Genomic DNA, 1,102,452 nt, shown 5'->3' on the forward strand with positions numbered 1-1,102,452 from the left:
ATACAAACCTCACACCATATTGGATTCCAAAGACCACAGAACTGCCATGCCAGAACCAAAAAGATAAGGCAGCAACATATACAGGATAGAGCTTGAACTAGAAATCTGGGTTGTTGCCCGTGATCTGTCACCAACTACAACATTGGTGTAGCTCTGATCAAGGTACCTTCCATCTCTGAGTCTTAGTTTCCTGTTCTTTAAAGTCTGGTCTGAGCTTAAACTGGATTTTCTCCAAGGCCTCTTCCAGGTCTGATGTTACATGATCGGTCCCTGATATTATTCCATAAGGTAGTATTCCCTTCTAAAAACAGCAAAACACAAATTCCCCAAAGCCAAAGGCAACACCTTTGTTTCCTTTGCATGGCTGATTAAATTAATGCAAACCAAGCAGGCTTTCACCGGAGAGCCTGGGAAATTGCCGGATATTTGGGGAAGATTACTGAGGTTAGTGCACAGTTGTCTTTGGCTAGGATGTGCAGTCCTTCAGAGTTTTCCTGGAGTTTTGATTAAGCATAAAATAGAGAAGCTCAAGCTATGTAGACAACAGGCCTGAGTTTTTCTCTAACCAAAAATGCTTCTCAAGAAGGGCTCTTTTATCACTTGCTATAAGGGAGGTATATTTATTCTTTGAATCATTTTTTATATCTCCATTCCATTCTTTGTGGTTGCATAAAGCACACACATCTATTTACAGCCCTTCAAGGTAAGTACAATCATCCCCCTTTTATAGATGAGGAAAACAGGACTAACAGACATGAGTTAATTGGCCCAAACTAGAAAATCGAAATCCAGGTCTTACTGATTCAAAAGCCTGAGCTTTTCCATAAAATCAATGGTTCCCAAGTAATTTATTCTAAAACTAATGCTTGAGACACATATGAATTTGGAGGAACCTTAGGAATCCCTGTATTAGCCACACAAAAGAATAGCAGGGCTTCCTGGGCCCATGGAAGAAGGTGACAAAGAATAAAGGTGGAATATAATGTCCGTGCTACATCACATATGACATGCTCTGACTTAGGACGCTTAAAATTGGGAGCCTAATTTTTGGTCTTGCTTCTCTAGCCCATTATTTCTAAAAATAACACATTTTTACTTTTCTGTATTTCACAGGATATGGCAGAGTCTCCTTGAGAAAAACAAAGCAAAGATGCTTTGCAAGTAAATATATGCTGAATGAATGAATTACCACAAGTTATTCATTCTCTGTTCATTAATTAATGTTGCTTCATTCATCAGCTGCATTGTCCAATTTACTTTAGCAGACCGGCTGTCATCAACTCCAGAGAGCTTATGAAGGGTTGAGATAATTAGTCTCAATACCCTTAAGGAGAAGTGGAGGTACAGTCTTGCTCTCTTGAAGAATTGCACACTAAGAAACCACAAACCAGCATCTAAGTGAGTTATTGACTGAATATGAAATGATCAGATTGATGCATACTTAAATGTTGCAACTGCATAGATCTAGAAGAGAATGTGTTTTCCAAAGTAGATGGGATGTTCCTTTTGCCATGCTAAAGATGTAGGTCTAATCAGTCTTCTCTCTGAACTCTTAGCGAGATGGAAATTCTGCAGCAGGCTGCCTGCCGCCCGATGTGCCCAGCAGAGCCGGCTTAAAATACAGGAAACACCTGTGGTATATTCTAAGAGGGCCCCTTCCCCTTAAAATAATCTCTTCCCCATTAGCCTCTGGCAATACTTGGCGTGCTGCCATTCATTTCTTGTGCCGATAATTGTTTTTTTCCTGGAATAGGAGCAATTGACATGACAAGAACTGAGATGGGGCAGTTCTGATACAACTGACAACGAATTAGCAGTACAGAGCATGAGGCCCTGCATAAAGACAAATGTGAGTGAAGACACCCTGTCAGACAAGTGAAAGTTTGGCAGCCCATTGAGCCTGGTGTGCTATCAAGAAAAGAGTAAAGAATGGAGAATTACTTGTGTGCACACATGCATGTATGTGCACAGGGAAGGAGGCTATTTGAGAGAAGTTCCCCAGCCAGGCTGCCCAACAGAGCTTTAGGAGGGCCAGTCATTGTTACCATCTTCCCTGTGGTCTTCTCTACTTCTATATTTCCTCTTCCCCCAACCCTTTGTAGAATTTATTCAAAGCGTATTAAATAGATCTCGGAATCGCTGAGCATGCTAGCAAACCAGCCTCCCTAAGCAGGCAGCCTCAAATGATGGCTGGACTGCCGGTGCTTAAACAGAACTGAAGTCAAGGGGCCTTGATTCCATTCTGGCTCTGTCAGTAGTGGGGAATGGCCTTAATTCCTCTCCAGTTCTATCATTCAGTGTTTGACCTTCTAAGTTCCCTGGGGGCATCACAATTCACTGTTTTCCCCTGTGTCTTAAAGTTGCAGACTGAGCCAGGTTGGCAGGCTCTTCAGCCACAATCAACCAAGGATGTGTACAGAGAGCTAGTCAAGGTGTGTGTGTGTGTGTGTGTGTGTGTGTGTGTGTGTGTGTGTGCATGTATGAACAGGGTGGCGGTAGGGAAGAAAAGCTTAATGTCTGTCTTTCATTCATATAGTACACAAACATTTATAGAACCCTATTGGGCATCAGATACTAAGCTAGACAGTGATATCTTAAAACAAAAGCTCTGTGAATATATTTTTTAAATATCCAGGAGTATAAGTTAGAGGAGCCCACAAGATTATGCACGTGAAAATGGGATAAGGATGTAGGTGAAGGAACATTACAACAGGTAGTGTGAAACGGGAAAGTTAACCCCAGAAAACAATCTGAAAATGTTGTGGTTTGAGGAGAAAGAGAGGGAAAAGGTCACCCTGGGCATAATTTGGCTCCAAGATAAATTTTCCCTCTAGTAGAAGTTGGCTAAGAAGAAAGCAGCAGAGTCCTCACTCTTCCCCTAAAAATGGGCTGGGATCTTTACCCAAAGCACTATTATGCATTCGAACATTCTATTACTATATTTATATGGGAAAGAGAGAAAACAATTCACAGCCCCCACCCGCCCCCACCCCAGTTCTTTTTCTTGCTGCTCTCCATTTGTCTTTGTTGCTGGCATATTATTTCACTAGAGAAGAATGTCCTATTTTAAGGGATAGAAGATGGTATGTGGGGTGGAGGTTATACTAATAAATTTGACATGAAAAAAAGGAGGCCACCTCTAACTTCTTCATGATAAAGGAAAACCAAGCCCAAACTCCTGAAACTCACTGTCATGTCAACGTGATAGGGAGAACTTCAGGAGAGAAGGGAGCTCTTCAGAGGGTAGCTCAGCATATGCCAGGCTGGTGGGGATGCACAGCAATGCCTTGAACCCCCTAGGATTTTATTAGTGCCCTACACTCTCAGGAATTTCCTAGATCTCCTCTATGGCTAGATGCCTCCTTTTACTCAGAATGTGTTACCTACATCCAACTCCCCTTGGATAATGCCAGTCCCAGATACCCTGTGTCATTGAATACACACTTATTGATTATCTTCTGTTCCAAGAAACTCCAAGTGCTAAGAACTTAAAGATGAATAAAATTTTCCCTCTTGCTAGAGTATTCATTTGCTAGGACAGCCGTAACAACAAACTGTATACCGTGTGACTTAGACAATAGAAATTTATTTCTCACAATTCTGCAGGGGAGAAGCCGAAGCTCAAGGTGTCAGCAGGTTTCGTCTCTTCTGAGGCCTCTCTCCTTGGCTTGCAGACGGCCTCCTTCTCGCTGTGTCCTCACATGGCCTTTTTTCTCCATGTGCGTGCATCCGTCGTGTCTCTCTGTGAGTTCAAATTTCCTCTTCTTATAAGGACACTAATTAGACTGGATTAGGGACCATTCTAAGGGCTCATTTTAACTTAGTCACCTCTTTAAAGGCACTTTCTCCAAATGCAGTCACTTTCTGAACTACTATGGGTTAGGACTTCAACATATAAATTTGGGGGAGACACAGTTCAGCCCAGAACAGCAAGTCACCTCCCTTTACTGATGATAAAACAGGCATCTTAATCCAATTCACATGAAAAAAAGCCTCAATTTGTTTAAAGGTCCAACAAGCTGAATCACAGTTGAAGCACTTTTGGTCACACTAGGTACTTCCTACAAGTCTGATGACTTGACCTTCTCTCAGGTGTATGGGGAAACCTCTACAATTTCAGGTTCTGTAGAGGTTTAACATGCAAAGAGAATTCTAGGCAGAGGGAACAGATGAAGCAAAAGCACAGGCATGGGAAGATCCTAGTGAAAAAGTTGTGTGTGTAAGGTGTTGTCTTATGGGGGAGGGTTAGGAGAGGAGAGAAAAGGTGGGTTGGACCTGGAGACTAAAAGGCTGGACATATGTGCTAAGGATCTGGATTTCATCCTACAGGCCTCCAGTGGCAAGTAGTCCTTTTTAAAGGCATATGATTGTAGGTGGCTGTGTGAAGAATGGACCAGAGAAGGCAGAGACTCAGGGATTCCACTTACGAAATGACTGCAGAGGTTTGGGGCATTGTGGAACAGTGAGGAAGCCACAGGGTCGGGGGTAGAGGTTGCCCTCACCGCAAAGGCGTGGGGCATCCCAAAAAGACTTCCAATGCCCTTTTAATCTCTCGGAACAGATAAATGCCAGTCAAGTCAGACTCAAGGGAAGGTCATTGGCCAGACCCTTTTTGTGAATGCCAGCACAATGCCATTGGTTTCCCTTGTACTTGAACTGAAACCATACTGAGGGAAGAAAGGAATGACATCAGAAGCTCCCAGAAGATATGTGGGGAAACTTGGTGGCCATGTTAGCTGTTGGATAATTTAATTAATTCTTAGAAAAGTGAGCTATAGCTTCTCTTTCTCATTACAATATTCTTGGAAGAAAAACATGTGCCTTCTGCTAACTGTCTGGTGTGTCCAGTTCTGAATGTCAAGACCAAGTCCTGAAAATGGGTACTGGGGACTACTTAAGAGGTGAGTCAAGGTGGGTCTCACCCAGTGGATCAGAGGGGGCTTCTCCACCACTGGGAGCAAAAACCTGTCTTCTACAGATGGCAGAGCAGAGAATGTTCCCATTTCAAGAAGGCCCACTTAACTTGATTTTTTTTCTTAAAGGTTTTCATTCCCTCACTCAGCATTTGCCAAGCACCTTGTATGTGTCAAGCTGATGATAGGCATTGATGCTACACAGATGGTTATAACCTGGTCCAGCAAAATCTCTTGCTGTCTGGTAGGGACCAGGCAAATACAAATGGATGAGTTAAAGTACTGCATAATAGATACCTCATTGGAACTACGAACCAATGACTCCAGAGAAAGAGCCACACCTGACAGCCTGTCATCTTCTGACAGAGGATGTCATGTTGTATGTGGTGTGATCGTCTACCAAGATCCTAGGACCAATTATATGGCTCATTGACCTGCACGGGTACCTGGAACTTCAGCTCAAACATTTACGATAACCAAGCATCCAAAAGCTATGAAAACACAGAACTGGCAGCCAATCCACTAAATCACTCAAACATCTATTAACTAGCAATTGTATAAAATTTGCTGGATTTGAGCACTGTAAGGGTATAGAAGGGCAAATGAAGATCAATAACGGGAGAGGAAAGAGAAGAGTAAAACAGTTAGTATCTGTTGATGGCCAGGCATCGTGTTAAGTATTTCATATATATTATTTAATTCTGAAAGGATCTTTCTGTAAGTTAAGAAGCTGAGGTGACATGAGTTGCTCAAGTTCACACAGACAGCAAGGGGTGAGCCATTGCAATGCAAAGCCCATGTCCAATTCCTCACTCCTTGCTACTCTAGCAAGAGTTCTGGGGGTAAGTTTTGTAAGGAGAGAAAGAGAAGAGAGAAAATCCTTGACAGTAAGTGAAAAAAAGCCTGGATATCTGAATGGGAGGAGACACCGTTGCAGAGCCCATCCGTCCTGATTTTCCCAGAGGCACGGGAGCAGAGCACGTCCCCACTGCACCTAAGCACGCGGAAAGATGCCCACAGATTGCTGCATTTGTATTTTTACTGAGCCAGCATTGAGGAATTCCACAGACACATATGTTGTGTACATACATGGGCTATCACTTTTTAGGTGGATGTATGTGTTAGGATTATCGAAATAAGCATCCATTTAAAAGAATGATTTGAATTTGTACCTTTCTGTCATCATGAAAATTCTGTTAATGGATGTAATAAAGTCAGTCACTATTCTGTGTAAAGCATGATGACATTTTTGGATCTTGGCATCAAATCAGGAAACTCATTTTAGAATAGGATATATAGGCCAAAAGACTACAGAAATCTTATGGTTTCCTCTGGCTAATCTCTATCAAGTTCTTACAAAGTGCCAAGACACTATGGGAAGAACTTTGTACATGATTTTACTTCAGCTTCACAGCAAACTCTAAAAGTAGGTAACATGGATCATCCGATTTTACAGACGAGAAAATCAAAGATCGGAAAGATTAAGTGACTAGATCAAGGCCAGCTGTTTCTATGCACTTTAACGTATTAGCTCATTTAATACTCGTAACACCTCTATGAGGTAGGTACTATTATTGTAAGCATGCTCTGCATTTTACAGACAAGGAAACAGAAACACAGAGAAACCCAAGATCACCCAGCTGCTAAGGCCTTGAGCTGCTCTTTGTCCCTGTGCTGGATTTCACCCACAGAGCCCAGCTCTTAACTACCAGCCTCTCTCATCTCTTTGATAAGCCACAGTTCTCCCCTCCTTGATGCTACCTCAGAGAGAGATATGACTTCCCTGCAGAATCCAGCTTCATCCTGTGAGTGTAAAAAGACCCTTGAGCACGTCCCTTGGGTAATAAAGCAGCTAGCTTCCACAGCTTTTTTTCAGCTGCTGCTAAAATGCTTTTAAAGGAACTACTCAATAAATTGGGCTAATTTCAGTGGTGTTTATTTATCATTCTAATGGGGTGGTGCTCTGGGTATAATTATGTACAAGATAAACTGTCCAGTAGAGAGAAAAGGAAACTCCTGCACTCATAGCCAAGACAGGGAGATGAAACTCTGCCCCGAGACTCATGGGGACCCTTTCATTCATTGGTTGTGAGAGACTGCAGGCTTTAAGGACCTCTGCCAATTCCATCTCTCCCTACCTCCAACACATCTGACCAGTGCAGTTCCCCGGGATTCACTTTCTCCAAATGGAATCTAGATTTCTTCCAGTGCAGTCTCAGCTTGCATTTGCTTCTGCACAGAAGCCTCTCCGTCTTTGCCTCTGTCTGCATTCCACTGAACCTCTGCTCACTCCTGCAGAACTGCTCACTGTTAAGCCACATCGCTGCATCCTTAATCTGGCCACATGGTCTTTTGAATCTAAACACAAGACTTGAATTTTTGTCTTTTTCTTTCATTTTTAATTTGATATTGCTAACTTTTACCCAGCTTTACAAATCTCCAACTTCTGAATGTCATTTCTGTCATTTATTATATGAACAAATATTTCCAAGAATGGAGAAATCTACAAGTTTGGAAAGCATGAACTCTTGTCTTCTTCCAAGTCATTGATGAAAAGTGTGGAACGTGGATGCAGCTCTCTGTAAATTTCCCTTGTGACCTGACTACAGGTTGACTTCAACCTACTGAGACAGTCAAATTCCCTACTGGCCAGTCCAGCTTCTGTGACATGTTTTCAGTGAATGCTTCCTAGACCCTAGAGACCGTCACTTTCCAGTCTAAAAATTCAGAATCACCAATTCAATGATCTATTCTAAAATATAGACATAAATTAGTAGTGTTTGTAACTTTTTCTCATTATAAATGGCCTCAGCATATTTAAATATTTTATAGATACTAGATATTCTAATATTCAAATGTTTTATAGTCTAGAATATTAAATGATATTTAATATTGAATTCTAGAATATTCCATTTAATCTATAGTATACCAAAGTCATCTTTCTCTCCTGTTTTGGAAACTAAAACATTTGGCCATATCCAATATTTAATCCATTTTTCATGATGTTTCAAAGATTATAAACAATTATCTAAGATCATAAATGATAATTCACTTAGTGGTTTAGTAGAGCCAGGAGGTTTGAATTTAGAAAGTGCCTCATGTCCTCTTGACTCCGCCTATTCTCCCATGGAGGCCACAAGTAGAAAAATTTGGAATCTATTTATTGCACCATAGACACACCCGTGAAAACCCCCCTCACTATCTGTTTGTCAAGAGATCAGAAAGTTCTAGTTATTCACTCAAGATCACAGGACAAAGAACAGGAAAGATGTCTCCTGAGGTCAGCTGGCAATATCATGTAGTCACGGCATGTCTCCAACACATTCTTCATCTCAGAACCTGAAACCGACTGGCAAATTAAAAAGGACTGTAAGATTTTAGAACCTGAAGGAATTCAGAGATTATCTAGATAGCGCCCTCATCTTGCTGATAAAAAAATGAATCTCACACAAGGAAAGTGGCTTAATGAGTATTACATGTTGTATCCATGAAGGAGACAATTTTAAAACCTCTGTCTTCTGACCCTAGTCCCGGGCTCTTTCCATTTTACTGGATTACTTTTCTAAACCCTGAATGGCATATCAGATGAAACAGTTATCAATGGTGCAACGGATTTGGGCTAAACAATAACACAATTTTGAACAATTTTATTCAAGAGCACTATTTAAGTAAGGAACCAGAAATAGAAGAAAACACAATTCTCACAGATATTGCTTAGAACGGTCCCTATACCCTCCTCTCTGACATTCCCTTCACCCATCCTAGTTCTTCAACATAGTAATAACTGCAATTCACGAAGCACTCATTTTATGGCAGGTGCTGTTTCAAAGTACTTTAACATACTAATTCATTCATACTCACAAAACCTTATAAAACAGGTACTAGTATTATCATCATCATATTTATTTTATAGATGTGTAAACAGAGTCACAGAAGAGTTCAGTAATTCCTCTAAATTTGCATAGCTGCTAAAGTGATTTGAACCCAAAGTAGCACTCCAGAATTTGTGTTCTTCACTGTTAGGCAAAACTCTCTCTCCTGCTCACATATGGCTCTTGGGGGACATCATCCAGACAGGCATCTCTAATCAGGATAACCACCTCTTTTCAACAGCCTGTACCTTCCTTTCCCGCCCTAGTCAATATGATAAACTGATATGTGTTAATGAGCACAAATGAGCTACCCGTATGAGTTGATATCTTTTTATCAGGGGACTTCTGGAGACAATGCCTTTGCATGAACTTAATTCAACAAACATTTTTCAACTACAGGCTCCATAAAGGATATATTAAAGATGTTCTCAAGAAAGTCAACTTTGCCCTTCCCATCACATGATTATATCATCTGCCTGGTGTGTGGTGAATAATTAATTACACTGTGCCTGAGACACACAATATACCTTGAGATCACCTCTTCCCTCCTAATCCTTCAGCTGAAGCAATTAAATATTAAGACATTGCAGAGCTCATAGCTTTGTGGTGCCTACATTGCAGGCACACTACCAAGGGCCTCACAACTTTTATCCTATTTAATCATCACAGCAATTTATTTTACAGATGAGGAAACATCGGCTCAGAGAAGCAATTACATGCTATTAAAGATCTTGCCCAAGTTCTCCAGCTGGAAACTGGCTTGAAAATGTTAAGATTCAAAATAAGTTTGTTTGGTTCTATAGCCGTTGTTTTCCTTTTTTTTTCCTCTTTTTTTTTTTTAAATCATCCTATGTTCTCTCACATCTATTAGCCCATTTCAGGATAGAGGTCATCCAAGAGGGAGTGTGGGAGGTATTTTGTGGGAGCAGGATGGGGTTATACGCTAAAGTCACCAAGCTTTATTGGAAATCAACTGGAATGAAGGCTAGATTTAGAGATGGGAGACATGTAACATTATTTGAAACTTCTCCTGCTTGTGAAGTTAGAGGGTTTGGACAAGATGCTTTCTAAACTGTGATATGGCCCTAAGGGCAACATGTGAGGAGCAGGAGATAACTAGAGTCAGGACAGGCTCTCTTTGTCCCCAGCCTAACTGGACACCAAAAAGATGCAGAAAAAAACATGGGCTATGTAGAACATAAGTTGCTAGAAGGTCAATAGTTCCCAAATGTTTGATTTTTGCAAACCACATAGTGATTTTCCCAAATATGCATATCTCTGGGAAAATAGGCATCTTTCTGGGCTATGCAGAACATAACTTGCTAGAGGTCCGATATTTCCCAAACTTATGTCCTTTGCAAACCACATAGTGGTTTTCCCAGATATACATATCTCCCGTTTTACTTAATTAAAGGAACATTTTCTTTTATTAACAAATTATTGAAGTCTAATAGTCATGCAGAGAGGTACCCCAATCACAAATGTATTACTTGGTAAATCTTCAAAAAGTAAACATTCCTATGTAACTATCACCCAGATCAAGAAATGAATACCAGTACCCGAGAAGTCCTTATTCTACCTCCCTCTAAACACCTCTTTTCTCCTCTTCAAAGGTAATCACTGTCATAACTTCAAAAACCACAGACTAGTTTGGCTTCTTATAGAAATTTATTAAAAATGAAATTGTATATATGTATATCTTTGCATGCATATATATATATATACACACATACTTGTATGTATACATATTTCTGTTTTTAATATGTGTATATATGTATGTGTGTATATGTACATGTATATATGTGTGTTTGTATATACACACACATATATACACACACACATAGATATGTATTATATATAATATAGGGTCTCACTATGTGGTGCAGGCTGGAGTGCAGTGGCCACCGTAATCACAGTGCACTGTAGCCTCAAAGCCCTGGCCTCAAAGGATCGCCCTACCTCAGCTTCCTGAGTAGCTAGGACTACAGGCATGTGCCACCACACCTGGCTTTTTGAAGTTAGATATTATGTAATCTTTTGTGCCTGGCTTTTCTGTTTCAACATATTGGTAGTCGGATTTATCTAAGTTTGTTGCATGCAGCAGTAATTCATTAACTCATTTGCTGTAGAGTATTCCATTGTATGAATACACTGCAATGTATTCATTCATTCTACAGCTGAGAGCATTTAGATTGTTTCCAAAATATTGCGACTGCAAACATTTTTTGCATATTTTTTGTGTGGAAGTATAACATATTTCTGTTGAGTATATATTTTGGAAGGGATTGCTGTGTCAAAGATAAGTGTATGTTCAGCTTTAATAAATACTGATAAAATAGTTTCCTAAAATGCTGTGCCAATTTATATTCACACCAGTAGTGCATGACAGTTCCAGTTGCTCTATATCTTTATCAGCACTTGCTATTGTCAGTCTTTTTATTTTTAGCCATTCTGCTTTGGGTGCAAGAGTATTGCATTGTAGTTTTAATTTGCATTCCCATTTTGGCTATTGAGGTAGAGCAGCTTTATATTTAGATAATTCTATTTAGTGAAGTGCTGGTTCAAGTCTTTTGCCCACCCCCCTTTTTTTTGCTGGATCATCTTACTTTTTTCTGATTTATTTGTAGTAGGTATTTATATGCTCTGGACACAAGCCCTTAGTTTATAACATGTATTGCAAATAGCTTCTCTCACTTTGGGAATTACTCTTTCACTTTCTTAATGGTAGGTACCTTTATATAAACATTTTTAAGTTAATACAGTCCAGTTTGTCAATCTTTTTATGTTTAGTGCTTTCCTTTAATCTTAAGAAATATTCTCTTATCTCAGGGTCATAAGTAAATTTTCCCAATATGTTATATATGGTTTATTATTTTACCTCTTACATTTAGGTTTACCATTCACCTGTAGTTAGTTTCTGTATATAGGGTAAGGTAGGAGCAAGATTCATATTTTTTCACGTGGGATATATACTTTACTCAACTCAATTTAGTTTAAAAATGTATCCTTTCCCCTTTCTCTGCAGAGTCATAAGTGCCCACATACTATGTGTTTGCTCTGAATTCCTTACACTGGTCCATTAGTCTATTAGCCTATTCTTGTGCAAATGCCACAGTCTCAATCAATGTAGCTTCATATTGATTCAGAATATCGGTAGTGAAAGTCACGTAACTTTGCTATTTTACAAGATCGACTTGGCTTAACTTGGTGGTTTTCAGAATAAATTTAATAGTATAAATTTTAGATTCGGCTCATCAATTTCATACCTCAATGCACATACACATACAAAAACCTTCCTGTGATTTTTGTTTGGCATTGTAATGAATGCATAAATCAGTTTGGGAAGAACTGATGTATTTAAGATATTGAGTCTTCCAATTTATGAACATGTTGTATCTCTTATTTATCTTCTTTGATTTCTTTAAATAATACTTTGTACTCTTCCAGGTAGAGGTGCTGTACTTCCTTTATTAAAATTATTCTTAGATACAAATTGTTTTTATTCTGTTGAAATGGCATATTTTTAGATTTAATTTTCTAATCATTTGCTGCTAATAAATAAAGCTGATTTTTGTGTGATTACTTTGTATGCAGCGATCTTACTAAATTCACTCTCTAAATACATTATCAGGAGATTCTTTTGACAGCTTTATATCCATGAATAATGGCAAGATTATTTCTTCCTTTTCAACCAATTTATCATATAGGTTGGTGCAAAAGTAATTGCGGGTTTCGCCATTATTTTTAATTACTTTTGCACCAACTAATATTTCATTTATTTTGCCTTTTCATCCTGACTAGGATCTCTAGGTTAGCCGATGTCCTTTTCTTGTTACCGTTCTCAAGACAAAAGCTCCCAATACTTCATCTTTAAGTAAGATGTTTGCTGTAGGTTTGTAGGTGTTGTGTGGGAGGTGGTATGTATGTGTGTGTGTGTGTGTGTGTGTGTGTGTGTGTGTGTGAGTAGATACACTTTATCAGACTTGGGAGACTTTTTTCTGTTTTTAATTTGCTGAGTTTGCTAGTTTTATCATAAATGAGTGTTGAATTTCACCAAATAATTTTTCTGCATCTATTAAGATGATCATATGCTTGCTTTCTTTTGTGCTCTTCATGTGCTGAATTAAACTGATTTTTTCAATGTTCAATCAATCATGCATTTCTGGAATAAACACAAATTGAACATTATTTTATTCTTTCTTGTGTCTCGGATTTTGCCTACTAATAATGAAAAATTTTGCAACTACATTTATAAGAGAGACTGGTATGTAATTTTCTCTTCTTGTGTGTTTTACAGGTTTTAGCTTCATAAATAATTTGGAATGTATTCCCTCATTTTATTCCCTAATAGACTGTGTGTAAGGCTGATGTTATTTCTTCATTAAATACTTATAAGAATTCATTGGGGAAGTTATCTAGGCTAGGGAATTTATTTCAAGAGGATTTTAATTACAGACTCAATTTCCTTAAAAGTAATTTATGTCATTTTTAAGAATTAATGGTTGTTTTCTAGGAATTTGTACACTTTATACACATTTTTAAATATGATATAATTTTGTTCCCAGTATCCTTTTATATATCCTTATTTAAAGTCTTTAGGATCTGTGATTCCCCTTTTTTTATTCCTGATATTGTTAATTTGTGCCTTCTATATTTTTATTGATTAGCATTGCCAAGATCAATTATATTTAATATCAATTATATTAGTCATTTATAAAGACATCTGAAAAATGTTAAAATTTGTGAATTCCTCTATGCTGTTTGTTTTCTCTTTCATTAATTTCTGCTCTTCTGTGCAGTGTTTTCTTACTGTTGTTTTCTTTGCATTCAATAAGTTCTTTATTTGCTAAATTTTTTTGTGTGATGAGGACAGACTCTTGCTCTATTGCCCAGACTGGAATGCTGTGACATGATCATCACTCACTGCAGCGTTGAACTCCTGAGTCCAAGCAATCCTCCCACCTCAGCCTCCCAAAGTGCTAGGATTACACTGTGCCTGGCCAATGTGCTAACTTTTTGAGATGGTATTTAGTTAAATAATTTTTAGCTTTTATTTTTTTCTAATATATACATTCAAGGACACACCGTTTTCTTTAATCATGGTTTTAGTTGTATGTCACAAGTTTTTTTATATCATATTTCATTATCACCCAGTATGAAATGTTATTTACCTTGTAATTCTTTAACTTATGCATTATATAAAAATGTATTGCTTAATATCCAAACACTTAGGAATTTGATTGCTTAGTTTAACTCAACTGTAGTCAAATTAAATATTTTGTATGATTTTAAACTGTAGAAAAGTTTTGATGCTTGCTTTATGAACCAGTGTGCGGTCAGTTCTATTAATTGTCACTTGTGCACTTGAAAATGATTGTGAGGTTCTGTATTAGTCAGCTTGGGCTGCCGTAACAAAGTACCATAGACTGGGTGGCTTAAGAAACAGAAATTTATTTTCTCACAGTTCTGGAGACTCAAAGTCTCAGATCAGGGTGCCAGCACGGTCAGGTTTTGGGGAGAGTGTTCTTGTTTGCTCACATAGCTGAGAGAGAGAGCGAGAGTGAGACAGCAAGAGAGAGAGCGAGAATGAGAGAGCGAGCAAGAGAGAGAGAGAGGAGTGCAAGGTCTCTGTTGTCTCTTCTTACAAGGGCACTAATACCGTTTCAAGGGCCCCCCCTCATAAGGTCATCTAAACATAATGTCTCCATCAGTCCACTTTTTGCTGCTAGAACAAAATATCACAGACTTGGTAATTTATGTAGACAAGAAGTTAATTTGGTTTATGATTCTGGAAGCTTGGAAATCCAAGAGCAGGCACCAGTATCTGGTGAGGATCATTCCATGGCAGAAGAGCAACACCTAGCAGGCAAGCCTAAGTTATCTTTTCATCAGAAATCCACTCCTGTGATAACTATTTCGCTCCCAGGATAACAGCATTAATCCATCCCTGAGGGAGGAGCTCTCATGAGCTAATCACCTTTTAATGGATCCACCTCCCAATACTATTACAATGGCAATTAAATATCAACGTGAGTTTTGGTGGGAAAATTCAAACCATAGCCCCTAATTAACTCCCAAAGGCCTCATCTCCAAGTACCATCACATTGGGTGTTAGGAATTCAACATATGAATTTGAGGGCACCTTAGGTTAGTCCATAGAAGTTGCAGTATTTTAAATATTTGTCATCAATAAGTTCAACTTTATTTATCATATTGTATAAATATTTTATAATGTTATTAATTTTTTTCTACTTGATCTGTTAGTTACAGAGAAGTGTATATTAAAATCCCCCACTATCAATTGGGATTTTCCTATTCTTGAATGTGTGTCTATTATATCATATATGTAAAACATATGCATGTTACTAGGTAGATGCATATTTAGATTTTAAGTGTATTGAAACTTATTGTTATTAAATAGTCTTCATTTCTAGTAATGAGATTTGTCTTACTATTGATTTTACCTGTTATTATTATAGTTGTACCACCTTTTTAAATTTATGTTTTAATGGTATATGTTTTACAAACCTCTTGCCTTCAACCTTTCTTTATGTAATGACCATGTAGTGGTCTTTTTAAAAATTCAGTTTGTATGCTTTAATTGAGTTATTTAATTACTTTATTTCTTTATATTTATTCATTAATATATACATAACTAATATGTTTGGGTTTAATTCTCTACTACTTTATTATTGATTTTGTATGTGCTTCATCTGTACCATATTCAATTCTCACTCTTTTCTGGCCTTCTGTGGAATTAATTAATATTTTCTCATCTCCCACATTAGCAACTTAAATAAACATTATTTTACCATTTATTTTGTGGTTATCACAGAGACTACAACATGCTACCTTGAATTTTTTAAGTCTACTATATATTAGTATTTTTATTACTTCCCAAAGAATGAAAGGTCCTTAGACTCCTTTTCCTACTTACTAATTACTGCCTTTTGTGCTATTTCTGTCATTAATTAATTCTACAATATATTTTGTGATTTTGTAAAGTTAATATTCATGCATATTTGCCACATATTTAACCTTTCTGTTGCTTTATTACTTTATTTCTCATTTCCATACTTTTATATTAAATTATTTTTCTTATGCAGGAATAACTCTTTGTAATATTTCCTTTAGTGCACATCTTCCAATAAAAGTTACCTCAAATTTTAATGATCTGAAAATAACTTTATTTGAGATATTTTTGAAGAGCATTTTACTGGATAAAGAATTTGAAATTAACAGTTATTTTCTTTTGCACTCTCTTGTCTTTTGACTTCCACAATTTCTGTTAAAAAGTCATTAGTCTTGTTGCAATTGAAAGTAATGTGTTTTTTTCCCTCTGGTAATTTTTTTTTTTGGTTTTGTCTTTATTTTCAGCAGATTTATTGTGACTCATCAGATTTAGTGTGGTTTTCTATCTATTTATCCTGTTTCAGGCATGCTGAGCTTCTTGAAAATCTGGGTTAGTATCTTTCATCAATTTTCAAAAATTCTTCACATTATCTCTTCACCGATTGCTACTCATTATTCTCTCCCTTTTTTCCTGGAATGCTAATTATATATGTATTATAACTTTTTTATGTATCGTATGTCTCACATTCTTTTATGCATTTTCCATTATTTTTCACTCCACATTTCTGCCTAGATATTTTCTACTAATCTATCTTCCGGCCTACTAATCTCTTCAGTTGCATTTAACCTGAATTCTGAAGTTTGTTGTAGGTTTTTAGTTCTAACATTTACATTTGAGTCTTTTAAATATATTGTTAGTTTTTCATGAAATTATTCCTTTTGCTCTGTATATATTGAACATAGTAATTAGTTATTTAAAAGTCTGTGTCTAATAACTTCAATATATGGATATTCTTGGATTTTCTTTCTATTGTCTGATTTTTTTCATTTGTTTCTCAATCATTTGGACATATTTCCTCATAATTTATTATTGAACGATGGAGATCCTGTATGGAGCATTGTACAAATAACTTGAAGCATGGTATACTCTTTCTTCATCTTTCCTTTGCTTCTGTCAGTTAGGCTAAGAAAAAATCATCTTAAACCTATTGATTGAGTTGATTGAAAAACGTTTTTTTATTATTGCAAAAGTGATTCTGTTTTTGGTTCTCTCTTACTCCTAAGAAGTAGCCATTTGATTGTTTGCAGCCAAACAATCCAAATCGAAAGCCCTTCTCCCTCAGTGAATCTTGAGATCCAATTTTTGTCTCTGAAGCCTGGAAAGATTACTAAAAGTTCATCTCCATTTTTTATCCTCTCAGCTTCTACTTACAAATCAGCATATGCCTCAGTAGGAACATGGAGCTGAAGATCAGTCTCACTCCTCTGTACTTCCCCTTTTCTCTGGGATCTTATCCTCGCTTATTCATGCTGCTATGGATGAATTACTTCAAAAGTATGTTTTCCTTTTTACTCACCATTTTATTATGGGAACTTTCAGATATAAAAAATAGGTTAAAGTGTGTTACAGTGAACAGCCTTATACCCACAGATCAGATTCTATAATTTAAATTTCATCCTGATTGACTTATTATATGTCTCTCCCTCTATCTGTCCCTCTGTCCATCTGTCAATTAATCTTACTTTTTGATGAATTTCAAAATACATTAAGGACATGAGGACATTCCCTTTTAAATCTTTCAGCCTGCATTTCATTAACTAGTGTTTTACATTGTTTTACAAATATTTTTCATTAGACACAAAATTTAAATAAACAATTTGCATGAATCTTAAATGAACATAGACAGACAAGGGTATACGCTGTACAATCCAAGCCTCTATCATTCCAGGAAGTCCCCTAGTGCTTCTTTCCCATTATTCCTCACTCCTGCCCCATCCCCACAGAGGCAACTGTTATTATAATTTTTTGTACAATAGGTTAGTTTTGCCTGTTGTAAAACTTCATAAAATGGAATCACATAAAATGTATAATTTTTTGTAAGTCTTCTTTAACCCAACATAACATTTTTGAAGTTCATCCATAGTACTCTTTGTATCCATAGTTTATTCCTATTTCATTCTAAGGAATATTCTATTATACAAATACACGACAGCTTGTTTACTCATTCTCCTTTGAGGGATACCTGAGATATTTGTATCCTTTGCCCTGTTTCTGATCTTAGGGGCAATGAATTCAACATTTCACTAGTAAATATTATGTCAGTTTTATGGATGCTTTTTATCAGATTGCACCTTTTATCAGATTGTGGAAGTTCCCTTTGCATCCTGCTTTGCTGTGTGTGTGTGTGTGTGTGTGTGTGTTTATCATGAATAGGTACTGAATATTATCAAATGCTTTTCCTGAATCTATTGAAAAGATTTTTCACCCTTATCCTATCAATACGGTGAACTACATTGATTGATTTTCAATGTTAACTGACTGCGTTGCTGGGATAAACCCAACTTGGTCCATATATATATATATATATATGTATATATATATATATATATATATACTATTCATGATATTCATGAATATTTTGTGATACAGTTCAGTTGTGTCCCCTCCCAAATCTCATCTTGAATTGTAGCTTTCGTAATTCCTATATCTGGTGGGAGGGACCTAGCGGGAGGTAATTGAATCATGGAGGTGGGATTTTCTCATGCTGTTCCCATGATAGTGAATAAGTCTCACGAGATCTGATGGTTTTATAAATGGGAGTTCCCCCGCACATGCTCTCATGCCTGTTGCCATGTAAGACGTGACTATGCTCCTCATTCGACTTCCACCATGATTGTGAAGCCTCCCCAGCCATGTGGAACTGTGAGTCAATTAAACCCCTTTCCTTTATAAATTACCCAGTCGGTCTCAGGTATGTCTTTATTAGCATTGTGAGAACAGACAAATATAGAATTTCAGCATTTGTTTATAAAGATGTTGGTCTGCAACTTTATTTTTTACTTATTTTTCTTAAGGAGAGTAATGTCTTTGTCTCTTTGCCAGGTTTTGGTATTAGGATTATACTCGCCACATATAACAACATGGGAGTTGTTTCAAGACTGATGCTATTTCTTCCTTAAATTTTTGGCAGAATTCAACAGTGAAAACATCTTTTTCTACTGTTTAATTAATGGGAAAGTTTTTTATGATAAATTAATTGTTTCTAATAGATAAAGGCTATTCAGATTTTCTACTTGATCATGCATAAGTGTAAGTTGTATTTTTCAAATTATGCTTCCATTCCACCTAATTTGTCAAATTTATTGCCTGAAATTTTTCATGGAAGTCCCGTTTTCCTTTTAACCTCTGTAGGATCTGAGGTTTTAGATCTTTTATTGCTAAGTTTTTTCTCCTTCATATTTATAGACCAGTCTAGCTAGGAGACTATCAATTTTGTTGATCTATCTAAAGAACAAATTTTAGTTCCTATTTTCTATTTCATTAATTTCATATCTTTGTTATTTCTTTGCTCTACTTGATTTGGTTTGCTCTGTTCTTTTCTATTTATAAGCATTGAAAGCTAAAACTTTTCCTCTAAGCACTGCTTTAGCTGGATCACATAGATTTTTCTTTTCTTTTTTTGTGGAGACAGGGTCTCACTACATGGCCCAGGCTGGTCTTGAACTCTGACCTCAAGCAGTCATCCCACCTCGACCTCTCAAAGCTCTAGGATTACAGGCGTGAGCTACCATGCTTCACCTGAATCCCATAGATTTAGATATATTGTATTTTCATTATCATACAGGTCAGGATATTTTCTAATTTCCTATGTGAATTCTTCTTTCACCTATGTAATGCCTAAATGTGTTGTTTAATTTCCAATTACATTGGGATTTCTGGATCTCTTGTTCTCATTGATATGTAATTTAACTCCATTGTAGTCAGAGAATATACTCTGTGTGACTTCATTTTTTCAATGTACTGGGGCTTGTTTTGTGGCCCAGCATATGGTCTATCTTGGTAAATATATACCAGGGGTCCTTGATAATAAAGTGTATGCCACATTTAATTACTATTCTACAAATAGTGATTAAGTCAAGGTGGTCAATAGTGTTGTCTTTACCTTAACTGATATTTTGATTATTTTTTTCTACTAACTGCCTAAAGAGAGCTATTAAAATGTCAAGCTTTATTGTAAATTGTCTATTTCTCCTTCTATATCTGTAAGTTTTTGTTCTCTCATGTGGTACCAACTGTGGTCTGCCCTCAAGCTAAAAAATATTTTTAAAGCAATAAAATCATCTCTATACCCCTCCCTGTTTTGAAAAGCCAACTCCCCTCCAGAACCTGCCTGCATTTGTTCACTTTTGGGCCCCAGCATATAGTTTTTGTTTGAAAGAGAATTGGTCTAGAAGAGCTCACTCAGCTGTACTATAAGTGGAACCTTCGCATGGTTTTTAAAGATATTGTTTCCAGGCTGAGCATGATGACTCACACCTGTAATCCCAGCACTTTTGGAGGCTGAGGGGCATATTACTTGAGCTCAGGAGTTCAAGATCAGCCTGAAAAAACATGGAAATACAAAAAAATTAGCTGGATGTGGTGGCACACACCTGGGGTCCCAGCTACTCGGGAGGCTGAGGTGAGAGGATCACTTGAGCCCAGGAGGTTGAGGCTGCAGAGAGCCGTTTTTGCACCACTGCACTCCAGCCTCGGTGACACAGGGAGACCCTGTCTCAAAAAAATTTTTTTCCAGCTTTTTAAGGCGTTTCTGATGGAAGAATTGATATATTACTAATTGGCCTGTATAACCATAAGTAAGAATCCCCAATAAATGTATTTTAAAGGAATTTTTGTATCTCCATAAATAAATTTGATAAAGTAAAACAAATTAAATACAACTATTAAAATGTAAAATGTTTATCCATGTACCATCAAAAATAATTTTCCATGTCAGTGGCAAAAACATTATGCTTTGGGAAAGTACATGCTTGCTAAAGTGACCAGATCACTGATATGTGCAATCTCATGTTTGGAAGGAATCTTGACTACCACCTATCCAAATCTGAAACCCCTACACAACAATGTTTCAAAGTGGTCTCATACCTAAGCTCATCCAGTGACAGAGAGCAGCTCCTCAGCTGTGGAGGCAAAGGATTCTATTTTTGGAAATTCTGTATATCAGAACCATCAACTTTGTCTTGACTTGAAGTCTGCACCCCTGTAAATTCCACCCATCAATCCTAGCTTTACTTCTTGGAATCTTGCAGATTAGTCACACTTTCCATTTACTTCATGACCCTGTAGATACCAGGATCTTTTCTACTCCGATTTGTTGGATGTTCCTAGGCTCCTGGGATCCACAATGCTAATGCCAGATATTGGTGTCAGTTTGTTTATGAAAAAGTAATTAGCAGGTAGATACAAGAGTTAAGAATTTATCCCAGGACTTACTGATAGCTTTATCACAGGAAAAATAAAATTAAAAGTTCTAGGGGCCAGGCGCAGTGACTCACGCCTATAATCCCAGCACTTTGGGAGGCCAAGGTGGCCAGATCACTTGAGGCCAGGAGTTTGAGACTAGCCCGGCTAACGTGGCAAAACTTCATCTCTACAAAAAAAAAAAGAAAAAAAAATACAAAAAATTAGTCGGGCATGGTGGTGCACGCCTGTAATCCCAGCTACTCGGGAGACTAAGGCACGAGAATATCTTTAATCCAGGAGGTGGAGGGTGCAGTGAGCCAAGATCATGCCACTGCACTCCAATGTGGGCAACAGAGTGAGATGAACCCGTCTCAAAAAAAAAAAAAAAAGTTATATCAAAGAAACATTTCCTCAGCAAAATAGATCCTTTCATTATCTTTAATGAAAGATAATGAAGATAAAACAAAGAAGATAATAAGGAAAGCAAAGAAGATAAAAAAGCAAGAAAGATATGGAGAAAAAAGATTTCCTCAGTTGGGAACCTTAAAAGGTCATCTATAATAATATTATTGAAAAAGAGAAAGAGTTCATCTATTTAATCCCGTTTTTTAGAAAAGACCAACCTTACGTCATCAGAAATAAGAAAGTAGTAATTACACTTTTAAAGCTGTCTTTTAATCTCACCTGTGATTAAAATTCTTTTCTAGCTCCTACTAAAACCTTGCCTTCTTCATTTTAAGTTAATTTTCCCTTGTGTGACCAGTTGTTCACAACAGGAACAAAATAAAGGAAATATTAAAATACACTGAAATAAGAAAGAGAGGAAAGAAGAAATGGAAGGGAGGAATTGGAGGGAAATGAAACGCTTCCAGAAGGAAAGCAGATGTGCCTATTTCTTGGGGGCCGTATGAACACAGCAGACAAACAGCAGCATCCTGGGAATCAGGTGAGTTTGCTCCACACTCTCACTGATGAGTCTGATTGTCTGTGTGGTCTCTGGCAGGTGTGCTCATTTTCCTGGGTTACAATTACGTCCTCTGTAAAATGAGGGGATTGACTAGGGGAATCTGAGTTACCCCCCATTGAACGCATGTCATTCATTCATTGCGTCTACCTGGCAGCTAGTCTGTTTTCCAACTTGAGATATGGGGTGTGGACCAGAGTTCACACTGGGCATCTCCTACCAGTTGTGATTTCATTCTCAACTTAACCACAGACTCCTTGCTAACCATGGGCAAAATCATTGTTTTTAGTTCATTAATTTCTTATGTCTAGAAGGTTATCTGCAACTTTCTTGTGCACCTCTTTTATTTTCTTTATTTTTAAGGTATCCATACAGTCAGTTAGGAGAGATGAACATAGGTGGAAAGATAATAGTTGTCATCATTTGTAAAGTTATTCTCTCTACTCACTCCAATGGAACTAATTTCTAGCTTTTGGACTCATTGTTGAAAACTTCTGATGAAAATTATTTTATATAGTGAGAAAAGGACCAATGGAATTTTCTAATCTTTGTTTGGAGGCAGAGGCAGATATGCTGGAGTAGTAAAATGCAAATCCGGGCTGGGCGCAGTGGCTCCCGCCTGTAATCCCAGGACTTTGGGAGGCTGAGGCGGGTGGATCACGAAGTCAGGTGATCGAGACCATCCTGGCTAACACAGTGAAACCCCGTCTCTACTAAAAATACAAAAAATTAGCCAGGCCTGGTGGTGGGTGCCTGTAGTCCCAGCTACTGGGGAGGCTGAGGCAGGAGAATGGCGTGAACCCGGGAGGCGGAGCTTGCAGTGAGCAGAGATCGCGCCACTGCACTCCAGCTGGGGCGACAGAGCGAGACTCCGTCTCAAAAAAAAAAAAAAAAAAAAAGCAAATCCGATGCCCATAGATAGTATCCTGACAGCAGCTCCAGATTTTAAAACTCATTCAAAGGCAGGTTTTGAACGCTGGCTTGCCTTTGGAGTCTGAGGTCTAGATGACAGTTAAGTCTATGTCTGTGTTAAAGGAAGAGACATCTGCATGAGTAGACATTTGTGCCTGGATGGGATTCAAATGAAACATAGGTAACAGAACATCAATTGCCCATAATGTTCTAATCCAACATCCTGTAGTTTCTGAGCAGGCATTTACAGAGTTAATACTTACTAGAGATTCAAGGCTCAACTTTTTTCCTGTATATCTTGATATTGCAAACCCTGGTAGTTTTAATTAGCGGCCTTTTAATCTCTGGAGCAAAGCCAATGGCCTGTTCCCTTGGACAAATTTCTTAACAACCTGGCACTGAGTGGCTTTGTCTGCTTGTGGGAGCTCTCGTACCCAAGGCTGTCATAAAGAGTTACATAGGTTATGTCTGCATGAAGGAACCAGCTGAAGAGATGGGTGGGTGTTGAAATCAGTTCTTCTTCCATGTGCCAAGTGAGTGTCCTGGTGTGAGCTACATTCACCTAGAAAGGTGTGCACACCTAGCGCACACAAAGGCCTATGGTTTCACCTGATCCTATCCTGCTTTCAGTCTCCATTTCCTTCCTCGTTTCATGCCCTAGGACAACCTGGGGTCCAGAAGGGCTGGCTCTGTGGGTATTGCAACCTTCCTACTGCAGGTCTTGGCACTGGACTAAGGAGCAAGAGACCTGCCTCATGTCTGAGCTCCTCTGTGTAATCTTAGGCAAGTTGCTTATCTCCTCCTATGACTCAGTTTCTTCATATGTATAAAGAGAAAAATGTCACTCTATCAAGGTTAGATGGTGCAGAGGGACAGACAGCTGGGGTTCAAACCTCTGTTTGCCACCCATTCACTACCTATGTATCCTTGGCCAAGTTATATAAACTTTTTATACCTCAATTTTCTTAATCTGTAAAGTGGAGCTAATAGTAGCACCTACCCATATATTATGAGTCCTTACAAAAAAGCCTACAAAGTAGGTGCCATTATTATTTCTACTTGACATATTTAATAAATCGAAGCCTAGGAGAAGACACGTAACTTGCCTAAGATCACACAGAGGAACTCAGACATGAACCAGGTTTCTGTCTCTTACTCTAGTGCTAAAACCAGTGCATGTGTGCATGTGTGCATGCTTGTATAGCTACAGACATAGATATGTATGCTGGCATGGATAATACAGATATAGGTATAGATATAGATATCTATATGTACGTGTGTGTGTGCTGGTTTATGTATATATATGTATATGTATCTGTATGCACACACATATGTGTTTGCATGTGTGTGTATATATACCTTTATATATACATATACACACACATGCACATAGTGCTTAAAACAGTGCCTGGCCTATAATGCTAAGATTATTAAGTACCCAATGCTCAGTAAGTACTCAATAAATGTTACCTATTGCTATTATCTGTAGAGAAAGTTTCCATGTGCTAACGTTCCCTCCCTCCTGTGCTGGGAGTTTGTGGTTTGAACAGACGAGAGCCCAGCATGGGCACCCTTGGCTTTTTGAGCATTATTTGCATTCTGAACTGGGGCCTGACGACAGCCTGCTCTCAGGGTGGGGACAGGAGCAGAACTGTCAGCGAACTGACTGGTAAATATAGCAAATCATCCGATGGGTTGGCTGCATGGGGTGTGTCTGTCTGTATATGTTTGTGTGTGTTGGAGATAGTAGTGGTATGTAAGCTTATTTTAACTGGAACTCATATTTTCTAGCCCCTCCAAGAACTAATACCTCTTTTTAATGTTTCATGGGAACACTGGACAGAGGGTCTTTAAAGTAAAAACTCAGTGACTCATTCTCTTTCTTCAGTTTTTCTGAACTGCTGAGTAAAGAGAGGAATATTTTCAAGGAAACACGAGGAGATTAGGATGAAGCTTCTTTGCCCCGCACCCCACCTCACCTGCTTTGTACCTATCAGTGGAAGGTGAGGGCTGGTCTTGGGGGCAGGAAGATGGATGAAGTGACATTTGCAGGATCCCCTGGGGGCAGGTGTATAGGAGGTGAGTACTCGAGGGGCATTTCATCACACATTGCTCTTAGGCACGGCTAGCCTGGCTGGGTCTCAATTAGGAGTAAGGAGACCTAGGTTCCCATCCTGCTTGGTCTCAAATCCCTGCAAAGGCTGCACCTTGAGTTGCTAGGCATTTACTTCCCAGACATTCCCTGCCCCTTACTACCAGTAAAAGTGGTAAATGCAGGGTGTGGCCAGAATGCTTTTCTAATCCCTAGTGCCACTCCAAGTCCCCCTACAGAGTTAAAGCCTAAAATGACTTCAAACCCAATGGAAGACATTGTGTGATGGAAACAGTTCTAGTTTTCCAGTTGGCTTTCTAGCCATGAACTTGTGTCCTGTGTCCTTTCTCCAGCAGGTCAGGGAAAGTGCAAAAGGCAGGCTTTACTCTACATTGACTGCCCAGTGCTAATGGGTAGGAGCACATCAGCCATGGGACTCGCAGGGAAACTTGCCACACTTTGAATATAGGAGTCACCTGGCTGTGTCTTGTAACCAGTTGGAGACTTCACTCACAGATGTCGCTCTGGGGCTACTGAAAATAGAAGAAATCAGATAATACAAAATTTCTAACTGTATTCACATTAGTGTGTTCTTTGTTTTCTTATTTATATTCACAGTCATGAAGAAAATGAGGTTAAGTACCTTTACACATGGTAAAACCAAGAAACTGAAAAGTTTAGTTACTTCCCTGAGCTCACAAAACAGTGACAAGACTCTGGATCTCGTTTCCCTATCTCCCTGTCTCTAACCCAGGATAATTCTCTGGATTGCATTGCGTGTCAGAATTTCTCTGTTCTTACAGTGTAAATTTCAGCCTTAAGCTCCACCTACAACTTGCCATTTTCGTCCAAAGCATTCAAGATGTTCTTTTGCATCCAGACCCTCCTCCAAATGAAGAAAGCTGCAGCAAAAATGCCACTGAGTTGAGGGGTTGCAAACCAAACCTCAATTCCCATAATTCAATTCTCAGGCCCCAGCCTTCTGCTAAGGCTAACAGATCCACTCCAAAATTTTAAGAGCCCACGGTGATCAAAAGCATCTGTATATTCTGAAACATGCAAATCAACCCTGTTTTTCACATTCATCTCAACATTTGGTGGAGGGCACAAGAGTCAGCTGGCTGCTGAGTGGACGCAGCTTAGCAGATGAATGGAAGGGTCAAATCCCTCTCAAGATTTGTACAACTGGATCTGAAATATGAAATGCCAGCATATGTGATGAGAGGGATAGTCTATCGAGTATTTTATCATCCAAAGATGGAATAAATGGCTATCCCATATCTGTGTCAGACCCCGGTAATAAAACTTTATGGGTTCTTCCCCGTGAAATATTTTGTTTATGTCACGTGGGTCTCATCGGATGTTTTTTTCTCTTTTCTTCACTTCTCCTCCCCACCCTTTTCCCTGCCCTCTTTGTCTCCTGAGACCTATTCCCTTTGGAAATGCATTAGTTACCTAGGAAACCTTAATGTCATTTTTTTATGAGTGGAGTTTGGTGCAGCATAAAGTTAATTTATAGGGTGGTTAGGAATTCATGTCATGACTGGTGAAATAGGAGACTTTATTATGATTTCTACATCCACCTGTGTGGTAGGAATACATACCTTCCCTCTATCATTACGGGTAATTTCTTGAAACATAATTATGAATATGTATGCCATGTCACAGAATAAGTTGATTCACCGTTGTTCAATGCAATTCATTATATTGTTCAATGTAAGCCCTAGAACATAATTAGCAATAACAACAAACCAATAATATACCAGGCAATCTGTTAAGAGTTGAAGGATATGGTGGAATTTCCTTTTAAATGATGAGGTGGTTCTGGGTGAAAGGCAGAGACTGAATAAAATGAGATTTTGAAATCCTTCAATTCTGTCTTTCATGCACGTTGAGGTCCACATTGGGAAGCTATATAAATTCTAAATATGTCCACTACTTCATTCTGCTGATTTATTTCTGTATTTGTCCAAAGGGGAAAATATACATCCATAAAATTACATTGATGAAATGTGTAGTGGCATACAAATAATAATACACAGGCCATTCCAGAGCCAAGCTTCTTTCTAAAGATAGCTCATTCCCCCAGTGGTGTGACAGTGTTTCCTGTGTAAGGACTAGCAGATTGGGACTGGCATTCACATTGTGCCAGGCACTGTGTTGAATGGTTTAAATTAATTAGTTCCTTTGGTCCTCATATTGCTTCTGTGAGATTGGTGTTGTCTTCACCAATTCCAGATGGGTTCCAAGAAGTTAAGAAACCTGTACAAAAGCACATGGCTACTGAGTGGAGAAGGCAGAGGGGAACCTGCTTTTCTCAGGCACCAAAATCTACTCTGGCAGTAAATTCTAGGTCGTGGTCTGTTATTATGTTTTTGTTTTTGTTTTTTGTTATTCTGAGTTTCCTCAGTTATTAAACGTGGAGTGGGGGACATAGCGGCTGATAGAAGTTGATCTCTGATGTCTGTATTCTGTGTAGAGAGATCAATGCTAGTCCTTAGAGCAAAGCTGTGCTTTCCTAAAATGACAGAAATTTGGGGGAAGACCTGGGCTTGTTAAATAAACATAAACAAGCCACTCAGTTTCTGTGGACAACTGCATGCAAATTGAAAGAAAAGAATAATGTCTCACAGGTGACTCCAGGGCGTCTGAGAGGAATTGCTATATGGCTTGACAGCCTGTAGCTCTTGGTGAATAATGCTGTTGTCAGTATATAGTAACGGGTGGGCAGCCAGGAATCTTTCAAGTGCGGAGGCACAAAGGTAGCATGAAGCCGCCTTTCCTGACCCTTAAGCTCCCAGTCCCTGTGCAAACACCTTTTGCATTCACTTTAATTGTTTGAAAAACGAAGACTTCCACACTCCATCAGCTCTAGCAGCTGTCTGGGTGGATGGGGGTGGGGATGGAGGGGGTAGGGCAAGACCTCCCCACAGCGCCCTCCAGCAGCAGAAGATGCAACTTGCAAATACTTCAGGATCAGTGAGAAGTGTGGTGTTCGTTTTAGTAACCTCAAAAGAGAGAAAAAGAAAAGCAGTGGAAGAGGACAGACATTCAAGGCTAGCTACGTGATCATGGGGAAAAAAAACAAGCTTGTCTTTGACACGGAAAGGGTCCTTGGAGGCCATTCGGTCCACTTCTCTCATTTCCTGGGTCAACATGTCACAATGAATTAACCACATACTGCCACTGCACAAGACCCCCTCCCTCACCACACGCTGAGCCCCCACCACCAGCACTCAGTCCACTGAGCTCAAACATCGGGAGATAAGTGCTGTTTGCACAAGATAAAGGCAAAATTCAATCCCACGTTGCCGTTTTGTTTCTGTTCAGTGTTCCAACCACAGAGTGGTGCTATTGCAAAAGATAAGGGTAACCAGAAGGCACGCTCTGGAAATTTGCTTTAGGAGAGAGTTTTAAAGGGGGTTTTCAAAAACAAGATCTGATTCCTGCTCTCAGAAATCACTTCCAGGAGTCAGGGCCTTACTCTCAGATGCAGCAGGGAGAAGAAGAAAGTTCAGCAACCTAAAAATACAGTCGACAGATGGACAGCCAAAGTCATGGCCACGAAGTCAACTTGGAGAGGAGCACCTACCTAGTGAATCCTAAAAGATCTCATCCTGGATGCTTCCTTAACCAGGCCTGTGTACAGGGCACAAGCTCGCAGCCAGCTTACTTTCCAGTCCTGATCTTTGCTTTTGCTATCCATACCAATGGTATTTCTATAGAAAAGAAAAATGTCTATTTAGAAACACGGATTTACTTAGAAGTCGCAATATTCTAGTTTAAAAATGGCTCTACATAGTAGAGAATGATCTTTTTATTCTGTCTTCTTAAAAATACACCTTTCTAATTCTTTTTTTCTTCCCATCTTCTTCATTCAGCACCTTGCCACTCCCTTGGAAGCCACAACAGAGAGCTGGGGGGTCAGTCCCTAGTCTTAGAGGGAAGAAATCTTTAGGTCTGAAGTCTAAAGAAAAACAGTAAAGGAAAAGGCAGTTGGCGGTGCTCAAGGGAGATTGTCTGAAAGAGGTCTTCTACTCCGAAAAGGGCTAAGGCTCTCCCTTTGGGAAACCAATCCTTCTGAGAAAAAGTGCATCTTTCACCCTCTGCTCCTGTCTGGGTCTCTCCCTCTTCCTCCCTCCTTCCCTCAGTCCCTCCTCCCCTCTCTCCACAAAGACACAGCACATATTTGGCAAGATTAAGGTGTCACCTCTCATATTACAAGGCCTGTTGATTGCAAGCAAAGACAGACCCACCAGCTTAGGACAAAACCCCTTGGAGTTGGAAACAATACAAACTCTTTCTGGGATCCCCGAAAGTCCTGGCAAAATGACGCGGCCAGCCAGTGCAAGGCATCTGCAGAACAAATCCAAGTCCTAAACGCACTGCTTGCTGCCTTTTCTTCTCCTTCCTTTCTTCTGATTTTTCAAGTTTGTTTGCCCCCCTTCCCCTCCTCCCTCCAGACTGCCAGGGACCTGGGAGCTGCCTGCAGATCAGCCCGCACATGTATTTAACCCCTTCCCTGCTGCAGCAGGAGCCAACCACCTCTTTCCTTGCAATCTTCAGGTTCCCGGAGGACCTGGAGCTTGAGAAAAGGACTCTGCCAGTGGATCTGAAACTGGGGCCTGAATCCCTCCTTTGACCAGGGCGAGAAGCTGGAGGAGGGGGGCAAGTGCGGGAAGTGGGGGAGGGCAGGGAGGCGGGCCAGATGAGAGGGAGAAAAGCAGAACCCGACAGAGCACGCCCAATCCAAACCTTCATGGTGCTGTGTGGCGGGGTGGAGGGAACGACTCGGCAGCCTCTTCTGGCCCTGAGGAAGACATCGATATTTTGGCACGAGGGGAGCCACTGAAGGACGACCCTACCCTTGCGAGGGACCGCAGGAGGTGACGCCCCTGGGCCTCGGTGGGCACTTCTGGCGGTTTTCGATGTGGCAACCCCCATCAGCCAGGATAATGATGAGGCAGGTACAATCTATCTAGTACGCAGCCCCCAGACTCCCCCCTCCCCTCCCACCTCCCCATCCAACCCCCCAGCTACTCTCTGCGGCCGGTTGGTCCTGAACTGGTGGGTGCAGTTCCGATGTTTAACCAAATTCTCAAGCAATTTCAAGGTATTTGGATTTTTTGAACCTGGGCCCTAACCGAAACACGGAACGGCTTGCTTATTAGACATCTCGAACGACAGGGCAGGGAGGAAACGGGATACTCGCTGCCCTTCCCAGTCGCGCGTGAGTCAAAAGGTCCTGGCAGGAGATGATGTGAGGAGCGGCTGAAGTGGCAGGGAGGAAGGGATGAGGGGCTTGGAGCGGAGGTCCAGCACGCAAGGACTCGGGAAGGGGGCAAGAGGGCAAAACTCTGCTCCCGGGCTCTCGATTTCTCGTTGATCACTAAGTGGTATTTTTCCCCCCTTCTCTCGATGGCAAATGGGCGAAATCAAGATGACTTAACTTGGTAAATTTAGAGAGAACGGCTCGGAGCAAGTGAGGTCTAACGGGCAGCTAAAATTATCTCCAAATAAGAGATTTTGACCCCTCCCCCTATCCTCTCCTCGAATGAATCCACCGGTGGGGAAGTGAGCGTCATTACTTTCGGGGCGCCACGAAGAGGTTTGTTTGTTGCTCGCCTTTCCTGCTTCTCGCGCTGTCCCCGCGTGCAGACTGGTGGGTGCTGGGCGAGTGATTAGCTGCAGGGCCCCATCCTAGTTTGGAAGGAAGGGGTTTAGAAGTTGGAGGATGGGTGAAATGGGAGGCTGCGATCCATCTCCCTATCCCTTCCACACTCAAGCTCCCGCAAACACGCGCGCGCACACAGCCCCTCCCTAGTCCCTCGGACCACCCGCCCCCACGCCCCTCTACCTTGACCTCCCTTGACCGCCGACACAGCGTCCTGGGTGCGGGTCCCCGGGAGCGGCGAGTTCGCCGGGGAGCGATTGTCCTTGGGCGTGTTCGTGTTGTGGGGTGGGGGGAGGAGTGGCGGGTGGGCTTGGTAGGGGGTGGGGAGAGATCTGGAGCTGGAAGGGTCTAAGGTTTGGAGGAGGAGTTTACGCCTCAGACCTGATCTGCCTGAGGAAAAAGGCAGGAAAAGGCCCTAATGCCTTGTGAAGAAAATCTTGAAAGAAAAAAGATCAAAAAGAAAAATTTCAAGAAAAAGAACAACTAAGAAAGGCTGAAGACACTAACATGTAACCTGTTACGATACATTTAATGTTTCGTTTTTTTCCTGGATCTCTAAAAGGGAACTCAAGGGTGGGGGTTACTGAAGAATACTACAGATTTGGAAGTTTTTGTTGCTGTTGTTGTTTGGTTTGGTTTTGTTTTTCAAGAGGGGCCAGGAGAAATGACCCCTTCCCCGCCACGGGTCCCGAAGTGAGGTCGGAGGGGCTCTGGGGCGCGGGCGTGCGCGGCGCGGCGCGGGCCGGCGGGGGAGGGCGGCGCGGCGCGGAAGGGGTTAAGGCGCTGAGCGCGGAGCCATCTGGCCGGGTTGGCTGGTTATAACCGCGCAGATTATGTTCACGGGACTCAGAGTTGAAGCTCCTCTCCCTACCGAACAGCTCCGCGCACCGCCCCGCGACACAGCCCGGCGCAACTACTTTCTTCTCTCTCCTTTCTTTCTTTCTCTCCTTTTTCCCCTGCTGGGTAGTGGCTGCGGCGGGGTGGGGGAGACTTTGAATGACCGAGCTCGCGTCCACCTTTCTCTTCATGTCGACGTCCCTGGAAACGGCCACACGGATGCCATGGTTACTTTTGCCACGGTAAGGGGAGGCGGCGGGCACCTTGGGTGGGCAGGTTTGGGGATGGGGGTCCACGTGGGGAGGGATTTTCCAGTGGACTGGTGCGGGGGGCCCCAAATCCGCATCCCGCCCCACCCCCATCGCTCCGCGCTCACTCACTTTCCCGGGCTTGTGTCTTCCCCAAAGTTTGCGCTGGGATCTGCTCAGGCCGAAGCGCAACCGCAGCCACCCCCCTACACACACACACACACACACACACACACACACACACACACACACACACACACACACACAAACGGACACGGACACCCTTCTCCACCTCCTCCCCTCTTGTCCCTCGGCTGCCCAAGAAGCTTCCCTCAATCTGGGAAAGTGATCAGGTTTAAGGGACCTGGATTGGAAAGGGTGGGGGCAGGCGAGGGGAAATGGGGACGACGAAAGAGCAGGAAAGGGATTCAACAGAATCAACCACCCACCACCCCAACCGACCCGCCTGCTCCTCCGAGAAAGCTCCTAGCGCATCCTATAACAAAAGGGGGTGGCAGACAGAACTCCGGGCGGGGAGGTGCCGCCGCAGCTCCCCTGCACACGCCCTGCACTCTGCCGGCCGCTGAGCCTGATTCTCAGCTCGCCCCAGCACCACTCTGGTCCGACGTGGGCTGGGGGAGGGGACGCGCAGCTCAGGACCCGGAACCTCGCGTTCCAGTTTTGGGAGTTGGGACTCACTGCCGCGCGCCGCGTACCTGCGTTGGAGTTCCCCGAAAGGGTTTTTTCAGAAAAGACCTCGCGCCCCGGGCTCCTCTTGGCCAGCGCCCACCCGGTGGCCACCCCACCCTGGGCCTTTGCGCAGATGTTGGAGCTCCGTACGCAGCCCGCACATCTGGGACCCCTCCGGGGAGCGGCGGGCACCCGGGCCCGGCCATCCCCGGGGATCTCCTTGCGGTATCGTCCAGCCTGTTCTCGGACTTGAGCGGTGGCGTGGGAGGCCGGGAGACCTGGGCACCCGCGCAGCCAGTCAGGTCGGAGTTTAAAGGTCCCACGACGGACCGAACTGACCCATTGCCCCAGAGCTGTACTCAGTGGTGGATGCTCCTCATGAAATTTGGGACGCTTGGGAGTTGAAGGTTAGGGACAGGAGGGGCGAGGGGCGAGGGCCGAGGGCATGGGATGGGGGAGTAGGATTCTGCTTGTTGCTCTCCGCGGGAGTGGGTGCGCGTCCAGGAGGCGCTGCTTCTTTGCGGGAGTTTGGCTGCTGCGTTCATTCGTCGTCTGCGCTTCAGATGCACGGCACTGAGACCCCTGCGTCCGACGGTGTTGGGGCTGTGGACTAGAAAGGATCCCTTTTGCTGGAATCGAGGCTCGGGTGGGATTCCCGGTGGGGGAAACACCGAAAAGATCGTCTGGCCTCGGCCTCTGGCGGCGGGCGGCAGATTCTGAGTCCGAACGGAGGTTGCTCCCGGGAGCGCCGGGCTCAGAGCTAGAGAGCTCGGGAGACTGTGCGCCTGTGGACTTGTTTATGTGTGTGAAGAGGTGGGGGCGGGGGCCTGCTGAGAGGGGAGGGGAGCCTGGAAGGGGTGGGTGTTTCTCCTGGGGCCTGATGTTTGTAACTCAGCTATGGAGTGCACTGAGCGACCTGCTTTTTAAATAAAGAGGTGCCCGCTCCTACCCCGCAAAACAGCGAGCGAGGAGAACATGGAAGCGCTCTCTCCTAAACGTCAGGATGGGAGAAAGTTGTAACATAGAGGAGACTTTTCCAGCGGTCCTGTTTTCACAACACTCAGAAGTTCTCCAGCATACTCAGCCTGCCTCCCGCCTGCCCTCAATTCCTTTCTGACATGTCACACAAAGAAAGCTGAAAGGTAGAATGTGGAGGATAAACTCCAACCCCCTCTGCCTTGGGCGCAAACACACAGACTTAGGTATCGTGTTAGGAGGTAAGGGGGTTGGAAAATAATGCAGGCTCCGGTAGACAGTGTTGAAGGGAGATAGAAAGTCTGGGGTATTTCCCCTAGGGAGAGTGTGTGGGATTTTGTGTTGGTGAGGACTGGAGTGTAGCTGGACTTAGAGGGTTTGGTTGTGTGTGAATGGGGTATGCTTATCTATGGAGTGAGATTGTGACCATTGAGTGAGTGGTCAGGGAGGGATGGGGATGTTTTTCCAAAGTGTGTGTGTGTGTGTGTGTGTGTGAGTGTGTGTGTAGGGGAAGGTGGCAAAAGAGCTGGAGTCCTATCCCTCTTTGGTGCCTGGGAGGTGTGTGTTTCTGGGGAGTCTGTCGGATGGGCATCTGTGTGCTTAGCGGGAGACAAGAGCTTGCAGGAACATAGGTGTAGCTAATGCGAAATCTGTGCCTATGAAGGGTGTCAGAGCAGGAGGAGAGGTGCAGCCTGTTGAAGACAGATGGCTTGTGCATGCCTGCACAAACACATGGAGTGGGTGTGGTGTAGGAGGGCGGCTGTGTGTGTGAGGAAAAGGTGGATGCATGTGGAAGGTTGGGCGCCTGAGGATTACCAAAGGGATGTGTGTGGGGGGTGGGGAAAGATTATCTGAGGAGCACGGGGTTTGAACTTCATGAGGGTGCACTGGGAAATTTGGCTGGAATGGCACTGGGGCATGTAGGGGGTAGAAAAGTGTGAGCTCAGATCCTCTTTATGGAAAGACAAAGCATTTGCAGGGAAGGACACCGGGTTGGAGTTGGTGTTTGCCTCCCCCCTCCTTCCTCCCCAGAGAGAAGAGAATTGGAGGAGGCTTAGAATGAGGGATGTACATTTAAGGGGAAAAGTCCTTGTGCATTGGCACTGGGTGGGAACAGGAAAAGATGTGTTCATAAGACTGAAGTAAGTAGAGGAATGCACTATCCGTGCCTGGTGTCAGGGATGCATGTTGTATAATGTTTTGTAATGGGTTTCTTATGTAATAGGAGAATTCACTATCACCAGTTCATATTGATAATCAATTAAAGCTAATGGAGTGCCTACTGGATGCTCAGCCCACTGCTGGGTACTGGGGCATGGCACACTGCCCTGGAAAAATTCCTTCTCCAGGCTCAGTAAAACTGATGCAATTTTGCCAGAAATAGACAGTGCTCGACGCTTGTTGAGGTTTCTTCAAGGTCTATAATTCAGTTTCTAGAGATGTTTATGGATCTTGGGGGCCAAAGGGAAGCTGACTTGAAATATATCTCTGGTTTTGTAAAAAGTGGGGCATAAAGAGAGGGATGATGTAGACTTTTGTGTATTGGGAAGGGAGCTGGACGGTGTTGTTGTTCCTTGTGTGGGGTGTGGGCTGGGAATTGGAGGGTGCTGCACTTCAGGTCAGAATGCAGGTCCAGATCCCTTTGAGGACTGAGTTTCTAAGAGTACACAGAGCCTCCTTCATAGCTGGAATGACACTTGTTATGTGGAGCTGGAGAATGGTGAAGTCATGATCAGGGAAGAGATGGACTGGGAGCGTTTGTTCATCTTTGATGTTTTCTGGGCTACGAGTGTAAAGCTAACCTGAGTGTGTGTTGGGGGGGTGGGTGTGCGTGCAGGTGCGTGCACATGCACTTTGGCCTGGAGTAACGTAACTGGGAGAAAACTAGCGAGGTGGATAGGAGGGGTGGATATTCTGGCTCTTGTGAAGGGGGTGCCAGTATGTGGTTTTGCAGGAATTCTGTGTGTCTGGGGAAGGATAAAAATCGTCTTGGATACTCAGATGTGCATCTTTAGCGAAAAAAGGTGTACACAAAAGAAGGGCCGTAGACTTTGGGGAATGAGACAAAGGTGTAGTTGATCGGGTCCATACCCTGTGATGACTAGTGAGGCAACTGGATAGGAACAGAGTGAAGGCTGTGCTTTTGTGATGCACATATCTGCCTGTCTGGAGCAGACGATGGGGATCCCCATTTGATTAGGTTCTGACCACCGTTGGGCATATGTTTGGGAGGACTTTATTTGACTTATGACATTTTTGAATTCATGAAGTTACAGCTGTGCCATTTTAAGGGTCTACCTTATTTTTGAGGGGGAAACTCATCTGTGTAAGAGATAGTTTATATAGGGCTTGACTATTGGTCAGAAGATCCGGGGCAGATATTTCTGAGGGCAGGGTGGTGAAGTGCAAGACTGGATTGGGAATGTCTTAGTTCTAGTCCAGTTCTACCACTTGGGAAAAGTGTGACTTTGGGTACCTTTTTAATCTCTATAACTCTTCTGTTTCTCTTTTTGTAAAGGGGCAATATAATGACTCAAGGAGGAGGAAAGTTCACTCCTCTTTTCCCCCATCAAAACTTGGTGTGTTTAGTTGTATACAGCTATACAAAGATGAAATGTAATTAAATACAGGTGCTAGCACGTATGTAAGTCATGGTGAAAATAGGATCTGGACCCCTTTCTCTTTACAATGCAACTTAATCAGTAATCATGATGCCCACAGCATCTCTACTGCTCACTCATTGTGTAAATAAAACTTTTTATAACTGCCTCAGTTTACTCATCCAGAAGCTGGAGGCAGCCAAGCCTAGATTATAGATGATGGAAATCTTTAAGATCTTTGAGCTATTCAGAGGAAAGGTAGTCTAAGAATCAATGTTATTAACGATCAGAGACAGACATTTCTTTATTTTTTAACATCAGCTATGCAGACCACAGCACCAAAAGAAATGTGACTTGGAGAACAGCAAAAATAATAATTGCCCTTGACATAGGCACCATTTGAATAAAAGAAGAGCAAAGTCTAGCCTGCCTGGTAAGAGGAAAGCCTGGGCTTTGGGTCTTTGAAATTCTTTGTGCCCAGTGCAGCAAGTTGGGTACAGCCACTTTCCCCAGAGATGAAGATGGAGACACAGAGGGGCATGGAAACACACTGAAACCTCCGATTCCTCCCAGAAGTCAGTACATGCTGTCAACTCCTGGCTCAGAGTCAGGCTCCCATCCTTGAGTTCAGTGGCCATAAATAGTCAGGAGCTAAGCTATTTCCAAGAGGCACTAAACTAATTCTGTTGCTTTTCTTGGCGAGATTGGGCCAATTAAGTTGATTGGAAGAGGTCACTGCTGATGGGTCTCACATTCCCCAGGCGGGACAGGCCAGCAGAGTTTAATTACATAACATTTCCCATCTCTTCAGTTCCACTCCCAGATGTATCAGATGTTCAGGCCTCTCCTCTTTCCCTACATTCAGGATGCCTGACGGAGCAGGCGGCTTCTGCTACAAGCTTCTCCAGACCTTTTCCCGAGCAGTTACAGCACTCCCACCCCAACTGGAGGGAATGTAAGTCTGTGCGTTGCCTGGAAGTGAGAGAGGGGATGCAGGCTGACACAGAAGATCTTTAGAGCCCACCACCCTGCCTCAAGCCTCACCCGCTGCTGTTTTACTCTTTAACTAGGCAGGCAGTTTCTGGCGTTGGGGATGTTGAACTAATGACCGTTGCTAGGGTTTTAGATTTAGTTTTATTTAAAATTGAGTTTGTTGGAAAAGGACCAAATCTTCTACTGGAGACAAGCCTAAACCCCGTGTGGTGCTGCTGATAAGGTCTGTGGATGTACTTTGTGCGTGGTCAGGCGTGTGTGGAGTAAGAGGAGACCACAGGATGTGCATGTGTGCGTGCTGGGGGACACGTGAGCATAGGAGCTGCCCTGGGTAGACAGGGGGCATTTGTACAGCTTATGTTATGGGTGGCAGGTATCGGGATGCTTGGGTCAGATTGGATTGTCATTGGATTGCTTCTTACAGGTGGGCCAGCCTGAGAAAAAAGTTGGGGACACCTTCCTTCAGATCATTTTTATATGGGCATGTTGAACTTTGAAGTATGAGGCCAGTGTAGATATTACCTCATTCTTGCCTGGATGGATTTCTAACAAGATTGAGGCTGGACAAAAAATAAGTCTTTCAGAGGACTCATTTTAGAACCTGTGAGAACACATGTAGATGGCCCCAGAGTGTTAAAGTATTTTTTTTTGTTGTTAATAGTTTTCCATAACTCAGTCTTTTGTTTTACCTAAAAATACTGAGAGGCTAGAGGTTGCACACACCCCCACATGGTCAGAATGCATTTGCTCTTCATGTCCCCATCTGTGCCATGGTCCTTCTCAAATAGGATTAATTGGGAACTACGGAGAGCTTGCTGCAGCTTTGGTTGTCCTCACAGGACAAACCTATGACTGACCGTGATGTCATTGAAACAGAACAGATTTTGACATGAAATTTCGTGTGGTCTGTTGTGATTGCTCACTTTTTAGTAACATCTCCAGAGAAGACATTTTTTGAGCCCCATTTTTTTTGTGGGTTTGTTCAGTCAGAGATTTTTTGGAAGATTTAAGGTTCTGCAACATTCAAGGCCAGAGATTTTGGAGGAAACAGTAGCTAACAAGAGCCCAGGCCAGGGTGACCTTCAGTAGCCTGGGGCAGCAGGTAGCTGCCTGACTTAGAAGTGAAGGACCAGGTTCAGTGACTGGGCTCTGTCACTAATTAGCTGCTAGTGTGTGACCCTGGACATTCTCTCTAGGACATGACTTTGCCATCTGTAAATGAAGGGCTTGAATTAGAAGATCTCCCAGTCCCATTCCAGCCCTGCCACTGTAGGATTCCACAGTAGCCACATCCTCCTACCTAATCAGTGCTAATTACCTCACTTGGAGTGCACCCTGGCACGCCCTTAACGAGCTCCTGTTTTTCTCTTTGGGGAATGGCTGAGTCAAAGGCAGAAAGGCGTGCAAAAAATTTGCCAGAGTGTTTCCTTTTGGCCAAGAATGCTCTAAACATTGGCTTAGCCTACACAGGGTGTGCAGAGCTGAAAGGGGTGGGATTTGGCTTTCTGGTAGGTCTGATGCTAATCATTCAGCTTCCACGTGAATGTCTTTCAGTGGCAATGTCTCTGACTAAGGTAAGCATCCATCTTTAAGATGATGGATGATGATGATGATGATGACAGTTAATATTTGAGTACTTACTGGGTGCCAGGCATTTTTACAGCTATTACATGGCATTATCTCAGTACTCAAAATAATCTCACTTACAGATGGGGGTACTGAGGTTATGTGAGGTTAAGGGGTATGCTGATGTTCTTGGCTTTCCAGCCTGAAGTCTGTGGCATCCCAAGCCCATCACCTGCTAGTCAGATTCTGTTTTTTATGTTCTGTGATGTCATCCAGATGGGAGCTGGGTCCATCTTCTTCTGCAAAGTTGGTCACCCCATAGGGTAACCTGCTCCCCACCCCCGGAAGCCTCCTTGTCATGTGCAAGACAAATGTTTAGGTTTTCTAGCCACCTGCTGGCAAGCATGTGTCAGATCTGTCTCAGCTTCCATTGGCCCTCTCCCTTTACTTCTTGTTCTGTTGACAAGGGAATCTGCCCTTACAGAATACGGATATTGATTTAAGCCACAATTGCCTCCTTGTAAACTCTATAAAATTGGAGCTGGACATCTGGTTTTGATCCACACGCCCACGAGAGGTGGTAGGTCCCAGCATTCTTGAGTCCTGGAATTGCACAGAATCAAAGTGAAAAAGAATATGAATGGAGAGCATGAGGTATCTTTAGAATTTGGAAGATGGCTTTCTTTGATAGTCTAGGGAACTCACACCATTTAGACTGGGGCCAAAGTTAAGTTAGGTTTCTTGCTGGGAGGTTGGGGGGCAGGGGTCCCTGCTAAAGACTGAGGTCCCCAGGCTGTGTTTGATGCAGAGCAGAGCAGCTGTAGAGCCCTCCAGCTGAGGATTTGCCACTGCACACCATTCTCTGGGCAGTACCAGAAGTAGAGAAGCCAAACAGGTTCTTGGGGTGGATGTTGCCCTGTTTGAAGATTGTGACTAAAGGCTCATTCCTTCTTCCTCCACTGATTTCCCCACCATCACTACCACACATACATCATCAAGACAGTTAAGGACAGGTGACTTTGTTCTGTTGCTTAAAGATATTTGCATATACAAATAAATGTTGAACACTAACCTAATGCCTATTAGACCATAGGTACTCAAAAATTATGTATTTACTTTGCTTAAAATAACTTTTCATGTGTAGGGTGATAATTTTTTTCTTTATATGGAGTATATAGCCTTTTAAAAACTGATAGCCAGGTTCTTGCAATTTACTTCCCCCTTCCCTCTGTTTCTAGATCTAAGACCCCAGCATTTAAAAATATCCTTCTCTGGCTCTAAGTGATCCCTCAGGGAGTTTGTTTCAAGTTCTCAGTCTGAGATTAGTTTCATCCCACGTCTAGAGGACCTGCTTCTAATGGTTCATAAGGTACTTCCACTGGGTTCAAGAGGAAGACACAGCTCTAGAAATCACCTGCTTTCCCAACAGGTGTGTCCCATGGTGGGGAAGAAGCCCAGTCCTCCTAACACCCACCTGGCTACCTTAAATAGCTTGCCACAGTCTCCCTGCAGAGAGCCCAGACTAGCTGTGTGACTTTAAGCAAATCACTTTCCCTCCGTGGGCCTCTTTTCCTGGAAAAGGGAGGAGTTGGACTCACTAGAGGGTCACAAGGACCCTACCAGCGTGACAGATCACATCTTCCATGACTCCGCTGCTCCCTCAGCCCCACACTGTGGCCCATGCCTGGGATTTTCAGGTAACCCTGCTGGCCTAGAGGACTTACATAGAGTGATTTGGAGGGGGTGGAGGAGGAAATTAAGTTACGTGATGCCAGATAAGTCATTGAACATATGGATGAGTGCATGTTTATGAAGCACTGAAGAAACAAGCTTGCCAGATTCATGGCGGATCTTGGATTGGAAGTTGGGAGTATGCGAGAGGTTTATGCGGGATTAAGGTTGTCTGTGGGTAGCTGAATTCAATAAGCTAAATCAGAGAGATCCCAAACTGCAGAGAGATCAGGCCCCGCCTCTAACTCCAACAGAGGCTAACTACAATTTTGGGAAGTCCCCGAACCACACTAGGTCTCACTTCCTCATCTATTAAGAGCTACTGACTTTGATTATCTCTAAGGTCTTTCTTGACTTATCATTAATTAAATTGTGAGAATTGGGAGCTAGTAGAAAAATCTGGACAAATGCGTGGACGGAGAAGGGGATACCTCAAATGGCCTAAATATAGAGGGAAATGTTCTGTACAAGTGATACGTTTATTCTTGAATCGGAGATAGCATTGCAGGATATATTCTGTACAAATGTTGTGCTTAAATGCTTACCCCTCCATCATCATCAATGATATTAAAATCATCCTTCGCATATTTGCTTAACCTGGGAAGCCTCCCTGCATTTCCCCAGAGAGCCTGGGGCTCCCTTCCCAGCCTCCTGATGCCACTTAGCAGCTTGTGTTTAATTTGCATTCCTAGAATATGAGCTTCACAGAGAAAGGGATCTGTTGTTTTCATTTTTGTGTCCCCCACCTTGAATAGCCACAGCCACAGGAATGTGTTGAGTGAATGAATGCGTGACCGGTCATTGTGAGCTCAGAATGTGCAGTAGCGATTTGACAGTGCCAGAAACTTGGCTCAGAGAGGCAGTGCACCTTGCCAGGGCTTCGAAACAGTGTTACCTTTATCCCCCTTTTGGCCTGTCCCAAGGCTAAGGTCATGAATGCTCAGTGCTTGGTGGCCAGAAAAGGCTGTTCTTACTCCCTTTTAGAGACCTTTCTTCCCCACGTCTTAGCCTGCTTAGTTCTCCTGCAAATTGGGGCTCTTGGTCACAGGGAATTGGGTGTCATTGCATACGCATTAGGATAACTCCTCCTTAGACACTCAGAAAGCAACTCAAAACACACGTGTACAGATTATTCATTAATCATTCTGTTGGTGGTCGTCTGCTAAATGTTGGGGAAGATGCAGAGATGAATGTAGTGCTGCTGGCCTTGGGGTCTGGAAACTGGGGAAGGAGGCAGTCAGGTTACAATCATAGTGCTCCAGGGAGAACAAGGGAAGCAAGGAAGATGGAATACAGGGTTCCCACTTCAGGTGTTGTTTTTTAGTACAAACCATGATTGAGAATCCTCTTGGTTCAGGAGCAAGCTGGAGGGTCCAGGAATGGTCTCCACTTCCACATGACAGTGGTTTTCTTGTCCCTGAATTCCCAGGGCCGGGGTGATGGATGCTCAGAGACCATTGTGATGGGAGCCCTTGGTTCTTGTGGGGAGAGTCGGGGGAACACGCATGTTGTACGGGTGTTGGGGCTTGGGGAGGTGTAGGTGTGCATGCTCACCAGGGTACTTCTCAGAAGTATCCCTGCTCGTGGCATGGTGGGGGTGAGTCCACCTCAGGCCCCTAAGCTGTGCTTCTACTTCCTTTCTAATTATACAGCATGTATTGTCTCTGTGACCACTTCTGACACAGGAACAGACTGCCATCTACTGTCCACTTCTGTCCTGAGTCCCTCCTACTCAAGGAGGCATTTATTTTTTCTCATCCTGTTTTTAATAGATCCGGACACCAGGAGAAACAGACATGGAGTCCTATTTAGTAATTTTTTTAGAATTTAGAAGGGAGCCTTTAAAAAACATAGCACATCTGTCAGATGGTTTCCGTATCTGTTTACAAAGTATTATTGTAAGGGGCCACTCTGCTGCCACTGAGTCTTGCTAGCCGCTGTGCGAGGTGCCGTATGGGATACCAAGAGATACAAAGCAAGGCCTTACCTTCAACAGCCTTGCAGTCTACTTGGGAATACAGGGTAGATTTGCAGAGAAGCAGACTACAGGATGTGGCAGTAGATATTTGGTAAGAGGCATCTGGGTGGTAGGGACTACAGAGGTTTTGGGAGTTTGGAGGAAGGAGGAGCCCTTATAGGCTGGGGGATTTGGGAAAGACCAATATGGGTCTCCTTTTAGCAATCCCAGCGTTTAGGAAGAGGCTTCTAAGAGCTGCGCGATGTTGTGGGACAGGCTATGAACTGGAAACTCAGGAACCTGGAGGGCCTGAGGTCTAGTCCAGCTTCTGGCAGTCCTGCCCTGTGACCCAGGGCCTTGGGTTCCGCATCCTCAAAGCAAGGCTGTTGGTCTTCTTGTCATGTAAGGGCCCCCCCATCCCCGACCCTGCATCATGTACCACTCTTGGATGCAGTGGGAGGTGGTTTCCTGGTTTCCAGCTTGTCAAGAGCAATAGAGTCAATTGGATCCCATGCAGGAAGGATACCTGGATGCAGGGCCCTGTGCTGATGACCCCGCACGCAGCAGGAGAGAGAGAATTTCCCCAGGGGAGTTTTGGGTGCTGTTAAAATACAAAGGGGGGAAATGTTCCATGCAACCTCTGCATGCTACTCCTCTCCAGAGCTTTCCTGGACTTTCCTTCCAAAAATACATGTGCATGGTGCTTTGCGTCCAAGATAGCTACCCCAAAAGAAATTGTATTAGTATTCTAGCATTGTTCATAGCTCAAATCTAAGATTCCTTCACATTAGAATTCATTCCATGATTGTTTTTATGGAGGTTTTCTTTGAGTATTTGAGACTTTTGGTAGCTGTGGATTAAAATGAGGAAAAGATTGTTTTCTATAACTCTTTTACTCCTTGTCTCTTTTTCTCTGTCTTTCTTAGCATTTAAACTACCACCAAGGAAACCTCCAGTGTGTTTATTGCATATTCTTGCCTTTTGATGTGTGTGTGTGCATGAGAGAGAGAAAAAAAAAAAAAAGAAAGGGAGAGAGGAGAGGCGAGAGAGAGAGTACAAGAGAGAAAGATATTTTAGACTGTGGTCTATTAGCATGTCTAGGAAATCAAGTTGAATTTGGATTGGGTTACAGGTTGAGAGACCTCAGCTCGTCACTGTAATCCTCTGACATTTCCCTTTTACTTTTTGGCTCTTGTCTGAATCAAGAATACATCTTCCCATTCCCTCTTCCATGTTTACATCTTCTTTTGGGGCAGCTGTATAAAGTTACTGTCTGTCTACAGCAAGTCTCCTTAGTTCTTTTGGGGACTGCTCGACAGAGGCACAGTCAAGGATAGAGCCATTAGAGACGGTCAGCTTTTGGACAAAGACAAAAAAATATGTTGAGGAATAGGAGAAAGTTCCAATTGTCGATTATGTGTTTTCCTGTGGTATGCTGATGTCTGTGACTGTTGTCCACAGAAAGAGAGCGTGAGCAGGGGCTGGGACAGAGATAAAAGGGAGATTCTCCCCAAACCAACAAATGTGGAGAGAGAGCAGGAGTCCCCAGCAACAGATATGGAGCCAAACAACCCTGGGAAGTAACTAGGAAACTTCCTGGTGACCTGAGATGTGTTTTGTAATCACTGGTGAAAGTAGGAGGAGATGGGGTAGAGGAGAGTAACAGGTAGAGAAGTTCCATGGGAGGAGACCCCAAGGTGAGAGAAAGCAGGGACTTAAAGAACTGAAAGAAGCCCAGGGAGGGGATGAACAGAGAACATCCCACATATCCCATATCCAGTATGGTGGAGAGGTGGGCGGGAGCCAACTGGGAGCTTACTTTTTTTTTCCCAGGGGCATGGGAACTATGGAAAACTCTGAGGGCACAATTAAGCTTTTGTTTTTAGAAAGATCCCTCTGGCTGCAATGTGGCTCTGAATAAAGAGTTGTTCAATGAAGAAAGGAATGGCTGATGGTTGGATTGATGGAAGAATTAATGAATGAGCAAACGAATGAATGAGATGCAGAGGGAACGCAGCAAGCCTGATTTGATCTCTGGTTACTTTGACCAGTACTGGCTCCAGGGGCGATTATCTCAGCCTGGGAGGCCAGGGAGTAATGCATTGATTAGAATGTCTCTGGACACATGGATTAAAATATCTGATATTTTAGGGTGGTTGATAGTGGGGAGGACTTCTGAAACTTTTTCCCTCTTCTATGCATTTCCATCCTAATTTGATTTCATTCAGGAGCAAAAAAGAAGATGGCTTTTGAAATTACATCCCAGAAAATCTGAAACTGTGGCAATGACTTGCTCCAGAGAGGGCTGCTTGCATGGAAGACCTTTTCATAGGCTCATCGTGGAATAGGGACAGATGATAAAGTTTCTTGGGCATATGAAGGGGTCCCAGATTTCTGGACGTCAGATCCACCCATAGATGATTCCTGTGGATTAAATGATGTGTGTGTGTGTGTTTAAAGTTTTAAAGTCTCCTGAAAATTACCAAGTGCTACTGAACATTTTTTTTGTCAGTAGTGGATATCTGGATAATTTCTTTCAAGGCCACATTGCTTAGCATGTATAAGGAAAGTGTGTGCGGCAGAGACCCAGATGGACAGCCGGCATGCCATCCAGTTGCTTGGGGAGTGGGAATACTCCTTGGCAAAGCCAAAGGGAGCCAAAGAGGACCTCTAGTGTCTTTGCTCTCCCATGTCCTGACTATTCCAATCTCACTTTGCACTTTGAGATCTTTTAACTTTTGCTAACAGTGATTGCTCAGGATGTCATTCAGGCCAATTAAATTTGAATGTCTAGGGTTGGGACAGAAGCTTACGAGGTGAATGCAACGTGCAGCCATGTTGAGAACCACTAGCTGACACTGCTAATCTACTCTGCTCTCCTCCCTGCCTTTTGGCAGCCTTGCCATGATATGTGTCCCATCCTCACCTCAGTTTGCTGAGAACTCCTCACTTAGTTAAGGAAGTTCTTCTAAGGATGTTCAACTAATTTGGGCTAAGGCCTCCTATCCCCTAAAAATCCAGCATTTGCCTGAGAAATTGGAGGCTAGGAGGATAAGACAGGTTCTTAGTAGATTCTGAAACACTCACCATCTCTCATCTGCTGAAGGGTGTATTGAGGATGAATGATGGGGAACAGCAGGGAGAAAGACCAGCATCCATAGGGCAGTAACAAGGTGCAGACACCTATTTATATGTGTCATCGTAGTTCCCCTGACAGCTCCCAGAACCAGATATTATACCAGGCAGATATACCAGGCTTACAGGAACTTATTTATATGTGTCATCTCCTTAGTTCCCCCAACAACTCACAGAGGCAGATATTATACCAGGCTTGAGGGCACAACAACTCACAGAGGCAGATATTATACCAGACTTGAGGGCACAGTTTGCATAATGCATTCATAATGCAAAGTGGTTTGTGATCTTGAAATGATCAGACTTCCTACACTGGTTCTCTCCAGTAATTTGCATATCAGCCAGATACCCTCCTCTAGGGTTAGCTATGATCAGGGCTGCTGATTTCTGGCACTGATGGCTCAATGGGAAGGAAAGCGCCTATCCCCTCTGTTCTGTGGGATTCAGCAATCTTGGGCTGGTCCTTCCAGGAGGCCCAACCTGAGGACATGCTTTAACCAACAGGCCTTTATATTGAGAAAACAGTAGTTCTCTTCCTTGCCATTTCCCTGTTAGGAAGCCATGGCTTGCAGGACAGCCAGGGAGTAGAGGTTCAGAGAAGGAGGCTAAAAAAAACAAGACCTGAAAAATTAAGTTTCCAACCATATATTCCCAAATTGTAGAGTGGACCATATGGAATCATTGCAATCCCTGGGTTTCTCATTTACAACTTTTGCAAAAGATATTACTATGTATGCTGTCAGGCATGCTGGAGCCGGATGTCTAGCACCCATTGCTAAGTGCATGCTTCGGTAAGAGCTTTGGACTTGGGATTCTCCAGACTGCTGAGTGACCTACGTGTAGTTTAGCAACATAATGCTTGGAATGAGCCACGCCGACCTGATGCGAGAACCGGATGGTAGCCAGAGAGAGCAGGCCGGGTAGTGAGACAACCATGATCTGCAGAGGTGGGCAGCAGGGTGGAGACAGGCTTCTTCTGCACCAAGTACTGCTACCTGAACTGTGCATCACGGAGACAAGCCCTGCCGAGAGCAGTGGAAGCAGGAAAACACAGGCCTATCTCTGTGTCTATCATGTAAGTAAGTCTCTCTTGGCTATGTGTACCTGCCACCATCACCCCATCCCACCCCAAATATACAGCATCACCTTCAGCTGTAGCTTTTGGTTTTTGATTAAGGGACAGTAATATTTCCAGGAGGGAGAAGAGTGATGAACAGAAGCATTTATGTATGGACACTGGGCAATTTATTGTTTTTCAAAGTCTAATCTAGAACATGTTTGCAAGAGACCGTGAATTGAGTAAAAAGTTTACTATCGTATTAAGGACTGTTAGGTACAATGACTGAAGGAGGAGTTAAGAGTGATCCTTCAATAATTCCCCTATGGGATTATGCACATTTAAGGAAAAATGTTCTTCAGGCTATTTCTGCCTTAGAGCTAGGCATCATTACAGCGAAATAGAGAACTAACCTTTAAGCAGGAGGAACCAAGTTCTAGTTCTATTTCTGTCGATCACTGTACGCACAACCTCTCAAAGCCTTAGTTTCCTCTTTGCAAAGTGGGATAATAAACACTACCTACTTAACACAATGCGGGGTTTTGGGTGAGATGATGTGTAGGATCGTGCTTGGCAAGCTGTAAATCTGTAAATTACAAATACATATTATGGTTTCAACTGGTACATTCCTAAGTGAATAGCACATTGCTCTGTTGGGAAGACGGCTCTTCTCCAGGTCAGGCTGGGATAATGTTCCCTGACAAGACACTGCCATACCTAGGTGTTCCCCAAACATTGTCTCTGGGAACCTTGAGGAAGCACCATAAGACATGGGAAGAAATGTTACAGGCTGGCTTGAAAGAATAACAATGTATCAGTCTACTTATTTCTGATAATGTTATCTTGGGATAAGAGACTCAGGGTAGCTTAGTGAGGGACATGGGCATGCACTGCACAGTAAAAATGGTGTCCAGGAAACCTGGGTTTATTTCAGTATGGGTTGCCCACACTTCTGCCAACCCAGTCCCCTACTTCGTCCCCGGCTGCTCTTGATGAACTCTCTGCACACACTTGCACCTGTATCTGTGAAACAGAGCTCCTCCTCTTACATGAGAATCGATCTGGTTGCAAATCTAATAGATTCCCCTACCACAATGTCCCCTGCCTTTTTTGTTTACTTCATTTATGAAAATACCCATGAAACATCCATATTCCCATTTTGTAGATATGGTGCTTTATGTCTTTGAGATTATTAAATACTCACGCTCCTTTCTGATTGCTGTTTTCACCTCTTCTTTAGGCTTGGGCTTTTCTATTGGTGGAATTTGCTGTTCCTTTTCATGGTGCTGGCTTTCCTGAGTTGGGTGGTTGCTAATTCTTATTGCCAGTTTGTCTTCTGTGACAGATTCTCTGACATGCCTCGGATGTGGCTTCCGTGCTTGGCTTTAGCTTTTTATCTGGGCTCTCGTGTCCTGAATGTTTACCTTCTTTCAGGAATTTCTCACAGCTTCTAGCCAATGAAAGTCCCCCTTCTTATTGTCAAACCTAGACAGTTATAATTTTATTTTAAATGTACTTTTTGTTACATTGTTTTGGGAGTAGGGCTGGAAGGACTTGCTAATGGATGAGTGGTGGAAAGTGAGAGAAAGAAAGATATGATGGAAGAAGGAGCAATCAAGGCCCCAGAAGGAAGCTATCCCATTGTTCTTGGATTCCTAAGCCTGCCAGAAAGAGCTGACTTACTTTACAGTTTCTGAGAGAACTATGTGTGCTATTACTAGAAGCACAAGAGAAAGAAAAATAGAATGTTCAGCATGCTTCATTTATCTAATGTGAAAAATGAACTCTGCCCAGTGACTTAATGGGCATAAACTCTGTTTCTAAAAAAGCCACTCATTCGGCAACGCACTTCTGAGTTCTTGATATGGTAAGGTATTGTGTTCTGTGCTAGACAGGAATACAAAAATGCACGGTTCCTCACCTCCAAGAACTCATAGTACATGTAGGGAAATAAGACAACCCCTACTGAATAACACTCAAGATGGAAATGACTAGGGCCATGGAATGTAACACACAGAGGGTACCTGGAGTTCCTAAGACTTCTGATGGATGATTGAGGAGAGCCCTGGATCAGGTAAGCAATTTGAAGGGATAGGGATAGCACAGACAGCACAGGGGTGGAAACAAGTATGGAGTGTCCAGAGCTTGACCAGTACGCCTGAAAGGGAGGGAGTGTACACAGAGCATTAATAGGAGCTCTGTCTCGAGGCAGCTTCCCTCAGCCCCTCCCAGGACATCGAGGTTTTGGGAGAAAGAGTCTATTGCTCACTCTCATGGCTCTTCTTTTTCTCTGCTTTCAGTTTGTTCTTTGAACTTTTTGGAAACTTCCCCTGTTCTTTGTTTAACACTGTGCTTCATCTCTTGGGGTTCTACGTTTTGCAGGTTGTAGGGCTTGAGATCCAGCCTTCCCAAACGATTTCTCTGAATTTAGTATTTGGTATGGGTTTTGCTATTTTGCTGCCATCCCAGCCCTAGCAAAGAAACGACTTACCTGGAGTATGGACAGGGCTTCAGAGAAAACCCCTAACATTCCTGACTCCCGAGTTTACAGAGCTCTGCCAAACCTGGCCTTGCGGGAGTAAGAAAAGTGCTAACAAGCCATCCTCTTTGGTGTCAAGTGCAGACAAATCACTTAGCCCCTCTGAGGTCCTCCAACAGTGAGCTACTGGTTTGTGAAACCCCAGGATAATCCATCTGATTTCAGTCCTGCATTTAGTCACTTAGAACATTCTCGCACATGCATTTGCTGACTCATGTACATACAAATATACACATATCTCTCTTTGTGCCCTTTCTTAGCCTCTGATGATTTCTTCTCCTCCAGGAGGCAGGAATCCAAGGCTTATAAACCATGACTTCTGGGAAGTTTTTTCTTCTGCTTAACCAGGGTATCATTGTTTTTTCTGCCTTCCCCTGGAGAATCATTGGCCACTGGCCTAGTGGTTGGGGCAAGGATCAGAGGTAGCTTGCATTCTGGAGTTTGTCCCCAAAGCCTCGGTGGGACTCTGCATTGGAGTCTGTAGCCTGGCTCCACTCCAGTACCTTAACTAATCTCTTGACTCCCAGATGGTCCAAAATGTGTGGATTTAGAAGAGCAACAGACAGCTGTTCCTCTGGGCCTCTCCAAGAACACAGTTTGGTGTCTAGACCACCTTAGAGAAACATGGCAGAGGAAATCATGGTGGAGCAGCATGGAAACAGGTGAAACCCAGACTTAGTACCTTGTTAAATTCCATCCTGGAGTGGAGATACCAGAGGAGCAGATATTACCTTTATTAAGTGATAGAAATGTTTGGGGATTTCTCTGACTTCTTGTAGGGTTGGATAAATCCCAAAGTGAAGAGAATTTTGCTCCTTGTTTTAGCCATTAGGAAACTCAAGACCCTGCTACAGTGCTATTGGTTTAATTTTTCCCTATCACATTGCCTCTGCAACTTCTGAATGGTTGCAGCCATTTCTTAAAATTTCCCTGCATTGTCACTCAGACAACAAGAATAGATTTGGCCTTCTTCATCTCAAAATAATGGTCATGATTAATAGTTATTGGACTGGGAACGGTGCTCAGCCCTCTGTACGTGATCTCAGGAATCCTCACAGTACTCAATGAAATAGCAATTTTATTATCTCATTTTTGCAGACAAAGCAACTGAAACTTCCAAACATTTTCTACATTGCACCTAAGATCATCTGAGAAACTATGTTGTACTTATTTTTATAATGTATGATCTGATTTTTCTATTATAATGTAAATTCTATGAGGACAGGACTTTTTGTATCCTTGCTTCATTGCTGTATCTCCAGCACCTGGACTACTGCATGGCACCTGGTAGTTACTTAGTAAAGGTTTTGCAAATGACTGAGTAACTCATCCAAGGTTAAATGTCTAGGAAGTGGTGGCACAAAGCTTAGGACGACTCTTTTCTGATTCCAGAGTCCAGACAGCGCTAACCACTATCCCACACTACCTTCTTGTTTATTTTTAAGTCATTTTCCTTCTCTTCAATCCCTCTCCAGTGCCTTACACCTTCTTGCTGTAATTTTAAGCATGGCCGCAGTAAGCTACCTCAAGTTTCTCATCTGTAAAATGGGGATAATATGATGAACTACCTTATGGGATTGTACCCCTCTGCATGGTAGCCTCATCCTACTGTGCCTCCTAGCCACGGCCTTTAAATCAGCAGGTATAGTTAATATATTTCGTTCTTTTAATCTAATCTGAAACACAAAGCATTTGCTTCCTTAATTCAAGATTTTTGGCTTTGCCTAGACTAAGCTTAAAACCAAAGAAGTACTGCAGAACTGACTGAGGCTGCCAGAAGTACCACACTCTTGCACCCAGCCAGGGGGAAGTGGAAAGATAACAGCTAAGCCTTTGGGGGTCCTTCCAGAAGTAGTGATGACATACAGCATTCTTTCTGATTATGAAGTAAATATCTGTTCTAATGTATGTTCAACATAGAGAGTTAAGAAAATGGGGAAAGAATAAAGAGTAAAACAATGACCAGAAATACCATCAATACCCTTTGACATTCTTTCTCTGTGTATTTACAGAAGTAGATATCTGTTCTAATGTATGTTAAACATAGAGAGTTAAGAAAATGGGGAAAGAAAAGAGCAAAACAATGACCAGAAATACCATCAATACCCTTTGACATTCTTTCTCTGTGTGTGCGTGTGTTTGTGTGTCTTTGTTTCTGTGTCTGTATATGTGTATTTCCTTTATTTTTGTTTTTTTACTTTAATGTAATTTTTAGAGACAGGGTCTTACTTTGTCTTCTAGACTCGCGTGCGGTGGCGTGGCAATCATGGTTCACTGCAACCTCCAATTCCTGGGCTCAAGCAATCCTCTTACCTCAGCCTCCTGTGTAGTTAGGACTGCAGGCATGCATCACCATTCCTGGCTAATTTTTCAATTTTTGTGAAGACGGGCTCTCACTATGTTACTCAGGATGGTCTCAAACTCCTGGCCCGAAGCAATCCTATCACCTCAGCCTCCCAAAGTGCTGGGATTACAGGCGTGAGCGACCATGCCAAGCTCCCTTTTATAAATAAGGGGCTCACCATACAACATAAACAGTTTTTACCTGGCATTTTCCAGTCATTATTGCATTGTACGTATCTCCCCATGTCTTTTTTTTTCTTTTTTTTTTGACGGAGTCTCACTCTCTTGCCGGGCTGGAGTGCAGTGGCGCAATCTCAGCTCACTGCAACCTCCGCCTCCCGGGTTCAAGTGATTCTCCTGCCTCAGCCTCCCGAGTAGCTGGGACTACAGGTGCCCGCCACCACACCCAGCTAATTTTTGTATTTTTAGTAGAGACGGGGTTTCATCATGTCAGCCCAGGATGGTCTCAATCTCTTGACCTCGTGATCCACCCGCCTCGGCTTCCCAAAGTGCTGGAATGACAGGTGTGAGCCACCGCGCCCGGCCCTCTCCATGTCTTTAATTATTCTTGCATAAGATGACTTTTCACTGCATAATATTCCATCACGTACCACTCTTTAACCATTTTGCTTCTGTGGCACATTTTCATTTTGGTCACACTTTTTATACTACAGTTGCCATCCTTTTACATACATTTGAATACACATATCTGGGTATTCTCTCAGAATAGATTTCCAGACGTTACCTTTCCAAGCTTGAAGATGTTAACATTTTAAAGAAAGATGGTTATTCTTGAAAGCCCTGACAGCTCTGAGTGGGGAGCCGGGGCTGATGGTTACCACAGGATAGCGGAAAGGCACACTGGCTGGCCTGTGTGTACTCATGCATCCCCCCACCTAGGGCAGCCTTGGGAAGAGCACTCAGGATTATGAGAAAGACTGTCGCCTCCCCTTTGCTTCATTAGCTGATCCTCTAAGCATATGTGCTTTCTTGGCCTAATTTTCGGATTGGTCTTCTCCTATTTTCTCTTCCTACTCCCCACCCTGACCTTACAGCTAAGTGCACATCTCATGTAGTGCAGTGGGAAAGAACCGTAAGGCAGAAGCCGGGCTGACCTGGCTGTGAATCCCAGCTCCATCACCTGCTGGCCAGGTGACTGAGTAAGATCCTTTACACATCCATCATCCTCAAGTTTCTCATCTGTAAAATGGGGATAATAATGTAACTGCCTTACGGTATTATATAAGGATTGTATGACCGAACACATGTGGAATGCTTAGAACAATGCCTGGCATATATGAAGCATTTAATACATGGTGTATTAAATTAATTTTGAAAAGAATAAATTAATAACAATGATGAACATTTTTGATACCTATTTTCCTATTGTTTTGACTCTCTAAGCCAGTTGCAAGCATATTTAGCACTGTGATGTATGTGTGACTTACTGCAAAGTCTTTTTTCTGGTCCCTGATACCAGCTCTCTCTTCACCTTCAGTGTTTCCTACCCTCCTGCCTCCCCTTCCCTAAGAATATTGCTGTTTCACAGAGTGTAGGCTTTCCTCTGGCTTCCAGATCTGCCCACATATGCACACTTCTCTTTCCCATCCCTGTTGGACTCTTTCTCCTTATCAGTTTATTTGTTCCATTTGGGAAGAACTGGAACCTGGTCGGCAGCTTTTCCAGTTGGCTTTATCTGTGCGCTGCATTGTAAAACTGTTCTCTCTTGCTTAGAAATCTCTTTGATCCATGTTTAGCTGTATTTGTTCTTCCAACAGATGTTTTGGGTAGTGAGAGGATTTTCTTCTCGCCTTTGCCTAGTCTCATGCTCCTTCATGCTTCCCACTTGTTCAGGATCTTTTTGCCAGCTGACCACAGACAGGGGCCATCTGTCGTGAAGGTCTCCCTGGCCCAGCAGACCAGGAATGGCCCAGCAACCAAGACTTTCTGAAGGGCTTAGTGAGGGGGAGGAGGGAGGAAGATGTTGGAGAACTGTGTAGGGTAGAGTTTGAGTTTCCCAGACACATTCCAGGAGCTCTTTTGATCCAAGGTATACATGATTTGGCTTGTGCTCTGTGGCAGGTTAACAAAAGCACAACCTTCCATTGTCTCCTGTAGACAACAGAGTGAGGCCCTTGGGCATGGCAGGTAGCCTAAGACTACCCCTGAGAGTTGGGAAGTGTATGAGTCTCCTGGGGCTGCCGTAACAAAGCACCACAAACTGGGTGGCTTAGCACAACAGAAATGTATTGCCTCACAGTTCTGGAGGCCAGAAGTCCAAGATCAAGGTTGCAGTCAGGGCCGTGTTTCATCTGAAGGCCCAGGGAAGCAGCTGCCCCACACCTTCTCCTAGCCTCTGGTAGCCTCTGGCATTTCTTGGCTTATAGATGCATCTGTCAAATCCTGTGTCTTCATATGGCTTTCTCCTTTGTCTCACACTGTCTTCCCTCTGTGCATGTCTGTGTTCAGATGTCCCTTTTTATAAGGATGTCAGCCCAATTGGATTAAGTTCTACCCTAATGATCTCATTTTAACTTGGTTACCTCTGTAAAGACCTTATTTCCAAATAAGGTCATGTTCTCAAGTACTAAGGGGTTAGGACTCCAGCATATCTTGGTGGTAGACACAATTCAACCCATAATGGGAAGGAAAGATGTTGGGCACCTGTAACTCCTCCAAACACCCACAGAGTGCAGGGTGAGCTGTGTGCTAACACATAGTCAGTTCTCTTTGGGGTGAGGAGGCCTAGGGGCAGGGCCCCCATGTGGGGTCTCTGTCCACACCAGCAACAATAACAACCAGGGAGGAAAGCATCTCATTTTCCTTGGCTCAATTCAGCTTTTTATGTTTTTAGCACAATGCCTGCCTTGCTCTTCCAACAATTTGGGAATCTCTGGGAGCTGTGCATGGAAAGCAAGGAGGACAGCGGCAAGAAAAAGGGGGAGTAGATGGAGGGTCTTGGAAAGCAGAGGGCCTAGGAAGGCAGAGAGGACAGGAAAGTATAGCGAGCAGAGCGGCGCATTGGTGGGGAGGTGCAGAAGGCTGCTTGGCAGCCGGGAGTTCTCGCCCTGGCCCTGCCATGAGGCTGCATGTCTGTGGCCTAGGTATTTACCTTCTCCAGGCCTCAGTTTCTCTGTAGGCAAGATTGTGAGGTGGATGGATGCTCTCTAGGATCCCTTCCTGGCCAGAATAGCATTCTCAGCTGGAGACTAACGTGTGGAGCAAATGGGAGCACTGAGCTCCAGCCTCCTGCAGTGAGCACAGCCCCTGTTCTTGTGGAAACATCTTCCAATGGGGCTGCCCTGCCCACAGGTTCATGCGGCACGCATCTGCTGCCTGCCTGCGCTCTTGAAACAGCCTCCACTGCTCCCCTCCCAGCTCCTGTCTCTCTGCACACGCAAGCGTGCTGCTCCTTTTCATGATCCCCATTAGTATTCTTTGACGATGGTATACATCTGTCTTCGATCGTTGTCAGCTCTGGGAGGCTTATGCCAAGCTTCTTGAGCATAACCCATGACTGCCTGGGTTAGGTCTTGTGAGTTGTCCAGGAGGCAGGAGGACCATGCATGCAAGTCAGGGCTTAGGGCAGAAGTGCCTGGGCCTGGCCTCCCCTTGGACTCCAGGAGTCCTGTGCTAACAGAGCCCACAGCCCCCTATCCATCTGGCCTCTGTAACCCCTCCCCAACACACACACACACACACACACACACACACACACACACACACACACACACAGCCCCTGTGATTGAAGGGGCCCCAATTCCTATTCATATCCTCCAGGATAGCCCACCTGCACCCTCGACAGTGAGAGACAAAGGTCTATTCCCTGTTTAGATGGGTGCTGGGGACAATGGAAAGGAGGTGTGGCTCAGAGAAGTTCATGTCTTGCTCGGGGCACACAGCAGCTGATTGGGAACATGCTGCTGACTCCAAGATGCTGCCTTGCAAGGAGCTGGCTCTATCCTTCTTTTGGCTGAAGTGCCTTTCATGGATGGTGAGGGATGCGCAGGGAGAAGTGTCAGGAGTGAGGGTCAGTGGTTAGAATCAGGCAGTCCACGGAGTCTGAGAAAGCAAGACATTCTCTGGCTGGCTGGGGGTCATGACCGCCCACCCCAGCCCAGATAACCCTCACAGCTGTGTGGGCCACTAGAGAAAAAGGAGGGCATGTTTGGGGCAGGAGAGGCAAATGTTTGCTTGTCTGTGACTTCTTCCTCCAAGCATGTCTGGACCTCCAGTCAATGGTGGGCTGTCCGTCGTCAGCTGAGGTTGAGCTTTCCTTAGCAGGAGCACTGGTCACTTGGGCTGGGATGGTTCTTAGTGGTACAGGATGCACTGCAAGCTTTAAATGCGAGTGGCATCATCCCCTTCCAGTCACCATGGCAACCAGAAACACCTTGACACATTTCCAAATGCCCTTTAGTAGGGCAGTGACAGCCCTTTTGAGAATCACATAGAATCGCATTGGTTGATGAGTGAAAAATAAATGGATGGTAGCCTCCTTTTGTGATTTTTGCAGCGGCCTTTAGCTTCCTTTACTCACCCCAGAAATCAGTGGGACCCTGGGAGCCATGTACCCCTCAGACCCGGTTGGAACCCAGCCAAGAGTATTTAATCCATCTCCACTTGTGGGGCCGACGGCACCTAACCACCTCAGGCACGGTGGACCTGGCTCCTCAGAGAGCTCTAGGGACAGAGGAGAGAAATGGTCTGCATTCTGTTTGCAGCCCTGATCGTGAACTCTGGGGGTCCTCTTCCACCCCTACCCCCACCCCCAGCCCCTGGAGCAGGCACTCGGGGTCAGAGCTCTGATGAGTGTCTGGCTCTGGGAGGGGAGGTTTGTGTAAGATTCCCTCCCACGGTTCAGCACAGATGGGATGACAAGGACCAGATTCTGTTTCTGGGCTCTGATATTTGCCAGGGCTTTTACCAGGCTTCCTGGAATAGACAGGGAAGCAGAGCAAGCTCCCGTAGGTCAAGTGATTTGGGCCCCAGTTGACCCAGAGTCCCTAAGTGACTGCTGTGTAGCTACCATGAGTGTGCTGAGCGGCCCGCAGGGGCAGGTATGAGAGAGATGCTGAGGGAGGCAGGGGGCCTGCAGAGCGGCCTCCCATCTCCATTGCCCGTCCCCAGGTCCACAGGCTCACAGAGCAGACACGGTCTGTGCCTGGGTTTGCTTACCCACGAGAGGAAGAACATAACATCTCGTTCCTTTTGCTGCACAGGATAAAACAAGAACAAAGAGGAAACAGGAAGTATTTTGCATTCCAGAAAGAGCAGCAACTGGATAAAGTCATGCATATTAGGATTTGAGGTATGCATGGTCAGAAGTTAGAAACTAACCGAATCTTGTCATTGCCAGGAAGTTTCGGGGTTCTGTGACTGGTGGCCACTGACGTTCCTGTGTTCCTCCATTCCAGCTCCTACCTTGACTGTGTCCTCCTCTTCACACCTAACTTCTTTAGTGAAGGCTCCATTTCCTCATTTCCTGTTCAATGCTTAAACCCCTTGCAATCTGGCTTCTACCATCGCCTTCTCACAGACCCTTCTCTGGCTTTGCCTTGCCTGGCCCTTCCATGATGTCTTCTTTCTTGAAACCCTCTTTCCTTGGTAGGATACCACGGCATCCTGGTTTTTGTCCTATCTCTGTGGCTGTTTCTGCATGCTTTCCTTAGCTGACTTTTGCTCCTTTATCTGACCTGGGCTCTCCTCTCTCCATACACTCTCCATAGCCTATTCTAAGCATCCCAGGTCTCTTATATCTTATATCTCAAATGCACAATTACTTTGTGTTAGCTACAGACCCATATATCCAGCTTCCCTATAGATACCCCAAATGTCTTTGTAGGCTCCTAAACTCAGTGTATGCTAAGCTGAACAGGGGCTCCTTTTGTGCCCCAAACTTTCCCAACTCCAGTGAGTCTTCTCCATTGTTTTTCACCTTAATAAATGGAACCACCTGCGACTCTAGTGTGTGGTCCAGTCAGAGACTTGGAAGTCACCTCAGCTTGTCTCTCTGTCATCCGCAGGATCGGGCAGCCTCCAAGTCCTCATGATTCTAACTCTCATAATGCCTCTGGAGTTTGTCCAGATCTCCTCATCACCACTGCTGCTACGCTAATCAAAACCACCATCGTCTCTTGCCATCCTCCACACTTTGCAAAGCTAATTGGGTCATTTTTCTACTTGAAATCTTATAATGGCTCTCCAGTGCCTCTGAGTCCTTGTTTTTTCAACAATGTTCACATTCTCCCCACCTCTCTCTCACTCATACCCCACGCACCAGCCATCCTGGGTTTTGCTGTTTTTGTTTCCCAGAATGCACAATGCACCTTCTGGCCTCTGAGCCACAGCACCTGGGTATTTGCTCCCACTACTGCAGCTCTCCTCTTCCCTGCCACCACGCCTTTCTTGCCTGACTGTTAGTATGCAGCAGTGGCCACTTGAGCATGACTGCCTCTGGGAGGCTGTCCCTAGTCCTCTGTCGCATTCTGGGGCTCCCTATCACACACTCCCATTGCATGCTGCAGCATCCTCAGCACCCAGCATTCCTTATTGTAGTTCCTGATTCAACACCTTTCTCAGAAGACTCTGGACTTCTTGAAGGCAGAAACAATTCCCACTTGTTCCTAGTAGCATTCCAAACCACACGTGACAGTGTCTGGCTTATAATAAGCAGCCAATAAAAAGTTGATGAATGAATGAATAAGTGAAAACAAAAGGTGTTTGCCTAGCAGAAATCTGGAATAAGATCAAAGATCAGAGCTGGGATTAAGGAAAAAACTTCCTTGGGGTGGCACAGGTGGCACTATGAATTCCCAGAACAGGTGACTAACCCTCATTCACTTTGGCAAATGTTTATCCCATGCCACGCAACCAGGCAAAAAGTTGAATGAGGTTTAATCCCTTCCCACACGGAGCTTATTCCTTCTTTGGAAGTCCTTTAAACAAGCTCTGAAATGATTTTGGCAGGTAGACAAACTGGTCCTCATTTCTCTGTGACCAGTAAGTAGAGAAAGCAAGCACACATACACACACACACACACACACACGTGCACACGCACACTGACAGACAACCTTGCCCACTCACATGGGCATGCCCAAACCCTTCTTCTATTTTATAGGATGGTAACTCACTCTTTAGTTTAGACTCTTGATGTGCCATGGAAAATCCCACTCGCCCTAGAACTGGGGGCCGGGCAGGTTTGACTGTAACAACGAAGCCTGGAGCTTACTCTTTGCTGATTGGCTTTCCTTTCTGTCTCCATTTTTCCCCTGGTGAGCACTGCAGTTGTGTTCTCCTTCCTCCCAAAGGTAATGCCTGGTTTGGCTCACTAAAACCTGTTCTTTCTGTACTGCGAGCTCATCTTCTCTTCCTCTTCTGGATTCTCAAATGAGATGACGTCAGAGGATGGAGGCCAACCACACCCTTCCTCCTTGACCCTGATAAAGTTTCTTGGAAACCCCTATACTCAGAGGCAGCCAATTCTTGCCAGCGGAAGAGTGAGAAGAGGGCTTGGGAAGCTCAATGCTCAGTGTCTGTCCCCAGGTCTCCCAGTTAAAGACACATCTGTCCTTCACTCTCAAAGATGTTGCCATTGCTCCCCTGCTAGAGTGACACACTGCACTCCCTCCTTCCCTTCACACCCCAGCAAGAGGCTATTTCCCAGGGGTCTTATAAGCAGATTTCATCTTCTCTTGTGCTGTTTTCTTGTTTCAATTATCTTCAGGGAGGAATGTGCATATTGCTTCATTGCCTGGCTGTGAAATTTCATTTCCATTTCTTTACACCTGCAGTTGCAATACGAGAGAGAAAAGGCCAGAGCTTAGCGGATGTCCTAGACGCAGGTTATCAAGGTGCTGTGGCTGTTGTTTCCCGGAAAAGGCCTTGGTCCCAGAGCACATTTTATCAGCAGGACCTTCGAGGGGCTGCGTTCCTTCAATTGTTTTCTCTTTGGGGTCTCTGGTCTCCAGTTCTTTCTTCTCTAGCATGTGAGATCTGTGCTTTTGATTCATGCCTTTAAGTCTGACGTTGAAAAAATATCTGATTTGCCATTCCAGATGCTCGTCCTCATTTGCAAATTTTCCTAAAGGGCCAGATTGTCCTCTGGCCTTTTCCCTTTTCCTGGTCCCACCTCACCACCCTCCCACTGGGGTTTCACAGAGGCAGAGCTAGTCTCCTTTCATTTTTTAAAATTAATAGTCTTCAATTTTTAGAACAGTTTGAAGTTCGCAGAAAAATTAACCAGCTATTACAGAGTTACCGTATAACTCCTCCTCCTCACTCCCCAGTTTTCTACATTATTAGCATGTTGCATTAGTGCAGTACATTTGTTGCAGTTAATAAGCAAATATTAGCCCATCATTATTAACTCAAGTCTGTAGTTTACATTAAGGTTTATTCTTTGTGTTTTACAGTTTTATGGGTTATGACAAATGCATAATGTTATGTATCCACCATTATAGCATACAGAATAATTTCACTGCCCTAAAACTCTCCTGTGCTCCACCTGCCCATCCCTCCTCCCTCCTCTGCCACCAATCCCTGGCAGCCACCAGTCTTTTGACTGCCTAGAGTTTCGCCTTTTTCAGAATATCATAGTAGTTGGAATAATACAGTACGTAGTCTTTTCAGACTGGCTCCTTTCACTTAGCAATATGCATTTTAAGTTTCTTCCGTGGAAACTTTGCTTTCATCCTTTTATCACCACAAGGCCAGTCATCCAAGGAATTTCTCCATCTCTGTCTGTTCCTTTCTAGTTCTATGTGTGCCACTGCTTGGCATAGAATAGGTATCCATTTAATGAACATTCCCTTTCACCACCTGGGACACCTTCCCAGGGATAACAAAAATAAAACCAGCTAGGTCAATAGCAGAGCCCCCATCCCAGATTTAACCTCATTCTCCCGTCTTTCCACAATAAACTGGATCAGAACCAGCAGCTCTGTAAGACTGCATTTCTTTCCCTTAATACCAGGCCCCAGAGAGCATTTGATTCCTTGGCAGAGAGGTGTAGGCTTAATTAATTTTTCTCCTTTTCTCTTTGAACATCTTGGAACACACACACACGCATTCGCATTTATGCACAATTGGGTGTATGAGAATTTTAATGGCAGGTGGTGTTAGCAGTTCTTTTCCTCCTGATACAGACCAGGGTTTTTCCATCTGGGCCTTTTAGCAGGGCCTATGAATATTGACTTTCTAACCACTTGGATTTGGGTGGCGTGTGCAGAGTGGGATTGGGGGGGAAGGTTCAAGGGAGAACTATACTTACGTATAAATCACATGTGAAGGGAGTTTTGAAGTCATTATTGCTTCAGGATGTGCGAACCATAATTATTTTTTAAGGTCTTGATTTGCCCAATGAGCATTTCCCAGGGTTGCTGCTCCAAGCATGACGTCTGTGCTGTCAGGAGGTGCAGCATAGTCTGATTCGAGTTTAATCGCTTTAAAGGAGGCCCTGGGTAGGATCTGGTCTCTAGGTTCTCAGCTGTGGTCAGTCCTCCATGCAGCAAAACATCCAGATGACTTAGATGATTAAGACAGCAGACTTAAAGTGAAGAAGAGATTTTTTCCCTTATTCTTTCATTTTATTATTAGTTTTTAAATGGTTGGCTACATGGGCTGTTGGTCATTCTCCATGTTCTCTGTGCTCTCCTCAGCTCTCTGCTCAAAACAGGCTGCACCGGCCTGCCTAAACCCTGAAAGCAACTTCTCAGCTGCCTACTTTCTGCCTTTTGACCCCCAAGCCAATCCCCATCTCCTTACCACCCTCCCGACATGTCCTCATACACCTGCCTCTCCTTGACTTCATTCTTCATGCTCCATCAGCAACAGCCCTCTGTCAATAATGATTGTCCCAGGGAAGCGTATTCAACGGTCATATAAAATGTGCCCTCTCTATGTGTTGAGAAGGTTTCCTGTCCCCAAAGGAGCTCTCTGGATAATGAGGAAGGTTGAACTGGGGCAGCCTACAGGAAGAAGCCCTTAGAAGGGAAACCTGTGGCATAAACCATGCTGATCCATGACTCTTATTTTGGAATAGCTATTTAAAAAGAAATGTGAAGAACTCGTAAGACTTGGAAAAGAAAACTAGAGAATGTTGAAAATGTCCAAGGGTTATGTGTATGATGTGTATGGGGAAATTTTAAAAGAATGTGGTAGAAAACTGAATTTGTGGTAAAATGTTGTCACAGGACGGCCTGTTCTTTCATTGAATTATGTCTTAGTGCAGGGATGACAAATAAATACAGCAACTGTGCTGCCATTCTCACATCTTTTCCTACAGTAGGCATCACTAATCAATTACAACATTCTTTTCCACTGTCATGCCTTTGCCTACAGCAAACATCACTAATCAATCACAGCACTCTCTCTCATTGAGTTTCAAAGGTTTTTTAATCCTCCACATAGGTCTCTAAGTAGCTATATACCAATTACTTTGATTTAGAACTTGGATTACCAATTTGCCATCTCTAGTTTAATGGGAAGAACATTAGGATTAGAGTCAGAATACCTGAATTCAAGTTACTGACCTACTACTTAATAATAATTAATTTTAATAATTCTCTAACCTCAGCTTTCTCCTCTATAATAAGAAATAATGCTTACCACAGAGGCTTGAGGTAAGGATTAAGATAATATATAACATGTAAGATAATTTGTGTGATGGTTCCTAGAATAGTACCTGGTGCATTGTAAGCACCCAGCAAGTGATAGCCAAGTATGAATTTGCAGCGGCATGGACACATCATGCCACACCCCAGAAATGGAACAATAGATAGGATTCCATTCACCTTTGCTTCTTTTAACATCCTCAGTGAAGGCAGATGGAGAACAGCTGGACCCTCTAATTCTACCTGACTTTAACTTCACATTCTTAAGATGCTTATTAAATCTCTCTTTCCTGAACTAATATAATGCTTCCTTGTTACCCTGGAAGGACAGAGTTAACACCCATGTATTATGACATGATGGATGTTCTTTTTGCGCACACTGCATGCATAGCCATGTGCCAAGGCCAGGCCTGCCTTAGCTTTTTGGTTCTCCAGAGCAGCTTCACTGTGACTGAAAAGAGCCAGGGAAGACGTCTTGGTAGAGCTCTTTATATGACTCTTTTCAGAATGTTTCTCACTGATGGAGATGACAGAAAGCTAGGATGATTTGCAGGCAGGAGGACGGGCTTCTTTGGAAAAGGTTTCACCATAGATTACGTCAATCCAGGGTTGGAAGACTGGAAAGTGGTCTGCAGGGCATCCCAGGGGATGCCTTCTTCAAGACAATATTAGACTAGCATTGGACCCTGCCTCCAGACTAGTAAAGGGTTATTTTCAGAGCAGCAACACCAGAGAACATGTTTTGAGCAAATCAAATCCTTAAAATCATGATTTCATACATCCTGAGATATTAGTGACTTCAAAATGCCTTTCTCAAATTATACATATAGTGCCTTCTGAATCAACTATCTTTTTTCTGTCCAACAGTGTAAACATAATCTCTGCCCTCACACAGCTTAGAAACTGTCATGAGAGGTAAACAAATACACAAACGACAAGGCAAAATAGAAGAGCTACAAAAGAGATCATGAAAATATCCAGGGAGTTCGAAGGTGGCAGATAACAAAAGGCTTCGTGGAGGAGGTAGCCTTTGTGGCATTTGAGATCAGTCCTGCAGCAGGGTTATAGGTGGATAGGCAGAGATGGTTGGGGGTGGGCGGTAGGAGGGACAGACAGAAGGAACCACAAGAATGAGGATATGGAGAAAAAGAGCACTGAAGGGTGCAAATTATTAAGGATGGATTTATGTAAAGGATGTGGCCTGAGAAGAAGGACTCTTCTTTATGATGAAATTAGGTTTTAGAGGCAGAAGTCTGGTGCTTCCCGGTACTAAAATGACCCCAGTATGGTGTCTGCAGAATACTTAGATAACTGCATAGATGGTTCGGCCATCTTTCCATTATACCACACTACTGGGTTACCAACTTGCTGTGTGACCTTAGATAAGCAACTGCCTCTCTCTGGGCCTCAGTTTTCATATCTATGAAATTAGGAGGTTGAATTATGTCTTGGCATAATAATGAAATAAATAAGTGATTTATTTTTATTTCTTTATCATTCCTCTTTGAAATGGGAGTGGGAATAAAGTGGTATTTGTTTCCACATGAAAATAAAAGCCAGGGGGCCAATTCTGGACTTGGCTTGAGCTGTGCTTTGTCTGTTTTTCTGCACTGGCCCAGTACCCTTTACACTGGTGTAACTAACTCCCTGGAAAGGGATGCAGGTAGACAGCGTGACTGTTCCTTCCTATCTGAGAGGCCCCAACACATTCTATATTGCAGGACCACCAACTTGGAATTTCAGCTCAGTTCAGCAAACACTTTTGACTGGTTCGTGTGCTAGACATTGTGCTGGGCTTATGTGGGGTAGAGATGCCTGTCAATCTAAGGCTAACAGGAAGACAGGGAAGTGGTTTCCAGACCTGATGCTTATCAGAGTCACTGTGGAAGAACTTTTTAGAATGCAGACAGCCCCCAACTTAACAGTGGTTGGACTTTCAATTTTTCAACTTTATAATGGTGCAAAAGTGACGGGCATTCAGTATGCTTCTCAACATACAATGAGGTTATGTGAAATAAACCCATCATTAATTGAAAATACGGTCAATCAAAAATGTACTTTTGACTTACAGTATTTTCAACTTAGGAGGGGTCATAGGTTGAGGAGCATCTCCACAGATTCCTGAGCCCCATCCCTTGATGATGATGATCCAGTGAGCCTGGGTGGGGCCTGAGAATCTGCATACTAACTGCTGAAGGTGAGTGTGATGCAGGGCCAAGCTTCAGAACCTCTGATCTAGAGAAGATTCTGTGTCATCACGGCTCAGGGTGACCATGTTCTCTCTTACTTGCACTTACATGAATTCATATGAATTCAGTATTACATGAGTAAATTATGATTATATGAATTTATTGAGTATCCTATGTGCTTGATATAGGTGTTTACATCCCAGGGTTGGGGGGTAGAGATGAAGAATATAAGCCAGACTATGTTGAGATCTTCACTTCTGAGCACCTGAACAACTGGCAGCCTCATTAGGAAGGCAAGTCATTCACAGGTGAAATGACATCATGGTCATCTTCTTCATTCTTCTCTTCAGCATCCATTTAAGACTCACATTTTATCACTAGAGACTGAAAAGAGCCACCTAAGGCAGGCAGGTCAGGTGGTGTTATCTCTTTATTTCCAGATGTGGAGGCTGAGGCTCAGAGAGGTGAATCCATATGTCCAAGCTCACATCTCCCGCCCTCAGTCCAGGGCTTCTCCCCACTTCATGGGAGAAGCATCCTCCTCCCCAGAGCAGTAGGTTCTGGAGCTGGGAGAGGCCACTGTGGGCTGGATTGTTGGGGACAGCTTCAGGGAGAGCCAGATTCAAGGCAATAGAGAACTTTGGCTGCAGGCTGTTGCCTAGAATAGGGCAGCTGACACACCTTTGATCTGGAATGATTCCTGCTGCTGAGAATGAGGTTTTTTATATCTGGATTCTCAGGTAGTAACACCACGACAACGTGTGTTTGTGTTATTTCATCTGCACAGCATTCACGTGTAGCAGAAAGAAGGGAGTTTATTCCCCAGAAGTTTACCAGTGGGAAATTGAGGTCAAAGGTAGGACTTTCCTAAATGAAGAGAACTACTATTTATTGGATGCCTCCCATCTGCCAAGCAGTGTGCACAGCAGGCATATATCATGAAATGCCTCATTTATTCCTCATAACTGTAGCCTGATTTTACATTCGGCAAACCTGAGGCTTACAGAAATCATGTGGCTCGCACTCAGACTGCTGATGGCCATGCAAGGCTTTGAGCTTCTCTGATTTCCAGGCCCCCATCCCCACCACACTGTGCTGTCCAGCTCACCTGGTGGAACTGGATCCTGTGAGTTCCAGGCCAGGGATCCTACTGAGCTCTTCCATCAGGGAAACCATAGCAGTAGCAGCTCCACCAAGGACTTGGCATCTATCTTACTGCAGCATCCGTGCCTGTCTAATGGAACCACGTACCAGGAGTAGCTACCCAAGAAACATTTCCACCAGAAACTTCTCTTTATAGCTCCCCATCGAGCCTCAGCGAGCTGATAGGAATTGCTCAAGACCACCCAACTTGTAAGTGGTAGAGCTGGGACTAAAAGGCAAGTCCCCCAACTTTCAGCCTCACTCGTGCCCAATGTGTCTCAGCCTCCCTGAAGAATATCAGACCAAGATGGCCAGAAAAGGAACCTGGAAGGGATGTGTGGGTGTCATGCAGCCCTTGGCACAGTCTTCAGGTTGAGCTGCCTCCAGCTTGTCATCTCATCAGAGCTTTACATCCATCCTTGGGAGAGGCCAGCTCCGTGACCTCTCAGTGTCATTTAGGAACTTGGCTAACCCAAGTCTGTCCGCTGCATCCTACAGTGAGATGCACTGTGGTGAGAGCAGCTACTGGCATTCTGCTTACGTGCTGTTTCCAGAGGTAAACTCAGTATAAATGGAACTACAGCCTGTCCCATTTTGTGCAGTCAAGTTCCAAAACCAGCCTGCAAGGATAATGCTATAAAAATGTCCTGCCAGCCCCAAGGGTGTCTTCTACAACAAGTTCTTGTTCCCTCATAATTCTTCTGACAAATTCTTCTTTTGATCCAGACTTTCCTAGCCATCATTTCATTCCAGAAGTGGCATGTGTGTGCAAACACTCATGCTTGAGGGCGGGACAAGCAAAGGGATAAGAGGGGAAATGGGAACTCGAAATCTGCTCAAATGTGGTAAAGAAATATATCCAGAAAGTACTGCCTACTCACCAAAATACTATTTGCTTTTTATATTCTTTCCTGAGTAGAATTTCCTGTTCAAACTTGAAAATGAAAATTCCTCCACTTCAAAATGAACAGGAAAGAAATGCTGTAGGCTGGGTTTCCCGAGGAGGGGGAACTGACAGCCATCTGCCCTGAGACTGACTGTCAAATCTGAACTCTGTGTACTTGTTAGTGTTGTTTATGGGAGGGGTGAGGGAAGGGAGGAAGCAACAGGGACCTGCTAACCCTATGAATTCTCCCTCATACCCTTAAAAAGTCGGGTGCTTGGCCGGGTGCAGTGGCTCACACCTGTAATTCCAACACTTGGGAGGCCAAGGCGGTTGGATCACAAGGTCAGGAGTTCAAGACCAGCCTGGCCAAGATGGTGAAACCCCGTCTCTACTAAAAATACAAAAATTAGCCAGGCATAGTGGCAGGCGCCGGTAATCCCAGCTACTTGGGAGGCTGAGGCAGAGAATTGCTTGAACCCAGGAAGTGGAGGTTGCAATGAGCCGAGATCATGCCACTGCACTCCAACCTGCGCAACAGAGCGAGACTCCGTCTCAAAAAAAAAAAAAAAAAAAGTCGGGGGCTTGCCAAGCTCGCTTTTTGGGGCAATGGGAGGGAAATTTTAAGAGCTGGTTTCTGTGATCTTTATCAGACCTCTTCTTCTGTCCTGCCCACAGGTCAGTGATGGGAATGATAGCATTGCATTAAAAGAGAAGTGATTCCCCAGATGTGGACATCTTAGTGCCTGGGAGGCAGACGTCCTTAGAGTGCTCGGTGTTCCTCCCCATATCTAACTTACCTGTTCTTAGGACATATTCCCCTGAGTGTCTTTTATTATTTCGTTGATTGATTAAGGGTTACAAATTTGTTACAAAAGCAGCAGAAATTTTGAAAGATAAAACAGGTAGAAACTGTTATTTAATTGGAGGCACAAAAGCCAGTTCCAGCTTGAGCATTAACTGGCTGTGTGGCTTGGGCAGCTCCCCTGCACTTTTGGGACCATGGTTTCTTCAGCTCTAAAGTGAGAGCTGAGAGTTCCTCTGAATGCTAACATCTTGCTTCTCTGTGATTATTGTTTTTTAAATGCCGCTGTCATTTCAAAACACATACATGGGGATCCCCCAGGTGAGTGTGGCCTCATGCTGTATCTGAGAGGTTTAGTCATGCCACTCGGAAAAGCTGTGCTTCCTACAGCTGCCAGTGGCTTTGGCTAGCTCACGAGGGTGGGATTCTGAATGTGCCGGTTTCTTCTCCAAGGGATCGGCCAAATGCCAGATGTTTCCATCTCCTCCTCTCACCCCTCCTCACATGGCTGTGTCTAAAGAGATTCTTTTGATGCATCCTGTTAGACCTGTCCATTAATCTTACCTCTTTCAAACCTACACATGATGAACGCCCATCCTTGAATTCCGACAAAGATGAGGTATGTTTCACTGTTCAATTTCCAAATCGGAGTGAATGTATTTCCCAGCACTGCAGCACAGCGACAGACACATCAGCCCTCCTCAGCTGCCTGTCCTGTTCTCCTCCCTCCTTCCCTTTGTGCCATCAGCGACTCCCCTGGATTTATCGTGCTGTACTCCTTGGACACCCTTGAAAGTGGAGAGAGAATAATTCTCATTCCCTTTCCCCAAACTCTGTCCTGAAGCACCACTCCCCACCTCCCTACCATGCCTGCCCCTCCACCCCCCGCATTTTCCCTCTGATGAGATTTCCTCTCTGAGGGAATATTTTGGTCCTGTTCTCTGTTCCCAAACAAATTCCCCAGATCCTTTAAATCTGGTTTCAATCAACATAATCACAGTCTGTTCGATGCTATCAACTCTGCCTTGATTTGGTTGTGTGATTCATACTGCGTCCTCCACCTCCTCAGGCTGTTTTATATATACACACTTAAGTGCTCATATATATGTGTATATATTACACAGGATGTATGTATATGATGTATTGAAAGAGAGAGATGTTTTCCACCGTGCCTGTAATTACTTTTTATCTTCCTCCAAATCAGTATCTTAGTGCATATCACCTAAACTGGATTCATTTTGAGAACACTAGGGCCTTTTTCTTACTTTTCAAGAACAGCTATCTAATTCTGGGCCAAAAACTAGTTATCAAATGAGGGCAGGTAATGGAGTTGTATCCAGTGAGGGGGCATTTGCTTCTCCATATGATACACTCCTCACCAGCACCAAGGCGTTTTCTCTTCAGTCTTCATGCCTATGCTGTTACGAGTCCTTTCTCCTATTTGGAAGAAAAGATATGAGGCAGCCCAGGGAAAGCTCTGATGGAGGCTATAAAGACAATATGGATGTAAACTAAAAAATGGTAGCTTAGAGCTTAATGGTAGCCTCTCAGGACACTCACCACACACTGAATTCTACCAGCCTGACGCCGATGCTGCCCCGGTTATGCTGGGATGTAGTGACACAGGACACTCTGCTGGGGGATAGGGATGATCTCCCCCCACCAAGTGGGTCATCAACACTCATCACTCAGAGGGGAGGCGGGATACCACCTTGAACAGAGAAAGTGGCTGGGCATGGTGGCTCACACCTGTAGTCCCAGCACCTTGGGAGCCCGAGGCGGGTGGATCGCTTTAGCCCAGGAGTAAGAGACCAGCCTGGGCAACATGGCAAAACCCCATCTTCATTAAAAATAGAAACATTAGCCTGGCTTGGGGTTGCACGCCTATAGTCCCAGCTACTCGGGAGGCTGAGGTGGGAGGATCGCTTGAGCCTAGGGGGTCGAGGCTGCAGTGAGCCATGATTGTGCCACTGAACTCCTGCCTAGGAGACAGAGTGAGATCCTGTCTCAAAAAAAAAAAAAAAAAAAAAGAGGAAGAAGTTGCTGAATCCGTCTTATAAATCTGTAACAGAAAATTATGGCAAGCTGTGGCTTTTAATTGCCAGAGCTGGACACTTAAGAGAGAAAAGGGTTTTTGTGAATTCCAAAAATGTAATTGTATTCATTGAACACTGAAGTCAGGAGGAGTCAGACCATAATGACATGAGAGCCATTTTCCCAACCAGCAGACTAGAAGGGGAGGGTTTAGAGGGGTGGTGGCAGAGCTTAGACACCTGCTGCGAAGGGAGAGAAAGTGGGGGCAGAAAGGTGGCCTGCGTAGAGTCCCATGAGAAAGACCGGACTGCACTGGCAGGCATCTTTAGGGGCCCAGGTCACCATCATGGGGCCGGTGGACAGTCTCCAGGGCACTGTGATTGTCACAGTGCACAGCCTAATGGGGAAAATTGCACAGCTTCACTTAAATATAGGTGACATATGGACGTAAGAATTCATGATTAATCTAGAACTAACCCTGACCAGCAAGGCCGAATGAAGAAAAAATGTAGAAACACTGACCAAACCTTCCTCAAAGGTCACAGATCTTAGGGAATGTGTCTCTCTTTCACATTTCAAAATAACAACAATTTTTGAAATATGTATTTTTTAACATTTAATTTTTTTATTTGGGGATAATTTTAGACTCATGGCATCCACTGTTTTTTAGTTACCCACATATTTGATTCAGTAAGATTCCCTGTATTGATACAAAAAAAGGAGAGGGACCCTGTTTCCCTTTGACACTGTTACTTTTTCCTGAGCTCATTGTTTGTTTGTATTTTGTTTTGGTTTGGTTTGGTTTTTGAGATGTAGTCTTGCTCTGTCACCCAGGCTAGAGTGCAATGGCGCGATCTCAGCTCACTGCAAGCTCTGCCTCCCGGGTTCACTCCATTCTCCTGCCTCAGCCTCCTGAGTAGCTGAGACTACAGGTGCCCGCCACCATGCCTAGCTAATTTTTTGTATTTTTAGTAGAGATGGGGATTCACGGTGTTAGCCATGATGGTCTTGATCTCCTGACCTCGGGATCCACCCGCCTCGGCCTCCCAAAGTGCTGGGATTACAGGCGTGAGCCACTGCGCTCGGCCTCCTGAGCTCATTTTAAGAGAGACTTCTGGCCTAGAGGTTTGAATGAGAAGAAGTTATACAGCTGGGATTCTTCCCTTTCTCTGATATGAGGACAGGAGTTCTCTCTCATCTCCGCCAAGAGCAGGAAGCTGGAGTAACTGCCACAAGCTCCAGGAGGGAGTGTCTAGAACATCCACGTTTTGCAGCAGGAAAACACCCCCTCACGCTGAAGTTTGATTCCTGAATCCTGTGTCGCAGTCTGAATGCTGAGGCAGAAGTGGGGACACCCGTGTTCCTGGGGCATTCCACTTGCAGTCCTGGCTGTAACCCGAGTGAGCCATCCGTGTAGTTCCTGTTGCTAAGTCTCCCCTGCCACCTCTTCTTCCCATGGCTGCAGGGCAGGGGGCCATGCCCTCCTCTTCATTTCCTGTCCCTGGGTGAGCGTGCCCCCTGCCTTCTCCCCAGATCTCTGCTGTGGCAGCTTCACATGGGATTCAGCACTGTGCCTCCTTCCCCTCTGCTCGGCCTGCCCATACCTGTCCAGCAGAGCTGTAAGACCAGAAGACAGAGCATTCCCCTTATCTATGAAGTCAGATGCATGTGTGGAACATGCCACCCAGCCTGCAGGCTCTCTACTATAAAATACTGCTCATAAGACAAATGTGTGGCCCAGATGATTTGTGATAAAGTCTATTATTTTGAAATACATATGTATGTCTCTCAGCCACTGATACCCGCAGAAGCTGCACATGTTGTCAACACCTGCTTTGAGCTCCTTTCCTTCCCACCCTTCCTTTTGGCAATGCAAGTTTCCATTCATTTTCTGCATTACTGGTCTCCTCTCTTCTCCCCTACTACTAGATCTTACAATAAACATTTGAAATAGTTTATTTGTCCACAGTGTGATTTCTGTTGAGAAACATGGGCTCACCGACTTTTGGGTCTCTTCTAACACTAGAAATTCCTCTGGTTTTTATAGACTATTTCAAGGGCTATTAATGTGGAACAGACGGCCTTTAGAAACAGCAATCCACAGGGGGCCCGGAGACCTGGATTCATATTTCTCCTAGCGTCAACTAGTGGGTGACCTTAGAAATGTCATTTTCCTTGTCGGGCTTCAGTTCCCTTATCTGTCACACAGAAGCACTGTGTGAGTTTGGGAAACCAATACTATGTCGAAATGTACAAAATAATATTAAAGCACAGATATTCTGTTCCCTCCAAGAATACATCAAACAAAGGAACTGACATTGCAAGAAGATTTTGAGGAGATGGCTGGATGCACTGGAGCAGGGATTGCTGAGGGGAGCCAGGCCCTTACCTGGAGCGTCTCAGGAGAGGCAGCTTCAGTGTTGGCTGTTTATTGCAGGCATCTCTTTCTGTGTCTGTGCATTTAGGGGCTCTTCTTTGGAGATAAGAAAAGGGTTCTGGATGGAGGGCAGTGAAGAACAGTGAGAACTTGACATGAGGATGTTTGTATAGAGGGGAAGACTTCTGGACAGTGGCTTGACTTTGCTCGCTGGGCATTTCCTTCTGGATCTCTGTGGAAGTCAGGGACAGATCTCCTCGTGCATATCTGTCTCCCAGAGACAGATCTCTTCCTAGCAGAAAGTAGAAAGTGGGCTTCAGGCATCCTGGAAGTTTTCTGTCTTGGTGGGTGATAAAAGGGCTTGCAGAGAGAGGAGAATCAAATCTCCCACATGTGCATCATGCCTGCGAGTCTCATGCAGAGATGTCTTATGTTCAACATAGAAAGCAAGCCTGGCAGCCCCGAGACCTTCCTCTGTACACCGTCCATTTTTACTTGGTTTCATTTTGATAACTGTGCAGTGTGAGGTCCTGGCCAAGAAAGCATCACCTGGCAAGAAGTGTATTTGGCCAATGGTAAGGTTACCATCTCTGTGTAATTAGGCTCCATAAAGCTTTGTTTTTAAATTTATTAATGGGAATAATTTGACATTCCTACACACTGACATTACCCTCATGGAATGGATAAGAATCTCAAGGCTTGTTGGGTGAAAGAAGGGCAGTGGTTGGTGTGACGGGAAGGGAAAGTATAAGCAGGCAGCTCGTGTGCCTGAGCATTTGGGAAACAGAACAGAAATCATAGAATGGCAGGCTTAATTCTAGCTCTGTCACCTACTGGCTGTTTGTCATTAGAAAAATTATTTACCCTTCGTGAGATTCAGTTTTCTTACATTTAAAATAAAGAAAATATTTGTCCTCATATTGAAATGCATTGGGCTATCATGATCAACTTCAAAATACAACGAACCGTATAAATGTCAGGAATTATATGACATTCGGGACCTCCACTGCCACCCTCACTTTCTCCCTCCAGTGGTCACTTACTCTCTGTCCCTCTTCCTGGGTCAGAGCTTCTGTTACTCCAGCCTGGGCCTGCCTCAAGTGGGGATCCCTCATGTGCTGATCCCTCACAATGCCGGGTGACAAGGAGGGTTTTCAAGGCTGGCTTGACTGCTACTGCTGGTCTCTCTTCTCATTTGCACCTGTCTTCTCCCCGCTGGGCTCAGTGTTCCTGGGAGGGTGATGCTGAGGAAGAAAGCTGTGGCAGAGGGACGTGGCAGGGTCAGAGACCACTGATTCACAGGAGCTGGCCTCAGAGCTAGCCTTTTTGCATTGTTCTAGGGAACCAGTGATCATAGATATCTATGTTGACGCCTGTGTCAGTTTATCCTGAGAGCCATTATTCAGTGAATTTCCTAAGGGGAAAAAAATTCTCCAGCATTATTTTTCTTTGGGCCAGGAGAGCACTTTCTCTGGGTTTTACTGGCAAGCTAGATATATTCTTGAAAGCCTCCAGCAGCAGAGTTCCCGTCTTGTTTAGTTCAAAAACAGCTCCTGGCCCGTCTCTAAATGGTCTTGCTAAAAACATCTCCTCCCACCCATAGACCTGAACTTAAGCCTCAGACTGCTATCCTCTCTTTCTGCCACTGTGAGAGACCTATGCCTCTTTTCTCGTTGGCTTTTGCCTGCCCAGCCCTTCTCAGATCCTTGTACATCCCTAGGAAATACATTCTTTCCACTCCACACACATAATTGTGCAACTTGTGCTAGGACCGCATTAGGCACTGGAGCTGCAGATAGCAAGGAAATGTGGGCCCTGCCCTCAGGAACTTGAAATCCAGTAGTTACCTAGAGCTACACTGAGTTCCCTGACGTGGTAGGAAGCCCTCCCAGAGCCTTGTCCGTGCTTAGACGTTGCCTTCACAGAGGTGGCTAAAGGGCATTTTGTCCCTGCCCTAGTTTTTACAAGTCCCCGAGATGTTAACTCCTACTTGCTTTTATTTGCAGGTTCTCCAGTCTTATGCATTCTCTCTTATTCCTAAAAATTTCCAATCCAGTGCTGATCGTATGTTAGAGCTGTAGGGCCAGGAAGCCCTGCTGGGGGAATCATCGTCTAGTAGGTGGAGTGTGAGAGAGAGGAGACTCAGGCCAGAGGGGCTTCTGAATTCTGGGCAAGTCCCTTACCATCCTAGTGCAGCTATCCTTCTCCATGTCCTACTGAGCTGCCTTCCTTCCCGCTTCTCATTCCCAAAGAGAGGCAACCATGCCATTCTGGGCCGTGGGCAAGGGCTGCTGGAATTGAGATTTTTATTTTTCTCTTTGGCATCTGAATCCTTCCTTTGCAGTTGCTGACATGCAGTTTTGTGTGAGATCACCCATGTCATCCATCATCTTCAGGACACCCAGAAACTCCTCCTACCTCTCTCAGCCTCACATGCGCATCTTCAGTCCCCTTCTGATTCACCCTAGTTGGTCTATTGCTCTTGGCTCTGAATAAATATCTTTAAAGGGTATAGGTATCCATATGGAAGGCCTTCAGAGAAGAGAGAGCGTGGAATTTATTACCCAAAGTGGGACACTCGAGAGTAAAAGGGTGAGCTGACAATAATGATGCCAGGACAAAAGCATAATTCAGGCTTCTTAAGAGCTTCATCCCTTTGATCCAGCGACTTTGTTTCTAGGAATCTTTTATGGAGTACCTACCATGAGCCAGGCACCATTTCAGGTGCTAAGGATATCGAAACACGTCAAAAGAGAGCATACAGTTAAGTGGAGCAGACAGGCAAGAAAAAGGATGGTTGTAAAAGAATGCGGTAAGCGCTGAGAAGTCTTTCTCAGAGACGTGATGTGTGAGCAGGGTCAGACAGTCAAATAGTAGTTAGCCAGGGAAGGAAAGGGAGAAATTGCCTTCCTGGCACAGGGAGTTGTCAGGGGAGCCCTGGCAGAGGTGAGAGTATACATGGTGTGTTTGGAAAACCCAGGTCCCTCACTGAGGCTGCTGTGCACAGGGAGAGGAGGGCTGGCAAGAGATGAGGCTGGCAAGTGAGGCGCCCAGGAGCCAGACGATGAAGGGCAGACAATGCTGAGGAATTTTAGCTTGATCTTGGAGGTTATAGAGAAGAACAGAAATTTCTCCAGCTGAGGAATGACCCAATTCCATTCCAGTGCGGGGAAGAAATGATAGGGAAGGCTGGGAGAGGGCAAAATAGGGTCTCGGAAACCATTTAAGAGTCTATTGAAGTAATCCAGGCAAAAGAGGTAGCATGGACTATAGAGAAAAGGAGGGTGGATTTTGAGAAATAAGAGGAGGCAGAGTCAACTGGAATTATTAAAGATCAGTTCAATGTGGGGGCAGGGAAGAAAGGAAGAAAGAGGACTCAAACATGATTTCTGGTGCTGCCTTTCCCCAAGAGAGAAAATCCGAGAGGCTGGAGGAGGAGCAGGGTTTGGGGGAGGATGGTGACTTCAGCTTTGGATATAGCACCCTTGAGATTCCTCTGCAGTTCAGGTGGAGATGTCTAGTAGGCCATGGATGTCCCATGGATGTCTATGGGTTTGGAGTATAGGACGGAGGTCTGTGCCTGGAGATGTGAGCATAGACGTATCTACACATCAGCAGGGTGGATGAGATTGCACAGTCATATCCTCAGATGAGAAGGGAAAGCAGAATGTTGAAGAAGAATATGGAAAGAATGCAAGGGAAGTGCTGGTGGTGGTAGGAGGAAGACCAAGAGAGGTGCCGTCTGGAGGAGGGATCGGAGTGTCCAGTGATTCAGAGAGCATGAGGGAGGAGGGGCTGTGGCACACCTGCCTGACTTTGAAATGAAGAATGGTATTCTAGGTGGGGCTGTTTTTTTAGGGACCTGGTGCAGGTGAGGATGATGGACATAGGGAATTCTGCTCTCTGGGAGACAGCATGTGGCTGGGATCAGATAGTTACAAAGTTAGATGACAACTATTTTATTTCATTTCTCTAATACTGGCAACATCAGAACATTATCTACAGAGGAAGGAAAACCTTTATGGAGGGGTAGGTTGAAAATATGTCTGGGCCAGGCATGGTGGCTCACACCTGTAATCCCAGCACTTTGGGAGGCCATGGTGGGAGGATCGCTTGAGGCCAGGAGTTTGAGACCAGCCTGTGCAACATGGCAAAACCCCATCTCTACAAAAAATACAAAAAAATTGCTGGGCTTGTGGTGCATTCCTGTCATCCTAGCTACTTGGAAGGCTGAGGTGGGAGGCATCACCTGAGCCCAAGAGGTCGGGGCTGCAGTGAGCTGTGATTATGCCCCTGCACTCTAGACTGAGTGACAGAATGAGACTCTGCCTCAAAAAAGAAAAAAGAAGAAAGAGAAAGAAAGAAAGAAAGAAAGAAAGGAAGAAAGAAAGAAAGAAAGAAAGAAAGAAAGAAAGAAAAAAAGAAAGAGAGAAAGAGAGAAAGAAGGAAAGAAGGAAAGAAGGAAGGAAGGAAGGAAGGAAGGAAGGAAGGAAGGAAGGAAGGAAAAGAAAAAGAAAGAAAGAAAGAAGGAAGGAAGGAAAAGAAAGAAAGAAAGAAGGAAGGAAGGAAGGAAAAGAAAGAAAGAAAGAAGGAAGGAAGGAAGGAAAAGAAAGAAAGAAAGAAAGAAAAAGAGAAAAGAGAAGAAAAGACAAGACAAGACAAGAAAAGAAAAGAGAAAATACGCCTGGGATGGAGGCCCTGATGGAAGAAGGTTTCTGAGGAAATGGGTGTGGGTCCCAGAGTGTCAGTATAGGGCCTGTTAGAGAGCAAGTATGATAAGGTCAGCCCTGCCACTCAGAAGAAATTCTGGTTATACTCACAGTAATCACACTTCCGGGTTGACCCAGGGCAGTCCTACTGTGCAACCATTACCCCAACAAAATTATTGTTTACACCCCTTTTCACTTTTGAAAGTTTAGGTGATAAAGTATCTGGTCTCCTCAGAGTATACATCTAAGGAGATTCGTAGGTGGAGTTAGACAGCTGAGGGAGCTCCTACCTGAAGGACTCTGTGCAGCAGGAGGCGGGATTCTCTGTATGATGTTCCAAGAGGCTTGAGGAGATAGGAGCAGCTATGAGGGGAGGGAAGACCTGAAATGAGACAAAGAGCAAATTGTTGATCTACAGTAAGGGCTGAGCAGAGCAGACCCTTGAGAACATCAATTTGCTGGGCACCAAGTAGTTCATAGGCTGCGCTTCCGTCTTTAGCAGCCTGCGTGTCTGCTGGGAGAATAGATGTATAAACTGATCTGAGGTTGGAGCTGCACAGGGCAGATGTGGCCAGAGGGTAAGGAAGTGGCTGGAGTGGTGGATCATGAGAATAGCACACCCGTAGTAAGCTTTGCACATGGAGATACTTATTGCAGCATTGTTTATGGGAGCAGAGGATTCAAAATAGTAAATGTCCAACAAGGGGTGTCATCCAGTAAATTATGGCAAATTAACGTGATAGAATATTATGTGGCCATCAAGATTTTGTTTAGGTAGAATTGTAATATAAGGAGAGAAAGCCTAGATTGTAATAGTAAGTGAAATAAGAAAGTTACAGAATGATGTATGTTAAACCATCTCGCCTATAATGCATAGAGATTTTTTCATTTATTTTTAAAAGGTTGGGCACAAATATTCCATAATGATACCTGTGGGAGCTGATAGATGATATATTTTTGTATTTTTAAATTTTTCTTCAATAAGTTCATTATATTACTTTTATAATAAGGAAAAAACATCTCTCTAGGAAAAATTATTTAAGGAAAAAATAAACATAAAAAAGGGTGTTTGTAATCACAGTTTAATTTGGCCTTCTCAGAAAACCATTGTAGGGAGTTTTTATTCTCTAGTTTCCCCAGGGTGGGGAAGATGAGCAGCATGGCCCTAGTGTTTGAGAACGTGGGTTTTGATATCAGACATGCCTGGGTTTGAATCCCAGCTCCGCTAAGCTGAGCTATAGTATTGCCATGGTGTGATCTCAAGCAGGCTATCCTTATTTATGAAGTGGAATAATACACATCCCCAGTCTCTTCTTTATAATTCCAAAACCCAAAAAGCCCTGAAAACCCAGAGTCGTTTCTTAAAGTGACAGCAAATTCATTTGGCTATAAAACCTAACCTGAATTGAGCTAGTCTTTATTTCTCTTCAGTGAATATAATTTTGCAGTGGCAATATTAACATGTTTAATCATTGGATGTTTGCCCAGATCTCATGGAGGGTATGAGATAATACGCAGGGTTCAGGTAAGTTGTGAACTACAGGATCTGCCTCGTAGGGTTATTGTAGAATGAAGTCAGGTTGTGACTGCAGGGTTCTTAGCACAGTTCTTGCCAGAGAGTAAGTACTGACAAAGTGAGTTATCATCATCACTATTGATGCTATAATTATTCGTGAGCCTTCACTAAGTATGGAGTGCATGATTTCTGCTTGCCCCTCTTCCCTCCATTTCCTTCTTTATTGGGATGTTTGAGAAGATTAATGTATCACATATAATGAGAATTTAGGATGGCATTGTTTAGGACACAGGACTGCAAAAAAGGGAAGTTCCAGCAGAGATATTTTCCTGCTTCTTTTCTTATTCCAGATTTCTCACTTTCTGGGGAATTAGCTGTAGGATATAATGCACATTAACAGGACACCCAAATACTTGAAGAGCTAATGGAGGAGTAACCCTTACTCCCTTGGTGACTGCTTTCGTCTCAGAGCACATGTGTTCATTATAAAATGGTAATGTATTTACACCATAGTTGCTGTACATTTAAAGGTTTACTGTGCTTTAAGCTAAAACTAGCTGGATATCAAATGTGCTTTTAATTGAAAAGTGGTTATTTACTGCTTTCCGTAGGAATCCACAATAAGATTTTTTCATTGCAAACCCTCCTAGTATCTTTAAAATGCAATTCAGTTCACAAACATTGATTTGCATTCAACGTTTTTCAGAAGCCTAAATAGAGTGCAAAATGAGGTCCACCTGCAAGACTACAGTTATTACTTCCTCCTTTTTCTTGGAAGCATCCATGCATTGTAAATTCTGTTCGTGTGGCATCAGCCAACTACATTATTAACATCACCAGGAGGAATTAAAATGTATCATGTTATAGGATCAAAAGTTTCACATTCTGAATCAATGCCAGTATAAAAAGAATGTCCAGACCCTTCCGTCTGACTACAGTCGGCAGGGATCCCCGCCCCAGCAGCCATGTGACTCACTTCGCATTGTGGTGAGGGTCACTCGTGGCTCATACAGGCCTGCGGCCCGATAGGCCTCCCCACGGGGCAGCATTTAGCCTTTTCAAAATCAGCTTAGGATCACAGACCCTCAGGTCTTGAAGGAACTTTTTGGAGTTTCCTCTATTAAACCCAGTTTTAATCTGGTCATTTAGACTGCATGTCTAGAAACACTACAGAATTGTTAGTAGTAAACTGGAATAAATCTTCAAATAAACGACTTTAACATTTTGCACATTGGTCCAGGGGCAGAAGAGCTCGTCTGTTGCTTTTTAGGAGGGCTCTAATCTTTTTCTGTTTCAGCTCATCGGGTCCTCATTGTCCCCTACTATATGTGCCCAGCACAATGTCAGGGCACATTTCTACACAATGTTGGATTCCAGCTGATCCTCCGTGTTAATCCATTCGTTAGTGCCAAATTGCAGGGTTCCTTGCCAAGCCCGTCAGCACAATCAGAGCTTCTGAAGTCAGATACCTCAATTACATTAGTTCAGTTGTCTCATTAGCCCTCATGCATCATCCAAACTCATCATCAAACGTGTTTTCCTTCATTATTGTTGTCATTTTCTTAATACCAGTCTTGTTGAAAAAGGATTGTTTTAGATACAATTTTGCCTAACTTGTTTGATCTCCAGAATACAATCCTAAATAGAGCCAAGATTTGCCGGAGAGAGGAGATAGAGGTTGAGGCTGGTGAAGCTTCCCTCTGGTTAGAATTAGAGAGAAGTGGATGCAGAACTTGGGCCAATAATGGACCCGTCCATCTCCCTAGTCAAGAGGACATTCTTGCAGCCAGAGGTGGTTCCGCTTTGGAAATGATCTACTTTGTGTAAACCGGTGCATCACAGATACTGTTAGAGTATCTCACAGATACTGATACAGCAGGGTCTGCATTTTGTAGATATGAGGGCTCTCCCTTAGGTTTACAGCCAGATGAAGGAGCTCCACTTACCTGGTGATCACAGGCATGTGGTCCACCCTGCTGGGCTCTAGGACTTTGAACATAGAGAAGGCTCTCTTTTAGGAAGACTGTAGGATCAGGAGTCGGGAAGCAGGGATTCTGCTTGTAGTTTTACATCTAGCAGTAACAACTTTTAGCCCATCCCTCACCTACTCTATGCCCTGGATTTCTTGGCTTTAACATAGCAAAAGCCTCTCTTTATAGTTTTCCTAACTCCATCTCTCCCCAAAAAGCTGGAGATGTAAGTTTTAAATTCCAGTCCTTGGCACATAGTAGGTGCTCAATCTCTCATCCTTCTGTCCTTCAAGATAGCTGATGGCTCAGCCATATATGTCCCAGACAGGTCTCTCCGTGTCTTTTGGGAAAGTCTTGTTGCTCTCAGACTGGCCTTTAGGCCTCATGTTTTCCCACTTGCTCTTGCCTTCAGTGTTGGGTCGTGGGCTTGCCTCATTACCTGTTTCAAGGAGGCCTCTATTTGATCCCTGGAGCATCCCTGGGAGTCTGAGGCCTTTAAGGACTCCTGTGGTCTCAAGGAAAAAGAACTATAAGTAGTTCTCAGGATCCCTTGATCAATTCAAAGTCATCTTCAGCTCTTCCAGTGCAGCCCCTCCAGAGCTGTTGAACGCCACCTTTTTCCTCTTTCAGGAAACCCACAAAACCTTGCATGGGGTTGTGCTCTGTGTGGTTTTCCAGCATCAAATTCACTCATCAAAAGATGCATCAGGAGGGTGGAGGGGGTGGCGCCTGGGGTGAGGGTCAAGCAAGGAAGGCTAGAATGCCTGTTTGCATTCGCAACGGGAACATTGGAAGTTAGGGTGGAAAAACAATCCCACCGGCCTTTATTTACCACAGTGGGTAGCCTCGGGAGGAGGGGGAGCTGGGTGGGAAAGGAAGACAATAGAATGCTGTGTTGCCTTGCTGTAAAAGCTTGCTCTAAGCAAATAAAGTGGCAAGCTCAGTCAGAGCCCTGCTCAATTAGCCCCAGTGCTTAAAGGAGGGTCTCCCTGCAGCTGTTGGCGGCGGGCGGGCTGGAGCAAAGGCAGGCGCACTCTGGGGCACTCGGGAGGCGAACCGGCAGGAATCTTGCATGGGAGCTGACCCGGGAGGGAGACCAAAGGACCCTCCAACCTGATCCCAGTCCCTGCTTCTTGAACAGAGGGCTACAGAAGGGGTTGGTGGGGCCACTCTGGGGAGAGGCAGTGTGGGGAGACCACGGAGGAGGTGACCAGAAAATTGAGTGCAAACGTTTCATGCCGAGAGTGACCGACATATGGAACGTGTTATCCGGAAGGGTTACAGGCTGGAGGAGCTCCTAGAGTTTTCCAGAGGGTGGGGTGGGGGAGGGGGAAGCCTTCAGAAACTCAAGGAGGTTTCTAAACAAAAGGAATTTGAGAAGGGTTGGAGAAATAATGAGAAATGCAAACTTGACCCAGAGTTTCTCCTTCCATCTCACGGCTTCTCCCCTGCCTGTCCTCACGTTTCCAGTTCATGGGGACCCAGGAAGGCCACTGGAGCCCTGTGCCTGACTCCACGTGCACCTCACTGGGGGTGTGGGTGGCAGGGTAGGGAGGACCCGCAGAGCTGGCTCGCTCCTCTGTGCTGAAAGGGACCCAGAGAGCGAGAGCCCTGCCTGGCTTTAGACCCCTGTGGACTAGCAGGCTGCTAGCGCCGGGATGATCTCTGGATGATTTACTCCGGTTCCTGCCCTTGCTGGAGGAGCAATTTGATGCCGGACTGGGAGTGAAAAACAGACTTGTCCAGGGACCCACAGTGGCCAAAGGGGAGGCTGGGAGTAGACGCAAGCTCTTGATCCCTTCTTTTTGGCATCTCCCCTTCTCAGCATCCCTTGCCCAGCACACCACGCACACATGTACATACACACGCAGACACACACACCAAACAGATGCACACAGAATAACAACACCACACCTACATGCACACATACACAGACATACACGCAGCACAGACACACACAGATAACACCACACATACATGCACATACAAACAGAATAACACCACACACGCACACACACACCACAGACACAGACATAACACCACACACACATGCACATACACACACCACATACACACAGAATAACACCACACATGCACACACACACAGAATAACACGATACACACATGCACATACACCACAGACACACACAGAATAGCGTGACACACACGTGCACACATAGACATACACACACCACACACAGAATAACACCACCCACACATGCGCACACACACAGAATAACACCACACACGCGCATACACACACCACAGACACACAGAGTAACACCACACACGCACACAGACATACACACACCACACACAGAATAACACCACACACACATGCACACATGCATACAGACATACATCACACACACAATAACAACACACATGCACACACAGTCACACCACACAGATACACAGAATACCACACACACATGCACACACACAGACACATTCACAGAATACATATATGCACACACACATATACATACATGCACCATACAGAATAACACCACACACACATACAGACACACAGACATACACATACATGCACACACACATACACCAAACAGACACACTCACAGATATACTCACAGAATACACACACGCACACACGTATAGACATACACCACACAAGCAGAATAACACCACACGCACACACCACACACACACAGAATAACACCACACACATATGCACACCATACAGAGACACACTCACACCTAGACATATACACCACACACATACAGAGACACACGCACACACATGCATACTACACACATGCACATGCACACACAAAAACATACACAGACATCACACATGCATACATATACACAACACACAGACACACCCACGGGCTTACACAGACACCACAAACACGTAGATATGCACACAGCACACACACACGCAGAGAAACAGACACACTCGCAGGCATACATGCATGCATACACACACTACACACAGACACATCTGCAGTCATACACAGGCACTACACACATAGAGACATACAACACACACTCACACACAGACACACATAGACACATGTTGTGTGCTCATGGGTACACGAGCGCGCACACACACTGCCTGACTTGTTTCCCACAAGACGGGTACTGGCTTGTCGCTTGTAGCCCTCCTGTCCCAGCCTGTGTTGGCCAGGGTGCCAGGCACTGCCACCCCTCTTGGGACAAGGTACAGGTGGCCAGTGTGATCACGGCCTGTTCTGAGAGCCTCTTCCTGAGCCAGGAAGCGCTGTGTGATACTGAGTGCCCGTGCCTTCGTCTTTCCCATGGTGCTGGGTCTTGGCCACCTGCTGCATCGATAGCACCCACATGTTCACTTCCCTGGCAGTAGAAAGAAATGTAGGTTAGTGCAGGGAGGTCACTGGCTTTGGAGATGGTGGCAGGGTGGAGCGGTCTCTAATGTGAATGGAAGTGCACGTGCCCTCTGGACCTGCAGCAATGCTGGCTTCAGAGGGGCCTTCTCTGGTACCTTTCCAATTTTCCCCAACCAGGTAGAGGAGCCACCGCCCAGTGTCTTGGGCTCAGCTGAAACCCCCTGTACAAGAAAGAGACCCCCCTTTCCACTGTGTCTCTCTCCTCCTTCCCACTCACTGTCTCTCTCTCTGTCTCCCTCACTCTGTGTCTCTCTCCTCTCTTCTCTGTCTCTCTGCCTCTCCCTCTCTCTGTTTCTCTCTGTATCACTCTTTTTTTTCAATCTCTGTCTCTATCTCTCCTCCTTTCTCTTTATCTCTCTGTCTCTCCCTCTGTCTTTCTCTCTGTGTGTTTTTTTTTTCTGTCTTTCTGCATCTCTGTTTCTGTCTCCCTCTCTCGGTTCTGTATCTTTGTCCCCCTCTCTCCCTATCTCTGTTTCTCTGTCTCAGTCTCTTTCTGTCTTTATGTCTCTGTTTATCTCTCTCAGTCTCTGTATCTCTGTCTCTTTCTCTTTTTATCCTTTTTCTGTCTCTGTGTTCTCTATCCCTCCATCTCTCTCTCCCTCTCCCTCAGTCTCTCTCTGTCTCTTTCTTTCTCTGTCTCAGCCTCTCTCTGTCTCTGTATCTCTATCTCTTTCTCTCTCTCCCAGTCTCTCTCTCTCTATCTCTCTCTCTCTCTCTCTCTGGCACTCACTCACCCACTTACTTGAAGTCTCCATGAGCAGCGGGTGGCTTCACCTTTCTGTTTCACCACTTTGCAGTCCGACCCGTGGGGCTTGCAGACCCTCCGCTGGCGCACACCTTCAGGAGACCAACGTTGCCAGGGCACTCCCGTGTTCTTCAGGGTTCCAGCCCCGAGTAGTTGGTAAACATCAGTAATCGTCCTAGAGATCCACTGTAGATTCCTCATCCAGGTACTGAATCAGGCCCTTCTGAGCAAATTTAATGGAATGACCTTGGTGACATTACAAGATGACGGCTCATCTCCTGTAGTCTATTATTGTTGGGCATTTAGGTTGATTCTATGTCTTCACTATTGTGAGTAGTGCTGCAGTGAACATATATGCGCATATGTGTCTTTATGAAAGAATGATTTATAGTCCTTTGGGTATATACCCAGTAATGGGATTGCTGGGTTGAATGGTATTTCTGTTTTTAGGTCTTTGAGGAATTGCTTAGGTCTTTGAGGAATCGCATTTGTGTTTTCAAACATCATGGAGAACACAGGTCTTGAGGATGTGCAGGAACATGGAGACCAAGGAATGAAAAAGCCATCAGGTTGGAAGTGAAGTCACCCAGAGTGATTGCAGGTTTATGGACAGAAAGGAAAATGCTCTGATTCCTGGTGTCCATGAGGAAGGTGGATGCCAATAGATGGTGCTACACAGACACTTGTGAAAGGAAGAAGGGAAAGAGTCTGCCTCCATGGGCTGAGTAGGGCTGCTGGGGCCTCAGGCTTCACACATAGTGTCAGACATGCTGTGTTGATCAGGTTCACCTGGGACCCCTGTGCCTCCCCCAGGAAACCCTATTGGTAGGTGTGGGCAGGCTTCCCTCCATGTGCCCTTAAATACACTGACTGCTCTGTGTGTGACTGTGGATGAGCAGCGTAGGGCTGGTCATCTGGAGGGCTGGGTTTGGTTCCAGCTCTTGTACTGATTGATTGATTGGTTTTGGGCAAGTCACTTCCCCCCATAACCTTTCCATTGTACCACAATCCTAATAGAGTTGGATGCCAGTTCCTGGCACCCTGGGCTTCACAGAGACACAGAGAAACAGAGAGGACCAGAAAATTAGGCTGATAATAATCATTTCTTCTCTATTTGGTCTGGAGAAGAAATGACTTAGGGTTGGCACAGGTTAATAGAAGCATAGGGTATGTCAACTAGAAAGAACCTTTGAAAATCTTTAGTTCAAGAATTCTAAACCTAAAATCTGTGGGACACTAGGATGATTTTTATGGACTCTTTGAATCACCCTGAAATTTTTTAAAATATTTTTTCTTTATGGGCACATGTGCGGTTTTTTAGCAGAAGGATTCCTTAGCATTGATTACATTGTAAAAGGGCCAACGATCATAAAACAATTAATTCCCCAGCATCATGTTATGTGATTCATAACCGAGGGGTCTCCGCAGATGGCATTTGGAAACGTGCGGGTCCTTTTGTTCAGTTGTCACCATGACTGGGGTCACGATGGATATTTAGTAGGTGGGGGCCTGCGTTGCATGCGTGGGGGATTAAACTTAACAATAAAAAACTGTCCTGTTTGAAATCCCAGTAGCACCCCTCTGGAGAAACACTGCTCAGGAACTGAGCCCCCAAGATGCATAGTGATTCTCCCGTAGCCACAAAGCTCATTAGTGGCAGAGTTGGTTTTTATTAACAGATCAAAACAGGGGATGTGCCAAGAGCCTACATTATTTTGTTTCTCATCATCAGCTGCAAATGTGCTGCAATCTGTGAAAACAAAAGAATCAGAAATCTGTCCCACCTTCAATGCTCCAGCCATTTTTAAAAATGAGTCTTTGGGTTCTTGGTTGTTTTTTACCATCAAATGAGAAACGAGGAAAGGAATATTTGGAGAAACATTTGGAGAAACTAAACCATAAACAATTGATCCCCCTAGCCCCATATCACATAGATACGTTCTTCAGCTACTGTGAATTGGTGACGCAAGCCTTAGACTGGAAATTTCCCCTTTATGTTTCAGAGGATCTGTCTTGAATGTCTCTTACTCTACAAAGAAAGAAACATTAATATACCAGCATGCTGCTTGCTACCTAGTTTACTGCAATGAAGTGGCAGGTGCCTTAGACTTTGGAGTGAAATTGAGAGATATTCCGCAGTATTAGCTAAGAGTTAGGCCTGTGGGATCACAGAGACAGGGGTTTGTTCCCTGGCTCTGCCTCTCAATTGATGTGTCTTCTTAAGAAAATGTACTTAATCCTTCTGAGCCTCAGTTTCCTTGGCTGAAAAGTGGGGATAATAATCGTATCCACAAAGATTAATTGAGATCATCCATGTGAAGTGTTCCGCACAGTCTAGCATATGGGGAGGCTCAATAAATGTGAGCTGTTATTACAAGCGATTATTATGACTTGTGTCTGTGATTAAAGACAGCCTGGGGTTCAGAGTGTTTGTGCCAAAATTGCTTTCAGAGGACAAGCTCTGGGTTGGTTTTTCAGTCTTGCCCAGCTGCCCAGAAAGAGTCACTAGAGTGTCTGGGGCTGGAGTCATAGTGTTTATTAAGTGCCTACCACACACTCCAGTTTTGATGGAAGATTGGTTTTCTTCCTGTGTGCACATCCCCGCATCACTACATGAGTGGGTGAGAAGAGACTCAGAAAAGCACCAGACACATGTTTCTTCTGCCTCAGTTCCCTAGTCTGTAAAAGTACTCAAGAGCATGATGGCGGCCACAGGGAACAGAGGGGAGAGACACCTGGAAGAGCAAAAGACAGTCCCAGCTGTCAGTCTTCAGACACCATGGTTTTCTGGAGAAGGGATCCAGACCAGACCGCCAATCAATATAGCCGCAGACCGCCAGTCAATATACCTCATCCTTGTGAAAGGCGGTTGTCTATGTGGCAGCAGGGAGACATGAGGGGCCATATTTGACACAGGCCTGCTGGCCAAGTCTAAAGGAGTCAGCCTGCCATCTGACCACACTTTCTGCAGCCAAGTCCTCTGGGGGCCAAATCAGTATGGTTTGAGTTTATCCCCGACTTGCTGCTATGGTTGATGCACACAAAAAAGGTTTGGCCATTGCCAAGCCAGCTGTGGTCTTGGTTTGGAAGAGGCAACCAAAGTAAGAATTGAATGGAAGGCATGCTTTGGGATTTCCCTTAGCCTTCAACCCTCAAGAGGAAGCCAACTTCTTTATTCTGCCATTTTGAGACTCATGCTTGTCTGGGTGGATAAGATAAATACTTTCATCATTATCATCATTATTATTAATTATAATTATTGTCAATTACTCAGCAGCCCCTACCTTGTAATGGTATCACTTACAGTTGTATAGCATTTTGCAGACAACATATACACTTGACCATAAACTCAACTCGAACATAAGCATAAATTTAAAACAAAAACATTGACTTGGGCAGCTATTATCTGAGGTCAAAGTTATTCTTTAATTCCAGCTGTACCTTCAGCTGCCTATGTGGCTGAAGCAACTTCCCCTTGTGTGTTTTCACACTTAGAGATTGGAGTAATCCCGACACAGAAAATGATACCAAAATTGAAATGTTTCTGAACATTAAATGATTCAATAATTTGAAAATAGTTTCAAATTTTTCAAAATTCAAAAATTTGAAAATAGTTCGACTAGAGCCCATCCTCACCTCAGGTAATTACGTGGTGTGTGTGTGTGTGTGTGTGTGTGTAGGCACACAAACCCATGCATGCACACCGGTATGCACAGTGGTGGATGAGTGTGAATTACCAAAACAAATACCACTAAATGCAGGATAACACCATGATGGCTAGTAGCTGGATTGACTCAGATTTTCTCTGCAGATCCTTCCTAGTCCACCCTCCTTCCATGACATGGGAGTTTGTGATATGCAAAGGATAAAGTAAACCTGAGTTTCCTGGCGCTTGTGTCAGCATACCAAGCTCCTTTAAGATCTCTCTTTGCCAAGACGGGGCTAAGCCAGAGGCTTCCTTGGCCTGGGGAATAACTGTCCTACCTTCCTCCCTGGAGCGGCTGGCGCACACTGTTTTGACATGTGCCATGCCTTCCATCTTTCACGGCCTCGGGGCCAGGGGAGGGTATGCTTTGAACAATGTGAAATTCCTCTCCTAACAGCTGTGCAAAGGAAACTCACAGCTTTCTATCTCCATCTCGGTCCACTTAGCTTTCTTTTGGGGTATAGGTTTCTTGTCTGTTCAGGGGTCCCTGTTCCTCACTTTCTGGCCTTCAGAAGGACCAGTTTCAGTACTTCCTTTCTTAGGGAGGCAAGTCAGTCTTCTGAGGTTCTCTGTTTTATTTTATTTTATCCTAGAGTATGCCTTCACTGTTGACCGTGTCTTGTCTCATTTCTGCTGAGAAGCCAGCATCTTCTGAAAATTGAGTGTCTTGTCCTGTTTCAGATCTTGGGCCGAGGATTGACCATGTGTATTAGTCAGTTTCAGAGCCCTGAGTTTTAAGTGCTAAGTTTTAAGGAGAGGAACAACAGTAGAATTAGATATCTTAAAGAACAGGATAGGAATCCACTTCCCTGCCCCTTCTCTCACCTGGTTTGACACTAGATAGATACAGACCTGTCCTGAGTTCAGGGATTGTCTAATGAGGCCTCACCAAATACCAACAGAGAGACTAGCTGTTTCTCCTCTAGCTCACTGACTGCTTCTAGTTTTCCGTGACTTTAGAGCATGCGCATCAGCATGTTTTGGGGACCATCTCTGGCCTGCTTTCTGATCTTGGCTCTGTCCCTCAATTTATGTCTTTTTTGTGCTCCATAAGACAGGGAGTTTCATGGTTGCCACTACCCGAGAGGTGTGCTAAAGTGAATGAGGTGGAGGACGCAGAGCTAGCAGGGAAGAAGGTGCCGTGGAAACCCACACAGCTTTATTCATGTGAGCTCATTTCTCATTTACTCCTTGTAGCAATTCCAAGTCACCCCCTCCCTTCATCCCTTTCCAAGCATTTCCCTCCCTTGTTGGTTTTGGATCCATTGTACCCCCGGTGAGTTAACCTACATGTTTTAGTTTGAATCTAATCATGCTATTTCCAGGTTGCCAACCCCCACGGGTGCTTCAGCCTAATTGGTCTGTCCTCACTGGTGTCTGCAGCACCTTCCCTTTGAGCGTCATCTGTGCATTTTAATTAATCTGCCACTTTTTCCTCCCTCCTGCTTCCGGATCATTAATAAAGAGATTAACCAAAACCAGACCAAACCCCAGCGGAGACTCCACCAGGATCTCTCTCTCCCAGCTCTCAGCTTTGTCATGGGTCAGAACATCATCATGTGGCCCCATTGACTAATTTTGAGGCCTCAAGACCTATGTTCAGAGCAAAGCCAGTGTGAATTAATTTTTCAATTAAGATTTGGGGAACAAGCATAGCCAGTCTTTTATATATGGCCTTAGTTTAATATTTCCACCACATTCCTTTCCCTTTTGTAATTCTACTTTAAATCTATCACTTTCCCACCTCTCTCCCTTTCCAGTCCCTGAACAAGACATTAGGGTTATCTGGCAGGATGTCTCCTGAGCCTGTAGCATTAGTCAGAGACCATGTCATAGCTGAAGAAATTCTCCAAAGAATCAGGCCCTTCTGGACACAGCTGGCCAGCGTCCTCTTTGACCCCAGCCAGAGAATGCATTTGCCTCCAGAGAATATGGCTACACCAGAAATAATGAAATCTCTTGAATTTGCATATTAAAAATTTGGCAAATTAAAATTTGCTTTCACCTCTGCTCTCATGACTCCTCTCTGAGGAAAGCTAAAACAGAGCCTTTCTGCGTTCTTTGTAAGTCACCCAGATTTCCAGCGCTGGTCTCAAACCCAGGATGTGAGATGGTGCACTCCGTGTTCTGTCCACTACAACACAGGGCCTCTGCAGGCACAGGTGACCTGCAGATGGGCTGCACTGGAGAGCATCAGGCCCAGGAGGGACTAGGGTGAGGGAATTGGATTGTGTTTACTTTTGTGGGGGATGCTTTCATAGGGAATACAGGGAGGAGGACACAGGATTGATGGCCTCAAATCTCTGCAAACTCTGCTTAGAGCTGAGGCTTCTTGGGGAAGGGCACAGCCTGCTGACAGCAGCTGTCCTGGCTCCAGGCTTGGAGCTTGGGCTTCCCCTGGAAGTAAACTCTCTAGAATGTTTGAGAGCAAGGACAGACGGAGAGGCAGCCGAGTGTCATCATTAATAACATGAGCTCTAGAGCCAGAAGGTGCAAATCCTGGCTCTGTTGCTTGTTAGCTGGTTGTGGAACCCCTCTTTGCCTTGGTTTCCCCATTCAAAATGGGAAATATAATAGTACGTACTTCAGGATGGTTGTTACTAGGATTTAAGATTTATGTAAGCCAGTACCTGGCACTTTGCGTTTTTATTCTTGGTGATCTCACCCCTAAGCAGTCTAAAAATTTACTTCACACATGTGCAGCAAGAGGCGTCTTTAGGTACACGGTCAGGAGGTGCTCCTGTGTAGGGAAGCTGGTCCTGGAGAGGTGAATTGGAACCTGAAGGCTGCAGCCCAGTCTCTGCATGTGACAGGGCAGACGCAGGTTGCTGGGGGCTCAGATTCTGTACCACTGTCTACCCCAGCTTCCTTTTCCATGTCAGCTGCTTCTTGAATACCCCCAAACCCTCTGTGGATGCTGTAAACTGAGCCAAAAAGGAGGAATCAGAAATTGCTCTCTTTTGAGTATTTTGAGGGATGGTGAAACCTTGTAGGAATGTTGCTCCAGGGACTGAGAAAACACCATATGTGGGAAAGCGTTTCTAAGTGAGGAAAATCGCACATGCACGTCGGTCAGGATCTTGGAAAACTCTGAGCAGGGGAAATGGGCACTGGGGAGAGTGTAGAAAGGGGGTTTACTAAGGTCTTTAACAGGTCTTTTTCTAATTATAGCCAAGAAGAGCCTGGGGACTATGGCCGACTTCAGAGCCAGGGCCTGTATTTTCTTTGGGAAAAGAAGGCAGAGTTGATTGGCTTCCAAAACCAGGCTTGGCAAAAGCCCATGCAGGCTCTCCAGCCAGTAAGCGGTGCCTGGGGTAGGTCCGATCGTAGCAGGCGCTCATTCAGTAAATAGACGTCGAAACTCCGCAGCGTGTCCAGCCCTATGCTGGGAGTCAAGGATGTGTGGATGGAAAGGACATGGTCCCTGTCGTCAAAGAGAAGGCACACCAACAATAATAGCACAATATGACAATTGCTTAAATGAAGCTCTCTGCAGATGACAGGGACCCCTAGAGGAAGAGCGTAGACATCCCCCTAAATAGCAGAACTCGCTGCTGTGCCTTGCCTGGATGGAGCTGGCACTGCCTTCCTGTTTCCATTCCCCACTCCAGGGAACTGGCCCACTGGGGGACTCCCACCCCGGACATGGAGTGAGAAATGAAGGTATTGGTGGCCAAAAAGTGACCAGAGATCAGAATGCATCTATTCTTGCCCCCAGCAAATTCAGAAACACCACCTCTCCCTTGCCTGTGTTTGCTTTTGTCATTTGTCTGTTCTCTGGGCTTCCAGTTCGTAATATTCCTTTCTTCTCCCACAACCAGTGTAACTGGTCTGAGATCCAAGCAGTCGGGCACCATGGCATCTGGGGGAAAGCCTTGTGGGGACCGTGTTGGTACAGATTGCTGTGAGCCAGATGTAGAGGAGGGAGCTCTCCAGACGCTGGGTCCCTCGCCCGTGTGCGTCAAGGGCAGGTGTGCACCATCTCCCGTGGCCACAGGCCATTCAGCTTCATGTTCTCTAACATTTCTAGTGTGCTCACTCTGTACCTGATGCTATGCTAGGTGCTTCCATGTGGATTTCATTGTTTACCCCTCACGATAACTTTCATGGTGCACAAGCCATGTGATTTTTGTTGCGCCTACGAACCAAATGTCCCCGTCACTCTCTGCCATTGTTTAGCAGTCTGACCTTAGACAGCTCACTTCACCACAACTGCAGGCCTCCGTTCCCTTATCTGTATAAATGAGGAGGTTGTCTAGGGTCCTTTCCAGCTGCAAACCTCTGTGTTTTGGGGAGTTCTGTTAGCAACATTCTTGGACTTGCTCTCTACGAAAAAAGCTAGAAGTCGATTATTAAAATGGAGTCCACAGGAAGCCTGCAGGGCTTTAAGACAGCCTTCTAAAGAGTTTAGAAACACTCACCAGCCTGCAGATGACTTACTCCCACTACTTATTACAAAGTATCATGGCAAGTAAGAAAGAAATGGTCAGCCACTGGGAGAGCAGGCTGGGGTTGCGAGGAAGTGGCAGGTGCTACCGTTGGGATCTTGGGGGAGCATTGTAGAAAGGTCAGCTTTGGAACCAGGCACTGAAAAACGGGTGAAATTTCAACAGGAGAGGCAGTGAACATGGGTTGTGATTTGAGCAGCAGTGAGTAGTGAATGGGGTTGGAGCAAGAGGCCTGTGAGCCCAGTCATCACATGGAAAAGGGAGGTGAGGGCCAGAGTGCAGAGAACCCCTCTCACTTTCCTGTGGATCTCTCCTCTTCTTCTTTTTTTTTTTTTGAGTTGGAGTCTTGCTCTGTCACCCAGGCTGGAGTGCAGTGGCGTGATGTTGGCTCACTGCAAGCTCTGCCTCCCGGGTTCACACCATTCTCCTGCCTCAGCCTCCCGAGTAGCTGGGACTACAGGCTGCCACCGTGCCCGGCTAATTTTTGTATTTTTTTTTTAGACGGGGTTTCACCTTGTTAGCCAGGATGGTCTCGATCTCCTGACCTCGTGATCCACCCGCCTCGGCCTCCCAGAGTGCTGGGATTACAGGCATGAGCCACGGTACCCGGCCTTTCTCCTCTTCTTTAAACTGCATTTAGGTTGTCCTCATCTATAAGATGAAGGAATAAGATTAGATGGCCTCTTTATATGGCTTATCTACTTCTAATAAACTTTGGTTCCATATTCCAGCCACCACCCATAAAGACTCTTCTTACTTTTTCCTCCTCAATCCATCAGCATCAGCCAGCATCCTCCCTCTCAGTTCATCCGGGTCATTACCTCACTAATCTGTACCTTGACTCTTATTCTACCTGGGACCTCCCCTCACTAACCATACTTGATTTATTTCCTTAAGAGCGGATATCCTGTGTATTCTTAGCTTACAGTGGCTGAGCTTTTGGGAGGTTTAATAAATTGTTTTTCAATAGACTCTCAGTCCTAAATGATTTTATTGCAGCTGTATTATTCTTTTTGAGGGGAGTAGGGAATGTAATCCTGGTTGTATGCCATATTTTTTGTATTGTTCAAGTTGCATTTTGTTGGGCCTGTAATATTGAAGAAAATGTCACTTGTATGCAGAATAGGAGGGAGATTCCTTATGCTGTAAAGGAACCATTTTCCTATGATAGTACAATTCCTTAGAGTCATCTCTAAGGGTGAGCAGCAAAGCTAGAATCCCTCTCTTGGCTTTGACCTTGAAGGAGTCAGTTTTCCCAAAGACTAGTTCCCATTGAAAGAAGATGGTCTCCTTATCACAGCAGCAAGAGGAGGCAGTATGAGCAGAGTGCCTCACTGTTGTTGACCTCTAGGGACAAGTGAGCCAGCAGTATTTCAGACAAGCTGGGAAAGAGGCTGTCTGTGAGTCCTGGGAGCGAGTGAGCACTGGCAGGCTCAGACATAGGTGCTGGTTAGCAGGACTGCTTTTCTGTTTCTTGTGTCGGCTTTGTTTATTTCCCCTCTATTTTCCCCCTGGACTTAGTAAAGTCTTTCCGAAAATACCAAAGGTGAACCAGGGGAAGAGTTTTTATTTTCCATGTTTGGACAGAACTTTAAAGAGGAAATGATGTACCCCCCCGGGAGCCAGTGAGGTGGCAGCGATGGTGATTAAGGAGTGAATATCTCAAGGAGGTGGACGAATTGGGGGATCACTAGCTCAGCTGCCCCTCTCCACCTGGAGCATCTCCTTCCAGTGCTACCCTCAGAAGATCTGGGCTTTGCTCTAGTGAGGGAGAGACTAGCAATGAAGGTGTCTTGAGATCAGCACTGTAATTCCACCAGGACACCACCGGAGTCCGGTGTTAAGCTTCTACTATGGCAACAGAATGAGAGCGTGGATGGGTTGAAATGCCATTTCAACAAGGAAATAGTAGAATTAGAAGAAGCATAACCACTAAAAGGAACATTTTGTAGCAGAAATGGTAAAAATCTAAAGGAGGCAAGTGAATCAACAATGACTCTTCTATTCTGGGCAAGTCCAGCCCATTTATGTAAGGTGGTTATTCTGCATCTCTGTCTTCTGCAAGTAGTGCTGTGGCAGAGCTGCGTTTTGTGGAGAGGGTCCCCGGGGATGGAGCAGATCAGTTGGTGATGCGTGTCTATCAGAAAGCTCGGCAGAGCACCCTGGAACATAGGCCCTCTCGCAGAGTGGGTAGTGGCCCTACGTGTTCATTTCCAAGGGCAGGAGAATAGACCGTTCCAGCTGCAGCCTGGCCAGGGATGACCCCACATCTGACACTGCAATATGGGGGCAACTGAACCAGTCCTCGGCCTCAGTGTGTTCCAGGGGCTGCAGCTAGGGAGCAGTCGAACTCTTTCTTGAGACAATCACAAGGCCACCGCTGCTGCTGCTGAAGGGAAGTTACTCCATGTTTACAATTCTCAGGTTGGAAGTTTTCATGCTTTGCCAAGGTAGAGTGAACCATGCGTCTTTGCAGGCTCGAGGGATGTTTAAAGAAGCGGTAGGACATCGTCCACCCACAAGCAGAGACTGCAGGATAAAGCAGACATTGAATGTAAATACAACCCGTGCAAAAAGCAGAGTCAGCAGACCTGGAGTGCATTCGCAGTATTTCCCGGGGGTGGGGGAAAGAAATCACCTCTTCAGAATGTCCAGAGGGGAGTTGCGTTGCTTACCTGGGGGGCGGTACCCTCTCTCGTGCCCTCACAGGGCTACTCAGCCTCAGGTAGCTGGTGCCAGAATAACACAGACTCAGCTGCCACGGTCTGCTCTTAACACCTGTGTTTCCTTTTCAGATCTTACAGGTGAACAAGGTGATGTCCATCTTGTTTTATGTGATATTTCTCGCTTATCTCCGTGGCATCCAAGGCAACAACATGGATCAAAGGAGTTTGCCAGAAGACTCGCTCAATTCCCTGATTATTAAGCTGATCCAGGCAGATATTTTGAAAAACAAGCTCTCCAAGCAGATGGTGGACGTTAAGGAAAATTACCAGAGCACCCTGCCCAAAGCTGAGGCTCCCCGAGAGCCGGAGCGGGGAGAGCCCGCCAAGTCAGAATTCCAGCCAGTGATTGCAATGGACACCGAACTGCTGCGACAACAGAGACGCTACAACTCACCGCGGGTCCTGCTGAGCGACAGCACCCCCTTGGAGCCCCCGCCCTTGTATCTCCTGGAGGATTACGTGGGCAACCCCGTGGTGGCGAACAGAACATCTCGGCGGAAACGGTACGCGGAGCATAAGAGTCACCGAGGGGAGTACTCGGTATGTGACAGTGAGAGTCTGTGGGTGACCGACAAGTCATCGGCCATCGACATTCGGGGACACCAGGTCACGGTGCTGGGGGAGATCAAAACGGGCAACTCTCCCGTCAAACAATATTTTTATGAAACGCGATGTAAGGAAGCCAGGCCAGTCAAAAACGGTTGCAGAGGTATTGATGATAAACACTGGAACTCTCAGTGCAAAACATCCCAAACCTACGTCCGAGCACTGACTTCAGAAAACAATAAACTCGTGGGCTGGCGGTGGATACGGATAGACACGTCCTGTGTGTGTGCCTTGTCGAGAAAAATCGGAAGAACATGAATTGGCATCTCTCCCCATATATAAATTATTACTTTAAATTATATGATATGCATGTAGCATATAAATGTTTATATTGTTTTATATATTATAAGTTGACCTTTATTTATTAAACTTCAGCAACCCTACAGTATATAAGCTTTTTTCTCAATAAAATCAGTGTGCTTGCCTTCCCTCAGGCCTCTCCCATCTGTTAAAACTTGTTTTGTGATCCGGCTCTCAGGAGTCATTCTGTAAAATCTGTGTACACCAGTATTTTGCATTCAGTATTGTCAAGGCCATGACTGTCGTTTTAGTAAACTTGTTAAAATCAGATGATGTCAGAGTTGTGTATAAACACAGTTATATCCCTCTTCTGGTACATTTAATGTTGGGTTAATGAATTAAAAGAACTGTTACGGCCTCCACTGAAAATGATACCCTGTAGCTCTGGCCAGCAAGTTCTATATCAAATTCTCTGCTGTTAGCTTGGAAAATTAGAATTATGATTTGCTCCAATGTTATGGTCCTGGAACAATAACAACGACCCTGGCAATTTTAGTTTTGGAAGTTTCTTTGCAGCACATTTGTTGTTTTGGGGTTTGTGGTTGTTTAAGGGTTGAATTTTTTTGTTTTGGCTTTGGTTTTTGTTTTGCTTTTTGCAAGTGGTTTCATCTTTTTAGGCACATAGGAATTTTTTAAAACTATTTGTAACAAAATAATTGCATGACTACCCAGAAGCAAACTGAAATGGATCATGAATCATCTATACATAGAGGATAAATTTATTTATGGCCGACTCTCAGCCTGTGACCACCCCTCCTCATCTGCCAGCCCCTTCTAGAGCTGTGAGCAGAGTTGGAAAGTGCTAGGGCTTTGGAGTCGGACCTGAGTTCAAGTTCCAGCTCCTCCCCTCTGAGCTTGTCCAGGTTTTAGAGACTCTCCGAGCCTGTGCTTCCTAGGGTCAGAGTCAGACAGCGGTCCTTGCCTACGTCCGAGGAAGGTTATAACCCCTGAAACTTTCTAGCATAGGGCAGGCACTCAAGAATGTTAGTCCCACCCATTCCCTTCCATCCCCCCGAGATGTAAAATGCCGAAATGGAAGGGAACTTCTTGGTGCCTTCTGAGTCCCAACAGGAGTCCATGACAGCCAAGGGGTCATTGTGGTGATGGCCTCACCTGTCATGCCCAGGCAGGACTGAGGGGACACCAGGGATGTCCATCAAGGAGTTTGTTGATGCCCATTTCCCATTGAGAAGCAGCTCATCCTCTTGGGGTTGGAACATAAGGATGCTCATCTCCCATCTTGGCGGAGGTACAAGGTGTCCGCTAATCCAACACTGCCCTGAAGCCCCGCCCTCTGCCCAACCTGGATTGCCCTGCATTCATTAGGGCCCACCTGTCCTAGACACTGACATCTCCTTAGCACACACCTGTATGGAATGTGTCCTTTATGGGACGTGAACTTTTGAAATAGACTCAGCAAATAGCAGTAGCCTTAGTTAGGAACATCATGACACTGCACTTGATCTTGGATGCCTAAAATATGGGGGAAGGAAATAAGGAATTGACCATGTGCCCATCATGGGCCAGGCATATTCAAACCCTGCCACCATTAATTGTCACAAATCCTTTGAGGGAGCCAGTATCATCTCCAGTTTACAGGCGAGGAAACTGAGGCTGGTGGGTTCAACTAGCCCATGGTCTTTAGTAAGTAAGTGGCAGAGTGAAGATTGTAATCTACGTGGCAATGATGGCACAGTCTTGAACCCTCGGCACTAGTCTCTCCCTCTCCCACATAGCAGCATCACATTTCAGAGTGGGTATTATAGTCCTAGATATATGAAAAGCACAGCCCTCTGCGTGGGAACCTTTTGTCCTATTGTTCCACTGAGCCTTCATCAAGAACACAATAAACCAGCTGATAGGACAAGGAGAGTCTTGGGACTAGCCCAAGCCCAGTTATCAGGAGCTCGTCATTTCAAAGTGACCATTTCCCTGGGCTTCTAGTAAGCCCTCCACCCCTAAAACAGCAGGCTGAGGGATACTGCAGCTGACGCATGTCTATAAAGCTTGAGCTCAATTGTTTAGCCAGCACTGCAGGAGCAACACAAGAATGTAAAGAAGCAGTTTTATGGCCCTGGTTAACAGTGGATTCTAGAAAGTTGGAGAAACCTGTTGAGGAGTTGCTGCAAATGCTCCCTCACCTGCCTATCATATGGCCTTTCTTTCTATCCTCAGGCCTTTCTTTCTAAAGGCACCTCAGTTGAGGTGCCTTTAAGTTCCTCTTCTGGAACTTCGGAATGGTAGAGGGTGGTCTGGTTTATTAGGGAGATGGTCTTCAGTGACAGGACCCCAGAGCCCAGCCTTGCGGGGCACTGACCCTAAGGAGTAGAGCTGAGTCCTGAGCTCTGCCTGGAATGCAAGGAGTTTGCTGGCTTGTCCAGAGCAAGTCTGGAGTAGCATGCTTCTGGGCAGGTGCAGCTCTGAGGAGAAGAGACTTGGGGATGAGACAGAAATATTTCCAGAAGGAACTCTGGGCTGCAGGCCATCTGACGGCTCAGCCTCACTCATTCGGAAGGCCAGGGCAATGCGGCAATGCCCGGTTCCATGTCAGTAACTTTATTCAGATGCTGCCAGAGTCAATGTGTTAGCTCTGGGCCCAGGGCAGAGCCTTCTCGAGGTGGATAGGAGGCCTGTTTCTATCTAATGTACACATTTGCCATTGGGGTTAGTTGAAGATTAAACCCATCTCTGAGATAGGAGAGGCTTGGAGGGCTAGTATCTGGCTCCTGGAAAAACTCCACTCTCTCCTTATCTTCCCTTAGTGCTTAGTTTCTTGCAGGGGCTTCATTAAGCAGAGGTATATTGCAGTGTGAAGAACTTGAGTGCACAGGAGAAAATGGGTTGTGGGCCAACTTTATTGCCAATAGCTGCATGGCCTTAAATAACTCCCTTGTCCTAACTGGGGCTTTCAACATCATGAGATTCTATTGCAGAGAGGGGCAGAGTCCAGATGGATAATCTTCACTTCCTTAATGAATGCTAGGGTGAGAAGCTCTGTTGCCTGTTGATGGGACTCCTTTCTGCCACATGTGAGACTCTAAAATTCTCCCCTCTTACAGACTGCAACCTTGAGCTTATTACCTAGTCTCTCTGAGCCTTTGTCTACTTGTCTGTAAAGTGGGGATAGTGGCTACTTCATAAGACTGTTTGGCAATCTAATAAAATCATCCATTTCCTGGCACATAAGAAGCCTCCTTCAGCGTTGATGATGATGTTTGCAAGGTTTGCAGGATCCCTCATTCTGTAATTTTGGTGGGACTTTCCAAGCTCCATAGTGGAGGATTAGTCATAATTAACATGTATTAATCATGGACCTTACGGGAGGTGGACCTTAGGGTGGCATTTGCCCATTTCCTTTCTGCAGATCTCTTCAACCAAACTACTGGCCCAGTCTTACTGACAAGGCCTTTAATCCTCAGTTGACAAACCAGGGAAGGTATTTCTTACCCTTCCAGGCAGTGAAATGTAACTTTTTGCTAGAAGTTCTGCCAACACGCTTCTCTGATGTGTACATGTGTGAGTGTGTGAGTGTGCATGCATGTTTTGTTTCCTCCTTGCAAATTATAGCACGGCTTTTCTCTTGTGTTTCTGCCTCTCAGTCTCTGTCTCTCTCTCTCGTGTTCAACAATGCTTCCTCTAGGCTGGTGTTGGTGTTTTAGGGTTTGGTATTTCTGAGGACTTTTCTGTTGCTGTTCCCTTTCCTGTGTTGTGTGTGAGCACATGTGTGTCTATATGTGCTTTATAGTTCATTTAGTCAATGTAAAAATCCTCCACTGAGGCTTGGAGAAGCCATCTGCATTTATTTTATCGCTTTTGAACATGTGTTCAGGAATGAAGGCTGTGTAGTCAGTTTATTGCTACCTGGAGATTTGTCTGGCTTCACCAGGAAGACGCACCCCCTGCCCAGGCTTCAAACTCTGAAGGACCTGGCAAAGCCAATGCCAGGTCCTCGGTGAAGCCTGGCTTTGCCTCGCTGACCTCCTGCCCTGCTCAGCTGCACCATAGGCTCTGCCTCAGTGAGGGTGCTCTGAAGCCTGGGGAGCGGCCAACTGTCCACAACAAACACTCCACCCTCCGCAGCCCTGGCCCCAGGGCCTCGCACATGCTCTGTTCCACAACTAGGAACAGCCGCAGTCACTGAAGATGGATTCAGCTGGAAACTTCTCTAGCCTAACCTTCTTTCTCAAAGACCCCACCCCCAAATCTAAGGAGACCCAAACTCCTCACATATGCTCTGCCCACGTTACAGTGGGCGAGTGGGCTTCTCAAAAAGCACACTTGTTTCACAGCAAGCTGAGATGCAGACGTCTCTGTGCTGACATAGCCCCCTGGGTTTCTGTTTGGTTCAGATGGAGATTGGCCCAGCTTGAATGGGCAGAGCCACAGAGCAGGTTAGAAGCACTCCGAGGGACTATGGGTTTGTTTCCTACAATCCTCAACCTATGTTTGGTTGCAGGGTATGGCAGGCCAATGAAACAAGCACAAATATGCCTGTTGTAGGGGCCAGGGATGGGAGAAGCAAGGAAGTGTGGAGAAGGGGAAAACTCCAAGGATGTCAGAAGCCTTTTCTCCTAGGAACTGGCTACCACCAATGAGTTGGGCTGGGTTGAATTTTGCAGAGTTCAGTAATGCCATTGCCAGGTGAATTATAGAAGTCTCTGTGGCAAGAAAACGTGAACGTTTATTGGGAAATTGTGAAACACAGCCTAATGAGTTTGATGATTTTCACGTGAGACATATGAATGGGTGGGCATGCATGCGTGTGTGTGTGTGCATGGCTCCTTTGATATCCTAACCAGAGAGGCATTGCATTTTTTTAAGGAAAGGTAATGCCTGCAAAAGAATGCTCCTGAACACAAGGTTAACCTCTAGGAGATTGCACTGGCCCAGCTGGGGAGCATATGGAAAGTGAACATTCTTGGGGCTTGAAAACAGGCTGATGGGGTGGAGGATTTATAGACAGAAAAGGCATCCAGCAGACTCCAAGCAGCCTAAACAGAAGGAGCTGGGTTTGTGGGCTCTCTGACTTGGTGGAAAAGCATTCAAAGCTGGTGCTGGGATTAGGGGTGGAGATGAGATCAGACCAAGGAATAAATAATAATAAACATTCTTATTGGTGGCTGCTTCCTCCAAGTTAGGCACTGTGTACACATCTCCATGGGTACGCAGTGACAACCCTGGTAGATTTAACCCTTTTGTGCAGTTGAGGACTTTTGACTGAGGACTTTGGCCTAAAGTTGTACAGCTGGTAAAATGAAATGCACAGATAGGAACCCAAGAGGTCTACATGGCTTGGAAGCACATGCTCTTAACTATGTGAGTAAGACAGCAGTGGAGAGGACACTTAAGTGCTTCAGAGGGCCCTGACAGCTGAACTGCAATGGGCTGGAGGGAGTGAGGAGGGTGACATGCACTTGGCACACAGGAAGAGACCATAGGTTCAATGCCGCAGTGATACCAACAATTGTTCTACCTGAGGGAGATGCCAGACTCATGGGTAACTGGCTTACTGCAGCAGACATTTTCAGGAGGTTAGGAAGGAGGAGTGGGTCTCTTATCCCAAACCCTTCATTTGCCACCTAACAACTGAAGAATCACTGTGCTAGGGGGAAGGTGGTTTTGCTTCTGCCTAAAATATAAGGATCAGCACATCTGGAATATCCCTTTGGGGCTTTTGCAAATAGATAGAAGGCAGAAATTTCAAATTTGGACAAAATCTTTGAGATCCAGTAACCTATCCCTCCTTACAAGGCAGAGATCTATTTTTATTCATTCATACTTTTTTAAAAAAAATGTAAAGTCCCTACTAGGCTCCAGGCTTTCTTCTCAACTCTATGGGCTCTGCACATGAGAAGCCATCCCTCCTGGAGGAGCAATGAGTAGAAAAGATGGGACCTTAAGGGATAGCCGCTTAGACAATTCCCACGGCCTCTTGATAACCACTTCTCCCTCACCAGGCAGCTTGCTCTAATTTGAAACAGCTCTTAGCATATAATAGAAAGCCCCTTCCAATGTTAAAGCCACATCTACAGACAAAATAGCTATAACTAGGTTGTCAACCAAAGCTCAACTAACTAAATGCTCGCCTGAGGCAGTCAAGGAAAGCCTCCATGAGGAGGTGACCTCTTAGCTGGCTATTAATGGATGAGTAGGAATTTGGTAGGGAAAGATGGCGAGAATATTCTAGACAGGAACAGCCTGGGGGAAAAGTGCAGAATGGGGAAAGGGCCTAATGTATGCAAAGAAAAGTGAAAGGTTTGGGGTAATGAGGACTTTAGGACTGTGGAAAAGGGGAAGTTGAGACCAAGTAATTCAAGGCTGAGGGGAACAGCTATGAAGTTGGATTTGATTGTTTGGGATCTCCTAAATTGAGCTTGCATGAGAGTCACATGGAGGGCTTGTTCAAACCGATTGCGGGGGGCGGGGGGCCCATCACCTGAGTTTCTGATTCATCACGTCTGGGGTGGGGGCAGAGAATTTGCATTTCTAGCAAGTTCCCAGGGATACTGCAGCTGCTACACACTTGGAGAATCACTGATTCATTAATCAATGAGGGGTCAATAAGGGTTTCTTTTTCTGCATTTTTTAAGAAGATAATTTTGGTGGCAGTATAACTGATGGATGGACTGGGGACAGACTGATCAGATTGATCGCAAGTGAGGGCCTAGACTAAAGAGAAGACAATAGGAGTAAGGAGATATATTGGATTAGAAAAGCATTTTTGAGATGCAGTCAACAAGATTAGGTAACCAAGTGGATGTGGAAGGCAAAAGAGGAAGGCATTAGGAAGATGACTCTAGCACTTCTCGAATCATGATGGTTCTAAGTCAAATGCAAGAAGACAGCAAGACAGTGGATTGGAAGACAGGAACTATAGGCACTGGGTGCGAGGTTCTCAGAGGACATCAGAGTAATGGTATCCAATAGACAGCTGGTTATTAAGATAGAAGTATGCTTGAAATTATGAAAAAACACCTCTTGTTCATTTGGAAGTAATCCAGCATAGGTGAGCCTCTCCATGTACAAATGGTTCTAGTCTAAGCTCAGAGGAAGCCCAAATCATAAGCTCATCAGCGAATCAGGGTGCGGGAATCTGGACTCCCAATGGGGATCTATGGGTCTGGCCTCCATTTCAGAAGGGTTATGTGCTCACCCACTTGATCACTTTGGAAGGTGGGGGAAAAAAATGCTTGGAGGTTGCTAAGGAGAAAGAAATGACCATTTTGAGACTCACACCATCTGCATCTTCAGATAAGTGTCACAGCATGGCCGTAGGCCTTAGCAGCCAGCTTCAGACACCACCATCAGAGACATTTCAGGTTGTATTTTAAAGGAAAAAGCCAGCTATTGGGAAGCTGAGATCTAAAGATTCTTGTCAAAAAAGAACTTATTGTGGTTGTATTTTCTGGGCTAGAACTTTTCTCAGTTGTTAATTTGACTCCTTGAAAGCCTCTTGGTCTATTAGGAAAAAAGATTCCTCCTTCTTAAGAAAATCCTGGAAGTGGGCAAACACCTTGCTGCTGCAGAGCTTTCGGGCAGGAGTTCCCTCTGCCTTAAATGCTCTTCTTTCCTGCTAGGCTCTGTTAGTCTGATTCCCACCTGCTCAGCCTTCCTTTTCCTCAGGGGATCTTTCCCGACGCCTCCTCCTGAGTTACTTATGGTCGACCCTTCCTCACAATTTATATGATCCTATCACATAACACAACTGAAATTACAGCTGTGGGATTATTTGTGTCATTCTTGTTTGCCCTGTTGCCCCATTTGGCTGTCATCTACACGAGTCCCTAAGTCGTGCTGATTTTCGTCAGAACTTTATCCCAAATGCTGAGCACAATGCCTATGTCATCAGTAGGCACTCAATAATGTTTGTTGTAGAAATGAGTGAATGAATCCCCTTCATAAACAGGGATTACAACAGGAAGAAGGACTGGAGTCAAGCCCCAGGGAGAATGGATTAGCGAGGAGGGAGGTTGGTTGCTGTTTACTTCTTTAGACATCCATGGAGAGTCAGGGCAGGCAAGAGGCTCAGCAGTATAGAATCGTGATGTCTGTTCTAGTCCAAAGATTGGTGGCTCCATTATTCCATTGACAAAATGCTGGGGAAAGGACTCAAACTGAAAGAAGACTTTTAAGTGTAGTTATGGGAAACAAAATACAAGATCATGAACCAGGGCTGTGCTTATACTTCATAGATTAAGAACATCATGTCTTGATTGAGCTGTCATTCATCCACTCAGCCATCCATTCGTTCAACTAATTTATATCCAAACCTACTATGCACCAGCCCTCTTCTCAGGTATTGATTAGTACGATGACAAACATGGGCAGATGAGGCTCACGCCTTAATGGAGCTTACCTTGTAGAGGGTGTGACACGAAAAAAAAAAAGAAGAAGAAAGAAACAAGCAAATGTGTAGATAAAATGATTTAGGTGGTGGTAACTGCCTAGAAGAAATACAATACAGTAAAAGGGTAGAGTATGAGTAGGGGGGGCTGGGCGAGGGCGGTGCTGGTGTTGCATGTTGTATATTTTCATGGGTAAAATGCTTGCTCCTGTGAAATTCGAGGCATGAAATCTCAGTATGCCTAAGGGAAGTCAAACACATTTTCATAAACTCTGAGCAATTAATGGTTGTCATTAAAGCAGAGGACTTTTAGCCAAAAAATCAAAAGCCAAGTTTCAGCAGTAGCACACACAGGGCCCAATCCACAAATTATTTCTCTGTTCTTCAGCACTAGGTAACATGTTTTATCGGAGACCTTAGACGTTACACCACATTCTCCCCATAACAGAGGCGGGCATTACGCAGAGTATTGCTTCTGTCTCTCCAGGGACTTTTCACCCCGTCAAACCTGTTTCACTCCAGAGGAACAAGATGCAGTCACTCTGTCCTGCTGTCAGGGGTGGGCCCTCTGATTCCCCTCCAGATGCCAAAAGGCCCGGGGGCTGGGGTGGTAGGGAGCAGGTGATGGGCAGGGCCACTCCCTCTGAATTCCAGTGCCTCTGGCTCTTGCTGGCAGCTCCCCAACAAGGAGAGGTGGGGAGGTTTGCCCAACCCAGGGCTGGGTTTCTGCCTCTGGCACCCCAAGGGCACTTTCTTTTCATCTTAGGCATGCATCAAGAAAACTACTCTTGGGACTTTTCTTGGGACTACAATTGAGTCATTTGTACTCTACCACCCTCCATCAGTTTTTCTTCTTTAAAAGAGGATATAAAAACATTTCTAATTTGACAAAATGTATCCTGGGAGCTCACCCCGGCTACCTTAAGAATGAGTGGCAAGGATGAGAGCTTTGCGACTGTACAGAAGGGGAGTCAAGTACAGAATCTGTACAATCAAGTACGGATTGTACAGAAGCGGTTCCGAGAATCCCCCCAAAAGGCCACTAGAACCACCTCCAAACCCAACCTACTAAGCCAGCTTGACTTCAGAGAGGTTAGGTAACCCAGCCAAGGCCACACAGCTTATATGTGGGGCAGAGCTGGAATGAGAACCAGATCTGTCCTCCAGTCCAGAACTCCCTACATTATGCCACACTGCCATAAGAGACACCCTTGTACATGAAACCACAGGAGTGAGTGATGTGAGGTGTTCAGACACCTCCCCTGGGCCAGCAGAAGAGCTTCTGCAAGTGCCCTTCAGAACTCCCCTGGCATCTGCCAGCACGTGCCTCTACATTCCCAGGGCCTTCTCAGAAACCTGGATTTGTGCACATGGAAGGCTTAATTCATGGCTATCAGACCCTCAACCTCTGGAGGAGGTTGCATTCACATATTGTTAATCCATGGAATAAGCATATTGTGATGTTGTGACGCAGTGGCCAAAGTTAGGCAGACCCAGGTTTGAACCCTGATCCCACCACTGATAATCATGTGACCTGGGGCAAGTTCCCTGGTTTCGTTCCTTCTCAAGTTCACTATGAAATGGGGATAATAATATCTATCTCCAGGGGTGACAGTTACATTGTCTGTAGCTGGAACAAGTGACCTGGACACCAGCAGAACATGGTAGGCTACGGCAGGTCCTGGGGTGCCTCTTCTGGGCCTTCATAAGGAATTCCTGAGGTCTCCAGAGGAAGGGCCAGGGCAGCCAGGTAGTAAGAGATCACTTAAGGGTTTTGGAGAGCAATGATTGCTAACTGGCCCACCTTCCAGCCTGACATCCGGTCTGCCTACTGCACAAGGAGGTTGTCAGGATGGAGGACAAACACGTAAGGCCATTGGCACAATGCTTGGCATCTAGGAAGTGCTCAATAACATTGGCCTCCTCCCCCTGAGAGACAGGGTCTGTGCCTACAGTCCCCAGAGGAGGAAATGGCCCGCTGGCCCCACTGTGCAGACACATGCAATACCTTGCTGCTCATGACACCTCCACTTCTAGGGAACTTTCTTGGTTTCTTGCCAAAATTCATTACACTGTAGCCCAAGTCAGTTCTAGGACTTTTGACTTTTAAGTCCAGGCTAAATCTGGAACTTTTCTTAAATGCTTGCAAAAATACCCTCTGCTCCAAAAGCATGGCACCAACTGGATGGGAAAGGAGGTCGCGAAGCAGAAGACTATTGATTTCTATGGGTTTCCTGTGCAACATCAACCTTGCATCCTCCTGGTGCTCTGGCAGACAGTGGCCTCAGCAGGGTGCAGGCCTGCCCTTACCACTGGGTAGGGCACCGCCCCCTGCTCTCGTCCTTTCAGTTCAGCTTCTCATGTGCCCAGTCTGTGCCAGCCCCTGGTGAAGACTGGGTGAGCTGATTGCCACTGGACTCTATAATTTGCTGACTGCCCACAGACCCCATCAGCCACTGCAGGATAGCAAGAGCCGAGAGAAATGTCATGTAGACAAGCAGGAGCCTGGTGCCCATCAAGTGCCATGGATGTGAATCCTAGAACCCCAGTGTCACTGCATGAGCTCACGTGAGTCAGGCATCTCTGGGCCACATCCATTTCCTTCTTCCTGGGCACCAGCTGTGTGTCAGACCTTCCCACCCTTCCCTTTGGGCATACAGATTGCAGCCCAGTCTCCTGGAGAGAGAGACACAAACAGTTATAATACAATGTGATTGATGCTTTAATTCCCTTCATGAAGGGTTGCTATTAGGGCACAGATAGGGGGTTCTTTGCCTCACCTAAGGGGGGCAGGGGAGGGGAAGTCTCCCTGGAGCTAATGATGCCTGCAAGGAAATAAGAGAAAGATATTCCAGATACTGCAAAGTACAAGGGAGCCAAAAAATATGTTTATATTGTTGGAACTTAAAGAGTGAAGAGAGCAAGCGTCAGCACACAGAGGCTCACGTGCCGTGCTAGAGAGCTTGGACTTAGTCTTGCAAAAGAGAAGAAGCCTGGGCCATGCAGGAGTGACCCGGGAGAGTGGCCTTTCATAGACAGGTCACCATAGGCACCAGTGGCTCTTCTGTCCAGAAGGGCTGTGAGCTTCTCTCTCCACCCTCTGGTGTGCTGCGTTATCTACACTTGCTGCTTGTTTGTGGCCACACCAATCCAGGTCTGCCTGAAGACAAGCGACAAGATGTGGCAGCTCCAGTGCAGACCTCAGGATCCTCTGTGACGTCTCCTCTGGAGAATGGACATGCTCAAAGTCAGATGGAAGGGAGAGACCTGGACAGGCATGCTGCTGCGTTGAAAGGCAGGTTTGGAGAAGGTGGGGCAGCTTCATCACTCCTCCCCCTCATCTGGGTGGGACTCAACACTCAGAACCACCTTGAGCATTCACTCATCCCCTTGCCCTGGTGGAAGGACCAGCTCCGGTCCCTGCCCTTTCTGGTCTTTTGCAGCTGGAAATCCAGATGCTGGATCTTGGTCCCAGGATAATTGAGCTGTCCACATTGCTTCCTCTCCCTCTTATCCTGTCACGCTTCCTCCTGAACTTTTGACACAAACCCTGCTTCGTGTCAGTGTGGCTGTCAACCCCCATGAAGTCAGCATCCCCGGGGTGGGTCTTGTGGCCTTGCTCAGCCTCCAAGCCCCACAGGCCCTGTTCCAGGCCAGCAACCATAATTGGCAACAACACTGCAATTCCTGAGGCGGCTGGGAAGACAGAACAGGGCTGCTGGCCTTAGGAGCCCAAGGTTCCTTGCTGCCCTCTGTGTGCCTTTGTGTTGCACGCCTGGTGGGGCTGGAGGTGGGATCTCACCCATCCTTCAGGAGGCCCCGGCATAGCTGACTTTCCTCTCTCCAGACCTGACTTTCTAAAGGAGCTGAACGAGAACATTCCCACACAGGGATTTTCATCAAAGACCACTTTCATCAGGCCCCACCCCAATGCTTTCAGGAGTTCCCCACTGTCTACATACAGTCCTGGCTTCCTGGCTGGGCACTTGGGGTCATTGACAAAGTAGCCCCAGCCTCTTTTCTGGCTGTTTCTCCCTCACTGACACTGAGAACAGCCCCACTGCCTTTCTCCATATTTCTCATACCTGACCTGCACATCCCCACTTCCAAGCCTCAGCATGGGCTGTTCCCCATCCTCCAGGGATCCTTTTCTGACCACAATCTTTAGCCCACACAACTGCTTCTCCTTACCGTGACTCAAAAGTGATGCACACCTACCAATCCTGAGTCTTGAACGTACAACTTTCCTCCCTTGACAGATGAGGATGCTGGACTCTAGGGAGAGTCAGTAACTTGCCTGAAGGCACAGCTGGGAAACAAGAGAGCTGGCATTCAAATCCACGCACTCCAGCTTCAGTGCTCGAACCTCAGAGTGCTCTCCATGAAGAGCATGTTTCCTTTCCCTCAGTAGATGGAGAGAGCGCTAGATGACACGTGAGCAGTGCTCGCTGACTCTTGCCTGCGTGTCTTGCCACATACTGTTCCTCTTCCTGCTGGCCCTCCCTTTCTCTGAAGGAAAAGCCTTCTATGGCTAACTTGGGCTGTAACTAGAAGTTGAATCAATTCCCCTTCTCAGGACCAGCTATATAATTTGCAGGTCCCAAAATGCAAATGCAGGCAGGGTCCCTTGTTCATAAATGATGGAGAATTTCAAAATGGTGGCAGCAAACATTAAACCCCAAGCTCAGGGTTCTTCTACACACAGCACCCAGTGGGGCCGCCCAGGTCCCATACCCATGAAGTGGCCCCTCACCTTCCTGGGGCTTCCCAGCCTGCACTCACCATCCCTAGCTTTCCTTGTGAAGCTCCAGCGTCAGCAATGCCTAGCACACAGTAGGCCCTCAATAACGTGTGTTGAATTGGAAAGATTTCTTGTAGACGAGAGACTGTAAATTTCAGAATAGGTGATTTTAAGAACAAAAGAGATACCCACGTGTCTAGGTCTAAATTTTCTGGTGCTTGAAACAAGCAAACAAAAATTGTGGACTCCTCTTTTTAAACAAAATACTAGATTGGATACCGTGATGGGCTGAAATTGTGTTTCTCCAAAATGAGTATGTCGGAGCCCTCCCCCCACTACTCAGAATGTGACTGTATTTGCAGGTAGGGTCTTTAAACAAGTCATTAGAACGAGATTGTAAGAGTGGGCCCTAATCCAATAGGATTCATATCTTTATAAGAAAAAGGAGGTTAGGACAGAGACAAACACAGAGAGGCGACGATGTGGTAACACAGGGAGAAGGTGGCCATCTGCAAGCCAAGGCAAGAAGCCTAGAACAGAGCCTTCCCTCAGATCCCTTAGAAACCAGCCCTGCCAACACCTTGATCTCAGACTTCAGCCTGCAGAACTGCGAGACAATAAATTCTTGTTGTTTAAGCTCCCAGTCTGTAGGGCTTTGTTAAGGCAACCCCAGCAAACCTAAGATACTCTTAGGTATCTAAGGCAATACCTAGAGATAAAATAAATCACAACCAATTATAAACCTCAAAAGCTGATAGATACCACTGAAAAATCTGGAAATATGGAAGAATAACATGATATTCATAGCTGCATTAACTGTCTGTCGTACTTTACTTCCCATATTTTTGGCTGAATAATCTTCATATGTGACAATAGTTTTATAATATTCTTTTCCATAGAGAGAAGAGAAAGATAATTTAACTTCTCTTGTAATATGGTTGATCAGATTTTTTTCCGATATGGAAAAGTCTGAAGTTCACAACTTATCAGCGGTAACATCACATACATTTTCAGAATTGGTACCAAATTTGGGAAAATGTCTATCAAGTTTCTTTCATAGATCGGCTGATAAATGTCAGGACATTTTCATTATCTATTAATGCAGTGATTAATCTTAAATGCTCTTTGAATTGCCAACACTCATTAACCAGTCGGTCACCAATGTCTGCACCATACTTATGCTATCCTGGTCAATGTTCTGATTTTATGTTGAGTCAGCAAAAAAAGGAAAATCTTTTTTCCGAGATGAGCTTATAATTCATCCCTTTCTTTTAATTGGGTTATATTATAATCCAAGAGCCTACTTATTACTTCCATTGGAAATGTATCATAAAGATTGGAAATGTATGTCTTCCTCTTAATGAACTAATACTTTTAGTATGATCTAAGATTTTTTGTTACAATTTATTTCTTCATATGAGAATAATTTTAACCTTACTTCCACAGAACTGTTAAAACCGTATAATAACCACGTGAATACCTTGCTAGGATGCCTTGCAGTCTTTGGAAGGACAGGGGCAAGTGAAGAAACCTGAAGCTGAAGCTCCATTAGCTTTGTGGCGAGTCAACCCTGGTCAAGGTTGGAGGTGGGGCTCAGAAGAACTGAACCAACAGATACTTCCAGCTGTACACACTCATCCCAGCCAGCAACACCCGCTCTTCAGGTCCATGGTCCCAGGCTGCAGCAAAGTTCTGAGACTAAGGTGAGAATAAGGTGAAATTATGCACATTTTCTGTTTGTATGTAGAGAAAGAGAGAAACAACTTCCTCAACCCGAGATGAGGTTGTCTCTGGGTGACTAGCCATCTGGTTCACCAAAACAAGATTTTCTCTGATTTTGCATGTAAGCTGTTTTTGTTTGTCTTTTTACCACTTTGGTCCTAAAGGGTTTATTTTCTGTTACCCACTCCCCACAGAACCTCTGCATTCTGGGATGGAATGTAGGGTGATGGAATCCTTAGAGGTGGGTGAGAGGAATCCCACTGGGCCCCCCAGCATGGCCTGGGGCCTTCCTGGGCTTGGCAGTGGTTAAGAGTGTGAGCACCAGAACCAAACAGCTGGGCTCTGACACTGACTCCCTCCAACCATAGTCCCGGGACAAACTCCCCCCTCCGTTCTTCCCATTCTTTATCAGTAGAGCAGAGGAAAAGTGATGAGCAGCACGTGGGAGTTGTGGGAATTGAGTCGTTGCAGCTCAAGTGCTTGTACGGGGCCTAGCACTTCATAACTGCTCACGACGGGAAAGGGAACATGTTTATTAAGGGTTTGATGCACAGAACTGGAGGAAACTGGGAGGGGGCAAGGGCCCTGTCCTTATGCCAGGAACTCCTCCCTTCCTTTCTTCTCCAGGCCTCACTGGGAGCTGCACCCTCTGCTCCTCTGGCCTGGGAAAGAGCCAGATGTCTTGTCTCCTGTTTCCCATCAGAGAGGGTTTCCTCTGGCTCCAATGCCTTCCTTGCAGTGCATGAGGCGGCTTTACCTGCCTCAAAGGTCAGCTAGCAAACACGTAGAGAGTATTCTAGACAGACCCTGGCTGCAATTCCCAGGCTTTCCCTGCTAAATCTGGCAAAATCTGCCCTGGGGCGTGCCAAATGTCAATCACAAGAAGGACAGGTCACACTGCTTCTTCCGAGAAGCCTCTCTAGATTACACTGCCCTGCCTTGAACTCTGCCCATATCCTGTGTCTCCTGTAACCCTGGGCTCAGCTTGTCCAAAAGCTGTTCCCTGCTAACCATGGCTAGTGTGTTTCTCGAATTGTGAGCCAAAAGCAAATGTTCAAAAGCACAACCAGAGATTTATGTGGCATAGGGGTGTATTTTCCCAGAGAGCTAAAAAAAGATTGTAAAATCGTAATTATATCCACATTTTATGCATAATTTTTGCAATATACTAACCATATTTTGAACATATTCATTCATTTACTTCTGCTACAATTCAACATGCAGTCACTCAACAGGTATCTGTTGAGCACCTCCTAGGTACCAGACACCATTCCAGGTATTCAGAATATATCCCTCGTGGGGTGTACAATCTAATAATAGAAGGAGATGGATAATGAAAACTTCACATCATAAATGTTAGATGGTGATAAGTGCTATGGGGAGGAAAAAAAGGGAGAAAAAAGCAGAGCCGAAGAGAGTAGATCCAGAATGCAGGTGGAGGGTAGAGTGCACGTTGCAGTTTAAAACAGGAGGATCAGGGAAAGCCTCATTGATACACTAAGATTTGAGCAATGACTTGGAAAGGAGGTGAGGGATGAGCCGCGTGGAAATCAAGGAAAGGGCATTCTGGGTACAGGGCCCTAAGGCGCGAACGTGCCTGGCACGCATCTGAACACAGCTTAATTCTGGTGAGCATCTGATTGTGGCTTCTTTGGTCTTCCTTGGGCGTGCCTAAGGACTCCTATCTTTGTCTCATTTATATTAAGTTCATGAGATCTGTGCTTTCTACTCCAGCTTTCCACTCATCTTTATAAAACAGTAAGGACAAAATTAAATGAAATGTGCAAAATAACTGCACAAACTCTGTGCTGGAGACGCCGGGTGCCTGGTGACGCGGAACCATCGGCTGGCACGCTGCGCCCCCACGTGGAAGCTTGCAAGGTTTGGCCCCCTTGGCACGGAAGTTCCTATCTGGCCCCTGGAAAGCAGCCCAAGGGGACCAGGCTTAGTGCCCAAATGTACGCGCTGTGCAAAAGAGAAACTTATGAAGTCAAGGACCTCGTGGCGCGTTAGACAAGAGCCCGAGGGCAGGGGTGGGGGTGCAGTGCTGATGGGGATGTGGGCCACACCCGCTAGCTTTCCTCCCCGAGCCAGAGACGATGTTCCTGTCCTTGAACAAGAGAGCAGACAGTTCCCCCAGGCAGCTGTGTGCATGGGGGGAGGAGGGGGTTCCGGGAGGGTGCTGTGCTGCATGGCCCTCGACACAGATGTGCACTCGCATGCGCTTGGCAAAGGTGCTCCCCGCACTGGACGTGCATTTGTTTTTCCTCCAGGACTGTGTTCTGGGCAAGGACCTCCTGAGGCACCCATGCTGCAATTCCCAGAGGCTTAAGGACGGCTGCGGGACATGTGGGCGTCTGGGTTGGTGAGTCTGGGAACTGGGGAGGGGGCGTCTGCGAAGGGAAGCCAGCCCACCCCAGTCATAAATGCCATACTCTTAGGGACACGCAGGAGTATTTTATTGTTTCATTGAAAACTGAGCCCCCAGCGCAGCTGTTCTGCCCATGAATTCCAGGGGGCAGGGACGGTGCGGGTAGGAGAATGAGGGGAGGCCAGAGGGAAGTGGGGACAGGGCCCGCTTGTCAAGTCTATGAGATCTTGTTACTGGGGTTTGGGGGAAATTGGATGCGGTTCCAGGGTTCAAATCTTTCTTGCCCCACACACCAGGGCGCTGGCTCCACTTAAGGCCATCGAGATGAAAGGGCCTGAGTGTTTATTCCCTTGTCAGCCCAGCAAATGGGTTCTGAGCCAACTCTGACAGTCTGTTTTCAAATAGGAAAAAGCGTTTTTTAAAAACTCTTTGTTTGGAGAGCAAAACCTGCTATGTGTTAGAGATGACAAGCTAGGCTGTGCTGCAGACAGGACCCCTCCCGGGTTGGCTCAGGGGGGCTTTTGCACTAGGCACCTCCTCCGATTACACCTGGCCGTCGCCTCCCTGTCTTTCCACTTGCAATTTTAAGGGTCACCTCTCCAAGGATGCCTTCTCTGACCACCCAGCGTAGTTCCCCAGGCACTCCGTCACTGTCCTGCTCTAACCCCTTCCTGGCGATCCTCTTCGCCTGATATTTTTGTGCTCACTGACGGATGAGCTCTGCTCATGAAAACGCAAAGTCCCTTGAAGAGGAGAGTCTGTGTCTCTTCTTTTGGCTGCACTGTTACCTGCACAGAGAAGAGTGCCCAACCAAGAGTGTGCATTCAATACGTATATTTTATTAGTTGGAATAAATGAATGATGTTTAAGACCCGGCTTATGCATTTTCTTTAATGAAGAGATGGAGAAAACGTAGCATGCTGGAGCAGAAGGGAGATTGAGGAGAAGAATCTGGACCAGCAAAGAAAAAGAATTCCAATTTTCCTTCCCTCAAGGACAACCTGCCCATAGATAAGCGCCTTGAGACCAAAGCCCATTACGGTTGCCGCCAGGCAGCTTGGAGACACAGGAATGGCCTCCCAACATCCCTGACCTCGGTTTTTGATACCTTTGTAAATCATATCCCTAATCTGTCTGCACCTGAAATCCCTCCCTCGTTTTTAAAATGTTTTCCTAAAACCTAATGAGTTTGACTTGCTCCTTTGCCTTTGGAAAGGTTGTCATTTTACATTTTAAAAGTCAAAAAGAAACGCTTCCTATCCCTCTGGATCCTCCTGGAGCCAACAGTAGCTCTGTGGCCTTGAGCTAGTCACTTCCCTTCTCTGGGGCTCAGTTTTCTGTAAAGGGAGGAGGAGATGGTGCTGGCTGTTGTCCAGGTCCATGCCAGCTCTAAAAGGCTGTGAGCTTCTGATGCCCACCCCCCAGTGACACCCACAAAGGAACTGCCTTCCCCTCCAATGGGACAGCTTGTGGCCAAGCATTCCTGGGAAGGGCAGGAAGAAGGAGGCCTCCTTCCTAGCACCCAGGCCCTTGTCTGCTTGTCCCCTTGTCATCCTTCCCCTGGACTATGCCACTACAATGCATCATAAGGACCTTAGATATCAAGAGTGGAAACGCAGCGTTGTTCCCCAGAGTAAACAGACTACAGAAATGGCCCAGTTCTCCACTCCTGCATGCTAGTCCTTTGCCTTTTGAGTTCACACTCGTCTCAGCAAGAGCTGGAGCCTATCCCCCAACACCTGAAATTTGGATTGGCTTTCTGACTGCTTTAGCCAAAAGAATGCACTAAAAGTATCAAGGTGTACGTGTGGAGCCCAGGTCTCAAGAGGCCTTGCCCAACCCTTCTCTCTTTCCTGGACCCCTGTAGCTGCCATGAAGGAACACCGAGGCTAGCCTGTGGGAGGATGAGACACATGGAGCAGTGCCAGCCGACCCAGCCAACACCATTCTAGATTAACAACCATATTAGCCAACTGAGCCCCAGACATATGAATGAGTCCCAGCCAAGCACCGATTGTTTCAAGATGGTTTGTTACACAGCAATGGCTAATTGACAGTACACCCTGGATCTACCCCCAGGACATCCCACATCTCCCTTAGTTTGCCTTCTTGAGCATCCTTGCATGTGGTCTGCCCTTTCTGCCTCTGTACTGCCTAGTTTATGTCTTAAAAATATCACTTCCCTCCTGTAAGTCCGGCCCTGTGTATAGAAGCATACAGGCAATCACTTACATGAGAGAATTTTATTTTTCAGGGTCTCTCTAAAACTGGGTGCCATAATGTGTCAGCTACTTGGGCCAGCCATGGTATCTGAAACCGTCGCCCAAAGACTTGGTCTTCTGAATTACATCACACATAGTACATGTCATATAGAGGAGCATACATCCTACCTCCTGTCTCAGTGGCATGATAGGTGAAGTGGAAATCGGGTGCAGGAATGACCTTTATGGGGCTGGGAAGGAGGCTTTGTGGGAATGCAGACCTGACAGAGTGCTCCAGGAGAGGCCTCCGTGAAGTCACCGGAACTAAGCAGGGATTGGAAGCAGAGCCCCCAGGCACACCCACACTCATAGTTTTGCTAAGGATTGACCCTGTTTTCTTGTGCAAGTACTTTATTTTTCTCCAATAAATTGACATTTATTAGAAGTCTATTGTAAATCAAGCAGGCATCAGCTAAGCCCAGGAGATGACAAAGATAAATAATGAATCCCTGCCCTGAAGGAACTTACTAGTTCATAATCCTAAAGGTGCAAAATACCGCTACAAGTATATGCCAATAAATCATTAGATTCGAATTCAGTTCTTTCTTCTAAAAGTCAGGAGGTAAAACCAGATTAATCAATGATCAACAATTAGAAAAATCAATTAGGGTTATGTTTATATTACTTATGTATTTATAGTTCTTCAAGTTTTACTCAAATTACATTTCTCTTTGCAAGTACTATTAATATTCAAAGCCAAACATGATTTCCAGTCTTGTCCCCAACCGCATCCTTCTGTCTTACTCACGTCTATACATGATATACCTTCATTCACCTAGTTTTATACATATCTTATCCATGGCAAATCCTGTGGCATTATCCCCACAACATACACAGAATCCCGCCAATTCGCACCACCTCCACCTCCACCTCCACCTCCACCATCCCAGTGCAAGCCATCAGCACCTCTCACCTATTCTTTTGCAAAAAAATTGGTAACTGGTCTTTTTGCTTCCATCCTTCTCTCCCACCTTCTATTCTAACCAGCAGGCAGAAAGATCCTGTTCAAACATAAGTCAGATTAGGTTAATCCTTAGATCATAAACCCTCCGCTGTCTTCCCATCACACTTAACATAAAATCAAAGGCCCCAGATGACTTGGCCCTGACCACCTCTTAACCCTGCTCTAGTCACATGGGCAGTACTGCTTTTCTTTACATTCACCAGATGTTCCTACCTTAGTGCCTTTGCACTGGTGCCTGTTACCTTCCTGACCCAGACCTTTTCATGGACCATTTTTTTATGGCATTTCAAGCTTTGCTCATGTTTCACCTCTTTAGAAAGAACTTCCTTGACCACCAGAGCTAAAATAGCCACCATCACCACTACCCCACAACATCCTTCACTTTCTAGCCCTTTGCCCTGCTCTAGTTTTCTTCATAGCACTTACCACTGCCCTGTATTATACCATGTATTTGTTTATTTACTTGTTCGTTGCCATGATGAGATCCCTAAAGGCAGGGGTCTTGGCTGGCTGGTGTGCTACCATATGTTAAGTATTTGAACAGTACCTTGCTTTTGTCATCTACGTAATAAATGTTTGTGGAATTAATCCCTAAGTGTTCACATTCATTCTGCTAATGTTTGTAAATATCTTATTTTGTAAAATAAGTGAATGGGCAAGTCTATCATATAGCTCAAACAATATCACTCTTGGAATTCAGGACATGAACATCAAATCCCATTGCTTCTCTAAGAAAAAGAAAACAATTTGGACCACTCACTTCCCTTCTCTGAGCATTTGTTTTTCCTTCTTCAAAGTAAGTAAAACCATCCCTCTCCCCTCCCAACCGAAAAGGTAAGTACTATAGTTACTTCCATTTTATCCACGAGAAAACTGAGGCCCAGAAAAGGTCAAGTCAGTCTTTGCTGTCTCAGGAGGAGGATTTAGAAGGTCAATTCTGCCCAGGAATTGAGGCCAGAGAAAATCACTCTGTGGATAAGTTTTGATGCAAAATCCAAGCAGGCTGTGTTCTCACTTCTTATAACAGAGGAAAGCGCCCCTCTGCCGAGCCGGGCCCCATCCCCTGGAAGGGCAGGGTGGAACTTGCTTCCGCCTGTTCTGTGAACAGTCTCTGTGCATGTGGGATTACTAGAAGAACTTTCAGTCTCCAGGAGCTCCAAGGCCTGCACTTCCCAGAGCCTTCTCGTCAGGCACAAATAAACAGTTGTTAATGTCTTCCTGGGCTTATGTGCTTGAGGCCGTCACAACCAGGAGCTCTGAACCTGGCACAGGCCGGGGTGCAGACACCCAAGGCCTCCAGGCTGACAGCTGCATGGAGTCATTTTCAATTAGAGAATGACTTGGAAAAGAAAAAAAATCCAGCATCAAAGCCTATCCTGAAGCCTGCCTGCCCAAGGCCTGAGGACTCCCAGGTGGAGCCAGGACCCTGTCACTCTTCTGCTTGCAAGGAAAGCAGCCCACACTATGCCCAGCCGGGAAGGGGGCGGGGGTGGCTTGTAGAATCCTGCCCCTGGTGCAGGCTCTGTCTGCTTCTAGACAGGAGAAGAAAGCAAAGGTGCCTTTGTAGGCCAGCTGTCTTGTGGAGAGAGGCTCACTTTCTGCAAGCCCTGGTGCTCCCCAGGGAGGCCACAGCCCAGAGGAGTGAGCTAGAAATTTAGAATTATACAGAATTGAATGCGAGCGCTGGCCTTGCTACATGCTGGCAGTATGACCTTAAGGCACAGACATAGGGATGGTGCAGTGCCTTAGGGCCAGAAACAACAGGCACCATTAACCAGGGCCGGGACTAGGATGAGACAAAGGAGGCGCTTGCTTTGGGTGTACAATTTAAGGAAACTTCAAAAAACTCAGCAATCAGATAAATTATATTTTAAGGCAATTTTTTTTAAGTTAAAATTTATGTTAAAAAAATCCATGATGAAGAAAATATCAAAATTTTAAATAAAAACAGGCTCCAACAATGCCGTGCCAAGCCGTACTGGAGTCTGAGGCAAAAGGAAAAACTGTGCTTCCCTATATATGTGTATTTGTGCATTTTTAATGGTTACTATTTTCCCAGAACATTAAATGAGTTTTAAAAATATTGAGAAGTGTCTAAAACTCACAACATTATTTTAAATTTAAATATTTTGTTTATATCAAAACCAGAATGTATTATAATTTTACTTTCCTGGCTTAAAATGGAAGCAAACTCATCAATACTATTTTCAAAACCTGCTTACTTACTTATGCCATTTCAGTTGAAAGAATTGCCATGTTCAACAATTTCTACTGACCAAGTGACTACCTTAAATAATTGTTAATTAACTTTAGCTCACTAAAACTTCTTTCCCTGGACAGCACTGTAACTAGTATTGTTTAAAAAAAGAATTTTCAAGGCCATGTCCAAGTTTAGATAAGACTACACTAAGCAAAATTCCTGAATCTGTTTTAGACATTCAAATCTAATGCTGATTTTGTATTGTAATTTATTGATATTACATGTTAAAACTATTTCAGATGAAATTTCAATAGGACTTAAATTGTCAGAATATTTAAGAGTCCAATCAATGACTGATTTTTGTAAATAAGATCTATTCATGAAAACTTTTATGCAGTTTTCTAATTTTTCTACACTTAAAAATTCAAAATCTGAAGATATTTAATTTTTGCATGTCTATTTCAAATGTGAACTTGAGACATTTAAAATTTTGATTTCTATTTGATCTAAGCTGGTTTCATTGTAATTGATACTCTTAGCCATGAATCATATATTTCCAGTTTCCTTACTTTTTTAAAGTTTATTTCCAAATTTAGGAAGCATGTTTATATCTCATGCTAAAGTTTTACTTTCATCCAGTATGTCAAGTTATTTATTCTCATTTGTTATAACTCACAACTTTCACTTGAAAAAAGTTGATCAAAGTAGATTTTGAAAGTATTGTTGATGAATTTGCTTCCATTAAAGTGAGGAAAATAAAATTATAACACATTCGGTTTGAGATAAAATGAAATATCTAAGCTTAAAATAATGCTGTGAGTTTTGAGACATCTACTTCCCAGATTTTCAATATTTGTTCAACTAGTTCTGGGGGAAAAAACAACCATTATACAAACATGTATGCAGGGGCACTGAGTTTTCCTGTGACATCAGGCTGCAATATGGGCCTGCAGCACACGGTGGTTCCCAGAGGGAGGAGAGAGGTGTTTACTGGAATTGCAGACACAGCAGGGAGTGTGGAGGGGGCTCATTGGCTGAGACCTCTGCAGGGAGAGAAAGAGCTGGGGGAGCATCCTGACCTCGCTTTCCTCCCTCCCTCACATCTCCTGCTGGCATTCTGCATGGGCTGGACCAATTGCATGCCAGCGGGCACTGGGGCCTGTTGGTGTGGTCCAAATGGGTCAGCCGGCAGCACCGAGCAGATGGAGAAGGGTGGAGAGTAGATCTGGGGCAGCAAACGGAAATTCTATGGGACACTCTTGGTCTTTGTGGATCGACTCAAAAACAGAAGGTGATAATAACTACCTTGCAAAGTTTTCCTAAGAGGGAAATAGGGCAATATATGTAAATTGCCTCAAATAGTTTGGCATCTCCTAAACCAGGGCTTGTATTACAGCTGAACAGGAGTAAGCAACCGCTGCTGGTGGTAGAGGAAGAGTGAGGCGGAAGGTGGGATGGGACACCTGATGTGGTATCCCTTGCTCCTCAATCAGCCTGAGGCCACATGGCACCACCTGGGCAAGACCTACCCCAGCAGGACCAGCTCTGCCTTCAGTGAAACAGAGTGGTGGGATGGAAGGCACTTTCATTTCCTGAGCGAGCCTCAGTTTCCTAACAGTCTGATAGTGATAGAATGATGCCTATCTTGCAGGATTTTGAGGACTAAGAGAGATAATGTTCGTTAAAGTACTTTGTAAACTATGAAATATGTCAATGTTGTACTTGGGGTGGGAGGGCTCGTGCTCATTTCATCTTCAAAACAGAAAACCATACAAAAGCTGTGGGGACATACTGTCTTCTTTACTATGAAATCAGAGGCAGAAAATATTTTCCTTACTTTAGGAGGCCGTGTGTATTGCCCTTGTTTGACAGACTACCGAGTGTGCAGAAGTAAGGAATTAAGAGATTCTAATATCAACTCTGCCCCTGTTTCGCTGAGATACTTTAAATCTGGGTGCTCCTTTTGTCTCTCAACTTCTCCGGATTAAAAACATGGACTGTGATATTCAGTAGAGTGCTTTGTGCCTTGCAGAAGATAAAGAGAGTCGTCTTGACAGCTTAAGACTTTGTCGGCCTGTGTGACCTGGTACAGAAGGAACGTGCATTCCACGGCAGAGTTCAGAACTATGGAAGAATGCAGACACATCTAGAAAGTTTCAAAAGTTGGAATGGAACATGGAATTATTTTCCATGGCCTCTTCTCCTGGAGGCAAAATTAGCTGGAAAGATCGCATACTTAGACCCCAATGGCAGAGCCCAGCACCAAGCCCCCTGGGCGGAATCAGAGGAAAGATGAAACTGCATGGCCACCCACCATTTACAGATGAAAGATGGGACTTACAATTGCTACATGATCTCAGAGCCCAGCCCTGATGGCCACAAGCACACCTGTGCACAGGAGTAATCTGACCAGCTGAGGGCAGATGCTTTGCAGGACAACAGAAGTGGGATCATGGGGACCTCTCTGTGGGTTCACCCGGTCCTGTTGTGCTTGACCCCGGCCCTGAGTCAGCCACCACTCCCCATGGCCTTCATGCCTTACCTGGACAGTGAGAGGATCAGATGAGCGAAGAGATTCCACAGTCTGAGTGCTCGGGAGAATGACCCGGGAGTCTTTTAAAAATTCAGTTTCCTTGGCTTCTTATCCTGAAAATTCAGTCAGTAGACAAGGAGCACAACCCAAGAATTTGTATTTGTCACAATCAGCTGTAGTGATTTTGATGAGCCCAAGTGTTCTCTAGGGTCCTACCAGCCTGGCACTCTGGTACCCTCTTGCTCCATGGGTGAAAGCTCGAGAGATAATAGAGAGCTGATAGGCTGGAACAGAATTTCAGTGGAAGGGTGGGGAGGCAGGCAGAGCTTCTCAGGCACAGGGATGTGCAGCTGGGAGAGGTGCAATGACCGAAACTTTTTTACCTATTGTCTGAGTCCTTGTTGGTTTTTATTACTAATGTCATATGAGATTGTTACACTGTCTTGGCTGTGCCTGAGCGTCACATATTATGCTTTCTCACCTAACCCCAGTAAAATCCCACCTTCATTGATCAAAACAGGTTGTAATCATATGGACACCCAAAATATTTTTATGCACCTTCTCAGTCTGCCGAGAATTCCACTGCAAACAGCTTATAAGGTCCATGTGTTTGGCTGTAGGTTCTTCTTCAAACTGGCTGCTTCGTAGACAAGCAGGTGCCTTGGGGGCTGTGTCTTCACGTGAGTCATGGTCTGTCTTCCAAGGGGAGGCTGCAAGAGCTAGGGAGACAGAGGTGACAATGCAGAAGATGGAACAAAGTAACAGCACAGTGGGAGCATGCAGAGGCTCGGGGATAGGTCTGGGTGTTAGGAGGACAACCTGGCCCCCACTGGGTAAGTCAGGAGGCTGCGGTCTTAAGGGGATGGGACTGATACTGCAGAGACTGGCCCTGCAGAGGTATCTGGAGGCCTGAGGCACACATTAGTTGGGCTCCATCCTGAAGACAGGTTGGGGGACAGGGCTTCCAGGCAGCAGGCAGTGATAAGTGTCATGGCCCCAGCCCATGACTGGACACCAAGATCTAGTCCCACACATAAGGGCTGCTGTACCCCAGGCTCTATGTGTGGGCTTTCTGGAGAGGGAGGCCAGTGAGAGGAGCTCCCCTTAGCCAGTCCTACCTCATGAGATGACTGTGCTGCGCTGTTGTATCTTTTACAGCACTCTGAAGGACTGCGTTCCCCATTGCATGAGGGAAGAAACCGAGGGTGGAGAGGCTCCAGGACAGAGCAGGATGGTGCTGGTGTTGAAATCTGAGACGACGTGACTACAATGCCTGTGCCCTTTGCTGGGAGGCTAATCAGAATCCAGGAACAAGAGGCTGGGCAGAAACCAGGCCAGGGTGCGTCCCCCATGGCAGGCTGGAGTTGCTGATGGGAGGAGAGGACTCCATGGCAGGCGTGGGTCTCCTCAGCCTTCCAGGCCTTGGGTGGTGTTGGTTACGCTAAGACTGGGGGATTGGGGTAAGGGGCCAGAGCCAATGCTGATTCTCGATCTATCTCCAGTGGGATGTGTGCTGCATCCCCAGGCTTGGTGGGGAGACTTGGGTGCAGGAAGTCCAGACAGTGGTGAAGCCAGCAGGGCAGCACATGTGTCCAACCTCCCCCAACTACAGGTGAGAAAATACCACCCAGGACCTGACTGAGACCCCATCCGGCATCCGTCCACATGAACCCAGTGTCTGCAGGGAAATTTTACAGTCAAAACCTGTGCAGTCTGGTATGAACCAAGGAATAAGGAGGCTGCTGGAAAAGCCATCATTTTGCTGGGCTATTGATGTTGGTGAGAGTTGATCACAGTTTGAAAGGTGCAGAAGGCCATGCCTGGCAGAGACAGATGGGAGACCTCTCTGGTTGGGGCGAGAATGCTGTGCTGTGTGGGATGGCTCAGGGGTGGAGGTAGCAAGCCTGTGCTTGAGCGGGGCCAACCGAGAGTCAAATCCCGGGCTGCCACGTGTCGGGTGCGGTGGCCATGGGTCCATCCATGACTTCTCTGAGTCCCTAGTCCCCTACCCGTAAAAATGGAAGGAATAACGCAGACTTCTTAGGTCGTTTTTTTGAGACGTGAGATAGACCACATGTGTAAGGCATTCAGCACAGTGCTTGACTTGTGTAGGGCTCCCAAAGCTGAGCTATAATTGGGTAATCGCTGATGGTGCTCAGATTCCAAGGTGAAAGGAGAAGAGACACAGGGATGCTGAGGGGGAGTTGAGGAGAGGTTGCTGCACAGTCCAAGAGGACCATAAACAACATCACAGAGGAGGCACACGAGGGCTGCCTCACACTCAGCAGAGAGGCCAGAGTGAGGGCGTGCAGCTGGCTCGCAGAGGTGGGCTTTCAAATCCCAGAGGAATGGGCTGACTGCACTGCCCGGGCTGTGGTTGCTCCACACTGAGGACTTGGGATACCCACCTGCCTCAGCTTCTTGGATGATCTCCAGAATGCCAGGCAGCCAGATGTGAGGTCATGCATTTACTGTAGGGAGCTGTGCAGCTGGGTGAGGGGAGGGGGCTACCAAGCAGAGGCTCTGCCTGCCTCAAAGTGCTCCAGAGGGGCTGGGTGGGCCCCAAAGTGTTCAGAGGGACTTGATCAGAGGCCCTCAAGCAAAGCGTGCCTTAGGTGTAAGGTCAGGGGAAAGGGCCCAGCCTCTCTGCCCTCCCATCTCCAGCCCTGCTTCCATCTCATGGGCCTGGGCCACGTGGCCCCTCCTAAATGAAGCTCCTGAGCGAGGTGGAGGCAGACACAACCGACCGGTCTGCCATGCATGTGTGGAGAACACAGGCTGCTCCAGCAGCCTTGCAGACACCCACCCAGCACCTCAGGCAATGGAAACCCCCCAGGAAATGGCCTTGTGTGGGAAGGAGGGCACGCCCCCAACTCTGGACACAACCTCCAGGGTTGAGAGGAGAGGCGGGACCAGGAAAAGTCTGCCCCAGCAGATTAGGCTTTGAGACAAGGTAAATGAAGTCAGGGTCACAGAAGGGCTTCTAACCCAACCCTCTCACTTCACAAGTGGGGAAACTGGCCCAGAGAGGGCAAGTAAACAAACAGCGTAAGGAGTTTGTGGTTGTGGAAGGTTGTGAAATGGCCCCTCAAAAGATATTCCCGTTCTAATACCTGGAACTTGTCAGTGTTACCTTACATGAGGGGAAAACAGGAGTCTTTGGCAATGTGAGCAAATGAAGAATCTTGTGATGGGAAGATTATCCTGGGGTATCTAGGTGGGCTGTAAATATAGTCACATGCATCGTTATAATCAGACGGCAAAGAGATCTGAAAACACACAGAGGAGGCCCCAGTGTGGAGACCAGTAGAGAGAGGCTTGAGAACACAGGCCTTGAACGTCGGAGTTGGTGTGGCCATAAGCCACCGGACCCTGGAAGAGGCGCGTAACAGATTCTCCCCGCCAGCCCGAGGGAGTGCAGCTCTGCCAACTCTTGATGTTGGCCCAGGGAAACTGTTTTCAGACTTCTGGCCCCCACAACTGCGAGAGGATAAATTACGTTGTTTTAAGCTACTACGGTTCTAGTAATTTATTACAACAGCCACAGGAAACTAATACAGTGTTTTCCCTGGGCCCGGCCCGGCCTTGGAGCTGTGTCGTCCTATCGGTACCCTGGACCCATAAGAGGGAGGGATGGCAGGGGCAGAGAAGGCAGGGACTCCATTTTCCATCACAAGCTCTCTCCACCAGCCTGGCTGAGGGATGGTGATGAAGATGTACCCTGTCCTCATTTCCATTGCCTGAGCCTCGCTGAGGGATGGCGATGGAGATGTATCCTGTCCTCACTTCCATTGCCTGAGGTGCTGGGTGTGATGTGGAGAAGACAGAAGAAACTAACGGCAAACGTGCTCATTCCGTCCTGCGTGTGCAGCGAGACAGCCGGCAAGCCCAGGATGCAGGCAGGGCCCTAAACCCCAGCTTCCGGCTGTTAACTGGGCCTTTCGTGTTGTCTAAACACAGTTGAGGGCATCTACAGTGGGTGTGGCTACTGTGTGGCACAGAGAGCATCACGTTCAGCATCTCGCTGTGGCCCGAAGGGGAGCTCCTGGGATAAATTAGGAAAGAGCCATTTGGAGAAGGCATTGTTAAAAGTGTTTGGTTTTTCCTGCCAGCTGGCTGAGAAGGTCCTGGAGGAGTCCTGCTTCTGCTGACAGGGTAGGGTCCTGGGCCAGAGAACTGGCTAGAACTCAAGACAATAAGGCAGGAGTCAGTCAGCCTCAGGATATCTGAAAGCACGGTGATGTCAGTTCAGAAGACAGGAAATCAAACCTGCCTCAGTGGCCTGCCAGCTGTGTGATCGTGGGCAAGGTGCTCTGCCTCCTGGAGGTGGGCACAGTGAGATGGAAAAGTGGACGTGAAAGGGCTTTTGTCAGCTGTGCAGGTCCAGACCGCCATGTGAGCGTGTGGGTCTTCCTCCCCAGCTTCTACTCCACCCTGGTCAGGTCTGCCCATGGAGGGTGAGAGAGCTAGGACAGGAAGGTACTCACGGCTGTCCCTCTCATGACTGACAAACGGTGCCAATGTTATCCTAGGGCGCACACACACATTTTCAAGGAATTGGGGTGGGGGGGATGGCCTTGTCCCTTGAGAACTATCAGTCTAGCAGGGGACACTAAACACATATGCAGGAAATGACCTTATTAGAAAGCAACACACTGAAAAGTGCCAAGTGACACAGCTCAGACTGAACATGGAAATGCTCGAAGCCCATACAACCGGAGCACAGGAGCAGGCTAGACCGAGTCAGAAGACACTCGACACTCTCCTGAAGTCTGACCCCGTGAACGCCAAGGCCCAGGCCCAGGCCTGTGTGTGAGCCAGGGCAGAGGAGTCGGATGTGGTGACTGGGAGAAGACTCTTAACCAGCTTAGGGCGAAAAGTGGGAAGGGCATCTCTCTTCTAGTTACTAGGGTGGAAAGGAAAAGGGAAGTTCTGGGTTGGTGACACTGTGGTCCTCTGAGCAGGCGAGAGCCCAGCACTAAAATACGACAGTCATTCTGCTGGGAGGACCCGGCTGAACTTAGCACTGGGTAGGTGGCGTAGAGTAGGCCAGGGCCTTGGCAAGGAGGAGCCATGCTGCCCTGGAGCACATCTCTGGTGGGGCAGAGCCCAGCATCAGCTCTGGCCACTGTGGACAGAGGCCCATCCCCAGATGTGAGTCCTTGATCAACCCCGGGGTTCCGCCTTCTAGGGCTCACATAGCCAAGGGGAGCCCCAGCCTCACAGAAGCCACAGCAACTAGGCAGAAACCACAGGACTGGCCCATATGGCCAGGCGGCCTCAGAGCCGTGGCCTGCTGTTGTTGGTGACAAGGGCGTGAACATTAAAGATAGAAGTCACAGTAACTCATACTCCTCAGATTGCGGTAAACTGTGTTTGTGCATAAGGCTGTTACGGTTTTATTCTGTTCATCTTTGTCTCCTTCATTCTTGGTCACCAGTTCTCTTACCCAGCCCTGATGTGTTTGGTATAAAGCTTTGAATGGGAACATACTTTTCAAAATACATTTTAAATGGTGTGTGTGTGTGTGTGACAGAGAGAGATCTACATAAATGACATTGTGCTATGGACTTTCTGGGTTTTTTTCCTTTTTCAAAAAACTTACCTTATGTTTTAAAGACTTGCTTGTGATGCTGTATGACCCTCTAAGTCTCAGTTTTGATTGCAGCTGCCTGGTGTTCTGTGGTCCACATGCCTCCTTTTGTCTTACCATACCCATGAGGATATGTGCCTCATCTGCACCCAATTTCTTGTTCGCATCCCCTGGTGACCAGGGCTTCGGTCCTCAGGTCAAAGCATCCTTAGTTGAGCTCAACTTTCCCAGGCTTATCTCCAGGACACCTGCACCAGCCTATATTCTGCCAGCAGGGCACGAAGCTTTCTGTTTCCCTGGTCCTTACCAACTGCCAACAATCTGACAGATGCAAAGTTTGGGTTGTTGTGATAGTTACCAGTGTGGGTTCAAGTCTTCACTCCATCACTCAGCAGCTGTGTGACCACATAAAAGCAGATAAGCCACATCTATATGCCTCAGTGTTCGCATCTATAAAATGGAGATACTAATATAATTACCATAGGGGGTGGTCGTGAGGATCTAACAAATTAATGAAAAGTATTCAGTAATTACTACTAGTAGTAGTAGTACAGGTAGTACTTCCTATTGCTACTACTAACGTTATCAGTTTTACTGAGGTTTACCACCCCTTCATACACCTGTTAGCCATTGGGTTTTCTCTATGGTGAATTGCCTAGTCATACCCTTTTCTCATTATTCCATTGGGTTGCCATGTTTTTGCTGCTGATTTGCAGGTGTTTGTTGAACATTCTAGACACTAATCCCTTGCTTATTTTTGGTTCTTGCAAACATCTCTCAATCCGTTCCTGGTTTGTTAACTTTGACAGTGCTAACTTTTGTTGAACAAAAATTCTGATAATGTTAAATCTTTTTTTATTTCCTTGTGCTTTGTATTTTTGGAGTATTGTTTAATAAATCTCTTTCCATGACAAAGTTACAAATATATTGTCTATTTCTGTTGTTAATATTATGATTCTACTTTTCATAAATAGAGCATTAGTCTATCAAAAGTTAACATTTAGTTCTGGTCAGGCAGGTATATAATTTAATTTTTCTCAATATATTTCTTTTTATCTTCATGATTTTGTAGTGATTAATACATGTGAATTAATGTAAGGAATATATAATACAAATATAATTAGTTTTTTATCACTCAATTCTATTGCACTGGTCTCATTACCTATCACACTGATTTTGTTACTACACTACTATGGATTTGTAGAACTTTCATATTTTCCTATTGAGTAAGATGACCTGTCCTAATTGGTTTTGCTTTTACAAAATTTAGCTGTTTTGGGATCTTTATTATTTGATACACATTTTGGAATAAATGTGTCATGTTCCTTAAAAAATCCATATGAAATTTAAATTGAAATTGCAATGAATTTATAGATTATGTTGGGGAGAGTTGGCATCTTTACAATGTTAGGTTGTACATTCATGAGCAAAATACATTTCTTCGTTTACTTTAAGTCTTTCTTACTTAATTGAATTTTAACATATCTACCTGAGGATCTTATACATCTTTTTTAAAAAGGCTTATCCTAGTTCTTATTGTTATTTTGGTTGTGTCTCACTAATTTCTATATATTTCTAATTGGATTTTTGCGGAAATAATATAACCTACTGCTTTTTATTAATTGAGCTTCTATCTGTAAGAGTTGGTGAACCCTCTTGTTAGTGCCAACAGTGTGACTGATGATTCTATTGGTTTCTCTATGTGGTTGATTCTACCACCTGCCAGTAGTGTAGTTTTTGTCTCTTCTCTTTCTATTGTTGTTTCTCATACTTTTTTGTTGTTGTTTTATTGCATGGGCCAGTAATTTCAGTACATGTTAAAGAGTAGCAATGACAAGCATTCCTTATGCTGAGCCTCGGCTTAAACAAAATGTGTCTAAAGTTTCTCTCTTGGGAATGTTTATTGTAGAATTTTGGTATTACTCTTAAAGTAAAGAGATTTCTATTACTAGTTTTTTGTGAGAACTATTACTATTTTTACTATTACTCTAAAAAGTTGTTGAAATTTATTTAATTATTTTTCTGCATCTATCAAAGATAATCATATTATTTTATTCTCCTTTAGTCCATTAATTTTGTGAATTACTTTGAAAAAATTTTTATATTGTTACTCTTTCCTGGAAATAACCACTTTAATCATGATTTTAAAAAAAAATAGAGAGTTGGATTCAGCTAACAAATATGTTTTGTGATAGGGAGTAATCATATATGTGTTCAAAAGTGAAATAAGTCGTTTGAGCTATCATTTGCTGACTTTGGAATCAGGGTTATAGTAACCTCATAAAAAGTTGGGCAGCTTTCTCTCCTTGTTTTCCTGGAACAACTTGCATAAGATAGATATTTATATATTGTTTGAAGTTTAATAGCTCTCTCTTCTATAAAACTTTCTGAGTTTTGGGCTTTGTTGAAATGTGTGAATTTGGGGGAGCATTTAATATTTCAATTTTTAAAATAAATGGCTGGGCATGGTGGCTCATGTCTGTAATCCCAGCACTTTGGGAGGCCAAAGCAGGTGGATTGCTTGAGTCTAGGAGTTCCAGACCAACCTGGCTAAATTGCAAAACCCCATCTCTACGAAAAATACAAAAAGTTAGACAGGCGTGGTGGCATGCATCTGCAGTCCCAACTACTCGGGAGACTGAGGTTGGACCTGAGCCTAGGAGGTTCAAGCTACAGTGAACTGTGATCGTGCCACCGCACTGCAGCCTGCGCAACAGAGTGAGACCCTGTCTCAATAATTTTTTTTTAAATTATGACTTATTTAACTTTTCTTCTGCCAGTTTTGCTTTATTCATCAGGATTTTATTAATCATACCTAAGTTTTGAAATGTTTTTCTATAATAATCTATGATAGTCTTATTTAAAAAAAAATCTGTTGGGTCTTTGTTTTTTTTTTCATTCATTTTATATTTTTTCATTTGTGTATTTTCTCCTTTTCTTAAAATTTGAATGCCCTGCCAGAGACTTATCAGAAATATAAACTTTTTCACAAAACCAACTTTGGGTTTTGTTTGTTTTCCACTTTTCTTAGTTCTTCATTTTGATGATTTCTAAACTCATTTTTATTTTCTCATTCCTTCTAAGTTATTTGGGTTCACTCAACCTCTCTTCTTCTAACTTCTTAAGCTAAAAGTTTAGATCATTTGTTTTTGTTCTTTCTTACTTAGTGATAAATATACTTAAAGCTATAAATTTCTCTCAGAGAAATGATTTCGTTGTGTCCCACAAGTTTTGACATACGGTGCTTTTATTTTGTTCAAGTCCAAGTATTTCATATTTTTCCCTGTGATTTCCGCTTTAACCAAAGGATTATTCATTTGTATGCTTTTTAGTTTCCAGGCATATGGGATTTTCCTAAAGCTATCGTTTTGTTATCGACGTCTAATTTTATAGCATTATGGCCAGAGAGTATAGTCTACAAGGTGATGTTGACTCTTTGGAATTTATTGAGCCTCCTTTGTCACCCAAGTTCAATGTTGACTTTTGTGAATGTTCCATGTTTTCTTTAAAATAATATGCATTCTGTATTTATTAGGTGTGAAATATATTTGTATCAGTTCAAGCTTACTAATTGTGTAATTCAAACCTACCATTTGTTTTCTTTTTGTTGGTTTAATTGATTAGTTTCACAGAGAAATATGTTAAAATTACCAACTATAATAAATGATGTATCTGCTTATTCCTATAGTTACAGAATTAGTCCATTTTCGTACTGCTATGAAGGAATGCCTGAGACTGGGTAATTTATAATGAAAAAGAGGTTAAATGGACTCACAGTTCCAAATGGCTGGGGAGGCCTCACAATCATCATGGAAGGTGAAGGAGGAGCAAAGGCACGCCTTACATGATGGCAGACAAGAGAATGTGTGCAGGGGAACAACCCTTTATAAAACTATCAGATCTTATGAGACTTATTCACTATCATGGGGGCAGCATGGGACAAACCCACCCCCATGATTCAATGACCTCCCACCAGGTCCCTCCCACAACACATGGGGATTATGGGAGCTATAATTCAAGATGAGATTTGGGTGGGGACACAAGGAAACCATATCAGTTATGTCTCAGTTTTTAAATGTATATACTTCAAGGCTTTATTATTAGGTGCATGTATATTAGGGGCCATTGTGTTATCTGTAGTACCAGATACTATTTTACTGATATATAGTACCTTTCTTTGTTTCTTTTGATAATGTTTACCTCAAAATCCATTTTGTCTGATAAAACTGACACCCTTGCTATGTTTTTGGTACATATTTGTTTGACATATATTTTTCACACATTTTTATATATTGAGTACATAAAAAGGTATTTCTAACATAACGAGGGTATAAAAATAAAAAAAATACTCACAAAGCCACTACTAAGCTCAAGTAGTAGAACATTAGCTCCCTGTGTGCTTCTCCCTGATCCCATCACTCTCCCTCAGCTTTCAAAGATAACCTCAATTTTTATCTGTCATTTCTTCACTTTTCTTTATGGCTTTCATATATTCATATATTCCTACACGGTAAATCATTCTATTTTTTATGCTTTTGAACTTTGTATAAATAAAAAAAACTCTGTCTTTCTGTGACTTCCTTGGTTTGTTAATATTATTTCAGTGGCTTGCTTATGTTTATGTGTACAATAGTAGTTCATTAATTTTCACTTCTAGATACTATTTCATAATCACAATATGATTTATATATAATATATACATATAAAGTAACTATCACAATTTATTTATCTGCTTTTCTATTGGTTTTTAGTTTTGGTATTTTGGTGTTATTGTCTTTGCTATTTCAGCATCGATGCTATGAATATTTTTGTCTGTCTCTCCTAATGTACATGTGCAAGAGTTCTTCTACCATGATTGGGATTTGTTGGACTGACTAAGGTTTGGACTGTAATTGCTGGGTATGCAATTCCTCAAAGGTAAGAACATCCTCAAAATACCATTTGAGTATCCCTTATCCTAAATTCCTGGGACCAAAAGCATTTTGGATTTTGGAATTTTCTTTTTTATTTTCAGAACATTTACGTTATTACAATTTTAGAATTGAGCATCCCAATCCTAAAATCTGAAATCCAAAATGCTCCAATGAACATTTCCTTTGAGTGTCATGTCAGCACTCAGAAAGTTTCAGATTTTGGAACATTTTGAATTTTGAATTCTCAAATTAGGATTAGGGATGCTCAACATATAGTATAAGCATTACAATTTCTTACTCCACATATTTTGACCTACCTTTCCTAAATTCTTTTTGTCTCTCTATGCTTCATTTTGGAAAACTTTTTGAACCTGCTTTGAGTCACTAATTCTCTCTTCAGCTGTCTAATTTACTGTTTTATCCATCCCCTGAGTTTTAATTTTAATTGTTATATTTTTCTGTTTCTAAAAGTTATATTTGATTCACTTTTGAAATCTAGTTGGCCTCCTTTATAATCTTTGGTCTTGCTAATTTTTTAAAGTCAGATTTTCATTTATTTAAGCCCAGCAAATTTCTCTTTATAGGCTTCACATGATGATTCCAATATCTAAAGCATTTTCAGGTGTGATTTTGATTTTTTTCCCTGAGGCTGGAGATTAATAAAGACAGAAACAGTAGTTTGCTGTGTGAGATTATTCCAAAGAAAAGAGCCCATTTCTTGAATGGAATTCCAGCCAGAGGGTGGAGGGGCTAATCCTAGGAACTAGGTTTGAGAAGAAGGTAAAAGGCCCCGACCTAGCCCTTTCTGTCCCTTTCTCTTTCTTTATGGTATCTACATTGAAAAACACAAAATGGGAAAGCCATTTATCTCTCAGGCCACTGGGCCATGGCTCTCTGATCCTCTGAGAAATAGCCCTTGGAGCCTGAGAATGCTCCCTGATTGACTCTTTACTGAAAAACTCAAAAATAAATGAAACTCCTAGAGCCTGGGATTAATCTTATTTTCTGTTTGCAGAGTCACATGTGGAAGAAGTATGCCATTTTCATGCTGGCTGTATCTTGCCAGTACTCTTAGAGTTCTGCTAGAGAAATATCACATTCCCCACCTCTGCTAGCCAGGTAGGAAAAAGAACCAGGGGTGGGAGAAATGGAAGATGTCTTAGGAAGAGCCAATTCTAAGTGAGAATTGTAAGCAAAGTTTATTTAATGCGTATCCAACAGCCATTTCTCCTTTGACCCTCCTAAAAGAACCTGCCATTGTTCAGCTATCCACTTTCAGAGGGCTTATTCTTCAGGGGAGACCATGGTTGTTTCTTCATTCTTGACAAGAGATGCAAGATTCTTCCTTTGGACATTGTCATTTCTGGATGGGATGCCTGGAAAGACTGCAGCCAATTTCTGACCACAAGAGGAATCAGCCTGAAGAAACAGCCAGCCCATGGAAGAAATCAGAATCAGGAGAATCACAAGGAGAGGGACCAGGGTCCCCACAAACCAAGCTGGCTCTGCCTGCAGCTTCCCATGTCAGAAAATAAACCCCCTTATTGTTTAAAACTCTTGAGTCAGGGTTTTCTGTGACTTGTAGCCAAAATGTCCTAACTGATTCAGAGGTAGGAGAGAACACTTTAAAATCAGAGCCATAGAATGGAAGAGAACTAAGAGCCAGGTTAACCCGCAGACTTTCCACATCAGGAAACTGAGACTGGCTCCATTGCTAATTCCTGTCACCACAGTTAATACTGGATTTGACCTTATGACTGGTTTGGCCAACGGAAAGCGATGTAAACATTTGGCCATTGTCAGCTGAAGTGATACATGCTGCCACTGAGCAGGAACTGGAAGAATGAGTGTGTGCTTTCAGAGCTGCCTTTTACCCTCTTCTACTAGAAAGAGGTGATTCCATCAACCTGGTTCAGAAATGTAAACTGATATAGAGGAGAACTGCAGGCTTCCTACTCTGTGAATGGCATGTATTGTGGGTAAGAAATAAACCTTTATACATGTAAGATACTGAGATTTTGGGGACAGAGTGTTGTTACTGAAGCAAAATCCAGTGAAAGCTGATCTATACATTAAAGTTAATTAATAGGTCAATGAATTATTTTTTTTTGAACTAGTCTGAATTGAATTCTGTCATTTGCAGCTACAAGGTTGTCATTAACATACTCTCTTATGTTGTTCTCTTTTCATTTGTTTACATTTTGCATTCCCCTCCAGAGTTTGAGCAGAGACATCATCTTGCTCATCATTGCATCTCCAGGGCCAAGGATGGTGTGAGCTCCTTACATGTCTGTGTTTTTATCACTTGTTCCCTGCCTGTATAATGAAGCCATTCGAGATGGAAGTAGGTGAGGGATCTTTCTGGCCTTCCATAACTCCACATTACAGGTATTCATGATCAACTCTGAACATTCCACTCTGCCATTTTTGTCTCTTATCTCCACTGACCCAATCTATCTGATCGAAATGAAAAAAAAAAAAAAACAGGAAAGATGGCTTCTCAAGTGGTTTCAGGTTGAGCAGTTCTGTCAATGTGGCCAGAGAAGTAGGGGTGAAGAGGGACGAGACAGATATTAGCAAAGATTTCTGGGCTCTTCTTAAGCACCCATCTCTTTATATAGGGACCTAACAATTGACCAGTTTTCTACTGAGGGTGCCATATTTTGTTTTTCTAAGTGGAGTGAAGTTCTTGGATCTAAAAAGAAGCTCAGCCCTTCTGTGAGTAACAGATGGGGAAAGATGAGCAAGTTCAGGGGGATAATCAGTGCCAGTGTGGTCCTGGTGAATGGATGATGATAGCATTGGAGAGATAGGCCCAGGGAGAAGGAGTCCACTGGCCCAGCCAGGCACTTGGGGAAGGAGCCAGTGACGTCACTGCAGTCTGGGGACACTAGGGCACAATGAGCAGCAGAGTTATCCTCCAGGTCTGCTGACACCAGGCAACCTAGTTTGTGGCAGGAAGAAAGGATCAAAGTTTGACATGGAGGAGAGTGTTCCTGAAATTAGATTCACGGTTTGTTTCTGGGTCTAAAAAGCACATCCACGTGTGTGTACAGCATAAACGTGTACACACACACACACACACACACACACTCAGCACAGCAAACATCTACCTGTCTTCTCTGAGATGGTTTAGAAAACGGTTTTGAGCCATCGATCACTCTGGCAGTCTGTTGAAGTCCGTAGACCCTTCTCAGTATGATGTTTTTAAAATATGTGGAATATATTCACACACACAGGATTAGAAATGAAACCAATGACATTAAAATACAGTTGTCAATATGACAGCAAAGTATGATTTAAAAAAACCTATTCAGTAATGGATTAGATAACAAGATACTGCAATGCTTCTCTACAATTTCATTATTTCAAAGTAATGATGAGTATGGATGATACTTTGAAATATCAGCAACAATTAGAATATGATATAGAACTATCTCCAAATTCTACTGCTAACAAAGACACCAGTGCCACAAATCATAATGTGATTTGTTGCCTATATTCAAAATAGAAGTATATACTATATGTTAAAGATCAGTAAAAATAAGGTTTTTTTTTTAATTCAAATTTTTGGGCCCTCTGAATTCTATTCTAAGGTGCCCAGGGATCACCAACTTTTGGATAAGAAATCTGGGTTTAGAGATAATCCACCTGAATTTCTTTTCATATATTCTTGGGGACACATCCTGCCCTATTAGTTCATACCTGAAAGACCCAGTTTCTCCGGGTTCTACTCAAGGAGGCAAGCTGTTACCTGATTTGTTGCTCTGGCCCGTTGTGCCAGGGAACCAGACCAGGCTTTGAATATGCATGATTTGGGTTAACGCTTGTCACTACTCCCAGTGCATCACAGAAGGCCTGGTGGCACAGATGGGGTCTGCTCTGTGCCCTCCAACTCGGCAGGCCTGGGATCCATCCCAGCAGGAGCAATGGCACCTATCCCTACCACTACCCCCATCTCCAGCCCTTACCTAACTCTATGTCCCCCACCTACTCTTGAGTCCTTAAAGCCATATGTCCATCTGAGGGCCACCAAACGCCTGCAGGGATGAGAGAAGGTGTGGGCGAGGAATCAGTACTTATTTTGCACCTAATATGTACTGGGCATTGTGACAAGCACTTTGTGTACATGGTTGCCACAACCCTGTGGCATGAGTGATAGTACCCCATCTTGCAGATGAGAACACACAGGCCATGGTGAAGTATGTTGCATATGGTGAATCCCAGGCCATGGTGAAATATGTTGCATACGGTGAGTCCCAGGCCATGTATGGGATTGCAACATACCATGTATGTTGCATACGGTTAATGGAGCCCAGATTTCCCAACATAATGCACAAATTCCCAAAAGTGAGAGCACACCAGCGCTGTGAAACAGCTCATTCCACCTTTGGGTAGCTCTGGCTCTCCAAATACCCTTATTTATTCTGAGCTGTAGCTTTAGGAGAGGGATGGCTGGTACTAATGATTAGCTTTAATTAATGACAGAGTGCTCATTAATGTATAATTCATCCAATAATGTGTGTGAGTATTTATTAGGTGTAGGCACAGGAGATGCAGAAGAGAAAAGCAAAGCCCCTTTCCCCTTGAAATTCACATGCCAATGGGGAAAGACAGGGAACAAAAAATAAGCAAGTAAATAAATAGCACGCCAGATTGTTGGTAGACCTCTGGAGAACAATGCCCATAAGGAAGATAAGTGTTGGGGATGGTCTAGTGGCCACTATGGGCTTTTCTGAGGGAGGTGAAACTTGAGCAGAGATCTGCAGAGGTGAGGGATAAGCCTAATGGGAAAGGAGCCTCCCACACAGAGGGACACCTGTCAAATGACAGTATGGAAGCCACCGGGGCAGGAGCGAGCACACAAGGAGGAACCTGGTAGCAAGGCTGGTGTCCAGCCACGGTGCACCTATGTGGGAATACTGACCATTGCACAACTGACAAACTTCCACACTGGCTGGAAAATAGCCACTCTTCTGAGCTCTCACATGCCACACCAGCCCTTCCTCCAAAAAGCTTAGACTCCTCATATCCCACAGCTATAGGATGTGATGTTGTGAAATATATATTTGGTCTTCATCCCATTTCCTGACATACCACTCCTAACATCCTTGGAATCTCCAAAGTGATTTCTTTTTTAATACTAATGAGTTGACTGAGGGCTGGCAGCTCCTGGGTAGCTTCAGGTTGAGGCTGATCACAGGAAAGACCAAGGCAGGACTAGAAGTTTGAGACTCTCAGCCCCACTCTTCAACCTTCAGGAAGGGGAGAGGGGCTGAAGGTTAAGTTGACCACCAATGGCCAGTGGTTTAGTCAACCACGTCTACATATTGAAACCTCCATAAAAATAAATAAATAAATAAGGAATGGCTTCTGGGAACTTCCAGATGGTTGAATACATGGAGGTTCTGTGGAAGGTGGAGTCCTGGAAGGTGGTGTCCAGGAAGGGCATGGAAGCTCTGTGCCACTTCCCCATCCCTCATCCTATGCATCTTTTCATCTGCATCCTTTATAATATCCTTTTTCTTCTTCTTCTTCTTTTTTTTTTTTTTTTTTTTTTTGAGATAGAGTTTTGCTCTTGGCGTCCAGGCTGGAGTGCAGTGGCACGATCTTAGCTCACTGGAACCTCTGCCTCTTGGATTCAAGTGATTCTCCTGCCTCAGCCTCCCAGGTAGCTGGGCTTACAGGTGCCCACCACCATACCCTGCTAATTTTTGTATTTTTTAAAACAGATGGGGTTTCACCATGTTCCCCAGGCTGGTCTTGAACTCCTGACCTCAGGTAATCCGCCCGCCTTGGCCTCCCAAAGTGCTGGGATTACAGGTGTGAACCATAGCTCCTGGCCTGTAACATACTTTATAATAAACTGGTAAATGCGTTTCCCTGAGTTCTGTCAGCCGTCCTAGAAAATTAATCCAACCCAAAGAGGGGGCAGGGAATCCCAACTTGAAACTGTAGGTCAGAAGTTCAGGACAGAGGTCTGGGACTTGTGACGTGTCTGAAAAGGTGACAGCCATGGGGACTAAGCCCTCACACTTGAAAAACCCATACATATTTGGTCACAGAAGTCTTTTGTGTTGATTGTTGTGATGTGAGAACAGAGGAAAAATGGTTTGTGTTGTTTCCAGGCTCCCCTATCGTAATGCCTGGCAGAGTTAAAGTGCTTCAGAACCCTCCTCAAGACCTGTAGTGGCTACCGGTTTTGAACTGGTCGGTGCCCCGGCCATACCATTTTGTGCTGTTTAGCATTTTGAATATCACCCAAAGTCAGAGAGGGAGCTGGGATCCAGATCAGTTGGTAAGGTGTGGGGAAAAGAAAGAGAGATCAGACTGTTAATATGTCTATGTAGAAAGAAGTAGACACAAGAGACTCCATTTTGTTCTGTACTAAGAAAAATTCCTCTGCCTTAAGATGCTGTTAATATGTAACCTTACCCCCAACCCTGTGCTTGCGGAAACATGTGCTGTGTCAACTCAAGGTTTAATGGATTTAGGGCTATGCAGGATGTGCTTTGTTAAACAGATGCTTGAAGGCAGCATGCTCATTAAAAGTCATCACCACTCCCTAATCTCAAGTACCCAGGGACACAAAATACTGCTGAAGGCCCTGCGCAGGGACCTCTGCCTAGGAAAGCCAGGTATTGTCCAAGGTTTCTCCCCATGTGATAGTCTGAAATATGGCCTCGTGGGAAGGGAAAGACCTGACCGTCCCCCAGCCCGACACCCGTAAAGGGTCTGTGCTGAGGAGGATTGGTAAAAGAGGAAGGAACGCCTCTTTGCAGTTGAGACAAGAGGAAGGCATCTGTCTCCTGCTCGTCCCTGGGCAATGGAATGTCTTGGTATAAAAACCGATTGTATATTCCATCTACTGAGATAGGAGAAAACTGCCTAAGGGCTGGAGGTGGGACATGCTGGCGGCAATACTGCTCTTTAATGCACCGAGATGTTTATGCATGTGCACATCAAAGCACCGCACCTTTTTCTTAACCTTGTTTATGACACAGAGACATTTGTTCACATGTTTTCCTGCTCACCCTCTCCCCACTATTACCCTATTGTCCTGCCACATCCCCCTCTCTGAGATAGTAGAGATAATGATCAATAAATACTGAGGGAACTCAGAGACCGGTGGGTCCTCCGTATGCTGAGCGCCAGTCCCCTGGGCCCACTTTTCTTTGTCTATACTTTGTCTCTGTGTCTTTTTCTTTTCTCAGTCTCTCGTCCCACCCGATGAGAAATGCCCACAGGGCAGACCTCCACACAGGCTGTGGAGGGGCAGAGGCTCCACACAGCCTCCAGCTTGGGGGCTTCCGTGTCACATGGCCACCCTGGCTGCCAGGAGGAGAACGCAGAGAATGGTCTGTAAGGGAGCAAGGACTGAAGCAGGGAGGCCAGGCAGTGGCCGTAACAGTCCCGCAGAGATAGCGAGGGCTTAGGTGGGGTACCACTGGTAAAAAATAAATTAATTAATTAAATAAAATAAAAAATAAAAAGTCAAATTCTAGATATTTTTTGAAAATAGAGCTGACAGAATTTGCTGAACACAAAAATGCAGAGTATAAAGAAAGAGAGGAGGTAAGGATGATGCAAAAGGTTTTGATGTGAGCAGCTGAAAGGGTGGAGTTTCCATCAACAAGCATGGGGAAAACAGTGGGTGGCCTTTCTAGCTTTGTCTGGCATTTGGGTGAAAGACTGGCCCTTGGACTGAGAAAGGCATTACAGGGTTGAGACAATTAAAGGTTTTTGAACTATGTAATTGGAAATCAGAGTGGCCAGTTACTGTGATAGGAATCCTGGGGGAGAAGTTTGGTTTGGGACATATTAAATTTGAGATCAAAAGTAGATATTCATAGAATGTCCAGTAGACAGGTTTCAAATCTGGAGTTTGTGTTTAAAACCCTGAAACTGGATGAGAAATAATGGAGTAAAGGTAGGGAGAGAAAAGATCCAAGGAATAAGCTGTGGGGCAAATTAGGAAATCCTGGGAAAGGAGATAGAGCAGGAACAATCAGTGAGGAAGAAGAACCGAGAGAGAGAGATGCTGTGGTGGCCAGATGAAGAAAGTGTATCAGGAAGGCAGAAAGGGCAACCAGCTGTCCCACATGCCATGTCGCTGGTTATCCACTCAGACAGTGGCCTGCAACCTCGACAAGAGCTGTTTAGGGGAAGTAGTGGGGATACATGTCTGATGGGCAAGAGTTCAAGAGAACATAGGAGAAAAATTCTTCGCAGTGCAGACAATTACAATTTAAAACTCTGTGGGTGAATTTTACTGTAAAGAGGAGCAGGTAAATGGGGTAATAATTAGAGGAAGAAGGTTTTCTACATTTTTTCTTTTAATATGGGAGATATTAGAGCTTCTTTGTATGCTGATGGGAATGATCCAAGAGCCAGAGGAACCTAGTGATGCAGGAGAAGCGAGGCGGCTACCTCCCAGAGAAGAGGGATGTGCAATCTGGTGTCGGGGAGGGTCCCAGATGGGACCGTGGAGAGGACAGGAGGGCAGGCTGTGCAAGCTCAGGGGCAGAGAGGCTGGAGGATTGGGGGCCAGAGAGGGGAGAGGTTGTTCACTAATGGCTCCCACTCCTTCAGTGAAAGAGAATTGGGGTGAAGGAGGAGGTGCTAAGGGTTTGAAGGGAGAAGAAAGATAATGAAACTTTTACTCGGTAGAGTGAATAGGCTAGGGAAACACACTGGGCCTAGGAAAGAGATACTTCCAACCCGAATTTCCAGGATCCATGGAGCATGGGAAAGGAAAAAAGCTGCCAAAGAAAGGAATGGGATGGAGGTGGTGGAAAAGGGAAAAAAACAGAAAGAGGACTGAAGATTTTAGGGACTGTAGATTCCATCCATTGCACAGTTGGCCAGAGGCTGTTGCATGGGCAACATGAGAGTGTAGGCTTCAGAATCAGGTACAGACAGGAAAAAGGACAGGCTACACTACTTACTACCTTCAGCAAGACACTGAACAACCTCGATTTCTTCATATGTAAAATGAAAACCATAAAACTTACTTCATGGCATTGTTATTAGGATTAAATGAAATCATGAACAGTTGACCCTTGAACAACATTGAATTGCGCAGATCCACTTATTTCGTTCCGCATCTGTCAACCCTGAGACAGCAAGACTAACTCCTCCTCTTTCTCCTCCTTCTCAGCCTACTCAACTTGAAGATGACAAGGATGAGGGACTTTATGCTGATCCGCTTCCACTTAATGAATAGTAAATATATTTTCCTTGTGATTTTCTTAGTAGCATTTTCTTTTTCTCCAGTTTATTTCATGGTAAAATGCAGTATACAATACATATACAAAATATATGTTAACTTTTTTGGCACTATTGACTTTTTAAAGTTTTAATTATTTTTATTTCAATAGTTTTTGGGGAACAAAGTGGTGTTTGGTTGCATGGAAAATTTCTTTAGGTGTGATTTCTGAGATTTCGGTGTACCTGTCACCTGAGCAATGTACACTGTACCCAATGTGTAGTTTATCCCTCAGCTGGCTCCCACCTTTTTCCATGAGTCCCCAAAATCCATTATATCATTATGACTTTGCATCCTCATAGTTTAGCTCCCACTCATAAATGAGACCATATGATGTTTGGTTTTCCATTCCTGAGTTACTTCACTTAGAATCATGGTCTCCAACTCCATCCAGGTTGCTGCAAATGACATTATTTCATTCCTTTTTATGGCTGAGTAGTATTCCACGGCATACATAATATATACCACATTTTCTTTATCCACTTGTTGGTGGATGGGCATTTAAGCTGGTTGCATAGTTTTTCAGTTGCGAATTGAGCTGCTATAAACATGCATGTGCATGTGTCTTTTTCATATAGTGACTTCTTTTCCTCTCGGTGGATGCCCAGGAGTGGGATTGTTGGGTCATTCTACTTTTGGTTATTTAACGAATTTCCATACTGTTTTCCATACTTATTGTACTAGTTCACATTTCCACCAGCAGTGAAAAGTGTTCTGTTTCCTTTTCACCGCATCCACACCAACATCTGTTATTTTTTTATTTTTTAATGATAGCCATTATTGCTGAAGTAAGGTGATATCTCATTGTGGTTTTAATTTGCATTTTCCTGATGATTAGGGATGTTGAACAATATGCTTGTTGGCCATTTGCATATCTTCTTTTGAGAAATATCCATTCATGTCCTTTGCCCACTTTTTGATGGGATTATTCATTTTTTCTTGCTGATTTGTTTGAGTTCCTTGTAGATTCTGGATATTAGTCTTGTGTCAGATGCATAGTTTGCGAATATTTTCTCCCACTCTCTGGGGTGTCTGTTTACTCTGCTGATTATTTCTTTTGCTGCGCAGAAGCTTTTTAGTTTAATTAGGTCCCATCTGTTTGTCTTTGTTTTTATTGCATTTGCTTTTGGGTTCTTGGCCATGAACTCTTTGCTTAAATCGATGTCTAGAAGAGTATTTCCAATGTTATCTTCTAGAATTTTTATGACTTCAGGTCTTAGATTTAAGTGTTTGATGTATCTTGAGTTGATTTTTGTGTAAGGTAAGAGATGAGGATCCAGCTTCATACTTCTACATGTGGCTTGCCAATTATCCCAACACCATTTGTTGAATAGGGTTTTCCTTTCCCCACTTTATGTTTTTGTTTACTTTGTTGAAGATCAGTTGGCTATACAGATTTGGCTTTATTTCTGGGTTCTCTATTCTGTTTCATTGGTCCACATGCCTATTTTTCTACCAGTACCATGCTGTTTTGGTAACTATGGCCTTGTAGTATAGTTTGAAGTTGGGTAATGTGATGCCTCTAGATTTGTTATTTTTGCTTAGTCTCACTTTGGTTATGTCAGCTCTTTTTTGGTTCCATTTTAGGATTGTTTTTTCTAATTTTGTGAAGAATGATGATAATAGTATTTTGATGGAAATTGCATTGATGTTAGCAATCGCTTTTGACAGTATGGTCATTTTCACAATACTGATTTTACCCGTTCATGAGCATGAGATGTGTTTCCATTTGTTTGTGTCATCTATGATTTCTTTCAGCAGTGTTTCATAGTTTTCCTTGTAGAGATCTTTCACCTCCTTTGTTAAGTATATTCTTAAGTATTAAGTATTTTATTTTATTTTATTTTATTTGCAACTTTTGGAAATGGGTTGAGTTCTTAATTTGATTCTCAGCTTAGTTGCTGTTGGTGTATGGCAGTACTACTGATTTGTGTATATTGATTTTGTATCCTGAAACTACTGAATTTATTTATCAGATCTAGAAGCTTTTTGGATGTCTTTAGGGTTTTCTAGGTTTATGATCATATCACTGGCAAATAACAACAGTTTGATTTCCTTTTAACCTATTTGTATGCCCATTATTTCTTTCTCGTCTGATTGCTCTGTCTCGGACTTCCAGTACAATGTTGAATAGAGGTGGTGAAAGTGGGCATTGTTGTCTTGTTCCAGTTCTCTGGGGGAATTCTTTCAACTTTTTCACTTTCAGTATAATGTTGGCTGTGGGTTTGTTATAAATGGCTTTTATTACCTTGAGGTATGTCCCTTCTATGCCGATTGTGCTGAGAATTTTAATCATAAAAGGATGCTGGATTTTGCCAAGTGCTTTTTCTGCATCTGTTGAGATAATCATACGATTTTTGTTTTTAATTCTATTTATGTAATGTATCATATTTATTGACTCGCATATGTTAAACCATCCCTGCATCCCTTGTATGAAACCCACTTGATCATGGGGTATTATCTTTTTGATTTGCTGTTGGATTCAGTTAGCTAGTATTTTGTTAAGGATTTTTGCATCTATGTTAATCAGGAATATTGGTCTGTAGTTTTCTTTTTTTGTTATGTCCTTTCCTGGTTTTTGTATTAGGGTGATACTGGCTTCATAGACTGATTTAGGGAGGATTCCCTCTTTCTCTATCTTTTGAAATAGTTTCAGTAAGATTGGTACCAGTTCTTCTTTGAATGTGTTAATAGAATTTAGCTGTGAATCCACCTGGTCCTGAACTTTTTTTTCTTTTGGTGATTTTTAAATTACTGTTTTAATCTCATTGCTTTTTATTGGTCTGTTCAGAGTTTCTATTTCTTCTTATTTAATCTAGGCAGGCTGTATATGTCCAGGAATTTATCCATCTCCTCTCAATTTTCTAGTTTGTGTGCATAAAGGTGTTCATATTAGCCTGAATGATCTTTGTATTTTTGTGGTATTGATTGTAATATCTCCTGCTTCATTTCTAATGAGCTTATTTTGATCTCGCTTCCTTTCTTGGTTAATCTTGCTAATGGTCTATGAATTTTATTTAACTTTTCAAGGAACCAGCTTTTTCTTTCACTTATCTTTTGTATTTTGTTTGTTTGTTTGTTTCTATTTCATTTAGTTCTTTTCTGATCTTTGTTATTTCTTTTCTTCTGCTGGGTTTGTGTTTGGTTTGTTCTTGTTTCTATAGTTCCTTTGAGGTGTGGCCTTGATTGTCTGTTTTTGCTCTTTCGGACTTTTTTATGTAGGGATTAAATGCTGTGAACTTTCATCTTAGTACCACTTTTGTTGTTTCCCAGAGGTTTTGGTAAGTTGTGTCACTGTTGTTATTCAGTTCAAAGAATTTTTTAATTTCCATCTTGATTTTATCTTTGACCCAAAGATCATTCAGGAGCAGATTATTTAATTTCCATGTATTTGTATAGTTTTGAAAGCTCCTATTGGAGTTAACTTCTAGTTTTATTCCATTGTGGTCTGACAGGGCACTTGATATAATTTTGAAGGAATCAGAAAAGTAATTCTGGTAATATGACAAAACAAGCTTCTGTAACACCCCCAAAAGAACACATTAGCTCCCCATCAATGGACCCAAATCAAGAAGAAATCTCTGAATTGCCAGATAAAGAATTCAGAAGGTTAATTATTAAGCTACTCAAGTAGATACCAGAGAATGGTGAAAAACAACTTAAAGAAATTTAAAAAACAATACAGGATATTGTTTAAAAAATTCTCCAGAGAAATAGGTAACACAAAGAAAAAACAATCACAACTTCTGGAAATGAAAGACACACTTAGAAAAATACAAAATGCACTGGAAAGTGTCAACAATAGACTAGAACAAGTAGAAGAAAGAACTGCAGAGCTCAAAGACAGGGCTTTTGAATTAACCCAATCAAACAAAGACAAAAAAGATTTTAAAAAATGAACCAAGTTTCCAAGAAATTTGAGATTATATTAAACAGCCAAACCTAAGAATAATTGGGGTTCCTGAGGAAGAAGAGAAATCTAAAAGTTTGGAAAGCTTATTTGGGGGAATAATTGAGGAAAACATCCCTGGCATCACTAGAGATCTAGACATCTGAATACAAGAAGCTCAAAGAACATCTGGGAAATTTATTGCAAAAATAATCATATCCTAGGCTCATAGTCATCAGATTATCAAAAGCCAAGGTGAAGGAAAGAATCTCAAGAGTTGTGAGGCAAGAGCATTACCTATTACTTGATAGGTAGCAAAACTATTTCAAGTAATATTACCAGAATTACTATACAGGAAAGAGCTGTGAGGCAAGAGCATCAGGTAACCTATACAGGAAAACCTATCAGATTAATAGCAGATTTCTCATCCTAAATTCTACAAGCCAGAAGGGATTGGGGTCCTATCTTTAGCCCCCTCAAACAAAATAATTGCCAGCCAAGAATTTTGTATTCAGCAAAACTAAGCTTCATAAATGAAGGAGAGATAAAGTCTTTTTCAGACAAACAAATGCTGAGAGAATTCACCACAACCAAGCCAGCACTATCAGAAATGATAAGAATTTGAAATCTTGAAACAAAACTTTGAAATACACCAAAACACAACCTTATTAAAGCATCTCACAGGGCTATAAAGCAATAACACAATGAAAAAAACCTAAGGTATTCAGGCAACAAGTAGCATGATGAATAAAACAGTACTTCGCATCTCAATAACAACACTGAATGTAAATGGCCTAAATGCTCACTTAAGAGATACAGAATGGCAGAATGGATAAATATCCCAACCAAGTATTTGCTGTCTTCAAGAGACTCACCTAACACATAAAGAGTCACATAGACTTAAGGTAAAAGGGTAGAAAGAGATATTCCATGCAAATGGAAACCAAAAGTGAGCAGGAGTAGCTATTTCGGTAACAGAAAAAACAGACTTTAAAGCAACAACAGTTAAAAAAAGACAAAGAGTGGCATCATACAATGATAAAAGGATCAGTCCAACAGGAAAATATCACAATCATAAATATATATGCACCTAATAACAGAGCTCTCAAATTTATAAAACAATTATTACTAGACCTAAGAAATGAGATAGATGGCAACACAATAATATTGGGGGACTTCAATACTCTACTGACAGCACTAGACTGGTCATCAAGACAGAAAGTCAGCAAAGAAAAAACAATGGACTTAATCTGTACCCTAAAACAGATGGCTTAACAGATATTTACAGAACATTCTACCCAACAACCTCAGAATATACATTCTTTTCATCAGCACACGGAACAATTCCCAAGATAGACTATATGATTGGCCACATAACAGGTCTCAGTAAATTTAAGAAAACTGAAATTATATCAAGTACCCTGTTAATCAACTTTTTATGTTATGGGTAAGGCTTCTGGTCAACAGTAGGCTGTTAGTTAAGTTTCAGGGAAGTCCAAAGTGATACACAGATTTTCAGGTCTGCAGGGGGTTGATGCCCCTAACTCCCATGTCGTTCAAGGGTCAGCTATATATAAAAGTCCTTGACATAGTGAGCTCACAGCACAAGAGCCGTGCATCTACCTGAAGCCTCATAAGCCAAGCCTGGAGTGCCTCTGAGACTCTGAGCATGGCATCAGCACTTGGTGTGACCTGCCTCTTCCTGGATTAGCAGGCTCACCTCCCCCTAGCATTTCTGTCTCACTTACCCTCAAGTTCAAGCTCGGCCTCTTCCTCCTGTATTTAGAGGCCCAGGAGAAGTAGAAGGAAGGGGGCAGAGACTATTGCTTGCCTCTGCAAAATCTATCTTCCTCTTTCCTTCATCAATAGACCCCTCCTTTTTAAGGTGATGAGGCAATGTGTCCAGCAAAGGAAATTACTGTTCCCAGACTTCCTTTTAGAGAGGAGCGGCTGTGTCACTAAGTCCTGGACAATAATATGTAGATAGAAGTTATCAGTGGGGCTTCCAGAAAATTCCTTTAGAAAGGAGTCTAACTCAGCAGGCAGTCTCCTGTTTCATTCTCCACTTCCTCCTTACTTTTCCCTGGAGTGAAGGGATGACTGGAGCAGAGGCTACCAGGCAGCCCTGATGTGGCCTTGAGGAGAGGAGGCAGCACCAGTACTACTTCTTGATCCCTGCCAGAGGAGCTGTGTGTTTGTTTCAGCTGCCTTCCAGCCATGCCCCTACCCACACAGTGAGAAGTACCCCCTTCTAAACCACTTTGCATATACCCAGGACCCCAGGATTTCCTGACTGTATGGCTCCAAGCCCATTTGCAAGGCTGTGTCATCTTCCCTGGGTCTGTCTCCCCAATATGGACCATGTCTTCAGTGTGTGCACTCCTAAGTCCTAAGAGATGCCCTGGGAAGATAGCCAGGGAAGACCTCTCTAAGAAAGCAATATTTGAGCAGAGAACCAAATAAAGCACAGGAACAAGCAATGTGAGGATCTCAGCAAAAGAGCCTTGAGCACAGAGGCCTTATGTGCAGGAGACTGGCATGGCTGAGGAAGCCATGGGGCATGCCCATCTGGGGTGCTGGCACTGCAGGGCTCATCTCAGATCCCACCCCTCCTTCTTCCCACCCAAGCCAGCCCACACCCCTAGAGCTACTTCACAGTGGTCATGGAATTCCACTTCCTAAAAACAATTTTGAATCAAATAAATTCTGAATGTAAGTTCTAAATATTAGTCTTTTGCCCTCCTGAAATATTTCAAGTATTTTGAACACTGTTCCCACCCCTGCCAAGGTTATCATGATACTGACTGGAGGCTGGGGCAAGTTCGTGTCGAAAGGCTGGTCTGTTTTATCTGTTCCAGTTGCCATTCTCTCTTACTCAGAACATGGTTTCCTTTCATCTCAGACTAATTTCTTCCAGGCCCTGAGCTCATTTGCCCATTTAGTCTCTGTCATACCAGTCTGGGATGAGTTTGATATGGTTCCTGGCCTGGAGGCAGGAAGATGAGTGAGGTAACCTCCAGAGAAATCCACAAGCCACTGGAATCATCGGTGTCTCTGAGTCATGCCACCACCAACCGGGCCAAAGTTTGGCATATTTCAGCATCTTGGGGTCCTTTCTTGGTGGGAGGGAGAGAAGGGGTGGAAATGAATTAAGTGTAGTCAGGGGAAATGCTGTAAGTGCTGTCCTCCCACTCCTGAAAACAATTTATTGCATGGAAAAGATAGCAGGTGTTCATTAAAGTGGGCTTCTCAGCATGTAAATCCATGATGTAGTGTTGAGAAAACATAAGTTGCCATCAGTGCAGATGTATCTTAGCCACTTGGTAGCCCTTGGAAAAGACCCCAATTGTCTCCCAGTAAATTCACTGGAACATAATAAAGGCAGAGGATCTCTAGGGCTCTGAGGCTGTAATTAATACATTTCCACAAGATTACATTACAAATGATAATTCCTAGCATTTGGGGAGGTGGGATGGGGAAGTGGGGGGACATGAGCAACTGGAGACACACAAACTTTTGTCTTCACTCTAGTCTTATCAGGAAATCTGGAAGGTCCAAAATTTTTTTATAAGATTTCCACCAAGAAGCCAAGTTGACAGACGCCAAAGATTTTCCCATCTTGGATCTAATTTATGTTCTGGAATCAAAGCGCAGGTAGGCAGCTACCCCACTTGTTTCCTTTGGAATGAACTCAGGCACATTTCTCCTGGGTTTGTTTATGTTGACCGCCTGCAGTGACTTAAAAGCCTTAAGCCAAGACGGGGCAACTCTCCAGGGTGGGATGGGCAGGGCAGAGGGCAAGTGGGAATTGATGGGACTTCCAGGATTAGGTATCCAAGAATTGGTAGCTTTGTGTGTGGAGATATTTTAACATTTTGCACTTGGTGCACCTAAACTCCTAGCAATTAAAGGATCCAGAGCCCACCCGCTATGATAAGCATCACTCCTTTATCTACGTCCAGGATCACAGGGAGGATGAGGGGGCCTCCAGGGAGGAGCTGGGATGGTCTAGGGGCACACTTGGAGTACTTGTGGGGTAACAGCCATTTATAATCTAATACCAAAGTATTTCCATATTCTTAGTCCCTGGTGTGGTCCTGCTGTTATGTGTCAACCAAATGTCAACTTTTCAATCTCTCTGATGTAGCAAGGAAGAGAGATGCATTGAGCCTGGGAAGAGGAGAGCACTGTTGCTTTCTGACAAAAGCCTCATCATGGACCCACCTCCTAAATACTCCATGGCAACTCTAGCCCCACGTTTCCTCTTCCCTCCCTCCCTCCTTTCCTGCCTTCCTTTCTTGCAGCAACCAATCTTTACTGAACATAAACCATGTGACTGTGTTCCAGGCACGGTATCAGGCTTCAGATTCTACTGATAATGAATGTACGCCCACTTCCCTTAAGGGAAGTCATGCAGATGAGTGGGTTGTGTGTACCTTTCCATTGAGTGGGAGCTCTGCTCTGAAGCTGCCAGTGCCCAGGCAAAGCAGCAGGGGGTTGGTGGAAGAAGCTTGAAGAGCAGGGAATGTGTGAGAAGGCTGTGTCCGAGTCTGTGAAACATGGTATAAAGGAAAGAGCCAGCTATTCACTGTGTGGCCGAGAAGTGAGCAGCCTTGAGTGGGGAACCACAGGTCAGTGTAAAACCATGGGTTGCGACCTGGCAGCAAACCAGAGACAAGCACTCCAGATGCAGTGAAGGCACAGGGAGGGAAGAGGAGGTGACAGCAAAGGGTTTATGCAATTAAATAGTGGAAAATAGGGCAGGAAGAAAATTGGTAGCAGACTGGCATTGAGGAAATGGCATGGCCTGTGAGACAGACCGAGGTTTCACTTCTGACTCTTGAATGTATTAGCTACCTGCCTGTGGATGAGTTAGAGAATGTCTTAGAGCACCAGCTTTTCCATCCATAAAATTGAGTTAATGTTTAATGTATGGGTGTTGCAGGGATTAGAAATAATGAATATGATGTGCCTGCTATAAAACTGGTCCCAGTGAATTGGTCCCTATCTACCTTCCTCACTCTCACTCCACAGCCCTTCCAACCCCAGACCCACACTTGCTACGGAGTTCCCCCTCACAGAATGAAGGAGGTGATGGGGGAGAAGTTTATTGAGGGAGTTGGTGGAGCCCCAAGCCTGTGCCACATGGGCATGACCACAGCAGATCTGAAGTCTCCCTCCAGTCCTAAGGAGCACCAGGGAAGGGCATGCCCAGGGATAGGAGATGAGGCTGGCATAAGATTGTGGATGGAGCCCCGGGCATGAAGCTGAGGGAAGGGCACAGAGCTCAGCCGAGTGGGGATGGTACAGATGCAGAGGGAGGCCAAGCCAGGGGTGGGCACCCCATGAAAGCTGGGCACTGGGGAAGGCTCGGCGGCAGGACCCACAGCCGGTTTGGAGTGGCACTGCTCCTGCTGGAACAACAGGGATTGTGTACTCAAAGGGCCTAGCTAGATATTCAGCAAAGCAGTGTAACCTCTGTTGTTTTAGTGAACTTAGTGAATTGATAACCCTGTTGTCAGTTACCTGACACACTCAGTATAGTCTCTGATCTCTCTCCCTAGTTTAACTGTCCTGTTTTTCTTTATTTTTAGTTTAGAGATCGGGTCTCGCTACACTGGCCAGGCTGGAGTACATGGCAATTCACAGGTATGACCATTGTGCTTTACAGCCTTGAACTCCTGGGCTCAAGTGATCCCCCACCTCAGCCTCCCATGTAGCTGTATTTTGCTTATTTTAATAGCAACTTCAAAATTTATTATAATAGCAACTTCAAATCTCTTTTGAAAGTGGGTAATCTATAAAAAACCAGTATCTTCTGTTCTTAAAAATCTCTTTAACAACAAGATATGCTTTTATCTGATCCTTTGCTTTCAGAACCACATCCCAGCCCCTTCCTATCCCACTAAACAGGGGCAGAGAAATGCCTACATAATATCTATCCAAATATAAATTCTTATTTGAGTTGGTGCTTTTTAAGGTGCATCTGATTCTTCATTTCCACCTTTACTAGGAATGGATTTGACACTGCAGACCCTCACTGATCAGTGGAAGACACTCGTAGGGAAGTAAAGACACTCTTCCTCACTCACCAAGTCTCTACAGGTGCTTGGGCATTTTCTGACTAAGTGATCCTGGAATATAACTGCACCTGTGTGGCATCTGATATTATGGGTTAGATGTGTGCCCCTTCCAAATCTCATGTTGAAATGTGACCTCCAATGTTGGAGGTGGGGCCAGGTGGGAGGTGTCTGGATTATGGCGGCAGATCCCTCATGAATGGCTTGGTGCCATCCTCACAATAATGAGTGAGTTCTCGCTCTGGCTTTACACAAGATCTGGTTGTTTAAAAGATGTGGCACATCCTCCCTCTCTCTCTCTTGCACTCTCCCTTGCCATGTGATACCTACTCCCCCTTCACCTTCCTCCATGATTGGAAGCTTCCTGAGGACCTCACCCGAAGCAGATGCCAGCACCACACTTCCTGTACAGCTTGCAGAACCATGAGCCAAAATTCACCCCTTTTCTCTATAAATTACTCAGTCTCGGGTATTTCTTTATAGCAATGCAAAAGCAGACTAACATATTATCTCTAACAAGTGGTGTGTCTAGAGTCACCCTCTTGGTTTCTAGATGTGTCATGAAGCTATAGAGGGATCATCCAAAAATCAGTGGAAAAGCCAATTTTCTTCTGAGGGATTTCAGTCTTGATGATGAAGCATTTCAATACAGAAGTTACCCTCTCCCACAATAAACTCTCTTTTCTTTGGTCGATATTTATAAGGAGCCACTTAAGGAAACCACAAAAACCGTGAAAAATTAGTTTAATGTATTTTCTGAAAATCATGGTCTAGTGGCTGAAATTTATACTTAAGCACCACTCGATATGTTTTTAATGAAGTCAGTGCAATGTTTTTAAGAAACCACTACATATTTATTCGACGTCAAAGCAGGACATTTGTTTTAAAAGCCAAGGCATGTTAACAGAAGTTAGGGGGAAAAGACAATAATTATTTAGTGAATCCTGGGCAGTGGCATTGCGTTTGAGGTCTTCCTCAATAGTTGACTCATCTGGAAACCCAGTCCTGAAATAGAGTTTAGCAAACATAGTGATGGCAAGAATACTAACCAGGCAGTGTCGTGTCCTAAGCAGAGATGGTTCCCGCACACAAATATTCCACTTCCTGGCACATACGCCCACCTCTTGGTCTGGCGTCACCTGGATTTTGAGTTCATCATTGGCTACAGTAGTCTCTACCAATGGATCTTATACTAGACATAAACTTATTTTGGTCATTGATGATAATGTTTGTCTTCTTCTATTTGCATGTGTTCATTACAGTACCTCCCTGATATTGATCTAGTGCTCTATGGCTTACCAAAGACAACCGTGAGAAGGAGGCAGGGAAGGGATTTCCATCCTCCAGATGGGGAAAGCAGCTCAGAGAAGTTATGGCATTTACCTCAATGGAGAGCAGGGACTAGGACCCAAGTCTGGCTCTGAAACAGAGAGCATTTTCCACTAGAGTATGCTCCTTCATCACCATATGAAAACCTGTTGCCATACTTCACCCAAACAGGGACAGCTTTAGAAATATGCCTTTCCCTTTTCTCCAGTGAGGGTCAGGAGCAGACTCTGGGCTGCGGCAGGGTGCAGTTTGACTTCTGGCTCTGGTGTTCACTGGCTTTGGGTTCTTGAGCAGAGGCAGAGTTTCTCTGAGCCTCCGTTTCCCCTCTCCTCCCACCCCATACACCATCTCTGCCCAGTCAGATGAGAGACTCTAGGTTCAGTGAGGGCTGACATTTACATAAATGTGGGATAATACATCACTCAGAGTGGAGAGAGAGTGGGATCTTCTGTAGCTTAAGATAGGCAATTTCTTAGATTCATCTTGGTTTGGAGAGCTGCTTGCTAGGAAGGAACTAGACTGATTTTCCTGGACACTGTGAGATACCCTACTCCTAATCCAAAATCAGTCTTTATCAGAGTGGATCCACCATAGAGGGGATGTCTCCACATGGAAGAGGAGTTTAGGCTAGTGAACTTGGCTTAATACAAAGAGCTGGGAGTTCCTGGGGAAGAGCTGAATTTGGCGTGGTATGTGGTGAGGCCAAGACCCTCCAGGATCTCGTCTTTGTGGCACGATAGGGACAACCTTGGAGCCCGAGTGTGGCTCATGACTTCATTGTGATTAGAAATCTATTCATCAAGATGGGACCTAATTAAACTAAAAAGCTTCTGCACAGCCAAAGAAATAATCAGCAGAGTAAACAGACAACCCACAAAGTGGGAGATAATATTCACAATCTATGCATCTGACAAAAGGCGAATATCCAGAATCTACAAGGACTCAAACAAAGCAGCAAGAAAGAAATAATAATCCCATCAAAAAGTGGGCAAAGTACATGAACAGACAATTCTCAAAGGCATACAAATGTCAAGAAACATATGAAAAAAATGTTCAACATCATTAATTACCAGGAAAATACAAATTAAAACCACAATGAGATACCACCTTACTCCTGCAAGAATGGCCATAATTGAAAAATCAAAAAATAATAGATGTTGGCATTGATGTGGTGGAAAGGGAATGCTTTTACACCACTGGTGGGAATGTAAACTAGTACAACCACTATGGAAAACAGTATGAAGATTCCTTAAAGAACTAAAAGTAGATCTAACATATGATCCAGCAATCCCACTCCTGGGTATCCACACAGAGGAAAAGAAGTCCTTATATGAAAAAGATACTTGTACACGCATGTTTACAGCACAATTCACAACTGCAAAAATATGGAACCAGCCTAAATGCCCATCAACTAACAAGTGGAAAAGAAAATGTGGTATATATACACCATGGAATACTACTCAGCCATTAAAAGGAATGAAATAATGGCATTCATAGCAACTTGGATGGAACTGGAGATCATTATTCTAAGTGAAGTAACTCAGGAATGGAAAACCAAACATTGTGTGTTCTCACTCTTAAGTAGGAGCTAAGCTATGAGCACGCAAAGGCATCAGAATGATACGATGGACTTTGGGGACTCAGCGGGAAGAGTGGCAGGGTAAGGGATAAAAGACTACACGCTGGGTGCAGTGTACACTGCTTGGGTGACAGGTGTACCAGAATCTCAGAAATCACCACTAAAGAACTTATTCATGTAACAAAAAAAAAGAAAGAGAGAGGGAGGGAGGGAGAGAGAGAGAGAGAAAGAAGAAAGAAAGAAAGAGAAAGAAAGAAAGAAAAGAAAGAAGGAAGAAAGAAAGAAAAGAAAAGAAAGAACGAGAAGAAGGAAGGAAGACAGAAAGAAAGAAAGGGAAAGGAAAGGGAAGGGAAGGAAAGGAAAGGAAAGAAAGAAAGAAAGAAAGAAAGAAAGAAAGAAAGAAAGAAAGAAAGAAAAGAAAAGAAAGAAAGAAAAAAGAAACCTGTTCATCAAGAGCAGCAATGTGGAGAGGGCAAGTGTCCCCACACGTGCCACACGGAGCATTTGCCAAAGAGGACTGAAGACTCTTCTGCTATTTCTTTAGGGGAGTCTGTGAAAACCTGCTCTGAATGAAGTACGCTCTAGGGAATTTGGATGAATCTAGGGCAGGAGACCTCAAGAGGGAAATGTGCATGACCTCTTGACCTAGCTTTGTTAAAAACCATGTGGGCATGCATGTGATTAATGGGGAAAAGAGGGACTTTAATCCAAGCGGGTGGTGTGGATCACACTAGGTAAGTGTAAAATGAGCAATACAAACTGTTCACAGGAGCTTATGAAGGCTGAACATGGAGATGAGTGGGAAGTTCTTAGCACAGAAAGTGGCTCCTAGTAGGTGGCATGGTGGTGGTATTACTTTTATTTACACCCTGTCCACTGGCATTTCTCCTTAGGCCTCCAGCAGAGAGCGCAGGGGTGGCATGTGCAGTCCAAGGTGGGCAGCATCATATTCATAAGCCCAGGCTGGAGTCTAAACCCCAGAGTGGAAGTCCTTGTAGCTGTGTGACTTGGGTAAGTTGCTTAACCCCTCCAGGCTTCAGTTCAGTGACTATTAAAACAGAGTTAATGATGACAGGTAAATTTACAGTGAAGCTAGTATAGTTTTGACTTCAAGGTGCCTTTCAAGGGTGCCCAGTACTCTAAGGATATATGGATAGTGGAGGGGAAACAACTTTCTTAGAGCTTATATAGGGAAAAAAAAAAACTTGATAGACATTTTCCCAAATTTGACAGTAAGATTCACATGAAATTACCAATAATCAGGTGTGGAACTGAAAGAAAATTTTCTAAGTTGGTATTTTCTATCAGAAATACAAAGCAAATGTTGATCAAACTTGCTGGAAGAAAGATTGAATTATCTTTTCTTCTCCTTATTGAAAATATTGTTATGAAAAAGCAATCAAAGAGCATGCAGCCAAGGATGTGGAGGGGAAAGCATTGAAATATTATAAACATATGTGTCAGTTCATAAAAAGAGAAGTTACTTGTGTTTTCTGATGACATGTGTGATATTAGCCTGAAATTTATATTTTGTTGTGATGTCCATTTTCATGCTAAATAAATACAATTGCACCTAATTCTATTTTATAATCGTGGGTGATTTTTTTAACAGTCTCTAAAATTATAGGATCTTCTATCCCCACAAAACCAGGATCTGCCCACTTTAATGATGCCACCTGCTTTTGACATAACGTACATGGAAAAGTGCTGTACTTCTGCTGTCCATATACGTGGAGAAGAACTTTACAGGGGTATCTGGGAGGAGACTGGGGACACTGAGAAGAAAGATAAAATCTAGGAAGGAAAAAAGAATCAAAAGAGACAAGTGGATCTAGAGAAGCCTGGAGTTGGCAAATGAGAAAGCCAAGTCTGAAGGTGACAGGACAGGGAACGAGAAGAGTTTCCTAGAGAAGTAGGAATGAGGCCCGTTGAAAAGGGATAGGGAGGCCTATGTTAGGGTCTCATCTGTTTCTCAACTAGCAGCCTCACCCAGACCAAGCAAATGTGGTTCTTGATAGAAGCTGACACATACTCTGAAGAATTTGATGCAGGCCAACCAGAGTCCATCATGCTGGGAGAAAACTAGGAGCAGGTTATGATGTGGGATCCATGTCAAAACATTGCCTCTTTCCTTTAGGGCCTGTGGCTTCATTCCCCTAATTAGAGAGGACATCCTGGCTTGGAAGCCTCAGTCCTCCACTCCTCTCTCTGTTAGGCCGACAGGAAGTGAGAGAAAGGAGGGGCAATAAAACACGAAGGTTCCTGAACTCATGTGCAGAGCTGTCTTTTTGAATTCCCATCTGGCTTTTGCCTTGTACTTCCTTTCTGGAGATAAAGCTGTACAAGCCTTGGGAAGGTGGAAGAGTTAAGTGGGTTCCACCGGGTCAGGATGCAATTCCTGAGAATGACTTCCAGCCTGGTTCGGAAGGGATCTGTCCCTGGGAACACTACCATTTGCTGCTGTGGAGGAGAACAGGAAAGAAGAGGATGGGGGCAGGAGGCTCACCAGATATGCAAATAGGGCTGCCTTCTTTTTATTATGATGAGGATTACTATAGTTTCTGGGAAACAACAGGTGCTGTTTGGTTCCATGGATGATTTTTAGGTGTGATTTCTGAGGTTTTGCTGCACCAGTCACCTGGGCAGTATACACTGCACCTAATGGGTAGTCTTTTAACCCTCCCTCACCCTTTCCACCAAGGCCCTAGAGTTCATTATCTCATTCTTATGCCTTTGCATCCTCATAGCTTAGCTCCCACTTATAAGTGAGAACATACGATGTTTGGTTTTCCATTCCTGAGTTACTTCACTTAGAATCATGGTCTCCAACTCCATCCAGGTTGCAGAAAATGCCATTATTTCATTCCTTTTTATGGCTGAGTAGTATTCCATAGTACAAATATACCACATTTTCTTTATCCACTTGTTGGTTGATGGGCGTTTGGGTTCCAGATTTTTCCAATTGCGAATTGTGCTGCTATAAACATGTGTGTACAAGTGCCTTTTTAATATAATGACTTCTTTACCTCTGGGTCGATACCCAGTAGTGGGATTGCTGGATTGAATGGTAGATATTTTAGTTCTTTTTATTTAAGGCGGAGTCCTGCTCTGTCGCCCAGGCTGGAGAGCAATGGCACGATCTCAGCTCACTGCAACTACCACCTCCTGGGCTCAAGCTCCTCAAGTAGCCTCAGCCTCCCAAGTAGATGGGATTACAGGCGTGGTGACGCCCAGATAATTTTTATTTTTTAATTTTTATTTATTTATTTATTTATTTATTTATTTATTTATTTATTTATTTATTTTTGAGACGGAGTCTCGCTCTGTCGCCCAGGCTGGAGTGCAGTGGCGCGATCTTGGCTCACTGCAAGCTCCGCCTCCTCGGTTCATGCCATTCTCCTGCCTCGGCCTCCCTAGTAGCTGGGACTACAGGCACCCGCCACCAAGCCCGGCTAATTTTGCTTTTGTATTTTTAGTAGAGACGGGGTTTCACCGTGTTAGCCAGGATGGTCTCAGTCTCCCGACCTGGTGATCAACCCACCTCGGCCTCCCAAAGTGCTGGGATTACAGGCGTGAGCCACCGCACCCAGCCTACTTCTGGCTCTTTAAGGAATCCCTGTAACTGTTTTCCACAGTGGTTGCACTAGTTTACATTTCCACCAGCAGTGTAAAAGTATTCCCTTTTCACCACATCCACGGCAACACCTATTATTTTTTAACTTTTTAATTGTGACTGCCTTCTGAGGAAACGTCGGCTGCGCTTTCCAGACCTTCCTGGCTGAGCCGGAAGTGGCGGGTTCTGCTCTCTGGCGCCCTCTGCTGTAGCAGAGCGGATCAGATACTGCCACAGGCAGGGCAAGGCTGAAAATCACGGTCAATGATTACCCCCACTTATTTGGATTGGGATACCTGAGACACAAATGCCCAGGGCCTGAGTTGCAGAAGACGATGGCAGTGTGGAAGGTAAGACTGAGTCATCGACAGTGATCCACACTCTTCACTTCGGCCATACTGTAGAGAACCTGTTGGATTGTACTTGACAGAACAGGAATGAATGTTAGAGCTTATCCAGCCTAGCCTCCTGATTCACTAGCCAAGGAATGTGTGTTGGAAAATAGACACTGCAGGTAAAGATAAGGGCATCATCGGCAAAGGAAGTGCAGGTGAGGAGGGCTATGGGTGGCTAGCCCTACTCTCTTCCAGAGGAACCGTGAGAGTTTCGTATGAGTAAGAGCTCAGATGCTGCTTGAAAAACATAGTGGGGAGGATAGATTGATTCAGGGGAAGGGGACAGAGAAAAGAGTAACACTGGGAGGAGTGTGCTTCTGAAGTATAGGGGAATGGGACAAGGACATCACATGTTGAGAAAGAAGATGGTGGGCTGAAGATTAAAAACTGGAGAACCAAGCTAAAACTGGAGTGTTTTCCCAAAGCAACCAAAACAGTCAGAATAGATATGCTGAGATCCATTCCTGTACTGGAAGAATACTTTTCAGAGATGAAAAGTAAGTAACTGTGCAGACCAAATATGATCATTACATTTTAGGCACATTAAATAAAAGAAACTCACATGGAGACACATCCCAGTGAAATTTTTGAGTTACAAGAATAAATTTCAAAACCCTGCTAGCACCAAAGCAATAGGGGAAAAAGGCTTACAAAGGCATATCAATCAGGCTTCTTCCAGAGGCTGTTCCTCTGAAACCCTAGAAGAGTGTGGATTAATCGCCATAGCCACAATATTTTGAAAGGAAGAATGGTGATCTGAGAATGGTAAATCCAGCCAAGTCATTGTTCCAACATAAAAGCAATTTCAGAGATGTATATGCTCAGAGAATATACCACCCAAATACCCCGTGTCTTAGGTCAGTTTCTCTGGAAAGCAGAGTCTAAGACCTGCAGACCTTGCGTGCTAGAGATTCCTGGGGCATCTGCTTAGTGAGGGAAGCAGAATTAGGCAGAGGGAGAAGTCGAACTGCAATATGTTGCAACAGAGGCCTCAGCCAATCCCACAGAAAGCTCTGGAGCTGGAGTAGCATTTAGAGTTAGAATCAAGGCAAGGTGGGCCTTACCCCCCTGCAGTGATGAGTCACTGGATGTGGGCTGCCCCAGAGTGGGACAGTGACCATGGCCTGGGCAGTTCCCTTATAGCTGAGGCAATTCCAGAGTGACCCACCTGTGACCATCACCAGCTGAGGAATGAGCACCTAAGTCCTGAGGGACTTTGGTGGCAACTTTGACACGACCTTGTTAATTTTTTTTCAACCTGAAGGTGTACTCAGGTGAACTAAGGGACGGATATGACAATATAAAAAGATCAAAGAGTTTTCCTAATTCATTTTTAACCACAAACCCTGCATGGCTATATATTTCAAATAAGCTATGGGGCAAAGATTCGTCCCTTGGTTTCCCATCTCATTCTTTTCCTTGCTCCAGGAAATGCTTTCCACAGCCTGCTGGAATTGTTGTAGAAAAAAAAAACGGGTTCTTGTCACATGCCCGGGATAATTTAGGCACATGGACACATTGTAGGGTGAGTAGGGCAGGGTTTATTGGGTGAAAAGGAAAGAATCTCTCAGCAAAGTGAGAGGAGTTCCTGTTAACAGATCCCCATCTCACAGATTGAATCCCAGGTCACCACCCAGGAACTGGAGAGGCTGGGCTCCTCCCCTCTGCAAACTGCTCAAACTTCACGAGTCTCTACCCCCTCCTCCCAGTGCAGGCTGGTGGAAGATTCTCCGGGGACCGTCCCCCTTATCTTCCTCCTGCATCTATCAGAATGTCCTACCACAATTTGTGACCACTCAGAAGAGCAACTGGCACATTCCCTTTCTATTTTTCTTAACAATGACTAATCTACTTGCAAGGTTAGAATATTGTGCTGGGAGGATTAGCAAAACAAAAGAATCCTATTTCTCTTACTGAAAAGCAAAATTAGGCCATTTCATTGAGCAGAGATGTAGTGGCAATTTTCTCCATCTTTAAAAGCTTTCTTGAGGATAGAATAATTCCATCATCACAAGTGGGATGTGGTAGACCCTTTGGATCTGGAAGGGCTGTGAAGGAGAGCACGTGAAGGAACGTCTCATCTCTTACTTTATACTATTCTTTTGCACAAAGAGCACATGAAGAAAATACCCTTAAGATTATTTATCTGAATCAACCATCAAGTTGATTTCATTTATTTTTGTTTTTCATAAGAAAAGAATGGCGAAACCACTCAGTGACAGACAACCCTTCATAACAACGTCTACCTGGGGCTGGTAGATGTCTCTGTTAACAAAGTCTAGAAGTTAGTGTGTGTGGAGTGATTGCAATTGTACATGAAAATAAGACTGGGAAAAAAGACTGATTGCAAATTAGTTCTTGGAGGTAAAAATTCAGGTAATTTAAACTTTTTACTTGACATTTTATTTCTTGCATTTTCTAAGTCTTCTTCAATGAGCATGGATCACTTTTATAATTAAACCAAATAAATGCTATTACAAATCAATGAATGTTATTGTACATATACCATAGGAACACAATTAAACTGAATTATTAACTACTATTATTTCTAGAAAGGAGGAATTGGATAATGAGCAATTTCTTTTTCTTTCTTCAGTGTTTCAGATTTTTGCTCACAATTTTTTTTTTTTTTGCATGTCACAATGGAATAAAAAATTTTCATTATTTCCTTAAAGAGCTCAGGGAAGGAGTCTTCATTGTTTGCTTTATTTTTAAATTGAAAGTGCACCTACCATGTCTTCACCCAGGTTAGCAAGTCTGTTGGAAAGTTCTCTTTACTTAGCTTAAACCCCTACTGCTGCTGGGGTAAAGCAAGCACATCTGGTGGTCTGGCTAGTAACATGAGTGCTACTGAGACTTTGGGCCTGGGGATGGGGGCAAATTATAAAATTCCTATATTCCTTCTAGTGGAAAAGGGGAAGAAAGTTGAATCCCTCCCGAGCATAAATCTGTCTATGGTCTGTGATATAGTGAAGTACACATTTGGACTTCATCCTTGTTTCTTGACATATAACTCCTAAAATCAGTAGAATCCCAAAGTGAAGTGTCATTTCGTAGGCTAATGAGTTGATGGCTGGCAGACCCTGGGTAGCTTCAGGATGGGGCTGGTCACCAGAAAGACGGAGGCAGCATTAGAGGGTTGAGACTTTCAGTCCCACCCCCAACATGTGGAGAGGGGAGAGGGGCTGTAGGTTAAGTTGTTCAAGGACGGCCAGTGATTTAACCAATCCTGCCTACTGATGAAGCTTCCATAAAAACCAAAAATGATTGGTTTCCACAGCTGCCAGATAGCTGAACACTTGGAGGTTCCTGGAGGTGGCAGCCAGAGAGCCTGCACCCTCACTCGCAGCACGCTTACCTTGCTCTTCTTTTTCCTTTTGCACAGCAGCGATCACCTTCTGACCCACTGTGTACTAATAGTTTGCTCTCACTGTTGCTCTGCCTCTCTGACCCATACACAGAGCATAAGCTCCTGAGGGCGGGAATCTGTGTTCTGTGGGGTGATGTATCCAAAGCACCTCACAGAGGCTGACACATAGTAGAAGCTCAGTACACATTTTTTTTTTTTTTTTTTTTTTTTGAGACAGAGTCTCGCTCTGTCCCCCAGGCTGGAATGCAGTGGCGCGATCTCGGCTCACTGCAAGCTCCACCTCCTGGGCTCATGCCATTCTCCTGCCTCAGTCTCCCCAGTAGCTGGGACTACAGGCGCCCACCACCACACCTGGCTAATTTTTTGTATTTTTAGTAGATACGGGGTTTCACTGTGTTAGCCAGGATGGTCTCGATCTCTTGACCTCGTGATCCACCCGCCTTGGCCTCCCAAAGTGCTGGGATTACAGGCGCCCGGCCTGAGGGATTACCGCGCCCGGCCTCAGTACACACTTTTGAATGAATCTATGTTTATTGGAATAAAAGGACTGATGAGACACATGTAGTGAAAAAAGATGAAAAGACAGCACATATAGCATGAAAGGAAAATAAAAACTCAGGACCCCAAAGCAATCTGCCAAAAGGAAAAAATGAAGCTGAAAGCTGAGTCATGCAGGAAACTGCCTTTCCTTTTGCTCCTAAGCAGACAGCTACACAGAAAAGTCTAGATAGCTCCACAGGAAGCTACTCTATGTCCACCTTATCTTACGTAAAATGCCGATTTACTGAGCACCAGAAAAACACAAAATCGGCTGTTCTCCTACCTGCTCCAGTAATGAGATCACACCCTCCCTCTTACCCACCCCCAGCCCACTTTTCCCCTTTAAATATTGAAGCCCTCAACATCATCTTCAGAAAAAGGCACAGACCACAGACCTTCTGTGATTCCGTGTTCTTTCCTTCTGGGGATGTCCTTCACCTTGGCAAAATAAACTTCCAAATTGATTGAGACTTGTCTCAGATACTTTTCTGCTTTAAAATAGCATAACTGTGGTTAAAAGAAATTAGATGTGTGTGAGGGGGAATGAGAGTCTCCAAGACACAGCAAGTGCCAATGCCAATTATAGATTTGGGGATTGTGGGTGATTTTATTTGCTTCATTGTTTGTTGGACTATCTGAACATTTCTTGGTATGCAAGCTTAACCTTTATGATGATACAAAAATGTTTCTTTTAATTTAAAAAAGAGGAAGAAAAACAAGTGGGTCCTGAACCAGCCATGGGCAGCCAGTGGGCCTGGAGATAGCACGGTTGGAGCCAAGTGGGTGTCTTGGCGGTGGAGGCAGCCCTCAACCTTGACCATGGACTGTCACTGCTTCCTGCAAATGTCAACACCACCCACACTGGCAGTCATCCCTGGGGATTGCTTCCTTTGATAGGCCTGGAATCTCCGTGTCATCAATGCTCCTTGCAATAACATCTTCCTCCCACTGGTCACCGCACTCTCCCCAAATCAGGTAAAGCCTATTGTCAAATGATGCAGTGTTCCATACTGCTGTAGTTTGAACCTCAGCTCAAGTGGTAAGTTTGCATATTAAGAGGTCAGAGGCCGGATACGGTGGCTCACACCTGTAATCCCAGCATTTTGGGAGGCCAAGGCAGTCAGATCACCTGAGGTCAGGAGTTCGAGACCAGCCTGACCAACATGGAGAAACCCCATCTCTACTAAAAATACAAAATTAACCAGGCATGGTGGCGCATGCCTGTAATCCCAGCTACTCAGGAGGCTGAGGCAGGAGAATCGCTTGAACCTGGGAGGTGGAGGTTGTGGTGAGCCAAGATTGCACCGTTGCGCTCCAGCCTGGGCAAGAAGAGTGAAACTTCGTCTTAAAAAAAAAAAATCTGAGGCAATTAAAACTGGTTGTAAGATTTCCTGTACAGGAGTGGCCTGGTACACGTTAGCCTATTGCTCTCACTAAGAGCTGTATCTATGTCCTATTAGTCCCACAAAAGAAGAAGCCGCTTTCCTGAGCGAGGGTTGGCAGTCAGTGCAATTCTGCATGTTCCTAGGAGGAAATCAGAAAGGTGGTGGGCAGCACTGGTGACCAGCCAGCACCTACAGGCCCGCACATTGCCAGGTGTGCTCAAACAGCAGAACCATAGCTCTCATTTTTCCTCTGGAATACCATCCCCCCTGCAGCTTCCACTCAGGCATTTCGTTGGACTCTAGTCCCGCTGACCTGCAAGGAGCTAGGATGAAGTGATTGTGCAACAGATTTCTGGGCAGCAGGTGGGCCTGAGGTGTATGAACGGCAATGATGAGTGATGTTTGGCCCGTGCTTCCAACTTTACATCATGATCTCAGCACAGCACTCTGGGAAGCTGCTACCAATTGATTATGTTAGTATTGCAAGATGTAACCTCTTCACCATCGGGGTTTGTCATTAATTTGTATTTAGAATGGTAAACCCCTTACCTCCTGTGCCTTCACACTTCCTGTCTACTTGTCTTACCTAATATTTCTCCATGGCACTTATTACTATCCAAAACACTGTACATTTAGCTTATCGTCTGTCTTTCCCCAGGATGTAAGCTTCATGAGGCAGGGATTTTGTCTCCTTTATCTTCTGCTCTATCTCCAGTCTGAGAACAATGCCTGGCACATAGTAGAAGCTCAATAAATAGGAAAGGAAAGGAAAGGAAAGGAGAGGAGAGGAGAGGAGAGGAGAGGAGAGGAGAGGAGAGGAGAGGAGAGGAAAGGAGAGGAGGCGAGACAAGACAAGAGGAGAGGAGACGAGAGGAGATGAGAGGAGAGGAGAGGAGAGGAAAAGAAAGGAAAGGAGAGAGAGACAAGGCACAAAGACAACAGATGCATCTTTATAAAGAATGTGTCCATTTAATTTATTATTTTAAATCTGAACTTTCATAAAATGATGGTTATCTGCATTTAGCTCTAAACGTTTTTGTGACGTGAAGTGGAGACAAGCCCAGGTTTGGACCTTTGCACCTTACTATCAGGTCCAGCAGCTGCACCATTCAGCCCTGTAACTTAATTTGCATCTGCTGAGACTGTGGCAGCCCCACTGCAAGTGACTCAGTTTTCTTGTAGTGATAGTAGGTAGGGGATGCTGTGCTCCTGACTGCATTTCTCTTACAGCTGGCCAAAGTCAGAAATGATGGTGAAGTACAAGAGGGTGCCCCAGGGTACATGGGAATGCTCACGGTGCCTGAGACTCTGGGGTGGAGAGACCCCAGTGGGGTTCCAATCCCTCAAAAGGATACAGCTTAAAAGGGGACCTAAAAGAAACTTAAGCTTGAAGTTTCTGAGATGTAGCATCATTTCTCTTCCTTCCTACACTCATTCTGTCAGGCTCTTTCTTTTTACACATTACCCCCTCTTCAAGACCCCATCAAGCCAGGCCCCTGCAGACAGACAGCACGCCACATGGGTGTAGGAACATGCTTACGTGCATGTGCGTGTCTCTGCTGCCGTGCCCTCCTCTGCTGCAGGCTGAACTGCTCACACATTGGTGTGCTGAGAGCCTGACGACATCATGCTGCCCAGCTGGCTTTGGCCTGAAGGTGCTGAGCTGGCTGCCTGGCTCCTGCTTCGATCCCCACCTCCTGGGCTCCTCAGGGCCGGCTCATCCATCAGCTTGAGCTTCTCGTGCTCCTCTTTCAGGAAGAAATCCACTAATAAGCTCTTCTCTTTCTTGATCTGGTCGCTGATGTCCGTGGGGATGTCTGGAATCATCCAGTCCACGAGGACGCTCAGGAACATCACGAGGTTCTGCAAAAAGCCAAGGAGAAAGGGGCTGAGTTGGAGAGGCCCGGTCTGGGGAGGTGGCGGCCCTGGAGCAGAATGCCTCTGTGTCAATCCTGGCTTTGCAACTTACCAGCCCAGTGATCGCAACCAGTGAGCATAACTCTACCTTGGTGTCCTCACCCATAAAATGGAGCGGAAACACTGCCTACCCTGGAGTGGTTGTCAGGATGAAACGGGTTCATACATGTGGAGTATCTGCCGCAGTGCCTGGCACAGAGCAGGACTCTGTCAGTAGTAGCTACTGCTTCTCCCCTTCCCCAGGACTTGTGCCCCCACACCATCCTCAGAGTGTTCCCATGTGTCCAGTTCTTGCTTCTTGGCCTCTAAGCCTCCAGGCCCTCCCTGCTTTAGAAAATGGAAAGTGGCTTTCTAGCAAGTGGCCACAAAGCCCAGTGGCTTCTCCTGGGCTGTCACTGTGCCACTTGTTCCTCTCCTCCCTCCATCTGGCTCTCTCTATCCTCTACACTAGAGACGGACTTGAGGTTTTTGCATTGACTTCGGGCCTTCACTGACCCAACCCACTGCTGACATTCACCTTATACCGGTCTCAGTCACTGCAGCCACCTCGGCTAACCCTGCCTGTCTGGGAACCCCTGCATCCAGCTTGCCCCGATTGGGTCTAGGCTTTGGCGCACACTTGCAGTGGTCTTCCTCCTGGCTGCTAAGCCACATCCCTTTGCTGGTGCACACAGTAGGCCAGGACTACCTTTTCCCCAGAACACTTACTGTCTCAATGAATGAATATAGGACAACAATGCCTGGCATGGCTCAATGAATGCATCTGATTCCCATCCATTTCCCCAGGCCACACTTCACCCAGCTTTACCCAACACACTCCTCCCATTGTGATACTCTTCCCTGGCTGCCAGTTGCACGCTTACATGCCTTTTCCCCTCTGAGAGTGGGACTGAGCCCTTGAACCCTACATGTTCCTAGGGGTTCAGGGGAAGACACTGGGGACCAACTGCTGCTTCCAGAGGCTCCTGGGCATCTTGGGTGCTTGGGAGCTGCTTCACCAAGTCACACACTCTTCCTCTGAATCCACTCCTTCCTGTGTGAGTGAAATGTGACATGTGACATACGGGAAAGTGAGGAGACTCCTGGGGGTGGGACAGCAGGGGATGTCTGAGCGATCATTCAAACATATCGCCTCCATCTCTCCAGAGGAAGAATGGCTGTCTTCTTTAGGTGAAAGACTAGCCGATGGGCTTCTCCACTTTCTGGGCTGGGGTCTGGGGGCAGGATACTTTAGAGCCCCCCAGAGATCTGCCTTCAGGGAATACAAAAGCCTGAGGGAGCCAAAGAGAAAAGGATCTGGGCTCGTTCTCCAGCCCTGCTTGAAGACCGGGGGCACCCAGAGTGGGAATTGGGGGCCCTCGAGCTCAGAGAATCTCAGCGATGCAATTGGAGCTGTGGCTATTGTCCCAGATAGGAATCACTGGGCTCGAGTTTGCTATTCATTCAGGGATGGCTCGATGGCTCTGGGGGCCCTTCTCACCAGATGTCTCAGTGGCTAAAACAGCACTAACAAAGGAGGGAGCCCAGAGTGCAAGAAGAAAGGTTCCAAACCTGAGCTCTTTCATGGCTGCAGAGATGAGATGGGGCTGTTTGTCTGCCCCAGGCTGGGACTCTGGTTTCAATGGCCCTTTTCCTTTCTTTGCCTTAGGTTTAAACCGGAATCTGTCTCCACCCTGCAACTTATTCCACATCTGTCTTGTAACCTTACACCGTGTTTTATCCTCTGTCTGCAAAGTCCACCCATTAAAGAAAGCCCTCTCAAGAGTCCTCCTGCTTCAACCAGGAAAGGAGCCCTCACTTCTGCCTGCCACACATGAAGCTTTCTTATGTCACAGAGTACCACAGGAACCTGGAGGTAGGTGCAAGCAATGAGTGCAGTGTCCTTACTCCTGCAGCCCGGATTCAAATGGGCTATTCCCTATCCCAGCAACTCACCTGGAAGATTATGACAAAAGCCAGACGGGCGGACAGAATAAACCAGTACTGTTTCGAAAACTCATAAGGGTTCGGGGCCCATGGCGGCTCTCGGTAATCCTTAAACCTGCCCAAAGAGAAATGTGGTGTTAAGATCGGGAGCGCATGGAGAACAGGGTGGTCATTCTCTGGGTGAAACCTCGAGGGCTGGCTGGAGCATCAGGCACGCATGCCCTTGGCATCGACTTGAGAAGCAGGGGGAAGTGGGGGGAATCTATGGCCTAACCAACAAATTTCCAAAAAGGACTAAAGTCCAAGAAAGCCAATGTCAGCCTAGAAATGTCCTAAAAAGATGTTTCTACTACCCTCTCCAATAGCTCCCAAAGCTTACTTTGGTGTCAGGCATCAACTCCCAAACGAGCCCAGGGCATCTGAGGGTAGTCCAGGCCAGTGGGTCCACCTGGGCCTCCCACTAGCCTGTGGCCTCTGTGTGGGTAGGGGAGACCCAGACACCCTGAATGGTGCTCTGCAGCCGGGGGGTCGGGGAAGATGCAGACACCAGCAGGCAGTCTTGGGCTTCTTCCCCTTCCAGATGCTTCAGGACTACAGCCACTAGAGGGGCTGGCCTTGCTTCATGGCTGCATTCTTGAACCAAAAAGAAGGCTGATCCAGACCAAGCTGGAGGCTGAGTGAATTTGGGATGGGAGGGTCATTAAGCATCACAGTTGATCAATATTCTGTTTTGCTAATCATCTTCCTGATCTGTCTGCATGGTTTAAACTACAAAATGTTAACGCCTGACGTGAGCTCATGCCTCTTTCTCAGACCCATAGAGAAGCCTTGGGTTTTCCCTCACCCTTGCCTTTTCACCCCCACCCCAGAATGATTCATGTGAAAACTAGCTCATTTTCTCAGACTCACATTTTTCTAAGCCTGGAAAAATGACAAGGGGCTGGTACCAGAACTATGACCCTTCCTGGAACAGTTTTCTCCATGGAATTCAACAAATCTTTGCTCATCCTGGGCCAGAGAAAGAGGTGGGTGGTGTCAGGCCACCAAGCAATGATAGTGGCTGCCAAGGAAGGCAGGTAGGGACTCTGCCCTGGTCAATCCCTGAGCAAAGGGTTTTTCTGGAAGGTTTCACATTTCATCTTCACGACAACATCCTCAGGCAGGCATTGTTACCCCAGTATAACACAGGAGGAAACTGAGGCTTGGAGAAGTTGAAGTGTGTGTGGCCAGAGTCTCATGACCAGTAAAGGTGGAGTCAGGGTAGGAATGCGAGTCTGGTTGAATCTGGGCTTTCTTCCCATTATCACAGGGCATCTTACCAGTGGCCGCAGTTTAGGGGACAGCACAAGTAGGTGCTCTTTGGTCCCTTCTCCTGCCATAAATGAATTAGCTGCTCTAAAAGGTCCATGCAAAAGCTAGTTTGTTTTCCATTGTCCAAAGAGAGATGAGAGAAGAAGAGAAGAGAAAAAGAGGAAGAGAAAAAGAGACGCACACACAAAGATAGAAAAGGGAGCAGTGATAGAATCAGCAACAGAAAGACACAACTGAGAGGTGGACACTGGGGACTCGACTAGGGCTTGGCAGGAGGCCAGGAGCTACCCTCTCCCTGCCCGACTCCCCCTCTCCCAACAGCTGATCACAGCTGCCGCAAGCTTGGTTTGACATCCGGATGAAAAGCAAAGCTAACTGCAGCCCAGCAGAGCACCACGGGATTCATCATAACCGTCCTCAGCTGAGGACAGAAACATGGCCAGCTCCAGATTATCCTTGCTGATGGCAGAGAGGGAGAGCGTGGCTAAATGAATAAGAACATCTTGGGGTGGGAAAAACCTCAGACTCACCTATCCTCCCGTCGCCCCCAGACAGGACGCCATGGCAACAGCAATTTATCTCACTCTTCTAGAGACCTCCAGAGAAGGGTGCCACACACACATACACACACGCACATGTGTGCACACACGCACACTCCTTACCATGGGGAAATCCTTCCCCGGGTTCAGCCCAATCCCTACTGCTACAATGAAAGTCCATTTCTCTTGTTCTCTAGCTGCATCTCTGCAGGAACAGCTGCTCACTGACCTCGGTATGCGAGCCACTGCTCACCCCTCTTTTTTCCAGTCTGAAAAGAATCCATAAATAATCTAATTCTGGTTCCACCTCTGCTATTAACTCACCCCAGCTTTTGGAAATGTCACTTTGTCCTCCCTCAGTGTCTAAAACATGTTTTAAGTTTAACAAGCATATCCATCTAATTGAGGATCTGCAGAAAGACTAACACAGAGATATGTTCAGAAAACTCTACTTGAAAATAGCTTGATGCAGATAGGCTAAGTGTGGCTCTGTTAGGAACTGATGGTAAGCCATGCCACAGAAAAGAACAGTGAGCAATTTAATATTCATCTGTTCATTTCTTTCCAAAGCTAACTTTATAAAAACTATGACCTACAGTGAGAAGTACATTTTACATTCATGCACATACACAGACTGCAATAAAAATTACACAAAACATACTTTGCTGTGTGCAATGCACTAGAACGCACTAGTATTTTCCTATTCTACTCTATCTGATCCTAACCCACCCTATGCTTTTTTTTTTTTTTTTGAGATGGAGTCTCGCTCTGTCGCCCAGGCTGGAGTGCAGGAACGTGATCTCGGCTCACTGCAACCTCCGCCTCCCAGGGTTCACGCCATTCTCCTGCCTCAGCCTCAGTCCCTCAGCTGGGACTACAGGCGCCCGCCACCACACCCGGCTAATTTTTTGTATTTTTAGTAGAGACGTGGTTTCACTGTGTTAGCCAGGATGGTCTCGATCTCCTGACCTCCTAATCCGCCCGTGCTGGCCAAGCCACCCTATTCTTTAAAATGCCGATCATGACCCACTAAAGTGATTTCATAATTCACTAATAAACCATGACTCATAGTTTGAAAAACCTTGATTCTCCTAAGCCCCTACCACCAGGTAAATGACTCATTGTTTACATTCCAATGTAAGTTCAGATTTCACAATTGTTTTTAAATTTTACCCTAAGAAGTCGGGCTTATCAAATGTTTCACTGAGTAACTTAGAAGACACTAATTAAACAAAGAGATAATTAGCTTTAAGAATAGAAGTGTTCACCAAAGAGAGTGGCTAATCAACCGAATTATTTCCACCACCGTGATGCTGCGTGTTTTGTTTCTAAACCCAGTGCTTAGCACTGGCGACAGTTCGTGCTTTGGAGGTAGCAGGTGAGGGGTTGAAAGCCCTGTCCAGCACTGTCGTTCTCTGTCCTCTTGCAAGTTACCTAACCTTCTGATGCCCAGCTTTCTCATCTATAAAGTGGGCCTGAACTTTCCATCAAAGAGTTGTTCTGAAGACGGAGGGTCAACGCCGAGTGCTCCGCACACTATCTGGCCCATCAGAGGAACCCAATAAATAGCAACTATTCTTTCTCTTTTTACTGGAGGTTACTTATGGAATACACCTTTTCTGTTAAAAGAGGACAGAGCATGTAGACCACGGCTTCCAGTTCCTCCTAGCTTTCCAGAAGGATTTTTGAACATGCAAGCACTAAATGCTGCAAGTTTTAGTGCAAATCAGGAGTCAGCCAAGGGCACAGCCACACAGGGCTTCTCTCAGGACCTCTGTCCAGGTAAATAGCATGAAATGGGCAAGTGCTGGCTGGTGGGTGGAGGCCGCCAGACAGCTCCACAACAGACCCGTTCCCATGGCTTGGGGAGCTCGGGCCTCCTAAAGTCCCACTGAGTTCCCCAGCACTGGGTGAGCCCCCACAACTGGTCAGCCTCCTGCAGCTGCCAGCCGTGGCCCCCAAAGAGAAGCAGAGTTTTATCCCCAGCATATTATTTTAGGGGTGTTCCTGGATCTCACCCTCACCCCTCCAGTCCTCCTTCATTTTCCTTGAGGCTTAAATAACATAAATTTTGAGAGTTCCCCTGAGTTTTCTAATAAGGAGAGACTTCCAATAATGAGACAACTAGCCTGTCTAAAAAGCTAGTCTGCACCTGGAGCGGCTACGCCAGTTACCACCTGTAGGAGACCGAGGAAGTCATTCCCCATTTCCGAACCTAGGTCCCTGATCTACAGAGTGGAACTCCCAAAATGTGTATCCCAGCGCTGAGCATAGAGGAGCTGTCTCAATCCCAGCCAGGAGTGAATAATAGATGTGTGTGCGTGTGTGTCTGCTTGTGTGTATACCTTGCATTTTAAAGGAAGACACTGTGAGAATTAAATAACACAATCTAGGTGAATATGATTTCCGGAGCTTTTGCAGAAAATGAACACAACAGTTTCTTCTGGGATAGAACAGCTGGGGTGGGGGCTGAGAAGTGACCCTTTTCTTCTTATATACATACACAATATGTGTCTATGAAATTAATTACTTTTATAATTAAAAAGTTCAAAATGGTAAAAGATGAATGTAATTAATGGCAATACACAGTTGATTCAAGTACATTTTCATAGTAAGCTTTCCTGAGCAAAATTATAGTGTTAATTTGAACAGACTCATATAATAAATGAAACTGATACAGAAATCAACATTATGTTTTAGCTTTAAAATTATGTTAATATTTTATCTAGATTGTTCTAACTGTGAAAAATCACATTGATTGAATTGAGTTTGTACATGACTTAAAAAGATTTCCATTAACTCAAAATATATTTCATTATAAAACAAACCCATGAAACAATACCTTAAAAGTCCTACAAGTTAATACTATGTTAATGCATAGAAAAATGCCTAGAAAACATTCACCCGTAAGTATCACCCTATTACTGTTGGAAGGATGCCTGGGGTTGGGCAGGGGTTAGGGTGGAGGCAAAACAGAGGTGGAGTGGTTACCTGTAATGTTTAGAATTTTTGTAGAACTAGATTAATAAATGACATGTCATTAAACCTGAAGTTTAAAAAAAAAAAAAGAAAAGAATCTTTGAAGATTTTTTATTCCAAAGTCCCCATTTTTACAGATGAAAAAACTGAGGTACAGAGAGGAGAGAGACTCAGGGCTCAGATGTCCTCATCCTGTCCTCACTTGCAGGGTGACTAGTGACAGTGACATCTGCCACAATTCATCACAACACAAAATCACTGTGGGCAGGGACAGTGCTGAAGTCAACGATCAGTAACAGCTTTTTAATGAGCTTTTGTTATGTAATGAATCAGCTAGTAAATGCGTTTCTCAACTCCAAATAGTGGCATGTAAAAAACATTTTAGTAGCCCCAGTGGAAATTAATGTCATGTTAATGCTGAACACAACTACATACAATATTTTCATACCATCTGAGCTACTTAAAACTGCCTCCTGGAATTGGCCCTTAACAAAGGAAAACAGTACAGGCAATTAGGAACTAATGAGTCAATCCAGTGGTTGATAAGAATCAGGAAAGGTGGCACCCAGAAAAGCTAACAGCCTCTGGTTTCGGTGGGAAGCAGATGGGAGGCAGCCACGGGCTGGAAGGGAGCACCCCTCTTCAAAGACTTTTCTCAGGATACGGGGTGTGCAAGCCCTTAGGACCTGCAGGAAAACCTGGCAGAAGCCATCCACAGAAGCTGCTGCTGGATGCTCAACAAACACCTCCAAGCAGACCTGCTGGGTTGACAATGCCCAGGTAGGCTCTTCGAGCTCTGAGACGAGATATCTCTGCTCCCTTCCAGCTGAGCTGGGAAGTCAAGCCCACATCTGTCCTCCAGGACGTGGCGGCCCTTCGACCCTGTCAAATGCTGCTAATCATGCCTGCAGATTGATGTCACAGGACTGTTTACGGAGCAGCCCTGCCAGAGCAGTCAGATGACAGAGGCAAGCATCGCTCCAAAATGCTGGGAATGCATCTCAAACGGGCAGCCGGAGACTTGTCCTAACTTTTATTGCTATTTTTAAGATACCTCTATCCCTGGCGAGGCTGGGTTGGAGCCGGAGACCTCAGTTTTATTTGACCACATTTATCTCCAGAGGTCACTGAAAGCTAAGAATAAGAAGGGTCAACAAGTTCCCAACACTATTTGCCAGAAAATCATGACAAACCTTGTTTCCCACCACGGAAGCAGTTTTAACTGGCTCTAGGACTAGCTGAAGAGTTATCTCTGTTTCTCAAAATACTTCTCTATCATAGTCCCTTCTCCTCCTCCTCCCCTCTCTCTTTCTTCTCTCTCTCTCTCTCTCTTCCATGTACACATATATGTATACGGAATTATCTCAAGAATCTCAGTTCCTGACTTAGAAAGACATCCATAGCGGTTATGCCTCTGCTTTCTAAATCTCCAGAGAATTGAATGACCCAGACAAGTTCACACAGCAGGCAGTGGATAGGACTCACATGAGGCAGAGATTTCCATCAACAACCCTTATCAATCTAGGAAACGCAGCCCCCAGAGCACACCTATTTGACATATTATGTCTAGATCACATGCTGACCCTATTTTCTGAACATCTACCTACATTTCACAGTAGGGCATCTCTTTATGTTAAACATAACCCTCAGTGTAACCCAATAGTCTTCACACTGTAGGCAGAGACGTAACACCAATAAAAAGCTTGATCTCATCACTGCCCTCTGAAACCCCTACAGTGGTACCCTGTGGCCCTAAGAGAGACTCCACGCACCTCAACAGGACCAGCATCCTCTCCTTAATATGGAGTTTGCTTTTTTCTTTCAGCCTCCTCTCTCATAGCTTACCCCTCTCACCTGAGCCTGTCTCCCTGGAATACAGTGTTCTCTCGGAACCTCCATCACCACCTGACACAGCCCTTGCTGCCCCATGACCTACCACCCTCCCCACCCCACTTACCAGCCAGGCTGACGTGGCCACATGAGTGAGGAGTTTCAATGTGATCGTCTCCATGGCCATTCTTGTATTGTTCATTCTTCAGGTTTCATCTCCCTTGAAACATCCCCTAAACACTTAAGTCTGTGTTAGGTGCAGGGCCTCCCTCCTTAGGGATCCCTTAGCTCTCTGCTGTTGCCCTATTGTCAATCATTAAAGCTGTATTTTAATTTTAATTCCTTGTTTACTTATTGTCTGCTCCATCTAGAGCTCTTGAGGGATGCACTATGTCTCGCTCCCTATTATACAACCAATGCCAAGCCTTTAGTAGGGTCTCAAAAATATTTGCCTAATGAATCTGTAGTCCTCACTGGTACTGAGAGAGGAAGGAAAAATGATGGATGCTTCAAAGTCACTTCAGCTTGATCTTGGGATGATTTATTTTCTGCAAATAAATTTTCTTGGCAGAAATATAGAATGAAAGTGCACTTTCTATGCATGTGCCCACTGATAATTCTGCCACTCAGTGTCAGATTTTTTTCTAAAACGGGCCACAAACAAGCCATGATCTTATCTACTTGCATGGGAATAATGGGGAGACAACTATCAGAGCCTTATAGCTGGCCGGAAGATCCAGTGACTCTGAAGGCAGATACAAGAAAGCTCAATCTGATCCACGCATATTCACAATACCTGGTGTCCTGGGCATTGGTTGTTTTGGCTGAGTAGCACCCATTTGCCTTATTTCTCACCACAGTTCCTGGCAATCATACGGAACTTAAAAACACAGTCAACATTGACTGCAGTGGAGCTGGGAGGTGGGCAGAGACCGGATTTGGGCAGACTGGATTGAATGAAAACTTGCCTTAGATTAGATCTACCCTCAACTTCCCATAGGGACCATTAAAATTCCTATTGATTTAAGCCTGTTTCACCAGTGATACACCTGAAAAGCATATTCATAGGTGTTAGTGGAAAATCTGATGGTCAAGGGCAAGATCAGAGACCCTTGTGCTCTATGAGGACAAGTGCTTCTAGAGCAACTAAAGAAACAGACGATGTGAGCCTGGCTTTCCCACACGACAAGTCACACTGGTGCTGCCTCCCATTGGACATGGAGGTGGAGACCTGCGCTCTTAAGAGAGATGTGAGCTTTAGACCCTGCTTTGAGAAGACCTAGATGCTACTGGAAAGGCCTCGAGCTGGTCCAGACCCTCTGCGCTGTGGAACTATGTCGCTGGGGTCTGCAGACCCAAGTCCAGCACCATGGACAGACAGTCTAGCATGCCAGCCATGCAGAGGGGCCCCCAGGCAGTGCATGGCCTGGCAGCAAATCTGCCTGCAATGTGGTTTTAGTCTATGAGAGTCAGACTCTTTATAGGTCCAGATGCGAAAAATCCTGAAACATCTAGGCTAATATAAATCGACACTTATGAGTAAATTTATTCATCAATTCTTGGGTCTGGTTCCTCATTTTTTATCTTTTCTTGGTTGACGACAGTGGAACCCTGAAGTTGTTGTTCCTGGAACTGGAATACCCTTCTATTTAAACCATAGATCGGTACAGTTGTTTAACTCAGCCACCCAGGTTGGGAAAACCAATTGGTGTTCTCTCGTTCATGGTCTCAGACCACAAATCTGAACCTACGTGGCTGTCTTACGAAAGGCTGGCCTTGGGCACCAAGCATGGCAGACATGCCCAGGGTCATCACTGCTGCCAACACAACTGAAAACACAGCTTTTACATCAAATATTATTGGGGATGGTCTAAGAAAGCCCTATGTTGGTCCCACAATACCTTCTCTTAGGTTTTTGTTATTGGTGTAATTAACTATTCTGATTTATATATATGAGGTAGGACTTTGGTCAAGTGCTTTATTGGGACTATCTTTTAACCAGGGTACAAATGGGTTGAATATATTATTCCCCTCTGCTCTTATTCTCTTCATTTGCCCTTCTTGCGTAAATAGTGGAGAGTTTTCCATTTCTTGGCTTCAGTGACCCCAGTGCTGATGGCCTTCAATCAGGACTCAAAGTTGGACGTCTCCAGAAGTCCAGCTTAGTGTGTCAAGGAGTTGGGTGAAAATGACCTATTGGATTTCTTAACATCGTTTTAAATGTAACATGATTGAAATCAAATTCATCATACGTAGCATAAAATTAGACTCTCTCAGCATATTCCCTCTCCCTATCAATGTAACCACATCCCAGTCCTCTGACTTCAGTCCAAGCTTTGGAGATAATCCTAGCTCAGCCACTCTCCTATGTCTACTGTCACCAACTCTGCAATATTTCATGTGAAATAGCTCATCTTCTCCTCTCCTCTTAATTCCTCCCGCCACCCTGGTTTATGCCCAGCACAGTTCATGTCTAAATAATGCAGCAGCCCAGCTGCACTCCCTGGGTCCTACCAACTCTAGCCCATTGTCCTCACTGAGAACAGATCAATTTCTCTAAACCTTCCCTTTATCCTATCATTCCCTGACACTAAAAAAGTCCAGTGTCTTCCTATTGCATCACATTCTAATTCCCGTCAGATTTCAGGACTTCCCGTTATGTACTTTATCCCAACTCTTCAAATTCAACAACCTTTTGGCTTATGCTGTTGTAGGAGTTTCTACATTTACTGTATTTCCTTTAGTAATCCCTTTACTGTGTCTCCTTGCTAACCATATCACCTAGCCCCAAGTCTTTATCCAACAGCCCACATTTGTCCCCACCCCATGACTTTGCCCATGACAACTCCCCACCTAGAATGCTTTTCTTTTCTCTCTTACAACACCTAGCTGCCCCTCCAGGAGGCCCACCCTTTCCATTCTAGTCCCTCAAGTAATCTACCTCTCCTCTGAGCACCCACAATGCTCATGGTCCATACATAAGCTCACCAAATAACCTGCTATTTCCTATCTGTTCTGCTTATTTTCTTCTCAACCAGACCATAGCCCCCTTGATGGTGAGGACAAGGCTCTTTGTCTGCTCCATAGTGTCTAGAAAAAGGCAGTCCATAAATATTTTTTGAGTCATCAAAACTGATTTATAACAACTGATTTATAACAACTGCAGAGAGAGCAGGAGACAGAGGGAAAGGAGAATGATGTACAGCCATGTGTTGCTTAACGATGGGGATATGTTCTGAGACATGCATCATTAGGTGACTTTGCAAACATCACAGAACGTGCTTATACAAATCTAGATGCTATATAGCCTACATCACACCTAGGCTATAAGGTATAGTCTATTGCTCCCAGGCTACAAACTTGTACGGCATATTACTGTACTGAATGCTGTAGGCAGTAATATAGTGGTAAGTATTTGTGTACCTAAATATATCTAAATACAGAAGATGTATGGTAAAAATATGGTATTATAATCTTACGGGACAATCGCCATATATGTGGTCTGCTGTTGTCCAAAACATCATCATGTTGTGCAGGGTTGTAATTCTAGGTCATCCCCATAATTATTTGGATCTATTGCCTCTGGTCCTCTGCTGCCCTCCTCCTGAAGATTACTTTACCTGCAGAACTGAACCTCCTGGTCAAACTGTGAGTTTTCTGGCTGCGTCCCCTCCTTCAGCTGGCTGACGTTGAAAAAGGAGAGGGTGTGGTTGACAAAGCCGTGCAGAGTCCCATTGTGACTGTAGGAGTACTGGTACACCAAGCGGGGGATAAAGTCGGAGGTGATCGCAATGACAAAAGCCTGAGGGACAGAACCATAAGCACTGAGTAGCCAGGATTGATGCTAAAAAGGACTGTCCACTCTTAGGCTCCCCATCAGAAGGAGCTGCTCTGACTGATACAGAAGCTCATGCAGCATGATCAGGTCCCTGAGCTCATGCAGCTGAGTCACATGCCTTTTCCATCTTTGATGTGTATAATAAGTCTACCAGACAGTGGCTGTCAAAAGAGCACACGTCAACCACTGCAGCAAAGGATGCTAAGTCAGTTTGGACCATTTGGTGCTGGAAGGATTAAACCACTTCTGGGATATCTAACATTGCTGTTGAGCAAGCCAAAACATGGTGCATGCTTTCCTGAAAAAATTACCTATAGTGATGAGGGTACTACGTAAGTGTAATGGGCAAGGAAATGGAATGCCCATGTACATCTGCCCCTGAGTAGTACCAGAAAGCCAGAAATACCAAGAATATGATTCCACAGTTTGCTTAATTTGACCATTATCTCTCAACACTTTTTAGCATGTCATGTAATAGAAGTTATTCTTGCATCCATTTTACTTAAGAAAACGGAGACACAGTGGAGAAAGAAACAGGTCCTGCTAGGTGGAGCCACACACACCCAACACAGCATCTGGCATGTCTAAGTGCTCTATAAATGTCCATGGAGCAAACCAAATGACAAATGAACGATTGCGTATTTGAACACAGGGGTACTTTCTGCAAAGAAAGTCTTAAATCTTTTTGGCAGGTGTTTATACTGCATCCTGCACCAACAATTAAAGCCCTTTACCAAAATGTAGTTCAGATATTGTTCTCTAAATGTGTATGTGAATGTGAATGGCCAGAACCATATTTGAGAGTGAATAACATCATAATCATAGCTACAACTTACTGGGCACTTGTTATATGTCCTTTCATCATGCCATTTAATTTCCCAAATGATCTTATTTGGTGGGTACTATTATTATCTCCCATTTGACAGATAAGTAAACAAGTCTTAAAGAGGCCAGGGAAGTAAGACTGCACGTCATTTCTTACTGTAGATGGAAAGTGATTAATACTCAGGGCCTCTGTTCTAACAGACACAACTTCAAAGTAGCGGACTGATCTGTTTTCCAACTTGCACCTTATTTCTAAGCCTCGAGATGTGCACTTCCTACATCACAACATTCAAAATGCAGTGGGCTGATTTGCTCTGCCTCACCTCACACCTTCCAGCCATTTTACATGATCTGGGTAGGAAATCAGGTCAGAGTCAAATCACTGTTTGCCTCCCAAGGGAAAAGGGCTGTGGCTTTCTTTGTGTGCACTGAGCTGGCTGATACATTCCTGGGAGGTGGGACAGGAGGCCCTTCCTGGCCACTGTCCATATAGAATACAGCAGAAAAGGAGCTGGCTGGGGCCCAGCAGGATTTCCTCTGCAGTGTAGACATGTCTGGCAAGGGAGTTAAGGAGGTCACCACAAGTGGGACCCTTCTTCTATGTCCTATCTTAACCTACGCAGTGCCAGAGTCCACGGGGATAATCAAGATTTTGCACTGACAACCTGGAGGAACGGTAATTAGGGACTGTAGCCTGGGCAATGCTCCAGGTATTGTTTAACTCAGGAGTAGAATAAGAAAGGAAAGAGATGAATAGATATGTGGAATTCTTTCCTCATTATTCTTGGCTCCAAGGAAAGATCTGATTTTGACCGTCAGGGCCAACGTATGCATTCTGATGGATAATTACCTTTCTTTCTCTTTGTGAAATTAAAATTAAACCTACAAAGCCTCAGCGACAGCATGATGAGTTACAAGGCATTTGTGAGCTGTTAACCAGAGCACTGTCACCAATAAAGCTACAAATGGAAAAGGCTGGGAGGTGCAAGGGCTGGCTTCCCACTTTGAAGACCTCAGCTTCTCTGGAAGCCCTTCCCACAGAGCGAGTGTGTCATGAATGTAAGTACTTACGTTGCTGATAACAGAGAACTTGCCAATTCCAGAGAGAATGTCAAACCAGATTCCTACAAGACAGAAAAGACAGCGTCTGGCTCACTCCCACCCTCGGCCCAGTGATGACAACGCTGAAGCTCCAGGTGATGTTTTGCAGGTGAACTACGGAGCAGCTTTGCTGGGCCCCCCAGAATGGGCTTGTCTGGAAAGGCTTAGGTAGCCCCCCCATCTGGAAGCTCAGATCACCAGTGGGGGTGGATAATGTGGTCTCAGAAGGCGTCCCTGCACTTCAGGATATGAGGATGAGGGACCCAAAGGGAAGAGGGGCTTTCCCAGCCCTCTTGATTCCTGGTGTGGTGTGACTGTGGCCAGAGGGGACAGAATGGCAGAAGGATGGGCCTGGTGGGACCTCTAAGTGGGGCACATACCGATATCTTTGGTTCTTACAGCATCCGGCCGTCTCAGCTCTGTAACAAACTTCTTTGCATCGAGTCGCACTTCAATGACATTGTTGAGGAGGGCAAACACAGGTGCCAGGGGAAAGGAGGCCACGAAGAGGGTGACGAAACCAAACTGGATGACTGCGAGAGAGAACAGCATGAGGGCTTCAGCAGGAACAAGCAGGACTCAGGTCCCTTCTGGCTTGTAGCTACGGCCCCTTGTCCTTTCTTCCTTGGGTATCTTTCCCATATGGGGTAATTTTTAGTCTCCCTTTTCCTCCTGTGTCACATACACGGTATTTCTTTCTAAGTACCTGCAGGCCTGTTGGTCAATGCCATCACTTGGGAGCAAAGCTCTGGATTAGGCATGGTGGGGAGATACAAGAAAAAAAAGTCTTAATTCCTTCCTTCACCCTTTACTGTCAGTCACTAATCCTACTGATCTAACTCAGGGTTTGGTAAACTTTTTTAGTAAAAGGCCAGATCATAATAAACATTTTTGGATTTGCAGGCCATATGGTTTTGTCACAACGACTCAACTCTGCCATTATACAGTAAAAACAGCTATAGACAGCACATCAACAAATGGGCTTGGCTGAGTTCCAATAAAACTTTATTTACAAAAGCAATATATAAAGTGACTAGGTTTGGCCCATGGGCCACAGTTTGCCTTCCCTTGAAATAGCTTTAAAAACCACCTCCCAGATTTGGACTCTTCTTTCTATGTCTACAGTCACTGCCTTTGTTTAGAAAGTTTATTCATCCATCACGCATTTATGGAGAGCATTTATAAATGTCAGGCCCTGTACCAAGTATTTAAGAAGGCAAAGGTCTGTTCTTGCCTGCAAGAAGCTGGGTTTGAAAGGGGAGAGTTAAATGTAGGCAAACATGTGCAACAAGGTTTTATGTGTGCCAAGAGAGAATAAAGAATGTGCTAGTGATAGAGAAGGCCCAAATGGAGAGGAACATACATTGTTCAGGGCAGGGACTGAATGGGTCTCCATGCAGAGTCCCTGAGCACAGTCTGGAAAGATGGGCATGCAGTTTTCTTGAGGATTAAGTCAAAGAGACCTTCTAAGCTATGGAAGCAGTGTGAGCAAAAGCATGGTGGCATAGCCCATGCCCATGAGACAGCTGGAAAGAGTCCAGCCCTACCTGGACCATTGCAACAGCCTCCTGACGGGGTTTCTTGTCACCATTCTCCCAGGATGCTACAGTCTATCCAGCACACAGCCCCTCTCAACTGATTCTGTTATCTACCTGCTTATAAACATTCCTGTTGGCTCCACTCTGTTCACTGAATATAATCCAAATTCCCTACCAGTGCATACAGGTGCTTTATAATCTGCCTCCAATCTGCCTCCCTAGCTTCATCTCCCAGCATCTCCCCAGCAACGACCATGGTCCTGCCTTCTCACCCTCCTAATTGTCCCCTGCCACATTGGTTCCTTCCACTCATTTGTGCACAAGCATACACTCTGGCTGGCAAGCTTCTATGCATCCCTGAGATCACTCAAATGCCACCTCCTTGGTGAAGCCCCATCCCTCCTCCTCTGGACCCCACCACCCCGTGTTCAGGCTTCTGTTGCAGCCATCACTGTGTGCTTCTGTGATTGACTTGCTCACACATCTTTATTTCCCACTGAGAAGGCAAGGCCTCCGTCCCTTCTAGGGGTTCAGTACACATTTGCTGATGGAAACACAACCCAGAGTCCAGGAAAGTTACAATGTAGTAGGACTCCCCTACATACTAAGGGCAAATTATTAAACTTTTCTGTGCTTCAGGTACTTCAACTGTAAATTGAAGATAATAGTAATACCCACCCAATAGGGTTCCCAGAAGGGTAAATGATATTACATACAAAATATGTACAATGTACATACAATGTACAATATGTACAATGTTGGATACATAATAACTGTTTAATAAATGGTATCTATTATGTGTAATTTTATTCTTATTGGAATAAATATCAACATGTACAGATGACTGCAATGTATACTGTATACTTATATGCTAAACAGACACAAACTTAAGGTTTAAGCACTGAATGAGAGAGACCCGACTTCTAGACCTGGATATGCTTCTAACTAGAGGTATGATTTTGGCCAAGCCTGTTTGTTTCAATGGGCATCAGCAACCTCATTGATAAATTGAAGGGACCGGTTTAAATTGCCTCCAACTCTGATTTGCTGTGATGCTATGGTTCGCATTGTCTTAGACAAGCTTCGTGAGTCTAGAATATTCAAATGGAGAATGAAAAAACTGACACAAATGGGAAAAAAATTCTGTTTCTACAGAGGGATAAGAGCAACCACAATAGAAGTTTCAGGAAAGGGAACAGGCATGGAACTTTCCCCAGCCCAACTGCTTTTGATTTGGCAGTTTGCTCAGCCCACAGTTGTGGGTCACTGCTCTTGCTGATTCAACCCTGTCCACTGCCATTGTCCTTGGTGCCCATTAGGTTCCCGCAGGCCCTAGGAGGCCAGCAGGTGCTGGTCAGTAGCAAGACACCTGCACCGAAATACACAGATTTGTCAAGGTTGGGACCTTAGAGTGATCACCTGACTAGCTGGCTGGCCAACAAGGATTGGAGGGTGGTGGAGAAATCCCCAAAAACAAGCTCTGGAAGCCAGTTCAAAATGCAGGATCTCTCTCATCTTTTAAATAAAGCTTTGCTGAGGAATTCACTTTGGAGTCAGGAATGGGGATAAGGCCAGGGGGGTGTGGGGATGAATGGAATTAACAAGGAAACGAAAACAGATGTCAGACTAGCATTCTAAAACCTGTAAAATGCATGTCTGTGTTTAAGTGTATGGATGGATGTATATTTATGGAGCTATAAGCTGGTCTTCTTGATTCTAATGAGCTCAGTTCAGCAGGGCAAATGTTCTTATCATGAGTGACTTCCTCCAGCAGAAATGTGCAAACTCCCCAGAGCCTCCGCAAGGGTTTGGCAAGGAGACTGATGGGGAGGGAGAAGGGCAGTTTACTTCTGAGGGATTGCAAATGTACACAGCATGCCCTCACCACATTCGTGCACATGGTACTCTGAAATCTAACTTCCTTCCAGGGTTATAGGGAAAATGGGACTCTCCACTTCCTCTTCTCTCTTCATATGAACTCCAGAGGCAGACATAAATGCTGTCTTCTAGGGCTTCCCTGCTGGTTTGCTTCTTTACCTTCACAAACTCTCCAGACATGGACTCTCTGGTGTCCCTCTTCTGTCAACACAAACATCTTCCAGTGCTGGCTTGATGCTCTCTAATAGCTCCTGTTAATTACCCCAGTCCCATAACAAAATGTCCCTCCTCCTTCCCCTCGCCATGTAAGTCTCTATGTTCAGCACTGGATGGCCTCAAGAGACTGGGCTCAGCAATGCTGGACCTGAAGTGACAAGATCCTCCTGTCCCCTCCTCTGGTGTTACTCCACGGTATCCTGGGCCAAGAACAGGCCCTCTCTGCAGACGTCCCATTGCTGCAGATGTCGCCTGCTCAGACTGGGTAACCTGAGCATTGCCAGGATTCAACCCAAAGAGGCAGAAACAAATAGGAAGTTTTGTTTTATTTGGGGGAGAATAAAACATAAAACCATAACTCTCTAGCATGCAAATTCCAAATCCAAGACTCGCTCTTTTCAGTCAAAGGTCTAAAATGCTGGGAGTCCTTCTGGGCTCACTTCAGAGGATACAATGATACCGGCTTTTGCCAACACCAAGATTTGTTTCTAAAAGCAGCAAGCCTCCATTAGAATAAGAGCAACACCGGAAATCCTCCGTGCGTTGCATAATAGAAGCCAGCTCGGCCTGACCAATAACAGATTAAGCCTGGCCAAGCCAGTTAGGGAGGAAACTTTGAGTTGATTTTCAACCAAATCTTTATAAAGCCTGCTGTAAAATGCTCCAGTAATGCTGAGCTCAAAGGCTGGAAACTCCTCCATGCAAACCCCATTGGTTTTCTCTTCTCACCCTTCAGCAGCCAAGGATTTTCTAGAATAACCATCAGCCCTACACTGCCTGAAGCTGGAGACATTTCTGCATCAGTGATTTCCTGAGTTTAGGTTAAAATAACAAGGAAGAGTGGTTTAAACTAACCAAGACCATATTCAACAAGGACGTTTCAAGACAATCTGTTTAGAGAACACAAACAGTATAGTAGATAAAATAGAATGGACTTGCCAGGATTGGTGGAGAAGATTTTGATGGAATACAATTCTGATTTTTTACTCATTTATTTAAAATTTTTCAGTGAACATATCCAGACCCATTTCCTCCCCACCCATGTTCTGTGCTAAGGGCAAATATTTAGCAAATATGTTGGAGATCAACTCCGCCTGCCTTCCAACCATTCCAAGACCATTTGTACTTCCCCAAACTCACCAAGATTTCTACATTTCTGAGCCCTGGTACATGCCACTGCTGTCTGTAATTTTCCTTCTCTTCTGGTCGGCTGAGTAGGATGCTATTCATCTCTCAGGCTCAACTCAAACTTCGCCTTCTGTATGAAGACTCCCCTCCACCTCCATTTCCCACCAGCACTGCAGGTGGAACTGGGTGCCTTGGGCATCTCTCATCCTCACTCCCAGAATGCCTTGACATGCCTCTCTGTTTATTTGACCTGCTCCCTAGATGGAAAGCCCCTTGAGACCAGGGGCCTTATTTGATTCTTTTCCAAGTCCTCACTCACCATCTTTTGTGGTGCCTATCACATAGCAGATGCTCAAAGATTATCTGTTTCATAAATCTGACCTTATTTTCACCAGTTGTGAAACACACACACACATACAAGGTCAAAAATGAAAATGTGTGACCTGAGAGCACTGCACTTGCTGATGGTGAAAAGAGAGGTAGGCGTGAAGTATGAACACCTCTACATCGCAATTCTCATTGCTGCAATCGGCACAGAAGACTTTGAAGAAAGTTGTAGTAAAAACAGTTGGTTAGGAGAGTCCAATTCTAATGAAAATGATTATAGCTTTTAAAAAAATGCTTTCTATTGTTCAATAAAAGCAACACAGTCTGCTTAAAGAAGTTGAATATTGGGGGCTTAAGAATTCTCCTTTTTGAGTGTTGGCAAAGCAGGACTACCAGATCGCTTGTAAATATCAGAGGTGGAGGAGACACTGAAGTGACTTCAGAGCCAGAGGGGAGTGCAGAATATCATCACGGTGAACAAAGATGGCATTCCCATCAAGAGCACCACGGTCAACCTCACCACCACAGAGTGCGCCAGCTTCATGCACAGCTTCATCCTGAAGGCACGGAGCACCAAGCATGAAAATGACCCCCAGAATGATCTCACCTTCCTTCGAATTTGCTCCAAGTAAAATGCAATTATGGTTGCACCAGATAAAGACTATTTCCTGATTGTGATTCAGAATCCAAACGAATAAGCCATTCTCTTGGCTCCCTGTGTCATTCCTTAATTTAATGAACACCCCCCCACCGCAAGAATATTAATGTCGATCATGTCAACAGACTGGCACATGGCAGTTGCCTTAGAGCCCACTCGAACCAATCCAGTGACCATGTGAGGGCTGGCGGCTCTGCCTACCCCGCCAAATGGACTCCTGTGTGCACCAACCTTCCCCAGAGCTCCGGGAGGGCCCTTTCTCCTGACTAACAGGTTTTGGAGCAAGAGCTTGTGAGAAACCCACACCCAGCTTCCTTCTGACATTCAGTTCACTTTGTGGCCCTTGGAGAAGGCTGTTTTTCTTTAATTAAAAATAACTGAAATGCTTAAAAAAAGAATCCTCCTTCTTGTGAGCCATTAATGAGCAGTGCAAGGGAATCATGGAAGGACACACTGGTATGAGCTTGTCTTCTCACTCAGGAGGCAGTAAGTGAAAGATTCCGCTAGAAACAGCCCATTAATACATACTTATGTAAGAGCACAGCAGGGGAAGGTCATCACTGTTTATTTCATCAGCCCATATTTTAAGGCTGTTCCCAGGGATCCCCTTTTCCCAAGAGCAAGGGAAGCCAACTATGCTTTGGGCTGACAACGTCTGGCATAAAAAGAATTGCAAGTGTCGATTGTACACATAAATAGGAAAAGACAGTGAGAAGAAAAGGCACGAGCTATTTTAGATCCTCAGCATGGGCCTCCATTGCTTAGAAAAATGGTGAAGCCTTGACACAAACATAAGAGAGTTCTCAACGTCCATCACTCACCATCCACTCACTCATGCATTCATTCAGCAAGCATTTACTGAGCACATTCTATATACTGGAGACCATGTGCATTGCTAAATACGAAGATGAGCAGATTACTGTGGCATCCTTCCAAGGGCTCAGAATATGCTGTGGGGAAGATGGACACGGAAACAATCCTTGACAGCCTCACGTGGTGAGAACAAAATGCCAGCATTAACAGTGCTGTAGAGCGCTGGGCAGAGGTAATTGACTGTCACCAGCAGACCCACGGAGGCTTTGCACCATTCATCACTGGGCTCCACGTGAAGAACAAGTAGAAGACGCTTAAGAAGATTTGCTATATGGTTGGTAGTTAAGGTCGTTCCTGCAAATTCACTGATCCACATTCACAAAAAACTACTTAGGAAATAAGGACAATATGTGGAATTCCTTTTCAGTCTGCATGGAGTCACCTGGGGGTTTACACAATGGATCGGGCCTGATTCAAAAAGCCTGGGAAGTCATAACAGGAAGGGACAGGCTTGAAGTCACAGCTTAGGTATTAAGAGTTTACTGTATGCAAAGCAATGCAATGCTGGGACAGATCAGCAAGGCACATTTGGCTCCGAGTTTTCTTCATTTCTTTGTGTTTAAAGGAGACTCAGTCCCTGCTTTTTCTCCAGTCCCACATCAAAGCTAGGGAGACTTGAGTTGGCAAGATCTACTGATTCACTTCCTGGAGGACAGACTGGTGAACTTCCAGTAAATATTTACTGAAAGAACAAATGAATGGTCTGGCTTTCTCACTCTTGTTTACATTATCCACCTGCAAGATGGGAGTGTGAAGGAAAATTATTCATTCATCCTTCCTCCCATCCCTCCATCCTCTCATTTGGACTGTGGTAATGTAGTGCGTGAGTTCGAAGGGCAATGAAACCAGTCATGATTGGAATGAAGTTCCCAAGCAACAAATGATTACTGAGGACCTTTCTTTGCTTTATTCTTTCTCCTCTACCTCTTCCCAAAAGGTTTGTGCAAAAGTGAACAAAATGAAAATAAAATTAGGTTTATAGGATTTTAGAAAAAGGAAATAAGGAGCACAGAAAAGAGGACAAAACAAGTAAGAAAACTCGGGGAACCACAATGCAGCTATGTTTGAGCAGTAACGTTTACTCTGAGCTTCCCGGTTGTTAGAGCAAGAAGAGAAATGGGGCAGCAGTACAGTTCTTCATCAGTTTTAAACTAAAAGACTGCCTTCCCTCCATTCCTTCCTTCCCTCCTCAAGCACTGACTAGGCATCTTCTGCATCCCAGAAGCCTTTTGTGGTACGCTGAGGGCTGTGGTATCCAGATACACTTTTGCCTTTTTTCTTAAGTATGCATGGGGATGCAGTCTAGGGCAGATAACACCAAGCAATCTATGCCTCAGCAGCAAAAGGACAGAAATGACCTGGGACTCAACCTACTTCTCAGAAATGCTGAAGCCAGCCCCTCGATGCTGCCTCAATTGTGTTTAAACGCCATTTGGAGAAGATGGCAGGAGCCTCATTATCCAGTGGAATGACTCAGCGTGTGTAAACAGGATGGCCCAGGGAAAGGAATTTCCTGGTTCTTTGAGCCATTGGCTTGTAGCACACACACACTTGCAGTTCTTTGTGACAGAATATGTGGGCCTCAGTGCTGATGGTTTCTCAGGTATTCTAGAAAATCTGATCACTTACATCCAGCCTCTGTTGGAAATGTGGAAATTACCCATTGCAGTCTTTACCATCCATGACCAAAGAATATCAGAGTTGAAAAGAATGTGGTGTCACCTAAGTTATCCCTCCATCTGAAGCTCAGGCCATTCTGCTCCTTTAATAAGTGGCCACTTTCACCTGTTCATTGTCAGGCAGGGAACTCAGTACCAGAGCCCGTCATTTTCATTGTTTTTGATTCTCTGTCTCCGTTTTAAGTCACCAGGACTCTGGAGTATTTGCTATAAAGCATTATCATAGCAGTAGTTGTCTAATATATGGGGTAGTTTTCCTGAACTATCCAGATAATTGTATAAGTTCATCAATTTATGCTGCTATAGGAGACCAGCTCTATGGATGACAGCATTCCCTAATTACTAGCACTTCAAAATAAGGAGACTTTGCACTGCAAGGGGTGGTGTAGGTTGTCCCAACTAAATCAATACCACAAGGATGTCTGGAGAGTTTTCATGAAAGGTAACGTCTGCAGAGTCCAACTGACAGCCCGTCCCCACACCCACACGGCCCAAAAGGTCCTCACTACAGGATCACTTCTTTCATTCTTCCTTCTTAAGAAAACATTCATAGAGCACTTACTGTACGCCAGGCCTTGTGGTGAAGTGCTGTGAATCAATAAGACACAAATCTCACCCTCAAGAAGCTTCCATCACAATTTAGTGAGTATCATGACCCTGGGCCATTGGTCTTCAGGTGAGAAGAACTGACAATCACATCATTTATTTATCTGAATGAAACGGTGATAAAACTTTACCAAGAGATTCTTTCGGGACTTGTCACTAAACTCTTCCGGGATTAAACTTGGGCCTACATCTTTCTGCTCAGGAGGAAAAGTCAAATGGCTGCAAGTGTCCAGAGAACTTAAGCTTGCAGCTCTTAAAGCAAATGAAGAATTTCCTCTCATCAGGCCCTGAGGAAAACCCCACGACAGGGCTGTGAGGGGCCTGCGGCAATGGAGCTTTGAAGCCCCATTTTGGGGTAGGGGACAGTGATGATTAATGTCATGGCCAACTCTTGGGCCAGTTTTCTTTCATCCCCTCCGAGATGGCGGAATGGGAGACGATCCCTAAAGTCCTTCTTAGTAAGCCCTTCAGGAAAAGGTTTGATATTGGAGATTCCCTGGAAAGCTGGCTGCTACCCTCCCAGGTTTCTCCAGCTTAATCCCTCCCTCTCAGGTTTCCCTTTGTCTGGAGCCAGCCCATCCCCACATCCACCGGCCTGAGGAGGCTCCCCACCCCCACGCACCTCCTCAGGCTGATCCCAGCCTCCCTTCACCTCGCGGCCCCTCCCCCAAGCCTGCTGGGCCCCAGCCCAGGTTCCAGTTCAATTTAGAAAAATGTAAATATAATACATCTCCCCCTGCTGCCTCCCTCCGTTGATGACCTGCCCCACCATTCCTACTGACAGGCCCAGAGTGGGCTCAGCGCACTTCCTGTCTGCATGGGTGGTCCTGGGGATCTCAGGGAAAGAGGCTGACAGCTGAGAGCTGGGCCGGGGATCACCATGTCAAGCACACCAGAGGCGGGGGGCAGCTTTGGTTTCATTGCTCTCATTTTTGTTCAAAGTCCAAGACATGGGCCCTTCTGGAATTGGGGAGGTCTAGCCAGTTGGGAAGGAAGGAGGAAACCTCACTTCATTCCATCCTTCCACAGAAGCCCAAGTTCCTATAGGTCTTGAAGAAAGGCTCCCATGGAATGGTCTGGAAAGGGGCTCTAACCTCAATTCCACTAGTGAGTCATCTGGGTGACCTTAGGCAACTCACATTACCCTGGGCCTCTTGGTTTTGAGGTGCATTGTTCAACTATCATGTCATCACTGGAAGGCACCCTGAAGGTCAGCTGGTCTCGTGGTCTGAAACTTATTATTCCTGTCAAGACACTCAATGAAAAATGATGACCTGCACTTCCATTTGTGTATGCTGAAACGTCCCTTCCTCAAAAACCATCTAGAAATCTAAGAAAGTGAGGGTGGCACTGACTCTGTTTCACCTTGTATTTCTAAAACATTGGCAGTAGTGCATTACTTGTGACACACTGCACAGTTGGTTTCGACCACAGACCAGCGGGTTGCATCACTGCAGGGAAAAACTCATTCTCTGGTCTAATTCCCTATAATTTGCAGGAAAAAAGGGAAGCCAGGGAAATTATATGACGCCATGCCCTAGGCCACACTGCTAGATAGAAGCAGAGCTGCATTTGCACCCGAGTCTCACCTGACACCCTGGGAACATGGGAGGGAGAGACGCTCACTCTGCCTACAATGATCATCTAAAGATAAAAGAGGCAGCAGATGTGAAGGGGCTTTTACTTCAAAGACAAGGGTGCAGAGAAATCAGAAGTAATGATAAGGTGACTACCACCAAGTCTTAGTTATCCATGGAGATGGCAGAAACTATTGCCCCCAACGAAGTTTTGACATCTGCTGTGGACTTCAGTCTTCTCTCCCACCAAGCTAGTTCCCAGAGCTGCTGCGATCTTTGAACTGCATGGGCGGGTTCACATTACACCTTCTCTTATTTCCCTGGCTTACTCGCTAGAAAGGAGTGCCTAATAGGCCTGGGATGGGGGAGGGGAGGAGGCAGAGGAAGAAAAGGGGTGGCAGGAGAGGGAGACAGGGAAGGAGGAAGAGGAGAAAGAGAAATAAGGATAACCACCTCTCTTGATAATCCACTCACTGGATTATCAGCCCATAAATAAATGTGAATTGACCACGGCTCAGCATCACTAGAAAGTGAGATTCTGTTAGCCTAGGTAAGAGAAAGCTGAAGACATAAATGATACACTCATTTATTCAGTTACCCCCCTTTACAGGCTTACCCAATATGTTTTTAGTGACTATGCCCTGGTGGGGGGGTGCTGGGCAAGGCCCTGCAATTTGAAGAATCGGCCCTTGGGAAATTAATTACCAAAGGCATCTCTATTTTAGGAGACAGCTTGTCTGAAATCCTGTGGGGCAGGGGGAAGGGGGAGGTGGTAAGGAGCAGGTGACGCGAGAGCTGGCTTTGGATGCATGCATGAGAAGGTGCAGGCAAGCCCAGGGCCGGGAGAGCACTCAGGACAGGCAGGGCAGGAGGGAGCTGTAGGGTGTGGAGGATTCACTTTCCTGGACCACAGGACATGGAGAAGGACCTAGGATTAAATAAACGAGAAGGATGCTCTGGGAGGGCCTCACTAGGAGCACGGGAACCCTGATGGTTTTTGGACACCGGAGGGATACGACCAACACTACACCTCGGAAGGAATAAATGAGGCAGTGGCGAGACGGTGGTGGCTGCAAGTGGCTGTGTTGAGGATGTAGTTAAAAAAAAAGAAAAAGAAAAAGCACCAGGGAGGAGGCAGAGCAGACACAGCAGATTCCTAAGATACCCTATAGCAAGCTTGTCCAACCCCTGGCCCATGGGCCACATACGGCCCAGGACAGCTTTGAATGTGGCTCAACACAAATTCGCAAACTTTCTTAAAACATTATGAGATTTTTTTTTGCTCATCAGCTATCATTAGTGTTACTATATTTTATGTGTGGCCCAAGACACTTCTTCTTCTTCCAGTGTGGCCCAGGGAAGCCAGAAGATTGGACACCCCAGCTCTAGAGGAAAGATCGTCGACACAGCAAGCCCACTGGATGGGAGGCACATGGAGACGGAACAGAGAATGAGCAGTGATGTTAGATTTCTCAGCCAGGGGCCTGGAGGATGGTGGGGCCATTAATGTGGCACAGAACTCAGAAAACAGTCAAGCGTATGAAGCCTGCAGGCAGAAAGGCTTAGAAATGTTTCCCCAAAATGGATTCTCGTCTGGGCCCTTCCCTGCCTTGTTTGAAGTCTCGAGACAAGCCTGGGGCAGTAAGCGGGAGAAGAGCCTCCTGCATCCAGTTCAGAGTTTGCTTGGCCTCAGTAGGTGGTTTCTAAAACCCAAAGACAAGGCCAAAAGAATGAGAAGAGCAGGTGATCTTTGAGAACACCTCTCTGCTGGTCAACCGGAAGCAGCAAAGACCTAGCCTCTGCAGCAAGCATCACTAGGCAAACTATTTTCTAGAATAGTAGGTCCTTTCTTATAACTGTCTGTGTGCCCATATGGGGGCCAATGGAATTTCCCCTTTGTCCTGGGAAGGTCTGCTGAAAAATCAACTCATGATAAGGCAGATTAACAAGAGAAAAAACTAGCGGCCGGGCGTGGTGGCTCACACCTGTAATCCCAGCACTTTGGGAGGCCAAGTCGGGCAGATCACCTGAGGTCAGGAGTTCGAGACCTGGTCATGGTGAAACCTCGTCTCTACTAAAAATACAAAAAAATTAGCAGGGCGTGATGGGAATGCCTATAATCACAACTACTCGGAAGGCTGAGGCAGGAGAATTACTTGAACCTGGGAGGCAGAGGTTGCAGTGAGCCAAGATTGCGCCACTGCACTCCAGCCTGGGCAACAAGAGCGAAACTGTCTCAAAACAAAACAAAAACTACCAATTTGTTACTGCTATGCACACGGGGAAAATCATAGAGTGATTGCCCAGTATCCCAATGTAGTACAGATGCTTACATACCCTGCTTCTTAGGGGAAAGGGTGTGGGAAGTGCGGATGATTTTAGGGGGATAGTAAGTGATTTCAGAGGAATTTCATGGGCTTAAAGAACATGCAGTGGTTTGGGGCAAAGTCTATTGAATCTGCAGAGCAGACAATGATTTGTGACAAAAGTCTGTCCAGGTTTGTTGACCAACTTTAGTCTTCTTTCCTGCAATGTGGGTTCAGTTCATGAAAACTCAGGGAAGGGATTGGAAGTAATTGTTCTTTTCTTTAGTAGGTCCAGACTTTTAGGCAGCTAAGGGAAATTCAGCCTGTGTGTTGAGAGAGGTAGAGGATTGAGAGAAGGGTGGGAGAGATTGTTCTCCTTGGTAGGTCTGACTGGTCTTTACATACATAGGGGAATAATCTCCTTTAGCACTGTTCATCTCTAGGATGTTTAAATCAAAATACTTACTATGCCAGGGAGTCTACTTTGGGGTGAAGTTCCCTGAGCTCCTTCACACATCTCTCTCTCACACCAGACCCTGAAACTCTGGAGGGAACAGGCATGTCTGTTGTCTCTGTGTCCCCAGTGCCTGGCAGCAGTGCAGACACCACAGCGCTGCCCCGGGGGAGGGCAGGAGGGGAGTCACTGCAGAGGCAGGGATGTGGCCTTGGAGTTGAGGTCAGAGCCAAGTCTGAAAGAGATCATCTCACCCTGTCCACTAACACTAATGACTTGACCCCTTAGGGAAAGGAATAAATTAAAATCAGAGGTGACTTTTCTTTGAGGGAAACTCTGATAATAAACATGGTTCACTTTGGTCTTAGGAGACTAAAATTATTGCACATTAAAAATTACACAAATATGTCCATAGTGAAGAAGGTGGCCCACAGGTCATGGGATCAAGAGAAGCGGGACTTCTATTTCTCTACCAATGAAGGAAAAGGACTTATGAGGCCATTCATTTAATAATTATTTCATTGAGTTATCAGGTTCTAGTATCCATGCTGAGTGTTGTGACTAGAGAGGAATAAGACATTGTCCCTGTCCCCAAAGCACTCACATGTTTGAAAGGGTGCAGGTACAGGAGAAGAGGGGAAGAGAAAAACTGAGGATGGCAGAATGAGAAAATGGTGCCAAGGGCAAATGTGTCTGAGCCTGCAACACTCAGCAAGCAGTCACAGGTAGGCGACAGGGCATAGGCAAATTGGACGTGAGAGTGTGAGATAACCAGATACACACACGCGGGCCCGCAAGAAGATGCAAAACAAGAGCCAGCTTGGGATGACCTCATCTGCTGCACTGGGCGTGTGAACTTTATCTGAAAAGAAGTCTGTAGCACTGAAGGATTTTAAGTAGAAAAATGAATACAATCTGGCTTGCATCTTTTAAAAGCCATTCTAAAAAGCAAGAAGGAAAGGTAGAAGGAGTGAAAAAGAAGCAGGGAGTCAACTTAGGATGCATTTCCAGTAATTCCAAGGAGAAATGGTGAGGGTTCAAATAAGAATCCAAAATTCTCAGTAGAGGCAAAGTCAGCGAGGTAAGTATCCACAAATAGAAACTCTCCCCAGTTAGGGTTCATGCAAAGTCAGAAAGTAGTCATGGAGGTTAAGAGTCCACAGGCGTTCCTCCTGAACCCAGAAGCTCAGACTTGCCATTTCAGGAGACAACTTGAAAGCGGCCACAAGAGCTTTAACATCTGGTCTCCGAGAGGAACCTGCCCTATGCATTTCCTTGACACGGTGATTTCTACAGGCCTTGGTGCACACTTCCAGAGAGCAGGAGAGGCTGGGGGTCTCTGCCTTTCAAAATAATTATCTGGCTTTTACTCCAAATGAATGAATAAGTAAACATGCAATCATGGATGCACTTCCCTTTCTGTGAGGGTTTGACAGGATATAAGCTCATGACCAAGAAAAATAAGATCTGCTCTCATGACTGTGTGAATGAATGACAGAAGAAATTCATCTCATCACCCACAGTAATAGCCCAAGGGCCTCAAAACTGTGGTTGCATTTAAGAAGCTGGGGGAAGGCTGTAAGGGAGATAATTGAATTCCTGAGGCAGGATTATAATAGCGATTATTTTTTGGATGACTAGAGGAACAAAAGCTTGTGGGTTTTAGATAAACAGATGACAAAAAGAGCCCATCTGAGAGTCCAGACTTGTCAATAGAGCCCTGAGGGCTTAGAGTTTACTGAAAGGACAAACATCTTGGAGTGTTTAGAGCTCAGGCTTCTGATTCTTAGGTATGCCTCGGGGTCTGGTACCCTCATTCTTTAACAATTAGGGCACAGCCTACACTCACAGTACAGGAAGAACCTCCAGAGATCACCGTATTCAGGAGCTTCAAACTGTTGTGAGTCAAAAACTTTCTAGATTTGAGAGAAACTGAACTCTGGACAATAACAACAGTGGCCAATGTTCATTGACAGTCTACATGTGGAAGCACTCTACATGCATCAACTGATTCCCAGAATAGTCCTATGAGGTGGGTGCTATTATCATCAAACCTACTTTTCAGATGGGAGAATTGGACCTGGCTGACTTTAAGCCTCAAAACCAGAGTCATGTAGCTAGCATGCAGCAGGGTTAGGTTTGAAAGCCCAGTGGTTCAGCGGCAGTACCCACCCCTAACCACACTTAGCTGCTTGATGAACTTTAATGAGGGTTATTCTGCAGCCCAGTCTTTGTACTTGAGAAAAAGTGTGTCCTTAAAGGATTAAGAGGATAGTCCAGAGATAAAAGGGATGAACGAAACCTAATCCAGAAAACATTGTCCTCACACTTAATAAAATATGAAATAAAATAGCCATGTCTCTAAAACACATCTCTTAAGATTGAAAGTCATAGCAAAATAGACTAAAGAATTCTATGAGCCAATCCAGCTTGAAAAACCCCTGTATGATTCCTCTTCCAGATAAGATTGCATCAATATCAACTGAATTGTTGACTCAATCAATATCAGGAACAACCTGAATTGCTCAAGAGACTGTCCTGGTCTCCAGACTTGCTCCTCCCTCCAGGTGCTTAATAAATGTTTGACGAATGAATTGATAAATGAATTCTTGCACCTGTGTTTTCTCTTTTCCTCCTGAGCCTTACTATCCCTCCTCTGCACTTGCTGCCCAATTTCCCAAGCAAAGAGTATACAGTCACCACATTGGCCAAGATTTTACAACTACTTCATATGGTCTGATGTGAAATGCAAACCTGTCTGGTCTTCAGGGTTTTCCACTAATCCCAGGTCTGTATCTGAACCTTCCATACCTCAAAACTACCATTTGCTTTTCCTTGTCAACAGTTACTCGTGGCCGGGTGTGGTGGCTCATGCCTGTAATCCCAGCAATTTCAGAGGCCAAGGCGGGAGGATTGCTTGAGTTCTGGAGTTAGAGACCAGCCTGGGCAACACAGTGAAACCTCACAGCTACAAAAAAATCAAACAAATTAGCTGGGTTTGGCGGTGCATGCCTGTAGTGCCAGTTACTAGGGAGGCTGAGGTGAGAGGGTCACTTGAGCCTGGGAGGTCCAGGCTGCAGTGACCCATGATGGTGCCACTGCACTCCAGCCTGGGTGATGTAGCAAGACCCTGTGTCAAAACAAAACAACAACAACAACAACAACAAAAACAGTTACTCATGGCCAGGAGACTCGCTGCACTTGCCAGTCCTTTTCCTTGGAATGCTCTTCTCTGTTCTTATCATCTATATGTAGATCTCCAGAATCAGAAGAGATCTTGGGATTACTAAATCAACCTCCCACCTACACCTGGAAAACTCTTCAGAACATCCGTAGTTCACCATCAATTAAGCCCTGCTTTGAAAATGTAAATCCTTTACTTGTCTTGTAAAGTTATTATTATAGAGTTAACTCTGTCAAGAAACCTTTTCTCATTAATTAGCGCATGCATGCATTCATTCATTCCCTCATCTTTGTGTATCAGACATACCGAGTGTTTGAGTTTTGTTTTTTTTTTTTTTTAGAGATGGGGTGTCACTCTGTCACTTAGGCTGGAGTGTGCAGTGGCACAATCATAGCTCACTGCAGCCTCAGACTCCTGGGCTCAAGCAATCCTCCCACCTCAGCCTCCCAAGTAGCTAGGACTATAGGTGTACAACACTACACTCTACTGTTTTTTTTCTTTTCTTTTCTTTTCTTTTTCCTTTTTGTAGAGACAGGGTCTCATTATGTTGCTCAGGCTCATCTTGAGCTCCTGGCCTCAAGCAATCCTCCTGTCTCAGCCTCCCAAAGTGCTGGGTTTATAAGCATGAGCCACTGCACCTGGCCTGGAGTGTCTGTTATATGCCAGGAAATGTGCTAGACTCTGGAGGCTGTGAAGATGAATAAGCCATGGTCCCTACCTACTGCTCTTTAGAGTCACCCCTTGACTGGGTCTGTTGAAGAACATATATGTAAGCAATACTACCATAATTCAGTAAGATGCCATCAGCGTGTGTACCAAACACAATACTAGGACAGAAACAAGTGATGATTTCTCTCAAGAGGAACTGGGGCTTGACCTGGGAAGACTTCCTAGAGGAAGCACCGTGTAAAACTAAGCTAAGGATGAGTCTAGAATATTCAGGTCAACAACGTGGAATGGAGTGGCATAGGGGGCTGGGAATCCCAAGCTTCCTATACACTGATAATTCTTTCATATCACATGACTTCAGGATTCAGGATATTAAGTGATTTACACTCACTGAAAGGGTATTCTCATATATTGCCCATGCCTGGGTGAATTGTTCTTATTCTTTCAGAAAGCAATTTGGTAAAATGAATCAAGAACCATAGAATGACCATACCTAATCACACCTATGTGAATCTATCTGGGTGAAATAATAATATAAATAAAAGATTATATGCACAAAGATAGTGCTTATAAACCCAGCACTTTGGGAGGCTGAGGCAGGAGGATTGCTTGAGGCCAGGAGCTCAAGATCAGCCTGAGCAACAAAGATAGAGGATTAAAATAGGGAGAATTGTTAAATAAGCCTTCACTGGAAGATAGGCAAGTGAACTATGGCACGCTTATTAAAGGGATTATTACACAGCTATTCATTTTGAATGTTATGTGATAACTTAAAATATTTATCCATATAATGGGAAATAAAAAAATAAATGTGAGTATGATCAAAATTTTATTTTTAAATTCATGTACATACAAAAAGGGTCTAAGAAACAGCACCAAAATGGTTTTAAAAAATTAAAAGGTTGGATTTGGGAGACATGTTCTCTTCTGTTTTCAAGATTCCAGGTATAAGATTGTTTTATTCATTTTAAGGTGTGGGGTTTGGGGTTTGTTTTTCTTTCTGGTTTTTCAGTCTATGGTCTGAATCTCACTCTCTACAATCTTGGTGTGAATTCCTTCCCAAAGTCACCAAGTAAATCTTCTAGTTCTTTACTTTTTTTTTCATTCTTCTCATTTCTTGGTAAGCACCCAAGTTGAAACACATAATAACATGGTAGATGTGTATTCAGTGGCATAGCCCTGACAAAGTAGAGTATATTTCCCTAACTCTGCCTTCCTCAGGCTTCAAGACCATTAAGAGGAATAACACTGGACACTTAATACACAGCTTTTGTATGTGTTACGCCCTCTTCTAAGCACTGTATTAGCACTAAGCACTAAGACCCTCTTCTATTCACAGATACTAATTCATTCACTACTCCTGACAATCCTATGATATTATTATCTTTTTTTAATAGGCAAGCAAATCGAGACACATAGGAGTCTTGATAAGGGCAAGTGGATAACTTACACAGGGTTACCCAGCTAGTTGGTCAGAAGCTGGGATTTGAGCCCAGGAAGTATGGTTCAAGGGTCTCTGCTCCTCTTTGTTGTATTTTAATGTTTTATTTCCCTTTTTTTAACTTTTAAGTTTAGGGGTACAGGTGCAGGTTTGTCACACAGGTGAACTTGTGTCATGGGGGTTTGTCACACAGGTGAACTTGTGTCATGGGGGTTTGTTGTACAGATTATTTCATCACCCAGGTATTAAGCCCAGTACCCATTAGTTCTTTTTCCTGATCCTCTCCCTCTTCTCATCCTCCACCCTCTGATGGGCCCCAGTGTGTGTTGTTCCTCTCTGTGTGTCCATGTGTTCTCATGGTTTAGCTCCCACTTATAAGTGAAAACATCCAGTATTTGGTTTTCTGTTCCTGCATTAGTATGCTAAAGATAATGGCCTCCAACTCCATCCATGTTCCTTCAAAGAACATGAACTCATTCTTTTTCACGGCTGCATGGTAGTCCACAGTGTACTACGTTTTCTTTACCCAGCCTATCATTGATGAGCATTTAGGTGGAATGTATTCTTTGCTATTATGAACACGTCTATATACATAAACTAGAGAACCTTGGGGTCTCTGCTCTAATCACTCAAAAGAGGAAGCTTTGAAATAGCTGAACAGACAAGGTTGACAAGCATGTGAAACCCACACAGCTAATTGGTGGCGGCGGAAGTGGGACCACTGGTGTCAGAGGGTGGAGGCAGACAAACAGATCTCACGGGTTCCTAATGTAGGCCCTTCCCCAAATGGAAGTCCCAATCTCTGGCAGCACTTTCTTTCATTCTGGGTGAGAGAATGGCAGATGTAGAATGGCGTCTGAAATATGAGCAATATCCTTTGTGTAAATACAGCATCAGAGAGGGATTAGAGGTAGCTCTTAGCCAAACATGAAAACCATAAAGGGGCTACACGTTTCCTTAAACCAGGTCTTGATATTTTCTTTACATATTGTTTCTGAAGCAGACTTAATGATTGTTTGTTCTCTGGTGAGTTGTTTCAGATTACAAAGTTGAGGCTTTCCCTAGAATTGTAGACATCCCAGGGCTAGGACAATATTTCCATGGCCGTCTGATCTAGACCCTGCCCATTACTCCACTGCTAACAAACACATGCAATTTCCTCTAACAGAATAGGAGGAATGCCCATTAGAAATGATGAGTGAGGTATCCTGTGCACAAAAAGGTACTGACGGCCCTCTGCTACAAGTGACTAGGTGAAGGGAGCAGGAGCCATATGCAAACACAGTGACAGGTGCAATGATACTAAGCACTGAATTAAACATTGAGTGATTTTTCTGATGGATCTTATTGATGGTTCCCCATTGAGTAAATGTTTAGAATGTTTAGACATTATAGCTAAGATCTTTATTTATTTATTTTTGAGACAGACTCTCACTCTGTTGGCCAGGCTGGAGTAGAGTGACACAATCTCAGCTCAGTGCAAGCTGCGTCTCCCAGGCTCAAGCAATTCTCGTGCCTCAGCCTCCCAAGTAGCTGGGATTACAGGTGCCTGCCACCATTCCTGGCTAATTTTTGTATTTTTAGTAGAGATGGAGTTTCACCATGTTGGCCAGACTGATCTCAAACTCCTGACCTCAGGTGATCCACCCGCCTCTGCCTCCCAAAGTGCTGGGATGACAGGCATGAGCCACTGTGCTCGTCTTATACCTAAGCTCTTGATCTTCGGTATCCTATGCTTTTAATTCATTAGCCCCAAGTCTTGGAAAGAGACTTCTCAAACATCCATCCCAATAGAAGATCAGGATTATAGTCAAGTTGCCAACGGTGCAAAGGCAGCTGGCCTAAGTTGGGACCCTTCTCATAATAAAGAACTCATGGCTTCCAAGCCACATCTAAAATGATTGTGTTCCATCAGCCAGTACTACGTGTGCTCCTGCCTTCAAGCCTTATCGAAAACAACTAGAGGCTCTGCAACTAGAAATACACCTCTCACTCCCTACCGAAATAGACCCAACTTTTTGTTAAAAAGCTTTCATCTTATCCAGCCTTATCTGATCAAAGTAGGGGATGCTCTTATATATTCTCCAAGTCAAAATGTAGATATCCTTGACCCAAGTGTCATCGGATACTTTCCATGAAGGAAGACTTTCATGGAAACTATATTCTTAAATTTCAGATTGTACTATTTCCCTTTCAGCTTTATCAATAATAGAAACCATGGAAAGGGGCCTGAGAGATCAAACTTTAGTTTATAGATGAGGAGAGGAAACACAAGGAAAAGAGAACATCATCCTAGAATTATCCACCGAACTGTTGACTGAGCTGCTCCAGGTTCTCCTTCCAGGTCTCTTTCTGCCCCATTCTTCTCAACTTTCATGTGGCACTGAAGGGAACACTGAATAGCCATGAAGCTCATGAAGAAGCAGAGGCTGTCCCAGTCATTTTCCCCAATCCCCTACCTTCCCCCTTCAACCCCACAGACCCCTTGTCTGAACCTGCCCCCAGTGGAAGGCAGGACCATGGGTTCTCACTCATTTCCATGTACTCTGGAGTCAGTCCTGTGTATGGTTCCAAGCTGTAGTCTAGGTCCCACTGCTCTGGATGTTTCGAATGGGCAGAGTCAGTTTCTCCAGCTTCGGTCTCATCTTTCAGCTTTCGAAATAGTTTCTTTAGCTTCCTGGAAAAGAAACAGATTAAGTTACAAAAAGCCTCTGGAGAACAGGGTTGGTTTCGCAGACAGAAAAAAGAAAAAGAACACAAAAGTTTTGACACTGAAGCCATCTCTGATCCAAAAACAAGTAGACATAGAGAGACACTAAAGAGACTACTTTTCTCCTAAAGGCAACCTGAGGAAGTCCTTTATCAAGATCGTGCAGACTCCCTCCACAAAGGATGAGGTTTCTTCAAACCCCAAAAACCTTTTGAATTCTTCCTGCTGTCTGACAAGCAACAAGAGAGTTGGCCCTTCCTGCCAATGCTGAGACGGCACCAGTCCTATTGTCCAACAGGTGATCTATCCACCCTCTTCATGGGGGAACACAGGGCTGTTCTCCTCCTAGGTGAAACATTTTTCAGGTCTCAATAACATTAATAGCATCATCTTTCCATTAAAACCAAGCTAAACATTGCCCACCACTACTATGGACTGAATGATGTCTGCTGAAATTCATTTGTTGAAGCTCTAATCCCCAATGTGACTGTATTGGGAGATATGACTTTTAGGAGGTAATTTAGATTAAATGAGGTCAAAAAGGTGGGGTCCTAATTCAATAGGATTGGTGGCTTTATGAGTAGAGGAAGAGAGAAAAGGATATCTCAAGACCATCTGAGGACGCAGAGAAAAGGCAGCTACCTATAAGAAGAGCCCTCATCAGAAATTCAACCCTTTTAGACTTTGATCTTGAACATTTCAGCCTCTAGAACTATGAGAAAATAAATTTCTGTCAGTTAAGCCTATGGCATTTTGTTACAGCAGCCTGAGCAGACTAAGACAACTACACTCAGGACTTTTTTGGTCTAGAATGATAATAATGGCCCAATTTCTCAGGGTTGAAATAAGAATTAAGTGAAACAATGTTTATACAGTCCTTAGCACAATATCTGGACATAGTAAGCATTGAATAGATGATACCTATTATTATTTTTAATACCGAATGCTAAAATACACCTTAGGGTGGAGTTATTTCATACTTCCCATTGATGCACAATGTACAGGGAATGGAATTGCAGTTTTTGCAATTACTTTTTAATGGCAAAAACTGCAATTACTTTAAGCAGCAACATAATAGTTGGGAGACAGTAAAATGGTAAGAATCAAAGACTTGAAGTGTTTAAACGGGATTTTGAAGTCCATGCTTCATCTGGATGTAGGAACCTCCCCATGTCCCCCAACATTCTTCACCCAAGACCACCCAACCCCTGTGTAGATATTTCCAGAGGAGCACTTCTGGTATGATTAGGCATCCCATCCTTGTTTGAAAGTGCCTCTAACAGCTAATGAAAATCTAATAGTTCAAAATAATGTTTTGATCAGTTTCTGGCCTAATATTCCTATTTCCTATCAAGAGGATGTAGTATAGTGGATAAAAGTCTCATCTTTGGTGTCAGAAATTGTATAAAAACAGATTTCACAAATCACCAACTATATATCCATGGGCAAGTTATTACAACTCTATAAGCTTTAGTTTTCTTATCTTTAAAATGGAGAAATAAATATTAACTTGCCCATAGGGTGAGTTAAAAGACATAATCTATACAGCATGCTTCATTTAGGGCTTGATACATGTTAAGAGCATGTACCAAGATACATGCTCTGATAGACATTTATCAAGATAAATAAAGATAGACAAATATATCATTGTTCCTATTATCATCTTTATCACAGAAGGATTTAAAGAGTGAGCTGAAATTCTTTAGAATTTCATAAGAAAAATTTCATAGTAAAAAATTTCTAAGAAAAAAGTAAGCAATAATTCTGTGATAATAAAAAATTGAAAAAAAACTAGATGGAGCCTACAGATTCTGAAGCTAAATATGTGAGCTGCTTGTGATCCTGTCTGTGAGTCAGAACAGAAGGAGAGGATGCAGGAAAAATCAAAGAGAGAGAGAAGAAAAGAAGAAAGGAAAGTGAGGGAAGTCTAGAACCAGAACTCAAAGTGAGACTTCTCCTCCAGGAACAGTAATCAGATGACCTGTTCAAATCTTTAGTAAAAAATTAGTGGGTTTGATTATACATAGAAAATTGAATATAAACATATATTTATCCACTTCTGAAATGCCACTAAAATACCAATGAATGAATTTAAAAAAGTATAAAACCACAAATTAATGAAAATAGTCACGAATATAGTAGTGTGTGAGGAATGTTGATGAATATCTTGGAAGACGGACAGTGTATGAGGGAGTCAGCAAAGCTGTGACTGGTATCAACTGTTCACAGTGGAAGATGGTAGAGAGAAACAAGCCAACTCACGCTGTAAATCTCAGAAAGGCTCAGGAGTTGGAGGCACCAGGTATCCCCAAGGCAGGGGGTGGTGACTGGTCAAAGCTCTGCTTAAGGAACAGTAGACGCCAATGTCTCTGTACGCATGTTGCCTAGGTGACTAGCACTTCCCAATACCAACAGGAGCAAGAAGTTTATTCTGAAGAGAAATATGAGCCAGGAAAAATCTAGATCCGAAATGAATTCAATAAAATGACAGAAAGATTAAAATCAATACTATCTCTCGGAAAAAAAGTAGAACAGACATAGAAATGGACAATAGGAAAGAAAACATTAACAAATTAATTGATCTAGGAACTCTTTTTTTTTTTTTGAGACAAGAGTCTTGCTGCATAGCCCAGGATGGGGTGCAGTGGTGTGATTTCGGCTCACTTCAACCTCTGTCTCCCAGGCTCAAGCTACCATCCCACCTCAGCCTCCCAAGTAGCTAGGACTACAGGCATGCACCACCAGGCCCAGCTAATATTTTTTGTATTTTTAGTAAAGACAGGGTTTCACCATATTGCCCATGCTGGTCTTAAACTCCTGGGCTCGGGTGATCCACCCACTTAGGCCTCCCAAAGTACAAGGATTACAAGCACGAACCAACACACCCGGCCTGAAACTCCAACACTTAATCAGAAAGAGAAGACAGAGACAATGGTGGGGAAGAAAGTGCAAAAGAAATAAAAGAAAATGTACCAGAGGTGAAGGACATGCATTTTCTGATTGGAAGGACCCACTCAGCATAATGGTGAAAAAAAAGCCTCCGGCAAAACATATCGTCATGAGATTTCAGAACTTTAGGAATGATGGAAAGGATTCCAAAAGCTTCCAGATCCAGAGAAACAAACATAGATCCTCTACAAATAATTGGGAATCAAAAATAGCTTACAATTCTCCAGATCAGCCCTTGACACTAGAAGACTCTGCAGAAATGTATTTACATTCAGAAGGCAAATAATTTTCAGCATAGACTCCTATACCCAGCCAAAGTATAGATGAAAGTCAAAGACAGACTAAAGACACTTTTAAGTATGCAAGGTTTCAAAAAAATGAACTTTCTATGCATGCATCCATTCTCATGAAGCTCCTGGAGGATGAATTTCACCAACCAAGGATATAAAGTAAGGAAGAAAACATACAGAATCCAGCAAACAGAAACCCCACAAAAGAAAGAAGGTATTGAAGCAACTCAGCTTGATAGCTCTATAGAAGGTTTAGCAAATGAGCAGTTCTGGTTTGCCCGGGAGAACAGAGGATTCCTAGAAATCATCTCCAGGAAAAAAAAATGTGACTAATAAGACATGTGATGTGTTTGATGAAATAATCTCACTGGCAATGGGGATATTTAAACAAAAGTGACCAATAACAACCAATAAAACAAGAGTGACCAATATAAGAGTGTTATAAAGGGAGAAGTTTAGGTGATTATGAGAACACAAAATAGAGTCCTAACCTGGCCTAAGGCAGCGAAGTTCTCTTTGAGGAAGAGATGTGTAAACTAACTTAATTTATTAAATAAATAATTTACTCTTATTATTTAAGATGAAATAATGAAAGATGGTAGAAGAAGAAAGAGAAAGGTGGAGAGAGTGTGAGGGGCAAAGAGGTTATTCTAGGCAGGGAGAGTTATTTATGCAACAGCCTAAGGCAAATGTGAAAATGGCTCATAGAAAGGACTGAAGGGAATGCAAAATGCTTGCAGCATAGAGTACAATCAAGAAAATGATGAGGCCGGGCGCGGTGGCTCACGCCTGTAATCCCAGCACTTTGGGAGGCCGAGGCGGGCAGATCACGAGGTCAGGAGATCAAGACCATCCTGGCTAACACGGTGAAACCCCGCCTCTACTAAAAATACAAAAAATTAGCAGGGCACGGTGGTGGGCGCCTGTAGTCCTAGCTACTCGGGAGGCTGAGGCAGGAGAATGGCATGAACCAGGGAGGCGGAGGTTGCAGTGAGCTGAGATAGCGCCACTGCAGTCCGTCCTGGGTGAAAGAGCGAGATTCCGTCTCAAAAAAAAAAAAAGAAAGAAAGAAAATGATGAAAGGTAAGTCTCGAAAGGTAGTGTAGGCTCATGGCATCAAAGACCTTGTACACCATATTATGCAGTGGTTCAGGCGAGAGATTATGGTAGCAGAGTCTGGGGTGATAGCAATGGACATGAAGGGAAGTAGATATATTTGAGACATGCATGAGAGGTAGAATTAAAAAGTGGATGGTGGATCGTACACAGAAGGGAAGGACAATGAGGAATCAGCGATGATTCTCATGGTCTTAGGGCATGTGTGTGGTTGGTAGTGCCAATGGCTACAATAGAGAATACAACGTAAGAGGCAGTTTTGATGAGGATAAGGAGGAGGAGTTGTTCTTGCCATGTCTAAGTGGGGAAACCCACGAGACAACTAAGTAGAGACGTCCAGTAGGCAACCGCATATCTGTGCCTAGAGCCCTGGAACAATCTGGGACTGATGGAGATCTGAGAATCATTGTGGAAAGAGCGGCAGAAGCCCTAGGAATGAGCAATGCCAACTATGGATAGAGCGCACGTCAGAAAAGTTATGGGATGGGATAGAGGGAAAGGAGCCTTCAAAGGACAAAGAAGGAGAGTCATGGGAACAGAAGGCAACTGTAAGACTGTGTGGCAAAGGCAAGGGAAGACACAGGGGCTATGGGAGGGGCTTTGTGGTCAAAGTCCCATCCAGTGTGGGTAGGTCAAAACAAATGCAGGGGAAAATATCCACAAATAGTCCTGTGAATTTATCATTCCCAGATTTCCTCCTGGATATCCCAGTGACCATTAAAAAAATAATAATAAAGAAAGTCCCTCCAGAGCAGAATTTAACAGGAATCCTGGAAGTTGTATAACATACAGATGGGCTTTTGGAAACCTTCAGATTACGATTCCGACCGTATGATGCACTCACTCATTAAAATAACTCCTTTGATGTTACCCCCCTTGCTTTTCTTTTTTTTTTTTATTTGCTATTTTTCCGTCCCTTTTTAATGACAAGTCTCAGAAACTCTTTCCGGAAGGCTCAGAGCATTCCCTCTGCCTGTGCCCCACAGGGTCACCCAGGACCATGGTGAGTGTCCATCACACCTTGGGCCTCCCTGCAGCAGGAATCTGGGCCCTAGACAGGTCCCTACAGACGTGGCTCCACAGATCTTTAGCCTCATTAAATAAAGAAGGCAGAACCTAGCCCTAAATGACCAAAGATGAGGAACACATCCACTTCTAAGCTATGTATTCCTATTCCTTTTCCTGATACCTGACAAGGTTCAAATTTGTTCCTTAAACTTCTGATTTATGGCCAGATTCCACTGTATTTGAGGAGAACACAGACCTCCCTCCTGTGTTGGCTTTAAAGAGAGCCTGTTTTATGTCTGGAAATATAACATTTATCACATTTACAAAAAGAAAGCAGAAAGTTTATGAAATCTTACTAGCTGTGTCCAGGGGTACATTTAACAGCTATTTTTGGATATGATCTAGAGCTTTTAGTCAGAATAGAGATGGCGAGACATGTTGACCGTGGCAGTATTGATCTGTCTATCTGCTCTGTCTGTCTCAAAGCATGCCCAGGAAAGAACGTGGCACATGAAAAAGGTGGCATTTACCCTTTCACCAAAAACCCACCTCTCCGAATGAGAAGAGCCCATTTCCAATTTTGCTTCGATGTGGACCGGAGCTAAATTTGAGATGGAATTATAGCAAAGAGTTGGGCTGTGGTGTGGCATGTGTTTCGGGGGCACTATGCAGTCTGGATCCAAAGTCTATTTTGCATGAACATATATGGGAAAGGCAAGGTGCAGGGAGGTGAGGAGGGAAATTCCCATCCATGGATTCAGATAATAAATACCACAAGATCAGATTCAGCCACGCTGCTCGCCATGTATGAAGTAATCTCAGAAGGAGATGCGTATGAACATCATCCTGGGGCCCAAAATGTTTAAAACCATCTGATCCTCTCTGGGAAGCATCGGCCACAACTGTGTCAGGCCCCAAGAGCCTGGGGTTGTGTGAGTGGGGACCATTCAAAGCCAGATCACGCAACCAAGTTTTATCTATTATCATGGCATTAGTCACAGAGCTGCCTTTTAAGTGCTCGGTGACCCCATTTTACTGCCTCCCTTTGAAGCATTTTGTTTCCCATCTCCAGGGTCTCTAAGCCAGGCCTAGCAATGATGGGGGCGGCTGCTGCCTGATGGAAGATGCCTGGACAGAGAGTGGGGCTTCCACAGTGCTCCTGTCTGGGGCACCTGCCAGAAGTAGAGGTGGCAGTTCATGTGACCCTTTGGAAGATCCTGCACTTGGCCTTGCATCCCATTAGAGGCCCTTGGGAAGGAGTTATTTAGTTATTTCCTTTGCTGCTCTTGTTCAGTCTCTCTCATTACCATCAAGAAAAAAAATCTTTGGCTTGCTACTGGTATGCCTTCGACAACTGCCAGGGCTTGCACTCTCATTTTTTACAAAGAGAAGGCAGATCTTAGTCAGAAAGCCTTGGAGAGGAAATAATGTCATTGATTGTTTAATAATAATGGTTTGTTTTTGTTGTATTTCTTTTCACATCATTTCCTATTTATGGAAACTGATGGTGTTAGTTTTCCAATTTCAGAAATGTGAGGATTTTAATTAAAAAGCGAGTTGGTTTGGAGGAAACTAATATGCAAATAGCTGTTTGCGTAGATAATGGAGGGAAATTTAAAAGTTGATTAAAAAATGACTGAAGAGTGGGAAGCAATGTTCTAATTCAAGAAGCCTGCTAGATTGTAAGATTCTCAAGGCCATCAAAATTATGTTATTTTTTTCAATACACATACATGCACACACACACATGCATGTTTGTGCACACGCACATACAGAATCTAATGAGAATGTTGCACCCTCAGAGAAAGAGATAAATTATAGCTGACTACCTGGCTTACTAATAACGGTCAATTAGACACTCTTAAACGTTTAAAAACTTTCTTTGGAAGAATCTTAGAAAATTGCTTTCAGAAGTAAAGGATCAACTAAAGATGATAAATCTTTTAATTGTAAATTCTTATTACATTCTTATTCCCAAACATTCTTATCCAGCACAATCACCCATCTAACCCCCCAGACTTGCCGCTATTTAAAAAAAAAAAAAAATCTGGCCTTTAAAATGAATATGTATCTCCCTTGGGGAAAGAATTCCATGTAGGCTCTGAAGGTACATAAGAGCTGTACTTCCCACTAAAAGCCACTGAGCCAGGAACAGAAGAGAAAATGACTGTCCCTGAGTTGTTCTCTCCGGTTTCACTCCGTGGAGTCGCAACACTTCCAAAGCATCACCGTTAAACACAAAAGCCTATGCCACACAGTAAAATGTTGGCCATCTGGAAACCCCAAGAATGGTTCTTTTTTCCTCTGATGTCCACATTTTATGTTTTCTAGATAGCTAAGCATTTATCCAAGCTGGTTTTTAGTTTAGTTTTGTTTTAACGTAAAAACCTTTTTTTTTTTTAAGTTAGATGGAAATATTTCTTGAATAACTTTGCCAAGGTCACACAGTAAGTATATTGTAAAGCCTGGATTTAAACCCAGATCTGGTAGGCCAGGGATCCCCAATCCCTGGGCCACAGACCAGTACCCGTCCTTGGCCTGTTAAGAACCGGGCCACACAGCGGCAGGTGAGCAGCAGGTGAGTGAGTGAAGCTTCATCTGTATTTATAGCCACTCTCCATCCTCATTAACACCTGAGCTCCGCCTCTTGTCAGACCGGTGGCGGCATTAGATTCTCATAGGAGCGTGAACCCTACGTGAACTGTGCATGCGAGGGATCTAGGTTGCGTGCTCCTTATGAGAATCTAATGCCTAATGATCTGTTACTGTCTCCCATCACCCCCAGATGGGACTGCCTAGTTGCAGAAAAATAAGCTCAGGTCTCCCACGGATTCTACATTATGGTGAGTTGTAAAATTATTTCATTATATATTGCAATTTAATAATAATAGAAATAAAGTGTACAATAAATGTAATGCAGTTGAATCATCCTAAAATCACACCCCACCCCTCCGGTCCACGGAAAAACTGCCTTCCAGGAAACCTGCCCCCTGTGCCAAAAAGACTGGGGACCACTGTGTTAGGCCACCAAATATTTGCCCTACAGATGTGTTGAAAACTACTGGGTCTAATTTTTATAATTTACATGACTCCTTCCTCACTGGCAGGCTCAATCATCATTTCTCTTCTGACTATGAAAGACTTCTTTTCTTGTTTATGTTTCATCTGTGTCATCCATGCCAGGTACTTCAACTCTGAGTTGAAGGGGTCTGATTTATTGAGAGTGGAAGATCCAGTAATCATAATCACAGTGATCTCGTATGACCAAACTCAAAATACAACCTTTGTAATTATACAAATTATAAAGAACTTTGGAGATAAAAGATCCTAGGATTTGGCAAAAGAATTTTTGTTCTACATCCTTGAATTTCACTACATAATTATGTTGTACACATCCTCTGGCAGAGTAGAAATTGAAAGGAAACATCTTTTGAAAGAGGGGTGGCTTGTATTTGGAATCAGCAGTGACCAGCTTTGCTCATTCGAGAGAAATTCATACGGTGTTAGAGCTTGAAGACACCTTACATATGATTTTAATGCCACCATATTCATCAAGAGATGAGGACAGTTAGACTCTGAGAAGCAGCTTGCCCATGGCTTTATGAGTTACTGTGCAACTGCCATTGTTTAAAGGGTGGCACATTTTAAAACATACAAAGTATTAAGCACACATCAGTCATAAACAAGAAAATTTAGCCTTCAAGGCATACGCCATGTGCTATTTTCACCTGTTATGGGGTGGATGGAGTTGAGGGGTGGAGACATGCCAATGTGTTGTCCAAACACATGCCCGAGTTCTTGCCTCTCTTGTATTCTACAAAAGCCTTCTGGGTCCAGAGAGAATGGGCTAAGCTGTAGATCAGATGACCAGGGATGAAAAAATGGGCATTCCATGCCCACAAGCTGTAAATAATTCTACTCATAGCAAAATAACGATGTACTGGGAAGGCTGGTGTTTTTCCCAGATGTTTAATGGGGATGAAGACTTTTCTTTGTAGCAGTTGTGGAGGAGCTGGCCTCATGGTTTCAAAGGGGCCAGATGTGGCTTCGGTACCATCTGCATATTCTCTGGTTGTTTTTCCATAACAAATGATGTCTCTCTAAGATGGTAAGCTCCTAGAGAACAAGTGTCATCTGCCTGGAACAAGAACAAGCATCACCTAGCTTTGCTTGACTTTATCACTGAGTGACTTTCTGTCAGAAAGCAGGGAACGGGGCACAGCTTCAAAGGCTGAATTTCTCAAGGTTGCTGACTTCCTGACTGATGACTACAGGCTGGCTTAGGCAGGGAGGTGGAGTGAGGCAACCAGACACCAATGATCCCGCCAATCCTCCCCAAAGAAAATTACATGCCCAAGTGCCCTCGGAGGTTGTCCCAGTACAAGGTCAGAAAAGCACCCTGCATGCTTAGATGACCCAGTGTTAGAAGGGAATGTTGTGGATTCTCATTCCTCGAAGCAGGGCTCTCATTAAAAATGATATTCTTTCCAGGTAAATTAAATTATCTCCATTATAACTTTAGCTCTACAAATATATTTTTGAGGAAGACCAAAAGGGAGCCTTCTCTGAGCACCAAGGGAGCAGGTGGCTGTAGTATAATTTTACCTGGAATGGGGGATTGGGATATACATCCTTTAGTGGTTCCATTCAGCCCAAGCAACCTAGGACTCCACAATCTTTCGATAGATTTAGGGAGATTCTGGGCTTTCGCCCTTACCAGGTCCCTGACACACCCCAAGACCCTGGTCAAAGAACTGCCAGCTCATTGGGCCTTACCTTCTCTACCTGTAGCACCAACTGGGTCATAGATGTTTGTGATAAAACCAGAATTAGTCTGTTGCTTGTTTAGAAAATGTATATATATATGTTTTATACATATAAAAATTTGTATATAAATTTATATCTATATGAAATATAGATATATTTTATAAAATGTATACATACATTTATGTATAAATATATGCATTTATATATTTATATATAAGTATATTTATATATAATATATTTATATTATAAATAAATATAAAAATATTATATATAAATATTTATATTATATATAATATAAATATATATATTTTTATATTATATTTTATTTTTTAAGTATATATTATATATACTTATATAAATATATTTATATATAAATTTATATTACTTATATAAATATATACTTATATAAATATATTTATATATAAATATATAGATGCATATATTTATATATATATAAATGCATATATTTATATATAAATAAATGCATATATTTATATATAAATATATAAATGCATATATTTATATATAAATAAATGCATATATTTATATATAAATATATAAATGCATATATTTATATATAAATAAATGCATATATTTATATATAGATATATAAATGCATATATTTATATATAGATATATAAATGCATATATTTATATATAGATATATAAATGCATATATTTATATATAGATATATAAATGCATATATTTATATATAGATATATAAATGCATATATTTATATATAGATATATAAATGCATATATTTATATATAGATATATAAATGCATATATTTATATATAGATATATAAATGCATATATTTATATATAGATATATAAATGCATATATTTATATATAGATATATAAATGCATATATTTATATATAGATATATAAATGCATATATTTATATATAGATATATAAATGCATATATTTATATATAGATATATAAATGCATATATTTTATACATAAACTATATATACATTTTATAAAATATATCTATATTTCATATAGATATAAATTTATATACAAATTTTTATATGTATAAAACATATTTTATGTTTTATAAAATATATATAAAACAAATATATTTATATATAAATATATTTATATATAAATATTTATATTTATATATGTATATATTTATATATACATCTCTGACCAGAGTCTTGGGGCATGTCAGGAACCTGGCAAGGGCAAATACATGTATGTGTACACATATATACATATATATATATGAAAATAAATAACATGGAAAAGGCCCAGCCTATCATGTTCATGGCCCAGCTGGCCCAGCCCATCAGAGTTGTCCATACACACACACACACACACACACACACACACCCCTAAGGGAAATTATTTCTATAAAGAAAATGATGGCAGTCCATCTTGTAACATATGATGGTGGCAGTCTTCTTTCAAGACACAGACACATCCTGGAACAAACTTCTCTGCTTTTTTTTTTTTTTTTTTGCTTTTTTTTTTTTTTTGAGACAGAGTCTTGCTCTGTTGCCAGGCTGGAGTGCAGTGGCATGGTCTCTGCTCACTGCACCCTCTACCTCCAGGGTTCAAGCAATTCTCCTGCCTCAGCCTCCCGAGTAGCTGGGACTACAGGCGCACACAACCACACCTGGCTAATTTTGTATTTTTTAAGAGAGATGGGGTGTCACCATATTGGCCAGGCTGGTCTCAAATTCCTGACCTCGTGATCCGCCCACCTCAGCCTCCCAAAGTGCTGGGATTACAGGGGTGAGCCACCGCACCTGGCCAGAAACCTCTCTGCTTTTGAAGACTTCTTTGACTGCTCCCAAACTCCTGACCTTTACTTATTCTGAATTCTGAATTCATACACGGAATATGCGGTTATATGCAGTCTATTTTGTCTCCCAGACTAAAAAGTTAAGCTCTGAGAAGACAAGGGCCGTTTCATCTACCTTTTTCTTTTACTGTCTTAGCCATATGAGCCATGAGATAGAGGCAGTGGTGTCCCCTGCAAGTCCCCCTGCAGTGTAAACAGTGTTATTCCTGGTTATGTAGCTCAGGGCCTACTCTCTGGCCTTTAAAGAATACAGTATTCTCTGTCAGCCACTTTATTCTGAAACAAATGCCTTTGTTGCTTAAAGTAGCCACCCTGAATTCCAACTGCTGCAGCTAAGAACCCTGGGCAAACATGAGGAAATATATTTGGAAAGAAAGTGATTTTAAAAGGTTCATTATTGGAGGACTTCTCAAAACAATTAATGTATCTCTAAGAGGATGAAAAGTGTGTCACAGAATCTTATGGGTCCTGTCTGACAATTACACCCATCCCAGAATGGTCATCTTTAAAGTGATTTTCGAAGAACCCTGGGCCTGGAACAAGCTGTCCATCCTATCCTCCTAAGCAGAACTGGCCCAGCCTCTCAGTTACCCCTGGGCATCTCTGTCATTCCCTAGCTCTCTGATGCTGGGCTGCCTAAAAGCATCCCCTGAAACAGATTCTTCTTCAAAACCACAAGGCAATAGGAAGGAAAAGCAGAGGGGGTTACATTTTTCTTTGACCTGTAAGCATATTTTAACTTGCTCCATCCTTCTTTCTTTTAGGTCCAGTATAAAGTGAGTCCGTGTTTATTTTCATGACTATCTAAATGCAAAACCTGATTGAAAGAAGTCCTATGACATTTTCATAAAACCCTGGGGAGCACAGGGGGGAATCCACATGATAATAACTCATTCACCAACTATTCCACCCTCCCCCCCTAAGATTATGTATTCCACATTTTCTTCTTAGAGATTGTCCTAAATGATTCCATTACATTTCAATAATTCACATTCATCTATCCACCATACTGAACATCTCTTTTACTCACTCACTGAGAGGACAAATAGCATTAAGATATTGTGCACTCTGGGGGCCAAGACATCTGACTCCTGGCTCTGCTACTTACTAGTTATGTGTACTTAAGCAAAGGGTAAATCTTTCTGAGCCTCCAACATCTCAAATCAGATTGGCAAGCAAAGTTTGCCCCATGGGGAAAGTTATTGGTAAACTGACAGAGAATTAAATCACCAAGCTGTCTAAGAAGAGAAAAGGCCATAGAAAACCTGCTGAAAGGCTGGCACTTCTGGGCTAACCCCCGGCAGCAAGGAGAGAGGTTAGAGGAGTTCATTACATACGGGACTCCAATCTCAAAGATGTTGTTCTGGATCAACTGCTTCCCCAACATGATGATGCTGAGCTGAATGCAGAGCTCCATGAGACAGCCCCCTGGAGCACACTGCAGGGAGAAGATAAGGAAAGGACCGGTTAGAACAAAGGGGAGCTCTGAGAAGCAGGGGCACGAATGAAGCCATGCTGTGCTGGAGATAAGAATGGGGCTGGGTTGGGGTGCCAGGCATGAAACACCAGTGGCTGTACTTGCCTCTTCCATGCGGTAACCATCGAATACATAGACGTAGCTTCCAGGCCTGCCCACAAACCTGAAATCAAACAGTGTGGGAAGAGTTAGGGGAAGAGAAAGCATGCAGGGTGGCTCGAGGACATGTCTTCTGAGGGGAATACCACCACCACTGTCCTCTTCGAAAGCACTGGTCAGGGCGAGTGCTAGATCACTCAGGGATAGGAGTGCACACTGTTATCAGCAAGTAATCCCCTATAACACCTGGGGTTCACTTCTTAACCCAGTCAAATGTCAGAGGATAGGAATAAGCTGGGCAGAGGATGAAGCTGGGCCTGGTGTGTGTGCGTGTATGTGTGTGTGTGTGAGCCTAAACACCATGCAGTTTGGATTATCTCTAAGTGCACTGTCATCACACCTTCTTCCCTAGCTGGTGTCAAGAACACAACTCTGGTTGCAACTCCTTAGTAAGAGTTTCTGATTCCCAGGAAAGCGAGGGTGAGATGGACTAAAGTTGTGAATAGAGATTCCTGGGGTCAGAAAAGAAAAATCTTGACTTCTTGCTGAAAATATTCAAAGGAATAAAAGAAGCTTGTCATTCCTCTTCTAAGTAGAGTCTATTTTATTGGGGGATAATAAGACTGTGCAGGTCGGGGAAGCAAAACAGTAAAAGCCCACCATGGAACCAGACGGACAATCAGAATAATCCTACTTACTTGCAGGGCCATCCCTGTGTTCACCTGTTGAAATCCTACTCATCCATTTAAGGCTGTGTAAGCCTTTCCTTTGCTGAAGTCTTCTTGTTGTCTCCGTTCATAACTGTTCCCCCAACACTTTCTTTATACCTCTTATTAGATCACTTACTGGATAGAATCACTTACTGGAGATGATAGTGTGCTGTTGCTAAGGCTCTCTCTTCTAGTATAGCACAGTTCATCTAAGGCTCAGGATCCTTTTTTCTTGCCTAAAACGTCATATGCATGTAATGTGCTACTGCCACGAAATCAACATTGAAAGCACCAATGAAGTGTATACTTCTTAATATGGACAGTCTCTCTGCTTCCATAATTTCATGACAGCCAAGGGGAGAGGTCCTGAGAAGGGGGCTGTGGTTTGGATGACAAACACCTCTGTAAGAAATTATCAAGTGTGGATGATGACAGCTCGTGCTATTAGTGCCTGCTTAATGAGCTTTTAGTTCTAGGGAAGCTTTCCTGATGTTGTTGGTTGACGCCTATTGGGAAATTTCCTTGTAAGTAGCCAACTGGCTTGATCATAAAAAATATTTATCAAAGTGATTTTACATCCAGACTGACTGTAAAATAAAGAATTTCACTGGCCTTTGTCCCCGATTCCTGCATGAACATCTAAATCCTTGGAATTTCCCTCCATAGGAGTGTCTTTGTTATTCCTGGCAGACCCCTAGGACTATACCTAAATTTAGGCTAATGAGATTACTCAGGATGGGGGCAGGCCATGCCAGAAAGATCAACCATGTTGGTTGAGGCTCTGAGTCATGTGATACTAGCCCAATCTCAGGGCAAGGGAAGGGCATTGGAGATTGAGTTCACTCACATGGCAAATGATTCCATCAATCACAAATGACTGATAGAATCACAATCCAGTGTGCCAGGAGGGTGACACATCCTGAGGACATGGAAGCTTCATGATTAAGAACCTCCTAAACCTGGCTCTATATGTCTCTTCCATTTGCTGATTTGGATTTACATCCCTCTACTACTATAAAACTTCAGTTGTAAGTATAGCACATTTCTGAGTTCTGTGAGTCATTCTAGTGAATTATTGAGTCTGATGGAGTAATGAGAGCTCTGGAATTACAGCCAGTGGGTCATAACTGCCGGTGGCCTGAGAATCCCAGAGCTTGACACTGGTGTCTGAAATGAGGGAAGTCTTGTGAGGGGCTGTGCCCTTAACCTATGAAATCTGTATTAACTACAGGTAGTTGGCATCAGAATTGCATTACAAGATCCAGGAGCCACTGGCTAGACATGAAATTCCCTCCTGCCTCATCCTCAAAGTTGAGAGACACAAATTCTTTCAAAACTCTCTCTTCAGGGACCACAGCCAAATCCCTGTAAAGTGCCAGGGTCATCAGAGTCTGAAGATGCTAATTCAAAATGATTGCCTGCTAACATTCCTTCTCCATGGGAAGGCAGGTGAAAGTGGGGCGGAGAAGGGGCTGACGCTGAGTGGACAATGGGGACAGGCTGACCCTATTGTTCTGACAGTAGAGAACCCAGTCTTAGTGGCAAATTGCCTTTCTACACATGACACCATTATACTCACCTCCCTTTGAAAAAGGCCACATAGAATATGGGGGAGTAGGCATTGACAAACTTGAGCAAGAAAGCTTTGAGGATCAGGCGCTCTTCAAAAGTCTGTTCTGTTTTTGGAACCTCTGTAAGAGAAGAGCGAGGCTGATGAGATTGGGGTGAGATTTCTCACCTCTCCAGAGTTTTGACCTAGACATGAGCTACTATCTCTCAGCTGACTCCTTCACAGCAAAAATCACGAGAGCCATCTCTCCGGCACATTAGAACTGAAGTCATCTGGGAGGCCCCAGGTGGTCTGCCAGGTAATACGAAGTTACAGAAGAATAAAAAATATAGGATCACTGTCTTTCTCCGTCTACCTTCCTCCTCTTGTCTACTCAAGGAGTGGTTTCACACCGCCCTCCTCAAAGAGGGCCATGAGCATGCAGAGCTTGCAACCACCCCCTTTTCTGCACCAAGGGGAATTCAGTTTTCACCTGTGTCATTTCCACTTCCATGAGATTTTACTTGAACCAAGGTCCCTGGTCAAAAAGCTTATTAGCCACTGAACTAGAGTTACAAGGGTACCATGACTTGATTCCTCTTTCTCTCCTTCATTTTTAGCAGAAAAAATGCTGAATGAATTTGAGCATTAATTTGGATGAATGCAGGAAAGCATTCATCTGCGTGTCCTGTGGGGAACCTAAGACATTTCCCAGTCATACACTCAAATGATAAAGGCTTGTCATAGACAAGATGAGTGAAACAAACAGGTTGATCCTAAGGTTTGACTCATAGGTCACGGGCCCTGGGTGTTCTATCAGGTCCAAGCAGAGGAGTCAGCTGGCATTCCCAGAAGGACTCAGAGACACTGAGCAGAAACCTCAGAGGTGCCTTCAGAAGACTAGAGACACAGGAACCAGTGGACAATGGTTCAGGACACTTCCGAGGGACTCCACAGACCGTGACAAATGGCATGGCAAGGACAAGAGGTGACACGGTGATCTTAGTCCATTTGGGATGCTATAACAAGCTACCATAAACTGAGTGTTCAAGAAAACCTGGCATTTACTTCTCAAATTCTGGAGGTTTGCAAGTCTGAGATCAAGGTAAATTTGGTGTCTGGTGAAGGCCTGTCTTTTGGCTCATAGACAGCACCTTCTCACTGTCCTCTCATGGTCAAGGGGAAAGGCATCTCTCTCAGGCCTCTTACATAGGACTCTTTCCCATGTGTGTGTGCTCTGCCCTCATGGCCTCATCACCTCCCATACACCACACCTCCTAATACCATCACCTTGGCAGGTAGAATTTCAACATAGGAATTTTGGGGAACACAAATATTAGGCTTATAGCACAGGGCCACAGTATTCAGAGGTAGAAGAAAAGCACTAATACTACATCATATGGACCAAGAAGCACAGCCTGAAAGTGGACGAAGCACAGATACATGACAACAGGGCCATGCCAGCTGAGGAGTTCTGCGTCCAGATGAGACTAGTGTATGGGCCCCCTAACTTGCCTGCTCCACAAATTCACATATAGCTTTCGTAGGAATCGCTGAAGAAACGGACACAAAACCTTGTTTCTTCCAAGGAATACCCTTCCCTCACCCATCTCCTTATGCAGAAATCCTTTATATCCTTTAATATCCAGGTGAGTTACTACCACACTCTCCAGATCAGACTGTACAACACTCTCCAGATCACACCGTACCACATCCTCCAGACCACACAGTACCACAATCTCCAATTCACACCATACCAAACTCTCCAGATCACGCATTGCCACACTCTCCAGATCACACCATACCACACTCTCCAGATCACACAGTACCGCATCCTCCAGACCACACAGTACCACAATCTCCAATTCACGCCATAGCACTCTCCAGATCACAGTGTACCACCTTCTCCAGATTACACCGTACCGCAATCTCCAGATCACACTGTACCACACTCTCAAGACCACACTGTACCACACTCTCCAGACCACAGTGTACCAACCTCTCCAGATTGCACCATACTGCACTCTCCAAATCACACTGTACCACACCCTCAAGATCACAATGTACCATACTCTCCAATTCACACCATACCAAACTCTCCAGATCACGCATTGCCACCCTCTCCAGATTACGTCATACCGCACTCTCCAGATCACACTGTATCACACCCTCAAGCTCACACCATACCACACCTTCTGGATCACAGTGTGACACACTCTCCAGATCACACTGTACCACACCCTCAAGATCACGATGTACCACACTCTCCAATTCACACCATACCACACTCTCCAGATCACACAGTGCCACGCTTTCTTTCCAGAAGCATTACTACATGCCTTCAGCAGGTAGTTATTTTTTTGTTTTCTTCCGTTATGCTTTATATGTCCCTGTGTTAATTACCCACACCCACGCCCTTTGAAAATTGACAATAGTTATTATCACTGATTCCTCAGTCCATGTGTTTGGATTCTCCCTAAGGTGAGGATTTAGGAGGAAGTAGTTTATTTGAGAGGGGCTCCCAGAAAGCTTTGTGAAGGAGTGGGATGGTGAGAACGAGGAGAGTGGAAACCTAAGATAAATGTGCTCATGAACAGGTTAATGCTGCATCAACTGGGGTTCAGTCCCACTGGAGACCTCCTAAGAAACTGTGTGAAGCACACCTCCAAATTTGCACAGTGAAAGGGGAGACGAAACAGGAGCCCCTCCCTGCCTGAAGGTCACCTTTGGGGCTAACTCCCTGGCTCTTCCAGCCTGTCCTATGCACAGGTGAACCTGCTCCCACAATCAGAGAACGCCCATAGACAGAGAGTGGCAGGAAGCCATTGGTGCAAAGAGGAACCATCTGAAGGTCACCTCCAGGGTGGGCCAATGGGAGGTGGGTGCTGCACAAAAGCGTCTGCTCCCATCCTCTGTGTATGACAGAAGGCACCATACGTAGGTGTGCACTGTCATTATCTCACTTAATCCTCACCTCCCTGGGTGTGCAAGGTATTACATTTCACTTTTGTAGATGAAGGGAATTGAGGCCCAGAGAGGTTACAGCCTTGCTCGAGATCACACAGCAGATAAGTGACAGATGTAAGATGTGAACCCAGATCTGTCTGCCTCAAAAAAACTAGTTTTTAAACACCACTTTTTGCAATCAGAATGTCTGACCCATTATTGTTTTCATCAAACACTCTCTTTCACCTCCCCACCTTCCACTCCCAGTCTAACCTGATGCGCCTAAGAAATATTTGTACTTGGCAGGTCACATTCATCAAGCACCAGCTGTGTGTCAGGTGCCAGGCCAAAATGAATGAAGTTTTCCCCTTCCTTCAAGGAGCTTCACTGAGCAAGGTCTCTGTGGAGAGGCTTTTGCTCACTGCCAAGTCTCTCCCAGATTGACCTGTCAGCAGCAGAGTATCATCTCCCGTCTCATGGCAGAAAGAGTCTTAGGGAAAGGCTGCATTGCCATGTTCCAGTTTCCCACACAGCACAGTGAGCCCTTAATTCACTGCCAATCCTACAACACTGTCTTGAATATTAGGAGATGATGCCGCTGGCAGTGATGACTGCTCTTACTGGTGCATTACCAACAACTCTCTCACACTGCACAACTGCATGTGTAAAGATGGCCCTTTAGAGGAAGATCGAAGCATGTAGGCCTCCCCTGAGTCTTGGAGAGCCTCTAATGTGTCCAAGGCTTGAAGATCACCGATGTAGGGGTCTCTGTGTGGGGACTAAGCTGCCAGAGAAACCTCAATGGGATTGAGAACTGTAGTGAATAGGATTACTTTGCTGAGCATCTTTCAACTGCATAATGCATTGTTTAGGAAATACCGTATTTGGTAAAAATGTTGTAAAAGATTTAATAGAAATATAGGTAGACACGTACAGATTTTAATATTAAAAATTCATCTATAGCAAGGGTTACTGCAGGAAGAATAACACTGGAGGACAAGAGCAGACCCACAAGAGTCCTACTTGTGTGAGGCCTCCCCAGCCTCCTGGGTGAGACAGGGAGGCAGAGATTGGCCAGGGGCTCATCACATGCATTCCCTCCTCCTGGATACACAGCTAGATGGGGGCAATATGAAGGAGCTGTGGCCAGAGAGGCATGAGTGGAGGTGGCGTATGCTGCTTCCAAGCCTGGGCCTCAATTTTTCCTGTGAGGTCCTCTGCTCTCTCTATCTCTCTTCCCTCATCTCCTGTGGAAAATGTCAGTAGTACCACTGGAAAGAGGAAGCCCAGATTCCTGAATTGCCATGTGGAAGGCTGTCCTCCAAACGTCTGGCTTAACTACAATAGAAGCAAGAACTAAATGTTGGAGGTTTACAACATTTCTCCTGAATGTGCTCCAACATTTAGACGTGCTGAAACTGAACTACTGCAGCTGGCGAGGGAAACTGGGACAGGCAGGTCCTGAGGTATCACTTATAACTTTCCTAATTGAAGAGAAAGACTTGCCCCAACTCAAGGCCTCCTAAAGTATGGACAGTGTTTCTGAGCAGGCCCAGAGGTCACTGAGGGTGGCTAGGGCCAAAGTCCAAGGCCTATATGCCTGTTGAGCCAGTGATCAGTTGTAGGTGAGGAGAAGTGTGTTTGAGAGAAACAGTCTTTTGAGTGTGACACTCTAATACCGTCTAGTATAAATCACTGGGAATTGATGCCAACATTATCCAAACAGCACATCCTCCAAAACTGAGCAAGTTAAACAACATTTTGGAGTTCTAAGAAAGACCTGCAGTAATTCAGAGAGGAAATTTCTAAGCTGTAGATACAGTAGTAAAACAGTATTAGTGGAGAATGGCAGCAGAGCCAGGGGACCAACAGCATCTGTCATAGTCCAAGCTTGATCAGAGACCTATTAAAGAGACAGGCAGGGGTGAGACCCTAGGACCCACAGCCCTGGGAAGGGACTTGAGAGTGGGAAAGCTAAGCGATCCTTTGGTGCTACTTTGCAAAGAGCACTGCCCGCTAGGGAATCTGGAGACAGCAGTGTAAATCTACAGGGGTTGAACTGGAATTCTACAGGGGTTGAATTGGAATTCTACAGGGGTTGAACTGGAATTCTACAGGAGTTGAATTGGAATTCTATAGGGGTTAAATTGGAATTCTACAGGAGTTGAATTGGAATTTTATAGCAGGAGTTGAATTGGAATTCTATAGCAGGAGTTGAATTGGAATTCTACAGGAGTTGAACTAGAATTCTATAGGAGTAGGAAAAGGCTTCCGTGATATTCCTCTGCTGGTGGAAAGCTTTGTGGTTTTCTCCTTCCGGTCCTGCCTGGGTGGGTATGGCCCCCCGAGATAAAAGACCTGGGTGATCCTGCACTGCTTCACCAAATAATCATCTGGATAATGATCTGTGCTCAGCATTTACAGCCAGCACTGCCGCTTCTGTCATTTCTTCTATAGTTACGTATGTTAGCAAATGCCCCATAAGATCTTTAGCTTCTTAGGCCTTTCCCCTCTCTGCCACCGAGAGGCCAGGTCCTCCCTGCCTGATTTGTGCATATCAGGTCCTCACCAGCCTGAACGTGCCACATCCCCATCTTTGGCCTGATTCTCATTCCCCTTAACTACAGGAGACAATTCTGAGGCCCAGTGGAAGTGTCTGCCATTGAAAGGTCACTTTCGGTTTCGAGATCTCATCACTCTGCACCCTCATGTGACTATGAACCCTCGCGCTCGCCACACTCCCACTCTTGCCCCACCCCCGCATACAGTTTGGAGGGCTTTTCTCCATAAGCAAAGTCCCAGAGAGACATCTTCCAGGCAGACCCCAGCTATTGCCAGATGTGCTCTACTATGAACATGCATTGAATAAATGAATGAGTGAAAGAGTGACAGGAAAAATGTGTTTGGAAGAATGAAAAAAAATTTTGTCCCATATTAAAAATTCCCTGTCGTATTCCAAGGAGGACAAATTCTAAGGAGGGACGTCTTTTTCTGAGCAGATGACAGGCGTAACCATATGACAGGAGCAGCCAGAAGACTCAAACTCACCGACCTAACATAAGAGGCGGGGGTGCTGGAGTTGGAGGCAGGACCCAGAAGGGTGAGGGCCAGTGCGATGGGAGGGGAAGGGCAGAGAGGAAATGGACTGACAGGTGCGGGGAGGGCCCGCTGGGAATTTTCATTAAGTGCTGCTGTGAGGTTTGCAGTGTGACCTCTTTGTGTGCCTCTCCACAGAATCTTCAACCATGATTCCTTGAAATTGTTCTGGATTCACTCTTGGGGGACTGCTGAAGGACTGGGTTCTACTTCAGGATGAGCATGGGGAAGGAGCAGAGACTGATCTGGGTAACTAATGAGAGAGATTAGGGAAACAGGCAGACACCGTGGAAGGCAGAGGAGGAGAAGAGGAAGAAGAAAGAGAAGGCAAGGGGGAAAAAGAAGGAGGAAGAAGGAGGAGGGATGAAAGGAAAGGGAAGGAAGAAAGGGAGAACTTTTCAATAGGATGTTTTTTCTTTTTCTTTTTCTTTTCTTCAGTAGGAATTTGAGCCTCTGTCCAGTGTGCCTGAGGCATCCAATTTAACAATAACATAATCACATCTCATCTCTTTTAAATCTTTTGGGGGCAAGAAAATTTAAGCCCATGTCACCTAAAAAAATAAGTAATCAGATCTGAGGGTCCAAAAATTTGGAAAACATATCTTGAAAACATATCTAGAAGGTGATCGGGATGAGATGTGGAGTGGCATATGTCTTTAATTTTATTTTATCATCGCCTTTGAACTGTGTGTCCTCAGATCTCCCAGTCCCTATGCAATTTCCTCCAAGTTCCCTGCAAAGAGGATCTAGTCATTTCAGAGGCCTTTCCTCCAACTGGAAATGAGTGATTCCCTTCCTCCGTACTGATAAATCATAGGCCTGGCTATTATTTATGAGTTTTATTTCTAAAAAACAGCCTGTGCCTGTGCTTTAGGGCCATGAGCCACCATAAATAAGGAGCATTTCCAATAAACGATCCAAATCCATGTGACAGGCCACAAAATCAGCTCGGCGCCCCAGCTTGGAGCAGCTCTGAGTCACAGTGTGTGCTTGGCCGAGACTTCTGGGAAAGGGGCCTCAGGGAAGCACCTCCCAGTGAGGGAACAAATGAAGGTTTGAGGCAAGGAGGGATGCCACAGCCTGGAGTGCCACTTTGACTTTTGGATCTCTCTCACAAGCCAACACAGAGGGCCTCACCTGCCTAGGACAGAGACTACATGGCTGAAGAAATGGAGCAAGTGGGCAGGTGCAGTGGCTCATCCCAGCACTTTGGGAGGCTGAGGAGGGCAGATCACTTGAGGCCAAGAGTTTGAGACCAGCCTGGCAAACATGGCAAAACTCTGTCTCTACTACAAATACAAAAATTAGCTGGGCGTGGTGGTGTGCAGCTACAATCCCAGCTACTCGGGAGGCTGAGGCATGAAAATCTCTTGAACTCACGAGGCAGAGGTTGCAGTGAGCTGAGATCGTGCCACCGCACTCCAGCCTGGACAATGATGTAAGGCTCTGTCTCAAAAAAAAAAAAAAAAGAAACGAAAAGAAAGGAAGGAAAGAAATGAAGAAATGGAATGGAGCAAGTGTTTCCAGAGGCCAGGTGGGGTGGGGTGACATCTGAAGTTCAGGAAGGGCTGTCTGCATCTCAGGCCACTAGGCAGGATTCCTCATAAGACAGACTTCTGGAGAGGTCTGAATCTCAACCCCATGAGAAAATGGTCCAGCCTTGTGCTTTGAACAACTCCAAATAAAGTACCTTTAGATTCCATGGCTATGGGGATACGATGGAGGGGAATCTAATGGAGAGAGGGTGAGGAGATAGGCAACCCTCTCTATTATTCACGTGCCCCTAACATAGCACCTCCGCCGGGAAGCACCCCAGGTCGATTAGAGGCCATCTGAAAGTTTCACCTGCTTCCAAACTGTGGAGCAGGATCCCAACAAAGAGGGCAGACTCCACTTCCCGCCAGAAAGGACAATCGGGAATTTCTGTGCAGAGCCATTCCCACCATCAGCCCTTTTCTTTTACGTGTTAATCCTCTGCTGCATCGTGTCATGAAAAAATATGAGTGCAAATGACCCAGCTGTAAACTGCCTTGGAAAACAATTAGTATGAAAGCCCAGCTTCATCCCAGGGGGCCAGCTCAGGACTGAAAGTCCCCAGAGCTCCATCCTAATCCTATGGAAACAGCACGGCCAGGAGAGGACGCCAGCTGCAGGCTCTGAATCTTGGAAAAGCAGCTCCTCCTGACTGGTGTCTTCAACAGCCCAGCCGGCAAATGCATAACGATGGCAGCAAAAAAGAACAAGAAGATGCCCAAGCAAAAGTGCCTGCTCTTCCCCTTACCTCTCCCTAAGGCAGGTCACGCCTTTGCAAACAGCAATGTTTGCTGACAGCACAACCATCTGGGCTGCCCTTCATTTGGGAATGGGGGGCGGGTGGAGGGACTGTCTGGGTACCTGGTGTCATGCTGTTGCCTTGGTAGTGCCATGGGTAGGGTGGAAATCACCCTAGGAGAAGCCAGCCAGCTGGGTAACAAGGCAGCCAGCGCATGACCTGAGGGAGCTGAAAGTCCCTGAACTGGGGATCTAGAGGGTGTGCCTGAGATACTCCTGCGGCCCAGAGAGCTTCCTAGCACAGGGGGCCTATCCCTCAGAGTCAGGAAGGTAACTCTTGCCCCTATGCAAAGGAGCATGAGACCTACTGTGCTGGCTAGCAGCCTAGGCCAGGGTGACAGCGCCCCCAGCACATCTCCTTTTAAGAAAAAAGGGACCTAAACAGGAAGGGAGCACTGGAGAGAGAGAGAGAGAGAGAGAGAGAGAGAGAGAGAGAGAGAGAGAGAGAGAGAGAGAGAGAGAAACAGACAGACAGACAGACAGAGAGACAGACAGACAGAGGCGTATTCTGTTACGGGCCAATCATGAGAATCCTCCTATATCCAGCACCTACTATGTGCCAAGCACCATACAAGCACTTGACAACTTCCCTAAGATTTTTCTCCCTGTGGCAAGGACAGGAGTGAGGAGAGAGCAGGAAGGTGTGCCCTGTCCCTGATCACAGACACCCCCAACACCCCTGGGTCATCTGGCAAATGCACACACTGGTCTAGAACCTGAGGGAGGAGGCATATGGTCAGTCCATTCTCAGCCCACCCCTCATGTCTTCCCAGAGGAAAACAACCCACAGGAAATTCTCCTGCCTTTCCCACCATTATCTTTTCTCATTCGACAAATATCTATTGAGGATGATCCTGTTCCAGGCCTTGGGCCCCAGCTGTGCAGTGGTGGACAATCCAATCAGCTCCCGCCATGTGGAGCTCCCAGTCTAGAAGGGTGAGGGCGACAACTGCAACCGTTTTAGAGAGCAGTGAGTGTTGAAGGAATATGTAGTGAAGTGAGAAGCAGAAGGAAAGGGCGATGGGAAGGCTGTTTTGGTCAGAGTAGTCAGGAAAGGCCTCTGAGGAGGTGACCTCTAAGCTGAGACCTGCAGCGTAAGGAGGAACCAGCTCCAGGGGCTGGGGAGGGCTCCAGGGGGACGCATCAGCCTGGGCAAAGTCTTGATGGAGAGCCCCAAGGCTGTGCAAGGAATTGGCCAGTCCACACAAGCGAAGCATCCTGAGCCTGGTGGAAGTACTGGGAGGGGGAATTGGAGAGGAAGGCCAGAGAGTAAATGTGTGGCTCTGTGAGCCACAGGAAGTACAATGGGACGCTGTTGTAGATTTCTGAACAGGGGAAGGATGTGATGAAATTAAATTTTTAAAAAATCACAGAAAGTGAATGGTGTGGGGGGGGGAGTGCGGCAGGGAGACAGAAGTGGAAGCAGACAGACAAATTGTGAGTGTGTTGTTGTCCAGGCACAAACCAGTCAATATGAGGATGAAACCTGTGAAAAGTGGTCAGATCTGGGATATGTTTGAAGGTAGAAAGAACAATACTTACCAGCAGACTGGATCCTAGGGGTGAGAGAGAGAGAGAGCTCCAGGGAGTGAGAATGCCAGGGAGAGAGAGAAAGAGAGAGCCAGGATAGCACTTGGACTTTGAAGTGAGCATTTGGGTGGCTGCTGGTGCCATCTCCTGAGATGGGAAGAATCGGTGAAAGGCACCAGGTTTGGAGGAAAAATTAAGTGCTCAAAGTTGGACGCATTAAATTCTTGGCCCCTATGCTTCTCGTTGGCCCCTGTGATTCTGCTCCCCAAAACCCAAAACCCCCAAACCCCAGCTCATGACCCAAGGCCATTAGAATATTGTATGAACCGAGAATCATCCTTCGAAGTACCCAGCCAGCTTGGAGGAGTCAGCACCTCAAGCAAATCCAAGCCTCAATGTCAAGGTTGGATTGGGTGATTTCCCAGGTCCTTCCTGCTTCTGGTCTTCTGTGCTCTACAATATGATTCACGAGGCTTTGACGGAAGACTAGAGGGGGACTCTGGGCTGGAAGTCAGAAGACCTTTCTGTCTAAGCGTCCCCAGATAAGGGAATTTATCTTTCTGAGCCTCAGTGTCCTAATTCATAAAATGGTACCTTCCTTCAACATTTGTTGGGAAATACAGCATGGAAAGCATCAAGCATGGTGTAAGGGCTCAAAGATTTGCTCTTATTATGATGGCACAGCAAGGCACTGCAGAGATTTGCACATTTGTTTCCACTTCCTTAGTAAAAGAAGTGTTAGCAAGTTAGTTAAAAATCCCCTACAGAGCCCTCTTAGAAGGTTGGGGAGTGCATTTTGGCATCACTTGGGATGGTGAGGTCCCTAGGAATCTCGCTGAGGGCCAGGGAGGTGAAATAGGCAATCACAGGATCTGTTGCGTTTTGAAGATTGAAGGTGGCAAGCTGTGTGCTCCCAGGGTGAGTTCCCAGGGAGAGCAGGGGCCCTTGCTATGGGTCAGGGTGTCGGATGGCATCCTGGAGATGCGGGTAGAGGTAACATACGTGTCCTAGAAACAGGAAACCCTGACAGCTGCAGCCCCTAGACTGAGCCCAGCCTAAAGGAGAAGACTGTCCTCCCTGGAAGAGCCCATACTGTCCAGGCCTGGAGTACGGAGGGGCCACCTCAGCCGCAGTCCAGCCTCTCCCATCAGAGGGGTGGGGCCAGTGTCCAGCAGCAATGTTCCGTAGGAGTGAGACCCAAGGAGCGAAGAGCAGGTTCTACCCAGGCATCTCCATGTTTAACTTCGGATGTTGGCCTGACCCCTCTACCACTGAGGATTGCAGCAGGAAACAATTCCCCTTGGATGGTTCAAAGGAAGCGACTCTAATGAAGCCGTTACTCACAGCAGTGAAGAGACGAGGAGAGGAAATGGCATGGCTGATGCCCAGGAAGAACCAAGAGGGAGAATTCATCCTGCAAGAGCTGCAGTTATGAAGAGATGAATTTTCTCCAGAGATGTGGGAGCATCAGAGAGAAGCAGAGGAAAACACCCCGATTCCCTAGTGAGGTAGAGAGGGGATCTGGGGAGAAAAGGTGCAAACAAAGGAGGAGCACCACAGCCCTTCCTTCTCTTCTGGATGCTTTAGTCCCTGGGCTCCTAGAAAATCCAAAGAGAAAGACAGGAAGATATTGGACTTCTTGCTAACAGGAGAGATGAGTGCTCCAAGGACTTTGTAGGGAAATGAGAGATGCGTTCATGGTCACAGCTCACATCTGGGAAGGAATTCTTACCAGTTATACTAAGTGTTCTAAACAGTAGAATTACTGACCATAGTCTTATATAACTGGTAGGGGTGCTCCACATACTTGGGCTATAACCGTACTCACATCGTTTTATTAGTAGTCACAGCCTCCTGCCATCGTCTCTGTTTCCCAGACAACATTTAGAATAATTTAAGCCAACATCATGGAGGGGGCCCCCCGACAAGCATAGAATCCCCCCTGGCCACACCCTGGGAGGTTCTTTCTCCCCCACTGCCTGAGGCCAACCAGAGAGCCGGGAGCCCCAGAGAGCCAGGATCCTGGTGCAAAGCAGGAAGAGAATACAAGCCAGCAGACCCAACTTTCAGGCCAGATTGCAAATGACCAGCACTGTGGCGTCCCCGCAGAGAGGCATAGGCCCCATTCCCCTCTGCAGCCCACGCCGGCCAGGCCCACCCATGTCCTGTGCTGGACTCTGTCCCTGATCAGGCTCCGCTGCAGAGAGCAGACCCCCCATCCCAGAGCACTGCATCCAATAAAGCCAACACTTTCACCCCGTGCTCCAAAAACAAACACTGTCCACATTTAGAAGATTAGATTCAAATATGCTCAAAATATTCTTCTTTAAAGAATGTTTGGTGCCCGGGAGCCGTTTGTATCTGTGACGCTGATTTTTCCCCCGTCCTTTTCCTTCCCTCCTGCTCTTCTCTCCTCAGTAATAATATATTGCCTTTTGCTAGAGTAGCTTAGAATTGGAGGAAAAGTTTAGACTCAAGACTTCCTGGTAGGGGCCAGGCACACTGGCTCACACCAGTAGTCCCAGCATTTTGGGAGGCTGAGGCAGGAGAATCACTTGAGCCCAGGAGTTCAAGACCAGCCTGGGAAACAAAATGAGATCCCCTTCTCTACAAAAAGTTAAAAAAAAAAAATTAGCCAGATGCCGTGGCACACACCAGTAGTCCCAGCTACTCAGGAGGCTGAGGTGGGAGGATCCCTTGAGCTCAGGAGTTCAAGGCTGTTGTGAGTTATGATCATGCCGCTGCACCCCAGTCGGGGCAACAGAGTGAGACCCTGTGTATTCTTGAAAAAAGAGAGAGAGATTCCTGGTGGCCTTTCAAATTTTAAAAAAAAATTCTTTCTTTGTTAAAACTTATAAAGCTCGCAGGACCCCAAAGCCTGTGGAGCTCCTCTCTCTCTGTGCATGTGGGACAGGCGGCTGCACTCACAGCTTGCCTCCCTGCTGTCCTCCCTGCCTGGGGCATCTGACCCACATGGTTGTCCCCATCCCCAGAAATACTCGACCTCTTGTCATTCACATATGTGAGTGCACTGCATTCTAAATCTTCTGGAGCCTTTGTGGTGTTTCCTGTTGCTCTCCCAATAAATTTAAACTTTTCTGGGGAACAAGGACAGCTACATATTAAAAGGCACTAGAGTGTCATGGTCTTAGCAAGGACAATGAGGCCAGACTCACCACTTATCAGTTCCATGACCTTGGGCCTCTGATTTTCTTCTCTGTGTCTTCAGTCTTCCTGTCTCTAAATGGAAGTATTAAGATTACCTACTCTCCTGGGGCTTTTTTAAGGATTAAACATACTGATATCTGTAAAGTGCTTAGAACAGTGTTTGGTACAGGGTAAGTGGTGTGTGTGTGTGTGTGTGTGCACGCGCACATGCACACACGCACGTGCGTGCATGCATGTGTGCAAGTGTGTGCATGTGTGTGAGATATAGGGTAAGCAGGGTGTGCATCAACGCACACTCATGCACACTACTAACTGTATGCTTCAGTCAAATTTCTAAACCTCTTCAGCCTTCTCATAAGTAAAATGGAAGAAATGACCCATTCCCAGTGTTACTGTCATAATGTGGGGCAAAGCATGCAAACCAGTGTTGGTATGAGGTGGGCCCTCAATGGAACTCATGGCCTTTCCCCATCCCTCCTTTCACTCCCATCCCTGGCCCTGCTTCAGGAGCATCTGGGGCAGTGACACTCAGGAGTGGGCTGTCAGTAATGTCTAAGCACCTCCCAAGCACAGCCATTTTCATAAAAACCTTGACTTGACTAATACTCTTTTTTCAAGCAACTACAATGAGCCCAACCCTGTGACTTGGAGAGGTTGGACGGCGAGGGAGGGATGAAGTGCACCACCCCGTACACCAGCCAGCATTCTGCAAAGAGTTTTGAAAGAAAAGACAAGAAGGAAAAGGAGGCAGCAAGCCAACAGCATTTTGAGTATTCAGCCTAGAAGCCTGCCATCAGCCATGCCTCCTCCATACTGCCTCTTATTTGAAGAATTCTCCAAAACTACAGTAGAGACAGGCCGCCTTTCCAGGCCAAGCCTGACCATTGCCTATGTTGGTTATGCTAAGATCCTATAGTTTTCCTGCTCCCAGATGTATGGCTCAAAGGCACAATACCCCACTGGATCCTGACCTGAGGAGGAAGCACATCTTGCACCAGTCAGCTCCATTGCTCTTTCTTCTTGCCTCCTGCCTTATCCTCCTACCATGCTGCAGCCCTGTCCTGTTTGCTGTATGTCCAGAGGCCCAGTGACCTGCCCAGATTTTGCCTGCTTCCTCCCCTAGGACACGGACCCTTTCTCTACAGCCACCACCTGTATCCCCTCCTGAAGTGAATGGATCACTGGGGACTAAGAGACTTTGTCCCACCCATCCACTGGAATCCTACCCCCGCAGCACTCAAACTCCAATACTGATGCTTGCTGACACTGGCAACACACTCTGTACACTGTGTCTTGGCCAGCCAGGCTCCCTCTAGGACACAGCTCCAAATGCATTCCCTAGAAAGCCCCCTTCCCACCACCCCAGGGTTCAGCTCAGTCCTGCCTCACCAGTGCTGCGTTGCCTCCAGATTCCAGCATGCCTTGCATCTAAGCTCCTGAGTATTGTTATGGCAGCCAGGGGGACAATCGCTGTTTTTATCCGCCACTGCTGCTAGTGGTAGATATCATTCTCAAGGAAATTAACAAATCTTGCCTTCTGTGATATATATTTGCAGCAAGAATGGACCTCAGATAGGCCTGACACCTCAGCCTCTTGAGGGATGCTCCCAGGAAACTGGTCTTCCATTACTCAGCCCTGTGGGAAACACTTGGGGACTTATTGGGGTTATTGACACCAGCTGTTTGCACCTGGTGAGCAAAGCGTATACTCACAGCCTCCTCAACTATCAAGAGATCTGGGGCAGGAAGCCAAGCGGGTGTTAAACCCAGCGTGAGAATGGCAAAGGAAGTCTTAAGCCTGGCAGACTTCTCATTCCATTAGGTGGCATTATCCATAGCTTTATGTCCCCATGGAGCCTGGGGGAACCCTGTAACCGTATCTCTGCCTGTGGGGATACTGCTGGGACCTACTTTGTGGGACCATCTCTGTTAGTGTGGGTATTCTTTGCCATTAAGGAAACTTCAAGTCTCCTGATACTCTTGGTGCCTCTTTCAGTCACTATCCCATTGTGTCAGCTTTGCATTGGCCTTATTCATCTCAATAAGATCACATCCTTCTGTAGGCAGACAGAGTTGAAATAAGGAATACATAAATGCTCACTGTAGCCTCTACTGTGACTTAAAAGATACCTAGCCTATGGGCATTCCTTGAAAAGTGTCTTTTTACATGCATGAATGAAGAGAGAGACGTATTTCACCAATAACTGCATTGACAAAAATGTGCTAAGATCTGCCATGGGCCAGGCACTGCGCAGGAAATAAAAATAAATGAAAGACAGGGTCACTGTTCTCAAGAGCCTTGCAGCCTGGTTGGGAGCAAGTGACAGAGACTTTTCCTGCTTACAGAATGACCATGTACTTTAACATATTTTCCAAGTTCTTCATAATTAGGCCGATTCTAGCCAGTGATCTGTGAGCAGATGGGATGAATGACGACACTTGGAGGCTGAAGCATTTAACAGCCCCAGTCAACTCTCCAGCTGTCTTCCCCTGACATGGTGTCCACGGCAGCCCCCATCAGTCTGGGTCCCTGAGCAATTGTGTGCAGCAGAGACCCCTGCCTGATCGCACTAGACATGTGGGCTGAGCAAGAACACAGATGACTTTATGTGATGCAACCAAGATATTGAGATGAATTTATTACCCCAGCAGAGCCTAGTCTATTGTAACACTGGGAACACACATATATGTGCGATGCGGTAAGATCAGACAGTACCTGATCAGCATCCAATGAATAGTGCGGATAAGAGTCTCCAAGCTTAGCCTTGGTCTGCAGGCTTTGCCTTTACTGTTCCATCTTCCTAAGAGTTCTCCTTCTAGATCTTTTTGTGGGTTGCTCCCTCCTGCCATCCGGGTCTCAGCTATGAAGCTACCACCTTGAAACACCTTTCCTGACCAACTCCCCCAGAGAGCACAGCCCCAGACCACTGTCTATCTCATCACACCTTCCTCAGATTCTGTGGAATGGCCCTGCTTGCTGTCCATCTTTCTCTGGTCACAGTGAAAGCAAAATGAGAGCAGGGACCTTGTCGCTTGTCTTTGCTGTGTTTCCAGAACTGTGCCTGGCACGGAGCAAGCACTCCATCAACAGCTGATGGATGAACCCAGAAACAGAGGGTATGTGCCAGGGGAGTCTGGAAGTGGGAGGATGACCACTGACAGCCGAGAGGCCAGAAGAGGATTTACAAAGGAGAAGCCCTTTGAAGGAGGGTCACTGAGGTCGTTTTGGCAGTCACAGCAGCATGAGCAAGGCCGGGGTGGGACAACACAGGGAGGCTAGGGTGACCATGAGCTGAGTGGGTCAGTTGGGGTGGAGGAGCACAGTGGGAAGAAAGTAGCTGAGAGCTTGAAATGCTAACTATAGGTGCTCTAGGACCAAGGGAAGCTGTCTGAGGGTGCTGACTGGGAGCAATGTCCCCAAACCCACTGTTCGGGAAAGGTTGGCTGGATGGGGATTTCCAAGCTAGAGGCCCATTGAAAGAGGCTGAGGACAATGGTACAGGCATTAGGCTGTGAAAACCATCCAGACAGAGGGGATGACCAGAGGACAGGAGGAATATGAAGAAGGAAGGATCAGGAAATCTTTGTCCAAAAAACTTCCCCGATACCCACTGCCATACAGCTCGGGGAGGAGAAGGAGCCAAGTCTAGAGCTCAAAGCTTCTTTCCACTGGATTCTCAAATTCAGCAGTCCCTCTCTGAGCTCTCTGGGGTACCCAGTATAAGGTAGACAAGAGCAATGCCCCAGAACAATGCTCACTGGGGTTCCTGATGGAGACCCAACACACCACTTCAGTACAGATGGTGAGAAACTGACATCAAAGTCACACAAAAGAGATTCACATTTTAGAGGTAGAATCTGAGTCTGAACCTTAGTAAAGTGAGCATATAACACTTCCCTTGCTGGCCATGCAGTTTTTGTGAAGATGAAATGGAGTTACAAATTTTATTTTAAGTTTAAAAATACTTCATGAGTATCACTCTCAGAGAGAACAAAATGTACTTGTTAGGATTTTATCTCCTTTCCAGGGCACAGACTTTCTTATGGAGTCCTGGACATTGATCTAACAGCCCAGGGTAGCTGCTTTGGTCTGGGCAAGGAGGGTGTGCCAGTAGAAACAGCGAACACAGCTTCATGATGTGAAAGCTCTGTTACAGCCCATTTTATTTATGGCTTCAAACAGAAGAGTTAAGGCCCCGCCTTGCATATGGGAAGTACTCACTAAATACTTATTAATGAGTTTTCTATTGTTGCCAACTCTATTTGTCTTTCATCTTTATCACTATCTAGAGCAATGCAAGAAAAGTGAGATAATGTGACACAAATGAACAGGAAGGAGAAAGGTCTACATCACCATTGACTTTCTGTCCCTCTTTTCCCTACTTCCTGCCCGCACACTCAGCAATACCCTTTACATTGGATCTCCTACCTCTCCCTATTCTGTCACATCCTATTTCCCTGCTAAGTAATTTTGCAGACAGCTCCCATCATGATGCCACGCTCTTAAAAAAAATCTTCAGTGGTGCTAGATCAGGACCACATGGAGCAGGTAGGGGACATTTATTTCTACTCCTGGTGTTTCCTCCATGCGGTGGGAGTGTAATTAGTTGTAACGGCTCAGCTTGTCTTCCCCCAGCTCAACCATTTCTCCTCTTGGGTGAGAGAAGGAGGAGTAGCTTATCTTATTGTTAAGTCTAGAAGAGGACGCTGGCATTCCTTGCCTAGCCTCTTTTTCTGCCCTTCCTTGGAGGGGAGCAAAGGGCCTGCAGGAAGCAGGTGTTCTTCTATGCCTCTCCAAGTTCTAAGTTCACAGGGCTGGCCCATCCACCACTGCCTGCCATGGAGAGAGAATGTCTATTTGGCTCTCTTCCTAAGCTACTACCTCCCATGTAGCCTTTCTCAGTTTTACAGCTGATATTTTGGCTTTGTCTACTCTTGCCTTGATCTAATTTCTCAGCTGGTTCAGTAATCAGGCCAGGAAGATGGTACTGTTTATGGCTGAATGCCCCTGGGAACTCCAGCAAACACTTTTCCATTGTCTATGAAAAAAATCGGAGTCCTCAGCCTGGCATTTTAGATTTTCCATCAAAAAGCAAAACAAAACAAAAAAAAACACGTTCTGGTCAACTCCGTCGGCCCAGTTTCCCACTCCATCGTGCCCTGGATGTGCCTTGGACGTAGAGCCCCGGCACCGGGCTCCCCTGGCATCCCGCGCACACTTCATGCTTTCTTTCTCCCATATGCTGAGCTCAGCTCCTGTTCCACTGGTGTTTAGCTTGACCAAGACTCTCCCAACCACCCAACTGGCTCATTTGCCACTTTCCTGCATGCCTTTCCTGACCCCAGGGATCTGATCACTCCCTTCAGTGCCGTGTTTCTCACTTGGTTTCCTTTGCCAGGAATCTTCCTCTCCTCCTGCCCATCCCCTCCTCCCTATATGCATGCCTGTCTGACTCTCACTTATCTCTGGGCTCTCCAGTCAAATGCCTCTCCCTCCAAAGCCTCCTGAGTCCCCAGGAGTGTTGGATGTTCTTCCGAAGTGCTTCCATAGAATCCTGTCTATCATTAAATATGCTGAATTAAAATTCTCTGCTTATTTTTCTCAAGATGCTTATGAAGAAACACAGATAACATTCACAAATATGCACATGCCTGGAAAGAGCAGAGCTGCCCCTGAGGATGGTAAGCTGCCGATAGCAACACAGAAGTCAAAGCAAAGTGCTCACCATGGGTAGTGTTACAGTAGAGGTCAAGCAAGGGAAAGGCACAGACAGAGCAACTTTCCAGAATTCTCCAGTCATTAGGAGAAGGCTCTTGAGGAGGTGGTTATCCTATCAAGGGTCCATGAATTAAAGGCATCATACATACTATGAATGCAACCTCCGTATGAGGTTAACAAGAAGCTGGGGCTCCTCGTCACTAGGGTCAGAGAGGGAAATCCCTACATTCAGAGAGGGAAGGGATGAATCCAGGCCACCCAGAATAAATACAATGGGACAGGGTCTTGACTGTCAGCCTCCCCCATCCAATAAGCATGAATGCCAAATGCCAAGATGTGGTGCTCGGGCAACAGCGGCTTGCAGCTCAAATGACACATCTGAATATTGAGGCCATTGCATTTTTCTCACTGGCTTGAAGCTTGGGAAGTCTGATATGCCTCTTTGAAGTCTACTCAGTGCCTGGGGAATGTGTGGATTTTCTGGGGCCTCTGACAATACGGGGATAGATAAGACCAATAAGACCCTCTTGGGCTCAAGTGTCAAAAGGCTTTCCTCAACTTTATAGATGCTGCTGGGAAAATGAGAGCTAAAGCTCTGTAATTTTTAACAGGAAGTCTTGAGTCTGCCTTGCTTCCCAGGTTAGGCTAAAAAGAACAGACCCCACGGTTTACCCTTAGGGGATAGTGAGTGCCCTGTCACATGAGGCAATCAACACAGGCCAGAGGACTTGATCAAGAACATTACAGGAAGGATTCCCGCCTTTAGAGAAAGCCCTTTGACAGCCCTACAAATACACACACATTGCACTTCCCCATTCCTCTAATTAAAATGCACTGTACAAAGCATCCTGTCCCTGTCCCATTTTTTTTATTTTATCACCAAAAGCCTTGCACACATTGACTTAAAGAGGGCCTAGGACAGCCAGAAGGCTCGGTGACACAGTACCAATTTTGGTGAGCCACTTGGCCACAGCGCCGTAGATCTCGTCCAGGATGAGGATGACCACGAGGTTGATGATGACTGCTGTTGCTGTCACTGTCACCCGGACATTGGAGCGTGTAGCCTTATTGAGAGACAGAGCGGCTGCAGTTGTTATTCGATACACTATCACCCCAAAGACGATTGAGAATGTCAGGGCAATCTGTTTGGGAAAACAGAGAGAAGTACACATCAGCAGGCAATTACTGAGCACCTACTATTTGCTCTGCCAACAGTACCATTTGCTGTTATCAGATATTATTAATCTGGAATCTTTTGTTGGGTAACAAGGGATTCCAGATATTATTAGTCTGGAATATTTGGGTGGGTAACAAATTTTTAGGCAGAGTTCTGAGTGGAGGTGCATTTTCCAGGGGAGAATGTCTTAATTTTTGTCAGATTCCAAATGATTTATCACACACACACACACACACACACACGATAAGGATGAACATGCTGGACCCTGTGGAGTGTTCAACACACATGATGCAATTTCTTTCATTAGGGAGCTTTTGATCTTCTAAAGAGATAACATGAACTCCTTTTAAATAAACCATAGTAAATAATGCCCAAGAATGTATTAAGTGCTAAATGAAGAGTATAATTGCTGAAGGAACTCCAAGTACACGGGAGAAAGTAAATTTGAGTGGTCAGGGAATAGTTTGTGGAGACAGTGGGATTTAAAATGGAGTTTTCATGAGAAGAAATAGAAAGCCATTGAAGGTACCTGAGCTGAGAAGGAATGAGTTACAGCTTGATAAGTAGAGGCAAGAAGGTTGCTCAAAGGAGAAAAGGGGGAATACATCAGGAGTGAGATTTTAGGAATCTCAGTCCTCAAGATGAACAAAATATCACTGTAAGATTTCTCTACTAGGTGACTTGAAATGGAGGACTCAGATTCCTCATTTGGTAGAGAAATGTCTAGCTGCTGTGCTCCAAAAGGAGGGTTATAGCCACGTGACCTCTAAGGGTTCCCCTCATTTCCTCTCTCTAGAACCTAAGAATAAGAAGGGACTCTCTTAGACCTAGATCTGCCCAACAGCCCCTCTTCCTTCTTCTGTCCCCACATCCCCTCCTGTCCCCATCGCAACCAAGGAAGGATCATTTCCAGGAAGCACAAGGATGCTATGAGAAGCAAGTGCCCTGAGTAAGCCTCTTAGAGGGGATAGAAGAAGGAGAGACAACTGCTAGGTGCATGCCCCGCTCAGAGCAAATTCTAATTTGCTTCAGTCAAGTCAAGACTTCTTCAAGAAAGAAGACTTCCTTCTTAGGACTCTTTCTGTAAAGGAAGCTGTTCAGGTCCTATTTCCTCCGCAGGACAGAGAATGGGCACTGGCTATGAAGGACTAAATAGAAAACGTGGGGAGAGAAAACGGCAGGTGGAAGGCTCCCTGAAAAAATAAGCTGTGCTGGACTACACACACACACACACACACACACACACACACACACACACACACACACACGCCTGCACGGGGAGGGAGGCAGGAAGGAGGGGGTAAGAGGAGGGGAGGAAAGGCACAGGAGGAAAGGGGAGGGGAAGTGGGGGCCTCTGGCTAGGGCAGTGCTTTGCAAGCAGTGTGAATGACACTCCAGTGGCTTGCTAATGGGTGGCAGATGTGTCCAGGTATGGATGTTTTCAGACCTCTGGGGGGTACCTGGGGTGTGCTGGTGGCAGACTCAGCTCTTTATCCTGGTGGGCTTCAAAAAATACCAGTAATTGCCCTATGGGCCATGTTGTGAAAAAGAAGCCCTTGGTAAGGAAGGGAGAAAGGTGGCGTTCTCTGGGTAGAGGAAGGCTGTGTGTGTTTGGGTGTGTGTGGGTGTGGGGAGAGGAGAGGTTAGATGGGAAAAACACTCTGTGTGAGGCCCCTCTTCTGCTGCAGGGTGGGGGTGGGGAGCGGCAGAAACACCAGCCTCCAGGACTAAGTAGGGACTACTACCGTGTAACTGGGAAAACCTGGACATGACATCACCCCTCTCCAACAATGTAGACATTTTCACTTCCCATTCCTCTGGGATTGTCACTGCCAGATAGTAAGGGCCTAGAAAATGTGGTGTGAGATTCTTTTCCCCAAAAATCACTTTTGCAGTGAAGACCAGTGATGAAAGTATTGATGAGGCTGGGGAGGTGAGGGTATTGAGGAGTGAGTGAATGTGTGTGTGTGTGTACGTGTGTGTGTATTTGGGGTTGGGATTGGGAGACGGACTAGGGGAAAAAAAACAATGGCAAAAACATCCTTTGTTTAGGGTCTTGTGGGAGGGACATGAAGGAAGACGTGGGGAGATCAGCTTCTGTTCTTCTCTAAGAGGCCCAGCTGCTAAACTAGAGAAGGAAGAACACTCTTTGCTACTCAAAATGTGGTCCAAGGACCAGCTGCACCAGCTGGAAGCTTGATTGAAATGCGGAATCTCAAGCACAACTCCAGACCTACTGACCTGGAACCTGCATTTTAACAGAATTCTTTTTCAAATTCAAGGAGCACTGTTCTACTTATCTAGAAAAGCCTTCTTTCCCACCCTCCCTTCCTCCCTAGCCCCACCCCTGGCACACCTCACTTCAGCTCTCTGGTTCTTTGCAGGTTTACCTTCTCTGGTCTTAATTTCCTATCCCACTATAGAAATCAAGCTCTGAACCTCTCGTTTGGTGTTTCCCAGAGCATCTCAAGATTCACAGAGCTTTCCAGCTGCAGGAACTTGCAGAGCACCAACCCAGTCACGTGACCATTTTGGAGATGAAGAAACGGGCATGGAAAAGTGATGCCATTTGCTGAAGTCCACAAGGTGTGGACTACAATGCTACTCTTCTGGATCATGGTAGAAATTTTAAAATCTTAGCATTTAGGAATCATCTATGTACAGTCTTTAGTCTCATACATAAGGAAACTGAAGCCCAAGAGGCAACAATGTGATTGATCCAAGGTCTGGAGGGTATACGGTAGAGCTGAGATGTTAATGGTGATAACATCATCAATACCAGCTGAACCATTTGTGCCTTCTAGATGTCTTTATTCGATGCATATCTTCACTGGCACTGTTTCTTTTTCTTTTTTTTTTTTTTTTTTTGAGACGGAGTCTCACTCCGTCACCCAGGTTGGAGTGCAGTGGTGCGATCTGGGCTCACTGCAAGCTCCGCCTCCTGGATTCACGCCATTCTCCTGCCTCAGCCTCCCAAGTAGCTGGGGCCAAGTAGCTGGGGCTATAGGCACCCGCCACCACTCCTGGCTAATGTTTTGTATTTTTAGTAGAGACGGGGTTTCACCATGTTAGCCAGGATGGTCTCGATCTCCTGACCTCATGATCTGCCCACCTTGGCCTCCCAGCACTGATTCTTTTAACTACCATGCAAGATATGCCTTTAATAGGTGAGATTTAATGATGATTTAGGATTTGAACCCTGCTCCATGGTTCCAAAGTCTACAATCCCATCCTGACATTAGAACCCAGGTTTTCCAGCACTACATCTAGTACTATTTCCACCACTTGTGGTTACATTATTGATTTTCTTTTTCTTTTTCTTTTTTTGTTTGAGATAGAGTTTCACTCTTGTTGCCCAGGCTGGAGTGCAATGGTGCGATCTCAGCTCACCGCAACCTCTGCCTCCCTGGTTCAAGCAATTCTCCTGCTTCAGCCTCCCAAGTAGCTGGAATTACAGGCATGCGCCACCACGCCTGGCTACTTTTGTATTTTTAGTAGAGATGGGGTTTCTCTATGTTGGTCAGGCTGGTCTCCAACTCTCGACCTCAGGTGATCCGCCCGCCTCAGCCTCCCAAAGTGCTGGGATTACAGGCGTGAGCCACCATGGCCGGCCCACATTATTGATTTTCTTTATTAAGTTCAATACGTATTTTCTGGCCGCTTATTGTGCGACCCACTGCACTGGGTATATTCCATGTTTGTGGTCAGTCTCTTCCAACTAGGTCAAAAGGAGGTTTGTCTTTTACCACATTCTGTGCCTTAAGCCACTTCACAGCAGCGCCTCCCGTAGAACTGGTTTGGTAAAGATTCGCTGGTCAGCAGCTCTAGGGGATCTGGCTGCCTGGCACATGGTCATTTTATTATGGTTCCTGTTGCTTTTGGTGTTTTAATATCATAACTTTACTTCTGGGACATAAACAAAATGCAACATAAGCCAGGCTACAGAGTCCAGAGTCCTACTTGATACCAAGAGAGAGACAGGTAAGAGAGGGGACCTCTTCACCACCCTCTGGAACTTGCATTCTGAAGCAAAGTTGAGAAAATCATTGCACACATACAACAAAGATGATCCTAGTAGCAGCTGGATGGAGTCACAGGCCTCCGTTCACGAGCTTCTGGTATGCTCTTAGCAGAGAGCAGGGGGATTAGTCAGAGAAAACTCCACAGAAAAAAGTTTTGGGACAGTTTCCTATGGGAAAGACTTAGAGGAAAGAATAAGAAGGAAGAACTTTCCAGAAAAGGGAAGAGGGGCAAGTAGCAATGCACAAGGCACAAGTAACCTCTGCTGATCCCCAGCATGGCACACGATAGTAGCTCAAGTATAAAAATACAGGCACATGCACACACTAGCAACTTCATCATCGACATAGTACGCTGCCTATGACATCCACCTAGTTTATTTACCCATTCAGTCATTGATAAAATGTGTCTTAAGCTCCTCCTTGTGCCAGTCTCAGTTCTAGGTTCCAGTGGAAAAAGGAAACAGAAAGCACTACCCTCACAGAGTGGATCTTCTAGTGGGAAAACATAGACAATAAACTAATAAATAGGTAAAATGAGTAGTACCTTCAGCACGAGAAATACCGTGGAGACAAAGAAGGCAAACAGGGTATAGGGATCGGTTGCAATTTAAAATAGGGTGGTTGGGAAAGAGATAGCTGAGAAAGTGACCTTTTACCAAATACCTAAAGGAAGGATTTAAGGGAAGGGTGTTTCAGGCAGGCAGTGGCTGACACTGAGTGAGCAAGGGGACAGGTGGAGTGGGAGATGGGCAGGCAGCCAGGAGGGGGCCCTGTAGTGTGAGGATGTGGGCTTCCACACCTCAGGAGATGGGAAGCCATCAGAGAGTTCTGAGCAGAGGAGTGATATGAGTTGGTTTAGGTTTTAAAAGTTAGCATGCTGATGATCTGTCAGGGGCAGTGTGCAAATAGGGAGATCAGCGAACGGGCTATGATGAGAATCCAGGCTGTGGAGGAGGATTTCTGATGGTGGACTCCCAATATCCAAGTGTAAGAAAATGAGTATCTGGGGCACAGGAGGAAAGCTCAGGCACCTAGCTCTAGAGGAGTGACATCGCCTCTGACAATCCCCCCCTCACAAGAAGAAAACAGGAGGGCCCATTCAAAAAGGAAACTTTAGCTGAACACACAGGATTGGCGGAGAGGAAATTCGTCTTTGTCCATGCTGGCTTCTAACACAAGAAGGCAGATGAAACAGCACTGGGGCATTTCTTTGCTCTCATCACCCCCATGAAAAGCATTCCCAACTGACTCGGTAGATTGGCATGCCTGAAACCTTCCTAATGCCCATGGTCCTGGCATCTTCTGCCTAGGTTCAAGCACAGGGGTGAAGAAAGGAATGAGATGAGAGATACAGTAGGTGTCTTTGGCTTACCCTAACTTTATCACAGAAAGTTACTTCCTTCTAAGCACCACCCTGACCCCTTCATCTCATGCTCCACACCTTGTTCTAGGGTAATGCTAAGTCCTTTCTCTTTAGAAAACATCAGAGTGAACAGGCAACCTACAGAATGGGAGGAAATTTTTGCAATCTGCCCATCTGACAAAGGGCTAATATCCTGAATCCACAAAGAACTTAAACAAATTTACAAGAAAAAAACAACCCCATCAAAAAGGGTGCAAAGGATATGGACAGACACTTCTCAAAAGAAGACATTTATGCAGCCAACAGACACATGAAAAAATGCTCATCATCACTGGTCATCAGAGAAATGCAAATCAAAACCACAATGAGATACCATCCCACACCAGTTAGAATGGCGATCATTAAAAGTCAGGAAACAACAGATGCTGGAGAGGATGCGGAGAAATAGGAACACTTTTACACTGTTGGTGGGAGCGGAAACTAGTTCAACCATTGTGGAAGACAGTGTGGCGATTCCTCAAGGATCTAGAACTAGAAATACCATTTGACCTAGTGATCCCACTACTGTGTACATACCCAAAGGATTATAAATCAATCTACTATAAAGACACATGCACACATATGTTTATTGCAGCACTATTCACAACAGCAAAGACTTGGAACCAACCCAAATGTCCATCAGTGATAGACTGGATTAAGAAAATGTGGCACATATACACCATGGAATACTATGCAGCCATAAAAATGGATGAGTTCATGTTCTTTGCAGGGACATGGATGCAGCTGGAAACCATCATTCTGAGCAAACTATCACAAGGGCAGAAAACCAAACACCACATGTTCTCACTCATAGGTCGGAACTGAACAATGAGAACACTTGGACACAGGGCGAGGAACATCACACATTGGTGCCTGTCGGGGGGTGGGTGGCAGGGGGAGGGATAGCATTAGGAGAAATACCTAATGTAAATGACAAGTTAATGGGTGCTGCAAAGCAACATGGCACATGTATACCTAGGTAGCAAACCTGCACGTTGTGCACATGTACCCTAGAACTTAATGCATAACAAAAAATTAAAAATTAAAAAATAAAGAAAACTGGGCTTTTTTTTAAGTGGGAAAAAGAAACGGGGACAAGTTAGTGCCAAATAAGGATTTTAAAAAATCAAATAGGCAGGAAACAATATAATGTATTGTCCAATCTGGAATACTTTTGAGAGTAAAGAAGAAGTGCTATTAATAATTCTCCCTGGTCTGGAAGCTTAAGCCTGGACGAGCTTGAGCACCTGACTGTGAAGGGTGATGTGTAAAGGGGGCTCCCCCCATTCCCACCACTCTGCTCCCAGCTCCTGCCCACATGGTTCAGTTCCCGGAACTTGCTGGTGGCAGTTGTGGGACCCCAGGCATAGTGAGATTCTCAATTAGTTATTGGTTCTGATACAGAATCTTGCATCTATATCAAGATTTGGAGTTGGGTGGGGCTGGAAAAGGGAAGATTTTACAAAGGAGAGATAATTATGTATTATTTGTGAACAATAAAAATATTCCCACTTTCCAGTCTAGCTTTAGGAGGTATCAATGGAATTTTAAAAAAAGAAAAAACTCAGAACTTTGGCAAGACGACACACCATTGACCCAGTTTTTAGTATTTGTTGAATGGTGGTCCAGTGATCTATTTGTTGTTGATGATGATGATGATGACAATGATGATGATACAGATTTTTCTCTCAGGCAGCAGACAAGCTCCTAGTTTCAGTCCTCTCCTTGCCTGACTTATCAGCGGCATCTGATACAATTGATTGTCCTGCCCCTTTGAAATGCTTTCTTGACTTCTGGGACTCTCTATTCTCCCCTATCCCTTTTCAATTCTCTTTTCTGTCTCCTCATGCTCCCAAACTTCAGCATAGCAGTGTCCTGGGACTTGGTCCTTGGACATTTTCTCTATCTACTCTCATTCCCTTGGTGATCTCATGCAATCTTATAGCTTTAAATGCCTTCTATAGTGATTAGGTCTCCAGCCTGGACGTCTTCCCTGAACTCCAGACTCATATGCATCAGGAGGGCAACTGAGTTAAGGAATAACTGGCAGATTTTGGGCTGCTCAGGATAAAAGCTTAGAGTCATTCTTGACTTCTTTTCAGTTTTGTACCACATGATCAAATTCTTTCAGTCCACCTTCAAAATAGAACTAGCATCTGAACACTCTTCAATCTCACCCTGCCCAGGCCACCGCACTTCTTACATTATCACAACAGATTCCTACTTGATGTCTCTCTTCCCACCCTTGCCTTTCTACCAGCATTTTCTCACCCCAGCAGCCAGAATGATCCTTTTGAAATGTATGTCAGGTCATGTCACTCCTTGCAAGACCTCCTATTAGGTGTTCTCATCTCACATAGAATTAGCCCATGTCCTTACTGTGGTCTCCAGGGCCCCACCTACAGGGCTCCTCGTTACTTCTCTCACTGTGTCTCCCTATGCACTCCCCGCTGCAGAGTGCTCAGCTCCAGCCACACTGTGGCTCTTTCCTGCTGTCCCTCCTGATGCCAGGCATTGCTCCCCTTGGGCTTTTTCTCTTGCTGTTTCCTCTGCCCAGAATGTTCCCCCTAGAATATCCATGTGGCTGGCTCCTCCACCTCCTCCAGATCCTTGATAAAATGTCATCTTAATGAGAACTTACCTGACCAACCTATTTAATATATGTATTTTGTGTCTTTTTAAATTTTATTGTGAACATGCAGAAAAATCCATTTTACACACACACACACACACACACACACACACACAATGAATAAAACAAACACCAATATAGCCCAGACCAGCACTGCCAGCAGCTCTGAATTCCCTTCTCCCCCGTACACATACATGATCTCCCATCCCTGCTGCTCCTTTGGATCCAACCACTGTGCAGAATCTTATGATAATCATTCTCTTGCTCATTTGATAGTTTTAACACAGAGGTATGCATCCTTAAACAATATAGTTGAGTATTGTCTCTGAACCCTCTATGAGTAGAATCAAACTGTATATATTCTTTCATCTTGTTTTTTTCACCCTTGATGTTATACATAGCTATTAGTTTGCTCATTTTCATGACTGTGTAGTATTTAATTGTATGAATATGCCTCAATTTATGTATCCATTCTGGTGGTGACAGGCATTTGGACTGTTTCCAGGTTGAGTTATTATAAGCAGGGCTTCCATAGACGTTCTTGTACACGTATTTTGCTGCTCATGTACACAAGTTTTTCTAAGACAGATATCCAGGAGTAGAATTTCTGGGCCCTAGGATATATGTACTTTCAGTTTCACTAGATAATGCCAAACTATATCCAAAGTGTTTTTGTTTTTTCAACTTATACTCCCTATAGTAGAGTTTAAGATGCTCTTTTGATCTATATCTTTTCCAACACTTGTTACTGACAGACTTTTGGGTATATATGGTATCTCATTGTGGTTTAAATTAGAATTTCCAGGATTACTAATGAGATTGGGTACCATTTTATAGGCTCATTGGCCATTTGGATTCCCTCTTTTGTGAAGTACATATTCATCTTTTTCCTATTTTGTACTGAATTACTGTTTTCCATGTTTTTTAATTCTTTATATATGTTAAGAAAAATTCTTTGAGAGTTATAGTTGTTGCAAATATATTATCCCATTCTGATAATTTGTCTTCTCACAGAGTTTATTAGGTATTTTATGAACTTAAATTCTTAATTCTAATATAGTCAAATTTACCAGCATTTTATTACAGTTGTGCTTTTTGTATCTTGCTCAAGAATTCTTCCCTACCCCAAGGTCATGAAAATATTTTTTTCTTATATATTTAAAAACTCAATTGTTTTACCTTTCACAATCCATCTTTAAAATACACCTAAAATTGATGTTTTTGAGTGGTGTGAATAAGGCCCAGTTTTATTTTCTTCTGTATGGACACCCAGCTGTCCCAGAAGCACTTACTGAGAAGTTCATTCTTTTCCCCACTTATATGCAGTGCCACTTGCATTAATCTGGTTCTTGGTTTTCTATTTTGTTCCATTGGTCTCATCATCTCTTCTCACAAGAATGTAACATTATCTTACTTATTGTAGTTTTATAATTAGAGTAACATATCCATCCTTCAAGAGTTTCTTGACTATTCTTAGCCTTTGTGCTTCCACATAAATCTTAAAATCAGTTTATCGACTGGACAATCTAAAGACCTTAGAACATTATTGTTCTATTTATTGTCCATCCAACTTACATAGTATTGTTGCATATATTTTAGTTCTATCTTTTTTAACCTCATGAGAAGTGGCATTATTATTTTCACAGTCAAGGTTCATATAGGTTTTCTCACATATTTACCACTTTAAAAGTTCTTCATTCCTTTCTAAAACCATGGTCTTCCATATGGGATCACATCCAAGGTACATTCTTAGAATTTCTTTTAATGAGAGATTCGGTTGATAGCAAACTCTCAGTTTCTATTTGTCTGTAAATATCTTTATTTTATCCTTATCACTACATGATATTTTTCTTGGGCATAGAATTCTTAGTTAGAAATTGTTTTGTTTTCAGCACATGAAGAGGGCATTTCATTGTATTCTGACTTCCAATGTGCTATAAAATGTCAGTTGTAAGTCCAGGTGTCTTTCCATTGAAGGTAATTTGCCTTTGGATTTGAGGCTGCTTTTGAGACTTTTCTTGTGCCTTATATACTCTATAATTTCACTATGATGCATCTAGATGCAGATTTATTTTTACTTTTTCTGCCTGGGTTTCACTAGGATTCTTCAATCTATGGATTGGTGTACTGCATCAAATTAGGAAACCACCAGTCCTTACATCTCACTCATTACCTGTTCTCTTTCAACCTGTCTTCCATATTGCCAATCTTTTTTATCGCTATGCTGTATTATGGATAATTTATTCCAGCCTGTATTGCAGTTTACAAATTCTCTCTTCAGCTTTGTCTAATTTGTTGTTAAGTCTATCCATGGTTGAGGCAGGAGAATTGCTTGAACCCGGGGGGCGGAGGTTGCAGTGAGCCAAGATTGTACCACTGCACTCCAGCCTGGGTGACAGAATCAGACTCCGTCTCAAGAAAAAAAAAATCTATCCATGGTCGTGTGTGTGTGAATGTGTGTGTGTGTGTGTACACATATATATACACATATATACATGGCATATAAAAATCGTATATATAACAATAATATTTTTGTTAATTTCTATATGTATTTATTTCTAGCAGATAGAGGTTTATTGGTTAGTTTTCATTATCTGCTAGATAACTTTCAAAATAGTTTCTTATTCTTTGTGTATATTTTTAAGGTTGCTGTTTTAACCTGTGACTGATATTTTCAATATCTCTGGTCTTTGCTGTCTGTTCCCACTGGTTCTTTCATATGGTGCTTCAACTTCTTGAGTAATTAGTTGTTTTTGACTATGTTCTCTTTATTGCCCTTGAAAAATTCTTCTGGGTGATTTTTTGAGGCCTGGCATAAATATGCTTCCCTACAGAGAGAGGTTGTATTTGCTTCTGCTGAGCACCTGGGAGCCCTACTAGTGTTGGGTTAAGTTCACAACCTGAGGTTCCCTGATCCTCTCATGTGGTGACCCAGGATAGAAAGCCACAGTAGGGATTGCCCCTGGCCACTTCTTAAGCACAGAATTTTGTTTCCCCTTTTCTCCCTTTTCTGCTTAGATCCATAACAATTTTTTTCTGTAGTCTCATAAGTGGGAAAGGGTGTGTATAGTTCAGTTTCATCTTTACTCTGAACATAGCCCTTTGGAGTTCTGATTTAATTTGGTGAGGACATCCTGTTACAATCCCCATTTGGGGCCATCCATCATCCCTAATTTCTATCCTCTTTGCTCCCATAAAACCACCAAAACCAAAGCCTAGGTTTGCCGAGATGGGAAAATGTTCTCAAGGTAAAAGCAGCTCTAGTGCCCAGGTATTTGTTTCTTTGGTTCCCATTTTCCTTTAGATTTTAGCCTGGTATTACTTCCTATCCTGTCAGCCCTTCGAGGCTTTGAGAAGATTGAGAAATACATTTATCCAATTTTTTAAAATAAATTTTAGCAAAATGGGATGTTACAAATATCCTAACCTACTACTACTGGAGACAGAAGTCTATTTTACCTATTTGTTATTATTTATTTACTTATTTATCGTCTGCACATTCTTTAAGAGAGGGATTATTTTGTTTTGTTTTCTGCTGTATCCGCAGTGTCTAAGCATGGTGTCAAGCACATGTTTGACTCATTAAATATTGAATGAATGAATAAACTCTTTAACAATAATATGCATATTGCGGGAGGCTTTGAAGTGCTAAATTAAACTTTATATCATTGCAGCTTAACACACGGCAACTCACCACATTCTCTTGAATAAATTCCACATGCCTTGCACTTGCTAAGCAATGAGAAGAAAACAAATTTAGACTTCTAAACTTTGGCAAGGCACCCATCAACTCTGTACTTCATCTGAAAAATGAGGAGTTGAATTGGTGATATCTAAGTTTCCTTCACCTTTTAAATTTCTGAGACGAAAACACAATTCCTGTAGTTAACGGTCATGATGGCAAAAATAATGGTAGTGGTAACCTCAGGCCAGAGTCAGAGTTACAACAGTTTCCAGACCAATTTTTGGAATAAGTGATCCCTCTTCCACCCTGCAACTAATGTGTAGGCCTACTTAGAAATGCTCTGAGCTGTGAGTACACACACTCCTTTGTAAAGCAGAACCTCCAATCTTGAATACTGTAAGGAATATTTCCATAAAGAGATATGGGGTATTAGTAACCCTAACTCAGTCCTCTGATTTTTGCCATCCCCAAGGTCCTCTAGCTTCAGATACTGCGGTCTTGCCCATGCTGGCAACGAAGAATGAACTGCTACCACTTTATTGATCTAACTCAAATACGAATCACAGGGTTTTCCCTGAGCTTTCCCTGACACAGCTGAGACCATCTGGGTCTTGCAAAAGGGCTGTACCAAACTCTAAGGTAAAGCGCAAGGAAATAAACCCAGCAACTATAGGAAAGCTGAAGAATCACACTTACCGAGCCCAAGCTGGCTATCTCCTGTGGCTTCCAGACTCTGGTCTATCCACAAACGTCAGAGAGAGCCACCCCACAGCCCAAACAGGCTGCTGCAATTGCAGCCATCTTACCTGATTCGTTCTCCAAGTTTTTGGTCTGTCTCCATGCAGAAGCACCATCTCGCAATCCACTCCCTGGAAGTTCCAACTTCTAGCATGGGTGGTCAATGGCCTCACTATCAGACAAGATCCTGCCCCTCTACACAGGACTGTGGCTTCCCCTTTACCAGCCTCTCATTATTTCCATAGCAGAATATAATATCCACAGTAGTCACATAACAGCATCTACATGCATGCAGCCACAGGCAAGTGGTCCCTCAAGGAAATTACCATGAATAAGATGGAGGCAAAGTTCATCAGGTAACCTGGGAAACGATCCTTCCAGGTCAGTTTATCTTCATCATCCTGGGGAGAAACGGGAGAGTAGAGACAATCAGGAGGCACAAATAACAGATATTAATTTGCTCTCAATTTGCATATATTTGCATGTGATTGATCACTATCACTTTATATAGATATATTTCTAGTCACTGATGCCTTACTCTCCATATCAACAACAGCCCTCCTAATTTTGTAATTTCTGGATAAGTTGGCATAGCCTGGAAAAACTACAGTGAAAAAACAAGATTTGATTTCAGCCTCACACTGGGCTGAATTTCTAGTCCAACCACTTATCAGCTGTGTGATCCTAGATATGTCTCTTATTAACATTTCTGACATTTATTTTTTCATCTGTAAATTGGGCATGGTAGTGATACCTGCCCTGCCTACTACACAGGACAGTTTTCTTTGTTTTGTTTGAGTGAGAACCATGTGAATATAGTAAAGCAGTGGACAAATGACAGATACAACCCAACCACAGGGCAGCATCCTATAAATAGATTATCTGCTAAATAAAATACCAACCACTGATCTCAGAGCCTAATCGTTGTGCAAATTACCCACAATTTTGTTCCTCAAAGAGGCTACATGTAGTATTAGGTGCTCCCCCTCGTCACAAATCCAAACATTTTGAGGCACAGGTTAAGCTGATCCATTCAATCAACTTGGCTGAGAATCCTACCCTTTTCCCCTTGGACTGGGTCCAGTTCACCCAGGCCATTATCCTGCGACAATCGTTATCAGTAACCAGAGTCCTCCTTCAGCGTGCTCTGAGGACCGTCATTTGGTGGGGGACGGGGGAGGGGCTGCCAACAGCTATGAATGGTAAACAGCTCTGCTAATTAAACAGCTCTGCTGTATAAATTTAGTTCAGGCACTTGATTTCTCTGAGCTGCAGTTCTATAAAATTAGAATTGATACAGCTGCCCTGCCTACTACACAAGGTAGCTGGGAAGACCATCTGAAGCCGTGTTTGGGAAGGTGCCGAGAATATGGCAGAGCACTCCCTGCCAGTAAGGCAAGAATCCAGGAGTACTTCTGCAAGGTGTCTGAATGGGGCTCAGCGGTGAGCGCTCCAGGGCCCCTGCTCTCTCTCCTCTCCCCTCCTCACCACTGATACTCAGAACACACCTGATTTGGTGCTAGCAACAGTGCCATCTAGCCTTTGAAAGCTTGTACTGTAAGTGAAGGACGTCCTTATACTAAAAGATTTCTTTCTAAAAATCCCTCTGGGGCCCACTGTGCATTGATCTTGGTGCCAGGCACAGTGGGAGACAGAAGAAAATTGACATGATCACTACTTCTGGGGAGCTCACAGGCTAAGGAAACAGAGATGACACCCACACACCGAAAGGTTTAAGAATCCCTGGTCAGTTTGGGAGTGAGGGTTATCTTGGGAGCGAGCCTGAAGGGAGCTGAGAAGAGGAAAATTCTCAACGCATGCCTGGAACTGAGCGATGGGTCGAGTTGGCTTACTAAATTGTGGTAGAAATGAGTGTTATAGCTGAATTCACTTAGTAATTAGCACCTGCATTTACAGATTATGTAAACAAGCAATAGATTCAGGTTTGCACAGACTTAGTGATAGAATCCGGTTGCTAGACTCTTAGCCCAACAGGCTTTCCATCACACAGTGAGAACAAGGTAACTACATCTTGTGGCCATCCTGAAGAAATAGGAACATATGAACCTATTTCTGGTGGGATTGGAACAAGACTCATTCATATTCTTCCAAATAAGGTCAAACATCAAGAGGGAGTAGAGCTTCTTTCATTTTCCTTCAGTATTAATTCTTAGTTTCACTCACACACTAACGTTTTCCTTAAGGGTATTTTTTTGGGGGGCGAGGATGGAGTCTCACTCTGTTGCCCAGGCTAGAGTGCAGTGGTATGATCTTGGCTCACTGCAACCTCTGCCTCCCAGGTTCGAGTGATTCTCCTGTCTCAGCCTCCCGACTAGCTGGGACTACAGGTACATGCCACGATGCCCCCAGCTAAGTTTGTGCATGTGTGCGTGTGTGTGTGTGTGTGTGTGCGTGTATTTTTTTAGTAAAGACGGGGTTTCACCATATTAGCCAGGATGGTCTCGATCTCCTGATCTTGTGATCTGATCCGCCTGCCTTGGCCTCCCAAAATGCTGGGATTACAGGCGTGAGCCACTGCACCCAGCCACCTAAGGGTATTTTTAAAAGATTTTTCTTTAAGCTGTTGACAAGGAAAACTGAGGATGGGCTGACGAATGATAACACTCAATAGGGATTCTGAAGAGAAATTTGAGGGGCCAGGGAGGCACTTTTCCTGAGCCCACCTAGAGTCTTGGTTCAGTCCTACTCAACAAACACAGTCTGAACAGTGCCAATGGGCCAGGCTCTGTGCTAGATACTGAGGACACGCTGAGGAGAAGGTTCAGCTCTGCCCAGGAGGAGCTCAGAGACCACCAAGGAAACAAGGAAAAGCACTTCTAAGCTAAACCTGATTAGGAAGGTGGCATTACTATTTTGCATAAAAATGAGACATAACTAAAAAGCAACCAAATTAAATGTCTTCTCAAAGCAACTTAAAGAAAAAATGCTCATTTTGATATAACATTCTAGTGGATGTTGAAAAATCACCCCTTCTCATGTTTACATTGGTGATCTCTTTTTTCTGGAAGTCACAGCTCCCAACACACACACAGTGCGCATGCATTCAGACACTCCCAACATAAGAAGCCAAGAGAAACACAAAGATTGCACCACTGTCTTCCGAGCTCCCAAAGTCACTAGTAAAGATGACAGTGAGTAAAGTAGCCTTTACTTATAATAATCTGGCTCTAATAATGGAAGCCAATTAAAACTCTCCGTTCACGGATACATTAACAATACGAAGACTTGCAGCAAAATATCCTTAACTTAAATATGCTCTGCTTAAAAATCCTATAGCCAGCAAATAAGACAGTACAAAGAGAAGTAGGCTTGGAACCAGGACATCCAAGTTCTGAACTCTTGGCTCTGGTACTTCTTAGGTGAGTGACCTTGGGAAATTCCCAGATCATCAGCTTCCTTATCTGTAAAATAATTTATGTGCCCTATCTGTAAAATATAGTTATATCTATCACACCAAATTGCCATGCCTTTAAAATTACCCAACCTATGAAGCAGGTCAAGAGAGTGCAGGCACACAGAGGTGTGAGAACTCTTAGCACCTCTCTCTCCTTTTAAAATGGAAATAACACTCGTCCCACCTAAGTGGCCCAGGTATTGTGGGATCACATGAGTGCATGCATATGAGAGAGCTTTGTAAACTGGAAGGCTCATAAAAGTAAGGTCTAACCAGCTTCATGATTATATCAAAAGCAGGTGACTATAAAGCACTTAGCTAATGCAATCGTTGTTAAGACAGGAGCCTAGCTGTCCTCTGTGCTAGCTTCTTTGTCTCAGCTCTTTGTGTCTATGTCCCTTGATGATGGCTGCCATTCTGAGCCTCCACACAGCAAGTAGCACAGTAATAAAACCACATAAGTGCCCTTTTGGCAAGCTAAACATTTGGAAATGAAATCACTGAAAAGGCAATAGGTGAGAGTGCCATTTAAACAAATCCCTTGAAGAATAATTTTGTAAAGTGGCAATCATCCTTGAGTTGTTTTCTTCTTTTCTTTTTTTTTTCTCTTTTTCTTTTTTTAGAGACAAAGTCTCACTCTGCCACCCAGGCTGGAGTGCAGTTGCACAATCATAGCTCACTGCAACTTCGAACTCCTGGGCTCAAGTGATCCTCCTGCCTCAGCCTCCAGATTAGCTGAAATTACAGGCATAGGACACCACAGCTGGCTTCATTTTTAATTAAGATATAATTTACACACAGTAAATTTCACCTTCATTAGTGTTTACTTCTGTAAGTTTTGATAAATATATAGTCATATAACCACGACCACAATCAAGACATAGAACAATACCATCACTTCCCATTATTCTCCCATGTCCCTTTGTAGTCTATCACCTCCCCCAATCCCCAGAACCTGACAAGATCTGTTTTATGCCCCTCTGGTTTTATCTTTTCCAAAATGTCATATAAGTGGATTCATAGAGTATGCAGGCTGTTGAGTCTGGCTTCTTTGACTTAGCACAGTGCATTTGAAATTCATGTTGTCCATGTGGTTGCATGTCTTGGTAGTTTGTTCGTTTTTATTGCTGAATAATATTCCACTGCGTGGATGTACCACAGTTCATTTATCCTTTCACTATTTGAGGGATGTTTGAGTTGTTTCCAGTTTTTGGCAATTATGAATAAAGCCATTGTAAAAGTGGCTGTGCACTGTTTTTGGTGTGAACATAGGTTTTCATTTCCCTTGGATAATTACCAAGAAATGGAATTACCAAGTCATAGGGTAAGTATATGTTTGACTTTATAAGAAACTGCCAGACAATTTCCCAAAGTGGGTGTACGATTTTGAATTTCCATTAATAAGATATGGTGTTTCCTTCCTCTATTTTCTTTCTTTTATTAAATAAATTTTTAATTTAGAATAGTTTTAGACTTACAGAAAAGCTTCAAAGGAGTTCCCGTATACCCTGCACCCAGTTTCCCCTATTATATTAGTTAAGTACATTTTTCACAACCAATGAACCGATACTGTACAGTATTATTAAAGTTCATACTTTATCCAATTTTCTTATAAATATAACATAAAATCTAATATTACTTAAATTTAATAATGTATCATTTATATTAGTTTTTACCTAATATCCATTTCCTGTTCCAAGGTCCCCTCCAAGAAAACACCTTATATTTAGTCTTCATGCCCCCTTAGACTCCTCTAAGCTGTGATAGTTTCTCAGACTTTTCTCGGTGGTGGTGACTTTGTTAGTTTTGGGGTGTACTGGTCAAGTATTTTGTAGAATGTCCCTTGACACAGGCTTGTCTGAAGTTTTCCCCATGATTAGACTGAAGTTATGCATTTGCGGGAGGAAGACCACAGAGGGAAGGGGCCATTTTCATCACATCATATCAAGGGTACAGGCTAGAATATGACTGGTCACTGATGACGTCAACCTTGATCTCCTGGTGGAGATCATATCTGTCAGATTGTTCTATTGCAAAGTTTCTTTTTTTCTCCTTTCCATACTTTACTCTTCAGAAGAAAGTCACAAAGTGCCCACATGTAAGGTGTGGGAATTACACTCCACCTCTCTGAAGGGGCAGTATCTACAGATTCACCTAGGTTTTTAATCCAGATTTTTATATTTTGAATTTGCTTAAAGCAGGACTGTAAAGAAGAGATACTCAGTCATACCAATGTGAAACCAGTGCAGGTTACTCCCAACCCTAAAAAGAGAATGAAGACGATAAATGCCAAGTGGCCAGGACTGGAGTGGAACTGGGTTTGGGCTTCAAAAGAAGCAGGCTGTGGTCCTCATTCTTTGGGAAGCCCATAAAGGATAGGAAGCCAAACCTTGCCATCGTCACTGGCCACTTCATTATCATCGTCTGCCTCAACCCTCCAGATAATAACAAGAGGGCCAGGAATAGGTCAGACTGGCTTCTATCAAAATAGTCATACACTGACCCTATGTTCTGGCAAATATTTTGGGGGCAGTGGCAAAGAGAAGAGAAATACAATGGATTTGGAAATACAGGATGTGGGCTTAATTCCGTCTCCACCTCTTTATAAGCTGAGCAACCTAGGGCATATTGTTCAAATTATCTGTGTCCTCAAATCAGCATCTCTAATGAGGTCTAATGGGACAACTGGTAACTTTCCTTACTGAGCACTCAATGAGTATACCACATATGTGACAGTACTTGGAAAACTGTAAGTTCTGTATAATTGTGAATTGTATTACTCTTGTTTCTATACAGGAGGCATACATTGAACATCAAATATGTACCAAGCATCATGCTAGCACCAGGCACTAGGCATACATAGAAGAACAGCTCAAATTCTTGGCCCTAGCTAGTAGCAGAAACCGAGAAAGATGAACACAAATTATGACATGATGTGACATACAAAGTGTCACGGAAACATAGAGGAGGGAGTGACTTCCAGCCCAGAGGATTAAGGAGAGACTTCAATGACTAGGAGACATTTCAACTGTGATTAAAGAATGATTAGAGTTTCCCGGGATGAAAAGGGGGATGAGGGTATTCCAGAGAAAGCACCATATGCAAAAGCATGGAGATACCATAACACAGAGTACGATCAAATGGCTCCATGTAATGAGAGGTTAGTATTATACACAGCAGCAGGGTTTTAGGTAGATAAGGTTAATTCAGATTCCTGACTACCTGGTAATCTACAGTGCATCTTTCATTATGACATGAAGGATCAAAAATCAGAACAGAATGAGACTTCTAACTAGCAGATAGCAAGTCAGCTGATAGTAGGCTGGCAGGGGTCATAGAGGACAAATAATCCAGTCCCTTACTGATCAGATCAGTCCTGAGGTACAGGAGGAGAGGTGACACACCCATGGCTAGTGAGCGACTTCATTCCAGGCAACACCAGAACAGGGCCTCTGATATTTCTGTTCAGTTGTTGAGAAGGCTGTTGCTAACTGGTTCCTTTATAAGGAATGGTTGCTTCTAGATTTTTAATTCTAAATAATATTCAGGGGCCTTTAAAACATGAATTATGTTTTAATGCCATAGTAGTTGATTTATTCTGATGGTGGAAAATATTGAAAGCAATTGCTTACTTGCATTCAGTTCTGTGTACTGTCTGAGGAGCGGAGCTGAGGTGCTGTCTGCCTATCACTTCCAAGCCTTTACTCTTCTGTCTATGAGAGCCTCTCCTTTGGGGGGCACACCATTCAGCCATAAGGACTTGTACTTTGTGATTATCATCTGCATCACTGTCTTCCCCAATCCTGCCATCATCACAAGCAACTGAGATCCAGAAACTGACTTGCTCTTCAATGTCCTAATGTCAACCCTACTTCACTTTGGCCAGCAGCTCCTCACCACAGTCCAAGTAATGTTGATATTTGGAACTCTTCACTTCCTATTCTTCCACGACTCTTAGTCTCTTATTTACAGTCTGGCCCATCACTCCAGTCACACTAAATATCACACACATGCTTCTGTGCCTGAGTTCTTCCAACAGAGCCACATAACAGTGCCTCATATTGAATCAGAGCAGCCATCCCACTTCTCAATAAGATAAGGGATCCTGAGTGCCACTTAAAAAATTACACAACTGCATGGACTGATGTCACTATACAGTCACAACTGGCAACATCAGGTGTGCCCCCGTTGCTGCCTGGCCATACTTTTCTCATTCTCCTATACACCCATTGGTTGTGTCCAAATTGCCCCTCTCTCTATGCAAGTCCCCTATTCTTCTATCCCTTTTCTCCCACTCATTACATAACCTCACTTTTTTATTGGGAAAAAAAAACTCAAGATCATCATGTGAGAATCTCAACTTCTCCTTTTGCCACCTACAATTTTATCTTCGTTTTTTCACATCTGACCTTTCTGTCTCATTTGGAGAGATGTCCCTCCCTCTTGTTGACTGCCAGTCTTTCCGCCTTTCCTTTAAATCTCAGCCTCTCCTCTAGGACTTTGTTCTCCTTTATCTTAAAACTGTTTTCAGACTTTTGCAGGTACCTTAAAAATCATCCGCAGGACTTGTTAAAACAGATTTCTGGGCTCCATTCCCAAAGATTCTGATTCAGTGGCTCTGGAATGGGGCCTGAGACTTTGCATTTTTAATAAGTTTTCAGGTACAGTGAGTGCTGCTGCTGCAGTGCTGCTGCTAGTCAGGGAACTGTATTAACTCTCTTAAACCATTTCCTTCTGCTGGGTGTGGCCACCCAGCCTGCAGACATACCAAAAAATAAGAGCCACCATTTTTAAATTGTTTGCAATGTGACTGACAATTGGCTATGTGCCTTAGACATATCCCATTTAATTACTGCAGTAACTCGTGAGGTGTGATTATTATTCCCATTCTATAGCCGTAGGACCTGAAGGTTCCAGAAGGTTATGGAACTGGTTCACCAGTGAATAAGTGGCAGCTCTGGAATCCAATGTGTGTGAGTCCAGTGCCTTCCTTGTACTCCACAGCCTCTCATGGGGTGCAATGCTCTGTCATCTAAAAAATACATGGACCATGAAGTAGCCAAAATATTGGAAGGAGTAAGAAGACAGTAGTGTGACCAAAACTCAGGAAGGGACATAGAGGCACAGCTCTTCTTGACAGAGAGATCAAGTAAGTTAAGAGCAGCAAGGCGTCCATTAGAATTTGCCATTAAGATCATCTGCGACCTTTGTGAGGAAATTTCAAGGGCATAGTGGGAGTAAAACCAACACTGCAGATGATGAGGAAGTGGATGGAAGGTGAGGGGACAGCAGCTATAGTTTGCTTTCTTAAGAAGTTAGAGGGAACACAGGGTTGCAGTGAGTTTAATACCAGCACTTCCCCATACCCTTTTCCTAGCTAAAAGTGATCACCCACCTGTTGAGGACCCTCAAATTCTTATCACCAGCCCAGATCTCTCTGTTAAGCTCCAAACTCATTTGTCCAACTGCCTAGTGAGCATCTTCAGTGGAATGTCCTAAGCTCAAATGTCACAAAAAGAATGGATCATCTTGTTCCTTAAACCTTCTTTTTTATCCTAACTCAACCACGTGAACTGAACCATGACCCTTTGAGCGGGCAACACCTGAAACAGAGGCATTCCCTTGGGTTATTTCCTCCCACACACTCACATTTGATCAGCCCCAGGTGTCATGGGGTCTACTTCTTAAACCTTCTCCTGATCTTCCTCTCCTGTCCATTTGTACTTCTGATGGCTTAGTTCAGGCCCTGCACAGCTGACTCATTTCCCCACCCACTGTACCTAATGATTTTCTTGTCTTTCCTCTTCATGAACTGTCAGTTCCAGGAGAGCAGAGGCCATATAGCTGGTGTCTAGGCATAGTGTCAGATACATAGTGCAAGCTCTTTAATTGTTTGTTCAACCACTGTGTCTCCTATCAGGTGCTATCAGGACCTCAGTTCTGAAAACAATCTTGGTAACATTTAACCAGCCTCACTTAGATCCCTCTCTATGTAAGGAGGCATGCAGGGCATGGCCTAGACACTATTAGAATTCACTGAGGCCAGTGGCAGGTAGAAATAAAATGGACAGTTTCTCATCCCTGTCTTCATGGACACTTTGTCTGCCTTGATTTCCCAGGACAGGGGACCCAGACATTGCAGCAGGCAGAGGTCATCTACGGATTGGGAGGTGACTGAAGCCAAACGCCTGTGGTCAGAGACACCACAGGGAACTGTGGATGGAGAGGGTTGGCAGGGCCGGGACAGGGTTTCTGAGGGAAGTCACTTGGGGGAGCCTGTTTCCACGAATGACTTCAGTAAACCAGGGCAGTTTAAATTGCATGACAGATAGGAGCTGGTCCCAGACAAAAGGACTCATGACAGAGTGGGATTTAGGGATTGACTTGATTGGGGGTGGAAGTGGCAGTGGAAGGCTAAAGCCCAGGTTCAACTATGTCTGAGAAAGAGTCAAATAGCAGTAGTTTGTTCCAAAGTCCTCATCAAGAACACAAGCTCCTAAAGTTGATCAAGCACCACTTATGAGATTCCTGTGCTGGGTGCCTCCATGACACATTGTGATTTGATATGGCTGGCTTGAGGAGACATGAATATGTGGAGTGCTTAGGGGAGGGAAGGTTGAGAAACAGCGAAACTCCAGAAAGAGAGGAAAAATGTAAGAAGTGCAATATACTTTTCCATTTTTTTGTTATGCTTTTTTGAAATAGGATCTTGCTCTGTCACCCAGGTTGGAGTGCAGTATGCTTTTCCATTTGAGGGCCCTTGGGACATTGTCAGAGATGAGAATCAAGGAAAACCCAGGTGCTCCTGGGCTCAGGGAGGAGGTGCAAGTGGCCATCTGGTCTCACATGGCTGAAGGTCTCTGGTTAATGAGCTTTATGCATTTTTATGAGCCAGCCCACTGTGTGCATCAGTTGCCCTGAGTGTGGGGGATTCCCCAGTGCAATTTCAGGTGGAGATTAATAATTCTGGCAGCCAATGCTATAAATTTAGCCTCTCACAGAATGGCACATGTTCAAGGGCAGAGAGGGGACTCTGACTGCTTTCACAAAATAAAGGCAAGCCATAAACTGAGAGGAGTTATGCTGTGATCTCCTGGCTTGTGACTTCAGGCCACCTTAGCCCTCCACATATATGTTGACTGAAACAAAGGAGAAAGAGATAGTGAGGTTCAGGGCCAGCAATCTGTGAAATGGGACCATAAAGTTACACTTGAGAAAAAATATTATTTGCTCATTTGTCTTTCTCTCCCTCTCCTCATCCCCCTTTTCTTCTTCCTTGCTGGAGCTGGGCATCTCACCATGTCCTGGGAATACTGCAGTATGGTCTAGCCTGGAGGTGGCTGCCTGGGTTCAATTCCCAGCTTGCACACTAATTGAACGTGTGACTTCAGGCATGTTACCAACTTCTCTATATCTCCACTTCCTCACCCATAACAAAGAGACTGAAAATAGTGCCAACAGTATGAGATTGCTGCTATGGAGATGAAATGAGGTAATGCATGGAAAATACATAGAACTGTCCCTGGCACATAGTTAGAACCCAATACTTGTTGCCTATCATCATCATCATCATCAACAACATCATCATCGTCATTGTTATCATCATCATAATCATACCATCAAAATTAACATAATCATCAACATCATCATCATCATATCATCACTATCATCAACATCACCATCAATATCATCGTATCAAAATCAATATAACCATCATCAACATCAATATTATCATTGTCATCAATATCATCATCATCATTATCATCATTAAATCATCATCAGCATCAATATTATCATTGTCATCAATATCATCACCATCATCATCAACATCATTATCATCATTAAAATCATCATCAGCATCAGCATCATCATCATCATCATTGCTTTATCCACCAGGGACCCTGTGGCCCCAACTGATAAGGAAACCCAGTTAATTATGGGCAATGTTTTCTACAGCACAAACCCAGGGGCTGCTCTTCTTATCCCAAAATCTCACAACTGCCTTGTGTGAACTCATTCCACCACCTGGTCCCACTGTCCCCTCAGACCCAAGCTGCTTGATGCTCTCTCTCTCTGCTGGGCGAGCTTTCAAGGCCTCTCACAAACAGCACCTACTATAGCAGCAGAGGTTCCCCCATCAACTTCATCATCTTCTTTCTCTCTTTAGGTCTCCCTCTTAAAATACTTCCTCCTCCAGGAAGCCTTCATGGCCTGACCAGAGGAGTAAGGCCAGTATTTGAATGCATATCTTTCCTTTCACTGAGCATTAGCCTCCCATAGCTCCTGTCACCATAATGTCAGCCTGCAAAATGGTCTTGGTCCCCACAGCCCAAGCACACCCAGCCTCTCTGGAGCTGAGCCTCTAGGTCCCACCCCTCAGCCCTGTGGACTCACCTATGACTGACCCTCGAAGCCTTCCAGCAGTAGAGAAAGACTTCAGGGACAGGGCCTCAGTCTAGGAGGGGAATCCTGGCAAAAGGGCATAAGGCAGTCATGTGGCACAGCACCTAAGTCTGCAGGCATGCCTAAAGCCCAGGACAGAACTCAGTGTAATTTGTGGCTAAAATGGAAAACATTCTTTATTCCTCCCACTGCTTGGTTTTCCTAGCAGACACAGAAAAACACTCTGGCTCCCCTCTCCCCTCCTGGGGTCCAGCTCACTTACTCTGCTCTTTCTGGCTCCCCAGAGAGCTTGCAGCTCCACTTTCTTTTTCTCAGCTCGCTGCCTCGTCCTCCCTGGGTTCCAGTACTGGGCTGAGCTTCTCTGTGGCCATTCCCTAAATCCCAGCTGTTCTGCTGTGTGCCCTGCCTGGATTGGGATTGGAGACGCCTCTCCCCAGTCACTCTCAAGGGAGGCCCTTTTATTTTGTGATAGTGGTACAATGAGTCTTTGATGGGTTGCTCCTAATGAGGTGGGAAGGCCTGGGGCCAGCAAGTCGTCATCCCTCTCTGAGCCTTCTTGTCTGCAAAATAGAGAGGTCAGCCTAAAGCTATCAGCAACCTGCATTAGTACTGCAGAAGGTCCCTGACTTAATGATGGTTCGACTTAAAATTTTTCGACTTAACAACAGGTTTATCAGGCCATTAAATGCATTTTCTACTTATAATATTTCTGACTTATGACAGGTTTATCTACCATAACCCCACTGTAAGTCAAGGAGCATCCTGACATATGAATCCTTGATATACAGCCTTTTCTATACCATCATACGAACATCTTAAGCCAAATGACTATGAACTTTGAATACATCTAAACCCTGTGCTGTGGCCTCCAATGCTTACCATGATCCGGGCTTTGACTCCTCTCCAACTTCATCTCTTGCCATGCAATCTTTTGTGTACTCCATCTCAGCCACACTGGCTTCCTTCCTGTTCTTAGAACATGCCAAGCCGGCTTCCGTAGCAAAACCTTAGCATGACTCCTCTCCTCGCTCTCCACCCAGCTCCTCCCTCAGCTCAGCCTTCAATTCTCGATTCCAGCATCACTCCCACAATGAGAACTTTCCCACGCCCCTTGTCCATCCCTGGTCCATGTTATTCTCTACCACAGCACTTATTGCTATCCAAAGTGATCTTGTTTATTTATTCATCTCCTAACTGGCTTTTTAAGGAAAACATCAGCTCCATAAAAGCAGGGAACTCCAAATCTCATTCAACATGGATCCAGCACTTGGGTCACGCTGATCACAGAATTCATTTGCATGGATGACTCAGAGAGTGGATATCAGTTTGGAAACAATAGCCGGGCTCATTTTGGTGGTGCTCCATGCTCATAATATTGGGAATGAGTATTCAGTCGCTGTGTTGGTCAAATCTAGTTTTGCATAGGAAGAACCCCACAAAGCAATTTTGTGCCACTGCTTCAGGTGACACACCAGTGCCAATCTCTCATGGATCTGAGGAAAACCGAAGGAAAAATGCAAAAGATTCATAGCAACCTCTCAACAGTTTGAGAAAAATAGTCAATTGCGTGGCCCACAGACTTGAAGAGCAGCTTTTCTCATATGCATTGCAGCAAGGAGTGTTAAGTGACACCCAGCTATGATCTGATCTACCCTCCTGCCTCTAGCGAGCAGGCCATGAGCCTCCTGTGCTCATCACAAAGACGTCTACAACGGCCATCCTGCAGCCATACTCAGCTCCTCTGCCTAGTGCTTCCTGTCCCTTTGGGTCACATAGAATTTCTTAGTCTGAGCTCCAGGCCTGCAGCTTAATTTGGGTCCTTTTCTTTATGTTCTAGCCCACAGACTGGAGAACGGAACCTTAGAGCATTTGTTTAAAGTTCTTGATGAAATCTCCTCTTATTCTTATTTTCTTCAGGCTCAATACTCCTAGTTCCTACCATTAGTTTTCCTACTAAATAAACATGGAAGGGAATCAGAATCCTTTGTTCCTGTCTGTATCAACTCCCTTCTGTGCCTTGATGGAGCTCTAAGGGGTGCCTACAGCTTACTGTGCTGGGGGTGGGTGGGGACTTGAAACACAGGCCTTCAGCCCAGGAGGATGGGAAGAGGAGAGCTGGGGCTTGGCACTCAGTGACGCTCAGGCCATGGGGAAGACAGGCCACCACTGTGACAGGCAGAGGCTGGGATGGGACATGAGGGCGATGCCACTGGGTCCCACTTCAGCTAATCCGTGGAATCAAATGGGGGGCTTTTAAAAATACCCCGATTCCTGGCCCTTCCCTAGATCTGCCAACTCAGAACCTGGGGGAGGGCCAGGAATCTGTTTTTGAAAATGCTTCACAGGCAATGCTGGGAAATGCTGTTCTTTAACTACCCCTCCCTCGCTGTTTTTGCTCCAGGGCCTGTACTCCTGTGGCTTGTTCCTCTGTGAACAGATTCTCTGAGAGGAGCTCACAGGGTGGAAACAAGCTTGGAGACAATTCCCTCATGCATGGTGTCAACACAGGATCCACCATGTCAGCTGTCAGGCAGCCCCGCCAACTCGCCAACTGGCTCCCATGGCGCCCCTCCCTTCTCCCCCACCCTCAAGCTGATTACAGGGCTGGGGCAGATGCTGATGACACTCAGTCCAGGGATGAACTTCAGACCCACTGAACTCTCGCAGTTGTTCAGGGAGTAAGAAGGGCAAGAACTGAAGGTGGGCGTGCCGCCAGGCCTGCAGCCAAAGCTTGTTTTGATTTTCAAAGCATCTGCTTGACACACCAGAGAAGACATAGACCTATGCAGCTACCTTACGTTTTGTGAATTTATTGGGTTTTAAAATTCCTCACTACACACAAAGCACTTTAACAAGTGCCTTAGATCCTACACCTTAAGAGATGGTTGGTGTCCTCCATTCAAAGCAGAGGTGCCAGGCTTCTTAGTGTGAAAAAAAAAAATGACATTTTGAAATGTGTTGGTAATTTTTATTTAAAGATTGTGCCCTTTGAAATCAATTTCACATGCACAATAATGAGTCTTGCCAACACCCATGTGCTCTGGTCAGAAAAGTAAAGAAACATTGTTCATTGTTTTGTTAGCAACATCAATCAGTTCTAGCCTCCACCTATGGACAGTCATCGCTCTTATTCCAGGATGCAGACAACATACATCTAAAATAGTGTTTGTTTTTTAACTAGGATGGCAGAAGAAACCATTTTCAGGAACTTGCAACAATAATAAACTGGCCAAAAAAAGACGCTGCAATTGGCCCTCATCATGGTATTTGATAACAGTGAACTCCCCTAGCACACAATGTTTGTTGGTTTGGTTTCAAATTTTGTTAACTAATAGAGAATGGTGGTTAGTTCCTCTTCTTTATTAAAATCAAGGGGCCAGAATAAATGGGATAGGACCCCAAAAAAGGCAAGTTGGGTAGGACATGGGGAAGCACTTCCTAGACCTTCTCCAAACCTGGGAACACCCTGAGAGACAAGTTGTCCATTATGTTTCAGGGGAACAGAATCATTTTCAAAGCTGGGCCCTGACACTTCCTGCAGACACACTCAGAGCCACTATAACACATACTGCTCAGTAACCAGTTCTGAAATGAGTAAGTGAAATGACTCGTTAAGAAGGATTCCTCCTTCCTGCGTGGCCTGCAGGCGAGGAGAGACCATGCCCCACACATGCCTGCCTCTTCTCTGGGCCCAGTGCTCTCCGTGTCCAGGAGTCTGCCCTGTCCTGCTAGGCTGAAGGCATCCTGGACAGAGCCACAGCTCAGTGGCAGAAGTAAGTCTGTGTCCTTGGCACGAGGGGCTTCAGCTGGGCATGTGCCTCAACTCAACAAGCCTTGGTGCAGAGAGGAAAAGTGGAGCCAAACAGAGGAAGAAAAATCCATTAAGCGGAGGAAATGAAGCAGGGAATGGTTACACTGTGGGTGAATGAGCAGGTAGAGTCTCTTTCCTCCTTTCTCACTCTCACCCACAGGGCCCAGGACTAGGCCCTGTGTGCAGGGGACTGCTGAATACAGCAGTATGTGCAGGTCTTAGCATTGGAGAGCAGACTGAATGAACTCCACAAATCCAACTAAGACTCAGCTCCTGCACATGATCACCCACTCACCATCCCATGTGGCAAGGAAGGGAACACCTGAGACCCAGGCCCGGGTCCCTGAAATGCTGAAATGCTCAGCCCATACCCTGAAATGCTGATGGCAGGAACCTCTGCAACTGCTATGGCTCCCAGAACTCATCTCATCCTACTCTAGACACCAGCCCTGCCATCAGCCCCCTCCAACTCCCTAGTGAGTGCTGAGTTCAGAGGAATTTGTTCTGACCCTCAAGAGGGGTTAAGATACACTGATAGGCTGGTCGGGTCAGGCCTCTCAGATGTCACTGGTGCAGTGGCCCTACCTGCCTAGACAATTGAGAAGAATCATTTTACAATGATTTTATAAGCATTCATGGTGTTGTAGGGACTGGGCTATAACCTTTGTGGTCCAGGATGCTTAGTGTTCTAACACAGATAGATGGGCTATGAAACAGTTACAGTGCAGTGGAGTAGTTGTGATATAGCCATGGCCAGGATATTATGGAAGCATGGTGGAAGAGCTTCTAACTTTTCTGTCTTTGGAAAAGATTCAGGAAAATTCACGCATGATGTGCTTACATATACTTATGCACATATGTGCGCACGCATGCATGTGCATACACACAAACTCATGCTTGGTGGTCTGGGTATGTGCTAGAACAATGACCCTATCTAGCTAAGGTAGTGGGCCAAGGTTAATCATTCCATCCATCTGTCTACCCATCCTTCCATCCATCCACCCACCCATCTACCTATCCATCCAGGCATCCATCATTCTACCCATCTATCTACCCATCCTTCCATCTATCCACCCACCCATCTAACCGTCCATCCAGGCATCCATCCATCCATCCATCCATCCATCCATATACCCATCTATCCATCCATCCATACATGCATCCATCCATTTCTTATATGCTTACTATGTTACAGGCTCTTTTAAGGATTCTTTGCTTATCTGATTTCATTTATTCCTCTCAATAACTTTATGAGATATGAATTATTAGTCTCATCTTATACATAAGAAAATTAAGACCCAAGAAGTTTGGTTGCTTGACCAGGGTTACACTAGTACACTAGTAAACAGCTGACCCAGGCTTCTCATCCAGATCTGAATAATTCCAATCGTATGTTCTTTTAATCTCTTCTGAATACCCCATACTGTGTTCAGAGGAATTTGTTTCAACCCTCAAGTGGGGTTCTGTTCTCCCCCATACTGAAAAACAGAAAACTGGATTTTCCAGGTACTAACAGATATTCAATATGCATAGCCTCTCTCTCTCTTTTAGGGAATTTAATGGGCAAATTCATAGTAAAGGCTTGGAGAAATCCTGTACTATTTTCAGTTTAATCCAGCTTTCACTGATTATGATCATCATTATTTGATCATGAAACTTTTTGGTGGCAAAATACCCAATTCCTTGGCAGTTGGAAGAGTTCCTTTACCCCCTCATCTGACCTAAGACCAGAACAAGGACTTCTGTCCCTAAGCAAGGTCTTTTTTTTTTTCTTCACGCAGCAAATAATGATTTGACCTTAAGCCAACCAATAACCCAACCCCTTGCATCTCCGTGACATTCTTCTTCCACATGCCCTTCAGCTCCGTTTCTTCCCTGAACTGCAGGATGTCTCCGCAAAGCACAGAGGGTGCAGGGGCTACTGGACCTCCAACAAGTGATGGATTTGGTCTCCAAGTTGACCCCTTAAGAAATGGCTGCTGCCCTCTGTGGGTCTCATCACTGCAATCTTCTCATCCTATCTCCTGGCTCTGAGTCTCAAATGTTTACTGGCCAAGGGCAAGGACCCATTCCCATGGTATTCATGCCATCTATCTCCGACTCCACTGCTGGGTGGGAGGATAATGGCTTTGCGTCTGTGCTTCATCCCGCAGACCCCAGCTTCTGCCTCAGGGAGGAATCCATCTGTACTTATTTCTCTAGATTCTTTTCCTCCCTCTTGTAGTTCTTTCTAAAAATAGAGACAGACTGGTATAACCAACCAGCAATGAGCACTCCTGTGCCCGGAGGGATTTTATTTGTTGCCCCAGAAAGAGAAACTGCTTCTCCCCACCTGGAGCCAGGACCCAGGAGCCAATGGTGACACAGTAGTGCCTTCATCTGAGCGAGCCTCTCTACTCTGCAGCCTGCCCCACATTCCAGTCCCTGGTCCCACTCTGGTCCCACCACCCACCACCCCCACCCCCACCCAGGGAGTCAACACATCATCTCTTTGCACTCCAGGCCCTGACTCACTGCATGGTTGGGGAGTGACAGCCAGGGAATCCACAGCCTCAGCTGATCCAGCCAGGCTTCCTACTCTGCACCACAGGGTACAGAGCCACCCCCCTGTGCCACTGGCTGGGGGATTTTTTTCCAATGAGCTCAAATCATAACAAATGATTAATGCACAGAAGTGGCTGGAGTTGGCCTCCAGAGCACGCACAAGGCAACTCTTTACTTAGTGAACAAAATGCACAGCTTAATGTAAGAGCTTGCCCTCTCCTTGGTCTCATCATCATCACCCAACTGCAGGCCCTGGACAAAGGGTAACCAGGGCTCTCTGGAATCCTGGACATGCCAGGTCAGAATTTGTGGATGATGTGTTAGGTTTTGATTGTCTTCTGATACAGAAACAGAATAGTGAAGGTTGAGGCTGGGAAAGAGAAGGGAAACCTACCTCACTGAAAAGACTAGGCAACCTGGAAAAAGCTACCAGGACAATGAATACATAACAGAAATGAAGAGAGTCTTTCTCTCCTTCCCACCCATCTTTGTTCATCATGCAGTAGAGAAACATTGATGGTAGGGAAGGAGTGAAGTCAGAAGGGAAGGAACGAGAGCCTCAACTTCTGCTCTTCCCAAAGGGGGCCACCCTTGTGTCCTCTTCTTTCACCCCTTATTTAGTCTGGGGAGGAAAACATTGGGCAGGTATCCCAGGACTGCCCGAGTCAAGGCTCACCATCACCACTGGTTGACAAGCACTCATGAAATGCACAGCGACCTGAGCTCTGCCATTATTTATCTGCTGTGTGACGTTTCATGACCCAGAAGGAAAAAAAAATTGTTTAAGCTCCTCGTTACCAAATTTTACCTTGAAAAAATAAAACGGTTTTCAGAACTATGCTCATTACTTAGTCCACCCCTTTTTTCCCCCTGGTCTCCAAAAGCTGGCCATTTAGATATTCTCAGATGAAGACTCTTTGGTGGCTGTGGGGCAAAGAATTAATCTCAACCAAAGAGGACCTTTGCAGCAGCTGGCCCCCACCCTCAGCTTCTGGGAAGTGATCTCCATAGAATGCCCTGCCTGATGGGAGTGTCTTTGTTAGCCTTGGGGCTTTGGCCACTGGACAATCTAACAAGATCTATGAATGGGGTTTTGAGCCACATTGTATCAGGTCTACCCCCAGAAGGGCTGGTGACTGAAGGTCAACTATGCAGGTGGAATGTGCTCAAGCCTCAGTAAAAACTCTGGACACAAGGCTTGCACGAGTGTCCCTGGCTGGCAATACTCTGAACTTACTGTCACATGCCAATGCTGAGAAGGAAACACTGTCCTGGCTTGATGGAAGGAGGACACCCGGAAGCTCTGCGTTTGCTGCTTTCTGGGACCCCACCCTATGCATTTCTTCCCTTGGTTAAAGAAGGGACCTGCATCCCTTCCCTGTAATAAACCATAACCTTAAGTACAACAGACTTCAGTGAGTTCTATGAGTCCTTCTAACAAATTATCGGGACCCTTGAATTTGCAATTGCTGTCAGAAGTGTAGATCAAGTTCCCACACTTCACAGTTGGTTAGCTCTTTACAGTTGGCCTAAAACTTCAGTGTTAATATTGATTAATAGATAAGTAGATGGCACCTCTCCTGGTGTGGTCATTCTTAATCTGGTACATTGACCTAATGAAGACTCCTAGTTCATGAAAAGATTAAACCTAGTAGTCAGCTTCTAGGATTGTATAAGCGTGAGTACAAATTGCCATGGTTCCAGGGTAACAACTTTTGGAAGTATTGATAGCTCTTTTTAAAAAATGTTTATTTTTATTTCAAGTTCCAGGGTACATGTGGAGGACGTGCAGGTTTGTTACATAGGCAAATGTGTGCCATGGTATTTTGCTGCATCTATCAACCCATCACCTAGGTATTAAGCCCAGCATCCATTAGATATTTTGCCTAATGCTCTCCCTACCCCCTTCCATCTCCCAACAGGCCCCAGTGTGTGTTGCTCCCCTCCCTGTGTCCATGTGTTCTCATTTGTTCAGCTCCCACTTATAAGTGAGAACACGCGGTGTTTGGGTTTTCCGTTCCTGGATTAGTTTGCTGAGGACAATGACTTCCAGCTCCATCCATGTCCCTGCAAAGAACATGATCCCATTCCTTTCTGTGGCTGCATAGTATTCCATGGTATATATGTATCACATTTTCTTTATCCAGTCTATCATTGATGGACATTTGGGTTGATTCCATGTCTTTGCTATTGTGAATAGTGCTACAATGAACATACATGTGCATGTATCTTTGTAATAGAATGATTTATGTTCCTTCGGGTATATACTCAGTAATGTGATTGCTGGGTCAAATGGTATTTCTGGTTCTAGATCTTTAAGGAATTTCCACACTATCTTCCACAATAGTTTAACTAATTGACATTCCCACCAACAGTGTAAAACGTTCCTGTTTCTCTGCAATCTCACCAGCATCTGTTGTTTTTTGACTTTTTAATAGTAGCTATTCTGACTGGTGTAAGATAGCATCTCATTGTGGTTTTTGATTTGCATTTCTCTAATGATCAGTGATGTTGAGCTTTTATTCATATGTTTGTTGGCTGCACGAGTGTCTTCTTTTCAGAAGTGTCCATTCCTGTCCTTTCCCCACTTTTTAATGTTTTTTTTTCTTATAAACTTGTTTAAGCTCCTTGCAGATTCTGGATATTAAACCTTTATCAGATGGATAAATTGCAAAAATTTTCTCCCACTCTGTAGGCTGCCTGCTCACTCTGCAATACTTTCTTATCATGTGCAGAAGCTCTTTGGCTTAATTAGATCTTGTTTGTCAATTTTTGCTTTTGTTGAAATTGCTTTTAGCAATTTTGTCATGAAATCTTTGCCCGTGCCTATGTCCTGAACGGTATTGCCTAGATTTTCTTCTATGGTTTTATAGTTTTGGGTTTTACATTTAACTATTTGATCCATCTTGAATTACTTTTGGTATAAGGTGTAAGAAAGGTGTCCAGTTTCAATTTTCTGCATACGGCTAGCCAGATCTCCCAGTACCATTTATTAAATAGGGAATCCTTTCCCCATTGCTTGCTTTTGTCAGATTTCTCGAAGATCAGATGGTTGTAGATGTATGGTCTTATTTCTGAGTTCTCTATCCTGTTCCATTGGTCTGTGTGCCTTTTTTTGTACCAGCACCATGGTGTTTTGGTTACTGTAGCCTTGTAGTACAGTTTGAAGTTGGGTAGCGTGATGCCTCCAGCTTTGCTCTTTTTGCTTAGGATTGTCTTGGTTATACAAGCTCTTTTTTTAGTACCATATGAATTTTAAAATAGTTTCTTCTAATTCTGTGAAGAATTTCAATGGTAGCTTAATGAGAATAGCATTGAGTCTACAAATTACTGTGGGCCATTTTCACAATATTGATTGTTCCTATCCATGAGAATGGAATGTTTTTCCATTTGTTTGTGTCCTCTCTTATTTCCTTGAGCAATGGTTTGTGGTTCTCCTTGAAGAGGTCCTTCACTTCCCTTTGTTAGCTGTATTCTTAGGTATTTTATTCTCTTTGTAGCAATTGTGAATGGGAGTTCATTCATGATTTGGCTTTCTGCTTGTCTGTTGTTGGTGTATAGGAATGTTTGTGACTTTTGCACATTGATTGTGTATCCTGAGACTTTGCTGAAGTTGCTTATCGGCTTAAGAAGTTTTGGGGCTGAGATGATGGGGTTTTCTAGATATAGGAGCATGTCATCTGCAAAGACAATTCAATTTCCTCTCTTCCTATTTGAATATCTTTGTTTATTTCTCTTACCTGATTGTCCTAGCCAGAACTTCCAATACTATGTTGAATAGGAGTGGTGAGAGAGGGCATCCTTGCCTTGTGTTGGTTTTCAAGGGAAATGCTTCCAGCTTTTGCCCATTCAGGACGATATTGGCTGTGGGTTTGTCGTAAATGGCTGGAAGTATTGGTAATTCTTAATGAAGACAGAAGCTAGGAGTTAAACAACCTTCCTCCATGCACCCTCAGTACTTGGTTCATGCTGTTGCCATTACGCTCATCACTCTCCACTCTATGTCATGTGACTCCGTGCATATGACTGTGAGCTCCCTGAGAGAAGTGATCTTACTCACCTTTCACTCTGACAATCGGAGAAGAAAGTAACTCACTAAGTGTCTGATGAATTGCTGATCCTTCGCAGACATAAGCAGTTGTGTCCATGAATACATGGTTATTACAACCCCATAAACAGGTTCTCTTTAAACTGTGAGCCCACATAAAACTTTACAAGTCTCCTGTTCCTCTCTAAGAAGATATTCAAAAGGAAAAATCAACACAGAGGCAGCAGAGCATACTGCCAAGAGCACACGTGTGGGATTTGGAAACCATGGTTCTAGGATAGCACCATATTCCTATGTGGCTGCATGATCTTAGGCAAGTCACTTGACCTGAGACTAGGTCATCTCATCCATAAGGCAGTGAGAAATATTGTACCCTCTGGCCATGTTACAGTAGGTAATAATTATAAAGCATGTACTATTAAATAGTTCAGATTCCACAAACATTTTCTAAGCATCTGCTATGTGTCAGATACTCTGGAGGGCACTTCCATGCCACTGTTCCATGCCATGAAGTCCTCATATTCTGGTATTGAGGGGTAATAATGGGAAGGGGCTGGGAGTGGGAATAGAGACGACACAAAACTGGGAGCTGACAATTACTGAAGTTGGATGAGAGAAAGGGAAGTTTTACTACATTGTTTTCCCTATTATTTCACGTTTTTGAAATGTTCCACATGTATTAATTTTTTAAATTTATTTATTTTAGAGATGGGGTCTCACTCTATTGCCCAGGCTGGAGTAAAGTGGCACAATCATAGCTCACTGCAGCCTTGAACTTTTGGACCCAGTTAATCCTCCCACCACAGCCTCCCAAGTAGCTGGGACTAGAGGCTTGTACCACCATTCCTGGCTAATTTTTTAAAAAAAATTTTACAGAGATGAGGTCTCTTTATGTTGCCCACGTTGATCTCTAACTCCTGGTCTCAAGTGATCCTCCTGCTTCAGCCTCCCAGAGCGTTGAGATTACAGGTATGAGCCACCACACCTGGCCAAAACATGTATTTTAAACAATCCTCTCAACAATTACGTGAGGTGGGTCTCCATGGTCTCACTTTACCCATGGAAAACCAAGGCTCAAAGCGACAGAAGCCTGAGGTTTCCACAGAATGTTAGAGGCAGAGTCGTGTCTAGAGCCCAGGTTCCCTGCCTCATGCAACTTCACACTTCCCACCTCCCTAGATTGTGATGCATGGCTGGCATCTGCCCTCTCAGAAGCACACTTGCCCTTAGAAAGGGGCTCCTCAAGGTGGAGGTTTGTGTCTACAAGAGGTAGACCACTGTAAGCAATGAGGGGAAGAGCTCCCCACCTTCCTTTCCAGTGCTGGGACCTCTTTCTACACTCATTACGAAAAATTGAAGAAATATGGGGGTTCCTCAAAGTCACTATCATCATCTGTGGACATCTGCTGAGTCCCCAAAGCACTGGGCAGGCATTGCTGAAGCATGCAAAGGTATACATAACACACAGGGCTTCCCACAGCAACCTCCTCCAACCCATTCAAAATAAATATTTTAAAGTGTATTAGCAAACTCTGCCGAGACAAAAAGCTCATTGCAACAGTCTTTGTCCTCCAAAGGAATTGCTCTACAGTAGAAAGAAAGAGAAGTTTTCTCATCTCTTCTGCAAAGGAAGGAACTGTGTGTGTGTGGGGGGGGGGGGGGGTGGGGGGGAGTGGCGTGTGTGTGTGTGTGTGTGTGTGTGTGTGTGTGTGTGTGTGCACATCTCAGGGCAGAGGGGGCAGGTTGAGCTGAGCACAGAGAGAACTACACTTTTCTAAAGCCACCCTAGGGACATGCCCATCTGCAGCTCTGGGGCTGGCTGCAGCTTGCATTTGTTTGGAAGTTCAACCCTGGGATGTACACAATTTTCCCCAGATAACCCCTTGGAGGGAAAAATAACACAGTGCAAATGACAATACTCAAAAGCCTAGAGATATACTCAGCCATTTTCTTTATGATGACCATATTTTGCCAAAGTCTGTGTCCTGGAAGTCTCTCCCCATCCATTAATGTAGTCACCCAATGGATTGCTTTCCCTTCCCATGTGTTAACTTTTCCTTGAGCTCTTGCAGCAACACATTGCTTGGCCAAACCAGAATACACCAGGGAGCTTGGAAGATATTGCCCAGTCACCTCTGCAACCTCAGAAACTCCCTCTGGTACCTGTGGTGTGACATGCCACATCCACATAGCATTGCACATGGTGATCCCTGGGTTCTCGCTGAGGACTGGAAGGGACAGCCTAAACGTTTCATCCAAGTTTCCACCTTAAGCTCTATCTTGGTCTGCAGGTCAACTGACTCTTCAAGCCTCCATTCCCCACCGCACCAATTCCCCACAGCACTGCCAAGGTTTTTCACAGAGCCAAGAGATAATCAGCAGAGCAAAAGCTAAACCCAAAGCCATGCTGCCTACCCTCCAATCCAGGAAATGTAAAAATATATCAACTTTAAGGCCCTGGAAAAAAAGTCAAAACCAAGCTCTATAATTGTGGTCTGTTTACAAGGCATGCAGAGTTGTCGGTGCATTCTCAGAGAGGCTGTTCATGTCTCATGGAGCCGGGGAACTATGTTAATGGTAACAGAAGTCTTCATGTTCTGCAGTCTGTGCCCTTCTGAACACTCTTGGTTTGAAAAGCAAAGTCCTTAGATTGGAGAATCAAATTCACAAATGTCCCCTTCAGTTCACTTTCCTTCAGTTGAGTTTGGACCCAGAGTGTGGACCCATGGAGGTCAGCTACCTGGTTTAAGGGAGTCAGCTCATGTGTGTGTGTGTGTGCACATGCGTGTGTGTGTGTGCACATGCATGTGTGTGTGCACATATGTGTATGTCTCTGTGTGTATGCACACATATTTTCACGAATAAGAAAGTAGAGAAAGCAGAAGAGATCCAATACAGTGAAAAATCTCTGCCCAGTGACCTGGCACTGAGGAATATCATCCACCCCAGGCAAGAGTCTAGAAATGAACAATTTAAGGATAGTCTGGGAGCACTTAGAAAAAAAATTAATGATTAGGAAGAGCCAACGTCAGTATAATAGAACAGGTAATGCCAACATGACTTTTTTTTTGTTTAGAAGTTCTACATAGTCTTATGTCTGGATTTTAGGAGGCCCTTCCGACGAATTAAATTTTTAAATAGGTAATGTATTCCTACGGTTCAACAAAACCCAATATATCCATGGGGAGGAATCTTCCTCCCATCTATGTCTCCATCTGCCCAGGTCTCACTCCTACCTCTCCACTCCCCATAGGTAACCATGATTATTAATTTCTTGAATAAGCTTATGGATGTCATTGTGAACATGGAAGCAAATACAAATGTGTGTGCATGTTTATTCTTATTTTCTCCCTTTTTTATGCAAAAGGGGCACACTGAACCCCTTGCTCAGCAAGGCTTTTGTGGAGGGCTCATGCTAGTTTTGTGGACAAGAAATGGGGACTAGATGACACCATGCAGTAGCAGGCATGTGGCTAGCTCAGTGCAGAACCAGAAGTGGAATCTAGCCTGCTGACTTTTTGTCCTAGGTCCTTCCCGCTTGCCTCCTGGGTCTGTGTTTGCCTACACAAGGGAGTACTTAAGAAGCATTGGCAGGCTTCTGGGAAGCAGTTTGTCCTTGTAAGTGGTTTAAAACCTCCCCTTGGCAATCTTGCATATAGCACTCATATGCTTGGTAAACCTTTTTTCTCATAGATCATGGAAAGGTAAACTTTGAGCCCTTTGCTCTTTAAGTGAATAAAATGGCCTAACTGTACTAAAGCTTTATCCCAGTGCTTGGTTCATAGTAGCCACTTCATAAAATAAACATTAGTTGAATCTGAATGATCACTACATTCGAATTTAATGTACTTGGATTAAAGAGATTCATCCTAAAGAGACAGGGAATTGGATCATTTCAGAGCCAGTCCCGTGATGGTTTACTTTGGTAGCACAGCCCTTCTCAAGCCAGTGGTCACTTCCTATTCTCCTGCCAGAGAAGCAGAAACAACAGCTTTCTTTGTATTCAGTATTGATTTGGGGGATCGCATGGGTCCTTATGACTACCTGCTGGCAATATTCAGTCCAGCCCATGGACAAAGCTGAGCTGGAAGAGCAGGGAGTCAAGGGAGGTCAAGAGACAGGGCAAGGCTTGGGGAAGGAGTGAGAAGTCCTCTTCCAGGGCCGACTTTCCCACTCCTCTTCTGGTTCTCTGAGACCAGCCTCCTCCCCTTTTCATCTCTGAGGCATCCTTACCAACCAGCAGTTCCTCTGCTCTAACATCAGCTTGATCTTTAAGGCTTGCCTCAGTCACATGCAAAAGAGGGTGATCCCATAGAGAAAAAAGTATTTAGCTAAGATTCCAAAAGTGAGGGCAAATCCCTGGGAATTTGCTGTTTTTGAAGTAGACTATTACCACTCTCCACTATAGGTAACTTTAAGTTTGCAGTAGCTAATGGGCAAAGGAAAGAAGAGTAAAATAAAATTGTCATGGGATGGTAACTTCCTACATTAACCTGCAAGGTATCCACCTTTTCCAGGCCACCAGAGAATCTAAGTTCAAGTCCCCAAACAGGGAACTGGGCTCTCATCCTAATTCTTCCTTCAGGAGCCAACACAGTCATTACATCCACATAAACATGTCAACTCTCCCCACGCACAACCATGAGAAATCTCTCCCAGCCAGCCAGAATGGAAGGAACTAACAGCTTTTGGCAAGCAGCACGGTCTCACATACAGAAAGTGGCTGGCACGAGGCTTGCACTCAGGTCACAGCCTTCTATCGGCTGTCGTGGCCACCTCTTCTTAGAAGAAGCTCTCTCCAGGAAAAGCACAGAATTCTGCTGGGTCACAGAGCCCCTCAGGTGTCAGTTCCAGCCACTCCCAACACACTTCAGGTGGGCCACCTTGACTGCAGTGGTTATGATTGCTGGGTTTGAATCCTGTCTCTGTCACTTGATTCTGGATCATTATTTCAATTCTCTAAGCCTCAGTTTCCACATCTGTAAAACCCTGTCCCCTGGGGAAGTTGTGAAGAGTAGAGGAAATTATCCTTGCAAAATGCTTAGCAGAGTATTGGTAGGTTGTGAGCGCTGAGTAAATAGTACTTATTTTATCATCATTATTACGGCTCTTAGGAACCCACAGCCTGTGAGGTGGGGGGCAGTACTGCAGCTTGAAAGCTAAGGGATGGGCGGTCGAGTTGCCCAAGGTCACTCTGCAGCCTTACTGGAATGAAAGCTCCATAGAATAGGGGGGTTGTCTGTTGTGTTCCCCAAACCTACAACAGTTCCTGACCCTCCATCAATACAAGCTGAATGAATGAATAGATGGATGGATGAGTGAATGTAACTGAGAAGATGGAATTTGAGCCTAGGTCAGTGTGACTCCATGGTCAGATGCTACACTCTTCCTGCTCCATTTCCACAGACACACACACATATACACACATATCCTATTTGTCCTTGTAAAACCAGCATCTTCCAAGAGTTTTCTGCCAGCTGCAGCTCATCATACCCATCTCTTCCCATCGTGCTTCCATGATACACACAGTCTCTGCCACACAATATAACAATTTATTAGACCTCAAACTCTCTGGGGGCAGAGACCACTTCTCAGCCACTGGACTTCTTAGTCTCAGTCTCAGCTTAAATCAGGCTCTTAAGAAGCACTTTCTGGTTGGCTGGCTTCTTTTGGGGGAAAGGGAGCCAATTGTCACCTCCTCCAGACCCTCGTATTTCCAAACCCTAGCCTTTCTTATAGGAAAGAGGAAGGGAACTCAACTTTACGCTTGACATTTTTTGCTGAGGAGCCACACTTGTCCTTGGCCTCCTAACCCATTCCCTCACCTTGCTGTCGTCAGTTCTCAGATCTGCCCTAAGGTTGGGATATAGGATAACTCTGTCCTGAGAGACAGGAGTTGTGGTTCCGAGACCCAGCTCTGTCATTATTTGCTATAGGAATGTTCTCCTTCTGGGATTCAGTTTTTTCATCTGTAAAATAAAGATCTCAATGATCTGTGCATTCTCATCTGCTGTGGCCATTTGTGCAACTCATGTGCTTGCCCCAGTCTCAGGGCCACAGAGAGTGGGACACATGTACTTCCAGTTGTACGGCCCTTCTGAGACTGGGAGGCCTGTCTTGGTCCCACCCTAGCCTCCTCCTTCCACGAGTTTCCACAGTTATTTCTCTCCAGGCCTCTCCTGGACACAGGGCTCTGGACTCGGAGCCACATCACATCTTCCAGGCTGACAATTTTGGGCACCACTTTGTTCCCCTTCCTCATCTGGGTTTCTGCTCCTCACCAGGGATGAGATATGCTGACCTTCCCAGTCACAGGATCAAGAGCAGACAAAGTTGCAGCAAAAGTCACTGATGGCCTCTCCTGGAGGGGAAGATGTTCTCTGGGCACCCAGATACCAAAGCAAGAAATATGCGTTTAGAAAGGCGTCAAGCCACAGAAACAAGATCTCATGGACATATGGAGAGAAATGAAAAGAACACTCAGCCACGGCTTAGATAAAAGGCAAACATGCTGGGCAGTCACTTGAACAGGCAGGGGATGAACAACAAAAAGATGCCCCTCTGTTTGGTTTTAGAAGCATCGTGCCAAAACGCCAGGCTAAGTATGGCTCCCTGTTCACAATAATTATTGAGTAGAAAACTCAGGTCACAAAATGTACAGTACATCTCATTTTATTTACACCCACGAGCACACACATGCATGCAAGGATTAGGAGAAACTACACCAAAATGTTAACGGTGGTCAAATTCAGAATAATTGTTCTTTGCTTTTTTTCTAAAGAACTTATGTGAGTTTCCATTTTTTTCCTGCAGTAAACAAAGATTATTTTGTAAAGAGAAAAAATATAGTAACTTATTTTTAAATGCCCCTCATCCTAAGTTTTTGAAAGTAGAATACTAAAAATAAAAGGTTTGTCCCTTTACAACTGTACTGTAAAGATGACATACAATCAAAAAGAAGGAAACAGGCTGGGCCCGGTGGCTCATTCCTATAATCCCAGCACTTTGGGAGGCCAAGCCAGGCAGATCACTTGAGGTCAGGATTTCAAGACCAGCCTGGCCAACACGGTGAAACCCTGTCTCTACTAAAAGTACAAAAATTAACCAGGCATGGTGGTGCACACCTGTAATCCCAGCTACTTGGGAGGCTGAGACAGGAGAATCACTTGAACCTGGCAGGTGGAGGTTCCAGTAAGCCAAGATCACATCACTGCACTCCAGCCTGGGTGACAGAGTAAGACTCTGTCTCAAAAAATAAAAAAATAAAGAAGAAGGAAACATAGGAGCTTCAGGCATAAGAGAAGAGACGGGGGTCTCAGGATTGGGGGGGAGAATGATGCAGAAAAAGGAAGAGGCTCCATGATTCACATCTGGAACACTGGGGTGGTGCTGGGGAGGCCTTTGGCACCCATGGGGAAGGAGAAGGTAGCATGAAGGATAAATTGCTGTCACAAACAGGAAATGCAAACCATTATGTCCCCAAAGGTAACAGTGTCAAGCCACTTACTATTTCAGAATATAAGCAAGAAATTATTCTGTCCCTAAAATCTAGAGACCCAAAAAGGTAAAGTGGTGTTACCATCCATGTGGAGCTGATGTCCTCCTTCAAGGAAAAAGAAAGTTCACAGCACCCAAATCCCCTCTCTATCCCTATTCTTCTCCCATCTTAGGAAGAAACAAACTTGCAGAAAGGGGAGCAACAGATGTTCTGATTCCGCTGAGACCCCTGGGTAAGTGCCTCTGATGAGTTGGGAAACTTCTCTATGCTGTTCTCCACTCTGAGGAGCAGAGGTCATGAGAATCCCACCCACCTCCATCCCTGACCATACCACTGCACCACCCATGCCTACTGGAGGTCAAGCATTGGGAGAGAGGAAGGCTCAGCTACCATACCCAAAGGAAATGACTACCAGTGAGGATTTACACCTTTCAAAAGGTGCTTCATTCCTGGGAAAGAGAAAAGAAGCATTTGTCCCGGCTTTTCTTCAATGGAAAATAGGGCCCTCTTCCCTGCCGTTCCCACTTCCAGCATGGGGGCAATTTCCCTAGATGGCTCCCCTTCTCCCATAGGCCACATCCTCTTAGCATCTTTGAGTGGCATTTCAATGAATGGAAGGTTGTGAAAACCTGCAGTTTGGACAAGATAAGCAGGAGGGAAGATCAGAGAGGTAGGGAAGAAATGTACCCAGGGAAGAGTGAGAATGAGGGCATCCAGCTTCCCACCCTTAAGCCATCAAACCCCTCAGGTCTGATGTGGACCAAGCTCGCTTCTTTGTGAGAAGCACTACTTTTCAGTCCTGATTCAGAGGTAGTGGTCACTAGATAATTGATGCTGGCAGATTTTTACATGTAGGTTCCTGGGGTGGCCTTAAAGATGTCCTGACGCTGATTGAGAAAGACTTAGTTTGGAACATGGGCTGCATACGCTTGATGGCTATATCTCTACCCTCCACCAGATGTGACAGCATCATTTACATTAGGATTCTGAAGGGCTGTCCAACCAGAGATCTGGACAAGTGCCTGGACACTGGCTCCAAGCCTGCCCACACTTGAGCCGAGATCCTCAGGGCGCCAACTGGGTGGCAGGGGTATCTCCAGGCTCTGGGTTAGGAAGCCAAATTCTCGGCCTTCTCTTTGCCAGAGGAAAGATGGACACATTTGGGGCCACAGTTTTTATGTAAAAAGATATATAAAGGCAAAGACTGGGGACTGAGTTCAAAATTTTCCAAGGGATTTACTGGAACGCATTTCTGAGGGGGACTGAATGCCATCTTCTGTGCTACGTGGAATTAGAAGGGCTTGCAATTGGTGAAGTAAACATATCTAAAGAGTATTGATTAATGAAATGATGAAAGAAAATCCTTGACTTTCTTTCTCCTTCTCCTGCCACTCTCTTTCACCTTCTCCTGATCAACATTTTTTATCAGTGATTTGGATAAAGAAAAATCCAGCTTAAAATTTGCAGATATCACTAGGTTGGAAAGCAGATAAAACACTGCTTGGCAGTAGGTATATCCGTGAAGATCTCAGGTGCCTAGCAAGGTTGGCTGAACTTAACAAGGGACATCTGAACTGGTCAACTGCAAGGATCTACATTTAGGTTCAGAAAAGCATGCGAGTGGGTATAGCTTACGTCAATGGCAGCTCAGGTGGACAAGCATTCAGGGAGCCAGTTGAATCTGAACTCGGCATAAGCCAAAAGTGTGACACGACCTCTAAAACTCAGACAGCATTGACATATGTGTAATATTTGGAGCAAATTAAGTAAGAGTCCTTCCTTACACTTTGTATGAAAATTAACTCAAGATGGATTAAATACTTAAATGTAAAATCCCAAACTATAAAAACGCTAAAAGAAAATCTAGGCAATACAATTCAGAACACAGACACAAAGATTTCACGATGAAAATGTCAAAAGCAATCGCAACAAAAGCAAAAATTGACAAATAAGATCTAATTAAGCTAAAGAGCTTCTGCACAGCAAAACAAACTATCATCAGAGTGAATAGATGACCCGCAGAATGGGAGAAAATTTTTGCAACCTATCCATCTGACAAAAGTCTAATATCCAGAATCTACAAGGAACTTAAGCAAATTTACAAGAAGAAAACAAACAACCCCATTAAAAAGTGGGCAGAGGACATAAACAGACACTTCTCAAAAGAAGACATACATGCAGCCAACAAATATATGAAAAAAGCTCAATATCACTGATCATTATAAAAATGCAAATCAAAAACCACAATGAGATACCATCACATGCCCGTCAGAATGGCTATCATTAAAAAGTCAAAAAACAACAGATGTTGGTGAGGTTAGGAAGAAATAGGAATGCTTTACACTTTTGATGGGAATGTAAATTAGTTCAACCATTGTGGAAGACAGCGTGGCGATTCCTCAAAGACCTAGAACCAGAAATACCATTTGACCCAGCAATCCCATTATGGGATGTATAACGCAAGGAATATAAATTATTCTATTATAAAGACACATGCACACATATATTCATTGCAGCACTATTCACAACAGCAAAGACATGGAATTAACCTAAATGCCCATCAATGATAGACTAGAAAAAGAAAACATGGTACAGATAAGCCATAGAACACTAAGCAGCCATAAAAAGGAACGAGATCATGTCCTTTGCATGGACATGGATGGAGTTGGAAGCCATTATTCTCGGCAAACTAACACAGAAACAGAAACCAAACACTGCATGTTCTCACTTATAAGTGGAAGCTGAATGATGAGAACACATGGACACATTGGGGGAACAACACACACTGGGGCCTGTTGGTGGTGGTTATGGTGGGAGGAAGAGCATCAGGAAGAATAGCTAATGGATGCTGGGCTTCATTCCTAGCTGATGGGATGATCTGTGCAGCAAACCACCATGACACACTTTTACCTGTGTAACAAACCTGTATATTCTGCACATGTGCCCCAGAACTTAAAATAAAAGTTAATGAAAAGAAAAAGAATCCACCTGCACCCACCTTTGGAGTTTCTATCTGGGACCTACAATTAAGAGGGATACTGAAAAAAAGGAAAGAGGGGCCAGACTAGGAGAGGGTCTGGAAACATTGTTAAGTAAGGAACGGCTAAAATAAATGCAAGTGCTTTGGTAGGAATGGAAGATACTCAAGCAAGGCAGAATGGCTGCCTTCAAACATCTGAAGAACAGCCCTGTGGAGCTGGCTCTGCCTCCTCTGTGTGGGCTCAGAGAGCTGCCTTAGGAGTCATGGAAATTGTGGGCTCCCTGATCAAAAGGGGGAACAAGCTGCATTATAAAGTAGTGAATTCGACATCCCTAGAAGTATTCAAACAGACACTAAATAAGCACCCGCCAGAAATATGTAGAAACATTACTGAAAGCCCCTAAATTGTCCCTTCCAACTGGGACTCTATAAATTCAGGGTCATGCAATGATGAAAGAAACGATCCCAGGGAACAATAAGAATCAGATAGGGGATAAGTGGCAGCTAGGCACCTGCTGGAATTCTGGTCAGAGGTGGATTAATGGGAGGTGACTCACAGGTGGTCTTAGGCTATAGGAGGGAGACAAGGTTAATCTTTTATAAGAACCAGCCTCTGCATGACAGACCTGCTCTACAGGGAAGAGCAGAAGAGTTCCTCTGCCCCAAGCTCAAGGCGAGACAAAAGCAGAATAAAGGGGAACATGGGTACTAGTTCCAGGCCCTGGTAATAGCAGTGTCCTCTCTCCTCCCGACATTGGTTCCTGCCACACAACCTGCACATAGGGATTTGCACAGAGCACTGCCTTCTGCTCCATGTGGGGAGGTGATTGCTAGGCAGGAAAGAGACTCCAGGTAAACCCAGAGCAACAGGCAGCATTTCAGGTGAAAGTCTGGGCCGAAAACAGCTTGCCAGCCATCTGATTTCAAGGAAGTCACTTCCGCTATGTGGCCTCAGTGTTATCTTCTGTAAAGTGAAGGCAGGATTGGTGAAATGTAAGGTTGGTCCCTCTACCACTCACATTTTTTATGAGTCATGAATTTCACTTTTGTCTCAGTGACATCAAGGTCACTGGACAGAAGATTTGGGGAAGGGCAGAGTGCCCAAGGTGTAGTCAATATCCCACCAGGATGAGGCCAAAGCAGAGTGTCCCAGGAGACAAGGTCCTTAAGGAGTTTTTGGAATTGGGGCCAGGCGTGGAGGAGACTTGACGGCTGAGAAATCCTGACCCCATTCATTTTCCCACTCACATCCCTGGGAATAATGCTAAAAGTGCAAGTCGCATTAAAAGTTAATGAACAAATGCCCTACTGTTCTCTGGGTCACTTCCACCCTGGAGGAAATTTACTCTCTTCCTCTAACCTTTTCCTTCCTTATTCAGTTTCATATCCTCTTCTTATTCCCTGGAGTCCATTACTACTTATAGACCCCCTGTGGTTGTTTTTTGAGTCAACAAGCTATTAAGCTCTTACATCTTTTCCTTGAAGGCCCTACTTTTCTCTCATTACCCTATTTGACCCACAAATCTATATTTCCCTTTCACTAGGCTCCCAAGAAAGCAGAGGGTCTCTTGGAAGTTCCTTTCATGGGTCCAGAGGATAAGAACAGATTCTGCTGGAAAACAGAGGGGTGGAAGGGATAATTGGGGAAAAACATGTAAAAAAGAGGTCCATTTCTTTCCCTTTCAACTTACTTTAAAAATGGTACCAGTTTCTTCTCTTTAATCAAGTTTCCCTTTAGCCAAGGAAGAAGGAAAAAAATGAATGCACAGAGATCCATGTAGATCGGTGGCTCTTGAATTCTTTATCCTAAGATCTGTTTCTCTCATTCTATGCTTCCTATCCCACAGTTTGGCATTCTTAAATTTTCCCAACTCCTATATTCATCAAAAACAAAAAGTAGGCCAAGAATTCTGGTCTTTTGAGATTTTAAGAGATAAATGAGCATTTCTACTAGATTGAATTATAGACTCTTGATGAGTTACAAACTATATTCTCTGATCTATCTATCTATCTCTTTCTCTTTCTCTCTCTCTCTCTCTCTCTCTCTCTCTGTCTGTCTCTCTCTCCTACTCCCACACCCCGGCTCTCTCAGGCTGGAGGGCTAGGCAAAGGGTGGGGAATATGGGAGGTCAGTGGTGACACTGGGGCTGGAGGCCTGGGTAGTAATGGGTCTGAGATAAAAAGAACCGTGCTTATGGCAGTCAAGGGTTCTGGCTGGAGGCAAGGCTAAGAGCTCCTGCAGTTCATGCTGTTCAGTTCCAATGTCCTGGGAACTTTCTGCCCCCCAGCTCAGGTTATGTCCTGCAAGCCAAGAAATACCATGTTAGGCATTGGAAGAGCCCTGTATGTGAAGACAGTTAAGCTCAGAAACAAGTGACAGAGAAGAACTCAGCCATCTCTTTCCCTATGTGTTAAGGATTTTTTAAGCTGCTGCTACATGTCTACCGCCATGCCAACTAAAGTGAGAAATGAAGGGATAAACTGTGGATCTGAACCTTTAAGGAGCTAACCATCTAGCAGATATCTTTGAGCGTTCAAAACAGATGTTCATCTGGGTGGAATGGGTAAAGTTTGATTTTATTTGGAAGCAGACAGAAGGACAAGATGATGCTGAGTTCTTCTTTTCCACACTCAAGAGAAAGCACAGAGAAGTGGTGGTGACCATGAGTACTGGGGACCGTGGACCCCTTGAGTACTGGGGACTGTGATGATGTCACCAAAACCCCCAAGCCTGCCTCTTCTCTGCCACACCCTTGACCCAGTAGAGACTGTATACTGTATACTGTATACTGTGCACTCTGTGTACCCTGTGCACTCTGAAGTAGATGCCAATCCTGGATTGTAAGACATCCTACCTCCAGCTCTGCCCCCTATTATCATCATAAGTCTTCCATCTCCTTCTCTCTATTTAACTCCACAATTAAAGGTGGAAAATAAGAGCTCAGGTAAGAGCCTAAATTATCTTATTTTAGGGAAAAAGAAAAATCATGAAACAGGAAAAAGATTGACGTGTCTCTCTCCCACCATCAAAAGCAGGGATGAAGTGGCAGAGGTCTTTAGGAGATTCAAAAATATCAAGGAAATGCAATGTACACCCTTTGATATACAAAAAGACCCCAAGGAACTTTAATCCAAATGAAGAGACAAGGCTTAGACAAGTGAGTTAAAAAACAGACAAGCAAACAACAGATTTAAATAGGCAAATCAGACCTTGGAGGAGGGCCATGGAGTCATCTCTGTGCTGGCCACATACACTGTATTTTTCTGAACAGCATCAACTTTCACATCCAGTCTCATGCCACATCACATGTCCATGTCCTAATTTTCAGTTCAGAAAACAGATTCGCCTTACCGTTTACTTATTTTAATTTTCTCAAGAAATCTTAGAGGAAACCTGGTGCTGAAACCATGGTAGACTACAGAGTCACCAAAAAGTCAAACAGATGATCGGTGTAAGAGAACTTTAGAGGAGGGAGGAGAGAGAACTCAGTGAGGACAGGGCAGGGTAGGGAGGGCTTCCTGGAGGAGGCAGGGCAGGGCTTGAAGGATGGAGCAGTGAGCACACTGGGCTGACCAGGCAGCCTGGCTCTTCCAAGGCTCAGCCTCCAAGCTGTCTTGTCTCCCCTCCTACTTTCATCTCTCTCTTGAGTCTACTCCATTTGGGTCCTTCCTGGGTAGCACAGTGTCCCAACATCTATAATTCACCATGGCAGATGTGTGCAGGGACAGGAGGGAGTGCAGGGGTGACTGTAATCCACTTCCCTCCCTACCACCACTGCACTCACAGGCAAGGCATAGGCAGGCCAAGCATATGCCCTGGGACCCTTCATGCCAGGTGTCCCTCCCACACCTCCATTGAGCCCTGGGGCTCCTCTGCTCGCCATGTGGCACCAAGATCTGTCAGCAAGCAGCCCCACCAGAAACGCCAGCTGCTCTCTGGTTTTTCACAGCCTGGGTCACAGCTAACACCAGGACTGCTGCTCCTCAGAGGGATAGGGATCAGGGCTCCAATTTAAAAATATTCATTGAGTCCCTGCCATGGGCTTGACACAGGCAATCTACTAATGAGCAGGAGAAGGCCTCTGCCATGGAGAAGTCGATCATGCAGTGGAGGAAACAGATGAGTACAAGAAGTCAGTGCATGGACCTTGGACACTCTGCGGGGAGCTGCCCTTCTCTGGGGACACTGGGAGGACAAGTGGTCTTGGCTGAAAGTGAGCAGCTGTCCATCTAGAAATGTCAGTCCTCCACAGAGTACAACTTCTCAGCAACTCTACTTGTCTTTGAGCTAGCCTTAAAAGTCTTGCTCAAAAACATCACTTCACCTAGGAAACCCACCCCAACTAGCCATATTCCACTCTAAACCTCTGAGCATATGGGACACGGCATGCCACACCCCTCTGCAGATGTTGCTGGTGCCTCTTTCCTATGTACTATATTGACTCCCATTCTGATCACGACTCCCTTGAGAATGCAGCCCATATTGTTTGCTTGTTTTCATCTTCCCTATAGAGATCCCAGAGAGAAGCTGGTGCTAAAACAGTGGTTCACAGCACAGGTGTTGGAGTCAGGGGTCCTGGGTGCAAATTCTGGCTCTACTGCTTATTAGCCTGGGAGACTCAAGCACATGACCTGTTTTGGTGAGCTGCCGTTTTTCCTCTATGCAATGTATGTCATTAACCTACTGTAATGACCTAATGTAGGTAAATGGTCTAGTTCTTAGGCACATAGTAGGTTCTCAAGAAGTCAGAGTTCTTTTTGTTCCAGACACAGCAGAGACTCATGTGACCCAGCAACATCCTATGCCCACCTTGGCTCAGGTATGAGGCACGAGTCCTGTCCACTCCTGGGCTGGTGAGTGGCAGGAAAGGCCAAGAAAGCTCCAAGTATTTGCTCAGCCACTTGGAGAAGGGCCTGGTCCTCAGGTCATCAGGCTCAATGGGCTGTCTCTGAACCTGGCCATTCTCAGAGGACTGGGGAAGAGTGTTAGGGAAGTGGGGGCTTACAGGGTAGCAATAAGACTCTTGGCATGGCCCCAGGGGTCTCCACGAGTCTCCATGGTGGGGAAGGATGGGAGGGGCAAGGTCCCAAGACAGCTTGGCCCTCCGAGTCAGATCAAGTCCTTTCCTTCACTCCCAGCACTGCCCTCACCATGCCACCTCTGCCCAACTGGAACAGAGAACAGAAGCCACAGGAAGAGCCTGGGGCTGGGCACAGTGGCTCAGGCCTGTAATCCCAACATTTGGGAGGCAGAGGCTGGTAGATCAGTTGAGCCCAGGAGTTCAAGACCAGCCTGGGCAACATGGCGAAATGCTGCCTCTACAAAAAATACAAAAAGTAGCTGGACATGGTGGTGCATGCCACCCACAGTCCAGCTATGTGGGAAGCTGAGTCACTTGAGTCTAGGAGGTTGAGACTGCAATGAGCTGTGATCATGCCACTGCACTCCAGCCTGGGCAACAAAGTGAGACCCTGTCTCAACAACAACAACAAAACAAAACAAAAAACACAAAACCAGGACGACTGCCTGTCGACTGCCTGGCTCGTCCAACAGAATGGTGACGTAGGCTTCTCCCGCCTGCCTGGCTTCTGGAAATAGCTGCTCTGCCCACAGAGGGCTGGCCATTTCCCCAGTCCTACAGCTGGAGCAGCACTCCCCTCAAGGGCAGAAGAGAGCATTCTCTTAAAACCAGCTGGCTGCTTCCCATCCTGAAAAGGATCAGCTTTGGTATCAGGCAGCAGAGACAAGCCAGCCCCCAGGCAAGGGGGATAACCTCCACCTAGCAAGCAGGTGGGAAACTCCCCCAGGATCAAGTCCCGGGTAGCTCTCGAGAACAGTAAAGTCCCCTTCCCCTCCCCACTCTCTCCACTTCCCTCTGCACCCCCACAACATGAAAAGCATACTTGTGCTCTTACAGGCTGTCAGCCAAACCTGTCAACCCTGCAGGACCACTACCCACATCATCAGTATCTTTCTTAAACCCCTATTTTCTGTGGTGCTAACTAGATACCATGGACAGGAATTTCCAGAGCTTCCCTTAGATGAACTTCAGTGTATAAAATTCCTATATTCCTCTTTCCCTCCCAAATATTTATTAAGCACATACTATGTGCTGGGTTAATAGGGAGACAAAGATAAAGCAGACTCAATTCCCTCCCTCAATGAGGGGAAACAGACTCCTACTGTTAAGGAGTGCCACAAACCATAGCTGGCTGTCACTCATCATAAAATAGAGGTACATTTAAGGACCACAGAAGCACACAGGGGAGCGATTAATCCCAGTGAAAGTGTGGGGACATGTTAAGAGAAGGCTGGGGGGGCCTTTACTCTAGAGGCCACCATCCCCTCCATGGGCCCCTCTGGGAAGCGGGCATGTGGCACCAAAGCAGGCAGCAAGCGCCCACCCAAGGACACCATCTGCGCTGACGTTCACAGGCTGGATCACAGCAGTGGTGGGAGCCCTGCGTCCTGAGGACTCGCAACACCAGTTCCATCAATGCCCTTAGTTCCTTCCTCACACAGACAATGGAAATACTATGAGCCCACCTTGTCACTTAAGCCTCAAGTGCATCCACCAAGTCCCACTTAGTGCTTCTGGAAACCTGGGTAGGTTTTGCAAAACAGACTTGACAGCAAAGGTGAAAGATCCCAGCCCTAGCAGAGGACATATGGGTGTGCATGCACACGCCCTAATCTGGATGGGGGGAAAGGGTGACAGACACCCCCTGGATGAAAGAGAAAGAGGGATGCCATCTAGGAAATACAGAAAATCATTTTAACCAACTGAGTTAAGCACTTGGCACATCTTGGACTGAGAATAGTTGAGGAACAGTGTTTTAACCAACTGAGTTAAGCTAGGTTACCGAATGATCGGACAAGGCGCTGCCTCCACTTATTAGAATTACACACATTTCCTGTTCTACTCTCTTGAGTTATTTTCCACCAGCCCCACAGCTCCATAAGGATTGCACTGTTCACCACCTCGTCCTGTGCCTGGTGAGAAAAGTAAGTAAATATGAATGAACGCCCTGCAGTTCTTTCACCCCACTGCATACAGGACAAAACGAAGTGAAAGTTAGTGCAACTCCACACTGAGAAGACCTCCCTAAAGGGAGGATTCTTGAAACCCTGGATATACTTCCAATGAAGCATGTGCAATTTCCTTGCTTAAGAAACTCTATGGATAGAGTTGGCATCCATCAGTCTGGGCTGGTCAGGTGGGGTCCTGATGGAAGCTTGGGGACACCCAGTCCCTCTTGCACGTTATGGATGCTTTGGCTCTAGGCCAGATGCTAGCAGCATGCAAGGTGTCCTCTGCATGAGGCCCTGTTTCCAAGAACTTGGAGTGCTGCACAAATACCCAACATCTGTGCATTTCCACAACACCTTTCTCCAAGGAATTCAACATGCTTACAGACATGATCTCATTCATCCTCTCATTCCCTCTGAGGCAGGGAGGGGACCAGCATGATTACTTCTGTTCAGTATGTGGGGGAACAAGGCCCAGAGATGGAAAGAAAGTTTCTCAAGGTTACACAGCAAATACAGGACTGCCAAAACAACAACAACAACAACACCAGGAGGTCAGGTCCAATGTCCCACACTGGTTCCCTCTCCTGACTTTGCCTTGACCTTGTGTTGAGATTTAAAAGCATTAAAGAGAGGTATGTATTATAAGGACTGCTGAATTAGCATCATGAACATCCTGTAAAATCTGACAAGACCATTGAAAAATTGTATTAATCATCACCCCACACTCTCTTCTTCTTACAGGTTCCTAGTTCAGTCTTTAGGACCTTGTGGGGGGAACAGAAACAAAGAATAAAATGAAACCTAGAAACGACAACTGTGATGAAAAATATGCCAGAACTATACTCCAAATCGGGACCTGAGCAGTGGGGCTGAGCTCACCCATTCTCTTGGGGAATGGGGATGGCTTTGGAATGTGCAGTGCTTTGGGAAATTAGCAAAGGGAAGGAAGCCTGGCCTGAACTGGAGACCGGGAGGCAAAGGCTGGCTGAGTGCTACAAGAGGCCGAAGCAAGGACAACCCATCACCAGCAGGACTGGTCACCCCTCTCTACTCTAATCAGAGGGCTTTCTTAATTAATCCAAAGCCCCAGCTATAACCCTCACAAAGGATTTTCTTCCAGTCAATCCTTAAAGCCCCAGCTGTCTCCAAACAAAGGTTTGACTCTTGTACTCCCTTATGAGGGAGGCTTAAAATATTGACTAATCCTATCTGCATCTACTCAAATCCTTGGGAACCTAGATATAATGAGCTGAGACCCAAAAGGTGAAAATCTCAATTAGACATGCTGCTTTATCTAAACCTAGAAACAATGGTACACAGTTTAATCCAAATTTGCCTATTACTCTGCAAACAGGTCAAAATGTAATAGGGCCTGGGCAGCATCCAGTTCATCCAAGTCTAGGGTGCCTCTAACTCAGGCCTTCCTGTTCCTTCACTTTGTTAAAGACAAAACCCTGACCCATGGGAGTATCTTTTTTTTTTTTTTTTTTTTTTTTTGGTCGGAGCTTCTCAAGTGCCAAGGAAGACTCTATGTCTCCTACCTAACACAGGAGGGTCAGCACACCTGCCTCCTATGTCCTTTTCCTGCTGTCGTGCACAAGAAGTGCAAGTCTTAAATGGAGAGGCATGGAGGAACGAGGAAAGAGAAGGTGAAAGCCACAGGATGTATTGATTAGGAAGATAACTAATTATTAATTAAGAAGGTAACTAGTGATCACTAGAGAGACCAGTTTCAGGAGATTTGGGGAAAAAAACAAATTGTGAGGTTACTAAAGAAGCCAAAGGAATGTAAGGAAACCAAAGTGGGAATTTCAAGAAGAATGGTCTTGAGAAAAGGGAGAGGTTGGTACCAAAGGCAAGGGAACTTGAGGCAGGTACATATCTGAGGGAGAGTTTAATTAGGAGGGCAGAATCTTTGGCCTAATTTTGGTTAGAGAACAGGAGATACGAGGAGTTAGAGATCATCAATGCAAAAGAAAAGAGATCATTTTAGAGTAAAAGCCCAGGAGTAGACAACGAGAGATGAGGTTGTTAGCACAGAGACAGGCTTTTTATGGGAGGCATATACTGGCTTCATTTCAGTGCCTTCTTGGTGAAATCTAGGATCTGCTGTTCTAAATGTGGGCCTGGCCTCTCAGCTCCTCCTAGATGTGCCATCCAGGCCAGGTTTCCTGGTTCATTGATGGTAACCTGGTGAACGAGATCCTGCTTCCAAGCTCTCACTGATACTGGCTCACCGCTGTGACAGGCTCTATCTTTCCTTCCAAACTCACCTAGGATCTCTGCATTTGGTGTGCTTTTCTTCCATCCCAGCATAACACACAAGTAGGTGGACACGGACTCCTGTAGGGGAAGCCTACAGCACTGGATAGGCTTAAGAAGTGACATCTGCCCTGCCACAGTCTTTGATCTTCCTTGTGGCTCAGCTTAAGATGTGGCCTTATTGAGTCCACAGCCAAGTGTCTGGCACATAGTAAGCACTCAAGAAATAGTTGCATTTGACTTCCCTTCTTTGAGACTTCTAATGGGAAAGGATGTTTCCCAAAGCAAGGCGGATAAAATGTTTCTTATGCAAGATGCTGACATAAGACAAACTCCTATAGTGACTGCCCCATGTGGGCAGTGTGAGAGCAGCAGTGACATGTGTAAGTCTCAGACAACTTGCAGAAACTGGCTCTCCACAGACCCTGTACAAGCAGGCACAGCATGGCAAAGTCAATTCTACAGTGATTCAAGCAGATTTTGGTGCTGAGAAACAGTTGACTGGCTGGAGTTAATGATGAAGTCACTCCCTAATACAGGCATTCTCAACCGAGCTTATGGGATTGAAGGCGGACACCAACACGCTACAGGGAAAGTGGCAACAGTCTCAAAAAAAAACTCAGAATCCAGTCCCAAAGTCAGCACCAAAACATCTGGCTTTGAAATTTCCCTCCTCTGAGCCTCAATATTTTCTCACTCTGGATTCCCCTGAAGAAACATACTCTTAAAAAAACAAAGCCAAATAAGATTGGGTGCCCTGACACTGGGGGAGCCACAGCTGCTACTGACTTTGGATCTTCAGGAGGAAATGAGGCAACCAAAGCTCCTGGCCAGCTTCACGTTAACACAACTTGGCCAGCTATGGATTCCTGAAAGTCAGCATCCTCAGCACAGTGAATGCCTCCTTTGCTCTGGGCCTGGGCTCTTCTGATTCCAGCTGAGGCATCAGCCAAGTCACCCTGGGGCAAGAGTTCCAAAGAGTGATTGTCCAAGGCTTCCCAGGGGCACCTTAAGCATCCCAAGTATCACCTCGTAATGCGGCATGGGTTGGCAAGAACACATAGGCTGGGAGTGGAGGGTGGGTGCAGCCTATGACTCTTCCCTTGAGAAAGACAGTCTCTCACTCTAGGTCTCAGCTAACTCCTAAGCTCAGGAAGAATCACCTCCTTTCATCACATTTAGAATGTCACCCCATCCTGAGCATAAAAATGAACACCAACAAAAACAGAAATCTAATAAAAATCAGAAATCACGCCTAAAATAATTTTTCAATTTCAGATTGTCAGTCATCAGGCATTTATTGAACACCTACTAAGTGCTATGCACTGACACATACAGGGAGCATATGACAATGACAAGCCCAACAGAGCCCCCATCTCACAGGAGCTTACATATTAAAATGGAGAGACGGCTGGCAAAGAAACAAGCAAATAAGGCCAGGTGCGGTGGCTCACGCCTGTAATCCCAGCACTTTGGGAGGCTGAGGCGGGCGGATCACGAGGTCAGGAGCTCGAGACCAGCCTGACAAACGTGGTGAAATCTCGTCTCTACTAAAAATACAAAAATTAGCCAGGCGTGGTGGCACATGCCTGTAATCCCAGCTACTCAGGAGGCTGAGGCATGAGAATCACTTGAACTTGGGAGGCGGAGGTTGCAGTGAGCCGAGATCGCACCATTGCACTCCAGCCTGGGCAACAGAGCAAGACTCCATCTCAAAAAAAAAAAAAAAAAAGAAGAAGAAGAAGAAGAAAAAAAAGAAAAAAAGAAATAAGCAAATGAAAAAGACCATTGCAGGTCCTGGTAGGTGGAATAAAGCAAATTCCACAGATGAAGGCAGGAAGACAGATCACTGCAACCAGGGCTGAGATGGTGATGAGGAGAGGGCAGAGTGAGGAGCAGGTAGCCAAAGCCATCATTGAGTAAGAGCCTTCCAGAAGAACGAAGAGCCAGTCAAAGACCCTGGGGTGGATATGCACTGGTGTGTGTGAGGAACAGAAAGAAGAGTGAATGCAGGCCAGGCACAGTGGCTCACACCTATAATTCTGGCATTTTGGGAGGCCGAGACAGGCAGATCCCTTGAGCCCAGGAGTTCAAGACCAGCCTGGGCAACATGGCAAAACCCTGTCTCTCCTAAAAATACAAAATTAGCCAGGCATGGTGGTGCATGCCTGTAATTTCAGCTACTTGGGAGGCTGAGGCAGGAGAATCCCTTGAACCCAGGAGCAGAGCCTGCGGTGGGCCGAGATCATGTGCCACTGCACTCCAGCCCGGGTGACAGAGCGAGACTATCTTAAAAAAAAAAAGTGAATGTAGTTCAAGAGAGGTGAATAAGGTGAAGCATGGAAGGAAAGAAAGATAGGAGCCAGATCTTGTGAGGCCTGGTGGGCTATAACGGGGCAAGTCTCTGGTGGGTTTTATGTGGGCGAGTGATGTGATCTGATTTACAGTTCAGAAAGCTCACTTCAGCTAACGTATGGAGACTAGAGTCTAAGGGAATGAGGCTCCAGATACAGCAGGCAGGCGGATGATGCAATACCCCTGGCAAGAACTGCTGGGGATCTGGACCAGGTTTGCAGTATGAACAGAGTGAAAGATGTTCAGAGCAAGGATAGATTTTAGTAGTAGAGTCAAAGGCACTTACCAGTGGATTAACTATGGGGTTTGAGGGAACACAGAGAATCTAGGATGACTCCTACGTTTTTGTCCTCCTCATTTTCTTTATGTAAGATATTCAAGGAAGATCTATGTTTAAGCTGGAGATCTGGATGAACTTAAGTAAGATACTTAAGTTCTTTAAGCCACTGACTTCTTCGTTGGTTGATGTCAGGATGTTAGTGAATGTTAAATTCAAGAATATGTATATACTCCTGAATTTGTTGCCACAAATTCTTGGCTTCACCTAAGCCCTTCCCCTATGGCCAAGGGCTTAAAGATCCTACATCCAGGTCTTGTCTTAGGCCATATTCAGGCTCAGAAAATGGCAAGAATCTAAGTTCAGGTCCTGGCGGCAGTTCACAGTGCCCAAGTGTGGGCTGCCATGTACCTGCCATGCAGTTTTCCTGTGAAACCCCTGCATCAAGAAACAGCCTGATTTTGTAGTGAGATGTCAGTAGCCTAGGTGGTCTGGAGGTGTGATGGCATGAGGCTGTCCCCTGCGCCCCGTAGTAGGGCCTGAAGTTCATGAGGCAGACAGTGTGAGGGAATGCTTCCGCCAGGCAAAGGAAAAGAGAGACTGAGAACAAAGAAGATTGAAAACTATTGTTTCCGAGGGCCAATCACCTTGTAAAAATCCTTGTTTATTAACAATAATGGGAGACGTTAATAACTCCCTTCATCCTGAGACATGTTCCTCGCACAACCCCCTGGGACTCTACTTTTTGTTGGTTTCCTTCTTATCTCACTGGCCACTTCTGCTCAGTTACTTCGGTGCATCCATCATCATCCCATCTCTAAACTTCAAACAGACATAGGGTTCATTTAGGGACATCTCTCTTCTTTATCTGCATCTACCCACTGGGTGAGCTGACAAGGTCTCATGGCTGAAAAATCATCTAAATGTCAGTGACTCTCCAGCTAAGAGATTCCCTTGAATGTTGCACGTTCCTACGTGGATATGCAGCAGCTGTCACAAATGTCGCATGTTCACAAGTAAATACCTGATGTCTTCCCTCACCGATATTCTTCAAGTTCATATCAAAATCTTGGCGTCATCCTTGACCTCTTTCTTTCATGCCTCACACTCACTCCATGAACAAATATTGAATGATTTGCCTTTGAAACATAGTCAGCACCTGAACCTGTCTCACCATCTCCGTGGCTCCTACCCTAGTTTGCGCCACTGTCACCTCCCCTTGGACCACTGCAACTGCCTCCACTGGCTCCCCACTCTGTCCCCGCCCCCACGGTCTAGTCTCCACTAAGCAACCAGAGTGAGCATTCAGAAATGTTAGACTCATCCTGTGGTCTTCGGCTCAGAGCCCTGGTGACTTCCCATCTCATTCGGAGTCAATCCAAAGTCCTCAAAATATCCAGAGACCCCCCCTCAATACCCTGGCCCAGACCCTCTCCTTCATTCTTCTCCAGCCACTGCCTCTCTCAAGGCTGGTCCGGCCACACTGACCTCTTTGCTGTTCCTTGCACGAGTTTGCTCTATATCAGGACCTTTGCATTTGCTGCTTCCTCTGCCCGGATTCCTTTCCCCTCACTGCCACATGACCAGCTCCTCCACTTGCATCTGGGTTTGCTTAGCTGCCATGTGCCAGAGAGACCATTCCCGGAGCAGCCCTACCAGCCTCTTCACTTTCTACTGCTTCACTCTGCTTTGTTTTCCTTCATGGTACATATTGCTAGTGAACATATTATCTGGTATTTATCTATTCATTTGTGGTCTGTATCTTCTTACTAGACTGCAAACCCCTTGAGGGCAGGGATTTGTTTTCAATGCTGCAGCCCCAGAGTTTGTGCCTGCAACAGAGTGAGGCCTCCATCAACATAGCAAAACTAGAAGGTGGCCAATCTGGGACTTGAACCAGCTCTGTTTGATTCCAAAACTCTCCACCATAAAAAAATGTGCACCACCAACCTGCGCCAGTCCCCAAAGCTTCGAGGATCTCTGCTTCAGTTCCTTAGCAGAAGGGTTTACTGGAGACAGAGAGAGAGAATGAAACAGACACAAATAGGGACAGAAGGAGAAAGCTAGAGGAGAGAGAAGGAGAAAGCCACAGGAGAGAGAAAGAGCGTCAGATACAGGCAGCCAACATGAGTCCTCTTTGGGGAAGGATGAGCAGTTCAGACCCACTAGCGAGTGGTGAGCCAGGCCTCCTAAGACCCACGCTAGGATCACCAGCTCCCCAGTGTCCCCACAAAGAGTTTACAGAGAAGCAAGTTTCAAGGAACCAGATTTTTCCTTCATATGCCACTAACTAGTGAACAAATCCCTTCCCCCTCTCGGCCTCAGTTTCCCCATGTATAAAACGAAGAGGGTAGCCTGAGAGTAGTTCTAAAATCTGGCTATTCATCAGAATATCGATTTCAAAATTTTGCCCGTGGAAAGAATTTAATTCTGGAAGTTTGCAGTGGAGTAAAGGAATAGGTTTCTGGTTTTCTTTGTTTTGTTTGTTTGTTTGTTTTTTAACTAGCATTAATTTTCATGTGGGAGGCAGCATCGGTGGCAGGGCTGAGAGCATGGCCCTGGGTCAGAGACGGCCTGAATTCAGTGCTGATGATGCCACTTACTGTTTGTGAGCCCTTAGTCCCTAACCTCTCTGTGGTCCAGTTTCCTCATTAGAGAAACAGGGATAGTAACTAACTCTGTCAAGACCTGGTATGAAGATGAAGTGAGTCGGCACTTGTAAAACCACTCAGAACAGTGTCTGGTGCACACTTAAGTGCTACATAAGTGTCTGCTGAATAGTTCCTCAAGCCACTAGTTTGCTGCTGGCTATGGACAACTTTCAACAGATTTTTCTGATATTCCATGATCCTCTGCCCTACTGCTCCCTAGAAGAAAAAGGAAATGGTCCTCATTAAATTTTTGTGTTAGAGTAGAGAGCACTCCAAGCACCACTCCTGACTCAATACCGAATTGGCCTCAACAGGAATTAGGCCCTTTTAACTACGACTTTGAACAACACGCCAGATCAGGCAGGGTTATTTGACATTGATATGGAATCACTGACTCGCCAAGTTGAAAAGAATCTTAAGATCATTGGTCAGCATTCTTTTCAAGTACACATGGAACTTTAAAAAAAAAAAAAAAAAGCACATTCCAGGCACAAAGCAAATCTCAAAAGTACCAAAAAAATCAACATCATACATGCCACATTCTCCAAACAAAATGCAAGTAAATTAGAAATAGCCAAGATACAAACCTATCCACCCCTACATCAATAGAAATGCAAAACACACTTCTAAATAATTCATAGAGGGCTGGGCCCAGTGGCTCACACCTGCAATCCCAGCACTTTGGGAGGCTGAGGCAGGCAGATCACCTGAGGTCAGGAGTTCGAAACCAGCCTGGCCTACATGGCAAAACCCCGTCTCTACTAAAAATACAAAAATTAGTTGGGCCTGGTGGCGCATGCCTGTAACCCCAGCTACTCGGGAGGCTGAGGTAGGAGAATCGCTTGAACCTGGGAGGCGGAGGTTTTGTTGAGCCGAGATCTCACCATTGCACTTCAGCCTGGGTGACAGAGCAAGACTCCATCTCTAATAAATAAATTAATTAATTAATAAAATAACCCATAGAATAAAGAATTCATAATTGAATTTTTAAGATATGAGGGCAGGCTTTTTGACTATTTTGCTCACTGATGAATCCACAGAACCTAAAACAGTGCCTGGCACATAAATATGTGTTGAGTTATGGGGAGAAAAAATAGTAAACGAAAAAACTAAATGATAAAAAGTTTACATGCTTTTTTTTTAGTGTCTGCAAATTAAAGAGTTAAACATCCAACAACAAAGAACAACAGAGTTCAGTCCAAAGAAAGAAAAAGGAAGGACATAATAAATAGAAGAGCCTGAATGAAGGAAATAGATGACAAACAATAGGAAGAATGAACAAAACCAAACACTGGCTTCTTGAAAAGACGGACAAAAGAGAGAAAATAGATAAATATCTAACACATTGATCAGATCTTTAAAAAGAAACACAAACAACATTTAAAATCACAAAGGCAACATAATTGCAGATGCAGCAAAGATGTAGCAATTCTTCAAAAGACAATTCTATGAAAAATTTCATACCAATAACTTGAAAATACATAAATAGGAAAATATAACAATATGGAATCAAGAAGAAAATGAAAACATGAATATAACAAAACCACTAAAAAAAAGCCTGAAATTAAAAATCTGCTCACAAAACCCAGAAGTTGGCACACATTTTTTTTAAATGAGTTTTATCAAACTCTCAAGAAACACATAACCCTGCCTTTCTATAATGTATTCCAGAGAAGAGAAAAAGAAGGAGCACTCCAAACTCATACTGTGTGGCTTGTACAATCTTGGCCCTGAAACCAGACACAAAATGCAAGAAAGAAAAACTCTAGCTCAACATCACTAATAAAGAGAGATGCAAAAATCCTAAATGAAATATAAGCATACCAAACATAGCAATATATTAAAATAAGTACATAATGACCAAGTTGGCTTCTGTCAGGAGTACATGAAGAGTTTAAGATTTGCATTAGTGAAGTTCAGTACCTTTGCAGGTTAAAGGAGAAAAGCTACATGATTATTTAAATTGATGCAGAAAAAGCATTTCATAGTTTAGCTTAATTTAAATTATGCTAGCAAAATAGGAACAGATGGAAACTTTCTGTAATCTGATAAATGGTATCAACAGAAAAACTATAGTAAATATCCTATGTACCAGTAAAATACTAAAAGCAGTCCATTTAAAAACAGGAATAAAATAAAGATACCTAACACCTACATTTTAATTCAACACTGTACTAAAGCCACTGGTCATACAGTAGAACTAGAAAAGGAAACAAAATGTAACAATTGAAAAGGAGGCTGGGCATGGTGGCTCACGCCTGTAATCCCAGCACTCTGGGAGGCCAAGGCGGGCAGATCACAAGGTCAGGAGATCAAGACCATCCTGGCCAACATGGTGAAACCCTGTCTCTACTGAAAATACAAAAAATTAGCCGGGTGTGGTGGTGGGAGTCTGTAGTCCCAGCTACTCAGGAGGATGAAGCAGGAGAATGGCATGAACCTAGGAGGCGGAACTTGCAGTGAGCTGAGATCGCACCACTGTACTCCAGCCTGGGCGACAGAGCGAGACTCAGTCTCAAAAAAAATAAATAAATAAAATTAAAAAATTAAAAAAAATAGAGGTTCCAAGATGGCTGAATAGGAACAGCTCCAGTCTACAGCTCCCAGCATGAGCGATGCAGAAGACGGATGATTTCTGCATTTCCAACTGAGGTACCGGGTTCATCTCACTGGGGCTTGTCAGACAGTGGGTGCAGGACAGTGGGTGCAGCCCACCAAGCATGAGCCGAAGCAGGGCGAGGCATCCCCTCACCCGGGAAACACAAGGGGTCAGGGAATTCCCTTTCCTAGCCAAGGGAAGCTGTGACGACAGCACCTGTAAAATCGGGTCACTCTCACCCTAATACTGCGCTTTATCCAACAGTCCTAGCAAACGGCACACCAGGAGATTATATCCCGCACATGGCTCGGAGGGTCCCACGCCCATGGAGCCTCGCTCATTGCTAGCACAGCAGTCTGAGATTGAACTGCAAGGTGGCAGCAAGGCTGGGGGAGGGGCCCCCGCCATTGCTGAGGCTTGAGTAGGTAAACAAAGCAGCCAGGAAGCTCAAACTGGGTGGAGCTCACCACAGCTCAAGGAGACCTGCCTGCCTCTGTAGACTCCACTTCTGGGGGCAGGGCACAGAGGCAGCAGAAACTTCTGCAGACTTAAATGTCCCTGTCTGACAGCTTTGAAGAGAGTAGTGGTTCTCCCAACACAGAGTTTGAGATCTGAGAACAGACAGACTGCCTCCTCAAGTGGGTCCTGGACTCCCGAGTAGCCTAACTGGGAGGCACCTCCCAGTAGGGGCCGACTGACACCTCACATGGCCTGGTGTCCCTCTGAGATGAAGCTTCCAGAGGAACGATCAGGCAGCAACATTTGCTATTCTGCAATATTCGCTGTTCTGCAGGCTCCGCTGGTGATACCCAGGCAAACAGGGTCTGGAGTGGACCTCCAGCAAAGTCCAACAGACCTGCAGCTGAGGGTTCTGACTGTTAGAAGGAAAACTAACAAACAGAAAGGACATCCACACCAAAACCCCATCTGTACGTCACCATCATCAAAGACCAAAGGTAGATAAAACCACAAAGATGAGAAGAAACCAGACCAGAAAAGCTGAAAATTCTAAAAATCAGAGTGCCTCTTCTCCTCCAAAGGAACGCAGCTCCTTGCCAGCAATGGAAAAAAGCTGGATGGAGAATGACTTTGATGAGTTGAGAGAAGAAGGCTTCAGACAATCAAATTTCTCCGAGCTAAAGGAGGATGTTCGAACCCATCGCAAAGAAGCTAAAAACCTTGAAAAAAGACTAGACTAATGGCTAACTAGAATAACCAGTGTAGAGAAGTCCTTAAATGACCTGATGGAGCTGAAAACCATGGCAGGAGAACTATGTGACACATGCACAAGCTTCAGTAGCTGATTCGATCAACTGGAAGACAGGGTATCAGTGATTGAAGATCAAATGAATGAAATGAAGCTAGAAGAGAAGTTTAGAGAAAAAAGAGTAAAAAGAAACAAAGCCTCCAAGAAATATGGGACTATGTGAAAAGACCAAATCTACATCTGATTGGTGTACCTGAAAGTGACGGGGAATGGAACCAAGTTGGAAAACACTCTTCAGGATATTATCCAGGAGAACTTCCCCAACCTAGCAAGGCAAGCCAACATTCAAATTCAGGAAATACAGAGAATGCCACAAAGATACTCCTCGAGAAGAGCAACTCCAAGACACATAATTGTCAGATTCACCAAAGTTGAAGTGAAGGAAAAAATGTTAAGGACAGCCAGAGAGAAAGGCCGGGTTACCCACAAAGGGAAGCCCATCAGACTAACAGCAGATCTCTCAGCAGAAACTCTACAAGCCAGAAGAGAGTGGGGGCCAATATTCAACATTCTTAAAGAAAAGAATTTTCAACCCAGAATTTCATATCCAACCAAACTAAGCTTCATAAGGGAAGGAGAAATAAAATCCTTTACAAACAAGCAAATGCTGAGAGATTTTGTCACCACCAGGCCTGCCTTACAAGAGCTCCTGAAGGAAGCACTAAACATGGAAAGGAACAACCGGTACCAGCCACTGCAAAGACATGCCAAATTGTAAAGACCACAGATGCTAGGAAGAAACTGCATCAACTAACGAGCAAAATAACCAGCTAACATCATAATGACAGGATCAAATTCACACATAACATATTAACCTTAAATGTAAATGGGCTAAATGCTCCAGTTAAAAGACACAGACTGGCAAATTGGATAAAGAGTCAAGACCCATCAGTGTGCTGTATTCAGGAGACCCATCTCACATGCAGAGACACACCTAGGCTCAAAATAAAGGGATGGAGGAAGATCTACCAAGCAAATGGAAAACAAAAAAAAAAGCAGGGATTGCAATCCTAGTCTCTGATAAAACAGACTTTAAACCAACAAAGATCAAAAGAGACAAAGAAGGCCATTATATAATGGTAAAGGGATCAATTCAACAAGAAGAGCTAACTATCCTAAATATATATGCACCCAATACAGGAGCACCCAGATTCATAAAGGAAGTCCTTAAAGACCTACAAAAAGACTTAGACTCCCACACAGTCATAATGGGAGACTTTAACACCCCACTGTCAACATTAGACAGATCAATGAGACAGAAAGTTAACAAGGATATCCAGGAATTGAACTCAGCTCTGCACCAAGCGGACCTAATAGACATCTATAGAATTCTCCACCCCAAATCAACAGAATATACATTCTTCTCAGCACCACATTGTACTTATTCCAAAATTGACCACATAGTTGGAAGTAAAGCACACCTCAACAAATGTAAAAGAACAGAAATTATAACAAACTGTCTCTCAGACCACAGTGCAATCAAACTAGAACTCAGGATTAAGAAATTCACTCAAAACTGCTCAACTACATGGAAACTGAACAACCTGCTCCTGAATGACTACTGGGTACAAAACGAAATGAAGGCAGAAATAAAGATGTTCTTTGAAACCAATGAGAACAAAGACACAACATACCAGAATCTCTGGGACACATTTAAAGCAGTATGTAAAGGGAAATTTATAGCACTAAATGCCCACAAGAGAAAGCAGGAAGGATCTAAAATCAATACCCTAACATTACAATTAAAAGAACTAGAGAAGCAAGAGCAAACAAATTCGAAAGCTAGCAGAAGGCCAGAAATAACTAAGATCAGAGCAGAACTGAAGGAGATAGAGACACAAAAAAACCTTCAAAAAGCAATGAATCCAGGAGCTGGTTTTTTGAAAAGATCAACAAAATTGATAGACCACTAGCAAGACTAATAAAGAAGAAAAGAGAGAAGAATCAAATAGAAGCAATAAAAAATGATAAAGGGGTTATCAGACTGCTGGCCTCAAGTGATCCACCCACTCAACCCCACAAAGTGCCTGTAACCACTGCACGAGGACTCCTCACGTCTGTTTGATCCTTACCTGACTTACTTGGGAACCATCTTCCTTCTAGTTTGAATCCCTAATTATAGATATTTCCTGTGACTTTATATTTGCTCCTCTTTTTTCTTCCTTATATAATCTCTCACTGGAAGAGCACAGCCACTCCCATGGCTCCAATTGCCTTTCAGATGCTCCCAAATCCATCCGTCCAACACTAATGTAGCATTAAACCAACTGCTTACAGGGTAAATCCTCTAGAATTCTAGTCATTTTCTATTTTTTTTTTTTTTTGAGACGGAGTCTCACTCTGTCACCCGGGCAGGGTGACCAGGAACTAGTAACTCAAGCTCTCTGTTAATTTCCTCATCTCTGAAAAGCGGGGTCTATAGATATCATTTCCAAGCTGTTTCTAAATTTCTATGAATTCATGAATTATTGACTCTTCTTGACATTAGCTATTTGTCCAGGATATCACTATTATTCTAGGCTTATCTTTGACTTATTTCTATTTTTGTGTGCTGATTCCTAATCTGATGCCAAATTTTGCCATTTTTCTTATTGAAATGTCTCTCAAATTTACCCCATTTTATCCATTTCCTTGGTTTTCCCTTAGTCCTGGACCTAATAAGTTTAGACTTAGATTACTTGAAAGGTGTCCAGACAGGTTTTCCTGCTTCCTGTCCCCTCCTTCATTCAAGTCCTCTGACACACCACTTCTAGATTATTCATGAAAATATAATAAAAATTGTCACATCCACTTAAGAGCATTCTTATTTAATTCTGTGTTATCTACTAAAGCAATTCCAGTATCTCTGGCTAGTTTAAGACCCTCCATGACTCCATGTGACTGATCTCTCCAGCTTTCTCACCACTCCTTAGCACTTAAACTGTATTGAAACGGGTGTCATTGAAGTCACATGTACCTAAACTCCAGCTTCTAAGCCTTTATTCATGCTAATTCCTCAAACTAAAATGGTCTCTTCCTCTTTTTTCCCAAAGATGCACATTTTTCAAGAGCCAACTAAAATTCCACCTATTTAGAGCTTTCTCTAGCATCTCAAGTCTCTGTTAAACTTTCTTCTCACCCAAATACAACAGCAGCTAAAACTCGATTATGGATAATTGATTATTGCTTCTTAATTTTTCAAAGCATTGTTTGTTTTAATTTCCAACCAAATTAAAATATTCCTAAAGACAGAAAAAAATAAAAAATAAAAAAATAATAGAATTGGAGGTTAAAGAATGTGATTTTTATAATGTAAATTCTGTGAAACATGTTCAGAACTTCTGGCTTGGTGTATGGTCAACTTTCATAAATGTTCCCTCATAGGGGAGATTTCAGCACAACACTTTCAGTAATCGATAATGTAAGAAGACAAAAAATCAGCAGGTATACAGAAGATGTGAAACCACAATTAGCAAACTTGATCTAAAAAACCAATAACACTACACTGACTGCTGCAGAATGCATATCAAGCCCATGTTTTACAAGTAAATTCCATTAAAAAAATCAAAAGAATATCAATTTGATTCAACATATGATACCACAGTCATAGTAAAAACAAGCCACAGACTGGGAGAAAATATTTGCCATTCATATGATTAACAATGGATAATATCCATAATATATAAAGAGCTCCTATAAACCAATAAGCAAATGATGCAACAGCAAAATGAGCAAAAGAGAACAACAACTCACATGGCCAACAAACATGGAGAAAATGCTCATTCTTACTGGCAACCCAAAAAATGCAACAACAAAAAAAGACCATCATACCAAAAACAATGAAATTGATCTCTTCTGCACTCCATACACAAAAATAAATTCCAAGTAGTTCCAAGATTCATGTGGAAAAGCAATCTTCCAACATTTTAGGAAAATAATAGAATAGCTTTATGATCTTGCTGGATAGAGAGACATTTCTTAAGACACAAAAACATACAAATCGAAGAGAAAAGATCAGTACATTTGACTGCATTTAAGTTAAAATGAAATATCACTTCATAATCATCAATTGACAAAAAATTAAAATCTACTATCAGCAAGAACTGGTAGGGATATAGAATAAGAAGAATTTTCAGACAGTGCTGATGGGGGTATAAGTTTGCTCAATTAGTTTAGAGAATAATTTGATTATATCCTGTAAATATGTGCGTACTCCATGAGTAATCCCATTCCTAGAGAAATTCTAACATAGACGCCTCCAAAACACATATGTAAGAGGATTCATAACTGCATCCCTGGTAGTAGAAAATAAGGAATCAACCTCAATGCCCTTAAACAGGAAACTGGGTAAATAAATGATGGCATATTAATCCATGGAATATGGTAATTCAGTTGAGATGAATGCAGGAGGCCTACATATATCAAAGTGGATACATCTAAGAAACAACGTTAAGAAAAAGAGCAAAATACTAAATAATATGTATAGTATAATACCATTTAGATGAAGTTTACAAACATGCAAAAATATCATACGGTATTTAGTGTATGTATGCACAATATAAGTACAAAAATATGAAAATGGTAAACACAAAGTTAAGAGCAGTGGTAACGTCAAGGAAGGGAAGGAACAGGGTGAGAAAGTAAGGGGCACCCACATGCTTCAATTATATTTGTAACGGCATTTTTCTTTATAAATGATCTGAAGCTAATAGGATAAAATGTATTTTATGGCAAAGCTGTGTCATGGTTCCATGGGTATTCATTAGCATTTTTATTTATTTATTTTTTTTGAGACAGGGTCTCACTCTACTGTCACCCAGGCTGGAGTGCAGTGGCACAATCATGGCTCACTGCAGCCTCTAACTCCTAGGCCCTGGGCTCAAGTGATCCTCCCAACTCAGCCTCCCGAGTAGCTGGGACTACAGGTGTACACCACAACACCTGGCTAGTTTTTAAAATTTTTTTGTAGAGACAGGGTCTCCTTATGTTGCCCAGGCTGGTCTCAAAATCCCAGGCTCAGGCCATTAGCCCTTCAACCTCCCAAAATGCTGGGATTACAGGTGTGAGCCACCGTGCCTGGCAGCTTATTCTTTAGACTTTTCTGTGTATACAAAATATTTCCCAACTTAAAAAAAAATAGTATCAGTTTCCTCTAACCACCCAATGCAGAAATTCCTCACTTAATGTTTCTGACAATATCCATTCACCTGTGTGACAAATAGTGGTCTATTTGATCATTTCCAGAATTGGGGAGCTCACTACAATAGAAGATTACTTATTCAGAATGTCCAGGATCTGATCTGAAAAGGATGAGTGCTATTTTTGAGGTTTTTCACTCTTAGATCAAAAGAACAAAAAGATTGGGTGTGGGGTGGGGAAGAGGGACTCTTCAGCATATAATACATTTGTAGAATTGCAATTAAATATTTCAAAGCCTTAGCTACTTGACAAAATGGAGAAATGTCTGGGACCCCTCACGACTCCTGCATTATGAAGGTTGCCATAATATCTATTAGAATCTGCATCCACCCCGCCCATGTGGCTTCTGCAGCATCACCAACCAGTCATTCACAGCTCAACAGGTCACATACCCACCATGCGCCCTGGTGAGAGCAACTCGTTCTTTACTTTTTATAATAGCATAGCTTTTAAATGGGTGGGCATAAAAGAATGCTGTTTTTATAACAATCCTGTCATTGGAAGCTTCTAGTATTCTCAAAATCCTGGGGAGATGGCGGTGGGGAGGGGGAGAACAGCCTTTTACTGAACTTTGTAATGCAGCAATTCTGTTGGTGGGCAGATTTGACAGTTAAAAAAGTTCTTCCCCAAAGAATCTGAAATCTGTCTTCCCTGAAGGCATTTGGACCTGATTCTGCCCTTGGAAGTCCCCACCGTGAGCTTCTTTAGCAAGAGTAAGTGCTTGGTGTGTGTATGTGTGTGTGTGTGTGTGTGTGTGTGTGTGTGTGTATCCAAAACACAGACATCCTATACATATTTCCAATTGCGCCCCATATTTTCTAAGCTTTTTGATGAAATGTTTTAATTTCTGAGTCTGCCAAGATTCAGATATGAAGGAACTGCATGCAAAGAAATCACAGATTATAACAAGAATTATTTGAAAAATACATAGACCTTAAGGTGGTTATATTTGTAAAAACATAACCTACTTTAAGTAATTAAAACTGATATATCAATTGTCTGTCACTTCTGGGAAAATTGTACCTTAGGGTCAGAAACATAATTTCACTAACAGATTGTACATTATTATGGTTTATCTATATAGTTGGAATCCAACAAGGTTTCACTGAAAAAAATTATGACACTTTATTTTCTTAAGAGCTGGTAATTTATGAAGACCGCTTAGTTGGCATATAGGATATGTTTTATGGGGAATGGAGATTCCAAGATAACATTGTCTTTTAGGGGGTTTATGCTGGGTGTTAGCTATGTGGGTAGTTAACTTATAAACAATTATAAATCTAATAGAGAGCAAATCAAACATTGCTCATCTGCTCACGGCAAGAGAGGAGAAAAAAGAAGAAAAAATTGAAAGAGAAAGAAGAAAAAAGGAGAGCAGAAAGAAAAGGGGGGAAGAGCATGAATGCTATCCACTTTAAACAAACAGCAAAGATACAAGGGCAGCAGACTTCTGTCCATGGGCTCCCAGGCCAAGAATCACAGGTATACTTCCCCTCGTCACCCACCAGGATCACGTGAATCTATCCACACACAGGGAAGGCCAGGCTGCACCCTCTGCCAGATGTACTCATCCATAGGAGCTGGTCCTCCAAACGGAATGCAATACAAGGTCACTTCTGGGTACCTCAATGCATGCACTATTACATCTCCTTAATCCATGTCTAATACTATACAAACAACTATGAATTCTTACAAACCCCAACACTATTGCTTTTGGCCACTCTGTGGCTTCCTAACTAGATATTAATGGAGTTCTCCAAAACCTATCATAACTGTTGGTTTTGCCTCTTAAATCCTGATGTTTTTGCTTCTCTAGTCCAGCCTTCAGCAGACAAGGTCTGTATTTAATTTATGACAATCTCCTCTGCCCAGCTTCAAACTGCCTCAGACTGTTCCAACTCCCTTCTTTCTACCATTTAAGATCACAAGCTCCTGTGGTTCTTTCCAAAAGCCAAATGCTGCCAGGTCGACAAGGTTCACAAAGCCCTGTGGCTTGGGAATGAGGAAGAGTCTTTGACCTTGCTTAAGGGTTCAAGCTCTTTCTAGGTTGACACGGTGCCCTTCTGGGGGAGATTCGGGATGCCATGGAAAGACGGGTGGCCGAGGGTCAGAGAAAGTGCATTGTACGCTGGCTTTGCAACTGCCTGGCCTGTTATATGACCCTGGAAATATTCTTTAACCTAACTTCCCGCTTCACAAAGCAATTTCATGCACATTACCTTATTTTCTCCTCGCAAAACCTCCACCAACAGAACAAATACAATCACTTATGTTTCTGTATAAAACTCTGAAGTAGCTGTCCATCTTGCTCAGACTAAAATCCAAAGTTCTGACGGAGGCTGATGAGGCCCTACATGACCCTGTCTCCAGCTGCCTCTCAGATCTCATCCCCTCCCCACTCCCTTTTGCTCTTTCCCATCCTGTCACACTGGACTCCTGACTGCTCCTCTAACACATCAGGAATATACCTGCCCCGGGGCCTTTGCACTTGCTATCTCTCTGTCTGTGCACTCTTTCCCCAGATATGCATACTTTGTGATGCTGTCTGCTCAAACATGCCCTTATCAGAGAGATCTTCCCTGTCCACCTTACTAAAAAGTATTGCCTTTCCCTCCAGCCACTGCCCCATTTCTCTTTGTCCCCTTACTTTGCTTCATCTTTCCTCAGAGTACTTATCACATCCTGATACATTATGTATTCATTTCTTTATCTCTGTCACTGTCTGTCCTCCTGCCACTGGAATATAAGCTCCTTGAGAATAGGCACTTGGCTTTGCTCACTGCTATAACCCCATGGTCTAGAGCAGCACCTGGTACATAGTAAATACTCAACAAATAGTTGTGACATTTGAGTTAATGGTGTTACCTCCTAAGTTATATGTGAGTAAATTGGGAGTCATGGAGGTTAAATAACTTTCCCAAGGACATAGAGCTACTAATTCACATCCAATGCTCATGCTTCTCACTGAAACTTGTAAGACCGGGATTCTACTCCCAACTTCTGCACTTGCCAGCCAGGTGACCTTGGGACAATGACATCACTTTGAATCTTGAATTGTATTTAACAATATATGATATGGTTTGTCTCTGTGTCCCCACCCAAATCTCATTCGAATTGTAATCCCCACATGTCGAGGGAGGGACCTGGTGGAAGGTGATTGAATCATGGGGACGGTTTCCCCCATGTTGTTCTCATGACAGTGAGGAGTTCTCATGAGATTTGATAATTGAAAATTGAGAGTCTCCCCTGCACTCTCTCTCTTTCTCTCCTGCCGCCATATAAGATGTGCTTTGCCTCCCTTTCACCTTCTGCCATGATTGTGAGTTTCCTGAGGCCTCCCCAGCCATGTGGAACTGAGCCAACTAAATCTCTTTCCTTTATAAACTACTCAGTTTTGGGCAGTTCTTTATAGCAGTGTGAAAACAAACTAATACAATATAGCTTTTCAAATGTGCACAGCTTTACAATTTACATAATTCCTTTAGGTCTATATCATGTCTGTTCTTTATAGTCATTACCACTCGGTGAGTTAGGTAGGATGGGTCCATAGTATCCTTTATAGAGAGGAGAAGTTCAGAGGACTCAAGGTGGTGCATTTAGAAAGCATCAGAAGCAAGTTTTCTGACCCAATTCAGGACTCTGAAGTCCTCTCCATATCTAATGTGTTCCCAGCTTTCCCCACCCCCAGAGGATACCCAATCAACTTTCTAGAACATCAATCCAATTCTCCAAATTAAACATACCTTCCGAGTTTATCTTTGAAACATTTCCAACATTTGAAGCCGGCTCAGCTTTCCCCTGGTCTCTCCTTCCTCTGAACAGATGGTGTATGTGGAATTTGCACCAGTCTATCTGACGCTGGTAAACTGTCTTGTGTTCATTTTTTCTAAATGATATGTTCTAAACAATATTTGTTGACAGACAAGACATCCCAATATTGTCCACTCCCATGTGTCCAGTGCCATCTGAATGCCAAATTTCTATTTCTGGCCCAGACTTCTCTTCTGAGCTCTGGACCCAACTGCCTAAATGACTTCTCCACATGGATATTTTATAAACACCTGGATTCAACACATCCAAAATTGAACTCATTATCTTTCCCCCAGGCTGCTTCTTTTCCAGTCTTCCCACGCCTTAATAAATAAAATCACTACCTACCAGTTGTTCCAACTAGACACCTACACATGGTTCTTTTCCCTTCACCAAACCCAGTGAATGCTCTCCTGAGTAATCTTCAGTCGTATCTACAGCTCCTTCTTATCCTAGAAGACACTGTCATCATCTGCTGATGGACTCCCCACTAATGTCTCTGAATATGGTGTTATATCCCCCAACACTCTCCACAGAACATTTTACAATGCAAATCTGATTACCTAGTGCCCCTGTTGCTAAAATCCTCCAGTAACTTTCCACTGGCCTTAAGAAAAAGGTCAAATTCTTAGTCAGGGCTACCAAGCTCTGCATCTCTGCAGGATCTAGCTCCTCTTTGACCTTCAACCTCATCTGGAGGAACTCTCCCAACCCTTCCTTCTACCATGAAGGCATTCTCTCACCTCCTCCACCTGCTAAATGCACTCTCTGTTAAGAGTGACACAGCAAAGTGGTTCAGGGAATGTGCCTCAAAGTGGAGCTGCCTTGGTGCCAAGCCAGGCTCTACCACCTAATGCCCTGTGACCTTAGAGCCATTGTTTAATCAATTTCCTTATCTGCAAGATAGGGATAATAAAGGCACCCATCTCATAAGCCCCATGTTATAAAGATTAAAACTGCTTCAAACAGGGTCCAGCACTTGGTAAGACATGCAGCATATGCTAGGTCCTCTCAAATCCTCTCTTCTGCCTTGCCAGCTCCTACTAAGTCTTAGTTAAATGTCAGTTCATCAGCACAGCCTTCCTCAACCCTTTAGACTAGCCTAGCTTCTCCTGTTACACAGTCCCACACCATTTGTGTCACTGAATAAAATGATGATATAAATAATTACTTCCTTGTTTAATGCCAGTCTTTCCCATGGACTGTAAGCTTCATGAAGGTGAAAACATATCTGTCTTATTCACTTTTGCATCCATGGCTGCTAGCACAGTGGCTGGCACATAGTAGGTGCTCAATAAGCACTTTTTAAATACATTATTCAATAAAACATCACCTGAGACCATTTGCAAATTCCCTTCAGGTTAACTTTTCCAAAAGCCGCCCCTTATGTACTATACCGAGTACATGATCAACTAAATGTGCTGTCCCACAGAGCTCGATAGTTGTTCCCCTCTATCCAGTTTCCTCCCTCATGGTGTTAGAGCTCCTGGTTTTAACAGGGTCCATAGCTGTCCAGAAGAAAAACTATACTCTCCACTATACTCTCCAGCCTTTCTTCCTGTTAGGAGTGGCCATTGCCTAAGTTCTGGGCTGTGGAACACGAGATGTGCAAATTCCAGATCATGCCTTTGAGAGGAAGGAGTGTGCCCTCCCCTTCAATGATCTCCCTTCTCCTCAGTGTATTTTTTCCCAAAATATTTCTAGCTCAACTCCTTCTAAGTACTTAAACCTCATCTCTACTACAATCAGAAAGAAATCAAATCCTGGACTGGACTCAGGTTCCATTTGCCCCTGGGCTTGGTGCCAACCAGAGGCCTTCCAGGTAAGCCATGGGGAGCAGGAATCTTCCTCCTTGGCATCCTCGCCCCTTAGGCTTCCCCAGCTCTTTATGTTACCATACCCAGCTCTGTGTTCATTCGCAGTCTGGTCAATCCCTTTGAGAGTCTATTCACATTTTCTACAAGCGACACTTTTAGGACAAATGAGTGTGTCCATTAGCCTCACTCCTGCTCTCCTCTCCTTACCTTCTCCTCATCAGCTGTTCTGTAAGGACAGAGCATCTTAGGCCAGAAGGTCTTGGGGTCATAGATGAAACTGCAAGAGGAAATGGATAGGCGCTGGGAGATGGCCCAGGGATCCAGGACAGTGGTGGGAAATAGAAAAAATACAAAATGAAAGTGAAAATGGAGTGAGAGGGCAGGGCCTTGAACATGCTTTGGGTGAGTGAGCTGAGTCAGGTAGTTGGAGTTGAGGATTCAATAGGAGAGGAGAAATGCTAGCCAGGAGGCTGGTGAGTGAAGAAAAGTGTTAAGAAGCGACAAGAACTTAAAAGTGAGATTAGTGTAATTACAAGTTATTCCTGCAGATGGGAAGACCCCTGTGAAAGCCCAAGAATGTAGAGACTTTGCTTCCAGAAAGCAGGGCCAATTGGTAAGAGGTGATTGCTGCGGAGAGAGGGGACAGGTCCTGGCTGCTGCAAGAGCAGCTCAGAGACACTAATGGTGTATTCAGCTCTACAAAGAGAAAGAGGCCTGAGGCCTGACACTCAGGTCTCCCTCTTATCAGTGATGCAGGGCAGAGATGACCAAGAACACTTAAGCCTCTTGTAAATAGTTTACCAAGCACTGAGAATTAGTTTGCATCCCCCACCCCCACATTTCCAAAAGAACATTTGATTTAATAGATTGTTTCATATAAACAGGCTTGTTAATGTCAGTTGGGATGGGGAGAACTCAAAGAATGGAGGCAGTGGTTAAACAGGAGCTGGAAGTCTCTTGCCAAATGCTTTTCACATTTGCCTTCTGTAAACAAAGATGAAAACCCTCTGAGTAATGTAAACTTCATGTTCCAAAGTACTGTGAGATCTTCAAAGGACGGCTTTATTTATCCAGGCCTATGGATAAGGAAATAGCACACAGTAGGGCCACATGAATCATTTGGAGACTGACTGGTACATGGGAGTTCTGACTTCTAGGGAAAATGCTAACCACAAGTAGAGAGAGAGAATCAAGAAGTTGGGAGTCATGTTCTTATCAATTCTGTTTAAAGAAAAAAAATAAACTGAGGCTGATAGAGTATGAATGTTTGTCTCCTCCAAATCTCATTTTGAAATTGATCCCTAGGCCGGGCGCGGTGGCTCACGCCTGTAATCCCAGCACTTTGGGAGGCCGAGGCAGGCGGATCACAAGGTCAGGAGATCGAGACCATCCTGGCTAACACGGTGAAACCCCGTCTCTACTAAAAATACAAAAAATTAGCCGGGCATGGTGGCACGTGCCTGTAGTCCCAGCTACTCGGGAGGCTGAGGCAGGAGAATGGCATGAACCTAGGAGGCAGAGCTTGCAGTGAGCGGAGATCGCGCCACCGTACTCCAGCCTGGGCAACAGAGCGAGACTCTGTCTCAAAAAAAAAAAAAAATTGATCCCTAATGTTGGAGGTAGAGCCTGGTGGGAGGTGTATAAGTCATAGGGGCGGATCCCTCAGGAATGTCTTGGTGCCATTCTCATGGTGATCAGCGAGTTCTCACTCTATTAGTTCATGTGAGAGCTGGTTAAAGAGACTGGGACCTCCCTCTGCCCTCTCTTGCTTCCTCTCTTGCCATGTAACATGCCCGCTCCCCCTTCACCTTCCACCATGAAAGCTTCCTGAGGCCTCCCCAGCAGCCAAGCAGACGCTGGTGCCATGCTTGTACAGCCTGCAGAACCATAAGCCACATGAATCTCTTTTCTTTATAAATTACCCGGTCTCAGATATTCCTGTATGGCAATGCAAAACTAATTCATACAGAGGCCCAGAGAATAAAAATTGCAGGTCTCATATACATAAGACGCTTTAATTTACTGACCAGTTCCACAAGACCTGCTCCTCTTTTTGAAATCCAAGCTCTCATTTGAAATATGGGGAATCCAGACAGTGCCTGTACATGCTCAAAAATGTTAAACTGCTCCCTTTCAGCCACTTGGGAACTTTAAAAATAATGTGCACGCAATCATCATACATTAGACAATACAGACTAGAATGTAGATTAACGAGTTTGGGTTCCTCCCCATGATTTGTAATATTCCAAGGCCCTCCTTTGGATATTCCTTGAAATCAATTAGCCTAAAAATGTACTTCTGAAGCAAACAAAACTGCAGAAACAGACTTCTTGACTGAACAGGCTTTTCAGAGGTCATGGTGTCCAAATCCTACCTCCAAGCACACGTATATCAGCCCAAGTTAATGATAAGGACCTACTAACGGCCCTTAGGTAGTTATTTCTTACATTTAACCAAAATGTTGTGCCGAGCTGCAGTGAGGCCCTGTGCTAGAAGCCAAAGAAACAAGGTCAAACAGAAGCTCTCAAAGATAGTTCATCTTGAAGGAAAGATAGGAGTATCAATTAATGCTTTAAAACATCTATAGTAAAATTTCTCCTAAAAGGAATATACAGGTTGCTACAGGGTAGTAAGCAGTTGAATTGTGCTCCACCCCCCAAATGATAGGCCTGGGTTCTAACCCCAGGAACCTGTGAATACGACCTGACTTGGAAAAAAAAAAAAAAAGTCTTTGCAAATGTAACCAAGTTAAGGATCTCAAGATGAGATCATCATGGATTTAGGGTAGGCCCTGAATCTACTTCCCAGTGTCCTTGTAAGTGACAGAGGGGAGAAGAGACAGATACAGGAGAGAGCCATGTAAAGATGGAAGCAGTGATTGGAGTGGTTTAGCCACAATTTAAGAAATGCCTGGAGCCACCAAGGGCTGGAAGAGGCAAAGATGGATTCTCTCCTAGAGACTTCAGAGGGAACGTGGGCCTGATGACACCTTGACCTTGGACTTCTGGCCTCCAGAACTATGAGAGAATGAACTTGTGTTGTTTTAAGCCCTCCCGTTTGCGGTCACTTGTTGCAGCAGCCATGGGAGATGAATACAAGAGCCAAGAGCTAAGCCTGCCCAGAGAGTGAGAGATGACCTCCCAGAGCAGATGTCATTAGCCCTAAGTTTTCTAGGACAAGAAGGAGTGTGCTGGATAGAGAGAGGGAAAGCAGATTCCAAGCAAAGAGGCTTTTGCATGTGCACAGCCACCAACGCATGACACACCAAGAGACGCTCAGAGAGCTGCCAGGAGCTGGGAAATGTTCGGCAGAAGAGGCTCATGTCAGGGAGTGGGAGGTGAAGTTGGAGAGGTGGGCCACATAGAGCCTTGTGGGTAAAGCCAAGAAATTTGAAAATAATCCCCTAAACTCTGGAGAGCATGAGAGGATTTTAATCAAGGGAGTCACATAATCAGATCTGCATTCTGGATGGATACCTCTGACACAGTGTGGAGAATGGACTGGAAGGGAGCCTGACAAAGGTGGAGAGACCAGTTAGGGGGTCACTGAAGTAGGCCAGGCAAGTGGTGATGAGGCCCTGAACTCAGGAGATGAGCAGGAAGGGGTAAATACCAGAGATGGTGAGTGGTTCAACCCTGCCATGGGGCTCGTCAGGTGTGGCAAGTAAGAGGAAAGGAGCAATTCAAAACAGCTCCAAAGTTTCTGGTGTAGACAACTGGGTTGTTCAAAAGTGGTGTCATTTAACAAGAATGAACCACATGCATTTATTCTTGTTTTACTTCTTTAACATTATTTTTACTTCACATATACAGATATGAGATAAACTTTAGTGTTTAAAGTTCTCTGTGGGTCTCGAAGTTCTTTAAACATTCCCTTCCAGAAAGTAGAGGGCTAAGTGATGGTTCCTGTTTGGAGGAACTTTGGCAGGTGGCTAAGGGCAATGCTAAATACCCCCTACCCTGGGTGCCAACATTGTCATCGGCATTGTGACAACACAGGAATTAAATAGCCAAGAGGGGTCAGTGTAAAAAGAGAAAGTTTATAGACCTTCCTGGAAGAAAGCTGGACGATGACACACGGTGGGCTCTGGGGAACTGGGAACTCCTGGCTTGTTTATAGAACTGTTGTTACCAAGACTCAAACTGGCAGTCCAACCACCTTCCAGATTTCAAGTTGCCAGACCTTTCTGCTGAATCCAAAACAAGGGAAACTCAGTTAATCTTGAATCCTCTGTCTACCCAATAGGCTGAAAGGACTGAGGGGAACGAGTGTTCCCATCTCCACCCTTCCCCTCAGGACTCAGCTGGCCCAAAGATGCTAACCTCATTTTTCTGGTGATCCACCTCAGGCCCTCCCTCTATCTGCCAGGTCTCCACTTCTGCCAGAGAAAGGAGACAGAAGGAGAGATGTTAAAACTGGAAGAAACAAAATCCAGTATCGGGATCTGGCCCAAAGCCTGTGACTCTGAGTAACTTCCCCACTTCTCCTAGGCCTGCCTATATTCTCTTACACTGCCAATTGTCTAAAGTTCTGGCCCACTCTTTTCACTTTCCTACAAGTAGATTATCTGCCACTCTACCGGATCACTCCAGAGTTAACTTTGTCTGGCAAAGGCTTGAAGGACACAGAATCATTTTAGCCAAATTCACATTAGACCCCAATCTCTGCTTATGTGTCCGAGTCTCTGAGTCTAAAGGAAGGTCAAGGAGGAAACTCAGATGGAATGCATTCCCCTTCCTATCCTCCAAACATGGATTAAATTAGAACAGAGAAAGCAGGGAGACTGGTCCCAGCATCTCTAGCTGGAACTAAGGCCATGGCAGGTTATACACCAAGCACAAGAAACACCAGCCAAGCACCACAACTGACAAGCTGGGTGCCACTGCCACCTTTGTTTCCTGCCTGTGTCTCCAGAGAGCTAGAAATAGCATGGAACACTCCAGTTATGGGATAAAGGCTAAAAAATACGCACAACTGGGTTTCAATATGGTGCTTGCTGTGGTCCATAGTTATTGCTATTGTTGTAATAGTAGTTATTGCTGTTCCTTCTGCTCCTCTTTCTCCTCCTATTCTTTCTCTTTATTCTTCTCCTCCTCCTTCTTCTTCCTCCTCTTCTTCCCTTTTAATAAGATCTACTTATTTTAGACATGATTAAGAATTTACATTTTCAGAATTTCAAAGGTGCCCAGTTTGGATTCACAATATGCAATAGTTAAGAATGTGAAGAGCCACTATCCTCAACTACATACAACTGGGAAAGCAGGTAAGGAAAAGCATAAAACACATTCCAAATTCAAAGAGCCCTATCAGATTTGTTTGGGGGTTTATGCTGCATTTTCATGATTCAACAAAAGGGTGTGAAGGCACACCCTAGGTTCTGTGGGGAGATAAAGTGACTATCGATAGGAGTTCACTGTCAAATGAAGAATGGTACTAAAGTAAAGAACATCATATTAAAGCATTTATTAAGTGCTCTTCTGTGGATTAATAATATTTTCCATAGGTCAACACTGTTTGTGTGTACATGTTGTAAAGTTGAAAAAAAAAATCGGCATCCAAACAATAAGAAAAATGTTCCCTTTCTCGGAAGTCAGACTGACCCTACTTGTCCTCTAAATTGTTTCCAGAAGTTAAAGTTACTGAAGGGAGTTTCATACATTTTTTGGTCAATCATTTACCAACCAGGACACATTTCTTCTTGGAGCTAAAGCCATAAAGCCACAGCTCACCATTTGTCCCGTTGACTCCCCTGCCAAAACCTGGCCTTAGTCCAACTGATAAAATACCTTCATTGAAGAGCTCTTGATCCATCCATTGCCCCAGAATTCTCTTTCTCCAATTAGTGATGGGGTCAGAAGATGTGGACAGTTCCAGGATTTGATACAAGTGACCCACCCATTCCCAGGATGAGATAAATTTCTCCCTGGCCAGAATTGGACCCCAACATCTAAGATGATGACCCATCTATGCTCCAGGACATCTGTTCTCTCAGTGACACATGCAAGAAGAGCAACAGCCTCCTGCTCTCCAGGAAAGGCAACTGTCAATGGGAGAGCTCTTGGACATGGATTAAGTGACCTGACCCAACGTCACTAGTGATTAAGTGGTGACAAAAAGGCAATTCTATGAAAGCTGCCCCTCTATGCTGGTGATGTGTTGAGGGTCATATCTGTGTAATTCCTGCAGCCAGCACAAAAGCATGGGCAAAGAGGAACCCAGAAACCGAATAAAGATCTTGAGCTTCTGGTAATCTATCCTCCTGATATAATGCTCCTGAAATAGCCCAGAATTCAGGAGAAAAACATAAGCACAAGTGTGTTCGTGACATGTTTAACCATTGGGTAAGGACTAATAAATCCACATGATAAAATATTGGGCAACTATTGAAATAATATTAATAAACCATATTTAATAAGATTGATAACTTCCTATGTTCTGAGACTAATTTTTAAAATCATGATACAAAATTAAGTATTCAACAATATTACAATTTACATTAAAAAAGGGTTATAGTGGTCTGCCTAGGAGATGAAATAATAGCTGATTTACTTTTCTTCTTTATTCTTTACTTCCCTTCTTAGGTTTTCCACACTTAGCACATATTATTTTTATACTCCAAAAAATAAAAGCTATTTAATTTGACTAAGCCATGGTCTAGGGGCAGGTGATAAACTCCTTGAAGGAGGATGTGCTGAGCCAGAAGGTGGCCAGATCCCAGAGTTATTGTGTTAATCATTGACCCCTTCCTCACACTCAAGCACTGGAGGTGGGAGGCTGCAATGTGGCCCCTGGCTCTTTCCATCCTGCAGTCCAGTCTCTCTGGTTGTCAGCACGCTGTTTCATGACTCATTACAGGCTGCTGGATTGGTCACTTCCCTTAAAATAACTCAGCTGGCAAAGAGCACACAGTGGTGCTAGGAGGATTAATTCATTCATGTTTACAGACAAGCATGCTGAGATTCTTGGATGGGAGTCTTTCCATGCTAAGAAGTGCAAGTATTCAGCTGAGTACATTTCCAGGGCAAATTTCCTGCCACAAATTCTCTAAACTCAGTGCAGATGCCCAAATTCAGGAGAAAATTTATGTAAGCTGGCTGATAGACCATGCACCATTATAATAAAAATGAATTGGATGTCAAATGTCTACAGGCAACTGAACACTACCATGTCTAGCCTTCCTGGAGAATCACGAAGCTGTATCCAATAGGCCCAGAGGTGGACAAACTCTGGGCCATTGATGGGCAGAAGAATTTCTTGGCCCTGGTTGGGCAGTAACTCTTCCAAGCTTATGTAAAATATCTCCCACCACAGTTGCATAAATGGCCCAAAGGTGCTGTGGAAATCAATACAGGCCCACAGCCCTAGACCAAGCATAAATGAAACCATGATGCAGAAAAGCATGAATGTGGCATCAGAATGCTGGAAAAACCTGAGAAGTATTTTTTAGGAAAAGCACCAGCATCAGCTCCCAGATGCGGAATTGACTTTGGACAATCTGTGGATAAAGAATGACCGGTAAAGCAAACCATCCCACTGCAAAGGCCAGCATTCAGCTCAGGCTGTGCTGCAGCCAGCTTCTGACAGGGAGAAACAACAGGCATGAAGAGTATGTGGGGACTGTGCAGAGGCCCAGCACAGAGCAAGCCCTTGGATCGCTCTTCCTTCCCACACCTCCTACCAGTTGGAAGACAAGCTGGGGACAAGCTGGTGCGCGTTTGTCAGAGAAAATGGAATGCCCAAATTGACCCAGAGGGTATGGAATTGCATAGCAGAGGTTCTCTTCTAATCGTACCTCAGGGATTTCCCCTGAAAGCCAAGGTAACAGAAATAAGGAAGACCCCAAGGGAGTTGGTTTTGGACATCTTGTCTCAGAGGTTTGATCTAAAGAGATTAGAGATGTAGAAGCCTAGTTAAATTACAGATCACCTCCCTCCCTGCAACACCCTGATCCAGTTCCCCAAACTTGAAGGCTCTGTAAGATACGTAAGTAACTTAACATCCTGAGCTTACCCTTCCCATGAAAGCACCCACTCCTCTTGCCTCCAGAGTTAGCACCTCCACTGACCCCATTTTCAGTGTGTATTTCATCTTGTACTCCAGATCTGGCCTGGATGGAATGACAGCGCATCATTCTCATTGTAGGCAGGAGCCTAGGAATATTAAATACATCCATTGATCTGATCTTGGATGTTCAAAAAAACAAAAGTGGAAATACAGATCCTGTGTTCTTGGGGAATATTATGGATTAAGTTGGCTCCCAAATGGAGCCAACTCTAAAGAAGTAACCCAGGGAACTGTTGACTTACATCAGCTTTCCTCTGGACTTTGTTCCCAATTATTCATGACAATCTCACTTGGGCTGCCCCATCTGAAAGAAGAGGGGACCACATGGGCAGGCTTCTTTCTTTCCGGTAAGGTTGGGAGAATCAGTAAGGAAACCACTAAACACATGGAAGTCCGGGATGGGGGAGCTGAATGTTAGCACAGATTCAGATTGCTATTTCTTGTCATCTTGGCATTTGGGTTTATGGAATAAATAAAAAGCCAACATGTCTAAATGGCAATAGCTTGAGAGGGAAAGAACACAAATGTGCTCCAGGTTCTGAAACATATTCTTCAGAATGTAAGGACATGTCCCTCACTGAAACAGAGCAAAAACATCAAACGTTAGCAAGCCTAAGTAAGGGGGAAACCGCCAAAGGGCATCTTTTAGATGTGGTGCCTCCTCAAAGACCCCATATGATCAAGGCAGGAAGTTTATGGTCCTTCTGCTGCTGAACAGAAGTGCCCAAGGCACAGGAACAGCCCCTGCGATACTTCAGAACAGGGGTGAACAAGGGTTTGGAGCATGTTCCCCATTCTATCATCTGTCACTTCCCAAAAACGTAGTTCACCCAACGTCCATAGAAATTCCTGGAGTCTGCTTTGGAGATGACAAAGCCAACAGTCGTGTAGTAGAAAGAACAAAGGAGGTGGGGGGAGGAAAGCACATGTTTATGCGAGGTAAAGGATTAAAATTAGTGCCAATCATTTTCCTGTTTACCCCCACATCTGCCATTTCCTTGTCTAATACATAATGTAAGCAGAGTGGATCTCTGAAGGGACACTTCTCAGAATCCCTTGCCAACTGGCTTCCGGCTAGATTCAGTCAAAGGAAGGTACTGGTGCCAGATTGGCAGGTAGATAGATGGAAGGGGAACCCAGAGCTTCCCTCTCCTCTCTCTATCTGCTTCATGCAGTGGCTGTAACTCTTCATACTTCCATTACTTTTTGGACTGCCCTTCCCTTGCCGGCCCCAATTTCCACCGTGCAGTTTCCTGCATGGTTCCAGTTCCCACTAGAAGACCTGGCACTGGGCCACCTCCTACTGACAGGAGGTACCCCAGCTTCCTGCTGATGCTGTCTCTGGGTTGCTTGCCCATCCTTATTTAGCTTGTCAGCCCTTCTGACACCTTCCTAGCTAGCTCCGTATATTAAATTCCCTCCACTGAACTCCAGGATTGCTGATTGTCTGACTGGATCTTAACTCATGCACTTTAGGACTTAGGAGACCCTGATACCGTTAGTGTCTGCTCCAAATTCCCTCAAGGCTTACCAGGATAATTTTGAGTCCAACTTCCAACTGCCAGCGCCTTCACTTCTTCGCCTAAAGGTTTCTTTTTGGTGGCCTGAGCCTTCTCTTCCCACGTGCATGTTCAAGGCAGACTAGAAGTGCAGGAGAATTAAGACACACACACTCACACACTCACAGTTGGAGCTGCCCATAACAGTGACTGACAGGACCTCACATAAACTCAGCTCTCTCACTGTTCTGGTTTGAATATATGAGTCCCTGAAGAATTCATATGTTGGAACTTAAACCCCAAGGTGATGGTGTTAAGAGACAGGGTCTTTAAGAAGTGCTTAAGTCCTGAGGAGCTCTGCCTTCATGAATGGATTCATGATCTGAAAAAAGAAGGAAGCACTCTAGTGTCCTTTTGCTGTTCGGTCTTCTGCCATGTGAGAATGCAGCAACAAGGCACCATCTTGGAAGCAGACAGCAGCCCTTATCAAATATTGAATCTGCCAGTGTCTTGATCTTAGCCTTCCCAGCCTCCAGAACTGTGAGAAATAAGTTTCTGTTGTCTAGAAATTACCCAGTCTAAGGTATTTCACTGTAGCAGCAGAAACCGACTGAGACACTCACCCCTCATGCAATGCCACCCTAAAGTGCACGTTCTAAATCAGCCCCCAGAATTCCCAGGAGAACTAAGCTCCAGTTGAGTTGTCCACGGTGGTAACCTGATTGACCAAGCACCCCTTCTGGGCTGCCTTCCCTTGTCTCTCTCACTTGCTCACTCCACTACCGGAGAGTCTACCTCCCCCAGAATTTTGCACTTGAATCACTGGCTCAGGGTCTGCATCTGGGAGAATCCAAAGTAAGGACATTTTTTTTTTCATGCTAGTTCTTTATTCTTTATGAAAGTTAAAGTAATGCTTGGAAATAATGTGGGGTCCATTCAGTGACAGGACTGCAATGATTTGGACAGTAAGCCCCTTCTCACCAGCTAGAGCATGGCTGAGCAGGCTGTGGTGGTGGATGGAGAAGGAGGTTTTTGCAACCTCTAGCTGGGCAATGATTGTCAGAAGCGCACAGTCTCAAAGCCTCTGTGTCTCCATCCACAAAAGGGCAATCCCGTCAGTTTTCTTTGAAAGCTCCTTTTGACCATCATATCAAAAGAATTGCAGGGAGCCAGAACACATTTTGACCCTGGAGGAATTTTTTAAACCAGCACTTTTGAGTTTCTGGCACATTAAGGGAGAAAGAGCAAGGGAACCTGGAGGGCATGTGTGTGTTTCCAGTGAATTCTAAGGAAGTGAAATAACGACCTTGGCCCAGACAGCAAAAGACAAATTTAATTTACGTGCTTCTGGCCATATATGGAAAAATCATTTAAACCAAAAAAAGAAAAGTCCAAACTACAAGTCAATTGGGCCTAACATCACACATCCCAATGGTATGTGCTGGCCTCTCCTAGCAACTACGCTATTCCAACATTCCCAATCATTGCACATATTTGGGTCTTGTGTTTTCCCAGAAGCCATGAGGGTCTGGTCTGAAATACCATCCTGAATCTGCCCAGCCTTAGCTCCGAGGCTGGATCCACAGCTTCTCCTCCCCCACTGCTCTCTCATTTCACAGGCTGCCCTGTCTCTCTCTAGCTTTGCTTCCATAACCCAGGCCTCAGGGCTCTCCTTATTTGTAACTTCTTAATTTAGATCCTGGCCAGTAGAAATGTATACAGTGAGCAGAGGAGAAGGTCTTATTTTAGCCAGAACTCCTGATGCTAAGAATCAACTCTCAGTTGAAGTGGACCAGGGCCCCCCATCTGATGGCCTGGGCCACCCGAGGAGTCTACTTGGGATGCGTAACTCACAGGCTCCGTGCAGGGAGATGTTTATGGACGCATTCTACACACCTCTGGCATCCTTCTCCATGAAGCCCGAACCACGCTGGAGATTGTAAGTAAAGCAACGTCCCCTGGATTAGAAGTTGTCGGGTTTATTTTTAAATACCAAGGATTTACAAGGGTGCCCATGATGAGAAACCCTCAGTGCCCTCCTACCATGCACACTCACATACACACGTGTGCACAAACATGCAGAGAGACGGCAATAAGAGAGAGAGAATATACACACTGGGGCAGATGCACTGTAAGGCCCAAGACAGAAGTCCGTGGGAGGCCCAAAGAGCAAGTGTGGAGGAAGCCAGCCCACCTGGCAGTTTCCTAGCCCACAGTTTCCACAGGCTGTTGCCATCCCCACACAAATTCCTGCAACTTTAAAACTCACTATTTATCTTTTTAAGCTTTCTGCTCTTGGCTGTCTGCTTTACTCTTAAATCTCTGTTGAACATAAAAGTTTTTTTGGTTTTTGGTTTTGGGTTTTGTTTTTTGTTTTTTTGTTTTTTTGTTTTTTTTTAAGAGGCAGAGACTCGCTTTGTCACCCAGGTTTCAGTGCAGTGGCACAGTCACAGCTAACTGCTGCCTCTAACTCCTGGGCTCAAGCCATCCTCCTGCCTCAGGCTCCCGAGTAGCTGGAACTACAGGCCCATGCCACCATGCATAGCTATATTTTTAAATTATTTTGTAGAGACACGGTCTTACTACGTTGCCCACGCTGGTCTCAAACTCCTGAGCTCAAGCAGTCTGCCCGCCTCAGCCTCCCAAAGTGCTGGGATTACAGGCGTGAGCCACTGCGCCCAACTTAGGAAGTTCGTTATGCAGCTGTTCCCAAACTTTCTTGGTTCACAGTACCCTTAAGGTCCCAGCAACTTTTATGCAATGCTCTTAGGCTAAAAGAAATACTTAACAGTTCCATGTGTTAAGTAGTTAAGTCCAAATAACTTAATAAATATTTATGTCCTAACAAATTAATAGCCATTGGGGAAAATATGCATAAATTGAAATAAACAATAATAATTTATTTCATTCTTAAACCTAATTACTAGCTAACAGGATGTGTGCACCTGTTAGACAACTTCCAACTTTTCTAATCTTGGTATCAGATTGAACAGCAACACTCATGCTTCCTGTTCCACAGTGATTTTGTGCAGATCTCACTGGCTGCAACCACAGAAAAGTCAGCTTCACTAAAACATGATGACATTAAAAAACAAAGTACTGGCCGGGCGCGGGGGCTCACGCCTGTTATCCCAGCACTTTGGGAGGCTGAGATGGGCGGATCATGAGGTCAGGATATCGAGACCATCCTGGCTAACACGGTGAAACCCCGTCTCTACTAAAAATACAAAAAAATTAGCCGGGCGTGGTGGCGGGCGCCTGTAGTCCCAGCTACTCAGGAGGCTGAGGCAGGAGAATGGCGTGAACCCGGGAGGCAGAACTTGCAGTGAGCCGAGATCGCGCCACTGCACTCCAGCCTGGGCGACAGAGCGAGACTCTGTCTCAAAAAAAAATAAAAATAAAAATAAAAACAGTACTATAGAACACTGACACTGCTGAGGTAATACTGTGCGGCGGCGTACAGATGTCAAGCATTGCTGGGCTTCCCTAAGAAATGTTTAGTAATTCCATGTCACTTCTGTGAGTTTCCTATGGCACCCTGGGGTGTCTCGGGTTATTGGGAACCACGATCTGATGAAATCATTTGTCCATGACTTTCGTATGTGTGTGTGTGTGCACGCATAAATAAACCCACAACCAGAGCCCAGAACAAATATGAATTTATACATGAATAAAAATGCATGAGAAAAGACCTGGAAGGGCACAAACCAAACTGCTAGCTCCGGCTACTTTTAAGGAGACAACATGGGGAGCAAAAGAGGTAGGTCCAGGGAGGCGTTTGTCAGAATTTTTCTGAAGATGCTTTCATGTATAACTTGTGTAATTATAAACAACAACAACGACAACAAGCAACCTTGCCATGTAAGAGAGTGCTAAATTCTGTTTAGAAAGGGTCAGTCCCAAACTCCAACACACTGTGGGTACACTGTGGATGAGCGCTTCTGGCTCACTCACTGAAATTCCTTATGGCATTTTTTTCAAGAGCCTTTCTTCCTTTCTCATTTCCCAAGGCAGCAATTCTCCAGAGGTGGTAGTCAATCAGAATCACCAGTAGCCATTCCCTAACTGCCTCCGCTACCACCTCCCCAGAGTCCAGCTGCTCACAGTCCACTCACATCGCGGTGTGATGTGGTGGCCGTGAAGGCTGGCTCTCCCTTTGGTGGTTTGGAGCTGCTGCTTGGAGGCTGCTAGGCAAGGACTGTATTTCCCTGCCTTCTGCTCATCCAGGTGGAGCCTTGTGGCTGGTTTCCGCCAATGAGGGGAAGGGAGGCAGGATCCAGTTCTAAATTGAAGTCCTAAAGTACCTCTAAGGAGATCCACATCCTAGACTGCCCACATCTCTACCCATACATTTCCTTGCTACATCCATTTCTCTTCTCCTACTCACCCATTTCTCTTGGCTGGGGTGCCCCAGGGAGTGACTGGGGATGTGACTGGGACCAGAGGTGAAAAAGGAGGCCACTCCATGAGAAATTACAGAGAAGGGGCGGGTAGAGAAAGAAAGAGAGAGAGAGGAGCCAGAGACAGAAACCATGCACTGTCAAAAATAAAAAATTAAAGCAAAAGTTTAAAAAATAGTACATAAAATTGTCAGGGGGCAGCCTTCAGCAACAATTCCACTTTTGTGACACAGGTTCCAGGGAGCTACATGTCCCCTGAAATGAAGTGACTTGTTTCATTGTCCTTATTACCAAATATGAGAAGGCCAAGGGCAGTGTGCACAGATCCTCTGAAGCACAGGACTGCAGAGCTGAACCAACCCGCAGCTTCTCAGCCCTTATCAGACCGGCTCAGGGACTGGTCTGAGAGCACAGGGGCTTGACTCCCTGACCGCCCTTCAGCTTGGGACAGAACCCAGGCCATTTTCTGCCAATTCTTCCTCAGCTCATGCAGGCGTACAGGAGAGAACAAAGGTCCCAGGTGTCCTAATTCAGCCCTTAATAGCCAGAGTCCATGAAATGCCCGTATAATAAGGATGCTTAGAGCCCTTAAGCACCAGGCCATAAACAGATCTCAGAAACAGAACCAGGCTCACATCTCATCTCAGCTTCTCTTTTACTACAAGAATCTCTGGCAAAATAAGGCCCTTTCTGTGCCTCAGTGTTTCCCTTTGCCAACGAGAAACCCTAAGAAGAGGCTGCGATAATTATTTTGATTCTTTATGTTTTTGACCCTCAAGTGGTTATTCGGTCATTTAGTGCCTCAAAAGAGGGCACGAGGGAACTTCATCTACTCAAAGAACTGATAAACCACCCGAGGCCTGCGTGGAAAGCCTGGACCATGTCTCCCTGGGCCCAGAGTAAGAGGCAAGAGGGACCCTCATCCCCTGCTCACTGGGACTCCCTTCTCCACCCACGCGCATGCTCCAACAATGTCCCAGCTTCCTGTTGCTGTTGTCCCAGCCTCCGCAAAGGCCCAACAATTATGCATAATTTAATCCACCTGTTTGTTTATTGTGCCTGCCAGAGGCGTCTGTCGTAAATGTTTCAGTGCTTTAACTTTAGATGAGTTTTCTTTTGAAATAATTGTCCCCAGGGTGATGAACTGAGTGGTAAATTAACACCCCTCTATCCACGGCCTCCTCTAGGCTCCTGTCCCCTTCTAGCTGCAGTGCTCAACATAAAACATTCATTAAATGAGCACTGCAGGCAGCTCAGGTAGGGATGGGGGCCCCGGGGCCTGCGCACTGGCTAAATCAATATGTAGGTGACAAGTTCCATGAAGAATCTCCCAGGACTAGTTAAATAGGATTTTGTTTTAAAGTCCTTTCAGTGATATGTTTCATAGAAGTATGAAACCTACATTTGCCATTAGCCCCCCATCTCTACTTGTTCATGTTCTTTGCATCTTGACACAAAAATATATCTTTGCTCCTCTTTGAAGCTTTCTGTTATCTGAGCCCATCTGTGTCACTCCAATGACACCACCACTCAGACATGGTCCCTCTCCTTGTCTCTCTCTCTCTCACACACACACACACACTAACACATTCTCACACCACTGGCACACTCACACACCCATCCACACACATACATACTAACACAATCTCACACATGCTCATGCCACTGACTCACTCTCACACACCCGCTCAAACACTCTCAACAGTTCAGGGATGGTCTGAAAAACTGACCATTGGTGTATTTATTCATTATGTCAGGGGTGAGCATTCCTGTGCTTCTTGTCAAATTTTTATTTCTCTTCCCCGATAGCCTCTCCAACCTCCAACCAAGGCCCCACTTGTAAATGATTTGCGGCTAGTGGGTTCCAAAGTTACATCGACTTATTGCCTGGACTTTTGCGCCAGCGCTTTGCCGGTTGCTTTCAGATAGATTCTGCTGTTCCTTTCCTCTGCTCTGTGCTGACCCCGAAAACTATACTTCCTTGAATAACTCATCAACTGACTTTTGGTTAGGTCTGGCCAATGGGAGGTAATGATGGGAGCCTGGGGGGCAGAAAAGGGAAATCCAGGGTATTTCTCCTTTACTTCTTCTATCTGCTTCAGATGGCATCTCCTCTGGGATTCCAGCTCCTACTGGGTGGTCCTGGCTCCTGGGCTCTGGTAAGGTCAGCTCTGCTCCTGTCCTTGCAGCCGTAAGGTGCTGCCCACTTCCTGCCATGCTAATCTCTCTACTGCCTCACTGTCCTGCTTGCCTCAACATCCCTTCCTCTAACACCTTTAGAATTAGCTCTTCATATTGTCTCTGCTGACCCACGTAGAATGAGTTTTGTCTTCTTACTGTACTCTAATAGAAAGTTTATTGGAAGCAAAGGAGGCATGAGCTGAGAAAGTGCTGAGTGAAAGGTTACAGGGATGAGAGGCAAAGAACAGCACTGCTCCTCAACCTGCCAGCTCCAGCACCTTCTGCACTCAACTTAGAGCTTTACCATCTTGTAGGAACAGAGAGAATTGGTGACCTGCAGGGAAACTTAAGAAAACCTCCAAACGTGTCTGGGATACAGCAGTCTAGAAAAGATTCAAACTGATTTAGGAAAAAAAAAAAAAAATCCATGCTATTCTTTTATTAAAAGTTCCGGACTCAGTATTCTTTCTTGAAAACACAATCTATACCTATATTTATATTCCTGAATTTCCCCTACTGTCTGTTGAACCTCTAGCAGTAAACTGAGCTAATTCTCCCCGCTGTTGTCCCCAGTGGAAATAGAGCATCACCCCACTAAAATTTACACAAAACCACTAATGTGGGGTAGCGAGTTTGTCTCTCACCCATCTTTCCAGTGAATACCACAGTCCTTTCTGCCTTTAGTTTAGGAAAGAAGAATCAAACATGACTTTTTAGGAGCGTTTGAGGATCTATTGAAGGAAAACTTTCAGCAGACACAGGAGCAAGAGGTTAAAAGCATTGCTTTTGAGTCAGACTGCCTGGCTTCGACTCTGGCTCTGCCATGTATTATCATTGATCAACTTATGTTCCCCTATAGACCTCAGTCTTCTCATCTGTGAGTTGGGGATCATAATGGAAATAATAAAGGAAATAATACCTGTAAAGCTTTGCACATTACATACAATAAGCACTCCATAAATGTTACTTATAATTTTATCATTATTAACATCCTCCTATGCCCACATCCTTGAAAATCAATAAGAGAAGGTATAAGAGCTAAGTTACTACCATACAAATAAATAAGAGACAGTCCAATCCCCCAAACCAATGGGTTGATGACCAACATCATCTCTGCACATCAGCAAAGACTGACTCTCAGAACTGGAGAGGCTGTGTAATCTAATCTACCTGCATGACAGCTGAGGTGGAAGAGACCCAGAAGGCTCAGCTGCCTGGTAATGGTACCATAACTCCTACCCTGGGGTCCTTATATATGGTTATCACCTCATTACAGTACAGAGCATTTCATTTCAGATCAGTGTCATGTACATGAGATGTGAATTGTTTTCAGGGAAGCTGATACAGTTTGGATATTTGTTCCCACCCAAATCTCATGTTGAATTGTAATCCTCGGTGCTGGAGGTGGAGACTGGCGGGAGGTGTTTGGATCATGGGGGTGGATCCCTCATGGCTTGGTGCTGTCTTTGCAAAAGTGAGTGAGTTCCTGTGAGATCCGGTCATTTAAAAGTGTGTGGCACCACCTCCCCTATAACTCACTCCTTTTTCTCTCTCCTGCTTTCAGTATGGGACATGCCTGCTCCCCCTTCGCCTTCCACAATGATTATAAACTTCCTGAGGCCTCCTTAGAAGTCAAGAATATACCAGCACCATGCCTTTTCTAAACCCTACAGAACCTTGAGCCAATTAAACCTCTCTTTTTTAATAAATTACTCAGTCTCGGGTATTTATAGCAATGCAAGAATGGCCTTAGAGGGAAACCTTATAGAGAGAGTTTTAAACAAACCAAAAAAAAAAAAAAGCAATGGCCTACAGCTAACATGAGACTTATGGTGACTTAATGGTGAAAAACTAAATCTTTTTCTCCTACGTTCAAAAACAAAGCAAGGAAGTTCATTCTCACCACTTCTTTTTTTTTTTTTTTTTTTTTTGAGACGGAGTCTCACTCTGTCACCCAGGCTGGAGTGCAGTGGCGCAGTCTCGGCTCACTGCCAGCTCTGCCTCCCAGGTTCATGTCATTCTCCTGCCTCAGCCTCCCCAGTAGCTGGGACTACAGGTGCTTGCCACCACGCCCGGCTAATTTTTTCTTTTTTTTTTTCGAGATAGAGTCTTGCTCTGTCCCCCAGGCTGGAGTGCAGTGGCGCAATCTTGGCTCACTGCAAGCTCTGCCTCCCGGGTTCACGCCATTCTCCTGCCTCAGCCTCCCAAGCAGCTGGGACTACAGGCGCCCGCCACCACGCCCAGCTAATTTTTTGTATTTTTAGTAGAGACGGGGTTTCACCATGTTAGCCAGGATGGTCTCCATCTCTTGACCTCACGATCCGCCCACCTCGGCCTCTCAAAGTGTTGGGATTACAGGCGTGAGCCACCGCACCCGGCCTCACCACTTCTATTCAGCATTGTACAGGACATTCCAATCAGGGCAATTAGGAAATGGGTGGAGCGAGCAGGGATAAAATATATCCGGACTGGAAAAAAGAAGTAAAACTATCTCTATTCACAGATAACATGATCTCACAAATAGAAAATCCTAAGGAATCCATTAAAAATTATTAGAACTAATAAATGAGTTCAGAAAAGTTATGGGATATCAGATCAATACAGAAAAATCAATTATATTTCTATATACTGGCAGTGAACAGTCCAAAAATAAAATCAAGAAAACTATATTTTCAATAGCATCAAAAAAATAAAATAATTATCAATAAATTTAACAAAATATGTACAAGACTTGTACACTGAAAACTATAAAACATTGTTGAAAAAATAAAGGGTCTACATAAATAGAAAGATATACCACATTCATAGAAGACTTACTATTGCTAAGATGGCAATTCTTCCAAAATTAGTCTATAGATTCAACTCAATCCCTAGCAAAATCCCAGCTTGCTTTCTTATAGACATTGACAAGCTAGTCATGAAGTTCATATGGAAATGCAAAGCACCCAGAATGGTCAAAACAATTTTGAAAAAAAAGTACAAAGTCAGAGGAGTCATACCCCCAATTTCAAAACTTACTATATAGGCACAGCAATCAAGATAGGGTGGTACTACATAAGAACAGACATATAGATCAATGGAATCTAATTGATGTCCAGAAATAAACTCTTACATTTATGGTCAATTGACTTTTGATAAGGGTGTCAAGATAATTCAGTGAGGAAACAGTCTGTTCAACAAATGGTGCTCGGACAACTGAATATCTACATGCAGAAAAATACATTTGAATACCCTCCTTAAATCATACACAAAAATTAACTCAAAATGGATCATAGGCCTAACTGCAAGTGTTAAAACTATAAAATTCTTAGAAGAAAAATTAGAGATATCTTAATGACATTGGATTAGGCAATGGTTTTTTAGATATAGCACAAAAGCATAAGTAACAAAATTAGATAAATTGAACTATTTCAAAATTCAAAATTTCAATAAAGTGAAAAGACAATCTACAGAATTAAAGAAACTATTTCTACATATATTATTTGATAAGTGGTAATCCAAATATATAAAGAATTTCTTATATCCCAAATATATAAAGAACTTCATATATTCCAAATATAAAAATAACTCTTACAACCTGATAACCAAAAGCCAATTAACCCAATATTTTTAAGAGGCAAAGGATTTGAATAGATATTTTTCCAAAGAAGACATGCAAATGACCATTAATGGCCACTAATGAAGTTCACATCATTAGTCATTAGGGAAATGCAAGTTAAAACTACAATGAAATATCACTTCACACCACTGGGATGGATAAAATTTAAAAAACAGGTAATAAGTGTTGGTGAGGATGTGGAGATGCTGGAAACCTCATAAATAGCTGGTTGGAATGTAAAACAATATAGCCACTTTGGAAAAATAGCATGGCAGTTCTTTAAAATGTTAAACATAGAGTTACCATATGACCCAGCAATTCTACTCCTACGTATATACCCAAGAAAAATGAAAGCATACGGCAAAAAAAAAAACTTGTACCCAAAGGTCCACGGCAGCATTATTCCTAACAGCCCAAAAGTAGAGACCACACAAGTGTCCATCAACTGCATCGATAAATAAAATGAAGCAGATCCAAAATATAGAATATTATTTGGCAATATAAAAGGACGAAGTACTGATATATGCTACAATATGAATGAATCCTAAAAAATGTTGCGAAGTGAAAGAAGCTAAGGACCGCATATTCTATAATACCATTTACATGAAAGTCCAGGATAGGCAAATCTATAGAGACAGAAAGTAGATTAGTTGTTACCCACGGCTTGGCAACTATTGGGTACAGGGTTTCTTTTTCGGATAATAAAAATGTTTTAAATATAAATTGTGTAGATAATTGCACAAATCTGTGAATATGCTAAAAACCATTGAATTGTGCACTTTAAATGGGTGAATTTTAGTGTATAAAATTAAATCTCAATAAACATGTTTAAAAAGTAAACGGACTTGGTATCTTTAAAATTAAAAAGAAAAAAGAAAAGCAAACAGGCCTTGGGGATCAGGCAGAGCTGGGTTTGATTACCAGCTTCCCCACAACTAGCTACGTGGTCTTAAGCAAATTCGAGCACCACTCTGGGCCTCAGTAAATGGTAGCTTTTTACCATTCAACAGGAAGGAAAGTAAGGGGAGGTGGGGATATGCAGCATCAGGATTACAGTGAAGGCAGAACCAAGGTGATCTTCTGGGATGAGACAAGCACATCCAAGACCACCAGCTAGAATTTGATTCTTTAGTCCCTGTCTATTCCTCAGAAGCAGGTGCCTTTCCTAAACATTCCACATGCAATGGTGCCCCTGCAGCAATGCTATGCGGTGGGTATTGACTACAACTCTTCCTGCAGACAAGAGCAGCATCCACCTTTATCTCCCACCTATGGCTGGATTTGGCAAGAACAGAAGCATTAACAATGTTAAAGAAACTGAGGAAACACAAGAAGGATCCTGACAATCAAATTCTAGACCATTTTTATCTTACACTACTCATTTGAGAAGGTCATTTCCCCCCAGTGCCCATAAGGCATTAGATGCTTTGAGCTTTGCATTCTCAACAGTGTAATGAAAATAGATGTTGAATGCTAAAACATAAACATATGTATCATTCATAATGCATTCAGATGTTTTTTAATTATTCATGGTTCCTGAAAGTTCTTTGACCAATCATGCATATATACCCAAGCAATGTTTATATTAGAACCACAGCCTCAGTGTACACAATTCCAGTTCCTTGGCATTCCCATCTATGGAATTAAAATTCAATGAGTCAGTGGTCAATAAAAGTTACATGTGATTTCCATAAAATTATCCATTGTATATTGCTATGGGGTGGAGAAAGAAGTTTGCACGGCGTCGCCGAAGCTGACAGAACACAGAATGCTTGCTTTCTGATGAGGGTGGTGGTGATGATTAGTCTTTCCTAAGAATGAATTCATTATTTCCCTGAATAATTGGTGGTCTTGGACTTGGTCTTCGTCTAGGAAAAAAAACAACTCAGAGGGCCACCCTCTCTGTTCTGTTTAAGTTCTGTTTTCTTAAAAAAAAAAAAAATGCCAGCATTTTGGGCTCGAAAACACCACATTCTTCTGTTTTGATGCTTGCATAAATTTGCATGTTAACATGAATGGTTCCAACTTAAAGAATGTGAAATGAAATGAAATTTGAATTCAAATCCAAGATGGAGAAAAGACACATCTAAAAGCAACAGATTTTCAATCTAGTGGATTTTTTTTTCCAAGAACCAGATTAAGAAAGACATAAACTCTCCTCTCTCTCTCTCTCTCTCTCCCCACCCCTCCTCGCTTTCAAAGACGGGTGGCACACAGAGACAGGTATCCCAAAGAGCATCCCCATGTCCCCCCAACATACATACTCTGAGTTTTTTTACGAACCACAGCACACATTCTGAAGCTCTGTTTTAATGACTGCATGCCACGATGAAACTGAGAGACATGACTCAGAGGACATGGTCACCATCATGTTTCCATGTTTGGAGGTCCACCAAGACAAAATGAAATGTAAGGAACACTGCACAAGTAGCTTGAGCAAATACAGGCATGTATTTGCCACTGCAGGCCCTAAGAGCCATTTCTTGCTCTATCCTTTGATTTTCCCATTGCAGTTGAAGGCTGTATGGCATAGCGGTTAGAGGCACAGACTAACAGACCTGCAGTGGAATCCCAGATCCACCTACCATTTACTGGCTGTGTGACCTCTGGCAAATGACTTAATCTGTGGACATAACTTTTTTCATGAGCCTTCATTTACATAGCAATAGTACCAGCCTCACAGACTTATTGTGAGATAATGTAATACACTTAGAACAGTGTCTAACATAGAGCAAGCGTTCGATAAGGATTAGCCGTGGTGGTGGTTGGTCTGGTGGGGTATTGAATGTTATTATTATTCAATATTTAGATGATGGTAGGAATCAGGCCTGAAACTGTTTCTCCTCTAACCTGCCCTCCCATTTTGACCAGATAGCACCGCTATCTGGAAAGAGAGGTCAAGTCATAGCGAAAGCCCATTGCCCATGATCTCTGGCTGCAGGACAATGCGAGATGTCATGCTCTCATCTCATCCTGCCCCACATCAACCCCTTCTCAAGCCCAGTCTCCCTTCACTAAGGCGTACCAAACAAAATGACAACAGGATCTCAATAAGTAAAGAGGACCGTGAGCAGCAAGCCCAGCTTCATACCTCATTGCCACACTCCGTCATGTTTGTTTCCAATTTCTGGACAGCAGACTTGTTGCTCTCCTTTAGCATTTTCTCTCGAACTTTGGTTTCATACTCAGGCCTGGAATGTTCCTAAACCAAAGAGCAGTGAGTGGTTAGTAAACAAAAGGAAGAATGACCTTGGCCTGAGGGTTATAACCAGACACATGTACGTTAACGTCAGCGTTTAGGATTGGATGCTATTGGATATGAACTGCCCCACCACACACAATCACAAGGCGTCTAGACATCACATCCTAACATAAGAACACAACGTGAGGAAGAGACAAGGGACACACAACACTCGTTATCACACTGAAAACCAAACCTGGGCACGTTCCTGGGGATAGCGCCGGTGTTGAGAAAAGACAGAGGAAATGTTAACTGGATGGTTGATACGAACAGGGGCCCCAGTGCTTTGCAGAGCAGTTTCACCAGAGGCAGAGGGATATCCCTGGTCATCCCACCAACTATCGTCAGACCTCAAACTTTAACTTTCAACAAGCCAACTCCCAGCTGGAGAAACAGATGTGCCCCACAGCTGGGAGTGAGGGCAACAACAAAACTCCTTCCCTGCTCCATTATTCTCTGAGCTAAAATGGCGACCAATAAACATCAAAGTCAAGGGTGGCCATAGGGAATCTTAAAACTCACTTGCCTGGACCTGTTTCCTGTGCAGCCTCGGTGAGTAACTCATTGGCAAGTACAGCAATGCTCAAGAGACCTCACTGGGCCATTCAGCAACACAAACCTGAGTTGTGAGTCACCAGGCATGGGAAAGAGCACCTAACTAATCCAGAGGACCATGGTCAAATCAGTGCAGATGCCGGGGTAGGAAAATGCATAACTCACTTCAAAGAAAATTTAACTGTGTACACCTGGCCTCATTGGCGGGTCTTCCTTACGGTTTCCAGCTCAAGAACAAACATCTACAGGTGTGAGGACTTCATGTTCCTGCATCGTTTATCGATAACTCCCGGGCAGGGATTCAGGTACTGGCTCACGATGGGCTCTGCCATTCAGGGAACACACATGTCCTTATCCCTGTCCATATGTCAGAGATTTCAAAGGTCAGTGGGCCAGGCTCTTGACCTGTCTCTGGCTTTCCCAAGACACACCATGATGCAGGAGAGGACAGACCATGTAAGTGACTAACAAGCATAACTAGAACAACTGCAGGCGCTGCCATTCTATCCTCACCCATTCTCCGAGGGGACGTCAGTCCCACCCCTTCCAGGAGGACTTCTCCAACTGTTGCAACATACCTACCAGGTGGGGTCTCCTCCCTCTCTGAATTCCGAAACTTTTATAGCTTATACCACACACTGTAGATCTTCATTACATATTTTTCTTTTATTTTTTCCTAGCTGTTTTGCATGTGAGAGTCTTCTTATCCTAACATAAAGATCAGCTACCTGCTCTGTATTATTCTATGTTTTGCACAGTACTTGGCACCATGCAGAACACACAGAAATCTCTAAATGCTTGTAAAGTGCACTTGATTTTGTCTCTCACCTTCATCCGTTCTCCAACACAGCATTTCCTAATGTGTGTGCCAAGAGAATTTCAGCTAAAAAAGGATTCCAAGGTCTAAAAGACTGGAAAACACTAGAACGTATCGACTTTCTGAGAGTCACAATGAGCACATTAAAAACTCTGAAAAGTACTACTGTCAAGAAGCTTGCTTAATTTTCCTAAGCACATCATTTCCCGCAGAGCAACTTTTGCCTGTAACAATTAATAACCTGCAGGAATACTTGGAGAAGCATGATTTGAGGTTCTCCCCCATGGCCTCTGAAATTTGGTTGCTTTTCTTCTACGTTATTCCAATGGAAGATTTTAATTAAAAACTTAGCAGTATCTTTCAGTGAGTTCCAGAACATGGGTTCTACATCTCTTCAAGCCAGAGGAGCCTCTCCCCTTTCAGACCCTGCACAGGGGCTAAGGGAGGCACCCCTAGCTGACCGACAGGATGTTTCTGATTATCTCTGGCTTTCCAGGACATGATGTGACAGCACACAGAGGAGTTTGCTTGAATCCCTCTAGGTGTGGCTGTGGCTCACCTCCCCCCACGCTGGGCCCCAGTTCAAAGCTCCCTCATCTTTTTTTTCTTTTTTTTTTTTTTTGAGACAGAGTCTCACTCTGTCGCCCAGGCTGGAGTGCTGTGGCTCGATCTCGGCTCACTGCAACCTCTGCCTTCCAGGCTCAAGCAATTCTCCTGCCTCAGCCTCCGGAGTAGCTGGGACTGCAGGCACATGCCACCAGGCCCAGCTGATTTTTTTGTACTTTTAGTAGAGATGGGGTTTCACCATGTTGACCAAGCTGGTCTTGAACTCCTAACCTCAGGTGATCCACCCGCCTCGGCCTCCCAAAGTGCTGGGATTACAGGCGTGAACCACTGCACCCGGCCATAACCCTTAACTTTTTAAAGCAAGCCTAGCTTCCTAAGCACTCGGACAGGAATCCGAAACTCAAAGAAGAGACAGGCTGCGCTGCACTCAGCTGAAGCAGGCCTGACAAGGACCTCCCTGTTTGCAGCCAAGCAAGTGGGGTGAGGTTATGGAATCCCTCAAATTGGACAACTGAGCTCCTGGCCAGAGCAGAATCCAGCCCCTGGGAGGGCTGCTTTGACACACCCAGCCACGGGCAGATCAGCCTGATACTCCTGATGTTCCCCAAACACAACAGCACTGGATGGGTAATCTGATACCAAGTCATCACAGATCATCACCCCTCCCATCGAGACTCTGGGAACTGTTTCCACGTGGTCAGTCTCCCCAGGAGCCAGCTGGGAGGAAGAACCCAAGCCTGCTCAGGACCACATTTGCCTGATGTAAAGAGGTAAGTCCAGAGATACATCCAACAAATGTCTTCAACCAGGAGTCATCAAGCACCTGCTATACTCTGAGCTCTTTCCAGGCACTGAGGCTATACTGCCAGTCCTAGACACAAGATCCCTCCTTCCCTGGAACTTTTCTCCAAGTAGAGAAAAGGTACAGTGAGTAAACCAGCACACGAATGAGAAACTAGCAGATGAGGGTAAGAATAGCAGAAGAAATAAAGCAGAATGGCTGCTTCAGATTGGGGAGCTGGGGGAGGCCAATCTGAAGACGGCAATGTTTTCACTGAGACACAGAAGCCGAGAAGACAGGCCTTACAGAGTCTGGGGGAAAAGCAGTCTGTGCAACAGGAATAACCAGGGCAAAGGCTGGAATGAGTTCGAGACAGAATGAAGGCCTGGGTAGCTGGAAGGTCTAAGCAAGGAGGAGAATGACACAAGCAGAGGTTAGGAAGGTAGGCAGAGGATTTGGTTTCCTGTGAAACCAGAAAGAAGTCACTGAGGATATCTAAGCTTTGATGTGATACACGAGGGGTGGGAGAGAGATGGGTGGGCAGGATATCTGTGTTCAGATAAGGCCACACTCTCTAAGAGGTCCAGGTATTCCTGATGTGACAGAAGGTAATGGGCAAGAGTGGCCCACTGAGCTGAAGATTATCCCATTTTAGAGTATAAAACTCTGGAGGTCTGACAGATCTCTCTGCAAAAAGGACAAACAGGATCAGAGGAGTCCTTCAGTAAGTCCCGTGATGATGTCCACAGGGACACCCACCGGCAGACCTGCACTGGCCCAGGGGGGTGGGCCGCTGGGCTTGGTTGCTTCCTTCCTTCCCCACCCTCATAAGAAAGCAGTCTCCAGTCTTCTTCTGGCTTCTCTCTGGTTTCCAAGCTGGACTTAAGCCCTACTGCTTGTTCTACCCCTCCTGCGGTGACCCACCTGCTGGAGGCACCCAGGTGGGAGGACTAGAGGGTGCACAAGCTTTGGTGTATGTCAGTTGGCACCCTCCTTTCCCCTGGGAAGCAAGTGTTTCCTAGTGGATACCATGGGGAAGAAAGAAGTCTTAAGGTTATAGAAAGCTAGACTCGCAAGCATTCCTGATACTGGGAGGTGTCTGGTTAAAATAGAAAAAACTTCTAATCATGGCTTTCAAGGACCCCTGCCTCCCTCCCTCCAATGCCCAAGTAACATCTGCCTTCCACTCACTCCTCGTTTTGAATGTGGGTTAAATGCTTCATATAAGTCCTAGGACCCTTGTTCAAGTCATTCGTACCTTGTTATCCTGATCTTCATGCCTTCCCATGGCCCGGGAGATACAGATTAGCAATCAGGACCCTCCCTGACCCGGTCACCAGACTATACTTTTTCCTTGTCACCACTGCATACTGAGCCCTGTCCCCTGAAGCCAACTTGGCTTTCAAGATATCTTGTTGTTGCCTCGCTTTCCCAGGTCAAGGCTGCTGCTGCTTCTTTCTTGTGGGCGCCCCTTCTTCCCTTTGCTGCCCATTAAAAGCCAACCAGTCTTCAAAACCCTGATTTTTTAAGAATTTCCTCTCTACATTAGCCAGAGCAATTTCTCTCACACACTCTCGATTCTATTCTAAATATTTATAGACCAAAGAGCACCCTGCTGAATGCAGCCCTTTGGAGATCAGACACTATGCCTGAGATAATTCCATATTCCACACAAAAACCTAGTATGTAATAGATGCTTAATGGCCATGTTCAGAATTGAACTGAAATTGATGTGTGCTAATCCAAACTAGAAATGCATTAAAGGAAAAGTTGAGGCTGGCCTGTGCACATGTGGGGCACGCCAGTCACGTTACAGAACCAACCAGCCTTGCAGCAACCTCACACGGAGATCCCATCCGGAATGTCTCCTTAGGCCCTGGGTAAACCCAGTCTTGGCCAGGCCCCTCTCAGCCAGCACATGAGCTCCTCAAATCATGTACCTCCCAGGAAGTTACCATGGCTCGTTGGGTTAAACAGATAAACAGGAAACCTGGCTACAGAAAGAAAAATGGATTATAATCTCACTCCTGCCAGGGACTTGTTACAGAGATTTCAAGGGTATTGAGTTATAACTGAGGCTTTTCTGATGGAGAGACTATGTTTACACTTGCTCTCTAACAGCAAGACGTGAGGGCTTCCTCAACTCTACTTAGCAGACACACTTAACTTGTCTCTGGCCCCACACAGGCTTGGAGGCCAAAATGCATCTTCTTCTCTTTTTTGGAAACATTCTACAGCATTAGCGGAGTAGGCACTCTACCCTACCCACCTCCCCCAGCCTCCCTCTCTCTCTGTCTCTCTCATATATATGAGACATATTTCAGCTAAATCAAATGTGACCAATAATACAAACATTTCCCCACTAGATCACCCACATTCAAACTTCTAGAGTTCTTTCTATTGGAAGGACCAGTTTGGGAATTTTCCTGCAAGAAATGCAACTGTCTTTATTATTCTCTGTTGCTTATCTTCCTAAATAATTTGAATCCTCTCTGAAGGCAGAATGCATATGTATATTCTCTCTTTCACCACAGAGTTCATGATAGTATTAGCCTCAGGGTATATGCGAAATACCTAGGACTAGAGTAGAGTGGGTACCCAATATATGGTAATGCGATGGGGTGGAGTGGGATGGGGATGCAATTAAGTGAGAACCCATGGGAGGTGGAGAAAGGCTATATCATTACATCTCTCCTTCCAGCACTTTCAGGCAGCACACCCTGCACTGGTAGATTCCATTCCACGCTGCTGCCCTGCGGGTCCTGCCATTCTTCAGCCCACCTGCTCAAAGGCAAGTAGACTACTTAGAGCATTAAGGAGAAGAAATGGTGACATGCCACAGATGTGGGGACATACAGGCTTAGGAAGAGACTAAATTAGGGATTCCACTTCTTTCTCATAAAGTGTCAGGGCCACAAGGCCCCAGGTCCCTAGTCCAAGGCAATCACTGTAGGAGAGTAATGAGCAGGCTTGTGTTCCATGCAGCCACCTTACTGCTATGGCCAGTCCTCGCAAGTGGACTCAGGCAACTGAAAGTGCCTCCTGGCCCTTCTAGACGGCCCTCAGCCCCTCACCCACGATATCCACACTATTGAGAGTCCCTGCTTGACATCCCATCCATGGTGGCACCTGGTGTCAGGAGGCCTTGAAGGTTTTAATGGTCAGAACAGAGGGGCTTGCTGAGCTTGGAAGTGAAAGAAGAGGGGAGGAGGGCTGAGTGGCAGTGGGGTTGCTTTTGGAGGAGCAGGAATTATGGTGGGAATAGATCATGGGAGCAAGCACGACACACTGCCCATCATCGGCTCACCAGCATCGAGATTGGGGGGCTAGTCCTCAGAAGAGCTATAAGGGAAGGCTGATTTATTTGCATTATTTAAAGATCATCTGTCCAGAACACTGCTCTAGAAGAACCTATCCTTTCCCTTAGCTCACGCCTCCCCAACTCCCCAGTTTCACACACAGTGCACTGGCTTATACCACAGAGGTTTAGTGTTTCTTTCTTCATTCACAGACATCAAAGACAACCAGCACCTGACACCCTGCCTCTCCTTTGGCCCTCAGGAGGCCCCCAGGGCATTCTGACATATCCCTGATTCTCTGGCTTTATGATCTCAAGATTACCTCTTGCCTCTTGTTCTTGCATCTTCTGCCACCTCTTTCCCCAGAGGAGGGCACTGGGACATCTGCCCAAACATCAGGCTCAATGCCCTCCAGCTCAAGGGAAGAGGGGGTACTTGAACTCTTGGCCTCAGAGTAGGTCAACCATGGCCCAAGTCCATGGAGCCAAGCTACACAGGCAGCCACTGTGAGACCCAGCCAGTGACAGCAAACATACATGGTTATCTCACTCAAGAGAGTCCATTTCCAGGGTCAAAACAAAGCAAAAGCCCATAGAAGTATGTGAGAAATACGTGAGAGAACTCACTTCTTCCTCTTCTATGCCAGTCAGGTCCCAAAAGTAGCCCAGTCGCATCTGTAGCCTCTTCCAGTTTTCCAGGAACATGGTAGCTTAAAAAGAACAACAACAACAAAAACCTTGATTATTTTTGAAGAGTGGATTCTGTACCCTTTGGGCTCACCAGTGGAGGTGGGGGATAAGCTATTTTAAATTTAGGAGCTCTCTTTAATGCATTTAGCCTCTTTTTCCCACTTCTAGGTGAAACTGCTAGAAATACTCCACATCCTTGAGAGCCAATAGATATGTTACACACACACACACACACACACACACACACATGCTCCTTTCTCCACTTCTAAGTTATGAGAGGAGGGTAAACACTGATCTGGAGAAGTAAAGTAAGGATGGCGGGATGAAGAAAATAAAAAGGGAGGGGTCTGCAGGATTTTTTGACAAGCCTCATCTTGCCTACGCATACATTCTTTCTTCCTTCACCTTCATCAGCACTGTCACTTTTTCCCTACATTTCTTTCTTTCTGTCCCCAGCACCACTTGCCTCATTTGGGCCCTAATCATCTCATTCTGAGGTTATGTAACAGTCTCCTAACAGTTCTACCTGACTCCAGACTTTCAGCCTTCCAACCCATCCTGCATGTAGCTGATAGAATAATCTCTGTAAAGTAGTATGCATTCATTCTTCCATTTGCTTAGCAAATAGTTGTAGAATGCCTGCCACACCTACACATCCATCAGTTTGCCTGCCCCACCCACGGCCCTTTGAAGGACCAGCACGCCTTTCTCAGCATGCTCTAGGAAGAACCTGATACCCCTACGAGCACAACACTACAGCCATGGTTTGTTATACCAGGGCTGAACATCTGATCCAGGGCCTGCTGATAGAGCACTCAGATTCCCTCCTTTGAAAATTGAAACTAAAAGACACAAAGAGGAGCAGGGAAGGGAGAGACCACGCAGCACCTGAAAGGAGGGAAGGCCTTCGTTTCCCACAGCATCTCTAGCTCCAGTTCCCAAGAGGCCTGGTTATATTTCATTTCCTACACCCAGGAGCTTGTCTCTTGCTTTCTTAAAATAAATCTCTTGTTATTTGAGTAAGTTTGAGTGAATTTCTAATCCTGCAAAAGCACCAGTCCCAACTAAGGTATCTGCAATGTACAAAACACCATTCTAGGCATTGTCAGGGAGACTGGGTGAACTTCATGTGGATTTTTCTTCTCAAGTTGTTTACAATCTGTGAGAAGAGACTGTAAACAACTACAATACAAGACATAAAGTGATCAGGGCCTTAAGAATGACACAGATGAAAAAGCTGTGGGCCTGCGAAGAGAAGTGCTACCTGCCAGAGGAGGCATCCGAGCTGATTTTTGAAGGACAATGGCATTTGGGCACTGAAGGAGTGGGCAGAGGAAGGGTGCCAACACTACCTGCCTACATGTTCAATGGCTCCTTACAGTCTAAGTTCTTCTCTCTGGATTCCAGGACTATGTATGTCGAGCCCGAACTACCTATCTGAATCACTCATCCTGCCATTTGACAACATACATCCCATGCCTGCATTACAGCTGGGGCATCCCCTCACCGTCATCTCCAGACTCGACTTGCGCACGTTGTCCCTCTCTCCTGTGCTATCCTCCAGCTTCTACCCTCATCCTATCCTGACCCAGCTCAAGTCCCCCTCTTCCATAACATCAGTCCCCATGGCACCCTGTCCTCCTCACTCCTACTGCCCTATGTTCATGGCACCCTGGAAAGGGAGGGACATGACATTCCCTGAGGCCATCCCTACAGATCCACCCCACCTCTAGCAGGAGCCTGAGCACACTTCACTACATGCCATGCCTGACTATTGGCCGACACTTCATGTTTGTGATGTAATAACAGGACTGTAAACTTTTCCTGGCTCTTAGCTGCCTATGTCTACCTTGGTCACAGCACAGAACTAAGAATATCAAACACCTATGCACTGGTTGAATACACAGTTACTTAAAGCTGCATTTGTTTTACTTGCAGCTACATTATGGTGCACTGATTTGCATGCTTTCATCTGACATGACATTTTGCATACACTGATTTGCATGTTTTTCTCCCTTGGATTTGAGGCCTTTCTCGAGTGTGTGTATTCTGACCTCCTAACACTGGCTTTGGCCTGGGGATACTAAGAATGGTAGTAAGTCCCTCCTCTTCCTACTGCTCCTTCCTTGGTTCCCGAGGAGGGCTGTGCACACAACAGTGCCCAGAGTGCTGACCGACTGGTGTCTCCATGAAGGGAGGAAGTCAGACTGCAGGAATGATGAGAGGGGCAAAAGAGTCATGGATAGATGAGTCGTGAGGGCAAGGGAGGACCACCATACTGATGGAGAGCAGCTCCCAGTTCTGGGTGCACATCTATGCCAGGCACTATGCTACATGCTCTGCATGCACACTCAATCACATGTCACAAGAGCACTGTGAGGTAGGTATTATTTCGCTCAATTTACAGATGAGGACAACGATGCTCAAAGATTAAGTAATCTGCCCAAGGTAACAGGGCACCTTGGTCAAGAGTGTTGACTTTAGTGACACAGAGCTAGGTTCACATTTACCTGCTACGGGATCCCTAGCTGGTAAGGAGCAGAACTGAGACACACATTAGGTCTGCCTAGGTCAGTGTCCTTAACCTCTATTCGGAAAAGAGTTCTGAAACCCTGTCTCTTTCCTTCCCTTTTCAGTAGGACTTCACTCTCTTTCCCAACATACCCTGGAGTTTGAAGTCAGACCCACAGGGGAGCCAACAGACTTGGGTCCTGCTGACTAGTATCCCCCAAGACCTCCTGACTCCACACCGCCCCTTCCACTGCCACCAGCAGCCCAAGTCTCTCTCTATGTACAGCCATTTCTTCCCAGCCTTATTCTCAGCAGACCTGGGCCCTGACCCAGGCCCACCCAGCACAGCACCACTAATCATAATAATCATGGTAATGAGAGGCATTACTATTATTTTTAATTGTAATTTGTAGACAATCTTGCCTAAAGGCTCTTGGCTGCTGTAACTGAATACACAATCACATAAAACACAGCAAGACTGTCAAAAAACAACACCAAATCCTACCCTATGCCAGGAAGTTCTGGCGCAATCTCACCCCTGGGTACTTTCCCTGCACTGTGATGTGAAAGGAAGACAGTGGGTCCAGGGGTGGGGTAGGAAATGACTGAGGATCTCGGAAGGGGTGGGAGGTAGCTGTTCATTACAGCTATCGAGGGAAGAGAAGAGGCAGTTGTTGAAACTTGAAACTAGGAAGTACAATTGAAAACCAAGTTTCTCTACAACAGGGGATTATGTGTCCCAAGAAAGTTCTTGAAGGATTATAGACCTGGAGTTATTAGGCTTCAGCAACTCAATGGTGGTAATATCTGCAAGACAAATTATGGGCATTAGAGTTGTAATATAGCAAAAAATGAATATGTATTCTGGGTTCCAAATCAGCTCAGGTGGATCTTGGGGTAATTCCATGATGCTCCTGTTTGATAAGGAGACACAGCGCTGCCAGTGACTTCCCAGGCAACAAGCCCCAACTTCAGTGTGTTCTACCGACCCTGCCTGTGAATAGTCCCATGAGTCTATGGTCACAATTCCATTTCCTCCTGCTCCCTGCTCCAGCTCTCGATGGGCTGAACACTGCCCGTGTGCTCCCAGGACGCAGCTGCTCTCCCTGATAATAGAGAATAGAGTGTGCCCTGGAAATTTTTATTGGTGGCCTAGCAATATGGGAATCTTTCCAGTCAAGTTCTGTCTCCACCCAATTGAAGGTCCCCACAGGGAATGGAGGAAGGTTGTGTTCTAGTTCTCCTAAGAACCACCGAGAACAGGCCTCTCCCTCTCCTCCTTCTCCTCATACGCTCAGGGACGTGTGACTCAGGGCCCAGCCTGGCATATCCTCCGGGCCCCATGGAGTCAGTGATAAATCAAACAGCCTCTGCAGCAGGACTGTGGTCCTGCCGGTCTGTGATCCAATGTGCAAACCAAGGGCCTGCACATTCGGTGATGAGTAAAGGAGCAGGTGGCTACTCAGATGGGCTGACACATGTTGACTTGGTCCCTTTTCTAATACTCATGGGTGTGTCTTCTTAGAAATGCTCAGTTACCATGGGGTGGTTATCCCACGTTATTCCAGTTTGTGAGAATAGGAATGTGTGTGTGTGTGTGTGTGTGTGTGTGTATCTGTGTGTGTTTACAGTCAGATAACTATGGCTCAGAACAAGTTTATTACCCCATACTCTGGGAGGAAGGGAGGAGGAGAAAAATGAAGGAATTATTTTTTCCTCCACAAATCCCTTTGGTGGGAATGCTGAAAGCATTACTCTGGCATTAAATATTAAATTAAACAGTGCAGGGATAGTACAGTCTACACTCATGATGCCCTAACAATCGCACTGAACAGGAGTCAGGACACCAAATCTCAGCCCACCTTTACCATGAGCTAACTCTGTGACCACGGCAGTCACTCCACCATTCTAAGTATTGTGCTGCATGATATCTACAATCTCACCTAAGTCAGTGTACCTGGAGGAGTCTTACGAGTGTGCTAGGAGTTTTCAAAACAGGCATTGGTTCAAATTCTGAATAAATCACACATGGGGCTAGTACATGGTTAGCATGACTACATCTGAGAGAAAACAGATAAAGACATGAAGGATATTCCTGTTTCTATTCACACATATGAGTAAAGAAAAGAAAGGTGTCATCCTTAAAATACTTCCTGTGATGGGAAGAAAAAATGCGAAAGTAAGTAACCTGAAGGGGATGAGCTTTACAGCTTGGTCACTGTGCCCATGTAAAGGAACCACCCATATAAGCAACCCTGGTGATGGCCACATACCCCACAGAGCCATGAAGATAGAGAAGAAGATGGTGGCAGGGTTGTCAAACAGGTGGCTGGCCCGCGCGGTCCCACAGGCTGAGCTGAGGTTCCAGTAATCACAGGACTTGTCACACAGGGGACACATGGTGAAGGCATTCTGCTGGTCACACATCTCTCTGCTGCAATAGATGGAGGTTGTCGGGTCAGGTGGAGCTCAAGCATGGTCCACTCCAAGAAAAATACATCCCCCAAATAGCTCCCATTTCCAAATGTATGGTTGCGTTTTTCAACTCCATAAGTAAGGAATGTTAAAGAAGTTAGCATTGGATTCTTCACCTGGAGAGTGTTACTCATACTTTGTTCAAAAACAACAATGAAAAGATGGGGTATGGAGCTCCCTGTCACTACAAGTGTCCTGGAAAGTTAGTGAGATCTGTCAGAGACATTGAGCATTAAATGATGCCTCATAAAGTCCCTTCAGAACATCTGGGGTCCATGAGGTTGGTGGAATGGGATGCATCAACAGTTGTGAATAAATCACAGCCTGAAGCTGGATTTCATCATCCATTCTTCAGTCTAGGCTGTTTTTGTAAAGCCTACTGGCTGTCTCATAAACAGGTGATACTGGCCCCAAGTAGAAACAAACACGAGTGTGTGGCTAGACCTGTGCATGCTCTCACCTCTAGAAGGAGAAGTTCTATGTGGGGAAGAATGGAGTAGATCTGGGTGGAAAGCCCTTTTCTAAGAGCATGAGCTGGAGAGCCACTTGTAGAATGGAGATTAATAACCTCAACCTAATAAGAATTATTATAACCATGAAATAAGATTAGGGAGAATGAAAGAGCAAGGCAAATTCTTCCAAGATCTAGATTCTTTGATACTTGTAGCATGAACCAAATAATCTCTAATGGCCTGTATTCCAACCTATTCTTAGTGTATTTCCATTTAATAGACTGAGGAATATATTTGAAATTCCATTCATTCGTTAGCTGACTAGCTGTATCCAACAGATTTAGGCTCCTATGAATGCTTGGAAATAAGAACCAAAGAATCAGCCCTGACTGACTTTCCCAATAACCCTCTATACCATACACTGATAGGAAAAATGAATGAACTCATCCCTCTGTTGTGTAATATTCTCCCAGGGAGATGGGAGGATGGTTAAGCTCATGGTTCAGGGGGAAAGGGTGGAGAACTTAAGATTTCACGAAAGCAAAGCACTGGCTGTTCTTACAGGGCAGCTGGAGACAATGATGGGGAGGCAGGGGATCCAGCACTGAGAACCACAGCTGTTTCCAACAGAAAGAAGCAGCAGAGGGCGCTACAGAGCATGGCTCACAAGTGGGAGCCACTGCTAGGGAGAGCAAGCTGGTGCCCTGGGTGCTAAAGCCAATGCTCAGAGGAAACCTCCAAAGCCAAAGGATGCCTGGGTCTATTTCCCCCTTCATTAAGAAGTTGAAGGGTGGCAGATTTACTGAGGGCTGCCACTTGCTGTCAAGCCCCAGTTTCTAGGCTTCTGTTTTTAATGAGCTACTAAGTCCACAGGAGGGAAAGGCCTCCTGTGTGAGAGAATGGAAATTGTTGGTCCCTGAGGATAAACCCCAGTTCCTCCGACTCGCTGCTAAGTGCTCCATTGGCAAAGGTCAATAAAAATGACTCATCCACGTCAAAACTATTAAATAGTCATATCTTAATAATACATCCAGCTGTGCTAGTTTCACCTGGGCATGTTCTGCCTGGTGACTAGAGAGCCCAGTTTATGTCTGCTGGGTCAGACCTGTGTTTGCTATGTAGTTGAGAAGGAATTGCTATTTTCAGAGAGGAAAGTACCCCCTTAAAAAACAGATTTACACAGAAAATCACTTGTCTGTATAAATTCTAGTAAAAGACTTTCGCTTTTAAGTCACGTCCAAGAACATATGAGTTCCTCAATGCTGCTCTTCAAGTATATGTGTTAGGGACTTCATTTAACTCAGCGGTTTTTTCTTTTAAGCATGGACTGAGGAGAGACAGAAACCTAGTCAACTGAATCCTAGTTGGAACTAGTCAATGCTAAAAGGTCAGGAATGAAAAACGTATTAGCAGCCAAGCGGGTGCAAAGCACTTTGAAACCTAAGTGCTGTGTAAATTGCTGGTCTTTAAATTGGAGTGCAGGCAACTATCCATCATTTGTACAAGATGGCAGCCACCGTGGTATGGATTCTCCTCAAATCATTTAAATGTGAAGTCAGAATGCTTTATATATGTATTGGGGGGTTTTTGATGTAATCAATTTTAACAGAATTCTAGAGGAATTCTGGCTAAGAATGACGTTGAAATGACTTTGTATTTTGTGAGAGAGGCTGCCTCTAGACAACCTGAAAGATGAGGGAAGCCTGCCCAGAATGGAAATCAGGTCTAGGGTATTCACTAAGCTGCACAATACACAGGTTTCTAGTGAGAAGTAACTGTGGCTATAAATCCAATGCTGTATTCCTTTGATTTATTATTTTCTCTAGAAAGCCTAAGAAGCTTGATAAACGGCTTGACAGTCCATTGAACCAAGACCCTAAAGTGAGCAATGTTCTTCAGGGTAAATCATTGCTCATGGATTAGGTGATTCAGAGCCCTGTTAGCACAACGGGAGAAGGTACAAAGAGGCAATCATTCAGGAAATTCAGACTAAACAGCTGCTATTAAGGTCTCAGACCTAAAGTAACCAATCTTTTTTCAATATGGTTTAGATTAATCAGCTTTTTAAAAAATGTCCTAGTGTTCTCTGTTCATGTAGGTGCTTAACAAATGAAATCAATCCCTTGGTGAGTAGAGACAGGGAAGTTCTATAGAGGTATCATGCACGCATGGAAGTATTACTTACAGGCTTATGCTTATATCTCACATTTCAAAGTTAAATTACTGGGAATAAAAGGTATCATTTAAAGCTCCACCTCATCAATGTCAGTTTTCTGGTTTTGATGTTGTGCCGTAGTTACATAAGATGAAACCACGGGAGGAAGCTAGAAGAAGTGCACGCTGGGCCCCTCTGTACTATCTTTGCAAGTTCCTGTGCTGTAAATTTAAAATTTTTCAAAATAAAAAGGTTTTAAAAAGTGAGAGAGAGTAAATTTCAGGCTTGATGACAAAATTAGCAACCTCTAAAATAATCCCAGGAATACCGTAAGTTTTTAATCACAGTTATGAGTGGCTGATAGACACAAACCCTTAGAGTATGCATTTCTTTAGATTCAATATTGGTTTTTAGAGAATATCCCTTTGTTTATAAGGAGTGGCATTTTCTGAGTTTCCATCAGACCCACAGAAGTTGGACTTCTGATGAATTTACAATTATGTTTAAAAAACAGTTCCTCTGTTTTTAAAGAAATCTATTAAAATGTTTACTTTTTTCTAGTATTTACACCTTCCTGACTTGCCAGGCCCCATCCTGAGTCTGAAAAAACAACATCCAAAACTTCAATTTTGTAGTAATTTTAAACGTTTTTGACTGTGACCTACAGTTAAAACAATCTGTTACATCAGATTTCAGTATGCAAATACATACCCTCACTCTCACAAACACACTTATAAAACTGAAACAAAATCTAATGAAGCAACACTTACCCATCCTTCTTATAATGAATACTAATATTTATTGCATTCTAGCTTATCTTACCCCATCTTGTTTTAGTCCACTTGAAAGCCCATTAAATTGATTCCACAACCCACCAGTGGTTGTTGTCATATCCACAGTTGTAGAACACCATCCACTCTGACAGGCAATGTGACACATCCGCAGTAACGACTGCACTTTACACTTGAATATCCCTGCACATGCAAGAATGTGTGTGAATGTGGCTGTGTGCATCTGTGTACAGACATCTATGTGCACGTGCATGAGTGTGTGTGAATGTGGCTGTGTGCATGTGTGCAGACATCTGCACGTGCATGAGTGTGTGTGAATGTGGCTGTGTGCATCTGTGTGCAGACATCTATCTGCACGTGCATAAATGTGTGTGAATGTGGCTGTGTGCATCTGTGTGCAGACATCTATCTGCACGTGCATGAGTGTGTGTGAATGTGAGCTGTGTGCATCTGTGTGCAGACATCTGCACGTGCATGAGTGTGTGTGAATGTGGGCTGTGTGCATCTGTGTGTAGACATCTATCTGCAAGTGCATGAGTGTGTGTGAATGTGGGTGTGTGCGTCTGTGTGTAGACATCTGTGTGCGCGTGCATGAGTGTGTGTGAACGTGGGGTGTGTGCATCTGTGCGTAGATGTCTATCGTTGCAGCATGTGCAGACCACGTCCTTTCCAGCTGTAGTGGTTGCTGCCACGTGTATTACCATGTGGGGACCCGGGGCACAAGTTCTAAATCCTGATATAAACCAGCCCACTGGTGCCCCACCCACTGCACTGGCACAGGTTCCCTATGCACGGTATGGGGTTTTCCACCCTTGGTCAACCTGAGGCCAGATGTCTAGGGATCACAACTGGCAAGGGAAACCCAAAAGCCATGTTTTCTTAGAACACACCCAGGCAAGCCCACGTGAAGCTACTGAGTTGTGAAGGAGGATATGAGCCCTCTAGAAAACTTCTCTGCTTATTAGAAAAAGCAAAGACTTTGGAACAGGAGGCAACAGAGTTCAACTCCCAGCACTGACAACTATTAGTTGTTGATATTGGACAATTTATGTGACCTCATGTAGCATCAGTTTCTCAATCTCTGTTCAGTGGAAATAATAATGCCTGTTTACGGCGTGTATAACATTGATCTCTTACAGGATCAAAGAAACTAGTTTATAATAATCACCTAGCATTATGCCCCCCACAAGGTAGATAGTTCATAAGTATTAGCTCTTCCCTCATGCTAGATGCACTGGGGAAAACACAGCCCTAATAACCCACCTCCTGTGATAAAGGTCCCAGAACTCCCAATCAAGAGCACTTGCCCTCGGCCTCCCTCCCTCTCCCCCTTCCTTTTTCCCTTCACCCTCCAAAAAAAAAAAAAAAAAAAAAAAACACTTGACAATTGATACTACAGTTTTATACCAAAAAATCCAAACTCTTGTCTCTTACACCAAGTGATTTAGCTTTATTCTAGATATTGACAATATAATCTTCAGTTGATTTGATTTGCAAACCATTTGCATAGATTGACATTGATTTAGTTTTATTCCAGATATTGACAACATCATCTCCAGGTGATCTGATTTGCAAGACCATTTCTGTAGAGTATGCACCAGTAGGCAGGAAGCAGGTGAGCCAGGAAGCAGGTTTCTGCCCACTGATGCACGCATACCCTTCCTAAAATGCACAGTTTTTGGTTTTTTCTTCAGAATGGCCACTACTTTCCCCATTACCACCCCCAACTCTAATGATCCACCCAGTGTCCTCATCCACCTGCCTATGGAGGGAACATCAAGTTGGTACAAAGCTATCCTGCCCCCTAGCCACAATGAATTGGTCCGGGGCCTCCACCTAAGTCAAACGGAGTCATAGTACTTTTTCACTTGAGACCAATCGAGCATAAAGCTCTAAGGTGTAACACCCATGAGCTACTAGCAGCAATGTTTAATCCAAATGGAGAAAATATGTAGTGTAACCAACAAATGCTAGAAAGAGTCAGAGGCAGGAGATAAATGGAGTCCCTATTCCAGTGCTCCTTGAATGCTTATAATAAATTTTCTTTTTCACTTAATCTAGTTCAAGCTGCATTTCTATCACTTGCATCCAAAAGAATATTAAAACATACTAACCATGCTTCAGTTTGCAAAGACAATTCTGAATATGGCAAGAGTGTTTAAATTCTAAATATTAGCTAAGTGTCTCTTTTGTCCCTTGTACTCTATTTCCACATATTTTGATTTATTCAACAATTATTTATTAATCTTCTGCTATGTTCCAGACACAGTCTCCTTTAATCCTCACAACACTATGACTTAGGCGTCGCGATTACCATTTTACAGCCAAGAATACTAAGCTTCAGGGAGTAAACTGTCCAGTCACACGGCTAATATATAACATTGTCAGTCTAAGTGCTTCTTTCCTTTTCCTTTTATTTTTTTCAGAGGGGTCTTGCTCTTTCGCCCAGCCTAGAGTGCAGTGGCACAATCAATCACAGCTCACTGCAAGCTCAAGCTCCTGGGCTCAAGCAGTTCTCCTGCCTCAGCCTCCCAATTAGCTGGGACTACAGGTACATGCCACCAAACCAAGCCCAGCTAAATTTTTTTTTTTTTAGAGATGAGGTCTCACTGTGTTGCCCAGGCTGGTCTCAAATTCCTGGGCTCCAACAATACTCCCTCCTTGGCCTCCCAAAGCACTGGGATTACAGGTGTGAGCCACCATACTCATCCCATATTTCCTTTGTGGGTTCTCTCTTCCTCATAAAAACTAGCTTTGATTCTATCTCTTGGCGCTACAAGAGTCCCGCCTTGGGGCTATTCCTCCCTGCAGTTTCTGACTTCCTGAAACAGAGGCTGTGCCTTCCTCAGCATTAGAGCTGCTTGCTTTCTCAGCTTGCTTTATTCTAGCATCATCTGACCACACAGATGTGATTTCTACTCAGTGTCACTCCCCACACCTTGCCTTGGGTCTTATGGGAAACTGGAGGAAAAAGAAGTGATGAAGTGGAGAGAGAGAGGAAAAAAGTATTTCTCTGGCATGATTTTTCTTACCAGGAATTATCCGCCTGCCCACATCAGACACATCCCCCCGCCCTGGAGAAGAGCTTGACTAGAAGAGGAAGTAGGCCATGCCTAGCATGGCTCTGAAGCCATTCCCAGAATCTGTAGCTCCTAGATCTGTCTCTGGAGGAAAGCTACATGTGTCATAGCGAAGGAGACTGATAGAGGGTGAGGGCTTTGGAAAGAGGCATGTGAAATGTACTTGTACTGGGATGAAACTCCAAATTATTAACATATGGCAACTGAGCCCTTTTCTTTAAAACTGATTTACCTGGGAATATCTTCTTCAATTGTTGCACATCCATAAAGAAACACAATCACTCCAATTACAGAAGATGGGATGAGGAATGATGTATATAATCCCAGCCAGGCAAAATACAGTCCAATTTTTTCTCCAAAATACTTTCTGGAAAAGAAAGAAAAGAAAATGAAACACATATTAAGAACATCATATACTTTCCTTATTTCTGTTTGTTCTATGCCTAAGGGTGGGTCAACATAGATATTCATTCCTCTTGTGACGAAAACAAAGGGATGGAGGTTGCACGGGGAAGGGGAGGCTTCAGTACAAAGAACCAACAACTGAGCTTTTCTGGAATGACGTGCATTCCATTGGAATCACATTCACACACCTGTCTTGGCTGTTCATGTGAAATAGATAGCCAAGAGAAAGAATCCAGCCCCAACAGCAAACTAAAAATATGCCACACATTTTGGCACCTTTACCAAACATGAATAACACATCATCATTTCATAAGTGCCATAGCACTCAACCCATAAGAAAACACACCTTTTTGGAACTAGCTTATTTAAACAAAACACACAGATCATATATTTGGGCATGTATACTTCGGTATGCAAACCAACATACACACACTTATTGAAAAACGACTAGAAGAAATCCAATAAAATATTAGTAATGGTTTCTTTGGATGATGGGCTTATGGGTGGTTTTTATTTCTTTATTTTTAAGCCACTTTACTGAGGTATGTTGGCATACAAAGAGCTGTACGTGTTGAACATATACAACTTGATGAGTTTGCAGATAAGTATACACCCATGAGAACATCACCAATCACTCCATAAAGTTATCCAGTACCTCCAAGTTTCCTTTTGCTCTCACCCTTGTTTTGTTTAATTAAAAAATTCTTTTCTCTTGTGTTAAGAGCAATTACTGTGAGATCTACCCTGTTAGCAGATTTTTAAGTATACAATACAGTATTGTTAACTATAGGCTCTATATTATACAGTAGATCTCCGGGCATGTATGTATTGTGTAACTGAAATTTTGTACCTTTTGACCAATATCTCCTCATTTTCCCCTCTCTGCAGCCCCTGTTAACCACTATTCTATTCTTTGGATCTATGAGTTTGACGGTTTTAGATTCCTCATAGAGGTGGGATCATGCTGTATTTGTCCTTCTGTGCCTGGCTTATTTCACTTAGCATAACGTCCTCCAGGTCCATCCATGTTGCAGCAAATGGCAGGATTTCCTTATTTTTAAGGCTGAATAATATCCATTGTGTGTCCACATTTTCTTTATCCATGCATCTGTCAATGGACGCTTGGGTGGCTTATACCTTCTGGCAATTGTGAATAATGCTGCTATGAATATAGGAGTGCAGATATCTCCTCAGGATGTTGACTTTAATTCCTTAAGATATACATCCAAAAGGGAGACTGTTGAATCAAATGGTAATTATATTTTAATTTTTTGAGGAACCTCCATACTGTTTTCCACAGTGGCTGCATTGCCACCAACAGTGAACAAGGGTTCCCTTTTCTCCACATCTGCACCAATACTTTTTATATTTTGTTGTTGGACAATAGCATTCTAACAAGTGTGAAGTGATATCTCACTGTGGTTTTGATTTGCATTTCCCTGATGAATTGTGACATTAAACACTTTCTCCTATACCTGTTGGTCATTTGTATGTCTTCTTTGGTGAAATGTCTATTTAGGTCCTTTACTTAATTTTTTTATCAGGCTATTTGGTTTTTTGTGTGTTTCTTTGTTTTGCCATTGAATTGTAGAAGTTCCTTATATATGTTAGATATTAATGCCTTACCAGATATATGGTTTGCAAATATTTTCTCCCATTCTGCATGTTGACTTTCACTCTGTTGATTGTTTCCTTTGCTGTGTAGAAGCATTTTAGTTTGATATATTCCCATTTGTCTGTTTTTGCTTTTGTTGCCTGTACTTTCTGTGCCATATCTAAGAAATAATTGCCAAGTCCAATGTGTAGAAGCTTTTTTTCCCTGTTTTCTTTTAAGAGTTCTATTGTTTCAGGTTTTACATTTAAGTCTTTAATCCATTTTAAGTTGGGTTTTTGTATGGTATAAAATAAGGGTCCAACTTCATTCTTATGCATGTGGATATCCAGTTTTCCCAATATCATTTATTGAAGAGTAAGTAGTATGAACAGTTTAACAATATTGATTCTTTAGCTCCATGAACACAAGGTATACTTTGTAAACCAAAACTTATTCTGAGACAGGTCTCAATCAACTTAGAAGTTTATTTTGCTAAGGTTAAGGACATGCCTGGAAGAAAAAAACACAGAGTCGCAGAAATAGTCTGTGGTCTGTGCCTTCCTCCAAAGATGAATTTAAGGGTTTCAATATTCATCGGTGCCTTTCTCCAAAGATGAATTTAAGGGCTTCAATATTTAAAGGGGAAGTATTGGGCTAGTGGGCTGGAGGGGAAAGAGGGAGGGTATGGTATGGTCATCCACATGTTGCAGGAGAAAATGAGCAGGTAGCAGAATAGTCAATTAAGTATTCATCTTGTGCTCAGCAAATCGGCACTTAATATAAGGTGAACATAGAGCAGCTGCCTGTGGAGATATTTAGCCTTTTATCTGTAGCTGTCTGCTTAGGAACAAAAGGGAGGGCAGCTTCTTGCATCACTCAGCTTTCAGCTTAATTTTTTCATTTTGGCAGAGTGAATTGGGGTCCCAAGTTTTTATTTTCCTTTCACACCTTCCTTTTATTTATGTCCTCTTTAATTTCTTTTATCAACATTTTATAGGTTTCAATGTGCAAATCTTTCACCCTCTTGGTTAAACTTATTCCTAGGTATTTTATTCTTTTTGGTGCTATTGTGAATGGTACTTTTTTCTTAGTTTTCTTTTTAGATAGGTTGTTAGTGTACAGAAATGAAAATGATTTTTGCATGTTGATTTAGTATCCTGCAACTATACTGAATTTATTATTTCTAAAAGTTTTTTTGGTAGAGTCTTTAGGGTTTTCTGCATATGAGATCATGTCATCTGGAAACTAAGGCAATTTTACTTCTTCCTTTCCAATTTGATAGCTTTTATTTCTTTTTCTTGACTAACTGCTCTTGCTAGAAATACTACATTGAATGTGAGAGGTAAGAATGGGCATTTTTGCCTTATTCCAGATCTTAGAAAAAAAACTTTTTTTACTATTGAATATGATGTTAGCCGTGAGATTTTCGTGAATGACTTCTATTGTGTTGATGTTAGTTCCTTCTATTCCTAATTCATTGACAGTCATGTTCCTTCCATTCCTAACTTGTTGAGATGTAAGTTCTTTCTATTTTTAATTTGTTGAGAATTTTAAATCGTGAAACAGTGCTGATTTTTGTCCATTTTTTTCTCCATCTATTGAGATGTTCATGTGATTTTTATCTTCATTTACTGATTTGCATATGTTGAACCATCCTTGTATCCCAAGAAAAAAAACCCTTCTTGGTCATGGTGTCTGATCCTTTTAAAGTGCTGCTGAGTTTGATTTACTAGTATTTTGTTGAATATTTTTGCATCTACGTTCATCAGGGATGTTGACCTATAGTTCTCTTCTTGTAGTGTCTCTGTCTGGATTTGGTATCAGGGTGGTGCTTGCCTCAGGAAGAATTTGTAAGTCTCTCCTCTTTTCCTGTTTTTTGGAAGACTTTAAGAAGTATTGGTATTAATTTTTCTTTGAATGTTTGGAAGGATTCATCCATGAAACTATCTGTTCCTCGGCTTTTCTTTGCTGGGAGTTTTGTTTTGTTTCATTTTGTTTGTTTGTTTTCAATTATTGCTTGAATCTACTTATTTGTCATTGGTCTGTACAGTCTTCCTATTTATCCTTGATTCAATCTTGTTGATTATATGTTTCTAAGCATTTATCCATTTATTCTAGATTGTTCAATTTGTTGGTGTATAATTGTTCATAACAATTCCTTTTTATTTCTGTAACTGAAAGGAGCCGGGCACATTCCTCAGCCCCGGGCTCAAAACAAACAAGCCCAGTACAAACACATCCCATCCTCCCATCCCACCACATATCGCCATATATCTCTCAAACTTCCTGAGCCCAGTACAAACACCACCAGGAAAGTCTCCGATAAGGGGACAGCCGTTCAAAGTTTTACTGAAAGAGCGGGAACCAAAAGAATTCCTTTGTTCCCCTGTAACTTTCAGGCTGTAAAAAGCAAACACTCGCATTGTTCAGGGCCCTCTTGTATGCTGTGGAATGGAGGGACCAGGTTCGAACTTGTCGTAAAGATCCTTGCCGCTTGGCTTTGACTCTGGACCTGGTGGTCTTCTTCGGGGAACTAACGGTCTGGGCATAACATCTGGGGGCCCGTCTGGGATTCCCCAAGCCCACCAGACCCCTGGTCAACGGATCTGCTAGGATCGATCTACTGATAGGTGAGCTGGCTCGTCTCCGTTTGTCTGTCTGTGTCTGTTCTGAATCTGAATCTGTGACTCGCGAGGTCTGAAACTGGAGCTGGCACAGTCCTGGCAGACGCGCTATAGGACGGCCAGCAGAGACCGGTGGGAGACGTCCCCTGGCTCTCATCTGATCTAAATTGCAATCTGAACTGCCCCGGTTTGGCGGGCAGCAGCTGTCTCTGATCTGGGCTGCCCCAGCGCGATCGCGATCCAGGCAGCTAACTCTGACCCGGGCTTCCGGTGAGTGCTTGCAATCTGAACTGCCCTGGTTTGGCTGGCAGCAGCCGTCTCTGATCTGGGCTGCCCCAGTGCGATTGCGATCCAGGCAGCTAACTCTGACCCGGGCTTCCGGTGCGCGCTTGCAATCTGAACTGCCCCAGTTTGGCGGGCAGCAGCTGTCTCTGATCTGGGCTGCCCCAGCGCGATTGCGATCCAGGCAGCTAACTCTGACCAGGGCTGCCAAAGTGCGCCTGCGATTAGATATCATTAATAAGTCAGATCAGATTTCCTTTACAGGGATTCAAACCCACATTCCTTTACAGGAAGAGACTACAAATTATTACAGGATGGGTAATACCCAGAGCACTCCTCTATCTCTCCTTACGAGTAATTTCAAAGAAATTAGAGCAAGGGGCCATGATCTTGGTATAGAAATCAGGAAAGGAAAGCTAATTACTCTTTGTCGCTCCGAATGGCCTGCCTTTGATGTGGGGTGGCCGCCCGAAGGGACCTTCCGACTTGCTGTCATCACTAGGGTAAAGTCCAAGATTTTCCTACCTGGGCGTGCGGGCCACTTAGATCAAATCCCATATATCCTCATATGGCAGGACCTTGTTGAGAACCCGCCTCCTTGGCTGTCCCCTTTCCAATTAGCCTCTGAACCCTATAAGGCACTGGTTGCTCGACCACTAAAATCCAAGCAACCAATTGCCCCCCCCACATCCTGTTCTACCTGACAGTGGGGACCCACTGTTCACAGAACCCCCTCCGTACCCCTCCGGGCCCCATGCCCCAGCCCCCCTGGCTGAGCTGCGGGAGGGAGCAGGCGGACGGGAGGCGGCCGGCACACACGGGCCCGCTGAAAGGGAAAGTAACTTTGAAGGGCCGGCGGGGCGGACGCAAGGGCGCACTTCGCGGACTAGCCCCCCCTCAGCCGCCTGACTCCACGGTGGCTTTACCCCTTCGGGAAATAGGACCCCCAGATGACACAGGAATCCCCAGGCTCCAGTACTGGCCATTCTCCACCAGTGATCTGTATAACTGGAAGACTCAGAGTGCTCGGTTTTCAGACAACCCCAAAGATTTACTGGCTTTACTGGATAGTGTCATGTTCACCCACCAGCCCACTTGGGATGATTGTCAGCAGCTCCTCCAAATCTTGTTCACCACAGAAGAGCGAGAGAGAATACAGATAGAAGCTAGAAAGCTGGTCCCGGGGGACGACGGTCAACCGACTGCCAACCCCGACCTCATAAACGCAACCTTTCCTCTGACCAGGCCGGCGTGGGACTACAACACAGCAGAAGGTAGGGGACGGCTACACCTTTATCGCCAGACTCTAATGGCAGGTCTCCAGGCAGCTGCTCGCAAGCCCACTAATTTGGCTAAAGTATATTCTATTCTGCAGGGAAAGACAGAGAGCCCAGCTACCTACTTAGAAAGATTAATGGAAGCTTTTAGACAGTACACCCCCATAGATCCAGAGGCTCCAGGAAGTTAGGCAGCTGTTGTAATGTCTTTCGTAAATCAGGCAGCCCCAGATATTAAGAGAAAACTCCAGAAATTAGAAGACTTGGAGGGAAAGCGGATTCAGGACCTCCTTCAGATAGCCCAGCGGGTTTACAATAACAGAGATACTCCAGAGGAAAAGCAATTTAAGGCCACTGAAAAAATGACCAAGGTCCTGGCAGCAGTGGTACAGAAAGAGCATCTACAGCCAGAGTACACCCAACCTAGGCGCCCCCCCCCCACCGGCATGATAATCTGAGCAAAGACCAATGTGCCTACTGTAAGGGGGCTGGCCACTGGGTAAGAGACTGCCCCAAAAAGAAACCACGAGGACAGGGACCCGGACCCCCTAGGTCTACACCCGTACTAGTCACTCAAGACGAAGACTAGGGAAGACGGGGTTCGGACCCCCTCCCCGAACCTAGGGTAACTTTGCAAGTGGAGGGGTCCCCAGTCCAGTTCTTGGTCGATACAGGAGCACAGCACTCGGTCTTAGTTAAAACTAATGGGAAATTATCCTCCAAATCCTCGTGGGTACAAGGGGCCACAGGAGTTAAGAAATACCCATGGACACCCCTAGCGGAGGCCAGTTGCCTACCTGTCAAAGAAGTTAGACCCAGTGGCTGCCGGGTGGCCCCCTTGTCTCCGAATGATTGCGGCCACGGCTCTGATGGTGCAAGATGCTGATAAACTTGTCATGGGGCAAGAATTGCGGGTCGTTACTCCACATGCCATCAAAGGTGTACTCAAACAGCCACCTAATCGATGGATGAGTAACGCCCGGCTCACCCACTACCAAGGACTACTACTAAATCCTCTCAGGATAATTTTCCTGCCCCCAACGACCTTAAACCCTGCCTCGCTGCTGCCCAACCCGGACCTGGATGCCCCACTCCATGACTGCACCAAGATACTAGCTCAGGTGCACGGAGTTCAAGAAGACCTGAAGGACCGCCCACTTCCTGACGCCGACCTCGTCTGGTTCACTGATGGGAGCAGCTTCATGCATCAAGGCCAGAGGTACGCTGGAGCGGCAGTAACTTCAGAGACTGAGGTAATCTGGGCGGAACCCCTGCCCCCGGGGACATCGGCCCAGAAGGCCGAACTGATAGCGCTCACCCAAGCTCTTACCTTAGGGGCGGGGAAAAAGCTGACAGTATATACAGACAGCCGATATGCTTTTGCAACGGCGCATATACATGAGGCCATTTACAGGGAGCGAGGGTTACTGATGGCTGAAGGAAAAGAGATAAAAAACAAGCAAGAGATCCTAGCCCTGCTAACAGCCCTATGGAGGTCAGAAAAATTAGCCATTGTACGTTGCCCAGGGCATCAGAAACTAACTACTCCAACTGCTCAAGGCAACTTTCTGGCAGACCAAACTGCAAGGAACGTGGCGAAGGCTCTCAGCCAACTCCTTGCACTCCAGCTCCCTGACCCGGGCCCCCGGGACTTGCCATATTTCCCTGAATATTCAGAACAAGATCTCCAGTGGATTGACAAACTTCCCCTGAAACAAATCCAGAATGGGTGGTGGACTGATACTAATGACCAAACCATCCTACCAGAAAAATTAGGGCAACAAGTGTTAGAACACATCCACCGAACCACCCACCTGGGGGCCCGGCGGATGATAGACCTGATCAGACGCTCCAAGCTCAAAATCAGACATATAGCTGAGACGGCCAGCAGTATCGTGACAAGTTGCAAAGTCTGCCAGCTTAACAACGCATACCCCCAATCTCAAGCTGCAACAAGAACAAGGCTCAGGGGAACCAGGCCTGGTATCTACTGGGAAGTAGATTTTACTGAAATAAAGCCAGGAAAGTACGGGTACCGGTACTTACCTGTCTTTGTAGATACTTTTTCAGGGTGGACTGAAGCATTCCCAACCAAAAGAGAAACTGCTCAGGTCGTAGCAAAGAAAATTCTGGAAGATATCCTTCCCAGGTATGGCTTCCCCATCCAGATAGGGTCAGATAATGGGCCCGCTTTCGTCGCTAAGGTAAGTCAGGACTTGGCTTCCATCCTTGGGGCAAATTGGAAACTACATTGCGCTTACAGGCCCCAGAGTTCAGGACAGGTAGAAAGGATGAATCGGACCTTAAAAGAGACCTTAACTAAATTGACTATAGAGACTGGCGCTAATTGGGTAGTCCTTCTCCCCTATGCTCTGTTCCGGGCCTGTAATACCCCTTACAAACTGGGCCTTACCCCTTACGAAATCATGTATGGCAGACCTCCACCCCTGGTTCCTAGCTTAAAAGATGACCTGCTTAAGTCTGAAACAGAAAATGTCTCTGAATTCTTATTTTCCCTAGAAGCCTTACAGAGAATTCACCAAGAAATCTGGCCCAAGCTGAAAGAGCTATATGAGACCAGTCCCCCACCGACACCCCATCCGTACCAGCCGGGAGACTGGGTCCTGGTTAAGCGACACCGACAAGAGACCCTAGAGCCCAGGTGGAAAGGACCACTCCAAGTACTCCTGACCACACCCACCGCCCTAAAGGTAGAAGGCATTGCGTCGTGGATCCACTACACCCACATCAAGCCAGTGGACCCAACCTCCAACCTTCTGGGGCCAATCACGGTGGCGGCTGAAGCACCGGACACGTGGACTGTGGACAGAGCTAAGAACAACCCCTTAAAACTCACCCTGCGCCGGCAGCATAGCTCACTGCAAACATGCAGTTAGGTAGCCTAACTCTAACATTAGTCGCCCTAGTGGCCGCTGGGGAAAACATAAAGCCAGCTCCTAATCCCTTTGTCTGGAGATTCTGGCTTCATGAAAACCAAACCCACCCTGGGCAACCTCATAAGCCCGGGAAATTAGTGGCCAGTGCAGATTGCCCCTCCTCAGGGTGCAATAGCCCAATTTTACTAAATTTTACCGATTTCCCAGTAGCCAAACCAGTGGCACCAATAATATGCTTCGAGTATGATCAGACTAAATACAATTGTAAGCACTATTGGTGGCACCAAAGTGCCGGCTGCCCTTATAACTATTGTAACATCCATAAATACCAAAGGTGGGGTCGAAAAGAACAGATAGATCTCAGATGGCCCTTCCATTGCAGACGAGATAGAGACCTTTCATATACATGGATAGTTAGAGACCCCTGGAACTCCCGCTGGACCACGCCTCAACACGGGGCTGTATACTACTCCTCCGCCTCCACATGGCCTAGCAGTCACCTCTATCTGTGGCGGGGTCTAGTACAGGTATGGCCCCAGTCCATGGAAATATCCAGCGACAAGAAAACCGCCTGACACAAGATTTACGTCCTTTTTCCTGGTTAAAATTATTGCAAGAAGGATTAGAACTTGCCAACCTTACAGGACTTCACAGCCTGTCTGGCTGCTTTCTGTGTGCCACTCTAGGGCGTCCACCGCTAACCGCTGTCCCCCTGCCATGGGGATCCTCCACCTCTGCCCAAGCTAACAACCACCGAAACCTCTCATATGCCCCTATCCCTAATGTGCCACTATACCTAAACCCCAGTCAAGAAAAGTTTCCCTACTGTTTCTCAGGAACTAATTCCAGCCTCTGCAACATCACTGCAACGCCCCCTAATATCACCTTAAGGGCTCCGTCAGGCATATTCTTCTGGTGTAATGGAACATTATCTAAAAACCTATCAAGCCCCTCTGTTACCAACCTACTGTCTCTTCCTGTCACATTAGTTCCCCGGTTAACTCTGCTTACTGCCGGCGAGTTCCTAGGGTATACCGGTAACTGGACTAGTGCTGTTATTCACCCAGACCCTAGACCGAGACCTGCACGAGCCATATTTCTCCCCCTCATTGCAGGAATCTCCCTCACCGCATTCTTCATGGCGGCCGGACTGGCTGGGGGAGCCCTAGGTCACACCCTCATAGAAAGTAACAAGCTGTACCAACAATTTGCCATTGCTATGGAGGAGTCAACTGAGTCACTTGCCTCCCTCCAGCGGCAGCTCACGTCCCTAGCACAGGTAACCTTGCAGAACCGGAGGGCCTTAGACCTACTCACTGCTGAAAAAGGAGGAACGTGTATGTTTCTAAAGGAAGACTGTTGTTTCTACATAAATGAATCAGGGCTCGTGGAAGACCGGGTCCAACAGTTACGCAAGTTAAGCACAGAAGTAAGAACACGGCAGTTTGCTTCAGCTACAGACCAATGGTGGAACTCATCTATGTTTTCTCTGTTAGCCCCCTTCCTTGGACCCCTGCTGAGTCTACTATTTCTGCTTACCGTAGGACCTTGTGTTGTTAACAGAATTTTGCGGTTCGTTAAAGAAAAGTTTAACACTACACAACTCATGGTCCTCAGAGCCCAATACCAACCTGTAAACGCTGAAACAGAATCAGACTTACAAGACCCAAGATTGGCTCTAAAAAAATACCTGAAAAGAAAGGGGGGAATGAAAGGAGCCGGGCACATTCCTCAGCCCCGGGCTCAAAACAAACAAGCCCAGTACAAACACATCCCATCCTCCCATCCCACCATATATCGCCATATATCTCTCAAATTTCCTGAGCCCAGTACAAACACCACCAGGAAAATCTCCGATAAGGGGACAGCCGTTCAAAGTTTTACTGAAAGAGCGGGAACCAAAAGAATTCCTTTGTTCCCCTGTAACTTTCAGGCTATAAAAAGCAAACACTCGCATTGTTCAGGGCCCTCTTGTATGCTGTGGAACGGAGGGACCAGGTTCGAACTTGTAGTAAAGATCCTTGCCGCTTGGCTTTGACTCTGGACTCTGGTGGTCTTCTTTGGGGAACTAACGGTCTGGGCATAACATAACATCAGATGCAAAGTCTCATCCTTCATTTCTAATTTTATTTATTTGCAACTTCTTTCCTTTTCATTAGTCTAACTAAGGATTCGTCAATAAACTCTTAGCTTCATCAATTTTTTGTTTTTCTGTTTTCATATCCTGTCTTATATTTATTTATCCCCTAATCTATATTATTTCTTCCCTCCTGCTAATTTTGGGCTTAGTTTTTTCTTCTTTTGTAGTTACTTGAGATGTAAAATTAATTATCTGAGATCTTTCTTCCTCTTAAATGTAGCCATTTACCACTATAAACTTCCTTTTAGTATTGCTTTTGCTGCCTCTCATAAGTTTTAATATGTTGTGCTTTCATCTTCATTTGTCTTGAGATATTTTCTAATTTCCTTTTTTGATTTATTCTTTGACCTAGATATAGTACTCTTGGTTGGCAGGTTTTTTAAATTTCAGTACTTTGAATATATCATCCTACTCTCTCCTCACCTGCAAGGTTTCTGCTGAGAAGTCCACTAGTAGCCTTATAATGGTTCCCTTGTTTGTGATAAGTCACTTTTTTCTTGTTGCTTTCAAAATTCTCTACTTGACTTTTGAGAATTCAATTTTTTTCTTTTTTTATATTTATTTATTTATTTTATTTATATTTTTATTATACTTTAAGTTCTAAGGTACATGTGCACAATGTGCAGGTTTGTTACATATGTATACATGTGACATGTTGGTGTGCTGCACCCATTAACTCGTCATTTACATTAGGTATATCTCTTAATGCTATCCCTCCCCCCTCTCCCCACCCCACAACAGGCCCTGGTGTGTGATGTTCCCCTTCCTGTGTTCATGTGTTCTCATTGTTCAATTCCCATGTATGAGTGAGAACATGCGGTGTTTGGTTTTTTGTCCTAGTGATAGGTTGCTGAGAATGATGGTTTCCAGCTTCATCCATGTCCCTACAAAGGACATGAACTCATCATTTTGTATGGCTGCATAGTATTCCATGGTGTATATGTGCCACATTTTCTTAATCCAGTCCATCAAATTCAATTTTAAGGTGACTCAGTGTTAACCTCTTTGGGTTCAATGTACTTGAGTACATTGAGACTTCATGAACTTGGATGTTCATTTCTCTTCCTAGATTTGGAAAGTTTTTAGCAATTATTCCCTTAATAAGCTTTCTTCCTCTTTTTCTTTCTTTAGTCTCCTTCTCAGTCTCCCAGAATGCATATATTGGTTCACTCTATGGTGTCCCATAAGACCTTAGGCTTTCTTCACTTTTTAACCATTCTGTTTTTTCTGTTCCTCCGACTGGATAATTTCAAATGACTTGTCTTTAAGTACAATGATTCTTTCTTCTGCTTGACCAAGTATGCTACTGAAGTTCTGTATTAAGTTTTTTAGTTCAGTCATTGTATTCTTCAGTTCTAGGATTTCACTTTGGCTCTTTTTTATTATTTCTATATGTTTGTTGAACTTCTGATTTTGTTGACATGTTATACTCCTAATTGTGTTTAGTTGTCTGTTCTCTTGCAGCTCATTTAAGACAATTATTTTGAGTTCTTTGTCAAGCAGATTATGGATATCAGTTTATTTAGGGTAAGTTACTGGAGCCTTTTTCAGCTCCTAATAAGGTAGTATCGAGAATTCCTGATTCTTTGTGATGCTTGTAGCCTTAGAGTGGTGTCTGTGTATTTGAGAAGTAGTCACCTCTTCCAGTTCTTACTGACTGTTTTCAGCAGGCAAAGACCTTCATCAGTCATGCTGGTCAGAGATTATGGGTGGATCAGCTGCCAGAGTAAGCAGGCAGTGCCTGCGGGCAGACTTAAGCTGGGTGGGGTCCAAGGGTGGATCTGCTGCCATGGTCCGTGGGTGGGCCTGTTGCCAGAGTCTGTGGGTGGGCTGGCCTGCTGTTGGGTATGTGGGCAGGTGGGCCTGCTTCCAAGGTCCACTAGAGGACTGGGCTGCTGCGCCACAGATAGTCAGAGATTCTGTTGGGATCTGCATGAGAGTATGGCTGCATTTGGTTTCCATGAGCAGTCAAGGTTGCTGATGGGTCCACGGGCAGATGAGCAGGGCTGCCCCTGGGTCTGTGGGAAAGTGGGTGGATCTGTCACCAAGTCCCCTGCTGTGTGGAAGTGGTCATGCCATTGGGGACATGGGAAGCCAGCTTCCTGTAGGGTCTGTATATGGGCAGAGTTCCTTATGAGCAGTGAACAGGCAGAGCTGTCACTAGGTGTTCAAGTGAGCAAGGCTGCTTCCAGCCCCATGGCTGGTGGTTCTGCTGCCAGAAAGCAAGAGCCTGCATTCTCAGTGAAGTTTTTCTAGGTCTTGAGCTCCACCAGGGTTCTGCAACCTCTTACCTGAAAACCAGAGCTCTCATAAAGGTCTATTTTGTATATAGATGGTTGCTAAACAGGTGTTTCAGTAGAAGGGTGAGGCCTGGGGACTTTCTATTTTGCCATCTTGCTGATGTCACTGTATTTCTTTATTTCTATCTTTTTGCACTTAAAATTTTTCTACTTTGTTAATAAATTACTTTTAGAATGAAAAGTGATTTCTTGTAAAAAGAAAATTTACCAACTCATATATTTTTATTACAAGTTTATAAAGTTTGTAAATTACCAGTTAAGCCTCTAAAATGCAATTTCTCCTTAGATAAATACTGACTATGGAGGCCTGATGAGAAAAATACAATCTACCAAGGAGCAATATATTTAATTTCCCAAAAGCCTGTGACGTAAAACACAAGAGGAAAATGAGAGCTCTGTCCACACATTGATGGAAGAACTAAAGGGTAAGAAGAACAGTGAATAGGATCTATTTACCCACCACCAGAGGTTCTGCTTCCACTTATGATGTAGACAATTGCAAGAGAATATAGTTCTCAGCCTAACAACAAGAGAAATCTGGATAATCTGTGAAATTATAACTTTTCTTGAGCTCATCAGAGAGCTGAAGTTGTAAGGTAACCAGGAGAACTGAATGTTTTAAAATGCCAAGTCCGTCCAAAGAAAACTGGGATATGTGAATAGTTTTACATTTGACAGAGAATGGGAGGATGCGACAGTCCCTGTAAAAGTAAGAAGAAATAGCTAAAATTTTAAAAATTCAGAAAGATGAGTATAAGTTAGCATGACAGAGTGTAATAACTCAAACACAAGAGCAGTTTGCCCTCATGCACAAGGTCATTTCCATAGACCTCATAAGGAAGATAATGGGTAAGGTAAGAGACCAAAGAGAGTCAGTCCCCTTAAGTTGCACACAGGTATGAAAAACCATGCACTTCCTGGAATCATCTCTTATTCAAATCGAAAGCCTTAAACGGAAGAAGGGACCTGACCCAAGGACCTAGGCAAAGACCCACTGCTTCTGAAGCCCGAGATGGGTTGCACATACAGCCGATGGTACTTGGTAGAAAGGGTGGAAACTCTCCTAGGCCCGAGATTCTGCAAAATTACAAATTAGAAGTCTGTTACTGCTGAGGAAGGGCAGGAAACTGTCTCCCACCCAAGAATCTGTATGAGTAAAGGACAGAGTTTAATTGTGAGGGGCAGAGGGAGGACATGAATTCTAAGAAACCGTCATTTCTGAGGCTTGAGTGCACAGAGCCTGCCTAAGACTGAGATAGGCATGAGAACAAAACTGCCCTATTTCCCTCCACAGCCCCACTTAGTAAATAAGTGATAAGCTCCATTTATCACTGAGCAACAAATATCAACAGCCTGATTCTAGGGGAGCGGGAGGGGCATGGAGAAATACCCCGTTGTGGCACAGGCATGCAGGGACTGCTGAAATCTGAGAGTGGAAAAGAAACAATGAGGACCAATTCAGCACTCCAGGGCTCACACAAAGCATAAGGTAATAGCGTACTATCACTGAAGGAATCTGAAGTTTGTAGTGCAGTGCACTGAAGGTGACTCTTGCAACAACAAAATCTCACTCAACTAGATTGACTCAACTCTCCTCACTACTGACCTGATGGAATGGAAGAGGCATGTAGGCATAATACTACTTATCTCAGTTTCCACTGTCATTTTATACACAATGTATGGCATTCAATAAACAAATAAAATAAAATAAAATCCCATTGTCAGGAAATAAGGCAATCAATGAAGCTAAGCTTGATTCAGATGTCAGAATGATGCAATAGGGATTTTTAAATAACTCTAATTAATAGATTAAAGCAGATTCTACTACAAAAGATGTATCAAAAGAAAATACAAAGGGAAAAAAGAGTGAGGAAAAACAAATCTAGCATTCGAGAGCTGCAGGACAATATCAAAGGATCTATCACACACGTAATTAGAGTTCCAAAAGGATAAAAGAAAGAACAGAGAAGAATATTTAAATATGTTATGGCTAAGAATTTTCCAAAAGTTACAAAAAAAAAAAAAAACAACAAAACACAAATCAACAATGTTCAGAGAACCCATGAAGAATAAATACAAAAACGAAAATGAAACCCCACATACTTAGATACGTCATAGTCAAATTTCCGAAAACCAAAGATTGAAAGAGAAAAATTTTAATTAAGCTTGTGGGGGAAGGAAATCAGATACAACAGAAGATCAAAGTCATTATATAAGATTTATAACCAATTTCTTGGCAGAAACTATGCAAGCCAAAAGTTAATAAAGTGACACCTTAGAGCAGGGGTCCCCAACCCCCAGACCACAGACTGCTACCTGTCCGTGTCCAGTTAGGAACCAGGCCACACAGCAGGAGGTGAGCAGCAGGGTGAACCACCATTACTGCCTGAGCTCTGCTTCCTATCAGATCAGCAGCAGCATTAGATTCTCAAAGGAGCATGAACCCTATCGTGAACTGCGCATGGGAGGGATCTAGGATGCACACTTCTTATGAGAATCTAATGCCTGATGATCTGAGGTAGAACAATTTCATCCCAAAACCATTCTCCCACTGTCCCCAGCCTGTGGAAAAATTATCTTCCATGAAACTGATCCCTGGTGCCAAAAAGGTTGTGGACTGCTGCCTTAAAGTATGGAAAGAAAAAAAACTATTAACTTAGAGTACTATATATAAATTAAATATCTTTCAAAAATGAAGGCAAAACAATGTCTATTTTAGGGAGTAAAAGCCAAGAGAATTTATTACCAGCAAATGTGAACTGTAAGAAATGTTAAAGAAAGATCTTTGGGCAAAAGGAATATAATCTCAGTAGAAATCTGGATCTACACAATGAAATAGAGAGTACCGGAAATGGTGAAAACAATGACAAGTAAGAGACATTTTTGCTATTAATTCCTTTAAAAGGCAATTCACTACCTAAAGTATTCTTTCTCAATCACCATTTCTGAAACACCATCACCATTATTTCTGCATTTCTTTCTGCATTTTAAATTTTTCTACTTTGTTAATAAATCACTTTTAAAATTAAAATCGATTTCTTTTGAAAACAAAATTTACCAATTCATTATATTTTTATTCCAAGTTTATAAAGTTTGTAAATTACCAGTTAAGCCTCTAAAAAGCAATTTCCCCTTAGATAATATTAATTATGGATGTCTGAGGAGAAAAATGCAATCTACCAAGGAGCAATATATTTCATTACTCAAAAGCCTGTGACATAAAACACAAGAGGGAAATGAGAGCTCTGTCCACACCTTAATGGAAGGACTAAAGAGTAAGAACAGCGAATAGAATCTTATTTCAACTTTTATATTTTAAAAAGAAATTTTTTTAGAGAGCTCTCATCCTAAACAACTGTCCTAATGGTACCTATGGTAAGATCTAATTGAAAAGAGGACACAGAAGACTGTAACTGCTAGCTTTTAGGGGTTTCCTTAAAAAAGATGTAAAGAATAGAAATTAGAACAAAAGCCAAATTACACATCCACTATAATTCCTCCTTCTCCACCTACTTCTAACCTCCCTTTATCTCCAATTCCCTGTCCCTGGCCCTCCAGAAGGTCTTCTGGATATCTGGGCCCCTAGCTTAAACCCCTCTCCTCAAAATCTGGTCCCATCCCCTCAACAGATTCCTTCAACACCTAAAACTCCTCCACCTTTCCCAGAAAATCCTTTAAACGTTCAATTGCTTGCTTTAACTTCCCTGCAAGATTTACAAAAAGCACTCTTGCCTGATCTCCAGGCATACAGGTTACTTGTGTAAAAGTTGACAGCCAGGAAATAAGTCGAACACAGATTCAGGGGACTTGCAGCCTGGCAGGCTCTGCTCTACCTTATAACTCCTCTTACTTCCGTGGGGCTCTGTAGTAAAACTTCATCAGCTCCAGGACGTCCCAAATTTTGGACCCCCACAGCAAAAAAAAAAAAAAAATTCCGTAGACTGTCCTACACTTAAAGAGAAAAAAAGCTTTAAAAGTTACCCTAGATCTCTAATAAGCAAATACTCATCCGAAACTCCTTCTTAGAGAAAACCTACATTTTCTTCCAGTCCCTTGGAATTGTAAATCTTACTACGTCTCTGAAATGTAAATATCTAAGGAGTTAACTAAAACAATGTCTACACCCATCTGAGACTAAAAAAAAGAAGAAAGGGGGAAGAGGCTCTTTCTTTTAAAAATCAACTGCTATAAAAAGTCCTAAACCCCAAATTTAGTCCACATCCGCCATAAGATTACTTAGCAGGGGCAAATGGCAATTTTTAATGTATTCTCCGCAGACATGGGTAAAAAAAATTTGGCCATCTAAGCAGGTAACCTTAACTTATCCCATGTGCAAAAACATAATTTGGATCCAACTGCCCTTTTATAAACGAGTGAGCTTTATATTATTGTACCTGTCTTATCGTTAAAATTTTTAAATGAAAGCTATGATTTATTTGTGTCTGTCTATATGTTCACATATGTTTATCCATGTGTACATCTATGTTTACATGGTATAAAACTCCTTTTAAAAAGTTCTTTTAAAGTTGGGTATAGCGATAAATCAGTACTCATATAAACCAAATACTCCTAAAATTGCTAGAACTATAGAAACTAACCCAAATGTTTTTCAAGTTTACATGACTTGTGTGCTCTTTGGTAAATAAGATTACTTTAACATTGTTAGATTAATGAAAACAGCTCTGTCTTCTGAGTTAGCAGCAAACAAAACAAAACAAAAATATGTATTTAACTTCAGAGTTCTTGCTTTGGCAATAATTGTCTCATGTGTATGTGCTGCAAAAATAGTTAGCAGGAAAATAATTTGAGATAATGACTAGCTTTGATGTTTTATGAAATTTTCATGAGTAATCCAAGCATAATTGTTAAAAACAAGTAAATTAAATAGATGTAAGTAGAATAAAATTGTATAACTGTATTTTTAAATGAGAATTTTGTTTTATGATACGTTTACTTTAGGTGTTTCTCAAATCTCTTTGGCAACTACATTCTTAGGGTGTTGCTAAGTTAAATTAAATGATGGATATTCATTGCATATCTAGAACATTTCCAAGTGAAGTAAAATACTGAAACATTAATCGCTGAACATAAGGTTTAACTTTACCTACTTTTGGCTTCTTATTACAAAGGAACTAAAATACTTGGGTCTGTTAGTAAATATTTCCTGTTTGACATTGAAAAATTGTTCTAAGAGGAAGCATATGTTTCTAGAAATTATGAAAAGTGTATTTATAAAATGTTACATAACAATTTGAAACTGTTTACCTCTTAGGTTTTCACTAGAAAATAAGGTTACTAAGAGTTAAAATTTCTAACTAAGTATATAAAATGATAAGAGAAACAACACTATATGCAAATATAAAAGGAAAGTAAGATGTTAAATGGTATGAGCATGTGGAGTTTTTTGTTAAAGAAGAGTAATTTTGTCTAGTTTAGAGATTACTTAAAGGTTGTTTCAGAATGAAGGAAGAAAGGATATAGATAAAACTTGATGATTGAAAGGTGGGAAGAGATAGAAAGTGAAAGAAAATCTTATCCTCAAACTGACTATAATTGAATGAATTTATTATAAAGGTATTAAAATGAGCCTTAATATCAAAAGTATACTGAAACAAAACTAGAATTTGGTCTTCTCCTTTAAACTGTCAAGACTTTCTTGGAGTATTGATAAGAGATAGTGAAAATTTTTTCTTCACCTTTTAAGTTAAACAAAAACTTGTGTCTTACCAAAATAATTTATTGTGCTTCATATTGTCTTTTATTAGGTCTTTAATTAAGAAAATTGAGTCTTTTCAATATGAAAAGAGCTAAGGTTTTTCATACAGCTATGTCAATTTCTGCATTTGCCTTGAAGTCTTTTAATTGCCACTCTGGTTAAATGAATGATATAGTAACTTTTGATACTATTTACTCAAGTGTTTTAAACTTTTGTTATATTGACAAACATTTTCTAAAATCAAATTCAAAATTAAATATTTTTGACCTTGAACCAACTTTGGGACATCCCACAGGGACCAAGAACTCTCAAAGGATCTATAAAAAATAACTATTAAAATAGGCTTATTTAATACGTTAAATTACATGGAAAGTACTGTCAAATAAGAAATGATGTTTAACCTTCTTTGAATTATGTGAGCATATTAACATGTGTTCCAGAAATTGTATGAAATTCCTAAAAATATGATATGTCTTCGCATAATGCTATTAGTCATAATTTTGGTTATTATATTAAAATGGTATATACTATAGAAATAAGCAAATTTTCTTATCAATCATGCCTTGCTTTTCTCTTCTTAATTTGTCTCCTGTTACCTGATCTGTCTCAACTACAAATGTATGAGGGTTGAGGAAAAATTGTATTTCCCCCCAACACTAATAATTAGTACCAGAAAGAATCTGGAAACAATCCCTAAATATTTGGTAATTAAACAACATCCTCCTAAATAACCTATGGATCAAAGAAGAAATCACAAAGAAAATTAGAAAATATTTTCAATTCAGCGAAAATAACAAAACAGCATATCAAGATTTGTAGGATACTGTTAAAGCTATGCGTAGAGAGATATTTGTAGTATTAAAAAACAAGAAAGTTTTGAAACAGTAATCAAAGTTTGTACTTTAGGGAAGAGGTGAAAATTCAACCCAAAGCAAGCAGAAAGAAAGAAATAATAAAGATTAGAGCATAAATCAATGAAATTAATAGAAAAAAGTCAATGAAACTAAAAACTGGTTGTTTGAAAGGATCAGTAAAACTAATCAAGAAAATAAAAGATAAGATAGAAATTACCAGTACTGGGAATGAAAGAAGGGACATCAGTACAGTTCTTGTTTATTCATTATGATGTGTTAATGCTAGTTATCTTTTCATGGGCTCATCTTATGTTCTCCACTATTCCACATTATCTAACTCTGGAAGAGGAAAAATGATGCAAAAAGGTAGGAGAGAGATAAGAGGTAACAAACACAAACTTCCCTAATGCTTTCATCTTGATCATCTTGCTTAAACTCACTTCTAATTCTCACAACATCTTTTCGAGATGAGAAAACTGAAGATCCCTGGTCAAATCGACTTGTCCAAAGTCACACAGCTAGTACATGGCAGAGCAACAATTTTATCTTTTCATCTGACCCTTCCATGTCAATACAGTAATAGCAGCAATAGTAACTGAGGTGTATTGAGGACTAATTGCCAAGCTGTGTTCTAAGGAAATTGCAAATATTCTCTTACTTTTTAGTTCTCACAGCCCTACAAGGTAGTATGCTATTATCCTTAAATTATAGATGAGGAAACTGATGTACAAAAACATTCACTAACCCAAGGTTGCACAGCTGGTAAGATGCAGAGACGAGATTCAAATCCAACAAGTCTAATGAGATTCCAGCTTTCAACCTCCACATTATAATGAATTCTAGGAAGGATTTAGAGAAGAAAAGAAAATGGTTGGGCATGAGACATGCCCATGGCAAATTTGTTAATTGGACAGGACTACACATGGCTACCCATCCATTACCAACACCACCACTGCCACCACCATTCACCCCCAGCCCCGCCCTCCCCTGTTCTCCTGCTTTTTTCCAACTCTGAAGCTGTACCACCACAGCATCTCATCTGAGGCATTCAATCATTGATTTCCCTAACGGCACTCTCTCCACTCACACAATTTACAAAATTCTCCCTTTGCCTCCTAGGCCTGTGCTTAAGGAGCCCATCTGATAAATTAAAGCTTACTGGAGTACTTAGTCACTTCTTTCAGGAAAACATTTACATTTACAGAGATACAATGCCTCATCCCTTAAAGGAAGGAGTAGGATATTGTGAGAGACTCTTCTAACTATCCATATAAACAGTTGACTATTCTGTCTACCCATAAAAATGTTATCAGCCAGAGAGGCAGACCCAGAGCCTGAGCACAGAGTCTGGAGACCTGGAAAAGGAAGGAAGAAAGGGCAGAATGCATTGAAGTAAGAACGCAAGAAACAAAGAAAGAAAAAGAATTATACCATTTAAGAGAAACAGTAGCAAGGTTAAAAATTCCGATGCCCACAGGAGCCAGGCAGATAACAAAATGATTGAAGCCGACCAGGCATAACCAACTGTACATAGCATCTCTCGATTGGAAAGCTAAAACCCAGGTACCTGGGAACAGTAACTACTCAGCTCCAGCAGTCCGGGGTGACTTGTGGGAAAATGAGACCAGCGTTGCCACATCCTACAATTTGCTAAGAAAAGTTAGAAATCTTTACTTCTAATTTTTAAACATTAGCAACTAATTCAATTGAAAAAAAATTTGTATAACTGGATATTGTCTATGAGATATTAATCGGTATTGGTATCTTTTGTGGTATAACAGAGATCACAGAACACAAGCTCTGGTGTGGGAAAACCTGGGCATGAATCTTGCCTCTGCTGTTTCCTAACTTTGGAAAGTCTCTCCTCAAGTTCTCTCAGCTTTATTTTTCCCATTTAAAACCACGTTAATGTGAAAATTGAATGAGCAAGGTATACAAGGACACAATAAGCAAGTAATAAGTGTTCACTTCTGGTTATCTCATTCTGAAAATCCGTGAAAATGGAACTTTTGTTTATCAAACACCACTGTTGTGAGTGACAAAAACAGGCCACATAATGGGAACAGATATTTGCATACATATATCCAATAAGGGATTTGTACCCAGAATACATAAAGAACTTCTACATGTTGCTAAGAAATAGATAATCCAGTAGAAAAATGAACAGAAGACTAGAATACTTCAAGAAAAACAACATCCAAGTAATCAATAAATAGCCAAAGTGCTCAACTCCCTTAATCATCAGGGAAATACAAATTAAACCATAATGCAGTATCTCTACACACCCATCAAAGTGGCAAAAATGAAAAAAGATGGAAAATGCCAAGCATTGGCCAAAATGTGGAGAAACCAGAACTCCCACATAGTTCTGGTAAGCTATAAACAGGTACAGGTATTTTGGAAAAACTGCTTGTGGCATCTGCTAGAGCTGAGCATAAGTATCTGGTATGACCCAGCAACTCTACTCCCAAGTCTATGCCCAACAGAAACACGCGTATGTGCACCAAAAGACACATACAGGGAGGTTCAGAGCAACACTGTTTATAACAGCCCCAACTGGAAGCTGCCCAAGTGATTATAAGCAATAAAATGGATAAATGCATTTTGGTATAGTCACCCAATGGAATATTATATAGCAATGAGAATGAACAAACTACAACTACACATGACCACACAAGTGAATCCCACAAATATAATGTTGAAAATGGAAGCCAGATACCAGAGTATATATGTATTGTATTCTTCTATTTATATTAAGTTCAAAAATAAAATAATTCTTGCGTTAGAAGTTGGATCATGGCCAACCCTAGGGAGGCACTAATGGAGAGCATGGGGACTGGAGTTTCCCGGGGTGCTGATAATGTTTTTCCTTCATCTGGGTATTGGTTGCATGGAAGATGCAGGAAGCTGTATATTTATGGCACACACACCTTTCTATCTGTATATTATACTTTGGTTTTAAAAGTTTTAAAAGAGGCAGCATAGTCACATAATATGCACACCAGCAGATTCCCTGCAGGTCATCTTGTTTGTCCCTCTGCTCTCAGGCCAGACTACATTCAGTTCAGGTCAAGCATATGTAACACTCTCGCTCAGTCGGAGACTAACCTGCGAGGTGAGTTCTCATCTGAAGGAAGCACAGGAGGCCAAGCTAACAAAAGACAAGGCTTCCAAAAAACAAGGCAGTAAGCCTTGAAAAGCAAGGCTGGCATTCGGCAGCACAGCCCGAGGCAGGATGGAGGCCTAACAATGGCTGCACAATTCTCAGGAGATCAGAAGAGCAGAGTTGAGCAGGAGATGATTACCATGGAGCAGGCTGCCAACAAGGCGTGTACCTGGAGAGCCAGCCCTGTCAGCTGGAGGGCTAATTTCTGCTCTCAACTCTGCCAAGCTGACCACTGGCCCTGCCCCTTCCTCCCTGGACTTAGAGAAAGATGTCAGGCTTTCCTGGTCCCTCAGGAGACAGATGAAAGGCAAACAAATGTGGGTGTTCTTAGTAGTGTCATGGGCAGGTGCAGGGATGCCAGAGAGAAAGTTCTGAGGCTTTAATTAAAGCTCACAGTGCTTGCTTCTCTGGAAGACAGCCTGGAAAATCCCAATGACAGAAGAAGCCAGGCAAGACAGCAAAAGTCTCTCCTTGGTGAACCTAAGAGACAGGGCCAACATGGTTTCTGCATGCAAAATCACAAATGTTCCTGTCCTCCACCCTCAACCTCCAAGATACTATAAAAGGACTATGGTGAATAAGGAGTGAGTATTGGAGAGAAAGAAAGGAAATGAAACATTTATTCAGCACCTATATGTGCCAAGCCTTAAGCGAAATGCTTTATACACAGTATCTCATCTAATGCTTCCCAAACTTTCTAAGGCAAGTTAAAAGTTAGAATTAGGATTAGATTCAGATGGTGAAACAGTTGATGGTATCTCAGTCTTTAAAAACAAACTCTTTGGGATAAATATTCCGTGAATTCAAGACTCGAGCTATTTGTCAGCATGGGCCCTTCCCCCCCATCTGCTTTATAAGGTAGCAGCTAGGTGCAGGTGGAACTGAAATTTTATCCTTCTGATGGAAAAGTGGAGGGCCTCTCTGGCCCACAGGCTGTGGCTGGGAATTTTCTTGTCTAGACCATGGAGGTTAAGCTTGTCTCTGCTGCTCTGAAGCTGAGCTGGGGTGTCCCTTCCTTGTTCCACCCCAGCCCCTTCCAGTCCACTGGTTCATGAGAACCTCAGGATCCTCCAGACCCCATATGTGGACTGTAGGGGGTGCAGCTACTATGTCATGTCTATGTACCAAGATGTGTCCCTCACCCTTCCTGATCTACTATCTGGGCAGTGCCAAGGCACCCTAACATCGTGCCAGACACTGGGCTTTTCTAAAGGACCTGTAATTTTCTAAGGGTGTTCTCTTGCAAACACTGTGCCCTAGGATTCACCCCAAAATATCTTTGTTCCTACCTCCCCTTGCTTCCAAACCCATTCTCACAGCTGCATGGTTTCACCCCAAGGGCAAGAATAATCAGTCCTCAACCCTCCCCTTCTCTTCCTCTCCTTCTAAGGATCTTCCCTCATTGGAAAGGCTTGTTCTCCCTTCCTGGCTGGTGGGAATTTCCCCATGTCATATTCCCGCCACCCCACTCCCAGGGAGTGTTTGTCTTCTCTTCCTTTCCCTAGGGGCAAAAGGAAAAAAAAGCAGAAGGGTTGTTGGAAAAGAAGAGAGTCTATATCAAAAGGGATTTCAAAATTTTTGTGAGCAGAGATATTTCATATTCATTAAACAATGCCACTAGTCAGTCTCCTTTCTCAAGACCCACAATTCAGGAATCATGGCCCTTCTCTCCAGTGAGCACAGACGTGCACGGAGGACTCACAGCCACAGCCCCTCAGACCTGGGCCCCTCTCCTCAGCCCTCTACTACCAGCTCTTGCCTTCTTATCACCAGCCTGGCCACCGAGGGACTGACCCATGCCTGTACGGTAGGTCTCCTGACTGGCTGTGGAACAACAGCAGCTGGATTGTCACCACTCTGCCAAAACCAACAGCAGGACCCTGGCTGTCTGCCCCTGAGCTGGGTACGGGCCAGCAGACACAGTAGCCACTCCTCAGATCAACAGTGGGCTGAGGAGTTCTTAAGAACTGGGGAATTCTTGAGAACTAACAAGGGCTCTGAGTTCTTGATCCTCCCAGGAAGGCCAAGAAAAGGCCTCTTGCTAAAAAGCACATTTTGCTGCTATGGAGCTAGTTCAGAAAGTACAGTAACAAGAGGGCTGGGCTCGGGATGGCAGCGCTGTGGAAGCTGGGCTTAGCTTATGTCCTGACAGCTGGAAACAACACAGCAAATGGGATGAGAACTGCTCAGAAATTCCAGAAAGGCAGAGGAAGAAAACACACCATTTGCAAGGAGAGGACCCTAGATTTATGACACTCTTCTGTGCTGTGCCACTTTTAAGAAGAGGTTCCCTCTCTCCAACCAGTCCTCTCTTTAAGAAGGTTTCCAAATAAAGAGCCATCGTATGGAGCAAGGGAAGCTGCAGAGCCAGGCTGATGGGGTACAGGTGGGACCAGGAACCAGGAATGGCTGGCCTGGCGTGGCCTGTCACTGGCTCCGCAAGCAGAAGATGCATTCAGAGGAGCAAACAGGCCCAAAGACCAAGAAAGAGAGCCAGGGGCCAGATGAGCAAACACTGAGTTCAGGATGAACCAGAGAAATGAGGTGCAAGTGACACTTAGGTAAGTAAGTAAGGCATACAAGAGATGAGAGCTAGGAAAGTAAATTACAGCAAGAAAAACAAAGCAAGCAGAAACCGAGTCACAGCATTGGCAGAATCCTCATCTGAATCCAAGAGAAACGGTAAAGGCAAGTCCTGATTCCAGGTCTCCCTACCTACCTGTACATTCCTATCAGTGGGTGGTGGATGGACCTCCATTAACAGCCACACCTCCCCATCCAGAAGGAGAGGAAGATCTCAGAGTAAAATAAAATCGCTCCATTTCTGCGTGCACCCTTCATTCTAGGTACTCTGCTGAATGTTTTGCACGCATGATCCCTTAGGACCCTCACAAGAATCTAAGTGGATACAGGTGTTTGCAAACAAATGGCTTGTGAAGGGTCCTTTCCCTGGGTATTATACACAGCCCCACCTAAGGGCAGAAAGCTTGGAGAGCAGTGTGGTCTATGTTTCAGCCTCCACTAACCCCTTGGCTGGGCACCTATGGGCAATGTACAAAATTCACAAGCCTGTGTGGCAGCCCGAGAAGGAGAGATACTGTCTACATTTAATAGGTGAGAGAATGGAAGCTTAAAGGTGAAACATCTTGCCCAAGTTGACAAAGCCCTTAGGTTGCAGACCCAATATTCAAACTCTAATCTGTTCAGGGAGAAAAGCCCCTGCTCTTAACTACTAGGCCACATGACAGAAGCAGAGAGAAATGCCTTACAGGAATTCATAGCACTGGAAATAGATTCCCAACGACCCTAAAATACCCAAGAAACCCCATTTGCCAGTTATATGATTTGCCCCAGTTCATGGGATGGAACCACAGAAAAGCAAAGTGAATCATATTCTTCCAGCTCATTGGTTTCCAATCTCATGAACCCACCAGTCTACTTGACATTTCCCCATGAGTGGCTAACAAGGGTCCCAAGGTTAACAAGATCAAAGTGGAACTCTTGGTTTCCTTGTTGCACTGGAACAATTCCTCTCCTCCCCAGTCTTTCATATTTCAGCATACAGAACCACATCTAGTTGCTCAGGACAAAAACATGGAAGTAATCATCTTTGGCTTTTTAAAAAAATCAAATTCCACTTCCAATTCATCAGTAAATCCTATAGACGCTACTTTCAAAAATACACCAAATCCAACCATGTGTCACCAACTCCACCACCAATACCCTGGCCAAACACGGTCCCTGCAAAGACCTCCCTGCTTCTACCCTTGCCCCATGCAATCTTTTCACTACACTTCTGTCAGATTCTTTCTTCCTCTGCTCAGGATGATTTTCTGACTTTATATCACATGTAGAAGAAAACCCAAAATACTTTTCAGGATCTACAAGGTCCTGTTGCATCTGGCCCCTCTTTGGCTCTGCTCCAGCTACATGAGGCACCTTACCATTCCTCAGACACACCACACCTGCTCCCACGTCCACGCCTCTGCTATGGTTGTGCCCTCTTCTCATGCTCACTCCCCTACCTCCTCCATCTGCTCCAATGTCACCTCCTCAGAGAGGCCTTCTGTGATCACCCCATCCCAAATGGCCCCAACCTCTCTTCCTGCTTCGTCTTTCCTCATGACAATGATCACTACCTAACATTGCTTTCTAAATTTGTGTTTTTGTCCCTCTCCACTGCTAGAATGTAAGCTCCATGAGAGCAGAGACTTGTTCTGCCCTGTTCACTGTTGTATTCTTAGTGCCTAGAATGTGCTTGGTGCATAACAGTGGCTTAATAAACATTTGTTCAACGGATGACTAAATCCTTATCAAAACCCCATAAGGTGGGTTATAAAGCCTATCCCTGTTCTGTGCACGAGGCAAGCGCAGCTCAGAGAGATTGAGTAAATTATGTAAGGTCACACAGCTAATGAGAAGAATTCAGACTCAAAGCTACCTAATTTCAACCTATGCTTACCCACGACATGTGTCTTTTAAGTAACAGTGTAGATGATAATGTAGATTTAAGCCTCCCAGCTTAAAAAGTGTTATCATTTATTTTCTATTTTATAAAAAAATGGAAGATAACCCTAAGGTTCATCTAAAACAGAATTCTCGGCTGGGTGCCGTGGCTTATGCCTGTAATCCCAGCACTTTGGGAGGCCAAGGCAGGTGGATCACTTGAGGTCAAGATTTTAAGACCAGCCTGGCCATCAAGATAAACCTCCTCTCTACTAAAAATACAAAAATTAGCTGGGCATGGTGGTGGGTGCCTGTAATCCCAGCTACTCGGGAGGCTGAGGCAGGAGAATGGCTTGAACCTGGGAGGCGGAGGTTGCAGTGAGCTGAGATTGCACCACGGCACTCCAGAGCAAGATTCTGTCTCAAAATAAAAAATAAAAATAAAACAGAATTCTTCATTGAATGGTTTATAAAACCTTGTGAACTCCAAAAGGGGATTCACAACAGAAAAGACAGCGATGGTATCTGTTCCAGTTTTTATTTGTTAAAAAGCAATAAAAGAAATTATTTAAACATCATCTGTTCATTAATAAACAGCATGAGAGCTTCCAAGTACATGTCAAACAGTGATTAGAGACACATGTTCATGCCCCAGCTAGCCCTGCAATCATCTGTAGCCTGGTGGTTTGGGTCTCACTGTTTTTATTCTCATTATTGAATATTGCTTTACTTTTTACCCACAACAGATTTTTTAATAAAGAGGAAAACATAAAGAACACTGATGGTGAAAAATATCATATTAATGCAGAGCAAAAAAAAATGACAAGAAAGAAATCAATAAATTTTTCCTCTAGATGATGTTCACACAGATCCATAAACTGCATACAACTGATCAAAAGTATCATATGACAGAGAAAGAATTCCATTATGAAAACCCAATGTTAAAAGGGAAGGGAGTTATTACATCAATTACATCCGACTGGCTTTTCATTATTGGTAAAGATTGTCTCCACCTACCAAGTGTAATCTACACAGAAGTCCTTGCCATAGTCACCTAAATCTTCTCTTTCAGCTTATCTTTTGGGAATAAAAGATAATTATTAGATTAAAAACCAGTTAAATGTTTAACTCAAGGGGCAAACATATCAAATTTCATGTGAAAATAGTAGATTTTGTCTAATTTGAGGCTGTAATATGATGATAAATTTTAATCTAAGTTTTTATATACATCATTACCCAAACCAAAGATGATATACTCTGCTATTTAAAAATGTATTTGTTGGAACATCTTGTTTTTTTCTTACATAATTTAATGTGATAGCATAAACAGCATGTGTCACACTTGTTAAAAAAGAAAAGGATAGAGTCGTCTTCATGTATAGTGAATATTATAAAAGATTATATGCAAGTGAAACTTACAGTACAATATCCCCTAATATATAGATCTAAATTAAAATATTTTTGCTGAAAATCATTTCTTCATCATATACCACATAATATGGATGTTAATAGCCACTCCCAAGGGAGTCCAGGGGATTAAACACGTGCTGTCAAGAAGGGGGTTTGTGTGGAGCTGCTGACCCATTCTCTGCCTTGCTCCGCCTGGCCTGTGCCCCAGGAGGCTGATGTCTGTGGACTGCAACAACCAGGCTCCCTGGCTAATAGCAGGCATGAGCAGGAGTCAGCGGATGGGAGAGTAAAGAGAGTGGGGTGTTGATTTCCCCAGTTCCCTGGCTAGGAAGTCCTGCCTTGGCAGTGGGTGCCACAGCTTCTATCAGAGCTTTTCTCCCATGCACCAGCTCTGGCTACAGCCCTCTCTGGGTTCTGTAGTCACTCCTTCTCTTGTCCCTTCCTGCCAGAGGTGTTAACAGCCCTCCCACTGTTGCTTCCCCATTTTTTGTTGATTTCCTGTAGTCCTCAATTACCCATTTGAGCATGTCGCCTCTTCCTTGCCAAGTCTCTAAATAATCCAAGATTCTAAAGTCTAAAAAGGGGTCAGGGGAGTTAGAAGCTACTTGTCTGTTATAATTGTTTCATTTTACGGATTGCGGAACTGAGCCTAAGGGAGATTACAAGACTTGTCCAAAATCACCACCAACAGCAAGGCAGAGCCGCAATTAGAAACTGGATCTTAGATCAGAAGATTTATATGAGTTAATTAAGTGCTTGAAACAGCACTTGCCACATGGAAATACTCAGAAATGTTAGCTACCATCATCATCATCTTTATCATCGTGCTAATTCCTAATTCAGTTACGGATTAGAAAAGGGGGAAATGGATCAAAAATTCACAATCTTTCTAGCTGAAGAATTCAAAAAGTAATCCTATTTGGTAGATGGAGAGAAACCAAAGCCCAGAAAGGTTCTCTCCAAGGCTGAGCCGCCGCCCCCTACAGCAGGAATGAGAGAGAGGCACCAAGGCTCATGACTTGGTGAGTGAGCATGGGATGCCTTCTAACCCCTCACACTCCCTTGGTCAGGTGCCTTGTTCAGTGAACAACCTGCACAACTGTCATACAATGGCCCTGGTTCAGGTCCCCCAGCAAGTTAGTGTCACTGTTAAATGAAAATGACCTTATCTCATTGAGTTGCTGTGAATATCCACGAAGACAGCATATGAAAAGTGCTTTAAAAACTCCAGAGCAGAGGATTCCAAGATGAATTACTGTGGCCTTCTTGCTCCACATCCTTCCAAAATGAAAAGCAGCCAGAGACTAGAATGAGAAGAGCTTGAAGAATTCTTTGACTTTGCTATTCCATAATGTGTGGGGATGGCAGAAAAATAATAACAATAAACCTTTTCCACCTTATGACAAAAAGTTGTTCTTGGGCAGGACGCAGTGGCTCACACCTATAATCCCAGCACTTTGGGAGGGCAAGGTGGGCGGATTGCTTGAGCCCAGGAGTTTGAAACCAGCCTAGGGAAAACTGCAAAACCCCATGTCTACAAAAAAAAAAAAAATCCATAAAAATTAGCCAGGTGTGGTGGCACGCACCTGTAGTCCCGGCTACTCAGAGGCTGAGGCGGGAGGATGCCTTGAGCCTGAGATGGGGAGGTTGCAGTGAGTTGAGATCACACCACCACACTCCAGCCTGGGAAACAGTGTGAGACCATCTCAAAAATAAAAAAGTTTTTCTTCAGTGTTTTCAAGGGGAAAGAAAGAAGAGCACTAGGATGTGTAACAACTGTGCTAAGGAAAGAGTTATATTTTATGTGAAAAGTTTGATGAAGAAATGCCTTGGTACAAAGCACATCCTTTGCTAAAAGCTCACGGGCAATGTTGGTGTTAATGTTTCCGAAGGATACCTGATGCCTTGTTGGAACCTCTAGGAGAGCTGTGTCAGGACCCAGCCCTCCCAGGGACAGGGCTGCTCTTCACGGAGACAGGCTGTGCCCATCCTGAACTTCCAAAGCCCAGGTCCTGCCCCCAGGTTCATCCATGTGAAATTTCAACTGAGCCCTCATTCATACTTCTTTCAAATTCAAGGTGCATTTCTCACCTTAGAAATAACCCTGTCAGTTCCACACCTAGGCATTGCATCTCTTCTTGATGACTTTCTTTTAACCAAAATTTGTCGCCCTCTCCTCCACCAAGCAAGGAAAGAAAAAGAACATTTATTGAGCACCTACACTGTTTTTTACATACGTAGATGGTTTAATCCCTACTCTATGAGTCAGAAATTACTCCCCCAATTTGCAGATCAGGAAAACCATTTTCAAAGAAGCTAAATCCCTTGCCCAAGGTCACACATGCAGTCAGCTACACATCTGGGTTTCCAACTCGAGTCTATTTTGAGAGCCTCTGATCTATTCCATTGCCCTACTTTTTGCCAATTCCAAACTTTTTCTTTCCACTGCTAATTTCACCTCCCTTTTCTACCACTAGAATATTATTAATGGATAAGAGAATAGAAATAATTATGTGCACAGAGAGAGAGAGAGAGAGAGAGAGAAATTCTACAAAACAGGAACAATCTCCATTGTCTCATCTTAACCCAAAAGGTCACATATGCCCACATGAGTCATGTTAAAAATTATACAATAAAGATGAAACACTTCCCAATGATTTTTCCGAATATCAAGATGCATCCTCCTGAGTACCATCAATCCTCTTTTTTTTTTTTTTTTTTGAGATGGAGTCTCGCTCTGTTGCCCAGGCTGGAGTGCAGTGGCGCGATCTTGGCTCACTGCAAGCTCCACCTCCCAGGTTCACGTCATTCTCCTGCCTCAGCCTCCCGAGTAGCTGGGACTACAGGCATCTGCCACCATGCCCGGCTAATTTTTTGTATTTTTAGTAGAGACGGGGTTTCACCGTGTTAGCCAGGATGGTCTCGATCTTCTGACCTCGTGATCCGCCCGCCTCGGCCTCCCAAAGTGCATCAATCTTTTATTTAGATGTGTGTCAGAACAATTTTCTCCTTCTAATCTCTCCATGATAGACCTCTTTTGCCTCTGAGACTGTGTACTGGTGCAGAAACCCTTCCTACCTGAAGTCTTGCCCAGAACCAACTACAGTTTTTGCTGTGCTGACAGTAAAGGGCAGTAGTAAACAGAGGAGTGTAGGTTGAACACTGACACAAAAGCAGCTCTAAAAGCTGTCAATACCAACACCAGCTAAAACCCATCTGCACGTATCATGATTGAGGGTGAAGATCTAGGCCTGCCAAGGCTATTTACACGAGAGTTAATGAAAAAAGTCCACTCTCTATCTTCAAACCAATCAGTCCTTCCTCAGACCACACATCAATAATGAGCACTGTTGGCGAACATATGTCCCCATACCTCACCTGTCACATTCTAGGACTTACTTCTGATGCATGGTACCACTCTTTTATCACTGCTATCCACAGTACTGACTTTGTGCACACCCTACCACATGCAATCTTCCCAACCACTCTTCGTAAAAGAAAGTGAAGGTCACAGGTGTTCGACGACTGACTCAGAGCCAAGCAGCTGTGATAGGTGAATATGGAGACTTACACCAGGTCTTTGGCTACCATTGCCTGCTCTCTTGTTATGTAACTGGTTGTGTCTTGTCTACTTGGCTTCACTGAAAGTACCTCAAGGACTTATACATCTTTTTATCCCCACGCAGGCATTGTACAAGGCCCCGTCCTTTCCAAGCACTTGACAAATCCCTATTGAATGCATGAACAAATGAATGTGTGACATGAGCATCTTCCACGTGTCAAGTAATGGCAAGTGGAAGAATGCATCAGCTGATGTGCATGAGAGACATTTAGGAAGAAAGCCATTCAGGGATGGTACCAGTTTCTGTCACCAGGATCCTGGTTACCCGGAAGAATCTAAATGTGAGTAACCTTTGCCTGGACTCGGCCATGAGCTTTCTCTTAGCATATTTTAACGTAAGGACTAGAGAATGAGAAGCTCCTTTAATCTTACATACAGTCTGGGTCTCACTGACTTCTTCTCATTGGAATCTACATGTAGAATTTCAGCAGAACTTGAGGGTTAAGTCCGTGGTCACATACTTTCTCAACCTTGGCCTGACTCTGGAGGTGTCTGGGGGCAGAACAATGCCATAACCTGGAGGACAACTCCAAAGTTCGAGGAGAGGAGCCTCTACATTTGACAGGCTCCAAAGAACTCAGCTTCTAGATCTTAGGGAAGGGTCATGAACCCTCCACTTAAACCTACCTGAAGTTCTTTCAGAACCTGGGACATATGACAGTGTATGTGCAAATACACAAAGAATAAATATTGAGAGGCAAGAAAATCAATGAGCTTAAAAATAATTAAATGTGGAAACTGATATGAGCCTGAGCTTGGAGGAAATTTAAAAGCCACTTTTTAACAGACAAGAAGTTTACAGGGTCCAGTTAGCTGTAGGTGAGGCACCAGCTTTAACGAAGAGTTGTCAGCATTACAGATGACAAGAAGAAATGATATTTAGCTCAGATAGTGAGGTCATAGGGTGGCAAAAAGCAGTATGCCTCATTGAGCTCTGCAGAGAAGTAAAGATTCAAGCATTTGTCCTTCACCTCATGTTGATGATACAGAGAAAGAGACAAGGTCATTGGGAACAAAGGCTGCAAAAAATCAGAAGAAAGAAGAGTAGTGTCCCCACGTGAACTTGGTCCTTTTAAAGCCTGGCAAGTGGCAGCATGAACTGAGGGGACCAAAAGGCCAACGTGGGGCTTGTAAACATGGTTCCTGAGACATCCAAAGGCTCTTTCCCAGCAATGCTTTCTTATTATTTCAGGGCAACTGCATCACAAACATATGGATTTGATTCCACCTCCCCACCCCCATCTTCCTCTCCTTATGCCAGAAAAACACATACAGATTTCAAAATGAAAAGGAAAAAAACAAAAGAACGGCCAGGGACCAAAATGCATAGTATGGTTTTCAGAGAGCTTGGAACATGCTAGGAAAATCACTGTAGCTGGTCAACAAATCCAAATGGCAGCAGCACCCAGCCCTGTCATGAACGTTCACAGCCAGAAAAGTGACTGCAAGGAGGTGGGAGCAGACATTTGGTCTGCCCAAGGGGACGAAAAAGAAATAGCCCCCAAGTGTCAAACACTGGGACGGGTAAGGTGACTCATGTGAGGGTGACTCCACCTCTGTCCTCAGACTTTATCAAAGGGATGGTGTCCAGCTGTTCCCCGTCTCCTCTGGAAATGGAACAGAACGGCTTCCATTAGACAGAAGGGAATGCAATTTAGACATCAAAAGGAATGCCCAGTTGTAATCCACTCATATAACAAAGCAGATTAATTGCATGCCTACAAGCCAATCTATTTATTAATATTTATTGAGTGTCTACTCTAATAAGACTAGCGTTATGTGTCAGACACTAATCTAAGTAGTTTTCAAATATTATTTCCAATCTTCACAACAGCACTACAAGATGGGTATTCTTAACCCTATTTTATAGATGAGGACTGAGAAAACAGAGAAGTTAAATGAGTATTATAAAGCTAGGAAATAATGGAAAACTAGGATTCAAACTCAAGTGTATCTAATTCCATTTTTTTCTTTATTCACTGTAATTTGGCTCAGTGCTAAAGGGGTTCTTTGTACCATCCTGCAGAAAGTGTCACATTATTTTACATCTGAATGAATAAATAAATGAAAGAATAAATGAACAAGTACAAATGATGGGTCTTGCTGCTGATGTTTATACCATATTTCCTCAATGCAAATATGCACTTTCCCATATCTAACATATCTGAAATCAAAATGCAATTCCAATAGATGGCATAGCATAATGTAATTGGCAGTGCTCTTTAGTATTACATGAAATAAATGTATATCTTACAATCAGCAGACTCTTAGAAGCAATGAAATATGGTCATCTCAAACCAAGACCAGTTCCACATGAAAGTGTAATGAACAATATGGGGCAATGGATGTTAAGTGCCAAATAAGGTATGTGTCATAGGAGATCAAGTGAGAAGAAAAAAATTTTGAGTCCAGAGCAGTCCAAAAACAGTAGGATCAATTGTAAATTTAAAGGCTTATAGAATTTTGATGGAGGTGTGGAATGATTATGTGAGGCATCCCTCTCAGAAGAGTGTAAGTTTCTTAAAGGTATGGATCTTGTCTGATTTATTTTTTGGTTCCCAAGTTCCCAGTTCTGCATTATTCAAGAAACAATGGGAGTCACTCCTTCCTGGAAGTATTGAAAAGGAAGGAAAGCCCAACCCAGCCAACATTTCTGATTATTACTGCCCAAGGGCAAAAAGAGTTGAATCAAATGACCTCTGGAGAACCCTTCTAGATCCATCCAGGATTCTATATCTAAAATGTGAAACCTGATTGGTTGCTAATCTGATTAATTGTGAAAATTTAGTGTGCATTGACAGTGTCCAATCAAGAGTATACTCAGTAAGACTTTTTTCACTCCCTTTACTTTGGTCAAACTCAAGCTTCTTTCTCCCATTTCTACACTTTTAAATCACTTCTCTCCCCAACCCCCACAACACATACTAATACTGTCATTTAAAGATAAATCAATCTCCCTTCTCCATTCTCAATTTAAATAATCTAAAATGCCTATTTTCTTCAGGAATACTCCATGGTTTTAGAAACAGGGACAAAAAGCCTTTAATAAGGACTTCCTCCAAACGCTCTTCTTTCTAAACCCTATCACAATAGATGTAACATCCAAAAAGAATTCTCCATGCGAAAAGTCATGGGTGAAAATCTGCGGAGGAACAGGAAATTCACATAGTCCCAAGGGCCCTCCTCATAAATTACCTAATAATTACAAAGGAAGACCAGTAGCCTCACAGTGGAGGAATCTGGCAGAGACTGTCATAATCCAGACCAGAGTTAACATCACCAAAAAAGAGACATAGCAACGGCATGCACCTCCTCTCAGGATGTTTTGGAAAGGACCAAAGTGACTTATGTAGGTGTCTTGCTAAAAGTGCATCATCTGAATGCAGTCATGAGGAAACATCAGACAAAGCCAAATTGACAGACCTTCTATAAAATGATCCTTTAGTCCTCAAAAATTTCAATGTCATGAAAGACAAAGAAAGGATTCCAGATTGAAGGAGGCTATATAGAGACATAATAACTAAATGTGACATGTGAGCCTAGGTTGATTCTCAGACTAAAAAAAAGTAAATGCTAAAACAGGAAATAATTGGGACAATTGATTTCAAAATGGATTGTAGAATAGGTAATGGTATTGTATCAATGTTAAACTTCCTGATTTTGAAAATCAGATGTAAGAAAAAGTCTTTGTTTTTAGAAAATACACACATATATTAGATTACTTCAAGAGTAAAGTGGCATGATGTCTGCCACATACTCTTAATTGGTTCAATAATAACATGTCCATATTATTATTAATATACCTCTATGCATATATTCCTATAGATTCATATATATTCATATGCATCAGAAGAGTAAATGTGGCAGATGTGAACAACTGATGAATCTGAGTGCTGATAATAGGGAGTTCTTTGCATTATTTTTGAAATATTAATTTTTAATGGCGAAATTTTGCACCAACCTAACACATCTTATAAATCTGAAATTATTTCAAAATAAAAAGTAAAAAAACAAACAAATAAGAACAGTATCTCTTTATTTTTTACAGTAGTCATTTGTTCTGCACCCTGGCCTCCAAACAGCAACGTCTGATTTCTTAGGCTCCAAAAGCCATCACAGAAGAAAACAGAGAAACTTCCGTTAGCACATCCTAGCTCTTAACACATTCAGTCATTCCTTTGATTTCAGTAGAGACTACAAGCAAACAAAGTGATAGTTGGAAATAATTATCTGAGCATGAAACAATTAGTGCAACAACCACAGAGAGAGAGTCACTGGCCGTGTACGTGGCCGCAGGAGGATCCTTCGCTTGTAAACACACCAACTGGGAAACTCAGCCAAACCCCCTCTGCCCTCAGGAACTGCGAGTCTTAAATCAAAGTTACAAGGAAGGGCAGGCCATGGGGCTGTGTATATTTTGAAGGAGGCCCTGAATACAAGAATAAATCTGTTCCTGGAAACAGCTTTTGGAAGGGAAAAAAGGAAACCTTGATGACTTTGTGAGATATTGGGATGGCTTACAAGGAGAAGCCAACGGGCGTCCTTCCCTAGACATCTTTAAAAGATAAGAAAGCCATCTAGGAAAATGTTACAATGTGTAAAATTTTCTTTCAAGTACTTCATCATAGAAAGTGTGAGAGTTTTGTCTTACTGAACTGAAGATATGGCTCAGGTAGCAATCGAGAAGGCACAAGGCCAGGTGTTCAGACAGCCCAAGCTCAGAGGTGGCTGCTATGAGCATTGCTGCCCTCATATCACTATCAATGACCAGAACTTGGTTAATTAGCACGCAAAGTGTCAAAAATTGATTTTTATGGGTGAAGACAATGGCCTGTTGACTAGCATCATGAATGTTAGAAAAGGGCTCTCATTTGGAGAAATCAGACGCATTCAAATAATATGAACTGGCCAGACATATTCCATACATACTCCTCACTCTTGCTAATTAATATCTATGAGGCCTGTACCCTTTGAACTCAGGGGTGGTGCCCCAGGCTAAGCCACTAAATGGCCCTGTGCCTAGCTGAGTCTCTGGATTCTGTTTCTCTGATGCTGGTTACAAGATTGACAAAGTTCTATCTCTAGGATTGAGATGTTTGCCTGGAGTAAATCTTTTAGGCAAAGAGATGATCAGAGAATATAAAAGAACAGTAAATTTGGGCACCCTTAAAAAGGTCATATGAACTACTTCTTTTTCATACTTGCTAATAAATGTTTAGTCAATAAATATAACTTATTTTAATACTTCTTCAAGGACCACTATTGTCTGTTAAAAAAGAACTGTACATAAATGCAATGGTTTAGGTCAGCTTGCAACAGATGAAAGAGGTACGGTCTGCATAAATGCAAGGCAGCAGGCAAGATGACCTGTTGGTTGGCCTTTTTGTTAATGATCTGTAATTTAATTCCACTGTGGTCTGAGGATATATGCTGTATGATCTCAATTCTTTAAAATCATTGGAACTTGTTTTATAGGCTAGAATATGTTCTGTCTTGGTAAATGGTCCATGTGCATGTGAAAATAATGTTTCTGCTGCAGTTTGGGTATAGTATTCTATAAATATCAATTAGGACAAGTTCATTCATAATATTGTTCAAGTCTACTATATCCTTACTGATCATCTACTTGGTCTATCAAGTACTGAAAAAGATGGTATCACCAATATGTAACTGATTTGTCTATTTCTCCTTTTCGTTTTGTCAACTATTGCTCCATCTATTTTGAAGCTCTGTTATTAGGTACACATATATTTAGGATTTTTATGTCTTCTTAATGAATTAACCCCTTTGTCAATATAAATATTATCCATATGTCTGATAATATTCTTTTCCCAGACCCTACTGTCTGATATTAATATAGCCACTTCAGTTTTCTTTTAATTAGTGTTTATATGGTAGAGCTTTTTTCAACCTTTTTAACATATCTGTGCCTGTATATTTAAAGTGTGTTTCTGGTAAACAGCATATAATTGGGTATTGCATTTTTATTAAATCTGGCAATTTCTACCCCTTAATTTTGATGTTTAGACCATTTATACTTAATGTAATTATCATTATGGATTTAACTTTCCTACCTATCTCGCTATTTTATTTTGCACTTGTTCAGAGCCACTGTAGGACTAACCTTGTTTTTTTCAGGGATTACCTGCCTATTGTCTAACATCTGAAAACAATTATTATATTTTTTAGCCATGTTTCCAGTTGGTTATGGCAGAAAAGCTAGTCCTGCACCAGTTACTCCATCATGGCCAGATGTAGACATAGGAAATCTGCATTTTATAGGTTTTTCAGGTGATTCTGGTGTGCTGCTGGAGCTGGGAGCCATTGCTTTAACCCAAAGGTCACAAGTTTAAATGGAATTGTGGAAATGTAAGCCACTGGATTGGCTATAAGGCAACAGGGGATGTTGGGAGTTGAAGAGAGCTAGAGAGCATGGGTTCCAATGGAAAACATCCACATTTAATGTTTTTAAAACATCTTTTGAGCCAAATCTTAAAAATGTCTACTAGCAGAAATCTTCCTTGAGATCACAGAATGCCACATCTGTGTATCTTCCCTAGTACCAATCTACCACTTTAAATGGGGTGCCCAGAACAGAGCACAATCCTCCTTGGTAGACTGACAGCTCAAAGGTGATGACCCACAGTTACCTATAATCTACATTCAACAAGTTCTTTACTTCAGTGTGAGACAAGTTCATGTTTTGGCAACACACTGAGAGCTCATGCTCAGGGGTGCTTAACTCACCTACACTCCCCATCTCTCACACAAATGCCTGCCAAATCAGACCTTTCTGTCCCGCATGCTGCTAACTGACTTTACATTTATCATGATTACATTTTATCTTGTTGGTTTTGGCTCAGGGTTTCATCTTGTCAAGCACATTTCGAATCTTGATTCTCTTATCTCTCAAGGTAACCTTTACCCAGATGGGCATCAGTTGAAAATCTGGTAGGTATGCCTCCTATTCTCAAGGACCCAGAGCAAGTGACTAGAGCCCATGACACAGCCCTCTTGACTGACGAATCAGTCCCACCTTTGTTCTTCATAATCTCTACCCCTAGGGGAACGAGGAACAGAAAGAGATGAAACACAAACAAGCCAACCCAGCTCTTAGGAAGTATCATGGCAAATTGCCAGGGTGATGGTGAATGTATAGTCTGCATGAGCACTTTGTATAAACATTCCCATGAATACTCCTGCCGCTCATTTCACCAGGTAACAGGTAATGTTAAAAATGGAGAAGATGGGGCCACCCTTGAGCAAGGCTGTGAAGTCATCATTTCTGTTTGGCTGTCACTCAGAAGGCCCAGCTCTGGTGCTAATTAGCTATGTGGTCCTGGGCTATAGAGTTTCCTTTCCTGAGCCTTGCCTTCCTCATCTGAGGTTTCCTTCTGAAGAAGCTATCATTCTTGTCCCACTCTGGAACCCCTTCTCCCACTAGGGGTCCAGCCTGTGCCCCACTTCCGCAAGGCCCTGCTTTGCACTGGCTACGACCTAATTCTGGGAAAAGTAACCAGGGGCAACTTTTCCTATCCCTCAAACAACATCCTTAAAGTTTTATCTTACCAGTTTTCTACTTAAAATCCTTCTATATTACTTTAGCTGAGTAGCCACAATCTCACAATCTGACCTTGCCTGCCTTTCCTGCCTTACATCCCACCCTAAACTCATGCACACTCTTCATTCCAGCTATAGTCAGCTACTTGTAACCCCTCAACAATTGTGCTTTTTCAACCTTTCATGCCTTAATTCATGCTATTCCCCCCTATCTGGAATGTCCATCCCCTTCTCTATACCCAACTCATAGCAATTCATTATTCAAAACTCAGCTTAGCCACTGAACCTTCCAGGAGGCCTCCTCTGATGGATTCAGAAGCCCTTCTTGTGTCTGTCCAAGAGCCACTCTACATATTGTGTCTCAGCATTCATCATGCTGTTGGCTGACTTATCAATCACCTTTTCCAACTTGACTATAAGCTCCTTGAGGGCCAGGATTTTTTGTTAGCACCGTCTGAGCTGGTTCCTGCCACAGTGTAAGTATTCACTGAATCGTTGAGTAGACTGAATGATGAGTGAGTTAATGACTGAGCCAGTTATACCACATGGGTGGCTGCTTACTTCCTGCACTGGAGGGGCCAAGCCAGGCAAACTTAAGTCCCCATCAAAGCATCCTGAGCTCAAGCTTGGCCTCTTGGACTCTGCCTCAAAGCAAAAATCTACATGTCAGAGACTTCCCTGATGTGACTCCCTGGGCCTTTCACTGAGTTCTCCACCCTCTTCCTAAACCTCCTCCCTGAGCAGGACAAATTAAATGAAAGAAGGGCTGGGAAGTCTCCACCAATGCCTTACAACCAAGGAGGAGCCACACTGCCCAGACATGCTGTTCAAGAGAAGTGCTCTGGTCCCTGGAATCCAAGAAGTCAGAGAAGCCTCCTGGAAAAACATCAACTGGAAAAATCCATTGCCAACCAGCCCTTCACCAGGCCTCTCCCCCGCCGAGTTTGCTCATTGCTTGAAGTCTGCAACTCACCAGTTGTTTATGTTCCTAACCCCGAGTTCAGGGGCATCTGCAATTTAATTTGAGCCATGGATAGACAGGGCTGCTCTTTGTTGGAGTTGCAAGAGCATAAACAACCTTCCAGGCTGAACTCTGCATGGCATTCCCCAGCTCCACCCCTACCCTGGACCTATAAATACCATCTATCACTTTCTAAGATCACCTCCAGCAGGCCCAGACAGTGGTAACTTGTCCCCAAGGCTGGAAGATGTCACTTGAAGTGAATGGAAAGAGAGTAGCTGGGATGGATTGGTAAAGACAGGGGATGAGAGGGAAAAGGGGTGAAGGCTTAGGGTTACTGGAGGAGGGAGAAGGAAAAAGTTCAAGAGGACCAGCGAGAGGCTTAGAGGGAGAAACATGCAGCTATAAAGCCTGAGGATAAATCTTCAGGGGGATACTGGGGGACAGCAAAGAGGGGTCACAGGGTTGGGCATGTTCCCAGCTCATTCACCACAGGAAGCCCACTTTGTGTCTCATCCTTCTTCACTGCTCACTGGTCCTGCAAGCCCATGCTGGAGGTTACTATCACTTCTCATAGACAGAGCACCCCATATTAAATTCATCACTCACTGTCCACCTGTAGGTGACACATCATTGGTTTATGTCACTGGTTGTGCAGATAAGAGCCCCAGTTACCATGAAGAGCAAATCTTGAAGGCAGTATCCAATGGCAACAGGACAAGGGAGCCCTTCCAGTCCTCTTGTACACACACACACACACATACACACACATACAAGCACACAGACACAGTTCCCATGCACCACCCCTACGTGACAACTCAAAGCCATTTGGAGCAGCAGTCCCCATGCTGGTCCCCCGGGCCTTCCCAGAGAGTATCCTGGCCTTCATGCCAGGTCCCCTTGCCATGCAGCTGCCATCTACCCTCCAGGCCAGCAGCCCCTGAGATGCCACGCAGACTTTTCCATTCATCGTCCAGAGCTCCTTAAGTGCCTCTGATATACACCATGTGTCCCAACAGGAAAACACATACTCATCAACTCTACAAAATGCTCCAGATGTGATCAAAGCCAGAGAGGCAAAAGAAAACAGAGATGGGGGTGTTCAGGAAGGGGGAGAGGCTGGGGGAGAGGAAGAGAGAAATCCAGGGACTTGGTTGAGGGGACAGGGGGCGGTGCCCCTGGGGTGGTGCTTCCAATGGATGAAGTCTACAACTAGGTCCAGACTCTCTGATTCCAATCCCTGGTTCAACTTGACCCCCCTGTGAGATCCTAGGCCCTGCCCCCAGACCAGCTTCAGGATTGAGATTCTATCTCTGAAGAACCATAGGAAGTTAGTCCTGGAAGGAATGCTCTAGAGCACCTGGCCCACCCTTCATTTTTAGGTGAGGAAGGTGATGTGTAAGTAGACCTACCTAGAGTGTCATGCACCACCTCTGATCCCACACATCCTTCTAACTCCCGGGTCAGTACTGTCTGTATTAAACTTCAGTGGGTTACAGTGGCACACATTAAAGGCCCTTCATTTGAAAGAGGCCTCAGACATGATATCCCTGTCCCCTTGCCTCCTTAGCTCTATTAGAGGATTTCAGTCCCTTACAGAGTGAGAGGATGAGCCTGGATGGCTTTTAAGACCCCTCCCAGACCTAAAATTCCTAAGCCTTCAAGATCTATGGCAAGCCCCCCTCACTTAAGGAAACAGGGCTGTTTTGCTCCAAAACCTCCTAGAGTCCCTTTGCCATCACCGCTGCACATCCGATCATATTCTCCGCCTCCCCACCACCTCCCCGGGAGTTGTCTGCATGTCTCATCAACACAGTGTTCTTCCCTTAAAGTGGAGCAAAGCAGTTAAGATAACAGGCTCTGGTGTCAAACGGCCTGGGATTTGGGGCAAGTGAGTTGTCTACTCTGGGTCTCATCTTGAAAATGATGGGGACCAGGATTGTGCCAAGTTCATAGAGTCACCATGACAATTCAATTAGATCATGCACACAAAGGGCATGGTAAACTGGTCCTTGATGAGCGCAGGCTGAGTGATATGTTCACAGCAGTCATTCACATTCCCAATAACACAGCCACCATAGGTGAGCAGGGAGAGATGCCTCATGTCCGCTGGAGCACAACCTGGTGAGACCATAGGTTAGTTATGATGTCAGGGGGATGAGGAGAGGAAGACAAAAGAGGCTCTGGGCTCAGAGTCATGATGGCCAGGCTGCCCACAAGTCCTTCTGAAGGAAAAGGGCACATAGGAGGAAACCATCCTGTTAGACACAAAAAGCACAATCCCAGTTCCTTTCCAGTGCTCCAGCCAGAAGAACCCCTGATCCTTCAACTGATGACAATGGGCCATGCCAGCACCACCCACACACAGGCACTCACATAAGCCAAACCTTTCAATGATGTACCCTTTCCTTAGGGTACGGTCCAAAATCCCTAACCAGCCCAAAAGCTCCTCTGTGACCTGGCTCCCCACAAGCATCTCCACTACAGAGCTGAAGCTCCAGCATCCCAGTGCCTTCCCCCAGCAGTGGGGCATACACATGGTGGAGAAGCCAGACTCAGGAGTTCATATCCTACCTCTCTCACCAACCATGTGACTTTGGGCCACTTAATAATGTCTTTGTGCTTCAATTTCCTCTTCTGTATAATGAGGATGATAGTATCTATCTCGACGGGGTGTTGTGAGTTAGCAAATGCCAAGGGGTAGAACAGTGCCTGCCACACAGCAAGCATCTAACTGTTAGCTGTTGTCATTACTTTCCTCATCTTTGCCTGGATCATTTTTGTTTTGACCCATCCAGCAAATCATACTAGTTTAAATGTCGCTTCCTCAGGGAGATCTCCAATTAGGTTGGATGGCCTTATATCTCCATTCCCATTATACTTCTGTCCTCCTCTCTAGTCATCTCTGTCACACTTCCGGTTAACTATGCACTGTCTCCCCTGCTAGGTCATAAGCTCTGTGAGGCCAGACCCAGCTGGACCATAGGTCCAGACGTGCCCGAAACAGTCCCGCCTTTTACCTGTCGTTGCACTGTGGCAGCCTGGATTTGTGTCAGTAAATACTAACTCCTATGCTAGCCTTCCCAGCTCCATGGATTTGTGCTTGGCCACATGACTTGCTTTGGCCAATGGAATGCTAGCAAATGTGATGTCAGCAGGTGCCGCAAGAAGTACTTCATGTTTTCCTTCTTTCCTGTGCTCTGCTGAGTCTTTGTGAGCAGAATGTGTCCCAGAAGCTGTTGAATCTAAGCAAAATGTGCACACCTGGGGCAAACTAAACACAATCCACAGCCCAGAGCCAGGACCAACTAACTCTCAGCCTGAAACAGAGTTTTCCCATTCAACCCAAAGACACATGAACACAATACAGAAATGACCTTTGTTATAAGCTGCTGACCTTGGGATGGTTTGTTATGCAACATTAATGTAATAACAGTTAACTAGTACACACAACATCATTATTAATAGCTCTCACTTTAACTAGAAAAAGTGTCCCCAGTAGGATGATAAATTATCTAACTGCCCACCATCAGTCCATATCTATCTCGTTCATCACTTTAACTCCAGCACCTAATACAGTACCTGGCACAGAGAAGGTGCTCGATGAATAGACTGGATTAAGTTGAACTGAATTATATGTTTGTTTTTTGTTTTTGTTTTTGTTTTTGGAGACAGAGTCTAACTCTGTCACCCAGGCTGGAGTGCAGTGGCGCGATCTCGGCTCACTGCAACCTCTGCCTTCAAGGTTCGAGCAACTCTCTTGCCTCAGCTTCCTGAGTAGCTCGGATTACAGGCACCCGCCACCACACCCAGCTAATTTTTGTAGTTTTAGTAGAGACAGGGTTTCACCATGTTGGCCAGGCTGGTCTCAAACTCCTGACCTCAGGTGATCCACCCACCTCGGCCTCTCAAAGTGCTGGGATTACAGGCGTGAGCCACCATGCCCAGCCTGAATTATATATTTCTTAAATCTCTTTCCTAAAACATCAAGTCTTTGTCCCACCTGTATGCTGAGAGGTCTGAGTCTGGGGGCTCTGCCTTCTTTTTCTTTTGCATCATCCCCATAGAGATGCTCCTGATGCTGCTAGCCGGCTGTCAGAGCATCCGAGACCTAACCTTCTTAATCCACAGAAGTCAAAAGAGCTAGTTTTTCTAAAAGGGATGTGATCTCACGGGAATGGACAAAGAAGAGATCACCGCAGGATGAACAAAAGGAGAGGGATAGAAGCACAGTAAGAGAGATCTACGCGAGGCACCAACTTGGGCTTTCAGGAGATGCAGTGCCTCTGAGTAGGGCAGGGACACCCTTAGTACATGGCTGATTCGCTTCTCTCTGCCATGCAGCTTGCCTTCCTGCCCCAGGGCTGAGGACTGGGCAGAATGTCAGCCTAAGGAATTGCTGCCATTTTGTTAGAGTTGATGACAGCTGGAAATCATACCATTGCCCTCATCCAGACTAAAATGCTCAAATGAAAAGTTAAAAATCCCAGTCCTCCAATCCCCTCTCTGTCTCTCATGACTAGGTTCAGTTGAATGTGGACTCTATGAAAGAAACCAGTAAGGATGAGCCTACATCTCTGAGGGTTTCCCGAGTCCCTGCCGCAGGCTGAGTGACTAAGGCTGAGCTCCCCAGTCTTCATGGCTGAGCCAACCAATTTGCCAGAGGCAGGCAGTAATTCCTGGCAGCCACCCAACTGTCAACATCTTTGAATACCTTGAGATAATCCCAAGTAGGTACTAGAAGACAGCAGTCTCCCAGGCAGGGATCTTGAAGGTTTGTGTATTTTTTTTCCTTTCTTATGTTTGTGACTTCCAGACCCACAGAATGCTGTGGTTTTCCATTTCTAAAACAGAGGCATGTGCCTGTACAAAAAGCCTGGGCATGCCGGGCTAATTAAATTTAGCTATCTTGCGGTTGTTGTTGTAACGTGTGTTCTGCTGATGTTATTCAGTGTGTTAAGACATTTTCTGTTTATGTTGGTTACATAGCCATGTGGTGTGGGTGGAGAACATCACTCCAGGGAATATTATTAGGAGGACTGAGGTGCTCAGGGGTTCCAGGGACACGTGGTCAAACAGTGGCTCCCAGGATCAAACAGTTGAGCCGTGTCCCTGGTAACTCACAGGACGCCAGTCCCCTTGCTCCTTCTAAGGCAAGATCAGTCCCTCAGGTCTACCTGAGATCTTGATTCCCACAGACAGAACTGCACCTGCCATCATGCAGCCTAGAGATTTTGTAGAAGAGATGCAACTATAGGGAGAGAAACTTCAACAGATCTGCAGGGGCTGAATGACTTTCCCAGAGACTCCCCAGGAGAGATGAGGGAAGAACTGAAACTTCTTGTGCCCACTCTTACCTGCCCAGCTGGGAATAAGAGACCTGAAACCCTTCCTTAAGCCCTCTGTTTTTCCACCTGCCTAAATTCCAGAGAAACCACCTGAGATCCTCTCCTGAATTTCCCCCACCATCATGTCCCTTGTCTAGCTCAGCCCCGGTGCTTTCTTCTCAAGCCATTCTTCTGCCTTAGCCCCTTCTCAAGTGTCTTCTCTCAACATTTCCTGACCAAGAATGCTTAAATCCCAATCTTGTAAATCTCCCGACTATATTTCTTCTCTCCTTCAAATCTCTGCTTCCTGCTTAAAACTCACCTATCTCATAAATCTCATTTTTGTGTAATCTGCTACCCTGAAGCCAGTTACTAAGCCCTTCAAAGCCTCTCCCTACCTTGCCCAGCACTGCTACACAAAGCTTTGTGCATTAGTTACCTGTTGGAAGCTACTTGACAGCTCTGTGACCTACCCAAGAAGTTTTCTTTTGTGAGTACCTTGTGTCCCATCAGTACCCTTCAAGCTCCCATTTTCCCCCTTCTTTGAGGCTTCAACAACACACCCAGTACAAAGCTCTGCATTCAGCAGATCCTGATGCAGGGACTGACTCTTGCGCTGTTAACGGACTCAGAGCTCTATTTTTAAGAAAAATATCTGATAGGGTGGATTTTTCATGACGTCCCCAAACAAGCAAGGGGGGCCAAAATACAGCTTTTCATAGTGAGGGCCCCCTGCTATAGCATCCTCACTCTGGTCCCATTGCTGAGGCCCCTTGAACTTCAGTAACATCATTTCACTCTCACTGGGAAGCAAAAACAGTCATTTCCAGCACAAAAGCAGGCCCTCTACAAGCTCCCCCACCCAACAGAAACCAGACTCCAGGATGAACCGTGGAAGCCGTCTTACTTTGCGCGCAGTGCTAACTCGCTTGGGTGTCTGGTTGCCGAAGCTGCAACTGAGACAAAGCAGTAAATTAGAATTGGGAACAGAAGCTACTCAGTTGACAAAAGCAAGAAGTGACAGCTGACAATCTGACAACATGGAAGGAGTCAGAAAAAAAAAAGATCATAAAAAATAGAAATGAAAAATCAAAAACATGGCATTCTGGGGTTGCTGAACAGAGGCCCTGAGAGTGATATTTTACTCCTGCTAGGCACAAAGAGGGATGTTCATAAAGATGGCCCCATCATAAGCCAAGGTTGACTATGGTCAGCATACAGCCCGTACCAGAAGACCACACCATGGTTTTCCCTGGGAGATGGGTAATTGAAGGGATTAACACTAGAGGGCTGGAACCCCAGCTAGCCTGACATCCACTGAATGGAACTCTGTGGCACCTTCAGCTACAGAGTACTGTGAAAAAAATAAAAGTTTCTAGAGTTAGGCCTGGGTTTGAATTCCAGATGAGCTTGCTCTGTGGCCCTGGGAAGCCTTTACTTCACTGAACTCAGTCTCCTTGCCTGTGAAATGAAGATAAGAATACCCACTTCACAGGGTCGCCGTGAGGCACAGAGGTCACAGACAGAAAATGCATACAGTGGATTGATTTACAGTAATACAATATGATTATACTATATTTGTCAAAGCTCTCAAGCTAAGGAACCATATGAAATTCCACCCCTTTAATGAATATTATAATTTCCCCCACAGGGAGTCGATAAATTTGTATTTATTTAACTACAGCCATTTATTTTATTTGTATTATATTGTAATAGAAATAATTATTGTAATATAAATAAATGTATAAATACATTTATTTGTATTTATTTAGACCTACAGCCATCATCACAGTATTTGCACAGCTCTTCATCTGAATCCTCCCAGTAATACTGTGGGCAGGTAGCACAGGTGCTATCACCCCTATTTCATAGCTGAGAAAACTGAGGCTCAAGAGAGAATGACTTGCCCAAATATTACATCCACTGGAAACAAATCTGGAGGTAAAACTGAGTTCTTTTCACTCCTAACTCACTGCTCCCGGCCTAAAGGAATGTCCCCGGGAAGGTGCGTCAGGGTTTGACGAACACATACACAGGCACATTACCCATCTTTTGACTGTCAGCCTCACTCCTTCTCCATTTTGTTCTGAGAATAGGGAACTCTTCCTTGTTTAAGTCCGACTTTATAAAGACGCCTCTCCAAATCCTTGATCACATTACTTTTCCTTCTGTGAAACAGTCCCAGCCTGGTTATGTTTTCTTTAGGTGTGATGACCTAAGTCAGACACGTGAGGTTTTACCATGATTCGGTAAATCACTGAGTGATGCAATCCTAGCTTGGTTTTAAAATGTATTCTGAGAATTCGAGGGGTCTGTGGTGCTGCATCACATCACACTGATGTTTCTAGAAAGAGTTACAATCATCCCCAAAGATCTCTGCCTGATGCATAGCTGATACCGCTGAGCCCATCACAAATGGCTAGTCGAAGGCCAATTTTCCCTCGTGATCTTTTCCATATGTTGTTTTCCTACAGCCTCACAGCTACTTTCTATAAATTTTCTCCATCAGCCTGTCCCTTTATTTCCCAGAAAACCCAGTGGTCATCTGCAAGCATGGAGATTTCACTTTGAACTCAAGCTCCTTGAGAGTGGGGTCATGCTTACATCATCTCCGTATCCCCAGGACCAGTGTCCGGATAATGCAAAATATGTGGTGGCTTAACTGCTTCAGCGAGGTGTATGTAAGGCTCCTCCTCTTCCAAGTTACCCCACCAGTGAGTCCCAAGAAGGACGATCACGATGATAACGCTGTGTGGGGAACACACATTGATATGGAAACGCAGAAAGGCCTAGGAATATTTGGGGTGTGGGAAAGAAAGCTTAGGTATATGAGCACTGTTGTGGACACAATTGTTATTTTCAAATATTTAAAGGGTTGACCTATACAACAGGGTATATTTGTTCTGTGCAGCTCCAGGAAGCAGAACTAAGACCAAAATGAGGGAAATCAGCAGTTTTCCTTCTAGTTTCATGACTTCCTATGGGCTAGATATGCCCAAGACAGAAACAAACTGTCCCAGAGATAAGGTGCTCCCTATTCCAAGAAAAATCAAGCAGAAGCTGGGCATTTGCTAGATGAATATGCCACAAGAAAAATTCTTCATTCCTTCCTTCCAGGGCCAGCTATCCAACTGTCTGACCTCTAAGCTTCATTTGCCTCTGTGAGGCTATGGTTTGTTCCTAGAGGTTCTGGATAATTGAAAGCTTATTGTAAAACAGGGCCAAGACAGCACAAACATATAGCTTGTCATATTTTTCAGACTAATATCAGCTTTTCCTCCCTGGGGCATGACATAAGCTGATCAAGGAGGCAATGAGCTGATGCCAGACAGCTCCTTCCTTCCCCAGCTCTGCCCTGGAATTCCAGGTGGCCATGGGGAACTTGTGGAGCCTCTTGGTGCCTTGGGATCCACCATCCATACCATGTGGCTGATAAGACAGGAAGGAGGATGAAAAGTTTAAAACAGTAGCCACCATCTCTGGAAGGCTGTTGTGAGGCTAGGAGGCCACCCTCAGAAGACCAACACAGTCATTAGCTGCCACCTTGAACTGGAGCTGGTAGCATTTTGAACTGGAGCTGGTAGCATTGTACTCCAATTGTGGTTTCCATTGGTCAACCACAAGACCAACAGCCTTCCCTCCGAAAGGGTACAATTGGAGGAGAGTGGCACTCCATGGAGGAAATGAGAGAAAGGAGACTGGGGCAGAGCCTTTCCACAGCTTGATGGGATTAACAGCATGACTTATATCCTGATCTATAAAATGGACCAGAATGTAATGGCATGGAACATAATCATCCTTGTTTCTGCCTCACCTCAACCAGCTGTTGCTGCTTTTCTCTGTCTACCCTTCTCTCACACCCTCAGAGGTAAAGGAAGAATAGACTTCAGGCCTATGAGGTATTATTTCCTTCCAGGCTGCAAAATGTTTTCCAGCTAAACCCAACCATCAAATGATAAGACCCGCGCAAATGCCATGGTGCTGATCCCACGTGTCATCTCTCCTTAGCTTCCCTTCATGCATCCAGCCTCATTTCCTTCCAACCCTGGATTGCCTGCTAATTCGTGGGGCAGAGCAAGGGACTTGGGCCAGGTTGGCAGGGAATCCTTACAGACAAGGTCTGCAAGCCAAGTTCTTGATCTCACCACTCCCAATCAACAGTGAGGAAAGATCTGGCTTTGAGTCAATGTGATTTTCAGTCATTAGTATCAGGCTAAACTATAAATCCTTATACAGGGCAGTCCAGGCTGGTGATAAAGACACACTCTTTCACCTCAGTCGTCCTTCAGAAAGCAACATTTCTGATTCAAGGGCCACCTCTTCCAGGAAGTCTTGTCTTATTCCTCTAGCAGCAATTACTCTTCAAATGTGATCCCATACTGATAGGTTTGAACATTATTATAGTCCTGAGAGCCCTCACTATATCCTGTCTTGCACACATTTGTCTCCCTACATAACTCCTAGATCTTAAAGGCCATAAGCTCTCCCTTCATCGTTGTTGTGCCTCCCCATACTGCCAAGCAAAGAGACTTGCTCACTGTAAGCATCAGTGAATGTGTATTGTGTCAAGCTGAATTGCCTTTCTCAATCCCAAAGAAAAATCAAGGAGAAAGCAGCAGGGCTAAGGAAATAAGTAATCACAGATTGATCAACGTTTTTCTCTCTCCAGTTCCTCCTCTAACCCAGCTGTGGCCTGGCCAGTCCTTCCCCAGCCTGGCCTGCTGAGAAGCCTCCTAAGAACACGGCTTCCTCGGTCTCCCTCCGGGGATGCTCAGATGGCTCACAGTTCAGGAGGGTGGAAGCAGAGCCCAGAGACAAGGAGGGATGGATCAAACCACACAGTCTCTGGTGGCAGTGCTGGGGAACCCTGGCAAGGACGGTGACCTGTGCCTTGCAGTAGGAGGGAGATCCCATTCGTGGCATGTCAGGCTAGAGAGGGCTGGTAGAGATGTGTAGCAACGTTGGGGCACAGTGACACCCAAGGGCTCCTGAAATGGTAACCCCATAGAGATCACTCTCAGATCCTCATGGAAGCTGTTCCATATCTCAAGGCTCTAAGCTGGGACATTTCTAAGAGAACTCCAGAGCTTCCACATGGGTGGGCTTCATGCCCAGGACATGACTTTAAGTGCAGGAAGCCTCACTCATGAAGTGAGCACCCCAGGAACAGGTGGGAGTGAGTAGGGACCATTACCCCTCTTCAGACTGCAGGCCTGGTTTGGTACAGTGAAGCTCCCCATGCATTATCCCCTTGGTGAACTCCCACAAGTCAACAGGCTGCAATCCCTCTGAGCTGAGTACAGTTCTAGAACCCTCTCTTTCCCATGCTGTCACAGGCAGGCAGTGGCAGCTGCTTTAGAATAAACTTTTTGTACATTAGTTTCAGCAGAGTATAGTTAGAAGAGAAATCAAACTCAGAAGATGCTTAAGACCTATTGTTTTGTGTCATTCATATCAAAACGTCCAAGCTAAGAAAATCAGCCTGGGAGCAGATATTAACTTTAGTAAAAAGACAGATTACGGCCCTGACTAGTATTGGGTCAGACCTGTACAAATCGAAAAGGCCTCCAGTCCCCAAGTTTTCCCAGAAAATAAGGGCTGTTTTCCTCCTGGGTTTTAGAGCATTGAACCAGAGAAGTGCAGGCAGAAATGTCCTTCTCCAGCTGTGAGGACCCTCTTCCAGCTCCCTAAAGGACCAGAAGAGCCATTTCACTCTAGCTCAGGAGTCATTCCTCATATTATCAGCCGCAAGCCATGTTTCTGACAGCGCACAAGTGCTGCTGGCTGGAAGTGCCCAGGAGGTCTTCTGGATTGGGGTGCACTCACTCATCGAGGTTCCTGCTGGATACCTCTCTAGGGAACTTTCCAGAGAGCTCTCACACACACACTCACACACACACAGTCACACTTACAATCGCTCATTCATACACACTCATGCACACACTCTCTCACATACACTCACACTCTCACACTGACACACACTCATGAACACACTCATACCCACTCACACACACACTCACACTCACACCGACACACGCATGCATACACTCACACACTCATTCACACGCTCATACACATACACTCCCCGCTCACACTCACACACTCATGCACTCTCACACACACACCCTCACATATACACACGTCTCCCAGACACACGTATTCTCTGGCACACACACACTCTCATACTCTTACACTCACACACATGCACTCACACACACACCCACTCTTGCACATACACACACACAAACTCACAACACACAGAGACACTCTCACACGAACACATTCTCACACTCACACACACTAACACACACACTCAAACACTCTCATACAGGCTCACACACACACTCAGGCCTGCAGGCCCCAGGTCTCCAGAGCAGAGGCAGGATCGGGAGGAGAGCCCTGCGGGGCTGGAGGCCATCAGCAGTCTCACAGTGCAGCCTGCTGGGCACGAACGACGCTGCAGCCGGGTGGAGGCAGGGGCCAGGAGTGCAGGGAAGGGCATCTTGCCTCCCCTCTGTCGACTTTCAACATCCAGGAACGGTGTCTCAAACCCCAAGACTCAAAATGAGGCCTGAAGACCTGCGGAAGGGGAAGGAGAGCTAGTTCCGGGGCTTTCCACATACAAACAGGTCTCCTGCCCCATGAGCTCTCAATGGCTCACACAGAGGTTTTAGAATCTTCCAAACAATTGGCACAGAGGAGGAGCACTAGGGCTCCAGAGGAGGAACAGAAGCTTGGCGCTAAAAATGAGGAGCTGAATACCCAAAGAAACGGGTGGGAAAGACCTTGGCCAGGCCTGTGCATGAATTATCATGTTCCGCCTGTGCCAGATTCCCCTGCTCCGTCACTCTTCCAACACAGACCATATGAGGGCAACTTCTCCGCGAGGCACACGGAGGGTGCCATGCATGGTAGTAAGTAGTCATGGAGCAAAACTGTCATGGTGTGGGGCCTGTGATGGCTCAGGAAGGGAGCCACAGGCTGGAATCTGCAGGCAGGTGGGCCCCGACAGGAGGTGGGAGGAATGATGGAGAGGAAGTGGCAAAAGAGAGAAATGGTGCTGAAGAAGAATCCCCAAGACTCAGAGTTAGATTGGGGAGTGGGAAGTGAAAGTGAGGCCAGTCAGGGATTACTGAGGTCTCGGGTTGTGTCATGATGAAGAAGAGGAAGGAGAGGACTTGGACAGAATCAGGGAAAGCAAGTTGGGACCATTTGGTAAAAGAGTGTAAAATGAGGAGTTTGGTGTGCTCACTGAGTCTAAGTAGCTGCTCCCTGCACGCTCCAGCCCACATTTCTCTCTACAAGTTCTCCAGGTACTTGCCCACTTCTGCCCCGAGTGCTCCCCACCACCAGCCCTTCCATCACTTCTCTTTCCAGCAGTTTCTTGAGGTCAGAGAGTTCCTTATGCCACTGGGATGACAACCACCATCACCATCTGCCTTGGCTCCCCACACACATGCTGCCCAGCGTCCCATTCTCCTGAGGCTCCTTCCTCCTCTCCCTCCTGACCAAGACTTGGCTTTGCCCAGGGGCCGTGGGAGTGTTCCGGGCCATCTGATCTGTGAGGAGCTGTAGACAGCCTCCGGCCCTGCTCCAGTACACCGTGCCCTGTCTAGACAGATTTGAGCTCTCCATCCTCAGGAACCGCCAGGCCCCAAGAGCAGGGCTCCGCTCCAAAGGCAATACTTCCCCTGCAGGTGAGGCTGCTTTGGTGGCCAAAACTGAGCGCATATTGGAGCCATTTGCCACTTCGCTGGCAGCGAGTCACCTGAAGTCTCTGCGGGAAAAGATAGGGCTCTCTGGTAGGGAGAATTTTTATTTTTTAATCGTACTTAAAAAAAAAAACAACAAATGAGTAGTTGGAGACAACAGGCGACAGAGTGGGTGGCCACTTGAGATCCAGAGAGAAAGATCAAAGCCCACCAAGAATGGAATGATCAGCCTTGGTGTGGCCCAGAGAACAGTCTAGGTGGCCCATGCCACATGAAAGGCAGCCAGGGGACGGGAGACAGGGTGAAGGCACCTGGTCACAGGCCCCGCATGTCCCTGCTCCCCCACCCAAGACCTTGGTTCATGGTCCTCAGCTGGAACAAACACCTGCTTCCAAGAGACATCCAACCAAGCTCTGTCCGCTGGGAGGGCCGCTGCATCTCTGTGTAGGAGGTGAGCTGCCCAAACTCTGGCCTCCACGCGGCTTTCTCTTTCCAAGAAGAAGCTGCAATTCCTCCCTCTAGACTCGCTTCTCCTGGCCGCTGCCCCTCTCACAATTCCAGCCCAGGGCAACCAGCCAGGAACACGCTCTATTCTCAGGCTGATGAATTAGCTCATTAGGTGACTTCAGGGCAGTGAGTCCACCATGTCTACCATGGAGCAGCCTCCTCCTGCAGGCTCCAGCAGCCCATCTTTTCCAAATGAGCACATTCTACCATGTGAACTCACAGATCCCTCAGCTCAGCCTCCCAAGTTAGGACAACCAGGACCCTGAAGATCAAAGAGGAATTGGGGCTTGCCCAAAGAAATGGTAGCACTTAGTGGCCAGGCCCGGACCAGAACTCACATCTCCAGACTCTCAGGCCAGTGCTGTCACACAGTGCTGCCGCCCAACATTCCAGCCAGAAGATTGAGTTTCTAGACCCCTGAAGCCATTTTAAACTAGTCAGACCTACGACATTCCAGTAAGTTATTTCCAAGGACTTTTCACTAATGTTCAACAGAAGCTGGGGAAATGTCCAAGGTGCCAGAAAACAGGACATCATTCTGTGACAACACAGAAGGGAAGAAACCCAGGGCCTAGTCTCTCCTCCTTTCTAATTTGGAAAAGCCATAAAAAGTCCACATTCTGTCAGGCCAGCCAGCATATTCCCCATGTGATTTGCTAAATCCACCCTTTCCTGGATCAACACTGGCACTTGGGCATAACCCAAGAATCAGCTTCATCCAGGTTCTTCTCTAGGACAAGACTAAGGAAAAGAAATGAGACAGCTCCATGCACCCCTCCCAGAGAACAGGCAGGGAAAGAGACCAATGTTGAAGACCTCAACATTGCAGGTCATGGTCTATCAATCTACAGTATCTTTTGCCCCGCGCAGCCTCCATGTCCCTCCCATGTTCCCAGCTGCTTCCCCACCCATGAGACACAGAGGAGGGGATCATAGACGCTAGAAAAGAAGATCCCTCCACTTGAGCAAAGGACTGTCAGAGTCAAAAGGTTTATGATACATCTTTCAGGACTTGCATCTCCAGGATACTTCCAAAAGTTCCCTACCACCTCTTACCTGATGAGGTCAATAGGTTGGAACTTATAGAACACTCCATAGCGCGCCCATTCTTGATATAGCAGCTAAACAAAGAAAATAAGGAAACAGGTTAGAGGTAGAGATGGGAAACTTCACCTGATTTTGTCCATCCTAACAAGTCAGATTTTTATCCCCAAAGTCCAGCTTCTAAGAAATTCTCATGAGACATCCAGGGGGAGATGTTCAGAATCGGGAGGCTATGGAAACTGGCTTCTCCTTCCTCAAACAATAGAGATGAACTTTATCACACTCTGAGGCAGTCCTGCACCTGATTAGCAGAACCCCGTCTTCTTTATTCCCACGTCTTGCCTAGTCCAGCAAAATGAGCCCTAACGTTCATGATTCACTCATTTAACAAGTATTTATTGACATCTCCTTATGTGCCAGGCACTGTCCCCACACTGGATACAGCAATAAGCCACAGTCTGCTTACACCCTGGTGTGGAGAGATAAATATAAACATATAAACAGATAAGATTTTGAAATCTTAGTGAAGAAAAATTAATCAAGGTCAGGGAGTAGAATGTGAAGGAAGGGAGAGGAGTAGGATGCTGTTGTAGACCGGATGGCCAGGGAAGGCCTCTCTGAGGAGGTGACATTGAGCTGAGACACAAAGGAAGGGGGGAGGGTGTCCCAGGCAGGACAGTCTTCTTGTGCAAATGCCCCAAGGCAAGTGCATATGGCACATCCTAGGAAGAACAGGGAACCAGTGTGGCTGGGGCAGAGTGAGCACGGGGAGAACTTGGGAGACAAAGTCAGAAAGAACCAGGATGGCCAGATCTCTTGGGGATTTGCAGGTCATGCTAAAATCTTTGTATCAACACTGGATGAAATTTGGGTTTTGAAGGAAGCCACTGGGAGATTTGCAGTAGACGGCGAAACAATCTGACTGAGATTGCAGAAGGCTCACTCTGGCTGCTGTGTGGAGAACAGACTGAGAGTGATCAGAGGCATAGGGAAGTTACTGGAATGGTCCAGGGAAGAGATGATGATGGCTTGCACCATGGGGGCAGCAGCAGATACAGTAAGAACTAGTTGATTCTGCTTAGATTTTAAAGGTAAAGCCTGTAAGATTTACTGCTGGATTGGATGTGGGATGAGAGTTAATAAGAACATGGCCTGAGCCACTGAGTCATGGTGATGCCTTTTACTGAAATGAGAAAGACTGTGGGAAGGACAGGTTAGTGGGGGTGGAATTAAGAGCTCACTTGGGGATGCATTTTTTGAGATGCTCTTTGGGTATTCAGGGGCATGGTGAACAGCTAGATATGAAAATCTGAAGTTCAAAGAAGAGTCCAGTACATTTGAGAGTTATTGAAGAGGAGGCAATTTGTAAAGTCATTAAATGATGGATGTTATTGCCAAAGAAGAGATAGTAAGTATAGAAGAAGCCTGAGGTCTGGGCCCTGGGCACGCCACCATTTAGAGGTCAAGAGGGTGATGAAGAACGAGTAAAGGAGAGAGAAGGAGAGGCCCAGTGATGTGGAGGAGAACCAGAAGTGTGTGGCATCCAGGAAGCTAAGGGGAGAAAGGATTTCAAACAAAAGAAGATGACAAGCTGTGTCAAATGTTGCTAATGGGTCAGGTCAGATGAGCAGTGGCCACTGGACTCAGTGGCTTTGAGGTCACTGATCACCTTGACAAGAGTGGCTCCAGGAGAGGGGTAGGGGCAAAACCAAACACATCAGGCCAGGCCATCTTGGAATATTTCTGCAGCAACTTTAGCAGGACTGACATGTGTCTCACTAAACCTGTGTATCAATCCCAGTAAATAAAATCATTCAGTAAAGGATCATCATTAGACTTCATCTAGGTATCCATGCTGAATCAATATCGGCATTTTATTAGATTATATGTCTAGAATTGACAGATTTATAATACAGCTGCTATTTTGTTACATTATTTATTCTCCTACCACATCACACACAATTCACGAGGAAATCTGTCAAGGAGAACCTACTCTAATCAGGTACTTCGGAAGCCCATCTGAACATCAGCCCTACAGAGAGCCATCCTGTTTACCTAAGAATCTTTAAAGACATGATATTAAAATAGAAATGAGAACCAGCGTTCTTGCTTAAAGGTGATAGACTTTTATTGTCACAATGTCTTCCAGCAACTGCAAAAACAGGACCAGAAACTACACAGGCCCTGAAAGGGCAAACTGCACCAGCATTTACCACCACTTGCAATGGAGGAAACCCAGATACAAAAGGGGTTACTCAGTGCATGAAGGCAGAGGAACATCTGAATTCATGAGCACTGCTCCTGCTCACTCCAGGGCAGTGGCTAACCTAATCTTATTCTTATTAGTACATCTCCTCCTCCCACATCTTGGGTGCTTCTACTGCCTGAGTTTTTACTCCCTCCCCTGAGTGCAAACCCTGGGCTCTCCAACACCTAGTTGTCACAGTGACATCATTTGTTGCCCAAAGGGAGATATGCTTGCGTCAGGAGATGCAGGCAGGGCACCCCCTCAAGAGCTATGGGACGTCACTGTCTGTCTCATAGGCTCTGACCTCCAGAGCAAATTCCTCCCCAAGTCATATGTCCAGGCAAAACCTGAGCTTGAGAACACCTATCTGCCACTGCCCTGAAGGCAAAAACGAAAAATGTCCCAGGAACCCTATATGGCCTCAACTGAGAGCTGACCTCAGAAGCCTTTTCCCTGGTTGAATCCCAGATCTGCTGAAAGAGACTTCCAGAAAGTCCCTCTCTCACCATGGTCTCTTCTAAGCACAAAGATGTATCCACAGCTTGTGGATATAGATGAGGAGGAGCCAAGAGAACTATCTGGGCTTGATACAGAAAAGCTAGAAGCATACAGAGGAGGCCGTGATCAGGCAGCCCCTGAAACAGACAGCTGGAGCGACAGAGCACCAAAGCTGGGAGGCGGTGCAGCAATTATGCCTGGATGCCCCGGCCAGCTCACACGCCTTCTGTCACCTGCAGGGGAGGCAGGGAGGGAGGTGGAGAGTGCTGTAGATCCTTCTCAATCTTTAAGAAGGTTTAGTCACACATAGTTAAGAGCAAGTGGATCATGCTGAACTCCAGCTTGCAGGGTCCCAGAAGGGACCAGCAGTCAGGGTAAAGGGAGGCACACTCTGGAGTCCTGCCCCATATGGACCAGCATGGTGTGAGTAAAGCACAGACACGTAACAATCCCTTTAAACTTGCAGAGTCTAGAGCCTTCTAATGCAGCTTAGTGAATCCACTTTCTCCCTTACAGGTTCACCATGTCCTCTCTTCACCAACTGGCAAAGCTAGCAAATAAACCAGGGAGGGACTACTGCTCCTTCTTAATGGACAGTGCCTGATTCCAGAGCCCTGGATGTAATCCCAGATGTGTCTGTCTGCCCCAAGCCTTTACAGCAGGAACCATCCCACCTGATGGATCAGAGATAGAAGCAGCAAGTTTGGCTCCCCAGGGATCACATTTGACAGAGGTCATCAATTTAAGAATTTCACGAGACTATAAAGGAACTCAAGTGTTAAAAACCCTTTGCAACAACCCTTTGCAATGCCAGATAACATCAAGGTGTGTGGGACTCATGACCCTCTCTGAGGCCACAAGCTCCTCAGAGAGCAGCTAGACCTGAGACAAGCAGAAAGATGCTATAGCCACCTTGGAGGCATTCAAGGGATGGGGCAGCCTGAATGGAAGAGACTTAGATTCTACTCCCAGATGCCACACTAACCTATTTGAACATTTTAGCAAGTAACCCCACCTCTCTAGGTCTCAGCTTCTCCATACAGTAACATGAAAGTCGTGCAGCATGGCAAAATGAATCCTCAGTTGAAACCAAGAAGAAAAGTGCCTTTCTTGTGAGGAAGGCAAGTCTTAAAATGCAGGAGTGACTCTCTCCACAGTTTTCAGTGGGTCACTTACTAACTATCCACTAGGGAAGACATCCACCTGCAAAGGCTGGAAAATCCAGGACTAAGGGTTTCCAGAATGCTAAAGGAAGTCACATCCAAAGTTCTACTTTGGGTTCTCCCCTGTAAGTGGGTGAAGAAGCCAGAGAGAGCCAGTGGGAGCCGGGCAGCCCTGAGCAGATGGTGACAGCCACTTCTCTGGGAATTTCCAGGACACTAGGCAGCTTTGGCAAATGGGGAACTAGGCAGCTACTGGAAGCCAGGAGGGACCCATCTACCCCCACGCTGCTCCCTCTTCCGGTTGTCCTGGAACTAGGAAGGCAGGAATTCCTTGTTCTCAAGACGGAGGAAGCCTCTTCTTAACGACCCTCCAGGAGGGGAAAGAAAGAGACTTCCAGCCCCTACCTGGGGCTGAGTCATGGAAGCTGCACAATAGCACCAGGTGAGCTTCAAGAGAGGGAGACTGACATTCTCTAGGGCCTCTTGGCTTGCCTAGAATCTGCCTGCAATGAGCCTTAGCCTTGGGGAGAACATGGGAACAGCCACAAATGGTAAGGAAGAGTGAAGGAGAACATCCAGGTGCTGGCAGGATGGGCAGGTTGGGACACCATGGCAAATAATCCCTACAGGCCCCAGAGAGGCCACCCTACACTGCAGCTCCCAAGCCTTCTCCATGTCCTTCAGCTCCAAATGCAGGGGGTCCTTCCTGGCACCTAAGCAAAATGCTTCCTGCAACCACCTCGAAGAACACTTGACAGTTATAATATAATGAAAACAAATAAATATGCAGCACACACTTGGGCGTTTTTGCTCTTTCTCCTTCAGGATATGTTGTAGGCACCACCCACATACCACTAAAACTACAGAAACAAATCTAGCCCTGCCATGAGAATCTCTCTTGCTTAACAGAAGAAGCTGTGTCAACATGACCACACAGCACTAGCTGGGATTTGGACACTAAGGTTTTAGTCCTGACTTCACGAACATTCAGGGACATTAAAACCAGTCTTCTCTCCTGGCTAGGTATCACCAAGACTGGCCAGCAAGCCCAAGGAAAGGCCACAAGAAAGGGTCATCTTGTCCTTCAAAGACTTGTTCACCTTCACGAAGCATCTTTCTGACATCAACTTTGGGAGTTATCCATGGAGATGCAATTCCATCCTGGCTGGGCTCTCCCTGCCTCCTAGTTCCCACCTATTCTACCAGGTGGAGTGGACCCTGACTTCACTATATCAGCCAAAGAGAAACATTTTCTGATGGGAAAATTTTTTGTTAAAAGGCATTGCTGTGGTTAACAGTAATTTCATATCTTTCCAAAGACAAATACATATTTTTATATCTACAACATATATATTGTAAATAGTCCACAATTTACTTCTTCCATTAGTGCAGGTAACAGAAGGCTGACTGATCTCTCCTATGACTTGCTGTGTGTTCCTGGTCTCCGTAATGATCCTAGACAGGCTGGGGTCACCACCTGTTTTCTTATGCAGGCAATGGATGGTGATCACCATTTAAAGGGAAGGAAGGAAAAATTAGAGAGTGGGAGGACAGAAAATGGTTGGGCGAGAGAGGTGAGATGTGGTGAGACATGCTTCCTCCTTTTCCTTTAAATCTGATGCGGGACTTTTCAGGAAATTAAACACCGAGACTATTAGCATCGGATAGAAAACAGATGAGGTTAAGACATCGCAATACTACAGCAGATTCCCTGGGCAGGCAGAGAGGGGACATGTGTAAGCAATCACCACAGTATTTCTGGAAAAGACCTTTTATGTTTTTAATACTTAACACTTCATAACAGGGACTAATAGGCAGGATAAAAAGAAGCCTGCTCAAAAGGCAACTTGGGGCATGAATGATTTTCCAGACAACAGAGTGGGGGAGGGAAGTTGCTTGAGCTTCAGCTCCTCATCCCTCCCACCATCGCCCACCCTCCTCTGCTCACTAGAGTTGTTGAAGGTGGGGAGAAGCCAGCAGGAGGATGGCATAAGGGGATCATCGGTGCATCCCCACTGAAGAGGTTGGGCCATTTTCCTTCCCCTAACTGTAACCTCCAATTCCTAGTTTCTTGAACTACAAAGCACAACTGAGCCTCCCTCACACTCAGATTGCTCATCTATAATTTGGGAGTGGCTATACTCCACCTGCCTGCCTAAAAGGAAAGAAGAATCACCTAAAGTTGACCCTCCAAAAGCTATAATGGCATGGATCATCACATGTTTTAAGCAAGAGCCCTGGATTTGAGGGCTAGAGGTGTTCCGAGCCCCATCTCTGTTTCCTGTGGCTGTGTGATCTAGGCCAAGGTGCTCAAGTTTCTGTGTCTCCGTTTCTGCATATATCAGTTAAGGAATTTGGACAGCCAATGTTTCTCAACTGGTGCTCTCTTGCCATGGGAGGGTGGGGTGAGGGCTGTGTGTGGAGGGCCATTGGATATATTTCAGAACAGTTGGCATTGTGGCTCTCCAGGCACTAAATGCAGTAGCAACCACCCTCACATTTCCAAATACCTGGGTGGGGGAAAGGGGGGAGCTGGTAAAATTGTTGGAAAGTAGATAAGCAGGTAAAGAGAACATCTAAGACACTTCTAGCCACTTCCACACCCACCCGTAGTCTCGCATGCCCAAAGTCCAGGATGCTGCACGAGGCAGGCTTACCTTCCTGTCATTCATATCACCCTCTGGACTATCGTATTCACCCTGTGGAGAAAAAGTGATGCTGGATAAAGCCAATGAAATTACCAGAAGCAGGTGCCAAAGGAGAAAGGATTTTCTTTTTTATTTTCTAATATCATTGTTTTTTTTTCATTCCCATTTAAGGAAGCTCAAAAGCATGGCATGGTAAGGGGCTGATATTCCATTTTCTGAGCCATCAACACTTGCCACATTTCCTGGGATAACTTCTCACATGAAGATGTGCCCCCTCATCCACTTCAGAGATCAGCCTGTGACCCCTCGTAGCAATGCAATGGCAGAGCTCCAGACTTTAAATGGTTTAGCCCATCACGTGAAAAGCACCTGTGCCATGACATGCTCACTCTGTCCATAACTGCAGAACTTAGCAGTGCATATGCCACTGCAAATATGTCAGGAATTAGAAGACTGCCATCTGAAAAATTCCTGCTGGCAGTCAGGGAGCCCCACCTCAGCAGTCTCAAATGGCACTACCGCATGGCAGGTGCCCAAGACCTGACCAGTCTGATGAATAGTGAAGCCATGGAGCATTTAGCTCAAGGACCAGTTACATTCTCATAAACTGTCTTGAAGAATACCATTGCATTGTATCATGGTATGTTCGTAACATTATCTCCAGTCAAGGAGAGCTTTCATTACAGTCATTCTGTTTTCTTTACTTAACCAAAGCATTGTACAAGGAATTCTGAGAGATTTTCTTCAAAAAAAAATTTTTTTAAATAATGATCTTTCGTTAATATGTACCTGCATGTTAAGGAGGAATTTCACATCTGCACAAAACTCTCCCATACAAAATATCACTTTCAGGCAGCTAAGGAGACGTCTGACAGTCCAGGTTAGGGATTACTCAGGCCTTTCAGTCTCCTTCCACCACCATCCACCACCCTCATCAATATCTCCTCCCTTTAATCACCTCATGCCACATCTGTATAGTTACACTTTTGCTAAAAATAAATCTAGGGAGTACAAGAAAAGCTCAAACAAAGCCCAGTTTATTGTGTCATCTGGGGAAATCATTGGCGAGACAGTTTGAGATGATTGGCAAAAATCAAACTGGGGATTATTGTCAGCAATGAGTGGTCCAGGGTCAGCCAAGGTATTTTAATGTCATGATTCACTCCTGCCTCACCCTGCAGGTATTCACCCATTTCACTGCCACGAAAAGTTGTGGTTTTCAACGTTTTGAAGACTACAGAGAGCATGCTGATGAAAATAGTACTTACGTCATGAAGAGGGTAGGCAGCCTCATAGATATTGTTTGCGATCAGAGAGTTAATACCTATGGAAGAAAGGGAGATGAAAATAGTAACTCTGGGGCAAGCGTTTCTCAACTTAACCCCTGTTTTTTGATAAATAAACTTTCACATGCCCCCCCAGTTGAGAATCACTGCATCCTCCTCTATATCATCCAGGCTAGAACTTTTTGTCAAGCTCTGGTTCTTAGTATAAGAACAATATTTTTTCATTCCCTAAATACAAAATTATGTTTTAATATCAAATATGCTGTCTCAAAGTTCACATTCCTCCTATCTTCAAAGATTCCAGTCATTCCATTCCAATAACCTTCCACCACCATCAGGTGAGAATCTCTGTGCTCCATGACCGCATAGGAATGGTTATATGGATCATTTTAATCATGATCTATAAAAGTGTATGAGAGCATCCGACTGCACTTTGAGCTCCTTCCTGCTGTTTCACAAGGCAGTGTTCGCTGTGACTGATCTGCCGCCTGGACCATAATATCCCTGAGGTGGGCAGGAAGCAACAGGGCAGTGGTTCTCAAAATGTGGTCTGGGGAGCCCTGGGAGTCCTCATGAGGCTTTCAGGGGTCCCTGGAGGAAAACTATTTTTCTAACAGCACTAATGGTTTCTAACTGCTTTCTCACTCTTCTCTCACAAGTACATAGTGGGGTGTTGTGGCACATGCTGACATCATCCCCTATGGCTAATGGCATGTGTGTTTGTGTATTCTTGCACTTTCACAATTTCTCAGCCTTAACTTCTCATGCAGTAAACATTGGTCGACATAGCCACGCAAACACCCTTTGGGTGTTCCCAATAATTTTTAAAAGTGTGAAGTTACCCTGAGACCAAAAAGTTTGAAAACTATACAAGGGATTTACGTTTTAATTCCAACAGTGTCTCACACCACTTGCACATAGCAGACCCTACTAAACAAATGTGAAATGAACAAATGGCTCTGTCCCTCCAACTCCATTATACTCACAACAGAGAACCTTCTGCGCAGCATAAAGTCATCGTTATTTACTTGTTTCATTCTTGGTTTTTTTCAGAGACTATAAAGTGGTCTGTGTGTTCTGTCTGAGTCGGGATGGTCTGTCCTAGGTCGCTGGCTTCCAGATGGGAGGGATTATGTCTCACCAACTCGTAGTACCAAGGATCCCGCCATACGAGGATCCACATTTAATCATGGAGGGGGAGGAGAGGGGGAATTTCTGGTACACAATGATTTCCCTTGTCTCGCACTTACTTTCTGCCCTGAACCATTCTTTCCAAAGAGACTGTAGACTGTAGTGAGATGAGGAGATAATTGGTTTTGGAGGGAAAGATGTATGATGTCCAAATGCTAAGAAATCTGCATTTGCATGGCTCTGAATAAACGCCGAGGTTGGATAACAAATCTAGACAACATTTACTCATTAAAATTCATGGCTTCCCACCTCCCGCTCTTACCCAATGCCCCACCCACATGCTCAGAGACCCGCAGAGGATCTCAGACAATCCTCTCCCCTCCATCAGCCTCCTCTTCCTCAAACCTCGCCCCCATTTGCCACAGTTCCAGGACATTGGATGGCACAAAGACTATTCTCCGGGCCCCACGTGGGAGCAGAGGCCCGCGGCAGGCTGCCGGGTGTGCCCAGTAGAAGTGGCTGCTCTTCCAATGAGTTGAAAGCTAAGTGTTTTGGTACTGCTGCGTCACCAAAGGGCCAGTCCTTTCCTGACTTTAAGTTTCTTCCTTGGCATGCACATAAAACATGAGAAATAACTTTGTGGGGTGAGAGGAGCAGAGGGTGGGGAGAGGGAGTGCAGATGGGGGAAGGGTGCCTGGAGGTTCGCTAAGCTGCAGATTTGTCTGACTCACAAGACTACAATTTCACTCTGAGCATCATTACTCAGTTCAAGAGCCATAACCACAGCAATGTGAAGCCACCCTACCATAATCAAAGGGAGGAGTCCCAAACCGGGAGGGGAGTTTGTGGGAGTTTGTAGTTAAAAGCTACAAAGTGCTGTAGGCATGGATAGGGGTTGAAGCATCACAGGCAGGTAGGGCCCCCCAGCTAGACCGCACCCCAGAACCTACCCAACCCAATCCATACAGTCACACCCCACAGTTGCCGTGGCAGCTGTATATACCCTTAAGACAGTCCCAAAACTCTGTGGAAAAGTACAGCAGGTGTTTTCACCGACTTAGCTCAGCTGCTAATTCTCAGCTTGACTTTGCATGGCAGCCGAGTGTCTGGAAGCATTAGACAATTAGACCGACAACCTGAACTCCTGGTCCCAGCTGCCAGATCCTCAGAAATGTCTCAAATTATTGGGACACTAAAGCCATGCGCCCTGTCCCCCATCTCAAATAAAGCTTCCTGTGCACGGTGCAGCTGGAAGTGGGCAGCTTGCTTCACTTCCAGGACAAGGTTTGCTCATTGTTTTGTGTTCCCCAGAGGCCTGACCTGCGTCAGAGAGCACTCCTCTCACCTGTGTGTCTCACCGCACTTAGCTCACAGCTGGAAACACAGAAGAGATGGCAGCCCTAACAGTCACCGGCCCTACGGCTGCAGTTATCTCAGTACTCCTCTTGTTCATCGCCTTCCTCACTGCTTCGTTGAGCATCCTATACTCATGAAGAAACTTTACACTCCAGCTGATTGTTCTGTCTCCTAAGACAGAAAGTCAAGGTAAAAGGTCCTTTGCTTTGGAGCAAAGATTCAAGTTATAAAACCAGAGTTGTCCTGACTCAGATAACCAGAGCCCCCAAAATGCCGCAACTGGATGTTTCTCTGTACCCTCTAGCAGTGTACTCCCTACTTTTCAGGTGGTATCCTGTGGGCGATCCCAATCAGTGGCTGATAAGGGAAGGGAGGAGAAAGTACATTAGAGGAGGAGGAATGGGGCGGGAGACGCACGCTGAAAAGTAAGCATCCATCCACAACTTTACCCAACAACAGGGATTTGCTTTGGCCTCCCCGTTCACCCAGACTTCAGAAACCAAGATTCTACCCCCAAACAAGCATGGAAATCAGTTTAAAACAAGAAGAAAATAATCAAACGTTTTTAAAAAAGAGTCCCTGCTTTGAAAATTGAAATTCTGATTTTTTTCTTTCTTTTCAGCAAAAAATGGGCTAATTGGTTCCATCATGCGCCATCCATCTGGCCATAATGGCAAAGCTTTCTTCTTCAGGATTGCATCTATATTCTTTCCTCTCAGCTCTCGACCCAGGGAGAGACACAGAGACCCAACCTTTTGTCCTGTTACTTTCAGGATGGGAGACAGTGAGAAGAAGAGAGTGCTGAGGACATTTTCCTTTCCCTGTCTCCCTTAACAGGAACAACGTCTCAGCTCAAAGTATAGCCCCTGAGGAGCCCCTTACTGATCCTCGAAGTCAACGTGCCCATGTCTCCTTCAAATCACCAGGTACTTCATGCCTAGTGCTTAGAACTAAAAACCTCCAAAGGAAAAGACTCATGTTTCCTCCCTGCCCAGCATGGACCACACATCTGTGCAGCCTGACACAACCAGGCCTAGCAACACTGTCCCACATCCACAGGGGCAGGGCCAAGAAACATGACCAGGGCAGGCTTAGGCCCCGTCATTGGTACCTGAAAACACATACTTGTCATACAAAGCCTGAGACCTAGCATTGAGCTTCATAGACATATCTGGTTTCCTGGACACAAAGGAACAACCAAAGCACAGAAGTTTATGGTCTACCTCCCAAAGAGTCTCATTAAATCTACAAGTGCTGCTGGGTGACAGGGACTGCAGTGCCATTCCCTCCAGGCCAAACTCAAAGGAAACTTTTATCCATTGGGACAGGTACTTAGAGGAATGGTGCCATACTCCTGAAAATCCATTTGGTTTTGATTCTCCCCAGAACAGGGCCCAGTCCACCTGGCATTGTGCTTTCATCCCTGCACTCCAGCCGGACGTAAATCTAAACCAGAACTCCCAGACGGTGCATTTAACAGAGACTATATTTACCCATCACCAAATTGTCTTGACGTGTGCTTAATTACTTAAATGCCTTTAATCCCAAGCCTTTTCTTCTAAGAAAATGTAAACCAGTTCAGCTGGATGAATGATAAACCAGATGTTTACAACACACAACACGGTCTGGCTTTGGTCAAAATAATTAAGACATCGTCTCCTGATCAGGGAGGGGAGGTTCCCAAAGCATACATGTTGTTTAAAGACTCTGACACTAAAATGTCCATGAAAATATAGTTCCATCAACCTGTAATTTTCTGTCCATAAAAAAGCAACAATAACTTTCATATGAAGGAGCAAGAAAGGTGTTTACCCTCCTCTGATATGGTCAATGAGGCTTGAGTTTCTTTCCATGGCAAAGTGCACTAAAAAGTTATTCAATAGTAAAGTCAACTCCCAGGGCCCTGACAACTGACCTTAGGAAAGATGATATTGATCAAGGAGGCATCATGATCACTCCCACACTTCCACCACAATGCAGTACCCAAACTCACAAATATTTTCAGTCTCTGAATGTGGTGGGCATTAATCCATAATCTCCCACTTCCAGGGGTAAATAAGAGAGAAAATAAGAGGGAAAGGTTGAGTTGTTTCTCTTGAGGTTATGAAAGAATTCTAAAAAGTTTGATCATTAGTCCAACCATACTTTTTCAAGGTCAACTCCTCCTGCTTTGCCATTTTATACTAATTTTAAACACCACCCCCCAAAAGAGAGAAAGGGAAGGGAAGGGTAAGGGAGGGGAGAGGAGAAGAGGGGAGAGGAAGGGATGGGAGGGGAGGGGAGGGGAGGCCAGGGAAGGGCAGGGAAAATAGTGCAGGGCAGGGCAGGGGAGTGGAGGGGAGGCAGGGCAGAGCAGGAAAGAGAAGTGGAAGGGAGGGAAGAAAAGGGAAGGAAAGGGAAGGTAAGGGGGAAGGGGAAGGGGAAGAGAGGGGAAGGAGGGAAGGAGAAGGGAGGGAAACACAGGGCAGGGGAAAGAAAGAAGAAGAGGAAGGAAGGGAGGGAGGGAGGGAAGGAGGGAGGAAGGAAGGAGGAAGGAGAGAGAAAGAGAAAGAAAGAAAGAAGGGAAGGAAGGAAGGAGGGAGGGAGGGCAGGCAGGCAAGCAAAAGAAAGAGAGAAAGGAAGAAAGGAAGGAAGGGGGAGGAAGGAAGGAAGAGAGGGAGGGAGGGAAGGAGGAAGGGAGGGAGGGCAGGCAGGCAAGCGAAGAAAGAAAGAAAGAAAGAAAGAAAGAAAGAAAGAAAGAAAGAAAGAAAGAAAGAAAGAGAGGAAGAAGAAAAAGGAAGGAAGGTGGATGGAAAGAGGAAGGAAGGAAGGGAAAGAGGAAGGAAGGAAGGGAAGGAGGAAGGGAGGAAGAGAGGGAGGGAAGGCAGGCAAGAGAAAGAAAGAGGAAGAAGAAAAAGGAAGGAAGGAAGGTGGAAGGAAAGAGGAAGGAAGGAAGGGAAGGAGGAAGGGAGGAAGAGAGGGACGGAAGGCAGGCAAGAGAAAGAAAGAAAGAAAGAAAGAGAAAGAAAAGAAGAAGGAAGGGAGGGAGGAAGGCAAGAGGGAAGGGAGGAAGGGAGGGAGGGAGGGCAGGCAAGTGAAAGAAAAAGAAAGAAAGAGAAAGAAAGGAAAAAAGGAAGGAAGGGAGGAAGGAAAGAAGGAAGGAAGGAGAAGGAAAGAAGGAAGGAAGGAAGGAGAAGCAAACAAGCAAGCAAGAAAAAGAAAGAGAGAGGAAGGAAGGAAGGAAAGAAGGAAGAGAGGGAGGGAGGGAGGAAGGAAGGAAGGGCAAGCAAACAAGCAAGAAAGAAAGAGAGAGAAAAGAGAAGAAACAAAGAAAGAGGAAGGAAGATGAAAGAGGAAGGAAAAAAGGAAGAGAGGAAGGAAGGAAAGGAAAAGAAGTTCCAGAGACCTAGCTGGTGGCTAGGGCATTAAAAGGGACTGAATGCCAAATGTTCATACAATATTAGAAAAATAAAAACTAGGCCCTTCACAGATAGACTTGGTTATCTTTGCGGGGTCAGAACCCCAGTGGTCAAATCCCCAGGAGGCAGGAGGCAGAGTACTTTGCAATACACTTCATATTCCCAAGTGTAAGTAGGTCATGAAGCCTACGACAGTGCACCCTATCTTTATTTTTATCTTTTTCTTTTGTTCACTCTAGAGTTCCTAAAAATCACTGGGTAGATTATTAAATATGCAGATCTTCGGACCTTGCCCCTGCAGATTCTGATTCAGCAAATGTGGCATGGGACCTGGACAGCCAGGGTTTTAGCAAGCACGCCAGGTGATTCTGATGCCAATTGCATGCAACCACACCTGACCACCGTCGCCCATAATCACATGCAAAGAATTGCTATAGGAGTACAAACTTCTTCCAACCATCCTCACCAACTGCTCTGGATGCTCCTTATTCTCCATCTTCCCTTTCACTACAATTGTCTCCTCTCAACCTCTCTGAGGCCTGCGGACATCATGCAACCCCAAGTCCTGGCCACACCCCTGGTACCTGCTCTCTGTGAACTTTCAGGAAAGCCAGTCCCCTCCCTGGGCCTCGTTGGCTCATATGTACAGATCATGTGGCTCCTTTGAATCACAGAGTCTGGGAAATGTTAGAGTCAGAAAGAAGCTTAGAGAGCACTGAGAGGCCCCATTTGTTTTATGAGGGGAGAAACTGGCCCAGACAGGGAACATGGCTTGACCGAAGTTTTACAACTTGTTCATCCCAGAGCTGGAACTGGCACCCACTTCTCCAGCCTTGCCAGCTGTGTGCCTATCTTCCATCTTCCCCTTCCAGATATACTCTCTACTGTCCTCTATCTGACATGAACAGGCTGCTGTGCTCTCTGGCTTCCTACTGCCATCAGCAGTATTGAGACCCCTGGCCTTCTGCCTAAATAGTCACCTGCTCAAGGTCACCTCCTCTACCCGATTCCACGTTGCAGTGACCTCTCTATCTTTCTGCAGGTCTAGGGATGATAAGAGCTCTGCTATTGTTAATTCCAGGTTACAACGCCGTCCCTGGAATTCCCCAACTCCCTGCCTATCCCTTTGTAAATGGTTTCTCTATACATATGCCCACCTTGAATTACCCTAATTGGGGTGTGCTATTTGTTCCTATTGGGACCCTAACTGGTTATCTGGAATTGCCACCACCATGTCTTCTGTGTTATTTGCTTTCCTTGCATGTATCTGTCTTCTCACAGCCATGTGGCTTGCTCCCTGTTTTCCTCAAATATTACATCAGGAAGACCTTCTCCGACTACTCTATTTAAAATACCTTCCCACTTCCACTTCATTTTCATCTCCTTTATTTGCTTTATTCTTTCTCCTGACCCTTATCCCTACACGACATCCTATCCATTGTATTTACTTCTTGGTTTATTTTCTGTCTTCCGTAACTAGAAAGTAAGCCCCTTAAGGGCAGGAATTTGTGTCTGTTGGATTCACTACTCCATTCCCCAGGTCCACAACATGAATGTCACATAGTAAGTGCTCAGTAAATAAGTGTTGAATGAGTGAATGGATGTTATACTGGGAAGGGCTCAGCTTCCACCTCTTCTGGGAAACTTTTTCCAATAACTTTATCCATTTCCTAATTAAATGAGTTAAAAAGCAATGACAAAGAGCCAAGAAACCTAAGTTCTAAACCCAATTCCAAAGTTCTAGCTGTGTGTATGCCAGTTAATCTCTCTGTTGTAAGTTAATTAACATCTGCTGAAGCTACTTTGCTGGCAGTTTAAAGGATCAAATGAGATAATGAGTGTTAAGGTGTTTTGAAAAACATACAACTGCAAGCATGCAAGGAGTCCTTATTACTTTGGTGACAGTAACACCTCATTTATCAGAGGCCTCTTATCTGGTTATCTCAGCTCTCACAACAGAAAACCCAGAAACAAGAAAAAAATTAATGAGCAGCTAAAATAGATCTCACAAAACCTACTTTCTAATGTGATGTCCCTTTTCCACAGCAGAATCCTTCAGACCTCCTGCCATGCATTTTACACTCTCTTTACCCAAAATTCTAATGAGCTTGTTTTTCCGTCTCCCACACTGCAAAGCGAAACTGAGATAGCAAAACTTGGGGAGGGAGGTTACCAGAGTCAAGAATTCAAGAAATCAGAGCAGTGTGGGGCAAACAATCCTAATAATGCTTTGATAATTCTTGAGAGAACATGAAAATCATTATGTTCTTAATGATGATCTTGAATAATCCAGAAAATTTGTCATATGCCTTTATGTGGAGAATATATGTAGACATGTTCTACAAAAGACGCCTTTATGTGGAGAATATATGTAGACATGTTCTACATAAGCAAGCAGGAAATTCTGTGATAGAAAGACTTCTGTACAGAAAGATATTGCTGTAGGCAGCAAGAGCTACACCCCTGACCATATTCCCCCTTTCACTTTGGTTCAAGGTTAAATTTGCAGTTCAACTGTAGAAACTAGAAAACATTATGGTTTGAATATGTGTTCCATTTTCTTCCTCCTAGTTTTGACATTCTATTTTAATTTATTTTCTCTGGTTCTTATTTTTCAATTTATTTTTATACTATGCTGTCTTATTGTTTTTCTTGTAAGCCACCCCAGAAATTTTGTGGAACAAGGCAGGAATATAAATATATCACTACATACTACTTGTATATAGGTTAAAGCTTTGTAAAAGTAGGCATTCAATAAAAACGTATTGTCTACAAAGAAAAAAGAGACATTACTAGATAAACAGGAGTGTTTCCAAGTTATTACTACCTTTAGTATCTTTTCTATTTTCTAATATTTAAATTGGGTACAATGGGAAAGAGAATTAGCTTTGTAAGTTGGTTGCAAAAGAAATGACCATACAAAAGATAATCTGAGGGTGAAGGATCAATGAAAACACCTACGATTCCAAATCCAGTCCTGTTCTCCTTTTCTCTCTCTCTCTCTTTTTTTTTAATGAGGGAACAATCTTCTGGAGGAATATAAGCCGATTCTAGTCACTCATGCTTCTCTTCCACCCCTTATAAGCTAGAAAGAAAGGCAATAAAATCTAAATTTACCCTGTGGCTCAGGCCTCCATATTATCTTGGGGCCTCATGGAGTTATCACATTCCTCATTTTTTTTTTTATCTTCTAAATAAGATTGGTAAGTTCACCAAAGAGCTTAGAGGGCACCTGCTCTTCATGGGCAGAAGTCAACCCACTGGAAATCTGGCCTTTGGGTTCTCCTCTGCTGAGAAGTAGAGTTCAGTCACATGTCTCTTGTTACAAAGCTAGTAAGTCCTCAGTGGCTACTGTGAAGTTAACAGACTCTAAAGACTCAGCCTAATTCCACTCCCACTCTGTAGCATCTCAAAGGTATTGGAAATACGATTAGAGCAAGAGTACCCAAGTTCTAGACTCATTTCTAACTCAAGATGTAACCCTGGGCAAGTCACGTATCCTCTTTGTGCCCATCTGTAATTGGAGATGATCACTCCTGACATACATAAGTTTCCTGGGAGCAATGATTTACATTGATACTTAGACATACAGAGACATACACATGGACATTAATTGCCTCCTCCCCTGTGTCCCAACTGCACTCTGTATGTATCTCTATTATAGCACCTACCACATTGCCTCATCACAATCTGTTTCCACGTCTGTCTGCATGGCTAAACTAAGAGCCCCTCAAGGGTAGAAATTATGCTAAACTCAGCTTGGCATCCCTCCATTTCTCTAACATCATTTGACACATAGCAGGTGCTCATTAAATGTTTTTTGAATGTCAAAAAGGAAAGACAAAATTATAAATACAATTCAAAAACAACAACAAAATCCTGACATTTGACTTTGAGACATCACCAAAAAACCCTCAGATTCTCACACACACAATAAAAAACATCAGTGTTAAAGCAGAGGGCCTCTAGTCTCTAGTGGCCTTCCAACAACCTGGGGATTGTCCCCCAAAATAAACTTTTGTTTTTAGGACTTTCCAGTTTACAAAACAAGCTAACAGCCGCTTATTTCATCTTCACAAAAACTCTGCAAGATAGATATTATTATCCCCATTTTACATAAAAGTAAGCTGAGATGCAGAGAGGTTATTTGTCCATGAACACACATAGTCAGAAACTGACCAGAAACTGCTGTGGGACTGGCAGGCTGGGCATTTTTAAATTAATCCATTCAATCAAATCAACTGAGTAGAATGTGTGAGACAGGCAGTGAGGTGCACTGAGGCATAGAAGATGACTCAGAAATATCTCAAGGACTCACTGCCTTAGAAGTCTAAGCCATGGGTGTAGAAAACAAGCAAGAAAGAGATTCGGTTTGATAAGAGCTCCAAGGAAAGGGCTTTAAGGAAAAATCTGGAGGACAGCGATGTTTGATCTGGGGATAGGCACACTGAGATTGGGGAAAAACACAGGCAGGACATTCAGGAAAAGGAAACAGCATGAGCAAAGATAGAGAAAAAAGTGGTCACATTAACAGGAAGAGGAGCAGGAGAGAGAAAGGAGAGAAGTGGACATGCTATTTTGAGGTTCTGGTGAACATCTAAGTGGTGGTATCCATCCAGTAACTGGAAATGCAGGGCTGCAATTGGTGAGAGAAACAGGAGCAAAAATAGATGGCTGCAAGTCATCTATATAGAGAAAATAGAGAGTGCAAAAGCCAAAGGAACTTGGAAGCTGACAACATCTAAAATGTGGAACAAGGAAGAGAAATCAAGGAAAATGTGGCCCATGAGGCAGAAACAGAAGGAGAGCAGTTGACTAGGTCAACAGCACCTTCCAACAACTATCAGAAGATGGAGGTGCAGTAAAGAAGGCTTGGAAGGATGCAGGAAGTTGTGGAAGATGAAGATTGAGAAGAAAAAAACATGAACTATGGGAGGTGTGATGGTTAATACCGAGTGTCAACTTGATTGGATCGCAGGATGCAAAGTATTAATCCTGGGTGTGTCTGTGAGGGTGTTGCCAAAGGAGATTAACATTTGAGTCAGTGGGCTGGGAAAGGCAGACCCACCATTAATCTGGGTGGGCACCATCTAATCAGCTGCCAGTGCAGCTACAATATAAAGCAGACAGAAAAACATGAAAAGACTATACTGGCCTACATCTTTCTCCTGCGCTGGACCCTTCCTGCCCTCAAACATCAGACTCCAAGTCTTCAGTTTTGGGACTCAGACTGGCTTTCCTTGCTCCTCAGCTCATGGGAGCTTGTGATCATGTGAGTTAATACTTAATAAACTCGTATTATTTATATATATATATATATATATATCCTATTAGCTCTGTCCCTCTAGAGAACACTAATACAGATTTTCTACCAGGAGTGGTTCTAGAGGAACAGAATATTAAGGATGGAGTTCTTTCATTGGTTTTGGGGTTTCTGGAGTTGGATGCTTAATATGATTAGAACCCAAAATGCTAAGGACTCTACTTCTAATAGTATGGAGAACACTGATAGTCCTTGGCATGAACTGTTTAGAGAGTTATGCAAAATAAATGCATTTGACACTCCTGATTCACTGCTCATGACAGGCAAGGAGATTAGTGACTCTATACATAATACCTTTGACCATATGCGGGGAACCAAGGAACATAATGAAGCGGTTGGTTGCTCCTAAGTTCAGTGGACAAAGTGATGAAAGAAAATGATGAACTCAGGGATTCTAACTCCCAACTTCAAAAGCAGATTCTGAGCATCAGATCTGCTAAGATGGCCCTGAGTGACAGTCTTATCTCCTGTAGACAAAGAGCTGAAATTGTGGAAAAACAGACACAAGCTCTTATCATGCAAGTGGCTGACCTGCAGTGAAAGGTGCATTCACAGCCTCTCCAGGTATCTACTGTTAAAGTCAGGGCATTGATTGCAAAAGAATGAGATGCAACAGTGATGGCCTCCCCTGAGGCAGTTGCCAGGCAAAATAATGTTGATTCTCCTCAGGAGCCACCCCCAACACCCCTGTTTGCTTCTAGACCTATAAATAGACTGAAGCCCCAGTGGGCCCTTAGATGTGAGGTTGACAGTAGGACCCACGAGAAGATGCACTACACTAGAAAAGAACTGCTTGAGTTTTCTAATTTATATAAACAGAAATCTGGATAACAGGCATGGGAATGGATATTAAGGATATGGGATAATGGTGGAAGGAACATAGAGTTGGATCAGGCTAAATTTATTGATTTGGGCTCATTAAGTAGGGACTCTGCATTTAATGTTGCAGCCTGGGGAGTTAAAAGGGGTTCTAATAGTTTATTTGCTTGCTTAGCTGAAATATGGATTAAAACATGGCCCCCTGTGGCGAGCTGAAAATGCCTGATCTCTCTTGGTTTAACGTAGAGGAAGAGATCCAAAGGGTTAGGGAGACTGGGATGGTGGAGTGGATTAGTCACTTTAGACCTACTCATCCTAGTTGGGAAGTCCAGAAGATATACTCTTGACCAATGCCTTGTAAAATAGATTTGTGAGGGCAGCACCTGCATCTTTGAAGGGCCCTGTAATCACTCTTCTCTATGTCAGATCTAACAGTGGGAACCACAGTCACTCAACTATAAAATTTAAATACAATGGGAATAATTGGATCCTGAAGTGGCAGGGGCCAAGTGGCAGCACTCAACTGTCAAAGGCAAGGTGGGTGTACCTACTGTAATGGACAGCAGAGGCAAAGCAGCAATCAGAATAATCTGACTTATGTAGAGCTCTGGCATTGGCTTATTAATCACAGTGTTCCTAGAAGTGAAATTTATAGGAAGCCTACTGCATTCCTACTTAATTTATATAAGCAGAAAACTTCTAGGTCAAATGGACAAAAGACTAATTTGAATTATAAAAACAGAGAATCATGGCCCATCAATTAATTTCCGGACTTGAGCCAGTTTACAGACCCAGAATCCCTTGATTGAAGGGGAGGTTGAGTCCCCTTGAGGAAGGACCCCACTATACTACTGACAATTTATGCTGTTAATCTTTCTCCCATCCTTCCCCAAGGAGACCTCCAGCCTTTTATCAGGGTAACTGTGCATTGGGGTAACTGTGCATTGGGGAAAGGGATATGATCAGATTTTTGGGGACTACTGGTCATTGGCTCTGAGATGACGTTGATTCCAGGGGACCCAAAACGTCATTGTGATCATCAAGTTAAAGTAAGGACTTATGGAGGTCAGATAATTAATGGAGTTTCAGGTCAGGTCTGACTTACAGTGGGTCCAGAGGGTCCCCAGACTAATCCTGTGGTCATTTCCCCAGTGCCAGAATGCATAATTAGCATAGACATACTTAGCAGCTGGCAGAACCCCCACATTGGCTCCCTGACTGGTAGGGTGAGAGCTACTATGGTGGGAAAGGTCAAACGGAAGCCATTAGAGCTGGCTGTACCTAGAAAAATAGTAAATCAGAAACAATATCGCATCCCTGGAGGGTGTGCAGAGATTAGTGCCACCATCAAGGACTGAAAGACACAGGGGTGGTGATTCCCACCACATCCCTCTTCAACTCTCCCATTTGGCCTGTGCAGAAGACAGATGGATCTTGGAGAATGACAGGGGATTACTGTAAGCTTAACCAAGTGGTAACTTCAATTGCAGCTTCTGTACCAGATGTGGTTTCATTGCTTGAGCAAATTAACACATCTCCTGGTACCTGGTATGCAGCCACTGACTTGGCAAATGCCTTTTCCTCCATTCCTGTCCATTAGGCCCACCAGAAGCAATTTCCCTTCAGCTGGCAAGGCCATTAATATACTTTTACTGTCCTACCTCAGGGGTATATCAACTCTTCAGCTTTGTGTCATAATCTTATTTGGAGAGACCTTGATCGCTTTTCGCTTCCACAAGATATCACACTGGTCCATTACATTGATGACATTATGCTGACTGGATCCAGTGAGCAAGAAGTAGCAAACACACCAGACTTATGGGTGAGACATTTGCATGCCAGGGGATGGGGAAAAAATCTGACTAAAATTCAGGGAACTTCTACCTCAGTAAAATTTCTAGGGGTCCAGTGGTGTGGGGCCTGTCAAGATATTCCTTCTAAGGTGAAGGATTAGCTGCTGCATTTAGCCCCTTCTACAACCAAGAAAGAGGCACAACACATAGTGGGCCTATTTGGATTTTGGAGGCAACACATTCCTCATTTGGATGTGTTACTCTGGCCCGTTTATCAAGTGATATGAAAGGCTGCCAGTTTTGAGTGGGATCCAGAATAGGAGAAGGCTCTGCAACAGGTCCAGGCTGCTGTGCAAGCTGCTCTGTCACTTGGGTCACATGACCCAGCAGATCCAATGGTGCTTGAGGTGTCAGTCACAGATAGGGATGCTGTTTGGAGCCTTTGGCAGGTGAATCACAGCGCATGCCTCTAGGATATTGGAGCAAGGCCCTGCCATCTTCTGCAGATAACTGCTCTCCTTTTGAGAGACAGCTCTTGGCCTGTTACAGGACTTTGATGGCAACTGAACGTTTGACTATGGGTCATAAAGTCACCATGGCACCTGAACTGCCTATAATGAACTGGGTGCCTTCTGACCCATCTAACCATAAAGTGGGTCATGAACAGCAGCATTCCATCATCAAACGTAAGTGGTATATATGTGATTGGGCTCAAGCAGGTCCTGAAAGCACAAGTAAGTTACATGAGAAAGTGGCTCAAATGCTCATGGTCTTCACTCCTGCCACCCTGCCTTCTCTTCCCCAGTCTACACCAATGGTCTCGTGGGGAGCTCCCTATGATAAGTTGACAGAGGAAGAGAAGACTCAGGCCTGGTTCACAGATGGGTCTGCACAATACACAGGCACCACCCAAAAGTGGACAGCTGCAGCAGCACTACAGCCCCTTTCTAGGACATCCCTAAGGACAGCAGTGAAGGGAAATCTTCCCAGTGGGCACTTCGAGTAGTGCACCTGGTTGTGCACTTTGCAAGCAAGGAGAAATGGCCAGATGTGCAATTATATACTGATTCACGGGCTGTAGGCAATGGTTTGGTTGGATGGTCAGGGACTTGGAAGAAGCATGATTGGAAAATTGGTGACAAAGAAATCTGGGGAAGAGGTATGTAGATGGACCTCTCTGAGTGGTCAAAAACTGTGAAGATATTTGTAACCCATGTGAGTGTTCACCAGCGGGTGACCTCAGCAGTGGAGTGGACAGGATGACCTATTCTGTGGACACTACTCAACCTCTTTCCCCAGCCACCCCTGTCATTGCTCAATGGGCAATGACATGAACAAAGTGGCCATGGTGGCAGGGATGGAGGTTACACATGGGCTTAGCAACATGGACTTCCACTCACCAAGGCTGACCTGGCTACAGCCACTGCTGACTTCCCAATTTGCCAGCAGCAGAGACCAACACTGAGCCCTAAATATGGCACCATTCCTGGGGGTGATCAACCAGCTACATGATGGCAGGTTGATTATTTTGGACCTCTTCCATCATGGAAAGGGCAGAGGTTTGTCCTCACTGGAACAGACACTTACTCAGGATATGGGTTTTCCTATCCTGTACGCAATGCTTCTGCCAAGACTACTGTATTAGTCCATTTTCACACTGCTGATAAAGATATACCTCAGACTGGGAAGAAAAAGAGGTTTAATTAGACTTACAGTTCCACATGGTTGGGGAGGCCCAAGAATCATGGAGGGAGGCACTTCTTACATGGCAGTGGCAAGAGGGCAAGAGAGAAAGAGGAAGAAACAAAAGCAGAAACCCCTGATAAACCCAACAGATCTCATGAAACTTATTCACTATCATGAGAATAGCATGGGAAAGAACAGCCCGCATGATTCAATTACCCACCCTGGGTCCCTCCCACAACACATGGGAATTCTGAGAGATACAATTCAAGTTGAGATTTGCAGGGGGACACAGCCAAACCATATCATTCCACCTCTGGCTCTTCCAAATCTCATGTCCTCACATTTCAAAACCAATCATGCCTTCCCAACAGAGTCTTAACTCATTTCAGAATTAACCCAAAAGTCCACAATCATGCCTTCCCTCCAAAGTCTTAACTCATTTCAGAATTAACCCAAAAGTCCACGGTCCAAAGTCTCATCTGAGACAAGGCAAGTCCCTTCTGCCTATGAGCCTGTAAAATCAAAAGCATGCTAGTTACTTCCGAGATACAATGGGGGTACAGGTATTTGGTAAATACAGCCATTCCACATGGGAGAAATTGGCCAAAACAAAGGGGTTACAGGGCCAATGCAAATCTGAAATCAAGCAGGGCAGTAAAATTTTAAAGCTCCAAAACGATCTCCTTTGACTCTGGGTCGCGCTGATGCAAGAGGTTGGTTCCCATGGTCTTAGGCAGCTGCACCCCTGTGGCTTTGCAGGGTACAACCTCCCTCCTGGCTGCTTTCATGGACTGGCATTGAGTGTCTGCAGCTTTTCCAGGCACACAGCGCAAGCTGTCAGTGGATCTACTATGCTGGGTTCTGGAGGAGGGTGGCCCTCTTCTCATAGCTCCACTAGGCAGTGCCCCAGTAGGGACTGTGTGTGGAAGCTTCAACTCCACATTTCCCCTGCACACTGCCCTAGCAGAGGTTCTCCATGAGGGCCCCGCCCCTGCAGCAAACTTTCGCCTGCACATCCAGGCGTTTCCATACATCTTCTGAAATCTAGGCAGAGGTTCCCAAACCTCAATTCTTGACTTCTGTGCACCTGCAGGCTCAACACTACATGGAAGCTGCCAAGGCTTGGGGCTTCCATCCTCTGAAGCCACAGCCTGAGCTGTATGTTGGCCCCTTTCAGCCACAGCTGGAGCGGCTGGAACACAGGGCACCAAATCCCTAGGCTGCACACAACACAGGGACCCTGGGCCCAGCCCATGAAACCATTTTTTCCTCCTGGGCCTCTGGGTCTGTGATGGGAGAAGCTGCTGTGAAGGTCCCTGACATGGCCTGGAGACATTTTCCCCATGGTCTTGGGGATTAACATTAGGCTCCTTGCTACTTATGCAAATTTCTGAAGCCAGCTTGAATTTCTCCCCAGAAAAATGGGTTTTTCTTTTCTATCATACAGTCAGGCTGCAAATTTTCCAAACTTTTATGTTCTGCTTCCCTTATAAAACTGAATGCTTTTAACAGCACCCAAGTCGCCTCTTGAATGCTTTGCTGCTTAGAAATTTCTTCTGCCAGATACCCTAAACCATCTTTGTCAAGTTCATAGTTCTACAAATATCTAGAGCAGGGGCAAAATGCTACCAGTCTCTTTGCTAAAACATAACAAGAGTCACCTTCACACCAGTTCCCAACAAGTTCCTCACCTCCATCTGAGACCACCTCAGCCTGGACCTTATTGTCCATATTGCTATCAGCATTTTGAGCAAAGCCATTCAACAAGTCTCTAGGAAGTTCCAAACTTTCCCACATTTTCCTATCTTCTTCTGAGCCCTCCAAACTCTTCCAACCTCCACCTGTTACCCAGTTTCAATGTTGCTTCCACATTTTGGGGGTATCTTTTCAGCAACACCCCACTCTTATTGGTACCAATTTACTGTAATAGTCCATTTTCATGCTGCTGATAGAGACATACCCGAGACTGGGAAGAAAAAGGACTTACAGTTCCACATGGCCGGGACTTACAGTTGGACTTACAGTTCCACATGGCTGGGAGGCCTCAGAATCATGGTGGGAGGGGAAAGGCACTTCTTACATGGTGGCAGCAAGACAGAATGAGGAAGAAGCAAAAGTGGAAACCCCTGATAAACCCATCAGATCTTGTGAGACTTATTCACTATCACAAGAATAGCATGGGAAAGAACAGCCCCCATGATTGAATTACCTCCCCCTGGGTACCTCCCACAACACGTGGAAATTCTGGGAGATACAATTCAAGTTGAGTTTTGGCAGGGGGACACAGCCAAACCATATCAACTACCATCCATGGACTCACAGAATGTCTTATCCACTATCATGGTATTCCATACAGCATTGCCTCTGACCAAGGCACTCACTTTACAGCTAAAGAAGTGTGGCAGTGGACTCATGCTCATGTAATTCACTGGTCTTACCATGTTCCCCATTATCCTGAAGCAGCTGGATTGACAGAATGGTGGAATGGCCTTTTGAAGTCACAGTTGCAATACCAACTAGGTGACAATACTTTGCTGGGCTGGGGCAAAGTTCCCCAGAAGGCCATGTATGCTCTGAATCAGCATCCAATATATGGTACTGTTTCTCCCATAGCCAGGATTCACGGGTCCAAGAATCAAGGCACTGAAGTGGAAGTGGCACCACTCACCATTGCCCCTAGTGATCCACTAGCAAAATTTCTGCTTCCTGTTCCCACAGCATTACATTCTGCTGGCCTAGAGATCTTAGTTTCAGAGGGAGGAATGCTGCCACCAGGAGACACAACAACAATTCCATTAAACTGGAAGTTAAGATTGCCACCTGGACACTTTGGGCTCCTCCTACCTTTAAGTCAACAGGCTAAGGAGGGAATTACAGTGTTGGCTGGGGTGATTGACCCAGACCATCAAGATGAAATCAGTCTACTACTCCACAACAGAGGTAAGGAAGAGTGTACATGCAATACAGGAGATTCGTTAGGGCGTCTCTTAGTATTATCATGCCCTGTGATTAAGGTCAATGGGAAACCACAACAGCCCAATCCAGGCAGAAATACAAATGGCCCAGACCCCTCAGGAATGGTTTGGGTCACTCCACCAGGAAAAAAACCACGACCTGCTGAGGTGCTTGCTGAAGGCAAAGGGAATACAGAATGTTTAGTGAAGAAGGTAGTCATCAACACCAGCTACGACCACATGACCAGCTGCAGAAACGAGGACTGCAATTGTCATGAGTATTTCCTCCTTCTTTTGTTAAAAACATGTTTGTACATGTATACACTTGCACTAAGAAATATCTTCATTTTATTTCCTTTTTCCTTTATCAAGTGACATAAGATTTATTGACCTCATATCAGCATTTAGGTATTGTTAACTTTATGTAATAGTATTTGGATTGGGGATGAGTGCATTTCCAGTTGTACGAAGGATAGTTGTATTATGTTAGGTGTAATTATGACCTTATTATTGCTTTTATTTGAAGATTATGTATGATCTCAGGAGATGTGTATGGGTTCAAGTTGACAATGGGTGGATTTGTGATGGTTAATACTGAGTGTCGACTTGATTGGACTGAAAGATGCAAACTATTGATCCTGGGTGTGTCTGAGAGGGTGTTGCCAAAGGAGATTAACATTTGAGTCGGTGGGCTAATGCTTAATAAACTCATATATATATATATATATGTGTGTGTGTATATATATGTGTATATGTGTGTATATATGTATATATATGTATATGTGTATATATATGTATATATGTATATGTATATATGTATATGTATATATATGTGTGTATACATATATATATAATTTCTCTGTTTTTTAGGCTAATTCTCTCACCCACTTACTCAGCCTCGCCTCATCAGCACCGTGTTCCAGACAAATAACATAACATGGAAGGTCTGATTTTAAAAAAGTGCATTGTTATTTGGAATCTTGTAGCAAGATGAATATAGCAAAGCAAATTTAAGCAAACATAATTGTCCCGTTGAGAGGTTAAGCACTATTCTAAAAAGACTATCATGGCATAAAACCCATTCTGATTCCTTCTCCAGTACTGTGCCCTGGGTACCCAGGCAGCTTACAAGCCCCACAACACACTCTCAAATATTAGCTAGCTAACATCATCATTATCATTGTTATTCCTGAGCCTGATCACCTCCTCTATTCAGTAGACAGGACTCCAAATGACTTTGAACCCTTTTCAACCTAAAGCTGCCTCAAAAGCCAAAGATTTGCCATCCCAGAGCGCATTCTGAAGGCAGCTCTCCCAAAGCTGTCAGAAGCCGCTTGGAGATGGCAGCACCTTGGGAACAAGGGTTCAACATGCAAGAATGACTCCTGTGCAAAAGGTGTTTGTGCGTGACTTTTTGGCACATTTTTCGAAAAAGCAGTCTCATGGGGTTATGGGCACAGCTCACATTGTACCTGGGCCATCACAGATGTCTTCCACACAATCCATCAGGATCTGGACTGCCTGCCTTATACTGCCTGCCTTATACTTGGTCCCAAATGCTTCCAAGACAATTACCCTAATATTTAAGAAACGAACCACAGGGCAAACAGATTCAACCGGATATGGTGAGAAGAATGCTGAAGTTAGAAGAGGCTCACTCAGACTCAGCCATCACGTGCTGTGTGGGCTTAGGACAGTCATGCCCCCTCTCTGGAGGTTCATCTCTTCTTACATAATATGAGGAGGTTGGACTAAAGGACCTCTAAGATGCTTTTCTTGGGTTATTAGAAACTATTGGAAATGGTGAAAAACAGAGGAGCCGCAGAATTATCCGGATAAAGTGGCAGATGTGGGCGGTACAGGGAAAAGAGAAAGAGAAAGCCCGGAGACCTGGGAGGAGGGCCTGGGAGAAGTTACAACAGCCTGGGGGCAGCCCCACTGAGAAATGGGACCCCCGCTGCTCCTGGGGCCAAGGCAGGCTTCTCAGCCCAAGCTAAGCAGCCTCTCCGTGGGGGACATTTGCTTGTTTTGTTCTTTGCTGCCGACCAAGGGAGCTGTTGAAAGCACGGGGCGGGAGCCGCCTCAGCGCCCGTCAGCACCCTGCCCGCGGGCTGGGGTCCTTACCCATCGTGTTGTTGGCTCGGGAGCAGGCTGTGCGCTTCAGGATCTCGTGCACCTAAAAGGGGACGACAGCAGAGCTGTGAGCTCCTAGCTCCTCCCCGCCCTCCACCGTGTGTCACCCTCACCACTGCCTGGCAGGGGCGGGAGGCGCCCGGGCCCATTGGGAGCCAGGACGAAGCCAAGCATGTGCCTGGCTCATGGCCCGCACATCAACCCCACTCAGACTTGAGGACTTTGAGGAAACAAGGGATGTAAGCCCCGCGCACACATCCCCCGCCCCTTCGCCCCACCCTGAGAAAAACAAATGAATAAAAGGCTAGAAATGGACGGCAGTCACAGGAAGTAAGGAAAACAGAGGAGCCCACCCCAGACCACATAGCCTCGGGAGGGCTGGGAGGAAGCCCTGGGTCTGTGGAGTAGGGCACAGTGTCTGTCGCCCACGTCGGGGAACCTCAGGGAAGGCGGGGTTCTGTCTGGCGGGTCCCGGGGAGGGGCGGGCCCCCTCCCCCAGCCTGGAGCCCGGCTGACAGGGAGAGCCAGTGTGGTAGCAGAAAGCTCCGAACGTGGAGGTAGGTGCAGAGGGTCCTGAGCAAACACCAGGAGGGTCAGCTTGCATCTGTAATGGGGCCATCTCGCCCAGCTGCTCGGGGACGCCAGCCAGACCGTGCACAGGAAAGTGCTCTGCAACAGCAAAGGAGCTACCTCTATGTTGGTCATTGATGTCTTTATTTCTCTGGTTTTTTCCTGGGTCCTCATCTTGCCTCCCTGATCAGAGCATATCATACACTTCCTTGAAGATTCATGTCTTAGAGCACAGTCCTAGGCACACAGCAGCTGCCGACTCAGTGGCTTTGCCTGCCTGAAGCCCTACATGCCCAAAACAGCCTACAGAATCCCCTGGCCTATGGGGCCTGCAGGGGACTGTGTTTCTTACATGGGAGGAAAGGGGTGCTTCCCACAAAAGAATCAGGGAGGGACAAAGGTGGGTCGGTGTAAACCTGCTGGCCAACTAGTGACCTCCTGAGTCCCCAGCCTATGCCAGTCTATAAAGAGATGCCCAGCAATGAAGTCTGCTTTGCAACAAACAGCTGAGGTGCTCAGACACCCACAAAGAAGCAGGCACAGAGGAGACATCCACAGATGTGGGTGAGGTCCTCCAACCAAAGTCCAGGACAGAATAGACCCCAGGAAAAAACTCAAGGCTCTTTTCCCCTGTTTTCAATGTGGGGTGGACTGAGGAAAGGAAGATGCTTCCAGAAGGAGAGATGAATGCTAGAAGAAGTGTTATTCCATCATTATTTACACTCCCATATTCCAGCCACAGCCTAAAGGGAGTGGTAAATAAATAACTACGGAGCCCCAGAGTGTTTAATTCTGCTCCTAATATAGTGCAGTAATTCAACAGCAATAATAATTAGGAACAGCACTTATATGACATTGTATTATTTTACGAGTACTTTGCAATTATCGAGTAATCTCCACAACACCTTATAACTCCCCCACAGTCGTGGGACCCAAGCCACAGTGAGATTTAATTGGTTTGTAATAGCATCAACCAAGAAAATGGGACGTTAATGCCTTTTTCCATTGGAAAAAAAAAGAGATCTATGCCCATTTTAACTCTGCCTAAAACACTAGGCTAAGGGATCTGAGATTTCCTTGCCCATCCTGCAAGTAAGAGTTAATGTCATGTTTGCAGTGTGCCTGGGAAATAGCCTAGCCTCCTCTAATCACCTGTCCCTTCTTATTCCTATATTTTCTTACCACCCTATTAGCTGGGAGGTCCTTCTAGATATCTAATCCTCATTCCTCCTGTGGAAACTTCAGTTCTTTGGTAAGGATCAATGGAAACGCACTTCCATCCGTCCCATGTGGGCATGTGTAAGTTTCTGGCATTCCTTGGGCCCCTCTTTCTCTCTTCTGCCCATAGGCTATGTGACCTCTAGGGTGATAGAGAATAATCGGTGAATGAAGATGTTCTACAGCTCATGCAGGGGCCACAGAAACACAAGCCATATGCAGATTTTTATTAGAACCAATCATCCTACAAAATTCAAACACTTGACATGAAGGCAAAACGACTGTAGAAGAAGAGCTACGGTCACGAGCGTTGGCTTTCTATTGAATGGGCTGGTGATATTATTCTTGCGCAAATTGGCTAACTAGCATTCCTTGTTATAGAAATTCACATGACTCTGTCTTGGGAGTTGAAAGAAGGGAAAATGCATAAACAAACACAGTGGCCCAACAATCAGAAGGACTAGTTCTAACGCTAACGATCCTTGTTCTGACGCTAACGATCTATATAATTTTTTTTCAATGCACTGCTTCTCAGAGCCTCAGTTTCCTCAATTGTAAATCAAGGGGTTCACCTAACTAACACCCGCACCAACTATGACCACCTCTGTTTTTCTTTTTTTTCTAAGAAGAACTTTAATGGAGAACCCATAAAGAGAAGACGCTCCTCTTAAACCACGAGGGAGGGCAGTTATTTGCTGTTTCTTTTGGGGAATGGGGAAGCTCTTGCATACTCTTCTCTGTTGCTAGGCAACTCCAAGCAAATAACGGTGTGAGGTGGCAGGGAGGGTAAGAGAATGCCCTGCCAACTAGGAACTCAGCCCTTTCCCCATCCTCTTTCCTTACACAGTACATCCATTTACTTACAATGCGGCTGCGGGTGGCATTATCAAAGAAGGTGTCCTTTTCCTGGATGTTGTACCTGGAGACACCAAGAGAGCAGATGGCAAATTCATTTCATTACCCTTGCCCTGAGACCACTGCCACCCCAGGCCCACAACAAATCTTTAGAAAGCAACATAGCAAGACTTATGAGGTGCACACACACACGATGTTTATGCCCTTCTTGACTCAGTAATTCTAAAAACGCATTCTAGAAACTTATCTTAGGGAAGAAACTCAACACAAGGAAAGAAAAATAACATAAATAAAAATGCTTATTGAAAAGGTATTTATAACAAAGATTATAGCAGTAAGATGCAATGCCCAAATCTACAGGATAGGGTATCATGCAGTCATTGAAATTTATAATTATGAAAACTTTGTGTAAAGAAAAAGATTACACCATGTTAGAAAAATATTATATGATGGTAAGGTTCCAAATGGAAAGTATGTAGAAAAGATACTGGTGCATGAACAAAGACAGTGAAAAATACAAAACAAAAAGGGTATCATTTCAGGGTGTTGGATTATCACTCTGATTCTTCAAAATTTGATTTAATGTCACTGTCATCTCATCCATTAGAAAAATCTTAATTATGCAAGGGCTGGGTCTGTTTTTAACTTCATATACTGAGCTTTCACTCAGAAAATAGCACATGGGGCATGTTTGTCATGCTGAGGAAGCTGTGCTAGAGGATGCACTGATGAAGGAAGGAAATATGCTCCCAGCACCCCAGGAGCCCCAGTCACTGGAATGTACATTTCTCCAAGTAACTGACACAGAGTAGAACATAGTAACATGCAGACCATTGCTATGAAAGTTCAGAGGGTGAAGCGCATGCTTCTGGTTGGGAAGAGCAGAATATCCTTCAAAAGGAAGGTGTTGATGAACCAGTCTTGAAGGACAACAGAAGTAAAACGAACGGAGGTGCATGTGAAGTGACCATTCAGATGCCAGCACCAGCATAAATGAAGGCCCAGGGAAGGGGATGCAGGGAAGCAGCACAGGACACAGAAAGCAGCAAGCCACCAGTCACCATGCAAGGCCCAGCTCAGCCACTTAGGGTGGTATGACCCTGGATGGACCTAGACTTTGGTATCTATAATAGAAGATAGTTAGATCTGGCCCGCCACCTCGCAAGGGGACATGAGGACTCAATGAGAGGGTAAATATATGCAAATGAAACAGCATATTCATGTGTGTAGGATAATATCAAACACAGCAAAGATGGATAGGAGATGGTCTCCTATGGACAGCAGAAACACTGCTCCACAACTTCCACCTCCTAAAATGAGAAGGTCCTTCTTTCTGTCCTCTCTGCCCTTCCATGCCCTGGCCTTTCCCTCTCTTGCTCCATTTTCTCACCACCCTCGATGGTTGTTTATTTTCTCCTTAGCTCCTACAGCAAAGTTGATGCTTGGCGCCTGCATCTCCCACTTCCCAGCTGTGGCTCCCCCTTCCAAACGTTTCCCAAGTGGCTATCTCTGTGAAGAGCTTTTATTCACTCTTCCTAGGCAGGGTGCAGTGACAGGGGAAGACCCCTGAGAGTCAATGAGTGTACAAGTAGGCAGCTGGAATCCAGAAACCCAGAAGCTTCATCCACCTTCTGTCTGGTTTATCATATCCTGTTGAAACCCTATTAGACTGGCAATTGGGTAGAAGGTTTTCCTACAGAAGATACACAGGTGTCTGACCACTTTCTCACAGAGTTCCAAAGTTTATTGTTGGCTGCTCCCTGGTTTGCCCTCCATCCTGCAAAATGGTCAAATGGTGGATTTCCTGCTGGACAAGCACCCTTGGCTGTTTGGGACAATCTCACATGGGGAGGGGGTTCACAAAGCAGGCACAGGGACAATGTCACCATGAGAGCATGCTTCCTACTCTCTCTCCCAGGCACTGGGGCACCCACTTTGGGAGCCCCAGGGCTGAGTCATAGAACAGTATTCAATTTTCCTTCCCATCCCTTCCCACATCCCTGCTCCAGCAGCTTCAATACTCACAGGTACATCTTCTCCCTGGAGAATGGGTAGGAGAGGTTTTTCATCTTGTTGTTGCTGTGTTCTGGAACTCGGGGCTGCAGGGGCGAGCTCAGCTTCTGCAGAGCCGCGCTGAACTTCTTTGCAATGCTGCCTCCTGCTTTGATCTCGTACATCTATGAAAGGAAGAGCCACAGGTCTGAAAAGGGGGCCACTTCCAGCAGAGAGGAATGGCTTCACAAAAAAAAAGCTGCATGGACACAGATTCCCAGAGGTGAACATTGGAGAGAGGAAGAGACTGGGAGAAACAAGAAGGAGGGCCTTTCCCTTTTCCCCAGTGCTCTCACAAGGACCTGGACTCCGGACTCCTCTCAATCCTTTGAGCTCATGGAGGTGAGCAGTGTAGAGAAATAAGTGAGGAGTCCAAACTTTCTATATGACTCGATATCATCTTAGAAAAACTGCACACCTACTATGTGACCCTACTAGGTGCTTGACACAAATTAACTCCAATGCTTACAGCAACCCTGCTGGGTAGGTAATACTATTTCCATACGATGAGGCAATTAAGGCTCAGAGAGGTGAGGCGAATTAACAAAGGCCATATAGATAGGAACTGGGTGACAGAGCTTGGATTTAACTCATGTCAACCTAATCCAAAGTCTATACTCTAAAACTGCGCCACGCTTCTATGTGATCATCCAGCATCACGTTCTTTATGTTTTTCTTAGGAAATATCTGTGTTTAAATGAGTTTGCTTTCAAAGTATTAAACATTTAATGAGTACCTGCCTTGAGTAAGGCATAGATTTAGTACCAAGGTAATTGTTAATATTTATAGTGCATACTGTTTTTTTTATAATGCATAGCATGCTTTGCACACATTATAGCTTTGGATCTTTATAACCTGCAAATGGAGTCATTGAGACACAGAAGTTGTATTTCTCATAGCAAAGCTGTGATAAATTGATGATGGCCACGCATCTTTCACACATATTCTTTTAAGAGGTAGCATCTCTGTTCCCACCCCCCTTGAATCTGCATTGGATCTGTGGATGTTTAACCAGTGGAGTATAGCAGGAGTGATACTATGCCAGTTCCATCCTTTAGAACAGGGGTCCCCAATCCCCAGGGCCACAAACTGACTGGTACTGGTCCATGGCCTGTTAGGAACCGGACCACACAACAGGAGGTGCGTGGTGGGTGAGCAAGCATTACCGCCTGAGCTCTGCCTCTTGTCAGATCAGTGATGGCATTAGATTCTTATAGGAGCATGAACCCTATTGTGAACTGCACATGTGAGGGATCTAGGTTGCGTGTTCTTTATGAGAATCTAATGCCTGATAATCTGAGGTGGAACAGTTTCATCCTGAAACCATCCCTGCCACCACCACCCCTACCCTTGGTCCATGGAAATATTGTCTTCCATGAAACCAGTCCCTGGTGCCAAAAAGGTTGGGGACCACTGCTTTAGAAGACAGGCAGCCTCAGCTTTGGTCCGCCTTATCCCTTGAAGCCCTGAATCACACCACAAGAAGTCTACGGAGGTGTCCTGAGAGTACCCAGTAAGGGAAAGGCACTCAGCTGAGCCCAGTCTTCCAGCTGCCCTGCCAAGCAGCAGGCATACAACTAAAGCCTTCCTGAACCCTCCCGTCCATCCCACCTCCAAGCTGGCTACCACCAAGTGACCCCAGTCAACACCACATGAAGCAGAATAATCACCCAGCCCAGCTCTGCCCAAGTTCCTGAACAAAAAATCATGAGATTAAATGAAATGACTGTTGCTTTAGGCTACTAAGTGTGGGCTAATCTGTCAGGCTGCAATAGACATCCAGAACAAGAGGCAACATCTAGACGCTCTGACTCAAAATCCTATTTCCTTCTCTACCATGATAGCTTCACGTTACTTCAATGCAGAGGGGCAGTAAGACTGGTATGAAATACTTGTCTTCATACTTGGGCACCTGAAATACTCACTAAGATAGAATGAGAAAATGCCACAAAAAATATATAAAGTACTTTGAGGGTTCAAAGAAAGGAGGCAGCACATTCAGTTGAGGAATTAGAAACATATTTCGTTGAGGGAGTAGCATTTCAGTTGGATTTGGCAGAAGGGTAATCTTCTTCCGTTACCATTTTGTTCTTTAATAAAATAATGATAAGTAAGGACAGGGCAAGAGCCTCCCCAGTCTAACAACTGAAACATAACCACGGTTTATTTAGTTCTTCTAAACCTTTTTCTATGCATTTTGATTTAATTTCAATTACAAAATTAACACAGTTCAGGTAAACGAACAAGCTTAAAACATTAAAGTATATTAACTAAATGTTAGGAGTTTCCTTTGACTTCCAACTCAATTCCCAACCTCCTCTCCAAAAGGAACCTCACTTAACCGTTTGGAATATATTTAATCCCGACTCTTTCCATATAGATAGAACTAGGTTCCTTCCTAAGCAACTGTGACTGTACTTCACATATTCCTCCATAATTTGCTTTTTTTTCATTCAGCATCGTATCATAGATATCTTTCCAGGACAGTTTGCATACAGCTACTGTAATGGATGCGTAGTATTACACAGTAGACATGAATACTAATTTGTTTAGCCATTTCCCCAGTGACAGGCATTTATCTCATTTTACATATAAGTTTTATATCTTGTTTTGGTTCATATTTCTGTTAACATTAACTTATAAATACTTTTGATTAATAAGGCTTAAACAGATACAGGCAAAGACATTCTAGGCAAACAAAAAAGTAGAAAGTTCAAGCTGTGTTTAAGGAGGGTTACACGGGGTGGTTTGCTTGGACAAAGGGGTTCTGATGGGCAATAGTGACAATCTTCATGTGCAACAATCTTCTGTTGCCTTGTGCAGCAGATCTCCATGAAACTCAGTTGGGGCAAACTGAGATGAGTGCATGGAGATCTGCTACACAAGGCAGTGGAAGACACTGAAGAGTGTGAACGGTGACAAAACCAGAGCTGTGAATTAAGAAGATAATCAAGTGAGTTGTGTAAGAAGACTAAGAGTAAGCCTGCCTTCTGAAACAAGGAGACTGTTGATTCTAGTAGCATATACAATTTACTAAGCATCTCCTGTGGGCCTGGCTTTCAATGTACTTTAGTGCTAATCTTAAAATATGTTGCAAAGCCAGGAGAGTAAAGTATCTCAGTCAAGATCGCACAGATAGTGTAGACAAGCTAATAACCGATGGGGTTTAAAACCCCTGGCAAAGCCCGTGTTCTTGACTGCTTTACTCCACTGTTTGATTTGTAAAATGTGAGTTGTCATGGGGAAAAACAGTGTACAACTTACAATACTGCCTCTATTGTCGTAAGGTCTTGACCTTTCTACCAAACCTCTCCTTCACACACATTAGTCACTGCAATGCACAGAACTCACCTCTCAGGTGTCTCTGGCCTGGAGGGATGGAGACAGAAAGAAAACCACCTCACACTGTCACAGCACACCTCTTATAGGCCATTCAGTGCAGGTTCTGACCAGGCACCTGACCCGCACTGAGACTATGGAGTTCACCATACCATACCCACGTGTCTTTAAATGGCATGTGTGCAGTAATTAGTTTCAGAGTGGGAGGGAAGCTGATGGACTCTGTCCTCCAGATGCCTTTGAATGGCAGATTTGGACCAACCAGGACTATTCCTTTTCTGTCCACTCCTCTCCGTCTCCACCTCTGCTACCTAACCTAAACATCTTTTAGTAGTTTACAACAATAACTAGTCTATAACCAGTCTCTCCACATTTTCTCTTGCTAAGGGTTGCCAGATCGAACAAATAAAAATACAGGATGTCAAATTAAATGTGAATTTCAGATAAACAATGAATAATCTTTAGCATAATTAGGTCCCATGCAATATTTGCAATCTACTTAAAACTTTTTAAAAATACAGTTAAAACAATAAATTTTAAATGTAATTATGTTCCATGTGGTATTTGGGACATATACTAAAAAAGTATGCATTGTTTATCTGAAATTGAAATTTAACTAGGCATCCTGTGTTCTATCTGACAATTCTACTCTTGCCCACCTCCAATTCAGTGTCTATACTGGAGCCCAAGTGAGGTTTCTGAAGCAAAAATCTAATCTTCTTGCCTCCTCATTAAAAAGCCTTCAACAGTCACCCATTGCTCTTAGGAAAAAGACCAAAACTCTTAACACATCCCATGGAACCTGTAGAAGTCCCCATATTGACCTTTCCATGTAGTTCCTGCTGACTGCACCCAGACACTGGCTGAGCTGGGCATATCTCGTCCCTATGGCTCCCACCTCCCCACCCCCCACCCGCTGGCTCACCAAGCTCTGTTCACACTGAGGTCTCATGTTATTGTCACTTCCTGGGAAAAAGCCTTTTTTGGCTTCCAAACAATGGCAAGTCCCACCTTCACTGTATTTCATAAGCCCTAATTCCTTTCTTTATAACACTTATCACAGTTGTAATTTTATACTTATTTGAGTGATTGATGAATGTCCAGCCATCCCTACCAAACCATAATCCCATGAGGACAGGATACTGTCCAAAATGTTCCCTATTGTTTTATGAATGAATGAATGAGAAATCTCTGGAGAACCAGCATTGATGACAGCAGTTGCTGTCACTGGAGGAGCCCAGACTGGGATCCAAACAGTCATAAGACAACTGGTCTGGTTTTGGTAGAAATAAACCAGGCTAGAGGTGAGCCAAAAGCCTAAGGCCTCTGATAGGCCAAAAGCCTCCCCCTCCTGCCCCTACCAAGTGCAAAGGCACCCAGGAGTGCAGCACCCACGGGGCCAGGAATGCCTGCATTTAGTTGATGCAGATTTCTAACCCATCAATTGTTTCAGGGTCTGGCTCTGGCAGACGTTCAGCTGAGAACCTCCAGGCAGTTCCTGAGCCTCACCTTGGCAATAGATCTGGTAGGGCTCACCTAGAGAAATGGGCTAAAGGGAGTGGGCTCCCGCGCTGTTTTTACTGGGACCAGGAGTGGGACTGGGGTAAGTTTCAACTGTTTCTTGATGGAGGATGCTCCATATCACTGAAAGGAATATTGTTGGCTGCCTTCAAGAGTGTGGAAGGCCAGAGTCCCACCAGAAACCTCATGGTAACATCAACTGCATAGCCCTGAACAAGACCCTACACAAACATCCCCAGGCTGAAACACCACAGCAGACTTGTGTTGGAAGAAATTTCCAGACTTCAGGGACTCTGTCGGGGGATGGAGCAGGTGCATATTCACAATAAAACACACATAGGTCTCCCCCGTAGTACACACCATACACACTGGTCTTGAGGCGAGGGACCTGCTTCCTGCCTCCGAGCTGTTGTGCGTGTTACCTGTTCCTGAGACTTTCTCCCTCCTCTCCCGCCTGGATGACTCCTGCCTCTCCTTCACCGCAAGGCTCATGTGCCAACCCTCCCAGGAGCCCTTCCTTGCCCTCTCACTTCCTTCCATGCTTCCTTGGTACCCTGTGGATGAATACCCGCCTCATAAAATACATTGTGGTTTGCTTTCCTTGACTTATGCATCTGTCTCAAATTCTCAGTTGATTTGTCTGTCTGCCCAACAAACCATGGACTTACAGAGAGCAGGGACCCTGCCTGTGTGCTGGCACACAGTGGGGACAGGAGGCTGCCTCTTTGCTGACACCAATGAGATGTGCAGCTTTGAGCAAGTCATACCCTTCTCCCAGCTTCTTCATCTCCGAAGGGAAAACAAGGGAAACTCTACTTCCTACCATGATGGAGTAACAGGGACCCATTTACTCTCCTGCCTAAAACAACCAAAACGCCCAAACAAAATACATGAAATAATGATTTTCAAGATACTGGACATCAGGCAATGAAAGGCAGCGATCCCTGAGAGATGGGAGACAGACAAGGGGAGCCCTGTGAGTCCAGCTCGCTGCCTTGGGAGAGGAGGGGAGACAGGTGGAGCTCAGGAAACTCCCTGAGTTGAGAAGACTGAGCTCTAAGTCGGGGGAGAGCAAGGCAACTAGAGTTCACAGGACAGAGCACCCCAGAGAGCTACAGAAGGTCCCCTGTGAGTATTTAGCCCATGAGTGTGAGGAAAGTACCCAAGACTGGAGAGAGAACTGTGAAAGGGAACAGCACTTATGCCCACCAGCTGTACGGGAAAATTCCCTAATTCACAGGGCACTGGGTAGTGTGCTCAGATGACTCGGCAATGGAGGATAATCTGCCTTAGACTAAGCGCTACTCCAGACCCACCTAACAAATTATAAAAGAGAGAACTGGACTAAATACTTTAAAAAGTATTGTCCAAGGCTACCACTCCATGGCTCTGAACGTTTAATGAAAAAGAAACATTCATTCATGGCACAAGCATCTCTGGGTACCTCCTAGATGTCCAGTCCTGAGCTTGGTGGTTGATTGGGGTAAGCCCTGGAGAAACACAAGGATGATAACAAACCCTTCCATGTATGGAATGTTTTGCAGTGTACCCAGCACTTCCCTGAGCATCATTTCATCCACGGTCCATACAAACTCTGTCAGGTGTGCCTGCCAGGTAGGATTAGCATCTCTACTTTATAGATGAGAACACTGAGACTCAGAGGGGCTGGGAATGGCCACAGTCAGTGGTAAAATCATGCCAGGAGCCCAGGCTTCCTGCCTTCCCCTTCTGAAGCCCTTTCCTTCAACCTAACATCCTTTGATCCTTGGCTGGGCTCCATGGACTGCCCCTGAGAAGAAAGTAGGCTGTAGTGCCCCTTTCCACCCTGGCCAAACCCAGCAGCCCAGGCTCTCCTCTTTACTTCGGCAGGATTCAGGAAAGACACCCCAATCCTCTTTATTATTATTAATACAGTCAGCAGTGGCATCATTATTGCTGTTATTCTTGGATATCAGAGAATTACGAACAACCTCAGAAATGGCGAGACACATGTTAGCCAGCTGTTCCCCATTATGCCCTCCCTGGGTACATGATACGCCTTTCATGTGCTTAAAATCATAAATAATTTTTAAAATATGTTGCTCTAATTTTTTATTCCAGGGCTCAAATGTGGTTTTCATAAAAGCTCACTTTGGCCTCATTGTTACAGTCTAAGGGGTTTACTGTCTTTTCTTACTTCTTTTTTCCTCCTTGTCTCCCTCAGCCTCTCCTCTGCAGAGGGGCACAGCAGTGTGGTCTGAGGGCTGATTTGTTTCCTTTTTATATTAAAATTATGTGCTTTCCTGGGGTGCGGGGAATGAAGCTGCATATATTGGACAGTATACAAGGCACTGTTCCCATTTTACAGATTAAAAAACACTGAGGCACAGAAAGTTTTACTAACATGCCCAAGGTGCACGAACATTGGGAGATCCAATGACCCCGAAGATCAAGGAAAAGGTCTAACAGTATAAGATAAAAATAACATAATCTTAATGACCCATGAGTCACTAATATCTGCAGAGGCCTAAGAGTGTCTCTCCCAGCAACAGGCAGGAAAGGTCACCCAGGAGGAATGCAGACCAGACCTAAGAACAGAACGTGTGCTGCAGCTGGGAGCACACGTGTCGACAAGAAATTAATGCCCATCGTCCACCTCTTTTTATTTATTGATGCTTTCCTCTGCTCCTCCTCCAGTCGCTGGATCATCGAAGTTCCATGGTTATTACTTATGGTATCTCACTCATCTTGAGAGGTAGGGCTGGGCTGAAGACGATCATTACACCTTTCTACTCACCCTAAAGGCTCAGACACACAGAGAAGCCGAACAGTAGGAAAGGGGTGCAAGTCACCAGCTGGGCAAGGATGGAAGATTCTGGAGCTGAAGAAGGGAGGAGCAAGAGAACCCAAAAATGCCATGGAGTTCACCCACTGCTCTCCCCGCCAGGTGGTGCCTGCGAGAGGCACACAGGCACACGCTGAGCCAGGACCTGAGGGGTTCCCTGCTGCTGAAATCTGTCCCTGCTCGCTTGCTGCACATTCACGCATGCAAGAGAGCATTAAGGCTTTCAGCGATCAAAAGGGAAACAGCGCCAGGAGCAGCCAAGGTCAGCTACAACCTGGAGCCAAAGGAAGACTTTCTCTGTGCACACCAAGAACAGCGAGAACAGGGGCTGCCCATTCCCCTCCACCCCACCTGTGTCCACAGGTAAGTTTCCCCTCAGCAACAACACTGAGTGTAGACAGACAGTGATACACTTACACAATGCACATTCTCTAGTGTCTAATTCTGTATTTGTTTATGGTTTTTGATTCTGTTGTCAGTAGGTCCTCTACACATGAATGAATGTTTGCTGACTTATAGAAGTTGGGATTAAAACCAAACTTTTAAAATTACACGGCTGACAAGGCCTCTTAGGCGCCATGCCTGCTGCCTCCCTCGGCAGCCTCAGCCCCTGCCCCTCTCTCTGAGCTGCTCCCACCCTGGCTCCCCTCGGTTCCACATGCAGTCCAGGGTTTTCTTACTTTGGGGCCTGTGGGCATGTCCTTCCCTCTTCTGGAAGGTTCTCACCTGATCTTCCCGCCCACAGACTCCTACCCAGTGCTCACATTTCAGCTTAAATGGCGTCTTCTCTTCCTCTCCCTCACTTTCATCTAAATGATTCTCCTCTGGTTGGCTCTCTTGTCATACCCCAGTCTTTTTCTTCTGTTGGTGCCTCCTAATTTATTTTACTTTTTATTTTTTATTTTTTTGAGACAAGATCTCACTCTGTCACCCAGGCTGGAGTGCAGTGGTACGATTATAGCTCGCTGCAGCCTCAACGTCCTGGGCTCAAGTGATTTTCCCATCTCGGCCTCCTGAGTTGCTGGGACCACAGGTGCATGCCACCATACCCAGCTAACTTTTTAAAAATTTTTTTAGTTTTAGTAGAGATGAGGTCTTGCTTTGTTGGCCAGGTTGGTCTTGAACTCCTGGCCTCAAGTGATCCTCCTGCCTTTGCCTCCCAAAGTGCTGGGATTACAGGTGTAAGCCGCCATGGTCAGCCTTGCCTCCCAATTTATAACTAGCCATACAACATCTGAATCCTCCCCACACCAGTGGGGCCAGGGAACAGTTATTAGCACCACTATATCACCAGCCCTCAGCAAAGTGCCTGGTGTATGGTAATACTCAATAAATATTCATTGGATGGTCGGAGGGGTGGATGGAAAACGTAACTTTCCACAGGATCTCTTACACACAATCTGTCCCCATTAACTGAAGGAGTCCTTTAGCAAAGGACCCAGATCAGGGCAGCTATAATGCTACATGTGCCACCATGATGCCCTGCCCTTTTCTCGCAGGCAGCCCTCAGGGAGCACAGGATTCCTGCCTATTGCCCTTGGATGGAGCCTCCGAATCCATCTCAGCATCACCCTCCAGCACGCCACCACCACTGGGTGAGATCTGGTGTGCATGATTCACTCTTTCGTTCGCTACCAGCATTTATTTAGTGCCTGCTGTACACCAGGCACTGTTGTGGGTGCTGCTGATTAAACGGTTTAGAATAACTTGCTATTGTAACATATTTTCATATTTTTAACGTCACTGTTTCTGGGCCCTGAGTCACACTTGTCCACTGAAAGGCCTCCACGTAGTCAACCGGGCCTGGGGTCTTCCCAGGCTCATACGCACATCCGCCACACGGCCGTGACCATCTCAGGTTCCTCACAGGAACTGCAGCACTTAGGTACCACCAATTATTTTTTCTTATTTTTGACAGTGAGAAGCATTACAGAAAACAAAACGAATAAAAAGCATTCTGCACTCTTTCCAGTCTATTTAAACAGCAATCAAAGCAATCAAAGAACATGCACCGAAAAGCCCATAAAGGTATTAAATATAAACCCTACCCTCCCAGCTGTCCCTCTATTGAAAACAAATGTTAGAGAACAGGCAATGACAGCAAGAGGAAGACCCCACCTATAGCCAACTAACCCTATGTAACGGCATCAGTTCTAGCTCATTTAAAAAGTTACTGACAATAATAATAACAAGAATCTGTCCAGAAAGTCATGTTGAAGACTGAGTTGGCAGCGAACCTCCTTCCCACGACTGAGGATCTGCAAGTTCTCCCTTAACAAAACTCAGGCCAGGCGCGGTGGCTCACACCTGTAATCCCAGAACTTTGGGAGGCCAAGGTGGGCGGATCACTTGTGGTCAGGAGTTTGAGACCAGCCAGGCCAACATGGTGAAACCCTGTCTCTAGTAAACATACAAAAATGAGCCGGGTGTGGTGGCACACACTTATAATCCCAGCTACTTGGGAGGCTGAGGTATGAGAATCGCTTGAACCTGAGCAGCAGAGTTTGCAGTGAGCCGAGATTGCGCCACTGCACTCCAGCCTGGGTGACAGAGCGAGACTCCATCTCAAAAAAAAAATAAAAATAAAATAAAATAAAATAAATAAACAACAACAAACTCAGAGAATTTCTCCTGATTTTTCTTTCTGGATGTACTGAACTATCAAAAACAGTTCTGATAAAGGAAGGAGTTGGTCAGGGTGAGGAGGGAACACAGGGCAATTCCTGTTGCCGAATTTCATACGGCCAGTGTACAGCTGTGAGCTGAAACATCTCTTATCATCCTGAGCAACTCTGCTAGGGATCACAACCCAAACAAGATGCCGGGCAGAGGAAGCATCAATGGGTTAATCAACTTGGTGTTTATTGAGCAAATATTGTTTGAGGAACACCATACTAGAGTTTGCAGGGAACACGTAAGAGATATAAACCATAGTACTTGCTCTCAGGGGGCTTATGATATATTTGGAAACACAAGAGTTAGGACCTGAAGCAGCTGAAGAAAAACTAACAGGTAAGATAAATACTGACTGTTGACTAAGAGTCCGGAAAAGGTAATATCAGCTCGGGCTGAAGGAATAAAGAAAGGTCTATGAAGGAGGTGAGATTTAGGCTGGGCAGCAAAGGATGAGTAGCATTTGTTTATTCAGACAGGAATGGGCAGAATATTCTAGGACCAAGGACAAATACTTAAAGCATTTGGAAAGGCTCCAGCCCATGGAGGAAAGAGTAAAGTACTCTGCTTGGACGAGAGTCTAAATCAGGGAGCTCCATCTAGGCTACACAGAGAGGTGTGGTTTGGAGAAGAGCAGTCCAGCATGGGTAAACCCAGAGAAAGCCCGGTGACATTACCAGGCTTGGGGACACAGGGCAGTTTCAGAATAGGCACCACAGGCAAAGTGTACTACTGTATTTAGAGCAAAGCTTGAAGAGGTGACAGACGTACGACACTTTTACTCTTAGATATCTGTGAACAATCAGAATGTAACTGACCCCAAAAGGTAACTGTCCTAAGGCCCCTCAGCCAACATCAATAACAGAGGAAAAAATACATTCACAAATTGTCATTTGCTTTACATGTAGACCACAGCATTTTAAAGCTATGGCAGATAATTCAGGAGCTAATCTTCTTACTGTACGGGTGAGAAAGCTGTCATCCAGGAATGTGGAATAACTCACTGAGCAAGACAATATCATTTTTAAAAATGACCATTGAAATCTGTTGCCTCTCCCAGACCAGGATTCTTTAATCTAGGAGGGAATTCCCCAGAGTATGTTCTGCAGAACATTGGTTCCTCAGGATATTCATAGGTGTTCACGTGTTCAGCAGAAAAAGGCCTGAAAAAAATTGAACCAGTTTTTGTGTGTTTGTTTGTTTGTTTGTTTGTTTTTACTACAAGGCTTCTCAAAACTTTGACTGTCCTGGTAAATTGTAATCATTAGTGTTTTCTGAATTTGTTCAACCATGAAAATTTTTTTTTTTTTTTTTGTAAAACCAAAGACTAGGCTGGGCATGGCACCTCACACCTATAATCCCAGCACTTTGGGAGGCAGAGGTGGGTGGATAACTTGAGCCCAGGAGTTCAAGACCAGCCTGGGCAACATGGGGGAAACCCCATCTCTACCAAAAATTAGCCAGGCATGGAGGTGTGTGCCTGTAGTCCCAGCTACTCAGGAGGCTGAGGTGGGAGAAACACCTGAGCCCAGGAAGTCAAGGTTGCAATAAACCGTGACTGTACCACTGCACTCCAGCCTGGGCAAGACTTTTTTGAAACTTTGTCTCAAAATAAAAAAAAAAAATGGCCTGGCACGGTGGCTCACGCCTGTAATCCCAGCACTTTGGGAGGCCGAGGCAGTTGGATCACAAGGTCAGGAGACCGAGACCATCCTGTCTAACACGGTGAAACTCCATCTCTACTAAAAATACAAAAAATTAGCTCGGCGTGGTGGCAGGCAGCACCTGTAGTCCCAGCTACTCAGGAGGCGGAGGCCGGAGAATGGCATCAACTCAGGAGGCGGAGCTTGCAGTGAGCCGAGATCGCTCCACTGCACTCCAGCCTGGGCGACAGAGTAAGACTACATCTCAAAAAAAAAAAAAAAAATCCAAAAGAAGAACAAAGACTTTCATTCTAAAAAATATACTTTGAGAAATGCCATTCTAGACCACACTATCCACTACCTCAAGTCCAGTTATGGATTTTTCAGTAAAGTGAGAGAGCGGGAGCGTGGCTTTGGAGTCAGACAGACATGATTTTGAGTCCCTGACTATCTCCTTCAAGCTGTGTGCCCTTGGATAAGTTTATTAACCTCTCTGAGTTTCAATTTTCTCATCTATAAAATGAAGCTAACGGTCATATCTACCTCATGTCGTTGTCGTGAAGGTAAAAACAAATCACGTACATAAGGCTCTTACGAAATGGTCTAGCACATGGGATGCAGTATTAACTATATTTAAAACTCAATTAATTTATTTATCAACTTATACCTATAACTATAAGACTTTTAATCTCAAGATAATTTGTTTTGACTGGCATAATTCAAAGCGGTTTTATGAATCTTTTTCCTCAAAGTCAAATGTAAGAATTATGAAATATGGACAAGCTTTAAAACATGCTAACATCCTTCTTTGCAGACACCTCTTATCGAGGCAGAAGCTGTTACTTAAGCCAATTACTGTATTTGGATATAGAAGTATAAATAGGAAAATAATTCTTGAGTGGAGTAAGCTCTTCTTGACATGAGCCACACTGGGTCTCCTTCCACCATTCATAACAAGGTGAGCCTCTACTTCTATTTCATCAAACAGGAATGGAACATGAAAAAGTCATCATAGACATGCCAAGGTCATGTAGGAAGATCCATGCACCAAGTATCTTCCATAAAACTCCCAAACCCAATGACAACAAATAAACAAGACTACTCCAAGTTATCTTAGAATCTGCAAAGTGGATTCTTGGAATACAGAGAAAGCCAAGAAGCCCACCAGAGACCTAGGTCTTCAATTGTCTGCTTACTGCTTCCTGCCCAGAAGAAGAGTGTATTAGTTTCATAGTGCTGCCATAACAAATTATCACAACATAAATTTCTTCTGTCACAGCTGTGAAGGTCACAAGCCTGAAATCAAGGTATCAGTGAGGCTGCACTCCCTCTGAAGGCTGTAAGGGAAAAATTATTTCTTGACTCTTCCAGCTTTGGATGGCCCCAGGCGTTCTTCACTTCGAGCCTGCATAACTCCAGTCTCTGCCTTCTTCACATAACCTTCTCCCCTCTCAAATCTCCTTCTGCCTTTCTCTTATAGGGATACCTGTCATTGGATTTAAGTTCTATTCTAAATCCAGGATGATCTCATCCTGAGATCCTTAACTAATTATATCTGCAAAGATCTTTTTTCCAAATAAGATTATATTTACAGGTTCCAGGGCTAGGACTTGGACATATCTTTTTGAATGCCACTATTCATTCCCTAACCAAGAGGATTATTGACTTTGAAAGTACAAGCCTTGTGATGGTTCATTGTATGTGTCAACTTGACTGGACCATTGGGTGCCCAAATATTTGGTCAAACATTCTGGGTGTATCTATGAGAGTGTTTTGGGATGAAATGAGCATTTGAGTCAGTAGGCTGAGTAGAGCAGATTACCCTCCCTAATGTGGTGGGCCTCATCCAATCAGTTGAAGGCCTGAATAGAACAAAAAGGCTGACCTTCCCACAGGTAAGGGGAAACTCTTCCTGCCTGACTGCATGAGCTGGGACATCAGTCTTTTCCTGCCTTCAAACTTGAACTGAAACATCAGTTCTTGGGTCTTGAGGCTGCTGGAGCTTCTTCATTGGCTTTCCTAGTTCTCAGGTCTTTGGACATAGACTGGAACTACACCATCAGCTCTCCTGGGTCTCCATCGCATGAACTGCAGATCTTGAGACTTCCCAGCCACCATAATTGTATTAATCAATTCCTCATAACACCTCTGTGTGTGTGTGTGTGTGTGTGTGTGTGTGTGTGTGTGTGTGTCCCGTTGGTTCTGTTTCTCTGGAGAACCCTAATACAAGCCTCAAATCTGGATAACTGAGAAATAAGAGGTGCTGCAGTCCTGGCTGAGTAGAGTCCCTGAGGCCGGGCGAGCACCATGAACCAGGAAGAGGTCCTCCTGGGAAGCTTTTGCAAAAGCCAGGGCTACCAAATCAGAGTCTCTACAGAGACAATAACAAGTACCTGAGAACAATTTCCAATCATTTCCAAAGCTAAATGGAATTACCTTTCCCTCCTAAAGGGCCACTGAAGCTAACTAAAATGCCAAGTTTCTTTGCTTTTTAACTGGAATTCTATCAGCTCAGTGTGGAAACACCAATTTTTTTCACACTGATAAATAATGCTTAATAGCAATTACATATGTTTTCTCTTCAGGAAAAGAAGATAACTTATTCTTTAATAAATGCAGTTTAGTAGACATAAACATTTCAAAACATGGGTTCAACCGAAAAGAATTAAAGTGTCAGTGGCATTTCTGCTTGAACCTTTATCTTTGAACCCAGTTAGCCCCTCGGAAATTTTCACACATTACTCTGTATTCAACCCTCCCTCAACTACACTTTAACATTACATCCTCAGTTTTATCCAGAATCAGTGCAAGCAATGGTCACATGAAGAACATTGCAGAAGCTTGCGTGAACTTATTATTGAAAACATAGTCCCTTGTATTGTTCATGTCATTTACAACAGGAAAAATTTGCCTCCTTTGGCAAAACAGATGCTGATTCCTATAGACGACTGTGAGCCACAGTCCTTTCTGTCTTGGCTACCAGAAAGCCCAGAATGCAACTCTGTCTCTCCTGCATCCATCACCCTTATTTTTAGTTTCCACTATCATCATTTCCCTTGCACTTCCCTACTTCCCCCCCTCCCCAGTTACATGATTCTTTTTATCTGTCCTTTTACAACCAAAATTCTTTTGGTTGTAATCCATCTCAAGTCCATTTTAGGAAACAGACTAAGACATGAATCAAGTAACCCCAGGTTAATGGGGGCAGAGCCAATAGTGGAACTCAAGGTGGACCACTTGTCACATTTGCTGTCTCTCCCTTAAAATGGGTGCCTTCAAGCTCTGCCTCCTGCACCACGGGGCCCCAGCCATCTTCTCACTGGCTTTCCCGGCAACTGCACCGCAGCCCTCACAGGTGGAGCCGTCGTGTTTACAGATGCCCCAAGGACCCGCGCTCTAGGAAGTGGAAGTCCCCAGCACATAGTCCAAAGGCCATCTGTTCCTGCATCTCCACAGATTTCATGTCTGGATTTCTGGCTGCCTTGGCAGAGTTGAGGGACTGGGCCTGCTTCCACCAACATTGCAGAGAAGAGAGAAGAGAGTCAAAGAGCAGAAACAGCCCTAGCCTTGTACCAATTGCACTGCCTGCACACCTTGCTATGAATAACAATACCAACAGCAGTAACAACGGCAATTCTCATGTGTTGTGTGTGCCTCTCTGCCAGGCATTCAGAGAACATCATCACCTCTTCCCTCCACAATGTATATTACTCCCGTTTTAGAGATGCATGGAGCTCTAAGCCTGCTTTCCTAAAAAGGCATGACTTGCTGGAAGTTAACAGCATCTACTTGCGTGCAAAGGACACATAAGCTAAAGTTCTGGCATGCTCTGAGGGACAGCAAATGAGACCCCTGCAGTATCAGTCACTCTATTAACAATAGCTACAAAAGCTCTGACGATTGGACAAAAGGGATTTTTCACCCATCCCAGGCACGTCACTTCTTCCAAATTTAGTGGACTCTGGCTGGATTAATATGATTTCACTGACATGAAAGTCGTCCCTAATAGCCTGCATCGACCTTGTCTCTGCTAGAGGTTTGAGGAATAAGAGAATGTAAAGGATGAGAAACGGAGTGTTCATTCATATATACAAAAAAAGCAAATGAGAAATCAACAGAAATGTTGACCACAATCTCTAGAAGAGCCATCTTGGTAACGAGCAGACGTAAGAAAGCACCTGCTTCCATACCGCCATTTCAAACCTTCTCAGGCTGCTCGGGGCCAAAGGCCAGGCCTTCCCACACCCTTCTGTGCATGGATCTTGAGTGTCCCTCACAAAATGCTGGCTCTTCTGTTGTTGTTTTTGGAAAACAAATGCTTCCTTCCAAGATTCCCCCTCCCAGTTAATATCTGTGCTCAGGACTTGGAGTCCCTGGACACATTACAATGGATTTGTCCAGGTTTGAGATCTCGATTTTGTGATTTCCTCCCCATGTTCCCAGTCTCTCTGGACCCCACTGAGTTATGATCCAAACCTCCACTGCCTGGAGGATGCTTAACTGATCCCGCGCCATGCCTCATTCTTCCTCCACGCTCCCCTCGCCGCCAGGATGTGGCTCTCAGCAAATGTGGTTTTTTTCTCATTTTAAAAAGAGAGCATGCCACCAGCCTCAACACTAGCCCTCCACAGACAGCCAGTCTCGTCTTCCATTTTCCATGCTCCTCTCTCAACTCAGGAACTGGGTTTAACCCAGACCCCCACCCCTGGGATCAGAGCCTCAGATTAATTTTTACAAACATAGCATCCTACCCAGCTAACCAAGTTATATCCCCCCTCATCTGTGTATAATACCCTCTGTGAGCTCCACTACAAGCCATTGCCTTCTATGATAAAAAGAAGATTTGGGGCCGGGTGCAGTGGCTCACGCCTGTAATCCCAACACTTTGGGAGGCTGAGGCAGATGGATCACTTGAGGTCAGGAGTTCGAGACCAGCCTGGCCAACATGTTGAAACCCTGTCTCTACTAAAAATACAAAAAATAGCCGGGCGTGGTGGCGCGTACTTATAGTCCCAGCTACTTGGGAGGCTGAGGCAAGAGAATCGCTTCAGCCCAGGAGGCAGAGGTTGCAGTGAGCCGAGATTGCACCACTGCACTCCAGCCTGGGTGACAGAGGGACGCTCCATCTCAAAAAAAAAAAAAAAAAGAAAGAACGAAAAGGAAGATCTGGGGCCATGTGGTAAAAGGAAGCCAAAACAGTCCCCCTGAGTCGAGTCTGGGACCAAGAAACTTTGGGAAAAAGTTCTTTCTGTTTTATCTGCAGCCTTGGGGGGCAATCACATGGCTTTGCCTCTCCCCACTCCCTAACCCACCACACTGACAAACAGAATTGGTGCTGGGCTAATGAGTTACTACTTGACACAGTATCCCATCACTGCATTGATGTCTGGGCACCTGCACTCCCCCTACGCTGCCCTGTGATTGTCGGCACCCTGAGGGCATGGGTTGTTTCTGCTCCCTCAGTGCCTCTCCAAGGACTTTCTTACAGAGGGAGCACTATCAGTGCTGGCTGCTTCTTTGGTCAGAAAGGAAGTTGACTGGGGGACTAAGAATTGAGAATACACATTAAAATATCTCAGAAGGCAGACACGACAAAATCCTGCATTTACATAGCACTGGTTAAGAATCAGATCCTTACAAAAACCTTCCAAGAAAAATAGGACAGGTATGAGTATGCCCATATCACAGATGAGGCAACTGAGGCTCTGAGAGATGGGATGACGTCCCCAAATCACACAACGAATAACTGCAGAACCAAGGTTAGAAAGTCTCTTCTTCTGAGGACTCAACTAGTGCTGTGTCTACCAAAATGCAAAGTGGGGAGAGAAACCCAGAGATGGCTGCTTTATACTATGTTCTCACCCTCGCCAACTCATCTACAAGTTCAAATGCAGGTACCACCTAAAAACTACAGATGTAAGTTCCAAACAGTTAATGTATAGGGGCACTGAAACTCTGAAAGCCAATATGTCATTTATGCAAAACTATGCTCTAAAAAGCATAAGCGTGTGAAAAGATAAAGGAGATACCAGAGGGACCAAAGGCACCAAAGGCAAGCACTACCGGGGAAGCCAAGTCTGGGAGTGAGGAGGAGAAGGTGGCAGAAAGACAAGAGATGTAGAGGTGTCTGGCTGGGTGTGGTGGCTCACGCTTGTAATCCCAACACTTTGGGAAGCCGAGGCGGGCAGATCATGAGATCAGAAATTCGAGACCAGCTGGCCAACATGGAGAAACCCTGTCTCTACTAAAAATACAAAAATTAGCTGGGCGTGGTGATGAGCACCTGTAATCCCAGCTAATCAGGAAGTTGAGGCAGGAGAATTGCTTGAACCTGGGGGACGGAGATTGCAGTGAGCCGAGATCACACCACTGCACTCCAGCCTGGGCAACAGAGCAAGACTCCATCTCAGAAAAAAAAAAAAAGAGAGAGATGTGGAGGTGTCATAGGGTGTGCAAAGAACAGAGAGAGAGGCTAAGAGGAGGCCTCAGAGGTGGGGGGTGGAAGGAATAGAGAAGAGAAGGAGAAGAATGAGAGTAGAAAGATGGGAAGGAAAGCAAAGAAGGAAAATAAGCAAGCGGAGGTTGAAAAAGGACACACTTTTCCTATGTCTCTAGGTTTCCCCTAAAAGGGTTACCCTGGGGGATGGAAATCATAACATGGGCATTAGAGTTTTGCTTACCTCCTTTCCAAGGATCAGCAGCAGAGATTAAAACATAGGAAACAAGACACAAATAGAATGAGGTTAAGAGAACATTACACATTCAGATAAACCAGAGAGAAAGGAGAATAATATATTGGAGTTAGAAGGAAGACAGAAGTAAGAGGAGATAGGGTTGGCCAAAACAGGACCCCACCAGGAGGAAGCAGAAGCCTCCACCCAAAGCTGAAACTAGTATCATGTTGCCAGAAACTCCAGAGAACATTAGCTAAAGAGAAGCAGAGATCCAAAACAAAGATGGCGCCCGCATTTGAGGGCTGCGGTATTAGGAGTGAGAGGACTGAAACTAGGAGACAAAAAACGCAGCAGTGCAATTGAAGGGGAAAGACACAGCGTATTCCTTGTGAAACTAAGACACTTCAGGCATGTGACCCCCCCTCCCCGACACCAAAAATCACCTTTTGTTGGCAAAATGTTTGTAGCTAATATTCATGTTTGTGTTTGTTCATTGTTTAATAAGCATTTGTCCACCTGCCGTGGAGTTATTGTCCATTGTAATAAATCTATAAGAACAGAACCCATAGACTTTATTCTTCTCAAGTAGAGGATTCATGATGGTATCAGTCACGTGCTGGTATTTGATGAGTGATTTTTGATGGAGATAGCAGATCTGTTGGTAATGAAAATGGTGTTAGCCAACAATGTAAATCAGAATGGTGTTGCTGACTATAATGATAGCACTGAGAGTCGGCATGGTGACGAGGGGGCAGGTGATCACAGTGGTGGTACAGAAGGCAACAAATATGGAATTCTGTTCACAGTGGGCAGCATGAAAACTATGATGATGGTAGTTACAAACAGCAAGATGATCTTTGCCATGGTAAGTCAGCACGTATACAACTACACTATGGAAAGGGATGTGTGTGTGTGTGTGTGTGTGTGTGTGTGTGTGTGTTTGTGTGTGTGTGGTGTACATGAGAGAGAGAGAGAGAGAAGAGGGGGTGGAGGGAAAGAAAGACCACCCACAGTTCACCCATGGTTAAACTGGAGTGCCATCTGCCACAGGACCCTCCCAAAGAGACATGGCAGATGGTCAAAGTCAATAGCCACCCCTTTCCCCTAAAATACCTAATGAATAAAGAATGGAGTATCTGTGAGCACATGCTTCCTTTCTCTTTGGAGCTATTTGCTAGATTTTGTTATGCAAGGAGACATGTCACCTAGAAATTCCCTGGGTAGATTTTTTTTTTTTTTTTTGGTGGAGGTGGGGTTTTGCTATGTTGCCCAGGCTGGTCTCAAACTTCTGACTTCAAGAGATCCTTCCACTTCTCCCCCACAAAGTGCTGGGATTACAGGTGTGAGCCACCGTGCCTGGCCTCTGGGTAGATTTTTAAATTATGTATAGACTATCCTGGATTAAAAAAAAAAAAAAACTACCTCAAACATCATCTAAACTGTGTGGCTGTCAACCCAGATGTGCATCATCCTGGGGATTTTTTGCCTAACAGTGATGAGAACTTCATTCCATACCAACCAAGTAGGTCAAATTCCCAGAGATGGGACACTGGCATGAACAGTTTGAAAACACTTACCAGGTGATCTTAATCAATTCGCCTGATTAAGAACCTTCTGATTTACAGAAGAGATAAGTGAAACCCACCACAACACAATATTTAGTGGCAGAATCATAACCAGAATAGGTTTCTCCACAGCAAATTGGTGTTGTTTCCCCTGCCCACTGCTGAAGCAGTCAGCGTGGCTTGCAGCCTTCTCTCATTACTCTATTCACTAAAGAAGTGTCTGGCTGTACTAGGACCCCGAGAAGAGAGAGAAAGGAGGTGAAACAGAAAAATGAAGAACACGGACAGGGACAATGTGTTGCTTCTCATGGAGCAAACCCAGCCAGTGCTCTGAGGTGGGAGGATCTCCCTCCCCACCCCAACTCTTCCCCGTCCCCGTCCCCCCCAACCCCCCACCCCGGCATCATGGGTCCCTGGGGAAGCAAGTGTGATTTCAATTCCACAAAACCCACATCCCACCTGGCCCTATTCCCAAATTATTTGCATCCATCCCGCCCTCAGGAGGCCCAGAACCCAGGAGAAACATGCTCATACTTTCTTGGTAGGAACTTTGATCTTCAAGAATTCTGCCTCTCTGGCCAGCACCTGCCACGGGGCATGTATCCGGACAAAGATGGATCCCTGGCTTTTATTCTGCAAGGTACAAAGAAAGAACAAATGGAAACACTTGTGAGGACATAGCTTAAATTCCTGGTTCTTCAACTGTTCCACACAAGAAGCCCAACCCGTTGTTCTTCAGTTTCTCGTTTTCGTTCTCTTTTAAATTCACCAGGGACCAGTCCCTTCCCACCTGTACCCAGTTCATCAGTCTATTCCAAAAATGTTCTCATCGAAAACAGTAGGATAGTGTTCCCAAAGTGTGGCCCCTGGAAGTTTGGTAGCTTCAGAGCAAAAAAAAAAAAAAAAAAAAAAAAAAACAAGTTAAAACAATTTTGGTCACAGATTTGAAATATAAGCAATCATGATTTTCACGGAAATCTCATTACACTCTTAATAACAAGTGGTTGGTTTTCCACTGCTCACACTCAGTGAATAGCCTGCAACTTGTCTCCATTCACACGTTTTCATTGTTTATTGTTCAAGTTTGTATTTTTGTTCTACTGTCATGCTGTTATAGCCCCAAACCACAAAAGTGATCTACTAGAGCCTAGAAGTAATACTATAAATCATAATGACAATGGTACAATGCAGAATAATATAAACAGGGCTCCTATATGAATACAGAACATGAATCTATGTCTCAGGATAAGTGACTGTGTTGTGTGTTGATTTCTCTCAAAACATGAAAAATAAGGACAGAAAATGCAGTGACTTTCAAATGAAAGTGACTTTCAATGAAACCTGACTTTCAACTTTTCAATGAAACCTGACTTTCAAATTGACCCAGCAATTCATCTGGCCCTTGTCACCATGTCTGTTACAAATAGGTGTCAGATTATCAGAGGAAGGCACCTCATCTTCAAATAAACACTTTTTTTTTTTTTCAGAACAAGCACACACAGGGGAAAAAATACTTTCTGATATGAATTTAATTAATTTTGTCACTAAAGAACTAAAGAGGACCAAAACCAAGTAGGAAAAACTGGCAGAAGTCTCATTATTGGTGAGAAGTTTCTAAAACTACCTGCAAAATTAAGCACAAGCATTTGTGTTTAAACTCCTTCACTGTGTTCAGAGAGAAGGAACGAGCTGATAGCACAATCCTTCATTCCACCCTCTGATCTTGGTTTAGTGTTGAAGACTATATAGAAAATCTTCAACTCACAGGCTCTGATTGTCTGCATTTTCAGTGTGCCTGGCAGAGAGATAGATGGCAAATAGAAGACTACGTCCCCCCACTGAAGAACACTGTCTATGGAGGAGGTGCTCACATGTGCTTTTGAAATGATGAACAAAATAAAAAGATATTTTATGGCACTCATTAATGCAAGTGAAAACTATTTCTATTATTCTTCAATGGCAGCTCCAAAATATGTTCAGTAATTCAAACATCCAGAACCAAACCTCACTTTGAGGAAGAAAGCTCATGACTTACAAGGCAGAAAAATGAAGAATAAACCAAGATTTCACAAGGAGATTGGACTATGGTGTGAAAGCCTTGGGTAGTCTAGAGTTTGACAATATCTGAAAATAACAATTACCACAATGCATATTTATTGACTGTGTATTATGCGCCAGAACTGAGTTAGGTGGTCACGTGCATTAGCTCACACAATATTTGCAACTATGCTGTAAGGCCAGTACTACCACAATCTCTATTCCACAGCTGAGGAAAGCAAGGCAGGGAAAATGTAAATGATTTGCCCAAAGTTACACAGATAGTGCAATAAAGATAGTGTTCAGACATGACATGGTCACTCAGGATAATTAAGAAACACACTCAAGGACTGTAACACGACACAAAGACATGTGTTTAGGCTAAAATCAAATCCAAGGGTTGATAAGGAACCTATGTGGCAGCCCTAAAATGAAACCTTCCCAATCCCAAGTGTGACATCGTTCTGACAAAATACTGAAAGTGGCCTTCGGCAAGAAATCTCCCCAATTTTATCTTTGGTTATGCAGGACTGCTAGATAGAATCATCAATCACTTGCTGCTACTTCTAACTGTAATTTAAGCTTTTCCAATTAGGTGAAAATAAAGGGTAAGAAAAGAAACCATCTGTGAAGCTGACCTGCAAGCCCAGCTCTCCATCACGGCCCCAGAAGTTATGTTTTTGGTGAAAGATGGCAAACAGCATCATCCCTCTTGCTAAGAGGAGATCACGATGATTATGAATGTTAACATGTTACCCTTTGTCTTCATTTTCAAACTGTGATGAATGCTGTTTTAACTTTCTTTAGGGTCGGTGGCTCAAGTGTGTAACAAATGTCCATTAAGTGGGTGCAGATGTTCTAAGTTTGAGGTAGGGTTGGGAGGGCAAGTGTCAAATTCCAAGATCTTGGTGGCAGACTGCTAGCTGTCCCCTGACAGCTGTTCTCATGTTCTTCATTTTTAACAAAGCACGTGGCCATCCAGCATTAAGACCACATCTCCCTTGCAATGAGGTGTTTCCATAAACAGTATTTCTGGCCAATGTCGCAAGGTGGAAGTATCTGGTAACCTTCTTCAAATACAGCAAGTAGGTGCTTTTTGCCCCGTCATTTTCTTCCATCCCCTTAACCCGCTGCCTGGACGATGGACACAGACATTTTAGACCTTAAGGTTAAACTCCGGGCCAGAAACAGCAAAGTGTCAAGAGAGAAGCTGGCTCTGGCTCTAGAGAGTGTCATAGCAGCCCCGGGCTGCCTTTAGATTTTTATGTGAAAGATAGAATTCTACCTTGTTTATCCACGGTGATTTTAGAGGCTCTATCCATTGCAGCCTAATCTTACACTAACCAATGCAAAATCGTTTCCCAGTATGGGGTTAACTTCCTCCGGCAAAGCATGCATCTCCACTCTCCTCAAAAGGAACTTGTTTAAAATGAAAACAAAAGCAGGAATGCAGTTTTGTGGATCTAGTCATGTTCCTTTCATGCTGTGCAATATTGTTACCTTCTCATAAAAAGGAAAACATACCCACCATTGTGAAATATTAGCTGATGTGACTGGTTGTGTCTCCAAAGAAAAAAGTAACTCCTTGAAAGCTCCGGAGCACAACCATCACCGAATGCATCCCCCAGGAATCTAAACCTGAAGATTAACATGTATCGACTTTAAAAAAATGTTTTCCTTGTCCCCCAGGCCACTCCGACGTCCATTCTGCCTTGCTTGTGGATGTGGGTTCCTTTAGGCATAGTAGGGGAGTGGAAGAGCTTGGAGCTTCCAAGTTGGACAGAACAAGATCTGAATCCTTAGTTATTGTGAATAGTCCTGCAATAAACATGGGGGTGCAGGTATCCCCTTGATATACTGATTTCTTTTCCTTTGGGTACATACCCAAGAATGGGATTGCTAGGTCATATGCCAGTCCCATTTTTCGTTTTTGAGGGACCTCCATTCTGCTTTCCATAATGGCTATACCAATTTACATTCCTACCAGCAGTATGTGAGAGTTCCCTTTTCACTGCGTCCTTGCCAGCCTTTATTTTTTTGGTCTTTTTTATAATAGCCATTCTAACTGGGGTGAGATGATATCTCATTGTGATTTTGATTTGCATTCCTCGATGATCAGTGATGTTAAGCATTTTTTCATATACCTGTTGTCCATTTCTATGTCTTCTTTTATGAAGTGTTTATTTAGATCCTTTGCCCAGTTTTTAATTAGATTATTTGTTGAATCAACCTAAATGTCCATCAAGAGAGGAATGGATAAAAGAAATGTGATAGATAGATAGATAGATAGATAGATAGATAGATAGATAGATAGATAGATGCCCACTGGAATAGTACTCAGCCATAAAAAGAATGATATCCTGCTATTCACAGCAATATGGATGAGCCTGGAGGACATCACGTTAAGTGAAATAGGCCAGACGCAGAAAGACAAATACCACATGTTCTCACTCATATGTGGAAACTAAATAATATTTGAGCTTATGGAAGTAGAGCATAGAATTGCGGTTATTAGAGGCTGGGCAAAATGTGGAGGGGGAGGATGGGGAGAGGTTGGTTAATGGATCCAAAGTTAAGCTAGATAGGAGGAATACCTTCCAGTGTTCTGCAGCACTGCAGGGTGAATAGGATTAATATAATTTATTGTATGTTTCCAAAAAGTTAGAAGAGAGGATTGTGAATGTTTACAACACAAAGAAATGATATATTAGGGGTGACAGATATGCTAACTACCCTGATTTAATCATTACACATTGCATATATGTATCAAAATATCACTCTGTATCCCATAAGTATGTACAGTTACATCAACTAAAAGTAAAAGGAAAAAATATATTGGTGACAGCATTATTTCTAATAGCAAAATACTGAAAACAACCAAAATTAATTATGGAACAAGATTAGAAAGGGAAAAAAACTATCTAGGTGTATAGCTTCCCTCATAGTTTAGAGATTCAAATAGAATCAGTATTTCCCACTAATTCTGGAATCTTCACCACCTGAAAATAAACGGAGACCTATGCCTCAATTATTTAAAAAAAAAATTATTTGCCTCCAGAATTTTGCAGCTGTGGGAGCTTAGGCAAGTCACTTAACCAAATGAGCCTCACCTTCTTTATCTGAATAAGGAGGATGAGAAATGTTGCATGGCTGTTGTGAGAATTGCAGATGAAGTAGGAGAAGTCCCTGCTAGTGTGCCTGAAATGTGGAGTATTCAATAAACGTCAGGCATTACTATAGCGATTAGTTCTACCCAGGTAAAATGACTGCTTCTTGACTGCGGGACAGTATCTGAAACTTCTTCTGTATTCTTCAAGCACCTAGCACGAGACTGCACACACAGCAGGTCCTCACTGGGGAAAACCAGTTCCCGTTAGATTAAAATTATAAATGAGTAATCCTGGTTCCTTTATTGCCTTGCACTTTTAAAATTATCTACAAGATTTTCAAAATGTCCCACATGTCCTAAAGGAAATCACAGGTTCAAAATACAGTGCATCTCCAGAATTTGGGGACAAGGTCAGAAAATATAACTTGCTGAAATCGACAGGAAATTTAACACAACATTAAGAGATTAGCCATCAGAGGATATAATCCATCCCTAAAGAAGATGTTATAAATAAGTAATCAATATGACTGGAGGGGCTCCCAAATCTCAACAGGCAACTAAAACTTCAGTTCATGTAAAATGAGCTGTAACACATAATTTGGTCCTTGTCATCACAGAAGGGAGAACCAGGGCACAGATATTTCTGTAGGAAGGCCCAGGCCTGTCAGTCTAAGATAGGTAATTTTTCCAGGGACAATCTATGTGAAATATATAACAGAGCAGGAAATGTCTCTAGCTTAGTTGAAATGTCTCAAAAAACTATGCAATCCTTTCACTGTGACTCCATTTTCATAAAGCCCTACAAACCCTGCTTCTTTAGTTCTTGTTATCAGGGAGAGTTACCCAAGAAGATGGTGTGAGTACTGTGGCCAAAGGAAATGAATACTCCTCAATCAGAGCCTGACTTCTGAGTTCACCGGTCTCTCTCTTTTTTTTTTTTTTTCCAAGATGGGGTCTTGCTTTGTCTCCCAGGCTGGAGTGCAGTGGCACGATCTTGGCTCACTGCAACCACCTCCCAGGTTCAAGCAATCCTCCCACCTCAGCCTCCCGAGAAGCTCGGACTACAGGTGTGTGCCACCATACCCAGCTAATTTTTAAATACTTTTTTAAAGATGGAGTTTTGCCATTTTCTCCAGGCTGGTCTCAAACTCTTGAACTCAAGCGATCCACCTGCCTTGGCCTCCCAAAGTGCTAGAATTACAGACGTGAGTCACCACATCTGACCTGTCCATTTCTTTTAACTCATGATGTTCACTGGTTTCCCAGACCTGTCCTCCACTAAGTAAACTGGTAGATAACTGAGTTCACAAAGAGGCTAAGTCATGTCTCATCTTGAACCTGTGCCCTGCCCAGTCTGCTGACGTCTCCCTCCCTCCCTCCCTACCCCACTTCCTCTCTAAAGTTAACTCAACAGCAAGCCTGATAATTTGCACATGGTCTAAGGTACCAGCCCCTCTCACCCTCCTCCCCAGGCTCCAGCACCCAGCCCTTCTCACTGTCATCTGGCTGTTCTACCAGCTTCCCACCCTCGAGCCTCCTCACATTCTATCCCTCCATTGCAAAGCTCTCATCATCCCCCATCCCAACTAACTCCTATTTGGGTCTCAGCTGAAATATTCCTTCCTCAGGAAGCCTCTTCCTGAGCTGTGGATTATGCCTGGTCCCTTCCTCTTGCTTGTACAATTCCTTGTCTTTCTCCTTCACAGCACGGACCCACTATCACAATCATTGTGTCACTAGGCATCTCATACCCTTCTTCTCTGCTAGACCTGTAGCTCCATGAGGACAAAGAATGAGTCTGTCTTGTTGTTTGCTTTGTCCTCAGCAGCCACCACAGTACCTGACATATAGTAAGTGCTCAGTAAATATTTCTGGCAACTTCAGTACACATATACTGTATTCCTAGTGGATTCCATTTGGATCCTGTGACCAATCTCTAAAAATTAGCTACCATGGCCCACAAAGTAATTGGAGACCTTTGGCCAACAGAATTTAAATCTAATTCAGTTTTGAGAAAATAATTCAATTACCCTTAAGTGTCATTCTTGAATGTGTCTCTCATATTGACAGCTAAAGTTACTAAAGTTTCCACCTGACCAGGAACCATCTAAAGATCGTGGAGGGCCTCTCCATCCTGTTGGTAGCCCCAGATCCTCACCGCATTTGCAGACCGCCGTTCCCTTTCCTAGAGGCCAAAGGAATTGACACAGCCTCACTCGTGCTCACAAAACACAACCTGAACTGGATATATCAGAAACTTTTCTGCCTCATAGGCTTCTGGGGGGTGTTATAGCATTAAGGAGAAGAATCAGGAATACTCTGGAAAATAGACAAGGCTTTCAAATGTCAGTCTTTGATGTCTTCAATCAGCAAGCATTAGACTGCCATGATGCTAGTCAACACCCCATGCTGATAGTTCAAGGCAGGGCCAGCTTAGGGACACAGAGGAATTTCAGAATGATGAACTGATTTGGCCACAGGACTCTAGAGTTGGAAACACCTCCAAGCACACCTAACATATCTTTCTCCAGTAACAAAGGAAGACCTGCAGCCCAAGAGTCTGTGCTGCATAAGCATAGACATACAGCTAATTACAAGCAGACCCAGGTCTCCTGGCACCAGCATTCATCCCACCCTTCCATCCTGAGGGCTGCCAACCATCCATGGCAATCCTGCAGCCCCTCCCTTCACAAGAAATTAGGGAGGCAGGGGAAGGAGGAATGGGCTAGGGAGTGAGGGAAGAAGGGGCTCGTACCCCCAGCCACCTCTCTCCCGCACTCCAGGCCCCTAGCAGGGACTGCAGGCCGCGCTCCTGGTGAAGTTATCCTCATTGTTTTTGTCTTGTTGTTGTTATCCAAAGCTTGCATTGTGGATAAACAAGACAACGTCCTCTCTCTAGAGAGACAATAGTGAGCGGGAGGCAGCCCCAGCCAAACACTGGAAACTGATACTCCTCAGGCCTCCTTCCCCACAGCCCTGCCAAGCCACCTCCATGCTGACCCAAGGGGCCTGAGTGTACTCTGGTCCCGGGCCCTGCTGTGAGGCAAGAACATCAGCTGCAGCACATCGGCGCCCGGGAATGGCGCTGTAAGGAAGGGTGGGGGGATAAGCCTGTCGACGATGGAGGAGCAGAGAGGAGACAGACTCCCTTGGACTCCCCTAAGACATCACCAGTGCCCCCACTGCACCTGCTGGGAGCCCCACACTCTCAGATCATCACGACTGAAGCTCATGCAGCTGGAGGACAGTGGTGCTGAGACGGTGGCCAGGGCAACCATCATCACAGGCGAAGGAGGAGGGTGAGGTGTAGCCTTGAGACAGAGGGCTTTTGAAATAAGGGCAGGAATTCATCTGAGACAGGCCTCCCATCTGCTCCATTTGAGGAACACCGTAGTCTACCTGTGTCATCGTGAAGATCAAAGCCTTAACTTCCTTTTGGCTCTCAAGAATGTACAGCCTCTGATTGGGAGCAGGCTCTGCCTGGTCCTCTTGAGACACAGGGATTTGGGATTAAGCAAAGGGAAGAACTTCCTGCCTAGGGAAGGAAAGGTGGAAATTTGCTCTGCTGGGAGCCCCTGGATGAGAGTACTGGAATCTCCTCTCCAACCCTGTCCTGCATAGGCCAAGGTGAAGTTGGCCAATAATCAGCAGAGGCAGAAGACAGAGCCAAATGCCCACCAAGCCCCATCCCAGAGACCCACTAAGACCAGCAGCAAGACCCTTCCTTCTTATGGAAAAGACTTCACCTGGTTCCCAACCAACTACCAGGGACAACCCAGGGTCCTATGGACATGAAAACTCAGTCACTTTTGTCGTATTTCTGGGTGCCAACCTGGACAGACACGCAGAACGGGTGATCTCTGGACCTATCACCACAGTCTCCACTCCGTGTATCACACGTCATTGCACTCCAGCCAGAGGCAGCCCAGGAACAACTCCTCAAAGCCCAAGTGAAGAGGAAGCAGTGAGGGGAGCCCAGGGAGACTGAGGAGTCCAACCCTCTGATAGGGTCTGACTCTGTCCCTGCCCAAATCTCATCTTGAATTGTAGCTCCCATAATTCCCACGTGTTGTGGGAGGGACCTGGTGGGAGGTAACTGAATCACGGGGGCGGTTTCCCCCATACTGTTCTCGTGGTAGTGAATAAGCTCACAAGATCTGATGGTTTTATAAGGGAAAACCTCTTTCTTTCTTTCTTTCTTTTTCTTTTTTTTTTTTTTTTTTGAGACAAAATTTCGCTCTTGTTACCCAGGCTGGAGTGCAATGGCGCAATCTTGGCTCACTGCAACCTCCACCTCCCAGGTTCAAGCGATCCTCCAGCCTCAGCCTCCTGAGTAGCTGGGATTACAGGCACCCACCACCACACCCAGCTAATTTTTTGTATTTTTTTTTTTTTTTTTTTTTTAGTAGAGACAGTGAGGGGAAACCCCTTTCATTTGGTTCTCAATTCTCTCTTGTCCGCTGCCATGTAAACACATGCCTTTCACCTTCCACCATGATCGGGAGGCCTTCCCACCCACGTGGAACTGTGAGTCCATTAAACCTCTTTTTCTTTATAAATTACCCAGTCTCTGGTATGTCTTTTTTAGCAGCGTGAGAACAGACTAATACACCCTCCAACATATCAAGGGTGAGAGAACCTCCTCCCCACTCAACCCCGGAGCTGCAGAGGACCCCAAAGGCAGCACGGCACCTTGAAAGACCTAACCTATGGGGAGTCAGCAACAGAGTGTGACTAAGGCTTCTCTGGGCGTTATTCTACTTCAGAAATCCTACAGGTGGAAGAAATAGGGAATAATCCTCACCATGTAAGATAGGCCCCGGGAAGGCCATGGGTTCTGGAGCCTGAGGACCAGGCCTTGGGCCCCAGCTCTGTCACTTACCAGCTGCACCATTTCCAACAAGCCACCAAAGCTCTCTCGGATTGACAGGCAATGTTAAATAATTGTAATAATTAATAATAATACCACTTGGAGGAGAGAAGGATAGACTTTACAAAAGGACCTGTGGAAATGTTTGGGGGTGGTAGATATGTTCATTATCTTGATTACAAGACAGTGATGGTTTCACAGTGATGGTTTTGAACATATGTCAAAACTCAACAGATTGGATACTTTAAATATGTGCAGTTTATTATACATCAGTTATACCTCAAAAAGGCTAGAGGGAAAAGATATGCAAAAATGTAAAACAATGCAACACTTCTTGTAACTTTTTTTGTTTTAAAAAATCATTATTTTTAATTATAATGTTTTATGTTAAATAAACATTATTTACTTAACAATATGTTATATATTTGTTAGCTTTTAATTAATAATAAATATTCAAAAGTGAATAAAAATTTCATGGTATCTCAGAATCAAATAAGGTTGTACATATGAAGGTATTTTGTAAACTATGAAGTGTCTACAAAAGGATTTTTTAAAGAGCAAGTGCAGGGATAGGCACTGTGAAATCTCTGCCTTGGTACTCAAAGCACAGGGCATACCCATGCCCCTAGGGCCAAAAAACACATGTCCTTGACCCCTGTGGGAATCCCACCATGTTTCTTGGATCCCACATAAAAAAAATCATAGCTGAGCCCACCGAGGCAGTAGCCCCTGGCATGTAACTGCACACCACCAAGTGAGGATGAAGATAAAAGTGAACATTTCTCTTGGGAGTTTGCGATGCTCAAAGATAACAGGCTGAAAGTAGCCAGATGCAACATTTCTACCAAAAATGAGAGAATGACAATCCACAAGCCCCAAAGATGTTGGCAGAAAGAACAGGGCCTCTCCCAAAACTCAGGGAGGCCAGTAGGCAGGCGCCTGGGCTTCCAGCACACAGAACCAGCCCAAACAGGGGATCCTGGATGAACTGTGAGGAAAGACCCAAGGAAAATGCTGCTGTTTCCTATTCATCACAGTGAAATTGTTCTGGACAGTCGCCATCCTGCAAGTGGAATCAGATGCTGTGGATCTTAACTCTCAGCAATGGGTGTGCCTCTCCCTCACCCCCACCAGGACACGGAGAGCACTTCAGTGCCTGAGGAATGGAAGGCAAGAGAGCAATGGGCAAAGGGGTGCCCTAGCTGGTCATTAGTAGATACTCAGACCACAGATGATCAGTAGGTCCTGGCTGGCCTGGAACAGTCTCTGTTTATTCCTCTTGCCTCATCATCCCATCAAGTTTAGGATTTTAGCATTCTCAAAAATGTCCCAGGCTAGACAAGCAAATCACAGGATCAACCTGTGAGCACCACTACACTTAATAGCCATCAAACCTTTGAGCAAGAATGCCCAGTATCCCCTTCCTGTCTTTCATTTATTTGGCCCATGTGAAAAATATCCCACTCAGAGAGAAGCATTCACAGGCATTTAAAAGCTGGTCATATTAACTCTGAAAGTATCCCTATCTCTTCATTATCTCTAATGTCTCTCCTGACTTAAAATTTGCATGATTCCTTGATTTTGCTACTTTTCTTCCAACCTCAAGACACCTCCCTAAACCCTTTATGTTATCAGTAATTAACTCCCCTCCCCCACAAGGATACGTCCCTGCCTTCTCTTAGCAATGACTCATCTCTCCCTTAAAGAATCTTTACACTATTTTCCTATGATTCAATCATCCCAACAAAGTTCAATTCAACAAGTATTTATTGGGCAACGACTGTGTGCTTGGCAATGTGCTAAGAGTTAGGGCATATGAAAGAAATATAAGCCATAATGCCATCACACCATCATGCCATCACATCACCATGCATTCACACCATCATGCATTCACACCATCATGCATTCAAACCATCATGCCATCACATCACCATGCATTCACACCATCATGAATTCATACCATCAAGAATTCACACCATCATGCCACCACACTACCATTTCATCACACCATCATGCATTCACACCATCATACATTTACACCAGCATGCCATCACGCCATCATACATTCACACCATCATGCATTCACACCATCAAGAATTCACACCATCATGCATTCATACCATCATGCCACCACACCATTATGCCACCACACCATCATGCATTCACGCTATCATGCATTCACACTATCATGCCACCACAGCATTATGCCACCATATCATCAGGCCATCACACCATTATGCATTCATGCCATCATGCATTCACACCATCATGCATTCACACAATCATTCATTCACACCATCATGCCACCATACCATCATGCAGTAACACCATTTTCATTCTCTTTGGAAACCAGATAAATGATACCTAATACCTGGGACAGATCACGACCAGGGCAATTAACGTCCAAAGGGACAGGACGACAATGAATGATCATTTGTTTGTCATCTCCCCTTTCACTCACCAGTAGTTGCCAAGTTTTGCTCTGAGAGAAACACCCCTACTGGAGCTCAGCCATATGTTTTTAGCAGAATTGATCCCATCCCAAATCCAAGGCTATGCCCAATTAGTTTGAGCCAATCAGCATATCCAACCCTCTCCCACAACGACTGCTTCTGGAATATGCTTGTAATGTGGTCAAAATCAATAAGATGTGAGGAAATAATGGCCAGGGTTTCTAGGGAAAGCAGCTTTCTCCTTCCATCAGACTCTGGGGGATAACAGTGGCCATCAATTCACTCCATAAAGGAAAGTCCTGGGTCAGCAAGGGGGATCAGTGAGAAAATAAAAGATGAAGTGGACCCTGCAGATGGTTGAGCAGAAAGATAGAGAAAGTGATTGTCTTTAGGGACATCATGGGCGCTGAGGGATCAAGCCTCACCAGATCTGCTTATGGGCTTCCTGATGACACGAGCTTATAAATTCCCTTTGTTGTTTGAGCTGGTTTGAGTTGGATGTTCTGCCAATATGAACAAGCATTCTCACTGATATAAGAAACTACTGGAAAGAGCTGACTCTGGGCTAGAGCCAGAGGGCATGTTGTGGAGGAGAGGGACCTTGAGTTGTACTTTGACCACTACATGATGAGATTTGCACATGCCGTTGTGAGCGGCGTGGAAGAGAAGAAGTGGATGAACATAGGTGCAGAGAGGAATGTGCAGCATGTAGAGACCAGCCGGCCTGAAACCGAATGGAGCCTGGGGATCCAGGGGGCTGAGACTGGCCTGTGCCGGCTGTACTGACCACTACGATGCTGCTGCCGGTGCATTTCGCAACAGTGACCTTGCCGGATCAACCCCATACTTTCACCCAGGTTCGTTATATTTTCAACAAGATAAAAGATGAGAGAGTCCGCCTACTCTAGGAACCCTTAAGAAAATGCCTTCCTCTTTTCCCAGTGGAGCTCAAATTAGAAACTTCTTCCCACTCTCCAGTGAGACCAGCAAATACAAGTGATAGCAGGGAGTTGGTCTAGGGGTTGGTTTGGGGTTGGTCTAGGCTGTGATCAAACAGAATGACGGAACAAGCCTCCCATGTGGCACAGATCCAGGCTGTGACCTTCGGAGGAGGCAGTTTTCTGAAGACAGGCTCTGGCCTTCCTTCTAGGAGCCATTACTCCTTCATAGCAGAGATCTTACACAAAGAGGTAGTGTAGACTTTGAACAGGTACAAAGAAGCTATAAAACCTTCTACAACATTGATCACAAGCTTTCTTCAGCTGAAGAACTCTTTCTCCAAATATTTCAAAGGGCTACCTGGTTGTGTTCCAGAGAACTACAGCCCCACCTGCTCAGGCCCAACTGGGGCTCTGAGTGGTTTCTGTGGCACTTGTATGCAAACCCCAAGAACTGTAGTCCTTAGAAATGGATGAGGTTTTTGACTGTCACAATGACAGGGAAACACCACTCATATTTAATGGATGAAGTGAGAGACACCAAACATGCTTTGATGTACTAGAAAGTCCTAGGAAAAATTAACCTTCCTGGAATATACAGTGCTCCACTGAGACTTCCCTAGGGCTCAGGTAAGTGAAGTTGAAAATTACTGTGCTGCCCTGCACATCTGTCCGACCTGACATAGAAGGCAGGATTAGCAATTATCACACAAGTCCCATGGTTCTGACTCCAGCAGACTCAGCCTTGAGAGATATTAAGGTAGAGCTTAAAGAATTTGGATTATGAATAAAGGCTATCGAATTAGCTAAAATCTAGATCTTGGATCTGATGTTGATAAACTAATCAGGGACACAGAAAAAGACCTATCACTATAATGAAAAAAAAAAAACCAGTGGATTTGATTACTTCGTGAGCTTCCAAAAATATCCAGATCAACCCAGCTGTCAAGAGCACTATGAAAATAATCCATTAAGAGTAAAAGCATGGTTACCAGAGCCTGGGAAGGATAGTAAGGGAGTGGGCAGGAAGTGGGAATGGTTAATGAGTACAAAATAAAAATAGAAAAAATAAGACATAGTATTCAATAGCACAATGGATAACTACAGTCAATAATAATTTAATTGTACATTTTAAAATAACTAAAAGAGTACACCTGGACTGTTTGTTACACAAAGGATAAATGTTTGAAGGGACAGATACCCCATTGTCCACAATGTGATTATTACGAATTACATGCCTGTATCAGGGTATCTAGTGTACACCATTAATATATACATGTACTAGGTACCCACAAAAGTTAAAAATGTTTTTAAAATAAAAAATAATAATAATCCATTAGCTTAGAGTGTTCTGGAGGCCAGGAGATGAAGGTCATGTGGTCTCTAGAAGCAGGGCACATTAAAGAAGAGCTCAGAGAGACCCTGCTGAAAATCCCAGCTCTGCCACTTACTCCCTGTGTGACGTTGGTATGTAACATGATCTCTCTGAGTCTCAGTCTCCTTTCTGATCAAGCAGAAAAATAAGAATCTGGAAGCAATAGTGACCTCATAGAGTGCTTGTGAATATCAGCAATAATGTAAGAAAGACACCTAGCACAATGTCTGGCACATAGTAGGTGCTCAATGCTAATAATAATTAGATTCTGCAGACGGTGTCTTCTGGCCAGAATAATTTGAATTAAGGGGGTTTGTGCAATCGAGTTTCCAGCATCCTCCCTTTTTTCCTAGAAAAGGCTGGCTCCTGGGGCATTTTCTCCCCCTCTATGAGGCGAAAGCCCAGTCTGGATCGTGTCCTCTCTATACAGCCCAAACATGCTTTTCCACAGCCATGACCCTGCGTGCACACCACATGGAACCAGTCCTGCCTGAGACCGCAGGTCTGGAAGAGAAGGGGTCATCAGCCCTGCTAATTAAATCTGCAGATGATAACAAACTGGGCGGCTCTGCAAACAGCACCAGAGAGGACGGGGATATAAATGAGAAGGGACCTAGGGAGTTTACAAAATATGGGACAGGAAATCACAAAATGAGATTCAATGCAGAAGAATGCAAGGAACTCCAACTGGGGGGAATAATCAGAAACATAGACCCTGGAGGGGAAGGGGAAGCTGGAAAAATGCAGAGGTGATGAGGGCTTGGAGCGGATGGAAGACAGGTGGCAAATGAGAGAATGGGCGCAGGAGGTGAACAGGAAGTAGGGGTCGAGAAGCCTGCAGGAAGTCCAAATGGAAACTGTGGGTCCCATCCAGCAGGGCCATTCGCACTCTCCAAAGCTCGCTTCCAAAGTCCATCCTCTACTCCAGCACCAGTCCGAGTAGCACCTCCTCCAAGAAGCCTTTCTGGACTTCCACAGCGAGCCCTACCAGTCTCCCTGCTCATTACTCTTCTGTGCTCGGCAGGGTCATGTTTGACCATGGGCATCATTCCACATCTGACTCTTTTAACTTCAACCAGACTCGGAGCTCCATGGGGACAAGGATCCAGCCCTGTGACTCACTGTGCTCCTTCCTGCATCCAACTCAAAGCAAAGCCCAGGGTAAATCTCCAATAAAAATGAGGGTGGGCATCATCTCCAATAACATGACAAAGAGAAGAATTTCCCTCTCCAACCCCTGCTGGGTCAAAATTCTGTCTGAGATCTCTCTGTCCTTAACTCTAGGCCTCGGCCCTATCCCGATGCCTCATGCATGGCACCCCTCAGTCAACTGCTTGTTTAACCGTTACTCAGGCCAGGATACAAACCAGAGATCACTGAGGGGCCAGGGGGAAAGAAGACAAATCACAAGTAGAGGGGAAATGATGAGGCGGGTGTGTCCCTCATGTGACGGGGACTGTCCTCACATAGCCATGGTGCTGAGAGTGTTTTCTGCAAGACGAGAGTGGCTTCCCTGAGACACATGCCCCCTTTCAGCTGATAACTTCAAAACCAATAATCATGATAAAAATAATCAGGACAATAAGGTATAACTCGTTCTCAGGAAACTTGAGTAAGGCTTACCTGGCCCTAGGAAGAAACATAACCTCTGCCTTGAACCACTGTGAAATCAAGCTCCTCTGAAGAAAGGCAGGAGCCCTCCCCACACCATCAGCCCAAGAATACTGTCACTCTCACTAAATGTGTGTGTCTCAGGAGATGAAGAGAGTAAGTACCAAAGACTTGTTTTGACACTCAGCCCAACATGGCACCAGGGACAACAGAGGGGAAAGTGAAAAGGCAAATGTGCAGAGCAATCCATCTGCAGAGAAGCCTGGGGAGGAAGGTGTCTTTAGGGTACCTGCTGTGCATGGCAGGTTCATTACACCCCAAGCCAGCAGGATTCTGACCATTCTGAGAGGCCTCTAGAGAAAGGAAGTCCACAGTGTTTCCTGCTCATCTGGATCCCCACCCTTCCAGAGGTGCTTTCCCCCAGCCCAGGGCAGTGGGGGAAACACGGAGACCAGGTCCTGGTGCCAGCTCTGCCACTTCTCATCTTTGGCACCTTAGCAACGTCACACCTGAGCCACCCCAGGGCTCTGCCTTCTGCTTCCCTATACAATGACAGCATTAAACTATGAAGGTTCCCTCCCGCTGAAAGATCCTGTGACTTCACAAAGGGCAGGAATTCTCTCAGCACCTTAGCATGAAGAACTAGCCTTAATCATTCTACTGCAAATGTACTTTGACGGGCTGCAAAGCTCCAGCCTCCTGGGAGAACCCAGAAATGAGCTAGAGCACAGAGTCACAGAGATTTCCACCATCTAAATAGAACTGCATCTTTTCTTGTCTTCTTTCCTTAAAGGTCCCTCCCTTCTTCTCATATTCTAAACCTTGAAGGGATCAAAGGTCCTACTTAGGATGAGGTACCTCCCTGCTGAAAGAGAAATGCAGCACATCCCAGCTGCTGAATGCCAGTATTTATTGAAGTTTGGTACTTGCTATCCTAACCAAGGTGGCCACATGCAGTGGCACAGGTCATGCACTGCACAAAAGTGCTATTTCAAGGGGGCGCTACCATGGAGAAGATAGTTTATATTCAATAGCATATTTACTATGATTGTTTCCTGGAAGATGGCAAAGTGTTTTGATCTAACAGAATCAGTATATTAAGTAATTTCAAAAAAACTGATTTTTTTATTAAAAAAGCAACTTGAGGAAGGGAGGCCTTTTTCTAACTGGCATAAAGGCACCACATGGGCTCGCCACGGCCCCAGTCATTAGCCTGGATGCCGACTCACAGGAAAACGGCCATAGAGAGATGGGAGCACTTATTGGTCTCTCTACTGCCCCAAAGCAAAACCTACAGTCAAAAATGGAGTCTACAAAAGTCATCTACATAGGTTATAAATGACACATAGGCCCAAGCAGAATCCCTCCTGGGGATATTTATATTTTTTGAAGGTCAAATAAAAGAATAATTTCTTAAAAACTGGGTCCTTATTTTGCTCATCACTAAGTCCCAAGCACTTGGACACCTCACACAGTGTCCACATGACATTCTATACCTAGAACAGAGTATGCACTCTAAACCAGGGGTTCCCAAACTGGTACCAGTTTGAGGCCTGTTAGGAACCGGGCTGCATAGCAGGAGGTGAATGGCAGGGAAGCAAGCATCACCACGTGAGTGCCACCTCCTGTCAGATAAGCAGCAGTATTATAACTCACAGGAGCACAGACCCTATTGTGATCTGTGCATGCGAGGGATCTAGGTTGCATGCTCCTTATGAGAATTTAATGCCTGATGATCTGAGGTAGAAGTTTCATCTCAAAACCATCCCCCTACCCACCAGTCCATGGAAAAACTGTCTTCCATGAAACCAGTCCCTGGTGCCAAAAAGGTTGGGGACCACTACTCTAAACGGTTTGATGGGATAAGCAAAACCAATGGATACAAACTCTGTTGTTTTTGCTTATGTCAGAAACCTACTGGTGGGGAGTGCAACTATCCATGTCTCCTAAACTCATAGCCCAGAAAGAGACCCTCTGTGGTTGGGCTGGAAAGTCCAGCTTGTCCTACTCAGAATCCTTCATAGGCCTTCCCACAGCACATGCTCAGGAAAGCTGCATGAATGTTTCTGAGACCAGAGAAAACTGGAAATGTACAATCTTCTAACTTCTTTTTACTCATCCTGCAACCCACAGAGTCAGAGAAGCAGTCCAGAAACTAGCTCTAGGATGTCAGCCAGCTCTTAATGGGGACAGGTAAACAAGACAGGAGCAAAATGTATTTTCCACTGTCCTTTTTCCCTCTCGTGACCCTCAGCTTTTCCCCAGAGCTCTCCATAGGATCGCGCACCTGCTCTGGTCTCACTCTGACCAGTCTATGTCCTGGGCATCCAGACAGCAAGTACCAAAAACTCATCCTCATCCTGGCTTACCTGTCATTCAACCCACATCCTTTCCAGGTAAAGAAGTCCTTGGGATGGCCTCAAGGAGCTCATAGTCTAACCCAGGGTCCCTCACTCAGGGAATACCACATGGCTGTTTTTCAATCTATGATGAGCAACCCTTTTAAGGTATTGGAGGCTGATGAATATCTGACCCCACCCAGCTCTACTGTGACAGGGGCTTCGAAGGCTTCACCTCAAATCAGTGACTAACAGCAGACATCAGGCCCACTAGGAGGTCTAGGGGCCTTTCTGAAGAGCCTCAAATCATGCTACCTACATGCTGTTTGCACAAACCACTCAATTCTACGTTTTAGAAGAGTGCACTTCACAGTATTAAAAATTACATCTTAATTTTTTTTAAATACGCTACCTGGAACTCCATTTCAGCCCACTAAGAGAGCCAGCCCTACTAGGGGTCTAGAAAATCTTTCTAAATAGTCGTTTTTCTAGGAAAAAGATATGCCCACGGTTCTGGGAGGAGACATGGTGTAACGCAAAGGAATGGGCTCTGGAACCTGTCAGCCCTCCAAGTTCCTATCTTTGTCACCTACGTAGGTACTTAACCAGGCTGAGCCCTGGTCCACAGAAAGGAAAAGTAACACCTTTCACGGGACCATTGTGAAGATCCAGCGTGCAGAGATGTGGGAAACACTGCTCCCTGGTGTACACGTGGCAGGTGCACATATATGTTAGTTTCCTTCAGCAATAGGGGGACCGTTTGCACTGGGGGCTCTCTTTGTTTCAACATTTGGTAACCTGGGCTAGATAGCACTCCATCCTTATTTGCGAGGCTACTGTAAATCACTAATTTCCACATTGTTGTAAATAAAACCAGATAAAGACGGAGTGAGGGCTGAGCAGTTTATAAGCCCTACCAGAATTATAACTTTGTTACTTTTGCCTGAAAGTGCCTAAGGCAGCTCTCTCTCTCTCTCCCTCTCCCTCTCCCTCTCTCTCTCCCTCTCTGTCTCTCTCTCTCTCTCTCTCTCTCTCTGCACCTGGTGTCCCCAGGCTCTTGAACTCTGGCCTCATGTTGCTCTCTGGCTCTGTCACTAGGCCGGCAAAGCCACTGACTCAGGACAACCCATGGGTTGCTATGCAGATGACAAATGAATCTGGGACTCTGTGGGCAAATAGCATCCAACTCACTTCACACTCTATGCCCCACTACACTCCAGGACCCGTCCACATCCCCAACCCTTCCCTGCCTCGCTGGAGGAATTTGGGCTGGGGTCCATCCAGCAGGCTAGAGGAAGCCAAGGAGAGCCTGCTTAAAGCCTGAAAGAGGCTGGGAGGAGCATGTCCTGGCGATTAAGGATGGGCTGAACTGGAGAGTCCTCTCTGGCTGCTCTTGCAGTCTTTCTGTCAACACATCAGGACAAATGAGGTGTTTCTGTCAATCACTGAAGATGCATGGCACCCCGACTGAATCCTCCCTGAGCTAATAGGGCTGCTTGGGAGACATTCAGCATCGAAAGAAGCTCTTTGTGCAGGGGCAGTGAAGTGTTTTGCAGGAAAGCCTCAGCAGGTGGCCACAAAGTATGTGACAACTGCACCTGGGAACTGCAAAGCCCCTCCAGGGCTAGTGGCAGCCTCGCAGTCCTTTAGAGGAGACTCTCAGCTCTAGGGACACCAGCCAGAGCTGATGTACCCCAACCCAACCAAGAGACGCCCAGAGAAGCCCAGACCTCCCATCTGCATACTTGGGCAGACCAGGATAGAGGCCTCAATGCTCAGTGCTTTTACACACATCTGTGGAGTCCTCAGTATGAACAAGGAGGAACTCAAAGAGCTGGACCAGACACAGACTTTGCCCTCAAACAGCTTTTAGACTGGGGAATCATAAAAGAGGCTAGGAAAAAAGACCATGAGGCTGACAGCTACAGAAAATTTACAAAAGAGAGGCTGTGAGGGATGGAGCTTGAGCTTCCCAGCTCTTTCTCCTAAAGAGCTAGGCCACAAGGTAAGAGTCCCAGGGCTCAGTTCACAACCAGGGAAGAGCACCCTGGCTTAGGTCAGGACAGGACTGAGACCTAATCTGCCCAATTCACTAGCTGAGTGAGCTTGGGGAAGTCACGTCCCTTCCTCTCCCTTCTCTTGCCCTATGCAGGCAAGAGCTTGGATTAGAGGAACCCTGAGGGCCTTCCCAACTCCAGAGCTGCGCGCTTCTTTGGTGCTTCATATTCAATCACTTTTATCACCTCAACAGGGTCTCAAATCCACACAAGCCTCTCTGTTGTCACAGCCTCCTGCTCCTTGCTTGACTCTGTCCCCGCTCTGCCTTTCTGTGCAGCTGCAGGCGTGCACCTCTGGGCTCTCAGCTCTCTCCAAGCGCCCCGTGCCTCATGCGACTTGCTGTGCCTTCTGGCATCCGCTTCCCAATCAGAAACCTCACACATGTCTGCAAAGCTCCCCCCAGCCAGATCCTCCAGCTCATCTTCCTCTGAATTGTGTTAGTTGTACATATGGAAATCCAGAGAGCCTCCAAGGATTAGAGTCCACGTCTTTTTTATTTGGAACTCTTACCTGCCGACCCATCAAGGACAGGACTCAGCACACTTTTTCTGTAAAGTGCAGGCCACGTGGTTTCTGTCACAGCTACTCAACTCTGATGTTGAGTCACAAAAGAAGTCATAAACAATATATAAGTGAATAAGTGTAGTTGAATTCTGGTGAAATTTTATTTACAAAAGTAGGTGGGAAGCTGGATTTGGCTTGCAGGCCACAGTTTGCTAACTCCTGCTCTAGGACAGGCTTTACTGATAGACATATCTGCACCTGGCCCCTCTATCATCGCTGACATTGTTTACATGTCTGTCTGCTATACTGGACTTCCTGAAGGCCAGCTCTGTGTCTTTTACCTGTTGAACCTCAGTGTCTGACACTGTGCCTTATATATAATAGGTGTCCAATAAATGCTTGTCCTCTTAATGCCCTGATCTGATAGTACCTGTTTCACGTCTCACAACCTAAAGAGATCATCACTAGGACAGACCATGAGATACTAAGAAGCACAGCAAGAAGATCCACCCACACAGGTTTGGATGATACCTGCCAGAGACTGCAGTGGAACGCAAGCTGGCCTGCCGGCCTCAGCACTGCTCTTAAAGGGTACTCCTTCCTGCTACATCAAAAGGCACATCAACTGATCAAAAGTTTGGACCAGACACTCCCGCTCCTGGATCCATTCTTCCATCTCCTCCCACACTAACCATCCCCGACTGATGGCCCTCCAAGGACTGGGATCAACCAAAGAAGGCAGCCATCTGTGGGAGCTTCCAGGCTCTTTAATCTTGAACCTGTAGCAGATGTCTAATAACTACCACTAACGCATTCATCATGCTGCACCGGTGACGGACACCATCAAACACATCAGGCCGCTTGGCTCTCTCAGTATTCTTGTGATTAAGTGCAATGATCTCCAGTATACACAAGAGCAGACTGAGCTCAGAGAGGCTGTGAATTGTTCAAAATCACTGCAGTGAGCAGCACAACATGGCCACTATGAAAAGATGATAAATCCTAGGCTACATCTAGAATGACGGAGAGGAACAGCCCCTCTACGATTGGTTCATTTCAAGAGGTCAGGAAAATCAGAGCTCATTCAGAGAAGAGAGATGAGAAAGCTAAAGAACTCAAGCCCATAGCCAGTGAAAAATGAATGAAGGAACTTGAGGTATTTTACCGGGTAGAGAGAAGGCCAGGGCAAAGACGTGAGAGAAGAAGGATGGTATCTGGCTTCAAACTGCCTCTGCAGACTTAGTCGCTGTGGTGCCAAGGGGCAGGGCCAGCCCAGCTGAGGAGGAAGGAAGCATCCCCCTCAGTCTGCTATTCTGGCCATGGCCCAAATACCCATTGAAATTATGTCCTAGAATATGATGGGGTTCTAAGAGCATTATTTTAATTACTTCACCTGCCTTTTTGGAATAAGACAGTATTTCCCCACATCTTCTTATAAGACCGTATTTCTCCACATCTGTCTTATTCCAAAAAGGCAGATGAAGTAATTAAAATAGTGCTCTTAGAACCGCATCATATTCTAGGACATAATTCCAACAGATGTGGAGAAATATGAATGCTTTTACACTGTTGGTGGGAGTGTAAATTAGTTCAACCATTGTGGAAGACAGTGTGGCAATTCCTCAAGGATCTAGAACCAGAAACATCATTTGACCCAGCAATCCTATTACTGGGTATAAACGCAAAGGATTACAAATCATTCTGCTATAAAGACACATGTACTTTTATGTTTATTGCAGCACTATTCACAATAGCAAAGATTTGGATCCAACCCAAATGCCCATCAATGATAGACTGGATAAAGAAATTGTGGCACGTATACACCATGGAATACTATGCAGCCATAAAAAAGATGAGTTAATATCGTTTGCAGGGACATGGATGAAGCTGGAAACATCATTCTCAGCCAACTAACACAGGAACAGAAAACTAAACACTGCATGTTCTCACTCATAAGTGGGAGCTGAACGACGAGAACACATAGACACAGGGAGGGGAACATCACACTCTGGGACCTGTCAGGGGTAGGGTGTTAGGGGAGGGATAGCATTAGGAGAAATACCTAATGTAGATGACAGGTTGACAGGTGCAGCAAACCACCATGGCACATGTATACCTATGTAACGAATCTGCAGATTCTGCACATATATCCCAGAACTTAAAGTATAATTTTAAAAAAAGAGAGTAAATAAACATTCTTTCATCAATTCCCACTTCAAAGTAAAGAGCAAATGGTTATTGAAGTGGGTTGAGTAGCGCCCTTACCCCGAAAAATTCATGTCCATCCAGAACCACATAATGTGACCTTATTTACGGAAGAGCTTTTGCAGATAGAATTCGTTTAGATGAGGTCAGAGTGGGTTAAGGTGGCCCTAAACCTAATGACTGAGGTCCTTATAAGTAGAGGAAAGGATACACAGAGACATGCAGAGAGAAGAAGGCAATGTAAAGATGGAGGCAGAGATTGGAGTGAAGGACTGCCAGCAGCCATAGGAAGCGAGGAGACGGCCGTGTGACGATTCTCCCTCAGAGCCTCCAGGAGGAACCCACCCTGCTGGCACTTTCATTTTGGACTTCTGGATTTTGATTGTTTTAAGCCAAGAAATTTGAGGTAGTTGTTCTGGGAGTCTTAAGAGAGTTAGCAACTTAGAAATATGATTGGGTTGAGCATTTCATGAAGAGGCAGTGTGATATGGTGGCTAGAAGAACATAACATGAGGGGCCCAGGCTGGGCTCACATCCCCAGCCAACCATTACCAATTATGTGATCTTGGGCAAGCTATTTAACTTTTCTCTGCCTCAGTTTCCCCTGCTACAAAATAATAAAAGTATCTAGCTCATAAGATGGTTGTTTAAAGCAGTGGTCCCCAACCTTTTTGGCACCAGGGACTAGTTTCTTGGAAGACCATTTCTGCATAGACCTGGGGTGGGGGGATCAGGATGAAACTGTTCCGCCTCAGATCTTCAGGCATTAGTTAAATTCTCATAAGGAACGCACAACCTAGATTCCTAGCATGTGCATTTCACAATAAGGTTCACCCTCCTATGAGAATCAAATGCCGCTGCTGATCTGACAGGAGGTGGAGCTCAGGCAGTAACGTGAGTGATGGGGAGTGGCTGTAAATACAGATGAAGCTTCACTTGTTCACATGCAGCTCACCGCCAGTACCGGCCCATGGCCTGGGGGTTGGAGACCCCTGGTTTAAAGCATTAATACCTATGCAGCACTAAGAGTCATATCTGTTATCAGGGAATGTACCACTATAAATTTCAGCTATTGCAATAAGCCAAGGCACACAAAGTTCTGGTTTTCCATTTTACTACAATCACTACTATGAATGGGAATAATAATTATGACTCTCTGTCTATTAAATGTGAGGCACTGTACAAACCAGATTGTGTGTGATGTATTTTATCTCCAATTCTTACGATAATGCTGTAAGGGAAGTAGAATAATCTTCATTTTATAGATGAAGAAATTGAGGCTCAGAGAGGTTGACACATCTGGTGAGGATCACACATTAAGGAGTGGTGGAATCGAGATTCATGCTCAGGTCTATAGGACTTAAGTGCTTTTCCATAATACCACGCTGCCCCCTTGGGCAGGCACCAGTTCTGTCCCCCACTGTGTTACCAGCCCTGGCACAATGCCTGGGTCATAACAAGTATGTCCAAAACACTTGATAAATTCATTGATTCACTAATTATAAGATAGATGCATGCCCCTGACATTGGCATATTGATTTTTCTCTTAAGCTGGATTCAAATAACATAGACAAACATAGACAACATAGACAAACACAGACAAATAACATAGACAAACAAATAACATAGTACCCAATACCAATAAAGCTAGAGATCATTGATCCCTCAATGAGCCAACAGATTACTGGGAACATCACATTCCCATATTGATTTACCCAGCATTTTATGTGGCCATACAAACTTGCTGGAAACAGGATCTGTTGTGACTTAGAGATGCCAGGAAAGGCAGCACTGAGATGTGAGACTCCCTGAAGAAACACACTGTCCAGTAGTACCTTCACTGAGGGTGTGGTTTTCCATAGGAGATGGAGCAGGGAACAAACGCATACCTTATAACATTTTATCCTCACGCAGATTGCTAATCATGTCCTGCTCAGGCTTAACATTTGGTTCGAAGAAAGAAAGAGAAATTGACCATCAGGAACACTAAAAGTGGGATAGTTGGTGCGTCTACAAGTGTGGAAGGCCTGCGAGAACATGACAGTGTTCTTCATCCTTCTCCACTTAAAACATGGCTTGACACTGAAGCTGTTTGCATTTCCTGCTCCCCAGGTATAAGGATGGGGAAAAGGGAAAGGAAGCAGAAGCAGGGTCAGAGCTAAGGAGCCACGTGAAGCTGATTCCACATAAACAATTTTTTCTTCAAATCATCAATAATCAGCAGATGAAGCTGCAGGCAGATAAATAAGAAGGGACTGTACTCAAGCCCAAGAAACAAAGCCAATTTCAGAAGCCCTTCAGTTTCTTGGTGAACTTCTGACATGATAAGATAAAAGGAAAAGTCTAAATAAACAAGTTATTATAGCTCAGATACAGATCAGAAGAGGAAAAATAATCTTAGGGAATGGTATAGTCACAAGCACGTGCTAAGTAAGCTCTCTCTCGATACAAGACCTGTGTGAAGCACTAGGGTTAGCAGGACAAGAGACACTATTCTCATTGTCAAGAAGCTCAATATCTAGGAGGGAAACAGACATGAAAACAAATTGTTACAATATTTGCAGGCTGCAATACAAGTGGGGAAGAGTAAACCTAAGGGGTCAAAGAAGACTTCATAGAAGAGACAATGCTTGAGCTAAGACCAACATATTAAGAGAAGAAAGAGCATTTCAGATGGAGAGAGGAGCAGGGGCAGGGGCTGGAGGCAAGAAGCAGCATGACAAGTGGTTTGGTTTGACTCCAGCCTAGGGTGTGCATTTGGGGTCAAGCAAAAGCGAAGAGGTAGCCAAGAGACTAATTGTGAAAGCCTGGGACAACATGCTTAAGAAGTGTGAACTTGCTCTGAGGTGCTTAGAAGCCATTGAAAGATTTTAATGAGGAAATGGCTTAATCAGATTTGCATTTGGAAAGATCACTCTGATACAGCATGAAGATGGTTTGGAGGGGCAAATCTAGAAACAAGTTCAATCACACAAGGGGAGATAGTGAGTGCTGGAATTAGATTGTGGCAATGGGGAAGGTAAGGTAGAAACAGATACGGGAAATGGAACTGACATGACCTGGTGTCCACCAGAACACGAGAGGAGAGAGAATCTAATGAGGCTTCCAGATTCTGTTGTAGTTGACAGGGAGAATGGTTAAGACAACCAGCAAGACAAGGAATAAAGAAGTCGCAGGTTTTACAGAGAAGATACTGAGTTTTTTTATGAAGACCTTAAACTTGAGATGTTTCCAAAACATAAATCCAGGCATTTATGTTCAGGAGACAGACATAAGAGCCTGGGGAACGCAGGATAAGTGCAGGTTAAAGAAGAGCATTTGAGAGTCATTGTAGGTAGTTAGATAGTAACTTAGGCCACATAAATGTATGAAATTGCACAGAAAGTGTGTGTAAGAAGAGCAAAGGAAAGGAAAAAGGAGAGAAAAACATCTGAAGACAGAACTCTGAGAACACTGATACTTCAATGATAGATAAGGAAGAAAGAACACATGAAAGAGAATAAGAGGAAGCCCATAGAGGCAGAGGAGATTCAGGAAAGAATCATGGGCTCCTGGACACCCAAGGGAGGGAAAATGTCAAGCAGGAGGAAGGAGTCAACTGTTTCAAATGCAATAGAAAAATCAAGTCAAGCAAGGATTGAACAGATCTTCTCAATTAATAGAAATACCAAAATAAATTAAATAATAAGGAGCAGATTAGGAGTGTTCCTAGAATTTAGTAGATATTTGATAAATGATGGGTGAATGGATGAAAGGACAGATGGATGAAGAGATGGATAGGTGGATGAATAGATGGGTGGGTGGATGGATGGACAGATGGGTGGGTGGGTGGGTGGATGGATGGATAGATGGATGAGTGGATGGGTGGATGAGTGGATGGGTAGGTGGGGGATGGATGGATGGATGGATGGATGGATGGATGGATGAGTGGATTGAGGGGTGGAATGGGTGGGTGGATGGATGGAAGCGCAACTATATTGGCTACCCCAAAATGAATCTACTATCCTCATGATGGACTGGATTTATGATGATTCTTTCCAGAACCAGAGCAATGGACAAAGATGACCTCAGAGCATCCCTTCCAGAATAAGTTGTCTAGTATGCTACGTATGTCTACAGAAAAAAAGAAATGTGCAGTCTACAGAAAAGCAAGAAAACACTTTATAACTATTCTATTGAGAGGGGCCTTCCAAAGGTCACTCCATCTATCCCCCTTTCTGTGGCAGAATGTCAAGAGCAATTTTTAACACACACCATCTAATCTAAAGAAACCCACATATGCATGCATCCAAATCAGACTTTCCAGAAGAAAGGGAGGAGTACATGTGCATCTACCCTACCACCTCTTGCCTTCTGGCTGGGGGAACGGAAAAACTCGTCATCAGCATAGCTGCTGCCCCTGGAGCCAACGGCACAGCCACAGAGCCAAGTCTCTGTGAAATGCATCAGATCAAACTCAATGATCAATAATAAAATCAACAGCCTTCTCAAAGCCAAAGGGGTTGAAATTCAGAAGGGGCAATATTGTAATTTCTCCTGGGGCTATAGAGCATGCTCATTTTTGAGATTTACAGCCTTTAACCAATCCTCTGGATGCAAGGCATCATGCTAAGAAGTCAAGGTTTTTGACTAGGTGAGAGACCAGGTTCAGGTGAGTCACAATACAACAATTAAAGGGGTGTATGGACCCCCAGCCCCCCATCACTCCCTCCAGCTCCAACAGGAGAAATATAAACCCCTTATGAGGGCTAACCAATCAAACCATAAAATCCAATAGCCATACAGTTCAGCTGGAAGAATGTTCCTTTGTTAAACAAACAATGTGTCTGGAACACTTTCTGGTCTCATTGTTCCATTCCAGGACAGAGACTGAAGCTATAGAAATAAATTAGTGATTTCAATCATGCTCATCCTGGACTGATCCTACTGGCACATGGAAACTTCCTGGCTGGGGCTGAAGAAGAGAATTAACTCTTTCAGGCAAAGGTTAGAGATGAGTGGGTGGGTGGCTAGAGAAGGCAAAGAAAGAGAATTCAAATGTAAATAACTATGGCAAGATAAAGGCAGGGCTGAATGACACTGAAAACAGACAAGTATTTTTTTTCTTCAAGAGTCATTAAGAACAGCAAGGAAAGGAACAGTCAAAAGCATTTCTAGGTTCACATTGAGATTTTATCTGACCTTCATCAACTCAGTCACTGAAGTCCATTACCTATCCTACAGTCTAAAGAAATAATACCTCCCGCTAACTCAAGCTCCCATCAGGGCCCCAGGTACACTAGAAGGAGGTGGATATAAAAAACACTGGGTTTGTGGTCTTCATGCTGCAAATGAGAAACAGTTTGGAGTTATTTTCCAGAATGAGACTTCCTTCCTCTTGAGAAGCTTCTATGCTGCTTTATCTTCTCTACTTGAGGAAGAGAATTTTGAGAGGCATGGACCTTAATGGTACCTTCAAACAGAAAGGCTGGGACCTGCTCTTCCCCTCCCACAGGCATAGAGTAGGGACAGAGCCAGCTTCAGGTCCTGGCCTGCTGGCTAGACAGAGGACATTCATAGCTTGGTCAGACATCAGAGGGACAACTGGCCAAAGGACTGGGGTCATGTGATGGGTCTTCTTTTCCAAGCTTTGGAGGAAACGTCAAAGGTGGGAGAGGAATCAGCTGGGTGGTCTGAAAGAGCAATTAGGAGGGAGCAAAAGGAATGGAGAAAAGGACACAGCCAAGTCGCCCACATCCCCAAACAGAGCTGCCTTTGTTTTCCTGATGCAAAGGACACAAGCAGCAGACTAAAGCCCCAGGAAAAAAGGCAGAGATCTTGATCAAACTGGGGCCAGAGGGCATTGCATAGACCACTTGGGGGTCCTCAGAGCCACAAAGGGGAGAGATGCTGGACAGGAGAGCAGAGGAAGAAACAGGGGAAATTATAAGGAGGATGAGGTTAAGAACTGAATGGGGAGACATGAGAGCAAAGACGGCTGCTGCGTGAGCAGAGATGCTTCCTGTGGCTTCCCTGCCAGGGTTCCAAGTGAGCCTGAGCTCCTTATCAGTAGGGAGCATTCACCACCCACCACGTGCCCCATTGGAAACCCCCAGCCCCAGCCCCACTAACACACACAGCCTGTGTCAGCCTAAAATCTCATGAGTGGCTCCATTTTCCCTTTCCGGGCTTCCCGTCACTCCCCGCCTAGCATGCTGAAAACTGAGCAATTAAATATCTGAGGCCCAAGTGCAGAGCATACACCCCCTCCATTAGAACTGAGGTTCACCTGAGGTAGAGGACACATGTCCCCCAGGGTTTGGACCACCTACTCTACTGCTGAGCCAGACCTAGAGATGCCTTCTCATAAATACACAACCACTCTGTAGAAACACTCATGGAAATCTCATTTAGCTGTTTAATATGCATCCTGAGTAACCTTCTCTTGCTCAGTCATTTATGCCACTGATTGGAAATAGCACAAATCCTAGGGTGGTCTGTGCATGTGTGCGTGTTTGACATTAGGGTGGTGTGTGTGTGTGTGTGTGTGTGTGTGTGTGTGTGTGGTCTGTCCAGCTGCCAGGGTCTCTGGATGTTCTGCATGACTTTCTTCAAGCTTTGAGAGGTGGCCCCCATGGAGAAGCAGGGTGTGGAGGGGCTCTAGGCCAGGAGCCCAGGTCTTCACTTCAAGTCCCTGCTCCTCTACCACCAGGAACTGGGGCTTGGCAAGACACTTTGCCTTCCTAGACCTCGGTTTCCCCATCTATGAAATGAGGACTTTGCTGAGATGACTGATCTCATAGGTCATTTCTAGCTCTGACATTTTCTGGATTTCTTAAATCCACTTTAAATAGCACCATGTAATTAGAATTAATTGTTATAATTGCTAACATTGATTGATTGAGCCATGTGTGGCAGGAATTTCTCTAAGCCTTTTCTGTGCATTATCTAACTTAAACCTAATCCCAGCCTTGTCAGGTATATATTAAAATTCCTGTTTTACAGATTGAAAAAACCAAGTCACAGAAAAGTTAAAAATGTGGCCCAAGGTCACACAGGTAATGAATAACAGAGTTGGAAAACCTATAGACAGACAGTCTTCCTCCAGACCCTGCACACTTAACTATGACATTATATGGCCCCACTATAAAGGGAAGAACATTTGGAATCTGGGCCTCTCACCAGTCAAGGTGCAAGGCAATACCAGATAACAGCCACTGTGGGCAGTGATTCTAGCTGCCACCACCAGGACATTGCAAAATTCATGAGAAGAGGATGAAATTACTAGCCTCCATTCAAAGCACAAGGGCAGCTTCAGTTTCAGAGGTGTCATCCTTCTTCCTCTGTCCACCTGACCAGCCTCAGATGTGGGCTGATATGAATGCCAAGCACATAATTTAAAGTCTGTCCTTTCGTCCCCTTCCCCCATGGCCCTATCACTGCTATACCTGCAAATCACTCCTGAGGAAAAGCAATCACTGCATCATGACAAGGTGGCCTGAAGGCAGGATTTGATAGGGCCCCATGGCCATCTTTGTACTGACCCAGGACAGCCGGCACTTTCTGCACCATTCCAGAGGTGGTGAGCAGGCAACAGCAACTGAAACACCAGGAAGCCCTTCCTGGTGCCCAGGCAAAGGTGCCAGCCTGCCTTGGGAAGATGGTTCCACCTTGCCTGAGAGTGTGCATTGGAAGGAAACAACAACCACTGAGATCCTTTTGTTCAACTCATGACCTAGGACAATATGCTGGACCTGCAGATTGCTCTAGACCATCTGAACAGAAAATGGACCAAACAAAAGTAAAAGGAAGCCAGCAGGCAAACCCACTCTCCTCCCACAGCATGATGAAGAAGGGCAAACACAGCCCCCAGCCAGGACTTCTAATGGAGAGCAGAGGGGACCCTGAAGCAAGAACACCCCCTGCCCACCCACCACCATCAGAACCATGTACAGAAATCTGGTTCTGATTTGCTGCAGCCATCCACTGCCTGATTCTACCAGAAAGCACTACAACATTCTTACTCCACTATTTCATCTCACTGTGGTCCAGCCTTCCCTGGCCTCATGTCAGATTAATATTCCTATTCCGTGGAAGCCGAACAAAATTTCCTTTGGTGGAGTTGACCTCTCCAGTTGGCCCTGGCTGCCTGGAAGCTATGAAGCCAGTGGCAACCACCACCCCGTCCCCACTCCTGGGGTCTGGAAGTATAAACACACTGGGTGGCCTCTGACTCATATAGAAAGTTATTAGGAAGGAGTGAGGCTTTACAAAGTGTCAGAGCTTTCACCAAGCTTTCAGGTTGGGTGAGCTGATCTCAAGGTTTTGCAGAGAAAAGAGCAACTGAATTAAAATTGCACTAAAGATTCAGCCCAGGCTATGTCTGAGGTTCATGCTTACTGTCCAGTGACCAAAGCTGGCGAAAGAAAGGTGGCTGCAGGAATAAAACCAGATGATAACAACAATAACTCACTTTAAATGTGCAGCTTACCATATATTAGGCACTGTACTAAGGGCTTCTAATGCACTATATGACAAATCATCTCAATAAACTCAACAAGTAGACACTATTTTTTTCCCACTTTAAAGATGAAAAAAGAGTGAACCTAAGAAAGGTTTTCCCAGAGTGGCAGAGTCAAGATTTGAATCCAGGCAGTCTAAATCCAGAGTTCAAGCCCTTAACCACTGTGCAAGGTTACTAGCTAGCCCTGAGTGCTTTGAAATGCCCCTCAACACCTTGCAATCCTTAATGAGCCATGATGGGGATATTGAGGACTGTCCATGGCTAATTAAGATTCCTGAGCTAGTTTATTTCTGCCTCCTTCTGGAAGACAGACCCTGACCATGAATCAACACCTACTGAAGAAAGGGGTCCTTAGTCCATTAAGGCTAACTCCACTCAAAGCCAACGCAAACTTTATCTCATCTGTCTTCCTGGAGATCTGCACCACTGCTCTTCTCCATGGGCATGGGAAACCAGTGCTAACTGCACACCCTACTGCCAATGATGCCCAGGAGCTGTCCAGAGTAGGCCAAAAGGAATCCGAATAGAGTCCTGACCTGGGACTCAGGAACTGTGTTTTAGGAGGAAAGACCCTGAACAGACCCTTCCCAGCCCATAAATCTAAGCTTCCCAGAGCATCCTAAGCAAGTTTAAAAGCAGAGAGGAAAAGTAGAGACTTGAACAGATATGTGTACACCCATGTTTAAAGCTGCATGGTTCACAATAGCCAAGGCAAATGGAAGCAAGCGTCTGTAAATGAACGAATGGATAAACAAAATGTGGTATATACACACGATGGAATATTATTCAGCCTTAAAAAGGAAGGAAATCCTGCCATTTGTGACATTGATGAGCCTGAAGGACATTATGCTATATGAAATAAGTAGTCAGACTCATAGAAGCAGAAAATATAATAGTGGTTGCCTGGGGCTGAGGGGAAATGGAGAGTTGTTGAATGGGTATAAAGTTTAGGTTATGTTAGATGAGTAAGTTCTAGAGTTCTGCTGTACAACATAGTGGCTACAGTCAACAAAATAGTATCATGCACTTCAAAATGTAAGAGGCTAGATCTCATGTTAAATGTTCTTACCACAAATACAAAATGAAATTTAAAGAATTAAAAAATAGAGGGACACAAAGAAACTTTGGTAGATGTTGGATATGTCTATTACCTTGATTATGGTGATGGTATCAAGGGTGTTTGCATGTGTTCAAACTCAACATATTGTACATATTAATGTATTTCTTTGCATATTAATTACACCTTAATATAGCTTTTTTTAAGGAAATTCTGATATATGCTACAACATGGATACACTTTGAAGACATTATGTTAAGTGAAATAAAAGGACATGAAAGGACAAACATTGCATGATTCCACTTACATGAGGTCCTCAGTCAAATTCACAGAGACAGAAAGTATAATGGTGGTTTCCAAGGCTGGGTTGAGGGTGGCCGGGTCATTAGTGTGTGATGGGTACAGAGTTTCAGTTGAGGAAGACAAAAAAGTTGTGGAGATGGATGGTAGCGGTGGTTGCGCTACAATGTGAATGTACTTAATGCCACAGAACTATGCATTTTGAAACGGCTAAAATGGTAAATTTATGTAATGTATATTTAACCACAATAAAAGGAAATATTTATAGTAAATATTATGCCTCTTGAAAGTGATCATAATTAAAACTTAGGCTAGGATTTTTTTAAAAGCAGAGAGGAATAAGAAATTCATAAAATCCACACATAAAGAGGAGCTACATTCACTGGCCCCAAACACCAATGAAATGTAATGATGGGTTCACTGAAATATAGGAAAGTGAAAGTTAAATCTTTTGATATTAAATTATTTAAGTAAGTAACCTTACCTAATACAGCAGCACCCTCAATAAAAATGTGTGATTAGAGATCACTCACGAAGGGCCCCTGAGCCCAGCCCTGGGGATAAACCACTTCCACTGTGGGGATGTTGCTCCTCAGGGCTGCCCATGTTTCCCTGCTCCTCAGCAGAGCTTGCCAACAGCGTCCAAGCAAATGAGGACTGGCTAGCCCCGGGAGGCTCAACTAGCCATATCACTGGGTCACAACTTGTTTTCTCACTTCCATCATTTTCTCAGTCATCCAACTAATGTTTTCAGACATCAGTTTTTTCTGAGCACTGTATACGGCTTTAGAAATAAAGAAGGAAGGAGAGAGAGAAGGATGGAAACCCTTGGGAAGGAAGCAGAGAAGCTAACTCTTTTTTTTGAGCACTTGCAATACGCCAAGCACAGCTCTGAGCTTTTTACAAGCGTTATCCTCTGTGCCCCTCACGTAAGCTCTATGGGGTAGATACTAACATGCCCCCCGGCTTTTTTTTTTTTTAGTGGAAACATGAAGTTTTACGAGAGAGAGAAGAAACCTTTGGTGGTGGCACAGGGATTTGAATTCAGGTCTGTCTGCCCACAAAGCATGAGTGCTTAACCACTAAGTTACATTGTTCCGGGATAGACATACAGAGGTTGATTCTGTGTCCGCAATTGGTGGGTTCTTGGTCTTACTGATTTCAAGAATGAAGCCACGGACCCTCGTGGTGAATGTTACAGTTCTTAAAGGCCGGGTGTCCGGAGTTTCTTCCTTCTGACGTTCGGATGTGTTCGGAGTTTCTTCCTCCTGGTGGGTTCGTGGTCTCGCTGGATCAGGAGTGAAGCTGCAGACCTTCGTGGTGAGTGTTACAGCTCTTAAGGCGGCGCGTCTGGAGTTGTTCGTTCCTCCCGGTGGGTTCGTTGTCTCACTGGCTTCAGGAGTGAAGCTGCAGACCTTCGCGGTGAGCGTTACAGCTCATAAAAACAGTGTGGACCCAAAGAGTGAGCAGCAGCAAGATTTATTGCAAAAAGCGAAAGAACAAACCTTCCACAGTGCAGAAGGGGACCCCAGCGGGTTGCCACCGCTGGCTCCCGCAGCCTGTTTTTATTCTCTTATCTGGCCCCACCCACATCCTGCTGATTGGTCCATTTTACAGAGAGCCGATTGGTCTGTTTTACAGAGAGCTGAATGGTCCATTTTGACAGGTTGCTGACTGGTGTGTTTACAATCCCTGAGCTAGACACAGAAGTTCTCCACCTCCCCACTAGATTAGCTAGACACAGAGCGTGGACACAAAAGTTCTCCACGTCCCCACTAGATTAGCTAGATACAGAGTGCCGACTGGTGCATTCACAAACCCTGAGCTAGACACAGGGTGCTGATTGGTGTGTTTACAAACCTTGAGCTAGATACAGAGTGCCGATTGGTGTATTTACAATCCCTTAGCGAGACATAAAGGTTCTCCAAGTCCCCACCAGACTCAGGAACCCAGCTGGCTTCACCCAGTGGATCCCACACTGGGGCCACAGGTGGAGCTGCCTGCCAGTCCTGCGCCGTGCACCCACACTCCTCAGCCCTTGGGTGGTCGATGGGACTGGGTGCCTTGGAGCAGGGAGCTGCGCTCGTCGGGGAGGCTGGGACCGCGCAGGAGCCCACAGCCGGGGAAGCTCAGGCATGGCAGGCTGCAGGTCCCAAACCCTGCCCTGCGAGGAGGCAGCTAAGGCCCCGTGAGAAGTCGAGCACAGCAGCTGCTGGCCCAGGTGCTAAGCCCCTCACTGCCCAGGGCCGGCGGGCCGGCTGGCTGCTCCGAGTGCAGGGCCTGCTGAGCCCATGCCCACCCAGAACTTGCGCTGGCCCCCAAGCGCCATGCGCAGCCCCGGTTCCCGCCCGTGCCTCTCCCTCCACACCTCCCCGCAAGCTGAGGGAGCCGACTCCAGCCTCGGCCAGCCCAGGAAGGGGCTCCCACAGTGCAGTGGCAGGCTGAAGGGCTCTTCAAGTGCCACCAAAGTGGGAGCCCACACAGAGGAGGCACGGAGAGTGAGCGAGGGCTGTGAGGACTGCCAGCATGCTGTCACCTCTCAATTCCACATGGGCCCTGCCCTCAGAGAGTTTACATGCTGCTGAGGGACAGTTGGACAAAAAGCAATTACATTACATTACAAAAAGACACTTGCTAAAACATGGGTCAGCATAATAAGTGTCCAGGAGCACAGGTGAGGGAATCAGGACAACTCCACAAAGGTGGGACTCTTAAACGACCCCCGTCTTACACGTGTCCCATCTCCTTCCCCAGACTGCCAGTCTCTTGGAGCCAGGACTGGGTTTCCTCTTTACACCGCCCCTGTGCTGCTGACAGCTGTGATATGCTGGCCACCAGAAAGGCCATTAACCCAGGAATGCCAAAGTAGGGCTCTCAGGTATAGGGGAAATGAAAGCTTTTAGGTCAGTGCCTGACTGAGAAGTCAACTCTTTCTTAAAGGAGGTATTAACTTCCTACTGATCATAGAGTTTCACTCAGTGAAGCACCCCCTCCAAGACCCTTTACCACCTCCTGGTGGCCTGGAGGACTCATGGCAGTTGCACAAATAATGCAGGCCCTTAAGGCTAAAAGTCCAGAAATGAAAGACAATCAGAGGCAATGTGTCTGTAGACAAGCAAAAGCAGGTTCACAGGTGGGAAATAGGACTCACCAGGTCCCCTCCAGTCTGTGGCCCTGGGGCTTAAAATTCCTTTTTTTTTTTTTTTTTTTTTCTGTCCAGACCTGCATCTTGGGAAAACCAGCGCTGCCCAGAAGTGATTAATTCCCACGAGTATTGAGCCCTTGGCTGCACAGAAAATTCTCCCAGGGGCCTGGGGAAGATGACAAGGCCTCCCATGGCCAGAGTTCATTTCTCTACTATGGCAGCTGCTTGGAGGTGCTTGCAGCCTCATTGCCAACCCACTGGCACATTCAGGTCAATGCAGAATGTGCCTCCAACTTGTCATGCTGGAGCACATTAGACAATGGAACAGACCCCTGTCTTAAGCCCTTTGGGACCCTGTCAGAAGAGGTCCTTCTACCCACAGCTCAGAGCAGAGGTTCACATGTCAGAATATGTCAAGAGACTGCTTTGTCTTTATAAATACCTTAATCTGAAGTTAAATATTCTTAGGCAACTCTGTCTTCTAGGATTTTCCTAAAGGCACACATTAAATTGTGAGATAGAAAGAATTCAGCCTAACAATTTCTTACCAAGACGTGTGTTAGGAACTTAGAGATTGAAAAAGATGCAGTCCCCATCCTCAAGGTAGAGATGAACATGCAGTTTACAGCGCAAGTCAGTGAGGCCCATCATAAAGGCATGCATAGGAAACAGGGGCATCCCTGAGGAGGCAGCAGGGGAAGAATCCACAAAGGTACAATATCTGAGTTGGTACACAATCAGTTCATGGTTACTGATGGATAAATATCTTGCATGGCCTTCTGCAAAAACCTGGGCTGACATCTTTTCCTCCAGTGACTGCCTTCCTCCCCAGCACAGTGGAATATCTGCCATTCACTTACAGGATTGGTCACCTGCTGTCTTCTTTCCCTTGCAGTGACACAGAAAACATTGTTTGCCTTTCCCATATTTTACAAGTCACAGCTCATATAGAACTTCAATCTCCCAAACTCACTTCACTGAGTTTGCCTTTTTACTTACATTCAGACATCATTACATTCCACTCTCTCCACCTTTGGGGTATGTCCATTTACAATCCTGATAGACTGTGTAGAGCTCACACATTTCTCTTCAGACACATTCTCCTTCTATGCCACCTCAAAATTACTTTCTTTTTGAGTCAGCTTAGACTCAAGCAGTCCAAAACCCAGAAGGGGTCATTAGCATGGACAGAGAGAGCCGAGTAGAAGCCCTCTATTTCTGGCTTTAGAAAAAGAAAGTCATCTCTTAACACTCAGAAAGAGTGGAAGGAAGCCCCCATTGTTTTCTTTTCTCCATTCTTTCACATGCTAGACCACAGGCCCCTAGGAGGAGAGTGAGAGGAACATTCCTCTTTGCTCCCAAGAGGTTGGAGCAAACCCCTGTTGCTTTTTTCTCTGTGTGCGTCCTTTCACCACTTGGCCCCAGACACAGGTGCAGTTTTGGGAAGTATGTGGCAGAGGAGGGTAAGTAGATTCAAGATTTCTGGCTGAAGGATGGCAAAGAGGGTCTCAGGGGACTGGAAGGTTCTGCAAAGATCATGGAGAGGCAAGAGCTCAGCAAAATGCCCCCATAAGCTGTTCATGAACTCTTTGGCTTACCCTAAAGCTGCATGTGCGTGGATCTGATCCTAAATAGCACACTATATACCTTAAGACAGTAAAGACTGAGCTACATCATATATCACTAACCAGGTCTCAACCTGGCCACTTGATAGCATCCATAGGATAGACTCAAATAGCATAAGGCTGTGAAAATGAAACTGATTTTGAAACTACCTACAGAATTCTGGTCAGAACTTGCAACTTGAACCCAATCAGATCAATTGCCTGATAAAACACAAATAGGATTTAAATAAAACCCAGATTTCCATAACATAATATTGAAAGTGTCCAGGATACAATTTAAAATTACTGAACATACAAAGAACAAGGAAATCTTTTGTGAGAAATGACAATAGACAAATGCCGATGACAAAGATATTGGACTTATCTGACCAATGCTTTAAAGCAGTCATTATAAAAATGGCCCAAGAAAGAGCAAACACTCTTGAAATGAATAGAAAGAGACATTTTCAGAAAAAAAAATAGAAGACATAAAAATGAACCAAATGGGAATTTTATAATTAAAAAATAAAATAACTGAATAAAAAAACTCACTGAATGAACTCAATAACAGAATTGAAGTGACAGAAGAAAGAGTCAGTATACTTGAAGAAATCAATAGAAATTATCCAACCTGAACAACAGAGACAAAAAAACATGTTGAAAACAATGAACAAAATATTGGAGACCTATAAGGCAAACCAAAAACATCTAACATTAATGCCACTGAAGCTCCAGAAGGTCAGAAGAATGAGTACAGCATAGAAAAAAATTTGAAAATATAATAGCTACAGACTTTCCAAATTTGGTGAGAGGTATAAACCATAAACAGATTTATGAAGTTCAGCAAACCCCAAATAAGATAAACTCAAAGAAATCCACACCTAGACACATCATAATCAAAGTATTGAAAAAGACAAAGGAAAAAGTTTTGAAAGCAGCCAGAGATAAACAATGCATTACTTACAGGAAAAGAGTGATTTGAATGACCACAGATTTCTCATGAGGAGCCATGAAGGTCAGAAGGTAGTGCAGCAACATTTTGAAAATGCTTAAAGAAAAGAATTGTCAACCAAGAATTCTATAACCTGTGAAAATACCATTCAGGAATGAAAGTAAAGACTCCTCAGTGAGGAAAACTAAGGTAATTTATTGCCAACAGACTTGGTTCAAAGAATTGCTAAAGGAAATTCTTCAGAAAAAAGGAAAATGTACCAAAAGGAAACTTCGAACATCAGGAATAAAGAACCAGAAAAATGTTAACTGTCTGAGCAAATAGACTATTCTCACTTCTTAAATTCTTTGAAATGTTTGACAACTGAAAACAAAAATTATAACGCTTTCTCATAGAGTTTTCAATTTGTGTAACTATAATACATAAGACAAATACAAAGGAGGAAAGGCAAAGGAACTTCTAAGATGGTAAGGCTTCTTTACTCCATTTGAAGTGGTAAAATATTTATTCTAAGTAGACTGAAAAAAAACAAGTATATCCAAAAATCAACTCAAGATGGATCAAAGACTTAAATCTAAGAAACCACAACATTTCTAGAAAATAATATCAGAAAAACTCTTCTGGACAGTGGCTTAGGCAAAGAATTCATACTAAGACCCCAAAAGCAAATGCAACAATAACAAAAATAAATAAATGGGACCTAATCAAGTTAAAAAGCTTCCTCACAGCAAAACAAATCATCAGCAGAGTAAACAGACAACATACAGAGTGGGAGAAAATATTCACAAATGATGCATCCAACAAAGGACTAGTATCCAGAATCTAGAAGGAACTCAAACAAATGAAAAAGAAAGAAAACATATAATTCCATCAAAAAGTGGACAAAGAATCTGAAGAGACATTTCTTTTCTTTATTTTGTATGTAGTTTTTTTTTCCTTTTTTTCTTTTTTTTTTTTAATTATAGTTTAAGTTCTGGGATACATGTGCAGAACGTGGAGGTTTGTTACATAGGTATACACAAGCCATGGTGGTTTGCTGCACCCATCAACTCATCATCTACATTAGGTATTTCGCCTAATGCTATTCCTCCCCTAGCCCCCCACCCCACAACAGGCCCCAGTGTGTGATGTTCCCCTCCCTGTGCCCATGTATTCTCATTGTTCAACTCCCACTTGTGAGTGAGAACATGCGGTGTTTGGTTTTCTGTTCCTGTGTTAGTTTGCTGAGAATGATGGTTTCAAGCTTCATCTGTGTCTGTGCAAAGGACATGAACTCATCCTTTTTTATGGCTGCATAGTATTCCACGGTGTATATGTGCCACATTTTCTTTATCCAGTCTACCTTTATGGGCATTTGGGTTGGTTCCAAGTCTTTGCTATTGTCAATAGTGCTGCAGTAAACATACGTGTGCATGTGTCTTTATAGTAGAACAATTTATAATCCTCTGGGTATATACCCAGTAATAGGATTGCTGGGTCAAATGATATTTCTGGTTCTAGATCCTTGAGGAATCACACAATGTCTTCCATAATGGTTGAAGTAATTTACACTCCCACCAACAGTGTAAAAGTGTTCCTATTCCTCCACTTCCTCTCCAGCATCTGTTGTTTCCTGACTTTTTAATAATCATCATTCTAACTGGTGTGAGATGGTATCTCATTGTGGTTTTCATTTGCATTTCTCTAATGACCAGTGGTGATGAGTTTTTTTTCATCTGTTTGTTGGCCACATAAATGTCTTCTTTTGAGAAGTGTCTGTTCATATCCTTCACCCACTTTTTGATGGGGTTGTTTGTTTTTTTCTTGCAAATTTGTTTAAGTTCTTGGTAGATTCTGGATATTAGCCCTTTGTCAGATGGATAGGTTGCAAAAATTTTCTCCCATTCTGTAGGTTGCCTGTTCACTCTGATGATAGTTTATTTTGCTGTGCAAAAGCTCTTTAGTTTAATTAGATCCCCTTTGTCAATTTTGGCTTTTGTAGCCAAAAGCTTTTGGTGTTTTAGTCATGAAGTCTTTGCCCATGCCTATTCCCTGAATGGTATTGCCTAGGTTTTCTTCTAGGGTTTTTATAGTTTTAGGTCTTACATTTAAGTCTTTAGTCCATCTTGAGTTAATTTTTGTATAAGGTGTAAGGAAGGGATCCAGTTTCAGTTTTCTGCATATGGCTAGCCAGTTTTCCCAACACCATTTATTAAATAGGGAATCCTTTCCCCATTGCTTATTTTTGTCAGGTTTGTCAAAGACCAGATGGTTGTAGATGGGTGGCGTTATTTCTGAGGCCTCTGTTCTGTTCCATTGGTCTATATATCTGTTTTGGTACCAGTACCATGCTGTTTTGGTTCCTGTAACCTTGTAGTATAGTTTGAAGTCAGGTAGTGTGATGCCTCTAGCTTTGTTCTTTTTGTCTAGGATTGTCTTGGATATATGGGCTCTCTTTTGGTTCCATATGAAATTTAAAGTTGTTTTTTCTAATTCTGTGAGGAAGGTCAATAGTAGCTTAATGGGGATAGCACTGAATCTATAAATTACTTTGGGCAGTATGGCCATTTTCATGATATTGATTCTACCTATCCATGAGCATGGAATGTTTTTCCATTTGTTTGTGTCCTCTCTTATTTCCTTGAGCAGTGGTTTGTAGCTGTCCATGAAGAGGTCCTTCACATCCCTTGTAAGTTGTATTCCTTAGGTATTTTATTTTCTGAAGCAATTGTGAATGGGAGTTCACTCATGATTTGGCTCTCTGTTTGTCTATTATTGGTGTATAGAAATGCTTGTGATTTTTGCACAATGATTTTATATTCTGAGATTTTGCTGAAGTTGCATATCAGCTTAAGGAGATTTGGGGCTGAAACAATGGGGTTTTCTAAATATACAATCATGTCATTTGCAAACAGAGACATAATCCATCACATAAACAGAACCAATGAAGAAATGAAGAGACATTTCTTAAGAGAAGATACACAAATAGCCAACAAACATATGAAAAAATGTTCAACATCACTAATCATCAGGGAAATGCAAATTAAAACCACAATGAGATACCACCTCACTCCTGCAAGAATGGTCATAATTAAAAAGTCAAAAAACAATAGATGTCAGCATGGATGTGGTGAAAAGGAACACTTTTACACTGCTGGTGGGAATGTAAATTAGTACAATCACTATGAAAAACAGTATGGAGATTCCTTAAAGAACTAAAAGTAGAACTACCATTTGATCCAGCAATCCCACTTCTGGGTAGCTACCCAAAGGAAAAAAAAAAAGTCATTATATGAAAAACACACACGCACGCATATGTTTACAGCAGCACAATTCACAACTGCAAAGATGGAGCCAACCTAAGTGCCCATCAACCAATGAGTGAATAAAGAAAATGTGGCATATATACCATGGGATACTACTCAGCCATAAAAAAGGACTGAAATAATTTATTTTGCAGCAAATTGGATGGAGCTGGAGGCCATTATTCTAAGTGAAGTAACTCAGGAATGGAAAACCAAATATTCTATCCTCTCACTTATAAGTGGGAGCTAAGCTATGAGGACACAAAGACATAGGAATCATATAATGGACTTTGGGGACTGGAAGGGGGGTGAGGTATAAAAGACTACATATTGGGTACAATGTATACTGCTCAGGTGACAGGTCCACTAAAATCTCAGAAATAACCACTAAAGAACTTATCCATGTAGCCAAAAACCACCTGTACCACCAAAACTATTGAAATAAAAATATTAATCAAAACAAAAACAAAAAAAAGTATATCTGTTGTAATCCCTAGATCAACAACTAATAAAATCACACATAGAGATGTATTCATAAACAAGTTCTCCAGATAATTCTGATAATGCTCAAATTGAGAACCAGTAGACTACACAAAAGAACTTTAAATCTTATTAAAATCCTGATTAGTATTCACTTATAACATTGAAACTCCAGCTTTAATACATACAGTGCCTTCAATTTTCCCCTCCTTTTAAGCCCCACCTTCTAGATGGTCAGAATGAAGATGAAAACAGTACCACTGAAGATAATGAGTGTTTCATAGGAATCTAAATGGGATGGTAACTAACACTGTGTAGAGATATTATCTGTCTCTAAAGATAGGAAATAAATTTACAGAAATAATTTTGATAATTCTCTAAATTTCCTCATGAAGGAGAGAAATAATTCCCCCTATTAATGATTTTTGGCAACTGAATCTCAAAGAAATTAAATATTTTATTTGAAGCCCCAACTGGTTGGGATCTGAGTGCACAGAGAATAGGTAGAAAGGTTTTTTTAAAAAGGATTTAAAACTGGATTAAAAGGGTAATTCAGGAAGAGTTTTGGAAGAAAAAAATTCCAGTTGAGATAATCCATAGTTTAAACTTTTGAAGACAATTCTAATTGGAAATATAAATTTTGGAGTTCTCTTACGATAAAGATGGCAACAGAAATGTTGAACATAAAATAAATCATCTTAAGAGTGACTGTAAAGTCACTCCTTAAGATTTTTAGGGTCTTAAATCTCCCTTTTTTGAAGAGAACCTAGGGATGAGCTTTGAAAAGTTCCAATATTTAATCATCAGATAGATGCAGAGACATGAGAGGTGTAAAAAAAGAAAAAAATAAATAAATAAGAATTCATTACAGCAGAAAGACCCAGCCAAGAAGACTTAGAGGAAGCAGCCAGAGAAGCAGGAAGGAAGTCAGAAAAGTATGGATAGCATCAGGGAAAATGGTGTTTCCAACAGGAAGGAATGGTCTACTGTGCTGAATATTGCTCAAAAGTTAAGGAAGCTAAGAACTAAAAAAAGAAAAAAAAAACTGCTCAGGTTAGCACCTACTAGAAACCCTGGCCACCCGTACAAGAGCATCTGGGGCACAGCAGTGGAAGCAGAGGCAGATTGGAGTAGGCTGAGTGAGAGGTAAAGAAATGGGCATAGTAAGTAGAAATAACTTCCAAAAGTCTGTGAGAGATGCAGTGATTAAGATAATGAGATATTGGCACAAGGATAGTCAAACAGACTAAGAGAATAAAATAAAGTCCAGAAGCAGATCCCATACAAAGACAAAGTCTTGATTCCTGGCTTCAATAATCCAGCAGAGCAATGAGGAAGAATGGTCCGTTCAATAAATGACGTTGGGTTAATGGGATATCAAAGTGGGGAAAAATTAATTTTGACTCACACCTCATGCCACACACAGACCAAAAAAAAAAAAAATCAATTCTATGTGGACTGTGGACTTAAATGTGAAAAGTTAACCAATAAATGTTATGGAAGATAACATTAAAGAATATATTCTTAGCTTGGATAGGTGATAATTTCTTAAACAGAATACAAAAAGCACTGACATAAAGGAAAAGATCAATAAAATGAAGTAAAATAAAATTGAGAACATTTATCCACCAAAAGAGTGAAAAGAAAAACCACTGAGTGACAAGAAGATATTTGCAAAATATATACTCAACAAAAGATGTACCAAGTATAGATGAAGAATCCCTTCATGTCAATATGAAAAAGGGAGACAACCCATTTTTTTAATGGCTAAAAGACTCAAACAGGCACTTTAAAAAAGAGGATATCCAAATGGCTGGAAAAAAATATATGAAAAGGTTTTTATCTGATTAGCAGTCACCAGATATTGCAAATTAAAACCACCCTGACATACCACTACACATGTATCAGAATGGCTAAAATTAAGATGACTGACAATATTAAGTGTTGGTAGGATGTAGGGAAACTGGAACTCTCCTACACTACTAATGGGGAATATAAATTGACGCAAACACTTTGGAAACTTTCCAATAGTGTCTACTAAAGCTGGTCATCACCTGCCATATGACCCAGCAATTCCACTCCTAGGTGTGTGCCCTTTAGAAATGCATTTACCAAAAGACCTGTAAAAGAATAGTCTTAGCAGTACTATTCATAATATCCTAAAACAGAAAACAACCCTAACGTCCATCAACAGTACAACAGACAAGGAAAATGTGGTACATTCAAACGATGAAATACTATCCAGTAATGCATAAACCACTACTACACACAACCATATAGATTAATCGCACACTCTTAATGTTGGGCAAAAACAAAAGGCAGACACAAAATACATATTATACGATTCCATTTATACAAAGTTGAAAAACAGGCAAAACTCATCTGTGATGCTAGAAGTCAGAATAGTCATGACCTTTGGCTGGCGGGGGTGGGGTCACAACTGGAAGGAGGCCCAAGGGGGACTTCCAGAAAGCTGGAAATGTTCTATTTCTTCATCTGGATGGCAGTTCCTCTAGTTTGTCCACTCAGTGATAATTCACCAAGTTGTACACTAAAAATCTGTGTACTATTCTGATATATGCTATACTTCCAAAAGAGGCTTTTTTAAAAGCCTAGCTATAAAGGAGAGGAGAATGAGAAGGCCATAGCTAGAGGGGTTAATGGGGTTTAGAAAGAGGAGTTTCTCAAGGAAAAGTTGAGCCTGTAAAACCAAGCTGCAGCCCAAGAAGCAGCTCATCTCTCATTAAGATGGAAGAGACTCCCCCTGCTGTTCACCTGAGCCAGGACTCCGGAGTCCGCCAACACCTTGGCCATGCATAGTAAGTGCATAGTAAACTCATCGATTTAGACAGTCGCCTCTGGGTGATGCTTCCAGCTTAGAGGACTGGCAAACATCTCTTTCACTGTCATTCCTAATCACACCTCAGAGGACTAGAGACTTCATCTTATTAAGAATTCTAGCAACTCAGCCAAACAGCCAAAGTGCATGATTCCCATCTTCAGAGAGGAAACAGACACACTTAGTGGGTTAGCAGCTGTCCCCTAAAATCACATGGTCCCTCAGAGACTTTGCATTCTGAGATGCTCAGTCAGGCAACTCCGCAGAGCCAAGGGAATAAGAAAGCAGTCCTGTGTCATGCAAAGTCACAGATCTCAACTGGAGCCCCAGCTTCACCTCCGCAAGCCTCTGTTTCTGTAAAATGGGAATAATAATCTAACAACAATTGCTACTTCACAACAATTTTGTTAATATATACATTTGGCATGGACTCAGGTGACCAACAAATGTTTGTTCCCTTTCTCCTCTCCTTTCCCTAGGGAAATTGAAGATTCTTAGAGGAGAGAAACAGCTCCATTTTGCAAAGAGCTCTGCAAACCAGGGATGCAAAGGTCCCTCGGATTCCAGATAACTGTTCTTAGAACCATGTCATCTGCTGGTCTAGCACAGAGTCTGCCAGTCTCTAGGACAGCTCATCCCTTTTCCTTTGCACAGTGGTTGTTCAGTTTATGCACATGGGTTTCTGCGTTTCTACATGGTTTGGGTGTGTGCACTTTTCCCAGATCAGGGAGGAGGGATGGTGGGAGGGGGAACACACAGCAGCACAAGTGTCTGTGTTTGTGTTTCAAGCTGCAGCTGTTTATTTCCCCAGATGAATTTAAAAATCATTCCAAATTCATCAGCATCTTCTGAGGAGTCCTCCTAACTAGCAACATGTTCAATACTGCAAAGCTGCGGTGGATAGGAAGCAAGAGAATTGGGAAGGGGGACAGGATGCGTGAGTTCCGTTTTTCAGCAGTTCCCCTGTCACCCAAGTTCTGATGGTCTCTCATAAGCAGTATCCAACTCAACCCACATCACAGCCCTGGATTTCAACGTAATCACGGACAACCAAGAGCCCTGAGAGGATGGAGAGGCACCACTATGCCCAGCTTCATCTTCTAGCTCTGGCTCAAGGTAAAGAGTGAGGAAAAATGCAGGCAGGCTGAGACTTACTCCCTGGAACACATGGTTGTTTGGATCAGGCATCCGTTTCTGAGCCCTTCCTAGTCACGAGAGATTTCACTTTCCATGCCCAGTGTTTAGCACCCATCTAGAGGGCAGAGGACAATTTAAAAATGCATTTGTGAATTTGAGTATGTTACTGAACTTCCATGGGCCTCCATCTGTAAAATGAGACGCTGATTAAAGACTCTCAAAGGTCCCTTCCAACTCTTTCTGAGTCATCGAGGGCTTACCATAAAATAAAATGGAAAAAAAAAAAAAACTAAAGTGAACTCTCCCTTTAAAAAAAAAAAAACATGGGGGAGCATTTGCTCTACCTCCGCATTTAACGTGTGGCCCCTGCCATCCTGGCACAGGCTGACCACAATCCCCTTCCCCATGGGTGGGGCCGGGACAGGAAATGGCCAAGCACACAGCATCTTCCCAACCTCCCCTCTGGTGCTCAGTCACTTCATCTGCTGAGTATTTAATTAGAACTGGTGATGGCTGTTTGGAAAGAATCAAGGCCAAGAGGGCAGGAAGGCGTCTCCTTGTTCTCGGCTCAGGAGACTCAGAGAAAGCCCAACAGCTGGGACAGGTCTCAGTCTAGGTCATTCCCCTGCCGGCAGCACTTTGATGGCTTTTTGTGTTCATCAATTCAGACGTTCTCCTGGGGAGGGCCTTGACTTCAGATGAGGTGGGGTCACTCTCAGCAGGGTCACTGACTCTCCTCGTCCCATTCCCGACACGCTTTGCTTTCTGAAGCCTGGAAATACACATTTCCATACCGAACAAGGCTGCAGCGGTGGCTGCAAGAGGGACCTGGAGATGTTAGCAAACCCAGGCAGGAAGTAACAATGAGCAGATTCAACCTGGAAAAATGTGGCCTTTGCATCTGGGGATAAATAATCAGAAACACAAATACTCAGGTGGGAGGGAGATGCTTGGAACAGGAAGCAGCCAGACAGCATTTGGACACGAGCTTGCAATGTGATCTGGTGACAAAGAAATTGCTGGGGGATTCATGAGCTGGATGCATGGAGGTGATACCCCAACAAGAACAAGGAAGGAACAAGGCGGAGGCCAAGCAGCTGTTCTTTGCCTCCCTGGAGGCCACCACTATGTGGACCAAGGGTTTGAGATGGCAGCAAGAAAGGTTCGGGTCAGACTCTAGAAACATAGGGAGATATTACGTGAGGCCATGGGCAAGCCCCCTGGGAAGAAGTCTGAAGGACCCCGACATGCACAGCCTGTCCAGAGCTGGGGGCATTGATGAGGTGACCTTCAAGCATCTGATGCACACGACTGCATGATTCTGCAGAATACGGTGAGTGGACCTGCTCGGTAGGTGTTGCAGGAGACGAGAGATGGAGGAACTCAAACCAGCCAAAAATGGAATGGAAATTCAAGAGCTGGGAAAAACCACATGACCTGTTCTGAGTTGGAGACAAAGCTGGGAAAGGAACTCCTATTTGCAGATACACAGAATCCCTCCTCCTCAGGCCCACAAGGAAGATATTTTCCAATCCTGTTGCTCCATTGCCTAGGACATAAGAGCCTCAAAATGAGGCTCCAGAGACAATTCCCCATGTACATTAGACTCCGAGGGGCCAATCACACAGATGCTATTTGACTTATTCCTTTGCCAACATACAGTTGCTCTGGAGGGATTTCGGTTAGATCTTAGGAAGAACTTCCTCCTGAGATTTGAGATACTGCATGAGCGAGCAAAAGAGGCAGTTTATATTCTCTCTTCCTGCAGTCAGTTTATAGGCTAGATTACACTCAGAGATGTATAGAGAGGAAACATCCCCTTCCACTACAGCATAGTGAGAAAGCTACAGTGCACCTCACTTCGAACAAACTTGATATCTGAAAGTCCAGGATTAAAAAGCAGATCAATTAGGTTGCTTATTCACTTTTTTAAAAAACTCATGATAACAAGCTATATTAATACACTTAAATTTGGATGTGAGATTTAAGAATGGCATTCAAAATAGCTAGGCTGGACAAGATGGTTCATGCCTTTAATCCCAGCACTTTGGGTGGCTGAGGCAGGAGGATGGCTTGGAGCCAGGAGTTTGAAATCAGCCTTGGCAATATAGTGAGACCCCCATCTCTACAAAAGAAAAATTTAAAAATTAGCTAGACATGGTGACATGTGCCTATAGTTCCAGCTACCCAGGAGGCCAAGGCGGAGGAAGACTTGAGCCCAGGAGTTAGAGGCTTCAGTGAGCCATGATCGCACCACTGCACTCCAGCCTGGCCAACAGAACAAGACTCAATCACAAAAGAAGGGAAGGGAAGGGAATGGGAGGGGAGGGGAGAGGAGGGGAAGGGAGAGGAAGGGAGGGGAGGGGAGGGGAGGGGAGGGGAGGGGAGGGGAGGGGAGTTCTAGCTCAAACCAGGGCACAAAGGTGGATGACTTATTGATGGACCCAGGAATGCAAAGGTCTCTATGATTTTAGCTGAGTCTTCCTAGGGACCATCCAGCTTCCTGGTGAGGTATATGACATGGGGGTCTTAGCTCTTGGAAGAGCTTTAGAGACTCTAGAAAGAAGGAAGGACAAGGGCTGCTGTCTTTCTGAATGCAGACTCTCCACAGCACCGGACAATTGGGCAGTGTTGAAGTCTCATGCTGGTCTGTAAAGCCAGGCCAGAAGAGGAACTGGGAATAATTAGGATGGGAGATTACATCCAACTTACAGGTAGGTCATCCCAGAGGCCAGAAAAAGACAAAAGAGTTTGAGGGATCTTTGGACCTGATATTAAGAAACTCTAAGAACAGCTAATCCTGAGCTTCTGATATATGCCAGGCACTGCACTGGGCTCTTTAACATACATTATATCATTTAATTATTTGTTTCCTGGACAAATATTAAGCACCCACTATGTGCCATCCTTCTTCAAAACAATTCAGCCAGATTACTTATACAGAGAAGAAAACTGAAGTGATGTGAAGTATCATATAATTTTCCCACGGTTATATGTCCTCTAGTGGCTCAGCTGAAATTCAGATTCTGGCTGGCATTCTCACTGTGCTTTACACCAGAACATTCTTCTTCAAGAAACCTTCCCAGCTCTGCCACTCTTGGTTCCAAGCATTACAGTAAGACAGCTAGGATGTGCAAAGATGTGTGTGTGTGTGTGTGTGTGTGTGTGTGTGTAGACAGCAAGGTCTGTGCAGACAATTCACAATTATCCACACTGGCAGAGATGATGAGTGGTAGCACAGATAAACCACAGCCCTTTGGTCCTTTGGTCCTTTGGTCCTGGAGGGATTTGTACTCTGCATTTGAGAGTGGAAGATCCCAGCGTATCTGTGTAATTCAGCTTGGTTTAGGCTAAGATTAATGACTGAATTAGCTCCCACTTCTGAGCATCCTAGCAGCAGGAAGGGGTGACCCAGAATGCAAGAGGTGGTGAACAGATTAAGCACTCACCCTCCATGAGTAGCCCCCACATGGAGGAAACCCACACATGTACATGGGTCATCCTGCATGACCCTGGGCAATTTCCTGCCTTCTGCTTTCTTCATTAAACACTGACCTCCCCAAAGGTGCCCACCACATGATCATCCTCTTTCTTCATCCCAGAGCAATGCAGGCCTCTGCGCTTGAAGAGTGTTCCAGCCCAAATGTTGCCTGGTTGCTGCAGCATTAGTCTCCAATGTAAGCAGCTTATGGAAGCTGGAGTAAAGAAGGGGGCCTCCCATCTGGGACCATGGTCCTTGAAAAAGGAAAGAGCCAATATGATGTGATTTCCAGAACCTGCTCCACCTGCTGGTGCCCAATACACCACCATTCACCTAAGGCTTTGAACCCTGAGAAAAACGCAGCTGCCGCAAAGCAGGGTTACACTGAAGGGTCTGAATGAGTGGGATTGGAAGGAGGGAGAGTGATGGGAAAACCACACGGAAGGGAAGCCACAGAAGAGGAAGGCTGAGTGTGCCCAGGGCAGACGCCTGGCAGGCCCACCATCACCTCTCCTGATGCCTGTAGCAGGAATGAGCAGCGCACACACCTGTGGGTTTATCCCAGTACTGCTTCCGGAGGCAGCTGACATTCCACACCGTCCTGTCCTCCCTGCCAGAGCCCCAGGTGGCTCCTGGCACCACACGGCCCCGACACGCCACAGCACCCGATGCTTCTTCCTAATCTTCAAATTTTGCAGCGTCATCCTCTAGCCTTGCTCCCCCTGGGAAGCCTTGCTACCTCTCACCCCTGCCTGCTGGCTCCAGACCCATACACCTGTCTCAGGGGCAGTCCTGAGCAGATTGATTCTCACCACAAACACAGCCCAAGGATAATTAAAAGGTATCTGCAGGGATCCAGCTTTTTCCCAACCCACAACCTCCCACCTAGGCTGACAGGAGGGAAGACAGGATCAGCAGAACAAAGGGAACAGGGAACAAAATGATAAGAAGAGGATACTCTCAAGTTAGAGGTGTTCTTCTCCTCCCCTGAACTTTCTTAAGTGGCTGACAATCCAAACAGTGGACTCTAGGACTCCCTTTTCCCCATGCCAAGCTCAGACAGCAGGAACCTCACCCCTGGAGAGGGAGGACATGGCAGTGACTGAGAGCTCAGGCTCAGAGTTTGAATCCCTCACTGGCAGAAAGGGTTCCCAGGGGGGTGAGGCTGGGGGATAACGCTGAAAGAATTGAAGGGAGCACCAGGTGCTGTTGCATGTTAGGGCCATGTGGCACCTGGAGCCACCTGGGGCTCTGGCAGGGAGGACGGTGTGGAATGTCAGCTCCCCCATCACCCTGGGGGCAGTGCTGGGATGACCCTGATCAAGTTATGTAACTTTGGTTTTCTTATCTGCAAAATAGGGGCAGTGGTAGTATATGCTTCATGGAGTGGTTTTAAAGATTAAATGAGTTACTTTATGTTCCTAGCACAGTAGAAGCATCTCTTATTACTAATAACTCCAAAAGCAGAAGTACAGCGATCAGAAAGGGAGGGGCCCAAGATTCATGAGGCCCCAGTGGCAGGAAAGAGAGAGCAGGTATTCCTGGCAACACTGAAAAGGAAGTTCCTGATGACTGGAAAAGTAAGATCCCACCACCAGAGAAGCCTTCAGGACAAGGAGACAGTTCCTGATGACATACTGTCCCTAGGAAATCATGTCTGTGTCTTTTTTCTGAAGAGCCCATGACAAATCCAAGTCCATGACAAAGTAATCATTATGACCTTGGAATTTGCCCAATGGCACAGAGCCAGAGAGGGTTGAAAGAAAGAAGGCCAGAACTAGAAAAGAAGGAAGGGTGGAAAGATAGAGAAAAATCTGCTAACACCCCAGGGCTCAACCTCTTTCCCCAGCAGGTCACCAAATCTCCAAAACATTGGACCAGAGGACAGCCTGTTCAGGGACTCAGGTTTACCCCACAGTTATCCTCTCTCTCACCTTCTTTCCCCCATCCCTTCATCCCACCCCGGCTTCTAGCTTTGCTCTCTTCAGGCGTCTCCTCAGGGTGGGTGGCTCTGAGCGGGCTGCAGATTGCTGTGGTGTTTTCTTCCCAGACTGAGGAAGGAGATGGGAGAACCAAAGGCAATACTGCTACTGAATGAGAGGCAGGAATTGGAGAAGGTTTCAGTGCTGGAAAAGGATAGGAGCTGACGCGCAGAGATCCCAGGCTGCTATAAGTGGGGGCAGGGCTAGGAGAAGGCACCAAGGGCTTCCTCTCCAGTTGGCCTTCCCTGTCAACTCAAGCTCCTGGGCATCTCTGCCTCCCTGGAGCAACTCTACAATGTATTATCTTTGCTAGGCGTTATGCTTTGAATCATTCAACAAACAGCACTAAGGGCTATTATATTATCAATGTGTCACACATTGTTAAAAAAAAAAAAAAAAAAAGAGGCCATCCATGGTGACTCACACCTGTAATCCCAGTACTTTGGGAGATGGCGGGATCACTTGAGGCCAGGAGTTCAACAGCAGCCTGGTCAACAGCATAGCAAGACCCCATCTCTATTTTTCAAAAATAAAATAAAGGCCAGGCGCGGTGGCTCACGCCTGTAATCCCAGCATTTTGGGAGGCCAAGGCGGGCAGATCACGAGGTCAAGAGATCGAGACCATCCTGGCCAACATGGTGAAACCCAGTCTCTACTAAAAATACAAAAATTAGCTGGGCATGGTGGTGCGTGCCTGTAGTCCCAGCTACTCAGGAGGCTGAGGCAGGAGAATCACTTGAACCCGGGAGGCGGAGGTTGCAGTGAGCCAAGATCGCACCACTGCACTCCAGCCTGGTGACAGAGTGAGACTCTGTCTCAAAATAAATAAATAAATAAATAAATAAATAAATAAATAAATAAATAAAAATAAATAGAAATAAAAATAAATTAGAAAGACACAGTCTCTGTTCTAAAAGTCTTCAATCCATTCAGCGGCAAGCATAGCTCTAGAAGGTGTACTAGGTGCTTTGGTAATGTTGCCCAAGTACAGAATGAGGGGCATTAGATGATGGATGGATGCAACACAGCATCAAATAACATTTTTAAATAACAAGAAAGTCCCTTTTCAATTATCCTGCAAAAATAAAGTCTCCATTTGTTTCCAATATGTCTTTAACCTCTCTGATGCTAGCTAAGCTTCCTTCTCAACAAAGAGTAAGCAGGCCCCAGTCTCGGATCCCCTGCAGCCAACAGTATACAGCTAGAAATGAATGATGTCGTTTTGTTTCGGTTGTGCCTATTTTTATAATTATTGTCTATCTGTTGGCCAGTGATATTGGTTCTCCATTTCTGATAATGATAGAATATTTCCCTTTAAAATAAATTTAAGTTTCAAAAGTGAGCCAATTTAACAAAAATATTCAGCAAATAATAGTCCAGATAGTAAATGGCTACGCCTAAAATTAGGAATCTAGTAAGTAGTGGTATTCAAACTCATAATCATGGTATTCAAATAACCAGTATTTGTGAAACCTTTTACTCTGGGAGCCCAGAAAAGAGGCAATTGGCATATATGCCTTGAACTGTTAACTCTCTGTTCATGAATTTTCTAATTTCCTAACAAGACAGTAAACTCCCTGCACCTTCTCCCTTTGGGGATGCCTAATCCACTCATCAGGCAGTTTCATTCATTCAGAAAATAGGAAAGAAATTCAACTCAGCCCATAAAGTGGGGGGGGTGGGGGGAAGGAAAATTGAAGCACAAAGGTAGACAGGGTGGGAGAGCCAACTTTGGCTTATTTTATGACACATTACAATTCATGAAGTATTTCGCCCATGAACGGTGTGGGCTACAGATCGCAGATAAGAAAATAGACCCGGCATGGCTAAGAACCTTGCACAAAGACACACATCAGTGAACCTGGCCCTTCACTCTCCACACCCTAAGTTCTTCTTGCTACATCGTGCTCCTGGGGAGCCCAGTGGGGAAGGCAGCTCCCACGCATACCACTGATGCTCTCAGCCTTCAGCAGGCAGAGCTGGGATGCCAGACCCTGCTCACAGGCGTGGCCTGAGTTGGTCTGAATGCAACCTCCCCAACTCCACAATGCACTGTGAGAGCAGTACATAGCAACATACACAAACTCGTAACCACGCACGGGCAGCGTGTGCAGGGAGCCAGCAGCAAACCCACACCAGCTCCGAGGACCCTGGGGCTTCCACTCTGAAGCCTTTGGGGGTTCCCGTGTCTGCAGATAACAACAGAACAGCACACCCATCAAATTCCACTCCTTCTGTTTCCTGTTCCTGAAAAGCTGCTAAGACTCACAGGTCCTCTCTGAGGCCTGAGAAGCCTTCACCCTCCAATGGCCTGTGGATGAGCTAAGTGTAAGTTCCCTGAGCTGGAAGAGCCCAGAAAGAACAGATAAACAGCATTGGCTAAAATATCCACAGTCAAATAGACCCCAGCCCTTACCACCTGAGAATAATCAATTCCTGAGTGGAAACTCAACAAGGCAGTAATACGAATACCAGCAGTCACCCTATCCAAGCCGAGAGTCTGACTGCCCAGGGTGCTGGGCTGGACAGAAAGTCCAGCTGCTGGCCACAGTGGAGTGGTTTGCAGTAGCCGAGACTCCCAACCCAGTGATGCTCAAGGAATGGTAAACACATTCTGGGAGACATCAGAATGGACCCAGGGTTCCGTAGGAGCCATTAGGCCATAAATGGCAATTTCCATGAATCATCATGGAACCCTCTGACTTTAGCTAAGCTCCTGGGCAAGCCAGGAGAGGTAAGAGAAGATGAGGCCTCCTAAGTGCATCTGTCCCGCTCAGCAGACAGTGTCACAGCTAACATCCCCAACAGCTGCTCTTCCTTTTGCTTCCATTGTAACTGTCGCTTTGTTTTCCCTTACAATTGTGTGCACAGAACAGGGAAGGCAGGGAATAAGTGGGGTGCACCATTGCTTGTATTGGTGCCTGAATGTAAACAGGAGCATTATCTCCTCGGGAGAATGGCCTTCACTCCACACAGAATCATGAGTCCACTCAGAACAAGAGTCATCCGCCTTTTGAGCAGAGTGCATCATTACATGCTGTAGGTCCACAAAATAGCAGAGCAGGAAGGGGCCTTCGAGACTGGTGGGAGCTAGGAGAACACGCACAGATCATGATGCTGCTTGCAAGATCCTTTACAAAGGTTCTTAACATACTGGCATGCTTAATTCCACCACTAAAACTAGGAACAATTCTGTAGAAAAACCCACAACCCAAACTAAGCCTACAAATTAAACATGATTGGCCAATTCCACATGCTCCCATTAATATTCTCTCACTTCTCACCCACTCCTTTTGCCCTCAACAAGTACTCACTGGCAGGCAAGGGGTAACAGCTTCCAAAGGTTTAACAAAAAGATATGTTAGAACAACTGTAAATTGAGAAAATTATCTTTATTCATGTTACTTTTTAGTAAATTGCAAAAACATTATCAATTTTTTTATTTTGGTATAGACTACCTTACTCCAAGTCATGGGAAGACAGTACTGTCAGATACATAGCTGGAGAATCCCTGATTTCACACCCAACCTTCTCTTTTTCCAGAATAGAAGTCGAGATCCAGAGAGAAGCCAGTTGGCAGCAGACAAGGTCCTAGAACCCAGGTCTTCCAGTGCTCAGCTCCCTTCTTGGGTTCAGGCACACCATGGACTAAACAACATGCTTCCAAAGTGCAGTTAGCTGTGCAGATGGAGAGGCAGCTGCACAGCAGCACACAGGAGCCCAGCATCATCCCATGCCCCACAAGTGCACCTGCAGCAGGACTCTTCAGGAGCCCTCTCTGGGCACTGCATGCCCAGAGAGCAGGCGGTGGGCGTTCCAATTTGATCTCCCTTCATACAGCAGCCAGGCAGGACTGCCATGCTCTACCTAAGGCTTCTCCTAGGCTTTGGGGAATATGTTCAAGGGCTTGTAGGCATTTTGGGGCCATGGAATGGAACCTCAGGACAGTCAGATGAAATCTATGGACCCTACTCAGAATGTTTTTAAATGTATAAAATAATTATCCGAGGCAACAAGGAGACTAAATGTATAGAAATAGAGTTATCCAAATAGTTAAACATAAATTTGTGATATAGTAATAGACTTCCTTCTCTATTAACACATGAAATAATGAGACCTAGATACTCATCTAAAAATTGGCATTAATTTCTAAGTAGAAATGAGTATAATTTGTTTTCGAGATTTGTGCAACAAATTTGATATGATACCAATCTATGTGTTTGTTGTTGTTGTTTTGTTTTTTGAGACAGTCTCACTCTGTCACCCAGGCTGGAGTGCAGTGGCACAATCTCGGCTGACTGCAATCTCTGCCTCCTGGGTTCAAGCGATTCTCGTGCCTCAGCCTCTGGAGTAGCTGGATTACAGGCATGTGCCACCAAGCCTGGCTAATTTTTGTATTTTTAGTAGAGACAGGGTTTCACCATGTTGGCCAGGCTGGTCTTGAACTCCTGACCTCAGGGGATCCACCCACTTAGGCCTCCCAAAGTATTGGGATTACAGGTGTGAGCCACAGAACCTGGCCTCTATGTGTTACTTCTATTAGTGACAGTCACAGGAACTCATCTTAATGTAGGTTTTTGCCTATATTATTAATTGAAGTAAATACTAAATGTCAGTTAAATGTTGATGAAAATAAAGATGTAATTTTCTATCATTCAAGTTTGTGGATTCTACCCCTGAATTCTATCCACAAAACCCTCAAGATTCAAGAACGCTTGATGCTGTCATATGGCCCCAGGAGTCATCAGATATAAGCACCCTAAGAAGCTGTCCAGGGGTAGCAGGGAGACTCTGTCTGCAGTGAAGGAGGACACTTAAGGCTGAAGTGGCCCCAAGAACCTCATCATCTGTCAAGCCCAGATATAACCATTCTGTATCCTCAGACCTCAAAGCCTTAAAGACTCTGTCTACCACGTACACCACCCACTTCAGCTAAACCTTTCAAACTTGCACAGTCCATGCCAGCATCTCAGCATCCTGAGGGTGAATTCTTCCTGGAGATCTGACAAGGGTAGGAAACACAGCTCACCCCCTCCTGCTGGACCCCAGCATCTGCGGGCAGGGAGAGGGAAGGTGATTTCACCCAGACCTTCACAACAGAGTTAAGCCTTCCCAGTCCATCAGACCATCGGTCACTCTCCCAGGACTCTTTTCTCACCTCTGTTACTGCACTTTTAGACCCTATTTGATTCTCCCAGGTCAGGTCTGCTTCCCTTGAAAGCAGGGGCCATGTCTTATTCACCTCAGCATCCTCAGCTCCCAGCCCACCCAGGACCCAGCACCTAGTAGGTGCTCAGTAAATGTCTGCTACATGAAAAGCAGGAGAGAGGGGCCGGAGACTAAGCCTGGCAGGTCCCTCCTGGCAGTTGCTTTACAGCTGCTGTGACTGCCCAACCAGCCCCAGACCAATAAAGACCCTGAACTTATCAAGTGACAAATGCAGAAGGGCTTTCCTTCTCAATGTGTGTCTCAGAGCCCAAAACATCTAGCAGTGCCATGAAGAGGGACGATTAGCAAGATAGAAACCAACTGTCCCCCGAGTCTCTCTTCACCAAATGCAGACATTGATGTGAATCACAGTAGGAAGCACGGGTGATACTCAAGATATTTAACAACCAGCATAACACATTGCGAATCAGGGCAGGCACCAGCCACAAACACCAGGTACAGTCATACCAGGAATACCAGTCGGATAGGGAGATAATAACTTTGCTAGGAGGAAGACAGACTAACGCAAGGAAGCCAGACTCCCTTAGCTTATTTGTCTGCATAGACTCTATAATGTCAGTATTTAATCTGATTAAGGCATTAACCAGCAGTCTGACCTTGTGCCAGTCACATGTTCTCTCTGGGCTTCAGTTCCCACTCTAAGATGAAATTGAAAGAAATTATCTCAAGCTGTTACAACTATAATGTCCTATGATCCCATCTTCTCACACATCACAGGTGGCACCCAGTAACAAAGAAAATCAGCAAAGCACACAGCTGGCTAAGGTGATGCACAGACCAGCAACCCTTGACGAGGACAATCGTGACATTCGCTGAGCCGTAGCATCTGGTACTGCAGTTTGGGATATGGCAGATCAAAGCCCAGAAACCTCCTTCCAACCCCTTCCGAGGAATCCTAGAGATCTCCAGAAGCACCCTGTCAGTTGGTAAAAGACTCCAGACATAAAGGACTTGGAAAAGAGCCACGCCCAGCTCCCTTCCTCCTCCGTGTAAACCCTCAGCCTGCTTTTCACTAGACCCACTGCCCAGCTTTGTGCAAAACCTGGACACTGCTCATCTCTGTGGGTGGGTGAGTGCCACCTCCTGGGGAGCATAAGAGAATAAAGAACAAGAGGAGCAGAAGCAAGAAGACCTTGTTTCAAGGCCCAGCCCTGCTACTCACCCACTTGACAAGGTGCTTTACGTTTCCTAGTCGGTGAGAAAGGACATTAGCTGCTCTAACCTCCTCAGGGTTGGGGAGGTTGGGGTGGGGGGAGGCTAAAATGAGCATCAGAGGAGAATGCTGAAGGTTAATGTTTTCATTATAGAGTCTTTGGAGATGGAAATAGACATGTACCTGGATTTGGGAGCTTGGAGGCTTGCCTTGCCCCTCCCTGCTTTCCCTGTGCATCCCCACCCCAGGCTGCCCGGAGGCGTCCCCTCTGAGATCAAATCCAGCCAGCCCTACTGCGCCTGCCTGTCTCAGCTGTGCGGTCCCAGGGGCAGGGGCTGCAGAGTTCTTTGTTGTGTTCCCCAAAGATCCCTCGGGGTAGGAAAGAGGCAAGGGAGAAGCCCAAGGTCCCAGCCTGCTGCCTCAGGGTGGGACAAGCGGGACAGGAACACAGCCAAGGCCAGAGGGAAATCATCGCATCCTTCCCAGTCATTAGTGTGAGCAGCAGCGGCACGACTGTTCCTACACTCAGGAGAGCATGGCAGCGTCACGAATAAACAGTAGAGACGAGGTCATCATTAAAACCCATATTTGCATTTTCCCCGTGTTTGCTATATCCTTTCCTAGGAACACAAGCCCCCATCCCACTCCAGAGGAGAAAATAGCCTCATTTTATAATGGAGTCAATGGGGGCCTGGAGATCCCCATCCCATAGAAATACTCCACGCCCCGATCCAGCACCAGCAGCCTGCCCTCTGTGGATGTCCAAGACGGAGCAACGGGCAGGAAGGCCTCCAGGGGACGCTGTCACCCTAGAAAACCAAACAGCAAGGTTTTCCTAAGGATTCTAAGCCCTAGTTTCCCCAGCAAAGCAAAACCAAGCCAGACTTGAGAATTATAAGAGGAGAACTGCTTCAAGACAAGTTTTATATAGGTAAGAGTGAGGAAGACAGCAGCAAGTCTGAGTGTTCACCCTGTGAGGTGATGGACTGATCTGGGTCCCAAAAAATGGTCACCCAGGGCCAACCTGTGCTTCAGAGGCCACAGAGCAGCCTCCAGGGAGGGCAAAAAGCCCAGAGTCCAGTGGGCTCACGGCCCTGGCGCCACACGCTCCTTCTGGAAAGGAAGAATAGGTACTCCGTAAATCAGTCCCGCTTTGAATACGTAACTGCTGACCTCTGCAGATAATCTCCGTGAATTCTGGGGAGGGAGGAAGAGAAAACTACTATAAAGTGCTTGGTTGGTTCTCCTCGGGATGACAAGGATCCCAGAAGCTCCAAAGCTCAGACGGGGTTCAAATCCCAGCAGGACCCCTTAGTGGCAGCGTGACCTTGGCCAAGCCACTTGGCCTCTCTCCTCCAAGATGGGAATAACACCCCCTTGCAGGGTATTCATGAAGACTAAATGAGCACAAGTGAAAGCAAAACCACACGTGATGAGGCTCACAAAAGGCACTCAGAAAAGTCCGTTTTCTTCCTTAAAACTATAGATTAAATCTCACTCTAAAGACAGAATTTCTGAAAGTCACCCCGACCTCTTCCTGCAAAGGAGGTGGAAAGTGGGATGGCGACAGAGCCTGAGAAACAGTGGCAGCTGGTTTTAAGAAAGTGAAGCCTTTGGGACGCCGAGACAGGCGGATCACACAGTCAGGAGTTGGAGACCAGCCTCAGCGACATGGTGAAACCCTGTCTCTACTAAAAATACAAACATTAGCTGGGCATGGTGTTGTGCACCTGTAATCCCAGCTACTCAGGAGGCTGAGGCAGGAGAATCACTTGAACCCGGGAGGCGGAGGTTGCAGTGAGCCAAGATTGCGCTACTGCACTCCAGCCTAGGCAACAGAGTGAGACTCCATCTCAAAAAAAAAAGAAAAAAAAGAAAGTGAGGTGACATTCTGATTTTCTCAGTCCTCTCTGCTAAATGGGCCTCGCTGGGAGGGCATGATGTCACACACCCATGATATCCCCCTTTGACTCAGTGCTGCAATTCAGGTTGAGATGCCAGACATCCAGGCTCTGCCAGACCTACAAGGTGAGGAGTCAGGGGTCAGAGACATCTCATGGCATAGGAGGAGGGAGTCTCCTCTCTGCAGAGAAAGGATTTGGGCGATTCCTGGATTCGCACCTGATACCGAGACAGAGTAGGGCTCCACCTCCCGAAAGCAGCTGTGGGCCCCCAGGCTTCCCTGATGGTATGCTGTCCCTTCCAAGAACAGCCCGTAGACCTGCTGGCAATGCCAGGCCACGCTGAATTTTAAAGCCAACTTCTGCTATCAGTTCCCTGGTGGTCCCCCAATCTCAAGAAAGCCAGCCCCTAGTAAGAGGGCACCTGGCCTCCCTGTCATGCCGTTCTCCATTTCCAATTTCAGCTATCTAGCTGCCCACAGGGATGAAGCTTGGGCCATGTCCGCTAGGATTTCAGGGCCTGCAAGGTGAGAGGTCTTTAGCTAAAAGTCTACAAACATGCCCTCCTGGCTTCCACAGGATTGTACTGTGCCTGGTTCTCAGACCCCTCCCTCAGGTGCCCCGGGTGACACCCATGCATGTGAGTCTCTGCCTCTGCCCTGCTCACTCTCTGGGTCAAAGCAGGAGGTTTCTTTAAGAGAGAGTGGGAGGAGGTGGGCCGACCAGACCCCCCCAGAGCTGTGTCAGAGCCTGTTCAGCTCACCCACTCGCAGTCCCGCCAGGACTACAGGAAACTCTCTGGACGCTCAAGGCTGGGGCAGTCTCCTGAACTGCTTAAATTAGCCTCCCACTCTGACGCAATGCACAGCACCAACAGGTGGTCCTCATTTATATGAATTGGTAGTGAGGGTGCAGACGTCTCTGTCACCCGTAAGCATCTCCAACGACGTCTTTAAATGAAATTCTAATCAAATGGTCAAACTAAGAAAGCAAATGTTCATACTTGAAAGAAAATTTAGTATTTTATCAAATGACATATAAAGACATTTGATAAAATGCTGAATTGTCTTTAAAATATGAACATGGACAATATCAATACATGGAAATATGCACAAAAAATGAAAAAGTGAAATGCCAAATGGAAGGTATGCGCCAATTATCATCCTGTCAAAAGCATGCCCAGGTATCAAGGAGGGTGGGAAGCGAATTCTCTGCTATTCAAACAAAGTTCAGTGGACGCGAAGTTCTTTTGATCTGTAAGGCTAAGTGAATCATTTTTAATGGGTCTCTGATAGGAACCCATTTGTTCTCCATTTGCCTTAAAGTAAATGAACCCAGAGCCTAAAAGATTGCCCAGCTCAGAAGGGTGGGACAGCTGAGCAGGGGGGGCCACCGCACCTACTCTTCAAACTGCCACCAGGTGCAGTCAAGCAAGTCTCCCTCTCCTGTGAAGCCCCCATTCCAGGCTGCTGCTCACAGCCAAGGCCAAGCATCTTAATGTGGTGAAAAGTTGTTCAGAACCTCACAGCCTCCAGCTGATGAATCTCCAACCACAGTTTAACACCAACATGGCATGGAGGGAGCAGGGGATATCACAGAATGCTGCCCCAAAGGAGGCGACGATTCATTCTCGATCCTTTTTTGCAGCGGCACACAACTGGAAGCAAGCTAAGTGTTCATTATTACTAGGGGAGTGACTAGGTACACTGTGGTGGCTGCAAACTGCTCATTCATTAAAATAATGGACTCTGGGCAGGCACTGTTGATCACCCCTTTAATCCCAGCACTTTGGGAGGCTGAGGTGGGTGGATCTCTTGAGGTCAGGAGTTCAAGAACAGCCTGGGCAACATGGTGAAGCCCCGTCTCTACAAAAAATACAAAAATTAGTTGGGCATGGTGGCACACACCGCTGGTTCCAGCTACTCAGGAGGCTGAGGCAGGAGGATCACTGGCACCTGGGGAGTTGAGGCTGCAGTGAGCTGAAATCACACTGCTGCAATCCAGCCTGGGTGACAGAGTGAGGCCTGGTCTCAAAAATAAATAAAAATAAAATAATGGAATCAATGTGCATGCAGAATGTGAATGGATCTGAAAAATAGAGTGCTAGAGAAAAAAGTAAAAAACAGAATGGGCTATAAAACAGTACCTTCTATGTAAATTAAGAATGCATACAGTTCTGAGAAACTGTCACCACCAAGAGAAGTCTTAGGAGACCTGACAACTCTGAATAGTAAAATCGCAGCAGGTAAAAAAAAAAAAAAAAAAAAAAAAAAGGCAGCAGTAAGGAAATCTGAATAAAGTGTGAATTTTAGTTAAAGATAATGTGTCAATATTAGTTCATTAACTGTAACAAATGTATCCTATTAATGTAAGGTGTTAACAATCCAGGAAACTGGGAATGGGGTAGATGGAAACTCTCTGTACAATCTTCCAATTTCTCTATAAGTCTAAAACTGTTCTACACAATAAAGTCTTCTTTTTAATTTAAAAAAAAAAAAAACAAAACACTGTATCTTTTCCAGAATGACGATGCCTTGGAATGACTGCCTGCGAGGTAGCAGGCAGTGCAGGGTCAGGGGGAGATTTAAATAAATAACCCAAGTTATTGTGCAGATCAGTGATAGCAATGTGCCATGGCTGAAAAGTAGAGTAAACTCAACGCTTTACACGCGAGGTCCCAGCACTGATCATAATAACTACCTTTTGGAAGACAGAGACAACACTGCAAGACAGTAGGCCACAATGAGAGGTGGAGGTCTGATGACAGGGACGCTGGGGGAGGCTGTGTCACCTGGAGTAGCCTCATGAAGAAGTGCTGAGTGGCCTTGAAGCCATGGGTAGGGGCTGAGAGGGAGGAGTCTGGGTGGTTATACGACAGGAACAACAACCCAGGACCCCAGTCTAACACTGGTCAGTCGCAAGAGCCATCTCTTTGCCCTCCAAATTCCCAGCCAAAGTGGGGAACATCTGACAGAAACCAAAATGAAGCATGGTGGGGAGACGGGGGCAGCCAAGATGGGCAGTGGTGTTGATAGTAGCATTAAGGGTGGCCAGAACCGTTACATTTTAATTTCAGATCCATAGTGAATAATTTTTAGTGTATGTCCCCAATATTTCATTGTACATGCTAAGAAAAAAAAAGTATTCACTGTTGAACTGAAACTCAAATTTAACTAGGCATGTTGCATTTTTGTTTGCTAAACCTGGCAACAGTAAATAATAATAATAGCAGTAATATTCTTTGTCAGTGTTCTAGGTACTTTATTTAGTTACCTTGTTTCATCTTCATAATAACCCAGTGAAGAAAGTACTGTTATTATTATTCTCTTTTTTCTTTTTTTTTGGAGACAGGGTCTTGCTCTGTCACCCAGGCTGGAGTGCAGTGGTGCCATCTCAGCTCACTGCAACTTCCACCTCCAGAGTTCAGGCAATCCTCCTGCCTCAGCCTCCAGAGTAGCTGCGACTACAGATGCGCACCACCACACCCAGCTAATTTTTTGTATTTTTAGTAGAGACAGGTTTTCACCGTGTTGGCCAGGCTGGTCTCAAACTCCTGACCTCAAGCAATCCATCCGCCCCATCGTCCCAAAGTGCTGAGATTACAGATGTGAGCCACTGCACCCAGCCCTGTTATTTCCTTTTTATAGACCAGGAAGCTTTACCAAAAGGATGAGGTAACCTAAGCAAGGTCATGAGCTAGTAAGTCAGGCCTGGAATGTGAACATATGTAATTGGCCTTAAGAGCTCACCCTCTTGAGCACAGACATACTGCTTCCCAACCAGGCAGCTGAGTGAAGCCCTGGCCTCTGCTCCCTAAGACCCAACAACAGAGGTACGCGCTGCAGCTCCCACATTGGTAAGTTCCTGGAGCTCAGAATGCATCTTTACCTTGGAGAGACCATCTCAGCAGACCCCAGCTGGAGCCCCCAAGTGAGCTTTGGGTTTCAAAAAGTGAAAATCAGCACTCCCACAGCAAGGAAGCCTAACGCATCCCTAAGAGAGCACCCTCTTCCTACATGGGTGGAAAGACTAACCCAAGAAGAGTGTCTTCTGCCTTAAGGGTCTGGCAAAGCAGCACAGGCCAGCACCACGAGGCATGAGCCAGGCCACATGCCATTCTGCCTAGGGACGGGGGAAAGGAAAGGATGAATGACCTCTGGGGATCCCTTCCAGTTTGAGGAAAGCATTAACTTGAATCTTTTTTTTTTTTTTTTTTTTTGAGACAGAGTCTCCCTCTGTCGCCCAGGCTGGAGTGCAGTGGCACAATCTCAGCTCACTGCAACCTCCACCTCCCGGGTTCAAGCGATTCTTCTGCCTCAGCCTCCCAAGTAGCTGGGACTACAGGCAAGCAGCATCACACCTGGCTAACTTTTTGTATTTTTAGTAGAGACAGTGTTTCACCATATTGGCCAGGCTGGTCTTGATCTCTTGACCTCATAATCCTCCAGCCTCAGCCTCCCAAAGTGCTTGGATTACAGGCATGAGCCACCGCACCCAGCCAACTTAAATCTTATCAGGCAAACTTCTGATGAAAATGGCACCTCAAGCTTCAGCATGACACCTTTTAAAATCATCATGATGAGCATTTATTGAGCACCTATTATGTACCAGACATTGTGCTGAAATTTTCATTGCCCCATCTAATGATGAGGCATGTTTAAATATAATCCAGCGAGGCATCTATTACTTTGCAGATAAGGGACCTGAGGTTCAGGGAGGTCACTCATATACTCAGCTGACACTTATTAAGCACCTATATGTGCCAGAGTCTGTCCCGGGTGCTGGGGATGTGCAGCGAGCCAAACAAGATCTCTGCCTTCATGGAGCTAGTGGGAGCACAGATAAAAAACAAACAAAAAAGTATATCATTGTTATTCCAGGTGGCAATGCTAAGTGTGATGAAGAAAAGCAAGGCAGGATCGAGGGACAGAGAGGGACGGGGTGGGGGTATTTTGGCTAGGATGGTCAGGGAAGATGTCGGGAAGGAGGTGACATTTGAGCACAGACCTGAAGAGAAGGAATGTGATGCACAGGTCTGAGGAAGAGTGCCCAAAGCAGAGAGGGCAACAGCACAAAGACCTGAGGTCAAGGTGCCCAAAGCAGAGAGGGCAACAGCACCAAGACCTGAGGTCAAGGTGCCCAAAGCAGAGAGGGCAATAGCACAAAGACCTGAGGTCAAGGTGATCAGCCCACACCCAAGATGAGGCCCGTGACCTGCAGGAAGGTAGAGAGGGTGGGAAGGGTAGGAATGAGTTTGGGGGAGATGGCAAGGGAAGGTCATCTTTTCTTTCTTTTTTGAGATGGAGTCTCGCTCTGTCGCCCAGGCTGGAGTGCAGTGGTGCAATCTCGGCTCACTGCAAGCTCCGCCTCCCGGGTTCATGCCATTCTCCTGCCTCAGCCTGCCGAGTAGCTGGGACTACAGGCGCCCAACACCACGCCCAGCTAATTTTTTGTGTATTTAGTAGAGACAGGGTTTCACCATGTTAGCCAGAATGATCTCGATCTCCTGACCTTGTGATCCGCCCGCCTCAGCCTCCCAAAGTGCTGGGATTACAGGCGTGAGTCACCGCGCCTGGCAAGGGAAGGTCATTTTTAAAGGATCACTGTGGTATGGATGGATGGATGGATGGATGGATGGATGGATGGATGGATGGATGGATGGATGCATGCATGCATGGGTGGGTGGACAGATGGGTGGATGAATGGATGGATAGGTGTATATGTGTGTGAATGGATTTCCATGGATTCCCTTGCATTGACCAGAGGTGAGAGTATCTATAGCTTATAGGTTGATAAAATATGTCCTATGTATGTCCCAACTCAGTTTCCAAATACATCTCAAATCAGCTCCCTCAGGGGACCCCAGACAAGCGCATTCCTTAGTGAATGAGATTGATATAGAAGAATTTTATTCCAAAATTCAGCAAGGAAACTAGGTCTTCCTCCCAAGGAAACCATATGGAGAAGGCCACTAGATGTGGCCTGAGAATGTCAAGAAGAAATTTCTTGCCTTTAATGTCTAACTAGGCTAACTCCCAACTCCCAAAGAACAGATTGGCACACCACCACCCCACCACTACTACCTGGAATCCCCTAATTAGTACCACTAGCAACACAAGACTCTTTCTCAAGTCCTTGGGCAAGAAAATCTGGTTTCTCCAGGCCAGGCACGGTGGCTCACGCCTGTAATCCCAGCACTTTGGGAGGCCGAGGATGCCAGATCAGAAGGTCAGGAGATCGAGACCATCCTGGCTAACACGGTGAAACCCCGTCTCTACTAAAAAAATACAAAAAATTAGCTGGGTGTGGTGGCGGGTGCCTATAGTCCCAGCTACTCGGGAGACTGAGGTAGGAGAATGGCAGGAACCCAGGAGGCAGTGCTTGAAGCGAGCCAAGATCGCACCACTGCACTCCAGCCTTGGTGACAGAGCAAGACTCTGTCTCAAAAAAAAATTAAAAAAAAAAAAAAAGAAAGAAAGAAACAAAATCTGGTTTCTCCAGCAGAAAAAAAAGTCCACCTGCCAGAATAAAGCCTAGGCTCTCTGTCAGGTGGCACTGCTCACTAGGAGCCTGGTTCTGTGGTACCATGCCATCTCCAAGTCCCTGGCCACCCGCCTGACTCACCTCCAAGTCCTTCTCAAGCTCCAGTCCAGCCTCCATCAGATTGTGCTCAAATTCCTCCCGCTGCTCCTTCCTCTCCTCCTCCAGGGCATCGAGCGGCCCCAGCTCAATGTCACCTGGGCCCCCAGCATGAGGCTCCTTGCCTGTCTCCCCATTGGAGACGATAGCCAGCGAGTGGCCAGGGAAGCCTTGGGCCAGGTGCGCCCCGCGTTTCCGGTAGTGGTAGGCGAGCACATAGTCGACCTTCCTCTGACTGTCATGGAAGTGCATGTGGCTAAGACGGGCCTCCAAGGACACAGGCTCATTGGCATCCAGATAGTTGTTGATGACCTGGCCAGAGAGAGAGGAGAGGCAGGGCAAGGTCTGGTGAGTTAGGGGTGAGAAACAGAGGAGGCTGATCTATGCTCTGGGCTCAGGGAAACGGACTCAGAAGCAAGCCCCTCAGGCCCAAAGGCCCCCAGTGCCCCCAGTAAAAGGACCGAATGGCCTAAGTTAATCTGTCATGCCAGCTTGCAAGGCCCTCCACCCACCTGTTGACAGTCTGGGCATCGGTGCCTTCACACATGCTCCAGCATCCATGCACACACACACTCACACACAGACTGTACCTGCAGCAGCAAACCCCTCACAACCGCACTCCTGCCTCCACACACAGAACCACACGCCCACGCCTGCACACACACATGCAAGCACCTGCAGATGCACACGCAGCCACCTCTACCCTTGTCTCCCTGCACGAGCACTCCTGCACCATACAGGTGAAGGGGCCTGTGTACACGCGTACCTACCTGAGTGCGCTCTAACACACACACCCCCTTCCACAGGCACCATGGCCCACACACGCTCACCTCCTTGCAGATCTGCACCTCTGCCTGCAAATACACTACATATTTAAACACAGAATACTCACAGGCAGGTTCTCTGGATCCATTGGAACAAAGACCAATTTCTAGTCACCAGACCCGACCCCTACCCTCCCACCCACGGGAATTCACCAGGCACTATTCACAGCCCCACATCCTCCTCTCCAGCCACTGGTGAGGACCCTGTCAAAGACAGCAGCAGGGAACTGACTTCTGCTGTCTTCCACTCCAGAGGTGGGGAGGTGGAAAGAAGAGGAGGAGAGAGAACACGATGAAGCAGGGGAGGGACCGGCCTCTCCCTGTGGGTGTTTCCCTGTTTATTACTGGTTTGAAACCCAGCTGCCTCTGCAGCCACCTGAGAGGTCACCTGGGCAACCAGATGAAGCTCCAGGCACAAGGGAGAGACTCAGAGCCACCATAGCAGAGAAGACAGTTGCTCAGGCTTGCAGGAGGGGAACCAGGGGGCCTGCAGACCAACTGGCAGCATCGACTGGCCTCCCACGCCTCCTCCTTTCCTGACCCTCCTCTGACCAGAACAGGGCACTGGGAAAGTGTGCCTGACTTGGAGACAGAGAAGAGAAAAGGCCCTACCCAAACCTAGGTCTCTCTCTTTCACGCACACACGTGCTCCCAACTGGAGGATCCCCCAGACCAGAGGCTCCTTGGTGGCCTCCAACAGGGCTGGCCTCCCCCCCACCCCACCCCCGCCCAGTACTCACAGAGCTGCTGCGGGTGCTCTCTCCACCGCAGGGCTGGCCAGGATCTCTGTTGGAACTGCCCTGCAGACCTGGGACCCCGGGACCTGGCATCTTGAGACACTGCTGTCCATGTTTGGGGCCCTGGCCCCCTCTGGACCCTGCCTGAGGGCTCAGCCGGCGTGGGGAGCCAGGGAGCAGGGGTATATCTGTGAGAGGGAAAGACAAGGGAGGCAAAACAGCCTCAGGTGAAGGAAATCCAAGACACTGAGGTACTGAGTGTACTCAGACACTAGCCCTGAGAAAATGGCCCATTTTGCTTCACAGCTGCCTCCTTGGTTAGTCCCTAAAGCCCAGGTTCGCACTGGCCACAAGGGAGGGAGCATGGAGAAGGAAGTGCGGCCCCCCGACTGCATACACACATGCACACACACATACACACACACACACGCACACACACCCACATACACACACACGCACACATACACACACGCACACACACATATACACACACACATACACACACACACACACATACGCACACACACAGCATGGAGCCACCAGCAGGAGCTCCTTCGGATCATGGCTGTCATAATCTCTCATAATTCCCCAATAAGAAAGGGGTGGCACTGAGCAAGCCAGGGTGGTGGGGGGGCACTGCCTGGAGAGACACCTTGAATTAATACCAAAGGCTTAGGCTTTGGGCCTCTCCCGTGGCAGCAGCACCAGCCGGCACCCTGGCCAGCCCCCACCTCCCTCGGGGAGAGAGCAAGGACAGACCAAGGGGGTCCTCTGAACAACTAAACAAAGGACTGTCCTCCAGTGTCCTTTCAGGGTCCTCACGCACCTGCTGCCTCTACCCAAGCCCCAGAGGTCTGCAGCCCCTTCTCGGCAGGAATGCAGGACCACTTCAGAAAAATTCCAGTGTCTCCCCTGAAGGGAAAGGTCCCCAGTAGGTGATGGAACGACTGCATGTTAGAATTGGAGGGAACAGAGAGTAGATAGTCCAGCTGCACTTTGCACAGACCCCACTGGAACCGCGAGTTGCCAAGGTCTCAGGGCAGGTCAGACTCAATCTATTCTCTCCTCTAAGAAACACTTCCTAGCAAAGCAACACAGCCAGTGCCCAGGCTTAAACCTCAGCTCTGCCACTTGCCAGTTCTATGACCTCTTTGCTTGTTCTCTAGCTGTAAAATGAGAATCTCAAACTTGCAGGATTGCAGTGAGAATGAGAATAAGATAATGCCTGCAAAGCACCCAGAGCAGTGATTAGCCTGACGGCATGTGATCAAAGGCTGTGATTAGAATCGTTAGTGTTTGCATTTTAACCTCCAAGTGAGCAGAAGTAACACCTTATGCCTCCAACTCAGCCCTAAGCACCTGCTCAGTGAATGAATGAACAAAAGGCAACTCTTCCGGTCTGCTGAAACAGAACTCCTGGCCCTTTGCCAACTTGTGGAGCAGCCCCTTAGGTGCTCAGCCCTCCTGCGCAGTTTCAGGGGGCCTAGAACATTCGGTCCCTGCACTTGAGAAACATAATCTCTTTATGAAGACAGAGCTGACATGCAGGAAACACAACTGTGACCAGCAGAGGAAAGCTTTCATCATTCCTTTCTATACTGTGAGCTCTAGTCCACACTGTGGGAGACCAGAAAGACTAAGTCAAAGTCAGCTTCTGGGGTAACTGAGCCACAGCTGGGTCCTGGAGGGTGGGTAGTTTCTTTAAGGCCGGGAGGCAGGGGAGGCACTCCCTAGGGAGACAGCACAGAAGGGCAGGCGTGGGCACGCCTTGTGGGAGGAAAATGAAAACTCAGGACCCCATATCACTCTGCCGAAAGGAAAATATTAAGCTGAAAGCTGAGTCAGGCAAGATGCTGCCTTTCCTTTTGTTCCTAAGCAGACAGCTACAGATAAAAGGCTAGATAGCTCCACAGGCAGCTACTCTATATTCACCTTGTCCAAAACACAAGATGAATACATCATTGATAATTCCTTAACTGCTCCTTTTCTCTTGCAACATGCAGATTCCCACAGCCTCCCTCTTTCCCCTCCAGCCTGCTTTTCCCCATTAAATATTGAAGCCCTCAAAATTATCTTTGGAGAAAGACACAGACCTCTCTTCCAACCACATTCTTAACGTTGGCAAAATAAACTAAATTGATTGAGGCCTGTCTCAGATATTTTTTGGTTTACATGTGATGGGGCTCAGGCTCAGGGCTCTAAAAAAGGGGCTTCCTCCCTTGTGCCCAATCTCGCCTCCTCCCACTTCCCCTGTGCCTTCCTGCATGCCTGCCCCCCAAGGGCCTGAGAACAGAACTTGGAACAGAAGGACTCTACCCCAGAGAAGACCTGGAAACCTCTAGATGCATGTCTAAAAAGCCCAAGACCACTGGATACATCACTGGGGCACATGATACAGACGATGTTCACTCAAGGGCCACCCTGCCCTGGCAGCTACATTCAGATTTGCACCTGTGGCTCAGAGTAGCTCAGATTCAAGGGCAATGCAAAGCTTTGGTCCAGCTGCTGTCCAGGAACCACCATCCCCTAAAGGTGCCACCTGGAGTTTGAGGCTGACATTCAGGGCCCTCACTAGCCATCGCAATTGCTCCCCCGGCTCGCTCTCTGACAAACGGATCCGGCTGCCTGGGAACTCTGCTTCCCTTCTCTCCCTCTCCCCACAAGTGATTAGAGCACAGCACACGGTTCAGCCATCCCAGCTGTCCCAGCTCTGGAGAGGCACTCCAGGCAATAAAGACACAAGGGAGCCACCTTCAGACGTGAGAGGAAGGCCGAGGGGAACGCGAGCGCCGCCTGCCCTCAGGAAGGGGAAGGGTGGGGCAGGTGAGCACACACCTCGAGAACTCCCTAAGAAGCTTAGAAGAGGTGAATGAGGTCAATTAGAAGGAAAGGCCATAGTACACAGCCTATGGAACGTGTCACCCATTTGGAAAGAATCTTTCCTTCCTTCACCGTTGCCTTGGCTCTCCTTCCACGCTGCCTTGAACAACAGATCCTTGGGTGTTCATAACTGCAATGCCGTGAGGGTGGGGGCGTGGCTTACCCACGTCTGGGTTGAGGAGATGGATGTCGTAAGGCTGGGGCCTGGGCCTTTCTCCACGTTCCAGCTCTCTCCCTGGGCACTCTCATCCACTCCAGAGACCTTCATTGTCACCTATTGCTGACGACACTCAAGTTTCACTCTAACTCTTGCTCTCCTGCAGGCACCAGGTCCACACATTCCCCTGCCTGCTCAGCATCTACACTTGGATGTTTCCCAGCCCCTCAAAGTCAACATGCCCAAATCCAAACATACGATCTTCTCCAAAACAGGATTCTTTTTCAGCATTTCCTGCTCCTGCGAATGCTCCACCAAACAGTCAACGAGCTGGAAATCTAGAAGCAGCCTTGATAGCTGTTTTTCCTCATGCCCCATGTCCAATTTGGTACCAATCCTATAAACTTTACCCCTGAAATATCTGCCAAACCCCTCTGTTCTTCACCCTTCCATGAGTCCCACCCTAGTGCCAGCTCTCAGCCTCCTTCACCTGGAGGACAGCGATCCCCTCCTAACAGGTCTCGCTGCTCCCTGTCCCTGTTCCCCACGAGGCAGCCAGGGGTCCTTACAAAACATCCATCTGGCCATGACACCCTCAAGAGCACAAACTTATGGGGCTCCCATGGCTCTCGGGCTGGGACCCTGCATACTGCCCCGCCAGTCTCCACCCCCTCTCTCCTGCTGGCTCCCTGGGGTCCTGCCATACACCTCTGCTCTAGCACACCATGCTCCCCAGCCCAGCATCCTACATGCATTCTTCCCTCTGCCTGGACCACGCTTCCCTACACACTCTTCATCTAGTTGTGGGCCACCTACTATTTTGGTCCTTAGGGACCCAGAAAATCCAAAGCAATCCATTCTTGCTTCAAAAAGCTGCTAATCAAGGTGTAAGACCGGAATATTCAGATACTACTAGCAAAGCTAATTTCCTTCCAACCTAGACATGAGTAAGGTTCCACAAGCTGGGTTGTGCAGGATTGGGAGGAGGTGCAGGCCACGAGGACCCATGTGATGTCGGAGGAAGGCCTCACCACCAGCACCCTGCCCCAAGACAAGCCCTTTCTCTGAGCTTAGTTTTTACTTCCATGATTGGGGGAAGAGTGTCATTATTATATCTTTTCCTCATAAAATGAGTGTGATGATACAGTAAGAGAAAAGATTAACATTCCTTGGAAGTACATGAGCTATGAAAAATGCACAGGATAATTATCAAACCCTACTTCAGGACGTCCGTGCTGCCTCCTTCATCCGTCTCTTCTCCACTTCATTCCAGCTGCTCTGCTTCAAGTCCCTGGAATTCCCTTTCTCTCCCAGCCCACTGCCTGCTCACCAGCCACTTCCTCCTGGAAGCTTCCCCAGACTAAGCAGGAGAAGCACTGGCTGTCTGTCCCCACCATTACTAGTAGAAGTGGATTTACTCATCAGGGATGACCACACATTTTTTAATCCTTTAGGTACAGTCTTGGCTGTTTCATATCAGTGGCCTCAGGCAAGACCTCTGTCCCTTCTCATTGGAGCCAACCTCACCACTCGCAGGACTGCAGGTACCTTAGGTCACTCTACAGAGGCAGATGAAGAAGGGGTAGGATCAGAGAAGTTGAGAGAAAAGAACAGAGACTGAAGGATGGAGAGGCCCAAATCTCAATGAAAAAATAGGTGAAGCCTGTTTTCAGAGTCTCCTCAAACCAGTCCTTCCGAAATCTCCTTTCTGGGCCTGCCCAAAGCCCCTCCCCAGCTTCTGTGCCCCATATTCCACCCTCCACTGTCCATCTACCATCAGGGCTTCCAAAGACCATTTCCTCATTTAACCTCTGGCTCTTTTGCTAATCAGCTAATTTACACCAAAGTACAAACGGCCCATGCTACGTCCTGATATTGGTAAAAAGCATTTTGAAAACATTAAAAGGTTCTGCAGAAGGCATAAGCCCACATGCTGATGGGGCAGAGGTCATAGCCTGAAGGCATCATCTCTAATGGGGTGAGAGGAAGATGGCTGAGAGGCATGAGTTCTGGCTGGGACCTCCAAATAATGCTACATCCCCAGACAGTCTGGCAGGAACCTTCAAGGTCACTGCATAGGCCAAGAGCTAGAAAGGCCCTTCTGAACAGGGGAGAGGGGCAGGCACAGAATGTGGGGAGCTGGTAAGAGAGAAGCTTGGGCATGTAGCTGACAGGGGAAACACCAAAGCCAAGGAGACCAGGAGACACAGTCAGGAGCAAGACAGGGCCAGATTGTGCAGAGAAAGGGCAGAAAGTGAGTTCACTAAGCATGGAGTAGGGGGCAAGGTGAGTCAGCAGGGACCTAGGCAACTTCCAGAGCCTCCAAGAGAGACCAGCAGCAGGAGGAGGAGGTGTCCTGAGGGAGCTGGACTTCTGGGCAGTTGGGCTTTTCCTCTGAGTTTCCCTCTTGGCATCATTACTGTCTCATTCCTAACTCCTGGTGGCTGAAGTATGAAGGGCCCTGAAATGAGGGGCCACCTCCATCCCCAACCTCCCAAAGCCACTGCTTCCAGCAAAACCAGACAGGCCTAGGGCTGCCCTGTGGGAGACAGAGCATCCGCACTCTCCCAGGCTTCTGCAGTAGTCTACTTTCCTTCCTCACTAGTCTACTTTCCTTCCTCCCTAGTCTACTTTCCTTCCTCCCTAGTCTACTTTCCTTCCTCACTAGTCTACTTTCCTTCCTCCCTAGTCTACTTTCCTTCCTCCCTAGTCTACTTTCCTTCCTCACTAGTCTACTTTCCTTCCTCACTAGTCTACTTTCCTTCCTCACTAGTCTACTTTCCTTCCTCACTAATCTACTTTCCTTCCTCTCTAGTCTACCTTCCTTCCTTACTAGTCTACCTTCTTTTCTTATTAGTCACTTTCTTACCAGTCTTCCTTCCTTACTAGTCTATCTTCTTTCCTTACTAGTCTACCTTCTTTCCTTATAGGTCTTCCTTCCTTGTGATTACCTAGGGCTTGATGGAAGGAGCCACATTCTATTTAGCTTTAATTCCCAATGTTTTATACAATACCTGGGAAGTTAAATGGGTCTGCAATGAATGAACAGAGATGTGAAATACTGCATGTATATCATCCCCACCCCAACCTCCCAAAGAATGGTCATTTGCTGTGCTTGGAGCCTGGCATGATGGTGTGGGTAATGGGGGTATAGGGGGAAGGCAGCAGTGGATGAGTGTTGGGAGATGAAGTGGTCCAGACAGGTAGGTGCGGACTCGATCATGAAAGACCCTGTATGTCATATACGACAATTTGGTCTTCATCCTAAGAAGAGTAGGCAACCATGGTCCTGCTGAAGGCATGCCCTGGTAGAAGCCTCAGAGAGACCTGGGTGCTTTCACATCGAAGACTCTCCCCCCGGACCCCTCCTCAAGTGCCCTGGGCACTTCATTTCAGTTAGAATCAACATTTACACCCAGGTCTCATCCTGCTTCTTGCATGAATTGGACCCAGGACAACAGCCAAAATTTGAAGCTCCAGGCTTAAAATTTGGGCCCAATGGCCCTCCTGATTACCCCACCCCTTGCCCCAGAGGTCCTGCGGAACAGCACTTCCCTCAGTCTCTGTATGCAGCCACAGTAGCAGGACTGCTCTCCAGTTCCCTCCATACTCACACACACATAAAATCCATTTGCAAATCCGCCTCTTGGGCTCTGCTTGTCTTACAGCCTTGGCTCAGAATTAGCCCTCTCTCTCCAATGCACATGCCCCCCTTTCCTGATGATGCCACCACCACAGTTTGCATCCTTGCCTTGTTCCCCTCTGATAGAAGTAAGCTGGCCTCCCTACTGCTAATCTTGCTTCTCTCCCATCCTGGGCTCACACCACAGCTACTATTACCATTTTGAAACAATCTCACCAAGTTAGTCCCACTCTGTGGTTTCCCACTCTTCTTAGGATGAAGACCAAATTGTCATATATGACATACAGGGTCTTTCATGATCGAGTCCGCACCTACCCGTCTGGACCACTTCATCTCCCAACACTCATCCACTGCTGGCCTTCCCCCTATACCCCCATTGCACGCACCATCCTGCCAGGCTCCAAGCACAGCAAATGACCATTCTTTGGGAGGTTGGGGTAGGGATGATATATATGCAATATTTCACATCTCTGTTCATTCATTGCAGACCCATTTAACTTACCAGGTATTGTACAAAACATTGGGAATTAACGCTAAACAGAATGTGATTCCTTCCATCAAGCCCTAGGTAATCACAAGGAAGGAAGACCTATAAGGAAAGAAGGTAGACTAGTAAGGAAAGAAGATAGACTAGTAAGGAAGGAAGACTGGTAAGAAAGTGACTAATAAGGAAAGAAGGTAGACTAGTAAGGAAGGAAGGTAGACTAGAGAGGAAGGAAAGTAGACCAGTGAGGAAGGAAAGTAGACTAGTGAGGAAGGAAGACTAACAAGGAGATAATCTCCAGAATGGGAGGAGAGTCAACATGAAAGTATGAAGAAGGATCCATGGAAATAGAAGCCCTCAGCTCTCCCTAGAGCTGTCAGGGAGGCTCCCAGAGGACACGGCTTTTGCATGCATCTAGAAGAATTAACTAGGCATCTACCAATGGGCAAAGGAGGAAAGGAGACTCCAGGAAGAAAGGCAGTGATTTGTATGATCCATTGCAATGGGCCTCGGGCCTGGCTGGTTGAGATTATGGCCCTCCTGAGAGCAAGGACTGCTAGCCTCCTCACCCTCATTTTCTGCCTGCGGAGTCCCCAAAAGTGGCCAGCTACGTGGTGAGATTTGAGGGGCACAGAAAGGGCCCTATCTGGTGTATAGTGCACACTTCTTAACATGGCCTACAAGGCCCTTTACCGTCTTTCTTGTCAACCTTCCCACTGTCATCTCCTGCTAGTGACTCTCCTCTTGTGCACACACAGCCACACATGCACAGAAACTCCACAGAGAATGACCTGCCTGCAGCTCCCAGAAGGTGATCTGCTTTTTTATTTGCCCTTCTGTCTCTAAACTTCTCTCCCCAACCATACAACCACCCCAAATTCCACTCTGTTAACGAGGTTCAATTTATTATAATGTTAAAAGATTTTAAGCAAGAGAACAACATAATTAGATTACATTAGAAAGATGGCCCTGGCTGTAGTGAGGATACATGAGGTGCCAGGAGAAGGATGGATAAATGGATGGGTGGGTGGGTGGATGGACAGGTGGGTAGGTGAATAAATGGATGGACAGATTCCTAACTGCTTTTCTGATACAGGTACCCTTTATAAAATTCACAAAATTTTATTTCACTGGTCACACTGCTACTCAAAACTTCCATTGTCTTGAGGCTTACAAACAACTTGGCATTCAAAGACTTACACAGCTGACTGTTACATGTCTCTGCTGCCAAATCCCTCCATCAGACAAGAACATTCCTCTTTAGTCAAACCTGTCCCCAGACTGATGCTCACTCTGCGCCTCTGCCTAGGCAGTTACTTCTGTTTGGCATGTCCTCTCCACTAAGCTAAGTCATACCCAGGTAAAGTCCTACTCCTATACCAAGCCTTCCCTAACCACTGAAGGAAGTCCTCTAGAAGTTCAGATTTGCCTTTTATATCTCTGTATTCCTAGCACAGGACTCTGGATGCAATAAGAGCTCTAAAAGCTTTTGGAGGTAATGATGTAGAGAACTGAGGAATCCCTTCTTGTGAGTGAATTTTGAAACAGGATGGATTCCCCTGTGCTGAACTGAACATAGAACTGCCCTACTAATAACAACTACAACACTAATCGCTAACACTTTACATGTGTCAGACACTGTTTTAAACACTTTACATGTATCAATTTATGTAATCTTCATGATAACCCTGAGGTAGGTACCATTGTTGTCACCATTTTACTGATGAGGAAACTGAAGCACAGAGAGGCCAGGTAAGTTGTCCAAGATCACCAGCACACTCAGTCCACACTTTTCTCCACTAAGCAATGCTATGCAAAAGGAAGATGAATGGCCAACATTACTTGGTAAATCCCTTCCTGGCTGGACATTCTTAACATCCCTCACCCTTTAAAAAGGCCTTTTTACAAATAGCATTTATAGTCAATGATCAGACCCAAGATCCTAACAGTTAAGACAAAGAGAATAAGAATAAGAGAGAATTATCTTATTGAGAATGTAATCGAATGAGAAATTCATTTCAGGAAGTGCTTCTCTCAATGACAAAATTTACAAATTGGGACTTGGATGAGTTGCCTGAATGAAACCTACTCATTGGCAGCCCATCCTACACTTTGGTTTGGAGTGTGGCTGATGAGATTAAGGTATAAATGCCCCTCCTTACATGTCATGAGGAAGTAGCCAGTGTACAACATAAAATTGGTCAAAACTGGTCTGTTGGCTCATTAATTATAACATGTTTTGCAACAGATTTGCTCCGTTTGCTCTTCCATTGACATCCTGGATATATTCAATGGGCTCCCTCCATGTCCCTCATCATTCTCCACCACCCATAAACATCTCCCATCGCTTCCTCCTGGGTGTAACCAAGATTAATGATATCATTCTTATTCTCATCTCTCCAAAGTAGGAATAGGTTTCTCCTACACAAAATGGACTGGGACTGAGGTTAAAGCCTAAAACAGCTCTTCCAATCATAGCTCCCACTCTCAGGCTACTGAGGTCTTTGGAACTGGGTGAGATGCTGGGGGTTATGGAAGGATGCAGCAGACATGAGGGATAGGCACAATCCTGAGAATTTTATAAAATATCCCAAATATATTTATTTATAATCTGTAGAAAAGTGCTCAGAAAATGCCTCTGTTACAGCTTTTTTAACTGGTATGAGTAAATTCATATTGTATAGACAGTGAGCTTAATGGGCTAGTTGCACACTGCTTGAGGATAGGCATAGTACCTATCTTGTTCACCACTGTATCCTAAGCCCTGAGCATATGGCCTGGTACATAATAATCTTTGAGGGCAGAGTGTGAGAAAAGGAGGTTCAACAGCAAACATCCACCACAATGGTAATACCATGTGAAAGTCGAGAGGATTGTTCATGAAGGCACTGGAGACACCCCTAGGGACTCCCACCATTACTGGGTCATACTTTAAGGATGACTGGAGATACCATAATAACTAGTGGGGGAAAATTTTGATAAATACATTTTTTTATTTTCTCATAACTTCTCCTCCACCAGGCTACTGTGGTCTAGCCAAATGCAGATCGCTCTTATTTAAAACCAGGATATGTCCTCATTTGAGCATCTGTGAAATTATGGCCACCATATCCCAAAGGACAAAACTGTGAGAAAAAAAGTTCTGGAGAAGGGGCACAGAAGCATACAAGACCTATTCTGTGTAGAGAAGGAGCCTGTCATGGGAAGCCAGACTTAAAATATTAGGATTCCACAACTGGAAAAAGACAAATGGGAACAGAGGGGTTCTCAACCTTGGATATTCATTCGAATCACCCAAGAAGGTTAAAATATTGATGTCTGGGTTTCACCTCCACAGATTTGGACTTCATTTGTCTGGGGTGATTCTATGGTACAACCAGGGTTGAGACCATTAGTCTAGAGAATCACTAACAGAATCAAAACAGTGAGCACAGATCTAGTCACAGATCTTGAAATATTAGAAGAAGCACCACTATTTGGGTGGATTTACATTTCCCTAATGACCAATAATGTTGAAAATCTTTTTATGTGCTTACTAGCAATTTGCATATCTTCTTTGGAGAAATGTCTATTCAGCGCCTTTGCTCATTTTAAAATCAGGTTCATCTTTTTATTGTTGAGTTATAAGAGTTATTTCTATATTCCAGATATAAGTCCTTTGTCTGATATATGACTTATAAATATTTTCTCCCATTCTGTAGGTTGTCTGTTCAATTTTCTTGATGGAGTCAAGAAAAGCACCTGCAACCAAAAATTAATTTTTATGAAGTCCATTTTGTCTATTTTTTCTTTGATGTGTCATGGTTTGACTATCTGTGTCTCTTCCAAAATTCATATTGAAACTTAACCCTCAATGCAGCAGAATTAAGAAGTGGGTCCCTCTGGGAAGGATTAAGTCATAAGGGCTCTGCCTTCACAAATGGGTTAGTACCCTTATAAAAGGGTTCAAAGGAACAATCTAGAACCTCTTTTTGCCCTTCTCTCCCCATGTAAGGACACAAAGACAAAGTGCCATCTTGGAAGCAGAGAGCAGCTGTCACCAGACACTGAATGCTGACACCTTGATCCTGGACTTCCCAGCCTGGAGAACTGTAAGAAATAAATTTCTGTGCTTTATAAATAAACCAGTCTCTGGCATTTTGTTAGAGTGAGCAAACTGAGACAGAATGCTTATGGTTTTGGCGTAACATTAAGAAAACATCACCTAAACCAAGGTTGCGAAGATTTACTTCTATGTTGTCTTCTAGTTTTATCGATTTACCTACTACATTTACATCTACGATTCACTTTGAGTTAATTTTTATGTATGAGTGAGGAAAGGGTCCAACTTCATTCTTTGTACATGACTCTCTAGTTGAATTCAGCATAATCAAAGCTCCAGAAGTTTTATAGAATTTTATTTTTATAGAATATTTACTTGGATGCAACATCATCAAAGCTCCAGAATTCTATACCATAAAGTGACGGGAACTTAGGTTGTTTCCATGTCTTGACCACTGTGAATAATGTTTCAATGAACGTGGCAGTGCAGATATCTTTACCAGGTAGTGATTTTACTTCTTTCAGTATATACCCAGAAGAGGAATTTCTGGGTCATATGGTAGTTCCGTTTTTTTATTTCTTTAGCAACTTCAAACTGTTTTCCACAATGACTGCATGAAACTGCATTCCACCAACAGTGTATAAGGGCTCCTTTTTCTCCACATTCCTTCCAAAAGAGTTATCTCCTGACTTTTTTATAATAGCTATCCTAACAGGTATGCGATGACATCTCACTGTAGTTTTGATTTGCATTTCCCTAATGACTGGTGATGTCAAGCACCTTTTCATGTACCTGTTGCCCATTTTTATGTCTTCTTTGGAGAAATATCTATTCAGGTCATTTGCCTATTTTTTAATTGGGTTATTTGTATTTTTGCTATTGGATTGTGTGAGTTCCTTATATATTGTGAATATTAACTTCTTATCTGATATACGGTTGCCAAATATTTCCTTCCACTTCATTGGCTGCCTTTTCATTTTGTTTCCTTTGTCTCTTTTTCATGGATCACTTATTTCTATTTCTTTGCATGTCTAGTAAGTTTAATGGTATACTGGACATTGTGAATGATAAAACATTATCTTCCTATCAAGAGGGTTAGAATTTTTTTTTTTTAACTTTCTAGCAGGAAGTTCAACTATGGGCTGATCACTTTGAGCTTATGTAGGAGTTTGCTGTTGTTGTCAGGGTATGCTGTGGAAAATCCAAGGTATTTCTCAAGAGGCTCTAATCTGGAAGGGTTCAGCCTCTAAACTCTTGTCTTCCCTATTGATCTTTTTTAGGCTTGGCCTTAGTGTTCTTCAGGGACCATCCAGAGTAAATTTTTCTCTACCGCGTGGTTCTTACTCCTAAAACAAAGCCCTTGGGGGTCTCAACTACATGTCTGGAATGTTAGGACATGTGTGTTAGGACATGGTCATGAGGCCTTGCCACTCTGGCTGGGATGGACTTTCAGCATCTCCCAGTACCGTTTGACTTCTACCATTTCTGTTCTGATCTCAATGCTAAAGCAGCTTCTCTCTGGCAAACTTCATATGCCTCACCCTGTGCATGTGAAGCCTCACTCTTAGCCAAGGACTCATGAAGGGTCCCCAAAGAGCCCTCTGGGCACCTCCTTTCACACACATTCCTCCTCTCTGTGTTCTTCCCCATAATTTCCAGGCATTTTGCTGCTCCAAATTTTTATCTCTGTCTTCTCAGTTCAGTGGGATCCTTTCCTCCATGTGGACTCCAGATCCCTGACCCCTGGTAAATAGCCTGCACTCAGAGGGCTAAATTTCTCTTCTTTCAGGGATTGTACTTCTATGCTGGTGCTTGTTCAGTACCTGAAAATAACTGATCTACACATTTTTTTTCCAGTATTATAATTTATGACAGAACGTCTATCCCAGGACCAGTTATTCCATTATGGCCTCAGCCTCCCAAAGTGCTGTGATTATAGGCATGAGCCACTGCACCCAGCCTATTTTATTTACTTACTAAGATAAGCTAAGGGCCAGGTATGGTGGCTCACGCCTATAATCCCAGCACTTTGGGAGATTGAAGCAAATGGATCACCTGAGGTCAGGAGTTCAAGACCAGCCTGGCCAACATGGTGAAACTCCATCTCTACTGAAAAAAAATACAAAAATTAGCTGGGTGTGGTGGCAGGCACCTGTAATCCCAGCTACTCAGGAGGCTGAGGCAGGAGAATTGCTTGAACCTGGGAGGCGGAGGTTGCAGTGAGCCAAGATTGCACCATTGCACTCCAGCCTGGGCGACAAGAGCAAAACTGTCTCAAAAAGGAAAAAACAAGATAAGCTAAGATACCAACCTTTTTTCTTGTCCTGAGGTAGGCCACAGGAGCACCTGTAACCAAGGCCAATTTTTTTTTTTTAAATAATTTTGTGGCCAGGGAAGGTGGCTCAGGCCTGTAATCCCAGCACTTTGAGAGGCCGAGGCAGGCGGATGATGAGGTCAAGAGATCAAGACCATCCTGGCCAACAGAGTAAAACCCCATCTCTACTAAAAATACAAAAATTAGCTGGGCGTAGTGGTGCGCGCCTGTAGTCCCAGCTACTCGGGAGGCTGAGACAGGAGAATCGTTTGAACCCGGGAGGCAGAGGTTGCAGTGAGCTGAGATGGCACCACTGCACTCCAGCCTGGTGACAGAGCAAGACTCCAACAAAAAAAAAAAAAAAAAACTTTGTGTTTCCTCAAGAACACTTGATTCAACGTAATCAAAAGCTCCAGAATTCTAAACCACAAAGCACAGAAGAGATGACTTTGCCTAGAAGTTTCTCTCTGCTCTTCTTTTCAACATTTCAATTTGAGCACCTACTCCATGAAACACCCACTCATTGAGCACCTACCATGTGTCAGGCTGCAGTAAGGATCAAAGATGAGTTAGATCCATCCTCCATCCCTGCCTTTGAGTATCTCTCCCCACCTGTGGTATGCAGAAGTGTGAGGTGGGTTAAATCTGTTAGGCTGGTGGAAATTTGGGAAAGGCTCTGTTGGGCAAGGCTTAGAAATATGGAGATTTGACATGAACAGTCACTCAGTGGACTGGGTTAACGCTCTTATAAGTAATTTATTATTATCCACACCGATGGTGAAGGAGACTATATGAGTCACAGTAATGCCATTCCTGTTTTCCGAAAGGTAGAAAGCGCATGGAAGAACAGGCATGGAAGGCTTCCAGGGGCCAGGGCCAGAAGTAGCACATGTCACTGTTCAGATTCCTTTGGCTAAAATTCAGTGTCATAACTAACTGTAAGGGAGGCTAGGAAATAAGGTCGAGCTGTGTGTTCAGGAAGAAGAGGAGAACATGGATTTTGGTAAGCAGCTAGTAGTCTCTGTCACAGAGGCCTACCAAAAATGAAAAGCTTGGTGTAGCATATTCACACCTTATATTGTGTTAAAGTTATACATTTCCACATTTATCTCCCCAAGTAGGCTCTGAGATCCAGTTCAGCACCCAGGACAAGGCAGGGATATGGTAAATGCTTATTAAATGGTTTTTAAATCAATGGATGGATGGATGGTTGGATGGATGGTGAGCTTGTGTGACAGTAGTTGGCCAACAGATTCTGTTGCTTCTTGAGGCTTCTCCTGGAATGCCACATATCGATGTTGTCAATTTACAGAAAGATGTTTGCCTTCCCATTTGATATGGAAGGTGGGCATGCCTCCAGTACACCTATAAACTGGATCAAATCATTTAGGCACAAGTTAATTACATTTAGCAAAATTTAGCATTTGAATTTAGATAGATTGTATAGAACCCATTCCTGCACCCTCTGATTCTTAAACTGGTATTATCATCAGTTCTCTAATGTATGTTTTAGAAGTCGAAGAGCCACACAGAAGCCGTCCAAGTGGAGGGTCCTCCCCATCACTGAGGCACACACTTCTAAGACCAGGAAGCCTAAGCATGCTTGGGGATTTGCAGGCAGAGGAGCTTTTCCTTCTCCAGTGACAGGCTTGTCTTGCTCCTGGGTTCATGCAAAACCACAATAACACACTACCTCACGTCCATGAGGATGGCTATAATAAAAAGATGAATAATAACAACTGCTGGTGAGTTTGTGGAGAAATCAGAACCCTCATAAATTGCTGGTGGGAATGTAAAATGGTACAGCCACTTTGGAAAATCCTCTGACAATCAAAGTGAAACATATGACCCAGCAATTCTTCTCCTAGGTATATGCCCAAGAGAACTAAAAAACATGTACACACAAAGACTTGTACTTGAAAGTTCATAGCAGTATCATTTATCGTAACCAAAACTAGGACACAAAATGCCCATGAACTGGCAAATGGACAAACAAAATGTAGCCTATCCACCCAAGGAAATAGATTTCAGCTATAAAAAAGAATGAAGTACCGATATGTGTAACAATACACATTAACCTTGAAAGCATTATGCTAAGTGAAAGAACACAGACACAAAATGCCACACATTGTATGGTTCCATTTACATAAAATGTGTAGAATAGGCATATCCACGGAGACAGAAACTGGATTCGTGGTTGCCAAGGGCTAGGGGGAGGGAGGAAAAATGAGTGACTGCCATTGAGTGTGAAGTTTCTCTTTAGGATGATGCAAATGCTTTAAACTAGATTGTGGTGATGGTTGTACAACTCTGTGAATATACCAACAGCCACTGAACTGGACACCTTTAAAGGGTACATTTTATGGTATGTGAATTGTATCTCAATAAAGTTGTTTTTCAATGGAATTCCTAGAATTAAAAATTACAATTATGGGAAAGAAAAATCCATTGGGTGGGATTAACAGCAAACTGGAGACAGCAGAGAAAGGATCAGTGAAGTTAAAGACGGATCCAACAAAAGTAATCAAATCTAGAGAGCAGAGGACAAAGATTGGAAAAATTTAACAGCACCTCAGAAACTAGTGGGGTAATACCAAACAAGCTAACATTCATGTGACTGGAGTTCCACAAAAAGAAGAAAAGAAAAGCAGATCAAAAATAGTTGAAGAAGAAAAAAAAATAAAATAAAAATAGTTGAATAAATAGTGGCTGAAGTTGTCTCAAAATTTGATACAATACAATAACTTGTAATAACAGATTTAAGAAGTCCAGCAAACTCAAGTTAAGAAAAAAAAAAAGAAAACCACACCTAGATACATCAGAGTCAAAATACTGAAAACCAAAACTGAATATCAAATCTTGAACACTACCAAATTCAAAAGAGATTATACATTAATAAGATAGAAGAATATTTAAATATGAATTTAGGCTAGCTTCTCATCAAAACAATGGAGACCAAAAGAGTGATACCCAGAGGGCTGGGGCTGGGGGTGGAAAAAAAGCTATCAAACCATTCATCTATATCCAATGAAGTATCCTTCAAAAATAAGGATGAAATAAAGACATTTTTCATAATAACACAAGTTGAGAGAATGTCACCAGCAGAACTGCACCTCCAACAATGCTACAGGATGTTCTGCAGGCTGAAGGGAAAGGATAACAAATGGAAATGTGATTAAGAACTCTTCCTAAGAACTCTTCCTGATGGAGTGCCGCGTGTCCCTTTCTTACACAGAGAAGGAAAAAGAGACTCAGTGTCACTGCTCCAAATAGACTACCAGCCGTTGAGTGTTCCCTATGACTAAGTCACTACTTTTACGATTACAGGTTTAACCTATTAATTAGTTATGATATAAATTTCATGGTTTTCAAATAGCATTTTTTAAAGTGTAATGGGGTAGAATGGACCAGAAAAGAATAAGGCAAAAACATTCCTCTTTTAAAATTAAAAATAATATGATAAATGCCCACGTGATAAATAATACTCATTTTAAAAACCTACTAATGAAAATACAGCTCGTTATGTTGGGCAATGTCTTACATCAACATCACCATGAACTCGTGATATTTTAGTGTAGATAAACCAGTCTCCTTTCATTAGATAATGACAGCCATGTTACTTAGTGTCTTCCCTTTCCCTTTGAATGCCAGGAACACGTGGCCTGAGCCACAAGACCCCACACAACCTGGCTGGTTCTTACCTCTCTCCCTCTTGATCCCTCTGCTGCAGCCCTTAGCTTCCCCACAGGGGAAGCTCCACAGCCCAACCATCTCCTTGCCATGGGTTCTTTTGCCTTTACTTCCTTTGCTAGATAATTATCCAGATATCTGCATAGCTTGTTCCTTTATTTAATGCAATCTCTGTTCAAATTCATCTCCTAAGAGAGGCCTTCGCTAACCGCTTAGCTACGAATAGGGATGGAGAATAGACATTTCTCAAAAGAAGATATATAAACAGCCAACAAACATATGAAAAAATGTTCAGCATCACTAATCATCAGGGAAATGCAAATTAAAACCACAATGAGATAACCCACCTTACTGCTGCAAGAATGGCTATAACTAAAAAGTCAAAAATTTTAGTAGATGTCAGCATGGATGTGATGAAAAGGGAACACTTTAACACTGCAGGTGAGGATGTAAACTAGTACAACCACTATAGAAAAACAGTATGGAGAGTCTTTAAAGAACTAAAAGTAGAACTACCATTAGATCCAGCAATCCCACTACTGGGTATCTACCTAAAGAAAATGAAGTCATTATATAAAAAGACACATGCACATGTATATTTATAGCAGCTCAATTCACAATTGCAAAGATAGGGAACCAACTTAAGTGCCCATTAACCAACAAGTGGATAAAGAAAATGTGGGATGTCTGTGTTTGAGTGTGTGTGTGTGTGTGTAATACTATTCAGCCATGAAAAGAAACAAAATAAGTCTTTTGCAGCAAATTGGATGAGCTAGAGGCCATTATTGTAAGTGAAGTAACTCAGGAATGGGTAAATAAATATCATATGTTCTCATTCATAAGTGGGAGTTATGCTATGAGGATGCAAAGACATAAGAATGATATCATGGACTTTGGGGACTCAGCCGGTAAGGTTGGGAGGAGGGGTAAGGGATAAAAGATTACATATTGGGCACAATGTACACTGCTCGGGTGAGGAGGCACTAAAATCTCAGAATTCACCACCAAAGAACTTACCCATGTAACCAAAAACAAAACCCTGTACCCTAAAAACTACTGAAATTTTTAAAACAATTTTTAAACAATACAGATGGATTCTACTGTGTACTAGAGACAATAACGCCGTCCCTAGCAGCCAAATACCTGCTATGCATGTGCTCTAGCAACGTCATACATAGGGTGGGATGGGCTTCTCTCAGCCCACCGAAGGGGTCCACAGAATGGGTAGCTTTCCAGAAAATTAGGTCTTTGTTAAAGAAAATTATAGACACACTCCCCAGTAGGCCCAAATGCCTCTCACCCTGCAGCCTTGCCCCACAATGGAAGATGAAGAGATGGCACACCTGGAAACTGGACTAGAACTTGAGGTGTGTGTTTGGATCCCACCCTTACCCCTCACACAGCCTCTACAGTCAACCAGCAGAGTGGCTCTGGTACCCACATAGAGGCAACTCAGAGAGCAGAAGCAATTGCTGGAAAGGATCGAATCAGGTGCTTGGCTCCGGAAATGACGGGTGCACGTTAAGACACACTGAGAGGAGCAAATGAGCCCTGGATGCCCAGCAGCTGAGCCAGGGTGACAGAGAGACTGGGCAGGGGCTCTGATGCCAGGCCCCAAGGACAAAGTCCAGGCAGGTGGAAGGCCAAGAGGACCACAGTCCTCTGGAAGCACCTTCGCCTTGTCTAAGATCCTCCCTCCACCTGCCACCTGCCTTTGGGCTGAGACCCGACCTTGCTCAGTGGGACCTTCTGTCCCAGACGAGGTTCCACATGGTCCCGGGGTGATATTTCCCCACATCTGCTCACAAAGTATCAGGACTGTGACTGACACCACCTCCCAGTGCACTCAGCTCATTGTTCATGCCAAAGGAGCGGGCACCTCCCTCTTCATGCCTGTCTCAAGAATGACCAGAAACACAACAGCCGACACAGTCCCTGTCCCAGGCAAAGTCAGTCCTGCCCAAAAGCAATAAAATAACGTCTTCCTTCTCCATACTCCACCTCAATTTGCTTTTCTTCTAAGAAAAGTCCCTAGGGAAGGTATAGCTGTGTTTCCCTGCAGCCTGGGGTGTAAATGCCTGATCTTGGAACCCTTCCTGAATGCAGTTTTGGGTAAGACACTGGAAAAAACTTCTGAAACTGAGAGGCCACTCCAGGGATGCCAAAGTCAAATTTGCTCTGTCCTCAGTGGACCGTTGCTGAGTTAAACCCAGTCCGGCTGGTTGTTTACTTACCTTCAGATGCTGTAGGCTAAACGTCCCCAGGACTTGTAACAAGGAGAGGCAACATCACAGAGGTGGGGATTGGTAACCAATCACAGAGAAGCGGCCGCCCCAAACCTCTGTTGTCCTACCTTCCCTCTCCTTGAGTTTAAAAAAAAAAAAAAAAAAAAAAAAAGTCTCGGAAATTACATAGACGTCCCTCAGAGTCCCTACCCTGGAAAAACGGGGTCAACTTTCCGCACCACCCTGCCCAGGCTCCCTTGGGGTTCCCCAATCCCGAAGGGTGGGAGTTCGGATGCCGCCTCCTTCACTCCCTCCCTCCTACCACCTGTAGGAGACCAGGACTAGGTCCAGCCGGAAAACTCACCGCGCGGCCCGGGAGTCGCCATGATGTGGACGCAGACCCCGCCGGCCCGCGGCCGCGCGCTTCTGGGCAGGCTTATGCCGCCGCGGGGCTAATTCCATCGCGGCTCAGCTGCGTCCCGGCGCGCCCGCCCCTCGCCGGCTGCCGCCTCCTCCTCCCCCATCCCTCCCGGCCGCCGGCGCCGCGCAGCCACAGCCCAGCTCTCCCCGCTGCGCCCTGGGCGCCCGGGCGCTGGGAGCGGGGCGTCGAGAATGGAGCGCGGTCCCGCGGCCGGGTTGAGTCCAGGACACACTCGGGTCCGTGGGGCTGAGGGGCGAGACAGTAAACGCTCCCTGCTCCCCCAGAGCCGGGGCAACGCCCCACAACCTGCTTCGAGTGTAAAAATTCAGCCGGATTATCTCATGAACTGTCTGGCTGATTAGTTTCCAATCCTGCCAGCAAAACCTTCTTCCCGCCGCCCCAAAGGGTCATCCACTGTCCAGGAGTTAGCCCTGGGGCGGGAGTGGGGGCGAGCCCCTGGACGGCGGATCTCCCACACCTGTCTCCATACTAGGTGGAGACCAGCTGTCCTCGGTTAAGCAGGACGGACAAAAGGGAGAAGAGGCAGGTAGTAGGTGCACAAGGGACCGCAGAACAGGAGGGGCTGCCAGAGGCAGGAGGAGGGGTCCATTTTATGAGAGCTCTCCCATGAGACGCTAGGAGGGTTAAGGAAGGTTGAGGGAGTAGATGATGGAAGCTCCATCCCCAGAGGGGAAGAGGAGTGCCATCTCCCCGGGACAGTTCACGGACCTGGGCAGGGGGATGGGAGGGAAAACCTCCAAAGGGCCCTTCTGCACGATGGAATCTGCAACTCCAAGATGCACAGAAGTAAAACAAGTTCATTAATACCATGGACCCCCAAAATGAAGAATTACTATGTTAAGGTCAAGTATGCCATTTGTGATCACTGACCTTCAGGCATGAAGATTTTCTCTCCTATATTGATAAGGTAGGCTGGTCATGATAGATCCCACTTTATAGAGAAGGAGCCTGGGGAAGCAAAGGGGAGTAAGTGACACCACAGTCGAGGGCAGAGCAGAAGGAAAACCACAAGATGTGATGTCCCAACCCAGGCCTTTATTCCATCCACTGCAAGTACTACCGGCTAATGCTTCTACAGGACTTCCTCTCCACCCAACACCCTTCTCAGTGCTTTCCCTATGGTAGTTATTTTAATCCTAACAATAAGTATATGAGGCAATCACTGCAGTGTGCCCATTTTACAGATGAGAGAACTGCAGTGTTAAATGGCAAGTAACTTGCCTCTAAGAGGATCCTAGGATTCCAAAGCAGGCAGCCTGCCCTGGAGTCTGTGGCATAACACTCTGCTATTCTGCTCCTTTCTGTCCCTAACAACCCCTTTCTCCCTGTCTACTTCCAGGGACTGTTATCATGTCTTTTCAATCCCCAAACGATTGAAAAATGGTCACCATTGCTCTTTCATTCATTCCCTTTCTTCTTTCCCTCCAGCAGTTTCTTAGTGTCTGTATACTCCTTCCTTGAGACTCCCCTTAAAACATCCACTTTGGGGCACTCTGTCTTGCCTGGTCTGAGGGTGAGTAAAAAAGAGGGTCCCTGAAACCAGGTACAGATAGTGCCTTTGGAATACCTGTAAATAAAAGAAGACTGCCGAGACACCGCTCCGCACACCCTAGCCCCACAAGTTTCTCTTCTTGCATCCTTTTTACCCAGCTCTCTTCCATCGTTTTGGGTTTTTTTTAAATAATCAAAACATGCAGTTTTCCGATTCAGCTTTTTTCTTGACGGTAAAATGACATATCAGTAAACATGAGAAGTTCAAGCTAGCAAGACACAGGCAGTTGGAAAATCAACGACCTATGCTGCAGTGGTAGCCTTCCTGCTGAATTTCTCCAGAGCTGATGCCTCCAATAACACCTTGTCCCCAGCTAGAGTGTTAGGCAATCAGTCAGAAGAGTGACAGTTAATTCCCTGTCCCTGGATCTGGTTTCCTACCAAGAGAGACCTTAGAGGCTACCCAAAGTTGGGAGTGGGGTGATGGATGGAGAGAGAGTAACCTTTGAATTACCGAGTAGTTATATAAAACTTCTATCCATTCTTCCTCCCTTCTGCCCCACTAAACTCCCCACCAAGCCTACTCAGCATAATCTATGCCATTTTCCTGTAATGTGGCTTCTCTTAAGGTTAAGCTCAGGCAGTAACAGAAGTGGTGGGAACTTAAGGATGCAGCAGTCACTGGTCCCCATGTCAGCACGGGAGGAGTGTAAGCGACAGGGATGGTGTGGCTCTGATGGGGTGGCCTGGGAGTCCTTATCCAGGTGTCAAGGCACCTGGGTTCTGAACCTGGCCCTGCCACCCAGCAGTTATGACCTTTGGCAAGTCACTTGAATTCTCTGAGCTGCTTTCATCACTTGTAAAGGAGTGGAGGAGGGACAGTGGACTAGATGATGTCTAAGTCCCTTTTGATTCCATTATCCAGTACTTTCAATGAGCTGAGTCTCTCCTGTGTCAAAAGTATTTGGAATGAAAATCAATTCTTCATCAAATTCTTGTAATCCAGGACATCCCCTTCTTCCTCATGGGTATTCTCCCCAGCAAGAGTCCCCACCATCTTGCCAGCATGTACATGAAAATTCTTCCATAAATTTTAAGGAAGGACCATCTCTAACTGCAAGTGACAGTACCAGTTAGTGATTTGGGGACTGGATGATGTTTGGTGTTATCTACACCACTTCCTCTTCCACTGAAGGATGTCTGGAGTACGTAGGATCTTGGCATCAAGCATAAAGCCTGAAAGAAACCCAGCCGGTCCAGCCCTCACCACAAAGGAAATCCCTAATGCTCTGCTGTTAACATTAGAGTCTCTTATTCCCTACCGAAAGCCTTGATCTCCCCATTGTTATTCTCGCCACTTCTTACATGATTACAGAGCAATTTACAGTTACCTAAGGACTTGCAGGCCCTATTTTAGGCTGAGGTTGTTTATCCTCACCACCTCATGAGTGAGAACAACACTCCTGTTTTCCAGATGAGGAAACTGAGTCTGAGAACCACCAAGGGGCTTCTTTGAGGCCACACAGCTGAGCAAGGGCCATGTGTGGAGCCCAGGTCTGCCTCCAAATCTGGGGCTCATGGCCTCAGGCTGAGTTGGGGGACCACACTACTGCACCTGCGAGCACTCTGCTTCCAGGTCCCCATCAGTCCTTAGCACCTCTCCCTCCCACAGGGGCCACTATGGGTACACAGGAACTCTGTGAGCCATGGGCTCAGAGAAATCCTTGCACACCTGGTCAGACACCTTCTCCACACTGCCAGCCATGTGACAACAGTAGTATCTATCTCAGCAGGAGCCTGGCTCCAGGACCCACCCCTCTGCTATGTTCAGAAGCCCCTCCATTCAGAGACTGGAGAATCCAGTGTTGCTGGGAAAATCCCTTTTACTTTGTGCTGAGTTTCAGAAGAGGCCTACCCCATGCTATGCCTTTCCCACCCCTGGAGGCAAAGACATCACTCTTCCCTGGAGGTTGGCAGTATCTCACACTGACACTGAGGCTTGCAGATGGAGCCTGTGCTTCCTTCCTCAGAACCAGTCTCAGAACTCAGCCCCTGCCCACCGTTGCCATCTCAGCCCTACGACACAGTGCACCAGCAGCCTTTTGCAAGATAAGAGCTCAGCCTTTATTGTGGGCTCAGAAGGGCACAAGAGCAGAACATGCAGAGGACTGGCAGCACTCTGGCCTGGCCGTCAGTCCAAGGCAGGCAGCAGCAGGCACCCATGCAGGTGCAGCAGCCTCACTTGCTGCACTTCCTGGGGGAGCATTTGCACTCCATGGCATTGAGAACCTCATGGTACACAACAGAGCCATTGGTGCAGTGCAGGGCCACCTGCATGGGCTCCGTCCGTGTCGGAGAACAGCAGGAGCACTGGTCCTGCACATCGTTGATGTCAATGGAGTACATGGCTTTGCTGGCACATTTGCCCTGCAAGAAAGCAGAGGAAGACGGGAGCTTCACAAGGGTGGGAAGTCCTGGCTTAGGCAGGGCTCTGGGGCAGCCTGCTTTCTCCCTGACCCCCTCCAAGCAAGGCAGGTCTGATCTCACCCAGAAGCACCCAGGACAGCTAGGCAATTTGTAAATGAAGATCATAGGTCTGACATGTCCTCTTCTCTATGGTAATAATATCATACCCACACCCCTCTAGCTGCAATTTTTATGCATGTTAATGCATAAAATGTTTTATGTCTGATTATGCATGTTTTATGCAGGAAAATTTTATATATGTTTGATTGATCTTCAAGAATTGTGGCCCCCAGCTTGCATAAATAACTCTCCATTTTCTGTAAAGGATCTGCTGAGTCTTTCCTCCATTTTTGTTTTTTTCCTGGAGTCAAAAATTTCCAGTTACTTCAATAAAACATTTGCTTAAAAAAAAATGCTTCCAGTTTATTTCCCTTCTCTTCCCTGCGAATTTTCCAGATCCTTCTAGAATGTAACTAAGGATAGGTATCCGAACACAGAGGCTCAGCCCTCCGCACCCAGCCCTTATTGAAACAGAGCCCTTACCTGGCAGTAGTGGATATCCACCTCTACTTCAGACTTACAGCTTCCCACCTTGACATACTGCAGCCTGGCAGTGATGTCGTTGCACTCAGGCTCCTCACCTACAGGACAGGTGAGAGGTGAAACTTGAGGACTGGCTGGGGTCCTAGAGAACACTCTTCAGCCCCAGTGCCCTCACTGGGCTGGAAATAGGTCCCTTTCACAGTAACCAAATAAAGCCAGCCACAGGGAGGGAATTCAGTTATCCTGGTTCACCTCAGCTGTTCCTGGCCCGAAATATGCAGAGATATAGTTATTGCTGGACATAACTCACTTAATGGTACAATTTTAATTGCAAGAAGAGCCTAAATTCACTGTGCTATGGTGATGTAAGATGAGGAAGACTTGCCTTTTTATCATTGTAGACTCTAAAAACCACATGGCTAAAGCAACCCTCTTGTGCTTGTAACTACATTCAGAAGCTAATGGGCAATGAAGTAGTCAATAAGTAAAATTACTATCTGTTCATTCCTGCCTTGGGGTAAGAGGAAAGGCGAAGTCATGGTGATATAAGGGCATACCCTGCCTCTCTGGGGACCGAGAAGATCCCTAGGCACCTTTGTGAAGGCCTCTCTTCGGGTACTGCTGACTCCAGGTTGCTGACCTGGGTTTCCTTTCACACAGGGTTAGTGGCATTCGGATCTGAATCTCTACTTGGCCCACTGGGAATTCAAAAATTTAATCCCAGCTCACCATTCCAGTCTGAACACTGGGAGTTTTCTGTCCTTAGATGTCTCCAAATCTAAATCAACCCTAACTACATATTAGTCTGCCTCCTAATTTCCAGATAATTTCATTGTAAAGGGAAAGCCTGCCAATTACATTAAGAGGATGAATTAAAAAAAAAAAACATTTAGACCAGCATACTATACTATGTTGCTGTGGATTTAAGGCCATGAGCCTGGCTTATTGTCCTTATTAAAGATCTCGAAGCCTCTTGAATGAGTTGACCAACAAAGACCCTTTGTGGTGGTTTTGTAGGTAACAGTCTCCTAATCAAATTCCACGTGCAGTGTGCCTAGAGAGAATTCTTCTTCTCTGATGGTTTCCTGACTTCACATTCTTAAACCATTCAAATGGGAATCATAGAAAGACATGCTTTCAGAGTGCTTCCTCAATCTGAGATTTGGTTACAGCAATTGCAGGGGCTGTCAAGAATGAATGATTGAACACTGAAGGTATTCACGTTTTCACTCTTCCTTTCTCTATCTGTAAACAAGCATGGACCTGTGAACCCAGGACAAAAAAAAAAAAACCCTAACCTAAAACAAAAAATCTTAGTCCAGGCAAGTAATTCTATATTCAGAAACTATGGCATTATCATTGGGATCCTGAAAGTTATTTGTGCTCATGAACACAAGCATGTATGGGAAGAACACTGTCTGATGGGCAGATTTGTGTCTCGTCTCCAAAGCTGCTGCTGTGAGCAATGAGAACCAATCGGTAGGACATAACTACGAGGTAAAGAGGAGCTCAGAGTGAAGAAGAGGGGGCGATAAACTTAGACCAGCCCCTACAGCACGTGTGGGCTGCTGTCAGCCAGCTGGTGGCTTCGCTTTCTCTTTGAGATAGCTTTAGCACACTCACGAATAGACATGTGTTGAGAGTCTACTCTGTCAGGATCATAGATCCAAGGTGCCTGTCTTCAAGAAGCTTTGGTTAGAGAGGGAACATATCGTCCCAGGATAGGACTATGAGCAATCAAAGATCCTATGAGGGAAAAGGCACATAAGAAGCTGGAGACAGGAGTGAGTTTGCAGGAAAAGGGGAAAGAGATTGCTCCATGGGATCTAAAAGGGAGTTCAAGAGGGCAGTCTGATGACATCCAAGGAGGGGAGGCTGCTCCCTGCAAGACTGAACATAATGACTGACCAGTGGTCACGAAATATCTTTCTGAAATAAAGCTTACTCCAAAGAACAGTCATGGGGCTTGCTAATGGGTTTCAAGGAGCAAGCTGCAAAGAGCCCCTAGACTTGCTCTGATGGGTTTCAAGGGACAAGATATTAGTAACGTACTCACATGTGTCACAGCAGGTGCCTGGAATTTTCATAATTTTACCCTAAGAAAACAGCAAAATTGCAGGTTAGGCACAAACAGTACAGAGTAGACAGCTTTCAGGTCACTCCGGGCCAATTTTTAGCTCTGAACTCACAGCCCTGTGCTTAAGTGCCCAGATGTAAACTATGCTTTCCTATCATATATATGAGCAGCTTGACCACCCTACCTGACCAGGCTGAAACAATTTTGACGATTCTGAATTCTCTTCCAGTTGAGTCATCAGGATCTTCATTCCCAGGAAGACTAAAAATCAGTTTGATCTCACATTTTATTCAAGAATCACACACTCAGCCTCCCTTAAGGAAAATATTTTTTTAAAACACCCTATATTGCAGAGAATTTTATCTCTCCGTAGGCTTTGATTTCATAATCTCACTGATTCTTCAACTAGGCCAGAGATGTGCCTCAGACACTGAGAAATTATGCCGGAGCTGGGATGCACGCTATTCAGAAGAATCTTGTTCTTAGAGATTGAGACAGTAAAGAGGAAAGCAGAATGAGTACTCACTCCCTCAGCCAGACACTTGTGTTCATCAAAGGGTGGGCAGCCTGTGACCCTCTTCTCCCAGAAGTACTCTCCTCTCTCATTGACCTTGCAGAAGTGAGTATCACAGCCATCCTGGAGCGTCTCATCACGCTGGAAGGAAAGAGGAGTGGGTAAAGTCAGAGACAGTGTTCGGTTCACAAAGCCACTTCAAACCATGAGCTTGACTCCATGGAGATGATGAAACAATCTGCAGAACCATGAAACAACAAGACAGTGTATAATAAAGCCCCCACACCCAGAACACAGACCGGAAGTGGAGTCCCAGTTTTACAGCTTGTATCCTATGAACAGGGCTGCTATGTAGACTCTTCCGACCAGTTAAATGCTTGAAGGATTGAGATATAGCAACAGCAAACTGGCTAGTTGATAACTGAACTAGAGACGAACGAAGGGCACTACCTCCCAGCCCCACCAGCTAGTCCGGACTTCATAGATCAGAGTTTGTTTCACGCTGATGGCCTGTCCAGTCTTACAGACGCCCAAGGCTAGAGAAAATCTTAAAGATCAACCACCTCCAGGCCAGGCACGGTGGCTCACACCTGTAATCCCAGCACTTTGGGAGGCCGAGGTGGGCGGATCACGAGGTCAAGAGATCGAGACCATCCTGGCCAACATGATGAAATCCCATCTCTACTAAAACTACAAAAATTAGCTGGATGTGGTGGCGCGTGCCTGTAGTCCCAGCTACTTGGGAGGCTGAGACAGGGAAATCGCTTGAACCCAGGAGGCGGAGGTTGCAGTGAGCCGAGATCGTGACATTGCACTCCAGCCTGGCAACAGAGCGAGACTCCATCTCAAGAAAGAAAAAAAAAACTCCAAATTGTGAGGCCCTACACCAAGTACACTCTTGTCAAGAAGAGCAACAAAATAACTAAATAAAAGAGAAAATTCTGTGCCTGCAATAAGTCATCTATCTTTTCTTTATATAATCAGAAATAAATAGAAAAAGAAGCCAATACTGAACCAAACTTAGCCCCTCTTCCTTTAAGAAAAATTTCCAAAAAAGGAAGCAAGATGGTGATATGTGAGGGAGCCCTGCATTCAGCTTGCTCCTACCTTCAGTGTCATGATCTGTCCTCCTCTTAGCTGAATGGTGCAAGCCGTAGGCAAACATCTCCCACAACATTCACCTGTGTTATTTTCTTCCTTGTAACCCTGTATCCAGAGGGGGAAAAAGCAGCCACAGTTAACCTCCTTAAAACATCCCAATTATAAGTAGGCTGATTTTGCTGGCCTCTCATCTCTCTTATCCAGTAGTTTCACCTAGAATTCAGAAAGTCAACATCCAACTCCAACCAGCTTTTGTCAGTTCTCAGTCCCCTAGGTAGCATTCCTTCACTCTGCATGTGCACATCTCACTCAAGTTGTAGCAGCCAGACCTATTAAATGAGACCTTTTCCCTGAGCTTCAGACTTACAAATTCAATTGTTTACTGGATAATTATTCTATTGTCATCTTGAGACTTGCATCCAAAAGGAAATTTGATTTTTGTCCCAAATCTCATCTTTCTCTGGTATTCCCTATTTTGGTAAGTGGTGTTAATCACCCAGTCTTTCAAACAAGAAATCTGAGAGTTATCCTTGACTTCCCCTTTTTTCTCATCCCCTGCTTATCACCAAATCTTGCCAAAAATGTATCTCAAACTCATCCATTGCTTGTCATGACCAGTCTCCTCTTTCATCATTGAGTCTAAATAACCATCATCTACCAGGGACTCTGGTAATAGTCTTATTTTGTCTTCCTACCTTCATTCTTGCTCCCCTGCTACAGGTTATCACACATCTGCCAGAATGACCTTCTTAAAGCCTACGTCTACTCTTGTGACTCCTCAGCTTAGAAACTTTTGATGAAGTTCTGGCTCTAGTTACGGCACAGTGGCTTGTATTGGACTAACCTTCCTGCAGATGATGATAATAAACAATTGACGAAATATTTAAAGCAACTGTTCAAAAGCACTGGAAGAAGACCAAAATCAAGAATAAAGTCTAGAGTATTTGATCCTTGAAAAAAGGAACCATAATGGACAAGATTCATGTTTAAATGGCTTTTCCCATGAGGGCCGTCTGTATGGCACTGGACAGCCAGAACTCAAGCAGAAAACTGTAGTTGTATCTGCCTGAGGACTCAGCAGACAGTTTGGAACTGCTAGAATAGCTGGAAACTAAAGGGAAAAATGTCAGAAAAGAGGAATTCAGAAACAAGAAGCCCCTAAATCTGCAAATAAACTCCTCTGAACTCTTTGGTTGATCCCTTAATTATACATCTATAGGAGAGCCTACAAGGAGCCCAGAGACAAAACAACAGCTGGAAAGCTCAAACACCTGAGCCGAAATTTCAGTTACCACACACCACATGGGAGAGAGTTTGCCATCTGAATTCTAACGAGTTGGATGGGCTGGGTAAACACCTGAGTTTCTACTGGAACTTCATAAGGGACAAGCCTTCAGAGTAAACACTGTGTCTCAGGACTAAAATATTCAGCCTAGGGCTAAGAAAAATGCTGAAATAGACCTTCCCTAATGTAGTTTAAAAATCAAGACTTCTATAGTTCAAAATGAACCACCAACAATCTAACCACATTCTAGAACCAAACTTAACCTTTATTATAAAGAAACAACAGAATTAAGAGTCTCTTCAACATATCTTCCACCAATGTCTAATACACAGTAAAAAAAAAATTTCATGCAAAGAAATAGAAAAATTTGATCTATACCAAGAGAATTATCACTTAATATAAACAGACACAGAAATGGCCCCAATATTGCAATTAGCAGGCAGGAACTTTTTTTTTTTATTATACTTTAAGTTTTAGGGTACATGTGCACAATGTGCAGGTTAGTTACATATGTATACATGTATCATGCTGGTGTGCTGCACCCATTAACTCGTCATTTAGCATTACGTATATCTCCTAATGCTATCCCTCCCTACTCCCCCCACCCCACAACAGTCCCCAGAGTGTGATGTTCCCCTTCCTGTGTCCATGTGTTCTCATTGTTCAATTCCCATCTATGAGTGAGAACATGCGGTGTTTGGTTTTTTGTCCTTGCAATAGTTTACTGAGAATGATGATTTCCAGTTTCATCCATGTCCCTACAAAGGACAGGAACTCATCATTTTTTATGGCTGCATAGTATTCCATGGTGTATATGTGCCACATTTTCTTAATCCAGTCTATCATTGTTGGACATTTGGGTTGGTTCCAAGTCTTTGCTATTGTGAATAGTGTAGCAGGCAGGAACTTTAAAATAACTATGATAAATATGTTAAAGAGTCTAGAGGAAATGACAGATATAATGGAAAAATAGGGAATTTTAGGAACAATCTGGAAACCTTAGGAAAAAAATCAAATGGAAATCTTAGAACTAGAAAACACAATACTCTAAATCAAAAACTCACTGGATTGGATTAACTGCAGACAGGACACAAGAAAAGAAAAGATCCTTGAATTTTAAGACAGATCAATAGAAATTACCCAAACTGAAGCATAGAGAGGAATAAAGATGTAAAAAATATAAATAGGGAGCCCCAGGGACCAGTGGAATAGTATCAATGGTTTAATAATAAACAGTCATGGGCCAAAAAACAATGTTTCAGTCAACAGCAGACTGCATGTATGACAACAGTCCCATAAAATTATAATGGAACAGAAAAATTCCTATCACCTAGTGACTTCATAGCACAACACATTACTCCCATGTTTGTGGTAATGCAGGTGTAAACAAACCTACTGTGCTGCCAGTCATGTAAAAGTATAGCACATGCAATTATGTACTTGATGATAATAGATGTTAACTGGTTTATGAATACTTTAGAGATATTCCTTCTACTTATTAAAAATATAAAAAGTTAACTGTAAAACAGCCTCGGGTAGGTCCTGCAGGAGTATTCCAGAAGAAGGTGTTGTTATCACAGAAGACGACATCTCCGTGAGTGTTACTTCCCCTGAAGACTTTCCAGTGGAACAAGATGTGGAGGCAGAAGACTGATATTGATTATTCCAGCCCTGTGTACGCCTAGACTACTGTGCGTGCTGAGTTTTCATTTTTAACAAAAAAGTTTAAAGATAAAAAAATGCCTATAGTTCCACCTGTTTGGGAGGCTGAGGCAGGAGGATCAGTTGATCCCAGGAGTTTAAGCTGCAATCAGCTATGACAATGCCTCTGCACTCCAGCCTGGGTGACGAATGAGACCCTGTCTCGAAAAAAAAAAAAGAAGTTAAACAAATTAAAAATTTCAAAAATAGGAAAAAGCTTGTAGAATGAGGATATAAAGAAAAAATATTTTTGTACAGCTGTACAGTGTGTTTGTGTTTTAAGCTAAGTGTTATTACAAGAATCAAAAAGCTTTTAAAATTTTAAAACTTTACAAGGAAAAAAGTTACAGTGAGCTAAAGTTAATTTATTATTGAAGAAAGAAAAATATTTTGTAGTAAATTTAGGGTAGCCTAAGTGTACAATGTTTATAGACTATAGCAATGTCCTAGGTCTTCGCATTGACCCACCACTCACTCTCTGACTCACCGAGAGCAACTTCCAGTCCTATAAGCTCCATTCTTGGTAAGTGCCCTATACAGGTATGTCATTTTTATCCTTTATATATTTTTTACTGTACCTTTTCTATGTTTACATGTGTTTAGATATACAAATGCTAATCATTGTGTTACAGTTGCCTACAGTATTCAGCACAGTAACATGCCATACAGGTTTGTCACCTGGGAGTAACAGGTTATACCACATAACCTAGTTGTGTAGTAGACCATACCATCTGGATTTGCGTATGTGCACTCCATGATCTTTGCACAAAAAAAATCACCTAACGATGCATTTCTTAGAACATATTCCCATTGTTAAGCAACACGTGAATGTACGTGTAATTAGAGTTTCAGAAAGACAGTAAAACAAAATGAAACAGAAAAAAATTAAGGAAATAATAACTGAAATTTTTCTCAATTTGATCAGAAAATCAACCCACAAATCCAGGAAACTATGAATCCAAAATAGAAAAGGTAGGAAGAAAATTACACAAAAGCATATACTCAAGCTTCTGAAAAGTAAAGAAAAACTGTTAAAGCATCCAATAGAAGGGGGGAAGTGCATACAGGAAAACAACAATAAAAATGGTGGCTGACTGGTCATCAGAAATAACACAAGCCAAAAGACTATGAAACATACTTAAAGTGATGAAATTTAAAAACAAACCCGTCAACCTAGAATTCTATATTCAGTAAATGAAGGCAGAATAGAGACATTTTCAGATAAATGAAATCTTAGAAATGTGTTGTCATCCAGCCCTGCACTAAAAGAAGTTCTTTAGGCTGAAGGGAAATGATATAATATGGAAATTCAGATTTATAAGAAGGAAGAGCACTGAAAATTATAAATATGTAGGTAAATATAAATCATCACTTTCAGTTCACTTTTTAAATTCTATATAAGACAAATGACTATTTAAAGCAAAAATAATAGCAATACCTTGTGGAATTTATCTCTTCTTATGTAGGAGTAAACTGTATGACAACAAATGTACAAATTATGGAAAAAGTACATTGTACATGAAATGTTATATTATTCAATCAAAGTGTACTGTGATAAGTCTAGAGCAACCACTAAAATAGTAATATGAAGAAATACAGTGAAAAGGCCAATAAAGAGATATAGTACTAAAAATAAGAAAAAAAAGAAAAACTCAGTTGAGCCAAAAGACAAGAAAGAATTAACAACAGAACAAGTAACAAAGAAGACAGCAGATAAAATGAATAACAGAATAGCTTTAACCCCAACCATATCAATAATTACATTAAATGGAGATTATCACCTTTAGATTTTAAAAAGCAAAATTCAATTAGTATGTTGTTTTCAAGAGACGCACTTTTAATTTAGATAGATAGGTTGAGAAGAAAGATGTAACAGACAAATTAGTCAAAATAAGAAAGTTGATATAGGTGTATTAATACCAAACAAGGCCAGTGAGGTGGCTTCATGCCCGTAATATCAGCACTTTGGGAAGCCCAGACGGGAAGATCACTTGAGCCCGAGAGTTTGTGACCAGCCTGTGAAACATGGCAAAACCCCATCTCTACAAAAAATACAAAAAATCAGTTAGGCATGGTGGTGCACGACTGTAGTCTCAGCTACCTGGGAGGCTGAGATGGGAGGATCACCTGAGCCCAGGAAGTCAAGGCTGCAGTGAGCCATGATCATACCACTGCACTCCAGCCTGGAAGACAGAGTGAGACCCTGTCTCAAAAAATAAATAAATAAACATAAAAGATCACTCTTCACTTAGGGAAAGCAGGGAAAGGATTTTTACCTGTTTTCTTTCACTAATTTGATCCCTCTGCTTGGATAAATGATAGTAGATACCATATATGTTGAATGAGTGAATAACTGACTGTAATTCTTAGTTTGTTATCTTGGTCCATTGTTGCCAAGCTTAGATAGGACTAGAGACAGCTTAAGATGAGGAATGTTACCAAAAATAAAGGAGGTGGCTGGGTGCAGTGGCTCACACCTGTAATCCCAGCATTTTGGGAGGCTGAGGTGGGAGGATCGCTTGAGCCCAGGAATTCATGACCAGCCTGGGCAACATAGTAAAACTCTATCTCCACAAAAAATTAGTTGGACATGGTGGCACGCACCTCTAGTCCCAGCTAGGTGGGAGGCTGAGGTGGGAAGTCAAGGCTGTAGTGAGCCATGATTGTGCCACTTCACTCCAGGCCTGGGCAACACAGTGAGATCCTATCTCAAAAAATAAATAAATAAAAAATAAAGGAGGTTATTTGATAATGACAAAAGAATAGATTCATCAGGACATAAGAATGCTAAATATGTATGCATCTACAGAGCTTCATAATATATGAAGCAAAAATGGATAGAACTAAAGGGAGAAATAGGCTAATCCAGAATCTTAGTCAGTGCTTTTTATGTTCTCTCAGTAATTGATTAAAACAAGTAGGAAAAAGACAAATGAAGATACAGAGGATTCGGAAAACTGTAAGAACCAATATGACCTAGTTGGAAATAATAAACTATTACATTCCAGAACTGCAGAGCACACATTCTTCTCAAATGCACACGGAATATTCACAAAGACAGACACCAAATTGTGGGCCATAAAAATGTAAACATGGATAAACAGAGACTGGATAAAAAAGTAAATAAATGTCAAGATTTTGAAATCTTAGAGATTATATTCTATGACCAATTTCAATATAATGAAATTATATTGAAATTAGCAACAATAAAGTATTGAAAAACACACCACCATATTTGGAAATTAAATAAAATACTTTTAAATAACCCATGGATCAAAAAATAAATATTTTTAATTAGAGGTAATAAAAAACAATACATCAAAATCTGAGGAGTACAGCAAAAACAGTTCTTGAAGGAAAATTTATATTTTAAATTTTGTATTAGAAAATCATGAGCTAAGCTTCCATATTAAGATGCTAGTAAAAGAAGAGCAAATTAGACCCAGTCATTAAATGACAAGACATAATAAAAATAAGGGCAGAAATCAATAAAATAGAAAAGAAAAATACAAAAAGTAAAACAACAAAGGCAAAAGTTGGATCTTTGAAAGATTAATAATAATATAATAATATATAATATAATAATAATATATAATAGACAAATTAGTCAAAATAAGAAAATCTCTAGCTAGATTAATCAAGAAAATAAAAAGAAACAAATTATCAATATTAGAAATAATAGAAGGTTTACAACTACAGATTCCACAGATATTAAAAGTATAATAAGGAAATGTTATAAACAACTTTGTGTAACTAAGTTTGACCAGCTTAAATACACGGATAAGTTCCATGAAAAACTGATTTACCAAACTAATTCAAGAAGAAATAGAAAATCCGTTTTTTTATTTCAAAAGTTGAATTTTATATATAAATCTTTTCCACATGGAAAGCTTCAAGTCTAGTAAGCTTCACTGATGAAATCTGCCAAACATTTTAGGAAGAAATAATACCAATTTTATATAAGCTCTTTAGAAAACACCACCATATTTTGTTGGATCTAGCATAACCCTGACATCAAAATCTAACAAAAGCATTAAAGAGAAGAAAATTAGAAACCTAACACTCTTAACATAAACATTAAAATCTTTAACAAAATATGAGCAAATAGATCTAGCACTGGATGTGAAACAGGATAACACGTCATGAAGAAAGGGGATTCATCAAAAGAATGAAAGGTTGGCTCACTATTTGAAATCAATCCATGCAATTCCTCATGTTAACAGAATTAAGGGGGAACCATATGGTCATCTTAAAATACACAGCAAAACTGTCTGACAAAATTTAAAACCAATTCATTGTAGAAACTCCCAGCACTAAAAAAATAGAAGAGAAATTCTTCAATATGCTATAGGACAGGGGGCCCCAGCACCAGTCCGGTCTGTGGCCTGTTAGGAACTGGGCTGCACAGCAGGAGGTGAGCAGCGGGCCAATGAGTGAAGCTTCATCTGTATCTACAGCCACTCCCCATCACTCACATTACCAACTGAGCTCTGCCTCCTGTGAGATCAGCAGCCAGCATTAGATTCTCATAGGAGCCCAAACCCTACTGTGAACTGCACATGTGAGGGATCCAGGTTGCGTGCTCCTTATGGGAATCTAATGCCTGATGATCTGTCACTGTCTCCCATCACCCCTAGATGGGACTATCTAGCTGCAGGAAAACAAGCTCAGGGCTCCCACTGATTCTACCTTATGGGAGTTATATAATTATTTCATTATATATTACAATATAATAATAATAGAAATAAGGTGCATAATAAACATAATGCGTTTGACTCATCCCAAAACCATCCCCCTGACCCTAGTCGATGGAAAAACTGTCTTCCACGAAACCGGTCCCTGGTACCAAAAAGGTTGGGCACTGCTGCTGTTGAACACACAACTATATCATACTTAATGAATTAATTCCCTCTAAGATCAGAAAGAAAATATTCCCATCAGTTATATTCAATATTGTACTGATTATATTAGCCAGTTTGATAAGCAAGAAAAACAAAACAGAATGTATAAAGATTTCAAAGGAAGAATTAAAAGCTGTCTTTATTTGAAGGTGTCATAACTGCTTATGAAGAAAATCCTTAGGAATCTGCCCCCTCAAAAAAAAAAAAAACAACACTATTACTACAACTAATAAGTGAATTTAGCAAGGCTGAAGAATACAAGATCAAAATATAAAAACTAATTTTATAAAAGCAACAAACAAAACATAAAATTTCAAAAAACTTCGATTTGCAATATCGTCCAAAAACTTTAAATACTAGGTAATAAGTGTAACAAAATTTGTGCATCTACACAAAAAAAAATCATTGCAGAGAAAAATTAAAGGAGACTGCTAAGATGTGAATGTGTGTGTCCCTACAAAATTCCTATGTTGGGATTTAAACTCCCAACTGATGATATTAAGAGATGGGGCCTAAGTGATTTAAGTCATGAGGGCTCCACTCTCCTGAGTGAATTTGTGCTGTTATTTAAAAAAAAAAAAAGTCAAAGGGAATGCCCTAGTGCCTTTTGCCTTTCCACCTTCTGCCACATGTGGATGCCATGAGAAAGCACTGCCTATGAGGAACAGGCCATCATCAGACATCAAATCTGCTGGTACCTTAATCTTGAACCTCCAGAACAGTGAAAAAATTAATTTCTGTTCTTTACAAATTACCCAGCCTCAGGTATTGTGTTACAGCAGCACAGACTGAGAGCAAGACCTAAATAATCGAAGAGATATACTATGTTCATAAATTGAAAAACTCAACATTGTCTAGACATCCTTTCTCTCCAGATTAACCTATAGATTCAATATAATCTGGCACACTTTAAACATTTTTTTAATAAAAATTAACAGGATGACTCTAAATTTATATAGAAATTGAAAGGACATTAAATACCCAAAACAATCTTGAAAAACAGCAAAGTTGAAAAACTTAAATTATCTAATTTCAAGGCTAACCATAAAGTTACAGTAATCAAGACAGTGGTGTGACCATAAGGATAGACAAAGGATCAGAAAAAAAGGAGCCTAGCAATTGATCCATACATACACTTTTTTTTTTTTGAGACAGAGTCTCGCTCTGTCACCAGGCTGGAGTACAGTGGCACAATCTTGGCTCACTGCAACCTCTGCCCCCTGGGTTCAAGTGATTCTCCTGCCTCAGCCTCCTGAGTAGCTGGGATTACAGGCACCTGCCACCACCCCCAGCTAATTTTTGTATTTTTAGTAGAGAAGGGGTTTCACCATGTTAGCCACGATGGTCTCGATCTCTTGACCTGGTGATCCACCTGCCTCAGCCTCCCAAAGTGCTGGGATTACAGGCGTGAGCCAGCATGCCCAGCCAGCAATTCATTTTTTACAAAGGCACCGACATAATTCAATGAGGAAAGGATCATCTTTCAACAAATGGTGCTGGACCCACTGGATGGCCATATGGGAGACCCCTACTTTATACCACATTTAAAATTTAATTCCTCATGGATCATAGACCTAAATGTGAAACTAAACTATAATGCTTCTAAAAGAAAACATAGGATACTATCTTCATGACCTTAGAATGGACAAAAACTTCTTAAACAGGACATAAAAAGCACTAACCATAAAAGAAAAACATCTATAAACTGAATTTTATCAAAATTAAACTTCTGATCTTCAAAAGACACAATTAAGAAAAATAAAAGCTGAGCCCCTGGCTGAAAGAAAATATTTCATTAGATACCTTATAAAGGACTAGTATCCAAAACACAGAAAAAAACTCATAATCAATCATTAAAGGGCAAACAACCCAGTTTAAAAATGGCCGAAAGCTTGAACAAATACATCACAAAAGATGATATGGCCAATAAGTATGTAAGATGCTCCACATCATTAGCCAACAGAGAAATGCAAATTTAAAATACTAGAAGATTCTGAAATTAGAGAAGCAGTAAGGAAAAAATGCTAGAAGATATCACTTCACAATGGCTAAAATTGAAAAGCATGACAATACCAAGCATTGGTGAGGAAGTAACTGGAACTCCCATAGAATGCTGGAAAAAACTTCTCCCTGAGAAGCATGGTAAGTTGCAAATTGTGTCTCTGCTGTTCTCTTGTATCCCCAGCATCTGGCCCCTAATTGGCACCCCTACACTCACAGAGGAGATAAGTTAAGCTAGGAACTTGTTTTCTTGTTTGTTTTGTTTAGTTTTGTTTCGTTTTTGAGACAAGGTCTCGCTCCGTCACCCAGGCTGGAGGGCAAGTGGTGCAATCATAGCTCAGTGCAGCTAGGGACTTGTTGAAGCCGCATAAGGTAAGAGAGCCTTATTTATATCTGCATCGGACAAAGAAGCAGCTTCAAGACACAGGACTGGGAGAAAAACAGGGCTGGCAACTTTTTATTCTGCAAAGTAAGAGTGTTTTAAACAATTTTAATAAAATAAAAACCAAAAAGCAGCCAGGCGCAGTGGCTCATGCCTGTAATCCCAGCACTTTGGGAGGCCAAGGTGGGTGGATCACAAGGTCAGGAGATTGAGACCACCCTGGTTAACACGGTGAAACCCCGTCTCTACTAAAAATACAAAAAAAAGAAAAAAATTAGCTGGGCATGGCGGTGGGCGCCTGTAGTCCCAGCTACTCTGGAGGCTGAGGCAGGAGAATGGCGTGAACCTGGGAGGCGGGGCTTGCAGTGAGCCGAGATCGCGCCACTGCACTCCAGCCTGGGCGACAGAGAGAGACTCTGTCTAAAAGTAAATAAATACATACATACATACATACATACATACATACAAACATGCATACATACATACAAAAAGCTACCAAGCTACCATCTACTGTCTCATCATTCCCTAAAAATTATTATTAGCGTTGCTTTCAGAAGAAAAAAAAATTATAGTTCTTTTGACCCTTTCCACCTTCGTACCCCCGAAAAACAGAAAGAACGTAATCACATAATCCCAGAATTTTTTAAAGAATCAATTTAGCTTTGTGAGAAACCAACTCTGTTGTCATTCTTTTTCTCATTTGGCCACATTTAGTGACCACCATTCAGAGATCCATTCATTGGGGTCCCGAGGCTTTTCTATTGTGAATCACCAAGTCAATTTGGAGCACCCAGACAGACGACCTGTCCTAAGATCAAGGTTAGGAGTCAGTAAGCTTGCTCAGAGATTAATTTAAACCATTTGCTCTCACAAATCAAGCCATGAACTTGACGTGTCTTCAGCAGCAGGCAGAAGGAAAAGCCAGTGAGGACAGGGCAGTCAGGGAGGCAAAATCCACACAGCAGGAGGCAGACGGCAAAGTTAGGCCAAGAAAAGGAAAGGTGGAGGGCAGTTATGCGAGAAGAAAGATTTGGAAGAAAAGGGAAAGGAGGCAGAAAATAAGCCAAAGGGGGCAACAGTGTTAAGGGTGTGGCAGGGGCTTGGAAGAAGCAAGGGAGGGAGGAGAGAGCATGGAAGTGAATGGAGGAAACGGCCTGCTCTGCAGCATGTCTCCTACCCGGCAGGTCCAGACCACAGCTGCACACGATGAACAGGACTTGTTTGGGCACTGCTGGATTTCCTGGCTGCTGCTGGCTGGGGGTATGTGTTCCACATTCCCCCGTTCAAGGGGAGGGCAGAGCTGCCCTTTGGGTTTTCCCCAGAACATTTGATCACTGCAGGAAACATCCTTCTCAGGAGCAGCCTCTTCCTCCTCCTGCTGAGCAAGTTCCCAGCCAGCCCCAGAGTTCACTTGTTTAGGTCTGAGCAGCCAATTAGTCCTGCTTTCCTCACACAGTTGTCCTCCTAAAACTGCCTTGCACACCCCTCAGGGCCCCTTTCCATGTATTTCATCGACTGCTCGCAGCCCTCCCATCCATCTCCCCGTGTTTCCCTTTTCTCACCCCGGCTTCTGGCTGCCGGTTATTCATTCACCATGCCCTTCCCTGGAAAGTCTATTCGACATTCAACCCATTCATTGCTCAAGGTCCACTCAGGGTTGCCCTCCTCTGGGATGCCTTTCCAGGGTTCCACAGCAGAGTGACCTCTCTTCCTCATGCTTTCTTTGAGCGGTCAGCTGTCAAGCCTCATCTCAACCACTCGTCAGCACAAACTGCCTCCTGCTGCTCTCCCTTTAGGTAAGAGCACTGGCTTCCCTGGGAGGCAACGGAAGACTCACATCTCGGGCAATGCTGGCACTTCAGCCCAACGTGGACAGTTCAAGCCGACCTACCTAGACCTAATTCACCACAGCTACCCCCAACCCAGGAGGTGTCCCAGAGACCCTTCGTGGCAGAAGACATAGTAAAACTAGAGGAGGACGCTGAGCTAGAACGGGATCAGCAGAGGCCGGATTCAGCAAGGCTTGAGAGATGCATAGAGGGAGGGCGAATCTAAGGGATCTCAAGAGAGAGGAGGTGGCTTGCACTCCCCTGGGAGATACCAGAATTCTGGAGAAAAAGAAGAATACACAGGCCAAATGGGGCCATGGATTTTTGAGTATTTGGAAACCTACATCTGAGACTGGATTCTAAAGGTGGATTTCTCCAGATACGGAGGAAGCGGCTGTGGCTCCCTCTGAACACCAGAGGGCACTGCAGGGAGTGAGCGGGCCTGCCCTCCAGAGAGCAGGCTGCAGTGCCGTCTCCACAGGCTGGCATTGAGGTGGGCGGCCTGCTGTCTCCTGACTGCCCTGATTGGACTTCAGTGGACATCCCAGGAAAAAGGGATGCCACACGACTCCAGGCAGCATTGTTTCATTCCATATGGAAGCCCAGATGTGTTCTAGAAGGGTTGTTACACAATACACACACACACACACGCACACACACACGTGTGCACACAACTGGGCCCCAAATCCTAAAACATCAACTGGGATTTTTAAAAAATAAGCAAAAGGAAAACCACATACTTACCTTCTTCCTAATTAAGGAATGCTCTCTCTGAATCATTCTCTCAGAAACAGCTGTGTCTCCTACAGACCCATCCGCTCCATACTTCTTTTATTAAGCCCGTACTTTGAGCATGATACCTCTAATTGCCATGAAGAACACAGATGTAGAACATCTACCTGTCCCTTGTCCTCAACAGTGTAAAACGCACCTGCACGACCTCTTGGCCCCCACCCCCTCCCCTCTGGCCACTGTGCTGCCTGCTTATAAGAGGCTCCTCTCCACCTTGCTGCAGCCCCCTGACTGTCTCACCGAGCTGAGGGAGACAAGCACTTCCCTGTACCCTCTGAGAAAGCCATTGCCATAGTTCATGCATCTAGCTCACAAGAAACTCCTCTGACCAATGGCATTTTCTAAAACAGCAGAAGCCCCACATCGAGAAGGGAGCTTGAGGAAGAAGCCAAGGCCCCTCCTGAGCTGCAGGCCCTGCCCTGCTGCCATGGGCTCAAAACTTCCCAGTGAGATGTTACTAAAAGTCACAGCTGAAACCCACGGAATGCCAGTTTCATCTCCCAAACTAGGAACAAGGAGTCCAACTCTTAGAACCACCTCAAGGAAGTATTCAGAACAAGCATCATCAGCATGGCCTGTCAAAAACAGGGTGAAATATTTGAAACCATCCAAATGTCCCGCAATAATAGCTTGGTTGTATACATGAGGCACATCCATTCAAAGGAATGTTGTGTAGAGCCTTGCACATAGGAGGTGTCTGATAAATATTTGTTGACTAATTTTTAATATTTTCAAAGAACGGTGGTGCTGTTTCTTAAAATATATAAAGGGATACAGAACTGTAAACATAGTATCATAAGCCTGGCAAATACTGTGTTTATTTTGAAAAATCAGGAAGAAAATGTTTGCAACTTATAAAACTAAAATTATAATTATTTCTGAGGCATGCAATTTGGGTGGGTGACTTTTAGTCTCTTCTTTATTATTGTCAATTATTGTTTATAATCAGAAAATTATGAAAGATTTATTTATTTAAAGACCGCAGTGAGGTCCCACTGCCTGGGTCCCACAAGTGTCCAATCCATGCCCTCGGTCCCCATTGAGCCTCTCTTACCAGGGGGCAGGGGTTGCAGGTGGTCTTCCTGCACTCCAGCTTGAATCCAGAGATGACCCCCACCTGCACCATGCAGCGGCAGGTCGTGCACACATCGATCATCACAGTCTTCCCGGGCTGGAAGCAGAGACACCAGGGTCAGGCCCCCCAGCATCCCCCAACCCCCCACTCACCTCACTCCCATACCCTGTCTCCTGCCCACCCACCCATAGCTCCCACGAGCCATCGCTCTGCTGCTCCTCCTGTCTCCTATGGCCCACTGCCTTCCTGTCCTCCCACCTCCAGTATCGAGATGGTAAGAGTGAGAACTTTCATGCCAAAGAGGCAGCCCAGGTAGTGGCAGAGGAGACAAACTAAAACGTGCACAATGACTTCAGAGTGCTTCTCTGCGCACAGAAGAAATGCACAGGTGCCTGAGGTGGGGGCCAGGAAGTGAGTGTGAGACAGGCCCGGAGAGTCAGGAAGATGGTCCTAGCCTGGGCTCCATGATGCCAGGCACGTCCCACAGGCAGTGGAAAGCTGGGGTTAGGTCTCTCTGGTTTCCTTCATTTCTGCTTTACAATGACTTGCCTGCTCCCCTTCCCACAGTACCCCCTTCCCTGTCCCCACCACTTGCTCTGGAGAAGAGGGCAGCGGCTCACCCCAATGACAGTGCCATTGAGCATGCAGGCCTCCATGCGCTCTGGGGGAGAGAAAAGTGCAGAGTGAGAGTGGGCAAAACACACCCTGGTGAGACCGGCGAGCAGGCTGCTCTCTTTGGGGCTCCTCCTCCATGTCTGGGCCTCCCTCCTGTATCGGTCGGCCCTTTCCCCCCACCCCACAACCCAGCGCTGGGGGGTCCTACTGCTGGAGCCCACAGCGGCCTCCCTTCCCCATGCAGCCCACAATGAGAAGAGCCCCGTACGTTCTCCAAGCGACAGCGCTTGCTTATGTGAATTTACATTTAAGAGATGGGATGAATGGGAGGATGTTTGGGTTTATGAAACAATGAAACGCTACTCTTGAAATTTTCAGTTCAAGAATTCAGTGGCCAGGCACAGTGGCTCATGCCTGTAATCCCAGCACTCAGGGAGGCCGAGGTGGGCAGATCACTTGAGGTCAGGAGTTCAAGACCAGCCCAGCCAACATAGCAAAACCACATCTCTACTAGAAATACAAAAATTAGCCAAGCATGGTGGCGCACGCCTGTAATCCCAGCTACTCGGAGGCTGAGGCAGGAAAAGTGCTTGAACCCAGGAGGCCAAGGTTGCAGTGAACCAAAATAGTGCCACTGCACTCTAGCCTATCCAGAGATAGCGCCAGTCACTCCAGAGTGAGAATCTGCCTCAAACAAACAAACAAACAAATAAAATTCAGAGCAGGATATGGTAGAAAGAACTAGTTTTTGTTGTTGTTGCCATTTTTTTGTTTGTTGGCAGCGTTGGGGTGGCAAGTTGAACGCCTTCCCCTGGGTGAAATGTCACAGCATTACAAAGGTGGTCTCCAAATCAGAGAAGCCTAGGGCCAAATCCCAGTCTTGCCATGTAGTGATCTTCAGGAAATTCCTATGGTTTTCCCATTTTATTTGCTTTCTCATAAAAGCAGTAGGAGCAGATGGGAAGATTTCGGTCCTATCCATTTCCCTAAGTTGCTAAAAAGGCAAAGAATTCAGGAGCCAAAAGTGGAAAGAGAGGCTTAAAGGTGGTGCCCGGTCCAGCCCAGCCCCAGCCTGCATGCCTTACCACAGCGACAGCTTGGGCAGCACGCTGAGGTCTTACAGCTCAGCTGAAAGCCCGAGGGGCAGACAGGGACCTCCAACTGGGGGCAGGAGACGTTCCTTTGTTGTATAAAGACCTCCTCCTTCACTCGGACACACTCACTGATGAGGCAGGGGTTCTCCGGGGAGGCCCACTGGGAGCCGACCTGCAGGGCACCAGAGTTAGTCCAACAAGCTGGGGCAGGGCTGGAGCCCAGGGTCCCAATGGGAATGTGCTCTACTCTCAGGAAGGTGATTTCTAGACGTGAAGCCTGGCTTAACATGTAAGTCCCACCACAGGGTAGGGCCCACGGAGGGGATGAGTGGGGCTCGTCTCAGTGAGCACCACTCAAACAGTTTGGGTCAAAATCACCTGACTGAGGCACCCAGGCAAGCACCCTGGAGAAGCCAGGGGACTCACCCTCCCTTCCTCAGCATTGGTTTGAGCTGAGCTCAGACACTCCGGCCAAGAAGCAGCAGTGTGGGCCATCAGTGGGAAGGTGCAGCCGGGAAGCTCAACCCATTTCCCAGGCTGGTGCCACTTCCCACGGTAAGGGGAGACAGGGAGCTGGCAGAAGCCTGGGAAGGCTGGCCTGGGACCCCTGCAGCCCTGCAATCTGTCCACGAAGACTGCACATGGGTAGCCTGACCCCAAGGGTTGTCACCATGGGCAAGAAGCACTGAAAGAGCCCAAGACCATGGTTCAGAAAAGTCACCAGGAGGATCTTCCCCAGAAAATGTCACTCCGAGTGCCCTCTGTGTCGGCCAGCACCCAGATATGTAACTAGGTGCCCTCTGCCGCCATCTCAGGCCCTGACCTACTTCTCCTGGTGCCTGCTTATTTCTTCTCCTTCCAGATGAGGTGTAGAAAATGCCAAACACTTGCAGCCATTCTCTTCACCCCCGACTCCTGACTCCCTGTGGCCAAATCTTCCCACTGCAGGCCTGATTCCACCCTCCAGACTTCTCCCTCCTCTGATTACTCACTCACTGAGCCTCGGCCACTGGCTCATTAAGAGGACCCATTGCCACCACCCCCGCTGACCCCTGACATGGTTCAGCAGCAAAGCCATTGCCAACACCCAAGTCTTTTAGGTAAGATGGAGACTTGAGGTAGAGGAGAGAAGCCCAGGTCACTTTATGCTTTACAAACACTGATGAGGGGCAGGGTGGGGTGGGCCTTGAAGGGAGATGAGAGATGGGGAAAGGGGCAGGAATACTGAGCGCAAAGGGACCAGCTCTCAGCCCCACCAGGATGGGGCAGCCCCTGATCTGAGCTGGACCTTGACCCTGGGGAGAAGAAACAAAACCTGCCTCCATCCAGGGCACATGGGAGCAGAAGCACTAAAAGGTGGGGAGGGGAGAACACAGGAAAGAGAACCCATAGGCAACTCGGACTAGAGGGGGAGGTGGAAACTCACCTGAAAAAGCCCAGTGAGTCATTCTGTTATCACTGGGGAGGAGAAAGGCAATGGGCCTGGGTAGGAGATGGGAAAGGCTCAGGACAAGATAGCAGACCTTTGGCCTTCCTCTCGAAGGGAAGCGCATTGGTCTTGCTGGGGAAGACAGAGGCAAGGCCCATATGGGCAGTTCACCTCCTCCCAGCACCAGCTCCCAAGGCTGCCAGGACTTGGCACCACCCACCTTATCCTTCTGACCAGACTGAAAGAACTGTGATTCTCCTAGCATCTGGACTAAAATCGCCAAAGACGGAATCCTCTGTGTTTAAGAAAATGGCTTGATGAGCATCAGAGTCTAAGAGAGAACCTGGCAGCACATGGGGGACAGCTGAACTGCTCTGTGTTAGAAGAAGGGACTGGCGGGGGTGAGCCAGCCAGGAGAGGACAAGAGTGGGGCAATGGGGGGCTGACAAGATGCCCCAGCCAGACCTGCAGAAACAGCAGAGGGACTGTGGGAAATACTGTTCCTTTTCTGGGTTGTAAAGGTTTCCACCTCCCTAAAACCACCAAGGAGGTTTCAGTAGAAATCAGTGAAAAGGTCTGAGGACCCTGCCTGGGTTGATGTGGTCCAGAACAGTACTTGCAGCCTGTGGCACTTTGGAGGGGTGGTGAGGCCATCCCAAAACCAGCCCCTCAGCCACAGCACCTCAGATTCACAGGTGAATGAGAGAGCATGAATGCCCCCGGGAGGGCCCTGGGCTTCTCCCAAAATCTACAAAATGGGAAGCCTGAGGCCATCTTAACTAGTTCCTAAGGGGCAGGTCATCCCAGCTGGCATCTGGATAACACCAACAGCTGGGTGAAATGCCCAGTGGGGAAAGCAAAGGGCAGGGAATGAGATGAAACCAAGGTCAATGCTGGTCCCTGGAGTGGCCCCAATCTGCCCTCCTCCCCGTCCCGGGGGCCTGGACCTACACTCTTCCAGGAAGACTGGGAGTCCCCCCGCGGTGAGCCGGTCACCACCTCACAGGCAGATGGCAGGCACCTTCCACAGCACTCGCCTTCATGCAGAACGTAAGTGAAGCCCTGGAAAAGCAGAAAAAACAGTAAGGAGAGGCCAGCAGCAAAGACACAGGGGCTCTTACCTACGCCTCCTGCGTACTGAGCCCTGGGGTTGTGCCAAGTGATCACTGGTCTGGGCATTTTCATCTTTGTTGTCAAACAGCCTCAGGGCCATGCCAAGAAGCAGCAACCACTAGGTCACTAAACGAAGTCTTACATCAGCTGCAGAGATATAATTCTGCCCCCTGAAAGATCCCACTTTGAGAGAGACCATGATCCAGTCCATAGGAGCATTAAAGACAGCCCAGAGTTCCCTTAGCAGCAGCTTACTAATCTGGCCCTTACCATGGCCAACTCTAGGGACCCTCACTGACCGGGAGGCACACTCAGGATGACTGGGATCCAGTCTCCACTCTCGCAGGGCTAGCCTCCCATACTAGACGAACACTCGATCCCAATACTGCTCACCAACGTGCAGATTTGGGCTTCCCCAAGAGGTTACTTGACATTTACCTAGTAATTTATAGGGTACGGTGTTCTTTACAAAAGAAAAGTGAGATGAGAGAGCAACAGACAAAGCTTCCCCAGAAAGCATGCCAGGGAGACCAGCATCCTGGGAGTTTGTCAGCCCATCTTGCCTCTAGAAGGTCCTCCAATCTGGCTAAAGCATCATGAACATGGACTGAAAAGTCTATACAAAGAACAGTCAAAGCAATGACAATGTGTTTGTCCCAGGAGCCAAGAGAAAAGAACCCAGGACTACGTTCCATCTTGGAGCTGTGTCCTTAAGAGAGAAAGAGTAACCATAGCTGTTCAGGACGGGTGTGCATGGCAGCCTGCTCTGCTCCCCAAGCACTCTCCCGAGCAGGGCCGAATCTGAAGATGCACAACACGTGTGCCTCTCTCTGGACGGTCTCAACACTCCTGAGACTTGGCTCAACCCCATTCCGTCTCCACGAGACCTATTGATATCCCCGCCCACCTCCCAGCAGTGTGCAGTGAGCTGTCTCCAGGCTTTTATCAGCCGAGATCCTAGTCATTTACTGTGCACCTATGATGTACTAGGTACTATGGAGGAGACAACGAATTAGGATGCCTCAATCTGTGTACACACCCTCCACGATACAGCAGAACATTCAAAATGCCATTAAAGAAAAAAAACAAGGTCTCAGGGGGTCAGAAACAAAGACTCAAAGAACACAGAAGACAGTAATTAAAACCTTTAGGGATCTGCTGTCATTCTCGTGCGCCTCTCTAGAAGGCTGAATGATCGAGATTCGCGTATTATTTTTGTTTCCTGTTGCCTCTCACCATGGGCAAACAGTGTCAATATTATGGATGGCTCCCAGGCCAGATGCCTGTTCCCACAGCCCCACTAGCTTCTCAAACCCAGACACTTTTAGCCATCCCTCCAAATTTCCATCTTTCTAAGATTCCCCTCCATACCCCACAGCAACCCTGTTTTCTGGCTGCACAACCAGGGTCCAACCTATATTTTTCAATTCTTTATTTTCCCTTCCTCCAACAAATTCCCTCGCTTATATCGACATTTGATATCTTGTATCAAAATACACATCCCAGGCCCTTCTCCTGGCTCTCTTCTCCATCCTGTTTTCATTGGTTTCCCAAATAAGAATGAAACTAAGTAGGTCTACTAGCCACCCAACCTGAAAACATATGCACTGAAAAATAAATTATGAATGTATCTAGCAGCACTAATCCTTTAAGCACAATTGCTATAACTGAAATGGAGGTGGTAGATGCCAAGCTCTGGTCACTTGTCCCCTCTGAGGCAATCTGAGGAGCACAGTTTGAAAAGCTGACTTCCTGGGTCAGACTGGCCCTTGCAACACTGGAGTTGCGGGTTGTACCAGCCTAACAGGACGGGCTCTGGGCTCGGGTCAGGACCCTCCAGTGTCCACAGGCTTCATGTGAGCTACAGGGGTTCTGGCCAACCCCATTCCCTGGGGTGGCCCTGTTTCCTGTCTGATACTGAGAAGAACAGCCCTCCCTCTTCTTCCTCCTGAGGAGTATCACAGAGTAAATAATATCTAATGGACTTCCTTCGGCTTCTCAGAACACAGTTCCTACACCTTGACTGAGCCTGATTCAGGAGCCTACGGGTGAGGAGTCAGATGGCCATCAGGCTTCATGGAAAATCCCCTCAAAGGCTTGTACAGAGGTGCAGGCCTCCTCTCACTATGGACATGGAAGCAAGGCCATCGCCTGAGGCCCACTTGGAACATTCCTGAGAAGCCGCCAATGCCCCTGCTTGCCTGCCACCATTCCTCTGACATGAAGAGCAGAGAACTATGGAGGAGCTTGGGGAAAGTGTGTTTCTGCAGACTGTGGCTTCAGGGTGATGATGGTAGTGTTGTTCTTTCTTTTCTGTCACAACCTAGACAACACATGGACCAGCATATATGAGCCCAAGTGCCTCTGACGTCGGACCAGAGCTAATAATGCTAACAATACTACCCTCTTTGCAGAATGAAGTCTGAAGTTACATCTGTAACTTACTTAAGCTCCCACCTCACTCAACACAGTAGAGATCGAAACCCAGCCTCCCATGTCCCCTGAGATTTTAAACCATGAGGCTCCCTTCTCCTCCCCAGAAGATGTGAACATTCAGCCTCTAAGACAGGGCACTCGATTCCCTAGAGCAATCACATGGTCAAGAGTTCTAGACATGGTTCCTCCTCCACTCCTGCCCTGACCTCCCTACTCATCTTCTTTTTGAAACTGCCCCCAGCTTTTCTATGCAGCCAGGATTATACCCCAGGACCTGCAGCTCCCCCAATAGTTGACTGGACCAGAGCATGAACTGGACAGCGGACCTGATCCAAGGGCTGAGCTGGGCCTGTCAACTTGCCTCTTGAGAAGGTGATCCGTGAAACACAAAGACCAACTAAGTCAGATTGGACAGGGATGAACCATGGATCTGAAAAGCTGTGTGGAGTTGAAGTGAGATTTAACAAAGCTGTGTGTAAACAAAATGTGTGAGAAAGCAAAACTTCTGCACAGAGGAAGCTGGTCTGCAGTGAGGAGCTGGAGCAGACAGACAGAAATATCGGCTCTTAGGACAAATGGAGAGACATGCTGTAGGACTATGGTGCCCACCTACAAATCCTGCACTTCCTGTCTGAGAGATCCTCCTGTATCTTTTCTACAAATCCCCTTTTATTGTAGCTAGCCTGAATGGGTTCTATTCTTTGCAAGCAAAACTCCCCACTGAAACACGAAATATATTGTTTGTCAATTTTCTAAAAATGACCTCTGAGCAGCACTCTCTTTATTTGACAGCAAGTTATTTCCCTGGCCTCAGATGGCCTGTGAGAGGAGAAGAAAACCAAAGGGTTTCCAAAACTTAGTGTTTCCCACAGGAACACCTGGATACCACAGCATCATCCTCTCCCAAAGGTACTGAGCACCTCCACTCGCTCTCAGTACCCAAATGCAGGTAGAATAGCAGGTGAAGGGCCTGGGTTTCGGGATTTGCCCTCAGGCCCTCCTCCGTCAAACCATTCACCTCGAAAACACCTTCAGGAACTCTGCCTTCACTGCCATTGACATTTGCAAAAGCAACCACAAGATGGATGTGCTCGCCTGCCCTGGCACCTCTTGTCTTAACATCATTATCTGCTGATAATAATGTAGTAATAATAATCGCATTAAACCAGCAAGCAGAATTTGACTCACAGTCCTCCCTGCAGACTGTTGCTCCCTTTTTCTCCGGTCTGATCCATCCTAAACATGCAAGAATAGGGCACCCCAGCACACACAGGAGCCTCAGGGGCAGCCACCACGAACTGGATTTGGGAAACAGGGATCATGTTTTCCGTACCTCAAATTATAAACATGGTCTGAAAATCAATAGTCTATGTGGAAACACCAGAGTAAACTGAAACCAGGACGATCCTAGAAAATTCAGAGCATACATTTGTTCTAGGGACAGGCGAAGGTGATACATGAGGGTGGAAGAAAAAGGAAAACTTCAAGTCCTCTTTTCTAGGCATTTAGTCCTCCCCATATCTCTGCTCAAACCTACTCCACCAGTCCTTTAGACTTAAGGCCATACAACAGACGTGACCATTAGCCAAGGCCTGAACTGCAGAAGGATGACGTAGAAATCCTTTGCTCATGCTTTTTCTTCTTACCCAGACCTAACCGCCTCCCTCTTCCTCACCCCTAGCCTTGAACCAGAGGTGACTAAAGAACCTTTCTTGCCCTTCCTCGTGAACCCGAGAGGCAGAGTTTGCAGTGAGCCGAGACTGTGCCACTGCACTCCAGCCTGGGCGACAGAGCGAGTCTCCATTTCAAAAAAAAGAAAAAAAAAAGAAACTTTCTTACCCTTCCTAAGATGCCCTCCTCTACTTTCCCGCTCTGATAGCTGCAGGCATGCCCAGCCCCTGCCCCACTCACCGACCGACAGCTGTCCTCACAGGGCTTCTGGGAGCACTGGGCCACGCGGAGGCCCATCACGACATCCTCCATGTCGGTGCAGGTGCACACATCGCAGCCCTCCTCCCAGAACTGGCCCACAGGGTAGATGGTGCTTCGGTGGACACACACCTGTAGACATAAGTTTTCGTGAGTGAACTCATTTGTTTCATGGAAACAAGCGGTGAGTTAGCACCTACTACACAGAAGCCGCTCTAGGTGCTGAGAATGTGGCAATAAATAAAACCAAATGTGGTCTCCGCCCATATGCAGGGCTGCTTATAAAGCAGATTTCGTCCTCCTCCTTTCCCTGCCCACCAGCCTTAGAAAAGCTATGCCCAGTCTCTCAGGGGTGGCCCCTCGTGAGGCCTTCATGGTCCCACAGACTTGAATACAACACGCTGGCTGCCTTGGTCTCCCTTCTTCCTGCCTTAACTGCACTTCACTCCTTCCTATGTCACCGAGAAGCTGTACCCACATGCCCAGACCCAGTAATGTCCTTGGACTTGGAGCCCATCCTCATCTAGCCCTCTGCTCACTTACGAGCAAATTGGGCAGGGGCTATGAACGCGTGTCCCCTTGCCCACAAGTGACTAGGAACATAACAAGCAAAGACTCTGGGACACAGAGCATGGGATATGTTTGAGAGACAAGGGATCCTATTGGGAAGAACGATAGGCTCTGGTAGAGATGTGGGAAAACAGATGAAAAAGGTTGGTTGAAAGGGAAACGTGGGAAGTCTGGGATGCACGCCACAGACAATGCTCGGACATCCTTTTGTTGGAATGAGGAGCTAAGGAAGCTGTTTCATCATGGGACTTAATGACAGTTTTGAAATTAATCCCAAGTATGCCCTCCAAGGTTATGCAAAACGGGTCTCCACCCTGTGAATGTCATAATAGCAGTTCAAACATTTTGAAACCATTATCATACATCTTCTCAGTCTTCTAGCTTCTGTATAATGAACTTATTGAATGAGACCCCTTGTTCTATTAAAAGGCCTGCAGGAAAATGTTACCATCCCTATGGAGAAGAATTGTTTAGCAATACTCAGCAAGAGTAAACGTGTATTTACAATTTGACCCAGAATCTCACTTCTAGGAATCTATCCCAAAGACACACTGGCAAGACCACAGAATGACAGACGCATACGGCTGTTTGTTACTGCAATTAGTAATAGCAAAAGGCTGAAGCAACTCAAATGTCCACCAATAAGGGACTTGTTGAAACAAAACTATGGTGCTGCCATGCAATGGAGTACTATGCAGCTATAAGAAAGAATAAGGCAGATCTCTACACACTGATACAGAATAATCTCCATCAAATATTGTTAAATGAGAAAGAACAATTTAAAATATAATTCATAATATGCTTCCTTTCTATGAGAAATGGGAAGAAATATACATGTATAAAATTCAGTTATATTTTCAAAAAGAGAAAAACTAATAAAAATTATAAAGGCTGGGCACGGTGGCTGATGCCTGTAATCCCAGCACTTTGGGAGGCTGAGGCGGGCAGATTGGTTGAGTTCAGAAGCTCCAGACCGGCATGGGTAACATGATGAAACCTTGTCTCTACAAAAACATACAAAAATTAGCTGGATGTGGTGGCATATGTCTGTAGTTCCAGCTACTCAGGAGGCTGAGAGGGAGGATTGTCTGAGCCTAGGGGGTGGAGGCTGAAGTTAGTTGAGGTTGCACCACTGCACTTCAGCCTGGGTGACAGAGCAAGACCCTCTCTCTCTCTCTCTCTCTCTATATATATATATATATATATTTTTTTTATTTATATATTATATATTTTATAATATATAAAATATATTATGTATACTCACATATATAAATTATAGGGTGGAGGAAGGAATAAGGTAGAGAAAACACAGAGTAAGACTCCTGGGAATATGTCTTGTTTTATAATTTGGGGTTTAAAATCATTTGAGTGTTTTACACCATAATAATTTTAAAATTTAAAAGAAATAAAAAGCAATCCCTAAAAATGGAAAACAAATTGAAATATTAACTAGATATCGTCAGTGGCACATAATTATTATTTATAATAATTATAAGATATATCATAATTATAACAGTTATTTCAAATGACTTCAAAACCTAGTATTTACACAAATATCCCCCAATGAGGTTTTTTTTTTTAGGACCAGAAGAACTGAAAGGAAATTTTATGTATTTATTTATTTTTTGAGACAAAGTCTCACTCTTTAGCCCAGGCCAGAGTGCAATGGCACAATCTCGGCTCACTGCAACCTCCACCTCCTGGATTCGAGCGATTCTCCTGCTTCAGCCTCCAGAGTAGCTGGAATTACAGGTGCGCACCACCACACCCAACTAATTTTTTGTATTTTTTAGTAGAGATGGGGTTTCACCATGTTGGCCAGCTGGTCTTTAACTCCCAACCTCAGGTAATCCACCCACCTTGGCCTCCCGAAGTGCTAGGATTACAGGTTAGTTTTGAAACTATTACAGGTATATTGCAAGATAAAGCAAATAAGTAGTTAATTATGTTAGGAAACCAGAATTTTCAACTTAGAAGAGAAATGATACAAGCAAAAAATCAAAGAAGTCAAGTCCTGTAATTTCATTTGAATCAGAAATACCACTACAAACTTACGAGTTTTTATCCTCTCTTAAAATACGCATTTCTAAGCTCTGTTCACCAAAAAGGTCTGAAGGCAATGGCAACCCAGGAGCCATAAATATTCTTGGCACCCAGATTATACCGCCTAAATACCACTTTCACTAAAAGGTAGGGGGACTTTTGTCAAAATGGCAGATCCAAGGACTAGGGCAGGCAATGCCCAGGGTGAGCCCAGCATGCCTCATTGTTTCAGAAAGCAAGAAAGCTACGAAAGACTCATGAGGCCATGCCAACAGGCTCCAGAGCCAACTTAAAAGAGCCCCCATTTACCCCAGGGAGGACAACTTGAATATCAAAAAAAAATAAAGTTTACAATGAATCAACACACATCAAACACATAAGAATCCATGAGTTCATAATGAAGCTAAAAACAAAAAACCTCTTTCGCTGTCCTTGACAGTTGCTGGAGCATCAACTCATGGCTACGAAAACTGGAAAAGAAAAAATCAAGCACTTATTCTACTTTGTCTAAAGTAATTTTATTTCAGGGTAACTGAAAGCAGTTGGGAGAAAGTTCTTTCTTACGGGAGAATTCCAGTTAATAAATGCAATCAGTATGATAGAAGTAGAGAAAAGTCACAATTTTGAAACTCCTAATGACATACTAAATCTTAGACAACAAACACTTATAAATATTAAAACTATAAATTGTTGATGGGGTAAACTTCACAATGCAGAAATAGGTTGCTTCATCTGAACACAGAATCAGTCCTATCTCTCAAAGTGGGATAGCTGGGCCAGGCGTGGTGGCTCACGCCTGTAATCCCAGCACTTTGGGAGGTCGACGCGGGTGGATCACAAGGTCAAGAGATTGAGACCATCCTGGCCAACATGGTGAAATCCCGTCTCTACTAATAATACAAAAATTAGCTGGGTGTGGTGACGTGTGCCTGCAATCCCAGCTACTCAGGAGGCTGAGGCAGGAGAATCGCTTGAACCAGGGAGTACGAGGCTACAATCAGCCAAGATCGTGCCACTGCACTCCAACCTGGTCACAGAGCGAGACTCAAAAAAAAGAAGAACGAAGCCGGGCGCGGTGGCTCACGCCAGCAATCCCAGCACTTTTGGAGGCAAAGGTGGGCGGATCACGAGGTCAGGAGATCGAGACCATCCTGGCTAACACAGTGAAACCACGTCTCTACTAAAAACACAAAAAATTAGCCGGGTGTCGTGGCGGGCGCCTGTAGTCCCAGCTACTCGAGAGGCTGAGGCAGGAGAATGGTGTGAACCCGGGAGGTGGAGCTTGCAGTGAGCCAAGATTGCACCACTGCACTCCAGCCTGGGCAACAGAGCGAGACTCCATCTCAAAAAAAAAAAAAAAAAAAAGAAGAACGAACGAAAAGAAGGAAGGAAGGAAGGAAAGAAAGAGGGAAAGAAAGGAAGGAGGGAAGGAAGGAAGGAGGGAAGGAGGGAGGGAGGGAGGGAGGGAAAGAAGGAAGGAAGGAAGGAAGGAAGGGACGTAGGTAGGGAGGAGGACAGCTGGACATTATGTGCCTCTGGGTGTGACGCACATGGCACCCTTGATCAGGTATTCTTGCCTCCCTACTGCATTGACCTTGAATGTAATGAATCCCCTGGGTCTAACTTCTAGTCTACTGGAAATACAGGGGATAGAGGAACACATTATGCAATACCATAAGGTAGCTGCTAGTCAAATCCAGAATTCATGACATTCTACAGCACAAATAACCCAGCTTCCCCAACAAATCAAAGGCATAAAAATGGGGAGTGGCATTACTATAGATTAAAGACACATAAGAAACATTAATAGAAAAATGGCAAGGCAGGAGGGGTGGGCAGGAAGATGAGAAGGAGAATAAAGATATAAGAAAGCAGCAGCAGCAACCATAGCCTCCTAGACTTGTTCCCACTTCTCCAAAACTGCGTGCTTAGAATCCCCGAGCTGGAAGAGCATCCAGAGGGGAACAGAGGTCTTAAGCATTCCAGACAAATAAAGATCTGTTCCAGCCCTAACAGGCTCCAAGGAGAGATGACTGCGACTTCTCTGTCATTCATGTCAGGACTCCCCTCAGTGCAGCAGCTGTAACTATGCTCAGGTCTTCCTGCTGCAGTTCTGGCTTATTTCAGTTCTCACTCCGCCACTTTCGTGCCCTTCACTTCCCCACTCCATCAATTAAATCTTTAATGATAGCTAATCTTGGTGGCTCTTTCACCTATAAGACTGCTGTTTGTAATGAAAATCTGTACCATTCATTGACACTTTATTATATTCAGTTTATAGACTATTGTCATATGTACTAACAAGGGCATACATAGGAACTTCATCTTAACATTTCTCCCATAGCACCTAGCACAGCACCAATTCTGTTAGAACATAGTAGTTGCTTAGTAAATATTGGATGGGCAGATGGATGGATGGATGGGTGGATAGATGGATAAACTGACAGCAATAAATAAATGAGTAAACTATTAACTGCTCGTAGCCAGGTGTGGTGGTGTGCACTTGTAATCTCACCTACTCATGAGGCAGAGGTGGGAGGATCACTTGAGCCCAGGAGTCCAAGACCAGCCTAGGCAACGTAGCAAGACCTCATCTCAACATGTATGTATAACTATTAACTGATCTCTAAATAATCCATGCAATCATGTTATTTCCTTACCTAACCTAAAATAAGCTTATAAAGGTAAAGACCATGTCCTACACATTATTTGTAACCTCAGCACCTAGCCATGCTTAGTACATAGTAGGCTCACAAGAAATGCCTCCTGAGTTAACTAAATTTCCACTCAGGCTGAGCTGGAATGCTGACTGCCCCCCCACCAAGCCTTGTAGCACTTGGTTTGGGCAAGAAGGGAATGCTGGGTAGGATGCAAATCTTCCATGAGGAGCACATGTCGCTTAGTAAATATTGGATGGGTAGGTGGATGGATGAATGGATGGGTGGATAGAAGGATAAACTGACAACAATAAATAAATGAGTAAACTATTAACTGATAGTTAACAGCCAAGCAGTCCTTACCTTGTCAGGAAGGCAGGTGGTTGTGGTACAGCCACAGTCATTGGTGGCGGTTGAGGCCAAGTACCCAAGGGGACAGCTCACTGTGGAGTTGACACAGTTGCAGGCACACTCATACTCATCACAGCACTGGGTCTTCCGAAGGGTGGGCAAACGGTGCGGGGGGCAGGAGGGTGGGGACACTCTTTTGCACTCCTCCTTCCTGCAGGCTGAGGGTAGGACAAGGCCACACTGAGCACTGCACCCAGCCAGGGCTCATAAGTATTCAGCTATGCTATAGGGTGCCACGGAGCTTTAGACTCAGAAGATTAAGTCAGAAATGTGTGAGGGCCAAGCTCACGGGCTGGGAGTTATTCAATGTTACCAAAAGCAGTCCATCTGCAGAAAAATATGAACATTAATCAAAAAGGGAAATGTGAAGCTAGGAACTCTAATGGAGGAGAAGTGAAGGCTGCTCAACCCCTGCTCTATCACTTTCCCACATGCGTCTGGAAGGGGCGGGTTCCTTCATTCTCAGAGGTGTCAGATGTAGAATCTCTAAGTCCAGTAGGTCTGGGTGCACCATGCCCTGCTAAGCACTGTTCTATGCCAGGAGCTTCTGTGATCCTATCCCCACCTCAGTACCTAGAACAATACCCTACAGTTGAGGTCCGCCAGCAATCAGTGTGGAATGAAAGATTGCCAGCAATCTTGTCAAAGCCACAATGTCACTTTTAAAAGACCAAATCCTGTCCCTGTGTCCTTTGCCTGTTTCCAGCTCCCTTCAAACACAATGTGCTCTCCTCCCACCTTGAAGTCTCACATCTAGGAAGTCAGGTGAGTGTCCACATCAGCAGGACAAGAACGCCAACGGAGTTAGAGTGGGGATTCTCGGGAGGTAAATACAGAATTTGGTTTCTTGTCGTGTCTTATTTTAGTCCGTCGCTATGTTTAAGTTATAGTATATAGTGATTACATATATACACCTTCAGAGGCGAAAAACTATAAATTTGTTTGGGAATAAGATCCAATGATGAGGGGAAGTCAAGGAAACATTCCCTCCCCTTGATGACATACAGGAGGATGGGCGTAAATAAAGATTAGATTCAGAGGCCTCCTCATCTCAGCCCCAGCTGCTTCTTCATAAACCCAAGACGGAGGTGCCTATGGCTGTGCCCACACCTGGTATCCTTCAGCAGCGTGCAGCCGGAAGGATTCCGTGCAGGTGTGACCCTAACCCCTCTGTTCCAGATGTACTCCCAACCCAGATTCAGCTAGGTAGAAAACAGGAAATGACGTGATCTTGGAAGAGGTCCCTGAGGAGGATGGCCTCCCTCACACCAGCAGAGAGAGGCCACACCACCCCTCCCCATCCACAGAGGCCTTACCGCAGGTGAAGTTGGGTCTGCACTCGCCAGGGTTGGTCAGTGTGGGCTGGAGGCCACGTTCACAGTGAGGCACTGGGGGCAGGTCACAGCTCACTGGGTCACACACTGAGGGCCAGAAAGAGAGACATCCATGCAGAGTTCAGAAAGGTTACTCTTTTATTACCTGTGAGTGGGACGCTACATTCCTATTCATGCAGACTTCTACTGTTTTAGGTAAGTGATGATGATGGAGACAGAGATTACATGGGTTAGGATAGATAGATAGATAGATAGATAGATAGATAGATAGATAGATAGATAAATAGAATGATAACTAGATACATGAGACAGATTTGATAGATAGATAGATACATACATACATACAGGATAGATAACTAGATACATTAGATAGATAGATAGATAGATAGATAGATAGATAGAGGATAGATGATAGATACACAGCTTAGAGAGAGATAGGATAGATGATAAAACATAGGATAGATAGATATAGAATAGATGGTAGATACATATGTTAGATAGAGATAGGATAGATGATAAATAGATACATAGGTTAGATAGAGATAGGACAGATGATAAATACATAGGATGGATAGATAGATAGATAGATAGATAGATAGATAGATAGATAGATAGATAGATAGATGGTAGATAGACAGATAGATAGATAGACAGATAGATCAATCCAAGTCACATACTGATTATTCTTATCATCCACTAGGGCTTTCACATCTCAGCCAAGTCAACTTGGATCCTCTAGACCTGTTTCCTCTTCTGGAAGGTCGGAACTCTACCTTATAGGATCAGTCTGAGGAGTTCACAAAATAATAAGGGCAAAGTGCCCGGCACATTGTAGGAGCCTAGTAATGTCTATAAAATGAGGGGCTTGAAGTAAATGATCCCTCTAGTTCTCTCTACTGCTAACATTCTAAGACCTCCTTTACATTAATTGTTCTCAAGCCACATCTCCCTCCCCTACAGGACTTCTATTTATTTATGATCAATTTCATGAGTACAAATAAGTTTCTCTGATTACATGATTTTCTTTTAGTTCCTTGGACTGTCCCCTGATCTATCTGCTCTCCCTTCAAGATCTGCATCACTGCAAATTGTACAAGCCTGTGCTTTAGGTCTTCATCTGTACAAGCAATAAACACACTGGACAGGACTGGGACAAAGGCACTAATGATTTCCTGCCATGCTAACCGTAATTCCATCAGCTCTGAATTCACGGACTTATACCATTATTCAGCCCACTATTCACAGAGCAGCCTGCAAGGCTAGCATGAAAACCTCTAGCAAACAACCTGCTGAACTCAAGGTGCCCAGTGTGTGGTCTTCTCTATATCTAGCAGCCTCAAAATCTTATTGAAAAGGAAAATGGGTTGCTTTGGCATGACCTTTTCTTCAGTATATCTCCATAGTCCCCAGTAATCACCCCATTCTTGTATTAATCCTGTCAAACCTGTGTTTAGTAATTTACAGCAGATTCTTCTAGGAAGCAAATCCTATTCTCCAGAGGTAACCCTTTCCATTTTTTTGGAGTATCCAGTCGGTCCTTACCCACCTCCTTTCACACACCCTGTGCCTGAGAACAGAGACACCTTTCAGCACCTTCAACGTGGTGCCCCCTGGGGCTGGGGTTGGGCCCTGGAGACATCCCCCTGGTGGGACACATACCACACTCATACTCGGGGCAGCACTGGTCTGCATTCTGGCGGAGGTGGGCTACTTCACACAGGCCACACGTGGGAGCTGGAGGAGAGGAACGGCCACAAAAGTCAGAGAAATTAGTGGTAGGACAGCCTCGGAGGGATTTGAAATGTTCTTGCTCACTGAAAACTAGTACAAGTTCTGTATGGTCATCCCACAAGGATCCAGGCCATGGGACCTCTGACAGATGAGTGTCCCCATGTTCCTGTTGACACCCTCACATTTACCCTCCAGGGGACTCTAAGTCTGAGCGTTGCTGGGGACCAGAGGCGAGGGTTAATCTGAGAATGTCGACCCCAGGTGCAGAATGGGGCTCCCAGGCCCAGCGATGGGAAATGCAGGCTGGGCAAGGAAGCCCACCCACTCTAGGACTCTAGGTGCCAGTGTTTGAGTCTGCTGTTCCTCCATGAAGGCACCAGGGAGGGGAGGACTCTCACCTTTGGCCGTGGGGCAGGGCTGCGTTGTGCAGTTGACCTTCCGCCCGCTGAGGCACGTGCAGATCTGACAGGGCTGGTGGTCCGGGACCCAGGCTTCCAGGAACTGAGGGCAAAGCGAGGTTCAGAGAGGGCACAGGACATTCTAGGTACAAAGCCCAGAATTCACAGAGGTCAGCTCTCCCTGCCTCCGGCAAGGGCCAGTCCCTGAGCCAGCCCTCTGACAGAGCCTCACAGGCAAACAAAAGCAGGCTGAAAGGAGGTTGTGAGGTTCTAATGGCTTTCAGAAAGGTGGTTGCCACATTGCTTTGTAAACTAACATGCGGAAATTTTCACTACAGCCTTCTCTGTTGGCAGTGCTAAAACCAAGCAAAGAAAGAAAAATGAGAGTTTCTTGGATCGCACTGCTAGTCATTTCTCAAGCCAAAGGAGAAACTGGGATGTTGCTTGGGGAAAAAAATCCATTTATTTCTGAAATTGACTTCAGACAGTAGGGTAGGAAGAGCTGTGGGGAGGACAGCAAAACTCCTGAAAGCATCACATTCTTGATGCCCACAGTGACTTCAGAGGTCTGAGTGCAGTTCTCTGATTTTTCAAATGGGAGACGGCCCAGGGCAGAGAGCAGCCTTCTCGAAGGTACACACAGCCCCACAGCACAAGGCTTTGAAGTCAGGAACTCCTGAACTCTAACACAGGCTGCATTCCGCTGTGCCTCAGTTTCCTCACCTGTAAAATGAGCGTACTCAAGCCTGCCTTGCAGGACTGTTGTAAGGAGTGAGAAACTGATTAGCACAGGGTACACGGCAAAGAGCTCCACTAATAAGAAGCAGAGCCAGGACTCAGTCTCCCTCTGGATTCAGCCATAAAGTTAAATTTAAACTTAAAATTAAATTCAAGAGAAATTGCCCCTGAAGAAACACATTCTTATCCAGTAGCTCAAAGGCCTCTAAGAAGTTCCCAGGTCAAGAAGGTCTTACTTATTACTTCCACAGTCAGCAATCAGTCAGCTAAGAAGGAAGATCAAAGACCCCCAAGTAAGGCCCCCTTCCCCCAAAGTGCCCTGCCCTCCTTCAGGATTAACCCCTCTGGTCCTGCCCTTGACACCTTTCACTCACTCAATAAATGATAGCAGCTGACATTCAGATGCCACCTCCTGTGTGCCACTGTGTTGAGGGCTTTATTTAAATCACTCATGTAATCCTCACTGCAGTCCTACGGTGAGGATATGTTTTACCACTGCCCTCACTTTTCCAATGAGAAAGCTAAGGCACCTGCTAGGTTCACACAGGCACAGCGACAGAGTGAGGCTTTGAATCCAAATCCATGGTTTGTTTCTTTGTTATTTTATGTTTTGGTTTTTGTTTGTTTGTTTGTTTTGAGACAGAGTCTCACTCTCTCACCTAGACTGCAGTGCAGTGGCATGATCTCGGCTCATTGCAACCTCTGCCTCCCGAGTTTAAGTGATTCTCCTGCCTCAGCCTCCCAAATAGTTGGGACTATAGGCATGTGCCACCATACCCAGCTAATTTTTGTATTTTAGTAGAGACAGGATTTCACCATGTTGGCCAGGCTGGGTCTCGAATTCCTGACCTCAAGTGATCCACCTGCCTCAGCCTCCCAAAGTGCTGGGATTACAGGTGTGAGCCACCATGCCCGGCCCAAATCCATGGTTTTAAACCACCATGCTCTGCTGCCTCCCACAGATAACTAATAATAAATATGTTCAAGGTATTTTTCTAAGAGTTTTACATTTATGTACTTTATTTTCCTAATAATAACACTACCAGATAAGTAGTAGTATCTATATTTGCAAATAATGAAACTGAGGCACCAAGAAGTTACGAAATTTGACCAAGTGGCACATTCAGGCTTCGAACTTAGCATTCTGGCCCCAGACACCACAGGCCTAGCCTCTTGCAGCACAACTGCTTCTCATCAACAGACACAGTGCCCATCATGGGCAGGTCTGAACACACCGTCCTAGCCCTCGAATGGCTGACAGTCAAGTTGAGGAAATAAGACTCATTCGTGAAAATCTGAATGAGAAAAATAAATTGTGATACACATACACTGTGGAATACTACCTAGCAATGAGAAGGAGAAAACTATCAAAACAGACAGCATCATGGATGAATCCCAAAAGCGTTATGCTGGGTGAAGGAAGCCAGGCAGAAAAGAATGCGTAGGCATGATTCCATTTATGTGAAATTCCAGAAAACGTAAACGAATCTATAGTGATAGAAAGCAGACCAGTAGTTGTCTAGGGTTGAGGGATATATTTAAAAGGGCATAAGCTAACCTTTGGGGGATGGAAATTCATTATCTTGGTTATGTCAATGGTTTTATAGGTGTGTACATATGTCAAAACCTATCAAATTGTACACTTTAAATATGTGCTGTTTGTGGCATGTAAATTATATCTCAATAAAGCTGTTTGTAAAAATAAAAAATAAAAGAGCAGTAAGAGTACAAAAGGAGAGTCCACTAAGATCGGGCACTCCAGAGAGTCTCACAAGGGCGCACCTATGAAGCATGGAAAGACTTGGGCAAAGGGGAAAGGAGGAGGAATTCCAGGTGGGAAACAGCTAACAAAAGCACAGACGAAGGAACACTCCCGCAGTGCCCGGCATCACAGGTGAGGCAGGTGGCTGAAGACAATGGAGGAGGCCCTGTGTGCCCACTGCAGGAACTTGCCTTACCTCAGCAGGCAGGTGCAGGCCCGGAAGCATAAGCAGGACCCTGCCTCACAGAGAAGAGCTAAATAAAGACAACCCTGGCGACAGCATGCAGGATGGAAAAGGGAAGGACTAGGAATAAAAACCAGAAAAGACACAGCGGCTGCCACTCCAGCTGGGAAGGTGAAGGGAGGGGCCCAGGGCGCTGGCCTCGGAGGGCTGGGGCAGGGGGTCGAATTGGCAGACATGAGGGGATGAGGAAGGAGAGAGTCATGTTCTGTATATGTTTCAGTGTTCTTTTTTCTCTCCTTTGAAACGTAGACCTCAGATATTTAAACTCAAGAATAAATCACACAATTTTCCAACTATCCTGAGAATGGGTAACACACAACAGATGACCAAAAGCAGGTGTCCAACCTCCTCCGCCGGGCATTTTCATTTCCCTGGAAGCTTAAGGCCTGCCCAAGGCAGGGGAAAGAATAAAAATAAAAAATTTAAAAAACAAGCTAAGGTTAAGCTTCTAAAAGCAACCGTAGCGGCTCTCCAGGCCTGGCCAGGCTATGCAGCAACGCGGCCGGCAGATGGCACTGCTGCACAAGCCCAGGCCAACTGCAGGCAGGTAGTCGCAATCGCCAGGTTCCAGGGCCCAGGCGTGACTATCACCAGGCCAGAACCGGTATGAGAGCCAGCAGGAGTTAAAGTCTGAATGAAGGTGACAAAAGATCGGCCTGCAGAGAATAAGGTGGGAAAACTGACATTTTCAAGGCCCAAGGTCAAAGAAGAACACAAGAAATTCATCATGCACCACCCACCACCAGCCAATGTGATGGGGGATGCAAATGAAATGCAAACACTGAGCCCAGCTAGGGACAGCAGAGACTAAGGGAGAGGGAAGGAGGCTACGGACCAGAGCTTCTGGGCCATGGACAAGGTTCCTGCTAAACTTGCGCCTGTCAGTATAGCACCCACCACCACCAGCAGCTGAGCCAGGGACAGCCTGTGCAGGCTCTTGATCTCTTCTGATCCTACTGCAAAGGCTCACCTCTTTAGACTCTGTTTTGTAAAATAAACAAGAGCTATGAAAACTAGTGAATATTTTGCTCTTCTGAAATTACTACAATAGTTTTATACCCTAGTTTATTTCCCTGAATAAAAGGTTTTCTGGGCTTTATTTTTCAGTTTAAAAAAAAAAAGTTTATTTAATGGAAATGTTCTTCATATTAGGTTTTTATTCTTTCTCTGCTTTGAAAGTCAAAGTTGAAAATGCACGTGGCTGGATATGATGTTCGTTTTCATTCATTTAAACTGTATTTTCTGAAATCACTAAAAGTGGCTGTGTTGTTTTCAAAGTTTTCAATTAACTAATTTTATTTTACCTGATTTTAAAATATATTTATAAGACAGTTTCTACATCCAAAATATTTGGATGGAAACTTTATACAACTTGAATGCATATTCTAATGTGTTGGACTGAAGATGAGGCGGGCAGTGAAAGGGGAAAATAGCGCCAGAGAGGAGAAGCAAAGGATAGGGGTTTGGAGACACTAAGATAAAGTTCACAGTCTTCCTGCTCTCAGGACCTTGCAGACATTTGACACTCATGGAGCCAGAAATGCTGCAAACTTGAGCTCACTTCTCATCACAGAACGCCAAGGAAAAGATCATTTCTGTCTCCTTCTGAGAGCAAGCATTTTGCCACTACCAGTAAAACCAGTTTGAAATTACCACAGGTTGCTAGCCCCATATGTAAATTGGTCCACATCATTCAAGCCCTGCAGGAGCTCAGGAGACACACAAATCAGGGAGAAGAATATAAGGTTTTGTCAACTCATTTAGGGAATATCACAGAACAAGCAATTACTTAACTTGGCAAGTTGAAATATGGCAGTAGAGTAGGACTTTAGCTCATCTATTCCACGGTGAGGACAAATTGGATCCACTAGGACAAAGCCCAACAACTAAACTAGAGCAGATGAGATCACTATAAGTGACTATAGGTAATGGCCCTAATGGATACCCATGCTCCAATGAACATGAGTTAGCCCAGAGTTCAGTTCACAGTTCCAGTGAGGTCAATGGCAGGGCTAGGACACTATAGGATGACTGATGCTATGAATATAAATCCCAGCTTTATCACCTCATGCCATTGAGCCTCAGTCTCATCCATTCAATAGGATGTGCGATTATGACCCTACAGAGCTTTGGGGAGAATCATATAAAATGGTCCCTATCCTGGCTTATAACATCAGGGACAGAATAGTATAGTTACTGAAATGTTGTTTTCACTATTCTGCAGGCTGGTTAGCTACATTTACCATGAGTTCTCCTATTCATGGTTGAACATAGTGGTAAGTCACTCTACTTGGTCCACTTAGCAAGAATGGTCCTCCTTGGCGATGAAGACATTAGGTCTTGAGTAAAGTCCATGATCACAAAACACATTCTCCTTTCCTAGAAGCCAAATATGCTTCTATCTCTACCACAGTCTGTAGTATCACTGTCAAGGATGAAGGACAGGGCCACTGCACACATTCACATGTGCACGTTCATATGTGGACAGACACACACTGTCCCAGATCCTACAAATATACACGGGGTCAACTTTGAAGAGAGATGACAGCCATTTTAAGCCAAGACGGAGGAGTCTGGTAAATATGCTTTCAAAATACACTCAATAACTCCCAAAGAGCTAAAAAAAAAAAAAAAAAAAAAAAAAAAAAATTGATGACTCAGTGACTCCCAAGCAAATCAGCCCAAAAAAGATGCAGCAAAAGGGCCATTTCATACAGTGGAAAGAGCCAGATCTTTGGAGTCACATAGAGCTTCAAATTCTGAGATCAACTCCATTACTTATAAATTGTTTCCATGGGTAACTTACTGAGCTCTTTAGGTCTTAGTTTCGTCATAGGACTTTTGTATTTACGAGTGACACAGGATACAATACTGTATTCTGTGGAATCCCAGTCCTAAGGGATTCTCACACACACACAAGCACGCACACACATGCTCCATGATCAAATAAGTTTGAGAAACAAAAACTCTCTTAAATATCTGCAAGGTACAGTAGTATATTAAAAAGACTAAAGAGTTCTGCAATAAAGAAACCTGTTTAACTATGGTTAGCTAGTGTTCTTTAAACTCACTTGACCACAAGTAACTGTTAATACCCTGCAAAATATACCTTTGAAAAACACTGAGATAATGGATATATTGTGTTTAGCACAATCAAGGTACACAATCTCTCTTAACAATGGCAGACATTATGACACAAAATATTCTTTTCCCTTTCCCTCCTGGATTCCTGTATCATTCTGCTTAAATGCCTATAATAATAAAGACAATAGTAATAACAATCATAATAATAATGTGGTAACAACACTTTGATGTTTAATCCCACAGATAATACATGGCAGATGCAGGATTTGAACCAAGAGCTATCTGAATGCAAGGCCATTACACAATACTGCCTCCCTATCCCTAATGATTCCCGTAAGAGTCAACCCTGCTGCCACAGTTGGAAGAGGCCAATCACTGGTGAACATGTCTCCCTTCTGACCCAAGAGGGAAGCAGCCCCATGGGAAGTGAAAGGCCCAGGCTCCTACCTGGTGCTGGACTCCATCCTCACCAATGCACTGAGTGCAGGCCTCTTCAGGGACACAGCTGCCTTCCAACATGACTTTATTTGGAGGGCAGAAACAGCCTTCGGAGGGATGGTCCCCACAGGAGCTCACGTTGCCATCACAGTGCCGGGGACAGCCATGCTCACAGTGGTTGTAGACCAGAGATGGTGGGCATGACATAGCTGTAGACAGAGAAGGAGGTCATCTGCAAAGGCCCACACCAGCCAGAGTGAAATGGGCACAGCTGATTCAACATGGTTAATCATCAGACAAACTTGCCAGGGCAGAGACGGCTATTTTCCACCAATCTTCATCCTCCCCATCTTCCACAGAAACAGAACTTTAGGCTGGGCATATGACCACCAGAATGAGGACTATATTTCCCAACCTTTCTTGCAGCTAAGTGTAGTCACATGACTAGTTCTGCCCAATGAACTGTAAAAGAAAGTATAGTATCCCATGGCAGACTCCAGGAGTCCATTTTAAAAGACAGCTATGCATGCTCCTTGTCCCTCTTCCCTCCTTCCCTCAGCTTCCTGCTTGGAGCATGAATGTGATGGCTAGAACTCCATCTTAGACCATGAAGAAAAAGACCACACCCAACTGAGGGCAGAGCAAGGAACTAGAATCCAGTTTGAGGCCCAGAATCAGCTGGAGCCACCGCCTCCGATCAGTTGTATGACAGAAAATTTTAATTCTCTGCTACTTGCAGCCAAATCTAGTCCTAACAAATGTTGTGAACCTGTGTGTCCTTAGTAGGTTTTGTTGTCCTTTTTTGAATACATATGTCTTTTATGCTTTAAAAGCATCTTTAAATTAGGAATCCACAGCTTAGAACTGCCTTGGGAGAGAAGCTACAAGGTGATTCATTTCCCCCGTTCTGATTTGCTCAACAACTTCCTCACATCCTCAAGGCACCAAGGCAGGCAGGTGATGGAGCAAGTTTCCAAGGATTTGGAGCACCAAAGATTTCCCTCTGTGTGCACAGTACATAACCAGGAGGACACAAAGAAATCAGTATGCAGAGAAAGTGCTTCCAGTAACTTAGAAACTAACATTTGCCCCTTGATTTGCAGGCTGATTGGGAGAAGGCAATATCATCCACAAGGCCTCAGAAAATCAGAGTCCAAAGGAACCTACAGAGTCCAACTATCTCATTCTAGGATGCAGAAACTGAGGTCCAGAAAGACTAAGAGAACAGTCCATCCACCAGCTGAGCTGGGACTAGGATGCCCAAGTCCTCCAGACCCAGCTCAGAGCTGCTGACAGTTCCATGATGATAAACTCTGAGGCTCTAACAAGCATGTACATATTGATTTCCCTCAAAAAAATAGTCGAGGATTATATTTGATGACTGAGGGTTTCAAGTTCAGTATTCTTTTCACTCCAGCACCCCTGAGGGACAGGAGCCATATCTGATTCATTTCAGTTTCCCCTATACTTTAAATAAATGCCAAGACCAGATAGGGAAGCTGACCTTGCGGAGGGGCTGTCTGCACTAGCAATCCTGCAGTGTTTATAACTGAGAAGACTCTTGGCAACCAGTGATTCTACTTGCACTTCAAAATCCTGCTCAGGCATGGACTACACTGTAAGCGTGTGCTAAAGCTTGGTGGAATTTCAAATTCAATGTGACTGGTTACACAGCGCTTTACAGATGCCTACATGTGTCTAACACATTAAAATTGCATTTGTCTGAACTATAGAAATACTAATGGAAAGGACCATGCACTAATTTACATAAAAATTATACATGCAGAGTGTGTGTGTATATATATACACATATGTATTACACATATGTGTATGTGTATACACATATGTATTACACATATGTGTATACACACATACATACATATATGTGTATACACACATACACGTGTATATGTATATATGTATATATATATATGTGTGTATATATATATATATCTTCCATCTTATTTGATCCTAACTGGAATCCCAGGTCATACGAAATACTGGGATTTTCATCCTTATTAGCCAGATAAAGAATCTGGGGCACAGAGAGGCTGAGCAAGCCCAGTTAGCTGGTCTCCAGGATTTTCAGAGGTAACTTGGAGACTCACCACAGAAATCAGGCGTCCTCCAGTCAATGCAGACCCCATTGGTCCGACAGAGGTGGGCATAAGAGGCGATCACCTCACACACTCGCTCCTGGTGGCAACTGTCCTGCTGGCAGATGGCATAGAATGTGGCTGGAGCCAGGACCTTGTGGCATTCAGCAAACAGTGGTAAGAGGAGGACCTGGCAGTGGGAGCTGTCAGGGACAAGACACTGCTCCTCCAGGATGGGCTGGCACGTCTGCCCTGGCCGTTGCACAGTCCATTCCTGAACAAGTGTTTTCCAGTCTGTGGTGACTGTGCCATCCCTCAGCATGAAGTCATTGGCTCCATTCTCATCACAGATCCCTAGAGAAACAAACAAACAAAAAAAAGATAAACTGAGTGGCTCTGGGTACAAAAACATTGATGCCAGAGACAGGCCATTCTTCATCCACACCAGAATCTGACCCTTGCTACTAGACCCTGAAATATAAGCATCCAAGAGCCTCAGAGTAGAGCAAGTAAGGTTTATAAATGTATAGCAGGGGGAGAAGAGGAGTTGAGAAAATGTTCTTACCACACAGACCATACATCTTTGAAGCAAAAGTCTTGGGGCTGAGCTGCAGTTGGAACTCATTGTTTTGTGGAGTGAATGTGAAGATGTGACCAAGGTGATTGAATCTGACCTCATGCATGATGGCACCATAAACGTTGACTTCCATGTTCCCACCCACGTAAGGAACAGAGACCAGTCTCCCATTCACCGTCACCTGCACAAAGAAGAAAGAGCTCATCCGTGTCCTAGCAATGAGGAATCCTAGGTTTTTAGGGAAGTTACTGAGAGTTCCTGCACATTCATCACACTCAACTGCAACATCAGCCACAAACCTTGATATTTGTCGGCAGCTCTTCTAAGATAAAGAAGAGCTTGACTAGAAAACAGAGCTTGACTTTACAGAGCTTGACCAGAAAACAGGCTGTTGTAATACTGTACAGGTGGCCATGCACCAAGAACCTAAAAGCCTGGAGATTAAAAGGAACCTTGAGTCTATGTGACTCAACAGGGAAGGGCAATGCCTTTAAGACAGGCTGGGAAAGTCGCCTTATTGCCAACTCATCAGAGCAGTGTCTCCAAGAGCATCTAGCAGCTGTGTCCAACCCTTTGAATGCAAGGACATTTTTGCTTCTCTGTGGTGGTGGATATCAGAAAATTATGCCCAGACCTTTTTTTTAGCTCATCAGCTATCGTTAGTGTTAATGCATTTTATGTGTGGCCCAAGACAATTCCTCTTCCAGTGTGGCCCAGGGAAGCCAAAAGGTTGGACACTGGTGTTTTAATGGGACCACTTTAAGTCTTCTTTGTCTGTATGTGTGCCACTAGACGCTCCTTCTTGGGCAGCCCCACCATATGTCATATCAAACACATTAAAATGTACTCACATTCCACAATGAATATAATTTTGCTGCAAAATTTTTGGAAGGATTTTTTATCATTTTGATTTTTTAATTTTTGGCTATGAGTTACTCACTTGATATATGACTAAGATTTTTCTGCAATTATTGTTCAAATTCAGGAATTCTTGCGAAGTGAGAAAATCTAGCTTACAAGTTGTTTTCACACAATGAAATATTTATGATTTCTACACGAACAAGTAAAGAAGTTGGCATAGTGTAACCTTTTGTAAGCATTTAATCAATCATTTATATATATATACATATATATGTATATATATATGTATATATATATCAGTTTTGCAGTTTTCTTTTCAAATTTTGGAGCCTGACGTTTTATGTAGGCCTTAAATATTTTCAAAAGACCTAATTTAGGCCGTAAATGTTTCCGTTTGGAAAGCTTACAGGGTTTAGGCATTGGACTCATAATACCTTCCGAGTAAACAATCCTGATGCCAATCCCAATTCTCCACCAGTGCCAGAAACTGGCACTAAATTCACAATTTTATGCTATCTAAAAGTGATTCCATCTTGCAAATCTGAGCCCGGAACAACATGAAATCACGCCAAGACAAGGGGATGGCAATAAACCCCTCTAAGAAAGTGGTACTCCTCTCCTCCACTTAAGCAGAAGGCAGAGCTCCTAACAAGAGCATCAACTAAAAGCAACTGCCACCAGGTCCAGGTGGTTTTCCTGACAGTCTATTGCCTTGCCACGGATCCACAGAAAGTACTTCTCACCTCCATGTCACTGTGCAGCTCGACGGAGAGGGCACTGTGCTTCACCTCGATGGATTTCATGCAGCCCTGCCTTGCTCCAGGGCTGCAGGGACCATTATGGAGAATCACCTCCAGGTCCTGCTCCTTGTTTTGAAATAGGACATAAGAACAGCTGCCAGTCAGCTTGAAATTCTGCCCATCAAAGGTCACGATGTGCCGAGTGGAGCTGCCTGTGCACACGCCTGGACAGAGAGAAGCAGAGGATGGATGCGACGTTATCCAAGCCCCCATGCCTACTACATGCAGACAAGGCAGGTGTGACCAAGTTGCACACAGATAAATACAGTAGAGACCAGAACAGGCCCTTTGAGGTCATACAGACCAATTTCCTCCTTTTTTACAGATTAGGAAACTGGGGCTCTGAGAGGTAGAGAGGTTTAGGTAAGTAACACTTGGCCATTAAATATTTTCCTGGAGAACGTTACATAAAATGTGGCAAATTATAGAACCACACTTCTAAAAAATAAGTGTACAGTGTGAATAATCCGTTCTACAGGAATGCCTTGGCCCAGAAAACAAAGTTAAGTTCCAGGGGTGTTATGACTCGTGGAAATTAAGAAAAGCTAAGCAAGCTATGAGCTCATGATCTCATTGTAAAGAAAATTCACCTAAAGACACATGTCCTTTCAGCTGCCAAGTGACTAAGGTAATGGTACAAGTGACCATGTTGACTTAACCCCTTAAGAGATCGCACAGGAGAAATATTTCCAGAGCCAAAAAAAAAAAAAATGGTTGAGTCTCAATGCTCCCTCATTTGACCCTGAGTCATTCACATAATCGGCAAATTCTCAAGATTCCTATTAAAACATTATTGGTGAATACTGATCATTTTGCGCCTACATAAGATGATTTGGTAAAAATCCTCACATTGAAGGCACCACCACCATAAATGATTTGAAAGCTAATCTTGGACCTAAGTAAAGTTGGAGATAAGCTTTCCAGACAAACCACGACCACATCTACAATGGCAGGTGAATACATGCCCAAGAGCTAAGACACAGATTCGGTGGAGCAGGGAGGCCCCACTAACATCCCTCACTCATAGCCAAGCCTGAGCCAACCTCTCCCTATGGGGGTTACTGTCAAGCAGCACAACCACTGACAAATGATGGGTCTGGAAGCACCATCAGAGCTAAGCAGCCTCCCCAGAAGTTCTACTAAAAATCCCCTACGTCCTTGAGCAGTCAGTCATTTCCAAGTGACAGTACTGAATACTACTGGCTTACTAACATCCATGCTGCAAGTAATCCCCAACACGCAGCTGTTGATATTGTCACGTCAAGGAGTCAGCCCAACTGCCATAAGGATGGAATAAATCACAAGGCAAAGAAATGGTCTTAGCTCACACAAGGCAAGTTAGTGAGAATGGCTCTGCCCACCCTAAGATGAACTGTGACTGTGTAATGGGTTCTTTACAGCCAGAGAAACTAGGGGTTGGTTTCTGTTTCACTTGCTTGCACTGTGACCTTGGATCAGTTACTTAACTTTACTGATCCTCTCCTATCTCCTCTGCATAATAGGCCTATAATCGATACCTTTTAGTATTCTTGTGAGAATTAGTTGCAATATAGATGAAATGCCTACCTAATAGTGCATGACTCACATGTGCATGTTTAACAAACAGATCTCCAAATCTTTATGAATAAGACACAAAATAAATTCAATAGTTTGTAAATTGCTGTATTGTAGGTATATTAAAACTTGAGGTCCTTCCATCTCCAGAATACCAAATTACCTCCCAACAAACCATCACATTATACTCCAGTTTAGTGATTAGTTTTAATGAGCCATATATATTAACACATTCCAATGTTCAGGACATAGAGAAAGTTAGGCCGAACCAATTAAAAATTAATACATTAGAGTTATATAACAAAATGTTACTGCACAGTTATAAAATATTATCACAGAGTAAAGTATATCACTCATAAATATCTCCTGAAATCATTTTATCTCATCTCTCTTCTTTTCTTCAACATCTTCTTACTCATTATCTTTCCAAGTGACAATGCAAATATTTGTGATTGAATATTATATTAAAACTTTTGGCTGATTGTCAAAATGTAATGATATCAGATACTAAAGTGAATTGTTAGCAAAACGCAAATGTTCAAAAAGACATCCAGGTAGCCAAAGTGGGCCCTAATACTTCAGCTATTAATATTGTCAAGTTGGCCGGGCGCAGTGGCTCACACCTGTAATCTCAGCACTTTGGAAGGCCAAGGCGGGCGGATCACAAGGTCAGGAGATCGAGACCATCCTGGCTAACATGGTGAAACCCCAACTCTACTAAAAATACAAAAAATTAGCCAGGCATGGTGGCGGGCACCTGTAGTCCCAGCTACTCGGGAGGCTGAAGCAGGAGACTGGCGTGAACTCGGGAGGCAGAGCTTGCAGTGAGCTGAGACTCTGAGACTCCGTCTCAAAAAAAAAAAAAAAAAAAAAAAAATATATATATATATATATATATATATATATATATATATGGTCAAGTCAAGGAGCCAGCCCCAATGGTCATGAGAATAAAATAAACCACAAGGCAAATAAATATGTAGGGAGATATATATCCTCTGAACACAATGAAGAACAATAAGAACAAATTAAATTACTATGAAAAAAGCATGCCTTCAGCGTAACTAGAAAACAAGAAAATACCCAAATTTTATTTATTTTTATTTTTATTTTTATTTTTTTTCCAAGAGAAGTGTCACTCTTGTCACCAAGGCCGGAGCGCAACGGCGCGATCTCGGCTCACTGCAACCTCCGCCTCCCCGGGTTCAGGCGATTCTCCTGCCTCAGCCTCCCAAGTAGCTAGGATTACAGGCATGCGCCACCACACCTGGCTAACTTTTGTATTTTTAGTGGAGACAGAGTTTCACCATGTTGGCCAGGCTGGTCTCGAACTCCTGACCTCGTGATCTGCCTTGACCTCCCAAAGTGCTGGGATTACAGGCGTGAGCCACTGCACCCAGCCAAAAACATCCAAACTTTAAAATAGCTGTAAATAAAGTAAAAGAGAAAAAACACCAAATCCCACCCAGCAAAAATCCCTCATCCTCTAACTGTTAGCCTTTGTCATGAGCAAGGACAATCCAAGGAAAACTGAAAAGAAGAGAGAAGAGAGTGGGCAGCAAGCCTAAAATTTCTCTATAACCACCACTACCACCAGAAAGAAAAGCCTATCCTAAGGGCAAAAATATTTTGAAGTATCCCAACAGACCAGAGCAGGTGCTAAAAACACACACAATATTTGGTGACAACCTGGAAAGCATAGTTTCAAGGGGACTTGGAGCAAAAAGAAATGGAAAGGTGCTTGGAAAGTGACTGGAGACATAAAAATAAAGCAAACGGGAAAGTCAGGGTCCAGAAAAACCTGAAAAATCAGAGGCCACACAATCCTTCAGGATCCACATGTACACACATACACACACACACACACACACCACTAAGGAAATGACTTTTCTGTACTAATAGAAAGGAGGGTCACTGAACCAGAAATCTTGTAAAACCCAAAATTCACAAAATGAACAGATTAAGCAAGTCCATAAAAGCTTCTTCAAAAGATCAGAAAATGAGAACCAACACTCCTCATCTAATGAAAATTCCACAAAAAAGAGAAAACAAAAAACAAAATGTTATGACATAGAAGAAAACTATGAGACAATACTCAAACTGAATTAAATACACTCGAACATCTGCACAAATGAAAACCATCTTGAATCAGAATTTCAAAAACTAAGAAGAGAAATGAACAAAGACAAGAATAAATAAAAATAGAACTCAGTGAACTTGGTGGGGGTGGGTAATAAAAGTGCAAAGTCAACTCTGAAATAAAGACTAAATTATAAGTACCCAAGGAAGATGACATCAAAATAAAAATTTAATAAAGAGCATCAGAGAAAAGCAAAAAAACCAATCAAGAGAATGAAAATGAGTTAATGAAGAAAGTATAAAGGTCAAAGAGACAGTAATGAAAATGTAAGACAGGAGAAAAAATGGAGTCTTAAAAGAGAAAACAAAACAATGGAACAGAACTAACACTTAAAGAATATAACTCATGAAAACATTCTGGAAATCAAAAAAGAACCAAATCTATGTATGGGAGTCATGTGCCAGATGTCCGGAAAAATTAACCCAAAACAGTCAACTCTGAGACATATTACAGTACACTATTAGACTTCAAACATAAAGAAAAAATTTTCCAGGCCTTCAGGCAGAAAGATCAAATAATTTACAAGGAGAAAAGAATTATATTGGTATCAGAATTTTCAAAAGCAATATACAAAGCAAGGCAACAACGGAGCAGCATTTTTCAGAAATTTAGTGAAAGAAAATGTGAATCAAGAATTCTGTATTCAGCCTAGGTGCCCTTCTAGCATCAATACTATAGAAAAACAGTTTTAAATACATAGGAATTAATGGAATTCTGTACCCATAAGCCCTTCTTAAGATATCTACTAGAGAGCCGGGCGCAGTGGCTCACGCCTGTAATCCCAGAACTTTGGGAGGCCGAAGCGGGCGGATCACGAGGTCAGGTGATGGAGACCATCCTGGCTAACACGGTGAAACCCCATCTCTACCAAAAAAAAAAAAAAAAAAAAAAACGAAAAATTAGCCGGGCGTGGTGGCGGGCGCCTGTAGTCCCAGCTACTCGGGAGGCTGAGGCAGCAGACTGGCGTGAACCCAGGAGGCAGAGCTTGCAGTGAGCCGAGATCGCGCCTCTGCACTCCAGCCTGAGCCACAGAGCGAGACTCTGTCTCAAAAAAAAAAAAAAAAAAAAAAGAAATCTACTAGAGAACATTTCCTCCAACTAAGAGATGACTAGGAAATGTTAACAAAACAACTAAAGTGAGCATTTTTATTTATATAGTCATAGATCTAAAACTAAAACAAGGGAAGAATGGAAGACTAATGTGCAAATGTTATATGCTGTGACAGTAGAAATAATAGAACTCGACAATGGGAGGAGAGGGGAGGGAACAAGAAAAGTTAGAATAACCTCATTGATTGTTGGATAGCCACAGGTAGAAGTTAAAGAATGCTATTAAAAACTGAAAAACTGATTAATGAATGCTTAGATTTAAAAATATGGGCCTGAAGGCATTTTAGAAAGGTATAACTTCAAAGGTAATGACAGGAACAAAAGCATAAACCTTCCTAGACACCTTAACATATCACCACATTTATAAATGAAAAATATATAACAAACAATTATAAAATATAATGACGAAAGAAGATCAAACACAAGATGGCAATAAATGAGAATGGGCTTAACTTGTCTACTAAAACAAAAAGGTTTTCAATTCGGCTCAAAGGCAAGACCCAACTATTGCTATATAACTAAAATTCAGAAAGGCTAAAGTAAAGGGACAGACAAAGGATATCAAACAATAAGAAAACAGGGATGGAGATTTTGATATCAGACAAAGTAAAATTCTAGCCAAAAAAAAGATTAAATGTGACTAATAAGAGCATTCTGAACAGTATAATTCACAATGAAGCCATAACAGCTGTGAATATCTACGCACCAGACAACATAGCAACCATCTTCATAGAGCAAAAACTATAGGAGAAGCAAGGAGACATTGGTAGACAAACTAATAACAGGATACTTTTAGACATCCCTTTCAGAACCAGATAGATAAAATGGGGAAAAGGTAAGTAAGACTATAGAAGACAAACATTAAAATCAAAGTATGTAGTTCTCATGGAGGGGTGACAGGAAGAGAGCGAGGGATCTCATACTCTACACCCTGATAATAGAGAATACACCTTCACAAAAATTGATCATGTATTAGATCACGAAGAAAATAACAGTAACTTCCACAAAGTAGAACTATTACAGATACTCTCATCAGAGTATAGTAAAATTAAAAATTTTTTAATTATTGTTTAAAAAGATCTTTACACTTGGAAATTTTTTTAATTTATGATATAAATCCTGGGTGAAAGGGACAATAAAAACAGATAGTACGGAATTTCTTTAGAAAATAATGATAATAAATATACTACATATCAGACTCATTGGGATACATATAAAGTGATCCTAGGAAAATTCATAACAGTAAACATTTCTGTCAATAAAAATAAAACAATGAAAATGAATGAAATTCCCAGTTCCAATTAAATAGAAAAGCACAAAAGGTAAACTAAAAGAAAATTCAAGGAAAGAAGTCATAAAATAGCAAGGATAAAAGCAGAAATCAATAAAGTAGAGAATATAAAAACAGTAAACATAATTAATAAATTGAAATCCTGATTTTTAAAAAAATCCAGAAAGACAAATCATGAGTTAATTTGATCAAGAAAAAAGATAATAGACATGTATATAAATTAACAAATGACAAACAATAGAGTATATACAAACAATAAACAAAATTTTAGTTTAAAAAAAAGACTACTTTGAAGACCTCTATACAATAAATGTGAAAATCTAGATGAAATGGACAAATTTCTAGGAAAATGGAGATTAACAAAATTAACTCCTGTAGATAAAAGACAAATCTTAAGCACACCAATTTACATGGAAGAATTAGAGTAAGTTAGTAGGAATTAAAGAAAGTTACTCCACCAAAAAAAAAAGAAACAAAAAACAAAATACCAACCCCAAAGGATTTCACAAGGAAATTTTCCTAAACTTCCAAAGACCTGATAGTCCGATGCTCCATAAACTGTTCCAGAGTACTGAAAAGGAGAGAAAACTTCTTAAAGCTTTTAATGAAACCAGTTTTAACACCAATATCTAAACCAGATCAAGACAGTATTCCCCCACCACAAAAAAAAAACACAAAAAACCTACAGGGTGGGAGACGGGGAAGATGGTGGAGTAAGAAGCACCAAATATCTGTCTCCCCACCTAGACAACAATAGCATTAGCAGAATCTGTCTCATGTAGTAAATCAACAGAAACTATCCCTGAGAAAGACCAGATGCTAGACTTGAAAGACTTTAAAACAACTGTCTTAAAAATTATCAAAGAGCTAAAAGAAGATGTAGACAAAATCAAGAAAATGATGTATGAACCGAATGGAAATTTCAATAAAGAAATTGAAATCATAAAAAGGAACCAAAAAAGTTCTGGTTATTATTGTAATCTTAGTTTGTGACTTCACTTTTTGTTTTCTACATGATTTAAGAGACTAATGCATTAAAATTTATATATGTCTATGTTTTTGAACACACAATGTATAAAGATGTAATTTTTATGACATCAATAACTGAAAGAGTGTGGGGATAGAGCTGTATAAGAGCAGAGTTTTGTCTGTTACCAAAGTTGAGCTGGTATAAATTCAAAGTACAGCGTTATAACTTTAGGATGTTAAACGTAATCCCCATGGTAACCATAAAGAAAATAGTTATAGAATATACACAAAAGAAAGGAAACGGGAGTTAAAATGTTTCACTACAAAAAAAAAAAAAATCAACCAAACACAAAGGATGACAACATGGATGAACCTTGAAGACATTATGCTAAGCAGAATAAGCCAGTCCCAATAGGAAAAATGCATAATTCCACTCAAAAGAGGTGCTTAGAGTAGTCTCATTCAGAGAGACAGAAAGCAAAATGGTTGTTGCCAGGGGCTGGAGGAAGGGGGAAATGGGGTATCATTGCCTAATGAATAAAGCATTTCAGTTTCACAAGATGAAAGAAGTTCTGGCAATGGATGGTGGTGATGGTTGCACAACAATGTGGATTTTCTTTCTCTCTCTTTTTTTTTTTTTGAGACGGAGTCTCGCTCTGTTGCCCAGGCTGGAGTGCAATGGCGCAATCTCAGCTCACTGCAAGCTCCGCCTCCCGAGTTCATGCCATTCTCCTGCCTCAGCCTCCCCAGTAGCTGGGACTACAGGCGCCTGCCACCACGCCCGGCTAATTTTTTGTATTTTTAGTAGAGACGGGGTTTCACCGTGTGTTAGCCAGGCTGGTCTCAATCTCCTGACCTCATGGTAATGTCACTGGATATATACTTAAAAATAGTTAAAAGGATAAATTTTATGTTATATGTATATTACTGAAAATTTAAATAAGTAGTGTTAAAATTGCAGACCAAAAGTACTTATGAATGTCAAAACCAACGTACTAAATAAAATATTACCAAACAGAATCCAACACCACATTATGAAAATAACAAAGGATAGCCAAGTGGGATCAACATTAGGAAATTCCTTCAAATAATATACCATATCAATATATTTAAAGAAAAAAAATCAAGAGATTATCTCCATAGATGCTGAAAAAGCCTTCACCAACACCAAAATTCCACAATCACTCTTGACAAAAAAACACTCAAAAATGAGAATTGAGGGGTACTTTCATAATATGATAAAATACATGATAATGTGTGTGCACGTGTGTGTGTGCGTGTGTGTGTGTGCAAGATACTCCATTGCTATTCAACATTGTACTAAAAAGTTTATTAATGGAATTATACAAGAGAAATTAATTGGAGGCACAAAAATTGACAAAAAAGAAAAACATTTCTATTTGCAAATGACACACCATCATACCCAGAAAACCCTAGAGAATCCATGATAAAACTAACTCAATAATAAAAGAATTCAGTAAAGCTATAGGATATGGAATTAACATATACAGATATATATATGTTATATATATTGATATCAATACCCTTTATATACACAAATAATAAGTAGTTAAAGAACATAATGGAGAAGAAAAAAGTCTCATTTACAATTGCAACAAGGAAGATTCAATACTTGGAATAAACTTAGCAAGAAATATGCAAAACCCAAATGAATAAACCTGAAAACACTTCTAGAAGACAGACAAGTCAGCTTGAATAAGTGGACAAACGTGTTCTTGGATAGGATGATTTAACATCATAAAAATGCCAGTTCTCCCAAAGTTAATGTATAAATTTAATGCAATTCCAATAAAAATACCAACAAACTTTTTATGGAGGTAAACAAGTTGACACTAAAGTCTATACGGAAAAAACAAACATAAAAGAATAGCCAGGAAAACACTTTAGAATAAAGCTATGCGGAGGTACTAGTGCTACCAGACAATAAAACATACCATAAAGCCTTTAATGACAAAATATTAGAGGTATTTCCTCTAATTAAGACAGTGTGGTAATTAAGACAATGTGGTTTTGGTATATGAATAGCTTACAACAAGTGGAATCAGAAAAAAAGTTCAGAAATAAGCCCATGCACATATGAAAATTTGATTTATGATTATTATTAAGTCTTATCTCACATCACTGGGGCAAATATTAACATGTCAATAAATAGTACTGCAACCTATATCACAGATAATGAGCTAATAGTTCAAATATTTAAAATAACGAATAAGATTAAAACCCAATGGAAAGTAGAAACAATGAACAAATTTAGGGAAGAAAATAGACATCCAGCTTCAAGAAGCCCAAAAGACTCCAACTAGAATGAATTTAAAGAAGTCCGCTACAAGATATATTATAATCAATTTGTCAAAAGTCAAAGACAAAAACAGAATTTTGAAAGCAGCAAGAGAAAAGCAACTTTTCACATAAAAGGGGGCCACGATGAGACTATTAACAAATTTCTCAGCAGAAACCTTGCAGGCCAGAAGGGAGATGGATGATCTATTCAAAAGAAAACAACGGGCAGCCAAGAATACTCTCTCTAGCAAAACTGTCTTTCAAAAATAGAGGGTAAATAAAGACTTTCTCATGTGCACAAAAGCTGAAAGAGTTCATCACCACTATACCTGCCTTATAAGAAATGCTAAAGGGAGTCCATCATGTTGAAATAAAAGAATGCTAGGCAGCAACATGAAAACATATGAAAGGTAAAATTCCTGGTAAAGGTAAATATATAAACAAATATAGAATATTTTAATACTATAATGACAATGTGTAAATCTTTGAATTCTGGTATAGTACTTAAAAGACAAAGTTATAAAAATAACTATCACTATAAAAATCAGTTAATGAATACACAATATTAAAAAATATAATTTGTGACATCAATAACATAAAGTGGGGGAGAGGCAGTAAAAGAGTAGAGTTTTTGTGTGCAATTGAAATTAAGTTGTTATAAGCTTAGAACAGACTGTTATAAGTATAGGCTGTTTTATGTAAGCTTCATGGTAACCACAAAGAAAATATCTATAGAAGATACACAAAAGGAAATGAGGAAGGAATCAAATCTCATCATTACCCAAAAAAATCAATGAAACACAAAGAAGGGCAGGAAGAGTAGAATAGAGGGACAAAAAAGCTACAAGACTGACTGAAAATAATTACCAAAATGGCAACAGTAAGTCCTTCCCTATCCATAGTTAAAGTATAAATAGAATAAACTCTCCAATCAAAAGCTATGAAGTGGTTGAAATGAATTTTTAAAAATAAAATAAAACAGCCAGGTGCGGTGGCTCATGTCTGTGATCCCAGCACTTTGGGAGGCTGAGGTAAGCAGATCATGAGAGATCAGGAGATCGAGACCATCCTGGCTAACATGGTGAAACCCCATCTCTACTAAAAATACAAAAAATTAGCCAGGCATGGTGGCACGTGCTTGTAGTTCCAGCTACTTAGGAGGCTGAGGGAGAAGAATCACTTGAACCCGGGAGGCAGAGGTTGCAGTGAGCCGAGATCGAGCCATTGCACTCCAGCCTGGGCAACAGAGCAAGACTCCATCTAAATAAATTAAGTAAATAAATAAATAAAATATAAAACAAGATCCAACTATGTGCTGTCTACAAGAGAGAGACTCACTTTAGATTTAAGAATGCACATAGGTTTAAAGTGAGAAGATGGAAAAAGATATTTCATGCCAATGTTAACTAAAAGACAGCACAGGTAGCCATACTTAGACAAATTAAACTTCAAGTCAAAGATGGTTACAAGAGACAAAAAAACGGACATTATATAGTGATAAATCCATCAATTCACCAGGAAGATATAATTATAAGTACATTGCGCCCAACATTAAAGCACACAAATATAAGAAGCAAATATTGACAGAAGTGATGATAAATATAGAACAACATAATAGTGAGAGATTTTAATATCTCACTTTCAATAATGGATAAAAAATCCAGACAGAAGATCAATAAGGAAACAGAGAACTCGAATAACACTATGGCCCAAGTGGACCTATCAAACAAATACAGAACATTCTACCCAACAACAGCAAATTATACATTCTTCTCAAACACACATAGAACAGTCTCCAGAATAGTTCACATGCTAGCCCACGAAACAAATCTTAACAAATTTAAGGAGACTAAAATCATACCAAGTATCTTTTCTGACAACAGAATAAAATGAGACATTGCTAATAGAAATAATTTCAGAAAGTTCTCAAATATGTGGAAATTAAAAAACACTCTTGAACAACCAATGGGTCAAAGAAGAAATCAAAAGAAAAATCAGAAAATATTTTGAGAAAAACAAAAACTAAAGCACAACATAGCAAAGCTTATGGGAAACAGCAAAAGTAATAAAAGGAAAGTTTACAGCAGTAAATGTCTACAGTAAGAAAGATCTCAAACAAATAACCTAATTTTACAATGTAAGGAACTAGAAAATGAATAAACTAAGCCGTAAGTTAGCAGAAGTAAGGAAATAATAAAGATTTGAGGAAAAATAAATGAAATATAGAATACAAAATATCAATAAAACTTAGAATTGGTTTTTTAAAGGTCAACAAAATTAACAAACCTTTAGCTAGATTAACCAAGACAAAAAGAGAAGACTCAAATAAATAAAATCAGAAATAGAAGAGCTTACATTACAATTGATAGCGCAGAAATAAAAAGGTTAGTAAGAGACTACTATGAACAACTACACACTAACAAATTGGATAACCTAAAGAAATGAATAAATCCCTGAAACATACAACCTACCAAGCCTGAATGATGGATAAACAGAAAATCTGAACAGCCCCATCATTAGTAAGGAGATCAAATTAGTAATCATAATCTCTCAACAAATAAGAGCTCAGATGCTTTCACTGGATAATTCTACCAAAGATTTAAAGAAGAATTAATGCCAATCTTTCTCACACTCTTCCAAAACACTGAAGTGGGAAACCTACTTTATGAAGCCAGAATTACCCGGATACCAAAGCCAAAGACTTTACATTAAAAAAAAACTACAAGTCAATATTCCTGATGAATACAGATGCAAAAATTCTCAACAAAATGATAGCAAACTGAATTAAACAGCACAATCAAAGGATAATACACTCTGACGGAGTGGGATTTATCCCTCAGATAGGAGAATGGCTCAACGTCTAAAAATCAATAAAGGTGATACATAGCATTAACAGAACAAAGGATAAAAATCATACTATCATGTCAATAGATACAGATAAAGCATTTGTCAAAATTCAAACACCATTTCATGATTAAAACATTCAACAAACTAAGAATAGAAGGAAATTACCTCAACAAAATAAAGGCCATTAATGAAAATACCACAGCTAACATCACACCAAATAGTACAAAACTAAAAGCTTTTCCTCTAATCAGGAAGACGGCAAGGATGCCCACTCTCACCACTTCTATTCAACATAGTACGAGAAGTCTTAGCTAGAGCAATGAATCAAGAAGATATGAACATCACCCAAATCAAAAAAGAAGTAAAATTATCTCCATTTGCAGATGACATGATCATATGCGTAGAAAACTCTAAAGATTTCACCAAAAATTTGTTAGCAAATTCAGCGAAGTTGAAACAAATTCAGTTGCAGAATACAAAATCAACATACAAAACCATTTGTTTCAATACACTAACAATGACCTGTCCACATGAAAAAGAATGAAATTGGACCCTTATCTTATATCATACACAAAGTTAACCCAAAATCAAACTTAAACACTGATACGTAAAACCTGAAATTATAAAACTAAAAGAAAACACAAGAACTTTGCAACATTGGTCTTGGCGACAATTTCTTGGATATCATTGCCAAAAACAAGGCAACAAAAGCAAAAATAGACAAGTGGGACTACATCAAACCAAAAAGCTTCTGTGCAGCCAAAGAAACAATCAACAGAATAAAAAGGCAGCCTACAGAATGGAAGAAAATATTTGCAAACCATACATTTGATAAAGGGTTAATATCCAAAATATATTAGGAACTCATACAACTCAATAGCAAAAAAAAAAAAAAAAATGCAAATAACCCAATTTAAAAATAAGCAAAGGACTTGAAAAGACATTCCTCCAAAGAGACATCCAAAAACTCAATTATATGAAAAAATATCCAACATTACTGATCATCAGGGAAATGCAAATCAAAACCGTAATGAGGTATCACCTCATACGTGCTAGAATGGCCATTATCAAACACACACACACACACACCAGGAAATACCAAGTGTTAACAAGAATGTGAAGAAATTGAAACCCTTGTGCATTGATGGTAGGAATGTAAAGTGGTGTAGCCACTACAGAAAACAGTAAGAAGGTTCCTCAAAAAATTAAAACTAGTATTAGCATATGACCCAGCAATCCCACTTCTGGGTATTCATCCAAAAGCATTGAAATCAGGATCTCAAAAAGGTACTTACACTTCCACATTCACTGCAACATTATTCACAATAGCCAAGAGTTAGAAACAATCCAAATGCACATCAGTGGACAAATGGATAAAGAAAATGTGGTATATACATGCAATGGAATACTATTCAGTCTTTAGAAAGAAGGAAATCCTTTCATATGCCACAACATAGATGAACTTTGAGGACATTAAGCTAAGTGAAATGAGCCAGGCACAGAAGGATAACTACTGCATGAATCCACTTATAGGAGGTATCTAAAATCGTCAAATTCATAGAAGCAAAAAGCAGAATGGTGGTTGCGGGGGCTAGGGGAAGAGGAAAATGGGAAGTTGCTGCTCAATGGGCATAGTTTCAGTCACACAAAACAAAAACTTCTAGAGATCTGCTGTACGACAACTTGCAAATAGCTAACAATATTGTATTGTACACTGGAAAATTTATTAATAGGGTAGATCTCATGTGTTTCTTATCACAACTTTTCTAATGGGAAAATGGGGAAAGGCATGAGCAGAAAATTCACAAAATTAGACCAAAAAATGGCAATTAAACATATGAAAAAATGTTTAACCTCACTCATCATTAGAGAAATGAATTTCAAGTACACTGAGATACTATTTCTTTCCTGAAAAGTAAAATTTGCAAAAAAATAAAAATAAAAACTGTAACAACACACTCAGCAAGGCCGTGGAGAAGCATGCAGGCCGTGGAGAAGCATGCACTCTCATACCTCGCTGATCGAAAACCAAACTGATGGACATTCCAGTTTTGCACAACCACATCTCACCTGTTAGAGGAGAATCTGGGAATGTCTAAGGGGAACTTCATATGTACTTATCTTTTGACCCAAGAATCTCACTTCTAGGAATCTACCCTGAAGACACACCTCCAACCATATGAAAATTCGTATGTTCAGGTTTACTCATTGCAGCATTGCTTGTCATTACAAAACACTGGAAACAGCCTAAACGCACATCCATAGAAGAACAGTTGGGTAACCTATGGTACACAGTGAAGTATTAGGAAGCTCTCTTTGAAATGACATCGAGTAATTTCCAGGATATGCTTTTAATCACAAAAGGCAAAGCTCTTTGTACAGCGGAAAGCTGACCATACCCTCCTTCCCAGAGGCAGTCAGCCCAAATTGGAACTGGGAGGTGTTTTAACTCTAATCAAATTCAAAGTTTTGATTATTACACAAGAGTGGGTATCTAGTTATCAACTGAGACTTTGTCTTCTGACAAAGTAACTATAGAATTCTTTATGAATAAACAGAAGAAACCTAAAGTCTGGTGGAGTTTTCACCTAGACCAAGAGGGAAATTTATCTCACTAAATAAATTCTAAAGGGGGAATGAGCTATAACATACAGTTTTGATTGCATCCCACCAGTTATGCCTGTTCAGCATAAAGGTTACAATCCACTGCTGAGTCATGGTCACCATAAGCAGTCATTGATCCCAAACATGAGACAGAAGGCTAACCCAGCCCATGGATGACATGCTCTCCACAAGTGTACATGAGATGGACTTTAAATATTTCCTCCTCTTAATCCAGGCCGCCTTGGTGATGTACTGTTGCTATAGGTGTGGTTGGAGAGTTTTCTGGAAGGATCTCTCTCACTGCTATACTTCCACTGCTATACCCTGAATACATAGATTCCTAAAGGTTGACTTGCCAACAGCCAAGCTGAGCATTGACCTCAGAAAAGCAATTCTTCCTTCCAGTTATGCATAATCTGGGGAAGTGCCTTCCAAAGACAGAGAAAGAGGGCAGTGATCCCTGAGACTGGCTGCATGCATGTCTAAAGAGCACAGGAGGAAAGGAAGGTGAGTGAAGGTAGCACTGTGCATGTGGTGATGAGGGAAAGGGTACTTCTGGGCTGGTGGGTGCCTGCTCTACTTTTCTGCACAGCCAAGCTAAAAGCACTGCCCCTTTGACGCTGCCCTGGCTGGAGAAGCAAAGGACTCACAGGGGCAGGTCCAGCGGCAGCCACAGGTCTCTTCCACTTTAACAGGGGACTGGCTGTTAGGGCACGAAGGCCTCAGCCCCCGGTCACAGTTGACCCGATGACTCTTCAGCAAGGTCTGGCCATCTGGCTGGCAAGTCACGGTGTGGCACTGGTCTGGCAAGGTCCAGACGTCCCCAGGCTGCGGAAGAAAACAGCAGATTCAGGCAGGGAATAAGATGAGGTACTCCAACTCTAAGCCCATCTGCCAGACAACTGACCCCTAGAATTGAACACAGGCCTACACAGCAAGGAGGCCTCCTGTACATGAGACAGGAAGCAAAACACAAGATGTACAGATGGACCCGCAAAAACAAGATAATAGTAAGAGGAAGCACTGGACTAAGACCAAAGGAGGAAAAATTAACCAGTGGGAACAAGAGCCCCAAACACATCTCTAATCTTTCTTTCAAAGTCAACAGAAAGGAACTTACCCTCTTCTCATTCCCATCCTCATCCATGCAAATCCTAACAAATCCTGCAACAGACACAAATAAGACCTTAGTTCCCATCTTTCACCCAGAAATTCTGAACTATTCACAATGTCTGCTTAAGCAACCTGGTCTAGTTTTTGAAGTCAACTCAACTCTGAAAAGAATCTGAACAAGGTTAACAGTGGAGACATAGGGACATGAGGCTGAGGTGGTCATCCTGTGGTTCTTCAGACATGCTCTGCGGTTATTAATAATTATGATGCCAACAACAGTGATAATATGGCAATAACTACAGCTTACGCTGTCATTATCTTGGTTCACATGTAGATCACGCCAGGGATGGGGAAGGTGGGGAGATGAAGCAAGATCCTGGAAACCTGAAAGAGATCTACTTAAAGAGTCCTACCAGGAGAGCTGCCATCTCTCTGTACTGCTAATGTTATTAGCTATAAGTCAAAACTTGCATAGAGTTATTGCCCTTTAAGGGCAAACTTGCATTGACTTATTCCCCCGAAGGACAGTAGCTTTATGCAGGTTTTGACTTACATCTGGTAACGGGAAAATATACAAACCCAGGCCCCCGCCACAAAAAAAGCATGTTTGTGTGTGTGTGTGTGTGTGTGTGTGTGTATGTGTGTGTGTGTATTTTTTTTGAGATGGAGTCTCACTCTGTTGCCCAGGCTGGAGTGCAGTGGCGCGATCTCGGCTCACTGCAAGCTCCGCCTCCCGGGTTCACGCCACTCTCCTGCCTCAGCCTCCCAAGTAGCTGGTACTACAGGCGCCCGCCACCACGCCCGGCTAATTTTTTGTATTTTCAGCAGAGACGGGGTTTCACTGTGTTAGCCAAGATGGTCTCGATCTCCTGACCTCGTGATCCGCCCGCCTCGGCCTCCCAAAGTGCTGGGATTACAGACGTGAGCCACTGCGCCTGGCCAAAAGCATATTTTTTAAGTTTCTAACCTAAAATCAACTTAAACTATGGTACTTTGATATGAGTCTCCGTGTTATTGTATTTCTAAAGCCCTTTATACCCATGTTGAGAGTGAGTCTAGGCCCATGGGGAAGAAGACTATATCTATGGAACGCTGGGGTTCCTTGCTTATGTCTTCTGATTCTTTTGTCCAAGATCCCTCTACACAAATAAGCTTAGGCTCTCTCTGCCAAGTTCACATGGACAATTAGAGTGGAAATAGGACCACACACAGAAAGCTTTCTGCTGGCCCCATGGGGGCTTGTGGTATACACCTCCCATGAGCAGAAACTTAAAGGCCCTGGTCTATATAATAATCTTCATTCAAGGCCAAATCTTATGCATGGGCACCCTGGGGTCTCTTGAATACTATTTTTGTTTCTTTGGCGGGTTTGTTTTGGAACTTTTTTTGAGGGAAGTAAGAAAGGTATTATAAGACTTACCAGAGCACAGTTTGTGGAGGAAGGAATTGCCCAAGGTGACCATGGTAGGGAGGTCTTCGATTCGCTGGAGCTTCACCACGTTGGAGTCGCCTGCTGGGCCTGCCAAGATCCGTAGCTGGGCTGCATCGTAGCGATCTCCAATTCCAATAGGGAACACTGTCACTCCTAGAGTTAGCAAAGAGACAAGAAAGGATCTCTGGGCAAGAAGGCTCAAAATGGACTGGCCTGACGTTATATCCAGCATCTGAATACAGCCTCATGTTTTCCAGGCTGGTCACATACATCAGCCCTATGAGGAAGATGTTCAGTCAACAGATATTAATGAGCTGCTACTCTGTGTCAGGTACTACTGTAAGCAATAGGGGTATAGCAGTGAACCAAGCACATAAAGTCCCTCCCTGTCCCCCGTCCTCATGGAGAGATAGACAACAAACACACAAACAAAGTAAATATATAGAATTTCAGATGTGGATAAATGCTTAGGAAAAAAACAAAATGAGATAAGGGGGATGAGAATGCCCAGGGCTGAGGTGTGGGTTATCGTTGCATATATGGCAGTTGGAGAAGCATTTGGTGAAAAGATGGCATCTGAGCAGAAACCTGATGTAAGGATGGAAGGAGCCAAGAGGATGTCTGAGGGAGGGACATCCCAAGCAGAGAGAAGAGTGAGTGCAAAGGCCCCAGAGCAGAAATGTGACTGCACGCTCCCGGGGGCTGGGGAGAGAGGGACAAGCAAGAGAGGGAAAGGGCGTGGATCAGGCAATGCTCCACTGGCCACAGTAAGGGCTCACCATGTTCTGTGAATGAAACAAAGCCAGCCAAGACTACAGAGCAGAGGGACAGGAGCTGACTTTGATATTAAAGGGCCACTGCAGCTGCTGTGCTGAGAATGATCTGCAGGGGACAAAGGTGGAAGCTGGGGTTCCAGTTAGACAGCTATTTCAACAGTCCAGGTGACAGATGATGGGGACTCGGATTGAGGTGACCCTAGTGGACATGGTGTGGGGAGGTGTGACTCTCAAAGTATTTTGAAGATGGAGCTATAGTTTGTTCGTGGCTTGCATGGAGGTATCAGGGAAAAGGAAGAAGAATCAAGGATGCTGAGCTTTTTGAACTGAACAACTGGAAGGTTGGAATTGCCATTTTCTAAGATAAGAAAGACGGATGTGAAAATCAGGAGTTTAGTTTTGCCTATTAGAGCATGCAAACTGAGTTGAGGTGAGGCTGGAGATACGAATTTCAAAGTCAGAGATGTATAAATATACTTAGACCCATGACACTGAACGAGACCACCAAGGGGGTATATGTAAGAAGAGAAGAGAAAATATCACAGGGCTGAGCCCAGAGAATGTGCATGCTCGTTTACACATGAGAAACCGAGGCTTTGGACGGTTAAATGACTTGCTCTGGATCATATCTGCTTCAAGACCACAACCGCTTCCTTTCCCAGTGAAAATCTTTCTTTGGATTCTTGATACTAAAGGAGAAAAAAATCTCCATCCTGAAATTCCTCAATTCAGCTCTCCAGAAAGTTCTAGGAATTTGCAATGTGCTTCAGGTTGGAACGGATTTTCTACTGGCAGCTTTTCAGCTCTTGTAAGTTCGTTATATTATCCAAATATATATCCTTTCCCTTTTAGTGTCCTTTACCCTAAAATCATAGATTTCATAAACATGTCACATTCATTCACTCAACAAACGTTAAATGGTCACCTATTTTGTGCATCATACACAGATGATACAAAAATAAGCAAGAACTTCCCTTGCCTTCAAAGAACTCCCAGTTTTTTGCAAGGAATAGATATGTTACAAATACAATACAACACAATATGATTTGCACATTTTGAGTAGCTCATATGTGACATAGAGAACGGAGCAAATAACTTCCTCAGGAAGAACATCAGGAAGACAGCAGAGAAAAGACAGGGTTCTGACAGCACTCCTAGGCAGGGTTCTGAAAGATGAACAGTTCTCCAGGTTGCCACGAGGGGACTCAATGTCACTCCATTCACCCAGACCTCCTTCAGCTGGGAGGTGGTCCCTAGACTCTACCACCTGTCCCAGCTCACATCCTGTTATTAAGAACATGATAAATGCATGTTCTTATGGAGCACAAGGTTGGACATCTGGATCCTTCCCTTTCCTACAGCATGATCCTTTGTCTCTCATCCATCAACCCTGCCAAGCCCATTACCTGGTACCAGGAAAGGACTCTAAATACATGAAAGTCCCCATTGGTTCTCAAGGCCCTACAATGAATCACTCTGGCCTCAGACATGACATTTTAGTAAGAGACCATGAATCCTACTTTAGAAAGAAAGGGCATAGAGGTATGATCACTCCTGGACACAAAGGGAAGATGTGGAGAAATTAAAGGTTATAATTAGTTATATAGGATCAACACACACTTATTATTGTTTGGTTTCCTAATCACATCGTGGTTGGATAATTTCCTGCTGTTTGAAACCAGGACAGAGGTTGGTATTGAGCATATATAATATCAGCCACAACATCCAAAAGTAACCCCAGCCCACTTTTAATCCTCTATCATTTCTGAAGTCTCGCTCTCCTGAATTGAGGACTGTACACCAGATTCTTACTGTTGGACCTGGCGGCATCAGCTGCTGCATCCACTGAATCCACAGAGACATCCGTGACCAGGATGACCACCGCCTTCGAGGCTCCCAGCCTGGCACCATGCATTTCTGAAGTCAAGTATCGCACAGCAAAGCCCAAGGCATCCCCTGAGGATGGAGAAGAGATCACGCCAAGTCAGTACTGACTGCGGCTGGACACCCTGTCTTAACGGTGGATCCTTAAGTCATTTAAAAGCTGAATGATTCAGAGACTCCAAAGAACACCCAGTTGAGATCTGGAGAGACGTGGAAGAGCATCTAGCCCCTCACTTTCCAGGAGAAGAAACTAAGTCCAAGGAGCAAAGTGACTGGCCGAGGTCACACAGTCACTTATGCCAAAAATAAGAACCAGAATGCAGCTTCTGCATCCAGCCTGTGGCACCAACGTTACCGATTTGGCTGGGGCCTCCCTCCCGCTGCATGACGTCCACAAGGCTCAGCAAATGGGCTTTCTCCGGGACCACGTTCCATGGCACGTCAATGGTGGTGATGCTTCCATACTGCAGCACTGACACCTGAGTGAGACGAGGCCCTAAACGGAACGAGAAAATGCGGATTATTTTGAATCAAGTAGAGCCACAAAAAGAGCCTCTTCGTCACCCGCTGCTTCAGGTGCCTCGCTCACCCACCTATATTGGCTTCTGAAATGAAAGCCTTGGCGAAACTCTTCATTTCATCAAAATAAGAAGCTGGGAAACTGGAGGAGCCATCCAGGAGAAGGATCACGTCCAGGGGCTGGCTGCAGTCTGCAAAGACAACCAGGAAGGTGAGCACACAGGTACCAGCAGGGACACTGGCCGCCAGGCCTACAACCTGACCTCCAATAGGATCTGCAGGGCGTGCTGACCACGTGGCACCACCAAGGGGGGCGGGGGGTGCCTTCGTGAGTACAAAGGCAATGTGGGCCAGGGAGGAGGGGATGGGGAGATGGAGTTCCTGGGTCCGGACTACCTCAGATTTAGAGACACTGAGAAGACTCCAATTCTACCCAAAGGAAGTTTAAATGTCTACAAATAAAAGCAGCAGGCATAGGCTTCCTCGGTAAGAAGGGGACGGCACTCTTCTAGAAATGAGTAAAATACTGGCCTGGCAATACAAGGAGACTGCAAAAGGAAATGGAGCGGCAGCCCCTCCCTGGACAATGAGCTGCTGTGTCCTCAGATCTTGCAGGGCAGGTGAACGTACTGTGATTCTTCCAGCTATAAATGCCTAGTGCTCCTGTTAGTGTCTGAGCACATCTGAGATTTGATGAAATGAAGTAATTGTTGTTTTCCTCAGCAGAAATATTACAAGAATTTAAATAAATCTATGGCCATGAATAAAAACAAAAACAAAGAAACAAAAGTACTGACAAGTGTGTGACCCAAAAGATAGTAAAAGAAGGCTTATTATTCTGGGATGGTCCCAAACACACCGAATAAAGATGTGCAGGAACTAGGAATGGATTAGACGCCAGTGTCAGTAAAAGGTAGTAATAACAGCAGTGGGAGCAAGCATTTTTTTTTGAGCACTTGTCATGTGCCAGATACTATTTTAAGCAAGTAGGTGCTATTATTATCCCCATTTTATAGATGAGGATACACAAAGATGTGTATCCTTTGTATAGATGATATACAAAGAGGTTAAGTATTTGCCCAAAATTACCCAGCTAGCAAGTGGCAGAGATAAGATTCAAACTAAGGCAGTCTGACTCCAGTGTCTGAAGACCGCACGTGCTACCTGGCACCTGACATCCTGGTCTTGCCCTGAAGAATGTCAGCTACTCGGAATAATTTCACCCACCCAGTGTGGTCAAAACGAAGCTTCTCATCACCACCTTTAACAGAGGTTACCTTGAAGGCGGAGGGTGGAATTGGGTGGGGAAGAGGCTGTGTGATAAAGTAAGACTTGCATTTTTTTTTTTTTACTCCTTATTGGCATTGTTTAAATGTTAACAATAGGCTTCCATTACCTTTGAATTTATAGAAGCACACAGTAAGAAAAGATCTTCCCCCGAAAAAGGATCACAGTTTGTCTCCCTGCCAGGGAGGTGAGGAAACACAGGCCCTTTGAAGGCAAGTTTCAACCAAGGCCACACAGACCAGGGAAGCCAGGATTAGAACCCGAGTCGTATCTTGGTAGATGCATGTAGCACCAAGGCCATGCCAGCCCTCGCCCAGCCCTCCCACCTGCACACAAGGTGCCAGCATACCAGATGCAGGGGAGAGGGTGGGGATCTGCAGCCCCTCTCCGGAGCAGCACCTCTGCAGCACCAGGTCAGGAGCCTCTCGGGGGAGCGTCTCAAAGTCCTGGATGAGGATGGGGGCATTGGGCCAGCCGATCCTCTCCAGCTCCTGCATGTTGGCATTAGGGCCCACTCCAATGGGCACCACCTGGATGTCTCCAGGCAGCCTCTTGATCTCATCAGAGGCAGGATTTCCGGTGACCATGTAGACCAGGTTGGGCGCCTGCTCCCGGTCACCCTGGCTGACCAAGAAGCTGTGGTCAGAGAGGTACCTCAGGGCCAGCCCAGTGTTGGTCCTGTTGCCGCCCTGGTAGCGGATCTCTCGCACCCGCTGCAGGATGTCCCCTTTGGACTGTGCCTCGCTGAAGGGGTACTCCACGGTCACCATGTAGGAGTACTGCAGCACCGTGACATGGATGCTGTCCTGGCCCACATCCATCCGCTGAATCACCTCCTCCATGAACTCCTTGCTCCTGTTGAAGTCGGCTTCACCAATTTTGTCCGATCCTTCCAGGACAAACGCCACATCCAGAACCATGGAGTTCCTCTTGGGCCCCAGGGTCGAAACCCCCAAGAGCCCCGGGCCCACAGTGACTTGTGCCATGTGGGGGGGCAGAGTAGGAGGAGGGGCTTCAGGGGCAAGGTCACAGAGGTAGCTAACGATCTCGTCCCTTTGCTGCTCCAGCTCATCCACACCACTCAGCACGAAGGCCTTGTTCTCAGGGGCCTGCTTCTCAATGAGGCGGATCTGCTTGAGGTTGGCATGGGGCCCAATGCCCACTGGGATCACGATGACCTTCTTCTTCTTCAGGCCCTGGACGTAGCGGACAAAGTTCCGGGACATCCGCTGGGGCTCCTGGCTGGCCATCAGGAGCAGGGCGATGCGGGAGGCTTCAGGGCGGTCGATCTTGCTGAAGATTTGGAACAGTGTGTATTTCAAGACCTCACTGGTGGAGGCCACCTGGCTGCCCGCATACTTCACCTGGCTGGCAATGCGCCGCAGCTCTGACGGTCGCTTCCGGTCCTTGAGCCCGATGTAGGCGTGGGAGCCGTCGTGGTACTCCACCACGGCCACGCGTACCCACTTCTGGGAGATGCGCAGCCGCTCCATCATGTCCACCACAAAGGCCTTCAGCACTTCAAACTCAGCCTCGGACAGCCTGGAGGAGCCATCCAGCAGGAAGACCAGGTCCAGTAGCCTGCTGCAGTAGAAATCGTGCAACGGCGGTTCCAAGATGTCCTCCACATACGGAGTGGTGGGGCTCACCGGGGCATCTGTGGGAGGCCCCACCAGGCCTCCCGGCTCCTGGCAGGCTTCACAGGTGAGGTTGACACCATCACAGTGGCTGCAGTAAAGAGCGAAGAAATTAAAATGGTTCAGGAAGAACCTGTGGACACTTCTGAGCCCTACAGTGTACAACCACTTCCATATTCCCACAGAATCTCCTCTGTTCTACCTGAACTTGAAATCCCATGGACCATTCCACACCCAAGTGAGATGTCACTGTTTAACATCTGTCCCCAAATAGCATGCCCCCCCCCTTCGAAACACACACATAGCCGACTTCCTTTGATTCTAGAAACCAAAGCTTTAGCCCATCCTAGGATATGAAAAAATATACTCGTTGTTCTAAGCCATCCACACAGCCACTCAAAGCTGATTTCTTTTCAACCTACATCTTTAGCAACATGAATACTTAATTATAATCCAAGCCTTCTTACAAGTGTCTCCAAGAACAAATGTTACTAAAATGTAGACGCTAACCTGTGCTTGTACATGTTCTGTTGAAGATAAATGCTTTACAGTACATATTCTAACAGAATGTAAACTGCATGAGTTTTAAAACATGTTTGATATGTTGGGCCCTAACAAAGAGAGAAAAAATTGGAGCAAAAACATTGTGGAAAGATGAATAAAGATTCAAAACCCCAGCTTTATCTAGCAGAACAAATTATTTGGGAGTAGCAGACAGGGGTCCCCATGGTGTCAGGCCTAGGAAAAGACATTCACTCATTCCTCTAGCAGACACAGGGTGAGCACCTCTCATGTGCCAGGTACTGGCCAGGCTCTGTGCCCAGCCCCAAGCACACACCACAAGTCTGTAGTAGAGCAGTGGCCCCCCCACACACACAAATTCCTACACTACCATGCCAAATTTCCAGGCTCTGCTGGTAACATCACCTTTTTGCCAGTGTCCCGGAAAGTGGCACGGCCTGCCAGCCCACAGGTGAAATCAAGTGGCCATGTGGTGGAGACCAGTATGGGCCAGGACCATCTCCTCTTTGGACTCTCAGCCTTGGAGGCACCTGGCCTTCAGCACTCCCAGTAAAGCTGACAAGGCGGCAGCGCCCTGAGCCTAGGAAGTGTCCCCCTGTGGCTTGATACCAGGTGATGCCACCAGCCTGCTGTGGGACTTCTGTCCACACACTGCTTGCAGCTTCAGCGTGCACCGTGGCAGCTGCCCCTGCCCGTGTGCCAGCAAAGGAGGTGGGGAGAGGGCTCGAAGCTCTCATGCCCTTTTGGCACAGAACCCCAAGCCAGCATCAGAATCACCCAATCCTTTGCTCCCTACAGTCCCTGTTTCAGCATAAAGAGTGTGCGCAGGTAGAGTCTTACTAGGAAGTTAATTCCTCCTTCCCATGATCCACGAGATTTATTGCTTCAATCCTTGGTTAACAGTGCATGAGTGACATACTTTCTAGTTTCCTGTGTTTGCTAGAAAACTCACCCCAGGCAGTGTTCATTCTTGTTTGTACAGATGGTGGCGGCAGGATCTGACTCTGGCAGCTGTGACCATAGCCCCTCCCCAGCGAATTTACGTTCTCAAGTTTAAGCTCCCAGAAGGCTTGATTAGTGTCAGGGAGTGGTGTTTAATAGATCTGGATTTTAATAAATGTTCCCTACTTATGAGCAGGACTTCAGAGCTCAGAGCTCACCCTGAGGACTCCTTCTCACCTCCCCAAAGGCCAGTTTCCCAGAGGCAAGTCCAGTGAGAAGCCAGGGTGAGAGCAACGAGCACCTTCCCTCCCCATTATGACAGCCACACCCTGCCACCTTGACTATGGCCCCCACGACGTTCATGTTACCTGAGGGCCCTGGGTTCCATCTCACTTTCCTCTCCTGAGTCCCCACCTCCAGTATATGGACACCTGTGCTCAGACTAGTCATGACCTACAAGGACAATAAGTGACCATACCCCCACCTTCAGTGAGAAAAGCAAAAACCTGTTAGGACTTAAAAACCTATTAAAAGCAAAAACACTGTGGAGGAATATATGTGGAGGAAGCAGTCTAGTCCATCCCTAAAGAAAAAGAAGCAAACCCTAGGAACAAACAAAACAATAAACTACACTAAATAATGAATTAAATAAATAAACAAATAAAATAAACTCAATCTCTCAACTCATGTGGCTAGGACTTTTTACCCAAAACCTAGTCTCTAAGCTGGCCCCTGGAGAAGCAATAAGATTCGTCACTTCAAACAACCCAGGAATCTGTTTTACCAAATCTGGCAGTGCTCAGGGTCACTGGGATTCAAGGTGACTTTCTTTCCTGAGGCAAAACGCCGGCCAGCCACCTCACACACCAGGCAGTCTTCAGCGTCAACGCAGGTCTGCAAAAGCTCATCCAGGATTTTCCCTGCAAAAGAAAGCTCTCATTAGGAACCAAAACGCTCCCCTTTCCCACGAGGAAGCCTCATTTTTAACTAAAAGGGAGGAGCCAACTCCTCCTCCTGCCCTAGAAGCCAACTCCTCCTGCCTGCACTCCCAGGGGTCACCCCGCCACTCAAGGAGCATCTCTCCTGCTTGTGCCTTGACTGATCCCTCTGCAAAACTGGGAGCGGGGATTCCTTCACCCTACCTCACCTCTCCAAGCCTCAGGACAAATGAAATCTTATCTCCGGGGCTCTTTCTGCTCTTCTGAATAACACCTTCAGTAACTCTAGAGCTGTGCTGTACCATAGGATCGTCACAAACTGCATGTGGCTATTGAAGTTAAATTAAGTAAAATTCAATAAAATTCAAAAATTCAGTTCCTCAGACACACTCGTCACAGTTACATTCAATACAACATTCCCCCACTGCAGAAAGTTCTATCAGCAGGGGCTGCTTTAGGTGAGAATCCCATAAATAGGCACAGAAAAGCATTTTGGAGGAGCTCGACTTGAGAAAAATCACGACTGGCCTGACTCTGATGAAAGAACCCACGGAACCTGCGGCAGCCTTGCAGGTCAGAGATAGGATGTGGCAGGTGGAGGCTGAGATGAAGCAAGACCTAGAAGCACCTTTCCATCCATCCCTATCCCATCCCACCAGCCCGACCCCCAGGGATAGAGGCCTCACCTGGAGGGCAGTGGGCATGGCAGCCCTCCACACACTGCACAGGGCAGGCCAGCGGCTCAGGGTGCTGGCACGTGACTTGACAGGCAGGTGCACAGCTGTTATAGCGCCACTCGCACTCATACCCGTTCTCCCGGAGATTCCTCTCCTCGCAGCTCTGGGCTGTGTAGACAGGAGACAAGGCTGTGGCCACAACAGGCAAAGCCTCCAGGACTGCAGACCCACGTGGTGATGGCCTGCGCCACCTGGAGGGAATGTTGGGGAACTAGCGGACTATGGGCGTCACCAATATTAGGGACTTCCGGATTGTTGAAGCACCTAAACCAGAATCTATTGGTTCTGAATTCATTTCTTTTTTTAATTTTTGTAGAAATGAGGTCTTGCTATGTTGCCCAGGCTGGTCTTGAACTCCTGGGCTCAAGGAATCCTCTGGCCTCAGCCTCCCAAAACACAGGGATTACAGGTATGAGTCACTGTGCCCGGCCCAGTTTTCTACATAAAAACATTAAGTTGCTTATGTCCAAAGAAGGAAGATTCTATAGACATGAATGTATGAGTTGATCACTCATATTGGCAAATATAATCACGCCTAATTAAAGACATAAATCGACTTCCTTCTTTTCCTCAGTATTCCCTCTTCTCCCCTGCCAGAATCTCTCCAGAAGAAAAGTCTCCACATGTTCATGCCTTGAATCCATGTCCCGCCTCAAAGTCCATAATATAAACTTCTTACGCAGCCAATGTCTTAACCCTCCTTAGCCCTTGGCCATCCAGTCCCATACTAGCACTCTGTCTTCTCTCGCCCATGAAGATATCCCCCTGCACTCACAAGGTCTTCAAGCATAGACACATGGGAAGAAGGGAGGGCATCTGAGAACATGAGGGCATCAGGACTCACGGCACAATGTGGCCGTCCTCCAGGTCACCACCTTGCCATGCTGGGCACACACGTGGGCATAGGCAGCAATGGTGTCGCAGAAGCAGGCGCAGTCCCCAATGGACTCACAGGAGCATGTGTCGTAAATGCAGACGTCCAGGTATGGCTCGGGGTCCACCTGCAAAGGCAGCCTCAGGTGGCCCAGGCCTATGGCCAGGTGTCAGGAACTCTGGCTCTTAGTCTGGGTGCAAATGTTCTGATGGTCAATTTAAGGATAAGGGGGTCCAGGTAGAAGGAGAAATGTAGCTCAACGGTCTCAAAGAGGGAATGAGTGGGAAGGCAAGGTTCTTAGTTTCTAATCTGCATTCCAGCAAGAAGAGTTGAATAATGCAGTGCTGCTGGCCTTCTGCAGAACACAATGAGCCTGAAGATTTTCCAGAAGAACATTCCCTCTGTCCCTCTGCCTACCTCCCTGCTCAGCCACCCATCTGTCCTCACAACCCACTCTTAGCCTCATGAGCATGTGGGTGCTTTTACAAAAACACAAACACACATATGTGCTGGTCACTGTCTTTCTTTGCCTCAATTCAGCAAAGAGAATGGGGAAATACATCAGGCCCTGCAGCTGCCTCACTGCAGTGCTATGGGGCAGGTATGCAGGACAATAGGGCCTAGACTCTGATTCCAAATCCAGTTCAACCAGTTCCCACCCTTCCTCATCCCCAAAACACGCCTCTAAACACACTGGACTTTTTCAGGGCAGTTATGACAGAAAATGAATTCAGACACTGAGTGGATCATTGTTTCCAAGACGTTCCAACAGTCTCAATGTCCCCAACTCCTCCCCTGTCCTCACTCTTCCAACTCAGATGCCCAGGATTTCCACCAAACCAGGGAATGCAAGTATCCTTTGGAGTCCTCAGAGACCGAAAATCACTGCATAGATAGAAAGAGAATTGAGATCCATGTTTTCAACCAGTCTCTCCCACATTGGTGGTGTTACACAGCAGCATGTATGTGTGCATGGCTGTGTGTGTACACAGACTTCTGTAGTCACATATGTCCATGTACAAGCCCATGTCCACATGTGTGTACACACATACATGCAGCAGATAAGAGACAACTGCACTATGGTAGGGCATGGTGGCTCACACCTGTAATCCCAGCACTTTGGGAGGCCGAGGTGGGTAGATCACCTGAGGTCAGGAGTTCGAGGCCAGCCTTACCAACGTGGTGAAACCTTGTCTCTACTAAAAATACAAAAATTAGCTGGGCATGGTGGCAGGTGTCTGTAATGCCAGCTACTCGGGAGGTTGAGGCAGGAGAATCGCTTGAACCCAGGAGGCAGAGGCTGCACTAAGCCAAGATCATGCCATTGCACTCCAGCCTGGGTGACAGAGCAAGACTCTGTCTCAAAAAAAAAAAAAAGAGAGAGACAACTGCACTCAACCTAGGGGAAATCCTCCTTGTCATTAGAGATGAAGACACAAAAATAAGTCATAATACAAGGACTCAAAATCACCAAAATTAAGGCCAGAAAAGAATTTCTGTGAGACAAGAAATGGGCACCAAGGGGTTTTGGGGGGTGGGAGAGGAAGGTCTTTTGGTCTGGACAAATGCAGCAGTGACAGGAAAAGGAAATCTCTGGCTCTGGTGTTGAAAACAAGATACTTCAATAGGAGAACAAATCCTAAGACTGGGGCTGAAAGAGAAGCGTTGGCACATGCCAAGGGGAGTTACTTCTCATGCAGAAGGAAATGTTTTGCCAGGCATTGCTCCCCCTAGAAACTGTTGATTTTACTTTTTGTTTCCCAGATTGAAAGCCAAGAAAAAAAGCTGAAGTGGTGTCTTGGTGCAGATCATGTCAAGACACGAGGGTAGTGTCCACGTTAGAAGGTCACACTCTGTGTCCATACCACCGGGCCAAGCCTTGGGACCATCTGCTTCCCACTACCCTCAAGGTCCTCACCAGCTTGTTGCAGTCCTGGAAGACGTCACTGGTAAGGATTCTACAGGAGGAATCCACCATTGTCTGCTTCATGATGTTGTTATGGCAGGTGGCAGGGGATGAGTCCAGAGGCACCTGGGAACCACGAAAGAGATAGGCCAACCGTCAGCTGGTCAAACTGGGATTATTCAGCCCAGAAGGATCCAAGAGACCCTCCTTCCCACCCTGCAGCCACCTGAAGGTCATACCACCCACAACCCCCCTTCCAGCCCCCATGACAATGGGGACAGAGGGACATTCCAGGAAGCAAGCTCTCGGGCTCTGTCCACACAGAGACCCAGACGTACTTTTCTGGTGTCAGCGCACTGCGAGCTCACTCTCCAGGAGTTCCCAAAGTCCACAGGGTCTTCCTCCACTTGGAGGTTGCTGCTGGTGAGGTCATTGTTCTGGATGCCATCAAAATTCCCACACAGGCCACACACTTTCTCCTTGAAAGACAAGTTGAGGGATGAGCACCATCAAGCCCAGGGGCATGCTCTCCGGCTCAGGGGAAAGGGGGACGTTCCTGGCGGCAATGGAGGCAGAGGGCATTCGAGGAAGAGAAGGAGGAGCAGGACAGAGACTCAGAGGAGTCCCGAGGTGAGCAGCAAAGCCTTGCCATTGCCAAGACCTATTCCTGAGCTTCCTTGCTGGCCCCATTTTATTTAAAGCTATGGAAACAGAGAGGCAACATGCCCATGTCACATAGTCAGCCAAGGGCAGAGGTTGGAATCAGGCAGCCTTGGCCCTGAGATCACTGGTGGGAACTATCACCGTCCCCAACAAGCGTAGAAGCAGAGAGAGGAGCCAGGTACACTGCTCCACCAATGGAGGTGTAGTGGTCCAAGGAGGGAACGTTATAGAACTGCCTGCCTCTGGGCAGGTGAGTCCCCTTGCCTGGAGAACCGCAGCCTGTTCAGAGCAGGCTGGGCAGAATTCTGCTCTATCATAAATGTAACCAGGAAGATATGTCTCACCTGTCTCCATGTTCACCCATCATGGAGTGCAACATGCAACAAGTTCTGAAAAAGTAGTTACGAATGAGTGAGAAACAAGTGAAAACTACACAAAGAGGAGGGATAAGTTCTAGTGTTCTGTACCACCACAGGGTGACTATAATTATCAACAGTTTATTGTATATTTTCAAGTAGCTGGAAGAGCAGACTTTGAATGTTCCCAACACAAAGAAATGGTAAATGTTTGAGGGAACAGATGTAGTAACTACCCTGATTTGATCACTATACACTGTATACATGTACTGAAATATCACACTGTCACCAGTAAATACATACAGTTAAATGTCAACTAAAAATAATAATAAAACAAAAAAACTACAGAAAAAACTGGAAATATTTGGCCTGAGAAGAAAAGGTGCTATACTTTTACAACATACTTAGAGCCCTGATGTTGAGACAAAGAGAAAAAATGTATTCTATCTTGCTTCAATAAGCAGCATTCGGCTTGGTACAAGGGGTGTAAGTCACCAGGAAACATAGAGGAAGAATGTTCTCACTGTTGGGCAAAAGGCCAACGATCTTCCCATGGCCTAGAAGCCCCCATGGTATGGCTACTGCCCCTCCCTGCCCTCATGAACCACCATTACCCCCAAGTCCCTCCTCTGCAGCCACACTGACCTCCTTGTACAACGGCTGCAGACACCTACTACCTTAGGGCCTCGGCACGTGCTTGTTCCGTCTGCCTAAACTCTCTCCCCTGGATACTGGCATGACTCATTCCCTCCCTTCCCCAAAGATTCTGCTCTTACATCCCCTCTTCACAGGGCCCATCAGCCCAAACTATCTATAGTAACATTCCCGCTAGGATATAATCTGCACCAGGATTATGGAAGGCAAAACAGTGGCTCCCATGAGATGAAGAGTTTATCCTGGATTATCTGTGTGGGCTGAATGTCATCACAGGGTCTGATCAGAGGGAGGCAGGAGGGTCAGAGTTCAAAAGGTGCTGTGACAGACAGAAGCAGAAAAAGAGAAAAAAAGTAGAAGATGCTACATTGCCAGCGTTGAATATGGAGGATGGGGCCACAAGCCAAGAATGCAGGCAGCCTCCAGAATGTAAAAAAGGCAAGAAAAGGGACCTCTCTCAGAGCCTCTAAGATGAATGCAGCCCTGCCCACAAATTTTAGCTTTCCGACCTCTAGAACCATATGATAATAAATGTGTTGTTTTAAGCTATCAAGTTTTTGGTGATTTGTTATAGCAGCAATAAAAAAACAAATACATGGAAGACACATACATACACACACACACACACACGCACACCCCTAAACAAAAAAACTGTTTTCCCCTGCTGTATCCACAGTGCCTAGGACCATGTTTGACACATACAGGAACTCAGTATTTGTTGCATAAATGAATGAATGAATTGTTAATGCTTTCTGGGACTGAGATGGGCTGCCACAGAGAAGTGAGGGCAGTGCTGCCTCACTGGCTTGTACAAGCTGAAAATGGATTTATCAGGGATGCTGTGGAGGCCATTCCTGCCTGACTAAACCAGCGGCTAGAGTAGCCAGAGCCACTTGTCACATACATGCCACTTAAAGAAATCATGCAAGTTCCAACAAACTGTTGGACCCTAAATAGTGGAACCGTTCTCAAAAGTTGGTTATTAGCAATTTTACAAATAGCTCGCAAAACATGCTGGCCCATGACTCAATGATAAGGCAACACCCTAGAATAGTCTGCAGTGTTATAATAATATTGTGCATGATTGGTTTGCTGCTTTAGGTTAAGAAACCTAAAGAAAAGTTGATAGTGTCATTCAGATTCAAGAAATACAGAGAACACCACAAAGATACTCCTCAAGAAGAGCAACCCCAAGACACATAACTGTCAGATTTACCAGGTTGAAATGAAGGAAAAAGTGTTAAGCGCAGCCAGAGAGAAATGTCGAGTTACTCACAAAGGGAAGCCCATCAGACTAATAGCAGATCTCTTGGCAGAAACCCTACAAGCCAGAAGAGAGGGGGGGACCAATATTCAACATTCTTAAAGAAAAGAATTTTCAACTTAGAATTTCATATCCAGCCAAACTAACCTTCATAAGTGAAAGAGAAATAAAATCCTTTACAGACAAGCAAATGCTGAGAGATTTTGTCACCACCAGGTCTGCCTTACAAGAGCTCCTGAAGGAAGCACTAAACATGGAAAGAAACAACTGGTACCAGCCACTGCAAAAACATGCCAAATTGTAAAGACCATCGAAGCTATGAAGAAACGGTATCAATTAATGGGCAAAATAACCAGCGGACATCATAATGACAGGATCAAATTCACACATGACAATATTAACCTTAAATGTAAATGGGCTAAATGCCCCAATTAAAAGGCACAGACTGGCAAATTGGATAAAGAGTCAAGACCCATCAGTGTGCTGTATTCAGGAGACCCATCTCACGTGCAGAGACACACATAGGCTCAAAATAAAGGGAGGAAGGAAGGTCTACCAAGCAAATGGAAGGCAAAAAAAAAAAAGCAGGGGTTGCAATCCTAGTCTCTGATAAAACAGACTTTGAACCAACAAAGATCAAAAGAAGGACATTACATAATGGTAAAGGGATCAATTCAACAAGAAGAGCTAACTATCCTAAATATATATGCACCCAACACAGAAGCACCCAGATTCATAAAGCAAGTTCCTAGAGACCTACAATCAGGGAGCAGAAAACACTCCAAAGGCCAAGTCCCCAACAAGATGAAGCAAGAAAGCCACTGACCTGGTATGTCTGCTTCAGGACCACGGAGATGCTCAGGTGGCGGTCCCAGACCACGGAGAGGGCTTTGCCCAGCAGCAGAATGATGTACCGGCCAGACTCCACCACCTCAAAGTGAGTCTCATCCTTCATGGGCCTCTTCACATTCGCCTGGAGGAAGACAAAGCAAGAAATCCGGGAGGATGAAGGGCAGGCTCGACAGCCAGATCCTCCCTCCACTCTACACCTGCCCATCTGTCTTCAGTGCCCACAAGTGCAGGCACCGCCACCCCTCCAGGACCCCACCTGCCACTGCACCCCTGCAGAGCCAGCCCCACGCCAGGACATGTCTGTGACCAAGTCACCACCACCACTCTCCAGGCATCCATGACCAAGAGACGGTAACAGAGGTAGCAGCAAAATCATGATTATGAAATTAAAGTACTATGAAACCAATGAGCAGGTATTTTATTGACAATTAGTCATTAAATATAGTGGTCTCCTAGATAGGTTTTCAACATGGCAATGATTTTAAGCATCTCTAGTTGATTGTTTAAAAATCTATTCCTCTATAAAAATAAGCAGTAGACTCTCACCTTTCTTGTATCCCACCACCTCCCCATCCCCAGAACCACTGTCATCAGGAGACAGAGCTGAAGAAAAAGGAAACTGAGGTGCTCAGTGCTAGTGCTGGGAATCACACACTGCAGGTTCAAGAAGGGCTCTGACCTGAGCCTCTGACTTGGCCCAATCCCTGCCAGTGGTGTACCCTGGAGGCCCATTTCAGCATGTGTGGCGGACTCTCCAATTCATCAGACTGAGGCTAAGGCTGAGAACCGCCATCATCCCTTTGCAGAGGTCCTCTCGTTAGTAACATATCACATGCAGTGCAGAGCTAATCACATGTGCAAATCTATCCCTCACATGTCTGCACACCTCCTGTTCAGCATCATCACCGCCACTCTGCCCTTAATAGAGCTGTTCTTTGAAATGGAGTTGACACTGCTGACTCACAGTTAATACGTTATGCTTGCTAAGCAGTTTTCTTCCATAATGGTGAAGAATTCACCTCCCATCCCCTGCTGTCAATGGTGGGTATTTGGAAGAAGGCAGAGCTGCAGGCTGAGGCCATGGGAGAAAATGAAGATACCAGGACAAGTTTGTGCCCAGAGCCTGGGTCTCCACAGCACTCCACATAGTCAGAGCAGCGGATCCAAAACTGTGGCCTGGGGATGACCTGCAACTTTAAACACGGGTTCCTGGGCCCCACCCAGACCTACTGAGTCAGAATCTCAGCATGGAGTTCCAGGAGCCACATTTTAAACAAGATCTCCTAAGGGAGTCTTGTGTACACTTATGAGAACTACTTTTTAAGTTCTTAATACACAGGGGACTGAATCAGTTTACTCCTCTTTTGAGCTCCTTTAAAAATGTTTACCTGGCCAGGCATGGTGGCTCACACCTGTAATCTCAGCACTTTGGGAGGCCAAGGCAGGTAGATCACCTGGGGTCTGGAGTTCGAGACCAGCCTGGCTAACATGGTGAAATCCTATCTCTACTAAAAATACAAGAAATTACCCGGGCACGGTGGTGTACACCTGTAATCCCAGCCAGTAAGAAGGCTGATGCAGGAGAATCGCTTGAACCCTAGAGGTGGAGGTTGCAGTGAGCAGAGAGATCACACCACTACACTCCAGCCTGGGCAAAAGAGCGAGGCTCCATCTCAAAAAAATAAAGTATTTATCTGAAAACAACAGAAAAACATATGAAACATATCCCATAACATCATCACTTCATACACACACACACACACACACACAAAGAAACCCGGCTACCCTCCAGTCCCCACCCTACTCTAGAGGTGAGCACTGGTTCTTCCCACGTTTGTGCAGACACATGTGCACATCCTTCACACACACTCTGCACTGTCGCTAAAATGGGATTGTGTCATCCCTATTGTTCTGCCACTTGTTCTTCTCATAAAATAATACATCACGGTCAGTTGCAATAGCTCTGCCTCATCCTTTTTAATGGCCATGCGTTATTCCATTCACATGAGCTCTAAATGAATGCTTGGAAAATGTTCCTATTAAGTGGCAGAAGCACAAAGCGGGACATGAGGGTGGAGATGAGGCTGCACTTACCTCCCCGTCGAACAGCTCAATCTCTCCTCCCTCCACCAGGATGGTGACCCGTTTCTTGCATTTCACTGAGGGATGGCTGCATCCCTCGTTCCCCACTAGGATCCGAAAGGTCCCAGGGTTACTGCCGCAGTAATCCTGGGGAAAGAGGAGTGCCAGGAGAAGACCATTATCCCCACTGGCTCTCACCAGACCAGAAGATTGGCATCTCTTCATCACAGGCCTTTGAGTACGTGTCACAGGATCTCGCCATGTCCATGGCTGCGCATATGTGCCTCTGCGTGTGTCTGGGGGACGGGGGATATGCCCAGGTGAATGCCCTCAGGTGTGTCAACCTCGCCCACGACAGATGAGCCAGGTGCCTGCAGTGGGTGGGGTGGGGGTGGGGAAGGAGGGGGAGGGAGGGAAGGTGACATGTGGCCTGCTTCAATGGATGCATCAGGCTCAAAGGCCTTGCCTAGGGCCCATTAGAGTCCCACTGGAGCCTTGCCTAGAGTCCCACCCAGGTAACTGGGACAGTTTGACCACAGGGCACTTTGTGGCTCTGAATTCTGGTTGAATCCCTCTGCACTGCTGGCCCAGAAATGGAACCAAAGATGGTTTGACACAGCTCCATGGGTCCTGAGCTACCAAGTCGAGATGAGTAGAGAGGATAAGGAGCTCTGGTCCTTGTTGGTCAATTGCATAGAAAATTAAGCAAAAGGGGACACATTCCTGGCAAATACCTCCCCCATGGTGGCTATTATTGTGGTGTGATGAAAAAAAAGATAAAACGTTCAACTTAGAAAAACAGAGTGTGTCGCTTGAACCCAGGAGGCGGAGGTTGCAGTGAGCCGAGATCACGCCACTGCACTCCAGCCTGGTGACAGAGCGAGACTCCATCTCAAAAAAAAAAAGAAGAGAAAAGAAAAAAGAGGCCGGGCGTGGTGGCCCACGCCTCTAATCCCAGCACTTTGGGAGGCCGAGGCGGGCAGATCACTAGGTCAGGAGATCGAGACCAGCCTGGTTAACACGGTGAAACCCCGTCTCCACTAAAAATACAAAAAAAAAAATTAGCCAGGCATGGTGGCGGGCGCCTGTAGTCCCAGCTACTCGGGAGGCTGAGGCAGGAGAATTGTGTGAACCCGGAAGGCGGAGCTTGCAGTGAGCCGAGATCGTGCCACTGCACTCCAGCCTGGGCGACAGAGCGAGACTCTGTCTCAAAAAAAAAAAAGAAAAAATAAAAACAAGGTGTGAATCTTGATTCTGCCACTTACTGGTAACACTGAGCAAACCACTTACCTTTCTGACACACACACCCACACACACACATACACCCAAATACACACAGGCACATGCATACACTCAAACACACATATACATACATCCATGTACTCATACACACACTCACACACATGCTCACACATACACAGATGCACACACATACACTGATGTACTCATACACACACACATGCACATGCATACACACATACATACACACACGTAGCCATACACACACATGCTCACGCATACACACACATACACGCATGTACTCATACACACAGTCACACACACGCACATGCATACACCCACACCCACACACACATGCTCATGCATACACACATGCACACATACATGCATACATATGTCCATACAACACACACAGTCTGACCTCTAAGATTCCATTCAACTTAATGGAATTGTCAGGTGAAATGGCTTTGTGTTAGGTCGATGCATGGCGAAGGTTGAGAGGAAACAAGGGTGTAAGTGCTTTATTTGTCCTTATCTTCAGCTGAGATTTCTGAAAGAGGGAGTTAGGTCTTGATGATACTCCCCAAAGGAGGATGGCATAAAGGAGACGGGCCCCAGGACAATGCATCAGAAGACAACAGAACCAGCTGTAGGAAAGGAAAACAAGCCACACACAAGGGGCACCGTTTGGAGGGGGAGTCTTTAAAACTGGTCCACTTGGGAAAGTTGGCCTGGGCAGGGAAGGGCTGGGAGCAGCAGACGCTGACCGGCTGTCTGGCCCTTGCTGCACGGAATTAATTTTTTCCTGGATGTTCAGATTTGAAATGGGCTGGGTAGTTGTTCTGCAAAGCTGGTGTCGCCCTGTCTTTTGCTGCTGAGGCTGGGAAACTTCCATATAGAATCTCTGGGAAAGCTCTAAAGGGGCGCATACCCCCCCGGATCATAGGTTCCCTGCCTGGTCTGCATGCCCTGTGTCCCCAGCACACTGCCTGCCTCTCTGGGCCAGCCCTGATGTGAGGTGGGGACTGAGGAGGCTGCTGCTGCCTCCGCCCCATGCCCAGCATGCTCTACACGAGTGGTCGGTCCACAGTCACCCACGCTGCCTGACTCACCAGCTCCTGCAACTCAGCCTCTGGGGCTGGGGCTCCTATGGGTTTGTGGTCTTCCATTCAGACCACACCAAGCTCCCACCCCTCCTCCTCCTGGGAATGGAGACAGAGGGACCATATTTGTTCAAAGCTTCACAGAGTACAGCGCCTCAGCTCTGGTGAGAAAAGCACTCATACTTCCTTGCTTACACAGTTGACGTCAACCAGCAAGAGAAACTTATAAGAATCCACGCAGTGGGGAGTGGGAGGCAGAGGGGCTGCTGCCCACACTCACCAGTGAGGATTCCTGGACTCGTTCTCATCTGCTGGGCAGGATGACTTTCCTGTGTCCCATCCTCCCACTCCTCCCATTCTGAACTGTACCAAGTTAGACATTAAAATGGCGGAGAATTCCACAAAGCCATACGGTGGGAAGCAAACTCCAGGGGTCATTTCAACCATGCCCCTGTCCAGGGCCACTGCACAACACCTGCAGACTGTGCACTGCCCAGGGTGCTGGAAGGGAGGCTGAGCGGGACTGACTTCCCAGCCCAACCCACTCCCTGAGCTATGCACCCTGACTGAGGCTGTGTCTACCAGAAGGAACAGATGCCTTTTTCTAATTCCACATCTGTGCTAATGTGGACTGGCAGTAGCCTTTCTCCCACACCAATCCTCAACAACAAACAAGCTTCTGTCTCGTTTTATAAGTCCCCAGGTGAGCAGACGGAAAATGGACAACCACTTTGAGCTTCAAATCCCCTACCGCTTCAGGCACTTCTGTGAAGGATTGGGAAATACTCCAGTAGAAACCAGACCCCAGAGTTGTTTCTGCAGACAGACCCGCAGAACCCAACCTGAGGCCACACCTCCCACCCCTCCTAGAAAGAAACAGCACCCTCTCCCCATCTCCCCACCTCTCACCTGCACCAGAACGTACTGGCACTCCCCGGGGAACATGTATTTGAGCCCGTCGAAGGTGAGGTAGTGGGCCATGCCGATCGTGGAGCACGTGGCGTCACACACATGGTCTGTGCAGTTCCACTTCCGGTCCCGACAGACACTAGGAGCAGTCATGGCAGGGATGACAAGTTGGGCACCTTGGGTTTGAGGGGCCCATCTGGGCCATGGAGACAATGAAGGAACACAGAATACTCTGGGTGCCTCCCAACCCTCCAGGAAGCCCAAGGAAGTTGAGGACCTGTAGCGTGGAGTGTGGACTTCATAGGCCCAGCATGGGGCCCAGCAGGAGACAGGGAAGCCTAGTGTCTCTCCCTAAAAGGGGGAAACTGAGGCAAAGAAGGGAAGGGGTTGTCCAAAGTGAGCCAGACAGCCAGGGAGGAGGCCCGGATGCTCTTTAGGCCTCCTGTTATGAATTCGCTCAGCCTCACCCTGGAAGCCTCATCTACCTGAGATTGGCCACAGGGTGTCTGTAAAACAGACACACTGAGGTTGAAAGCCTGAGGCTAACGGGAAAAACAAGACAGAACAGTGGGAAAGCCCAGAGTATGGAAAAGAGTGATGAAGTACGCACTTCTGCCAGGAGCGGTCCTGTGTGCATAGCTACACGTTAAGATGTACATAGCTACACGTTAAGATGTACACAGCTACATGTTAAAATCTATAGTGATCTGCCCACTGCCATGTGTCCCTCCCTGCCACCACCCGTAACCAGAGCTGACATCAAGAGGCCCACTTGTGCGTCAGAGGTGGTAAGCTCAGACCTCAAGCCCAAGAGACAGCCCTCTCTACCTCTGTCCAGCAGGCCTCTTTCCAAGGCTGTGCACAGCCACCAAGTCAAAGGCAGGGTGAATGAGCAGGGTGAGCGGTTACGTGCAGGATGGCCAAGGAAAAGGGAGAAGGCAACCAGCCACCCTCACCTCAAACCACACCATTGCAAGCACACTCACGAAGTGCTCATGGGCAGTGTAAGGCCTGCAAGGAAAGACCCTCCAGACCCCGTGCCCACTGGCAGCTTGGCCCAAATGCAATGACTGGTGGGGCGAGGTCCCTGTCTTCCCTGGAGCCCATCTCCCTGAACAGAAATACAAGCTGAGCATTCCTAATCCAAAACTCTGAAGTCCAAAATGTTCTGAAACCCAAAACTTTGAGCACCAACATGACACCACATGGGTGGCTGAGAGGGTGACACCTTTACTTTCTGACGGTTCAATGTACACAAAACTTTGTTTCATGCACAAACATTAAAAATACTAAATACACATTAAATACATGTTTAAAATGTTGTATAAACTTACCCTCAGGCAACGTGTATAAGGTATATATGAACCATAAATAAATGTCATGTTTAGATTTGGGTCCCATCCCTAAGACACCTCATTATGTATATGCAAATATTTCAAAATCCAAAATAATCCAAAATCCAAAACAGTTGTGGTCCCAAGCATTTCGGATAAGGGCTACTGTACTAACCTGTTGAATCGTATTCTATGTAGGATGGACACAGGTGATGAAAAAGATTCTCCCCATTTTACAGATGGAGAAACATAGGCACGGAGGAAAGGCAGAGAGTAACCAGGTTCCCACAGGGGGCTGGAGGCAAGTGCGGAAGGTCCTGTGGCCGCATGCGCCCTCACTCCACCCGCAGGGCCTGGGTCCCCGGCGCAGCCCCTCACTGAGCCTCACCAAGTGTTGCAGCCAATCTTCACTGTTTCTCCAGGGGCATACTCCTTGCCCTGATGGAAGCAGGGACACCTTTCCAGGGCCACACATCTGTTCTCATGCCGGACCTAAGAGAAAAGAATCCAAAAGTCCTCAGGGCCACAGTGACTGATATAAAGCCCTCCTCCAGCCCGCTCCAGGAAGTGTTGTCTGAGACTTGAGCCTATGGGTAAGCCCAGCACTGGGACTGGCACCAGGACCAGGGCTGAGCCAGGGGGGACAGCTTCCACTGCAGGCCAAGCCAGGACAGGGATCCTATGCCCAGGCCAGGGCTTGGCAAACATGGGTTTGCTCTACATGGCTCCTCCCTGTCAACTAAAGACACTGACTGCCCTCTGCCCTCTTGTGCCCTGCTGGGGCACTGTAACCTGGACACTTTTGCAAAGGTACTTCAAAAAATCATGTCCAGAGGCCTTGAAATGCACATATTCTTACACCCAGCCATCCCAAGGAAAGGATTTCTCTGAGGGAAATAGAATTATGGACAAAGATTGATGGAGAATTATTTATCATTGCAAAAAAAATTGGAAACACTTAATAGGAAAATGACTAAATCCATTAAGGAATCACCAGGCGCCAGTATCCTATGGTGCTATTACAATGGTCCTTTGGAAGAATCTTAAATGAAGTGAGAAATACTTATGCTGTTAATTTTTAACACAGGAAGAAAAACTGTATATACATATGGTTCCAAATGTATATATATTTCACAAAAGACTAGAAGGAAATACAGAATCTGCCTCCAGGTGGTGAGCTGGGATAGGCGAGTGGGAGGATTTTATTTTCTTTTTCGGTTTTAAAATTTTTTTCCAAGTGTTCTTCAATGAGCATGTATTATGTTTATAATTAAAGAAAATGAACACTATATTGAATAAAATTAATATGTACTTAATACTCTGGAGGTGAGGGCCAAATATTGGGCATAAGTAGAAATCGATCAGAACCAGAGTCTGGGGGCTGGTCCAAGCCACAGGCCCCTCCTGCCCAGTCTCCCGTATCCCGGTTCACTCTGCATGGGGTATGCTCTACTTCCCCGTCCTCACCCCTCGGGAAGCTACTTTCATGAGCATGTTGTACTCCTCAGGTCTGTCGGGGCTGAGAAAATAAAAGAACTAAGAACTACCAGCCCCAGAAGAGTCAGCCAAACCCACTCTGAGCTCAACATGCAGACACGCTTCTGTCCCGACTCCAAGGGGCAGCCCTGGGTGCCTGTCCTGGTGTGGCCTAGCCTTGGGGGTTCTCAAAGAGGCCTGGGTCACCCCCAGGTGAAGGACTATGGCACCTTGGCTCCAGAGCTCCCTGCAGGGCGAGAAGCTCCCGGTCTGAACAGTTCCAGCTCCACGTGACCCAGTCACTCCCCAGACAAGTCTGAGCTCCCAGGCCTGGAGCTGGACAAATCCCTGGGAACAGGGCAATCTTGGGCTGAACAAAGGGCTTTCAAGGACCCAGGCTAGAATCGTATGTGAGCATGTGTGTGTTGGGGCGGTCGGGGGGAGGGAAATAGGAAGAATCCTCCACTGCTTAATGCCATCTTCACCCAACCTCAGGAGGTGTTCCCGCATCTCTGGAAGCCCAGCTGATGGGTCAGGATGACAGTGCAGGGCATAAGATGCAGGTTGACCCCACTCTTGGTAGCTCTTACCTCCCGGAACCACTGTTCTTGGGAGGGAATGAGCTTAAGCACCCAGTAGGGAAGGTGGCACCTTGGTAGGAGCTGGCAGGGCTGAAAAACCTGTCTCTAGCAGAGCATTCAAAGCCTCTGTCACAATTAGGGTTCATGTCCACATCGCCCCGTCCAGTGTCAGCTCTGACTTCAGCCTGAGGCCCGCCACCTAGTGGCTGCTATAAGAATGACTGAGGTATCCCACGGATGCCTAACAGTCAACGGAAACCAGATAATACGCCTCCTTGTGGCAAATACCATCTAGGACAGAAGTGCAGGGACGGACTCCAGGAAACAGAGCCAGGCTCCCCTTACCTCAGCAGCACATGTTGCCCCTCACCCTTGGGCAGGCTGGGTTGGGGGCTCCCAGGCCTCTTGGTCTGCATGCTGCATGTTTTTACCTCTCGCCATGATATTCAACCCATGGGACAACCCACCATGCATTCATGGCCCAGGGAGACCCTCCTGTCACCCAGGTGTGGGTCTATGGAAGCCCAGCCCTCCTCCAGCAGACAGAACACTCCAGTCCCAGCTCAGGTGTGAGATAACAACGCCATGACTGCAGCCGCCACCTCCTCCTCCTTCTGAGCACCCACTGCAAACCACGTGGCTGCTCTCTGCCCTGACTCGTGTTAGCAAGAGGAGGTTATTAATTCCTGGACAGCAATATTATAATAGGACCTTGATATTAACTGAGGACTGCTATGAAAGCCACAGTGGTGTGGAGTTAGGTCATAAGAGAGCTGGAGAGGAGACAAAACATAACCTTCAACGAGAGGAAAGGGTTTCCAGGACACAGCATGAGACTTCCTGACTTGGGAGAGAAGAGCAGGTAACAATAGCCCAGCTAAAAACACCCAGAGAATCCCAAAGTGGCAAAGACATTCAGGGAGATGGAAATTCATGGAGGTAGATAGGCGTGGAAATAAAGGGGTGATTTAGGGGATGGATTGGACCCAGAGGGGAGCTGTGCAGAGAGGCAGGGCAGGCCAGCGCAGCAGTCCCTGGCCAAATTTTGTGGCAAGTCACTTAAACCTCACAGTTAAAATGAAGAGAACCACCTCCGTCTAGTGTTTGTCCCTTCGGGACATCAGAAGGCTACTAAGATAAAGTCTATGAATGTCCCCTGAAGACTTCAGAAGAAAGCCTGGCAAACATACTCGTCCCATCACTCACCAACTCATGACATCTTCAGTCCAAAAGGGGTCAGGCTGAGAACGTTGTCCTACGTGTTGGTCCACTCCAAGAAAATTATACATTAGGAAAATACTGGTCTTGTTACCTTTCTCTGAAAAGGCCCCATTGTCCCCAACTCTCCATACACGAACACCATCGTGACCCACTCTCCAAAATCTTTTTTACCTTCCAACTGCCCCTCGTTCATTCTCCTACCCCATCAGTACTTTCAGGCCAAAGCAGCTGAACTCAGCCAGAAGCTTGCTAGGAGGAGAGTGATCTGATTAAAGCACTCCTGCTGAGCGTGATGACTCCTCCTATGAAGACTTAGGAGGTTCCGCTTTTTTTAAACCTCTCGTTTGTTAACCAAAATGAATTTTGCTTATTATATTTCAGTAAGCCCGACTGAGTGACATATCATGGACCATGTAGGAGATATTTCTGAAACAGGCCCTTCTTCGGATCTTTTAAAATGTGCAACGCCCACATGTGAGGCCGCCTCTGGATGGGCCCTTGAACCCAAGCTCTGAACTTTTTAAGAAGTGGTGCCCAACTCCTTCAGTCTTCACATGGGGCCAGTGAGGAAACTGGACATCCTGGGATCAGAGACATAACCACACTTCTCGCCACCAGGAGGCTCCTAATACCAGCATTTTGGGAGATGTCGCTGCTAGGTTTCAAACGGGAAGTCAGCGTCTCCCAGACAGAGGCCTAAGTGTTTCAGATTACAGGAGCCCTGGTCTCAGAGTCAGGAGACCAGAATTTCCACTATACAACTATGAAGGCTTGACCCGGCTCTGTTCCCTTTCTGTCCCCAGTCTCCTCCCGTGTGATAGAAGGGGCTGACATAATGGGACCTCAGAGTTTCTTCTTCTCCGCCCTCTACGATGCTCCCAGAGTTACCCCTGCGGCCGGACTCAGGAAGGGTGAGCAGGGCAGTGAGTTGTGCTTTGCTGTCACCTAGTGGTGGTAGCAGGTAATAGTCTAACTTAAAGAGATGGATGCTTCAGGCAAGCATGGCTCCAAGAATTTCTGAACTAGAGAAAAATACCTGGGAGATCTTCCAGCACAACCCCCTCATTTTATCGATCCGGCGGGTCTCAGAAACTGAACACTGGGATCTAAAAAGTTGCTCCTGTGTGTGCTAATTCCCTGCAGCATCTCTGTTCATGGCAGGATTCACCGCTTCCCACCACGAACTTACTGTAATAGTTTGGTCATTAAACCACCACTCACTAAGCACCTCCCGTGTGCTCTCTGCTCTCATCTCCAGTCTTCACAACAGCCTGCAAGCCAATTTTACAGATAAGAAAATTAAGACACCAAGATGTTAAGTGACTTGCCACTCACTTAAGTAGATGTTAGGAGGCAGGATTCAAACCTGGAAGTGTGAGGTTCCAATACCATGCCGTTTCCAGGCGGTTTCTCTGCCCTTCATTTATCACGGTGCGGACCACTTAGCAAAGGGACCCCCATCCTCCTCATTCCCATGCCAGGAGACCTTTGCACGATGGCAGAAGCAGATATAGCCTGCAGCTTGTGGGGTCAACCAGAAAACCTCTGCTCTAAGCAGGTGCCAGGCCTGGGACAAATCAGAAAGAGAGGGGTTCTTTCTCTGCCCCCGCCAATATTTTCAAACAGGTGCTTCTGGGCATACGGTGGACCCTGAGAGACACCTTAGAGGAGAAGAGACAATCTTCGGCTGAGAACAGGGCTGCTCAAAGTGCATTCCCTGGGCCAGGGCCGGCCTGTGAGGACGCAAGCACAGAAACTAAGAGAAAGTGTTTAGAAAATCTTAGGGAAATTTGGCAGAGTCATGTTATGTCTGTTATATGTCATAAAAAGTGGGAAGTAAGAGTTTACATTTAGGGATCATGAAAAAAAGGAAAGAAAACATTTTTTAAGGCCGGGCATGGTGGCTCACACCTGTAATCCCAGCACTTTGGGAGACGGAGGTAGGCAGACCACCTAAGGTCAGGAGTTCGAGACCAGCCTGGCCAACACGGCGAAACCCCATCTCTACTAAAAATACAAAAATCAACTGGGTGTGGTCACGTGTGCCTGTAATCCCAGCTACTCAGGAGGCTGAGGCAGGAGAATCACTAGAACCTGGGAGGTGGGGGTTGCAGTGAGCCGAGACCATGCCACTGCACTGCAGCCTGGGTGACAGAGCAAAACTCTGTCTCAAAAAAATTTAAAAAAAAAAAAGAGTAATTTTTTTTTTTTTGAGATGGAGTCTCGCTCTGTCGCTCAGGCTGGAGTGCAGTGGTGCAATCTCAGCTCACTGCAACCTCCGCCTCCTGGGTTCACAGCATTCTCCTGCCTCAGCCTCCCGAGTAGCTGGGACTACAGGCGCCCGCCACCACGCCCAGCTAATTTTTTGTATTTTTAGTAGAGACAGGGTTTCACCGCGTTACTGGGATGGTCTCGATCTCCTGACCTCGTAATCCGCCCGCCTCAGCCTCCCAAAGTGCTGGGATTACAGGCGTGAGCCACTGCGCCCGGCTGAAAATATTTTTTAGTTGGGTGGGATCATATTATTTTTGTCATTGCTTTTGTTTTATTTTTATGAGAATTCATTTTTATTGTATTTACAAAAGCATGGGTCCACAGCAGGCTGGAAATCTAAGAAAAAGCATCCTTTACAGGTCTCTCCTATGGACAGCAGGAAGAACTGATGGGTGCCGCCTCTGAGACAGCCTTGGATAGTTACAGAAACAACAATGAAAGCTATTCCTCCACTTCTGTAGAACTCTCTGGCTTTAAAGTGCTTTCACACACATCTCCTTGGGGCCCATAGCCATGCGTCATGGAAGCAGAACAGGAATTCGGTGTCTACATAACACATGAGGTGACTGGGCTTCCGGTAAAGACTGAAGGATTGCACAAGAGCATGGAGTGGGAAAGCAAGGAAGCCTGGCCTGACGGGTCTGCCCTCTGCACCCCATTTCTGCTCTTTCTGCTCTCCGCAGATCTGCCCCCGAGAAAAAGCCACTTCCCTTTCCCCTGTCAAGTCCTCAGAAGAATGCAGAATCCGTGACCCCTTCCCCAAGCCCTTAGTGACATCCCACAACCCTGCCCCTTCACAACGGACAGACTGGACAGAGGAACACCCCGAGGGATGATGTCTGCACCATCAGATGGGCCCAAACAGGGTGTTTCCAGGCCCAGCCCCATTTTCTTTGTGTTATGGCCAAGAACACGTGTCCCGTGCTGCAGCCGGCACGCTGCGCACCCTTAATAAATTACACGGACTTCTCTGCTCTCTCGAATCTGGCCTCAATAATTTGCACACTCGCCGGCATCATAAGGAAGCAGTTGTGAAAATAACCGAATCTCTTACAATATGAACTTGCAAGTTATAATCCCCTGTGGCTGAAGTGCGAGTCACCTCGTCACGTGACAGGTATCCAAGTGCTGTCCTCAGAATGCATGCCCAGTGCTTCAGGAATGAAACGAGCGTGTAACAGGACAGCCACAGCCTGTATTTGAGGTCTCACTGTCCTCTTTTTTGGATTTGGGGTCATAATATAATTATTGTGGTTATTAATATTTAAGGCTATCTGTATTTTTTCCTTCATGACAAAAAAGTTTGTTTCAAAGCATATCCGATGCTGACATAGTCCTCTGAGTGATGTTCCTTTTCCTGCTGAGTATGATGAAGAGACAATGATCTACGCCTCCCCCACACCAAAGCTCTGAGACACTCTACCTAAGAGGCCCCAGGGATAAAGAAGAGCGATAAGGAAGATTCCCCTGCCCTCTCCTATTTTTTGTTCCTACCCAGGTCTGAGATGCCCCACCTTAGAGACCCTTCGTGATATCCACCTTCTGATATCCACCTTCTGCTAAGGCACCAAACAACCCTTCCAGTTCAAAGGTGCTCACTGGCCAATCGCTAGCTCTCCTCATCAGAAAAGATGGTTCCAAAACCCTCAGAGGCTAAGACAGAGGAGGGGAGAATTAACAAGAGTTGGTCTCTCTGTTTGGGAGAAGAAAGAGTTGAAGGGGGAGTAGAAAAGTAAGCATCTGTCCTTCACACACTGCAATCCCAGCCTTCCTGAGAGACACTGGTAATTGAGTCCACATTCCCTCTACAGAATATTGACAGGTCCCACAGTCCAGGACACTTCCCCTCAAGCGGAGTCCTGGGTATCACTAAGTCCCCTCCACAGCCATCTGAGAACCACCCTCTCCCATTCTGGCCTCCACAGCCCCTGCCCCAACTCCTCACCATTCACTTTGGGCATAAGGAATTGGAGTCGGGGAAAACAAGAAGACAGGATGCATTTTGAAAGAGAAACATCTGGAAGTTGCATCCTTCAGTGTGTATGCATAATCTATTTAATACTACACTGGCTAAGATTAGACTTGGGAGGGAGATAAGGAGGAGTAGGCATGCTCAGATCATTGCCACCAGCAGCAGAACATCCACATAGGAGCCAGGAGTCGCAAACCAGCACAGCCTTGGATGCACGGCCTCCATGCCTGTTTCAGGCACAGCACCGGAGTCATGGAATGTTAAGGGCTGGCCAAGACCTCACGACTCACATTACAGATGAGGAAAACAAGTTTCATTGTGGGGAAGAGACTTGTTGGGCCCATGGCTTGCTAGTGACATGGCAGGGACATCAATGTCTTTTTTTGAAATAGAAAATTATATGCATGTACGTCAATCATATGCAAATATATGTGTGTCCCTCCATTTTCATAGCATGGAAGGCGGCCCCTGGCAAAATTCTAGTGGGAATGCTTGTTTTCACTTGTGCTTGTTTTCACTTGTACGTATTTTCTGGAAATTCTTTGCTTCCTATGGCACGCCTGTAAGCTAAGTTCTTATATTTTTGTCAGATCCTGTGAGGATCAACCCCAGGCATTTTCCTAACAACTCCCTCCCTGACTTTGGCAGCTGACTCTGCCACAGAAGAGCCTCCCCTCCTCCATGCCCCCATTACCAGCACCACCTCCATTACCATCCGTGTTTAGCCCTTGTTTCTTCCTCTCTCCGGCTCCACAGCCCCCTCACTCATCCCTGCCTACAAGAAAACTGAAGGGCAGGCACCAGCTCTGTGCCTGGTGACTCACCATGCCCGGGGGGCAGAGGCAGCCAGAGACACAGCCCATGCTCATGCACTCCAGGTCGTAATTCTGGCACGTTTTGGCACACTCGAGCCCTTCAGCCCGCAGGTTGTCAGCGGGACACACCAGCTTGACCATGGGGGGCCGACAGGATAGGCTCCTTTTGCCTCGAAGGTAGGAAAAGCAAAGAGATGATTAGTGAAGGAGAGAATGGACCTGCCTTCCACACTGTCCTTTGGTCCCCTAGAGCCTGTGACTAAATTCAAGAGACTCAGAGTTGCCCACTCGCGGGGACCAGCGGCTGCCTGAGCCAGGGTCCCTATGTGGGACTTGGAGGGCATCTTCTCACCTGGGCTTCTGACCTCTGGCTTCCATTGGTGGCAGCTCTTCTGACCCCGGCTCTCATCTAATGTCCCATACTTGTCATCACCCTTAACCTTGCTATAGCAGGTTACATTGAATCAGGATGCATTGCAGAAATTTCCAGACCCAGGCTTGAAAAGACCTGAGTTTGGGTGCTAAAAAGGAGTTTTAATGGACCCAACAGAATCATTCCTAAATGGTTACAACTAATGTGGGGAGAGAAGGCCATTTGACCACAATGGCTTTAAAAGAGATCTCTGCTCGCGTCAGCCCCTGCCCAGCCACTCCACGTGAATTTGCAACACCCGCAACACTCCATCCCTGGACACTCCAATCTCCCCTCCCTGCTGCTTCCCCTCTGATATCCTATATATGTTCTTCTCACCATCTGATATACTACACATCTCACTTACTTGTTCACTGTCCTCCCCAAGCCACTGGGCCGACTAGAACGCATGTTCCATGAAGCCAGGGATTTCTATCTACTTTGCGCATTGACATATCCTACTTCGTGGCAATTAGTAGGTATCAATGGCTAATTGGGTAATACTGACAGCAGATGACTGACACAGCACCTTTCTTTCCAAAGCCCAGGTGCACTTAATAGCATTTGTATCACATACTCGCTTCTCTGGGCAAAACAGTCAAAATTTCTAGCCTTATTTTTATATGGAAACTCTTGTTAAAAAACTGAAACTCCAAAAGACTAAACGGCTTTTCCCAATCTGCACAGAATCCCAGGAGTTTCCTGACTTTGAACAAGATTACATTTTCCAGTGACCAGACTAGAAGATTCTGAGCAGAAGCACGGAAGGTAGGTCTGAGAGGCAGAATGCAACAGAGAGACTGGGTGTGGGGAAACGCTCTGAGAGGGAGAGAAGACGCAGAAGGATGGAGTGATCTTGAGGTCACAAGTTCTGGTCTCAACCTTTGAGCCCCCCATGCCCTCGGGATCTTGCCCCAGCTCTAGGCTGAGAGACGCTCTCCAGTCGGTCACGCCAGGAGCCAGACCTCTCACGCAGGGCAAGCCAGGAAGCAAACAGCATGGCACAGAACTGGGTCCCTTGGACAGAAGGAGCCTTGTGGAAAGTGAGAGGCAGAGAGGGAAGCAGTCAAGCTGGAGACTGAAGATAGCCATTTATCTCTCTCCCACTGGAAGAGTCCTTTCTAAGCAAGGATAAGCCTTCTGGAAGCAAATAAGGGTGCTGCGATCCATAAATGTAAATGTGAAACCCCCAGTACCAGGTCAGCCCCTTCTCCCTTCCGTGCCTGGTCCTTAAACAGTACAACAGGCCAGGTGTGGTGGCTCATGCCTGTAATCCCAGCACTTTGGGAGGCCGAGGCAGGCAGATCACTTGAGGTCAGGAGTTCGAGACCAGCCTGGCCAACATGGCAAAACCCCGTCTCTACTAAAAATACAAAAAATTAGCCAGGTGTGGTGGCACGTGCCTGTAATTCCAGCTACTTGGGAGGCTGAGGCACGAGAATTGCTTGAACCCAGGAGGCAGAGGTTGCAGTAAGCTGAGATTGCACCACTGCACTCCAGCCTGGGTGACAGAGTGAGACTCTCAAAAAAAAAAGACAGTGCAGCCACTGTTAGGACCTTCGAATGGAGAGCAATGGACCCAACCCTTCTCTTTCTCTCTTTCAAACCCATCCAAGAAGCTTTCTCAAGAAAGAGCTGTCTTCATCAGCATGTCCATAGGAAACAAGAGGCCATCAAAGAATGGTGACTGTCATCACAATCAAGGCCACCAACTCACAGCTATCCACTGGGTTAAGGTCTCCACGGGCAAAATAGGGGTCTCATAGAATTTATCTGCAGGTCTTTCCCCTTACACAAAATCAAATACTCCTTGCCTCAATGGTCGGGATTGACACATGCAAAGACATGCCTTGGCCTGAAAGTCACTCACACAAACCCAGAAATGATGGCGATCCTGGGCGAAGCCAGACCCATGCCTGGGTGCACACACACATCTGACGGTGTCACCCAGCTCTCTCCCGCCATTCCACACGTGAGGAATACGGGCAGGATGGAGTCAATGGGCCTTCCAGGGGGACAGTACTCACTGCGATGAGACAGGGGACTGCTGAGGACAGCGTCGGGCAGCAAGCTTCCGGGGACTCCACTCATGGTACAGTGCATGAAGCCATCCTCACAGTAGCTGTAGAGAGGAAAATCATAGCCGAGCTTCACGAGACTCGTCTATACTCGCTGCCTCCACATCTTCACCTCCCACTCACTCTCTGCCCCTTCCAAGCAGGTCCCAGTCCCATCACCCCTCCTGAAGCACAGCTTACTAACGTTACCAATGGATGATCCCCACGTCACTAAATCCCACGGGACTTTTTTCAGTTATTTGCTTAATTGATCCCATTCAACATTATTCATCACTGTTGAACACTCCACTCTTCTAGAAAAAAAAAATATTTGTCTCTCCAGGTTTTCCTCCCACTTCCTTGGTTCCTCCTTCTCAGCCTCAGCTTTCAATGTGCCCCCACTGCCTGGCCTTTCAATATTGGCCTTCCCCAGGCTCTGTCCTAGGCTCGCTCCTCTTCTCACACTCTGCTGCCATCCCCAGCTCCAATCACAGACATGACTCATAAATCTACATCAGCAGCTCGGACCGCTCCTTTGAACCCCAGACCCATATACTCAAATGCCTACATGGTCTCACTAATGTAGTGAGTCTCAAACACACTTCAAACTCAGTATATTCAAAACTAAACTCATGATCCCCCGACCAAAGCCAATTCTCCTCCAGGGCTGATTCACTGAATGGTGACGCCATCCATCTGGCTTCGCAACCAGAAACCCAGGATCATCCCTGCCACTGTCTTCTCCCTCATCCTCTGTATCTGATTCATCATCAAGCCCTTGGACTTGGCCTCCAATATACCACTGAAATTCATATCCACTTTATCTCCACTGTCATGAGACAAGACACTATGACCTCTTGCCTGGACCACGTAAAAGTCTCCTAACTGACTGCATATTTTTATAAAACGTGTGCGGTTGCTTTGTATGTATGCTTAATTTGTATAGATGACATCACATAGCATGCTGTGTTTTGCTTTTCCCATCAAGCACCGTGTTTGTAAGATTCATCCCTGTGAAGACATGGACCACTTGTCTGTGACTTCTGTTGCACAATACACCTTTTACCCATTCAGTGTCCCAGTGATTGACATAGGTTGTCACCTGCTCCTCACCACCACACACAAAGCTGTGCTGAACATCTGCAGACATGTGTCCTAATGAACGTGTGTAAGGATTTCTTTAGTCTATCTGCACAGAGGCAGAAGTGCGGGGATAGCAGGTGTGAATACCTGACCTGCACATGATGTGCCAAGTACTCTCCTAGATGACTCAACCAGTCTATGCCTTACAAAAGCAGATGAGGCCTCCATGCCCCTCAGCTCTGCATTATCCAGATGTCTAATTTTTCCAGTCTAGTATGAAGTCATACTCATTGCTTTAATTTGCATTTCTCGGACTGTAATAATTTTATTCCGTTTTGTTTTGCTTTGTTTTGTTTGGAGACCAAGTCTCACTCTGTCGCCAGGCTGGAGTGCAGTGGCTCGATCTCGGCTCACTGCAACCTCCTACTCCCTGGTTCAAGCGATTCTCCTGCCTCAGCCTCCCGAGTAGCTGGGATTACAGGCAAGCGCCACCACACCCAGCTAATTTTTGTATTTTTAGTAAAGACGGGGTTTCCCCATGTTGGCCAGGATGATCTCGATCTCCTGACCTTGTGATCTACCCGCCTCGGCCTCCTACAGTGCTGGGATTACAGGCGTGAGCCAACGTGCCCTGCCTGTTTTTGTTTTTTTGAGACAGAGTCTTACTCTGTCGCCCAGGCTTGAGTGCAGCGGCATGATCTCAGCTCACTGCAACCTCCACCTCCCGGGTTCAAGCAATTCTCCGGCCTCAGCCTCCAGAGTAGCTGGGATTACAGGCACGCATCACCATGCCCAGCTAATTTTTGTATGTTTAGTGGAGACAGGGGTTCACCATGTTGACCAAGCTGGTCTCAAACTCCTGACCTCAAGTGATCCTCCCACCTCGGCCTCCCAAAATGCTGGGATTACAGGTGTGAGCCACCCTGCCCAATCGACTGTAATGATTTTGAACATTTTTAATGCAGCTGCTGTTCAATAAATATCTGTTGAATGAACAAGAGAATCAGCCCTTCCCTTTCTGAGCACATGCAGAACCCGTGCCTTCTTCTGATTTTTAACTAATACCTAGTTTTAAGGGAGAAAATTCCGCCCGCCCCTGTAAATGTCATGTTCAATCTGTCATTTGGACATGACCCAAAAGCTTAATTTTCTAAAAAGCCTCAAAGATAGGTTTAAAATCAACTCCTGGCCCTGAGCCTGGTCTGCAGAAGAAGAAATACTCCGTTGTGATGGCCGCTGGGATGACCAAGCACGCGGTCTGCAGAACCTCCAGGCCACGGCATTTCACCCTCCTGCCACCTTTTCACGACCACCACTAGCACCTGCTCCAGCGAGGCTCATTCTCCAGTGTGTTGTCTAAAGAATAAAAATAAACAGCGGCACACAGGCCCCGAGGTCCTTCCAACACACCTTCTCCGTGAAACCCAATTTTCTAAATGAAGTGGAAAGACAAGCTGCTGAATAGCTTTCAGCCCTGGTGCCTAAAAGAGAGACAAGGAGGACGCAGACATGGAGAGGTCCCTGATGTCAAACCCTAAAAAGAGCCCAAAGCCAGGGTCACTCCCCAGCCCTGTTCACCCAGGGGCCAAGGCACACCTTCTCCCACCTTCTCTGTTTTAGTGAAATAGGCAGCAACAGTTGCTGCCCTCCCAAGTCATACCAACTTCCTATAGTCTAGCATCTTTCCTTACCACTGAAACACAGATGCCACCATGACCTTCTGATCGCCAAATTCAACCGTCTATTCTCACTGTAATATGGAGAGTTCAAGAATCCCTGGGTTCTAGTCACTTGCTGGCTGATTTAGGAAAGTGATAGTCTCTCTAAGCCTCAAATTCTTTACTAAAAAAGCAAGTCCTGCCTGCCCAACAGTGTTGTTTTAAGGTCCCAGAGAGAAACTCCTGGAAAACTATAGCCAGACAACTGTAGTAAAACAGCACTGGGCTAAGGCCAAGTGATCAATCCCGCAGAGGAGGTCCTTACTCCCTTCTGCCCTTCATTTCCGTGATATGGCACTGTTCTGGTTCTGCCCTTTTTACTGGCCTTTGATCTTTGGCCTCTCTCATGCAATCCTCTTTTTCTTCCTCTTGCCCTCTGAACATTCCCCCAAGTTCTGACTCAGTCCTCTTTTCTGCCCTCTGGCCCACTCCCCTTAGGGATCCTCACTACTCTCATGGCTGAAACTGTCACCTCCATGTACATCTTTCTCTCTACCCCAACCTCTCACTCACCTTCCAGACCCATTTCAAGCTGTTGATTCCATTTGTTCACCAAGATGGTAACTCAAAGTCATTAAGGCCAAAACCAAAGCCATCACTTGCCCTCTACCTCCAGAGGGCCCTCTTGCTGTTCTTGCGTCACTGTCCTCACAGGCGTTCAAGTTCAGAACTCCAGGGCCATCTGCAACAGCCCCTCCTCCTCTCAAACATCCCACTAGTCCATCTGCTTTCCCAGCGTCTCTGGCTTCTGGCTTCCACTCTCCACTTCTACTGCTATTGCTTGATCCAAGGCCTCGCTACCTTCTTATCAGTCAAAGTCAATGTTTTCCTGCAGATGCTCTCCCTGCCATCACACCTCATGCAGCTCCCAAAACCCACCCCCTGAAGTTACTCTTGGATCCTATTTGCTCCCTGCTAAGAACCTTCCAGGGGCCCCATTCCTACTGCTCCAGCATCAGTGCTCACCCCCTCACTTCTGAAGACCCCTGAACCTCATCCCAACTTCCCTCCAGTCTTAGTCTTCCTTCATATAGCATGCGTTCGTGCCAGAGGACTTACCTTGGGGATTGTGGAGTACACCTTGTGCGTTTAGTCCCTAGACTTCTGCTCCACCTCAAAACAATCCTCCAGGCTGGGTGTGGTGGCTCATGCCTATAATCCCAGCACTTTGGAAGGCCAAGGCGGGCAGATCATTTGAGGTCAGGAGTTCGAGACCAGCCTGACATGGTGAAACCCCGTCTCTACTAAAATACAAAAAATTAGCGGGGTGTGGTGGCAGGCGCCTGTAATCCCAGCTACTTGGGAGGATGAGGCAAGAGAATCGCTTGAACCCCAGAGGTGGAGGTTGCAGCAAGCCGAGATTGTGCCACTGCACTCCAGCCTGGGCAACAAGAGCAAAATTCAGTCTCAAAAAAAACAAGTGAACATGGATTGAATGTTAGACGTTATTAAGGAATTATTGTTCATGTTCAGGTTAATAATGGTACTATGGTTACATTTACTTTTTTAATTGTTTATTTGTTGAAATACATACTGAAGTATTTGCAGGTGAAATGATGTAATATGTACAGCTTTTTTTAAAAACTATTCCAGCAACACAGCAGAGGAGTCAACAGACTAAATAAGAATGGTAAAGTGCTGATAATCATTGAAGCTGGGAATGGATACGTTGGGGCTCCTTATACTATTCTCTCTACTTTAATGTCTGTCTGAAATTTTCCATATTCAGGACTTTTTTTTTTCTTTTTTTCTTTCTTTTTTTTTTGAGACTGAGTCTCGCTCTGTCACCCAGGCTGGAGTGCAGTGGCAAGATCTCAGCTCACTACAACCTCCGCCTCCTGGGTTCAAGCAATTCTCCTGCCTCAGCCTCCCAAATAGCTGGGACTACAGGCACCCGCCACCACACCCAGCTAATTTTTTGTATTTTCACTGTGTTAGCCAGGATGGTCTCAATCTACTGACCTCGTGATCCGCCCACCTCGGCCTCCCTAAGTGTTGGGATTACAGGCGTGAGCCACTGTGCCTGGCCAATCAGGATGTTTCTAACTGGTCTTCCCTAGTAGACTATCAGGTACTGTGTCTGGTGACTGGATTTCCCTCTGTCGCCCAGGCTAGAATGCAGTGGCACAATCACAGTTCACTGCAGCCTTGGCTTCCTGGGCTCAAGCAATCTTCCCACCTCAGTATTTCAAGTGGCTGGGTCTACAAGTATGCACCACCATGGCCAACTATTTTTTTTTCTTTGTATATAGGGACAGGGCCTCACTATGTTGCCCAGGCTGCTCTCAAACTCCCAGGCTCAAGCATTCCTCCCACTTCCACCTCCCAAAGTGCTGGGGATTACAGATGTGAGCCACTGCTCCAGCCTGGCTCATCTTTAGATCACCGATTCTTAGCCAGAACTAAGACAGAACAGGTGACAGGTAAGTGTTTGCTCAACAAATGTCCTGTTGTAAAATTCTTCCATGCTCATGGCAACCCTGTTGAAACCGACCGTCACAGAAGGCCTAGGCAAAGAGCTGCAGGAAGCAAGCATGATTTGGAGCTATTTTGGGGAAGTGCATGAAGTAGGTCAGGGTAGCAATGCCCCATGGAGGCAGCGCTGCAGTGGTCCATGTTCTTCCTGCTCAAATGCTTCAGCTTGAGAATACTGAAAGCAGGCCGGAAAGGAGGGTGATAGGCAGATCTCCCTTTTCCTGTTCCAGAAAAGGAAAACTGAGACCTAAAGCCCAGAAATGGGGGCCAACACATAATAGTTGGCAATAAAACTCAAGAACTCCTACTGCCAGCCAGGAATCCCAGTTCCCTGTGTAGTAAGGAAGTCAGAAGACTTGGACCAAATCCCAGCTCTGCTTCTGACTTGCTGTACAGTTCTGGACAAGTCACTTCCTTCCTTGGGCCCCAGTTTACCCATCCATGAAGTAAAGGACTTGGGGGTCCCGTTTTCCTCCCCAGCTCTGCTGTCTTAGAGGTCCCTGACACTGCTGCCTGCACTTACCACATGGTGTGATGGTCTGAGAAGATGTCTTCTGGCTGGAAGATCTCACCATCATAGTAACAGGGGCACTGGGCCTTGGGCACGCAGTCCCCCCTCTCATCCATGTAGAGCCCTGGGGGGCAGAAGCAGCCCTCCAGGCAGGCCTCATTGCATTCCTCATCCGGGTAAGAGAGAGAGCGGCAGGTCAGGTTGCAGGGGGTCCCGCACTGCAGGTACACCTGGCCTTTCGGGCAGTTCAGCTCTAGAAGAGAGAGGAGAAGGAGTAAGGCCTCAGCGGGAATGTTGGACAGCAAGGACTGTGGTTCTAGGACTTGCCACCCCTTGTAGCTGTGACCCCCAATTATTTAATTAAAATTTTTATTGAGATAATTGTAGACTTGCTTGCAATTACAAGAAGTAATGCAGAAAGATCCCATGTACCCTTTACCCAGTTTTCCCCAAGTGACCCCCAATTATATCTGTATGGTCACCAACTTCCTTTCCCACTATGAGCTAATGTGTATTTTTCAGCATGCAGATATGTATTATAATTATGGGGGCACACATTTTCTCCTTTCCTCAACCACAGGGAATGTGCATTAGTCATCTCTGAATTCTCAAAGCCTAGGATGTAGTAGAAATCCTGGCAGGTTTTGAAGCTGTGAATATTAAAAAGAACTGGGAATGACGGGCAAGGGCATACCCCGTGACAGCAATGAGTACCATTTATGGAGCACCTACTGAATGCCTTGCTCTTACGTGGGCTCTATGCCTCATGCCGAGTTAGCTCTCATCACCCCCTTTCAAGAAACTTAGGCTGAGTGACTTGTTAGGGGTATACCTCACAGCAAGAAGCAGGGGAAGGATTTGAACTCAGCTCTCTGCAGCCCTAAAGCTCATGCTCATAGCCATTACTCTCTAGAAAGAAAACAGTCCCTTTGAGGACATGCTGGTCCCAAGGAGGAGAGACACTCATACCTACCCCAGCGAAGTGGGCCGCACCCATCTGCCCACAGTCCTCACCCTCCCTAGCCTCCCACAGAGAAATACTGCAAGAGACACAAGCCAGGAGGAAGTGTAGCAAAGTGGCAACGCTGCTAAGGGAACGGGCTCTGTATCCCAAATACCTGGGTTCGCGCCCAGGTCCACCACTAGCTGGCTGTGTGACCTTGGGCAGTATCCTCACTGGATGGAATAACAGTATCCACCCAGTCTTTGTGAAGGTTGAATGAGCTAACACATTTAGAAGAATGTCTGGCATGTGGAGAATGTTCACTGCTAATAATGTTCACTGATGATAATTATTAATATCATTCTTATTGCTAAGGAAACAGCCCCAGCTCAGCGGGCCCAAGAAGGAAGGAGTATTCCAGAGAAAGGCCTAGGCCTCAGAAGCTCTGGCATTCTGGTGACAAAATTCCTTATGGGCAGGGTAGAGGACAGGGAAGGTGTGGGGAGCATTCTGCCCTTTCAAAATGCCTTCCCTGTGCAGACCAGCTGCTGCCCAAGAAATGAGAACCTCACCCTGGGCATGCTTCTTCTGAGACCATCACAATCCTTCCCCTCTCTGTTCAAATCCATTGCTCCAGCAGAAACCTACTGGCAGGGCATTTCACAGATGTTATAAAAGTAAGCCTTGGCCGTGAGCCTGAACAATGGAGTGGGGAGCCTCTGGAGAGACCCTGCAGCCTCCCGCTCCTACAACCACCCTGAACTTGGTGTTTGAAGGTAGCTGGGAAGGGAGGGGCTCTTTAATCCTATTAGACATTGATTTTTCTCTGCAAGAATGGAAAGGTTGGATTATTGGATGAATATTGAGGGAGTGTAGGTTAAGATGGGATGTGTTAGACAATAAAGATGGAGATGTCTTTCAACCCCCTGAGCCTACAATGACAAGGGCACATTTTACCCATTAAAGAGCAGCTAGACTTGAGAACTTTCTTTGTTCTGATAGGCTATCTCTAGAGCTGGCTTGGAGCCTTATTAAATTTCTCCTTTAGCTTTCTTCCCCAAAGAAACAATGCACATCTCAGTTTAGCAGACACTTCTTGTGTATCCACTGCATGCCAGGGACTATGCTAGGCCCAGGGAGGCAGAGATGGCCAGCCCTGGTCCTTGCCTTCAGAGAGCCTGTGTTCCTGTCTTCCCATAGGAAGCACAACCAATTTGCAAGAGGAAAAAAAATGCGTGTGCTTCTCCTGAATCTCCTCATACCATCCCACAAAGTAGCTACATGGTAAGTCTGTGCTCCGTGAATGTCTCCAATTGATGTGACCTCTTCTTATGAATAGATTCACTGGTTTAGGGAGCTCTGTTCATTTTTCTGGAAGAGAAAGTGAAAGTGGGTAGAGGGGACAGCTGAGACTGAGCTCTTCTCCAAGTCAAGAAAAGATTGGGGCAAGAACCCAGGAGACTTACCCAACTGCCTTGGGTACAAAGGGACAGCCCAAGGCCATCTGGTCAGCCTAGTCTCTTGTCACATAAATCCACAGAGACAGACCCCTCTTGTTCTTAACAGTCTCCAGGGAAAGCTCCTTCCCTTTCTACCCTATCATAATGCCTCAGGAGTCAAGACATTCTTTAACTGAATCTTATCCCCACTACTGAAGCATCAGCCCGTTTCCCCTGTTCTGTTCAGTGGAGGTTAAGAATGGTTGTTCATGACAGATTAAAGAATATTTCAGTGGGCCCTTAGCATTCCAGGAGAATGTCCTAAATTAAGAAATCCTGCGGATGCTGCCGCATACTGATAATGCGTCATTTCTAACATTGGTGGACAAGCAAAGAATATCCACAAGCAGCATCTCATTCACTCCTCATTACTTTCCCCAATTTCTAAATAGCAAATGCTAAGGAAGAAACTGAAGTGCAAAGGGGTTACGTGAAGGGTTCAAGGTCACATAACTGGTACCTCACGGGAAAGTTGCCAGTAAGGACCCAGACCCAGTTGTCCAGCCCCTAGCCTGTGGCTCCCCAAGACATCCCAGAGCTGGAGGAATGGGGAGGGCACAACTGCTGCATTAAGTGCTTGTCCCTTTCGCCCTTACTGTTGTCTCTGCTCCTCTTTCATATGACATTTCTACAACTCAAAACATGAGTTGGCTCATTGGACCCAAAATAGTAGCACTTCTAGGGTCCCCATGCCTACACTCTCCTTAAATATAGATGCTAATTCCTTTCACTGTTTCTCATAACTCCTCTTCCAACAGGACCATCTACTTTATTTATATATATATATGTATACACAGACACACACACACACACACACACACACACACACACACACACAGGGTCTTTCTCTGCTGGCCAGGTCAGAGTGCAGTGGTGCGATCATAACTCACTGCAGCCTTAAATCCCTAGACTCAAGCTATCCTCCTGCCTCAACCTCCCAAGTAGCTGGGACTACACCTACATTTTAATTTCTAAACACATCCACTTTACCCTAAAAAACAGAATATCCACTATGCCTTATTCTTAACAGAATATACTCGTCACTTGTATGCCTACTATGATTCTACCATTGGAAACAAGTCTTCTCTGCGAAGAAAGCGGCTTTTTAAAACCCTAGCCAAGTACACGTCCTCCAGAAAGCCTTCCTTGGTTTTCCCTGCCCTGAATCTACTCATCCTTTCACTTAGTATGATAGGTATCTAGTAGGGCGGCCGTTTCCATCTGTGACCCTAACAGGAAGTTTGGAGTTCTACATCATCACTGTTGCCCGACCACACTGGGCATGCAGCAAATGTCCCCAGAGCAATAACAAAAACAAAAAAGTGAGACAATCCAGCCACCCAAGGGACCAGAGAGTGGGAGCAGATACCAACTCTGGTGCCAGGAATCCAACAGTGCAGAGTGAGAATCTAAAGCCAACTGGGGACAGTGATGTAATTCACCTTTATGTAACTTTATACAACGCCAGAGGTTTTGTCCATCGGTGGTTTGCCTGGAGTTACAAGCAAAGGGTTTGTATGTGAATTTCCCATTGCCTTCATCGGACTCTCAAGGGATGCGGAGACGCAGTGGGATTTGGGACCCACTCGCTCCACAGCCTGACCTTATGTGCTGAACGAACAGTAGGTGGCAGCGGCCACAGGAAACCCAAGCTTTGCATGGACCCCCAAGTTCTAGGCCTCCAGGTAGGAGGAGCCAACCTGTCTTCCTGGAACAGGCCCGAATCATCAGCCGGTCCCCACCGCCTGTCCTGCTGGGAGGTGGAAGGGAAAAGTGGGTGCAAATGAACCGTCCTCCCCACCCATGTTTGTCACAATGCCCTACGCCCTCTTTCCACAGGAAATAACGCAGAGAAAGGGCTTCGAAAAGCACACGCGGACGGATTTGGGGGGCGGCCCGGAGGGCTGCGGGCAGGGAGGGCACGCACCACAGCGGCCTGGCTCGCGCCACGCGACGCGCACGCCTCTCCCCGCGCAGGCCGCGGCATAGCTGGCCAGGGCGCCGCACAGGCACTCGCGGCCGTCCGAGCAGGAGCACACGTCGTAGCGGCAGTTCCGCAGGTAGGGCAGCGGGCTGACGGCACGATGGCAGGCCTCGAATGTGGGGGACGTCAGGACCGCGCACGCCTCCTCGGAGAACCTGGCTGTGGGGTGAGAGGAGCGAGCCTGGGATGTGGTGGGGAGGAGGGGGGTGCCACGCCCTCCCGGTCAACACTCCCCTGGAAATAGCCCAGTGCTGCTAATAGAGGGCTGCAAGGTCACGCAGAGAAATCTGCAAATGCCACCCCCACCCCCAAGTCCATTTATCTTACAATCATCTAACGCTGAGTTTGTAAGCTGCTGCTGCAGTAGACTGGGAAGGTCGAAGGACGGGGACTATGGAATTTTTTTTTTTTTTTTGTAGAGACACGGTCTTGCTCTGTCGCCCGGGCTGGAGTGCAGAGATGCGATCTTGGCTCACTGCGGCCTTACCTTCCTGGGTTCATGCAACCGTCCCACGTAGCTCCCAAGTAGTTGGGATTACAGGCGCGCCCCACCACGCCCGGCAAATTTATTATTATTATTATTATTTATTTTTTTATTTTTTTAATAGAAATGGGGGCTCCCTACGTTGCCCAGACTGGTCTCGAACTCCTGCCTTCAAGCGATCCTCCCGCCTCGGTAGACTTTTTTTTTTTCTTTCCCGGGGGTTGGCCCGTGGAGGGCGCCCAATAAAGGGACTTTGAAGAGCAAATGGCCCAGTTCAGATGATCAAGTGCTGACGGTAAAAACAAAGCCCCACCCCTTTGCTCGCTCCCCGCCCCCGCCCTCCGCGGTGGGAGCACTGCCTCCGGAACGCACTGAACTAATGTGGAGACCTCGAGATTCTGCGAGGTCCCTGCCTTGCCCCCGGGTTCACATACTCATGCGCGGGTTGAGGGCGCAGGGATCGCTGTGCTGCTTCTGCAGGTCCTGGCAGTCCCCGTGCAGCTTCCAGGCGTTCCCGAAGTCCTCCACCCGGGGCTCCGCCAGCCCAGAGGGGGTAAGGAAGTCGTCGCCCTGGTTGCCATTGTAATTCCCACACAGGCCGCAGGTCTTCCCGGCGTAGACGGGGGACAGCTGCGGGAGAGACCAGGCCACTCTGGAGCCGCTGCCGCGAAAGCAGCGGCATAGTTGTTTAGCTAATGAGATGGTTTTAATAATAAAAATAAAAAAAAAAATCCCCGGGTGAAAAATAAATATGAATGTAATAAAAGGCAGCTAAGCCCTAGGCTGCAAAAGGGGGGAAAAAAAGTGAACTGCAGTGTAAATTTACCAGCTCCATCCCTGTTCCCAAATCATCAGAGCCCTGTACTGCCACAAGGGATTTTAGAAATTATCAGATCATCTAAGGATGGAGAAGGGAGGCCCAAAGAGGCAAAGTGACTTGCCTAAGTTCAGGGAAGTAGTGGCGGAGCTAGGGTGAGTAGGCAGGTTGAGCCCAGCCCGAAGCGCTCTGCCCTCTGTGCCATCCACAGCAGTGGGCCTGACCCCCCCACCCAGAGTCACATGCAAACTCAAGGCCCCTCTATATAGGAAGACTTCGCATTGGTCACTCGGTGTGGGCCCAGCAGGCTGCCAGGTGTGGTCCAAGCCCTCCGGGAGCTCACGGTTAATGACAAGAAACACCTCCCCGCAACCTGCTGCCTGCCACTCAGGCCCTGGGCATCACTGAAGAGAAAGGGCCACGAGCCACAGAAGACTCTGAGGGTGATGATGGGTAGGAGTAGGAGTCTGCAGAGGCTCTGAGGCAGCCTGCCAGGGTGACAGCAGCAAAGCAGAGGCACAGTTCAAACTCCAGGCCATGAGCATGTGGTTTACTGTCCATTCTCAGAACTGAACAAAGTTCTGAGCCCAAAGTGCACATTCGGGGACAACCAGCAGAGTGGAGCCCGCCCTTCCCCCACACAGCTGGGGGCATCTGCTGGTTTCTACGGAGAGGACCCCGATTTGAAGGTGGAGCGGGGGCTGGGACCCAGGAGTCCTGACTCCCTCTCCGCATGTCATTACCAAGGTGGGATGACCTCCCCGCGTTCTGAATCCCTCAGGGGCTAGGGTCAGCTCTTAGAGCCCCTTTTCAGCTTCCAGCTCCAACCTAACAAAATGCAGGGTTAACAATCCAGTAGAAGGTCCCAGGCCCATAGAAATCGAACCCAAGTAAACACTGTTAAGAAAGGGGACAGAGTAGTGTTTCCTTGTTTGCTTGACAAATACCAAATGTTGTCACATTAGGCCTTCTCCCACCTCCTTATTTAAAATTTAAATCCCCCCAATCCTGGCACATCCTGCCCCTTTCTCTGCTTTATTTCCCCAGGATCTATCACTTTCCGATCTATAATATAATTTACTTGTTTGCTTTGTTTATTGTCTGTCTCTCTCCATTAGAACTTAAGCTAAATGAGGCAAGGATTTTTGTCTGTTTTGTCTCACTGCTGTGATCTCAGCATCCAGAATGGTGCCTGTCTTAGCCCTTCCAGGCTGCTATAACAAAATACCACAGACTGGGTGGCTTATAGACAACTGATATTGATTGCCCACAGTTCTGGAATCTGGGAAGTCCAAGATGAAGGCATCGACAGATTTGGTGTCTGGTGAGGACCCTGCTTTCCGGTTCATAGATGGTGCCTTCTAGCTGTGTCCTCACATGGTGGAAGGGGCTAGCAAGCTCTCTGAGGTCCTTTAAAAGGGCACAAATCTCATTCTTCATCACCTCCCAAAGGCCCCACCTCGTAACACCATCACCTTGGGGGTTAGGATTTCGACATATAAATTTGGGGAGGACACAGACATTCAGTCCACAGCAGTGCCAGCAGACACTCAGTAAGTGTTTGTTAAATGAATGAATCGTTGAACAAATGAATGAATAAGTAAGTGAATGACTAGGTTCTCCTCCTGATGCGCTGGAATGCAATGCCCGCAGTCAGGGCACCCTGGGCAAGGCGGCATAACTGGTGGTGCACCTCCACTCCCTTCCCGCCTCTCAGCATCTTTTCTCTCTCCTTTCTCAGAGTTTGATGCTCCCCAAAGGCGTTTTCATTCACCCCCACCAGGCCAGCCATCACTCCCATGCCCCACTCTAAAACCAGGTCTTCTCCCATCCCCTTGGCTTGTCTCGGAGGTCAGCTCGGCCAGGGTTAGGAGAGTGGGGGCGACACTTAGAGACTCTCTCAGTGTCACTTAGCGACACTCACTATTTGAAATAAACCTCTGCTCAGTGACAGTTCTGACTAAATGAAGCCTGTGCAAGGATCTTTTCCACACTGCTATGCCTAAGGCAGAGCTGGGCCCTGCAGGGCAGCCAGCAGGGCAGGGAAACAGCACACAGAGGATGTGATTTCTGCTGGCTGGAGCCTTGCTGCCTGGACCACCAGCCCCACGGGGACAAAGCGTGCACACCACACGCAGGGGAAGGAGACCAGGGGGCCCCTAGCAGCACCTCCTCTTGCACCGCCTCTGCCCCAGCTGGCCTCCATCCAGCTCTCGCCTCCACACTTCCATCCCCAAAAGCCCTGGTGTCAGTATTCTGAGGCTCCCCACCTCCTGCCCCAACTCAAACACCCCCTTTCCTGCTTCATAATAAAACCCACAAGATAGTCCCTTTCCATGAGCCCCAGGAATCTGTGTAAAGAAAAAGAAAAAAGAAAAATATATATAAAAAGACAGTTCTATAGGCCATGGGGTCATCTGACCCTGTCCTGAATCTTGGCCAAGGAAACCTCTTCTTGTTAGCTAAACTGACACAAACCCACCCCCAAAAATAACCCTACATCCCCTCCCAGAGAAAGAAGTTGGCCTCTCTTCTCCTCAGGGGAGAGACAAAGACCAAAGAAACCTGAGGGGAGGAAGGGCAGCTGCCCAGGATGAGAAGTTACAGCCCTGCTGATCAAGGGGAGAAAGTGCATGGGTGGAGAGCACCCTCTCTGTGAGGTGGGAAGATGCTGAGAAAGTAGACTGGCTGGCTGGGCGTGGTGGCTCATGCCCGTAATCCCAGCACTTTGGGAGGCTGAGGAGGGTGGATCATTTGAGGTCAGGAGTTCCAGACCAGCCTGGCTAACATGGTGAAACCCCATCTCTATTAAAAATACAAAAATTAGCTGGGCATGATAGTGGGCACCTGTAATCTCAACTACTCGGGAGGTTGAGGCAGGAGAATCGCTTCAGCCTGGAAGGCAGAGGTTGTGGTGAGCCAAGATCGTGCCACTGCCCTCCAGCCTGGGCAACAGAGTGAGACCCTCTCTCAAAAAACAAAACAAACAAAAAGAAAGTGGACTGGCTAACGTGAAGCACCCCCTTGAAGACCGGGGTGCAGGAGGCAAAATTGGTCAGGAACCAGGAGACCCAAGTTCTGGTCCTTACCCTGTAACTAAACGACCGTGAGGCCTAGGGCAAGTTACTCCTGCTCCAGAAATAATGGCTCTTTATTTCCTACTGGAAAAGGGAGGTTGACAAGAGGATCTCCCAGACCTTCCTGCTTTATGGTCTGTGGTTGCAGGTTTATTTTCATAAAAGGAAAAAAAAAAAGGAGTTAGTTTGAAATTCCCTCAGGAGCTCTAAGACAGGAGAAAGAACATGGCCACACGAGGATGGAGGACGCCAGGATCTCCTGGGTGAAACCTGACACCCTGCCCCTGCCACCCAGGATTATAGCAAGGACCCTGTGGAGCACAGGACCCCAGGAGGCAGGAGGAGGCTCTCCAGGGATCCCAGGCATAATCTAGCGCAGTGGTTCTCAAAGTGTGGTCTTGAGACCCATAGGGGTCCCTGAGACTTTCAAGGGGTCTGCAAGACCAAAACTACTTTCATAATACTATGAAGACATTATTTGCCTTTTCCCTCCTCATTCTCTTACAAGTATAGAGTGGAATTTTCCAGAGACCACATGACATGCAATATTGCAAAAGATTGAATGCAGCAGTAGATATGAGAACCCAGCTGTCTCCTATTAAGCCAGCCATTAAAGAAATTTGCAGAAATGTGCAGCAGTGGTATTATTCTTGTTGCTTATTTTTGTTCTGGCAAACAGTTACTTTTCCCCAAAACAGTGATGTTTATATTAATGTGTAGTGGGTTTATTATCATAATTTTTGAATGAGTTAATAAATACATATTTTAAATGTCTCTAATTTAATTTCTAATCTGGTAAATACCAATAAATATAATCCTCCAAAAGATCTTGAGGTTCTCAATAATTTCTAAGAGTGTAAAGGCATTCAAGACCAAAAAGCGAGAACCACTTTTTGTTCTGATGGGAAAGGCATGAGGCAGAGAACTAATCCTCGCTCTGCCATGATAGGGTTGGTGGGGGTCAGAGTGGGATCAGTCCTCTGATCAGAGGAGTCTATCCTAGCCCTGGAAGTTCTGGAGTGCTGGACCGTCCCTCCACTTCCTGTGCCCTGGTTGCCTCATTTATAAAATGGCAGTAATATTTGCACTGTCCACCTGCCAGGGTCATTTCCAGAGAAACAGTGTTGATGGAGGCCCAATGAAAAGTATGGATTGCTATCCAGTGTGATTCCAGGACCACCAAGAACAAGAGGAAGTGGCCCACACATGCAGAGTCCCAGTGTCCAGGGGAAGAATCTGGTGGTTTCCTGAGCAACCTTTCCCGGGCAGGCTTTCTCTTAGCTGAGAGTGCCAATCTGGCTCTTCCCTTACTGCCCACAGTGGGCACCCAGGGAGACACCCCTGCTCCCGGGCCTTGTTTCACCCGGGAGATTGGACAGCAAACCTGCTCCCTCCCCAGCCCCATAAGAGCCCACCCCAGTCTAGAGGCCCTTGGGATAGCAGAGCCCAGCAGGAAGAATCCCCGGGGCCAAGAAGGGGCATCCAGAAAACAAACACCAGCCTCATAAACAAGAGAGGCCTGTTTCTTGCTCTGGGGGTGTAGGCCATGAGGAGAAAGGAATTCTTCTCCCACCACACAAAGCCATTCTACCCAGAGCACAAGGGGTACTTTGTAAGGGTCGGGCCGCAGGGAGCCAGTACCCCGTGAGGGGACCTACCTTCACCAGCAGCCTCCCGCGGCCATCCCAGTCCATCTGCAGGTCCTCCCCGTAGCTGAGGCGCACGGAGGCCGTCACTGTATGCTGGATGCGGAGGTCACCTGGAACCCAGCAGGACAGGACTCAGGCAGAGGTGGGGAGAGGACAGGGTGGTGGCAGGCAGATGTATTTGGGAGGAAATGGGGTGTCTCAAAAGGATGGTAGCACTGAAGAGCAATGACTTAGGGGCAGATGGGGTGGCCATGAGGTTTAAGGGGGTGTCAGGAGGAAGGGTGATCAAGGTGGACAGAGCGCAAATAGGGTCCCCCAGGAAGAAGCCTCTGCACCCCCGCTATGACCTGCCATTCCCCCTACTGCCACAGGAGGGAGGCAGAGGCTCCTGCATCCTGGGCTGTAGGCAGGTGCCCTGGAGCAGAGGGGATCTCTCTAGCATTGACACCATGACACCTGAATGTGCCTGGGACACTCTGCCACTGCACACCACCTCATGTCTGAGCGATGCTGTGTACAACACTGAATACAGCAATTGTTGCTTCTGTGGGAAGGTGGCGACAGATAGGAGCATACCCCTTGCCCTGGGGGAACAAACATATCTTATAAGGAGACACACAGCATAACACCCATGGACGTGCTGGGTACCCACTAGCCCAAGTTCATCTGCTGTGTGCAATGCTAGGATAATGGGCGACAAAGTGGCCAGCAGTTGTGGAAAAGAAGGAAGAGTCTGAGAGCCACTTTGAGTGTGAAGTTTGGGAGCTTTACCACGCAAAAGCAGGTTTGCTTTGACAGGCACAGTGCAACCCAGGTTTGACAGGCACAGTGCAACCCGGGTGAAGATACTGGACAGGTAGGTTTTTTGCTACCTCTAGACAGGCCAGAGGGTCACCTGGCCTCGCCCCAAGTGGCATCCTATGGTGCAACATCACCAGCCACCCCCGATCTCTCAGCATCAGCCTCTGCCCCTGTCCCACCCCAGAGCAAACCAGAACCACCTGCCCAAGACTCAACTCGCCCCTTTGGTTCAAGCCAAATAAAAATCCTCTCGGTTCCGTTTTCCCATCTACACTCTGTCCCAGGCCTAGAGCAACCTCTTCATCTATAGGCTTCCTTCTCTAGTCTTCCTCCTCCAGGAAGCCTTCCTTTTTTGGAGGGATACATGCCAAGCACCCCACCCTGCCCTGCAAAGATAACTCTCCATCACATTCCCATGGAAGAGGCATGCAGGTCCTTAAGGACAGTGGCCAGGGTTGAGAAGGAGGGTGCTAAGGGATGGGCTGTGCCAGCCCCAGGCCTGATGGAGCAGGACGAAGCATACCTTTCAGGAGGGGGAGCTGGACGTCCTGGCCATCCATGGCAACTCCTCCCCCATGCTTCAGTTTCACTAGGCTGTTGTGCAGGCCAGGCAGCCGGAGGGTGACGGAGCGGGTGCACACAGCGTCGCGGTCATCAGCACACTGCCAAGAGGGAACACAGGGTGACTTTGCTGCACCCCCTGCCTATCCAGCTCCCCAGCCCAGGACCCTCTTAATCAGAGAAAGGCCTCAACCCCAGAGAGCCTCTGGCCTTCTCACAACCTACAACTCCATTCTCCCAGAATACTCCATGTGAATGGGCCCCACTAGAGTTGTGCAGCAAGAAGGCCTGCTAAGTGCATCCTTGCACACGTCTTTTCCCAGCCTGGCCCAGTCTCTTATAAAGAACCATGGGCCTCTGCTTCATCGTGTTCCTTGGACCTACTGTTCCAAAGAGAATCAAAGACTTTGATCCTCAAGGAAAGCCCTGTGCATTCTCTTCATCCTCATCTTTGCTTCCATCCCTACAGAAAGGAAGCCACGCACGTACAACAGAGTTCAGAACAGAAGACCAGCCCTCTTTGCCCCCACCCCAGCCATCCCCAGCTCCAAACATCAGAGGGTTAGTTATGGGGGCAACAGGCTAGACCCGAGGAGGATGCTTCCACTGGGTGGTGAGCTGAGCCAGCCCTGAGGAGGCATTATTGTCAGGGCAGGATGCCTTCCTCCAGCAACTAGGGAGAGAGGGGATGGGCTGGGTTTCTGGATGAATGAGGGGCTAACTGAAGTCTGGAAGAGACCTCCCTCATGCACAGAAAGCAATGGCCCACACCTTCCAGGGGCTGCCCACTCAGCCTAGCAGCTATGCAGCACCTTGGGCTACCACCCGACCAGGTGCCGGGCTAGCAAAGCTCACCTGGACGGTCTCAATGACAATGGAGAAGGAGTGGTCCTGGCAATCCCGGGCCAGCAGGTACTGGCAAATCCCACTGAAGGTGAAGTATCTGTTGTCAAAGCTCTTGAAGTGGGATTGACCTGTGACGAGGCACTCCCCTGGAGAGACACAGAGGAAGAGAGAAGAATGGGAGGTGAGGGACCTCCCCTGGGGTGGCCAAGGTGGAATGCATATGCAAGCAGGGCGCCCTCTCCCCAAAACTGCATGGACGTCCTTTGCCCACACCAGTCTAAAAACGAGTTCTACGAGAGAATTCGGTCCCTGCTCCTAAAACTGCAAGATGTCAGAGCTGGGTCATTCAGGTCGAGGCCTCATTTTACAGATGGGGCAACTAAGGAAGGTGACAGAGCCACACTCAGTCAGTGGTGGAACCACGCAGGAACCCACGCTCCTGCTTCCAGGCTCCCTGCAGCCTCCCCTCCTCCCTCACAGCTCACTGCCATGTCCCACGCTTCCTGCTTGCATCAGGGCCACACCAGCCTCAGACTGGTGCCAGCGGAATGCCTGGCCAGGGGGAGGCTGCCCAATAGCACAGGGTTCTCTGAACCTGAGTGTGGAGGGGCTCTGGGACACAGTGTCACCCCTGGAGCGTCCCTGGAGGCCAGGTGGCAGAGTAGGCAGCCCAGAGGCAGGATGAGGTGGGAGGGTGAAGCGGGACAGTCTTGGAGCTCAGCAGTGAAAATGGGGACTCCATCCTCCTCACCAGCAGAGGGGCAACTCTAAGGCCATTGCTTTCTGCGTCCTCAGAGGGGCAAGCCCACGCTGTGACTCCAGCCAGGGCCAATGGGGAACCAGGAGGCCATCTGCCCATGATCTCACCACTACCCAGGCAGTGCTGACCTCGGCACAGCCAGCTTCCCAGCCCAGGCTGACACATCTGTGGGTGGGGACTAGGACTCCCCTTCATCACCCTGCAACCCAAAGCCCTCAACTTGTCCCCACCCTAATTCCCATGCCACCTCCCCGACGCCCCAGCCTAGGCTCCATACTTGTGGCCCAATGCACCTCCAAACTGAGAGCACACATCCTGGAAGGTGTCCTGGCAGGGGCAGGCCTCTGCCAATGTCTCCAGTGATTCTCCATCAACCTGCCTGGTTTGAGGCAATCCCATCTTCAGGGCCAAACATGGACCCATTAAAGCTGAAAAGGGCATCTGGATCCCTTCCCAATCTCCCCTATGTATTTCCTCCACCTGCTCTCATCTTTGCTATCTACTCTACAGAAAAAGAAATATATATATAGAGAGAGAGACCATTGCCATTTGGTGAAGGAGGAAGACTTTTCCCACCCAGCCACTCTACGGTGCATGTGTGAGTTCCTTCCTCTAAGGATCAAAGCAAAGATGAGGACACATAGAGTGCACAGGCCTTCCTCTGAGACCCTCCAAACAGCAGAAGCTTGGCTGTCTACAGCACTACCTCAGCCTCCACCTGAAGTTCCCCCTTTGGGGAACAGATGCTAGACCAACGCTGGAGAGACAAATGTAAGAGGGTCCTACAGACCATCCTATGTGGGCCCAGCTCCAGGGGCTAATGCTAGCCCTGTCACACAGCCAAGGGGCCCCCAAAAGGCACAGAGAGATTCTAGCTTGTCAAGGACAAGCTCCACAGGCCCTGACCGTCTGGCACTTCATGCTCACATGTGCCCTGACAGGCCCAGCCAGGGGCCAGGCTAGACTGTGCAGTCCTGGACCCAGGTGTGGGCCCGCCTTTGGGATGTGTATGAAGGCAGGATTAAGGATGAGGTGCCTCAGGGATGTACACATCCCTCTGCCTGGTCCCCAGGACAGCGGATCCCTTCCGGGACAGCATGGGTCAGGAGGGCACATCCAGCCCAGAGGAAATGAGGAGAAAGTGGAGAGGCCCCAGATCACTCCCATCAGCATGGCCCACCTTCTCCGCTGCCCCCTCTAGAAGAGCAGGAGTGAGGGGTGACTCTTCGTGGAGGACAGAGCAGGCCACAAGATAGGGGCCAGGATCGTCCCAGCCCATTCTGGATGTGCTGTAATTTCAAGTTCAGTGAGGTCTCAGGAAAGCCTTTTTGAACTGACCATTTTTCAGAAATTATCATCATTCTACAAACACAGTAATATGGTCATTTGTGTCAAATGTCTTGACCCCAGGGCAGTAAAAATGGGTGGGAATTCTTCCCCCTGCCTTTCTGTGTTTTCTCAGAGCACTCTTATCTAAGCAAGAAAATGGACTTCTGTCTTCTTTAACAATACCCAGGAAAAGAAGGGTCAACGAGAAATGTGCAAATATTCAAAAGGAAAACTTTCAGGGCCAGCATCTAATCGTCTCATCTGATTTCCTTCTCTGACCTTCACTGACTTGTGTTCCCAAGTTTCTCACAAATCAGAAGTCTAAATATTATATGAGCTTATCTCCTCGGTACAACTGAGCAACAGAGCCACAAACACAGGAAAATGGGTGGGTGAGCTGCCAGGTAGCCATTAGCCACGGGAGCTAGAATGTCAGCCAGAACTACGGGCCATGCGAACACGCGCACCCATCCTCCACCCAGGATGGGACACTAGGATATTCCCCATCAGTCAGCAGCAGGCAGCCCCCAACGAACAGCGGGCCCACCACTAGATGGAGATGGGCACTGGAAGTTTGGCGAATGAATGAAAGGCAGGTGATTCCTAAAACCGCACTTAAAAAAAAAAAAAAAGAACATCCAGGCCGGGCCGTCATGGCTCACGCCTATAATCTCAGCACTTTGGGAGGCCGAGGAGGGGCGGATCACCCAAGGTCAGGAGTTCGAGACCAGCCTGGCCAACATGGTGAAACCCCGTCTCTACTAAAAATACAAAAAAATTAGCCGGGTGTGGTGGCAGGTGCCTGTAATCCCAGCTACTCGGGAGGCTGAGGCAGGAGAATTGCTTGAACCCAGGAGGCAGAGGTTGCAGTGAGCTGAGATCACGCCACTGCACTCCAGCTTGGGCAACTGAGTGAAACTCTGTCTCAAAAAAAAAAAAAAAATCCAGAAGTTAAAGCAGATCCATTTCTATGTGAATAAAGATCCTGCCTCATGAAAAAAAAACAAAACGGAACCTCTCATCTAATGGAAGCACATTACCTCTTCTAAACAAACCCTTTGGTTTGCAGTAGTGAGCCCTGGACGCAGCTGCCCTGCTCCAGGCCATTTGTTTCCCCAGCCCCACAACCCTTTACCTCCCAAAGCCTTCCCTGCAGAAATGCCCAACCCACAGGCCTTTAGCAAAGCAACTCAGACTTCCACCAGATGCAAATTGTCACCAAAGCCTGCAACATAATCTCTACCAAATGTGCAAGATGCATTTCTTTTTTTTTTTCCTGAGACAGTCTCGCTCTGTTGCCTGGCGTGGAGTGCAGTGGCGCCATCTCAGCTCACTGAAGACTCTATCTCCGGGGCTCTCACAATTCTCCTGCCTCAGCTTCCCGAGTAGCTGAGATTACAGGCATGTGCCACCATGCCCAGCTAATTTCTGTGGGTTTTTTGTTTTTGTTTTTGTTTTTAGTATAGACAGGGTTTCACCATTGGCCAGGTTGGTCTCAAACTCCTGACCTCAAATGATCCACCTGCCTTGGCCTCCCAAAGTGCTGGGATTACAGGCATGAGCTGCCGCGCCTGGCCCAAGATGCATTTTTTTTTCTTTTTCTTCCTTTTTTTTTTTTTTTTTTTGCGTGTGTGTGTGTGTGTGTGTGTGTGTGTGTGATAGGATCTCTGTCACCCAGCAGGCTGGAGTGCAGTGATGCCATCACAGCTCACTGCAGCCTTAATCTCCCAGGCTCAAGCGATCCCCCCATCTCAGCCTCCCAAGTACCTGGAACTACAGGCACACACCACTATGCCTGGCTAATGTTTGTATTTTTTGTAGCCATGGGGTTTCACCATGTTGCCCAGGCTGGTCTCCAACTCCTGGGCTCAAGCGATCTGCCCACTGAGCCTCCCAAAGAGCTGGGATTACAGGCGTGAGCCACCATGCCTGGCATAAGATACATTTCCAAGTGCTCCATGGAAACCATCTCATTGATTGCTCCTATGAAGTGCTCATTATTATCCCCAGTTTACAGATGAGGAAACTGAAGCATAGAGAAGTTCAACTCCTCCAAGTTCCCAAAGAAACTGAACAGGGATCTGAATACGGGCAGGTCAGTCCAGCTGCAGAGCCCAGAGCCCTTGATGCCACCTAAAACTGCCTCCCGGGTTGGCTCCTACCATTTCTCATACGGCTGATGTCATTCTAATCCTCCTCCAGAGGCTGCAGAGAAGCTCTGGCCTGCTCCTCACTTTACAAGCAGAGCCAAGCATATCCCCTCCAGAACCATACTGCCTATTCTTCCTATCAGAAGCTCTATCTGCAGTCATCACACTGGGAGCATCAGACAGCCCCACTGCCTGCTGAGTCATCGCAGGGTGTGGAAATATGCTCGTGTGCGTGGGTGCAAATGGACCAGGAGGCAATGATCAACAAAACTCCGAAACTAGAAAAAGATGGTCAGAGCCAGGGCTTTGAGAATGCAGAGAAGAGCGTAGTGGTTTTGTTGGCAAAATATCAAACCACTTAGTAGACAGAATTGACACTGTTTATCTTTTCATCAAGACATCAAGAGAATGTCTTACATCCTCAGCAAAGTCATCTTCTAGATTTTGAATTGAAGACCAGAGGACTGTATTGTCTGCCCCAGAAAACAGTCCATCATGTACATAGTTGGTGTTCAAATAGTACTTGGATGAATGGACAGGTGGAAGGATGATGCACGGAAGATTCACCCTACAGTAAGTACTTGTTAAAACTTCCTAATCTGGTGGTTACAAACGTCTAAAAAAAACACACACAATAAACTGAATTCCTAATTCCATCCACTGTGGCTCACAGATCTCATAAAATGAGTGCTTATTATTTAAATGTTAAAAGTGTTTTCACAGGTTAATTGCAGCAACTCATATGTCTTCCAAAGAGCTCCTTTAGTCTTGGACATGGTGTAATTACGTTCAGTGGAGCAAAGATATCCCTTTCAAGAGCAATCTTTTCTCCTTCGTGCCTTCTTTAAGGGTTACACAAAAGATAACCTGGCTGGGTGACCATCTCTTTGCAAGACTAACTGATCTAGCCCACATCTAGTTCCAGAATTTTCCCAGTGTAGAGGGCACTGGATGAGGTCCTGAGTCATCCCAAAGTCTTTAACTCACAAACCCTAAATACAATCCTAGGTATCCAAGCTCAACCCACTTCAGGCCACCAAAGGTTAGGACCGGGAAGGAGAAGAAAGGGAAGGGAAAAAGTAAGAAGTCAGGCAGTTGTGAGTTCAAGCCCTGGCTCTGCCTCGTAGCAGCTGTGTGACTTTGGGCAAGTCATTTAACCTCTCTAGGTCTGTTTCTGCTTTCCTAAAATGAGAATAAATTGCACCTGCCTCACAGGTTGTAACCGGAAAGTGTTTAGCACAGTGGCCAACACATAGAAAACACCACGTGAGTGAGCACAGAGGGCAAGGTCTGAGGTCATTGGAAGGTGGGGCAGAAGGGAGCTTTGAATGGGCAAGGTTTGCAGTAAATAGAATAGAGTTGGGGCCAAACAGAGGAGAAAGCAAATGGCAGAGATTGCTCAATAATTTTTCCTAAGCAGATTTTCCAGGGCAGGGACAGGATGGGAGGAATCATTTGGTGACCTGGTTTTCTGAGCTCTTGGACCACCCCATGGTCTTCATATTAGGCATTCTGGAAAATTCCATTAGAACTGTCCCTTCAAGCCTAAAGAATTACCAGGCCCTTCTACTTCTTAATTTTCCAAAGAATGTGTATCCTCTTTGTTTAGTCAATCATGACCATACAGGCCTTACAGCTCATCAACCTTAATCCTTTCAGCAAACAGGTAATAAGGACAGACAATAACATCTGAATGCAGGTGCATTCTCCCCTTTCAGCTGTTGCAGGGCTCCCACCTCTGGCCTGTGAATGGGTTAGCAAAGCTGGTACCTGAACCCAGAGCTGGGGTCACGTGGTTGCAGCCAACCTGTGCAGAGAGGGCAACTTCTCGCTGCCTTGAGGTGTGGCCCTCCCTGTCTGGTAAGAAAGGAGGAGACGCCTCCCCATTCAGGGAAGGAGGAAGAGAATGAGCGGCAGGTCGCCTACCTGGACATTCTTCATTGCTGCAGATCCACTGGCTGTTTCGGCAAATGCTGTTGGGGGGAAAAAGCACAGGTCATTGGTGGTTCTGCAAACACAAGGGTATGCAAATGGATTTAGAGCTCATGGTAGTTATCACAGTCCCCAAACGAAGGGATGTGGGAAAAGAAAGGAGCTGGTGCTAGCAGAATCTTCATAGGGTTAAAATTGTACAGGACAGAGCTTTGGCCACAAAGGAATCTTAGAGATATTACCCAGGGGAAGAAACCCCAACAGAGAAAAAGAAGAAAGAAAAAAAGAACTACCTGATCCCCCTGGAAATCTACTCAGATACCAAGAAGTCAAATTCCTACCCCACACACAGTGAGTGGCAGAGAGCAAGAGAGCGATATGGAAATGGGTAGCTCCCAGCCCAGAAGTGTGGTGGGCGGTGGCCGACTGAGAACCTGGGGGCTCAGTGCACACAGAAGGCTGCTAAGATAGCAAAGGGAGGAGGCCTGGGGACCAAACGAGTTGTCCCTGCTGTGCAGGAGACTGGCAAAGCCAGCCAGAGGTGACATCCAGGGGTGCTTCTTGAGATGACAGAAGCCAGGCTGGGCCTGGCCTACTGCAGGGACCAAGGAAGGGCAGACTGGTGTGAGTTTCCACTGGCCACTGCAACTCCCTACCACCTAGCAGATGAGAGATTTCAAGGAGAAAAGGACCTACGTGCTGCTTAGTGATACAGCCCTCCTCCGGGGGAAAGGATCATTTATGAAAGCATAGTTTGGAGGGACAGCTAGAGATGACGTCTGCACGTGAAGGATCCTGCCCTTCCTGACCTCCCCATCTTCAAGGCTTATTTATCTGTAATATACTCTTTGCTCCCCATCATTGCCTGCCACACCTGTCCCTAGCCCCCACCAGTAGCCTCCAACTCAGTCTCTTCTTTCTTGGCACGGTCCAGGTTCCTTTCCACCTGCCACCACCCCTGCTGACCCAGCTTCCCTCCCCAGTCCCCCGGGAAGGTCTCCCAGAGCACGCTGCGCAGCCCCCATTACCAGGTGTTGCAGTCTCGAGAGAGGGAGGCGCCGGGAGGGTAGCGTTTTCCGGAATGCACGCAGGGACACTCGGTGCTCTCCACGCAGAGGCCTTCATCCAGGAGCTGTCCCTCTGGGGTCAAGGGCATCAAGACAAAGGCCTCAACATTGTCATTGCGTCACTCATGCCACAACTATAGAATCCCCAGGGACAATGGTTGGGTTTCTTCCAGGAAGCTCAAAGAACTTGTTCTGTGGTGTTTATCTTTCACATAATGCAATATAAGGAAGGGAAATTCCTCATCTCCATTACTACAGATGAAGACATGAGCAAAAGAATTTTGTTCCAGGTCATCCAGTAGGGGAGGCACAAGTCTGGGCTTAGGGCTTCTTCCAGGAAGCTCAAGAATGTGTGTGCTGCTTCCCTTACACATTAATGCAACGTGAGAGGGAGAAGACTACTCATCACCATTCCACAGATGAAGGAAGGGAGTCAAGAGTTTTGTTCAAGTTCTTCCAGTAGAGAAGTCATGAGTTGAAACACACAGGACTCACTCTCAATAACGTTTTTTTTTTTTTTTTTGAGACCGAGTCTCGTTCTGTCACCCAGGATGGAGTGCAGTGGTACGATCTCGGTTCACTGCAACTTCCGCCGCCTGGGTTCAAGTGATTCTCCTGCCTCAGTTTCCCAAGTAGCTGGGATTATAGGTGTGCACCACCACCCCCAGCTAATTTTTGTATTTTTAGTGGAGACGGGATTTCACCATGTTGGCCAGGCTGGTCTCAAACTCCTGAACTCAAGTGATCCGCCCATCTCGGCTTCCAAAAGTGCTGGGATTACCGGCATGAGCCACCGCGCCCAGCCTTGCTCTCAGTAATTAAACAGGGGTTTTTCCCAAAGCCCACCAAGCCTCCCCTGAAAAGACTTTCTAGTGCAGAGCCCTTTTTCAGTTGAGCTCACATGACAAGCCCAGGAGATTTTTTTCCCAGATCGGTTCCCTGACACACCTAATTGAGAAAACAGCTCAGCTCAGATAGGCCACGAGTTCCCCAAACAAAGTTACTGTTGGGGCCCAGGCCACCCTCCAATTCGACACAAGTGCGTTCATGGATACAGTACAACAGGACCACGTACATTAAAAATAAAGACCAGCTCAATCCTGATCACGCTGGACAAAGACATTTAAAAACTTAATAAAAGGCTTCTGATTTCAGCAATGGGGAGCAAACACAAGTGGCCTTCATCTCGCTTCCCAAAGCCAAGGGTGCTGGCAAGGTCTCTGATCTGTAAATAAAGTGGAAAGTTCATTACCAGGGCAGCTGCAGCCATCCACGCATCGCTCCTGACACATTTCATTGACGTGCAGGCTCTGGCAGGTCCTGGCGCAAGGGGACACACACTGCTTATACTCCATACCAGCAGGGCACACTGGGCCTGAAAAGGAACATCAAAGGGGTCTACCCAGGGCAGGTCCCACCGGTGCATCATCTCACCAGCCATGCCACAGCCTGAGCCTCTCGTGCCCACTCTGACTGCTCCCCTCTGTCTTCAGCCTTCCAGGGCCTTCTCGGCCCCAGTGAGCCACGTGCCCCCCTGAGGCCACCCCTCCCTTAGATGAACATCTTCCATCTTGTGAGGCCCTTACCAAGACCCACTGGGGGCACCCAGGACCCCCACCCTTCCCCTTGGTCGCCTGCTCTCCATGTACAACTTGGCATTCTTTTCCTCCCCTTCACCTAAAACCCTTTCAGAGTGACACCAAACTCCTCTAGGCTCAAAACAAGTGGAGTCCTACGACAAAGCAAGGAGCCATGGTGCCCTCCATCCCATCCCTCCTCCTTTTCCCCATGAAATTGGCCCCAATCAAATGCCCCGCCCAGCACAGGGCACATTTGCCTGCATGCTGACACTCATTCCATATTTATTTCCACTCTGCCGCAAGGCTGCCTTCACAGATATCACCTAAGCACTCTCTGTTCTTCCCAATGGAACCAGCTCCTCACTGCAAGGACAGGCTCTCCTCCTTCCTCTCTCTACCCTGTAGCTGAGCGACATTCAGGCCGACTGAAAGACCGAAACACATAAGCACTCTTTTCTTGGCTTTCTGACACCAAACTATTGCCCCTTAACCCTTCTCCAAGATACATCAGGTATCTCCCCTACCCTACATTCACAGACCTAAAAAAAAAAAAAACAGCCACTTGGCTTTACAGAGAAGAAACCAGCTACTAGCATCCTCCTTCCTCACACCCCCACCACAGGCAGAAAGTTCGAATTCAGCAGCTATTTGCCACACACTGAGACACACGTGTGCAGTGTAAAGATGTGGCCAGCTCAGCTCATCTGTGGAACCATCGCAGACTGCTTATCCGTCTGCATGGCTTTTAATCACTGGAAGGGCTGGGGAAAGAGGAGACTTCTTGCAAGTTGACCTCAGAAGTCCCCACTTAGTCCTGATAATTTGGGGACAGTGACCATAACTAGGCACCCATTGAGACTGGAAGATGAAACACACAGCACCACGAGTAAGGCAGGAGGGATAGCGGTCATTAGCCTGGAGGAGAGAGATTTAATAAAAGAGAAGAACTTAATGAATGCTTTCTGCTCTCTCAAAGATCACCACACACGGACAGGCAGGTCAGCGTCCTGCTCCTCATCAATTCGGGCGGGCAGGCGGTGAAGACAAAAACCAAAACCGCAACTGCCAAGATCTTGGTGGGAAGCAGAGAACACTGTGTGAGTGCAGGGGTCGGGTTTCCTGAGGGAAGTCAGGGGGCGCCAGGGGAGGCGTGGGGGCGGGACGGAGGCAGGGCAGGACACGGGGCTTTGGGAAGCCCGTCTGACAGAGGGCAGGAGCCATTCAGGAAATGGGTCCAGGACACGTGGGTTTGCAGTCACTGGCTGGCTGGGTGTGGTAAAGCCGCACGTACGTGACACAGCCCCGAAGCACCCTAAGGGACACCACCCAGGACAGACCGTTCATCCCCGGCAGGGCAGGACGGGGCAGGGGGCCGACTTACTGCACGCGCTGTGGTCGGTCCAGCCGTACAGCACCATTCCCTCCTGGGCACAGGTCCGGGCGTACTCCAGGAAGGCAGGGCAGGCGCACTCCAGCCCCCCAGCACACTCACACAACGTCTTCTCACACAGGGCCACGAAAGGCTCGGGGTCCACCAGAGGGTGGCAGCGGGCAAACACCGAGGTGCTCTTCAGAAGCTGGCACTGCTCCCACAGGCCCTGCAGGAAGAGGGGCCGCCTCAGCGGTATGCTCCATTAGTGTCTCCCTGAGTGTGGCACTGAGACTTAGCCCTGCTAGGGAAACCAAGGCAGCTCCCTCAGCACCTGGGACAGGCTGGCACCAAGCACATGCATGTGTTCAATGCACCAGCCCATCGACGAAGGAAAAGATGCCGGATCCGTGCAATGTGAAGTAGACCAAGGCTAAGGTTACATCCTAGACTGAGTCCTGGAAATGCAGAGTCCAAGGCCCTGGATTGCCGTGGTGGGCAGTGTCCTAGGAACGGACAGAGGATGGAGAGAAGCACAAAGAGCATGCGCCCTGGAGTTGGCCTGGGTGGCTGCAGAGTCCAGGAATGCTGTCAGCATCGGTTCTGCACTGACCTGGTCAGCTCCCCTCCCTGACCTTGATCTTCTTCACTATGAATGAGGGGGATGGGACAAGGGGCTTTATAAAGTAGAGATTCCTGGGTCTCACCCTAGGAGATCTGAATTCAGTAGTTTGGGGATGGGGTTCAGCAAGATTTTTTTTTTGAAACACTCCCCAGGTGATTGCTGGGGCCAGAAGGGACCAGTTCCTGTCAGCAACAGCATGCGCTGATTCTGTGGAATGTCCCAGACACACTGCAGCAGGCACGAGTATTCTTGGTTCTACCACTTTGCTGATGCCCTCAACCTGATAACACAGGCAGCTTTGCAATTGTCATCATTTCCTACTTCTGCTCACTCACGAGTATCAACGACCCCACGTTTTACCTAGAAACATCTCTCCATTCTGTATGTTAATGACTCTAAATACACCTTTTTCCCCCACTGTAACATCTCTGAAGTTGGATTGCGTCTTAGGATGGCTATCGTATTTGAATTGGTAGGCTTTCGTTTCTGAGCGATACACAGAACAGTGGTGTGTCTTAGAATCCATGATGTCTTTCTTAGCTTTGGCACAACACAGAGTCATGGATAGATATGATCCCCATGATTTCTTTCTTGCATAACTTCTTGGATGCATAATGCAATACTCTCTGACTGACAAAGCTGCGAGTTCATGAAAAAACTTACAATCTTCAGCTAAAAAGAAAAAAGTGCAAGAATATCTCAATGGAAGGACTGGGTCCTGAAGGATAAACTGGAGCCAATCGGTGTTTGGAAAGGGGACAGCAAAAAAGAGGAAAGAAACGACCCGTTTTGAGGAGAGGGAAATTCAATCAGCTCGAATTGTACCAAGGGTCTCCAGAGCAAGCCTGTATAAATCTACAGTCGGGGCCAGGGGCCAGGCCTGTTGGCCTCCTGTTTTGCGGCGCCACAGAAAGCCCACAGGAATAGAAACCTGACCCCATCTGCTCACCGTTCTCGAAATCCAGTCCGGCAGCACAGGGACGTTGGTCCTAAGGAAATCAGTGTCCTAGCCCCAGTGCCTGGTGCTAGGGCCCTGCCGCTTGCTGGCCCTCTACCCACTCCACCATCAAAGCCAAGCAGGCAGGCCTGGAAAAGATGCCCACACTTGTAATCCCAGCACTTTGGGAGGCCAAGTCGGGCGGATCACTTGAGGTCAGGAATTTGAAACCAGCCTGGCCAATATGGTGAGACCCCATCTCTACTGAAAATACAAAACTTAGCAGGGCGTGGTGGTGCATGCTTGTAATCCCAGCTACGCGGGAGGCTGGGGCAAGAGAATTGCTTGAATGGCGGGGCAGGGGTGGAGGTTAAAGTGAGCTGAGATTGTGCCACTGCACTTCAGCCTGGGTGACAGAGCGAGACCCTGTCTCAAAAAAAAAGCCGGGTTCTCTTTGCACCTTAGGAAAGCACCCACCGGCACGGGCTGCTCAACTGCAGAAGTGCAGCGGGTAGGCTCATGGGGACAGCCATCAGCTGCTCTGCGTCTCGGGGCCAACAGCAGCCCCTCCACGGCCCTGCCTTGCCCAATCCCCTTCTGCCAGGCGGGCACCCACGGTGTGGCTGTGAAAAGCCTAGGCCTAAGGCCCAGCTCTGCCCCTTACTGGCGGTGGGGACTTAGGCAAATCAGCTCACCTGGTCAGAGAAGAGTGTCCCGGAGTGAGAATGACCTGTGGAAATGACCAGTCTCAGACGGCCTGTTGGGGCCATGTGAAGATGCCACAATGCCAGCACCACGTAGGCCAGCCATGAATGCAGGCCACTGTTGTGGGTCCCGGGACCACTTAGGTCTCAGGTGGTTACACGCAGCTTTCCATTGGTCACCCTGAGCATTTTACACAAGGGGAACCTGAGGCTTCTGAAAGCAATGACCAGGGAGACTGACAGAGGTGGGAAGGCCTGCCTTGGCCTCATCATGACTTCCACAGCCCCAGATTCAGCCCAGCGTCTTCCCCACGTGAGCGTGTGAGCTAGGCTGTTTACTCAACCCCTCTTCCTCTGCAAAACAGGGGAGAATAGTAACAGCTCCTCTGTGACAAGACTAGTGAAGACTGAACGGAATATGCACGCGGAAGACTTACCTTAATAAATGATGACCCCTATCATCATCATCATCATCATCATCATCATCATCATCATCATCATCTTCATCATCTCCTGGCCTCCAGAGAGATCCCTCCAGCCACTAGGCTTACCCTCTAGAATAGTGAGCAGGTCCCCAGCAGGACAGAAGGACACCTTTCTCCTTTTCCCCTTATCTCCATCTCCCTGGGCTATACTGAGATGAATGGTTGCCGAGCAACATTATCACTTCCTAGTATCTTGCGTGCTCCTTAGGGAACAGAGGGGCTGCTTGTATTCATCTTTCATTTGGGAAGTTCACACTCCTCCAGAACAAAGTGAGTTTCTAGCAGCAGGGAGGGAACCTCTCTTCTTTGCAATAGGCAGAACTTCCCATCCTCACTGCCAAGTTGGGGCTCAGGGAAGGAGACCGAGGCCTGTGTCTTTCCCTCCATTCTGCCATGCTGCCTACCCCATCAAACATGTCATTCAGGGAATTATGTCACTGAACTCAGAGTGCAGATGAGGGTGTCCCAGAGAGGGTCATGTGCTCAGGCTATTGTCTAGCCTTTTCCCCACCCACAATTTGAAACTAGAGAAAACCTCAAAAATGCACTCCCTGGGGTTTTCCTGGTCATTGCTATGACTGCTGCCATCACCTGGGCTGTAGCAGAGTGGCTCGGAGCAGTCCCTGCACCACAGGACTGATTCCTGCAGGCACAGGGACAAGGAACCAGGGATTCTCACCAGCAGGACACAGTACCAGCCAAGGGAAAGAAGAGACCCAGGAATCCAGGCACCCTCCCTTCTCAGAGCCGTGACCAGACAGAGCCCAGCATGGCCCATCTCCAGCATTTCCAAATCACTCTTTTCCCACTCAGAGGGATAATGGGAACAGTACTCCAGCACATTTCCTGGGAGGTCCCTGGAGGCATTAAATGGCTTATAGAAAGCCTTAGCAAGAAGGGTGTTTCTGATGATTTGCCTTCAGGATGGGAGTGGATTTCTGCAGAAACAGCCACCTCCCTTCTTAGAACAATTCCTTTGGCCTCCACTGTACAAACTTCTGAAATCTGCCTAGGGTTTCTTTCTCAGCAGAAACAAAAGATAAACTCTGTCCTCCCATTTTGTCCTTCAGTCTTCCTCTGGTCAGGCTTGGCCTGAACTTGGTCCACCTGAGTGGGCACAGCTGAGAGCCAGGCAGGACTTGCAGAGGTCTGCCCAGCACCCACAGCTGGATCCGCACTCACCTGCAGCCATACCACACGGCATGTTTAGGTGGCTATCTCTGCTGCTCCCAGCTTCCCTGTTCTGCCACAGGTAGCCCTGCCAGACCAGACCAGGTCCTGGGACAGGACACAGAAACAGGTCCAAGGGCCAGGCGCGGTGGCTCACACCTGTAATCCCAGCACTTTTGGAGGCCAAGGCGGGCGGATCAAGAGGTCAGGAGATCAAGACCATCCTGGCTAACATGGTGAAACCCCATCTCTACTAAAAATACAAAAAAAAAATTAGCCGGGCATGGTGGCGGGCACCTGTAGTCCCAGCTATTCGGGAGGCTGAGGCAGGAGAATGGCATGAAGCCGGGAGGCAACGCTTGCAGTGAGCTGAGATCGCACCACTGCACTCTAGCCTAGGCGACAGAGTGAGACTCTGTCTCAAAAAAAAAAAAAAAAAAAAATACGTCCAAAGAGGAGTTGGCGTCTTGTACTCTCAGGCTCGTGGCAGAGACACTGGGATGCAGGTAGTGACCAAAACATTCACTCAACAAGCATTAGCAGTGTGGCCTCTGGGTCTCCAGCAGGGTGTCCAAGCCCATATAAAATGCAAGTCTAACTATGTATGTCCCACCCTGGCTGACAGGGCAAAGCTCTAGCTCATTAGGAGACAGCAAAGCCAGGAAGCTCACCCTTCATGATCTGACCCCAGCCTGGCTCTCCAGCCTCACCCTCCCTGCTCCCCACCTCACACACTGTGCCAGGCTCAAGGAATGCAATAGAAAGCAAACAGATCCCCCTCATAAAGCCCAGCAGGGAAATCTGCCCTCTACCCATCCCATCTGCCCTCCCGCATTTCCCCCTTCTTTGGCCCCCACTAACTCCCACCCCACACTTCAGATCAAGAGCCTCCTTTTCCAGGAAGGCTTCTCTGACAGATCCTTCTCCCCACTCTGCCGAGTTAGGTGTTCTCACAGCCCTCTGGGGGCCTCTATTCTTGTACTGAAATGATCCATTTCTGTGGCCGTCTCCTCCATTTCTCTGCAAGCTTTTCAAAGACAGGAGCTGTATTCCCAGGGCACTCATGGCAGGCAATAAGGATATGCTGAATCAAACCTAACAGTGATGAACGCAGACAGGAGTGAGTCATGCCTTTCATGCCCTCCAGCTCTTAACTGGCATTCAGTCTACCTGAACCGGGTGTTTCCATGGGGATGTTTGCCTAACAGCCTGAAGACTTGGTCCTCACCTAGAGGTGTCTTCCCAATGGTGCAGCCAATGGCAGCAGCAAGAAATCTGCAGCTGAGACGTCAGGGAAGGCTGCCTAACAGAAGGCAGTCTGCACAGGGCCCTGGATGCAACATAGGACTTAGGCTGCAGGGCAGGAGGGAGGCCATGCCAGGTGAAGCCAATGGCATAAGCTCAGGCAGGAGAAGAAACAGAGTCACCACGGCTGAGCCGAGCACTGAGACTCCAGCCCAGTCTTGCCGACAGATTCCCCAGGAAAGGCACAGCTGCCCGCTGAGAGGCTGTTCCAAGTCTGTGGCCTCAGCTTCTCTTAGCAGGTAGTTACGGCCCCCATCATAATCCAAACCCAACCAAGCTCTCCTTGAGTAGCTGTCTACTTTCCGCCTGTTCCCATGCCCTCAGACCCTTCCGCGTGTGTTCCTGCCTGCACGAAGTTCTCACAGGCCCCTTTCTCTCACTCCCCCTAGGTTATGCCCTCCATGGCTTAGAAACCGCTCCGTGTGCCCTCTTTTCCTGTGGGAATTGGCACAATCATGCACACCAGTGGGTGGGGTGGGCAGCAGGAGCCAGGCGGGATGCCTAGGCCAGGCATCTCTGGCTCTTACCATCCACTCAGTCATGGGGGGCTGTTGGCTCATAGAGCTCCCTGCCCAGAAGGCCCTCCACAGATTCTCCGCCCATCCTCCTGCGTTCAGGAAAGGCTGAGGCAAACCTCACCTCCTTCTCCACAGCTGACCTCTCTCCTAGCCCACCTAAAGTACTTTCAGAGACCATCTCATCACCCATGCCACAAATGGGCCCTTCAGAGGCCTGAAGACACCTCCAAAGAACACAGCTCTCCTCAGACAAAGGCTGATACAGACAGCCTTTCAGATTTAGAAACTGAAGCATGGTTTGGGTAAAGAATTTACTAGGCCAGTGGTGTTTTTTTGTTTTGTTTTGTTTTGTTTTGTTTTGAGACGGAGTCTCGCTCTGTCACCAGGCTGGAGTATAGTGGCACGATCTCAGCTCACTGCAACCTCTGACTTCCTGGTTCAAGGGATTCTCCTGCCTCAGCCTCCCGAGTAGCTGGGATTACAGGTATGCGCCACCATGCCCAGCTAATTTTTGTATTTTTAGTACAGACGGAGTTTCACCATGTTGGCCAGGATGGCCTCGATCTCCTGACCTCGTGATCCACCCGCCTTTGCCTCCCAAAGCTCTGGGATTACAGGAGTGAGCCACGGCACCTGGCCTAAGTCAGTGGTTCTTAAGGTGAGGTCCAGGGATCGCCTAGGGACTCCCAAGATCCTTTCAGCAGTGCACGAGGTCAAAACTGTTTTTATAATAATACTAAGATGCTATTTGCAATTTTTTCTCTCACTCTTTCACCAGAGTGCAGTGCAGTTTTCCGAGGCTACGAGACATGAGATATCCCAACAGATTTAAATGCAGACACAGATGTGAGAGTCCAGATGATATATCTGAAGCCAGACAGCAAGGAGATTTGCAAAACTGTAAAACAGTGTCATTTTTCCCCTAAAATATTTTTTGGCTTGGAATTTATCGTTCTTTTTATTTAAAAATACGGTTTTTTTTTTTTTGAAACGCAGTCTCACTCTGTCGCCCAGGCTGGAGTGCAGTGGCACAATCTCGGCTCACTGCAACCTCTGCCTCTAGGGTTCAAGTGATTCTCCTGCCTCAGCCTCCTGAGTAGCTGATATTACAGGTGCACACCACCACACCCGGCTAATTTTTGTATTTTTAGTAGAGACGGGGTTCCACCATGTTGGTCAGGCTGGTCTCGAACTCCTGACCTCATGATCTGCCCGCGTAGGCCTCCCAAAGTGCTGGGATTACAGGCGTGAGCCACTGCGCCTGGCCTAAAAATACGTTCCTTACATTATATATGATGAGCTTGTTATTTTAAAATGAATCAAAAAATGTTTTAAATTTCTGTTTTAATATCTAATATGGTAAGTATCAAGAGTTATGACCCACATAAACAAAATCTCTTTAAAGTCCTTCATTATTTTTTAAGAGTATACAGGGGTCCTTCGATTGAACAGTTGGAGAACTGCTATACAATCATTAAATTTTAAGTTTAGCCAAAAGCTGCCTCCTTACATATTTTAAGTTAGGCCTAAAGGTTTCTCCCTACATAATGATCTGTAACCTAACTGGAGATGTAAACACACTGTAACCTCCTCTTGGGGCAGCCCACTGTTCAAACCACGTTCTAATAAGGCAAATGTTGCGCTGTAGCCAATCCAGCTGTTTCTCTACCTCACTTCCAGTTTCTGTAAGTCACTTGTCTTTTTCTGTCCATAAATCTTCTTTGACTATGAGGCAGGCCAGAGTCTCTCTGAGCCTGTTCTGATTCGGGGGGCTGCCTGATTCATGCATCATTCTTTGCTCAAGTAAACCCTGTTAAATTTAATTTGTCTGAGGTTTTTCTTTTAACACCAGTGATGGGGTACAAACCCTGAGTCCATTCCAAACCACAAATTACAGTTTTCCATCCTGCCCTCCCACTCCTGTTTCCTAGCAATCAGATTAGAAGACAGGGTCATACAGTGGCTGTAGCTCAGGTTTTAGAAGCATGGTTGGGCTAGAATCTCAACCCATCACTTTCTTTTTTTAGATGAAGTCTCGCTCTTGTTGCCCAGGCTGGAGTGCAATGGCGTGATCTCAGCTCAATGCAACCTCTGCCTCTCGCAACCCATCACTTTCAAAGTGTGTGACTTTAAGAAAATGATCTTGGCCAAGTGCAGTGGCTCACACCTGTAATCCCAGCACTCTTGTATTTTTAGTAGAGATGGGGTTTTGCCGTGTTGGAAGGGTAGTCTCAAACTTCTGACCTCATGATCCACCCACCTTGGCCTCCCACAGTGCTGGGATTACAGGGGTGAGCCACCGCAACCGGCCTGATCCCAGCACTTTTGGAGGCCAAAGTGGGCAGATCACTTGAGGCCAGGAGTTTGAGACCAGCAATATGGCGAAACCTTATCTCTACAAAAATATCCAAAATTAGCCAGGCGTGGTGGCACGTGCCTGTAGTCCCAGCTACTAGAGAGGCTGAGGTGGGAGGATCACTTGAGCCTGGGAGGCAGAGGTTGCAGTGAGCCAAAATTGCACCACTGCACTCCAGCCTGGGCAAGAGAGCGAGACTCCGTCGCAAAAAACAAACAAGAAAAGGAAAATTATCTTGCCTCTCTGCATCCTCATTTCCCTACCTGTGAAAGAGGGGAAAAGTGGAAGAGGTTGAAAGTTGTCCAGGAGCTATTCTCCCCTTCTTAGTCACAGAATCCTCAGTTTTCAATTTCCCACCCCTCCGGGGCACAGAGCTGCTAGGAATAAGATTCCATTTCTCAGCCTCCCTTGCAGCTGGGGGCAGCCATATGACTAAGCAATACCCAGTAGGCTATAAGCAGAGGGGTCTTGTGCAACCTCCACCAAGTGTCCTCAAAATAAGGGACTGCTTCTTCCTTAGTCCCTTCTCTTTCTACTGCGGGAATGTAGTTGTGATGCCTGAAGCTTGAGCTGGCATTTTGGTGCACCAGGTAGAAGCCCCCACTGGGGACAACAGAGAAATAAGACAGAGGGACCCTGGATCCCAACACCATGAGATCTTGCATGGCCCTGGACATCCTACCCCAAACTTCTTTACATGAGAGATAAATAAACTTAGATTGTGTAAGTCCTGTCACTCACAGCTGAACCTACTCCTAACTGACACAGATAGCAATACTTGGACCTACCCTAGATGGTTTCTGCAAAATGAAATCAAATGAGATGACACCAGGAAATCAAATGCTTATAACTATTCTCATTTGCCTGCAATCGGTACTGGCTCCTCAGTTCTCTGCTAAACCATTCTGGCAGGGATGCAAAACAAGGGCCAGCTAATTTGCACACTTTCAGCATCTCCCTGGCTCCAAGGCCCTGCATCAGCTACTCCTGTCTTCTTTCAACTCCTGTCGGCGGTGCCAGAAGCTGCGGGACAGCAGCTGCCCCAGCCCATCCAGCCATGACCTCACCATGCCTGGGTTGGTGTGCAGGCCCAATTGTGGCCCATCTTAATCACATTTCCAGTTCATTAAAGAAGACCAGGCATCTTCCCTGGAGACATCAGGCGGGTGCAGGGGAGGAGGAGGGAAAGCAAGCACATCTCCTCAGTGGCAGGCAGCAGGAGGAGGGAAAGCAGAGCCAGAGATCTGAAGCTTAGCTATTGTGTTTGCTCCCAAGCACCTGACAAAGGAGAAGGGAGGAGGACATTCCTAGGACTGAGTGAACAAAGAAAGGAAAGTCTAATACATAGAGTGCAATATTGTTCCACAAGCCCCGATCTTTCTAGCTCTGGGATGGGTGCCCTGCAGCAGCCCCTGGTAGGTATGGAGGCGCCTGGAGTCTGAGCTGCTCCAAAGTAGTGGGTTCAAGAATTCACCCTGCAGCAGGGAATACCTTCTCATTGGTCAGCTGTAATGATGGGTGGGGGAGGGTAGCTGATTCTATTTATAACTTCTGGCCGGCCCAAGATTCCCACCCGCATTCCAAGATTCTGACTCACAAGGACCTGGTGAAACCGGTTGACAGATTTCCACCAAATGGATGGTTTCTGCAGAGCTTGACATTCCTCTCTCTAAGATAGCTGGGGTCCAGTGCTCATGAGAAGTAGGAGACTTGGCCATGGAGCTCTCTAACGGACCCTCCTCACCTTCTCCTTGGGGCTCCTGGAGGCATCTGAGCAGCTTCTAGGGATTAGGGCATGCTGGCTGGAAGGACAAGGACTGGGCAGCATTCCCTGGTTCCCAGTCTAGGGCCTACCAAGCTCTGGGGATGGAAAGCAGCCCTTTCTGAATCACTCACCCATCCTGCTCCCAGCAAGAAAAAAGCATCAGCTCTGTGACAGGAGCTAATTCCCCTAAGCTGCGCTATCACTTACCATTCACTTGGCGATTTGTCATTTACTAACCCCAGACAGTCTTTCATGGTTTAATTTCTCTTACGTGTCTTGTCCCTTAGTCTACCTTGTATCACGCAAGCCATATGAAACATCTCAGTGAATATGCACTTATGGGCACCAGGGCACCATCAGATTCTTGTCCATTCTGTTCCTCACCAGGGAAAAGGAAAAGGGAAAGGAACCCACCTGAGAAATAGTTTGTTAAAGGATTTTGGGAACATTATGTTAGGGAGGCCTTTGAATTGAATACTTGGGTGCTAGGACCTTATCCAACTCTCCTCAAGGGCTTCTCAAATGAGCAACATAAAGGCCAAGTTCCAATGAGAACACATGGACACAGGGAGGGGAACATCACACACCAGGGCCTGTGGGGGTGGGGGAGGGGGCGCGGGGGGCGGGGGCAAGGAGAGATAGAGCATTAGGACAAACACCTAATGCATGTGGGGCTTAAAACCTAAATGATGGGTTGATAGGTGCAGCAAACTACCATGGCACATGTATGCCTATGTAACAAACCTGCACATTCAGCACATGTATCCCAGAACTTAAAGTAAAATTTTAAAAAATAATTTTTAAAGGCCAAGTTCAAGGGAAATCTGCAAAACCCCATGGTAGCCACTGACCTCTGCCATGAGGCTAGACCCCCAAGGGAACAGTGGCCAAGGTCACCACTGTTTCACCACAACCATTGGCTCCCTGCCCTTCTCCCATCCTGCACTCAGGTGAGCCAATCTGCTGCAATCTGCTGTAAAGAAAGGGTGCCTATCCATGGGGGGTTCCGTGGAGCTCTGTTTACCTCAGAGAGGGAAGACTGAGAGGCAGAGTAGGAAAGTAACTTATATGAGGACATGCAGAGAATTGGGCCAAACCAGGGACTGCCCCCTGGATTCCTGGACCTCAGTAAAGCACTTGAAATAAGTCCTCATTCCTTAGCCTATCAATGACTCAAGAAAGAGAGACTTGAGAGAGCAGTTCTCATCAAAACGGGGAAAGACACGTGTGTACTTATTGCAAACCCCAGCTCTGAGCTCAGTGTCGCTGGGGCATAGTAGGTGGGCACCCCAACTCTAAAACCAGGGCCATCATCTGACAACTAACTTCTCTGGGATCCTGCGTTCCAAGGGTCCTTCCTTGAGATCTACTGACCTTCTCTGGGCCAGGCTCTCCCCTGACAACTGGACTCTATGAATCACAACTATGCTACCAAGCAGACAAATGTAACAAAATTCTTCCCAGTCTGCAAGAAAAGTCCATTCCAGACCAAAACTGCCAATTAAGTGAATGGAAGAGGCAAGGAGAAGAAGGAGGGAAGGCAGAAGTGGGCCTAGACAGCGAGACCCAAGTCCGCTGGGCTTACATTGCCTCCCTCCATGCCTGTGAATTTCCCTTTCAGAGTCACCATGAGCAGAAATAGCAGAAAGGGCTGGTAGGTCCTTTGCAAATAAAAGGCTTGGGCAATATTTAATGAGAACATGAAGACTGAACTGCTTTGTCTCTAACAGAATGGGTATTTTCTGTGCCTCTTTGGGCTACTGAGGAGGCATGCTGTGATTATTCAAAGTCTACATGACTGTTTAAAATGTTAGCTCAAGCCGGACAGGTGATTTTCTGGGAGGAAGAGGAATCACAGGTGAACTGCATGCTGTTTCAGAGGAGGCGGAAAGAGTTCTACAAGATAATGGAGGAAGCGAGAGAATGTGAAGACATGAATGGCCAAAGAAAATAAGGCTTGTGTTCACCTATAAACACCAAATTCAGAGACCAGTGGAAAACAGGAAATCTGAGGCTATTCAGTGACTGACGGGACTGCAATTGATGTGAGCTCCTGAGCCAGACCGGGAGAAACCAGACCCAAAGCACCTGCTTCTCCAGTATTCAGGGACACGGAAGGACAGGGCTTTAGCTTCGAATGGGCATACAATGAAAGAAGGAATTTACCAGGCAGTCAAGGAGGGCTGCCTAGGGCTGAGGTCTGCAAGATGGCTGGGAAGCGCCCAGCAAGGGTGTCTCAAAGACTTAACTCTTTTTTTTTTTTTTTTTTTTTTGAGACAGAGTCTCACTCTGTCACCCAGGCTGGTGGAGTGCAGTGGTGCGATCTCGGCTCACTGCAAGCTTCGCCTCCCGGGTTCACGCCATTCTCCTGCTTCAGCCTCCCGAGTAGCTGGGACTACAGGCACCTGCCACCACGCCCGGCTAATTTTTTTTTTTTTGTATTTTTAGTACAGATGGGGCTTCACTGTGTTAGCCAGGATGGTCTCGACCTCCTGACCTCGTGATCCGCCTGCCTCGGCCTCCCAAAGTGCCGGGATTACAGGCGTGAGCCACCGCGCCCGGCCAAGATTTAACTCTTACAGTCAAGGTCACAGCATAACCTGTCTACCCAGACATAGTTTGTGGAGAGCATTCATGTGGCAGGTAGGGGGTTGAAGTAGATATCTGCTAGATTCTCAACCAACTCTGAGTTCTTATGAGCCTAAGATTCCTAACATTGATGAAAAGAAATTTCTTCCACTTCAGACAGCTGTCAGAGGTTGCTGCTGCTGCTGAATGATTCACCACTCTACGGTAGGTAGAGTGGTAACTGGTGCACTCAGTTTCTCAATAGAGACTGATCGCCTTGAGGAGGTGATCCTGAGTGAGGAGATGATGGTCACAGTGACTGTGCCTCCCTGAGGAAGCCAGGCCAACACCATCACGGGTCATGATGCAAGCCACACAGTCCACACAGTGGCAACACACCAAGTGACTACTGTTCATATGGTAGACATTGTAGATGTATATACATGTACATTATATGTTCAGTTATTATGTTTATCTTGGCCGTTTCCCGGCAGGTGGTGGTGAAGTTTCTTGAGAAAGGGGTGCCTTTGGCCGGGCGCGGTGGCTCACGCCTGTAATCCCAACACTTTCGGAGGCCGAGGCGGGCAGATCATGAGATCAGGAGATCGAGACCATCCTGGCTAACACGGTGAAACCCCGTCTCTACTAAAAAATAGAAAGAATTAACTGGGCGTGGTGACAGGCGCATGTAGTCCCAGCTACTCGGGAGGCTGAGGCAGGAGAATGGCATGAACCCGGGAGGCGGAGCTTGCAGTGAGCCGAGATCGCACTACTGCATTCCAGCCTGGGCGACAGAGCGAGACTCTGTCTAAAAAAAAAAAAGAGAGAGAGAGAAAGGGGTGCCTTTTTCTAATTAGCAAAAGCATGCTATGAGCTGGATGCAGCCCAAGCCCAGCCCCTCGGAGCCTTGGGCTTCCTGTTGCAGACAGGACTACAGGACAAAGCCAAGATCCCTTTGTAAGGTTCAGTCCTTGCTGGCCGTCCCCAGTCTGATCAAATTTTTTTAAAGTGATCTAAGGGTCTTTCTTTCTCAAAGGTACACTTTGTGATAGTTACCTGCAGATGAACATCAGTTATCTGAATGTTCATAGCTTGGGGCTCCAAACTCCAACCATCTTGCCTTCAGTTTGAAAAGCTGAAAAAACTGCAAATTTGCATGCAATCAAACAGGCCATTATCAGTCCCAGTGGAGACAGGCATTGGGTTTTGTTGGCATAACAAGGAAACATTCATTCCCTAGGTGTAACTAATAAGTAATATGACCTGGCTCTCAGAATGTGCTGACTCCTTGCTATGCCCTAGAAAGACAGAAAGCACCAGAGGGTTGGGGAAGTAGATTCTGGAGGCTGTCAAGGAAAGTTTCAAGGTCAGTGTGAACTCCCACACAAAACACTCTGCCACCCCGAATGGCCCTTGGAGCCACAACAGCAGACACTCATAAATGATGCGGCATTTACCAGACCGGACTTCTGAACCTGGGGGCCCTGCGGGACTACACAGGCTGTGAACAATTCAAAAGACCATATTAATCACCTCTTGGGAGACGAGTCATTGTGCTTCCGAGCCAGTGAAAAAAACCTCGGTTGTGGGCAAACACTATCTGATTGGCTGAGGACAAAGCAGTCCTCTCTTCTCAGGTAAACAACCTGAAACCGGGAGTTCTGAGCTGGGAGGAGCTTGCGCCTCTGGGAGGTCTCACGTGTTTGCAGCCTCAGCCCAACACGAAGAACCTGGTACCCGGTTTTTTCAGCTGTTCCCAGGACACTGGTTAGTAAGGACTTTAATGCACCCAGGAGACAAAGAGAGTAGCTAGGGTACAGCTGGAGCCTCAGAAAGGTGCCCCGGGAGGCAAACAAGGCTTCTCCTGCATTCTCCCTCCCCTTTGTCTCCAGGAGACAAACCTCCCAGTCTCCCTCCTCAACCCAACCTCAGGATCAGGTTCTCCACTTGAGAATCCTGTCTTTACCTCCCACTCAGTATAGATAAATGAGATCATTCCTTTGTATTCCGAGGGTAGGGAACATTTGTCAAGTACTTACTCTGCACTGGGCTATGTTTGCAAAATAAAATGAGACCAAAAATAATAAATCTTTGAAGGCATGTTTCAGTATTAGAGGTACCTCCACCGCCACCCTGACCCCACCTCACCCACTGAGGCACCCACCACCTCCCCTTCATCTGCCTGGAGAACATTGAAGGGCAGCCGAGGGTGACCCACCCGCCAACAGCACAACTGTATGTTTGGGAAAAAAAGAAAGAAATTATGAAAATCTGTCCTCTTTTTTTTTGAGATGGAGTCTCACTGTGTCGCCCAGGCTGGGGTGCAGTGGTGCAATCTCGGCTCACTGCAAGCTCTGCCTCCCAGGTTCATGCCATTCTCCTGCCTCAGCCTCCCGAGTAGCTGGGACTACAGGCACCCGCCACCACACCCGGCTAATTTTTTGTATTTTTAGTAGAGACAGGGTTTCACCATGTTAGCCAGGATGGTCTCGATCTCCTGACCTCGTGATCCACCCACCTCGGCCTCCCAAAGTGCTGGGATTACAGGCGTGAGCCACCGCGCCTGGCCAAAAATCTGTCCTGTCTTACACAATACCTCGAGTGCACTCAATTTGAAATCCATCTGGGTTCACAAGCAGCTCTAGAAGGAAGGCTGGTTCCTGTCACTTGCCCACTGGGAGGTGTGGAGATATCTGGGCACCTTGCTTTCCTTCTAACCTCAAGCTGTGCTCGGCTACCCAAAAGGAATGGGTTATAGTTGGGAGGGGGAAGGAGAAAAAGAATGCGTGTTGAAACTTGTGCTTAAAGCCCAGCGTGTGCTTGGCCTGCTTCTGCCAGCTCCCACTCTCAAGGCAGAGGCACTCCAGAGGAAAACACGGGACAGTGGGAGAATATGGGGAGCCAGCTAACAACAACTCCTCCTCCTCCTCCTCCTCCTCCTCCTTCTCGTCCTCCTCCTTCCTCCTCTTCCTCACGATCATCATGGCTCTTAACAGTTGAGCCCCACTGGGCTAAACTCTATACATATTATCCCTCTCTTACCTTTTCAATGACCCAGCAGGTACTATTTCTGCTTGACAAATGTGGAAACTGAGGCTCTGCAAAGGCACGTGTCTTGCCCAGATTCACAAAGCCAGTAAGTGGGCTGACTCAAACCCACACCCTTAGCACCACGCCCACGCCGAGGCCCAGGGTAAGAGACACTCAAGGGGCTATCAAGGGTATGGTTCAGGCATTTAGAACTTTGACTGGAAAGAAGAGGAAACTCCTCCCTTCCACAAGACAGCACCCTCCCCTCACGTGCTAGAACTCAGTCCGCCTTTGTTAGTGCCGGTACTGGGCTAGGATCCAGGTGATGCAGACTTTGATGGACTAACCAGAGGACCTAGCACCACCAAAGTCCAAGGGAAAAAGTCTTTTGGAATGTACTTGTTTATAAGGTGGAGATTGTCTGTTCACAATTTAGGCAGCTGGATTTAGCATCAACTCAGAATATTTTTCTGGGTCTGACATTCTCCTTGGTCAGAGGTCAAATTGTTCCATGAAGATGAAGACTCACTGAATTAATAACCAGCTAAAACGAAGCTTTCTCGTGTTACCGTGATGGGGGGTGGGTGGGAGGAGGGAGATGTGGGTGTGTTTTATTTTGTTTCTGGAATAGGAGAGGGCTGGGTTTCTCTACTTATGTACTTACTTAGATAAATCAGATTTCTACAAGTAAAGGAGTCTGGATTATTGTGGAGGTCACAATCCCTAGATAAATTACACCACCAATTTCCATTCATCCACCCATCCAATATTTATTAAGACCTATTATATACTGTCTCTATAGCCCAATCCACAGAAACACATAATGAAAGAGTTTTGGTTTTGGTTTTGTTTTATAGACAGGGTCTCACTCTGTTGCCCAGGCTGGAGTGCAATGGTGCAATTGTAGCTCACTGCAGCCTCTACCTCCTGGGCTCAAGTGATCCTCCTGCCTCAGCCTCCTGAGTAGCTGGGTCTACAGGTATGAGCCACCGCACCAGGCTAATAAAGGGTTTTAGAACTTAAAGAAACCTTAAGAACCTGCAAAGCCCAACTCCCCAAGAGAAACACAAGGGCCCACTGGTAGAAATAACTTGAGTAGCCTGAACCAATGTGACCCGAACAGGTAAGGGAGGGAGCCAGGCAGGGCATGAGTCCTGGCTCTGCACCTTGCTAGCTGGCGACTTGGGGCAGCTACTTAACCTCCTATGGCTTGTTTTCTCATGGGATGAGCAAAATCACAGAGCACCTGCCCTACTGCTCTGCTGATGGGCTGCGCACTCGGGTGACTGCAGCATGCACTCACGCTCTGCAGAGTGGCCCGTGCCCAGACAAAGGCAACTGTGGCCTGTCGCGTCCATCATGACCATGGTCCTGGGTATAGGCAGGGGCCACCCTCTTTGTGCATGTTTGTAGGTTTTGAGAAAAAAATAAAATCCTAAGCCCCCCTACTGACTAAACGGACTCCCCCTTGGCCAAAGGGACCCCAGAGAAATATTAAAACTGAGTTCATGGCCATGATAGGATGGGAGGTTGAACACCCATCCTTATACCCTCTCCCTCGCTAACCGCCATTAGACTTTCTTTCCTAAGAGTTAAACAGAACTGGCCCAGCAGGGACTCCCTTCCCTTTTTGCGGGTTTTTTTTTTTTTCTTTTGAGAAAACTGAGTTCCTGGCCATGATAGGATGGGAGGTTGAACACCCCTCCTTATACCCTCTCCCTCGCTAACCGCCATTAGACTTTCTTTCCTAAGAGTTAAACAGAACTGGCCCAGCAGGGACTCCCTTCCCTTTTTGCGGGTTTTTTTTTTTCTTTTGAGAAAACTGAGTTCCTGGCCATGATAGGATGGGAGGTTGAACACCCCTCCTTATACCCTCTCCCTCGCTAACCACCATTAGACTTTCTTTCCTAAGAGTTAAACAGAACTGGCCCAGCAGGGACTCCCTTCCCTTTTTGCGGGTTTTCTTTTTTTCTTTTGAGACAGGGTCTCACATTTTCACCCAGGCTGGAGTGTAGTGATGCAATCTCAACTCACTGCAGCTTCTGCCTCCCAGGTTCAAGCCATCTTCCCACCTCAGCCCTCCCATTAGCTGGGATTACTGGTGCACCACCATGCCCAGCTAGTATGTGTTTGTGTGTGTGTGTGTATGTGTGCACGCGCACGTGCCACCATGCCCAGCTAGTGTGTGTGTGTGCGCGTGCCACCATGCCCAGCTAGTGTGTATATGTGTGCGCGTGCCACCATGCCCAGCTAGAGTGTGTGTGTGTGTGTGTGTGTGTGTACTGACCACCAACCACGGAATGGTTCTGGCTGATTTACAGAGGCTGTGCACAAGATGCCTCTGTGTCCTCCATTTCACCTTTTGACCTATAGAGGCTAATTTTAATGCATTTAAATGTTAAGTCTCCATCCCAAAGTGAATGTGGGACATATGTAACATGTATGTTTGCTTACTGTATATGCAAATGCCTCCTCCCATTATGAATATTCATAGCTCCTCCCATAACCTGTTAAATATGTATACTGAGCCAACCCTTTTGGAATAAGTTTCTATTCCACCCCTTTCTCCCTTGAAGTGCCTGCTTTCAGTTTCTACCAGAGGCTACACTTCCCAGCCTGCAGGATGGCCAGCCTGCAGGCCACAACTCTGAATAAGAAAAGCCCTCCTCTCTAAGTTTATGAACCTTGTGATTCTTCAGTTGACATTTTTGACAGTGTGGTTGCTCTCTGGATAAGGGCAGGAAGGTGGTGCTGTCAAGCAGAGCAGCTTTGTAGAGGGTGTCGGGGCACAGCGTAGGTGTCGGGGCACAGCGTAGGTGCCCATTCAGAGCCCGAGGACTCATCCACCAGCTGTCCAGTGTTGGCTGCCAAGGGCTCACCACTGAGTCATTCCTCAGGAATGGCCCTCAGCCCAAGGGAGTTCCACCTCCTTACCCAGGGCAGCCCACATCCAGTGACCAACAGGGGCCACTCCACCTTCCAGAGCTCCTTGAAGGATCAGCTGAGGCCCCGCTGAAGCTCTATCAATGCTATCACAAGCAGTTCAACTTCTCCCACTGCCAACTCTGCTTCTCTCACTTCCTTACCAAGGCTGTTCGAGAGCTCCCCAGTAAACCTCCTGCATACAAACGTCCCGCCCAGGGAGGCTGACTCACAGCACTACCAAGGAACCTTGCTCCTCAGATGATGAGTCTCTGAGCACAATCCCAAAAGGGCAACAACCCCTGTTCCCCACAGGAGTCCAGCTTCACAGCTGCACCTACCTCCTCAGCCCAAGTCAGCCTGTTCCACATTGGGGAGGGAATTACCCATTGAGTGAGGTCTTGCCCCACATAAAGCATTCTTGCCCCAAACACCCACACACAGAGAGGCACAAAGACCATCTTTACCTGTGGCAGGTGAAGGCAGAGTGTGGTCTGGCCACCCCTCCCCACCTCCCCTTCTCTCCAGTGTGAGGTCCTGGTGAGTGAGATCATGAACGGCAACTCTGATGCAGACAGAGCTGCTATAAGGCTACCTTGTAAGTGGCAACAGGGCTCTGTGGAAGGGGTGGGGCAGTCCTCCCAGCCTGGCCAGGGTTGGCAGGCATTAGCACACACAGGAGGGAGAAGGCCATGTGACCACAGAGGCAGAAATTGAAGTCATGAGCCCAAAGACAGGGAATGCCGCTGCCACCCAAAAATGACGGAAGCAAGGACCTAGAGCCTCTGGAAGGAGCAAAGCCAGCCAACACCTTGATCTCAGCCCAGGGAAACTAAATTTGGACCTCTAGCCTCCAGAACTGGGAGAAAATAAATGCCTACTGTTTTAAGCCATTGAGTATGAGATAATTTGTTACGGCAGCCTCAGGAAGCCATCCTGACATCCAAGCTGTGTCACTTCAGGCACAGCCTCTCGCTCAGACTCCCTTCAGTGTCTGCAACTATAAAGTAGTTTTCCTTCCAGCTGATCTGGTATGAGAGGAGGCTTTCCCTCCTATTTGTAGTTTACAACAGCCACTTAAGAAAGAAGTGGCTTTTTTCTATCGGTAAAATTTCAGACACCTAGCAGGTGATGATGGAGATATTTGGGGACAAAAGAGGGCACTGGAGTCTAGAACAGAAAAGCATAGTTCCTTCTTGCTATGGTTCAACTGTCTACGTCCCTCCAAAATCCATGTGTTGGAACCTAAACCCCAAAGTGACGCTATTAAAAGCTGGCGCCTTTTGGGAAGTGATGAAGTCCTGAGGGCTCTGCCTTCGTGAATGGATTAGTGCTCTGATAAAAGAGGCGGATGAGAGCACTTCGGTGTACTTTTTTTCTTTTTTTTTAATTGAGACAGAGTCTGGCTCTGTCACCCAGGTTGGAATGCAGTGGCACGATCTCAGTTCACTGAAACCTCCGCCTCCCGGGTTCAAGCAATTCTCCTGCCTCAGCCTCCTGAGTAGCTGGGATTATAGGCACATGCCACCACGCCCAGCTAATTTTTTTTTTTTTTTTTTTTTTTTTGAGACAGAGTCTCACTCTGTCGCCCAGGCTGGAGTGCTAAGCTCCACCTCCTGGGTTCACGTCATTCTCCTGCCTCAGTCTCCCGAGTAGCTGGGACTACAGGCGCCCAGATGGTCTCGATCTCCTCATCTCGTGATCCACCCACCTTGGCCTCCCAAAGTGCTGGGATTACAGGAATGAGCCACAGGACCCGGCTTCAGGTCACAGCAAGAAGGTCCTCGCAAGACACTGAATGCTGGTACCTTGATTTTGGGCTGCCTAGCCTCCAGAACTATAAAAGATAATTTATGTTCCTTAAAATTACCCAGTCTCAGGCATTTGTTATAGCAGCACAAATGGACTGAGACACTACACCAAGTCATTAGCCCAGACTCATTTTTAGAGCTTCAGGCTCGAGATGTATTAGAATTAGACTCTAGCCACAGTTAGTTTTGGAGGAAATGGCCCTGCGTAAGTCCATTCCTCCCCCAGATGGAAGGATATGAGACTGAGTCCTTCTGTCTTTTAGATCCAGAAATCACACACCACCCAGGTGCACCCAGGCCAGGCCACACCCACCTTCTGCATTTCCCCAGAGGAGATGTTGCATGAGCTGCTGGGAGGAGATACCCGTTCACACCACTGTTCTCCACTGCTGAGAGCCCATGAGTTGGCAAAGTCATAAGGGTCCGAGGTCAAGGTCCCTGTGGAGGAAAGTTTCAGGAAAATAATGCTTCAGTTATGCCTGTCCCAGAACTTCTGAGTGAAAATTCTAGGTCTGCTGGTGGTTTTGTGTGTTTTGTTTTAATTTTTTATAAAGAGACAGGGTCTGGCTATGTTTCCCAGGCTGGAGTGCAGCGGCTATTCACAAGTGCAATCCCACTACTGAGCAGCACAGGAGTTTTGACTTGACCCATCTCCGGCTTGGCTGGTTCACCCTTCCTCAGGCAACCCAGTTGTCCCCCGCTCCCCAGGAGGCCCCCATATTCATGCATAGTGCTCTGCAGCCCAGAACACCTGGGCTCAAGCAATCCTCCCACATCAGCCTCCCCAGTAGCTGGGAATGCAGGTGTGGGCCACCACACCAGGCTCTAGGTCTGTTTTTACCTGAATCAAACTTGTATTAAATTAAACAATAAGCATGCATACAGTGCTCAACCTAACACCACAGGGCATGGGCATCAGAGCTCAGCAGACACTTGGAGACTGAAGAAGGATGGATGGATGGATGGATGGATGGTTACAATTACGACGAGGGAGATGAGGTGAAAGATGATGAGGAAATGCCCTTTCCCTGTCACTTCTCCATGCCTTCATGTGCCTTTCTCCCTCCATGTGGAATGTTCTCCTCCCCCTTATTGCCTTAACTATCTCCATTCCTTCTTCAAGATGCAGCTCAAGAACCACTGCCTCCAGGTGTGGTCCTGGTGAGTGAATGGTCCTTTCTGAATAGCTCTACTCCCATTTCGCACCCCAGCCTGTATGGGTGTCACCTTCCCTGTGCACCATGGCACCTGGGCATCCCTCTACCAAAACACTCATCACCTTTGGTTTGTATTGTTTTTGCTCATATTCATCTCCCATTCAACTGTGAGCTCCTTACTTAAGGGTATGGGCTGTGTCTCTTATCTCTAAATTCTTATACAGTGGATTATGAATGCTCAAAATATTTTTGCAGAATGAAGGTAAGAATATGACATGGAACCTAAGCCCAGTCCCCAAGTCACTGCATACTCCAGGCTCTCACAGCATCTGTGCTTTAGTACTTATAGTGCTCATGCTACTGTCAGCTACTCACAATAGACTGTGAGGGCCTCATGGACCTACATGGCCTGGTGCAAAGTAATTGCGTAATCTGTATTACAAAGGCAGTATGAGACTACTACCTTTGCAGTATTGGGATGAGCAGTTTTCTGCATAGCCAGGCCTGGAAGAGTGAAGTATGTCTCAAGGTCAAGTAATGCATTTGCAAATAGTAAATAAACTGTCCCCGGGGAAGGAAAATATAAATGAGACCTTAGAATATAGTCAGTTGGTATGTGGGGATTTGATAGGCAGAAAAAGATCCCCCTCACCACCAAAGATATATTCACTTCCTAATCCCTGGAGCATGTAAATATTATCTCATACGGCAAAAGATGTGCTTGAGTTAGGGATCTTGAGAGGAAGAGTTTCTCTTGGATTACTTGGGTGAGCCTAAATGCAATCATCTGTATCCTTATAAGAGATGGGTAGAGGCCGGGCACGGTGGCTGACACCTGTAATCCAGCACTTTGGGAGGCCAAGGAGGGTAGATCACGAGGTCAGGAGATCAAGACCATCCTGGCCAACATGGTGAAACCCCGTCTCTACTAAAAATACAAAAAAATTAGCCAGGTATGGCCGCACATGCTTGTAATCCCAGTTACTCGGGAGGCTGAGGCAGGAGAATTGCTTGAACCTGGAAGGCGAAGACTACAGTGAGCCGAGAATGCACCACTGCACTCCAGCCTGGTGACAGAGCATGACTCCATCCCAAAACAAAAAACAAAACAAAACAAAACAAAACAAAAAAAGACATGGGCAGAGGGAGACGGGCAAAGACGCACACAGAGGAGAAAGCAATGTGAAGACAGAGGCAGAGACTGGAATGATGTAGCCATGAGTCAGGTATGACTGCAGATGGTAGAAGAGGCTAGGAACAGATGCTTCCCGAGAGCTTCTGGAGGGAGTTTTGGCCCTCCCAACACCTTGATTGCAAACTTCTGACCTCCAGAACCATGAAAGAATAAATTTCAGTTGTTTCAAGCCACCGAGTTTGTGGTAATGTGTTGGTAGCCACAGGAAACTGATATATGGGAGAAGCCAAAGGCAAGAGTATTTAAATTTGTGGCATGTTGACTGTGTGCCAGACATTGCGACAGGTACTCTCTGGGTACTCAGTCACTCCATATCACACAGGTTTTGACACTTTCTAATAAACCACATTAAGGAAGGGACATAGAGGACGCTTCATGTTGTTGCCTGGGCAAAGCCCCTCTATGACCCTGTGTGATCTGGGCTGATCCCAATTCCTTATGTGCAAATAAGGAGTTAGACTAGATGACTTCTAGGGTCGTTTTTAGCCCTGACCATCTGTGGAGTGAAACTTTAAGGGCTAGATCTGAAATGAGACATAGGCTGTCCAAGAGATGGAATTACAAATATTCTTGCTTAGAGAAAACTCTCTGAAAGCCTAAGTAAAAGCCAAGCTGAGCAGATTCCTAGAAGTCAGGAAGGAAAGTTAACCGTTTGGGGACAAATATTGTTGAGTCTTTAACAACCAAAGACAACTAAACCCCCAGTCCTTTGAGGATGGTTTCTGAAATATCACCAGAGTCCTGAATTTTTACCAACAAACACCAACACAGTATAGACTTCATTTTCAGTTTTTAAACCTTAAAGCCTGGGAATATGAAAGATATTTTAGGGCTGGGACTTCCATTTCTAGCAACATGACAGATTAGAAAACACTGAAACATGTGCCACTACAATGAACAAATGCCCTATTGAATTCATGACTAATCTCACAAAAAAGTATAAGAAATTTCAAAAGACAGGCCTGGCGCAGTGGCTCATGCTTGTAATCCCAGCACTTTGGGAGGCTGAGGCGGGCGGATCACAAGGTCAGGAGATCGAGACCATCCTGGCTAACACGGTGAAACCCCATCTCTACTAAAAATAAACAAAAACTAGCCAGGTGTGGTGGCAGGCACCTGTAGTCCCAGCTACTCGGGCGGCTGAGGCAGGAGAATGGTGTGAACCTGGGAGGCGGAGCTTGCAGTGAGCCGAGATGGCACCACTGCACTCCAGCACGGGCAACAGAGAGAGACACCATCTCAAAAAAAAAAAATTTCAAAAGCAAAAAGAAAGAGGGGGAAAAAGATAAGGAGAGAAAAAGGAAAAACAGACCTGGTGAGTGTTGAAGTCGGGGCAAGGGTGGCAATCTTGCCAACGAAGGGGTGTGGGTTTAACAGCTTTGGATCTCCATGATGTAGGAAGGACATCCTGAGACCCCCATTGTGAAGCTGGGACCCTTAAAGGATGACAACACCCTCCATGAGAAAGTTCACAAGAAAAAAAATCTACTCTAAGAAACAATGGGCCGGCCACAGTGGCTCACATCTGTAATTCTTGCACTTTGGGAGGCCGACGCAGGTGGATCACTTGAGGTCAAGAGTTCAAGATCAGCCCGTCCAACATGGTGAAACCCTGTTTCTACTAAAAATACAAAAATTAGCCAGGCGTGGGGGTGGATGCCTGTAATCCCAGCTACTCAGGAGGCTAAGGCAGAAGAACCGCTTGAACTGGGCAGAGGAGGTTGCAGTGAGCCCTGATCGCGCCACTGCACTCCAGCCTGGGTGACAGAGCAAGACTCTATCTCAAAAAAAAAAAAAAAAAAAAAAACAAGGAAACAAAAGTTTGTTAACCTAGTCTAAGCTCTGGATAAGTGAGGAAAAACGTCTCCCTCAAAATCTGTACTTGTGGGAAAGCCCTCATATGGATTTGAGATTCCTATTTATAATTCTTATAAGATTTAGTAACTCCATATTGAAATATTAACACAAAACCCTTCAAAGATGAGTTCACAATAGAAAATTATGAAACATGATGAAACAGTCCACTCTGAGCAAGAGTCAAAAGACACAGAAATAATCTACAACTATCTGATCTTTGACAAACCTGAGAAAAATAAGCAATGGGGAAAGGATTCCCTATTTAATAAATGGTGCTGGGAAAACTGGCTAGCCATATGTAGAAAGCTGAAACTGGATCCCTTCCTTACACCTTATACAAAAATTAATTCAAGATGGATTAAAGACTTAAACGTTAGACCTAAAACCACAAAAACCCTAGAAGAAAACCTAGGCATTACCATTCAGGACATAGGCATGGGCAAGGACTTCATGTCTAAAACACCAAAAGCAATGGCAACAAAAGACAAAATTGACAAATGGGATCTAATTAAACTAAAGAGCTTCTGCACAGCAAAAGAAACTATCATCAGAGTGAACAGGCAACCTACAAAATGGGAGAAAATTTTCGCAACCTACTCATCTGACAAAGGGCTAATATCCAGAATCTACAATGAACTCAAATTTACAAGAAAAAAACAAACAACCCCGTCAAAAAGTGGGCGAAGGGCATGAGCAGACACTTCTGAAAAGAAGACATTTATGCAGCCAAAAAACACATGAAAAAATGCTCACCATCACTGGCCATCAGAGAAATGCAAATCAAAACCACAATGAGATACCATCTCACACCAGTTAGAATGGCAATCATTAAAAAGTCAAGAAACAACAGGTGCTGGAGAGGATGTGGAGAAATAGGAACACTTTTACACTGTTGGTGGGACTGTAAACTAGTTCAACCATTGTGGAAGTCAGTGTGGCGATTCCTCAGGGATCTAGAACTAGAAATACCATTTGACCCAGCCATCCCATTACTGGATATATACCCAAAGGACTACAACTCATGCTGCTATAAAGACACATGCACACGTATGTTTATTGCGGCACTATTCACAATAGCAAAGACTTGGAACCAACCCAAATGTCCAACAATGATAGACTGGATTAAGAAAATGTGGCACATATACACCATGGAATACTATGCAGCCATAAAAAATGATGAGTTCATGTCCTTTGTAGGGACATGGATGAAATTGGAAATCATCATTCTCAGTAAACTATCGCAAGGACAAAAAACCAAACACCACATGTTCTCACTCATAGATGGGAATTGAACAATGAGAACGCATGGACACAGGAAGGGGAACATCACACTCCGGGGACTGTTGTGGGGTTGGGGGAGTGGGGAGGGATAGCATTAGGAGATATACCTAATGCTAAATGACGAGTTAATGGGTGCAGCACACCAGCATGGCACATGTATACATATGTAACTAACCTGCACATTGTGCACATGTACCCTAAAACTTAAAGCATAATAATAATAATAAAGAAAGACACAGAAATAGCAAGATTAGAGCTTCAAAAACTTCAGATAATAAAATTTCTATATAAAGGTTATAAAACAAACATATTTAAAATTATTGTTGTAAAGAAGAAATGGAAATTTCATAAAAGAACAAGATAATAAGAAAAATAATAGAGTAGAAAAAGAGCCAGGTTTACCTTCTAAAATTACAAATATAGTTAATGAAATGAAGAGAAACCTCTATTGATGGTGGTTAGACATCACCTGCCGATTAGACACAGTTGAGAGAGAATTAGTGGATTAGAAGATAGATCTACGTAGAGATGAGCTGATAATCCCCTTCTCCAGGAAAAAAGCAAGCTCTGATTTGTAGCATTTGCTGGTTTCCATCGTGTAAATACTCCTACCATGGCCAGTTTCAAGCTACCAATGTGATATCAGTGAATGTGGAGCTGGGAAGAGATACACACAATCAATTCTCACCAACCAGCATGAGCACAACACTTGAGCCAAGCAAACGACCTAAAAAGCAACACAGAGGGATAAAGAGCTTAAAAAAAAAAAATGGAAGTAAGGTAAAGATTAAAAAAGGGATGAAATAAAAATATCCAGGCCAGGCACGGTGGCTCACGCCTGTAATCTCAGCATTTTGGGAGGCCGAGGAGGGCAGATCACGACGTCAGGAGATTGAGACCAGCCTGGCCGATATGGTGAAACCCCGTCTCTACTAAAAATACAAAAAATTAGCCAGGCATGGTGGCGGGCGCCTGTAGTCCCAGTTATTCAGGAGGCTGAGGCAGGACAATTGCTTGAACCCGGCAGGCGGAGGTTGCTGTGAGCCGAGACACGCCGCTGCACTCCAGCCTAGGCGACAGAGTGAGACTCCATCTCAAAAATAAAAAAATAAATAAACAAAATAAAAATAAAGTAATCCAACATATTTCTCACAGTTCCCAAAGGAGAAAAAAATGACTGAAAATGTTCTAAATCTGATGAAAGATAGGAAGCATCAGGGCCAGGCGTGGTGGCTCATGCCTATAATCCCAGCACTTTGGCTTTTTAGAAAATTAAGCTTTTGGGTCATGTCCAAATGACAGAGAGAACATGACATTTATGGGGGCAGGCGGAATTTTCTCTCTTAAAACTAGGTATTAGTTAAAAACCAAAAGAAGGCACAGATTCTGCATGTGCTCAGAAAGGGAAGGGCTGATTCTTTTATTCATTCGACAAATATTTATTGAACAGCAGCTGCATTAAAAATGTTCAAAACCATTACAGTCAGCTGGGCAAGGTGGCTCACGCCTGTAATCCCAGCACTTTGGGAGGCCGAGGTGGGCAGATCACTTGAGGTCAGGAGTTTGAGACCAGCCTGGTCAACATGGTGAAACCCTGTCTCCACTAAACATACAAAAATTAGCTGCGCATGGTGATGCGTGCCTGTAATCCCAGCTACTCCAGAGGCTGAGGCAGGAGAATAGCTTGAACCTGGGAGGTGGAGGTTGCAGTGAGCCGAGATTGCTCCACTGCACTCCAGACTGGGCGACACAGTAAGACCGTCTCAAAAAAACAAAAACAGGCAGAGCACGTTGGCTCACACCTGTAATCCCAGCACTGTGGGAGGCCGAGGCGGGCGGATCACGAGGTCAAGAGATCCAGACCATCCTGGCCAACATGGTGAAACCCCGTCTCTACTAAAAATACAAAAATTAGCCAGGCGTGGTGGCAGGCGCCTGTAGTCCCAGCTACTCAGGAGGCTGAGGCAGGAGAATGGCATGAACCTGGGAGGCGGACCTTGCAGTGAGCCGAGATTGTGCCACTGCACCCAGCCTGGGCGACTGAGCGAGACTCCATCTCAAAAAAAAAAAAAAAATTAAAAATAGAATTGCCATGCCAATGGATCAGAATTCACACTGTTAAAACGACCATACTGCCCAAAGCAATCTACAGATTCAATGTAATCCTTATCAAAGTACCAATGTCATTTTTCACAGAATTAGAAAAAGCAATCTTAAAATTCATATGGAACTGAAAAACAGACCGAATAGCCAAAGCAATCCTGAACAAAAAGAACAAAGCTGGAGGCATCACAATATGTGACTTCAAAATATATTACAAGAATATAGTAACCAAACAGTATGGTACTGGTATAAAAATATACACATAGATCGGCCAGGCGTGGTGGCTCACGCCTGTAATCCCAGCACTTTGGGAGGCTGAGGTGGGTGGATCATGAGGTCAGGAGATCGAGACCATCCCTGGCTAACACGGTGAAACCCCATCTCTACTAAAAATACAAAAAATTAGCCGGGTGTGGTGGTGGGCACCTGTAGTCCCAGCTACTAGGGAGGCTGAGGCAGGAGAATGGCATGAACCCAGGAGGCGGAGCTTGCAGTGAGCCGATCCACGCCACTGCACTCCAGCCTGGGCAACGGAGCGAGACTCCGTCTCAAAAATATATATATGTGTGTGTGTATATACATATATGTGTGTATGTATACATATGTGTATACATGTGCACACATGTGTATACATGTGTGTATACATGTGTGTACATGTGTATACATGTGTGTGCAGTGTATACATGTGTGTGTACACACGTATATGTGTGCACGTGTGTACACAAGTATATGTGTGTATATGTGTGTACACACATATGTGTGTATATGTGTGTGTATATGTGTGTACACACATATATGTGTGTGTATACACACGTGTGTATACACATATGTGTATGCACACACGTGTGTGTATACACATATGGTGTGTACACGCATATGTATATATGTGTGTATATACATATGTGTATATACACATATATGTATATATACACATATGTGTATATATACACACACACACACACAGATCAATGGAATAGAATAGACACCCAGAAATAGAGCCAGCTGATATTTGACAAAGCTGACAAGAATATATACTAGGGAAAGGACACCCTCTTCAACAAATGTTGCTGGGAAAACTGGATTGCCATATGCAGAAGAATGAAACTGGACCCCTATCTCTCACCATATACAAAAAAAAATCAACTCAAGATGTATTAAAGTCTTGAATGTAAGGCCTGAAACTATAAAAATCCTAGAAAAAAACCTCGGGAAAACTGGACTGGACATTGGCCTAGGCAAGGAATTTCTGACTAAGACTTCAAAAACACAGGCAACAAAAACAAAAATAGATAAATGAGACTTCATTAAACTAAAAATCTTCTGCACAGCAAAAGAAATCATCAACAGAGTGAAGAGACAGCTTGCAGAATGGAAGAAAATATTTGCAAACTTATTCATCCAGCAAGGGACTAGTATCCAGAATACACAAGGAACTCAAACAACTCAACAACAATGAAAAATAACAAATAATATCAGCAAGAAGTGGGCAAAGGACATGAGTAGACATTTTTCAAAGGAAGACATACAAATATCTGACAGGAATATGAAAAAAATGGTCAACATAACTTGTCATGAGAGAAATGCAAATTAAAACCACAATGAGATATCATCTTACCCTAGTCACAATGGTTATTATTAAAAAGACAGAAAATAACAGATGTTGGCAAGGATGAGGAAAAAGGGGAACTCTTACACACTGTTCGTGAGAATGTAAATGAGTACAACCTCTATGGAAAACAGTATGGAGATTTTTCAAAGAACTTTAAAAAAAAAAAATAGGACTGCCGGGCGCGGTGGCTCACACCTGTAATCCCAGCACTTTGGGAGGCTGAGGCGGGCGTATCACGAGGTCAGGAGTTTGAGACCAGCCTGGCCAACATGGTAAAACCCCGCCTCTACTAAAAAAATACAAAAGAAAAAAAAAATGAGCCGGACATGGTGACATGCGCCTGTAGTCCCAGCTACTCAGGAGTCTGAGGCAGGAGAATTGCTTGAACCCGGGAACTGGAGGTTGCAGTGAGCTGAGATCAGGCCACTGCACTCCAGCCTGGGCAACAGAGTGAGACTCTGTCTCGGAAAAAAAATATATATATATAGGACTACCATTCAATCCAACAATCCCACTACTGGATATCTACCCAAAGGAAAAGAAATCAATATATCAAAAATATACCTGCACTAGTATATTTATTGTGCATTATTCACAATAGCAAAGACATGGTATCAACCTAAATGCCCAACGACAGATGATTAGATGAAGAAAATGTGGTACATATACACAATGGAAGACTATTCAGCCATAAGAATGAAATCACATCTTTTGCAGCAACATGGGTGGGATTGGAGGTCATTATGTTAAGTGAAACAAACCACAGAAAGTCAAATTCTCACCAAAAGTCATGTTCTCACCAATAAGTGGTTACTAAAAGATGTGTACACACAGACAGAAAGAGTAGAATGATAGATATTGGAGACTCAGAAAGGTGAGAGAGAGTGGGAGTGGGGCAGATGATGAGAAATTACTTAATGGGTACAAAGTATATTGTACCCTAAAAGTCCTGACTTGACCACTACACAATCTGTGCATGTAACAAAATTGCGCTTGTACCCCATAAATTTATACAATTTTTTTTTTGAGACAGAGTCTCACTTTGTCGCCCAGGCTAGAGTGCAGTGGGGCGATCTTGGCTCATTGCAACCTCCGTCCCCTGGGTTCAAGCAACTCTCCTGCCTCAGCCTCCCTAGTAGCTAGGATTACAGGCATGTGTTACCACCCCCAGCTAATTTTTATATTTTTAGTAGAGATGGGGTTTCGCATGTTGGCCAGGCTGGTCTTGAAATTCTGACCTCAAATGATCCATCCACCTCGGCCTCCCGAAGTGCTGGGATTACAGGATTACAGGTGTGGGCCACCACGCCCGGCCTTATACAAATTTTTAAAAAGAAAAAATTTAAAAAATGTTTAAGAAGAAATTGCATATCAAATTTTTCTCCTTTTAAGTAAAGAGAAATAGATATTGTAAAAGGCAATATTTTAAAATTTCACATACCTGAAAAATAAATCATGAAATATATGAAGAAAATAGAATTGCCATTAGAAATCATCCAGGAATTCTGCCTCTGGGAATATACTCAAAAGAATTGAGCCGGGTGCGGTGGCTCATGCCTGTAATCCCAGCACTCTGGGAGGCCAAGGTGGGCAGATCACGAGGTCAAGAGATGGAGACCCTCCTGGCCAACATGGTGAAACTTCATCTCTACTAAAAATACAAAAAAAAAAAAAAAAAATTAGCTGTGCGTGGTGGCATGCGCCTGTAGTCCCAGCTACTCAGGAGGCTGAGGCAGGAGAATCACTTGAACCTGGGAGGTGGAGGTTGCAGTAAGCCGAGATCAGGCCACTGCACTTCAGCCTGGCGACAGAGGGAAACTCCGTCTCAAAAAAAAATAAAGAAGAACTGAAAGCAGGGTTTTGAAGAGTTATTTGTACACCTATACTCATAGCAGCTTTATTCACTATAGGCAAAAGGTGGAAGCAATCTAAGTGTCTACTGATGGATAAATGGATAAGCAAAGTATGTAAGGTCTGTATGCACAATGAAATTTTTTTTTCTTTTCCTCAAATTCCTCTGATACAATGGAATATTATTCATCCTTAAAACGGAAGAAAATTCTGACATACACCACAACATGAATGAACCTTGAGGACATTATGCAAAGTGAAATAAGCCAGCCACAAAAAGACAAATGCTGTATGATTCCACTTATATGAGATACTTAGAGTAGTCAAAATCATAGACAGAAAGTAAAATGATGGTTTCCAGGAGCCCAGAGGGAAGAATGGGAAGTTATTGTGTAATGAATATAGAGTTTCAGTTCTGCAAGATGAAAAGAGTTCTGGAGATGGATGGTGGTGATGGTTGTACAACTACATGAATGTACCTGATACCACTGAACTATATACATAAAAATGGTTAAGATAATAAATTCTGGCCAGGCGCGGTGGCTCACGCCTGTAATCCCAGCACTTCGGGAGGCTGAGCGGGGGTGGATCACCTGAGGTCAGGAGTTCAAGAGCAGCCTGGCCAACATGGTGAAACCCCGTCTCTACTAAAAATACAAAAATTAGCTGGACATAGTAGCGGACGCCTGTAATTCCAGCTACTTGGGAAGCTGAGACTGGAGAATTGCTTCAGCCCGGGAGGCGGAGGTTGGAGTGAGCTGAGATTATGCCATTGCACTGCAGCCTGGGCAACAAGAGTGAAACTCCAACTCAAAAAAAAAAAAAAAAAAAGATAGTAAATTTTATGTTACATGTATCATAGCACAATAAAAAATGGGGCGGGGTGTAGAAATCTATACACAAATGTTTACACTGGCTTTGTTCATAATTTTCCATAATTGGAAACAACAAAGTGTCCTTCAACTGGTGAATGGGTAGACAAATTGTGGTAACTACTCCTTAGCAATAAATAGGAACAAACTACTGATACATGCACCAATATGGATTAACCTCTCACGGACCATGTTAAATGAAAGAAGCCAGACTTACAAGACTAAATACTGCAAATAGGGTATGATTACAGTTATATGAATTTTGGAAATATCAAGACTACAGAAACAGATAAAAGATCAGTGGCCACCAGGGGCTAGGAGTTGGGGGAAGATTTGACTACAAAGGAGCATGGTGATTTTGAGGGTGACAAAACTGTTCTGTAGTTTGATTGTGGTGGTTACATGACTCTACACTTTTGCGAAAACCCAACAGAACTGTATGTGAAAGGGTGAATTTTACTATCTGTAAATTAACCTCAATAAATCTGACTTTTGAAAGAACAATAAAATAGAGCCATGTGGTGCTTCCATGACACACATCTGAAACAAAATCACATAGAAAGGTTGAAAGAATGGAAAAAGATACATCGAACAAACACTAACCAAAAGAAAGGTGGAATAGCTATACTAATATCAGACAGATTGAAGGCAAAAAGCATTGGTAAAAATGAGAGTCATTACATTAAAGGAACAATTCCCTAGAAATATTCAATTTTTTTTTTTTTTTTTTTGAGACGGAGTCTCACTCTGTCGCCCAGGCTGGAGTGCAGTGGTGCGATTTCAGCTCACTGCAAGCTCCACCTCCAAGGTTCATGCCATTCTCCTGCCTCAGCTTCCCGAGTAGCTGGGACTACAGGCACCTGCCACCACACCTGGCTCATTTTTTGTATTTTTAGTAGAGACGGGGTTTCACCGTGGTAGCCAGGATGGTCTCGATCTCCTGACCTCATGATCCGCCCACTTCGGCCTCCCAAAGTGCTGGGATGACAGGCGTGAGCCACCACACCCAGCTGAAAGATTCAGTATTTCTAAACACTAATAACAAAGGCTCAAAAATATACAAAGCAGGCCGGGAATGGTGACTCACGCCTGTAATCCCAGCACTTTGGGAGGCTGAGGCAGACAGATCACTTGAGGTCAGGAGTTCAAGACTAGCCTGCCCAACATGCTGAAACCTCATCTCTACTAAAAATATAAAAATTAGCCAGGTGTGGTGACACCTGGATGTAGTCCCAGCTACTCAGAAGGCTGAGGTAGAAGAATCGCTTGAATCTGGGAGGTGGAGGCTGTAGTGAGCTGAGATCTCACCACTGCAATCCGGCCTGGGTGACAGAGCAAGACTCTGTCTTTAAAAAAAAAAAAAGAAAGAAACAAAGAAATATATATACACACACACACACACACACACACACACACACACAAAGCAAAATTTGACAGAATTACATGAAGAAAGTGACAAATTCACCACCATTATAGAAAAATTTAGCTCTTTTAGTAATGGGTCATTAATAAGCAGACAAGAAGTAGTAAACATACAGAAGATCTGGAAAACACAATTAAAAAGCTTAATTCAACAAGTATAGATAGAGTCCTGCACCAATCAGAGAATACATTATTTTTGAGCATACATAGAACACTTGCAAAAAAAAAAAAAGGCTACAAACAAGTCTATAATTTTTTAACTAGGCCACAATTTTTTAACCAAATTTAGAAATCAATTTAGTTACAAATAGGTAACTTTAAAAACTTCAGGCCGGGTGCAGTGTCTCACGCCTGTAAGCCCAGCACTTTGGGAGGCCGAGGAGGGCAGATCACGAGGTCAGGAGTTGGAGACCACCCTGGCTAACACGGTGAAACCCTGTCTCTACTAAAAATACAAAAAATTAGCCAGGAGTGGTGGCGGGTGCCTGTAGTCCCAGCTACTCGGGAGGCTGAGGCAGGAGAATGGCGTGAACCCAGGAGGCAGAGCTTGCAGTGAGCCGAGATCGCGCCACTGCACTCCAGCCTGGGTGACAGAGTGAGACTCCGTCTCAAAAAAAAAAAAAAAAAAAAAAAAAATTCAAACTTTTGAATTTTTAAATGTATATAGGTTCAGAAAGAGCTCAAAATGGAAGTTAGAAAATTTAAAAAATGAAATATGTTACGTATCAAAATTGGTACAGCTGGGCACAGTAACACACACCTATAATTCCACTAGGAAGGCTGAGGCAAGAGGATTCCTTGAGCCCAAGAGTTCAAGACCAGTTTGGGCAACTTAGCAAGAGCTTATCTCTAAATACACACACACAGAGACACACAGACACACACACACACGTGTATATATATACATATATATACACACACATATATAATTACAGATATACACACATATACAGAATATATACATATTTACACAAACACACACACATATATAGAGTGCAACTAAAGTGATATTTACAGGGAAATTTATAGCCCTAAATGTACATATCAGACAATAAAATCAGTGCTGGAGAAAACCGAAAAATAAACTATCATGCTATTTTCCAATATGGTACATTCCAATGAAAGGAAGAGTCAATTGTTTCTCTGCAATGTTTACTCTCTAATCAGAAAGTGGTTGGGTCATAAGGAAGAAAGATAACATATGTAAGTGTTTAGCTTTGGCAAGGGAACATAACTAATTGAATGTTTATGTAATTGAAATTAAAGAAGATTGAAATATTCATCTTTAGTGTTTTCTTTTTTTTTTTTTCTTTTGAGACAGAGTCTCGCTCTGTCGCCCAGGCTGGAGTGAAGCGGCGCGATCACTGCTCACTGCAAGTTCTGCCTCCTGGGTTCACGCCATTCTCCTGTCTCAGCCTCCCGAGTAGCTGGGACTACAGGCGCCCGCCACCACACCTGGCTAATTTTTTGTATTTTTAGTAGAGACATGGTTTCACCATGTTAGCCAGGATGGTCTCAATCTCCTGACCTCACGATCCGCCTGCCTCGGCCTCCCAAAATGCTGAGATTACAGGGGTAAGCCACTGCGCCCGGCCTAGTGTTTTCATATTATCCATATTACCTTCTATTGCTCGTGAACACACACATGCACACACACATAAACTGGCCTTTTTGGATGGTGTGGAGGACCGACCACTCCATAGATTTTATCCACTCCACTGTAGTGGGCTGAGGAGGATCGACTCAAACTACCCAGCATTGACCAACCACCTGCCACGTGCAAGTTGCTACAGAGAATTCAAAGTTGAACGAAGTCAGCTTTGAGGAGCTCTAAGACCTGGTTTCACTAGAGGTCTAGGCATTGGAATGGAATGCAAAGATATAAGGCTGGCAACGTAAATTGAGGTGAGGTCACAGTGAGGCTTGAATGCCAGGGAAGGCATGTTAGTGAAGGTTTATGAGCAAGGAAATAAAAAGCATGGCCACACTTTAGGGAAATGGTATCCCAGAACATCTTACCTTCTTGGGTCATAAAGTCATCTTCAGCAAAGATGTTAAAGTTGCCACACAGCCCGCAGGTCTTGTTGAAGTATCTGTCTGACAGCAGGACTTGAAAGTTGCCGCTGCCATCGATCCTGGCCACAAAGCCATAGGCCTCACCAGACAGCTTGTAGTACCCAGCCTCAGTTTCTAGATACAGCCCTTTGGAGGCATAGGGCATGGAGACTCTGGAGGGCAAAGGCTAAGTTCAGAAGTGGGCTTCTCGTGCATTTTCTGGATGTCTCTCCCACCTTCTAACCCCAACCCCATGTTGTAGGGTTCAGAACATGGTGCAAAGTGGCTGAGGACCTAGACCAGCAATCAGGAGAGCTGGCTCTCACCCAGCCCTGCTACTCACTTCCTTGGAACATTTGCTTCCATTCTCTGGGCCCCAGCTTCCTCATCTAAAAATGAGGGGGTTGTGTCAGGGGATCCCTAGGGTCCTTTCTAACTCAGACATTGTGGGCTTACCTTTGGTCCCCCTGTGTCACAGTACCATTGACAAACAAATGGATGTCAAAAAATTCCCCAAGATACACGGAGAGACTCACTCTCTTGCCATTCTGGAAGTCCCCTGAAAGAGAAAAAAGTCAATAGTAGTGATTATTACTCCTCTCAAAAAATGAATACATTGATTAAGAATCATTATCTACATAACCTTTTCTCAGCAGAAAACGCCCCAAAGTCTTTACAAGTGAGCAGCAAAAATCTCCCTAAAAATCTCATTTTCTCACCCATTTTTCCATTCATCTAAAAATAATTATTGAGTGACTTCTGGATACATTGCCCTCAGGTAGGCTCTCATACATCACAAAAGAAAAATCTAAAAGCATGATCTCTTGCTTCTGGGAGTTTACAACCTGCGTATAAATAGAAGACAAACGCGACAATTGAGTATATTGTAAGGCAGCAAACAAAAAGGCAACACTGTGAGTTATTGGTAACAGGTGCTCTAGGAGAGTGTTATTCATTCATTCATTCATTCATTCATTCACTTATTGAGACAGGGTTGTGCTCAGTTGCCCAGGTTGGGGTGCAGTGACGTGAACATGGCTCACTGCAGCTTCTGCCTCCTGGGCCCAGGTTATCCTCCCACCTCAGCCTCCGGGGTAACTGGGATCACAAGTATGTACCACCACATCCAGCTAATTTTTTTTTTCTTTTTGTAGAGACAAGATCTCACCGTGTTGCCCAGGCTGGTCTTGAGCTCCTTGGTGCAAGTAATTACAGGCATGAGCCACCCCCCTCTGGCCTAGCAGTGCTATTTAAAATGGTATCGGTCGGGTGCGGTGGCTCACGCCTGTAATCCCAGCACTTTGGGAGGCTGAGGCAGGCGGATCATGAGGTCAGGAGATCGAGACCATCCTGGCTAACATGGTGAAACCCCATCTCCACTAAAAATATGAAGAAAAAAAAAATTAGCCAGGCGAGGTGGCTGGCGTCTGTAGTCCCAGTTCTTTGGGAGGCTGAGGCAGAAGAACGGCGTGAACCCAGGAGGCAGAGCTTGCAGTGAGCGGAGATCGCGCCACTGCACTCCAGCCTGGGTGACAGAGCGAGACTCTGTCTCAAAAAAAAAATAAAAATAAAAATAAATAAATAAATAAAATGGTATCTTAGGACAGCCCAAGTCAGAATCCCTGGGCTGTTTGTTTAAAATGGAGATTCATGAGCTCCACCTAAGTTTACTGAATTTGATTATCCAGGAGTTTACAGATCGTGTGGGTCAAATGCCTTACACAGCACATGGAATTAATAAGGACACACTAAATGGTTGACAATGGAAATGTCTGAAGATCCAGACACATGATAAAATAGGCTCTGAGAATGGTGTGGTTGTGAGGGCTGAACAGGGTGACAAGGGTGATGGGACGGTGGCCGGCATGAAAAAGGAAACACAGGCAAGACATTTTTCACAGCGTGACCAAAGCTTAGCAAACCTCATCTAGTTTCTGAGAACTGCTACTCATGGTGGGTCTTTGATATTCAAAGATAACTAATTGGTCATAAGAATCAAAAGACCCAGAAGGGAAAATAGAGAGTCTGGTCTCAAGCCTTGGAGACTGAGAAATTAATGGAAATAGGAAAGATAGGGGCAGCCAGAGAAAACAAAGAGCTGACGTGTGGGGCACAATGCCTTGAGGTCCTGAAGGAATGGGGCATAGGACTCAGGGGTAAAGCTGGTCTTAAAAATGAGCAAATCTCTCTTCTCCTAGAAGGGATAGGGGAGTGTGGGCTTCTTCTTGGCAAGAAGAGGCTAAGATGTCCGTGGAACCAAGCCCAGAAGACCTGGCAGGTCTGTTGACTCAAGGTATTCCTGCCATGGCCAGAACCGCAAAAACAGGGAGCTGGGGCAGGGGTCTCCTCACTCCTAGCCAGGAGAGGAGGAGTCCCCAGCAGGGCTCTGGGCTGAACTGAGGCTGCAGGAGGACAACCACACACACAGACACACACACACACACACACACATATACACCACCCGCACACACACCATGCACACACATAGCATGCACCCTGGAACACACAAACACTCCAAACCAACCCGAAGGAGCTACAGAATAGACTTGTTTCTGGTGGAAATTCAGTGAGGGCTCTCCCACGTAAATAATAAGTCTATTCTAGGAATAGTTTTGAATGATATGCCAGCAGCAGCAGCCACCAGGAAAGACACACAGACCACTCACAGTCCATAAACCACATTCTGCGGAGCTCCAGATCAACACAACTGGGAGAAAATGGAGATGCCTGCCAAATGAAAGGGGACTTGTCCTGTTTGAGCTGAGGTGTCTCCCTTGCTCTGCATTCCCACCTAGAACAGTTTTTACAGCAAGCAAACCTTTAGAAGCTGAACAAACTTACTGACAGCAAGAAATTGGCCAAAGAAAAACAAACAACTGGAAAAGTGATTGCATAGAGAAACTTTTTTTTTTTTTTTTTTTGAGGCAGAGTCTCGCTCTGTTGCCCAGGCTGGAGTGCAGCGGTGCAATCTCGGCTCACTGCAAGCTCCGCCTCCCGGGTTCACACCATTCTCCTGCCTCAGCCTCCCGAGTAGCTGGGACTACAGGTGCCCGCCACCACGCCCAGCTAATTTGTTGTATTTTTAGTACAGATGGGGTTTCACCATAGCCAGGATGGTCTCGATCTCCTAACCTCATGATCTGCCTGCCTGGGCCTCCCAAAGTGCTGGGATTACAGGCGTGAGCCACCGTGCCCTGCAAAGTAACTTTTTCTTTTTTTTCAGTAATTTATTTATCAGTAATGGTAGAATCTGAGTGAGAAGTATATGGATCTTGAAGTCTTTCAACTTTTCTGTATGTTTGAAAATTTCCATAAGAAAATGTCGAAAAACCAAACAAATGGGACAACCAGGTAACAACCTCCAGTTTGCACCCTCTCCCTTCCAGGGCCCTAGGCATTTGCACTGGGCCTAAGACCAAATCCCTCCCTCGGCCTTTTCTGGGGCTGGGGCTCTGAACACTACACACAGCCCAGAGTGAGCCCATGTGACAGGGCAGGGACCCACTCCACACTCCTCACTGGAGACCTGCCAGAGCAGAAGGCTCCACCCGCCAGATGGCAGACAAATGAGCCCACGAGGTCTGGGCTCAGGGGTCTGTGTCCCTATTACCACTGAGCCTGTCTCCCCATCAGCGAATCCTCCTTCCACCCCATCTCACAGGGAGTTCTGCCTCGGCTTCACTGGGTAACTCGACCAATATGTCACCTCCAAGCCAAAGGCATCTCCCTCCTAGAAACGGGAAAGGAACCCCCGTGAGCCCCTCCTTGGCGTTTCTCCTTCTCCTGGGGATGCAGAAAGAGTGGGTGGGACCAAGTCTGCCAGGGACTGTGGCTGGAGAATGGGTAGGGAACGCTTCAGAGGCAGCCAGGCAGCTTGGGGTTGGCATGGCCCTGTGGCTGCTGATCCACAGCTCTTACAGGCTTCCAAAGATGCAAAATCACTTAAGCAAGGTACTCGTTCCACAGGAGGCAGAGCTGAGCAGGTGCCACAGGGGAGCCCGGAGGTCGCTATGGCTATAAGTTTGAAAAGTAAGGCCTGCAAGGCTGAATAAACCAAGAATTCAGCAGAAGCAGAAAAATCAAACAGGAGAGAACCAGAAGTTTATGACAGGGAAGGAGAGCCCCAGCCCTCCTACAGTAAATAACAGAGGAACCTGCCCACACAGGCTGCGGGGCTCAGGGCTGGCCAGGCGGCAGACCCTGGGGTAACTTGCCTATCATCACAGAGCTAGTCAGTGATGAAGAGCTGGGACTCAAGCGAGTGCTGTTTTAAGTATGTCAAGGGCTTGCTCTGGGCAGCCCCAGGAAAGACCAGCATCAGGAAGTCCAAGGGGCAGCCCAGGGCTGAGCCCGTGTGAGGCAGCTCCAGGCAGCCAGGGGACGTGGGGCTGGCTGCCCTGGGAGCTTCACCTACCGCAGGAACTGGGGCTCCTGAAGGGGATGATTCAGGTTCTGGTAACCAACCCCCATCCACCCAGAGACAAACCAAAAACAGGAGTCTAGGGGCAGGAGTGGGGCTGCATCGTGCCCTTCAGTGAGGATTGAACTGCATGGCAAGGAGAATTCCTGGCCCTGGATGGCTGAGGGGGCTTGAAGAGCAGTCAGTCCACAGCCGGAGCAGGGGAGTGGCAAGGGAATTTGGGGTTTTGTTTTCTTTTGTTTTGAGGTCTTGCTCTGTCACTTAGGGTGACATGTAGAGATATGATCACAGCTCACTTCATCCTCAAACTCCTGGGCTCAAGCAATCCTATTGTCACAACTTCCCAAATAGCTGGAACTACAGGTGTGTGCCACCATGCCCAGCTAATTTTTGTATATATTTGTACAGATGGGGGTCTCGCTATGTTGCCCAGGCTGGCATCGAACTCCTGGGCTCAAGCAATCCTCCCCCATCAGCCTCCCAAAGCATTGGGATTACACGCATGAGCTACTGTGTCCAGCCTGGCAATGAGATTTTTCCAAGTGTGATCTAGGGAAGCCTATAATTCAGAAAAACATACTATGGCAGCAGGAAGGATCTAAATAAGCGGCTCTTAAACTCTTTTGCTCAGAAAGCACAGTAAAAACACAAGTTACTTTATGACTCAGGACACACACACACACACATTTCATATCATATTTACCCTTGCCGTGTGCCATGCACTCTGATATTTTCTGATGTTTTCTAACCTTTTCTGTCTTTTTAAATGCTAGTTATAACCACTCAACTCATTTTAGGACCCATGGCCCATGACTCAGTTCAGAAAACAATGATCTAGGCTGACTTCATTTTACAGACGGAGAAACGAGGGCCTAGGTTTACAACAGGGTTTCTCCACTGCATCACTATTGCATTCAGCGCCAGACACTTCCCTGTGCACGGTGGGAGAACCAGCAGCCTCCTGGTCTCTACCCACTAGATGCCAGCAGCACCCACCCCACAGTTGTGACAACCCAAAATGTCTCCAGACACTGCAAAATGTCCTCAGGGGGAAAACCACCCCGACTGAGAACCCCTGGTTTCCACTGTGGAAATGGAGCAGAGCCTACACTCAGGCTTTTTTGACTGTCCAAATCCCCTTTTTGCAACACAAAGCGGCGTAACAGGGCATCGGAGTGTTCTAGATTGCGCTAACCACTAACGCAGGGAGAACTCCAGACCAGCCTTGCATTTTATTTCCCTCATTCCCTCCATGCAGAACTCAGGGGGATCAGATGATGTGCAGCCATTAGGAAAACGAGCCATTAGAAATTGCTGGTGAGCCCAGGAGAGACCCCTGCACTCCACAGACCTCCAGGTTAGCATTTCCTATAACTCTTAGGAAAAGAGAGGCTGGCTGTCACCCCAAAGAGGCAAGACAAGCCAGCGAAGCTCTCCCAGAGGCTCCCACCAGGCCTGCTGAACGCAGTGATTAAGGCGCTGAGTGAGGAGTAAGCTCCTAGCCCACGTATTAGAGCGAGAGGAATCCTGGGACCTTCAGAAGCAGGCCAGGAGCTGGAACTACCGTCAGACCTGGGCGCTTTCTTAGGCTTTAGGGTGGAACTCACTCATCTGCATTTCCACTAAACACTCTACCTTCGATGCCTGTGATTCTGGTGCAGGTGACCCTCCCTCCAAACTGAGAACAGGGGTCTGGTCTGACCATGCCACGGAAACTAAGGCTCCCCGGGGGAAGTGACTCAGCAGGCTGTTGGTTGTTGATGGCTCTCTCTTGGCAGGTCTGGGAGCCAGATCCTGCAGCCATAGCTTAGGAAGAGCAGTCTCTACGGAGGAGCAGGAACCAGGACTCCCATAGTCTCTCTCTGGCCTCTGTGCTGCCTGGCAAACAGCCGTGTCGCCTTGGCCTCGAACCCTGGAGCCTGCCTCACCAGGAGACAGAATCAAGGACGGGGCCTCGCCTTGGCACCAGGTGGCCCTTCGTGTGCGTACATAAACACTTTACCCAGGATATGAATAAGGTCCACAGGCACTCGGGAGGAATGTGGATGTGCAATTTACGGTCAAGGAGACAGGATGTCATTGCAGAACAATGGAACAGAAGGTGGGCATGTGCACGGAAACTGAAACTGCAGGGCCCAAGTCCTGGGCTCCCTCCCCTGACCCAGTGCCCCTGGCTGCCCTGATGCACCAGTGCCAGCCCACCCCCCTCTAATTCTTCCTCTTCTCCCACACACCCCAAACCTGCCACCACCAACAACAAGAGGCAAAACAGCCACCCATTCTCTATGATGTTAGCAGCACGGTTTTGGTGAAAATGAAATCAATTTACATTAAAGTGTGTTTGATCCATAACCTTGTTTAGGCAAACAATCTCCCAGAAAATGGACACTTCACAAGGGCAAACAGCTTATAAGAAAAGAATAATGACCTGGTGGGGAATCCCACCAAGGGGTTTTGAGGTAGACAGGCCTTCCATGGCCCTTCAAATTCCTCTGTGACCACTGAAACCCAGAAAACGGTGGCCCGAGAGGCCAGACCTCTAGCGCAAACGTGTGTGGATTACGAGGGGGAGATGAAACTCAAGTGACCCTGACCTCGTGGAAATGCCTGGGGCCCAGCAGCCCCTGTCTCTGCATGGCGATTCCAAGTGAACACCCCATGTTAAGCTGGCTGCTTTCAATAACTCAGCTTGGCTAAGCAGTCACATTTTCAGATAACCTGTCTCCCTTGATGCTCACAGTATCTCCATTTTAAAGATGAGGAACCGAGGCCGAGGCGGGCGGATCACCTGAGGTCGGGAGTTCGAGACCAGCCTGACCAACATGGAGAAACCCCGTCTCTACTAAAAACACAAAATTAGCAGGGTGTGGTGGTGCACGCCTGTAATCCCAGCTACTCGGGAGGCTGAGGCAGGAGAATCGCTTGAACCTGGGAGGGGGAGGTTGCAGTGAGCCGAGATCGCACCATTGCAATCCAGCCTTCCAGCCTGGACAACACGAGCGAGATTCCATTTCAAAAGATGAGGAATTGGAGGCTAAGACAGCGCAACTGCCCTCGGAACACTCAGTGAAGAGGGAGAGCAGAGGAGAACACGGGTTTTCCGACTGCAACTCTGGCTCTGTCTGTGCTTCCATTTCCTGCTGGGGGCAGAGCCATCCAGTTTTGTGGGACGGAAACCGACCAGTGAGCACGAGTTGATGAGCCCAGTGCTGGACGGGTGGAATGGGCAAGAGGGCTTCCTGAAGGAGGCGACAGAGACAGCCCAGAGGCACCAGCACACGCTACATGTCCCCACCTGGGAGGGCTACCCTGACTTGGCGAGGGGTCTGGAGTTGGGCTCAAATAGGGGAAGGGAGCTTTTTCAACATGCTGACTTGGCTCTCTGAGCCCAGAACATGAACTCTGTGCCTGGGACTAAGGTATTAGTATGTGTTGTTTACCAGCCCGTCTCGGGGCAGGGAGTCCAGAGCAGAGCTGAACTAAGAGAGATTATGGAGTCCAGACAGCAATCCACCCCCCGACCCCCGCCCCCACCCCGGGCACTGCAGTGTCTCCATCAAAATCTTCCTCTGGTCACTTCTTTTTTTTTTTTTTTTGAGACAGAGTCTCACTCTGTGCCCAGGCTGGAGTGCAATGGCGCAATCTCGGCTCACCGCAACCTCCACCTCCCAGGTTCAAGTGATTCTTGTGCCTCAACCTCCCGAGCAGCTGGGATTACAGGCACCCACCACAACGCCTGGCTAATTTTTGTATTTTTAGTAGTGACGGGGTTTCATCATGTTGGCCAGGCTGGTCTTGAACTCCCAACCTCAGGTGATCCACCCCCCCTCGGCCTCCCAAAGTGCTGGGACTGCAAGCATGAGCCATTGCACCTGGCCTCCTCCGGTCACTTCTAACCCTCCATTCCCACTGACAACCCCAGAGCCATCACAGGTAGTGGTCTGTATCAGCTCTGCCGTGATTTATAAAATGGGAAAATCCACCTTAAATAAAATCTGGGGTCACCAAGGTAGGGAGGGCATGAGCCTTCAGCTTCCCAGGGGCAGGGGTTCAGGGGTTCTCTCCAGCTGCTCTTCCAGCTCCTCCGCAGCTGCAGCCTGTGAAGCAAGTTGGGACCCTCACGGTTGGTGTTGAGGATTACTTTCTTGATTTGTCATGCCCTGGGGCGCCTCTGGCCTTTTCACTACCTCCCTGGTTACCACAGCCAAGGCCTCTCTACCACCTCCTACCTCTCTCCTCTTCAGGACCATCTTGGCAAAAAACCAGTTTCCTCTCACCACTTCCCTGCTGCACAAGACCCTATACTAGTTCCTCACAGCCTGCGGAATCGACTCAAATTCCCCATCAGACTCCAAGACCCTACACTGCAGCCTCACCCGATGGTACAGCCTCCCAGCCTACTCTCCTCCAGTCCCGCACCCTCAAAGTCTGGTTACCCACTCTAAGAGCAGCAGCAGCAGCTGGGAAATTGTTAGAAATGAAATTTTCAGGCCCCCTTCCAGATCTACTGAGTCAGAACTCCAGGGGCAGGGCCCAGTGATCTGTTTGTCACAGCCCTCCGGGTGGTCCTGATGCAGCCTGGAGTTTGGCAACTGCTGCTCCAGCCACACTGACCTCCCCAGGGCTCCATGTCAGGAGTACATGCCCCTTCCAGCCTCCCCACTTCTCATGCTGTCCCCACCACATGCAGCACCCTCCCCTGTCTTCTCTGGCCAATCAAAGCTCCTTCCCCAGGGCTCCTCACACACACTCTGTAAACATCTTCAGGCCAGGCGTGGTGGCTCATGCCTGTAATCCCAGCACTTTGGGAAGCCGAGGCGGGTGGATCACCTGAGGTCAGGAGTTCGAGACCAGCCTGGCCAATATGGTGAAACCCTGGCTCTACTAAAAATACAAAAATTAGCCAAGCATGGTGGCACCTGTAATCCCAGCTACTTGGGAGGCTGAGGCAGGAGAATTGCTTGAACCCGGGAGGCGGAGGTTGCAGCGAGCCAAGATCGCACCACTCACTGCACTCCAGCCTGGGCAACAGAGCAAGACTCCGTCTCAAAAATAAATAAATAACTACATAATCTTCAGCACAACACAGAACTCGGTGAGCTAAGCACCAGGAAACACAGATGAGTGAGACATGCTCCTTGTCCCTGAGGAGCTCATGGAGGAGTGGGAAGGATGGCAGTGCCCAGAAGTCATATGTGATAAGTTTCCCAGCAGAGTCAGGGCAGGTAGCAAAGATGGCCTCAGGGAGACAGCAGGAATGCGGGGAGCTCATAGCTCTAGCCAGGTGCTAGACAGAGCCTAGCCCAGTGCTGGGCACACGGAGGACCCTGCGTCAGTCCCCGCTGACTGATGGAGCAATGACCCCAGGAGCCCTACAGCCCAGATCTCAGGTAAGTGTCCAGGTGTTGCCAAAGACTCCCTCCTTGACCAAACTTGAGTGGGGCACTTCTGAGCCCTCTTCTAGATTAAGCCCTGGCCTTGGGCTATGTCCTTGGCCTGCTCAGTCCAGTTTTTTGTTTTTTGTGGTTTTTTTTTTTTTTTTTTTTGAGATGGAGTCTCGCTCTGTTGCCCAGGCTGGAGTGTATCTCAGCTCACTGCAACGAGGTTCAAGCGATTCTCCTGCCTCAGCCTCCCAAGTAGCTGGGATTACAGGCACACACCACCACACCCGGCTAATTTTTGTATTTTTAGTAGAGATGGGGTTTCACCATATTGGCCAGGCTGGTCTCAAACTCTTGACCTCAGATGATCCACCCACCTTGGCCTCCCAAAGTACTGGGATTACAGGCATGAGCCACCGTGCCTGGCCTCAGCTCCACCTTTTATTGTCTGTCAGGCCTTGGAAGGATCATGCAACCTTCATGAGCCTTGGTTCTCCATTGGTAAAACTGGGATGACTACAGCTACATCCCAGGGCTGTTGTGGGGATGCAGGGACATGGCAGGGACAGTACCAGCCCTTCTGCAGGAATACAGGAAGTCCTCAGCATAAGCTGATGTTCTGATCCACAGGCCACCAAGAAAACAACAACGAGTCTTCCCTTTGGCAAGGAGTTTTACACGTTCCAAAGCACCTTCTCTAGTTCATCATTCGCCTTGATGCTGTGGAGTTCCCAGGGCATCGCCTGGACCCAGAGCAACGGACACAGTGGACTACCAAAGATGAAGACTCTCTTCATCCATCCCACCCGGCTCCCGTGGGGAGAGACCCGGGGAAAGCCAAGAGGGGCTACGTGTCACAGAAAGGCTGTTCCTCTCCTTGTTCTCAGCAGTGACCTTTCCACTCAGACACGGTCCCGAGAGCAGGAATCCTCCCCCACACCAGGGCTGAGCTCAGCCAGCCCTCCCTCTGAAGTCCTCCCTGCAGTGCCCAGAACTCACCAATAATCGAGAAGGAGCGTTTCTGGCAGCCCCCTGCCAGGAGGTAACTGCAGTATCCCGCAAAGCTGTACATGCTCCCATCAAAGGTGTTGACGAAGTCATTTCCGAAGAGGCTGCATCGGGCCATGGATGACCTGCCGCGAGTTCCTTCTGCACAAAGGGTCCCTGGAGGGAGAGGCCACAGGTTGGGCTGGTGATCTCAGGCCACAACTGGGACCATCAGCTCAAACCTCTCTGGCCTCGTAGAAATTAGACTGCCTCTGATAGAAACTGGGCTGTGGGGAGGTATTTTCCATCCTAAATGAGACTAAAGCTGTTGCTTTCAGCTCCCAGATATGACCCCAGACTCACAGCAATAACTAAGGAACAGTTTTTCAGGAAATCCATTAGTTTCAATGACATTTACTTACTGATTTAAAATGTCATCATGTCCATTATTAAAAATTTGGGGCATACAGAAGAAAACACAAAGAAGCTGGCCGGGCGCAGTGGCTCACGCCTATAATCCCAGCACTTTGGGAGGCCGAGGTGGGCAGATCACCTGAGGTCAGGAATTCAAGACCAGCCTGCCCAACATGGCGAAACCCTGTCTCTACTAAAAATACAAAAACTAGCCGGGTGCAGTGGTGGGCGCCTGTAATCCCAGCTACTGGTGAGGCTGAGGCAGGAGAATCACTTGGGCCCGGGAGGCAGAGGTTGCAGGGAGCCAAGATCACACCACTGCACTCTAGACTGGGCGACAGAGCGAGACTCTGTCTCGAAAAAAGAAAGAAAAAGAAAAGAAAACACAAAGAAGTTAAAACCATCTGTAACCCAACATTCAGCGATGATTAGAGTTAACATTTCAATGTTCATCTTTCCATTTTGTTGTATAGCATATATACAGCTGTGGGTTTTTTATAAATTGGTGACCACCTTGTGCAAACTACCTATAACCTCTGTTTATTTCTCAATAGATTGTAAACAATTAGTCATGCTAGTGTATATACTTCCAATATGCGGTTTTTAGTGGCTGCATTATATTTTGCATCTGAATGTCTATAGTATAGCCCTCTATTGTTAGGTTTCTAGCATTTTTCCATATGTTTTAATATTATAAATAGATTGCAGTGAGCATCTTTGTACATAAATCTACTAGCATGTCTTGGGCAGGTTAAATTTTAAACAGATCAGACTGTGTGCCTGACACATAGACTCTCTGAAGTGTGAACTCCTCCGGTGTCACAGCCTAACTCCTTCACTGACTATGGGTGTGTGTGTGTGCCTGTGTGTGTGTGTGTCGGCAGGTGGGGAAATACGGCAGTGAATCTCTAAGTGTTCTGGGTTCCCCGGCAAAAGACCCACCTAGTAGGAAGATGCAGAGAGTGTGACAAGTGTGTATTTTTTTTCCCAGACTCACCTGTGGGCAGTAGCTGGATGCTGCTGACCTGAGAGATCTAAGTGGAAAGTGCCCAAGGTCAAAAGTCCCCTCCCGCCATTTGCAGACTCAGAATCTTAGCAAGGGAAGGGCAGCAGTGTGATGCAGTGCAGTGGAAAGGGTGTTGGCCTGGAACCCAGGAAGACTGACCTCTGATTTTGGCTCTAGGAGACTTTGGAGCAGTCATTTCTCCTCTCTGACCCTCAGTCTCTTCATTGTACCATGGGAGGTTCAACTAGGTGACCTCCACAATGTCATCTAAAACTAATAATCCATCCAAGTCTTGGATTCCTTCCTCCTCATCCTGTGCCTCCATAATATAGGACAGTTCTGTGCCACCTTTATGCTTCTTAATTCCCCAACAGGAGATGGCATTTGCAGGCACCTGGTCTCTGGAATACAAGTCAAGGGTGGGAACTCCGCAGAACCTTCACAGGAGGCAACCAACAGCCTAAGTTAGGGCTGGGCACACAGGTGAGCTCCAGACACACCTGCTGATTCCCAGAAAGGTGTCACTCCAGATGGCCCTGGGGCAGGAATGAGAAATGAAGGCCCTTTTGTACCTACCTGGCAAAATGAGGGCCAGAGCAAGCAGCACCCCGGCAACTCTGGCAGGAATCATCTGCAAAGAAGCAAGAGACGTGAGCTGGTCATTGCTGCCCAGGTAGGTGGCTGCTGGTGTGGCGACTGTCAGGGCATGCAGTAGCAAAAACATTTCTTTAAAGCAGGAGAAAAGATTGATCCTCGTGACCCCCTTTTCCCCTTCGAACATGGACTTCTGGCCCCCCAAAAAACCCCTGGCCAGTGCCAGGCCCAAGGGTAACAATCGCTGTGAGCTGGGACCTGTGGGCACCTTTCCACAGACAGCAGTCCCAGGCCCAAGACAGGAGGAAAACACTGCCTTCCCTCCAGGCCCGCTGGGCCTCACGTCCCTGCCTCCTGAAGCAGCTGGGAGCTAACACACACCTCATTCCTTCCTGCCTCTGCATCCAAACTGGCGAGCAGGAACCGTCTTACACTTGTGTGCCCACCACAGCAGCCCAGACATAGAGAATGCTCAGGAACCACCAACTTGACGGTTTGCTTGTTGGCCCCTGACCCTGTACCACAAGTGCCTTCACAAGAGCAAAGGCTGTCTCCCTTGCCTCCAACCCCTGCACCTGGCAAGATGCTTAGCACCCAGGAGATGCCCAGCAAATGTTTGCCGAGTTCATCTGAAAAAATGGACAGGAGTCCAGCAGCCCTGGATGCAGGCAGACTTCCCCACTGTGGGACCCCCAAGAGAGGGACAATTAATCCTGGCTGGCAGAGCGTACCCCAAGTCCCTTAGAGCCCCTGCTGTAGCCTCTCTCCTCGGGAAAAGTTGTTAAATGAAGTGCAGAATCTGCTGCCTGAGATTCACTGGGGGTGACTCCCTTCCTACCTAAGGTCCCATCCAGCCAAAGGTGAAATCAAGCCAATCTGTGATATATCTGTGGAAGGAACACTGAGATGTCAGATACTGCCAGGTCTTGGTCTCCAAGCAGGTGTCCCCTCCCAGTCCTAACACGCAGGTACATTCAGCTGCTCCCAGGTTCTCAGAGGTGAGGGCAAACTTCATTCCAACTCATTTGAGTGAAGTACTATCAAACAGTAAAACCCACTGCATGAAGAAAAGCAGCCCCAGGACCCTCAGAGGCAAGTGGAGGAGGGAGTATTAGGATCATCCCTGGCTGAATTGAATTGCCCCTCCAAACAAAGCCCTTCTAGTCCAGCGACAGAGAACTCCAGCTCCCCAGGAGCAGGGCTCAGTCAGTCCTGCATCTTCCTCCCACAACTGAGCCAGCTCTCCTTCCAAAGGCCATACCTTCCCCTGCAAATGAGGGCTGCGGGTATCTCCAAGGTCCCTGGGAAACTCAGCTGCTGGACAATGGTGCCGCCCACCCTAGGCCATGCTCTCAGCTGCTGCAAAGGCTCAATCAGGTCTGCTACAGCTCCGGACTGTCTTGCTGTTATGTAGCCCAGGGGCTGTGGAGTCCCCACTGCTGGGGGAGATAAAGGCCAAGCTGTGACATCCACCAACCACCCTCCCTTTCCCACCACAATAGCTGTGAGCTGCCACAACAGGGGATTGGCCTCCTTTTAATTACCAAAAGGAAACAATGAAAGGAAATGGTATTAGAAGTACCTCCAAGCTGATAAAGCTTTGTAGAGTTTGGAGGGAGACCTCCTGGCAGCTGCCTTAATTAACTGCCTTGCCCTCCCCAAACACCCCCTATCCCTACACCCCCACACTTGATCCCTGGTCTTCCTAGAGTGCCCCACCTGTGTGGGATAACCAGGAATGCTGGTTGTCTCAGGGCAAGCTGATACAGGCCAGGGGGAATCACAGTAGAACAACACAGCTTCCTGATCCAGCTTCCAGGGCTGGACTCCAGGGAAGTTGAGAAAAACACCTCAACCTGAGCCAATTTTGCTGCTGTGTTTGGAGGAAGGGGAGCACTAACACTTCCTATGCACCCCAGGTATGAAGGATCCGGTCCTGGCCCTGACAAAAACAGTCCATTTGGATCCTGGCCAGGGTTGAATGGATGGGTTAAAGATGAAGGTCTTGGCCGCAAGCCTAGGCCTTTGTAAAATGGGGAAGGTGGGGAGTGATGGTTTGAGTCTAATACTTCTACTGTTGCTACATTCTAATAATTCTAATTCTCAAGGACATTTCCACCCACTTCTGGTACCCTGATCTTACACACACACACACACACACACACACACACACACACACACACAATTCTTCTTCCCAGCCTCCCATTCCCAAAAGCCTAATTCTCAACACCATCTGCTAAACTAATTCCTACCAAAATAAGTAACTGATGCAATGGGCAGGGGTGCGGGGAAGATGACTCTCGTGCTGGGATTCCAGGCACTGAGACGAGCACCCTGAGGCATGTCTGGGTGTGGAAGACCTCCTCACTGCTTCTCCATGATACCTCCTGCCCTAAGACTTTGAGAAACCACTAGGTTCCAACCTCCTCCCTTCCCACATACCTCGCACTCCGCTACTCCCTTTACCGCCCCAGGAGAGGAAGATGCACACTCTCAAGGAAGAAAAATGGCACAAGAGGCAGAATCAGCAAGAGACAGTAGAAAAGGCCATTGGGGGGCCGGGCACGGTGGCCCACGCCTGTAATCCCAGCACTTTGGGAGGCCGAGGTGGGCGGATCACGAGGTCAAGGGATCAAGACCATCCTGGGTAACAGGGTGAAACCCCGTCTCTACTAAAAACACAAAAAATTAGCCAGGCGTTGTGGCGGGTGCCTGTAGTCCCAGCTACTCGGGAGGCTGAGGCAGGAAAATGGCGTGAACCCGGGAGGCGGAGCTTGCACTGAGCCGAGATCGCGCCACTGCACTCCAGCCTGGGCGACAGAGAGACTCCGTCTCAAGAAAAAAAAAAAAAAAAAAAGACAAAGGCCATCGGGATTTCCACTTCCAGCTCTTATTTAAAAAAACTAAATAACTAATCTGAAAACCCTTTCATTACAAAATACCTTTAAATGCTGTGCTAAATACAACAAATGTTCTTTAAATCCACAGTTGATCTGGGAGGAAAGTAAGGAATATCTTAAAGGGTCAATGAGGAAGAGGAGCCTAAATGAGCATGAGGCAGGGTAGGCCCATGGATGGCCTAGCGTAGGCCAGTCTGGGAACCCTCCAGACTGGAGGCCGCACATTACAAGAATGGGCAGTGCAGCTACGGGCCTGACCCAGAGGGAGAACTAGAACGGAGATCCCTGCAAAAGCTGAAAGTTTGAAGGGAAACGTCTTCCAAACAGTGGACCAGGAAAAAAATCCATCCCCCAACCTAGAAGATAAGGAAGTTTGCCTGTCTCCACTTGTTTTGGGGTGGGGTGGGGGGGGAATTAAGTCTTTCTTTAGAATATTCTTTTCTTTTTTTTTTTTTTTTTGAGATGGAGTCTCGCACTGTCCGCTGGGCTGGAGTGCAGTGACACAATCATGGCTCACTGCAACCTCTGCCTCCCAGCTTCAAGCAATTCTCCTGCCTCAGCCTCCCAAGTAGCTGGGATTACAGGCACACACCACTACACCCAGCTAATTTTTTGTATTTTTAGTAGAGACGGGGTTCCACTATGTTAGCCAAGCTGGTCTCAAACTCCTGACCTCGTGATCTGCCCACCTCGGCCTCCCAAAGTTCTGGGATTACAGGCGTGAGCCACCACGCCCAGCCTAGAATTTTCATCCTTTGCACTCATGCAAATAAAGCTCTCTTGACGATGAATTCAAAATCACAAATTTTTCAACACTTGAGAAAACAATCTACCATGAGCAAGAATTAAATCCCTAAGAATTTCAGATAATAAAATCATCAGAGAAAGATAAAAAGAAAAAAATGAGTGTTTAAAATTATAATAGAGGCTAGGCACGGTGGTTCATGTCTATAATCCTGGCACTTTGGGAGGCTGAGATGGGATAATCGCTTGAGACCAGGAGTTCAAGACCAGCCTGGGCAACACAGCAAGACCCTGTCTTTACGAAGAATAAACTTTTTTCAAGGCAGGGCACGGTGGCTCACGGTGGGTGGATCACAAGGTCAACAGATCAAGACCATCCTGGCCAATATGGTGAAACCCCATCTCTACTAAAAATACAAAAATCAGCTGGGCATGGTGGCACGCACCTGTAGTCCCAGCTACTCTGGAGGCTGAGGCAGGAGAATCGCTTGAACCCGGGAAGCAGAGGCTGCAGTGAACCAAGATCATGCCACAGCACTCCAGCCTGGTGACTGAGTGAGACTCTATTAAAAAAAAAAAAAAAAGAACAGAACAGGAGGAAAACTTAAAAAAGAACTTTAAGGCCAGACGTGGAGGCTCACACCTGTAATCCTAACACTTTGGGAGGCAGAGGCAAGAGGATTGTCTGTGCTCAGTAATTTGAGACTAGCCTACACAACACAGCAAGACCCCATCTCTACAAAAAATAAAAATAAAAAATTAGCTGGGCCTGGCGGTGCATGCCTGTGGTCACAGCTACTCAGGAGGCTGAGATAGGAGGGAGGACCCCTTGAGCCCAGGAGGTCGAGGTTGCAGTGAGCCATAATCGCGCACTCCAGCCTAGCCAATAGAGTGAGACACTGTCCCAAAAAAAAAAAAAAAAAAAAAGAACTTTAAGAAATGTATATAGTAAATTAATTGAAAAATTCAAAAACACCAGATATTTTTGGGGGAAAAAAAGCTGAAAAATGGTTCTAAAGAAATCACTCAAATATAGAGATGAAAAAATGGAAGAGCAGCCAGGCACAGTGGCTTATGCCTGTAATCCCAGCACTTTGGGAGCCCAAGTAAGGCAGATCACTTGAGGTCAGGAGTTCGAGACCAGCCTGGCCAACGTGTTGAAATCCCATCTCTACTAAAAATACAACTATTAGCCGTGCATGGTGGTGCATGCCTTTAATTCCAGCTATTCAAGAGGCTGGGGCAGGAGGATTGCTTGAACCCAGGAGGCAGAGGTTGCAGTGAGCCAAGATCACACCACTGCACTTTGGCCTGGGTGACAGAGTGAGACTCCATCTCAAAAAAAAAAAAAAAATGGAGGCAGAATTAAGAAACATGATAGAATTAGAAGATCCAAAGAGAAGTGCTGAGAGAAGAAGTCCATTTGTGGAGAATTCTATATGCAGTGTCTTAGTTTGAAGTCCCAGAAGCAGACCCTGAGTATTTTAGTGTAGATAATTGATTTGGGAGGACAGGAAGCATCGGCAGGGAAGTGGGAATGTGATACGGGGCAGGGAAAGCAGTCGATAAAAGATGTTTATTATGCCAGCCACCAAGTGGACAAGAAAGCTTCCTTCTGGAGGAAAGTCTGGGAAAATGTAAGATCCATGCCTCTGAATCTTCCCACTCTTGGGTCAGGGAGCAGGGGAGTTTCTACACTTACTCCTTCCTGTCAGTTATTGTCAAGGCTGCTTCAGGAGGCATTCAGCCCTCAACACTTCTGGCCCTCAGGCACGGAGGAGCAGACACTGGCAGTCTAGAAGAAACAGAGAGTTGGGGTTAGAGGGCCGTGGGAGGGGGACTGTAACATCTGGTCTACCTGTAAATTATTGTTCAGAGTTGAGGAAACATAGACTTTTTTTTTTTTTTCTGGAAAAACAGAGTGGGCTTAACATTAACAGTCCTTTCTGAAGAAACTACTAAAGAAGGAATTTCAGGGAGAAAAAACATTTTTTGTTATTGTTTTTGAGACAGGGTCTCTGTCACCCAGGGTGGAGTGCAGTGACACAGTCACAACTCACTGCAGCCTCAACCTTCTGGGCTCAAGCGATCCTCCCACCTCAGCCTCCCTAGGAGCTGGGACTATGGGCATGCACCACCATACCTGGCTAATTTTTGTATTTTTTTGTAGAGACAGGGTTTTGCCATGTTACCTAGGCTGGTCTCAAACTCCTAGAGCTCCTGGGCTCAAGCAGTCTTCCTGCCTCGGCCTCTCAAAGTGCTGGGATTACAGGTGTGAGCCACCTCGCCCTGACAGGAAGAAGAAAATTCAGCCTAGAAACAGGATGCCGAGAAAAGGTAAATAAATAAAATAGTAAATATGTGGGTAAACATGAGCAGGCAGTAATTATATAAAACAATAACAATGGTAATGATAAGTTGGAGAGTTATTAAAAATTAGAACCAAAATACCAGATAGCAATGACATGTAAGACAGGAGTGAAAGTGTATTAAGGTCCTTGTATGGCTCAGAAGGAAGAAAGAGGTCGTGATCACTTTAGACTTAGTTAAGGCTATACTGCATAGTAAGATTTTAAGGGAGGCTACTGAAAGAATAGAATTGAATGTATGTTTTCCAAACCTATCAGAAAAAAAACAAGAAATTTTTAAAAACTAGATTGATCTAGGAGAAAAATGGAAAAAGCAAGACAAATAGTATAAAATGTAAAATGCAACAGTACAAAAAATTCAAACAGATCAATAATAATAAAAAGGTAGAGATTATCAAATTGGATTTCTTTAAAAAGGCACACAATCCAGCAATGTTCAAGAGACAGTCCTAAAATATAAACACACAAAGACCGTAAGGAAAACAAAGGAGAGGCAAGTGATGGCCAAGGAAAAGCGTTTTATACCACTATCACACACACTGGACCTTAAGATCAAAGTCATCATTAGCACCAAAGAGTAGAAAAAGGTGATATAAAGATCAATGCACCAGGAAGATGGAATCTATAGATTTATGTGCACTTCATAATATAAGCTTAAAATTTATTTTAAAAAACGATTAAATTATAAAGCAGAAAAGCTTTCAGTTTTGTAAAAGTCAACAACACCCATTTATGGAAAACAAGTAAACAAAACACTTAAGTAACCTATAAAAAGAAGGGAAGGTCCTTGGCCTGAGACACAGAGCATATTTCATACTTATGGTAAAATGGAAGAAGCCACTTTCCCTTTAAAAACCAGAACGAGGCCAGGCGCGGTGGCTCACGCCTGTAATCCCAGCGTTTTGGGAGGCCGAGGCCTGTGGATCACGAGGTCAAAAGATTTAGACCATCCTGGCCAACATGGTGAAACCCCGTCTCTACTAAAAATAACAAAAATTAGCTGGGCATGCCGCTGGCGCGCGCCTGTAGTCCCAGCTTCTAGGGAGATTGACGCAGGATAATTACTTGAACATGCAAGCATGCTCTTTTTTTTTTTTTTTTTTTTTTTTTGAGACTGAGTCTCGCTCTGTAGCCAGGCTGGAGTGCAGTGGTGCGATCTCGGCTCACTGCAACCTCCGCCTCCCAGGTTCACGCCATTCTCCTGCCTCAGCCTCCTGAGTAGCTGGGACTACAGGTGCCTGCCACTACGCCCGGCTAATTTTTTTGTATTTTTAGTAACACGGGGTTTCGCCGCGTTAGCCAGGATGGTCTCGATCTCCTGACCTCGTGATCCACCCGCCTCAGCCTTCCAAAGTGCTGGGATTACAGGCGTGGGCCACCACACCCCGCCGACAAGCATGTTCAATGTCATCACTGCTAGTCAATATTGGATCAGATGCCCAGGCCAGCAAAGTAAGAGAAGAAGAAAAAATATGAGGTATGGAGCTTAGGAAAAAGCAAAATAGTTATTATTTGAAGATATGAATGTGTACATAGAAAAATTCAAAAGAATCTACCTAAGAGTTTAGAAGTTTGCCACAAGATTCCTTTTTAAAATCTATTATGTTCCCATATAGTTATAAAATACAATCTTTGAAGTGGCCCTATTAGTAAAGTAGCAATTACTGCAGATACTTAAGAATAAATAGAATAGGCCGGGCGCGGTGGCTCACACATATAATCCCAGCATTTTGGGAGGCCGAGGTGGGCGGATCACTTGAGGTCGGGAGTTTGTGACCAGCCTGGCCAACATGGTGAAACCCCGTCTCTACTAAAAATACAAAAAATTATCCAGGTGTGGTGGCGCATGCCTGTAATCCCATCTATTGGGGAGACTGAGGCAGGAGAATCGTTTGAACCAGACAGGCAGAGGTTGCAGTGAGCCTAGATCATGCCTGGACAACAAAGCAAGACTCTGTCTCAAAAAAAAAAAAAAAAAAACTGTCCAATATTATGGAGAAAATCATAAATCTTGTCCCAAGACATAAAAGAAAACCCAATGAAGAGACATGCTGTGTTCATATTTACTAAGTCACAATATTGTAAAGATGCCAAATATCCTCAGATGAATCAATAAATTAAATACAATTTCAATCCAACAGGGTTTTTCATATAATTAGACAAGCTGATCCTAAACTCCATATGGGAAGCAAAAGATCAAGAATAGTTAAAAACGCCTGTAGTTCCAGCTACTCGGGAGACTGAGGCAGGAGAATGGCGTGAACCCGGGAGGCGGAGCTTGCAGTGAGCCGAGATTGCGCCACTGCACTCCAGCCTGGGCGACAGAGGGAGACTCTTGTCTCAAAAAAAAAAAAAAGAATAGTTAAAAACAATTTCAAATGTGGCCGGGCGCGGTGGCTCAGGCCTGTAATCCCAGCACTTTGGGAGGCCAAGGAGGGCAGATCACCTGAGGTCAGGAGTTCAAAACCAGCCTGACCAACATGAAGAAACCCTGTCTCTACTAACAATACAAAATTAGCCGGACGTGGTGGTGCATGCCTGTAATCCCAGCTACCCAGGAGATTGAGACCATCCTAACACGGTGAAACCCTGTCTCTACTAAAAATATAAAAAATTATCCGGGTGTGGTGGTGGGCGCCTGTAGTCCCAGCTACTGGGGAGGCTGAGGCAGGAGAAGGGTGTGAACCCGGGAGGCGGAGCTTGCAGTCAGCCCAGATTGTGCCACTGCACTCCAGCCTGGGCAACAGAGCAAGACTCCGTATCAAAACAAAAATAGAAAAAGAAATGGACAAACAACCCAGTGGCAATAGAGAGTGATATGGAAAGACAACCTACAGAAAAGGAGGAAACGCAGTTGGCCAGTAAACATACCAAAACCAGGTCAGGCATGATGGCTCACGCCTGGTAATCCCAGCACTTTGGGAGGCTTAAGCGGCAGGATCACGGGAGGTCAGAAGTTTGAGACCAGCCTGACCAACACGGTGAAACACCTGGTAAAAATACAAAAATTAACCAGGCGTGGTGGCGCACCTGTAGTCCTGAGAGGTGACAGCCTGCTGGCAGCCCTCCCAGGCTCTGGGCGCCTCCTCGGCCTTGGCGCCCACTCTGGCCGCACTTGAGGAGCCCCCCCTTCAACCCGCCGCTGCGCTGTGGAAGCCCCTTTCTGGGCTGGCCAAGGCTGGAGCCGGCTCCCTCAGCTTGCAGGGAGGTGTGGAGGGAGAGGCGCGGGCGGGAACCGGGGCTGCGCAGCGGCGCTTGCGGGCCAGCGCGAGTTCCGGGTGGGCGTGGGCTCAGCGGGCCCCCCACTCGGAGCGGCCGGCCAGCCGCGGGCAGTGAGGGGCTTAGCACCTGGGCCAGCAGGTGCTGTGTTCGATTTCTCGCCAGGCCTTAGCTGCCTCCCCGGAGCGCTGCCCCCTGCTCCAGGGCGCCAGGTCCCATCGACCGCCCAAGAGCTGAGAAGTGCCGGCGCACCGCGCGGGACTGGCAGGCAGCTCCACCTGCAGCCCCAGTACGGGACCCAGTGGGTGAAACCAGCTGGGCTCCTGAGTGTGGTGGGGACTTGAAGAACCTTTTTGTCTAGCTAAGGGATTGAGAATACACCAATCAGCACTCTGTCTAGCTCAAGGTTTGTGAATGCACCAATCAGCACTCTGTGTCTAGCTGAACCGGTGGGGACTTGGAGTACCCTTATGTCTAGCTAAGGGATTGTAAATACACCAATCAGCACTTTGTATCTAGCTCACAGTTTGTAAACACACCAATAAGCACCCTGTGTCTAGCTCAGGGTTTGTGAATGCACCAATTGGCACTCGGTATCTAGTTAATCAGGTGGGGCCTTAGAGAATCTTTATGTCTAGCTAAGGGATTATGAATGCACCAATCAGCACTCTGTATCTAGCTCAAGGTTTGTAAAAGCACCAATCAGCACTCTGTATCTAGCTCAGGGTTTGTAAATACACCAATCCACACTCTGTATCTAGCTAATCTAGTGGGGACATGGAGAACTTTTGTGTCTAGCTCAGGGATTGTAAATGCACCAATCAGCACCCTGTCAAAACTGACCAATCAGCTCTCTGTAAAACAGACCAATCGGCTCTCTGTAAAATGGACCAATCAGCAGGATGTGGGTGGGGCCAGATAAGAGAATAAAAGCAGGCTGCCAGCGCCAGCAGTGGCAATCCACTGGGCTCTTTTCCCACCTTGTGGATGCTTTGATCTCTGTAATAGATTTTAATGTCGGTTATTCTTTGGGATCATGTTGCCTTTATGGGTTGTAATACTCACGGCAAAGATGTGTAGTTTCAGTTCTGAAAATGTGGAAACCATGAACCCACGAGGAGGAACGAACAACTCCGGATGCGCTGCCTTAAGAGCTGCAACAGTCAACAGCGAAGGTTTGCAGCTTTATTGCTGAGTCAGCAAGACCGCGAACCCACCAAAAGGAGGAAACTCCTAACACATTGGAACATCAGAAGGAACAAACTTGGGATGCGCTGCCCTTAAGAACTGTAACAATCACCGCGAGGGTCTGTGGCTTTATTCTTGAAGTCAGCCAGACCGAGAACCCACGAATTCTGGACGCAATCTCGGCTACTCGGGAGACTGAGGCAGGAGAATCACTTGAACCTATAAGGCAGAGGTCATAGCGAGTCAACATCACACCATTGCACTCCAGCTTGAGAGCAAGAGCAAAACACCATCTTAAAAAGAAAAAAAACCCCAAAACCTGTTCAACTTTGCTGGTCATCAGGGAAATCTAAAATAAAATCACAATTAGTTACCCACTTTTCAGAATGGCAGGGAGGGGCTCCTGAAATTCCTATATGTTGCTGAGAACAAGAGGTAAAGCACTTTGGAGAAAGTGTGGAAATACCTATAAAATGTAAGGATGCTCCTCCCCACAGTCCTGCGACTGCATGCATAGGCATATCCCGCAGAGAAACTTTCACGCACGTGCACCAACCAGAATGCACAGAATGTTTACTGCAGCAGAGTCTGCAATCAGAGATGTGTAAACAACCAGGCTAAATATCACTTCAACAGAAGAATTAATAAACTGTACGTTCATCCAGTGAAATAACAAATAGCAATTAAAAATAATCTAGGCTACATGTATTAACATGGAAAACCCCCCAAAATAATGGTGAACAAAAAACAAAAGCAAGGATCAGAGGATACGTACCATTTACATAAAGATGAAAACCATGTAAAATAAAACTATATATTATTGTTTACAAATATGTTTAATTGGCTAAGCATGGTGGCTTACACCTGTAATCCCAGCACTTTGGGACACCAAGGCAGGAGGATTGCTTCAGGCCAGGAGTTCAAGACCAGCCTGGGTAACATACAGCGACCTCATTTTTATGGGGAAAAAAAAAACAACTAGCCGGGTATGATGGTGTGCATCTCTAGTCCCAGCTACTCGGGAGGCTAAGGTAAGAGGATCACTTGAGCCCGGGAGTTCAAGGCTGCAGTGAGCCGTAATCATGCCATTGCACAACAGTCTGGGCAACAGATTGAGACTGTCTCAATAAATAAATATGTTCACTTACAGTAAAACATGCAGGTGGAGTGATAACCTCTAAATTCGGGATACTAGTTACTTCTAGGGAAGAAAAGAGAAGATGGAATCCAGAGAGTGGGACCTAGGGGGTCATACCTCTCTGTAAATATTTTGTTAATTATTTCAAAAGTATAAAGCAAATATGGCAAAATGTTAACATGCAGCAAGCTGGCTAGAACATGGGTGTTTCTGCATTATCCTCTCTAGTTTTCTCTGTGGTTGAAAGTTTCACTTAAAAGATAAAGCTCTGAAGCCAAGTGATGTGGAAATATTGGCTTTGCCTTACAAATAGCAGGGTGACCAACATCCTGTACATAAATCCTCACACACACACAGCCCATTTCCTTGAAACAAATTCCTAGAAGTAAAAGAAATTTCTCGGTCAAAGGGCACAAAAATTAAGCCTTTTATATATCCTCCCAAGAATTTTACCAATTTACCCTTCTATAGCATTATTATTTTTTATTACAGATTTGGTAATGTAAGTGGCAAAAACTATTATAAGATTATTACTTTAGGCCAGGCGCCGTGGTTCACTCCTGTAATCCCAGCACTTTGGGAGGCTGAGGTGGGTGGATCACGAGGTCAGGAGATGGAGACCACGGTGAAACCCCGTCTCTACTAAAAATACAAAAAAAAATTAGCGGGGCGCGGTGGCGGGCGCCTGTAGTCCCAGCTACTCAGGAGGCTGAGGCAGGAGAATGGCGTGAACCCGGGAGGCGGAGCTTGCAGTGAGCAGAGATCGCGCCACTGCACTCCAGCCTGGGCGACAGAGCAAGACTCCGTCTTAAAAAAAAAAAAGATTGTTACTTTAATACTCATTCCTTTCATTATTGGGAGAACATTTTCTAACATTGTCGATGTGTATTTCTTCTTTTGTGAATTTCTTGTTCATGTCTTTAGCTCATTTTTAACTGAGATGCTTATCTATATTGATCTATAAAAACTCTTTAAAGATTAAAAATGTTAGTGTTTTCTCACATTGATATGAGGATTTTTTTTTTCAGTTCTTCACTTTAATATATATTGATGAGGGTTTTTTTTGTTGTTTGTTTTTTGATGTACAGGAGTTTGAGGAATCATCTCATGTTCTTTTTCTTTTTCTTTTTTTCTTTTTTTTTTTTTTTTTTTTGATATGGAGTCTTGCTCTGTCACCCAGTCTGGAGTGCGGTGGCGAGATCTCGGCTCACTGCAAGCTCCGCCTCCCAGGTTCACGCCATTCTCCTGCCTCAGCCTCCCAGGTGGCTGAGATTACAGGCATGTGCCACCACACCCAGCTAACTTTTGTACTTTTTAATAAAGACTGGGTTTTACTATGTTGGTCAAGCTGGTCTCAAACTCCTGACCTCAGGTGATCCGCCCACCTCGGCCTCCCAAAGTGCTGGGATTACAGGTGTGAGCCACCATGCCTGACCTAAGGATCTAGTAATCTAGGATGATCTATCTTGCCATCCTTGATTACATGTTCATAGTCAGGTTGACAGAAGAATCCAGGGGGTTACCAGGTGCTCAGTAAACAAACTCAAGGATCTGAAATCTTCACTCCATCCCGCTTGATGCTTCCTTCTTCCCAAGCCCATTATGACTCCTTTAATGACCAGCAGCCCAGCGACTTTCCTCTGGCATGGCCTCAAGCACTGCTTCAGCTCCACCAGGAGCACCAAGGCACTAGAGGCCAGGCAGGAGCAGCCCAGGTGGAAGGCCCCAGGGCGAGGAGGAGCCCCAGCAGCCTGCCTCTTTCCCTTTCGGTGGGCCCTTCTTCTTCTCCAACCTCCCATCCAACAGTCAGCACACATGCCTTCCTCCTGCACCCTTGCTGAGCACACGCCCACGTCCACCCTGACCCCACACCCTGCACCCCAAAATGTCTGATTGGTGCCCGGAGGCATTGCTTCCCAGACACCTCTTGTGTTCAGCTCACACTGTTCCACCATCCAAATGTCCTGCCTCCTCCCCACTCCTCCTCTCTCCTGTTCATCCTTCCATGTCCCCCTCCTGCAGAGGGAGAATTTGTTATTTGGTGAACACCTTGCAAGTACCAGATACTCTGCTAGCTGCTTGTGAACACTGTGTTACTTCATCCTCCTCTGTGAGTGTCCCAGCGGTGCTGTAACAAATCACCACAAACCGAGTGGCTTAGAACAGCACAAATGTCTTCTCCCACAGTTTTGAAGGGAAGAAGTCTGAAATCAAGGTGTCCACAAAGGATGTAAGGGAGAGACCTTCCTCACCTCTTCCCGCTTCTGGTGGCTTCAGACTTTCCTTGGCTTGTGGCAGCATCACTCTAATCTCAGCCTCTGTCTTCACATGGCTCTCTCCTCATCTCCCTGTGTGTCTCCCACTGTATATTTTTATAAGAACACCTGACATTGAATCTAAGTAATCTGGAAGGACCTAGTAATCTTTTTTTGTTTTTTTTGTTTGTTTGAGTCGGAGTCTCACTGTCACCCAGGCTGGAGTGCAATGGTGCAATCTCAGCTCACTGCATCCTCCGCCTACCTGGCTCAAGTGATTCTCTTGCCTCAGCCTTCCAGGTAACCAGGATTACAGGTACGTGCCACCACACCCAGCGGATTTTTGTATTTTTAGTAGAGACAGGGTTTCACCATGTTGCCCAGACTGGTCTTGAACTCCTGACCTCAGGTGATCCACCCGCCTCAGCCTCCCAAAGTGCTGGGATTACAGGCGAGAGCCACTGCACCCAGCCTCTTTGTTTTTTTCAAGGTGGAGTCTCACTCTATCACCCAGGCTGGATTGCAGTGGCACAATCTTGACTCACTGCAGCCTTCACCTCCGAGGTTCAAGTGATTCTCCTGCCTCAGCCTCCCGAGTAGCTGGGATTACAGGCACCACCACCACCCCCGGCTTTTTTTTTTTTTTTTTTTTTTTTGGTATTTTTGTAGACAGGGTTTTGCCATGTTAGCCAGTCTGGTCTCAAACTCCTGGCCTCAAGTGATCTACCCACTTCGGCCTCCCAAAGTGCTGGGATTACAGGTGTGAGCCACCACACCCCGCCTAAGGATCTAGTAATCTAGGGTGATCTATCTTGACATCCTTAATTACATCTGCAAAAAGCCTTTTTCCAAGTAAGGTCACATTCACAGGGTCCAGGAGTTAGAATGTGGACATGTCTTTTGGGGGTCACCATTCAATCCACTGTACCTTCTAACAACCGTTTGAGGGAAAGAGAGCGTTACTCTCATTTTATAGTTGAGGATGCTGAGGCTCAGACAGGGTAAGGGCCTTGCCTAGGATCACACTGCTACCAAAGGCAGCCAGCATCTGAATCTACCTGATTACAAAGTCCGTGTTTTCTCCACTATACCTATAACTCTTCCATAAGCCTTTTCTCCTTTCCTCCCACCCTTCACCGCCCCCCTTTTCCTGCCTTTGAACCACCTCTGGGTGTTTCTGTGGCCCTCTCATCTTCTCATGCATTTTTCTTTTTTTTGAGACGGAGTCTCGCTCTGTTGCCCAGGCTGGAGTGCAATGGTGCGATCTTGGTTCACTGCAACCTCCGCCTCCCTGGTTCACGCCATTCTCCCACCTCAGCCTCCCGAGTAGCTGGGACTACAGACGCCCGCCGCCACACTCAGCTAATTTTTTGTTTTTATATTTTTAGTAGAGACGAGGTTTCACCGTGTTACCAGGATGGTCTCGATTTCCCGACCTCGTGATCCGCCCGCCTCGTCCTCCCAAAGTGTTGGGATTACGGGCATGAGCCACCGCTCCCAGCCTTTTCATGCATTTTTGTTTGTCTTATCTCCTCTAGTCTGAGCTCTCCTTAGAACAAGACCTTGCCTTACTCATCTCTGTATCTTCCAAAGTGCTCTGTCTGGAGCATAGCACATGGTAAGTGCTCCATAAATGTCTGTTGAACTCCCTGCTAGTAGAACAATGATGTGGGTTAATTAGCATATAATATTAAAATGTAGCTACAGAACTGAAACTGCAGATTAAAAAAATTGTTTAATACCCAAGGAAGTTGTTGCCTGCTCTCCAAATCATCGGCACAGAAGACAGCACTCGTCACTGTGGTTAGGGAAATTGCACAGTGAAAGTCACAGGATGGCTCTGCAAGGGGGCAGGGACATCAGACTGGGGTCACGTTCCCATGTGGTATTCTGCGCCTGTAACTCATATGACACTCTGGCACTATTTCTAAATAACACTCAAGTGTCTGTTTTATCAGAGTATAACACACTTGGCTGGAATAGTTCACTTACTGATATTCCACAATTTATGTAACCAGTTCCATATTATGGGATATTTATTTAGGTTAGTGCTACTTAAGATTATTTTCTCTGAATACAGGGGAACAGAGATGAATGCGGTTGGAATCCTGCCCCCAAGAACTCCCGATCTCCTAGGAAGAGAGCTGCATAAACCCACCATGGTAGAGGAGTGCACGGCCGCTGCAGGGAGGCACAGAGGCCGCGGGTGCAAGCTGCAGAGTGACCGACTGTCCAACCCCTTCCACCACTCAGCACGCCCAGAATTGCGGTCATCGCAAGTACTATTTTCTTCAGAAAACTGGAAGTCAGAGGCCAAGCCATCAAGTTTTACATTTGACAGTTTAAGCCTAGTGATTTTAATCGATATTTTATACATTATGCAATTGATCAATTAATAAATATGAAAATCATCCAAGGAAGCTCTTCTGATGATATTTTCATGGAGGGTGCTAGTTTTCCTGAAATTATATAAATAAGTTTTTTTAATGAATAAAAAGTTGCTATTTGAAATTAAAGCTGCAGCCATTAGCCAACAGCCCTAAGCTCCATGAGAGTATCTGAGCTACATTTCCGTACAGTCTGCGGGCCTGAGAGCACTGGCCTGATGCTCCAAGTGCCCAGAGCACTTCAACTCTTCTGTGACCCGTGGTGACTTCTTCCCTCCTCTTACGTCATACCATTCATTTGGCAGGGACTCACAAGATATCTTTGGAAAATTTTTGTATTTTTTACAAACACGGCATGCGTTATTGCCTTATCTGCCCATCAGATTACTAGTTCAATGAAAATAGGAATGGAATTTGGAAAGCACACTGCCTTCCCAGACTATACCCACCTCCTGGCCTGAGGCAGGACCCTTAGCCAAAGGGACCTTCCAAATTGGCGCACCTGGCTCCAAGCTGGAACCCCCGCAGGTCCTAAGCCACGCCCCCCCGCCTCGCACTCGAGCTTCCTACGGCAGGGGGTGGTGTACCGGAGGGGGCACTCCCACTCCAGGGAGCACCCCGAGGGCAAAAAGGAGCCCTGGGCCCTTTCACCACAGAGATAGAGCTCTACACCTAGAAGTCTCCCTGTAGCAGTCTACAAAATAAAAATAAAGAGAGTGCATTAAGAAAGAGCTGTACACAAAAAATGCTAGGGGGTCAGAGGAGAGAGAACTCAATTCATCCAGGATGATCAAAACTGAAGGCTTCAGGAAGGGGTTTGGCCTGAGTAGGTGGGTAGAATTTTTTTTAATAATCTTAATTACTTTTTTATTATTATAAAAGTGACATGTGATCATTGCAAAAAAACAGAAAATATGGACAAAAATCACCCAAAAGCCCACTGCACACACACACACACACACACACACACACACAGAAAAAACCACCATCAACAGTCGAGGCCAGGTGCAATGGCTCACACCTGTAATCCCAGCACTTTGGGAGGCTGAGGCGGGTGGATCACCTGAGATCAGGATTTCGAGACCAACCTGGCCAACATGGTGAAACCCCAACTCTACTAAAAATACAAAAATTAGCTGGGCGTGGTGGCGCACGCCTGTAATCCTGGCTACTCAGGAGGCTGAGACAGGAGAATCGCTTGAATCCAGGAGGCAGAGGTTGCAGTGAGACAAGATCACGTCATCGCACTCAGCCTGGGCGATAAGAGCAAAACTCCGTTTAAAAAAAAAAAAAAAAGTTGAGCATATTATTTTTCGTTTGGAAAAAATGTATATGCCACCAGGTACAGTGGCCCATGCCTGTAATCCCAGCACGTTGGGAGGCCAAGGCAGGAAGATCGCTTGAGCCCAGAAGTTTGAGCCCAGCCTGGGCAATGTAGCAAGACCCCCATCTCTACAAAAAAATTAAAAATACACCAGGGATGGTGGCACATCCCTTTAGTCCCAGGTACTCAAGAGGGTGAGCTGGGAGGATCGCTTGAAACTGGAAGGTTGAGGTTACAGTGAGCTGTGATCCTACCACTGAACTCCATCCCCAGCCTGGGTGACAGAGGAAGACCCGTCTCAAAATCAATCAATCAATTAAAAAAAGGTAAAAATTAAAAATATATGATTAAAACATGTATGTGTAATATAATTTTTTTTTGAGACAGAGTCTTGCTCTGTTGCCCAGGCTGGAGTGCAGTGGTGCCATCTTGGCTCACTGCAACCTCCACCTCCTGGGTTCAAGCGATGATTCTCCTGCCTCAGCCTCCCAAGTAGCTGGGATTACAGGCACGTGCCACCATGGCTGGCTAATTTATTTTATTTATTTTTTTTGAGACAGAGTCTCACTCTGTCGCCCAGGCTGGAGTGCAGTGGCGCGATCTCAGCTCACTGCAAGCTCTGCCTCCTGGGTTCACGCCATTCTCCTGCCTCACCCTCCCGAGTAGCTGGGACTACAGGCGCCCGCCACTACGCCCGGCTAATGTTTTGTATTTTTAGTAGAGACGGGGTTTCACTGCGTTAACCAGGATGGCCTCAATCTCCTGAGCTCGTGATCCTCCTGCCTCTGCCTCCCAAAGTGCTGGGATTACAGGCGTGAGCCACCACTCCCGGCCTACCTTTTTTTTTTTAATTAACAATGCTGCAATGAACATCTTTGAAGCTATATCCATGCACAACCCTCAGGATTATTCCCACAGGATGAAATCCTACATGTGGAGCACTGGGTCAGCCACCATCCACATTTTCAGTAAGGCCTTTGACAATAAGGCCAAATGGCCCCCCTGAAAAATTGCAATGGTTTATAACGGTTGCAATGGTTTAACTACCCATTTGCTGAGTAGGATTTTGCCAGGTGGAAATGAGGGCAAAGGCACATCAGCTGCAAGGAAGTAAGTAAAAGCTTAGAAGCAGGCAAGCTCTGAGCATGCTAAATCAGTAAGTAGGTGAATAAGCCAGTTGTTACAGCCTATAAAGGAGACTCACAGGAAAAGAGACCAAAGAGAGGAATAAGAGGCAAGTCCTCAGGGACCTTGAACCAGTGTAGGGGTTTGTGTTCATCCTGTGACACCAGATGAGGCCCTCTGGCAGCAGTGGCATATATTGTGAGAGGTCAGATGGAGAAAGGGAGATCCGTCAGTGGTTGGTGGAACCTTCCCGGACAGGGAAGACAAGGGCCTGGAGGAGACCATGGGCTTGACAAGAGAAGAGAAGATACAGCCAACCACATAACACATTACGGTAGCAGAAGAACAGCCAAAGATGTCTACATCCCATCTCAAACCTCTGAATGCTACCTTATGTGGCAAAAGGGATTTTGCATGTCACCAAGTTAAGGGTCTTGAGATGGGGAGATGATCCTGGCTTATCCCAGAGTATCCTGCTGGGCCGATAGAATCACAAGAGTTTTTATAAGAGGAGCAGGAGGGTCAGCGTCAGGGAAGGAGATGTGATGATGCGAGCAGAGGTCATGCAACGCGGGGCCACGAGGCAAGGAATGTGTGCCCCTGGAAGTGGATAGATGCGAAGAACAGGTTCTCCCATAGAACCTGCAGAAGGAATCCAGCTCTTCCAACACCTTGATTTTGATCCAATTCAAGCTTCTTACAATTACGAATTGTAAGATAAATTTGTGTTGTTTCAGGCCACTAAGCTTGTGGTCATTTGTCACTGCAGCAATAGAAAACTAATATAGGCCGAGATATCATGCCACACAACCTGCTCCCTTGCCCTTGTGGAGGGTGTCCCAAGGCAGCTTTGCCAAATAAGTTAGAGGACAATTAGTGCTGTGAGGCTCAAGGAAGAAGGATCCCTGAGGACCACAATATGAGGGCCATTAGAACTTGGGCTGATGTAAACAGCATTAAGCACAAATGGGAAGGGTGCGTGACCTCTGGGGGCGCATGGGGCAGGGCTGCTCAGAGGCAGGGGGATGGGTAAATTGACCTCTGCCTATCTGAGGAGTAAGTTCTCCAGGTAACTAGTACAAAAGCAAAAGAACCTCAGGGGAGGAAAGGTTTTCTAGGAGGACCCATCTTTGTCTTTTCTTTGTATATTTGTAGCATCTCTCTTATGTAAATTCTGCAGGAAAGAGAATTTTCTTGGCAGTATGCGCCAAATAAACAAACACAGCAGTATTTCTTAGGCCAGACGACCAGCTCCCAGCATAAAGTTGTAGCCCCCAGTGGAGAGGAAGCTGTCCTCCTCTACTTCCTCTCTTCTAAAGACAAACATCTTGTGCAAGAATAACATGCTCACTTCCTTCACAATCATCAAAATGGAGAGGACCCACCCACGCTACAATGTCAGAAGAATGGTGCAGCTTCAGACTCATCTTCCCAGGTTCTCAGGAACGATGACACCACATTATTGCTGCTATCGAGCTACAGAGAACTCGGACCATTACATCTGGTGGCGTTCCTGGCCCCAGTAGTAGCACAGCAGGATTCCTGACCCCAGAATCACTATCTCAAGACCTGGGGTTCTAATTTGAGAGGCAGAAAGTTACAGCAACTCAAATTTATATGCATCTTACAAAATAGCTTCAAAATACATAAATCGACAATTGACTTCAAAAAGGCTTTCTCAATTATCCATAGGTCAGGCAGATAAAAATCAGTAAAGATAGAAATTTTAAAAACAATGATCAGCCTAGGCAACAAAGTGAGACCTCATGTCTACAAAAAAAAAGAAAAAATTAGCCAGGTGTAGTGGCACACATCTGTCATCTTAGCTATTCAGGAGGCTCAGGCAGGAGGATTGCTTGAGCCCCGAAGTTCCAGGCTGCAGTGAGCTATGATTGCACTGATGCAGGGCAAGTAAGCTCCCAAATTGGGACTTAGCCCTGGAAGATTCTTGGCTTTGCTCAGGAAAGAATTCAAGAGCCAGCTGGTGGTAGAAGAAAACAGCTTTATGGAGGCAGCAGTGTGACAACTTTATGACTACTCCTGCAGAGCAGGGCTAACCCCTAGGCAATGTGTTGAGAGCACCAGCTCAGGGGCAGGTCAACAGTCATACATATACCCACTTTCAATTACTTGCAAGTTAAGGTATTCAGAGGTGACAGCATGCTGGCAGTCTTCAGAGCCCTCGCTTGCTCTCAGCACCTCCTCTGCCTGGGCTCCCACTTTGGCGGCATTTGAGGAGCCCTTCAGCCCCCCACTGCACTGTGGGAGCCACTTTCTGGGCTGGCCAAGGCTGGAGCCCGCTCCCTTAGCTTGCAGGGAGCTGTGGAGGGAGAGGCGCGAGCGGGAACCAGGGCTGCGTGCCGTGCTTGCGAGCCAGCTGGAGTTCCGGGTGGGCGTGGGCTTGGCGGGCCCCACACTCGGAGCAGCTGGCCAGCCCTGCTGGCCCCGGGCAATGAGGGACTTAGCACCCGGGCCAGCAGCTGTGGAGGGTGTACTGGGTCCCCCAGCAGTGCTAGCCTACCGGCGCTGCGCTCGATTTCTTGCCCGGCCTTAGCTGCCTTCCCTCGGGGCAGGGCTAGGGACCTGCAGCCCACCATGCCTGAGCCTCCCACCCACTCCATGGGCTCCTGTGCGGCCCGAGCCTCCCCGACGAGCACCACCCCCTGCTCCATGGTGCCCAGTCCCATCGACCACCCAAGGTCTGAGAAATGCGAGCGCACGGCGCGGGACTGGCAGGCAGCTCCACCTACAGCCCCGGTGCAGGATCCACTAGGTGAAGCCAGCTGGGCTCCTGAGTCTGGTGGGGACGTGGAGAGTCTTTATATCTAGCTCAGGGATTGTAAACACACCAATCAGCACCCTGTGTCTAGCTCAAGATTTGTGAGTGCACCAATCGACACTCTGTATCTAGCTGCTCTGGTGGGGACTTGGAGAACCTGTGTGTGGAAACTCTGGTATCTAACTAATCTGATGGGGACATGGAGAACCTTTGTATCTAGCTCACGGATTGTAAACGCACCAATCAGCACCCTGTTAAAACAGGCCACTCGGCTGTACCAATCAGCAGCATGTGGGTGGGGTCAGATAAGAGAATAAAAGTAGGCTGCCGGAGCCAACATTAGCAACCTGCTTCGGTTCCCTTCGATGTTGTGGAAGCGTTGTTCTTTCGCTCTTTACAATAAATCTTGCTACTGCTCACTCTTTGAGTGCATGCTGATTTTAAGAGCTGTAACTCTCACCGCGAAGATCCGCAGCTTGAGTTCTGAGGCTAGCAAGACCACGAGCCTACCGGGAGGAACAAACGACTCCACATGTGCTGCCTTAAGAACTGTAACAGTTGCTGCGAAGGTTTGCAGCTTCACTCCTAAGCCAAAGAAACCACGAACCCACCAGAAGGAAGAAATTCCGAACGTCAGAAGGCACAAACTCCAGACGTGCCACCTTAAGAGCTGTAATACTGTGAGGGTCCGTGGCTTCATTCTTGAAGTCAGTGAGACTAAGAAGCCACCAATTCCAGACACTATGGGTTATTCAGAAATTTCTAGAAAAACTGTGGTAACTTTTAGGTACTTGCCATGAAAAGGGGTGATAACTTCTGCGTGTTGCCATAGCAATGGTAAACTGACATAGACTTGGTAGTCGTCTTTTTTTTTTTTCTCCTCTCCCCTCCCTGTAGCCAGAGTGTTGCTCTGTCACACAGGCTAGAGTCTAATGGTGCAATCTCAGCTCACTGCAACCTCTGTCTCCCAGGTTCAAGTGATTGTCCAGCCTCAGCCTCCTGTATAGCTGGGATTGCAGGTGCCCACACCACGCCCTACTAATTTTTGTATTTTTAGTAGAGATGGGGTTTCACCATGTTGGCCAGGCTGGTCTCAAACTCCTGACCTCAAGTGGTCCGTCTACCTCAACCTCCCAAAGTGCTACGATTACAAGCGGGAGCCACCATGCCCAGCCAACTGGTGGGCATGTCATGGAGAGGTGTTTTCCCCCACTCTTCCCTGTTTCAGCCAATCTTCAATCTGGTCCAGAGTAAGATCCTGCCTCCTACCTCAGCACCACTGCATTCCAGCCTGGGCAACAGAGTAAAGACTCTGTCTCAAAAAGCAAACGGGCTGGCCCAGTGGCTCACACCTGTAATCCTCTCACTTTGGCAGGCCGAGGTGGGCGGATCACTTGAGGTCAGGAGTTCAAGACAAGCCTGGCCAACATGGTAAAAACCTATCTCTACTAAAAATACAAAAAAAAAATTATTCAGGCATTTTGGCGTGCACCTGTAATCCCAGCTACTTGGGAGGCTGAGGAAGGAGAACTGCTTGAACCTGGGAGGCAGCGGTTGCAGTGAGCCAAGATAGTGCCACTACACTCCAGAACGGGTGACTGAGTGAGACTCTCAAACAAAAACAATGGTTAAACCCTATTATTGCATTTTTGGGCATTTATGCCAGAGAAATCTAAATAGTTTCATGCTAAATCTTGTACGTGAATGTTCACAGAAAGTTTTTTTTTGAGACAGAATCTCGCTCTGTCACCCAGGCTGGAGTGCAGTGGCGCGATCTCGGCTCACTGCAAGCTCCGCCTCCCAGATTCACGCCATTCTCCTGCCTCAGCCACCTGCGTAGCTGGGACTACAGGCACCCGCCGCCACCACGCCCAGCTAATTTTTTGTATTTTTAGTAGACACGGGTTTTCACCGTGTTAGCCAGGATGGTCTCGATCTCCTGGCCTCGTGATCCGCCTGCCTCGGCCTCTCAAAGTGTTGGGATTACAGGCCTGAGCCACCGCGCCCGGCCAAATGTTCACAGAAGCTTTATTTGCAATAGTCAAAAACTGGAAGAGGATGGGCGTGGTGGCTCACGCTTGTAATCCCAGCACTTTGGGAGGCCGAGGCGGGCGGGTCACGAGGTCAGGAGATCCAGACCATCCTGGCTAACACGGTGAAACCCCGTCTCTACTAAAACTATAAAAAATTAGCCGGGCGTGGTGGCGGGCGCCTGTAGTCCCAGCTATGCAGGAGGCTGAGGCAGGAGAATGGCTGAACCTGGGAGGTGGAGCTTGCAGTGAGCCGAGATCGCGCCACTGCACTCCAGCCTGAGTGACAGAGTGAGATTCCACCTCAAAAAAAAAAAAAAAAAAAACAAACCTGGAAGCAACCCAAATGTCCTTTATTGGGTGAAGAGTTAAACTGTTGTACATCCACACCATGAAATACTACTCCACAATAAAAAAGAACAAATGGGCCGGGCGTGGTGCCTCACGCCTAATCCCAGCACTTTGGGAGGCCGAGGCGGGTGGATCACAAGGTCAGGAGATGGAAATCATCCTGGCCAACACAGTGAAACCCCGTCTCTACTAAAAATACAGAAAATTAGCTGGACGTGGTGGTCGGCGCCTGTAGTCCCAGCTACTCGGGAGGCTGAGGCAGGAGAATGGCGTGAACCCGGGAGACGGAGCTTGCAGTGAGCCGAGATCGCGTCACTGCACTCCAGCCTGGGCGACAGACCGAGACTCCGTCTCAAAAAAAAAAAAAAAAGAGAACAAATTACTGATACACACAACGTGGATGGATCTCCAGGGAATTATGCTGAGTGAAAAAAAGTCAATCCCCAAAGGTTATATCCTGTATAATTTCAATTACATAAATTACAGAAATGGAGAACAGATTAGGGCTGGGGACAGGGGAGAGGCTGAGGGACTATGAGAGGAGTGTGGTTGTGTTTATAATGAAACCGACCCAATAATCCCATAGATAGGTTTTTTTTTTTTTTGGATAAGCATAGAAATCTAGTCTTTGTTTTCTAGTTTTTTTTTTTTTTTTTTTTTGACACGGAGTCTCGCTCTGTCGCCCAGGCTGGAGGGCAGAGGCGCGATCTCAGCTCACTGCAAGCTCCGCCTCCCGGGTTCACGCCATTCTCCTGCCTCAGCCTCCCGAGTAGCTGGGATTACAGGCGCCTGCCACCATGCCCGGGTAATTGTTTGTATTTTTAGTAGAGATGGGGTTTCACCGTCTTTGCCAGGGTGGTCTCGATCCCTGACCTCGTGATCCTCCTGCCTCGGCCTCCCAAAGTGCTGGGATTACAGGCGTGAGCCACCGCGCCCGGCCTTTTTTCTAGTCTTAAAGCCACCGCGCCCGGCCTTTTTTCTAGTCTTAAAGCTTGAAAAACTTAATTTGTTTTATCTGAGTTCCCTCCTCAGGAAAAGACCTTCAGGCCTCTAAAAAAAAGTATCAAAGAACTGAAACTCACCAGAGCACCACATCCAGACAAGGAAATGCCTGGACCCCTCATTCATCATGATTGTTTCCTTGCCCCTCCCTAGTTCCTGTTTTCGTAGGCATTGTTACATTTCTTCCCTGCTACATAAACCCCTACTTTTTGTAGGTCAGGGAGATGGGTTTGAGACTGGCCTCCCATCTCCACTCCTCAGCTGCAGGATTAAAGATTTTTTCTGGCCAGGTGCAGCGGCTCATGCCTCTAATCCCAACACTTTGGGAGGCTGAGGCAGGCAGATCACCTGAGGCAGGCAGATCACCTGAGGTCAGGAGCTCGAGACCAGCCTGACCATCATGGAGAAACCTCGTCTCTACTAAAAATACAAAATTAGCCGGGCATGGTGGAGATGCCTATAATCCTAGCTACTCAGGAGGTTGAGGCAGGAGAATTGCTCGAACCCGGGAGGCAGAAGTTGCGGTGAAGCTAGGTCACGCCACCGCACTCCAGCCTGGGCAACAGAAAGAGACTCAGTCTCAAATAAATACATGCAGACAGACAGACAGACACCAGCATGACATTACATAGTGTAGCACAGCTTTGCCTAAAGGGAGGGGAAAAAAGGTGCAAACACCGGGCTAATTCAGAGAGGAGACTTCTCTTACTGGGTGTCTCATTCCCAGCACCCTCATCCAGAAACCTAAATTCAGAATCCCTGCTACCTAGATTCCCGGACCTACTCTACAACAGCTAGTATTTATTTGGTATCTGGGCTAGGCTCTTGGGATACGAAGGTGAGTGAAAAAACACACCATTCTCTGCCCTCATGGAGCTTATGATCTGTTGACAGGACCGACATTAACCCAAACAAATTATAACTACAAACAGTGGTGACAGTAAGACACGTGGTGCCAGGGAGGCATACAGGTAATAGAGTATTCCCACCGAAACTGAGGGGGCCGGGGGGTGTGGGCAGAGAAGTCCTCCCCGAAGAGGTACAACTGAACTGAGTTCTATGGGATGAGTAGGAGTAAAGCCAGGCAAAGGATGGTGGGCACACTTCAGGCCATGGGAATAGCACGTGCAAAGGCCCAGCTGCAGGAGGAAGCTACCTACCAAGACACTGAAAGACAGTCTGTGGCTGCAACACAGATCAGGGGAAGCATGGTGGACGACAGGGCTGGAGAGGTAGGAAGGGGTCAGATGAAACGTTACTCCTTTCTGCGATGCATTTTGGTTTTCAGGGCAATTTCCCAGACCAGACCTCATTAGAGCCTTACGCCACCACCATGAGTTAGCAAGAGCAGGCAGTATTGTTCCCAATTTGCACATGAAGAAGTGAATGCTCAGCAAAGTTGTCAGAGGCATTCGAACCAGAATGACTCCATTTTGAGTGAGGACTAGGAAAATGAGGCTGAGACTTGCTGGGCTGCATTCTCAGAAAGTTTGGCATTATTAGCCTCTGCATGTTTACAGTTAAGGGAACAAATTAATCGTGTTTACTGAACAGGCCCAGACTTGGGAATGTCGAGATAACCTGGTACAAAGCTGTTCCTTTTTTTTTTTTGAGACGGAGTCTTACTCTGTTGACCAGGCAGGAGTGCAGTGGCACGATGTCGGCTCACTGCAAACTCTGCCTCCCAGATTCAAGCAATTCCCTGCCTCAGCCTTCCAAGTAGCTGGGATTACAGGCGCCCACCACCACACCCAGCTAATTTTTGTATTTTTAGTAGAGACAGGGTTTCGCCATGTTGGCCAGGCTGGTATTGAACTCCTGACCTCATGATCCACCCACCTCAACTTCCTAAAGTGCTGGGATTACAGGCGTGAGCCACTGTGCCCAGCTGAACAAAGGTATTCCTAATTTTGCTTTAAAGATAATAATATCAATTCCTGCAAAATATAGTAATTAAGAAAATTAATCCTTTATCACAAACCTTGTAGCAGAGCACATCTCCCCATATATACAAGCATTGTACCTAGGGTGGATGCGTTCCTCCTCTTACTTTCGGGAACGTCCTACTGTGTCTATGGAGTGGATGTTCTTTCACCACTTTACTTTCTTAATAAACTGGCTTTGCCTTTGCACTGCGGACTCACCCTGAATTCTTTCTTGCTCGAGATCCAAGAACCCTCTCTTGGGGTCTGGATCGGGACCCCTTTCCTGTAACATATTTCTGGCGAACACAGAAGGGACTATAGTGCAGAAACCCTGACCCAACGGCTACCTTTGGGTAAATGGTGGAGTCCTGTAACAAAGTGACTTGCCAGAGGCCACGCAGCGAGGGAGTCGAACAGCCTATGCTTACTCCTTGCCCTCCAACTCCTGGCCCAGTGCTCTCTGCTCCCACTGCCTATTCCTGATCCTATCCAGTCTTCCTTATGGTTCAGCTCCCAAATCCCAAAGTGAAGGCATCAGGTCTCACAGTTGGAAAGGACTTTAGGGAAGGACACCTCTTCTAGGATTCTTCCAATTTGCATCTTGCAAAACTGAAGGACCCCAGGGTCTCTGGCTGAGCTCTTCCTGATTTACTCTAAGATACAAGCAAAATCCTTTTAGTTCAGACTTGATTGGTGGTGAAAGGCCTTGGGATGATGTGAGCTGGACCAAGCTATCCCTGCCTTTAATTTCATTAGTCCACAGTTCCAGGCTTCTACTTTGAGACACAGAAAATTTCTCTTGTGAACCAGGCCACATCCTCTCACAGGAGGCTTTTACTCACACATTCACACACCGTGAGAACTTTCTCCTTGTCTCTGTGCCTTCCTGAAACATAAGTATCATTAACTATTTAAAATGGACTTTCATACTACAGATGGTAAGTTGATTTAAGGAAAATACACTTATCTTATTCATCTTCCTCAAATACTACAGGACAAATTTTTCTGTTGTTCTAAATTTTTGGCTTCTCTCTGTGAAACTGAATTACCTGCTATAATTTGCACAGAAAATGTAATGCATCCCCCACTGTGGGCCTTGAGCAAGCTGCCACCTTCAAGCCATTCACCAAGGGTGGAACCTCTTGCTCAAAGAAGAAAGCCAAAGTGTTTAAGATACTGACCTGTAGCAAGCAAACAGTGAGACATAATCACACCCTTGACTTGAACTAATAGCGTATATATTTTATCACAGAATCTCGGAAATGACAGAAGGCTTGGGCTGGGCGCAGTGGCTCATGCCTGTAATCCCAGCACTTGGGGAGGCCGAGGCGCGCGATCACCTGAGGTCAGAAGTTTGAGACCAGCCCGGCCAACATGGTGAAACCCTGTCTCTACTAAAAATACGAAAATTAGCCGGGCGTGGTGGCTGGCGTCTGTAATCCCAGCTACTCAGGAGGCTGAGGCAGAAGAACTGCTTGAACCCAGGAGGCGGAGGTTGCAGTGAGTGGAGATTGTGCCACTGCACTCTAGCCTGCGCGGCAGAGCAAGACTCCATCTCAAAAAAGAAAAAAGAAAAAAGAAAAAAAAAAAGTCTCAGACAGAGTCCTGGAGGTCTGAGGCTCTATCTACTTCCTCCTCTATGTTGAGAAAGTGACTGACCCTCTCTGGCACTCTTTTACCCAAAGTAGCCAGGGTGTGTGTGGTTTGTAATTTTTTTTTTTTTTTTGAGACGGAGTCTCACACTGTCGCCCAGGCTGGAGTGTAGTGGCGAGATCTAGGCTCACTGCAAGCTCCGCCTTCTGGGTTCATGCCATTCTGGGTTCCTGCCTCAGCCTCCCAAGTAACTACGACTACAGGCGCCCGCCACCACGCCCGGCTAATTTTTTGTATTTTGTTTAGTAGAGACGGGGTTTCACCGTGTTAGCCAGGATGGTCTAGATCTCTTGACCTCGTGATCCGCCCGCCTCGGCCTCCCAAAGTGCTGGGATCACAGGCGTGAGCCACCGCGCCCAGCCGTGTGTGTGTAATTCTTATCTGTGTTTTTAAATGTGGATTTTCAGCTTCACTTGGAAGACTGGAAGTTGTTGGAAACGCGGGTCTTCTCTCTTGGGATGGGCATGTTCTCTCCAGTTTCCAGTCCCTTCTACACCCTATCACATCTCCAACATGAGGTCCAAACCAGTTGTCATTTATCTTTTTACTTACTTCGTCTTTTTATTAAAGTAGAAAAACATTTCTTTGTAGCACTTCTCTATCAAGAGGGGAAAAAAATAAGACACACCAAGATAGCTGTAAGTTTCAGGAAAAATGAGAGGCCGGATTCTTTGTAGAAGCTGAAGAATATTCCTCTGCAATTGGTTGGCTTCCTCAGTGGTTCGGCTTCAGGATCCCGCAGAGGTTGGCTAAGGCCCAGTCAGCCAAAGGCGCCAGCACGACTGGGACTGGAAGATCCACTTCCAAGACCGCTCATGCACGGTGCTGCCCAGCTGGTGCTGTAGCTGGCAGGAGGCCTCGATTCCTTGCTGCATTGGGTGACCAGATTTTCCCAGAGCAAGAGTCCAAGAGAGAGAAAAATGAAAGATACAAGGTTTTTTTATGATCTGGCCTCAGGAGTCTTATTTCCACAATATCCTATTGGTTATACAAGTCAGCCCTACTCAACATCAGACTACACGAGGGTGGGACTGGTGAAATAAGATTCACTGGAGGGCTATCTTGAAAGGTGGATACCACATAATTCCATGATGTTTATAAACGACATACCTAAAATATAAGGACATGAAAGTGTTTGATGCAAAGCTGGAGTAGTTGTTACTAATATGAGACAAAATAGACTTTGGGGAAATAAAGCATTATTATGGCTAGAGAATGACATTAAATAATGACAAAAAATACAATCTACTAAGATTATTATAAACCTAGTAAAATAAGAAGATATGATTATAAAACTAAAAAATAAGCTTAATAAAATAGGTTTAAAATATATAAATTATAAAAATTAAAAGAACCCAGGGAGAAGTTGCCAAATTTGCCATCATAGTGGGAGATGTCAACACACCTCTCTCCATTATTGTTAGATCAAAGAGACAAAAAATTAGAAAAGACAGAAAATTTGAACAATACAATTAATCAGCTTGATTTATTGGGCATACATAGAATTCTCTACCCAACAATTAGGGATGACACATTTGGAACATATATAAAAACTGACCAGGCCGGGCGCGGTGGCTCACGCCTCTAATCCCAGCACTTTGGGAGGCCAAGGCAGGTGGATCACGAGGTCAGGAGATCGAGACCATCCTGGCTAACACGGTGAAACCGCATCTCTACTAAAAATACAAAAAAATTAGCTGGGCATGGTGACAGGCGCCTGTAGTCCCAGCTACTCAGAAGGCTGAGGCAGGAGAATGGCATGAACCCAGGAGGTGGAGCTTGCAGTGAGCCGAGATCACGCCACTGCACTCCATCCTGGGCGACAGAGTGAGACTCCGTCTAAAACAAAACAAAACAAAACAAAAATAAACAAAAAAAACTGCCTAAGTACTAAACCACAAAGCAATTCTCAACAGATTTCAAAGAATCAGTATCAATGTGTTTCCCTGCATAATACATTTAATTAGAAGCAAATAACAAAATATAATTATGTTTTATTCCCATATGGCTAGAAACTTCTAAATATATTTCCAATTCATGGTCAAAGAAGAAATCATCATGAAAAATGTAAAATTCAGTCTATTCTACTATAATGCATATAAAATGCAGAATATTATCAGTTTAATATGAAAGTCATATTAGTTCATATTATGAACTAATACATAGGTGCAAACTTTCTGATAATTGAAGAAGCCTTTAAATACATTTTTTTTTTTTTGAGACGGAGTTTCACTCTGTCGCCCAGGCTGGAGTGCAGTGGTGTGATCTCGGCTCACTGCAAGCTCCGCCTCCCGGGTTCACACCATTCTCCTGCCTCAGCCTCCCGAGTAGCTGGGACTACAGGCGCCTGCCACCACACCCAGCTAATTTTTTGTATTTTTAGTAGAGATGGGGTTTCACCGTGTTAGCCAGGATGATCTTGATATCCTGACCTCATGATCCACCCGCCTTGGCCTCCTAAAGTGCTGGGATTACAGACGTGAGCCACCATGCCTGGTAAATACATTTTTAAAAGCCAAAAATTTTTCACAGTTCATCTTCTTTCATGCATATGATGGCTGGTGTAGGGCCTTGAGAACTGCTAGACTTCCTACTATGTGAAGGTATCTACAGAAGCTTCAAATATAGGTCAAGAAGCAATGAAGGTATTTCTATTTTACCCTGATATATTAAAAAATCAAGAAATCTAGTTACTAGATCATGTTTTTAGTTTTGTTTGTTTGTTTGAGATGGAGTCTCGTCCCGTGGCCCAGGCTGGAGCGCAATGGTGCAATCTCAGCTCACTACAATCTCCACCTCCCAGGTTCAAGGAATTCTCCTGCCTCAGCCTCCCAAGTAGCTGGGATTACAGGTGCCCGCCACCACGTCCAGCTAATTTTTTTTCTTTAGTAAAGATGGGGTTTCACCATGTTGGCCATGCTGGTCTTGAACTCCTGACCTCGTGATCTGCCCTCCTCAGCAATCCAAAGTGCTGGGATTACAGGCGTGAGCCACCCCGCCCTGCCTATGTTTTTAGTTTTAATGAAATTAATCACTATTAGAAACAAATGCCCTCAAAGACCTATTTCTCAAAGCTGGAATCGTAAATCTCAGGACTCAAAACTACAAAGAATTGACTGACGATGGTGCTGATGAAGGGATACTGGTCAAAACTTAATCACATGGCCATATCTACCTATGAGGGAGGCTGGGAAATATAATCTTCAGTTTTGTATCCAGCTAAAAACTGGGGTTTTGTTGTTAAAAGTTAGAAGGCCAGAATAACCATTAGAGAACCATCAGTGGACTCTGCCACAAAGAAAATTAGCTCTAATTCAGATGATGTCTCCAATATAATTTTGACTCCAAAACCAGACATGAGCAGTATAAGAAAAAGAAAATCCCTGGCAAAACTTACTCATGAACATAGGTGCAAAAGTCCTAAACAAAATACTAGCAAGTGAATCCAACCGTTTTATTAAAAAAGAGAGTGTGTTATGACCAAGTTTTATTTATTCCAGAAATTTAGGGTGGTTTTCACATTTAAAATTGTATCATTATCATATACTACATTAGCAAATTAAGGGGTAAAAATATAGGCATCTCCATAGCTGCAGAAAAAGCATTTGCCAGATTTACTTATTCATCATAAAAACTCTTAGTAAACTAGGAATTAAAAAAAAAATTTAACCTAATTAACAAAACATGTGTGACTCATCATTCTAATAAGGAAATGTAAGAAATAGAAGATCAGTTCCCTTAAAAATAAAAAAACAAGACAAAGATGCCAACTCTTGCCACTTCCATTCAAGCTACATTGGAAATTCTGGGCAATGAAACAAGAGAAGAAAAATAAATGAAAATCATAAAGATCGGAACTAGGGCCGGGCGCAGTGGCTCACGCCTAGAATCCCAGCACTTTGGGAGGCTGAGGCGGGCGGATCATGAGGGCAGGAGATCAAGACCATCCTGGCTAACACGGTGAAACCCTGTCTCTACTAAAAATACAAAAAAATTAGCTGGGCGTGGTGGCAGGCGCCTGTAGCCCCAGCTACTCAGGAGGCTGAGGCAGAAGAATGGTGGGAACCCAGGAGGCAGAGCTTGCAGTGAGCCGAGATCACACCACTGCACTCCAGAGACTCCATCTCAAAAATAAAAAAAAGACCAGAACTAAACAACTCTCATTAATGACATATAATGTCATTGTCCCAAAAGAATCTACACATAAAATATTGGAAATCAGTAGACATTTTGGCAACATCAGATATAAGATGAATATTTGAAAATCCACTGCATTTGTATATACCAGCAACAGAAATATAATTGTAAAAAATTGTAAAAAAAAACTCATGTAACACACAACAAAACTATAAGTTACATAATAACAGATCTAAAAAAAAAAGATGCTCGGGATACATAAGAAAAAATACAATATTTATTAGAAGGCATTAATTAAAACCTAAATAATATGAGAGTTATACCATGGATATTTAGACTCAATATCACAACAATGTCAGCACTGTCCAAACTGAGATATAGACTCAATACAGTGCCAATCAAAATTACAAGTTGATTTTGATATATGCAACAGGCCAAAATGCAATGGGCCAGAAATAGTCAATTTACTCTTCAAGGAAAACAATGAGATGGCAGGACTTACCCAACATCAGGACTTCTTATAAATCCATAGCATTTTAGACTGAATAATATTAGTGCAGGTATAGACAACTTAATCAATGAATTAGGTTAAAAGCCAAAAAGCAGACCCACAGATATATAGAAATTTTTTAGATAACAGAGGTGACATTGTAGATCAAGTGGAAAAAGTTGGGCTGTTCAATAAACGATGATTATTCTAGCATATACTCTTACATATACTGCTGGTGGGACTGGAAATTGGCAAAACAATCTGTGAACTTGAGCATTTACATGCACTAGAACTCATCGATTGCACTTCTCTAGAAGAAACGCTGGTGCATGGGAAGTGCTGCATACAGAGATTTATGCAAGAATACTCACAGCATTACCATTTATCACAACCAAAAAAAAACTATATACAATATGACACCATTTTTACAAAGCTCAAAAACAAGCAAAAGTAAACAAGTAAAGTTTGTAGATACAAACATATGTGATGAAGCTTTTTTTTTTTTTTTGAGACAGAGTTTCACTCTTGTTGCCCAGGCTAGAATACAATGGCGTGATCTCGGCTCACTGCAAACTCCGCCTCCCGGGTTCAGGTGATTCTCCTGCCTCAGCCTCCTCAGTAGCTGGGATTACAGGTGCATGCCACCACACCCAGCGAATTTTGTATTTTTAGTAGAGATGGGGTTTCGCCATGTTGGTCAGGCTGCTCTCGAACTCCTGACCTCAGGTGATCCACCCGCCTCAGCCTCCCAAAGCGCTGGGATCACGCCCGGCCGATGAAGCTACTTTTTTAAAGCAAGGAAATAACAAACACAAAAACTCAGGGTAATAGCTATCTCTTCAAGGGAGACAGGCATACAGAACAGGAAAGAACACATAGGCACATACAACCCTGTTGATAATGTTCTAATTCTTAGATGGGGTAGTGGGTTCACAGATGTTCATTTTGTTAGCATGTCTCATAATACATACTTTGCATTTGTTATTTTATATATAAAATTGCTAAAGAAGAAAAAAACTCCCTCAAAGAAAACAGCCCCCACTTAGCAACAGTTAGGAACAGTAAGTCCTCAGTTATAGAGGGTGAAAGACAGCTTCTTCAGCAGCCAATTTCCAGCTGAATTTGACTTGAGCTGCTAGATTCGGTCAGAAGCCTGGGTGGGCAAGATGTGAAGGAGAATCAAGCCAAAAGGTAGAAGCTCACTCTGTACCCTGGGAAGTAGAGAAGGCCAGAGGCTTGCCCAGTGCCACACAGCTCACTGATGGAGAGTCAGGGTTCGCGGACTGACCAGTGACGTGCAAGGAGCCAGAAGGGAAGACGTGAGGGGTGGCGGGTAGCACCGAGGCCGGCCAGGCCAGGCACAGGACTGCAGCTGTCTCTGGCATGCGGCCCAATGCTGATCACAATCAGATTCCCACCAGAGCGGAAGAACAGGACCCCGCCAGCACCTCCCAGATCCAGATCCAGGCTCAGACAGGAACCAAGCAGAACTGCTATCATATTTGCGGATCAGGGTTCCTGAAGATTAAGGAACCAGATGTTAGGGCTAGAGAAAAAAAGGGTGGGGGCCGGGTGCTGTGGCTCATGCCTGTAATTCCCACACTTTGGGAGGCTGAGGCGGGCGGATCACTAGGTCAAGAGATCGAGACCATCCTGGCCAACCTGGTGAAACTCCGTCTCTACTAAAAATACAAAAATTAGCTGGGCGTGGTGGGCGCACGCCTGTAATCCCAGCTACTCGGGAGGCTGAGGCAGGAGAATCGCTTGAACCTGGGAGACAGAGGTTGCAGTGAACCTAGATCGCACCACTGCACTCCAGCCTGGCGACAAGAACGAGATTCCGTCTCAAAAAAAAAAAGGGTGGGGGGAAAAATTTCCCTTTAGGGTGGTTGTGAAGAAAAGGGTACGCGGTTCACCCTGTAGAAATACTGCCCTTGGGGCTCTCTTTTTATCCTGTCCTACATCCACCAGCCCTTAGCCTAAGGCTGCCTGCTGCGGTTTGAGGACAGGACAGACACCTCCCCACTTATCCATCAATGTCTCTAATGTCATCGGTAGCACCCAAGTATCTTAGTTCAGGTTTTTCTCCCCTCCCTTCTCCGATGTTCTTATGGCACTACAGCTGCCGGGAACAGTTCTGTATCTATATGTCCTGCCTCATTTCATGATTATTTGCCTCATTTCATGATTACTGCATTCCCTTTGGAGGGCTGTCGGCGTGTGAAAGTCAGGCCCATGTCTAACTTCTTTTTTTTTTTTTTTTTTTTTGAGACGCAGTTTCGCTTATCACCCAGCTGGAGTGCAGTGGCTCGATCTCGGCTCACTGCAACCTCCGCCTCCCGGGTTCAAGCGATTCTCCTGCCTCAGCATCCCGAGTAGCTGGGATTACAGGCGCCCACCACCATGCCTGGCTAATTTTTTTGTATTTTTAGTAAAGACTAGGGTTTCGCCATATTGGCCAGGCTGGTCTTGAACTCCTGACCTCAGGTGAGCCACCTGCCTCAGCCTCCCGAAGTGCTGAGATTACAAGCCTGAGCCACCACGCCCAGCCCGTCTAACTTCTTTTTATTCCCTAGCAGTTTATTCAGAACATTATGCATAAAATATCTCAATATTGATAAAATGTAAACTGTTTAAATCTGGGGAAAAAGGAAAACGCTGTAAAACTATTATTGCCAGCCACTAACCCTTTGGTATAAATTAGCTTTCAGAAGTTTTTTTGAGGTATATTTTGTTAAGGAAATTGAAAGACAGTTCAAGGAAACTTTCTTTTTAATTATAAAGTTTCTTGAAGCAAAAGGGGAAAACGATATGTGTTCATTCAGAGAAGGTTTTTTGAGGGGGGAGGAGACAGGGTCTCACTGTCACCCAGGCTGGAGTGTAGTGGCAGTATCATGGTTCACGAAAGCCTAGACCTCCTCAGACTCAAGTGATCCTCCCACCTAAGCCTCCCAAGCAGCTGAGACTACAGGCACAAGCCACCTCACCCAACTTTTTGTATTTTTTGTAGAGACAGGGTTTTGATATGTCACACAGGCTGGTCTCAAACTCCTTGCCTCAATTGATCCACCCACCTCAACCTCCCAAAGTGCTGGGATTACAAGCATGAGCGACTGTGCCCAGCAAGAGATGATTTTTTTTTATCATGATTTACTCATGTCCTAAAATACTACAGAGACATTAAAAATAATGCGATCTCTACAGACTGACATGGAAGGATATCAGACATGTTACTAAGTTGAAAACAAAACAAAATCTTGCAAAACATTTACAGCGTGATCTTATTTTTGTTAAAAACAAAATTTTTAAAAATACACACATCTGTGTTGTGGAAAAGTTCTAAAAAGATATCAATGAAATAATAAACAGTTATTTCCCCTAGGGCATGGTTTTTAAATGTATAATGTATATGGATTACCTGAGGGTATTGTTAAAAATGTTAAAATTCAGATCCTGATTCAGTAGAGCTGGTGGGGCCTAAGAATCTGCATTTCCAACAAGCTCACAGGCAGTGATCCTGGCTTGCAGAGCCAATTTTTACATTTTCAGGAATTCTGTGGGTCTGTTGTTAAATACATTCATTATTAAATACTAAAGTATATATAATCATCATAAAATAAGTTACATTTAAGACAGAGATAACGACTCAAAACTCATACTTCCTAATTATTTTATATTTTACTATTATCTATACCCTTGAGGTTATACATACCAATGTCTGTATCTGTGTGATGGAAATGACACATAATGGTGTGTTACTGTGAAGTCTTCCCAGTTTTCCATTGAGTAACATCACATGGGTGGCATGAAATCTGACACGCTGGAAATAGTCACACCACAGAAACTGGCAAACACTACAGATCATGGCTTTTCTTCCAAAGAGCCACTTGTTAAACATTTATCAACACACCACTGCTCCCAGGCACACAGCACCAGCCTAGGACACGAAATTGATGTGGGGAAAGATATTTGGTGTTTTTTCCCTTTTATTTTTTGTTGACGATAATTGTCCATTTTTATGGGATTCAAAGTGGTATTTTGATACATGCCTATGATGTATATTGATCAAATCAGGGTAATTAGCATATCTAACATCTTGAACACCGATCACTTCTTTGTGCTGGGAACACTTAAAATCCTACCTTGCAGCTTTTTGAAAATATACTTGAAACTATTGTTAACTACTTTCACCCTACAGTGGTACAGGACACTAATGCTTATTCCACTCAGCTTATCCAGCTGTAACTTTGTATCCATTAACCAGCCTCTCCCCAATGTGGGGAAAGGTTCTATGAGTGAGAGGAGGAATGGGTGGAGACCAGGAAGGCTATGAACATTAAAGATGAACTTTTCTACACCAAGATTGTCTGTATTCCTAGCTCGTTGGTAGCATGGAGTACTTAACAAGTATTTGCCAACTAAAGAGAATGAATGAATGCTGGCTGTGAAGAGAACCAAGTAAAGTTTCCGTTGGAAAGCACAGGAAGCCCACTTCACTCCCACAGGAGCTGGGGATGAGAAAGAGTGGGGGTGGGTACCTGCTCCTAGGGGGCCCTGGCAGGGGAAGCCCAGGACTGGCCCTCTTGCTGACTGGCACCTCAACATTTCCTGTACGGTTTTAGTTGCTGCACCTGAGAGGCAGTATGTACTTAACTCCTCCCCTGGAGGTCAGCAAGAGAGGCCCACGGCTGCCCAAACTACTGGCCAAATAAACAAACAGCCAGGCCAGGAAACAGACAGCGGGGCCCCAGTAGACTCTGGGACTGCAGCAGCAGCCACAAAGTCTGGAAAAGGCTGAGCCAGAACCCACACCCCAATCCCTTTTCTCACCCCCAGCCCCTCCCCTGCCACCAGAACCTTCTGTCTAATGCTATCTCTCCCTCTATCCCCTGCCTTACTCCTCTGACCCCTCTGGACAAATTTCCATGATTAATGGAACCATCCATTTCTCAGCTCCTGCCCTTTCCCTTGCCACCAATCCGAACTCTCCAGAACTGAGGTCAGAGCAATGGCCTGGCTGGCCTGGTGGCCATCTGAGCAGACCCAAGCCAAGCACTCCCTCCCCGTCACTCTCCGAGGATCAGGTCCAGCCATCCCTCCTCTGAACGCCATGCAGGGGCAGCTTGGCTTCTGGGCTCTGCACAGCAGCACATCCAGCACACGCCACTCAGCGTCCTGTAAGCGTCTACTGAGCCCCGGCTGTGTGCTTGCTGGCATTGCTGTCGAAAGTGGAGGTACAGATTGCCAGACAAGACACACAAAGAGCTTACACTTAGTGGAGGGAAAAAGCCAAAAAACAAGAAAGCAAATATAAATCAGATGGTGATAAGGGCTAGGAAGAGAATAAAGTAATGTAAGGGGGACAGCAAGTGACAAGAATGGGTGGTATTTATGCAGAATAGCCCCGGAGGGCCTCTGCGACAGGTGCCACTTGAGAAGAGACCTGATATTGAGAGGTGACAGCGTGCTGGCAGTCCTCACAGCCCTTGCTCGCTCTCGGCGCCTCCTCTGCCTGGGCTCCCACTTTGGCGGCACTTGAGGAGGCCTTCGGCCCACCGCTGCACTGTGGGAGCCCCTTTCTGGGCCGGCCAAGGCCGGAGCCGGCTCCTTCAGCTTGCAGGGAGGTGTGGAGGGAGTGGCGCCAGCGGGAACCGGGGCTGCGCGCAGAGCTTGCGGGCCAGCTGGAGTTCCGGCTGGGCGTGGGCTTGGCGGGCCCCGCACTCGGAGCAGCCAGCCGGCCCTGCCCGCCCCGGGCAATGAGGGGCTTAGCACCTGGGCCAGCAGCTGCGGAGAGTGTACTGTGTCCCTAAGCAGTGCCGGCCCACCGGCGCTGTGCTCGATTTCTCGCTGGGTCTTAGCTGTCTCCCCGCAGGGCAGGGCTCGGAACCTGCAGCCCGCCATGCCTGAGACCCCCCCACCGCTTCCGTGGGCTCCTGTGCGGCGGGACCCTCTCCGACGAGCACCGCCCCCTGCTCCACGGCACCTAGTCCCATCGACCACCCAAGGGCTGAGGAGCGCGGGCACACAGCGCGGGACTGGCAGGCTGCTCCACCTGTAGCCCGGGTACGAGATCCACTGGGTGAAACCAGCTGGGCTCCTGACTCTGGTAGGACCTTGGAGAACCTTTATGTCTAGCTCAGGGATTGTAAATACACCAATCAGCACTCTGTATCTAGCTCAAGGTTTGTAAACACACCAATCAGCACCCTGTGTCTAGCTCAGGGTTTGTGAATGCACCAATGGACACTCTGTATCTAGCTGCTCTGGTGGGGCCTTGGAGAACCTTGTGTGGACACTCTGTATCTAGCTAATCTGGTGGGGAGGAGGAGAACCTTTGTGTCTAGCTCAGGGATTGTAAATGCACCAATCAGCACCCTGTCAAAACAGGCCACTAGGCTCTACCAATCAGCAGGATGTGGGTGGGGGCAGATAAGAGAATAAAAGCAGGCTGCCCTAGCCAGCAGTGGCAAGCCGGTAGAGTCTGTTTCCACAGCACAGAAGCTTTGTTCTTTCGCTCTGCAATAAATCTTGCTATTGCTTATTCTCTGGGTGCACGCTGCTTTTATGAGCTGTAACGCTCACTGCGAAGATCTGCAGCTTCACTCTTAAAGCCAGAAAGGCCACGAGCCCACCGGGAGGAACGAACAACTCCAGATGTGCCGCCTTGAGAGCTGTAACACTCACCACGAAGGTCTGCAGTTTCACTCCTGAGCGAGCGAGTCCATGAACCCACCAGCAGGAAAAAACTCCGAACACATCTTAACATCAGAAGGAAAAAACTCCAGACATGCCGTCTTTAAGAACTGTAGCACTCAGCGCGAGGGTCCGCGGCTTCATTCTTGAAGTCAGTGAGATCAAGAACCCACCAATTCCAGACACAATATGACAAGACGAGCCATGGAGAATCTAGGCAAAGAGGGCTGCACGCCAGCAGCCTGAGGCAGGAGCATGCCTGCTGTGCCCTAGGCACCCCCAAGTGAAATGCTGAGGGGCAAGGTGGGAGCATCAGCTAGGGCCCTGGGGGCCAAGAAAGGAATTTGGAGTGTCCTCTGAGGGTTGGGGACCACTGGAAAGTCGCACAGAGAAATGACATTGTCTGATTTACGTTCTAAGGAAATCGTTCTGGGGGCTCTGTTGGGAACAGACTGCGTTGGCTAGGGTGGAGATGAGGGTGGAAGCATGGAGAGTCATTAGGGGACTAAAGAAAAGTTTAGGCAAAAGATGATGGGGGCTTAGAGCAGGAGAGGAGGGATGGAAAGGGGTGATCCGGTCATGTTTTGAGAAAGCTCTGGCAGGATGTGCTGATGAAGTCTTCATGGGGTGGGAGAGAGAGAAGGGTGGAGGATGGCCCAGGTTTTGGACCTGAGAGGCCTGAGTCTGTATCATAACCAGCCTGCAAGGCAAAAATGGGTCTCGTTCTTCCTCACCATATTCTCAGGGATGTGGAGTGGGTGCCGGGCCAGGACGATGATCAGGGAGAGAGGAGGGGAGCAAGGACAAAAAGACTACGTGGGGGAACCGGTAGGGAAAGAAGGAATATCTACACGGTGAACATTCCTAAAGTCCTGCCTCCCCCACGAAGTCTGTGGAACTAATCTGATAAGTGATGACTTCCTGACCCTTCCTTCTCAAGGGAATTCTTGCACCCACCTCCCCTCCACACTTCCCAGCTTCAACTCCCATCTTTGAACAAAAGCAGCACATTAGTAACTCGCTGGTTGAGAAGTAACATAGGTCACTGTGGGGTTCACTATCACATGGTCAGGCTATAAAGGATCTGCTGCAACAGGCCCGAACAGCCGGGAGGAAATGAGCTAGGATGCATTTCTCCCTCATGGAATTCTCTGAACATAAGTAGTCCAGGGCTGCTCAGCAGCTCCACAGGGCAGAGGGCCAGCCCCAGCTGTTCCACCGTGGGAGGCTGGCCGCATCTCATGGGCTCAGACAGCCCATCACCACATCTGCCCTCTGGACGGCCAGAAGGAGGAAGCTGGGGCGGCGGCGTGCAGGGATGGAGCTGCGGGTCCAGGGAATGAAGGAGGGAGGCCCCTGCCGCTTAAGGACATGCCCAGAGGTTGCCTCCACCCCTTCTGCTCACATCCTATTGGCCAGAACTTGTCCCTGTGGCCACCCTGGGTGTAAAGGAGCCTGGGAAATAGAGATTTTATTCTGGGGAGTCATGTCTTCAACTAAATCAATGACTATGGTAGAAGGAAAGGCGAATTTGGGGCCAGGCATGGTGGCTAACACCTGTAATCCCAGCACTTTGGGAAGCTAAGGAGAGAGGATCACTGGAGCCCAGGATCTCAAAACCAGCCTGGGCAACATAGTAAAACCCCGTCACTACAAAAAATAAAAAATAAATAGCTGGGTGTGGTAGCATGTGCCCGTAGTCCCAGCAACTAGAGAGGCTGAGGTGAGAGGATCACTTTGAGCCTGGAAGGTCAAGGCTACAGTGAGCCGAGATCACACCACTGCATTGCAGCCTGAATGACAGAGTGAGAACCTGTCCAGAAAAAAAAAAAAAAAAAAATTAGGAAGACTGCTAGCTGCTCTGGCACAGGGATGTCCAACGCACTTGCATTTGACCTTAGTGTTAGGTTCCTACTCCCTGTGTGAGCCTCTCAGGACGAAGCCCAGCTTAATTTTATGCCTAGTGTTCCATTATTGGAACGCTAAGCATGCAGGAGTTATTTATATCCCACTGCTCTATGTCATTGCCAAGGTCTGATTTTTCACATGTCTGCAATTCAAAAAAAATTGCAACTTCCGGCATAAATGGGTTAATCCCCTTCATTTTACGCACAGACTTTTCCAGCATATAAAGTATTGTCACCCACATAATTGTACTTGGTCTTCACAATATGCCATGAGGTAGGTAGTTTAATTCAATTTTACCCATAAGAAAAGCAGGGTTTAGCAAGGTGAGGCGATTAGCACAGGGCCACCAGGCTGATGAATACTGGGATTTGAACTCAGACCTTCTCTCCAGAATATTTGCTCTCACCCCTCACTAGCAGGGAGTAATGGGGTTATTGTGAATGTGAGGGTGAGTGGATTTCTACCACTTATACCACTACCACCAGAAGTTTTCAGGAAAGACAGCAGCTAAAGATGGGTGTGACTTGATAGAGCACAATCCCATCACTCTCACAGACACAGAAAAATCTGCTCCAGCCCTGCAAATCAGCGTGATATGGAGGGAAAGGCACATGGCAGAGCAGCCAGGACGAGGCCTGGGACCAGGCCTGACTCAGCCAACATCCCCCGTACAGACAGCCTCCATGTCCAAAACTGCATCTGTGATGATCAGCTTGTGTCTGTGCCACACCAATGTTTAATTTTTTTTTTTTGAGACAGAGTCTCCCTCTGTCGCCCGGGCTGGAGTGCAGTGGTGCAATCTCGGCTTCCTGCAAGCTCCGCCTCCCGGGTTCACGCCATTCTCCTGCCTCAGCCTCCTGAGTAGCTGGGACTACAGGCGCCCACCGCCATGCCCAGCTAATTTTTTATATTTTTAGTAGAGACGGGGTTTCACCGTGTTAGCCAGGATGGTCTCGATCTCCTGCCCTCGTGATCCTCCCGCTTCAGCCTCCCAAAGTGCTGAGATTACAGGCATGAGCCACTGTGCCCGGCCTGTTTAATATTTTTAATATCATCCCTGGTGAATCTGTTCCTGGTCGGTCCCATAGTGTCCTGTTGGGTTGAGAAAGCTCTCTGAGCTTCAGTTCCACATGTACAAAAAAGAAGCAGCAAACCTTCCCCTCCCAGCCACCCCCAGCTCGAAGCACACCAGCACAACCAAAAGAGGTGACATCCAAGGTCCTCCTGAGCCCTCGGCATCATCCACCTCAACAGCCTCCCTGCCATATCCACAGCTCATCCATCCCAATTTCCAGTCCTGTAGCTGCAGCTCCCCACTGCAGGCCTGCAGACCACTCCTGGAGTAGGAGGAGTAGGAGTAGGCTGCAGCCCACTCCTACGTGCACAGCAGCTTGGGAGAGCGGGCAGAAATTGCAGGGCCTTAGAATATCCAAGTGGAAGGAACTTCAGAGACTGTCTAATCCCACGGCCATGGGGCCCCCGAGTGGCAGAGCCTTGATGAATGTGCATGACACAGAGGGGGCTGCCCTCAGGCTTTCTGCATGTTGCCCTGTCTAATTCAGGAGTAGCTAGGGGACCTTCGAGGCCCCACTGCCTGGCGTTGATCCCAGCTCTGCCATCCATATGGCCTCAGACAAATTAGGCAGCTTCTCTGTGCCTCAGTGCCTCAGTAAAATCTAGACAATAATGACAGCGGAGCACCCACCCAGTATGGTGGTTGTGGTGAATAGATGAGTTAATACGGCCGGGTATGGTGGCTCATGCCTGTAATCCCAGCACTTTGGTAGGCCGAGACGGGAGGACTGCTTGAGTCCAGTTCGAGATCAGCCTGTGCAACATATCAAGACTCTTGTTTCCACCCAAAATAATAATAATAATAATTAATTAATTAAAAATAAAATTTTCTTTGGGAGGTTGAAGCGGGCAGATCACGAGGTCAGGAGATCAAGACCATCCTGGCTAACACAGTGAAACCCTGTCTCTACTAAAATATAAAAAATTAGCTGGGCATGGTGGCATGCGCCTATAGTCCCAGCTACTCTGGAGGCTGAGGCAGGAGAATCGCTTGAACCTGAGAGACAGAGGTTGCAAAGAGCTGAGATCGTGCCACTGCACTCGAGCGTGGGTGACATAGTGAGACTCTGTCTCAAAGTAAATAAATAAATAGGCCGGGCACGGGCTCACGCCTGTAATCCCAACACTTTGAGAGGCCGAGGCGGGCGGATCACGAGGTCTGGAGTTCGAGACCATCCTGGCCAACATGGTGAAACCCCGTCTCTACTAAAAATACAAAAAATGAGCCAAGTGTGGTGGCAGGCGCCTGTAATCCCAGCTACTCAGGAGGCTGAGGCAGGAGAATCGCTTAGAACCCGGGAGGCAGAGGTTGCAGTAAGCCCAGATCGCGCCACTGCACTCCAGCCTAGCGACAGAGCGAGACTCTGTCTCAAAACAATAAAAAATAAAAATAAATAAATAAAATTTTCAAAAGAGGAGTTAATACAGTAAATTCTTGTCTTCTTTTCTTCTTCTTCTTCTTTTTTGTTTTTTTTGGAGACAGACTTTTGCTCTTGTTGCCCAGGCTGGAGGGCAGTGGTGCGATCTCGGCTCACTGCGACCTCCCAAGTAGCTGGGATTACCGGCGCCCACCACCACACCCAGCTAATTTTTTGTATTTTTAGTAGAGACAGGGTTTCACCATGTTGGCCAGGCTGGTCTGAAACTCCTGACCTCAAGTGATCCGCTTATCTTGGCCTCCCAAAGTGCTGGGATTACAGGTGTGAGCTACCGTGCCTGGCCAATACAGTCAATTCTCATTATTCATAGTGGCTGTGTTTTATGGAGTCACTGCAAACACTGAATTAGTGAATGCCAAACCAGTGCTCCTAGGGGAGATACAAGGGGAGGTTCCTGTGAGCCTCTGGTCACATTTTCATCAACAAATCAACGCATAACTTTTTCTTATGTGTGTTTCTGTCTAACGACACCTTATTTAATATATATTGCTGAATAATTCACATTGAACTCATAGCCAACAGCACTATAACTCATGCCTGCACGAAGCTTAACTACCAGACATATTTTCTCCACATGGCACATCACAGCTTTCTCTCACTTAGGAACTCTGGACAGCACTTCAGCATGATGCTGGGACCATTTTAAACAGCGGAATCACCAACACGCAGCAGAAAAATGCAAAACACATGGTACCAAGTAGACCTTGAAAAGGACACTTGCTTGCGGTATGAGCTGAAACAAGAAGGCAGACTGTCACCTTGTTCACCCTCTGCTGGGAATGTGCACATCCTGCCAAATTTTTCTCTGCTCTGTGTTCATGGATGGCCATGCAAGCACTGTGAGTATTGATTTTGGCAATACAAGTAAATTGTATGGAGTAGACAAATTTTTATTTTTTTATTTTTTTTTTCGAGATGGAGTCTTGCTCAGTTGCCCAGGCTGGAGTGCAGTGGTGCTATCTCGGCTCACTGCAAGCTCCACCTCCCATGTTCACACCATTCTCCTGCCTCAGCCTCCCGAGTAGCTGGGACTACAGGCACCCGCCAACACGCCCGGCTAATTTTTTTTGTATTTTTAGTAGAGACAGGGTTTCACCATGTTAGCCAGGGTGGTCTCGATCTCCTGACCTCGTGATCCACCCGCCTCGGCCTCCCAAAGTTCTGGGATTACAGGTATGAGCCACCACACCTGGCCAGAGTAGACAAATATTTAAATACAGAATGTATGAGTGATGAGGATCAACGGAATATAGAAAGCCCCTAGAATAGTGCCTGCCCAGTAGGAAGCATTCGATAAATCGTGTTACTTTGTAAGCTTTACAACAATCTGCTGAGATATTGCTATTTCCATTTTACAGATGAGGAAAGTGAGTGTCCGAGAGGTTAAAGACCTGGACCTGGTTCCCATGGTTGGTCAGTGGTGGTGTTGGGACTTGATCCCAGTTTCAGACCTGGTTTAACTATTTTGTGCATTGCCTAGAACCCGGGCCCCTTCCATGCTCCCTCTCCACAGGAACACAGGCATGGGTTGTATGTGATACACACGCACAGGCAGGCCCCACACACAAGCAGAATTCCTGTGTTTACTCCTTTCACAAACCTCCTTAACTCTGAGGAGACTTAGAAACAAAGAGGTGGCCGAGCGTGGTGGCTCACGCCTGTAATCCCAGCACTTTGGGAGGCTGAGGCGGGTGGATCACAAGGTCAGGAGATCGAGACCATCCCGGCTAACACGGTGAAACCCCGTCTCTACTAAAAAATACAAAAAATTGGCCAGGCGTGGTGGTGGGTGCCTGTAGTCCCAGCTACTTGGGAGGCTGAGGCAGGAGAATGGCGTGAACTCGGGAGGCGGAGCTTGAAGTGAGCCGAGATCGTGCCACTGCACTCCAGCCTGGGCAACAGAGCGAGACTCCGTCTCAAAAAAAAACAAAAAAAAAAAAAAAAGAAAAAAACAAAGAGGTTTCCCAGCTTCCTGCCCAGGCCACGGAACTCCTCCCTCCGGCTGCAGAGCTCCCACCTCTTCTCCCCCATTTCTGCCTCAGCATCTCCCACCCCACGCTGGCCACTGAGGCAGCCTGGCCAAAAGGAGCTGATAGCGGGTCCTCTCAGCTTCCTCTGCAGCTCAGCCAGGGGCCACAGCTGGGCCTGTCCAGCCTCACTTGACCAAGAACCGAAGTCCCAGGAGAAAGGAAAGTGAGGCCAGGATGGTGACAGGGTGGAGAAGCTGGGCCCCCAGTGAGCCCCCACAGAGGGTAGAACACAGAGGGACAAGTGTGAGGAGCAGTAACTGCCCGTAGGAACAGTGGCCATGGGAGAGACACCGTGGTGCCCACACCCCAGTAGGTCCTCAGTAAAACTAACATCCACCTGGGCCGCACAGGTAGCCCTGCCACCCTCCAGGGCCCAGGATTCTTTGAGTGAGTTTTAGAACGCCTCTGAAATCCGGGGAGATATGACAGCCCACAGCAATTTGCATTTTTTGCTTTCCTGTTATCAGAGGTGACTAAACTCTGGCCTTCAGGCCAAATCCAGCCAGCAGTCTCCTATGTGCAGCTCACTAGCTAAGAATGGTTTTTACATTTTTAAAGTGTTGAGTAACAGGAGAAAATCTGGGGTGAGAGGAAGAGAGATCATATGCCCCACAAAGCCTAGAATATTTACCTGATGAAGAAAATGTTGCCAGCCCCTGACCCAGATGGATTTAGCAGTGGAAGCCCTGGCCAACCAAGTGTGAGTCAGGGTGGCCCGAACACCGGCCCGCATCCACCCATCCCCAGTGTAGACATCAGGCACGTTATTTAGCCTCTATAAGGCTCACTTTTCCCTTCTGCAAAGTGGAGGCAATAACAAGAGCTGTGTCCCAGGGCTGTGAGATTACATTAGGTGTCGTCTATGTCAAGCCTTTAGCCCTTGGCATCCTGGGCTACTGTGTGGGCAGAACATGGGTGCCGGTGACGGCAGTGGCGGCGGTGGAGAGACGGAGAGGAGGGAAAGGGTCCCTTCCTGACCAGCTGCTGTCTCCATATCTCAGAGAAATGGGGAAACTGAATCATGGGGGTGACTCATCTGAGGTCACCAGCTATAAATAGTCCAAAGACTCATGACAGACTGCAAGCAGGTCCTAGAGCCCTTCCGTCCACAGCCCCTATCTGTGTCTACCTCGCCCACACACACCCTTTCCCAGACTTCTGTCTTGGGCCCCATTCTCACGGGACATTGCTCACCGCGGCCGACTGATTGAACGCCTCTGTTGTCTTTTTTTGCGGGGGGGGAGATGGAGTTTCACTCTTGTTGCCCAGGCTGGAGTGCAATGGTGCAATCTTGGCTCACTGTAACCTCCGCCTCCCGGATTCAAGCAATTCTCCTGCCTCAGCCTCCCAAGTAGCTGGAATTACAGGCATGTGCCACAACGCCCGGCTAATTTTTTGTATTTAGTAGAGATGGGGTTTCACCATGTTGGTCAGGCTGGTCTCAAACTCCTGATCTCAGGTGATCCACCCGCCTCGGCCTCCCAAAGTGCTCGGATTACAGGCATGAGTCACCACGTCCAGCTGCCTCTGTTGTCTTAGATGCCAACAGCTAAAGTTATTTCATATCCCAGGGGCATTTCATTTCAACAGGTACATTCTAAACCCCCAAATATTCACAGATATTCACCTCTAATTGCTTGTCAGGCAGAATGACAGGACCAAAGCATCCCTTGATTTTCCCAGGTTCCTCCCAACACTGGAACCAACGTCTGGGTCAGCTCTCCGAATTCTCACAGTCTCAGATGTTTGGCTCACACTCTGGAGTAGACGGGCAGATGCAAGCACATGGCTTGGCTGGGGAGTTCAGTTTAGCTGTGTTGCAGCTTCTCAGGCCTCCATTCTCCCCCTTGCCAGCCTGCTTGATAGGGGTAGGGTCCCTCAGAGGGGGACATGAGGCCCCTTCGATCCCAGAATAACAAGAGAAAGTCTGGGGGGAGAGCAGGAGGTACTGAGATTCTTGGTACCTATACTTTATGAAATGAAGAACCATCTAAACAGGGTTGCAGAACTTGTGGTCTATTTGATCCTCGTTAGTATAGTGGTGATCATCAAAAAAAAAAAAAAAAAGAGCTTGTGATCTATCTGAAATAGCTACATGGCAAAGTTAACGCTTTTAATCCCAAAGCATAATGCAATCTAATGCTGCTAACCCACAAAAGCAATTTCAGGATGAATCGCAAACATTACTTTATCCTGAACTCTTAGGCAAAGTCATGCAGCAGTGAGATGAATGGGAGTTTCATGTTGAACAGTGCATAGTGTTTTCCGTTCTGTCAGGGCGTCTCTGTGTCTGATGCAGCATTGCTTTTCAGGGAGATGAAGTCCCTGAAAATGAGACCCAGGTCCCAAGGTGAAGCTCCTTCTCTGGGGTGCTCCGCAGGGATTCCTAGACGGCTGTCCCCCGCTGCTGAGCCATGCTGAGCTGGCTGCTCTCACTAGAATCCTGGAACTGGCTCTTCTCTCACATGGGCACTCCAAAGACCACCAGCATCTCCTCCTACTCAAGTGCAATTTTTTTTCTTTTTTTTTTTCTGTTCCAGGACACTTGTCACCACCCTGCCCTGTCCTTTCTCCTCTCTTCCTCCCTCTTAGGAGAGTTGCCAGAGTTGCCAGTTTCTTCTTCTTCTTCTTTTTTTTTTTTTTTTGAGATGTAGTCTCACTGTCACCCAGGCTGGAGTGCAGTGGTGCAATCTCGGCTGACTGCAACCTCCGCCCCCCGGGTTCAAGCAATTCTCCCTCCTCAACCTCCTGAGTAGCTGGGATTTCAGGCATGCACCACCATGCCTGGCTAATTTTTGTATTTTTAGTAGAAATGGGGTTTCACCATGTTGGCCAGGTTGGTCTCGAATGCCTGATCTCAGGTGATCCGCCCACCTCGGCCTCCCAAAGTGCTGGGATTACAGGTGTGAGCCACTGCGCCCCACCACCAGTTTCTTCTTTTGGTGCTCAAAAAATGATTCTTCAGACCATCATGGAAAGGGAGCAAAAAAAATAATAACTTTACACTAAAGAAACAGGTGACCAAGGTGAACACCAACAGCCATAAGTCACATTGATAGTGCCCTTGATATCATGGGATGAGAATGACACTTACCTCTGTGGTCTCCCTCTCCAAAACCCAAACGCCAGTCTACTCAAGAGGAAAACATGAGACACATCCCAGTTAAAGGATATTCTGCAAAATCCTGACCAGCACCTCTCAAAATAGTCCAGATCACCAAAAACAAGGGAAGTCTGTGAAACTGTCACAGCCAAGAGGAGCCTACAGAGACATGATGACTAAATGTAATATAGAATCCTGGTGGGATCCTGGGACAGAATGGGGGCAATAGGTTAAAAAAAAAGGAAAGCTGAATAAAGTGTGCACTTTAGTTAATAATATTAGTTCATTAACAGTGACATATGTACCACACTAATGTAAGATGTTAATGACAGGGGACATTAGGAATGGTGAAAAGAGATGAAAAAGAAATAGAAAAATAGAGCTGGGTGCAGTGGCTCACGCCTGTAATCCCAGCACTTTGGGAGGCCAAGGCAGGCAGATCACCTGAGGTCAGGAGTTCAAGACCAGCCTGGCCAACATGGTGAAACCCCTTCTCTACTAAAAATATGAAAATTAGCTGGGCATGATGGCAGGTGCCTGTAATCCCAGCTACTTGGGAGGCTGAGGTGGGAGAATCACTTGAACCCAAGAGAAGGAGGTTGCAGTGAGCAGAGATCAAGCCATTGCACTCTAGCCTGGGTGACAGAGCGAGACCATCTCAAAAAAAAAAAAAGGAAAACATTTAAAAAATTAATAATAATAGGGACACTGGGCACAGGGTATACAGGAATTCTCTGCACTATAATTCTATCACTCTAAAATTGTTCTAAAATAAGAAAGTTATTATTTTAGAAAATACTCTTGAATGAATGGCTGTGTTCCATCCCTACACATCTCCAAAGCACAACCCACCAGGTTTACATAACAGGGCAGTGCAGCAGCGAAGTCAAGAGCACAGACAAGGCCAGGTGCGGTGGCTCACACCTGTAATCCCAGCACTTTGGGAGGCCAAGGCGGGCGGATCACGAGGTCAGGAGATCGAGACCATCCTGGCTAACACGGTGCAAACCCCGTCTCTACTAAAAATACAAAAAATTAGCCGGGCGTGGTGGTGGGCGCCTGTAGTCCCAGCTACTCGGAAGGCTGAGGCAGGAGAATGGCGTGAACCCAGGAGGCGGAATTTGCAGTGAGCCGAGATCACACCACTGCACTCCAGTCTGGGTGACAGAGCAAGACTCTATATCAAAAAAAAAAAAAAAAGAAGCACAGATGCCAGCCTCTGGCCCGTGAGGTTTGAGTCCTGACTCTGCCACTTACTGCTGATATAGACCCCTCAAAGCTTCCGTCTCCTTTATATTAATGGGGGGAGGGGTGGTGATAACAATAGCATTTATGTCACGGAACTATCAAGAACGTAATTAAAACTCTTAGTGCAGTGTCCAAGTCAGAATATAGGGGTTAAGAACACATGGCTCAGAGATAAGAACCTGTGGGAGGAGGACTGCCTTATGGGAGAGCTCTGTTGGCCGGATGCCCTCCAGGTCCCACACATCATGCTATGAAGACGGCTGCCTCCTCCTGGGGAGGATGGAGTTGAGGAGGAGGAGGAGGAAGGCGGCGTCTGGGATACCTCCTGTAAGTGCCATGCCTGGGGCCTCCTTGGAATGTTGGGGAAGTACAGGGTGTTGCTGTGATCGCTACAAAGACATCCTGGTCTCAGTGTTCATGACCGGGGCACGCTGGTGAGCACAATGCCCGGAAGAGCCACGCACGGCCCAGCAAAACAGACGGCGTGCCTGTCCGCTTCCCCTTGCCGCCCCAGACAGCTGCTCACCCAACCCTGCTGAGGCATCGCAACCTTTGCCAGGAATGCTGGGCATACCACCCCACAAACAGAGTGCAGGGTAACACGGGCCTCCAGTGCCCCTACCAGCTGGGCCCCAGTACGGCCATCCAGAGTGGCCAGGCCAGCATTGCCCTGGGACAATCTGGCTTCCTCGGAGCCCATCCCCTCGGCATATATGGAGCATTCTCCATGAGCAAGTCCCTGAGGGCCGCTTGCTTTCCTGCAGATGGATGGAGGTCTGTGATGGGCCTGAACTGGAAGTCATAAAACACGGGTGTGAGTTCTGCCTCCGTCTCTAATGAGCCGGATGGCCTTGAGTAAGTCACTCACCTTCTCAAGGCCTCGGCTTCCTCCCCTGTCGCCGGGAAAAATTGTGTCTGTCTGAAGTATCTCACGGCCTGGGAAAATCAAAGCGAATCACGTGGACGCAGGTACTTGGTACGCCCTGAATCACTGCCCCTGGTTACCCACAGGAGCGTCTAAGCAGGCCTACAAGGCAGCCTGCAGCTTGGCCTCTACCTGTGTGATGCAGCAAACACACTTGCAAGGCATGTTCTACTCTTCAAATGACTGTATATAGAACGCACGGGTACTTATAAGGTGAGGATTGACCCTGTGTGAATGACAAGGAAGTGATTCCTGAAGTTCCAGAGGGAGGAAGGGATTTGCTCAAAGTCACCCAGCAGGTGAGTGACAAAGCTGGCCCTTGGACGAGCCTCCTCCTCCCGTGTCTTTCAGCCTCACAGAGGGACAGAGTTTGACTGCGGGACTCAGCCTGAGGCAGGGGACAGAATCCCTGAGTGTGCTCCTGGCCAGTGGCTTCATCTCTCATCTCTCTGTGACTCTGTTTTCTTTAGCTGTCTATGGAAAGAATAAGCATGAGAAGCATTCAATTTGATTCAAACTGAAGCACTGCACCTGCTTTGTGTGAGACACTTTAGCCACCTCAGGGGTACACACACAAAAGCCCACTGTCCCTGCCCTCAAGGAGCCTATCATATAATGACAGTCACTAAAATTTGAAGATCTCTTTACAGTTCACCTTTAATTCTGATATGGTTTGGCTCTGTGTGCCCACTCAAATCTCGTCTTGAATTGTAATCCCCACGTGTTGAGGGAGGGACCTGATGGGAGGTGATTGGATTATGGGGGCGGTTTCCCACATGTTCTTGTGACAGTGAAGGAGTTCTCACAAGATCTGATGGTTTAAAGTGTTTTGCAACTCCCCCCTCGCACTCTCTTTCCTGCCTCCTTGTGAAGAAGGTGCTTGCTTTCCCTTCGCCTTCTGCCATGATTGTAAATTTCCTGAGGGCCTCCCCAACCAGGCAGAGCTGTGACTCAATTAAAACTGTCTTCTTTGTAAATTACCCAGTCTCGGGTGTGTCTTTATAGCAGTGTGAGAACAGACTAATACACCTTCTCTCACTTTTTCTTCACAAACGAGGACCCCCCATGGAAGGAGCTAGGCTACGTGGGAGAAATGATATTCTGCTGGCATCCCACTACACTTTCTACCTGAGGCATCGTCCCTAAAACACTAGGACATCAGGAAAACCTAATGATGACTACTGTTTCATTTAGGGCCCTCTCAGCTGCAAGTAGAAAGACATAGAAACAAAGTATTGGGTTTTTAGCTGAGAAGCCCAGCATCAGGCTGGACCACCATCTGCGCATCCTGTCGGGGGTTCATACACAACAAAGACCTGATTTCTCTCCCGTTCTCCGCTCAGCTTTCATGGTCTCCTGGAGCTGAGATCTTCTCAGCCCACAGGTGATGACAGAATGGAGATAGTGGTTCCGGCTTCAATGCTTCCAGGTTCAAGTCCACGGGGAAGAACCTGGCCTCCCTCTCAGAAGGCTCAGCTCCAGTCCCCTGGGTTCCAGTAGAAGCCCAAGCCCCTCCAGGAACCCCTTACTGTTATTGTGAAGGCGGAATATGGCTTTGGCTAATTGAGGCCAACTCACAGAGCTAGATCAATCCCCCCAAACCACAAGGGCGGAGGGTGGGACCAGATAGGTTATTAAGGGAAATTTGGGTACTCTATCCAGAGGGTGAACAGATGCTAAATGGTCCAACTATGCACATGTGTAGCCATCCACTGCAACAGTGCATAGTAGTTGGTTAATAAATTTATTTTCATTTACCAATTGATTTATCAGCAAAATGAATAAAAACTAAGTAAGCTATCTGCAAGAAAAGGTAATAAAATATGTAAAAATGAATTAAACACTGTAATCTGCCTCAAGTGGATTCAGTGGCTTTGTCTGTGATTCCCTGAACCTGCTCTCATTGGATAATTTTACCTTATTAGTATATACACCACAACCTCAGAAGGCAACTATAAGAGCCAGATGCCTGGATAGCCATATGGAAAAAAAATGTAAAATTTGATCCATTCCTCACACCATATACCAGAAAAAGTTCCAAATGGATCATGAATCTAAATATAAAAAAACGAAATGATACAAGTGTTAGAAGAAAGGATGGGTATTCAACCCATGTTGTTCAAGTTTTAAAAACCAACAACAAAAAGAAAGGATAGCTAAATTTCTGTGAGAAAACGTAAATAAATTTAATTACATATATATATATATGTAATATAGCCAAAGATACCATACACAAAGTAGAAAAAGAAAATAATGGAGAAAACAGTTGCAACCAAGTTCATAGAGAATGGGTCATTGTCCCAAATATTAAAGGACTTTTAAAAATAAAGAGGCCAAGCATAGTGGCTCACGCCTGTAATATCAGCACTTTGGGAAGTCGAGGCAGGCAGATCACTTGAGGTCAAGAGTTCGAGACCAGCCTGACCAACATGGTGAAACGCCGTCTCTACTAAAAATACAAAAATTGGCCAGCGTGGTGGTGTGTGCCTGTAATCCCAGCTACTCGGGAGGCTGAAGCAGGAGAATTGCTTGAACCTCGGAGGCAGAGGTTGCAGTGAGCTGAGATCACACACCACTGCACTCCAGCCTGGGTGACAGGGTGAGACTCTGTCTCAAAAGAAAGAAAAGAACCAATAACCCTGTAGGGAAAAATGGGCTGGCAAAATGAACAACTGCTCTCAATTTTATGAAAAAAATGTTCAACCTTGCTCATAATACAAGAAATGAAAAATTAAAACTACACTAAGATGGCCAGGCGCGGTGGCTCACGGCTATAATCCCAGTACTTTGGGAGGCCAAGGCGGGCAGATAACGAGGTCAGGAGCTCAAGACCAGCCTGACCAACACGGTGAAACCCCATCTCTACTAAAAATACAAAAAAACCCCAGCCAGGCATGGTGGCAGGCGCCTGTAATCTCAGCTACTCGGGAGGCTGAGGCAGGAGAATGGCGTGAACCTGGGAGGTGGTGGCTGCAGTGAGCTGAGATCCCACCACTGCACTCCAGCCTGGGTGACAGTGCGAGACATGAGACTCTGTCTCAAAAACAAAAAAAAAAAACAAAAAAAACTACACTAAGATAACTTTTAGATTGTCAAAAATCTAAAAGTTTGACAATATACTCTTTTGGCTACAGGGAGATTAGCCCTTTCATATGTTGCTAGAGGAAATACAAAATGGTATAACCATTACAGGAATTTGGCAATGTGTAGCAAAATTATATATGCATTTAACCATTGATCCAGAATTTATCTGGGCATTTATCCCATAGATACTGTGTATTAGAAAACAGAAAAACATATGAACAGGTTTGTAATAGCAAAAGACAGGAAATAACCCAAATATCCATTGGTAAGGAACTATTAAATCAACTAAGCAGTAGAATACCACGCAACTGAATAAAGAAGTAGAGAAATGAGGGCTGCCTTCATCCCTAGGTGAAAACAGCAAGATGGAGAAAGATGTGTGCAAAATGTTTCCACTTATCCACGAAAAGAAGGGTAAAAAAAATATAGATATCGGCTGGGCGCAGTGGCTCACACCTGTAATCCCAGCACTTTGGGAGGCCGAGATGGGCGGATCACAAGGTCAGGAAATTGAGACCCATCCTGGCTAACATGGTGAAACCTCATCTCTACTAAAAATACAAAAAATTAGCCAGGCATGGTGGTGGGCGCCTGTAGTCCCAGCTGCTCGGGAGGCTGAGGCAGGAGAATGGTGTCAATCCAGGAGGCGGAGCTTGCAGTAAGCTGAGATGGCGCCACTGCACTCCAGCCTGGGCAACAGAGCGAGGATCTGTCTCAAAAAAATATATAGATATAGATATAGTTATAGATATAGATATAGATATAGATATAGATAGATATCTTACATTTCATAAAACAGATAATAAAATAATAAACCATAAACTAAATTGAAGGAGATGAAGGAAGCAAGGGAGAAGAGATACCAAGACAGAAGCTAATATTTTAATCAATGCATTAATACTTCATTTTGTAGATTTTACTCTGGAATCATTAAGTATCTTATAGGTTTTTTTTAAGAAACAAGCTCGGGGCCAAGTGTGGGGGCTCACACTTGTAATCCCAGCACTTTTGGAGGCCAAGGCGGGAGGATTAAGCCCAGGAGTTCAAGACCAGCCTGGGCAACATACTGAGACCCCATCTCTACCAAAATTTTAAAAATTAGCCAGGTGTGGCCGGGCACAGTGGCTCACACCTGTAATCCCAGCACTTTGGGAGGCCGAGGCGGGCGGATCACGAGGTCAGGAGATCAAGACCATCCTGGCTAACATGGTGAAACCCTGTTTCTACTGAAAATACAAAAAAAAAAAAAAAATAGCCAGGCATGGTGGCGGGCACCTGTAGTCCCAGCTACTCGGGAGGTTGAGACAGGAGAATGGCGTGAACCTGGGAGGCGGAGCTTGCAGTGAGCCAAGATCACGCCACTACACTCCAGCCTGGGCGACAGAGCGAGACTCCTTCTCAAAAAAAAAAAAATTAGCCAGGTGTGATGGCACTCACCTGTGGTACCAGCTACACAGGAAGCTGAGACAGGAGGATCACTTGAGCCCAGGAGGTCGAGGCTGCAGTGAGTCCTGTTCATGCCATTCTACTGCAACCTGAGCAATTGAGCAAGACCTTGTCTAAAAAAAAAAAAAATAAGTAAAATAAAATAAAATAAAAAGCAAGCTCTGAAATTAAAAATAAAACAAATAAACTTAACTGTAATCTTCTTGGTGACTAGAGAAGCAGTACTCCAAGTGACTTGAAAGTACAAAATTCAACTGTACATCCCTAGTGCAGTCTATCTCAAGGAAGAGAAGACATGGGGAAAATTGTAAGTGTTTTCAATGATCATATCATTGAAGATAATGCTGGTATTGTCATTCCGGAACTGCAGAGCATGTACTGTGGGATAAAGCAAATGCCTGCGTGTGTTCTATCATCCTTAGGGTACTTAAGACTGAAATTCGTGACATGAGACAAAGGGGACACAGGTGTGAGATAGAAGAGGTTAAGTAAGAACTTCATAGTCTTGAGTTTGAATTGGAAATATCAGATTTTATGGTTAGTTATGTAGCAATTGTGGACCGATACCGTCAGTCTTTTACGATCGAAGGGATTCATCTTCCCCTACTGCTCACTCCTCCATCTACCCAATAAATCACCAGAGCTCTACAGCTCTAATTCAGAACTCCTCCCCGCTCTGACCCTGCTCTCCAGCCCGACTGCCACTGCCTCGATGCCGGCCCACCAGCCCTGACCCGCACTTTGTTTTTTTTATATTTTCAGTAGAGACGAGGTTTCGCTACGTTGGCCAGGCTGGTCTTGAACTCCTGACCTCATGATCCGCCTGCCTCGGCCTCCCAAAGTGCTGGGGTTACAGGTGTGAGCCACCGTGCCCAGCCCTGACCTGCACTTTTAACAGTGCCTTTGCTAGCATTGCTGCCTCCATCTCTCCCCAGCTCCAGTCTCCACCATCACCAGGATGATTTTCCCCACCAAATGCTGACTAAGCCATACTCCTACTGCATCAAGCAGGATTCCAGAGAGAAATGAAACACCCAAAGGGGTTTTCTAAAGAGAGCTTAAATCAGGGATGATTTACAGTGATGGGGCTAGAAGTGGTGAAGCACCCAAGGACCAGCCACAGCTGAAGCCTTTACCACCTACGCCTGCCTGGTATCTATCACCAGAGTCAATGCCACCTGGAGCCAGGGGAGGGGGAGCCCGACAGGAGCTGTGGCCACAGAGGAAGGCAGCTGCCATCAGAAATGGAACAAGGCAGTGGGAGACAGACATCCCTGCCTCTTTCTCTTCCTGCCCGCCAACCAGTGGGCAAAGGAGCCTGGCTGGAGCAGTCTGTAGAGATGTCAGAAGAGGATAGAGAATAGAGGGGCTAGGGGAGACAGGGCAAACTAAATAGCCAGCACACCCACTTAAGGCCACTATTCACTCCCCACGCTCTCAGGAGCAGCCCAGGTTCTCCGGCATGGCGTACCAGGCACCCATGAGCCGACACACTCTCTCCCTACGACCTTGGTTCCTGCTAGTGGCCTCCCACCATCCCCATGCCCAAGTGACAGTTACCCCCAGACCTGCATAGCCCTCTCACAACTTCCCACCTTGCCAGACCCTATTCCCTCTGCTTGTATCACACCTTCCCTATTCCACCCTCTCCCCTTCCTCACATGTCAACCTCCTATTCACCCTTCAAGGCTTTTTTCCGATGGCATCTCCTTCATTCAGCCTTCACCAAGTCCTGCACTTAGAGTATCTCCTCTGTTCCCACAGCCGTCTACACAGGCCTCATCGGAGCAGCCATGGCCTTGTTCTAAGGCTGTTCACTTGTCTGTCTCCCTGTCCGTACCGCAAGCTCCTTGAGGTCTGAGACTGGGTCTATTCATCTCTCCATCCTCGGCCTAATGGTACTAGACACATAGTCAGCCCATAAATATTTATTGAATCAACCAATGAATAAAAGAGAAGACTTTTGTGTCTTTGTTTCCCATTCCTTTTTTCCCCCACTCCCACAATGGAGAAGCGTCATGGGGCAGGAATAAAGAGAAAGAGGAATGTGTGCCCCATATTCACTCCATACTCTCCTCTCCCCATCCAGTTCCAGGCTCTGCCTTATACAACAAGGGAACCTTTCTCCTTGGCCTTTCTATTGCTGGACAGGTACCAGGTTTGACTCAGGGGACCTGAGGAAAAGGCTTTATCCCCCAGAATGCCTGCCCTGACCCCACAGAACCAGAGTTGCCTGAGGCAGCCCCAGCCAGACTTTCTGCAGTGGGAGCCGTGTCTCATCCAGGAGATGCCACACTGCTCGTCCTGGTCAGAGGCTGGTCAGAGGCTGCAACTGCCCCTGGCTATTCTAAGAACAGACATTTGTCAAAACGTCTCTGAGCAGGCCCCAGGGCCAGCCACTCCTTCCCTCCTCCTTCCTTCCCCATCCATTCATTTACCCGTAGGTATTGAGTGCTCCCAAGGGCCCAGGACTGGCTTCCTGGACTTCCAGTCCAGCAGGAGAGACACATTGAGCAAGTAATAACAAGTGTGACGAGGCTATAGGGAAGACAGAAGGAAAAGGATGCCATGGAGGGAAGGAGCAACCAAGAACAAACAAAGGGAAAAAGGCAAAAGCAGAAAGAGGCGTCACAGGCCAGCCCCTCCCCACTCTTCCCTGCATTCCAGAAACCAGAGGGCCTGGAGAGGAGGCACCAATGAGCCACAGAGATGCATTGTATCCATTTTCTGGGGCTGCAGTAACAGAATGCCACAGACTAGGGGGCTTACACAGCAGAAATGTAGTGTCTTACAGCTCTGGAAGCCAGAAGCCTCCAGGCTCCTTCTGAGCACTGTGAGGGGGTCGGTCCCATGCCTCTCCGCTGTCATCTGGGGGTTTGCTGCAGTCTTTGGCATTCCTGGCTTGTGGATGGCATTCTCCCTGTCTTCAATCAGCTTCTCTTTGTATGTGTCCCTCTCTACACATGGCATTCACGGGTGTGTTAAAAGTTACCATTTTTAAGTAGTTCAGTGGCCTTAAGTGTATCCACAATGTTGTGTCACATTCCATCTCCAGAACTTTCTCATCATCCCAAACGGAAACTCCACATCCATTCAACACTGACTCTCCATACCCCGTTCTCCAGCCCCTGCTCACATCTATTCTACCATCTGTTTACGAATTTCACTATTCTAGGCAGCTCCTTCATGGAATCACACAGTTTGTCCTGATGTGACTGGCTTATTTCACTGAGCACAATGCCTTCTGTTTTCATCCATGTTCACATGGCACTATTTTATAAAGGATCCCAATCATAGAGGGCTAGGGGCCCACTCTCCTCTAGTCCAACCTCATTTTAATTTAACTAATTCCCTCTGCAGCAACCCTATCACCAACTAAGTTCACATTCTGAGGCACCGGGGATGAGGACCTCAACATAGGAATCTGGGGGGACACAACACAACAGGTATGCCGTGACCGAGACAGAGATGGGAGGAACAGAAAAGGCCACACTGACAGGCAGCATGGGAGGGGTGATGAGCAAGTTCTTGTTTTGTTGACCCTTAACCCCTCTGTACTCCCTACAGGAGCCACTTCCCTGGCACGCTTCCCCAGCCCGGCTGACTCACTGGACAGGAAAAGGAAGGGCAGGAATTCAGGCCGATGAGCCACGGACCCTCACCTCTGGCCGGGCCTAGCACAGCCTCCTGGGGAGCCCCCGCACACCAGCCCTCCCAGCACCACTCGGTGTGTCCTGCCTGGCTGATGGGCAGCCACGTATGCCCCACCCTCCCCTGACCGTGCCCACTTACCCAGGGGCCCAGCTGTCTTGGCTGGCAGGCTTCCATTACAAGTCACTCCTCCATCCACACAGATCACTCACGTCCCTCATTCCGTCCCTGGTTCCACAGAGCGTGTTGACACCCACTGCGGGGCAGGCCTGGCTGCAGGCCTGGCTGCAGGCCTGGAGATGCAACAGCAGCAAAAGGAGCAGCCCCTGCCCCAGGAGGCTCCCATTCAAGTGAAGGAGGCAGACGAAAGGCCACAACAGTCGAGTGCACACTGTCAGATGGCAATGAGGGCCAAGGAGGCGCGGCAGCAGGGGAGGGGATAGGGAAGGCCCCGGCGGGCTGGGCTGCGTGAGCTGCCTCTGACAAGGGTGCCTGGGAGCAGAGGCCCGAAGGATTGGACAGAACCAGCCATGTGGATCCTGGGGGAGAGGATCCAGGCTGAGGAAGCAGCAAGGGCTCAGGTGAGAGCGGGAGTGCCCCCGTCCTTTCCAAGAAACACCCACGAGTCCAGGGTCTGTGTGTGTGTGTGTGCCTGTGTCTGCGTGTGTGTATCTATATGTGTGTGTGTCTGTATGTGTATGTGTCTGTATGATGTCTGTGTGTCTTTATGTGTGTGTGTCTATGTGTGTGTCTATGTTCCTGGGTGTGTGTCTGTATGTGTGTACCTATATGTGTGTGTGTCTGTGTGTGTCTGTGTGTATCTATATGTGTATGTGTCTGTATGTGCATGTGTCTGTGATGTGTCTGTGTCTCTATGTGTGTGTGTACGTGTGTCTGTATGTATCTATATATGTGTCTGTGTGTCTGTGTGTGTGTGTGTGTGTGTGTGTGTGTGTTGGGAAATGGCAGTGGCAGGTGCACTATATGGTGGAGACACTGGGTTTTAGGCTTTAATGAGTTTGGGTTTTACCCCCAAGAAACTGGGGTAAAAGAGGGAATAAAAGCAAAACATCCCATGCCCTCAAGGAACGTCTAGTACAGGATTAGAAGTGGGGCAGTCCCAGGAAGGAGCCATCTTGACAGTGAATTCACGCGGAAGACACGCGAACCCAGCTGGCCTGGAGAGACAGAGGTGCTTTGCAGGGCATGGGGAAGCCAGCAGGTCCCAATCGAGAAACCTGGTTTTCTGTCTGTGTTGGTTGAAGACTCTTTGTCCCAGAAGGAGTCGCTTGTTTGCTTGTTCATCTTAAGTTTAAATTGAGCTAGGTTAACGGCTTTTGCCTCAGAAGGCAGGCTGGCCTGGCAGGGTGTGTGTTGTGAGGTGCAGAAACACATCTTCCCCAGCTGGCCTCACAGGCCAAGAAGCAGATAATGTCTTCCTTCTGCCAGCTTCCCCGCAGCTTGGTTTTCCTGGGACAGTTCCTCCGCTGGAGGAAGGGACAGGGGATGGGGACAGGGGATGGAGGAGGAGTTGGGGAGACCCTTCGGAGAGTGTGGCAGAAACACGTGTGTACAGGCTGGCACACGAGTCACAGAGGCAACAGGGTGGCTGTGGGGAGACATGTGAGCAGAGCTCATGCAATTGTCGTGAGTGAGTGCGCTCTCGCAGCTCTAAGGATTTGGGAAAACAACTTGCAGATCCAGGCATGTTTACGTAGGGAGGGGTGCCGTGTGCTGGACCAGGTCCAGAACTAAAAATAACACAGTATTTCTGTGCCCAGCAAGAGCGCTAGCATCTGTGGGGTTTGCGTGGTGGGAAGAGTGTGGTTTCAGCTGAACCAGGCGCAGTGTGGCCAGAACAGTAGGAGGGAAGGCCAGGCCTGGGTGGGAGGCCCCAGGATGGGCGGGGAAGGACTGAGGGCAAAGGCCATCCCAACTCGCAGCAGAAAAAGCCTCCAGGCGGTCACGGGCTGCCCATCTCGTGAGGCCAGATGTGGGTCCTCCTGCATATCTGAAACAGCACAGAGCATTGGGGCAGCCTCCAAACCTCCCCTATAAGGAGCAGTTAAGGGATCCAGAGGGCGTGGCCTGGAGCAGAGAGAAGGGAAGCAACATGTGTGGGGCATTCACGAGTGCAGGATGCCTTCCCCGGGCTCCCATAATGATCCAGACAGGTAGGCGTTTTCCTTCCCTTTTTGCAGATTGTGGAAACAGCGTTCAAAAAAGACTCATGGGCCAGGCGCGGTGGATCACGCCTGTAATCCCAGCACTTTGGGACGCCAAGGCAGGCAGATCACGAGGCCAGGAGTTCAAGACCAACCTGGCCAACATGATGAAACCCTGTCTCTACTAAAAATACAAAAATTAGCCGGGCGTGATGGTGGGCACCTGTAATCCCAGCTACTCAGGAGGCTGAGGCAGGAGAATCGCTTGAAACCGGAAGGCAGAGGTTGCAGTGAGCCAAGATTGCGCCACTGCACTCCAGCCTGGTCAATAAGAGTGAAACTCTGTCTCAAAAAACAAACCAACCAACCAACCAAAAACTCTTGTAACCCTGGGGCCACCCAGCCACAAAGAGGCAGGGCTGGGACAGGCCCCTGCAAGTCTCCTCTGGAAGGCCAAAGGGCTGCTACTAGGAAGGGGTGGCAGACTCATCCCATGTGGCTTCAGAGGGCAGGACATGGACAAAGGTTATGGGAAGGGAGGGAAACTTTCCAATAACCAGACTGCACAAGAGTGGAGTGGCCTGCCTCAGGAGGGGTAAGCTCATGCAAAAGCTGGCTGTTGGGGACATTGGGAGGGACTGTGAAGGTCCCCACCACTCTGAATCAATGCTGTGTGGGAGGATGCCAGGGTCCACTGGACCCATGACGTGCCTTTAGCGTGGGAAGCAGGGAACCTCATCTTTGGAAACAGTGAGGGCACAGTGACATCCAGCCACTCCCAGAAGCCATCTGTTAATAGAGCAACCCCTCGGGCAGTGTGCAATCCTAATGACCAGCCCCAGGACATCGGAAACAGGGTCCCTGCCCTCACCCTGCTGACCACAGTCTAGGAGACAGGGCTGCACACAGACGGAACCAAGCACACAAGACGAGAGAGGGTGTGTACCGCGGAAACCAAGGGCTCATTTATGTGCTGCGTTCTCAGTCTGCAAGGAGTCAGAAGAGAGGACAGTGAGGCCAGGAGAACTCAGGGAACACTCCTTGTTGTAATCATCACAGTTGTGTCACTCATATTACCAGCTGTTCTTTCGTGAGCATTCTCTGTGTGCCAGGCTAAGTGTTTTGTATGCACTGTATGATTTAATCCTAGAACAACACTATGAAGCAGGAGCTCTTAGTATTCCCCTTTTACAGGTGAGGAGGCAGGCTCAGAGAGGTGATGTAACTTGCCCAAAATTATACAACTAGTATGTGGCAGAGCCTGGACTCAAGCCCACATCTGTTGGACTCCAGACCCCGTGTAGAACCATAAGGAACTGATGCTGCTTCAATCTCTGCACTGATACGGAAATCTCTCCGAGATATCATGCCGTTGTTTTCTATTGTTGCTACAGCATATTATCACAAGTTTAACACATATTTATTGCACTACACTTCTGGAGGTCAGCAGTCTGACATGTGGGTCTCACTGGGCTAAAATCTCGGTGTGGGCAGGGCTGTGTTCCCCTCTGGAGGCTGCAGGGGAGAATCCCTTTCCTTGCCTTTCCCAGCTTCTAGAGGCTGCCTGCGTTCCTTGGCTCCTGGCCCCTCCTCTGTCTGCAAAGCCACCATTGTCATGTCTCTCTAACCCTTTGTCTCAGTTCCCTCTGACCACAGCCAGGAAAGATTCTCTGACTTTAAGGATCCATAGGATTAGATTGAGCCCACTTGGATAATTCAGGATACTCTCCCCATCTCAAAGTCCTTAATCTTAATCACATCTGCAAAGTTCATTTTGCCAAGTAAGGTAACATGCACACCTGGCAGGGATTAAGGTGTGGTCACCTTTGTGGGGGCCATTATCCTGCCAGCCATATAAAAAGGAGAGAAAAGAGGCCAGGCGTGGTGGCTCACACCTGTAATCTCAGCACTTTGGGAGGCCGAGGCGGGCGGATCACCTGAGGTCAGGAGTTCAAGACCAGCCTGGCCAACATGGCAAAACCCCATCTCTACTAAAAATACAAAAAAATTGGCTGGGTGTGGTGGCTCACGCCTGTAATCCCAGCACTTTGGGAGGCCAAGGCGGGTGGATCACAAGGTCAGGAGATCGAGACCATCCTGGTTAACACAGTGAAACCCCATCTCTACTAAAAACAAACAAACAAAACTCTACTAAAAAAAAAAAGAGAGAGAGAGAGAAAAGAGCAAGGTGCCGAATCAGTAGCAAGGTGCTTCTTCTGGTGTTAAAAAATTCTTAAGTGGGGAGAATAACAATATATACTATATTTGCATAATGAAGGATACATTAAGGAACCAGTATTGGTTATTGGGGAAGAGCTAACCTGATGGGGACAAGACTGGATGGAGATTTTTGTTGTCGTTATGCAAGTGTTCAAACACACGCAAAAGTAGAGAGAACAGTATAATGAATCCCATATACTCATCGCCCAGCATCAACGATTTTGCATTCTTATTGCATTTTATCTCTCCACTTTTTGGGAAGGGGGATGAACAATTTAAAGCAAATCCCAGACATCATATCATTCTACCCATAAAAACTGCGGTGTGTATCTCTAAGAGATACGGTTTTCTCAAAAACATAACCACGGCCGGGCACGGTGGCTCACGCCTGTAATCCCAGCACTTTGGGAGGCCGAGGCGGGCGGATCATGAGGTCAGGAGATCAAGACCATCCTGGCTAACATGGTGAAACCCCGTCTCTACTAAAAATACAAAAAAATTAGCCGGGCGTGGTGGCGGGCGCCTGTAGTCCCAGCTACTGGGGAGGCTGAGGCAGGAGAATGGCGTGAACCCGGGAGGCGGAGCTTGCAGTGAGCCGAGATCGCGCCACTGCACTCCAGCCTGGGTGACAGAGCGAGACTCCGTCTCAGAGGAAAAAAAACAAAAAAACAAAAAAAACACATAACCACAATGCCATCATCACACATAAGAAAGTTAATATTTCCTTAACATCATCTAGTCCTTAGTCCATATTTAAATTTCCCTAATTGCCTACAAAACCTTTGTTTTAATAACTGGTCTGTCTGCATCAGGATTCAAGAATCAGGCCCACACATTGCCCTTGGTGGACAGAACTCCTAAATCTCTCTTACAGATTAAGTTTCCAGGAGAAACACATTTCCCTCTCTTCTATCTTTATTTTTCAGTTATATAAACAAATGATCTATTTTTAAATGAAATTTAAAAGAAAATAAAAATCTAATGCTTCATGGAGATAAGGCTCCCAAGGGGTCCCAAAAAGTGGTGGGTGAGGGGAAGCCTCAGTGGAGCTCTGGGCTGGAGTGGATGGGAGGCAGAAGGCCCCACCAAAGCTACACGTGGTGAACAGACTTGGGGAGTCTAGGCTCTGACATTCTGGCTTCCTGGCCTGCTTGGAGGTGGGTGGGGAAGTGGTGGGAATGCCAGCGATACAATTTAGCCCTGAGGAAAGTCCCCAAAGTCAAGAGTGCTGCAGTCACTCTATGTGGGTAGGGTGGGAGAGCCACAGGAAACCCACCATCCCCCCATCAGAGCCATATCACACTCCTAGACCCAGGTGTTAAACCAAAGCGTGCCAAGATCGGACAACCGGGAAAAATGGAGATGTGCAGAATGTGCAGGACGGGGGAATTGGCTAAACTGGAAGTCGGGAGGTCCAAGTCCTGCTCTAGCTCTGCCACCAGCCACCTGCACAGTCCTGTGAGAGCCACCTCTAAACACATTCCCTCTAGTAACCACGGCTGGGAGAGGTGGAATGGCAAATAACATCTATTAGTGTTTGCTTGTATTTGCATAAAGAAGGGCACAATAAAAACCAAAGCAGCATCAAATGAGATCCTGGGTATGGAAAAGGGAGTGTCAATATTGTTAACAGCCAGATCCCAAAACCCCAATCCTACCAAGTTCCCAACATTATCCCTAATTTAAGAGAGGGGTTCTGCAGGATGAATAGGAGTTTGCTGGAAACAAGAAAGTTATTGTAGAGAAAGAGAATGACAGGGTCAAAAACAGAGAGACAGGAAATGAGCCCAGTGAGTCCAGAGAATTTTAAAAATGCAAAATACAGGCCAGGCGCATTGGCTCACGCCTGTAATCCCAGCACTTTGGGAGGCTGAGGCGGGCAGATTGCCTGAGGTCAGGAGTTCGAGACCAACCTGACCAACATGGTGAAACCGGTCTCTACTAAAAATACAAAAACTAGCTAGGCATGGTGGCAGGTGCCTGTAATCCCAGCTACTCAGGAGGCTGAGGCAGGACAATCACTTGAACCTGGGAGGCAGAGGTTGCAGTGAGCCAAGATCGTGTCACTGTGCACTCCAGCCTGGGCGACAGCAAGACTCCATGTCCAAAAAAAAAAAAAATGCAAAATACAAAATGCAATGTGGAAACTTGGATTGGATTCTGGAACAGAAAAAGGACATCAGTGGAAAAACTGATGAAATCTAAATAAAGTCTGAAGTCTAGTTAACAGTATTGTACCAATGTTGATTTCTCAGTTTTGACAAATATACCACGATTATATAAGACGTTAACATTAGAAGGAAGCTGCACTATCTTTGCAACTTTTTTTAAACTAAAATTATTCCAAAATTAAAAGTTTATTAAGAAAGAGGGTTGGCAAGAGGTGGAGATTGCAGTGAACTGAGATCATGCCACTGCACTCCAGCCTGGGTGACAGAGGGAGACGAAAGAAAGGAAAGAAAGAGGAAAAGAGAAAGGAAGAGGAAGGAAGGAAGGAAAGGAGGGAGGGAGGGAAAGAAAGACTTCGAGGTATTTAGGGAAGTAGAGCTGTTAAAAGCTAGAGCAGGCCAGGCATAGTGGCTCACACCTACAATCCCAACACTTCAGGAGGCCAAGGCGGACAGATCCCTTGAGTCCAGGAGTTAGAGACCAGCCTGGGCAACATGGTAAAACCCCATCTCTACAAAATATACAAAAATTGGCTGGGGGTGGTGGCGTGCACCTGTAGTCCCAGATACTTGGGAGGCTGACATGGGAGTCTCGTTTGAGTCTGTGAGATCGAGGCTGCAGTGAGCCATGATCTCGCCACTGCACTCCAGCCTAGGTGACACAGTGAGACCCTGTCTCAAAAATAAACAAATAAAACCAGCTAGAGCATATAAGGTGCCAGAGTGGGAAATCAGGTGCTGGACATCAGCAGAGGCTGGTTTACAAAGGCCCGTGCCACACAATGAGGTTCAGACTTCCTTTGTCTTTAGGCAGTGACTCCATGGCCATATTCTCCCTCTCTCTAAACCCTTCCCACAGGCCACAGGTAGACATTAGTGACAGCTTCTTACCTTCACTGTATTTTACCTGCCCATATCTACCTGAACCTACACACGAAAGTCCCAGCTCTTATACACAGACACACATGCAGACACGTGTGCACACACACACTGGCTCTCTAGGGGGACCTTTGTCCAACGCACCCCAGATACAGCTGGGAGAGACAGCGACCCTGCCTCTGGGTGCTTATAGTTTCAGGAGCATCAGCCAAACATTATGAGAGACACAAAGAAACTGTCAGCAAGATAGATTCAGCAACTTCGTTTGCCCTTTGATATGAATAAAACCTTCTCAGGACCAGCTTAGGCTAAGCTGTGTGGAAATGGGAAGCAGGCATAGAGCTGAGCCCAGTGGCCCCCAGCACTGCCCTGTCCCCACCTGTGTCTTGCTACGGCTGCCTGGTCAGCCCTGCTCTCAGATATCTGGACCCCTGCAACTCCTCACTTCCCTAACTCTTCCTCGCCTTGTTACCATCTAATGATTGGCGTCCACCACATCCTATATCACCAGTTAGGAGGTGAGTTTCTCATGAGCAAAACTAGGGCGTGGCTTATCCTGGGCACCTCCCATGGCCTAGCACTCAGGTGTTCAGTAAATGTGGGGTGAACAGGACCTAGCATGCTGGGCAAAGACACTCAGAAGACAGAGCTGAAAATGCTCATCTTGCCAACATTCTCCAAGACTCCAAACCTGGCCTCCCTGCTGCATGGCCTTGGGCAAGTACTTCAGTCTCTAAAGCTCACTTATCAAATAGCCTTGAGCTGAATCTGTGGAGGAGAAAGAATGAAAAATGAATGTGCAAGCCTCTGGTGCATGGAGAGTGCTCAGTGAAGGTCAAAACTCTTCAAAAGTGCTTCCTTATTTATTTAGAGACAGAGTCTCACTCACTCTACAGCCTGGGCCATAGTGCAGTGGCGCGATCTCGGCTCCCTGCAGCATTTTATAACAACCAACTCCACTACTCCTGTACTGTGAGATTAAAATTGAAAATCAAGTTTGTAAGCACCCTTATAGTTTACAAAGCACTTACACATCCAGGATTTCATCTGACTCTCTTACAACAGCAAAGTAGGAGTTTTTACTAAGCCCATTTTGTAAATAAGGAAATGGAGTCTCAGAAAAGCAAAGAGACTTGCTCAGGTCATCTCCGCTCCCAGGTAAGTATGCAGTAGGGCTTGCACCTGTGACTTCTAATTTCAAGCCCCATGCTAATTGCCTACAGCTTCTCTACCCTCTTACGCAGGAAATACCACAAATACATAGCCCCCAGAGTCCCTGCTCCTCCACTTGAAGCCAGAACCACCAACCAGAACAGAAGCCAGCAGCCACAGAGTGAAGAGAAGCTGCAGCTGCTACCCATGGGCTGGCATTGCCTACCATTGAGCCAGGGGCAGGCCGCCTGGGCACATACCTGCCCATCCCCACCCCTCATGGTGGAGAAAGAGCAGCAATCATCCTCGCTCTGCAGCTGTGGAAAGCGAGCCTAAGAGGAACAGACAAGCACCAGCAAAGGCAGGACCCAATTGCAGGCTCACCACCTGTCAGCAGCCCTAAGACTCAGAGAGTCGCCTTGCAGGGAGGCACCTTCAAGATGGCACAACTGCTGAGGAGTCATCTGCAGCCCCTTCACCCACCTCTACAGTCAAAGGGCAAAAACGGCAGCGTAGTGCCAGTCCACATTTACCGACCACAGGAAGCAGCAGCTTAGCACCTGGGCTCTGGAGCCAGGCCACCTGGGTTTACATCCCGGCTCTGCTGCTTCCTAACAAGAGCGTGAACCATCTGTGACTTGGCTTCCCCATTTGTAAGATAAGACTATCAACCTCATAGGGTCGTTTGTGGATTGAGTTTATATACAGCAGTTAGAACAGCATTAGTTACATCTTATGTACCCATGCAAGTGTTAGTTCTTCAGACCTACTACATTAAGTGTCTGGAAGGTACCTACTGTGGGTACAACAGGAGCTGGTAATCTAGCTGGAGAGTATTTACTTATGGGGAAGGGGTCTTGCTGCGTCACTCAGGCTGGAGTGCAATAGCACCATCTCAGCTCACTGCAACCTCCGCTTCCTGGGTTCAGGTGATTCTCATGCCTCAGCCTGAGTAGCTGGAATTACAGGCACCTGCCTGAAGGGATGGGTTGCTCCTCCACAGCTGTGGGCACTTCTCGTTAGGTGGAACGAAAGACTTGAAAAGAGACACAGAGACAAAGTATAGAGAAAGAAAAAAGGGGGCCTAGGGGGTGTCTGGAATTGGTGGGTCCTTGGTCTGACTTCAAGAATGAAGCCACAGACCCTCGTGATGAGGTGAGTGTTACAGATCTTAAGGTGGCGCATCTGAAGTTGGTTTCTTCCGACGTTCAGATGTGTTTGGAGTTTCTTCCTTCATGGTAGGTTTGTAGTCTCGCTGGCTTAAGGAGTGAAGCTGTAGACCTTCGTGTTTAAGTCTTACAGCTCTTAAGGCAGCACGTCTGGAATTATTCGTCTCTCCCAGTGGGCTCATGGTCTCACTAGCTTCAGAAGTGAAGCTGCAGACCTTCGTGGTGAGTGTTACTGCTCATATGAAGCAGCGTAGCCCCAAAAGCGTGAAAGAACAAAGCTCTCACAGTGTAGAAGGGGACCTAAGCGGGTTACTACTGCTGGCTCAGGCAGCCTGCTTTTATTCTCTTATCTGGCCCCACCCACGTCCTGCTGATTGGTAGAGCCCAGTGGTCTGTTTTGACAGGGTGCTGATTGGTGCGTTTACAATCCCTGAGCTAGACACAAAGGTTCTCCATGTCCCCACCAGATTAGTTAGATACAGAGTATCGACACAAAGGTTCTCCAAGGCTCCACCAGAGCAGCTAGATACAGAGTGTCGATTGGTGCATTCACAAATCCTGAGCTAGACACAGGGTGCTGATTGGTGTGTTTACAAACCTTGAGCTAGATACACAGTACCGATTGGTGTATTTACAATCCCTGAGCTAGACATAAAGATTCTCCATGTCCCCACCAGACTCAGGACCCCAGCTGGCTTCACCCAGTGGATCCCGCACCGGGGCTGCAGGTGGAGCTGCCTGCCAGTCCCGCGCCGTGCGCTCGCACTCCTCAGCCCTTGGGTGGTTGATGGGACTTGGCGCCGTGGAGCAGGGGGGCGGCGCTCATCGGGGAGGCTCGGCCGCACAGGAGCCCACGGAGTGGGTGGGAGGCTCAGGCATGGCGGGCTGCAGGTCCCGAGCCCCGCCCCGCCCCGCGAGAAGGCAGCTAAGGCCCAGTGAGAAATCGAGTGCAGTGCTGGTGGGCTGGCACTGCTGGGGGACCCAGTACACCCTCCGCAGCCGCCGGCCCGGGTGCTAAGCCCCTCATTGCCTGGGGCCGGCAGGGCCAGCCGGCTGCTCCAAGTGCGGGCCCGCCAAGCCTACGCCCAACTGGAACTCCAGCTGGCCCGCAAGCGCCGCGCACAGCCCCGGTTCCCGCTCGCGCCTCTCCCTCCACACCTCCCTGCAAGCTGAAGGAGCCGGCTCCGGCCTTGGCCAGCCTAGAAAGGGGCTCCCACAGTGCAGCGGCGGGCTGAAGGGCTCCACAAGTGCCGCCAAAGTGGGAGCCCAGGCAGAGGAGGCCCCCAGAGCGAGGGAGGGCTGTGAAGACTGCCAGCACGCTGTCACCTCTCAAGGGGACCGGCATTCAGCATATGGAGGATCCTGCCATCCTCTGAGTTCCCTTAGTATTTATTGATCATTATTGGGTGTTTCTTGGAGAGGGGGATGTGGCAGGGTCATAGGATAATAGTGAAGAGAAGGTCAGCAGATAAACACGTGAACAAAGGTCTCTGCATCATGAACAAGGTAAATAATTAAGTGCTGTGCTTTAGATATGCATACACATAAACATCTCAATGCCTTAAACAGCAGTATTGCTGCCAGCATGTCCCACCTCCAGCCCTAAGGCGGTTTTCCCCTATCTCAGTAGATAGAATATACAATCGGGTTTTACACCGAGACATTCCATTGCCCAGGGAGGGGCAGGAGACAGATGCCTTCCTCTTGTCTCAACTGCAGAAAGGTGTTCCTTCCTCTTTTACTAATCCTCCTCAGCACAGACCCTTTACGGGCATCGGGCTGGGGGACGGTCAGGTCTTTCCCTTCCCACGAGGCCATATTTCAGACTGTCACATGGGGAGAAACCTTGGACAATACCTGGCTTTCCTAGGCAGAGGTCCCTGTGGCCTTCCGCAGTGTTTGTGTCCCTGGGTACTTGAGATTAGGGACTGGTGATGACTCTTAAGGAGCATGCTGCCTTCAAGCATCTGTTTAACAAAGCACATCTTGCACCGCCCTTAATCCATTTAACCCTGAGTTTGACATTGAGATTAACAGCATCTCAAGGCAGAAGAATTTTTCTTAGTACAGAACAAAATGGAGTCTCCTATGTCTACTTCTTTCTACATAGACACAGTAACAATCTGATCTCTCTTTCTTTTCCCCACACCCGCCATCATGCCCAGCTAATCTTTTTTTTTTTTAGACGGAGTCTCACTCTCACCAGGCTGGAGTGCAGTGGCGCAGTCTCAGCTCACTGCAACCTCCGCTTCCTGGGTTCAGGCGATTCTCCTGCCTCAGCCTACTGAGTAGCTGGGATTACAGGCACCTGCCACCACACTCAGCTAATCTTTTTTTTTTTTTTTTGAGACGGAGTCTCGCTCTGTCGCCCAGGCTGGAGTGCAGCGGTGTGATCTCGGCTCACTGCAAGCTCTGCCTCCCGGGTTCACGCCATTCTCCTGCCTCAGCCTCCCTAGTAGCTGGGACCACAGGCGCCCGCCACCACGCCTGGCTAATTTTTTGTATTTTTAATAGAGACAGGGTTTCACTGTGTTAGCCAGGATGATCTCGATCTCCTGACCTCGTGATCCGCCCGCCTCAGCCTCCCAAAGTGCTGAGATGACAGGCGTGAGCCACCACGCCCGGCCGCCCAGCCAACTCTTTTAAACAGATGCATGAAACCTGAAATTATCACCCAGGACAAATCTTGTAAGAGTCTAGTGGATGATTCAGAAAGAAGTTGCTACAGGAGTGTCCTGAGAAAGAGGATCAGAGCAGACTAGGGTGACTGAGGGTGCTGGGGAAGGCAGGGGCTGGGCTGGCCTCAGAGATGGTGCAGGCTGCTTGAAGGGCAGAAAGGAGGAAGTGCCAAGAGCTTGGGCTTCGGAAAGAGGAGGCGGGGACCCAGGCGTAGAGCTGGGGATGCATGTGGTATTCCAAAAGAGTGAACAGAATTGCAAACAGAGGTTAAGGCGAGAGAACAGAGGGCCTGTATGATGATCTTACAATTGAGACGTCGGCTTTCCATACATTCAATAAATATTGTGCACCTACTGTATGTCAGGCACTGTTCAAAGCCCTTGGGATACATAGAGAACAGAACAGCCATGCGGATTTTGCATTCTAGCTGGAGGAGACAGGTAAATAGCAATGCACATACCAAGGAAACCTTCCACTCTGTGAGAAGGTAAATGCTATGGGAGCATTGTTTGGAAGTAGAACAGGGGTAAGGGGAGTTGGGAGATCTTTGAGCAGGAAAGAGTAAAGCTGAGCTTCAGGAGTCTGATGAAAGGATGATATTAAATATTGCTTGTTTAGAATTGCTCCCCGCCTGCCCCCAACCCCCATATACTAAGGAAGACGGACCCTGAGAGCCATGATTTGTTTTGCTGAGCAGGGCGAGGGGAGGTGGGGACACAAACGGAAAATGCCAAGTTTAGAGCTAAATTGCTCCACACAGACATATGCAGAGGACATCCACAGGGCAGGGGGCTGGCTGAGGCTGGGCTGGGGGGCAGATGATAGGGGTGGCTGCCACAGATTGGACTTTTGAGAAGAGCTATCCAGAGGGATTCTTAGAATGGTTCTCTCTGGCATATGAGAGGGAACCCCTCATCCACCTATCCGTGAAACCTTCATAAAATCCACACTGGACATAGGCAGTTTCCAGGTTGAGTGTGTGTGTGCTTAATGCAAGGAAAAGAAGTGATGGGTGAGAGGAGGGCAGCCCACCCCCAGGGACGCACGCAGCAAGACTCTCTGGGTCCAATATTGTGTCCATCCTGGGCAGGTGAACAGCAGCGAGGCAGGGCAAGGGTAGAACAGCCGTTTGGGCTGCAGATGAGCTTCCACGATGCAGCCCCCTTGCGGATGGCAGGGCATCAGGGGGAACAAAAGATCAGGATCCAACCCTGGACTGAAACCAGAAGCCCTGAGGTCTGATCTGTGCTCTGCCACTCAATCACTACAACCCCCCTTAGCCCTAGTGCCTCCCAGCAATGACGTAAGAACGGCTAAGAAACAGGAATCACATTCACTAAGCAGCTGTGAGGCTGGGGGAAGGAGGAGCCCCAGGTGATGGGAGGTGTTGGTGCTGACTGATTAGAGACAGGGAGGGCTGAGGAGAAAGTCAACTGCGAGCCTAGAAAGCCCTTGGAGATTATGAATTCTGATCTTGATGTTTACATTGAGATTACTATATTTCCTATTGCTTCGGTAACAACCACAAATTTAGTGGCTTAAAGTAACACATATTTACTATTTCACAATTCTAGAGGTCCGAAATCTAAAATGGGTGGGCAGGGCTGCGTTGGATCCCTCTGGCAGCTGCAGGGGAGAACTCGTTTCTTCGCCTTCTCCAGCTTCTAGAGGCTGTCCTTGCTCCCCAACACACAGCTGTGCATCACTGCGACCTCTGCTTCTGTCGTCACATCTCCTTCCCTGGCTTTGACACTTCCACCTGTCTCTTATAAGAACCCTTTGGATTCCACTGGGCCCACTGGGATGGTCCAGGCTATGCCATGGAAAGTAACACATTCACAGTTTTGGGGATTGGAACGTGGGCCTATTTGGAGGGCCAATTAGAAGTGGAAACGGGCCAGGCACGGTGGCGCACGCCTGTAATCCCAGCACTTTGGGAGGCTGGGGCGGGCGGATCACCTGGGGCCGGGAGTTCAAGACCAGCCTGACCAACAGGAGGAAACCCTATCTCTACTAAAAATATAAAAAATATAAAAAACACGGTGGCTTACGCCTGTAATCCCAGCACTTTGGGAGGCTGAGGTGGGTAGATAACGAATTCAGGAGTTCAAGACCAGCCTGGCCAATATGGTGAAACCCCGTCTCTACTAAAAATACAAAAATTAGCTGGGCATGGTGGTGTGCGCCTGTAGTCCCAGCTACTTGGGAGGCTGAGGCAGAAGAATCACTTGAACCCGGGAGGCAGAGGTTGCAGTGAGCCAAGATCGTGCCACTGCACTCCAGCCTGGGTGACAAAGCGAGACTCCGTCTAAAAAAAAAAAAAATTATTAGCCGGGCATGGCAGCGCACACCTGTAATTCAATCTGCTTGGGAGGCTGAGACAAGAGAGTCTCTTGAGCCCGGGGATGGAGGTTGTAGTGAGCCGAGATCGAGCCACTGCACTCCAGCCTGGGCAACAGAGCGAGACATGGTCTCAAAAAAAAAAAAAAAATCTGCAGGCTCTTGGATATCAGGACTTGCATTTACAGAGAGATGAGTTAAACAGAGAAAATGGTGGGAGGCACAAAAGGGGATGAGTGCTCCAGGAGAGGTCTGAGAGAGAAGGGCAGGGGCCTGAGAAAGCCCCACGCCCAGCTGTCATTCTGCAGATGTTTGCAGAGGGCCTGCTGTGGGCCAGGAAGGGACCGGGAGCTAGGGAGAGCACAGAAATTAATCAAATGCAAGTGCACCCTCGAGGAGCTCACTACCAAGAAGTGGACACATAAAGGAAGATGATGATGACCAAAGAATCACACATGCGAGACTCAAGGTAATCCACGGAGAAAAAGACTGGAGTGCTCCAGGAAGGCTTCATAAGGTGGTGCATTTGAGCTTAGAAAGAGGAACAGGAGAGAAGCTTCTAGAAGTGAAGGAGGTGAATCAAGATGGCCACTGGTGTGGTGGCTGGAAGGGCCTTGGTGGCCTGTGAGAGCGAGGGTCCTACCTGTTGCCTTACAAAGCCATTGCCCACAGCTGGAGGGACCTGGGGCATGGGTGTGACGGCTCATTAGGTCACCTGGCCTCTGCGTGTTCAAATCTTACCACCAGGGGGGGCACAAGAGCCAAAGTGGACCCTGAGCCTGAGCTGGGGTTTCTTTCCCAGAAACAGGACGCCTTGAGGGAAGGGAGGAAAAGCTTTCCCACTCCAGCACCACAAAGCCTGGAAGGCCTAGCTGCTTCCATGTGATTTCTGACTCAGGGGCTTACCCATATTTTCCTCTTCCAGTTAAGGCAAAACATAATTTTTCCATCGCTCCCCTTCCTGGTTGACTGTAGCACTAACTGCCTGTAACAAATGCACTTTGGCCCAGGGGTTTATTGTGACATAGAATGTCAGGAGGAATGAAAGACACCTCCTGATCCAAAATGCTGTGAACCAAAAAGTATCTGAGACAGGTCTCAATCAATTTAGAAAGTTTATTTTGCCAAGGTTACAGATGGGCGCCCAAGGAGGCAGATCTGTGCCTTCTGCAAAGATGATTTTGAGGGCTTCAATATTTAAAAGGCGGCTGGTGGGGAAAGAGGAAGAAAGTTTTTTTAAGGTGTGGGTAGGTAAGAAACAAACGGTTGCATTCTTTTGAGTCACTGATCATCCTCTCACTGAATGCACAATTTACATGGCAGAGGAGGGTAGAGAAATAAGTCACTTATGCCTTGTCTAGCACAGTGAATCTTCATTTTTACATTGGAGGAAGCAATCAGATATGCATTTGTCTCAGGTGAGCAGAGGGATGACTTTGAGTTCTGTCCTTTGTTCTGTACCTGTGAAGATATGCTATCAATTTACATTGTCATGGTGAAATTCAACAGAACTGTTTTAGGGCAAATATCATAGGGTCCACAAGAAATTTCCTCATGGGCAAATTGTGAGAGAAGTGCGTAGCTTTTTTTTTTTTTTTTTTTTTTGAGACGGAGTCTGGCTGTGTCCCCCAGGCTGGAGTGCAGTGGCACGATCTCGGCTCACTGCAAGCTCTGCCTCCCGGGTTCACGCCATTCTCCTGCCTCAGCCTCCTGAGTAGCTGGGACTACAGGCGCACGCCACCACGCCCGGCTAATTTTTTTGTATTTTTAGTAGAGACGAGGTTTCACCGTGTTAGCCAGGATGGTCTTGATCTCCTGACCTCATGATCCTCCCACGTCGGCCTCCTAAAGTGCTTGGATCACAGGCGTGAGTCACGGCGCCCAACAAGAAGGGCATAGCTTTTTTTTTTTTTCTTTCTGAGACGGAGTCTCACTCTGTCGCCAGGCTAGAGTGCTGTGGCGCGATCTCGGCTCACCGCAACCTCCAACTCCCTGGTTCAAAGGATTTTCCTGCCTCTGCCTCCTGAGTAGCTGGGATTATAGGCATGCGCCACCATGCCTGGCTAATTTTTGTATTTTTAGTAGAGATGCGGTTTCACTCTGTTGACCAGGATGGTCTCGATCTCCTGACCTCGTGATCCGCCCACCTTGGCCTCCCAAAGTGCTGGGATTACAGGCGTGAGCGACCGCGCCCGGCCAAGAAGTGCATAGCTTTTAAAAAAATCCTTGTAGCTATCTTATTTAGGAATGGGAGGCAGGTTTGCCTGTGGCAGTTCCCAGCTTGATTTTTTCCTTTGGCTTATTGATTTTGGGGTCCTAAGATTTATTTTCCTTTCACAATACTCTTGTACAGGTGAGGAGACTGAGGCCCAGAGAGGAGGCTGCCTGCCTAACATAGACCAAAGGGTCAGAACCAAGAGTAGAACTCAGACCCCCTCACTTCAGGCCCAATGCTCTCATCACATAAAAAGGATGCCTTGATTATACGAATGTGGCACTGAACTATATAGGCTGACCCCAGTTCTTTCTTCAGTGTAAACAATAATAGTAATAGGAGCAACAGGCAGCGTTTCCGCAGCGCTTCTGTGGCAGGCAGGTTCTAAGGCCTCCCTGTGGATTTCCTCTGTCAACACTCACGTTTACCCTAATAAGTCATTTCTATTATAAACTTAAATATTTACTGAACTCCTCCCACCAGTACTTGTTAACTTGGGAGAAGGGGGAGATGCGATAAAATCTTTCTTTTCCTAAGACCTGTCTCCCAAGATAGATGGACGCGGGCCCAAAAGGGCACAATGGAACACTGACTGTTTTCCGGCCTCCTTCCCACCCTCCAGGGTGCTTCACACTCCTCCCCTGTGCTGGAATCATCCTGGACACTGGTTAGGATGTGTAAAGTCAAGCATCACCAAAATTCCTCTGCTTGTCCTCTTGGCATTAGGCTCAGTTTAAGCCCTGCCTCTCCTTCCTTGTCCTCCTTCCTCCCCATGTACCACTATCGGTTGTTTCCCCAGTGCAGCCAGCTGCCTGCTTCTGTGTCTTTGCATATCCAGTTCCCTCTGCTTGGAATTCCCTCCTCCACATTGACTACTGACTCCACCTTCCCAAGTCAAGTCAGCTGCTGCAATGTACCCTGCTCTGGGAAGCCTCCCGGACTGAGATTGACGTGGGGATGTGCCCTGTGCCCCTACTTGTTACTAGCTTCTGCTCTCTGCCTCTGATCTCTCCCTCCCCTTCCCGCCCTGACACCTCATGGGGTTTTGCCCTGCCTTCTCCAGCCTTTATCCCACTGCCCTGCCTTCATCCATTCTTCTCTCACCTGAACTACTCCACAGCCTCCTAGCAGATTTGCACCTGGTCCTCAGCTCAACTTTCATCTACCACTGCTCCCCTCATATTACCTGATTGTGTCTCCCCAAATACAACATCTCCATGTTCCACGCAATCCCCTAAAGCACTGAGCCAAGGACTGGAGATGCCAACAATGGTCCTGGTCCTCAAGCGGCTTCCTACCTGCCCCTCCGGCCTTCCCCCACCCAACTACCTAAAACACAGGCAGAGAACCTCTGAAAACACAGCAGATCCAACCATTCCCCTGCTTGAACCTTTCGGTGGCCCCTAATGCTCAGAGTGCAAAGTCCAGGAGCACAGGGCTCTTTCTCACCTTCCCACAAACCACCCCGTGACTCCAGGCTCCAGCCCAGAGCCCGGACAGCCCCTGCCCCAGCCTTTGCCCAGGATTCTCCCTTGGCGGCAACTTTCCCTGTGGTTCTGCAGCACCATTTCCCAGTCTGGGTCAGAGGCCTCTCCTTAGCCTCTTAGCCCCCAAGCCTCTCTCCGTAACTGCACCTATCACCCTCAAACCATTGTCTGGCTGCCTGTCTCCTCCCACACTGGTCCCTGAGCAGAAACAAGGGCTAATCCATGTTTTTCAGCTCCTACCCCTAATGAAATACCCTAATAGATACTGAAAAATGTTTTTGAACCAATGAGACAAGTCTAATAATAATAAACAGGCAAATAACAGCAATGTGCTAACAGTGGCTGTTTCTGGTGAGCAGAATTTTGAGGTCTGTTCCTTTCACTTCTTGGTATTTCGGTTGTTTCTGTAATGACTGTATCTTGCTTTTGTAATCATAAAGGACAGTAAAGGAAACTTCATTTTGAAAATAATACAAAGGGATTCTGGGACTTCAAAAGAAGGGGACTCTCCTCGTCCACTCCAGAGAATCAGGAAAAGGAGTGTTTAAAGACCCACAGAATTCCTACAAGTGACGTGGGGTGGGCCAGCCAGCCAGGGCGCATGCCGGCCAGCGAGTGGGGTGGGCTCTGGGTCCGGGAGAAGTCAGATCAGTGCTCTGTACAGGGCCTTGAGGGCAAGACGAGGAATTTCGACTTAGGTCCTTGAATCTGGAGAGCTACAGAAAGTTTGTGAGCTCAGGAGAAGCGCTCCGAGCTCGGCGTCTGGAGCAGTTCAAGGCAGCAGCGAGCAAGTCCAAAGACGCAGGAGGGAGGGTGGGGTGGAGGAGTAGAGAGAAAACAGAAGCCGTCTACAAACCCTTTTTCCCTCTGGGGCAACTAAACCTCAAGTGCAGGAAGCGCTTGGGGACTGCCCAGCCCTCAGCTGTGTTATTATTCGGTGATAGGTACTTGCTAATTACTTCCAAAAGCCTCCCATCTGTCATCCCACCCAGACTGCGCCCTTCTAATTCCTCCTACCCCCCATGCTGTGCCCAATGAAAAGTATGGTCAGCGAGCGAAGGTTTGCAAGGAGACAGACGAGGGCGAAATTAAGCCAGGCGGCTTCCCTTTAAATCCTCGCAAAGCAGAAGGGCCCCTCACTCTGGCAGCAGGCCTTGGCCAAGGGGCCTTTAGCCCAGACGACCCGGGGAAGAGTCTCCCAAAGCAGAACACCCGGTCCGGCGCCCAGACCAAACGCCAGGGAACCGGAAGGGCGAGGCCTCCACGTAAGTCCGCGGTAAAAGTGGCAGGGAGTGGCTGCCTGCAAAGACCCCAGGACGGCTGGAAAAAGGAGTGGGTGGCGGGTGGGGTTAGGGCGACTAGGCGGGGAAACAGGGAGAAGGTCGGGCTCCGCGGGGCAGCTGGGGCCGGGGCTCACCGGACTTGAGCGGGGGCGGGGGGCGGGGGGCAGGGGGCGGGGTGCGGCCCGGGCGGGGCCGGTGGGGCGGGAGGCGTGGCCGGCGGGGGGAGTAGGGGCGGCTTTTCCCGGCACATGCGCACCGCAGCGGGTCGCGCGCCCTAAGGAGTGGCACTTTTTAAAAGTGCAGCCGGACACCAGCCTACAGCCTCCTGCATCTGTATCCAGCGCCAGGTTCCGCCAGTCCCAGCTGCGCGCGCCCCCCAGTCCCGCACCCGTTCGGCCCAGGCTAAGTTAGCCCTCACCATGCCGGTCAAAGGAGGCACCAAGTGCATCAAATACCTGCTGTTCGGATTTAACTTCATCTTCTGGGTGAGTGAGCGCGACTGCCGCGCCCTCCTCTCAGGGGCCACCTGTTCGCGGGCCCCGGACACTGGCCGCGGCCGCGAGTGCCGGCAGCTGGCACTGCCCGCACCGGGCAGGCACCGGGCGGGAAGAGAGAGCGCCCTGCGGCTGCCAGCTGGCTCCAAGGCCGGGTCCAGAGCCGGGCGGGACGGCCGCGACGGGCGCATTCGGGTGGGGGCTCATCACCGCCCAGCCGGCGTGGGGAGCCGGGCCCTCTTGAGATGAGGCGTGCGGGAGGGTCCTGAGCACTTTAGCTCGCCTAGGATTTGAGCTGGGGTGTGTGTCTGCTCCCAGCCCAAGCCCCTCCGAGTGCCAGAGAGGAAGGCAGGGAGAAGCGGAGCACCCCTCTTTGGGCCAAGGCCAAGGAGGACTGTGGTGAGCAGTATGGCTTGTGACCGGGTGGGGTCTCCCAGGTAGTAGGGGGCGCCAGGAAGGGAGGGTGCGGGCACGGCGAGAGCTCAGCCAAGAGCGGCTCTCACTTTTATGCAGGAGCGGCAGGGGTGCCTCGGCCGCGGGTCCGGCTCCGGGACCCAGTCCCTGAGAGTCGGGGGCCCCTCCACCCTTGAGGAGGAACCTCGCAGGCCCCCGTTCCCTCAGACTTTGATTCTGAGCCACCGTGAGAGCGCCGAACTCCCTGGTAGCTACCTGAAAGACTAGCTTGTCTTGATTTCTTTCAAGGACGATAAGTATCTTCACTGGAGAGAACTCAGAGTTCGGGAGAGGAGGGGGCAGATACCTATCTGCGCCTCTAGTGGGATGAGTCCTGTGTGTGCATTTCCGGGAGAGATCAGGTGCCAGCCAGCTGCCCGCCCAGGAGAGCCTTGGCCTTGCCCTCTCCCCTCCCCGCCAGCCCAGGCGGCCCACCCAAGGCCAGGCAGGGCGCAGAGCGGACGTTCATCTGGAGAGGCCAGCGGGGCCAGGAGCTCCAGGGACACCTGCTGCAGGCCACTCAGCCTCTACAAATGGGAAGGCTGAGAGGCGACAGAAGCAAGGAATAGGAAACCCTTGTGTCCTTGTTTCTATAGCCACATTCCCTGCACACACATGACAATACTTGCCGCTCTGCAGGCAGGAAGAGAGTCTCTATGCCACTCTCAAGATAGATGGATGTAGAAACAGGTGCATGCCACCAGAGTCTTGTAACAAAAAAGTGCACTTGGCCAGGCACAGTGGCTCATGCCTGTAATCCCAGCACTTTGGGAGGCTGAGGCAGGAGGATCGCTTTCATCCAGGTTCAAGACCAGCCTGGGTAACATAGTGAGACCCCATCTCCACAAAAAATAAAAAATTAGCTGGGCGTGTTGGCATGCACCTGTGGTCCCAGCTACTCAGGAGGCTGAGATGAGAGGATGGCATGAGCCTGGGAGGTCAAGGCTGCCGTGAGTCATGATTGCACCACTGCACTTAGCCTGGGTGACCTAGTGAGCCCTGTCTCGAAAAAAGTAGAAAAGAAACAAATGCACTTATTCTCCCTGGAGCTGGTCACCGAGGTCCCCACAAGCCTCCTTAGGGAAATCTTCTAAGATTTTCTCCTCCCCAGAGCTGAAGGGGTGGTTGAACAGTTTTTCCAATTTGCAGAGACTGACCTCCCCCAGTGCATCAGTCACCATAACACACACCCCAGTGAGGACAGCATATAGGTGTGCTCCTTCCCAACCCTTCACTTGCTTTAAAAAGACCCTGCTGGCCGTGGGCACCCCTCCTCCTGTGTTGCCACCCACCCCAGCAACCACCCAGCTGCCACGCTTAGCTTCGTTCTTTCACCAATTCCTGGCGGCAGAAAAGTATGCGGGAAGGCAGCTGGCCTCACCCACCCTTGACCTTTGGGAGTTTTCCTCTCCCCTCCCAGGTACAGTCTCTCCCGGCTGGTGTGTTGGTTAGTCCTCAGCTGTCTGCCTAGACTGCATCCAGGTTTGGGACTGCAGGGAAACACAGACTGCCACAGTGTGCCTCCCTACCCCCATCTGCCCCATGGCATATGCAGGAAGCTGATGCGAGGCTCCCAGGGCCACTGGTATCTACTCTGCCTGTGGCCTGCTGGCCTGCAATCTGTCCGTACTGTCCTCAGCCTGCCACCCCACTCGTATTCAGAACCCCCTATGCCTGGCCCCAGCCTAGGTGCAGCTGATGACCTATGTAGTCTGAAACAGAAATCACTCACACTGGAAATGTTTGGAATGACTTTTGAAGATCATGCAGTCCAGCTCTCTTATTCATAGTGAGGCAGCAGAGGAAGAGAGATGGGGTGATTTACCCAGGATCGCAGAGACAGAGCCAGTATTACATTTCTGGGGCCCCCTACTTTACTTCTGTCCTCTTCCATCTTCATCAGAGGCAGGAAGATGGGCAGTAGCTATGTTTTCCTGAATTACTGTTCATTTGTCCCGTATCTGGGTCCCTATGGAGATGAAGCCCTCATCCCTAGGAGATGATGTAATGAAAAGGAAGACTGGTCGGTCCACTTGTGCAGAATGTTAGTCTTTAGAGCCTTTCTTGTTCTAGTCCCATGATGTAGCCAAGAGCAGGAAGCATTGTCCCCACTGTACCGATGATCAGGAAACCATTTCCCAGAGAGGTTAGGTGACTTATCCAAGGTGATGCGGCAGGGTGGTCTCAGAACTAGGTTACTTTACCCAACTGGTTTTGGCTGCTGAGTGGGAATGGGAGAAGGGTGGGAAGAAGCTCCCAAGACTCCCTTAAAGAAAGCTGTAACCCAAGGGAACTGCTTGGGTGATTATGTTGTCACCACATCCGTTTCTCTCTTGAGACCAGACATTTAGAAACTTGGCATTTGGAACCTGATGTGGGCCTTGAAAAGCAGGAATTGTGAGGCCAGTGCCCAGCAGCACTTTGCACAGAGGATGCCGAGAGGGGGTGTCCAACAGGCATCCAGAGAGAGGCCAACCTCAGTGGAGTAGGATGGTTAGTGGGGGGCTGTGCCTCTTCCCTGGCCTGATCTCATCCCTGTGGGTCACTCCCTGATGGCCACAGCGAAACCAGCAAATCAGTCTGTTCTTCCACCACCTCCAGAACCGGCCCTCCTAGCTCTATTTTGATTGTTTCTACATTTCCTTCAGACCTCCCTGCCCGCCCACCCACCCCCCAAAAAACAGTTGAGAGGGAAAACATCTTGCTGATATCCATGTGGTAGACACACAAGTATTTCTCCAGCTGAAATGGGGAACCAGGGTTAGGGCCAGTCCAGTCTGACACATTCATGTCTGCCCTCTTTCTGGTCAGAGAAGGGGAGGAACTCCTTAGGGCAAAAGAGGGAAAGGTTTGTCTATACTGACAGAGCCCAATCCCCTCCCCACCTCCCTCAGCCCCTTTGCTTACTGTCTCTCACCCCTCGCTCACTGATGGAAACAGCAGTGTGGGGCTGGGAGGTCTCTTTCCCAAGAAACCGTATCCCCTAGACCTAGGGGAGGCTGGTGCGAAACACAGAGACCTACACTGGGAATTCAGAGACCTGGATGTGAGCCCAGCTCTGTCCTCAACTCACTTTGAAACCTTGGGTTGGTCACTTCTGTGCTCTAAACCTCAGTTTCCTCATCTGTAAAACAATAGCTTGGAACAAATGGTCTCAAAAGGTCCTTTTAAGCTCAGTCTATGAACCCAACACCCCTACACATACCACATACAGCAATAGAACTCTCCTACACAACCCAAAATAGGAACCAATATTGGGTACGATGTATACTATGTTGGTGATGGTCACATTAAAAGCCCAGACTTCACCATGTGTAACAAAACTACATTCGTGTCCCCTAAATCTATAAATAATAATATAATAAACAAAATACAAGCCCTGAATTGGAAATGGGAGATGGATACCAAGGCTTGTCCTCAGAACTCAGCTTTTCTTGGCCTTTACCTCTGGAGCAAGAGCCCAGCTGGTGCTTTTCTTTCCTGTTGCTTCTCAGTTCCCTCTCCTCACCCTGGGTGGGGTCTCTCTCAGGGGTGTTCGTTGCCCGTATACCTTAGTACTTGGCCTAGTGGTCAAAGCACCAGTCCTGGGTTCCATGTCTCATCACCAGATGGGGCTGGTGACCACCCCACATGGTGCTGTGAGAGTTAAATGGGGAGTATGTGTAGTGCACTTAGCATAGTAGATTGCACCAGACATATCTTCCAACAGTAGCTATTGTTATTCACTAGTGGAGAGTAGAATGAGGCCCTGGGGAGGGTGAGAGCAGTTCTCTAAGAAGTGTGGAAGTCTAAACCGCAGATGTGGCCAGGAGGACCCTCCCAATCCACACACTGGCCTCCCTGCCTCTTCCTGTATCAGTGCCAACTTTGTCCTGTGCATCAAAACCCTGACTCCATTTCATGGGTTGCTACTGCTCATTTGGCTGCGGGAAGGCCCCGCTTCTGAAAATAAAATTGCCTGTCAGAGAAACCCTAAGGATCAGGATTCTGGATCTGGGCAGGGCATGGACAAGTTGGGTAGCAGTGGCAAAAGCCCCTCCCCACGGTCTGCCTTTTCCCCCAGAAGCAAGTTGCTGGGACTGTTGCATAAAATGGCTCCCACCTCCAGTGCCCAGACAGCCTGCGCTGGGGTGAAGCTGGCAGACTTGGGGAGAGGTGAGCTGAGGCCAGGTATCTGCTTCCTTTGCCCAGGATTTTGATGGTCTCTCCCCTACACCCACAGTGGGTGTGAACAACAAAGACCTAATCTTTTGATGGTGGTGAGGATTCCTCTGCACATGCTCACACTCACGTTCTCTACCCCCTTCTTTTCAACGTGGCCCACAGCACGATTCCAGACCCTGCTCTATTGTGCTCGGAGGAAGCAGCTGCTGGCTCCGGCCCGAATTTGGGAGTGCTTTGATAAGCAGCCCCCTCTAGAGCCCCGCCAGTACTGACTGTAGATGAGCCCTCTGCGGCTGCTGGGCTCACAAATCAGCCTTCTCACCCCTTCCTCCAGGAGCAGTGTTGGATGAGAATCTCCCACTTACACACATAGATCCTGTGTTTGTTTTGTCTGCTTTTGTTTGTTTGTTTGTTTTTGTTTTCCTGTTCTGTTCAATTTTATAAGGAGGCGTAGCTTTTGGACTTGGTTGCAGGGTTGGGTTTGGAACTTAATAATACCTTGGATTGACAAAGGCACCTTTTCTTCTAAAGAACACAAACCTTGATGGTTCTTGCCTGGGTGTGGTTCTCACCTGGGTGAGCCTGGCTGTGAGGGTAGGGGGCCTGAGGTCACCCCAACCACAGCTTCTGTGGTCCTACTGGCAGCATGTTCTAGACAGATCTGTGTGGAGCTGGGGAAAGGAGAGTGGAGAGGTTTGAGGAAGCTGTATGTTTATGTTCTGTGTTCCTCCCTCCCCCAGGTTGGGGTCAACGGGACTTTATTTGGATCTACCACAGGTCATTTCAACCAAAGCCTTGCAGAAACAGGCTTTACCCCGTACACACAGAAGAGCAACGACTTCCTTGTTAAGAGTCTGAAAATCTGGGTGAGAGCCTGTCAGACCCATGGCCTCAGAGAGCGGGAAAAATCCTTTGCAACAGGGAAGGAAATTCAGAAGACAAAAAAAAAAATGCAGGGGAATGGGGGGCGGGGGCTAGTCTTTATACATTTCTTTCTTTTTTTTTTTGGAGACGGTGCTCACTCTGTCACCCAGGCTGGAGTGCAGTGTTAACAATCATGGCTCATGGCTCATGGCTCACTGCAACCTCAACCTCCCAGCTCAGGCGATCCTCACACCTCAGCCTCCTGAGTAACTGGGACTACAGTCATGTGCCACTACACCCAGCTAACCTTTTAATTTTTTTGTAGAGACAGGATCTCACTATGTTGCCCAGGCTGGTCTCAAACTCCTAGGCTCAAGCGATCTGCCAACCTTGGCCTCCCAAAATGCTAGGATTACAGGAATGAGCCACCGCGCCTGGCCTACATTTCTTAAATTTATGTTTTAAGGCCTGACTGCAGATTACTTGTTTTATTCCATGGAAAAAGTCCTGCTGGTCCAGGGACATTCTCATTTTCCATCAAGTGATGGCATGCAGCCGTAGAAAGCAACATCCTGTCCCCAGATGAGATAATTTTTTTGTGATAATTTTATAATAATTGTATCTATCTGGTAATTTCCTCCCCCCGCCCCTCCAAAAATACTTAGTTGTGGATAGTTTTTAAGTACTGTATCCTGTCATCCTAGACTAATACATCTTAACGTTTTTAGGGAAATTCCTTTTTAGGGAATTCCTTGGAATCAGTACGACCTGCCTCCAGAAAAATGTTATGTCTGTTTCTGGAGGCCCATAGACATTTTTTTTTTTTTTTTTTTTTTGCCTTTTTCTCCATTGCCCAGGCTGCAGTATAGTGGCACCATCATAGCTCACTGCAGCCTCAAACTCCTGGGCTTTACACAATCCTGGCCTCAGCCTCTCAAGTAGCTGGGACTACAGCACACACCACTATACCCGGCTAATTTTTTTGTACAGAGAGGGTCTCTCTATGTCGCCCAAGCTGGTCTTGAACTCCTGGGCTCAAGCAGTCCTTCAGCCTCGGACTCCCAAAGCACTGGGATCATAAATGTGAGCCACCACGCCCAGCCTGAGCTCACGCTATAAATGCCCCATATTGGTTTTTCTCCCTCAGTTTCCAGACAACCCCTGCTCTGTCCTGAGTCCCATATTTCTGCCATAAGAAGCAGGTTGCCTCACCGTTCCCCGGGGGCTGCAGTGGGGGCATCACAGGGGACTTTGTGAAAGGCATTAGAAACGATAAATTCCCTAGTGATCAAGTGCAGCTCAGATGGGACAGCAGGCCTCCCACCCGTCCCTCTGACTCTCAGCTTAATCATTGCCTAAGGAGTGGTTTTCACTCGGTTAATGTAATGAGTGCTCTGTATTTCTAGTACACACGAGAAATGCAACTGTATGATCTTCCAGCCAGGTTGGGCCTCTTGGCTTAGCTTTTCCCAGAGCTTGGTACTTCATCTTTGTTCAGGAAGAAAGGAGGTCTGTCTGTCTTCTCCTTCCCTCCAAATGCAGACGGAAAGGCTTGTCCTCTGAGGACTTGCAGAAAGGAGGAATGTCTCAGGAGGGATCATTTGGGGAGCTGCACTCCCAAGGAGTTGAGAAGCAGCCTGGTTGAGTAACTGGGAAAGGCAAAGCAGCCTGACTTGGAGAGGGGCCCGGATTAATGTGATTCCAGAGGAGGTCCCGGTAGAGAGAAGTTTGGGGACTACTGACTTGGAGAAAAATGAGAAACCCGGGTCTTAAGAGCCCTTCCTCTTCAATCCTTAAGCCAGGCATTGTGCCTGAGGGAAGAAATAGTGGCTCTTATGAGCTCTGCTAGAAAAGTAACCCTTCAGGCCAGGCGCGGTGGCTCACGCCTATAATCCCAGCATTTTGGGAGGCCGAGACAGGTGGATCACCTGAGGTCGGGAGTTTGAGACCAGCCTGGCCAACATGGAGAAACCCCCTCTCTACTAAAAATGCAAAATTAGCCAGTCATGGTGGCAGGTGCCTGTAATCCCAGCTACTTGGGAGGCTGAGGCAGGAGAATTGCTTGAACCTGGGAGGCGGAGGGTGCGGTGAGCTGAAATCGTGCCATTGCACTCCAGCCTGGGCGACAAGAGTGAAACTCCATCTCAAAAAAAAAAAAAAAAGGAAAAGAAAAGTAACCCTTCACAGCTTACCCAATGCACATCCAAGTTTCCAGTGAACACCTCTGAGCAGGCTAAGCAGCTGGTGGCTCCTGCCAAGCCCCTCCTCGGAACTGAGCTTCACAGCTTCAGGTGCCAGTCCCTTGCTGACACTCCCAGTCTAAGCTGTGTGTTGGTCTCCAAGTTCAGAAACAACACAATACATGGGTCATAGGAGAAGAACCTCGACTAAGGCTAAAAATACCATAAAGTTAATCAGGCAGTTTTATTAATTATGAATTTATTAATTCAAAACCTATTCAAGGATTTTAGTTTTTTTTGTTTGTTTGTTTTTGTTCTTTTTTTTTTTGAGATGGAGTTTCACTCTTGTTGCCCAGGCTGGAGTGTAATGGCGCGATCTCAGCTCACCGCAACCTCCGCCTCCTGAGTTCAAGCCATTCTCCTGCCTCAGCCTCCTGAGTAGTTGGGATTACAGGGGTGTGCCACCATGCCCGGCTAATTTTTAGTAGAGACGGGGTTTCTCCATGTTGATCAGGCCGGTCTTGAACTCCTGACCTCAGGTGATCCACCCGCCTCAGCCTCCCAAAGTGCTGGGATTACAGGCGTGTAGTTTAATGTCTTTTAAACCTAAGTTGATTGAATGTAGTATGATAATACAGTGTACTGATTTATTAAAACTCTAAATGAAAAGATCAGCAAAATCATACTATTTGTGAACTCATCATTGCTTTTTTTGTTGCTTGTTTTGAGACAGAGTCTCGCTCTGTCACCCAGGCTGGAGTGCAGTGGTGCAATCTTGGCATACTGCAACCTCTGCCTCCCAGGTTCAAGTGATTCTCCCGCCTCAGCCTCCTGAGTAGCTGCGACTACAGGCACACGCCACCACGCCCAGCTAATTTTTGTATTTTTAGTAGAGATGGGATTTCATCATGTTGGCCAGGCTGGTCTCACCTCAGGTGATCCACCCACCTCTGCCTCCCAAAGTGCTGGGATTATAGGCGTGAGCCACCGCACCGGGCTCGTCATAGCTTTTCAAGTCAATAGAAATCTGGTGTTTGAATCCACATCATGTCTTCCCTTGTAGGTGGGCAGTTGCAGTGTGTAGTGTGCATGCACACCCCAGATTTATGCCCAACTCCACTGGATGTTTTCTGGGTGGGGAGTCATCCATACCTCCCTCAGTGGCCCCGTTCCTAGAGACGGGAGGCCCTTCCCACTGAGACATATTCCTCCTGCTCTCCATGGTGCAATGTAGACATCTTTCTCGGAATGTGGGACTGTGGATTTAAATTTATTACTGTTAAGCTCAGATGTTTTTTTGTTTTTTTTTTTTTTTTTTTTGAGACGGAGTCTTGCTTTGTCGCCCAGGCTGGAGTGCAGTGGCGCGATCTCGGCTCACTGCAAGTTCCACCTCCCGGGTTCACGCCATTCTCCTGCCTCAGCCTCCCGAGTAGCTGGGACTACAGGCGCCCACTACCACGCCCGGCTAATTTTTTTTTTGTAATTTTAGTAGAGACGGGGTTTCACCGTGTTAGCCAGGATGGTCTCGATCTCCTGACCTCGTGATCCGCCCGCCTCGGCCTCCCAAAGTGCTGGGATTACAGGCGTGAGCCACCGCGCCCGGCCAAAGCTCAGATGTTTTAAAGCTTCCTGTCTACAAGCCTGAGAAAATCTCTTCATACTCTCCTTTCCTCCTCTCTAGTCAAATTGTAGCCCTGGCTCCCTAAGACACAACCCTTTAGAGACCCAGACTGCTCATTTCTATTTTTTTTTTTTTTCTGAGACGGGGTCTCATTCTGTTGCCCAGGCTGGAGTGTAGTGGCACAATCTCGGCTCACTGCAACCTCTGCCTCCTGGGTTCAAGCGATTCTCATGCCTCAGCCTCTTGAGTAGCTGGGATTACAGGCATGTACCACCATGCCTGGCTAATTTTTGTGTTTTTAGTAGAGATGGGGTTTTGCCACGTTGACCAGGCTGGTCTCGAACTGCTGACCTCAGGTGATAACGCCCACCTCGGCCTTCCAAAGTGCTGGGATTACAGGCATGAGTCACCGCGCCCAGCTGGGACTGCTCATTTCAAATAGAAATTAGATTATCTTCCAGGATGAGGAGGGACACTTTGGCCTTCTTTGTCATGGGAGGCTGGCACTCTCCTCTACGACCCTGGGGTGTGTCTTGAGAGTTCGTGCCCAGGGCTATAACACAGAGAGGCCTGTGCTGATGTCATCTTGTTCTTCTGCCCTTTGCTGGCAGGATGGTTCTGGGGAAGGGCAGAGGCTCCGGGTCCCACTCTGGGGCTGTTTTCACGGGGGATGGAAGGACCATGGCCACTGAACGGGCTGCGGTCCCGTCTGTGGACACAATGCCAATGGGCAGCTGCAACAGTGCAGCCAAGCGGAGAGGAGGGTGTGCGAGTTGCCCTGGAGAGTCCCTTCCCAGAGCGCCGCCTCTGTCCACCCTGACTGTATGACCAGTGGAACCAAGGGTGTGGCCGAAGCTCTCAGGACAAAGGCCAGGGAGAGGAAGCACCGGCTGTTTTTTTTAGACTCTCTTCGAGCACCCACTACCCCCACTGCCCCCGAGTGAGGCCAGGTGTAGGTGGCATCTCCAGCCCAGGTGGCCACTGCAGCTGCCCTGCTGTCAGGGAGGAGGCGCGTCTGCAAGCTGCCTTCCTTCCTGTGCAGATGGGCTCCCTTGTGGCCTTTAAAGATCGAAAACACCACTTTGAAATGGGATTAGATATGAATGGGGGGAAAACAGGCAAAAGGGAAAAAATTCTGGCTTCAGAATAGAAGAAATGGATCAAAAACACCAACAGCTTAACAAAATAATTGAGAATTGGGGCTCTGCAGTCAGACCATTCTGGGTTCAAGTTCTAACTCTGCCACTTACTTGCCCTGTGATCTCAGTTGAGCAACTTTTTTTTTTTTTTGAGGAGGAGTCTCGCTCTGTTGCCAGGCTGGAGTGCAGTGGCGCGGTCGTGGGTCACTGCAACCTCTGCCTCCTGGGTTCAAGCGATTGAACAGCCTCAGCCTCCCAAGTAGCTGGGATTACAGGCACGCACCACCACGCCTGGCTATTGTTTTATATTTTTAGTAGAGATGGGGTTTCACCACGTTGGCCAGGCTGGTCTTGAACTCCTGACCTTGTGATCCTCCCGCCTTGGCCTCCCAAAATGCTGGGATTACAGGCTTGAGCCACCACGCCCGGCCCGAGCAACTTAACTTTTGTGCCCCAGTTTTTTCATCTAGAAAATAGAAGACAATATTACCTCCTTGGCGGGCCTATTCTGAAAATTAAATAGTTCTGGGGAAGTGCTTAGAGTGGGGTTGTGGAACATAGATAGCAAATATTTGAGTACTTGCTGCTAGTAATTAGGTGACCTAATATGAAGAAGGAGCTCCTGGCAGAGGGGTAGGGCAGGTTGATAGGTTAGACAAGAGTTTGGGGATCTTGGCCTCCCTTGCTGGCTTGGGGCTTGCAGGATCCCATGTTGGAGCAGGAGGGCCGTTCCACCAACTGGTGCCGGAAGTGCTTTTAGCCGACCCTGCCACTGCAGGCACCACATGGCATTGCTTGAAAACTGTCAAGGAAGGAGCATCTCCCACCACTCAGGGCCACGCACGCACGTGGCGGCCAACTCTGCAGATGGAATGAGAGCAAGCTGCTGCAAGTGGCTAGAGTGTGTCAGCAAGTGTGTGCAGTCATCGCCAGACAGCTCGGCGAGGCATACACAATGGAAAACAAATGTGTGGTATTCTGGAATTTAAAGCAAAACATCCAAAACAATCCCCCACATCAGATGATTTTGGTTAAGATCAGAATGCCTGCTTTCAGTGGAAAAGGGATTTATGGGCTGGCCAGCGTATGCTACGCGTCTGGCAAGCAGGCAGTGGAAACTTGAAATGGGATTTCTTGTTTAGAAAGAGGTTACCTTGGGCTGGGGCCTCCCTCCCAATCAGCCCCAACATCCTAACGCCAGCACACTTCACTGAAGCTTTTCTCCTCTCCAGGGCAGAGGAAGGGCTCCAGGTTTTTAAATGATGCTGACTTTGTCCTTGAAAGGAGGGAAGATTTCTCAACTGGAACTTGTTCAGACCAGGTAGCTGCCTAATTTCCAGAAAGATATGCTGAGAAAAAGCTTACGGAGTTCCTCATCCTCTGCCACACCCTGGAGAGGGGACCAAGCTGTCTCCCTTCTATCAGGGAGGAGACAGGTCAGCAAGTAACTGATCTCTGCATGGCATGTGCTGTGCACAGGGCAGAGGAAGAGTGCTGACAGCTGGGTCACTCATGCCTGCTCTGTGACCACGGGCAAGTCGCTTTACCTCTCGGAGCCTGTTTCTTCATCTCTCACAGGGATGATCCTAACTAGCTCTCAGGCTCTAAGGCAGCCCACTAAGAATCAGAAGGGGCATCAGGGCCTTATAGTGTAATTCTAGTCTCCTCCCCGGGAAACCTCTCATGCATTGCATTACTGTTCCTCCCATAGGGAATGTTCTCTTGTAAAGTAATGGCCTGCACCAGCCTGAGGCCAGGCTCGAACATTTACACACAACGAGCCAGGCATAGCAAGGTGGTGGCACTCCCAGGCTGTAGCTGTCTAGGGCCACCTTCACCCTTCCACCCAGGAGCCCCCCAGCTGCACTAGCACCCCTGGAAAGGGAGGCCACAGAGTCAGTAGGCAGGCTAAGCATGTGCTTAGGGCACCAACAATGCAGGCAGCTCAAGGAATCCAGGGAAATAGGCACTTTTTTGAGCTTTATCTTACAAGTTCAACTTTTTTTATGTTGAATTGTATGGGTTGTGGGGTAGGTACCATAATCATCTAAGTGTCTAGAGCACTAAATGGCCACAGAAGGCCGAAATTGGCCTCCCCAGGGACCCGGCTTGTCATGGAATGTTGGGTTTAAGTGTATGTGTGGACCCCTCTCCCCAGCCTGCCCTTATGGTATAAAAGAGCGACATATAATAGCAGGGGCCATTTATGACCCAGGGACATTGCTGGGGTTGGGGGGAGTGGGCCAGGAGCAGGCAAGGAGTTGTCTTGATAGAAACGCTGATTCCCGTGGGGAGACAGCAAATTAGTCACTCTCCTTAAGGCTTACTTTCCTTATCTGTGTAATGAAGGTAATAACACAACCAGCGTCTTACGATTGTTACTGGGACTAAGGGGATATTTAATGTAAAGCTATTATATGGGCCTGGCTCACAGGCAGAGCTCCTGTGTTAGCTTCTGCTGCTGTTGCTGTAGTTGCTGTTACTGGTACCTCTCCTTAACATTTTTCACAGATTGCGGTTGTCTAAATGTTCACATTCATCCATATCTTCTCACTTCAGTTCATGAAACCGCATCACACAAGATCAGTCAATGCTGAAATTTACCTCCAGTCTTTCTCCCTCTCGAACACGAATTGGAGGACGTTATCTTTCCACCTGTCTATAAAACACTCATTTCTGAGACTTCCCCAGTTTGGGGAAGACGGATAAAGAAGGGAATCAGTTTTGCACTTTGCTGGAAACGCCTGTAAGAATGCCCCATTGGCAGAGACTCGCTTTGTGGAGCTCAACTTGGAAATTAATTTACAATGGAAATTGAAGGAAAATCTACTTCATGGCCACACCAAGAAGGGTGGCCTCAATGCTTCTCCTTCAGTTCACTCCTTGTGCCTTCCAAAAGGAAGTTGATTCTTCATATGTAGAATTTTCTGGACACCTAGAACACCCACACCCAGAAACCAGGTCCCAGAGACATGCAGAGCCACGGTCACCATTGCTTGTGTAGACACCAGGGGTAGGAAGTGGAAGGAAGGTAGCGCCTGAGGGTGCAGCTTCCCAGGGACCACCACCTCTCCCAGCCTCAATGGCGGGAGAGAACAAACCCAAGGGAGAAGCTACTGGTCAGCATCTTCCCTCCCTCCCTCTTGGCCCCCACCAGGGCTAGGGTCAACACCCCAAATTGAAAGCATCTGTTGTCAAGCTGCAGCAGGCAGGGAAACCCTGTCACCTGGTTAAGGCTTAAGTCAGAGCATTTTGCCAAATTCAACACGTCCAAGCCTCCCACTTGTCCCCCAAGAAAATTTCTCAGGGATTCACATCTTTCCCAGTCACCCCCTGGCCAGTGAGGAAGCACCGTGCATCGAGAAGAGCATGGCTTTGAGTCGTCTATGTGGAGCTGGTTCCATCTGAGCTCTGCCTCTTCCTGGTTGTGTCTTTTTGAGTCAGTTGCTTAAAATCTCTGAGCCTGATTCATCCATAAAATGAGGGTGATGAGAGGATTCAGTGAGAGACTGTACATAAACCACCTCCTGTAATGTGTCGGGGGCGTGGGTCCTTGTACATAGTAACTTCTACTGTTAAATTGCTACTATGGTGTTATTTTCCCTAAGCTAGACAACCTACAACTTGACCATTAGCCTCTTTTTTTTTTTTTTTTTTTTTTTTGAGATGGGGTCTCCCTCACCCAGGCTGGAGTGCAGTGGTGCAATGTCAGCTCACTGCAGCCTCGACCTCCTGGATTTAAGCCATCCTCCTTCCTCAGCCCCCCAAGTAGCTGGAACTACAGGCGTATGCTACCATTCCCAGCTAAGTTTTTGTATTTTTTAGTAGAGACTGGGTTTTACCATATTGCCCAGGCTGGTCTCCAACTCCTGAGCTCAAGCATTCCACCCCCCTTTCAGCCTCCCAAAGTGCTAGGTCAGGTCAGAGGCCTGACCATCAGCCTCTGAGTGTATTCTTTTAAAAAATTGTTTTTCTAGAGTTCGGGGAGGTTTGAGGAGAAGTCCAGTCTCATGCATAACAGCGAGCTGGCCTAGGGAGCACAGCCGGCTGCAGAATTCAGGGGGGAGGTTCTTACCAGGAGTGCCCTGCTGCAGGTTGTGGGAGCCTCTCACGGGCCCACTGAGTCACCAGGGCCTGTTACCAGAGGAGAGTTCACGCACGCAGGGCCTGGGTGGTGGATGTGCATTTGGGAGCCAAACGCAGGTTCCAACTTGAGCCCTTTACCATGACTTCCTGGCTCCGTGGGTTCAGCACAGAGTTGTCCAGCCGCTCTCTCTCCTTTCTTACCTCTTCCTGCCTTCCCACCTCTCTGCATCCTCACCCTTAATGGTCACAATGCCGCATTTCCAAGGTGACCCCAGGTTCCCTCCCCGTGGCTCACAGTGCTGGTCAGAGCCTTTGAGCCCCCAAATGCCCCACTCTCCAGATCGGAGTGTAAAGTAGTAGGTGCCAGTCCTGCTCCCTCGTGGGGCTGGGCAGTGAGCTCTCCCTAATACACACAAAGCACCTCCAGCTCAGAGGAAGCTCACACCTCCCATCCATGCCTTCAGGCTTTTCGGCACTGGCATTTAGAAAGCTATTCTCTGGGTTCAGAACCCCCAGAGAGCTTTTCTCCGTCCTTCCTGATTATTGGTGTGTAAATGAAGGCCTAGAGTAGTGGTTCTTAAACTTGAGCGTGATGAGAGTCACCTGGGGAGGTGTTGGAAAACAGAGTGCTGGCCCAGTCCCACCCCAGCTTCACTGAGCGGGTCTAGGAGGGAACTGCGAATTTGCATGTCCAGGTTCCTGGGTCATCCTGCTGCTGGTCTGGGGTCATTTCGAGAGCTGCTGGACTGGCATAGAGAAGAGTTTCCTGGGTTGCCTTTGAAGATAAGAATTTCTGAAGATTTGAGCACTGCCTTCAGACAGTGGCTCGGTAGAAGTCCCAAGAGCAGAAGTTGTCTGGAGAGGAGAGATGGCCCCCAGGATGCGCCTGACCAACCAGCCATACCTACAAAAGGGAACTCTGGTTCTCTAGGGCTGTGATCTCTGGGGCTTCTCAACTTGGCTGTAGTAAAGCTAAAGTTAGTAATATGCCCTGTTGTCATCTAGAAATTCCGCCATGAGCTATTACAGTAGTTTACTTGGGACGCTTAAGGAGAGCAAGTCGTGGCAATTTCTTCTGCTGATTACAGCGGAGTTTTGGTTTTCTTGTTGCCGGTGTTTACTGTGTGGTGGAGCTGGATAAGGGAGCACCCCAAAGCCTCTAGTCCTGCCCAAGTGGCTTTGCCCTTCCAAAGACAACAGCCCCAGCCTTCATTTGGAGGTGGGAGAGGAGGACACAGAGAGGGTTGGAGGAGGCTGTGGGCATCAGGATCCTGTTTGTTCTTGCTGGCACTGCCTGGCCTGGCTTCCTGAGGAGTGAATCAGCCCATCCAAGGCTTGGCATGCATTAGTGGGCCAAGGGTTGCCATGGAGATGGGCGAGGCCCAGAGCCCACAGGTCTGGGTGGCCTGACTTGTTTTTAAATGTTGAAGTCTGTGCGAACAGGGAGGGCCTATCTCCACTTCCGTGGCTTTCTTAAAGCGTGACTGGTATTTTGGGGCCTGGAAAACTGCTGGTGTGGGAAACTTGCATCCCCAGTATTTGGTGTGTTGCTTACTTCCTGGGTGCTATGGACAACTATGACTAATGCTCTCCCAAGTTTAGTAGATGACAAAAACAAAAACCAGGGCTGACAAGCATCTTACTGAAGGAGGGTGATAAAGAGGCCAAGGTTTCCTCTCCTGCCCAACCCAGGAAAATCCCCTCTCTCTCTGTTATCTGCTGCTGTAATAACTCCTTTCAGCAGGGTTAATTTGCCCACGGAAGCAGTTTGTGATCCAAGGAAGGACAGAAGCCTAAAATCTGAGCCAACAGTCTCCCTTTAGCCTTCCTTCCCCACTTTCCTTTGGCCATTCCCATCCAGTCTTAGTGGAGCTCTCTATGGCAGTTTGCGGGTGTGAAGCAGATAAATTTATCCATTTTCCTCCACTACCCAGCGCTCACACAGACTCCCACAGAAACCAGAAAACAGAACCCCAGTGTCCTAAATTCCCCCGCTGCCACCCAGCCGCCTTCTCCGATCACAGGAGGACACAACAGCCGTCCACAGAGGGCCCATGAATTGACCCAGTGTCACCTCACGTCTTTCTCAGGGTTTATTATTATTGTCCTTTTTTGCCCCTATGGAATCCGGCTGGCTGTAACACTTCACAGTTTTCAGAATGTTTTACATGCATCACTTTATTTAATCCTCTCCTTCAACCTACGTTGAAGGCAGGACAGGTATCATACTGTTTTTTTTCCACGAACGAGGACTGTAATGTTCAGAGAAGCTGAGGAAAGTGTGTAGTGTCAGAGAGCTCCTAGGTAGCAGTGCCAGAATTAGAGCCCAAGTTTATATCCATCACAGTCCAGTCATTCTCAACAGAGGCGTGCAGTAGAATCCCTGGGAGCACAAAGAGTCCCCTGGGATTGCTGAGGCAGGTGCATGTTTATAGAAATCCCCCAGGTAGGCTGGGCGCCGTGGCTCACACCTGTAATCCCAAGCTTTGGGAGGCCAAGGTGGGTGGACTGCTTGAGCTCAGGAGTTCGAGACCAGCCTGAGCAACACGGTGAAACCCTGTCTCTACAAAAAAAATACGAAAAAAAAAAAAATTAGCCATGTATGGTGGCTTCCACCTGTGGTGCCAGCTACTTGAGAGACTGAAGTAGGAGGATCGCTTGAGCCCGGGAAGCAGAGGTTGCAGTGAGCCAAGACTGTGCCACTGTACTCCAGCCTGGGTGACAGATTGAGACCTGTCTCAAAAAAACAAGTATTTTCCCAGATGATTCTGATGCCCAGCCCATAAAGAAGCAGGCCCTAGGTGGCACAGCTGTGCAGGCAGCAGCTCACTATTCTTTCTATTAAGCCACCTGTCCCTTGTTGAAAATTGTGTATCATTTTGACCATGGGCTCAGCAGAGTAACCAAGTAGCCATTGCTTTTCCAGGAGGACAATGGGAAGTTGGGAAGAAAGTTCTCCCTCCTTCCTGGACTCCATCCACTCACCACTGCCCACCTCCAACCCCTCCGAAAGTGGTAGATATGGCCACCTCAAGGCCAAGGCATCCTCAGCGAGAAATCACTGTGAGCAGTGATCTGCTCTCCACTTTCTGGGCTTTCCAAGGCAGCTGAATAGAGGAAGCATAACAAATATTTTGTCCTTTTTAAAAAATGGGCTGGGTACAGTGGCTCATGCTTGTAATCCCAGCACTTTGAGAGGCCAAGCTGGGTGGATCTCCTGAGCCCAGAAGTTCGAGACCAGCCTGGACAACATGGGGAAACTTCATCTCTACAAATAATTTTTAAAAATTAGCCAGGCGTGGTGGTGCACACCTGTAGTCCCAGCTACTCTGGAGGCTGAGGTGGGAGGATCATCTGAGCCTAGAGAGGTCGAGGCTGCAGTGAGCCATGGTCATACCACTGCACTCCAGCCTGGGTGACAGAGTGAGACCCTGTCTCAAAAAAAAAAAAAAAAAAAAAAAAAAAGTGTATGGCCAGTCAGTACATATTACAGAAGATGGGACCTGGAGGAAAAGGGGGCCCACGCCAAGAGCACCCAGTTTGTTTGACCACAAAGGATTTTTCTTTGCAGTAGGATTTGTCCCATAGGCAAACTTGGCTTCTCTCACCCGGGGAGTGGCATGCAGTATGCCCTCCCCCACACTGAAACCACATTCAACCCACTGCTCTTTTCCTCTTCCTCTGGGTTACCTCCTCTTTTTCAGCACACCTACTTCAAGAATTTCCATCAGGAGGCCAGGCTGTACATACGAACCTCCCCAGGTTCTAACTGGAACTGGTTTTGCACACTTGGCATAGAGTCCCCAGAGCAGCCAGGTGCCCCTAAGCTCCGTTACACTTTGATGTTTTTTGTTTAATCCTCCTTTGAAATTGGAAATGTTTCCTGTAACTCCAGGTGTGTGTTTCAGTGTAAGATTTCTGAACCTGTCCCTGCAGCAAGATTTTGCAGCGTGAGTCACTGAAATTCTCATCTTTGCGTGGGAGCCTTGGGTGAATTGTGCTCTCAGTGGTGAGTGGGTGTGGCAAGGGATGACCAGGATACCATTCACTGTGGGCCTGAGGTTGGGGCACTCTTGGGTTCTCATGTCTCCTGAGGCTCACATAAGCCCCAGGTGACCAGCTTACCTGTGTTCGTCAAACATAAGAGTGTTTGACTGGACTTCTTTGAGGGATGGGGGTGCTGGCAGAGTTGCAGATAAAGACCGAGGACAGCAATGCATGGGTTGTTTTTTCGTTGTTTTTATTTTTGGAGATGGAGTCTCGCTGTGTCACCCAGGCTGGAGTGCAGTGGCTCAATCTCGGCTCATTGCAACCTCTGGCTCCCGGGTTCAAGTGATTCTCCTGCCTCAGCCTCCCAAGTAATTGGGACTACAGGCACACACCACCACGCCCGGCTAATTTTTGTATTTTTAGTAGAGACGGGGTTTCACCATGTTGGCCAGGCTGGTCTCGAACTCCTGACCTCAAGTGATCCGCCTGCCTTGGCCTCCCAAAGTGCTGGGATTACAGGCATGAGCCACCGCACCCGGCCTGCATGGGCTTTTTATAAACTTGGTTTTCCAAAGTCTGTATAAGGATTTGCCTGTAAGTCACATTGGGACATGCTTCACCAACAGAAAGGGAAATTGTTGTCATTCCCCAAATATTCCCCAACCAACCTTCATGGGGCTTCCTTAGTATTTACTCTCGGCAAATAATTGTTCTTTGTGGTTTCTTTTTTTTTTTTTTTTTTGAGACAGAGTCTCGCTCTGTCACCCAGGCTGGAGTACAGTGGCGTGATCTCGGCTCACTGCAAGCTCCACCTCCCGGGTTCACGCCATTCTCCTGCCTCAGCCTCCCAAGTAGCTGGTACTACAGGCACCCGCCACCACGCCCGGCTAATTTTTCGTGTTTTTAGTAGAGACAGGGTTTCATCATGTTAGCCAGGATGGTCTCGATCTCCTGACCTCGTGATCCGCCCGCCTCGGCCTCCCAAAGTGCTGGGATGACAGGCATGAGCCACCGCGCCCGGCCTCTTTGTGGTTTCTGACTCTTGTGAGACATTAGAAGATGGATCTGGATAAAAGGCCTGATGGGAAAGGAAGCTGGTCCAAATGAAGAGGGCACAGGAGAGGAGATCTGGGTGGATTTCAAATACTGTTTCACTGAAGTAGTCATTCATTTATGGAGTAATTACTTACTAATGACCATCCGTCCAAAGCATGGATGGGGCAAAGGAGATAAAAGAATGACTCAGAGGTCCCCTGGACCTCAAGGAGCTTGTGCTCTGCCGAGACGGGAGGCAAGCCCCAGATAGAGGAAGGGCAGAGAGTGTGGAGCGTGGATGCTGGAGAGGACAGGACGGATGCGACACTGGCCTGCTCACGTGCTTGGCTTGCTCAGGGGTTGCATTTGCCATTTGCATGGGAGGAATGGGAGGAAATGGGTGGGGAAGCAGCAGGCTTGGCTTAGGCGATCACGACAGCATTCCAAGAGGGACTTGTACTAGCAGAGGCACAATGCACGAGGCTGGACTCAGGAAACTTGGAGAGATTGCATCTAAGGAGCAGACAAGGAGGAGGCAGGGTTCAGTGGTGTCAGCTGCTGTGGGATCCCAAGACATGAGGATTCAGCAAAAGTCTTAAGACTCGCGACCCCTTTCGGGTTGGGAGAGATGCAGTGACGAGCCAGTGAGGACTTGGAGGTGGTTAAGCCGCCAGCTCAGGGGTGAAAGGAAAGCAGAGAGCACCCTGAAGGAGCTGCGAGGTTGAAGAAAAAGAGGGTTCTATTTCTGGTTTTCTTCTGTTTGGATTTTTAGGTTAGGGAGACCTATCTGTGTCTTCGCAAGGGTCAAAAAAGTGGCAGAGGCAGACCTGCGCAGTCAGGAAAGAGGTTAATTAGTGGAGCAGGTTCTTGAAGGAGACAGGAAGCTTTGAAAGAGAGAGACCCCTGCTTCTTTATTATTGTTTTATATACTTTGTTTTAGAATAATTTTAGATCTACAGAAAAGTTGCAGAGATAGTGTAGAGAATTCGCTCATCCTCCTCTCCAGTTTCCCCTGTTGTACCGTCTCATATTACTGTGTTTCATTTGTCACAACTAGGAAACCACCGTTGGTACATTCTGTTAACTGAGCTCCAGACTTAGTCGGATTTCACTAGTTTTTCATGTAACGTCCTATTTCTGTTCCAGGGTCCTATCCAGGACACCACAGGACAGTTGTCATGCCCCCTCAGTCTTCTCTGGGCTGTGACAGTTTCTGTCTTTCCTTGTTTTCCATGACCTTGACAGTTTGGAGAGAAGTGCTAGGCAAGTATTTTGTAGACTGTGCTCAGTTGAGGTTTGGCTCATGTTTTTCTCAGGGCCTAGCACCAGTGAAGAAACGAAGAAATTTCCAGTAAAACAATGGGAAAAAATGACCCTTTTCCTCTCGGCCCTCTCAAAGGGATGGAACCATTTTTTGGCCAGATAGCAAAGGAGCTTTTCCCAGCAAAACCAGAATGTTTCCATTTGGCTTTTCTTGGAAACAAAAGAGGAAACCATGGGCAGGGCCGCGAGCTGGGAGTAGAAGCTATGGGCTCTCTCCTGCATCCCCACATCCCCGCCCGACCAGCTGGGCATACTGCAGGTTGCCATCCTCTCTCCAGAGCCCTGGGAACAGGGCACTGTCTCATTCAGCATCCGCATCAAACCTGCTCTGCTCCTGGGATGATAGGCTGGGGTGGGGCAGCCATCGAGGAAATTACATGGTCAGCATGCCGCCATATGTCTGTTAATTAACCTGGGAGGAAGCCATCGACCCCTTGGCCTCCCGGACTCCTATATTCTCATTTATGGAGTCCCTGAATAATTGACTTGGTGCCCTCTTTTAAGGGTTAAAGCTCTGTTTCTTGCTCCTGGCCCCTCCCATTTGGTTTCTCCTGTTATTAAAGTAGCTGAAGCTGGGCGCAGTGGCTCACACCTGTAATCCCAGTGCTTTGGGAGGCTGAGGCAGGAGGATTGCTTGAGGCCAGGAATTTAAGACCAGCCTGAGCAACATAGCGAGACCCCTGGCTCTACCAAAAAAAAAAAAAAAAAGGGTTTAAAATATTAGCCAGGATTAACGGCATGCACCTGTAATCCCAGCTACCCAGGAGGCTGAGGTGGAAGAATGGCTTGAGCCCAGGAGTCCAAGGCTACAGTGAGCTATAATTGCACCACTGCACTCCAGCCTGGGTGACGAGAGCAAGACCCTGTCTCAAAAAATAAAGCAGCTGGGGTGAAAGCCGGATGGGGGCAGGAGAGCCCCTCTATGCCACACCAGAAAGTGAGTTCTCCTAGAAAATACTTCAGAGCGCCTTAGATAGCGCTACCTGACAACCATGAAAGGCATTATTGGGTGGCACTGGTTATACAAGTTTTGTGACCCTGTGACCCCAAGCCATTGTGACTCAGCCAACTGGAGCAATGTCTTCAACAGCGTTACAGAAAATGGGGCAGCTAATGGTTCACATAGCATCCCCTCCGGCCGGTGAACTCAGTCATTCTGTCAGAAAAGGCAGCAGGGTTCACTCCTGATTTTTGTCCAAGTGTTCCCAGTCATGCCCCTGGCCCTCCCTTTTCTCTGGGTTACTTGAACCTTTCTCCTCTCTTATTGTGAGTTGTTAAGCCTGTGAGACCGAGACCTATGGCAGCTTTTCCCATTTCTCCAGAGCCAGCTGCTTTTCCTTCCTGGTTGTAGTGAAATGTTGTAGCTTTGACAACCAAGCCGCATGATGTAAGGTTTAAGGTGGGGTCCGAATGCGGGGGACTCCCGACTCCGGGCTTGGCCTGGCCCTTGGCCAAGATAAGACCTGAGATGCTTCCTTTTCCCTCGTGGTTCCAGTTCTCCAGCCCAGCATCCTTCTTACCACCTGTGCACAGAGACCGGATCAATGACTGGACTTAACATATTGGCTCAGGGTCCTCGACATTGGGGCTCTCTATAAGATGGAAGGGGCCTTACCCCTGGAGGTTCCACTGCGGTACCCTGTCATTATCTGAACGTGGAACATTCCCAGAGAGACGCAGCTCCTGCCCGTGAGAGGCTGCTGTGCAGAGCGTAGCTTTACCTCATCTTACAGCTTAGTTCCTTGGCAGGCCTGGGATTGTTTTCGTTCTTTTCTGCGACTCAGTTTTCCCGGCAGATAAGGGATGGGGTCATAACTTCACTCATCAGGGGAAATAAGATGACTTGGGAGATAATTGCCTGATAAGCACAAGCCTAGAGCAAAAAGGACAGTAATGAGCACTGTCTCGCTATCTCCCTATGCGCGCAAGAGCATCAAAAGACCAGGGCGAGAGGGAGGACCAGGGTGAGAAACAGGTTGTGGCTAAATGTGGACCAAAATTGAGCTCTGGCCTACAGTTTTCAGGTTAACGCTTTTATGTCCAGGAGGCCAGCAGCCTCAGTCTTCCATTCCCAGGGGACTGACTGGGCCTCCATGGGGTTGGGGTGGAAGGAGGGAAGGTATCACCGTATCACCTTTGTGCTTTTTTTTTTTTTTTTTTTTTGAGACGGAGTCTCGCTCTGTCGCCCAGGCTGGAGTGCAGTGGCGCAATCTCCGCTCACTGCAAGCTCCGCCTCCCGGGCTCACGCCATTCTCCTGCCTCAGCCTCTGGAGTAGCTGGGACTACAGGCGCCCGCCACCACGCCTGGAGAATTTTTTGTATTTTCAGTGGAGACGGGGTTTCACCGTGTTAGCCAGGATGGTCTCGATCTCCTGACCTCGTGATCCACCCGCCTCGGCCTTCCAAAGAGCTGGGATTACAGGCGTAGGCCACCGCGCCCGGCCCACCTTTGTACTTTTAACGCTCAGGGACCCAGGCCAGGACTTGCCATGTACAGAGTCAAGACCCGCCCAGTGTGTGCTTGTCTAGTCCCTTGTGTACGTGGATTCAAGCCACATAACTCCTCTAGCCCAGCACGCTCCCAGCAGGGCCCGCCTCCCCGCCTAAGCTAACTGCGGCGCTCTTGGTCGGGGAACCCATGGTCTGAATGCGAGTACCCTGCTGGGTCCAGGACGGTGGAGACTCACGCTTCTCCCCAAGCAAACAGTGATCTGCTTGCTGCCTTTGGATTAGGCCAGGAGACCCTCCCTCACTGGCCTTTTATTAAGAAGGAAAATCAGACTCGTGTTTGAACTCAGAACTCTCAAGTTCATTTGAACTCTCAAATTCCTGTGCCTGTGTGAGTTTTTCTCCTCTGCCTTGTCCAGCCGCGGGGCACGTGGCGTCGTACAGTCCTTATCAATGTTTGGAGCTGCCTGCCCTAAGGTGCAGCTGAGAGGCTGAGAAGATGCTGAGTGACAGTCCACAGGCTGGGAGTGCAGGGCTGGTGGGGCTTCATGCTGGTAAAGTGAGGTGGTTCTCCCAGAGCCCATTTGGTACCTTCCTCTTCAGATGCACTTCTGATATTATCTTCTTTATTCTTTAGCCATACCTAAAAGGCAGGGAAGGGCCGCATCTCACAATCCCTGCTTTACAGATGGGAACACTGAAGCAATAGAATATGAAGCTAGACTCTGCAGCCCCTCGTGGTGGAAGCACACCTCCCTGGCAGGAGCAAATCCCCTTATGCTCCTGGGGGGTAGGTGAGTTTGTGACTGCTGCAGGCGGAGGTCTGGGTGGCCCTTCCCACTATTGCCACATCCGCTGTCCACCTAACATGCCCATACTCACTGCCATATCGTAAGGGAAAGGAGAGGAGAAAAGGAGGAAGGAAAGAGAGGCCTGTCCACACCATGGGCTATCACCAGCTCCTGGAGCCGAGAACCAAGGTCCCTGATGAGCGGGCTCTGACATAAGAGTGCCTCTGTTGAGGAGGGTGGACCAGCAAAACCTGGGCCCACCCACTCCTGCATCCAGCCGGCTACCACACTGGAGGCCTGTGAGTCACTCCCCCGGCAAGCCTTGGTACGGGTGACGACGAGGGAGCTCAGCTGGCACCGGGGGGACTTGGCAGGAGGCCTCCTGCACAGCATCTAGTTCAGCAGTGCCAGCGAGGGGAGGCCCTGACATGTCATTTACTGAGCAGCAGGTCTCCAGGGACATTGCAGCTGCCCTCCCTGGTGCATGTGTGTCCGGAACTATGTAACCATCACCCAAGTCAACAGTTAGAATACGACACCCCCAGCCACATGGCACCTCCCTGAGCATAATTTCCTCCTCCACCTAAACATCACCACTCACCTGATGACAATGCTTTTCCTTTATCATTTATAGGCACATGTAAGCGTCTAGCTCTGTGTGCATCCCTAAACAGCAGCGTTTTTAACTACATGGAATCGTATTGTGTGTGTGCCTGTGGCTCTGGCTTCTTGGTTTAGCATTGTGAGATGCACTCATGGTGTTGCGTGTAGCTAGAGTTACTCGTTTTCACTGCTGTATAGTGTTCTGTTGCCTATAAAATACCCCTTCGGCCAATGGGCGGCAGGTAGGTCACTGTTTATTCCTCGCTTGCTGGTATTTTTAGTACCTGCATGAATCAAACACACCCCGTAATGGCATCTACAACTACCAGGCGTATATGAGGGGCAGAGACCAAGGGTGGTCACAAAGTCCTTTGCAAGTCTCACCCTTCAGCGCGTGGGGACTGCGTAGTTGCTGGCAGCCAGAATTAATGCTGATGTCCTGTATGTCTTGCAGCTTGCCGGGATTGCTGTCCTTGCCATTGGACTATGGCTCCGATTCGACTCTCAGACCAAGAGCATCTTCGAGCAAGAAACTAATAATAATAATTCCAGCTTCTACACAGGTGACGGACGGGGAAGGCTCAGTGAATTCAGACCCTGGCTACAACAAAGTTCCTCCAACTTTGGAGGCCCCATGTTGACCCAGGGACTTGGGCTTGGGAAAGACTTTTGCTCTAGCCATGCTGGCCGGTCGTGTCCCTTTCAAGTTGTGCAGTTTTTGTGTGTGTCGTTGTGCCTGGGAATTTGCGTTTAACTGATGTGGTTTCTTTTCCTGATGGCCAACTCAGGCACGTTGATGGTTCTCTGATGTGATGCAGCCTCTGCCAAAGTTGTACTCATTCTTGAGGGTTTACGAACCTCTGTTCTCATCTCTGATGCTCTCTCCTGATTGTCTTCCTATCCTGCATCATTTCCTTAATTCAAAAAGCTTTGTCCTGGGGATCTGCAGTGCTGGAAGAAGATATAGACAGCTTTCTTCTTCACTGTTCAGATAGGGACTCTGAGACTGGGAAAAACATCAGCCTCCTGGAAAACACAGCAACAATAGGAGAGACTAGAATGTACTCTGCCCAGCCCTTTGGACCCCTGGTACTGGGGTAAATGCTGTAGTGTTTAGTTTTATTTGTTTGTTTTTGAAACGACTTTTGCTTTGGGAGAGAGGCTTCCAGTTTAAACCTGCCTGGGATCCTCTGAACATGAACAGACTTGGCAGGTTTCTTTCTACACTCAGGCTTCTTGGCAGCCTTGCTAGACCATTCTATCCCTCTCGTTGGCGTATCACCACGTCAAAGCTCCCTTCAGAGGACGGGGAGCCTGGTGCCTGCCAAGTGCAGTTGCCCGCATCTGTGTGAATTCAGACTCTGCGGCTGTACTCTGCCTGGCTTGGAGGTAGGAAACTTTTCATTTGTGAGAAACAAAGGAAACCTCCTATTTTTAGGATGACGCTGACATGTTGTCAGGCTCAAAATGTAAGTTTGGTCACTTCCTTCCCACCCACCAAAAAAGTTATTTTTACAGAGGAGGGAGAAAACAGTTATCTCCCAGTCCCTCAGGGAGAAGCAAGGCTGGCCAGCCACGTAGACCTTCCCTTTCCCACCTCTTGAACTGGGTAGGGAGAGTCTTTAAAAACAGCTCCTTTGGTTGCGTAACATTTGAGCCCTGTGGATAGTTTTGCTGGGTTTACTGCTTTTTATTGTTAGCTGGGGTTTTTTGGGGTGTGTCTCTCTATTATCGGAAAGAAAGTAAGAGAAAGCACAATCTATGTTTAGAAAAAAAACTACACATACACACAGAGTTTTTAGGGAACAGGTTTCTATAGCGCCCTGACTTGTTTTAGCAATGGACCATTTTTTGCGAGTCTGTGACAGGCTTAGAATGCTGTCCTGCAGAGCAGGAGGGAGGAGCCGGGTGCAGGTGCTGGGGAAGACTCTCCACACTCCACGCCGTGTTCCAGAGGGGAGCCGTGTGCTGGGGGAGCAGGTCTGCCGGCAGGAGCAGGCACAGTCAGGCCTGCTTTCCTAAGCAAAAGCCCTGTGGCCGGCGCATGTGTCTCCAAAGAGAGACTCAGTCCTCCCTTGTCCTGGCTGCTTCTAACAACCCACTTTTTCTTTTCTGTTACCCAAAGCCTCTATGGCTGATTCTTTATATTTTTAGATGTGGGAGTTAAGAATCTCATGGGTAAGAGGATGGAACTGGGAGGAAGACACTAACATTTTTATTTATTTATTATTTTTTTATTTTTTGAGACGAAGTTTCAGTCTTGTTGCCCAGGCTGGAGTGCAATGACACAATCTCGGCTCACCGCAACCTCTGCCTCCCAGGTTCAAGCGATTCTCCTGCCTCAGCCTCCTGAGTAGCTGGGATTACAGGCATGTGCCACCATGCCCAGCTGATTTTGTATTTTTAGTACAGATGGGGTTTCTCCATGTTGGTCAGGCTCGTCTCCAACTCCCGACCTCAGGTGATCCTCCCGTCTCGGCCTCCCGAAGTCATGGGATGACAGGCGTGAGCCACCTCGCCCGGCTGGAAGACACTAACATTTTTGAGCCCCCTTCTTTGTGTGTCATTCATTGTCTTGTGCGTATTATATAATTTAATCCCCTTAGCTCTACGAGGAGTGTGGAATGATTCTCATCTCACAAGTGCAGAAACCGAGGCCTAGAGAGCTGAAATAACTTGTCTAAGCTTATATTCCCTCAAGAGGCAGGGCCAGGCTTTGAACCCAGGCCTAAAAGAGCTGCTTCTCGGGTTGTCATTGCCAGGTTGTGGGGTCTCCCTCTGTAGGAATGGAAGAGGTCTGTACTGGCTGAATGTGCCCCATTGGCAGGGATGGGGTAGGGCTGTCTTGGCCCTTTTACTTCACCCAAATTGCAGTCAGGGAGAGAAACCCCTGCGTCGGTGGCCCAGCCAGCAGCTGACAGGTGGGAAAGCTGCAGGGTGGCAGGAGAATGGTGAGTGCCATTAGAGGAGCTGGGGCTCACCTCTGGGAACCTCACAGGATTCAGATCCTGCAGGTCATTGCAGGACCCTCCTGGTGGCCGGTGGTCCTACCTGAAGTGACCAGGAGGGTGATTTGAAGGCACAACCCCAAAGAGACACAGATCCCCTAGTTGGGGTCTAAGGGCCACTGTCCACGTAGCTCTGCCAGGGAAATACAGATCCTTTGCAGCGACACCCCGTTCGGGGAAGAGAGCGGAGCTTTGAAGACTTCGTTCTGCCTGCAGAAGCGCCGGCAAGGGGGATGATGCACGTAAGGTTAGAACAGCAGCACTATGTCTGGGCACAGTGATCCACCCTGATCTCAGGTGATCCGTCCGCCTCAGCCTCTAGCACTTTGGGAGGCTGAGGCAGGCAGATCACCCGAGGTCAGGAGTTCAAGACCAACCTGGCCAACATGGCAAAACGCCACTTCTACTAAAAATACAAAAATTAGCTGGGCGTAGTGGCGTGCACCTATAATCCCAGCTACTCGGGAGGCTGAGGCACAAGAATCTCTTGAACCTGGGAGGCAGAGGTTGCAGAGAGCTGAGATCACACCACTGAGGCTCTGTCTCCAGCCTGGGAGACAGAGCGAGACTCCATCTCAAAAAAAAAAAAAACAGCAGCACAGCACTCTGAGCACTGCTTAGGTCTGAGCTATGCCCTGAACGTCACTGAACGCTTTAGGAAATAATAATTGTCGTCCATGGGCAAAGGGCCAAGGAGGCATCGCTCTGTGTCCCCTTCCCCACGAGGCTGTGAGACCAGCCTTCTGTACTGGCCCAGAGCCCTTCTCCTAGCAGATGAGCTTGGAGTGCCAGCCACACCCTGGCTGCTTTTCCAAGGGATAGTCATGGGGTGACCGCCCCTTGCACTGGGCCACCAACTGTCTGCAGAGCAACCCACAGGCCAGCCTGACCATGCAGCTGACTTTTCAGGAAACCTGAACAGCCCAGGGGTGTCTTTTCTCCAGTGGGGCCACAGCTTACCAAGTAGAGAAAGAGTATATAACCAGGCAGAAAAGCAAGTGAAAACCTTTCCAACATTCAGAACAGTCTATGGTAAGTCCAGAGCAGCTGACAGCCTTATATGGGCCTTCTCTCCAATCCAGGCCTGGAGATTCAGCCCGTCAGCAAGATCCCTAATCCCAGGCTGCAAACTTGTTGGGGAACTTCATTTTCTTGGTCCTAGGCCAGCAGCCTTTCCCAGCTCCCTGGTGTCCCTCCAGAACCATGGCTGCTGAATGAGGGCATCTAGGGGGGCTCCAGCCAGAGGCCGTGAATGCCCCCCGCTTCCTCGGCCAGCCCCCTATCCATGATGAGGTGCCTGGTGATTTTCAGGACACGCGACACTTGGCCTTAGTAAGCTGGCATCCCCATCCTGGCTTGTGACCTGAGGCAGTTCATTTTATTGCTCTGGGCTTCATTTTTCTCCCTCCTGAAACCAGCACAGCTTACACAACCACAGCACAGCTTACACACCCACTCCCCTCTGGGGCAAAGAAGTACAGTGTGTGGCAAATGGAATTCCATTGTGGCACTTATTCCCGTGAACTCGGGAGGGCGGGAACCAAGACGAAACCAGTCGGGGCAGAGGTAGGGCTCCTTTGAACACGTGATGGAGTTATTTGGATTAATAAACTTTTATTGCAGGCCAGAGGCCCTACCGGATTTTGTTCTCCCTCACACAAACGGGCGTGGTGAGTGCTGTTTGCAGGACAGAGCTGGTGTAGGGACGGGAGCCTGCTGTGTCCTCTCCCTGGCCTAAACTGAGAGCCCTGGTGAACAGTGAAAAACACTGTTCCATTTCTTGTGTAAAGGACACGCTGGCATATGCTACTGCTGCTACACCAGCCTTTTTTTTTTTTTTTTCTAGGCCTGTAATGTCAGCCTGAAAAAAGCAGAATAAACAACCCTTAAGCAAATTAATACCGTAATCCTAGAGAAGGCTCTGTGATGGATAACTTTTTCCATGAGTCAGACAGCAAGCTAACATTCACTTGTTTTATAAAGGGGAACACTTTGTCATTTATCAACAGCAGCCTTGGCTAACAAGCTTGGGGTGTAAGCGATGAGTAGCTTCTCCAAAGGGAAGCACTGAATAGCCCTTGTAAAAACCAGCCCGAGCCCTGCAGTGGTTCCGTGACTTCCATGGGGCCTGCTTCCAGATGAGCTGTCCTATAGCTTGCCGGCTGCTGCTGAGTCCCCGAACACAGCTGCCACGGGATCTCTTCCCTTTTCCCGTGACTAGAGAGGGCTAAAGCTAGGCACTGCAGATCCGTAGCCATCCACGCAAGATTTAAAGCCCACAAAACCCTTGATCTTAAAATCTTCCTCTGCTGAGCCCTAGCATGAATATTTAATATTAACCACAAGCCCCATTAGGAGCATGTTCTCTTTCTCTGCGTGGGAAATACATTCTCTTTAGTAGCTCACTTGCAGCTAATCCAATTCCCTTGGCCTCTGCCAGGAACGCCAGGTTCGTGAACTGGGATCTGGACTTAGAGAAAACATGTCTGCCTGTTCGTTCCCACTCCACGGTATTTCATGTGTTTGTAAATCCTTTTGATCTCTTAATACCTCCTGTTTATTCAGCCCCTGCTATGGAGCTCAAAGGAGTGACCTCATCCTTCCTTGACTTGCCCCCATGAGATGGGGAGAAACTGGGGCCTTTCTACTGTCCCCATGTGAGAGAACCAAAGGAGGCTGCCCTCTTACCCAGTGCCCCATGCGTGGGGCTGCACAGCCTCCCCAAGCCCAGCTTGTGGCCTCACAGCGTTGGACTGCCCAGGAAGATGCGACCTGACTTGAGGACAAGCTACATTTGTCCCCTTGCCCAGTGTGGGCCAGGCATGCACAAGAACAATACCCATATTCTTGCAACATGGGGTTTGCCAGTAACCCCACGTGACTTGACCTCACGACGGATGTGGGGGAGAAGGGGGAGGAACAAACGCTCTCTGTGTGCATTCTGCTCTGTGCTGCCCGTGAGCCTCAGCTGCGGGCAGACTGCATGGTTTGTTGCCTGCAAAGTCTCACCCCTGCTCGGGGTGCAGATGTGGGACAGTGAAGTCAGCGTGTCACCTGCCGAGGGTTCTCATCGAGTGTCCTGCTGTATATTGTGGGGAAACATCACAGACTTTCTCTCTCGCTTGCGTGTTTTCAGCCCCTACATCAAGGATATCTCTCTGGTCCCAGTGAAAGGACAGTAGGGATACAGCAGCAGGTTAAAATTCACCATGGTGATTATTAATGATTGTTACTCATGCTTGGTATAATTGAGATTAACAACAGCTAGCATTTGTTGTGCACATGTGGATTATATCACTTAATCCTCACAGCAATCCTGGAAGTGGGCATTATTGCTACTCCTGTTTTACAGATAGAAAACTGTTGCACAGAGAGGTTAAGTGGCTTCCCCAGAGTCACAGATCTGGTGCTCTCGACATGTGACAGTAGCCTCTCCCAAGGCTAGATAGAACATGCCTGCAAGACAGGGAGGCACAGAGACTTCACTGCTGGTTTTCCCTTGGGACCCATGTAGGGCTGGGGTGCTGATTAAGGGAGTAGTCCCTGCAGGACAGCTGTGGCTTCTCGAGAATAGAACTGTGGGGTGGCCCCTCTGGGCATTCCTTTGGTGGGTTGTGGAACGAATGGGGCCAGTGGTGCTCCACTGTGTTTGTGTCCCAGGAATTTGCATTGTTCTGGGTTTGGGCAAAAGTTATAGAAGATGCTGCCCTTCTCTCACCTCCTTTCCATGAGCCACTCAGATCAAGGGCTTAGTAATGGTGTCACTCATCCTCTCCTTAGCAAGGAGGAGCCTCTTCACCCTTAACCTGCAATAACTGAGTTGTGACTGTTAAGATCTTGTTAGCATACTATAGAGATCTTTTGAAATTTCCAGGAACATACCTCTTTAATTTTACTAGTAAGGAAATTGAGGCCCAGAGAGGGAAAATGTCTTACCCCAGGTCACACAGCAATTAGCATCAGTGTTAGGGCCAAAAGAAGGTCTTCTGACACCCAGATCTGTGTCCTTTGCACTAGAGTCAGGTATCGGACCTTTGCCAAGAGGTGCCTTTGGGTGTTCCTAACTGTATGTGCCTAACCACCACCCAGCAACAGGGCAAAGAGGCCCCCCTTCTGGGAACAGGCAGAGTTGGTTCCCCCCACCCCTGGGTAGGGGGGTGCCTAGGTGTGCACGGCCCCTTCCTGCTGGAAATCTGCTCTGACAGCGTCCTCTGTAAGGCAGGGTCCCAGAAGTTAGCCAAAGTGTGGAAGGTGTATGCTAACTAGCTTGAGTGGATTCATCTTGCTGGAAAGAGCTGACAGACTGGACCAGTTTGCATTCCGAATGTAGAGATTCCCATGGATATTCTCTGTCCTGGATTGAGGGCTAATGGGCACCTTCCAGAAGGGCTGAGGGTAAGGTAGGAGCGTGAGCTTGATGAAGCAGAGTCATGCAAGAGAGGCTGGTGGGAAGGAGACCTGGGGCAGAGGTGGAAGAGGAGGCTGTATTTGAAGGAAAGGGAACTTCTTCCCTGAGATGAGGGGAATAAGGAGGTGGGGAGGCAGGAGTTAGGCAGAGGGAAACAGGAATTGCCGGAGATGCCTGGGCCTCTGAACTGATGTCTCCACGCGTGTGTGCTTCCTCTGTCCTCCCACAGGAGTCTATATTCTGATCGGAGCCGGCGCCCTCATGATGCTGGTGGGCTTCCTGGGCTGCTGCGGGGCTGTGCAGGAGTCCCAGTGCATGCTGGGACTGGTGAGTATCCCCTCGGCATCCCCACAGCCACCCTGATTCCCACCAACAAAACCTCAGCGGGCCCAGACCCAGACCCACAGAACAGATGGAGGGGGGTGGGGTCAGGAAGGTACCCAAAGGGCATGAGCTGTCCTCAGCCTGGGCCCCTCCCCGATGTGAGGCGTCGCCCCTCTTCCTTTCTGGAGCCTGTCTTATCGCTTCCCCTAGGCAACTAAAAGGACTTTGTTTCCCCCTTTTCTCGAGGACCACGTTTGCTTTTTTTCCCTGAATCCACAGGTACCTTTGCCTTCTCCTTCTTGTTTCCAAATCTGTTTTGGTCTTTTCCAAACTCCACGGAGTGGATTCGCTCCCTTTACTTGCCCAAATCTCGTGTCTTTTGTGAACAATAGTAGTTTCCTGCTCACTGACTCTTAACTAACGCCTTGTAAATGCTAGTTCTGGGCTCAGCTGTGCTCAGCTCTTTCCTCATGTCCGGGCACCTTGCCTCACTGTGGCCTCTGTCCTGGGCTTGGTTAACTGCCTGTTCTGTGAACTTCTTCCCTGCCCCTCCTAGGCTATTCATTTGTGTCACCAGATGCCTATTCCCAGGGAGTTGTCCTTCTTCCTTGTCCCAAAATACCCTTTGATTTTCCTGGCTGGTTGGCTGGGACTGTTCTCACCCCGTCCCCTCATTGCCTTCCAGTTCTTCGGCTTCCTCTTGGTGATATTCGCCATTGAAATAGCTGCGGCCATCTGGGGATATTCCCACAAGGATGAGGTAGGTTTTTCCCATGAGATCTCTTGGGTTTGGGAGTTGGGGGATGGGGGACAGTGAAGCAAGGGGCAAGTCCTGGCTGGGCACTTTGTTCAGCTTTCAGCTGTTGACCAGGCCTCTTATCTCATCGCGTCCCTGTGTGCCAGCGAATGTGCCCTCCTCGGGGCAGGGAATGTCAGTGCACTTACTGTCCTGTCTGAGATTGTGCCAGCCATGGTGTTGACTCATAGTAGATGTTCAGAAACTACCCATTGGGCCTGTGTGTGTGTCTGTCTGTCCATCTCACACCTCAGCAGCCCTTCCCCACAACTTGTAGAAAGATTACTCAGGAAATACAGGCTTTCTGTGGGCTGGACACCCTTGCCTCCTCCTCTGATCTATAAATAACGTGTTCAAGTGCTGCCCCCATGAGCCAAGTGCTGCCCCCAAGCCTGTGCAGGGTCCACAGATGTTTGAACTATGGGCCCCACATCCGGAGACTTGGCCATCTAGTATGGGGAAAAGACATGAAATTGACAAGGGTCATAGAGGTGATTTATATCCAAATTACTATGGGATTTGAAAAGGTGGGGTTGGGAAAGGAATCTCTTTTGGCTTCATAGAGAAGGGAGCCGTGACCTAAACCCTGAATGAGAGATGCGTTCAGGAGGAAAGTTAGTGGAGGCAGAGGACTTCCAGTCAAAGGGGCTGAGCATGGCTGAGCTTGGGCTTACGTGGGGAGCCCTGCAGAGTTTTGGACCAGGATGGGCCATATCAGAGTAGTGTTTTTGGAAGGGCTGCCTTGTCTTGTTCAGCAGGAAGGGGGAAGGAAGAGAGATGCTGAGATGCTGGAGGCAGGAACCCTATTGTTTTGTTTTGTTCTTGAGACTAGTCAAGCGCGGTAGTGAGAAACAGGGAAGAGTAGAACAAGGACTTCCATCTGTAACTGACGTGAGCAATCCATTGAGATAACTCACTACTTTCAGATCAGCCAAGGGAACTCTGTTTAAAAAAAAAAAACATGTCTGTAAGCAATAACAGCTACAGCCATAGAAATAGGAGGGGATCATTGTGAAAAATGTCAGAAAGATGCTGAAGGAAAAATGCTGGATGTTGTTCTGTTAACTGGATGTGGTGAGCATCAAAGGGGCAGACAGACATTAAATTGGGATGCCAGGTGCAGGCACATAATAATACATCCCCTATATTATAATACAATAGCTGACACGTCCTCCAGATTTACTCTGTACTGGACATAGTGGTAAAGGCTTAACATGCAATATCTCATTTAAATTCTCACAAATAATCTATGAGCTGTAGGGACAAATGTGGAAACTCTATACAGAGAGGCTTAGTAATTTGCCAAAACTCAAACCTAAGTGAAGAGAAAAAGAAGATGGAAGCCTGAGAAAATAGTCAAGTCAGGAGTAGTATTTAAATTATTATTATCCTCTAGATCGTAGAGATTCAATTTAGGAGCCAAGTAGAGCTGAAGGACTGACCAAAGCGTAAGGGACAGGGAGAAACGGCCCGAGTGGGTTTCTGGAGGATGTGGGAGGAGATGGGAAGTGCCCAAAGGCCCTGAGAGAAGGCAGTGCTAGCGGCTGCCGTCTGCCCAGTGACGTTGTCCAAGCACGGGCATCTGGTGGCTGAGAGCTTAGAGAGAACAAGATGGAACGCATAACATTTGTTCGTGGAGGAAGATGTGAAAATGCCATCTCTGCCCCTCTCTTGTCTGCCCATTGTAGGTGATTAAGGAAGTCCAGGAGTTTTACAAGGACACCTACAACAAGCTGAAAACCAAGGATGAGCTCCAGCGGGAAACGCTGAAAGCCATCCACTATGCGGTATGTCGCCTTGGCAAAGACACCCTCCTGCGCTTTCTCCGGATTGTGTCTGCACACAGGGTGCTGACTGCACCAGACCAGTGCAAACATTCTAATCGTCTTTTTAAAATTTGTTTCTCTCATCCCCATCCCTGCCTTCTCGCTGTAGTTGAACTGCTGTGGTTTGGCTGGGGGCGTGGAACAGTTTATCTCAGACATCTGCCCCAAGAAGGACGTACTCGAAACCTTCACCGTGAAGGTAAACTCAGACCAGGATCCTGGTGTCCCTGCCCTCATTGCTCTGGACAAACCCTGCAAGCATGAAAGTGACAGCAGCCAAGTGCTGCTTCAGAAAGACCGTTCTGCCTGTGAAAGGGCCCCAGGGCACCCATCTCTTTCTCTCCTGCTTTGGGCCCTCTGTTTACTCAAGGGCAATAAAACAAAGGCCGGACCGGGGAATGACAAGTGTTCTGGCACTGCCCACTGCTGCCAGCCCGGAAGCTCTCAAGGGCAGGCGTGCTTCTGAGTCTTGGACTAGCGCTCTGACTTTGTCAGTGGCTCCTGTCTGTAAGCCAGAGTTAATGTCCAACTCCAGAATAGTAAAAAGTGACCTTACAACCATATCAGAAATAGACCCCCAAGCAGGGCCCGTCCCTCCTCCTTCCCTGATGTCCTGCCCAGATTTTAGGGATCCACCAGCACAGCCATCCCTTTGTTCCCCTTTCCATCCACCAGCCAGAACTTCTCTTATCCCCGAACACTCCTGTCCCCAGCCCACCCTCTGCCCACCAGTTTTCCCGGGTGAGACGGGGGCCATGGGAGGGAGGAGGTGCCCTGGGAGGAAGGATTGTGTGTGACCCAGGTCTTGGTTTGTCTCCCCAAGTCCTGTCCTGATGCCATCAAAGAGGTCTTCGACAATAAATTCCACATCATCGGCGCAGTGGGCATCGGCATTGCCGTGGTCATGGTGAGTGGCAGGACGTCATCCCAGGAGGGGGACTGAGGAGTTCACATTGATTCAGCCCATGCTCTACCCAGACACCGCTGCACTCTGTGCATTTGTCAACTCACTTTGTCCTCGTGCCCTTAGTATTTCCATTTTACCACTAGGGAATGGAGAGACAGAGAGGCCAGTGTTCTGATCAAAGCCTCTCACCTCCTGAGTGGAGTATCTGAGGCTCCCCCTGGGTTTCTAAAGAGTCGACTCTCTTAGCCGTTAAGGTTCAGGGCACATGGGTGGCAGTGCTGGCGCTGCTAGTCCTCAGAGCATGTCTCCTCACGCACCTGCTGTTCTTCTCCCTAAGAAAGTAGTTCACTAGAGGCTACCGGCGTGGGAATTGTTCCATTTCCTGAAGTGCATCTGAACATGGGCAGCCAGAAGGAGGTCTCTCGCTAATCAGCCCCTAGAAACCAACAAGGGCCAACCAGGTTCCTTGGGGTCATGTCCTCTCTCCCCATGAGGGAGAGCCCCAGACGGAACATGGTCCTCGCTGGGATGGCCTTGGCTCACTGAGTCTTCCCCCACCCCCGCCTGCCTCTGCCCTCTTGCCAGACTGCCCCCAAAGAGAGAATCGCCTCCTTTCTTAGTGGTTATTTGCACCCTTCACCGGCATCTTAAGAAAGGCATGAAGCACCTTTCAGCAAAATATACAACAATACCTTCTTTTTTTTCTTTTTTTCTTTTTTTGAGATGAAGTTTCACTCTTGTCGCCCAGGCTGGAGTGCAGTGGTGTGATCTCGACTCACTGCAACCTCCGCCTCTCTGGGTTCAAGCAATTATCCAGCCTCAGCCTCCCGAGTAGCTGGGACTACAGGCGTGTGCCACCATGCCCAGCTGATTATTTTTAGTAGAGATGGGGGTTTCACCATGTTGGTCAGGCTGGTCTCGAACTCCTGACCTCAGGTAATCTGCCCGCCTTGGCCTCCCAAAGTGCTGGGATTACAGGCGTGAGCCACTGTGCCCAGCCAAGATATAACAATACGTTTTAAAATAGAATATTAACACTTTGGGAGGCAGAGGCAGGCGGATCGCACCACAGCACTCTAGCCTAAGCAACAGAGCAAGACTCCGTCTCAAAAGAAAAAAAAAAAGAATATTAAATAACATACACACAAAGACAAATGCAAACGTACTAACCTGTATGGACTAGGACTATAGGAAAACCTGGAATTTGAGCATTAAATTTGGCTCTGAGCTTACTTTCTCACCCTGAAAGTTCTCCAAGGAAAATGCTTGTGCAGCTGACTGCCAACCCCCCCCCCCCCAAATTCCTCACGTCCCGCATCCTTCTCGTTATCTGGCCTGCATCTCTCCTGCTTCAGCACCTTCTGACTCGTTTGGCCTCCTGGATGCCATTCTCCTTGTCATTTTTCTTGGACTGGGTGACCCATGTCTCTCCCTTTCCCTCAGCCTTCCTTCAGATCAAACCACCCTGATCCTCATGTTTCTTCCTATCTCCTAGATATTTGGCATGATCTTCAGTATGATCTTGTGCTGTGCTATCCGCAGGAACCGCGAGATGGTCTAGAGTCAGCTTACATCCCTGAGCAGGAAAGTTTACCCATGAAGATTGGTGGGATTTTTTGTTTGTTTGTTTGTTTTGTTTGTTGTTTGTTTTTTTGCCACTAATTTTAGTATTCATTCTGCATTGCTAGATAAAAGCTGAAGTTACTTTATGTTTGTCTTTTAATGCTTCATTCAATATTGACATTTGTAGTTGAGCGGGGGGTTTGGTTTGCTTTGGTTTATATTTTTTCAGTTGTTTGTTTTTGCTTGTTATATTAAGCAGAAATCCTGCAATGAAAGGTACTATATTTGCTAGACTCTAGACAAGATATTGTACATAAAAGAATTTTTTTGTCTTTAAATAGATACAAATGTCTATCAACTTTAATCAAGTTGTAACTTATATTGAAGACAATTTGATACATAATAAAAAATTATGACAATGTCCTGGACTGGTTTTTGTTTCGTTTAATTATTTTGAGAGCTATTTGGTTTGCAAATGTCTTTCAACTCCTATTAACTCCACCTGCATTTTTTTTTTTTTTTAAGACGGAGTTTCGCTTTTGTTGCCCAGGCTGGAGTGCAATAGCCCGATCTTGGCTCACCACAGCCTCCACCTCCTGGGTTCAAACAATTCTCCTGCCTCAGCTTCCTGAGTAGCTGGGATTACAGGCATGCACCACCGCATCCGGCTAATTTTGTATTTTTAGTAGAGACGGGGTTTCTCCATGTTGGTCAGGCTGGTCCCGAACTCCCAACCTCAGTTGATCCGCCCGCCTCGGCCTCCCAAAGTGCTGGGATTACAGGCGTGAGCCACCGCGCCCGGCCCCACCTGCATTTATATGAGAAGCAGATTGGGAGGTTGTTCACCCCAGTTTACTAATGAAGAAATCTAGATGTGGAGAGATTAAAGGATTCTGATCCAAAGTCACACAGGTGTCAACAGAGGAGTCAGCACCAGCACCTGGTCCTCAGACGCTCATTCAGCAGTGGGGTATATCTTGGGGATATGACAGTACACCTCACACCATGGTGGCAGGAACTTTGTTTTATTCACTACCTAGCACCTAGTATCTGGTGCATGGTAGTGTTCAGTATTTTTTATCAGTTAATATTTTTTGGTTGAATGAATAAATGAGTGTGTACCCATCAGGGTTTCATCAGAGAAGCAGAACCACTACGAGGTACTTGTTTGAAGAGATTTGTTGTGGGAATTTGACCTTACACAGTCACTGGCACTGGGGCTGCTTAAGCAGGCTCTGCAGACAATTGGGAGGGACAGACGGATGTAAAGTAAGGGAGGACAAGCCCAAGTGGAAGCCCTTGAAGGCAGACACATCCGTCTGTGTCAGTTCTTTTTTGTTTGAGACAGGGTCTCATTCTGTTGCCCAGGCTGGAGTGTCATGGCCCAATCAGCTCCCTGCAGCCTTGACCTTCCTGGTCTCAAGCAAATCCTCCCACCTCAGCCTCCCAAGTAGCTGGGACTACAGGCATGAGCCACCACACCTGGCTAATGTTTGTATTTTTTGTAGAGAAGGGTTTTGCCATGTTGCCCAGGCTGGTCTTGAACTCCCGGTCTCAAGCAATCCACCTGCCTTGGCCTCTCAAAGTGCTGGGATTACAGGCGTGAGCCACCGCACCCAGCCCCGTGTCAGTTCCTGCCTCTGCTGAGGTGAGCCAGCAGAGAAGCCACAATTCGTGTGAGCTGTAAAATGACTGCTGCTTCACTTCCCACCTCCAAACCTTCCACAAGTTTCTCCTCTGTGCTCCACTCTAACCGGAAATACACGGGAAGGGAATTCTGGGAAGTGTGGTTCAGCTTACCCAGGTAGACAGATCACAAAGCCACCGCTGCATGGGAGGTGTGGTCCATGCCCAGACTGCACTGTCGTGGGCAATTCGGAGGCAAGCAGGCAATGATGGCAGAGTGGGATGAACAGGAGAAAAGTGAAGTGCAGAGGCATAAGAAACCGATTTTTGTGTTCCACTCCTTGATTCCATTTGGGTTCCTCCTTAACACTACAAAAAGAAAACCAGGAAAGAAGGATCAAAATGTCCCTGAATGCCATTACGTTCAAACATCAGAACACCAAAGTTGATAGCAGCATTATTCACAACAGCCAAAAGGTGCAAACTCAAATGTCCTTCAACAGATAAATGGATAAACAATACGTGGCCTATCCATATGATGGGCTAGAATTCCACCTTAAATGCTGCAACATGGATGAATCTTGAGTACGTTATGTTCATTGAAATAAACCAGACACAAAAGAACAAATATTCTACAATTCCCTTGATAGGAGGTACCTAGAATTGGTAAATTTATAAAGAAAGTAGATTAAAAGTAACCAGAGGCTAGGGAGAAGGGAAAATAGGGAGTTACGGTATAATGAGTACAGAGTTTCTGTTTGGGATAATGAAAAAGTTCTGGAAATAGATGGTGGTGATTGTTGCAAAACTTTGTGAATATACTTAGTGCCACTACATTATATGCTTAAAAATTGTTAAAATGGGCTGAGCACAGCGGCTTACACCTGTAATCCCAGCACTTTGGGAGGTTGAGGTGGGAGGATTGCTTGAGCCCAGTCCAAGACCAACCTGGGCAACATAGTGAGACTGCAACTCTACAAAAGAAACTGGCTGGGCATGGTGGTGCACACCTGTGGTCCTAGTTACTTGGGATGCTGAGTTGGGAGGATCACCTGAGCCTGGGAGGTCAGGGCTGCAGTGAACCAGGATCTCACCACTGCACTCCAGCCGAAGCAACAGAGCAAGACGCTGTCTCAAAAAAGGAACAAAAAAAGGGTCAAAGTGGTAAATTGTATATTATATTTTACTAAACACACACAAAAAAATAGCTGGTTTGGCATTGTTGAGTGTCCTTGCTGCTCTGTGGCCCTAGATCCCTTATTAATCTGACGGCTGACGTCTGTTCCCGTTGTGGAAGTAACAGGTCAACCATTAATTTAATTTAATTTTATTTTATTATTTTTGGGAGATGTCTCGCTTTGTCTCCCAGGCTGGAGTGCAGTGGCACGATCTCAGCTCACTGCAACCTCCGCCTCCCAGGGTCAAGCCATTCTCGTGCCTCAGCCTCCTGAGTAGCTCGGACTACAGGCACCCACCACTATGCCCAGCTAATTTTTGTATTTTTAGTAGAGAAGGGTTTTGCCATGTTGGCCAGGCTGGTTTTGAACTCCTGACCTCAGGTGATCCACCCGCCTTGGCCTCCCAAAGTGCTGGGATTACAGGCGTGAGCCACCACGCCTGGCCAACCATTCATTTTATATAGGAATGGAGGAGACCCCTGCGTGTAGCCTCCAGCTCCTTCTAGAGAAAGCAGGTCTCAGAGGCTACAAGCACATTCCATGCTGCAGCTTTGCTGAAGGGTAGGTTAGCGTGGAACAGACTGCGGCTACTTAAATCCCGGAACCCCTCGGGGCTATCTATATCCTGCCTTTCTGTTTGTTGTTAATAATGTAAGGACAAATGGGATAGCTTAAGCAAAAGTGAGCAATTAACCCAAGAATGAAAATGGTTGAGTCTTAGGAAGATTCCAGAAACATGGACCAAGAACTCCTACAGCTCTCCATTTCTGCGCTACTATATTTTGCTCTTCGAGGAGACCAACTTTGTTACTCAGCTGCTTCCCGACCGGCTGCCCCCCAGCTCCCAAGCTTACACAGAGGCAACCTCCATTAGCCCCACTTGAAGTTTTAGGAGAGAAAAATTTGACCCAGTTTGAGTCAAATGTCTACCTCTCTCCCTTCAGCTAGCAGCGGGCAGGGAGGGGTGCGTGGAGTAAACACTCAGCCACCCTCTGTGACCTGCTGATTGGGCCCAGCACCAGAAGGGATCATTGAAAGCTGGCAGACATCCCAAAAGGAGCTGGCTGTCCACAATCAGGCCGAAACGAGCCTCCCTTGACTCTTGGCGGACAGGGCCAGGTGTAGCTCTGCAGTTTAGGGAGAACCAGGACGGCCTGCTGCTCTCGGGTCCTGAAGGGCCTTGGAGCAAAGGCCTTTAGGAAGTTTTAGGTCACAAAAAGGCGACACTGCCAAAAGCAGCAACTGCTTTGGGTCCAGAAAGAATCTCCTTGAGCATAAGAGAAGCAGTTGTATGGAGGTGTTGGCCTCTTGGCTCAACTGTGAAAAGCAGCCCAGGGGCAACAAATTTGAATCAAAGCAGCTGGATTTAGTAAAAGGCTATTACTTTACCCAGTGCCCTCAAGGACTGAAAGTGCTTTAATATCCATAAACCCCCCAGACTCTCCTCCCAAGGCCCTACTCTCCAAAACCACGTCCTCCAGAGGGAGTTGAGTGGCCAAGGGTGGGGCCAAGACTCCACATAGATCCAGGGGCTCATTCTATGATGCTATCATTTCCTAGAGTCCTCCAGGTGTACAGGGAATTGTTTCACTGACAGATAGGCCAGGATATCTCATAAGCTTCTTGGGCACAAGTTGGAGTGGTATTGGTGGAATTCCAGCACAATTAGGCATATCGTGGTTGGGTGAACACAACCATACAAGGGGGAGAGGTCTCTACCAGTGGCCTGTGCAGTCCTGCCATGTTCTTTCCTGGTCAATGTTTTAAATGATAATTTGGAATACTACTAAATACGGCCGGGCGCAGTGGCTCACGCCTGTAATCCCAGCACTTTGGGAGGCTGAGGTGGGTGGATCACTTGAGGTCAGGAGTTCAAGACCAGCCTGGCCAACATAGTGAAACCCCATCTCTACTAAAAATACAAAAAATTAGCCAGGCATAGTGGCAGCCACCTGTAATCCCAGCTACTCGGGAGGCTGAGGCAGGAGAATCGCTTGTACCCGGGAGGTGGAGGTTGCAGGGAGCCAAGATCGCACCACCACTGTACTCCAGCGTGGGCAACAGATGAGACTCTGTCTCAAAAACAAAACCAAAAAACAGGCGGGGCACGGTGGCTCATGCCTGTAATCCCAGCACTTTGGGAGGCCGAGGCGAGCGGATCATGAGGTCAGGAGATGGAGACCATCCTGGCCAACATGGTGAAACCCCATCTCTATTAAAAATACAAAAATTACCTGAGCGTGGTGGTGCGTGTCTGTAATCCCAGCTACTCAGGAGGCTGAGGCAGGAGAATCGCTTAAAACCAGGGAGTCGGAGGTTGCAGTGAGCTGAGATCGCGCCACTGCACTCTAGCCTGGCGACAGTGAGACTAGGTCTCAAAAGGGAAAAAAAAAAGACTTTTACTAACTACTGTATTATTATATGCATATTTCACAAGGCTCTGAGAAATACCCAGTACTTTGAGTAACAGACGAATAGTTCAAAGAGATCTCAGAGACTGGAATAATAGAATATGACACCCAAAGGATATATCTCAACAGGAATAAGTAAACAAAATCAAGCAATCCATACAATATGTTTAGCAGCCCTTCGTCCTTACCACAGCACTTTAAGTTAGCTGGGCAAGCATATATTTGGCTGGTTGGGTAACAGCCAAATTCTCATATGTTAAGTCTGGAGGGAATTAGAAGTGTTGATTTAGCAGCTCTGCTCTGTGGAAGATGGCATCTCTATGATTCTCTTGGCTTGTATCCCACGGTCATAAGGTAGCTGCTGCGGCTCCAGCCATTTCTACATTCACAGGTAGAGGTAGGGGAAGAACGACTGCTAAGGCCAGGAGCGGTGGCTCATGCCTGTAATCCCGGCACTTTGGGAGGCCGAGGCGGGCGGATCACGAGGTCAGGAGATCGAGACCATCCTGGCCAACATAGTGAAACCCTGTCTCTAATAAAAATACAAAAAAATTAGCCTGGCGTAGTGGTGGCTGCCTATAGTCCCAGCTACTTGGGAGGCTGAGGCAGGAGAATGGCATGAACCTAGGAGGCGGAGCTTGCAGTGAGCTGAGATCATGCCACTGCACTCCAGCCTGGGCTACTGAGTGAGACTCCATCTCCAAAAAAAAAAAAAAAAAGAACAACTGCCAGCCGCAATGATCTCTTCTATCTCAAATGCAAAAGCTTCCCCTGGCAAGCTGGAAGTCAACTCACATTTGTACATCATTGACTAGAAATCTGTCACGTGGCTACTCATAGCTATAAGGGAGATGGAAAATATGAGCATTTAGATTTCTTTTCAGTCTATAGTGAAGTTTGGAAAACGACAAGTGAGTTAAAGGTATCGTATTCCATTTCACATTTGGAGAAAACATAGGGTTGAGAGAAGTTAAATATTTGCCCCAATATCGTATAGTTAATAGGCTGGATACAGGTTTGAATCCAGGACTGTCTTTCTCCCAGTTTCATTGCATATTTCGCACAGTGCTGCCTTCCAGGATTAATATCACAGGAGGAAACTTGACAGGGACATCCTGGAACATCTTTTGAGTGGAAGAACCCATTACATAAACGCAGGATGAAGAAAAAATTTCATTTGAAAAAGATGTGGAAATTTAGCTTACCACAAACTTAATAGAAGCCAAAACTGAAGAGAGGATGCATCCAGAGAAGTGTCCAGATGGAGACAACTGAGCCACAGATGTGATAGTCAGCCCTAGGGGAATATGGTGCTCTGTTCTGGGGCGATTCCTCAAGAAGAAAGGTGACCATCTACAGAGACCTGGAGAGGACAGAACTTTTTTGGGAGGGTAGGCGGCCTGCCTAAAAACCTTGTCACCCAAGAGGAGAGTGAAGCACCAGGGGATTGTAGCCTGGGGGAGGGGTCATCCAACAACACAACTGTCTTCGTTTTCAAATATCTTAAGGGCTGTAAGATGAACCAGAATGTATGTTGTCCCAGAGGCCAGAATGAGAACTGATGGGCAGAACTCTCCGGTAAGATTTTGGCTGAACATAAAGGAAACCCCTTTAAACCAGGGCTGTCCAGCAGAGAAAATGCTCCCCATGAGTGGAGGGCCCCAAGACATAGAGAGGACTCCAGGAAAAGCTACAGAGAAGATGTTGCTGATTCCTGCATCCATGGGAACTTGATGCCCTCCATCTCTAGGAGCTTATCAAAATGTGGGTCTGCAAGCAAATACCCAGGAAAAGCAGCTCTCTCCCCCTCTATATTCATTTACGGGGTGGGCGTGAGGGAAGGACCGCTAGTAAAAATCAAGTAATAGGAACAGTGAACATTTTTATGGGCAACCCCAAAATATTTCAAAATAATATTTTATCTCTGAAATTGTTGCTTTTTTTTTTTTTAATATTCGATGCCATGGTTGGGCTCTTTAAGATGCAAGGAAGAGAGCATTCAAAGCCTTAAATGAGCTTGGTGGAAGGATATTCATCATCTCAACAGCTATACCACCACTCAGGAGTTTCTGCACTTTCTAAGCTGAATTCTGCAGAGACCCGAGACAGTAGTTCATGGGAGTCCTGCATATGGCATCTGCCCCAGCATCTCCACTTCTCTTTGCATCTCACAGGCAAGCTCCTTTAGCAGGAAGGATCTAAGTAGGTAGTTTGTTTCCAACCAATAAGACGCAGCCTTATTGGCACCCCTTGGCAGAACACTACCAATCCCTGGTCCAACTGCCTGTGGCCAGGGAACAGCACTGATGTTTGGGATGCTCCACAGCCTTCCAAGCACAAAAATGTAGGCAGAAAGAACGCCCTGGTGCCGAGACCAGCTCGGTTGGGGAGACCCTAACCCAGTGGCACTAGAGGAATTAAAGACACATACACAGAAATATAGAGGTGTGAAATGGGAAATCAGGGGTCTCACAGCCTTCAGAGCTGACAGCCACGAACAGAGATTTACCCACGTATTTATTAACAGCAAGCCAGTCATTAGCATTGTTTCTATAGATATTAAATTAACTAAAAGTATCCCTTATGGGAAACCAAGGGATGGGCCGAATTAAAGGAATAGGTTGGGCTAGTTAACTGCAGCAGGAGCATGTCCTTAAGGCACAGATCGCTCATGCTATTGTTTGTGGTGTAAACGCCTTTAAGCGGTTTTCTACCCTGGGCAGGCCAGGTGTTCCTTGCCCTTATTCTGGTAAACCCACAACCTTCCAGCATGGGCATTATGGCCATCAAGAACATGTCACAGTGCTGCAGAGATTTTGTTTATGGCCAGTTTTGGGGACAGTTTATGGCCAGATTTTGGAGGGCTTGTTCCCAACACCCTGGGACACCTTTCTGGTTCAAGCTGACGAGCTCAAGGACTGCCTGGGACGGCCATTCTGACTGAGCTCACAAGGTAGTGTTTGTTTGTTTGTTTGTTTGTTTTGAGACAGAGTTTCACTCTTGTTGCCCAGGCTGGAGTGCAATGGCAGGATCTTGGCTCGTCGCAACCTCCACCTCCCGGGTTCAAGCGATTCTCCTGCCTCAGCCTCTGGAGTAGCTGGGATTACAGGCATCTGTCACCACACTCGGCTAATTTTGTATTTTTAATAGATATGGGGTTTCTCCATGTTGGTCAGGCTGGTCTTGAACTCCTGACCTCAGGTGATCTGCCTACCTTGGCCTCCCAAAGTGCTGGGATTACAAGTGTGAGCCACCGCACCCGGCCTGTTTTTTGTTTTTGTTTTTGTTTTCAGACGGAGTCTCGCTCTGTTGCCCAGGCTGGAGTGCAGTGGCGCTATCTCGGCTCACTGCAAGCTCTGCCTCCCGGGTTCACGCCATTCTCCTGCCTCAGCCTCCAGAGTAGCTGGGACTACAGATGCCCGCCACCACGCCTGGCTAATTTTTTGTATTTTTAGTAGAGATGGGGTTTCACCATGTTAGCCAGGATGGCCTTGATCTCCTGACCTCATGATCCACCCACCTCGGCCTCCCAAAGTGCTGGGATTACAGGCGTGAGCCACTGCGCCAGCCCCACATGGTAGTTTTGATACCCCAAGGGGCTTTGGTGTCTCAGAGTAAATAGCCCTGACATTCTTGTCAAACAGCACCTGATGAGAGCTGTTTTTCTTAATCATTCTCCTTAAATTGACCACAATCCAAAAGAGGTAAGACTGTGTGTGGGGCTTTTTGAGAAAGAGAGGTTACCAAGAGGGTCTGTGAGCCATAGAAAGTCAAGTGGCAGAGTCAGCTGCAGGTTCACGGGTCCCAAGCCAGGCATCATTAGAGTCTAAGGACTTTATTCCACCAATCTGAGCTCTCTCCTGTCCCCTTCAGCCATGATTTGAACCCACCCAGGGATAAGGGACCCCGGGGTGGCTTCCACCCTACCCACCTTCAGTCTTTAGGCCGCCTTGGTGAGGCCTCAGCATCTAATGTAATTGTCTTCACTCAAGCCTTGGCCATCAGACCCCTGGAGAGCTAATTTGATTTATTTCCTTTTAAATTAGATTTCCCCAAACCATCTGCTTCCACTGTGGAAATGCAGGCAGGATCAGCTTTTTTTTTTTTTTTTTTTTTTTTTTGAGACGGAGTCTTGCTCTGTCGCCCAGGCTGGAGTGCAGTAGCATGATCTCAGCTCACTGCAACCTCTGCCTCCTAGGTTCAAGCCATTCTCCTGCCTCAGCCTCCTGAGTAGCTGAGATTACAGGCGCATGCCACCACACCCGTCTAATTTTTTGTATTTTTAGTAGAGACAGGTTTTCACCATGTTCCCCAGGCTGGTCTCAAACTCCTGAGCTCAGGCAATCCACCCACCTCGGCCTCCCAAAGTGCTAGGATTACAAGCGTGAGCCACCATGCCTGGTCAGGATCAGCTCTTATTCCAGTATAGAATCTCCACTACTCTGCAAGGAGTCGAGGACCCAGAGCTGACCTGGCCAAGCAAGGCAGTGTGTGACCCAGCGAGGCTAACACACCCGGCAAGGACAGGCAGCGGTGCTCATAGACCTCAGCATAGTTTGGGCTGAACAACTGATCCTCTGTACCACGCTGGGAGCTGGGGAGGCATGGGGATCATTCTCTATTCTTAACATATGGAGAAACAGGGCCAAAGAAAAGGGTCACTGATGCCGGGGACCACAAAGCTCCAGCAAGCCTGGAGAAGAGCATGGTTACAGTAGAAAGCACAGAGACATGGGAAATAGACCTATGTACAACTTATGTCTCAGACACTCGACTAGCGTGTCTTGGGCCTCAGTTTCCTCATATAAATTGGAGCTAATAAAACATATCAGGCGAGGGCCAGGCATGGTGGCTCACGCCTGTAATCCCAGCACTTTGGGAGGCCAAGGCGGGTGGATCACGAGGTCAGGAGATCGAGACCATCCTGGCTAATATGGTGAAACCCTGTCTCTACTAAAAATACACAAAATTATCTGGGCATGGTGGTGGGTGCCTGTAGTCCCAGCTACTTGGGAGGCTGAGGCAGGAGAATCACTTGAACCCAGGAGGTGGAAGTTGTGGTGAGCTGAGATTATGCCACTACACTCCAGCCTGAGCAACAGAGTGAGACTCTGTCCCAGAAAAAAAAAAAAAAAAAAAGAGACAGTAGAGATCATATTCCTGAGTGGGTGCTGAGTTCATCTGCAGATCAGTTATGCACCTCCTGAGCCTTCTTGCTGTGGCAGTGCTGGGTGGCCGTGGCTTCCATGAACTCCCATGAGGAGGTGGGGTTGCTCAGTGGGATGCAGGCCAGAGTCACGATGCTGACGTGAGATGATACAACTTTGATTAAGGTTTATGGTAAAGTCACAGCTTTGTTTAAGACTGCACTAAAACTGATGACATTTCCAAAGCTTCTGACCAAAAATGTGGAGCACATAAAAGAAAGTCAGTTAAGGTTAAGAAGCATTAGAGCCGGGCACAGTGGCTCACACCTGTAATCCCAACATTTTTTTAAATTTTTATTTATTTATTTATTTTTTTGAGATGGAGTCTCACTCTGTCACCCTGGAGTGCAGTGGCACAATCTTGGCTCACCACAACCTCTGCCTCCCGGGTTCAAGCAATTCTCCTGCCTCAGTCTCCTGAGTAGCTGGGATTACAGTCATGCGCCACTACGCCTGGCTAATTTTTTGTATTTTTAGTAGAGACACGGTTTTGCCATGTTGACCAGGCTTGTCTCGAACTCCTGACCTCAAGTGATCCACCCACCTCAGCCCAAAGTGCTGGGATTATAGACATAAGCCACTGCACTCGACCCTGATCCACTTTTCTTAATCTTTTCTGAAAAGAGTTATCAGTGATGAAGAAAATGAGCAGGAGAATGAAGATGAAATGCAAAGACAGTATTCAGCAAATTAAAGTTAGGAATCCCCTGAATCTCTTGGAAACAAGAGAGCTGGTTTCCTGAGTATTTGCTTGGAGACCCACATTTCTCTAAGCTCTTGGAGATGGAAAGCACATAGGAGTTCAAGTCCCCATTAGTGCTGGAATCAGCAACACCTTATCTCTAGCTTCTCCGGGAGCCCTCATTGGCATGGATACCTCTCCGTCACAATCCCCTGATGTTGAAAGAGACTCAGGGGAACTTCTAACTCTTCTGCCATGCACCCTGCCCCAGCCAGACCTAGAAAAACCTAGACCCAAATTCAGTGGCCACCACCATTTTATATCAGGCTGCCCTTCATTTCCTTCTGGACCAGCACGGAGTCCCCCATCACCTCCCATGTTCCCAGATCCTCCTGCAGATACCAAAGTGTTGGAAGATGTAACAGGCGTTTGGTCACGAATGACATCTTGACCACTCTCTGGGTTTAAAGCAAATACAGAGGAGGAGGGTAATAGCACTTCAGTTATTTCAAACCTCTCTTTCCCAAGGAGAGGAGTATGTTTTCGGCCCTGGCTGACACAAGCAAATGTTTCATCATTTTCTCTATAATAAGAGTTAGCTATTATATCTAGTATAATTTATATCTCCTTTCAATTGTAGTAGGTTGGAAATTGTTGAATAACCAATGTATAAACACAGTCTAGCCAAGAAAACAGAATCCAAAACAGGTAATTCATCAGAGAGAATTTAATATAGGAAACTGGTTAAGCAAGTATTGAAAAACCACTAAGAGAACAAAGAAGTAATGCAGAAATCATAGCCAGGGAAAACAGCTGGCAGCCCTAGGGCTGCGGAACAGAAGGAAGAGATGGGATTATCAGATTCTAGAAGCCCAGAGGAGGGGCTCTGCAGAGTTGGGGCTCAGACCTTGAGGAGGGGGCATGTCCCAGCTGTTGCTGGTGACTCTGGGGGCTGTGGAGAGGCGACTCTTAAAACTTTCCTGAGGTGAGCAAGCAAGAAAGGAAAAGCTGGCCACCTCCTCTTCCCCACAGCCTGGCTTCTCCCAGCAGAGGGAAAGCTGTCATAACTTGAATATAATCGGAATCTTTGACAGTTACCTACAATTGAGCATCATCATTCTAGAATTAAGACTGTGTTTTGCAGCTTGAAGTCACTATGGGACTTCACCCTAAAAGGGATCAAGAAAGTCTGAGACTGGTCACATATCTATCTTGAGCCAGGGAACAACGACCCCCACTGACCACAATTTAGGAAAAACGTGAGACAGAAGAAAGGTGCTTTAAGATCGCAACCCACCAACCCTGCTTGTTCCACCTACCAGGTGCAAATACAACATGCTTGGCACATAGGAAACACAAAATACACGGCATTTTTCCTATGGAATCCTATTGACTGAAATGTAAGAGTGTTGAACTCCACCTCACCAAAAGATTACAAAATCCTCGGGTTCCAGTTGTGCCAGGAGCAGGGTTGTCCGAAAGTGACTCTGAGCTGGGTTGCATGCACGAAGAGCTCATTGGGATCCAGGATTCCCCTTCTCTGAGTGGGAGGAGCCACCCCAAGCTCAGCTTCCCACAACTAGTAGCTTAACAGGGAATTGCAGCATTCCCTGGTCTGGGAGTCTCCAGGGCCTGGGCTTGTTCCGGCAGCTGTCACCAGTTAGCACTTAAATCCAGACTGCCTGGCCCCAAGCAGTCTGTGGGTCCTTCCCTTAATAAGGCTACTTTCATATTTGCCCTGCAAATAAATGCCAGCGTCCCTTCTCTGGAACATGCCAACTCTGTCTTGCCGACCCTTGCTGGACCTGTAAATTTTCCCTTCTCTTACTCCACCTCCTCGGAAATAAATAAAAGGTCTTCTTTTACCCATGCCATTGGACATCATGGGATTCATCCTCATCCCTGATACTTTACAGGTGGGGACCCAGATAGAGCCCGTCTTGCACAACGGTTCCGAGTTAACTCCAGGGAACACGTGACAAGGGTAGATTGACTCAGACACACAGGGCCCCTATATTTGGGTCTTCTCTTTCTACCCAAATTTATAGACCTCTTCACACCAAATGCAGACCCTACCCCAACTGGATCTCCTTTGAATCAGCTTTTTTTTTTTTTGAGATAGAGTCTCGCCCTGTAACCCAGGCTGGAGTGCAGTGGCGCGATCTCGACTTACTGAAACCTCCGCCTCCCAGGTTCAAGCAATTCTTGTGCCTCAGCCTCCCAAGTAGCTGGAATTACAGGCGCCTGCCATGACATCTGGCTAATTTTTGTATTTTTAGTAGAGACAGGGTTTCGCCACGTTGGCCAGGCTGGTCTTGAACTCCTGACTTCAGGTGATCCACCCGCCTCAGCCTCTCAAAGTGCTGGGATTACATGCGTGAGCCACTGCGCCAGGCCTGAATCAGCTCTTTACCTTAACACATACTGTGCCCACCACCACCCACCTAGAGTCCCTCCCTCTCTTCCTCATGAGGTCCTTCCTTCCCTCCAAGGCCCAGCTCAGAGCCTCCTCAACCCATCATCAGACCTTGTGGCAGAGACCTCCTGCTGATTGTCAGAGGCCCTGCCCCCTTTAGGGAGGGTGCAGTCAGTGCTGGAAGGGGCTGCCCAGCCAGTCTCCCTGCATCTGCAAGGGATGATGGGACCACTTCTTGCTGGTGGAATAAAAGTGGAAGTGGTGAGCGTAACTTCCAGCACAGAAGCAGGTGTGTCTTCTCGGCTCTTTCTCCTCTAACGGATCAATGGAGGAATCTAGAGGACGGAAGAAATGATCTTGGATCCCTGAATGGCCTTATGAAAGGCACCTCGGCAAGACTGCTTGTGCACTGGCGGAGACGCAGGGAGGGGTATCTTTTTTTTTTTTTTTTTTTTTTGAGATGGAGTCTCGTGCTGTCACCCAGTCTGGAATGCAGTGGCACGATCTCGGCTCACTGCAACCTCCACCTCCTGGGTTCAAGCCATTCTCCTGCCTCAGCCTCCTGAGTAGCTGGGACTACAGGCACCTGCCACCACGCCTGGCTAATTTTTTGTATTTTTAGTAGAGATAGGGTTTCACCATGTTAGCCAGGATGGTCTCGATCTCCTGACCTCGTGATCCGCCCGCCTCAGCCTCCCAAAGTGCTGGGATTTCAGGCGTGAGCCACCGTGCCCGGTCAGGATATCCTGTACTAAACACTAGGAATCCTGGGCTTGTCTGCTCCAGCGGCCGGCATTGCACCCCTCATTGCAACCCATTGCTACTTTGCTTGGCCTTCTATGGCCATCTGATGCTGCACGTTACATGAGGATGTTTTGGGTGACAAGCATCAGAAGCCCAAAGTCAAACTTTTTTTTCAGACACGGTCTTGCTCTGTCACTCAGGCTGGAGTGCAGTGGCGAAATCACAGCTCACTGCAGCCTCCTTCTCCCAGGCTCAAGCGATCCTCCCACTTCACCCTCCTGAGTAGCTGGGACTACAGGCGTGTCCCACCAAGCCCGGGTACTTTTCTTGTGTTTGGGTATTTTTTTGTAGAGACAGTTTCACCGTGTTGCCCAGGCTCGTCTTGAACTCTTGGGCTCAAGTGATCCACCCACCTGGGCCTTCCAAAGTGCTGGGATTACTGGCATGAGCCACCGCACCCAACCCAAACATTTTGAAGCAATAAGGAACTTCTGTCACATACAGGAAGGTCCGAGGAGGGGGAGTTCCATGGTTGACCATCCTTAGCACATCGGTTTTTGACTTTGTGTTTATCCTTTCAAAGACACAAGGTGGCTACCACAAGTCAAGGCTTCATGTCATCATGATATCTATGTCTAAAAGCTGGAAGAGAAAATATTCCTTCAGTGTGTCTCTTTTTTAAGAACATGAGCCGGGCGCGGTGGCTCATTCCTATAATCCCAGCATTTTGGGAGGCTGAGGCAGGAGAATGGCTTGAACCTGGGAGGCAAAGGTTGCAGTGAGCTGAGATCATGCCATTGCACTCCAGCCTGGGCGACAGAGTGAGACTCCCTCTCAAAAAAAAAGAAAAGAATATGAAAGAAAAGAATTCCCGCAGAAGACATCTTACATCCTATTGGCCAGATATGATCACATGCCCATTCTTAAACCAGGCAAGTAGGGTGGGAGGAATTACCACGGCAGGTCAGGCAAAGCAGTACTCATTCCCCAACGCCCAGGGTTGGGAGGATCCTGCCTCACCTGGAGCACGTGGCCTCCAGACACCCGGAGTCAAGTGGGACACAGCGACTTAGTGGCCCTAACACTGTGAGCCAGACTCATCTATCCCCTACATTGTCCTTTCATCATCTCAACCTATGAGAGGTATGAACTGCTGGGCAGGAGATCTGTATTTTGAAGATTTTATAGGGAGAGGGTTGGAGAGAGAGTGATATTTTATCAGACACTAAAACCTTCAAGAAATGTTGGGGAGTGACCCAGGAGTCAATAAATAATTGCAACAAGGTGATTCTTACTTCGTGCTCCAAGACGTCTGTTCTTTCCTGCTTTGTGACACAGGCCTCCGTGCTGGCATTTGTGAAATGCAGATAACCTGTCGAATCTCTAAGGTCTCCAGTACTCTGGGTGTAATCTCCTGAGGCCAGGAGCTGGGTCTTCAGGTCTTCACTTTCTCTCTATGTCCCCAACACAGCTCTGGAGGCAGGCTTGACGTGCAGTGTGGACAGTAGCCATTCAAGAATTTTAACATTTTCAGGCCAGGTACAGTGGCTCATGCCCATGATCCCAACACTTTGGGAGGCCGAGGCAGGCAGATCATGCGGTCAAGAATTCGAGACCAGTCTGGCCAACGTGGTGAAACCCCGTCTCTACCAAGAAAATACAAAAATTAGCTAGGCATAATCCCAGCTAATTCGGGAGGCTGAGGCAGGAGAATTGCTTGAACCCAGGAGGTGGAGGTTGCAGTGGGCCGAGATCGTGTCACTACACTCCAGCCTGGGCGACAGAGCAAGACTCCATCTTGGGGGAAAAAAGAAAAAGAATTTTAACATTTTCAACTCTGTGAGAGACCCCACTCTTCATGAAATGGAGTGATTCGTAGCTGTTATCGAAGCGTGAAATCTGAATTTCATGCTGTGAGAATGGTCTGCAAGAGTGACTCAGATAACTGGTGAGGGAGGCTGTGGGGTACATTGCAAAGGCCTTGTAGGGAGGGAGACAGACTTGAGCTCAAACCCTGGCTCTGCCACTTACTGAGTGATCTTGGACAAATCACTTAACCTCTAAACTCCTGGCTCTCCTCTATAAAATGAAGGGCAGGCTGGGCACAGTGGCTCACGCCTGTAATCCCAGCACTGGGAAGCCGAGGCGGGTGGATCACTTGAGGTCAGGAGTTCGAGACCAGCCTGACCCCATGGTGAAACCCCGACTCTACTAAAAATACAAAATTAGCCAGGCATGGTGGCAGGCACCTGTAATCACAGCTTCTTGGGAGGCTGAGGCAGGAGAATCACTTGAACCTGGGAGGCGGAGGTTGCAGTGAGCCAAGATTGTGCCATTGCACTCCAGCCTGGGCGACAAGAGCGAAACTCCATCTCAAAAAATAAATAAATAAATAAAGTAAAATGAGGGGCAATTCCTACCAAACAGAGCATATGGAGAGACCCGGTAAATGATGGCCAGCCTTGTCATTATGCTGCTATGATCACGAGGTGCCCTTGGAGACAGCAGGAGGTACGAATGAGGAAACTCTGCACTGGGGCTGGACCCAGAGTGTTGGAGGCCGGTTGCTCAGGCTACTAAGGCAGTTTGGGGTGCACTAGTGAGGAAAGAGCCGGCAGCAGGCCAAAGCCCAGGAATGGGCAGGAAAGGGTGGAATTAGAGATCTTGGAGAAAGGACCAAGCACCAGCCGTTGCAACCATCTACAGACCCACTGGGACATGTCTTGAAGATTTTCAAGCCCGGTAAAATTTCTGTATTTGAGCACTACCCCTAGAAAGTCTTGGTAATTTCAGGATTTACGATAAAATCTTTCCAATGACCTGGCCTCTCGGTTTTTTGACCTCCTCACTCACTCCTGTGGCCAGAGGCTTTCAAACTTGTTTGTCCATGACCCAACCATATGTGTGACTCAGTACACACAGGCACCATATAGAAATACACACATCTGGCTGGGCACGGTGGTTCATGCCTATAATCCCAGCACTTTAGGAGGCTGAGGTGGGTGGATCACGAGGTCAGGAGATCGAGACCATCCTGGCTAACACAGTGAAACCCTGTCTCTACTAAAAATACAAAAATATTAGCCGGGCGTGGTGGCGGGTGCTTGTAGTCACAGCTACTCGGGAGGCTGAGGCAAGAGAATCGCTTGAACCTGGGAAGCAGAGGTTGCAGTAAGCTGAGATCGTGCCACTGCACTCCAGCCTGAATGACAGAGCAAGACTCCATTTCCAAAAAAACAAAACAAACAAACAAAAACAAAAACAAAAAATCCACATCTACATATATAAAATTGAAATGAAAGTTTTATGATATGATACATATCCTTGCTGCATGCAATGTGCTCTGCTATTTTCTATTCTATTCTATTCTATTTCATTTTTATAGATGCTGGTTTTAACCCACTAATTTAATTTTATGATCCACTAATGGGCTGTGTCTCTCAATTTGAAAAACACTGCCCCAGACTTTTTTTTTATTACTTCACTCCAGTTTTAGAGATTGAGATGTTGATGGGAGCCAGGTGCACTGGTGTACACTACAAAGGTGCACCTGTAGTCCCAGACCCTCAGGAGGCTGAGGCAGGAGGGCCACTTGAACCCAGGGGTTTGAGACCCCATCTCTACATTTAAACGTTTTAAATTTTTTAAATGTTGAGGAGAAACCAGCAATGAAGACTGAGATGAAGTAGCCAATAAAGTAGAAAAAAGAGCCCTTCATTAGCTCAATCCAAGCATCACAGTCTCCAATCCCTTTCTGTCATTCGAACTCACTCCAGTCCTACCCTACCCAAAACCTCTCATCCACTGACCTTACCACCTTCTCCTTGTCTCTCACATCCTCCTGATGTCACTTCCCCTTTATCTGATTTAGATTACATAGGGCATAATAATCTATTACTTGGGCTGGGCGCGGTGGCTCACGCCTATAATCCTAGCACTTTGGGAGGCCAAGGCGGGTGGATCACCTGAGATCAGGAGTTCTAGACCAGCCTGGCCAACATGGTGAAACTCTGTCTCTACTAAAACTACAAAAATTAGCCGGGCTTGGTGGCAGGCGTCTGTAATCCCAGCTATTCAGGAGGCTGAGGCAGGAGAATTGCTTGAACCCGGGAGGCCGAGGTTGCAGTGAGCCAAGATCGTGCCACTGCACTCCAGCCTGGGGGACAAGAGCAAGACTTCATCTCAAATAATAATAATAATAATAATAACAATCCATTACTTGATTTGTTTAATAAATAGTTACTGGCCGGGTGCGGTGGCTCACGCCTGTAATCCCACCACTTTGGGAGACCAAGGTGGATGGATCGCGTGAGGTCAGGAGTTCAAGACCAGCCTGGCCAACATGGCGAAACCCCGTCTCTACTAAAACTACAAAAAAATTAGCTGGGTGTGGTGGTGGGCGCCTGTAATCTCAGCTACTAGGGAGGCTGGGGTAGGAGAATCGCTTGAACCCGGGAGGTGGAGGTTGCAGTGAGCGGTGATCGCGCCATTGCATTCCAGCCTGGGTGATAGAGTGAAACTCTGTCTCAAAAAACAAACAAAAAAAAATAGTTACTGAGGGCTCACTCTGTGCCAAGCACTGTTCTAAGGTACTGAAGATACAGGAGTGAACAAAACAAAAGACTGGCCTGTGAACATGTTTTTATTGGGGGGAAACAGACAATAAGAAAATAAACAAGGGCCAGGCGCAGTGGCTCACGCTTGTAATCCCAGCACTTTGGGAGGCCAAGGTGGTCAGATCACCTGAGGTCGGGAGTTTGAGACCAGCCTGACCAACATGGAGAAACCCCGTCTCTACTAAAAACACAAAAGTAGCCGGGCGTGGTGGCGCATGCCTATAATCCCAGCTACTCGGGAGGCTGAGGCAGAAGAATTGCTTAAACCCAGGAGGTGGAGGTTGCGGTGAGCCGAGATCGCGCCATTGTACTCCAGCCTGGGCAACAAGAGCAAAACTCCTTTTAAAAAAAAAAAAAAAAATGAAGAAGGAAAAAAGGAAAATAAACAAGAACATTTAAACTATTTCAGTGTACAGGCATACCTCAGAGAACATTGCAGGTTCGGTTCCAGATCACTGCATTAAAATAAATATTGCAATAAAGTGAGTCACACAAAGTTTTGGTTTCCCAGTGCATATAAAAATTATGTTTATACTACACAGTAGTCTATTAAATGTGCAATAGCATTATGTCTAAAAAATATGTACATATCTTAATTTAAAAATACTTTATTGCTAAAAAAATTATGCTAACAATCATCTGATCCTTCAGCAAGTCATATCTTTCTGCCTTAATGGATGGCTGCTGACTGACCGGAATGATGGTTGCTGAAGTTTGGGGTGGCTGTGGCAATTTCTTCAAATAAGGCAACATGAAGTTTTCTGCATTGATTGACTCTTCCTTTCATAAAACATTTCTTTGTAGCCTGCAATGGTATTTGGTAGCATTTTACCCGTAATAGAACTTCTTTCAAAACTGGAGTCAGTCCTTTCAAACCCTGCCACTGTTTTATCAACTAAGTTTGTGTCATATGCTAAATTTCTTTGTTGTCATTTTCACAATGTTCATAGCATCTTCACCAGAAGTAGATTCCGTCTCAAGAAACCACTTTCTTTGCTCATCCGTAGGAAGCAACTCCTCATCTATTAGTTTAGTGCAAAAGTAATTGTGGTTTTGCCATTACTTTGAATGGTTTACTAAATATTAATATTAAAGTTTTCTCATGAGATTGCAGTAATTCAGTCACATATTCAGGCTTCACTTCTAATTCTAGTTCTCTTGCTATTTCCAACACATCTACCGTTTCTTCCTCCACTGAAGTCTCGAACCCCTCAAAGACATCTATAAGGGTTGGAGTCAACTTCTTCCAAACTTCTGTTAATGTTGCTATTTTGACCTCCCCCCATGAATCACGAATGTTCTTAATGGCATCTAGGATGGTGAATCCTTTCCAGAAGGTTTTCAGTTTACTTTGCCCAGATTCATCACAGAAATCACTATCTATGGCAGCTATAGCTTTGTAAGATGTATTTCTTAAATAATAAGACTTCAAAGTCAAAATTACTCCTTGATCCATGGGCTGCAGAATCAATATGTTGGCAGGCATGAAAACAGCATTAATCTCCTTGTATGTCTTCATCACATTTCTAGGGTGACAAAGTGCCTGTCCATGAGCAATAATATTTTGAAATAAATATTTTTTTCTAAGCAGTAGGTCTCAACAGAGGGCTTAAAATGTTCAGTAAACCATAGTATAATGGTTAACAGACATGCTGTTATCCAGGATTCATTGTTCCATTTATAGAGCACAGCAGAGTAGATTTAGCACAATTCTTAAGGGCCCTGTAATTTTAGGAATTGTCAATGAGCATTGGTTTCAACTTAAAGTCACCAGCTGCCTTAGCCCTTAACAAGAGAGTCATCCTTTCCTTTGAAGTTTTGAAGCCAGGTGTTGACTTCTCCTCTCTAGCCACGAAAGTCCTAGATGGCATCTTCTCCCAGTAGATACCTGTTTTGTTTACATTTAAAACCTGTTGTTTAGTGTTGCCACCTCATCAGTTATCTTAGCAAGATCTTCTGGATAACTTGCAGCTTCTACATCAGTACTTGCTACTTTATGTTGTATTTTTAGGTTACAGAGATGGCTTATTTCCTTAAACTTCATGAATCAAACTCTGCTAGCTTCTAACTTTTCTGCAGCTTCCTTACCTTACTCAGCCTCACTGAATTTAATCAAAGAGAGTTGGAGCCTTGTTATGGATTAGGCTTTGGTTTAAGGAAATGTAGCTGATTTGATCTTCTATCCAGACCACTCAAACTTTCTCCTTATCAGCAATAGGTTGTGTTGCTTTCTTATCATCTGTGTATTTACTGGAGTAGCACATTTAATTTCCCTCAAGAACTTTTATTTTTAATACACTAATTGGCTGTTTGGCACAACAGGCCTAACTTTCAGCCTTCTTCGCTAAGCTTAATCGTTTCTGGCTTTTGATTTAAAGCGTGAAATGTGTGACTCTTCCTTTCACTTGAACACTTAGAGGCCACTGTAGGGTTATTAATGGGCTTCATTTCAATATTGTTGTGTTTTAGGGGCTAGGGAGGCCAGAGGAGAGGAAGAGAGATAGGGAAATGGAGGGTCAGGTCAGTGGAGCAGTCAGAATGCACACAACATTTATTGATTAAGTTCACCGTCTTATCTGGACACCATTCGTGGTGCCCTAAAACCATCTTATCTGGGCACCATTCGTGGTGCCCTAAAACAATCAGAATAGTAACATCAAAGATCACTAATCATGGGTCACCATAACAGATATATTAATAATGAAAAAGTTTGAAATATGGCAAGAATTACCAAAATGTGACAGAGACATGAAGTGAGCACAGGCTATTGGAAAAATTGTGCCAATAGACTTGCTGGACACGAGATTGCCACAAACCTTCAATTAAAAAAAAGTGCTGGGCGCAGTGGCTCACGCCTGTAATCCCAGCACTTTGGGAGGCCGAGGCAGGCAGATTATGAGGTCAGGAGATCGAGACCATCCTGGCTAACACAGCGAAATCCCGTCTCTACTAAAAATACAAAAAAATTAGCCAGGCGCGGTGGCGGGTGCCTGTAGTCCCAGCTACTCGGGAGGCTGAGGCAGGAGAATGGCATGAACCTGGGAGGCGGAGCTTGCAGTGAACCGAGATTGCTCCACTGCACTCCAGTCTGGGTGACAGAGCGAGATTCCTTCTCAAAAAAAATTTTAAAAAAAGTAATATCTGCAAAGTGCAATAAAGCAAAGCGCAATAAAATGAGGTGTGCTCATAACAGCCAATGCAAAGGCCTGAGGCACGAGGGTGCCTGCAGGTCCCAGGCACAGCACAGAGACCAAATAGGCTGAAACAGAGTGAGCAGGAGGAAGAGTAGGCCAGACACGGTGCTCACGCCTGTAATCCCAGCACTTTGGGAGGCTGAGGCAGGAGGATGACTTGAGGCCAGGAATTCAAGACCAGCCTGGGCAACATAGTGAGACCCCGTCTCTATAAAAAATTTAAAATTACTTGGCTGTGGTGGCTCTCACCTGTAGTCCCAGGTACTCGGGACACTGAGGTGGGAAGACTGCTTGAGCCCAGGAAGACGAGGCTGCAGTGAGCCATGATCATGCCACTGTACTCTAGCCTGGGTGACAGAGTGAGACTCTATCACAAAAAAAAAAAGAAAAAAAAAATACACACACACACACACACAGACGTATATATATATATGTATGTATGTGTGTGTGTGTGCATATATATATACACATATAAAAGAGAGAGAATAATCGAGAGGAGATCAGAAGGGAAGTGACAGGCAAGTTGATCTCATAAGTCATTCCAAGAACTTTGGGTTTTGCTCTGAAGGAGATGGGCAGTCATTCATTGCAGGGTTTGAACAGAAGGAGTGTCTTGATCTTGTTTATGTCTTAAAAGGCTCTCTGTCTGGAGAGTACATTGTAAGGTCACAGAGGAGGACATCAGTTAAGATACTGTTGGATTAATCAAGATGAGAGATGATATGATAGCGGCTTGGACCAAGCTAGCAGGGGAGGAGGAGTAGGAAGTGGTATGATTCTGGGTGAAACTTTTTTTTTTTTTTTGAGATGGAGTCTTGCTCTGTTGCCCAGGCTGGAGTGCAGTCGCACTATCTCGGCTCACTGCAAGCTCCGCCTCCCGGGTTCACGCCATTCTCCTGCCTCAGCCTCCCGAGTAGTTGGGACTACAGGCGCCTGCCACCACGCCAGGCTAATTTTTTTGTATTTTTAGTAGAGACGGGGTTTCACAGTGTAGCCAGGATGGTCTCGATCTCCTGACCTCATGATCTGCCCGCCTTGGCCTCCCAAAGTGCTGGGATTACAGGCGTGAGCCACTGTGCCTGGCTGGATGACATTTTTAAGACAAAGCTAGTGGGACTTACTGATGGGACAGACTTAAGGATTATTTCAAGGTTTGGGGCCTGAGCAGCAGAAAGCATGGAGTTGCCTTTTATGGATATGGGGAGACTTCAGGAGGAGGTTTGGGGGTGAGGGACTCAGGAGTTGAATTTTAGCCATATCAAGTTAGCTATCCCAGTAGAGAAATATGGAATCAGAAGTTTAATATATGACGTTCAGGCAGAGGCTTCGGTGAAGGAGCTATAAAATGGAAGATATTAGCATATGCTTGATGGTAAAGCCATGAGACTGGATGAAAGACCTAAGGAACAAGTGAAACAGGAGAAAGAGGTCCAAGGATGGAGCTGAGAGGTCAAAGGAGACCAATAGAAAGTAGTCACTGGGGTGAGCAGAGAATTAGGAGTGAAAGCTCCAGAGATGCAAGAAAGGGTTTCCCAAATGCAAGAGTGAGGACCCAGGTCAAACGCTGTGGATGGGGTCAAGTCCAGTGAGGATGGAGATTAATCTGAATCTTTTTTTTTCTTCTTTTTTTTTTTTGAGACAGACTTTTACTCTTGTCGACCAGGCTGGAGTGCCGTGGTGCGATCTCAGCTCACTGCAACCTCCGCCTCCCTGGTTCAAGCGATTCTCCTGCCTCAGCCTCCTGAGTAGCTGGGATTACAGGCACACACCACCACACCTGGCTAATTTTTGTATTTTTAGTAGAGATGAGGTTTCACCATGTTGGCCAGGCTAGTCTCAAACTCCTGACCTCAAGTGATCTGCCGGCCTCAGCCTCCCAAAGTGCTGGGATTACAGGCACAAGCCAGAGATGCTTACTCTTTCTTTTTTTTTTTTTTTTGAGACGGAGTCTTGCTCTTGTCACCCAGGCTGGAGTGCAGTGGCACGACCTCGGCTCACTGCAACCTCCGTCTCCTGGGTTCAAGCAATTCTCCTGCCTCAGCCTCCTAAGTAGCTGGGATTACAGGCACCCAAGATTATTATTAGCAATCAGGAAATGCAAATCAGGTCCACAAGGAGTTAATAATCATTGTCTTGGTTCAGGCCACTATGACAAAGCACCATCCCAGGTTTTGAGCAGAGGGATACACGATCTTTTTTTTTTTTTTAATAGGAGGGGCTGAGAATCCAAGAACCCAAAGCATCCCGAGTGGAGGGCCACACTGTGGACTCCAGGATGGGCGTCAGAGTGCACCTGAGCTCAGAGACTGAGACACACCAGCATCAAGTACAATTTCCAGACCAGACCCTCCTGCTCCTGGCCAGGGCATCCACTCCCTGTGGACAAGTCACAGAGCAGGATGAATCGCAGGGCTATTTGGGATCAGAGCCTGGAGTCTGCTGCTGAGGTGACTGAGATCTGTCCCCACAACACAGGCACCTGCCTCAGGCCAGACAGGTGGAGATGGCCTCACCTGGCCAGTCCTGGGAAGGGCAATGCTGCAGTTGGCCTCAGACACTGCCCCATTCCCACTCCTGTGGGAGAAGGAACCAGACTCCACCCTCAAAAGGGCACCTAGGGAGGAGGAGGCCTGCTTCTTGGTGTAAAGAACTCTCATAGAACACCTTCCCACCCCCAGGACACCCAGCGGGAGCCTGGAGCCAAGATAAGGACTCTGGACAAGAGAAGGTAGAACTTCACTGCAAAGGAAAATGGGAGGAATTTGACTGCATTTCTGAGAGGAAGAGGGTAGCAATAAGAGAGGGCAGAGAAAGGAAGAAGAAAGGGGTGGAGCACCAAGTAACAGGGCAACAGAGCTGTGGAAATGTTCAAGAGAGGCTGGTTTTACAAGAGCACATTGTCTACTATCTCATTTGCAGCTGTCATTGCTGCTCTGTAATTTCCCTTCATCTCTCCAGACCATCAGCAAAGCTTGCCACAAACACAGGTGCAACGTGATGGGGCAAGGAGTGGGTGGATTTTGAAATAAAGGAAGAAGGTTGCTGGGTGGACAAATGGGCTAAGATCGCTCTCTGGGCAGAGGCAGGAACTCAGGGGCCAGAATGACCAAGAAAACACATTCCAGCATATCCCAGACAACTTAAGCACCTTAGGAAGACATCAGACTTGCCATGTGGGGGATGAAGATTTGAGCCACTCTTGTTCAGATCTTGAGGGGTGGGGAGACCCCAGGTGCCCATCATCCCCTTTCCATGCACAGTCATACTTCCACCTGGTTCTGGTGGGTGACCTCACACGCCTCTTCTCTGGTCACCCAGGTGACACGCCGGCATCACTCTCATGCCCTGCCTTCTGATGCCATGGCACCGCAACTCCGTGCCCTGAGATACCTCTCCACTCCCTGGAGCCTCAGTTTCCTCATCGGAAACGGGAATCTGGCACCTACTCCCAGGTCTTAGGGATTAAACAGGAAGCCCCCATGATGATTACTTTTATGTGTCAACTTGCCTGGGCCACAGTGACCAGATATTTAGTCCGACATTGTGGATGTTTCCCTGAAGGTGATTTTGGATGATAAGATTTAAGGCTGGGCGCAGTAGCTCACGCCTGTATTCCCAGCACTTTGGGAGGCTGAGGCAGGCAGATCACTTGAGGTCAGGAGTTTGAGACCAGCCTGGCCAACATGGTGAAACCCCGTCTCCACTGAAAAAAAAAACAAAAAACAAAAATTAGCCGGGTGCGGTGGCGGGCGCCTGTAGTCCCAGCTACTCAGAATGCTGAGGCAGGAGAATCGCTTGAACCCAGGAGGCAGTGGTTGCAGTGAGCCTGGATCGTGCCATTGCACTCCAGCCTGGGTGACAGAGCAAGACAAGCAAAAAAAAAAAAAAGATTTCAGTGATGGACTTTGAGTAAAGCAGATTGTCCTCTATGATGTGGATGGGCCTCATCCAACTCGTCAAAGGCGTGAAGAGAACGAGAGACTGACCCCCCCACAGCAGGAGAAAATTCTGTGGTGAACTGCAAGAGGGGGTCTTCCCTGGGTCTCCCACCTGACAGCCTACCCTGCAGACTGGGACCTCACCAAGACTCCATAACCCACGAGCCAATTCCTTAAAGTAAATATCTGAATATATACATATATATGTCTACACACGTGCGCACACGTATCTTCTTGGCTGTTCCCTGGAGAACCCTGACTAACACAGCCCCTCACTGTGGCCAGCATGGGCCGGTGGTTAGTCAAGGTCACTGTCTCCAGGGCTGTTGTGAAGCTGAATGGAGATCAGTTTTGCACAGAAACATGTGAGGTCTTATCAGCACTCCCGGCCTCCCTGCTAGCATGAGGGAAGCACTGTAATCTGATTCCCAAGCAGCTTTAGAAAGGTACCTCTGTGGTAGAGGCCACTCCATCTTCATAAGCAGCTTCTCTGATTGCTCTTCTGCTGACCAGGGGCAGGCTTTCTTGCGGGTGCAGGATTGCTGGCTGAAACATCACCCTCTGCTTCCTCCGGGAGAGAAATTCCCAGCTATATCCAAATGTTCCAGAGTATAAAACCTGAGACGCTTCCATCGAGCTAAAGTGGCTGAAACAGGGAAGTGGCCTTAGAAATGCCCTGGCCAAGGCTTTTGTTTTGCAGATGGGAACAGAAGTGCAGAAGGCGGAGGCCATTTGCATAAGGACATCGGCAGGAGCAGCAGAAGCAGGGCCCACTGGCGTCGTGCCAGCCCTTTCAGGTAACTTAGGTCAAAGAGAAACAAACAGGTTCCAGAACTTTCTCTAGATCATACTGCAGCAGGTGGTGAAGTGGGGATTTGAACCAGGTTCACCACACTTTGAAACCCATGCTCTCTTTACCACCGCTGGAGACACCCAAACGCACACATGTATCGGCACGGCTACGTCTCCCGGTCTGTTTCTAGTTTCACGTTCCTCCCTCTTGGGCCAAACCACCACTGGGGACTCTTTTCTTCCTACAGCTCCAGGCAGTGCTGCATCATGGAAAGGTCACTCAGCTCACATTCATGGCATGCTTTCTGTATGCAAGGCAGATCAGATCTAAGGGCAAACAAACGTACCCAAACCCAGGGGACTGAGCACAGACAAATAAATAAGCAATTACAGTACAAAACAAGAAGTGATCAAGAGATACATAAGAGGACCCAAGAGCCCTCAGAAGGCCACTTACACTGCAGGAGGGGCCTTAGGAAATACTTCCCTGAGAAAGTGACATTTAAGCTGAGACCAATGTATTAATACTACAAAGGAGTTACCTAAGGAAGGAAGACAGGGGGTGAGGGAGGGCCATCCACACAGGCTCTAGAGCAGGCGGCCTGGTTTTGAAACCAGCACCAGCACTGCCTGCCTGTGCCTGATGCACTCAGTGCAGCTGCACTTAACTTCTCCAGCCTCAGTTTCCTCATCGTAAAATGGCTAGTAAGCCTGCTCATTCCTGTAATCCCAGCACTTTGGGAGACTGAGGCAGGAGGATGACTTGAGTCCAGGAGTTCAAGACCAGCCTGGACAACATAGGGAGACCCCATCTCCAAAAAAGAAATAGACAAAACAAAACACAACAGAATGGATAGTAATAGTACCTACCTCTTTGGGTTGTAGTTAGGAAAATTGAGTTAACACATCCAAGTGCTTAGAACAACAACTGACACAAAAGGTTCCTTAAATGTTCAATTAAAAAACATGAAGAAGTGGCCGGGCGTGGTGGCTCACGCCTGTAATCCCAGCACTTTGGGAGGCTGAGGCGGGTGGATCATGAGGTCAGGAGTTCAAGACCAGCCTGGCCAAGATGGTGAAACTTCATCTCTACTAAAAATACAAAAAAATTAGCTGGGTGTGGTGGCACGTGCCTGTAATCCCAGCTATTCGGAAGGCTGAAGCACAGAATTCCTTAAACCTGGGAGGTGGAGGTTGCAGTGAGCCAAGATTGCACCACTGCCCTCCGGCCTGGGCAACAGAGCAAGACTCCGTCTCAAAAAAAAAAAAAATGTGTATATATATATATATATATATATATATATATACACACACACACACGAAGAGGCTAGGTGCGGTGGCTCACGCCTCCAATCTCAGCACTTTGGGAGGCCAAGGGCGGATTACCTAAGGTTAGGAGTTCGAGACCAGCCTGGCCAACATGGTGAAACCCCATCTCTACTAAAAACATAAAATTAGCCAGGTGTGGTGGTGCATGCCTATAATCCCAGCTACTCAGGAGACTGAGGCAGGAGAATTGCTTAAACCTGGGAGGCAGAGGTTGCAGTAAGACAAGACTGTGCCATCGCACTCCAGCCTGGGCAACAAGAGTGAAATACCGTCTTGAAAAAAAAAAAAAGCAAGCACATATGAAGGGGCCAGGCATAGTGGCTCACACCTATAATCTCAACACTTTTAGGAGGCTGAGGTGGGTGGATCATTTGAGCCCAGGAGTTCAAGACCAGCCTGGGCAACATAGGGAAACCTTGTCTCTACAAAAGAATACAAAAAAAAGCTGGGCTTGGTGGCTCATGCCTGTAATCCCAGCTACTGGGGAGGCTGAAGCACAAGAATCATTTGAACCCGGGAGGCAGAGGTTGCAGTGAGCAGAGATCACACCACTGCACTCCAGCCTGGGTGACACGTGTAACTCCATCTCAAAAAAAAAAAAAAAAAGGCCAGCAGTGAGCTGTATTTGCACTGCTGCACTCCAGCAGAAGTGGTTTCAGGTGCCCAAGACGGGGTGGCGGAAGGGAGGTGAGGTGGAGAGCAGATGCCCATAAACAGGCAGGTCCACGTGGGAGAAAAGCTCCATGAGGAGATGATGCCTTCAGCTGGGAATGGGGAGGTGGCTGGGAGTAAGCAGAGAAGGCCAGACACATCCTTAAGGAAAAATGGATGAGAAGCTTTTGAATCTGTCTGGCTGACAATAACCGCTCACCGCCTAGGACTAGACAATTCACAAGACAGTTTCTTAACACGTCCTCATTCCAACCTCAATAGCCCCAGGGAACAGGCTTGTCATTCCTTTGTGGGAGGGAAACTGAACCGGAGGGGGATTAAGGCCCTGGGCTTGTTCGTGGGGTCTTAGACCTAAAACCAGGTCTTCCAAGTGAGGCTGTCCTGCAGGTCTCACATGCACACGCACACACACGCACACACATACACACACGAATACACACACACCCTCCCAAAGGGTCCTGGGCCCTGCTCACTAACCCCCTCTCCCGCTCGGAAACGTGCCCTGGAAGGCAAGTGGGCAGAAGTGACTTTGTTGTGGGGATGATCTCAAATCTGCTCTCACTGGGGGGAAAGTTAGTTAATTATTCACAAACGAAAAAAACAAGGTGCAGGGTAATGGGAATAATATGCTAACATTTGGGTACTAAATAAGGAAAAGGAGGAATGTGTACAAGAGTGTTTGCTGATAGGTGCACAAAATGTTTCTGGAAGGATGCCCAAATTCTGGTAAGGATGGCTGCCTCAAGGGAGGGAGCTGCCCAGAGGGAAGGAAGGGGACTTTTCAGCGTGTACCCTTCTGGGCCTTTGGAAATTTGACATGGTTACAGAAGCAAATATGTGCTTTAAAATACACGCAAGTGCTTTGGCTATGATGAATAACAGATTACTTAAAATACCCACGACTGTTGTGATGTCATGACTGAAAACCACGTTCCCCCCGGCCCCTCCTTTCCCTCCCCAAGGTTCCAGGTTCCAGCCCAAACCCTTGCCCCTCCCTGAGGCATCCGGCCCTGAGGCATCTGTATGAACCACAGGAACCAGTGGCCCTAGGTCCATTGTGGGAGGCCACAGGCCCGAGCGTCATGATCCTTGTGAATGAAGGGGGGCAGACCACATCAGGCTCTGCAGCCTAGACTGTCCTGTCTGCCTCTTTGGGTGACCACAATCGCACCCACTCAAGCTAGACTGGAAAAGAGGGGAGACCAGGAGCTGTGGCTCATGCCTATAATCCCAGCACTTTGGGAGGCCGAGGTGGGTGGATCACCTGAGGTCAGGAGTTCAAGACCAGCCTGGCCAACACGGTGAAACCTCATCTCTACTAAAAAATACACAAATTAGCCAGGCGTGGTGGTGGATGCCTGTAATCCCAGCTACTGGGGAGGCTGAGACAGGGAGAACTGCTTGAACCCGGGAGGCAGAGGTTACAGTGAGCCGAGATTGTGCCATTGTACTCCAGCTTGGGTGACAAGAGCGAAACTTCATCTCAAATAAATAAATAAATAAAAATAGGGCAGTGGAGCACAGGTGTGGTCCCAGCTACCGGGGAGGCCAAGGCAGGAGGACTGCTTGAGCCCAGGAGTTCAGTGAGCTGAGATGGCACCACTGCACTTCAGCCTGAGTAACAGAGCAAGATCCTGTCTCAAAAAAAAAAAAAAGAGTATAAACTCAAAAATACACATCAGTGTAGTATGGGAAGTTAATATTTTTAAAAATAAGATAAAATAATAATAAATTAATTTAAAAGTAATAAAAAATTTTTAAAAACAGCACGGGATTCTTGTCCAGAATTGACAACACAAAGGGACTGAAGCGTTCCGGGCCCCAGGAGCAGCCATGCAGCAGGCCTCTTAATTCAGAGAGCATACAGCGCTCAGGCACCCACACCAGGCCCGAAATGGTCATCTCTCTAGTGGGCTACCTCTTTTTCTGCTTTTTCAATGTGTCTTCCTGCTTCTGCCCCCTCTACCAGGAGGCCCAGCTCATCACATCGCTCAGACACCAAAGCCCCCCAGTGACCCCTGGTCAGCTATGGTGGGGCTGCCCTTGGGCAGGGTGCCCAATGCTGGGCCAATCAGCTGAGGTCAGAGGGGACAGGGCCATGTGGGTCAGGACAGGAAATGTACACCCTAGGAACGGGCAGCAGGGAGCCGGGAGAAGCTCAGTTTCTCTCAGAGGGGGCTGTAGGCGGGGCATTCATGTGGTGGACAAAAAACCTCCAGGACGCCTTCAGTCCAGCAGCCTTAGTTCACCTCTCCAGGCCAGACTGGCCTCACCTGGCCTCCAGGCACTGCCTTCCCTGGATGTGTACTTGGGAACAGAGGCGAGGATACCTTCCCCCATCTAAGAGCCAGGAGAAATATCACTGATATTTGTTACAAGGGAGAAGCCCCAGCTTTATAAATACCTGCCTACAAAGGGCCCTCACAGGTACCCCTCCTCCCTTCCCTCCTTGGCCCCAGCCTCTGGCAGCCACCCCACGTGCTGCCTTTGCCAGGGCTCCAGCAATAGTGAAAATATTTGGAGATTTTGGCCAACCCACGATGCAAAAAAAAAAGAGAGAGAAATAAACCACCAAGAAAGCATGGGATTTTAAAATCAGAAAGACCTGGATTTCCTTCTACCTCTGCCACTCGCTAGCTTTATGATCTTAGATCAGGCACTTAACCTCACTCAGTTTCTTCACCTGTGAAGTGGGAGGGACAACACCTAATTCACAAGGTTGTCAGGAGAATGAAGAGCGAAGATATACATGACAAAGCCAGCCCACTACTGGGCACACAGTACAGACTCACAAATGGCTGCCCCACCATTCCCTTTCTCCTTACATTTTCTTTCTTTTTTTTTTTTTTTGAGACAGAGTCTCACTCTGTCACCCAGGCTGGAGTGAAGTGGCGTGATCTCGGCTCACTGCAAGCTCTGCCTCCCGGGTTCACGCCATTCTCCTGCCTCAGCCTCCCGAGTAGCTGGGACTACAGGCGCCCACCACCACACCCGGCTAATTTTTTTCGTATTTTTTAGTAGAGACGGGGTTTCACCATGTTAGCCAGGATGGTCTTGATCTCCTGACCTCGTGATCTGCCTGCCTTGGCCTCCCAAAGTGCTGGGATTACAGGCGTGAGCCACCGCGCCCGGCCCCCTACATTTTCCTTTCCTGTCCTCCTTCAGCATCGCAGCCACACTATATTCCTCATTAATCCCATATATTACTCAGGACTCTTGCTTGCAAGTGACGGTAAACCTTATTCAGACTGGCCAATGAGTGAAAGGAAAGTCCTTGGCTTTGTGGACCTGAACCATCCAGGCACACTGGGCTCCAGGGTACACACGGTACCACCAGGGGTTGGTCTGGCTTTGGACATTTACCAGCTCTGCTTCCCTCATTTTCAGGTGTATTCTTCCTTCATTCATTTATCAAATATTTCTTTTCTTTTTTATTTATTTTATTTTTATTTTATGTTTTTAAATTTTTTTTACCAGTCATCTTTTATTTGGGGGTTAATTCCCATTAGGATATGAAAGGATTCAGCAGCGATCGAGATTGTGTTCCTCACGGAGGGGCTCAGGCCTAGAAGGTCGTGGGGTAGGGGGTGCAGAGCGTGTCCTCTTCAGTAGCATTTGCGGAGCCGCTCGTGCTTGAGATGCTTGTAGGAGAGGCAGTAGCTGAAGAGCACGTAGCATGCCAGCACCATGGTAACCCCCGAGATGCTCCCCTTCTTCACATTGATGTACTTGTTGTAGTACCGGTAGTAACTTCTTCGAAATGCTCCGAAAATGCCACTAGGGCTGAAGTCCCGCGTCAAGATCCAGCTTGGCAGCTGCCCCAGTTTGACCTCCAGAAGTTTCTTGTCCTTCACTGGTATGACTGACGCTATCTTGGAGTCGTGGTGTCTTTTTCTTTCTTTTTTTTTTTTTTTTTTTGAGACTGGGCAACAAGAGCAAAACTCCGTCTCAAAAAAAAAAAAAAAAAAAAAAAAAGATTCCTCATGGGCTGCAAGGTGCTGGCCAGGGCTGCTGTCATCTCAAGGCTCAACTGGAGAAGGAACGAGCCACTTACTTCCACGCTTACTCACGGGGCTTTGATGGGTTCAGTTCTTCACCAGGTGCTAGACGGAGGGTCTCAGTTCCTTGTTGGCTATTGCCCAGAGGCCTCGCACAGTTTCTCCAACATGCCAGTTTGATGAATCAAAGTAAGCAAGCCAAGAAGGAGAGAGACAGAGAGGCTGCAAGCCAGCAGTCACAGGTTTTCATAACCCAATCTCAGGAGCAATATCCACTGCTTTTACCACATAGTCTTTTTTATTTATTTATTTATTTATTTATTTATTTATTTTTTTTTTTTTTTGAGGCGGAGTCTTGCTTATCACCCAGGCTGGAGTGCAGTGGCATGATCTCGGCTCACTGTGAACTCCGCCTCCCGGGTTCACGCCATTCTCCTGCCTCAGCCTCCCGAGTAGCTGAGACTACAGGCACCCGCCATCGCGCCAGGCTAATTTTTTGTATTTTTAGTAGAGACAGGGTTTCACCATGTTAGCCAGGATGGTCTCGATCTCCTGACCTCGTGATCCGCCTGCCTCGGCCTCCCAAAGTGCTGGGATTACAGGAGTGAGCCACCGCGCCTGGCCTATTTTTATTTTTTTAAGAGAGGGTCTCATTCTGTTGCCCAGGCTAGAGTCCAGTGGTGCAGTCACGGCTCACTACAGCTTTAACCTCCCAGGCTCAAATGATCCTCCCACCTCAGCCTCCCGAGTAGCTGGGACTACAGACATGCACCACCACATCTGGCTAATTTTTGTATGTTTTGTAGAGACTAGGTCTCACTATGTTGCCCAGCGTGATCGCAAGCTCCTGGGCTCAAGCAATCCCCCATCTCAGCCTCCCAAAATATCGAGATTTACAAGCGCAAGCCACCTGCCCCCCAGTTTTGCAGTATCCTGTAGGTTAGAAGTAAGTCACCAGGTTTAGCCCACGCTCAGGGGAGGGGATTACACAAGGGCGTGACCACCACGAGGCAGGGATCACCTGAGGCTGCCTACTGCAGGGGCCAGTGCAAGAACTTTAGTTTCACTCTAAGTGTCCTGGGAAGCTATTATGGGGTTTTGAGTAAAAATATAGCATAATCCAACTTATGTCTTTACTTTTTTTTTTGAGATGGAGTCTTGCTCTGTTGCCAGGCTGGAGTGCCGTGGCGCGATCTCGGCTCACTGCAACTTCCACCTCCCGGGCTCAAGTGATTCTCCTGCCTCAGCCTCCTGAGTAGCTGGGATTAAGGCACGTGCCACCACGCCCAGCTAATTTTTGTATTTTTAGTAGAGATGGAGTTTCACCATGTTGGCCAGAATGGTCTCGATCTCCTGACTCGGCAATCCACCCGCCTCGGCCTCCCAAAGTGCTGGGATTACAGGCGTGATCCACAGTACCCGGCCCAACTTATTTTTAAAGGTCATTCTGAGACCGAGGGCAGTGGCTCACGGCTGTAATCCCAGCACTTTGGGAGGTGGAGGCGGGCAGAACACGAGGTCAGGAGATCGAGACCATCCTGGCTAACATGGTGAAACCCTGTCTCTACTAAACATACAAAAAAAAAAAAAAAATTAGCCGGGCATGGTGGCAGGTGCCTGTAATCCCAGCTACTCTGGAGGCTGAGGCAGGAGAATCACTTGAACCCGGGAGGGGAAGGTTACAGTGATCCAGGATCACGCCACTGCACTCCAGCCTGGGCGACAGAGTGAGACTCGGTCTTAAATAAATAAATAAATAAATAAATAAATAAATAAATAAAGGTCATTCTGACTCGTGTTGAGCATAGACTGTGGGAGGTGGGGAAGGTGGGAGTTAGGAAACTAGTGAGGAGGGAGGAGGTCGAGCAGGATTCCGGGTGGGACAGCCAGCTGGCAGCCGTGGACAGGGTGAGGAGTGGCTGGGTTCGGATCTGCCTTGCAGGATTTCCTAATGGATTGAGTGTTGGTGTGAGACAGAGTCAAAGGTAGCTGCAAGAGGCTTGGCTCTGTGCAGCTGGAAAGGTGCAGTGTTGAGACATGCAGCAACAGCTCCCCACCCAACTCCATATTCCCCAGCAACCTCAGCAGAGTGAAAATCCTGCTTCCCAATGACTCCGGCTGGAACATAGGGGAACATAGTAGGCACTCACCACTCACTGTTGAGTGGTAAATAAGTTTATTCAACAGATGTTTATTTCAACCTACTCGGCACCAGGCCCCATGTCTACACAGTGAAGACAGACACAGTCTCTGCATTTCTGAAGTTTGCAGTCAAGCTTCTTATCTGATGAAACTAAGGCAGGTAGAGAAATGAATGATTGGCTATGACGCCCCCCTTCCTGGGGAATGTGGAATCTTTCCCGAAAGTTTTTAGGCCACAAGAATGGCCCTCTAAACTTCAGGTTTCAGCCTGGCTATTTCCAGGCAGGGCAGCCTTCTGGGTGCATCTCAGATTACACCTGGGAGGCCACCCCACCCACACATTCAGCCTGCCAGAGCCCTGACCACAAAAAAAGGTGTCCTGAGACAGCCGCCCGCCTTCCTTTTTTTTTTGAGACAAACTCCATCGCCCAAGCTGGAGTGCAGCGACGTGACCTCAGCTCACTGCTCAGCTCAGCACTGCTCAGCTCGGCTTGGCTTCCAGGGCTCAGGTGATTTTCCACCTCAGCCTTCTGAGTAGCTGGGACTACAGGCATGCATCATCACGCCCGGCTAAATTGTGTGTGTGTGTGTGTGTGTGTGTTTGTGTGTGTGTGTGTGTAGTTTTTGTAGAGACAGGGTCTCGCCATGTGGTCTCAAATTCCTGGGCTCAGGCAATCTGCCCACCTTGCCCACCTCAAGTGCTGGAATTACAGGCATAAGCCACCGCATCCAGCCTCCCCTTCATTGTTGAGACATTCTCTGTAGCAGTCAGGGTCTCAGCAGCAAACAGAATGTATCCAAAAGAGGTGACCAAGGAGAATTCAACAGAAGAGCTTATTGTGGAGAGGTGGCAGGGTTGAGGGAAGTCCACAAGGAACAAGGGACAGTGAGGCCCACTGCAGCCAGCAAGAGCCGAGGCCCCTCCCCTCCAGAGCTGGGGAGCAGGGGAAGGAGCAGGGAACCCGAGCCAGGAGACCTGGAGCTTCAGTGGGAGCTGCTGACAGGAGCTATGGCCTTCAGGAGAGGGAGGTAGCCACTGCCCACCAGCAGCCCAGCAGGGAGTGGGTGTCCCATCTACTCCCCTCTCACCCTCCGATTCCTGCTGGTGCCTCCCGCTGGCTGACTGGAACCCAGAGGGCAAGGGAGCCCGTCAGAAGCAGCGGAGAAGTCAGCCTGGTGGGCCCTGGGGCATGGGGAGTGGGGTGGAGTGTGTGTCTGCGGGGCACACAGGGAAGGGCCAGCACACGCTCTTTATCCCAGAGGCCCCACCTGCTTCCTTTGGTCAGGCTGGGAAACTGAGGCAAGAGCAGCTCAGCCTGAGGAATCTGAACTTCACACCAGGCAGAAGCCTGAGGGGTTCGAGCTGGGAAAAGGCACAACCACCATTATGCAGTTTGGGGCTGGTGGGGAGGGGTGTGGGTGTTTGTCTGGCTATCACCATGGCAACCACGCTAAGCTGCCATCCAGGTCAGGCCAGGGAATGGCTGGAAGTCACTTTTTCCATCACCTACCCATTCAGTCCCATCCCTCTTTCCTTCCTCCTTGGCCCCAAACGGAGTGACTTCCCCTGTTGCTCCATTCCCAAGCATGAGAACAATGGATGCTGCTGGCTCAGGGTAGGGTGATAAGCTCGGGCTGGCATACCATGTTGTGGGGGGAGGAAAATAGAGGGGAAGAAGTCACAGAGGGAGATGGCACAGGGTGTACCAGATAACCCAGAGCGAAGGAGGGAGGGTTGCGGCAGATGGCCGCTGTCCAGGAGGGGTGACCTGCCACCTAGAACATTCAGCCTGTGGTCAGCAAGCAGCTTTCATTGGTGTGGTGACACCACAGCATACCAAACTCTGTCCTGCCCCTGCCCCTGCCAGTGGGACAATGAGCAAGGCCCAGGATGAGAGGGGATTTTAGTATTCCCTCCTTGTAAATGCACCAAAAATGGTTACCAGGGAGCTGCAGATTCTAGACAGACAGGGCACCAGGTCTCCCTCCAGGAGGGACTCCTAGAAGAAGGATGTTCCTTTTTGCTTAGAAAGGCAAAGGTGGGAAGGGAGGGGGCCATAGCCTCACTCAGGGGACTTCATTGTGACACAGGCTTTTGATGCTGGTCAGTCCTGCTGGGCGGGGTTACCCCAGGAAGCAGGGCGAGGGCGGCCTGCCAAGCCACTCTCCTCTCCCACAGGCCTCCCCTCAGCCCTGCTCTGCAGCCCCTCTCAGGGCCACTTTGCCCTAATCCTCCTCTCCGCCCTCCTAATTCCAACCTGCCCCCCTGAGCTCATTTACTTCAGATTCCTCCTCTGCATAAAGTCTTCGATCGCTGGCTACATAGGCTGCACTACCCCAGCGAAATTCCAACACATTCACTGCTTAGAGCACGCAGTTCTCACCCAGCATGATGCAGTTACCTTCCTATGTGGATTGCCTTACTGCCCTACAAACAGCCCAGAACTGCCTCAAACCCACCTCCATGCTGGGTGCATACAGCAGGCACTCAGTGCATACACTCGGATTCAATGAGGAGCAGAGGCAAGATTCTAGTACCTCCCATTGTCAGAGACTTTAATATCAGCTGCTGACATCTTGGGGGTTCCCTAAAAAGGGAACCCTGCCAACGAGGCAAGAGAAAGCTCCATCAGGATCACATTGGGGTCACTCACAGTCACCAAAGCACATCTTTGCAGACTATCTTATTTGAACCACATTGCAATCTTGTGAGGTACCCATTTAACAGGTGAGGAAATTGAGGGTCAAAGAGGTTAAATGGGTATGTTCCAGGGTACAGAGTGAGTCTAGAACACAGGTCCCTAGACACCTAGCTTAACACTTGGAACCCAGGAAAAATACCTGCTATCCAAAGAAGAACAAAAAAGGCTATCAAGCCAGGCGCGGGGGCTCATGCCTGTACTCCCAGCACTTTGGGAGGCCGAGGCAGGTGGATCACTTGAGGCCAGGAGTTCGAAACCAGCCTGGCTAACTTGGTGAAACCCCATTTCTACCAAAAATGAAAAAAAATTACCCAGACGTGGAGACACATACCTGTAATCCCAGCTACTCGGGAGGCTGAGGCACGAGAATCACTTGAACCTGGGAGGCAGAGGTTGCAGTGAGCCGAGGTTGCAGTGAGCCGAGGTCACGCCACCACACTCCAGCCCGGCCGACAGGGCAAGACTCCGTCTCAAAAAAAAATAATAAATGCTATGAAGCTGGCAGATACCAGACCCAACGTTACTCCAGGGTGAAAAGCAATACTGAAAGAGAGGGAGAAACAACTTGCCCCAGAAGAGGGGAGATGCGATCCCTCCCTCCAGCTCACACAGGGAAGCAGACACATGCATGGAGAAGCAGACAGATGTGAGAGCTCATGACAGTTCCCGGGCTGCCAGCATGGCCGCTCTAAGCCCTCAGAGTTCAAGGGTCCAACCCCAGGTGAAAAGCTCAGAGGAGGGTCTACTCTGCCCAGAACCTCTGAGGGAATGAACGCCACTGGGAGGGGGAGAATACTGGTGCCTGGTAAGGAGAGAAATCCAGTAAACTGAGGCAGGGGCCAGAAGAGGCTGAGAAGGGACAGGACTCCAAAAGCAGCACTCACCTCTAACCTCTAACCTCTATTCCAAAACCACCCTAGTGGGAAAATCCTGTGCACTCTACCAGTGAGAAGAAACGGAGTCCACCCTGAAGTTTGCAAACATAGCTGCACAGGAAAATCACAGGAACCGTTTCTTCAAAGTATAGATTCCTAGGGCTACCTCAGCCTAGCTTGTGGAAATCCTGATGCCCAGGGAGAAGCACAGATTTACTCAATCGGAATCTCTCGGGAGGGCTCAAGCACGAGCATTCCCTTTAAGTCCACTGTATCATTGTACAATCAAGGTTGAGAACCACCGCTTTCAAAAGGCCGGGGGAATCTGTGTGTTGAACGTGTCTCGAGAGATTCTAATGAACCCCAAGTCAGCCCTGCTCTGCTCACAGGTAAATGGGAAACCTTGCTAAAGATAACTCACCCCAAATCAGCAAGTGTCATCTACAAAACCAGCAAGGGGGCGGGTGCGGTGGCTCAAGCCTGTAATCCCAGCACTTTGAGAGGCCAAGACAGGCAGATCACAAAGTCAGGAGTTCAAGACCAGCCTGGCCAACATGGTGAAAGCCCATCTCTACTACAAATATAAAAAATTAGCTGGGCATGGTGGTGCGCGTCTGTAATCCCAGCTACTGGAGAGGCTGAGGCAGGAGAATTGCTTGAACCTGGGAGGCGGAGGTTGCAGTGAGCCGAGATCTCACCACTGCACTCCAGCCTGGGCAACAGAGCAAGACTCCATCTCAAACAAAAAAACAAACAAACCAGCAAGGGGAATGGCGGGCGCGAGTGACCAGGTCCTGGGGCCGTATGGAGAGCTAACAAGGAGAAAAGAGTGGCGAGTGAGTCTCTTCTGGCCCTTTGGCACCTGGGAACAACCAGAGAGCTCGGTTCTCTGGTGGCAGGAGCAGAGCAAGCAAGGGCAGCAGATTTCCGTAAGGAAAGTGGCTCCTCCTCCCAGGGCTGGGTTTAACACTTTGCTCTTCAGACACTGTGAAGGGCTGAACCCTTGATAGTAAGTATGTTACCAGACTCCACCAACATCTGAACACGGCCTCTAAAGTTAGGGAGTCGGGGGAACTCCTGCACTGTATTTCCTAGCTGTGTGCTCTTGAGAAAGTTACCTCACTTCTCTGAGCTTCTGTTTCCTCAGCTACCATATGGAGATAAATAATAGCACCTTATGTCCTTGTGTGGTTGTGAAATCAAATGAGATCATTGACGCCTGAGGAGCACTTGGAACAATACCTGGCACACATAAAGATCAGCTAGTAGGCATAGATATATAAATATCCATATGTGTTTATATAAATATGCATCTATAAATATAATTATATACCTCAAATTATACACATAAAATAATACAGTCGATCCTTGAACAGCACATGCAAGCATTGGGGCATCAATCCTCAAGCAGTCAAACATAATTTTTTTTTTCAATGGGAGCGTTCTCGCTTTTGCCCAGTCTGGTCTTGGACTCGGGTACTCAAGCAATCCCCCAACCTCAGCCTTCTGAGTAGCTGGGACTACAGGCTCCCACACCTTAGTATAACTTTTGGCTCCCCTAAAATTTAACTACCAATAGCCTACTGTTCACTAGAAGCCTTGCAGATAACATAAACAGTAGGTAAACACGTATTTGATGTCATATGTATTATATATTATACTCTTACAATAAAGGAAGGTAGAGAAAATATTATTAGGAAAATCATAAGAAAGAGAAAGTGTATTGACTATTCATAAATGGAAGTAGATCAGGCATAAAAGCTGAGGAAGAGGGGGAGGAGGGAGAGGAGGTTTGGTCTTGCTGTCCCAGAGACAGCAGAAAATTCTCGAATAAACGTACTCTCGCAGTTGAACGCCCTGTTGCTCAGGGTCACCTGTATCTGTAAAATGCAGTCTTAGTGGAGCGCTGACTATACGCCAGGCACTATTTTAGGCACTTTGCATGCACCTTGTGAGTGGGAGGCCCAGCAGGGCTGACTTGTGAGTTCTGGGACTTTTGGAGAGTCCCTGCGTCCGTCCGTGGGCGGGATCTCCAAGGTGAGGCCGGTGGCCCAGGTTTGGCAAGTTTTCTGCAGCTTTAACACACTCGGCTTCTGAGCCAGATCCTGTCAGGACACCTTCTTCAACCTGCCAAGCGGGGACCCACCCAGGAGTTCCTATTTTTTCCTGATTTGCTCTGAGAAGAGGCCGAAACACCGGGGCACACCCAAGAACGGAGCGGGCTTTCTCCCCATGTGTTAGCCAGGGGGCACATTTCCCCCGCGGCGGCCGCCCGTGGCCGGGCCTTGGCAGAGCTGTCCCTCGAATCCGGGCCGAGCCGGGGCCGGCCCCGAAACCCACTCTGGGAGGGAAGCCACGCCCGGCCCCAGGAAAGGAGCGACGGGAGGGCCCGCGGGAACGGCCCGGCCCAGGCCCGCGCGCCCTGCCCTGTGTTCCCGGGAGGCGCGGTCTCCTGGCGGCAGGGGAGTCCCGGGAGGGCGCAGGGCGGCGCAGACCCTGGGATCCCCGAGGGTCAGGGCGAGCCGGCGGCCAGGGCGCGGCCGGGCGGGGAGCCAGGGGCGGAGGGGGCGCGGTAAGCCCACGGAGGGCTGACTCATCCTCGCGCCGCCCTGACTCACCCGCGGCCGCCCAGGCAGCCCCGTCCTGCCGCGCCCCCTCGCGGCCACGCGCGGAAGTGCAGCCGGGGTGCCCCGCCCCGCCCGCGCCCTCCTCGGAGCGCCGAGCTGGCTTTGAGCTCCAGCGAGAAAGCGCCAATCGGCGGCAACCCGGGAATCCAAGGACATATGGGGTGCATTGGAGTATTTTTCCATTTTCTTGTAGATAATGAGGTCTCGCTCTGTCGCCCAGGCTGGAGCGCAGTGGCGCGATGTCGGCTCACTGCAACCTCCACGTCCCGGGCTCAAGCGATCCTCCCGCCTCTGCCTCCTGGGTAGCTGGGACCACAGGGGCGCGCCGCCACACCCGACTAATTGTTTCGTTTTTTGTAGAGACCGGGTCTTGCGGTGTTGTCCAGGCTGGTCTGGAACTTCTGGCCTCAGCCCATCCTTCGGTCTCGGCTCCCAAAGCGCTGGGATTATAGGCATGAGCCACTGCCCCTGCGCCCACTTCTGCTTCTAAAAAATGAGTTTCAGGGCCCTCTCCTGGTACCCCAAGCCAAGGCCAAGTGGGAACTGGAAGCTGGAACAGCCCAACTACCCACCCAGCCTGCAGAGGAGAGACCAGAAATAGCCCTTAGCTTCCAGGGAGATGGCGAGTGACCTGATCCTGCACCTGGTCGGCAGGCCCTTGAGAGCAGTGGCCTCCTCTGTCTTGCTCTCCACCCGATCCTGACTTGTAAGCCCCGTTTGCCCGCATAGTCCCACAATAGAAATGTACGAAATGAATGGATGGATGAGGGGCTCTGGGGTGCAAGGGAGAAGGAAGCAGGCAGAAAAGCCTTCCTCATCGGGGGCTTCCTCCTCCACTGTCATCCCCAAGGGACTAAGGTCCTGAATGTGAGTGCCCAGCAGATCCATGCCTGGCCCCAGCAGCCTGACTCACCGCCCTCTGCCTGGGACAGTTACCCATTTCTCCTTCCCGGTGGAGCTGGGTCCTGAGATGGTGGCGAATTCACTGGCGTTGAACAGAGACTGGACTAACGACGGTGACCAGCAGTTACCCGGTGCCACCTACCATTGTGCTGAGCCTTTGCGCATAGTTTTGTATTTAATACACCTACCGTGGGCGGGAGGGGGCTGCTATTGTTGTGCCCATACTAGGAGAAGGGAGTGAAGACTTAAGGAATGGCATAAGGATCATTTGCATAGCTCTTAGTTATTTAAGCAACACATTCATTTAATTCCACAGCAATGTGGGGAATGAGGGACTCTTCCCTGCTTTCCAGGTCAGCAACAGGAAAAACAAATGATTTGCTCAAGGCCACACAGCCCCAGTCCTCAAACACCAAGTTCTGGCCTTTTTCCGTTTCCTGCCACTGCCACTCCACCTTTCCCCACCCCTAGGCAGCAAGAGTGACTCACTCTCTGAACTCACTCCACATGCCAATTCCAGCACCCATGAGTAACTCTCCCTTTGGATAGCTTTGCACCAAGAACAAACCTAAACAAACCCTCTGCTGGGAAGTGAACTCCTCCTTCTGTTTTGTTCCTGCTGTCTCCAGTTCCTAGAATGGCCAGCTCCTGGGGCTCAATAGGTTTGTTGAGTGAACGAAACCTAGACCAAAAGACGCCAGGCAGTGCCCTAACAGACCTCCAAAAGACTGGAGGAGAGGGAAGTGAAGGAGTGGGGGTGGGGGTCAGTTCTGGTCCTAAACCTCCCCAGAAAGAAAAGAGATACTTCCTAGCGTTCCTTTAGTGGCCAGTCTTCATGCCTCATATCCTATGGGGTCAGAAAATTCTCCCTCATATCTAGCCTTGATCTTATTCTCACATTCCCCACACACCTTAGGAGCAGGAAACGAGGTTGGTGTCCTCCAGGCTCCACATGGCTGCTTCCAGAAGTTATGCCCCACCCCCACCCCCACCGCACCCCCTCCTTATGAACATCCTTTCAGGGCATCCCATTCCAGCGCTCTCTCCTCATCACTGTCTTCCTCTGGCCTCCTGCTCGGCCCCTGGCTCCCGTCTTGCTCTGCACCCACTCCTCTCATTATTCTAGGCAGCCTCCTCATCCGCGCGGGGGACCTGTCTGCCACCAGGGCCTCCTTGTTCCTTGTCCTCTTCTGCTCTGCTGACCACTTCCTCCACCCCAGCCTCCCACTCCTGGGGCACATCCTGACCTTGTCCTTTACCTGAAACTGACCTACCTCCGAGGCCCTGTCTCCCATCCCCCTCTCTGTCCACCTGTCCCCCAAGGCCATCCCTCCTCTGGCTTCTCGTCTCACTTCAACCAGTAGAGAGACAAGGGTTCCTCATGAGAGCCACTCCTTTGCAGAAGTCCCCCATTCCCTTCCCTCTCTCTCCCTCCCGTCATACTCTCCTGACAAAGCCTTGCCCCCGGTGAACCGCTCCAGGCCACGCCAACAGCGCCCAGCATTGGTGGAGGAAACACAACCACCAGAGCAGATGAGGGCACTGTCACTTCTTGTCGTCACCCTCCAGTGGGCTCCCAGTGGCACCAACAGACCTAAGATGTTTGTGAAGTTGGTTCTCGCTCACTCTCGGCTGTGGCCACCATGCACAGTCTCCAGCGGCCTAGAACTCTTCTCCCCCAACCACGCCCCCGATTTCACCTGACACACTGCTCCCTTCGTGGGGAATGTAGAGTCATCAGACAAGAACTTTCTTAACTTCCTAAGGCCAAATTCACCACTTACATGAGACCCCGCCTCCTATTTCTTTCCTGATAGCACAAAAGAGGGGCCCCCAAAAGCCAGCCGTCCACAGGCACCCTGGACTCTGTCCTCTCATGTGTCCCCACTCTGCTGACTGCATCTTTACCCTCTCCCTGCCAGATCTTCCCTTCAGCATCAAAACATGCATTTGGGGGCTGGGTGCGGTGGCTCACACCTGTCATCCCAGCACTTTGGGAGGCCAAGGCGGGCAGACCACCTGAGGTTAGACGTTCGAGACCAGCCTGGCCAACGTGGGGAAATCATCTCTACTAAAAATACAAAAAATTAGCCGGGCACAGTGGCGCTTGCCTGTAATCCCACCTACTCGGGGGGCTGAGGCGGGAAAATCGCTTGAACCCAGGAGATAGAGTTTGCAGTGAGCCGAGATCGTGCTGCTGCACTCCAGCCTGGGTGAAGGAGTGAGACTGTCTCAAAACAAAACAAAACAAAACAAACAAAAAACATGCATTTGGTAACACGGGCATCTTAAAAAGCCAAAACGATCACCCAAAGCTCCCTCCTTTCCACCTCCCCCTCACTCACGACTGCCCCGTTTCTCTGCTGTCTTTCAGAGCCCAGCTTCTCCGGAGCTGCCTGCTCATGAGGCTGCACTCCCTCTGACCTCTGCCGCTCCCTCCCGGCTGGGCTGAAACTGCTCTTGTCCAAGTCACCAACAGCCTCTGCGCTGCCTGCCGAGCACAGTGGGTGCCTCGTCCTCTCCCCATCGTCCTTCACAGTGGTCGCCTCCATTGTAGGCCGCTCGCCGCTCAGTCAGCTCCTGGCACTGAGCCTCCTGCTTTTCCTCCCACTCTGTGCCTCCTCCACCCAACTCTAAGCATCAGGGACTGGTCTCGGCCCCGTTCCTCTCCATTTGCAATCTGCCTAGGCCTAGGCCATCGCTTACCTTAGATACCATCCCCAGCACCTTGACTCCCAAAGTCTCTCTCCGGCACAGACTTCCATTCAGCTCAAGACTCATACCTGACTGCCTACTTGACCTTACCACTTGAAAGCCTCCAGGACCTTAAAACAGAGCCTCACTGTCCACCCGTCCCATCAGCAGGCCCACACCACATGACAGGCCAGCCCAACTCTGACCCCGACCACAGAACACCCTTGCACTTTTCACTGCGCCCAATCTCTCCTCCACCCCAGCCAGAGTGATTCTGGAATTTGTACCATGTTCATGTATTTTATAATTTCTAAAACATTAATTAAAAATAAAAAAAGCTTGAAAGCAGGGTATCAAAGAGATACCTGTACACCCAGGTTTATAGCAGCGTTATTTGCAACAGCCAAAAGATGGAATCTGCCGGGGTACAGTGGCTCACACCCATAATCCCAGCACTTTGGGAGGCCAAGGCAGGAGGATCACTTGAGCCCAGGAGTTCAAGACCAGCCTGGGCAACATGGCAAGGCTCTGTCTGTACAAAATTTTTTTTTTTAATTTTAAAAATTAGCTTGGTGTGGTGGTGCTTGCCTGTAGTCCCAGCTACTCGGGAGGCTGATGCAGGAGGATCACTTGAGCCCAGGAGGTTGAGGAAGCAGTGAGCTATGTTTGTGCCACGGCACTCCAGCCTGGGCAACAGAGTGAGACTCTGCTGCAAAAACAAAACAAAACAAAACAAAACAAAAAAACAAAAAAAGGAAACTTCCCAGTGTCCATCAGCAGATGAGTGGATAAACAAAATGCTACATTCAGTGGAATATTATTCAGCCTTAAAAAGGAAGGAAATTCTGACACATGCTATAACATGAATGAACAGTGAGGACATTATGCAAAGTGAAATAAGCCAAGGACAAGCACTGTATGATTCCACTTAGCATCGTCAAGATCACAGAGACAGAAGTAGAATGGCGGTTGCCCAGGGGAGAGGAGAATGGGGGGTTATTGTTTAATGGGTTCAGACTTTCAGCTTGGCAAGGTGCAAAGAGTTCTGGAAATAGGTTGCACTGCAGTGTGAATGCATTTAGCACAACTGAAATGTACCCTTAAAAATGGTTAAGATGGGGCCGGGTGTAGTGGCTCACGCCTGTAATCCTAGCACTTTGGGAGGCTGAGGCGGGTGGATCACCTGAAGTCAGGAGTTTGAGGCCAGCCTGACCAACCTGGAGAAACCCCATCTCTACTAAAAATACAAAATTAGCTGGGCATGGTGGCGCATACCTGTAATCCCAGCTACTCAGGAGGCTGAGGCAGGAGAATCACTCGAACCCAGGAGGCGGAGGTTGTGGTGAGCGGAGATCACGCCATTGCACTCCAACCTGAGCAACAAGAGCGAAACTCCGTCAAAAAAAAAAAAAAAAAAAGTTAAGATGGTACATTTTATGGGTTTTTTTTTTTTTTGCCATTATTAAAAAGAAAAACCCATAAATTAGCTCAAGTTTCTTTCTCCCTTGCTTTTACTTTTTGGTTCTTTGAGAGGAAGTCTTGCTCTGTCGCCCAGGCTGCAGTGCAATGGCGTGATTTCGGCTCACTCTGCCTCCCGGGTTCAAGTGATTCTCCCGCCTCAGCTTTCACCATGTCGGTCAGGCTGGTCTCGAGCTCCTGACCTCAGGTGATCCACCTGCCTTGGCCTCCCAAAGTGCTGAGATTACAGGCGTGAGCCACTGGCCCAGCCTCTCCCTTGTTTTAAACTCCACGATGGTGTACTGTTTCCCTTAGAATAAAGTCTGAATTACTGACCTGGCCTAGAAAGCCCTGCTGACTGCACCCCCTGCACAGCCAGGCCGGGCTCTCCCTCCCTGAAGACAGTCCCGGCTTCACCTTGAGCTAATATGCTGTTTCCTCGGACAGGCCTCCCCTAGCCAGTGTACCTGCAGGTTTCCCCACCGTCTCTGCTGTGCCCTGCTCATTTCTTTTGGAGCACAGTTCCCAGTGTGTAGCTACACGCTTGTGTGTTTAGTGTCTATCTCCAAGCCCCACGACCGCCGTCACCACCTCCTCCAGGCATGAAGCTCCCCGAAGGCAGGAACCAACGCTGCTTGGTCGCCAGACTATCCTCAGCACCCAGCACAGCTCTGGGCATGTCCTTGGTGCCTTCCACATCTTTGCTGATGAATGGGTGAGGCTCTCTCTCAGTGCAGCAACAGCGCAGAGCTGGACACTCCAGGAACTGAACCCTAGCCTCACCACTTCCTAGCTGTGTGACCCGGGCAATCTTTAGCCTCTTTGAACTTCAGGCTCTTCATTGGTAAAATGGAGACATCTTGCAAGGTAGTTTGAGGCTTGTATTAAATAACCTATAAAAAGTGTTTGCCCCTGGTCAACAAACTGGTCCCTAACATCACTGTATTCTACCCCTTCAAGGGGATACTACTAGTTAGGCAATACTTCTTGACTTTTGGTGGGAGAAGACAGTCACATACACCTTTGAGAACTCGATTACAACTATAAACTACCTCTAGATAGAGGTATATACACTTACTCAGACATATATATATAAATTCTGAGGTTCACTGACCATAAAAAGTCCTACCGTGGTTGCCAGTTTAAGAACCCTGAATGTAAGGAAAGAAACGAAATTAATGTGGTTAAAGAGCTGAAAGCTCTTTGGGTAGCCGTCAAGAACACGTGGAGAAGAATAGGAACGCCAGACCCAGGGGGTCCAAGGCTGACGTCCCTAGTGCCACAGTGCCCTCTGGTGGTAGATCATAATCATTGCTGCGTACTCCCGGGCCAGAGGAAGAAATGTAGGACTCGGAAAATGCCCGAGTCCACTCTGTCTCCCCTCAAGCCTCCAGATCTGTACACCCATCTGTCCTTCAGTCATCTTCCCCACAGCCCATCTCTTAGGAATTTGATATCTCTTAAGGCAGTGAAATGTTTCTCAGAGTGAGGCCCAAGGACAGTTTACTCAACAGGTCCTCAGGTAGACAGATAGTTTCAGAGGACAAAGTGATCAACAATTTTGTTCCCCTACTTTTCACAGATCTGAAAAATGACAGCGATTATGGCTGTCACAGAAATATCATTATGTTCTAATAATGAGTATGTTTTTAATAATTATTACAATCTTAAAATTGGCACAAGGGGTTTCCAGGACCGCTTGAATTACCTTGACTAATCCTTTTGTTGGCTTGTTTTTTGAAACAGGGTCTTATTCTGTTGCCCAGGCTGGAGTGCAGAGGCTCAGTCTCAGCTCACTGCAGCCTCAACCTCTGGGGCTCAAGAGATCCTCCCACCTCAGCCTCCCAAGTAGCTGGGACCACAGGCATGCACCACCATGCCTGGCCAATTTTATTTTTTGTGGGGACAAGGTCTCACTATGTTTCCCAGGCTGGTCTCCAACTCCTGGGCTCAAGCAATCCTCCTACCTCAGCCTCTCAAAGTGCTGGGATTACAGGCATGAGCCACTGTGTCCAGCCACCTGGGCTAATCTTATTTTCCATCCTATGCATGTTTTTGTTTATATTTTAAAATATGCTTTATGCATTCATATGGTTGTGCAATATCTCCAAATTACAAAAGTTATTAAATGGCTCAAAAGTGCTTCACTGACTCATCAGAGTAGCAATGAAAATGAAAATATATATCTGACAGCTCAGAATAATGTCATCCACGTAAACAGTGAACAGGATTTCACTGGGAATATAAAATCGCTGTATGTGCTAGGAAGAAGGAAAAATGTAAATGATTATTTAGCCCAAGCAGCAAAAAGAAACTGTAGAGAAGAGCTACCTCAGAGAGTATCTAGAAACTGGGTTTTACTGGCTATTCACTCCTTGTCCCCAGTGAATTATCTGCTATGAAATGTCAGATCTTGGCTCGAAGTCATCAGATCTTTTGTATCAGTCACAATCAGAGTCTACTGATTTTTTTTTTCCAGAATAAGCAGAAAGCAACATTTCCCAGAATAAAAATTTAATTTTGTGCAAGAATATAGCATATCCTTCAAAACTGCCCTCACTCTTACAGCTGCAAGTCACTGGGCGGCAAAGAAGTCAGACAAACCAGCTGGGAGGTTAATGACATTAATGCTTACAGAGAAGCAGTTTTATCAAATGCCACTGTTGCCTGTCACATAACAATGGCAACCAGCACACAAGAGCAATCACCATGATGTGTATGTGCTAGCAGAGTCCTTTTTTTTTTTTTTTTTTGAGACGGAGTCTCGCTCTGTTGCCCAGGCTGGAGTGCAGTGGTGTGATCTCAGCTCACTGCAACCTCCAAGTGATTCTCCTGCCTCAGCCTCCTGAGTAGCTGGGATTACAGGCGCGCGCCACCATGCTTGGCTGTTTTTTTTTTTTTTTTTTTTTTTTGTATTTTTAGTAGAGATGGGGTTTCACCATGTTGGCCAGGCTGGTCTTGAACTCCTGACCTCATGATCCGCCCACCTCGGCCTCCCAAAGTGCTGGGATTACAGGCGTGAGCCACCGCGCCCAGTGAGAGTCCTCTTTATGGCTGCAAAACTCCTGATGTACAGACTGAAATGGCTTTCGTGTGACTCAGGCTGCAGTCACGAAGGCCACATTCCTTTCAACGTGGTCATGTGGAAACCGGCAGCATGTACAAGGGAATGCTTCCCCGTCACTCCAACGCCCCACCCCACACACACACCATGAGCTACTGTGACCCTAGAGAGCAAAGGTGAACTGTGTTTTGTTTTAATTTGGCATTTTAATTGAGATACAATTCACATAATTTAAAAGTCACCATTTTAGGCCAGGTGCGGTGACTCACGCCTGTAATCCCAGCTCTTTGGGAGGCCGAGGTGGGCGGATCATGAGGTCAGGAGTTGGAGACCATCCTGGCTAACACGGTGAAACCCTGTCTCTACTAAAAATATGAAAAATTAGCCGGGCATGTTGGTGGGCACCTGTAGTCCCAGCTACTTGGGAGGCTGAAGCAGGAGAATGGCGTGAACCTGGGAGGCGGAGCTTGCAGTGTTGCAGTGAGCCGAGATCGCACCACTGCAGTCCAGCCTGGGCGACAGAGCAAGACTCCGTCTCAAAAAAAAAAAAAAAAAAAAAGTCACCATTTTAAAGACCAGGTACAATGGCTCACACCTGTAATACCAACACTTTGGGAGAACAAGGCAGGCAGATCGCTTGAGCTCAGGGGTTTGAGACCAGCCTGGACAACATGCCCAAGCTCCATCTCTACAAAAAATAAAATAATTAGCCCGGTGCGGTGGTGTGCACCTGAGGTGGGAGGATCACTTGAGCCTGGGAGGTTGAGGCTGCAGTGAGCTCTGATTGTGCCACTGCACTCCAGCTTGAGCGAAAAAGTGAGACCGTATTTAAAAAACAAAAGAAAAGTTAGTCCGAATTCTCTCCCTATGCTGTCCCCTGGCAACTGCTAATCTATTTTCTGTCACTATGGATTTGCCTATTCTGGACATTTTATATAAATGGAATCACACAATATCTGACTGGCTTCTTAACAAAATGTTTTCAAGCTTCATGCATGTGGTAGTATGCAACAGAACTTCATTCCTCTTTACGGCTGAATAACATTCCATTGTATGGTTATGCCACATTTTGTTCATTCATTAATCACATCACTGGATAGACATTTGAATTAGCTTGGCTAATTTTTTTTTTTTTTTTTTGAAGAAAGGTTCTCACTCTGTTGCTCAGCCTGGAGTGTAGTGGCGTGATCTTGGCTCACTGCAGCCTCAACCTACCAGGCTCAAGAGATCCTCCCGCCTCAGCCTCTCAAATAGCTGGGACTACACATGCCACATTTAGTTCACTCATTCATCACATTGCTTGATGGATGTCGGGGTTGTTACTACTTTTTGGTATTATGAATAATGCTGCTGTGAACATGTACGTACAAGTCTTTGTGTGAACATGTTTTCTCTTCTCTCAGATATATACCAACAAGTGCAATTGCTGAGTTATATGGTGATTCTATATTTAACCTTTTGAGGAGCTGCCAAACTGTATTCCACAGCAGCTGAATCACTTTACATTCCCACCACCAGTATATGAGGGCTCCGATTTCTCTATAATCACACCAACACTGTTTTTTGTTTTGTTTTGTTTTTGAGATGGAGTCTCGCTCTGTCACCCAGGCTGGACTACAGTGGTGCCATCTCGGCTCACTGCAACACTGCAAGCTCCACCTCCTGGGTTCACGCCATTCTCCTGCCTCAGCCTCCCAAGTATCTGGGACCACAGGTGCCCACCACCACGCCCAGCTAATTTTTTGTATTTTTAGTAGAGATGGAGTTTCACTGTGTGTTAGCCAGGATGGTCTCGATCTCCTGACCTCGTGATCTGCCCGCCTCGGCTTCCGAAAGTGCTGGGATTACAGGCGTGAGCCACCGCGCCCGCCTGTTTTCCTTTTTTTTATTGTATAGCTATCCTAGTGGATGTGAAGGGATATCTCATTGTGGTTTTGATTTCCATTTCCCTAATAACTAATGAAGTTGACGATCCTCTCATGTGTTCATTAGCCGTTTCTATATCTTCTTTGAAGACTATTCAGATGCTTTGCTCATTTTTCAAATTGGGTTGTCTTGACTGTTAAGTTGTAAGAGTTCTTTGTATAGGCCGCGCACGGTGGCTCACGCCTGTAATCCCAGCACTTTGGGAGGCCAAGGTGGGTGGATCACCTGAGCTCAGGAGTTCAAGACCAGCCTGACCAATATGGTGAAACTCTGTCTCTACTAAAATAACGACAACAACAAAAAATAGCCGGGCGTGGTGGCGGGCGCCTGCAGTCTCAGCTGCTCGAGAGGCTGAGGCAGGAGAATCACTTGAACCCAGGAGGTGGAGCTTGCAGTGAGCCGAGATTGCGCCATTGCACTCCAGCCTGAGAGACAGAGCGAGATTCCATCTCAAAAAAAAAAAAAAAAAAAAAAAGAGTTGTTTGCATATTCTGGATGTTAGGCCCTTATCAGATAGACATTTTGCAAATATAGTCCTCCATTCTGTGGATTGTCTTTTCACTATCTTGTTGGTATCCTTTAACCTGCAATGCTTTTAATTTTAGTAAAGTTTGATTTATCTTAATTTATTTTTTCTTTGATTCTTGTGCTTATTTCTAAGAAACCATTTCCTAATTCAAAATCATAGAGATTTTCACCTGTTTCCCCGTTTTTTTTTTTTGAGACAGGGTCTCCTTCCGCTGCCCAGGCTGGAGTACAGTGGTGCGATGTCGGCTCACTGCAGCCTCAACCTCCCAGGCTCAAGTGCTCCTCCCACCTCAGCCTCCCAAGAAGCACACCATCATGCCTGGTAAATTTTTTTTTTATATTTTGTAGAGACAGGGTCTCACTATGTTGCCCAGGCTTCACCTATATTTCCTTCTCAGACTTTTATAGTTTTAGCTCTTACATTTAGATCTTTGATATATTTTGAGTTAAGTTTTATGTATGGTATGATATGAGTTCAAATTCATTCTTTTGCATGTGGATATCGATTTGTTTCAGCATCATTTGTTGAAAAGGCTATTCTTTCCCCCACTGAATGGTTTTGGTAATGTTGGTAGAAGTCAACCGACCATAGATGAGTGGACTGGATCCTGTTCCGTTGGTGTGTGGACTGGATTCTATTCCCATTGGTGTGTGGACTGGATTCTATTCCCGTTGGTGTGTGGACTGGATTCTATTCCCGTTGGTGTGTGGACTGGATTCTATTCCCGTTGGTGTGTGGACTGGATTCTATTCCCGTTGGTGTGTGGACTGGATTCTATTCCCGTTGGTGTGTGGACTGGATTCTATTCCCGTTGGTGTGTGGACTGGATTCTATTCCCGTTGGTGTGTGGACTGGATCCTCTTCCGTCGGCGCGGGGACTGGATCCTGTTCCGTCGGTGCATGGACTGGATTCTGTTCCGTCAGTGTGTGGACGGGATTCTATTCCCGTTGGTGTGTGGACTAGATCCTCTTCCGTCGGCGCGGGGACTGGATCCTGTTCCGTCGGTGTGGGGACTGGATTCTATTCCCGTCCGTGTGTGGACTGGATTCTGTTCCATCCGTCTGTTTATCTATCCTTATGCCAATATCACATCGTCTTGATTACAGTAGCTTTGTAGTAAGTTTTGAAAATTAGGAAGTATGAATCCTTTAACTGTGTTCTTTTTCAAGATTGTTTTGTTTATTTTAGGTCCCATGCAATTCTGTATGAATTTTAGGATCAGTGTGTCCATTTCTGGGGTTTGGGGGGACAGTTTCTATAGAGATTGCATTGAATCTGTAGATAAATTTGGTATCAACATCTTAACAATATTAAGTTTTTAGACAATAAACATAGGCTGTCCTTTGATTTTATTTAGACCTTGTTTGAATTCTTTCCACAATATTTTTCAGCGTACAATTATTGCATTTCTTTGGTTAAATTTATTCCTGGCAGGGCGCGGTGGCTCCCAGCACTTTGGGAGGCTGAGGCGGGCGGATCACGAGGTCAGGAGATTGAGACCATCGTGGCTAACACAGTGAAACCCTATCTCTACTAAAAATACAAAAAATTAGCCAGGCGTGGTGGCAGGCACCTGCAGTCCCAGCTACTTGGGAGGCTGAGGCAGGAGAATGGCGTGAACCCGGGAAGCAGAGCTTGCAGTGAGCCGAGATGGTTCCACTGCACTCCAGCCTGGGCGACAGAGTGAGACTCCGTCTCCAGAAAAAAAAAAAAAAAACGCCTGTTCCTAAGTATTCTATTCATTTTGATACTATTCTAAGCAGACGGTCTTCTTAATTTCATTTTCAGGTTATTCATTGCTAGTGCATAGAAATGCAACTGATTTTTGTACACAGAAGAGCCCGGAACTAGTAATGTAAGTGATCTTGTATCCTGCAACTCTGCTGAACTGTTTTATAGCTCTAATTATTTTTTGTAGATTCCTTAGGGTTTTCTATATATAATATCACGTCATTTGCAAACAGAGATAGTTTTACTGTTTCCTTTCCATCACACAAGTTTTTCTAAATGCAGGATGACACTTTGTGACACTGATATGCTAATGAAGAGCATTCATCTAATTGCAAAGGGTTTGTTCAGGTAGTGTACCTTAGTGACACACCAGAACCTATGACTCAGGACCAGCATTTTACAACCTTAATGTGAGAAATAAAATACCAGGATTTCTTGAACTTAGAACTCTGGCACAGTTGCAACATCAACGCTTTACTATTTCCCAACATTGGATTTTTTTTTAGAAGGAAATCAAAAACATTATTGAGTATATTTTAAAACCACTGAGATTAAAAGGTAAACTTCATGTTATGTATATTTTACCACAATGAAAAAATAGTTGAAATTCCACATCAGAACATGAAGTACTTTCCAACGAAGCCAAGGGTTGGATAAGAAATCTATTTTCCACCATCACCCAGGGTTAAAACAATCTTCCAAATTTTGAATGTAGTGTACGTACAGATGTAGGTCCTGGTGGTGTGGCAAATCACCTTCCCCGAGAATGTCCACCACGGTAGTCTGACACCAAGCTGAATATAAACAATCTAATGAAGATGACAATGTCCCTCTCCTTGATTTAAAACAGAGACACCGTTGTTACTTTTTTCCTGTTTTGATACATTATTTTAAAATTTGAGACAAAATTTCTTTTGAGACAGGGTCTTGCTCTGATGCCCAGGCTGGAGTGCAGTGGTGTCATCATAGCTTACTGCAGCCTTGACCTCCCAGGCTCAAGCAACCCGCCACCTCAGCCTCTGCAGGCAACTGGGACCACAGGTGGTGCACCACCACACCAGCAGTGACAATTTTTTTTTTTTCCAAGACAGGATCTCACTCTATCACCCAAGCTGGAGTGCAGTGGCATGATCTTGGCTCACTGCAACCTTCGCCTCCCGGGTTCAAGTGGTTCTCCCACCTCAGCCTCTCAAGTGGCTGGGATTACAGGCGCCCACCACCATGCCTGGCTAATTTTTGTATTTTTAGTAGAGACGGGGTTTTGCCATATTGGCCAGGCTGGTCACGAACTCCTGACCTCAAGTGGTCTGCCCACCTTGGCCTCCCAAAGTACACAGATTACAGGCATGACCCACTGGTGGCACCTAGCTGACAATTTTTTAAGTTGACCCAAAATTTTGGCACTTTGTGTGTATTAAACACCCATTAAAATGACCCACGAAAGCCCAAGTTTGAGACATTTATTTGATAGAAAGAGCACTGGGTGGCCAGGCGTGGTGGCTCACACCTGTAATCCCAGCACTTTGGGAGGCCGAGACCGGTGGATCACCTGAGGTTAGGAGTTTGAGACCAGTCTGGCCAACATGGTGAAACCCTATCTCTACTAAAAATACAAAAAAATTAGCTGGGCGTGGTGGCAGGCGCCTGTAATCCCAGCCACTTGGGAGGCTGAGGCAGGAGAATTGCGTGAACCCAGGAGGTGGAGGTTGCAGTGAGCCGAGATCCTGCCATTGTACTCCAGTCTGGGTGACAGAGCAAGACTCTGAAAAAAAGAAAGAAAGAAAGAGAGAGAGAGAGAGAAAGGCAGGCAGGCAGGCAGGCAGGAAGGAAGGAAGGAAAGAAGGAGGGAAGGAAGAAAGGAAAGAAGGAGGGAAGGAAGGAGGGAAGGAAGGAGGGAAGGAGGGAGGGAGGGAAGGAAGGAAGGAAGGAGCGAGCGAGCACTGGGCCACGTGTGGTGACTCAAGACTCTGTCAAAAAAGAAAGAGAGAGAGAGAGAGAGAAAGAGAGAAAAGAAAGAGTGAGCACTGGGCCAGGTGTGGTGGCTCAAGCCTGTAATCCCAACACTTTGGAAAGCCAAGGCAGGAGAATTGCTTGAGTCTAAGAGTTAAAGACAAGCCTGGGCAACACAGAGAGACCCATCTCTGTTAAAAAAAAAAAAAAAAAAAAGTTTAAAGAAAGCACTGAACTATAAGCCAGGAGCTCTAAATTCTAGTCCTGTTTTTGACCTTGGCTATGTTAAGCAACCTTTATAAGCCAATGTTTACTGATTTTCAAATGGATTGATATTTCTTGCCCTGGCTTCCTCACAGGGCTTCTGTGACAAGCAAATGAGAAAATAGATGCACAAATGCTTTGTAACCTATAAGGCTTTGTGCAAATGTGTGAAATGAAATAATCTTTCCAAAGTCCACCTGTCTCTCTAGCTTCCCTTTCTCTTGGTTCCTTTATACAACATATATACATCTCTGCCTGTTGCCAAACAACTGCTCCTCCCAGCTTCACAGTTATGTATCTGCCACCACTTTGGGGAACAAACTCTGCTTGTCCCTGGTGGAGAAAGGGGCCAGGTCTCCTAATCCTGCTCTAACTCTTCCTGGAGTCTCTGTCTCCATCTCCTGGGCTCCTCCTCTAGTTATGCAGAGGGAACAGGGCTTCTGATCAGCTTAGAGCTGCCCGGTTCTCTCTCACTCAATGGACGTGGCCACAGCCCTGACTGCAGAGATCTGTCCCTTCACTCCATTGAGCTCCTTGTCCCACCCTTCCAAGGAGCCCCACATCTGAGATTCCATAGACAAAGACACTCCCCCAACCCCCCCCCACCCCCCAACCCCGCTGCTGCAGGCTGGGAAGCTGCGAGGAGGAGCTCAGAGCCAGAAAAGGGAGAGGACAGCCCCACCTTGCAGACCCCACCCTCTAGGAGCGGATTTATGCTTCATTGTTGGTGGGAACCATAGCAACCACAGATGACCATGAGTCAGTAGATAATAAACAGGATTCTTTACAAACAGAGGTTGCCTGGGGCAACCCTGGGAAGGTGAGGCCCTGGATTTCGTGGTCTGGCCTCTGAGAACCTCCTAGCACCCCAGAACTCCCAGACAGAATGTTAGGTAATGCCAATGAGCACAGATCAATCATCTGCACAAGTAAGTCCTTCTGGGGTTCCTATTCCAGACACTCTGGCACTCTGAGCTCCCCCATCCAAAGCTTCTTTCCGTTCCTCAAACTCACCATGTGGTCTCTTGGCTCTCAGCTTTCCTACCCAAGCCCCCAACTCCTTGAAATTCTCTTCCCTCTTCTTACTCACAAAATACCTATTCATTCTTCAGACCTCAGCTTAAATGTCAGGACTCCGGCATAAATGTCCCTGATCCCTGAAAGTGTCAGAAACCTCAGAAAAGAGGGCCAGGCATGGTGGCTCATGCCTGTAATCCCACCACTTTGGGAGGCTGAGGTGGGTGGATAACTTGAGGTCAGGAGTTCAAGACCAGCCTGGCCAACATGGTGAAACCCTGTCTCTACTAAAAATACAAAAATTAGCTGGGGGTGGTGGCAGGCGCCTGTAATCCCAGCCACTCGGGAGGCTGAGGCAGGAGAATTGCTTGAACCCAGGAGGCGGAGGTTACAGTGAGCCGAGATCTCACCACCGCACTTCAGCCTGGGCGGGAGAGTGAGACCCCAGAAAAGATGAGATCTTATTTCTCCCTCACATAGTCTGAAGACGGAGCACTTTCCATGGAGTGCTGATGAAGTGCCGGGGTCCTAGGCTCCTTCCGGTGTGCCAGCCCTCAGGCAAGTCTCTCAGCCTCAAGGTCCAGGATGACAACATCTGTCCAAACAGCAAGATGGAGAACAGGACAAGATAGGAACGAAGTAGGAGAGGGGCCAAGGTCTCATGCTGGCGTCCCGCCAGCCTTTTGACATGAGTCACCCTTCCGCCACTTTATAAAAGAAAGGTAGGCCTCTTATCAGTGGTAGGCAATAGCAGGGTAGTGAAAACCGTTTCCCCACCACCGCCAAGGCAGGGAATAGAGGCTGCATTGTCCTTAGAGAATTGTAAACGAGTAACCAACAAGTTCTTTGTTATCCCCTGGGCCAGCAATCCTAAACAATGTCAGTGATAAAACATTCCTCCCTGAAAAAGTATTTTATTGGTCTAAGTTCTAAATCTAAATAAATGCTGTCATTACCACTGAGTTTTAATTATATGTGAACTTCGGCCGGGCACAGTGGCTCACGCCTGTAATCCCAGCACTTTGGGAGGCCAAGGCAGGTGGATCACCCGAGGTTAAGAGTTCGAGACCAGCCTGGCCAACAAGGTGAAACCCCATCTCTACTAAAAATACAAAAATTAGCCAGGCATGGTAGTGCACGCCTGTAATCCCAGCTACTCAGGAGGCTGAGGCAGGAGAATCACTTGAACCTAGGAGGCAGAGGTTGCAGTGAGCCGAGATTAGGCCACTGCACTCCAGCCTGGATGACAGAGTGAGACTCCATCTCAAAAATAAATAAATAAATAGATAAAATGTGAACTTCAATTTAACTTGTTTTTATAACTTAGCATTTAAATAACATTATCGGCCGGGCGCGGTGGCTCACGCTTGTAATCCCAGCACTTTGGGAGGCCGAGGCGGGTGGATCATGAGGTCAGGAGATCGAGACCATCCTAACACGGTGAAACCCCATCTCTACTAAAAATACAAAAAGTTAGCCGGGCGTGGTGGCGGGCGTCTGTAGTCCCAGCTACTCGGGAGGCTGAGGCAGAAGAATGGCGTGAACCCGGGAGGCGGAGCTTGCAGTGAGCCGAGATCGCGCCACTGCACTCCAGCCTGGGCGACAGAGCGAGACTCCGTCTCAAAAAAAAAAAAAAAAAAAAGATAAATAACATTATCTCCTATGCAGAAATGAAAGCTGAAAACTCGTTATTCAGTGGGCCCCCGACACCCGCAGACTCAGCTACATGCGTTTCTTCCTTCCGGCTGGTCAGTGCCTCCGTTCGTGTGGAGCTGCTATGGAAGCAGGAGCTTGGGAGAGCCAGAGTGACACCATTTTACACTCAACTCCATCTTTTTGTTTTGTTTTGTTTTTTAATTTAGAGACAGGGTCTCCCCATGTTGCCCGGCTGGTCTCAACTCCTGGTCTTAAGTAATCCTCCCAACTCGGCCTCCCAAAGTGCTGAGATTATAGGTATGAGCCACAGCACCTGGCCAATCAACTCCCATCTTAAAACTAGAAAGGCACACACACAAAAAAAGCTAGAAAAGCACATTCCTTGCTGGTCACAGCCTATAGTCGTGGTGTGTTTACAGTTGAGGAAACAGTCTAAAGATGCCTACAAAGACACCCTCCGACAACAATGGAGAGTCCACATGTCCCGATACCCGTATCAACATACGCTCTGAAGATAATCATAGTTACACCTTGATGTATTAATACTTACACACTAAAACGTCAAGGACAGTTTTCTTTAAATCAACAGAGTAATAAACTCTCTCATGCAGTCTGCTCACCCGCATGTAGACACAGCTTAGTTTAACCTTTACATCGACAAGACCCCTATACGAGAAAAACTTAAAACAAAGCCGGGGCAGTCCTCTGCTGGCTTTCTGAGGACGCCCTTCTGTGTAACAGGATAGCTTTCAATAAACTCTCTTCTTACTGCACTCTGTGACTCGCCTTGAGTTATTTCCTGCACGAGATCCAAGAACCCTCTGGGCTCTGGATCAAGACCCTTTTTTCCACTAACAGAACCACATATCTCTGCCTTTCGAAGGTAGATTCAAAAGACACAATGATGGTGCCCTGATTGCAAAGACAAAGGAATAACTTGAGTTATTTTTCTCTTATCTACTTGGACTTTGTATTTGTGTTAAAAATTCAAAACAGTGAAAAGGAGGCCGGGTGTGGTGGCTCACGCCTGTAATCCCAGCACTTTGGGAGGCCATGGTGGGAGGATCACTTGAGGCCAAGAGTTCAAGACCTGCCTGGCCCACATGGCGAAACCCTGTCTGTACTAAAAATACAAAAATTAGCTGGGCGTGGTGGCGCACGCCTGTAATCCCAGCTACTCGGGAGGCTGAGGCAGGAGACCTACTTGAACCCAGGAGGCGGAGGTTTCAGTGAGCTGAGATTGCACTCCAGCCTGTGTGACAGAGCGAGACTCTGTCAAAAAAAAAAAAAAAGTAGTGAGATGGAAGGCAAATTACAAGTTGTAATATTTTTGTTTTATGAGGGCCAGTATGAAAACTTCAATTCATGATTATTGCTGAAAATAACTTTTGTAGAGGAAGGGGGTGTGTTAACAAATAATCCACGCTGGTCAGGTGCGGCGGCTCATGCCCGTAATCCCAGCACTATGGGAGGCCAGGCAGGTGGCTCTCTTAAGAACAATCATAATAATAACCCATGCCACATAGAACACTTCAGGCACCACACGACCTCTCAACTTTCCCAAATTTTAAGATAGAATGCTTGGAGCGTAACAGCTTCATGGCCCTGAAGAAAGGATGCTTCATAACATTGGTTTGAGTTGAACCAACGAGTGGATAAAGAAAATGTGATATATATTATGGAGTTGGAGACCATGATTCCAAGTGAAGTAACTCAGGAATGGAAAACCAAACATCATCTGTTCTCACTTATAAGCGGGAGCTAAGCTATGAGGATGCAAAGGCATAAGAATGATATGATGGACTTTGGGGACTCAGGGGGAAGGGTGGGAGAGGGTGAGGGATAAAAGTGTACAGTGTACACTGCTCAGGTGATGAGTATACCAAAATCTCAGAAACTACCACTAAAGAACTTATCCAGGTAACCAAACACCACCTGTTCCCCAAAATCTACTGAAATAAAATTTTAAAAAATAAATAATAATATCAGTGTGGGCAAGTCTTCGTTTAATGAAATCACCACAAACCTCTTGTAGGTCTTCGTGTCTTCTCTGTCCTATATATATTTTTGTAAAGGGCAAAATGTGAAGTTAAGAAGATGTGTTGGGATGTTGTGGGCTCAGATAGGGCGAAGCAGGAGTAGGGACAGTATTACTTTCCATACCCCCAAAGCTCCCCAGGAATACTTGAGTGCTGAGGGAGAGTCAGGTAGTAAACACTGATAGTGATAGCACCTTAAGTCATGCATGTGATAAGCTCGAGGCAGAGCTCCATGCCTTATCTATCTTAAAGATCATCATGATTCTTAAAAGCACCCGGACAAGGCTGATCTCCTGTGAAGCTCGAGGCAGATCTGCCACAGAGCAGCTTCTGAACCCTCACACAGAGCCCAGGGCCAGGCTGTCTGCCACCCTGGCGGGACTGCTCTTCTCTGAATATTTTACACAATTTCAAGAAGAGGGAAGTGAGGCCAGGTGCAGTGGCTCACGCCTGTAATCCCAGCACTTTGGGAGGCTGAGGCAGGTGGATCACAAGGTCAGGAGTTTGAGAGCAGCCTGACCAACATGGTAAAACCCCGTGTCTACTAAAAATACAAAAATTAGTCGGGCGTGGGCAGTGGGCACCTGTAATCCCAGCTACTCAGAAGGCTGAGGCAGGAAAATCGCTTGAACCCAGGAGGTGGACGTTGCAGTGAGCCGAGATCGCACCTACTGCACTCCAGCCTGGGCAACAGAGCGAGACTCTGTCTCCAAAAAAAAAAAAGAAGGGGGAAGTGAAAAGTTTCACATTTACTTTCAATAGATGAACATTGCCTCCTCCAGTTAAACAAACATACATCAAAGGCACTTTAGTGTTCTACATTTACTAAGACTTGTAGGAAAAAAATCTTCTTTCCCTTTTGCTCCCAATTATTGAATAATGGAAAGTCACTTTTTTTTTTTTTTTTTTTTTTGAGACAGGGTCTCACTCTGTCACCCAGGCTGGAGTGCAGTGGCATGATCTTGACTCACTGCAACCTCCACCTCCCAGGCTCAAGCGATCCTTCCACCTCTGCCCCCCAAGTAGCTGGGACTACAGGCGGGAGCCATCACACCCTGTTAATTTTTGTTTTTTTATAGAGGGTTTTCACCATGTTGTCCAGGCTGGTCTCGAACTCCTGGCTTCAAGTGATCCACCTGCCTCGGTCTCCCAAAGTGCTGGGATTACAAGCGTGAGCCACTGAGCCTACCTCAGTCATTAAAAAAAATTTTTTTTACATGCCTCCAATTTGCTATCACTTATCAATCACTTCTCTGCTCATTTATTTATTCCTACCATGTTCTTAGATTAACTTACCACTGAGAAATGATTCTACTGTAAGTAATGCATTGAACAATGATCATGAATACATCTTTTGGAAACCTCCAACTTACTGGTGATATATCTTCTTGTTAATTTGCTCTGCACCCTAATTATTCTAGCAATAAATAATTATTCATCCACTGATACACTCGATTATATCATAAACATAAACCATACTTACAATATATCAGGTAATGTTCTAACTAAGTACTTTATATATTAACTCATTTGGTCCTCGCCACAACCATATGACGTAGACACAAATATTATGAAGATTCTGTGGCACAAAGAGGTTAAATAACCTGTCTAAGACCACACAGCCCATAAGCAGCAAAACCAAGATTCAGACCAAGACTGCCTAAATCCACACATGAGCCAAAGCCCCGCACATACTGCCTCTCTTTGAAAAAATTTGGGGGTACAGAGGTAGCTCTGTCCATCTCACTGGGGAAGAGTACAATCTCAATTAACTTTTTCTTTTTAAGTTGAATATATATTTAAGATATATTTCTGCCATCCTGGACAGGACAGTGAAACTTTGTCTCTACAAAAAATACAAAAATTAGCCAGGTGCAGTGGCAGGTGCCTGTGGTCCCAGGTACCTGGGAGGCTGAGGTGAGAGGATCACTTGAGTCCAGGGAGGTCAAGGCTACAGTGAGCCATGATCACACCACTGCATTCCAGCCTGGGCAACAGAGCAAGACCCTGTCTCAAAAAAAAAAAAAATATATATATATATATATATATAAAATTTCTGTTTTAATTATATATCAATAATTCTAGTGATACGCAGAGAGAATGTGAGAGACCAAATGAGGCAAACTATCAGTAATCATAGGTAAAGGGTATACAAAAGGTCATTATATTGTTCTTGCAAATTTCTAAAACTTTGAATTTTTTAAATAAAAAGTTAAAATTAAAGGGAATTATTTCGTCTTAAATGTTAACATTAATAATATGCTAAACGTTACATTTTAAAATATAAAAAAAGATTTTAGATTCAAAAACATACAAAGATGTATGCAGTTTTTCAAAATGCTATTGACAGTAGTAACAGATCCAAAGTTTGAAGGCAAAACAGTCTTTTTTTTTTTTTTTTTGAGATGGAGTCTCGCTCTATCGCCCCGGCTGGAGTGCAGTGGCGTGATCTGCGCTCACTGCAACCTCCGCCTCCCAGGTTCAAGCGATTCTCCTGTCTCACCCTCCAGGGTAACTGGGATTACAGGTGCGCACCACCACGCCCAGCTAATTTTTTGTATTTTAGTAGAGACGGGGTTTCACTGTGTTGCCCAGACTGGTTATGAACTCCTGAGCTCAGGCAATCCACCTGCCTCGGCCTCCCAAAGTGCTAGGATTACAGGCGTGAGCTACCGGCCACAGGCAGTTTTAAGGAACATACCTGCTTTTATCTCATTGGCCAGATCTTGCTACGTAGTCACTTGTATCCACTCCCCACAGGTTAGTTCCAGGAAATCAAATTCTAAGATGGGGATATGAAGGTAAGAGGTTGATTTGGAAGTCTCTTGAATTTGACCCTTGTGGAGAAATGAAGCGGGATTAGGCGGTAGGGGAATGATGCAGCAGCCACAGGCAGCTCTGCAGCTAGGATGGCCCTGCAGAGTTGCCCTCAACTGGAACAAGGGGCCCAGACTTTAATACTTCCACATCAGCCAGCCCGTGGATACAGGCAGCCCCAGGAAAGGGAGCAGAACCTTGGGTGAAGCAGTTCTTCAGCTGAAGCAATCGCTGGGAGAGGAGACACAGCTGAAGCTGTCGACAGTATCCACTACATTCCCATTTTACAGACAAGGAAGTTGACGTAAAGAGCAATCAGCTGCGTGTGGTGGCGCACGCCTGTAATCCCAGCACTTTGGGAGGCCAAGGTGGGTGGATCACTTGAGGTCAAGAGTTCGAGACCAGCCTGGCCAACAATGTGAAATTCTGTCTCTACTAAAAATACAAAAATTAACCAGGCGTGGGGGCACGCGCCTGTACTCCCAGCAGCTCGGGGGGCTGCAGCAGAAGGGTCACCTGAGCCCGGGAGACCGACATTGCAGTGAACCGAGATCACGCCACTGCACTCCATCCTGGGAAACAAAGCAAGACCCTGTCTCAAAAAAAAAAAAAAAAAAAAAAAGTATAGCAATTAAATAACTTTCCCAAGATCACAGAGCTGGTAAATGCTTGTATCCATTCTCCAACACCACATTAGTGCTGCATAACAAGCACCCAAAACTACTAACAGGCTAATAATAAAAATGTACTTTTGCACATGAATCAACCAGGTTGGCTAAGTCACTCTGCTGATTTGGTCCAAGTTAGTCAGATCTCAGCTGGGCTCCCTCGTATGTTTGTGGCTATGGGTCAGCTTTCCTCTGCCTGGTCTAGGATGGCCTTAGCTAGGATGACTTACTCTCCTGCACGTGGTCTCTTGTCCTCCTGAGCTTGTTCCTCATCATGGTGGGAAGCTTCCGAGACAATGAATGTGGACAAAGCCTTTGGAGCTCCAAGACTAGAACGAGTCCATCATCACTTCTACCACATTCTATTGGCCAAAGCAAATCACAAGGCCAAGCGCAGAGTCAGTGCGGAAGGATCTTACCAAATGGCATAGACACTCAGAGACGTGAAAAATCAGGGACAAGCAACCATAGTGATGGAGCCCGAATGCAAACTCCAGAGACCTCACTCCTAGAGGTCTTACTCCACAGTCATCTCCCAAGCAAATCTTTAATTAGTATCTATGTCAAGTTCCACCTAGCCTGGCACTGTGAAAGAGCAAGGTCCTGCTTTTAAGGAGTTTACGGCCTAGATAAGGAGACGAGACACCCACCATGAAAGTTTGGTAACAAGAAAGGTAAGGCAAATGTAAGAGGGGCATATGTAGCAGGAATCAGGGGCAGAGGAGGTACTGTGGACCACGCTGGTCCAGGAGGGTCTGGGCAGGGATTAATTCAGGTCTTGGAGAATGTGCAGACTTGAGTCAGATGGTAAGGAGGGATTCATACCCGCACCTCCTTCTCCTCCTCCCCTGGTACTGATGGAGGGAAGGGAAGGAAAAGAGACAGAATGCAGGGCCTGTGAAGATAGTAGTTTTCTTTCTTTCTTTTCTTTTTTTTTTTTTTTTTTTTTTTAATTTTTTGAGACGGAGTCTTGCTCTGAGTCACCGAGGCTGGAGTGCAGTGGCGCCATCTCAGCTCACTGCAACCTCCACCTCCCGGGTTCAAGTGATTCTCCTGCCTCAGCCTCCTGAGTAGCTGAGACTACAGGTGCATGCCACTATGCCCGGCTGATTTTTTATATTTTTAGGAGTGACGGGGTTTCACCGTGTTAGCCAGGACGGTCTCGATCTCCTGACCTCGTGATCTGCCTGCCTCAGCCTCCCAAAGTGCTGGGATTACAGGCGTGAGCCACCGCGCCCGGCCTGAGGAAAGCAGTTTTCTAAATCCCCTCTCTGTTGTCTCCTCAGCCCCTTAGGGTTTCCTTTTATCTGCCTTGGCCATGCATTGACAGCCCAGCATGCCGAGGACAACCATATTTCATTGTTACATGGATTTACTATCCTCCTTTTGAGGACGTGGGTGAAACATCTTTGTTTTACTGAGCAGAAGGGCAGACGAGATTACCAAAGGGAGGACAAGAGTAGATGGCTCCATAAAGGAAAGGGAATGGAGCCATGGGAGGGGGAAGATCAGGAAGAGGGGTTGGAAGGAGACAGAAGAGGGAGCAGGAGAGGAGAGGACTGAATAGATACTATGAGGAAGAATATTTTGGGGAGAGCAGAGTGAAGATGCTTATTAGGAAACGATGCCGTGTAATAAGCAACAGAGCCCTGGGCTCGGGCTCCAGCCAACAGCCCTCAGTAAAGACCAGCCCTGGCCAGCAGCCTTCAGTAAATACTTCTCAAAGCTTTAGGAGTTAGATTTCTTGTGTCTTCAAATGCTGAGATGACGTTTAGGGCTGAAACAAGGCAGTCAGTTTTATCTGGTTTCCTTTCCATACACTAGGCTTACCTAGAGCAACTTGTTTATTTTCCTGTTGGATAGTAGTTAAAGGTGCCAGCTTGGGAATGAGGCAATTGAGTTCAAATCCTGACTTTTTTTCTTGCTAACTTTGTCATCTTGAACATGTCATGTAACCTCTCTGAGCCTGTTTCCTCCCCTGTGATAGGAGTATGATAGTATCTACCTCATAGGATTTTTGTGAGGATTAAATAAAATAAAACATATAAACTATGTGCCTTGCACATAGTTATTGCTTTAATAAGCTAGCTCTGGCTGGGCGCAGTGGCTCACGCCTGTAATCTGAGCACTTTGGGAGGCCAACTCAGGAGGATCCCTTGAGGCCAGGAATTCAAGACAAACCTGGGCAGAGAGGGAGACCCCCTTCTCTACAAAAAATTAAAAATTAGCCAGGTTTGGTGGCACACACCTGTGGTCTCAGCTACTTGGAAGGCTGAGGTGGGAGGATCACTTGAGCCCAGGAGGTTGAGGCTGCAGTGAGCCATGATCGCACTACTGTACTCCCAGCCTGGATGACAGAGCAAGACGCTGTCTCTTAAAAAATAAATAAATTAATTAATTAAAGTTAGCTATTGTTATTATTGTAATGATCCAATGATTCCAAAATTTAGTTACATTATCCTCATTTTACATACAAGGATGGAGATATAGACAAATCAAATCCAGCTGCCCCCAAAGCCCGATGAAGGGCTTCCCTATGAACCAAGACCCTGGCATGAGACAGAGATGGCTCCAAGTCTCTGAGCCCTGCACAGTGCATTTGTATTCTAAAAACAACAAACCAACAAGTGCAGGAGCAGTAAGGGAGGCAGAGATCCGTCACTTAGGCAGGCAGAAATGATTAATGCAAAATTAAGGTAGAAACCGACACAAAATGGGCCGGGCACAGTGGCTCATGCCTGTAATCCCAGCACTTTGGGAGGCGGAGGCAGGCCAATCACGAGGTCAGGAGATCGAGACCATCCTGGCTAACATGGTGAAACCCCGTCTCTACTAAAAATACAAAAAATTAGCCGGGCGTGGTGGCGGGCGCCTGTGGTCCCAGCTACTCGGGAGGCTGAGGCAGGAGAATGGCGTGAACCCGGGAGGCGGAGCTTGCAGTGAGCCAAGATCGTGCCGCTGCACTCCAGCCTGGGCAACAGAGTGAGACTCCGTTCAAAAAAAAAAAAAAAAGAAACCGACACAAAATGGATGCAAAGTCAGAGGCAGACATCTGTCCTACATACTCACAGTGGTCTCCTGTTTGGCAGCTGGCAGCTGGACCAAATGTCTGCTCTAAAGCCTTGTTAGGTATAGGAACTGACCCAGCTCTTCCACATCCTGGCTTTGTGACCTTGGTGAAGCTATTTTACCTCCGAGATTCAGTCTTGCACCAACTAAGTAGGATGATACTGGTAGCATCTGCCTCTTGGGTTGTTGTAAGGAGAAATGGAATGATGTCTTCTGAGCATCCCACTCAGTGCCTGGTGCACAGGGTGCTTCCTCAGACCTTGTTGTCTGCCCACATGAACACAAACTGAGAACACAGTCTCTGAAGGAAGGCAAAAGGATCCAGGGCTTCTAAACCTGCTAAAATGACTGAACTGTGTTTCAGTTATCCAAAGAGGGGTTCGTGATACAAAGAAGCGTATTCCCCAGAGTAAGAGGAAATTAAATTTAAGCTGGAGGTATTTGGGTCAGAGATGAGAAAGAACTTCCTGAAAGTCAGGGTTGTCAAATTTAATTAGTAATGATGATTTAAGACTGTCGTGCTGCTAGCGTCTACTCTAACAGGAGAATACCAGCTCATCTGCCTGGGCTAGGCAAGGTGTGCCATAATGAGATGGACCCAGACAGTCAGCCACCCTGGGCAAATGGGCCTCGAAATACATGTGCCCCAAGTGAGGGCTGGCTGTGACCCTGGACTAAGTGACAAGGGCCACAGAGCTAGTAGAAGTTGGCCATGGGGGAAGGGCTGTTCTAGCTTTGAAGACATTTGCAAGGGTTGACCCAGAGCCTTAAACTGCCTAGGTGCATGGATATTTGAGTCATCCTCAGGTGGAAGAAACCTGAGAGGACCTAGCGTCAGCGCAGACGTGAGGGAGGAAATCAAATGACCACTGGAAGGAAGGGGGCTTGAAGGAAGTGACCCCACTCACTGAGCAGAGCCACTTGAACAACGGCATTGACCCTGGAAGAAGCATGGCTGGAGGTGTTGGGCACAGGCAGGAGCCATCGTGAAGGGCATTAGCCTGCGCTCCTGTGTGGGTAGAAGTGTTGGACTACAAACCACTTGGGGCCCATTCGACTGAGGAAGGCCAGGCCTTGGAGGCTTGTCTGCTCCTGCCCCCAAAGACCAAGACAATGCAATGAGGTTTCATTGCATTTCCAGGGGAGGCCACTAGGGGAGACCATGGCTGTCAGGTGCCATGGGGCAAAGATAGAAGGCCAAGAAATAAAATGGCTCCGGACATCTTTCACTTTGGATATGCGCTTGTCATTCCTGAAGGCCTGAGCAGCCTGGAAAGAGAGCAGGATGGGGAACATTTCCACAGCTGGGAAATTCAGTGCCATGGCCTCAACGTCACCTGCTAAGGAACCTGCTGGGGCTCCTGAGCCACAAAGGCCCTATAGGTCTGGTTAAGATTCCACAGCCCTTGGCTTGGCGCAGTCACTCATGCCTGTAATCCTAGCACGTCGGGAGGCCAAGGCGGGCGGATCACGAGGTCAAGACAACAAGACCATCCTGGCCAACATGGTGAAACCCCGTCTCTACTAAAAACACAAAAATTAGCTGGGCATGGTGGCACGCTACTGTAGTTCCAGCTACTTGGGAGGCTGAGGCAGGAGAATCGCTCGAACCCGGGAGGCAGAGGTTGCAGTGAGCCGAGATTGCGCCACCACTACACTCCAGCCTGGCGACAGAGCAAGACTCCATCTCAAAAACAAACAAACAAACAAAAAGAAAAAGAAAAAAAAAAGATTCCACAGCTCTTGGTCCAGCACCTTTTCCTCCTTCTCTACCCAGCCGACTACTACTCATCCTTCAAGTCCCAGCACAAAGCTTGCCTCCTCTAGAAGCCATCGCTAGCTCCCCTATGTAGTAACTGGTCCTTCCAAAGTGTTCCTGCAGCTCCCAGTTTATCCCTTCTATGTCTAACTTCCATATCAATATTCTGTTCACCCATCTGTTCATCCAGCGTTCTGTTCACTACAGGGCATGTTGGCATGTGCCTGTGGTCCCAGCTACTCGGGAGGCTGAGATGCGAGGATCACTGGAGCCTCAGAGGTCTGGGCTGCAGAGAGCTGTGATGGCGCTGCTGCACTCCAGTCTGGGTGACAGAGTGAGACCCTGTCTCAAAAAAAGAAAAAAAAATTCCACAGCCTCTCTGGGGCCGCATGTCAAAAGGGTGCCTCAGAGCACAGACCTGGACATCCAGACATCTGACTGGAAGATATGTCACCGTAAATCCCAAGAAGGTAGATGCACCCGATTGTCTTCTAGTCACTTTCGCCATCAGCTTCCAACAGAGGCAAAGGCCTTACATTCTCAGTGTCCCAGTCTTGGCTCAGTGCAAGAAAAGTGACTGATAAACCTCACGCGAAGGCAGAAAGAGCCCTCTTTCCCCTGGGGCAGACATTGCTAAGCCATCTTAGCATTCTTTCTGCTGAGCCGGCCACAGAATCCTTCTTAAGTTAATGTTCTAGGAACCCACCACCTATCAGAATTAGCCTGCAATTCAGGATCTGAGAGAATCTGGAATTTTAAAAAAAGAAAAAGAAAAAAGAATTGGCCTGCAAGGTAAACTTACATGGTATGTTTGTCCTAATGGAGAGGAACATTTAGGTGCATCAAAGATGTCCTGATGCTACAGTAATCAAGCAGGAAAGGAAACTGAAATTATGGAAGAATTCCAGGTATCTAAAAAGCAAATGTGGTTCCTTTGGGTAGGGACAGAACAGTACAGGCCAGTCTATCTGCAAGTCATTCTGTCTGGGTCCTCTAGCAAGTCAATCCAGTTCAATTCCCAAACACCATGCCAGTCTTGTGTTAGGCTGGTCTCTGCCCTTAGGCATAGGCGGCACATGCTAATATCAACTTAGTAGGGAGAACAAGAGTGGTGCCTTTTAAAGAAACATAGCGGTCAAGGCAGCTGCAAGCAGGGAGGAAAGTGATCAGCCTGGCTGCGGGATTATTAGGAAAGGCTTCATGAAGGAGGCAGTCTTAGGAAAGACCTCGAAGGAGGTAAGTGGAGTCGGAGGACAAGGCACCCAGCTGAGGGGAACAGCTTGAGCAAAGGCATGGAGTCAGGAAAGTTGAGGCCGACCCAGGGAATGGGGACACATCTAGGGATTGAGTAGGGAAGTATAACTGAGGTCAAACTGTGGAGGTCCTGGAAGGCCACAAAGAAGGTTCGTCCTCCTAAGCCGCCACCCAGAGACCCTCGGCTCGGAAGCTGGGATATTCCCAGGGAGCCAACAGGGTAGACCCTCAGGAGGCCTTTAGGGAAGTCTGCCCTTCCCCAGTTTCTTTTTAAACATGCTCTTCCCTCCTCCAGAAATGCCCTTTCCTCCTTCTCAGCCCAGCTGACTGCTACTCATCCTTCGAGTCCCAACACAAAGCTCGCTTCCTCTAGAAGCCATCCCTGGCTCCACTATGTAGTAACCGGTCCCTCCAAAGTGTTCCCACAGCTCCTGACTTAGTCGTTCTTGGTCTAACTTAAATATCAATGTTCTTTTCACCCATCTGCCTCCCCACTAGTCTGTAAGCCCCTAGAAGTCAGGGCCTCTTATTCTTTTCTATATTCCTACTGTCTTACACGTTGCCAGTAAATGTGGAAGGAAGGGAGGAGGGGAGGAAAGAAGAAACGGGAAGCGCCAGTTCTGGCCTGAGGCACCAGAGGCTGTGCCCTGTGGCCTGTCCTCCTGGTATTCATCTGCCTCACATGACCTGGCACCTCCTAGCTTGAACCTTCAGTTTCTGCCTCGCTCTGGGCAGGGAGGACACAGCTCCCATTAGCTGCCTCCTGTTGCTAGTGCCTGCCAGCCCCTCATTAGCCCAGATGGTCCCCACTTCTGCCCTGAGAGATATGGGCTCAGCAGAGGTAGAGGCACAAATGAGTTTCCCTGACCTTCCTGCCTGGTGAGCCCCTTATGCCAACCCCAGGCAGTTATCCTCAGGCTGCTATTGGACAGAAGCATTTGATCCTCAGAGCTCTGACCGTGGACACACACTTTACCATCAGTTATGGGGTCAATCCAGGGGCCTAATGGGGAGCATCTTACCTGGGAGAAAGTGAGGCATATGACTCAAGCTAGACATGTGAGGAAAGGCTAGGATAACCAGGAATAAAGAGAAGTATCCAGATGGCATACTCTGGTCCAAGGACCAGGTGGCCCCTAGCCTAACTTGGCAGAGGCCAAGCCTCCAGCCTCCCAATTCTTTACATTTCATTCAGCTCCCTGAGAATGCTCCCCTCAGCCTGCCATAGGAGTGTGCTCTCCACAGCACAGAGGAGTCATGGAAGTGGAGACTGTGAGAGTGACAGAAGAGAAGAAACAGAACATGGAGGCCTGCCTCCTAGGCCACACACCTGTGCCCGGCCACACCTCCCGCTTCTAGACTCCAGCTTGCCCTGGGAACCTCTCCTCCCAGGGAGGCTGAAGACAGGCCCTGGGGCAGTAGTGGGTGGAGACTGGACCTCAACGCCTAGAGGGAAGTGAAAGGGTTAACCACCCCGCCACCCACCACCACCTTCCACTGGGCCCGTCTAGCCAGCTCACCCCAGAGCACTGTAAGCCCAGGCTTGTCTTTGTTGCTCTCTCAATTTCATCTTCCCTCTTATTCCTCCTTCCCACTCCTTCTGGGAGACACTGGGAGGAGAAGCTAGGGGCCACTGGCACCAGCTGTCTCTGGGGTGTCATTTAATACTGTCCGTAATCACCACCTCCTCTCCTGGCTTATTAACTCTTTCCCTCATGGCTACTCTTGTCATCCCTGGACATCTCTCTATCTCTGTCTAGCTCTCACCCTCCCCCCCCCCACCACACACACACACACAGTGAATGGGAAGAGGGAAGGGCTAGGAACTAGGCAAACTCTGGTTTCTTGCCACTGCAGTTCCTTTCCCACCTGACTTCACCCCCGAAAACTAGTCCCACCACCAGCTGGACCAGGAGCAGGAGACAGGCTGGTTCAAGGAGCTGGAGGAAAAGAGGACACTTCTGAACCAGCAGAGCAATCACACAACAGCAAGCTCAGAGAAAGAGAATCCCAGAGGGCAGATTTGAGGATGGACACAGGGAATACAAAATTAGAAACCGCCCAAAGATATAGATTCCTCCTCCAAACGAAATAGAGTCACCAGAGTCCGAGTGAGGACTAGAACACTCTGATCATATATGCGTTTCATATCCTAGATGGGAAAAGGGAATAGAGGCCTTTTCCCCTGGCAACTCAAGGAGATTCTGCTTCTGAAAGTGTTTCCTGAACTTCAGGATGCTCTGAAGAAGTAAGGAGCCATATCAATCACTGTTGAGTCCATTGGCAGGAAATAGACCACAGGCAGGGTGAGGGGCTGGGCTCTGAAGAAGTAAGGAGCTGTATCAATCACTGTTGAGTTCATTGGCAGGAAATAGACCACAGGCAGGGTGAGGGGCTGGGCTCTGAAGAAGTAAGGAGCCGTATCAATCACTGTTGAGTTCATTGGCAGGAAATAGACCACAGGCAGGGTGAGGGGCTAGGAGCCTCAGACCTGCCACCTGCCAACTACAGGGTCTTGGGTTTCATGGTTGTGAGATTATAATGACCACACATCCACAGGACACTTCTATCTCAAATATCCAGTGCTTCTGTCAGACAAGGTGCCATGATTTGGAGAAGTGAAAAGGTGGGGAAACCGAAGCAGGAGGATCGCTTGAACCCAGGAGTTGGAGACCATCCTGGGCCACACAGCAAGATATTGTCTCTATTTTCTTTTTAAAAAATAAATTTTAAAAATAAAAAATAAAGAAAATAACGTATGGTCCTTTCATGCAATGCCCAGCATGTGTCAGTCCTTCCACAGCATCTTTTTCTTTTTCTTTTTCTTTTTCTTTTTTTTTTGAGGTGGAGTTTCACTCTGTTGCCCAGGCTGGAGTGCAGTAGTGCTGTCTTGGCTCACTGCAACCTCCACCTCCCAGGTTCAAGCGATTCTCCCGCCTCAGCCTCCCAAGTAGCTGGGACTACAGGTGCCCGTCACCATGCCCAGCTAATTTTTGTATTTTTAGTAGAGTTGGGGTTTCACCATATTGGCCAGGCTGGTCTCGAACTCCCGACCTTGTGATCCGCCCGCCTCGGCCTCCCAAAGTGTTGGGATTACAGGCGTGAGCCATCGCGCCTGGCCTCACAGCATCTATTTTAGCAGCCACCGCAAGGGCTGGGTGACCCTGGTGTAGCCGGGAGTGGGCTTATTTGCAGGTGAAGTGGGAGGGTGCCCCCACCTGAGTCTTAGGTCACAGGAGAAGTGCGGGTCAGGCCTCAGCTGCCTATCCCTGGAGCAAAGGCAAAGTCCAGGACAGCCTTCCACTATCACCTTCCACCAGGCAGGCCAGCCGGTCCTCTGAGAGATAAGGCTCACACTTTGGACTCCACAGCAGCGACGGGGCCCCCTGCCCCTCCAGCTGGCAGGCGGGCTCCCTGCCTGCTTAGGGGTCTAGGCCGAGGCAGGGGGAGGACGGGAGAGCCTGCCACTCGCCGCGACCAGCAGGAGAGAGGGGTGCCTGCCACAGGATGTCACCCTCGCCGCCTCCCCCGGCGGCGCCCCGCCCCTCACTCAGCCCTCATTACTGCAGCGCCTCGCGGGGGTCTGGCCTGGAGTGGAGGGCGCGCGGTCCCAGCCCTCCCGCTCGGCCGGCGGGTGTTGAGTTCAGGTGCGACCGAAAAGGGGAAAGGAGGGCACCGCCACGTGAGCTGTCCTCTCCGGGGAAGGCGGTGGCTGCGTGAGGGCGGGGGCTGCTCGGTCCCCAGGGCCCCGCCCCTCTGCCCCGAGCGGTGCTGGCGGTAGGGAGGGGCCAGCCCGGTCCCCGCCCTCCTCGCCCGGACCCGCGCTGCCCGGCTCCCGCGGGCCGCTCGATCCCAGTCCCAGGCTGGGCATCGGGGCTGGCTGGCATCGCCGGGGAGCCGACGGCGACGGGGAGCCCCGCGGGCGGGGAGGGCGGCGCAGGGCAGCGGGTGCGGTGACACCTGTGGGCACAGGTGAGCGGCGGGAGGGCTACGCTGCCCGGGGGCGGGGCGGCCGGGACCCGGGGCCTGGAAGCCGGGGCGAAGGGGAAGGAAGGCCTGGCCTCCCGAAGGCGGGAGGAGGGGAGCCGGGGGCTGGGCTGAGAAAGGACCCTGGGTAGGGAGCAGTACGAGGGAGACAGCGCCCTCAGAGGGAGGACTATTGGGAGGCGGCAGGAGGGACAGCGAACGTTTCCTCCTCTGCTCCTGAATCGGAGGAAGGTAAGGGAGGGCTGAGGCAGGACCTCAGGCCCACCTGGTCGGGGCACAAACACCTGCGCAGCCTTCTTGAGCCCACCGCCCCTTAGGAGGCCTCTCCTCTTCCAGGCCCTGCCCACTCGAGGGCGGGCCCTCCCTCCAGGTTTAGGGGGGAGGCATGGAGCCCCACGCCTGGCCCCCAGCTCCATGGTGGTATTCCCAGAGTCTGGGGAGGACCAAATATATAGCCCGAAACTGGAGAAACTCTAATTCTATTTGGCTGGTCTCTAAGGGCAGTGGCCGGACAGCTGGCCCCACTCACCTCCCTGTCTGTGGCCAGGAGGGTTCAGGTAGGAGATGGGCAAGCCTTTCAGTAAAGGCCAGACAGTAAAGATTAGAGACTTCGCGGTCTACACCGTCTGTCCCAACTAGCAAGAAGCAGTCACAGGTTATTAGGAGACCAGCAGAAGAGGATGGATTCCAACAAAACTGTGTTTATGGACACTGAATTTGAATATCATGTAATATTTACTTGTCCCAAAATATTGGTGGCTTTTTTGCAGGGGGGGCAGCAGTTGTTTCAACTATGTAAATATGTAAAGGCTTACAGGCTGTACAAAAACTGGTGGCAGACTGGGCTGTCTCCAGCCACCCCCACTCCCAGCCCACCCCACCCACCATGGCCTCCCTCCAGCTTTTTCCCAGGCTTTATATGGGGAAGGGGATGGGGTTATATCTAGGTGCAAGGAGAACCCTCCCACCTGGGTGTATCCAGAAAGCCCGAGACCTGTGACCCTTGTTCCCATTTGAGACCAGTGCAGGAGCTTGTACCCCAAATATGCACACATGTGAGAGAGGAGGTACATCTCCAAGGGGCTTCCTACCCAGTATGTACCTGGACCTACCCTACTCCCACCAAGTCATAGATGAGGCAGCCATGTTCCCCCCAACAAGTGACCAAGCCCTTGGCCCTCTCCTCCCCCACTATACCCTCCCTCCCAGGCCCCCCACCAGCCTTGGTCTCCTGCCTGGTGCCATTCACTGATTGGGGATGGCCCTTCCATTCCTCTCTTTTCTCTCTTGCAGCCCTAGGGGACCTCTTTCTCCTGGACATTGAAGATATGGCCCTTTGGAGGTGACCCAGGAGAGAAGGGATGAAAGCCTTTGGTCCTCCACATGAGGGACCCCTCCAAGGACTCGTGGCCTCCCGCATTGAGACTTATGGGGGCCGGCATCGAGCCTCTGCTCAGAGCACTGCTGGCAGACTCTATCCCCAAGGACGCCCTGTGCTGGTGAGTCCAGGCTGTGCCCCAAAAGGGACCTGGTGGGGCAGGAGGGAGGACACCTAGGCTGTGGAGTCTCTGTCCCCTTACAGGTTCAGAGGTTGAGCTATTCCTGCCCCTTACCCTACTCTTCTTTCCTGGGTTGCGGGAAAGAGGAGGGCAGTGACAGGGCCAGGCTCCAGGGACGTCACACCCCGGTCCCAGACAGCTGGGCAGGAGAGGCGGAGCCAGGAGAAGCCAGGCCCTCAGAGGAGTGCTGTTAGACAGGTCTCAGACAAAGAGCTGCGGGTAAGGTCATCAAACCCCAGAGCTGGCGCCTCCCAGGCTCCCGCCTCTGCTTGGCAGAAGTTTGAGGCCTTCCTGAGATCTGCCTCTCCCTGAGTCAGGATGAAGATGAGCAAAGGTTCAGGGTGTCCCTACTCCTCCAGTGGTGGGTAGGGACAGGAGGGTGCCTGCCTTGGCTCCACCCCTGGCTCCACCTGCCTGGCTCTCCTCCAGTCCTAACCAAGTAGAGGGGTGTGGAAGCCAGGTCTGTCCCTCAGCCTGCAGGTTTCCCCTCCACCTTGAGGACAGTTCTGCTTGTGGCTGGGACATCCCCTGCCTCAATGCATGAGAATTTTGCCCTTGGAGATGGGACTTTCCTAGGCTGTGGGTGAGAAGGGAGACTAGGAAGTATGTGGGGTAATTCAGGCCACAGGCAAATGAAGGAATGTGACCAGGCCTGCCCTGGGAGGAGCCGTGTGGCTGTGGCCTCAGCCTTTCACACAGAAGGGCAGCCACTCCCAGCTAGATGGGATGCAGGCTGCACGCCCCTGGGGAGGAGGCTGCACATGTGAGTGCCCTCATCCCCATGTGTGAGGGAGGCTGGTCATAGACAAGGAGAGTTACGAGAGACCAGAATGCTGTGTGCACCACGCCTTGTCCATGCACCCCCCATGGTACGGAGAGCAGGAGGCAGTGGGGGCACACACACCAGAGCCCAGGCATGTGTGTGCCTGTGCACCTGCTCGGCAGAAGGCCCCACTTCTTCCCCAGGCCCACTCAGGGAGCCAGGCTGTCATGCCTCTGCCCACTCAGCTTAGACTTGCCGGCAGTGGCTGCTGTGACTCAGGGCAGGAGCAGCCCACACCAAACTGGTTTGCAGGGAGAAGTGAGCCAGCCCGACTTACCAGGGTGGGGGAACAACATCTAGAGCCAAGCCTGCCCCCCTACTACCTCTCTGGGGTTTCTGGGGAAAGGGAGGCACCCCCAGAACTTCCCCTGCTCCTCTCCCAGGATCCCAGTCGCCGACGCCTCCAGCAGTATGTCCCCTTTGCCAGGGGTTCTGGCCAGGCCCGAGGCCTGTCACCCATGAGACTGCGAGATCCAGAGCCCGAGAAGAGGCACGGGGGCCATGTGGGGGCTGGCCTGCTTCACTCCCCCAAATTCAAGGTAAGGGGGTCCCTCTCCTCCCATCCCCACACATACGGCCCCAATTGTGATGGCTCCACAGATGACCAGCAAGCTCCGGGAGCTGAGAACACAGGTCCAGGAGGCTGCTGCCTGCCAGTCAGACATGGCTCTGCCTAGGACCTCTCAGGGATATATTTCTCCTTGGTCCATGCATGGCAACCAGGGACTTTGACTTGAGACACTTTGATTAAATGTGGATAAACGATTGATATTGAGCTTTCAGTTTTTGAAAATTACCAAGTGAAATTACCAAGTTGCTGAGAGTCAGGTATGCTCCCTCTATCCTCAGTGCCACATCATCCTTCACTGCCACTGTGAGCCTCACCTCTCCTCCCGAGCCACATCCGGATGGAGTGAGTGAGGGTCAGAAGTGTCTATTGCTCACATTCTTGGTACCAAAGAAACCTGTAAAATGGGCCGGGCACGGTGGCTCACACCTGTAATCCCAGCACTTTGGGAGGCCAAGACGGGCGGATCACCTGAGGTCAGGAGTTCGAGACCAGCCTGGCCAACATGGTGAAACCCCATCTCTGCTAAAAATGTAAAAAAAAATTAGCTGGGTGTCATGGCGGGCGCCTGTCATCCCAGCTACTAAGGAGGCTGAGGCAGGGGAATCGCTTGAACCCGGGAGGTGGAGGTTGCAGTGAGCCGAGATTGCGCCACTGCACTCCAGCCTGGGCAACAAGAGCAAAACTCTGTCTCAAAAGAAAAAAACAAAAAGAAACCTGTAAAATGTAAGCCATGCTGCTTCATAAAAAATGCCATTTTATAGGCAAATGTCAAAGTGGTGCCTGAAACCACTGGTTCTCTAAGTCTTGTTCTGATTCACTTGAAGGTCCCTCTGAAGTGTCTGTTTCTGTCCCTCCCCTACCTCATTCTGATTCAGGAGACCCATGGAAGGCCTCTTTCCTAACAGGGAGCCTAGATCAGACCCCTCTCCAGGGACCTTTCCACAGACCAGCGTGCCTCTTCACCCACATTCCAGCAATGCCTTTTTCCCTGGAATTCCAGCTGGGGCCGACCCCGTTCTCTAGGCCTCCATGTCCTCATGTCCTCACTCACACTCAGTGCTACTTGCCATCTCCCATTCCAGACACACACACACGCACACACTTTAACACACATGCACACACACAGCCCTCCCGGGGCCCTGTGGCTGGGTGCCAAGGATGTGACCAGAGCTGATGCCCTTCTTGGCTCCCCCAGGAACTCACCAAGGCCCATGAGCTGGAGGTGAGGCTGCACACTTTCAGCATGTTTGGGATGCCCCGGCTGCCCCCTGAGGACCGGCGGCACTGGGAGATAGGAGAGGGTGGCGACAGCGGCCTGACCATCGAGAAGTCCTGGAGGGAGCTGGTGCCTGGGCACAAGGTGAGCCTGAAACTCACAAGGTGAGTCCGTCCCCACGGCGTGAATGCACACACAGATTCTGCTCTAGAGGAGGGAAAGGCCTTGGGAAGTGGGGTCATGTGGAAAAAACATCTGGAAACGCGTTGATCTGGGTTCAGATCCCAGCTCTGCCACTTACTAGTGAGACCTTGGTCAAGACAGTAAAGTTCTCTGGGCCTCAGTTGCCACATATGTAAAGTGGGGATAATACCACCTACGCATCGGAGCATTGGTTTGAGGATTAAAAGGTCATGGTCATGTACAAAGTGCCTAAAACCTATAAAGTGGATCCAGTCGCACTTAACAGCTGGTACTCGCCATTCTAATTATCATTCCCCAACTGAACCAGCGTTCTCCTCACCCCAGGAGATGAGCCGGGAGCTCTGCCACCAACAGGAGGCCCTGTGGGAGCTCCTGACCACCGAGCTGATCTACGTGAGAAAGCTCAAGATCATGACTGATGTGAGCCCCCCGCAGCCCCAGCCCCGGCCCCATCTTCCCTGCATGAGCCCCCATCCTCCCAGACTGGAAGGCAGGTCACTGGGGGAGGGAGGGGCAGGATTTCAGGCCAGTCTGGGATGCAGGGAGATAGGTCAGCAGTACTGAAGTTGGTGGGGAGTGGGAGGTGACGACACTGAAGGGCTGCGCTGGGTCCTGAGACCCTCGTCTCCCTCCCTGCAGCTGCTAGCCGCCGGCCTGCTGAACCTGCAGCGAGTGGGACTGCTGATGGAAGTGAGTGGGTGCTCAGGAGGGGACCCTGGCACAGCCCGACCTCTGAGCCCGGGGATGAGGGTGGGCCCTCCAGCCATCCCTGTCTGAATTCCCACTGCCCCGTTTTTTGGGATGCCTTGCCTTCCCTACTTCCCTGTTACTGGGGACTCCAAGCGGGCCACAGGCCCCCCATTTCCCAGACTGGCATCCTTGAGATCTTCCAGGCCCAGTGCCCAGTTCATCCTTCTTCACCCCTGCCCCTGCTGTCCAAGCTTAAGGTCCTCACCTTTCCTCAGCCAGTGCCACCCCTGGTGACCTTCCAAAAGTGTGCTACTCAGTTCTGCTCCCTTCTCCAGGTGTCAGCTGAGACCCTGTTTGGAAATGTCCCCAGCCTGATTCGAACCCACCGGAGCTTTTGGGATGAGGTGCTGGGGCCCACCCTGGAGGAGACTCGGGCCTCGGGCCAGCCTCTGGACCCCATTGGTCTGCAAAGTGGCTTCCTGACGGTGAGGCCTGTGAAGGGCTGTGTCTGGATGGGGCAGGACTCGGAGCCCTCGGGGATCCTGTGTGTAGGGCATGCCCACAGTATGCAAATCTCTGTGATTTGAGGGGCCGCAGGACACAGCCCCTACCCCTAATATCACCTCACCTCCTCCCTTCATGCCACAAGTCTGACCTCTGTGCCACAGGCTCCTTGTTCTTCTGGAGGCCCTTATGAAATGAAAATGCAGCTGTCTCAGGGAAGGGTCACACCTTGGCTCCCATCAACTACAAAAGCTGGGTGCAGCAAATGAGGCCTAAGTGAGGGGACCCTTAGGAGGACCTGGGTGGGTGTAAAAGGCCACAAGAGGCACCCGGGGCATGGAGAAGAGTGACAAGAGAAAGCAAGAGGGCCTGGGATCCGACTTTCTTCTACAATGTTACCTAGCCAGGAAAATGTGGGCCCTGCAGGAAAAAGTTGCAGTGGGGTAGAGAGGTAGGCGTACTGCTCCTGGGAGCCTTAGGTACCCCCTCCATAGGAGCAAGGCTTCTGAGCCAACTCTTAGGTCGCCACCCCACCGCCAGGGTGAAATGGGATCTGCAATGTCCTGACAACGGTCCAGCTGAATTATTGATGGTGGGAGAGTAAGTCCAGAGCAGCAGGCCCCAGTAGCACTGTGGATAGAGGGAGCTCAGAGAGCTCTGGGTCAGTGTCGGGACCTCAGGCTCCGTGGAATCCAGAGAGAGAGGCGTAGCCTCGAGAGCATTCCTGGGAAGATCCTGGGAGGGAGGGACTGTCAGGAGCTGGGCTAAGGGCCCCTGTGAGGCTCTCTTCACCTGCTCCTGGGTCCTGCAGCTAGAGCCTGTATTCATGGCCTTCTCCCCATGCCTGCTCCCCACCTCCCACATCTGTCTCTCCAGTTTGGCCAGCGGTTCCACCCCTATGTCCAGTACTGCCTCCGAGTGAAGCAGACCATGGCTTACGCCCGAGAGCAGCAAGAAACTAACCCTCTCTTCCATGCCTTCGTGCAGGTGGGAGAAGGGGTGTTGGGGAGGGGGACGGGTGCATCTTAGCCGGCCGGTCTCCAGCTGAGCCTGAGGCTGAGTTCACCACTAGGCAGGGCAGGAGGGAGCAAACCCTGAGCCCCACCCACCTTCCCTGCAGTGGTGTGAGAAGCACAAGCGCTCTGGAAGGCAGATGCTCTGTGACTTGCTCATCAAGCCCCACCAGCGCATCACCAAGTACCCCCTGCTGCTCCATGCTGTGCTCAAGAGGAGCCCCGAGGCACGAGCCCAAGAGGCCCTGAATGCCATGGTAGGTGCCCCAGTGGGGCTGGGACGCTGGTGAATCGGGGACTGGGAGGGGGGTCTCTTTCTTAGTGTGTCTGTGACAGTGTGGTGCTGTGCTGTGGCTGGCATTGGTTGGGAGGGGTGCTGAGCCGTCCCTCCTCCCACACCCCCAACCCCACCTAGATTGAAGCCGTGGAGTCATTCCTGCGACACATCAATGGGCAGGTCCGCCAGGGCGAAGAGCAAGAGAGCTTGGCGGCTGCAGCACAACGCATCGGGCCCTACGAGGTGCTGGAGCCACCCAGTGATGAGGTGGAGAAGGTGAGGCGGCAGAGGGAAGGGACCCAGGAAAAGCAAGGTCCCAGGGATACTGGTGAAGGGGAGGGCTGCAAGGCCAGAACACCCCGTACTTGGGTGCTACAAGGGTGTCCATCATTCCTACCTGGTGGTGACAGTCCAAGGGGTACAGGTCAGAAGAGCAAAAAGGAGGCCCTGGGAGGCTTTCTCTAGCCCATGGGGGAAGGATACAAACAGAAAGGTGTTGGTGGCAGAACCAGGAGCCGCCCTTGGCCAGGAAGTCCAGGCAGACTGCCGAGCGCCCTGACCCCTCCCCTCTGTGTCCCTCAGAACCTGCGTCCATTCTCCACCCTGGACCTGACATCCCCCATGCTGGGGGTTGCGTCTGAGCACACCAGACAGCTGCTGCTGGAGGGACCTGTGCGAGTGAAGGAGGGACGAGAAGGGAAGGTGAGGGTGCTGCGGACAGAGTGGAGGGGATGGGGCACGGTGGGAGAAGGTAAGAGGCAGAAACACCGGAAGTGGGAGAAGAGGGGTTTGGGGAAGAGGATGTGGTTCTGGCTAAGCCCCAGTCATTTGTGTGACCCTGAGCCAGCCACTTTGCCTGCCTGTAAAGTGAGAGATGGGACCAAAGCGACGCCCCTGGCCACTCCCGCATTTGGGCTCTGCGTGTGTCCCTGTGTGCCTGCGCACCATGCCTGAGCCTCCTCCCGGACCAGCCCTGCCCCTGGCTCCAGCTGACCCTGTCTCTTTCCCCTACGTCCCCACCCCCAGCTGGACGTGTACCTGTTCCTCTTCTCTGATGTGCTCCTTGTGACCAAGCCCCAGCGCAAGGTGGACAAAGCCAAGGTCATCCGCCCGCCTCTCATGCTGGAGAAGCTCGTGTGCCAACCCCTGCGAGACCCCAGTATGTCCTTCCTTCAGGGAGTCTTTTCTTCTCCCTCTTCTCAGCGAGGGGAAGGAGGAGCTGGGATGGAGATCAAATAAAGGCTGGCCTCTTGAAGGTTGTCTCCTCCATCCAGACAGCTTCCTGCTGATCCACCTCACTGAATTCCAGTGTGTCTCCAGCGCCCTCCTCGTGCACTGTCCCAGTCCTACAGACCGTGCCCAGTGGCTGCAGAAGACCCAGCAGGCCCAGGTATGGGAAAGCCAGCAACGGGGAGGCATGGGCAGGGGTCCCCGGAGCTCAGAAATGGGAGCACAGTGGTGGCTCACACCTGTAATCTCAGCACTTTGGGAGGCTGAGGCAGGTGGATCACCTGGGGTCAGGAGTTTGAGACCAGCCTGGCCAACATGGTGAAACCCCGTCTCTACTAAAAATACAAAAATTAGCCGGGCATGGTGGTGTGTGCCTGTAGTCCCAATTACTTGGGAGGCTGAGGCAGGAGAATCATTTGAGCCCAGGAAGTGGAGGTTACAGTGACCTGAGATCGTGCCACTGCACTCTAGCCTGGGTGACAGAGTGAGACCCTGAAGAAGAAGGAAAAAAAAAAAAAAGAACGAAGGAAGGAAGGAAGGAACGAATGAACATGGAAGCGCAGAGGGGAGGAGGAGAGAGGCTGGGGTGGATTCAGGTTCAGACTGGACAATCTGATGTGCCCCAGAGAGGGAGGCAGAGCCTCCACCATCCATCAGAAGACAGAAAAAGCCTTTGGCCAGCTACTGTGCCAGCCACTGGGAGAGCCCAAGATACAGCATCCCCTGAAGGTTTGTACAGCCTGAAATGATTAACTTCTGGAAGTCATCTTCCATTCGCAGACATTTACAGGGCACTTGCTGAGTACCGCACTAGGGCTGGGTGCTAGGGAATCAGAAAAGAATAAACCACCATTCCTGCCCTCAAGGCCTAGGTGCTGCAGCCTGGTTGAGTAATTAGTATACAAACAATAGAGAGAAGTTATGTGGAATGAAGCTGGGACAGAGAAGGGAGCAAGGCATTGTCTGCTGGGTCTGTTTGGAAGGGACACAGAGGAGGTGATGTCTGAGCACCATTTGGGAGGATACCTAGGAGTATGTCAGGGAGTCAGGGTGGAAGGGAAGGGCATTCCACATGGAGGAGCAGAACGTGCAAAGGCCAGAACTGTGAAACAGTTGTGTGTGTTGAGAGAACTGCCCCCATTGATATTGCTACAGTATCAAGTACAAGAGTAGACGCAGCAGGGAGAGGCTAGGGGGTAGGTGCCACCAGGTCATGCCCATCTCTGCATGTCATGATAAAGCATCCTATAGATGAGCTTTGTCCTTTGGATGACAGAGGGCCAGTGAAGGAGTCGGGCAGGGGAGTGATGTGAGCAGATAAAAAGGAGGAGTTCAAAAGAAGAGAGATGCAAATGGAGCTGTATTAGGTCCCACAAACTTGGTGGCCTAAAATGCATCAGAACCTTACTCTCTCACAGTTCTGGAGGCCAGAAGTTTCAAATCAAGGTGTTGGCAGAGCTGAGTTTCCTCTGGAGGCTCTAGAGGAGAATCCATCCTTGCCTCTTCCGGCTCCTGGTTGCCCAGGCATTCCGTGGCTTGTGGTAACAAAATTCCAAACTCTTTCTCTGTCTTCCCATGGCCTTCCTCTCTGTATGTCTCTGTGTCCAAATTTCCCCCTCCTTTCTCTTACAAAGATGTGAGTATTAGATTTCGAGCCCACCCTAAATCCAGGGAGAACTCATCTTGAGCTCTTAGGATCTCTGCAAATCTGCGAAGACTCTTTTTCGAAATCAGGTCACATTCACAGGTTCCAGAGGGTAGGACTTAGATATATCTATCTTTTGGGGGGGCCACTATTCAACCCACCACAGGAACGGAATGGCCAAAGAGAAGTGAAGATTTGAGTTAGACTTTTAAGGATAGGAAGACCATGAGCAGAAGAATCAGAGGACCAGCTGGGCTGGATATATTTCTGGAATGACGGCCATATCTGCCTAAGTCTGGAGCACAGGGTTTGTGTGAGTGCATGGTAAGAGGCCAGATTCTGCAGAATCTCAGAGCTGCAGAACCCTGTGGCCTGGATGCGCTGGAGTTAAATAGGGTCAACAAGAGACAGCCACCGTGAATTCTTTTTTTTTTTTTCTTTTGAGACAGAGTCTTACTCCATCACCCAGGCTAGAGTGCAGTGGCATGATCACAGCTCACTGCCGCCTCAACTTCCTGGGCTCAAGTGAGTCTCCCAGCTTAGCCTCCCAAGTAGCTGGGACTGCAGGTGTGTACCACCACACCTGGCTAATTTTTTGCATCTTTTTGTAGAGACAGGGTCTTTCCATGTTGTCCAGGCTGGTCTTGAACTCCTGAGCTTAAGCAATCTGCATATCTCGGCCTCCCAAAGTGCTAAGATTACAGGCTGAGCCACTGTGCATAGCCCTGCCATGAATTCTTGAGCAAGGGTGAAATCAGTGTGTTTCCTCTTGAATTAGGTTTTCAGGAAATCAGATAGCAGTGTGCTGGGTGGGCTGGAGGAGGGAGAAGTTGGTGACAGGAGGTTTATTGTACTAGTTTGGGTGTGAAACATGGAAGGTTTAGTGCCACAGCCTTAGGGAGACATTGCAAAAAGGGACAAAAAACAAAGGAGAAGAAAGGAGCTAAAGAAGAGGGAAGAGGCCAGGCGCGGTGGCTCACGCCTGTAATCCCAGCACTTTGGGAGGCCGAGGCAGACCGATCACGAGGTCAGGAGATTGAGACCATGGTGAAACGCCGTCTCTACTAAAAAAAAGACAAAAAATTAGCCAGGCACGGTGGCGGGCGCCTGTAGTCCCAGCTACTTGGGAGGCTGAGGCAGGAGAATGGCGTGAACCCAGGAGGCGGAGCTTGCAGTGAGCCTAGATCGTGCCACTGCACTCCAGCCTGGGCAACAGAGCAAGACTCTGTCTCAAAAAAAAAGAAGAGGGAAGAGAAGGAGGAGGCTTAGGGATACTTTGGTTAAAGTCTATACTGAATTCAGAAAAATCCAGATTCAGACACCAGTCCTACCAGGTCCTAGCCATGTGACCTTGGGTAAGTTATATGACCTCCCTCAACTTCAATTTCTTCATCTGCAAAACAGATATACACAATGACTACCTGCTTCCTAGGGAGATTCAAAGCTGTCATTCGGCTTAGGCACACAGCCTGGTGCCAGCACTGGGCACAGGCTCAGGAACTCCAGATACCCAGCGGCAAAGAGCACAGTTGGCCTCCAGACGCTTCAGTTTGGAAGACTGCATTGGCAATGGGACCCCAGACAGAAATGCAGTCATTAGAAAGGGAAAGGGAAATGTGTTTGTTTAGTTATTGCCTCCTCAGTGAGGTGGCTTTAGGGTAGGAATATTTAAACAGCAGCGTTTTGAAATTGAGGCAGCCAAGATATAACCTAGTGGAGATATCTTAGGGGCTTTGGGAACAAAAGAAACAGAAACAAAGACCTGGAATTCAAGTGAAAAAGGAGGACAAAAGACACACCCCAAGGGGAGGCAGGTGGATTTTGTGATGACAGTGGTCTCCCATCGGCCCTGTCCCCTGCTTCCGGCTCGGTTCACTGTCCCCTCTGCATGGCAGGGACTTCTCTCCACCACTTCCACCTAAGCCTAAACACACTTTCCACTAGGCTGGACTGACTGGCAAGTGACATCATTCTGGTGGTTAATCAAATTTTCTTGGCCAGGCGTAGTGGCTCACCTCCTCTAATCCCAGCACTTTGAGAGGCTGAGGCAGGCGGATGGCCTGAGACCAGAAGTTCAAGACCCAGCCTGGCCAACATGGCAAAACCCCATCTTTACAAAAAATACAAAAATTAGCTGGGCCTGGTGGCACACGCCTGTAGTCCCAGCTACTCGGGAGGCTGAGGTGGGAGGATCACTTGAACCCGGGAGATAGAGCCTACGGTGAGCTATGTTCCCACCGCTGCACTACAACCCAGACAACAGGGTGAGACCTTGTCTAAAAAAAAAAAAAAAAAAAAAAAAAAGTTAAATAAAACATTTTCCTGAAGGCTAGAGGCTCAAGGGGAGCCCAGGGACAAAAGCACAAGCTAGTGGCATCGGTGTTCCTAGAGCCCCAACTCCCCAGGATAGCCAGTGGGGCTGGCAGTGAATGGCAGGCTGCCTTTTTTCCTTCAGAACTGCCACCTCCACCTTCAGAACTTTCTCCTCTTTTTTTGGTTTTTAGTCACAGAACAACAGCTAGACCCTCACCTTCTCCCTTTTAGAATCCCAAGGGCTACTGAAAATTACGGGTATTTTACTATGCAAAACAACTCAGTCCCCTGGTAGTCTCACTCCAGGCTAACAGGAAAGATCTGTCAAGATCTATAACCAAGATATGCACCAAGGCTCCCTGGCCCTCCTTAGCAAAACAAAGAAAACTGAAACTTTGAAATGACTTTTCCTGCTATTGTCTCACACCAGATTCTTAGGGAATCCTCTCTAGAGCCATCAGTCTTTATACACTGAAGAGGGCAGTAGAAACTCTGTTGGTCCCTTTCATAGAGCAATCCCCAGGGGGCAGACTACTGTTTTCTCACCCTGGCAGAAACGTTGACTTGCAGATTTATTCCTAGCGGGTCTAGCTGTGATGACTCACACTTTTAGAGAAAGTAAGCTTCTCCAGGGAGAAGAGACTGAATCTTGGGGAATGCCCAGGGACTGAGAAGAGGAAAAGGAACAGAGACAGGAACAGAAAGAGCCGTCAGAGATGGCGACCAAGAAATTAAAGCAGGGAGACTGAAGGAGGCAGCCGAGGCTAAGAGCCAGGGTCTGAAGGAGAGGCCCGAGCAGCTGTCAGGGAGTTACTTCACCTCTCGGGGAGTTGCAGTGCACGCAGGACAGACAGTCCGCAAGTGGCCAGGCACAAGGCCCAGGACTGTATGGGCACTCCATAAATGTTTGCCATTGTCATCATTAGAAGAAAGGGGTGGTCTTTGGGGCCTGGGTAGGGCCTGCTGCTGACTGGGGAAACGATCCGCATCTGTTGCTCAGGAAGTCAGTGGGCACCTTTCAGAGTTCGGTTTTAGTCCGGCACTGGGGAGTTCTGGGAGGAGAGTGGGTGAATCTAGGAGCCACCCCAGAGACAGCAGGGAAAGGAGGCATTTCCTCTCCACGGGTACAAAGGAAGAAGAATCCTGCTAGGGGCCCTCCCTTCCTCTTCTCAGTTTTGTAGGGGTGTCACATTCTGGCTTAAGCGCCAATTTCCTTTTTCTTTCCCGTCCCCTCTGCCCCCATGTGTCTCTCCTCTTAACCAAGCTGAGAAAATTCTCCCAGGGTTGCTGGAGAGGCTTTGGGCTCGCTGGGAGGCACCTCCAAGAGCCCCATCCCGCCCATTCCCCCGACCCCCTACCCCGTGCTCAGGGCTCCCCCTCGCCCCCCTCCCCCCCGCCGCCTCCTCCAGCCTCTTCCTGGGGTCGGGCAAGGGGCAAGTTTAGCAGAGATGCTGGCATTGAACGTCCCTTACAGAAACCCTGCTTCCTTCCAGTTCTTCTTTCCCGTAACATCCCTCCCTTGGCACCCCAAACACAAACCTGAATTTGGGTCCTGTGAGGCAAAAGGGCACCCCAGCAGGACAAGCAGATCGGCCCAGCGCCTCCACCCTCTCTTTTCTCACTTCTTCCCTCCCTTCACATGGAGTTGGGAGATGAGGCCTGGGAAAGAGGGAGTCCTGCCCCAGGTCCCAGCCCTGGCAGGTTTCCTACCCCCAGGTACCCTCCCCTGCTCCGGCCAACAGACCACATCTTATGAGGATGCTGTCAGCCTTGGGAATAAGTGACTGGAGAGCCAGAAAAAGCAGAATCGGAAATATAAGCCTGGTGTCATTTTCCTATCCCTGTTCATCCATTTCGTCTCTTGTCCTGACCCAGCTGCCCCCCGGGTTTCTTGAGAGGCTTTGGGAAAGTCCAGGTGCCCAGGAGTTGCTGGCTCATATACTTCAAGCTGGGGAGATAGTGGAAATATTTAACAATTAGTATAGCATGGGCATCAACCAATCAGAAAGGAGCGCTGCGCTAGAGGTCCTCTGCTGTGCCAGAGGTTATCTCCCCTAGTTGCTAGATCATGGGGATGGGGGAAGTGGTTGAGGCCCAGGCAGCAGCCATTCCCTTACCAGCATGGAAGACTTCAATATTTTAACAAGGATATGGCCATACCAGCAAGTCCTGATATCAGTGCTGCCCACAGCAGCCACCAGTACCTCCCTTTTGCCAAGGCTTGCCTCCGCCTCCAACCTCAGCTCTGCCACTTTCTCTTCCCTCTCCCTCCCCCTCCCCCTCCCCAAGCCAACAACTGTAAGAGTTACCTTCCCTAACTCTTTACCCTTCAAGGCTGTCCTTGAAAGTGTTGCAGTGACTGAACTAGGACTCAAAGAGCAAGGCCCTGTCCCAGCTCTGCTTCTCCACACCTGTGGTACCTTGAGCAAGTCACTTCACCTCTCTAGGTCTAGGTTTCTTGTCTGTAAAATGGGCTAACATTCATGTTCTCCACACCACAGGGCATTGATGTGTATCAAATGACCACATGTGCAAAAGTGCTTTGAAAATTTTTTCTCAGATGGCACTATTTCCTTCTGATGGTACCTGTATAAAATTGCTGAGGGAGGGAGAAGGCAGACAATATAATGCGTCCTCTCCTCAGCCTTCTAGGAACTTTCCTCCCTCTGAAGGACAGCAGAGTCCTCAGCCTGGGACAAAGCCCACCTCTGCCCACGTTCTGCCCTCCTGCTCCTCCCAGCTTCAGGGCAGAGGCCCAGGTGGTAGGAGAGGGATGCTCTTGAAGGAGCAACCAGTACCAATTCAGAACACTTATTCTACCATCACCACCAACCAGGGAGGGCTTCCTGAAGGAGGGGGCAGACCTGATAACAGGTCTGCCAATGGGACATGAGAAGCAGGAAGACCTGTACAGGTAGGAAAAGGGCCATTCTGTTCACCCCACTCACCCCCAACACTAGCTCCAGAGTTTGGTGCCACCAAATCCCGGCACCACCCCACTTTCTTACAGTAAGAAGTACCCCCTCAGGCAGTTACTTAACCTTAGAGTCTCCATGTCTCAGTAGTAAGGTGGGGTAAAAATATCTGGTTCATGGGGTTTTTGTAAAGATTAAATAAGGTAATGTAGGCCGGGCGCGGTGGCTTACGCCTCTAATTCCAGCACTTTGGGAGGCCAAGGGGGGTGGATCACAAGGTCAGGAGTTTGAGACCAGCCTGGCCAAGATGGTGAAACCCCATCTCTACTAAAAATACAAAAATTAGCCGGGCACGTTGGCGGGCGCCTGTAATCCCAGCTACTAAGGAGGCTGAGGCAGGAGAATCACTTGAACCCAGGAGGTGGAGGTTGCAGTGAGCCAAGACTGTGGCACTGCACTCTAGTCTGGGTGACAGAGCAAGACTCAGTCTCAAAAAATAATAATAATAAAATAAAATAAGGTAATATATGTAACGCACTTAGCAGGGTGCCTGGCAAACAGCAAGTGCTCAATAAATGAGAGCTCTTAATAATGAAAGTGTCCTGTCCCAGGCTGCCCTACAGAAGCTGAAGGCAGAGGAGTATGTTCAACAGAAGAGGGAGCTCCTGACCCTCTATCGGGACCAGGACAGGGAGTCCCCCAGCACCAGGCCCTCCACGCCTTCCCTGGAGGGCTCTCAGAGCAGCGCAGAGGGGAGGTAAGGCTCACACGGACTACAAGGTCTCCCTGAGCAGGGGGAGGGAGCCATAAGGCTGAGAAATGGCATTACTGCACATTTTTGGTAGAATTGGGAATAGATAGAGGAACACAGGCGTAGGGCAGGGTAGGGAAGGTCGGTACCAGCTGTGTTGGGTCGGAAGGTTAGTACCAGCCGTGTTGGGTTGGAGATGGGGGATAGGGCACAGACAGCCTACAGAGTTAGCCTGCCTAGAGTCACACAGGAGCACCGTGAGAGGAGCAGGCTCGAGAGTGAAGGTAGGTGTGGATCTGCAGAATATTAGAGCTGCCAAATCCCCGGGGAGTGTGAGGTTCGTCTAGGATAGCACCACTGCTTGGCAGCAGCTTAAGGAGAAAAGAAGAATCGATTATTGAGGATAATATCAGGTAAGTTCAGGAACCACTCAGCAAAAGCCTGACTACCCACTCGATACAAGATCCTGGACCAGATGCTATGGATAAAACAGTGTAGAGGCAGCCCGTACTCTCTTAGGAGCTTAAAATCTAGCCAGCCAGATGAGAAAAACAATCACAGTGCAATGGAAAGGTGATACCAAAATAAGTTTGGAGGAGGGGCCATTTCTGGATGTAGTGATCAAGGGAAACTCCCTGGACTTGAACTTGACCCCTACTCATCTGACTCTTTGCCATTAATTGTAGGACTCCTGAGTTCTCAACCATTATCCCCCACCTGGTGGTGACAGAAGACACAGATGAAGATGCTCCCTTTGTGCCAGATGATACCTCAGACTCTGGCTACGGCACTTTGATCCCAGGCACCCCCACGGGGTCCCGCTCCCCACTGAGCCGTCTACGCCGAAGAGCCCTTCGGCGGGACCCTCGCCTCACCTTCTCCACCCTGGAACTCCGGGACATCCCTCTGCGTCCCCACCCTCCCGACCCCCAAGCTTCTCAACGCCGAAGCGCCCCCGAACTGCCAGAAGGAATCCTAAAAGGAGGCAGTCTTCCCCAGGAAGACCCACCAACCTGGTCTGAGGAAGAAGATGGGGCCTCCGAGCGAGGGAATGTGGTGGTGGAAACACTCCACAGGGCCCGGCTTCGGGGCCAGCTTCCCTCCTCCCCAACCCATGCTGACTCTGCCGGGGAAAGCCCCTGGGAGTCCTCAGGGGAGGAGGAAGAAGAGGGGCCTCTGTTCCTGAAAGCTGGCCACACATCCCTGCGCCCAATGCGGGCTGAGGACATGCTCAGAGAGATCCGGGAGGAGCTGGCCAGCCAAAGGATTGAGGGGGCCGAGGAGCCCCGGGACAGCAGGCCACGGAAGCTGACTCGGGCCCAGCTGCAGAGGATGCGGGGGCCCCACATCATTCAGCTGGACACCCCTCTGTCCGCATCGTAAGTGCTGGAGGGAAGCTGGCCTGGGAGGGGGCAGACGGGGATGTCTGTATGGTGGTGGGGGGGTGCAGTATAGAAAGAGGGCAATGCAGGAACAGGGGCTGAGGCAGGAAGGGTTCTCCGCCTCACTCTTCACCTGACCCTCACCCATTGCCACTGACTGTCGCCTAACACCCCCTCCTGTCTTTTCAGAGAGGTATGAGGAATGCAGAGGACTTTTGGCATGCATCTCTCCCAGAAGAGATCTCTCCCCAGTAGTGCTGGTCACCCTCCAGCATCTGTGACTCTACCTCAAGGACCACATTTCCCAAAGGAAGCCTGGCCCAGGCACCCTGCCTCCTGCTCTGTTTGGGGATCAAGAACTGTACATTTATGTATCATAGGTGCACCTGAGCCCCACAGAAAGTTGTGCATAAAAATGACTGCCCTGGCTGGGCATGGCTGCCTGTAATCCCAGCATTTTGGGAGGCTGAGGTGGGAGGATCCCTTGAGCCCAGGAGTTCCAGACCAGCCTGGGCAATATAGGGAAACCCTGTCTTTACAAAAAAAATTTTTTAAATTACCCAGGTGTGGTGGTGTGCCTGTGTCCAGAGGCTGAGGTGGGAGGACCCCATGAGCCCAAGGGTTGGAGGCTGCAGTGAGCGCACTCCAGCTTGGGCAACAGATGAGGGTGTTCAGAACAAGAACCTGCTACTCCTCTGTCAGTTGGCGTGATGGTGATGGGCTACCTGGCCCTAGTGCAGGGCTTTTCCCATCTCACCCCTCAGGATCTGGGCCTCTGCCCCCACCTCCCATCCCGACAGACCACTGTCTCCAAGAGCAGAGCTTTAACTTCAGAATTTTAGTGTATTTACAAAAGTCCACAGCTCCAGCTGAAGGCCCCATTGTTCCGTGCTCGCCCCTGCCTTGGGACAGTTCAGCTTGCTATGTGCTTGTCCAGGCAGAGGGCACAGGAGTGCCAAGTTTCTATTAGTGTAACGTGATTGATTTAAAAACAAAACAAAACAAAAACAAAACAAAAAAAAACTGCTTATGTACTGTGAAAAAGGCTCAGGGACGAACCAGGGGCCCCCGAGCAGCCTTGCTGGTGAGGGCACCCAAAACGGGCATGAGGCATAGCGTCCCTCATCCTCGCAAACCACCCACTCCGGCTTTTGAGCCCACGGCGCACCTCTCTCCGCGCGCACAGCGCTGACTGTCGGCGGCGCGCAGGCAGCTGAGAAAAGCTATGTACATCGAGGGGTTAGCACCAAGTAGGCGGCTGCTAGCTCCTGCTTGCCTCTCCAGGACCCCTCCTCTCCAGAAAAAAGTGGGGTTGGAAGGCGATCTCGCAAGACGGTCCTTAGAGCTGCCCGCAGGGGCGCAGCCTCATCTGAGAAGACTGGGCGCGGGCGGGAGGGCGGCGGGGCCGCAAAGCGCCTCCTCGATGTCCTCCAGGCAGCCCAGCAGGTCCATGTCGCGGAGCACGCGTCCCAGCAGCTCCAGCGTGGCCTCGCGCCGCGGCGTGCGCCGCCTCCAGGCCGCCAGCATGCTGTATTGCGCCTCGCGCAGGCAGCGCCCGTTCTGCAGCTCCAGCCGATCGATCTCGTGGTCGCTCAGCCCTAAGCGCCGCACGAATTCCTTCCAGCGCAACGGGGGCACGTTCTCCACCACGGCGTACAGCGTCGCGGGGTCATCAGCTGCGGGGACGCGGGCCCGTGAGCCTCGGGCGGCAACCCCAGGCCCCGCCCCGCATCCCGCGCCCTCAGCCTCTCCTGGTCCGCTCTGGGAGCGCCTCCCGCGCTCCCCCGGCCCTCCCCCAGCCTCCTCGTCTCCAGCCGCAGGAGAAACTCACTGTCTAGGCTCTGTGGCTTGTGGGCGCTGTCCTCCCACTTCTGAAGGGGGTTGGGGATGGGGTCGGAGGCGAGGGCTGTCGCAAGGATGGGGTCAGCCCCCTGATAGGGTGGTGCCACCTCTCTGCGGGGAGCCGCAAAGTTGGGACAGTCACCGGGGGTATAGGTGGAGCTGGAGGTGAAGGTGGAACTGGGCACGGGACTGAAGCCCACGGTGGGGGTGAAGCCTGGAGTGGGACTGAAGCTTGGGGTTGGGGCCAGGGGCTTAGTAGTAGTTCCTTCAAGCTCCCCCTGAAAGAGAGAAGGTGGCGCAGCGTTAGTGCCGGAGCGAAAACCAGCCCCGGCCCTCTTTATTTCACATGGGGGTTGGGACTTAGAGGGAATGAGGCGAGCCCCCGGAAAGTGAAGGATGATTCCAGGGGATCTGAGCATTAGGCAATTATAAGGAATGGTCAGGGACATTTGGGAGTAACTCTCTGATTTCATCTCACCTCTTTTTCAGGTGTCGATTTCCCACAAACTGAGGAAAAAGAAAGAAAGCATCATAAATTTCACTTCCTCTCTCAGCCCTGGCACCCTGGACTCAGCCGGCAGTGGGGACTTGTGGTGACATGCCTCAGGGCCTATGTGGCCCCAGGGACGAGAGAGCTACTGATGCAGCTCGACATCTCCCCAGCCATCCAGGGCCACCTTCTGCCCAGAGTCCCCAGCGGTATGAACTGAGGGGCCACTCCTCACCTCCCTCCACACATGTCCATCGCACCCACCCACGTCCTCCCTCACCCCCACCAGCTCCCTCTCCCTCCCAAAGGCCCCACTCACCAATGGAGTAGAGCTTGGACTTCCACCGTTGGTAGCGATACATTAAACCAATGAAGAGCAGGGATAAAAGGCAAAGACCAAAGAAGATGACCAGGGGCAACAGCACTGTGGTGCCTGTAGACAAAGCAGGTGTTGGTCAGAGGAGCGGGCAGAGGGGGCCGCAGGGATAGATGGATGGGTGGGATGGATGGACGGGTGGGGGCAAGGAGAGGGAGAGGGCAGGTGAGCATGGGCACCGGGTCACTTCTCCTCACCTGAGTCCTCAGTGCCCTTAACATTCTCAATCTGGGGTAGGCACAACTTCGTGCACTCCAGGCTTTTCTTACAGCTAAAAGAAGAGACGGCACTGGTGAACAGAAGCCCTACCATTGGAGGAACACAGAAAAACAACCACACAGATTGTTGGACATCCTTTCTTTACAAATATTTTTGCTGTCTCTTGTTATAATTTGTTTTGGGAACTGATGCAGAAGAATGAAACACAGTTAATCATAGAATCATTTAATTTTAGAATTGGCAGCGATCTTGAAAAGGCTGTGTAGAAAATGTGAAAAGCAGTCAGGGTCAGGGTGTAAATTCCAGTTCATTCCTTGGCTAGCAGTGTGAATCTAGGCAAGCCATTAACCCCCAAGCCTCGGTTTCCTCATCACCACAGGGATCGCCCACCTCTCAGGATTGAGGATTAAGCAAAATCATTATGCCTCATTTAATAAGTGCTTGAGAAGGTAGCTAGCTAGCTGTTATGGGATTGTTGTTTCATCACTGTTTTGCTGATAAGAATCCTTTGGCAAAGAGAGGTTAAAGGGCTTTTTCTTAAATGACACTGCTAGTTAACAGTACCTGACTTCGGGGAGTCGGGGTCAAACATGCATGTGAAAAATTTAAAAACACATGTTACTGGGGCAGCCAGAGAGTACCCTGTAGAACTAGCAGATCTTCCATGTTGGGAGTTGTCACTGGACAGTGTGGAGTGATGAGAACTCTATGGGGTGGTGCTGGAAGGGACTTGAGAGAGTGAGTTCCCAGCAGGAAGCTGAAAGCTGGAGAGGCACTTTAGCCCACCACTCAAGCTCATGGTGAGAACCACACAGAATGGTATAAAAGTGATTTCAAGAAGAGATGAAGCCGGCTGGGTGCAGTGGCTCACGGCTGTAATCCCAGCTGTTTGGGAGGCAGAGGCAGGTGGATCACCAGGAGTTTGAGACCAGCCTGACCAAGATGGTGAAACCCCATCTCTACTAAAAATACAAAAATTAGCCAGGCATGGTGGCATGTGCCTGTAATCCCAGCTACTTGGGAGGCTGAGGCAGGAGAATTGCTTGAACCTGGGAGGCAGAGGTTGCAGTGAGCCGAGATCGTGCCACTGCATTCCAGCCTGGGTGACAGAGCAGGACTCTGTCTCAAAAAAAAAAAAAAAAAAAAAGATGAAGATTAATGGAAAATAAATAGCTTTGTGTCAGACGTGTTGTAGGTTTTGTTTGTTTCTTTGTTTTTGGTTCTCACAAATTCACCAGATGAATGTCATTACGCTTACTTTAAATATAAGAAAGCTAAGGCCCAGGCCAGGCGTGGTGGCTCATGCCAGTAATCCTAGCACTTTGGGAGGCTGAGGCGGAAGATTGCTTGAGCCCAGGAGTCCGAGGCCAGCCTGGGCAACATAGTAGGACCTTGTCTCTACAAAAAGTAAAACATTAGCTGGGTGTAGTGGTGTGTGCCTGTAATCCCAGCTACTCAGGAGGCTAAGGCAAGAGGATGGCTTGAGCCCTGGAGGTGGAGGCTGAGCCACGGTTGCACCACTGCACTCCAGCCTGGGTGACAGAGTGAAACCCTGTCTCAAAAAAAAAAAAAAAAAGCCAAAAGAAAAGTCAGGCTCAGAGATGTTAAGAAACTTGCCCAAGGTCACATAGCCAGTAAGTGGCTATGCTGGGGTTCAAACTCTGAGAGCCCTCAGAGTTTATTCTTTGAAGTGAGTGATAAGAACAGCCTCTGTGGAGCCAGGAGTGAGGAGGCCTGGACAGTGACTAAGGAGGAAATACCATATTGCAACAAACCTAAGATGCCATCAAGAATAAAAGGCACTTTTCTTTACATTACTACCCAGACGCAAACAAAGCTGCCAATTCAACCATGATGAATCACCAGTTATAGGAGGTTTGATTTCAGAGCTATAAGAGTGTATGTCCTAGAACCAATGAGCTATCGTAGATCCAAGAATCTACATATCTGAGTTGGAAGGGCTGCAAGCCCTTGGGGCATGATCTTCCATCCTCAAAGACTTCTTCAGATTTGAAGAGCAAGGGGAAGGACTGCCTGGTGTCTTAACGAAGTGTCTCCTACTCAGCCAGTAGGACCCTGAGCACTCTGGGGCATCCTGGCATCTGTTGCCCAGCTAATGGTTCCCACCAGTCACCCGTCCCAACCCATGCCACCATCCAGTGCCCAGCAGCTCTCAGAGGTACTCACTTACTACAGGAGACACACTCGTTTTCTCTTAGAAAGAACCCTGCATGGCAGGTGCACACGGTGTTCTGTTTCTCCTGGCCTGTAGGGAGAAGTGCGGCACAGCTAAAGGAGGAGCGCCTGCACCCCCACCCCACAGGACAGAGGAAGTGACGAGGGACAGGGTGGGGGCGGCCAGAGAGGAGTTGGTTGTCAGACCCACAGAATACAGGAGGGGGAAGGAAAGGAAGTGCCACCACATGGGGAAGGGGCCAACCCCTGGGGTGGGGAGAGGGCTTGGCCTCAGGAGAGCTGCGCTCACAGGAGAGGTGCACGGTCCCATTGAGGCAGAGGCTGCAATTGAAGCACTGGAAAAGGTTTTCACTCCAATAATGCCGGTACTGGTTCTTCCTGCAGCCACACACGGTGTCCCGGTCCACTGTGCAAGAAGAGATCTCCACCTGACCCATTTCTGGTGAGGGGAGAAGATGGGGTATGAGTCCTGCATCCTCCTGTCCCTGCATCCCCTTCCTGACATACCCCTAAGTGTGTGTCTGTCTCTGTAATACACACTCACATCCATGCAGTGTCCCACCAAAACACACACCTTCCTGCCCACACCCACCAGCCTGCACACAGACAGGCATCCACACACCACTCAAGACCTGCCTGACTCTCCTGCCTGTGCACACTCACCCTTTCGGCATTTGGAGCAGCTGAGGCAGTGTCTGAGGTGGTTCTCTGAAGCGGTGAAGGAGCCGCTCTCACACTCCCTACAGTCCGTATCCTGCCCCGGGCCTGGACAGTCATTGTACAAGTAGGTTCCTGTGAATGGGGCCGCAGAGTTAGGGTGCGGGTGAGAACACAAGGAAGGAGCCCCATGCTAGGGACAACAGCCAGGGCCGATTCCCTGAAGTCTTTAGGAGAGGAGGGAGGGAGAAAATCCCAGCCCAGGAGAGACAGCAAAGTTAGGGAAGAACAACTGGAAGAAGCAGAGAAAGAAGCAGCACCCCAGACCTGAGGGCATTCACCGTTTCCACTTGCCCCTACCTTTGTGGCACTTGGTACAGCAAATCGAATTATTTTGAGGGTGGATATATTTTCCTTGGGGACACACACTATCTCTCTTCTCCCTGTCCCCTAGGTGAGGGACCAGTCCAATAACCCCTGAGGGGTATATTCCCACCAACAGCTCCAGGAGCACCTGGGGAAGAATCAGATAGAGGAGATACCATCAGGAGAGGGAGGGATGGGACGCTTAGGGGTAGCAGATCTAAAACTTCCCTGGCTCAAGTCCTTCCTCAGTGAAACATTCTGCCCAGGCCACGCCACTCACTAAGTTTAGAGTTCTTCCTTGAAACTTAGACAGTTGGGACCGTACAATCTGATGCTTAATTGTTCTCTAGTTGTCCTGTGTGTTCATTTTTGTTCCCTCAACTCAAAGCTAGTAGGCCCCAGATCTAAGCTGTATTTTTTTTTTTTGAGGCAGGATCTTGCTCTGTTGTCCAGGCTGGAGTGCAGTGATGCAATCACTGCACCCTCCACCACCCATGCTCATGCAGTCCTCCCACCTTAGCCTCCTGAACAGCTGGGACTACGGCCGTGCACCACCATGCCCAGCTAATTTTTTTTTATTTTTAGTAGAGGCAGGGTCTTGTTACGTTGCTCAGACTGGTCTCAAAATCCTGGGCTCAAGTGATCCTCCCACCTTGGCTTCCCAAAGTGCTAGGATTACAGGCGTGAGCCCAGCCCTGTATTTTATCCTTACTGTGAAATCCCCCACAGCAGCTAACAGTGCTGGACACAGGGCAGATGTTGAAAGGATGTGTTTTTGATTGGGAAGTGGCAGGTTACTTCAGTGATGGCCCCTTCTTCCAATAAGCAGCCCTAAAGATCGGGGCGGTGTTTCTCCATCTGGGTGCTGGGTTCACCGTGTGATCGCTTTGCGAACATTCACAGAGGTAAACAATGAGGATCTATGCACATCCCAGGAATATGTTACACCATGAAAAGCTTTCTGAAAAAGTCAGCTGGCGGTGGGGGCGAGTGATGTTCCCGTGAGCACCACTCCTGGGGAGTGGACAGAAGAAGGAAGTTTATTTACATGTTTGTATCAAACCTCAATCTGCCTCCTGCCCTCACATTCCCTGGCCCATCCCCTCCACCTCAAAATTTACAAACACCCGGGGTTGGCAAGGACAAATGGGGAGGAGAGTAAAAGGGAAAGGTTGGGGATCCTGCATGGGTAGACGGGGGACAAAGTTGAGACGGTGGCAGGAGTGGGCAAAGGTGTGCAGGACATAGGCAAATAGAGCTGGCCAAGGCTAGCCACCCAGCTTGGATGACTGTCAGGTCAGAGCTGAAGGCGTGCTGGGGAGTCCTGGAGCCCCCTTCACGCCATGGCATTCTGGAAGGTGTGCTTTGCAGTCTCAGGCCAACCCCACAGCAGCTAAATGGCTTGTCCTGTTCTGGCATCAGTGCCAGGAAAGCAAAGCCAGGAGTGAATATTTAGCTCTAACTTGGACTTTGATCTCTGCCAGCTTCATTTCTGGTTTTCCCTGGGCTTCATTTTTTTTTTTTTTTTCTACTATAAGAGACACTTTGTGTAAAGATAAGAGGGTGTCCTCAATGTCTGTTAAGCACTGGGGAGCAACTGACTCACCAGATCACAGAAACCCCAGGGCAGGGAAGGAGGATCAGGCAGCCCACCGCCACCCAGCCTCACCAACTCCACATTTCGGAGCAGGAGGCCAGTCACACCCTGAGTCAGCCACGGGGAGACGCTGCAGCTGTAAGCTGTGCAGGCCCGGAAGTTCAAGCCTCAGCCGCAAACAGGGGAAGCCACACACAGAAACACAACAGCAGCCCCCGCAGGTGGAGGCGTGTGCCCCTGCTCAGAGGACAACAACCTTCCCCTGCCCACGCCAGCCAACACCGTGCCACCTCTGCTGAGAACAGGACTGGGGCTTCCAGGGCAACAGGAAGGGTTTGGGGTGGTGATGGGAAGAACTTCCCAGTCCTGAAAGTGTGGTTCCTTTCCCCGAAGAAGCCACTGGAGCACCTAAGGTCACTGGTACTTTGAATCCCATCCAGGGGGCTGGAGGCAGAGTCATGATGAAGAACTGGGGGATGCCAGCCCCAGACAGCCTTAAAGGGAGCTTTTCAGGGACCTCTGGCCAGTGGGGGATGAGCCTCCCTGGAGGGAGGGAGGGAGAGAGGCTTTCTCAGGCCACGTGTTCCCTTCTCTTTCCAGCACTCTGGGGGTTAAGTCAGATCCGGGAAAGGGAAATCTTTTCCCAGCAACTCCGCCCCAGTGACTCAGGCCAGAGGGAGGGAGACCTAGGGAGGGGAGAGGGAACTAGCAGCTTCCCCAGCTCCTCAAGGGTCATGAGTCAGCAGAAAGGCAGAAGGCACCAGTCTGCATGCAAGTGGGACTCCATCTAATCTCTTCTTCCTATGGCCAAGTCCCTCCTTCCCATCCCCACTCAACCCCCATCCATCCCCTCCCCATTCAAAGAGCCAGGCCACAGACCCTTGTCCCACTTGGCCCACATGTTCCGAGAAATGCCTCCCTCTCCCCATTCCATCCCGAAGGGAAGTCTCCCTCGACCCTGGCTTCCGCCCATCAGGTCTGTGCCCTCCCTTCCCTGAGGGCCATTTGGCTCCTCCTAGCCCCTCAGCGGCCTTTAGCTGAGGCCCCGCCCCAGCTCCTCCTCCCAGTTCAACAAGTCTCCAACAGCTAAACCCGTTCCGTGAGCTCTCACTCCATCCCCCAACACTCCCCAGTCCCAGCAGGAAGCAAGCCAAGGCTGCCCTCCCACCCTGGGTTCATCGCTTTCCCACAGCCTGGCTGGTTCTGACCAGTTGTGCTGAGTTTGGGGGCCTCCCTGGGGTCCCCAGACAATCCTTAGGAAACAAGGCCAGTTCTGAGTCTCCACAGCCCCTCCCCAAGCCCACTGGCAATACAGGAAAGCCTCCAGAGCCCTGAACACCCACTTCCAGGAACGAGGGAGCAGGCAAGAAGGGATGCCGGATGGAAGAACCAGCCCTGCTTCCTAGGCTTCCTCTGGCCCCCAGAATGCTCCAGGTCAGCCGTCTCTGATCCCTAGGAGCCAGGGCCCTCAGACTCCCCACCACTGGGCACCACTGCTGGCACCAGCTGGCCCCAGTAAGCCCAGTCCTCAGCAGTTGCGTAAATGAAGCAAAACAGGAGAAACAGGAGGTGAGCTCTTTAGGCCCAGACTCCAGCCTGGAGTAGAAGGGCAGGAAGCTGGGGTGCCTGTGGAGAGACAGTTGAGGGGGTGGCCCAACACCCCTCCAACTCCCCCACAATTTCCGCCAGAGGAGGCTTTAAAGTGTGACTTCCTGTGCTGGGGCTGCAGAGTGGGGAGGCGACGCTGAGATCGGCCTTGTGGTCTGACCCTGATCCAGCCACCTTGCAGGGACCCAATTAGTCTTCCTTTCCCCCTCGTTCATGTGTCTGTTCATTTAATGTCAAGGTGTTGGGGGAGGTCATGGCAGCTTCTCCTCCAAGGGCCCAGTTGAGATCCCATCTCCCTCCCGTGAAGCCACCATTGACGATGTCTGTTTCCTCCACCCCAGCTCCTCAGACCCATAGTCCCTGTGAACTGGAAGCACGTGAACTGACCCTATCTACTTTTGGCTCTTATCATAATATGGTTATGTTGGGTGACAGATATGATCTCCCCAAAGTGACCACGAACCTTATAAGATGAGAGATCAAAAAATGTCTTGGTCAGAAAGTGTCTTATCCTCCCCTGGTGTCCTCTCAGCTCCCAGAACCAGACCTCCAGACTGGGAGCAGATAAATATGGATCAACTAATCGATCTAATGATACATCTGTCTTCCACTCTAGTAGAAGCCAGTGATTCCCAAAGAGGGAGGTGAGGAGACAGCACCCCTGGTAGGAATATATTTATCTCTGGGGGAGAGTTTTCAGACCATCCCCCCACCTCCCCACACACAAGCACACACACCCTTACTGAAGAGTCTGGTGTGCTCCTCTCCTTTTCCGAACCACTGATGAGTGAACACAGTGCGTCTGAATGATACAAAGGCAGAAAGAAGTTGCAGCACCTCTCCTCCAGCTTGGTAGGCGCACCCTTCCACGTGACCATTTTCCTGACCCTTAACATGCCCCAGACGGAATTCATCCATCTCCTCACCTAGACAAATGACACACCAACGACTTCCCGGACGAATGCTGAGAACTTGCCACGCTCTCTCCCCAGGGCCCCATCCCTATCCCTGCCGCCATCCCATGTGTCAGTTCATCTTGCGAGGCCTCCCCCTGTGATCTCTCAGTCCTCTCCGCATCCCTGGGTTGCCTCACACCTGGGTTATTGCAGGTGTCTTCTAGCCTCTCTCCTGCTCCCATCCATCCTACACACTTTTTAAATCTTCATTCAGGCTTTAACTTGCACGCACAAGTGTGTGAACCTTCCTCTCCATCTCCAGGGCCTGGCTCCAAACAGCATTTCCATGGTCATGGAAATGATCTGAATGAGACTTCCAGAGATGCCTCACTACTTTTTTTTTTTTTTTTTTTTGAAACAGGGTCTCACTCTGTCACCCAGGGTGAAGTGCAGTGGCACAATCATAGCTCACGGCAACCTTCACCACCAGGACGGAATGTAGTGGTGTGGTCAGGGCTCACTACAACCTCCACCTCCTGGGCCCAAGCCATCCTCCCGAGCTCAGTCTCCCGAATAGCTGGGATGACAAGCACGCCCCACCATGCCCCGCTAATCTTTGTATTTTTTGTAGAGACAGGGTTTTGCTGTTGCCCAGGCTGGTCTCGAACTCCTGGACTCAAGCAATCCACACGCCTCGGCCTCCTGAAGTGCTGGAATTACAGACATGAACCACAGCACCCATCTGAGATGCCTCACCTCACTTCTAATCACAGTCCGGGCACAGAATGTGCCCTAGGAGAACAGCTTCTGAATAAACGAATGAATGAATTCCTCCACCTGGAACCATATTCAACACTCTTCCTCCATCCTCTCCCCCACTCCCTCTAATTCTCCCATTCACATTTCTTAGTGTTTCTCAACATGGTTTTTCCACTCCCGAACCAAGGTGTCTGGCTTCCTGCCACCCTGCCCATCAACACAAAATCCCATCTCTCCATTTCTCTCCTCTTCCTCACATCAGTATCCAACTCTGCTTCCCTCCTTTATAGCTACTCTGACAGGCAGTGACTTCAGATGTCAGCTCCACATCCACTTTTCTATGAGGCTTTCCCTCCGCCATCCCATCTGACCCATCTCCTGTTCCTTAATTCATTCAGCAAATAGTTAAGGGGCACAGTTAATGTGACAGGTCCCGTATGGGTGCTAGGGATGCTGAGGTGGATAATACACAGCTCGTGCTCTCAAGAGCTCTCACTTGAGTCAAAGACAGTCAGTTGTAGGCACTGAGATCTACACAGGGAGTGCTGCAGTTGCACAGTGAAGGACACTGAAGCAGCGTGGGGAAGCTCCTGAATTTTCTGGAGCTGAGCGCAGGAGCTGAGACCTGCTAAGCAAGGCAAGGCAGTGGACTAAGGCTCATCTCCTTCCCCACTTCCTCCTCCTCCCACTGGTGCTCCAGGACACCACATCACAATGCATTTGTGGATATTTTCCTCAGGATTGCTCTGAAATCATTTTTCACTGTAAGCCATCTTGGTTACTAGGCTGTAAGCTCTTTGAGAGCAGCAAAATCCTGTTTGCTTTGCCACAGTCTCTCCTGTATCATTCTTCCCTACTCCCCTACCCCACTTCTCTCTCTCTCTCTCTCTCTCTCTCACACACACACACGCACACACTATGAGCTCTGCATTGCCCACTGAATGGTGAGAAATTCAGAAGGATGTTGCATTCCCTTTGTTTTCCCTTTCCTCCAGCTCCAGGCCAGGCTTCTGTCCCTTAGGAGACATAATCCCACCTGAGCTGAAGCACCCCAGGACGCAGGCACTTCCCTTTACCTGTTCAGGCTACCTTTACCCTCTGTTTTCCCAACACAGGTAGCCACCCAGTAATTACTACTAATCACAGCAATATAAAAACTTTATTGAGTGCTTTCTATTTGCTACAACCTATTCCCCTGATGGACTGTCAAAGCTGTGGGCAGGGATTTTGTTCTCTGCTGTAATCCCAGCGCCTATCACAGTGTCTAGCCCAGAGCGCACACTTAATAAATCAAATGAACACTTAACATGTATCAGTCTATTCAATCTTCAAAACAACAGTATGAGGTCACGACTGTGACACCCATTTTGGAGATAAAGAAACGAAGGCATGGAAGGTTAGGTTATATAAGCTGCTCTTGTTCATGCAGGAGGTATGTGAGGGAGCCAGGGGCCGCCCCCAAACAGAAAACAGAAGCAGGATGTCAGGGCAGCTGGCTGGTGGGGAGACCGTGGGGGAAGGACAGTGGGAAGAAGGGAAGAGGGGGTGGGACTAAGGAGGCAGGAGGAGGCAGAAGAAGAAGAGTGAGACCCTGACCAGAGACATGCTGCCTGGGGACCTGGGGCTGGGACCAGAGCGGAGCAGAGAGGAGGGGAAGGAGGATTAGCGAGAAAGGATTTCAAAAAAAAGAGGCTCTGAGAAGTCTGAGGAGAGTCTGGGGAGAGTGCTGGAAGAAAGGAATGGTAGGAGAGGAAGAGTATAAGGCACTAAAGAGAGGGGAGGTAGGCGCAGCCTTCAGAGGCCGGGCAGGGCCACAACAGGGCAGGGAAAATCTGCCCGACTAGATGGGCCCAGGGCATCTGAACAGGATGATTCCCGGACCAAGACGTGGAGGACGATCAAGGATACATTGAAACAAGGCTGAGGCCAGAGAAAGGGACATTTTCCAGTGACGAAAACAACTTTCTACCAACTTCCCCAAACTGAACTGTAGAATAAGAAACCAAGGGATTGTTGTTTAGGTCTGTGAGAAGCAGCGGGGAGGGGAAGCTGGAGGACAGGCCCAGGGACACTGACCAGGTGGGGGTAGGACTAGCTCCCTGGGAAGGCTCAGTCCCACAGCGGCCACCTGCCTAGCAGCAGGCAAAAGGGTAAAGAATGTCCCCAGGTGAGAGGCCAGGGCTTGGCCAGGGCACTGGGGACACTGTCCACTGAGTTGCCCTGCCCCATCCAGTGTCCCAGCCCATTCTCAAATACCTCCCACCATGAGCATCCCAAACCCACCACACCAGCCCATCCCCACTCCTCAAGTCACTCCCCCACTTCACCAGCCGCCAAAATCCTGCCCTACAGGGTGTGCTCCACCAAGTTCCACAGGCAGCCTCGCCTCCCCATGGCCCAACACCCTCCAGGCCAGCCAGCTGACCGGAGGGACAGAATTCAGAACCGTCTGGACTCCCCGAGCGCTAACCTTCCTACTCCCACTCTTCTTTTCCCCGCCAAATCTGCCCCACCCTGGGCCTATCTCCTGCCCACATTCCCTTGGCCCCCCACAAACTTCCACGGCTGTCAGGGGCCAGGGCTTCCTTTTACTCTCTCCCTTTCAAACTTCTCCCATTCCCCTGCCTCAGCGCAGCCCCTACTCCAAAAGGCGGATGAATGGGGAACCCCACACTGGCAGTGGCTGAGGTTAGGACCTGAAGGCCTGAGGCTGGCGCCAGGACCAGGCCCGGGCAGGAGAGGCTCGGCCCCCTCCCGGAGAGGGCCCACGCCGGCCAGAAGGTGCCTTGCCCACCAGCCCACTCTTCCCTTTGTCCCTGGTCTCACCAGTGGCAGCAGCAGGTCAGGCACGGTGGAGAGGCCCATGCCAGACAGCTATGGCCTCTCACTCCCCCATTTGGGCTCAGGGCAGTGTGGCAGCGGCAGTGCTGGCGGCTTCCCGGGACTCGGTCTGTCCAGGACGTCCCAAGTGCCTTGGGGTGACAGTTGAGGGTTGAGACCCGGGCATAGAGATAACGGCCTGGTCCCAGTGATCTTGAACCCCAAAGGCCAGAACTGGAGCCTGAGTCCAGAGAATTCTGAGAAAATTAAAGCAGAGAGGAGGGGAGAGAAGGTGGGAGGGGAAGAGTGAGGCGGTGTTGCAACAGCGGGACAGGAAGAGCTGGAGGAGGAGGCCACAGGAGGCGGGAGGAGGAGGCCCAACGTTCTTTAACTCTTTGTAGTCCAGTCACAAGCACAGGAGTCCCAGATCTGGCTGCCTTGTGCCCCCAACCCACCAATCCGACCACTCCCAACCAAACACCGAGGGGCAATAAGCCCCTTGCCCGCATCACTAGCCTTTCCCAGATGGATCACAGCAGTGAAAAGATCCAGAGTTTGGGAGTCAAATTCTCTGGGTTCCAATTCAGAATGCTTAGCTTTTTAGCTAAGAATGTGTCTTGGACACATAAATGAACTTCTCAGACACATAACTGAACCTCTCTGGATCTGTTTTCCAATTTGCAGAGTGGAGATAACCTGTCTCCTGGGGTTCCTGTAAGGATTTGTTCAGATGGGAGAGATATAGATAAGTGTCTGACACATGATAGGTACTCCATGTCCCTTAGTAATCCTCCCCTTTACTCCAGAGTTCTTCACTAGCCTCCTCGTCTCCCTCTTTCTTGGGAATTTACTGATCCAATCCAAAACTCAAAGTAAGTCCCAACCCTCGTTTTCTGCCCTGACTGGGTGCCTGCCATTCCTCACCCCAGGTCTCATCCAGTCTCTGCCTGGCCAGGTCCCCCCACCCTGCCCCACTGTTGATCCTGGCTCTGCCACCAATCATGCGACATCAGGCAACTCCTCTCCTAAGCCTCTGTTGGTTCCTTGTTTATTAAACAGGGGTAACAATGTCTGCCCACCTGCATGGGGAAAGTGATGCCATGAGAATCAATGAGACATATCCACGAAGCTGCCGTGGAAATAAAGATACCTCCATCAGGTGTTCCTAGCATATTCCCAGTGCCCTTTTCCTAAATATTCCAATACATCAATTATAACTCACCTTACAGATCATCAACTACAACCCCCTAGGTTTTTTTATTTCTTCGTTTGCTTGTTTTTCATCTTTGTTTTTGTTTTGAGGGTCCGCTCCGTTTCCCAGGCTGGAGTGTGGTGGTACCATCGCAGCTCACTGCAGCCTCGACCTCCCAGGCTCAAGTAATCCTCCCACCTCAGCCTCCCAAGTAGCTGGGACTATAGGTGCATACCACCACGCCCAGGTAATTTTTGTATTTTTTGTAGAGACAGGGTCTCACCATGTTACACAGGCAGGTCTTGAACTCCTGGGCCCAAATGATCTGTCCACCTCAGCCTCCTAAAGTGCTAGGATTACAGGTGTGAGCCACCATGCCCACCCAACTGCCCGGTTTTATAGAGGAGAAAACTGAGGTCCAGAAACCCAATGTGCCAGGAGGCAGAGCCAACAGAGAACCCCAGACTCCCGACTGCCGGTCCAAGGGCCCCTTTGGCTATGAGAGACACACTGCCACTTTTTCTGTCACTGAGTCAGACCCCACATCCTGACTCTGGTTACTTTATGCCATCCTCATTGATGCAGACATCTCCCAAGAGAATCCTACAACAAAGGTACCACATTTACCCAACTATCTTCTTGGTACAATGACCTTCCCTACATCCAGCCCCGCCCAAGGGCCTGCAGCTGCTGAGGCTGCTAGAAATGCAGGCAGACAGAGAAGAGGGAGGTCCTAGGGCTTTGGAACTTGAAACCAGAGCTCCTCACCCCTTATCCCTCTGAGATGACCTCCCAGCCCCAAGTCCACCGTCCCCTGGCTCTTCCTGGCTTCCCCTCTGTGATCCGTAGATGAGAATGGAGCTTCAGTGTCCCTCACTGCGGGGGGAGCTGACTTTACTCCACCCCATCGTCCAGCTTCTGGAGAACTGTAGGGTTGAAGCTGGATTCAGAAAGGAAGCAGCTCACCACCATCACAAAGGGAGACCCCAGGGACAGGAGAAGCGAACCCAAAGCAGTGTTCTTGAAGAAGCAGGAGCCTCAGAATCAAGTGCAAGTTTCCAGTATGAAGCAGCGAGAAGAACCTCGGTCTGCTCATCTAAAAAATGGGAAACCTGCTGGTACCCTTCACAGATAGCTTGATGCTTAAATCAAGCATATAAAGTGTTTAGCAAGTGTTTGCCATATATTAAGCATTTAGTAAGTGGTAGCAATTAATTTTTTTTTTGAAACAGGAGCTTGCTCTCACCCAGGCTAAAGTGCAATGGTGCAATCATAGCTCACCTAACCTAGAACTCCTGGCTTCAAGCTAGCCTCCCACATCAGCCTTCCGAGTGGCTAAGACTACCATCGCACACCACTATGCCCAGCTAGTTGTATTAATGATTAATAACAACTTCAGAAGGATAAGTGATACAGGGGAGTGTGGTATGTGAGAGGGCGGCAAAAAAAAAAAAAAAAAAAAAAAGGCAGAGCACGGTGGCTCACGCCTGCAATCCCAGCACTTTGGGAGGCTGAGGTGGGCGGATCACAAGGTCAGGAGTTCGAGACCAACCTGACCAACATGGTGAAACCCTGTCTCTACTAAATATACAAAATTAGCCGGGCGTGTTGGCGCGTGCCTGTAATCCCAGCTACTCAGGAGGCTGAGGCAGGACAATTGCTTGAACCCATGAGGCAGAGGTTGCAGTGAGCCGAGATCCTGCCAGTGCACTCCAGCCTGGGTGACAGAGCAAGACTCTGTATCAAAAAAAGAAACCAACTTCAATGTCCTATTTTTTTTTTTTTTTTTTTTTTGATAGAGTTTCACTCTTGTTGCCCAGGCTGAAGTGCAGTGGCGCAATCTCGGCTCACTGCAACCTCTGACTCCCAGATTCAAGCAATTATCCTGCCTCAGCCTCCCGAGTAGCTAGGATTATAGGCATGTGCCATCATGCCCGGCTAATTTTTTGTATTTAGTAGAGATGGGGTTTCACCGTGTTAGCCAGGCTGGTCTCAAACTCCTGACTTCAGGTGACCCACCCACCCTGGCCTCCCAAAGTGCTGGGATTACAGGCATGAGCCACCACGCCCGGCCCCAATGTCCTATTTTTAATGTTATAAGGTATTTCTAATAGTCTGTGCAAAGCGCCAAAGCCGTGACACATAGCCTGGCACAAAAGGAGAATATTTTTCAATATTTAGGATACATGCTTATTTACTCAATAACTTTACAACTTTGACATGTCATATTACATTTTTCAATAAAATTTTGTTTAGAAAAAAAAAGATGATGAGAAGTGAGTGGATCTAGGAATATGAAAAGCTAACACGTTTCGTGGAGGAGGTGAGAATGAGACCATCATCCCTCCAGGGATAGAAAAAAATCATGGTCAGAGGAGATGTAGAAACAGGAGAGGGGCAGACTAGGGATGACAGAATTGGCTATTAGGGCTTGTAGAGCAAAGGATGAAGAAAACAGCTACAGAGAGCAGGGACCTTCCTCCCCCATCATGGCACACACACACACACAGGCACATGCTTAACCCAAAGGGTCACTGGACTCCAAGTCCAGATGACGTGGGTTCTAGCCCCAGACCTGCCATTCAGACTCTATGTGTCACAGGGTCGCAGGGTGAGTCATAGAAAGGGAGCTGGGTTCATGGCAGGTTCCCTAAGAATTATGAAGCTCAGCAAGTCACTTCAGCTACTAAGCCTGATAAGGAAAATGAGTCAACTTGAACCCTTTTATCGCTAACAGCCTGATTCCAACTCCTAACCCCAGGGTCCAGGAGTAACCCATAGACAAGCGAATGGAGATAAGGAGACAGCTCCGGGGAAAAAAGCAGGAGGCAAGAGAAACAGGAGCCTGGGGGAGCTGACTGCAGTCATCCGTGATACATCTGGGTATGTCCGGCAGGTCCTCCTGCCCCAGCCAGAGGAGAGGACACTGGGGACCAGGTGGGCCAAGGCTGAGGCTGAGGGGGCAGACAAGTGCCGTCTGCACCTGAGGGCTCTGACGGAGGAGACTGCAACACCATTTCCCCTTCATCAGCTCAAGTCCAGGAAAGGGAAGTCAGCAGTCGTCACACCGTTTCAGGTCATGACCCTGTCTACCTTCCTACCCCTGTCACCAGCTCCTTCTCCTCTTTCCCCGAAAGTCTCTTCCTCCTTTGGCTCCTCAGAACAGGGAGACTGCAATTAAGATGAATAAGACTAAGGTGGCAGGGACAGAATCCCCAAAGATGGTGAGAAAGGGTCACTTCTGGATTCCAGGTCTTATGCTGGAGTGGGGGAGAAACAAGGATCGGAGAGCTGGAGTTCCACTCGCACATCCTTCAGCCCCTCCCTGGACCTCAGTCTCTCCTTTACTAAAGCTGGGAGGATTTCCTGTGCCCCTGTCTGCAATCATGTACCAATAAGACCATATAAGGCTTTGCATTTCCAGGAGAAACTGGCCTGAGCCTCATCATCCTCCACCACCACCAGACAGCTGACGGGAGGCAGGCAGATGAGGGTTCATTGCCGCCAGGTGGTAAGTGGGACTCAGCAAGTGGAGTGGGGGATGGGGAGGTTAGTGATGATGGTGACTAAAGCAGAGAAGGAAAAGGAGGTTCAGACAGTGGAGAGGGCAAGTCTCCCCAAACACTGTGAGGTAAGTCCCCTGAAGGGGTGGCATCATGTCTTTCCCCTTCCACCCTAACATGGCCATGGGCACATAGCAGACGCTCAGCAACGCCCATGGAGGAATTCACCAGAACGTTTGTCCCTCTTAAGACCCCGTGAAGAATGGTCACTACCATGGTGCAGCCAAGGGGCATGGGAGTCTGTACCCTCTCCCAGCCCCAGGACCTCCAAGAAGCTTGGGTGATGACTTGTATCCACCCCCTACCCTCTTCATGATGCCCCATCCAGCTCTCCAGACATTCCTTCATGCAACAAACATTTATTGAGCTCCTGCCTACTTGCTCCAAGCAGGATGATGGGCTAGACATGGAGCATACATAAACGGGCAAGATTCAGTCCCTGACCACAAGGCACTTACAGTCTAGTTGGGAAGGGAGACACTAATGTACAAGAAAGTATGGTGCAACAGCAACACTCCAGCAGATGTTATAGTGTGCTACGGGAGCCCAGAAGAAGGCGGAGTGATCAATTTTGGGGAAGACAAGATGTGGCAGAAGCGTTCACAAAAGTAATGGTGTCTGAGCAGGGTTCTAAGGGATGCATAGGAGTTCTCTGGCAGATGGTTGGGGAAACTTTCAGGCTGAGGAAATATCTCAAGCAGACATGTAGAGGTATGAAAGACACAGGGCAGAGGCGCCGGGGCATGGCTCTGTGAGGGCACGGGTATGAGGCTAGAGGAGCCCTGGGTCTGCCTTTACTTACACGGGTCTGCCCTAGCCCTAGCCCTCGGGAGTCAGGGAAGGGGAATTGCCTAAGTAACAAAGGGGGCTTTTGGGTGGGGTTTCCCACCCAAGTTCAAGAGGAGGAGCATACATCTGTGCTACTGGAGAACAGTGTGGCCAGGCCAGTCGGGGGCTGGCTTAAGCCGTCGCTGGGCAGGAAACCCGTGCATGCCTGTGTGTACCCTTGGTTGTGTTTTGTCCTGGTTATCAGCGGTTTCTTAGGAAAGTTCCTTGTCAAAGCTCCAAGTTTCGCTTGGCTGATCCAAGGGAAAAAGAGACTTAGCTGCAGTTGGGTGGGGAAACCAGGGTGTTCAGAGGCAGTACCAAGGGGTACAGGGCTGGAGCCAAGGCACTTCTGGGCAGCTTCATCGGCCACTGTTCTTGGAGCAACTTCCTGAGCCCCTTACCCATCTTGCTTCCCCTCCACACATCAACGGCAGTTTGGGCGGCTCTGAGAGGAAGCCCTGCACATCCTTCAATCTTGCCAGGGCCAGCACCCTCCCACCAGAGGAGCATCTGCCTTGGTGCGAGGAACCTCTCCTTCCATCTCAGGGCCCCCCCAGAGGGCAGGCGGAGGAACTGGCCCCTGCAGAGCCCCCTGGAGATGGGCGGGGGCCCAGGGTGGCATAGGCAGGGGGAGGGGCTGTCAAGGCTGGAGAGGGAGCAGGGCCTGGCTGGGACAAGGACAGAGACATGGGGTGGGGGCAGAAGTGGGAAGGAGGGGAGGATGCCAGGGTGGAGGCTACCTCCTGAGCACCCCTGCCCCCTCGGCCTGGAGACCAGTATCGGCTTCGGAACCTTCGGAGCAGCATGAGGAACGTGATGACCAGCAGGTCAAAGATGAGCTCAGCCATCTCCACCACAGACAACACCGAGGAGCCAAACCACAGGCTCCACTGGCTGCCCAGGTTGGACAGGAGGGTGACCATCTGTGAGAGGAGAGGTACATTGACGATGGGACAGAGGGTTCTGGATGGACTTTGGCAGAGGAGCCCCCTTCCCTCCTCACCAAGCTGTCTCCCTTCATCCCCGAAGACCCCCGAGTCCTCTCAGCCTCTCAGCAGCCCCCTGGGCTCTTGGTCTCTGCTCCTGGCCAGTGTCACCCAGAGAAAACTGATAACTGGCCCACAGTTAGGGGCAGCTGAAATGGGGGCATGGGTCAAGCGCCTTCAACCCAGCATCTAGCATGCCTGTCCCTCCCACCACCCCCAGAGACCTTATGCCCCGGCCGAGCTCCTTCTTCCAACCCTCCCAACCTCTCCCTTGACCCTCTCCTTTGGTCCCCTGCCTTTGAGACTCAGAGCCTTCTGGCCCACAGAGACAACCTTTTGGTTTTCCCTGACAGCTGCCCTGCTAAGTAAGACCCCCAGAGCATCACAGGCTCCAGCCAGGCACGACCTACCGTGACAGAGGGAGACTCAGAATTGGTTTTGTAGTTCAGCTCCTTGAAGAAGATGTTGACTTTGGCCACTCCGTTTCTTAGGTGTGGGGCAGAGGGTGGGAAGAAATGGTAGAGGATGAATTTCCTGGACCTTCCTCTAATCAACCATATCGATCCCTCTTCCTAGGTCTATTTTCCCGCCCAAAGATTCCTTTCTTGTGGCTGGGACCAGGGCAGGACTGACCTCTTGTTGTTGACGGTGTAATTGTTCTGTCGCGATAGCATCTGGAAGACCCATTCCTAGGAAAGAATGGGGGTGTCATCAAGGTCACTCCCATATGCTTCAGGCTTACAGGGATAGGGTTGTGTCAAACACACTCATACACATAATACCCAGAGAAGACCACAGCATTACATGGGCACACACATCCCCCACCCATCCCTTCCCCACACTCTACCTGGGATGTCACCGAGGGCCATCGTGAGTAACCAGCAGAGAGCTGGTAGCTGGTCACGCTGGGGATGGAGAAAGGTGCTCAGTATTGGGGCACAGCTCTCCCAAATGCTTGGCTCGGTAACCTGTATTCTACCCAACCTGTACCCGGGGAAGGGGACACTAACCTGCATGGCTTCCGGCACTTGGTGAAACAGCCCAGGTGGTCTGAGGAGAAGTCAACCTGGAGCTTATAGTAGCAGTATCCTGTGGGTACAGAGAGATGCCTGTTCTCCTAGGGCACCTCAGCTTTCTCTACCCCACACCCAAGAGGTCTCCCAAGATCCCTGGGTACCCACTTTACAAGAGCATTATTTAGCATTATAATGATGCCTTATGAGTGGCAGTACCAAGAAGCGTTTAAGAAATTAAGCTAAGCCAGGGACAGTGGCTCAGCACTTTGGGAGGCCGAGGTGGGAGGGTCGTTTGAGGCCAGGAGTTCAAGGTTGCAAGTGAGCTATGAGTGTGCCTTTGTACTCCAACTCTGGCAACAGAGTGAGACCTTGTCTCTAAAAAAAAAATTTTTTAATAAATAAATTTTTTTTTAGACGGAGTTTCGCTCTGTTGCCCACGCTAGAGTGCAGTGGCGCGATCTCGGCTCACTGCAAGCTCCGCCTCCCGGATTCATACAATTCTCCTGCATCAGCCTCCCGAGTAGCTGGGACTACAGGTGCCCGCCACCACGCCCGGCTAATTTTTCATATTTTTAGTAGAGACGGGGTTTCTCTGTGTTAGCCAAGATGGTCTCGATCTCCTGACCTCGTGATCTGCCCGCCTCAGCCTCCCAAAGTCCTGGGATTACAGGCGTGAGCCACCGCGCCTGGCCTAAAAAATAAATTAATAAAGAAAGAAAATAAGCTAAGTCAGGCGAAAAACAAAACAGGATACACCAGTGTAAGGAAATATATGCTATGGACAAAAACATAAACGCCATAAAGAAAAATGGGAACAGGCCGGGCGTGGTGGCTCACGCCTGTAATCCCAGCACTTTGGGAGGCCGAGGCGGGCGGATCACGAGGTCAAGAGATCGAGACCATCCTGGCTAACACGGTGAAACCCCGTCTCTACTAAAAATACAAAAAATTAGCCGGGCGTGGTGGTGGTTGCCTGTAGTCCCAGCTACCCGGGAGGCTGAGGCAGGAGAATGGCGTGAACCCGGGAGGCGGAGCTTGCAGTGAGCCGAGATCGCGTCATTGCACTCTAGCCTGGGCGACTGAGCGAGACTCCGTCTCAAAAAAAAAAAAAAAAAGAAAAATGGAAACAATAATTGTATAAGAATAAGGGAATTAAGCCACAATAAGATACCACTTCACACCCATTAAGATGTGTGTTATTTAAAAAAAGACAATAGGCTGGGTGCGGTGGCTCACGCCTGCAATACCAACACTTTGGGAGGCTGAGGCAGGTGGATTACCTGAGGTCAGGAATTCGAGACCAGCCTGGCCAACATGGTGAAATCCAGTCTCTACTGAAAATACAAAAATTAGCCGGGTGTGGTGGTGCACACCTGTAATCCCAGCTACTTGGGAGGCTGAGGCAGGATAATTGCTTGAACCTAGGAGGTGGAGGTTGTAGTTTGCCAAGATCGTGCCACTGCACTCCAGCCTGGGCAACAGAGTGCGAGTCTTCTCAAAATAAATAAATAAATAAATAAAAATTTAACAAGACAATAACAAGAACTGGCAGGATGTGGAGAAACTGAAAACCTCTTATACTGCTGCTAGGGATGTACAACGGTGATGTCACTTCGGAAAACAGCCTGGCAGCTCCTCAAAAAAGGTTAAACATAGATTACCATATGACCTAGCAATTCCATTCCTAGGTATATACCCAAGAAAATGGAAAACACGCGTCCACACGAAAACTTGTACACAAATGCTCACAGCAGCATTATTCACAATAACCAAAAAGTGGCAACAACACAAATGTCCACTAACTGATAAATGGGTAAACAAAGTGTGGTCTATCCATACAAGGGAGTGTTGTTATTCAGCCATATAAAGGAATGAGGTACTGCTATTGGTACCATACGGATGAACCTTGAAAATATTACACTAAGTGAAATAAGGCAGACACGAGGGTCACACACTCTAAGATTCCATCTATACGAAAGATTCAGAATAGCCGGGCGCAGTGGCTCATGCCTGTAATCCCAGCACTTGGGGGCCGAGGCGGGCGGATCACCTGAGGTCAGGAGTTTGAGACCAGCCTGAGCAATATGGTGAAACCCCATCTCTACTAAAAAATACAAAAATTAGCCGGGCTTGGCAGCGTGCGCCTGTATGTAGTCTCAGGTACTCGGGAGGCTGAGACAGGAGAATCGCTTGAACCCGAGAGGCGGAGGTAGCAGTGAGCCAAGATCGCGCCACTGCACTCCAGTCTGGGCGACAGAGGGAGATCCTGTCTCCAGAAAGAAAAAAAAAAAGATTCAGAATAGGCAAATCCATAGAGAAAGAAAGAATCGTGGTTGCCCAAGGGCTGGCAGTGGTGGAGGAGGGGAGGGAAGCTTGAGACTTGCTAATGAGTACAAGGTTTATTTATTTATTTATCTGAGACAGGGTCTCACTCCATTGCCCAGGCTGGAGTGCAGTGGCCTGATCATGGCTCACTGCAGCCTTGACCTCCTGGGCTCAGGTGATTCTCCCACCTCAGCCTCCCAAGTGGCTGGGTCTGCAGGTGTGCACCACCATGCCCAGCTAATTTTTGTAAAGACAGGGTTTCGCCACGTTGCCCAGGCTGGTGTCGAAATCCTGGGCTCAAGTGATCTGCCCACCTTGGCCTCTCAAAGTGCTGCGATTACAGGCATGAACCACCGTGCCTGGCCTGAGTGAGTACAAGGTTTCTTTTGGGAACACTAAAAATATTCCAAAACTGATTATATGATGATTGCACAACTCTGGGACTATACTTAAAACCTAAAATTAAAACTAAAATTTGACTAAAATGAAGCTGCACGCTTTAAATGAGTGAATTGTATGGGATATAAATTATCTCAATAAAGCTATTACCAAAATAATAATAATAATAATGGAACTGTAGATTCACCTCCTCCCCTATTTCCCAAATTCTAAGTAAGGTTATTTTGTCATTATTGCTACTTTTAGTTCCTCAGTCTGAAGTCCTTCTTCATTTCTGACCCAAATCCCTACCAGGGCTGGAGATCTTTAGGAAGAAGGGGAAGCAGCTGGCCCTCTTCTCCGGGGAAGTAAGCCCTAGGAAATGCAACAGACTGTGCTTTTAGCCTTACTTCCTCTCTCATCCTCACAACTTCTCAGCAATCAATATTGTTATACTCACAGATGTGCAAACCCACAAAGTAGAAATAATTATTTGAGGGGAGGGAGAAATCACAGGTGGCATCTCCTCTGTCCCAGTCCTGTATACCCTGGGACGTGTCACATCCTCCCCCTGGACCTTAATTTGCTCATCTGAGACAGGAGATGAGGCCAGATGGCCTTTGGGTTTCCCCCAGTTCTGATGTGCTACAATCCTCTAAGGTCAGAGAGGCAGGAACCAGGAGGCCACGACTGGAAAGTCCAGGCAGAAGAGAACTGCGGAGCCAGCCCAGGGAAGGACAGAAGCGGAAAAGTCACCACAGACAGGAACGAGGTAGGGATGGACGCTGAACTCTGGGGTGAGACAATCCGCTGCTTTTGAGGGCCTCTGTGTCTCCAGTGCCCACTACCATGTCCCCTCCCGTGATGGCCCTCCGCCCACCCTGTGAGACAGCTGGGCCCAGGGGAGAGCCCTGGGAGGAGGAACTGCAGGGGGAACAGGCCAGCTGTGCCAGGGAAGAGCATGAACTCCAGGAATGCAAACCCTTGCAGCTTACATATTTTCTTTTTGTGATTTTCTTTCTCTCTCAGCTTCCTGGCACACAACTTCCCTGCCAAACAACTCAACTGTAGTCAAAAGGAAAGAGATTTGTCTAGTCCTATACCAGGATAAGGAGGAGATTCCAAGGTGCTCCAAACTTTACTGATTGTGCCCTTGTTCAGGTAAAAAAAAAAAAAAAAAAAAAAAAAATCTTAAATAAACAGGTCCAATTCATGTATTTGATTTATAAATTACATACCTCTACTATTGAATGGATACAGTATGTCCATTCTAAAGCACATAAGATGGAAAATGTGAAGGAATGAGATAGACCCATGTAACTTCTAATATTTTCTTCCTGCTCCCCAGGGAAGTGTTGTGTACCTCACCCAGCCCCTCCGGAGCCTGCCCAGCTAAGCGCCCTGGGCACTGAGCAGGGAAGCTGTGGGCAGAGCATGCACTGAAACCTTAGCAGCCAGTGAGGAACCACTGGAGGTTTTCTCACGTGCTCTTCCTTCCTTCTGCTGCAGGTTGTTTTTATTTTTATTTTTATTTTTATTTTTGTTTTTATTTTTATTTATTTATTTATTTTTTGAGACCGAGTCTTGCTGTCGCCCAGGCTGGAGTGCAGTGGCACGATCTCGGCTCACTGCAGGCTCCGCCCCCCGGAGTTCACGCCATTCTCCTACCTCAGCCTCCCGCGTAGCTGGGACTACAGGCGACCGCCACCTCGCCCGGCTAATTTTTTGTATTTTTAGTAGAGACGGGGTTTCACCGTGTTAGCCAGGATGGTCTCGATCTCCTGATCTCGTGATCCGCCCGCCTTGGCCTCCCAAAGTGCTGGGATTACAGGCGTGAGCCACCGCGCCCGGCCTGCAAGTTGTTTTTAAATGGGACAATTCCTTGACAAACACACAAAGGCCAAAACAGAGAGACTGCAACACTGACAGGGAGGAACAGAGATAGAAGAGAGAGGGAGGCCGAGGCAGGTGGATCATGAGGTCAGTCAGGAGATTGAGACCATCCTGGCTAACAGGGTGAAACCCCGTCTCTACTAAAAATACCAAAAAATTAGCCGGGCATGGTGGCAGGCACCTGTAGTCCCAGCCACTTGGGAGGCTGAGGCAGGAGAATGGTGTGAACCCAGGAGGTGGAGCTTGCAGTGAGCCGAGATCGCGCCACTGCTCTCCAGCCTGGGTGACAGAGCGAGACTCCGTCTCAAAAAAAAAGAAAAAAAGAGAGAGAGACTGAGGGAGAGGGAAACTGACAGAGGCAGAGACTAAAGGCTGAAAAACAAGAGCAAGGAAGGATTCATCCCAGCAGGTGGGAGCCAGAAGTCATCCCCACAAACAGGGGACTGAGAGGAAAAAGTGCCTCAGTGAGTACTGGGGTCAGTGGGGCAGGGTGGGGGCTCCCTGGAGTCTCACCCCAGGAACTGTGCTTTCTGTAGTCACAGTACTCCACGTTCTGGGGCCGCGGATAGAAGATGTAAGCACAGCCACACTCCTTGATCATGCTCTCCTGGAAGCAGGAGTGAATACACACCTGGAAGGGAGGAGGGTGGAGAGGAGAGGGGGTTCAGGCCTGAACTCAGCAGTTCTCTGCACAGAGCCTCCATCCTCTTTCCACCCCCCCCCCCCCCCCCCAGTTTCCCTCTCTCTCTCTCACATACACAACCCCTCCAGCTTTGCAGGACCAGCCAGGGCAGGCCTGGGAATGGCTGCCACGGAATCAGGTTGGGCCTCACCTGCTGTGTGTACTTTGAAGGGTAAAGGTTCTCGACAGGAACATCACTGCCATTCTTGGTGCAGTCGCCATAATCGCCCCCAAGTCTGTCCAGGGTTTCCTATGAACCCACATACACCAAGAGATCAGAGGACAGAGCAAGTGCCTCTGGGTTCTCTGCCTTCCCTCAGTTCCAGGTTGTATCTCACACCTGCCAGCCCCTCCTACTGGCCTCGCCCTCTCAATACATGCTTCCAGCCACCCCCATGCCCACCCACTGCTCATTTCAAGGCCACTAGGCCCAGAGCATCCCCAGAAACCCTAAGCATGCCCTGAATGCCTTCTCAGCACTTGTCCCCCAGGGTCCACCCTGCAGGGCTTTACTTCCCAGTGCCAGCCCCTCTGCCCCTCATTCCTGCTCCTGAAGACCTCCACGTGCTCAAGGCCCACCCCACATGCTCTCCCTCTCCAGCCTCCCATGCCTCCCCGCTGCCCCTCTGCAATCTGAGGCGCTCCTTCCAGGCCTCCCAGTCAGCATCCTTGCCTTCCTCATGCTGATGGAGGTCTCCACGCCAGGCCGCAAGTTAAAGCCACCATCATCCATAAAGGCAGGTTCATCCTGCCCGTGCACCATTACCCGGGCCCCAGTCACTGTGGACAGCAGGGGAATGAAGTCATTCTGCTCTGCGCGCAGCATCAGGGACAGACCTAGGGGTGCAGAGAGAGCAGAGTTGGCAGAGGCGGGAATCCTAGAAAAGAGTTAGAAGATGGAAATCCACTCTCCCTTCCTTGCCCAGTCTCTAAAGCTGCAAGAGAAGCAAGTTCAGGAAGACCCGCAAAGGGACCTGGCAACCCTTGAGCTGGAATCTGGAGGCAGGAGGAAGACCTGGGATGGGATTCCTCTTATGCCTGGAACGGACTATGTGGCACCTACTGGGGAGAGACAGCAGACAGGACCCCTCCCAGCAGCTCTAGGAGGTGAGCTCAAGGTGAGTACAGGTGAGTGGCTGAAGCAGAGGGCGCCATGGAGCAAGCAGGGAGTTGCTCACCATTGTTGATTCCAGGCATGGAAGACATCCAGAGGTTGGAGTTGTTCTTGTCATTGAAAGTATAGCAGTTTCCATACATCGGGTGGTGGAAGTGAGAGTAATTCCTTATCAGGAAAGAGAGAGTAGGGTCAGAGAGGAAAGTGTAGGTGGTGCAGGGAATAGGGAGATGAGGCAGAGAGAAATGTCCACTCTCTTAAACTCCTCCAGGACTTGTGCCTTTCAGAGCCATTTGTTTCCTGATCACCTACTATGTGCTGGCACAATGCTGAGAGCTTTACTCACACTCCCTCAGTCACTCCAACCAACAGCCTGTGAGAGACTCATCCTCATATCACAGAGGAGGAAGCTAAGGCTCAGAGAGCTCAAACAGCTGGCCCAAGGTCACACATCTACCTTCTAGTCCAGGGTCCTCTCACCAGGCCATCTGGGTTCACCGGCATTGACTTGCGTGCTGCCTTGTAACTTCTCTCTTTTTGCACTATAAAGATTCTTGCATGTCCCTAACTGCCCACGCATGTAAGTGTTAGTTCCCCATTGAATCATGAGCTCCTTGATGACAGGAGCCACATCTCATTCATCTCTGTGTCATCTCTGGGTTAGTTGCATAGATCCTGTCATCTAGGAGATAGAGGAGATGACTAATAAATAGTTGTTGAGTGAGGAATGAATGAATGAATGAATGAATGAAAGGGAGGAGGGGAGCAGGGTTAAAGGAGAAAGTGTGACCAGTGGTGAGCATGGAGCTGAGGGGAGGAAGATCAGTACCAAGTGTTTCCCGGGAGCCTCTTGCATCAGTATGTCTCAGAATGGTAGGTCCAAAACTCATCTGTGACAGGTGTGGGGACAGAGAGAAAGCAATCACAGAGGCAACATGGCTGCAGTAGGACTGCAATTTCACAGCAAATCACAGGTTCCAGAACAGGGAGGCTGTGTGGGTTGTAGCACAGCACATGTGCCACACGGCACAGAGAAGTTCTGTGTTCTGCTACCCTGCCATCTTGGAGCTAGTGACGGGAGCAGGGCAAAGACAGAAAGGGGACTTCGGCCAGTGAGCAGCAGAGGAGGACTAAAGAGAAGAGGGAGAAGAGGCTGGCCAGAGATAAAGGGTGGGGTTCTGGTTGTACGGTCTCGAGCAGGTCATTGTTTCTAAGCTTATTCTCCTCCTCTGTAAAATGTAGGATGATTCTGTAGAATGAGGAGATTGGAACTAGGTGATCCGGGATATTCCACTGGCCTTGAAGAACAAAGGCACGGAGGCGTGACATACTGGTGCACATTCTAGGATGTACTGGGAAGTCAGCACTTCTAGAGCCCAGGCTAGATGCAGGGAAGGACTGAAGGAGAGGCTACAGAAGTGGCCAGTCCTGAAGGCTGGTGAGCCCTTCGCACACAGAGAGGGGACAAGCATAATGGTGGGTGCCGCCCCCATGGAAAGCAGGCACAAGTTCCATCAGCAGGTGAGGTGGAGCAACACGGATGGGTTTTAAAACATAGAGCTTTGAAAAAAAAAAAGTGGTGGGGCACAGTGGCTCACGCCTGTAATCCCAACACTTTGGGAGGCTGAGACGGGTGGATCAGTTGAAGTCAGAAGTTTGAGACCAGCCTGGCCAACATGGTGAAACCCCGTCTCTACCAAAAATACAAAAATTCGCCAGGCCTGGTGGTAGGCGCCTATTATCTCAGCTACTCGGGAGGCTGAGGCAGAAGAATCGCTTGAACTTGGGAGGTTGCAGTGAGCTGAGATTGCACCACTGCACACTACAGCGAGACTCTGTCTCAAAAAAAAAAAATAGTAAGAGGTGAAATGAGATCTATAACACAATACCATTTATGTAAATTAAATACAGATTTTGCAAAAACACATAGAGATACACACTAAGCACATTACTATAGTGGCCTATGAGAATCAGCATAATGTGATGGTTAAGAGCACAGACTCAGCCAGGCACAGTGGCTGACGCCTGTAATCCCAGCACTTTGGGAGGCCGAGGCGGGTGGGGTCACCTGAGGTCAGGAGTTTGAGACCAGCCTGGCCAACATGGTGAAACCCCATCTCTACTAAAAATACAAAATTAGCCGGGCATGGCGGCACATGCCTGTAATCCCAGCTACTCAGGAAGCTGAGGCAGGAGAATCACTTGAACCTGGGAGGTGGAGGTTGTCATGAGCTGAGATTGCGCCATTGCACTCCAGCCTGGCCAGTAAGAGTGAAACCCCGTCTCCAAAAGAAAAAAAAGAAAAGAGCACAGACTCCAGAATTAAATTCCTTGTATTTGAATCCTGGGGCTCTAACAAGTATTAGATGTGGGACCAAACAAGTTACTTACTTAATCTCTCTGTACCTCAGTTTCCTTAGCTGTAAAATGGGGATAATAAAAATATCAACCTCACAGGGGTGTTGAGCATGAAATTATGCTTAGAATGGTGTCTAGCCTTAGTAAGAGCTGTATTAGCTCACTAGTACGATTACAGGGATTCCTTAAGATGGCTAAAGTCAAAAAGACAGAAAACAGCATGAGGAGGAGGTAGAGAATTTAGAACCTTCATACATTGCTGTTGGGAATGTTAAATGGTGTGACCATTTGGAAAAGTCTGGTAGCTCCTCAAAATGTTAAATATAGAGTTACCACATGACCCAGCAGTTCCACTCATAGGTAAACACCCAAGAGAAATAAAAACATAGATCCATGTACAGGATCCACAAAAACATGTATAGGAATGTTCATAGCAGCATTAATCATAACAGCCAAAAAGTAGAAACAATCCAAATGTCTATCAACTGAGAATGGATAAGCAAAAATGTGGGCCGGGCATGGTGGCTTACACCTATAATCCCAGCACTTTGGGAGGCCGAGGCAGGAGGATGGCTTGAGCTCAGGAGTTTGAGATCAGCCTGGGCACCATAGTGAGACCTAGTCTGTACTAAAATTTAAAAAAATTAGCTGGGCATGGTGGCATGAGCCTGTAGTCCCAGCTACTTGGGAGGCTGAATCAGGAGGATCGTTTCAGCCCAGGAAATCAAGGCTACAGTGAGGTCTGATTGTGCCACTGTACTCCAGCCTGGGTGACAGAGTGAGAACCTGTCTCAAAAAAAAAAAAAAAAAGGTGGTGTATCTACACAATATAATAGTATTCAGCCATAAAAATGAAGTTCTGATCCATGCTACAACATGGATAAACTTTGAAAACGTTATGCTAGATGAAAGAGGCCACTCACAAAAGACCACATATTGTATGATTCCACTTATGTGAAATGTCCACCATAGGCAATCCATAGAGACAGAAAGCAGAAGAGTGGCTCTCAGGGCTTGGAGGAGGGGAGAAAATGGGGAAGAACTGCTAATGGGTACAGGGTTTCTTTTTGGGGTAAGGAAAATATTCTAAAAACAGGTAGTGGTAATGGTTACACAACTCCAAATATATTAAAAATCACTAAATTATACATATTAAAAGGATACATTTATGGTTTGTAAATTATATCTCAATAAAAGTGTTATTAAAAAAAGATTATAGTGTGGGGGAAAAGAGTGTAGTTATCGGGGAGGAAAGGTGAGAAAGCCATGCTAAGGAACGCCAACTTGATGCTGGAGGCCGTGAGAGACACTGAACGATTTTAAACAGGAGGATACAGTTTGGATGTTTGTCCCCTCCAAGTCTCATGTTGAAATGTGATCCCCCATGTTGGAGGTGACCCTAGCTGGGAGGTGTTTGGGTCACATGGGTGGGCCCCTCTTGAATGGCTTGGTGCCCTCCTCACAGTAATGAGTGAATCCTCACACTATTAATTAGTTCACCCAATAGCTGGTTGTTTAAAAGTGCCTGGTCTCTCTCTCTCGCCCCCTCTCCTCCCCTTCTACCATGAGTAAAAGTTTCCTGAGGCCTCCCCAGAAGCTGAGCAGATGCTGGTGCCATGCTTGTACAATCTGCAGAACCCTGAGCCAATTAAACCTCTTTCCTTTATAAATTACCCAGACTCAGATACTCCTTTTTTTTTTTTTTTTTTTTTTTTTTTTCAGATGGAGTCTTGCTCTGTCGCCCAGGCTGGAGTGCAGTGGTGCGATCTCGGCTCACTGCAACCTCCACCTCTTGGGTTCAAGTGATCCTCCTGCCTCAGCCTCCTGAGTAGCTGGGGCCACAGATGTGTGCCACCACACCCGGCTAATTTTTATATTTCCAGTAGAGACGGGGTTTTGCCATGTTGGCCAGGCTGATCTCTAACTCCTGACCTCAGGTGATCCGCCCATCTCGGTCTCCCAAAGTGCTGGGATTACAGGCATGAGCCACCGTGCCCGGTGAGATATTCCTTTATAGCAACGCAAAATGGACTAACACACAGGACTAACTGGAATAGTTACATGTGGTGACGTGAAGTAAGGATGAAGTACAAAATTCCTGTAGTTGCAGAAGGAAGGGAGGATTTGGAGGCAAAAGAACGCAGTAGGGTGGAGTGGTGGGTATAACAACCCAGGAGAGAAATGAGGCTCTGAGCTGACCTAAGCGCCTAAGTGCCAAGATAAAGATGAACCATGGACTTTCTGTTGAGGGGGAGGCAGGCACACAGAGCAAAGGGAGGGCATCGGGTGAAGGCATAGGGAAAGCACAGGTGTCCAGGTGACTGTTAGAGGAACTTGGTGTCAGGTGTGGGCTGACTCAGGCTTAGGTGTTGCTACCATCTTACTTCCCAGCTGGTAGTTTCTGTCCTCAAACAAATGCAAAGACTAGAAACAGAACAAAATCGTGTACTGGGCAGAGTGTGTGTGAAGGGTAAGAAGTGACACCTTGCCCTGTGGCCATTCTTCAGCAACAGGGGAGGGAATGCCCCCTGTAGAGTGGAGCCAGGCAGAGGCAGGGAGATGGCTCCGGAAAATAAACGAGCAGGAGGAGAAGGCAGGGGAGGAGGGGGCCAGAGGTTACAGAAGGGGACCCCCCCTCGCCTCAGCCTCTCCCAGCCCTCAGAGAACCTGCAGCTGCTATGAGCTGCTTGCAAGGACATTATAACAGGGGTCCTCACAGAATGAATGCCCGAGGGGTAGTGGGGTGGGAAGAATCCTTAGCCAGGGCCGGCCCATTCCCAAGGGCAAGTCATTTCACCTGTTTGAGTACAAGAGTAATGAAACCCATCATTTACTGTGGTCTATAAAGTGCCCTCACGTTTGCATCTCACGCACTTGGTACAGCTCTTGAGATGAGTGTTATCGTCATCATCTTCGTCACTTGAGTAAAAGTGCCAAAGGGGCGTGGATTATATAGTTTTTCCTTTGATGTAGTCCAAATGCCTAGAACAGTGACTGGCACATAGCCCAGATAGTCAAAACTATTTGTTGAACGAACACTGAATGAATCTCATTTTTTGTTTTACTTCCATTTTACAGTCTAAGAAATAGGCTCTGAAGGATGATGTGATACATCCAGAGTCACCTGGCCAGGAAGTGACAGAGCTAGAGTGGGAACTTAGGTTTAGTCCTCAACCCATGCCACTCCACCTCACTGCTACTGCCAGCCTCAGCTCAGGGAACAGAGTATGAGACAGATGATCTCCTAGGCCCTTTTGAGCTTTGATGCTAGGGAGAAAGGGGCCTTAGAAAGACCAAGACCCTGGCCAGGCATGGTGGCTCACGCCTGTAATCCCAGCACTTTGGGAGGCCAAGGCAGGCGGATCACCTGAAGTCAGGAGTTGGAGACCAGCCTGACCAACATGGACGCTGACCAACGTCTCTACTAAAAATAAAAAAATTAGCCAGGCGTGGTGGCGCATGACTGTAATCCCAGCTACTCAGGAGGCTGAGGCAGGAGAATTGCTTGACCCCGGGAGGTGGAGGTTTCAGACAGCCGAGATTGCGCCATTGCACTCCAGCCTGAGCAACAAGAGCAAAACTCCATCTCAAAAAAAAAGAAAAAAAAAAGACCAAGACCCATGCTTCCAGCCTTTGGTTTCTCAAAGCCCCAGTCTTCCCAAGGCATCCTGTGAGGCCACTTCCCTCAGATCTAGCAGTGCAGGGAGCAGCAGGAGTCCGTAGGGCGCTCTCTGGGGCAGGGTGTGGGCCCAAAGCCAGTGCTTCCCCCTGGCCTGCTGGCACTGGCATTTTTTTAGTCAACAAGCATTTCCTGGGCCCTGCCCATGCAGGGCGTGAGGCTGACCCAGGGAAGCGGACCCCGCGGAGAGCAAGGAGCCAGGCAGGACTGACTCACGCCTGGTTGCAGGAGACCTGGTTGAAGCGGCAGGCGAAGATGAAGTTGCCCAGCGTGTCCTCCTCCAGGGATGGCAGAGTCTCTGGCAGCCTCGACAGGATGTTGATGTAGTGGAAGCGGTACCACTCCCTCACCGCATCCACCCCTGATGAGTATGTCTGGTAGAAGCAGTCCGATTTGTTCTGGTTGCACTGGACACAGAGACTAGAGTCAGAGGGGAAACGCAGCCGGGGATAAGCCCCTTGGCAGGGCCAAGGGCAAAGAATGAGTGATCTGGGGTCCTGAGGACTGACGGACAGGAGTCGAAAGCCAGGAGTGGGGAAAGACAGAAGTGGAAGAGAAGCAGAAGTCCCCAGGAGCATGGACCAGGGGAGCATGGGATTAAGGGAGTTGCAGGCCAGGAAAGGAGACCAGTAGCTGCACACACACAGTTTTGGTTCATTTATACCTCCCCTGCCTAGCGTGGAAGGAGCAAGACTTTCCCTTCCATTTCACTGATGGGAAGACTGAGGGATCAAGAGATTTGTCCCAGCAAGAGCTGGGACTAGGACTCCAGTCCCCAGCCCACTCTTACTAATGGGAACTTCCCTGTCTCCTTTCCTTGGCTCCTCCCTCATTTTCCCTTGCTCCTTTCTTTCTTTTTTTTTTTTTGGCAGACGAGCTCACTCTGTCACTCAGGCTGGAGTACAGTGGTGTGATCAAGGCTCACAGCAGTCTCCATCTCCCGAGTTCAAGCAATTCTCCCATCTCAGCCTCCTAAGTAGCTGGAACTACAGGCTTGTGCCACCACATGGGCTAATTTTTGTATTTTTTTTTTGTAGAGATGGGGTTTCACTATGTTAACCAGGCTGGTCTAAAACTCCTGGGCTCAGGTGATCTGCACACCTAGGCCTCCCAAGTGCTAGGATTATAGGCGGGAGTCACTGCGCCCAGCCTTATTTTATATTTAAAAAAAAAAAAAATTGGGACGGGTGCGGTGGCTCACTGCTGTAATCGGGCACTTTGGGAGGCCGACGCCGGCAGATCACCTGAGGTCGGGAGTTGGAGACCAGCCTGACCAACATGGAGAAACCCCATCTCTACTAAAAATATTAAAAATTAGCCAGGCATGGTGGTGCATGACTGTAATCCAAGCTAGTCGGGAGGCTGAGGCAGGAGAATCGCTTGAACCCAGGAGGTGGAGGTTGCAGTGAGCCGAGATCGCGCCATCGCACTCCAGCCTGGGCAACAAGAGCGAAACTCCGTCTCAAAAAAAAAAAAAAATTTAGTTTCCTTTTTTTTGTTTGTTTTTTGAGATGGAGTCTTGCTCTGTCGCCCAGGCTGGATTGCAGTGGCTCAATCTCGGCTCACTGCAACCTCTGCCTCCCGGGTTCAAGCGATTCTTCTGGCTCAGCTTCCCGAGTAGCTGGGATTACAGGTGAGTGCCACCAAGCCCGGCTAATTTTTGTATTTTTAGTAGAGATGGGGTTTTACCATGTTGGCCAGGCTGGTCTCGAACTGCTGACCTCAGGTGATCCACCCGCCTCAGCCTCCCAAAGTGCTGGGATTACAGGCATGAGCCACCGCCCCCAGCTAAGTTTCCTTTTTTTACTGTCTCCTTATTCTCTACCTTGGGCTGTTAGCCCAGTTCTCCATCACGCTGGAGGGTCCTGAGTCCCACTAGTGGGCGCTGGAATTCAGAAAGTTGCATTTTCCTTCCTGAATCAAGGACCAGAAACAGTAAAACAATAATAATAATAATAATAATAATAATAATAATAATAATAATAATAAATAATAGAAGTGCATTTTCCATAATAAATTTGACTTCCTACCCCTGAAACGCTTCTACATAAGACCCCAGGGAGGAGGCCCCAAAAGCTTGGGCACCAAGAGGTGTTATTTTAATTATCTAGTTATTATTTGTATTTATTTGCTTTTTTTTTGCCCGCGAGCCCACGAGGCGCCGCGTGGTGTCGGGGCTGCACGGGCGGGTCAGGAAAGGAGCGGAGCCCATGGGTGGGCGGGGCCAGGGGCCGGCGAGGGGCGGGGCGGGCCCCTCGGCACTGCGGGCCTCACCAGCTGGAAGCCGATCTTCCAGTCCTTCCAGTCCACCTGGGGGTTGTTGTCCCGCACGCTGGAGGCCACGCTACGGGCTCGACGGGCCCCGTGAGGCGGGGGCGGGACCCTCAGGCGCTGCAAGGGGTGCGGCAGAGTCCCCCGCAGGTCGCGACGGCTGCGGGAGCCGGCCACGAGAGTGGTGAAGGAGCTGTATTTGTACAGGTCAAAGAGCGTCTGCTCTGTGATGCGGTCCAGCTCCTCCAGCTCCTCTTTAATTTCCGGGTACCTGAAGGGGCGAGGGGAAGAGGGTCAGGCCAGGGGCCCTGGAGCGAGTGTCTGGCCCCTCCCGGGTCAGGGTCCTCATCTGTGCCCCGGGAGGCCGGTCCATCCCGGAGAAGCCTGGGCGGGGCTGGGGTCGTCGTGGCGCCTCCTGGCCGTCCGGCGGTGAAGGGTAAACAGGTGTGTCCGCCGGGAAGGCGGAGGCCACGGCGAGCCCAGCCGGGACACTGTGGACTGTTTATTGAAGGAGAGAGGCAGGAGGCGCCTGTCGTCTGTGGGGCGCTCTCCCCCTCGCCTGGACCTAGAAGGGAACCCGGAACTTGTCTGCCCTTTCCCAAAGAGGGGAAGGGTGAGGGCCTCGGCCTTGGCGTGACCGCGGTACCCAGGTCATCCCGCCCTGATCCCCGCAGGCGAGTGTCGGTGGCCTTTCGGCTTGAGTGCCGCTTGGCACCGAAATCAAGAGTTCACAACTGAACTTTTAGAATCTCCAACTCTAAAAATACAGGATGCCCCACCCACCCCGCCTCCCTTCTCCAAAGACTGTTCTAATGTGTTTCGGGTGCGGCCTAAACACCGTAAATTAAACACAGCTCACTGTAAATCCCTACATTCCTTCTTAATACAATTCCTATTACCATCTCCATCATGAAAGTCCAGAGTAGCAGGGCCTGAGGGATGTAATCTACCAAAACAAAACAAATATAGAACTAATAAACTGAACAAGGTTGCAGGGTACACAACAAATACACAAAAAAAATTAATTGCATTTAGGCCGGGTGTGGTGGCTCACGCCTGTAATCCCAGCATTTTGGGAGGCCGAGGTGGGCAGATCACGGGGTCAGGGTATCGAGACCACCCTGGCTAACACGGTGAAACCCCGTCTTTACTAAAAAAAAAAAATACAAAAAATTAGCCGGGCTTGGTGGCGGGCGCCTGTAGTCCCAGCTACTCGGGAGGCTGAGGCAGGAGAATGGTGTGAACCCGGGAGACGGAGCTTGCAGTGAGCCGAGATCGCGCCGCTACACTCCAGCCTGGGAGACAGAGCGAGACTCCGTGTCAAAAAAAAAAAAAAAAATTAATTGCATTTCCGTCTCAAAAAGAAATTAATTGCATTTCTACATGCTGGCAACAGAAAATTGGAAAACCAGAAATACAACAGCAATATTAAATAACATAAACAACATCAAATACGTAGAAATAAATGTAACAAAAGATGTGCAAGACTGAAAAATATATTGAAATCCCTGCTGAAATAAATCAAAGATCAGAATAAGTGGAGATATATGTATATATATATATGGATTCAACACAATCCCTATCAAAATTCCAGCTTTTTTTTTTTTTTTTGGACAGGATCTTGCTCTGTCACCCAAGCTGGGGTGCAGTGACACAATCGCCGCTCACTGCAGCCTCCTCCTGGGCTCAAGCAGTCCTCCCGCCTCAGCCTCCCTAGTAGCTGGGACCAAAAGTGTGCCACCACACCAAGCTAATTTTTATATTTTTTGTAGAGAGGGGGTTTCACCACGTTGCCCAGGCTGGACTCCAACTCCTGAGCCCAAGCAATCACCAGCCTCAGCCTCCTAAAGTGCTGGGATTGCAGGCGTGAGCCACTGCACCCGGCCCCAGCAGGTATTTTTAAAGAAATTGACATACTGCTTCTAAGACCTATCTGGAAATGCAAACAATCTAGAATAGCCAGAAAATTTTAGAAAAGAAGAGCCAAGTTGGAAAATGTATTCCTCCTGACTTTAGTATTTACTATAAAGCCACAGTAATCAAAACAATGCGGTTCTTGGTAAGGAGAGACAATAGATCAATGGAATAGAATAGAGTCCAGAAATAAACTCATGCATAGATGGCCAACTGATTTTTGGCCAAAACACCAGTTCAATTCAGTGTAGAAAATAAAATTTGTTAGCAGGTTCTGCTAGAACAACTGAATACTGTATTGGAAAAAAAATGACCCTCAGTCTCTACCTTATACTATACAGGCAAAAATTAATTCAAGATGGATCATAACGTAAACATGAAATTCAGAACCATAAACACTCTAGAAGATGGAAGATATCTTCCTGACCTTGGGGTAGGCAAAATTCTCTTGTAAGAAAAATATCTAACAAATAATCCCTAGAACAACCGTATGTAGTAGGCACTTTATGAACAGACCTACATTTTTTTTTTTTTGAGATGGAGTCTCAATTGCCCAGGCTGGAGTGCAGTGCCGTGATCTCGGCTCACAAGCTCCGCCTCCGGGTTCACGCCATTCTCCTGCCTCAGCCTCCCTAGTAGCTGGGACTACAGGCGCCCGCCACCACGCCCGGCTAATTTTTTGTATTTTTAGTAGAGACGGGGTTTCACCATGTTAGCCAGGATGGTCTCGATCTCCTGACTTCATGATCCGCCCGCCTCGGCCTCCCAAAGTGTTGGGATTACAGTCGTGAGCCACCATGCCCAGCCAAACAGACCTACATTTTTAAAAGATTCTGACCCTGTACACAGCTAATGAGAATATAAAATGATACGATCATTTTGGAAAACAATCTGGAAGTTCCTCAAAAAGTTAGATATAGAGTTACCATATAACCCACCCATTCCACTCCTAAGAGAAATGAAAGCATATGCCCCCCCAACATACACACAAATGTGCACAAATGTTCATACCAGTATTATTTCTAATAGCCAAAAAGTAGAAATAACCCAAATGTCCATCAATTGATGAACATATAAATAAAATGTGGTGTATCCATACACTGGAATAATATTTGGCAAATAAAAAGGAATTAAGCACTGATCTATGCTACAACATGGATGATGCTGGAAAACATTATACTAAATGAAAGAAGCCACTCACAGAAGACGACATATAGCGTGACTCTATTTATAGGAAATGTCCAGAATAAGCAAATCTATAGACAGAAAGTAGATTAGTGGTTTCGCAGGGCTAGGGCTTAAGTAGATGGGAGGGAAAGATGAATGCCTGCTAAAGGGTATGGGGTTTCTTTTGGGGGTGATGAAAATGATCTAAAATTGATTGTAGTAATAATTGCATGATTCTGTGAAATATTTTTAAAACGATTGAATTTTAAGTAGGTAAATTGTATGATATGTGAATTATATCTCAGTAAAGCTGTTTTTTAAAGGAAAAATATCTAATGAAAAGATCATCTTGATACATAAAGAATTCTTGTAAATTAACAATTAAAAAAATTTTTAAATCACCAAAAAACATATTCAAATGGTCACTAAACACCTGAAACGCTACCCAACATAATTAGTCCTCAGGGAAATGCTAATTAAATCCATAAGCAGGTACCATTAGAAAGGTTAAAATTAAAAAGGCTGACAATACCAAGTGTTGGTGAGGATGTAGAGAGCAACTGGAATTCTTCTAAGCTGCTGATGGGAGTATAAAATGGTACCACTGCTTTGGAGGACCAGTTAGTAGTTGCTTATAATTTTAAACATGCATATCTACCTTATGACCCAGTAATTTCATTTCTGAATATTTTACCAGGTCCACTCCTAGCTACTACACAAGGGCAAGACAAACATAAAGATTTGTACATGAGGCTGGGTGCAGTGGCTCACACCTGTAATCCCAGCACTTTGGGAGGGCAAGGTGGGTGGATCACCTGAGGTCAAGAGTTCGAGACCAGACTGACCAACATGGAGAAACTCTGTCTCTACTAAAAATGCAAAATTAGCTGGGCATGGTGGCACATGCCTGTAATCCCAGCTACTCGGGAGGCTGAGGCAGGAGAATCGCTTGAACCCGGGAGGCAGAGGTTGCAGGGAGCCAAGATCTCGCCATTGCACTCCAGCCTGGGCAAGCAGAGCAAAACTCCATCTCAAAAAAAAAAAAAGAAAAAGATTTGTACATGAATGTTCATAGCCATTTTATTTATAATAGCCAAAAAGCCTGAAGCAACTCAAAGGTGTGTTGAAGGTTTGTGTTTGGCATTCTAGAAAACTTGCTCATTACTGCTAATTAAAAGAATGGCAATCTGCGGGGCATGGTGGCTCACACCTGTAATTCCAGAATTTTGGAAGGCCAAGTGGGTGGATTACTTGAGCTCAGAAGTTTGAGACCAGCGTGGGCAACACGACGAAACATTGTATCTACAAAAAATACAAAACTTAGCCAGATGTGGTGGTGCACACCTGTAGTCCCAGCTACTCAGAAGACTGAGGCAGAAGAATTGCCTGATCCTGGGAGTTTGAGGCTACAGTGAGCCGTGATCGTGTGACTACACTCCAGCCTGGGCAACAGAGCAAGACCCTGTCTTAAAAAAATAAAAAAGAATGGCAATCATAGCTAGCATTTATTGAGCACTTACGATGAGCCAGGAACTATGGTATTAGAATGTGCATTATTGTTAAAACAAGAACGTTAGGCAAAATTAAATTTAACAGAGTTGACTTGAGCAAAGAACGATGCTCAAATCAGGCAGCCCCTCAACCAGAATAGGCTCATCAAAACCACTCAGCAATAAAAAGGAACTGATACGTGCAAAAAACACAGGGAAGAATTCCAGAAACATTAAGCAAAATAAGTCAGACACACATACAAGAAAATACATACTGTATGATCCCATTTATATGAATTCTATGAACAGACAAAACTAGTTGATAGAGATAGCATTCAGAAAATGATAGTGGGAGAGGAAGAGGAATTGATGGAAAGGGGGCACCGGGTAATGGGAGTGTTCAACATCTCGACTGTCAAACCTGAGTGGGCACTCAAGATTTGTTCATTTTATTGTATATCAATTATGCCTCACTTAAAGAAAAAAATACCAGTGCAGGGTCTTACTTGCCAGATTCAGATTTAATGGGTCTGGGCTGGAGCCAGAAGAAGGTTGTTTAAAAGAGCCCCCACGTGGTCCTAACGTGCAGCTACATTAACCACCGTCTAGTCCAGATCTTCACTTCCTCTTCCATTCAGCTCTATTTCCATCTCTACCAGAAAAGTCTAGCTGGCTGGGCCTTAGGCATCAGCTCTGGCAGCCCCTGAACTTCTCACAGGAGAAAATGTAGCTCTGGTTGAAGGTGTGTTTGGCATTCTAAGAGACTTGCTTGTTATTTATAATTAAAAGAATGGCAAGCATAGCTAGCGTTTATCGAGCACTTATTATGAGCCAGGCACTGTGGTATTAGAATGTACATTATTTAATTGTTAAAAGAAAAACTGTAAACAAATTAAATGTAACTTGAATTTCACTGAGCAAACAATGAACCTCGAATCGAGTGGCCCTCCCCCTCAACCAGAATAGATTCAGAGTGACTCTGGGGGCTGCTGCATGATTAGATAATATTCGTGGACAGGAAAAGGAAAGTGACCCACAGAAAACGGAAGTGAGGTACAGAAACACCCGGATTGGTTACACCCCCGGCGTTTGCCTTATTTGGACAAGGTTTGACAAGTGGGCTGCCTTTCATTGGCCAAAACTCTGTGATTGCTATAAAGGTAGGTTATAGTGTGTTTACATATCTAGTTAGGTGGCAGTTCACTATGCATGAAGAAACCTTTAGGACAAACTTTAAAAATGTAAAGAGGCAACTTTAGGCTAAAACTTATTTAACATGAGTTAATCTTCAGTGTAACGCAGTATACCGTTAGCCACTGTTAGCTAACACAATTGTCATCCCCTTTTCCAGGTGAAAAACCTGAGGCATGATGACTTACTCCAGTTGGCACAGCTAGCAAATGGGTCAGACAGCACTCCAACCACCACACTGCCCTCTGGTCCGTCCCTGCTACCTCTGGCTATTTTAGGAGGGCCACATGGTGCCCCAGAAAGAGCACCCGAGCCAGAACCTCTCTGAGATGTAGGGCCTGGTGTTCCAGCCACACACTTTCTGTCTGTGTAACTCGGGGTAGGTGACCCAGCCTTTCTGAATCTCAGTCTGAGTTCCTTATCTGTAAAATGGGCATAACACTAGATCTGCCTACTGCATGAAGCTCTTGGAGGGTTAAGTGAGAAAATACTCAGTGACACAAAGTGAAGAGACCATCGACTATCAGGAAGACACAGAGGAGCCAGGAGCCCAGGAAAGCGAATTGCCTTTCTCAAGGTCACACAGGAAGAATCCAGATCCCCCACTTGCCTGGAGTTATTTCCACCACATCCTGGCTGGGCTTCCCTTTCCACTCCTTCCCCAGGCTGGCTCAAGTCCCTTCTGCCTCCTGCTCCTCCCTCTCTCTCATCACCAACTTCAATCTGGTTGTCACTTCTCTGGCCACACTCCTCTCCCCTGCGGAGCCCCCATGCCATCTCTGTGCCCGGCTTCTTCCTCCATGCTGCCACCCTACGCGTCTCCCTCCTGCCACCCTACGCGCCTCCCTCCTGCCACCCTACGCGCCTCCCTCCTGCCACCCTACGCGCCTCCCTCCTGCCACCCTATGCGCCTCTCTCCTGCCACCCTACGCGCCTCCCTCCTGCCTGGCCTCACTGATGAGCCCCCCACTGAGCACAGCCTGGGCTCCCAGCCCTTGATCCCACACACACACACCTGTGACAAGGCCTCCAGAGGAGGCTGGGTTCCATAGGGCCCCACCTTCACTCTCCCAAAAGGTCTACTGCTCCTCTTTTTTGGCATAAGATAAGACGGAATGGCCGGGCGCGATGGCTCACGCCTGTAATCCCAGCACTTTAGGAGGCCGAGGATGGCGGATCACGAGGTCAGGAGATTAAGACCATCCTGGCTAACATGGCGAAACCCCGTCTCTACTAAAAAAGTACGATAAATTAGCCGGGCATGGTGGCGGGCGCCTGTAGTCCCAGCTACTCTGGAGGCTGAGGCAGGAGAATGGCATGAACCTGGGAGGCAGAGCTTGCAGTGAGCCAAGATCGCACCACTGTACTCCAGCCTGGGCAACAGTGCAAGACTCTGTCTCAAAAAAAAAAAAAAAAAAAAACTCTCCCTCCCTGACCCCATGATACTAGAAATTCCTATAGCAGGAGGCAGAGCCTTTGAGTTGACACCTAGAGCTAAGAGAATTGACCACTAAACAGAAAGCACACTGAAGACATCCGATCTTGTTTTGAGGAGACCAGCGGCTGGAGGGAAGGGATAAAGAATGCCCACAGTGGGTTTCTCCAGACAGTCCAGCCCTTCTGGCCTTGACCTCCTCCTCAGGTCATGCTCACTGCCCTCACTCCCATCTGCTCTGGCAGGCAGCCCTACATTGGAGGGTGAGTCAACCCTTACACAATTCCATCGGGCAGGCATTATTATCCCCATTTTATAGTTGAGGAAACTGAGGCCTATCAACTAGGCAAGTTCTCCAGGGTCACTCAGCCAGGAAGGACTGGAGCCAAGATGTGAACCCAGGCCTGTTCACTCCACGGCCCCTGCTTTTTCCACTGTGTCTGCCTCCCAGCTCTGAAGCATCTGGGATCAGGCAGCAAAATCTCCTTTCCCTGCAGCTGGCCCTCTCCCCTCTAGCCCCTCTTCCGTGTCCAGGGCAGAGCAGCAGGGTGCAAGGACCCTGGGAGACTTGGAGGCTGACACTCTGCTCTCTCCTCCTCTTCCCTCCCTCTTACCCCTGGTGGCCTCCTCTCACAGAAGAGCCCATGCTCACCCTGACAGCCGTGGGACCTGCCTAGGCCCCATCCCACGTGGGATGAGAAGGATCCAACCACCATGGCAGGGTTAGAGGGAAGTCAACTCTTAGCAGTCCAGGCTTTTTTTCCTGCCAGCCCTGCTGAGCACAGCCTGGTGTCCAGACTGCCCAGGGAATGCAGGGTCTGCCCGCCACGTCAGGGGACCGCAGGCAGGGACGGCCTCCCTAGCTCAGGGCTTTCCCACCCTCCCCACAGGAGCTCTCTCTGGGAAATTGCCCCTTGCTTCACCCACTCCTGGCCTCCTGCTGTGCCATTTCCAGGAAAGAAGCTACCATGACCTCCTTCATTGTTCAAGAACCCCAAGTTCTTAGGTCCAGCCTAAACCGTTCCTGGGACTGGATGAAAAATATGTCTGTGGGCTCTGTTTTCCATGACTGTAGGTATGACTGGCCCTCTCCTTTCAGTGAAGAAGCCCTTTGTTGACCAGAGAGAAAGGGGCTGCAGTGGCCAACCCTTCCCTTCGGACTCAGCACTTCCTTGCTTAGTCTGAAAGGTCTTCAGTGCTTTGTTCCCTTTCCTTGAAGTTAGAAAGCAGCACAGAGTCCTGCATGTCCACTTTCCTCCTCTCCCTCTGCTGGTGGCGACCCTCAGCAGGTAGGCAGCCCTGGGCAGCTCTGCCTCACTCCGGTTCCTCTAGCTCATCAACCGATCTCCTCGGTAGGAGTCACTCACTGCGCTCCCGGTGATTCACTCACTGGGGCTTATTAACCTGTTTACCTCCCTGCCACTCTCCTGAGTAGGAGTGGCCCTGGATCCCTCCCTCCTGCACGCCTGACAAATTGTCCTCCAATGACTGCTGCTCTGCCCGCTGGGCTCCCACCAGCTGCCCCCGACCCTGGGAGGTCTTTGCCTGATCCCTACTTAAAGTGTAATGGGTAAAAGAGCTTTGAAATCAAACACACTTGGTTTGTGACTCAGCTGCTAACCTGAGATGCCCTGGCTTTTCGTTGGAGCGTGGTGGGGGGGCGGGGGGTGGGGGTGAGGGTGGTGGGTGGGGGTGGGGCTGGGGCGGGGTGCAGGGGATGATTTTTGAGTCCCAGTTTCACCACTTGTTGTCTGTCTGAAGTTGAGGCAGTTACTTAACTCTCTGGGCCTCAGTTTCCTCATCCATAAAATAAGAGTCATCATGAGACCCACTTCCAAGGTGTGTTGTGAGAATTAAATAATTTAAAGCAGAATCATTTGATTTAGATTCATTTGTAAAAAGTCTGGCCCATAAATATATACAAACGTTATTACTGTTTTTTTTTTTCTTTGAGACTGTGTCTCACTCTGTGGCCCAGGCTGGAATGCAGTGGTGTGATCTCGGCTCACTGCAGCCTCGGCCTCCTGAGGTGATTCTCCTGCCTCAGCCTCCCAAGTAGCTGGGACTACAGGCATGCGCCACCACACCTGGCTGATTTTTGTATTTTTAGTAGAGACAGGGGTTTCACCATGATGGCCAGGTTGGTCTCGAACTCCTGGCCTCAAGTGAGGGGCTCTTTTAAACAACCTTGTTTGGGCTGCATCCCAGACCCCTCAATGCCTGCCTTGGCCTCCCAAAGTGCTGGGATTACAGGCGTGAGGCACCATGCCCGGCGGTTATTTTTTAATTTAATAATAAATAAATAAATAATGTATGTTCCTTTGCTCAAATTATTTCCTCTTGCCAAGCCTTAATTTCCTCATCTAAAAAAATAGGAATAATACTGTGCACCTCCCTGGACTTGTCAGTATTAAATGAGAGAATGTCTATAAAGCACCCAGCTTTAGGGTGTAGCACATAATGTGACTACAAGGTCAAGTGCATAGTGCTTGGTGGGTGTTGCATCTCCTCCCGCTGTGCTGGGGAGCCCTTCCCCGACTCCTCTCCTCTCCTAGGTGTTCTCTCCCTCCCGACTCCCACAGCAGCCCTTCAAGAAGGAGGGATTCTTTCTGGGCAGATGGCTGCCTCCCAGCCTGCAGGCCCCAGAGGCAGGGCTTATGGCTTCCTTTCCCCGGCTTTTTCCTGGACTGTCTAGGGCCCCGCATCCAGCAGAACCTAAGAACTGTGCAGGCCTCGCCCGATTCACCCCTGCCCTCCCTCTCCATCTCTCACTGACATATTTTCAACCACAAATATTTATTGAGTGCCCACTGCCCCGCCTGCTGTCCTTCCCCTTCCTGCTGGGTCCCTCCCCTCCACCAAGGCCTAAAGGGGTGAAGATGTCTGCAGGCAGCAGGGGGAGAAAAATGAGGCTAAGAGGAAGGACCCAAGAGAGCTCTGAAATGAGGTGGAAGCCACATCTGACTGGAAGTTTCATTCACTCAAAGCCCCACATCTTGGGTATTAAAAAGAGGCAGAGTTTTGGGATTAGGCGAAAACAGGATGAGTCACAGCTCAGTCACTCTCTCTGTGATGTTGTGACTTGCCTCTCTTTGCCTTAGTTTCCTCAAGTGTAAAATAGGGATAACGATAGCACCGGGCTTGTAAGATGTGAGAATGAAATGAGATACCCAAGACACCTTCGCAGCATCTGTGCACACGGCAGCTTCCTAAGGAAATTGTCCCTACCTGGGACATTATACAGAGGTTAATCAACGAAATGACTTGGCTTTTTTTTTTTCTCTCTTTCCAGGACAGGACGTCCCACCCTTTCTTAGTCCGTAACACACCTTTGGACATGATGGAATATACGAAGGGGCCTCCACCCACAGCATGACCAATCCCCAGCATCCAAAATCGCACACATACCAATGTGTGCACACACACACTCACACCCACACCCATAAAGATTCTGCACTCCTTGAAGGTACACTAACTCACCATTTTTATCATACTTATCCCAGTGTGCCACAGTTACTGGCTTATATGCCTGTCTCTGCTATCTTATTTTATCTGTCTCCAGAACACAGCAAACTACCCGGCCTTCAATAAAGGGCTTATGAATTATTCATGAATCCATTTTGCCAGGTGCCTAGCCCTGTGTCTGGCTTGACGCAGGTTTCCCCAAGGTGTGGCATGGCTGAGTGAATACAAATAAAAGGTATATAAAAGCACTCAGCCCTGCCCTCCTCTCTTCTCCACGCTTACCACCTGCTCCGGTTTCCAGACCCAATATTGGCAAAGAGCACCGATGAAACCCAAAAGTTCAGGACACACCCAAGCACGTAAAGATCAGGCACCTGGGCAGGTCAACAGTGCAGCATTTTAGCCTGGGTCTTTTGGGGGAAGAGCCTCACAAGGAGCTGCTCTCTAGCCTGACCCATTCTCCTTGTTCTGTAAGGCCCCTGCCCCCAGCCTTTGGGCTCACTTGCAGCCCTAACCTCCACGATCCCCCGCTTTGCTTTCTCCATAATAAATTCCCCTTCTAAACAAAGACTGACAGCACCACCTCCACAGCACCTGCACGGTCTCGCCTCCCCTCACCTAGCCTCACCCCTCCATCAGACTCTCCTGCTGAGGTGGACGAGGTCTTATACTTTGCTGGCATCTTGCTCCAGAAAAGGGATGCAGCTGAGCACACCCCTGCCCTTTTGCAAGCACTCCCTCCCGCTTGCAGGAGGGAGAAGGGAACGGGAGGGAAGGAGAAGAGAGGGCAGGGGAGGGCAATGCTGCTCCAACAACCACACTGTGGGTGAGCCTGGGGTGCTAGGATGGCTCCACTGGGCAGGGACGCCAGTCCAGTAAGCTGGAGGCTCCTCATTTTGCCAGCAGTGAGCTCTACCTGGGACAGGGTTGTCAGTTCCCACCCTCAGGTCTGAGGCTCTGCCTGCCCAGCGAGCACCTCAGCACCCTGGACCACCCTTCCAGGCGCAGGCACCAGGGAAGGGGCAGAGGGACTAACCGACCTGTAGGGATTGAGGTTGCAGATGGTCACTGCGGGGAAGACGAGCTTGTCCGAGTTGAGGTTGATGTTGAGGCTGACGGGGTAGCTGAAGTACTCTCCGAAAAGCAGGCCGAATTGCCAGTACATCATGCCAAAGGTGCAGAGCCACAGCACTGCCCAGAAGGCCGTCTTCATGCGGTTGTGCTGGGAGCACACCAGGCGGATGGCGCCGTGGATGGTGGTGTTGTTGCAGAAGAACTCGAAGAGCTCTCGGTAGGAGCGGTGGAACTCGATCAGGGCCTCCTCCTCCGCCGTGGGCTGCTGGGGCGCCGCAGGTTCGGGGCCCAGCCCCTGCTCCTCACGCTTGTCCCCCTTCATGAGCCCTGGAGTGGACTGTGGAGGGCTAGAGTCCTGCTCCTCCAGCTTGTTCCCCTCCATGAGCCCCGGAGTGGATTGGGGAGAGCAAGGGTCAGGGTCAAGGCTGAGCTCTGGGCCCTGAGTGCCCTGTCCCATCACCCCTGGAACCCGAGTGAGGCTGCCCCTGGCCATGCCCATGTCCCACCCTGCGCCCACATTCTCCCACTCCTCCCTCCCTCCTCCACCTTTCCTGGAGCCAGCAGACCTGCGGGAGTTGGGGCCAAAAGTGCCGGAGCTGGGCTTCCCTAGAACGGCCTCTCCTCTGCTTCCCTGATAGGGCCACCTTTCGAGTTTTGTCCTAGCACTTCCCTTTCTGTCTCTGCCCTCTTCCTTTGGTCTTCTTCCTCCAGGATCTGTGTCTCAGCTCCTGCCTCTCACTCCTTCTCTATCTGCCTTCTGTTTCTCTTTGGGTCTCTCCTGCTCTCCTGTTTCTGACCTGGCTCCTGTCTCTAATCCTGCTTCTCTTCCTCTTCCCCCCTTGCCTTGCCCCCTCTCACTCTAGGCCCTCAGCTCCAGCCTCTGGCCCTGACCTTGAGCTGTGTACTGATTCTGTCTCTGCCCCAGGACTGCAGGGCTCCAGGAGGTCTGGGCTGCCTCCAGCTTCCCACTCCCAGGTTGCGGCTGGACTGGGACTGGTTCCTTTCCAGTTGAATCTGGCAGCCAAACCTCTCCTCCCCCTCACCTGACAGGTGCAGCGGCCTGGCTGGGGAGCCCGCCCGCCGGCCGGCCAGGGATGGAAGCGACAGGAGTCTCATTAGCATCTCAATTAAAGGTGAGCAGGGTGGGGGGAGGGGCTGGGGAGGAGTCAGAGCGGGGAGTTTTCCAAAGGAAGGAGGGCTCCCGAGGGCAGGTGAACTGGGAGTACTGGACCTGAGAGTCAGAGCTGGGAGTTTTCCGAAGGAAGGAGGGCTCCCGAGAGCAGGTGAACTGGGAGTACTGGACCTGAGAAGGCGGACTCTGGGCAGGGGCTTTAGACACAGACAGGCAAGGAGGCTGGGGGACAGGATGGCAGGTGAGGGGCAAAGATCTGAACAAGTAGAAGGATCCTGAGCCCACAGCTAGGAGGGCAACACAAGGAGAAGGGGCCAGCCAGGCTGAGAGGGCCTGGGTGGGGAACCCGGAGGACAGGAGGGCAGAAAGAGGGAGACAATAGAGAGGGACAGCGAAGGACAGAGAGATAGGGATGGAGGAGGGGCACTGAGTGAGTAGAGGCAGGTGGGGGGCGGTGGTGGGGGCAAATAGAAGGAGCCAGCACCAAAGGGAGTCTGTCTCCAGGAAGGAGAGCAAGGGGGGAGTCCCAAGTGTGCTTCCAGGAGCTAGAGGCTCAGCAAGTGGGCAGCCCTCCAAGGGCACCCACAGGTCAGCCTCACCCTCAGGCCCTGCAGAGAAGAGAGAAGAGGTCTCTGCAGGTCTCCTCCCCGCTCACTAAGTGGGAGCAGCGCACTCAGGTGGGACGCATCTGCCTCCTCCTGGTCCCTCCTCTTTCCTGCTGATTCCTCACCACCCCCTCCAACCTTGTCCAGACCCGGGAGGGGCCCAGGTGAAGCTGGGGGCTAGGCGGGGCCCTAGGACATTCTGTTCTTTTTTACACTGTTGGCTGCCAGGCCAGGAATGTGTAATCGCCCCTGCTGTGGTCACGGAGTTGCAGGAATGTGGGCAACCAGAGGCAGCGCGAGGGCCACGCAGGACACCGTGGGCACAGACCCGGAGCCCAGGAAGAGGCAGGGAAAGCAGGCACTGAAGGTGCAGGGAGGATGTGGCCAGCGCTGGAAAGGAAGAGGGTGGGCATGGCACATGCCTAGACAGGCCCTGGGAGGAGGAGAAATTCGTTGATGGGGCTATATTTTTCTCCAAAATCTCTTTCCAAACTTAATGCAGCAAAAGGATAAGGAGTGGAGTGCCAAGTGGTGAGCAAGGAGAGAGAGGAGGGTCAGAGAATCAGACCCAAAAAGGGCTGGAGGAGACTCAGGAGAGCCACCCACACAACCCAGGCCCTGCACGCGGCAGGGAGGGCTGCCACTTCCTCACGGGCCCCACAGGAGGCAGCCCAGAGTGCAGGAATGTGGTCACTGGCTTGTCCTGCCTCCCTCCACAAGCCAGCAGACAAAGGCCCAGCCTGAGCACTGATACACACCGGGGGAGGAGATAGGCCTGCAAATAGGTAGCTGCAATACAATAAGATAAGGTTCCTATTTGTACACTTTAAACGATCGTCTTTAAAACGGACTTCTAACAAAAGTGCAGATCTCAGATTTCTCAGAGATAAGACATAAGAGCCAAGAAATAAGAGCCAAGGGCTAGGGGAGCCTAGGGGCTCACTGCAGGAGACTCAGGAAGCCTTCCCAAAGAAGGTGTCATCTCTGCTGAATCTTGACGCGCAAGGAGTTTAGCAGGCAAAGAAGAGAAAAGGCAGTACTCCAGGCTCAGGATCCAACCTGGTCTGTGGCTTCCTCTCTTGCAGCTGTCTCTTGCGACTTCTTAAAGTGAGAGCCGGTGTCAACCAGGATTCCAAACCAGGTTCCCTTGCTTACCTTGATACTGCTCATGATACCTCCCCTTGGAAGGGACAGCTGGATTTTTCTTCATTGTCCTAATGAAGAAACTGACCCTTCCCAAGGATAAATTAGTTTTCTGAGGTTAGAAAACAAAATAGGAGCAGAGCTATAAACAGAATTCAGAATCCTCCTCCTCCTCTGGGGTTATCTACTTAGCGCTTTTGCCATTTACTTCCTGAGACAGACTCATGGGGGATCGGGGCTCAGGTGCACCTGGATGTGAAAGCCGGGAAGGCCTCCCTCACTCCCACACAGAGCCCATGGATTCGTCCGCTCTCTGGGTGCTGGGTTATCTCCTTGGCTCTATGAAAAGGTCTCTGCACTGTCCCCACCGCCCCACATATCCCAGAGACCCCTAGAAACTCCAGTCTCCCTTGAGCCAGGTCCTTACATTGGGCATGGTCCTCCCTGCAATAAGGTGCTCAGCACCCTGGCTGTTTGATCTCAAAGGTGCTGAAAAGCACCTCCCTGCCTTTTCTATTTGCTAGCTCATGCCTGAAATCCACCCACTAGCTTAAGGCAGCATGGCAAATAGTTTTCATATCAAGGGCTCTGTGAGAAGAATTGCAATGCCTGGTCTGGGCTGAGCCAGAGGGTGGTGACCCTGCCACGTCCTGCCAGGTATGGGAGTGGCAATGTGAGCCTAGTGCTGCAGCATTCTAGGCCTGGAGCGGGCTAGAGCAAGCTTGGTGTTGTGAGGAAAATAGAAATCTGAGACCTGGACTTTGGTCAGAAGTCCATTTTAAAGATGATCTTTTAAAGTGTACAAATAATACACAAATATGTTTTTGTCACAGTACAATTTTTCAGCAATACAGAAGTATATAGAACAATAAAAGCTTCCCTTAGTCCTCTTCCTTTCCCTCCCCAAAGGGGAGCCACCATAATTTGTATATCTGTCTATATATTTTTGTGTGCCTTTATAAACTTACATGTATTTTTAAAAAACAAAATATATAGTTCTTTTTTTATAAGAGAGACCATGCTATAGGTATATTTCTACAACTTCCATTTTTGCTTTTATTTTCTTATTTATTTTAGAGACAGGGTCATGCACTATCCTCTAGGCTGGAGTACAGCAGCATGATCATGGCTCACTGCAGCCTCCAACTCCTAGGCTCAAGCAGTCCTCCTGCCTCAGCCTCCCAAAGTGCTGGGATTACAAGTGTGAGCCACCATACTCAGCCCCTATTTTTGCTTTTAAACTATGTGACTTTGAGAAAGGCACTTGACCTCTATGGGCCCCGGTGATCTTACCTGAGAAAATGAAGGGGCAAGAAGGGGTGGGTAAGGCAACCCAGATGGGCACAAAGACCTTTTCCAGCTGACCTTGCATCTAGCCCCCTGCTTCATGCATGAGGGGACTGAGGCCCACAGAAGCAAAGTGACTTGGCCACAGTCACCCAGGAGTTAGGGGTGGGGTCAGACTGAAAACCAGGCCACTCCTTTCCAAGCCCAGTTCTCCTTCTCTGACTTTGAGAGAAGTACAGTTTTGTTCTATAAGAAGTCAAGAGCTTTGTAGACTCTGTCTTGGAAGGACCCCCTGCCTTCCCAGGACTACCCCCAGACTCCCCCAGAGCCCCAGCCCTTCCCGCCAACCCAGGGCTGCCTTCCCCTCCCAACACCAGCTATCCTCTAACCCTGTGGTGTGGCCATAAAATATGCACGGCTGCAGGGAGAGAAGTGAAACCAGAGGGGCTGCCGTGGGATGAGGGTTATTATGAGTGCAAAGGGTCTTCCTGCCTCTTGTTCTCCGCGGACAGGAGATGACGGAAGTAATCACTCCACCCTCCTAGGGAGAGCCTATCTCTGCACTTACCACTGTTTACTATTATTTATTATTATTATTTACTATTATCCTGATGTATGTGTGTTTGTACATATACATCCGTTTGGGGTCCCTGACTTCCCGCAACACAAGGACAGAGACCAGGCGTATTCATCTTGGTGACCTCAGTGTCTAGCGGTCACTGTTTGCTGACCCAGTCTGCAGAAGACAGCAGAACTGGCGTCTTTCCTAGTTTATCTTTGACAGAGCGGGATATGCTATGAAAAAGCATCTGCAAAACTTCAAACATCCTAACTTCCTCTGACAACCCATTTATTTGTGGTCTATTAATTTATCTAAATTGTCTTCACTTTTCCCTGTTCACTTCTATCCTTTCCAGGATAAGAATCAGTTACTTAGTTAAATGCAACTCTTTATTCTTACTACTTGGAGCTAATTAGCCACTTCACACTGGGGGCTGCCCACTGGGAAGACAACAGTCCTTTCAGCTGCCCTTATGTGGTACAGATTTCTCCTTCATTTAAAATGATGGACCAGAAAAATGCCACTCTCCGTCTAGTCCCCTGGCAGTTTACTTAGAAGTTCACTACTAGAAGTTGGCCGGGCATGGTGGCTCACGTCTGTAATCCCAGCACTTTGGGAGGCCGAGACGGGTGGATCATGAGGTCAGGGGATCGAGGTCATCCTGGCTAACACGGTGAAACCCCGTCTCTACTAAAAATACAAAAAAAATTAGCTGGGCGTAGGTGGTGCACGCCTGTAGTCCCAGCTACTCGGGAGGCTGAGGCAGGAGAATGGCGTAAAACCGGGGAGGTGGAGCTTGGAGTGAGCCAAGATCGTGCCACTGCACTCCAGCCTGGGAGACAAAGCAAGACTCTGTCTCAAAAAAAAAAACAAAAAAAGAAGTTCACTACTAGAAGTTTATCACTTTGATTGAAGACAGGGTTTATCAACCTTGGCACTATTGACATTTTCAGCTGTATCATTCTTTGTGGTGGGACAGGATGATTCTGTCCTATCTACAATCCTGTGCATTGTAGGATGTTCAGCAGCATCCCTGGCTTCCATCTATTAGATGCTAGTAGCACCTCCTGAGTCATTGTGACCAAAACATCTCCAAATATTGCCAAATGACTTCTGGGGGGCAAAGTCACCCCCATTGAAAAGACTGGGTTAAGGCATTGTCACCACTGAAAATGCAAATACTCTGGAAAAGGACAACCCTCATTTGTTATGCACTTCTGGGTGTTTGCCAGACCATTTCCAAGAGCACTAGTCAGCTAACAGCAGAGTGGAGAAGAAGAGAGAAAGAAAAAGTATTTAGAAGAATCCATTCCTGGCCGGGTGCAGTGGCTCATGCCTGTAATCCCAGTACTTTGGGAGGCTAAGGTGGGCGAAATGACTTGAGACCAGGAATTCAAAACCAGCCTGTGGCCAACATGGCAAAACACCATCTCTACTAAAAATACAAAAATTAGCCGGGCCTGTTGGCGCATGCCTGTAGTCCCAGCTACTCAACTTGGGAGGCTGAGGCCAGGAAAATCACTTGAACCTGGGAGGCAGAGGTTGCAGTGAGCTGAGATTGCAGCATTGCACTCCAGTCTGGGCGACAGACTGAGACTCTGTCTCAAAAAAAAAAAAAAAAAAGAAGAAGAAGAAGAATCCATTTCCATCAACCCCCTTTCTGGATGCCTCATGGGCCTGTGGAAAGAAGGCTCTCTCAGCAGCTCCTTCGGAAGAAGGCCTGGGAAAAGAGTCCCACCCTCACACACCTTCTAGGCGTCCTGGGGTGCTCGGTCTGGGTCTGGTGTTGCCCAGTGGAAATCAGTCTCAGGAGACTCTGGTGAAAAACACAAAAGGACAGGAGTAAAGACAATGCCCTGCCCGCAGTGAACCTGTGGATTTCTCACCCCTGGAGTCTCCCTTTATCCTCCTGGGGATGGCTGGGCATTATAGTAGCCATTTATTGGTAAGATTTGTCTTTCGTGATCCAGCTGGGAAACAAGAAACACTCTAAGTCTTTCAAACAGAAGAAGTTTAACACAGAGAACTAACTGGTACATGGGCGATGGAGGAGCTGAGAAGCCAATGGGAGGCAGCTCAGAAAACAGCAGAGCGGGAAGCAGCTACCATCTCTAGGCCTGGAAAGACGGCAGGGTGATGTAGCATCAAAGACCAAGAAGCCTCCAGAGCCATTTGGCAGGAACTAAATAGTGTGGACTACTGGTAGGAGATGGGATCATGGAAGTGGGGAAGGAAGGAAGACAACCAACTGCAGGTGAAGGCAGAAAGCAGAGAGGAGAGAAATAGCCTGGCTGCTTCACTCCTCCCATCCCACCTCCATCCCACAGACCTGCAAGCAAACCAGTAGCTGACTGGCACAATAAAGAGGCACACAGAGATAAAGTGATGGGGCCAGGATCAAAACCCAGATCTCAGGGCTCGTTCCTTAGGGTGTAGAGAGTCCATGAGGGCTGAAGCGCCAGCTTACGGCTGGCAGCAGAAAGAAACATACAGTCCAGCCAGCTGGGGTTAAAAGGGGTCTGGACATAGTGGTTACCTGTGAAGCAGGAAGCTTTGACTGGGAAGGGCATGTAGCAAACATTTGTAGTGCAAGGAACATTCTGGGGCCGGGTGCCGTGGCTCACACCTGTAATCCCAGCACTTTGGGAGGCCAAGGCGGGTGGATCACGAGATCAGGAGTTCAAGACCAGCCTGGTCAACATGGTGAAACCCCGTCTCTACTAAAAATACAAAAATCAGCCAGGCATGGTGGCAGGCGCCCGTAATCCCAGCTACTCGGGAGGTTGAGGCACAGAATTGTTTGAACCTGGGAGGCAGAGGTTGCAGTGAGCCGAGATCGCACCACTGCACTCCAGCCTGGGTGACAAAGCGAGACTCTGTATGGAAAGGAAAAGAGAAGAGAAGAGGCGTTCTGGAACAGTTGGGGGATATGCAAGAATACACAAAAGTGAAGACTCTCTGAGCTGTATCTGTAAGATCAGTGTACCTTACGTGTTTCATTGTATTATATGTTACACCTCTATTAAAAGAAAGGGTCTCAGCAGCATAAGACAGGGTGGGGAAAAAAAGAAAAATAGAAAAGAGAAAGAGTCCCTGTCTTTTAGGGTAAAATCCTGAAATATTTTCAAATGAAATGATATGATGTCTGGGATTTACTTCAAAATAATCATGAGGGATTTGAAGAGTGTGTGTGTTGGTGGGGGAGGGGGTATACAGAATAAATGAAACTGACAGTGAGTTGAAGCTGGGTAAGGAGTACATGGGAGACTCCCAATATTACTTTTTCTCTTTTGGTATATTATCTTGCATGTGGAATTTCCACAGTAAAAAGCAAAAAGAAGAGAGAGAAAAAAGGGCCTAGGGTCGCTACACACACATTCCTTTATGCGTTTAAGAGCTCAGCAGGGACTCTCATCCCAGCCCCCAGCGCTAGGGCCCTGGAAGGCTCAGCAGCCCGGCGCAGTGCATGCTGTTCTGATACTTCTGCCCTTTCCAGCCATCTTTGGCCCATCTGTACGGTGAGCTGCCTGCACCAGGTGAGGGGAGAGAGCCTCACAGAGTGAAATGCCTACAGCCTAGACAGGTCCTTTCCCCCTTTTGTGACCTCTCCTCCATGCACACTTCCTATCACCTGCACCTGTCCAGACATCAGACCTGAAGTTAGACAGACCAGTGTAAGGATGAGTGCTGAACAGAGTCCTTCAGGGAGGGGGATAGTGCCCAAGTGACCTATCTCAAGAGAAGTTAGCCCCTCATCCCAAGGGAGACATCCCTGAGCCACAAGGAGTTGGCAGGACTGCTGGAATGAGTTGGGACCTAGACATCAGGAGACCCAGATTGTAGCTGGCTCTGCGGTGGACTGGCTCTGTGATGTGGCCATCACTCGTTTATTCCATAAATACCTATTGGGCACATGGTATGTGCCAGACTCTGCTAAGCATGGGGAACACAGACTTGAAGATTCAGCCTGGGCCATGGTGGCACTCACAGCCTGGTGGGAAGCAAACAAGACAGCCAGGTACAGAGGGCAGTCTTCACGGGGACTGTGCAACCTAGGGCAGAGGACGCCTTCCAGAGCCTCAGTGAAGCCTCAAGGACAGGTGGGAGTTAGGAAGACGGAAACTTGGGGACCAGAGAACCACGTGTAAAAGGGGGCAGCTGCAAGTAGCTCCGCGGGTGGATGGGGTGTTGGGTTGAGGGAGATGGGAGGATGAAACAGGGCAGGAACGAGACCAGGCCACCCTGGAATCCCGGTTCCCTTATGTATCACCCTTAGCCTACCTCTCCATGCTTAAGGTGAGGGGGCTGGACTGCGTGGGCTCTCAGCTTTCTCCAGTTCTAAGGGGTTTGAAGATTCATGGGCAAAGAAGCCAGAGCAGAGGGCCTGAGTGCCCAGGTCCAGCCTGCTGGCCCCAGGACTCCCCTCCGCATATCCTCCCCCTCTCTTTGGGAGGGAGGTTCCCTGAGGACAGGGAGCAGGGCAAGCTGCACAGCTCTCAAGGGTTTCCTAGGTGACCTGTGCCCACTCCCGTGCGGATTGGGCTGGGTTGGTAGCGTGGGGGGCTGGCTGATTTGCTAGTCCCTTGTAATTTGTCTGAAAAACTCCCACAGTAGGGCAGGACAACAGGGGAGGAACCCGGGCATCTGCCAGCCGGTTCTCCTCGGTCTCAGAGCTGCTTCTGCGGCCTTGCAGTCCCCGCGCCCTGCCCTCTCCATGACTGCCCGTCCTGGGCCCCTCGCTTTCCAGATCCCGCACCCAGCTGTCCCTTGCGCTCTCTGGAACTCCCTCTGCTCTCCCTGCGAGGCTTGTCCAAGGGCTGACCCCGGGCCTGCCGCCCTTCCCTCGGCTGGGCCAGGGCTGTCCGCAGTCCGCTCTCCCGATCGGGCTTCCGAAGAAGGGAGGAGGCCGGTTCCGGCCCCGCGGCCCTCACGTGCTTTCCCGGCCGCCCCTCCCGCCCCGCATCGAGGCAGACAAGCCTGTTCCTCTTCCCTTGGCTGCGATTGCGACAGGCCGGCCTGGCTCCCAGCGCTCCCTGTCCCCGCCCCGCGGCCAGCTCGCTCCACTCCCACTTCCTGAGCTCCGCCGTGGGAGCCCTGGAGGCCCGGCCTGGCCGCTCCTGGCCCTGGGGTGCACATCGGCCCTGAGTCCCGTCCCAGGCTCTGGGCTCGGGCAGCTGCCGCCACCGCTGCCCAGGACTTCGGGCCTCCTGCCTTCCTCCCAGGCCCCCACGTTGCTGGCCGCCTGGCCGAGTGGCCGCCATGCTCCTGCCTTGGGCCACCTCTGCCCCCGGCCTGGCCTGGGGGCCTCTGGTGCTGGGCCTCTTCGGGCTCCTGGCAGCATCCCAGCCCCAGGTGGTGAGGAAGGGGCCTGGTAGGAGTGGGCGAGGGTGGGCAAGAGGGATCTGGGCAGCCGTCGCTCCATTCCCTCTGCCCTCCCAAGCTGACCCCTGACTAATTCTTCTCTCCTCTTCTCCATCTCCCTTTGAAGGTGCCTCCATATGCGTCGGAGAACCAGACCTGCAGGGACCAGGAAAAGGAATACTATGAGCCCCAGCACCGCATCTGCTGCTCCCGCTGCCCGCCAGGTGAGAGGCAATGGCAGGACGAACCTGGGCCTCGGAAGTGGGTCACGGGGGCTCCAGCCCCCTTGCGGCCTCAGAGGGAAGGTGGGCACGGTCCCCCAGGAAAACTGGCTGCTGGAGACGAGCGTGGGAAACCCTGGACATCACGTGGAGGAGATGGGACTGGCCCTCCCCACTGGGCCTCCTCTTTCCTTACCTCACTGAGAGGGAGCCGGAGGGCCACTGGCAGGATGATGGGGGGCCAGAGAGACCGAGGGAAAGGCCAGGGTCACACTACAGGCAGCGGAGGCGAGGGTGGAGCCCCGTCTCCTGAGACTCTACTGCTCCACTCACGTTCTAGGCACCTATGTCTCAGCTAAATGTAGCCGCATCCGGGACACAGTTTGTGCCACATGTGCCGAGAATTCCTACAACGAGCACTGGAACTACCTGACCATCTGCCAGCTGTGCCGCCCCTGTGACCCAGGTGAATGGGGATGTGCCTGCGGGGGGGCTGGATCCCCTGGAGCTTGGCCCCTCCCTGAGCCCTCCCATCTCCCCACCAGTGATGGGCCTCGAGGAGATTGCCCCCTGCACAAGCAAACGGAAGACCCAGTGCCGCTGCCAGCCGGGAATGTTCTGTGCTGCCTGGGCCCTCGAGTGTACACACTGCGAGCTGCTTTCTGACTGCCCGCCTGGCACTGAAGCCGAGCTCAAAGGTCAGAGGTCCCTGAGGGGCTGGATGTGAAAAGGAGGCTGGGTGCCAGGGATCTCAAGTGGGAGCCGGGAATATGGTACTGTGTCCACGGCGACCCCCCAGATCCTTGGCTTAAAATTCCTCTTCTCATTCCATGCAGAGGCTCACAGAAGGGCTCTGGAGGGACATGGAACTGGGACAGGTGCAGGGGGCACAGGAGGTGGTTCTTCTCAGTACTAGGAAGCTTGGGCAAAATGGTAGGCAGTAGGCCGGGTGTGGTGGCCCACGCCTGTAATCCCAGCACTTTGGGAGGCCGAAGTGGGCGGATCACGAGGTCAGGAGATCGAGACCATCCTGGCTAACACAGTGAAACCCCGTCTCTGCTAAAAATACAAAAAATTAGCCGGGCGTGGTGGCGGGCGCCTGTAGTCCCAGCTACTCAGGAGGCTGAGGCAGGAGAATGGCGTGAACTTGGGAGGCGGAGCTTGCAGTGAGCCGAGATCGCGCCACTGCTCTCCAGCCTGGGCGACAGAGCAAGACTCCGTCTCAAAAAAAAAAAAAAAAAGGCAGCAAAGCAGAGCTTGGGAAAGGTGAGAGCTACGCAATGGGGTGGATGGGCATCCTGAGGCTTAAAGGAAACTCACAGGCCAGCAAAGGGCTCCTCCCTTTTGCCCATTCACCCTGGCTGGCCTGCCTTTCTCTTGCCAGATGAAGTTGGGAAGGGTAACAACCACTGCGTCCCCTGCAAGGCAGGGCACTTCCAGAATACCTCCTCCCCCAGCGCCCGCTGCCAGCCCCACACCAGGTGAGTGCAGCCCCACCCAAGCTCCTTCCACCCTCTGAGAAGCCTCAGCTGCTAACAACCCCCAGCGCCTATCCTTGACACCACGGACTCGACTCACCACTTTCAGCCTCCCTGCCTGCCCACTGGAGTCGGGACACTGGTGGGCCAGGGCGTGAAAAGGTCATCATCTTTTTTTCCTCTGTAGGTGTGAGAACCAAGGTCTGGTGGAGGCAGCTCCAGGCACTGCCCAGTCCGACACAACCTGCAAAAATCCATCAGAGCCACTGCCCCCAGAGATGTCAGGTGAGGGACCAGGGCTGAGGGACACGGGGGGGCGGGGGGGCGCCTCTGAAAATGCCTTAATGCTCCACATCTTAAAAAAAATGGGGAAAAAATTAACCCTTCCCTCCCAGAATTGGGCAAGAAGAAAAGTTCCTTACAGAAAAAATTGGAGTATCTCTAGGCTAGTTTACACACACACACACACACACACACACACTTTTAAAATTATATATACTGTAATACTATGTCAAGGAACACATCCCACACTGAGATGTAATGATAACTACTATTGTCATCATTTAGGCATACCAACATCACACAATCCGTTTTTTTTTCACACAATCCATTAACTAGACCAAACACCTCTTTATTAGACTATATACTTTTATTATTAGACAGAAGATTCCCGTTTGACTCTTTCTTGACTGTTTCCTGTGGACTGATTGGCTTGCTAGCCTAGTAGATGACTATTGTTTCTAATGACTGTAACATCACTAATTGGCAGAAGGTTCACTGTGTGTGTTGGGCACTCTGTAACCACTTTACATTTACTGACTCATTTAATCTTCTTAATGATGCTATGAAGTGGGTTCTATTATCATCCTCATGGGCTGAAGGAAGAAACTGAGGCTCAAAGAGGTTAAGTGATATACTCAAGATCACCCACCCAGGTGGTCACTGGTGTTATTAGAACCTGTACTCAGGTTTTCTTACTCCAGAGCCCATGTCATAATGCATGCACTATAGAAAATTAGAGACTTCAGATAAGCAAAACTAAAAACTCACCCACAGAGCCACTACCTAGAATATCCACTCGTTACATTGTGGTATATATCCTCCTGGACATTTTCTATGCATGTTTATACATACTGGGTTTTGTTGTTGTTTACTAAAAGTGCAGTAATTTTAATATTTCGTAACCTGATTTTTTCATTCCACAATCTAAGTATTTTTCTGTGCCCTGTTAATTTTTAACTATGTATCAAATACAACTGGCATTTTAGAGCTGGAATTTTAGAGAGCATATAAGCTAACCTCATCTTATACATGAAAAACTGATGCTCAAAGAAGTGAAATGACTTAAAAGTCACACAGCCGGGCAGGAAACCGTGGCCCAGACTCCCAGTCCAGTTTCTCCCCAGGCCTCCCATCCCATATTCCCTTAGGCTACAGATTTACATGAATGAGAAGAGGCAAAATGCCCAGCATAGAAATGCGGGAGTCCTCCCGCCCTTCCCCAGGCGTAGCTGACGGACACTGGAGGCTCCATGCTATTGCTGGCAGCACTGGTACCCAGAGAAAGAGAAATTACCCACTGCTACAGATCACAGCTGGAGAAGCCGAACTCCAGCCTCTCTTTCTCTTCCCCTCCTAGAACCTGCCCTGAGCAAGGGGGTGGAGAACTTGCAAGCCCTGCTCTACCAGGCGGCCACAGGCAGTTCCGAAGCAAGTTTCCCTACTCTCTCACCCCTGTAAACACCCCCACAGGTACAGGTACAGCAGGGCAACCCTAGCTCCTCTACAGCAGCCCCTCTGTACGATGGCTGAGGCCACAGAAATGTGGCTCTAGCCTGTGTCTGTTTACAACTCCAAGTCCCACCCTTCCCTACTGTCTCCCAATCCCACTTCCAGACCTTGAAAATCAACTGTCTAAGCTCCCATCCTGCACACGCAAGCCTGCCCAATCCTGGTCTCTGAGCAGGAGGGCACCCACACCACCCCCAAACATGCCCATCCATGATACAGTCTCTCCTGGCTGCCAAGAGGTCCTCAAGTCCAACTTAGTTCCCCTTCTCTGTAACCCAAGGGAAGTTTCTCTCATTCTGCCTTTAGGAGCTGCATTGTGGCTAGAAGGAAAAAAGCTGCTCCCTTTTCTCTGTCTGGGTTGCCCAGGGATCTGGAAAGCTCTTCCTTCTCCTCCTGCCCTCTGCCCTTCTTGGGGCTGTGATCACCCTCCTGTCTGCTGTCCTGGCAGGAACCATGCTGATGCTGGCCATTCTGCTGCCGCTGGCCTTCTTTCTGCTCCTTGCCACCGTCTTCGCCTGCATCTGGAAGAGCCACCCTTCTCTCTGCAGGAAACTGGGTAGGAAAGGGTTGGATGCAGTGGATGGGTTGGCAATGGGAGCCGGAGGGAGGAATATTCAACTTCCCCGGTGCAAGCCTCCACACCCTCAAGACTCCCAGTGCTTACCCCCAACATAGACATCCTTATCTTCATCCAGCTGCTTATTCTGAGGCTGGAGATGAGAGTGACAGTGGCTTGTTCCTCTGGGCCCCCGGGTGGTCAAGTTGCTACACATTGTGCTGGGATGTGGAGGCTGAAAGGCTAGGTCTGAGGCCTGCCGGGGAGCCTACACCCATTTCATTCTCCATTGCAGGATCGCTGCTCAAGAGGCGTCCGCAGGTAATGGCGGGGGCTGAGAAGGCAGCAAGAAGGGGAAGAGGTGATGAGGGTACAAGGTGGAGCAGACAGGAAGAGAGTATGCAGGCTGACTCCACACTCATTCATTCATTCAACTGATGATTTACTGAACATGCCATGTACCGGGCACTGTCCTAGGCACTGGGCGTACAGCAGTGAGCAAAACACAGTACCTCGTCTCCTGGAGTTCACATGCCCATGGAGCAAGAATAAGTTAAACTATATATCAGGTGGTATAATTGCTAAACAAAGCAGAGAAGGGGTCAGTGAGTGACAGTGGCAAAGGATGGGGGTATTTTAGACAGAGTGGAGAGTGAAGGCCTCTCTGAGAACCTGATATTTGAGCGGAGAGCTGAAGAAGCAAGGAGCCAGCCATGGGGTTATCTGGGGAGAAAGTGCTCCAGGAAGAGGGAGCAACCAGTGCAAAGACCCTGAGGCAGGGGGCATGGGGAGGAGCAGAGGCAGGTGGTGAGGTGCCAAAGCATGCGGTGGGGTGTGGGAACTAAAGAAAGATGAGCCAGCCTGGGCAACACAGCCAGACCCCATCTCTACCCAAAATGTTGTTCCAAGTTAGCCAGGCAGGGCCAGGTGCAGTGGCTCACGCCCAAGCTCCCATCCTGCACGCACAAGCCTGCCCAATCCTGGTCTCTGAGCAGGAGGGCACCCGCACCACCCCCAAACATGCTGATCCATGATACATGTAATCCCAGTACTTTGGGAGGCCGAGGCAGGTGGATCACCTGAGGTCAGGGGTTTGAGACCAGCCCGGCCAACATGGCAAAACCCCATCTCTACTAAAAATACAAAAATTAGCTGGGCGTGGTGGCAGGCACCTGTAATCCCAGCTACTCAGGAGGCTGAGGCAGGAGAATTGCTTGAACCGTGGAGGCAGAGGTTGCAGTTGAGCTGAGATTATGCCACTGCACTCCAGCCTGGGTGACAGAGTGAGACACTGTCTCAAAAAAAAAAAAAAAGTTAGCCAGACAGTCCCAGCTACTCAGGAGGCTGAGGCTAGAGGATCACTTGAGTCCAAGAGTTCGTGAGCCTGCAGTGAGCTATGATTGCACCACTGCACTGTAGCCTGGGTGACAGAGCCTGACCCTGTCTGGAAAGAAAGAAAGAAAGAGAGAGAGAGAGAGAAAGAGAGAGAGAGGAAGGAAGGAAGGAAGGAAGGAAGGAAGGAAGGAAGGAAGGAAGGAAAGAGAAAGAGAGAAAGAAGAGGGAGGGAGGGAGGGAGAGAGAAAAAAGGGTCTGGGGCCCTCGTCATTGTTTGGGTCTCCATCTCTTTCCTGCAGGGAGAGGGACCCAATCCTGTAGCTGGAAGCTGGGAGCCTCCGAAGGCCCATCCATACTTCCCTGACCTGGTACAGCCACTGCTACCCATTTCTGGAGATGTTTCCCCAGTATCCACTGGGCTCCCCGCAGCCCCAGTTTTGGAGGCAGGGGTGCCACAACAGCAGAGTCCTCTGGACCTGACCAGGGAGCCGCAGTTGGAACCCGGGGAGCAGAGCCAGGTGGCCCACGGTGAGCCTGGGACAGGGAGAAGAGAGGAAGGATGGGGAGGGAGGGATGGCTGGCAGGGAGAGACTGTGGGCCAGATGAAATAAAAAGACCAAAACAGAGGCAGACAGAGACTCCACTGCCAGTCAGTGTCACAACTAGAGAAGAGGGAAGAGACTGGAAAACCCAGAAACAGAGAAATGAACACAGAAGCTCAATAAACCAGCAGCAAGCAGGAGAGGGGCGGGGCCAGGGGAAAGGCGAGAAGAAGGCAAGAATTCAAGAAGCAGCGGGCCTGAACTGGGGGCCTTCCTTCCTCAACACTCTGCCTCCCTTCCTACAGGTACCAATGGCATTCATGTCACTGGCGGGTCTATGACTATCACTGGCAACATCTACATCTACAATGGACCAGTACTGGGGGGACCACCGGGTCCTGGAGACCTCCCAGCTACCCCCGAACCTCCATACCCCATTCCCGAAGAGGGGGACCCTGGCCCTCCTGGGCTCTCTACACCCCACCAGGAAGATGGCAAGGCTTGGCACCTAGCGGAGACAGAGCACTGTGGTGCCACACCCTCTAACAGGGGCCCAAGGAACCAATTTATCACCCATGACTGACAGTGTCTGAGAAAAGGCAGAAGAAGGGAGGCACAAGGGCACCTTCTCCCTTGAGGCCGCCCTGCCCATGTGGGATTCACAGGGGCCTGAGTAGGGCCCAGGGAAGCAGAGTCCTAAGGGATTAAGGCTCAGACACCTCTGAGAGCAGGTGGGCACTGGCTGGGTACGGTGCCCTCCACAGGACTCTCCCTACTGCCTGAGCAAACCTGAGGCCTCCTGGCAGACCCACCCACCCCCTGGGGCTGCTCAGCCTCAGGCACGGACAGGGCACATGATACCAACTGCTGCCCACTACGGCACGCCGCACCGGAGCACGGCACCGAGGGAGCTGCCACACGGTCACCTGCAAGGACGTTACGGGCCCCTCTAAAGGATTCGTGGTGCTCATCCCCAAGCTTCAGAGGCCCTTTGGGGTTCCACACTTCACATGGACTGAGGTAGACCCTGCATGAAGATGAAATTATAGGGAGGACGCTCCTTCCCTCCCCTCCTAGAGGAGAGGAAAGGGAGTCATTAACAACTAGGGGGTTGGGTAGGATTCCTAGGTATGGGGAAGAGTTTTGGAAGGGGAGGAAAATGGCAAGTGTATTTATATTGTAACCACATGCAAATAAAAATAATGGGACCTAGATAATTTATTTTCTTGGGATTTATATAGAAACACTATTCCATGGAGACAATCTCAAAGACAAAGGTCAAGACACTAAAATATAATCCCATAAAGATATTTCAGTGAGGAACTGGTGGGTATAGTCCAGGTAATAACAGTCTCGTCAGTGATGGCTGACAACGTGCCAGGCAGTGTTCTCAATGCTTTGCAGTACTAACTTACTTAATCTTCACAGTAACTCCCTAAGGTAGATATGATTCCCATTTAACAAATGAGGAAACTGAGGCACAGAGCGGTAACTTTCCCAATTCAGCTGCAAATGACAAAGCTGGGATTTGCACCTAGTTCGTCTGGCTTTTAGAGGCCTGTTAGGGGAAAAAAAACCTTCATATACCACGCCCTTCCAGAATTTCTTTGAACGGGTAGAATGGTCTGGCCTTCTCAAATAATCAGATCTCTTGCATGTTCCGCAGGTGTTCGGTTTCAGTCAACTCTCAAACATCTAGCCACACGCGAAGTGAAAAATGTTCTCCAAGGTTGATTGAAGGGAAATGTGTGCAATTTTTTTTTTTTTTTTTTTTTTTTTTGAGACAGGGTCTAATTCTGTCACTCAGGCTGTAGTGCAGTGGCACTATTATGGCTCATGGCAACCTTGAACTCCTGGCTCCAGGGATCCGCCCACCTCAGCCTCCCAAGTAGCTGGGGCTATAGGTGTGTGCCACGATGCCCAGCTAATTTTTTGTATTTTTAGTAGAGATCAGGTCTCCCTGTGTTGCCCAGGCTGGTCTCGAACTCCTGGGCTCAAGCAATCCTCCTGCCTTGGCCTCTGAACATGCAGTGATTACAGGCGTGAGAGCCACCGTGCCTGACCTGAGGTGTGCACTTTAGACATAAAATGAGAGAGGCCAAGTTCACATTTTGTTGGTGAACAGAAATCTAGGCTGGCCTCCTTTTGGTTCAGAAAGAGTATTTATGATTTTTACTTTTTTGGTTTCTTTTTGTCTTCTTTTATTTTTCCCCCCAAAAAGGACTTTAAATCTTCTCAAGCCCTCTTATTAGTAAATATTTGCCTCTCCCCGCCCCTGAATTCTCTCCTGTGCTCGGTAGAGAGGATCTTAGCTTGCAGGATTGTTAGGGAGCTGCTGCCAGCCGGCTGCTCCTTCCATAAAAGGCCACTCTCATGGGTCTGATATGAGGAACTCTGTCGCTGGGGCTCATCAGGGTGGGGCGGCTGCAAAACACACACCTCAGAAGGCGTCTGATCCAATGGAGTGGATGGGTCATTTAAGGTTGACTGTGAAAATATCACATCCAACTTCCTTTTTTGAAAAGTAAATAATGGTGAGCTGTATCTTTAAATAAAGTTAAATCCTCCTGCCCCTGCAATATGCTGGGGCCAGACCTCATGAATTCTTAATAATTGTTCTAATGTGTTTAGATAAAAAACAAATTTTATACATTTTTTTCAACAAAATAAAAGGAGGAAAATATTTTGAAAGAAATGATGCTAAAGCACAGCCCTTTGTGACACCATTCAAATTTATAATTATACCTGCCTATATTTTTTTAGAGACAGGGTCTTACTGTGTCGCCCTGGCTGGAGTGCAGTGGTATAATCGTGGCTCATGTAGCCTCAGCTCCTAGACTCAAGTGATCCTCCTACCTCAGCCTCCCACGTAGCTAGAGCTACAGATGCGTGCCACCACAACTGGCTAATTTTTTTAAAAATTTCTTTTTTAAGAAGTGGGGTCTTGCTATGTTGTCCAGGCTGGTCTCAAACTCCTGGGATCAAGTGATCCTCCCATCTCAGCCTCCCAAAGAGCTGAGATTGCAGGCATGAGCCACTGCACCTGGGCTGCCTAAATTAATTTTCTAGGGCCGCCATAACAAAGTACTGCAGACTCGATAGCTTAAGCTGCAGAGATTTATCTTCTCACAGCTCTGGAGGCTGGAAGTCAGAGGTCAACATGTTGGCAAGGTTGGTGTCCTCTGAGGCCTCTCTCCTTGGCCTGCTAATGGTGGCCTTCCTGCCACCTATGTCTTCACATGGTCTTGCCTTTGTGCATGAGTGTGTCCTAATCTTCTCTTAGTGGATTAGGGCCCATCCTGATGACCTCATTTTAACTTAATCACCTCTTTAAAGCCCCTGTCTCCAAATAAGGCCCCATTCTGAGGTCCTGGGAGTTAGGGCTTCAGCACGTGGATTTTGGAGGGAGACACAGTTCCACCCACAGCATTACCCATGTCTATTTTGCCAGTGTGGAGTCAGTACAGGCTCCAGGACACATCCACAGAGCACAGGCCACGTAGAGGGGAGCTCCTGTCTAGAAGGAAAAGCTGGCAGAAAACCAACAAAGACAGCCTCTTGATGGTGGTCTTCAAAAGATGCAACAGGATGCAATGGCAGTTGACAATGGGGTAACTGTTGGTTGTGAGAACCCTAATCCTCTACCACAGGGAGGAGAAAGCTGACACCAAGTCCAACCCACATCAACACGGGGGTGGGACACCCGTGAGGGGGCCAAGGCTGTAGTCCAGAAGAAAGGTGGATGGAACTGGGGACAGAGCAGTAGCACAGGGAGATGGGGGGAGGATGGGGGTAATTCAGAATTTCCCTTTTTGAGAGTGGCATCAACACAATGTCAAAGTAGGAGTTCTCCGGCTTCTCTCCTCCCCAACAGAATTTCAACTAGCAACAATCCTGTGGCAAGTTTACCACCCTGAATATCCCAGAACTTGGAGTGAAGCTTTGCATCCCCTGGGATGGCAGAGCCAAGAAAAACCATGAGGACGGTAAGGGGATGGCTGCTTTCTGACCACGCCACTCCTCCCCAAGCCTGCACAGTGCCACACGCAGAGGAGTCCCTGGATGCTCGGTTTCTCCAGTGGACATAGTGAATGGGAGGTGGGCGTTCGGCTTCCCCACCAGTCTGAGACTTCACAGGAGACTCACTCTAGTCTTTTCCCGCAGGAAGCACTGTGAGTACCGGCAGGGTCAGCCCAACAAGGGTCAGTAAGAACTTCCCTTTTCAAAAGATAAAGCGGTTCACATAGACAGCTGTGGTGGACTCTCTGCTGCCTGCCCAACAGACTTCTGCACATTTCCTAAAGACAGAACCGCATTTTTGTACTAGAGCAGAGATTCCGTGACATCAGGAGAAGAGGCCCTTCCCCCAATCCCAGGAGCCAATAAACTCATTCTTCTTTGCAATTGTACAATGACATGCACAGGGAAGTCTTCCTTTCCAGGGTATAAAGCACCATTAGGAGAAAGTTTTTGGCTTGCCTTGGCCCTTATTTTTTGTTTTGGGGATGTTGCGTGTGACAACATCATTCCTGAGCTGTGGCAGCCATGTTACCATCATGAGGAAACAGCCACGGGGATAAAAAGCCAATCCTCTGAGGACCTGGAAGAAAGGACAGAACCTGGCTCCCAAGGCATCACTGAGACCCAAATCAACAGTAAGTAAGCAGAGCACCTACTTCTGGGCTTCTTTTTATGAGAGAAAAAAAAAGTTCCCATTTGTGTAAATCATAGTGTTTGGTGTTCCTTTTCTTTTTTAGTTTTAATTGTATTTATTTCCTCTCTTTCGGATGGTTGATTTATTCACATGGGTCAAAATTCAAAAAGTATCAAAGAGTAAACAGTGAAATGTCTCTCTTTCACTCCTATCCCCCAACCACCAAGGTCCCTGCCCTGGAAGCAACCAATGTTACTGTTTCTGATACTTTTCCAGAGGTAATTTATGCATATTCAAACAAATATATATGAATATATTCTTTTGCTTTTTTATTTCTACAGATGGTACTACAGTAGTCCCCTCTTGTTTGTGATTTTTTTTTCTTGTTTGTGATTTTGCTTTCCATGGTTTCAGTTATCTGCTGTCAACTGTGGTCCAAAAATATTAAATGGAAAATTCCGGAAAGAAACGATTCATCTGTTTTAAATTGTGCACTGTTCTGAACAGCATGATGAAACCTCAAGCTGTCCTACTGAGTCAGAGTAGGGATGGGACTCGGGCCCCACTTGTGCCCTACCAAGAACCTCTATTGTAAGCTGGGGTTGGGGGGTGTGGCCAGTGAGGACCCCAACCAGACTGTCCAGACCTTGCACCATGAATCTTGCTCAAGGTACTACACCCACTCATCGCAGACCCTTAGAGAGACTAAGATGAACAACGTCCCACCATAAATCTTACTCCAGGTGCCAAACCCACTAGTTGTAGAAATTAAAATAAGCAGCTCCCACCTTGAATCTTACTCAAAGGAGTTAACCCTATCTCCCGTATGTACACCACAGGACCAGAAGAATGAGCGCTCCTTTGCCTTATCTTCATTATAATACTAAAAATCACACCGGGGTGGAGACTTAACATGCTAATGAGACACATGATGCATAAAGAAGCATGTTATCAAACTGAACAGGTGCCAAAATTTCCTCATCTCTACCTGCTCAAACTCACTCCCTTCCCACTTTAGTTCCTTTAAGATTACTCTCTTGAGTCTCTTCCAGGAGCCAGCCAGAGAATTCTCTCTCTCGTGCTGCCTCCCTTATGCCCTGCATAAGCTCTAATAAAGCCTTGTCTGGGAAAACTCTTTTGGCCTCATGTTAACTTCTATTGCATTAACAACCCCCAAGACCCTGTGGTTGGTAACACTACTCCTGTCCCTTCAAGACATGAATTCTCCCTTTGTCCAGTATCTCCTCCCTGCAGATGCTCCCTACCCCTTAGTCACTTACAAGCCTTCCCAGTGATCAGACCAACTGTTGAGATATTGCATGCTTGTGTTCAAGTCACCCTTATTTTACTTCATAATGACCTCAAAGCGCAAGAGTGGTGATACTGGTAATTTAGATATGCCAAAGAGAAGCCATAATATGCTTCCTCTGATGACTTTGCTAAGATCTGCATAACAATGCACCTTCTATTCATGAAGTTGTGAAGCAGAAAAAAAGAAATTCAAACCAGTTTTGCTGTCACACCTTAAACTGCAAAAGTCATGGTGCATGATAAGTGCTTAGTTAAGTTGGAAAAGGCATCAAATTTCTGGGTGGAAGACATGAACAGAAATATGTTTTGACTGACAGCAATCGGGTTCAGTGCTATCCATGGTTTCAGGCATCCACTGGGGGCCTTGGAATGTATCCCCCTTGGAGGAGGGTGGACTGCTGTACACGATGTTCTGTAAGTTCTTCCCCTTGCCTTTTTCATTTATTAAAAGAGCTCGGCCATAATACCATATTAGTACCAAAAAAGTTCTCATTCACTTTTCTATCTGTGTGGTATTCTATCACATGGCTGTACCATTTAACTGGATCCCTTTTGAGAATTTTTAATTCATCTCCAACCTTTGCTATTACAGACAACACTACAGTAATAACCTATGTCATTTTGCACATGTGGAAGTACTGCTACAAAAAATATTGCTGGAAATAAAATTTCCTGGTTGAAAGGTACATACATTTCGTTTTGATAAATGTTGCTAATTTGTCTTCCATAGAGATGGAATATCGGAATTTTTTTTTTTTTTTGAGATGGAGTCTCGCTCTGTCGCCCAGGCTGGAGTGCAGTGACACAATCTGGGCTCACTGCAAGCTCCGCCTCCTGGGTTCACACCATTCTCCTGCCTCAGTCTCCCGAGTAGCTGGGACTACAGGCACCCGCCACCATGCCCGGCTAATTTTTTTATATTTTTAGTAGAGATAGGGTTTCACCGTGTTAGCCAGGATGGTGTTGATCTCCTGACCTTGTGATCCGCCCGTCTTGGCCTCCCAAAGTGCTGGGATTACAGGCGTGAGCCACCGCGCCCGGCCGGACATCGGAAATTTTTAAGTGTCCATTTCCTTACATAAACACCAACTTTGATGTGTTATCAAATATTTTGATCTTTGCCAAACTGAAAGATAGAAATAAAAACTTATCTCAGTGTAATTTTTATTTGGATTTCTTATTGCGAGTGAAGTTTTTCACTTCACTGTGAATGAGTATTTCATTTCATATGCGTGAACATTTCATATGTTAAAGAGCCATTTGTAATTTATTTTCTACTAACTGTTCATATCTCTTTCTATTTTTCTTTTCTTTTTTTTTTTTGACAGGGTCTTGCTCTGTCACCCAGGCTGGAGTGCAGTGGCCCAATCACAACTCTCTGCAGCCTCCACCTCCCAGGCTCAAGTGATTCTCCCACCTCAGCCTCTCTCCAGTAGCTGGGACCACAGACACACACCACCACGCCAGGTTACTTTTTAAATTTTTTGTAGAGATGAGGTTTTCACCATGTTGCCCAGGCTGGTCTCAAACTCCTGAGCTCCTTCTGCCTCAGTCTTCAAAGTGCTGGGATTACAGGTATGAGCCATCACACCTGGCCTCCTATATTTCTATTAGTTTTCTTTTTTTTTTTTTTTTTTTTTTTTTTTTTTTTTTTTTTTGAGACGGAGTCTCGCTCTGTCGCCCAGGCTGGAGTGCAGTGGCGCGATCTCGGCTCACTGCAAGCTCCGCCTCCTGGGTTCACGCCATTCTCCTGCCTCAGCCTCCCGAGTAGCTGGGACTACAGGCGCCCGCCACCACGCCCGGCTAATTTTTAGTATTTTTAGTAGAGACGGGGTTTCACCGTGTTAGCCAGGATGGTCTCGATCTCCTGACCTCGTGATCCACCCGCCTCGGCCTCCCAAAGTGCTGGGATTACAGGCGTGAGCCACCGCGCCCGGCCTTCTATTAGTTTTCAAATGTTATCTTTTTATCTCCAGTCATCTATTGAACAATAATTTTTTCTTCGCTAATTTAAAACTACTGTTATGATAAGCCAAGTTTTTGTGCAAGTTTGAATTTACTTCTGGATTTTCAATTCTCTCTCATTGATCCGTCTTTTCAATTTGCCAACATTACAGTCTTTCAATTGTTTTAGCTTTATATTTTAATATCTATTAGGGCCAGTAGCTCCTTTTACTCTCTGTTTTTAAAATTTTTCTAACTATACTTTCTTCCTTTTCCACATGAATTTTAGGACCTGTTTATTTAGTTCACTCCCCCTCCAAAAGAAAGGCTCGTTTGAGGATGTGTTTTGAGATTGTATTGAATTTACAAATCAATTAGCGTGTTGGGTTTGTTTGTTTGTTTGTTTTTAATTTGAGACAGAGTCTCGCTGTGTCACCCAGGCTGGAGTGCAGTGGTGCGATCTCGGCTCACTGCAACCTCCGCCTCCCGGGTTCAAGCAATTCTCCTGCCTCAGCCTACTGAGTAGCTCGGATTACAGATGCATGCTACCATGCCCGACTAATTTTTGTATTTTTAGTAGAGACGGGGTTTCATCATGTTGGCCAAGCTGGTCTCGAACTCCTGACCTCAAGTGATCCACCTGCCTCAGCCTTCCAAAGTGCTGGGATTACAGACATGAGCTACCGTGCCGGGCCGGGTCTTCTTTTCAAGAACATGATATACCTTTCTATTTGTTGATACCCTCCTCTTTGTGTCCTCAGTAGCATTTTAATGTTTCCTTAATATGGGCATTTCTCATTATAGTCATTCCTTGGTGTTTTACCTTTATAAGTGCTACAAAAATGGGATTTTTTAGTTTTGTTTTCTTTCTTTTTCCCCAGCCACCTACTGAATTCCTTCATGATCTATAATAGTTTTTTTGTTTTGTTTTGTTTTTGTTTCTTTTCTGAGACAGAGTCTCACTCTGTCACCCAGGCTGGAGTGCAGTGGCGTGATCTCAGCTCACTGCAAGCCCCGCCTCCCGGGTTCAGGCCATTCTCTTGCCTCACCCTCCCTAGTAGCTGAGACTACAGGCGCCTGCCACCACGCCCGGCTAATTTTTTGTATTTTTAGTACAGACGGGGTTTCACCGTGTTAGCCAGGATAGTCTCGATCTCCTGACCTCGTGATCTGCCCACCTCGACCTCCCAAAGTGCTGGGATTACAGGCGTGAGCCACCGCGCCTGGCCTATAACAGTTTTTCAATTAATTTTCTTAGGTTATCACCTACAAATAATGCTAATTTTGTAATAATTTTTCTAGAAACAAGTTATTGCCATGTTGCCCAGGCTGGTATCGAACTCCTAGGCTCAAGCAATCTGCCCACCTTGGCCTCCCAAAGTGCTGGGATTACAGGCGTGAGCCACCACGCCCGGCCCGAATATTTTTAAATCTCATCTAAATGCATCTCATAGTACCTCCAGAACAATAGTAAATAGTAATGGACAGCTCTGTCTCAATCCTGATTTTAAGGGCAATACTTCCAGTATTTTCTCATTAAGCAGCAGTTGAAATACGTATATTTATTTTATTATGCTAAGGAAGTATCCATATCTTATTATTTCATAATAATCCAATGGATAATGAATAAATAATAGAAACGGAAAGACCAGATCAAAGGCTACTGCAATAGGGAGATGGAGAAAGGTGGAAGGTTGGAAATATGCCTTAGAGATAGAGTCAACAGGATTTATTGGTGGGCGTGGGTCCCAGCTCATATTTTATGGCCTTCGGTATCAGTGTGTTTAATCCGAGCCTCACATTCAAATTAACATTTGGTAAACATTAAGTGAGTATTTACTATGTAATAGGCATCTTAAGATACAACAGCCAACGAGACAGACCTGATACATAGACTTCTGGAGCTTGTAAAATAATCACAATTACTGCTTTTGTAGACAAGTGCTACAAAAGAGAAGCACAACATATAACCAGTGACCGATTCTAGGTCTGGAGATGAGGAAATTCCTCCCTGAGGAAATTTAAGATACAAACTGAAGAATAAATAAGGGCCAGCCAAATTGAAGGGGTGTTGGAGAGGAGAGCTCTCCTGGTGGGTTAAATGGTACGTGCAAAGGCCCTGTGATAGGAAGAGTAGTTTGGCTGGAACTTGGGAATAGAGAGATGAAGCTAGAGAAGTAGGCGAGTAACACGTCATTCAGACTTACAGACTACAACAATTTTGAACTTTACCCTAAGAGCAATAGGAAACCAGTAAAATTTTTTTCCAGTGTAGTAAAGTATATATATATAAATATATATGCTATATATGTGTGTGTGTGTGTGTGTATACACACATACATATAAAATATGTATAGTGTATATATACACACATACATATAAAATATGTATGTGTGTGTGTGTATGTATGTATATATATATGTGTGTATATATATATATATATATATATATATATATATTTTTTTTTTTTTTTTTTTTTCACTCTGCTGCCCAGGCTGAAGTGCAGTGGCATAATCTTGGCTCACTGCAACCTCTGCCTCCCAGGTTCAAGAGATTCTCCTGTCTCAGCTTCCCTAGTAGCTGGGACTACAGGTGTGCACCATCACACCTGCCTAATTTTTGTATTATTAATAGTGATGGGGTTTCACCATGTTGGCCAGGCTGGTCTCGAACTCCTGACCTCAAGTGATCCACCTGCCTTGGCCTCCCAAAGTACTTGGATTACAGTCATGAGCCACTTCACCCAGCCTGTAAAGTATATAAAGTATATTAATCTTAAGTGTATAGCCTGAAGAAGCGTTACATAGGTATATACCCATGTTACCATCACAGAAGATATGCAACATTTTCCTTCCTTAGAAGATAACTTCATGCCACTTTCCACTCAGTCATGCTTACTGCTTGAGTTCCAGTTTATATTCTGGCAGACATATGACATCCCAGAGATATCCACTTTCTTATTTTGACTTATATCCCCATCAGTTAGTATTTGTTTGTTTGTTTGTTTTTAAGATGGAGTCTCCCTCTTGTCGCTCAGGCTGGAGTGCAGCGGCGCTATCCTGGCTCACTGCAACCTCTGCCTCCCAGGTTCAAGCGATTCTCCTGCCTCAGCCTCCCGAGTAGCTGGGATTACAGGCTCCCACTCACCTGGCTAATTTTTGTATTTTTAGTAGCGATGGGGTTTCGCCATGTTGGCCAAGCTGGCCTTGAACTCCTGGCCTCAAGCCATCTGCCCATTTTGGCCTCCCAAAGTGCTGGGATTACAGACATGAACCATCACGCCTGGCTCATTTGGGTTTTTTTTTCTTAATGAGTTTTTAGTTTGGAAAAATTTTAGAATTACAGAAAAATTGCAAAGATAGTACAGAGGGTTTTGGTATACCTTTCACCCAGCTGCCCTTAATGTTAATATCTCACATAGCCATGATACATTTGTCAAAACTAATTAAGAAATTAACATTGTTGAAACATATCAACTAAACTACAGATTTTATTTAGATTTCGCCAGTTTTTTTCCTTAAACCCTTTTTCTGTTCCAGAATCCAATCCAGGATACCACATTGCACTTAGTGATTATGATCCCTTAATATTTAGTCTTCTCTGATCTGTGACAGTTTCTGTCTTTCCTTATTTTTTCATGACCTTGGCAGTTCTTTTGTTTTTGTTTCTGTTTTTTTTCAGAGACAGGATCTCACTCTGCCGCCCAGGCTGGAGTTCAGTGGTGTGATCATAGTTCACTGTAACCTCGAACTCCTGGGCTCAAGCAATCCTCTCCATCTTAGCCTACCGAATAGCTAGGGCTACAGGCATTCACCACCATACCTGTCTTTTTTTTTTTTTTTTTGAGATGGAGTCTTTCTATGTTGTCTTGAACTCCTGGCCTCAAGCGATCCTACCGCCTTAGCCTCCCAAAGCACTGGGATTACAGGCATGAGCCACCACACACATGACCAACCTTGGCAGTTTTAAAAACTACACTTTTCTGATTAATTATTTGGTAGGCTGACATGCCGTTTGGGTTCATGTGATGTTTTCTCTTGATTAGAAACTGCCAACCTAGGCCAGGCACCGTGGCTCACGCCTGTAATCCTAACACTTTGGGAGGCTGAGACAGGCAGATCGCTTAAGTCCACAAGCTCGAGACTAGCCTAGGCAACATGGCTAAACCCTGTCTCACAAAAAAAAAATACAAAAATTAGCCTGGTGTGCTGATGTGTGCTTCTAGTCCCACCTACTTGGGGGGCTGAGGTGAAAGGATTTCTAGAGCCCGGGAGGTCGAGGCTGCAGTGAGATGTGATCCCACCCTGCGCTCCAGCCTGGGAGACAGAGCGAGACTCCGCCTCAAAAAAAAAAAAAGAAAAAAGAAAAGAAAAAGGAAAAAGCAACTGCCAACCTGTCTTCCAAAGTGACTATATCATTTTGCATTCCCAAAAGCAATGAATGAGAGTTCCTGTTGCACATCTTCACCCACATTTGGTGATGGTGGCAGTGTTTTAGAAATTCTAGTAAGACCAGCATTTGGTGACGGTGGCAGTGTTTTAGAAATTCTAGTAAGACCAGCATTTGGTGGTTGGTGACAGTTTTAGAAATTCTAGTAAGACCAGCATTTGGTGGTTGGTGGCAGTGTTTTAGAAATTCTAGTAGGACCAGCATTTGGTGATGGTGGCAGTTTTTTTTGTTTTGTTTTTGTTTTTTTAATTAATTTATTTTTTTGAGACGGAGTCTCGCTCTGTCACCCAGGCTGGAGTGCAGTGGCGCGATCTCGGCTCACTGCAAGCTCCGCCTCCCGGGTTCACGCCATTCTCCTGCCTCAGCCTCCTGAGTAGCTGGGACTACAGGCGCCCACCGCCACGCCCAGCTAATTTTTTTTATTTTTAGTAGAGGTGGGGTTTAACCATGTTAGCCAGGATGGTCTCAATCTCCTGACCTCGTGATGATGGTGGCAGTGTGTTAGAAATTCTGGTAAGACCACTATTTGGTGGTTGGTGGCAGTGTTTTAGAAATTGTAGTAAGACCAGCATTTGGTGGTTGGTGGCAGTGTGTTAGAAATTCTAGTAAGACCAGCATTTGGTTGTTGGTGGCAGTGTTTTAGAAATTCTAGTACGACCAGCATTTGGTGGTTGGTGGCAGTGTTTTAGAAATTGTAGTAGGTGAGCAGTGGTACCTCATTGTGGTTTTAATTTTCATTTCTCTAGTGACAAATGCTGTTAACCAACTTTCATATGCTTATTTGCCATCCCGGTATTTTATTTTCTGAAGTGTCTCTTTAGATCTTTTGCTTGTTATTAAATTGGATCATTCGGCAGTGTGCAGTGGCTCACGCCTATAATCTCAGCACTTTGGAAGCCCTAGGCGGCTGAATCGCTTGAGGTCAGGAGTTCGAGACCAGCCTGACCAACATGGCGAAACCCCATCTCTACTAAAAATACAAAAATTAGGCCAGGCATGGTGGCTCACGCCTGTAATCCCAGCACTTTGGGAGGCCAAGGTGGGCGGATCATCTGAGGTCAGGAGTTCAAGACCAGCCTGACCAACATGGAGAAAGCCCGTCTCTACTAAAAATACAAAATTAACCGGGCATGGTGGAGCATGCCTGTAATCCCAGCTACTCGGGAGGCTGAGGCAGGAGAATCACTTTAACCGGGGAGGCAGAGGTTGTGGTGAGCCGAGATCGTGCCATTGCAATCCAGCCTGGGCAACAAGAGCGAAACTCCATCGCAAAAAAAAAAAAAAAAACACAAAATACAAAAATTAGCCAGGTGTGTTGGTGGGCATCTGTAATTCCAGCTACTCAGGAGGCTGAGGCACAAGAATTGCTTGAACTTGGGAGACGGAGGTTGCAGTGTGCCAAGATTGCATCACTGCACTCCAGCATGGGTGACAGAGCAAGACTCTGTCTCAAAAATAAATAAATAAATAAATAAATAAATAAATAAATAAATAGGGCCATTTTGTTGTTGTTGTTTGCTTGTTTGTTTTTGAGATGGAGTCTCGCTTTCTCACCAGGCTGGAGTACAGTGGCATGATCTCAGCTCACTGCAACCTCCACCTCCTGGGTTCAAGCAATTCTTGTGCCTCAGCCTCCCGAGTAGCTGGGATTACAGGCACATGCCACCACACCCAGCTACTTTTTGTATTTTTAGTAGAGACGGGGTTTTACCACGTTATCCAGGATGGTCTCAATCTCCTGACCTCGTGATTTGCCCACCTCGGCCTCCCAAAGTGCTGGGATTACAGGCATGATCCATGGTGCCTGGTTGGGCCATTTGTTTTCTTATTCTGTTTTAAGAAGTCTTTATTCTGGGCGGGGCGCAGTGGCTCACACCTGTAATCCCAGCACTTTGGGAGGCTGAGGCCGGTGGATCACGAGGTCACGAGATTGAGACCAGCCTGGCCAATATGGTGAAACCCCATCTCTACCAAAATATAAAAAAATTAGCCAGGTGTGGTGGCACGTGCCTGTAATAATCCCAGCTACTCAGGAGGCTAAGGCAGGAGAATCACTTGAACATGGGAGGCAGAGGTTGCCGTAAGCCAAGATCACGCCACTGCACTCCAGCTTGGGTGACAGAGTGAGATTCCGTCTCAAAAAAAAAAAAAAGAAAGAAAGAAAGAAAAAGAATAATTATTTATTCTGGATACAAGTCCTTTATCAGATACATCATTTGCAAATATTTTCTCCCAGGCTGTGGATTGTCTATTCATTTTCTCAACCTGTCTTTCACAGAACAAAAGTTTTTATTTGTGATAAGGTACAATTCATCATTTTTTTCTTTATGAATTGTGTTTCCAGTACCTGAAAACTTATCACCAAACCCAAGGTTACACACACACAGGGTCTCCTGTGCTTTTTTCTAGATGTCTTACTTTTTACATTTAAGTTTATGAGCCATTTTTTGGTGTAAGTGTGAGGTACGTGTTGAGGTTTTTTGGTTTTGTTTTTACATATGAATGTCTAATTTTTCCAGCACTGTTTGTTGAAAAGACTGTTCTTTCACCACTGGATTGCCTTTGCATCTTTGTCAAAAATCAGTTGACATTATTTGTGTGGGTTTATTTCTGGTCTCTCTATTGGCTCTATTCACCTAAGTTGTCTACTCTTTCACTAATACCACACTAATTGCTTTCTAATAAGTCTAATAAGTGGTAGAGTAATTTCTTCTACTATTTTTTTAGTTCCTTTTCATTTCTTTCCCTTTTCATATAAATTTTAGAATCAGTATGTCAATTTCTATCAAAAAAACGCTTCCTATGATTTTGATTGATAATGCATTGAATCTATAGATCAAACTGGGGAGAATTAACATATTTACAATATTGAATTTTCTAATCTATGAATACAGTATATCTTTCTATTTATTTATACCTTTTTTTTTTTTTTTTTTTTGAGGCAAAGTATCACTCTGTCACCCAGACTAGAGTGCAGGCTAGAGTGCAGTGGTGCAATCATAGCTCACTGCAACCTTGAACTCCTGTGCTCAAGTGATCTTCCCACCTCAGTCTCCTAAGTAGCCGAGAGTACAGGCACATGCCACCATGCCTGAGTAATTTTTTATTTTGTGTAGAGACAGCGTCTTTCTGTGTTGTCCAAGCTGGTCTCGAACTTCTGGCCTCAAGTGATCCCCCTGCCTCAACCTCCGAAAGCACTGGGATTACAGGTGCACCCAGCCCACACCCAGCCCCCACCCAGCCTACACCCAGTCATTTATTTATATCTTTGTTGATTTCCTTTTTCTTTTCTTTTTTTTTAATTTAGCCAGCTTTTTTTAAATTTTAACTTTTTTTTTGGAGGGGAAAGGGAGTGGTCATGGACATACTGAAGTAGACACAAAAATATAGAGAATACTGCACTTCCCAGGGCTCGTCACACGTGCTTCAAAAATTACCAACAACTTGCCATTTTGTTTCATTATCTGCACCCACAATGGCAGATGAGGGAGTCTAAAAAATATCCCAGACATGAAATCTCAAAAATGTGATTTTAATCATGAATATTTTCACAAACATCCTAACAGATATGAATATAGAGAAAATACACTAAGATTTTACACCTAAGAAAATTTTTAAAATGACTTATAACATTATCCAATACCTAGCCCTTAAAGAAAGGAAATCCTGAATTGTCTGAAATATTTTTTATACTGATTTTGTCTGAATGAGGTCCCACCAGCTCCAGATATGGCATCTGATGGCTGTTCCTCTTAAATCTATTATAATCCATAAATTTACCCAAGTCTCCAAGTAGCCTGTCTGCTCTTTGAAAAAGGAATTGAGAGACCATAATCTGAGTGGAAATTCTCACTGATCATGGATTGTCATTGCTTTTAAACCATTCTTTGAAAAGTATTGCAGAAAAAAATGTTTTGTTTTCTTTTTTTTTGAGACAGAGTCTCATTCTGTCTCCCAGGCTGGAATGCAGTGGCACTATCTCGGCTCACTGCAACCTCCACCTCCCAGATTCAAGCAATTCTCCTGCCCCAGCCTCCCGAGTAGCTGGGACTACAGGCGCGCTCCACCACACCCTGCTAATTTTTGTGTTTTTAGTAAAGACCGGGTTTCACCATGTTAGCCAGGCTGGTCTCAAACTCCAGACCTCCTGTGATCCGCCTGCCTCGGCCTCCCAAAGTGCTGGGATTACAGGCGTGAGCCACCACGCCCGGCCAAAGGTGTGTTTTTTATGAGAGTATTTTTAAAAACACTCAAATTGTTGGTCACAGCTCCTTGCCTATGCGCCTAAAAAGAGATAGCCCAAGACAGACGGGGGAATAAAAAGGGGAGACAGAAACAAAAAGAAAACTGGCAAACAGAGGAGAAGTCCAAAAGCCCAACTCCCATAAGTCAAGACTTCCCACAGTTCTCTAAGTCAGCAAATGAATGTAATTTAAACTGCTTTAAACGTCATACAAAAATAAATCCTTTTTAGTAAATCGATAAACAGAGGCATATCCGTGACGACTGGTGGCAGCATGTACTCCTCCTTTTCTAAAACAAGGAGTTCTAAAACAACTCAAGGCAGCAGAGAGCCCTGAGTTGCAAACATGAAAAGCATAACTTTCTCGAGTTGGCTGTTAAGTGTAATAGGAGAGGCACCACTCCACTCCTACCTCTCCTTTCTTTAACCAATGCATTTTGGCTACAGAAGAAATTATGCCTATTCTTAGTCACTATTCAGCACATATACAATGTCGAAAATTGAACAGTACTCCAACAGGGTGCAAAATGACTACATGCCACTTTAACTGAGGCTTCTGAAAATTGAGATTTCTATTTATAAGGAATGTGGTACACATTAGAACTACTGAGTCCCATGGTCATCCATGCATTACCTTACCCTTTTCGTATAACTTATAGAAATGGGTCCAAAAAGATGTTGTGAGATATGAGGTATGAAGTGTTCAGTAAGTTCAGTGATGGTCCTGCTAGCAATAGCATGTAAGTGAAGCATATCCAAATCTAGAGTAAGTGTTTATCTCAGTGAAGACAAATCCCTGCCCCATCCATGACAAAATACTTGCAAGAATACAAGAATACTTCCCCTGACATATGGGACACTTAGCAGCATCAGTATCCAGAGGTCAGCCTTGGTGAGCTAAGTCTATACTATAGAGCTCAAGTATAACCTCTACCACTGCCTGCCACCCTGGTCACATTTTTTTTTTTTTTTTTTTTTTTTTTTTGGAGACAGAGTCTCACTCCGTCACCCAGGCTGGAGTGCAATGGCGTGATCTCAGCTCACTACAACCTCCGCCTCCCAGGTTCAAGTGATTCTCCTGCCTCAGCCTCCCGAGTAGCTGGGATTGCAGGCACCCGCCACCAGGGCTGGCTAATATTTGTATTCTTAGTAGAGACGGGGTTTCACCATGTTGGCCAGGCTGGTCTCAAACTCCTGACCTCAGATGATCCACCCACCTTGGCCTCCCAAAGTGCTGGGATTATAGGCGTGAGCCACCACGCTGGCCACATTGTTTACAAATAAATCACTTGGGCAGTAAGTGGGGTGATACGAAGAGACTACATGACAGCCATATGGTTGATGTGTACCTGATTGTTGATAGCCTCCTCTGAAGAGTGGGAATTTCGATTAGCATTCACGTGGGACATTATTCTCATATTCTGGGACCGTTCTGGGAAATTCATCCACATCACTGTTTCCTGAAACTTCTTGTCAACACAACCTTCACTTTTGCCCACTTAAAATCTCTGTCTATCCACACCATTAGCCATGCACATTCAGTTTAGATCAGTATCTTAGATCATGCTCCTTCCAGAAAAAGTAAACAATGACATTCAATACTCCAAATTCTGCTGAGTGGCAGCAATTCTTTCCCTATTGCCAATTATGGACATATTTGACTGGGGTAATATTATTACGGCTTCTAATACTACTGTTACAATTGGCGTCAGTAGTATTAGCCAACATATGTTGAATGCTTACTATATACAGGACAGTGTTCTAAGCATACTAAAACTATTCGCTCATGATAGGCACTATTACCTCTCCAATTTTAAAATGAGGGAAAAAGCCAGAGGAAAATAAGAAGAAAAAAGCCAGTTTGTCTGGAACTGGTTAGTAATGAGCTGAACTTGTAGCATTCAGTTTTTCTTTTCTTTCTTTTTCATTTATTTATTTATTTATTTATTTATTTATTTATTTATTTATTTATTTCTTGAGACAGAATCTCCCTCTGTCGCCCAGGCTGGAGTGCAGTGGTGCAGTCTTGGCTCACCGCATCCTCCGCCTCCTGGGGTCAAGCAATTCTCTTGCTTCAGCCTCCCAAGTAGCTGGGATTACAGGCGTGTGCCAACACACTGGGCTAATTTTTGTATTTTTAGTAGAGACCGGGTTTCACCATGTTGGCCAGACTGGTCTTGAACTCCTGACCGCAATTGATCCGCCCGCCTCGGCCTCCCAAAGTGCTGGGATTACAGGCAGGAGCCACCGCGCCAGGCCCCATGTTGATTTCTTTCATCAGTATTTTGTAGTTTTTAAGCACACATATCTCCCACATATTTTGTTATATTTATACCTGAAAACTTCATGGGGGGTGCTATTGTAAATGGTATTCTATAAACTGCAGTATGTTGTTTCTTTGTATAGATCCAAGATTTTGATTATATTTCTTCTTCTTTCTTTTTTGAGACGAAGTTTCACTCTGTTCAACCCAGGCTGACACAATCTCGGCTCCCTGCAACCTCCGCCTCCCGGGTTCAAGCGATTCTCCTGCCTCAGCCACTTGAGTAGCTGGGACTACAGGCGCCCACCACCACGCCCAGATAATTTTTGTGTTTTTAGTAGAAACAGGGTTTCACCATGTTGGCCAGGCTGGTCTCAAACTCCTGACCTCAAGTGATCACCCGCCTTGGCCCCCCAAAGTGCTGGGATTACAGGCGTGAGCCACCACACCCAGCCTCTTCTTCTTAGAGAACTTGCTTTGACATTTATTATAAAGTAGGTCTGCTGGCAATCAACTTCCTCAGTTTCTGTTTGTCTGATAAACTTTTAATTTTGGCCTGGTGTAGTTGCTAACGCTTGTAATCCCAGCATTTTGGGAGGTTGAGGTGGGAGGATCACTGGAGTCCAGGAGTTTCAGACCATCCTGGGAAACGTAGTGAGACCCCGTCTCTAAAAAAATAAAAATAAAAATAGAAAACTCTTAATTTGGGCCAGGCACAGTGGCTCACGCCTGTAATCCTAGCACTTTGGGAGGCCAAGGTTGGTGGATCACCTGAAGTCAGGAGTTTGAGACTAGCCTGGCCAACATGGCGAAACCCCGTCTCTACTAAAAATACAAAAATTAGCTGGGTATGATGGCGGGCGCCTAGCTGAGGCAGGAGAATCGCTTGAGCCCGGGAGGCGGAGGTTGCAGTGAGCCAAGATCATGCCACTGCACTCCAGCCTGAGCGATGGAGCGAGACTCCATCTCAAAAAAAAAAAAGAGATATTACTCCATTTCATTTTGCTTTTATTGTTTCTGACTAGCAGTCTGCTGTAATTCTTATCCTCGCTCCTCGGTAAGATATTATGTTTTTTCCCCCTTTGGCTGACTTCCAGATTTTCTTTCTCTTTGGTTTTCAGCAGTTTTAATATAATATTTCTAGATGCATGGGCTTGGGGAGGGGCTGTGTTGTTTTGGTATTTATCCTGCTTGGTGTTCTCTGAGCTTCCTTTATCTGTGGTTTTCTGTCTGTTACTAATTTTGGATAATTCTAAGCCATTATCTCTTCAAATGTTTCTCCTGTCTTATTCTTTTTGTTTGTTTGTTTGTTTGTTTAACTAAGTCTGAATTAGACAAATCCTGTCCAAGTCTTTCTTCTCCTTCTGGAATTCCAATTATGTGCATGTTAACTCATTTGGTATTCTTGGATGGTGTCTTCTTTCTTTCTTTTTTGTTGTTGTTCTGTTTTGTTTTTTACCCACTCTTTTTTTGCACTTCAGTTTGGGTAATTCCTCTTTATTTTTTTGCAATTTTATAACTTTATTTGAGGTATTTGACTATCAGCGATTAGTTCTCATCCACATTGACTGTCTGTAGATTTTTGAAAGTGGTAGCAAATACATAGGTAACCAAAGTATAGAGCTTATTTGTGAATCTTCATCCTCATTACGTTTTCTGGACAGCCGCACATGGATTTGGTGTCGGACATTCGTTATTCCTTTGGCCCAGACAGCTTTGTTGAGCCTGGTATCAATGCGCACATCTGGAGTTTCCATCTCCTTCATGGCAAGTTTCTGAATCTCTTTGAGTGCCTGAGGGGCACGCTTCTTGAAGCCCACTCCACGAATGCGCTTGTGAATGTTGATGGTGTATTCTCGGGTCACCACTTCGTTGATGGCAGAACGGCCCTTTTTCTTCTTGCCACCCTTCTTTGTGGGAGCCATTCTGCCATGTCCAAGTTGGAAAGGGAGTTTGGGTAATTTCTATTGACCTCTACACTCAAGGTCACTGATTCTTTTCTCAGCTATACTGAGTCTACTGATGAACCAGTCAAAGGTGTTCTTCATTTCTGTCACCACGATTTTATTTCAAGCATTTCCATTTTATTCTTATAGTTTCCTCTGCTGAATTTATCCATCTTCTTTTGGCATGTTGTCTACCTTTTCCATTAAATCCTTTAACATAATCATGTTACTTTAAATTCAATGTCTGATGTCATATCTGAGTCTGGTTCTGATTATTTTTTTGTCTTTTTAGATTGTGTCTTTTTTTTTTTTTTGAAACGGAGTATTGCTCTGTCACCCAGGTTGGAGTGCAGTGGCATGATCTCCGTTCATTGCAACCTCTGCTTCCTGGGTTCAAGCAATTCTCCTGCCTCAGCCTCCCCAGTAGCTGGGTTGACAGGCATGCGCTACCATGCCTAGCTAACCCCTAGAGAGGGGTTTCACCATATTGGCCAGGCTGATCTTGAACTCCTGACCTCGTCATCCACCTGCCTTGGCCTCCCTAAGTACTGAGATTACAGGTGTGAGCCACCGTGCCCCGTCCAGATTGTGTTTTTTCTTTCCTTTTTGTATACCTTGTGGTTTTTGTTGAAAGCTGGATATGCTGTATAACACAACAGATACTGACATAAATATTTTGTATTCTTGAAGATAAGCATTCATTTCTTTCTGCTACGTCTCTAGTATAGAGATTTCCGTTAATGTAGTCAGGAGGGCTGGGTTTGAAGTTTGCTTTTGCACCAACATATATTATTATCCTCAGTGCATCAGGGGCTTAAAATTCCTCTAGTGGTGACTTGTTTTTGTCTCTTGGATTTGTATCTTCCTTTTGCACTGTTCCCTAAATAAAGTCTGTCTCTTGCAAGTTCTCCCAGATACATTCTTGTGTTATTTTTCACTGGAGGCCTGTCATGTGGTGGTAGGCTATGAAGGAGGTTATGTGTTCCCTTGTGTTATGATTGAGGCTCAGCCTTAGGTAGGCACTATGAACCTGGATCTTGGGAGTGTGGCCTTCATAATTGCCCTTCCTCCAGGTATAATGGTCGGCCTGGCAATTATTCCGGTCCTCACTAAAAGGAAGAACTTCTTCTTTTTTCCCCTGTTCCCTTCCCCTAATTTCAGTGGGTTTCCACCAATGCCCTCTGCCTACAAGTTTTGTGTTTTCTGTTTTTTTGAGACGGAGTCTCACTCTGTCCCCCAGGCTGAAGTGCAGTGGTGCGATGTTGGCTCACTACAACCTCTGCCTGATGGGTTGAAGCGATTCTCCTGCCTCAGCCTCCTAAGTAGCTGGGATTACAGGTGCCCACCACCTGGCTAATTTTTGTATTTTTAGTAGAGATGGGGTTTCGCCACGTTGGCCAGGCTGGTCTCAAACTCCTGACTTCAAGTGACCCACCCACCTCAGCTTCCCAAAGTGCTGGGATTATAGGCATGAGCCACAGCATCCGGCCTGCCTGTAAGTTTTTATGAACTTCCCCTTGCAGATGAAGTCTTGTCCTAAAGGAATGGAGTCTTGGCCATAGCTGCTCTTCTGTTCCCCACCCCCAGCAAGCACCATGGAGCAGAGGGTGTCAGAATTCTCCCGTTTCACCTATCTTCCTGCGGGTGATTGATGGGGGTCCTGAAAGAAAAGCCTGAAAGAAAGCGCAAGCCTCCCTTTGTCTGCAGCTTCCAGGGGCTTCATACTGTCTTAATCACCAACAGTAGGCCACTATTAATTGTTAAAAATTTCCAGCTTAATTTTCTTACTTAAGTAAGGAATGCTCAGGTACTGTTTCCCCCTGTAGGTACCTGTCTCTCTCTTGGTTTCAGGTTAATTGTCTGCCCTGTGACCTCAATTCTCTTAGGAGATCCAGGAAAGTCATTCATGTGCAGCTTTTCCAGCTCTTTTCTTGTTGCATAGCTGGGAGCAACACTCTTGCCATCGTTTCAGTTTGGACCAGAAGTCCACTAAAGGACTTTAAGCAGGGAAAGGAAATGTTCAGATATGTTTTTGTTTTTTTTTTTTTTTTTTTTTTGAGATGGAGTCTCCCTCTGTTGCCCATGCTGGAGTGCAATGCCTCGATCTCGGCTCACGGCAATCTCCGACTCCCAGGTTCAAGTGATTTCACCTGCCTCAGCCTCCCAAGTAGCTGGGATTACAGGCGTGCACCACCACGCCTGGCTAATTTTGTATTTTTAGTAGAGGCTGGGTTTCACTATATGTTGGCCAGGCTAGTCTTGAACTTCTTCAATATTCTGTTGGCTATTCTGGATCTTCTGCTTCTCCATATAAACTCTATAATCAGTTTGGCAATATCCATAAAATAGCTTGCTAAGAGTTTTACTGGGATTGCATTGAATCTATAGATCAAGTTGGAAAGAACCAACATCTTGACAATATTGAGTCTTCTTCTCCAGGAACATGGAATATCCTTCCATTTATTTTCTTTGATTTCTTTCATCAGAATTTTGTAGTTTTCCTCACATAGATGATTTTTTTTTTTTTTTTTTTTGAGACGGAGTCTCACTCTGTCTCCCAGGCTGGAGTGCGGTGGCACAATCTCTGCTCACTACAAGCTCAGCCTCCTGGGTTCAAGCAATTCTCCCGTCTCAGCCTCCCGAGTAGCTGGGATTACAGGCGCCCACCACCACGCCCGGCTATTTTTTGTAGTTTTAGTATAGGTGGAGTTTCACCATATTGGTCAGGCTGGTCTAGAACTCCTAACCTCAGGTGATCCACCCACCTTGGCCACCCAAAGTGCTGGGATTACAGGAGTGAACCACTGCACCCATCCCCCATGTGGATCTTGTACATATTTTGTTATACCTAAGTGTTTCTTTTGGGGGAGGCTTCTAATATACTTGGTATTGTGTATTTAATTTCAAAGTCTATTTGTTCATTGATGATATCTAGGAAAGCAATTGACCTTTGTGTATTAACCTTGTATCCTGAAAACTTGCCATAATTGCCTACTGGGGCTGAGCGTGGTGGCCCAAGCCCTGTAATCCCAGCACTTTGGGAGGCTGAGGCAGGGGGATCCCCTGAGGTCAGGAGTTCAAGACCAGCCTGGCCAATGTGATGAAACCCCGTCTCTACTACAAACACAAAAATTAGCCAGGAATGGTGGTGGGTGCCTGTAATCCCAGTTACTCAGGAGGCCAAAGTAGGAGAATCGCTTGAACCAGGGAGGCGGAGGTTGCAGTGAGCAGAGATCGTGCCACTGCACTCCAGCCTGAGCGACAGAGGCAAGACTCTGCTTCAAAAATATATATGTATTAGTCTGTACTTGTATTTCCTTGTAATGTCTTTGTCTGGTTTTTGTAGTAGGGTAATGCTGGACCCATAGAATGATTTAGGGTATTTCCTCTGTGTCTGTCTTCTGGAAGAGACTGTAGAAAATTGGTATAATTTCTCCACTAAATGTTTGATAGAATTACCAGTGAACCCATCTGGGCATGATGCTTTTTGTCTTGGAAGGTTATTATTTATTGAATTTCTTTATAGATATAGGCCTATTCAGATTGTCAATTTCTTCTTGTGTGAATTTTGGCAGATTGTATCCTAAAGGAATTGATCCATTTCATCTAGGTTATCAAATCTGTGGGCACAAAGTTGGTCTTTATTCTCCTTTTTTTTGAGATGGAGTTTCGCTTTTGTTGCCCAAATTGGAGTGCAATGGTGCAACCTCCGCCTCCCAGGTTCAAGGGATTCTCCTGCCTCAGCCTCCCGAGTAGCTGAGATTATAGGCGCGCACCAAGATGCCCAGCTAATTTTTTGTATTTTTAGTAGAAATGGGGTTTCAGCATGTTAGCCAGGCTGGTCTCAACTCCTGACTTCAGGTGATCGACCCGCCTCGGTCTCCCAAAGTGCTGGGATTACAGGCGTGAGCCACCGCGCCTGGTCCTCTCCTTTTAATTTCTATGGGCTCTGTGGTGATGTCCCCTCTTTCACTTCTGACATTAGTAATTTCTGTCTTGATTTTTTTCTTGGTTAGTCTCACTAGAGGCTTACCAATTTTATTAATCTTTTCAAAGAACCAGCTGTTGGTTTTGTTGATTTTCTCTACTGATTTCCTGTTTTCAATTTTATTGCTTTCTGTTCTAATCGTTATATTTCTTCTCTTCTGCTTGCTTTGGATTTAGTTTACTCTTTTTTTTCTAGTTTCTAAGGTAGTTGATTGTATAATAAATCTTTCTTCTTTCCTACTGTAATGCTTGCAATGCTATAAATTTACCTCTAAGCACTACTTTCGCTGTATCCCACAAATTTTGATAAGTTGTGTTTTCATTTTCATTAGTTCAAAATATTTTAAAATTTCTCTTGCGATTTCTTCTTTGACCCACGGGTTGTTTGAATCACATTGTTTAATTTCTAAGTATTTTGAGATTTTTCAGCTATCTTTCTGTTATTGATTTCTACTTTAATTCATCGTAGTTTGAGAGCAGGCATTGTATAATTTCTATTCTTTTAAATTTGTTAAGGTGTGCTTTATGGTCCAGAGTGTGGTCTATCTTGGTGAATGTTCCATATGACTGTAAGAAGAATGCATTGCTGAGTGAAGCAGTCTACAGATGTTCATTATATCCAGTTATTTATGGTTTTGCTGATTTCAACTACATCCTTAATGATTTTCTGCCTGCTGGATCTGTCCATTTCTGGAAGAAGGATGTTGAAGTCTCCATCTCTAATAGTGGATTCATCATTTCTCCTTGCAATTGTAACAATTTTTGCCTCATGTATTTTTGATGCTCTGTTATTAGGTGCAACACAGCAAGGATTATGTCTTCTTGCAGAATTGACCCCCTTATCATTACGTAATGCCCCTCTTTCTGCCTGATAATTTTGCTTACTCTGAAGTTTGCTCCATCTGAAACTAATGCCCCTCTTTCTGCCTGATAATTTTGCTTACTCTGAAATTTGCTCCATCTGAAATTAATATAGCTACGCCCACTGTTGTTTTTTTTTTTCCTTTTTTTTTTTTCAAGATGGAGTCTTGCTCTGTCTCCCAGAGCTGGAGTGCAATGGCGCAATCTCAGCTCACTGCAACCTCTGCCTCCCGGATTCAAGTAATTCTCCTGCCTCAGCCTCCCAAGAAGCTGGGATTACAGGCACACGCCACCAGGCCTGGCTAATTTTTGTATTTTTAGCAGAGACGGGGTTTCACCATGTTGGGCAGGCTGGTCTCGAACTCCTGACCTCATGATCCACCCGCCTCAGCCTCCCAAAGTGTTGGGATTACAGATGTGAGCCACTGCGCCCAGCCCCGCTATATTTTAATTAATGCTAACTATATCTTTCTCCATCCACTCACTTTTGGTCTGTATGTGCCTTTATATTTAAAATGGGTTTATTGTAGACAACATATAGTTGGGGCTTTTTAAAAATTCATTCTGACAGTCTCTGTCTTTTAATTGCTGCATTCAGACCCCACTGACATTCAAGGTGATTATTGATATAGTTGGATTCATACCTATCATATTTGTTACTGTTTTCTCATTGTTGCTCTTGTTTGTTCCTACTTTTATCTTCCGCTCTTTTTCTGGCTTTTGTAATTTTAAGTGAGCATTTGTATTATTCCATTTTCTCTCCTTGCTCTTAGCATATCAGCTATACTTATTTTTTTCCATTTCTTTTATTTTAGTGATTGCTCTGGAGTTTACAATAAACAGTTAAAACTAATCCAAGTCTGCTTTCAAATAACACCATACTACTTCACATGTAGTGCAAGTACCTTATAATAACAAAATAATCCTAATTACTTCCCCCATCCTTTGTATTACTACCATCATTCATTTTACTTATGCGTAACATATATATATATATATATATATGACCAAATACACTGATGCTATTATTATTTTGAACAAACTATTGCCTATTAGATCAATTAAGATCAAGAAAGTCCGGGTGCAGTGGCTCACTCCTGTAATCCCAGCACTTTGGGAGGTCGAGGGGAGTGAATCATTTGAGGTCAGGAGTTAAAGACCAGCCTGGCCAATATGGTGAAACCCTGTCTCTACTAAAAATTAAAAAAAAAAAAAAAATTGGCCAGGCATGGTGGCTCACACCTGTAATCACAGCACTTTGGGAGGCCAAGGCGGGCAGACTGCCTGAGCTCAGGCATTCAAGACCAGCCTGGGCAACATGGCGAAACCCCGTCTCTACTAAAAATACAAAAAATTAGCTGGGCGTGGTGGTGCACACCTGTAATTCCAGCTACTTGGGAGGCTGAGAGGGGAGAATCACTTGAACCCGGGAGGCAGAGGTTGCAGTGAGCAAAGATCGTGCCACTGCACTCCAGCCTGGACAGCACAGCGAGAGTCTGTCTCAAAAACATAAAAAATAAAAATAAAAATAAAATTAGAGAGTTCAGAAAATTAAAACGAGAGAGTCCAGAAAATTCTCACAGCACTAAAGTCTTATAGGGAAATCAGTTCTTTCCTTCATCCTTCTAAGAGATTCACTCATAGGTTCACTAAGCACCTGCTGGCATCAGGTACCATGCTAGAGACAGGAATGTCTGCGACATGATTCCTACCTTCAAGAAGCTTGTAGACTATTGAAACAAACAAACATTGATACAATGTGTAACAGCATATGAAGCACAAGTTCTATCACTTTTAATCCTCATTACAACTCGCCATTTCCTCCACTTTTCAGATGTGGAAACTCTTTGACCACAACCTTCAATTCTTGCTCAACCATTCCCACTATGCCTCAGCCCCTCGCTCAGGACTGCCAGTCCTCTGCCTCCTCTACTTGGTTTGCAGGCATCAGCTCCTTCCATTTTCACTTCCCTTTCTGTCCATCTTACATCCTATAGTCCACTGTTTTTGTCACTTTTTTGTTGATACTATAAAGTCCCTTGCTTTTCTGAACTTTAATCACACCTTTATGGAAACATCCCACTTCTGGATGAACTGAACTATTTCCTTCTTCACATTTGCAGTGAATCTCTGAGTACCACCAACAGTCTCACATGTTGTGACTTCAAGTTTACGGTCCCACCAGGGCCTTAACACTGCCTGGCGATCCTGCTACATCCCAGTGACCAACCTGCTCCTTCCCTCCATGCAGTGAGTGCTCACACCTCCTCTATGCAAACTTCCAGATGCTACCTCATCATGCTCTTGCTGTCAACAGATGACATGGAACCCATCTTCACCAAAAAACTCAACATCCTCCTTTACAATGACAGAGGTCCAGTTGTTGACAGTACCAAATATAAGCAAAGATATGGAGCAACTGGAACTCTCATAAATTGCTGGTGCAAGTGTGTGGGGGAAACTCCCTCTAACTGTGTTTTTCCTCTACTCTCACACTGCAACATTCAACATAGAAGAAGACTTCTATAGCCAAATGTGTTGCAGGGGGTTCCCTACATACCAAGTGGCAGACACCAGCTGGCTGTCCTCTAATTCAGTTGCCACACTGTCTTCCCGACACTGTCTCCCACAGGTTGAGGGCTTAGTTCCCAAGACTGCCCCCGTCACACCAGTCACAAGCCCGAGCCTCTGGAACTTCTGATCGACTGGCTTCAAGTTGGGGTTCCCATGACCTCCTCTTTGGGTTCGACTAATTTGCTGAAGCAGCTCACAGAACTCAGGGAACTTACTTATGTTTACAGGTTTATTATAAAGGATATTGCAGAGGATACAGGTGAAGAGATGCACAGGGTGAAGTATGGGAAAAGGGGCATGGAGCTTCCATGCCCTCCCCGGGGGCATCACCCTCCAGGAGCCTCCACATGCTCAGCTACCCAGAAGCTCTCTGCACCCAGTCATCTTGGGTTTTTGTGGATGCTTCAAGACATCAGCATTCCTTCTCCCAGGGCATAGGGTGGGACCCTCTCACTGGAGGGTATGTAGACCCACAATCAGAAAGGAGGGGGAACATTAGAGTCCTGCCTTGGAACAGGTAAAAAGAGGGCAGGAGGTCAGAGGCCTGCCCCTGAGGCCCAACGCACCCAACATTATAACAAAAGACTGTAACAGGGGCTTTTGGGGTTATGAGCCAGGAACCGTGGATGATATCCAATATACATCATAACACCACAGCAAGTTTAAAATGTTACAGCTACTTTGGAAAACTCTTTAGGAGTTGCTTATAAAGCTAAATATACACTTACTCTATGACCAAGCTATTCTACTCCTAGGTATTTATCCAAGAGACAGAAAAACAAATATCCAAAATACTTGTATAAGAATGTTCACAGCAGATTTTATTTATAATAGTCAAAAACTGGAAACAACCCAAATGTCCATCAACAGGTGACTGGAGAACTAATTGTGGTCTATTCATACAATAGTGACCTACTATATTCCGCTGTAGTAACACACAGGTACACACAATGACATGGCTGAATCTCAAAACATTATGTTGGGCAAAAGAAGTTAGATAAAAATAAGCCACGGCTGGGCGTGGTGGCTCAAGCCTATAATCCCAGCACTTTGGGAGGCCAAGGCAGGCAGATCACTGGAGGACAGGAGTTCAAGACCAGCCTGGCCAATATGGTGAAACCCCATCTCTACTAAAAATACAAAAAATTAGCTGGGCATAGTGGCAGACACCTGTAAGGCAGGGATCCCTTAGGATCCCTGTAAGGAGCTGAGGCAAGAGGATCCCTTGAGCCTGGGAGGCAGAATTTGCAGTGAGCTGAGATCACGCTACTGCACTCAAGCCTGGGTAACAAAGTGAGACTGTCTCAAAAAAAAAAAAGAAAAAGAATTCACAGACCATCCTTGTAACTAAATCTTTGCACACATTTTATTTCCTTAGGATAGACTCCTAGAAGTGGAAATGCTAAGTCAAAGAGTGTGAGCACTTTTAAAGCCTTTGAAACCTATGAGAACGTTGGCTTTGAGGCTAGACAGACCTGACCTTGAATTCCTGGCTTATGGCATGTGGCCTTGAGCCCATCACTTCCGGGTACTGTGCGTGTGCCCAGTACTCCTCCTTGTCCCTCTGTTTGGCTACTTATCACATTGTACTCTATTATCACTATTAATCCATGGGTCTTGCATATTATAAACCCCTAGTTATAAACCCCTGAGGGCAAGGCCTGTGCATATTCCTCCCCGCATCCTGCCCAGCACCCAGCACAAAGCTCAGTGTCCAGGCCAGGGGCAGTTGGTGCTACAGGAAGAGTAACGGCCAGGAAGGAAGGCATCCAGGTTCCATTCCCAACCTGCCCACTACACACGGTCATAGAAAAGCCTCTCATGACCTGGCCCCATTACCTGGGCAAACTCATCACCTCTCACTCTGCTCTTCAGCAGTTCTGAACTTGTGCTTCTCAAGAACTAGTAGATCCCAGAACACACCTTACTTTTTTACATTTCCACGCCCTCACCCACTTCTCAAGACTGGTAGCCCATATTGTGCCTTTGTGGAAATTAGGAAAAGGTGCCACTTCCCCCTCGTGAGGCTAGATTCCAGACCCCACTCATCCCTTGACTGGCACCGTACTGCCCTGACCAACCTACATACTATTTCAACATAGCCTGGAGCAAACACGCTGGTCCACCCAGCAAACCCCTCCTCATCCATCAAGCCACAGCTCAGCTGCTACCTCCTCCGTGAAGTCATCTTCAGATACCCTCACAGGTTTCGCTGGTTTCTCTGCTAAGCTTCCACTGCTTTTTAAACAGCCTCCATTAAAACAATTATCTTTTTCGAATCGTGGCTTTTGGCCAGGTGCCGTGGCTCATGCTTGTGATCCCAGGACTTTGGGAGGTTGGGACAGGCAGATCACTTGAGCCCAGGAGTTCGAGACCAGCCTGGGCAACATGGCAGAACGCCATCTCTACCAAAAATACAAAAAATTAGCCAGGCGTGGTGGTGCACTTGGTCCCAGCTACTCAGAAGGCTGAAGTGGGAGGATCGCTTGAGCCCAAGAGGCAGAGGATGCAGTGAGCCAAGATCTTGCCACTGCTCTCCAGCCTTGGTGACAGAATGAGACCCCCATCTCAAAAAAAAAAAAAAAGGAATTGTGGTTTCCCCCTACGTATCTCCTTACCTCATGAGATTATCCTCAATGTATTTTCATCTTTTATTTCTTTTCCTTTTTTTTTTTTTTTTTTTTTGGAGACAGTCTCACTCTGTTGCCCAGGCTGGAGTGCAGTGGCGCAATCTCGGCTCACTGCAACCTCCGTCTCCCGGGTTCAAGGGATTCTCCTGCCTCAGTCTCCTGAGTAGCTGGGATTACAGGCATGCACCACCACGCCCGGCTAATGTTTGTATTTTTAGTAGAGACGGGGTTTCACCGTGTTGGTCAGGCTGGTCTCCAACTCCCGACCTTGTGATCCGCCTGCCTCGGCCTCCCGAAGTGCTGGGATTACAGGCGTGGGCCACTGCACCCGGCCCTCTTTTATTTCTTATACAAAACCCAGTTCCTAACACATAGGAAGTGATTGGTAAACTTGTTGAAAGAATGAGGGACAGTTTTCCTCTCTGGCTCTCATGTTGCTTGTCTGAGAATAAAGGAATCAGAACAAGATGCCTGAAGTTCCTGCCAAGTCTAAAATACTCTTTTCCAGTATGCATTAAGTAAATATTAGTTAAGTAAATAAGCAATACCCACCAAAAGAAAATCCCTTTAAAGGTGTGTCTTGAAAGAACATGAATCAATTTGTTTGAGTTTTCTTCTAGAAGCAGTTTGGTATGAGTTTTTGGAACCTCTTAAATGTTTTGCCTTGCCTCTGGAAACTTACAGAGACCATCTGAGATCAACCAAAAATAGAGTTTAAGAAGAATTGCTTTAGGAAATCCTTCCAAAGAGTGTCTTGTCTTTCATCTCATTCAGATTCCTCAAATTAGGCAATTTGGAGACAATCTCTGTCTTGAAATTATGTAAATTACCAATCTCTGTTATTTGTCTTTCTCAGATATTTTCAAAAAAGAAACGTCTGTTTCTTGACACAAGGCAACTCTTTATGCATCTTTGAGGCTAACGCTAACGTTACTTCTCTGATAAGAATAAATTTTACCCTGTGTCCTTTCTTCCTCTCCAGAGAGGCTGTCCTTAAGTGGACACTGTCAGCCTCCTCAGAGAGTAGCAGTTCTGTTTGAGGGCTTCAAGCCCCTGAGAAACTAATAGGACCAGAGATCTAGAAGTGGAGCTTTTACAAACCATATGGGCTCCTGCATCCCCAAAGTTCACAAACTCCTTAAAATTCTATTCACAATATCATATGCATGCGTGCACTATTTTTTTTTTTGTTGTTGTTTGTTTGTTTGTTTGAGATGGAGTCTTGCTCTGTCACCCAGGCTGGAGTGCAGTGGTGTGATCTCTGCTCACTGCAACCTCTGCCTCCTGGGTTCAAGCAATTCTCCTGCCTCAGCCTCCCCAGTATCTGGGATTACAGGTGCTTGCCACCATGCCCGGCTTATTTTTGTACTTTTAGTAGAGATGGGTTTTTGCCATGTTGGCCAGGCTGGTCTCGAACTCCTGGCCTCAAGTGATCCACCTGCCTCAGCCTCCCAAAGTGCTGGGATTACAGGTGTGAGCCACCACACCCAGCCTGCATGTGCATTTTCCTTCCCTCCTTCCTTCCTTCCTTCTTTCTTTGTTTTTTTTTGAGACGGAGTCTTACTCTGTCACCCAGGCTGGAGTGCGGTGGCGCGACCTTGGCTCACTGCAACCTCTGCCTCCCAGGTTCAAGCGATTCTCCTGTCTCAGCCTCCCGAGTAGCTGGAATTACAGGCGCCTGCCACTACACCTGGCTAATTTTTTTTTTTTTTTATACGGAGTCTCGCTCTGTCGCTCAGGCTGGAGTGCAGTGGCGTGATCTCGGCTCACTGCAATCTCCGCCTCCCGGGTTCACACCATTCTCCTGCCTCAGCCTCCCGAGTAGCTGGGACTATAGGCGCCCGCCACCACGCCCAGCTAATTTTTAGTAGAGACAAGGTTTCACCATGTTGGCCAGACTGGTCTTGAACTCCTGACCTCAGGTAATCCACTCACCTCGGCCTCCCAAAGTGCTGGGAATACAGGCGTGAGCCACCGCACCCAGCCACAGGAGCTTTTACGTTCAGATCATAACCAGGCGTGGTGGCTCACTCATGTAACCCTAGAACTTTGGGAGGCTGAAGTGGGAAGATTGCTTGAGGCCAGGGGAGTTGGAGACCAGCATGGGCAACACAGCAAGACTCTGTCCCTATTTTAATGTTTTAATTTTATTTATTTATTTATTTATTTATTTATTTATTTATTTATTTATTTATTTATTTTGAGACAGATTCTTGCTCTGTTGCCCATGCTGGAGTGCAATGCCATGATCTCAGCTCACTGCAACCTCTGCCTCCCGGGTTTAAGCGATTCTCCTGCCTCAGCCTGCCAAGTAGCTGGGATTACAGGCACATGCCAACGCATCCAGCTAATTTTTGTATTTTTAGTAGAGACAGGTTTCACCATGTTGACCAGGATGGTCTCGATCTCCTGACCTCGTGATCCGCATGCCTCGGCCTCCCAAAGTGCTGGGATTACAGGCGTGAGCCACGGCACCCGGCTCCTATTTTAATTTTAAAAAGAAAACAAGATCAGGTCATACGTTGGTGCATTCTTTTTTCTTTCTTTCTTTCTTTTTTTTTTATTTGAGATGGAGTCTCGCTCTATCACCCAAGCTGGAGTGCAGTGCTGCAGTCTCGGCTCACTGCAACCTCTGCCTCCTGGGTTCAAGCGATTCTCCTGCCTCAGCCTCCCGAGTAGCTGGGACTATAGGCGCTTGCCACCATGCCCAGCTAATTTTTGTATTTTTAGTAAAGACGGGGTTTCACCATGTTGGCCAGGATGGTCTCGATCTCTTGACCTCGTGATCCGCCAGCCTCAGCCTCCCAAAGTATTGGGATTACAGGTGTGAGCCACCACGCCCAGACTTTGGTATATTCTTTTAGGTTATGTTAAAGATAGATTCTTCAAGTCACAGATAGGAGTACTTGGGATCACCCCTCTGCCCCCACCAGTGGCCCTCCCTTAGGGGGTTCCTCAAATTCTTTGAACTTGCTGAAACCCAGCCTGCTGTGCTGACACAAGAGAAGCCCTGGGAGGATACCCGACGCCTAGCACTTCTGCCCTTATGTCCTTTTTTTTTTCTGTTAGAATCCCATTTTGTTTTCTTTTTATAGATGTAGGGAGTACAGTGCAGTTTTGTTACATGGATATATTGAGTAGTGGTGGAGTCTGGGCTTTTAGTATAACCACGATCCGAATAGTGTACATTGTACCCATTGGGTAATTTCTCATCCCTCACCCACCTCCCACCCTCCCACGTTTCCAAATCTCCAATGTCTACTATTGCACTCTCTGTGTCCATGTGCACACATTATTTAGCTCCCACTTATAGATGAGAACATGCAGTATTTGACTCTGTCTCTGAATTATTTCACTTAAGGTAATGGCCTCTAGTTCCACCCATATTGCTGCAAAAGATGTAATTTCATTCTTTTTAATGGCTGAGTAGTATTCCATGGTATAAATATGCCACATTTTCTTTATGCAATCATCCATTGATGGGCCCCTAGGTTGATTCCATATCCCTGCTCTTGTAAACAGTGCTGCGATAAACGTATCTTCAAAGTAACAGCCTTGAAGCCCGAATTGGGCTCCTGAGAGGGCCACGTGAGACAGTGTGAAGAGCGAAATCACTATGCTGCCACAAGAGGGCACCCAAAGCACAGACAGATGGGACGACGCGCTTCCTGCCTCCATTGGAATCAAGCACATGACTGGATAGCAGAGGCTCCTTGGGCCACAGCTTGAAGGTCCCAGTTATGCAACTGGCCCACAAGGCCCTTCTACCCCTTCCCCAGGGGGCTTCACCAGCTCCTTTTAGGACAGAGTTTGTGTATGGTTCTTGCTGGCTTCAGTCCCTCCCGTAGAGGTGACCCTGAGTAGCTGGGATTACAGGTGCCTGCATGTGCACCTGTAATCCCTCCTCCCTGGGGAAAATCTCTGCCCTGGATGGGTAAGATCCTGACCCTGCGTGAACATGGCATGCGCTTCTGTTCTCCACTCCCTGGAGTTCCTCCTAAGGCTGTGCAGGATCCTGTCCAGTGCTCATGGGCATGAGCATGACTTCAGGGTTGTGAGCAGAGCCCTGCAGAGGTATGCATATGGCTATGGAGTGGTGACCCACTCGGACAGAAAGAATAAGGAAAGGATCCAGTAGCCAGGCCAAAAGGAAGAGGCACCAAGAAGGGCTGCAGCTTGAGGGTGGAGATTCCAGACTTCCAGATACTCTAGTGGGGGTACGATTTGGACCCAGGAGGCAGGTTGCAAATCTAAACCCATCAAAAGCATATGGACTCTTCTTTTGATTAGTTGTCAATGCGAAAAAATTTTTTTAGTTTTTAAAAAGGGTATAGACTTAGACAAACTCAGAACTATTAAATTTATAATGTAGTTTGAAACATTTAAGGGAACATTGTACTAAACTGAGAACTATATAGATGTACGCAGGCCCAAGTCTGGCTTCCTAGCCTCAAATCTGGCAAATAAATAAGGTTAGCCTTCCTGAGACGGCAATCACAGATCACGGTCATACACTGCCCACTTGAGTAAAACCGTTCCCCTTGGGGACGAGTGTTCTTTTAACCCCAAGAAGGTTTGGAATCAATCTTTATGATGGCTTTTACCCTCTCAACTTAGCTAAGACGAAACCATATTTCTTGGAAATTAATCCCTGTATGGTTCTGGGTGAGGGTTGGCCACAAGAGAAATGTAAGATTTGAGAGGTAGGAAAACAGAATGGGAGTGGCCGTCGTGCTCTGAGGCCAGCATGGGGTGAGAGTCATCTGCTGGCTCACCTTGTCTGCACGGATGGCAGCCAGACTGGCAGCTCTTCCAGCTCCCGTCAGATCGCCTCCTTCCGCTTCCCTAATTCTTGGCCACACATAAGTGCAACTCCGTGGCAAGGAGTGCTAGGTCCTTCTGCAGACACCCATACCATCGGGGTGGGTGGTGGTGAGGCACAGACGCAGGCTCCGGATGGCCTTTGCCCTGCCCCCACTTCACATCCAGTGCTTCTCCCAACTGACCCATAGTGACCTCAGGTCCACCACAGATACAGAGGCCTCCAAAGACTCCTTCCCCAGCTGCCATGATTGATTAAGGTCTAATCTCTAAAATAAGTTCCTTATTCCATAACACTCACAGTGGTTTTGACTCTCTGGTCAAACCTTAACTGATAAAAATCAAAAGTGATGAAGCAAATCAAACTCATGCTAAGTTTCAAACAGGTTTTAACCACTGCATGCATTTGGTACTTAAAGTTTTTGTAATGCTTAAAAGAATCTGACATATATTAATACTTAAATAGGAAATGCATGAAACTACAGAAAAAAATAATAAAAAAAATTTTAAACAATTTGACATAGAAGTATTATAGATTAGCCTCATTATTATATTAATATTTAAAATGTATAATTGCCGGGCATGGTGGCTCATGCCTGTAATCCCAGCACTTTGAAAGACTGAGGCGGGCAGATCGCTTTGAGCTCAGGAGTTCAAGACCAGCCTGGACAACCTGGTGAAACCCTGTCCCTAGTAAAAATGCAAAAACTAGCTGGGCATCATGGCGTGCGCCTGTAGTTCCAGCTACTCGGGAGGCTGAGGTGGGAGGACTGCTTGAGGCGAGGAGTTCGAGGCTACAGTGAGCCGTGATCACACCACTACACTCTAGCCTGGGCAACAGAGCCAGACCCTGTCTCACAAAACCAACCAAACAAACGAACAAACCACACAAACTTGCAACATCCTGCTTCTTGCAGCTCTCCCCATCCGGCCCACCCCATTCCTTTGGCGTGAAAATATGATGGGGTCTCCTCAGCCCTAGAAGCACCCACACCGTTCATCCTAAAGCTCCCACTGACTAGCTGAGCTCTCATAAAGGTGAGATTTGTTGCATACGCCTCCCACACACCTCTTCCTAGTAGATTTCTTCACTCTTTCCCTTCCATTCTGAGCACGGCCCCACTTAAGGAACTCTGAGCTCTCATGTTGCCCTATCCCAGTCAAGAAGGAAGTTGCTGGTGATCAAGTCATACTCCAGTGAACACTGACTGGCACCTCTTCTGCATCAAGTCCTAGCAGGTGGCATTCACCCGAGTTACCAAACATGGCTGCTCACACCCGCGCTACGAGGCCAGCATCTGCATCCCCATGTGACAGTGGAAACAAACCCACAGAGCCCGAGCAACTGGGCAGCCAGCAAGTGACTGAGCAGAGAGACGGCCTTGGACGCAGGCCAAGCAGCACAGATTTACTCGAATCATCCTCCGCTCCTTCAGATTTTCACCAGCTGATTGATCCCTGGACTTCCTCCCCAGGCTTCTCTGACATCACCAGCCACCAGGACCCTGCCTATGCCTGTGGCCTGCAACATTCCTCTATGCACATCAAAATAGGGAGCATCAGGCCAGGTGCGGTGGCTCACACCTGTAATCCTAGCACAATGAAAGGCCGAGGTGGGCAGATAACTTGAGACCAGGAGTTCAAGACCAGCCTGGCCAACATGGCAAAACCCCATCTCTACTAAAAATACAAAACAATTAAGCAGGGATGATGGTGCGTGCCTGGGGTCCCAGCTACTTGGGAGGCTGAGGTATGAGAATTGCTTGAACCCGAACCCAAGGCTGAGGCAGAAGTTGCAGTGAGCCAAGATCGCGCCACTGTACTCCAGCCTGGGTGACAGAGGGAGGCTCCATCTCCCAAAAAACAAAACAAAACAAACAAACAAAAAAACAAGTAGACAGCATCAATTCTGGCCAACTTATGGGTAAAAGAGAAGGCTGCCACAGCCCTTGCCCTTTGGGAGCGCCTGTGCCTTCAGTAGCTGCCCCAAAAACCCTGCAGAAGAGAAGGGTCAGAGGAAGCACCTGTAATAAAGGGTGAGGCCCCACGAACCCACTCTCTTCCTCTCCTCTCCTAGCCGAGGGAGCCATCAGAGGCAAAGGGAGTGTGGGAAAGATTAGTCAGACATGTTTCCCTTTGTGTCACAGAGTCAAACTCTCCATCTGTGACTTCAGAAAAGTCACAAGAGAGCCCCAGCAACGGCCCACAGGGTGTCATAGCAACACGCCTACACCTCAAGGTGCCACCTTCCAACTCTGGAGAAAACAACTGCCTTCTTCAAATGTCAACTGCTACATGGGCAGTGAGCAACTTGAAAATGAAATTCGGGGCTGGGTGCAGTGGCTCACACCTGTAATCATTTTGAGAGTCCAAGGCGGGTGGATCACTTGAGCCCAGGAGTTCCAGACCAGCCTGGGCAACATGGCAAAACCACATGTCTTCAAAAAAATACAAAAAGTAGGTGTATTTTTTGTATTTTTTTGAATGGTGTCATGCACCTGTAGTCCCAGCTACTCGGGAGGCTGAAGTGGGAGGATCACTTGAACCCGGGAAGTGCAGGCTGCAGTGAGCCGAGGTTGCACCACTGCACTCCAGTCTGGGTGACAGAGCGAGACACTGTCTAAAAAAAAAAAAAAGAAAAAAAAAAGAAAGAAAGAAAATGAAATTGAAATTAGGGGCCTGGCACAGTGGCTCATGCTTGTAATCCTAGCACTTTGGGAGGCCGAGGCAGGCGGGATCACCTGAGGTCAGGAGTTTGAGACCAGCCTAACCATGATGGTAAAACCCAGTCTCTACTAAAAACACAAAATTAGCTGGGCATGTGTGGCGCATGCCTGTAATCCCAGCTATTCAGGAGGCTGAGGCAGGAGAATCACTTGAACCCAGGAGGTGGAGGTTGCAATGAGCCGAGAGTGCGCCATTGCACTCCAGCCTGGGCAACAAGAGCGAAACTCCATCTCAAAAAAAAAAAAAAAAAAATGAAATTAGGAAAAACAACTCAATTTACAATAGCATCAAAAAGAATAAATACTTAGGCATACATTGGCCAGGTGTGGTGGCTCACATCTGTAATTCCAACATTTTGGGAGGCCAAGGCAGGCGGATCACCTGAGGTCAGGAGTTCGAGACCAGACTGGCCAACATGATAAAACCCTGTCTCTACTAAAAATACAAAAAATTAGCCAGGCATGGTGGCAGGCACCTATAATCCCAGCTACTCGGGAGGCTGAGGCTGCAGAATCGCTTGAACCTGGGAAGCAGAGGCTGCAGTGAGCTGAGATTGGGCCGCTGCACTCCAGCCTGGACAACAGAGTGAGACTCTGTCTCAAGAAAAAAAAAAAAAAAAAAAACTTGGTATACATTTAACAAAGAAAGTGCAAGACTCATACATTGAAAACTAGAAAACATTGTTGAAAGACATTAAAGAAATCCTAAATAAATGGAAAGACATCTGTGTTCATGGACTGAAGGTAACAATATTTCCCAATTTCATCTACAGACTCTATGCAATCCCCATCGAAATTCTAACTGCCTTCTTTTTTGCATAAATGGACAAGCTGATCTTAAAATTCACATGCAAATGCAAGGGACACAGAGTAGCCAAAATAATTTTGAAAAAGAAGAACGAAGTTGAAGTCCCAATTTCGAAACTTACTATAAAGCTACAGTAATCAAAACCATGGTATTGACCTAAAGACAGACATACAGATCAATGGAATACAATTTAGAGTCCAGAAATCAACCCATACATCTATTGTCAATTAATTTCAATAAGGGTGCCAAGACCATTCTGTGTGAAAAGAATAGTCTTTTCAAGAAGCAGTGCTAGGACAACTGCATATCCACCAGTAAAAGAATGAAGTTGGACCCCTACCTAAAACCAGATAAAAAATTTAACTCAAAATAAATCAAAGAACTAAATTTAAGAGTTAAAACTATAAAACTCTTAGAGGGAAAGATAAGTGAAAATCTGTATGAGTTTGGATTCGGCAACAGTTTCTCAAATATGACGCCAAAAGCACAGGCAACAAAAGAAACAGTAGATAAACTGGACTTCATCAAAATGTGAACCTTTTTTTTTTTTTTTTTGAGACGGAGTCTCGCTCTGTCGCCCAGGCTGGAGTGCAGTGGCGTGATCTCGGCTCACTGCAAGCTCTGCCTCCCAGGTTCACGCCATTCTTCTGCCTCAGCCTCCCAAGTAGCTGGGACTACAGGTGCCCACCACCACGCCCGGCTAATTTTTTGTATTTTTAAGAGACGGGGTTTCAGCATATTGGCCAGGCTGGTTTCGATCTCCTGACTTCGTGATCCGCCCGCCTTGGCCTCCCAAAGTGCCGGGATTACAGGCATGAGCCACCATGCCCGGCCCAAAATGTGAAACTTTTATGCATCAAAGGGCACTATTAAGAAGGTAAAAAGACAACCCACAGAATGGGATAAATTTTTTTTTTTTTTTTTTTTGAGACGGAGTCTCGCTCTATCGCCCAGGCTGGAGTTCAGTTGTGCGATCTCGGCTCACTGCAAGCTCTGCCTCCCGGGTTCCACACCACGCTCCTGCCTCAGCCTCCCGAGTAGCTGGGACTACAAGCGCCCGCCACAACGCCTGGCTAATTTTTTTTTTTTTTTTTTTTTTGTATTTTTAGTAGAGATGGGGTTTCACTGTGTTAGCCAGGATGGTCTCGATCTCCTGACCTCGTGATCTGCCCGCCTCGGCCTCCCAAAGTGCTGGAATTACAGGCGTGAGTCACCGCGCCGGGCCAGAGAAAATATTTTCAAATCACGTATCTAGTAAGGTCTAGAATTCAAAATATCAAAAAGAAAAAAAAAAACTCTTGCAACTCAGCAACAAAAGACACAAATAATTTAATTTAAACACGGGCAAAGGACTTGAATAGACATTTCTCCAAAGAAAATATACAAATGGCGATAAGCACATAAGAAGATTCTCAACATTATTAGTCTTAGTGAAATACAAATCAAAACCACAATAAGATACCACTTCACACCAACTAGGGTAGTTATAACTTTTTCAAAAATAGAAATGTATCCGTGATATTTGCACAGCTTTCTGAACATAGTAAAAGCACTGAATTGCACATTTTTTTTTTTTTTTTTTTTTTTTTTTTTTTGAGACGGAGTCTTGCTTTGTCGTCCAGGCTGGAGTGCAGTGGCGCGATCTCGGCTCACTGCAAGCTCCACCTCCCGGGTTCACGCCATTCTCCTGCCTCAGCCTCCCGAGTAGCTGGGACTACAGGCGCCCACTACCACGCCCGGCTAATTTTTTGTATTTTTAGTAGAGACGGGGTTTCACCGTGTTAGCCAGGATGGTCTCGATCTCCTGACCTCGTGATCCGCCCGCCTCGGCCTCCCAAAGTGCTGGGATTACAGGCGTGAGCCACCGCGCCCGGCCAGAATTGCACATTTTTAAATGATTAAAATGATTCATTTTATCTCAGTAAAAGTCTAGCCACTGAATTGTACATTTTTAAATTATTAAAATGATTCATTTCATCTCAGTAAAAGTCAACAGGCACCAGGGATCCCTTCAGTTTGGGCTGGAGGTCAGTGCAGTTTGGGGGGGTCATCAAATGCTGAAGCAGAAGGAGTTTAGGAGTTACGCAAGTCCCAGCTGCCATGTGACAAGTGAGGTAAAGGACACACCCTCTGTGGAGGTCTGAAGTCCCCTGACATTAGTAAGGGAGGGACAGCAGAGATCTCCCCTGTCACCACGAGGCTTTTCTCAGCCCCCAGGGCAGATGGCAGTGTATACCATATTTGGCATCCCTGTGATTGGCAGAGGCAATGCAGGTTGGGTCTGGAGGACAAGATTGCTGTGGGGAAGAGCCAAAGGTGGACTTCAGAACATTGGTGGTGACATAAGGGTAAAAAGACCTTGGTCACAAAAGAGGAAACACAAACAGCGTGATCATGGAAAGATGCTCAGCCTCCCCGGGAATGGGAAGAGTGCACACTGAAACAATGAGACAGCATTTTCCTCCAATGAGATGCTCAAAAACAGTTTGCTAATACGAAAGCCTGGCAGGACGTGAGGAAATATGTGCTATCATTCCACTGCTGGTGGGAGTGTGAATTGGTAGGGCCACTCTGGAGGGCAACTCGCCAGCATCTGTTAAAGTGAAAAATGTGCACACCCTATGACTCAGCGATTCCGATGCCCCGCACTTATTCTAGAGAGACACTCCCACATGCACAGCGAAGTATGAGATGTTTATGCAACACCACTTACGATAGTGCATTGTTGGGAACAACCTAAGTATTCAGGAACCAGGAGAATGGCTAAAAAGCCTCTGCACATCCATTCTCTATTTAACAAAACAAGTAGTTCTAGAAATATAAAATGAAATGATCTCCAAGACATATAACTGGATTAAAAGCACGAAAAGCAAATCGTAGGATACATACTGTATATCATTTATGGAAAGAACAAAACAAACACAAAAATACAACTGTGCTGGGGCTGATGGACAATTGTGCCTGGCAGGCTGAGTCATGAGGCCAGTTAACAAGCCTTTCTCTATCTGCAAAAATAAGTACTTTAAAAAAGCAATGTAAGAAGAACATGGACCAGGGGCAGTGGTTCATGCCTGTAATCTCAGCATTTTGAGAGGCTGGGGTGGAAGGATTTCTTGAGGCCAGGAATTTGAGACCAGCCTGAGAAACATAAAGAGACCCAGTCTCTACATAAAATTAAAAATTAGTCAGGTGTGGTGGTGTGCACCTCTATCTAGTCCTAGATACTCTGGAGGCTGAGGTGGGAGGATCTCTTGAGGCCAGGAATTCGAGGCTACAGTGAACCATGATTGTGCCACTGCACTCCAGCCTGGGTGAGTAAGCAAGGCTGTCTCTAAAACACAAAAAGAAGAAGAACATGGAACTACCAGACTTGGGCTATTTCATTTCCCAGAGATAATTTTTTACCGAGTGGAGAGAAAATGGGTGGTTTGTTCCTTAGGCTCTATTTCTTGCTCAGTGCTAGAATTATCGCAGCTTTGTGTAAGATTTCCTTCAGCAAATATAGGTAGCCTGCGATGCCCCAAATAAGAAAGGAAAAGACAAAGTCAGATGCTACTGCTGTCGGTCATCTCAGGTATGAAAAAGAGAGGCAGGCCCCTTGCCAGGGAGAAGGAACAACCAGATGCTGTCCATGAGGCACTCTCCTACCTCTGCTAGGACAGGGGTCGCCCTTGCTCTGAAAAATTCAAGCAGAGAATCCTCAGGAGGAGTGGGGCCAAGAAATCAGAGTGAGAAATATTTGATTATTGCTTAATAACATTTTAAGTAGAAAATAAAATAATTTTTTAAAACAGGCTGGCTGGGCGTGGTGGCTCACGCCTGTAATCCCAGCACTTTGGGAGGCCGAGGCAGGTGGATCACGAGGTCAGGAGATCGAGACCATCCTGGCCAACATAGCAAAACCCCATCTCTACTAAAAATACAAAAATTAGCTGGGCATGGTGGCATGCACCTGTAATTCCAGCTACTCGGGAGGTTGATGCAGGAGAATCGCTTGAACCTGGGAGGCAGAGGTTGCGGTGAGGCAAGATCATGCTATTGCACTCCAACCTGGTGACAGAGCGAGACTCTGTCTCAAAACAAAAACAAAAACAACAAACAAACAGGCCGGGCATAGTGGCTCACGCCTATAATCCCAGCACTTTAGGAGGCCGAGATGGGCGGATCACCTGAGGTCAGGAGTTCAAGACCAGCCTGACCAACATGGTGAAACCCTATGTCTACTAAAATATAAAAATTAGCCAGATGTGGTGGGGGGCGCCTATAATCTCAGCTACTCGGGAGGCTGAGACGGGAGAATTGCTTGAACCCAGGAGGTGGAGGTTGCAGTGAGCCGAGATCATGCCATTGCACTCCAGCCTGGACAACAAGAGCGAGACTCCACCTCAAAAAATAAGAAGGAAAGAAAATAATTTTTAAAAACATACACATATGCCTAGCACGGTGGCTCATGCCTGTAATCTCAGCACTGTGGGAGGCTGAGACAGTTGGATCAATTGAGGTCAGGAGTTCAAGACCAGCCTGGCCAACATGGTGAAACCCCATCTCTACTAAAAATACAAAAATTAGCCGGGTGTGCACACCTGTGGTCCCAGCTGCTTGGGTGGCTGAGGCAGGAGAATCACTTGAACCCAGGAGGTGGAGACTGCAGTGAGCTGAGAATGTGCCACTGCACTCCAGCCTTGGCAACAGAGGGAGACTCTGTCAAAAAAAAAAACAAACAAAAAAAACACCCACAACAACACACATAACTTTTTTGTCTAGGAAAGTTCTGGAAGAATACTCAATAATCTGAAAACAGTGCCTACACTAAGGAGGTAGGGAGAGGACCAGGGATTGGGGGAGGAGATTGATCAAAGGGAACCTGAGTCTTATCTATAATTTTCCATTTTTTTTTCATTTTCACCTCCAATTTTTAAAATATAATTTGTACTTTTTATTGTGAACTAAGATATGTAAAATAGTACATAAAAATAACACATTGAAAACCCACATTAAGATCAGAAGATTAGCAGAACCTTCGAAGCGCCCTGATCACACCTTCCCTCCTCACCGGGGGAAGCAGCTCTGGCTTGTGTCTATCACTTCCTCACTTTCCTTTCTAGTTCTACCATCTGCGTGCACCCTGAACAGCAAACTGCTTCATTTTGCCTGTTTTTGAACTTTATATATGGAATCGTATGTACTTTTCTATGCCTTGCTTCTGTGTGTTTGTGCACTATCACTTAACATGTTTTTCTATTTATTTATTTATATTGTGGTAAAATATACATAAAATTTACCATTTAAATTATTTTTAAATGTATAATTCAGGGGGCATTAAGTACATTCACGATGTACAATATTATATTTTTGAGACTCATGCAAATTAATCTACATGGCTACATGCAGGTGGTTCATATTCATTCCTCTAAAGTATTCCATTGGGTGAATATACAACAATTTATTATCCAACTACCATTCTCTCCTTCCTTCCTTCCTCCCTCCTTCCCTCCCTTCTTTTCCGCCTTTCTTTCTTTCTCTTTCTTTCTTTCTTTCTTCCTTTCTTTCTTTTCTTTCTTTCTTTCTCTTTCTTTTTCCTTCCTTCCTTCCTCCCTTCCTCCCTTCCTCCCTTCCTTTTCTTCTTTCTTTTCTTCCTTTCTTTTGCAGTGGCGCGATCTCAGCTCACTGCAACCTCCGCCTCTCAGGTTCAAGCTATTCTTATGCCTCGGCCTCCAGAGTAGCTGGGACTACAGGCATGTGCCACCACACCCAGCTAATTTTTGTATTTTTAGTAGAGATGGGGTTTTGCCATGTAGCCCAAGCTGGTCTCAAACTCCTGGGCTCAAGCCATCTGCCCGCCTCCACCTCTCAAAGTGCTGGGATTACAGGTGTGAGACACCACACCAGCTTGCTTGCTTGCTTGCTTTTTCTTTTGGAATTACAAACAGTAGTGCTTGAATATTTTTGCATATGTCTCCTGGGGCACAGGTACAAGCACTCTTAGTGCATTTACCTACTGATGAAAATGATGGATTTTGCTGGTTTAATTTTTTATAAGGAGGTGATATGAATATTGCTTTTATAATTAAATTTCAATTTTAAAAAAGAAGAGAAAGCAGTTGGGATGGGCTCATAGAGTGAAAGGGCAGGGAACGGTCTATGAGACCAGAAGAAGACAGGCAGGAAGGGTGGCTGAGCCATGCCTGCAGGCTGAGCGTGGAAGGTACTGTGAGTACACAGTCAGATCGGCACAGGAAATGAGCACCTTTGAGGCGTTCACTCTGTAGGGGCTCATCAACAGTAGACTGGGGTTCAGGAGACCTGGGTTCTCTCCCAGCTCTGCCACACAGGGAAAGTCATTTCACCTCTGCACCCCACGGTTCTGATAGCTGTAGAGTAAGAGGGTAAAGCCGAAGGTCGGGATCATTTTCCAGCCCTGCTGGCTTGAAATCCTAAGCTGGCTGGAGCAGTAAGATGGGGGCTCCCCATAGGCCCACAAGACCTTCTACCTAGAAGCCAGGAGGAGGGGACAGGAGCCCAGGTAGGAAAGAACTCTGTCTCTCCAAGACCCAAAAAATGACTAAAAGTAATGACTGGGCCTCACCCCAGTAAGTCAGTAGTGGTGGTGCGGTGGTAAATGTTAACAGCCAGCTCTCTGAGTGGGAAGCCCTTGATCTATGGTGTTTGCTGATGTATGTGGTTGTAAGTATTCCTACTATGGCCAGCTGGCCAATTTCAAGCTACCAACGAGTAACCTCACAAAATTCCTGAAAATGTAAGGATCGGGCTTTGGCTAGGCAGTACTAGCAGGCTCCAGCACGGCCCTAGGAAGGAAGCTGCCCTAAGAGCTCAGGCTCAGACACCGCACCACGGACTAGCAGGGGAAACAAAGGTCTTAGGTCACTCTCAGGGCTCACAGTCATGAGGCTCAGAAACAGCTGGGGAAAGTGGGGCGTGCCTCCCTCCCTGCCACAGGGAGGATCACCAGACTGGCTCCATGAGCCATTTCCCTCATCTGGTCGGCAAGGGAAGTCACTCAGAAGAGCAAGAATGGCCCAGCCACCCAGCACGGTGGCTCACACCTGTAATCCCAGCATTTTAGGAGGCAAAGGTCGGCAGATCACTTGAGCTCAAGAGTTCGAGACCAGCCTGGGGAACATGGTGAAACTCCGTCTCTACAAAAAATACAAAAATTAGCTGGGCTTGCAGGGCACGGTGGCTCACGCCTGTAATCCCAGCACTTTGGGAGGCCAAGGCTGGCGGATCACCTGACATCGGGAGTTTGAGACCAGCCTGAACAACATGGAGAAACCCTGTCTCTACTAAAAATACAAAATTAGCTGGGCGTGGTGGCACATGCCTGTAATCCCAGCTACTCTGGAGGCTGAGGCGGGAGAATCGCTTGAACCCAGGAGGGAGAGGTTGCAGTGAGCAGAGATCGCGCCATTGCACTCCAGCCTAGGCAGCAAGAGCGAAACTCCATCTCAAAAAAAATAAATTAATTAATTATCTGGGCTTGGTGGCGCATGCCTATAGTCACAGATATTTTGGGGGGCTGAAGCAGAAGGATTGCTTGAGTTCAGAAGGTCGAGGCTACAGTGAGCCGAGATGGTGCCACTGCACTCCAGCCTGGGTGACAGAGCAAGACCCTGTTTCAAAAAAAAAAAAAAAAGCGAGTAGAAAATGCCAGGGGCAGTTGGGCACAGTGGCTTACGCCTGTAATCCTAGCACTTTGGGAGGCCAAGGCGGGTGGATCACCTGAGGTCAGGAGTTCGAGACCAGCCTGGTCAACATGGCGAAACCCCGTCTCTACTAAGAATACAAAAATCAGCCAGGAGTGGTAGCGCATACCTGTGATCCCAGCTACTTGGGAGGCTGAGACAGGAGAATTGCTTGAACCTGGGAGGTGGAGGTTGCAGTGAGCCAAGATCTTGCCACTGCACTCCAGCCTCAGTGACAGAGTGAGACTCCATCTCAAAAAAAGAAAGAAAAAAATGCCAGGGGCCCAGGAGCCTACTGTGAGAGGAAACGTCCCCTGTCGCCTTGTGAAATCATGATTCTGCGTGATGAAGAACCGAGTATGAATAATACATACAGAGCAGACATATTGCCTATGCACAGCTTGTTCAATTTAGTGAGTCGTTCTGTCTCTTTCACACTCCTTTGGTTTAGTTCCCAGGTTAACTAGCTGTTCCCTCAACCCCATTTCTTGGGACTTGCAGCCTCAAATACCAAGGAAGAGAGAGGAGGAATGAATATTTATTGAGTACCCAAACAAGACAAGGCCAGACATTTCATTTCTATTGTTACCCTTAATTGTCCCAACATGCTGCAAAGTGCACGACACTATCCTCAAGCAGATGAGGACTCAGTCAAGAGGTTGTGGGACATGCTGGACATGATGCGGGTAGTAGCCGGCAGAGAGGCATTTGGACCACCAACCTGTCTGGTTGTGAAAGTCAAGCTCTCTCCGCCTATCCCAGGATCCTCCTGTCTCAGTGGGTTTGGGCCCTGGAACCACCCTTCAGTTCCAGGTCAAGACTGCTCCCTCCATAGCGACATCTTTCCCTCACTGTTTCTCCCCTTGCCTGGTATCTGAGAAATTCCTTTTATAGGTCTTGCCCTTCCCTGGCTACATAGACTGAGAGTCAGAAAACCTCAGTAGTCAGCACTCAAACCTTACACCTATCAATTTACATAATATCTGATTTCAGAAATTAGCTTTACCTCAGATCAAAATTAATCCTCTAAATCACAGATCACATAAAATCTGTGACAAGGGTGACAAGTCCCAAAAAAGAAAGTGTGACCAGGCTCACGCCTTGTAATCCCAGCACTTCGGGAGGCAAAGGTGGGAGCATTGATTGAGCCCAGGAATTTAAGGCCAGCCTGGGCAACATAGCAAGACCTTGTCTCTACAAAAAGATAACAAATAAAAAAAAATTAGCCAGGTGTGGTCCCAGCTACTTGAGAGGCTGAGGCAAGAGGACTGCTTGAACCCAGGAGATTGAGGCTGTATTGAGCTGTGTTGCCACTGCACTCCAACCTAGGCAACAGAGCAAGACCCTGTCTCAAACAAACAAACAAAAAAAGAGGCCGGGCATGGTGGCTCACGCCTATAATCCCAGCACTTTGGGAGGCCGAGGCAGGCGGATCACGAGGGCAGGAGATCGAGACCATCCTGGCGAACACGGTGAAACCCTGTCTCTACTAAAAATACAAAAATATTAGCCGGGCGTGGTGGCGGGCGCCTGTAGTCCCATCTACTTGGGAGGCTGAGGCGAGAGAATGGCGTGAACCCGGGAGGTAGAGCTTGCAGTGAGCTGAGATCGCGCCACTGCACTCCAGCCTGGGCGACAGAGCGAGACTCCGTCTCAAAAAAAACCAACAACAACAATAACAACAACAACAACAAAAAACATAACTACAGGTCTGTGCTCGGCCAGGTATGGGGGTAAAATTTATATTACCCACATGGTTGGGAAACCTCCTTTATCCCCAAGAAAAGAACATGAAAACTGGTCTCAAGCCAGTGACATCCCTGGGGCGTCTGACAAAAGCAACTGCAAAAACACTGAAGGGACATGTACTCAACCCAACCACCAAGGTGGCCCACAGAAAAAGCCTGTTGAATATGCACTTTCTTTCCCTCTTTCTCTCTCTTTAATGGAGATGGGGTCACACTCCGTCACCGGCACTGGAGTACAGTGGGGTCTCACTATGTTGCCCAGGCTGGTCTCAAACTCCTGGCCTCAAGCCATCCTCCTGCCTCAGCCTCCCCAAGTGCTGAGATTACAGGTGTGAGCCACTGTGATGGGCTTGAAGATGCACTTTTGATTCAAAATTAGAAAACACACCTGAAACAGTCTGACCTAGAGAAACTTTTTCATCTAAGTCCGTCATAAAAATCAAATATTTGTGCTTAGACTCAGATCAATCTATATAAAGTGTTGAGGAAAGTTTTTTAATAACAAAACACATTAAATCATATTGCTCTTACTAAATATATTACTGTTAATGTTTTATTATATTGTGGAAAATGTTGTTACCTATTAATATTTTAATGAGAGCAACTAGATCTTTTATGTTGCAAATAAGTAAATGCGATATCTTTAAAAATTGTTTTTCCTATCCTTATCTCATTCTTTTTATTTTACTTTTATTATTTTGTTGTTGTTGCCCACACTGGTCTCAAACTCCTGAGCTCATCGATCCTCCCACCTCAGCTTCTCAAAGTGCTGGGATTACAGGCATGAGCCACTGCATCTAGCCAATCTCATCCTTTTTATGTTTCTGTATGTGACTATGTAATTCTATCTCATCCTTTAGAACTTTAGAATGTCTACATATACTTACATAGAACCTATTTGAGTATATAATATATGATTAATTTATTTAAAATATCGTGGGGAGTCGAGCCAGCGTCGCCGCAGCGATGTCGTTGGAGAGCAAGCAATTCCTGACGGAGCTGACCGGACTCTTCCAGAAGTGCCGGACGTTGGGCAGCGTCTATATCACCTTGAAGAAGTATGATGGTCGAACCAAACCCATTCCAAAGAAAGGTTCTGTGGAGGGCTTTGAGCCCTCAGACAACAAGTGTCTGTTAAGAGCTATCGATGGGAAAAAGAAGATGAGCACTGTGGTGAACTCCAAGGAAGTAAGTTTCAGATGGCTTATTCAAACCTACTGAGAGCTAACATGGACGGGCTGAGAAGAGGGACAAAAAGAGCAAAAGGAAAAAGACCAAAGCAGCAGCACAGTAAAGGGCACAAATTCCCTGCTTTCACCAATTAACCACTGAATTGCTATTTTTTCCTTTGGTTTTTACTTTTGGCCACATAGCTAGGTTTCTGGTTCCCCCACAGCAGGTGTTTTCACATAAAATTAGGGTCCTCTTGGAAAGAATAGTTGCCATGTTTACAGGGTAGTTGTGGTAAGAATCTAGTTTATTTTACATGTGGCTAATTGGTCTGTGCTGCATGGTTACATACTCCTGGATTATAGATTAGAAGTCTCTGTAGTCATCTCCGTGAAAAGCAAGCTATCATTAAACATGTCTGTTTATCAATAAATAAATAAATAAAATATTGTTTATTTGGGGATACATGCAGAAAATCATTTTATTGATGGGGTACAAAATAAAAAAAAAGCAGAGACTACTGAATTAGAAATATACATTTTTTCAGGCACAGATGGAACATTTACAACCACATACTAGGCCATAGAGCAAATCTCAAACAAATGCCAGAGGATTCATATGTATTCATTTTCTACAGCTGCTGCAACAAATTACCACAAACTTAGTGGTTGAAAACAACCCAAATGTATTATGTTACAGCTCTACAGGTCAGAAGTCTAAAACAGGCCTCACCAGGCTACAATCAGTGATGGCAGGTACAGCTGCCCCTGGAGGCTGAAGGGTCAAATCCATCTCCTTGCCCCTTCCAGCTTCTAGAAGCCTCCCACATACTGAGGCTCATGGCCTTCTTCTTCCAGCTTCAAAGTCAGCAACATCTTGATCCTTCTCACGCAGCTGCCTCTCTGGTGCTGTCTCCTCTGCCTCTTTTCCACTTACAAGGATGCTTGTGATTACACTGGGTCTACCTGGATAATGCAGAATAATCACCCATCTCAAGGCCAACCTTGATTCCATCTGCAGCCTTAACTCCCCTTTCCCATATTAACATGCAGTTCAGGGGCGCAGATGTCCTCGGGGGACCAACGTTCTGCCTGCCATGCTACACAGACAGAGTGCTCGGGCCACAATAAATTTAAAATTAAAATAATAAACAACAAAAAGTTAAGCCCCACAGATCTGGAAAATTTGTAATGCATTTATAAATGAAATATAGGTAAAAATAAATAATAATGGGAAAAGCAAATCAACAATAATGAAAAAAACAATATAGCAAAGCTGATAAGATGTAGCTAAAGTAGATCTTCAAGGGAAGTTTATAGCCTTAAATGCATATATTAGAAAATAAGAAATTTCTAAATTAATTAAGCATCCAATACATTAGAAAAAGAATGGCAAAGTATGCCGGGTGCAGTGGCTCACATCTGTAATCCCAGCATTTTGAGAGGCCAAGGTGGGTGGATCACTTGAGCTCAAGAGTTCGAGACCAGCCTGACCAACATGGTGAAACCACGTCTCTACTAACAATACAAAAATTAGCCAGGTGTGGTGGCGCACGCCTGTAATCCCAGCTACTCAGGAGGCTGAGGCAGGAGAATCACTTGACCTCAGGAGGAGGAGGTTGCAGTGAGCCAAGATCATGCCACTGCACACCAGCCTGGGCAACAGAGCAAGACAGCCTAAAAAAAAAATAATAATAATAACAGTGAAACAGCTACACACAAGCAAATCAAGTTCTACCGGGCTTTCAAGGAACAGATTATCCCTATTGTATATAATCTGTATATAAAAAAATAAAAAATAGCACTTAAAAAACAAGTGGTCAAAGCAAGGAAAATAGAATCATGTCACAGAAACCAAGGGAAGTAATAATTCTCACGAAGGTGGAGAGCTGCCAGATCCCACATATCTCTGTTAAACTTTGCTTCCTGGATGAGGCACTCCCTACCCCTTAAATCCCCCTATTAGGGGTATAGACACCTATATTGCACCCCAACTCTCTCCTTCATAGCAATAATGACCATTACTAATTTTAATTTTGTTTTGTTTTTTGGGTTTTGTGAGATGAGGTCTTGCTCTGTCACCCAGGCTTGAGTGCACTGGCATGATCATGGCTCACTGCAACCTCGACCCCCTGGGCTCAAGTGATCCTCCCACCTCAGCCTTCCGAGTGGCTGGGACCATGGGCACGTGCCACCACACCGAGTTAATTTATTTTTATTATGTGTAGAGACGGGGTGTCACTCTGTTGCCCAGGCTGGTCTTAAACTCCTGGGCTCAAGCAATCCTTCCACCTCGGCCTCCCAACGTGACTGGGATTCCAGGTGTGAGCCGCCTCACCTGGCCAATTTTACATTTGTCTTTGAGATTATATGATCGATGTCTGACTCTCACACTGGTGTGTCAACTCCGTCAGGGCAGAAACCACATATTTGTCTGTTTGTTTTTCATCTTTGTGCCCCATTACTTAGCCGGTTCCTAACACAAAATGGATGTGCAAAAAACGCTTGTCAAATGAATGAGGAGGTCCAAGGGGCCTTGAGCCCTCTGACGTTTCCATTTTATAATTGTGGACGGAGCCGCTACGGCACAAAGCTGAGCTGGACCATCGAATGTTTAGCCAGTGCCTTATGTGCTAGGAGACACTGGGAGCTGTGCTGGGCTTCTGAGGAGTGGGCAGAGGCTGGAAATACCCATAGTTGGTCAGTCTCCTGTGTCACCCAGACTGGGGAGGTGCAGAAATGAAAATTACAGAGCTGTGAGGACCCAGAACCTCATTAATGAGCTTAACTCACTGTCCTGACCAGGTGGCCTCTCAAAGCCTTGCTGGAAAGGAGGCTGTAAGGTGGTGGGAGCAGCAGTGCTGGTGGCGGTCATTGAAGAAAGTGGGAGTCGGGGAGGAAGCAATGGGGAGCAGGGGACAAAGAAGGCCAGACAAACTCAGAGCTTCGGGTGATGAGACTCAGGAAGCCTAAGTCAGGAACAGTGATTGCGGACATCTTTGTCCCATAACAGAACTTCCTCCTAAGGAAAGGTCTTGCAGAGACTGGTCCTGCTGAGCGCTTTAACAGGTTATTGATTCATAAAAATTGGAGAAAAAAGACAAAGTCTGCCACACCTAACAGCCTTCTGTTTAGAGCTGGTTTAGAGGAAACTTTAAGCAAGTCTTGTGTCCGACAATTTGGGCCTGAGGCAGGGTACAGGTAAGGGAACAGACAGGAGACACGGAGGCAAGAACAAGACTTCAGCTGAAAGAGAAATCAGAGCCAGAGGCGGCCACAAGAACACCCAACCTACTGGAACTCATGCAGGTGGACAGCCTGCCCAGGACTTGCCCTGAGTGGGAAGCAAAGAGCATCTTATCTAGATTTTAAGGAGCAGGGTGCCCCTGGCTGACATCTAGGCTACAGTCACTGGGCCAGGTGGAGGGTTGGTCAGGCCCTCTCAAAAGTCATGAGAGGCCGGGCACAGTGGCTCACGCTTGTAATCCCAACACTTTGGGAGGCCGAGGAGGGCGGATCACTTGAGGCCAGGAGTTTGAGACCAGCCTGGCCAACATAGTGAAACCCCGTCTCTACTAAAAATACAAAAAATTAGCCGGGTATGGTGGCCGGTACCTATAATCCCAGCTACTTGGGAGGCTGATGTATAAGAATCGCTTGAACCTGGGAGGCAAAGGTTGCAGTAAGCTGAGATCATGCCACTGCACTCCAGCCTGGGCAACAGTGAGAGACCCTGTCTCAAAAAAAAAAAAAAGAACCAAAAAAAGTCATGAGAGTCCTCAGAGTTCTCAAGAAGGGCTGCTGTGGGCCTGTTTCTGGAAAGGAAAGAAAAGCAGGGAGCTGTTGAGAAAATACTATATATTTTTATGCCCCAGCCAGGCATGGGGGAGAGGCTGACCCCAAAAGAGAAAGTGGTTGTGTGAGATTTCAAGGAAGATGTCAGCGGGCTGCATCCCAGGGCCTCTAGACAAAAGGAAGGGCCCAGCCAGGCACGGTGGCTCGTGCCTGTAATCCTAGCACTTTGGGAGGCCGAGGCAGGCAGATCACCTGAGGCTAGGTGTTCTGGTCCAGCCTGGCCAACATGACAAAACCCCATCTCTACTAAAAATACAAAAAATAAGCCGGGCGCGGTGGCTCTCCCCTGTAATCCCAGCCGAGGTGGGCGGATCAACTTGAGGCCAGCCTGACCAACGTGGCAAAACTCCATCTCTACTAAAAATACAAAAATTAGCTGAGCGTGGTGGTGCGCACCTGTCATCCCAGTTACTCGGGAGGCTGAGGCGTGAGAATGGCTTGAGCCTGGGAGACAGAGGTTGCAGTGAGCTGAGATTGCATCATTGCCCTCCAGCCTGGGTGACAGAGTGAGATGGAGGGAGGAAAAAAAAAAAAAAAGGAAGGTCCCGTCCAGGGAGCCAGCCTAGGATGGGGAACGCTCACCAGAAGCGGATGCAAAGAGTACTGGAGATGAGCTCATTCTATTTGCCTAGGAAAGAAAAACGTCCAGAAACCTGGCTTTCCTCCTCTTGGCCGAGGCGCTCCAGGAAAGCCAGGCAGACCCTGCTCCTGCTCTGACCCCCTGGAGAAGTGATATGTAGAAAAGAGGAGATGGGCTTTGGCCCAGAGGACAGCAGCCTTAGGCTAGTGAGCAGTTCCCAGTCGGTTCAAGGTTGCTAGGCTCAGCGAACTCCAAGTCCCTGTTCGACAAGTTTCTTCCTAAAGGTCCCCAGTTCCTCATGATTCTTCTGAGGGTCTCATCCATCCTCTCAGGGCCTGCTGTCAGCTAGCCACCCCACTGCCCCATGCCTGCAGTGAAGACATTTACCACAACCTGGAAATGGCTGGTGACAGAAAAGTCCTCAGGGCCACAGCACTCTCTGCGGTGGGAATTCAGGTGCCTTGCCTGATGGTGACAAGGGTGGTTTTGCATAAACAGCTCTCTGAATCACACCCAGATGCGGCTTCTGACTTGAGTGGACCCCAATGAAGAGCTGCAGAGGGGGCTGGGAAAAGAAAAGAGAATGGAGAAAATGAGGAGAAAGGAAACTACAGAGTGAGATAGAGAACAGATCTGACAGGTGTGACCACAGCAGTGTGACATTTATGAACAGTGTGGAAACAACGGCAAAGCCCCTGAATTAAAAACTTCCTGGGGAAATAAGCCACTCCACATATCGGTTGCTGAGGAAAGAGTGGAGGAGGCTGCTGACCCGTGTGTGTCCCCATTGACTCAGAGGGAAAAGTCTAGCTGTTTCCAATATCCCGAAATAAGTCTTGCTGGGAGAACTGGGAAAATAAAAAAGAGATGACCTCTGTAGGAAGCTACCTTTAATCCCAAGTGCCCAAGGCTAGGAAAGAAGATGCTCCAGGTGATCCAGGACACCAGTGACAGACACAGCCAGAGGTGGGAAGGGGAGGATAAAGATGGCACAAAAGTAAGGAGTGAGCAAGGGTCTGAGAGGGAAGGCCATGTGGGCAGTAGGTGGCACCCACATCAGAGACTGGCATGAGGATTAAAGGAGAGCATAGGTGATCTGTCAGAGTGTGACAGAAGAGAGGCAGCTCTATGCCCCTTGCTTGCAATTCTGAGCATTCTGTAGCAAACTCGTTTGGCCATCAAACCAGACCTCAGTTGAGACAAGGCTATTTAAGCTTCCTCCCAGTTGGTGTAAATATTCAATAGTTTTGCTGCAGAAATGTTGCGTTTGATTATGAGACTACCCCAACTCCCCAAGGGCGTTTTGTGGTGCTAGTTTCTGTATAAACCTGAAAAATTCTGAATTCCAAAACTTATCTGACCCCCAAAGTTTCAGATAAGAGCTTGTGGACCTGTGCTCAATTCTGGTTCTCCTTCGTTCTTTCAACTGTTGTCTGTGAAAGGAGGGATGCAGGTATGGGAGACAGGAGATGTGCAAACTCGTTTGTAAACTGTGGATGGGGGGGTGGGTTGTGGTAGGGGGTAACATGGGCACCTTTGTGCGCAAGTGCATGAATAGGAGGGGTGAGCGACTGTGTGTCCATCACCTTTTTGTCAAAGAAGCAGGAGTCAGTGGGCTACATGCTTCATGAGCAGGAGAGGCGGAAACTAAGGAAGGCTCATGTGTTGGAGGAAGCATGTTTGAAGAGCAGCAGGTCTGACAGAGTTTGCTCTTTAATACTCTCCCCAGCACACGGAAGGGGAAGGGGGTGGAGGTTGCTGCTATGAGAGAGAAAGAAAAAAAAAACAGCCACAATAGAGATTCTGCCTTCAAAGGTTGGCTTGCCACCTGAAGCAGCCACTGCCCAGGGGGTGCAAAGAAGAGACAACAGCGCCCAGCTTGGAGGTGCTAACTCCAGAGGCCAGCATCAGCAACTGGGCACAGAAAGGAGCTCCCTGGGCAGGGACCATGGCACAGCCACATCCCTGGTGGCTGTGCGTTCTGGGGACCCTGGTGGGGCTCTCAGCTACTCCAGCCCCCAAGAGCTGCCCAGAGAGGCACTACTGGGCTCAGGGAAAGCTGTGCTGCCAGATGTGCGAGCCAGGTAAGAGGGGGCCTTGGTAAGGGCCAGGTGAGTGGCGAAAGAGAGAGGACTGGGGTTAATACAGTAAATAGGCGCAGGGTGAGACTGAGCTCAAGCAAGGAGGGAAATCCTGCAGCTGTGGGGAGGCACCACCTTGAAGAGGGCAGAGAACCAGCCCTTCTCAGGCCTTGATCCCTTACCCTCTCCTCCCAGGAACATTCCTCGTAAAGGACTGTGACCAGCACAGAAAGGCTGCTCAGTGTGATCCTTGCATACCGGGGGTCTCCTTCTCTCCCGACCACCACACCCGGCCCCACTGTGAGAGCTGTCGGCACTGTAACTCTGGTGAGGTGGGCAAGGGTGTGTAGGTGGGGACACTGGACAAGCATTTGGGGGAGCAAGGCTGGTGACGGGTTTGGGGGTGCAAGGAGGATGAGGGGGCCAAAGCTTTGGCCTTCTTCAAGGCTCACAGCAAGTGGAGCCAATGCTGGGAAATGGGGCACCCTAGGTGGGGCATGAATTAACGTGGGCAGACATCTAGTATTTCAGGAAAGGGATAAATAGAATTTGAGGGATTGGTGAGAATGGGTCTATGGATAGGATCAAGACAATAAAATGAGAGAAGTGACTCTATGACCCCAGATTTCGGGCAAGCAACCCCCAACCAATAAACTGACTGTTCCCAGAGTGCACATGTGTAGGTTGGCCATTGGGAATTTGGAATACATCTTTCTAAGGAAATAACAAAACAACCCAATAGGTAACAACCTTTTTTTGCACAAAAGCCAATTTGAGAAAATGAGTATGTATGTAGCCCGTGTTTTTATTTTATAGTTCCAAAAAAAAAGTTTTTTTTTAAACTAAGAAGTATAATATCTGCAGTTGTGCTTATGAATGCTGTTATTATTTCTCCATCTTCGCTACAATTTCAAAAACTACGGCCAGTATACACTAGAATAGCAGGCTTTAAAGTGGCCCCTTTGAACAAATGTTCTCTAGCAAGACACTTTTTAGAACTAGGTAACTGTAACTATTAAACTACCTACTTGCAAAATGTGTTTGGTGTCACTGGGTCTCTTGGTACTGGGTTTTGTTTTGTTTAGTTTAGAGACAAGGTCTAGCTCTGTCACCCAGGCTGGAGTGCAGTGATGCAATCATAGCTCCCCACAGCCTTGAACTCCTGGGCTCAAGCAATCTTCTTGTCTCAGCCTCTGAAAGTGCCAGGATTACAGGTGTGAGCTATAGTGCCTGGTCCCGTAAAAATAAAAACAAAAACCAACACCAGATGTGGTGGCTCATGCCTATAATCCCAGCACTTACGAGGCCAAGGCAGAAGGGTATTTGCATATTTTGTAGAGACTTGAGCCCAGGAGCTTGAGACCAGCTGGGCAACATAGTGAGACCTTGTCTCTAAAAAAATTGGCTGGTCATGGTAGTGCACCTGCAGTCCCAGCTACTTGGGAGGCTGAGATGGGAAGATCACTTGAGCCCAGGAGGTCCAGGCTGCTCACAGCACTGCACTCCAGCCTGGGTAACAGAGCAAAACCCTTTGTCACACACACACACACACACACACACAAAAAGCCGGAGCAGTGGCTCACACTTGTAATCCCAGCACTTTAGGAGGCCAAGGCAGGCGGATCCCTTGAGCCCAGGAGTTTAAGAACACCCTGGGCAACATGGCAAAACCCTGTCTCTACTAAAAATACAAAAAGTTAGCCAGGCGTGGTGGCACAAACCTGTAGTACCAGCTACTCAGAAGGCTGAAGTGAGAAGATCACTTGAGTCCAGGAAGTGGAGGCTGCAGTGAGCCGTGACTGTACCACTGCACTCCAGCTTGGGAGACAGAGTGAGCAGAGTGAGACCCTGTTTCCAAAAAAAAAAAAAGAAAACAAAAGCTTTTCCATTGCAAATCAACCAAAGAGGAACATCTTTAATACACAAGAAATATTCTTCAGTCTACTTAACTTAAAAATGTAACTGTAATAGATGCTTTTCTCTTGGCAGCGGCCCCTGCAGGGTTGGAACTTTTCCTAGTCAAAACCCCCCTACTCACTCTGCAGACCCTTCCTGAAGGTCTTCGCCCCATACTGAGCCCATCTTCAGTCCCTTCACTTGTTCCAAACTAGCCCAATCCATGATCCTTCTCTGGGAGCTCAGCCAATAGATCCCAAAGTACCGCAGCAGCACCTGGCTGCAGAAGGACCCCCGGGAAATGCGGCCAGGGGTGAGAAGATGGGTGGGCTGAATGAGCTCGGCCCTCTCTGGGCCTTAGTGCTGGCATCTATGAGATGAGGACATGCCTGAAGTCAGCCTGGAATTTTGAGCCCAGGTTATACCTGGTAAATAGAACTCCCAGGTCTCCGGATACTCACCACTAAAACAATAGCACCTCATTGTTTTTGTTTTGTTTTGTTTTTTAATTATACTTTAAGTTCTAGGGTACATGTACACAATGTGCAGGTTTGTTACATATGTATACATGTGCCATGTTGGTGTGCTGCACCCATTAACTCATCATTTACATTAGTTATATCTCCTAATGCTATCCCTCCCCCCTCCCCACACCCCACGACAGGCCCCAGTGTGTGATGTTCCCCTTCCTGTGTCCAAGTGTTCTCATTGTTCAATTCCCACCTACGAGTGAGAACACACTGTTTTTAACCCTCCCCAGCAGCTTCTTTAACCCCTCCATTTCCCTTTTGGCGGAGACCCTTGTCATCACTCCTCCCTACCACCAGTGCTCTCCCCTCCTGCACTGTCCCAGGCTTCCTCATTCTTCCCTTGCAGGTCCTTATCCAACATGGCTCACAACTCCTGGGAAGCCACAAGGAAACCAAATTCTAGTAGCAACTCAGGGTCAGCATTCATTAGCAGGTCACAGGGCCATAAGGATGCCAAGAAGGAATTTGTCCCTCTCCTTGTCCTGACAAAAGGGATAAGTAGAAGAAAATTGTTAGGTTTGGTTATGACCTTTGACATTCTCTCTTTGACATCCTCCCTTTCTGCACCCCTCTTCCACCTGTCAGGGCACCTAGGACTCCCCGGGTCCCCACAAGTGTCTGCCCTAAGGCCCACCAGGCTTCCTTGCGGCCTGTCCCACATCTGGGTGTCACTGCCTTCCTCTGAATCACCCTCCTCTCAAACCAGTCGCCAGCGAGCCCAGCCCAGCCCAGCTAGTGCCCTACCACCCCCGCCCCCAGGATAATTAACACCCAGCCACCCAGCATTGGACCCCTACACTTGAGCAAAATGTATATTTTAAAGGCAAATTCTCACGCCTATAATCCCAGCACTTTGGGAGGCCAAGGCGGGCGGATCACGAGGTCAGGAGATTGAGACCATCCTGGCTAACACAGTGAAACCCCATCTCTACTAAAAATACAAAAAATTCGCCAGGTGTGGTGGCACGCACCTGTAATCCCAGCTACTAGGGAGGCTGAGGCAGGAGAATCACTTGAACTCAGGAGGCGGAGGTTGCAGTGAGCTGAGATCGTGCCACTGCACTCCAGCCTGGGTGACAGAGTGAGACTCTTGTCAAAAAACAAACAAACAAAATAAAGGCTAAGTAACTGTAATCAAGTAACTATTTATTATTTATTTATTTTAGTGTATCCACAGGTTGTGCAGCCATCAACACTATCTAATTCTATAACATTTTCGTTACCCCAGAGAAACCTGTACCCCTTAGCAATGACTCCCCATTTCTTCCCCCCAACCAACCCCAGCCCCAGCCCCAGCCCCAGCCCCTGGGAATCCCTAATATACTTTGTTTTGTTTTTTGTTGGTGGTGTTTGAGACAGGATCTCACTCTGTCACCCAGGCTGGAGTGCAGTATCATGATCTCAGCTCACTGCAACCTCCACCTCCCGGGCTCAAGCGATCCTCCCACCTCAGCCTCCCCAGTAGCTGGGCCTACAGGTGTGCACCACCACGCCCAGCTAATTTTTGTATTTTTTGTAGAGACGGGGTTTCACCATGTTGGCCAGGCTGGTCTCAAACTCCTGAGCTCAAGCAATCCACCCACCTCAACCTCCCAAAGTGCTGGGATTACAGGCATAAGCCACTGCACCTGGCTATTTTCTTTCTTTCTTTTCTTTTTTTTTTTTTTTTGAGACGGAGGTTCACTCTGTTGCCCAGGCTGGAGTGCAGTGGCGTGATCTCGGCTCACTGCAACTTCCACCTCCCGGGTTCAAGCAATTCCCTGCCTCACCCGGCTATTTTCTATTTGTTGATCTGCTGCTGGTTATGCCTGTGAGCCAAATTTGTACAAATTCTTAAGCTTTACAATCATGCGTGCCTCTCTGTACGTATATTATACTTTAATTAAAAGTTATTAAAGTATTGGGGCCGAGCACAGTGGCTCACGCCTATAATCCCAACACTTTGGGAGGCTGAGGCTGGTGCATCACCTGAGGTCAGGAGTTTAATACCAGCCTGGCCAATACAGTAAAACCCCGTTGCTACTAAAAATACAAAAAATTAGCCGGATGTGGTGACGGGCACCTATAATCCCAGCTACTTGGGAGGCTGAGGCAGGAGAATTGCTTGAACCCGGGAGGCAGAGGTTGCAATGAGCCAAGGTCACGCCATTGCACTCCAGCCTCGGCAACAAGAGCGAGACTCCATCTCAAAAAAATAAATAAAAAATAAAAAATGTATCAGGGAGTACAAGAGAAAGTCATATAAGCTCTTTCTACTTTTCATGGTTTCTATGTCTGAACCCATGAATCTTCCTTCTGAAAGGTCCAACCTTCTTCTTTAATAACAATAATAATGGCAAAGGCATTGGGGGACCGTGAGCAAAGGGCAGGCCTTTGCAGGGGTGGGAATGGAAAGGGAAGCACGTCCCTAGAGGTGGGCCTGGGATGGGGGTTGGGGGATGAAGCAAGTGGACCTTGAAGGTCTCCACAGGTCTGAGTGTCCTATGCTCCCTGGTCCTCTCTTCCCCCAGGTCTTCTCGTTCGCAACTGCACCATCACTGCCAATGCTGAGTGTGCCTGTCGCAATGGCTGGCAGTGCAGGGACAAGGAGTGCACCGAGTGTGATCCTCTTCCAAACCCTTCGCTGACAGCTCGGTCGTCTCAGGCCCTGAGCCCACACCCTCAGCCCACCCACTTACCTTATGTCAGTGGTAAGTTCCAGGCAACTCTCTGTGCCATCACGTGGGGTAGCGGTGATACCCCAGCCAGTACTCCCCACTCCTACCCCTAGATAAGGTCAGCCTGTTTCTGCCTTCCCATCCCGTCCAGCACCTCTCAGGCCTTCAGATGTGCCCTATGGGGTTCCCTGCTGCTACTCATTCTGTCTCTGTTTTTCCAGAGATGCTGGAGGCCAGGACAGCTGGGCACATGCAGACTCTGGCTGACTTCAGGCAGCTGCCTGCCCGGACTCTCTCTACCCACTGGCCACGTGAGTTTTCTCCTTAATCCCCACCGCTAGAGAGAATGCATACATGAGGGGCCAGGAGGGAAGCCAGACAGAAAGCTCCTAGGATTAGGGATAAGAGGAGGGGAAAAAGCAGAGTCCACTGTTTAGGAGAGGAGTTGGCCAACGGTGGCGGGTGGGATAGAATAAGGTGGGGGAAAGGGGAGAGGCAAGGTGACAGGAGGGCTGGGCTGAAGGAGCCAAGGGCTAGACCTTCCCCTAACCCCTGTGTGTCCCCTCCTATTACAGCCCAAAGATCCCTGTGCAGCTCCGATTTTATTCGCATCCTTGTGATCTTCTCTGGAATGTTCCTTGTTTTCACCCTGGCCGGGGCCCTGTTCCTCCATCAACGAAGGAAATACAGATCAAGTAAGAGACAGAACACAGGTCTCCGGTCCTGCCCTTGCACCACACCCCACTGGCTCAACCCCACTGCCCACGCCTGGAATCTCACTGAAACCCACCAGCTCCACTTCACCAGCCTTGGTCCTACCCCTTCTCTCCCCTTAGCTGGCGTGCTCCTGACACCCCTCCCCCAAGCGCACCCGCCTCTACCCATCTCCTTCTCCCGTCTCCCCCTGCCCCCACTGCTGGCCAAGACTCATCGGATCTCCTTCTGCAGACAAAGGAGAAAGTCCTGTGGAGCCTGCAGAGCCTTGTCGTTACAGCTGCCCCAGGGAGGAGGAGGGCAGCACCATCCCCATCCAGGAGGATTACCGAAAACCGGAGCCTGCCTGCTCCCCCTGAGCCAGCACCTGCGGGAGCTGCACTACAGCCCTGGCCTCCACCCCCACCCCGCCGACCATCTAAGGGAGAGTGAGACCTGGCAGCCACAACTGCAGTCCCATCCTCTTGTCAGGGCCCTTTCCTGTGTACACGTGACAGAGTGCCTTTTCGAGACTGGCAGGGACAAGGACAAATATGGATGAGGTGGAGTGTGGGAAGCAGGAGCCCAGCCAGCTGCGCCTGCGCTGCAGGAGGGCGGGGGCTCTGGTTGTAAAACACACTTCCTGCTGCGAAAGACCCACATGCTACAAGACGGGCAAAATAAAGTGACAGATGACCACCCTGCAGCTCTCCAGCTTCCTCTCTGAAATTCCAGTCCCAAAATCCAGTTTCCTGGCCGCCTCCTGGCTCAGGTCAGGATCTGGCAGAGGAGGTTTCTCAGCCGGTTATGTTGGGGCCTGCTCAAGGGCGGGGGTGAAAAAGGTCCCCAGGCTACTGTGGATCCTGTGTCTGACTTCAGATCCCCTTTTCCCACAGTTATAGCTCCACTTTTTTGGGACAGGTGGGGAGCAAAAGGGTGCAGAGGTCAGGTCTTGAAATCACCAGGGGATTTCCGGGTGAGGTGGGTGGTGAGAAAGGAAACAGCAAGCAGGGCTCTGGCAGCTGCTGCAGACGGCTTCACACAGGGACGCGGGCTGCCATCTTGCTCTAAGTGAAAGTGAAAGAACAGTCGGCAGCAGAGGGAACAGGGAAGAAACCTAAAGGCCGCGGGCTGCCAGGTGTGCTTGGAGAGCCCCCTTCTCCCGCCGGGCCTCGCAAGCAGCGTAGGACTGTGGAGAAGGGCGGTGGGCAAGGAGGGGACTCGAGAGCAGCCTCCATGGGCACACAGGAGGGCTGGTGCCTGCTGCTCTGCCTGGCTCTATCTGGAGCAGCAGAAACCAGTGAGTCTGGGAGTCGGGGAGAGCTGGCTGGGAGAAGAGCTACTGAAGCCCCAGGGTGCCACCCTCCCCGAGATTCCAGAAGAGCAAAGGGGCCGGGGATGACCCAATCGCCTTCTAAGCCCAACAGGGGAAAGGCTCAGCGGCTGGCAAAGGAAGGAACCAATAGTATGTGTGGAGGGAGGGTGGGGACTCCACAGGGAAAATGCTAAAGAGGGGCTGCCTCTGTGGCTGTGGTCAGGAGCCACTGTCCTAGAGAGGGCACTGGCCTGGGAGCTGACACTTCAGAAGAGGAAAGGACTCCCCAGGTGAGGAAATAACTTGGAAGGTGACTTTGAAGGTGGGGGAGGGGAAGGCTACCCGAAATGGGAGAAAGCAGTGCAGGCTGTCAGTGCCCCAGCAACAGTAACCGTCCAGTCTCCTCTCTCTGCAGTGGCACTTGCTTGTTTTCTGAGAATTCCTTTGACTGAAAAGATAGTCTTTTATTCAACAGTTGGAAATGCAAGTATAAACTCCTCTGAGCAAGGCAAATCCAGGACTTTAACTCTCACCAAGAAGTATCTGCCTGGACTAGCAGGTGCTCTCCAGAAAGCTGGTTTGGGGATGACGGGAAAATAGAGGGACACAGAAACAGCTAGGATCTTGGATGGCAACTTTTACCCTTTGATGACTCCACAGTTTGAGGGCGGGGGCAGGAAGCAAGTGTGGAGTAGCTTTCTGGGGAAGGGGGTGCTCACCCCAGCCTTTGTCTGCAGAGCCCCACCCAGCAGAGGGGCAGTGGCGGGCAGTGAATGTGGTCCTAGACTGCTTCCTGGCGAAGGACGGTGCGCACCGTGGAGCTCTTGCCAGCAGTGAGGACAGGGCAAGGGCCTCCCTTGTGCTGAAGCAGGTGCCAGTGCTGGACGATGGCTCCCTGGAGGACTTCACCGATTTCCAAGGGGGCACGCTGGCCCAAGATGACCCACCTATTATCTTCGAGGCCTCAGGTAAAAGCCTTCCACCTGTGTCCTTGGTCCTCCTGGGCTCCCTCCACCAGGACAGCCCAGGTCCCGATTACAGCCACACATACTGCCTCCCGTTGGCCCTGGTGTTCTCAAGCTAATTTGCCCTCCGTGTGTGCCCTGCTTCTCCCCAGTGGACCTGGTCCAGATTCCCCAGGCCGAGGCCTTGCTCCATGCTGACTGCAGTGGGAAGGAGGTGACCTGTGAGATCTCCCGCTACTTTCTCCAGATGACAGAGACCACTGTTAAGACAGCAGCTTGGTTCATGGCCAACGTGCAGGTCTCTGGAGGGGGACCTAGCATCTCCTTGGTGATGAAGACTCCCAGGGTCGCCAAGAATGAGGCTCTCTGGCACCCGACGCTGAACTTGCCCCTGAGCCCCCAGGGGACTGTGCGAACTGCAGGTAAGAAAATGAAAAGCAAGGCCAGGTGTGGTGGCTCATGCCTGTAATCCCAGAATTTTGGGATACCGAGGTCGGTGGATCACCTGAGGTCAGGAGTTTGAGATCAGCCTGGTCAACACGGTGAAACCCCGACTCTACTAATACCAAAATTAGCTGGGCATGGTGGCGGGTGCCTGTAATCCCAGCTACGAGGGAGGCTGAGGCAGGAGAATCGCTTGAACCCGGAAGGCAGAGGTTGCGGTGAGCCGAGATCACACCATGGCACTTCAGCCTGGGCAACAAGAGCGAAACTCCATCTCAAAAAAAAAAAAAAAAAAAGAAAAGAAAAGCAAGTCACAGAAAGTTTTGCTTTTCTAAAGTGGTAAGATATGGGGGACAGAAGAAGGAAGGGAACAAATCCACCTCCATCCACACTGGTCACCTCAGGGCACCCCTAGGCCTTGGTCCTTTCTTCCTAAAAACCCCTGAGTCAGGCCAGGTGCGAAGGCCCATGCCTGTAATCCCAGCACTTTGCGAGGCCAAGGCAGGTGGATCACCTGAGGTCAGGAGTTCAAGACCAGCCTGGCCAACATGGTGAAACCCCCTCTCTACTAAAATAGAGAAATTAGCCAGGCATGTTGGCAGGTGCCTGTAATCCCAGCTACTCAGGAGACTGAGACAGGAGAATCACTTGAACCTGAGAGACGGTGGTTGCAGTGAGCTGAGACTGCGCCACTGCACTCCAGCCTGGGCAGCTGAGTGAGACACCGTCTCAAAAACAACAACAACAACAAAAACCCTGAGTCCACAAGAGAATGCTTCGCAGCCCCTACCTGAAGGTCCAGGCACACAGACAACCTGTGTTATTTCCAAAATGGAGATCGTTCTCATCTCACTGGGCTGCCGTGAGGAAATAAGACACATGATGCTATTCTGTACATGGGTGCTGTCCACTGTAGTCTTATCAAGCCAAAACCCGGTTTTCTCCCAGTGAAAGGCTAGGCTGCTCTGGTGCTTCAGGGGTAAAGCTCAGGGATGCATCATTTGTTCATGATCTTATTAGTAAACCCAGTACTTGCCCTCTCCAGCTCAGTACATCCTCGAGGGCACAAGAAATTGAGAACATGATGACAGGGTTCCCCAGGGCCCATTAATCCAATACTCTGTGCCCTGCTTCTTTGAGTCTCCAAGAAGAAACAGCCAAGTCCAGAGAAAATTAGGGGCAACCGTCCTATCCTTGGAAAACCCCAGAACACTCTAACCTCTCTGTGGTCCAGCCTAAATCTATCCTGACCCATTAGAAAAAGGTCTTCATGTCTGTCCAGTGTCTACCATACTCCTGGCATGCGTAGGTATTTCTCTCTTTTTATTCCAAACCTACAAAAAAAGGTGAAATAATAATATAATGAACACCTATATACCCGACACCTAGATCCACCAGTTGTTACCAATTTGCCACATTCTCTCTCCCCCGACTCCTCGTGTGTGTATATGTGTATGTGTGTATTTTCCTCTGAACTGAGAGTAAGTTGCAGAAGATAACACTTGAACCCCAAACGCATGTTTGAACCCCGAAACGCATGTCTGAACCCCAAATACATCCATAGCATGTATTAGTTTACAATGAAGGACAAGGATGTAATCCTTCATAGTTACAAAGCCATCATGTCAGAAACAAACCAAAGGGGGGAAGTAGTCTACCCGTAGTGCAGGCAATAAGGGAGTGCAGACTGTAAAATATTTCAGAACAAAAATAAAATCAGCTAAAAGTCAGATGGCTTTATAGTCTCACCATCTCCCGACATTGGCAATTCTGAATATTATCAGTGATAAAATACTCCCTGCTAGAGCAGACTGTCCCTATCTCCCCACACCACTGCCTAGTATGCCACAGATCTTCATACTTTTAGATATTTTTTAATTGATATGATAATAGTCTCAACTATAAAGTCCAGGGCATGGTGGTGCACACCTGTAGTCCAGCTACTCAGGAGACTGAGGCAGGAGGATTGCTTGAGCCCAGGAGTTTGAGTCCTGTCTGGGCAACATAGAGAGCGAGACCCTCTTTTTTTTTTTTTTTAACAGAGTCTCATTCTGTCTCCCAGGCTGGAGTGCAGTGGCACGATCTTGGCTCACTGCAACCTCTGCCTCCCAGGTTCAAGTGATTCTTGTGCCTCAGTCTCCCAAGTAGCTGGGATTATAGACACCCGCCACCACACCAGCTAATTTTTGTATTTTTAGTAGAGATGGGGTTTCATCATATTGGCCAGGCTGGTCTTGAACTCCTGACCTCAGGTGATCCACCCATCTCGATCTCCCAAAGTGTTGGGATTACAGGTGTGAGCCACCGTGCCCAACCTAAGACCCTTCTCTTTAAAAAATAATTAAATGTCTCCAAATTCAAATTTCTCCACTTGTCCCAATATTTTTTTTTTACTGCTTTCTTTTTCTAAGTACACAATTCAAACAAGAATCATGCAGTGCATTTAGTTGTGCTGTTCCTTGTTTTAATCTAGAACATGTTTCATAGAATTGACATTTTTGAAGGGTCCAGGCTAGTGGTCTTGTAGAGTATCCCAACATTTAGATTTGTCTGATTGTTTTCCTCATTTCCTCATGACTGGATTTAGGTTAAGCATGTTTGGCACAGATACTACTATCACATGCTTTTTTTTTTTTTTTTCGAGATGGAGTTTCACTCTTATTGCCCAGGCTGGAGTGCAATGGCTCGATCTTGGCTCACCACAACCTCCGCCTCCTGGGTTCAAGTGATTCTCCACCTGAGCCTCCCAAGTAGCTGGGATTACAGGCATGTGCCACCACACCCAGCTAATTTTTGTATTTTTAGTAGAGACGGGGTTTCTCCATGTTGGTCAGGCTGGTCTCGAACTCCCAACCTCAGGTGATCCACCTGCCTGGGCTTCCCAATACCACGTGTGTTTTTTTGTTTTGTTTTGTTTTGTTTTGTTTTTTACATTTTTTTTGAGACGGAGTTTCACTCGTCACCCAGACTGGAGTGCAATGGCGCGGTCTTGGCTCACTGCAACCTCCACCTCCCGGATTCAAGCAATTCTCCTGTCTCAGCCTCCCAAGTAGCTGGAATTACAGGCACCTGCCACCATGCCCAGCTAATTTTTGTGTTTTTAGTAGAGACAGGGTTTTACCATGTTGGCCAGGCTGGTCTCAAACTCCTGACCTCAGGTGATCCACCCACCTCGGCCCCCCAAAGTGCTGGGATTACAGGCATGAGCCACCGCACCCAGCCACCACGTACTTTTTAAACTATTGTATCTAGTCTTCACAGCGTCCTTGCTTAAGCAGGTGAGCTTGGTAACACCAAGTGACTTGTCAAAGGTCACGGAGCCAGTAAGTGGAACAACCAGGGTTTCAGAGCTTTTTCTGCTACTCTAGTAGTTCTTACCTGAAGATTGATGGTAACTCTTAATTTTGCATGTGTATTTTTCCTGGTGGGAGATCCATAGCTTTCACTAAATTATCCTAGGGTAAGTGATCCCAAAATGGTGATGGCCATCATGTGTACCATGCTACCTTTCCAGAGCCCCATTTCTTTGTGGTTCCATGTGACGGAAAATAAGCTCAACCGGCCTGTCAGGCGAGGAAGAGGCAGGTGTATGCCCACAACATGCCCACAGCTTGGAGATCAGGTGACCTCGAGGAGGAAGTAGCCCACAAATCACCCCTCTTTTCCTCTTCACAGTGGAGTTCCAGGTGATGACACAGACCCAATCCCTGAGCTTCCTGCTGGGGTCCTCAGCCTCCTTGGACTGTGGCTTCTCCATGGCACCGGGCTTGGACCTCATCAGTGTGGAGTGGCGACTGCAGCACAAGGGCAGGGGTCAGCTGGTGTACAGCTGGACCGCAGGGCAGGGGCAGGCTGTGCGGAAGGGCGCTACCCTGGAGCTTGAGCAACTGGGCATGGCCAGGGATGCCTCCCTCACCCTGCCCAGCCTCACTATACAGGACGAGGGGACCTACATTTGCCAGATCACCACCTCTCTGTACCGAGCTCAGCAGATCATCCAGCTCAACATCCAAGGTGAGGCCAGGACATGGTTATCCCAGGGAAGGGGATATAACATGTCTACTGGGAGCGTTTCCAGATTGGGACCCAAACACAGGAATGATTTCCTGAGAAGCAGGCTTCAATCTCACAACTTAAATGCCATCTTCACCATGGAAGCACAGATGTCATCAGATAAGGAGTCCCGTTGGACTCCAGGATAATCCCACCAAGAGATTTCCAGCCCAGGATCCTGCTGCCCTGCTGTGGCTGGCTGTCTCCATCACCCCAGTCCTTTTGGACCACATCCTGAGGAGCAGCAGCAGCAAACCAAGGCAGAGCAGTGGAAGCAGTTCTGACCATTATCACTGCTATCCTTTAAAATCTCTGGCTTAGAGGCAGGGTGCGGTGGCTCACACCTATAATCCCAGCACTTTGGGAGGCGGATCACGAGGTCAGGAGTTCAAGACCAGCCTGGCCAATACGGTGAAACTCTTGTCTCTACTAAAAATACAAAAAATAGCTAGGCATGGTGGTGCGTGCCTGTAGTCCCAGCTACTCAGGAGGCTGAGGCAGAAGAATCGCTTGAACCCCGGAGGTGGAGGTTGCGGTGAGCCAAGATCATGCCACTGCACTCCAGCTTGGGCGACAGAGCAAGACACCATCTTATAAAAAAAACAAAACAAAACAAAACAAAACAAAAAAAACTGGCTTAGAATGACAGTAAGAAGCCAGCCAATCTTTAGTTGGCTTTACTATCTATCAGTTTTCTGGAAAATGTAACCCTGCCCCTTTACGGCCTGCATCCAGGTGGGCCCCTCACACACCCCCGCCTTGGTACACCACCAAGGGACACTGTAGCCTCCACAATCTACTCTCATCTTGGCAGGAAGAAAAGTCTTCAGGCTCCTCCGCTGTCCCCAGTTAGATCCATGTGTAATCTTATTCCTCATTCTTTCTCCAGCTTCCCCTAAAGTACGACTGAGCTTGGCAAACGAAGCTCTGCTGCCCACCCTCATCTGCGACATTGCTGGCTACTACCCTCTGGATGTGGTGGTGACGTGGACCCGAGAGGAGCTGGGTGGATCCCCAGCCCAAGTCTCTGGTGCCTCCTTCTCCAGCCTCAGGCAAAGCGTGGCAGGCACCTACAGCATCTCCTCCTCTCTCACCGCAGAACCTGGCTCTGCAGGTGCCACTTACACCTGCCAGGTCACACACATCTCTCTGGAGGAGCCCCTTGGGGCCAGCACCCAGGTTGTCCCACCAGGTACTGGGAGTGTCCTCCTTTTCCCCACCTCCACACTAGGGCTCATGGCTCTCCTGCCCCAGCTCATCTATGGCCTTGTTCTGCTGCCCATCCACTTTGTTCACAGCCCTGGCTTCATGCTCCTGCCTCTGCTCCTGGCTATCTTTCCCAAGGCAGCAGCTGCCACAGCTTCTACCACACATCCCCTGAGACTTCATTATACTCCAGCCTCCAGGGTGTCAGGCAATGTGCTTAAGGCTGGAGATCACAGATGAATAATTCCTGATCATGCCCTCCAGGAGCTTAGTCCAGTAATAGAGACAAGACTAAGTAGACAGAGAAGATGGCATTTGAGCCAAGTTAACTAGCTTAGAGGGAAGGGAACACTCAAGATAGAAACAATAGCATATATGAAAGCCAAATCATAAAACAGCCTAAAGAGAATTTGGAGAATTGCAAGTAATTCAGCACAGCTAGAGCCTAGGGTATATGGGAAAAAGGGAAAGTGGCTCTGAAGCTTCGGAGGTAATTCTGTTTATTGAGCATTTACATGAATCAAGCAGTGTAGAAAGCACTTAAATGTATGATTTCATGGATCATGACTCCCATTTTACAGGTGAGTAAACAGGCACTTGCAGATGTCAATGAATTTGCCCAAGGTCACCTGTCAATCAATGGTAAAGAAAGAATGTGAAAATCAGGCAACCGGATTCCCCTTACGGGCTTAATTAAACCCTGTAGATCTCACTGGCCCTTCAAGCTGGAACTTCCTGAGAGCCACAGCATGGCTTTATTTATTTATTTTATTTTACTTTTTTTTTGATACAGAATCTTGCTCTGTTCCCCAGGCTGGAGTGCAGAGGTATGATCTCAGCTCACTGCAACGTCCATATCCTGGGTTCGAGCCATCCTCTTGCCTCAGCCTCCCGAGTAGCTGGGATTACAGGCGCGCACCACCACGCCTGGCTAATTTTGCGTTTTTAGTAGAGATGGGGTTTCGCCATGATGGCCAGGCTGGTCTCAAACTCCTGACCTCAGGTGATCTGTCCATCTCGGCTTCCCAAAGTGCTGGGATTACAGACATGAGCCACCGCACCCTGCCTATTGAGAGGTTTTAAGCAGGAAAGGGACAGGAAAGAACCCGCAACTTGAAATGGAAACATCCAGGAGCACTGGGCATTATTTGGTTGCTCATTAGACTGTGAACTTCCCCAAAACTGAGGTTTCACTTCAGCTCACATCATTCCCCAACTATTTACAAAATCCCAGTTAACTGGTGGTTTTTTGTTTTGCTTTATTTTGTTTTGTTTTGAGATACGGTCTCACTCTGTCGCCCAGGCTGGAGTGCAGTGGCACGATCTCAGCTCACTGCAACCTCTGCCTCCCAGGCTCAAGTGATTCTCCCACCTCAGCCTCCCAAGTACCTGGGACCACAGGCGCACACCAACATGCCCAGTTAATTTTTTGTATTTTTTGTACAGACAGGGTTTCACCATGTTGCCCAGGCTGGTCTCGAACTCCTGACCTCAGGTGATCCACCCACCTCAGCCTCCCAAAGTTCTGGGATTACAGGCATGAGCCACTGTGTCCAGGCAAGTTAAGTGCTAACAAATAAACCCACCTAAATCTCACTTGCAAAGCAATTTTTAAAACCTTGTCCTTAGGTGGGAAGAGGTAGAGAATTCTGTGTGGAGTAACCCACAAGTATCCAGCAACCTTGAATAAGTACAAATGCTGCTGAGTGCCTTGTTCCAGGCTCCTCAACCAGGGTCTCACACACACAATCCTTAGCTCCTCCTCCTCCCTGGGGTGGACACTGCAGGTGAGGGATCAGCTCATGATTCCTGCGCACGATGATCCCCGCCCACATTGCTCTCACCTACAGAGCGGAGAACAGCCTTGGGAGTCATCTTTGCCAGCAGTCTCTTCCTTCTTGCACTGATGTTCCTGGGGCTTCAGAGACGGCAAGGTAAGAGCCTGGGTGCCCTTGGCTCTGGCCCTGGCCCACCTCACCCACTCTAACCACCTCCCCCACCAGACCAGGGTGGAAGCCCAGATGCCCCAAGCTCCAGCCACCCACCCATCACAGCCTCCTGCTTTTGAGTTTGCCCTAAATGAAAATGAAACCAGTCGTGTTCCCTCTTGTTTTCTCCTAGCTACCTCACTAAAGTCTGTCACTCTCCTGCCTCAGAGTAGAAAGAAAGAGTAGTCACGTGCTCCCAGAAGGACTCTAAGTCAAGTCGCAGAGCTAAAAATACATGAAGGTGGCACCAGCTCACGGGGCACTGGGCCTGGCTCTGCAGAGGCCTCTGCCTTCCTTCACTGTGCACCCTGGGCTCATGTACCAAGGCAGAGAACAGGAAGAAGTGAGGGGACAAGAAGAAGGCAGAATGTCCAGATGGAGGTTAAGACCAAAGAGCCAGGTTGGTGGTGTGATGGTAGGAAAACAAAGCTGGAAGAAATGGAGAAGGAACAAGTGAGGGACAATGAGGCACGGGTTGGGGCTGGGCTACCCCTCCCAAACTCAGCTCTGTCAAAATAAAAGCCCTTTGTGTCTGCTGCGACCAAGCTTTTCCACTTTCCTGTCTTTCTCCACACTGGTCCCAACTGAGCCCTGTCACCAAGCCTAGCGGCTCCAACTTGCAAAGTGTTTAAGTATGAAACAAAGGCCCTCAGAGGCACCCCCGGGGCTCCATCTCAGTTGCACCTCAGCTGCGATTAGGGTTCTGCTCCCTCGGGTAACTGCTGGGAGGTTCTGGATACCTGCAAGTGCCTCACTCCCTCAGCTGCAAGGAGAGACTTCTCCTTTTTATTCGTTTCTAAAATGTGCCTGGTCAATACGGTGGAACTCAGCATACCAAAACTGTACATGAGGATGATGGGGAAAAGGGGGTAAGGGGGTGTTCACTGACAGCCTTATCTGGGCACATCCCCTGGGACAGGACAGCAGGCCAAGGACCTAGGAAGGAGCACAGGAGGCAGATGGAAGAGGCCTGAGGGAACCTGTGCTTGTTTGCCAGTGTGAGATGCCCACGCAACTTCCTGTCTTCACTTCCTCTTACCAGCACCTACAAGACTTGGGCTGCTTCAGGCTGAACGCTGGGAGACCACTTCCTGTGCTGACACACAGAGCTCCCATCTCCATGAAGACCGCACAGCGCGTGTAAGCCAGCCCAGCTTACATGCTAAAGTGACGTGAGACTACTAGAAAGAAACGACACCCTTCCCCCCAAGCTCCCCCAGCTACTCCAACCCAAACAACAACCAAGCCAGTTTAATGGTAGGAATTTGTATTTTTTGCCTTTGTTCAGAATACATGACATTGGTAAATATGCCACATGCCTTTGGTGGAAGTACAACTGTTGTTATTACTCTATACAAGTATGAGATCAGGGTTAGGAAAAAAAGACAAAGAGGTGATGACAGACACACAGTGGAAACCCCACATCGTCTCATGGCAAACCGAAGAACGGGATGTGGGAAGCTCAGCTTCATTTGACTGCAAAGTCCCGGGGTTTAGTTGCACATTTGCTCATGCACATGGGTGGTGGGAGGAAAGGGGGATAGCAAAGACACACAGAAGAGGGTACAGGGTGGGTGAGAAAGAAAGTAGAAGGGCTAATACCCCCAAAGAACAAGGCCAACTACACCTGGTGAGCCTCAGAGGGACAGAAACCCAGGAATGATTCCTGTGATAGGGCTGGGAGAGCCAAGAGGACGGATTCGCTCCAGGCTTGGGACACATCGAGGACAGTGGTGGTTCTTCTCCAGCGGTGACCCCCTGCATTAGGCAAGGAGGAGCCCAGAGGAGAGTGGAGACCTTCGAGGGGGGCCGTTGGGAGGGTACTGACTGCTTTCTTCCAGCTCTTCAGTCCCGCCCTTGGGCAGGACGAAGGGAATGTGGGAAACAAGGGCGAAGGGAAAGGAAGGATGGTTTTGCACAATGAAATGCTGCTGCATGGAAAGTGGGCATCCAGACCCTGCCCAGCATGGCCTCAGCCTCTTCCTGTTCGTGGACCGAGGGAAGAAGGAATAAACGGCCATGGGCATTCTCCGCTCTGTTCCCAGCCTGCCCTCCTCCCCTTGCACCTGGGCTTATCCCACATTAATAGCCCATCCTGAAGCTCAGCAATTGCCCCGAAGATAGGCTGAGCAGATCCCATCCTCAGGTTCCACTGTCTATACACACAAACCATGCAAAGAGGAGGAAGAGAAAGGAGGCAAAGTAGAATTCAGACAGGAAAGGGTGGTTCAAAGGGGAATATACTACAGGAAGAACAGAGAGGCGGCTCTCAAGGAGAGGGCCCCATGACAGCACAGCAATACACAAGCACACCTGTCACAGGCTGGCACGCCTCCACCCAAGGTGGGGCTGGTGGGTCTACATGACTTCTCTGCATCCTGAGGATCGGCCGGGCCTCAGGAAGAACCTCTTGCCTCATCCCTGTCTTTGGCAAGTGCACGGGTGGTGTGGAGGAAAGGATTCCATGGGTGTCCAAAGATCTCACACTGCTAACACCCTCACGCTCCTTGATCAACAGGAAGAGAGGAACAGGACCCTCTTTAACGAGGGCAAGGAGTGGCTTCCTCTGAGCTTGTTACTTCCAAATTAAGCACTTGACTCACTGTTTCTCTATAACTAACAGGCAATCTCTCTCTTTATGCCAACAATTAACTGGGAACTAGGTTAAATTATTTGGCTAGATAAAACTACCAGCTAGATGGATTTATTTGGTGCCCTCATACAGAATGCTGTAGAAAATGTAAAGAAGAGAAAGCTCCTTCCAGCTAGAAGCACATGGGACTGCTTCTAGGATGGAAACAAGTCCTGCTATTTTCACAATCCCTAAGTGTTCTCCAGGCCTCTGGAGAACAAAGTAAAGTTGTAAGATCCCCAAAGACACAGAAAATCCTGGACGAACAGATTAGAAATAACTACAAAAAACAAGTTTTTACTTTCGAAGAGGGTGCTGCACTGAAACCAAGTTGGACTTTGGTCACCCCCAGGACCCTCTCCAGGCCTGGCCCAGGAGGGAAAGCTCCACGTGACCAGGCAGCACTGAGTGAGCTGCCATCTTCCCAGCCCCTCCCTAGCTCCTACCAGTGGCCAGGTTTTCTAGAAGTCACCATGGGCACCGATACTCTCCTCCTCCCAAGTCTGGGCAGCTTCATGGCTACTTCGCCTCAGCCACTCCCCTCCCTGCCCCTTCCCTTGGCCTCCAACTCTTTGGGGCTTTGGGGGAACTTGAGAGTACAGAAAAAGCAGGCGGGGAGGAGGCGCCAGCTGTTGCTCTTCGGGTAGTGACTTAGATTGTGCCACGAGCAGCATTTCTAGTGTTGAGGGACAGAGTGCAAATGAACGCAACGAAAAAGGAGGAATGGGTGATGGAGAAGCCTGGGCTGGAATGGAGGACGGTGGGTGGGGAAGTGTGTTGAGAGAGCAAACAGAGGGCAGAGGACATGAATGTGGATGGCAATGGAGAACAGGAAGGGGTGGTACATTCTCAAGTAAAAAAGTAGACTGGACACAGGAATCAGGAAGTCCCAGACGGAAAAGAGAAAGAGACAGGAGAAAACAAGAGGGCAAATTACACCAAGTTACCAGACATTCAGGTCTTTCCATTGTTAAGTGCCCCATCCCCATGGTCTCCCTCCAACCCAAGCCAGTGACACACAGCATAGCCCCACTTCCTCAGAACAGGAGGCGCCATCTCCCTACAATGCTTTGCAGGGGGAAGGCTTGTCCATCAAAGAAATCCCTTGTCTCTGCCCTTCCCCCTTCCCGAACCAGGTGACGATCCCATAGCAGCGGTCTCCATACCTCAGTCAGAGCAGCCCCACTCCCCAGGCAGGCAGGCAGGCAGGGAGAAGACTCCAGGACCTTCCCACCTCTTCACCCCACCAGCAACTTCAGCGATACTTACTTACAATAACTACCACGATGATGGCACAGATGGCTCCCAGCATGATCATCATCTGAGGAAACATGGACAAAAAATGAGCCCTTGGATTTCAGGAATGAGGAAAAGAGCCACATCTCTAGTGGGAAACAGAATTCTCTCCATCCTTGGGACAATGGAAAAAACCACCCATCACCCAGGAGACCTGCAGGCCTCTTAGAGAGGCCCTACCCTTCTGCTTCCCAGAGGATCATAACCGCAGTATGTCTGTAGCTTTTCAGATTCATCACAGGACCTGCATTGAGCTCCTTTTTGCTTAGTTCCTGGTGTCTTGGGGCTTTAGAAGGCATTCCAATAGAGATACAGACTCTGGATATTTAACCAATTAGTTCAGTTTTCACTGTGAAGTGTTCAGCTCATTCTCAAAAGTTGCAGTTATTTAAAAATATATATTTCAATCTGAGAAAGCTGATTTAAAAGAAAAAGAAAAAAGTGCATATATAGATGTGTATATATGTGTGTGTATATACATATATATGTGTATATATATGTGTATATATGTAAATGTATATATATGTGTATATATTGTGTGTGTGTGTGTGTGTGTGTGTGTGTGTGTGTGTATAATATATCTATATACGCCTGAGCCATTGTGCTGATGTTGGGTGTGTCTGAGGATGAGACAGGTGAAATTTTTTGCAGGCAACTCCTTTGGGGTAAAGCTCCTTAACTAACCATTCCAAACTCCTCAGGGTATCACTTTTTCCCTGATAGCGGTTCTAAATACTCTAGCCTACCCTGGTGGCCAATTCTGGGTAATGCAATGGAGGAGGCTTTCCAGATTTCCTCCCAAGCGTTATGCTGGTCAGAGAGATCCTGCACCATTAGAGGGAAGAAATGTAGAAGCTGAGGGTTTTCTTGCCTTCTACCAGTGGAAGCCCAGGAAAAGATGGAGGAGGGGACAAGAAAATTCACCTTGCAGTTTTTCCACCAATACTTCCTCTTTAGCTTTGCAGCACTGCTCTCAAATTGTGATGCTCCTGCCTGCAAGGCATCAGCTCGGTCATCCAGCTCTGACAGCTTCTGGTCCCTCTCCAGGACCTTGTCCACGTTCACACGCATGATGTCCACCACCTGAGGAGGGCACAGAAACAAAGCTGCTAAGCTTCCTGCCAGAGACAGAGGAAAGGACAACAACCAGAGAATCACAAGTCTGACCCTGTGCAACTCTAAAGGGTCCTTTGCCTCTCAGGGCCTTTGACTATTCTCCTGTGAAAAAAGGAGAAAAGATAAGAAGTTCCCTTTTGTTTCCAAACTCCTAGATTTGGAAACTTTCAAAGAAACAGCTATCTACCTACCTCCTCCACTTGTGCCTGGGTTTGCTGTAGTCGTCTGTTACTGGTCATGTTAGGAGGAGGGCCAGGGGGACCCCCACCTGGGGCAGTCCCTTCTGTCCCTTCAGCAGGTGGCTGAGCTGGAGCAGACCTGTGGAAAGACATGTGCAGAGAACACAAAGTGACCAAGACAAGAAAGGAGCTGGGCGTGGTAGCACACACCTGTAGTCCCAGCTACTCAAGAGGCTGAAGTGGGAGGAGCGCTTAAGCCCAGGAGTTCGAGGCCAGCCTGGGCATCATAGCGAGACCCCATCTCTAAAAAAACAGACAAAAAGAAAGGACTCACATGCATCCTCATCCCAAATCACTTAAACAATTATGATTAGGCTATACAAAACTAGAATGGATTCTCGCTCCTTGGCAATCTGAAGTAGGGAGACACAGCATAGAGGCAAGAAGTAAAAGATGAAAGACTCTGCAACAACATTTGTATGGGGTTCAGGGACATCCAGGATGGCATCAAGACATCTTGTCTGGGGCTATCCTTTGACTCAACTCAAACAAGTCCTCTGCCATGATGGCTACAGGGACATATGGCCTAGCCTTGTCCTAAATGGCATTTCCCCGCTGATATGGTTTGACTGTGTCCTCACCCAAATCTCAACTTGAATTGTATCACCCAGAATTCCCACATGTTGTGGGAGGGACTCAGGGGAGGTAACTGAATCATGGGGCCCATCTTTCCGGTGCTATTCTCGTGATAGTGACGAAGTCTCATGAGATCTGATGGGTTTATCAGTGGTTTCTGCTTTTGCTTCTTCCACATTTTCTCTTGCTGCCGCCATGTAAGAAGTGCCTTTCACCTGCCGCCATGATTCTGAGGCCTTCCCAGCCATGTGGAACTGTAAGTCCAATTAAACCTCTTTTTGTTCCCAGTCTTGAGTATGTCTTTATCAGCAGCATGAAAACAGACTAATACAGTAAATTGGTACCAGTAGAGTGGGGTGTTGCTGAAAAGATACCCAAAAATGTAGAAGCGACTTTGGAACTGGGTTAACAGGGACAGGATGGAACAGTTTGGAGGGCTCAGAAGAAAACAGGAAAATGCGGGAAAGTTTGGAACCTCCTAGAGACTTGTTGAATGGCTTTGACAAAAATGCTGTTAGTGATATGAACAATAAGGTCCAGGCTGAGGTGGTCTCAGATGGAGATGAGGAACTTGTTGGGAACTGAAGCAAAGGTGACTCTTGTTATGTTTTAGCTAAAAGACTGGCAGCATTTTGCCCCTGCCCTAGAAATTTGTGGAACTTTGAACTTGAGAGAGATAATTTAGGGTATCTGGCAGAAGAAAAGACGCAGTACTAAAGAAAAAAACCATTTTTTTGAGAAGAAATTCAAGGCAGCTGCAGAAATTTGCATAAGTAGCAAGAAACCTAGTGTTAGCCCCTAAGACCATGGGGAAAATGTCTCCAGGCCATGTCAGAGGCCTTCACAGCAGCCCCTCCCATCACAGGCCTGGAGGCCCAGGAGGAAAAAGTTATTTTGTGGGCCAGGCCCAGGGTCCCCATGCTGTGTGCAGCCTAGGGACTTAGTGCCCTGTGTCCCAGCCGCTCCCGCTGTGGCTGAGAGGGGCCAATGCAGGGCTTGGGCCGTGGCTTCAGAGGGCGGAAGCCCCAAGCCTTGGCAGCTTCCACATGGTGTTGAGCCTGCAGATGCACAGAAGGCAAGAACTGAGGTTTGGGAACCTCCGTCTAGACTTCAGCAGATGTATGGAAATGCCTGGATGTCCAGGCAAAAGTTTGCTGCAAGGGCAGGGCCCTCATGGAGAACCTCTGCTAGGGTAGTACAGAAGGGACATGTGGCGTTGGAGCCCCCATACAGAGTCCCCACTGGAACACTGTCTAGTGGAGCTATGAGAAAAAGGTCACCATTCTCCAGACCCCAGAATGGTAGATCCACTGGCAGCTTGCACCGTGCGCCTGGAAAAGCCACAGACACTCAGTGCCAGTCTGTGAAGGGAGCCAGGAGGGAGGCTGTACACTGTAATGTCTGTCAGCTCACCCCTTTTTATATACAAGTTATTGGTTATGGTTATTGGTTTATATGCCCAGTTATTGGTTATGCTTCACACAAGATGAGGAAATCAGGGCTGCCATAAGGGCAGCTTGGAAAATCACCAAAGTCAAAGTCTATGTAGGTGGAGTGAGTCAGGACTGTTTGTTTGCTTTGTTTTTGGCAGAGAAAATGGGGGTTTCACTTAGATAGAATCTGGGGCCCAAAGCAATTACATTAGTTATGGAAACTGTTCCAAGAGCATAGACAGGAAGCAAAACCGCTAGAAATTGTCCTCAATGTGCGTGCATTATAGACATTCTGTCCCTTCCTTTTCTGGATTTGACAGAGTCTCAGATGACTCTCTTGGTGACTTACATCCCAAAGAGAGATCTTGGTTTACTGTACTATACACACAGAGAATGTTCTCTCATTCTGTACCACTCAAAGCTAGTGTGTGGTCTTCAAGACAAACTCCTCTCCATGTCCCAAAACACGGAGGCTAAACTCACCTCCTAAAGAATTCCCAGAAGTATAACCTAAGTCATGAGATGTTCTCAGCCAAGGAAGCACCCACAGGCAGGGGGGAGATCTCTCAAATTTGATGGAGAATAGAAATTACAGTAAGAACTCCTCAAACAGAAGCAGAATCTCACCAAACATACTTCACAGGAGCAGTCCAAGAGTAAATGCAACAAAAATGAAACCACAAAGTCACCAAAAAGGAAATTATTTGACTAATTACAATAGAACTAATACCCAGAAGCTCCTTCTCCTTGATTAAGTGAATTTCCTTTAGTCTAAAAAGATAGAGAATAACTCCTCAGAGAGGCTATGGTAGCAGATTACACCTGACTCATTCCCCATTTGAAGAATCACTTTTCCATTTCCCTCTAAGGTGCAAAGGAGGTAAAGCAAAGATAGACACAAAGTCATGGGAGCCACAAGACTCTTGTCCTGCCACTGAGCTAGCTAAGCAATCTAGCTCTCGACTTAAGGCAGAAAATTCAATGAGTAGGTAGCAGCCAGTGTTGGAAGCAGTCCAGGATGGTGGCACCAATGACAAGATTAAGGTCAGAGACCTCGTGATGCCCCGCTAGCCACCACGATTTTTCTGTTGCCTTCTGTTCATCCCACGTAGATACTATCTGGAAGCCCCCTCCCCAAAATGAAAACAACTGGAACTCTACGGCTTGCCCAAAATGCACAGAACACTCATATCTGGTTAAAACCATAGAAATCAAAAAGAAAAAGTGAAATGGCTATGAAGTATTTGCAAGGCCAATTTCACTTACTACTTGTTGGGAGTTGGAAACACTCAACAGTAAAATATCTAGGGATAATTAAAACCCTTATGTAACACAAGTAAATCTTTCTCTTTTTTGTCACTTAGAGAAGCAACATAAATACATCTAGGACCAGGCCAGGGTAGTAATCATAAAGAAAAATCTGTATTAGACATATTGAGGTCTTGACAGAAGTACTTCGTTTGTTTAGCCGTAGTTTCCCCTCAGGATCTTGGGAAGGGGGTGATGTTGAAGACTGCTGGAGACTAAACTGTGTGTGTTGGAGGAAAGGGGGAAAGCTCAGCTCTCCCTATTTCTCCTCCAACTATTTGGTAAGAATCGGTGATAGAAAAACATCTCCTATACGAATGGCCTTGGTATGAACAGCCGCTTGGGATGACAGGCCACTATCCCACTACCCCTTGAGTCTTTCTGAGCTGCTCACCTGGTGCCAGAGAACTGGCAGATAAGTTTCTGGAGCTTTGCTCACTGCCATGAGGGGGGCTAGACATCACACTTTGGGTGAGGGGTAAACAAATCCAGAGATTGTAGGGCAACAGAAGTTACCAACTGGCAGTTGCACCCATGACTGTCTTTCCTGAGGCGCTGAGTAGTGATTTAGCCAGATGACAGAAATACCTTTCGAGTCCCCTGCCCAGTTGTCTCCATCCACCACCCCCAGCCCCCGCCCTCTCCGAGTCTCCACTATACCAAAACCAGAATGAGGCGCCACTCAGACGAGAGGAGAGGGAGCAATGATTGTGGGACCCCTGCGCCCCTGCCCCGCCCGTGGGGTGCTAGCTGTGCCTGGTGCGAGAATGGGGTACTGGCACCCCTCCCTGGGGGTGGCCCGGTCCGGAGGCGGCGCGCGGTGGTAGTTCCCCGCGTTGCTGCAGCTGCTGCAATGCGCCATTTTCCGTCCCGCAGAGTCGGGAGCTTGGGGTGAGAGTTGTCAAGGAGGTGCCGAGCCCCCACACCAGAGTCAACTCACATTTTTCTGACAGAGAGAATGAGGGTCTGTTCCTCTCCGGAGGCTGCGGCGAGACACCCGGCCAGGGACGCTGCGGCTGAAGTGGACGGAACTGCCGAGCTGCGCCTCGCGCTGACCACCCCGCGGTCTAGCTGCGGTGGAACTTACTGCAGCTGCCGCGCTGGCCCCCGCCTTTATTAGTGCTGACCACGCCTCCCGGATAACGGTGACAACCCCGCGGCCCAATCCATGCCCAGGACGGTCGCCCAGCGCTACAGGCCTAGCCCGCCCCGCCCCTGCCAATTGCCAATCACAACTCTCCTCTCACCCGACTCCGGAAAGGAGCGGTTGCTGTGAGGATCCTTCAGTGATCAATGCGACCATAGTTTGCGCTCCAGTCTGGCGGAGGGACGGGGCGGGGTGGAGACGAGGTCTGTCCCTTCGGAGGGCGCTTCAGCAGTTTGTTAGGCATTTGTGGTGCCTCCCAACCAATCGCTGGGCAGTTACTGAAGACCGTGCCCGCCCCTGCCCCACCCCGCGCCGGGACTCGTGCGTTCAGCTGGAGGCGGTGGCTTCCTGGTGCGCGCCCAGTTCTGGTGCCCTGCTCTGGCCCTCGCTCCGCACCACCGCCCCGCCTCTGACTAACGCTCTGAGAGGGTGCAGGAGCCTCGAGACACAGCCACAAGCTCCCGGTGCCAGATACCGGATGCGGGGTTCCGTCCCACCAAAGCAAGCACGAAGCTTTTGTTCATTCGTTTCTTTCAACATAGCCTTCCTAAATTGAACTCCCTCCCAAACCTGCTCCAGCCGAGGTTACCACATCGACTCAGTTGCCCAGACCAGAAACGTGGAAACCATCCTAGATTTCCTCCCCTTCACCTTTCCACCCCCAGTAATCCGCCAAATCGAGTTGATTTTTCCTTCTTGGCATTCCAGTGATTATCTCCTCTCTGCTCACTATTATCCCCTTCCTGGACTCCATCAGTTGGAAAATTCACCATTATTTTATGTCCCGCTAAGAAAAAAGGTTACGAGGCCGGGCGCAGTGGCTCACACCTGTAATCCCAGCACTTTGGGAGGCCGAATCAGGCAGATTACCTGAGATCAGGAGTTCGAGACCAGCCTGGCCAACATGGCGAAACCTCTGTCTCTACTAAAAATACAAAACAGCCAGGCGTGGTGGCGGGCGCCTGTAATTCCAGCTACTCGTGAGGCTGAGATAAGAGAATCGCTTGAACCCGGGAGCCGGCGGTTGCAGTGAGCCGAGATCACGCCACTGCACTCCAGCCTGGGCAACAGAGCAAGACCCTGTTTCAAAAAAAAAAGAAAAAAGGTTGCAAATTATCTGTGACAAATGCTTTCCTTACCACTTAGCATTTTTGTTTTACATGTATTGAAAATATGGGTTTATATACATACCGATTTCTATATTTCACTCTTGTGCATGCATAAAAAGGGAAATAGAAAACAATAACATGGTAACTATCCCTAAAACTTCACAGAGACTGATTGTTAATGATTCATTTTTTTGACTCAGTCTTGGATGTCCACGAATTTCCACGCAATGTAGTCCTCTGTGCATGTCATAAGGGCTTTGGTGATGCAGCATTTCCTAACAGTGTTCCTCTCCAGGCTCTAGAGTTTTCTTCCAAGCCTCAGACACCCATTTGGCAAGCTTTGATGCTCATGAGCAGGTATGACAAATATAGTTTGACTGCTGTCTGACTAATAGCTAAAGTGAAACATCCCAATTAGAAGATATTGAAATGCAAAAAAACAAACAAACAAGCACACACAAAAAACCCAAGTGCCTCCTAAGATCAATGATACATCACTCTGCTTCCAGTCTTGCCATCCTTTACATCTATTCTCTAAAAAGTCCACCAAAGTTATCTATCCAAATGTCACAAGTCTTCTTAAGAGCCTTAAAACAATTGCACTTGGAAACATAATGCATTCATCATATGTGTTTATCCCATTCTCCTCCTGAAACCACATCAAAATGGCAAGTTAGGGGGAAAAATGACAATTTGGGAAAATTCGCAAAAAATTATAAGCCCCCAAAGACAAAAAGAATGGGGCCGGGCGTGGTGGTTCACTCCCGTAGTCCCAGCTACTTGGGGGGCTGAGGCGGAAGGACAGCTTGAGCCCAGATGTTCTGGTTGCAGTGAGCCGAGATCACACCACTGCACTCCCACCTGGGTGACAAAATGAGACCCTATCTCCAAAAGAAAAGAAAAAGGGCCAGGAGCAGTAACTCACACCTGTAATCCCAGCAATGTGGGAGGCCAAGGAGGGCGGATCACTTGAAGCCAGGAATTCAAGACCAACCTGGCTAACGCAGCAAAATCCCGTCTCTACTAAAAATACAAAAATTAGCTGGGCATGGACGCCTGTAGTCCCAGCTACTCGGAAGACTGAGGCAGGAGGATCACTTGAACCCGGGAGGCGGAGGCTGCAGTAAGCCGAGATCTTGCCACTGCACTCCAACCTGGGCAACAGAATGAGACTGTCTCAAAAAAAAAAAAAAAGAAAGAAAGAAAGAAAAAAGAAAGAAAAAAAAAGAAAAAAGAATGGGAGGAAATATTTCTGGCAGCATGAATGCCTATTTATCCCCACCAACTTTCCCCTGAAAAAAAACTTAAAATCACTGAATGGTGACTCACGCCTATAATCCCAGCATTTTGGGAGGCCAAAGCAGGAGGATCACTTGAGCCCAGGAGTTCAAGACCAGCCTGGACAACATGGTGAAATCCTGTCTCTACAAGAAATAGATACAAAAAAATATAGCTGGGTATTGTGGCACACACCTGTAGTTCCAACTACTTGGGAGGCTGAGGTGGGAGGATTACCTAAGCCTGAGGAGGTCAAGAAAGCAGTGAGCCATGATCACACCATTGCACTCCAACCTGGGCAACAGAGTGAGACCCTGTCTCAAAAAAACGGGGTTGGGGGGGTGGCATTTTTTAAACTTTTTTTTTTTTTTTTTTTTTTTTTGAGATGGAGTCTCCCTCCGTTGCCCACGCTGGAGTGCAGTGGTGCAATCTCGGTTCACTGCAAGCCCCACCTCCTGGGTTCACGCCATTCTCCTGCCTCAGCCTCCTGAGTAGCTGGGACTACAGGCGCCCGCCACCACGCCCGGCTAATTTTTTGTATTTTTAGTAGAGACAGGGTTTCACAGTGTTAGCCAGGATGGTCTCGATCTCCTGACCTCATGATCCACCCGCCTCGGCTTCCCAAAGTGCTGGGATTACAGGCGTGAGCCACCGTGCCCGGCCTTAAACTTTTTATTTTAAAGTAATTATAGATTCATATAAGGTGGCCAAAAAAAAAAAATACAATACAGGGAGGTTCCCCTAAACCCCTTTACCCAGTTCCCCCAACAGTAACATCTTGTATAACTACAGTTTAAAATTATTAAAATATTAAAACCAGGAAATTAACATTAGCAAAATCCAGAGTTTATTCAAATTTCACCGATTTTCCAAACACTTCTTTTTGTGTTCGTGTGTGTTTGAGTGGTTTTATGCAATTGTATCATGTGTAGATTTGTGTAACCACAACCACAGTTAGGATACAGCATTTTCACATTACCGCAAGGCTCCCATGTGCTACCCCTTTATATTCCAACCCGCCGCCATCCCTAAACCTTAGCAACACTAATTTGTTCTCCATCTCTGTAACTTTATTTCAAGAGCCTTATGTAAATGTAATCATACAGCACGTAACCTTTCAAGATTGGCTTTTTTCATTCATCCAAGTTATTGTGTGTATCATTACTTTTTCAACCATCCAAGTTATTGTGTGTATCATTAGTTTTCACCACTGATTAATATTCCGTGGTACATTTAACCATTTACCTGCTGAAGGACATTTGGAGTGATTTCAGCGCTGGGCTATTACAAATAAAGTTGCTGTGAACTTTCATACAGGTTTTGTGTGAACATAAATTCTCATTTCTCTGGGATAAATGCCTGAGTGCAATGCTTGGGCAGTAAGGTAATTGCATCTCTAGTTTTATAAGAAACTGCCTTTGCCTGTGTTGCCCAGGCTGGTCTTAAACTCCTGAGCTCAAGCAATTCTCCCACTTCAGCTTCCCAAGTAGCTAGGACTATAGGCATCATGCCCAGCTGTATTTTTCTTATTTTAACCATTCTAATATGTGTTCAGTGCTATATCATTGTGGTTTTAATTCTTATTTCACTGATGGCTAATGATATCAAATATCTTTTAAAGTGTTTGCCTTGTATATATTATCCTATTTGATGAAATGTTGGTTCATGTCTTTTGGCCATTTTCTTTTTTTTTTTTTTTTAATTGATCATTCTTGGGTGTTTCTCGCAGAGGGGGATTTGGCAGGGTCATAGGACAATAGTGGAGGGAAGGTCAGCAGATAAACAAGTGAACAAAGGTCTCTGGTTTTCCTAGGCAGAGGACCCTGCGGCCTTCCGCAGTGTTTGTGTCCCTGGGTACTTGAGATTAGGAAGTGGTGATGACTCTTAACGAGCATGCTGCCTTCAAGCATCTGTTTAACAAAGCACATCTTGCACGGCCGTTAATCCATTTAACCCTGAGTGGACACAGCACATGCCCCAGATAGCACAGGGCTGGGGGCAAGGTCACAGCTCAACAGCATCCCAAGGCAGAAGAACCCCTCCCAGTACAGAACAAAATGAAGTCTCCCATGTCTACTTCTTTCTACACAGACACAGCAACAATCTGATTTCTCTATCTTTTCCCCACCTTTCCCCCTTTTCTATTCCACAAAACCGCCATCGTCATAATGGCCCGTTCTCAATGAGCTGTTGGGTACACCTCCCAGACGGGGTGGTGGCTGGGCAGAGGGGCTCCTCACTTCCCAGAAGGGGTGGCCGGGCAGAGGCGCCCCCCACCTCCCTCCCGGAAGGGGCGGCTGGCCGGGCGGGGGCTGACCCCCCACCTCCCTCCCGGACAGGGCGGCTGGCCGGGCGGGGGCTGCCCCCCACCTCCCTCCAGGACGGGGTGGCTGCCGGGCAGAGACGCTCCTCACTTCCCAGACGGGGCGGCTGCTGGGCGGAGGGGCTCCTCACTTCTCAGATGGGGCAGCTGCCGGACGGAGGGGCTCCTCACTTCTCAGACGGGGCGGCCGGCCAGAGACGCTCCTCACCTCCAAGACGGGGTCGCGGCAGGGCAGAGGCGCTCCCCACATCTCAGATGATGCGCGGCCGGGCAGAGACGCTCCTCACTTCCTAGACGGGATGGCGGCCGGGAAGAGGTGCTCCTCACTTCCCAGACTGGGCAGCCGGGCAGAGGGGCTCCTCACATCCCAGACGTTGGGCGGCCAGGCGGAGACGCTCCTCACTTCCCAGACGGGGTGTCGGCCGGGCAGAGGCTGCAATCTCGGCACTTTGGGAGGCCAAGGCAGGCGGCTGGGAGGTGGAGGTTGCAGCTAGCCAAGATCACGCCACTGCACTCCAGCCTGGGCAACATTGAGCACTGAGTGAACGAGACTCGGTCTGCAATCCCAGCACCTCGGGAGGCCTTCTGAGTAGCTGGAACTATGGGCGCCTGCCACCATGCCTGGCTAATTTTTGTATTTTTAGTAGAGACTGAAAGGAGCCGGGCACATTCCTCAGCCCCGGGCTCAAAACAAACAAGCCCAGTACAAACACATCCCATCCTCCCATCCCACCACATGTCGCCATATATCTCTCAAATTTCCTGAGCCCAGTACAAACACCACCAGGGAAGTCTCCGATAAGGAGACAGCCATTCAAAGTTTTACTGAAAGAGCGGGAACCAAAAGAATTCCTTTGTTCCCCTGTAACTTTCAGGCTATAAAAAGCAAACACTCGCATTGTTCAGGGCCCTCTTGTATGCTGTGGAATGGAGGGACCAGGTTCGAACTTGTAGTAAAGATCCTTGCCGCTTGGCTTTGACTCTGGACTCTGGTGGTCTTCTTTGGGGAACAAACGGTCTGGGCATAACAAGACAGGGTTTCACCATATTGGCCAGGCTGATCTCGAACTCCTGACCTCAGATGATCTGCCAGCCTCAGCCTCCCAAAGTGCGGGATTACAGGCGCGAGTCTTGTATTTCTTTTAAAATCAATCTCACACACACCCTTTTTTCTCCCTCTCCCTCACATATCCTGTTTTCTCTTTTTAGACATCGGACTATTAATTAGACATTGGACTATTTGGCTTAATTTTCTAATTATCTTTCTTATTTCCTGTCTCCATCTCTGCTGGTTCTTGTTCTTGGTACCTTGTTCCTTATTTGTTTGGAATTTTTGACCACAATTTATTTTTCTTGGAACTGTATCTGTGGAAATTCTCCGAGGCCTAGATTAAAGATGAGTTCATCCAGAAAGGATCTGCATTGCTTCTGCTGGGTTCTTGGTGGTACTGTCAATCCAAAACCACTTTAAATTCTTGCCATTTTCTTTTTAGGATCAACAAAGAGTTCAGGCAGAAACACCACAGCCTGTGGTTATACATTCTCTGCAAATATTTAAAAGAAAAAAATAAAAGAACTCCAGCAGGCACCTGGGTTCCAGACAAACAACATTCCATGGAGTGCTCTGGGGCAGTTTGAGTTCTAGTATATTCGTAATTCATTCTTAGATGAGGATATAGTCCTTTGGGGTTCTGACTTTATGGTAAGGACTTTCTATTAGATTTCCAACCTTGGGTAAGCCCTGGGCTTTATTTCCTGTGCCACAGTGGTAGCCTGTGAGGCTGCTACGCTCACATTAAACTTTATAGCAAATAACCTCAGAGCAAAATAGTCTTTGGGACTCAGCAACTTCCCTGGTTACTGGCTTTCACTTAGTTTTTCGTGTTTAAATAGTCTTTACTCTCAGGCCAACTCATAAATAGATTTTATCTATAGAAGAATAAAGAAGAATAAAGTAGGAGGAATAACTATCTCATGCTTACTACTATATAGTTGCAGTAATCAAGACAGTGTGGTATTGGTGGGAGGACAGACACATAGATCGATGGCACCGATGAGAGAATGCAGAAATAGACCCCTACAAATACGCGCATCTGATTTTTTTTTTTTTTTTTTTTTTTTTTTTTTTTTTTTTTTTTGAGACGGAGTCTTGCTCTGTCGCCAGGCTGGAGTGCAGTCGTGCAATCTCGGCTCACTGCAACCTCTGCTTCCCAGGTTCAAGCGATTCTCCTGCCTCAGCCGACCAAGTAGCTGGGACTACAGCCGTGCGCCACCAAGCCCAGCTAATTTTTTGTATTTCTAGTAGAGACGGGGTTTCACCGTGTTGGCCAGGATAGTATGGATCTCTTGACCTCGTGATTCAACTGCCTCCGTCTCCCAAAGTGTTGGGATTACAGGCGTGAGCCACCATGCCCGGCCTTCTGTATTTTTTAAGATTCCTATCTGGAGAGCCCCCAGCTCTGCGGCGGCTTCACCCGCGAGTCCCGAGGCAAGCGAGCGGCTGGGTCGTCCCCACCGGCCCCATGGCAGCCCCCGGGGCCCCAGCTGAGTACGGCTACATCCGGACCATCTTGGGCCAGCAGATCCTGGGACAACTGGACAGCTCCAGCCTGGCGCTGCCCTCTGAGGCCAAGCTGAAGCTGGCTGGGAGCAGCGGCCGCGGCAGCCAGTCAAGAGCCTGCGGATCCAGGAGCAGGTGCAGCAGATCCTCGCCCGGAAGGGCCGCAGCTCCGTGGGCAACGGAAATCTTCACCGAACCAGCAGTGTTCCTGAGTATGTCTAGTCTACAACCTACACTTGGTTGAAAATGATTTTGTTGGAGGCCGTTCCCCTGTTCCTAAAACCTATTGCATGCTAAAGGCTGGCACAACTGCCACTTATGAAGGTCGCTGGGGAAGAGGAACAGCACAGTACAGCTCCCAGAAGTCCGTGGAAGAAAGGTATTTGAGGCATCCTCTGAGGAGACTGGAGATTTCTCCTGACAGCAGCCCGGAGAGGGCTCACTACACGCACAGCGATTGCCAGCACAGCCAGAGAAGCCAGGCTGGGCACACCCTGCACCACCAAGAAAGCAGGCGGGCCGCCTTCCTGGTGCCACCGAGATATGATCGTTCTGAGATGGTGGGGGTCCGCCTTACTGGCACCACAAGCAGGCAGCGCCACTTTGACACTTACCACAGGCAGTACCAGCATGGCTCTGTTAGTGACACCGTTTTTGACAGCATCCCTGCCAACCCGGCCCTGCTCACGTACCCCAGGCCAGGGACCAGCCGCAGCATGGGCAACCTCTTGGAGAAAGAGAACTACCTGAGGGCAGGGCTCACCGTCGGCCAGGTCAGGCCGCTGGTGCCCCTGCGGCCCCTCACTCAGAACAGGGCTTCCAGGTCCTCCTGGCACCGGAGCTCCTTCCACAGCACCCGCACACCGAGGAAAGCTGGGCCCAGTGTTGCCGTGGATTCCAGCGGGAGGAGAGCGCATTTGACCGTCGGCCAGGCGGCGGCAGGGGGAAGTGGGAATCTGCTCACCGAGAGAAGCACTGACTCCCAGCTGGGGAATGCAGACATGGAGATGACTCTGGAGCGAGCGGGGAGTATGCTCGATGCAGACCAGATGCCGCCGTCCAGGATTTCTGCCGCAGCCACTTTCATACAGCAAGAGTGCTTCCAGAAATCTGAAGCTGGGAAGAGGGTTAACCAGTTTTGTGGCATCCCCAAGCTTCTGCAGCTCCTAAAAGTTCAGAATGAAGATGTTCAGCGAGCTGTGTGAGGGGCCTTGAGAAACTTACTATTTGAAGACAATGACAACAAATTGGAGGTGGCTGAACTAAATGGGGTAACTCGGCTGCTCCAGGGGCTGAAGCAAACCAGAGTCTTGGAGACTAAAAAACAACTAACAGGTTTGCTGTGGAATTTGTCATCTAATGACAAACTCAAGAATCTCATGATAACAGAAGCATTGCTTATGCTGACCGAGAATATAATCATCTCCTTTTCTGGATGGCCTGAAGGAGACTACCCAAAAGCAAATGGTTTGCTCCATTTTGATACAGTCTACAACGCCACTGGATGTCTAAGAAACATGAGTTCTGCTGGCCCTGATGGGAGAAAAGCAATGAGAAGATGTGACCGACTCATTGACTCACTGGTCCATTATGTCAGAGGAACCATTGCGGATTACCAGCCAGATGACAAGGCCACGGAGAATTGTGTGCACATTCTTCATAACCTCTCCTACCAGCTGGAGGTAGAGCTCCCAGAGAAATATTCACAGAATATCTATATTCAAAACCCAAATATCCAGACTAACAACAAAAGTATTGGATGTTTTGGCAGTCGAAGCAGGAAACTAAAAGAGCAATACCAGGACATGCCGATGCCAGAGGAAAAGAGCAACCCCAAGGGCGTGGAGTGGCTGTGACACTCCATCGTGATAAGGATGTATCTGTCCTTGATCGCCAAGAGTGTCCGAAACTACACACAGGAAGCCTCATTAGGCGCTCTCCAGAACCTCACAGCTGGAAGTGGACCAATGCCGAGCCGACATCAGTGGCTCAGACAGTCGTCCAGAAGGAAAATGGCCTGCAGCACACCCGAAAGATGGTGCATGTCAGTGACCCAAGTGTGAAAAAGACAGCCAACTTGCTGCTGAGGAATCTGTCCCAGAATCTTTCTCTGCAGAATGAAATTGCCAAAGAAACTCTCCCCAGTTTGGTCTCCATCATTCCTGATACAGTCCCGAGTACTGACCTTCTCATTGAAACTACAGCCTCTGCCTGTTACATGTTGAACAACGTAATCCAAAACAGTTACCAGAATGCACAGCACCTTCTAAATACCGGGGGCATCCAGAAAATTATGACCATCAGTGCAGGCAATGCCTATGCCTCCAACAAAGCAAGTAAAGCTGCTTCCATCCTCCTGTATTCTCTGTAGGCACACACAGAACTCCATCATGCCTACAAGAAGGCTCAGTTTAAGAAGACAGATTTTGTCAACAGCTGGACTGTCAAAGCCTACCACTCCCTTAAAGACTGAGGAAAATGAGGAAGTATTCTCAGCTGCAAAAAAATCCCAAAGGAAAACACCTATTTTTCTACTACCCAGCCCAAGAAACCTCAAAAGCATGCCTCGTTTCTATCATTTTCTATTTCCATGGTCCCCTGAATCCAGAAAACAAGTAGAACATAATTTTATGAGTCTTCCAGAAGACTTTTGCAAGCTTGCCACCAGTAGATACTGGTCACAGACTCTACAAATAGTGGTCTTTGTTATTAGGGCTTATGGTGCATGGCCTCCTGGAACCAAAATGTGAATTCATGTGGAATGGACATTGATCCAATAAATAAGGAAAGAAGTTGTTGCATTACTGGGATTTTAAAAGCTTGATTTACATTTATATTCCTTTTCCGGTTCCCATGTTTTGTCACTCATGTGCACATTGCTTCACCATTGGGCCATGAGTATACTGTTCTGTAGTGTTGAAACAGAATGGAAATGACAAGAAATATCTGCAGTTATCCAGGAGAAAGTATAATGGCAAAATTATTTGTTTCTTTGTTTACTTTGTGCTCGTTTTTATCTCCTTAGGTTTTTTTCCTCTGATTTTTAAATAAACTTAAGAAATTTAGATTACAGAGTATGCATGACTGTAAGAAAAAGAAATTGAGAGGAAGTGATCATAGCAAATTAAAGAAAACTTTTTCTCCCAAAACTTAAAGTAAAATAAATAAAAATAAAAATAAATCTTTTCCACAGAGAAAGGCAACTGTGATTATAAAGTTTAACCTTCCCCCAAACACTGAATGAATGAGATTTTTGCTCCGGAAATACTTTACCTATAACAACACCATTAAATCCAAATGTCTTCTAAACAATGGCATTCCGTGTAATGTCTTTCCTAGACATTTTTTTTTCTTTTTTAGACGGAGCCCAGGCTGGAGTGCAGTGGTGCAATCTTGGCTCACTGCAACCTCCCCCTCCCTGGTTCAAGTGATTCTCCTGCCTCAGCCTCCTGAGTAGCTGGGATTACAGGCGTGCGCCACCACGCCTGGCTAATTTTTTTGTATTTTTAGTAGAGACAGGGTTTCACCATGTTGGTCAGGCTGGTCTTGAAATCCTGACCTCGTGATCCGCCCGGCTCAGCCTCCCAAAGTGCTGGGATTATAGGTGTGAGCCACCGCGCCGGGCCTTCTGTATTTTTTAGGCCACTGCCCTGGACTAGTGGAAGAATGGACTCTAGTCTTTATCTGCAAGAGGAACTAAGGCCTTCTATCAGACTGCCCGGCCAGCATGGGACACTGAAAATACAGCTCATTTTAATGAGTTACATTATCAACCAGCCCAGCTTTGCCCAGCATTTAAGAAATATCACAGGGCCACTAAATCTCATATGATCTTCTTCAAGCCATTATTTTAATTCAAGAAAACTCTAGAGAAAAAAGTGAAGAAGTCATGTTGAAGAAGATATAAGAATATGTCAAGACCATCCAGAAATGATATGAGAAATACTGGTGTTTTAAAAGGTGACATCATCCAGTGAAATGAATCTATATTAAATGTTATTTTAACTGCATTATGATTAAAACCATTCATATAGAGTTAGTCTTCACAACTACTATTCTGCTATATTTTGTTTTTTTTTTTTTTAAATCTGACAACGTTTGTCATAAGTAACGTAAGGAAAAAAACTCTTCAACTCCTTTTGGCCAGAAAAGTGTAATAGAAAATAAATTTTGAATATGTACTTGTCTTTATTATATTTGAAACAAATTTTTTTTTCAGTTTTAAAAGCTGAATGAAGATAGCTTAGGTAACTAACCTAGTTCAAAATGAAATTTAGATACCAATTTTTAAAATACTGGAGAGAATTTATAAGTCTTTTTCCAGAGTTCTGATAATAAGCATTTGGAGTGCATTCATTCCTCCAGATAATAAATGTATGTTCAAGAACGTTTTGTGTTTTTTAAGACATTAATAAAGTCTTCAATAATATTAAATACAAAAGGAGACAAAAAAAAAAAAAGATTCCTATCTGGACTGGGCACGGTGGCTCACGCTTGTAATCCCAGCACTTTGGAAGTCCGAGGTGGGCAGATCACGAGGTCAGGAGTTGGAGACCAGCCTGACCAACATGGTGAAACCCTGTCTCTACTAAAATACAAAAAATTAACTGGGCATGGTGGCACGCACCTGTAGTCCCAGCTACTCAGGAGGCTGAGGCAGGGGAATCACTTGAACCCGGGAGGCGGAGGTTGCAGTGAGCCGAGATCATGTCATTGCACTCCAGCCTGGGGGACAGAGTGAGACTCTGTCTAAAAAAAAAAAAATTCCTGTCTGTTTTAGTCAATGACAATCATATTATCTGTAAATAATAACAGTTTGATCTCTTCGCTTTCATTCCTCATATCTATTTTTTTTAAATAGCATTGAGTATTTCCGTACTAAATTAAATTGCAGCAGTGATAGAGGCCATTGTAGGACAGGCCCAGTGGCTCACACCTGTAATCTCAGCAACTCAGGAAGCTGAGGCAAGGAGAATCATTTGAACCTAGGAGTTAGAGAACAGACTGGAAAACCTAGCAAGACCCCGTTTCTACAAAAAATAAATTAGCTGGGCATGGTAGTTTGTACTTATAGTCCCAGCTACTTGGGAGGCTGAGACAGGAGGATTGCTTGAGCCTAGGAATTCGAGGCTGCAGTGAGCTGTGATGGTACCACTGCATTCCAGCCTGAGTGACAGAGCAAGACCCCATTTCTTAAGACAAGCAAAAAAACCCCAAAACTGAAGTACTACTAACATATGCAACAACATGGATAAACCTTGAAAACATTATGCTAAATGAAAGAAGCCAGTCACAAAAGACTGGAATATTGTTCCATCTATATGAAATGTCCAAATAGACAAATTCAGAGATGCATGCCTGTAATCCCAACACTGTGAGAGGCAGAGGTGGGCAGATCACTTGAGGTCAGGAGTTCGAGACCAGCCTGGCCAACATGGCAAAACCCAGTCTCTACTAAAAATACAAAAATTAGCTGGGCATGGTGGCTCTCACCTGTAATACTAGCTACTTGGGAGGCTGAGGCAGGAGAATTGCTTGAACCCAGGAGACAGAAGTTGCAGTGAGCCAAGATTGCACCTTTGCATTCCAGCTGGGTGACAGAGTGAGACTCAGTCTCAAAAAAAAAAAAAGAAAGAGAAAGGAAATAGATTAGTTGGCCGGACACATTGGCTCATGGCTGTAATCCCAGCACTTTGGGAGGCCAAGACAGTCAGATCACTTGAGGTCAGGAGTTCAAGACCAGCCTGGTCAACATGGCGAAACCCTGTCCCTACTAAAAATACAAAAATAAGCTGGGCATGGTGGCGTGTGCCTGTAGTCTCAGTTACTCAGGAGGCTGAGGCAGGAGAATCACCTGAACCTTGGGGGTAGAAGTTGCAGTGGGCAACGAAGCAAGATTTCATCTCAACAAAGAAGAAAAAAAAAAGTACCTGGGGATGGGATAAGGGGTTGAAAAGGGGGAATGACTTATAAGGCGTTTCTTTTGGGGTAAGGAAAATGTTCTGGAAGTGGAGGGCAGGGACAGGTTTGGTAAGATATTGGTCAAAGGGGCTGGGCTGGGCACGGTGGCTCACATCTATAATCCCAGCACTTTAGGAGACTGAGGCGGGCTGATCACGAGGTCAGGAGATCTAGACCATCCTGGCTAACATGGTGAAAGCCCGTCTCTACTAAAAATACAAAAAAATAGCCAGGCGTGGTGGCACACGCCTGTAGTTCCAGCTGCTCAGGAGACTGAGGCAGGAGAATCACTTAAACCCGGGAAGCAGAGGTTGCAGTGAGCTAAGATTGCACCACCGCACTCCCGCCTGGGTGACAGAGTGAGACTCTGTCTCAGAAAAAAAAAAGACATTGGTCGAAGGATACAAAGTTTTGGTTAGACTTGGGAATAAGTTCAAGTGTCTGTTGTACAACACAGTGACTATAGCTAATAACAATGTATTGTATACTTGAAAATTGCTGAGTAGATTTTAAGTGTTCTTATCAGAAAAAATGAAAAGTATGTGAGGTAATGAATTCTTTAATTAGTTTATTTTAGTCATTCTACAATGTATACATATTTTAAAACATCATGTATACCATCAATATATGTAATTTTTATTTAAAAATTTAAAAATAAATAACTTTTTTAATTTTTTGACATTAGGTAGTGGTGATGGTTGTACGACCTCATGAATATACTAAAAACCATTTGATTGTATACTAAATGAGTGAATTGTATGGCATGTTTATCATTTCTTAATTTTTAAAAGTGGAGTGGGAAACTTGAAGATTTGTTTCTAAATTACCTTTACTTTGTATAAATCAAATCAAAATGAAGAGAAAGTTATGTGACAAAAACAGCAATCCTCTTCTTCATCCCAGCCTACCCTCTAGACTAGCTTCCCAGAATCAGAGACTTTCACTTCTTTTAGCTATTTTTATTTATTTGTTTGTTTGTTTGTTTGTTTGTAGAGATGGGGGTCATGCTGACTAGGCTGATTTCAAACTCCTGGGCTCAAGTGATCCTCTCTTCTCAGCCTCCCAAAGTGCTGGGATTATAGGCGTGAGCCACCTTGCTCAGCCTAGCTGTTTTTTTCTGGTACTTATCATCATAATATGAAATAATATTATGATTTATCAGTGTGGTGGTTTTTGTTTTTTTGTTTTGTTTTTTTTTAACAGAGTCTCACTCTGTCACTCAAGCTTGAGTGCTGTGGTGCAATCATAGCTCACAACAGCCTCAACCTCCCTGGTCTCAGGTGATCCTCCCACTTCAGCCTCTCTCTTTTCTCTTTCTCTTTTTTTTTTTTTTTTTGAGACAGAATCTGGCTCTGTTGCCCAGGCTGGAGTGCAGTGGCGCAATCTCGGCTCACTGCAACCTCCGCCTCCCTGGTTCAAGCAATTCTCCTGCCTCAGCCTCCCAAGTAGCTGGGACTACAGGCACCCACCACCACACCTGGCTAATTTTTTTGTATTTTTAGTAGAGACGAGGTTTCACCATGTTGGCCAGGCTGGTCTCAAACTCCTGACCTCATGATCTGCCCACCTCGGCCTCCCAAAGTGCTGGGATTACAGGTGTGAGCCACTGCGCCCAGCCACACTTCAGCCTCTCGAGTAGCTGGGACTAGAGGCGCATCCCACCACACTAGACTAATTTTGTATTTTTTGTAGAGCCAGTGTTTCGCCATATTGCCCAGGCTGGTCTCAAACTCCTGGGCTCAAGTGATCCTCCCGCCTCAGTCTCCCAAAGTACTGGCATTACAGGCGTGAGCCACCGTGCCCGACCAGTTTATCAGATTTATTTATTTATTTATTTATTTATTTATTTATTTTTGTGATGGAGTCTTGCTCTATTGCCTAGGCTGGAGTACGGTGGCATGATCTCAGCTCACTATAACCTCCGCCTCCTGGGTTCAAGCAATTCTCCTGCCTCACCCTCCCAAGTAGCTGGGATTACACGCATGCGCCACCATGCCCAGCTAATTTTTGTATTTTTTAGTAGAGATGGGATTTTGCCATGTTGGCCAGGCTGGTCTTAAACTCCTGACCTTGGGTGATCCACCCGCCTCAGCCTCCCAAAGTGCTGGGATTACAGGCTTGAGCCACTGTACCCAGCCACTTTATCAGTTTTATAGAAATCAGTTAGATTCCTGTTATAAAAGATGAGGTTTTAGTTCTTTTTGATTATCTCATTTGATATTGTAAAAGGAATTTTAAAAAATGCAAATCTATAATTAAAACAAAACGAATGTTAAACTTGGAACAGAAGGAAATATCTTAACTTGGTAAAAGTTATATACTAGAGATTCATAACAAATATTTAATAGACATGTATTCCATTTAAGGTTAAGAACAAGAAGAGGATGCCTTTTTTTCTTTCTTTCTTTTCTTTCTTTTATTTTTTTTTTTGAGACAGTCTCACTCTGTTGCCCAGGCTGGAGTGCAGTGGCGCGATCTCAGCTCACTGCAACCTCTGCCTCCCGGCTTCAAGCGATTCTCCTGCCTCAGCCTCCTGAGTAGCTGGGATTACAGGCGCCTGCCACCACGCCCGGCTAATTTTTGGGTTTGTTGTTGTTGTTGTTTTGTTGTTTTTGAGATGGAGTCTCACTCTTGTCACCCACGCTGGAGTGCAATGGTGCAATCTCGGCTCACTGCAACCTCCGCTTCCTGGGTTCAAGCGATTCTCCTGCCTCAGCCTCCCAAGTAACTGGGGATTACAGGTGCCCGCCACCATGCCCAGCTAATTTTTGTATTTTTAGGAGAGATGGGCTTTTACCATGTTGGCCAGGCTGATCTCGATCTCCTGACCTCAAGTGATCCGCCCACCTCTGCCTCCCAAAGTGCTGTGATTACAGGTGTGAGCCACCACCCGCTTTTTTTTTTTTTTTGAGACAGAGTTTTGTTCTTGTTGCTGGCAGGGATTACAGGCGTGAGCCACCGTGCCTGGCCCTATTTTTTTTTTTTTTTTTTTTTAGAGAGAGATAGGCTCTTGCTCTGTTTCCCAGGCTGGAGTGCACTGATGTGATCATAGTTCACTGCAGCCTTGAACTCCTGGGCCCAAGCCATCCTCCCGCCTCAGCCTCTCAAGTAGCTAAGACGACAGGCACTCACCAGGACTACAGGTACTCACCAACCTACCCAGCTATTTTTTTCTTTTTATTTTTTAGAGGCAGGGTCTCACTATGTTGCCCAGGCTGGTCTCAAACTCCTGGCCTCAACTGATCCTACCCTCCCGCTTGGGCTCCAAAAGTGTTGGGATTACAGGTGTGAGCCACTACGCTGGCCAGTACCTCATTTTACAGCTTAATAATATTCCATTGTCAGTGTGCAGGAAGGAGTGTTAAAAAGAAAGTTAAAAAAAAATATTCCGTATTCTGGTTGGGCGTGGTGGCTCACGCCTGTAATCCCAGTACTTTGGGAGGCCAAGGTAGGCGGATCATGAGGTCAGGAGATCGAGACCACCCTGGCTAACACGATGAAACCCCGTCTGTACCAAAAATGCAAAAAATTAGCCGGGCGTGGTGGCGGGTGCCTGTAGTCGCAGCTATTCGGGAGGCTAAGGCAGGAGAATGGTGTGAACCCGGGAGGCGGAGCTTGCAGTGAGCCGAGATCAGGCCACTGCACTCCAGCCTGGGCGACAGAGCGAGACTATGTCTCAAATAATAATAATAATAATATTCCATATTCTATTGTATGGATAAACCACATTTTGTGTATCCATTCACCAGCTGACAGATATTTGGATTGTTTCTTCTTTTTAGCTATTATGAATAATGCTGCTAAGGAGATTTGTGTACAAGTGTTTGTGTGGACATATGTTTTCAGTTTTCTTGGGTATAAACCTAGGAGTGGAATTACTGGCTCATGTGGTAACTCTACACTTAACTTTTTGTGGAACTGCCACTTTTCCAAAGTGGCTGCACCATTTTACTAAAGGCTAAATTTTTTTTTTTTTGAGATGGAGTCTCACTCTGTCGCCCAGGCTGGAGTGCGGTGGTGCGATCTCGGCTCTCTGCAAACTCCGCCTCCCGGGTTCATGCCATTCTTGTGCCTCAGCCTCCCGAGTAGCTGGGACTACAGGTGCCCGCCACCATGCCTGGCTAATTTTTTGTATTTTTAGTACAGACGGGGTTTCACCGTGTTAGCCAGGATGGTCTCGATCTCCTGACCTTGTGATCTGCCTGTCTCAGCCTCCCAAAGTGCTGGGATTACAGGCGTGAGCCACCGCGCCCAGCCCCCTAAAGGCTAAATTTTAATAATCATTACAATCTTCAGGATCTGACTCCTGCTTCCCATCTCTTTCCCTGTCTTTTACCACAAGCAGTAGCTCCACCAGTAAATACCCCTCATAGCTTTCTCATGCACACCATGCTGTTTCTTGACTCTAGGCCTTTATTTCTGCTTCAACTGCCTGAAAAGCCTGCTAGCCTCCACTCCCTTAAGACAACTCAGTGGTCACCTCTTCTCTAAAGTCCTTCTCGTCCCCATTCCTGCTTCCTCAAGAAAAGATAGGTGTCTCTTCCTCTCCACACCTATACACATAGCTATTAACAAACTTTAAATGTCATGACATACTGGATTTCATAACTATGCTTCTTCATCTGCCTCTTGCACTGGGTGGAATTCTTTTTTCCTTTTTTTTTTTTTTTTAAGGCAGGATCTCGCTATGTTGCCCAGGCTAGAATGTAGTGGCCTGATCTCAGCTCACTGCCACCTCCACCTGCTGGGCTCAAGCCATCCTCCCACCTCAGCCTCCTGAGTAGCTGGAATTACAGGCATGTGCCATCATGCCCAGCTAATTTGTTTTTTGTATTTTTTTAGTAGAGATGGGGTTTCACCACTTTGGCCAAGCTGGTCTTGAACTCCTGACCTCAAGTGATCTGCTCGCCTCGGCCTCCCAAAGTGCTGGGATTACAAGCATGAGCCACTGCTCCTGGCCTCAAGACCTCATTCTAATGCCATCTTTTCAACAAATACCTTTTCTGATCATCCCCCTCAGCAAAAAAACAAACAAACAAACAAACAAACAAACAAAAACCTCTCATGGGACTCGCTTTCATTATATTTAAATTTACATTTTGTTTACATACACATCTCTTCTTTTTTTCTTTTTTCCAGTGTTGCCCCTGTATAAACTGGATGAAGCTGCTGCCAATTTAACCAAGTGGGAATCCCAGTGCTAACTGTCTGCTGGATGGGATATCTCTATTGGAGCAGGTTAACATAGTCTCACATTTGTGGTTTGTGACCACTGATTTAGCAAATACATTGTTTTTCTTTTTTTTTTCTTTTTCTTTTGAGACAGGGTCTTGCTTTGTTGCCTAGGCTGAAGTGCAGTGTCGCAAGCTCAGCTCACTGCAGCCTCGACCCCCAAGGCTCAAGCAATCCTTCCACCCAGCCTCCACAGCAGCTGGGACTACAGGCACATGCCACCAACGCCTGGCTAATTTTTTTTTTTTTTTTTTTTTTTTTGTGGAGACAGCATTTCACCATGTTGCCCAGGCTGATCTCGAATTCCTGGGCTCAGCTGATCCTCTCGCCTCAACCTCCCAAAGTGTTGGGATTACAGGTGTGAGCCACTGCACCTGGCGAACATCCTTTTCTTTTTTGTTTTTTTCCTTTGAGACAGAGTTTCGCTCTTGGTGCCCAGGCTGGAGTACAATGGCACGATCTTGGCTCACTGCAACCTCCGCCTCCTGAGTTCAAGCGATTCTCCTGCCTCAGCCTCCTGAGTAGCTGGGATTACAGGCATGTGCCACCACGCCCAGCTAATTTTGTATTTTTAGTAGTCAGGGTTTCTCCATGTTGCTCAGGCTGGTCTCGAACTCCTGACCTCAGGTGATCCGCCCACCTTGGCCTCCCAAAGTGCTGGGATTACAGGCCTGAGCCATCATGCCCAACCAACATTCTTTTCTAAAGCATGTTGGTCAGAAGCAGTCCACCACGGAGGGGATGAACAACAGTATACAGTCATGGTCTTTCATCAGGGCTATGTTAATTCTGTTCTCTGTCATGATGTAATCTAAAAAATGTGGACCATTTGCACATTCTGCAGAGTATCACATTGGTCCACCATCTTGTAACTTTACATCCTTCAGACATCTTTTTTTTTTTTTCTTTTTTTAAAGACAGAGTCTCCCTCTGTTGCCCAGGCTGAAGTGCATGGTGCAATCTCAGCTCACTGCAACCTCTCTGTCTCCCAGATTCAAGCGATTCTCCTGCCTCAGCCTCCCGAGTAGCTGGGATTACAGGCACACACCACCATACCTGGCTAATTTTTTTGTATTTTTAGTACAGATGGGGTTTCACCATGTTGGCCAGGATGGTCTTGATCTCCTGACCTCATGATCCGCCCACCTAGGCCTTCCAAAGTGCTGGGATTACAGGTGTGAGCCACCGGACATCTTTTAAGTAGAATGAAGACTACTTAGAGGTAGGAACCAACCCTACCTTGGTGATTTTTGTTCCTCCAAATATCTTTGCACATAATAATTCAATATTTATTGAAAGAAAACTTTATATACTGTTTCATACCACAAACAAGATTGTTCTGTCCTTGAAAACAAGACCTTTTGTATCTTTGAACCAGGAAATATTCTATAAATGCCTATTGACCTATTAATTTCCTCTTCCCTAACCATCAGATACTCTACCAGGATATGTAGATATCTTCTTCAGGGCAACTTGCACTTAGCAGAGTCCCAAATATTTTATTTTCTCCACTCTAGCACCACCAAATCATGTAAAGTATACAGCCACTCACATTTCACATCAACCTCTCCATTCTCATGCATAGCTCCTTCCAGCCACCCCTCTGAAAACTGACTCTCCTAAACGTTTCCGTAAGACCCAGGACCATGTTTTCATATATACTCATCAATCCATTTATCCAAAACCCACTTGTAATTTAACAAGTGCTTTTTATTTTTATTGAAGATGGGGTCTTGCTATGTTCCTAAGGCTGGCCTCCAACTCCTGGTTTCAAGGGATTCTCCCACCTCAACCTGCAAAGTAGCTGGGATTATAAGTGTGCCCCAACCACCATGCCCCACAACAAGTATTTATTAATCTAACTTCACTTTTATGGAGTTTTTGTTTTTTAAAATATAGAGATGGGGTCTTGCTATGTTGCCCAGGCTGGTCTTGAACTCCTGGCTTCAAGCAATCCTCATGCCTTGGCCTCCCAAAGTGTTGGGATCACAGATGTGAGCCACTGCACCCAGCCCTAACTTCACTTCTTTTTTTGAGACAGTCTCACCCCAGCTGCTCAGGCTGGAATGCAGTGGCATGATCTCAGCTCACTGCAGCCTCAAACTCCTGGGCTCAGGTGATCTTCCCGCCTCAGCCTCTTGTGTAGCTGGGACTGCAGGCACGCAGAACCATGAGTAGCTGGAACTACAGGCATGCAGAACCATGCCCAGCTAAGTTTTTTTTTTTTTTTTTTTTTTTTTTTTTGAGACAGAGTCTTGCTCTGTTGCTCAGGCTGGAGTGCAGTGGCACGATCTCGGCTCACTGCAAGCTCCACC

At 46.4% G+C, this 1,102,452-nt stretch overlaps 11 protein-coding genes, 3 long non-coding RNA genes and 3 pseudogenes across 28 annotated transcripts; 9 read left to right on the forward strand and 8 right to left on the reverse strand.

Moving 5' to 3' along the window:
• Positions 1-30,381: 30,381 nt before the first annotated feature.
• Positions 30,382-95,842, forward strand: NTF3 (neurotrophin 3). 3 transcript variants are annotated; one of them, XM_063693756.1, is made up of 2 exons: positions 30,382-30,677; positions 94,738-95,842. In XM_063693756.1, the coding sequence occupies exon 2, from the start codon at positions 94,759-94,761 to the stop codon at positions 95,530-95,532; it is 774 nt and encodes a 257-aa protein (XP_063549826.1). In that variant the 5' UTR covers positions 30,382-30,677; positions 94,738-94,758; the 3' UTR covers positions 95,533-95,842. The 3 variants fall into 3 exon arrangements, with proteins under 3 accessions (XP_063549826.1, XP_004052587.4, XP_055212967.1); XM_004052539.5 differs by lacking the exon at positions 30,382-30,677 and adding an exon at positions 31,103-31,822; XM_055356992.2 differs by lacking the exon at positions 30,382-30,677 and adding an exon at positions 32,284-32,925.
• Positions 95,843-163,596: 67,754 nt separating this feature from the next.
• ANO2 (anoctamin 2) lies at positions 163,597-549,720 on the reverse strand. Its single transcript, XM_031001166.3, has 25 exons — positions 549,265-549,720; positions 529,469-529,653; positions 527,890-528,216; positions 461,254-461,352; positions 440,454-440,605; positions 438,438-438,492; positions 435,777-435,828; positions 415,175-415,230; positions 413,916-413,957; positions 407,362-407,426; positions 351,738-351,872; positions 344,826-344,986; positions 339,979-340,061; positions 333,184-333,294; positions 248,729-248,803; positions 235,693-235,888; positions 215,987-216,098; positions 213,704-213,761; positions 213,459-213,559; positions 199,996-200,141; positions 179,311-179,463; positions 178,901-178,953; positions 176,787-176,968; positions 166,517-166,622; positions 163,597-164,527 (listed from the first exon to the last, which is right to left on the reverse strand). The coding sequence occupies exons 1-25, from the start codon at positions 549,284-549,286 to the stop codon at positions 164,258-164,260; spliced, it is 2,997 nt and encodes a 998-aa protein (XP_030857026.2). The 5' UTR covers positions 549,287-549,720; the 3' UTR covers positions 163,597-164,257.
• Positions 184,428-184,749, forward strand: LOC109028994 (dynein light chain roadblock-type 1-like; annotated as a pseudogene).
• A 3,213-nt stretch (positions 549,721-552,933) lies between the features above and the next one.
• Positions 552,934-729,053, reverse strand: VWF (von Willebrand factor). The gene is made up of 52 exons (XM_031016658.2): positions 728,804-729,053; positions 727,525-727,579; positions 725,541-725,705; positions 715,197-715,299; positions 714,705-714,913; positions 699,652-699,776; positions 679,155-679,371; positions 677,446-677,568; positions 676,155-676,266; positions 675,121-675,167; positions 668,965-669,101; positions 668,072-668,210; positions 666,757-666,857; positions 661,639-661,834; positions 660,664-660,879; positions 656,307-656,547; positions 650,478-650,572; positions 648,048-648,208; positions 640,088-640,191; positions 638,366-638,504; positions 635,127-635,261; positions 633,007-633,153; positions 629,582-629,722; positions 629,256-629,369; positions 627,308-627,464; positions 626,413-626,571; positions 625,573-625,708; positions 622,037-623,415; positions 620,475-620,591; positions 620,237-620,377; positions 619,810-619,953; positions 617,210-617,374; positions 615,797-615,840; positions 615,327-615,504; positions 599,804-600,024; positions 598,188-598,380; positions 597,635-597,976; positions 595,536-595,735; positions 589,261-589,363; positions 588,791-588,865; positions 587,114-587,218; positions 585,750-585,955; positions 580,099-580,248; positions 575,590-575,700; positions 573,201-573,381; positions 572,121-572,161; positions 571,480-571,596; positions 557,541-557,639; positions 556,446-556,574; positions 555,899-555,938; positions 553,843-553,940; positions 552,934-553,260 (listed from the first exon to the last, which is right to left on the reverse strand). Exons 2-52 carry the CDS (start codon positions 727,577-727,579, stop codon positions 553,072-553,074), a joined length of 8,442 nt encoding a protein of 2,813 aa, XP_030872518.2. The 5' UTR covers positions 728,804-729,053; the 3' UTR covers positions 552,934-553,071.
• Positions 729,054-807,114: 78,061 nt separating this feature from the next.
• CD9 (CD9 molecule) lies at positions 807,115-845,362 on the forward strand. 2 transcript variants are annotated; one of them, XM_031000695.3, is made up of 8 exons: positions 807,115-807,401; positions 832,562-832,670; positions 839,753-839,850; positions 840,533-840,607; positions 842,332-842,430; positions 842,579-842,668; positions 843,293-843,376; positions 844,872-845,362. In XM_031000695.3, exons 1-8 carry the CDS (start codon positions 807,336-807,338, stop codon positions 844,935-844,937), a joined length of 687 nt encoding a protein of 228 aa, XP_030856555.1. In that variant the 5' UTR covers positions 807,115-807,335; the 3' UTR covers positions 844,938-845,362. The 2 variants fall into 2 exon arrangements, with proteins under 2 accessions (XP_030856555.1, XP_030856554.1); XM_031000694.3 differs by lacking the exons at positions 843,293-843,376; positions 844,872-845,362 and having other exon boundaries at positions 807,154-807,401; positions 842,332-843,271.
• Positions 845,363-845,948: 586 nt separating this feature from the next.
• LOC129525927 (uncharacterized) lies at positions 845,949-899,369 on the reverse strand. Its single transcript, XR_010129237.1, has 2 exons — positions 899,119-899,369; positions 845,949-846,934 (listed from the first exon to the last, which is right to left on the reverse strand). It is a non-coding gene; the product is annotated as an uncharacterized lncRNA (long non-coding RNA).
• Positions 899,370-901,373: 2,004 nt separating this feature from the next.
• On the forward strand, positions 901,374-904,054 carry LOC134756547 (uncharacterized). The gene is made up of 3 exons (XR_010129293.1): positions 901,374-901,537; positions 902,106-902,347; positions 903,294-904,054. It is a non-coding gene; the product is annotated as an uncharacterized lncRNA (long non-coding RNA).
• Positions 904,055-918,350: 14,296 nt separating this feature from the next.
• PLEKHG6 (pleckstrin homology and RhoGEF domain containing G6) lies at positions 918,351-936,526 on the forward strand. Of its 4 annotated transcripts, none has more exons than XM_063693757.1 (16): positions 918,351-918,534; positions 920,168-920,373; positions 921,640-921,795; positions 923,023-923,187; positions 923,572-923,667; positions 923,887-923,937; positions 924,273-924,422; positions 925,318-925,428; positions 925,562-925,711; positions 925,870-926,007; positions 926,314-926,433; positions 926,758-926,890; positions 927,006-927,121; positions 934,446-934,591; positions 935,272-935,964; positions 936,157-936,526. In XM_063693757.1, exons 2-16 carry the CDS (start codon positions 920,236-920,238, stop codon positions 936,164-936,166), a joined length of 2,373 nt encoding a protein of 790 aa, XP_063549827.1. In that variant the 5' UTR covers positions 918,351-918,534; positions 920,168-920,235; the 3' UTR covers positions 936,167-936,526. The 4 variants fall into 4 exon arrangements, with proteins under 4 accessions (XP_063549827.1, XP_018893366.1, XP_055214451.1 ...); XM_019037821.3 differs by lacking the exon at positions 918,351-918,534 and adding an exon at positions 918,693-918,859; XM_055358476.2 differs by lacking the exons at positions 918,351-918,534; positions 925,318-925,428 and adding an exon at positions 918,694-918,859.
• Positions 936,527-936,790: 264 nt separating this feature from the next.
• Positions 936,791-950,629, reverse strand: TNFRSF1A (TNF receptor superfamily member 1A). The gene is made up of 10 exons (XM_004052548.5): positions 949,800-950,629; positions 942,108-942,261; positions 941,754-941,882; positions 941,380-941,529; positions 941,082-941,160; positions 938,873-938,946; positions 938,619-938,732; positions 938,288-938,316; positions 937,799-938,087; positions 936,791-937,643 (listed from the first exon to the last, which is right to left on the reverse strand). The coding sequence occupies exons 1-10, from the start codon at positions 949,836-949,838 to the stop codon at positions 937,333-937,335; spliced, it is 1,368 nt and encodes a 455-aa protein (XP_004052596.1). The 5' UTR covers positions 949,839-950,629; the 3' UTR covers positions 936,791-937,332.
• Positions 950,630-954,891: 4,262 nt separating this feature from the next.
• On the reverse strand, positions 954,892-985,613 carry SCNN1A (sodium channel epithelial 1 subunit alpha). Of its 2 annotated transcripts, XM_019038525.4 has the most exons (12): positions 983,781-985,613; positions 972,082-972,349; positions 970,024-970,214; positions 963,835-963,938; positions 963,330-963,493; positions 962,808-962,906; positions 962,488-962,605; positions 957,373-957,451; positions 957,210-957,267; positions 956,996-957,051; positions 956,773-956,848; positions 954,892-956,299 (listed from the first exon to the last, which is right to left on the reverse strand). In XM_019038525.4, the coding sequence occupies exons 1-12, from the start codon at positions 984,311-984,313 to the stop codon at positions 955,919-955,921; spliced, it is 2,127 nt and encodes a 708-aa protein (XP_018894070.2). In that variant the 5' UTR covers positions 984,314-985,613; the 3' UTR covers positions 954,892-955,918. The 2 variants fall into 2 exon arrangements, with proteins under 2 accessions (XP_018894070.2, XP_055214455.1); XM_055358480.2 differs by lacking the exon at positions 957,210-957,267 and having other exon boundaries at positions 956,160-956,299.
• Positions 985,614-993,206: 7,593 nt separating this feature from the next.
• LTBR (lymphotoxin beta receptor) lies at positions 993,207-1,001,044 on the forward strand. 2 transcript variants are annotated; one of them, XM_004052550.4, is made up of 10 exons: positions 993,207-993,898; positions 994,032-994,128; positions 994,466-994,591; positions 994,671-994,823; positions 995,510-995,606; positions 995,791-995,888; positions 997,843-997,950; positions 998,246-998,271; positions 999,585-999,813; positions 1,000,133-1,001,044. In XM_004052550.4, exons 1-10 carry the CDS (start codon positions 993,803-993,805, stop codon positions 1,000,408-1,000,410), a joined length of 1,308 nt encoding a protein of 435 aa, XP_004052598.1. In that variant the 5' UTR covers positions 993,207-993,802; the 3' UTR covers positions 1,000,411-1,001,044. The 2 variants fall into 2 exon arrangements, with proteins under 2 accessions (XP_004052598.1, XP_018894071.1); XM_019038526.3 differs by having other exon boundaries at positions 993,529-993,895.
• A 19,195-nt stretch (positions 1,001,045-1,020,239) lies between these two features.
• On the reverse strand, positions 1,020,240-1,020,643 carry LOC101150518 (large ribosomal subunit protein eL31-like; annotated as a pseudogene).
• A 29,470-nt stretch (positions 1,020,644-1,050,113) lies between these two features.
• On the reverse strand, positions 1,050,114-1,062,496 carry LOC134756548 (uncharacterized). 2 transcript variants are annotated; one of them, XR_010129295.1, is made up of 6 exons: positions 1,062,413-1,062,496; positions 1,061,285-1,061,924; positions 1,059,578-1,059,675; positions 1,057,902-1,059,088; positions 1,054,493-1,054,664; positions 1,050,114-1,050,630 (listed from the first exon to the last, which is right to left on the reverse strand). It is a non-coding gene; the product is annotated as an uncharacterized lncRNA (long non-coding RNA). The 2 variants fall into 2 exon arrangements; XR_010129294.1 differs by having other exon boundaries at positions 1,059,578-1,059,695; positions 1,061,285-1,062,446.
• CD27 (CD27 molecule) lies at positions 1,055,899-1,062,336 on the forward strand. Of its 2 annotated transcripts, XM_055358486.2 has the most exons (7): positions 1,056,048-1,056,183; positions 1,056,376-1,056,510; positions 1,057,093-1,057,182; positions 1,061,117-1,061,296; positions 1,061,485-1,061,574; positions 1,061,839-1,061,958; positions 1,062,212-1,062,336. In XM_055358486.2, exons 1-7 carry the CDS (start codon positions 1,056,048-1,056,050, stop codon positions 1,062,334-1,062,336), a joined length of 876 nt encoding a protein of 291 aa, XP_055214461.1. The 2 variants fall into 2 exon arrangements, with proteins under 2 accessions (XP_055214460.1, XP_055214461.1); XM_055358485.2 differs by lacking the exon at positions 1,057,093-1,057,182 and having other exon boundaries at positions 1,055,899-1,056,183; positions 1,056,376-1,056,507.
• A 443-nt stretch (positions 1,062,497-1,062,939) lies between the features above and the next one.
• On the forward strand, positions 1,062,940-1,078,073 carry TAPBPL (TAP binding protein like). 2 transcript variants are annotated; one of them, XR_008670490.2, is made up of 8 exons: positions 1,062,989-1,063,256; positions 1,064,009-1,064,239; positions 1,064,389-1,064,658; positions 1,068,356-1,068,694; positions 1,069,623-1,069,925; positions 1,071,790-1,071,873; positions 1,072,970-1,073,184; positions 1,077,989-1,078,073. XR_008670490.2 is itself a non-coding variant. In XM_019038825.4 (7 exons), exons 1-7 carry the CDS (start codon positions 1,063,193-1,063,195, stop codon positions 1,073,101-1,073,103), a joined length of 1,425 nt encoding a protein of 474 aa, XP_018894370.3. In that variant the 5' UTR covers positions 1,062,940-1,063,192; the 3' UTR covers positions 1,073,104-1,073,243. The 2 variants fall into 2 exon arrangements, 1 of the variants encoding a protein (XP_018894370.3); XM_019038825.4 differs by lacking the exon at positions 1,077,989-1,078,073 and having other exon boundaries at positions 1,062,940-1,063,256; positions 1,072,970-1,073,243.
• On the reverse strand, positions 1,063,715-1,081,949 carry VAMP1 (vesicle associated membrane protein 1). Of its 4 annotated transcripts, none has more exons than XM_063693758.1 (6): positions 1,081,468-1,081,949; positions 1,077,163-1,077,289; positions 1,076,780-1,076,938; positions 1,075,829-1,075,880; positions 1,071,784-1,071,857; positions 1,063,715-1,066,014 (listed from the first exon to the last, which is right to left on the reverse strand). In XM_063693758.1, coding segments are annotated over exons 1-5 (387 nt in total). In that variant the 5' UTR covers positions 1,081,470-1,081,949; the 3' UTR covers positions 1,063,715-1,066,014; positions 1,071,784-1,071,810. The 4 variants fall into 4 exon arrangements, with proteins under 4 accessions (XP_063549828.1, XP_063549829.1, XP_018894372.1 ...); XM_019038827.3 differs by lacking the exon at positions 1,063,715-1,066,014 and adding an exon at positions 1,070,423-1,070,568; XM_063693759.1 differs by lacking the exon at positions 1,071,784-1,071,857.
• A 6,957-nt stretch (positions 1,081,950-1,088,906) lies between these two features.
• LOC101152710 (plakophilin-2-like) lies at positions 1,088,907-1,091,477 on the forward strand (annotated as a pseudogene).
• The last annotated feature ends 10,975 nt before the right edge of the window (positions 1,091,478-1,102,452 follow it).

The sequence above is a fragment of the Gorilla gorilla genome, chromosome 10 (genome assembly GCF_029281585.2).
Source record: "Gorilla gorilla gorilla isolate KB3781 chromosome 10, NHGRI_mGorGor1-v2.1_pri, whole genome shotgun sequence".
In the NCBI taxonomy this organism is placed as follows: domain Eukaryota; kingdom Metazoa; phylum Chordata; class Mammalia; order Primates; family Hominidae; genus Gorilla; species Gorilla gorilla.

Bases quoted from the DNA above. Each gene is read 5' to 3' on its own strand.
- NTF3 (XM_004052539.5), top strand. From the start codon at position 31,577: ATGTTCACGGGACTCAGAGTTGAAGCTCCTCTCCCTACCGAACAGCTC. The intron at 31,823-94,737 runs GTAAGGGGAGGC...TTTCCTTTTCAG, and splicing joins CCATGGTTACTTTTGCCACG to ATCTTACAGGTGAACAAGGT.
- ANO2 (XM_031001166.3), bottom strand. From the start codon at position 549,286: ATGGCGACTCCCGGGCCGCGCG. The intron at 407,427-413,915 runs GTAAGCCTGCCT...TTCTTTGTTTAG, and splicing joins GTGATATGAATGACAGGAAG to CTGCTATATCAAGAATGGGC. The intron at 340,062-344,825 runs GTATGTGGCCAT...GTTCTTTTTAAG, and splicing joins TATCTTCATGGCTCTGTGGG to CTACCATGTTCCTGGAAAAC.
- VWF (XM_031016658.2), bottom strand. From the start codon at position 727,579: ATGATTCCTGCCAGAGTTGCCGGGGTGCTGCTTGCTCTGGCCCTCATT. The intron at 600,025-615,326 runs GTGAGTCCTTTG...CTCTCTGTCCAG, and splicing joins CTGCCGCTGGACCTGCCCCT to GCGTGTGCACAGGCAGCTCC. The intron at 597,977-598,187 runs GTAAGAACATTT...TTGTTTCTCTAG, and splicing joins AAAGATGTATGGTCTGTGTG to GGATCTGTGATGAGAATGGA.
- CD9 (XM_031000694.3), top strand. From the start codon at position 807,336: ATGCCGGTCAAAGGAGGCACCAAGTGCATCAAATACCTGCTGTTCGGA. The intron at 807,402-832,561 runs GTGAGTGAGCGC...TATGTCTTGCAG, and splicing joins GATTTAACTTCATCTTCTGG to CTTGCCGGGATTGCTGTCCT. The intron at 832,671-839,752 runs GTGACGGACGGG...GTCCTCCCACAG, and splicing joins TAATTCCAGCTTCTACACAG to GAGTCTATATTCTGATCGGA.
- PLEKHG6 (XM_063693757.1), top strand. From the start codon at position 920,236: ATGAAAGCCTTTGGTCCTCCACATGAGGGACCCCTCCAAGGACTCGTG. The intron at 923,188-923,571 runs GTGAGCCTGAAA...TCCTCACCCCAG, and splicing joins AGCTGGTGCCTGGGCACAAG to GAGATGAGCCGGGAGCTCTG. The intron at 923,938-924,272 runs GTGAGTGGGTGC...TCCCTTCTCCAG, and splicing joins GAGTGGGACTGCTGATGGAA to GTGTCAGCTGAGACCCTGTT.
- TNFRSF1A (XM_004052548.5), bottom strand. From the start codon at position 949,838: ATGGGCCTCTCCACCGTGCCTGACCTGCTGCTGCCACTG. The intron at 938,947-941,081 runs GTGAGTACCTCT...CTCTTCTTTTAG, and splicing joins GAGTGTGTCTCCTGTAGTAA to CTGTAAGAAAAGCCTGGAGT. The intron at 938,317-938,618 runs GTGAGTGGGGCC...CTTTTTCCTCAG, and splicing joins GTCCAAGCTCTACTCCATTG to TTTGTGGGAAATCGACACCT.
- SCNN1A (XM_019038525.4), bottom strand. From the start codon at position 984,313: ATGGGCATGGCCAGGGGCAGCCTCACTCGGGTTCCAGGGGTGATGGGA. The intron at 972,350-983,780 runs GTCGGTTAGTCC...TCGCCCCTTCAG, and splicing joins TGCAACCTCAATCCCTACAG to GTACCCGGAAATTAAAGAGG. The intron at 957,268-957,372 runs GTTAGTGTCCCC...CTCCATCCCCAG, and splicing joins AAGTGCCGGAAGCCATGCAG to CGTGACCAGCTACCAGCTCT.
- LTBR (XM_004052550.4), top strand. From the start codon at position 993,803: ATGCTCCTGCCTTGGGCCACCTCTGCCCCCGGCCTGGCCTGGGGGCCT. The intron at 994,592-994,670 runs GTGAATGGGGAT...TCTCCCCACCAG, and splicing joins GTGCCGCCCCTGTGACCCAG to TGATGGGCCTCGAGGAGATT. The intron at 998,272-999,584 runs GTAATGGCGGGG...TCTTTCCTGCAG, and splicing joins TGCTCAAGAGGCGTCCGCAG to GGAGAGGGACCCAATCCTGT.
- CD27 (XM_055358486.2), top strand. From the start codon at position 1,056,048: ATGGCACAGCCACATCCCTGGTGGCTGTGCGTTCTGGGGACCCTGGTG. The intron at 1,057,183-1,061,116 runs GTAACTGTAACT...CTCTTCCCCCAG, and splicing joins AAGACACTTTTTAGAACTAG to GTCTTCTCGTTCGCAACTGC. The intron at 1,061,575-1,061,838 runs GTGAGTTTTCTC...CTCCTATTACAG, and splicing joins TCTCTCTACCCACTGGCCAC to CCCAAAGATCCCTGTGCAGC.
- TAPBPL (XM_019038825.4), top strand. From the start codon at position 1,063,193: ATGGGCACACAGGAGGGCTGGTGCCTGCTGCTCTGCCTGGCTCTATCT. The intron at 1,063,257-1,064,008 runs GTGAGTCTGGGA...CTTTGTCTGCAG, and splicing joins ATCTGGAGCAGCAGAAACCA to AGCCCCACCCAGCAGAGGGG. The intron at 1,064,240-1,064,388 runs GTAAAAGCCTTC...GCTTCTCCCCAG, and splicing joins TATTATCTTCGAGGCCTCAG to TGGACCTGGTCCAGATTCCC.
- VAMP1 (XM_063693758.1), bottom strand. The intron at 1,076,939-1,077,162 runs GTAGGTAGATAG...TGCCCTCCTCAG, and splicing joins CCCAGGCACAAGTGGAGGAG to GTGGTGGACATCATGCGTGT. The intron at 1,075,881-1,076,779 runs GTGAATTTTCTT...ATGTTTCCTCAG, and splicing joins ATTGGTGGAAAAACTGCAAG to ATGATGATCATGCTGGGAGC.